Source organism: Eleutherodactylus coqui, chromosome 3 (genome assembly GCF_035609145.1).
Source record: "Eleutherodactylus coqui strain aEleCoq1 chromosome 3, aEleCoq1.hap1, whole genome shotgun sequence".
In the NCBI taxonomy this organism is placed as follows: domain Eukaryota; kingdom Metazoa; phylum Chordata; class Amphibia; order Anura; family Eleutherodactylidae; genus Eleutherodactylus; species Eleutherodactylus coqui.
This window is the reverse complement of record NC_089839.1, coordinates 126,433,179-127,586,611: the sequence shown is the minus strand read 5'-3', so window position 1 is coordinate 127,586,611 and position 1,153,433 is coordinate 126,433,179. Positions and strand designations below refer to the sequence as shown.

The 1,153,433-nt window shown below is 45.5% G+C and overlaps 5 protein-coding genes across 7 annotated transcripts; 1 reads left to right on the top strand and 4 right to left on the bottom strand.

Moving 5' to 3' along the window:
• Positions 1 to 37,258: 37,258 nt before the first annotated feature.
• NOX3 (NADPH oxidase 3) lies at positions 37,259 to 207,764 on the bottom strand. The gene is made up of 17 exons (XM_066594876.1): positions 207,682 to 207,764; positions 199,703 to 199,822; positions 199,501 to 199,568; positions 198,766 to 199,067; positions 198,005 to 198,132; positions 179,876 to 179,987; positions 174,944 to 175,054; positions 172,976 to 173,060; positions 143,483 to 143,628; positions 124,557 to 124,738; positions 82,380 to 82,509; positions 70,381 to 70,473; positions 69,902 to 70,155; positions 57,036 to 57,198; positions 49,326 to 49,472; positions 47,277 to 47,401; positions 37,259 to 37,385 (listed from the first exon to the last, which is right to left on the bottom strand). Exons 1-17 carry the CDS (start codon positions 207,762 to 207,764, stop codon positions 37,259 to 37,261), a joined length of 2,376 nt encoding a protein of 791 aa, XP_066450973.1.
• A 225,228-nt stretch (positions 207,765 to 432,992) lies between these two features.
• TFB1M (transcription factor B1, mitochondrial) lies at positions 432,993 to 620,841 on the top strand. 2 transcript variants are annotated; one of them, XM_066596064.1, is made up of 8 exons: positions 432,993 to 433,079; positions 508,071 to 508,206; positions 511,036 to 511,187; positions 519,976 to 520,084; positions 540,393 to 540,544; positions 551,490 to 551,609; positions 598,079 to 598,206; positions 618,972 to 620,841. In XM_066596064.1, the coding sequence occupies exons 2-8, from the start codon at positions 508,089 to 508,091 to the stop codon at positions 619,216 to 619,218; spliced, it is 1,026 nt and encodes a 341-aa protein (XP_066452161.1). In that variant the 5' UTR covers positions 432,993 to 433,079; positions 508,071 to 508,088; the 3' UTR covers positions 619,219 to 620,841. The 2 variants fall into 2 exon arrangements, with proteins under 2 accessions (XP_066452161.1, XP_066452162.1); XM_066596065.1 differs by lacking the exon at positions 551,490 to 551,609.
• Positions 560,940 to 580,156, bottom strand: CLDN20 (claudin 20). 2 transcript variants are annotated; one of them, XM_066594560.1, is made up of 2 exons: positions 580,115 to 580,156; positions 560,940 to 561,658 (listed from the first exon to the last, which is right to left on the bottom strand). In XM_066594560.1, the coding sequence occupies exon 2, from the start codon at positions 561,601 to 561,603 to the stop codon at positions 560,941 to 560,943; it is 663 nt and encodes a 220-aa protein (XP_066450657.1). In that variant the 5' UTR covers positions 561,604 to 561,658; positions 580,115 to 580,156; the 3' UTR covers position 560,940. The 2 variants fall into 2 exon arrangements, with proteins under 2 accessions (XP_066450657.1, XP_066450656.1); XM_066594559.1 differs by lacking the exon at positions 580,115 to 580,156 and adding an exon at positions 568,862 to 568,963.
• A 1,899-nt stretch (positions 620,842 to 622,740) lies between the features above and the next one.
• Positions 622,741 to 1,129,823, bottom strand: TIAM2 (TIAM Rac1 associated GEF 2). The gene is made up of 32 exons (XM_066596062.1): positions 1,129,745 to 1,129,823; positions 1,125,078 to 1,125,230; positions 1,061,497 to 1,061,570; positions 981,234 to 981,321; positions 970,469 to 970,547; positions 901,262 to 901,346; positions 879,043 to 879,105; positions 875,606 to 876,785; positions 874,794 to 875,229; positions 860,572 to 860,744; positions 856,376 to 856,600; positions 829,154 to 829,339; positions 827,762 to 827,908; positions 815,217 to 815,288; positions 772,145 to 772,309; positions 765,527 to 765,631; positions 764,487 to 764,565; positions 748,215 to 748,307; positions 733,430 to 733,690; positions 686,916 to 687,022; positions 663,114 to 663,293; positions 661,295 to 661,363; positions 660,720 to 660,845; positions 660,267 to 660,375; positions 659,916 to 660,095; positions 636,970 to 637,088; positions 636,781 to 636,889; positions 633,453 to 633,511; positions 631,954 to 632,059; positions 629,203 to 629,290; positions 627,929 to 628,083; positions 622,741 to 623,491 (listed from the first exon to the last, which is right to left on the bottom strand). Exons 6-32 carry the CDS (start codon positions 901,267 to 901,269, stop codon positions 622,824 to 622,826), a joined length of 5,268 nt encoding a protein of 1,755 aa, XP_066452159.1. The 5' UTR covers positions 901,270 to 901,346; positions 970,469 to 970,547; positions 981,234 to 981,321; positions 1,061,497 to 1,061,570; positions 1,125,078 to 1,125,230; positions 1,129,745 to 1,129,823; the 3' UTR covers positions 622,741 to 622,823.
• On the bottom strand, positions 793,734 to 796,536 carry LOC136620950 (uncharacterized). Its single transcript, XM_066596063.1, has 4 exons — positions 795,949 to 796,536; positions 795,714 to 795,817; positions 795,477 to 795,623; positions 793,734 to 794,762 (listed from the first exon to the last, which is right to left on the bottom strand). The coding sequence occupies exons 1-4, from the start codon at positions 796,036 to 796,038 to the stop codon at positions 794,468 to 794,470; spliced, it is 636 nt and encodes a 211-aa protein (XP_066452160.1). The 5' UTR covers positions 796,039 to 796,536; the 3' UTR covers positions 793,734 to 794,467.
• Positions 1,129,824 to 1,153,433: the final 23,610 nt, after the last annotated feature.

The window sequence follows — 1,153,433 nt, the reverse complement described above, 5'->3', positions numbered from 1 at the left end:
GAGTTTGAGAGTGATGCAATACCACAGGGCCCTGGTGGACAAACTGATGGTAAACTTCCCATCTGACAGCGCTAGTGGCAGAAGGCGCAGTTCCGAGGGCCAAGAAGAAGGGGAGGCACAGAGATCAGGCAGCATGTTCAGCGCAGGCAGGGGAACACTCTCCAAGGCCTTTGCCAGCTTTATGGCTCCCCAGCAAGACTGTCTCACCACTCCCCAGTCCAGGCTGAGTCGGAGGGAGCACTGTAAAAGGATGGTGAGGGAGTACGCAGCCGATCGTACCACCGTCCTCCGTGACGCCTCTGCTCCGTACAACTACTGGGTGTCAAAGCTGAACACGTGGCCCGAACTCGTGCTGTATGCCCTGGATGTGTTGGCTTGCCATGCGGCTAGCGTCTTGTCAGAGAGGGTGTTTAGTGCAGCTGGGGGAATCATCACGGGCAAGCGTACCCGCCTGTCAACTGACAGCGCCGACAGGCTTACACTCATAAAGATGAACAAAGCCTGGATTTCCCCAGACTTCTGTTCTCCACCAGCGGACAGCAGTGCTACCTAAAGACCTTTGTCAATCTGTGTATGATATTTGTCCTCCTCCTCCGGCTCCTCCTCCTGAAACCTCTTGTAATCACCGCAAATGGGCAATTTTTCTGTGGGCCAAAAGGCTCATATAACTTTTCTAAATAATATTTATCTGTTTCAATTCTCATTAAAGCATTGAAACTTCCACCTGAACCAATTGTTTTTTAGACTAGGCTGCCTCCAGGCCTAGTTAAAAATTCAGCCACAGCGATTAATGGGTTTCACCTGCCCTCTGGGTTGGGCATGGGCAATTTTTCTGGGGTACATTTGTACTGTCGGTACACCAATTTTTTGGGCCCTCGCCTAAAATGTAATTAAAGTAATTTTTATGGGCTTCGCCTGCACTCATGGTACACCACTGTGTCTGAGGTTGGCCTACACTTTTGCTACAGAAATGTAACTCTGTTCTGCCTACCTGTACTTCTGCCACAGTAATGCTACAGGGGTCTGACTATACTTCAGCAACAGAAATGTTACTTCGGTCTGCCGATACATCTGCTCCTGAAATGTTACCTTGGTTGGTTATACTGTTACTACTGTAATTTTACTAATATTGGGCTCTGCCCATAATGCTTTAACGGAAATGTTACTGGGGCAGGTCTATACTGCTATAACAGAAATGTAACTAATAGTGGGCTCTGCCCATACTGCTTCTATGTTAATGTTACTGGGGTCTGACTATACTGCTACTACTGAAATGTTACAAATACTTTGCTCTCCCTACACTGCTGCCAGGGAAATGTTTATCTGCTGCTTTGCGCATACTGCTTCTACGTTACTGTTACTGGGGTCTGTCTGCACTGCTGGAACTGAAATGTGACTGGGGCATGTCGCAACTGATACTACTGAAATGTTACTGGGGTCTGTCAATACTGCTGGAACTACGAAATATCCAAAGGCAAAAAAGTTGTCAGCAGCACAATATGAGTACCATATGGTTTGAACAGGTATCCTGCACGCCCACTGGGTTTGGGATCCAAGCCAAGCCGCTCTTTAGTACAAATGTTGATGAAGTAGTGGAAACAGCAGATCAAGGTGCAAAGCAATGAAGTTTCTTTATTTCTTTCCTCCCAGACAGAAAAACACGACGTTTCGACTACAAGAGTCTTTGTCAAGTATGCACAACAAGTGAACAACATACAAATATATAGTGTGTCTAGTATCACATTAAACCAATCACAGTAGATCACATGATAAAATTCACCTGCATTCATTGATGTCATTATGGCACACACATGCTGCGGAGTTTGTAGCTATGGTGGAGCGTTGTAGCAACCTTTCACTTCCTCTTGTGGCTATGTCGCCATGGAGACGTGTTATGCAAGGCTCCTACTGGCTGGAATCTGTATGAGTCTCCTCCCATCCACCGTGACATCATCACATCACATCTGTATAGCGTGGTCACATGACTGGAGCGTGCAGCGTCATTGGGCACATATCCTGTTCACGCCCTGCTCCATAGAGCTACTACTAGACATAAATGTCAGTGTTTCTTAGTAATCACCATGACGCAATCAAGCCGCGCCAGTGAGACGTGGTCACGTGTCCAAGATGAGCCGCATCATCGGGCGCGTCATAGACGCGCAGCCAAGTCCCACTATGTGATCCTGCATAGATAAATCAACATCTATAGTGGACACAAAGACAAGTATATGAGGCATTACTGCGTGCATAACGCACAAAAAGGAATACCGCATATCTGTACATCGGAATATATTATATAATTGCAATGTCATAGCCGTACGTGTGGGCTCCTCCCCAAGGGGTGTGGCCTCCACGTGAAAAATACCATAGCATATTCTTTAACTTTTAACGCACAGAAAAGAGTACCACATATCTATACATCAGAATATATTGTATAGTTGCAGTGTCATAGCCGCACGTGTGGGCTCCTCCCCAAGGGGTGTGGCCTCCACGTGAAAAGTACCATTGCATATTCTTTAACTTTTAAACTTTTAACGCACAGAAAAGAATACCGCATATCTGTACATCGGAATATATTATATAATTGCAATGTCATAGCCGCACGTGTGGGCTCCTCCCCAAGGGGTGTGGACCCCACGTGAAAAATACCATAGCATATTCTTTAACTTTTAACGCACAGAAAAGAGTACCGCATATCCATACATCAGAATATATTGTATAGTTGCAGTGTCATAGCCGCACGTGTGGGCTCCTCCCCAAGTAGTGTGGCATATTCTTTAACTTTTAACGCACAGAAAAGAGTACCACATATCTATACATCAGAATATATTGTATAGTTGCAGTGTCATAGCCGCACGTGTGGGCTCCTCCCCAAGGGGTGTGGCCTCCACGTGAAAAATACCATTGCATATTCTTTAACTTTTAAACTTTTAACGCACAGCAAAGAATACCGCATATCTGTACATCGGAATATATTATATAATTGCAATGTCATAGCCGCACATGTGGGCTCCTCCCCAAGGGGTGTGGCCTCCACGTGAAAAATACCATAGCATATTCTTTAACTTTTAACGCACAGAAAAGAGTACCACATATCTATACATCAGAATATATTGTATAGTTGCAGTGTCATAGCCGCACATGTGGGCTCCTCCCCAAGGGGTGTGGCCTCCACGTGAAAAATACCATAGCATATTCTTTAACTTTTAACGCACAGAAAAGAGTACCGCATATCTATACATCAGAATATATTGTATAGTTGCAGTGTCATAGCCGCACGTGTGGGCTCCTCCCCAAGGGGTGTGGCCTCCACGTGAAAAATATCATTGCATATTCTTTAACTTTTAAATATCAATATCCAGAAAAAAGAATAGATATTTGGAGGGCATCATGAATTGTCATGAGATAATCAGGTAAAAAATCAGATATAGCATATTGTGCATATATAATCATGTTAATAGGCCAGTAATGATATTCATAATACACATAGAAGTGGCTCATCATGCATTCATCAATATTCACATGATGCTATAACCTCCATGCAAGACTACCACCAGTAATCGCATATAAATAATACACAAAAATTGGCTATTTGTTCGCATAACACTCCAATGCAGTATAGATTTCTTTAGTGCCATAACGACGTCATAAATGCACTGTGAAGACATAAAAATACAAATAAGTGAGTGAATTAAAATCCATATAAATGGCATAACCAATGCAGAGAAAGCAGAATAACTACAGGAACATATGGGTATCGTATTCGTGATTTAGACCCTTTGGGGTCATTGTATCAAGTGTAAAAATTAGAGATGAGCGAGCGTACTCGGAAAAGCACTACTCGCTCGAGTAATTTACTTTATCCGAGTATCGCTGTGCTCGGGTCTGAAGATTCGGGTGCCACTGCGGCTGACAGGTGAGTCACAGCGGGGAGCAGGGGAGAGCGGGCGGGAGAGAGGGAGAGAAAGATCTTACCTCCGTTCCTCCCCGCTCTCCCCTGCAGCTCCCCGCTCCGTGCCGGCACCCGAATCTTCAGACCCAAGCACAGCGATACTCGGATAAAGCAAATTACTCGAGCGAGTAGTGCTTTTCCGAGTACGCTCGCTCATCTCTAGTAAAAATCCAATATAATTCTCTCTTTAATAACATTCGTGTTCTATCACCCCCCTTAGATGTTTCGGGTACAGAATCAATGATGCGGAATTTTAATTGGCATACCGAGTGTCCACTGTCATAAAAATGGCGTGGTACTGGCTGATCTAATATTTTGGTGCGTATCGCGCTCTTGTGGCTCAAAATTCTACTCCTCACCTCCTGTGTTGTTTGGCCGACATATTGTAGGCCACACGGGCAGGTGAGTAAGTAGATGACATGTGTTGATGAACATGTGTGACGTCCCTTGATATGAAAACTTTTCCGGGTCTGTGAATGAAAAAATTGACTACCCTTGATCATGTTTGAGAAACTGGAACAACCCAAACATGGATAACTGCCTGTCCCGACCGATAAAAAGGTTCTAGATGTCCGAGAGATAGTTTTTTCATAAGTTGACCGTACCAATTTGTCGCGCAGACTAGTGCAGCGTTTATATGACATGATTGGCCATTCACAGAATGCATTCGCCGTCGGAGCTAGCTGCAATAATGGCCAATGTTTACATAGAATGGAAGATACCTGTCTACTTATGGTGGTAAAAGTAGAAACAAAAGGAATGCGTTCATTTTTATTAGTTCTACCTTTAGAGATTAATAGTTCATCCTGCATGAGCACTCTTGCTCGTTCCATTTTCTCAGTCACTAGCTTTGTGGGATATACACGATCAAGAAATTTTTTACACATCTCTGTTAGGCGTGTCTCCACATATGCATCATTGGTGACTCGCCTAACCCGTAGGAATTGACTCCACGGAAGCGAGTCAATTGTGGTTTTAGGATGGAAACTTGTGTACTCAAGAAGATTATTTCGGTCAGTTGGTTTGACATAGAGATCAGTGGAGAAGCCAGTACTGGTTTTAATAATTGTTACATCCAAGAATTCCATGCTGCTGTTAGAATATTTAAGAGTAAATTGCAGCTCTGGCCTGATGCTGTTGAGTTCCTGATGAAACAACAGTAATTCCTCAACAGAACCGGACCAAACAACAAATATGTCATCGATGTATCGCAGCCAGGAGACCGCCTGGGGCCAATATGCAGATGTATAGACAAACAGATCTTCAAAGATGCCCATATAAATATTTGCATAACTTGGGGCCATATTGACCCCCATGGCGGTCCCCTGGCGCTGACGATAGAACCTCCCACAAAACGAAAAATAACTCTTGGTGAGTACAAATTCCAAAAGGGTCAGAACTACATGTTCACATTCAATAGATACCAATGCTGATGACATTTTTTATCTGACTGCCTCTAAACCAAGTTCGTGAGAAATTGATGTGTAGAGAGCAGTGACATCAAGTGTGGCCAATATTGTATTCTCATGGCAAGGGATGGATCTCAATTTGGTTAGAAAATCGCTGGTATCCTTAACATAAGAGCAATTACTTGTAGAGTACTCACGCAGGATGTAATCCAAAAAGATGGAAATATGGTTAAACATGGAATTTCGTCCTGACACAATTGGACGTCCGGGAGGCTCAGTGAGATGTTTATGTATTTTAGGTAATACATATATAGTAGGTATATTTGGATGTTGTATATACAGATATTTAGATAGAGCTAAATCAATATTACCTTCACAGAGGGCCTCATTCAAAATGCTTCTCAATTCTGTCTGGTAATTATCAGTAGGATTACATGTCAATAATTCATATACAGTTGTATCATTTAACTGTCTATAGATCTCTTGTTCATACTTGACAGAATCCATCACTACCACCGCGCCGCCCTTGTCGGCCGGTTTGATAGTGATGGATCTGTCAAGTGAAAGCCCTGAAAGAGCTTGACGCTCCGCATAATTCAAATTGTTGTAGTATCGTGCATTCATGTATGATGATCTTATTTTCTGTATATCCCGATTTACAAGCTCTACGTATGTCTCAATGGCATGTACATTGTTCGGTGGCTGAAATATGCTTATGTTATGTAGACCTGTGTCTTGTAATGTGAATGCTGCCTTGTCTGTAACTGATACAGTGGGTGCATCAACACTAGATGACGACGTCACATCAGAAAAATATGCTTTCAATCTTAATTTCCTATAAAACCTCCTTAAATCAAGGTCCAAAGAGAACCAATCTGTCATAGGAGTAGGGCAGAATGATAGACCTTTACATAATACCTTCATCTCAAGGGTAGTCAGAGTCCTTGATGAAATGTTCACAACCGTATTTATGTCATCGCAAAAGGACCACAATCAATGATGACGCGATCTACCAACAAGAGGCCATCTCCACAAGCGATGACATATGACAAATGGTTGTGAACATTTCATCAAGGACTCTGACTACCCTTGAGATGAAGGTATTATGTAAAGGTCTATCATTCTGCCCTACTCCTATGACAGATTGGTTCTCTTTGGACCTTGATTTAAGGAGGTTTTATAGGAAATTAAGATTGAAAGCATATTTTTCTGATGTGACGTCGTCATCTAGTGTTGATGCACCCACTGTATCAGTTACAGACAAGGCAGCATTCACATTACAAGACACAGGTCTACATAACAAAAGCATATTTCAGCCACCGAACAATGTACATGCCATTGAGACATACGTAGATCTTGTAAATCGGGATATACAGAAAATAAGATCATCATACATGAATGCACGATACTACAACAATTTGAATTATGCGGAGAGTCAAGCTCTTTCAGGGCTTTCACTTGACAGATCCATCACTATCAAACCGGCCGACAAGGGCGGCGCGGTGGTAGTGATGGATTCTGTCAAGTATGAACAAGAGATCTATAGACAGTTAAATGATACAACTGTATATGAATTATTGACATGTAATCCTACTGATAATTACCAGACAGAATTGAGAAGCATTTTGAATGAGGCCCTCTGTGAAGGTAATATTGATTTAGCTCTATCTAAATATCTGTATATACAACATCCAAATATACCTACTATATATGTATTACCTAAAATACATAAACATCTCACTGAGCCTCCCGGACGTCCAATTGTGTCAGGACGAAATTCCATGTTTAACCATATTTCCATCTTTTTGGATTACATCCTGCGTGAGTACTCTACAAGTAATTGCTCTTATGTTAAGGATACCAGTGATTTTCTAACCAAATTGAGATCCATCCCTTGCCATGAGAATACAATATTGGCCACACTTGATGTCACTGCTCTCTACACATCAATTTCTCACGAACTTGGTTTAGAGGCAGTCAGACAAAAAATGTCATCAGCATTGGTATCTATTGAATGTGAACATGTAGTTCTGACCCTTTTGGAATTTGTACTCACCAAGAGTTATTTTTCGTTTTGTGGGAGGTTCTATCGTCAGCGCCAGGGGACCGCCATGAGGGTCAATATGGCCCCAAGTTATGCAAATATTTATATGGGCATCTTTGAAGATCTGTTTGTCTATACATCTGCATATTGGCCCCAGGCGGTCTCCTGGCTGCGATACATCGATGACATATTTGTTGTTTGGTCCGGTTCTGTTGAGGAATTACTGTTGTTTCATCAGGAACTCAACAGCATCAGGCCAGACCTGAAAATTACTCTTAAATATTCTAACAGCAGCATAGAATTCTTGGATGTAACAATTATTAAAACCAGTACTTGCTTCTCCACTGATTTCTATGTCAAACCAACTGACCGAAATAATCTTCTTGAGTACACAAGTTTCCATCCTAAAACCACAATTGACTTGCTTCCGTGGAGTCAATTCCTACGGGTTTGGTGAGTCACCAATGATGCATATGTGGAGACACGCCTAACAGAGATGTGTAAAAAAGTTCTTGATCGTGGATATCCCACAAAGCTAGTGACTGAGAAAATGGAACGAGTAAGAGTGCTCACGCAGGATGAACTATTAATCTCTAAAGGTAGAACTAATAAAAATGAACGCATTCCTTTTGTTTCTACTTTTACCACCATAAGTAGACAGGTATCTTCCATTCTATGTAAACATTGGCCATTATTGCAGCTAGCTCCGCAGGCGAATGCATTCCGTGAACGGCCAATCATGTCATATAAACGCTGCACTAGTCTGCGCGATAAATTGGTACAGTCAACTTATGAAAAAACTATCTCTCGGACATCTAGAGCCTTTTTATCGGTCGGGACAGGCAGTTATCCATGTTTGGGTTGTTCCAGTTTCTCAAACATGATCAAGGGTAGTCAATTTTTTCATTCATAGACCCGGAAAAGTTTTCATATCAAGGGACGTCACACATGTTCATCGACACATGTCATCTACTTACTCACCTGCCCGTGTGGCCTACAATATGTCGGCCAAACAACACAGGAGGTGAGGAGTAGAATTTCGAGCCACAAGAGCGCGATACGCACCAAAAAATTAGATCAGCCAGTACCACGCCATTTTTATGACAGTGGACACCCCTTGGGGAGGAGCCCACACGTGCGGCTATGACACTGCAACTATACAATATATTCTGATGTATAGATATGCGGTACTCTTTTCTGTGCGTTAAAAGTTAAAGAATATGCTATGGTATTTTTCACGTGGAGGCCACACCCCTCGGGGAGGAGCCCACACGTGCGGCTATAACATTGCAATTATATAATATATTCCGATGTACAGATATGCGGTATTCTTTTCTGTGCGTTAAAAGTTTAAAAGTTAAAGAATATGCAATGGTATTTTTCACGTGGAGGCCACACCCCTTGGGGAGGAGCCCACACATGCGGCTATGACACTGCAACTATACAATATATTCTGATGTATAGATATGTGGTACTCTTTTTTGTGCGTTAAAAGTTAAAGAATATGCTATGGTATTTTTCACGTGGAGGCCACACCCCTTGGGGAGGAGCCCACACGTGCGGCTATGACATTGCAATTATATAATATATTCCGATGTACAGATATGCGGTATTCCTTTTTGTGCGTTATGCACGCAGTAATGCCTCATATACTTGTCTTTGTGTCCACTATAGATGTTGATTTATCTATGTAGGATCACATAGCGGGACTTGGCTGCGCGTCTATGACGCGCCCGATGATGCGGCTCATCTCGGACACGTGACCACGTCTCACTGGCGCGGCTTGATTGCGTCATGGTGATTACTAAGAAACACTGACATTTATGTCTAGTAGTAGCTCTATGGAGCAGGGCGTGAACAGGATATGTGCCCAATGACGCTGCACGCTCCAGTCATGTGACCACGCTATACAGACGTGATGTGATGATGTCACGGTGGATGGGAGGAGACTCATACAGATTCCAGCCAGTAGGAGCCTTGCATAACACGTCTCCATGGCGACATAGCCACAAGAGGAAGTGAAAGGTTGCTACAACGCTCCACCATAGCTACAAACTCCGCAGCATGTGTGTGCCATAATGACATCAATGAATGCAGGTGAATTTTATCATGTGATCTACTGTGATTGGTTTAATGTGATACTAGACACACTATATATTTGTATGTTGCTCACTTGTTGTGCATACTTGACAAAGACTCTTGTAGTCGAAATGTCGTGTTTTTCTGTCTGGGAGGAAAGAAATAAAGAAACTTCATTGCTTTGCACCTTGATCTGCTGTTTCCACTACTTCATCAACATTAATACTGCTGGAACTAAAATGTTACTGGGGTCTGTCTAGACTTATACTACTGAACTGTTACTGGGGTTTGTCTATACAGACATAGGCGTATTGTGAGGGGGAGCAGGGGGAGCCGTTGCGACCCGGCCCTTGCTCTGCGGGGGGCCCAGAAGCCCTGCCATATTCAAAATGCACACTTGTGCATTCTGTAGAAGGCGGAGCAGGGTGACCGGCATTACACTGGCAGCCCTGTGATTGGTGCGGCTGGGGTGTGTGGCTGCTGGAGGGGAGGGGAGGCTGACATACCCACGCAGCTGTGGCTCCTCTCGGGGGTTCTTCTCAGCGTGTCGGCAGCCACCAGCGAGACATCCTGGGAACCAAGAGGCTGCTATCTGCTTCCAGAAACCTTCTTTGCTGTGGTAAACACCGGATTGGCTCCTCCCACAGGCTGGTCACATGACTGGCCACATGAGTGTGCCCTCATCAGAGGTCCTTGCTGCCGGCTCCCAGGAGGAGGACCCCTCTGTCTGCTGGGAGTCTCACAAACTAGTGGAGTTACAGAGGTAAGGGGATTTACATGAAGTTCATGCAATAACCCTCCATCTATAACCTCACTGACCAGCAGTGAATGCCTGCTGTTAACTCCTTCATGACTGACCTGGTTTAACCCCTTCCTGCCCCATGACGTAAGGGTACCTCATGGGAGCGGGGTACTTCCCGCAAAAAGACGTACCCTTACGTCATGGGGATAGCGCGAGATCATAGCAGATCTTGCACTATTCCGCAGCGGGAGCCGGCGTCCCGTTGCGACAGCAGGAGGGCATTGGTTCCCCCCCCCCCTCCTGCTGTTAACCCCTTTCCTGCCACGATCTAAGTAGATCTAAGCACGCTCCCTCTGTGACTTCAGTCAGGCTCTCGCGATAAAATCGCGAGAGCCCGGCTGGTTGCTATGGCAACAGGACACCACATGCCGGTGTCCTGTATTGCCATAGCCTGTGATCGCTATAGTAAGCGATAAGGCATGGCAGGAGAGAAGTCCTGCCATGGCTTATCGTAGCGATCTGCAGTGCTGCAGTAAAAGTCCCTCAGAGGGACACAGACTGTGTAAAAAAAGAGAAAAATAAAGTGCAAAAAATAAAAATGTAAAAAAAAGTTAAAAAAACCTTTTTTAATGCTTTCTCTCATATTAGCATAAAAAAGTTAAAAAAATTAAAAATCCCACATATTTGGTATTGACGCGTCTGTAACGACATGTACATTACATTGAATGCGCTTATTATCCTGCACGGCTAAAAGTGTTAAAAAAATACTAAAAAACGGAAGCAAAATGCTAATTTTTAGCATTTTGCCTCCCAAAAAACACAATAAAAGTGATAAAAAAAAGTATGTACCCCAAAATGGTACCAATAAAACCTTTTTTTTTACCTCAATTTTGAGCAGCATTTTTAAACGCATGGTAAAGCAGTTTTAATGCACCCCATTATTGTGATGGGTGGAGAGGTGCATTAGAAAACGCAAAAACAGGACAGATAGCTCTCGAAAATCACTGCTTCCGTGGTCACGTCCGAGTAATCGCATTCAAATGAATGGGAGAAGTGTACCACGATAAAAAGCGGTGTGTGTGTGTGTGAGTGAGAGTGGCCCAAGGGGCTACAAACAAATTTTCATGTGCATTAATGGGGCTAATTCATGTATGAAAATTCATTTTGCAGCTGTATGCAGCACGATTTAGGTATGGGTACACGGTGAGAAAGGGAGGGGGGGTGGTACACGGTGAGAAACGGAGGGGGGGGGGCCCGAGCTGAACCTTTGCACCCGGGCCCCTGAGCCTTTAGGTACGCCCCTGTATACAGATACTACTGAAATGTTAGTGGGGTCTGTGTATACTGCTGCAAATGAAATGTTACAGGGGTTTGTGCATACTCTTACCGCTGAAATGTTACTAATTCTGGGCTCTTCCTATACTGCTGCTACTGCAATGTTACAGGGTAGTGAAAATGGAGGCTTCCCAAAGACATGATGATGGTGAGGCCGCGCTACTAGGTTCCCCAGGCGCGACAACTTTTCAGCGACGCGGTCACTGGGAAGGTGCATATAACCACGGACACGGGGACAGGAAACATACTGCCTCAAAAACTTCCCCGTCCTCCTCCTCCAACAATGAAAACATTCTTGGCAAATGCTTTCGCAGTGGTCCGTCTGGCGGCAGTCCAAGAATTTCACCTTAAACGACACAATAAGAAAGCCCCCCACCACGGCCCACTTAATCCTGGCCACATTCCGAAAACCAACGGAATAAAACTGCGCTAATAGGTCCACAGTCGCGACCACTATCCCACCAACGCGGTTACTGGTAAGGTGCACATAACCACAGACACGGGGATAGGACACGTACTGCCTCAAAAACATCCCCGTCCTCCTCCTCCAACAATGAAAACATTCTTGGCAAATGCTTTCGCAGTGGTCCGTCTGGCGGCAGTCCAAGAATTTCACCTTAAACAACACAATAAGAAAGCCCCCCACCACGGCCCACTTAATCCTGGCCACATTCCAAAAACCAACGGAATAAAACAGCGCTAATAGGTCCACAGTCGTGACCACTATCCCACCAACGCGGTTACTGGTAAGGTGCATATAACCATGGACATGGGGACAGGACACGTACTGCCTCAAAAACATCCCCGTCCTCCTCCTCCAACAATGAAAACATTCTTGGCCGAAGCCCACCTGTATTTAATCTGACGTTAGCTCTGCTGTCCAGGGCACTGCAATGGGATTTATTTATGTACCGCCGGTGGGTTCCAGGGAGCCACCCATGCTGTGGGTCCACACGGACTTCACAATATTGAGTTGTACCTGCTTGTGTCTATGTATTAAAAACCCCGGTCAGACTGGGGCATGCAGTGTGGGCCGAAACCCACCTGCATTTAATGTGACGTTACCTCAGCTGTGCTGGGCAATGCAATGGGATTTATTTATGTACCGCCGGTGGCTTCCTGGGACCCACCCATGCTGTCGGTCCACACGGAGTTGTAACTGCATGTGTCTACTTATAAAGAACCCCAGTCTGACTGGGGCATACAGTGTGGGCCGAAGCCCACCTGTATTTAATCTGACGTTACCTCAGCTGTGCTAGGCAATGCAATGGGATTTATTTATGCACCGCCGGTGGCTTCCTGGGACGCACCCATGCTGTGGGACCACACGGACTTCACATAAGGGAGTTGTACCTGCCTGTGTATACTTATAAAAAAAACAGTCTGACTGGGGCATGCAGTGTGGGCTGAAGCCCACCTGTATTTAATCTGATGTTAGCTCTACTATCCGGGGCACTGCATTGGGACAAACTACAGGAGCAATACAGCGCTAATGAGACGTGCACAGCTACACTAGCATTGGAGTCCGCTGTAGGCCCGCGATTGCTGAGGGTTTGTGCAGAGGCCTATGTCCTGGGTGCAGTGAAAGTCCGCTTCCTGCCTAGGATTGCTGAATCTGTGGGCCGAGACCTATGCCGTGGGCGCGGTGCAAGTCTGCCAAGTTTGACCGCTCAGATCAATTTTTTGTTCATGTCTTGGGTTTCCTAGGACCCACCTATGCTGTTGGTGCAAACTTAGTTCCCAACGCGGTGTTTGACTTGTCTGGCACAAAGACACTGACTGACTTGGGTAGGGGGCAGAGTGCAGACGGCTTTCCCCTTGCAGTGTTGATTGAGCTATGCGACACCTTGACAGAATGAATACTGTGTGGCACATGGATTCCCCATTGCTATGCCCACGTTTGCAGCTCCTGACGGAGGTGGCACAGGATTGGAGTTCTCATTGCTTCTGTACAGCATTGTGGGCTATCGCCCCGCCCCTTTTAAAGAGGGTCGCTGCCTGGCCCTGCAAACCCTCTGCAGTGTGTGCCTCCAGTTCCTCCTCATGGCAGACGCACTTATAAATAGACATGAGGGTGGTGTGGCTATGAGGCCAGCGTGTGGCATGAGAGCAGCTGAAGGCTGCACAGGGACACTTTGGTGTGCGCTGTGGACACTGGGTCGTGCGGGGGGGCTGGGCAACATGTAACCCAGGAGAAGAGGCAAGGGTGTGTCCCGCAGGCAGTGCTTGTGCTTAGTTGTAGGTAGTGTGGTGCTTAGCTAAGGTGTGGCTTACTAATGAGGGTTTGTCCGAAGTAAAAATTGTTAGGGGGGGGGCCCACTCTTGCCGCTATTGTGGCTTAATAGTGGGACCTGGGAACCTGAAATGTGGCCCAGCATGTTGCCCCTTGCCTGCCCTATCCGTTTCTGTGTCGTTTCCATCACTTTCTTGGGTTTTGCAGATTTTCACCAATGAAAACCTTAGAGAGCATCGGCGATATACAAAAATGCTCGAGTCACCCATTGACTTCAATGGGGTTCATTACTCGAAACGAACCCTCGAGCATCGCGGAAAGTTCGACTTGAGCACCCGAGCATTTTGGTGCTCGCTCATCTCTAATGTTGATAAAGCTCTCATATTTCCATGAGGTGCACATTCTGTCCTCAAGGTGTTGTTGCTGCTGGTGGTGCTACTGCTGCTCTCCTTCTCCATTTTCTGCCATATTTTCTCCTCTTACTCATTTCCCCAAAATGAAAATCTTTAAAAGCACAAGAAACATATGTGGCTCTAAGTTTTTTACCTGGAGAATGCCTGTGCTTCGCTATTCTGTTCATCTGGTAGAATTTGTCCTTAGAAAATTGATGACATTGCTTTTAAAACAAGTAGCACACCTGCTGTCTTGCTTGGCATAACTTTTGGTAGCTCTGAGGTGTTCCATGGAGAAAGTCCATGTTTGGATGTTCTGTTCACCTGGTAGAATTTGTTCTTTGCAAAATTTATGATATTTCTTTTAAAACAAGCTGCCCTGTTTGGTGTAATTTTTGGTAGCTCTACAGCTGTTAGTTGGAAAAGTTCCATGCTTGGGTGTTATGTTCAGCTGGCAAAATTTGTCATTTAAAAAATGATTACATTGCTTTTAAAACAAATAACACACCTGCGGCCTCCCTTGGCATACTTTGTGAAATAGGAGACCCTATGTGGGCCTTCTTTTGTTTTCAGTGACACCCCTGTACTGCGATTGACCCGGCACACCACTGCACACTAATGTGACCAGTTTGTGGTAGAGGCACAGTGTTCCCTAGAAATGTGTCTGTATTCCCATGCAATTTGGGGGGCATTGGGGACCATTTGGAGGGGAAATTAGTAAAACCGATTCTTATTCCCATTGATTTTCATGGAAGTCAGAATCGGTCATTCCGATTTATGATAATTTTGGTGAAATAAGCCCGATCCTGACATGAACCGACTATTCCACTAATTGCTCATCACTAGCATATGGCATAGAGTAGAAAAAGGGTTAAACAGCAAATTATATCTGCAATATGTGCTTTTATTCACATCAAATGATGAAAATTTCATGGAATCTTGGAAATTATTGGAAAACAAATTGACCATTTTTCTTATACAATTTCGTACAACCCCTTTAAATAAATAGTTTTTTCTTTAATCCTAAATAATGGAAATTAAGGGCTCATGGAAACCAGTAGATTCTGAAATATAAAGTAAAGTGTTAAAGTATTCCATGCTCATTTGTGTTCATAAAAGCAAGATAATAACATTTTCTTTTGAGCTGTATGAAGTGGATGAATCATTCTTTGCCAGCCGAACAGTTCTGAAGCAGATGTTCACTCCCTTCTTATTCATTCCTCGAAGATCAAAGAGTCTTTTTAGATTAACAGTCATCAAATACGAGTGGAATGATTCAATGGACCTTAGAAATTGTTCTAACTAAGGCCTTTGTTTTGTATATGACACACAGAAATATGTGGTGTCAGCCATATCATTTAGATTATTCCAAAGAAAAAACATTGAATGTGTCAAAGAATCATAGTGAGTTGTTTTGCAAGTTTTAGTTGTCTGGTTAATTCCCTATTTTTTAACCTTATTGTTGGCATTACATAAAATAAATTAATAAAGAAAATTGAATCGGGTCAATATAGTAAATTTCCCAATGCAGTAGAAATAAAAAAAGTAACAGAAACCTCTAAATTACCTGGATTTCTCCATTGATTACTAATAAAATGTAGCCTGGCTAATACCTAGGTCAGTGATGGCAAACCTTTTAGAGACTGAGTGCCCAACCTGCAACCGGCAGGCCAAAACCCACTTCTTTATCGCAAAGTGCCAACACGTCAGGGGGTGGGGCTAATCATGACGTATGATTTTACCTTCATCATTACAAAAGGACAGGGCTGTTTCAAAATAGACAGGGTGCAGATTTTGACTGCTTTTTGGATGCGGAAATGCTGTGGAATTTGCCACGAAAATTTCTGTTGAGGACATTCTGCATGAGTAAACATACCCCACCAGTAATAGTGACCCGCTAGAGCATCCCCAGCTGCAATAGTGACCCTTAGAGCGGCCCCAGCCTTAATAGTGACATCCCACAGCGGCTCCAACCACAAAAGTGACATTCCACAGTGGCCCAAGCCACAATAGTGACATTCTACAGCTGTCCCAACCATAATAGTGACATCCCACAGCAGCCCCAGCGGTAATAGTGACCCCCAGAGTGGCCCCAGCCATAATAGTGACATCCTACAACGGCCCCAGCGGTAATAGTGACATCCCACAGTGGCCCCAGCGGTAATAGTCACATCCCACAGTGGCCCCAGCGGTAATAGTCACATCCCACAGTGGCCCCAGCGGTAAAAGTCACATCCCACAGTGGCCTTAGTGGTAATAGTGGCATCCTACAGTGGCTCCAGAGGTAATAGTGACATCCCACAGCATCTGCAGTAGTAATGCTATTACTACTAGGGCCAATATAAGGGACACTATTACTAATAGTATCCCCTATATCAGCCCCAGTAGTGATAGTGCCCCCCTGAGACCCATATACTCACCTCCTCCTCGTTGTAGCACCACTGCTCCCAGGTGCACACTGTGACGTCAGTGTGCTGCCAGACAGCTCCTCCCCTCTGCTTTCACAGAATCAAGGAGGAGACTCGGGGGGGGGAGGATCCTGGCGCACATGCCAGCAGGGAGGGCTCTGCATGTCGCCTCTGGCACGCATACCATAGGTTCGCCACCACTGACCTAGGTCATAATTATAGGCACAATCCAACTAAACCAATAAAACACGAACACTTGTACTATTCATGTCTTTTGTTTAGTACATTAAATAAATATTCACAGTGCAGGGTAAAAAAAACAAGCGAACCTCTGTGTTAAAAATGACTTCTTCAAGAGCAATTTGTCCAAAGGTGTTTCAGTTAAAGGGGTTGTCCCGCGAAACAAAGTGGGTCTATACACTTCTGTATGGCCATATTAATGCACTTTGTAATGTACATTGTGCATTAATTATGAGCCATACAGAAGTTATAAGAAATTTTTCACTTACCTGTTCCGTTGCTAGCGTCCTCGTTTCCATGGAGCCGTCTAATTTTCAGCGTCTAATCGCCAAATTAGACGCGCTTGCGCAGTCCGGGTCTTCTTCTTTTCTCAATGGGGCTCCGTGTAGCTCCGCCCCGTCACGTGCCGATTCCAGCCAATCAGGAGGCTGGAATCGGCAATGGACCGCACAGAAGCCCTGCGGTCCACCGAGGGAGAAGATCCCGGCGGCCATCTTCAGCAAGTAAGTAAGAAGTCACCGGAGCGCGGGGATTCAGGTAAGCGCTGTCCGGTGTTCTTGTTTAACCCCTGCATCGGGGTTGTCTCGCGCCGAACGGGGGGGGCTGTTGAAAAAAAAAAAAAAAATGTTTCGGCGCGGGACAACCCCTTTAAGGAAATCTAATTGTGTGGGGTTTCCCAGGTACTGAATTCAACTCGGACCATCTTGCTATGACCATTGCTTTCTGCTTACTTCACTGACCTTAGCCACCTAAGCACTGGAAACACTGGTCAACAAATTTTAATGTTTTGTTTGCTTGAGAAATATGCCATTTTTTTATGATTTTGACGTGCTGAGTTGGAAAATGACAATGAAAACCTTGGATTATCAGGTTATGAGATATATTAACTATTATTAAAATAAACTACAAACATACATATGATGTAATACAGGCTACTTGCAGCACAGGAACGGTTAGGATATTCTTCTAAATATGAAAAACACAATGTATCTGTTAAAAACTTAATTGGACAATGAAAACTGGACATTAGTTGCATGTACAACATTTCTTTACTCCCGCCTTGTATGAATCTGCAGGTGTTTCACACGTCATATTCCAACAGTAGTCTGTGAACATTGACGGCCTCCATTTCCCTCTGCACCATCATAAACTTCAATTACATTTTTTTCTGCGGTGTCAAGTGGATATAATTCTCGTGGGTGAGGAATTGGAATATCTTCACTGTGGGGAAGAAAGCCGATGTGCAGATTCAATATCGGGATAATTTATCAGCCAAGATTTTCTTCTTCGAGTAATCTTTACTTATTGGAGGTACCAAGCAAAAATAGCAGTTATTGGCATGGTCCATAGGCTCCCTCTAGACCATGGGAACACCAAATTTCATGGAGCGCTTCTTTCCTTTTAGCCCCTGATGAAGAGTTCTTGCACAATGGTTACAACATATGTCATAAATATTTAAAAAATAAAGTAAACTAAAAACAGGATTATATATTGATAGAGCACATTTATTTCTGAAATTTTGAAAACTAGAGCCAAATTGCAATTTTGTCAGATTCTTGTTCAGCACCCTCAAATCAGTAATATTTGGCTACTTTTGTTTCTGAAGCTTTTTAGTTGTAGACCAGTGGAAATCAGCTGATCAGCTGGGATCTAAGCCAAGGGTCCATGCCGATCATCAATTGATAAATGGTCAGTCATCAATAGTGAAAGTTAAAAATATCCTACAATACTCCTTTAATTGCATGCTGTTGCAGACCTGAAGATGGCTTTGCTCACATGGCACATAGAACTGAAACACATTTACTAAGAGGAATGGTCACAAATTCCTCCTCATTGCTGTGCAAATCAGATCTGCAGCTCCAGGAAATATTTAATGTTTCAGTTATTTTTTCTTGCTGCAGAATGCTTAGTGAATGCGCTTAGGCCCAATGTCTGCGAGCGTATTTGATTTATGGAATCCGGGTGTGAGATCTACAAATCAAGCCACCCATAGTGAAGTATTGGTCGTCCGCTCTTCATTTAACACCTGCAGGTTTGTTTTTATTTGATTTGCGGATGCCAAGATTGGATAATAAATCGCAGCATGCTCCATTTTACTGCAGATCATGCGCGGATATGCTCTATTCATCTTTATGGTAGTTTATGATCCGCAGTGCACGACCAAATACATTTGCGGATTCACTGTGGATTTGAAAGTTAAAATCAATTAGGGAGGTGGGGAAAAGGCTGGGAGGTGTTGTTGCGGATTTTTTCAGCGCGGATGATCTGCAGTGCATCTGCCTACATCCGTGCGGAAAAAAAATCTGCGATCTACCGCAAGCAATAAAAAAATCAATTTAATGATGACTTGCAGAGTATTCGCTGCGGAAATCCGCATGAAAAATACACATGTGGTGTGTACATGAGGCCTTAATAAACGACATGAACGATACAGTTGTTGGTGTTATTAGTTTGTTTGGACTGTTTATCTATAATTGTGACTTAAATAACAATCAGATCACAATTTATTAGTTATTAATGCAGAAATCCAGGTAATTCCAAAGTGTTCACTTCTTTCCTTGCAAGCATATCTGCCATGCTCTATACCATCAAAATTGTAACTCAAATGTCACAGAGTAGGACCAGATCACTGTAGTATCATCGTATATTCATTTGCAGTGAAATAAATTACCACCTTAAATATGGCGTAAAGGCATCCCATATTAGCAGTGGTAAAGCAAACCATTTATTCCAAACCATGAATTTGCATACTCCATTCTCCATATTATTTGGTGATTCAATTATTTAATTAATTTGTTGAATCCAAGAAACGTTCTCCAAATACTATCCTCAGAGATATTCTGCCAGTTACAAATAACAGTGCTTGGTTTGGCAAACTTCTTGTTCTCTAAATTGATAATATTTAAAGTGTTTTCATTACCAGCATATAACCATACTAAGTGAGTTTTTAGTAACAAGAGTATTTTATCCCAGTGCAATTCCTTTCCCTCCATATATCATACCAACCAAGTTGTGTAACTGCATAACATTTCTCCTCCCTTACCCTGTGTACCCTTATTCACAGCGCACTTACTGTATCTAATTAAATGTTTAGAGAAGGGAATCCAACACCTTTTTTTTTCTTACTAATGAAGCATTTTTTAATCTGTTTTTATTTTCTGATTGTAGATGTTTTAACTCTATTGCCTGTCCATTGTACCTTTGCTGCAGAGATATGCTCCACAGCTCATTTTAGAGATAAACGGTACTTTACAGCAGCCTCATAGGCCATTCACACAATGGACAGAAGGAGACCCATTTTCTTCTAATGGAGGCTATTCTATACATGTTTTGTGATGTACTATATGCATAAGTCATTGTGCAGGGAGGGGGGTAGATAAGCTGTGATCATCACATATTGTCACATGCGAAATTTGCCATAGGTCCTACATGGAGAACTCCCGGTAGGCTGGTCAGATTACGGAGCAGTCGGGACAGGCAGGGCTGGCATCAGCCCTGGGGCAGATACTTGGACCTACTGCACTCCAGTAGGCTTGCTACAGCTGAATTAGGGTTGATGCGCTTACTCCACAACCCGCTCTCTCCCTGGCTCAGGGAGTACAGGTAGCAGCTGCAATTGGGGACTTTTCATTACAGAAGAGAGTGTGGCTGTGTTTTGTGGAGCTGTTGCTACCGTCTCTATCACCATCGGGCACTGTGGTGTCTCTTCTAATTTAAACATCCCTCTGTGCTTCCTTTCTGGTGTAATAAAGAGCTGAGCTGGTACAACTGTGTACTGCACCAGGCCTAGAGAAACAAACAGATAACATCTCAAAGCACAGATCCAGCATCATGTAATACTTGTGTTGGACCCCTCTCTGCAAGTAATTTTAACCCACCTACAAAATGAAGCCATTTTTAGAAGTTTTGCCTATTGTGAATGGTGGATCTTGTGTTATCTATATATAGGTACAACTCCAAAATACTAGGCTCAAGGCCCACTTTAACCAGTATGATATACCATAGGAAATAAACCATAAAGTGGGACCTTGAAATATAACTTTTATTATTATATATTAAAACACATCAAACTGTATAAATTTTAAAATTTCATATCAACCACTGTTGGCAGCATGGACGGGGTGTAAGAAACATTTGCCTGCATGTGTCCACAAATCAATAAGTACAAGTATAAGGAGTCCAAACTGTCCTCCCTATGAAGTGCAAAGCTGCATATAATTAGTCAGGCCCATTGGTGAAAGCTCTACGTTTAGTTGTGGACCAAGCGGGATGCCAGCACTCTCTACTTAGTCAGCTAATACAGCCCAGATCACCAATTGTTTATTATTATACACGCATGAAAGTTGCCAAGTGTCTACAATTTCAGTTGCTCAGCGAGTGGGAGATATGGATTTTCCTCACAAAGCAATTGAGCAGCTCAATGAGGCACTGTGCTAAGCTGAATTGCAGGAATGGATAGGAGTTTAAGAGATAACACATCCCCCCAACATGTTTCCCCCGATAGAATGACATCCTCAGGGGTAACAACGGGGTTATAAGTGAAACAGCCACAAACTGACAACTCTTTTAACAGAAAGGGGTGGTACCTGCATGATCCTAGTAACCAATCCTGACAGTAACATAGTATGCTAGGCTGAATAAAGACAATTGTCCATCCAGTTCCACCTGTTTCCACCCCCACACCCCCTTGTTGATGAGGAGGAAGGCAAAAAAACACCAGTGGGCAGAAGCCAATTTACCCTCATTCTGGAGGAAAAAATTCCTTCCCGACTCCATAATGACAGTCAGAGTAATTCCTGAAGCAACATTTGAGATCAAAAACTCTTTTGGTTATTTAATGTCTATATCCTGTAATGTTGTACTGCTCTAAACAGGCATCTAGTCCATTTTTAAACTCCTTTTGTCGATTTTGCCATCACTGCGTCCTCAGGCAGAGAGTTCCACAGTCTCACTGCTCTTACCGTTAAAAAATAACCTTCTGTGTTGGTGATGAAACCTTCTTTTCCCTAACCATAGAGGATGCCCTCTTGTTACCAGCATAGTCCTGGGTATAAACAGATCATGGGAGAGATCCTTGTATTGTCCTTTAATGGATTTATACATAGTTATTTGTTCTCCCCTTAACCGTCTTTTTTCTAGGGTTAATAATCCAAATTTTGATCCTCTCTGGGTATCCCAGTCTTCTACTTCTGTTTATTAATTTAGTTGCCCTTCTTTGAACCCCCTCAAGCATTGCAATGTCTTACCTGAGTACTGGTGTCTAGAACTGTACACAGTGTTCCATGTGAGGCATGTCCTGATTAGAGATGAGCGAACACCAAAATGCTCGGGTGCTCGTTACTCGGGACGAAATTTTCGCAATGCTCGAGGGTTCGTTTCGAGTAACGAACCCCATTGAAGTCAATGGGCGACCCGAGCATTTTTGTATATCGCCGATGCTCGCTAAGGTTTTCGTTTGTGAAAATCTGGGCAATTCAAGAAAGTGATGGGAACGACACAGCAACGGATACGGCAGGCGAGGGGCTACATGTTGGGCTGCATCTCAAGTTCACAGGTCCCACTATTAAGCCACAATAGCGGCAAGAGTGCCCCCCCCCCCCCCCCCGCACTGTCAGCGTAAAGATCGTTCTCCTCTGCCATAGCTGTAACAGCTGTGGCAGAGAAGAACGATGTTTGCCCATTGAATTCAATGGAGCCAGCAATACAGCAGGTTCCACTGAAAGCAATGGGCTGCCGGCGATCGCAGGATGAATTGTTGGGAAGGGGTTAAATATATAAGCCCTTCCCTGCAATTCATCCAGAAATGTGTTACAATAAAAATATATACCGGCGTATAAGGCGACCCCCCAACTATCACCTTATACACCGGCAATACAGTGGAGCAAAGAATAAAAATCATTACTCACTTCTCCTGACGTTCTGCGCCGCTCCTGCAGGCTGTTGCTCCCTCCTGGTCCACAGCAGAACATTGCTTTCTGGACGCAGGGCTTGAAATCCCCGCCTCCAGAAACACAGCCAATCACAGCCACTCAATGACATCATTGTCATTGGCTGTGATTGGCTGAAGGCACGTGTGTTTCTGGAGGCGGGGATTTAAAGCCCTTCGTAGAGAAATCAATGCTCTGCCGGGAACCAGGAGGGAGCGACAGCCTGCAGCAGCGCCGCAGAACTTCAGAAGAAGTAAGTAATGATTTTTATTCTTTGCTCCACTGTATTGCCGGCGTATAAGGTGACAGTTGGGGGGTCGTCTTATACGCCCCGTCGCCTTATATGCCGGTATATATTTTTATTGTAACACATTTCTGGATGAATTGCAGGGAAGGGCTTATATATTTAACCCCTTCCCGACAATTCATCCCCGCACTCGCCGGCAGCCTATTGCTTTCAGTGGAACCTGCTGTATTGCTGGTTCCATTGAATTCAATGGGCAAACATCGTTCTTCTCTGCCACAGCTGTTACGGCTGTGGCAGAGAAGAAGAATTTGTCTTCTATATGTTCTCAATGGGGTCAGCGCTGCTGCCGCCGGCCCCATTGAGCGCATATAGAGAAGATTTATGGCCTTAAGAAGGACCGTTGGGGTTCTTGAATCCTAAAATACTCCTAACACTCTCCCTATAGCAGCTCCAACACGATAGCACTTTCCCTGAACTAATGTCAGAATGCATCTGTGGCGAGCCGCGGGAGGGGCAGATTTTAATACTCGGGTGACACCTAATCTCGCCAGCCACTCACTGCAGGGGGTGGTATAGGGCTTGAACGTTGCAGGGGGAAGTTGTAATGCCTTCCCTGTCTTTCTATTGGCCAGAAAAGCGCGCAAATTTCTCAGGGAAGAAAATGAAAGTAACCCGAACACCGCGTGGTACTCGTTACGAGTAACGAGCATCTCGAACACCCTAATACTCGAACGAGTATCAAGCTCGGACGAGTATGCTCGCTCATCTCTAGTCCTGATGTATGCTCCTGTTAGTCCCCACAGGGATGAGAGGACTTCTCAAGGGTTCCCTTCATCTCTGTGGGGCTGGAGGGTTATCCTCGCAGTGGGCAGAGAGAAAGCAAGATGAAGGGACACCCTGGGGAACTTCCTTCATTTCCACGGAGATGGAGGGATTTCCTTTAGCATGGAGAGAGGGATTTCCTTGCAGAAGAGCTGGAGGGATATCCCCACTGCGGGGAGAGAGGGCTTTCCCTGCAGGGAAGATGGATGGATTTCGCCGCAGCAGGGATATCCCTCCAGCTCCCCTGCAGATGAATCCCTCTATCCCCGCTGAGATGAAGAGAGTCCCCAGCGATGAAGGAAAGCCCCACGGGGCTTTCCTTCATCGCTCTCTCCTCACAGAGCAGCAGCACTTTTTTTCAGCAACACGCAGCTCCCAATCGCGTGAATGCGCAATTTCACCGCTAATTAAGCTTGGGATTTGATAGCAGGAAATCATCCATTCAGTCGATTTTATCGCGAGTTAGCCACAATTTTTTTCATCGATAACTTCTGCGTGATTTTCACGCTCATGTGAATGAGCTCTTAAAAAGCACCAAAAAAGAAAATAGATTTTTTAAATATTAGTAAATAAAAAACACCAAAGATTTAGTAAAAATTGCTATGAAAAACGTTTAAATTTCATGATATTATTTACAAGCATTTAAATTTTGTCTAGCAATGCTATCTGGCATTATCATACAGCACAAAATGATGTGGAAACAAAGGATGCCAGTATGAAATGTCTAATTTAACATGTAGGTTTCATAGATGTTTTACTGAATGGCAAAAGATCAAAGTGACCTTTACCAAATCAAACCTTCAGGATATTTCTCTAAAATGCTAACTAATTATATTATCTAAGTTTAATTAAATGGTTCAGCTACTGTAGTTTAAATAAAGGAAGTGATAGATAAGTAATTTCATTCTACTTAGCAATCACATTCCCTTCAATTAGCCACTAATTAAAATATAGTATGTGCTCAGCTGTGTTCACAATTTATTGATTGCTCATTTCATACACAATGTATTTTCTATATTTCATAAGGAATGATTGTGGTTAGAAGACTTGGCTGACGAGTAGTAAGAGCAGCATAAGATGGCTGGAGCATAGAACTACTTATTATGTATGATTAACTTCTGTATACTGTACATCAATCATATTTGAATGATATGGTAACATGACGTTCTTCCATATCAAATAGCAGCTTAGAAGCATGGCCAGACTCACAATAAAGCTGGCCTTAAACATTAGTTGTACTGTATATCGACTGAACCCGCAGATTCCAAGTAGGAGCAGTCAATCATCTAATGTATATGGGGCAGGGGCCTGTGGGGCTCAGGGGTCACTTAGAATTGAATAATCAAGTTGTGACCCCTTTACTTTCCCTTTCTATGACCTAAAGAGTGGTTGTGCCAGATTTCATGTTTGTGCGGCACAGATGTGTTATTAGTTATATTACATAGGGGGTCACTTATTTTTGTGCTTAGAATTGAATAATCAAGTCTACTTTTCCTATTTATGACCTAAAGAATGGTCATGCCAAATTTTACATATGTGTGGTACAGATGTGTGTTATTGGTTACATTACATGGGGGTCACTTACTTTTGCATTTAGAATTGAATACAACCCCTTTACCTTTCCAACTTAGGAAAGGTTAAGGACCTAAGGAAAAGTCTGTACAACAGTGGGAAGTTACAGAATTAGATTAGGTACATAACATTTTGCACTTAGAAGTGAATAGTGACGTTGTGACCCTTTTATTCTTCCTATTTATGACCTAAAGAATGGTTGTGCCAAATTTCAAGTTTGTACGACATCAGGAAGTTAGAGAATTAGATTAGATACATTACATAGGGGGTCACTTACTTTTGCACTTAGTATTGAATAATCAAGTTGTGACCCCTTTACTTTGCCTTTTTAGGACCAAAAGAATGGTCGTGCCAAATTTCACATTTGTACGACATCGGGAAGTTAGCGAATTAGTGGCAAGTCAGTGAGTCAGTCATGGAGTTATTAAGGGAGGGCCTTCGCCTTTATATATATGTAGATGTCCATATTCACATTGAAACACCCAGAGTAGCAAAATCCTATTCATTATGGAACCAGGTCAGATGCCGTGATGAAAAATTGACCTGCCTCCGCCCATTCAGAACCAGGAGGGTATTCGCACATAGGGGTGCTTACAACTGAAGGGTTAGACCAAGCAATATACCCACGGTCAGTGTGAAGTTAGCCTAAAGTGCTCAATCATATACAGAAGACATATAACTTTTACCAGCTGTACATATATAATTATATACAGAAGATACTGAGACTATACCAGCATGTTGCATTTCACTACATACAGGACTACATACTAGGATCAGCTAGGGCCCAGATCTGAAGACCGCTGGGCTGCCCTTATTGGGGCAATGTCCCCGCTTAGGTAGGGCCATGCCATTCCTCCCCTGTAGCACAGGATCAGTTGCCTGAAACCCGTGTACATACCAAGTCTGCTTTGGTCGCGATCGTGTGGGCCCCGTGCTTAGTTTGCCCACATGATCGTAACAATAGATACCCAGATTGTACCAGTATACTCCATCAAAGTGCTAATGACCACTTGTCCGATAGTCTGTGTGTGTTGTGTGAGTTACATGCAGAGCCTGACAGTACCTGTGATGATGTCACCGTCATGTAATCAGTTACCGACTCTTAGCTTTGCCCCCTGATCACATGGCGGTGATGTCATTACAGGGCCTTTATCCTCCTTGTGAACTGAATGAGGTATTATGAGCGGACTACATTCCCACAAACCCCTGTGGCCTCAGTTGCTATATATACAGCAATACGCAGTCTGGAGGTTTGTACCTGGTTGTGAGACTGCTGCACACCTGTGTGGAGACTCCAATAAATGGCACCTCCCAAATTTACACATACATAGCTTGTGTGCTGACAGGACCTGTGATGATGTCACCGTCATGTGGTCAGTCCCATGGTCTCTGAGCTGAATGAGGGATTATGTGTGGACTACATACCCCACAAACCCCCGTGGCCTCAGTTGCTATGGATACACCAGTACTCAGTCTGGCAGTTTGTAGCTGGTTGTGAGACAGCTGCACACCTGTGTGGAGACTCCAATAAATGACACTATAGAAAAAATGTACACATACATACCTGACAGTGCATATTGACCAACAACATTAAGCATAGTCCTTCACCACTATTTTCATAGTCTCCTGAACGTGATATCATGTTATCTTAAGTGCTAATGCCACCAACACCAGTCCAGCCTTCATCTAATTATGAAGCGTTGTTCTGTGTTGTAAATCTCGTGCATGCAGAGAAGACAGGATCTACATCTGCTATATATAGTGATATGGAGCAAGCTGGTATAACCTGGTATCTCCTGTATATAATTATTAGAGATGAGCGAACGTACTCGTCCGAGCTTGATATTCGTGCGAATATTAGGGTGTTCGGGATGCTCGTTACTCTTAACGAGTACCACGCGATGTTCGGGTTACTTTCACTTTCATCTCTGAGACGTTAGCGCGCTTTTCTGGCCAATTGAAAGACAGGGAAGGCATTACAACTTCCCCCTGTGACGTTCAAGCCCTATACCACCCCCCTGCTGTGAGTGGCTGGCGAGATTAGGTGTCACCCGAGTATAAAAGTCGGCCCCTCCCGCGGCTCGCCTCAGATGCCTTGTGAGTTAGCTGAGGGACAGTGCTGCTGGTGCCGGAGCTGCTGTAGGGAGAGCGTTAGTAGTGAGTGTAGGCTTCAAGAACCCCAACGGTCCTTCTTAGGGCCACATCTATCCGTGTGGAGGCTGCTGTTAGCAGTGTTGCCCATTTTGTTGTTTTTCAAAATCGGCTGTGCAGAGCATTGCGCCCTGCAGTAATACTACAGGGACAGAAGTGGTGGTTAGGCAGGGAGAGTGTTAGGAGTGAGTGTAGGCTTCAAGAACCCCAACGGTCCTTCTTAGGGCCACATTTAACCGTGTGCAGAACTGTGCAGGCTGCTGTTAGCAGTGTTGCATTTTTTTTTTTTTTAAATCGGCTGTGCAGAGCATTGCGCCCTGCAGTAATACTACAGGGACAGAATTGTGTAGGCAAGGCCAGAAGACATATATTATTGATTGAATATACGCAGTGGGCCTTTTCTTTACCAAAAAAAGGGAAACATTCTATTTGGCCTGCCTCTGACAGTCCTCAGCGTTCTGGGTACGTGTGTGGTGGGTGCAGAACGTAAACAGAAATCATACGCAGCCAGCTACGTTTAGCAGCAGGCTTGCGCATACTTCTTTCCTGCCTGGGAAATCAAATCACTGGTAATACACCATGCTGAGGGGTAGGGGTAAGCCTATAGGACGTGGACGCGGGCGAGGACGCGGAGGCCCAAGTCAGGGTGTGGGCACAGGCCGAGCCAGTGCGGTGGCCAGGCGTAGAGGCAGGGCCAGACCGAATAATCCACCAACTGTTTCCCAAAGCGCCCCCTCGCGCCATGCCACCCTGCAGAGGTCAAGGTGCTCTACGGTGTGGCAGTTTTTCACAGAGACGCCTGACGACCGACGAACAGTGCTGTGCAACCTTTGTCGCGCCAAGATCAGCTGGGGAGGCACCACCAACAGCATGCGCAGGCATATGATGGCCAAGCACCCCACAAGGTGGGACGAAGGCCGTTCACCGCCTCCGGTTTGCACCGCTGCCTCTCCCCCTGTGCCCCAACCTGCCACTGAGATCCAACCCCCCTCTCAGGACACAGGCACTACCGTCTCCCGGCCTGCACCCACACCCTCACCTCCGCTGTCCTCGGCCCCATCCAGCAATGTCTCTCAGCGCAGCATCCCGCCGTCGCTAGCGCAACTGTTTGAGCGCAAGCGCAAATACGCCGCCACGCACGCTCAAGCGTTAAACGTGCACATAGCCAAATTGATCAGCCTGGAGATGCTGCCGTATAGACTTGTGGAAACGGAGGCTTTCAAACACATGATGGCGGCGGCCCCGCACTACTCGGTTCCCAGTCGCCACTACTTTTCCCAATGTGCCGTCCCAGCCCTGCACGACCACGTCTCCCGCAACATTGTACGCGCCCTCACCAACGCGGTTACTGCCAAGGTCCACTTAACAACGGACACGTGCACAAACACAGGCGGGCAGGGCCACTATATCTCCCTGACGGCACATTGGGTGAATTTAGTGCAGACTGGGACCGAGTCAGAGCCTGGGAACGCTCACGTCCTACCCACCCCCAGAATTGCGGGCCCCAGCTCGGTGCTGGTATCTGCGGCGGTGTATGCTTCCTCCACTAAACCACCCTCCTCCTCCTCCTCCTACGCAACCTCTGTCTCGCAATCAAGATGTGTCAGCAGCAACACGTCGCCACCAGTCGGTGTCGCGCGGGGTGGCAGCACAGTGGTGGGCAAGCGCCAGCAGGCCGTGCTGAAACTACTCAGCTTAGGAGAGAAGAGGCACACGGCCCACGAACTGCTGCAGGGTCTGACAGAGCAGACCGACCGCTGGCTTGCGCCGCTGAGCCTACAACCGGGCATGGTCGTGTGTGACAACGGCCGTAACCTGGTGGCGGCTCTGCAGCTCGGCAGCCTCACGCACGTGCCATGCTGAGGGGTAGGGGTAAGCCTATAGGACGTGGACGCGGGCGAGGACGCGGAGGCCCAAGTCAGGGTGTGGGCACAGGCCGAGCCAGTGCGGTGGCCAGGCGTAGAGGCAGGGCCAGACCGAATAATCCACCAACTGTTTCCCAAAGCGCCCCCTCGCGCCATGCCACCCTGCAGAGGTCAAGGTGCTCTACGGTGTGGCAGTTTTTCACAGAGACGCCTGACGACCGACGAACAGTGCTGTGCAACCTTTGTCGCGCCAAGATCAGCTGGGGAGGCACCACCAACAGCATGCGCAGGCATATGATGGCCAAGCACCCCACAAGGTGGGACGAAGGCCGTTCACCGCCTCCGGTTTGCACCGCTGCCTCTCCCCCTGTGCCCCAACCTGCCACTGAGATCCAACCCCCCTCTCAGGACACAGGCACTACCGTCTCCCGGCCTGCACCCACACCCTCACCTCCGCTGTCCTCGGCCCCATCCAGCAATGTCTCTCAGCGCAGCATCCAGCCGTCGCTAGCGCAACTGTTTGAGCGCAAGCGCAAATACGCCGCCACGCACGCTCAAGCGTTAAACGTGCACATAGCCAAATTGATCAGCCTGGAGATGCTGCCGTATAGACTTGTGGAAACGGAGGCTTTCAAACACATGATGGCGGCGGCCCCGCACTACTCGGTTCCCAGTCGCCACTACTTTTCCCAATGTGCCGTCCCAGCCCTGCACGACCACGTCTCCCGCAACATTGTACGCGCCCTCACCAACGCGGTTACTGCCAAGGTCCACTTAACAACGGACACGTGCACAAACACAGGCGGGCAGGGCCACTATATCTCCCTGACGGCACATTGGGTGAATTTAGTGCAGACTGGGACCGAGTCAGAGCCTGGGAACGCTCACGTCCTACCCACCCCCAGAATTGCGGGCCCCAGCTCGGTGCTGGTATCTGCGGCGGTGTATGCTTCCTCCACTAAACCACCCTCCTCCTCCTCCTCCTACGCAACCTCTGTCTCGCAATCAAGATGTGTCAGCAGCAACACGTCGCCACCAGTCGGTGTCGCGCGGGGTGGCAGCACAGTGGTGGGCAAGCGCCAGCAGGCCGTGCTGAAACTACTCAGCTTAGGAGAGAAGAGGCACACGGCCCACGAACTGCTGCAGGGTCTGACAGAGCAGACCGACCGCTGGCTTGCGCCGCTGAGCCTACAACCGGGCATGGTCGTGTGTGACAACGGCCGTAACCTGGTGGCGGCTCTGCAGCTCGGCAGCCTCACGCACGTGCCATGCCTGGCCCACGTCTTTAATTTGTTGGTTCAGCGCTTTCTGAAAAGCTACCCACGTTTGTCAGACCTGCTCGGAAAGGTGCGCCGGCTCAGCGCACATTTCCGCAAGTCCAACATGGACACTGCCAGCCTGCGGACCCTGCAACATCGGTTTAATCTGCCAGTGCACCGACTGCTGTGCGACGTGCCCACTCGGTGGAACTCTATGCTCCACATGTTGGCCAGGCTCTATGAGCAGCGTAGAGCTATAGTGGAATACCAACTCCAACATGGGCGGCGTAGTGGGAGTCAGCCTCCTCAATTCTTTACAGAAGAGTGGGCCTGGTTGGCAGACATCTGCCAGGTCCTTGGAAACTTTGAGGAGTCTTCCTAGATGGTGAGCGGCGATGCTGCAATCATTAGTGTCACCATTCCTCTGCTATGCCTGTTGAGAAGTTCCCTGCAAAGCATAAAGGCAGACGCTTTGCGCTCGGAAACGGAGGTGGGGGAAGACAGTATGTCGCTGGATAGTCAGAGCACCCTCATGTCTACATCTCAGCGCGTGGAGGAGGAGGAGGAGGAGGAGGGGGAGGAGCATGAGGAGGAGGGGGAAGAGACAGCTTGGCCCACTGCTGAGGGTACCCATGCTGCTTGCCTTTTGATCCTTTCAGCGTGTATGGCCTGAGGAGGAGGAGGAGGAGGATGCTGAAAGTGATCTTCCCAGTGAGGACAACCATGTGTTGCGTACAGGTAACCTGGCACACATGGCTGACTTCATGTTAGGATGCCTTTCTCGTGACCCTCGCGTTACACGCATTCTGGCCACTACGGATTACTGGGTGTACACACTGCTCGACCCACGGTATAAGGAGAACCTTTCCACTCTCATACCCGAAGAGGAAAGAGGTTCGAGAGTGATGCTATACCACAGGACCCTGGCGGACAAACTGATGGTAAAATTCCCATCCGACAGCGCTAGTGGCAGAAGGTGCAGTTCCGAGGGCCAGGTAGCAGGGGAGGTGCAGAGATCAGACAGCATGTACAGCGCAGGCAGGGGAACACTCTCCAAGGCCTTTGCCAGCTTTATGGCTCCCCAGCAAGACTGTGTCACCGCTCCCCAGTCAAGGCTGAGTCAGCGGGAGCACTGTAAAAGGATGGCGAGGGAGTACGTAGCCGATCGCACGACCGTCCTCCGTGACGCCTCTGCCCCCTACAACTACTGGGTATCGAAGCTGGACACGTGGCCTGAACTCGCGCTGTATGCCCTGGAGGTGCTTGCTTGTCCTGCGGCTAGCGTCTTGTCAGAGAGGGTGTTTAGTGCGGCTGGGGGAATCATCACGGATAAGCGTACCCGCCTGTCAACCGACAGTGCCGACAGGCTTACACTCATAAAGATGAACAAAGCCTGGATTTCCCCAGACTTCTCTTCTCCACCAGCGGACAGCAGCGGTACCTAAACAATACGTAAGCTGCACCCGTGGATGGAAGCATCGTTCTCTATCACCATCAAAAACGGGGACCTTTTAGCTTCATCAATCTGTGTATTATATTCATCCTCCTCCTCTTGCTCCTCCTCCTGAAACCTCATGTAATCACGCCGAACGGGCAATTTTTCTTAGGCCCACAAGGCTCAGTCATATGACTTTAGTAAACGATGTTTATACGTTTCAATTCTCATTAAAGCGTTGAAACTTGCACCTGAACCAATTTTTATTTTAACTGGGCTGCCTACAGGCCTAGTTACAAATTAAGCCACATTAGCCATGCCCATGCCCTCTTGGTTGGGCATGGGCAATTTTTCTGAGGTACATTAGTACTGTTGGTACACCAATTTTTTGGGGCCCTCGCCTACAGTGTAATCCTAGTAATTTTTATGGGCTTCGCCTGCACTCATAGTACAGCAAGGTGTGTGGGGTTGGCCTACACTTTTGCTACATAAATGTAACTGGGGCCTTGTCTATACTGCAACTACTGAAATGTGCAAGAGACTGTTATCTCCCTAAACTGCTGCAACGGGAATGTTACTGTGGCCTGTCTTGACTGCTACTACTACTGAAATGGAACTAATACTGTGCTCCCCCTATACTGCTGCTTCGGAATTGTTACTGGGGCCTGTCTTGACTGCTACTACTACTGAAATGGAACTAATACTGTGCTCCCCCTATACTGCTACTAGTGATATGTTACTGGGGCCTGTCTAGACTGCTACTACTACTGAAATGGAACTAATACTGTGCTCCCCCTATACTGCTGCTAATGATATGTTACTGGGGCCTGTCCCTAATGCTACTGCTGAAATGTTACTAATTCTGGGCTCTACCTATACCGCTGCTAATGCTATGTCACTGGGGTGTGGAAACGGAGGCTTCCCAAAGACATGATGGTGGCGAGGCCATCTCCCACCAACTGTTAAGGTGCATATAACCACGGACACGTGGAGAGGACACGTAGTGCCTCAAAAACATCCCCCTCCTCCTCCAACAATGACAAAATTCTTGGCAAATACCTTTGCATAGGTCCGTCTGGTGGCAGTCCAAGAATTTCACCTTTACCGACACAACAAGAGAGCCCCCACACCATCCCCCCGCCACGGCCCACTTAATCCTGGCCGCATTGCGAAAACCAACTAAATAAAACGTCGCTACTAGGTCCGCAGTCACCACCACATTCCCACCAACGCGGTTACTGTTAAAGTACATATTACCACTCTCACTGGGGCATGCACTGTGGGCCGAAGCACACCTGTATTGTATGTGACGTTAGCGCTGCTGAGCAGGGCACTGCGATGGGATACATTAATGTACTGCCGAAGCCCACCTGCATTTAATCTGACGTTAGCTTTGCTGTCCAGGGCACTGCAATGGGATATATTTATGTACCGCCGGTGGCTTCCTGGGACCCACCCATGCTGTCAGTCCACACGGAGTTGTGACTGCCTGTGTCTACTTATAAAGAACCCCAGTCTGACTGGGGCATGCAGTGTGGGCCGAAGACCACCTGCATTTAATCGGACGCTACCTCAGCTGTGATGGACAATGCAATGGGATATATTTATGTACCGCCGGTGGCTTCCTGGGACCCACCCATGCAGTCGGTCCACACGGAGTTGTAACTGCATGTGTCTACTTCTAAAGAACCCCAGTCTGACTGGGGCATGCAGTGTGGGCCGAAGCCCACCTGCATTAAACCTGACGTTACCTCAGCTGTGATGGGCAATGCAATGGGATATATTTACGTACCGCCGGTGGGTTCCAGGGAGCCACCCGTGCCGTGGGTCCACAGGGACTTCACATTAGGGAGTTGTACCTGCCAGTGTCTATGTATTAAAAACCCCGGTCAGACTGGGGCATGCAGTGTGGGCCGAAGACCACCTGCATTTAATCGGACGTTACCTCAGCTGCGATGGGCATTGCAATGGGATATATTTATGTACCGCCGGTGGCTTCCTGGAACCCACCCATGCTGTCGGTCCACACGGAGTTGTAACTGCATGTGTCTACTTCTAAAGAACCTCAGTCTGACTGGGGCATGCAGTGTGGGCCGAAGCCCACCTGCATTAAACCTAACGTTACATCAGCTGTGATGGGCAATGCAATGGGATATATTTATGTACCGCCGGTGGCTTCCTGGAACCCACCCATGCTGTCGGTCCACACGGAGTTGTAACTGCATGTGTCTACTTCTAAAGAACCCCAGTCTGACTGGGGCATGCAGTGTGGGCTGAAGCCCACCTGGATTAAACCTGACGTTACCTCAGCTGTGATGGGCAATGCAATGGGATATATTTATGTACCGCCGTTGGGTTCCATGGAGCCACCCATGCCGTGGGTCCACAGGGACTTCACATTAGGGAGTTGTACCTGCCAGTGTCTATATATTAAAAACCCCGGTCAGACTGGGGCATGCAGTGTGGGCCGAAGACCACCTGCATTTAATCGGACGCTACCTCAGCTGTGATGGGCAATGCAATGGGATATATTTATGTACCGCCGGTGGCTTCCTGGGACCCACCCATGCAGTCGGTCCACACGGAGTTGTAACTGCATGTGTCTACTTCTAAAGAACCCCAGTCTGACTGGGGCATGCAGTGTGGGCCGAAGCCCACCTGCATTAAACCTGACGTTACCTCAGCTGTGATGGGCAATGCAATGGGATATATTTACGTACCGCCGGTGGGTTCCAGGGAGCCACCCGTGCCGTGGGTCCACAGGGACTTCACATTAGGGAGTTGTACCTGCCAGTGTCTATGTATTAAAAACCCCGGTCAGACTGGGGCATGCCGTGTGGGCCGAAGCCCACCTGCATTAAGCCTGACGTTACCTCAGCTGTGATTGGCAATGCAATGGGATATATTTATGTACCACCGGTGGGTTCCAGGGAGCCACCCATGCTGTGGGTGCACACGGAATTCCCATTGCAGAGTTGTACCTGCCTGTGACTTTTTATTTAAAAAAACCCGGTCTGACTGGGGCATGCAGACACCTTGACAGAATGAATACTGTGTGGCACATGGGTTCCCCATTGCTATGCCCACGTGTGCAGCTCCTGATGGAGGTGGCACAGGATTGGATTTCTCATTGCTTCTGTACAGCATTGTGGGCTATCGCCCCGCCCCTTTTAAAGAGGGTCGCTGCCTGGCCGTGCCAACCCTCTGCAGTGTGTGCCTGCTGTTCCTCCTCATGGCAGACGCACTTATAAATAGACATGAGGGTGGTGTGGCTATGAGGCCAGCGTGTGGCATGAGTGCAGCTGAAGGCTGCGCAGGGACACTTTGGTGTGCGCTGTGGACACTGGGTCGTGCGGGGGGGGGGTTTGGGCAGCATGTTACCCAGGAGAAGTGGCAGCAGAGTGTCATGCAGGCAGTGATTGTGCTTTGCTGGAGGTAGTGTGGTGCTTAGCTAAGGTATGCCTTGCTAATGAGGGTTTTTCAGAAGTAAAAATTGTTGAGAGGGGGGGGCACTCTTGCCGCTATTGTGGCTTAATAGTGGGACCTGGGAACTTGAGATGCAGCCCAACATGTAGCCCCTCGCCTGCCCTATCCGTTTCTGTGTCGTTCCCATCACTTTCTTGAATTGCCCAGATTTTCACAAATGAAAACCTTAGCGAGCATCGGCGATATACAAAAATGCTCGGGTCGCCCATTGACTTCAATGGGTTACTCGAAACGAACCCTCGAGCATTGCGAAAAGTTCGTCTCGAGTAACGAGCACCCGAGCATTTTGGTGCTTGCTCATCTCTAAATTTATGCCTAGAAACATGCTAGATTTCACCTTGAGTAATCCAGCTGGAGATACTAATTGGACCACCACAAAGTTTCCTGTCTTGTGTTCTTTTCTTGGGAACTTACTAATGAGCTTTTGCAGGAAATGTCTCAAGGACAAACATCTGCAAGGGGAAAACACTTGATAAGAAACTGATATGTATTAAGAAACTGCTATGTAGTATTTTTAATTGTATTTGGCAGAAAGCCACTCGCTTTGTAAAATCCTATAAAGAATGAGCGTATGTCATAATAAACCAGAATACTACACAGATAACACCATCTCTGTGTGTCTCTGCGTTCTCCTGACCGGTCATACCTCTGTAATTTGGAGCCTGACAGCGTATCAGGAAGCCTTTGAATTTCTCTAACACTATGCACTTTTATATTGGTAGCAATGTTTAAAAAAAAACAAAAAAAACTTCACTTTTAAAATAAAAATGTTCTCTAAAATGAATATCAGCTGCTTACTTTATTAAAGGGGGTGATCCAGTTATTTAACAAAATGGCTACTGTCCATGCATTCTGTGAAAATCCATCTTAAAACAGATAGACCAGAGGGGTAAGAGAGTGGTGCCGCAGGTGTGGGCTAAGCCTCACACCAACACTGAATAGTAAGCCTGACAGGAACTAACAGCATAACATTAGGCTCTGCGCGCTTTTCCACTCTGGTGTATACATGCTTTAAACCTGGACTATGGTGGGTTTCCAAAGACTGCACGTACAGGGGGTGGACAAAAATATGGAAACTCTGTACAGAAGGAGTAGGATTTTAATCATTAGCACTGAGCTGCACTTTTGACCACTGCTTGGCTGAGAACTTTCCTGCTAAAGTTGTGTTTACTGCACCTCTTGCCCTGCTGTGGGTGGTTTTTAGAGGCAGCTGGTAGCAGCAGCTGAGTGTCCCAAACGCCTGACCATTGGAGCCTTGCTGTTTGGGCAGATGTGCACTTCTGCATGAAAGCATCTGTGTCTTATTACCTCCACTTAAATTACCTGGGATTATAAAATATATTTCAATAAGACATGTAAAAAACAACTTTAAAGCATGCATTTCGTATAGTGTTTCCATATTTTTGTACACCCCTGTATATCAACCATTTTACTGAATTCCTGAACAAAATCTTTAAGGATATACTTTATGGACAGGTTTAATAAAAAAATCTATAAAGTTGGTATACAGATGCATCTTTTTTTCCTTATGTCTTACATAAAACACATGGTGTAAATGTCTGCTAACACAATAGTAAATTACTTCATATTTGGGGTAGTTAAGATATCATTGCTCAAAAATTCTTTTTTACAACAACTAAAAAACACTACATTTGCACAATTAAAAACTCTCCTTGTTATAATGGAAATGGACTCCTCTTGGGTCAGATGATGAATGCAAATGGCACATACTGTTAAGTGTTTTGGAAAGAGATTTTGGTCCACAGAAGAATACTCCAATACTTGTTCTGTTTAAAGATAAAGAAATTAAGGATGATGTTCTAGTAACAGTCATTTAAAAAAACATTTGCCTTCATAATAAAGCTATTATAAAGTTATTTATTAAGCCATTTTTCCAAATTGTTTTTAGAGGTTGTTTAGGTTTTCTTTGTATATGTACCCATTTTTATTATGGGAGAGATCTGGTTTAACATGGTGGTTATTCAAATGAATAGCTTCTGCATAATAGAGAGATATCACTTGTGGCATCCATATGAGCTATGTCTTGATAAAACAACCCTTTTAAAGAATCTCTGTCACCAGAGCAGTACAAGGTAGTGACAGTCATATTGACTGCAGTGATATGTCTGCTGTGTGGATCTGAGCATGAGTTTCAAAGAAATTAGCATTCATTAGTAGCAGGCAGACACAGAACTAGTCCTGCATATTCATGACCTGCAGATAGCCACACCCACCCCGCCCTCCAGTTAATAATTGACATCTCTCTCTCTCTATGGACATTAATAGGCAGATAGCTGTCAATCAATAGTCAGGTGGAGCTAGCCTGCAGCTCACGAATATACTTGAAGTAGTCCTCTGTGCATTTGCTGTTACTGATAAAAGGCAAGTTTCTCAAAAACTCCTGCACAGATACATACAACAGACATATCACTATAATGGGTGTGACTGTCATTACCTTATGTTTTCCTCAGAGAGGGGTGCAAAAAGATGTGACTGAGTCTCTTTAATTTCTCCCCATAAAATATGCTAAATTTCTCATTTAACAGATTTTTCTTAGGCTATGGCACAAATAAACTGAATTAAAATATCTTATAAGATATAGTGCCCTATTGGTCTTAATAGATTTTGTTTTAATATTCTATACTTTATTTGAGGCAGCCAGATGTATTAGTAAATCATATCCTGCAATACTAAGCATCAACACAAATATTTCTTACTCTTTAACCAGACTAATTTAATAGAAGCCTTTGAGTTCAACAAATCAGCAGACTGTGACTTTTATGCCACAGTTCTACAATAAAGGCATCTTCAAGCTAACAGCCTGCTTTGCCAAATTATTATGATTTACCTGTCCTGTATGGCAGAGCCGCAATTAATGGAACTTATACTTTACCTTAATAAAGATATATTTGAACAAATCCATCGAGTAAATGAGTTGCAGAAAAATAAATCCAAATTCCTATGTGAAATCCAATTAAGTATTAGATGGTGGACCTCTGCAGAATAGTCTACACTCATTGGGGGAAAAGTTCATCTCTTAAGAGCAACATTTTTATGAAGAAAACTTTGGAAACATTTGAACAATAAAATAAACACACAATTAACCTCTTCATGACGCGGCCCTTTTTTTTCCATTTTCATTTTTTCTTCCTCCCTTTAAAAAAATCATAACTCCTTTATTTATCCATCAACATCACTGTATGAAGGCTTGTTTTTTGCGCGACGTGTTATGTAGTTTTTAATGGTGCTGTTTAAAGTACCATATAATGTACTGAAAAACTTTTAAAAAATTATGAGTGGAGTGAAATGAAAAAAAAAAACGACATTCTGCCATCTTTAATTGCGTCTTGTTTCTACGGCGCACAAACTGCAACAAAAACGACATGATAACTTTATTCTATGGGTCAGTATAATTGCTACGATACCAAACTTGCATAGTTTTTATTTTTACTTTACTACTCTTTTTTTTTTTTTAAAGACATTTAATTTTTTTGAATTATTTTCTGCAGTGATCTTGTGCACGCAATATCTTTTTTATTTTTTCCATCGACATAGTTGAGTGAGGGCTCATTTTTTGCGGGATGTCCTGTAGTTTCCGATAGTACCAATCCAGAATACATACGACTTTTTGATCGCTTTTTATGGCGTTTTTTCTGGGAGACAGGGTAACTGAAAAAGTGCATTTCTGGCGTTCTTTTTTTTTTCCGGACGACGTTCACTGTGCGGGAAAAATAATGTGCTACTTTGATAGATCAGACTTTTCCAGACGCGGCGATACAAAATATGTATTTTTATTTTATGATTTAGATTTTTTAATGCCAGATATGGCAAAAGGGGGGTGATTTAAACTTTTATAAGTTTTTTTTTTTTTTTTACAATTAATAAAACTTTATTGATTTTTTTTTTTTTACTTTACTTTAACCCCTTAATGACGCGGCCATTTTTCTTTTTCCATTTTCGTTTTTTCCTCCCCCCTTTAAAAAAATCATAACTCCTTTATTTATCCATCCACGTCACTGTATGAGGGCTTGTTTTTTGCGGGATGAGTTGTATTTTTCAATGGTGCTATTTAAAGTACCATATAATGTACTGAAAAACTTTTAAAAAATTCTAAGTGGAGTAAAATGAAAAAAAAAAACGACATTTTGCCATCTTTTAGTGCGTCTTGCTTCTACGGCGCACAAATGGCAATAAAAACGACATGATAACTTTATTCTATGGGTCGGTACGATTACTACAATGCCAAACTTGTTTAGCTTTTTTTTTTACTATACTCCTCTTTTTTTTTTTAAAAGACATAAAATTTTTTTCAATTATTTTCTGTTGTCATTTTGTGCGCGCAATAACTTTTTTATTTTTCCGTCGACGTAGTTGAGCAAGGTCTCATTTTTTGCGGGATGTCCTGTAGTTTCTGATAGTACCATTTTGGAATACATAGGACTTTTTGATCGCTTTTTATTGCGTTTTTTCTGGGAGACAGGGTAACTAAAAAAGTGCATTTCTGGCGTTCTTCATTTTTTTTTTCGGACGACGTTCACCGTGTGGGAAAAATTATGTGCTACTTTGATAGATCGGACTTTTACGGATGCGGCGATATCAAATACATATTTTTAATTTATTATTTAGATTTTTTAATAATAGATATGGCAAAAGGGGGGTGATTTAAACTTTTACAACTTTTATTTTTTTTCAATTAAAAAAAAACTTTATTGATTCTTTTTTTTACTTTACTTTGAAGTCCCCCTGGGGGACTTTAAGATGCGATGCTTTGATCGCTCCTGCAGTATGACGTAATGCTATAGCATTACGTCATACTGCTTTTTGACAGGCAGCCTATGAAGCCACCCCACGGGGACGGCTTGATAGGCAGTCTGCTAAGGCAGCCCTGGGGCCTTTTATTAGGCCCCCGGCTGCCATGATACGTGCATGGCTCCCCCGATCTCACCACGGGGGGGCCGCGCGGGACCCCCGAACATTGTTCGGGGGATTTAAATGCCGCTGTCAGAATTGACAGCGGCATTTAAATGGTTAATAGCCGCGATCGGCCGCGCGGCCGCTCGCGGCTATTGCCCGCGGGTGTCAGCTGTTATAAACAGCTGATGCCCGCACTGTATGAAGAGAGGTTGCCACGCAACCTCTCTTCATACATACCCCGACGCTCCATGACGTACCGGTACGTCATTTGTCGTTAAGGGGTTAAAGTCCCCCTGGGGGACTTTAACATGCGATGCTTTGATCGCTCCTGCAGTATGACGTAATGCTATTGCATTACGTCATACTGCCATTTGACAAGCCATGGGGATGGCTTGAAAGGCAGTCTGCTAAGGCAACCCTGGGGCCTTTCAAAAGGCCCCCGGCTGCCATGACATTTGAACAGCTCCCCCGATCTCACCGCGGGGGGGGGGGGCGTGCGGGACCCTCGAACAGTATTCGGGGGATTTAAATGCCGCTGTCAGGATTGACAGCGGCATTTAAATGGTTAATAGGCGCGATCGGCCGAATGGCTGATCGCAGCTCTTGCCCGCGGGTGTCAGCTGTACTAAACAGCTGACGCCCGCGCTGTATGCAGAGAGGTCTCCCCGCGACCTCTCTGCATACATGCCCTGATGCTCCAGGACGTAAATGTACGTCCTGGAGTGTGAAGGGGTTAAATATTCCTTTCGCAACACTAAAAGAAGTACGGATGTAAGGCTGCTTTCACATCTGCATCGGGGGGTTCATTTTTCTGCCCCATTCAGGGAAGCAGCAAAGGGGAACACCCTGGCCGAACGGTATCCATCTTATGAGGGAACCGAACAACACCGAAGGGACCCCGTTGACTATAATGCGCATGCAGCGCTTCTGTTCTAGAATTTTGTGTCGGATCTGTGATGCAACCTCCGAATGGCTATCTTAAACAAACTAAATTAAAACATTGAGTTGCAAAATACCCACATGCAATATACACTTATTGTCAAAAAAATCAAGCCCCTAGAAGGAGTTGTCGTTTTGCTGCAAAATCCAGCATGCAGTTACATCTCAGACAGATAAGTGGCCTCTTTTTGCATCTCTGTAAAGCTGTTGAACCCTAGACACTCTACGACTCAGAGAAGAGATTTCACCCTGTTACAAGAGACTGAGAGGGGTTGTATTATTGGAATGTAAGATGGTCGTATCAATGATTAGTCTGCCACCTGGGACGTTCTGACCAGAATGTTAGGAGGTGTTAAGACCAGTGGATGTGTGAGGGGACACAGGGCGACAGTGCTCAGGACGCCTTTAACAGACTACCAGTAGAGAGAAGCATCTGATTGTATGACAAGCATGAGCATCTCCAACTGTTTTGTTGTCCACCATCCAGAGACAGGTGGCACAATCGTTACAACCCTGTGTCTCTTGGAACCATTTCCAGGCACTTGGCTGAAGGAGATTTCAGGAAAAGAATAGATCGTGGCAGCATGTAGAGATGCAATAAAATCAATCCTTTATTTTTCCTCCATAATAAAAGCTGCAACATTTCGATCTCTATGGGAGATCTTTGTCAAGCAGGCTGAAGGAGATTTAGTGTCATGGTGCCCATTGCATGTACTGCCTTTGACAGCCACCCACCTCATTGGCAGCAGTGTCATGAATGACAAAACTGGACTACTATGAAGTGGAACTGGGTTGTCTCCAGTAATGAATACAGGTTCACTTTTGGCACTGACAAGGGCCATGTCCATGTCTGATAACCTAGGGGTGAGCACCTCAATTCTGCCTTTGCTATGGTGTGATGGTCTCGGGGGTCAGCGATATGTTCAGGACATCCTGCAGCCACATAAGTTGCCTATTATGGCAGGGCTTCCAAAAAGCAGCAAGATAATGCTCGGCTGCACAAACAAGTGTATCACAAGAATGTCTGCATAACATTGCCACACTTGCATGTCCTGCCTGGTTGCCAGATTTATTAGCAATAGAACATGTATGGGACTATCTAGGACACCAACTACAACAGTATATGAATTTGCACATTCTAGAGGCTCAGCTTTAGTAAATGTGGACTGATGTGCCAAAGGTTGTATCCAAGCTAGAGGTAGTACAATGGGGTACTAGAGCCTCCATGCCCGGCCATATCACATCTACTATCCAAGCTAGAGGTGGTACAACAGGGTACTAGAGCCCCCATGCCCGCCCATATCACATCTTGTATCCAGGCTAGAGGCGATACAACAGGGTACTAGAGTGTAGTCACAGAGCCAGAAAAAAACATCTAAAATATAACTCAACGCCATTCACAGTTTAGACAAAATTAAAATCTATTTCTTTTATTAGATATACATTAAAACTATACTCGACAGACAGGGCACCACATAAAGACCTCCAGAAACCTAGAGGTGACTGAGTCTCGACTGGAGACTACCGATAGGTGCCATCTATTTGATCTTAGAGCCAGTGACGTTTCCTCTTTTTTCTTTTTGTTTATCAGTAAGAGAAGTCAGATGGTGTTTAGTTGCTCTCAAAAATAATATAATGGCTACCAATATTAATTGGAACTGGAGTGTTTTGCAAATCTCTGGTTTCCTAAATTTCTGTATCGATTGATCTTTGTTGGCGAAATTGGTCACCGTCAGTTAGTTATGCTTCCCTTGGGGATATTCAATAAATGATCTCTAATATATCCTATATTTTTCCTTATTCCTTTTGTTCTAAGGATATAGATTGACAGTGACAATTTGCGCTACGTTCCCACTCATCAGATGTTGTGGGAAGAATGTGAGCTCACTATGAATTTTTACAGATCACATCAATTTTCACAGTCAGCAAACATTAATTTCTCTAAGTGATGATTTATGATCACTTGAGTGATCATAGGTTCGTTAGATAGTATTACGTAATCTCTTTCAATCTCGACGCGTTTCACCGCTAATATTAGCGGGTCATCAGGAGATTAGTGAGCTGTTACTTTCTCAGTGTTTAGTACGGGTAGTTTCCCACTCCAGAGTTCAACTGATGAATCTTAATAATATGTGATAAAGATAAACTACTCCTTTATTGTCCTATTAATCAGTAGTATGCAGTATTACACAATATTAGTGCAGTTAGATAACGATTTTCATACTCTATACATAGAAGTATTTCCATATATAGGGAACATCCAATATGTAAAAGGAGTATGAGAAAGAGTAGCTCCCTCCAATTCTCAATTATACAACAGGAGCTAATTAGAGACACTCTTCTCTGAGTATAGCGGAATGGTATACAACCGATTAGGCTACCAAAACTCAGCTAACAGATAGGTGCTCTTTTTTTCTTAGTATTGCACTTGTTAACACTGCCTGATTCTAGGTGCAAATGGGTGCTCTTTTTCTTAATATTGCACTTGTTAACACTGCCTAATTGTAGGATACTATTTATAATATAGAGTCGGAGTAATAGTGCCTCTGGCCTTGATGGTAGGTCAGGGTTGTCTGTGCTCTAGTCATATAACCTTCCTTATATAGCTCGCCTGGCTCCTCCTTCTGGGGGTATGTCCTCAGCTGTTGACCAATAATGTGATACTGAGGGATAAACTAATCAAAGTCCTAGTCATGAGTTGAGCTCGTATTAAGACTTGGCTGTAAAATAACATAAGGGACTAATGGGTACTGATGACAAGATACCCACAAAGTACACTGATTGCTTCCAAAGTGTACCGATCGATTGTAGAGCTTTCAATTTAGTTTCTATGTTTTTCCGTTACCTTGGTAATAGGCCCTCCTCTTCGGACTGTATCCCTCGGGCTATGCCGCATAATAGGATGACATGATGACGCAACTACGTGCGCGGCACGATGATGTAGGCTCGTTCCTATAAGCACGTGACCTGCATGTGAGTCACATACCCGACGTTGGAGACAGTCAGCGGTGTGATGAGGTGGCTGTGTTAGGAATGGTCACGTGACCCACGTACTAGTCACATGGCCACCGCTGACATCGCGTCTATGTCAAGTTGCTTTAACATTTGGGCAAGGGCATTCGTGGCCATCTTGGATGAGGGCATATGTAGAAAAAGTGAGTTTGGAGATCTATTGGAGTGAATATGCTATTAAAATATATTCATTCATTTGTATTCAAGAACTTCTTTTAGTCTTGCTGATTTAAACGATCCCTTTAGTAAGTTTGCTATTAATACCATTTGCATATCACCTTTATAAAAAGTGTATATTAATGAAATCAACTATACACTTATAAATAATTTTCAAAGCGCAAAACTAGTTTAGAATGCGGATAGTTATAAAGCAGCACACTCCTTCTCATCTATGAATTTTCTTCATATCTGATCTTCCAGGTGAACACATAGTTCTTCTTCCATCTTATTAAGTATCCATTTCGGTGGTATACAAGGTCCCTGGATAAGAAAAGCCTTCATGACCTAAATAAACATTTGATTATTAGAGATTTATTCTCTTGATTTCAATGATTATCCTCAGTATCTTCATCCCCTTTTAAACTCTTCAGAGGAAGCAATTAAATGTTAACTGTTCATTAAGTCCCTTCGGTTGGACCGTGTCCATCCTAAAGATCCATCCTGCTTCTTTTTTTAAGAGGAAGGTATCAATATCTCCACCTCTTGCATCTTTCCTTATGAGTTTTATGCCCTGAAACTTTAGGCAATCAAGATTGCCTTCATGGAATTCCCAAACGTGATTTGCTATTGGGGTCTTCTCCTTCCTCCTGATGTTACTGACGTGTCCCAAGATCCTTCTCCTAAATTCTTGTATAGTTTTTGCAATGTATTGTTTTTTGCACACACATGTAGCAAGATAGACAATATTTCTAGTGGTGCAGTTGAAGAAGTTTCTCGTCTTGTAGATTTTCCCAGTGACATTGGATGAAAAGGAATCACTTTTTTGTACAAAGGTACATGCAGCACAGTTAGAACAGGGGAAAGTGCCATTGGGAATATTTTTAGACAGCCAGTTTCCATCTTGTTTATTACGATCCATGTGGCTTCTAATAAGGTGGTCCCTGATGTTTCGTCCCCTTCTATATGTAATTTGTGGGTTTTCAGGAATTATATCTTTAAGGTCTTTATCATGGCATAATATATCCCAGTATCTGTCCAGAATTTCCTTTACTTCGTGGTGTGCTGTATTGTACGTGCCCAGGACCCTGATGATAGGGGATTCTCCTCTCCCTTTGGGAATTAGTAGTTCTCTACTTTGTTCGCGGGCATATTTATAGGAATTGTCCAGGAGCGCCATTGGGTACTTTCTCTGTCGAAACTGATTCTGTAGTTTCTTACTTTGAACCTCAAAAGTAGAAATCTCTGAACAATTTCTCCTCACGCGTAAGTATTGTCCCTTGGGGATTCCTTTTCTCAGAGGATAGGGATGAAAACTATCCCATCTCAGCAGATTATTAGTTGCCGTAGGTTTGCGGTAGAGGTTTGAGGATATTGAACCATCTTGTTTCAATTCAATCATCACATCTAGGAATTCGATGGACACATTGTTAATTGCCGATGTGAATCTTAGGTTGAGCTCATTTTGATTAAGAAAGTTTACGAATTGTTGGAACTGGATTTCATTACCTGTCCATAGGAGTAATATGTCATCAATATATCGTGCCCAAAATAAAATATACCCTGACCTACCATCCAGGCCAGAGGCTCTATTACTCCGACTCTATATTATAAATAGTATGTTAGAATTAGGCAGTGTTAACAAGTGCAATATTAAGAAAAAAGAGCACCCATTTGCACCTAGAATCAGGCAGTGTTAACAAGTGCAATACTAAGGAAAAGAGCACCTATCTGTTAGCTGAGTTTTGGTAGCCTAATCAGTTGTATACCATTCCGCTATACTCAGAGAAGAGTGTCTCTAATTAGCACCTGTTGTATAATTGAAAATACGGGATATATTAGAGATCATTTATTGAATATCCCCAAGGGAAGCATAACTAACTGACGGTGACCAATTTCGCCAACAAAGATCAATCGATACGGAAATTTAGGAAACCAGAGATTTGCAAAACACTCTAGTTCCAATTAATATTGGTAGCCATCATATTATTTTTGAGAGCAACTAAACACCATCTGATTCCTCTTACTGATAAACAAAAAGAAAAAAGAGGAAACGTCACTGGCTCTAAGATCAAATAGATGGCACCTATCGGTAGTCTCCAGTCGAGACTCAGTCACCTCTAGGTTTCTGGAGGTCTTTATGTGGTGCCCTGTCTGTCGAGTATAGTTTTAATGTATATCTAATAAAATAAATAGATTTTAATTTTGTCTAAACTGTGAAGGAACAGGGTACTAGAGCCTCCATTCAAATGTTTAGTTTTCCACAATAAATGATCCTTTTGCTCTGATATTGTAATCACTTACTTATATCAACCTTACAATCACACAGAGAAAGTTTAATATAATCCTGACAACTCTTTCTAAGTTCTTGATTTTTTTGACAATGAGTGTATAAAGCAAAAAAGGACAATGGTCTCTAGCCAACTGAAAATGATTTATTTATTGGCTAAAATGTCTATATTTACTGTTTCTATTAAAGAATAACTGCATTTTTGTGAAACTTTTGACATGTCGCTCTTTCAGTATAAATAAGGTACGTGTACTTTTAAAGTAGACATAATATTCGATACCTGTGTAATGAAAATGAAAATCATTGTGGTTAGCAGTTCTCATGGTCATAAAGCATACAAAAAGAAGTAGTCACTAGTCTGTTTTACCCTGAATGTCTGTCTGCTATATATCTGAATTCTTTATTCCAGTTGGGTCTTCCAATATTTGTTTTATGTCTTAGTCCTGTGATAACATCCAAGTCATTATCACAATGGAAAGCTATGTGTGCAGCCTAAAGCAAAAGATAAAAAAAAAATTAAATTAAATTAAACTAAACCACAAAACACAATTCCCCTCCCCCCAACCATCCCACCACCACCCAATGCATAAGCTGGCTCATGTCACAGTTATATTCAATAATAGGTTTGCTGTTTAGACTGCCCTCCAAAAACCATCAATAGATGTCCATGTTTCAAAAATATTGTCACCTTACTTATTTCAGTAAATATTAAAGGGGTTCTCCGAGAGTGAAGAAATTCTATGTGCAGAGAATGAACTTAAATAAGAAAAATAAGCCATCCTCAAAAATCACGTGTTTCCTTGGTCCAGTGCAGGAGCACTTGTCCCCACAGTTCTAGTCCCTGAAGAAGCTCCAGTGGTGATGTAACATTCATTGTACAGGTGACCACTCAGCCAATCATGGGCATCAGCAAATACATGCCGTGCATAATATTTTTACAGCTCCCTATACCCATAAAGATTTCTGCATAGTTTAGTACAATACTTTTTTTGTCATACTTTCAGCACTGGCATCAATTGTCAAATCCTGTTGTCTTCACTTACAAAATATTCCTAGTCTACTGTACCTCACAACTAATTGGCATTCCACTAAGCAGGTAGGCTCTATTTCCATCCATCATGAACGCAGCAGACAGTTTTTTGTCTAGCGCTTGTACTGACACTGGACCCGACGACCCTGGAGGTCTCTTCCAACTCTACCATTCTATGCTCTCTAATACTCAACATGCTAGTTACATGTTTGTTGCAGAATTAAATGAAAAACTCTCCTAGTCTGCAAAGCTCTCCACAATACTACTCTGTCATACATCCACACCGTTATATCTGTTTACTAGTAATTATTAGGACATTATAGTATCAGTGTTTTTTTGTGGCACATCACACTCACAGTAGCTTGATTACCACAAAAGACAAACACAGCTTGGTTCCTCCCACAGCAGTGACATCACCACAGGTCCTTCAGCCCACTGGATCTCTGTGGTAGGTCAATGTGTTCTGTCAGGACTGCTGAGTTGTGTGGATAATTATAGTACCTGTGTTTCTGGTGGTACAATGCGCCACACAGCTCTGCTACATGGTACATGCACACACACAGCTCTACTACACCCCACACATCACACACACAGCTTGGCTTCTCCCACAGCAGTGACATCACCACAGGTCCTTCAGCCCACCGGATCTCTGTGGTGGTGGTAGGTTGTTGTCAGGACTGCTGAGTTGTGTCTTCTGAGATAATAACAGCTTGGTTGTATTTTCAGTGTGTTATTTTTGTCCTCCCCTTCCAAGAGCCCTAACGGTCTTGTTCTGCTGTCAATCAGATTCTGTGCTTTATATATGTTGTAGGACCTTCGGTGGCTGCACAAGGGGGCAGAGCAATGACATCAGCAGGGGAAGAGCATGAGAAGCACTCACATACTACAGACAAGTGGACATTGGTAGTTTGACTAACTCAGCTGTGTTTTCAGTCAGTGGCCTACACCTCTCATTCTCTCTATTTACCCTTTACACCATCCTTTCACCCCCATCTGCAGGAAGTCTGCCAGGTTGCACCCGTTCTTTGGATCTCTTTGCTCCAGACCATTAGACTTGGTACTAATATTCCCATTTTTAATGTGTACTTTATATTCATGTTTGCTCAAATATTGAATGCAACTTTATCTATATTCCCCATAGCAACACAAAGAGCTGTTCCACTGGATAAAGTTAGCATCTTGTACCTATTATGTCACTCTTCACATTCCATTTAGATCATATACTCTTATGGTCAAATACGTCTCTCTTTTTTGTCTTATTATTTGCCTACTTGTTCAGAATAATTATACATTTACTTGATTATTATTTCCTCGATTTTAGATAGCAAAAAAAGATTAATAATAATATTGATATAATTCAAGTTTTCACATAAATTAGCATTTTACCTGGGTTTCATCCCAGCCAGTGAGAAAAAGATGATAACTAAGAAAGTCCATCTTGCCTCGCTCCGACATTTGTTCTTCCAAAGAGATGAGGAGATCAGCAAACCATTCAAATGACTGAGTGTCCCGACAAAGCCAATAGAAATATATCTAAAACACAAAATCAAGTTTTTATCTGCGTTCCATTCTCCGCTAGCAGACATCATTATGTTAGTACATACTGTAAGGAAATATTTACACAGGATGAATCTATGGTGGAAAATCTGGAAGCAAATCCACGGTGAATTCCACAGTATTTTAGTGCAGATTTGCTTGCAAATTAGTGCTATGGAATAGTTTATTGAAAAGGAATACAGCTATTTACTCACCTTCTGCATCTTTCTCTCTGCCAGTTTCTCCTCGTCTCCAGACGTGAAATCTTGACCCATGTGACCACTGCAGCTGTGTTTTTGTGCAGCAGTCACATGTTCATCCAACATGTCATCACTGGAGGCTGCAGAGGTGTGTAGAGAGCTGGCAAGAACATGCAGAAGGGGAGTAAATGGTTTTTTAATTTTACAACTTTTGTCATTTCATAAAGTGCCTCTCGCTGCAGTCTTGTTACCGATGCATACTTCCTCTTAGAACTCAAAAGAGAAAATCCACAACCAAACTGCAGCTTAAATTGACAGCCACAGATATACAATCTGCACTGCAGGTCAATTTACACTGCAGATTTTTTCTGTAGCATGTGAATTTCTTGCAATCTCATTTACAACTAGAGATGAACGAGCACCAAAATGCTCGGGTACTCGTTATTCGAGACGAACTTTTCGCCATGCTCGAGGGTTCGTTTCGAGTAACGAACCCCATTGAAGTCAATGGGCGACCCGAGCATTTTTGTATATCGCCGATGCTCGCTAGGGTTTTCATTTCTGAAAATCTGGGCAATTCAAGAAAGTGATGGGAACGACACAGAAACGGATAGGGCAGGCGAGGGGCTACATGTTGGGCTGCATCTCAAGTTCCCAGGTCCCACTATTAAGCCACAATAGCGGCAAGAAGGCCCCCCCCTCCCAACAATTTTTACTTCTGAAAAACCCTCATTAGCAAGGCATACCTTAGCTAAGCACCACACTACCTCCAACAAAGCACAATCACTGCCTGCATGACACTCCGCTGCCACTTCTCCTGGGTAACATGCTGCCCAACACCCCCCCCCCCCTCCCCGCACGACCCAGTGTCCACAGCGCACACCAAAGTGTCCCTGCGCAGCCTTCAGCTGCACTCATGCCACACGCTGGCCTCATAGCCACACCACCCTCATGTCTATTTATAAGTGCGTCTGCCATGAGGAGGAACCACAGGCACACACTGCAGAGGGTTGGCACGGCCAGGCAGCGACCCTCTTTAAAAGGGGCGGGGCGATAGCCCACAATGAGCAATGAGAAATCCAATCCTGTGCCACCTCCATCAGCAGCTGCACATGTGGGCATAGCAATGGGGAACCCATGTGCCACACACTATTCATTCTGTAAAGGTGTCTGCATGCCCCAGTCAGACCGGGGTTTTTTATAAATACTCACAGGCAGGTACAACTCCGCAATGGGAATTCCGTGTGCACCCACAGCATGGGTGGCTCCCTGGAACCCACCGGCGGTATATAAATGTATCCCATTGCAGTGCCCTGGACAGCAGAGCTAACGTCAGATTAAATGCAGGTAGGCTTCGGCCCACACTGCATGCCCCAGTCAGACTGGGGTTCTTTAGAAGTGGACACATGCAGTTACAACTCCGTGTGGACCGACAGCATGGGTGGGTCCCAGGAAGCCACCGGCGGTACATAAATATATCCCATTGCATTGCCCATCACAGCTGAGGTAACATCCGATTAAATGCAGGTGGTCTTCGGCCCACACTGCATGCCCCAGTCTGACCGGGGTTTTTAATACATAGACACTGGCAGGTACAAATCCCTAATGTGAAGTCCCTGTGCACCCACATCATGGGTGGCTCCCTGGAACCCATCGGCGGTACATAAATATATCCCATTGTAGTGCCCTGCTCAGCAGAGCTAACGTCACATAGAATACAGGTGTGCTTTGGCCCACACTGCATGCCCCAGTCAGACTGGTAATATGTTTGTGTAGCAAAAGTGTAGGCCAACCCCACACACCTTGCTGTACCACGAGTGCAGGCGAAGCCCATAAAAGTTGGTGTACCAACAGTACTAATGTACCTCAGAAAACAGGTGAAACCCATTAATCGCTTTGGCTAATGTGGCTTAATTTGTAACTAGGCCTGTAGGCAGCCCAGTTAAAATAAAAATTGGTTCAGGTGTAAGTTTCAACGCTTTAATGAGAATTGAAACGTATAAACATTGTTTACTAAAGTAATATGACTGAGCCTTGTGGGCCTAAGAAAAATTGCCCGTTCGGCGTGATTACGTGAGGTTTCAGGAGGAGGAGCAGGAAGAGGAGGATGAATATAATACACAGATTGATGAAGCTAAAAGGTTCCCGTTTTTGATGGTGATAGAGAACGATGCTTACGTATTGTTTAGATACCGCTGCTGTCCGCTGGTGGAGAAGAGAAGTCTGGGGAAATCCAGGCTTTGTTCATCTTTATGAGTGTAAGCCTGTCGGTTGACAGGAGGGTACGCTTATCCGTGACGATTCCCCCAGCCGCACTAAACACCCTCTCTGACAAGACGCTAGCCGCAGGACAAGCAAGCACCTCCAGGGCATACAGCGCGAGTTCAGGCCACGTGTCCAGCTTCGATACCCAGTAGTTGTAGGGGGCAGAGGCGTCACGGAGGATGGTCGTGCGATCGGCTACGTACTCCCTCACCATCCTTTTACAGTGCTCCCGCCGACTCAGCCTTGACTGGGGAGTGGTGACATAGTCTTGCTGGGGAGCCATAAAGCTGTCAAAGGCCTTGGAGAGTTTTCCCCTGCCTGCGCTGTACATGCTGCCTGATCTCCGCGCCTCCCCTGCTACCTGGCCCTCGAAACTGCGCCTTCTGCCACTAGCACTGTCGGATGAGAATTTTACCATCAGTTTGTCCGCCAGGGTCCTGTGGTATAGCATCACTCTCGAACCCCTTTCCTCTTCGGGTATGAGAGTGGAAAGGTTCTCCTTATACCGTGGGTCGAGCAGTGTGTACACCCAGTAATCCTGTCTTTTCCCCCTCCTCCTCATGCTCCTCCTCCTCATGCTCCTCCCCTCCTCCTCCTCTTCCTCCTCAACGCGCTGGGATATAGACATGAGGGTGCTCTGACTATCCAGCGACATACTGTCTTCCCCCGCCTCCGTTTCCGAGCGCAAAGTGTCTGCCTTTATGCTTTGCAGGGAACTTCTCAAGAGGCATAGCAGAGGAATGGTGACGCTAATGATTGCAGCATCGCCGCTCACCATCTGGGTAGACTCCTCAAAGTTTCCAGGGACCTGGCAGATGTCTGCCAACCAGGCCCACTCTTCTGTAAAGAATTGAGGAGGCTGACTCCCACTACGCCGCCCATGTTGGAGTTGGTATTCCACTATAGCTCTACGCTGCTCATAGAGCCTGGCCAACATGTGGAGCGTAGAGTTCCACCATGTGGGCACGTCGCACAGCAGTCGGTGCACTGGCAGATTAAACCGATGTTGCAGGGTCCGCAGGGTGGCAGCGTCCGTGTTGGACTTGCGGAAATGTGCGCTGAGCCGGCACACCTTTCCGAGCACGTCTGACAAGCGTGGGTAGCTTTTCAGAAATCGCTGAACCACCAAATTAAAGACATGGGCCAGGCATGGCACGTGCGTGAGGCTGCCGAGCTGCAGAGCCGCCACCAGGTTACGGCCGTTGTCACACACGACCATGCCCGGTTGTAGGCTTAGCGGCGAAAGCCAGTGGTCAGTCTGCTCTGTCAGACCCTGCAGCAGTTTGCCTCTTCTCTCCTAAGCTGAGTAGTTTCAGCACGGCCAGCTGATGCTTGCCCACCGCTGTGCAGCCACACCGACTACTGGTGACGTGCTGCTGCTGACACATCTTGATTGCGAGACAGAGGTTGCGTAGGAGGAGGAGGAGGAGGGTGGTTTAGTGGCGGAAGCATACACCGCCGCAGATACCAGCACCGAGCTGGGGCCCGCAATTCTGGGGGTGGGTAGGACGTGAGCGGGCCCAGGCTCTGACTCGGTCCCAGCCTCCACTAAATTCACCCAATGTGCCGTCAGATAGATTTAGTGGCCCTGCCCACCTGTGTTTGTCCACGTGTCCGTTGTTAAGTGGACCTAGGCAGTAACCACGTTGGTGAGGGCGCGTACAATGTTGCGGGAGACGTGGTCGTGCAGGGCTGGGACGGCACATCGGGAAAAGTTGTGGCGACTGGGAACCGAGTAGTGCGGGGCCGCCGCCGCCATCATGTTTTTGAAAGCCTCCGTTTCCACAAGCCTATACGGCAGCATCTTCAGGCTGATCAATTTGGCTATGTGCACGTTTAACTCTTGAGTGTGCGGGTGCGTGGCGGCGTACTTGCGCTTGCGCTCAAACAGTTGCGCTAGCAACGGCTGGACGCTGCGCTGAGAGACATTGCTGGATGGGGCCGAGGACAGCGGAGGTGAGGGTGTGGGTGCAGGCCGGGAGACGGTAGTGCCTGTGTCCTGAGAGGGGGGTTGGATCTCAGTGGCAGGTTGGGGCACAGGGGGAGAAGCAGTTGTGCAAACCGGAGGCGGTGAACGGCCTTCGTCCCACCTTGTGGGGTGCTTGGCCATCATATGTCTGCGCATGCTGGTGGTAGTGAGGCTGGTGGTGGTGGCTCCACGGCTGATCTTGGCGCGACAAACCTTGCACACCACAGTTCGTCGGTCGTCTGCACTCTCAGTGAAAAACTGCCACACCTTTGAGCACCTCGGCCTCTGCAGGGTGGCATGGCCCGAGGGGGCGCTTTGGGAAACAGTTGGTGGATTATTCGGTCTGGCCCTGCCTCTACCCCTGGCCACCGCACTGCCTCTTCCAACCTGCCCTGCTGCTGCACTTGCCTCCCCCTCTGAAGACCTGTCCTCAGTAGGCTTAGCAAACCAGGTGGGGTCAGTCACCTCATCGTCCAGCTGCTCTTCCTCCGAATCCTCTGTGCGCTCCTCCCTCGGACTTACTGCAATTACTACTACCTGAGTGATAGACAACTGTGTCTCATCGTCATCATCCTCCTCACCCACTGAAAGCTCTTGAGACAGTTGCCGGAAGTCCCCAGCCTCATCCTCCGGACCCCGGGAACTTTCCAAAGGTTGGGCATCGGTCACGACAAACTCCTGCGGTGGAAGAGGAACCATTGCTGCCCATTCTGGGCAGGGGCCCGAGAACAGTTCCTGGGAGTCTGCCTGCTCCTCAGAATGTGTCATTGTAATGGAGTGAGGAGGCTGGGAGGAAGGAGGAGCAGCAGCCAGAGGATTCAGAGTTGCAGCAGTGGACGGCGTAGAAGTCTGGGTGGTCGATAGATTGCTGGATGCACTTTCTGCCATCCACAACAGGACCTGCTCACACTGCTCATTTTCTAATAAAGGTCTACCGCGTGGACCCATTAATTGATTCTGGGGACCCCTGAAACTTGCCTCTCTCCTAATCCCGCAGCAGTCAGCTGCGATACACCTGGGTCAGGAGCTCGGCCTGTGCCCACACCCTGACTTGGGCCTCCGCGTCCTCGCCCGCGTCCACGTCCTCTAGGCCTACCTCTACCCCTCAGCATGGTGTATTACGAGTAGAGCAGAAACAGAATGCTGTAATTAAATGTGTCGCTTATTGGCCTGTGGTTGGAGGCTGACTTCGCTTACAGAACGCACAGCAGAGCCAGGAAACAATTTTGCGCACGCCTGCACTGAGACGTAGGTGCGTATGACTGAGCTAGTGGAATTCACAGCGCAGAAGCAGTCAAGTGGCCAAAGGCCACTAGTAGGCCTTAAGTATTTTGCTTCTATTTTTTTAAATGCTGAGCTGATACAGCAGACAGATACTGTAGGCAGCGTATATTATGTATACTGTTTCCCTCTGACGGGATGACGGCGGTGATGTAACGGAGACAGCAGAGCCAGGAAACAATTTTGTGCATGCCTGCACTGAGACGTAGGTGCGTATGACTGAGCTAGTGGAATTCACAGCGCAGAAGCAGTCAAGTAGCCAAAGGCCACTAGTAGGCCTTAAGTATTTTGCTTCTATTTTTTTAAATGCTGAGTTGATACAGCAGACAGATACTGTAGACAGCGTATATTATGTATACTGTTTCCCTCTGGTGGGATGACGGCGGTGATGTAACGGAGACAGCAGAGCCAGGAAAGAATTTTGCGCACGCCTGCACTGAGACGTAGGTGCGTATGACTGAGCTAGTGGAATTCACAGCGCAGAAGCAGTCAAGTGGCCAAAGACCACTAGCAGGCCTTAAGTATTTTGCTTCTATTTTTTTAAATGCTGAGCTGATACAGCAGACAGATACTGTAGGCAGCGTATATTATGTATACTGTTTCCCTCTGGCGGGATGACGGCGGTGATGTAACGGAGAAAGCAGAGCCAGGAAACAATTTTGCGCAAGCCTGCTGTAACGCTTAGCTGCGTATTAATTAGGACTACTACCCCCAGCAGACACGCAGTACACTGAAGACGGTCACAGGCAGACCAAATATAGTATTTTTCCCCAATTTTTTTGAAAAAGCCCACTGCCTATATAGCCTGTATATCTCTTTCCCTGTACCACTGTCCCTGCCTCACCAGTACTGGCCCTATACTCTGTACAATGACTGCAGACTGAGGACGCAATGCTCTGCACGCCCAATATACAAAAAAAAGAATAAATTGTGCAACACTGCTAAAAGCAGCCTCAACAGCACTGCACACGGTCAGATGTGGCCCTAAGAAGGACTGTTGGGGTTCTTGAAGCCTAATATAACTCCTAACGCTCTCCCTATAGCAGCAGCAGCATCAGCAGCACTGTCCCTGATCTATGTCAGAATGCATCTGTGGCGAGCCGCGGGCGGGGCAGATTTAAATACTCGGGTGACACCTGATCTCCCCAGCCACTCACTGCAGGGGGGTGGTATAGGACTGGAACATCACTGGAGGAAGTTGTAATGCCTTCCATGTCTTTCTATTGGCCAGAAAAGCGCGCAAATGTCTCAGAGATGAAAGTGAAAGTAACTCGAACATCGCGTGGTGTTCGTCTCGAGTAACGAGTATCTCGAACACCCTAATACTCGAACGAGTATCAAGCTCGGACAATACGCTCACTCATCTCTATTTACAACACATTGCTTGCACTGTAATATGCTGTATATTTTCCAAACACATATCTGCCCCATGTGCACATACCCTAATTGGGGAATTTCTCTAAATATTATTATTACTCTGAAACAAGAAATACGTATTTTTAATAAACTTACACATGATTGCATGAAAGTCATAGTAGCTATTATTTTTTATAAAGAAAAAAGTTGCATGAGACAGCAAGGAGGAGACAAAAATTAAACCATTCTACAAAAATTACAAACAAAAATTTCCGCTAATTACTGAACAGTCACTGCATGTCACAAAATAAAACATTTCAGTTAAGCAGCTCTAATTTATTTCTTGGCAAAGACCAGTTTCACGTGTGTCAAATTTGGGCACATTTGTGCAGCCACTAGTCTTGGTCTGACCATGGCTTTACTGTTTAGAACTGAGGGCTTCATAGGGTTACTGGCTTTTGTAAAACTGTCCAGACCAATTACTATTACCTTTCTTAATCTCATATCATTACTTGGAGAGCAGTATTTATACCATACGGATTTTAGCACAGATGCAAATGGTGTAACTCCAATCCCTGCTGCAATGCAGACACTGATATGATAGTGGAATACATTAGCTGCAGCTGATCCGTAAGGTCCATCAACAGCCAATCTAGAATGAAAAAAAAAACACATGAGAGAATACAAAAATACAAAATAAAAATACGGTACATGAATAGTTATCTATTTTCAATCTAAAATCTTTAAATGGTATTTCCATTTTAGACATTAATGTCATGTCCACAGGATATGCTTAAAAAGTACGGTAATAGCGGATCCAGATCTGTTTTTATCATTTCTGTTTTTCTGTTCATCGTAGGAGAGCTAGATCTATATATATAAAGACGAAAGCCCTCACTGACTCACTGACTCACTCACTGACTGACTGACTCGCCACTAATTCTCCAACTTCCCGGTGTCGTAGAAACATGAAATTTTGTAAAAGCATAGATTATGTCATAAATAGGAAAAGTTAATGGGTCCCAACTCGATTATTCAATTCTAGCATAAAAGAACTAGCGTCCAAATTTTACGTACGGAATCTAATTCTCTCACTTCTTGGTGTAATAGAAAGTTAAAATTTGCCACGAGCATTGATTATGTCATAAATAGGAAAAGCTAATAGGTCCCAACTCGATTATTCAATTCTAAGCGCAAAAGAATTAGTGCCAAATTTTACGTACGGAATCTAATTCACTCACTTCCCGGTGTCATAGAAACTCGAAATTTGGCACAAGCATTGATTGTGTCATAAATAGGAAAAGTTATTGGGTCCCAACTTGATTATTCAATTCTATGCGCAAAAAAATTAGCGTCCAAATTTTACGTATGTAATCTAATTCTCTCACTTGAAATTTGGCATGAGCATTGATTATTATGTCATACATAGGAAAAGTTAATGGGTCCCAACTCAATTATTCAATTCTATGCGCAAAAGAATTAGCGTCCAAATTGTACTTACGTGATCTAATTCTCTCACTTCCCAATGTCATAAAAACTTGAAATTTGGCATGAGCATTGATTATATCATAAATAGGAAAAGCTAATGGGTCCCAACTCGAAAATTCAATTCTAAGCGCAAAAGAATTAACGTCTACATTTTACATACGGAATCTAATTCTTCAACTTCCCAATATCATAGAAATTTGAAATTTGGCACGAACATTGATTGTGTCATAAATAGGAAAAGCTATTGGGTCCCAACTCGATAATTCAATTCTAAGCGCAAAAGAATTAGCATCCAAATTTTACGTACAGAATCTAATTCTCCAACTTCCCAATGTCATAGAAATTTTGCACAAGCATTGATTATGTCATAAATAGGAAAAGTTAATGGGTCCCAACTCAATTGTTCAATTCTAAGCGCAAAAGAATTAGCGTCCAAATTTTACGTACGTAATCTAATTCTCTCACTTGAAATTTGGCACGAGCATTGATTATTATGTCATACATAGGAAAAGTTAATGGGTCCCAACTCGATTATTCAATTCTATGCGCAAAAGAATTAGCGTCCAAATTTTATGTAGAAAATCTAATTCTCTCACTTCCCGATGTCATAAAAACTTGAAATTTGGCACAAGCATTGATTATATCATAAATAGGAAAAGTTAATGGGTCCCAACTCGATTATTCAATTCAAGCGCAAAAGAACTAGCGTCCAAATTTTACATACGGAATCTAATCCTCTTACTTCCCGGTGTCATAGAAATGTGAAATTTTGCACGGGCATTGATTATATCATAAATAGGAAAAGTTAATGGGTCCCAACTCGATTATTCAATTCTAAGTACAAAACAATTAGCATCCAAATTTTACGTACGGAATCTAATTCTTTCACTTCCCGGTGTCATAGAAACTTGAAATTTGACACAGGCATTGATTATGTCATAAATTGGAAAAGTTAATGGGTCCCAACTCGATTATTCAATTCTAAGCGCAAAAGAATTAGCATCCAAATTTTACGTACGTAATCTAATTCTCTCACTTCCCGATGTCATTTTATATAAAGGAAACGTCGCATGGTTACCTTCACATGGTGTTTCCTGGGTAATGCAAAGAACCATGCAAAATGGTGAACATATTTTTTTCCCGGTATCTCTAAAGTAACGAAGACTTCATAAGATTTTCCGTGTGAACACCACGTGTTGGCAGGCGCACTCGGACACATCCGCCGCGCTGAAGAAAAAAGATCCGGCCTGCACGGAGAGGAGCTACACTGAATCTGGAGAAGTAAGCAGCTCCTTTTTCCCTGTCATGTCTGCAGGCATGCACGGATTCCTCTGCAGGATTCAGCAGTGCAATCCAAGCGTGCAAGTGGACATAAGGCCTTATTTAGATGATTCCCTGGTATTGACCTTTAATAAATTTGCTAGTTTCCTCAGTAGACATTTGTTTTCCCTTACATATCTTAATATAATCCAAACACAGAAACCGCATAAACAGAGCGCTGCTCTACACCTTTTTAAAAAAAAGCAAAGACCATAGTTCAGCAATGAACCCTATCATAAAACTTCACCTCTGGGTTCCAAAGTTCTAGTCGTTCTACATTATGAATCTGTTTGCATTACACACATTGGATAAATCAAGATATATCAACTGTGCTGAAATACCAAGTTTACATTTGCAAAATGGAATAGTTGTCTTAATAGGTGAAACAGATGTTAAAATAATGTGAGACTACGGTCCCTCAGTACAGTAACTGCAATGCATCCGAAGCCCTGTCCACCCGCAGCAGCCAAAGGCTGTATATTTTGTCAATAATGCTGCCCTTTAAGGGTACTTGCATGCAGGCAATTTAATAGTTATGCCCAAGATTTATGGATGCAACTTACATCAGACAGCACTCAGACACCCCATCCATGTGCTGTCCAATGTGCTGAGCACTGAACATTGACATGAGCTATTCTCATCTAAAAATTGGACAAGCTGCAAATTGTTTTACTTGGACTATCAGTTCGAGTTAAAAAAAAGTCAAAAAGTCTGTAAGTATGCACCCATTCAAATGAATGGTCACTATTTCCATCTAAATTTCGGACAATTTTTTGTCTGAAAATCAAATTGAAAACACGTGTGTGCATGTACCCTTATTGTCAAAATCCACTCACTGGCTGCTGTGGTTGGGGGTTGCTTCAACTGCACAGCAGTTACTGCATTCTACCCTAATTGGAGGCAGCAGAGTTTATGTGCAAAGAACAGTTATGGCTGAAGTACATCTTTATGGCAGCCTGGACATGAATAGAGAAGAAAAGAAGATGATTTCAGGGGGCACAGCATGTTCATTTCAAGTGCACACTGGAGATTCCGGTGGCACGGTGAGTAGCACTATTCAGGTGATGCAGTATGTGGCGCTTATAATTTCAGAAGAGATAAAGATAAAAGAGGAAAATATTCTATAAAGGTCAAACATAGCTGGAAGAAGTCATGAAAATTTGGACCAGCTGCAGAAGAAAAGAAACAGCGTCACCTGTGAGTCATTCAGTTTCATTGTGAATTCTGTCTCTTACTGCGTCACATCAGTATTATGATCACATATAAGGTCCATGGCATTCCTGCTTGTGAAATTATAACCCTTTACACATCTGTACCATTGTTTAGGTCATAATGGAAGTTGTAGATTCACATGGTAATAACTTCTATAGAACACCATGGGGTGCTAGTAATGCTTTGTTATATCAAGTATACTAAAAGATTTTTTCAGTGCTACTCAGGTGCAGTACAGAAAGTTAACACATTGTTTTAATCGTGTGGTAAATGTAAAAAAGAAAACAGGGACCCACTGAAACCAGATAGTAAAACATTTTATTTTTCTATTCTGCTTTTATTTTCTGATTATAGCTTTTTTATTTGGGGACAGCCATCTTGCCTGAGCTGCAGAGATTTGAAGCTTATTCATTTTTACATATAGGGCATGCTCAGAGTGCAGAACACATGCTCTCGCTATTCATCAATGCCTGGAGCATATCTTGAGCACATTATGTATCTATTCATCATTACTGGAGCACACCGCACAGAGCATACTTGGATTGTGCTGGCTGTGCTCCATTGAAAAGCAAGGTTGCACTGTCACGGATTACTCTGGGAGTAATCCAACAGTGTAAATATGAATATGCCTATGCTTTTACAGCAACTTTTAGAGATATACTTTAGAGCAGCCTCATGGGCTATTCATACAATGCACAATTGACTTCTATGGGAGACTGCTCTGGATATGCTCTGTGCAAAGACCACTATGCTGAAAGGGTAATAGGTAAACTATGACTATCCCATCACCTATTGTGAATGGTGGTGTAAATGTTACCTCAGTATAGGTGTTACCTTTGATTGTAATTGTATGTGCGAAGGTAATGAGATTCAATGCTTTTCTCTATAGAACAGACCTTTTTAGATGCGCTGATAAATCGTTCAGTGTAAATGCTGCCCGACTGAACAGCGAATGAGATTTTGTTCTCCTCACATACATTGTTCAGTTTCTGCATGCCGGAAACTGAAGCAGGGATCGGCCCATGTAAATAGGCAGTCATTCACCTATGAATGACTGTTTCCTGTGAATGAAGGTGGCTGGACCGATTCGTACTCCACTGCGCCTCCATTCACTCAGCAATAATCATTCTTGTTTGAAAGTAAAGGAACAATTATTGCTAGGACGACCTGTTGAGTATCTGCGCCTAACAAAAGAAAATTCACCAAAATATTTGTTGCACGGGATTGGAGCCTCAGGTGTAATAGCCGCAGGTCTGGAGAGTAGTCAGAAGGGAAGCCAGGGGTTGATATCAGAAGGTATAATAGAATTGCAGAGGGGCAGACAGTACTGAGTCATAAAATCATAGAATGGTAGAGTTGGAAGGGACCTCCAGGGTCATCTGGTCCAATCCCTTGCTTAGTGCAGAATTCACTAAATCATCCCAGACAGATATTTGTCCAGCCTTTGTTTGAACACTTCCATTGATGGAGCCTTTTCACTGTAGCAGAAGGATCAAAAATTGAATTAAATCAGACCTTTTACTGTAAAGATCCTTTTCCCATCTATTAAAAATTAACTTTTATTATACCTAGATCTAAAATCATTGACCAAACTTTAGACAAACAAACATACATCTACAACACATGACACCTAAGTGTCAGAAATAGGTCATAGGTGAGGGAAGAATATTTTCTAAATCTTCAGGACAACTATTACATTGGGGTGGGGAGGTTTGGTTAACCCCTTAGTGACCAGCCCATAGTCTTTTTATGTCCTAGCAAAGTGGGCTTTAATCCCTGAGGACGTAAAAACATGCTTCCTGCAGGGATTAAAGTAACGTGGGCTATAGACGTGACAGCTCCATGCTGTCAGTGCCCGCAGGTAGCCGACAGCCTGGAGCTGTCATCCCAGGCTGCAGGGAGTTTCCCCTGGCAATGCAATTGGCGCTATTCAATGCATAGCGTCGATCGCATTAAAGTGCAAAAAAGTTTTTAAAAAGTTAAAGATTCAGCTGCCCCCTTGGATTGGATCCATGGGGGCAGATTAGATTACTCACCCCGGTCCTCTGTGCTGTCCCATGCTAATCTGGTCCTCCGGGACCATACGCCAGCCTTTTGCGCATGCGCGCCACACAGATGATGTCACGCGCATGCGCAGAAGGCCGGGACCCCCGGCAAGTTTAAAATCTCCTGGCTCCCGGCTCCTGAGGGTAGCCGGGAACCAGGAGATGTCACCGCGGACCGCGGGGACCATGGGGGAGGTGAAAAAACTCACCACTGGTTCTCCGCAATGTCCCGATCTTCCGAGACCTGAAGTCCCCTTCTGTGCTACGCCCCCGATGTCATTCATTGGGCGCGTGCACAGAGGGGCTCACGCCCTGGGATATTCAAAATCCCTCTGCTCTTGGCTACCATTTGTAGCCAAGAGCAGAAAGATGTCACCGGGGATGTGATCACTGTTATCCAGTGGATAACAGTGATTATTTAAAGTTAAAAAAAGAGTGTAAAAAAGTATTTTTAAAAAAGTTTTAAAAAGCTGAAAAAGCTTACGTTTCATCTCCCCTCACGGATCATATCCATGAGGGAGGATGAAATTACGTACCTAAAGCCCCCAGATTTATCAGCGGACCTTACCCCAGCTTCTGCGCACGCTCCCATTGTCAAAATGGCAGACGCATGCGCAAAAGCCGTGGATTGCCAGGGTAATTTAAATTCTCCCTGCTCCTGGCTACAAAACTTAGCCAAGAGCCTGGAGATTTCACGAGGGGCTGCAGTGAGCAGTTCCTGGTCACGTGTTCGCCGTTATCCAATGGATAATGGCGATCACGTAAAAGTTAAAAAAAAAATTGAAGTTTCATCTCCCCTCATTGATGCAATCAGTGAGAGGACATGAAACTGTTTACCAGAGGCCTCCGTATTTGAATCCCAACGTGATCCTCCTACGTGAACCTTCCCAGATTCTGCACATACGACCACCGGACACATGCGCAGGAGCCGGGGAGCCCAGGAAATTTAACATCTCCTTGCTTCCGGCGACCAACGGTCGCCGAGAGCCTGGTGCAGTGACCTCGTTGAGTGGTCTCTGGTCACATGATAAAAAGGTAGCGATCTACCTTGAGCCGGTCTCACATGACCGGATAGGATGAAGGATTCCGCATGCATCTGATCCGCATTACTACGTGGATCAATCAAATGCATTGGATTACACAATTCCACTCACATTAGCGGGTCGGAATTATGTAATCCACTGGCAGAAAAGAAAACGCAGGTTCTATTTTACCGCAGATATCCACAACATAGAGCCCATTGTGCTCCATGGTCGCAGATATACCCGCAGCCTATACGCAACTACATTCTGTATGAGCTGCGGGTACCAGTGTCATTGCTAAGCAACAGCGTGGGTAATACGAACAAAAAAAAGGTGTACTGCGCATGACTGCCTGTGTGAGTACGCAGTTATGCGCAGTACATTACTCGGCCGTATGCAGTGCCATGGCTGGCTCACAGCTGGGTTCCGCTGCAGGCCTCAACAAGTGGATTCCACATACAGCCGTGTGAGCCCGGCATTATTCAGATCACTACCTGTAATACGTAATTAACAAGAAGCTCCGGGAACGCTCACCTTTCTGCAGTTCCAGGAGCAGCTTGTTGAGGGCCTCTGTGTGAGACCGCCGCACCTCCCCAAGCTTACGAAGCCTCACAGAGCGCTACTTTTTACACCCAGTCCCTGCCACTGCGGTCAAAAAATACCCCCCAATAAACAAAGCATGAGAGGAGGCTGGGATACCCGGATGTATTGCCCCATGTACCCATCCCAACCAGGCCCCAGTAATTACCCCTGTCTTCGGAAATACTACACAGTTCACATTATTACTTTTATCTAAGATTTGGGGAATGCCAAAAAGGGCATGGGGGGGGATGGGGGGATTTTTAGGGTGTCAATTTTTATTCCGTACAAGTGAGCAATGGGGCCTGGAATTTATTCAGTTGTGCCCTGCAATCCAACGAGTATTCCCTCCATTATAGGCCTTGCCATGTGTCCTGTAAATAGATTAGGGCCACAATGGGTATGTTTCTGAACACGGAACAAACAGGGGGATCCATTTTGGGGTAAACGTCTTCATTCCTATGTACACTGTACAAAAAAACTGTTTTTAAATTGACACAATTGCCAAAAAAATGAAAATCGTAATTTTTTCCAACTGCTTTATTTAGATTCATTCAAACAATGTGGGGTCAAAATATGCAGTACACCCCTAGAGAAATTCGTTAAGGGGTCTAGTTTTCAAAATGGGGTCATTTGAGGGGGTTCGTTATTTTTTGGCCGCTCAATGGCTCTACAAGTGGGCAATGGGGCCTGGAATTTATTCAGTTGTACCCTGAAATCCAACTGGTGCTTCTTCCATTATAGGCCTTGCAATGTGTCCTGTAAGTAGATTAGGACCACAATGGGTATGTTTCTGAATACAGAACAAACAGGGTTATCCATTTTGGGGTGAAAGTCTTCATTTATATGTGTGCTGTCCAAAAAAACCTGTTTTTAAATTGACACAATTGCCCAAAAAATGAAAATCGTAATTTTTTCCTACTGCTTTGCTTAGATTTATTCAAAATTTGTAGGGTTAAAATACACAGTACACCCCTAGATGAGTTTGTTAAGGGGTCTAGTTTTCGAAATGGGGTCATTTGTAGGGGTTCTCTATGGTTTTGGGTGCTCAAGAACTCTACAAGTGTGCTATGGGACATAAAAGGCCTTCAAGCAAAATTTATGTTCTAAAAGCCACCGACTACTCCTTTCATTTTGGGCCCCGTTGTGCATCCAGACATAAGATAAGGGCCATAATGGGTATATTTCTGAGAACAGGACAAACAGGTGTTTCCATTTTGGGGTGCAAGTCTGCATTGATATGTGTGCTGTACAAAAAAAGCTGTTTTTAAAATGACAATTGCCCCAAAAAATGAAAATCACAATTTTTTCCTTTTGCTTTGCTTGAATTCATTTAAAAACTGTGGTGTCAAAATGGTCAGCACACCCCTAGATAAATTAATTAATCATGCGCGGGTGCAGTGGCAGGGTCAGGCTTTTAGAATTAGCGTTATTAGGAACAGAGGCTGCGTCAGGACTAGGAGGCAGGAACTTGATAGCTGGAAGCATGGAACAAGGCTGTGGAGCGGAACTGTCCACAGGCTGGATGGCTCAGTAGTGAGAGCTACCAACCAAGAGCAGGAGATTCCTGACACTGTCATTCCATTCATCTCCATAGGAATAATAGAGATGGGAAAGTGCTTCTACTTGGCTATCTTTGTCAGTCTCATAGAGATCAACTGCCACTCCATTCATTCTGGGGTGTACTGGATATCCATTCTCATGATTGGTGGGGATACCTGCAATCAGATCCACACTGATCATACACTTATACTTTGTTCTGTAGATGGAAGATAAGTGTTAAAGCTGACACAACCCATTTAAAAGGGGTGTGATTTGTAAAAACGGCATTGAAAGGAAAAAACATTAAATATTTTCCTACACTGAACTTTGCTGCTATATTTCTATTATAACTCTGCCAGTAAGAACTATACATAGCAGCATAGGCCTCACTCTACTGTTGTGTGTAGGACTGTCGTGTCCTGTAAAGCATCTGGAATTTAAACCCATGCCTTCATCAATATCTGGCTTCGTAACAATACAGTCCTCCTAGGGAAACCCTTAGGGTATGTTCACATGGAAGGGAATAGCTGCAGAATGTCCGCAGCGGACAATCTGCAGCAGATCTGAAGCTGAAAGTCTTCAGCAAAATCCACAACACTGGGTGAATTTTGGTGCAGTATTCACCCCGTAATTCAGAAGAGGTGGATTCCGAATCGTATCCAGAGCTAAAATTGACCTGCAGTGTATTTAAATTCTGCATCGCATGCCAATTTCGGCACTGGTTTTGTACTGAAATTTTCCGCAGTGTGTGGACGAGATTTTAAAAAATCTCATCCACTTTGCTGATACTGTACATGTCGCCGTTTTTCCATGCAGAGGATCCGGCAAATCTTACACATACTGTAAATGTTGAGGATTTCTTGCAGCTAAAAATGCATTAAAAAAAATGCTTCAAAATCCACACTCTTGGTGCAGACTTTGACTAGGAATCAGGTGCATATCTGCAGCTGATTTCAGCAGTTATAGCACTCCCCTTCACCTCACAATACTTAATGCTGTCAGCGCACCCTGTCACCCAGCAGTCTCTAGTCGGTGATATGGATCATAGATATACAACTAATTCCTAGTCAAAATCCACACCGATTTTGATGCGTTTTTTGATACGGAAATTCTGCAGATTCTGCCATGAAATTTTCTGCTGCGGAAAATCTGCAGCATTTCAGCTATGTGTAAATGTATCCTTAGAACATAGCGTTTTGCAATGACTGTGGGGGGTCTAGAGCCTACCCCTCCCATCTTTCTCCAGGTTGTTTCCAGATACATTTTCATTTATTATAAACAAGGATTGAGTCGAAGCTGCTCAGCAGCGTGTAATCTTGATTTTCCAGCACCATATACTATCAAGAGTGACTTCTATCTACCCTTCCCTTCCACCAGCTCAACCACATATCTGAATCAGAACGTCTCTCTTTACCTATGTTCCTGGAACATGATTTCCCTGAGTTAACTGTAAGGGTTCTTCCCATAAAGTGTCCCACAAAACATAAATGGAGACCAGATGGCCTCTGTGTTTTATTTCAGGAATTGAAGTTCTGAGGTCCCAAGGCAGACGTGGTGATATTGACAAAAAACTGTTATGCAAGGAAGCTTTGTGGATTTACCGTTTAAATACTGTTAATCCCAACGGTCTAAATGAAAACCTATGCTTCAATTGTTTTCTTTAACTTGATTCCCTGCGGTTCCACCACCTGAAGAAACTACAACCGGCTTTAGTAATTAATCATTTCTCTATTATGAGACTATCGTATTATCACGTATCAAGTTAACAATATACCATTTTGTTGTATCCCTCTATCTCTCCATCCAAATTATTTCCCTAGACAAAGGATTTTACCAGCTTATAAATACCCAAATATGACTATACGTCCTTGTTATATCGTTTAAAATATCCGTCTATGCATATTGCATTTATCTATGCATATAACTGTTATTCTCTATCACTAATATTGACTGCTAAAAACTGCTAAAAAGCTAAAAAACATCTCAGGTTGCTTCATTATGGTTAATACTGTCATAACGAATAAGCATAATGTACTTTCTCATTAGCATATATCCTTCTCACATCTATAACAGCATCCCATGCATACAGTCACATGATCGGGCAACCAGTCTGTCATGTGACCGCCTCTCCATGGTGACGAATAACACACATTAGTAGACACTGCCCAGACATGAAACTACTCTCCACGTCACCCAGCGTCGCGCCGCGGTCACGTGACCGGCGTGATGACGTCACACGGCGATACGCGCATGCGCGTTCGCTAGTACACAACGGGACTGTTTTCAAGCATTTATTCATGGAAATTCAACGGTTATCACAGCGATCTGACAGTACATTAGTCCTCTACAGCACTGCACCTATGATACATTGAGCTATTTACATCCTCCACGTCATCCCACGTCGCGCCGCGGTCATGTGACCGACGTGATGACATCACACGGTGACGCGCGCATGCGCGATCGCTAGTATATAACGGGAATGTTTTTTTGCTCCTATTCACCTAATCCAGCGGTTATCATAGCGATCAGACAGTATATTGGTCCTCTACAGCAGTGCCCCCAGGAGAATCATATCTCACTGACATCTGAGATACAATTGCACGTAAGCTTTGAGGCAATTTAGCACTGGAGTTTATAACTCCTCCCATCTTAACAGCACATTGGCTCACTGTTGTTACACACCCTCTAAGGGGCGGATCTTCAGGGTATATAGCTGGGAACACCTTGGGCTTGCAGTCATATGCCTTATACTCACCATCAGAGTTATAGGCTCTACTACTCTGTCCTCTTTCCATCTTTTTTGTCTGGTATCTATGTCCTCCGGTCTTATCTTAGACCGTTCTATCTGAGATGTAACTGTAGCAATTTACTTTCTTTAGCTAGTATACAAAGCGCTTAGTCGTGACTAGGTTATCTTTAACCACTTTGGAGTTTACAACTTGACTCTGTAATTAGAGTCTGTTAACCACAATACTGGCAGTACTCTCGGCTCCATATGCTCAAGATCAACTTGTCCCTCAAGCTGAGGAGCTAGGGAGTTTTGACTTACCATATCGCTTTGCTTATAATAGCCAATAGGCAGGCATTGTACACTGCCGCTATTACCCCAGCAATTATTGATCAGACTTAATTTTGAGTCCTTTTGATCTACTCCATATAGTCAAAGCGATTAAGTATATTTGACCGAGCTTTGACATCGTTTAAGCTACCCTATATGATCTTCTGATACCAATATAAGATACTCTGACAGAGGCTCGATACACTTTACAGAGCATTCTTCTATAGGCTATTCAATTATTGGATCTACCAATATACAAAAAGCGCATCAACTCAAGCACTTTTTCTATGGGCAACCATCTAATGTACTTACCAACAAGTAATTTTTCGCTCCTGATGAACTGCTGTACACATCAGTAGAGAAACGCGTCGAGCAACTCTATCCTTGAGCAAACTCATCTCTTTTGAGCTTTTTCATCCCAGTAAGATACACTTTTCCATCTGCCCAAAGCCACAAGTTTTGACATCTGGTTTATATGAGAGTGTCCATCATTACATCTTATACATGCTCTTTCATGTGAAACCCTGATGAATAAAGTCAGGAGTCACAATAATAAAGTGCCATTAGTTATCTACCTCACAACAAGGACCATTGAGTCCTTACTATCAAATTTTGATAGTCGCACCAAAACTAAGGTCATGGCGGAGCTTGATCACCTCCACCCTGACCCTTATACTTTGTGTCGTCAATTTATGTTTTCACGTTCGTCTGTCAGCCCATGTCTTAAACAATTTTATTTAGACAACTAATAAAAGTTATATTTTAATCGTCTAGTTCTGTGAAGGGCTTCATTATACTTGAAACACTTAGATGTGTTTTATTTCACATTTATCTTTCAATTGTTATGTTTATAAATATTGCAATATCAAGGTGGGACTGCTGCATTGACTCTGCTACTACTTCAGTGCTGATACATGTTTCTTCTAATTGAGATATATATTATCATTATAACTGCATCACCTGAAGACTGCTAAAAAGTTAAATAAAATTGGTTTATATAAAAAACTATACATAACACTTTTCAGGGTCACAGAGAACAAAATTCTGATTGAGGAATTAAAATGCATATAATAAGAATTTTTTTCACACCTTGGCAGCTGCCATGGCTCTAAGCGCAGATTCCTGTTTGCCCCACATTCTGCAAAAAGTCCTCTAGTCCAGTCTCCAACAGCCCTCACATGCACACTAAAGAATGGCTCTTCTGGTGCTGAAGTTAATGTGAATGGATGCCACTCTAGACATGAAACAGCGGAGCATTGAAGAAAAATATATTGGCCTGGTTCCATTGCAAAACCACTTTTCTTCATTTGAATTTCTAGAACACTGGATGAGTGAGTCACAACCTAGAAAAGAATAACCTATATTTACCAGCAGTAAAACCAAGTAACCAATCATGTAAAAGAAAAATCTACATCAGAGACCGTGGATTTGGTGACAGGTAAAGTATGAGAAAAGACAGAAGTTTTCAAGTGCTGCTTTAAACTTGGCAACATTATCGCATCCAGTCAAACACACATTTAAAAGGAACATGTTAAAAACTATTTTGTCAGTCTCATTATAATTGTTACCTTTGTGATAACAACATTTTGCTTAGATCTCCAAAATCGAATTATCCTTTCAAAAATATATAAACCCAAAGGAAAAACAACCCATTTCCATGTCTAAGAAGAAAAAGCATTGTTAGTGTTGTGTGTAAATGCAAAAGTTTCAACCAAGAAAGTATTCAAAACTAAATTATGAAGACAGTTGAAAATGAGAAATTATATATAATGAATCAGAAAAATTGAGAGATGATGTGTCGGGGATCGACAGTCATGTGAAAATGTAAGGACACCTCAAATAACTGTTTTTACATTTTTAATATATGTTGACATTTCCATCTAAACAATATATAAAGATCAAGCTGCTCTAATGGAGCACAAAAAACATTAATACATTGATTCTATAATAATTTCTTATAATCAAATACAGATATTTAATTTTCTTATGTATAAAAAGTAAGTACATATATTACATACACACCTACATATTTCACAACCTTAAAGAATAAAGAGTAAGGCTGAAAGAGATTAGGTATACAGGATTAATATATGGTTGGAGAATATAGTAAAAGAACCTGATTTTTCAAAGCTAACACATTCAGGGTGCCCATATGTGATGTGCCAAGTGAATGTAGCAAAAATGCATGCAAATGACCAGAAGTTGCTGCTGTATTACAGCTTAACACAGGCTAAGCACAAAAACACGTAGGATCGTAGAGTTGGAAGGGACCTCCAGGGTCAACGGGTCTAACCCCCTGCTCAGTGCAGGATTCACTAAATCAACCCAGACAGATATTTGTCCAGCCTTTGTTTGAACACTTCCATTGAAGGAGAACTTACCACCTCCCGTGGTAACCTGTTCCACTCATTTATCACCCTCACTGTCAGAAAGTTTTTTCTAATATCTAATTTGTGTCTCCTCCCTTTCAGTTTCATCCCATTGCTTCTAGTCTTTTGTTGTGCAAATGAAAATAGGGATGATCCCTCTGCACTGTGACAGCCCTTCAGATATTTGTAGACAGCTGTCTGTCTTTTTTAACCCCTTAACGACTGCCCCATCGGGAAATTACGTCCTCAGAAAGTGGGCTTTAATCCTAGAGGACGTAGTTTTATGCATCCTCTTTGGATTAATGCCCACTTGCCTGAGGACGTGACAGCTCCATGCTGTCGGTGCCCGCAGGTAGCCGACAGCATGGAGCTGTCATCCCAGGATGCAGGCAGTCACCCCGGCATTGCGATCGGCGCTATCCAATGGATAGTGCCGATCGCAAAAAAGTAAATAAAAAGGTGTAAAAAAGTAAAGATTCAGCTGCCCTGATGAATCGGATCCATCAAGGCAGCTGAAAATACTCACCCGCCTTCTCCACACTGCCCCCGAAGATTCTGATCCTCCCGAACCCGCCGCTGCTCTTCTGCGCATGCGCGCCAGACGATGATGTCACGCGCATGCGCAGAAGCCCGGGAGCCCCCGGCAAATTTAAAACCTCCTGGTTCCCGGCTCCTAAAGGTAGCCGGGAACCAGGAGGTGTTACCGGGGGGTGCGGTAAGCGGTCCCCAGGCCCGCGATCGCCGCTATCCATTGGATAGCGGCGATCGCGAAAAATTTTTAAAAAGTTTTTAAAAAGTGTCAGTTTCACCTCCCCATATGGATCGGATCCATGAGGGGAGGTGAAAATACTCACCTAAGTCCTCCCCGATGTCCCGGGTGCCCGAATCCCCATCAGCGCATGCGCGCTCGATGTCAATCATCGGGCGCGTGCACAGAGGGGCTCGAGCCCCGGGAAATTTAAAATCCCTCTACTCCTGGCTGCCATGTGTAGCCCGGAGCAAAGAGATTATACCGGGGACATGATCACTGTTATCCAATGGATAGCAGTGATCATGTAAAGTAAAAAAAAGTGTGAAAAAGTAAAAAAGAAAAGTGTAAAAAGTAAAAAAAAAAAAAGTTTAAAAAAGTTTAAAAATCTTACGTCTCATCACCCCCCACGGATCATATCCGTGAGGGAGGATGAAATGACATACCTAAGGCCCGCAGATTTATCCGCGGACCTTACCCCAGCTTCTGCGCAAGCGCCCGTCGCCAAAGTGGCGGAGGCATGCGCAAAAGCCGTGGATTGCCAGCGTAATTTAAAATCTCCCTGCTCCTGGCTACAAAACTTAGCCGAGAGCCTGGAGTTTTCATGGGGGGGCCGCGGTGAGCGGTTACTGATCACGTGTTTGCCGTTATCCAATGGATAATGGCGATCACGTAAAAGTAAAAAAAAGGTGAAGGTTCATCTCCCCTCACCGATGCGATCGGTGAGAGGAGATGAAACATTTTACTGGAGGCCTCCGTATTTGCACCCCTATGCGATCTTCTTCCGTGAACTTTCCCGGATTCTGCGCATGCAACCGCCGGCAAAACATCGGACACATGCGCAGGAGTCGGGGAGCTCAGGAAACGTAAAATCTCCTTACTCCCAGCGACCAACGGTCGCCGAGTGCCTGGAACAGTGACGGGTGGCCTCGTTGAGCGGTCCCCGGTCACGTGAAAAAAAGGTAGCGATCTACCTTAGGCCGGTCTCGCATGACCGGATAGGAATTACGGATTCCGCAAGCGTCTGATCCGCGGTAATACGCACATCAATCGCATTGGATTACACAATTCAGCTCACATTAGCATTTCGGAATTGTGTAATCCACTCACGGAAAAGAGAGCGCAGCAGGTTATATTTTACAGCGGCTATCCGCAGCATAGAGCCTATTGTGCTCCATGGTCATGAATATATCCGCAGCCCATACGCAACTACGTTGTATACGGGCTGCGGGTACCCGCGTCATCGCTAAGCGCCGGTGCGGGAAATACAAACAAAAAAAGAAAAGTACTGCGCATGACCGCCTGTGTGAGTAGGCAGTTATGCGCAGTACATTACGCGGCTGTACGCAGGGTCACAGCCGGGCTCGCACCTGGGATCCGCTGCGGGCCTCCGCAAGCGGATTCCGCCTACGGCTGTGTGAGCCCGGCGTTATTCAGACCGCTACCTGTAATACGCAATTTACAAGAAGCCCTGGGAACGCTCGACTTCATGCAGTTCCAGGAGCAGCTTGTTGAGCGTCTTCTGCGTGAGACCGCCGCACCACCGCAAGCTTACAGAGACTCACAGAGCGCCACTTTTTACACCCCATACCCGCCACTGAGGTCAAGAAATACCCCCCAAAAAGCATGGGAGGAGGGGGGATACCCAGTTTTAATGCCCCATGTACCCATCTCAACCAGCCTCCGTAATTACCCGTCTTCGGAAATCCTACACAGTTTACATTATTACTTCTATCTAAAATTTGGGGAACGCCGAAAAGGGCGCGGAGTGTGTGGGGGGGGGGGGGGGGATTTTTTTAAGGTGTCAATTTTTATTCCGTACAAGTGGGCAATGGGGCCTGGAATTTATTCAGTTGTGCCCTGCAATCCAACGGGTGTTCTCTCCATTATAGGCCTTGCCATGTGTCCTATGATTAGATTAGGGCCACTACAGGAATATTTCTGAACTCGAGACAAACGGGGGGATCCATTTTGTGGTGAACGTCTTCATTCCTATGTACACTGTACGAAAAAAACAGTTTTAAAATTGACAAAAAAATGAAAATTGTAATTTTTTCCTTCTGCTTTGCTTAGATTCATTCAAATACTGTGGGGTCAAAATACGCAGTACACCCCTAGATGAATTTGTTAAGGGGTCTAGTTTTCAAAATGGGATCATTTGTTGGGGTTCTCTGTCGTTTTGGCCGCTCAAGGGCTCTACAAGTGGGCAATGGGACCTAAATCACCTTCATGCTAAATTTCAGTTCTGAAAGCCACCGACTACTCCTTACATTTTGGGCCCCGTTGTGCATCCAGACAAAAGATTAGGGCCACAATGGGTATGTCTCTGAACACGGGACAAACAGGGGTATCCATTTTGGGGTGCAAGTCTTCATTCATATGTGTGCTGTACAAAAAAAGCAGTTTTTAAAATGATTGAATTGCCAAAAAAACGAAAATCACATTTTTTCCCCTTTGCTTTGCTTGAATTCATTCAAAAACTGTGGGGTCAAAATGAGCAGTACACCCCTAGATAAATTTGTTAAGGGGTCTAGTTTTCGAAATGGGTTCACTTGTAGGGGTTCTCTTTGGTTTTGGCCGCTCAAGAGCTCTACAAAAGTGCTATGGGGCCTAAAACGCCTTCAAGGAAAATTTATGTTCTGAAAACCACCGACTACTCCTTTCATTTTGGGCCCCGTTGTGCATCCAGACATAAGATTAGGGCCACAATGGGTATGTCTCTGAACACGGGAGAAACAGGGGTATCCATTTTGGGGTGCAAGGCTTCATTCATGTGTGTGCTGTACAAAAAAAGCTGTTTTTAAAATGACAGAATTGACAAAAAAACGAAAATCACAATTTTTTCCTTTTTGCTTTCCTAAAATTCATTCAAAAACTGTGGGGTCAAAATACACAGTACACCCCTAGATAGATTTGTTATGGGGTCTAGTTTTCAAAATGGGGTCATTTGTGGGGGTTCTCTATGGTTTTGGCCGCTCAAGAGCTCTACAAAAGTGCTATGGGGCCTAAAACGCCTTCAAGTAAAATTTATGTTCTGAAAGCCACCAACTACTCCTTTCATTTTAGGCCCCGTTGTGCATCCAGACATAAGATTAGGGCCACAATGTGTATGTTTCTGAACACGGGAGAAACGGGGGTATCCATTTTGGTGTGTAAATCCTCATTTTCATGGGCACTATAGGAAAAAATATGTCTTTAAAATGACTTATTTGCAAAAATATGAAATTTTATTTTTTCTCCTCTAAATTTAATTAATTCCTGAAAAAAAACGGTGGGGTCAAAATACTCATGACACCCCTCAGTGGATACATTAAGGGGTGTAGTTTTTAAAATGGGGTCATTTGGGGGGGGGTATCTATTAGTCTGACACTCATGAGCCTTTGCAAACAGAGCCTTTACAAAGTGTTCCTCAAAATGCTGAAAAGTAATGTTACATTTGTACGTAAAGTTTTTCAAATGTGCATTCAGAATAAAGTAAACAGATGGAAATATATATCTTATCAAAAATTTGTACAGTATGTTTGGACATATTGGAGATATTACAGTTGAAAATGTGAAAAAATGACAATTTTTTCAAAATTTTCCCAATTTTGGCGCTTTTAATAAATATACACATTCTATCGGCCTCTTTTTACAACCAAAATGAAGTACAACATGTGGCGAAAAAACAATGTCAGAATCACTTGGATATGTAAAGCTTTTTCGGAGTTATGCTACGTTGAACGACGCATGTCAGATTTCCAAAATTTGGCTCCGTCACTAAGGCGCAAACAGGCTTCGTCACTAAGGGGTTAATGTGGGGTGCCCAGAACTGGACACAGTTTTCCAGATGAGGTCTGACTAAGGAAGAGTAGAGGGGGATAATTACCTCACGTGATCTAGACTCTGTGCTTCTCTTTATGCATCCCAGAATTCTGTTTGCCTTTTTGGCTGCTGCATCACATTGTTGACTTATGTTCAGTCTATGATCTATTTGTATACCGAAGTCTCTCTCACATGTGAGGCTGCTTAGCTCAATTCCTCCCATTCTGTATGTGCTTTTTTCACTTTTCTTGCCCACATGTAGGACTTTGCATTTCTCCTTGTTAAATACCATTCTGTTAGTCGCTGCCCACTGTGCAAGCTTTTCTAGATCTTTTTGAATACTCTCTCTCTCCTCCAGTGTTAGCTATCCCTCCTAACTTTGTGTCATCGGCAAATTTGATCAGTTTTCCATCAATTCCCTCTTCCAGATAATTTATAAAAATGTTGAACAACTTTTGTCCTAGGACAGAACCTTGTGGAACCCCACTTGATACATTCTTCCACTTGGATGTACAGCCATTTATGACCACTCTTTGAGTACGATCACCCAGCCAGTTGTGAATCCACCTAACAGTTGCTTTGTCAATCCCATATTTGGTCATTTTTTTAATATGCATAGTATGAGATACTTTGTCAAATGCTTTACTTAGGTCAAGATATACTATATCCACTGCATTTACCTGATCGACCCAGTCAGTGATGCTATCAAATTAGATTCGTCTGGCATGACTTTTTTGTTACAAACCCATGCTGGCTCTGGTTAATTACTCCATTTTCATCCAAGTACTTGCATACATGCTGTTTAATAATTTGTTCAAAGTTCTTTCCCGATATGGAAGTCAGGCTCACAGGCCTGTAGTTTCCTGGATCCACCTTCTTCTCTTATTTGAAGATAGGGACATTTCCCTTTTTTCCAATCTTCTGGGACTTCGCCTGTTCTTCAGGAATTTTCAAAGATTATGGCGAGTGATTCAGCAATTACCTTCGCTGCTTCCTTTAGTATCTTAGGATGCAATTCATTTAGACCTTGGAGCTTGAATTCATTTAAGTTAGCTAAGTGTTCCCTTCCCATCTCTCTGCTTATAGATAGCCTGCATTCTTTTATTCAACCAATAGCACAGGGAAGATCAGTTGATGTTCCATCTACTTTCTGAGAGAAAGCAGATACCAAATAGGAATTTAAAAGTTCGGCCTTCTCAACATCATTCTTAACGAATTCACCATTTTCATCTTGTAAGCATCCAATAGCATCTTTGTTTTTTCTTTTGCTTTTGACATACCCCCAAAATCCTTTTTTAGTGCTTTTGATCTCTGTTGCAAGCCTCAATTCATTATTAGCTTTAGCTTTTCTGACACTTGCCCTGCAGTTTATGTAGACCGCATTATATTCTTCTTTAGATATTCCCCCCTTTTTCCATTTGATAAACATATTTTTCTTCATTTTTAACATGTATGCAACATCCATTTTGGTCTTTAAATGCTTCCCAATAATGAATTGAGGCTTGCAACAGAGGCAAAAAGCAATAAAAGAGGATTTGGGTGATATGTCAAAAGCAAAAGAAGAGTCAAAGATGCTATGGGATGCTTACAAGATGAAAATGGTGAATTGCTTAAGAATTATGTTAAGAAGGCCGAACTTTTAAATTCCTATTTTGTATCTGTTTTCTGTTTCTGTTTTCAAAGAGTGGTAATAAATGGCTGCACATCAAAGTAAAAGAATGTATCAAGTGGGGTACCACAAGGCTCTGTGCTAGGCCTGGTGTTGTCCAACAGTAAATGATCTGGAAGAGGTAATTGATGGGAAACTGATCAAATTTGCAGATGACACAAAGCTAGGAGGAATAGTTAACACTAGGGAAGGGAGGAAGAGTATTCAATAAGATCTAGAAAAGCTTGAACAGTGGGCGGCGACTAACAGAATGGTATTTAACAAGGGGAAATGCAAATTCCTACATCTGGGCAAGAAAAATGAAAAAAGGCACATACAGAATGGGAGAAATTGGGCTAAGCAGCAGCAGATGTGAAAAAGACTTGGGTATACTAATAGATCATAGACTCTACTCCTCTTTAGTCAAACCTCATCAGGAATACTGTGTCCAGTTCTGGGCACCCCACTATAAAAAGACATAGACAAACAGGAGCAAGTTCAGAGAAGAGTTACCAAGACGGTGAGCAGTCTGCGAATCATGTCCTATGAGGAACAGTTAAAGGATCTGGGAATGTTTAGCTTGCAAAGAAGAAGGCTGAGAGGAGACTTAATAGCTGTCTACAAATACAAATATCTGAAGGGCTGTCACAGTGCAGAGGGATCATCCATATTTTCATTTGCACAACGAAAGACTAGAAGCAATGGGATGAAACTGAAAGGGAGGAGACACAAATTAGAAAAAACTCTCTGACAGTGAGGGTTGTCAGTGAGTGGAACAGATTACCACGGGAGGTGGTGAGTTTTCCTTCAATGGAAGTGTTCAAACAAAGGCTGGACAAATATCTGTCTGGGGTGATTTAGTGAATCCTGCACTGAGCAGGGGGTTGGACCAGATGACCCTGGAGGTCCTTTCCAACACTATTGTTCTATGATTCTATGATCATGTAATTTATGCTGCATGATTAGCACTATAAAAAATGGCAGTATTGAGGGGTTTTCTCCCTGCCCTCCTAAAAAAATTATACTTTTGTTAAAGTTATACAATACATTATATGTACCCCAAAATTGTGACCAATTAAAACTGTAGCTCACCACATAAAAAATAAGACCTCATATGGCCATGTTGATAGAAAAATAAAAAAATTATGTTTTTTGAATAGTGGACATGAAAATCATCATGTCCTTAGGCCCAAAATCAGCCGGGGTTAAAGGCCACATATGGTTCGGCCAATTATTTAACATATGGGTAAATAATTGGCTGAACAAGAATTTTCAATTATTGCCCAGAGTAAACAGGACAACGACAAACGAGAAAATAGCTGATCATTTTTGTCAACAGCACTTGTGCAACTGACAATAATGAGAGTATGTGGCGACAATCGATGGGCTTATGTGAAGCTTTGCTTTTTTGCAGGACTACCTGTAGTTTCTATTGGTACCATTTTGGGGTATGTATGATTTTTTGATTACTGTTTTTATATTTAAAAAAACCTCGATCAGTTATGCATGTATCTATTTTTTTCTGTCACTGTTCACCGAGCAGGATGAACAATACATTTATTTTATTAGTGAAGACTTTTGTGGATGCAGAAATGCCAAGCATGTTTATTTTATTTTTTTTTATGCTAAAAAAAATTGAAAAGGTTATTTTTCAACTTTTGATATTTTTTATCCTTTTGTAATGAAAAAAATCACTTATTGTTACCCCTCCCAACAACCCATAGGGGACCTGAATTAGTGATTGTCAAATTGCTTATTCAATGTTCTGCAATGCTTGCAGGATGTTGTTTTTCTGTAGGTATTCTATAAAAGCTGTGCCACCCGCTGTCATGATGCCTAAAAGGTACCCTGTGATCTAATTGCAAATGGTCCATTCGAGATACAAAGGGAGCTTCCTCCCTCTCTTGGATCATTTAAAGAAAGATAAAAATCAAGGAGAGCGCCAAACATCTTTATGCAGTAATCGATGTAGTACAATGTAGTAACTCACCTGGTGCCTGACATGTCACCCTAAGGTGATCATGTCAGCACCCAACATCCTGGTAGGCTTGTAGCAATTGCTTTGTCAGTAAATCATCATAATCCAGATCGCTGGAGAGACGCAGGTCATACCAATACTCTGTTCCTCATAAGAGGTCGGATAATGCAAAAGAGAAGTATGGAGAAAAAACTGTAGTCCTGCGCTACTTATCCTATAAAGGACCTAGTTTAAGGTATCTCAGAAGTCAACCTCAGATAAAAATCAAGAGGTTTATTAATACAATGAAAGAGGTCACAACCTCATATAATAACAATATACTTGCAGAGTATCTTTGCGACGCGTTTTGGCATAATATACGCCTTTCTCAAGCATCATGTGGCTGACAGATACTATTCGAGTTGGAGTTATCTCCAATCACAGCTGCTGTATATGAAGCAGGCTAGACTCAAGGGCTCACACCATACACACCCACACCATACACATTCACACACACATACCCCGCCATCACCGCAGGGGTTAAATTAGTGCTGATTGACTTGCTACACTGCCAGTCAGCACTCATCAGTAGCCCATCAATCATTCCACTGTCTGGGAATCTACAATTCGAGAACATTTGAACAGATGCCAATTTGTCTATGCCATGTTGTTCAGCAATACAGCACAACAAAAGATTGTGAAAGAATTTCTTTGAGAACCTCACAATTTCATTACGGGAGTTACAGATAGTTCTCACCACTAGTAATGACAAATGGAGTCTGCCATTAGAGCTACATTCCCTGTCAAGAAAGAACATCTGAACAAAAATAAAGTTTACTCATGAACACCACAACAAACACCAGGAATTGGAAGAGTCTACCTTGGAGAGATGAGTCAAGATAGTTTTCTGGCAACAGTACAAAAAGATGTTTGGCAAAACCAAGGCATCAATTCGCCATACGAACCCAATGCCAATTGTAAAGCATGGTGGTAAAAATATTATGGTGTAGGGCTGCTTTGCTTCAGCTCACCATCATAATAATAATCTTTATTTGTATAGCGCCAACTTATTCCGCAGCACTTTCAAGCATGGGAGAAAACACAGACAATACAACAATTACATGTGATATACAATCAGTTTTAAACAAACCGGGTTGGGGTGGTACAGGAGATACAAGGTGGGGGGGGGGCATGGGGAAACACAGGCAGTACAAGAATTACATGTGGAAATCAGTTATTAGAAAGTAAATGTGGTGGGGGCAGTAAGGAGATGCAGCAGTAGAGGTCGTATGCGATAGGCAGGGTGGAAGGTGTGGTGAGTTATAGGGAGGGGCAGGGGGACTAGGTCAGGGGATTTGGTATCCCTCCCTGAAGATGTGAGTTTTTAAGGCGCATCAGAAATTTCGTGTATTGAGAATTGTCCAGATGCCTTAAGGTAGAGCGTTCCAGAGGATGGGTGCTGCTCTGGTGAAGTCCTGTACTTGAGCATGTGAGGTTCGTATTAGAGGGGTATTTAGTCTGAGTGTGTTAGCGGATCGGATTGTGCGGGCTGGGTGGTGTACGGTCAAGAGGGAGGCGATGTATGGTGCCGCGGCAACATGGAGAGCTTTGTGGGTGAGGAGTTTAAATTTACTTCTGTAGTGGATGGGCAGCCAATGCAGTGACTGGCATAGTGCAGAAGCATCTGAGTAACGGCTGGATAGAAAAATGAGTCTAGCTTCTGCATTTAGTATGAATTGAAGTGGAGTGAGTCTGCTGCGGGGAAGGCCAATGAATAGTGAGTTGCAGCAGTCAAGTCCGGAGTGGATGAGGGCGACGACTAGTTTTTTCAGCGTGTCCGTGGTGAGGAACGGCCAGATTTTAGCAATATTTCTGAGGCACATGTGGCATGTTTGGGCCAGAGATTGTATGTGGAGGGTAAAGGAGAGGTCAGAGTCCAGTGTGACCCCCAAGGCAGCGGGTATGCTGTCTGGGGGTTATGATGGTGCCAGACACTGGAATGGAGATGTTCAGAAGAGGTCGTTTGGAAGGTGGAAAGATGAGAAGGTCAGTTTTAGAGAGGTTAAGTTTGAGAAAAAGGGAGGACATAGAATTAGAGACAGTGGACAGACAGTCCGTGATATTTTAGAGGAATGGTTCAGAGATCTCACGGGAAGAGGTGTATAGTTGGGTGTCGTCAGCGTAGAGATGGTATTAGAGGCAGAATTTGCAGATGGTTTGTCCAGTTGGGGCTGTGTAGATAGAGAAGAGAAGGGGACCAAGGACCATCATGGGAACTGCAAGAATTCTTCATTGTATTAGAGGGTACTTGAAAATAATATGAGACCAGCTATCAAATAATTCAAGCTTAGCTGAAAGTGGACCATGCACCCACCAACCATTAACTGATGGCATAGGATAGCAACATAGTATCTGTTAATGTGATAACACAATCCTTTTAGCCTGGATTCATACATACCAGCATTGCTAAACAAAAATAGTAATATTCTGGGATGTGTACTCACAGATCATGTATTGTTGGCGGTAAGGGGGGCATGTAGACTCTAACACTTCTCCAGAGAAAAAAAATATTTTTTCTCCTTTAGGGCTCTTACCCATTTGCAGCAAAAAAACGCAAGTGGGTAAGAGCCTATACTTGGTGTTGAAGTTGGTTTAAATGATATTGTCTTTACTGGTTTGTAAATACACATCACCTCGCTCAGAGTATAACCAATATTGAAGTTGAACTTGTTTGCTTTCTGGGTAACTCAGATGTGATCATTTTTGTCCCCTTATCACACCATTAATTCTAATAATGTTATCCATGTGATATGACTATTATTTGAATATGGCTCAGTTACACATAAGCAACGTGGTCTGAAAAGTCAGTGAACATTTAAGGCATGAAAGAGCAACAATCCCTCAACTATTAGACGTAGTTATATGGTAATTATAACCTTTTGGACCAGCACTAGCAGCTGTACTCTTTCTGCACATTTTCGTTATGATCTGCATCACAGATTCCATTATATTCTGCGTGTTGATACAAATATCATTCTTACCACTGGTTTGTTTCCAGAAAATTGTGGTACTGGACATTGTGCAGTTTCACCCCACTCATTATAATGGTCTTTACAATATGAAAGGTTATGTAACAACATACTTTGTGGGGTCTGACCACGAACTGCCTGTCTGGGAAGATAAAGAAAATATTACACTTTTATTATGAAAACAGACAGATAGTAATACATTTGCATTGTACAGGGTGGAGCGCGGTAATTTGCTAATTTGGGAGTGAAATAAAAAAATAATGAACTTGTAAAAACTTTATTTTATATTTTATTTACATTGAACAGTAGTGGAATTTACAAATTATTTGGTTTTAAATATTGTATCTGGCAAATGTTGACCTTCGCTATCCACACACTGCTGCATACGTTTTCTGAAGTTCTCATGCACTCTTTCAAGCATGTCCACTGGTATTCTGGCAATCTCAGCATCAATATTGTTCCTTAAGTCTTCCAGGGTGTTGGGACGGTTGCAATACACCTTAGACTTCAGGTAACCTCAAAGGAAAAAAATCGCATGGGGCTAAGTCTGGTGAGCGTGCCGGCCAGTTAAGATCACCCCTCAGAGAGATAAGCCGTTCAGGAAACGTTTGCCTCAAAAAATTCATGGTAACTCTCGCTGTGTGTGCAGTGGCACCATCTTGTTGAAACCATGTATCCTCTAATTGCATTGCCTCGAGTGCTGGCTGGAAAAAATCCTGCAGCATAGTTAAGTAACGTTCGGAATTCACAGTTGCCGGAAAAAAGTAAGGGCCAATGATGCCTACTGGTGATAAGGCGCACCACACAGTGACGCGGTCCGAATGCAGAGGTCTCTGGTGAACTTCTCTGGGGTCGCTCCAGTACCGCATGTTTGGTTTGTTTACACACCCACTGAGGTGAAAATGTGCCTCAGCAGAAAAGAACACAATTGCGTCACGAGGTATGGTTGCAAGCATGTCTTCACAAGATGTTCGTCGTGTAACATAATCCCATGCTGACAATTGTTGGACCACGCACATTTTATACGGGTGAAAATTCAGTTCACTATGAAGAATCCGGTGGAGACAACGTCTTGAAATGCCAAGAGCAAGTGCTTGCTTCCGAGCAGAGCGTTTCGGAGATTGCAATACTGCTGCTCTAACTCGTTTGATGTTTTGTGGTGTTGTAACACTTCTCGCAGGTCCTCTTCGTACAGATGACACATTCCCTGCTGTTCTGAATGTATTTACCCAATTTACAACTGATTGCCGTCCAGGAACACGTCCGCGTGGGGGAACAGCGAATCGCAAACGAAAAGCACGTTGCATTGCAATGATCGAGTGGTTATTTGAAAAATACGCTTCAACACAAAATGAACGCTCCTCACGTGTCCACTGCATGATGGCAACTGAAAAGCAGCTGCAGACAAACTTCCCGTCAGCCACTATAAGCAACGCCCACTCTCCCCTCTCTTCGACCAACAGCGCTGCCACAACCTGCAACTCAAAAAAGCAACACCCTGGAAGACCTAAGGAACAATATTGACGCTGAGATTGCCAGAATACCAGTCGACATGCTTGAAAGAGTGCATGAGAACTTCAGAAAACGTATGCAGCAGTGTGTGGATAGCGAAGGTCAACATTTGCCAGATACAATATTTAAAACCAAATAATTTGTAAATTCCACTACTGTTCAATGTAAATAAAATATAAAATAAAGTTTTTACAAGTTCATTATTTTTTAATTTCACTCCCAAATTAGCAAATTACCGCGCTCCACCCTGTATAAAGTTTATATTACCAGAGTGAGGCATTGCTCATTTAAGCTAAATATTGAGGTTCATTTATATTTAACCTCAAATTATTTAATAGTTTGGCAAGATCCACTTGTATCAACAAAATACGTGCGCAATATGTAGAGAATAGAACCCATTGATTTCAATGGGTTCGCTCCCATCACCTTTTTTCGCACGTGTGGAATAAAATACAGCATGCTCTACTTTTGTGCACATTTGTGCACCAAAGGTCCCCATAGAAGCCTATGGGGGTGCACAAATGAGCAATGGCAGGCGCAACATGATGCTCAATTCCACGAGGAAAAAAACACACCTGGAGCTCATTAGGCTAAATAGCCATTTAAATGGGGCGTGGTTGTCCCCCGTGTGCAAAAACCATGGCCTTCGAACACAAAAAGTGCAGTAAAATACGCAAATATGTATGCAAAAAAGACTCGTTCATAGCGCAAATATGCATATGCCCATGTGAAGCCTACCTTAAAAAAATAGTTTTTGCCTTTATAGTGCAGCATAGACTATTATTAAAGTAAATGCAGATGCTATTCTGTAGGTCTTTGGTATAGCTGCTTTAGTTGATGAGTCCTTTATAGGTTGTCTGCCACCTTGATGCCTTCTTCCCTGATGTGTACTTTATAGATTGTCTGTCATTTTGGTTCCTCCTTCCCCTCTGATATAGTTTCCCTTATGCAGTCTATATTTTCGACTCTGCAAGGACAGAGGGGACAGAGCAACACTGCACTTGCTCTACTCTGAGTCCAATCTAAAGGTAGCAGACAGAAGTTGGATGCTGACTAGAGATGAGCGAGCGTACTCGTCCACGCCCCTTTTTCGCCCGAGCGCCGCGATTTTCGAGTACTTCCGTACTCGGGTGAAAAGATTCGTGGGGCGCCGTGGGTGAGTGGGGGTTGCAGTGGGGAGTGGGGGGGGGGAGAGGGAGAGAGAGAGGGCTCCCCCCTGTTCCCCCCTGCTACCCCTCGCTTCACCACCCCTCCCCCCGCCGCCCCCCGAATCTTTTCACCCGAGTACGGAAGTACTGGAAAATCGCGGCGCTCGATCGAGTAATTACTCGAAATGAGTAGGTTCGCTCATCTCTAATGCTGACTAATCAACGCTGAATAAAGGTCCATCTGGTAAACACATATTAGTTGATGTTGGCCATTTCAGTTTTTCAGAGTAGCCTTACATGCAAGACAACACCAGGAGAGTGCTGACCATTAGAGGAGGATGAAAGACATCTCACATAAAAATAAAGATCCAACTGAAGAGAAGTTCCAGCACTCACAAAAAAGTGCTTACATTGCTCCACCAGTTTAAAGTCACGGTATGATGGATACAATTAAGAGACAAGGGCAACAGCCATTGAATGCTACCTGCACGTCTCCCTAGTATGGTCCCCAGTATATGTCATTTATATAAAGCTCAAAAAGAAGGGAACACCCGCATAGACAATTAAAAACAAAGCAGCGCAAAAAGCCAGGCTATTAATATTAATGTATAATCTGCTTGATAGTAAAAACATCATGAGCAATATACACTGGAGCAGATTTATAATATCATCTAATAGTTAAGACTGTGTAAACTCAGACTAAGCTGTCTCAAAATGTGCCAGTTTACCACAGTGGCTCATGCTGGATGATAAGTCTTGCACATCTTTAGACACTTTGTCTAACTTTATATGGGGACAATTTTGGCACATGGTGTTACATTTAAACTATGGCCCTTTCTCTGCAAGCCTTCCTTCAGTTCCACTGTGACACGCTCCTTATCGCACAAGCCACATAATTGTCTAAAACACATAATAAATAAGTTACAAGACATGTATAGCAGTTTTTTGACTCAAATTGGTCCAAGGGCTTCAGACCTTTCTATTACAAACAGAAGCACCAGTGGCGGATTATAATAGGGGAGACTGGGGCAGCCGTCCTGGGCCATGAGCTCCATGGGGCACACAGCCACCCAAACAGAACCTATTATAATCTGCTATTGTCACCCGTCCCACTATCCTACAGATAGCTGAGCTCTCAGAATCAGGCCCCTGCCTTTCCTAAAGCTTTCCCCTTTGTAGTCCTTCTTCCTACGCACAGGCCCTTCCTTTATGACAGCATCGTGACCAGCCTAGATGATCTTACCTTACCACCGTCAACGAAGCAGCAACTTACATAGCCTCTCTTCTCCCCACCAATTACACAGCTGCTGTTCTATAAAATGTTCAGCAGACAGGTGTCAGCACTCAGAAATACATCATCACCTGGGGGAAGCCCTATCAGATTAGGTCATATCACGCCATAAACCACTGGATGAAACCAAAGGTTTTTGTTAGTCAAACATGACCCACGTTGGTGGTGGATTCGATTTTATTTTGGCATTTTTACTGAAAAGAGTAAAGTAGTCGACTACTCTATTATGTCAGGTAAAAATGACAGAAAGCAGTGGAATGCAGCTAAAACGGAGGCAAACATGGTCTCCATTTGACTAATGAGAGCCTCTGGTTTCCTCCAGGGTTCTGTCTGAAGGCCACTTTTGGTGATTTCAGTGAAACCCTAGGATGGAAATGCTGGTCGCACACTGAAATGCAGTGTAAACCCAGCCTAATATGTGGTACTGTTCCATCTGTGTGCATGTAAAGTGTATCACTGTGTTTGAGTAAATAAAAGTGTACACGTGCATGATAATGTATTCAGGTGTTTGGAGCATATTGACTAAATCTGTATATGTTGTGAAGTTTGCACCATGATTTTTAATCTTTATATTACAAAAAGGGACACAACTGTATGTCATCTGTATGCTGCGCTTGATGGATGTTTTTTTTTGTTTTAACATTGGTAGCGTTAAATTAGGTTAGAGCTACACAGTGGCTCTTGGCCACAACAGGGATCATGTGACCAAAAATTGCTGTGCAGTCCAGCGACCTCGCACTCTCATTGAGATCAATAGGGTCACAATGCAACTCATAAGTTGCCACAACCCACGGGCCACAAAAAATCCACCAGGGTTGGATTTGTTTCACAACTTGTGGGTCAAGATAACTGTCAAGTTGCACTGTGACCCCATTGATCTCAATGAGAGAGCAAGGTTGAAGGACTACACAGCAATCTTTAGTCATGCAAACACTGTCTTGATCAAAAATCCCCAAGTAAACATATCCTGATTCTTACAGAGGCTGAAGTAAGCATATTTGTGTTACTGTATATAAGTAGAAGGCTCAGTTCTGTAATTATATCTATATCCTAAGCCCAGTTCTGATATCGTATCTACGCAGTAAACTTGTTTCTGGTATTGTAGCTATACATTAAGCTGTTCTGGTATCATCTCTATTTAATAAATGTCAGGTTATTTTAGAACTTTACAATCGTCAGTGGCGGGGCCATGATTTTCATACAGCCCTCAGGCCTTGGTAGCATTAATCCACCACTGGAAAGCACACTGTATATTAAAGTGTTCATCCATATATGAAAGAGTACTACTGACCCATTCAATGCAAGAAGAATTGAGAGCACCGTTATGCTTCGTCATGCACACGTTTTCGGTGTCAATTTTTGACCCTAAAAAATACTTGAAAAAAATCATTACAGCCGTTTTTTGGCTGGAGTTATTTTTAATGCATTTTTCCTGGTGTTTTAATGTAGGAAAGTCTAAACAAAAAGAGCAGAAAGACTGTGAAATGTACACCCTACTGTGATTGCAAGAGAACACCATTGACCTAAATGCCATAGAAACACTCTTTTTTCATTTTTTTATTTTACATACATTTTTAGTGGTGCACTTGAAGTCCTATAAAGAAGTGTATTAGAAAAAATACCAGAAAAACATACCATACTTAGAGCATGCTGCCATTTGAAGAAAAATACCCCTGATCCCCAAAAGTGCAACAAAAAAGCGAAGAAACAAGATGGTGATGTATAAACTTTTCAATACTTTGCTGTACACTTATGATCTGGCCGGAGTGTTTAAAACTAAAAAAGAAAATCAGCTATTTAAAAAAAAAAAAAAAAAGCCACAAAAATGTGTGTGAATCTAGCAGTGGTTCTTAACCTTTTTCAGCCCAGCACTCCCTTTAGGTATTGGAATGGTGGCCAGCGCCCCCCAAGCCTTACTAGTTTAACCCCTTAAAGACCAGCCCATAGTGTTTTTACATCCTCCCGAAGTGGGCTTTATTCTCTGAGGACGTAAAAACATGTGTCCTGCAGAGAATAGAGCCCCTCAGGCTCTGGACGTGACAGCTCCATGCTGTCGGTGTCCGCAGGTAGCTGACAGCATGGAGCTGTCATCCCGGGCTGTACATACCCCCCCCTTCCCCGGCATTGCGATCGGCGCTATCCAATGGATAGCCGATCGCAAAAAAGTAAATAAAAGTACAAAAAAAGTTAAAGATTCAGCTGCCCTGATGGATCGGATCCACCGGGGCAGCTGAAATTACTCACCCGGGTCCGGCACGCTGTTCCCCGCTCTCCCGATGCTCCGGGCCCCATAGCCGTCCTTCTGCACATGCCGTCAGCCGCATGTGCAGAAGGCCCGGCGGCGCGGGAAATTTAAAATCTCCTGGCTCCCGGCTCCTGTAGGTAGCCGGGAGGCAGGAGATGTCAGCGATCGCGGAAAACTGCAAAAAAGTTTTAAAAAAGTAAAGTTTCACCTCCCCTCATTGATCGGATCCATGAGGGAAGGTGAAAATACTCACCCCGCTTTCTCCATGTCCTCCGGCCGGTTTCCGGACCCCCCGCTGGCTTTTGCGATGTGCCGATGTGGCGCGCATGCGCAGAAGGCCGGCGAGCCCGGCAAATTCAAAATCTCCCTGCACCCGGCTGTCACAGATAGCCGAGTGCAGGAAGATATGACTGGGGACCGCTGATGGATAACGGTGATCATATAAAGTTAAAAAGTAAAAAAAAAAAAAAAGTTAAAAGTTTATAAAGTTAAAGTTTCATCTCCCCTTACGGATCATATCCGTAAGGGGGGATGAAATTACGTACCCAAGGTCCCTGGATTTGTTCCCTGATGGGATGTTCATCCGCGGACCTTACCCCAGCTTCTGCGCATGCGCCCGTCAGCATGATGGCGGTTGCATGCGCAAAAGTGAAATATTGCCCAAGAAATTTAAAATCTCCCTGCTGCTGGCTACCAAAGGTAGCCAAGAGCCTGGAGATGTCACGGGGAGCCGCGGTATGCAGTTACTGGTCACGTGATCGCCGTTATCCAATGCATAATGGCGATCACGTAAAAGTTCTTTAAAAAGTGGAAGTTTCATCTCCCCTCACCGATGCGATCGGTGAGAGGAGATAAAACATCTTCTCGGAGGCTTCCGCATTTGAATCCAGATGCGATTATCCTCCATGGACCCTTCCAGCTGCTGCGCATGCGCCCGCCGGCAAAATGCTGGACGCATTTGCAGGAGGCGGGGAGCCCAGGAAATTTTAAATCTCCTTGCTCCCAGCGACCAACGGTCGCCGAGAGCCTGGCGCAGTGACCGATGGCCTCGTTGAGCGGTCCCCGGTCACGTGATAAAGTGGCGATATAACATTAGGCCGGTCACACATGACCAGAGAGGAATTACGGGTTCTGCATGTGCTTGATCAGCAGTAATCCACGGATCAATCGCATGCATTGGATTACACAATTGCCCCCAATTAGTGGGTCGGAATTACGTAATCCACTCTCCGAAACAGAACACGGCATGCTATATTTTACCGCGGATATCCGCGACCTAGAGCCCATTGTGCTCTATGACCGCGGATATACCCGCAGCCCATATGCAAACACATTGTGTACGCGCTCCGGGTACCCGGGTCATCTCTAAGCGACGGAGCGGGAAATAAAAACAAACAATGGTGTACTGCGCATGACCGCCTGTGTGAGTAGACAGTTATGCGCAGTACATTACGCGGCCGTATGCAGGGTCATAGCCGGGCTCACAGATGGGATCCGCTGCGGGCCTCCGCAAGCAGATTCCGCATACAGCCGTAAGAGCCTGGGGTTATTTACATCGCTACCTATAATACGTATTTTACAAGAAGCCCCTGGAACACTCGCCTTCATGCAGTTTCATGAGCAGCTTGTTGAGCGACTTCTGTGCGAAACCGCTGCACCGCAGCAAGATTACAAAGCCTCACAGAGCGCCACTTTTTACACCCCATACCTGCCGCTGAGGTTACAAAATACCCCCAAAAAGCATGAGAGGAGGGGGGATACACAGTTTTCTTGCCCCATGTGCCCAACCCAACCAGCCTCCGTAATTACCCCTGTCTTCGGACATAAAACGCAGTTTATATTATTACCTTTATCTAATATTTAGGGAATGCCAAAAAATGGGGATGGCGGGGGGTGGGGGGGTGGGAGGAGAGTTGGGGGGATTATTTTTAGGAAGTCAATTTTTTTCCGTATAAGTGGGCAATGGGGCCTGGAATTTATTCAGTTCTGCCCTGAAATCCAGCAGGCATTCCCTCCATTATGGGCCTAGCCATGTGTCCTGTAAGTAGATTAGGGCCACAATGGATATGTTTCTGAACACGGGACAAACAGGGGTATCCATTTTGGGGTGAAAGTCTTCATTCCTATGTACACTGTACAAAAAAAACTGTTTTTAAATTGACAAAATCGTAATTTTTTCCTTCTGCTTTGCTTAGATTCATTCACATACTGTGGGGTCAAAATATGCAGTACACCCCTAGATGAATTCGTTAAGGGGTCTACTTTTCAAAATGGGGTCATTTGTGGGGGTTCTCTATTGTTTTGGCCGCTCAATGGCTCTACAAGTGGGCAATGGGGCCTGGAATTTATTCAGTTGTACCCTGAAATCCAATGGGTGCTCCTTCCATTATAGGCCTAGCCATGTTTCCTTTAAGTAGATTAGGGCCACAATGGGTATGTTTCTGAACACAGGACAAACGGGGGTATCCATTTTGGGGTGAACGTCTTCATTCCTATGTACACTGGACAAAAAAAACTGTTTTTAAGTTGACACAATTGTCAAAAAAATGAAAATCCTAATTTTTTCCTTCCTTCATTCAAAAACGGTGAAGTCATCGTACCCCTAGATAAATTCGTTAAGGGGTCGACTTTTCAAAATGGGGTCACTTGTTGGGGTTCTCCATCATTTTGGTCACTCAATGGCTCTACAAGTGGGCAATGGGGACTAAATCTCCTTCAAGCAAAATTTCTGTTCCGAAAGCCACCGGTTGCTCCTTTCATTTTGGGCCACATTGTGCATACAGACGTAATACTAGGACACCAATGGGTGTGTTTCTGAGCACAGGAGAAACAGGGGTACCCATTTTGGGGTGCAAGTCTTCATTTATATATGTGTTGTACAAAACAAAAAATGATTTGGAAATGACAGAATTACCAAAAAAATAAAAACCGTTATTTTTTTCCTTCGGCTTGGCTTTGATTCATTCAAAAACTGTGAAGTCAAAAAAGTCATCGTACCCCTGGATAAATTCGTTAAGGGGTCTACTTTTCAAAATGGGGTCACTTGTGGGGATTCTCCATCGTTTTGGTCACTTAATGGCTCTACAAGTGTGCAATAGGGCCTACCTCTCCTTCAAGCAAAATTTCTGTTTCGAAAGCCACCATTTGCTCCTTTCATTTTGGGCCCCATTGTGCATCCAGACATACGATTAGGGCCACAATGGGTATGTTTCTGAGCACAGGACAAACAGTGTTATCCATTTTGGGGTGCAAGTCTTCATTCATATATGTGCTGTACAAAAAAAAACTGCTTTTAAAATGACAGAATTACCAAAAAAATGAAAATTGTAATTTCTTTCCTTCGGCTTGGCTTAGATTCATTTAAAAACTGTGAAGTCAAAAAAGTCATCGTACCCCTAGATGAATTTGTAAAGGGGTCTACTTTTCAAAATGGGGTCACTTGTGGGCGTTCTCCATCGTTTTGGTCACTCAATGGCTCTACAAGTGTGCAATAGGGCCTAAATCTCCTTCAAGCAAAATTTCTGTTCTGAAAGCCACCGGTTGCTCCTTTCATTTTGGGCCCCATTGTGCATACAGACAATAGTAGGGCCACAATGGGTATGTTTCTGAGCACGGGACAAAGAGGCTTATCCATTCTGGGGTGCAAATCCTCATTTTCATGTGTACTATAGAAAAAATTCCTGTCTTTAAAATGACATATTTGCAAAAATATGAAATTTTAGTTTTTCTCTTCTAAATTGCATTGACTCCTAAAAAAAAAACTGTGGGGTTAAAACACTCATGACACCCCTCAGTGAATACGCTAAGGGGTGTAGTTTTTAAAATGGGATCATTTGTGGGGCTATCTATCATTTTGACTCCTATGAGCCTTTCCAATCTTGGCTTGGTGTAGGAAAACAAAGTGTTCCTCAAAATGCTGAAAAGTAATGTTAAATTTGTACGTCTCCTAAATGGTTAAAAAAAAACGAAAGTTTTTCCAATGTGCACCCAAAATAAAGTAAACGGATGGAAATATATATCTTAGCAAAAATTTCTATATTATGTTTGCACATATTTGAGATATTGCAGTTGGAAATGTGAAAAAATGACGATTTTTTCAAAGTTTTCCCAATTTTGGCGCTTTTAATAAATAAACACAAATTCTATCGGTCTTTTTTTTCCGCCTAAATGAAGTACAACATGTGGCGAAAAAACAATGTCAGAATCGCTTGGATATGCAAAACCTTTCTGGTGTTTTTCCATGCTAAATTGACACGTGTCAGATTTGCAAAATTTGGCCTGGTCATTAAGGCGCAAACAGGCTTGGTCACTAAGGGGTTAAAGTCAGTCAAAGTTTACCCTGTTTGCAAAGTTAAATGTACAATTTAAAATAACGAATACTTTTTTGGGAAAGTTTGATAGTGTTTAACAGATTAGCATTAAGGGTGGCTTCACACGAGCTTGTTTTTGTGCGTATATAGGTGCGCACCCCTGTACGTGCAAAGACACGCGTGTATGAAGGTCCGTACATTGCCTTCAATGGAGCCACGGCTGCTGCAGCCGGCGGCTCCATTGAGGGCAATGATCTGCCGGCACCCCGTAATTGTTTTTCACGGAAGAGCTTTAAATATAAGCTCTTCCCTGAAAAACAAGAATTTTAGTGTTAAAAAAAAAAAGAAATACTTACCTATCCCTGCAAGGAAAAAGAATTCCCTGCTGCACCTGCCACATCTGTGACAGATGCAGCAAAGGAATTGTTCATCCCTGTGGGGAATAAAGAATTTCCTACCACAGCTGTCACAGATGGCAGCTGTGGTAGGGGATCTAGCTGCTGGCATCCTGTAATTGTTTTTCAGGGAAGGGCTTTAAATATAAGCTCTTCCCTGAAAAACAAGAATTTTAGTGTTAAAAAAAAAAGAAATACTTACCTATCCCTGCAAGGAAAAAGAATTCCCTGCTGCACCTGCCACATCTGTGACAGATGCAGCAAAGGAATTCTTCATCCCTGCGGGGAATAAAGAATTTCCTACCACAGCTGTCACAGATGGCAGCTGTGGTAGGGGATCTAGCTGCTGGCATCCTGTAATTGTTTTTCAGGGAAGGGCTTTAAATATAAGCCCTTCCCTGAAAACCAAGGAAAATTGGTGTTGAAAAAAAAAATCATACTCGCCTTCCTTCAGCTGCCAGGGCTCAGCCGCATTCTCTGTGCACTGTCCCTGGCTCCTTAATGCCAAGAAACAAGATGATGCTATATGTATAAACTTTTCAATACTTTGCTGTACGCTTGTGATCTGGCTGGAGTATTTAAAACTAAAAAAAAAATCAGCTATTTAAAAAAAAAAATGCCACAAAAATGTGTGTGAATCCAGCAGTGGTTCTCAACCTTTTTCAGTCCAGCACCCCGAATACTTTTTTGGGAAAGTTGGATAGTGTTTAACAGATTAGCATTAAGGGTGGCTTCACACGAGCGTGTTTTTGTGCGTACATAGGTGGGGGTGATATCTCTCCCTCAACCCCCGCCCCCCCCCCCTCGCATTTGTTCGGACGAGTAATCAGTTACTCAAGAAGACCGATGCTCGCTCGAGCATCAACCTTAAACGAGCATGCTCGCTCATCTCTAATAGGTTTTATAGCAGAAGATAATTTGGGGGGGGAAGCAAGCAATAATACCATCTTTAATTACACTGTAGAACATAATTTTTTATAACAGATAAGCAGATAGGCAGCTTATCGTAACTTTAGTGCGCTGAATTCAAATATGATATCCGTTTTTTTCTGCCATGTAAGGTTTTCCAATTATGGGGAATAATGTAATCCATTTGTCGTTGTATTGTATTTTTTGAAAATATGCCTATTCAATTATTCCAGTAGGCTTGCCATTAACCTTGCTTAATAAAAAGAATAACAAAAGAAATTGAGCAATGATTTCACAATTACTGTTACACACTGCGTGCAGACTGAACACTGTAAAAGTAGGTTTATGTAACATATAGGGCATGATTCCACGTGGCGTAAACACTGCGGATCATCCACCAGTAAGTTGTAATTAATGAGCTGTGTTTGTACAGGTCATTGGTTAGACTAAACAAAACCGAATCTTCAGACCCGATCACAGCGATACTCGGATAAAGCAAATTACTCGAGCGAGTAGTGCTTTTCCGAGTACGCTCGCTCATCTCTATTCATGATCTATGTAACTTTTAAATACTAACGTGGGTACTCAATCCATTTTCAGCAGATGCAGGAGAATTTCATCCTAGATTACAAGAGCAGTTGATAGACTTGAAACACGATAGCGAAGCCCAAGCACTTTTCCAACAATGTGGCTATGAATGTTTTTGGGTGAAAGTGAAGAATTCCTATCCTACCCTGTAGCAGGAAGTTAAGTTGCTCGTGTTAGCTTTTCCATCTATGTACTTAGTGGAGAGGGGCTTCAGTGCGGTTCAGCAGCTCCTTACAAAACTGGAAAACAAACTTCAAATATATGTAAGGGGGACTTGAGAATGCGGTTGATGAAGATAAAACCAGATATCGTGAAATTGGCGTCCGCTCATCAGGCCCAAGGCAGCCATTAATGACACAGATTGATTGTGCCAAACATTATTATCATTAGTTGAATTTCATCGTTCTTGCATTTTAATTCGTCTTCTGACCATTAAGGATTAAGGTGCATTTTCTTTATACATTGTACGTTTTACTGTGCAACAAATTTTTTAAAAATTTTCGTAACAGAAATTAATTGAGATGTTTCTGTAAAATAAAAAAATGTGATTACACTAGTAAAACTGAATAATAGCTAGTACATCTCATTTTCAAGTGATTTAACCCCTTAGTGACAGCATTTTTTCGTTTTAAAAAATCGTAACTTCTTTACTTATCCATCAACGTAGCTGTTGAGGGCTTGTTTTTTGTGGGACGAGTTGTATTTTTCAATGGTATTGTTTAAGGTAACATATAATATACTGAAAAACTTTTAAAAAGTTCTAAGTGCAATTAAAATGAAAAAAAACCCTGAAATCCGCCATCTTTAGGTACGTCTTGTTTCTACGGCACACAAGCTGCAACAAAAATGACATGATAAATTTATTCTATGGGTCGGTATGATTACTACGATACCAAACTTATGTTGTTTTTTTGCTGTACTAGTTTTATTTTTTTTCAATGACATTCAATCTTTTTAAAATTATTTTCTGCTGCCAGCTTCAGTGCGCAATAACTTTTTTATTTTTCCATCCACATAGTTGTGCAAGAGCTCATTTCTTGTGGGACATCCTGTGGTGTGCATTAGTACCATTTTGCAATTCATAGGACTTTTTGTTCACTTTCTTATTGTATTTTTTCTTGGAGGCAGAATGTCTAAAAAGGCGCATTTCTGGCGTTATTAATTTTTTTTTTGGACAACGTTTACTGTGGGGGGTAAATAATGCATGACTTTGTTAGATCAGACTTTTACGGACACAGCGATACCGAACATGTATTTTTGTTTTATGATTTTGATTCTTTTATTTATACTAACTAATGACCTGTACAAACAGTTTATTAATTACAACTCACTGGTGGATGATCCACAGTGTTTACGCCACGAGGAAACATACCCTATATGGTACATAAAACCAACCTTTATAGTGTTCAGTCATCACGCAGTGTGTAACAGTGATTGCGAAATAGATGGGCAGTCACTTTTTTTTTTTTATTAAGCAAGATTAATGGCAAGTCTAAATTGTATAGGCATATTTTCAAAAATACAATACAATGGCAATTGGATTACATTATTGCCCATAATAGAAACACCTTACGTGGCAGGAAAAAATGGATATCATATTTGAATTCAGCACACTAAAGTTACTATGAGCCACCTATCTGCTTATCTCTTACAAAAAGTATGTTGCACAGTGTTATAGATGAAAACCGAGGTATCCATACAAATTTTTAGAAAAATGTAGTTACTAGACGAAAAAAAAATCCACAAAAGCAAACACAGAACGCCCCCTTTATGTTCCAACGCCCCTCTGCCGCCCCTTTTCAATTCCACAGCCCCCTTGAGAAGTTAAAATGTTTCCCAGGGGGTAAGAATGCCCTCATGTTGAGAACCACTGGTCTACAGTATACAGCATCACGCATTTCTTCTTTATGAAGAATCAAAGCTCTGGTCCCCACTACAGTATTATCCACAAGGTTCAATTGTCAAAGCATCTACATACATATACATATATATATATTATATATATATATATATATATAATAGTATGGACTATGGATAGTATGGAATGATACTTAGAAGTGTCTGCAACCAGATATTTTGTTCTTCACTGAGAAGGAAAGGAGTATTTTAAAATGTTATCTATTGGGAGGTACACTACATTAGCTGACGATACTAAAAGTAGTTACACATCTGCGCTTAGGAGTTCCACTTTACTGCTCCATTCGGGAAGCAAGAAAGGGAAATCCCCAGGCCAAACGGCTCCAACTTATAATGTAACCAAACAGAGCCAAATGGATCGCATTGACTTCGGTTTTCGCTTAACTGTTCAGCTTTTAGCCGGAAGAAAAGCAGCGCTTTTTCTTCCGGAGGTTCCAACACAGATGTGAAACCACCCTAAGTTGTTTAGGGGATGATAGAATCAGATAAATATGGGCCTGATATATAGATGTAGCTAATAGAGATGAGAGAGCACGAAAATGCTCGGGTGCTCGTTGCTCGAATTGAACTTTTCGTAAAGCTCGAGAGCTCGTTTCGAGTAACGAACCCCATTGAAGTCAATGGGCGACTCAAGCATTTTTGTATGGGACCGATGCTCCGCATAGCTGATGACTTGTGAAACACCAGAAAGTCATGGAAACACCACAGAAACGGATAGGGAATGGCAGGGGTAGCATGCATGGCTGCATCTGAGGCTCCCAGGTCCCACTATTAAGCCAAAATGGGGGCAAGAGTCTGGTGGTCACCCCCCTAACAATTTACTTCGGACAAACCCTCATTAGCAAGGCACATGTGCTGGCACATCTTAGCTAAGCACCACACTACCTGCAAACAAGGACAATCACTGGCTGCGGGTGACACCGCTGCCTCTTCTCCTGGGTTACATGCTGGCATTGCTGTCCAACCCCCCGCACAACCCTGCGGCCATAGTACACGCTAAAGTTTCCCTGGGCAGCGTTCAACTGCCCTCATGCCACACGCTCGCTTCATAGCTACACCACCCTCATGTCTATTTATAAAGGCATACTGGATGAGGAGGAACTGGAGGCACACACTGCAAAGGGTTGGCAGGGTCAGCCAGCGACCCTTTTTGAAAGAGTGGGCGACACCCACAATACTGTTGAGAATTCATGATAAATTGACGTACGATCATCATTCCAATTCCGTGCCACCTCCGTCACAAAATTGTCAGGAGCCGCAAACGTGGGCATAAAGGGGACTCAGGTACCAGCACTTCTACACATCTCCACAATGCAGCAGCACATACTAACACCAAAGATTGGTTTGAAGCAGGAGGTGTTGCAAAAGTAACCACCACAGGTATACAGTGACCCTGTGAATGTCTCATGAAATCACTAATGCTTCCTGTGAATGCTCCAATCCTCTATCTCGGATAACTGTGGTAATTTGTAGCACGAGAGATAATACATGCCAACCAATGCAGATCCCCAGACCCCAAGCAGGAGGAGGGGGTGGCATAATAAGCCCGAGAAACCATGACCGAAGTAGGACCTGCAATACTCTGTGTGGGAAGCACATGAGCGGGCCCTGGGCAGGCTCGGTACATGCCTCCACCTTGTGTGACCCAAGGTGCCGTGAGTTACATAGCAATGGGAAATCCATGTATCCCCACACAATTCATTCTGTGTAGGTGTCAGATAGCTGAACACCGCGCTAGGAAAGCCGTCTGTGCCCTACCCAAGTCATTCAGTGTATTTGTGCCAAATAGTTAAAACACCACAATGGGAAATCTTTGTGCACCCACAGCATAGGCGAGCCCATGAAACCCAAAAAAAGTATTAAACATGAAGCAATTACAGTGCCCAAACATGGCAGACTTTCACTCCGCCGATTACCTCAGCCTCTGCACACACCCTCAGCAATCGTGGGCATAAAGCGGACTCTGATGCTAGCATGGCTGTGAATGTCTCATTAAATCAGTAACGGTTTCTTTCATCGCTCCAAAGACTGGATGAACCACAAAGACGTTCCACAGGCCAAACCTGGCGCAGTTGCAATTCTCCCAGGACTTTGGCCTCTGCCCACACCCTCAGCAATCGTGGGCATAAAGTCGACTCCGATGCTAGTACAGCTGTGAACGTCTCATTAAATCAGTTACGGTTGCTTTCATCGCTCCAAAGACTGGATGAACCACGAAGAAGTTCCACGGGCCAAACCTGGCGCAGTTGCATTTTCCCCAGGACTACCGCATCTGCCCAAACCCTCAGCAATCGTGGGAATAAAGCGGACTCCGATGCTAGTACAGATATGACCATCATTAAATCAGTTACGGTTGCTTTCATCGCTCCAAAGACTGTATGAACCACAAGGAAGTTCCACGAGCCAAACGTGGCGCAGTTGCATTTTCCCCAGGACTACCGCATCTGCCCACACCCTCAGCAATCGTGGGCATAAAGCGGACTCTGATGCTCGTACAGATATGAACATCTCATTACATTAGTTACGGTTGCTTTCATCGCTCCAAAGACTGGATGAACCACAAAGAAGTTCCACGGGCCAAACCTAGCGCAGATGCATTTCCCCCAGGACTTCGGCCTCTGCCTACACCCTCAGCAATCATGGGCATAAAGCGGACTCCGATGCTAGTACAGCTGTGAATATCATTAAATCAGTTACGGTTCCTTTCATCGCTCCAAAGACTGGATGAACCACAAAGAAGTTCCACGAGCCAAACCTGGCACAGTTGCATTTCCCCCAGGACTTAGGCCTCTGCCCACACTCTCAGCAATCATGGGCATAAAGCGGACTCAGATGCTAGTACAGCTGTGAACATCATTAAATCAGTTACGGTTTCTTTCATCGCTCCAAAGACTGGTTGAACCACAAAGAAGTTCCACGGGCCAAACCTGGCGCAGTTGCATTTCCCCCAGGACTTCGGCCTCTGCACACACCATCAGCAATCGTGCGCATAAAGTGGACTCCGATGCTAGTACAGCTGTGAATGTCTCATTAAATCAGTTACGGTTGCTTTCATCGCTCCAAAGACTGGATGAACCACGAGGAAGTTCCACGAGCCAAGCCTGGCGCAGTTGCATTTTCCCCAGGACTACCGAATCTACCCAAACCCTCAGCAATCGTGGGCATAAAGCGGACTCTGATGCTAGTACAGATATGAACATCTCATTAAATTAGTTACGGATGCTTTCATCGCTCCAAAGACTGGATGAACCATGAAGAAGTTCCACGGGCCAAACCTGGTGCAGTTGCATTTCCTCCAGGACGTCGGCCTCTGCCCACTCCCTCAGCAATCGTGGGCATAAAGCAGACTCCGATACTAGTACAGCTGTGAACGTCTCATTAAATTAGTTACGGTTGCTTTCATCGCTCCAAAGACTGGATGAACCACAAAGAAGTTCCACTGGCCAAACCTGGAGCAGTTGCATTTCCCCCAGGACTTTGGCCTCTGCCCACAATCTCAGCAATCGTGGGCATAAAGCAGACTCAGATGCTAATACAGCTGTGAACGTCTCATTAAATCAGTTACGGTTTTTTTCATCGCTCCAAAGACTGGATGAACCACAAAGAAGTTCCACGGGCCAAACCTGGCGCACTTGCATTTCCCCCAGGAATTCGGCCTCTGCACACACCATCAGCAATCGTGCGCATAAAGTGGACTCCGATGCTAGTACAGCTGTGAATGTCTCATTAAATCAGTTACGGTTGCTTTCATCGCTCCAAAGACTGGATGAACCACGAGGAAGTTCCACGAGCCAAACCTGGCGCAGTTGCATTTTTTCCCAAGACTACCGCATCTGCCCAAACCCTCAGCAATCGTGGGCATAAAGCCGACTCTGAGGCTAGTACAGATATGAACATCTCATTAAATTAGTTATGGATGTTTTCATCGCTCCAAAGACTGGATGAACCACAAAGAAGTTCCACGGGCCAAACCTAGCGCAGTTGCAGTTCTCCCTGGACGTCGGCCTCTGCCCACACCCTCAGCAATTGTGGGCATAAAGCGGACTCTGATGCTAGTATAGCTGTAAACGTCTCAATAAATCAGTTATGCTTGCTTTCATCACTCCAAAGACTGGATGAACCACAAAGAAGTTCCACGGGCCAAACCTGGCGCAGTTGCATTTTCCCCCAGGACTTCGGCCTCTGCCCACACCCTCAGCAATTGTGGGCATAAAGCAGACTCTGATGCTAGTAGACCTGTGAATGTTTCATTAAATCAGTTACGCTTGCTTTCATCGCTCCAAAGACTGGATGAACCACAAAGAAGTTCCACGGGCCAAACCTGGCGCAGTTGCATTTCCCCCAGGACTTCGGCCTCTGCACACACCATCAGCAAACGTGCGCATAAAGTGGACTCCGATGCTAGTACAGCTGTGAATGTCTCATTAAATCAGTTACGGTTGCTTTCATCGCTCCAAAGACTGAATTAACCACGAGGGGGTTCCACGAGCCAAACCTGGCGCAGTTGCATTTTCCCCAGGACTACCTTATCTGCCCAAACCCTCAGCAATCGTGGGCATAAAGCGGACTCTGATGCAAGTACAGATATGAACATCTCATTAAACTAGTTACGGATGCTTTCATCGCTCCAAAGACTGGATGAACCGCAAAGAAGTTCCACGGGCCAAACCTAGCGCAGTTGCATTTCCCCCAGGACGTCGGCCTCTGCCCACACCCTCAGTAATTGTGGGCATAAAGCGGACTCTGATGCTAGTATAGCTGTAAACGTCTCAATAAATCAGTTACGCTTGCTTTCATCACTCCAAAGACTGGATGAACCACGAAGAAGTTCCACGGGCCAAACCTGGCGCAGTTGCATTTTCCCCCAGGACTTCGGCCTCTACCCACACCCTCAGCAATTGTGGGTATAAAGCGGACTCTGATGCTAGTAGACCTGTGAATGTTTCATTAAATCAGTTACGCTTGCTTTCATTGCTCCAAAGACTGGATGAACCACGAAGTTCTACGGATCAAACTAGGCGCAGTTGCATTTCCCCCAGGACTTCAGCCTCTGCCCACACCCTCAGCAATTGTGGGCATAAAGCGGACTCTGATGCTAGTATAGCTGTGAATGTCTCATTAAATTAGTTACGGTTGCTTTCATCACTCCAAAGACTGGATGAACCATGAAGAAGTTCCACGGGCCAAACTGGTGCAGTTGCATTTCCTCCAGGACGTCGGCCTCTGCCCACTCCCTCAGCAATCGTGGGCATAAAGCGGACTCCGATGCTAGTACAGCTGTGAACGTCTCATTAAATTAGTTATGGTTGCTTTCATCGCTCCAAAGACTGGATGAACCACAAAGAAGTTCCACGAGTCAAACCTGGAGCAGTTGCATTTCCCCCAGGACTTTGGCCTCTGCCCACAATCTCAGCAATCGTGGGCATAAAGCTGACTCAGATGCTAATACAGCTGTGAACGTCTCATTAAATCAGTTACGGTTTTTTTCATCGCTCCAAAGACTGGATGAACCACAAAGAAGTTCCACGGGCCAAACCTGGCGCACTTGCATTTCCCCCAGGAATTCGGCCTCTGCACACACCATCAGCAATCGTGCGCATAAAGTGGACTCCGATGCTAGTACAGCTGTGAATGTCTCATTAAATTAGTTACGGTTGCTTTCATCGCTCCAAAGACTGGATGAACCACGAGGAAGTTCCACGAGCCAAACCTGGCGCAGTTGCATTTTTTCCCAAGACTACCGCATCTGCCCAAACCCTCAGCAATCGTGGGCATAAAGCCGACTCTGAGGCTAGTACAGATATGAACATCTCATTAAATTAGTTATGGATGTTTTCATCGCTCCAAAGACTGGATGAACCACAAAGAAGTTCCACGGGCCAAACCTAGCGCAGTTGCAGTTCTCCCTGGACGTCGGCCTCTGCCCACACCCTCAGCAATTGTGGGCATAAAGCGGACTCTGATGCTAGTATAGCTGTAAACGTCTCAATAAATCAGTTATGCTTGCTTTCATCACTCCAAAGACTGGATGAACCACAAAGAAGTTCCACGGGCCAAACCTGGCGCAGTTGCATTTTCCCCCAGGACTTCGGCCTCTGCCCACACCCTCAGCAATTGTGGGCATAAAGCAGACTCTGATGCTAGTAGACCTGTGAATGTTTCATTAAATCAGTTACGGTTGCTTTCATCGCTCCAAAGACTGGATAAACCACGAAGAAGTTCCACAGGCCAAACCTGGTGCAGTTGCATTTCCCCCAGGACGTCGGCCTCTGCCCACACCCTCAGCAATCATGGGCATAAAGCGGACTCCGATGCTAGTACAGCTGTGAACGTCTCATTAAATCAGTTACGGTTGCTTTCATCGCTCCAAAGACTGGATGAACCACGAAGTTCTACAGATCAAACCAGGCGCAGTTGCATTTCCCCCAGGACTTCGGCCTCTGCCACACCCTCAGCAATTGTGGGCATAAAGCGGACTCTGATGCTAGTATAGCTGTGAATGTCTCATTAAATTAGATACAGTTGCTTTCATCACTCCAAAGACTGGATGAACCATGAAGAAGTTCCACGGGCCAAACCTGGTGCAGTTGCATTTCCCCCAGGACGTCAGCCTCTGCCCACTCCCTCAGCAATCATGGGCATAAAGCGGACTCCGATGCTTGTACAGCTGTGAACGTCTCATTAAATTAGTTACGGTTGATTTAATCGCTCCAAAGACTGGATGAACCATGAAGACGTTCCACGGACGAAACATGGCGCAATTGCATTTCCCCCAGGACTTTGGCCTCTGCCCCCCCCCCCTCAGGAAACGTGGGTATAAAGCGGACTCCGATGCTAGTACAGCTGTGAACGTCTCATTAAATTAGTTACGATTGCTTTCATCGCTCCAAAAACTGGATGAACCACGAGAAAGTTCCACGGGCCAAACCTGGCGCAGTTGAATTTCCCTAAAAACATTTGCCACTTCCCACACTCTCAGCAAATGTGGGCATAAAACGGACTCCGATGCTAGTACAGCTATGAACATCTCATTAAATTAGTTACGGTTTCTTTGATCGTTCCAAAAACTGGATGTACCACGAAGAAGTTCCACGGGCCAAACGTGGCACAGTTGCATTTCCCCCAGGACTTCGGCCTCTGCTCACACCCTCAGCAATTGTGGGCATTAAGCGGACTTCAATGCTAATACAGCTGTGAAGGTCCCATTAAATTAATTACGGTTGCTTTCATCGCTCAGCAATTATGGGCATAAAGCGGACTCTGAGGCTACTACAGCTGTGAACGTCTCATTAAATCAGTTACGGTTGCTTTCATCGCTCCAAAGACTGGATGAACCACGAAAAAGTTCCACGGACCAAACCTGGCTCAGTTGCATTTCCCCTAGGACTTCGGCCTCTGCCCACACCCTCAGCAAATGTGGGCATAAAACAGACTCTGATGCTAGTACAGCTGTGAATGTCTCATTAAATTAGTTACGGTTGATTTCATCGCTCCAAAGACTGAATGAACCATGAAGAAGTTCCACGAGCCAAACCTGGCGCAGTTGCATTTTTTCCCAGGACTACCGCATCTGCCCAAACCCTCAGCAATCTTGGGCATAAAGCAGACTCTGATGCTAGTACAGCTGTGAATGTTTCATTATATCAGTTACGCTTGCTTTCATCGCTCCAAAGACTGACTAAACCATGTTGAAGTTCCACAGGCCAAACCTGGCGCAGTTGCATTTTCCCCAGGACTTCGGCCTCTGCCCACACCCTCAGCAATCGTGGGCATAAAGCAGACTCCGATGCTAGTACAGCTGTGAACGTCTCATTAAATCAGTTAAGGTTCCTTTCATCGCTCCAAAGACTGGATGAACCACGAAGAAGTTCCACGGGCCAAACCTGGCGCAGTTGGATTTCCCCCAGGACTTCGGCCTCTGCCCACACCCTCAGCAATTGTGGGCATAAGGCGGACTCTGATGCTAGTACAGCTGTGAATGTTTCATTAAATCAGTTACGGTTGCTTTCATCACTCCAAAGACTGGATGTACCATGAAGAAGTTCCACGGGCCAAACCTGGTGCAGTTGCATTTCCTCCAGGACGTCGGCCTCTGCCCACTCCCTCAGCAATCGTGGGCATAAAGCGGACTCCGATGCTAGTACAGCTGTGAACGTCTCATTAAATTAGTTACGGTTGCTTTCATCACTCCAAAGACTGGATGAACCACAAAGAAGTTCCACGGGCCAAACCTGGAGCAGTTGCATTTCCCCCAGGACTTTGGCCTCTGCCCACAATCTCAGCAATCGTGGGCATAAAGCGGACTCAGATGCTAGTACAGCTGTGAACGTCTCATTAAATCAGTTACGGTTTCTTTCATCGCTCCAAAGACTGGATGAACCACAAAGAAGTTCCACGGGCCAAACCTAGCGCAGTTGCATTTCTCCCAGGACGTCGGCCTCTACCCACACCCTCAGCAATTGTGGGCATAAAGCGGACTCTGAAGCTAGTACAGCTGTAAACGTCTCAATAAATCAGTTACGCTTGCTTTCATCACTCCAAAGACTGGATGAACCACGAAGAAGTTCCACGGGCCAAACCTGGCGCAGTTGAATTTTCCCCCAGGACTTTGGCCTCTGCCCACACCCTTAGCAAATGTGGGCATAAAGCGGACTCTGATGCTAGTACAGCTGTGAATGTTTCATTAAATCAGTTACGCTTGCTTTCATCGCTCCAAAGACTGCATAAACCAGGAAGAAGTTCCACGGGCCAAACCTGGCGCAGTTGCATTTCCCCCAGGACTCGGCCTCTGCCCACACCCTCAGCAAACGTGGGCATAAAGCAGACTCCGATGCTAGTACAGCTGTGAACGTCATAAAATCAGTTATGGTTGCCTTCATCGCTCCAAAGACTGGATGAACCACGAGGAAGTTCCACGAGCCAAACGAGGCGCAGTTGCATTTTCCCCAGAACTTCGGCATCTGCCCAAACACACAGCAATCATGGGCATAAAGTGGACTCTGATGCTAGTACAGATATGAACATCTCATGAAGTTAGTTACGGATGCTTTCATCGCTCCAAAGACTGGATGAACCACGAGGAAGTTCCATGAGCCAAACCTGGTGCAGTTGCATTTTCCCCAGGACTACCGCATCTGCCCACACCCTCAGCAATCGTGGGCATAAAGCGGACTCTGATGCTCATACAGATATGAACATCCCATTAAATTAGTTACGGTTGCTTTCATCGCTCCAAAGACTGGATGAACCACAAAGAAGTTCCACAGGCCAAACCTAGCGCAGATGCATTTCCCCCAGGACTTCGGCCTCTGCCTGCACCCTCAGCAATCGTGGGCATAAAGCGGACTCCGATGCTAGTACAGCTGTGAACATCATTAAATCAGTTACTGTTGCTTTCATCGCTCCAAAGACTGGATGAACCACAAAGAAGTTCCACGGGCCAAACCTGGCGCAGTTGCATTTCCCCCAGGACTTTGGCCTCTGCCCACGCTCTCAGCAAGCGTGGGTATAACGCGGACTCAGATGCTAGTACAGCTGGGAACATCATTAAATCAGTTATGGTTGTTTTCATCGCTCCAAAGACTGGATGAACCACAAAGAAGTTCCACGGGCCAAACCTGGCGCAGTTGCATTTCCACCAGGACTTCGGCCTCTGCACACACCATCAGCAATCGTGCGCATAAAGTGGACTCCGCTGCTAGTACAGCTGTGAATGTCTCATTAAATCAGTTACGGTTGCTTTCATCGCTCCAAAGAGTGGATGAACCACGAGGAAGTTCCACGAGCCAACCTGGCACAGTTGCATTTTTCCCAGGACTACCGCATCTGCCCAAACCCTCAGCAATCATGGGCATAAAGCGGACTCTGATGCTAGTACTGATATGAACATCTCATTAAATTAGTTACGGATGCTTTCATCGCTCCAAAAACCTAATGAACCACAAAGAAGTTCCACGGGCCAAACCTAGCGCAGTTGCATTTCCCCCAGGATGTCGGCCTCTGCCCACACCCTCAGCAATTGTGGGCATAAAGCGGACTCTGATGCTAGTAGAGCTGTGAATGTTTCATTAAATCAGTTACGCTTGCTTTCATCGCTCCAAAGACTGGATGAACCACAAAGAAGTTCCACGGGCCAAACCTGGCGCACTTGTATTTCCCCCAGGACTTCGGCCTCTGCACACACCATCAGCAATCGTGCGCATAAAGTGGTCTCCGATGCTAGTACAGCTGTGAATGTCTCATTAAATCAGTTACGGTTGCTTTCATCGCTCCAAAGACTGGATGAACCACGAGGAAGTTCCACGAGCCAACCCTGGCGCAGTTGCATTTTTTCCCAGGACTACCGCATCTGCCCAAACCCTCAGCAATCGTGGGCATAAAGCGGACTCTGATGCTAGTACAGATATGAACATCTCATTAAATTAGTTACGGATGCTTTCATCGCTCCAAAGACTGGATGAACCAGAAAAGAAGTTCCACGGGCCAAACCTAGCGCAGTTGCATTTCTCCCAGGACGTCGGCCTCTGCCCACACCCTCAGCAATTGTGGGCATAAAGCGGACTCTGATGCTAGTACAGCTGTAAACGTCTCAATAAATCAGTTACGCTTGCTTTCATCACTCCAAAGACTGGATGAACCACGAAGAAGTTCCACGGGCCAAACCTGGCGCAGTTGCATTTTCCCCCTGGACTTCGGCCTCTGTCCACACCCTCAGCAATTGTGGGCATAAAGCTGACTCTGATGCTAGTACAGCTGTGAATGTTTCATTAAATCAGTTACGCTTGCTTTCATCGCTCCAAAGACTGGATAAACCACAAAGAAGTTCCACGGGCCAAACATGGCGCAGTTGCATTTCCCCCAGGACTCGGCCTCTGCCCACACCCTCAACAATCGTGGGCATAAAGCAGACTCCGATGCTAGTACAGCTGTGAACGTCATAAAATAAGTTACGGTTGCTTTCATCGCTCCAAAGACTGGATGAACCACAAAGAAGTTCCACGGGCCAAACCTGGCGCAGTTGCATTTCCCCCAGGACTTTGGCCTCTGCCCACACTCTCAGCAATCGTGGGCATAAAGCGGAATCAGATGCTAGTACAGCTGTGAACATCATTAAATCAGTTACGGTTGCTTTCATCGCTCCAAAGACTGGATGAACCACGAGGAAGTTCCACGAGCCAAACCAGGCGCAGTTGCATTTTCCCCAGGACTACCGCATCTGCCCAAACACTCAGCAATCATGGGCATAAAGCGGACTCTGATGCTAGTACAGATATGAACATCTCATGAAATTAGTTACGGATGCTTTCATCGCTCCAAAGACTGGATGAACCACAAAGAAGTTCCACGGGCCAAACCTGGAGCAGTTGCATTTCCCCCAGGACTTTGGCCTCTGCCCACAATCTCAGCAATCGTGGGCATAAAGCGGATTCAGATGCTAGTACAGCTGTGAACGTCTCATTAAATCAGTTACGGTTTCTTTCATCGCTCCAAAGACTGGATGAACCGCAAAGAAGTTCCACGGGCCAAACCTAGCGCAGTTGCATTTCTCCCAGGACGTCGGCCTCTACCCTCACCCTCAGCAATTGTGGGCATAAAGCGGACTCTGAAGCTAGTACAGCTGTAAACGTCTCAATAAATCAGTTACGCTTGCTTTCATCACTCCAAAGACTGGATGAACCACGAAGAAGTTCCACGGGCCAAACCTGGTGCAGTTGCATTTTCCCCCAGGACTTTGGCCTCTGCCCACACCCTTAGCAATTCTGGGCATAAAGCGGACTCTGATGCTAGTACAGCTGTGAATGTTTCATTAAATCAGTTACGCTTGCTTTCATCGCTCCAAAGACTGCATAAACCACGAAGAAGTTCCACGGGCCAAACCTGGCGCAGTTGCATTTCCCCCAGGACTCGGCCTCTGCCCACACCCTCAGCAAACGTGGGCATAAAGCAGACTCCGATGCTAGTACAGCTGTGAACGTCATAAAATCAGTTATGGTTGCCTTCATCGCTCCAAAGACTGGATGAACCACGAGGAAGTTCCACGAACCAAACCAGGCGCAGTTGCATTTTCCCCAGGACTTCGGCATCTGCCCAAACACACAGCAATCATGGGCATAAAGTGGACTCTGATGCTAGTAGAGATATGAACATCTCATGAAGTTAGTTACGGATGCTTTCATCGCTCCAAAGACTGGATGAACCACGAGGAAGTTCCATGAGCCAAACCTGGTGCAGTTGCATTTTCCCCAGGACTACCGCATCTGCCCACACCCTCAGCAATCGTGGGCATAAAGCGGACTCTGATGCTCATACAGATATGAACATCCCATTAAATTAGTTACGGTTGCTTTCATCTCTCCAAAGACTGGATGAACCACAAAGAAGTTCCACAGGCCAAACCTAGCGCAGATGCATTTCCCCCAGGACTTCGGCCTCTGCCTGCACCCTCAGCAATCGTGGGCATAAAGCGGACTCCGATGCTAGTACAGCTGTGAACATCATTAAATCAGTTACTGTTGCTTTCATCGCTCCAAAGACTGGATGAACCACAAAGAAGTTCCACGGGCCAAACCTGGCGCAGTTGCATTTCCCCCAGGACTTTCGCCTCTGCCCACACCCTCAGCAATTGTGGGCATAAAGCGGACTCTGATGCTAGTACAGCTGTGAATGTTTCATTAAATCATTTACAGTTGCTTTCATCACTCCAAACACTGGATGAACCATGAAGAAGTTCCACGGGCCAAACCTGGTGCAGTTGCATTTCCTCCAGGACGTCGGCCTCTGCCCACTCCCTCAGCAATCGTGGGCATAAAGCGGACTCCGATGCTAGTACAGCTGTGAACGTCTCATTAAATTAGTTACGGTTGCTTTCATCGCTCCAAAGACTGGATGAACCACAAAGAAGTTCCACGGGCCAAACCTGGAGCAGTTGCATTTCCCCCAGGACTTTGGCCTCTGCCCACAATCTCAGCAATCGTGGGCATAAAGCAGACTCAGATACAAGTACAGCTGTGAACGTCTCTTTAAAACAGTTACGGTTTCTTTCATCGCTCCAAAGACTGGATGAACCACAAAGAAGTTCCACGGGCCAAACCTGGCGCACTTGCATTTCCCCCAGGACTTCGGCCTCTGCACACACCATCAGCAATCGTGCGCATAAAGTGGACTCCGATGCTAGTACAGCTATGAATGTCTCATTAAATCAGTTACGGTTGCTTTCATCGCTCCAAAGACTGGATGAACCACGAAGAAGTTCCACGAGCCAAACCTGGCGCAGTTGCATTTTTTCCCAGGACTACCGCATCTGCCCAAACCCTCAGCAATTGTGGGCATAAAGCGGACTCTGATGCTAGTACAGATATGAACATCTCATTAAATTAGTTACGGATGCTTTCATCGCTCCAAAGACTGGATGAACCAGAAAAGAAGTTCCACAGGCCAAACCTACGCAGTTGCATTTCTCCCAGTACGTCGGCCTCTGCCCACACCCTCAGCAATTGTGGGCATAAAGCGGACTCTGATGCTAGTGAAGCTGTAAACGTCTCAATAAATCAGTTACGCTTGCTTTCATCACTCCAAAGACTGGATGAACCACGAAGAAGTTCCACGGACCAAACCTGGTGCAGTTGCATTTTCCCCAGGACTACCGTATCTGCCCACACCTTCAGCAATCGTGGGCATAAAGCGGACTCTGATGCTCATACAGATATGAACATCCCATTAAATTAGTTACGGTTGCTTTCATCGCTCCAAAGACTGGATGAACCACAAAGAAGTTCCACAGGCCAAACCTAGCGCAGATGCATTTCCCCCAGGACTTCGGCCTCTGCCTACACCCTCAGCAATCGTGGGCATAAAGCGGACTCCGATGCTAGTACAGCTGTGAACATCATTAAATCAGTTACTGTTGCTTTCATCGCTCCAAAGACTGGATGAACCACAAAGAAGTTCCACGGGCCAAACCTGGCGCAGTTGCATTTCCCCCAGGACTTTGGCCTCTGCCCATGCTCTCAGCAAGCGTGGGTATAACGCGGACTCAGATGCTAGTACAGCTGGGAACATCATTAAATCAGTTATGCTTGTTTTCATCGCTCCAAAGACTGGATGAACCACAAAGAAGTTCCACGGGCCAAACCTGGCGCAGTTGCATTTCCACCAGGACTTCGGCCTCTGCACACACCATCAGCAATCGTGCGCATAAAGTGGACTCCGATGCTAGTACAGCTGTGAATGTCTCATTAAATCAGTTACGGTTGCTTTCATCGCTCCAAAGAGTGGATGAACCACGAGGAAGTTCCACGAGCCAAACCTGGCACAGTTGCATTTTCCCCAGGACTACCGCATCTGCCCAAACCCTCAGCAATCATGGGCATAAAGCGGACTCTGATGCTAGTACTGATATGAACATCTCATTAAATTAGTTACGGATGCTTTCATCGCTCCAAAAACCTAATGAACCACAAAGAAGTTCCACGGGCCAAACCTAGCGCAGTTGCATTTCCCCCAGGATGTCGGCCTCTGCCCACACCCTCAGCAATTGTGGGCATAAAGCGGACTCTGATGCTAGTAAAGCTGTGAATGTTTCATTAAATCAGTTACGCTTGCTTTCATCGCTCCAAAGACTGGATGAACCACAAAGAAGTTCCACGGGCCAAACCTGGCGCAGTTGCATTTCCACCAGGACTTCGGCCTCTGCACACACCATCAGCAATCGTGCGCATAAAGTGGACTCCGATGCTAGTACAGCTGTGAATGTCTCATTAAATCAGTTACGGTTGCTTTCATCGCTCCAAAGAGTGGATGAACCACGAGGAAGTTCCACGAGCCAAACCTGGCACAGTTGCATTTTCCCCAGGACTACCGCATCTGCCCAAACCCTCAGCAATCATGGGCATAAAGCGGACTCTGATGCTAGTACTGATATGAACATCTCATTAAATTAGTTACGGATGCTTTCATCGCTCCAAAAACCTAATGAACCACAAAGAAGTTCCACGGGCCAAACCTAGCGCAGTTGCATTTCCCCCAGGATGTCGGCCTCTGCCCACACCCTCAGCAATTGTGGGCATAAAGCGGACTCTGATGCTAGTAAAGCTGTGAATGTTTCATTAAATCAGTTACGCTTGCTTTCATCGCTCCAAAGACTGGATGAACCACAAAGAAGTTCCACGGGCCAAACCTGGCGCACTTGCATTTCCCCCAGGACTTCGGCCTCTGCACACACCATCAGCAATCGTGCGCATAAAGTGGACTCCGATGCTAGTACAGCTGTGAATGTCTCATTAAATCAGTTACGGTTGCTTTCATCGCTCCAAAGACTGGATGAACCACGAGGAAGTTCCACGAGCCAAACCTGGCGCAGTTGCATTTTTTCCCAGGACTACCGCATCTGCCCAAACCCTCAGCAATCGTGGGCATAAAGCGGACTCTGATGCTAGTACAGATATGAACATCTCATTAAATTAGTTACGGATGCTTTCATCGCTCCAAAGACTGGATGAACCAAAAAAAAAAGAAGTTCCACGGGCCAAACCTAGCGCAGTTGGATTTCTCCCAGGACGTCGGCCTCTGCCCACACCCTCAGCAATTGTGGGCATAAAGCGGACTCTGATGCTAGTACAGCTGTAAACGTCTCAATAAATCAGTTACGCTTGCTTTCATCACTCCAAAGACTGGATGAACCACGAAGAAGTTCCACGGGCCAAACCTGGCGCAGTTGCATTTTCCCCCTGGACTTCGGCCTCTGTCCACACCCTCAGCAATTGTGGGCATAAAGCGGACTCTGATGCTAGTACAGCTGTAAATGTCTCAATAAATCAGTTACGCTTGCTTTCATCGCTCCAAAGACTGGATAAACCACAAAGAAGTTCCACGGGCCAAACATGGCGCAGTTGCATTTCCCCCAGGACTCGGCCTCTGCCCACACCCTCAACAATCATGGGCATAAAGCAGACTCCGATGCTAGTACAGCTGTGAACGTCATAAAATAAGTTACGGTTGCTTTCATCGCTCCAAAGACTTTATGAACCACAAAGAAGTTCCACGGGCCAAACCTGGCGCAGTTGCATTTCCCCCAGGACTTTGGCCTCTGCCCACACTCTCAGCAATCGTGGGCATAAAGCGGAATCAGATGCTAGTACAGCTGTGAACATCATTAAATCAGTTACGGTTGCTTTCATCGCTCCAAAGACTGGATGAACCACGAGGAAGTTCCACGAGCCAAACCAGGCGCAGTTGCATTTTCCCCAGGACTACCGCATCTGCCCAAACACTCAGCAATCATGGGCATAAAGCGGACTCTGATGCTAGTACAGATATGAACATCTCATGAAATTAGTTACGGATGCTTTCATCGCTCCAAAGACTGGATGAACCACGAGGAAGTTCCATGAGCCAAACCTGGTGCAGTTGCATTTTCCCCAGGACTACCGCATCTGCCCACACCCTCAGCAATCGTGGGCATAAAGCGGACTCTGATGCTCATACAGATATGAACATCCCATTAAATTAGTTACGGTTGCTTTCATCGCTCCAAAGACTGGATGAACCACAAAGAAGTTCCACAGGCCAAACCTAGCGCAGATGCATTTCCCCCAGGACTTCGGCCTCTGCCTACATCCTCAGCAATCGTGGGCATAAAGCGGACTCCGATGCTAGTACAGCTGTGAACATCATTAAATCAGTTACTGTTGCTTTCATCGCTCCAAAGACTGGATGAACCACAAAGAAGTTCCACGGGCCAAACCTGGCGCAGTTGCATTTCCACCAGGACTTCGGCCTCTGCACACACCATCAGCAATCGTGCGCATAAAGTGGACTCCGATGCTAGTACAGCTGTGAATGTCTCATTAAATCAGTTACGGTTGCTTTCATCGCTCCAAAGAGTGGATGAACCACGAGGAAGTTCCACGAGCCAAACCTGGCACAGTTGCATTTTCCCCAGGACTACCGCATCTGCCCAAACCCTCAGCAATCATGGGCATAAAGCGGACTCTGATGCTAGTACTGATATGAACATCTCATTAAATTAGTTACGGATGCTTTCATCGCTCCAAAAACCTAATGAACCACAAAGAAGTTCCACGGGCCAAACCTAGCGCAGTTGCATTTCCCCCAGGATGTCGGCCTCTGCCCACACCCTCAGCAATTGTGGGCATAAAGCGGACTCTGATGCTAGTAAAGCTGTGAATGTTTCATTAAATCAGTTACGCTTGCTTTCATCGCTCCAAAGACTGGATGAACCACAAAGAAGTTCCACGGGCCAAACCTGGCGCACTTGCATTTCCCCCAGGACTTCGGCCTCTGCACACACCATCAGCAATCGTGCGCATAAAGTGGACTCCGATGCTAGTACAGCTGTGAATGTCTCATTAAATCAGTTACGGTTGCTTTCATCGCTCCAAAGACTGGATGAACCACGAGGAAGTTCCACGAGCCAAACCTGGCGCAGTTGCATTTTTTCCCAGGACTACCGCATCTGCCCAAACCCTCAGCAATCGTGGGCATAAAGCGGACTCTGATGCTAGTACAGATATGAACATCTCATTAAATTAGTTACGGATGCTTTCATCGCTCCAAAGACTGGATGAACCAAAAACAAAAGAAGTTCCACGGGCCAAACCTAGCGCAGTTGGATTTCTCCCAGGACGTCGGCCTCTGCCCACACCCTCAGCAATTGTGGGCATAAAGCGGACTCTGATGCTAGTACAGCTGTAAACGTCTCAATAAATCAGTTACGCTTGCTTTCATCACTCCAAAGACTGGATGAACCACGAAGAAGTTCCACGGGCCAAACCTGGCGCAGTTGCATTTTCCCCCAGGACTTCGGCCTCTGTCCACACCCTCAGCAATTGTGGGCATAAAGCGGACTCTGATGCTAGTACAGCTGTAAATGTCTCAATAAATCAGTTACGCTTGCTTTCATCGCTCCGAAGACTGGATAAACCACAAAGAAGTTCCACGGGCCAAACATGGCGCAGTTGCATTTCCCCCAGGACTCGGCCTCTGCCCACACCCTCAACAATCATGGGCATAAAGCAGACTCCGATGCTAGTACAGCTGTGAACGTCATAAAATAAGTTACGGTTGCTTTCATCGCTCCAAAGACTGGATGAACCACAAAGAAGTTCCACGGGCCAAACCTGGCGCAGTTGCATTTCCCCCAGGACTTTGGCCTCTGCCCACACTCTCAGCAATCGTGGGCATAAAGCGGAATCAGATGCTAGTACAGCTGTGAACATCATTAAATCAGTTACGGTTGCTTTCATCGCTCCAAAGACTGGATGAACCACGAGGAAGTTCCACGAGCCAAACCAGGCGCAGTTGCATTTTCCCCAGGACTACCGCATCTGCCCAAACACTCAGCAATCATGGGCATAAAGCGGACTCTGATGCTAGTACAGATATGAACATCTCATGAAATTAGTTACGGATGCTTTCATCGCTCCAAAGACTGGATGAACCACGAGGAAGTTCCATGAGCCAAACCTGGTGCAGTTGCATTTCCCCCAGGACTTCGGCCTCTGCCTACATCCTCAGCAATCGTGGGCATAAAGCGGACTCCGATGCTAGTACAGCTGTGAACATCATTAAATCAGTTACTGTTGCTTTCATCGCTCCAAAGACTGGATGAACCACAAAGAAGTTCCACGGGCCAAACCTGGCGCAGTTGCATTTCCCCCAGGACTTTGGCCTCTGCCCACGCTCTCAGCAATCGTGGGCATAACGCGGACTCAGATGCTAGTACAACTGGGAACATCATTAAATCAGTTATGGTTGCTTTCATCGCTCCAAAGACTGGATGAACCACAAAGAAGTTCCACGGGCCAAACCTGGCGCACTTGCATTTCCACCAGGACTTCGGCCTCTGCACACACCATCAGCAATCGTGCGCATAAAGTGGACTCCGATGCTAGTACAGCTGTGAATGTCTCATTAAATCAGTTACGGTTGCTTTCATCGCTCCAAAGACTGGATGAACCACGAGGAAGTTCCACGAGCCAAACCTGGCGCAGTTGCATTTTTTCCCAGGACTACCGCATCTGCCCAAACCCTCAGCAATCGTGGGCATAAAGCGGACTCTGATGCTAGTACAGATATGAACATCTCATTAAATTAGTTACGGATGCTTTCATCGCTCCAAAGACTGGATGAACCAAAAAAAAAAGAAGTTCCACGGGCCAAACCTAGCGCAGTTGGATTTCTCCCAGGACGTCGGCCTCTGCCCACACCCTCAGCAATTGTGGGCATAAAGCGGACTCTGATGCTAGTACAGCTGTAAATGTCTCAATAAATCAGTTACGCTTGCTTTCATCACTCCAAAGACTGGATGAACCACGAAGAAGTTCCACGGGCCAAACCTGGCGCAGTTGCATTTTCCCCCAGGACTTCGGCCTCTGTCCACACCCTCAGCAATTGTGGGCATAAAGCGGACTCTGATGCTAGTACAGCTGTAAATGTCTCAATAAATCAGTTACGCTTGCTTTCATCGCTCCAAAGACTGGATAAACCACAAAGAAGTTCCACGTGCCAAACATGGCGCAGTTGCATTTCCCCCAGGACTCGGCCTCTGCCCACACCCTCAACAATCATGGGCATAAAGCAGACTCCGATGCTAGTACAGCTGTGAACGTCATAAAATAAGTTACGGTTGCTTTCATCGCTCCAAAGACTGGATGAACCACAAAGAAGTTCCACGGACCAAACCTGGCGCAGTTGCATTTCCCCCAGGACTTTGGCCTCTGCCCACACTCTCAGCAATCGTGGGCATAAAGCGGAATCAGATGCTAGTACAGCTGTGAACATCATTAAATCAGTTACGGTTGCTTTCATCGCTCCAAAGACTGGATGAACCACGAGGAAGTTCCACGAGCCAAACCAGGCGCAGTTGCATTTTCCCCAGGACTACCGCATCTGCCCAAACACTCAGCAATCATGGGCATAAAGCGGACTCTGATGCTAGTACAGATATGAACATCTCATGAAATTAGTTACGGATGCTTTCATCGCTCCAAAGACTGGATGAACCACGAGGAAGTTCCATGAGCCAAACCTGGTGCAGTTGCATTTCCCCCAGGACTTCGGCCTCTGCCTACATCCTCAGCAATCGTGGGCATAAAGCGGACTCCGATGCTAGTACAGCTGTGAACATCATTAAATCAGTTACTGTTGCTTTCATCGCTCCAAAGACTGGATGAACCACAAAGAAGTTCCACGGGCCAAACCTGGCGCAGTTGCATTTCCCCCAGGACTTTGGCCTCTGCCCACGCTCTCAGCAATCGTGGGCATAACGCGGACTCAGATGCTAGTACAACTGGGAACATCATTAAATCAGTTATGGTTGCTTTCATCGCTCCAAAGACTGGATGAACCACAAAGAAGTTCCACGGGCCAAACCTGGCGCACTTGCATTTCCACCAGGACTTCGGCCTCTGCACACACCATCAGCAATCGTGCGCATAAAGTGGACTCCGATGCTAGTACAGCTGTGAATGTCTCATTAAATCAGTTACGGTTGCTTTCATCGCTCCAAAGACTGGATGAACCACGAGGAAGTTCCACGAGCCAAACCTGGCGCAGTTGCATTTTTTCCCAGGACTACCGCATCTGCCCAAACCCTCAACAATCGTGGGCATAAAGCGGACTCTGATGCTAGTACAGATATGAACATCTCATTAAATTAGTTACGGATGCTTTCATCGCTCCAAAGACTGGATGAACCATGAGGAAGTTCCATGAGCCAAACCAGGCGCAGTTGCATTTTCCCCAGGACTACCGCATCTGCCCAAACACTCAGCAATCATGGGCATAAAGCGGACTCTGATGCTAGTACAGATATGAACATCTCATGAAATTAGTTACGGATGCTTTCATCGCTCCAAAGACTGGATTAACCACGAGGAAGTTCCATGAGCCAAACCTGGTGCAGTTGCATTTTCCCCAGGACTACCGCATCTGCCCACACCCTCAGCAATCGTGGGCATACAGCGGACTCTGATGCTCATACAGATATGAACATCCCATTAAATTAGTTACGGTTGCTTTCATCGCTCCAAAGACTGGATGAACCACAAAGAAGTTCCACAGGCCAAACCTAGCGCAGATGCATTTCCCCCAGGACTTCGGCCTCTGCCTACACCCTCAGCAATCGTGGGCATAAAGCGGACTCCGATGCTAGTACAGCTGTGAACATCATTAAATCAGTTACTGTTGCTTTCATCACTCCAAAGACTGGATGAACCACAAAGAAGTTCCACGGGCCAAACCTGGCGCAGTTGCATTTCCCCCAGGACTTTGGCCTCTGCCCACACCCTCAGCAATCGTGGGCATAAAGCAGACTCCGATGCTAGTACAGCTGTGAACGTCTCATTAAATCAGTTAAGGTTCCTTTCATCGCTCCAAAGACTGGATGAACCACAAAGAAGTTCCACAGGCCAAACCTGGCGCAGTTGCATTTCCCCCAGGACTTCGGCCTCTGCCCACACCCTCAGCAATTGTGGGCATAAAGCGGACTCTGATGCTAGTACAGCTGTGAATGTTTCATTAAATTACTTACGGTTGCTTTCATCGCTCCAAAGACTGGATGAACCACAAAGAAGTTCCACGGGCCAAACCTGGCGCAGTTGCATTTCCCCCAGGACTTTGGCCTCTGCCCACGCTCTCAGCAATCGTGGGCATAACGCGGACTCAGATGCTAGTACAACTGGGAACATCATTAAATCAGTTATGGTTGCTTTCATCGCTCCAAAGACTGGATGAACCACAAAGAAGTTCCACGGGCCAAACCTGGCGCACTTGCATTTCCACCAGGACTTCGGCCTCTGCACACACCATCAGCAATCGTGCGCATAAAGTGGACTCCGATGCTAGTACAGCTGTGAATGTCTCATTAAATCAGTTACGGTTGCTTTCATCGCTCCAAAGAGTGGATGAACCACGAGGAAGTTCCACGAGCCAAACCTGGCACAGTTGCATTTTCCCCAGGACTACCGCATCTGCCCAAACCCTCAGCAATCATGGGCATAAAGCGGACTCTGATGCTAGTACTGATATCAACATCTCATTAAATTAGTTACAGATGCTTTCATCGCTCCAAAAACCTGATGAACCACAAAGAAGTTCCACGGGCCAAACCTAGCGCAGTTACATTTCCCCCAGGACGTCGGCCTCTGCCCACACCTTCAGCAATCGTGGGCATAAAGTGGACTCTGATGCTAGTAGAGCTGTGAATGTTTCATTAAATCAGTTACGCTTGCTTTCATCGCTCCAAAGACTGGATGAACCACAAAGAAGTTCCACGGGCCAAACCTGGCGCACTTGCATTTCCCCCAGGACTTCGGCCTCTGCACACACCATCAGCAATCGTGCGCATAAAGTGGACTCCGATGCTAGTACAGCTGTGAATGTCTCATTAAATCAGTTACGGTTGCTTTCATCGCTCCAAAGACTGGATGAACCACAAAGAAGTTCCACGGGCCAAACCTGGAGCAGTTGCATTTCCCCCAGGACTTTGGCCTCTGCCCACAATCTCAGCAATCGTGGGCATAAAGCGGACTGAGATGCAAGTACAGCTGTGAACGTCTCATTAAATCAGTTACGGTTTCTTTCATCGCTCCAAAGACTGGATGAACCACAAAGAAGTTCCACGGGCCAAACCTGGCGCACTTGCATTTCCCCCAGGACTTCGGCCTCTGCACACACCATCAGCAATCGTGCGCATAAAGTGGACTCCGATGCTAGTACAGCTGTGAATGTCTCATTAAATCAGTTACGGTTGCTTTCATCGCTCCAAAGACTGGATGAACCACGAGGAAGTTCCACGAGCCAAACCTGGCGCAGTTGCATTTTTTCCCAGGACTACCGCATCTGCCCAAACCCTCAGCAATCGTGGGCATAAAGCGGACTCTGATGCTAGTACAGATATGAACATCTCATTAAATTAGTTACGGATGCTTTCATCGCTCCAAAGACTAGATGAACCAGAAAAGAAGTTCCACAGGCCAAACCTAGCGCAGTTGCATTTCTCCCAGGACGTCGACCTCTGCCCACACCCTCAGCAATTGTGGGCATAAAGCGGACTCTGATGCTAGTACAGCTGTAAACGTCTCAATAAATCAGTTACGCTTGCTTTCATCACTCCAAAGACTGGATGAACCACGAAGAAGTTCCACGGGCCAAACCTGGCGCAGTTGCATTTTCCCCCAGGACTTCGGCCTCTGCCCACACCCTCAGCAATTATGGGCATAATGCTGACTCTGATGCTAGTACAGCTGTGAATGTTTCATTAAATCAGTTACGCTTGCTTTCATCGCAAAGACTGGATAAACCACGAAGAAGTTCCACGGGCCAAACCTGGCGCAGTTGCATTTCCCCCAGGACTCGGCCTCTGCCCACACCCTCAGCAAACGTGGGCATAAAGCAGACTCCGATGCTAGTACAGCTGTGAAAGTCATAAAATCAGTTACGGTTGCTTTCATCGCTCCAAAGACTGGATGAACCACAGAGAAGTTCCACGGGCCAAACCTGGCGCAGTTGCATTTCCCCCAGGACTTCGGCCTCTGCCCACACCCTCAGCAATCGTGGGCATAAAGTGGACTCCGATGCTAGTATAGCTGTGAATGTCTCATTAAATCAGTTACGCTTGCTTTCATCACTCCAAAGACTGGATGAACCACAAAGAAGTTCCACGGGCCAAACCTGGCACAGTTGCATTTCCCCCAGGACCTCGGCCTCTGCCCACACCCTCATCAATCGTGGGCATAAAGCGGACTCCGATGCTAGTACAGCTGTGAACGTCTCATTAAATTAGTTACAGTTTATTTCATCGCTCCAAAGACTGGATGAACCACGAAGAAGTTCCACGGGCCAGCCTCTACCTTGTGTGACCCGAGGTGCCGTGAGTTACATAGCAATGGGAAATCCATGTGTCCCCACACAATTTATTCTGTGTAGGTATCAGATAGCTGAACAACGCAATGGGAAAGCCATCTGCACTCTGGACCCAAGTCAGTCAGTGTATTTGTGCCAGACAGGTAAAACAACGCAATGGGAAGTCTGTGCACCCACAGCATAGGCAAGCCCAAGGAACTTAAAGATAGTATTACACATACAAAAATCACAGCGCCCAAACATGGCAGTTTCACCCCACCAAGGACCTAGGCCCACATTTCTACCCTAGTCAGTCAGTGTATTTGTGCCAGACCGGTAAAACACCGCTATGGGAAGTCTTTGTGCACGCACAGCATAGGCGAGCCAAAAAAACCCAAGGAAAGTATTACACATAAAGAAATTACAGCGCCCACACAAGGCAATTTCACCCTGCCAAGGACCTCTACCTCGGCTCACACCCTCAGTAATCGTGGGCATAAAGCGGACTCGGATGCTAGTGCAGCTGTGAATAATAATATCCAAAAAGTGATTGACAAAGTTAATTCCCCCTTTTTTTCTGGTGATAGATAATGCTTTTTTCTCCTGTTGCAGCGAATAGAATCATTAGGTTCTGCTGCTTTCCGCCAGTGGAGAAAAGAAGTCTGCGGAAATCCAGCCTGTGTTCATCTTTATGAGTGTAAGCATGTAGGCACTGGCAGTTGACAGGCGTGTACGCTTATCCGTGATGATTCCCCCAGCTGCACTAAACACCCTCTCTGACAAGACGCTAGCGGCAGAGAAGGCCAGAGCCTCCAGGGCGTACAGCGCATGTTCGTGCCACGTGTCAAGCTTCGACACCCAATAGTTGTATGGAGCAGAAGCATCACGGAGGACGGTGGTATGATTGGCTACGTACTCCCTCACCATCTTTTTACAGTGCTCCCTCCGACTCAGCCTTGACTGGGGAGTCGTGACACAGTCTTGCTGGGGAGCCATAAAGCTGGCAAAGGCCTTGGAGAGTGTTCCCCTGCCTGCGCTGGACATGCTGCCTGATCCCCGCGCCTCCCCTGCTACTTGGCCCTCGGAACTGTGTCTTCTGCCACTAGCACTGTCAGATGGGAACTTTAGCATCACTTTTTCTACCAGGGCCCTGTGGTATTGCATCACTCTCGTACCCCTTTCCTCTTCGGGAATGAGAGTGGAAAGGTTCTCCTTATACCATGGGTCGAAAAGGGTGTACACACAGTAATCCGTGTTGGCAAGAATGCATCTAACGCGAGGGTCAAGGGAAAGGCAGCCTAACATGAAGTCAGCCATGTGTGCCAGAGTACCAGTACGCAATACATCGCTGTCCTCACTAGGAAGATGACTTTCAGGATTCTCCTCCTCCTCTACAGCCCATACACGCTGAACAGATGAGAGGCAAGCAGCATGGGTACCCTCTGCAGTGTGCCCAGCTGTCTCTTTCCCCTCCTCCTCCTGCTCCACCCCCTCCTCCTCCTCCTCCTCCTCCAAAATGCGCTGAGATATAGACATGAGGGTGGTCTGGCTATCAAGCGACATACTGTCATCCCCGTCTCCTGTTCCAACCGCAAAGCGGCGGCCTTTATGCTTTGCAGAAAACTTCTCAGCAGGCAAAGCAGCGGGATGGTAACGCTAATGATTGCAGCGTCGCCGCTCACCATCTGGGTAGACTCCTCAAGGTTTCCGAGGACCTGGCAGATATCTGCCATCCTTGCCCACTCCTCAGTAAAGAATTGTGGAGCCTGACTACCACTACGCCGCCCATGTTGCAGCTGGTATTCCACTATTGCTCTACGCTGCTCGTACAGCCTGGCCAACATGTGCAGCGTAGAATTCCAGCGTGTGGGCACGTCGCCCAGCAGTCGGTGCTCTGGCAGCTACAACCGATGTTGCAGGGTCCTCAGGGTAGCAGCATCTGTGGTGGACTTGCGGAAATGTGCGCAGACGCGGCGTACCTTGCTGAGCAGGTCAGACAACTGGGGGTAGTTTTTCAGAAACTGCTGAACCACCAGATTGAAGACGTGGGCCAGGCATGGCACGTGTGTGAGGCTGCCTAGCTGCAGAGCCGCCACCAGGTTACGGCCGTTGTCACACACGACCAACCCAGTTGGAGGCTCAGCGGCAAAAGTCAGACGTCGGTCTGCTCTGTCAGACCCTGCAACAGCTCGGGGGCCGTGTGCCTCTTGTCACCTAAGCTGATAAGTTTCAGCACGGCTTGCTGACGCTTGCCACCGCTGTGCTGCCGTGCCTCGTGCAACTTCCTGCTGGCAACGTGCTCACACTTCTTAATTGAGAGGTAGAGGTGGTGAGGAGGAGGGGGAGGGTTTGGAGGAGGTGGCATAAAACGCCTCAGATACCATCACTGAGGTAGGACCCGTTATTCTGGGTGTGGGTAGGACGTGAGCGGTCCCAGGCTCTGACTCGGTCCCAGCCTCCACCAAATTCACCCAATGTGCCATCGGAGATATAGTGGCCCTGCCTGCCAGTACTTGTCCACGTGTCCGTGGTTAAGTGGACGTTCCCAGTAACCGCGTTGGTGAGGGCACGATTTATGTTGCAGGAGACGTGCTGGTGTAGGGCTGGGATGGCAAACCGGGAAAAATAGTGGCGGCTGGGGACCAAGTAGCGCGGGACCGCCGCCGACAACATGTTTTTGAAAGCCTCCATTTCCACAAGTCTGTACGGCAGCATCTCAAGCCTGATCAATTTGGCAATGTGCACGTTTAAAGCTTGTGCATGCGGGTGGGTGGTGGCGTATTTGCGCTTTCGCTCCAACGCTTGTGTTACACAGTAGGAAGTGGTAATGCCTTCCCCGCATGTCTATTGACTAGAAAATGGCGCTAAACATGCGGGAAAGGAAATGCAATTGACTCGAGTACCGTGTGGTGTTCGACTCGAGTAACAAGCATCTCGAGTACCCTAATGCTCGAACGAGCATCAAGCTCGGACGAGTGTGCTCGCTCATCTCTAGTAGCTAAGTTTAACCCAACACTGATATCTTGTTGCAACAAGTTATCTGCTGCTGTGATTCTGGGATCTGTTCCTTCCTAGTAATCTGGTTTTGGTCTTGTATTTGGTCCTCTTCTTCTTCTGGTTCTGATATGAGTGGTTTTATGTGAGACTTGCTTGGTCTCACCTGTGTGTAACTTGGGAGGACTATTTAAACTGGCCTACTGCTTAGCTCATTAAGTACTGTTTAATTCAGTCTCCCACTGACTGTGGTGGAAGTTAGAGCTTGGTGCTGGATCTCCTGTTTTCCTGATTCTTCACTAAGCTAAGTACTAAGGTTACTATTGTTGATATTTTGTTCACTGTAGTTTTTTCCTGTCCCACGTAGAGTCTGCTAGTGGTCTGAGTATGTGGTCAGGTTCACCATGTTAGGGCGGGTTATCTGCTTATAGGCTGGTCCCTTACCTGGATAAAGCGTTTATAAGGACAGAGTTACCCTGGTGTCTGTTTTATTTATTATTTACCACTGTTTTGTGTGCACTTGCGATCTGTTTGTTCACAGCCCGTGAGTCTTTCAGGTTTTCGGATCCAGCACGTCCTGATTGGACGTGATATAACCATTATCTTACCATACTGAAAAGCTATTGAAAGGGCAAGAAAAAGCGTTAAGTGCCGAGTTAAACTTTGCTACATCTGTATGGTTGTCGGAAAAAATCTAGCAATTTTATCATTGCATTTAGGGAAACCTAAAAAGTCTATTACGCTGGCCTAGGTGAGGGCAGCACAGTATAGTGACAGACGTAGTTCACACGGCGAGATGTACTGCCAACATTTTTTTTTCAGCTGCACAAAAGATTTGATCAACCAATGAAGAAGTGTTTGCTTGTTCGTCGGCTGGTCAGTTGCAGCTTCACACAAATATTTTTGCCTGATCATCAAGGCTCTTAAGATTGTTGTATCTACATAACCAAATAAGCTAATTTATAAGTTGCAGACCAAAATACAGAAAGAAATGGCAGTATAGCAGTCTTTGACTTACCCCGCACCATGTATCACAAGTCCAATGAAGAAAATGATAAACAAGTTATGAGTATACCAAAATACTTCATAAAATGACCTTCTTATGAGTTCTGTAGATGAGGTTACAACTAACACCAGAGCCAATGTGATGACAAAGCCAGTGATGCCAGCTACAGAGACAAGCACTTCCTTTATAATATTCTAGAAGAAAACATATAACATAAGAAAATAAATGCGTATTAGATTATTATACATGTAGATTTCATCCCCCATAATTGTCTGTCCTCAAAAATGTAGCAATTCTATTGCTATTGTTGGGCCTCATGTGGCACAGAGTGTTAAGGCAGCAGAATGCAGTCCTAAGCTCTCACTCATGACCTGAAGGTTGTTGGTTCAATCCCTGCATGGTTCAGGTAGCCAGCTCAAGGTTGACTCATCCTTCTGAGGTCAGTAAAATAAGTACCCAGCTTACTGGGGAGTAATAAACAAATTATCTGAAAAGTGCTGTGGAATAAGTTGGCTCTATACAAATAACAAGTCCTTTTCCCTCCTTCTTTTATGACACATGATTTTATGAAATGCACAATAATCTTACTGTATATTAAAAATTGTACAAATGGAGGGGGGCGTGGCTAGCCAATGAGGGAGTAGGTCGCACGCCAGCACTGCTCCCGCAACCGACCCCAGAAAACCCACAGGCAGATGACCCAGACCCGGCTACTTACGGCAATGACCAAGGGGAAGAGAAGAGGAACCTCCAGGACACCATCGGAGGACACAGGGAGAGGAATAGCGGCGTTTATGAAGAGAACGGCGGGAGGAGAGTCCCGCGCGGCAGCGCCCAAGATGGCAGACGCAGAACTTCTGGAGCGGCAGACAACCTCGGAGGGACCGCCCGGCCCGGGCGCACGGAGCGGAGCCAGCGCTGAAGGAGGAAGCGAGACGGCACACAGCCCCGAAGGCAAAAGAGGCAGGGGAGCTGCCGGGGCCGGCGGGGGAGAGCCGGAGGGGGGCGGAGCCTCTGAACCCGCGGCCAGCAACTATACAGGAAGAAGGAGACGGCCCCCGACCGGAGACAGCAGCTCAGCAGCACCCGTGGCTGTGGGAGCGGTGAGTGATGCGGGCATAACAGACTCAGGGGAGGGGGTGCCTCATCTACAGGGGCTGGGACCACCGGGGCCCCGGCCCCCCTCCCGCAGTCTCCCCCCCCCCGAGCCCCACAGAACCACAGGAGCCAGGAGGGAGCACGCCCCAAGACTGCACCCAAGTGCAGATCCCCATGCATAAGGGGACTCCCAACCCACAAGGGGCAACAGGCTCAGTGCCCACCAGCAATAAGGGAACGGAAGGAGCCCGCATCAGCTTAGGCCCCCTGCAACCCCTAGATCTGGAGAGAGAACTCTCACAACGCTCCTCACCCCCCCAGAGCGGCTCAACACCACCGCCAAATCGCGGTTCCCCCCCATCAGGCAGCTCACCAGAACCACAAAGTTCCCCCGAATCGCAGCACAATGCCAGAATTGCCCACAAGGGCTCCTTAAGAGGCCCATATGCGGACGCAAAAGGGGCCACAGTAACCCAGTCAACCTGGGACTACCCGCAGCCTCAAAGAATGCCGAGCCAAAGAAGACCCAGACAGCCAGACACCCAGGGCACAACAGAGCCCACAAACCATACAACATCAACACGGGAGTCGACCTCGTGGCAAATCAGCCATAAACACTCCAGCGATACAGAGAGGCATTCAACCGAGGCCAGACGCCCCATCCCGAGGAGTCCCAATGATTCTCCCACGCTGACACAGGAAGAGAGCTGCGACTGGAAAAAGCATCTCAGAGCCTTACCAACACAGAACCATATTGACGCCCAGTTCCAGCAACTGGAAACCTCCCGCAAGAAAGACATGGAGTCCCTCCAATTTGAGATTCGACAGATTGGCCAAAGAGTAGAGGCGGTGGAGGAGGCCCAGGAGAAGACAACAGAGACCCTCGAGGCTCATAACCAAGAACTCCACTTACACTCCCAACAGATCCTAGACCTCTATACCCACATAGACGATTTGGAGAACCGTCACCGAAGAAATAACCTGCGCATAAGAGGCCTCACAGAGGAAATAGAACCATCCCAACTTGAACCCTGGGCCCAGTCTTTCTTCATAATATCCTGAAGAGACCCGAAGCTACCATCCTGGAAATCGATAGAATTCACAGAGCACTAGGCCCGAAACCCGCGGATCCGGCCAGACCAAGGGATGTGGTCTGTCGAATCCATTTTTACAAGGATAAAGACTTAATACTACAAAAAACCCGTGCCATTAAAGAACTGACCTTCAAGGGAACACCGATCTATATTCTCCCAGACCTCTCTCGTAGGACCCTCCAGCTGCGGAAAGCCTTAAAACCCCTACTGACTCTACTGCAGGACAGGGAAATACCCTATCGTTGGGGGTTCCCCTTCCAATTACACGCAACCAAGAATGGCAAATCTACAACATTCAGAGGACTGGGAGACTTACCAAACTTCCTGGGCACCCTAGAGCTTCCCCCGGTCCGGTTGCCGGACTGGCCCACCCCGTGCGCCCTGCCGGTGATGCCCCCAAGGAACACATGGCAACCAGCACCTGCAAAATCCAGACGCCGCCGCAAAGAACCGCGACAGGGAGAAAGAAGCGAACCCCCGGAATGATCCGACGAACCGTATACTTAACCTAACTCACCCTGTGATATAACTTTCTTCAATCTAATCCTCTATTCTCTATCTCACCCGTTAATTACCCCCCCTTCTCTCTTTCACAATCATTACCCCGCTAGGGGAACGTGCTATCAGATCTAACCAGATGGGGGGTAAAGTTACACCCAGTTGGGTCTGGGAACGTCTACGCCTATTACCACCAGTCCTGGGCTCTTTTCTTTTTGAAAGAGGGGAGCCGGGAAACAATAAATACTAGGGGTTGGGAAGCGGGAGGAGCTTACCCCTCCTTGGTTTCCACTCTCCCACGTAGGGCTGACAGCTAATTAAAGCTGCCGATTTCTGCCTGAACTAGGCAGGCTATTAGTTGAAGGGGACCAACAGGGTCACCCCAACAGTTACTGTTTGTACCCCAGTTAAGTGTTATCCCCTTATGGGTTCCCTATCCACCTCCTTCCCTCATGTGTCCCCCCTACCCCCCAATAACCTGAGCGAGAGGAGACAAAGGCACACACCTATCCTTGCAATAGACTCCAAATGGCGAATCTAACATTTTGCTCATTTAACACTAAAGGCTTGAACAGCCCTCAGAAGAGAAGGCAGCTCCTCTACCATCTCCACAAAAAAAAGGTGATGGTGGCTCTACTACAAGAAACCCATTTCAAGGCGGGTTGTGTGCCAGCCTGCTCCTCCTCGTTCTACACCACGTGGCTGCACAGCCCCGACCCCCTGAGAAAGGCTGGAGGGAGGGGTCTCCATAGCTTTGCATAGAACTCTACAGAACCAGCGGATTGACTCACTGACTGATGAAGGAGGTAGATATATTTTCCTCAAGGTTGAAATTCTGGGTAAAGTAATCACATTTGCAAATATCTATCTTCCTAACCAGAACCAGGTATCCCAAGCACTGAAAGTGTTAAACATCCTCGCCAAATTCGCGGATGGATCGGAAATCATCCTGGGAGGCGATCTCAACCTTGTCATGGATCCCACCATGGACACCTCATCGGGTAAGTCCTCTGTCTCCCGAACAGCACTTAGGACACTTAAGAAAAAATTAGACGCACTACAGCTTGTAGATCTCTGGAGAATTTTGCATCCAGAGGACCGAGATTTCACCTTCCACTCAGCAGCCCACAATTCCTATAGCAGGATTGACTACTTACTGGTCTCACACAGCCTTCTAGATAGATACCCTTCATGCTCACACGGAGACATATTGTGGTCAGACCATGCTCCGGTTCTGGGAGGCCTAGCGGGATGGGGAACCACTCCAAGACTCCAGTCTTGGAGACTTAATGACAATCTCCTAAGAGACCCATTATGCACCGCGGCAATCAGGAATGCAATAGAAACATTCAAAGAGGTTCATCAAACCGATCAGACCCCAGCCCCAGTAAAATGGGAAACACTAAAATGCATCCTGAGAGGGGTATTAATCTCCCATGGAACGAGAATTAAAAAAGAGAGATCGGCGACTCTGACGGGATTATTAGCCTCTCTGAGGGACAGGGAAAGCGCAAATAAAAGACAGCAAAGCGAGGCCCTGAGAGCAGAGATTTCGTCAATACGTCAACAAATTCTGGGAATTCTAGATCAGCGCTCCCTGACCTCCAGAGATAAGCTCAGGAAGGGGTCCTTTGAATATGGAGATAAATGCGGAAGCCACTTAGCCAGAACCCTCCACCCTAGATCGCCACTTACTTATATCCCCAAAATTCAATCATCTAAAGGACGCATGGCCCACAGCACCAAAGATATACTAGAAGAATTCCAATCTTATTACAACAAACTTTACAATATCCCGACAGAGCCCCCTTCCACCTCTTCTCCCCGGGATGAAGAGATGGAAGCATATCTACTAGCACACGCCCCAAAGAGCCTGACGCCAACAGAGGCAGAGGAACTAGAACAAGACTTTACTCCACAAGAACTGACGGCCATAATACAAAATTTAAAGACAAACAAAAGCCCAGGACCAGACGGGTATACGGCCAGGTTTTATAAACTGTTTGTGGAAGAACTGGCCCCAATAGCATTAGACGCTTTTAACACAGTAAATAGAGGACATCCATTTCCCAAGGAGGCACTACAGGCGCACATCTCAATCATTCTCAAACCAGGAAAGGACCCCTCGGCCTGCGGGAGTTATAGACCAATTTCATTAATAAATGTAGACGTCAAGATGTTTGCAAAATTGATAGCAAACAGGCTACAGAATCTAATACCTAGGCTGATCCACCTGGAGCAAGTGGGCTTCGTACCAGGCAGAGAGGCAAGGGACAACACCATTAAGACACTATCCTTGATAGCCAGAGCCAAATCCACCAATACCCCGTTGTGCCTTCTGGCAATCGATGCCAAGAAGGCATTCGACAGGGTGAGTTGGACCTTCCTCTCTGCCACACTAAAAAAAATTGGAATGGGCCCTCGAATGCTCCAGTGGGTCATGGCGCTGTATGAAGACCCCACAGCTAGAATTAGAGTGAACGGGTCACTGTCTGACCCCTTCAAAGTGAGTAATGGAACGAGACAGGGGTGCCCCCTTTCCCCCTTCTTATATATCTTAACTATGGAGGTTTTAGCCAATTCGATCAGAAGCAACGACTCAATAAAAGGATTCAAGATAAACACTTCAGAACACAAAATGGCACTATTTGCAGATGATCTGCTACTTTATTTATCCAATCCCCGAGTCGGCATGCCTGTGGTCCTTAAAGAATTTGAAAAATTTGGGAGAATAAACAATTACAAAATCAACGCCCAAAAATCCGAAGCCCTGAACGTCTCACTCCCGCAGGCCGAGGTCTCCCAACTGGAGGCAGCGCTCCCCTTTCGGTGGGCTAACTCACATATAAAATACTTGGGAACCAACATCTCAGCAGACCCCTCCCAGGCCTATAAACTAAACTACATTCCCTTTGTCGAGAACCTGGAAAGAACCCTGGGTAAATGGAACCCATTATACATTTCGTGGAATGGACGAATCAACGCGGTTAAAATGGATATACTGCCCAAATTCCTTTATCTCTGCCAAACCATCCCAATAGGGCTCCCGAGATCTTTCTTCCTAAAAATCAAATCAATAATCACAAACTTCGTTTGGAGGGGCCAAAAACCACGATTGAGACATTCACTTTTGACTAGAGACAAAGAAAGGGGAGGACTGGGCCTGCCAGACTTTTCTTTATATCACAAGGCCAACATAGCAAATTGTGCCCTAGACCTTATCAAGGGACGGGATACCAGGCTTTGGGTTGATATAGAGCATTCAGGTGAAGTAGATGGGATATACGGAGCACCCTGGATTCCCCCTAAATGGGTCAAGTCTATCCCCAACATCCCTCCCTTCAGTCTCCAATTATTCACCACGTGGGCAAGTTTCGCGCCTCGACTAGGATTAGTTACAATACCAGGCCCTTTAACACCTCTCCTAGCAAACCCTCTATTCGAAATAGCCACAAGAGAAAAGGGATTGCTATCCCTCCCTACTGACCCAATTCCAAGGCTGAGAGATGTAGTAACACAGTCGGGACTGAAACCCTTGACCGAGATCAGGGGCCAGAACACCCCACGGCCAGGAATATGGCTCCAATATCTTCAGCTGAGGGGCTTTGTGGGCTCGCTGAGGCCGGGAGTGAATCTGACGGCGCCTCTTACGGAGTTCGAGCAACTCTGCATGTCAGACCAAAACCAGAGACACATGATATCTAAGATCTACAAAATGTTGCTAAGTCGGGAGACGGAGGATGAGGCCCCGAAATATAAAGAGGCTTGGGAAAGGGAACTGGGTGAAAACCTCACCGAGGAGGACTGGAGCAAAATATGGGCCCTTACGCATAAGATCTCCACAGCAGGCAAAGTACAGGACCTTAACTACAAGATAGTCTCAAGGTGGTATAGGACCCCAGACCAATTACAGAGAATTTTCCCCCAGTCCTCCTCGGCATGCTGGCGATGCAGAGGGAGCAGAGGTACAATGATACACATCTGGTGGGAGTGCCACCTAGTGGCCGACCTTTGGAAGGAAGTGACAACCCTGTACAATCATATCAGTCGCACAGATGTGACTATGACTCCTAAACTTGCCCTGCTCTCCCTGTTCCCAGGGGCTGCGAGAATAGCTAAGACAAGTTTACTAAAACACTTTATTATTGCAGTGAGAAGACGGATCCCAAGACTCTGGCGCACCACGACTGCCCTGACTAGAGGTTTGTGGGTGGAAGAGCTCCACACTCTCATGAGATTTGACGAGCTGGGGGCTGACGAGCCGAAACTGTGGGAAACCTACTATAAGACGTGGCAGTCGTGGGTCGCCTTTAGGGGATCAGACGCCCTCAAATATTGGATTGAACAAGGAACGATTGATTGAGCAGCCACTACCCTGACGAGTACTGAGACAATAATCGTTATAGTCTTGCTTGTCTATATGTACCGAGTCTCCACCCCTCCACTTCCCCCCCCTTCCCCCCCCCCCAACCCCCCTCTCCTATGTACGTCTTAGAATAAGAAAAGTTAAGTTAAGTCATTACAATCGGAAGAGAGGAAAAGGTCTATCGAGTATTTAGACTAGGCCCGGGTCGATTACCCAACCCCGAACCTTAGTCACCATCACAGGGAGGGAGCGGCTGGGAATGAACCACCAAGAGTGGGGCCACCAGGCAGCCCCCGAACAATCTACATGATTCAACGTCTCATTAGCTCAGACTTCCCCCTCTCCACTTCCTCTCTATCCTTCATATTTACAACTGCCTAAGTAGAAGTTAACAGAATTGCATTGCTAAAAGTTTTCCTTTTTTCTGTTGATTGATCAAGATATAAGCAAATAACTATGACAAAGTGGTACTTAATAAAATTTATTTGAACCTAAAAATTGTACAAATGGAAACATCCCACCATACTAAATAGTACAGGCGATAAATGGGATAAGATCACAAACATCCTAATTACCTCATGTGAGCAGTTCATACTCACAAAAATAAAAGAACTACAAGTAGAAGGAAAGCAATGTGGCTTGACATGACTGTAAGGGGGGGTAATAAGTGAAAAAAATAAAGCGTTTAAATTATTAAAGCAAGAAGGCAGTGAAGAAGTGCTAAAAACATACAGAGAAAAGAACAAATTATGTAAGGAAAAGATAAAAACTGCAAAGGAGGAGACAGAAAGACTGATTGCCAAAGAAAGCAAAAATAACCCTAAACTATTTTTCTATTATATTAATGGTAAAAGGATTTGCAATGAAAGCACTGGCCCTTTAATAAATAATGCAGAAGAAATCATAGAAGATGATGGGGGAAAGGCAAATCTATTAAATAGTTTTTTCTGGATAGTGTATTCAGGAAGGAAAAAAGAAATGTCACATGAGATGCAGGGGGATAAAACAAAATATAACCTGCCTAACTCAGGAGGAAGTGCAGAGCTGGTTAAAAAAAGATTAAAATTGACAAATCACCGTGCCCAGATGGAATACGTCCAAGGGTTTTAAGGGAACTAAATGACGTGATAAACTGACCGCTATTTCTTATATTTAGGGAGACTATTGAGATCGGGGTTGTACTACTGGATTCGCGTATTGCCAATGTGGTTCCAATATAGAAAAAGGGGGCAAGAAGGGAGCCTGGTAACTACAGGCCGCTAAGTCTCACTTCAATAATACTGTATATTCCGGCATATAAGACGACCTTTTAACCCTGAACAATCTGCTCTGCAGTCCGGGGTCGTCTTATACGTCAGGTATATAGTTGTCCGGAAAAAAAAAATGAATACTCATCTTCCGTGGCACTGCTGCAGGTTGTCTCTCCCCCGTGCATGCTGGCAGAGCATTGCTTTCTGCAAGCGGGGCTTGAAATCCCTGCCTCCAGAAAGCTAATGCAATAACATCATTGAATGGCTATGACTGGCTAACGCAGCGCCAGCTTTCATTGGCTGACGCCGTCTAAGTTAGCCAATCAGAGCATTAGCTTTCTGCAGGCGGGGCATTGAAGCCCCGCTTGCAGAAAGCAATGCTCTGCCAGCATGCACGGGAAAGCGAGAGGCTGCAGCAGCGCCGCCGGGGTTGAGTATTCTTTTTTTTTTTCACACTGTATTCCCGGCAAATAAGACAAGTCGGGGGTCGTCTTATACGCCCCATCGTCTTATATGTCGGGAATATACTGTAATTGGAAAAATATTTGAGGGGTTTCTGAGAGATGCCATCCTGGAATACCTGAAGGAAAGCAATGGTATAACTCCTCATCAGCATGGGTTCATAAGGGGTCGATCAAGTCAGACCAATTTGACCAGCTTCTGAAATGAAGTAAATTCTAGGCTGGGCCTTGGAGAATCTATTGATCTTGTATATCTGGATTTTTTTTAAAGCATTTGATACTGTGCCGAATAACAGGCTGATATATGAAATGAGACAGCTCAGACTGGACAAAAAGGTGTGTAGTTTGGTAAAGAACTGGCTCAGAGATAGAAAGCGGAGGGTGGTAATAAATGAATCAGACTCTGATTGGGCCACCGTTGCTAGTGGGGTACGGCAGGGTTCAGTAGGCCCCATTTTGGTCAATATATTTATCAATGACCTGATAGAGGGACTGCACAGTAAAATATCAATATTTGCAAACGACACAAAATTATACAAGGCAATTAATACAACGGAGGACTATGTACGGCTACAAATGCACATAGATAAGATGTGGGCTTGGGTAGATAAATGGCAAATGAAGTTCAATGTTGATAAATGTAAGGTTATGCACATAAGCAGGAGAAGCGGATGTCACCAATACACACTAAATGGGTTACTGATAAGGAAAAGTAATATGGAAAAAGACCTAGGTGTACTAGTTGACTGTAGACTTAACTGGAGCAATCAATGCCAGTGAGCTGCTGCAAAAGCAAATACAGTCTTGGGGTGCATTAAAAGAGGTATAGGGGCGATGGACGAGATCATTATTCTTCCACTATATAAGGCCCTTGTCAGGCCTCACATGGAATACTGTGTACAGTTCTGGACACCAGTGCTCAGGAAAGATGTTGCAGTGCTTGAGGAGGTTCAAAGAAAAGCAACTAAATTAATAAACAGAATGCGAGAGCTGGAATACCCAGAGAGGCTATCAAAATTGGGATTATTTACCCTGGAAAAAAGGCAGTTAAGGGGCGACCAAATAACTATGTATAAAAATATTAGGGGACAATACAAGGATCTCTGCCATGACCTGTTTATACCCAGGACTGGGACGGTAAAAAGAGGGCATCCTCTATGTTTAGATTAACAAAGGTTTCATTACCAACGTAGAAGGGGGTTCTTTACTGTAAGAGCAGTGAGTCTGTGGAACTCTCTGCCTGAGGATGTGGTGATGGCAAAATCGATAAAGGAATTTAAGAGGGAACTAGATGCCTTTCAGGAGCACTAGGACATTACAGGATATAGACATTAAATAACCAACAGGGTTATTGATCCGGGTCTTGGAGTCAGGTAGGAACTTTCAAACGTTGATCCAGGGATTATTTTGACTGCCATTATGGAGTCGGGAAGGAATTTTTTGCCCCAAATGGGCTAATTGGCTTCTGCCTCATTGGGTTTTTTTTTTTTGCCTTCCTCTGGATCAACAATGGGAGTTGGGGGGTGGAAATAGGCTGAACTAGTTGGACATTGTCTCCCTTCAGCATAACATACTATGTTACTATGTAAATATTACATATTTATTGACATGGTAAAATAACATGTTTTATACTTATAGCTATCATATGTTCAACTAGTCGGAAAAAGACTAACATTAGGCCAACATTGTTTAGCAGTTAATTTTAACCTATGAAATTTTTATTAAAGGCCAGATTAAGATTGTGTTCACATGTACTGGTAGTGAACGATGCTGTCAAAATCCACATTAAAAACATGGCAGTAATTTGTAAGCAAACAGAGAGAATAATAAAATAGAAAGATTTGCATGTTGTCCATGTTTTGGACCCATTTCTGGTTCTGATACAACTAGTGCTAGAAAATAATAGGAAGAATACTGTAGAGTGAAAGTGGCCTCAATCTTACTTCATTATTGAGCTTCTCAATACCCCCATCAATCAGTTGCCCTTCTAATCTTTTCAACCTTGGGGTGTCACTTATTGTGTAATAGTCATTGGAGGTGAACCACATATTCAAACGTGAAGCATTATTAATGATATATGGCAGCATAAAATATCCATACGGAAGTTACCTTATATGATGTTAATAAATACTCTGGACTAAATAAATATTATAGAGGTCATACTAACCTGGGCTAACCAGAAACATTGTATTTGCATGCTTTCAATGCTACTTAGGCCTCTTCATCAGGCTGGTATAATATAACCGTATCTGAGACCTTTTTTGTCTGAATGGAAGGCACATTTCAGGTTTTATGCAATCAAGTATGCTGATTTCAAAAATCAATGCCCCCTCCCAACAATTTTTACTTCTGAAAAACCCTCATTAGCAAGGCATACCTTAGCTAAGCACCACACTACCTCCAACAAAGCACAATCACTGCCTGCATGACACTCCGCTGCCACTTCTCCTGGGTAACATGCTGCCCAACCCCCCCCCCCACGACCCAGTGTCCACAGCGCACACCAAACTGTCCCTGCCCAGCCTTCAGCTGCCCTCATGCCACGCCACCCTCATGTCTATTTATAAGTGCGTCTGCCAGAGGAACCGCAGGCACACACTGCAGAGGGTTGGCACGGCTAGGCAGCAACCCTCTTTAAAAGGGGCGGGGCGATAGTCCACAATGCTGTACAGAAGCAATGAGAAATCCAATCCTGTGCCACCTCCATCTGGAGCTGCACACGTGGGCATAGCAATGGGGAACCTATGTGCCACACACTATTCATTCTGTCAAGGTGTCTGCATGCCCCAGTCAGACCGCGGTTTTTTATAAATAGTCACAGGCAGGTACAACTCCGCAATGGGAATTCCGTGTGCACCCACAGCATGGGTGGCTCCCTGGAACCCACCGGCTGTACATAAATGTATCCCATTGCAGTGCCCATCACAGCTGAGCTAACGTCAGATTAAATGCAGGTGGGCTTCGGCCCACACTGCATGCCCCAGTCAGACCGGGGTTTTTAATTCATAGACACAGGCAGGTACAACTCCCTATTGTGAAGTCCCTGTGGACTGACAGCATGGGTGGGTGCCAGGAAGCCACCGGCGGTACATAAATATATCCCATTGCATTGCCCATCACAGCTGAGGTAATGTCATGTTTAATGCAGGTGGGCTTCGGCCCACACTGCATGCCCCAGTCAGACTGGGGTTCTTTAGAAGTGGACACATGCAGTTACAACTCCCTGTGGACCCACAGCATGGATGGCTCCCTGGAACCCACCGGCGGTACATAAATATATCCCATTGCAGTGCCCAACACAGCTGATGTAACGTCAGCTGTAATGCAGGTGGGCTAAAAATTAATTTGATTACACTGTAGGCGAGGGCCCCCAAAAATTGGTGTACCAACAGTACTAATGTACCTGAGAAAAATTGCCCATGCCCAACCAAGAGGGCAGGTGAAACCCATTAATCGCTTTGTTTAATGTGGCTTAATTGGTAACTAGGCCTGGAGGCAGCCCAGTAAAAATAAAAATTGGTTGAGGTGAAAGTTTCAACGCTTTAATGAGCATTGAAACGTATAAAAATTGTTTAGAAAAATTATATGACTGAGCCTTGTGGGCCTAAGAAAAATTGCCCGTTCGGCGTGATTATGTGAGGTTTCAGGAGGACGAGCAAGTGGAGGAGGAGGAATATTATACACAGATTGAGGAAGCAAAAAGGTCCCCGTTTTGGATGGTGATAGAGAACGATGCTTCCATCCGTGGGTGCAGCCTACGTATTGTTTAGGTATCGCTGCTGTCCACTGGTGGAGAAGAGAAGTCTGGGGAAATCCAGGCTTTGTTCATCTTGATGAGTGTAAGCCTGTCGGCACTGTCGGTTGACAGGTGGGTACGCTTATCTGTGATGATTCCCCCAGCCACACTAAACACACTCTCTGACAAGACGCTAGCAGCAGGACAAGCAAGCACCTCCAGGGCATACAGCGCGAGTTCAGGCCACGTGTCCAGCTTTGACACCCAGTAGTTGTAGGGGGCAGAGGCGTCACCGAGGACGGTCGTGCGATCGGCTACGTACTCCCTCACCATCCTTTTGCAGTGCTCCCGCCAACTCAGCCTTGACAGGGGACCGGTGATACAGTCTTGCTGGGGAGCCAGAAAGCTGGCAAAGGCCTTGGATAATGGTCTCCTGCCTGCGCTGTACATGCTGCCTGATCTCTGCGCCTCCCCTGCTACCTGATCTCTGCGCCTCCCCTGCTACCTGGGCCGCGGAAATGCGCCTTCGGCCACTAGCGCTGTCGGATGGGAAGTTTACCTTCAGTTTGTCCACCAGCGCCCTGTGGTATAGCATCATTCTCGAACCCCTTCCCTCTTCGGGAATGAGAGTGGAAAGGTTCTCCTTATACCGTGGGTCGAGCAGTGTGTACACCCAGTAATCCGTAGTGGCCAGAATGCGTGTAACGCGAGGGTCACGAGAAAGGCATCCTAACATGAAGTCAGCCATGTGTGCCAGGGTACCTGTACGCAACACATGCCTGTCCTCACTCGGAAGATCACTTTCAGGATCCTCCTCCTCCTCCTCCTCCTCATGCTCCTCCACCTCCTCCTCCTCCTCCTCCTCCTCCTCCTCCTCCTCTGGCCATACACGCTGAAAGGATGACAGGCAAGCAGCATCTGTCCCCTCAGCAGTGGGCCAAGCTGTCTCTTCCCCCTCCTCCTCATGCTCCTCCCCCTCCTCCTCCTCCTCAACGCGCTGAGATATAGACATGAGGGTGCTCTGACTATCCAGCGACATACTGTCTTCCCCCGCCTCCGTTTCCAAGTGCAAAGCGTCTGCCTTTATGCTTTGCAGGGAACTTCTCAAGAGGCATAGCAGAGGAATGGTGACGCTAATGATTGCAGCATCCCCGCTCAGCATCTGGGTACACTCCTCAAAGTTTCCAAGGACCTGGCAGATGGCTGCCAACCAGGCCCACTCTTCTGTAAAGAATTGAGGAGGCTGACTCCCACTACGCCGCCCATGTTGGAGTTGGTATTCCACTATAGCTCTATGCTGCTCATAGAGCCTGGCCAACATGTGGAGCGTAGAGTTCCACTGTGTGGGCACGTCGCACAGCAGTCGGTGCACTGGCAGATGAAACCGATGTTGCAGGGTCCGCAGGGCGGCAGCGTCCGTCTTGGAGTTGCGGAAATGTGCGCTGACCCGGCGCACCTTTCCGAGCAGGTATGACAAGTGTGGGTAGCTTTTCAGAAAGCGCTGAACCACCAAATTAAAGACATGGGCCAGGCATGGCACGTGCGTGAGGCTGCCGAGCTGCAGAGCCGCCACCAGGTTACGGCCGTTGTCACATACGACCATGCTCGGTTGGAGGCTCAGCGGCGCAAGCCAGCGGTCGGTCTGCTCTGTCAGACCCTGCAGCAGTTAGTGGACCGTCTGACTCTTCTCTCCTAAGCTGAGTAGTTTCAGCACGGCCTGCTGACGCTTGCCCACCGCTGTGCTGCCACGCCGCGCGACACCGACTGCTGGCGACGTGCTGCTGCTGACACATCTTGATTGCGAGACAGAGGTTGCGTAGGAGGAGGAGGAGAAAGCATACACCGCCGCAGATACCACCACCGAGCTGTGGCACGCAATTCGGGGGACGGGTAGGACGTGAGCGGTCCCAGGCTCTGACCCTGTCCCAGCCTCCACTAAATTCACCCAATGTGCCATCAGGGAGATATAGTGGCCCTGCCCGCCTGTGCTTGTCTACGTGTCTGTTGTTAAGTGGACCTTGGCAGTAACCGCGTTGGTGAGGGCGCGTACAATGTTGCGGGAGACGTGGTCGTGCAGGCCTGGGACGGCACATCGGGAAAAGTAGTGGCGACTGGGAACCGAGTAGCGCGGGGCCGCCGCCGCCATCATGCTTTTGAAAGCCTCCGTTTCCACAAGCCTATACGGCAGCATCTCCAGGCTGATCAATTTGGCAATGTGCGGGTGCGTGGCGGCGTACTTGCGCTCGCGCTCAAACAGTGGCGCTAGCGACAACTGGACGCTGCGCTGAGAGACATTGCTGGATGCGGCCGAGGACAGCGGAGGTGAGGGTGTGGGTGCAGGCCAGGAGACGGTAGTGCCTGTGTCTTTAGAGGGGGGTTGGATCTCAGTGGCAGGTTGGGGCACAGGGGGAGAGGCAGTGGTGCAAACCGGAGGCGGTGAACGGCCTTCGTCCCACCTTGTGGGGTGCTTGGCCATCATATGCCTGCGCATGCTGGTGGTGGTGCCTCCCAAGCTGATCTTGGCGCGACAAAGGTTGCACACCACTGTTCGTCGGTCGTCAGGCGTCTCTGTGAAAAACTGCCACACCGTAGAGCACCTTGACCTCTGCAGGGTGGCATGGCGCGAGGGGGCGCTTTGGGAAACAGTTGGTGGATTATTCGGTCTGGCCCTGCCTCTACCCCGGGCCACCGCACTGGCTCGGCCTGTGCCCATACCCTGACTTGGGCCTCCGCGTCCTCGGCCGTGTCCACGTCCTCTAGGCCTCCCCCTACCCCTCAGCATGCTGTATTACCAGTAATGCAGATACAGTACGCTGTAATTAAATGTGCCGCTTATTGGCCTGTGGTTGGAGGCTGACTTCGCTTACGGAACGCCAGGAAATAATTTTGCGCAAGCCTGCTGTAACACTTAGCTGGCTGCGTATGAATTTGGAGAAATACTACACCCAGCACAGACCCAGAACACTGAGGACAGTCACAGGCAGCCCAAATAGATTTTTTTCCCCAAATTTTTTTGCAAAGGCCCACTGCCTATATTCAATCAATATGTCTTCTGTCCCTGCCTAAGCGCTTCTGGCCCTGGAGTATGTCAAAGAACTGCAGTGTGTTGCACTGTGAACTGCAATACAGCGGTGATTTCACAGCCCAGACAGAGCCAGGAAATAATTTTGCGCAAGCCTGCTGTAACACTTAGCTGGCTGCGTATGAATTTGGAGAACTACTACACCCAGCACAGACCCAGAACACTGAGGACAGTCACAGGCAGCCCAAATAGATTTTTTTCCCCAAATTTTTTTGCAAAGGCCCACTGCCTATATTCAATCAATATGTCTTCTGTCCCTGCCTAAGCGATTCTGGCCCTGGAGTATGACAAAGAACTGCAGAGTGTTGCACTGTGAACTGCAATACAGCGGTGATTTCACAGCCCAGACAGAGCCAGGAAATAATTTTGCGCAAGCCTGCTGTAACACTTAGCTGGCTGCGTATGAATTTGGAGAACTACTACACCCAACACAGACCCAGAACACTGAGGACAGTCACAGGCAGCCCAAATAGATTTTTTTCCCAAAATTTTTTTGCAAAGGCCCACTGCCTATGTTCAATCAATATGTCTTCTGTCCCTGCCTAAGCGCTTCTGGCCCTGGAGTATTACTGCAGGGCGCAATGCTCTGCACGGCCGATATACCAAAAAAAAAAAAAGTGCAACACTGCAAAAAGCAGCCTCCACAGTACTGCACACGGTTAGATGTGGCCCTAAGAAGGACCGTTGGGGTTCTTGAAGCCTAAAATACTCCTAACACTCTCCCTATAGCAGCTCCAACAAGATACCACTTTCCCTCCTCTATGTCAGAACGCATCTGTGGCGAGCCGCGGGAGGGGCCGATTTTTATACTCGGGTGACACCTGATCTCGCCAGCCACTCACTGCAGGGGGGTGGTATAGGGCTTGAACGTCGCAGGGGGAAGTTGTAATGCCTTCCCTGTCTTTCAATTGGCCAGAAAAGCGCGCTAACGTCTCAGAGATGAAAGTGAAAGTAACCCGAACATCGCGTGGTACTCGTTACGAGTAGTGAAGTACTCGAAAATCGTGGTGCTCAATTGCGAAATCGCCCTTACCGAGTACGTTCGCTCATCTCTATTATTTATATTTCTGTATGTAGAGTACAAAAAAAAATTACAATCTTTACAACAGTCATATACTCATTAGCCTACTCAATTTACTTATATACTGTTTAGGAGAAGGATAGTTGAAGTCTTTTTTTAATCGAAACATGGCAGTGAATTTTTCCGGTCATTTAGGGGGGTGTTCCGGTTTTTGGAGAATTTTTTTCGTCTTGATTTTTGAAATCAGCATACTCGATTACATAAAACCTGAAATGTGCCTTCCATTCAGACAAAAAAAAGGTCTCCGACACTACAGGCTAATATATATGTTAGAGAGAGAGAGAAATATTGTAGCAGGGTGAAAAGATAAGTCAGGTATGTGTCTGGGAGGTTGCTCAATTCTGTAATGTAGGCCTGGCTCGTCCCAACTCCACTACATGTTTTACACATGAGCCAGGAAACCAGGTGGGGCTCAGGCACCTGGTAGATTTTTAAAGGAGACAGGCTAGGGCGAGAGAGGAGGTGTGTGTGTTTGGAAGCCTCAGACAGATGCAGTAATAAATACTGAAAAGGAAATCTGTCTTCTCAGGAAGATGAGGTGTCACCTCTCCCTGCTACAAGCTGCTGCTGTGGATTTAAAAAGAACATTTAAATTCTTCTGTTTTTCTGGAGTGCCAGTTGCTTATGTTAACATTTTTTTGTCATCTGAATAAACTAAAGATGAACAAAATCTTGCTATTTGCCTGGTATTAAACCCTTAATGTCTACAGTATATATATATATTTACATATCAGGTAGCCAGCTCAAGGTTGACTCAACCTTCCACGATTCCCAGGTCGGTAAAATGAGTACCCAGCTTGCTGGGGGGTAAAAGATGACTGGGGAAGGCAAACCACCCCATACAAACAGTCTGCCAAGGAAATGTCATGATGTGACGTGACCCTAGGAGTTAGTCATGACTCGGTGCTTGCACCAGATTATGTATATATATGTAGATTCTCATCCAGTCGTTCAGTTTCTGCATGCTTTTACACGGTACGATTATCATTCAAAACCCTGTGGGATCATGTACAACTACCAACAATAATCGTCTCATGTAAAAGGGCCTTTAAGGGCCATGCAATGCTCTTCTATGAAATTTGGTATGCAACTTGAAGATATAATGCCTTTGCAGCAAATGTTTCATTTATCCCCGCGAGGAAAAAAAAATTCCCTGCTGCCAACAAAAATGGTTCATTCAGCGAGAGCTAACTGTGATTGGCTGAGCTCCTCAGCCAATCAGAAGCAGCTCTTTCAGTAGGCAGGTATTTTAAATCCCCCGCCTGCTGAAAGAACTGCATTACAGGGCCGGGGACAGTGCAGAGAGGACGCGGCTGAGCCCCGGCAGCTGAAGGAAGGGGAGTATGTTTTTTTTTATTTTCAACACCATTTTTCCTTGTTTTTCATGGAAGGGCTTATATTTAAAGCCCTTCCCTGAAAAACAATTACAGGATACTGGCAGCTGGATCCCCTACCGCAGCTGTCATCTGTGACAGCTGTGGTAGGGAATTCTTTATTCCCTGCAGGGATGAAGAATTCCTTTGCTGCATCTGTCACAGATGTGGCAGGTGCAGCAGGGAATTCTTCTTCCTTACGGGGATGAATTCAGGGGTGCCGGCAGACCATTGCCAAGGCTCCCTTGAAGGCAATGTACGGACCTTCATACACACGTGTTTTTGCACGTACAGGGGTGCGCACATATGTACACACCTATGTACGCACAAAAACACGCTCGTGTGAAGCTACCCTTAAACTGACTATGCAGCATATTTAAGAATATAAGCCAAACTAGAGTTTTCTCCATAGGGAGAAGACACCCATGTACATTCAGTCAGTTCTTGTCCCTCATCAGTGCGAAACAAGCAACAAAATTTCTCTCAGTAACATTGCATGGCTTATAAGTTTCCTCACACCCACCTGGTGCTCTCCACAATGAGAACCAGTACCCCTCCTGACCCACCAAGACTCTCAGCCAGCCAACCAGAACCCTATTCTGCACTGATGAGGAGCAAAAACCTCTGAAGGATTCTAGCTGAACTTATATCCTTAGTCATGTTGCAAGGCTGGACAATGACCTATAGAGATGCTATCTTCTAATAGGTGGCATTGTAGAGGCATTATACCATCTCTCATTTAAATCCTTATGTTGTGCAGTGCAGGCTCTACACTAGGTATATCACATTGTATGAGGTTTTCCGGGGGTGCTTTTTCAATACCAAAAATTATCTTTCTGCTTATACTTTATGTTATAGTACTCAAGTTAGGCAACTTGAGTTAGGCAAAGTGAACTTACCTTATTGTAGCTTCTTATTGGATTTAAGTAGTTTTCATTTGATTGGTTGCCGATGTTTGCTAGTATATTACATAGTTCCCCGGCCTCTACTGACTGACTCATATGGTAGCGTTCTATATTAATAAAATGTGCGATAATGTGGATGGCTGCAATATGAAAATTCCAAAATAAATAAATATACATTAATGTTATTAGACAAAGCTGGTATTGAATGGAGAATGATAGTAAACGTAGAAATGAATATTCTTCTTTATCTACACAACTGCAGAATACTCCTAGCATCAAAACATGGTAAAACATCTGTCTGCATTACTTGAAGGACATGGCTTTCTCCAATACCCGAGATATCTCCCATGGACACTTCTTGTTGACAGTACAACTGGCTTTTCTGTCAGCTCCTGCCACTAGAGTTATGATTTTCCTTGGGATGTCAGGAATGAAAACAGCTCTAAAGTTGATTACTATGTTCAGAAGGAAATGTACTGTTTCACTAAAGGCCCAATTACATGGAGCGATGATCGCTTAAAAATCGCTAAAACGACAGTTTGAGTGACAGCTTTGAACAATCATTTTGCATAAACTATTAGGTGGCTACTCAACTGCTTAATAGCCTATTAGCGTGCAAATGAAGCCTTTAGCTGAATGCAGTTAATAGCCAAAGGGCTCTTATCTTCATTCAGCTCCTTTGTTCTCCAACAGGTTAAATAGCTGAAACAATGCTATCAGCACTACCCGTGGAGAACTCAACGTGCAGTACTGATAAGACCGCACAATGATTTTTAGGCTGGCTTGAATATAATGATCAACCAGCAGTGCACGATAGGCGTGCATTTAGACGCAACGATTATCACTCAAACAATTGCTTTTGAGTGATCATCGCTCCATATAAATGGGCCTTCAGGTTAACATTTTACCATCATTCTTCAGTCAACTCCTTTATGATTCATGAGTGTCTATAAACACACCACAATTTTCAGGAGAGAAAAGGAGATGATAAGACAGTTTATGTTGCAGATGTTTTGTTTCAGCAAAAATTACCACTCAAAGAAACCACCTTACAGCTGCCAATGAATACACTCATTAAAACCACTTTTCATTTTAAAGGCTGGGACTCCCAATGATCATCTGTACAGTGTGCAGAATCTAGCAGCAGATGTTCAATTCTCCTGCAGTGCCACTAGAGAAGCAATGAGGCACTATACTTTGACATTAAAATCAGTGCGTTGTCTCAATAGTGTACACCTTCTTTTATCAGATCTGGCTAATACACTCTTTGTCAAAAAAATCGTTCCCCTAGAAGAAGTTGTCGTTTTGCTGCAAAACTCGGCATGCAGTTCTATCTCAAGTAGATATACAAATGATTAGAATTGTTGAGTGATTAAATGAATGGCCTGGCTCCCTGAGACCCTAAAAAGGCTCAGAGGCTTCTTAGGTGTAGTGACTAGAGATGAGCGAGCACCAAAATGCTCGGGTGCTCGTTACTCGAGACGAACTTTTCGCGATGCTCGAGGGTTCGTTTCGAGTAACGAACCCCATTGAAGTCAATGGGCGACCCGAGCATTTTTGTATTTCGCCGATGCTCGCTAAGGTTTTCATGTGTGAAAATCTGGGCAATTCAAGAAAGTGATGGGAACGACACAGCAACGGATAGGGCAGGCGAGGGGCTACATGTTGGGCTGCATCTCAAGCTCACAGGTCCCACTATTAAGCCACAATACCGGCAAGAGTGCCCCCCCCCCCTCCCAACAACTTTTACTTCTGAAAAGCCCTCATTAGCATGGCATACCTTAGCTAAGCACCACACTACCTCCAACAAAGCACAATCACTGCCTGCATGACACTCCACTGCTACTTCTCCTGGGTTACATGCTGCCCAACCCCCCCCCCCCCCCCGCACGACAGTGTCCACAGCGTACACCAAATTGTCCCTGCCCAGCCTTCAGCTGCCCTCATGCCACGCCACTCTCATGTCTATTTATACGTGCGTCTGCCAGAGGAAAAGCAGGCACACACTGCAGAGGGTTGGCATGGCTAGGCAGCGACCCCCCCCCCCCATAAAAGGGGCGGGGCGATAGTCCACAATGCTGTACAGAAGCAATGAGAAATCCAATCCTGTGCCACCTCCATCTGGAGCTGCACACGTGGGCATAGCAATGGGGAACCTATGTGCCACACACTATTCATTCTGTCAAGGTGTCTGCATGCCCCAGTCAGACCGCGGTTTTTTATAAATAGTCACAGGCAGGTACAACTCCGCAATGGGAATTCCGTGTGCACCCACAGCATGGGTGGCTCCCTGGAACCCACCCGCTGTACATAAATGTATCCCATTGCAGTGCCCATCACAGCTGAGGTAATGTCGTGCTTAATACAGGTGGTCTTCGGCCCACACTGCATGCCCCAGTCTGACTGGGGTTCTTTACAAGTGGACAGATGTAGGTTAAACTCCGTGTGCACCTACAGCATGGGTGGCTCCCTGGAACCCACCGGTGGTACATAAAAATATCCCATTGCATTGCCCACCACAGCTGAGGTAATGTCGTGGTTAATGCAGGTGGGCTTCGGCCCACACTGCATGCCCCAGTCAGACTAGGGTTCTTTACAAGTGGACAGATGTAGTAACAACTCCCTGTGGACCCACAGCATGGGTGGGTGCCAGGAAGCCACCGGCGGTACATAAAAATATCCCATTGCATTGCCCATCACAGCTGAGGTAATGTCGTGCTTAATACAGGTGGGCTTCGGCCCACACTGCATGCCCCAGTCTGACTGGGGTTCTTTACAAGTGGACAGATGTAGGTTAAACTCCGTGTGCACCTACAGCATGGGTGGCTCCCTGGAACCCACCGGCGGTACATAAAAATATCCCATTGCATTGCCCATCACAGCTGAGGTAATGTCGTGCTTAATACAGGTGGGCTTCGGCCCACACTGCATGCCCCAGTCTGACTGGGGTTCTTTACAAGTGGACAGATGTAGGTTAAACTCCGTGTGCACCTACAGCATGGGTGGCTCCCTGGAACCCACCGGTGGTACATAAAAATATCTCATTGCATTGCCCATCACAGCTGAGGTAATGTCGTGGTTAATGCAGGTGGGCTTCGGCCCACACTGCATGCCCCAGTCAGACTGGGGTTCTTTACAAGTGGACAGATGCAGTTACAACTCCGTGTGGACCCACAGCATGGGTGGCTCCCTGGAACCCACCGGCGGTACATAAATATATCCCATTGCAGTGCCCTACTCAGCAGAGCTAACGTCAGATACAATACAGGTGGGCTTCGGCCCACACTGCATGCCCCAGTCAGACTGGTAATATGTACCTTAACAGTAACCTCGTTGGTGGTAATGTGGTGGTGACTGCGGACCTGGTAGCGCGGTTTTATGTAGTTGGTTTTCGGAATGTGGCCAGGATTAAGTGGTCCGGGGCGGGGGGATGGTGGTGGTGCTCTCTTCTTGTGTCGTTAATGGTGAAATTCGTGGACTGCCACCAGATGGACCAATGCAAAGGTATTTGCCAAGAATGTTTTCATTGTTGGAGGAGGAGGGGGATGTTTTGGAGGCACTATGTGTCCTCTACACGTGTCCGTGGTTATATGCACCTTAACAGTAACAGCGTTGGTGGGAAATGGCCTCGCCGCCATCATGTCTTTGTGAAGCCTCTGTTTCCACACCCCAGTGACATACCATTAGCAGCGGTATAGGCAGAGCCCAGAATTATTAACATTTCAGCGGTAGCATTAGGGACAGGCCCCACTAACATATCACTAGCAGCAGTATAGGGGGAGCGCAGTCTTAGTTCCATTTCAGTAATAGTAGCACTCAAGACAGGCCCCAGTAACATTCCCATTGCAGCAGTTTAGGGAGATAACAGTCTCTTTCACATTTCAGTAGCTGCAGTATAGACAAGGCCCCAGTTACATTTATGTAGCTAAAGTGTAGGCCAACCCCACACACCTTTCTGTACCATGAGTGTAGGCGAAGAACATAGAAATTACTATTATTACACTGTAGGTGAGGGCCCAAAAAAATTGGTGTACCAACAGTACTAATGTACCTCAGAAAAAATTGGCCATGCCCAGCCAAGATGGCAGGTGAAACCCATTAATCGCTTTGGTTAATGTGGCTTAAGTGGTAACTAGGCCTGGAGGCAGCCCAGTTTAACGAAAAATTGGTTCAAGTTAAAGTTTCAATGCTTTTAAGAGCATTGAAACGTATAAAAATTGTTTCGAAAAATAATATGAGTGAGCCTTGTGGCCCTAAGAAAAATTGCCCGTTTGGCGTGATTATGTGAGGTTTCAGGAGGAGGAGCAGGAGGAGGAGGATGAATATTATACACAGATTGATGAAGCGAAAAGGTCCCCGTTTTTGATGGGGATACAGAACGATGCTTCCATCCGCGGGTGCAGCCTACCTATTGCTTAGGTATCGCTGCTGTCCGCTGGTGGAGAAGAGAAGTCTGGGGACATCCAGGCTTTGTTCATCTTGATGAGTGTTAGCCTGTCGGCACTGTCGGTTGACAGGCGGGTACGCTTATCTGTGATGATTCCCCCAGCCGCACTAAACACCCTCTCTGACAAGACGCTAGCCGCAGGACAAGCAAGCACCTCCAGGGCATACAGCGCGAGTTCAGGCCACGTGTCCAGCTTCGACACCCAATAGTTGTAGGTGGCAGAGGCGTCACGGAGGACGGTCGTGCGATCTGCTACGTACTCCCTCACCATCCTTTTACAGTGCTCCCGCCGACTCAGCCTTGACTGGGGAGCGGTGACACAGTCTTGGTGGGGAGCCATAAAGCTGTCCAGGGCCTTAAAGAGTGTTGCACTGCCTCTGCTGTACATGCTGCTCGATCTCCGCGCCTCCCCTGCTACCTGGCCCTCGGAACTGCGCCTTCTGCCACTAGCGCTGTCGGATGGGAATTTTACCATCAGCTTGTCCGCCAGGGTCCTGTGGTATAGCAACACTCTCGAACCCCTTTCCTCTTCGGGAATGAGAGTGGAAAGGTTCTCCTTATACCGTGGGTCGAGCAGTGTGTACACCCAGTAATCCGTAGTGGCCAGAATGCGTGCAACGCGAGGGTCACGAGAAAGGCATCCTAACATGAAGTCCGCCATGTGTGCCAGGGTACCTGTACGCAACACATGGCTGTCTTCACTAGGAAGATCACTTTCAGGATCCTCCTCCTCCTCCTCAGGCCATACACGCTGAAAGGATGACAGGCAAGCAGCATGGGTACCGTCAGCAGTGGGCCAAGCTGTCTCTTCCCCCTCCTCCTCATCCTCCTCATGCTCCTCCTCCTCAACGCGCTGAGATATAGACAGGAGGGTGCTCTGACTATCCAGCGACATACTGTCTTCCCCCGCCTCCATTTCCGAGCGCAAAGCATCTGCCTTTATGCTTTGCAGGGAACTTCTCAAGAGGCATAGCAGAGGAATGGTGACGCTAATGATTGCAGCATCGCCGCTCACCACCTGGGTAGACTCCTCAAACTTTCCAAGGACCTGGCAGATGTCTGCCAACCAGGCCCACTCTTCTGAAAAGAATTGAGGAGGCTGACTCCCACTGCGCCGCCCATGTTGGAGTTGGTATTCCACTATAGCTCTACGCTGCTCATAGAGCCTGGCCAACATGTGGAGCGTAGAGTTCCACCGTGTGGGCACGTCGCACAGCAGTCGGTGCACTGGCAGATTAAACTGATGTTGCAGGGTGCGCAGGGTGGCAGCGTCCGTGTGGGACTTGCAGGAATGTGCGCAGAGCCGGCGCACCTTTACGAGCAGGTCTGACAAGCGTGGGTAGCTTTTCAGAAATCGCTGAACCACCAAATTAAAGATGTGGGCCAGGCATGGCACGTGCATGAGGCTGCCGAGCTGCAGAGCCGCCACCAGGTTACGCCCATTGTCACACACGACCATGCACGGTTGGAGGCTCAGCGGCGCAAGCCAACGGTCAGTCTGCTCTGTTAGACCCCGCAGCAGTACGTGGGCCGTGTGCCTCTTATCTCCTAAGCTGAGTAGTTTCAGCACGGCCTGCTGACGCTTGCCCACCGCTGTGCTGCCACGCCGCGCGACACCGACTGCTGGCGACGTGCTGCTGCTGCTGACACATCTTGATTGCGAGACAGAGGTTGCGGAGGAGGAGGAGGAGGGTGCTTTAGTGGAGGAAGCATACACCGCCGCAGATACCAGCACCGAGCTGGGGCCCGCAATTCTGGGGGTGGGTAGGACGTGAGCGGTCCCAGGCTCTGACTCTGTCCCAGCCTGCACTAAATTCACCCAATGTGCCGTCAGGGAGATATAGTGGCCCTGCCCGCCTGTGCTTGTCCACGTGTCCGTTGTTAAGTGGACCTTGGCAGTAACCGCGTTGGTGAGGGCGCGTACAATGTTGCGGGAGACGTGGTCGTGCAGGGCTGGGACGGCACATCGGGAAAAATAGTGGCGACTGGGAACTAAGTATCGCGGGGCCGCCGCCGCCATCATACTTTTGAAGGACTCCGTTTCCACAACCCTATACGGCAGCATCTCCAGGCTGATAAATTTGGTTACGTGCACGTTTAACGCTTGAGCGTGCGGGTGCGTGGCGGCGTACTTGCGCTTGCGCTCAAACACTTGCGCTAGCGACGGCTGGACGCTGCGCTGAGAGACATTGATGGATGGGGCCGAGGACAGCGGAGGTGAGGGTGTGGGTGCAGGCCAGGAGACGGTAGTGCCTGTGTCCTCAGAGCGGGGTTGGATCTCAGTGGCAGGTTGGGGCACAGGGGGAGAGGCAGCGGTGCAAACCGGAGGCGGTGAACGGCCTTCGTCCCACCTTGTGGGGGTGCTTGGCCATCATATGTCTGCGCATGCTGGTGGTGGTGGCTCCCCGGCTGATCTTGGCGCGACAAAGGTTGCACACCACTGTTCGTCGGTCGTCTGCACTCTCAGTGAAAAACTGCCAGACCTTTGAGCACCTCGGCCTCTGCAGGGTGGCATGGCGCGAGGGGGCGCTTTGGGAAACAGTTGGTGGATTATTCGGTCTGGCCCTGCCTCTACCCCTGGCCACCGCACTGCCAATTGCAACCTGCCCTGCTGCTGCCCTTGCCTCCCCCTCTGAAGACCTGTCCTCAGTAGGCGTAGCAAACCAGGTGGGGTCAGTCACCTCATTGTCCTGCTGCTCTTCCTCAGAATCCTCGGTGCGCTCCTCCCTCGGACTTAATGCCCTTACTACTACCTCACTGATAGACAACTGTGTCTCATCGTCATCGGCCTCCTCACCCACTGAAAGGTCTTGAGACAGTTGCCCGAAGTCCCCAGCCTCATCCCCCGGACCCCGGGAACTTTCCAATGGTTGGGCATCAGTCACGATAAACTCCTCTAGTGGGAGAGGAACCACTGCTGCCCAATCTGGGCAGGGGCCCGAGAACAGTTCCTGGGAGTCTGCCCGCTCCTCAGAATGTCTCATTTTCATGGAGTGAGGAGGCTGGGAGGAAGGAGGAGCAGCAGCCAGAGGATTCTGAGTTGCAGCAGTGGACGGCGCAGAACTCTGGGTGGACGATAGGTTGCTGGAAGCACTTTCTGCCATCCACGACAGGACCTGCTCACACTGCTCATTTTCTAATAAAGGTCTACCGCGTGGACCCATTAAATGTGCTATGAATGTGGGGACACCAGAAACGTGCCTCTCTCCTAATCCCGCAGCAGTCGGCTGCGATACACCTGGATCAGGAGCTCGGCCTGTGCCCACACCCGGACTAGGGCCTCCACGTCCTCTAGGCCTACCCCTACCCCTCAGCATGCTGTATTACCAGGAATGCAGAAACACAACGCTGTAATTAAATGTGCCGCTAATTGGCCTGTGGTTGGAGGCTGAGTTCGCTTACGGAACGCCAGGAAATAATTTGTCGCAAGCCTGCTGTAACACTTAGCTGGCTGTGTATTTATTTGGAGAACTACTACCCCCAGCAGACACCGACCCAGAACACTGAGCACAGTGACAGGCAGGCCAAATAGATTTTTTTCCAATATTTTTTTGAAAAGGACCACTGCGTATATTTAATCTATAATATGTCTTCTGGCCCTGCCTACACAATTCTGTCCCTGGAGTGTGTCACGGAACTGCAGTGCTGCACTGTTATTAACTGCAACAGAGCGGTGATTTCAGAGCCAGGAAATAATTTGGCGCAAGCCTGCTGTAACACTTAGCTGTCTGCGTATGATTTTGGAGAACTACTACCCCCAGCAGACACGGACCCAGAACACTGAGCACAGTGACAGGCAGGCCAAATAGATTTTTTTCCAATATTTTTTTGAAAAGGACCACTGCGTATATTCAATCTATAATATATGTCTTCTGGCCCTGCCTACACAATTCTGTCCCTGGAGTGTGTCACGGAACTGCAGTGTTGCACTGTTATTAACTGCAACAGACCGGTGATTTCAGAGCCAGGAAATAATTTGGCGCAAGCCTGCTGTAACACTTAGCTGGCTGCGTATGATTTTGGAGAACTACTACCCCCAGCAGACACGGACCCAGAACACTGAGCACAGTGACAGGCAGGCCAAATAGATTTTTTTCCAATATTTTTTTGAAAAGGACCACTGCGTATATTCAATCAATAATATATGTCTTCTGTCCCTGCCTACACACTTCTGTCCCTGGAGTATTACTGCAGGGCGCAATGCCCTGCACGGCCGATATACCAAAAAAAAAAATGTGCAACACTGCTAAAAGCAGCCTCCACACTACTGCACACGGTTAGATGTGGCCCTAAGAAGGACCGTTGGGGTTCTTGAAGCCTACACTAACTCCTAACACTCTCCCTATAGCAGCTCCGGCACCAGCAGCACTGTCCCTCAGCTATGTCACAACGCATCTGAGGCGAGCCGCGGGAGGGGCCGATTTTTATACTTGGGTGACACCTGATCTCCCCAGCCACTCACTGCAGGGGGGTGGTATAGGGCTTGAACGTCGCAGGGGGAAGTTGTAATGCCTTCCCTGTCTTTCAATTGGTCAGAAAAGCGCGCTAACGTCTCAGACATGAAAGTGAAAGTAACCCGAACATCGCGTGGTACTCGTTACGAGTAACGAGCATCCCGAACACGCTAATACTCGAATGAGTATCAAGCTCGGACGAGTACGTTCGCTCATCTCTAGTCTGAAGTAATGTGACAAACATTTAATGATCATAAAACCAACATCCAGCTCCAAGGAAAGAGATAAAAATGTAAAAAAGCCTGTATTAAAGCCAAGCATTGACATATCACTTGGACTGAACCTGAGATATTTTAATGGAGCCTATATGGATTTAATAAAGGCTTTTTTTACATTTTTATCTCATTCCTTGCATATGGATGTTTGTTCTATAGATGTTGCTGATTCCACAATATACTTTTCATGCTCCAGAGAGAAGAAGGGAAGTATTCAAGTAAGCTGGTTCTTTTAAATTGTCAAATATTTAAAGAAGCTGCAAACAAATTACAAGTTATTATTACCTATCCATAGAACAGTGGATAACTTGCAGATCGGTGGGGGTCTTACCACTGATACCCCCACCGATCACAAGAATGAAACTCCCGTGTCCCACTCTGCCTGTCACTGCAGGGTTTGCTTCCTGCCCCGCAGTAATGTCAGTGTGAATGGAGCTCTGGTCAAGCATTCTTTTTAATGGGGCTGGCGAAAATACCCAAGCGAGTGCTGCTCGAGTATCTCCACAGTCCCACTGAAAGTGAATGGAGCGCTTGCACAACTAGCCCTCCATTCAATCTCCACTTAACTGTGAGAGATGCAGCAACGAGATCCCTACCAATCAGCAAGTTATCCCCCAATATGTGAATAGGGAATAACCTGTAATTGTGGTACAACTCCTTTAATAATGCAGTTTAGAAAGTGTTCACAAAAAAATAAAACTTTAAACTAATTTTAAATTAACCTATGAAGATAATATATACAAACTGTTTGTGACCATAGGAGATTCTAACGTCCATAAAGAAAACAATGGCCCAAAGAAATTAGCACACTTCCAGATGAATACTTTTGCTGCAGTCTAGCATCACTCTTAACTTAACTCCTTAACGACCAGCCCATAGTGTTTTTACGTCCTCCCGAAGTGGGCTTTATTCTCTGAGGACGTAAAAACATGTGTCCTGCAGAGAATAAAGCCCCTCAGGCTCTGGACGTGACAGCTCCATGCAAAAGAGTAAATAAAAGTACAAAAAAAGTTAAAGATTCAGCTGCCCTGATGGATCGGATCCACCGGGGCAGCTGAAATTACTCACCCGGGTTCGGCACGCTGCTCCCCGCTCTCCCGATGCTCCGGGCCCCATAGCCGTCCTTCTGCGCATGCGCGCCAGGCGGCATTACGTCAGCCGCATGCGCAGAAGGCCCGGTGGTGCGGGAAATTTAAAATCTCCTGGCTCCCGGCTCCTGTAGGTAGCCGGGAGGCAGGAGATGTCAGTGATCGCGGAAAACTGCAAAAAAGTTTTAAAAAAGTAAAGTTTCACCTCCCCTCATGGATCGGATCCATGAGGGAATGTGAAAATACTCACCCCGCTTTCTCCATGTCCTCCGGCCGGTTTCCGGACCCTCCGCTGGCTTCTGCTATGTGCCGATGTGGCGCGCATGCGCAGAAGGCCGGCGAGCCCGGCAAATTCAAAATCTCCCTGCACCCGGCTGTCACAGATACCCCCCCCCCCCCCCCCGGCATTGCGATCGCAAAAAAGTAAATAAAAGTGCCCAAAAAGTTAAAGGTTCACCTGCCCTGATGGATCGGATCCATCAGGGCAGCTGAAAATTCTCACCTGGCTTGTCGGCGGTGTCCCCCGGAGATCTGGTCCTCCCTCCCGGAGCCGCCGCCGGCCTTCTGCGCATGCGCCCCAGACGATGATGTCACGCGCAGAAGCCCGGGAGCCCCCGGCAAATTCAAAATCTCCTGGCTCCTGATCACGAAAAAGTTTAAAAAGTTTTTAAAAAGTGCTAGTTTCACCTCCCCTCATGGATCGGATCCGTGAGGGGAGGTGAAAATACTCACGGGTCCGCCGATGTCCCCGGTGTTCTGCGATGATTGACATCGGGCGCGTGCACAGAGGGTCTCGAGCCCCGGGAAATTCCAAATCCCTCTGCTCCTGGCTGCCATGGGTAGCCAAGAGCAGCAATAAAAAAGACTTCGGCAGCATCCAGGGTGCAAATTGATATCCAAAGTTTTATTCCCCCATCACAGAAAAACAGGCAACAATTCGGCCATGTTGGCCTTTGTCAAGCCAAGAGCAGAGAGATGTCACTGGGGACATGATCACTGTCATCCAATGGATGACAGTGATCATGTAAAGTTAAAAAAAAAGTGTAAAAAAGTAAAAAAAAAAAGTTTTAAAAAGTTTTAAAAAAAGTTTAAAAAGCGTACGTTTCATCTCCCCTCACGGATCATATCCATAAGGGAGGATGAGAGTACGTACATAAGGCCCCCAGATTTATCCGCGGACCTTACCCCAGCTTTTGCGCACACGCCCGTCGCCAAAATGGCGGACGCATGCGCAAAAGCTGTGGATTGATAGGATAATTGAAATTCTCCCTGCTCCTGGCTACAAAACTGAGCCAAGAGCCTGGAGATTTCACGGGGAGCTGTGGTGAGCGGTTCCTGATCACGTGTTCGCCGTTATACAATGGATAATGGCGATCACGTAAAAGTTTTAAAACAAAAATTGAAGTTTCATCTCCCCTCACCGATGCGATCGGTGAGAGGAGATGAAACTTTTTACCGGAGGCCTCCGTATTAGCACCCCAACGCGATCCTCATCTGTGAACTTACCTGGATTCTGCATAAGTGACCGCCGGCAAAATACCGGACACATGCGCAGGAGTCGGGGAGCCCAGGAAACTTAAAATCTCCTTGCTCTCGGCAACCAACGGTCGCTGAGAGCCTGGAGCAGTGACGGGTGGCGTCGTTGAGCGGTCCCTGGTCACGTAATAAAAAAGTAGCGCTCTAACATAGGTCGGTCTCACATGACTGGATAGGAATTACGGATTCCGCATGCGTCTGATCCGCGCTTATACGCAGATCAATCGCATTTGATTACACAATTCCGTTCACATTAGCGGGTCAGAATTGTGTAATCCACTCGCAGAAAACAGAACGCAGCAGGCTCTATTTTACCGCGGATATCCGCAACATAGAGCCCATTGTGCTCCATGGTCGTGGATATACCTGCTGCCCATACGCAACTATGTTGTGTACGGGCTGCGGGTACCCGCGTCATCGCTAAGTGACAGTGCGGGAAATACAAAAAAAAAAAGGTGTACTGCGCATGACCGCCCGTGTAAGTACGCAGTTATGCGCAGTACATTACGCGGCCGTACGCAGGGTCACAGCCGGGCTCACAGATGGGATCCACTGCGGGCCTCCGCAAGCAGATTCCGCCTACGGCTGCGTGAGCCCGGCGTTATTCAGACCGCTACCTGTAATACGTATTTTACAAGAAGCCTCAGGAACGCTTGCCTTCATGCAATTCCAGGAGCAGCTTGTTGAGCGCCTTCTGTGAGAGACCGCCGCACCTCATCAAGCTTACGGAGACTCATGGAACGCCACTTTTCACACCCCGCCCCTGCCACTAAGGTCACGAAATACCCCCAAAAAGCATGAGAGGTGGGGGGATACACGGTTTTATTGCCCCATGGGCCCATTCCAACCAGCCTCCGTAATTACCCGTCTTCGGAAATACCACACAGTTCATATTATTACTTTTATCTAAGATTTGCGAACGCCAAAAAGGGTGCGGAGGGGGGGGGGGATTTTTAGGGAGTTAATTTTTATTCCGTACAAATAAGCAAGGGGGCCTGGGATTTATTCAGTTGTGCCCTGAAATCCAACGGGTGTTCCCTCCTTTATAGGCCTTGCCATGGGTCCTGTAAGTAAATTAGGGCCACAATGGGTATGTTTCTGAACTCGGGACAAACGGGGGTATCCATTTGGGGGTGAATGTCTTCATTCCTATGTACACTATACAAAAAAACTGTTTTTAAATTTAAAAAATTGCCAAAAAAATTGAAAATCGTAACTTTTTCCTTCTGCTTTGCTTAGATTCATTCAAATACTGTGGGGTCAAAATACGCAGTACACCCCTAGATGAATTTGTTAAGGGGTCTAGTTTTCAAAATGGGGTCATTTGAGGGGGTTCTTTATAGTTTTGGCCGCTCAATGGCTCTATAAGTGGGCAATTGGGCCTGGAATTTATTCAGTTGTACCCTGAAATCCAACGGGTATTCCTTTCATTGTAGGCCTAGCCATGTGTCCTGTAAGTCTATTAGGGCCACAATGGGTATGTTTCTGAACACGGGACAAACAGGGGTATCCACTTTGGGGTGAAAGTCTTCATTTATATGTGTGCTGTACAAAAAAACCTGTTTTTAAATTGATGCAATAGCCCAAAAAATGAAAATCGTAATTTTTTCTTACTGCTTCGCTTAGATCTATTCAAAAATTGTAGGGTTAAAATACACAGTACACCCCTAGATAAATTCGTTAAGGGGTCTAGTTTTCAAAATGGGATCATTTGTGGGGGTTCTCTATGGTTTTGGGCGCTCAAGAACTCTGCAAGTGGGCAATGGGGCCTAAAAGGACTTCAAGCAAAATCTATGTTCTGAAAGCCACCGACTACTCCTTTCATTTTGGGCCCCGTTGTGCATGCGGACATAAGATTAGTGCCACAATGGGTATATTTCTGAAAACAGCACAAATAGGGGTATCCATTTTGGGGTGCAAGTCTTCCTTCATATGTGTGCTGTATAAAAAAAGCTGTTTTTAAAATGACAGAAATGCCAAAAAAACGAAAATCCTAATTTTTTTTCTTTTGCTTTGCTTGAATTTATTCAAAAACTGTGGGGTCAAAATACAAGGTACACCACTAGATAAATTCATTAAGGAGTCTAGTTTTCAAAATTGGGTCATTTGTGGGGGTTCTATATGGTTTTGGGCGCTCAAGAACTCTACAAGTGGGCAATGGGGCCTAAAAGGACTTCAAGCAAAATCTACTGTATGTTCTGAAAGCCACCGACTACTTTCATTTTGGGCCCTGTTGTGCATCCAGACATAAGATTAGGACCACAATGGGTATGTCTCTGAACACGGGAGAAACAGGGGTATCCATTTTTGGGTGCAAGTCTTCATTCATATGTGTGCTGTACAAAAAAAGCTGTTTTTAAAATGACAGAATTGCCAAAAAAACGAAAATCACAGTTTTTTCCTTCTGATTGGCTTGAATTCATTCAAAAACTGTGGGGTCAAAATATGCAGTACACCCCTAGATAAATTCCTTAAGGGGTCTAGTTTTCAAAATGGGGTCATTTGTGGGGGTTTTCTATGGTTTTGGGCGCTCAAGAACTCTACATGTGTGCTATGGGGTCTAAAAGGACTTCAAGCAAAATTTCTGTTTTGAAAGACACTGACTACTCCTTTCATTTTGGGCCCCGTTGTGGACTCAGATATAACATTAGGGCCACAATGGGTATATTTCTGAACACGGGAGAAACAGGGGTATCCATTTTGGGGTGTAAATCCTCATTTTCATGTAAACTATAGGAAAAAAATATGTCTTTAAAATGATATTGCAAAAATATGAAATTTTACTTTTTCTCCTCTAAATTGAATTAATTCCTGAAAAAAAACTGTGGGGTCAAAATACTCATGACACCCCTCAGTGAATACACTAAGGGGTGTAGTTTTTAAAATAGGGTCATTTGTGGGGGTATCTATTATTCTGACACTCATGAGCCTTTCCAATCTTGGCTTGATGTAGGAAAACAAAGTGTTCCTCAAAATGCTAAAAAGTAATGTTAAATTTGTACGTCTCCTAAATGGTTAAAAACGAAAGTTTTTCCAATGTGTGACCAAAATAAAGTAAACGGGTGGAAATATAAATCTTAGCAAAAATTTCTATATTATGTTTGCACATATTTAAGATATTGCAGTTGGAAATGTGAAAAAATGACGATTTTTTTCAAAATTTTCCCAATTTTGGCGCTTTTAATAAATAAACACAAATTCTATCGGTCTAATTTTTCCGCCTAAATGAAGTACAACATGTGGTGAAAAACAATGTCAGAATCGCTTGGATATGCAAAACCTTTCTGGTGTTTTTCCATGTTAAAGTGACACATGTCAGATTTGCAAAATTTGGCCTGGTCATTAAGGCACAAACAGGCTTGGTCACTAAGGGGATAACTTGTCATTAGCTTTTTTTATTTAACATTAAGCATGTTGCTTTAGTGCATAAGGCTAATATATACCAACATGCAGGCTCTTAGCATAAAGGTGCCCATGCACCCTAAATAGCTGTTAATCAAACACTTATTGCCCGACAGGGGTCCTTCTTGACTTCCCTGCACATAAGCCCACTTGACACAGACGAAAATACTATACATGTGTTTCAATGGGGAGAAGAGACTAAGTTGCTGCCAGACACCACATACAGATGTGGTCTTTGCCAAACAATCATTCGGCATGTGACAGCTGTTTGCTTCATGGGCTGAAAGTTAGTTTGGTCCTTACGTGATTTGCATAGCCCGCTGTAGTCTATTGACTGCCAGGGTACAAAAACAGAGTAGGTGCACTACAATAACGCTATAACATGTTGTGCCAGTTGAGCCAACACAAAACATAACTCTACATCCCTTATTTTTCCTCTAGTGTGCATGGCCATTTTAAGACTTGTAAGAGTCCACTAATGTTTAATACTGCCTAATGGTCAATATTCGCCTATGTCAGTCATTGCCATATTCTACAAGATCTATATCTATATATATAAAAATGAATGTATGTCTGTGTGTCTGTCTGTTTGTCCTTTATGCGCTACTATACCATTCATCTGATCGCCATGAAATTTGGGAAGTTGTTGAGTACACTCCTGGGAAGATTACTGGCATAGTACATCTATCCTACGATAGGTGGCGTGCGTCGTCAACAGTTGCGCCCCCCCCCCCCCGCCATGTAGATCGTTCGATTTCCATCATTGCCACTAATTTTCTCACTTCCCGATGTCGTAAAAACATGAAATTTGACATGGGCATTGATTATGTCATAAATACGAAAAGTTAATGGGTCCCAACTCGATTATTCAATTCTAAGCACAAAAGAATTAGCGTCCAAATTTTATGTACGGAATCTAATTCTCTCACTTCCCGATGTCATTAAAACTTGAAATTTGGCACGAGCATTGATTATGTCATAAATAGGAAAAGTTAATAGGTCCCAGCTCAATTATTCAATTCTAAGCGCAAAAGAATTAGCGTCCAAATTTTACGTACGGAATCTAATTCTCTCACTTCCCGATGTCATAAAAACTTGAAATTTGGCACGAGCATTGATTATGTCATAAATAGGAAAAGTTAATAGGTCCCATCTCGATTATTCAATTCTTAGCGCAAAAGAATTAGCGTCCAAATTTTACGTACACAATCTAATTCTCTCTCTTCCTGATGTCATCTATATATATAAAAATGAATGTATGTCTGTCTGTCTGTCCTTTATGCATTACTACACCATTCATCCAATCGCCATGAAACTTTGAGAAGTTGTTGAGTACACTCCTGGGAAGATTACTGGCATAGTACATCTATCCTACGATAGGTGGCGTGCGTGCGAGCATCGTCGACAGTTATGCCCCCCAGACAAAGATCGTTTGATTTCCATCTCAAGCACGAAAGCAAAACGCATTACAAGCAAGCGTGTTCAACTACAAAATGATGCATCCACCGAACGTTTCGCAAGACAATTGCTGAATATTGAGAATGCTGAGGTAAAATGAAAGCTGTGCTGTGATTGGTTGCTATTTCTTATACTGCTGAGGTAACATGAAAGCTGTGCTGTGATTGGTTGCTATATATTATACTGCTGAGGCAACATGAAAGCTGTGCTGTGATTGGTTGCTACTTCTTATACTACTGAGGTTACATGAAAGCTGTGCTGTGATTGGTTGCTATATATTATACCGCTGAGGTAAAATGAATGCTGCACTGTGATTGGTTGCAATTTTTTATATTGCTGAGGCAGAATAAAAGTTGCGCTGTGATTGGTTGTTATTTCTCTTACTGCTGAAGTAACATGAAAGCTGTGCTGTGATTGGTTGTTATATATTATACTGCTGAGGTAACATGAAAGCTGCGCTGTGATTGGGTGTTATATATTATAAAGCTGAGGTAACATGAAAGCTGCGCTGTGATTGGTTGTTATCTATATATATATATAAACGAATGTATATCTGTCTGTCTTCGCAGCAACGCGCGACGGGTAAGCTAGTTCCCTATAAAATTGAAGTGTAGTCAAGAAGGATGTCTAGTAGTGTCATTGCAACCATTTACTTAGAATGCATATAATTGCACCTCCGCATTGTGATCTAGTATCGCTGATAATGTCTTAAGGACCATTTAGACACAACGATTATCACTCAAAATTCATTAGAACGATTAAAAGTGAGCAATGGTTTTGCTTTTAAAGATGGACGTTTTAACCTAACGAAAATTGTTGAAAATGGACGTAGCGGCCGGGCATTTCAGTTGTTCGATTATCGTTGTGTAGCTTTTGCATTAAATGATAATTGAGCGATAGTTTGTTTCAAAGGTGTGTGCATTTAGTGAAGGGAAAAAAGAGCTGCTTTGTATTGGCTCGTGAAAATCGTGTGTGCGCTTATCTTGTCTTTAAAAAAAACCTAGCTGTTTAGCAGTGACAAAACTCCCCTTTGAAGTATGGAGATTTCACTCTCACAAATGTGTCAGTCTAGTAACGAAATCTGCGCGAGCCTAAATGAAAATAATCCATGAATCCGAGACCTTAGCACGTTTAAAATGGCAAATTAATTTTTCAATGGTCTTGGTTGCTTCTTGCATAGTACATCACAACGGCATGGCCAATGGTTGAGCACTAGGTGGGCATGTTAAAATAGAAGCTTTGTCCTCCCAACAGTCAATGGCTCTGCCTTTAGCCAGCTGAATGTATGGCCCGCCAAATGATTAAACACTCCCCTCAAATTGCTGAACGGCTGAATGAATAGATTTTAAGTGAAAGGTGGATTTCAAGTGGACTGAAAGACAACAATGAACGAATAGTTAACGAAAAATGCTCGATGGGTGAACGTTTACACACAACGATTATCGTTGTGTCTAAATGGGCCTTTAGGTTACAAAGAAACTTGTAGGTCCCAAGATAAAGACACCTGTTCCTGACTGCAACACTTAAGGCACCTATGCACATTAGCCTCCAGTCATCCAAACCCCATAACTCAGATGATTCTAGTGTGTATGGGGGCAGCTCAACTTTCCCCTGATACATATTGAGGAAAAGAAGGATTGAGTACATTGAATTTCAACACCCAAACATTTTCTTCCCAGAGATAAACCAGCGCTACAGCTGTCTTACTACTGCTTAACTCTCTAAATACACAAATACTCAGCCAACCCAAACATTCATGTGTTTGGGGGAAACTGGGGAAACAGCTGTCGGACGCATGATTGTTCATTCGACAGTTGTTGAAGATGAATGGGCATCCTTATTGGCAATTAGCTTTATTTAGAAATATGCACATTCCCTTTTCTAAAATTATTTACATTATCAGTAACTTTCTTTGTTGAGATGAGTTGTTTCCATTACATACACATTATTGATTTTATATGAAACAGTTTGCCCTCAAAATGAGTAATTCTTTAATTATGTGCATGGTAATGTTGATGGTACCCCCTCCAGAAGATGAAAGACGAGTAAGTACAGTTATCTGGAGCCTAACTGACAGATCATTCTCTCTTAATGACTTTCATACACAAGATTTAGGACCACAAACATCACATTATGTGAAAGATGTATCTGAAGGGAACTTATATTAATTAACCCAGGCAAGTGTGAAAATGAAAAATGTTGATGTATGTCTGCAAGGATGCTTTAGTAATGGGATGCTGACAGCCAAGCTGTATTCATTAAACACAGGCATGTGTGCAGACGAAAAGCCCTCCTAAGCACAGATCCCTTGAGTGGATTTTCAATTGTGCTCTTGATTACAGATAACATTGTTGTGTATTCCTCTTTGAACATGCCCTGGCTCCAACAGGCTCTAATTGCATCCTTTCCAATTTTAGCAATTAAAGCTTGCATTTGAAGTAGTGTGAGAACCGATGAGAAATTAAAGGTTGGCATGTAAACATAGATCTAAATGCACTTCTTTCAAGGTTGCTCACCTCTATTAGAAAAACCTGTTATTGACGCAGCAAGATAATAGCTGATGCTAATAAAGTAGGCTTTGTATATTTTAAGCTCAGAAGAAGCTGATTATACGAACAATGCTTGAAGAACAGCAGTGGTTACATTTAACAGTGTAAAATAAGGCTCCTTTGGAGCTCTTTACTGCAAGATGTATTTTCAGAATTGATCACTTTCCCCTAGCTCTTTGTTTGAGCATAATAGATAAGTCTCACCATGTAATAGGTTCAGATTGTACCTCCTAGTTTACCACCTACCAGGGATAACTGATAACCTGAAATACAATGGGTATTTATAATACAAACATTATGGCACTAAAGGCCCCAGATATTAGATAGTGGCTTCAGACGAGCGTGTATTTTGTGCGTGCGTACGCACGCACAAAAACACGGGTCTATTAGTCCCAATGCATTCACTATGGTGTGTGCACATGTCTGTGCTTTACAGGCGTGTGCCCGCAAAGATAGGACACGCGTGCACCATAGTGAATGCACGCATTGTTTTATATTTAAAGCCCTTCCCTGAAATCAATTGACAGGGTGCCAGCAGAAGAATCCTCTACCACTGCTGTACCATGTGTCATGTGTGACAGCTGCGGTAGAGAATTGAAGAATTCCTCTGCTGCATCTGTCACAGATGTGGCAAATGTAGCAGCAGGGAATTTTTTTTACTAGCGGCGATGAAGGAAACAGGGGACACAGCAGCGGCGGACAGGTAAGTTTATTTTTTATTTATTTTTTTACACTAAAATTTTAGTTTTTCAGGAAAGGGCTTATATGTAATGCCCTTCCCTGAAAAACAATGCAGGCGTGCTGGCAGACCATTGTTTTCAACGGAGCTTCCGGCAGCAGCTGTGGTTCCATTGAAAACAATGCACGGACCTGCATTAACGCGTGTTTTTGCACGTACATGGGTGCGCCCGTGTGAAGCTACCCTTAGAATATCCCATTGACGTGCCTTCAGCTCAACAGAATAGGGCTTAAGACCCATTAACACACAACAATTATCACTCAAAATTCATTGAAACGAGCAAAAGTGAGCAATAATTGTTACATGTAAACACGTGGCCATTGTGCACTATTCATTCACTTGTTTATCTATGAGTTTCAGGTGGCATAAAAATAGTCATTAGGTAGCTCAATATTCGTTTAGTTTAAATGGAATTTGTTCAGTCTTTTGAGCAGGTGAACAACTTGAGAGGAGGGGTAATTGTTACCTAACCAAACACAATAAGTACATAGTTTACTCCTGCCAGGAGAAGACAATGGTTTTTCTTCGCACTAATTAAAATCCTAATGGCTAGGGATTCCTCGCATAAACATATGCACACCTGAGTAACAACATTTACAGTGTTTACATTAGCTAATGAGGGAAATAAGGAGGATTTCAGATGATTATCTGTGCATTTTAATGTTCAGAATTTTATGCAGAAAAGTTGTTAATTTGTTCAGTCGTTCGGCCTTTCAAGCCAAAATCATTGCGTGTAAAAGGGTCTTTATTTATGTATGCCCCTATTATATGGGACAAGAAGCTCACAATTTTCATTTGTCCAAGCAAACGAGCTGGTGACATCATCAGCAGCACGTCCGTGCTCGGGCCGCCTGTTTAGGCCTCATGTCCACGGGGAAAATCGGGCCCGCTACGGATTCTCTATGTAGAATCTGCAGCGGGTCCCTCCTGCCCCGCGGACATGAGCGCTGAAAATAAGAATAAATAAGAATAAACTCACCTCCCACCCGCTCCGTTTCTTCTCTTCGCCGCGGCGTCATCTTCTCTGCGTCGCGGCCGGATCTCCTTTCTTCGGCTCGGCGGATGCACAGGATGACGTCGGTGACGTACCCCGCGCATGCGCCGTCCCGAAGAAAAAAGATCCGGCCGCGACTGAGAGAAGATGGCGCCGCGGCGAAGAGAAGAAACGGAGCGTGTGAGTAAAATCTGATTTTTGTCTCCCGCGGATCCGGACGGCTTCCATAGGCTTCAATAGAAGCCCGCGGGAGCCGTCCCCGCGGGAGACCCGCACGAAAATGGAGCATGGTCCGGATTTTTTCATGCTCCATTTTTTTTTAAATCACTTTTATTGACCATCCGCGGGTATTTATCTACCCCGCGGGTGGTCAATGCATCCCTATGGGGTGCGGATCCGCGGGCAGGAGAACAGTTAAAATCTGCTGCGGATTTTAATTCTTATTTTGCCCGTGGACATGAGCCCTTAGACAGCATGATTCTCAGTAAGTGCAGTTTTCGTGCTCCGAACGTTTAATGTTTTACATTCCTTTGAAAGATCAGTGATTAAGCTACATGGTAAATGAACGAGCCGGCGCTGATTTTTATGCTGGTTAAACTGAATAACGAACGAGAAGTGCATGATTCTCATTCGTCGTTTAGTCATTGGCTGCGTTTAAACTCGACCGATTATCCATCAGCTTCACTCATTTGAACAATTTTCTGAATGTTTATCATTATGTGTAAATGCAGCATAATACGGTCTAAAAGTTAGACAATGCAAACTTAGGGCCCTTTTATACTGCAGATTATCATTCAGATTCTCATTGAATCACGTGAATCTGAGCAATAAATCGCTCTGTGTGAATGCGGGCAGTGACTAACGGACGATAATTGGTTCATCGTTCAGCTTCTGTAGGCATAAAAATCAAACGACGGCCTGTTTACTGTGAATGAAGATCGCTGCTCCTGTGTGGACGCACAGGAACTATTATCGCTGGAACGACTGTTAGACAGTCTTAAAATGTGCCAGATTTATTATACTCGTAGTAGCTCTGCTGAATGATAAATCTGTCAAGTTTAAAGACTGTCTAGTCTAAGTTTAGACCACCTATTGATTTTACTTTTACATTTGATTTTACTTTTCCTCCATATTGCAATCTGGCTTTCTGCATGCTAGTATGGTATATGGTGATTGAGCCTGCCCTGCAGTTTATCAGGTAGTGTGAATTTGGCTTCTTTTGCTGTGAGTTATGTCTTTGTACTTTTACACTTACTCGTCTGTAAGTCTGTGGATGTCTGACACGTACGTGCAATTTTCATCGTAGGAGTGCTCCTCTCTGGTGTGGCAGCAGTACGAAGTGGTGGATGAGGCAGCATGAATGTGTGTCATGGGGGGGGGGGAGCTTACCATCAGCGCTTTATCTTGCCCCACTTCCTGTACTGCTAATGGCCAGAAGCTAATTAATCCATACAGACCAAATACAAGAGTACAAGGAAAGTACAAGACCCTTGTCTACGTCCTTAATCTGTTGTCCACAAGAGCAGGTGTCTGGGATTGTTTAGCAGTCCCTATGAATACAAGTACAGTACACTTGCCAATGCAACCTTAAGACCCCTAGCAAGTGTCATATAATGGTATGATGAATCAGTTTGCAAACAGATCCCGATAAATCCTTACAGATCTTATTGACTTCTGATTGGGTTTATTAAGTTTCTGTCTGTGTTTTAGGGTTATCTCTGGCAAGAGCCCTGCAGTCTACATTGTTCTTGCCATCAAAATTCCAGAAAGAAACATGGTGAATTAGTAGAACCTTTACTTTATGTATGTGTATGACTATGTTATAAAAAAATACACATCTTTAGTACTCTGAAGCGCAACTAAATGCTAATGACAATAAAAAATGTCTTGAAATTATTTTTGTCAAGCAAATACAAAGATGGAACATTTCATAATAACATGCCATAATTAGAGATGAGCGAACGTACTCGTCCGAGCTTGATACTCGTTCGAGTATTAGCGTGTTCGAGATGCTCGTTACTAGAGGCGAGTACCACGCGATGTTCCAGTTACTTTCACTTTCATCTCTGAGACGTTAGCACGCTTTTCTGGCCAATAGAAAGACAGGGAAGGCATTACAACTTCCCCCTGCGACGTTCAAGCCCTATACCACCCCCCTGCAGTGAGTGGCTGGCGAGATCAGGTGTCACCCCAGTATATAAATCGGCCCCTCCCGCGGCTCGCCACAGATGCATTCTGACAGAGATCAGGGAAAGTGCTGCTGGTGCCGGAGCTGCTATAGGGAGAGCGTTAGGAGTTATTTTAGGCTTCAAGAATCCCAACGGTCCTTCTTAGGGCCACATCTGACCGTGTGCAGTACTGTTGAGGCTGCTTTTAGCCCTGTTGCACAATTTTTTTTTTTGTATATCGGCCGTGCAGAGCATTGCGTCCACAGTCTGCAGTCATTGTACAGAGTATAGGGCCAGTACTGGTGAGGCAGGGAAAGAGATATTCAGGCTATGTAGGCAGTGGACTTTTTCCAAAAAATTGATCGCCGTCATCCCGCCAGAGGGAAACAGTATACATAATATTATACGCTGCCTACAGTATCTATCTGCTGGGGGTAGTAGTCCTAATTAATACGCAGATAAGCGTTACAGCAGGCTTGCGCAAAATTGTTTCCTGGATCTGCTGTCTCTGTTACATGATCGCCGTCATCCCGCCAGAGGAAAAGAGTATACATAATATTATACGCTGCCTACAGTACTATCTGCTTGGGGTAGTAGTCGTAATTAATACGCAGCTAAGCGTTACAGCAGGCTTGCGCAAAATTGTTTCCTGGATCTGCTGTCTCTGTTACATCAGTGCTGTCATCCCGCCAGAGGGAAAGAGTATACATAATATTATACGCTGCCTACAGTATCTGTCTGCTATATCAGCTCAGCATTTAAAAAAAATAGAAGCAAAATACTTAAGGCCTACTACTGGCCTTTGGCCACTTGACTGCTTCTGCGCTGTGAATTCCACTAGCTCAGTCATACGCACCTACGTCTCACTAATGGCGTGCGCAAAATTGTTTCCTGGCTCTGCTGTGCGTTCCGTAAGGGAAGTCAGCCTCCAACCACAGGCCAATAAGCGGCACATTTAATTACAGCGTTCTGTTTCTGCACTACTGGTAATACAGCATGCTGAGGGGTAGGGGTAGGCCTAGAGGACGTGGACGCGGGCGAGGCCCAAGTCAGGGTGTGGGCACAGGCCGAGCTCCTGATCCAGGTGTATTGCAGCCGACTGCTGCGGGATTAGGAGAGAGGCACGTTTCTGGCGTCCCCACATTCATCTCACAATTAATGGGTCCACGCGGTAGACCTTTATTAGAAAATGAGCAGTGTGAACAGGTCCTGTCGTGGATGGCAGAAAGTGCATCCAGCAATCTATCAACCACCCAGAATTCTGCGCCGTCCACTGCTGCAACTCTGAATCCTCTGGCTGCTGCTCCTCCTTCCTCCCAGCCTCCTCACTCCATTACAATGACACATTCTGAGGAGCAGGCAGACTCCCAGGAACTGTTCCCGGGCCCCTGCCCAGAATGGCAAGCAATGGTTCCTCTCCCACAGCAGGAGTTTGTCGTGACCGATGCCCAACCTTTGGAAAGTTCCCGGGGTCCGGGGGATGAGGCTGGGGACTTCCGGCAACTGTCTCAAGAGCTTTCAGTGGGTGAGGAGGACAATGACGATGAGACACAGTTGTCTATCACTCAGGTAGTAGTAATTGGAGTAAGTCCGAGGGAGGAGCGCACAGAGGATTCGGAGGAAGAGCAGCAGGACAATGAGGTGACTGACCCCACCTGGTTTGCTACGCCTACTGAGGACAGGTCTTCAGAGGGGGAGGCAAGTGCAGCAGTAGGGCAGGTTGGAAGAGGCAGTGCGGTGGCCAGGGGTAGAGGCAGGGCCAGACCGAATAATCCACCAACTGTTTCCCAAAGCGCCCCCTCGCACCATGCCACCCTGCAGAGGCCGAGGTGCTCAAAGGTCTGGCAGTTTTTCACTGAGAGTGCAGACGACCGACGAACAATGGGGTGCAACCTTTGTCACGCCAAGATTAGCCGGGGAGCCACCACCACCAGCCTCACCACCACCAGCATGCGCAGACATATGATGGCCAAGCACCCCACAAGGTGGGACGAAGGCCATTCACCGCCTCCGGTTTGCACCGCTGCCTCTCCCCCTGTGCCCCAACCTGCCACTGAGATCCAACCCCTTTCTCAGGACACAGGCACTACCGTCTCCTGGCCTGCACCTACACCCTCACCTCCGCTGTGTTCGGCCCCATCCACCAATGTCTCTCAGCGCAGCGTCCAGCCGTCGCTAGCGCAAGTGTTGGAGCGCAAGCGCAAGTACGCCGCCACGCACGCGCACACTCAAGCGTTAAACGTGCACATAGCCAAATTTATCAGCCTGGAGATGCTGCCGTATAGGGTTGTGGAAACTGAGGCTTTCAAAGGTATGATGGTGGCGGCGGCCCCGCGCTACTCAGTTCCCAGTCACCACTACTTTTCCTGATGTGCCGTCCCAGCCCTGCACGACCACGTCTCCCGCAATATTGTACGCGCCCTCACCAACGCGGTTACTGGCAAGGTCCACTTAACAACGGACACGTGGACAAGCACAGGCGGGCAGGGCCACTATATCTCCCTGACGGCTCATTGGGTGAATTTAGTGGAGGCTGGGACAAAGTCAGAGCCTGGGACCGCTCACGTCCTACCCACCCCCAGAATTGCGGGCCCCAGCTCGGTGGTGGTATCTGCGGTGGTGTATGCTTCCTCCACTAAACCACCCTCCTCCTCCTCCTACGCAACCTCTGTCTCGCAATCAAGATGTGTCAGCAGCAGCACGTCGCCAGCAGTCGGTGTCGCACGGCGTGGCAGCACAGCGGTGGGCAAGCGTCAGCAGGCCGTGCTGAAACTACTCAGCTTAGGAGAGAAGAGGCACACGGCCCACGAACTGCTGCAGGGTCTGACAGAGCAGACCGACCGCTGGCTTGCGCCGCTGAGCCTCCAACCGGGCATGGTCGTGTGTGACAACGGCCGTAACCTGGTGGCGGCTCTGCAGCTCGGCAACCTCACGCACGTGCCATGCCTGGCCCACGTCTTTAATTTGGTGGTTCAGCGCTTTCTAAAAAGCTACCCACGCTTGTCAGACCTGCTAGAAAAGGTGCGCCGGCTCTGCGCACATTTCTGCAAGTCCCACACGGACGCTGCCACCCTGCGCACCCTGCAACATCGGTTTCATCTGCCAGTGCACCGACTGCTGTGCGACGTGCCCACACGGTGGAACTCTACACTCCACATGTTGGCCAGGCTCTATGAGCAGCATAGAGCTATAGTGGAATACCAACTCCAACATGGGCGGCGCAGTGGGAGTCAGCCTCCTCAATTCTTTACAGAAGAGTGGGCCTGGTTGGCAGACATCTGCCAGGTCCTTGGAAACTTTGAGGAGTCTACCCAGATGGTGAGCGGCGATGCTGCAATCATTAGCGTCACCATTCCTCTGCTATGCCTCTTGAGAAGTTCCCTGCAAAGCATAAGGGCAGACGCTTTGCGCTCGGAAACAGAGGCGGGGGAAGACAGTATGTCGCTGGATAGTCAGAGCACCCTCCTGTCTATATCTCAGCGCGTTGAGGAGGAGGAGGAGGAGCATGAGGAGGATGAGGATGAGGAGGAGGGGGAAGAGACAGCTTGGCCCAATGCTGAGGGTACCCATGCTGCTTGCCTGTCATCCTTTCAGCGTGTATGGCCTGAGGAGGAGGAGGAGGAGGATCCTGAAAGTGATCTTCCTAGTGCGGACAGCCATGTGTTGCGTACAGGTACCCTGGCCCACATGGCTGACTTCATGTTAGGATGCCTTTCTCGTGACCCTCGCGTTACACGCATTCTGGCCACTACGGATTACTGGGTGTACACACTGCTCGACCCGCGGTATAAGGAGAACCTTTCCACTCTCATACCCGAAGAGGAAAGGGGTTCGAGAGTGATGCTATACCACAGGACCCTGGCGGACAAACTGATGGTAAAATTCCCATCCGACAGCGCTAGTGGCCGAAGGCGCAGTTCCGAGGGCCAGGTAACAGGGGAGGCGCGGAGATCAGGCAACATGTACAGCACAGGCAGGGGAACACTCTCCAAGGCCTTTGACAGCTTTCTGGCTCCCCAGCAAGACTGTGTCACCGCTCCCCAGTCAAGGCTGAGTCGGCGGGAGCACTGTAAAAGGATGGTGAGGGAGTACGTAGCCGATCGCACGACCGTCCTCCGTGACGCCTTTGCCCCCTACAACTACTGGGTGTCGAAGCTGGACACGTGGCCTGAACTCGTGCTGTATGCCCTGGAGGTGCTTGCTTGTCCTGCGGCTAGCGTCTTGTCAGAGAGGGTGTTTAGTGCGGCTGGGGGAATCATCACAGATAAGCGTACCCGCCTGTCAACCGACAGTGCCGACAGGCTTACACTCATCAAGATGAACAAAGCCTGGATTTCCCCAGACTTCTCTTCTCCACCAGCGGACAGCAGCGATACCTAAACAATACGTAGGCTGCACCCGCGGATGGAAGCATTGTTCTCTATCACCATCAAAAACGTGGACCTTTTAGCTTCATCAATCTGTGTATAATATTCATCCTCCTCCTCCTGCTCCTCCTCCTGAAACCTGACGTAATCACGCCGAACGGGCAATTTTTCTTAGGCCCACAAGGCTCAGTCATATAATTTTTGTAAACAATTTTTATACGTTTCAATGCTCATTAATGCGTTGAAACTTTCACCTGAACCAATTTTTATTTTAACTGGGCTGCCTCCAGGCCTAGTTACCAATTAAGCCACATTAACCAAAGCGATTAATGGGTTTCACCTGCCCTCTTGGTTGGGCATGGGCAATTTTTCTGAGGTACATTAGTACTGTTGGTACACCAATTTTTTGGGGCCCTCGCCTACAGTATAATCCAATTAATTTTTTGCCCACCTGCATTAAAGCTGACGTTACATCAGCTGTGCTGGGCACTGCAATGGGATATATTTATGTACCGCCGGTGGGTTCCAGGGAGCCACCCATGCTGTGGGTCCACAGGGAGTTGTAACTGCATGTGTCTACTTCTAAAGAACCCCAGTCTGACTGGGGCATGCAGTGTGGGCCGAAGCCCACCTGCATTTAACATGACATTACCTCATCTGTGATGGGCAATGCAATGGGATATATTTATGTACCGCCTGTGGCTTCCTGGCACCCACCCATGCTGTCGGTCCACACGGAGTTGTAACTGCATGTGTCCACTTCTAAAGAACCCCAGTCTGACCGGGGCATGCAGTGTGGGCCGAAGCCCACCTGCATTTAACATGACATTACCTCAGCTGTGATGGGCAATGTAATGGGATATATTTATGTACCGCCTGTGGCTTCCTGGCACCCACCCATGCTGTCGGTCCACACGGAGTTGTAACTGCATGTGTCCACTTCTAAAGAACGCCAGTCTGACCGGGGCATGCAGTGTGGGCCGAAGCCCACCTGCATTTAATCGGACGTTACCTCAGCTGTGATGGGCACTGCAATGGGATACATTTATGTATAGCCGGTGGGTTCCAGGGAGCCACCCATGCTGTGGGTGCACACGGAATTCCCATTGCGGAGTTGTACCTGCCTGTGACTATTTATAAAAAAACGCGGTCTGACTGGGGCATGCAGACACCTTGACAGAATGAATAATGTGTGGCACATAGGTTCCCCATTGCTATGCCCACGTGTGCAGCTCCTGATGGCGGTGGCACAGGATTATATTTCTCATTGCTTCTGTACAGCATTGTGGACTATCGCCCCGCCCCTTTTAAAGAGGGTCGCTGCCTAGCCGTGCCAACCCTCTGCAGTGTGTGCCTGCAGTTCCTCCTCATGGCAGACGCACTTATAAATAGACATGAGGGTGGTGTGGCTATGAGGGCAGCTGAAGGCTGCGCAGGGACACTTTGGTGTGCGCTGTGGACACTGCGTCGTGCGGGGGGGGGGGGGGTTTGGCAGCATGTAACCCAGGAGAAGTGGCAGCGGAGTGTCATGCAGGCAGTGATTGTGCTTTGTTGGAGGTAGTGTTGTGCTTTGCTAAGGTATGCATTGCTAATGAGGGCTTTTCAGAAGTAGAAGTTGTTGGGAGGGGGGGCCCACTCTTGCCGCTATTGTGGCTTAATAGTGGGACCTGGGAACTTGAGATGCAGCCCAACATGTAGCCCCTCGCCTGCCCTATCCGTTGCTGTGTCGTTCCCATCACTTTCTTGAATTGCCCAGATTTTCACAAATGGAAACCTTAGCGAGCATCGGCGATATACAAAAATGCTCGAGTCGCCCATTGACTTCTATGGGGTTCGTTACTCGAAACGAACCCTCGAGCATTGCGATAATTTCGTCCTGAGTAACGAGCACCCGAGCATTTTGGTGCTCGCTCATCTCTAGCCATAATATATCAAAGGTAATATTTATTGTACTTTAGATTTAGCATTTAATTAAATTCATTCTTTTTTCTTGTTTAATATAAAATATACCTGCAAGAAGTGTGATCATATAGCCAACAAGCCTATGAAATGTAATATTTTTGTCAAGTAGTCTTCTCAGATCTCCCCTGCAACACTGGATAAAAACAATGAATAATTTGATCATCATACAGAATTTAGGAGTGCTATGAAGAACAAACATGAGACATCGACAAAATAGAACGGAACCAAAGATGGCTATAAAATTGATGGCATGTCTCAAGCACAAAACTTATCAGGAGAGACTTTACTCATATCTAACCTTTGAAGCAACTTATGCTCATTCAGTAGCCTGTGTGTTTCATCAATTGTGTAATATACATACCACTGTAAATCAAGGCTGACTTGCAGCCCCTCTGCAATCCACTGCTTGTCATTAGGCATTCAACTTGTCTAGCAACTAGGACATTATGCACCTTCTCAGCAGTGGGGGAGGGTCTGTCTTCACAAGTTTAGCTTCCCTGCACTTATACTGCTCTCAGATCTGCAGCCAGTGTGTACACAAGCTTTGCCTCTCCTGATGTTACCTAACCTGCTATGTGCACTTATCTTTATGTTGTAGGCATTATATTTCTCTCCAGTTTGCTGTGGACAGAACAGCATAATTCTTATTGGATAGATATTTATTAGATGCTTTACAGGTCTTGTGTGTTTGTATGGTCACAGCATCTAGTGTATATATATTGATCTCTAGAGATCTCTATATATCCTGTGACCATGCAAATAAACAGGAGCTAGCAAAGCATCTAACAAAGAGACATCCAATAAGAATTATGCTGCTTTGCCCACCGCAAACTGCAGAGACATTGAATGCCTACAACATAAAGATAAGTGCACATCAGGAGAGGCAGAGATTGTGTACACACTGACTGCAGGTCTGAGAGCAGTGTGAGTGCAGGGAAGCTGAGCCTATGAAGTGGTAAAACAAAAAAAAGTTAATGTATTCAATTACAAAACTGCTGAGACACAAACAGGCTATTAAATGGGGAGAAAGTGGCTGAAAAGTTAAAGGGGTTGTCTCACGAAAGCAAGTGGGGTTAAGCACTTCTGTATGGCCATATTAATGCACTTTGTAATATACATCGTGCATTAAATATGAGCCATACTGAAGTTATTCACTTACCTTCCCTGCGCTGGCGTCCCCGTCTCCATGGCTCCGTCTAACTTCAGCGTCTAATCGCCCGATTAGACGCGCTTGCGCAGAAGGGTCTTCTGCCTTCGGCTCGGTCTAGCACGAGCGGCGTTCTGGCTCCGCCCCCTTCTACACGGCATCGCGTAGCTCCGCCCCATCACGTGTGCCGATTCCAGCCAATCAGGAGGCTGGAATCGGCACACGTGATGGGGCGGAGCTACGCGACGATGTGTGGAAGGGGGCGGAGCCAGAACGCCGCTGCTGCCGGACAGACCCGAAGGCAGAAGACCCTTCTGCGCAAGCGCGTCTAATCGGGCAATTAGACGCTGAAGTTAGACGGAGCCATGGAGACGGGGACGCCAGCGCAGGGAAGGTAAGTGAATAACTTCTGTATGGCTCATATTTAATGCACGATGTATATTACAAAGTGCATTATTATGGCCATACAGAAGTGCTTAACCCCACTTGCTTTCGCGAGACAACCCCTTTAAGTACACGATAACATTTGTTGTGAGCCCGGATGAAAAGAAGAGAAAGGGTGGACATGTTTGAAATCTTTAAAGTGTTTTTAATAAGAAACTAAACATAAAGGGGCACAATCTGACATCAAACAACATCAGGAAATATTATTCTACAGAAAGAGAAACAATTACTTTGAACAAACATCCAGAAGACGTGGTTGGAAAATGGACAATAAATGAATTCGAGCTACTGGGGAGAAGAATAGATCTATCCTAAGAAAAAAGCATACAAGAAATAATAGAAGGCCAGACTGGATGGGCCACGTGGCCTTTTTCTGCTGTCAATCTACATGTAAACTAATATTGCTGTACATATTTCCTACTTACTGCACTTGTTCCTCTGAGCAGGGACATGAAATTACGACAGACTGGAAGTATAATCAGCATGCAGTTGAAGTTCAGACACACTGCAGAAGCTCTTGCCCATGATAAAGCAGACTGCAGAGATAGTTTTAAGACAGAAATACACCAACAATATAAATCTTCAGAGTTAAAGATTTAACAGTACTGTAACTGAAAATGAATGGATGCACACCACATTGGATGCGCATGACCAGAAAGATGCCACAGTATTTATACTTTCTACATAAAGAATACAGCTGTCTGTATAAAAAAAACTTATCTAATCCAGATGTCTCCCTAATCTATCAATACAACACTAAATAATTTCCTACTATGTGTTTGCTTGTAAAGGAGTGCAGTGAAAAAGTTCCACATTTCTGATTTCAAGTTTTAAAAGGCAACACATCTCTGAGTTTTTGCCAAACTTCAGAGCTGACTGCAGAGAATGGCATAGTATGTGATAACTATTTGTTATCTCTACATACTTGGATAAAAGTTTGAGGGAATGTCAGATTAGCATTACTCTGCTTTGCACATATGTATGTCCAGTGCACTGGCTGGTAGATTTAGATTCAGTAGATACATTATATAACTGATACTATTTTATGTACACTGCTATGTAGCAGCCACAAAATAGTGTAGAATTGTGTGTGACAGACACAACAGTTTGGACTTTTTTATGTTGATGTTATTACATTGCTGATATTAGTACTTATAACCATTGTGCACATACTACTCGTATATGGCCTTAGTGTAGAGGCAATCTATGTTCTGAGATGTTGTGTGTCACTAGTTGTGGGCACTGAGGTTGATAATACAAAAGTGCCTTATAATTATTACTTCGATTTGTTTGGGAGGAGTTGCTAGAATGATAAGAGATTGAAGTGCTGTTTAATGTCTCTGTGCCTCCATCACTAAAGTTCCTGAATGACATTTAGCAGCAACCCTGAATCTGGTGTTACATAGTGGCCATTAAAATGATTCACCATGCATGTATTATAATGCATGGAAAAACTAAAGTAGTGAGAGCCCCTCTTAAAAACGTGTTCTCCTTTCCAGCTTATACAGTGGGGGAAACCACTCTACAAAGCCCATATGCTCTAGTAAGGCAAATAGACAGTCATTTTCTTAGTAGGACAACCTTTTTTTAACTCCGTAACAGTCACATTTAATTTGGATACCTCTCACAAAAATATCACTTTTATTTTAGATTTTGAATTTATATCTCATATAAATATATTTTCCACAGAACTTAGGGTTGTGTCAGAAAAAAACCCCAAACTATACTCTTCTATTCCTCCCCCGTCAGTCCCCTTACCACATCTTCTCCTTGCTGAGCTTCTGCAGTGCACCTAGGGTCACCTCACAGCACCCCAGCCGGCTTGTTATGAAGGCTGCATTCCTCACATTCTTTTCCAGCTGGGCCAGTGAAGGTCACGTCCCTGTGCCATGGCGTTCACTGCCTAGGAAGGAATTCTGATCTATTGCTGAGACAGATTGCATGAGCAGTCAGTGCAGTAGATCACCACTCCCCCTGCTGGCCTGTGAACTGTGACGTAGCGTACATCGGCTGGCAGAAAGAAGACTGCCCGTGAATGTATGTAACCTCACAGGAGGAGAGGAATCAACCAGCTGAAGGTGAGGTGACCCGGGGGGACTGCATGAGACAGTGAGGTGAAAATTTGGTAAGTAGACTTACGGGTGAAGAATAGGTAAGTATAGATTTTTTTTTAATGACAGAACCCCTTTAAGTGCATTTTTACCCCTTAATGGAATAACTTATTATAGCCTTAAAGGCCATCGAAACCTTTGTGCATGAAAAATCAATACACATATATCATACAAGGCTCTGCAGAAAAAAAAAATTATACACTTATCTTTTTTGTTTGCTTTGAGTTTTAGTTCTGATGCACAAAAAGTCTCACACTTGCTTTGCCTCAAGGCCTCCACTGAGATTTGTTACTGGGGGATTCCCAGAACTGATCAGTCCAAGCCACACCTAATCAATATTACACAATACTTTTCATCTGTTCTTCCTTTTCACAAGTCACTTGTTAAATTGTGGACAGTTTGGGGGATTAGTACTCAAGAAGGACATATTATAGCTTGAGCGGGTACAAAGGTGGGCAACTAGAGTAATAAATGGAATGGCCGGACTACAATACCCAGAGAGGTTATCAAAATTGAGATTATTTTGCTTGGAAAAAGATGGCTGAGGGGCAACCTAATAACTGTGTATAATATATCAGGGACAATACAGAGATCTCTCCCATATATCTATTATGCCCATGACTGTAACAAGGGGGCGCACTAATAACTATATTTAGATATATTAGGGGACAATACAGAGATCTAACCTATCATCTATTTATATCCAGGACTGTGACTGTAACAAGGGGGCACTCTAATAACTATGTATAAATATATGAGGGGTCAGTACTGAGATCTCTCCTATCATCTATTACAGCCAGGACTGTAACAAGGGGGCGCTCTAATAACTATATTTAGATATATTAGGGGACAATACAAAGATCTAACCTATCATCTATTTATATCTAGAACTGTGACTGTAACAAGGGGGTGCTCTAATAACTATGTGTAGATATATCGGGAGGAACAATACAGAAATCTCTTCCATTATCTATTTCTACCCAGGACTGTAACAAGGAGTTCTCTAATAACTATGTATAGATATGTTAGGCAACAGTACAGAGATCCCTCCCATCATCTATTTATACCCAGGACTGTAAGAAGGGGGCACTTAGAGGGGAGAAGGTTTCTACACAACATAGAAAGGGATTCTTTAGTGTAAGAGCAGTGAGACTATGGAACTCTCTGCCTGAGGACAGGGTGATGGCAAATTCAATAAGAGTTCAAGAGGGGCCTAGACATCTTTCTTGAGAATAATAATATTACGTGTTATAGTCACTCATTTATTCAGAAGGGTCGGTAATCCGGGGAATATTCTGATTGCCAAATTGGAGTCAAGAAGGATTTTTTTCCTTAAATGAGGAAAGTTGACTTCTGCCTAATTGTTATTTTTAATTGCCTTCCTCGGGATCAACATTGGGGGTTGATAGGCTGAACTGGATGGACATGTGTCTTCTTCAGACTCAAATACTGGTACTATGTCAAATGACAAGGTGATAAGAGACAAACTTCACTAAAAATGGAGCCTCATTGTATTAGGATCTGGATGGATAGTGGAGCAGAGCATAATAAAACAGTACTAGAAGGTGTAGCATTCTGGGGCATGGGGACTGGTGAGAGGATCAGCATCTCCCCACATTGTATATATATTCCTGTGTAATAAGGTTTCTCCCTTCAGGCATATCACAGGTTTTCTATCCTCTTTTACTACCTATGGCTTGGATTGAGTGTAATAAACAATGATATATAAGCTTTCCATAGACGGTACTTCCCTGTGTGGAAGACACATGAACTCACAAATGACCATGTGCTGCCTTCTTGTCAGAGAGGGGCTGAGAAGCAGCCCTCAGTTTACTCTCACAGATGGATTTTGCTAATACGTCAGCCCTACAATCTGCAGTGTCTTGGAAAACTGTATGCACATAGCAACCAGACTATCAGGAATTTATAATTAAAAGCAATTACAAAAGTCTTCATTTCTAAATACACACTGATTAAAAGAAAAAATACAAGAGCGATAAGCTGTATGTAGCCTTTAAGAACTAGTAATAACTCTCCTTTTTTGTGTTCCCGAGGTCATAACTTTTTTATTTTTTCATCAGTGTAGCTGTATGACACCTTGTACTTTACCAGACGAGTTCTAGTATTTATAGGAACCAATTTGGGGTTTTTAGAATTTTTTTTGTGGGAAGGGGTGCACTGCAAAAAAACACTATTTCACCATTGTTTTTTCTTATTTATTTTTACATATAATATTTTAGTATGCATATTATGATAACTTTATTCTAAGGATGATTACGTTTGTGACAAAACCACATTTCTAGAGGGTTTATTATTTTTTAATACTTTTGCACAATGTAAACACTTTTTCTTTTTCAAAAGGACATAGTGTGGTGCCACAGTACGGGACCATAGCATTTTTAATTTTCCATCAACAGAGCTGCATATGGGCTTCTTTTTGCGTGACTTGAGTCTTTATTGGTACCATTTTGAGACATGTGAGTATATGACTTTTTTATTCCTTTTTGTAGAAGTGAGAACAACAAAAAATGTCTATTTGGCACTCTTTTTCAAATTTTTTAATCAAATTTACTGCACTGCATAAATAATGTATTATTATATAGCATGGATTGTGTAGTTTTTTTGTTTAAATTTCTCAATATTTAAAGTTTTGCATAAGGGGGGCAACTTTTTAAATTTTTTTTTTTACTGTAAAAATGTTTAGATGCCATGGTCAGCAATGACTGCAGCATCTACAGGGTTATATGGTATAGAGAAGTGATTGGATGAGAAAGTCCTCATCTTTTCACTCCTTTTCAAGGAAAAAACCCTATTTGTGACAATCAGAGAGCAAATATGCTCTATGATTAATGGGTGGGGGGGTGATAGCATGAACAAAAATCACTTCTCTTGGACAGGACAACAGAGAGGAGAATCACAGATCTTCTCTGCTCGTCCTTCCCCACTGCATCTCCTCTGCCCTGTACAAGTACTGAAAAGCAACAGTTGTAAATTCAGCATTCCCAACCCCAATTCAAATGGCTGCAGCTCTGGTTCTGTAAGTGTGACCAACATGTTTTTTCATTTTAAAGACCAGAATCTTGGTTTTAAAATGATACTGAGAGCTTATAGAACCGCAACTACAGCCGTTTAAATTGGAATGAGCTCTGTTTGCTCAAAATGGTAACCGGCTTCTCCTATAGAAGGAACGGAGCTCGTCCTAGACTGCTAGAGGGTTAATGTTGCATAAAATTGTCTTATACTTACCCCCAGTATCACCCGTGTATAGTAGTATGAATCAGCTGTATCATACCAGATAAAGCTATCAGTGAATAAATATGTATTGAATCCTAGCCACAATACCTGCAACAGAATATTTCTTTATTAATATCTCCATCATTGTTATTTTTGATTTGTATAATCGTAATACATTCAAAGACAACATACAATCATAGAATGCAATGCCACTGACAGATGTGGGCTTTGTCATTAAAAAAGACTCCCTTTTTTAATCCTGAGGTTAAATAGCGCTTAAAGATTGCTTTCCAATGTATGTCTTTGGGTTTCAAATTAGGTTGTTTATATAAGTCGGGCTTAGAAGTAACCTCCACCACAAGAAGACTGGGTGTGATTGAAAGTTATCTATCTACCTTTCATAGACAGCCAGCAGTTTTTAGAGAGGCACATGCTTCAATTACAATAATTCAAATTTATTATAATTCATTTATTACCATTGATTCATAAATAGAGATGAGCGAGCGTACTCGTCCGAGCTTGATGCTCGTTCGAGTATTAGGGTACTCGAGATGCTTGTTACTCGAGACGAGCAACACGCGGTGTTCGAGTCACTTCCATTTTCTTCCCAGAAAATTTTGCGCCGTTTTCTGGCCAATAGAAACACAAGGAAGGCATTACAATTTCCTCCTGTGAAGTTCCAGCCCTATCCCACCCCCTGCAGTGAGTGGCTGGGGAGATCAGGTGACACCCGATTATATAAACTGGGGCCGCCCGCGGCTTGCCACAGATGCACGCTGAGAGACATTAGGGAAAGTGCTGTCTTGCTGTAGCTGCTATAGGGAGAGTGTTAGGCTGTTATATTCGTCTTCAAGAACCCCAGCGGTCCTTCTTAGGGCCACATCTGACCGTGTGCAGTACTGTTGAGGCTGCTTTTAGCAGTTTTGCAAATTTATTTTTTTTTGTATATCGGGCGTGCAGACCATAGCGTCCTCAGTCTGCAGTCATTTTACTGAGTATAGGGGCAGTACTGGTGAGGCAGGGACAGTGGTACAGGGAAATAGATATACTGGCTATATAGGCAGTGGGATTTTTCAAAAAAATTGGAAAAAAAAAATCTTTGGGCTGCCTGTGACCATGTTCAGTTTACTGCGTGTCTGCTGGGGGTAGTAGTCGCTCATTAATCCCCAGCCTTGCGCATAACTTTTTCTGGCTGCACTGTGCTTTCAATAACCTAACCACAGTCATCCTCCAACAGGGAAATCCATATACAGGCTATATAGGCAGTGGGCTTTTTCAAAAAAATTTGAAAAAAAATCTTGGGGCTGCCTGTGACCGTGTTCAGTTTACTGCGTGTCTGCTGGGGGTAGTAGTCGCTCATTAATCCCCAGCCTTGCGCATAATTTTTTCTGGCTGCACTGTGCTTTCAATAACCTAACCACAGTCATCCTCCAACAGGGAAATCCATATACAGGCTATATAGGCAGTGGGCTTTTTCAAAAAAATTTGAAAAAAAATCTTTGGGCTGCCTGTGACCGTGTTCAGTTTACTGCGTGTCTGCTGGGGGTAGTAGTCGCTCATTAATCCCCAGCCTTGCACATAATTCTTTCTGGCTGCACTGTGCTTTCAATAACCTAACCACAGTCATCCTCCAACAGATAAATCCATATACAGGCTATATAGGCAGTTGGCTTTTTCCCAAAAATTGGAAAAAAATACTATATTTGGCCTGCCTGTGACTGTCTCACTTCAGTTTACTGCATGTCTGCTGGGGGTAGTAGTCGCTCATTAATCCCCAGCCTTGCGCATAATTTTTTCTGGCTTCACTGTGCTTTCAATAACCTAACCACAGTCATCCTCCAACAGGGAAATCCATATACAGGCTATATAGACAGTGGGCCTTTTCCCAAAAATTGGAAAAAAATACTATATTTGGGCTGCCTGTGACCATCTTCAGTTTACTGCGTGTCTGCTGTGGGTAGTAGTCGCTCATTAATACCCAGCCTTGCGCATAATTTTTTCTGGCTGCACTGTGCTTTCAATAACCACAGTCATCCTCCAACAGGGAAATCCATATACAGGTTATATAGGCAGTGGGCTTTTTCCCAAAAATTGGAAAAAAATACTATATTTGGGCTGCCTGTGACCGTCTTCAGTTTACTGCGTGTCTGCTGGGGGTAGTAGTCGCTCATTATTACCCAGCTAAGCGTTACAGCAGGCTTGCACATAATTGTTTCCTGGCTCTGCTGTGTCCGTTACATGATCGCCGTCATCCCGCCAGAGGGAAACAGTATACATATATACGCTGCATACGGTGTCTGTCTGGTTTTTCACCTTACCATTTTTAAAAATTGAAGCAAAATACCTAAGGCCTACCACTGGCCTTTGGCCACTTGACTGGTTCTGCACTGTGAATTCCAGTTGCTCAGTCATACGCACCTAGGTCTCACTACAGGCTTGTGCATAATTGTTTCCTGGCTCTGCTGTGCGTTCCGTAAGCGAAGTCAGCCTCCAACCAAAGGCCAATAAGCGGCACATTTAATTACAGCGTTCTGTTTCTGCTCTACTCGTAATACACCATGCTGAGGGGTAGGGGTAGGCCTAGAGGACGTGGACGCGGGCGAGGACGCTGAGGCCCAAGTCAGGGTGTGGGCACAGGCCAAGCTCCTGGTCCAGGTGTATCACAGCCGACTGCTGTGGGATTAGGAGAGAGGCAAGTTTCTGGGGTCCCCAGATTCATCTCACAATTAATGGGTCCACGCGGTAGACCTTTATTAGAAACTGAGCAGTGTGAGCAGGTCCTGTCGTGGATGGCAGAAAGTGCATCCAGCAATCTATCGACCACCCAGTCTTCTACACCGTCCACAGCTGCAACTCTGAATCCTCTGGCTGCTGCTCCTCCTTCCTCCCAGCCTCCTCACTCCATGAAAATGACACATTCTGAGGAGCAGGCAGACTCCCAGGAACTGTTCTCGGGCCCCTGCCCAGATTGGGCAGCAATCGTTCCTCTCCCACCGGAGGAGTTTGTCGTGACCGATGACAAACATTTGGAAAATTCCCGGATCCGGGGGATGAGGCTGGGGACTTCCGGCAACTGTCTCAAGAGCTTTCAGTGGGTGAGGAGGACGATGACGATGAGACACAGTTGTCTATCAGTGAGGTAGTAGTAAGGGCAGTAAGTCCGAGGGAGGAGCGCACAGAGGATTCGGAGGAAGAGCAGCTGGACGATGAGGTGACTGACCCCACCTGGTTTGCTAAGTCTACTGAGGACAGGTCTTCAGAGGGGGAGGCAAGTGCAGCAGCAGGGCAGGTTGGAAGAGGCAGTGCGGTGGCCAGGGGTAGAGGCAGGGCCAGACGGAATAATCCACCAACTGTTTCCCAAAGCGCCCCCTCGCGCCATGCAGTTTTTCACTGAGAGTGCAGACGACCGACGAACTGTGGTGTGCAAGGTTTGTCGCGCCAAGATCAGCCGGGGAGCCACCACTACCAGCCTTACCACCAGCATGCGCAGGCATATGATGGCCAAGCACCCCACAAGGTGGGACGAAGGCCGTTCACCGCCTCCGGTTTGCACCACTGCCTCTCCCCCTGTGCCCCAACCTGCCACTGAGATGCAACCCCCCTCTCAGGACACAGGCACGACCGTCTCCCGGCCTGCACCCACACCCTCACCTCCGCTGTCCTCGGCCCCATCCAGCAATGTCTCTCAGCGCGGCGTCCAGCCTTCGCTAGCGCAACTGAGCGCAAGCACAAGTATGCCGCCACGCACCCGCACGCTCAAGCGTTAAACGTGCACATAGCCAAAGTGATCAGCCTGGAGATGCTGCCGTATAGGCTTGTAGAAACTGAGGCTTTCAAAAACATGATGGCGGCGGCGGTGGCCCCGCGCTACTCGGTTCCCAGTCGCCACTACTTTTCCCGATGTGCCGTCCCAGCCCTGCACGACCACGTCTCCCGCAACATTGTACGCGCCGTCACCAACGCGGTTACTGGCAAGGTCCACTTAACAACGGACACGTGGACAAGCACAGGCGGGCAGGGCCACTATATCTCCCAGACGGCACATTGGGTGAATTTAGTGGAGGCTGGGACCGAGTCAGAGCCTGGGACCGCTCACGTCCTACCCACGCCCAGAATTGCGGGTCCCAGCTCGGTGGTGGTATCTGCGGCGGTGTATGCTTCCTCCACTAAACCACCCTCCTCCTCCTACGCAACCTCTGTGTTGCAATCAAGATGTGTCAGCAGCAGCACGTCGCCAGCAGTCGGTGTCGCGTGGCGTGGCAGCACAGCGGTGGGCAAGCGTCAGCAGGCCGTGCTGAAACTACTCAGCTTAGGAGAGAAGAGGCACACGGCCCACGAACTGCTGCAGGGTCTGACAGAGCAGACCGACCGCTGGCTTTCGCCGCTGAGCCTCCGACCAGGCATGGTCGTGTGTGACAACGGCCGTAACCTGGTGGCGGCTCTGCAGCTCGGCAGCCTCATGCACGTGCCATGCCTGGCCCACGTCTTTAATTTGGTGGTTCAGCGGTTTCTGAAAAGCTACCCACACTTGTCAGACCTGCTCGGAAAGGTGCGCCGGGTCAGCGCACATTTCCGCAAGTCCAACACGGACACTGCTACCCTGCGGACCCTGCGACATCGGTTTAATCTGCCAGTGCACCGACTGCTGTGCGACGTGCCCACATGGTGGAACTCTACGCTGCACATGTTGGCCAGGCTCTATGAGCAGCGTAGAGCTATAGTGGAATACCAACTCTAACATGGGCAGCGTAGTGGGAGTCAGCCTCCTCAATTCTTTACAGAAGAGTGGGCCTGGTTGGCAGATATCTGCCAGGTCCTTGGAAACTTTGAGGAGTCTACCCAGATGGTGAGCGGCGATGCTGCAATCATTAGCGTCACCATTCCTCTGCTATGCCTCTTGAGAAGTTCCCTGCAAAGCATAAAGGCAGACGCTTTGCGCTCGGAAACGGAGGCGGGGGAAGACAGTATGTCGCTGGATAGTCAGAGCACCCTCATGTCTATATCTCAGCGCGAGGAGGACGAGGAGGAGGAGGGGGAGGAGCATGAGGAGAAGGGGAAAGAGACAGCTTGGCCCACTGCTGAGGGTACCCATGCTGCTTGCCTGTCATCCTTTCAGCGTGTATGGCCTGAGGAGGAGGAGGATCCTGAAAGTGATCTTGCTAGTGAGGACAGTCATGTGTTGCGTACAGGTACCCTGGCACACATGGCGGACTTCATGTTAGGATGCCTTTCTCGTGACCCTCGCGTTACACGCATTCTGGCCACTACGGATTACTGGGTGTACACACTGCTCGACCCACGGTATAAGGAGAACCTTTCCACTCTCATACCCGAAGAGGAAAGCGGTTCGAGAGTGATGCTATACCACAGGCCCTGGTGGACAAACTGATGGTAAAATTCCCATCCGACAGTGCTAGTGGCAGAAGGCGCAGTTCCGAGGGCCAGGTAGCAGGGGAGGCGCGGAGATCAGGCAGCATGTACAGCGCAGGCAGGGGAACACTTTCCAAGGCCTTTGCCAGCTTTATGGCTCCCCAGCAAGACTGTGTCACCGCTCACCAGTCAAGGCTGAGTCGGTGGGAGCACTGTAAAAGGATGGTGAGGGAGTATGTAGCCGATCGCACGACCGTCCTCCGTGACGCCTCTGCTCCGTACAACTACTGGGTGTCAAAGCTGGACACGTGGCCTGAACTCACGCTGTATGCCCTGAGAGTGCTTGCTTGTCCTGCGGCTAGCGTCTTGTCAGAGAGGGTGTTTAGTGCGGCTGGGGGAATCATCACGGATAAGCGTAGCCGCCTGTCAACTGACAGTGCCGACAGGCTTACACTCATAAAGATGAACAAAGCCTGGATTTCCCCAGACTTCTCTTCTCCACCAGCGGACAGCAGCGGTACCTAAACAATACGTAGGCTGCACCCGCGGATGGAAGCATCATTATCACCATAAAAATCGGGGACCTTTTAGCTTCATCAATCTGTGTATTATATTCATCCTCCTCCTCCTGCTCCTCCTCCTAAAACCTCACGTAATCACGCCAAACGGGCAATTTTTCTTAGGCCCACAAGGCTTAGTCATATAATTTTTGTAAACAATGTTTATACGTTTCAATTCTCATTAAAGCGTTGAAACTTGCACCTGAACCAATTTTTATTTTAACTGGGCTGCCTCCAGGCCTAGTTACAAATTAAGCCACATTAACCAAAGCGATTAATGGGTTTCACCTGCCCTCTTGGTTGGGCATGGGCAATTTTTCTGAGGTACATTAGTACTGTTGGTACACCGTTTTTTTGGGCCCTCGCCTACAGTGTAATCCTAGTAATTTTTATGGGCTTCGCCTGCACTCATGGTACAGCAAGGTGTGTGGGGTTGGCCTACACTTTTGCTACATAAATGTAACTGGGGCCTTGTCTATACTGCAACTACTGAAATCTGAAAGAGACTGTTATCTCCCTAAACTGCTGCAACGGGAATGTTACTGTGGCCTGTCTTGACTGCTACTACTACTGAAATGGAACTAATACTGTGCTCCCCCTATACTGCTGCTTCGGAATTGTTACTGGGGCCTGTCTTGACTGCTACTATTACTGAAATGGAACGAATACTGTGCTCCCCCTATACTGCTGCTAGTGATATGTTACTGGGGCCTGTCTAGACTGCAGCTACTACTGAAATGGAACTAATACTGTGCTCCCCCTATACTGCTGCTAGTGATATGTTACTGGGCCTGTCCATACTGCTACTACTACTGAAATGGAACTAATACTGTGCTCCCCCTATACTGCTGCTAGTGATATGTTACTGGGGCCTGTCTAGACTGCAACTACTACTGAAATGGAACTAATACTGTGCTCCCCCTATACTGCTGCTAGTGATATGTTACTGGGGCCTGTCTAGACTGCTACTACTACTGAAATGGAACTAATACTGTGCTCCCCCTATACTGCTGCTTGGAATTGTTACTGGGGCCTGTCTTGACTACTACTATTACTAAAATGGAACTAATACTGTGCTCCCCCTATACTGCTGCTAGTGATATGTTACTGGGGCCTGTCTAGACTGCTACTACTACTGAAATGGAACTAATACTGTGCTCCCCCTATACTGCTGCTTTGGAATTGTTACTGGGGCCTGTCTTGACTGCTACTATTACTGAAATGGGCGGTTGGGCAGCATGTTACCCAGGAGAAGTGGCAGCGGAGTGTCATGCAGGCAGTGATTGTGCTTTGTTGGAGGTAGTGTGGTGCTTAGCTAAGGTATGCCTTGCTAATGAGGGTTTTTCAGAAGTAAAAATTGTTGGGGGGGGGCCCACTCTTGCCACTATTGTGGCTTAATAGTGGGACCTGGGAACTTGAGATGCAGCCCAACATGTAGCCCCTCGCCTGCCCTATCCGTTTCTGTGTCGCTCCCATCACTTTCTTGAATTTCCCAGATTTTCACAAATGAAAACCTTAGCGGAGCATAAGTCCCATACAAAAATGCTCGGGTCGCCCATTGACTTCAATGGGGTTCGTTACTCGAAACGAACCCTCGAGCATCGCGGGAAGTTCGACTCAAGTAACGAGCATCCGAGCATTTTGGTGCTCGCTCATCTCTATTCATAAACTAAAACACAAATATGAATATGCATGATAAATAATTTAACATCTAAAATGCCAAACAAACACACGCTGGCGCAGTAGGATCATATATGATTAGCTTCTCCGAACATGCGTACAGGAATGTATAACAATAAAATGTTTAGTATAAATATTTAGAAACATGCGTGAACAGCAAGGAACAAGTCAACTTGATACGCCGGTCAATTTGGATACTTCATAGCTATCAGCTGCAGGCTTTTTGAGCAACTGTCTAATATCAGTAAACCGTCTCATTTTAAAAGAAAAATTAATGTAAATGAAAGAGTCATACAAGATACCCAATACTGAATGGCTACGCCTAAGATAGAACATGGAGTCAAATTCATTTCACCTAACACTGTGCAATCCCATTAAAACTGAGACGAGATAATGGTTTGACTTTCAGGTCAGTTAAGGATAGCCTCTGCCTAACTGTAATCAGTCACCAAATCTCCGCCATTTTATCTTAATTTAAGAGAAAATAGGCAGAAGAAGGAGGGCCCCATTTTAGTTTTAACAAAGATTGCTAACTTTGTACACATTAGGATCCTGCTCTGTAAGTTTTAACACTAATTGTGCGGTGGAGTCTGGACACTAAAGGCCACTATTAGGCCAGATTCCCAGACCTGCCTTCCCTCTGCTGTTTCTGGCAGATGCGGTTGTCATCCTGCTTTCTCTATTACATGAATTGCTGCACACATCTCGCCAGCACATCAGGGGTTATTTCGTCCAGTGCTCTCACCTCCCTATTTACCCCAGCTAGGAATCCTCCCTCATTGCCTCAGTGTTGGTGTGTGTTTGTCTCAGGCACCCCCCTATCTCCCACTACTTTGTCTGCGTTTACTCTGTATTAATATCAGTATTCATTTGTTTGCTGTCTCCCTGTCTTTGTTTGGATCCTGTCTCTGACCTCGTTGTCTGTCTCTCTGTCTTTTGCCTTTGTTTGTGTGCTCTTGTTCATTGCCTTCCTGTCTATGCACAGTTCCCATCCCTCTGGTGTGTACCATCCTGTCCTGTGTCCTATCAGGGATCGTTAGGCCCCAAAGGAAGATCGTGGGGTTGTCCCTGTTAGGACGCTGACCCTACTTTTAGGCAGAGGTACCCCCATCTGCCTGACTAGCCAAGGGCGAGTTTTCCCCTCTGACCACCGAGGGTCAGCTGCCAAGCCAAACCGGTAGGTTGGCACAGTTGGTTCACACTCACAGTCCTTAACAGCCATTTTACACAGCACGATTATCGTGCAAATTGCTAGTCAGATCGAATGGTTTGCATGAAAATTATAAGTTGTAAACATGTTCAGTGAAAGAACAATCAGTGATAAGTTCCTGATAGGATTTTTCATGCAGAACTAAAAATTTTTGTTGGTCTGCATCATTTTGTCTAAACAGGCTTATGTACTGTAAATGGAGGCGGGCAGGCCGAAACAATCTCCATCCGGCTCCACCTCAATTTAATGATGAACACTCAATCCTGTGTGAAATCACCATCCATCTGGTGATTTGATGAGCTAACAACCCCCAAATTGTCACACATCATAGGGTCATGTCAAAAGTTTTGTTCACTAGGACTCTGGCTGCTGAGACCCCAATGATGGCTAGAGAGAGCCAGCTGAAGCACTCTTCCAAGCGCTGTCACTGCTTGCTAGCTGAAGATGGGTTCATTAAAAAATCCATGAGCCCATCTTCAGTTAGCAAACAGAGACTGTGCTCAGACGAGTGCTTCAGCTGGTGGTCTCAGCAGCTGGACCCACAGTGATCAAAACTTTTGATATGCCTCTGCAAAATGCGTAGCAAACACATGAAAAACGCATTGGAAAACAGTCAGTTCTTTACTGAGCAAATTTGCTTCGACCTGTGTAAATACCGGCTTAAGTTTAATTTTAGTTTTCAAGAGGCAGAACGACGCTAACTGCCCAAATTTTCATTTTGTATACTATTATTCTTTAAAGGGGTTATCCAGTTTCATGTATTTGAAGGGGTTGCACCAAGATTGCAAGTTATCCCCTATCCACAGGATAGGGGATAATTTACTGATTACACAGGATAGGGGATAATTTACTGATTATTGCGGGACACCACAACTATTCATGTTTTCAGGATATCCTACAGTATATCTTAAGCACTGATAGTAATTACATTACCTGTGCAATACTGAGGAAAGCCTGAAAACATGACCTTTTGGGGTGTCTGAAGACTGGAGTTGGGAAACACTGACTTATCATGACCAAGTGTTCCAGGTGTATAGCTTATTCAGGGTGTTGTCACACATGCAGGATTTAGTCAGGTTTCTGAATCCAACATCAGGGGTGATAGTAAAAGGAGAGAAAGTATAAGGCCTCCTTCACACAGGTGACACGACATCTCCGCGAGAATGCGACAATGCTACAAATCGCATGTATGTGAAGCCCATGCTTTCCTATGGGTTCCTTCATATTAGCGATGTTTTGTAGCATGCTACATTGCAAGACAAAAACCTCCTGGATTTTGCAATATGCACGCGACCTGCAAAGTTTTGTAGCCCATGTTCCCCTCCGGAGCCTTCCTCTCTGCTGCAAAACGCGGCTTTCATGCGGTGCGATGCAACTTTGACGGTAGAAAATCCTACTGTCAAAGCCATAGCCTAAGCTCTAACTGCAGGAAGAAAAAAAGTATACATCTCCTTAGAAATGCTGTCTGGCGCTGAGAAGAATCTAACTGACCTCTGTGTGTATATACTTAGGAGAATCTAACTGACATCTATGTGTATCTAATAAAAGGCTGTAAAGTGCATAAGGAAGCGGCCATGGACTGCAGGGATGGAGCATGCTATTAAGGCTAAGAAGGGGCTGCAACCCCCAGTCTTGGGGTAAATTTTAATAAAAAAGGGGTGTTACCTTTACGGGTAAAAAGTGAGGAGAGCGGGAGGGGTGGCACATTCTGCAGAGGGACATCGGTACATACAGTCTGAGGAGAATCTAACACTCTATGTGTATACATATTGTATTTCTCAGTTCTTCTGAAGTAACCACAACTTCATAAAATTTTCTGTGTGAACAACAGGTAAATACCCGGGCAAAGCCGGGTATATAAGCCAGTAACTAATAAAGGTTCAGTTTTAAAAGGGAACCTGTCAGGTATGCTATGTTGTCCTCACTGTGAGGAGCATGAAGTAGTGACAGACGTGCTCTTTTCACTCACATTTTGCCTTATATGAAAATCACATGTTTTTTCAATAGGAAAAATACAAAATCGCACTCGCATGAAAATCACATCTACATGCAAATGGGATGAGATTTTTAATTATGTTTTTTGCTAACTTAAAAAATTGGTGATATCACTCAAAAATTAGGACATGCTGCAATTTTTCAATCTTTCACAAGTGGTGCATGTGAAAAATCACTCACGTAAAGTAACATTGTAAATAATGGTATATTAGAATGCACAATTTTTGCATGTCTTGCAATCGCTCAGAACTCATGTGTTTTTCTCACTCATGTAAGAACAGCCTAACATTTCCACTTACTGCCAGGCTCACACGGGCGAATCTGACTCCACATGCGGGTGGCCCACAGTGGATTCCAGCTGGTGACCCTGCGTACCTGCTATTACTGTATTGTGAATGACTGCGGTGGCTCCAACTTCCCGATGTCGTAGAAACATGAAATTTGGCACAAGCATAGATTATGTACAAGCCCGAAGTCATGCGCAGTACAGTTTTTTCTTTTTTTAATTTGTATATCTCGTGCCATTGCTTAGCGATGCCGTGGCTACCCGCAGCTTTCATTGACAGCAATGGAGGCCATCCGCACGGATTCCAATAGGACACCCTGCGATTTTCTGGAATATGCAATTTATATCCGCAAAACAAACAAAAAAGAGAAAATGCATGCCTTTCAATGCCTGCTTTTTAACGGGGATCTCCCACGCAGACGGCGATCACGGAAACCGCAATCCAAATCCGCCCATGTGAGCCCCGCCTTACTTACATAACATTGAACCACCACTTTAAAATTAGCATGGGGAGGCTACTTGCTCATTAAATTTCTTTATTTAATTCGCCAGTAGGATATTTAGTCACTTGTACTCGTGGTGCACACATCGACCCCTTTCACAAGTCTTTAATACTGAATGCTCCAAGTTTCTATTAACATAAAGATGAATAATAGACGGACAATGTCACCATTATATCTGGCCATTAAAATTAGAAAAAAATCCACTACTATTTTGCTGTAGCGTTACCACCTAATGAGTACTCAGTAAATTAATATACAAGTTCTAAAGGGCCAGAAAGTTTTTCATCATTATTAAATAAAGATTTATGCTTATTATGCAGAAAGGGAGTAAGTAGATCAGTACTGCGTGGAGCTCCATGAATAACAACCTCAGCAGTATCAGAGGGAGAAAAGGAAGGGTTTTAATGAGGCTTGACAGAGCATTCAATCATGTACACTACCATGACTGCGCACTGGAAGCTTTGTAAAACGGTGGAATCTATGATTATCTGCGTCTGCTCATGTTACAAGACATAAACTCTCGCAGAAGAGGTAGACCAGGGCACTTTTATCTGCATTATGAAATATTAGAAGTTTGCTTGGGTGTCTTAATTCAGTAGCAGCCACTTAATGCTGAAATGATTTGTTGCTTATAGATGCCGATGAATTTGACAGCACTTTCTAGCATAAAATACAGCAGCATAGTAAATTCACAAAGTCGTTATTTAGATTTCTTCTTACTATAAACAATACAATTTCTTTCATAAAGAACTGCAAGTTAACTGCTATAGATATTGAAAGCATGAAAACATATCAAAATATTTGATGCAAATAACTATATACATGGTAATCACAGAAACTAACAATCTCTACTAAAAATAAAAACTAATTTAACAAAAAAATGACAAGTCAGCGCTCTCACTTACCAAAATCAAGAAAGTTCTTGTTTCATTTAGAACCCAGTAACCCATTTCAAGCTGTAAATGTTCTACTGAGGCAGCAATATAAAGGTGAAAGACCTTTAGCACCTAATCTCTCTCCTGCTCTATCTTCTCCTTTGAAATGAATCTTTTGTTCTTGGAATTTTCTAATTAAAATGTACATGCCAAAAGACCATCAGCAGCCTGTCAAGATGCACATAAAGGTTGTCTATCTTCAGTGGGTAAATAAAGTGCGTTGTTCATTCATTACTTGGTGATTACGGGATCCTTAACATATACTTAACTTCAATTGCAAAAATGAAAATGCCTCCTTACTTGTACTTATTTTGCCTATTCACACTGATAATGCAGCAAAGATACGCATGGATAAAACATTTGTGGGATTTTTTTAAACATGTTTAAAATAATTTCAGCATTTGTTCCTCAAATAACCTGAAGGGTTAAGCCAGAAAGAGCTGTATGAACATACTACTACTGCTTTGAAATCAAACAGCTTCTTTGTTGGCAATGTCAGCTTTTAAAATAGTAAGGCCAATGCGTGATCCCCATGGTCAAAAAGTAAAATTAAAAATATAGAAATGTTAATAAACTGAATCATGGCCTTCTCTAGGTGATGGTTCAGATGGAATTGAAAAAACAACTTTTTCTGACGTGTTCAAAGAGCCTTTTTTCCAACACTGAAGGGATCCCTTTTAAACCAAGTTTGAAATAGTACCATCTGGGGTGTTTCCTGGCCATGGACCCAAAATTTCAATGTTTTGTTCACCGAGCCACTTAGTTATGACTTTTGCCTTGTGATATGGTGCTCCATCATGGTGGAAAAAGCATTGTTCAACCTAATGCCTTAACTTGTAAACAAGAGTTAAATAAATAATCTAATGCTCTCCATCTTCATGACATCTCTCCTTGCAAAACGTTTTATAACGCTAAACAGAAATCAAGAATATTGTCCTGGGGACACTGTTTTAAGGTTGCAGGACACCCAGAGGTTTGCAGAACTACTGGATTTGCTTTGCAAAAGTACTGGTGGTTTTCTTTACCTAAAGACATGAAAGATTTTTTTCCTGCCTGTCAGGAATCCACATAGTATACTCTCTCGGCAACAGCCTGCTGGTCTACTAATGGCATTACCCATCATGGAATATCTTTGGCTTCACCTAGCTATGGATTTTATCATGGACCTGCTACTCTTCAGTTGTTTGTTAATCTGAGTGGTGGTGGATAGATTCTCATCTAAAGAAGATGGCCCATTTTGTTCCCCTTCTAATTTTACCATCTGCCAAACCAAGAAAGTCCACCACACCTTGAGTTTACAACTGCTCTCAGTAACAAACAAAATAGCTTGATGGCAAAATACGCCTGTCTAATCGGACATCCAGTGGACTGCGCCTGGTGTTGTCCCAAAGACCATTGGTCCTGCTGCCAAGGAATTAAGCAAAATAACAAAAAAGAAAAATCCAGTGCATAGGGATAAGCCATTATAATTAATCAAATGATATTACCAAAAGTAAAGCTGATTTACTTCAAAAAGAGGGTGGTGAGATTAATCAAACACTACCGCCTTACTAGTGTGCCCAAAAGAAATATTCCACCATCATTGAAAAGATAGCTGGAAGTACAGGTTCACAATTTATTAGTAAAGCGTCATAACATGGATTGCAATAAGTTTTGAAGGTATGTGTGATTCTTCTCAGTAAAGAAACCAAGTAATCTTGGTGATATCTCTATGCCCTCTAGTCCTGGGCTGGAATTTGTTTCAATTAAGCAAATTAGGCACACTATGTTTGTGCCCTCCCATGTGATCATGTGTATATGTTTTTTCATAAATGCATCTTTAGATCTTTTCCATTATGCCTGAGGAAAAAACCCTGCGTAGGTTAAAAAGCTCGCTAAAACATCACGTATTTTTGTTAGCCATAAAAAGGTATCATATCTACAAGATTACTTGGTTTCTCTTGCTGAGAACATTTATACTTTGCCCTACTGGCTAACATGGTACCAAACTTTGTTTTGGAGGTATGTAACAATACAACAAGAAGACCACCTCCTTTCTCAAGCAGAAAAATCATCATGACTGTTTTTTCTGCTTGAGAAAGGAGATGGTCTTCTCGTTATATACCACTGAAACACGTTGCAGTGCATGTTATGTGATAAAAAAAAAAAAAGCAATGCAACCCCAAATCATGATGGTTCCTCCACCATACTTTATACTTGGGAGGAGGTTTTTGTTTTGATGTGCAATGTTCTTTTCCTCCAAACATACCACTGTATATTTCTGCTTTTTAAAGTTGCACTTTTGTCTCATCTGTACTTAAAACATTGTAGAACATCCATGTGGTCTTGGGCAAATTTTAAATGAGCTGCAATGTTTTTTTTACTAAATCATCTCATACAGATAGATATTTTTCCAGCCTTTGTTTGAACACTTCCATTAAAGGAGAACTCACCACCTCCAGTGTTAACCTGTTCCACTCATTCATCACCCTCACTGTCAGAAAGTTTTTTCTAATATCTAATCTGTGTCTCCTTCCTTTCAGTTTCATCCCACTGCTTCTAGTCTTTCCTTGTGCAAATGAGAATAGGGCTGATCCCCCTGCACTGTGACAACCCTTCAGATGTTTTTAGGGAGCTATTAAGTCTCCTCTCAGCTTTCTTTTTTGCAAGCTAAACATTCCCAGATCCTTTAACCGTTCTTCATAGGACATGATTTGCAGACCGCTCACCATCTTGGTAACTTTTCTCTGAACTTGCTCCAATTTGTCTATGTCGTTTTTAAAGTGGGGTCCCCAGAACTGGACACAGTATTCCAGATGAGGTCTGACCAAGGAAGAGTAGACAGGAATAATTACCTCATGTGACCTAGACTCTATGCTTCTCTTAACAGATCCCAGAATTGTGTTTGCTTTTTTGGCCGCTGCATCACATTGTTCACTCATGTTCAATCTATGATCTATTAGTATACCCAAGTCTTTTTCACATGTGCTGCTGCTTAGCCCTATTCCTCCCATTCTGTATGTGCTTTCTTCATTTTTCTTGCCCAGATGTAGGAACTTGCATTTCTCCCTGTTAAATACCATTCTGTTAGTCGCTGCTCACTGTGCAAGCTTTTCTAGATCTTTTTGAAAACTCTCTCTTCTCCAACTCTCTTCCCTAGTGTTAGCTATCCCTCCTAGCTTTGTGTTGTCGGCAAATTTGATCAGTTTCCCATCAATTCCCTCCTCCAGATCATTTATAAAAATGTTGAACAACACTGGGCCTAGGACAAAGCCTTGTGGTACCCCACTTGATACATTCTTCTACTTGGATGTGCAGCCATTTATGACCACTCTTTGAGTACGATCACTCAGCCAGTTGTGAATCCACCTGAGCGGCGATGGTGCTGCTCAGAGTACGGAAGGGGAGCTGATCATTCATTTTTGTATATATGTAAGTGTAATTTTGTGTTTCATGTTATGCGACTTGAGAAAGGTACCACTGCGCAGGTACCAAAACGCGTTGTCTTCTGCATACTGTGTATTAAAGTACCTTAACCTATGGTCGGTGTACTTGTCTGGAGAAACCATTTGGAGTCATCACTTCAAGGAGGGGGATTCTGAACATCATACCCCCCTCCTACAAAGTAAGTGCCTGCTTGATGTTGAATAATTATTCATAAGACAAATTGCAACTTATCTTATATAATACTATTTTCAGTAGCGCAGGGGCTTTTTCTTAACAGTTTATTGTTCTCTTTTTGGGGGTTCTCTATGCAAGAGAAACCCTCTGTTTATCCTGCAGCTCTCCCTAAATCCAAGGGATTGGAGATTGGTGTTTAAAGAATTGTGAAAAACAGACTTTGTGGCGAATCTCCCATTTCCTATCCAATCCCATATTTGGTAATTTTTTCAATGAGTATAGTATGAGATACTTTGTAAAATGCTTTACTAAGGTCAAGATATACTATATCCACCACAGTTCCCTGATCAACCCAGTTGGTGATTCTGTCATAGAAGAAAATTAGATTAGTCTGTAATAAGTTGTTTGTTATAAACCCATGCTGGCTCTAGTTAATTACTCCATTTTCATTCAAGTACTTGCATACATGCTGTTTAATAATTTGTTCAAAGATCTTTCCCAGTATAGAAGTCAGACTCACAGGCCTGTAGTTTCCTGGATCCCCCTTCTTCCCTTTTTTGAAGATAGAGACAACATTTGCCCTTTTTCAATCTTCTGTGACTTCGCCTGTTCTCCAGCAATCTTCAAAGATTATGGTGAGTGGTTCAGCAATTACCTCCGCTGCTTCCTCTAGTATCCTAGGATGTAATTCATCTGGACCTTGAGACTTGAATTCATTTAAGTTAGCTAAGTGTTCCCTCACCATCTCTCTGCTTACAGATAGCCTGCATTCTTTTATTCCCCCAATAGCACAGGGAAGATTAGTTGGTGCTCCATCTACTTTCTGAGAGAAAATAGATACAAAATAGGAATTTAAAAGTTGGGCCTTTTCAACACCATTCTTAACCAATTCACCATTTTCATCTTGTAAGCATCCAATAGCATCTTTAACTATTCTTTTGCTTTTAACATACCCCCCAAATCCTTTTTTATTGCTTTTGGCCTCTGTTGCAAGCCTCAATTCATTATTAGCTTTAGCTTTTCTGACACTTGCCTTACAGTTTCTGCAGACCGCATTATATTGTTCTTTAGATATTCCCCCCTCTTTCCATTTGATAAACATATTTTCTTTTTTAATATCTGTGCAAATTCTGTATTTATCCATCCTGGTTTCTTTAAATGCTTCCCATTCTTCCTTCCTTTAGGGATTTATAATGATTGTGCTTTGAGAATCTCATTTCGCAATATTTCCCAACCTTCTTAGACATTTCTGTCCTTAAGAACATCCAGTAATTGGATTCTTCCTACCCTCTTTCTGAGTTCATTGAAATCTGCCTTTCTGAAATCCAACCTTGAGGTCTGAGTTTTCTCAGGTCTCCCTCCCCTTTTTATCCAAAATTCAAGGATAGCATGATCACTGCCTCCTAAGGTCCCAGCTACTCTTACTTCCTCAACCATTTCCTCCCTGTTGGTAAGTATTAGGTCCAAGATAGCAGATCATCTTGTTTTCTCTTCAACGTTTGGGAAAATAAAGTTGTCAGCAAGAGTGGATAAGAATTTGTTGGATCTATTACTTTTACCTGAGAGAGATTCCCAACAAATGGCTGGATAGTTAAAATTTCCCATAATCACTATGTCATGCATTTTTGAGAGCTTGGCCATCTGATGTAGAAAGAGTTCATCAATATCTTCTGCTTCACCAAGTGGCCTATAGTAAATGCCTACAATGGTGTCGTTTTTGTTGTTCTCTCCTTGTATTCCTACCCAAACAGTTTCTACAGAACTCCCATGCTCTGAAGCTTGAATCTCTTTTTTTTGGTCTGTTTCTTATAAATAAGTTGTATCCTTCAAGCCTTGTATTCCGATCATGTGTATCATTCCACCATGTTTCCGTGATGCCTATGACATTATATTTATCTTCCTGTGTTAGGAGCTCCAATTCTCCTTGTTTGTTTCCCATGCTCTGTGCATTTGTGCAAAAACATTTCAGTTTGTGATAGGTGTCTCTTGCTCCTCTACTTACCTTCTGAATATTTTTGTCTGCTCTTTCTTTACACTTCTAATACCAAAGTTCTCATTTGTATTAATTAGCTGTATATTTTTACCTGGCCTTTCACTTCCCTTCCCATATTGTTCTAGTTTAAAGTTCTCCTAATGAGTGAAGCAAGGCACCAACCAAATATATGCTTACCTGTTTTTGTAAGGTGCAACCTATCTCTAACTAACAGTCCATCATATAAGTAATTCACTCCATGGTCTAGAAATCCCAATTTTTGCTGATGGCCCCATCAATGTAGCAAGTTATTAACCTTTAGAATCCTGTTCCATCTTCTTATTCCATTCACTGGTAGGATGGATGAAAAGACCACCTGTGCTCCTAGTTCCTTCACCTTCTTTCCGAGGTCTTCAAAGTTTCTGCAGATAATTGCAAGGTTCTTTTTTGCAGTGTAATTTGTCCCTACATATATTAGTAGGAATGGGTGGTGTTCTGTAGGACTGAAGAGTCTTGACAGCCTATCAGTCACATCTTTGATTTGTGCACCTGGAAGACAGCACACCTCTCGTGAGGTGTCAGGTCTGCAGACAGCGACCTCTGTTCCTCTCAATAGGGAATTCCCCTACAACCACCACTCTCCTTTCCTTCTTCACAACAGCACTTCTTTTTCTCCATTCAAGAGGACTCTGTGCGCCTACTAAACAGTTCTTTGTGGGTAGAGTCATTTCTTGCTGTACCACTTTCTCCCCTGCTCTGTTCTTTGTGGGTAGAGTCATTTCTTGCTGTACCTCTTTCTCCTTCTGCTCAAGAACCTGGTACCGGTACCCAAGTGATATGGGTGCTGGCTGACTCCTGATCGTCTTGCTTCTTTGGGTCACATGCTTCCATTCCTCTGCTTCTGCAGGTACACTGGACATTTCTTTTCCTTCAACATTTTGAAGACTTTCTTCTACTCTGTCAATGAAATCCTCATTTTCCTTAATTTGCTTCAATGTAGCTATTCTCTCTTGAAGACTGTGCACCTTTTCCTCCAGTAGAGACACCAGCTTGCATTTCTGGCAGGTGAAATTTAGCTTTTCCTCTGGTAGGTCTGTAAACATATTGCATACATTGCAGCTCACCAAATGGCTCCTCTCCTTTTCCATGTTATCAGTTGATGTCCACTTCCAGACTTCTAAAAGTCAAGAATTGTAGTGAAGATATATAACCTGTAAAGTAATATTTAAGGGGACTATGTCTCCCGAGCAGCTAGACTCGGCTAATCCCAGCAATTTTCCCACTTATGATGATTCTTTGCTCTTCCCAGAATGCACAGGGAATATGCAAATGATATTCCTGCAGCTCCAATCTCTGGTTTAGTACACAGAATGGCCTGTAGGGAGCTATATACAGGCATTCTGTTATAAGAAGTGAGAGAAAACACCTGTGGGTGTGGCAGAAAGCAACATAAAAGGATTAATTCCTGCCACACCCAGAGGGTAATTGACAGCTCAGTAGAGCTAAAACGGCTGCAAGACTCTTACCTTGGTGGGGTATGAACAAATGAACCTTGTTGCTGTTATGGTTTTGTGTGCTGTATATGCAATAAATGCTGGCAGGCACCAGATTTAAAGAGAATCAAAGTCTTTGAGCCTTTTATGTATGTGTGGTGCCTATTCATAGAATATTTACAGAATATTCCAGACATAAAGATGGCGATCCTGTAGGTCAATGACCCTGACTTACCACAGTGTACACATGAATTTAGATTTTTGAAGGTCTTTTGATATTACCATCAGGTTCTTTTTTACCTCTTTCAGAATTCCTTGTTGTGCTCTTGGAGTGATCTTATCAGGATGTGCACTCCTAAAGAGAGTAGTAAAGGTTCTGAATGTAATACACTTTAGACAATTTGTCTAACCATGGTTTGATATACATGACTTGGCAATTACAAAACACATTTTTTCCAGCCATTGTCTGTTATATTTACTTATGTCCTGTGCGTCATTGTCTTGTTGCATCATCCAGCTAACTTTTTAGTACATCCAGATCTTTTACAGAGTTTTCCTGCTTCATGTATCTCTCTTACACATTTTCTGAAAGTTCTTTGCATCAATGTATGGTTCCCACTAACCAATCTTACTGAGGCTTTATTAACACTAGCGTTTTTACGCAGATATTTAGCCGCGTTTTTGCGTCAGCCAAAAATCGCGACCATCTGAAGCATTGTCTCCGTTCAGCAATGTATTCGTTCAGATTACTGATTTTTAGCCAGATAAAAACATTGCGCCGAAAAAAATAGCACATACGCAACTAAATTTATACATTGCCGGAAAAGATATGTCTTGCTCTATCTTTCAACCAATATAGACTTCTATGAGAGCTACAAAACAAGGGAGGGGGAGCGAGTTTAGCAGCGTCAAAAGCAGGGAAAAGCTTACAGGTGCCTCTATTTAGGCATTAGAAGTCATTCCGAGGGTTTATGCCGAGCAAGGGATTTCTGGGCTGCGGCATATTTTTTCGCTAATACGTCGCACCCGCCGTGTGAATGGATGAGAACACACTAATGAAGCTGGGGACTTGATTGCATAATTTCTTCATTCACACGATTTAACAGTGCATATGAGTGACCATTAAAACGCATGCGCTTGTGTGAAGAAGCCCTCAGTCCACAAATACGTAGCGCTCAAGCATGCACAAATACACATACACTCATGTGAAGGATTCCTAATCCATATTGTATTAATGTCACTGGTTAAAAATAATGCATGAGCTAAGATTGAGGAAAACACTCAATTGTGACCTGATTAAATCATCGCAGGCTAATCAGCACATAAAGTGGGTGTTCTGGAATCTAAAAGGTGTTTAAATCCCCATTAAATGGTGAAATGTACTTGATTATCTAAAGAGAGGAGCAGCAGAAATTATTTTATTAGAAGCAGCTCATCACAGAAATTGAGAACAGTCTGGGTCGGATGCTTGTAGGAGCTCTCAATTCTTTCCATATTAGCGTTTCATGGCCGATGCGAGATGGCCATGGAAACTATTAATTAAAGTAGGCTTCTACCTGTTTTCCAACTGCAAAAGGTTTGAAAAAAGGTTATCAGTGGTCAGTCTCTATTAGCATTTGATTCCGTTTAACAATCTGTCAAATTATCTAATCTAGCAGAAACACAGTGAAGTATTAAACTCATTTTGTACCTTTTAATGTCAGTGCATCTGGGTCATTTCTTCAATTTTGTGCATCAATGGGAACTGTGAAAAGAACCAAACAGTTTGCAAATATCACATTATGAGCTTTACAATGTTGCTATGCAGTTCATTTTTGTGACAAATCATTTTAGCTAGGTATACAAAAGTAAATCCCTTGGAACCAGTTAAGGTAACCCCTTTCTGACCAAAGTCTTTGATGCCTAAATGGCTGCCTCAACATTTCATATTTTTAAAACCATACATAGTAAGGGTTAATATTTTTTATTTGATACCTAAGTTTTTTTAGTTTTTTGTGGCATGGATTGGGCTTTCTTATGGTACCATGATATAGAGAAAACTAGGCAAAAATTAAAACTTTATTAATTTTTCTCTATTTCTAATTCAGCATAATACATTTGGAGAAATAACAGATTTATAAAAATAATTATCTTCTCGCTCCTGTATATAACAATACCAACTATGCGTACGCTGATTAACCTATCATCTCTGGAATACTGGGGAACAATGGTCCCTCTGTTTATCTCTTGGTGTTTCCTCTCATTAGCTGGTAATTTGGCTTGCTTTGACCGCTATGTTCATCACTTTTCATTTCTAAGGGGGATTATAACAACTAATTGTCATTAGGTTTGAACTCACAAAGTGTTGACCCAATCTCTCTACTGGCAGAGCGCTATACAGTGAGATTTGCCACTAAAGTGCAGGATTTATATATACGTCCTAGCTGCATGGCGCATCAAAAATTAGGATTCACAGTGGATATACAAAGTCTACACATTCTTGTGAAAATGCCAGGTTTTGTCAGGTTAAAAAATACGAAAAGATATATTTCCACCTTCAATGTGTCCCATTATCTGTACAATTCCATTGAAAATAAACTTAGGAAAGACTAAAAGAATTTGGCTGTATAAATATGCACACCCTAAGGCAACTCTCACACATACCATCAGCAAAATGCTGCGATTTTGATCATGGCACTTTGCTGCGATTTTACTTTTGTTTTAGCGCAACCCATTATTGTGATGGGTGATGAGGTGCACTAAACACTGAAAAATAGAGCAGACAGCACCTAAAAGCGCCATCTAGCACCACGATCGAACACATGTCTGCAAGGCCCCATTGAAATCAATGGGAGCGGTATACTGCGAATACTACAGCATTCAAAACGCCATGGTAATTGCTGTAAAAAAGTATGTGTGAGAGTGGCCTAAACCTAAAACTTTGTTGATGTACCCTCTGACTTTGCAACAACATTCAGTCTTTTTGGGTAGATATCTATCAGCATGGAAGAGTCTAAAACTTTGATCTTCTTGTGAAGCCATTCTCTTGGTAATTTGGAGGTCTGCTTTGGGTCGTTGTCGGCTGAAAAATGAAATTCTTCTTCATCTTCAGCTTTTTAGCAGAGGCCTGAAGGTTTTGTACCAAAATGGTCTGATATTTGGAACTGTTAATAATTCTCTGCACCTTGACTAAAGACTCAGTTCTTGCAGCAGAACAGACCCCTACATAATGATGCCTCAACCACCTTCACTGCAGGTCTTGTGGTCTTCTGTTGATATGCAGTGTTGGCTTTGTGCCAAACATACCTACTTGAATTATGGCCAAAAAGTTCCCCCTCAGTTTTATCAGACCATAGCATGTTTGGCCACAGACTTCTTGGAAGCTTGATGGAGGTTTTGGCAAAACATAGCGGGCTTGGATGTTTTTCTTTGTAAAAAAAATCTTCCATCTGATCAGTCCAGTTACAATTATTAAATATTTTCATTAACCCCTTAACGACCAGCCCATAGTGTTTTTACGTCCTGCCCAAGTGGGCTTTATTCTCTGAGGACGTAAAAACATGCGTCCTACAGAGAATAAAGCCCCGTGGGCTATGAAAGTGACAGCTCCATGCTGTCGGTGCCCGCAGGTAGCCAACAGTATGGAGCTGTCATCCTGGGCTGCGGGAAGTCCCACCCGGCATTGCGATCGGCGCTATCCAATGGATAGCGCCGATCGCAAAAAAGTAAATAAAAGTGCTTGAAAAGTAAAAGATTCAGCTGCCCTGATGGATCGGATCCATCAGGGCAGCTGAAAATACTCACCCAGGTTCCCCAATGTCTGCCGCGGAGAAAGGGTCCTCCGGGACCCGGCGCGGCTCTTCTGCGCATGCGTGCCAGACGAATGACATCACGGATAGCAGTGATCATTTAAAGTTAAAAAAAAAGTGTAAAAAAGGTAATTTAAAAAAAGGGTAAAAAAGTAAAAAAAATAAATAAAAAGTAAAAAAAAGTTTAAAACGCTTACATTTCATCTCCCCTCACGGATCATATCCGTGAGGGAGCATGAAATTACGTACCTAAGGCCCCCGGATTTATCTGCGGACCTTACCACAGCTTCTGCGCACGCGGCCGTCGCCAAAGCGGCAGACGCATGCGCAAAAGCCGTGGATTGCAAGGATAACTTAAAATCTCCCTGCTCTTGGCTACAAAACTTAGATACCCGGTTTTCTTGCCCCATGTGCCCAACCCAACCAGCCTCCGTAATTACCCCTGTCTTCAGACATAAAATGCGGTTTATATTATCACTTTTATCTAATATTTAGGGAATGCCAAAAAATGGGGATGGCGGGGGTGGGGTTGGGGGGTTATTTTTAGGGGGTTATTTTGGGGGGTTAATTTTTTTTTCCGTATAAGTGGGCAATGGGGCCTTGAATTTATTCAGCTGTACCCTGAAATCCAGCGGGCATTCCCTCCATTATGGGCCTAGCCATGTGTCCTGTAAGTAGTTTAGGGCCACAATGGGTATGTTTCTGAACATGGGACAAACGGGGGTATCCATTTTGGGGTGAACGTCTTCATTCCTATGTGTGCTGTACAAAAAAACAACAGTTTTTAAATTGACAAAATTGCCAAAAAAATGAAAATCGTAATTTTTTCCTTCTGCTTTGCTTAGATTCAGTCAAATACTGTGGGGTCAAAATACGCAGTACACCCCTAGATGAATTTGTTAAGGGGTCTAGTTTTCAAAATGGGGTCATTTGTGGGGGTTCTTTTTCGTTTTGGCCGCTCAATGTCTCTACAAGTGGGCAAGGGGGCCTGGAATTTATTCAGTTGTACCCTGAAATCCAACGGGTGCTCCTTCCATTATAGGCCTAGCCAGGTTTCCTTTAAGTAGATGAGGGCCACAATGGGTATATTTCTGAACACGAGACAAACAGGGGTACCCATTTTGGGGTGAACGTCTTCATTCCTATGTACACTGGACAAAAAAAACTGTTTTTAAATTGACAAATCGTAATTTTTTTCCTTCTGCTTGGCTTACATTCATTCAAAAATTGTGAAGACAAAAAAGTCATCGTACCCCTAGATAAATTTGGTAAGGGGTCTACTTTTAAAAATGGGGTCACTTGTGGGGGTTCTCCATCGTTTTGGTCACTCAAGGGCTCTACAATTGGGCAATGGGGACTAAATCTCCTTCAAGCAAAATTTCTGTTCTGAAAGCCACCGGTTGCTCCTTTCATTTTGGGCCCCATTGTGCATACAGACGTAATACTAGGGCCACAATGGGTATATTTCTGAATACGGGACAAACGGGGGTACCCATTTTGGGGTGAACGTCTTTATTCCTATGTACACTGTACAAAAAAAACTGTTTTTAAATTGACAAAATTGCCAAAAAAATAAAAATCGTAATTTTTTCCTTCTGCTTGGCTTAGATTCATTCAAAAATTGTGAAGTCAAAAAAGTCATCATACCCCTAGATAAATTCGGTAAGGGGTACTTTTCAAAATGGGGTCACTTGTGGGGGTTCTCCATCATTTTGGTCACTCAATGGCTCTACAAGTGTGCAATAGGGCCTAAATCTCCTTAAAGCAAAATTTCTGTTCGGAAAGCCACCGATTGCTCCTTTCATTTTGGGCCCCATTGTACATACAGACGTAATACTAGGGCCACAGTGGGTATGTTTCTGAGCACAGGACAAACAGGGGTATCCATTTTGGGGTGCAAGTCTTCATTCATATATGTTCTGTACAAAAAAACCTGCTTTTAAAATGACAGAATTACCAAAAAAATGAAAATCATAATTTTTTTCCTTCGGCTTGGCTTAGATTCATTCAAAAACTGTGAAGTCAAAAAAGTCATCGTACCCCTAGATAAATTCGTTAAGGGGTTTACTTTTCAAAATGGGGTCACTTGTGGGGGTTCTCCATCGTTTTGGTCACTCAATGGCTCTACAAGTGTGCAATAGGGCCTAAATCTCCTTCAAGCTAAATTTCTGTTCTGAAAGCCACCGGTTGCTCGTTGCATTTTGGGCCCCATTATGCATACAGACGTAATACTAGGGCCACAATGGGTATGTTTCTGAGCACGGGACAAACAGAGGTATCCATTCTGGGGTGTAAATCCTCATTTTCATGTGTACTATAGAAAAAGTCCTGTCTTTAAAATAACATATTTGCAAAAATATGAAATTTTAGTTTTTCTCTTCTAAATTGCATTGACTCCTGAAAAAAAACTGTGGGGTTAAAATACTCATGACACCCCTCAGTGAATACGTTAAGGGGTGTAGTATTTAAAATGGGGTCACTTGTGGGAGTATCTATAATTTTGACTCCTATGAGCCTTTGGAATCTTGGCTTGATGTAGGAAAACAAAGTGTTCCTCAAAATGCTGAAAAGTAATGTTAAATTTGTACGCCTCCTAAATGGTTAAAAAAACACAAAAGTTTTTCCAATGTGCACCCAAAATAAAGTAAACGGATGGAAATATAAATCTTAGCAAAAATTTCTATATTATGTTTGCACATATTTGAGATATTGCAGTTGGAAATGTGAAAAAATGACGATATTTTCAAAATTTCCCAATTTTTTTTTTCCGCCTAAATGAAGTACAACATGTGGCAAAAAAACAATGTCAGAATCGCTTGGATATGCAAAACCTTTCTGGTGTTTTTCCATGTTAAAGTGACACATGTCAGATTTGCAAAATTTGGCCTGGTCATTAAGGCGCAAACAGGCTTGGTCACTAAGGGGTTAATGTTTATCTGCTATATATACTCTCTAGTGTTAGCTGTTTGATTGCATAACTATATCTTTCCAGTTAATATTCTGGCACTAAACAGTAGTCCAGGTACATCAGGTTCATCCAGAAGACGTTTATATCCACACACCAGAATGCACACTTTAGGGTTAGACATTACTGATATGTATACACCTTTCCAATAAGTTGTAGAGTATGATCATGTGCCCTTGACCCGTATAATGGAAACCCACTTGAGGATGAGACAGTCAAGAGGCAGACATGCAGCAGTAACTTGCATCAACTACCAAATCACAGAAACTGCTTTCATTACCAGGTAAAACATTGCTTTTTATTTCACAATTACACCCTAGTTTGCCCCACTACAACCCATTTAGAGCATCTGCCATGAAAGGGGCTTATTCAATCTCTAACCTTACCCTGAATGGTCCTAACTTTGCATAAGATGTAAAGTCAGATAATTAGTAGAGAACAGTAAATCAAATGCATGGAAATTTAACAAAAATGTGTAGTAGATCTACTACCATAGATGACAAATACAGATAGCCCTATATTATCTACTGAAAATGTCTGTTACCACTACTAGTAAGAAAATGTAGCACCAAGATAACAATGCCTACTAATGGTGTTTGTTCTAAGAATGGTGCAGTAGCCAATACCACTACTTGCTTACTGCGTAAGGTTCAGAAATCTATGGAAGCTTAGGGCGCTTTTAAATCATTGATAGAATCATAGAATGGTAAAGATGGAAAGGACCTCCGGGGTCAACCGCCTGCTCAGTGCAGGATTCACTGAATCATCCCAGAAAGATGTCTGTCCAGCCTTTGAAGACTTCCATTGAAGGAGAACTCACCAGCTCCCGTGGCAACGTGTTCCACTCATTGATCACCCTCACTGTCTAATATCTAATCTGTGTCTCCTCTCTTTCAGTTTCATCCCATTGCTTCTAGTCTGTCTTTATGCAGATGAGAATAGGGATGATCCCTCTGCACTGTGACAACCACTGGCAGAGGGGATGCAGGGGGTGCGGTTGCACCAGGACCCAGAAGCTTTAGGGGGGCCATAAGGCCTCTCTACTCCATTTAGGGAGCCTGGTACTATGAATAAAGCATTATAGTTGGGAGCCCTGTTACACGTTTTGCATTGGGCCCCAGGAACTTCAAGTTATGCCTCTGCGTTAAGGGGAGAAGTTAGGGGGCCTCAAGATAAACTTCTACACCCAGGCAAATGAGCCTTTAGCTATGCCCCTGGCAACCCTTCAGATATTTGTAGACAGCTATTAAGTTTCTCAGCCTTCTTTTTTTGCAAGCTAAACATTCCCAGATCATGTAACCATTCTTGATAGGACATGATTTGCAGAGAGCTCACCATCTTGGTAACTCTTCTCTGAACTTGCTCCTGTTTGTCAATGTCTTTTTAAAATTGGGGTGCCCAGAACTAGCTAGAGTATTCCAGATCAGGTCTGACTAAGGAAGAGTAGAGGGGTATAATTACCTCACAGGATCTAGACTCTTTGCTTCTCTTAATACACGAATTGTGTTTGCATTTTCGGCTGCTGCATCACATTGTTGGCTCATGTTCAGTCTGTGATCTGTCAGTACACCCAAGTCTTTTTCATATGTGCTGCTGCTTAGCTCAATTCCTCCCATTCTGTATGTTGTTTTTTTTTTCATTTTTCTTGTCAAGATGTAGTATTTTGCATTTCTTTTTGTTAAAACCATTCTGTTAGTCACTGCCCACTGTTCAAGTTTGTCCGGATCATTTTGAATCCCCTCTCTTCTCCAGTATTAGCTATTCCTTCTAGCTTTGTGTGGTCGGCAAACTTAATCCATTTGCCCTCCATTCCCTCCTCTAGATCATTTATAAAAATGTTAAACAACACCGGGGCCAGCAGAGAGCCTTGTGATACATCACTTGAGACATTCTAACAGTAGGATGTGTAGCCATTTATGACCACTCTTTGAGTACAATCACTCAGCCAGCTGTGAATCCACCCAATAAGGATAGTATGAGATACTTTGTCAAATGCTTTTCCAAAGTCAAGATATGTTATATCTTTTGCGTTTTCCTGATCAACTCAATCGATAATTCTGTCATGGAAGGAAATTAGATTCCTCTGGCATGACTTATTTCTTACAAACCCATGCTAGCTGTAGTTAATTACTCCATTCTTGTCCAAGTAATGGCATACAAGCTGTTTAACCCCTTAAGGACATGGCTCTTTTACTCATTTTCGTTTTTTCCTCCCCAATTTAAAAAAAATCCTAACTCCTTTAAAGCAGCGGAGAAAGATGTACAGCAAGAAATGACTCTACCCACAAAGAACTGTGTAGGAAGTGCACAGAGTCCTCTTGAATAGAGAAAAAGTGCTTTTGGGAAGAAGAAGAGGAGAGTGGTGGTTGTAGGGGATTCCCTATTGAGAGGAACAGAGGCCACTGTCTGTAGACCTGACATAACCTCACGAGAGGTGTGCTGTCTTCTAGGTGCACAAATCAAAGATGTGTCTAATAGGCTGTCAAGACTCTTCAGCCCTACAGAACACCAACCATTCCTACTAATACATGTAGGTACAAACAACACTGCAAAAAAGAACCTTGCAACTATCTGCAAAGACTTTGAAGACCTCGGAAAGAAGGTGAAGGAACTAGGAGCACAGGTGGTCTTCTCATCCATCCTCACAGTAGATGGCTATGGAATAGATGGAACAGGATTCTAGAGGTGAACAACTGGCTACATCGATGGTGCTGTCAGCAATGATTTGGATTCCTAGACCATGGAGTGAATTACCTATATGATGGACTGCTAGCTAGAGATGGGTTGCACTTTACAAAAACAGGTAAGCACATTTTTGGTGGGTGCCTTGCTTCACTCATTAGGATAGGGTTAAACTAGAACAATATGAGAAGGGAAGTGAAAAGCCAAGTAAAAATATACAGCTAATTAATACATTTGAGACCCTAGCTATTAGATGTGGAAAGAAAGAGCAAAGACAAAAAAATTTAGAAGGCAAGTAGAGGAGCAGGAGACACTGATCACAAACTAAAATGTTATTATACAAAGGCAAAGAACATGGGAAACAAACAAGGAGAATTGGAGCTCCTAACACAGAAAGATAAATATGATGTCATAGGCATCACGCAAACTTGGTAGAATGATACACATGATTGGAACACAAGGCTTGAAGGATACAGCTTATTTATAAGAAACAGACCAAAAAACAGGGGAGGAGGTATTGTGTTGTATGTTAGGAAAAAACTCATCTCCACTGAGATAAAAGCTTCAGAGCATGGTAGTTCTGTAGAAACTGTGTGGGTAAGAATACAAGGAGAGAACAACAGAAAGGACAACATTGTAGGCATTTACTATAGGCCACCTGGACAAGCAGAAGATATTGGTGAACGCTTTCTACATCAGATGGCCAAGCTCTCCAAAAAGCATGACATAGTGATTATGGGAGATTTTAACTATCCAGACATTTGTTGGGAATCTCTCTCAGGTAAAAGGTCAAAGAGAAAACAAGGGGATTTCCTTTCTTGGACCTAATTCTTACCAACAGGGAGTAAGGGTGTCTGGGTCCTTAGGAGGCAGTGATCGTGCTATCCTTGAATTTTGGATAAAAAGGGGAGGAAGACCTGAGAAACTCAGACCTCAAGGTTGGATTTCAGAAAGGCAGATTTCAATGAACTCAGAAAGAGGGTAGGAAGAATCCAATGGCTGGATGTTCTTAAGGACAGAAATGCCCAAGAACGTTGGGAAATATTGCGAAATGAGATTCTCAAAGCACAATCGTTAACAATCCCTAAAAGAAGGAAGAATGGGAAGCATTTAAAGAAACCAGGATGGATGAACGCAGAACTTGCACACGTTAAAAACAAAAAAGGGGGGAATATCTAAAGAAGAATATAATGGGGTCTGCAGAAACTGTAGGGCAAGTGTTAGAAAAGCAAAAGCTAATAATGAATTGAGGCTTGCAACAGAGGCCAAAAGCAATAAAAAAGGATTTGGGGGGTATGTCAAAAGCAAAAGAAAAGTCAAAGATGCTACTAGATGCTTACAAGATGCAAATCGTGAATTGGTTAAGAATGATGTTGAGAAAGCCCAACTTTTAAATTCATATTTTGTATATGTTTTCTTTCAGAAAGTAGATGGAGCATCAACTGTTCATCCCTGTGCTATTGGGGGAATAAAAGAATGCAGGCTATCTGTAAGCAGAGAGATGGTGAGGGAACACTTAGTTAACTTAAATGAATTCAAGTCTCAATGTCCACATGAATTACATCCTAGGATACTAAAGGAAGCAGCGGAGGTAATTGCTGAACCACTTGCCATAATCTTTGAAAAGAAGTCTCAGAAGATTGGAAAAGGGCAAATGTCCCTATCTTCAAAAAAGGGAAGAAGGTAGATCCAGGAAACTACTGGCCTGTGAGCCTGACTTTTATACCGGGAAAGATCTTTGAACAAATTATTAAACAGCATGTATGCAAGTACTTGGATGAAAATGGAGTAATTAATAGAGTTGAGCGAACGTACGCTTCCATGGTTGATGCTCGTTCTCGTATTAGCATACTCAATGGTGCTCGCTACTCGAGAGAGCATAATGCCGTGTTCAACCCTGCTGAGAGAGAGAGAGAGAGAAAGACCAAGAGACCAAAGATGGGATTGACAAGGCAACTGTTAGGTGGTTTCAGAACTGGCTGAGTGATCTAGAAAAGATCTAGAAAAGCTTGCACAGTGGGCAGCGACTAACAGAATGGTATTTAACAAGGTGAAATGCAAAGTCCTACATTTGGGCAAGAAAAAATTAAAAAGCACATACAGAATGGGAGGAATTGATCTAAGCAGCAGCACATGTGAAAAAGACTTGGGTATACTAATAGATCATAGACAGAACATGAGTCAACAATGTGATGCAGTAGCCAAAAAGGCAAACACAATTCTGGGATGTATTAAGAGAAGCATAGAGTCTAGATCACATGAGGAAATTATCCCCCTCTACTCTTCCTTAGTCAGACCTCATCTGGAATACTGTGTCCAGTTCTGGGCACCCGACTTTAAAAAAGACATAGACAAACTGGAGCAAGTTCAGAGAAGAGATACCAAGATGGTGAGTGGTCTGCAAATCATGTCCTAAGAACCGTTAAAGGATCTGGCAATGTTTAGCTTGCAAAAAAGAAGGCTGAGAGGAGACTTAATTGCGGTCTACAAATATCTGAAGGGTTGTCACAGTGCAGAGGGATCAGCCCTATTCTCATTTGCACAAGGAAAGACTAGAAGTAATGGGATAAAACTGAAAGGGAGGAGACACAAATTAGATATTAGAAAAAACTTTCTGACAGTGAGGGTGATGAATGAGGGAAACAGGTTACCAGGGGAGGTGGTGAGTTCTCCTTCAATGGAAGTGTTCAAATAAAGGCTGGCCAAATCTGTCTGGGATGATTTAGTAAATCCTGCTGTTACCATGCGGCGGTTGCGGCTCCTCCCGAGGCTGCGGTGTTCTGGGTCCCACGGTCGGGGCGCGTCTCCCAACTTGTGGTCCGGCTGCCAGGGGCACAGGTGCCGGGCCGGCGGGGTGCTGGTGGCTCGTGGCACGGTGCGCGCACTCTGTAGTCCTGGCGGCGCTGTGCGCGCGCGCGCCTGGGTATGCAGCTTCCGTGCACGAGCTCCCTTTTCATGTGCTATGGGGAGTTGGCTGTCTCCCTCTCTCCGCCTCTGGCGGAGGCTTCTGTTTAAAAGTCTGTCAGTGACTGTAATCACTGTCAGTTATTGGTTTCCCTCAGGTTGCTAGCTGCATCTGTAGGTCTCATGCCTGTCTGCCATTCTGTTACCATCTGCCTCGGTACTATCAGTATTATTTCGTGTTATTTTTTTTCATCTGCCTGTCCTGTCGGTAATCTACCCATTACAGCTAGGTATGCCAGCACTCCCTTTCGGTCCCTAGATACCCTGTGTCCCTGAAAATAAGACATAGCATGATTTTCCAGAATTTTTGAGGATGCAAAATGATTTTTCAGGCTTTTTGAGGATGCTTGAAATATAAGCCCTACTCCAAAATTAAGCCCTGCTAACAGTTAATTTAAAAAGTCAATTTAATTAAATACTGTCCAGGCAGCTATACATGTAAAAAAGTTAAACCTTTTTGAACAAAAATTAATATAAGACACTGTCTTATTTTCGGGAAAACACGGTAGCGTAGGGACTGCCACCCAGTTGCCCGCCTGGGGTTAGCCAGGAGTGAAGGCAAGAAGGCAGGGGGGGTTGCGAGTAAGATCCAGGGCAACCCGGGCTGGCGTATCAAGGGTAGATTACTGTAACACCTGCACTGAGCAGGGGGTTGGACCCGATGAAGCTGGTGGTCCCTTCCAACTCTACCATTCTATGATTCTATGATTTATCAAACAACGTGGATGCTGATTGTATTTTTCAATTATACTATTTAATGTACCATATAATGTACTGAAAAACTGAAATTCTGCCATCTTTGGGTGCATCTTGTTTCTACGGTGTACATACTGCAACAAAAATGACATAATTAGTTTATTCTATGGGTCAGTACTACTTTTATTTTTTTCAAAAATATTTAATTTTGCTACATTATTTTCTGCTGCCGTTTTCTGACATCTATAACTTTTAAGTTGGCCGAGGGCTCATTTTTTTACAGGGTGCCCTGTAATTTCTATTGGTACACGTTTTAAATACATAAAACTCTCTGATCGCTTTTTAATGCATTTTTTCTTGAAGACAGGGTGACCAAAAAAGCGCAATTCTGGCGTTCTTTATTTTGTTTTCTGACATTCACCATGCGTGGTAAATAATATGTTACTTTGACAATTCATGATCTCATAGCGGGAGGGCCATATGGGACCCCCGAACATCGGTCGGGGCATTTAATTGCTGGTGTCAGAATTGATGGGTAACATCAAGGGTAATGGCTCCGATGAGCGGCATGGCTTATCGGAGCTGTTTCGGGTAGATGTTGGCTGTAAGAAACAGCCAGCACCCACATTGTATGGAGCGGGGTCACCTCGCAATATCCCTCCATGCACACCTCGAAGCTGCAGGACATAACTGTATGTCCTGTAGCGTTAAGGGGTTGACAATTATTTCAAAGATCTTTCCTGGCATAAATGTCAGGCTCACAGGCCTGTAGTTTCCTTGGTCCACCTTCTTTCCTTTTTAGAAGATAGGGATAACATTTTCTGGGACTTCTCCCATCTTCTGGGACTTCTCCTGTTCTCCAGGAATTTTCTCAAATTCCAGGAAGTGGTTCAGCAATTACCTCTGTTGCTTCTTTTAGTATCCTAGGGTGTAATTCCTCTGCACCTGGGAACTTCAATTCAAGTAAGTTTGTTGAGTATTTCCTCACCATCTCTCTGATTATAGATAGCCTGCATTCTTTTACTCCCCCAATAGCACAAGGAAAATCAGTTGGTGTTACATTTACTTCCTTAGAGAAAAAAGATACAAAATAGAAATTTAAAAGTTCGTCCTTCTCAACATCATTTTTTACCAATTTACCATTTTTCTCCTGTAAACATTGCAGCAACTTGGGAGTTACTCGCTTATCAGGATCACCATCTTTTTGTCAGGATGGTTGGCACATGTGCAGAAAGGCGTAGAGACTTAGATTTCTTTAACTTCTGGCTTCCACCGGCTTTATTCCACATCACAACAAACACTTGTAAAACATACAATGCTCAGGGTTTATAACCCACTGGGATGCCATCACTAGAGGGCATCCTCCTCTGTCAGACTGTTGATGGGCCCAGACTGGTCCACACAGACCTCAGGCTCCATGTTTCTGATGGCTACTGCTACAGCCCCTCACTCTGGCTGGCAGCCAACTTCCCCCAGAGTGTGGCAGGAAGTGACCCTTTTATCCTACTTCCTGCCACACCCACAGGTGTTTTCCCACATCTTAGACACCAAAATGCTTGCCTACAGCACCCTACACGCCATTCTGTGTACTGCACTCCTACAACATCCTATAGAAATTTTTTCATTTTCCTTTTGTTTTGACCCCGAAATCATGTTTTATTGCTTTTGTCTTCTCCTGCAAGCCTCAATTCATTATTAGCTTTAGCTTTTCTGACACTTGCCCTACAGTTTATATTCTTCTTTAAATATTCCCCCCTTTTTCCATTTGTCAGTAATATTTTTCTTTCTTTTTAGCATGTGTGTAAGTTCTGTTTTCATCCATCCTGGTTTCTTTAAATGCTTCCTAATTTTGCCATCTTTTAGGGATTGTTAACAATTGTGGTTTGATCTCATTTCGCTAAATTTCCCAACCTTCTTGGACATTTCTGTCTTTAAGAACATCCAACCATTGGATCCTTTATACCCTCTTTTTTAGTCCGTTAAAATCTGCCTTTCTGACATCCAACCATGAGGTCTGAGTCTTCTCAGGTCTTCCTCCCCTTTTTATCCATAATTCAATGATAGCATGATCATTGCCTCTTAAAGGGGTTGTCCCACGAAAGCAAATGGGGGTAAGCACTTCCGTATGGCCATATTAATGCACTTTGTAATATACATTGTGCATTAAATATGAGCCATACAGAAGTTATTCAATTACTTACCTCCCTTCTCGCGCTGTCTCTGTGTCCCCGTTGCCATGGTGCCGACTAATTTCTGCCACAGCATGCCATTTTAGCCGCGCTTGCGCAGTCTTATCTCTTCCCTCTGTGTACGAGCTTCTCCAGCGTGCCCGCGCAATACAGCTCGTCTGCGCATGCGCAGACGAGCTATCACTGCACGGGAGCGCGCAGGGGCGGCTATTCAGCTCCCGGCGTCCCTTTAAACAGGGGTGATTCACCCCGAATCAGCAACAGCCAGCCGGGACCATCCAGGAGCAGCCAGCCGGGACAACCGACCAGCAGCCAGCCGGGACGATCAGCAGCCGGGAGCCACACGGGACCAGCAGCCGCCAGCCGGGACGAACTCAATACAGCCGCCTGGGTAAGTGAGGTGTCTGTGGGTGCTGTGGGTGCTGTGGGCGCTGTGGGCGCTGTGGGGGGGGGTGAGGTGTCTGCCGTGCTGTGGGCGCTGTGGGGGGGGGGTGAGGTGTCTGCCGTGCTGTGGGCGCTGGGGGGGTGAGGTGTCTGCCGTGCTGTGGGCGCTGGGGGGGGGGTGAGGTGTCTGCCGTGCTGTGGGCACTGGGGGGAGGGGGGGGTGAGGTGTCTGCCGTGCTGTGGGCACTGGGGGGAGGGGGGGTGAGGTGTCTGCCATGCTGTGGGCACTGGGGGGAGGGGGGGAGGTGTCTGCCGTGCTGTGGGCACTGGGGGGGGGGGTGAGGTGTCTGCCGTGCTGTGGGCACTGGGGGGGGGGGTGAGGTGTCTGCCGTGCTGTGGGCACTGGGGGGGGTGAGGTGTCTGCCGTGCTGTGGGCACTGGGGGGGGGGTGAGGTGTCTGCCGTGCTGTGGGCACTGGGGGGGGGTGAGGTGTCTGCCGTGCTGTGGGCACTGGGGGGGGTGAGGTGTCTGCCGTGCTGAAAGGCGCTGGGGGGGGTGAGGTGTCTGCGGTGCATGAATGAATGCATGGCTGGATATGTGTGCATAAGTGCGTGCGGATGCATGGATGGATGATGCTGCATGAATGAATGAATGAATGCATGGATGTGTGCAGGCCGCATGGGCGTTTGGATGAGGCCGCATGGGCGGATGTCTTTGTACGTGACGATGCGTGTGTAGGGGGTCTATCAATGAAGACCAAAATGCGAATGTTGCCTAAGTGCAAATTTAGAGGAAATATTATATTGAGTAATCATTGAGAACCATAATAATCCTTTACACACAGACTGTATAGTAAATCAGCATGAGTTCTAGTCTATTGTTGTACATTGCTTAGTCTTTATGCAAGATGAAAAGGCGGCATTTCCAAATATTCCCTCATACTAAGTGTCAAACTACTTTTGCTGACCAAACCCTCATTCCTACAGATTACCATATGGCTGTAAATCAAAAGCCTTCTATACAAAAGGTATCAGCAAAACTGTTTGAAGTGTACAGACGGCTCCATAGTGTCTGAGTGCATTTCTTCCCAAATTAGAATGTAATCTTCAAGGTCCATCAACAATTTGCACATCCAAAGAGATGGCATTGTTTCTAGTTTACACATAGAACTGGTTCAGCCACCTACTTGGGAGTCAGCACATTGTTGATAAGTTGGGATTCAGTAAGATAGCTGAATAAAATCTAATTAATCGTACATTTAGTATTCTAAAATCAATATTCAAATAAACGCTTGAATATACTTTTTTACATATGATTCTATATGCAAATTCTACTTGCAACTTCCGGTATGTTCTACATATTTGTAATTTCCATAATACATAACATTATATAACCAAATAACTAATGTCACATTTATTACACTGTTTCGTTATCTTTCTTATGTTAGGGGTCAATCAATATTTTTAATAACCTATCACGTGCATAAGTCTGTGTGGATGCATGGATGGGGCCGCATGCGTGCGATCGTGCGTGCATGCATGCGTGTTCAGATAGATGGATGTGTCTGTTGGTCTGTAGCTGTGGGTGGGTGGTTTGGTTGTTGTAGCTTAGCATCTCTGTTGATCTATGCCTTCTTGTCTTTAAAATGCAGAGCGTATACGTTGGAGCGCATCGGTGGCCATTGGAGATTCCAGGGTTTGGACTCGTGATATTCTTCCGAAGTCACTGCAGGAGGGTGAGTATTTGCACCACATTTTCTTTCCCACACACAGCAGATCAGTCACTTTACAACACAAAATCACAATGCCTGGCTGCGTGGTTCTAACTTGCACCACATACTGGAAGAAGGGAGGCGAAAGTTGTCTGCATGTATTTCCAACGAATATCGAAAAAACAAGACTTTGGCTACAGCAGGCTCCTCACATCTTTGTTGACGTTGAAGAGTGGCTTACTAAGATGTCCCAAAAAAAAGATCATTACAGTTATCGTTTGTGCAGCAAACATTTCTTGGAGGATTGCTACATTACAGTCAGCGACCGTAAGAAATTGAAGCCCGATGCTGTGCCAAGTATATTCCCAACAGCATTGGAAATTGAGACCCTGTTAGCGAAGAAAGGTAAACGTTTAAGAAAACGCAGAAGAATTGGGGAGACGCAGCAGCCAGAAATTTCAGCCACAGAAACTTCGCGGGAAGAAACTTCGCGGGAAGAAACTTCGCGGGAAGACACTTCGCGTGAAGACACTTCGCGCGAAGAATCTACCCTGGTTGCACCTAGCGCGGTTCAAGAAATGACAGTCGACGTGTATCTCCAAGGTGATGAAACACAGCTAGAAATTCCTATGACAGTAATCAGTGAAGGTCGTACAGTAGATGCAAAGGTAATCGTCAATTTCAAAAGACAGTTTGAGCAAAGAGAAACCAACAATGAAGCAAGCAATGCAGGGAGGGGTAAATGCAAGGCCTGTCAAGCAGCGGCAATTAAATCGCAACACAGGACACAACTCCAGACAAGAAGCATTGGCATCCAATGCAATGAATTAGAAGCCAGTCCACACCGGAATCCAATTTCATTTAAAATCCCACAGGGCACTCCGTGCTCTTCTACACCTTTAAAAACCAATATGGGTAATACTGCCTTCCAAGACATACGAGAAGAGAGCCCAATATCCAAAACAGCAAATGAGGCCGATAGAATCAATATGCAACCCTCAAGTTGCAATATTGCTTCTACTTTTGAGGAAAGCCTTTCAAGTGTTTTTTCTGATGATCCAAACGACTCGACATTCAGAGCATCGCAAGCATCAGAGAGTTCCGGTAGTGACGATTTTGCCATTCCTTCTGATTCCGAAAACCCCTTGAGCTACCCCTTACCAGAATTTGAAACCTTAGCTCCAACAGAGATGGACCCATCCGCTGAAGAAAAGTACATAGTTTTCAAAAGCTCCTTGATGGGTTTATTTTCAATGATCCCTTGCCCTTACCGAAAGCAATGCTTTCTTAAACTAACTCACGTCAAGATTTTCCCAAAGGGATCTATGGTAATTGTGAAATCTTTCTGTGAAAGAGGCCACACCTGCAACTTGTGGCGAAGCCAACCACTCATCCACAATTGCCCGGCGGGGAACATTTTACTTGCTTCCAGTGTCCTTCTCAGCGGATCTAATTTTGCAAAAGTTAGTAATATGCTATATATTCTGAAACTTCAAGGAATCTCAAAAACCACTTTTTACCGCCACCAACATCACTTATTATTCCCAGTGATAGATAATCATTGGATGCAGCAGAGGGCAAATCTAATAGCAGAAATGAAATCAACACCCTTGTATTTAGCTGGCGATGGGCAATCGGATAGCCCGGGTTTTTCTGCAAAGTACACCGTTTATACTTTTTTGGAGTTGAACAGCAAAAAAATTTTGGGCTTCACGGTGGAACAACTTGTTCCACCTGCTTCGTCAGTTTCGCTCGAAACCACTGCATTCCGGAAAACACTACTTGAATTGATCGCCGATGGATTAAACGTTCAAATAGTCGCAACCGATCGGCATGTCTCCATACATAAGGTAATGCGCCAGGAATTCCCAGAAATTTTGCACGAATTTGATGTCTGGCATGTGGCCAAAGCTGTCGGCAAGCAGTTGCTTATGGCTTCCAAAAGCACACACTGCGCAACCATTTCCCCGTGGATATCGAGCCTCAAAAATCATCTGTGGTGGTGTTCGCTAACCAGTCAAAAAAATCCCGAATTACTGGTAGAAAAATGGAAATCGGCAACAAATCACATTATCGACGTTCACGAGTGGGAGAACAATGCCCAATATCACCGCTGCAGTCACGCCCTTCTTGAACCAACCACCTCTTGGTTAGCCCCTAACAGTACAGCACATACCAAAGTCAAAACCGTGGTTCTGAAAACAAGTTTACTGAAAGACATCCGTCATCTTTCCAATTTTTGTCACACTGGCGATTTGGAGATTTTTCACGCCAGTGTATTGAAATACCGGCCCAAACTAATTCATTTTTTTTATGACGGAATGGTGGCTAGAACACAACTTGCTGTTCTAGACCACAATTACAACATAGGTAGGATTCAAAAGCTCAGAAGAACGCAATCAGAACACGGGATAGAGGACCGGAAGTGTTACCGAGTGGAGTACTCCAAAGCACGGAAGCAGTGGATTTTGAAAGCTCTTTATGAGCCTAAGTCCATTGCATTTGTATTTGACATAATTCGTGAGATTGTGATGTTCGCCAAAGGTGAGATGTCCATCTCCTGGCATTCAAAATCCTCAGAATTCCCACATAATATTGCACCTGTTGTGAAACCCAGTGAAGAGGAATTGGTTCACAAATTTCAAAGTCGATTTCCAAGGTAATCAAGAAAAAAGTTTGTGGGTTAAAAAAAAAAAAAAAAACCAACACACTTTAACAAAAAATTTAGTAATATTTTTGTATCATGTGCAACTATTGTTTCATGTCTGTCTATTGTAAATACGTGAACTACAATTTTCAACGGTTCGTCTGTCTCTTTTATCTGTGTCTCTTTATTACTTGCTTGGTCTTTTGTATAGTTTACATGTGCGTTCTAATCTTATTTCCATGTGTGTGTATAGTGATATTTATTTAACATTGTGGTCACTTATCCTTATTTATTTCCTATGCCCTCTAGTCCCTTTTGTTAATCGCATTTACATCCCTTTTTTACTCTTTGCAATCACCTGCATAAAATGCCTTTTTTGTATAGAATGTATAACTGGTACAATGTAAAACGTTGCCGGTCTTATCCCATAAATCCTATGCATTTTTCCACGGGTGTTTCAAACTAATTTAACATTTTTTATTAATTTTTAACATTTTGTAACAAATTCGGTCCTTTACGGTGGAATTTTTAGTTAGGGAATTTTTAACTTTTTTAGATAGGTCTCGCAAGAGAATGAGGATCCTTGTCGTGGATTGCGGGCTTACGGTAAAATGACCAAATTAATGACACTCTTATTTAAAAATATAGCAATAATATTTATAAAATGTTTTTGCACAAATTCTTAATTTGGTCATTTTATTAACCAATACCTCATTGCAAATTTTTTTTTGATGTAAGTTATTGCACTAACATTAATTACAAAGTAGGTGCATGTGTTTGCGAATACATACGCACGCGCACCTTGTCCACGTGTACATGCATACGTCTGTCTGGGAGATATATAATCTCTCTCATACACACCCACACAGATTATTTATATATATATATATATATATATATATATATATATATATACACATATACACACACGTGTGTGTCTATGTATGTATGTTACTATATATATATATATATATATATATATATATATACACACGTGTGTGTCTATGTATGTATGTTACTATATATATATATATATATATATATATATATATATATACACACGTGTGTGTCTATGTATGTATGTTACAATATATATATGGTCGAGACGTTACAAATTATAGATATATATATTAGATATATATAGATATATATATAATATTATATATATATATATATATATATAATATATGTGTGTGTGTGTACACGCATATATACCCACACATATTTTGGTGAATAAAACTATTTTTATCAGTCACACCATCGATGTTGGGAGTGCATTGGAGCTATTACAGTCCTTTCTACTGACTTCAGCACTGGACAGCTCCCTTCTATAACGAAGCCTTGCCTAGCTGTGCAGGGGAAAGGTTCAGCACTGGACAGCTCCCTCCTCCCTTATAGAGACCTGCAAACGAATACACAGGCAGATAGAGAGAGGCAGGCAGATAGAGAGAGGCAGGCAGATAGAGAGAGGCAGGAAGATAGATACACAGGCATACAGATGTGTCAAAATACATACACACACAACCCACAGTTTGTGTGTGTATATATTATACACACTAACATACGCATATGTAGTCATGTATATACATACTGATGGAACTATTAGTGATTATGGTCGAGACGTTACAAATAAAAAAACCACACACTGTATATATTTCCCAAAAAAATTTATTCACATTTTTAAATATGTAAATCAAGAAAACAAAATAGCACAAATTAAAACATTCCTACAGGTTCAAATGGAAATCCAAATTGCTTTCAGTCAGGTCCATGTAAAATTGAAAACCCGTGTAATTTCCATGCGGATCTGGGTAAGCTGTACGTATAGATTTTATAACGCATGCTGGTATGGGGAGTCTATTGTTTTTCCCCAAGAATCCATGTATCCACGCTGTATAAGAGCGATATGCGCCCACACGCATAACCCTAAAAAAAAAAGGGAAATACATTAATATTTCTAAACTTATTAAAACATTTTAAATAGTCTACATGAAAACAAAAAAAAACGCATTGATATCTTAGGTTTTTCCATGTTGCCTTTTTCACTAACCTTTTTTCCTTTTCCAATTATATTTTTCCTTTGTTAAAAATTATACTTGCATTGTATTGTACAATAAAATTATTATAAATACCTATTGTTTGTGATGTCGTACTGTCTCCGGGTGACCAGTGCCGATAGTCTTATGGCGTGTTCTAGGTTTTCACGTACAAGCGCATACTGGGCAAATAATGGATGTTGTGTCACACATTGGCAAGTTTCCGGTAAAATCTGTAGGACCACTTCATGTTCTCGGCAACACACACACACTCTGCCACTGTGGGCATGCAAATGCACTGCCCACAGTGACACCACTCTTTGTTGCCAAGCCTGCCATGGGGATCTTCAGTGGATCCTGAAGCACCCGTTTCTGGTGGACCCTGCGGATCGTTCTGAAAACACTGTGGACTGCTTATGTCCGCCTGAGCATATAGCGAGTCTAACAGTTGTTGTTGAACCCAAGAAGGGATTAATATGATGAATAATGTATTTAATGTTTTAGGAAAAAAGGAAGGGGTACATTTTTAATTGTATGGTGTTGCTGAAAGCGGCATGCTCATCCTTATTAGGCAGGGCACAGATTCCTGTATGTATATGTGCATACATACACAGACGTACGTACGAGTTTGTATGTATATACACAGATGTACGTACGTGTTTCTATGTATATACTGACGTACGGGTGTGTGTGTATACTCGTTCCTACGTGTGTGTGTGTATACACATACACTCGTTCCTACGTGTGTGTGTGTGTGTATACACATACACTCGTTCCTACGTGTGTGTGTGTATACACATACACTCGTTCCTACGTGTGTGTGTGTGTGTATACACATACACTCGTTCCTACGTGTGTGTGTGTGTGTATACACATACACTCGTTCCTACGTGTGTGTGTGTATACACATACACTCGTTCCTACGTGTGTGTGTGTATACACATACACTCGTTCCTACGTGTGTGTGTGTATACACATACACTCGTTCCTACGTGTGTGTGTGTATACACATACACTCGTTCCTACGTGTGTGTGTGTGTATACACATACACTCGTTCCTACGTGTGTGTGTGTGTGTATACACATACACTCGTTCCTACGTGTGTGTGTGTGTGTATACACATACACTCGTTCCTACGTGTGTGTATACACATACACTCGTTCCTACGTGTGTGTGTGTGTGTATACACATACACTCGTTCCTACGTGTGTGTATACACATACACTCGTTCCTACGTGTGTGTGTGTGTGTATACACATACACTCGTTCCTACGTGTGTGTGTGTGTATACACATACACTCGTTCCTACGTGTGTGTATACACATACACTCGTTCCTACGTGTGTGTGTGTATACACATACACTCGTTCCTACGTGTGTGTGTGTGTGTATACACATACACTCGCGCGTGTGTATATACCCGCACACACGCGCATATATGTGTGTATGTGTGTATATATACCCGTGTGTGTGTGTGTATATATACCCACACACACACACGAAATAATGTATTGAAATAATAACTTGTACGGGACTGATGCCTAGTTGCGGTTTCAAACATTAAACCAAAAAATTTTCATACATATTTCAAGACATACCGCAGAACATTGCCGAGTTTCGGGGAAATCCTCCTCATTTTCCTTGCTCTCAGATTGGCAGTCCTGTTAAAAATAAAATAGAAAAATTATTATGTTTATTGGCATTGGTTTGCTTCAACCTTTCCATTTTCAGCAAAAACTTACCTCTCCAAAAGAATCTGATGAATAATCAATCTCCTCAAATTCAAGATCTTCCTGGAACATGTTGGTGCTTGATTTGTACTACAAAAAAACTAATAAAAAAAAACAAAAAAAAAAAAACCAAGTTAGTGGCACTTCAAGAACATTTATGGAAGCAGCAGGATTTTCTAATAACAATGTTTTAAAATGTCCCTGGCAGGCATAATTTAGGCAAATTTTAGATTGATTACTGGGCGATTGTGGACAGATTGTTGATAGCTAGCATTATCCGCAGTCTGTAGGCAGATAGCATGCATATTGTATGTAGAATGCAGGTAAATAGTGTCGATTGAAGGCAGTGTTTGTTGTGTAGATTGCATGCAGATGCTATGTCTATTCCATGCAAATTTTCCGAAGATTGCATGATTATTGTATGAATGAATTGTGCGGAATGTATGCTGATTCAAAGCAGTTTGCAGTCACATGCACATTGCAGCACATGGAAGCACACGGCAGCCAAAAAAGGAAGAAAAAAAAAAAAATGGAAGCACACAGCAGGCGCAAAAAATAAAAAAAAAATGGAAGCACACGGCAGGCACCAAAAATAAAAAAATAAAAAAATTTTGCACGTGGAAGCACACGGCAGGCACAGAAAAAAAAGCAGCACATGGCAGGCACACAGAAGCACACGGCAGGCACATGTTAGAACACGGCAGGCACAAGGGAGCACACAGCAGGCCCAAAAAAAAGGGAAGCACACGGCAGGCAAAAAAACAAAAAAAACAAAAAAAAAAAAATAGAAGCACACGGCAGGCACAAAAAAAAAGCAGCACACGGCAGGCACAGAAAAAATAAGCAGCACGCGGCAGGCACATGTTAGAACACGGCAGGCACACGGAAGCACACAGCAGGCCCAAAAAAAAGGGAAGCACACGGCAGGCAAAAAACAAAAAAAAACCCCAAAAAACATGGAAGCACACGGCAGGCACAAAAAAAAAGGGGAACACGCCAAGCACATGGAAGCACACGGCAGGCACAAGAAAAAAAATTACACTGCAGGCACATGAAAGCACATGGCAGGCACAAAAATAAAAAAAAAAACACAAAAAAAAAAAAAAAAAAGGCGAATGCAAGCAGGCGGCATGCGCAATAAACACTGCTGTCGCCATAGCAGCACACAGCAGGAAAAAAAAAATGCAGCACATGGCAGGCACTATAAAAATGTAATACACATTACTATACAGGGCATGCACTATACATTTAAAAATGCACAGACTCACTGCATAAGGCAATGATCCTGTGCTAATCAATGCATAAAAGAGTACAGAGGAAAGGTGTACTTACCTGCGCTTCTGTGTGGTGAAGAGATGGGAGAAACAGCTGTTTGCTGTTTTCTCCGGTAGACTGCACCTCCCGCTGTGACGCTTTCTGCCGACCAGCCAATCAGGCGGCTGGATCGGCGTTCCATTCATTTACAAGAACACGCCTCCAGCGATGACGTCAGTCACCTGCTCACGTGACCGGCGTCTCGGGAGCGCGCATGAAGCATCCAGGAAGAGCGAGCGGTGCACCGTGGAACGCACCCAGGGACACAGCAGGCGCCATCTTAGAGGGAGAAGTTTTAAAAGTCATTTTTTCTGCGAACGTGTAAGTACAATGCGGTTTATAACCGCTCACAAGGGCTGCTTAATGACGGGGGGTGACAGGGGGAATGGGCTAATATGAAATTTTGCGTTTCTGCCTCGGGACAACCCCTTTAAGGTTTCAGCCACCCTTACTTCCTCAGCCATTTCCTCCGTGTTGGTAAGAATTAGGTCCAAGATATCAGATCCATTTGTTTTCTCTTCTACCTTTTGGAAGATAAAGTTGTCAGCAAGAGCGGTTAAGAATTTTTTGGACCCATTACTTTTGCCTGAGTGAGATTTCCAACAAATGTTTGGATAGGTACAATTTCCCATGATCAGTATGTCACACCTCCTCACCATTTTTTTAGGTCTGTTTCTTATAAATAAATTGTATTCTTCAAGTCTTGTATCCCAATCATGTGTATCATCCCACCAAGTTTGCGTGATGCCTATGACACCATATTTCTCTTCCTGTGTTAGGAGCTCCAATTCTCTTTCTTTGTTTCCTGTGCTCTGTGCATTTGTGTAGAAACATTTTAGTTTGTAATCGGTGTCTCTTGTTTCTCTACTTTTCTTCTGAATGTTTTGTCTTTGTTTTTTCTTTCCACTTCAAAATTGTATTCATTAGCTGTATATTTTTACCTAGCTTTTCACCTCCCTTTCCATATTACTCTAGTTTAAAGTTCTCCTGACGAGTGTAGCAAGGCACCAAACAAATATATGCTTACCTGTTTTTGTAAGGTGTAACCTGTCTCTAGCAAGGAGTCATTATATAGGTAATTCACTCCATGGTCTGGAAATCCAAATTTTTGCTGATGGCCACATCAATGTAGCCAGTTGTACACCTCTAGAATACTTTTCCATCTCTTTATTCCATGGCCATCCACTGGGAGGATGGATGAGAAGACTACCTGTGCTCCTGGCTCCTTCATCTTCTTGTCAAGGTCTTCAAAGTCTCTGCAGATAGTTGCAAAGTCCTTTTTTGCAGTGTCATTTGTCCCTACATGTATTAGTAGGAATGGCTAATAATTAGAGATGAGCGAGCACCAAAATGCTCGGGTGCTCGTTACTCGAGACAAACTTTTCGCAATGCTCGAGGGTTCGTTTCGAGTAACGAACCCCATTGAAGTCAATGGGCGACCCGAGCATTTTTGTATATCGCCGATGCTCGCTAAGGTTTTCATTTGTGAAAATCTGGGCAATTCAAGAAAGTGATGGGAACGACACAGAAACGGATAGGGCAGGCGAGGGGCTACATGTTGGGCTGCATCTCAAGTTCACAGGTCCCACTATTAAGCCACTATAGCGCCAAGAGTGGGCCCCCCCCCTCCCAACAATTTTTACTTCTGAAAAACCCTCATTAGCAATGCATACCCTACCTAAGCACCACACTACCTCCAACAAAGCACAATCACTGCATGCATGACACTCCGCTGCCACTTCTCCTGGGTTACATGCTGCCAACCCCCCCCCCCCCCCCGCACGACCCAAAGTGTCCCTGCACAGCTTTCAGCTGCCCTCATGCCACACGCTGGCCTCATAGCCACACCACCGTCATGTCTATTTATAAGTGCATCTGCCATGAGGAGGAATCGGAGGCACACACTGCAGAGGGTTGGCAGGGCCAGGCAGCGACCCTCTTTAAAACGGGCGGGGCGATAGCCCACAATGCTGTACAGAAGCAATGAGAAATCCAATCCTGTGCCTTCTCAATCAAGAGCTGCACACGTGGGCATAGGAATGGGGAACCCATGTACCACACACTATTCATTCTGTCAAGGTGTCTGCATGCCCCAGTCAGACCGGGGCTTTTTATAAAAAGTCACAGGCAGGTACAACTCCGCAATGGGAATTCCGTGTGCACCCACAGCATAGGTGGCTCCCTGGAACCCACCGGCTGTACATAAATGTATCCCATTGCAGTGCCCTGGACAGCAGAGCTAACGTCAGATGAAATGCAGGTGGGCTTCGGCCCACACTGCATGCCCCAGTCACACTGGGGTTTTTTATAAGCTTTTTATAGGCAGGTACAACTCCCTATTGTGAAGTCCCTGTGGACCCACAGCATGGGTGGCTCCCTGGAACCAACCGGCGGTACATAAATCCCATTGCAGTGCCCAGCACAGCTGAGGTAACGTCAGGTTTAATGCAGGTGGGCTTCGGCCCACACTGCATGCCCCAGTCAGACTGGGGTTTTTTATAAGTAGACACAGGCAGGTACAACTCCCTATTGAGAAGTCCCTGTGGACCCACAGCATGGGTGGCTCCCTGGAACCCACCGGCGGTACATAAATAAATCCCATTGCAGTGACCATAACGTCAGGATTAATGCAGGTGGGCTTCGGCCCACACTGCATGCCCCAGTCAGACTGGGGTTCTTTAGAAATGGACACATGCAGTTACAACTCCGTGTGGACCGACAGCATGGGTGGGTCCCAGGAAGCCACCGGCGGTACATAAATATATCCCATTGCATTGCCCATCACAGCTGAGGTAATGTCCGATTAAATGCAGGTGGTCTTCGGCCCACACTGCATGCCCCAGTCTGACCGTGGTTTTTAATACATAGACACTGGCAGGTACAAATCCCTAATGTGAAGTCCCTGTGGACCCACAGCATGGGTGGCTCCCTGGAACCCATCAGCGGTACATAAATGTATCCCATTGCAGTGCCCTGCTCAGCAGAGCTAACATCACATACAATACAGGTGTGCTTCGGCCCACAGTGCATGCCCCAGTCAGACTGGTAATATGTACCTTAACAGTAACTGCGTTGGTGGGAATGTGGTGGCGACTGCGGACCTAGTAGCGCGGTTTTATTTAGTTGGTTTTCGGAATGTGGCCAGGATTAAGTGGGCCGTGGCGGGGGGATGGTGGGGGGGGCTCTCTTGTTGTGTCGGTATAGGTGAAATTCTTGGACTGCCACCAGACGGACCAATGCAAAGGTATTTGCCAAGAATGTTTTCATTGTTGGAGGAGGAGGGGGATGTTTTTGAGGCATTACGTGTCCTCTCCACGTGTCCGTGGTTATATGCACCTTAACAGTAACCGCGTTGGTGGGAAATGGCCCCGCCACCATCATGTCTTTGGGAAGCCTCCGTTTCCACACCCCAGTGACATAGCATTAGCAGCGGTATAGGTAGAGCCCAGAATTCGTAACATTTCAGCGGTAGCATTAGTGACAGGCCCCAGTAACATATCACTAGCAGCATTATAGGGGGAGCACAGTATTAGTTCCACTTCAGTAGTAGTAGCAGTCCAGACAGGTCCCAGTAACATATCACTAGCAGCAGTATAGGGGGAGCACAGTCTTAGTTCCATTTCAGTAATAGTAGCAGTCAAGACAGGCCCCAGTAACAATTCCGAAGCAGCAGTATAGGGGGAGCACAGTATTAGTTCCATTTCAGTAGTAGTAGCAGTCAAGACAGGCCACAGTAACATTCCCGTTGCAGCAGTTTAGGGAGATAACAGTCTCTTTCACATTTCAGTAGTTGCAGTATAGACAAGGCCCCAGTTACATTTATGTAGCAAAAGTGTAGGCCAACCCCACACACCTTGCTGTACCATGAGTGCAGGAGAAGCCCATAAAAATTAGTAGGATTACACTGTAGGCGAGGGCCCCAAAAAATTGTTGTACCAACAGTACTAATGTACCTCAGAAAAATTGCCCATGCCCAACCAAGAGGGCAGGTGAAACCCATTAATCGCTTTGCTTAATGTGGCTTAATTTGTAACTAGGCCTGTAGGCAGCCCAGTTAAAATAAAAATTGGTTCAGGTGCAAGTTTCAACGCTTTAATGAGAATTGAAACGTATAAACATTGTTTACTAAAGTAATATGACTGAGCCTTGTGGGCCTAAGAAAAATTGTCCGTTCGGCGTGATTACGTGAGGTTTCAGGAGGAGGAGGATGAATATAATACACAGATTGATGAAGCTAAAAGGTCCCTGTTTTTGATGGTGATAGAAAACGATGCTTCCATTTGCGGGTGCAGCCTACGTATTGTTTAGGTACCGCTGCTGTCCGCTGGTGGAGAAGAGAAGTCTGGGGAAATCCAGGCTTTGTTCATCTTTTTGAATGTAAGCCTGTTGGCACTGTCGGTTGACAGGCGGGTACGCTTATCCGTGATGATTCCCCCAGCCGCACTAAACACCCTCTCTGACAAGACGCTAGCCGCAGGACAAGCAAGCACCTCCAGGGCATACAGCGCGAGTTCAGGCCACGTGTCCAGCTTCGACACCCAGTAGTTGTAGGGGGCAGAGGCGTCACGGAGGACGGTCGTGCGATCGGCTACGTACTCCCTCACCATCCTTTTACAGTGCTCCCGCCGACTCAGCCTTGACTGGGGAGCGGTGACACGGTTTTGCTGGGGAGCCATAAAGCTGTCAAAGGCCTTGGAGAGTGTTCCCCTGCCTGCGCTGTACATACTGCCTGATCTCCGCGCTTCCCCTGCTACCTGGCCCTCGGAACTGCGCCTTCTGCCACTAGCGCTGTCGGATGGGAATTTTACCATCAGTTTGTCCGCCAGGGTCCTGTGGTATAGCATAAATCTCGAACCCCTTTCCTCTTTGGGTATGAGAGTGGAAAGGTTCTCCTTATACCGTGGGTCGAGCAGTGTGTACACCCAGTAATCTGTAGTGGCCAGAATGCTTGTAACGCAAGGGTCACGAGGAAGGCATCCTAACATGAAGTCAGCCATGTGTGCCACGGTACCTGTACGCAACACATGGCTGTCCTCACTTGGAAGATCACTTTCAGGATCCTCCTCCTCCTCCTCCTCAGGCCATACATGCTGAAAGGATGACAGACAAGCAGCATGGGTACCCTCAGCAGTGGGCCAAGCTTCCTCCTCCTCCTCCATCCTCCCTCCTCCTCCCTCCTCCTCCATCATCCTCCCTCCTTCTCCTCCATCATCCTCCCTCCTCCTCCTCCTCCTCCATCATCCTCCTCCTCCTCCTCCATCATCCTCCTCCTCCTCCTCCTCCTCCTCCATCATCCTCCTCCTCCTCCTCCTCCATCATCCTCCTCCTCCTCCATCATCCATCTCCTCCTCAGGGTGCTATGACTATCCAGTGACATACTGTCTTCCCCCGCCTCCGTTTCCGAGCGCAAAGCGTCTGCCTTTATGCTTTGCAGGGAACTTCTCAAGAGGCAGAGCAGAGGAATGGTGATGCTAATGATTGCAGCATCGCCGCTCACCATCTGGGTAGACTCCTCAAAGTTTCCAAGGACCTGGCAGATGTCTGCCAACCAGGCCCACTCTTCTGTAAAGAATTGAGGAGGCTGACTCCCACTACGCCGCCCATGTTGGAGTTGGTCTTCCACTATAGCTCTACGCTGCTCATAGAGCCTGGCCAACATGTGGAGCGTAGAGTTCCACCATGTGGGCACGTCGCACAGCAGTCGGTGCACTGGCAGATTAAACCGATGTTGCAGGGTCCGCAGGGTGGCAGCGTCCGTCTTGGACTTGCGGAAATGTGCGCTGAGCCAGCGCACCTTTCCGAGCAGGTCTGACAAGCGTGGGTAGCTTTTCAGAAAGTGCTGAACCACCAAATTAAAGACGTGGGCCAGGCATGGCACGGGCGTGAGGCTGCCGAGCTGCAGAGCCGCCATCAGGTTACGGCCGTTGTCGCACACGACCATGCCCGGTTGGAGGCTCAGCGGCGAAAGCCAGCGGTCGGTCTGCTCTGTCATACCCTGCAGCAGTTCGTGGGCTGTGTGCCTCTTCTCTCCTAAGCTGAGTAGTTGCAGCACGGCCTGCTGACGCTTGCCCACCGCGACGTGCTGCTGCTGACACATCTTGATTGCGAGACAGAGGTTGCGTAGGAGGAGGAGGAGGGTGGTTTAGTGGAGGAAGCATACACCACCGCAGATACCACCACCGAGCTGGGGCCTGCAATTCTGGGGGTGCGTAGGACGTGAGCGGTCTAAGGCTCTGACTCGGTCCCAGCCTCCACTAAATTCACCCAATGTGCCGTCAGGGAGATATAGTGGCCCTGCCCGCCTGCGCTTGTCCACGTGTCCGTTGTTAAGTGGACCTTGCCAGTAACCGCGTTGGTGACGGCGCGTACAATGTTGCGGGAGACGTGGTCGTGCAGGGCTGGGACGGCACATCGGGAAAAGTAGTGGCGACTGGGAACCGAGTAGCGCGGGGCCGCCGCCGCCATCATGTTTTTGAAAGCCTCCGTTTCCACAAGCCTATACGGCAGCATCTCCAGGCTGATCAATTTGGCTGTGTGCACGTTTAACGCTTGAGCGTGCAGGTGCGTGGCGGCGTACTTGCGCTCAAACAGTTGTGCTATCGACGGCTGGACGCTGCGCTGAGCGACATTGCTGGATGGGGCCGAGGACAGCGGAGGTGAGGGTGTGGGTGCAGGCCAGGAGACGGTCGTGCCTGTGTCCTGAGAGGGGGGTTGGATCTCAGTGGCAGGTTGGGGCACAGGGGGAGAGGCAGTGGTGCAAACCGGAGGTGGTGAACGGACTTCGTCCCACCTTGTGGGGTGCTTGGCCATCATATGCCTGTGCATGCTGGTGGTGGTGAGGCTGGTAGTGGTGGCTCCCCGGCTGATCTTGGCGCGACAAACCTTGCACACCACAGTTCGTCGGTCGTCTGCACTCTCAGTGAAAAACTGCCACACCTTTGAGCACCTCGGCCTCTGCAGGGTGGCATGGCGCGAGGGGGCGCTTTGGGAAACAGTTCGTCGATTATTCGGTCTGGCCTTGCCTCTACCCCTGGCCATCGCACTGCCTCTTCCAACCTGCCCTGCTGCTGCACTTGCCTCCCCCTCTGAAGACCTGTCCTCAGTAGGCTTAGCTAACCAGGTGGGGTCAGTCACCTCATCGTCCAGCTGCTCTTCCTCCGAATCCTCTGTGCCCTCCTCCCTCGGACTTACTGCCCTTACTACTACCTCACTGATAGACAACTGTGTCTCATCGTCATCATCCTCCTCACCCACTGAAAGCTCTTGAGACAGTTGCCGGAAGTCCCCAGCCTCATCCCCCGGACCCCGGGAACTTTCCAAAGGTTGGGCATCAGTCACGATAAACTCCTCGAGTGGGAGAGGAACCACTGCTGCCCAATCTGGGCAGGGGCCCGAGAACAGTTCCTGGGAGTCTGCCTGCTCCTCAGAATGTGTCATTTTCATTGAGTGAGGAGGCTGGGAGGAAGGAGGAGCAGCAGCCAGAGGATTCAGAGTTGCAGCTGTGGACGGCGTAGAAGACTGGGTGGTCGATAGATTGCTGGATGCACTTTCTGCCATCCACGACAGGACCTGTTCACACTGCTCATTTTCTAATAAAGGTCTACCGCGTGGACCCATTAATTGTGAGATGAATCTGGGGACCCCTGAAACTTGCCTCTCTCCTAATCCCGCAGCAGTCGGCTGCGATACACCTGGGTCAGGAACTCGGCCTGTGCCCACACCCTGACTTGGGCCTCCGCGTCCACGTCCTCTAGGCCTACCCCTATCCCTCAGCATGGTGTATTACGAGTAGAGCAGAAACAGAACGCTGTAATTAAATGTGCCGCTTATTGGCCTGTGGTTGGAGACTGACTTCGCTTACGGAACGCACAGCAGAGCCAGGAAACAAGTTTGCGCACGCCTGTAGTGAGACGTAGGTGCGTATGACTGAGCTAGTGGAATTCACAGCGCAGAAGCAGTCAAGTGGCCAAAGGGCAGTGGTAGGCCTTAAGTATTTTGCTTCAATTTGTTTAAATGGTGAGCTGAAACACCAGACAGATACTGTATGCAGCGTATATTATGTATACTGTTTCCCTCTGGCGCTATGACGGCGGTGATGTAACGGAGACAGCAGAGCCAGGAAACAATTTTGTGCAAGCCTGCTGTAACGCTTAGCTGCGTATTAATTAGGACTACTACCCCCAGCAGACACGCAGTACACTGAAGACGGTCACAGGCAGCCCAAATATAGTATTTTTCCCCAATTTTTTTGAAAAAGCCCACTGCCTATATAGACAGTATATCTCTTTCACCTTTCCCACTGTCCCTGCCTCACCAGTACTGCCCTTATACTCTGTACAATACTGCAGACTGAGGACGCAATGGTCTGCACGCCCGATATACAAAATAAAAAAATTGTGCAACACTGCTAAAAGCAGCCTCAAAAGTACTGCACACGGAGGGGGCGCGGAGATCAGGCAGTATGTTCAGCGCAGGCAGGGGAACACTCTCCAAGGCCTTTGCCAGCTTTATGGCTCCCCAGCAAGACTGTGTCACCACTCCCCAGTCAAGGCTGAGTCGGAGGGAGCACTGTAAAAGGATGGTGAGGGAGTACGTAGCCGATCGTACGACCGTCCTCCGTGACGTCTCGGCTCCGTACAACTACTGGGTGTCAAAGCTGGACACGTGGCACGAACTCGCGCTGTATGCCCTGGAGGTGCTTGCTTGCCCTGCCGCTAGCATCTTGTCAGAGAGGGTGTTTAGTGCAGCTGGGGGAATCATCGCGGATGCAAGCATTGTTCTCCATAAAAAATGGGGACCTTTACCTTTGTCAATCTGTGTATGATATTCGTCCTCCTGCTCCTCCTCCTGACACCTCACGTAATCACCCTAAACGGGCAATTTTTCTGTGGCCCAAAAGGCTCATATAACTTTTGTAAACAATATTTATACGTTTCAATTCTCATTAAAGCATTGAAACTTCCACCTGAACCAATTTTTTTTTTAACTGGACTGCCTCCATGCCTAGTTACAAATTAAGCCACAGCAAGCTAAGCGATTAATGGGTTTCACCTGCCCTCTGGGTTGGGCATGGGCAATTTTTCTGGGGTACATTTGTACTGTCGGTACACCAATTTTTGGGGCCCTCGCCTACAATGTAATACAAGTAATTTTTATGGGCTTCACCTGCACTCATGGTACACCAATGTGTCTGGGGTTGGCCTACACTTTTGCTACAGAAATGTAACTCTGTTCTGCCTACCTATACTTCTGCCACAGTAATGCTACAGGGGTCTGACTATACTTCAGCAACAGAAATGTAACTTCAGTCTGCCGATACTTCTGCTCCTGAAATGTTACCTTGGTTTGTGTATACTGCTACTACTGAAATGTTGAAAATACTGTGCTCTCCCTATACTGCTGGAACGGAAATGTTTATCTGCTGCTTTGCCCATACTGCTTCTACTTAAATGTTACTGGTGCCTGTCTATACTGCTACTACTGCAATGTTACTAATACTGGGCTCTCCCTATACTGCTGGAACGGTAATGTTACAGGGGTCTGTCTATACTGTTGCTACTGAAATGTGACTGGGGTGTGTCCCTACTGCTGCCAATGAAATGTTACTGGGGTCTCTCCCTACTGTTAGTACTGAACTGTTACTGGGGTCTGTCTATACTTATACTACTGAAATGTTACTGGGGTCTGTCTATACTGCTACTACTGAAATGTTAAAACTACTGTGCTCTCCCTATACTGCTGCAACGGAAATGTTCATCTGCTGCTTTGCCTATACTGCTTCTACGTAAATGTTACTGGGGCCTGTCTGTACTGCTATTACTGAAATGTTAAAAATACTGTGCTCTCCCTATACTGCTGCAACGGAAATGTTCATCTACTGCTTTGCCTATACTGCTTCTACGTAAATGTTACTGGGGCTGTCTGTACTGCTACTACTGAAATGTTAAAAATACTGTGCTCTCCTTATACTGCTGCAACGGAAATGTTCATCTGCTGCTTTGCCTATACTGCTTCTACGATAATGTTACTGGGGCCTGTCTATACTGCTAACTACTGAAATGTTACTAATACTGGGCTCTCCCTATACTGCTTCTACGTTAATGTTTCAGGGGTCTGTCTATACTCTTGCTTCTGAAATGTTACTGGGGTCTGTCCTACTGCTGCCAATGAACTGTTACTGGGGTCTGTCTATACTAATACTACTGAAATGTTACTGGGGTTTGTCTATACAGCTGCCAATGAAATGTTACTGGGGTCTCTCCCTACTGTTAGTACTGAACTGTTACTGGGGTCTGTCTATACTTATACTACTGAAATGTTACAGGGGTCTGTCTATACACCTGCCAATAAAATGTTACTGGGGTCTAAGTATACTGCTGCAAATGAAATGTTACTGGGGCCTGTCCCGACTGCTGCCAATGAAATGTTACTGGGGTCTGTCTATACTTATACTACTGAAATGTTACAGGGGTCTGTCTATACAGCTGCAAATGAACTGTTACTGGGGTCTGTCTATACTTATACTACTGAAATGTTAGGAGTCTGAAAATATAGCTGCTACTGAAATGTTACTGGGGTCTGTCTATACTGCTGCCAATGACATGTTACTGGGCCTGTCCCGACTGCTGCCAATGAAATGTTACAGGGGTCTGTCTATACTTATACTACTGAAATGTTACAGGGGTCTGTCTATACAGCTGCAAATGAAATGTTACTGGGGTCTGCCTATACTGCTGCAAATGAAATGTTACTGGGGCCTGTCTTACTGCTGCCAATGAAATATTACTGGGGTCTGTCCCTACTGTTGCTAATGAAATGCTACTGGGGTCTGTCTTACTGCTGCTACAGAAATGTTACTGGGGTCTGTCCATACTCTTACCACTGAAATGTTACTAATTCTGGGCTCTGCCTATACTGCTGCTACTGCTATGTTACAGGGTTGTGGAAACGGAGGCTTCCCAAAGACATGATGGCGGCAAGGCCACGCTACTAGGTCCCCAGGCGCGACAATTTTTCAGCAACGCGGTTACTGGGAAGGTGCATATAACTATGGACACGTGCACAGGACATGTACTGCCTCAAAACATCCCCCTCCTCCTCCTCCAACAATGAAAACATTCTTGGCAAATGCTTTCGCAGTGGACCGTCTGGTGGCAGTCCAAGAATTTCACCTTAAACGACACAATAAGAAAGCCCCCCGCAAACACCCCCCCTTCCTCGCCATGGCCCACTTAATCCTGGCCACATTCCAAAAACCGCGCTAATAGGTCCACACTCCACTATATAGTCCTGGCCACATTCCGAAAACTAACTAAATAAAACCGCGCTATGTCGACACTCCATAACTTCATCCTGGCCCCATTCCGAAAACCTACTAAGTAAAAGCGCGCTAATAGGTCCACAGTCGCGACCACTTTCCCACCAGTGCGGTTACTGGTAAGGTGCATATAACCACGGACACGTGCACAGGACACGTAGTGCCTCAAAAACATCCACCTCTTCCTCCTCCAACAATGAAAACATTCTTGGCAAATGCTTTCGCAGTGGTCCGTCTGGTGGCAGTCCAAGAATTTCACCTTAAACGACAGAATAAGAAAGCCCCCCGCCAACACCCCCCCCCCCCCCCCGCAACGGCCCACTTAATCCTGGCCACATTCCGAAAACCAACTAAATAAAACCGCAGTACTAGCCGTTATCCCTAGCTGAAGCTTTCAGCCAACTGGTAGAGCAATGGTAGCTTCCAACTTGTTGGTACTGCTAAGTCCAAAGATAAGCGTACAGCTGAGGTTGGAAAACAGGTGACTATAGAACACAGCATCCCTGCAGGACAAGGGACAGAGTTGCAGCAGACACCGATCCTTCGTGGAAGCAGGCCAGCTGAGAACCACCTACTCCCTGAATGATTTTGGACTGACTGATGATGAGGCCCTTACTTGTGATCGTCTTTGGTAATTCCTAAGAAAGATACGTGGTAGTAGCCGGAAACTTGGATTGCTATTTGCTAACACTTTGAAATAGACAACAGAAAACATGACTGAAGCCTTTCCATATTTCAGCTTGAGATGAGGAGGAGTGCAGACTTTCAGTACCTTGAATCTCCTTTTCATGCATTCAAATGCCACTCTCTTGTCTCAGAAAGAAACTAGCTTTTCCACAAAGGTGTTGTCTATCTGTCTATACCGTTACTACAGAAATCCCACTAACTGGGTGCACACAGACTTCCCATAGCGGAGTTGTACCGACCTGTGACTATGTAAATTACCCAGACTGACTGGAGCATGCAGTATGGGCCGAAGCCAACCTGCATTTCTTCTCGCGTTACCTTAGCTTTAAAGGAGGCACTGCAATGGGATTAATTTATGTTCTGTCAGTGGGTTCCAAGGACCCACCCATGCTGCGGGTGCACCCGGAATTTACATAGGGGAGTTGTACCGGCCTCTGTCTTTTTATAAAAAACGCCAGTCTGACTGGGGCATGCAGTGTGGGCCGAAGCCCACCTGTATTTAATGTGACGTTAGCTCAGCTGTGCAGGGCACTGCAATGGGATTTATTTATGTACCGCCGGTGGCTTCCTGGGACCCACCCATGCTGTGGGTCCACAGGGACTTCACATAGGGGAGTTGTACCTGCCTGTCTACTTATAAAAACCCCAGTCTGACTGGGGCATGCAGTGTGGGCCGAAGCCCACCTGTATTTAATCTGACGTTAGCTCTACTATCCGGGGCACTGCATTGGGACAAACTACAGGAGCAATACAGCGCTAATGAGACGTGCACAGCTACACTAGCATTGGAGTCCGCTGTAGGCCCGCGATTGCTGAGGGTTTGTGCAGAGGCCTATGTCCAGGGTGCAGTGAAAGTCCGCTTCCTGCCTACGATTGCTGAAGCTGTGGGCCGAGGCCTATGTCGTGGGCGTGGTGCAAGTCTGCCATGTTTGGCCGCTCAGATTTATTTTTGGTTCATGTCTTGGGTTGCCTAGGACCCACCTATGCTGTTGGTGCCCACTTAGTTCCCATCGCGATGTTTGACTTGTCTGGCACAAAGACACTGACTGACTTGGGTAGGGGGCAGAGTGCAGATGGCTTTCCCTTTGCGGTGTCGATTGAGCTATGTGACACCTTGACAGAATGAATACTGTGTGGACACATGGATTCCCCATTGCTATGCCCACGTTTGCAGCTCCTGACGGAGGTGGCACAGGATTGGATTTCTCATTGCTTCTGTACAGCATTGTGGGCTATCAGCCCGTCCCTTTTAAAGAGGGTCGCTGCCTGGCCCTGCCAAACCTCTGCAGTGTGTGCCTCCGGTTCCTCCTCATGGCAGACACACTTATAAATAGACATGAGGGTGGTGTGGCTATGCAACCAGCGTGTGGCATGAGGGCAGCTGAAGGCTGCGCAGGGAGTGTGCGCTGCGGACGCAGGATCATGTGGGGGGGTTGGGCAGCATGTAACCCAGAAGAGGCAGCGGTGTGACCCTCAGGCAGTGATTGTGCTTGGTTGGAGGTAGTGTGGTGCTTTGCTAAGGTATGCCTTGCTAATGAGGGTTTGTCCGAAGTAAAAATTGTTAGGGGGGGGCCACTCTTGCCGCTATTGTGGCTTAATAGTGGGACCTGGGAACCTAAGATGCAGGCCAGCATGTTGCCCCTCGCCTGCCTTATCCGTATCTGTGTCGTTTCCATCACTTTCTTTGGTTTTCCAGATTTTCACAAATGAAAACCTTAGCGGAGCATGGGTCATATACAAAAATGCTCGAGTCGCCCATTGACTTCAATGGGGTTCGTTACTCGAAACGAACCCTCGAGCATCACGGAAAGTTCAACTCGAGCAACGAGCACCCAAGCATTTTGGTGCTCGCTCATCTCTATTAAATACCATTCTGTTAGTTGCCGCCCACTGTTCAAGCTTTTCTAGATCTTTTTGAATACTCTCTCTTCTCTAGTGTTAGTTATCCCTCCTAGCTTCGTATCGTCGGCAAATTTGATCAGTTTCCCATTAATTCACTCCTCCAGATGATTTATTAAAAGGTTGAACAACACTGGGCCTAGGACAGAGCCTTTGAGTACGATCACTCAGCCAGTTATGAATCCACCTAACAGTTGCCTTGTCAATCCCATATTTGGTCATTTTTTCAATAAGTATGGTATGAGATACATTGTCAAATGCTTTATTAAAGTCAAGATACACGATCTCCACCACATTTTCCTGAGAAACCTAGTAAGTTATTCTGTCATAGAAGGAAACTAGATTAGTCTGGCATGACTTGTTTGTTACAAATCCATGCTGGCTCTGGTTAATTACTCCATTTTTATCCAAGCACTTGCAATGCTGTTTAACCCCTTAGTGACCAAGCCTCTTTGCGCCTTAATGACCAGGCCAAATTTTGCAAATCTGACACGTGTCACTTTAGCATGGAAAAACACCAGAAAGGTTTTGCATATCCAAGCGATTCTGACATTGTTTTTTCGCCACATGTTGTACTTCATTTTGGTAGCCAGGAGCAGGGAGATTTTAAATTTCTTGGGCAATATTTCACTTTTGCGCATGCGTCCGCCATCATGCTGACGGGCGCATGCGCCGAAGCTGGGGTAAGGTCCGCGGATCAACATCCCATCAGGGAACAAATCTGGGGACCTTGGGTACATAATTTCATCCCCCCTTACAGATACGATCCGTAAGGGGAGATGAAACTTTTAAAAATTTTTTTAACTTTTAACTTTTTTTTAAACTTTTTAACTTTATATGATCACCGTTATCCGATGGATAACGGTGATCATATGACTGGAAACCGCATACAGCGGTCCCCAGTCATATCTCCCTGCACTCGCCTATCTGTGACATCTGGGTGCAGGGAGATTTTGAATTTGCCGGGCTCTCCAGCCTTCTGCGCATGCGCGCCACATCGGCGCATGCGCAGAAGCCAGCGGGAGGTCCCGAGACCGGCCGGAGGACATGGAGGAAGCGGAGTGAGTATTTTCACCTCCCCTCATGGATCCGATTTTTTTACACTTTTTTTTCACTTTTCCGCGATCGCCGTTATCCATTGGATAACGGCGATCGCGGTCCCTGCTGACATCTCCTGACTCCCGGCTACCCACAGGAGCCAGGAGCCAGGAGATTTTGAATTTGCTGCGCCACCGGGCCTTCTGCGCACGCGGCTGACGTGATGCCGCCTGGCGCGCATGCGCAAAAGGACCGCTTCGGGACCCAGAGGACCAGGACAGCGGGGAGCAGTGCGGCGGACCCGGGTGAGTAATTTCAGCTGCCCTGATGGATCTGATCCATCGGGGCAGCTGAATCTTTAACTTTTTTTGCACTTTTTTTTAACTTTTATGCGATCGGCGCTATCCATTGGATAGCGCCGATCGCATTGCTGGGGGGGGGCCCGCAGCCCGGCATGACAGCTCCATGCTGTCGGCTACCTGCGGGCACCGACAGCATGGAGCTGTCACGTCCAGAGCCCGAGGGACTTCATTCTCTGTAGGAAGCATGTTTTTATGTCCTCAGAGAATAAAGCCCACTTCGGGAGGACGTAAAAACACTATGGCCCGGTCGTTAAGGGGTTAATAATTTGTTCAAAGATCTTTCCCCGTATAGAAGTCAGGGTCACACACCTGTAGTTTTTTGGATCCACCCTCTTCCCTTTTTTGGATCCACCCTCTTCCCAATGGGGTGGCTTGATAGACTGCCTGTCAAAAAGCAGTATGCATATTGCTATAGCATTACGTCATACTGCAGGAGCTATCAAAGCATCGCTGGTTCTGGTCCTCTAGGAGGACTAAAAGAAAGTATAAAAATAAGATCAATAAAGTTTTAGTAATTATTTTTAAAAAAAGTAATAAAAGTTCAAAACCCCCTTTTGTCATATTTGCAATAAAAAAAATCTAAATATTAAACCATAAATACGTGTTTGGTTTCGCTGTGTCCATAAAAGTCCAATCTATCAAATTAATGCATTGTTTTGCCCACACAGTAAATGTGGTATGAAAAAAAATAATAAAGAACACCAGAAATGCACTTTTTTGGTCACCCTATCTCCAACAAAAAATGTAATAAAAAGCAATCAAACAGTCAATTGTTTGCAAAAATAGTACCAACGGAAACAACAGGACTTACTGCACAAAATGAGCCCTCACTCAACTATGTCGACGGAAAAATAAAAAAGTTATTGTGCGCAGAAAATGGACACAAAAAACAATTTTAAAAAATTAAATATACAAAAAAAATACACGTACTACAGCAAAAGAAAAACTAAACAAGTTTGGTATCATAGTAATCGTACTGACCCATAGAATAAAGTTATCAGGTCATTTTTGTTGTGATTTGTGCGCCGTAGAAACAGGACGCAACGAAAGATGGTGGAATGTCGTTTTTTTCCCATTTCTCTCCACTTAGAATTTTGTTTACGTTTTTCAGTACATTATATGGTACAATAACTAGTACCATTGAAAACCACAACTCGCCCTGCAAAAAATAGGCCCTCATACAGCGATGGCGATGGATAAATAAAGGAGTTACGATTTTCTAAACGGGAGGAGGAAAAAACGAAAATGGAAAAAAGCAAAAAAGCTCCTTCACTAAGGGATTAATCTTGTAAGCAACCAATTGCTTTTGGCCTCTGTTGAAAGCCTCAATTCATTATTAGCTTTTCTCACACTTGCCTTACAGTTTCTGCAGACTGCATTATATTCTTCTTTAGATATTCCCTCCTCTTTCCATTTGATAAACATATTTTCTTCCTTATTAATATCTGTGCAAATTCTGTATTTATCCATCCTGGTTTCTTTAAATGCTTACCATTCTTCCTTCTTTTAGGGATTGTTAACACTTGTGCTTTGAGAATCTCATTTAACAATATTTCCCAACGTTCTTGGACATTTCTGTCCTTAAGAACATCCAGGCATTGGATTCTTCCTACTCTCTTTCTGAGTTCATTGAAATCTGCCTTTCTCAAATCCAACCTTGAGGTCTAAGTCTTCTCAGGTCTACCTCCTTTTTTTATCCAAAATTTAGGGATAACATGATCACTGTCTCCTAAGGTCCCAGCCACCCTTACTACCTCAACCATTCCCTCCCTGTTGGTAAGAATTAGGTCCAAGATAGCAGATCCCCTTGTTTTCTCTTCTACCTTTGGAAGATAAAGTTGGCAGCAAGAGTGGATAAGAACCTATTACTTTTACCCAAGAGCGATTCCCAACAAATGTCTGGATAGTTAAAATCTCCCATGATCACTATGTCATGTTTTTTTGAGAGCTTGGCCATCTGATGTAGAAAGAGTTCATCAGTATCTTCTGCTTGTCCGTGTAGCCTATAGTAAATGCCTACAATGTTGTCCTTTCTGTTGTTCTCTCCTTGTATTCTTACCCAAACAGTTTCTACAGAACTACCATGCTCTGAAGCTTTCATCTCAGTGGAGATGAATGTTTTCCTCCCCTTTTTTTAGGTCTGTACTTATAAATAAGTTGTATCCTTCAAGCCTTGTATTCCAATCATGTGTATCATTCCACCAAGTTTCCGTGAAGCCTATGACATCATATTTCTCTTCCATTCAATGGAAGAGGAGCTGAACTGGGCCTATGGACAAGGGTGATGCTGTGTTTGGAAGAAAGCAGCCATGTTTTTCTAACCCTGAACAACCCCTTTAACTGTGAAACATGGTGTAGGCAAGTATGGCTGCCAAAAGAATTGTTTCTCTTCTCTTTGTTAATGAAATTACTATAGATAGATATAGCAAGATGAATTCTAAACTGTACGGGACTACATGTTCTACTCAGATTCAGTCAAAACTGCAAAACTGAGAGAATTGTCCTCTATGGTACCGACCCCAGGACAAACAAAAGAGAGAAAAGAGAACCTAGAATGTTGTAGGGTAAGGGTGCGGGCAGACGAGCGCATAAACGGCGCGTTTTTGCGACCAAACGTATATACGTGACCATCTGAGGCAATGGTTTCGAATGTATTCGTTCACATGGGCGATTTTACGGCGCGTAAAAACGGCAATTCGAAAAAAAACGGAACATATGTGACCGAAATACGCGCCAACGCATATTCGATCGCCGAAAAGACCGTTTGCAAAGTAGGAACAAACGAAAATACGCTTTCTAGCTCTGGTCATGATCGGTGAAAAACGATCGCTCGGGCGATTATACGTTGCGCTCGTGCGAACGTAAATACGCCTACGCTCGTCTGCCCGCACCCTAAAGAAAAGGAAAATGCTCCAGTGCCTAATTTTATACAGGCAAGCAATGGGAAACTTTGCATCGCATTTGCGTGCACATCATATCCTGTGATATTTTGCCTAGTCACATTGAAAACAGTAGATGATGCATTCCAAGAGAATGCCCAAACAAAGAACACGCTGCGATTTTTTTTTTTTCCCCATGCTGCAATTTTTTTTCTCACACCGCAATGTGGGAAAAAAACATTCATGTATATGACTCCATTCAAAAGAATGGGGTTCATATTTGTGCGAGATTTGTGCACCTTGCAATGCACAAATCTCTCATGACTTTCTTGGCCATGTGAAAGCGGCCTGAGCATACTTTGCATTTACTGTAGACAAAACCAAAAACAGAAAGATCCACAAACCAGTAGCATCTGAAGGCAGCTGCAGTGGCGGCCAGGTGTAGGGGCCCGAAGTCTATATATCTGGCCCTCCATAATTGTCATATATGTCTTTAATGTGGATGCACTGTGCAAGGTGTCTTGTCTGCTGTTATGTGTATTGCACAGCTGCAGCATGCAAAAGGTTAATGTCTGAAAGTGGCTGTGTTATGGCTGGAAAAAGTAACAAGTTTGTCTAGTCATGTGATGATTGAATGCTATAAATATGAGTGATTGAGAGTTAGGTGGGATTCTATCTACTTCAACAGTTGAGAAAGTAGGGAGAGTGACGGCCATATGGGGGTACCTTCAACCCTCATGTGGTGAAGCGATGGAAGCAGAGAAAAGGTATCCTGAGGCCTATTATTCCAGGAACAACCTTTGAGGAGTGAAATTGAGTGAAAAGAAAGGAGTCTGCTGTGCAGTGTTAATGCTACAGAGTACAAGTGAGTGTCAGTGGAGTGTTCCCTTCTCTCATCCTCCTCTGGAGTGTTCCCTTTCCAGAAGCGGAACTTTACAGATAACTTAGCCTAAAGGTCTGATGTCATCCTGTGTTCTCCTCCCTGACCTTGCCTAACTGTAATTCTTGCACTGGCGTGTGAACTTTGTATCACAAAAAGTAAAGTTCCAGTCACTGCCCGTTCCCAGTGATTGAGGTATTCAAGCATAACAATGTGTGGGCTCTCTTATTTCTACTGCTGGAGAATCAACGGTGGCGTCACGAGTGACAACTTATACGGTCCACTACACATCCCTATACAGGTAACCGCTGTCCCAGCATTGCCTGGAAGAGGCCTAGCAGTACCTTAGCCGAGGTTGCATGCATCCCTCCGGGGAGGAGTCTGGTAGAGCCACTGTGACAAGTGCCATCTCTACCCCACCAACTCCTCAGCATGGGCCTCGTGTCTTGGTCGCTGTACAGGCAATACATGTTAAGGATCTGAGCATTTGATGATGTCCATGTATTGGAAAGCCGTAGAAAGAGATGTATGGATAACAGCACATCCAACCAGTTTACCAAGCACACCTTGCCTACCAGTGCACGATCCAAATAAGGGATCCGGACCCAAGGATCCAAAAAGACAAATTCACAAACAAGTAGATAGATCAGCACTTCTGGGTTTTCTTAAAAAAAGACATCTTTATTCCTCAGTAAAAAATTGCTGCGACGTTTCGATCCTGCTTCGGATCTTTATCAAGCAAAACCCTGATGACAAAGATCCTGAACATGTAGGTTTTGTCCTATCAGATAGTGACTTGAAAAAGACCTTATAGGTCAAAACGTTGCCTATATGTCTGATTATGCAGCAATAAAGAATTGTGTTTTTTGAAAAATTCTACACCATTTATGCTGCCACTTTTTTCTATATTCTCACAATTTTGGGATTGTTGGTTCACAATCCCCTGGGTGGCTTTGCATTGTTTTTCATATACCTCTCCCACACTGGGGATTGGTTTTGTGCTGCTGGATATACTATAATTATTTCGTAGAGGTTCCATTCAGAACATTCCTCGCTGATTTTTGCTAAAGGGTGAAATAGCGCTGCAAGCAACACTATTTTGTACTGTAAATTCAAGCAAAATTCGAGACTGCCAGCCAGAAATCGAATGAACCCATTATAGTCAATGGGGGGGGGGGGGCGTTCAGCGCCATTCGGTTCTATCATATACAGAATCATTTGGCCAAGGGGTGCCGTTTTCCTATTTCTCAAACAGACTCCTAACGTGAACGAGCCCTAAGTTAGTCTAGAACAATGATGGCGAACCTTCTAGAGGCCGAGTGCCCAAACTGCCACCCAAAACCCACTTATGTATAGCAAAGTGCCAACACGTCAGGGGGAGGGGCTTATTGCGACATGATTTTTACCTCCGTGATTATTAACCTCTTAATGACACGGCCTATTTTGGCGTTGAGGACCAAGCGATTTTTTGGTATTTTTCCATCTCCATTTTTCAAAAGCCATAACTTTTTTATTTTTCCGTGGACGTGGCCATATAAGGGCTTGTTTTTTGCGTGGCGATCTGTAGTTTTTATCGGTGCCACTTTTGGGTACATAGACAATATCGTAAAATTTTTTTATTTTTTTTTATGATAACAGGGAGAGAAAACGCATCAATTCTGCCATAGATTTCTTTTTCTTTTTTTTACAGCGTTAATCATGCAGCATAAATGACACTAAATTTTTTCTGCGGGTCGGTACGGTAACAACAATACCCAAATTGTTATATTTTTTTTTAGATCTTTACACTTTTTTGCAATAAAACCCCCTTTTTTTGGAAATCTTTTTTTTTTTCTCTATAGCTGCATTCAAAGTCCTGTACGGAGCTCTATAAGGGTTTATTTTTTGTGAGACGAGCTGTAGTTTTTATTGGTACTATTTTGGGGAATGTACGGCTTTTTTGATCACTTTTATTGCATTTTTTGTGAGGCAAAATGCTAAAAATTAGCATTTTGCCTCTGTTTTTTTAGCGGTTTTTTTTACGCTTTTTGTCGTACAAAATAAAAAGCATGTTCAACTATTTGTACACGTCGTTACGGACGCGTCAATACCCAATATGTGGGGTTTTCATTTTTTTCCCCTTTTTTTATGCTAATATTAGAAAAAGCATAAAAAAAGGGGTTTTTTTATATATTTTTTTACATTTTTCTTTTTTCTACGTTTTTCTTTTCTTTTTTTTACACTATTTGAGTCCCTCTGAGGGACTTGCAGCACTGTGCCTATGATCGCTGTCATAAGGCATGGCAGAGCTACTGCTCTGCCATGCCTTATCGCTTGTACAGCGATTATAGGCATAGGCAATACAGGACGCCAGTGTCTGGCGTCATGTTGCCATGGTGACAGACCGGGCTCTCGCGATGACATCGTGATAGCCGGCCGGAGACACAGAGGGAGCGCGATCCCTCTGTGAACTCTTTCCCTGCCACGATCTACTTAGATCGCGGCAGGGAAGGGGTTAACAGCGGGGGGTGCATCTCCGATGCCCCCCCGTGACTGACAGCCGGTTCCCGCTGCGGGATAGCGCTGGATCATATGTGATCTCGCGCTATCCCCAGGACGTACCGGTACGTCCTGTTGCGGGAAGTACCAGGCTCCCAGGACGTACCGGTACGTCCTGGAGCGGGAAGGGGTTAAAAACGACAGGGCCATTTCAAATTGACAGGGAGGAATGCCCTGTGGTTTTTTCTCCTAGCTGGAGCACTGGAGTACCATTTGTGTGGATTTTGACAGAAAATCAGTTGTGTACCCACAACTGATTTCATACTATGCGGCGCTCCCCCTCACCTCCTCTATAGGCCTCCTGCTGTCAGCGCTCCCCAGCTTTTGGTTCCCAGTAGCCTGTAGTGGCCTCACCTGACCAGCCTACTGGGAATTGGAAGTCGGGGAGAGGTGACAGCAGGAAGCCTTTGGAGGAGGTGAGTGGAGAGCTGAAAGTATGAAATCCACTGCAGGTACGCAACTGATTGCTTGTCAAAATCCATAGCAATAGTGCGAATCTTGACAGATTTTTTTTCTAATGCAAAAATTGCCACGGAAATTTCCGCTGTGGACATTCCACTGCATTTCCACCATGTGTAAACATCCACCAAGTCAGCTTGAGCTATGCTGCCATGTGCAGAGTGGCCTCAGTAGTAATCGTGACCCCCACAGTGGCCCCAGTAGTAATAGTGTGTCCCCCCCATAGTGGGCTCAGTAGTAACAGTGACACCCACAGTGGCCTCAGTAGTAATAGTGCCCCCCACAGTGGACTCAGTAGTAACAGTGACATCCACAGTGGCCTCAGTAGTAATACTGACCCCCACAACGGGCTCAATAGTAACAGTGACTCCCACAGTTGCCTCAGTAGTAATAGTGCCCCTCACAGTGGGCTCAGAAGTAACAATGACACCCTTAGTGGTCTCAGTAGTAATAGTGTCCCCCACAGTGAGCTCAGTAGTAACAGTCACACCCATAGTGGCCTCAGTAGTAACAGTGACACCCATAGTGACCTGAGTAGTAATAGTGACCCCCACAGCGGCCTCATTAGTAATAGTGTCCCCCACAGTGGGCTCAGTAGTAACAGTGACACTCAGTGGCCCCAGTAATAATAGTGTCCCCGACAGTGGCATCAGTAGTAATAGTGACCCCCACAGTGGCCTCAGTAGTAACAGTGATACATACAGTGTCCTCAGTAGTAATAGTGACCCCCACAATGGCCTCAGTAGTAATAGTGACACCCAAAGTGGGCTCAGTAGTAACAGTGTCCCCTATATCAGCCCCAGTAGTAATAGTGTCCCACACAGTGGCCTCAGTAGTAATAGTGTTCCCCACAGAAGCCTCAGTAACAATAGTAACCTCCCTCAGTAGTCCCAGTAATATTAACCCCCTAAGTAATAATAATGTTCCTCACAGTAGCCCCAGTAGTAATATTAACTCCTTCAGCAGCCCCAGTAGTAATATTAACCCCTCTCAGTAGCCCCAATAATATTAACTCCCTTAGTAGTAGTAGTATTATTTCCTACAGTAGCCCCAGTAGTAATTTAACCCCCTCAGTAGTAGTATTATTCCTCACAGAAGCCCCAGTAGTAATATTAACCCCCTCAGTAGCCCCAGTAGTTATATTAACCCCTCTCATTAGCCCCAGTAGTATTTACCCATTCAGTAGCCCCAATAGTAATAGTCTACCCAACCCCCAACCCATATACTTACCTCCTCCTTGCTGTCAGCACCGCTGCTTTTTTGCTCGAGCTGAGCCCGGGTGCACACTGAAGTCAGAGTGTGTGCCAGGATCAGCGCTGCTAGCGTGATTACCGGTGGGAGCTGCGGCACTCAAGCCAGTAATCAGTACCGTAGTGAGCGGCTGATGGCTCTGCATGCCAGCAGGGAGGACTTTGAGTGTCACCTCTGGCACACGTGCCATAGGTTCGCCACCAGTGGTCTAGAATATCCTTATAGTGAGTTATTGTTCATAAATAAATGAGTATTATATTTTGAAGATATAGTTCTTTGGAATACGGAGGAAATCTGTGGACTTTTTTCCTGGTCAGCATTGTAGACTATAAATTATTTTTTCATATCACACAAAGCAGATTATTGGTTTATAAAGCCAAAAAATGAACTCCGGCAAATAGAAATATAGTGTTTTGATACAATTATTAACTGTAATTACTGCAGCTGCCAAAAATCTCTGTAAATAGGTACAAACATTAGTCTTCCTGATAATGAATCAGAAGCTTGTGGGAAATCTACTATGAAGCGAGAGCTCTATCTAGTGGTACATTCTGTAATTGCATTTATATTAACCACACAGAAAACTCCCAAATTCACAAAACTTTGCATCATTTTTTAGATGTGATTTATTGTGAATCTACCCTCATAATATTATATATATTGTGGACAATAAACATCAGAAAAATAGATCTGCTCCACAAGTTACTGTGTTACTGGCACCCTGTAGAAGGCATTCTTATACAACCTCCGCATGGCTTCTACATGCTGCTGGAACTTGCCTTTTGTATTGGTAAATATGATAATATAGTAGTATAAAGCAGTAATCCTATAATGGAATCAGATTTCTTTTCTAGCCTGATGAAGGATCCTATGTGCTCTGAAAGACTGCAAATATAATTTTTCTGGTTAGCCAATAAAGGAATGACCTCTATAATACATTCATCTTCTTTTTACAAGAGTATTTAATGCCATGTAAAGACAGATAAAATAGTTATCACAGTCAGTATGAAGAAACTGTGGTCTTCATTGCCACTTGTAAGCAGCGTCGCTGGATTTAGTTGCACTACTATCTAATTTGCTTTGGTTTAGTTCACTGCAAAACAGCATGCATTCATTACATCTAAGGTCTCTGTCACGAGTGTATGCGTATTTGCGCCACATTTTTGGGGATCAGGCATTGCGTATTTTCGTGTGCACAACAATGTTTGTTACTGTACCTTGTGTGCATGCAAGTCATGCACAATCGCAAATTGGAAATCTATTCATTCTAACCTCAATCCTGAGGAGAGGACGGCATTGAATAATCTCATGAATAATGGAGATATCATCATTAAACCCTACAATAAGGGTGGCAATGTTCTAATGGATCCATTCGATTATAAAATTATGGCGGATAGACTCCTTTAACCCTTTCCAATCCACTGTCTGATGTCTGAAGACATTCTGATTGAAGGCTGTACAGCTCCGATGTGGGAAGACATCCAGCAGGGTATTTTTACTGCATATTACTGGCCGCTCTGTTATCGTGGGTGTCTCCAGCATGACCCATACCGCAGTACTGGCTCTATCCAGCAGATGGCGCCATTGTATAATGGCAGAAAGAGAAAGCCCCCTAGGAAACCCTGAATCCAAAATTGGATTGCAAAGGGTTAAGATCGTAAAATCTTCAAACCTGTACAAAGGACCCAACCCCCTCTTATTTGTTGAATCTGCATGATGTCCTTCTTGAAGCCAGAGAAAGTAATTTTATCTTGTCCGATGAATTAAAATATAGCTATAATCCATATCCTACCATCACTACATTATATGCACTCCAAAAGATCTATAAAAAAGATACCAGTATCTGGATGACCAATTGTATGGGCAATGACAACCTCACACTTGGTTTTAGTGTGAACATTTAGAGAATGCTAAGATCATTTGTCGTCTCCGTACCTTCATACTTCAGGGACACAAAGGATACTTATAAGAAAGATTTACGATATGAGTGTACACAGTGGAGCGTTACTGGCCACAATAGATGTGGAAAGTCTATACAAACATTGAGCAGAACCTGCGTATAACAGCAATTAAATATTATTTGTCAACAAATGGCATACAGTACCATGCACATAATGATCTGGTTGTCAGGCTCCTCAAAAAATTCCTTCTTATACATAACTACTTTAGATTTCATGAAACGTTCTTTCTTTAAGAATAAGGGACCGCAATGGGTACTAAATGCACGCAGTATGTAAATCTTGTTCTCGGTTGATGACAGGCGACATATATTTACTGAAAAACTAGTGCACTATAACAGCTGCATTCTCTTTTGGGGATGTTCAATTCTTATGATTTGGAATGGTAGTAGTGCAAATTTTACATCTTTCATGGCACATTTGAATTTGAACGATGTTGGTATGCAATTTACGTATGAACTCTATCAATCAACTGCAAATTTTTTGGACCTTACCTTGGATATTGATGAAGCTGGAAGAACAGAGACTAAGATCTTTCGTAAGTGCACTGCCACTAATAGTTTCCTGGATTGGAACAGTCACCATCCATTGGCATTGAAAAGAGGCATCCCTATTGAAAAATATATGAAAGCAAGGAGAAACTGCTCAAACGATGATGCTTTCAACAAGTAATTTGACTCTCTCTTCAAAGAATTCAGGAAACGTGGACATCCAAATGCTTTTTTTTAAAAAGCCTATAAGAGAGTGTGGGAGATATCCTATATGTTCACCATTCTGTATGTATTTTCTGTTATCAACTGTGAATATACTGTATTTTGTCTATAATGGTCTGAAACTCTGGGGGAAGTGAAGATCACCCCCCCACCACCTCCACAAGAATTTAAGGAGCAGTGCCTATTGTCCCAAATACTGGTTAAACCAGTTCTAACTGGCCAAACCTTTTTAGGAGTGCTTTGTCTTGGACAGCAGAGAGGAGAAACACAGGATGTTCTTCTCATGAAGCTAAATTCAAGAATGAACTGAGCGTGCTCACTGAAGTTCCTCCCAGATGGATGACATCACAAGCTACCTCACAAATACCTCCCTCTGAGGACAACCAATCAGCACGCTAAATAATGTAACTGTATACTTCCTGTGTTGAAACTTATTTAAGTTTCAACGCGCGCAGAATAAAGAGAGACTCTTTGGGGAACACATGATGTAGTCCGTGTGGTCTTTGAAGGCTCTCCAGGCCTGTACACATATTATTTAATTTGGAACACATGGTATATCTATAATAGCGAATTTTGCGCTAACAAATTTGGAGGCACCGCTGGGATAATGAAGATACAGAGATATGAAGATATTTCACCGTTATCCGGACACAAGGGGACTTCGAAGCAGAGACGGACAGATAATGAGCTCAAACAAGGTAATAAGGTATTCTTGTACCTGTCCCATCTCTCCCTCTCTGCTATGATCCGCCCCAGGCCGGGTGAGTTGAAATATGATAAGTCTGTATCTAAAGAACTATGAAATAGATATACTGTGTTGTTTTTATGTTGTCTGTGAAGAAAATGTCCTGAGTGAAAGAAGGTGTGAGCTATGGGGGTTTATATATTCTCTGTAGAAGTGAATGGTGTGAACAGACTGTGCAGGTTAATAAGGAACAAAGAAAGTAGAATAACTTGTTAAAAGAAAGCAAAAAGGAAAGTTGATATAAGCAATTTTAGCTGAAGGTTATAGTAGTGATTCTGGTTAAAAACAGTAGTGTCCATGTGGTCAGAGAGTGTCCATTGTGCAACATGTGGCTGAAGAGGTCTCCCTTTGTTATGTGGGGGGAGGGGTGCACATGGAATGCTTGCATTTGCCATGTCTGCATACCTCAACTCAAGGGAATTTGGGCTTGGAGTAGAGATGTGGGCTAGCCAGAGATTCTGCTCCGATTATGGCAGGCCAAACGGACTGTTGAGGTTCCACAATGTGGTGCCAAAAAGTACAGATCTGTGCCATGAGGTGCAGGAGTAGAGAATCTCATTTAATTAAGGATTTTTCCAATTACGACAAGATGGGCAGGGGTGAAATTGTAAGTGCTTATTAGTGGTAAGCCAGACCTGTGTCGTGAGTTGTGGGAAAAATCGAAGTATGACTCGCAAGCAAATTCAGTGAGATGATGTTTGTAAACATAACTGGACACACAAAAATGGGAAAGGAAAAAGCAAGTCAATGAGTTAAGGAAAGGTAGAAGGTTTAACAATGAACGGTGATAATGGTTGCTATCTGGAGTGGTGAATATAAGTATGTGGGTGGAAATGGGCATAAGTTGTATTGTGTTTGTCATTGGATAGCCTATTCTGAACAAAATATGTAAAAACCGCGGTACATAAGAGTTTTTCTTATATATATATACTTTGTTCAATATGGGAAGTTCTATGTACAGTAAATACAATCCCAGTTTCTACTTCACATGAGATACTTATCAGTCTGTATATGAGTGAGTGGAAACCCCAGTGAGTGTGAATTTGTGTATTAATGAAGTAATCACTGTGACAACCAAGGCTCTTCGAGCAATTTAAACTATTTGTCACTGAAAGTGCCTGAAACTAAAATATAACCTTTATTAATATTAATGATAAAAAACCAATACTGCTAAGGCAGGATGGTTCCGACCTAAACGGACACAAAATGACAGACAACCATACAAAACAACCACAAAATTAATTGCCTATGGGATTAGCGCAATTTGCTTAAGTAATTAGAATGACTCAAATACAGAATTTTAATATATTATTTAAATTGATAATGATAAGAGGGGCTACCAGATAAGGTGGTGACCGTAGCGGGCCGTTATCAGGTATACAAGGGACCAGAAAGTGGTAGCGCCTACTGAGATAACTCCATGTTGTTATGCATTAATAAGAACATGCCTATTGATGGAAAGACACTGTTCCAAAACAACTAGAGAGCGTCACTCATAAAACCCTAAGTGGTGGATAATGACAATTAGATCATCCACACTAGACAAATATTATACTAGTACACTCGCTTATGGGAGCACTGTACTGAGTCCGTAACCTTATTTGTTACTAGACTTATTCACTTCCCCATAGGGTCATCGATCTGGCAAGACCCAGTTCTTAAATTAGGTCAAAGTCTGTATCATCGGAAACAGGCTAGAAGGCTGGACTTGTAATGACAATTAAGTCAGGAGAAGTCCAAGCTACTTATAATATATGTCACTTCGCAAAATTGCGAATTTGATGAACATATAAATAGTTAGCTGAAATCCAATGTGGACCAGGGCGAACAAGATCGTCCGTAATTGTCTAATCGTCAACGCGTTTCCGCAGCGCAAGACAGATTATTTGGCGCGCTGCTTCATCAGGACGAAAATAAGACTGAATGATGCCCAAAAATTGTGCGATGCCAATCAACTGCACACAATTTTTGTTGCAATGGGTTCGAATAGCAAACAGCAGTTGCACAAAAATTGCGCGTAAGAACTGGTTTTTTAATGCGCCAATGTAAGAAGGCTGGTAGATTAATTGCACATTATGTAAAAGCAAATAGAATGGTTTTTAGTGTAGTGTAATTAATAACACTGCTTTACACTAAACAGACGACTGTGGAGGCTGATTTACACAAACAGATTGATTTGCGATTATAATGCAATCAATCTTGTTGCCTTACACTAGACAGTCGACTGTAAAGGCAACCCGATTGGTTTGCAAATAGTGCAATTGACCATGCTGTTTTGTAATGAACAGACAGCTGACATAGCAATCCTTATGTTAGATAGGTCCATTAATTGAACACTATTGAACAAACATAGGTGCTAGTGATTAAACAGTCTGAACACCTGATACTTGGCGTTTATTGTCCCAGACTGACAAAAGAGCCAGGGAGGTCAATTAGAAATTGTGATGATAAATTTTCTAACCTGGCTAAAGTACAATACGGTCCTAGATGGTGACCGCTATCTAAACTACACTACCAGCCCCTGTGAGGCATTATTTCAAACTGACAGACCTGGTAACTGTCTGTGCCTGGTCGGTTTAAGTAGGGGTAGCTCCTCCTTGTGGGAGGGGAAGGAACATGGTGCAACCAATTAGGTAAAGCATAGAGGAGGGACGGTCCGGAGTGACACATCTACTAGCCAATCGGGCATATAGTCCAATGTCTGTTTATGAATGACAAGTAAAGATTGTTACCAGGTCTGTCAGTTTGAAATAATGCCTCACAGGGGCTGGTAGTGTAGTTTAGATAGCGGTCACCATCTAGGACCGTATTGTACTTTAGCCAGGTTAGAAAATTTATCATCACAATTTCTAATTGACCTCCCTGGCTCTTTTGTCAGTCTGGGACAATAAACGCCAAGTATCAGGTGTTCAGACTGTTTAATCACTAGCACCTATGTTTGTTCAATAGTGTTCAATTAATGGACCTATCTAACATAAGGATTGCTATGTCAGCTGTCTGTTCATTACAAAACAGCATGGTCAATTGCACTATTTGCAAACCAATCGGGTTGCCTTTACAGTCGACTGTCTAGTGTAAGGCAACAAGATTGATTGCATTATAATCGCAAATCAATCTGTTTGTGTAAATCAGCCTCCACAGTCGTCTGTTTAGTGTAAAGCAGTGTTATTAATTACACTACACTAAAAACCATTCTATTTGCTTTTACATAATGTGCAATTAATCTACCAGCCTTCTTACATTGGCGCATTAAAAAACCAGTTCTTACGCGCAATTTTTGTGCAACTGCTGTTTGCTATTCGAACCCATTGCAACAAAAATTGTGTGCAGTTGATTGGCATCGCACAATTTTTGGGCATCATTCAGTCTTATTTTCGTCCTGATGAAGCAGCGCGCCAAATAATCTGTCTTGCGCTGCGGAAACGCGTTGACGATTAGACAATTACGGACGATCTTGTTCGCCCTGGTCCACATTGGATTTCAGCTAACTATTTATATGTTCATCAAATTCGCAATTTTGCGAAGTGACATATATTATAAGTAGCTTGGACTTCTCCTGACTTAATTGTCATTACAAGTCCAGCCTTCTAGCCTGTTTCCGATGATACAGACTTTGACCTAATTTAAGAACTGGGTCTTGCCAGATCGATGACCCTATGGGGAAGTGAATAAGTCTAGTAACAAATAAGGTTACGGACTCAGTACAGTGCTCCCATAAGCGAGTGTACTAGTATAATATTTGTCTAGTGTGGATGATCTAATTGTCATTATCCACCACTTAGGGTTTTATGAGTGACGCTCTCTAGTTGTTTTGGAACAGTGTCTTTCCATCAATAGGCATGTTCTTATTAATGCATAACAACATGGAGTTATCTCAGTAGGCGCTACCACTTTCTGGTCCCTTGTATACCTGATAACGGCCCGCTACGGTCACCACCTTATCTGGTAGCCCCTCTTATCATTATCAATTTAAATAATATATTAAAATTCTGTATTTGAGTCATTCTAATTACTTAAGCAAATTGCGCTAATCCCATAGGCAATTAATTTTGTGGTTGTTTTGTATGGTTGTCTGTCATTTTGTGTCCGTTTAGGTCGGAACCATCCTGCCTTAGCAGTATTGGTTTTTTATCATTAATATTAATAAAGGTTATATTTTAGTTTCAGGCACTTTCAGTGACAAATGTGTATTAATGAAGGGCCCGTATGAGAGTTAGATTGTGTTATATGGTGTGTACTGTCCGTAACCAGAAATGAAATGAGGCAAGAAAGACCAAACGCAGAGCCAGACCACAGGGGTGGAGCTAGGTGATGTAAGGAGATGGAAGGGAAGAACAATAGGAAGAGGTCTTGCTCCACCCTCAACACAGATCAGCCTAGGAGAGAAGTGTGTCTCCATTTAAGTGGATGTTGGTATATATGTATATTGTGGTAATGTATAGAGGGAAGGTCACTCTTAGACTCCATGTTAAGTCTCTCACTTGAACAAATGTAGGTGACCAAAGGAGGGGCATCTAATTTAATTCCTGAGGGTAGTTGTGTGAGTTAATAGTCCAGGATTGCCACAGTGTATATATATATATATTTATATATATATATAGGTTCTTTGAGTATGGGGAGAATTAAAAAAAAATATTGAGTCGTGTTATTTTGAATATTATTGAATTAAGATACTAAAATGAGATAATTGTGTACTTGAGACATCTGATAAGTACTTTAGTCAAATAAATAGCAAAAGTTCTATTTTAGAGTGTATCTCATTTTCAGTTAACAACAGTATTTTACATGAAAATAGTTACATTTGAAAAATAAGTACATTTTTGATGCCAGTAATTGAGTATATCCCGAATGGTATCAGGGATACTAGTCCCTTAGTAAACCAGTAGTTAACCATCATTGGTGCAGTTGTTATGGTTGCAGATTGTAATAACAATATTTCCTCTCCTGTTTGCAGTATGTTTTCGTACAGGTACCAGAAATGATGTGGGGCCCCTTAATATCATGCTTCCTCAAGGGGTCATAAAATACTGTATAGAGTGCAAATTAAACATCTTTCAGCTTCCAGACTATCTATGTATGAGACTGCCCTGCTAGCACCCTCACATATCGCAATCAAGAGGGGTATAGTTCCAAATGTCGTTTCATATCTTTTACTGAATTCAGAAGGTTGAGAGGAAGGGGCAGCAGGTGCAGACCATGACATTAAATAGCAAGCACATGATTGTACAATTGTCTGAAGATTAATGAAAACAGAAAACTGGGTGTCCTAACAATAATGTTGTAATTGCCATGATTAATGTAAATCTTGAGTTTTACCCATAGATGGTTCCAAATATCGGTGAAATGGACAAGTAAAACAGGCTATGCAATGGTAACCGACAGAAAGAGGTAATTGTACAAAAACCACTCTTTTCCTCATGAGACACTCAGTTACTCAGGAAATAGAGGTGATGGCGCTCACTGAAATATGTAAGCTGGCTGCAGGTAAGACTGTTTGTGTCTGCACCGACTTAAGGTACACATTGGGAATCGTACACGATTTCACATCCTTTGTGGCACAGTGGACGTTTCATGGGGTCCTTGAGTAAGCCAATCCAGAATGCAGAAGAAGTGTTTTTGTTCTACAAGTTTTTAGCTCTTTCCGCACAGGTGACTTATCATCAGAGTCCAGGCTTATGCCACAGAGACAACTACTGAGGCTGGAAGGAACCAGAGAGCAGGCACCGCAGCAGCCTGACTTCCCTTGAATGAGGTAACGGCTGGTAACCTGCTTGCACCTGAAACAGGTGTAGATATTTCTCTGTTGCTTGAATTACAGGAACAGGCCTCAAAAGAAGAAAAAGGAGGAGTGGAATAGCGAGCGGAATGCTACTGGGGTCTGGCAGAAAGGTAAATGCCTGTGCCTCCCCTGCACGCTGTGCTCCATGATGTCACATCTGATCCCTGAGCTAACCCATTCATCCAAGGAGGTAACGTGTGGTATGGTGTCTTCTGCTTGGCTTACCCCAGGGTTCAACACTGCTGCAATAGGGTTTGTACAGGGATGCACGATATGCGCCCGTTACAATCCAGGCCAATTGGTCAAGGTACCTTCTCGGTGCGAGCCAGACTATCTGTATCAGTGACTGCAGGATGATAGCATACAGCTATCACAGGTAGGTGTTTGGAGTTGTTGGTTTGCATAGACCTCTTTTCATGTTATTTGGAGGCGTGACTTGAGAAAAAAAATAAAATAAAAATAATTTTTAACACGCCAAAAATATGACCTAAGAATATGTTTTATGAAAGTAATTTTGAATATTTAGGTACACCAGAAGTCATAATAAATAATAAAGGTAAACATTTTATTAGTCATCTACTTGGTTAGAACCACGCCTAAATATATGACTAAGTTGAGTCCCTATGAAGGTTTTGTTTGGTAATGATGCTATAATAGGCCTATGCTTATTCCAGGCCAAAAAGGAGGGCCTCACCTCCCATGTGAGTGCCTAACATCAGGAGTTATATCATCTGTCACTCATAAATGTGTATTCTCCGTGTTTCCAGATCAAAATGCAAAGAATCCTTTCAAGTGCTGTTAACCACTACGATCAGTGAAACTTCAAGGAAAGCTAATTTGGCTTCATGTCAGACATTGAATAAAGATAATCAAGGAAGGAGACAAATGTGGCCCATATCCTTCGTTATATGTAGGACCCTTGCGGTCATTGGGTTGTCATTTCTCTTCTTCCTCATAAGGGTAACAGAAGACTTACATCGTATGAAGAGAGTTATACTGTTTCATATGTAATGTGTAGAGGCGTAACTTGAAGCTCCCGGGCCCCGATGAAAAACTTGGAACCGGACCCTGAACTATAATGCTTTACTCATAGTACTGGGTTCCCTATATGAAGAAGAGAGGCCTTATGGGCCCCAAAAAGGCTCCTGGGCCCGGGTGTAACCGCTGTCTCTGTATCCTCTATAGTTACGCCCCTGGTAATGTGTCAAAGATCGGAAAAATGTCAACAGATACAATAAGGTAGCAGTAAATCTACCAATGATTCAGCCATATTGTGTAATCAGACCAATGTTAACATGTAACAAACAATGCAACCTGAAATCACACTTGGAAAGCCAGTCACATTCAACATGTTGTATGTCATTTAAACTATGAACAAGGTGGCTTATGCAGAAGACGTGGAATAAAGATCAATCTTTCAGGAGCCATCTACCTAGAATACCGGTGGGAAACTGTAACGTGTTGTGTGGTATTTTCCTTATCCTGGATATCACCTAGCAGTAGGAAGGGATAAGGCAGGAGACAGGGAAAAGGCCCAGGCGTGTGGTGTCACCCTTGCGGGAGGCAGCCACATGGCGGAGGTGACAGCTAGGGTCCCCTGTAGGCGGTAGGGAAAGGCCCGAGAACACAAATAGGAAGGAAAAACATCCAGGAGAATGAAAATACGCACAACAAAGGAGGGAATTGTGGGAGATATCCTATATGTTCACCATTCTGTATGTATTTTCTGTTATCAACTGTGAATATACTGTATTTTGTCTATAATGGTCTGAAACTCTGGGGGAAGTGAAGATCACCCCCCCACCACCTCCACAAGAATTTAAGGAGCAGTGCCTATTGTCCCAAATACTGGTTAAACCAGTTCTAACTGGCCAAACCTTTTTAGGAGTGCTTTGTCTTGGACAGCAGAGAGGAGAAACACAGGATGTTCTTCTCATGAAGCTAAATTCAAGAATGAACTGAGCATGCTCACTGAAGTTCCTCCCAGATGGATGACATCACAAGCTACCTCACAAATACCTCCCTCTGAGGACAACCAATCAGCACGCTAAATAATGTAACTGTATACTTCCTGTGTTGAAACTTATTTAAGTTTCAACGCGCGCAGAATAAAGAGAGACTCTTTGGGGAACACATGATGTAGTCCGTGTGGTCTTTGAAGGCTCTCCAGGCCTGTACACATATTATTTAATTTGGAACACATGGTATATCTATAATAGCGAATTTTGCGCTAACAAGAGCAAGATCAGAAAATCGCAAAACATTTTCTAACAAATGATGAATGTACTCCTGCTAGAGTTACACAGATTAGGTTATTGGAACCTTTGATGGACACTCTAATGATATATATATAAAATTCTGAATAAACATTGGGCAATATTCCTAGCTGACCCATATTTATGTGAAGTGCTTAAAGGGGTTGTCTCGCGAAAGCAAGTGGGGTTAAGCACTTCTGTAAGGGTCTTCTGCCTTCAGCTCGGTCTGGCACGAGCGGTGTTCTGGCTCCGCCCCCTTCTACGCATCATCGCGTAGCTCCGCCCCGTCACGTGTGCCGATTCCAGCCAATCAGGAGGCTGGAATCGGCACACGTGACGGGGCGGAGCTACGCGATGATGCGTAGAAGGGGCGGAGCCAGAACGCCGCTGCTGCCGGACAGACCCGAAGGCAGAAGACCCTTCTGCGCAAGCGCGTCTAATCGGGCGATTAGACGCTAAAGTTAGACGGAGCCATGGAGACGGGGACGCCAGCGCAGGGAAGGTAAGTGAATAACTTCTGTATGGCTCATATTTAATGCACGATGTATATTACAAAGTGCATTAATATGGCCATACAGAAGTGCTTAACCCCACTTGCTTTCGCGAGACAACCCCTTTAATGAATGTCCATCTGTCACCTTCCGTAGGTGAGCCAACATTAGGGACATGTTAGTCAGAAGCCAACAACAGATAAGATGTCTTTTTGTTTAACTGAGCATGCTCTTAGTTTTTGCCATTTTTCACTACGCTTATATTTCTTAATTATATGGTCATCTTTAGGGCTTCTTCACATTGGCATATGTGCAACTACGCTCGCTGCTACATAGCGTAGTTGCACATGAACAAGGTAAAACCCTTTTTCTAACTTTTCAAACTCTGCGCTATTCTGCGTGAGTTTGAAACAAAAAGTGGGAAGATGGGTCCTGCCTTATCTTTCTCATATGTAGTATTAATGCCTGAGAATACTGCCAGTGAAAACAAAACTATTGAAATCAATGGTTTCGTTTCACGCCATTATGCGGCCGTGATTTTAACAGCCGCATAATGGGACAAAATCATGCACATCTGTTTAAGCCCTTACCTACAATTTCTCTAAGTGTTTCTTTTGCCTAACTGAGCAGGCTCTTTGATTTTTGCTGAATTTCACCAGACTGATCTCTTTATAAACCATGTGGTAATCTTGACCTACAGATTTTTTAAGTGTCTCTTTTGCTTAACTGAGCATGCTCCTTGTCTTTGTTGTTTTTCACTATACTGACACTTCTATTAGCCATGTGGTATTTTTGACCTGCAGATTTTGTCTAATTGAACATGCTCCTAGTCTTTTTTAATCTTAGTGATGGAGAATGGTTATCTGCTTCTATCCTGTGATGTCTATCAAGGAGTACTTTACAATCTATTGGATAGTGGAATGTCTTATTGGTTCACTGAGCAGGAGTTCCATAAAAGAGCTGTCAGTCCTGCACTGCCTTACTATAGTCCCATTTTATTTCCCTGATGAAGCCAGTCATGGCGAAACATGTAGGGGGGAAAATCATAGAATGGCAGAGTTGGAAGGGACCTGCAAAGTCATCTGGTCCAACTCCCTGCTCAGTGCAGGAATTTTCACTGAGACAGAAACTAGTCTATAATTAAATTCTAAAGCCCTTCATAGTATAGAGTTAATGTAATTAAAATAACCTTTATTATTCTAAATCTAAAACCGAGACTTAGGGCTGACAAGCATATAGCAACAGACAAACAATTATTTGGGGGAATTTAGTAAACGGAGCACTGTCCAGAAGGCCAAAAGTGAGGGGCATATAGCGGACAGTGGTAACCCCCAAAAATTTACACAATGGTCACATACCTAAGGTTAAATGGCGAGAGCTATGCCGCAAAGGTCAACTTTTGCCAACAATGTTTTCACCACTCAACTTGAAAAGTCTAGGATTCATTATTTCATGAACCTGGACAAAGGTAGGGGGCTCAATCAATCCAAAGGTTCAAAAATGTTCAGGTTTGATGAGTTTTCCTGCTTGTAAAAGTAGTTCTTTCTGAACCAATTTCGCATAAATATGCTGTCCGGAAATCCTGGAAACAGGCGAAATGTTGAGCCAACATAGGAGATATAGCTACAAAACTCTGAGGTGCTCTCAAATTAACTTTAGTAACACAGCAAGTGTCTACTGGTGTGTGAGGCAATATTTAAATAAAGATAGTCGTGATAAGAGGATTGCTTGCCCAAATGTAAGGATACTGTCAGGGTGTAAACAGTACTATACTGTGATAAAGTGCATGTCTGAGGTTAGTACTCTCCCTGAAGGTTTAGGACATCCATGCTAACCCAGAGCATCTACATAGAGTGCCCGGCTGATAAATTCTTGCACTCCGCTGTGACCATTATAACTTCTCAATTAGCCTAGAAAGGTAGTTACTGAAACTGGCCGACTCAAGGGTACCAGTTACACTACGCTTCTTACTGACTAGTGCATAGTGTACATGGAAGATATGTTCAGTCACTTCCCTGTGCTAGCTTCTAATTTCCTCACATAAATGAGAGCTTGCACTTAGAAAGTGCCTAGATTAGGTCTCTTTCAGAACTAACTGAGTTGCCTATATTGAACGAAGTGCTAAGGAGCAATGCCCTGCCTCAGAGTATGAATAGTCAGAAAATAATAAACCAAAGATGCAGAAATAGAGCCTCTGGCCCTGATGGTGGACCAGAGATAGGTTTTAGATTTAGAATAATGAAGGTTATTTTAATTACTTTAAGTCTATACTGTGAAGGGCCCTGCTCAATGCAGGATTCACTAAAAAATCTCAGACAGATGCCTGTCCAGCCTCTGAAGACCTCCATTGAAGGAAAACTCACCATCTCCATGGCAACCTGTTCCACTCATTGATCACCCTCACTGTCTAATTTCTAATCTATGTCTGCTCCCTTTCAGTTTCATCCCATTGCTTCTAGTCTTTCTTTGTGCCAATGAGAATAGGGCTGATCCCTCTCCAATGTGACAGCCCTTCAGATATTTGTAGACCGCTATTAAATCTCCTCTCAGCCTTCTTTTTTACAAGCTAAACATTCTCAGATCCTTTAACCATTTCTCATAGGACATGATTTGCAGGCTACTTAACATCCTGGTAATTCTTCTCTGAACTTGCTCCAGTTTGTCTAGGTCTTTTTTAAGTTGGGGTGCCCAGAACTGTACACAGTAATCCAGATGAGGTCTGATTAAGGAACAGCAGAGGGGATAATTAACACACATGGTCTTGAGTCTCTGCTTTTCTTAATGCATCCCAGAATTATGTTTGCCTTTTTCGCTGTTGCATCACATAGTTGACTTATGTTCAGTCTATGATCCATTAGTAAACCCAAGTCTTCTTACATGTGTTGCTGCTAAGCCCAATTCCTCCCATTCTGTATGTACTTTTTTCATTTTTCTTGCCCAGATGTAGAACTTTGCATTTCTCCTTGTGAAATACTATTCTGTTGGTCGCTGCCCTATGTTCAAGCTTTTCTAGATCTTTTTGAATACTCTCTCTTTCCTATCATTAGCTATCCCTCCTAGCTTTGTGTTGTTGGCAATTTTGATCAGTTTCCCATCAATTCCCTCCTCCAGATCATTTATAAAAATGTTGAACAACACTGGGCCTAGGACAGAGCCTTGTGGTACCCCATTTGATACATTCTTCCACTTGGATGTGCAGCCATTTATGACCACTGTTTGAGTACGATCACTCAGCCAGTTGTGAATCCACCTAACAGTTGCCTTGTGAATCCCATGTTTGTTCATTGTTTTCAATAAGTATGGTATGAGATACTTTGTCAAATGCTTTTTTGAAGGCAAGATATACTATATTTACCACATTTTCCTGATCAACGCAGTCGGTGATTCTGTCATAGAAGGAAATTAAATTCATCTGGCATGACTTGTTTGTTACAAACCTGTAGTTAATTACTCCATTCTCATCCAAGTACTTGCATACATGCTGTTTAATAATTTGTTCAAAGATCTTTCCTGATATAGAAGTCAGGCTCACAGGCCTATAGTTTCCTGGATCCACTTACTTCCCTTTTTCTTCATGCATTTAGTTCAGCAGTTTTGTTTGGTCTATAGGATATGCCTCTACTGTGATAGCTAGAATGCTTTTACATGGAGGTGGATTCATCTACCGCTTTCCTGCTAGATGGCCAAGCAGGCTTGCTTAGCTTTGGCCAGTTTGGTCCAACTATGGTACCACCTGCAATACACACATTTTAAAGTGACGCATTGGTTTAGTGTATTTGGATTGCCGACTTATAGATTTTTAATTATCTTTGTCTTAGTGCTTTTGCATGTATTAAAAATGTATTTTATCTGTCAGGTATGGGCACTTCATATGTACAAATGCTCCAGAGACAGGAACTTCTTTAAAATCTGGTGTCTGCCAGTTTTATTTCACATCAAAGCACTGCAAAATGTGTTGTACATACAATGCTTAGGGTTCACAACCCACAGGGTTACGCATAACTTCTTGGTGAACTTTTGAAACACAGCCTTTTCCTCTGACACAACTTTCAGAGTGCGTGTCAAGGTTATTGCTTCAGGCTCTTTCTCACAAGCCCTTTCTTTTGCATACTCATGTTCAATGGCATATCTCACTGATTTGCTTTTCAGTAAGCCTCTGTTCACACAGCTTCTGTTTCTTCTCCAGTTCGGACACAATCTGAGATTGGTGACCAAGCTCTACAGTAACATTTTCTAATTCCTGCTAAAGACTTACTTTAAACTTCTCAAGTTCATCATAGGCAACTGATTTTTCTTCGTACCGATGATTTATATCTTCTAACTGTTTGAATTTCTCTCTTCTGCTCTTCAACGGAATCCAAGCACAGTATTCTTCTCTCTGTTTTTCTTCCATATCTGACACCTGAGCCTGAAGTGTTGAAATCTGCTTTGAAACGTTTCTCTTAATTTCTGCATTTTCTTCTAATTACTTGAGGAAAAGATTTCTCTCACCTTCCATTCTCATCAGCCTCTGTTGTGTCTCTTCTTGCACCAGCTTTTGAGACTCTTCAATCTGAGCTTCCAATTCCACCTGTAGTTTGTTATCTTCTCAGACAGATCTGCCTGTATACTCTCACCTTCAGTAATCTTTACTTGTAGCTCTTGAACCTGCATCTCTACTGCATTTCTATTGCATTCAGACTCAATCTTATTTTCCAATAAAACCTTCACCTCATGGGTCAGCTCAGTACACTTGTGGTGGAAGCCCAGTATATATCTATATGGATCGGTGGGCCTTGGCAGTAGACAGTTGTCAATTTAACATTCTGTATACATATTTGCTTTCTGTCTTGCTACAAATATAACGTTCTTACAGTTATGCAATAGCTACTTCCGCTTATATGAAATATCTGTTTTATAAACTCTGCTGGATGGAATTTAGCACGCAACCAAGATATAAATATATCTGTTTGTCCGGTTGCATGGGTGATTAAAGGAACTAGGAAGTAGACAATGAACCGAATCTGAGACAAGCTTCCGCTTTCAAGTTACCGCGAAAATTTCCCCAGCGACTTTACTGGAAACGTATGCAAATAACATGGGAGGTTTGTGCAATTTATAGTTCATGATGTAACATCCAATCATATCGAAGGAACCACACGTGGGGCCAAGACAACCCACTCATTTCATCCACCACCTGATGGCCAATCACAGATGACCGGAGGATGGAAGAATTGCAAGATGCTTATCCAATAATTAAACAATACGTTGTATCTATGTAATCTTTGACCTGCCCAGATGGGCGGAAATGTTAAACTCTTAAAATAGGCTACACGCCGATCATTAAAGTTAGAATTGAGGAAGCTATGCATGCTGAACTTCGTGTCAGTGTGGAAACTTCTTATGCGCATTATCAATTCAGAAATAATATGGAAGGGTGTAAACATTCCAAATTGAGTAAGCCGTGGTTCCGCAAAGGAATGCTACGACAGCTGGTGGCCCGTACGGGGAGTGATCGACAGGTTCCATAGAATTCGGACAGAAGACACGGACATATGCGACCTTGGACTTGGTGGGCCCAAAATATCATCAGAACACGGTGAGATAAATTAATTATCTATACCTGTGTGGCTAAGTTCAGGCTCGCCTATGTGCTGTGTCAAGGCCGAATGATTTGGACCCGATCGACAGGTACTTCTTTAAGTCTCGATCACTCGATAAGAACCTGTCATAAGATATAAAGGAATGTTTACATGCCTGTCGTTTTGAGAGTACTGGTCGGTTGGCAAGGTCAGTGAATTGCTTTGAGGGAGAGGAAGTCCCCGCAGGGGCCCCCTGCTCGGGTCAGGTTTGGAGTCTAAAACCTTAGAGTCAGGGGGGCCTGTCGGGGTAGTTTGACTAGGTGGTCCTGCTCTGGTCAGGTTTGGAGTCTAAAGCCTTAGAGTCAGGAAACGGTCAAACGTCTGGACAGGCAACGCTGCTCCGTTAGAGTCTGGTAAGAGACCTAGGAGGGGGGCCTGCCAGACAGTATCCCGAGGGGCAGTTTAGACTAAGCCAGCCGTACTGGTGCTCCGTCTATTTGTCTGTTTGTCTGTGGTATGAGAATACCACACATGTCTTGCCCAAATTGCAAAAAAGGATTGTTATTGACGAAAAGTACCCTCGGATGGGTCAGAATAATTCCTACCCCGCCCACTCTAGGGCGGGGCATACTGTGTCCGGCGTCTGAGGAGACTTCTATAATCATAAATCTGGCAGCCATGATTGAAATTGAAAGGCAGCAAACAATGTACCGAGGTTAATTCTTACACCCTCCAGAAAAGTGTGGAAGGAGTGGAGAGTCAAGTTATCATTGATTAATCAAGCAATCTTTCTGTGTGTTTAAAATGTCCTACCTGTCCTTTATATAAAGTTAGTGTGCTTGTCTGTTGTGTAGAGCTAATCCTGCTGAGTTGTCATATAGAATTAGTATCAGTCCTGCTCAACTGTGCCCGTAATTGTTTAGAAAGGAAAAAAAAAAAAAAAAAAAGCTGCTAACTACATTTAAAAAGAGGAAGTGGAACTCTTAATAGAAGCAAAGCAATTCTTGTGCTGTAACATTTGTTAGTTATTTAACTAATATTGGATGTTAAAACTACTAGTATGTCTTGTTATGTAATCTAATCTTTGTGATACGCCCGTCATAAATGTAAAAAGTTATATGCCACTCACATCCTGAGGGGGCTCTTAAGAATACAGACTGCGTAGCCCACCATGCCCACCAGAAAATACATCTATGTTTGCCAAGTCCCCCCGTCCCCCGTCCCAAACAGCGTACATGTTAGCAGCCCCCAATTCAATTGTAACCACATACAATGTTAGGTGGTCACCGCTATGACAGTAAAGTTACAACATAATATATGTGATTTATGCATTAGACGTTAGAATTTCCCTAAGTGTCAGAAAAGAGGAAGTGAAGGTGAGTTGAAATGGCGTCTGTATTAATACACGCCAAAGACACCAGTTTAGTGATTAGAGAGAATTGCAGTACATTACCAATCAGATGGAGATGCCCGGCATCTAAGACTGCATCTGCCCAGTCGCTGGAAGTCTGGGACAAAAACTGTTGTAAAAGTAAAAATTAGTCGCTGGGCTGTCACATGAGCGGGAGACTTAAAAAGAGGAAGTTACTTGCCCTGTAGTCCCAGCACAAGTAACGTATATTCACAGACAATATAAAATAAATAAATAAACTACAGGGAGTAAGAGAGACAGTAGAGAAGCCAAGGAATAGGAAACAAGCAGGTAACGATAAGGCCAGGTATCCACAGGAGAAACGGGGCAGATTGACCCGTAATTTGTAAAATGTAAATTGTGTGGTGCATAAGACTTTATCTTTATTGAGTTGTGATGTGTACCCAAGGACTGCCAAACATTGAATGAGAGAATAAGGAAGTAAGTGATTAGCCACACTCAGAGGGGTGGAGCTAGATGATGCAAGAACACGTCTCTTATCCAAGGAGGGGGTAAGAATCATAGATAGCCAGAAGAAAAAGTTTTGTTTTTCTCCTGTCCCAAACTCAGCTTTCCACGGTTCCTGACAAATTATGGGACACCTACAAAACAGACATAGGAAAATTGAATATACCCACCATGATAATATACACGAGACCCAGATACACACCCCTGGGTCAAACAGTATTCCCCTAGTTTAAAAAAAAAAAAAAAAAAAAGGGGGGGTGAAGGGTCAGCCACACATGTTAGGTGCTGTGTGCTGATGCTTTGGAAAAACTGCCAACCGGCCACAATTTCACTGTTAATTTCTCTTGCAGAAGGCTGTAAGGCCTGGAGGCCTCCAAAGACTAACCAAGTTCTGCAGGCCATACCCGTACTTACACCCGTTGCCAAATTTCGCACAAGCCCACAGCAGATGAGGTTAGATCCAGTGACTTGAGGAGCTCCCTCATCTGCTTGTGTGGTGGCAGCAGTACAGGCAATGGCTGACAAATCTTCTAAGTTGGTATTGGACTATCCCCTAGTGGTCCACACCCCAAATGACACCCAGAACATACTCATGCAAGTGCAACCCAAGCACTTATCTCTGGCCTATTAGATCCGGCTACAATGTGCTCTTTCCATGCCTCCCCCAATATTTCTTCCCAATGTTGTAATACCTTGAATCCGGCCACTCTTCTTTTAATCAGGTATTCAGGTTCGAACGGGGGAGGGGAGGCATAGGTGATCTGAGTATGACAGATCAGCTGTGCAACAAAATTCTGACAAAAACTGTTATTAGAATACACTGTTAATGATGCATATTTTGAGTTTTCTTTTGTAGATGGTATCAGGGTGAGGATTGATGATTCCGAACCAGATATGCAGAGGTCACACAACAAAATGTCCTAAACGCAGAAGCTCTGCCTCCGCAGGGCAAGAAGCGGAACCGGAGGCCCTCACTGAGGCGTGTGGAGTGGTAGAAGGTAAGTCGGCAACTTTTTACACTGACTCCTGGAATGCATTTGGCATAGCTCATGATTATGGCCCAATATGGAAGGCCAGACAGCTTGTTATCTCAGTAGGACAGCCAATTAAGAATGGTGCAGCGGTGCAGAGTCTCATGGAAACCCTACTACTACTACCTGGCAATGGAGAATCCACACCGATTTCTACAACGGAGAAGCGAGAGATGACACCCTCGCCGACAACACAGCAAAGGCAGCGGCCCTCAAGCCGTGGAAGAAAGAAGAATAGATACTGACAGCATGAGTCAGTGACAAAAACTTTGGACTTTGATAAAACTTTGGACTTTGATATGTCAAGGACTTTACAGTTACAAGTCAACGACTAAGGAAAGCAGATGGGCTAAAAGACGGGAGCGACAGAACAGGACGGCGTATGGCGAACAATCAACAGAACTTGCCTACAGAGGTCCCTGTTCCCCATGATGGCCCAGCTGGTACACAGAATTAAAAGCAGCGATGACGGCGACACTGAACAAGAATGGGTGACACCTGGGTTCTCTGTAGCTGCTGCATCATTTGTCCAGTTAGCATGATCTTTGCCATATGCGAGTCCAGACAGAAGTAAGGTGGCCATATAACACTTGCCTTGACCACTCTACCCATTTCAGAGATTGCCAATTTGACCACATTCAGCTCACACCTGTTGGGGAGTATGAACATGTGCTTGTTGTTGCTCGAGTCTTTTTCAGGTTGGAGGCCCACCCTGATACTAAGGTAAATGAGCAGATAACCACACAGAAATTCATGAATGAGGTAATCTGCAGATATGGGGTACCAGAAGTGATTGAGTCAAACAAAGGTACACACTTCACAGGTGAAATGATGCAACACATCATGTCTGTTTTGGGTATATTTCAGGCTTTTCACACACCCTACCATCCACGGAGTAGTGGGAAAGTAGATACAAAAGGCAATAGAGAAAATGGGTAAATTTTGAATTGAGTGTCTTTCATTAGTTTTTCTTTTTCTTAGGAGGATACATGCCACAGTAGCTGAATTTGGGGAATGATTTTCTTGTTAATTTTGTCATAGGCCTCTCCAAGGAATTGTTAGTAATGCATTCTGCAGTCTCTGCTTTTCCCCAGGTCCTACAGATGAGTGTCACAATCTAAAACCAGGTGACAGGGTCTATGTGGAAAAGTTTAAGAGAGAAACCCTGTTTGAATGTCCCTACCAGATGTTGTTCACCACCCCAACTGCAGTCAAGCTCAAAGGAAAGCCCACTTGGACCCACTTGGATCCACACTTCGCACTGAAAAAACTAATGATCCTGCATATCCTTTACATGCTATAATGTGGTACAATTCCTCTAACACACACCTTTGACTACTGTACACTAGCCCCCTGTTTCAGAACAAATTAATACAATCAAATGTGCAATATGAATCCTACACTAAGGGTGAGAATCCAACACCGCATCGTGCTAAGAGAGACGTTGACGCTCCAGATGGTAACTTTGATCCACATGTACACATAGATGTAATAGGAGTGCCAAGGGGGGAGCGAGATTAATTTAATTCTAGAGATCAGGTTAAAGCAGGTTTTGATTCCTCATTTGCTTTTGTCACTGTTAATAATAATGTAGATTGGATGAATTATTTCTCTTACAATCAGCAGAGGTTTGTAAACTACACCAGAGATGCTTTGCAAGGGTTAGCTAACCAGTTAGGGCCCACTGCATCCATGGCGTTCCAAAATAGAGTGGCCGTGGATATGATTTTCGCAGAAAGAGGTGGGGTATGTAATTTCCTGTACGTGTATTCTCCCTTTAATGTGACCAATGTTTCCCTTGTTTGAAAAAGATGAAGAGCCAGTTCCGATAATGCCAACCAGGTACGTTACCAGAAGAATGGAGAAATGTACCAGTACTGCGCCTGCCTCAGTCTCATAAGATGGACTGTCAGTGGACTTCCCATTTGCCTAGGGAAAGTGCAGAAGACCTTAGGCTCCGGCGAGGGCACACCCTGTGGGGTGTTAACTCGTACAGATAGAGGGTATGGATGCCCGGAAATAAGCCCAGGGAATCCATGGCCTCCTTCTGAGGTGAGGTAGGGATCCCTCCCCTTTTAGGAGTAGGGACTTACGGGCAGTGGGAAAACCCTGACGCAAGGGTGAGGCGACCTGGACGTGTTCACCATTAGGACTATCTCCAGGAGGGACAATGGTGTGGGTGAAGATTAGGGAGTCCCACGCCGTGCGTACCTGTGCACACTACTAGTATGTACTTCTAGTACAGCACATTAGAGTGAGAAGAGAGGCTCCTGGTGATAGTTTTGATCTACACGTATACATTGACATCATAGGATAGCCAAGGGGGGTACCTGACAAGTTTTAAAAATTAGAGACCAAGTTAAAACTAGATTCGAGTCCATTTTCCCGATCATTAGGGTAAATAAATGTTGGCTGGATTAATTATGTTTATTATAATTAACAGCGGTTTATAAATTATACTAGAGACGCCTTATAGGGACTAGTCGACCAATAGAACCTACCTCGACTACGACTTTTCAAAATAGAATGGCACTAGGTACGATTTTAGCCAAAAAAGGGAGTGTCTGTAGGATGATAGGGGAGACTTGTACCTACATTCCAGACAAAACGTGACCCACAGGTAAAAACGCAGTTGCCATTAAGAAGCTGACCGCACTAACTAAAAAGAGCTAACCTTAGTCTGTTTTCCTCAGTTAGGTACCTAACAGGAGAAGGGAAAAATATAGAAAAATAAGTTTTGAAACATTGTGTATTTAGAACACTGTGATAGGTTTTCGCTAAGATTTTGCTTTATTTTATCTGCAGTGCACTCTGCTTATGTCCACGCAACATGCCGGTGTTACAACGCCCCTGGTCCTGTTACCTTGCCGCCTCTGGAAAAGGGAAGTGGGAATAATCACCTTGTAGCTCTTTCCTTCCAGACTAATATATATGATAATGCACGTACCAATAAGACAGGGGTTCAGTCATGTTGATCAGTTATTAGATAGTCCTGATTTTGCACTCTTGTTGATGAATCGAGGTAACGTCAAGAAGGGGGGGGTTCTATACAAGTTATGCAGTGTTTACCTGAAATAGTGAAAGTCGCACCTCTCCTAACCTCATTATATTTGTCACCTTTATAGTCATCCTAATTTCTGTTTGTCGTTGCATACAGTGTATTCCGACCCTGATGACTGCCTGGTCCACCTGTCCCACTACGACGTCCAACAGAAAGCCCACTGTCAGCGCAAACGTCGCCATCATGGATCCAGAATACGATGATGTCGAACCATCCTATACCCCCATGACAGCAATAGCTCCAGTGTACAACACAATGCGAGTCTAGGGTCAGCGGTGGGGGTGGGACGGAGCAGGGCAAGTTTAGTGAAACAGATAGTTTCAAGGGGGGTCTGTGGTGGAAGCCCAGTATATATCTATATGGATCGGTGGGCCTTGGCAGTAGACAGTTGTCAATTTAACATTCTGTATACATATTTGCTTTCTGTCTTGCTACAAATATAACGTTCTTACAGTTATGCAATAGCTACTTCCGCTTATATGAAATATCTGTTTTATAAACTCTGCTGGATGGAATTTAGCACGCAACCAAGATATAAATATATCTGTTTGTCCGGTTGCATGGGTGATTAAAGGAACTAGGAAGTAGACAATGAACCGAATCTGAGACAAGCTTCCGCTTTCAAGTTACCGCGAAAATTTCCCCAGCGACTTTACTGGAAATGTATGCAAATAACATGGGAGGTTTGTGCAATTTATAGTTCATGATGTAACATCCAATCATATCGAAGGAACCACACGTGGGGCCAAGACAACCCACTCATTTCATCCACCACCTGATGGCCAATCACAGATGACCGGAGGATGGAAGAATTGCAAGATGCTTATCCAATAATTAAACAATACGTTGTATCTATGTAATCTTTGACCTGCCCAGATGGGCGGAAATGTTAAACTCTTAAAATAGGCTACACGCCGATCATTCCAAATTGAGTAAGCCGTGGTTCCGCAAAGGAATGCTACGACACACTCACTTTCCAAGTTTCATTCACCTGCTCAGATTGCTCTAACCATTTGTACAGTTCCCCCATAGCTAGAGCATGATTATGTTTAAACTCCTGGATTTGAGCTTCAAATACTTCAGCTTTCTCATCTAAGCTCATGCCTAGCTGGGACACTAGTAACTCATGGTGTGCTTCCTGGGCTTCCTTGAAGTACAGTATATCTTTCAAGACCTTTGTTTGCTTCTCTGCCTTGCTACAAGCATCTCTCTCTATTTTCAGGTTTTCATTGAGCTGAGTTAACTGCAACTCCATTCACCATTCTTCTTTGCTAACTGTATTTTTAACTCTACAACTTGATTCTGCAAATTTGTAGTTTGATAACGTGCATCTGTAGAGGCCATTTTTTAACTTGCAACTCGTCATCTCTAACTCTTAGTTGCATTTTCTTACAGTCCTGTTCATACTGCACAGATTTCGCCTCCAAACATACTCTACGATCAGCTTAATCTCTGGCTACATTTCTGGGGTCTTGTATCTGTTAATGGGCTTTTAAAAGATATCCCTCATATTTCTTTTTCTTACTTCTCAATTCTTTTAAGCCTTGTTCACACTGAAGGTTTTTTGTCCAGCAGCAACTTATGATCTAAGGCGCTTATTCTCCTTTAAAATAGTTGCACTTTCTGCTTTCACCTGAGCAGCTTCTTTGAGAGCATCCTCTTTTTCTCTCTAGAGTATTTCTGTCTCCTCTTCTACTAACAGCCTTTTTTCTCTTGGCCTCCTCTCCAAGTAAACAGGAGTTGGCACTTCATATCTTCTATTCGCAGCTTGACAGGCTTCCTCAAGAAAATTTGCATATGCTCGCATATGTACAAGTTCCTCCTGAACTCTAAGCATGCATTCACCATCTGTCTCACTTTGAACCTGTGGGTCTGAACTGACTACATCTTTTATTTGGCTAGAAGCAGTCATCCTTTTTTTTCTTCTTTGCACTTTCAGTACTACCTGTCATCCCAGCTGATGTTTGCTTGCTCCTAGCAACTATTTCAGTTTCACTGGAAACTACAGCTACATATCCTCTCTCTTGTTTGCTTTCACTATTTCTTCTCTCTACCACTAGAGGCATATTTGTGCTAACTCTCCCATGGGCATTGGCTGAACTCTGTAGCACCCTGTTTACACTCTGCCTTCATTTGGGGAACATTTCTATATATTCTAGGCATGTCATATGGAAAAAACATCCAAAAATCATTTACTGCAACTCTGTCAGCACTGTGCCATCCTGCACAGAACCCAGCTAGGCTCTTTTAGGTAGTCTCCTACGACCACAGCCATCTTGACTGCATAGTCCAATTTAAACAAATATAATAACAAGTCCACCAACGTGTCTTGAAGATGTCCTCTGTCTGGACCTTCATTATCTCTAAGGCAACTGCAGTTTTGGCCTCCTTGCCTTTTAAATGCTGCCTGAAAACTTTTGGCGCCCCACAACAACCGCAATTTCAGCCTCCTGGCTCTTTAACTACATCCAGCAGCACTGCTCACAGCAGACATCCATTTTACCCCACTCTACACTCTGCAGCTTTGTGCACCATTCCATTTGTCAGAGCATCCTCCACCATACATGGCAAGCTAGGCTTACTGGACTCCTGAATCGCCGACCTCTCCATTTGGAATGGGCACTTCATGTGTACAAATGCCCCAGAGACGGGAACTACTTTAAAATCTGGCGCCTGCTTGTTTCATTCCACATCAAAGCACAGTAAAACTTTTCCTGTTGCTGTAAAATCTAAAAAGTACAGTTAATTCCAGGATTCTCTACATATGAGAACAAGGGTTTAAATATATTACATATATAAAAGGAGATGAATATATATCTACTAAATGACTAACAAATTGACACAGAAGAAGTGAGGACCCTACCCATACAGAGGGGGCAGTAAGTTAAAGTAGAAGGTGATTCTGTTGTGGTGGCAGCTGGGCTGCTGTAGATTGAAGGGTTTTCAGGTTCGTTTTGAAGGTTTCCAAGATGGTGAAGTGTTTTATTTGCTAACGTAGCGAGTTTCAAAATATAGGTGACGCACAGGAGAAATCCTGGAGATGATGTGAGAGATTATGTGTTGAGCACATTAGAAAATAGCGAAGAAGGTGGACTTGTAAGGACCAGAGATTACATGTAGGCAATTATTGGCAGTGTTGGACTGGGGTACATAGGGCCCCCCAGAGCAATTTATTCTAAAGGTATAAACATATAATTCACCAGGACGTGGACTGAGATGGCTGATTCCTTCGGAGCTCCGCTAGGTATCTCTCTTCCTACAGCTATATCTAAGCCTGCCCGCAGGCGCTTTACTCACCTAGACCATAGCTATTGCCTGGGTAACCTTGTGATGATCCACCAAAGGTGCTCCCTTTGGGCCTAACAGAGTTCTGCCCAACTTGCAGCACCCATCAGAACTCCCAGGCAGAGGCCTGCAGTTCCTCATCACCCAGTGGTTCGGGGGATGGTGAGGAGGCTCTTCACACTTCACTACAGAACTCACCAAGAACACCCTCAGAGCCTCCTCCAGATTCACCAGACCAGCTGGCTAAAATGGCATCCAAACACATGGCGCAAGCTGCATAAGTGGCATCTGTCTCCTCACCTACAGACAGCCGTGAACAGCAGATACCGAGAATAAAGGGAAGTCTTTTTGCTCAACCTACATTACTTGACTCTACTGACTCTCTTGTCAACGTGCCTTCATCCAAGGGTTGGATTACATGAGCAGATTTTGCACTGTGTAGGACAGAGGATCTCATGCATGCTGTCATGCGCAGTGAGACATAGATCTTTTTTTTTTTTTTTTTTTTAATTACCGCTCTGTCACTTAGCGATGTTGCGTATAAACACAGCACAAACGCAATGTAATTGCGTATGTACAGTGTTTATTACGCTCCCATAGAGAACAATAGGAACATGCTGTATCTTCGCACGTATTATATGCAATTTAAGAAACGCTAATGTGAGTGGGTCAATGATCAATGTACTTTCATCGACTTCATTCACCACGTATTATGTGTGCATAATACATGATGAAATTATGCTTGAGTGAGCCTGCCCTAATTAGTCAAACTCAGAAAACTTTATAAAAGAAATGGCTCTGTCCAAAACGACTTGCACAAACCTTTCACCACTTTTAATTATCTATATATATAAAGCTGAAAGCCCTCACTGACTCAGTGACTCAGTGACTCACTCACTCACTGACTGACTGACTGACTCGCCAAAAGTTCTCCAACTTCCCGATGTCGTAGAAACATGAAATTTGGCGCGAGCATAGATTATCTCCAAAATAGGAAAAGAAATTGGGTCCCAACTCGATTATTCAATTCTAGCGCAAAAGAATTGGCGTCGAAATTTAACGTACATAATCTAAATCACTCACTTCCCAATGTCATAGAAACGGGAAATTTGGCACGAGCATTGATTATTTCATAAATAGGAAAAGCTAATGGGTCCCAACTCGATTATTCAATTCTATGCGCAAAAGAATTGGCATCAAAATTTTACGTACATAATCTAAATCTCTCACTTCCCAATGTCATAGAAACGTGAAATTTGGCAGGAGCATTGATTATGTCATAAATAGGAAAAGTGAATGGGTCCCAACTCCATTATTTAATTCTATGTGCAAAAGAATTAGCATCCAAATTTTACGTGCGGAATGTAATTTTCTCACTTTCCAGTGTCATAGAAACGTGAAATTTGGCACGAGCATTGATTATGTCATAAATAGGAAAAGCGAATGGGTCCCAACTCGATTATTCAATTCTAGCGCAAAAGAATTGGCGTCGAAATTTTACGTGCGGAATGTAATTTTCTCACTTTCCAGTGTCATAGAAACGGGAAATTTGGCACGAGCATTGATTATGTTATAAGTAGGAAAAGCTAATGGGTCCCAACTCGATTATTCAATTCTATGCGCAAAAGAATTAGCGTCCAAATTTTACGTGCGGAATGTGATTTCTTCACTTTCCGGTGTCATAGAAACAGGAAATTTGGCACGAGCATTGATTATGTCATAAATAGGAAAAGCTAATGGGTCCCAACTCGATTATTCAATTCTATGCGCAAAAGAATCAGCGTCCAAATTTTACGTACGGAATCTAATTTTCTCAATTTCTGATGTCATTTTATATGAAGGAAACGTCGCATGGTTACCTCCACGTGGTGTTTCCTGGGTAACGCAGAGAACTATGCAAAATGGTGAACATGTTTTTCCTCAGTATCTCTAAAGAAACCACGACTTCATAAGATTTTCCGTGTGAACACCAGATAAACACCAGTACCAAATTAACTCGGGCGAAGCCGGATATATCAGCTAGTTCTATATATAATCTAGGAGGCAGAATAAGCCACACTAAAAGTAAAATGAGTGAATTGTTCCTGTCTCACAATGACCTAATTGTTGCCTACTTTAACTGAAGATGTTGAGCTGATTAAAAGCAAATTTTTGAAAAATTTTAGGGTATCGCCGAAAGGATAACCCCAGCAAAGACTTTCAACTTCAATTGATGAAAATGTTACTACCTGCAAATTCACTCCACGAATTAACTATTGACAGGGGCCATAGGCTGCCAAAGCCTAAATTTCTCTCTGAGAAATTTGGAAAACTGGAATACTGGAAAACCAAAAATGCACTTTGAAATTTTTTCTTTTCTCAAAATAGTTAAATCAGCCAAATTTGGGGTCAAGAAACCAAATATGATATTAGATTTTATTTATTAGCTCTTGTTTTCAAGATATACTAATCTCAAAACAAAATACTAAAAATAAGTTTTGAAGTTCTTTCTTTTTTCAAAATAAGTAAATTACCCGAATTTTGGGTAGACGAAAATGAATGTGACATTATATTTTGTTTAGTAGGCCTAACTCTAGTTGTACAGATACACTAACTTCAAATAAAAGAAAGGGATTAATCACGTGAACGGATTTTCTTTGCTAGTCGCTTGTACTCCTTTTCTGGGGCGTCTCTTGTCACTGTCCAATAGTAGTCTGCAAGCAGAGAAGCGTTCCATTTTCCCTGATACTTTCGTTCCATTTTCAATATATCCTGATGGAATCGCTCTCCATGTTCGTCACTCGTCACTCACGGCACCGCAATTGGCAGGGAAGAAATCCAGGTGAGAATGTAGGAAGCGGATTTTGAGTGATATGTTGCAACCTAATCGATGGCACTTTTCTAGAAGTTTATTCATAATCTCAACGTAGTTGTCAACGCTTCAATTTCCCAGTAAGCCATGCACAACATCTTTAAATCTCTTCCATGCTGCTTTCTCATGACCCTGAAGAAACTGCTCAAAGTTTTTATCTTTAAAGAGATTCTTTAAGGAGATTTCTAAGAATTCTAAGATTTAGGCATTATGGTATCTGATTTACATTTTGGTTATTTAACTATTTTATTATATGCACTTTTGTTTATTTAACCCCTAAGTGACCAAACCTGTTTGTGCCTTAATGACCAGGGCAAATTTTGGTAATCTGATATGTGTCACTTTAACATAGAATAACTCTGCAAAGGTTTTGGATATCCAAGTAATTCTGACATTGTTTTTGCCACATATTTTACTTTCTTTAGGTGGTAAAAACAGACTGATAGAATTTGTGTTCATTTATTAAAAGCGCCAGAAATTTTGAAAAAGTTCTCATTTCTTCACATTTTCAATTGCAATATCTCAAATATGTGCAAGCATGCTGTACACATTTTTGATAAAATATATTTCCATCTATTTACTCTGGATGCACATTTGAAAAACTTTAGCTTTTTTTTACCATTTAAGGGCTCGCACCCACTGGCGATCCGACTTCCCTGCAATGCGAGAGTGAGTGAAAACACATGATAATGAAACCAATGATTTTCAATGGTTTAATTTTTATTTGCAATGTTTTCAATGTAATCTTGCATCGCAAAGAAGAATGGGCGATATTGCCCATTGTGTTCAATGGGGCCAGTGGCAGCAGCGCTAGCACCATTGAAAACAATAGGGAGAACATTGCGCTCCCCTGACACAGCTGTAGCAGGGAATTCCTTCACCCCCACGGGTCACAGAAGGCGGCATCAGGTCCTGGAAGGGCCAGAACACCACAGGACATTGTGGAGGACAGGGGTAACTACTCTCTGCTTCCCTCATGGATCCAATCCATTAAGAGAAGCTGAAACTTTCACTTTTTTAACTTTCTATTTACTTTAATGTGACCACTGTTATCCATTGGATAACGGTGATCGCATTACCCTGGGTCGCTCCTTGTGGCCCACCATGACAACTCCAGGTTGTCAGCTACCTCCAGTAGCCAACAGCATGGAGCTGTCACGTCCACAGCTCCATGCTTTAAATCCCCAGAGCGAGCGTGTTTTTACAGCCCTGGGGATTAAAGCCCACTTAGCTAAGACGTAAAAACACTATGAGGTGGTCACTAAGGGGTTAATGATTTCACTCATGTAACCTTGTAGATCTGAATAAAGGTACATATATTTAACTCAAATGGGCTACATCTCAGAGCCAAGAGCCTACTCAAAGTTCTCAATGTCATTTTTGTTTCTTCCATGATGAAATCATTAAGAAATACCTTTTTTTAAGTCAGACGTTTTTTACTATTGACCAGTGTAACATCTCATGTGATGCCATTGCCAGAATACATTTCTTCCACACGAAGAAAGCCTCAATGTTTGCAGCTTGTTCACTTTCCAGTCTTCATACTCCATACAAGGCATTCGCCTTTTCTTTGGCCTTTCATCAGCAACAATCCTTTTCCAATATTATAGATATTTTACGGGAATCTAAGATCCCATACAGATAATAATAATCTTTGTATAGTGCCAACTTATTCTGCAGTCCTTTAGGAGCATGCGGAGCTCAGTCAGGATGAGGTGGGGTGGTACAGGGGGGTATGAGGGCAGGGAGTGTACATGATGGTAGTAATCTCAGGATGGGGACTAGGTCAGGAGAGTTTGTATGCTTCTTTGAAAAGGTGAGTGAGTGAATTAAGGTCTGTGATACATGGGCAGCCAGTGCAGTGATTGGCATAATGCATAGGCATCTGAGAAGCGGCTGGAGAGGAAGATGAGTCTAGCTGCAGCGTTTAGAGTAGATTGGAGGGGAAGAGTCTGGAGCGGCGAGGGCCAATCAGCAGGAATTGTGGTAATCGAGTCTGGAATGGATGAGGGTAATGAGAAGAGTCTTTAGCATGTCGGTGGTCAGTAACGGATGGATTTTTGCAATGTTCCTGAGGTCCAGGTGGCAGTTTCGGGCCAGAGATTGGATGTGGGGGGTGAAAGAGAGGTCCGAGTCCAGTGTGACCCCTAGGCAGCAGGCGTGCTGTCTGGGGGATATGTTAGTGCCAGCTACTGATATTGAGATGTTGGGGGGAGGTCGATTGGTAGAGGGTTGAAAAACGAGAAGGTCAGTTTTTGGCAAGTTAAGTTTGAGAAAGAGGGAGGATATGGTGTTAGAGACGCCCACTTTAGTCAAATGTAAACAACCTAAGGCAAAAATTCAATTTCTAACTAAACCTGACGGTTCTGGTACTAAGATCACTCATCCTCAACATATTTCTGATGAATTCAGTGACTACTATTCCAAATTATACAACTTGAAAGAAGATTCATCTACTTCTCAACCTAGTCTTCCTTTGATAACTGAGTTTCTCCAAAAGATCAAACTTCTCTCTATCTATCCCCACATATAAAGTTAAATACTCCCATCCTCCCCTTGGCAGTTTCAAAAATAATTAAATCTCTCAAATTTCATAAAACTCCATGCCCAGATGGTTTTGCCAATGAATATTACAAACTCTTTGATCCTATATTATCCCCATATCTAACTAAAACGTTTAGTAGAGCAGTCTCTCGTGGCTGTTTGCCAGATGAGATGCTCCATGCAACCAGGTAAAGCAGAGTCCTGGGCTAACTTCAATTGTGACACTAAAATCTATTCAAAACTTAGTCCAAAGACTTATTGTTGTCCTCACTGACATAATTCATATGGACCAAGTTGGATTTATGAAAGTGAGACAAGTTCCAGATGCCACCAGGAAAATGATAAATTTAATTGCAGAGGCTGGACACTCTCAAATGTCTTCTCTGCTCCTTGCTTTGGATTAGGGGAAGGCATTCGATAGGCTTCACTTTTGCTATTCTTCAAAAATGTGGCTTTCACAGCAATATTTTTAAAGCTACCCAAGCCCTATATGGTTCCCCTCTGGTGAGTTGCCTGTGGATGGGGTCCTCTCCAAAGCTTTTCAAATCACTAATGACATTTGTCAAGGCTGTCCCTTGTCACCTTTATCATTTTCCATAGTAATAGAGCCTTTCGCAGAAATGATCAGATCAAATTTGAATGTCTAAGGTATCGTGGCAGGCCTCAGACAACACAAAATCAGCCTGTTCGCAGATGATGTGTTATTGACACTCTCAGACCCACTCCACTCTTTAGAGTGGCATATGATTCGCTTTCTCATTTTAGTCAAACCTCCTATTATAAGCTAAATACTAATTTAATACTATTATAAAATCACTTTTACTTGCACACATGTTGACCACTTCAAATACAAAGTTACATCTAACCAATCTGTCCTGGCTTCTCCCCCATACAATCCTGGAGTTTATGTCTTCAAGGTAAAACTCAAAGAGGAAAAGCAGCTGTTAAAAAACCCTGGATACTCTTGAATACTTAATTCCTGGCCTACATGTGAGCAGTTGAATAAACAGAAGCAGTTTTATCCATTTCAGATCTCTAGCATAATGAAAAAATTAAGGCATTCCCAGGATGGGATCCCATACACTGATCTTTTTAACTTTATCCAAATTTGCTCCTTTTAAAAAAAAAGTTTCACACATTTGAGGTTGAGATCTTTTCCAAATTATACTCTATACTATTTAACAATTCCTCTGGAAACTGCTCATTTGTACATCAAATATATAGTATATTGTCTGGTGACATGGGAGACTCCAAAAAAGCTCATTTTCTTACCTGGAAAAAGAGGATATGTCCAACAGTTTTTCTTTAGTCCAATGGTTTTCGGCTCTCGATTGGGTTAACAAGTACTCACTTAGCTCCTCTTATCTTATAGAGATACACTGCAAGTTTCTAACTAAATGGTACTGCATTCCAGTTAAATTCACCAAATGTTTCCCTAGCTCTGATATTTTGTACTGGGGAAACTGTGGTCACCCTGGCTTCATACTGCACATTTTTTGGAGCTGCCCTATTCTATTCTTCTATTGGAATGATGTGTTATCTTTAATAAGGAATATAACTGGGGAGAATATCTCAAACATTGCAACAGTACTTTTACTTCTTAGTACTAATTCATTACCATCTTCTTTCAGAAGGCTAATATGTCATATACTCCTTTACTGTACTTTAACCCGTTAACACTCCAGGGCATACATTTACGTCCTGTAGCGCTGGGGTATGTAGGAAGAGAGATCGTGGTGTGATCTCTCTTCTTACAATGTGGGTGCCGGCTGTTTCTTTACAGCCAACACCCGGCAGTTACAGCTCTAATAAGCCACGCGGCTCTTCGGAGCTGTTAATCCATTAAATGCCGCCATAAAGTCTGACAGCAGCATTTAAATCACCCAAACGATGTGATCGCTGGGAGTTGTGTGGGTGTCATGGAAGCCAGGGGTCTTCTGAAAGGCTGTCTGGGCAGAATGCCCATTGAGAGCCGTGCCTTCAGTTACAAACACCAGCGACTACACAGAGATCATCACCGAGGCTTCCGCTCCAACCTCTGTGTTATTGCGGCACTGACAACATTGTCCCGCTCAGCTGATCGGTCGGGGTCCTGAGCGGCAGAATCGGCCAATCAACTATTGATGACCTATCCTGATGATAGGTCATCAATAGTATTTCAGTGGAAAACCCCTTTAAGACCTCTTTTAGGTATGCCCAAATCTGTTCTTTCCTTCAATCCCTGCATAGTTATGAAGAAGCAATTCCACTCAAATTATAATCCACATTGTTTACAAACACGACATAAAGCCATTCAAATGTTTGACCATTACATATCATGTTATCAGGAGAAATGGGAGAATCTGAGCGTATTTTTTAAATTTGGAAAGAGATTTGGCTAACAGTTTTTCCTTACATAAATGGTTCTCTGCACTTGACTGGGCCAATAAGTCTTCTCTAAGCTCTTGTCTTATAGAGGTTCACTATAAATTATTTTCCAGATGGTATTTTACCCCGGGTAGACTTGCTAGATATTTCCCTAGCTCTGACGGACTGTGTTGGAGAGGATGTGGACAAATGGGTTCCTTCCTCCACATTTCTTGGAATTGTCCGGTTTTGTCAAACTTCTGGAGAGAGGTGTTTTCCTTCATAAGAAGAATCACAGGTGCAATTATTGGCAATAATCATATGAAAGCACTTTAACTTTTATATGTTGCCTCAGCCTCGCCCTCCCACATGTCACATTGTGCTCCTGGGACCTGTAGTTCTACGCAGGAGCCTCAGCTAAAGGCTCATGGGCCCGGGTGCAAAAGTTTATCTTGGGGCGCCCCAACTTCTCTTAATCCCTTAATGCAGAGGCGTAACTTGAAGCTCCTGGGCAATGCAAAACCTGTAACAGGGCCAACTCTAATGCTTTATTCATAGTACTGAGCTCCCTATATGAAGGAGAGAGGCCTTATGGGCCCCTTAAGGCTCCTGGGCCCGGGTGCAATCACTTTCCCTATAGTTATGGCAGTAGCTCTACAGGTTTCCAAGAGCACACTTCTGCAGGTGTGGTTGATTTTGCTGGCTGATGGTGTGGAGTTCTCCAGCCAATCACCATCGGTCTGCTGCATATAAATAACAGCCCCTCTTACGGTACTAGGGACTGCTGATCATTTACACAATATCACTTTGCAGGCTGATCATTTGAATTGTTTCCCCTACCTTCCCTGAAGATGAGCTGGAAACCTAATGTCGCTGTCTGCATGTTCTGTGGCCCTTTCTCCCTTCCTTTTTGTCAGGTGCGGCCTGCAGACATCTGATGTGCTGTATGTTGTCTGCAGGCCTGGGTGATATCTAATAACAAGTTCCTTTTATGTCAGATTGGTGTCTGATGCTCTTTCCCCTTTCCTGGTGTGTGGACACTTGAACTAGCTTCTGTTTATTTTATGCATGAGGTTCTGAGTGGGGTTTCCTTCTGTCTGTTAGGTGAGCAGACTTTAGGTGAGAACAAGGTCCTGCTCAGTGTATCAAGGTGTGGCCTACACTTAGTGTGAACAAGGTCCTGTTTAGTGTACGTCTGAAGGTGCAAACTACACTTGGTGTGAACAATGTCTTGCTCTGTGTGGTGTTCCCCTTATGTTGCAGTCACTCGGTATGAGCAGAGTGGTGTCTTGTGTATGTCTGTAGATGTTGATTACACTAAGGGCTCATTCACACAAGCGCATGCATACAATGCTGTGAGTCTCCCACAGCATTGTACGCATCGCAGTTCATACGCTCTGCCGGCAGAAAGCTAGTTGCGATCAACACTACGCATGCCCAGGATTCTGTCACGGACATGCACAGTGTGTTTTTTTTTAATTCAAATTCCTGCCTGTGAATGGACAGTGTTTCCATACTGCATATGATACGCAGAGAAATGGAGCATGCTGCGATTTATTTCTCCGGCATATTGTACGCAGTGTCCACTTGCAGTCCACATGGAAGAATGAAAGTCAATTGACTTTAATTGCGTTGATTCACCACGCGTTACTCATGGACAATATGTGTGCGTAATACGCCGTGACAATATACCAATGTAAATGAGCCCTAAGGCCCAATGTGCATGGGCGGATCTGATTTGCGGGTAACCCGTGTGGAAGATCTGCAAATCAAGCCACCCATAGGGACGCATGGGCGTCCGTACATTAAAAAAAATAAAGCATGCGGATTTGTTTTGTGTACCTTTTGGTCCGGAAAACAAATCACAGCATGCTCCATTTCAGTGCGGTTCCTGCATGGACGGCTTCCATTGAAATCAGTAGTAGCCGTCCGATCCACGGCCTGTCCGTAATTGAATTGCGGATGTGACGTAGATTCTGCGGAAAAAAGCAGGAGGTTTTAAAAAAAAAAAAAAAAAAATGCACACTGCGCATGTGCGATGGCGCACCAGTGTTTTCACACACATCCACAGTGAAGAAAATAGAAGACCTGGACAGGTAAGCAGTATCCTCAGCCACGGGCATGGTCGGATTCTGCTGTAGGCTCCCGCATGCGGAATCTGATCCACCCATGGACATTGGGCCTAAGTCTGAACTGTTCTATTTCAGTGTGTATATTGTATTTCCCCTGTGTGATGTTCCTGCCTGTTACCATCCAGGATGTGCCAGGCCCCCAGGTTCCAGCATAGGGCCATCAAATTGGTACGATTGCACTGCTTGTAGGCAGGGTTCCCTTTTTGTGTTTTAGTTGTCTTGTTAGAGTAGAGACTCCCAAGACTACGAGGACCCTTGACATGGGCTTGTGAGCTTATGTATTCTTGCCAAAATACAAACCGATACCTCATACATACTTATAGATATTTCCACCTGCTTGAGTAGTAGTACATTTGGTAAGTATTTTGGCATCTGTTGTCGTTGTTGTATTCACGTCTGGTTTGTTTCAGTGTCCATTTGTGTGAGCTAATTCCTATTTAGACTGCGTTCATGTAGGTCATTGTTCCCATGGCCTGCATGGACGTAACACCATGGCAGGCTAATTTGTCATATCCTGCACTCTGCTAAATTTTTAATTGCCAAATATTGGAAATCTCCCATGTCTCCTTCTATTAATACGTTGATTGCTATGAACTCGGAACATAATGTTTATGAAAGAACTAGCTGATATACCTGGCTTTGTCCTAGTTAATTTGGTACAGGTGTTTACGTGTTGTTAGCACAGAAAACTTTATGAAGTCATGGTTACTTCAGAGGAACCGAGGAATAAAATATGTATACACATAGAGGAGCGTTGGATTCTCCTCAGAGTGCAGATGTCCCTCTGCAGAATGTGCCATCCCTCCCACTTTCCTCACTTTTTACCCCAGACTGGAGGTTGCAGCTCCTTCTTAGCCTTAAAGGCATGCTCCATCCATGCGGTCCATGGCCGTTTCCTTATGTCCTTTACATTCTTTCAGTTTTTACACACAGAGGTCAGTTGTATTCTCCTCAGTATATACATATAGAGGACAGCTATATTCTTCTCAGTATATACACAGAGGTCAGTTATATTCTCCTCAGTATATATACATAGAGGTGAGTTAGATTCTCCTCAGTATATGCACACAGAGGTCCATTATGTTCTCCTCAGTATATACACATAGAGGTGATGTGGATTTTTCCTCAGTATACAAATCATTTCCCTAGGCTTTATGGTTTCTGAGAAAAGAACTGTGTCATATACCGCAGATTTTCAGTTTTTCATGCTTAGAATTGAATATTGAAGTTGCAACTTTACTTTTCCTATTTAGGACATAAGGAATGGTCGTGACAAATTTCATGTTTGTGCGTCACCGGGAAGTGAGAGAACTAGATTGGGTATATTACATATGGGTGCACTTACTTTTGCACTTAGCATTGAATAATCGAGTTGTGACCCCTTTACCTTTCCTATGTAGGACCTAAAGAATGCTTGTGCCAAATTTCAAGGTTGGATGACATTGGGAAGTTACATAATATCGGGGTGCACTTACTTTTGCACATAGCATTGAATAATCTAGTTGTGACCCCTCTAGGTTTCCTATTTAGGACTTAAAGAATGGTTGTGCCAAATTTTACGTTTGTATGACAGGGGGAAGTTAGAGAATTAGTGGCGAGTCAGTGAGCTAGTAAGGGCTTTCGATTATATATATATATATATATATATATATATATATATATATATACATATAGGCATATACATACACACACACATTTTATTATATATAAATGGCGAAAGCCCTCACTAACTCACTCATTGACTGACAATATATATGCCATTCGTCAAGATAATTTGCACAAATTCTACTTAATGTGGAACCCTTGAACTCATTATTTCTCTCTTTAATTCCATCCTTCTTCTTATTCCTTTTAGTTTGTGTTTTCAAGTGTGAACTTTATTGTAATAGTTGTAACCTCTGAACTACTTATGACAACTACAGATATCTCATGTAATACTTCTTTGACTTATGTGAAATTCTTATTTCTGTATGTTTTCAATAAAATTTCTTAATGAGAGAAAAAAGTTGAGGCAATGCCATGTCTACCACTGTGAAGTGAGGATACCAAACGCTGGAGTTTTGGGAGTGGAATTTATTGTTCTATTGTTGTCTGATGTGGGATTCTAGCTAGCTGCACAGTCCTTGATTGTCTTTGCCGGATTATTCATTCCATAATGCGTCAAATGGTTCCTACTAGTGAAAGGTCTGGACTGCAGGCAGCCAGTACAGCCCCCTGACTTCCCTTCTGGAAGCCATGCTGTTGTGATGGATGCAGTATGTGGTTTAGTATTGTTTTGCTGAAATATGCAAGGCCTTTCCTGAAAGAGACGTTGTCTGGATGGAGTATATGTTCTAAAACCTCTATATATTGCTCAGCATTGATAGTTCCTTTCAGGATGTGTAAGCTGCCCATGCCATAGGCACTAACGTAACCCCATACCATCAATCTACTATTATGGATTGCACGGCGAGCTGTGTTCCCAGATAATAATTTCTGGAAGTATTCCTGAGTCCATGTAGTGAGTTACATTACGTCATCATGCCTGTTTTTAATACAGTGACACATGAGGGGCCGTAAATCTCGATCATCCAATATTAATCGTTGGTAGAGATGAGCGAGCACCAAAATGCTCGGGTGCTCGTTACTCGGGACGAAATTATCGTGATGCTCGAGGGTTCGTTTCGAGTAACGAACCCCATTGAAGTCAATGGGCGACCCAAGCATTTTTGTATATCGCTGATGCTCGCTAAGGTTTTCATTTGTGAAAATCTGGGCAATTCAAGAAAGTGATGGGAACGACACAGCAACGGATAGGGCAGGCGAGGGGCTACATGTTGGGCTGCATCTCAAGTTCACAGGTCCCACTATTAAGCCACAATAGCGGCAAGAGTGCCCCCCCCCAACAATTTTTACTTCTGAAAAGCCCTCATTAGCAATGCATACCTTAGCTAAGCACCACACTACCTCCAACAAAGCACAATCACTGCCTGCATGACACTCCGCTGCCACTTCTCCTGGGTTACATGCTGACCAACCCCGCCCCCCCGCACGACCCAGTGTCCACAGCGCACACCAAACTGTCCCTGCCCAGCCTTCAGCTGCCCTCATGCCATGCCACACTCATGTCTATTTATAAGTGCGTCTGCCATGAGGAGGAACCGCAGGCACACACTACAGAGGGTTGGCACGGCTAGGCAGCGACCTTCTTTAAAAGGGGCGGGGCGATAGCCCACAATGCTGTACAGAAGCAATGAGAAATCCAATCCTGTGCCACCTCCATCTGGAGCTGCACACGTGGGCATAGCAATGGGGAACCTATGTGCCACACACTATTCATTCTGTCAAGGTGTCTGCATGCCCCAGTCAGACCGCGTTTTTTTATAAATAGTCACAGGCAGGTACAACTCCGCAATGGGAATTCCGTGTGCACCCACAGCATGGGTGGCTCCCTGGAACCCACCGGCGGTACATAAGTATATCCCATTGCATTGCCCATCACAGCTGAGGTAATGTCGTGCTTAATGCAGGTGGGCTTCGGCCCACACTGCATGCCCCAGTCAGACTGGGGTTCTTTAGAAGTGGACACATGCAGTTACAACTCCGTGTGGACCCACAGCATGGGTGGGTGCCAGGAAGCCACCGGCGGTACATAAATATATCCCATTGCAGTGCCCAACACAGCTGATGTAACATCAGCTGTAATGCAGGTGGGCTAAAAATTTATTTGATTACACTGTAGGCGAGGGCCCCCAAAAATTGGTGTACCAACAGTACTAATGTACCTCAGAAAAATTGCCCATGCCCAACCAAGAGGGCAGGTGAAACCCATTAATCGCTTTGGTTAATGTGGCTTAATTGGTAACTAGGCCTGGAGGCAGCCCAGTTAAAATAAAAATTGGTTGAGGTGAAAGTTTCAACGCTTTAATGAGCATTGAAACGTATAAAAATTGTTTACAAAAATTATATGACTGAGCCTTGTGGGCCTAAGAAAAATTGCCCGTTCGGCGTAATTACGTCAGGTTTCAGGAGGAGGAGCAGGAGGAGGAGGATGAATATTATACACAGATTGATGAAGCTAAAAGGTCCACGTTTTTGATGGTGATAGAGAACAATGCTTCCATCCGTGGGTGCAGCCTACGTATTGTTTAGGTATCGCTGCTGTCCGCTGGTGGAGAAGAGAAGTCTGGGGATATCCAGGCTTTGTTCATCTTGATGAGTGTAAGCCTGTCGGCACTGTCGGTTGACAGGCGGGTACGCTTATCTGGGATGATTCCCCCAGCCGCACTAAACACCCTCTCTGACAAGACGCTAGCCGCAGGACAAGCAAGCACCTCCAGGGCATACAGCGCGAGTTCAGGCCACGTGTCCAGCTTCGACACCCAGTAGTTGTAGGGGGCAGAGGCGTCACGGAGGACGGTCGTGCGATCGGCTACGTACTCCCTCACCATCCTTTTACAATGCTCCCGCCGACTCAGCCTTGACTGGGGAGCGGTGACACAGTCTTGCTGGGGAGCCAGAAAGCTGTCAAAGGCCTTAGAGAGTGTTCCCCTGCCTGTGCTGTACATGCTGCCTGATCTCTGCGCCTCCCCTGCTACCTGGCCCTCGGAACTGCGCCTTCGGCCACTAGCGCTGTCGGATGGGAATTTTACCATCAGTTTGTCTGCCAGGGTCCTGTGGTATAGCATCACTCTCGAACCCCTTTCCTCTTCGGGTATGAGAGTGGAAAGGTTCTCCTTATACCATGGGTTGAGCAGTGTGTACACCCAGTAATCCGTAGTGGCCAGAATGCATGTAACGCGAGGGTCACGAGAAAGGCATCCTAACATGAAGTCAGCCATGTGTGCCAGGGTACCTGTACGCAACACATGGCTGCCCTCACTAGGAAGATCACTTTCAGGATCCTCCTCCTCCTCCTCCTCAGGCCATACACGCTGAAAGGATGACAGGCAAGCAGCATGTGTACCCTCAGCAGTGGGCCAAGCTGTCTCTTCCCCCTCTTCCTCATCCTCCTCATGCTCCTTCTCCTACTCCTCAACGCACTGAGATATAGACAGGAGGGTGCTCTGACTATCCAGCGACATACTGTCCTCCCCCACCTCTGTTTCCGAGCGCAAAGCATCTGCCTTTATGCTTTGCAGGGAACTTCTCAAGAGGCATAGCAGAGGAATGGTGACGCTAATGATTGCAGCATCGCCGCTCACCATCTGGGTAGACTCCTCAAAGTTTCCAAGGACCTGGCAGATGTCTGCCAACCAGGCCCACTCTTCTGAAAAGAATTGAGGAGGCTGACTCCCACTGCGCCGCCCATGTTGGAGTTGGTATTCCACTATAGCTCTACGCTGCTCATAGAGCCTGGCCAACATGTGGAGCGTAGAGTTCCACCGTGTGGGCACGTCGCACAGCAGTCGGTGCACTGGCAGATGAAACCGATGTTGCAGGGTGCGCAGGGTGGCAGCATCTGTGTGGGACTTGCGGAAATGTGCGCAGAGCCGGCGCACCTTTCCGAGCAGGTATGACAAGCGTGGGTAGCTTTTCAGAAAGCACTGAACCACCAAATTAAAGACGTGGGCCAGGCATGGCACGTGCGTGAGGCTGCCGAGCTGCAGAGCCGCCACCAGGTTACGGCCGTTGTCACACACGACCATGCCTGGTTGGAGGCTCAGCGGCGCAAGCCAGCGGTCAGTCTGCTCTGTCAGACCCTGCAGCAGTTCGTGGGCCGTGTGCCTCTTCTCTCCTAAGCTGAGTAGTTTCAGCACGGCCTGCTGACGCTTGCCCACCGCTGTGCTGCCATGCCGCGCGACACCGACTGCTGGCGACTTGCTGCTGCTGACACATCTTGATTGCGAGACAGAGGTTGCGTAGGAGGAGGAGAGTCGTTTAGTGGAGGAAGCATACACCGCCGCAGATACCACCACCGAGCTGGGGCCCTCAATTCTGGGGGTGGGTAGGACGTGAGCGGTCCCAGGCTCTGACTCTGTCCCAGCCTCCACTAAATTCACCCAATGTGCCGTCAGGGAGATATAGTGGCCCTGCCCGCCTGTGCTTGTCCACATGTCCGTTGTTAAGTGGACCTTGCCAGTAACCGTGTTGGTGAGGGCGCGTACAATGTTGCGGGAGACGTGGTCGTGCAGGGCTGGGACAGCACATCGGGAAAAGTAGTGGCAACTGGGAACTGAGTAGCGCGGGGCCGCCGCCGCCATCATACTTTTGAAAGACTCCGTTTCCACAACCCTATACGGCAGCATCTCCAGGCTGATAAATTTGGCTATGTGCACGTTTAACGCTTGAGCGTGCGGGTGAGTGGCGGCGTACTTGCGCTCTCGCTCCAACACTTGCGCTAGCGACGGCTGGACGGTGCGCTGACAGACATTGGTGGATGGGGCCGAGGACAGCGGAGGTGAGGGTGTGGGTGCAGGCCAGGAGACGGTAGTGCCTGTGTCCTGAGAGGGAGGTTGGATCTCAGCGGCAGGTTGGGGCACAGGGGGAGAGGCAGCGGTGCAAACCGGAGGCGGTGAACGGCCTTCGTCCCACCTTGTGGGGTGCTTGGCCATCATATGTCTGCGCATGCTGGTGGTGGTGAGGCTGGTGGTGGTGGCTCCCCGGCTGATCTTGGCGCGACAAAGGTTGCACACCACTGTTCGTCGGTCGTCTGCACTCTCAGTGAAAAACTGCCAGACCTTTGAGCACCTCGGCCTCTGCAGGGTGGCATGGCGCGAGGGGGCGCTTTGGGAAACAGTTGGTGGATTCTTCGGTCTGGCCCTGCCTCTACCCCTGGCCACCGCACTGCCTCTTCCAACCTGCCCTACTGCTGCCCTTGCCTCCCCCTCTGAAGACCTGTCCTCAGTAGGCGTAGCAAACCAGGTGGGGTCAGTCCCCTCATCGTCCTGCTGCTCTTCCTCCGAATCCTCTGTGCACTCCTCCCTCGGACTTACTGCCCTTACTACTACCTCACTGATAGACAACTGTGTCTCATCGTCATCGGCCTCCTCACCCACTGAAAGGTCTTGAGACAGTTGCCAGAAGTCCCCAGCCTCATCCCCCGGACCCCGGGAACTTCCCAAAGGTTGGGCATCAGTCACGATAAACTCCTCTGGTGGGAGAGGAACCATTGCTGCCCAATCTGAGCAGGGGCCCGAGAACAGTTCCTGGGAATCTGCCCGCTCCTCAGAATGTGTCATTGTAATGGAGTGAGGAGGCTGGGAGGAAGGAGGAGCAGCAGCCAGAGGATTCAGAGTTGTAGCAGTGGACAGCGCAGAACTCTGGGTGGACGATAGATTGCTGGATGCACTTTCTGCCATCCACGACAGGACCTGCTCACACTGCTCATTTTCTAATAAAGGTCTACCGCGTGGACCCATTAATTGTGAGATGAATGTGGTGATGCCAGAAACGTGCCTCTCTCCTAATCCTGGATCAGGAGCTCGGCCTGTGCCCACACCCTGACTTGGTCCTCCGCGTCCTCGCCCACGTCCACGTCCTCTAGGCCTACCCCTACCCCTCAGCATGCTGTATTACCAGTAATGCAGAAACAGAACGCTGTAATTAAAAGTGCCGCTTATTGGCCTGTGGTTGGAGGCTGACTTCGCTTACGGAACGCCAGGAAATAATTTTGCGCAAGCCTGCTGTAACACTTAGCTGGCTGCGTATGAATTTGGAGAACTACTACACCCAGCACAGACCCAGAACACTGAGGACAGTCACAGGCAGCCCAAATAGATTTTTTTCCCCAAATGTATTTGCAAAGGCCCACTGCCTATATTCAATCAATAATCAATATGTCTTCTGTCCCTGCCTAAGCGCTTCTGGCCCTGGAGTATGTCAAAGAACTGCAGTGTGTTGCACTGTGGACTGCAATACAGCGGTGATTTCACAGCCCAGACAGAGCCAGGAAATAATTTTGCGCAAGCCTGCTGTAACACTTAGCTGGCTGCGTATGAATTAGGAGGACTACTACACCCAGCACAGACCCAGAACACTGAGGACAGTCACAGGCAGCCCAAATAGATTTTTTTCCCCAAATGTTTTTGCAAAGGCCCACTGCCTATATTCAATAAATATGTCTTCTGTCCCTGCCTCACAATATATGTGTTCTGTCCCTGCCTCACAATATATGTCTTCTGTCCCTGCCTAACCACCACTTCTGGCCCTGGAGTATTACTGCAGGGCGCAATGCTCTGCACGGCCGGTATACAAAAAAAAAAAAGTGCAACACTGCAAAAAGCAGCCTCCACAGTACTGCACACTGTTAGATGTGGCCCTAAGAAGGACAGTTAGGGTTCTTGAAGCCAAAAATACTCCTAACACTCTCCCTATAGCAGCTCCGGCACCAACAGCACTTTCCCTCCTCTATGTCAGAACAAATCTGTGGCGAGCCGCGGGAGGGGCCGATTTTTATACTCGGGTGACACCTGATCTCGCCAGCCACTCACTGCAGGGGGGTGGTATAGGGCTTGAACGTCGCAGGGGGAAGTTGTAATGCCTTCCCTGTCTTTCTATTGGCCAGAAAAGCGTGCTAACGTCTCAGAGATGAAAGTGAAAGTAACTCGAACATCGCGTGGTACTCGTCACGAGTAACGAGCATCTCGAACACGCTAATACTCGAACGAGTATCAAGCTCGGACGAGTACGTTCGCTCATCTCTAATCGTTGGCCTTGTCCCTATAAATTTCTCCAGATTCTCTGAATCTTTTGATGCTATTATGTACTGTAGATGGTGGGATATTCAAAGTCTTTGCAATTTTATGTTGAGAAACATTTTTCTGAAATTGTTCCACAATATTTAGATGCAGTTTTTCACAGATTGGTGAACCTCTGACCATCTTTGCTTTTAAGAGACTCTGCGTCTCTAATATGCTCTTTTTATACAGTCATTTGACTTAGTAGAAAATTGACCCTCCAGCTGTTTTTCATTACTACCACTTTCTTTTCCAGCCTTCTGTTATTCCTCTCCAAACTTTTTTGAGATTTGTTGCTGCCAACAATTTCCTAATGAGTGTTTTTTTTTAATGAAATAGAAAAATATTTCACTTTCTGATATGTGTCCTATGCTCTACTGTGAATAAAATATGGCTATAGGAGATTTCCAAATCATTGCATTATTATTATTTTTTCTTTACACATTAATATTTTACACGTCCCAAATTGTTTAGAATTGTGGCTGTATATATTGTGGCAAGGCTATATACAAAATGGCCTGCAGAGGGCTGTAACTAGGCCTTCTGTGTATTGAATGTGTGCTAATAGGCAGGGACAGCTGTGTGGGTGTGTCTGGAGGTACTAAAATCTTCAGAAACAATCAGTTCCTCACTGCAAGCTGAAACAGAGCTGCTGCTCAAAGCCGTGCCATGCCAGGCTCTGAGAGAGAGAGCAGGAGCAACACACCTGTGCTTCGTCAGGCTCCCTACTCTCCCGATATGGCTCCATGTGACTTCTGGCTTTTCCCCAAGCTAAAAATGCCCCTAAAAGAACCAGATTTCAGTCTAGAGAAGGCATCATGCAGTATGCAATTGAGCAGCTGCGCGCCATCTCAAAAGAGGTGTTTCAGCACTGCTTCCAACAGTGGCAGAAGCATTGGAAGAAGTATGTGGCTGCCCAAGGGGACTACTTTGAAGGAGATTAGTGTACGATTGTTGAATCTGAATACAAATATTTTTATGAACAAAGGTTGGAAGCTGTTTGAACACAGCTCGTGTGCATATTTATAATATATATAGGCAAGTTGGGATTACACGCCTATTGGATCGGCACACATGTGTAAAGGCTCAAGAGACTTGCAGATTCTTTAGGCTCTGGCGCCTGCCAGTATTTCACATACAGCAGTCACTGATACATACAGTTCCTTAGGGTCGGCAACCAACAGGATCTCGTCACTATCCCTCACCCGGGGCGTCTAAAGGGCGTCTTTCGCTGTCAGACTGTTGTGACGAGCCCAGACTGGTCCTCACGGACCTCAGTCTCCAGATGCCTAATGACTGCTGCACAGCCTCTCTCTCTGGCTGGCAGCCAACGTCTCTCTGAGTCCGGCTGCACACGACAGGGTCGGACTCCACATGTAGGAGTTTGCAGCGGAATCAGACTATGAACCCGGCCTGTGACCCCACGTACCTTCTTTCTTCTGTACAGATGTTTTAAAAATCTTCGTTTTTCCCACGCCATTGCTAGCAATGATGTGGGTACCCGCGACCTATCCATAATGTCAATTGCAGATGGGCTGCGGGTTGGACAGCTTCCATTGACTTCTGTAGAAGCTGTCTGTGCAGCTTCTGCTAAAAAATAGAATATTGCTGTGATTTTTAAATCAGCTCGCGGAAATCAAAATCGTTATCTGCTCATGTGAGTGCATATGCGAATGTCCTATTCTTTCAATGTGTACAGACTGTTGTGGATCGTCCGCACGAATGCCGATTGTGAATTCCACAATTCAAATTCAGTCGTGTGCCACCGGCTTGATTGTGGCAAGAAGTGAGGTGTTTTCCCTAATCTAAGGTACCAGAATGCCTGTTTGCAGCCACCTACAGGCCATACTGTGTATTGTACTCCTACAATATATATATTGGGAATGCAATACCAGGGTTGGCCATGAGTCTAACAGGTGAGGATGCCCCCTAGAGTGACACCTTGGATGGGTATGAGTTATGGATATTTGATACAGCTGTGTTAAGGCATCAGGCCTTGTAAGTGAGGATACGAGATCTTGTATAGTTAGTAGCCAAACAGCTAGGTTTTGTGTTGAAGGCATGTACACTGTAACATACATAGTATGTAAGGCCGAATAAGACATATGTTCATCCATATTCCTAAAACAACAGTATGAAGACTCCTGTGTGTTGATGCAAATAAACACTGAAAAGCCAATTTTACTAATATTCTGGTCTTGCCGTGACTTCCTGGTGTGCAGCCAACCATCTGGTAGAGGAATGATGGTGGTTTAGTGGGCTAATAACCTCGAAGTTACAACTGTAAACACAAATACATAGCCTAAATATATTTGTGTACTGTGTATGTTCACATGGCAGAATTTGATGTGCATTGTTTCGCATGGATTCTGCCTCTAAAAAGATGGTAGAAATCTGTGTCTGAGCAGTGTATTTCAGCTGCACATTTAATCACAAATTTAGCCCTTGTGCATGGGCAAAATCCAATTGCGGAATTTCCTATGTGGATCGATATGAATGACATTTCAAATCCCCGGTGGAAAATCCAGATTCCCATTCAAAAGAATGGGGCATGGATTTTGGCGTATGAATGCAACACCCCAGAGGGGTGACCCTGGGCACCTGGCTAATGTGAAGAGCTAGGAGGGTTAAGTGCTGATGTGCATGGTGGCACTTACCAGGCTCTGGTCCTGGAGGGATGACATTCTGCCAAGGCCTGTGTAGATTACAAGCCAGGTTTCGACACTCCTTTGACTGGGAGTGCCAATAATGGGGATGAGGGGGGTTGTAGTAGATATCACTCATGACGCCACCATTCCCACACACCATTATTCTATGCTACGGAGTAATAAACACAGAGACTTATGTATAGTACCTCTGGTCCTTAGGAACGGTTAAGGCCCGTTATAACTTTTACTTGAAATATTCTTGAACAACAGGCTATAGCTCAGAGGTTGGGAGATACACAAGATGAATACAGTTCTACAATCCACGTTATCTGTATTACCGGGTCGTGGATTGGGAGCACTCCAGAGGAGGAAGGGGGGTAGGGGTCACTCCACACACACTCTGGCAGACAATTTCTCCAGAAAAAGCCTTAGCCTAGATACACCCCACACAGCATACACGTGGGTGTCACAATCAAGTACCTCTGTGCGGTGATCCTAGAGTTGGACAGCCACACAAAAAAACGCCTGTATTGTGAACAGGTACCTGTTTTTTAGGAAGTTGGGAGTTGCTCCCTCTCTCTATTGCTGGGACACACTCCTCACATCCACACTCCAAACACTACGGGATGTCGCTCTTCCTCTTCCATCTTTACCTACATGGAAGCTAAAGGTGCTTCCATGCAGCTCTGTGTTAGCACTCTCTCCTCCTGAAGATGGACTCCTTTCCCGACTTTAAAGGAATAACCTCTACATCAAGTTAGAGAAATGTGAGTTCGAACAGACCCAAATACAATTTCTGGGATACATTATCTCTCCAGAGGGCTTAAATATGGATTCCAGCAAGATTAAAGCCGTCCTGGATTGGCCTATTCCAAAAAATTTGAAGGACATACAATGCCTAATTGGTTTTGCGAATTTCAACTGAAAATTAATTAAGGACTGCTTAAAAGTCATCTCTCCCATCACTTCCCTCACAAAGAAAGTGCACACGTTTTCCTGGTTTTTAGAGGCACAAACCGCCTTTGAGAAACTAAAGACTCTTTTTACTTCAGCACCAATACTGATCCACCCAAACTCAGAGTTGTCTTTTGTCGTGGAGGTGGACGCCTCCAACTCCGCAGTAGGGGCCATTCTGTCATAGCGAATGGGAGATAAGATGCAACTACTCCCTCGCGCATTTCTATCCTGAATGTTATCACCCGCAGAGAAAACCTACAATGTTGGGAACATGGAGCTTCTGGCCATCAAAGTGGCTTTCACTGAGTAAAGACTACTGACCATAAAAATTTAGAGTTCCTCCGCACTGCCAAGAGGTTATCTGGGTGACAAGCACGATGGGCCGCCTTCTTCTCATGGTTTAATTTCATTATGTCCTACCGGTTCCAAGAAATGGCAAGGCAGATGCATTGTCCAGAATATGTGCAGAGTCTAAAAAGAGGGCAAATACAGACACAATTCTGTCCACAAAAATTTAGGGGTGCATCTTACACTCTGAAGACCTCCTAACAAAGCTTAAGCGAGTGTTAGTGCAAACCCATATTTGCTATACGATATGCTATTGGGGGTGCAAATTCTTAGTTTGTTAGAAGTAAGCTGAGCTCAGGAGACTAACATTAAATCACACAGGATGGGATGGGATCCAAAATAATCTGTTTATTCAGTGACAAACGACAGGTTTTATAGGGTTACATGTTCAATTCCAATAATTCAAATCTATTATAATACATTTGTTACGATTGGTCAAAGAAATATGAACAAAATATAAATATACATGATAAGGGATTTAACATCTAAAATGCCAACCAAACGCACGCAGGCGCAAAGTTCACCATACACAACTAACTTCTTGGAACAATAAATCTAAACAATAAGAGAATGTTTAGTAAAATATGTGAACAGCTAGGAACATGTCAGTTTGACCTGCCGGACAGTCTAAAGCCCATATAGCTATCTTCTGGAATAAAAGCCTTAGTGATTCACTCAAGGTTTATTATAAAACCATTTAATATCCATAAATCCTCCAGAAAGAGGACAAGTGAATACAGTGAAAAAAGACACAGAAGATGGCTACAGGCTTACAAAATGGCTACGCATAAGATAGAACATGGAGTCATATCCATTTCACTAACAGTTCCCCTTTTGCGGCCAGTTCATCATGCTACCCAACTCCTCCCACATATCGTCATGACATGACCTCTTCCCTCATCCCAAAAACTTGAGCTGAATGTCTTGCCTTACCTAACCAGAAATATGGAGGTTCCTAGGAACCATCCTTAATCCTCTGATTACACCCACATAGGGTGGTCCCAGTTCGTCCCTAAGGCCTCTATTTTAAACCTGGGTCTGACAGCAGAGAATTCATGTCTGTCGCATACTGGGATAAATGATGAAGCATGATGCAACCATTTAGTCGTATCTGAGTTGGATTTCACCTAAACAAAATCATATTTTTCTTTTTAACAAACATAAGTTACAAATCTGTGTATTAACGGACCCGTGAACCAATTATTGTACAAATACTAGATCATGTATGTACTGAATGCAGCAACTAAGGAATATACAAGTTTACCACTATACTACAAAGTATGCAGAAAAACAAGCAAAAACCCAAATATACACTGAACCAGTAACTGGGAAGTCGCTCAAACTATCTGTTAGGTTGAAATAACAAATACCGCATAATTTCTTACATCTATGATCAAATAACATCAATTGTAGTTCTGTTCTGTAGAATAGCATCCTAAGTACCTTGTACATCCACCAGTAATAAGTCGAAGATCTATAAGGTAGCATTAAGTGTTCTTGCTAAAACACATGATATACCATTTATTACACTGTGTAACAAGATTTTGTTTAAGTGGATTTTTTAGTTTGTTTCTGATTCATTAGGTCACCAAACCATGAAAACATCCAAAATGTTATCTGTGAAATCATTTTTAGAGTCAGGCGATCGACTTTTCAAAATTTGAGAAAATTCCTTAATTTTCTCAGTTCAAATTCCATTGCAGTATTGTATAAAAATATTTACTGACCATAAAATTGCTGAAACTTTCCTGAATATGTAAAATATGCATCAGTGAATGAAAAATCCCTTGAGGGTACTCAAATGTCATTAAACACATAATAGTAACCTCTAAAAGTGCAGTTTTCCTACTCTTCCTCTTGTGGGTTAGGTCACTTTCTCTAATTATTCCCCAGATATAGTCACGAAGCATTTGCTCATTATACTGTCATTGGTACCTCCTTTCAAACTTTTTAATGTCTTGGTGGAATCTTTCCCCCTGTTCCTCTGAATATGCGCCCATGTGTGACTTGAACATTTCTAGATGTGAGTGGAGAACATGCAACTTGAGTGACATTCTGCATCCCATCTTGTGGTAGTTGTTAGGAAGATTCTGAACCACATTTTTGTAATTCTTCACCTTGTGATTGCCCCAAAAACCATCTACAACATTAATAAAGCTCTTCAATGCTTTCCTTTCAAATGGTAGCAGCTTCTTCACGAATTCGTCATCATGCATTAATTTCCTCACCCGTGGGCCCACAAAAAATTCCACCTCTGATCTTCGCTTCTGAAAGTTGTGGAAAAGCAGGCTTTAGGTATTGGAAAGCTTCAGAATTAGGGTCTAATGCTTTGCCCAATTGTTTAATGAGCCCCAGTTTTATGTGAAGAGGAGGCATTAATATTTTCTCCTGCTTCACAAGCCACTCAACAGTTTCATAGTGCCTGGCAGTATCCCTACTATGCCATAAACATAGTACATAGCATGTAAGGCCGAATGAAGACAATGTCCATCTAGTTCAGCCTGTTTATCCTCCTATGTTGTTATCCAGAGGAAGGCAAAAAAAAAAACAAGAGGCAGGAGCCAATTAGCCCTTTTGGGGGAAAATTCCTTCCCGACTCCCTAATGGCAATAAGACTAATCCCTGGATCAACCTCTAATAGTTCCTACCTGCCTGTATACCCGGATTAACAATTAACCTAAGATTTATATCCTGTAATATCCTTCCCCTCCAGAAAGACATCAAGTCCCCTTTTAAACTCCTCTATGGATTTTGCCATCACCACATCCTCAGGCAGAGCATTTGACAGTCTCACTGCTCTTACAGTAAAGAACCCTTTTCTGTGTTGGCGATGAAACCTGCTTTCTTGTAGACGTAGTGGATGCCCTCTCGTTACTGTCGCAGATCTGGGTATAAACAGATCATGGTTGAGATCCCTGTATTGTCCCCTCATGTATTTATACATAGTTATTTGATCACCCCTTAGCCGTTTTCAAGGGTAAATCATCCCAATTTGGATAGCCTCTCTGGGTATTCCAGTCCCTTCATTCCATGTATTAGTTTAGTTGCCCTTCTTTGAACCCCCTCAAGCACTGTAACTTCTTTCCTGAACACTGGTAACCAGAACTGTATGCAGTATTCCATGTGAGGCCTGACAAGTGCCTTATATAGTGGGAGGATAATGTTCTCTTCCCTCGTCCCTATACCTCTTTTAATGCACCCCAAGACTCTTTTAGCTTTTGCAGCAGCTGACTGGCATTGGTTACTCCAGTTTAATCTACAATCCACTAGTACCCCCAGGTCTTTTTCCATATCACTTTTCCATAGCAGTACCCTATTTAGTGTATATTGCTGACTACCGTTTCTCCTGCCCATGTGCATAACCTTACATTTATCAACATTGAACTTCATTTGCCATTTTTCTGCCCAAGCCCTTAGCTTATGTAGGTCCGTTTGTAGCCATACTCTGTCCCCAATTGCATTGATTATATTGTATAATTTTGTGTCATCTGCAAATATTGATATTTTACTGTGCAATCCCTCTATCAGGTCGTTAAATATGTTGAACAGAATGGGGCCTAATACTGAACCCTGTGGCACTCCGCTAGCAATCGTTGCCCAATAAGAGTATGAACCATTTATTCCCACCCTCTGCTTTCTATCATTGAGCCAATTCATTACCCAGATACACACGTTTTCACCCAGTCCGAGCTTTCTTATTTTATATATCAGCCTATTATGCGGCACGGTGTCAAATGCTTTCGAGAAATCCAGATATATAGGAGATCAATAGACTCTCCCAGGTCCAGCCTAGAGCTTACTTCCTCAGATTGGTCTGACATGATCGACCCTTCATGAACCCATGCTGGTGAGGAGTTATTCCGTTGTTCTCCTTAAGGTATTCTTCGATGGGGTCTCTCAGTAACCCCTCGAATATTTTTCCAGTTACTGAAGTGAGACTTACCGGCCTGTAGTTACCAGGCTCTCTTTTGGACCCCTTTTTGTAAATTGGAACCACATTGGCAATGCACCGATCCAATGGTACAACCCCGGTCTTGATAGTATCCACAAATATTAGATATAGCAGCCTAGCTATCACATCACTTAGTTCCCTTAGTACCCTTGGGTGTATTCCATCTGGGCCTGGCGAGTTATTGATTTTATTCTTCTTTAAACTGCTTCACACATCCTCTTGCGTTAGGTATGAGATATTTTGTGAGGGGTTCATTTTATTCCGCTGCATCTCATATGGCATTTCCTTTTCGTTTGTGAATACGCTTGAAAAGAAACTATTTAATAGGTTTGCCTTCCCTCCGTCATCTTCAATGATTTCTCCTGCATTATTTGTTAAAGGGCCAGTGCTCTCAGTGCAAATCCTTTTGCTGCTAATATAGTTGAAAAATAGTTTCAGGTTAGTCTTTCAGCCTCCTCCTTAGCAATTTCGATCTTATCTTTGCATATTTTGTTTTTTTTCCCTATACGATTTTACCGCTGTCTTCTTGCTTTAGCAGTTTGGACGCCTTCTTCATTTATTGCCCCTCTTATCGTCTTGTCGAGCCACATTGGTTTCCTTTTACTTGAAGTTCTTTTATTTTTAAAGGGAATGAACTGCTCACATGAGGTGATTAGGATCCTTTTGAACTTTTCCCATTTGTCCTCTGTACTGATATTTTTGAAGATGTTGTCCCAATTAATGTTACCGATAGTAGTTCTGAGCTGTTCAAATTTTGCTTTACTAAAGTTTAGTTTATTTGTCGCTCCCTGATAAGGCTCCTTATTGAATGACAGCTGGAAGTTGATTATATTGTGGTCACTGTTCCCCAAGTGCCCCTCGACCTGTACCCCCTTTATTCGGTCTGGTTTGTTAGTTAGTACTAAATTCAGAATGGCCCTCCCTCTTGTTGGTTCCAGCACAAGTTGGGTAAGGTAGTTATCTTTAATTGTTCTCAAGAACTTATCACCCCTATGAGATTTGCAGGTTTCGTTTTCTGATATTATATCCGGATAATTAAAGTCCCTCATGATAATTACTTCGTTGCGGTTTGACACCTCTTCTATCTGCCTTAATAGTAAGGTTTCAGTTTCTTCTGTTGCTTTTGGTGGCCTATAGAAAACCCCTATAAGGATTTTGTTATTTTTTTCTCCCTGTATTTCTACCCACAGAGATTCCACGTGTTCATCTCCTGCACCTATATCTTCCCGTAGCCTTGGCAATAATTACGATTTAACGTACAGACAAACCCCTCCCCCTTTCTGGTTTTCACGGTCTCTTCTGAAGAGGTTGTAACCCTGTAAATTCACCACCCAATCGCACTCATCATCAAGCCATGTTTCCGTTATTCCGACTATATCATAGTTTTCATCAATCATTTTCACTTCAAGCTCACACACTTTACCGATAAGACTTCTTGCATTCGTGGTCATACAATTTATACAGTTTTTTTTGTTCTTTAAATTAATTTTGTTACTAATGGTACTATTGGATGATCTGTCAGTTCCAACTGTACTAACCCCATCCCCTGCTCGACCCCCATTCCCATTGCTTAGACCCAGGTTGCTAGCTACGCTGACTACCCCCTTATTTCTCTTTTTGCCCTCCCCCCAGTCCCTAGTTTAAACACTCCTCTAGCCTTCTAGCCATCTTCTCCCCCAGCACAGCTGCACCCTCCCCATTAAGATGCAGCCCGTTCCTACGGTAGAGCCTGTAGCCGACAGCAAAGTCAGCCCAGTTCTCCAGGAACCCAAATCGCTCCTTCTTACACCAACTCCGGAGCCACTTGTTTACCCCCCTAAGATCCTGCTGCCTTTCTAGTGTGGCCGTAGGTGCAGGTAGTATTTCCGAGAAAACTACCCTGGAGGTCCTCACCCTAAGCTTGGATCCTTGGTCCCTAAAATCATTTTTGAGGGCCCTCCATTGACCTCTAATTTGTTCATTGGTGCCAACGTGCACCATGACCGCTGGATCCTCACCAGCCCCTCCCAGTAATCTGTCAATTCGATCCGCGATGTGTCGAACTCGAGCGCCAGGAAGACAACATACAGTTCGATGATCCTGGTCTTAGATTGCCCTATCTGTCCCCCTTATAATTGAGTCCCCCACCACTAGGACCAGTCTAGCGTGCCCTGCACTCCCTGTCCCCATCTCACTGGAGCAGTCATCTCCCTGGCGTTCAGAGGGCATGTCATGCTGCAGCGGTGCTGGCTCTGTAATGGCATCCCCCTCATCTGCCAAACGTTGCAGAGTTGTTGGGTTGTGCCAGTTCAGGACTAGCTTTCCTGGCTCTCTTCCCTCTACCCCTTCTTCTATCTGTCACCCAGCTTACTGCCTGCTCCCCCTGCTCTTCTGTACTACCATCCGCCCTCGCCTCTACCCCAGTGAGTGTCTGCTCAGTGAGCACCAAACTTCTTTCCATGATGTCAATGGCTCTCAGTGTTGCAAGTTGCCCATTTAGATCCAGGATTTTGGCTTCTAAATGTGCTACGTGCACGCATCTTGCGCAACAGTATACACCCTCGATCGGCTGATCAAGGACCGCATACATTGCACAAGTAGCACACTGGATGACATTGCCAGGCATGGAGCTCATCCTAAAGGGGATCTACAATTTACTTGTGGAAGTAGTGAAGATAGACTTGCTCACACTCCGCTCACATGCTGCCTTTGTATATCCACCTTACAATCCCAACAAGAATGTGATCATTTTGAAGTCACCTATAACATCCTATTGATGATCCTTGTACTATAACACCTGTAGGATGTATTGGACATTTTTATAGTCTTCTTTGAGATGCGCTGAGTGAGCAATTGGGATAGAGGGATATTTATTGCTATTATGAAGGAGATGTATAGTATAAAAATAAAAACTTATCCCGCGCCTTAGCTGGAGACTAATATTTTTTTATTTTTAAAAGATAAAATAAACAACGCGTTTCGACACTGCAAGTGTCTTTTTCAAGTTTCAAGATAAACTTGAAAGACACTTGCAGTGTCGAAACGCGTTGTTTATTTTATGCTTTAAAAATAAAAAAAGATTAGTCTCCAGCTAAGGCGCGGGATAAGTTTTTATTTTTATACTATACATCGTTTTACCCGATCGTGCCTGCAAGCACGATCATAGGAAATCCCCGGACGCCGCTCCAGAACAAAGGACGTATGGAGAAGCAAGAGACTGACTGAAGGCTAACGTGGACAACAGGTGCAGAAGGGTTAACGCCTTCCCCACCGGATTAACCCTTCTAGCACCGGGTAAGTCCACTTTTTACTTTGCAATAAGTATTATTTAATCTTAATTGCATGAGAGGCGCATTTCAAAACTGTATTCTTCATTATGAAGGAGAACTGCTTTTAAACATTTGCTAGAACTGTAAAGAGTCGCCAGTCCTTTGGATTATAAGGAAATCCAATTTTACAAAAAAGCTCCTCACATTGTGGCAGTAGCACAGTTGATCTTTAAGAATAAACCACTGGGAGAATGTTTGATGACGTTTTCGTTGCTTTAAGCCCTTTTAGACACAAAGATTTTCGCTCAAAAATCGCTCAAAGCCATCTTTTGAGCGATAATCGTTATGTCTAACTGCACTGACATCGTGCAGTTTTCGTTAAGCTGTCGCTGATCTTTTAGCATGCTGAAAGATCAGCGATCAGTTATCAGGAATTCACAGCGGGAACAGCTGGATGCAGAAGAGAAGCGGGGACACCCTGCTTGTCTTCTGCATCCTCCGCTTGAAGCGCCCAGCTGTATAACACCTGGGCGCTCCGAGCAGAGAACAGCTGGATGCAGAAGGCTAGTGGGGACACCCCGCTTGTCTTCTGCATCTTCCGCTCGAAGCGCAAGGTGATCGCTCAACGTTTAAGCGATCACCTTGCACTGTAAAAAGAACACAACGATTATCGCTCAAAAGATTTTTGCTGTGATAATCGTTATGTCTAAACAAGCCTTTAGGGGGCGTGGCCTAACCAGCGGAGTGTACAGACGCTCTGTCCCGGGGCTCCTAAGCCATAGAAGTTTGGCTGCATCTTTTGGCATCTTCAAGCCTGCAGACGTCTGGTACATAACCACCATCAACATCCCCGCAGGGTGAGGAACAGTTTGAGTGGCGTCTCAACTTAATCGGCCGTACTGGAAGTTCGGGGCCTAGCAGCCAACACAAAGCCGCGGACTAAATTTTCGGGCAGGAGGGAGGAGCGGAGCGCGGAGGTACCTGCACGCGCACTGGAAACAGCTAAAAGAGGTAGCGGACATACCCTGGAGCTTACTCGGTCAGCGGCGGTGGTCGAGGGGGCAGAGAGCGGTCCCCTGGACACCCGGCGGCAGAGCACTGATTCCTGGATGGGCACGTGAGCGGGAGCAGTAGCGCTCGGAGAAGAAGCCAGCCAGAACTCCAGCGCAGTCAGTGAGTAGCGGAACATCCGCTGATCCCAACCCCGCTATAAAGATAACCGGAGTGGTGATCCGAAGCCTCCATCTCGCCCCCCCCCCCCCCCCTCTCCACCATCTCTCTCTGCCCCCCCCCCCCCTCTATGAGCCAGCAATTCCCGCTCAGCATCGCCACCATCTTCCTCACCCCCCCCCCCCCCCCCTCCCTCTGGCCTCTCTGACTGCATGAATAGAGGCTTATGGATCAACCTAAAGCCAACTACTGACCAGAGCGCTTTACACAGCCTGCTGTAGGTTGAACAGAGGACTTTAAAAGAGCGTAGCTCTAATTTTTTCAGAACTGGAATCTACAGCTCTAACTTGAAATAATTTTTTAGGACCCTCATACACAGAGTCAGACCTTACTAATTTTTTTGGGTACAACCAACCGCCCACGGGCAGCAAGTTGACCGTATGGATGGCTGAATGAAAGAAAACCGTGTGGAGGAGAGCACCCGATGGAACACAAGGGGATAAAAACCTCAGGGTCCTACACACTAAGTCTCAGTAAATATCTAGCTACCATCTTACTTGTATTAGTAGCAGCACAACATGGTGAAGGGCAACAGAGAGCGCCAAACACTCCTAGAAGACAAAAAAATCAAGCGGACATGCAAAAATTTCTAAAGAAAAAGAGCTCACAATCACCAGGCTCTATCTCAAGACTGCAGTCATCACAAAACATAATAGACCAAGAGCCCCAGGACTCAGAGCTAGAAAGCGAGATTGATGAGGAGGAAAGCGTCCTGGGAGCTCACATTTCTAAATCATTTCCACAGAAAGCCCTTCTCAAGGTCACTCAACCAATAATGACTGAACTAGCCGACATTAAATCTGAGCTACAACACATTGGCCCCAGAGTAGAAGATCTAGAAGGGTCATGTTCTGCAATCATCAAACATGCAAAAGCTTCCTCCCAAGTGGTAGAAGCCCACCGCTCATACCTGGACCGTGCTCTCACCTTGATAGAAGACCGAGAAAATAGAAGCTGACGATGCAATATACGGATTAAAGGCCTTCCTGAATCCTGGGCTGCGGAGTCACTACGTAAAGTTGCAAGTGAATTATTTACAGGTCTGTTGGGAGAGGAGAGGTCCACACGAATCCAGATAGAGCGAATTCATAGAGCAATTAGATCCAAACCCAAAGCAGAGGACCCGCCAAGAGATGTAATCTGTGGCTTACTCTCCTACACGGATACAAATGCAATACTAAACGCTTGAAGATCACACCAACCGCTTAAATACAGTGACTCTCAAAACCAACTTTTCCAAGACATTGCACCCTCTACGTTGGCGAGAAGACGGATACTGAGACCTCTTCTAGAAGTTCTGAGAAAAAACGAAATCCAATACTCCTGGTTATTCCCTTTCGGTCTGGCGATAAACATACCCGGCCGCAGGATCACAGTCAGGACCCCAGAGGACCTCGAATTGGTGTGGAAACATCTGGACATAGAACCAATTGAAATACCCTCTTGGATGCCCACACAGTATGACCTAACTAACCCTCCACTACCAGAGGGGGATTCTTGGAAAACAATCCCCAAGTTCAAATCCCGTAAGGGTAAGAAATATCCTGCTAAACATTCTTTTTAAGACATTAAGAGAGGCCCACTTCAAATTGTGATTGACACGGGGGAGAGCGACGCACATGGACACATGGGGGGGAGCACGGACTCTGGACTCTATGAACTTCCACCAGGAAATATGACGAGCCTTTGAGCTGCGGCACTAGGGTTATGGACGCCCCGCCTGTGCCTCCTGATTTAGCAGAAGATTTCCTTAAACTAAAGGAGGTGTCGGCCCCTTCTTGCTCTCCCACCACCGCATCGACCCGCGTCGGTTGCCAGGGCACCCTAATGAGGGAGGAGTGGACGGAGGGTTACCGCAAATGGATTGGAAGTTGCTGCAGGTGTCACGTGGGGACGCGGGACGGTGATGTGTTTTTGTCTCCCCTTTGCGTCTCGTGTGGCCGTGAGTCGGGGCAACGTAGTTTGGGCGGGGCTGCGTGTGGGGCATTATAAGGCTCCTGGGGTCGTACGGGGGTCTACCTCCTGGGGCCCTCTGCCCGACGGGTCGCCCTTAGACTATATGGAAGTACAGCTCATGTATAAATAAGCATTTAACGTTGATTGTGGGAGGGATGGGGCGAGTGGGAGGGCATAGCACCTGTTGTTTCTCAGTTTTTTTGTGTGCCTGTCTCGCCTTTCTCTCACCTCTCTCTCTCCTACTTCCTGGCTCTCTCCCCCCCCCCCCCCTCTATCTCCCTTCCCTCAGGTGGAGCGCGCTGGCTCTTTAGGTGTGACACTAAACACACACCCCGGATGAAAAGACGCTCCAGATGGTACAAATTCTGTCAGAAGGGATACACGTCTACATACCATCAGAAAGAACATCACATGTGAGTGAGACCTCTACACACACAACAGAAACATTGCCTCCCTGACGGGAGGTAACCCACTGATGAGAAAGACACCGACAACAAAGATCCACCCTGTGGTGTTGTCGGGGTGCTTCTGATCCACATGGCATCATTTAAACAGTTGATTACTAAGTTGACCAGCTATTTGGTACTGGTCAAGAAGTTCAAGTTAAAGACCCACCACCTTTTGTATTTTCCTCTTCCCACCCCCCCCCCCCACCCCCCCACACACCTCACTCTTGGTTCCTTGGAAACTAAGAATCCTTTAATATGCCAACCAGACATTCCACCTCTCCTTATACTCCCTACTTCACCCCAAACAGCAAACTCCGCCAGCAGACTACCACACTACCTCAAACAGAAAAAACAACTGTCTCCTCCTTCAACATAAAAGGCTTAAACTCGCCAAACAAACGACATTACGTATTCTGGTTATTAAGGAAAAGTAAAACCAAAATAGCATTCTTACAAGAAACACATTTTAAAAGCAACAAAATCCCTACTCTACCGAGAAACTATTTCGCACAATGGTTCCACAGCTGTAACCCCACAAGCATCAAAAGGAGTGTCCATAGCTATCCACAAAGACCTACCCTTCCAAATCGTACAACAACACGCAGACAATGAGGACCGTTTTATTTTTGCTAAAGGCACAATAAACGGAATACACTATACTCTAGCTAATATTTATGCTCCTAATACAAACCAAACCAAAAGGTTAATAGATTCATTTCTCAGGTTGAAATCCTTCGCGGTCGGGTATATAATTTTAGGCGGGGATTTCAACATCACCTTAAACCCACTCCTCGACTCGTCGAGAGGGAGGTCCCAGGTCTCGCAGAGAGCTCTAAAAAGGATCCACTCATCCCTACAGGAAATGAATCTGATTGATTCATGGAGGTACAAACACCCAACGAAAAAAGATTACACCTTCTATTCACAAGTTCTCACCTCATACCAGAGACTCGACTACATATTTATTTCAGCAAGATTACTAAATATGATTCATCACTCACAAATCGACAGTATTACAATTTCTGACCATGCCCCAATACACACCAGAATTAACATCCTGCCAAATAGTATGGGCGAATGGAGACGGCACCTGAATGAATCGATACTAAGGAGACGAGGAATCTAAACAAGAGTTAACTAAAGGTCTAACAGAATTTTATTGAAATTAATTCAAAAGATAACACAAATTTTCCCATCATATGGGAAACACACAAAGCTTATGTTAGAGGTCTGCTCATCTCTTTAGGATCAAACCGCAAGAAACAAAAACAAAAGAAAATCGATGATATACTAACAAAAATAGCATCTCTAGAACAGAAAAGAAAACTCTCAACAGTAGAAAAAGTTCAGACTGAACTTAATTCCCTTAGAGACCAACTAAAGTCTCTACTAGATGGAAAGTTCTCCAGAACATACATGACTTACAAACAAAAGATCTACGCACATGGGGACAAAGGTGGAAAACTAATGTCATCACTCATAAAAAAGGTGAGAGAAAAGACCCACATAAAAGAAATTAAGAAAGAAACAGGGGGAAAAACCCACATCAACTCAGGCTATAGCTGCAGAATTCCAATCATACTACACCAGACTATACAACATAGATGAGGAAAAACCACAAACGGAATTAAAAGAGAAATACAACAAAATGGATAATTTCCTAGAAAAACTGACACTCCCCTCACTCAGCCTGGAAGAAGCCACTGAATTATTAGCTCTCGTAAGCCAGGATGAACTTTCAGAGCTCATAAACAGCTTCCCCAGCGGTAAAAGCCCAGGACCCGACAGTCTGACAATAGGCTACTACAAAACCCTACAACAGACAATATTACCTCACCTTAGACTTACACTAAATGCAGTTCTGAAGGGAGCTCCACTCCCTAAACAATCGCAAGAAGCACATATCATCTTAATACAAAAAGAGAGTAAAGATCCTACCCAATGCAATAATTATAGACCGATCTCACTAGTAAACTTGGATATAAAACTCTGGGCCAAACTATTAGCATGCCGCATAGGTAAAATTATCCCCAAACTAATAATGGATGAACAGACAGGATTCCTAAAGGGCAGGGAAGGTAAAGACAATTCTGCAATACTCTTGCATTCCATTTATCACGCCAAAAAAAGAACATCCCTCTAATTTTCTTAGGAATAGACGCTGAAAAAGCTTTTGACCGGGTCGACTGGACATTCATGAGAGCAGCTCTACACAAATGTAATTTCTCCCCACAATTAATAGAAGCTATCTTCTCTTTATACGCAAAGCCATATGCAAGATTAAAAGTAAATGATATCCTGTCTCAACCATTCAATATAACGAATGGTACCCGCCAGGGCTGCCCGCTCTCCCCTACATTATTTATCCTCACATTAGAAATTCTGCTACAAGCTATTAGACAAAGCCCAGAGATACAGGGACTTGAGATAGGAGGAGAATGCATCCAATCAGCAGCATTCGCAGACGATGTACTCTTCTTAATCACGAATCCTCTACAAGGCCTGGCTAGCTTAAATCGACTATTGGACCTATATGGCAGCTTCTCCAACTTAAAAGTGAATAAAAACAAATCAGTAATACTTAATATATCTTTACCCCTACATAGAGCAGCGGAGACCAAGAAATTTTCCCCATACGTCTGGTCAGAACACAACATAGACTACCTGGGCATCAAAATAACAAATAATCTTACAAAACTTTTTGAGACCAATCTAGTGCCTTTACTGACAGAAACAGCATCTCTCCTCTCGGCTTACAATCTCCCCATCATATCCTGGTTCGGAAGGAAAAACCTCATTAAAACATACATACTTCCCAAGATCCTCAATAAATTACAGATGTTACCGATACACATACCAAAATCCTTCTTCAGAAAAATAAGCACACTTATCTCGTGCTTTTTCTGGAAATGCAAACGTCCCAGGCTAGCTTACACATTGATGTCCAAGAGAAGACAATCTGGGGGTGTAGGACTCCCTAACAGCTTAGAATACTACAAGGCAATCAATCTGAATAGATGGTTAGAATTAACGTCTCCGATAAAAAATAACAAATTGAGAAAAATTGCACAACTGTCCCATGGAAAAAATTTTCTTAAAGATATGTTGCTCCCTAGTCTAAAAACTTATCGATCTGGACGGGGCGTGGCCAAGTGGATGTCTGGGTAGGATGCATCTCAGACGGGCTCCCGCGGCACTCACCTCTCCCCGGAGAAAAACCCCACACAGAGCAGTGAATTTTACCCATCAGAGACAGGATGGGCAGGAGGAGCGTCCTGGAGCTGAAAGTGGCGGCCCCGAGCGGCAGGAAGAGGGCAATAGAGCGATTTCTCGGCGCTCCGGCATGGAAAGAAAGGGGGAAAGATAAAGATGGCGCCGGCACCGGCTCCAGCGCGGTCACGTGGGTCTCAGTCATCCCCACCAAGCGAGATGCCGAACAGCCCAGCAGAGCACTCACAGCGGGCAGCAGAGCACTCACAGCGGGCAGCACAGCCGGAGACCCTGCAGGAGGAGAGCACAGCAACCCCTGAACGCCGGGAAACCTCAGCACAGGAGGACTCTGCAGCTACAGCACCCATGGAGACCAGACGAGGCAGCAGAACTGTGAGTAGTGTCAGCATGGACTCCCCCTCAGCACACACAACCCCACCAACAGAAGCTGCACACCATACCCCTCACAACAATAAAAGGAGCAAGGACCCCCTGGGATGGTCAGTGTCCCCAAACAGCAGCACATACAGTAGCCCGACTGATAGCCCACATGGAAGGGAAGCTACCAGCAAAGACACTGAGGAGTGTCAATCCCTACAAAAAGCGAACTACAAGCCCTGTTCGCAAGATTTGAAGTGTCCAATAAACAAGCTCTTGACCGAATCCACTCTGACATACATCAGATGAGGCATAGATTGCTGCAAGTGGAGGAAGCACAGGAGGGCACGGCAGTCGCATAGGCAAGCCACACAATACCAAGCAGACCAAATTACCAACCTAACTATGCACATAGATGACCTCGAGAACAGGAACAGAAGGAATAACCTGCGCATCCGAGGCTTATCAGAGGAGGTGGAGGGCCCCCAAATCGAGACCTGGGCTCAAACATTTTTTCTACAACTACTAGACCGCACGCCGGACAACCCAGTCATAATCGATAGGATCCACAGGGCTCTGGGACCCAAAACGTCCGACCCAAATAGACCAAGAGACATAATATGCAGGATTCATTTTTTCAGAGATAAGGAATCCATTATGCGTGCGGCTAGAGAAAGGGGGAATTTAGTGCATGATGGCAAACCGCTCATATTACTCCAAGACCTTGCACGTCACACCCTCCGCCTCCGGGGAGCACTGAAGCCGTTATTAATAATGCTCAGAGAAAGGGACATACAATACCGCTGGGGGTACCCATTCTCCCTGATTGCCAGAAAGGACGGCAAGTCGGCCACACTCCGTACACTGGGGGACTTGCCTAAATTCTTAGGGACCCTCCAGCTCCCAATGGTTGCCCTCTCCGACTGGCCAAATGCCCCAACTTTGATGGCACCAACAGCCCAGGAGCAATGGCAGACCGTGCAACCTAAACAATGCCGCGAATGACGCAGAGGACCTGAGACAGACACCTGAGGCCCCCTATCTCACCCCATAGCAAAGCCCTCCTGAGAAAGTTTAGCAGGAGACTCTGCCAAAGGGACACAAAGAAACGTGGGAACCAAATCTCCTGCTGCCTTTCTACTCCACACATGACCTGATTCCTAGGCGCAGGGAGAACACAAAGCTGACTTGGTTGCCCGGGTGGTAACACCTCTCCCGCCGCCGGGACGTTCTTTGTTGATAGTATCTTTTAGTTACTGTTAAATATCGAGTTATCTGTTTTGACTCGCCGCCACTTTGGGGTTATTTGCAGGGTCCATTATGGGTACCCCAGAAGTTACAATAGTTGTTTCGGGGGGGGGGGTGAAAGCGGGGGCCAGTCTCGTTTTATCTGGTTCCCTAGCACTCCCCACCGAAGGTGAAATGTCACACAAGGCTGTGACCGTAACACTCTTCACCACGATAGCATGTGCGGCTGCTATATGCCGCAGGAGGTTTCCTCATGTAAACCTCCCTCTCTTCCCCCCCCCCCCCTCTCTTTTTATCTCTTTACTACCCTGCCCCCCATTACCCTGGCTTCTAAGCAATTCCCTCAACTGAGCTTGAAATATGGCTAACATCACGTTTTGCCCCTACAACGTGCGAGGATTGAACAAACCTGCCAAGAGGGGGCAAATACTAGACCATCTACATAGACACAGAATCATGATTGCGCTTCTGCAAGAAACACATTTTCAAGCAAACAAAATCCCTAAATGCAAGAGTCGCAATTATACAACATGGCACCACAGCCCGCACCCCAAAAAAGCAGGAGGAACTTCCATTGCTATACACAAACCGCTTCCTCACAAATTAATTTCTTCCATGATTGACGAAGATGGAAGATATATCTTTTTGAAAATCCAAATCTGTAATGAAATCATTACTATTGCTAATGTATACTTTCCCAATCAAGCACAGGTACGCTTTGGTATCCGGATACTGGGGGCCCTAAGGACCTTCGCTGATGGCTCCAATATACTACTAGGCGGGGACCTCAACCTCTGCATGGAACCCTTGATCTGGATTATGGTTTTCTCCAGCAGGTTTCGGGGTATTTTGTAGCTTCCAAATTGTATGGTGTGCACACATCATAGAGCAGATTAGACACAAGCTATCAATCTCATATCCAAAATGGCTCTCTGGGCAGAGACACCCAGACGGCCCCTTTTATTGTACAGCATACAATGGGCGTGCAACAGGTTACATCAGTAACATATAGGATTCTCATTTGTCGGATCATATAGAATCCCCCCTCCTTCCTGCCCACCTTCTCTCAACTCCAATGTATAAGCAAGTCTTTGTCTTACAAACATGTGCTCAAATCTGAAACTGAAAGTAGATATCTCTTTGTTGAAGAAGATTCTGTGTGGGGGATGGGGAGGACTGGGAAAACACTCAGTATTGAATACAAGCAATAACATAACACTGTGATTTAACTCTTTCCTTATGCAGCAGAGTTCCACATTAGGCTGAAGTCACAAAACACACATAATACGTCTAGTTTAGTACAAATCGATAGATATTTTATATTAACTAATCATCATGTCTATCACAATCCCCCCTTAAAATGTCTATCCTCTAACTCTCTATCTGATTTTCACAGTTCTCTGCGCATGAGCCTATAACTGGAGTGCGTTGAAGGTTCGCTTTAGGGTCTTCAAGGGGGTGTAGGACTTGTCCACTCCTTCTGGGGATGCATCCAGCGAGCTCATTGTGGGAGTAGCTTTTCCAGCATCAGTTTCACAGGTCTCTCTGACACAGGGGATAGCACAGCAGACTAGAACAGAAAAGATAATCAGTTCACATACAACAGCGACGCCCGTCTGTGCCAGGATCCTTTACCACCCGCTCATCCATGGCGAGTACTGGTCCCAGAAGTTAGCTCTTTTTAGTTAGTGCGGTCAGCTTCTTAATGGCAACTGCGTCTTTACCCGCGGGTCACGTGTCGTCTGGGATGTAGGTACAACAAGTCTCCCCTATCATCTTACAGACACTCCCTTTTTTTAGCTAAAGTCATATCTAAGGCCATTCTATTTTGAAAAGTCATAGTCGAGGTAGGTCCTATTGGTCGACTAGTCACTATAAGGCGTCTCTAGTATAATTTATAAACCACTGCTAATTATAATAAACATAATTAATCCAGTCAACGTTTATTTACCATAATGATCGGGAAAATGGACTCGAATCTAGTTTTAACTTGGTCTCTATTTTTTTTAAACTCGTCAGGTACCCCCCTTGGCTATCCTATGACGTCAATGTACACGTGTAGATCAAAACTACCACCAGGAGTCTCTCTTCTCGCTCTAGTATAATGTTACAATACTAGTAGTGTGCACAGGTACGCACGGCCTGGGACTCCCTAATCTTCACCCACACCAATATCCCTCCTGGAGATAGTCCGGATGGTGAACACGTCCAGGCCGCCTCACCCTGACCCTACACTACCTAGTGACAAGACTGGAAGGAACCGCCGTACCTATGCGGAAAACAAGGATAGACCAACATGACAGGATAACCACAAAACACAGACTGTTGGGTCGAGATAAAGTAACTATTGGGGGTAACCTCATTATCCTCAATGTTGTCTGACAGGATGTGGAGGAGCATAAGGGCTTTACTAAGGCACACTCCCCTGTCCAATTACCCTCCAGGCGGGTCCTCTACCTCATGTCTCCACAAAGCCAGTAAACGTCTCCTAAGGACTGGACCTGATTCTGTGTCCATTCCCCTCCTATCGTACCGTAGGAGGAGCAATACCCGTTGGTGAGTTCCCCAAAATCTCCCTCCACCCTGCCTATTTGCCTGGCAGGTGTAGTTTCCAGGGTAGTCAGTAATACTCTTTCCGGTGCAAAACACTTTAGTTATAGAGTATTCCTTCTTCCACTTCTCACGGATAGTGTAATTAGCGGAAATGTTCGTGAAGAAACTAATAAACCACTCTTCAGCATCTACAGGGAGATTTAGGGGGACCATCCCCGAGTGTAGTCGGGCACTACCGCACACGCAACAGTTAGACTTGTTGCTCCTGTTAGCATTGTACCTCATCAACTCCAACCAGAGATTCTGGTCAGAGTAGCCAGTCGCTACTGTCAAGGTGTCCTCAAAGGTAGGGTCGGCTATGATCATCATGTTCGTCAAGGTCTTTATCTTACGACGGAGGGGGTTAATTATGGGCACGGGACTAAGTGAAGGCTTCCATTCGGGTGCATCTACCATATCCCTTATTTTAAACTTCCCTGAGGGATCTGTCCTCCCGTACCGGTATGTCCCCAGACTGTAAGTCCCCCCCGTCCCCTGGGCTTGGATCTCCCATGGTTAATGTAAAAACCGCATTAAAACCAAGCAACATACTAAGTTCAGCCTTCCAATACCTGCTGTCCTTATTATTCTCAAGGAGGGTTATACGACTGATTAGGGATTTCCCGCTCTTATCTTTCGTATATAAGGCACTTCGCGGTTTATAGGACCAGTCTGTTCCTGCGTTCCATGCCACTAATCCCCAATAACGGCAGTCTTCTCCCCAGATGTTATCAGTGGCGCAAACATATTGTATTCCCCGGGTATGTAAGTCATATAACCAGCTGGACTGAGCTAAATCTGGCCTGCGGTGGGATCTTGCGCCTAGACACGGGACCACAGTACAATAGTCGAAGGAATATGCGGCTACTAGAGATGAGCGAGCACCAAAATGCTCGGGTGCTCGTTACTCGGGACGAACTTTTCGCGATGCTCGAGGGTTCGTTTCGAGTAACGAACCCCATTGAAGTCAATGGGCGACCCTAGCATTTTTGTATTTCGCCGATGCTCGCTAAGGTTTCCTTGTGTGAAAATCTTGGCAATTCAAGAAAGTGATGGGAACGACACAGCAACGGATAGGGCAGGCGAGGGGCTACATGTTGGGCTGCATCTCAAGTTCACAGGTCCCACTATTAAGCCACAATAGCGGCAAGAGTGGGCCCCCCCCCTCCCAAAAACTTTTACTTCTGAAAAGCCCTCATTAGCATGGCATACCTTAGCTAAGCACCACACTACCTCCAACAAAGCACAATCACTGCCTGCATGACACTCCACTGCCACTTCTCCTGGCTTACATGCTGCCCAACCGCCCCCCCCTCCCCCCCCACAGCGCACACCAAAGTGTCCCTGCGCAGCCTTCAGCTGCCCTAATGCCACACCACCCTCATGTCTATTTAGAAGTGCGTCTGCCATGAGGAGGAACCGCAGGCACACACTGCAGAGGTTGGCACGGCTAGGCAGCGACCCTCTTTAAAAGGGGCGGGGCGATAGCCCACAATGCTGTACAGAAGCAATGAGAAATAGAATCCTGTGCCACCGCCATCAGGAGCTGCACACGTGGGCATAGCAATGGAGAACCTATGTGCCACACACTATTCATTCTGTCAAGGTGTCTCTGCATGCCCCAGTCAGACCGGGCTTTTTAATTCATAGACACAGGCAGGTACAACTCCCTATTGTGAAGTCCCTGTCGACCGACAGCATGGGTGGCTCCGTGGAACCCACCGGCGGTACATAAAAATATCCCATTGCATTGCCCAACACAGCTAAGGTAGTAATGTCGTGCTTAATGCAGGTGGGCTTCGGCCCACACTGCATGCCCCAGTCAGACTGGGGTTCTTTACAAGTGGAAACAGATGCATTTATAATTCCCTGTGGACCCACAGCATGGGTGGGTGCCAGGAAGCCACCGGCGGTACATAGAAATATCCCATTGCATTGCCCAACACAGCTGAGGTAGTAATGTTGTGTTTAATGCAGGTGGGTTTTGGCCCACACTGCATGCCCCAGTCAGACTGGGGTTCTTTACAAGTGGAAACAGATGCATTTATAATTCCCTGTGGACCCACAGCATGGGTGGGTGCCAGGAAGCCACCGGCGGTACATAGAAATATCCCATTGCATTGCCCAACACAGCTGAGGTAGTAATGTCGTGCTTAATGCAGGTGGGCTTCGGCCCACACTGCATGCCCCAGTCAGACTGGGGTTCTTTACAAGTGGAAACAGATGCATTTATAATTCCCTGTGGACCCACAGCATGGGTGGGTGCCAGGAAGCCACCAGCGGTACATAGAAATATCCCATTGCATTGCCCAACACAGCTGAGGTAGTAATGTTGTGCTTAATGCAGGTGGGCTTCGGCCCACACTGCATGCCCCAGTCTGACTGGGGTTCTTTACAAGTGGAAACAGATGCATTTATAATTCCCTGTGGACCCACAGCATGGGTGGCTCCCTGGAACCCACCGGCGGTACATAAAAATATCCCTTTGCATTGCCCAACACAGCTGAGGTAGTAATGTCATGCTTAATACAGGTGGGCTTCGGCCCACACTGCATGCCCCAGTCTGACTGGTAATATGTACCTTAACAGTAACCTCGTTGGTGGTAATGTGGTGGTGACTGCCGACCTGGTAGCGCGGTTTAATGTAGTTGGTTTTCGGAATGTGGCCAGGATTAAGTGGGCCGTGGCGGGGGATGTTTTTGAGGCACTACGTGTCCTCTTCACGTGTCCGTGGTTATATGCACCTTAACAGTAACAGCGTTGGTGGGAAATGGCCTCGCCGCCATCATGTCTTTGGGAAGCCTCTGTTTCCACACCCCAGAGACATACCATTAGCAGCGGTATAGGCAGAGCCCAGAATTAGTAACATTTCAGCCGTAGCATTAGCGACAGGCCCCACTAACATATCACTAGCAGCATTATAGGGGGAGCACAGTCTTAGTTCCATTTCAGTAATAGTAGCAGCCTACACAGGCCCCAGTAACAATTCCGAAGCAGCAGTATAGTGGGAGCGCAGTCTTCGTTCCATTTCAGTAATAGTAGCAGCCTACACAGGCCCCAGGAACAATTCCGAAGCACCAGTTCAGTGGGAGCGCAGTCTTAGTTCCATTTCAGTAGCTGCAGTATAGCCAAGGCCCAAGTTACATTTATGTAGCTAAAGTGTAGGCCAACCCCACACACACTTCTGTACCATGAGTGCAGGCGAAGAACATACAAATTGCTATGATTACACTGTAGGTGAGGGCCCAAAAAAATTGGTGTACCAACAGTACTAATGTACCTCAGTAAAAATTGGCCATGCCCAACCAAGATGGCAGGTGAAACCCATTAATCGCTTTGGTTAAAGTGGCTTAAGTGGTAACTAGGCCTGGAGGCAGCCCAGTTTAACGAAAAATTGGTTCAAGTTAAAGTTTCAACGCTTTTAAGAGCATTGAAACATATAAAAATTGTTTAGAAAAATTAGATGAGTGAGCCTTGTGGCCCTAAGAAAAATTGCCCGTTCAGCGTAATTACGTGAGGTTTCAGGAGGAGGAGCAGGAGGAGGAGGAGGAATATTAGACACAGATTGATGAAGCAGAAATGTCCCCGTTTTGGATGGTGAGAGAGAACGTAGCTTCCATCCGCGGGTGCAGCCTACGTATTGCTTACGTATCGCTGCTGTCCGCTGGTGCAGAAGAGAAGTCTGGGGAAATCCAGGCTTTGTTCATCTTGATGAGTGTTAGCCTGTCGGCACTGTCGGTTGACAGGCGGGTACGCTTATCTGTGATGATTCCCCCAGCCGCACTAAACACCCTTTCCGACAAGACGCTAGCCGCAGGACAAGCAAGCACCTCCAGGGCATACAGCGCTAGTTCAGGCCACGTGTCCAGCTTCGACACCCAGTAGTTGTAGGTGGCAGAGGCGTCACGGAGGACGGTCGTGCGATCGGCTACGTACTCCCTCACCATCCTTTTACAGTGCTCCCGCCGACTCAGCCTTGACTGGGGAGCGGTGACACAGTCTTGCTGGGGAGCCATAAAGCTGTCCAGGCCCTTAAAGACTGTTGCACTGCCTGGGCTGTACATGCTGCTTGATCTACGCAACTCCCCTGGTACCTGGCCCTCGGAACTGCGCCTTCTGCCACTAGCGCTGTCGGATGGGAATTTTACCATCAGCTTGTCCGCCAGGGTCCTGTGGTATAGCAACACTCTCGAACCCCTTTCCTCTTCGGGAATGAGAGTGGGAAGGTTCTCCTTATAGCGTGGGTCGAGCAGTGTGTACACCCAGTAATCCCTAGTGGCCAGAATGCGTGTAACGCGAGGGTCACGAGAAAGGCATCCTAACATGAAGTCAGCCATGTGTGCCAGGGTACCTGTACGCAACACATGGCTGTCCGCACTAGGAAGATCACTTTCAGGATCCTCCTCCTCCTCCTCAGGCCATACACGCTGAAATGATGACAGGCAAGCAGCATGGGTACCGTCAGCAGTGGGCCAAGCTGTCTCTTCCCCCTCCTCCTCATCCTCCTCATGCTCCTCCTCCTCCTCCTGAACACGCTGAGATATAGACAGGAGGGTGCTCTGACTATCCAGCAACATACTGTCTTCCCCCGGCTCTGTTTCCGAGCGCAAAGCGGCTGCCTTTATGGTTTGCAGGGAACTTCTCAAGATGCATAGCAGAGGAATGGTGACGCTAATGATTGCAGCATCGCCGCTCACCACCTGGGTAGACTGCTCAAAGTTTCGAAGGACCTGGCAGATGTCTGCCAACCAGGCCCACTCTTCTGAAAAGAATTGAGGAGGCTGACTCCCACTGCGCCGCCCATGTTGGAGTTGGTATTCCACTATAGCTCTACGCTGCTCATAGAGCCTAGCCAACATGTGGAGCGTAGAGTTCCACCGTGTGGGCACGTCGCACAGCAGTGGGTGCACTGGCAGATTAAAGCGATGTTGCAGGGTGCGCAGGGTGGCAGCGTCCGTGTGGGACTTGCGGAAATGTGCGCAGAGCCGGCGCACCTTTACGAGCAGGTCTGACAAGCGTGGGTAGCTTTTCAGAAAGCGCTGAACCACCAAATTAAAGTCGTGGGCCAGGCATGGCACGTGCGTGAGGCTGCCGAGCTGCAGAGCCGCCACCAGGTTACGGCCGTTGTCACACACGACCATGCCCGGTTGGAGGCTCAGCGGCGCAAGCCAACGGTCGGTCTGCTCTGTCAGACCCTGCAGCAGTTCGTGGGCCGTGTGCCTCCTATCGCCTAAGCTGAGTAGTTTCAGCACGGCCTGCTGACGCTTGCCCACCGCTGTGCTGCCACGCCGCGCGACACCGACTGCTGGCGACGTCCTGCTGCTGCTGACACATCTAGATTGCGAGACAGAGGTTGAGGAGGAGGAGGAGGAGGAGGGTGCTTTAGTGGAAGAAGCATACACCGCCAAACATACCACTACCGAGCTGGGGCCCGCAATTCTGGGGGTGGGTAGGACGTGAGCGGTCCCAGGCTCTGACTCTGTCCCAGCCTCCACTAAATTCACCCAATGTGCCGTCAGGGAGATGTAGTGGCCCTGCCCGCCTGTGCTTGTCCACGTGTCCGTAGTTAAGTGGACCTTGCCACTAACCGCATTGGTGAGGGCGCGTACAATGTTGCGGGAGACGTGGTCGTGCAGGGCTGGGACGGCACATCGGGAAAAGTAGTGGCGACTGGGAACTGAGTAGCGCGGGGCCGCCGCCGCCATCATAGCTTTGAAAGCCTCCGTTTCCACAACCCTATACGGCAGCATCTCAAGGCTGATAAATTTGGCTATGTGGACGGTTAACGATTGAGCGTGCGGGTGCGTGGCGGCGTACTTGCGCTTGCGCTCCAACACTTGCGCTAGTGACGGCTGGACTGTGCGGTGCGAGACATTGGTGGATGGGGCCGAGGACAGCGGAGGTGAGGGTGTGGGTGCAGGCCAGGAGACAGTAGTGCCTGTGTCCTGAGAGGGGGGTTGGATCTCAGTGGCAGGTTGGGGCACAGGGGGAGAGGCAGCGGTGCAAACCGGAGGCGGTGAACGGCCTTCGTCCCACCTTGTGGGGGTGCTTGGCCATCATATGTCTGCGCATGCTGGTGGTGGTGAGGCTGTTGGTGGTGGCTGCCCGGCTAATCTTGGCGCGACAAAGGTTGCACACCACTGTTCGTCGGTCGTCAGGCGTCTCTGTGAAAAACTGCCAGACCTTAGAGCACCTCGGCCTCTGCAGGGTGGCATGGCGCGAGGGTGTGCTTTGGGAAACAGTTGGTGGATTATTTGGTCTGGCCCTGCCTCTACCCCTGGACACCGCACTGCCTCTTGCAACCTGCTCTGCTGCTGCCCGTGCCTCCCCCTCTGAAGACCTGTCCTGTGTAGGCGTTGCACACCAGGTGGGGTCAGTCACCTCATCGCCCTGCTGCTCTTCCTCCGAATCCTCTGTGCGCTCCTCCCTCGGACTTACTGCCCTTACTACTACCTCACTGCAAGACAACTGTGTCTCATCGTCATCGTCCTCCTCACCCACTGAAAGGTCTTGAGACAGTTCCCGGAAGTCCCCAGCCTCATCCCCGGACCCCGGGAACTTTCCAATGGTTGGGCATCAGTGACGATAAACTCATCTGGTGGGAGAGGAACCACTGCTGCCCAATCTGAGCAGGGGCCCGAGAACAGTTCCTGGGAGTCTTCCCGCTCCTGAACATGTGTCATTGTAGTGGAGTGAGGAGGCTGGGAGGAAGGAGGAGCAGCAGACAGAGGATTCGGATTTGCAGCACTGGACGGCGCAGAACTCTGGGTGGATGATAGCTTGCTCGAAGCACTTTCTGCCATCCAGGACAGGACCTGCTCACACTGCTCATTTTCTAATAAAGGTCTCCCGCGTGGACCCATTAATTGGGCGATGAATGTGGGGACGCCAGAAACGTGCCTCTCTCCTAATCGCGCAGCAGTCGGCTGCGACACACCTGGATCAGGAGCTCGGCCTGTGCCCACACCCTCACTTGGCCCTCCGCGTCCTCGGCCGCGTCCACGTCCTCTAGGCCTACCCCTACCCCTCAGCATGCTGTATTACCAGTGATTTGATTTCACAGGCAGGAAATAAATTGGCGCAAGCCTGCAGGCCAAATATAATTTTGTAACTTTTTAAAAAAAGGAAAGGCCCACTGCCTCTAGTGAATGAATAATAAGTTTAATAACTGTGCTGCGGCCCTGCAAAAGTGTCACAGAACTTTACTGTCGCAGAGTTATTAACTGTGGCAGAGCAGGTATTTCCCAGGCAGGAAAGAAATTGGTGCAAGGCTGCACTCAACCGTAGCTGGTTGCGTCTGATTTTTTTACGTTCTCCACGCAGCACACACGTACCCAGAGCCCTTAGGACTGACAGAGGCAGGCCAAATATACTTTTTTCCCTTTTGTTTAAAAGGAAAGGCCCACTGCCTCTAGTGAATGAATAATAAGTTTAATAACTGTGTTGCGGCCCTGCAAAAGTGTCACAGAACTTTACTGTTGCAGAGTTATTAACTGTGGCAGAGCAGGTATTTCCCAGGCAGGAAAGAAATTGGCGCAAGGCTGCACTCAACCGTAGCTGGTTGCGTCTGATTTTTTTACGTTCTCCACGCAGCACACACGTACACAGAGCCCTTAGGACTGACAGAGGCAGGGCAAATATACTTTTTTCCCTTTTGTTTAAAAGGAAAGGCCCACTGTGCCTATTCAATGACTAATAACTGTGTTGTGGCCCTGCCTACACAATTCTGTGCCTGTAGTATCAATGCAGGGTGCAATGCTCTGCACCGCCGATTTTGAGAAGAAAAAAAAAAGCAACACAGCTAACAGCAGCCTGCACAGTACTCCACACAGTTAAATGTGGCCCTAGAAAGGACCGTTGAGGTTCTTGAAGGCTACACTCACTCCTAACACTCTCCCTGCCTAAGCACCACTTCTGTCCCTAATGCCAGGTGCAATGCTCTGCACTGCCGATTTTGAGAAAAAAAATAAAATTCTCCACTGCTAACAGCAGCCTGCACACACGTAGATGTGGCCCTAAGAAGGACCGTTGGGGTTCTTGAAGCCTACACTCACTACAAACACTCTCCCTACAGCAATTCCAATGGAACAGCACTTTCCCTCAGCTAACTCACAAGGCATGTGTGGCGAGCCGCGGGAGGGGCCGACTTTTATACTCGGGTGACATCTGATCGCCCCAGCCACTCACAGCAGGGGGGTGGTATAGGGCTTGAACGTCACAGGGGGACGTTGTAATGCCTTCCCTGTCTTTCAATTGGCCAGAAAAGCGCGCTAACGACTCAGAGAGGAAACTGAAAGTAACCCGAACACCGCGTAGTGCTCGTTACGAGTAACGAGCATCCCGAACACGCTAATATTCGCCCGAGCATCAAGCTCGGACGAGTACGTTCGCTCATCTCTATCGGCTACTTGAGCATTGGACGAGTTATACCAGAAGGTAACCATACCCTCATATTCTTCCGACTAAGGATTCCAGTTGCCACCCTCCTCTCTCACTAGCCCTAACCAGAGTAATGTCTTTGGCACAACTAAGACTGGTCTCCCGGATCTGAAGCTTTCTTACAGCATGAAGCATGGATCCATGTAAGTTTTTCGGCTAGTTTCACAGCTGTGGCAGTAGTCAGAAGCACCTGGTAGGGGCCATCAAATCGGGGCTCAGGAGGGTGCTTCCTGAGGAACTTCTTGACGCACACCCAATCCCCAGGCTGCAAGATATGTGTCCCAGTGTCTGCCTTTGAGTCTGGAAGAGAACACCTGTGCATAGGCTTTGGTTAGTTCTTTAACAACGGAAATCACATACTTGTCAACACATCAGATTGTAATTGTAACTACTGAGGATAGTAACGACCTAGCCTTGGGGCTAGCCCAAACAATCTCGTAGGGAGATAACGTATAATCCCCCCCCCCCCCCTCGGTTCATATCTAACACTGTATAAGGCTATTGGATGACAGTCTTTCCAAAGTGGCGTCATTTTTAAGTATCTTACTTTTTAGCATGCCACTACGTCTCTCCACCTTTCCACTACTCTAAAAATGGTAGAGTATGTGAAAGGCCTGGGATACACCCAGAGCAGACATGACATGTTACATTCACCTGCGAAGTTTGTACCTCTGTCTGACTCTGAATCACTTCTGGTACCCCATATTCACAGTTTACCTCGTTCATGAGCTTCTTTGCGGTTACCTACTTGTTTGCCTTGGTAACAGGGTCGGCCTCCAACCTGCAAAGACATCAACAACAACAAGCACGTATTCATACTTCCCAACAAGTGGGAGCTGAACGTAGTCAATTTGCAATCCCTGAAATGGGTAGAGTGGTCCCGGCAAGTGTGGTGTGGCAAATTTACTTCTGCCCTGACTCACCTATGGCATAGATCATGCTAAACTGGACAAATGATGCAGCAGCTACAGAGAACCCAGAAGTCGCCCATCCTCTTTCAAGCGTCGTCGTCATTGCTGCTTTACTAGGTGGGTCTTTCCGTCCATCAGCTGAGCCATCATGGGATACAGGAACTGTGGTGGGCAAGTGCTGTTGACTGTTCACCACACGCTGTCCTGTTTCTGCTGCTCCCATATTAGTCCATTTATCCTTTCCTTCCTTGCTGGCTTGTAACTGTAAAAGTCTTTAGCATATCAAAGTCCAAATTTTGTCAATGTCCAAAGTTTTTACCACTGACTCATGCTGTCAGTATCTTTCTTCTTTCTTCCACGGCTTGAGGGCCGCTGCCTTTGCTATGCTGTCAGCGAGGGTGTCGTCCCTCGCCTCTCCAGTGTAGGAATCGGTGCGAACTCTCAACTTTGTCAGGTAGAAGTAGGGCCTCCATGTGACTCTGTACCACTGCACCATTCTCAATTGGTTGTCCTGCTAAGGTAAAAAACTGTCTGGCCTTCCATATTGGGCCGTAATCATGAGCTATGCCAAATGCATACCAGGAGTCAGTGTAAATGGTTGCCGTCTTACCTCTCGCCACTCTACTCGCCTCAGTGAGGGCCTTCCATTCCGCTTCTTGTGCTGAGACATGCGGATGCAGAGTTTCTGCTTCTAGGACATCTTGTTGTGTGACCACTGCATATCCGATGTGGAGTCATCAATCCTCACCCTGGTACCATCTGCAAAAAGCTCAACATATGCATTATCAACAGGGGTTCTGGTAACTGTTTGCATACCTGCGGTTTCTTACTGTATTAGTACTAAATAATCGTGCTGATGTTCTATTTCACATGGGTCAGAACCTTGTAGCACAAAATCATTTATTTCCTTTTTATCTTATTTCATTTATTTATTTTTTTTTAAACCCAATAGCTGATCTACAACACCTAGATCATCTATGACCCAGATCACCTATGCCTCCCCCCTTTTGAACCGGAATACTCAATGGGAAAAAAAAGAGTAATTGCGTTCAAACTAGTACAAGTTGAAAAAAGAAACCAAGAGGCACAAAAACAAGCACTTTGTAGGTCAAGGTGACATTGTATGCAGCGAAGTCTGAGCGAAAATATCCTTTAGATTTTTTTTTCCTCTTCAGGTCGCAGTTAGCATTTTTTAACACAAGGGGGTGCAACACAAGTAAAATTTTACGTCACCCAGTGTAATAGTATTTCAGGGAACGTCCAGCGTTTAACTTTCACTCTCCTGTCGGAATATAATTATAGCTTCAGTGTAGACTGACACTAGAATATACAAAAGACTTAGGGAAAAAACTAAAGAATACGGATGAATTAACATCTTACTCTGGGCAATTTAGTCCCTCTTTCTTCACATAAAAAGTAAAATTACTTCATCAAATTGCGTGAAAAAGTTTGCTGGGTGACTATAGGGAAATTATTTCATCTGTAGGAGCCTTCCATAACATCATCTGTCTGAGCATCCATTGGAGAAGCGGGCAGTGGAAAACAGAGCCCCTGGGAACATGAGAGAGTGTCCCCTGTCATGTATTCCTGGCCTCTGCCCCCCATGCATCAACTGCAATCTTCCATACACTATAAACCAGCTTAGTCATCTACTATGTCCCAAGCTGCATCTTTACAAATGTTTGTTTCCCTGAACTTATCACACATCCAAAGTGGCCACATCTTGGAGTGTAACAAAGTCCGGTCAAACAAGACCTTGCTTCAGACAATCATGAGGTTAGCACTGGATACAGTGGCATTGGGGAATATAGGCCTCCCAAGTGCAGCAAAATGGCCGCCAGAGGCAGAAAGGGGCGGGGCTACAAATCTCCCAGGTGAGGCAAGATGGCTGCCGGAGGAATGGGCGGGGCCAGAAGCAGCAGCACTTCCAGGTGAGGCAAGATGGCCGCTGGAGGAGGAAGGGGCGGGGCCAGGTCCTGTCCCGGATGGGGAGGGACCGGAAGTAACATCACACACCCTGAAAGTGAGCACATGGGGGGAAGTAACTTCAGGGTGGGGGCAGGGCTCACCAAATTTGCTGCAAAGTCACACTATGTGGGGTTGTAAACATTGCAAGCGCGGCCGCCATTACAGGGAGGGGCTGTAGTCAACACAAAGGCATTACATTGTTCATTAGCAATACACATACCCCACTACATGCTTTCCGCTCTTGAATCTCTTAACTACGTTATACCAAAGAACTAGCTAAAACTAGCTAAAACACCTTTCTTTCTGCTGGGTTTCCTGCTCGTCTTCTGAAAACTTTCTACAGTCTATCTTAGCATACTCATTTCTGCTTATCTGTCCATAACCTGACATTCCTTTCTGCAACTTTTCCTGATCCTTTTCTTTGTAAAACGATTCTACATGTTTTGCATATTCCAAAACATCCTGTACTGATCCCTCATTCTATTCTACCTGCTTATTCTATCCTATCCGAAGTTTCTGGACACAGTAGTGTTCCTCTTGTAAAATCTGCTTTCTTCAAATCCTTCCAATATAACCTCTCTTTCCCACTCAGATTACAATGCACATTAATTCTACAAAATACGAGACAACGGGAACGTAAGGGTTAATTGAGAAAAGATTTCAGTGGCTTAACTTCAGTCCACTCTCTTATCAGCAACCCTCCCCCAATAATAAACACTGCACATTCTTTAAACTGTCTGAAACACGCAAAGTCTGATGATTATTTTCAAAGACCAAGAGCTTCTGGAGACGTCAGCCGTCACAAAGCACGGCTATATTCCCGCTTATATACCTTTTCACATATGAGAACATAACACGCTCAATCATAAAGGTAAATATGCGTATCATAAATCTTCCTAACCTCACACTAGTTGCCTAGGAGTAAGTATCTCTCTCTGGCGTGCTCCCTCAGACTTAAACAGCCGAGTCCGCCCTTCTGACACATTAACCCTCACAGAATTTATCTCTTGGTCTTGTACACACAATCTTTAACCGTCTCAGACATAGCAGCCACAGCATACAAAATACCCCTAGACAGGTAACATGGTGATAATCGGGTGGACAGAACTAGAGTTATTACCTGCCTTTCAGTGAAGGTCTAGTCTGGATCAGATACAGGCAGTTTAGCAGTTGGAAATCAGCTCACATCGGTAGATTTTACATAAAGCAATCTTACCGTGTTCTGCAGATTTTTGGGCCCCTGAGTTCCGCATGCTATCTGCCGGTCTCTATATGTTCCAGGCTCTGACCTCACAGATCCACCCGCGCACCCAGGAACGCCACTGAACTGGATATGGTTTTCTCCAGCAGGTTTCAGGGTATTTTGTAGCTTCCTAATTGTGTAGAAGCAGTATGCGCACACTGACCAGGTCAAACACGAGGTATCAATCTCATGCTCAAAATGGCTCTCTGGGCAGAGACACCCAGACGGTCCCTTTTATTGTACAGCATACAATGGGCGTGCAACAGGTTACATCAGTAACATATAGGATTCTCATTTGTCGGATCATATAGAATCCCCCCTCCTTCCTGCCCACCTTCTCTCAACTCCAATGTATAAGCAAGTCTTTGTCTTACAAACATGTGCTCAAATCTGAAACTGAAAGTAGATATCTCTTTGTTGAAGAAGATTCTGTGTGGGGGATGGGGAGGACTGGGAAAACCACTCAGTATTGAATACAAGCAATAACATAACACTGTGATTTAACTCTTTCCTTATGCAGCAGAGTTCCACATTAGGCTGAAGTCACAAAACACACATAATACGTCTAGTTTAGTACAAATCGATAGACATTTTATATTAACTAATCATCATGTCTATCACACCCTCGCTCGACTCCTCTGGGGGTAAGTCAGCAATTGCACACACAGCACTGCGTAGACTACATAGAGAACTAGCGAGTCTCAGACTCATAGATCTCTGGAGGACCCTGCACCCTAAGGAGAGGGATTACAGTTTTTTTCTCCCTATCACATAACTCATACCAACGCTTAGATCACCTATTCATTTCACATAAACTCCTAGACCGAGACCCCTCAAGCTCCATAGGCCCCTTCATCTGGTCGGATCACGTTCCGGTATGGGGGTCAATCAGATGCGCCACGCTAAGCACCACTAATATTAGCTGGCGCCTAAATGACAATCTCCTGATGGACACAGCCTGTATGCGAGAGATACAACGGACTATAGAAAATTTTAACACAGACCACTCAACTGACAACACCCCAGACCCTATAAAGTGGGAAACTCTCAAATGCGTGCTCAGAGGAATTCTTATCTCCCACGGGACACGCCTGAAAAAGGAAAGAGCTACCACTTTGGAGGGTCTCATATCCCAATTACACCATCTTGAAAACACAAACAAATCTGATCCATCGAACGCTAGGGTGTCCGAAATTTCGGAAATACGCAACCAAATTCTACGACTATTAGACCAGGCCTCATTATGTCAGAGGGACAGAGTTAGAGGATACTTTTATGAATTTGGCAACAAATGTGGGAGGGGACTAGCCAAGGCACTAAACCCGCATGCTCCGCAGACCTATATTTTCGCAATTAACACACCAGAGGAAGGCCTAGTCAACACTAATGCCAAAATAATAAACGGCTTCCACAAATATTATCATGACCTGTATAATCTACCGGGTAGATCAGGGGACCAGGACGCAGACCTACAGCAGGATAGGGATAATTACTTACTTAACTTAACTCCCAAATGCATCCCAGAAACAGATAGGGGAGCGCTCGAGGGAGACATCACAATTGAGGAAGTAAAAGAGGCTATCCAGTCACTGAAAATTGGGAAAAGCCCAGGGCCAGATGGCTTCACGCCTCGCTTTTATAAGCTCCTCATAGACAGTCTGGCCCCCATGATGCTCCACACATTCAACTCTATATCCAACTCCTGCCCCTTCCCGATCCAAGCTTTACAAGCAACAATAACAGTAATTCCCAAGACAGGGAAAGACCCCGCCTCCTGTGGCGGATATTGACCAATATCTCTCTTAAATGTCGATACCAAGATCTTCTCAAAGATCTTGGCTACCTGCCTCCAATCCTATATCCCCTCATTAATTCATAAGGACCAGGTAGGCTTCGTTTCGGGGAGGGAGGCGGGGGACAACACAATCAGAACACTTGCCCTCGTGTCCCGGGCGCGTGCCTCCGGAGACCCTCTGTGCCTTCTTTCTGTAGATGCAGAGAAGGCGTTTGATAGGGTGAGCTGGGGGTTTCTGGAGGCGGTGCTGGGACGGGTGGGCATAGGCCCCAGACTGAAGAGCTGGATAATGGCGCTATACAAACGTCCTTCCGCTCGGGTCTGGGTCAACGGTCAGCTCTCGCCACCTATACAAATAAGTAATGGCACGAGACAAGGTTGTCCCCTGTCTCCCTCCCTATACATACTGGCGATGGAGACCTTGGCGAATGCTCTGCGAGCAAATACTAACATCAACGGCGTCAGAATAGGTAACACAGAAAATGAAGTAGCTTTATACGCGGACGACCTGCTGGTATACGTCCCAAATCCCAGAATCGCCCTCCCTAGTATCTTAGCAGAATTTAAACGGTTCGGGAAACTCTCAAACTTTAAAGTGAACCTTAGCAAGTCAATACTCTTTAACGTCACTCTGGCGGACACAGAGGTTGAGGCCCTGAGACCCACCCTTCCGTTTAAATGGAAACAAGACAACCTCAAATATCTAGGGGTAATAATTACGAAAGACTTAGAAAAGCTCTTCCTAAAAAACTACAAACCCCTCCTCTCCACACTGGAAGCAGACTTCAAAAAATGGCAATCAGTCCCCATGTCCTGGTTCGGCAGAATAAGTACAATAAAAATGAATGTCCTACCAAGATTCCTTTATCTGTTCCAAACTGTGCCTATCCACTTGCCAAGTACATTCCTATTACAGATCAGGAAAGCTATCATGGCCTTCATCTGGGGGGGCAGGAGACCTAGGCGCAATTGGAGGGCCCTCGCAGGCCCCAAAGACCAGGGAGCCATGGGTATCCCAAACATTGCCTTATACCACAAAGCGACGTTAACCAAACGGATCCTGGACTTATTCCACAACGGATCCCAGAAACAATGGGTGGAAATGGAGTGGGACTCGGTTCCCTTCGGTGGCGGAGGTCTCATCTGGATTCCAGGCAATGGAAAACACAAAGGCCTGGGATGGTCTCCATTTTGGGAAGACCTAGTCTCGACCTGGCTAAGATCAGCAACCAAGACGGGTACGATACAAAGACCAGGCCCACTCACCCCCCTAGTTGGCAATATAGATATCCCCAACTTCTTAAAGGGTACCCCTCTGACAAACACTATCACAGACACGATTTTAAGGGTTAGGGACATAACCTTAGATGACGGATTCAAAACACTACAGGAACTACTGGAGGGACAGAGACCCCCATCCGGAGCGTGGTTCCAGTACTTACAACTGCGTCATTACACAGGGGCCCTGGGGGAGGCACGCCAAATAAGATGCCTTCTGACCACCTTTGAAAAGATGTGTCTTGCGGCCCCTATGGCCCAACCGAAAATATCATCACTGTACAGGATGATAATAGAAGAAGACACCCGTGATAGGAATAGGGACCTGATGCAGGAATGGGAGAGGGACCTTGGAATCACACCCCCAGAGGAGTCATGGAAAAAAGCATTCATCTTAACCCACAAAATAAATGTATCTAGCGAATTGCAAGAACTCAACTATAAACTTCTGACAAGATGGTACCGAACCCCAGCGAGGCTAGCAAGGATATTTCCCCAGTATCCGGATACCTGTTGGAGATGCCAAACAGAAACGAGCTCAATGGTCCACATATGGTGGTCTTGCCCCCAGATCCGCCCCTTTTGGCAGGATCAATTTAGACTCTCCCCAGACCTTAAAGGGGTTGTCCCGCGCCGAAACGGGTTTTTTTTTTTCAACCCCCCCCCCCCCCCCCCCGTTCGGCGCGAGACAACCCCGATGCAGGGGTTAAAAAAGAACACCGGACAGCGCTTACCTGAATCCCCGCGCTCCGGTGACTTCTTACTTACCTGCTGAAGATGGCCACCGGCATCTTCTCCCTCGGTGGACCGCAGGGCTTCTGTGCGGTCCATTGCCGATTCCAGCCTCCTGATTGGCTGGAATCGGCACGTGACGGGGCGGAGCTACACGGAGCTACACGGAGCCCCATTGAGAAAAGGAGAAGACCCGGACTGCGCAAGCGCGTCTAATTTGGCCATTAGACGGCGAAAATTAGACGGCAACCATGGAGATGAGGACGCCAGCAACGGAACAGGTAAGTGAATAGCTTTTGATAACTTCTGTATGGCTCATAATTAATGCACAATGTACATTACAAAGTGCATTAATATGGCCATACAGAAGTGTATAACCCCACTTGCTGCCGCGGGACAACCCCTTTAACACGTGGCTCGACAATGGAGCCCTACCCACCCCCACGACCGCCAATATAGCCAGCCTTATCACTCCATAAGCCATAATTCTATTACTCATCTGAAAGCCAGGACCGCCTCCCCCCCCACCCATCTGCCCCCCTGCTCTCTTTCTACTCTCCCTCCCCCTCCCCCCTTTCTTTTATTTTTTCTCTTTCTTTGTTTTTACTGTTTCCTTCTTTTTTTTTCCTTCATATCTGTTCAAATAATTAGTTTCATGCCCGTTGGAGCACAAAATTGGGATAACAGATTCGTCTATATAGAAAAAAGAAACTGCCCCATACACAAAGAATGTGGACCGAAAAATGAAGACAGACTGAGTATATGTCAATTATATCTGTTTATTCACAGCATTTCTCCACAAAGTTGTAATCACTGTTTATTCATGGCAGACAAAATAAAAACCGTTTGAACCATAAAAAACTTATCGATCTGGAGACTTTAATATCCTACTGAGGGGCATCTGCGAGACCTGGGACTCCCTATCACAGAAATTAGCACCCTCACCCTCACCCAACACACCCTTAAGCCTACTTCCGTTTTGCATTAAACAACCAAAGGTCTGTACTCCAGACAATCTATGGAAAATCTTTGAGGGTTTGTCAATTCACGACCTACAAGCTATCATACATAAAGACCCTAATACCATAATAAATATGTTAGCTCCGCAAAGGAAGATTCAAAATCTTCTTATCACACACATCTCGGCCATAATTTCAAACTTTAAGACAGACCATCCATCAACAAGGCCTATGACAGAATTTTAATGACTAATGGAATCCCAAAATAAAGAGGTTAGGAAAATATCACATCTGACTAAAATAATTACAACGCAGGATGTCTTAACTAGACCAACCTACATTTCATCTTGGGAAAAGGAGCTGGACATAAAAATAACAGATGCAGAACTAAAGATAATCTTTAAAACCTCCTATGGGGTCTTCCCATGTGTCCGACTCCAAGAAAATCACTATAAACTTCTTTCCAGATGGTACAAAACACCGGAATGGTTATTTACTTACAAACTTGCGGAGTCGGATAGATGCTGGAGATGCCAGGAGCAAATAGGATCGTACTTGCATATCTGGTGGAACTGCAAGAAGATTAAGCCCTTTTGGCTAGAAGTAGAGAGAGAAATCGCATCAACTACCCAAAAAACAATCCAGCTATCTCCCAACATAGTAATATTAGGCAGGCCAAATAGGACATTCAATCCCTTAAAAGAAAAACTAATATCTTTCATGATAGCAGCAGCAAAAGCTTTAATTCCTCTTCATTGGGGAAGCACAGTTCCCCCATCTATACAGATGTGGAAAGAAAAACTAAATCAAATTCACCAATTTGAAGAACTTCTTAGCTGGACAAACTCCTCATACACCTCTTTCTTGGAAATTTGGTCGCCCTGGAAAAACTACAGTTTGCGCACTACGACAGATATGTAAACTCACATGGACGGTTTCTCACAACCCGCGGGTCTCTTCCTGACACTCCTCCCCCATCCCATTCTCTGAGAAAATGGGATGAAAAGAAGCAATCTCACTCACGGAAAAAAACGTTGGAACATACACATACACCTAAGGAACCTACAAAACTTAACACTCCAAATATAGCCCCCAACAATAATAATAATAACAAAATGTTAAATTAAGGCGGTGATACCCCCCCCCCCCCCATTCCCCTTACCTTCTCCTATCCCTCCCCTTTCCCACCTTTTAAGCTAACAATTCTCTACACACTACCTCACCTCCTCTCATAATAACTAAGCTCCTTCGGTGACTCCGAACGCTGTCCTGCACTGGAGTATCACAAGATGATAACTCCTCTAAACGACCGCCTCTCCTTAAAAATCCCCTGATGGAGACGCAGCCACCCACTTCCACAAGACTTCTCAAATGGACAAATAACATAAATGCCCCGAGTGTGGGTTGAGTGAGACCCCAGGAGTGGTGACAGCGACGGAGGAGCTGATGTTGGAGGGTAATGACAGAGCGAGAGGACATCTTGCCCCTTGATAGCAGTCATAATGCGTTTCATATCTTCTATCCCCCCTCCCCCTTTATATCGTTTATATTGTTTACAAGGTTTGTACATCTAGAGGTTAAAGGAGTTCCCAGTCTCACACCTCAGGCCAGATAATAAAGCCTTTAAGCATATCTAGACAGGCATGGGTGAGAGACTGTGTTCAACTAACAGTTAAAAATCCTAATGTACTGTTATAAAAATGTAACCTGACATTATTCAACAATCTTTAAACCACCTAATGATAAGCTGTTAACTTGCCAAAAAAAACACTTATGTGAAGTATAATGGCACTGTAAATGAAAAACTTTTCAATAAAAAGTGATTTAATAACAAAAATAAATAAACAAGCCTTTAGATACCTTGCAGCTTTTATCCAACAGATTCCATTCCTTTAGCCCTGATGTTAAAATCTCTGCATTTGATTTTGTTAGTCCAAGTTCTTGGATTAAATCATTTAAGTCTTGTTGATTTGGGAAATAAGGTTTGGAATCTGCATCTTCAGAGTATTCCTCATCTTGCACATTTTCACAGTCTGATGAGTCACTATCTCGGTCATTCTCTCTTGGAGTAGAAGGAACAGGAATCTCGTTGCTGTGTGCAACAGGCTTTAAAGGGGTTGTCCCGCGCCGAAACGGGTTTGTTTTTTTTTCAAACCCCCCCCCCCCCCGTTCGGCGCGAGACAACCCCGATGCAGGGACGTACAGAAAGCTTACCGGAGCGCTTACCTTAATCCCCGCGCTCCGGTGACTTCTATACTTACCTGTGAAGATGGCCGCCGGAATCCTCTTCCTCCGTGGACCGCAGCTCTTCTGTGCGGTCCATTGCCGATTCCAGCCTCCTGATTGGCTGGAATCGGCACGTGACGGGGCGGAGCTACACGGAGCCGGCATCCTGCACTAGAGGCTCCATAGAAGAAAGCAGAAGACCCGGACTGCGCAAGCGCGGCTAATTTGGCCATCGGAGGGCGAAAATTAGTCGGCTCCATGGAGACGAGGACGCCAGCAACGGAGCAGGTAAGTAAAAAACTTTTTATAACTTCTGTATGGCTCATAATTAATGCACAATGTATATTACAAAGTGCATTAATATGGCCATACAGAAGTGTATAGACCCACTTGCTGCCGCGGGACAACCCCTTTAAGAATGATGGAATGTCTGGACAGTCGAACACACCTGTTTTCTTCCCTTTTCGGTGTTGAGACACATCATCTCAAAAACTGCTATTACTGTGTCATTGATCTGTTGGTTTGCGCCAGATATGAGGCACCCCGAACTTCATCTGTCGACTCTTTTCTCCATACTATGCCTGAAGATTGGACCTGCAAGTGCCACAAACTACGTTGAGGAGCCCATTTCTAGTTTTGATCCCCCACCGGCATGCCAAAATAGGCCTTGTAGGCTGTACAGAAAGTGTTGGTACCTTTGATTCTATGTTTGACTGCTTTGGCACTCCGAAAGACACCACAGACATAGCAAAAGGAGTCTGGATCATGTTTGTAGGTTCAAAAAAGTTGCCATCACTAAATTAATGAACTCTTAAATGACTGCTACAAATTCTAACTTCACAAACTTTCCCTAAAACAAAGAAAAAAAAGAAACTGTTATCTATGTATACAAAAGCTTCAAAGTAACAAGTGGCAACGCAGCACTCAATAGAGATTTCACCAACCTGAATTGGTCCTCAGTACGAGGTAGTCAATGCACCAGCCCAGTATGATCCAGATCAAGATCAGAGTGGCAAACCAAATATAAAGATTGAACCAGGCAGCATCTGATGAATTCAACAAATGTTTTGCTTTTTATTCCTCCATATTACAAGGACTGGCGAGGTTTCGGCTTCAACTGAAGCCTTTCTCAAGCTTCTGCACTGTTTTCATATTCCAATAAAATATGTAAATCGAACCTCGCAGTGAGAAAAACGTTTTGACGCAGGAGTGAATGCTCAATAAATCCTAGTTGAGACCAGATTAACTTGATAAAAACAAAAAATTCACTTAAACAAAAAGTTGTTTTTTGTTACACAGTGTTATCCTGCCACTAGTTATTGCATGCACCGCCATCAGCTGAATACCACTTTAGTGAATACCAGCAGTGACGTCAGTGAGCAGCCGGGATTCCTACTCCCCTGACGTCTCCTCTTAGGTTCCGCGAGAGCAGGGGGAGGAGGCGTCCGGCAGCACACTGATGTCACAGTGTGCACCAGAATCAGTGCTGAGCAGCAGCGTCAAGCAGAGGAGCAGCAGAGTTTCCGCTGTGAGGTGTGACTATTATACTGGGAGACGCTGTGGGGTGTCACTATTATACTGGGGGCTGCTGTGGGGTGTCACTATTATATTGGGGGCTGCTGTGGGGTGTCACTATTATACTGGGGGCTGCTGTGGGGTGTCACTATTATACTGGGGGCTGCTGTGTCACTATTATACTGGGGGTCGCTGTGGAGTGTCACTATTACACTGGGGGCCGCTGTGGGATGTCACCATTATACTGGGGGTCGCTGTAGGGGTGTCACCATTATATTGGCGGCCGCTGTGGGGGTGTCACCATTATATTGGGGGCCGCTGTCACAATTATACTGGGGGCCGCTGTGTGTCACTATTATACTGGGGGCCGCTGTGGGGGTGTCACTATTATACTGGGGGCCATTGTGGGGGTGCCACCATTATACTGGGGGCCGCTGTGGGGTGTCACTATTATACTGGGGGCCGCTGTGGGGTGTCACTATTATAGTGGGGGCCGCTGTGGGGTGTCACCATTATACTGGGGGCCGCTGTGGGGTGTCACCATTATACTGAGGGCCACTGTGGGGGTGTCACCATCATACTGGGGGCCGCTGTGGGGGTGCCACCATTATACTGGGGGCCGCTGTGGGGTGTCACCATTATACTGGGGGCCGCTGTGGGGTGTCACCATTATACTGAGGGCCGCTGTGGGGGTGTCACCATTATATTAGGGTCCGCTGTGGGGGTGTCACCATTATATTTGGGGGACGCTGTGGGGGTGTCATAATTATACTGGGGGCCATTGTGTGTCACGATTATATTGGGGGCCGCTGTGGGGGTGCCACCATTATACTGGAGGCCGCTGTGGACGTGTGTCTATATTATATTGGAGGCCGCTGTGGGGGTGTCACTAATATACTGGGGGCCACTGTGGGGGGGCCACCATTATACTGGGGGTCGCTGTGGGGGTGTCACCATTATATTTAAAAGAAAAAAGGAAAAAGCGCCAGAGAAAAACAATCGATCCCTTTTGTTCCAAAAAAAGGAAAAAGATGATTTCTGGTATATCAAACCAGATGCCTCACCTCAGTGTTGACCTTCCATAGTTCTGTATTGAAAATAATCCACTCTTCACAAGAGGAGTGTCGCTGGAAACAGTTCAGGGATCCATCAAAGGAACCCCCATATAGAATGCAAAGAAATATTCGTTAAGTAAAAAATCTTTCCTGCACTCACAGAACCTATTCATAATAACATGGTGTGAATGTTCCTTCAAAAGAAGGAGACTTACTTTGAAGGAGGGGGTTATGATTTCCAATGTTCCCCCTCCTAGTGCCAACAGATCTTAGCAGCCGCCAAAGAGTATTCCTTCAGTCCAGAATTTCTCCTTTTATATTTATTTGAAATCAACCAGACAATGGTATGACAAGTCCACCGAGCGATCATATAACAACACGTTTCGGTACAAAATGTACCCTTATCAAGTTATCCATTATATTTGGGGCCGCTGTGGGGGTGTCACGATTATATTGGGGGCCGCTGTGGGGGTGCCACCATTATACTGGGGGCCGCTGTGGGGGTGTCACTATTACACTGGGGGCCGCTGTGGGTGTGTCACTATTATACTGGGGGCCGTTGTGAGCGTGTGTCTATATTATACTGGGGGCCATTGTGGGGGTGTCACTAATATACTGGGGGCCGCTGTGGGGGTGTCACCATCATACTGGGGGCCGCTGTGGGGGTGCCAGCATCATACTGGGGGCCGCTGTGGGGGTGCCACCATTATACTGGGAGACGCTGTTGGGGTGCCACCATTATACTGGGGGCCGCTGTGGGATGTCACTATTACACTGGGGGCCGCTGTGGGGGTGTCACCATTATACTGGGAGCCACTGTGGGGGTGTCACCATTATACTGGGGGCCGCTGTGGGGGTGTCACCATTATACTGGGGGCCGCTGTGGGGGTGTCACCATTATATTGGGGGCCACTGTGGGGGTGTCACCATTATATTGGGGGGCCGCTGTGGGGGTGTCACAATTATACTGGGGGCCGCTGTGTGAGTGTCACGATTATATTGGGGGCCGCTGTTGGGGTGCCACCACTATACTGGGGGCCGCTGTGGGGGTGTCACTTTTATACTGGGGGCCACTGTGGGGATGTCACTATTATACTGGAGTCCGCTGTGGGCGTGTGTGTATATTACACTGTGGGCTGCTGTGGGGGTGTCACTAATATACTGGGGGCCGCTGTGGGGGTGTCACCATTATACTGGGGGCCGCTGTGGGGGTGTCACTATTATACTGGGGGCCGTTGTGGGGGTGTGTCTATATTACACTGGGGGCCACTGTGGGGGTGTCACTAATATACTGGGGGCCGCTGTGGGGGTGTCACTATTATACTGGAGTCCGCTGTGGGCGTGTGTGTATATTACACTGTGGGCCGCTGTGGGGGTGTCACTAATATACTGGGGGCCGATGTGGGGGTGTCACCATTATAGGGGGGGCCGCTGTGGGGGGGTCACTATTATACTGGAGGCCGTTGTGGGCGTGTGTCTATATTACACTGGGGGCCGCTGTGGGGGTGTCACTAATATACTGGGGGCCGCTGTGGGGGTGTCACCATCATACTGGGGGCCGCTGTGGGGGTGCCAACATTATACTGGGGGCCGCTGTGGGGGTGTCACTATTATACTCGGGGCCGCTGTGGGGGTGTCACAATTATACTGGGGGCCGTTATGGGCGTGTGTCTATATTATACTGGGGGCCGCTGTGGGGGTGTCACTATTATACTGGGGGCCGCTGGGGGTGGGGGGTCACTATTATTGCTGGGGTATGTTTACATGTGGCAGAAATGGGCAGGGCTGTTTCAAAATAGACAGGGTGCAGATTTTGACTGCCTTTTGGATGCGGAAATGCTGCAGAATTTTCCACAGAAATTTCCGTTAAGTACATTCTGCAGCATTTCTGCATCCAAAAAGCAGCCAAAATCTACCCACTGTCTATTTTGAAGCGGCCCTGTCCTTTTTAGAACAACGGGTGGTAAACTCATACGTCGTGATAAGCCCCGCCCCCTGACATGTTGGCACTTTGCAATAAATAAGTGGGTTTTGGGTTGCAGTTTGGGCATGCGGTCTCTTAAAGGTTCGCCATCACTGATCTAGACAATCGGTAACTTGCATTAACTAATAATAATAATCTTTATTTGTATAGCGCCAACATATTCCGCAGCACTTACAAAGACAGGGGGAATACAGAAAGAGTACAAAAGTACAAAAATTTCAGAACCACGGTTACATGTAGTAATCAGCTGATGGAAACCATAGGAGTGAGGGTCCTGCTCCAACGTGCTTACATACTACAAGTAATGGGTTGATACAGAAGGTAAAGGGGCTGGAGATGTGCCCGGTATGGCGAGCTGGAGAGTGAGGGATGCTATACACATAAACAATGGTCAGACATTATGCCATGTGACAGCAGAAATGGTGTGACTGCAGGGGGTAGTTGATGGTGGCTAGCAGGGATTGCAGTCAATAGGTGAGGGAGCAATGTTATCAGGCGGCGTACAGAGGGGTTTGGTTTTGGAGACATGGTATGCCTCCCTGAAGAGGTACGTTTTTAGAGCATGCCTGAAGTTTTGTGAGTCACAGATTGCCCGGATAGCCGTTGGTAGTGCGTTCCAATCTCTCATCCATAGTATGATTGGGCAAATAAAATCATCTAGTAGACCATGTCCATAAACATTATATGAGGCTTATTATTGTCTTCAGCCAATTATCCACAGCTCCCCTGCAAAAGTGTGCACTCAGAGCTCACCATTCGTGACAGACCATTATGTGGTAATATAAAATTTAGCATGACTACTACCATGTGATCTAGGGCTGCAGACAATTTGTCATCTAAAAGGCAGAGCATAGCTCTGGGCCAATTTTTTACCATTTTATATCACATATTGTATACTATTTTATCAGGTAGCACATTGTAACTCCCTTAGGTTATGTGATTTGGAAACAGAGGCATTACATTATTGTGAGTTCTGCACATGCACATCCTATCCAAGATACTGTCTATAGCACAGGTGTCAAACACAAGGCCCGCGGGCCAAATCCGTCCCGCCACCTCATTTTCTGTGGCCCGCGGGCTGTGCACAAAGTTTCCTCACCTCCGTGCTGCTGTCAGTAGGCGATCGTCTATCGGCTTGCTCTGTCTAGTGCAGACAGTAATAGAGGAGCGCCGATAGCAGACTTACAATGGCCGCGGAGGAGGGAAGACTGCAGAGAACATGAGAGCCACGCTGAGGAGGAGCAGCTGCAAGCTGAGAGCCGGTCAGCCCTGACCTCCTCTCATCGGCCCTACCTCTGTTCATGGCCGCAGGCCTGGGAAACATCAGGGGCCCAAGTATGCAGGAAGGCCCCAGGAATAGAGCAGCCGGTATACCTGCCAGTGGGACCACATTGGATGCAGGTAATTATAAAAATGTGTATAAAAATGAAGAAGTGTCCTTGTATGCATATGTATGTATGCATGTATATATATATATATATATATATATATATATATAATGTGTGTTTGTGTGCATGTATGTGTATAATAGTGTGCGTCTGTGTGCATGTATGTGTATAGTCTGTGCGCATGTATGTGTATAATAAAGTGCGTCTGTGCGCATGTATGTGTATAATAGTGTGCGGCTGTGTGCATGTATGTGTATAATAGTGTGCGTCTGTGCGCGTATGTGTATAATAGTGTGTGTCTGTGCGTGTATGTGTATAATAGTGTGTTTGTGCGTATATGTGTATAATAGTGTGCGCATGTGCGTATATGTGTATAATAGTGTGCGCCTGTCTATATATATATAAATAAAAATAATAGTGTGCGCCTGTGTGTGTGTCTATATATATATATATGGCTGCTATGGGGGACCTTATTACCAATCGGGCCACTTTTACTATACTGTCTTACAATTAACAATTAGAATTGGCCCTTTGAAGGCAACCATAGGGCTGATGTGGCCCTCGGTGAAAATGAGTTTGACACCCCTGGTCTATAGTGACACTTTTTCCTGCAGAAATGAGATGGCATGGTTGAGGATAAAACCAGCACTGGCGTGCCATGTAGATCACTACCTGTATCTATTAGGCAGTTAATTAATGTTAACCCCCTCCTTGCTAGATTACAATATCACTCTGGTTGATAGTATACTTCAGCAGGGAAGAAAATACATATCAATTGTATGCAGGTTACAACACTTATGCCGTCCTTGCTGTCCCGGAGTTAACTCTATCCTCTCCACTCATTCAATTAGTGGTGGGATCGCAGTAATAAAGAGGAGGATAAATTAAGTGCAGCATAACATTGAATATTGCGCTCCTATGAATCCCCCGTACTCTAAATTGCCTAGTTATTATCGGGACAATCTAAATTAATCAGAAGGGTGGACTTTAACTTCAATACGCATCTTTCTTACTGCCTACTTAGGCAAACATAGAGAAGGGTGCACAAATCAAACACAATGGGCTAACATAAATATAGGAAGGGAACTGTGGCATCAGAGTCTCTGAAGTCACAAAATATAGGCAGCATTACAATTATTGCTGCTCTCACTTCAGATTAAACGGTTTGCGACCTCTGAGCCATATAAACTGAATACTCAGACAGCAATTATTTGCTTGAAGTCTATGGTATATGAGCCAAAATACGAAGGCTCCCAGATAAAAAAGAAGAGCCTTCCTATTCATTTAACTTCTATAAGGTGCGGTTGACAATTGTACTTCCAAAACAGGCACAATTAGAAGGAATAGGCTATGAGGTGATAAGGTTTCTGGTGCCCATCCATAAACCAGTACCCCACCTCACATATATATGTTTTAAGTCTGTCCCAAATAATTTTGAAGTTTTTAATAATTTTTCTTTTTCGGTGATTAGCTATTTAGGTTAAAAGAAAGTTACTGTCTCTGTGAATAAAACCAGCTATGTATGTGTACATTTGTGAGGTGTCATTTAATGCACTCTTCACACAGGTCTGCAGCTGTCTCTCAACTAGCTACAAACTGCCAGGCTGAGTACTGCTGTATCCATAGCAACTGAGGCTGAGGGGGTTTGTGGGAGATGTAGTGCGCCCATAATCCCTCATTCAGTTCACAAGGATGAAGGAGCTGTGATGGGGTCACTGTCCTGTGATCAGGCTCTGCTGGTTTAGGAGCTGCGATAACATCATGGCCATGTGATCAGGGGCAGAGCTTAGAGACGATGTCACATGATGGTGACATCATCATAATCACATGAGGGTGATGACATTGTCTGAATCAGTGTTACAACTCACAAGATTCATCCTCAGACATAATTATTTCTCCTTTGGCAAAGAGATATTCCTGCAACACACCGGAACAGCCATGATTGATGCAATGCATTTCCCCCACCATAAACCTGATCTTAAGGAATTCTTATACAGAAATCAACTTTTTAGACACCACCATAAAAATCGGCCCACATACCTCAGATGGGACAGTTTCCATCCAAAATACATCAAAACGTCCATTGTCTACAGTCAGGCCATCAGATACAACTAGATTTGCTCTAACCCAGCAGACAGTGATTAACATTTGCAGCATATGAAAAGGATATTTTTAAATCAGGGCTACCATCCCACTTCAATTGATGACCAAATCACGAGAGCCACTAGGATACCCAGAAAACTGCAATACACAGAAGAAAAAAAAATGGTTGTATACCTACTAGTAGTGACCTAGAATTCACAGCTAGAGGTACTAAGGAAAACCGCAAAGAAACTCTGTCATCCCCTACGCAAGGATAACTGTCTGAAAATCATATTCCCGAACCCTCCGCTTTTGTGTTACAAGCAACCTCCAAATTTTCACTTTATAATCAGGAGTGCATTGCCCTCTGACACACAAAGAGGAACTTATCCCTGTCATGTAAGGAGCTGCAAGACCTGCTCACATATATGACTGCGGACAGGATACGGATCCCCAACACATAGCAGGACTATAAGACCTCTGGGAAAGTCACATGTTCCACGTCTGATGTTGTGCACCTGATCCTGCGCAGTAAATGTCCTGTTGGGGGCCTTTATGTTGGAAAAACAAGGCAAAAACTTAAAGGAAGAAAGAGCTCTCGTCACACAATTAAAGAAAGAAAGACGCAATTACCTGTGGCAGAGCATTTTTCTAGTGACGGACACAACATAGAATATATGAAAGTTTCAAATCTCAGCGTCACAGAAGAATTTGTAAGTACAAGTTTATAAGAATCTTTGATACTCTCAAGAACGGAATGAACCTCAAAGGGGGTTTCTTGCATCAGTGGAGACTATGATAAATCAGGAGCAGAGATAACACACTGGTTTGGTGACCCCCTAACACCAATTTAGAGACCATAAAACTTTCACATCCCTTATCAGTGGACTAATTAAGTAATTACTCCTCTACTCATCCTGTTCTGGTATTGTTTTAAGTGCAACTTAATCACACCATGTCTGTGCCTTTTTCATATGTATGTGTGTATATATAATGCCTCTTTAAATGTATTTCATTTAGCCTGAAGAAGAACCCTAAGTAGGCTTGAAAGCTCGCTAGAATATCATGTATTTTTGCTAGCCATTAAAAGTTATCATTTCTACAAGATTACTTGGTTTCTCTTACTGAGAACAATCACATACTGCTCTGTCTCTGATGCCGTTTTACAGTGTTTTTTTGCCATGTGAAGGACAACCTGCCCACGATGAGTCTTATGGTATCTATTTATTCTCATGCACACTAGTCACATTGTCTTCCTAAGGAAGGAACTAATTGCATTGGTACATGTACAATATCTCAGCGCTGCCTCCACTCTCCACGCCTATTTCTTCACGGTTCTGCTCACATACCTGTCATTTTACCTGAGACATTCTGCTTTGACCTTTTACTGCTAACAGGCCATGGGTACTTTTTAGGTTTATCTTGATCATCTTTTGTATTACATGATAGTACTGCAGTAGTAGAGTGATCTGTATATACATCTTGTATTTCTTGATTTTGGCATGTATGCTTATTTGCGCAGCAAGGGCTTATTCCGACAAGCATAGGCGGAACTATGCGCCTGAACTAAAGGAATCCCTTCTCCTTTGCTGGCTTGTGAAACTCCGTGCCAGAGCGCAGCAGTTTGAAACTAGCCATGGGAAGACAAGTGCTGCCCGTTCTTCCCCGCATGTAGTATTCACTAGGGCAGCTCCTATCTTTTCTCGGCTGTACTATTTAACAGCCGAGAATCCTGGGGATAGCGCGAGATCACATATGATCCCGTGCTATCCCGCAGCGGGAGTCGGCTGTCAGTCACAGCCGGCGTCCCGCTGCTACAGCGGGGGGGCATTGGAGATGCGCCCCCCGCTGTTAACCCCTTCCCTGCCACGATCTAAGTAGATCGCGGCAGGGAAAGAGTTCACAGAGGGACCGCACTCCCTCTGTGTCTCCGGACGGCACTCGCGATGTCATTGCGAGAGCCCGGCCTGTCACCATGGCAACAGGACGCCAGACACTGGCGTCCTGTATTGCTTATGCCTATGATCGCTGTATAAGCGATAAGGCATGGCAGAGCAGTAGCTCTGCCATGCCTTATGACAGCGATCATAGGCACAGTGCTGCAAGTCCCTCAGAGGGACTCAAATAGTGTAAAAAAAAAGAAAAGAAAAATCTAAAAAAAAAAGTAAAAAAACCCCTTTTTTAATGCTTTTTCTAATATTAGCATAAAAAAGGTAAAAAAAATTAAAATCTATGGCAGAATTGATGCGTTTTCTCTCTCTGTTGTCATAAAAAAAATAATAAAAGTTTTATGATATAGCCTATGTACCCAAAAGGGGCACCGATAAAAACCACAGCTCGCCACGCAAAAAACAAGCCCTTATAAGGCCGCGTCGACGGAAAAATAAAAAAGTTATGGCTTTTGAAAAATGCTCTGTGTGTCCCTATGGTATATAGTCCACAGCTCTTTATGTCCCTATGGTATAGAGTCCACAGCTCTGTGTCTCCCTGTGGTATAGAATCCACAGCGCTGTGTCTCCCTGTGGTATAGAATCCACAGCGCTGTGTCTCCCTGTGGTATAGAATCCACAGCGCTGTGTCTCCCTGTGGTATATAGTCCACAGCTCTGTGTGTCCATGTAGTATAGAGTCCACAGCTCTGTGTGTCTCTGTGGTATAGAGTCCACAGCTCTGTGTGTCCCTGTGGTATAGAGTCCACAGCTCTGTGTGTCCCTGTGGTATAGAGTCCACAGCTCTGTGTGTCCCTGTGGTATAGAGTCCACAGCTCTGTGTGTCCCTGTGGTATAGAGTCCACAGCTCTGTGTGTCCCTGTGGTATAGAGTCCACAGCTCTGTGTGTCCATGTGGTATAGAGTCCACAGGTCTGTGTGTCCCTGTGGTATACAGTCCACAGCTGTGTGTGTCACTGTGGTATATAGTCCACAGCTGTGTGTGTCCCTGTGGTATATAGTCCACAGCTGTGTGTGTCCCTGTGGTATATAGTCCACAGCTGTGTGTGTCCCTGTGGTATATAGTCCACAGCTGTGTGTGTCCCTGTGGTATATAGTCCACAGCTGTATGTGTCCCTGTGGTATATAGTCCACAGCTGTATGTGTCCCTGTGGTATATAGTCCACAGCTCTGTGTGTCCCTGTGGTTTATAGTCCACAGCTCTGTGTGTCCCTGTGGTATATAGTCCACAGCTCTGTGTGTCCCTGTGGTATATAGTCCACAGCTCTGTGTGTCCCTGTGGTATATAGTCCACAGCTCTGTGTGTCCCTGTGGTATATAGTCCACAGCTCTGTGTGTCCCTGTGGTATATAGTCCACAGCTCTCTGTGTCCCTGTGGTATAAAGTCCACAGCTCTGTGTGTCCCTGTGGTATATAGTCCACAGCTCTGTGTGTCCCTGTGGTATATAGTCCACAGCTCTGTGTGTCCCTGTGGTATAAAGTCCACAGCTCTGTGTGTCCCTGTGGTATAAAGTCCACAGCTCTGTGTGTCCCTGTGGTATATAGTCCACAGCTCTGTGTGTCCCTGTGGTATATAGTCCACAGCTCTGTGTGTCCCTGTGGTATATAGTCCACAGCCCTGTGTGTCCCTGTGGTATATAGTCCACAGCTCTGTGTGTCCCTGTGGTATATAGTCCACAGCTCTGTGTGTCCCTGTGGTATATAGTCCACAGCTCTGTGTGTCCCTGTGGTATATAGTCCACAGCTCTGTGTGTCCCTGTGGTATATAGTCCACAGCTCTGTGTGTCCCTGTGGTATATAGTCCACAGCTCTGTGTGTCTCTGTGGTACATAGTCCAGAGCTGTGTGTCCACAGCCGTGTGTGTCCCTGTGGTATATAGTCCACAGCTCTGTGTGTCCCTGTGGTATATAGTCCACAGCTCTGTGTGTCCCTGTGGTATATAGTCCACAGCTCTGTGTGTCCCTGTGGTATATAGTCCACAGCTCTGTGTGTCCCTGTGGTATATAGTCCACAGCTCTGTGTGTCCCTGTGGTATATAGTCCACAGCTCTGTGTGTCCCTGTGGTATATAGTCCACAGCTCTGTGTGTCTCTGTGGTACATAGTCCAGAGCTGTGTGTCCACAGCCGTGTGTGTCCCTGTGGTATATAGTCCACAGCTGTGTGTGTCCCTGTGGTATATAGTCCACAGCGATGTGTGCTCCTGTGGTATATAGTCTACAGCTGTGTGTCCCTGTGGTATATAGTCCAAAGCTCTGTGTGTCCCTGTGGTATATAGTCCACAGCTGTGTGTGTCCCTGTGGTATATAGTCCACAGCTGTATGTGTCCCCGTGGTATATAGTCCACAGCTGTGTGTGTCCCCGTGGTATATAGTCCACAGCTTTGTGTGTCCCCGTGGTATATAGTCCACAGCTTTGTGTGTCCCTGTGGTATATAGTCCACAGCTCTGTGTGTCTCTGTGGTATAGAGTCCACAGCTCTGTGTCTCCCTGTGGTATAGAGTCCACAGCTCTGTGTCTCCCTGTGGTATAGAGTCCACAGCTCTGTGTCTCCCTGTGGTATAGAGTCCACAGCTCTGTGTCTCCCTGTGGTATATAGTCCACAGCTGTGTGTCTCCCTGTGGTATATAGTCCACAGCTGTGTGTGTCCCTGTGGTATATAGTCCACAGCGGTGTGTGTTCCTGTGGTATATAGTCCACAGCTCTGTGTGTCCCTGTGGTATATAGTCCACAGCTCTGTGTGTCCCTGTGGTATATAGTCCACAGCTCTGTGTGTCCCTGTGGTATATAGTCCACAGCTCTGTGTGTCTCTGTGGTATATAGTCCACAGCTGTGTGTGTTCCTGTGGTATATAGTCCACAGCTGTGGGTGTCCCTGTGGTATATAGTCCACAGCTGTGTGTGTTCCCGTGGTATATAGTCCACAGCTGTGGGTGTCCCCGTGGTATATAGTCCACAGCTGTGTGTCTTGTAGTATATAGTTCACAGCTGTGTGTGTCCCTGTGGTATATAGTCCAGAGCTGTGTGTGTCCCTGTGGTATATAGCCCACAGCTGTGTGTGTCCCTGTGGTATATAGTCCACAGCTGTGTGTGTCCCTGTGGTATATAGTCCACAGCTCTATATGTCCCTATGGTAAAGAGTCCACAGCTCTGTGTCTCCCTGTGGTATAGAATCCACAGCGCTGTGTCTCCCTGTGGTATATAGTCCACAGCTCTGTGTGTCCATGTAGTATAGAGTCCACAGCTCTGTGTGTCCCTGTGGTAGAGAGTCCACAGCTCTGTGTGTCCCTGTGGTATATCGTCCACAGCTCTGTGTCTCCCTGTGGTATAGAGTCCACAGCTATGTGTGTCCCTGTTGTATAGGGTCCACAGCTCTGTGTGTCTGTGTGGTATAGAGTCCACAGCTCTGTGTGTCCCTGTGGTATATAGTCCACAGCTCTGTGTGTCCCTGTGGTATATAGTCCACAGCTCTGTGTGTCCCTGTGGTATATAGTCCACAGCTCTGTGTGTCCCTGTGGTATATAGTCCACAGCTCTGTGTGTCCCTGTGGTATATAGTCCACAGCTCTGTGTGTCCCTGTGGTATATAGTCCACAGCTCTGTGTGTCCCTGTGGTATATAGTCCACAGCTCTGTGTGTCCCTGTGGTATATAGTCCACAGCTGTGTGCGTCCCTGTGGTATATAGTCCACAGCTGTGTGTGTTTCCCTGTTGTATATAGTCCACAGCTCTGTGTGTCTCTGTGGTATATAGTCCACAGCTGTGTGTGTTTCTGAGGTATAGAGTCCACAGCTGTGTGTGTTCCTGTGGTATATAGTCCACAGCTGTGTGTGTTCCTGTGGTATATAGTCCACAGCTGTGTGTGTCCCTGTGGTATATAGTCCAAAGCTGTGTGTGTCTCTGTGGTATATAGTCTACAGCTGTGTGTCTCTGTGGTATATGTGTGTATATCTCTGTGGTATATAGTCTACAGCTGTGTGTCTCTGTGGTCCACAGCTCTGTGTGTCCCTGTGGTATATAGTCCACAGCTCTGTGTGTCCCTGTGGTATATAGTCCACAGCTCTATGTGTCCCTGTGGTATATAGTCCACAGCTGTGTGTGTTCCTGTGGTATATAGTCCACAGCTGTGTGTGTCCCCGTGGTATATAGTCCACAGCTGTGTGTCTTGTAGTATATAGTTCACAGCTGTGTGTGTCCCTGTGGTATATAGTTCACAGCTGTGTGTGTCCCTGTGGTATATAGTCCAAAGCTCTGTGTGTCCCTGTGGTATATAGCCCACAGCTGTGTGTGTCCCTGTGGTATATAGTCCACAGCTGTGTGTCCCTATGGTATATAGTCCACAGCTCTGCGTGCTCTGTGTGTCCCTATGGTATATAGTCCACAGCTCTGTGTCTCCCTGTGGTATAGAATCCACAGTGCTGTGTCTCCCTATGGTATATAGTCCACAGCTCTGTGTGTCCATGTAGTATAGAGTCCACAGCTCTGTGTGTCCCTGTGGTATATAGTCCACAGCTCTGTGTGTCCCTGTGGTATATAGTCCACAGCTGTGTGTGTCCCTGTGGTATATAGTCCACAGCTGTGTGTGTTTCCCTGTTGTATATAGTCCACAGCTCTGTGTGTTTCCCTGTTGTATATAGTCCACAGCTCTGTGTGTCTCTGTGGTATATAGTCGACAGCTGTGTGTGTTTCTGTGGTATATAGTCCACAGCTGTGTGTGTCCCTGTGGTATATAGTCCACAGCTGTGTGTGTCCTTGTGGTATATAGTCCACAGCTGTGTGTGTCCCTGTGGTATATAGTCCACAGCTCTGTGTGTCTCTGTGGTATATAGTCCACAGCTGTGTGTGTTTCTGTGGTATATAGTCCACAGCTGTGTGTTCCTGTGGTATATAGTCCACAGCGGTGTGTGTTCCTGTGGTATATAGTCTACAGCTGTGTGTGTCCCTGTGGTATATAGTCCACAGCTCTGTGTGTCTCTGTGGTATATAGTCCACAGCTGTGTGTGTTCCTGTGGTATATAGTCCACAGCTTTGTGTGTTCCTGTGGTATATAGTCCACAGCTGTGTGTCTTGTAGTATATAGTTCACAGCTGTGTGTGTCCCTGTGGTATATAGTCCACAGCTCTGTGTGTCCCTGTGGTATATAGTCCACAGCTGTGTGTGTCCCTGTGGTATATAGTCCACAGCTGTGTGTGTCGCTGTGGTATATAGTCCACAGCGGTGTGTGTTCCTGTGGTATATAGTCCACAGCAGTGTGTGTCCCTGTGGTATATAGTCCACAGCTGTGTGTGTACCTGTAGTATATAATCCACAGCTGTGTGTGTATCTGTAGTATATAATCCACAGCTGTGTGTGTACCTGTAGTATATAATCCACAGCTGTGTGTGTCCCTGTGGTACATAGTCCACAACTGTGTGTCCTGTAGTATATAGTTCACAGCTCTGTGTGTCCCTGTGGTATATAGTCCACAGCTCTGTGTGTCCCTGTGGTATATAGTCCACAGCTCTGTGTGTCCCTGTGGTATATAGTCCACAGCTCTGTGTGTCCCTGTGGTATATAGTCCACAGCTCTGTGTGTCCCTGTGGTATATAGTCCACAGCTCTGTGTGTCCCTGTGGTATATAGTCCACAGCTCTGTGTATCCCTGTGGTATATAGTTCACAGCTGTGTGTGTCCCAGTGATATATAGTCCACAGCTGTTGTTGTCCCTGTGGTATATAGTTCACAGCTGTGTGTGTCCCAGTGATATATAGTCCACAGCTGTGTTTGTCCCTGTGGTATATAGTCCACAGCTGTGTGTGTCCCTGTGGCATAGAGTCCACAGCTGTGTGTGTCCCTGTGGCATAGAGTCCACAGCTGTGTGTGTCCCTGTGGCATAGAGTCCACAGCTGTGTGTGTCCCTGTGGCATAGAGTCCACAGCTGTGTGTGTCCCTGTGGCATAGAGTCCACAGCTGTGTGTGTCCCTGTGGCATAGAGTCCACAGCTGTGTGTGTCCCTGTGGCATAGAGTCCACAGCTGTGTGTGTCCCTGTGGCATAGAGTCCACAGCTGTGTGTGTCCCTGTGGCATAGAGTCCACAGCTGTGTGTGTCCCTGTGGCATAGAGTCCACAGCTGTGTGTGTCCCTGTGGCATAGAGTCCACAGGTGTGTGTGTCCCTGTGGTATATAGTCCACAGCTGTGTGTGTCCCTGTGGTATATAGTCCACAGCTGTGTGTGTCCCTGTGGTATATAGTCCACAGCTGTATGTGTCCCTGTGGTATATAGTCCACAGCTCTGTGTGTCCCTGTGGTATATAGTCCACAGCTCTGTGTGTCCCTGTGGTATATAGTCCACAGCTCTGTGTGTCCCTGTGGTATATAGTCCACAGCTCTGTGTGTCCCTGTGGTATATAGTCCACAGCTCTGTGTGTCCCTGTGGTATATAGTCCACAGCTCTGTGTGTCCCTGTGGTATATAGTCCACAGCTCTGTGTGTCCCTGTGGTATATAGTCCACAGCTCTGTGTGTCCCTGTGGTATATAGTCCACAGCTCTGTGTGTCCCTGTGGTATATAGTCCACAGCTCTGTGTGTCCCTGTGGTATATAGTTCACAGCTGTGTGTGTCCCTGTGGTATATAGTCCAGAGCTGTGTGTGTCCCTGTGGTATATAGTCCAGAGCTGTGTGTGTCCCTGTGGTATATAGCCCACAGCTGTGTGTGTCCCTGTGGTATATAGCCCACAGCTGTGTGTGTCCCTGTGGTATATAGTCCACAGGTGTGTGTGTCCCTATGGAATATAGTCCACAGCTCTGCGTGCTCTGTGTGTCCCTATGGTATATAGTCCACAGCTCTATATGTCCCTATGGTAAAGAGTCCACAGCTCTGTGTCTCCCTGTGGTATAGAATCCACAGCTCTGTGTCTCCCTGTGGTATAGAGTCCACAGCTCTGTGTCTCCCTGTGGTATAGAGTCCACAGCTCTGTGTCTCCCTGTGGTATAGAGTCCACAGCTCTGTGTGTCCCTGTGGTATAGAGTCCACAGCTCTGTGTGTCTGTGTGGTATAGAGTCCACAGCTCTGTGTGTCCCTGTGGTATAGAGTCCACAGCTCTGTGTGTCCCTGTGGTATATAGTCCACAGCTGTGTGTGTCCCTGTGGTATATAGTTCATAGCTGTGTGTGTCCTTGTGGTATATAGTCCACAGCTGTGTGTGTCCCTGTGGTATATAGTCCACAGCTGTGTGTGTCCTTGTGGTATATAGTCCACAGCTGTGTGTGTCCCTGTGGTATATAGTCCACAGCTGTGTGTGTCCCTGTGGTATATAGTCCACAGCTGTGTGTATCCCTGTGGTATATAGTCCACAGCTGTGTGTGTCCCTGTGGTATACAGTCCACAGCTGTGTGTGTCCCTGTGGTATATAGTCCACAGCTCTGTGTGTACCTGTGGAATATAGTCCACAGCTGTGTGTGTCTCTGTGGTATATAGTCCACAGCTGTGTGTGTCCCTGTGGTATATAGTCCACAGCTGTGTGTGTCCCTGTCGTATATAGTCCACAGCTGTGTGTGTCCCTGTGGTATATAGTCCACAGCTGTGTGTGTCTCTGTGGTATATGGTCTACAGCTGTGTGTCTCTGTGGTATATAGTCCATAGATGTGTGTATCCCTTTGGTATAGAGTCCACAGCGGTGTGTGTTCCTGTGGTATATAGTCTACAGCTCTGTGTGTCCCTGTGGTATATAGTCCACAGCTCTGTGTGTCTCTGTGGTATATAGTCCACAGTTGTGTGTGTTCCTGTGGTATATAGTCCACAGCTTTGTGTGTTCCTGTGGTATATAGTCTACAGCTGTGTGTCTTGTAATATATAGTTCACAGCTGTGTGTGTCCCTGTGGTATATAGTCCACAGCTCTGTGTGTCCCTGTGGTATATAGCCCACAGCTGTGTGTGTCCCTGTGGTATATAGTCCACAGCTGTGTGTGTCCCTGTGGTATATAGTCCACAGCTCTGTGTGTCTCTGTGGTATAGAGTCCACAGCTCTGTGTCTCCCTGTGGTATAGAGTCCACAGCTCTGTGTCTCCCTGTGGTATAGAGTCCACAGCTCTGTGTCTCCCTGTGGTATAGAGTCCACAGCTGTGTGTGTCCCTGTGGTATAGAGTCCACAGCGGTGTGTGTTCCTGTGGTATATAGTCCACAGCTGTGTGTGTCCCTGTGGTATAGAGTCCACAGCGGTGTGTGTTCCTGTGGTATATAGTCCACAGCTGTGTGTGTCCCTGTGGTATATAGTCCACAGCTGTGTGTGTCCCTGTGGTATATAGTCCACAGCTGTGTGTGTCCCTGTGGTATATAGTCCACAGCTCTGTGTGTCCCTGTGGTATATAGTCCACAGCTCTGTGTGTCCCTGTGGTATATAGTCCACAGCTCTGTGTGTCCCTGTGGTATATAGTCCACAGCTCTGTGTGTCCCTGTGGTATATAGTCCACAGCTCTGTGTGTCCCTGTGGTATATAGTCCACAGCTCTGTGTGTCTCTGTGGTATATAGTCCACAGCTGTGTGTGTTCCTGTGGTATATAGTCCACAGCTGTGGGTGTCCCCGTGGTATATAGTCCACAGCTGTGTGTCTTGTAGTATATAGTTCACAGCTGTGTGTGTCCCTGTGGTATATAGTCCAGAGCTGTGTGTGTCCCTGTGGTATATAGTCCACAGGTGTGTGTGTCCCTATGGAATATAGTCCACAGCTCTGCGTGCTCTGTGTGTCCCTATGGTATATAGTCCACAGCTCTATATGTCCCTATGGTAAAGAGTCCACAGCTCTGTGTCTCCCTGTGGTATAGAATCCACAGCTCTGTGTCTCCCTGTGGTATAGAGTCCACAGCTCTGTGTCTCCCTGTGGTATAGAGTCCACAGCTCTGTGTGTCCCTGTGGTATAGAGTCCACAGCTCTGTGTGTCCGTGTGGTATAGAGTCCACAGCTCTGTGTGTCCCTGTGGTATAGAGTCCACAGCTCTGTGTGTCCCTGTGGTATATAGTCCACAGCTGTGTGTGTCCCTGTGGTATATAGTTCATAGCTGTGTGTGTCCTTGTGGTATATAGTCCACAGCTGTGTGTGTCCCTGTGGTATATAGTCCACAGCTGTGTGTGTCCTTGTGGTATATAGTACACAGCTGTGTGTGTCCCTGTGGTATATAGTCCACAGCTGTGTGTGTCCCTGTGGTATATAGTCCACAGCTGTGTGTATCCCTGCGGTATATAGTCCACAGCTGTGTGTGTCCCTGTGGTATACAGTCCACAGCTGTGTGTGTCCCTGTGGTATATAGTCCACAGCTCTGTGTGTACCTGTGGAATATAGTCCACAGCTGTGTGTGTCCCTGTTGTATATAGTGCACAGCTGTGTGTGTTCCTGTTGTATATAGTGCACAGCTGTGTGTGTCCCTGTGGTATATAGTCCACAGCTGTGTGTGTCCCTGTGGTACATAGTCCACAGCTGTGTGTGTCCCTGTGGTATATAGTCCACAGCTGTGTGTGTCCCTGTGGTATATAGTCCACAGCTGTGTGTGTCCCTGTGGTATATAGTCCACAGCTCTGTGTGTCTCTGTGGTATATAGTCCACAGCTGTGTGTGTCCCTGTGGTATATAGTCCACAGCTGTGTGTGTCCCTGTGGTATATAGTCCACAGCTGTGTGTGTCTCTGTGGTATATAGTCCACAGCTGTGTGTGTCTCTGTGGTATATAGTCCACAGCTGTGTGTGTCTCTGTGGTATATAGTCCACAGCTGTGTGTGTCCCTGTGGTATATAGTCCACAGCTGTGTGTGTCCCTGTGGTATATAGTCCACAGCTGTGTGTGTCCCTGTCGTATATAGTCCACAGCTGTGTGTGTCCCTGTGGTATATAGTCCACAGCTGTGTGTGTCTCTGTGGTATATGGTCTACAGCTGTGTGTCTCTGTGGTATATAGTCCATAGATGTGTGTATCCCTTTGGTATAGAGTCCACAGCGGTGTGTGTTCCTGTGGTATATAGTCTACAGCTCTGTGTGTCCCTGTGGTATATAGTCCACAGCTCTGTGTGTCTCTGTGGTATATAGTCCACAGTTGTGTGTGTTCCTGTGGTATATAGTCCACAGCTTTGTGTGTTCCTGTGGTATATAGTCTACAGCTGTGTGTCTTGTAATATATAGTTCACAGCTGTGTGTGTCCCTGTGGTATATAGTCCACAGCTCTGTGTGTCCCTGTGGTATATAGCCCACAGCTGTGTGTGTCCCTGTGGTATATAGTCCACAGCTGTGTGTGTCCCTGTGGTATATAGTCCACAGCTCTGTGTGTCTCTGTGGTATAGAGTCCACAGCTCTGTGTCTCCCTGTGGTATAGAGTCCACAGCTCTGTGTCTCCCTGTGGTATAGAGTCCACAGCTCTGTGTCTCCCTGTGGTATAGAGTCCACAGCTGTGTGTGTCCCTGTGGTATAGAGTCCACAGCGGTGTGTGTTCCTGTGGTATATAGTCCACAGCTGTGTGTGTCCCTGTGGTATATAGTCCACAGCTGTGTGTGTCCCTGTGGTATATAGTCCACAGCTGTGTGTGTCCCTGTGGTATATAGTCCACAGCTCTGTGTGTCCCTGTGGTATATAGTCCACAGCTCTGTGTGTCCCTGTGGTATATAGTCCACAGCTCTGTGTGTCCCTGTGGTATATAGTCCACAGCTCTGTGTGTCCCTGTGGTATATAGTCCACAGCTCTGTGTGTCTCTGTGGTATATAGTCCACAGCTGTGTGTGTTCCTGTGGTATATAGTCCACAGCTGTGGGTGTCCCCGTGGTATATAGTCCACAGCTGTGTGTCTTGTAGTATATAGTTCACAGCTGTGTGTGTCCCTGTGGTATATAGTCCAGAGCTGTGTGTGTCTCTGTGGTATATAGTCCACAGGTGTGTGTGTGCGTGCTCTGTGTGTCCCTATGGTATATAGTCCACAGCTCTATATGTCCCTATGGTAAAGAGTCCACAGCTCTGTGTCTCCCTGTGGTATAGAATCCACAGCGCTGTGTCTCCCTGTGGTATATAGTCCACAGGTCTGTGTGTCCATGTAGTATAGAGTCAACAGCTCTGTGTGTCCCTGTGGTATAGAGTCCACAGCTCTGTGTGTCCCTGTGGTATATCGTCCACAGCTCTGTGTCTCCCTGTGGTATAGAGTCCACAGCTCTGTGTGTCCCTGTGGTATAGAGTCCACAGCTCTGTGTGTCTGTGTGGTATAGAGTCCACAGCTCTGTGTGTCCCTGTGGTATAGAGTCCACAGCTCTGTGTGTCCCTGTGGTATATAGTTCATAGCTGTGTGTGTCCTTGTGGTATATAGTCCACAGCTGTGTGTGTCCCTGTGGTATATAGTCCACAGCTGTGTGTGTCCCTGTGGTATATAGTCCACAGCTGTGTGTATCCCTGTGGTATACAGTCCACAGCTGTGTGTGTCCCTGTGGTATATAGTCCACAGCTCTGTGTGTACCTGTGGAATATAGTCCACAGCTGTGTGTGTCCCTGTTGTATATAGTGCACAGCTGTGTGTGTTCCTGTTGTATATAGTGCACAGCTGTGTGTGTCCCTGTGGTATATAGTCCACAACTGTGTGTGTCCCTGTGGTACATAGTCCACAGCTGTGTGTGTCCCTGTGGTATATAGTCCACAGCTGTGTGTGTCCCTGTGGTATATAGTCCACAGCTGTGTGTGTCCCTGTGGTATATAGTCCACAGCTGTGTGTGTCTCTGTGGTATATAGTCCACAGCTGTGTGTGTCCCTGTGGTATATAGTCCACAGCTCTGTGTGTCCCTGTGGTATATAGTCCACAGCTCTGTGTGTCTCTGTGGTATATAGTCCACAGCTGTGTGTGTCTCTGTGGTATATAGTCCACAGCTGTGTGTGTCCCTGTGGTATATAGTCCACAGCTGTGTGTGTTACTGTCGTATATAGTCCACAGCTGTGTGTGTCCCTGTGGTATATAGTCCACAGCTGTGTGTGTCTCTGTGGTATATGGTCTACAGCTGTGTGTCTCTGTGGTATATAGTCCATAGATGTGTGTATCCCTTTGGTATAGAGTCCACAGCGGTGTGTGTTCCTGTGGTATATAGTCTACAGCTCTGTGTGTCCCTGTGGTATATAGTCCACAGCTCTGTGTGTCTCTGTGGTATATAGTCCACAGCTGTGTGTGTTCCTGTGGTATATAGTCCACAGCTTTGTGTGTTCCTGTGGTATATAGTCTACAGCTGTGTGTCTTGTAATATATAGTTCACAGCTGTGTGTGTCCCTGTGGTATATAGTCCACAGCTCTGTGTGTCCCTGTGGTATATAGCCCACAGCTGTGTGTGTCCCTGTAGTATATAGTCCACAGCTGTGTGTGTCCCTGTGGTATATAGGCCACAGCTGTGTGTGTCCCTGTAGTATAAAGTCCACAGCTGTGTGTGTTTCCCTGTTGTATATAGTCCACAGCTCTGTGTGTCTCTGTGGTATATAGTCCACAGCTGTGTGTGTTTCTGTGGTATATAGTCCACAGCTGTGTGTGTCCCTGTGGTATATAGTCCAAAGCTGTGTGTGTCTCTGTGGTATATAGTCTACAGCTGTGTGTGTCTCTGTGGTATATAGTCCACAGCTCTGTGTGTCCCTGTGGTATATAGTTCACAGCTCTGTGTGTCCCTGTGGTATATAGTCCACAGCTCTGTGCGTCCCTGTGGTATATAGTCCACAGCTGTGTGTGTTCCTGTGGTATATAGTCCACAGCTGTGTGTGTCCCCGTGGTATATAGTCCACAACTGTGTGTCTTGTAGTATATAGTTCACAGCTGTGTGTGTCCCTGTGGTATATAGTTCACAGCTGTGTGTGTCCCTGTGGTATATAGTTCACAGCTGTGTGTGTCCCTGTGGTATATAGTCCAAAGCTCTGTGTGTCCCTGTGGTATATAGCCCACAGCTGTGTGTGTCCCTGTGGTATATAGTCCACAGCTGTGTGTCCCTGTGGTATATAGTCCACAGCTGTGTGTCCCTGTGGTATATAGTCCACAGCTGTGTGTCCCTATGGTATATAGTCCACAGCTCTGCGTGCTCTGTGTGTCCCTATGGTATATAGTCCACAGCTCTGTGTCTCCCTGTGGTATAGAATCCACAGTGCTGTGTCTCCCTGTGGTATATAGTCCACAGCTGGTGTGTTCCAGTGGTATATAGTCCACAGCTCTGTTTGTCCCTGTGGTATATAGTCCACAGCTGTGTGTGTCCCTGTGGTATATAGTCCACAGCTGTGTGTGTCCCTGTGGTATATAGTCCACAGCTGTGTGTGTCCCTGTGGTATATAGTCCACAGCTGTGTCTGTCTCTGTGGTGTATAGTCCACAGCTCTGTGTGTCTCTGTGGTATATAGTCGACAGCTGTGTGTGTTTCTGTGGTATATAGTCCACAGCTGTGTGTTCCTGTGGTATATAGTCCACAGCGGTGTGTGTTCCTGTGGTATATAGTCTACAGCTGTGTGTGTCCCTGTGGTATATAGTCCACAGCTCTGTGTGTCCCTGTGGTATATAGTCCACAGCTGTGTGTGTTCCTGTGGTATATAGTCCACAGCTGTGTGTCTTGTAGTATATAGTTCACAGCTGTGTGTGTCCCTGTGGTAAATAGTCCACAGCTCTGTGTGTCCCTGTGGTATATAGTCCACAGCTGTGTGTGTCCCTGTGGTATATAGTCCACAGCTGTGTGTGTCCCTGTGGTATATAGTCCACAGCTGTGTGTGTCCCTGTGGTATATAGTCCACAGCGGTGTGTGTTCCTGTGGTATATAGTCCATAGCAGTGTGTGTCCCTGTGGTATATAGTCCACAGCAGTGTGTGTCCCTGTGGTATATAGTCCACAGCTGTGTGTGTACCTGTAGTATATAATCCACAGCTGTGTGTGTCCCTGTGGTATATAGTCAACAGCTCTGTGTGTCCCTATGGAACATAGTCCACAACTGTGTGTCCTGTAGTATATAGTTCACAGCTCTGTGTGTCCCTGTGGTATATAGTCCACAGCTCTGTGTGTCCCTGTGGTATATAGTCCACAGCTCTGTGTGTCCCTGTGGTATATAGTCCACAGCTCTGTGTGTCCCTGTGGTATATAGTCCACAGCTCTGTGTATCCCTGTGGTATATAGTCCACAGCTCTGTGTATCCCTGTGGTATATAGTCCACAGCTGTGTTTGTCCCTGTGGTATATAGTTCACAGCTGTGTGTGTCCCAGTGATATATAGGCCACAGCTGTGTTTGTCCCTGTGGTATATAGTCCACAGCTGTGTGTGTCCCTGTGGCATAGAGTCCACAGCTGTGTGTGTCCCTGTGGCATAGAGTCCACAGCTGTGTGTGTCCCTGTGGCATAGAGTCCACAGCTGTGTGTGTCCGTGTGGCATAGAGTCCACAGCTGTGTGTGTCCGTGTGGCATAGAGTCCACAGCTGTGTGTGTCCCTGTGGCATAGAGTCCACAGCTGTGTGTGTCCCTGCGGCATAGAGTCCACAGCTGTGTGTGTCCCTGCGGCATAGAGTCCACAGCTGTGTGTGTCCCTGCGGCATAGAGTCCACAGCTGTGTGTGTCCCTGTGGCATAGAGTCCACAGCTGTGTGTGTCCCTGTGGCATAGAGTCCACAGCTGTGTGTGTCCCTGTGGCATAGAGTCCACAGCTGTGTGTGTCCCTGTGGCATAGAGTCCACAGCTGTGTGTGTCCCTGTGGCATAGAGTCCACAGCTGTGTGTGTCCCTGTGGCATAGAGTCCACAGCTGTGTGTGTCCCTGTGGCATAGAGTCCACAGCTGTGTGTGTCCCTTTGGCATATAGTCCACAGCTGTGTGTGTCCCTGTGGTATATAGTCCGCAGCTGTGTGTGTCCCTGTGGTATATAGTCCGCAGCTGTGTGTGTCCCTGTGGTATACTGTCCGCAGCTGTGTGTATCCCTGTGGTATATAGTCCACAGCTGTGTGTGTCCCTGTGGTATAAAGTTCACAGCTGTGTGTGTCCTTGTGGTATATAGTCCACATCTGTGTGTGTCCCTGTGGTATATAGTCCACAGCTGTGTGTGTCCCTGTGGTATATAGTCCACAGCTGTGTGTGTCCCTGTGGTATATAGTCCACATCTGTATGTGTCCTTGTGGTATATAGTCCACAGCTGTGTGTGTCCCTGTGGTATATAGTCCACAGCTGTGTGTGTCCCTGTGGTATATAGTCCACAGCTGTGTGTGTCCCTGTGGTATATAGTCCACAGCTCTGTGTGTCTCTGTGGTATAGAGTCCACAGCGGTGTGTGTCCCTGTGGTATATAGTCTACAGCTGTGTGTGTCCCTGTGGTATATAGTCCACAGCTGTGTGTGTTCCTGTGGTATATAGTCCACAGCTTTGTGTGTTCCTGTGGTATATAGTCTACAGCTGTGTGTCTTGTAGTATATAGTTCACAGCTGTGTGTGTCCCTGTGGTATATAGCCCACAGCTGTGTGTGTCCCTGTGGTATATAGCCCACAGCTGTGTGTGTCCCTGTGGTATATAATCCACAGCTGTGTGTGTCCCTGTGGTATATAGTCCACAGCTCTATATGTTCCTATGGTATAGAATCCACAGCGCTGTGTCTCCCTGTGGTATAGAGTCCACAGCTCTGTGTGTCCATGTAGTATAGTGTCCACAGCTCTGTGTGTCTCTGCGGTATATAGTCCACAGCTCTGTGTGTCCCTGCGGTATAGAGTCCACAGCTCTGTATGTCCATGCGGTATAGAGTCCACAGCTCTGTGTGTTCCTATGGTATTTAGTCCACAGCTCTGTGTGTCCCTGTGGTATATAGTCCATAGCTCTGTGTTTCCCTGTGGTATATAGTCCACAGCGGTGTGTGTTCCTGTGGTATATAGTCCACAGCAGTGTGTGTCCCTGTGGTATATAGTCCACAGCTGTGTGTGTACCTGTAGTATATAAATCACAGCTGTGTGTGTCCCTGTGGTATATAGTCAACAGCTCTGTGTGTCCCTGTGGTGTGTCCCTGTGGTATATAGTACACAGCTCTGTGTGTCTCTGTGGTATATAGTCCACAGCTGTGTGTGTTCCTGTGGTATATAGTCCACAGCTTTGTGTGTTCCTGTGGTATATAGTCTACAGCTATGTGTCTTGTAGTATATAGTTCACAGCTGTGTGTTCCTGTGGTATATAGCCCACAGCTGTGTGTGTCCCTGTGGTATATAGTCCACAGCTGTGTGTGTCCCTGTGGTATATAGTCCACAGCTCTGCGTGCTCTATGTGTCGCTATGGTATATAGTCCACAGCTCTATATGTTCCTATGGTATAGAATCCACAGCGCTGTGTCTCCCTGTGGTATAGAGTCCACAGCTCTGTGTGTCCATGTAGTATAGAGTCCACAGCTCTGTGTGTCTCTGCGGTATATAGTCCACAGCTCTGTGTGTCCCTGTGGTATAGAGTCCACAGCTCTGTATGTCCATGTGGTATAGAGTCCACAGCTCTGTGTGTTCCTATGGTATATAGTCCACAGCTCTGTGTGTCCCTGTGGTATATAGTCCATAGCTCTGTGTGTCCCTGTGGTATACAGTCCACAGCGGTGTTTGTTCCTGTGGTATATAGTCCACAGCAGAGTGTGTCCCTGTGGTATATAGTCCACAGCTCTGTGTGTCCCTATGGTACATAGTCCACAACTGTGTGTCCTGCAGTCTATAGTTCACAGCTCTGTGTGTCCCTGTGGTATATAGTCCACAGCTCTGTGTGTCCCTGTGGTATATAGTCCACAGCTCTGTGTGTCCCTGTGGTATATAGTTCACAGCTGTGTGTGTCCCTGTGGCATAGAGTCCACAGCTGTGTGTGTCCCTGTGGTATATAGTCCACAGCTGTGTGTGTCCCTGTGGTATATAGTCCCAAGCTGTGTGTGTCCTGTGGTATATAGTCCACAGCTGTGTGTGTCCCTGTGGTATATAGTCCACAGCTGTGTGTGTCCCTGTGGTATATAGTCCACAGCTGTGTGTGTCCCTGTGGTATATAGTTCATAGCTGTGTGTGTCCTTGTGGTATATAGTCCACAGCTGTGTGTGTCCCTGTGGTATATAGTCCACAGCTGTGTGTGTCCCAGTGGTATATAGTCCACAGCTGTGTGTGTCCTTGTGGTATATAGTCCACAGCTGTGTGTGTCCCTATGGTATATAGTCCACAGCTGTGTGTGTCCCTGTGGTATATAGTCCACAGCTGTGTGTGTCCCAGTGATATATAGTCCACAGCTCTGTGTGTCCCTGTGGTATACAGTCCACAGCTCTGTCTGTCCCTGTGGTATATAGTCCACAGCTCTGTGTGTCCCTGTGGTATATAGTCCACAGCTCTGTGTGTCCCTGTGGTATACAGTCCACAGCTGTGTGTGTCCCTGTGGTATATAGTCCACAGCTCTGTGTGTCCCTGTGGTATATAGTGCACAGCTGTGTGTGTCCCTGTGGTACATAGTCCACAGCTGTGTGTGTCCCTGTGGTACATAGTCCACAGCTGTGTGTGTCCCTGTGGTACATAGTCCACAGCTGTGTGTGTCCCTGTGGTATATAGTCCACAGCTGTGTGTGTCCCTGTGGTATATAGTCCACAGCTGTGTGTATCCCTTTGGTATAGAGTCCACAGCGGTGTGTGTCCCTGTGGTATATAGTCTACAGCTCTGTGTGTCCCTGTGGTATATAGTCTACAGCTCTGTGTGTCCCTGTGGTATATAGTCCACAGCTCTGTGTGTCCCTGTGGTATATAGTCCACAGCTCTGTGTGTCTCTGTGGTATATAGTCCACAGCTGTGTGTGTTCCTGTGGTATATAGTCCACAGCTGTGTGTGTTCCTGTGGTATCTAGTCCACAGCTTTGTGTGTCCCTGTGGTATATAGTCTACAGCTGTGTGTCTTGTAGTATATAGTTCACAGCTGTGTGTGTCCCTGTGGTATATAGTCCACAGCTCTGTGTGTCCCTGTGGTATATAGCCCAAAGCTGTGTGTGTCCCTGTGGTATATAGTCCACAGCTGTGTGTGTCCCTGTGGTATATATTCCACAGCTCTGCGTGCTCTGTGTGTCGCTATGGTATATAGTCCACAGCTCTATATGTTCCTATGGTATAGAATCCACAGCGCTGTGTCTCCCTGTGGTATAGAGTCCACAGCTCTGTGTGTCCATGTAGTATAGAGTCCACAGCTCTGTGTGTCTCTGCGGTATATAGTCCACAGCTCTGTGTGTCACTGTGGTATAAAGTCCATAGCTCTGTGTGTCCCTGTGGTATATAGTCCACAGCGGTGTGTGTTCCTGTGGTATATAGTCCACAGTATTGTGTGTCCCTGTGGTATATAGTCCACAGCTGTGTGTGTACCTGTAGTATATAATTCACAGCTGTGTGTGTCCCTGTGGTATATAGTCCACAGCTCTGTGTGTCCCTATGGTACATAGTCCACAACTGTGTGTCCTGTAGTATATAGTTCACAGCTCTGTGTGTCCCTGTGGTATATAGTCCACAGCTCTGTGTGTCCCTGTGGTATATAGTCCACAGCTCTGTGTGTCCCTGTGGTATATAGTCCACAGCTCTGTGTGTCCCTGTGGTATATAGTCCACAGCTCTGTGTTTCCCTGTGATATATAGTCCACAGCTCTGTGTGTACCTGTGGTATATAGTTCACAGCTGTGTGTGTCCCTGTGGTATATAGTCCACAGCTGTGTGTGTCCCTGTGGTATATCGTCCACAGCTGTGTGTGTCCCTGTGGTATATAGTCCACAGCTGTGTGTGTCCCTGTGGTATATAGTCCACAGCTGTGTGTGTCCCTGTGGTATATAGTCCACAGCTGTGTGTGTCCCTGTGGTATACAGTCCACAGCTGTGTGTGTCCTTGTGGTATATAGTCCACAGCTGTGTGTGTCCCTGTGGTATATAGTCCACAGCTGTGTGTGTCCCTGTGGTATATAGTCCACAGCTGTGTGTGTCCCTGTGGTATATAGTCCACAGCTGTGTGTGTCCCTGTGGTATATAGTCCACAGCTGTGTGTGTCCCTGTGGTATATAGTCCACAGCTCTGTGTGTCTCTGTGGTATATAGTCCACAGCTGTGTGTGTCCCTGTGGTATATAGTTCACAGCTGTGTGTGTCCTTGTGGTATATAGTCCACAGCTGTGTGTGTCTTGTAGTATATAGTTCACAGCTGTGTGTGTCCCTGTGGTATATAGTTCACAGCTGTGTGTGTCTGTGGTATATAGTCCACAGCTGTGTGTGTCCCTGTGGTATATAGTCCACAGCTCTGTGTGTCTCTGTGGTATATAGTCCACAGCTGTGTGTGTCCCTGTGGTATATAGTTCATAGCTGTGTGTGTCCTTGTGGTATATAGTCCACAGCTGTGTGTGTCTTGTAGTATATAGTTCACAGCTGTGTGTGTCTTGTAGTATATAGTTCACAGCTGTGTGTGTCCCTGTGGTATATAGTTCACAGCTGTGTGTGTCTGTGGTATATAGTCCAAAGCTCTGTGTGTCCCTGTGGTATATAGCCCACAGCTGTGTGTGTCCCTGTGGTATATAGCCCACAGCTGTGTGTGTCCCTGTGGTATATAGCCCACAGCTGTGTGTGTCCCTGTGGTATATAGCCCACATCTGTGTGTGTCCCTGTGGTATATAGCCCACAGCTGTGTGTGTCCCGGTGGTATATAGTCCACAGCTGTGTGTCCCTCTGGTATATAGTCCACAGCTGTGTGTCCCTCTGGTATATAGTCCACAGCTCTGCGTGCTCTGTGTGTCCCTATGGTATATAGTCCACAGCTCTGTGTCTCCCTGTGGTATAGAATCCACAGTGCTGTGTCTCCCTGTGGTATATAGTCCACAGCTCTGTGTGTCCATGTAGTATAGAGTCCACAGCTCTGTGTGTCCCTGTGGTGTATAGTCCACAGCTGTGTGCGTTTCCCTGTTGTATATAGTCCACAGCTCTGTGTGTTTCCCTGTTGTATATAGTCCACAGCTATGTGTGTCTCTGTGGTATATAGTCGAAAGCTGTGTGTGTTTCTGTGGTATATAGTCCACAGCTGTGTGTGTTCCTGTGGTATATAGTCCACAGCTGTGTGTGTTCCTGTGGTATATAGTCCACAGCTGTGTGTGTCCCTGTGGTATATAGTCCACAGCTGTGTGTGTCCCTGGGGTATATAGTCCCCAGCTGTGTGTGTCCCTGGGGTATATAGTCCACAGCTGTGTGTGTCCCAGGGGTATATAGTCCACAGCTGTGTGTGTGTCTGTGGTATATAGTCCACAGCTGTGTGTGCTCCTGTGGTATAGAGTCCACAGCGGTGTGTGTTCCTGTGGTATATAGTCTACAGCTGTGTGTGTCCCAGTGGTATATAGTCCACAGCTCTGTGTGTCTCTGTGGTATATAGTCCACAGCTGTGTGTGTTCCTGTGGTATATAGCCCACAGCTCTGTGTGTCCCTGTGGTATATAGCCCACAGCTGTGTGTGTCCCTGTGGTATATAGTCCACAGCAGTGTGTCCCTATGGTATATAGTACACAGCTCTATATGTTCCTATGGTATAGAGTCCACAGCCCTGTGTCTCCCTGTGCTATAGAGTCCACAGCTCTGTGTGTCCATGTAGTATAGAGTCCATAGCTCTGTATGTCCATGTGGTATAGAGTCCACAGCTCTGTGTGTTCCTATGGTAAATAGTCCACAACTCTGTGTGTCCCTGTGGTATATAGTCCATAGCTCTGTGTGTCCCTGTGGTATATAGTCCACAGCTCTGTGTGTCCCTGTGATATATAGTCCACAGCTCTGTGTGTCCCTGTGGTATATAGTTCACAGCTGTGTGTGTCCCTGGGGCATAGAGTCCACAGCTGTGTGTGTCCCTGTGGTATATAGTCCACAGCTGTGTGTGTCCCTGTGGTATAGAGTCCACAGCTGTGTGTGTCCCTGTGGTATAGAGTCCACAGCTGTGTGTGTCCCTGTGGTATAGAGTCCACAGCTGTGTGTGTCCCTGTGGTATAGAGTCCATAGCTGTGTGTGTCCCTGTGGTATAGAGTCCACAGCTGTGTGTGTCCCTGTGGTATATAGTTCACAGCTGTGTGTGTCCCTGTGGTATATAGTTCACAGCTGTGTGTCCCTGTGGTATATAGTCCACAGCGGTGTGTGTCCCTGTGGTATATAGTCCACAGCGGTGTGTGTCCCTGTGGTATATAGTCCACAGCTGTGTGTGTCCCTGTGGTATATAGTCCACAGCTGTGTGTGTCCCTGTGGTATACAGTCCACAGCTGTGTGTGTCCCTGTGGTATATAGTCCACAGCTCTGTGTGTCCCTGTGGTATATAGTCCACAGCTCTGTGTGTCCCTGTGGTATATAGTCCACAGCTCTGTGTGTCCCTGTGGTATATAGTCCACAGCTCTATGTGTCCCTGTGGTATATAGTCCACAGCTCTGTGTGTCCCTGTGGTATATAGTCCACAGCTCTGTGTGTCCCTGTGGTATATAGTCCACAGCTCTGTGTGTCCCTGTGGTATATAGTCCACAGCTCTGTGTGTCCCTGTGGTCTATAGTCCACAGCTCTGTGTGTCCCTGTGGTCTATAGTCCACAGCTCTGTGTGTCCCTGTGGTATATAGTCCACAGCTCTGTGTGTCCCTGTGGTATATAGTCCACAGCTCTGTGTGTCCCTGTGGTATATAGTCCACAACTTTGTGTGTCCCTGTAGTATATAGTCCACAACTTTGTGTGTCCCTGTGGTATATAGTCCACAGCTGTGTGTGTCCCTGTGGTATATAGTCCACAGCTGTGTGTGTCCCTGTGGTATATAGTCCACAGCTGTGTGTGTCCCTGTGGTATATAGTCCACAGCTGTGTGTGTCCCTGTGGTATATATTCCACAGCTGTGTGTGTCCCTGTGGTATATAGTCCACAGCTCTGTGTGTCTCTGTGGTATATAGTCCACAGCTGTGTGTGTCCCTGTGGTATATAGTTCATAGCTGTGTGTGTCCTTGTGGTATATAGTCCACAGCTGTGTGTGTTCCTGTGGTATATAGTCCACAGCTGTGTGTGTCCCCGTGGTATATAGTCCACAACTGTGTGTCTTGTAGTATATAGTTCACAGCTGTGTGTGTCCCTGTGGTATATAGTTCACAGCTGTGTGTGTCCCTGTGGTATATAGTCCAAAGCTCTGTGCGTCCCTGTGGTATATAGCCCACAGCTGTGTGCGTCCCTGTGGTATATAGCCCACAGCTGTGTGCGTCCCTGTGGTATATAGTCCACAGCTGTGTGTCCCTGTGGTATATAGTCCACAGCTGTGTGTCCCTATGGTATATAGTCCACAGCTGTGTGTCCCTATGGTATATAGTCCACAGCTCTGCGTGCTCTGTGTATCCCTATGGTATATAGTCCACAGCTCTGTGTCTCCCTGTGGTATAGAATCCACAGTGCTGTGTCTCCCTGTGGTATATAGTCCACAGTTCTGTGTGTCCATGTAGTATAGAGTCCACAGCTCTGTGTGTCCCTGTGGTATAGAGTCCACAGCTGTGTGTGTGTCCCTGTTGTATATAGTCCACAGCTCTGTGTGTCTCTGTGGTATATAGTCGACAGCTGTGTGTGTTTCTGTGGTATATAGTCCACAGCTGTGTGTGTTCCTGTGGTATATAGTCCACAGCTGTGTGTGTCCCTGTGGTATTTAGTCCACAGCTGTGTGTGTCCCTGTGGTATATAGTCCACAGCTGTGTGTGTCCTTGTGGTATATAGTCCACAGCTGTGTGTGTCCCTGTGGTATATAGTCCACAGCTGTGTGTGTCCCTGTGGTATATAGTCCACAGCTGTGTGTGTCCCTGTGGTACATAGTGCACAGCTGTGTGTGTCCCTGTGGTATATAGTCCACAGCTGTGTGTGTCCATGTGGTATATAGTCCACAGCTGTGTGTGTCCCTGTGGTATATAGTCCACAGCTCTGTGTGTCCCTGTGGTATATAGTCCACAGCTCTGTGTGTCTCTGTGGTATATAGTCCACAGCTGTGTGTGTCCCTGTGGTATATAGTCCACAGCTGTGTGTGTCCCTGTGGTATATAGTCCACAGCTGTGTGTGTCCCTGTGGTATATAGTCCACAGCTGTGTGTGTCCCTGTGGTATATAGTCCACAGCTGTGTGTGTCCCTGTGGTATATAGTCCACAGCTGTGTGTGTCCCTGTGGTATATAGTCCACAGCTGTGTGTGTCTCTGTGGTATATAGTCTACAGCTGTGTGTGTCTCTGTGGTATATAGTCCATAGCTGTGTGTATCCCTTTGGTATAGAGTCCACAGCGGTGTGTGTTCCTGTGGTATATAGTCTACAGCTCTGTGTGTCCCTGTGGTATATAGTCCACAGCTCTGTGTGTCTCTGTGGTATATAGTCCACAGCTCTGTGTGTTCCTGTGGTATATAGTCCACAGCTTTGTGTGTTCCTGTGGTAGATAGTCTACAGCTGTGTGTCTTGTAGTATATAGTTCACAGCTGTGTGTTCCTGTGGTATATAGCCCACAGCTGTGTGTGTCCCTGTGGTATATAGCCCACAGCTGTGTGTGTCCCTGTGGTATATAGCCCACAGCTGTGTGTGTCCCTGTGGTATATAGTCCACAGCTGTGTGTGTCCCTGTGGTATATAGTCCACAGCTCTGCGTGCTCTGTATGTCGCTATGGTATATAGTCCACAGCTCTATATGTTCCTATGGTATAGAATCCACAGCGCTGTGTCTCCCTGTGGTATAGAGTCCACAGCTCTGTGTGTCCATGTAGTATAGAGTCCACAGCTCTGTGTGTCTCTGCGGTATATAGTCCACAGCTCTGTGTGTCCCTGTGGTATATAGTCCACAGCGGTGTGTGTTCCTGTGGTATATAGTCCACAGCAGAGTGTGTCCCTGTGGTATATAGTCCACAGCTCTGTGTGTCCCTATGGTACATAGTCCACAACTGTGTGTCCTGTAGTATATAGTTCACAGCTCTGTGGGTCCCTGTGGTATATAGTCCACAGCTGTGTGTGTCCCTGTGGCATAGAGTCCACAGCTGTGTGTGTCCCTGTGGTATATAGTCCACAGCTGTGTGTGTCCCTGTGGTATATAGTCCCAAGCTGTGTGTGTCCTGTGGTATATAGTCCACAGCTGTGTGTGTCCCTGAGGTATATAGTCCACAGCTGTGAGTGTCCCTGTGGTATATAGTCCACAGCTGTGTGTGTCCCTGTGGTATATAGTCCACAGCTGTGTGTGTCCCTGTGGTATATAGTCCACAGCTGTGTGTGTCCCTGTGGTATATAGTCCACAGCTGTGTGTGTTCCTGTGGTATATAGTCCACAGCTGTGTGTGTCCCTGTGGTATATAGTTCACAGCTGTGTGTGTCCTTGTGGTATATAGTCCACAGCTGTGTGTGTCCCTGTGGTATATAGTCCACAGCTGTGTGTGTCCCTGTGGTATATAGTCCACAGCTGTGTGTGTCCCTGTGGTATATAGTCCACAGCTGTGTGTGTCCCTGTGGTAAATAGTCCACAGCTGTGTGTGTCCCTGTGGTAAATAGTCCACAGCTGTGTGTGTCCCTGTGGTATATAGTCCACAGCTGTGTGTGTCCCTGTGGTATATAGTCCAAAGCTGTGTGTGTCCCTGTGGTATATAGTCCAAAGCTGTGTGTGTCCCTGTGGTATATAGTCCACAGCTGTGTGTGTCCCTGTGGTATATAGTCCACAGCTGTGTGTGTCCCTGTGGTATATAGTCCATAGCTGTGTGTGTCCCTGTGGTATATAGTCCACAGCTGTGTGTTTCCCTGTGGTATACAGTCCACAGCTGTGTGTGTCCCTGTGGTATACAGTCCACAGCTGTGTGTGTCCCTGTGGTATACAGTCCACAGCTGTGTGTGTCCTTGTGGTATATAGTCTACAGCTGTGTGTGTCCCTGTGGTATATAGTCCACAGCTGTGTGTGTCCCTGTGGTATATAGTCCACAGCTGTGCGTGTCCCTGTGGTATATATTCCACAGCTGTGCGTGTCCCTGTGGTATATATTCCACAGCTGTGTGTGTCCCTGTGGGATATAGTCCACAGCTGTGTGTGTCCCTGTGGTATATAGTCCACAGCTGTGTGTGTTTCCCTGTTGTATATAGTCCACAGCTCTGTGTGTTTCCCTGTTGTATATAGTCCACAGCTCTGTGTGTCTCTGTGGTATATAGTCGACAGCTGTGTGTGTTTCTGTGGTATATAGTCCACAGCTGTGTGTGTTCCTGTGGTATATTGTCCACAGCTGTGTGTGTTCCTGTGGTATATAGTCCACAGCTGTGTGTGTCCCTGTGGTATATAGTCCACAGCTGTGTGTGTCCCTGTGGTATATAGTCCACAGCTGTGTGTGTCCCTGTGGTATATAGTCCACAGCTGTGTGTGTCCCTGTGGTATATAGTCCACAGCTGTGTGTGTCCCTGTGGTATATAGTCCACAGCTGTGTGTGTCCCTGTGGTATATAGTCCACAGCTGTGTGTGTGTCTGTGGTATATAGTCTACAGCTGTGTGCCTCTGTGGTATATAGTCCACAGCTGTGTGTGTCCCTGTGGTATATAGTCCACAGCTTTGTGTGTTCCTGTGGTATATAGTCCACAGCTGTGTGTCTTGTAGTATATAGTTCACAGCTGTGTGTGTCCCTGTGGTATATAGTCCACAGCTGTGTGTGTCCCTGTGGTATATAGCCCACAGCTGTGTGTGTCCCTGTGGTATTTAGTCCACAGCAGTGTGTCCCTATGGTATATAGTACACAGCTCTGCGTGCTCTGTGTGTCGCTATGGTATATAGCCCACAGCTCTATATGTTCCTATAGTATAGAGTCCACAGCCCTGTGTCTCCCTGTGCTATAGAGTCCACAGCTCTGTGTGTCCATGTAGTATAGAGTCCATAGCTCTGTGTGTCTCTGTGGTATATAGTCCACAGCTCTGTGTGTCCCTGTGGTATAGAGTCCACAGCTCTGTATGTCCATGTGGTATAGAGTCCACAGCTCTGTGTGTTCCTATGGTATATAGTCCACAGCTCTGTGTGTCCCTGTGGTATATAGTCCACGGCTCTGTGTGTCCCTGTGGTATATAGTCCACGGCTCTGTGTGTCCCTGTGGTATATAGTCCACGGCTCTGTGTGTCCCTGTGGTATATAGTCCACGGCTCTGTGTGTCCCTGTGGTATATAGTCCACGGCTCTGTGTGTCCCTGTGGTATATAGTCCACGGCTCTGTGTGTCCCTGTGGTATATAGTCCACGGCTCTGTGTGTCCCTGTGGTATATAGTCCACGGCTCTGTGTGTCCCTGTGGTATATAGTCCACGGCTCTGTGTGTCCCTGTGGTATATAGTCCACGGCTCTGTGTGTCCCTGTGGTATATAGTCCACGGCTCTGTGTGTCCCTGTGGTATATAGTCCACGGCTCTGTGTGTCCCTGTGGTATATAGTCCACGGCTCTGTGTGTCCCTGTGGTATATAGTCCACGGCTCTGTGTGTCCCTGTGGTATATAGTCCACAGCTCTGTGTGTCCCTGTGGTATACAGTCCACAGCTGTGTGTGTCCCTGTGGTATACAGTCCACAGCTGTGTGTGTCCTTGTGGTATATACTCCACAGCTGTGTGTGTCCTTGTGGTATATAGTCCACAGCTGTGTGTGTCCCTGTGGTATATAGTCCACAGCTGTGTGTGTCCCTGTGGTATATAGTCCACAGCTGTGTGTGTCCCTGTGGTATATAGTGCACAGCTGTGTGTGTCCCTGTTGTATATAGTGCACAGCTGTGTATGTCCCTGTGGTACATAGTCCACAGCTGTGTGTGTCCCTGTGGTACATAGTGCACAGCTGTGTGTGTCCCTGTGGTATATAGTCCACAGCTGTGTGTGTCCCTGTGGTATATAGTCCACAGCTGTGTGTGTCCCTGTGGTATATAGTCAACAGCTCTGTGTGTCCCTGTGGTATATAGTCCACAGCTCTGTGTGTCCCTGTGGAATATAGTCCACAGCTGTGTGTGTCCCTGTGGTATATAGTCCACAGCTGTGTGTGTCCCTGTGGTATATAGTCCACAGCTGTGTATGTCCCTGTGGTACATAGTCCACAGCTGTGTGTGTCCCTGTGGTACATAGTGCACAGCTGTGTGTGTCCCTGTGGTATATAGTCCACAGCTGTGTGTGTCCCTGTGGTATATAGTCCACAGCTGTGTGTGTCCCTGTGGTATATAGTCCACAGCTCTGTGTGTCCCTGTGGTATATAGTCCACAGCTCTGTGTGTCCCTGTGGTATATAGTCCACAGCTCTGTGTGTCTCTGTGGTATATAGTCCACAGCTGTGTGTGTCCCTGTGGTATATAGTCCACGGCTCTGTGTGTCCCTGTGGTATATAGTCCACGGCTCTGTGTGTCCCTGTGGTATATAGTCCACGGCTCTGTGTGTCCCTGTGGTATATAGTCCACGGCTCTGTGTGTCCCTGTGGTATATAGTCCACGGCTCTGTGTGTCCCTGTGGTATATAGTCCACGGCTCTGTGTGTCCCTGTGGTATATAGTCCACGGCTCTGTGTGTCCCTGTGGTATATAGTCCACGGCTCTGTGTGTCCCTGTGGTATATAGTCCACAGCTCTGTGTGTCCCTGTGGTATATAGTCCACAGCTCTGTGTGTCCCTGTGGTATATAGTCCACAGCTGTGTGTGTCCCTGTGGTATACAGTCCACAGCTGTGTGTGTCCTTGTGGTATATAGTCCACAGCTGTGTGTGTCCCTGTGGTATATAGTCCACAGCTGTGTGTGTCCCTGTGGTATATAGTCCACAGCTGTGTGTGTCCCTGTGGTATATAGTCCACAGCTCTGTGTGTCCCTGTGGTATATAGTCAACAGCTCTGTGTGTCCCTGTGGTATATAGTCCACAGCTGTGTGTGTCCCTGTGGAATATAGTCCACAGCTGTGTGTGTCCCTGTTGTATATAGTGCACAGCTGTGTGTGTCCCTGTTGTATATAGTGCACAGCTGTGTGTGTCCCTGTGGTATATAGTCCACAGCTGTGTGTGTCCCTGTGGTATATAGTCCACAGCTGTGTATGTCCCTGTGGTACATAGTCCACAGCTGTGTGTGTCCCTGTGGTACATAGTGCACAGCTGTGTGTGTCCCTGTGGTATATAGTCCACAGCTGTGTGTGTCCCTGTGGTATATAGTCCACAGCTGTGTGTGTCCCTGTGGTATATAGTCCACAGCTCTGTGTGTCCCTGTGGTATATAGTCCACAGCTCTGTGTGTCTCTGTGGTATATAGTCCACAGCTGTGTGTGTCCCTGTGGTATATAGTCCACAGCTGTGTGTGTCCCTGTGGTATAAAGTCCACAGCTGTGTGTGTCCCTGTGGTATAAAGTCCACAGCTGTGTGTGTCCCTGTGGTATATAGTCCACAGCTGTGTGTGTCCCTGTGGTTTATAGTCCACAGCTGTGTGTGTCCCTGTGGTATATAGTCCACAGCTGTGTGTGTCCCTGTGGTATATAGTCCACAGCTGTGTGTGTCCCTGTGGTATATAGTCCACAGCTGTGTGTGTCCCTGTGGAATATAGTCCACAGCTGTGTGTGTCCCTGTTGTATTTAGTGCACAGCTGTGTGTGTCCCTGTTGTATATAGTGCACAGCTGTGTGTGTCCCTGTGGTATATAGTCCACAGCTGTGTGTGTCCCTGTGGTATATAGTCCACAGCTGTGTGTGTCCCTGTGGTACATAGTGCACAGCTGTGTGTGTCCCTGTGGTATATAGTCCACAGCTGTGTGTGTCCCTGTGGTATATAGTCCACAGCTGTGTGTGTCCCTGTGGTATATAGTCCACAGCTCTGTGTGTCCCTGTGGTATATAGTCCACAGCTGTGTGTGTCTCTGTGGTATATAGTCCACAGCTGTGTGTGTCCCTGTGGTATATAGTCCACAGCTGTGTGTGTCCCTGTGGTATATAGTCCACAGCTGTGTGTGTCCCTGTGGTATATAGTCCACAGCTGTGTGTGTCCCTGTGGTATATAGTCCACAGCTGTGTGTGTCCCTGTGGTATATAGTCCACAGCTGTGTGTGTCCCTGTGGTATATAGTCCACAGCTGTGTGTGTCCCTGTGGTATATAGTCCACAGCTGTGTGTGTCCCTGTGGTATATAGTCCACAGCTGTGTGTGTCCCAGTGGTATATAGTCCACAGCTGTGTGTGTCCCTGTGGTATATAGTCCACAGCTGTGTGTGTCCCTGTGGTATATAGTCCACAGCTGTGTGTGTCTCTGTGGTATATAGTCCACAGCTGTGTGTGTCTCTGTGGTATATAGTCTACAGCTGTGTGTCTCTGTGGTATATAGTCCATAGCTGTGTGTATCCCTTTGGTATAGAGTCCACAGCGGTGTGTGTTCCTGTGGTATATAGTCTACAGCTCTGTCTGTCTCTGTGGTATATAGTCCACAGCTCTGTGTGTTCCTGTGGTATATAGTCCACAGCTGTGTGTGTCCCTGTGGTATATAGCCCACAGCTGTGTGTGTCCCTGTGGTATATAGTCCACAGCTGTGTGTGTCCCTGTGGTATATAGTCCACAGCTCTGCGTGCTCTGTATGTGGCTATGGTATATAGTCCACAGCTCTATATGTTCCTATGGTATAGAATCCACAGCGCTGTGTCTCCCTGTGGTATACAGTCCACAGCTCTGTGTGTCCATGTAGTATAGAGTCCACAGCTCTGTGTGTCTCTGCGGTATATAGTCCACAGCTCTGTGTGTCCATGTGGTGTAGAGTCCACAGCTCTGTGTGTCCCTGTGGTATATAGTCCATAGCTCTGTGTGTCCCTGTGGTATATAGTCCACAGCAGAGTGTGTCCCTGTGGTATATAGTCCACAGCTCTGTGTGTCCCTATGGTACATAGTCCACAACTGTGTGTCCAGTAGTATATAGTTCACAGCTCTGTGGGTCCCTGTGGTATATAGTCCACAGCTGTGTGTGTCCCTGTGGCATAGAGTCCACAGCTGTGTGTGTCCCTGTGGTATAGAGTCCACAGCTGTGTGTGTCCCTGTGGTATATAGTCCCAAGCTGTGTGTGTCCTGTGGTATATAGTCCACAGCTGTGTGTGTCCCTGAGGTATATAGTCCACAGCTGTGAGTGTCCCTGTGGTATATAGTCCACAGCTCTGTGTGTCCCTTTGGTATATAGTCCACAGCTGTGTGTGTCCCTGTGGTATATAGTCCACAGCTCTGTGTGTCCCTGTGGTATATAGTCCACAGCTCTGTGTGTCCCTGTGGTATATAGTCCACAGCTCTGTGTGTCCCTGTGGTATATAGTCCACAGCTCTGTGTGTCCCTGTGGTATATAGTCCACAGCTCTGTGTGTCCCTGTGGTATATAGTCCACAGCTCTGTGTGTCCCTGTGGTATATAGTCCACAGCTCTGTGTCCCTGTGGTATATAGTCCACAGCTGTGTGTGTCCCTGTGGTATATAGTCCACAGCTGTGTGTGTCCCTGTGGTATATAGTCCACAGCTGTGTGTGTCCCTGTGGTATATAGTCCACAGCTGTGTGTGTCTCTCTGGTATATAGTCCACAGCTGTGTGTGTCTCTCTGGTATATAGTCTACAGCTGTGTGTCTCTGTGGTATATAGTCCATAGCTGTGTGTATCCCTTTGGTATAGAGTCCACACCGGTGTGTGTTCCTGTGGTATATAGTCTACAGCTCTGTGTGTCCCTGTGGTATATAGTCCACAGCTCTGTGTGTCTCTGTGGTATATAGTCCACAGCTCTGTGTGTCTCTGTGGTATATAGTCCACAGCTGTGTGTGTTCCTGTGGTATATAGTCCACAGCTTTGTGTGTTCCTGTGGTATATAGTCTACAGCTGTGTGTCTTGTAGTATATAGTTCACAGCTGTGTGTTCCTGTGGTATATAGTCCACAGCTCTGTGTGTCCCTGTGGTATATAGTCCACAGCTCTGTGTGTCCCTGTGGTATATAGTCCACAGCTGTGTGTGTCCCTGTGGTATATAGTTCACAGCTGTGTGTGTCCCTGTGGTATATAGTTCACAGCTGTGTGTGTCCCTGTGGCATAGAGTCCACAGCTCTGTGTGTCCCTGTGATATATAGTCCACAGCTCTGTGTGTCCCTGTGGTATATAGTCCATAGCTCTGTGTGTCCCTGTGGTATATAGTCCACAGCAGTGTGTGTCCCTGTGCTATATAGTCCACAGCTGTGTGTGTACCTGTGGTATATAATCCACAGCTGTGTGTGTCCCTGTGGTATATAGTCAACAGCTCTGTGTGTCCCTGTGGTATATAGTCAACAGCTCTGTGTGTCCCTGTGGTATATAGTACACAGCTCTGTGTGTCCCTATGGTACATAGTTCACAGCTCTGTGTGTCCCTGTGGTATATAGTCCACAGCTCTGTGTGTCCCTGTGGTATATAGTCCACAGCTCTGTGTGTCCCTGTGGTATATAGTCCACAGCTTTGTGTGTTCCTGTGGTATATAGTCTACAGCTGTGTGTCTTGTAGTATATAGTTCACAGCTGTGTGTTCCTGTGGTATATAGCCCACAGCTGTGTGTGTCCCTGTGGTATATAGTCCACAGCTGTGTGTGTCCCTGTGGTATATAGTCCACAGCTCTGCGTGCTCTATGTGTCGCTATGGTATATAGTCCACAGCTCTATATGTTCCTATGGTATAGAATCCACAGCGCTGTGTCTCCCTGTGGTATAGAGTCCACAGCTCTGTGTGTCCATGTAGTATAGAGTCCACAGCTCTGTGTGTCTCTGCGGTATATAGTCCACAGCTCTGTGTGTCCCTGTGGTATAGAGTCCACAGCTCTGTATGTCCATGTGGTATAGAGTCCACAGCTCTGTGTGTTCCTATGGTATATAGTCCACAGCTCTGTGTGTCCCTGTGGTATATAGTCCATAGCTCTGTGTGTCCCTGTGGTATACAGTCCACAGCGGTGTGTGTTCCTGTGGTATATAGTCCACAGCAGAGTGTGTCCCTGTGGTATATAGTCCACAGCTCTGTGTGTCCCTATGGTACATAGTCCACAACTGTGTGTCCTGCAGTCTATAGTTCACAGCTCTGTGTGTCCCTGTGGTATATCGTCCACAGCTCTGTGTGTCCCTGTGGTATATAGTCCACAGCTCTGTGTGTCCCTGTGGTATAGAGTCCACAGCTGTGTGTGTCCCTGTGGCATATAGTCCACAGCTGTGTGTGTCCCTGTGGTATATAGTCCACAGCTGTGTGTGTCCCTGTGGTATATAGTCCCAAGCTGTGTGTGTCCTGTGGTATATAGTCCACAGCTGTGTGTGTCCCTGTGGTATATAGTCCACAGCTGTGTGTGTCCCTGTGGTATATAGTCCACAGCTGTGTGTGTCCCTGTGGTATATAGTTCATAGCTGTGTGTGTCCTTGTGGTATATAGTCCACAGCTGTGTGTGTCCCTGTGGTATATAGTCCACAGCTGTGTGTGTCCCAGTGGTATATAGTCCACAGCTGTGTGTGTCCTTGTGGTATATAGTCCACAGCTGTGTGTTTCCCTATGGTATATAGTCCACAGCTGTGTGTGTCCCTGTGGTATATAGTCCACAGCTGTGTGTGTCCCAGTGATATATAGTCCACAGCTCTGTGTGTCCCTGTGGTATACAGTCCACAGCTCTATCTGTCCCTGTGGTATATAGTCCACAGCTCTGTGTGTCCCTGTGGTATATAGTCCACAGCTGTGTGTGTCCCTGTGGTATACAGTCCACAGCTGTGTGTGTCCCTGTGGTATATAGTCCACAGCTCTGTGTGTCCCTGTGGTATATAGTGCACAGCTGTGTGTGTCCCTGTGGTACATAGTCCACAGCTGTGTGTGTCCCTGTGGTACATAGTCCACAGCTGTGTGTGTCCCTGTGGTACATAGTCCACAGCTGTGTGTGTCCCTGTGGTATATAGTCCACAGCGGTGTGTGTCCCTGTGGTATATAGTCTACAGCTCTGTGTGTCCCTGTGGTATATAGTCTACAGCTCTGTGTGTCCCTGTGGTATATAGTCCACAGCTCTGTGTGTCCCTGTGGTATATAGTCCACAGCTCTGTGTGTCTCTGTGGTATATAGTCCACAGCTGTGTGTGTTCCTGTGGTATATAGTCCACAGCTGTGTGTGTTCCTGTGGTATATAGTCCACAGCTTTGTGTGTCCCTGTGGTATATAGTCTACAGCTGTGTGTCTTGTAGTATATAGTTCACAGCTGTGTGTGTCCCTGTGGTATATAGTCCACAGCTCTGTGTGTCCCTGTGGTATATAGCCCACAGCTGTGTGTGTCCCTGTGGTATATAGTCCACATCTGTGTGTGTCCCTGTGGTATATATTCCACAGCTCTGCGTGCTCTGTGTGTCGCTATGGTATATAGTCCACAGCTCTATATGTTCCTATGGTATAGAATCCACAGCGCTGTGTCTCCCTGTGGTATAGAGTCCACAGCTCTGTGTGTCCATGTAGTATAGAGTCCACAGCTCTGTGTGTCTCTGCGGTATATAGTCCACAGCTCTGTGTGTCCCTGTGGTATAAAGTCCATAGCTCTGTGTGTCCCTGTGGTATATAGTCCACAGCGGTGTGTGTTCCTGTGGTATATAGTCCACAGTAGTGTGTGTCCCTGTGGTATATAGTCCACAGCTGTGTGTGTACCTGTAGTATATAATTCACAGCTGTGTGTGTCCCTGTGGTATATAGTCCACAGCTCTGTGTGTCCCTATGGTACATAGTCCACAACTGTGTGTCCTGTAGTATATAGTTCACAGCTCTGTGTGTCCCTGTGGTATATAGTCCACAGCTCTGTGTGTCCCTGTGGTATATAGTCCACAGCTCTGTGTGTCCCTGTGGTATATAGTCCACAGCTCTGTGTGTCCCTGTGGTATATAGTCCACAGCTCTGTGTGTCCCTGTGGTATATAGTCCACAGCTCTGTGTTTCCCTGTGATATATAGTCCACAGCTCTGTGTGTACCTGTGGTATATAGTTCACAGCTGTGTGTGTCCCTGTGGTATATAGTCCACAGCTGTGTGTGTCCCTGTGGTATATCGTCCACAGCTGTGTGTGTCCCTGTGGTATATAGTCCACAGCTGTGTGTGTCCCTGTGGTATATAGTCCACAGCTGTGTGTGTCCCTGTGGTATACAGTCCACAGCTGTGTGTGTCCCTGTGGTATACAGTCCACAGCTGTGTGTGTCCTTGTGGTATATAGTCCACAGCTGTGTGTGTCCCTGTGGTATATAGTCCACAGCTGTGTGTGTCCCTGTGGTATATAGTCCACAGCTGTGTGTGTCCCTGTGGTATATAGTCCACAGCTGTGTGTGTCCCTGTGGTATATAGTCCACAGCTGTGTGTGTCCCTGTGGTATATAGTCCACAGCTCTGTGTGTCTCTGTGGTATATAGTCCACAGCTGTGTGTGTCCCTGTGGTATATAGTTCATAGCTGTGTGTGTCCTTGTGGTATATAGTCCACAGCTGTGTGTGTCTTGTAGTATATAGTTCACAGCTGTGTGTGTCCCTGTGGTATATAGTTCACAGCTGTGTGTGTCCCTGTGGTATATAGCCCACAGCTGTGTGTGTCCCTGTGGTATATAGCCCACAGCTGTGTGTGTCCCTGTGGTATATAGCCCACAGCTGTGTGTGTCCCTGTGGTATATAGCCCACATCTGTGTGTGTCCCTGTGGTATATAGCCCACAGCTGTGTGTGTCCCGGTGGTATATAGTCCACAGCTGTGTGTCCCTCTGGTATATAGTCCACAGCTGTGTGTCCCTCTGGTATATAGTCCACAGCTCTGCGTGCTCTGTGTGTCCCTATGGTATATAGTCCACAGCTCTGTGTCTCCCTGTGGTATAGAATCCACAGTGCTGTGTCTCCCTGTGGTATATAGTCCACAGCTCTGTGTGTCCATGTAGTATAGAGTCCACAGCTCTGTGTGTCCCTGTGGTGTATAGTCCACAGCTGTGTGCGTTTCCCTGTTGTATATAGTCCACAGCTCTGTGTGTTTCCCTGTTGTATATAGTCCACAGCTATGTGTGTTTCTGTGGTATATAGTCCACAGCTGTGTGTGTTCCTGTGGTATATAGTCCACAGCTGTGTGTGTTCCTGTGGTATATAGTCCACAGCTGTGTGTGTTCCTGTGGTATATAGTCCACAGCTGTGTGTGTCCCTGTGGTATATAGTCCACAGCTGTGTGTGTCCCTGGGGTATATAGTCCACAGCTGTGTGTGTCCCTGGGGTATATAGTCCACAGCTGTGTGTGTGTCTGTGGTATATAGTCCACAGCTGTGTGTGCTCCTGTGGTATAGAGTCCACAGCGGTGTGTGTTCCTGTGGTATATAGTCTACAGCTGTGTGTGTCCCAGTGGTATATAGTCCACAGCTCTGTGTGTCTCTGTGGTATATAGTCCACAGCTGTGTGTGTTCCTGTGGTATATAGCCCACAGCTCTGTGTGTCCCTGTGGTATATAGCCCACAGCTGTGTGTGTCCCTGTGGTATATAGTCCACAGCAGTGTGTCCCTATGGTATATAGTACACAGCTCTATATGTTCCTATGGTATAGAGTCCACAGCCCTGTGTCTCCCTGTGCTATAGAGTCCACAGCTCTGTGTGTCCATGTAGTATAGAGTCCATAGCTCTGTATGTCCATGTGGTATAGAGTCCACAGCTCTGTGTGTCCCTGTGGTATATAGTCCATAGCTCTGTGTGTCCCTGTGGTATATAGTCCACAGCTCTGTGTGTCCCTGTGATATATAGTCCACAGCTCTGTGTGTCCCTGTGGTATATAGTTCACAGCTGTGTGTGTCCCTGGGGCATAGAGTCCACAGCTGTGTGTGTCCCTGTGGTATATAGTCCACAGCTGTGTGTGTCCCTGTGGTATAGAGTCCACAGCTGTGTGTGTCCCTGTGGTATAGAGTCCACAGCTGTGTGTGTCCCTGTGGTATAGAGTCCACAGCTGTGTGTGTCCCTGTGGTATAGAGTCCACAGCTGTGTGTGTCCCTGTGGTATAGAGTCCACAGCTGTGTGTGTCCCTGTGGTATATAGTCCACAGCTGTGTGTGTCCCTGTGGTATATAGTCCACAGCTGTGTGTGTCCCTGTGGTATATAGTTCACAGCTGTGTGTGTCCCTGTGGTATATAGTTCACAGCTGTGTGTGTCCCTGTGGTATATAGTCCACAGCTGTGTGTGTCCCTGTGGTATATAGTCCACAGCGGTGTGTGTCCCTGTGGTATATAGTCCACAGCTGTGTGTGTCCCTGTGGTATATAGTCCACAGCTGTGTGTGTCCCTGTGGTATACAGTCCACAGCTGTGTGTGTCCCTGTGGTATATAGTCCACAGCTCTGTGTGTCCCTGTGGTATATAGTCCACAGCTCTGTGTGTCCCTGTGGTATATAGTCCACAGCTCTGTGTGTCCCTGTGGTATATAGTCCACAGCTCTGTGTGTCCCTGTGGTATATAGTCCACAGCTCTGTGTGTCCCTGTGGTATATAGTCCACAGCTCTGTGTGTCCCTGTGGTATATAGTCCACAGCTCTGTGTGTCCCTGTGGTATATAGTCCACAGCTCTGTGTGTCCCTGTGGTATATAGTCCACAGCTCTGTGTGTCCCTGTGGTCTATAGTCCACAGCTCTGTGTGTCCCTGTGGTCTATAGTCCACAGCTCTGTGTGTCCCTGTGGTCTATAGTCCACAGCTCTGTGTGTCCCTGTGGTATATAGTCCACAGCTCTGTGTGTCCCTGTGGTATATAGTCCACAGCTCTGTGTGTCCCTGTGGTATATAGTCCACAACTTTGTGTGTCCCTGTAGTATATAGTCCACAACTTTGTGTGTCCCTGTGGTATATAGTCCACAGCTGTGTGTGTCCCTGTGGTATATAGTCCACAGCTGTGTGTGTCCCTGTGGTATATAGTCCACAGCTGTGTGTGTCCCTGTGGTATATAGTCCACAGCTGTGTGTGTCCCTGTGGTATATATTCCACAGCTCTGTGTGTCCCTGTGGTATATAGTCCACAGCTCTGTGTGTCTCTGTGGTATATAGTCCACAGCTGTGTGTGTCCCTGTGGTATATAGTTCATAGCTGTGTGTGTCCTTGTGGTATATAGTCCACAGCTGTGTGTGTTCCTGTGGTATATAGTCCACAGCTGTGTGTGTCCCCGTGGTATATAGTCCACAACTGTGTGTCTTGTAGTATATAGTTCACAGCTGTGTGTGTCCCTGTGGTATATAGTTCACAGCTGTGTGTGTCCCTGTGGTATATAGTCCAAAGCTCTGTGTGTCCCTGTGGTATATAGCCCACAGCTGTGTGTGTCCCTGTGGTATATAGCCCACAGCTGTGTGCGTCCCTGTGGTATATAGTCCACAGCTGTGTGTCCCTGTGGTATATAGTCCACAGCTGTGTGTCCCTATGGTATATAGTCCACAGCTGTGTGTCCCTATGGTATATAGTCCACAGCTCTGCGTGCTCTGTGTATCCCTATGGTATATAGTCCACAGCTCTGTGTCTCCCTGTGGTATAGAATCCACAGTGCTGTGTCTCCCTGTGGTATATAGTCCACAGTTCTGTGTGTCCATGTAGTATAGAGTCCACAGCTCTGTGTGTCCCTGTGGTATAGAGTCCACAGCTGTGTGTGTGTCCCTGTTGTATATAGTCCACAGCTCTGTGTGTCTCTGTGGTATATAGTCGACAGCTGTGTGTGTTTCTGTGGTATATAGTCCACAGCTGTGTGTGTTCCTGTGGTATATAGTCCACAGCTGTGTGTGTCCCTGTGGTATATAGTCCACAGCTGTGTGTGTCCCTGTGGTATATAGTCCACAGCTGTGTGTGTCCCTGTGGTATATAGTCCACAGCTGTGTGTGTCCCTGTGGTATATAGTCCACAGCTGTGTGTGTCCCTGTGGTATATAGTCCACAGCTGTGTGTGTCCCTGTGGTATATAGTCCACAGCTGTGTGTGTCCCTGTGGTATATAGTCCACAGCTGTGTGTGTCTCTGTGGTATATAGTCTACAGCTGTGTGTCTCTGTGGTATATAGTCCATAGCTGTGTGTATCCCTTTGGTATAGAGTCCACAGCGGTGTGTGTTCCTGTGGTATATAGTCTACAGCTCTGTGTGTCCCTGTGGTATATAGTCCACAGCTGTGTGTGTCCCTGTTGTATATAGTGCACAGCTGTGTGTGTCCCTGTTGTATATAGTGCACAGCTGTGTGTGTCCCTGTGGTATATAGTCCACAGCTGTGTGTGTCCCTGTGGTATATAGTCCACAGCTGTGTGTGTCCCTGTGGTACATAGTGCACAGCTGTGTGTGTCCCTGTGGTATATAGTCCACAGCTGTGTGTGTCCCTGTGGTATATAGTCCACAGCTGTGTGTGTCCCTGTGGTATATAGTCCACAGCTCTGTGTGTCCCTGTGGTATATAGTCCACAGCTCTGTGTGTCTCTGTGGTATATAGTCCACAGCTGTGTGTGTCCCTGTGGTATATAGTCCACAGCTGTGTGTGTCCCTGTGGTATATAGTCCACAGCTGTGTGTGTCCCTGTGGTATATAGTCCACAGCTGTGTGTGTCCCTGTGGTATATAGTCCACAGCTGTGTGTGTCCCTGTGGTATATAGTCCACAGCTGTGTGTGTCTCTGTGGTATATTGTCTACAGCTGTGTGTGTCTCTGTGGTATATAGTCCATAGCTGTGTGTATCCCTTTGGTATAGAGTCCACAGCGGTGTGTGTTCCTGTGGTATATAGTCTACAGCTCTGTGTGTCCCTGTGGTATATAGTCCACAGCTCTGTGTGTCTCTGTGGTATATAGTCCACAGCTCTGTGTGTTCCTGTGGTATATAGTCCACAGCTTTGTGTGTTCCTGTGGTAGATAGTCTACAGCTGTGTGTCTTGTAGTATATAGTTCACAGCTGTGTGTTCCTGTGGTATATAGCCCACAGCTGTGTGTGTCCCTGTGGTATATAGCCCACAGCTGTGTGTGTCCCTGTGGTATATAGTCCACAGCTGTGTGTGTCCCTGTGGTATATAGTCCACAGCTCTGCGTGCTCTGTATGTCGCTATGGTATATAGTCCACAGCTCTATATGTTCCTATGGTATAGAATCCACAGCGCTGTGTCTCCCTGTGGTATAGAGTCCACAGCTCTGTGTGTCCATGTAGTATAGAGTCCACAGCTCTGTGTGTCTCTGCGGTATATAGTCCACAGCTCTGTGTGTCCCTGTGGTATATAGTCCACAGCGGTGTGTGTTCCTGTGGTATATAGTCCACAGCAGAGTGTGTCCCTGTGGTATATAGTCCACAGCTCTGTGTGTCCCTATGGTACATAGTCCACAGCTCTGTGTGTCCCTATGGTACATAGTCCACAACTGTGTGTCCTGTAGTATATAGTCCACAGCTCTGTGTGTCCCTGTGGTATATAGTCCACAGCTCTGTGTGTCCCTGTGGTATATAGTCCACAGCTGTGTGTGTCCCTGTGGTATATAGTCCACAGCTGTGTGTGTCCCTGTGGTATATAGTCCATAGCTGTGTGTGTCCCTGTGGTATATAGTCCACAGCTGTGTGTTTCCCTGTGGTATACAGTCCACAGCTGTGTGTGTCCCTGTGGTATACAGTCCACAGCTGTGTGTGTCCCTGTGGTATACAGTCCACAGCTGTGTGTGTACCTGTGGTATACAGTCCACAGCTGTGTGTGTCCCTGTGGTATACAGTCCACAGCTGTGTGTGTCCCTGTGGTATACAGTCCACAGCTGTGTGTGTCCTTGTGGTATATAGTCCACAGCTGTGTGTGTCCCTGTGGTATATAGTCCACAGCTGTGTGTGTCCCTGTGGTATATAGTCCACAGCTCTGTGTGTCCCTGTGGTATATAGTCCACAGCTGTGCGTGTCCCTGTGGTATATATTCCACAGCTGTGCGTGTCCCTGTGGTATATATTCCACAGCTGTGCGTGTCCCTGTGGTATATATTCCACAGCTGTGCGTGTCCCTGTGGTATATATTCCACAGCTGTGTGTGTCCCTGTGGGATATAGTCCACAGCTGTGTGTGTCCCTGTGGTATATAGTCCACAGCTGTGTGTGTTTCCCTGTTGTATATAGTCCACAGCTCTGTGTGTTTCCCTGTTGTATATAGTCCACAGCTCTGTGTGTCTCTGTGGTATATAGTCGACAGCTGTGTGTGTTTCTGTGGTATATAGTCCACAGCTGTGTGTGTTCATGTGGTATATAGTCCACAGCTGTGTGTGTTCCTGTGGTATATAGTCCACAGCTGTGTGTGTTCCTGTGGTATATAGTCCACAGCTGTGTGTGTCCCTGTGGTATATAGTCCACAGCTGTGTGTGTCCCTGTGGTATATAGTCCACAGCTGTGTGTGTCCCTGTGGTATATAGTCCACAGCTGTGTGTGTCCCTGTGGTATATAGTCCACAGCTGTGTGTGTCCCTGTGGTATATAGTCCACAGCTGTGTGTGTCCCTGTGGTATATAGTCCACAGCTGTGTGTGTCCCTGTGGTATATAGTCCACAGCTGTGTGTGTGTCTGTGGTATATAGTCTACAGCTGTGTGCCTCTGTGGTATATAGTCCACAGCTGTGTGTGTCCCTGTGGTATATAGTCCACAGCTTTGTGTGTTCCTGTGGTATATAGTCCACAGCTGTGTGTCTTGTAGTATATAGTTCACAGCTGTGTGTGTCCCTGTGGTATATAGTCCACAGCTGTGTGTGTCCCTGTGGTATATAGCCCACAGCTGTGTGTGTCCCTGTGGTATTTAGTCCACAGCAGTGTGTCCCTATGGTATATAGTACACAGCTCTGCGTGCTCTGTGTGTCGCTATGGTATATAGCCCACAGCTCTATATGTTCCTATGGTATAGAGTCCACAGCCCTGTGTCTCCCTGTGCTATAGAGTCCACAGCTCTGTGTGTCCATGTAGTATAGAGTCCATAGCTCTGTGTGTCTCTGTGGTATATAGTCCACAGCTCTGTGTGTCCCTGTGGTATAGAGTCCACAGCTCTGTGTGTCCATGTGGTATAGAGTCCACAGCTCTGTGTGTTCCTATGGTATATAGTCCACAGCTCTGTGTGTCCCTGTGGTATATAGTCCACGGCTCTGTGTGTCCCTGTGGTATATAGTCCACGGCTCTGTGTGTCCCTGTGGTATATAGTCCACGGCTCTGTGTGTCCCTGTGGTATATAGTCCACGGCTCTGTGTGTCCCTGTGGTATATAGTCCACGGCTCTGTGTGTCCCTGTGGTATATAGTCCACGGCTCTGTGTGTCCCTGTGGTATATAGTCCACGGCTCTGTGTGTCCCTGTGGTATATAGTCCACGGCTCTGTGTGTCCCTGTGGTATATAGTCCACGGCTCTGTGTGTCCCTGTGGTATATAGTCCACGGCTCTGTGTGTCCCTGTGGTATATAGTCCACGGCTCTGTGTGTCCCTGTGGTATATAGTCCACGGCTCTGTGTGTCCCTGTGGTATATAGTCCACGGCTCTGTGTGTCCCTGTGGTATATAGTCCACGGCTCTGTGTGTCCCTGTGGTATATAGTCCACAGCTGTGTGTGTCCCTGTGGTATACAGTCCACAGCTGTGTGTGTCCTTGTGGTATATACTCCACAGCTGTGTGTGTCCTTGTGGTATATAGTCCACAGCTGTGTGTGTCCCTGTGGTATATAGTCCACAGCTGTGTGTGTCCCTGTGGTATATAGTCCACAGCTGTGTGTGTCCCTGTGGTATATAGTCAACAGCTCTGTGTGTCCCTGTGGTATATAGTCCACAGCTCTGTGTGTCCCTGTGGAATATAGTCCACAGCTGTGTGTGTCCCTGTTGTATATAGTGCACAGCTGTGTGTGTCCCTGTTGTATATAGTGCACAGCTGTGTGTGTCCCTGTGGTATATAGTCCACAGCTGTGTGTGTCCCTGTGGTATATAGTCCACAGCTGTGTGTGTCCCTGTGGTACATAGTCCACAGCTGTGTGTGTCCCTGTGGTACATAGTGCACAGCTGTGTGTGTCCCTGTGGTATATAGTCCACAGCTGTGTGTGTCCCTGTGGTATATAGTCCACAGCTGTGTGTGTCCCTGTGGTATATAGTCCACAGCTCTGTGTGTCCCTGTGGTATATAGTCCACAGCTCTGTGTGTCTCTGTGGTATATAGTCCACAGCTGTGTGTGTCCCTGTGGTATATAGTCCACAGCTGTGTGTGTCCCTGTGGTATATAGTCCACAGCTGTGTGTGTCCCTGTGGTATATAGTCCACAGCTGTGTGTGTCCCTGTGGTATATAGTCCACAGCTGTGTGTGTCCCTGTGGTATATAGTCCACAGCTGTGTGTGTCCCTGTGGTATATAGTCCACAGCTGTGTGTGTCCCTGTGGTATATAGTCCACAGCTGTGTGTGTCTCTGTGGTATATAGTCTACAGCTGTGTGTCTCTGTGGTATATAGTCCATAGCTGTGTGTATCCCTTTGGTATAGAGTCCACAGCGGTGTGTGTTCCTGTGGTATATAGTCCACAGCTCTGTGTGTCTCTGTGGTATATAGTCCACAGCTCTGTGTGTCTCTGTGGTATATAGTCCACAGCTCTGTGTGTTCCTGTGTTATATAGTCCACAGCTGTGTGTGTCCCTGTGGTATATAGTCAACAGCTCTGTGTGTTCCTGTGGTATATAGTCCACAGCTGTGTGTCTTGTAGTATATAGTTCACAGCTGTGTGTGTCCCTGTGGTATATAGTCCACAGCTGTGTGTGTCCCTGTGGTATATAGCCCACAGCTGTGTGTGTCCCTGTGGTATTTAGTCCACAGCAGTGTGTCCCTATGGTATATAGTACACAGCTCTGCGTGCTCTGTGTGTCGCTATGGTATATAGCCCACAGCTCTATATGTTCCTATGGTATAGAGTCCACAGCCCTGTGTCTCCCTGTGCTATAGAGTCCACAGCTCTGTGTGTCCATGTAGTATAGAGTCCATAGCTCTGTGTGTCTCTGTGGTATATAGTCCACAGCTCTGTGTGTCCCTGTGGTATAGAGTCCACAGCTCTGTTTGTCCATGTGGTATAGAGTCCACAGCTCTGTGTGTTCCTATGGTATATAGTCCACAGCTCTGTGTGTCCCTGTGGTATATAGTCCACGGCTCTGTGTGTCCCTGTGGTATATAGTCCACGGCTCTGTGTGTCCCTGTGGTATATAGTCCACGGCTCTGTGTGTCCCTGTGGTATATAGTCCACGGCTCTGTGTGTCCCTGTGGTATATAGTCCACGGCTCTGTGTGTCCCTGTGGTATATAGTCCACGGCTCTGTGTGTCCCTGTGGTATATAGTCCACGGCTCTGTGTGTCCCTGTGGTATATAGTCCACGGCTCTGTGTGTCCCTGTGGTATATAGTCCACAGCTCTGTGTGTCCCTGTGGTAAATAGTCCACAGCTGTGTGTGTCCCTGTGGTATACAGTCCACAGCTGTGTGTGTCCTTGTGGTATATACTCCACAGCTGTGTGTGTCCTTGTGGTATATAGTCCACAGCTGTGTGTGTCCCTGTGGTATATAGTCCACAGCTGTGTGTGTCCCTGTGGTATATAGTCAACAGCTCTGTGTGTCCCTGTGGTATATAGTCCACAGCTCTGTGTGTCCCTGTGGAATATAGTCCACAGCTGTGTGTGTCCCTGTTGTATATAGTCCACAGCTGTGTGTGTCCCTGTGGTATATAGTGCACAGCTGTGTGTGTCCCTGTGGTATATAGTCCACAGCTGTGTGTGTCCCTGTGGTATATAGTCCACAGCTGTGTATGTCCCTGTGGTACATAGTGCACAGCTGTGTGTGTCCCTGTGGTACATAGTGCACAGCTGTGTGTGTCCCTGTGGTATATAGTCCACAGCTGTGTGTGTCCCTGTGGTATATAGTCCACAGCTCTGTGTGTCCCTGTGGTATATAGTCCACAGCTCTGTGTGTCCCTGTGGTATATAGTCCACAGCTCTGCGTGCTCTGTGTGTCCCTATGGTATATAGTCCACAGCTCTGTGTCTCCCTGTGGTATAGAATCCACAGTGCTGTGTCTCCCTGTGGTATATAGTCCACAGCTCTGTGTGTCCATGTAGTATAGAGTCCACAGCTCTGTGTGTCCCTGTGGTGTATAGTCCACAGCTGTGTGCGTTTCCCTGTTGTATATAGTCCACAGCTCTGTGTGTTTCCCTGTTGTATATAGTCCACAGCTATGTGTGTTTCTGTGGTATATAGTCCACAGCTGTGTGTGTTCCTGTGGTATATAGTCCACAGCTGTGTGTGTTCCTGTGGTATATAGTCCACAGCTGTGTGTGTTCCTGTGGTATATAGTCCACAGCTGTGTGTGTCCCTGTGGTATATAGTCCACAGCTGTGTGTGTCCCTGGGGTATATAGTCCACAGCTGTGTGTGTCCCTGGGGTATATAGTCCACAGCTGTGTGTGTGTCTGTGGTATATAGTCCACAGCTGTGTGTGCTCCTGTGGTATAGAGTCCACAGCGGTGTGTGTTCCTGTGGTATATAGTCTACAGCTGTGTGTGTCCCAGTGGTATATAGTCCACAGCTCTGTGTGTCTCTGTGGTATATAGTCCACAGCTGTGTGTGTTCCTGTGGTATATAGCCCACAGCTCTGTGTGTCCCTGTGGTATATAGCCCACAGCTGTGTGTGTCCCTGTGGTATATAGTCCACAGCAGTGTGTCCCTATGGTATATAGTACACAGCTCTATATGTTCCTATGGTATAGAGTCCACAGCCCTGTGTCTCCCTGTGCTATAGAGTCCACAGCTCTGTGTGTCCATGTAGTATAGAGTCCATAGCTCTGTATGTCCATGTGGTATAGAGTCCACAGCTCTGTGTGTCCCTGTGGTATATAGTCCATAGCTCTGTGTGTCCCTGTGGTATATAGTCCACAGCTCTGTGTGTCCCTGTGATATATAGTCCACAGCTCTGTGTGTCCCTGTGGTATATAGTTCACAGCTGTGTGTGTCCCTGGGGCATAGAGTCCACAGCTGTGTGTGTCCCTGTGGTATATAGTCCACAGCTGTGTGTGTCCCTGTGGTATAGAGTCCACAGCTGTGTGTGTCCCTGTGGTATAGAGTCCACAGCTGTGTGTGTCCCTGTGGTATAGAGTCCACAGCTGTGTGTGTCCCTGTGGTATAGAGTCCACAGCTGTGTGTGTCCCTGTGGTATAGAGTCCACAGCTGTGTGTGTCCCTGTGGTATATAGTCCACAGCTGTGTGTGTCCCTGTGGTATATAGTCCACAGCTGTGTGTGTCCCTGTGGTATATAGTTCACAGCTGTGTGTGTCCCTGTGGTATATAGTTCACAGCTGTGTGTGTCCCTGTGGTATATAGTCCACAGCTGTGTGTGTCCCTGTGGTATATAGTCCACAGCGGTGTGTGTCCCTGTGGTATATAGTCCACAGCTGTGTGTGTCCCTGTGGTATATAGTCCACAGCTGTGTGTGTCCCTGTGGTATACAGTCCACAGCTGTGTGTGTCCCTGTGGTATATAGTCCACAGCTCTGTGTGTCCCTGTGGTATATAGTCCACAGCTCTGTGTGTCCCTGTGGTATATAGTCCACAGCTCTGTGTGTCCCTGTGGTATATAGTCCACAGCTCTGTGTGTCCCTGTGGTATATAGTCCACAGCTCTGTGTGTCCCTGTGGTATATAGTCCACAGCTCTGTGTGTCCCTGTGGTATATAGTCCACAGCTCTGTGTGTCCCTGTGGTATATAGTCCACAGCTCTGTGTGTCCCTGTGGTATATAGTCCACAGCTCTGTGTGTCCCTGTGGTCTATAGTCCACAGCTCTGTGTGTCCCTGTGGTCTATAGTCCACAGCTCTGTGTGTCCCTGTGGTCTATAGTCCACAGCTCTGTGTGTCCCTGTGGTATATAGTCCACAGCTCTGTGTGTCCCTGTGGTATATAGTCCACAGCTCTGTGTGTCCCTGTGGTATATAGTCCACAACTTTGTGTGTCCCTGTAGTATATAGTCCACAACTTTGTGTGTCCCTGTGGTATATAGTCCACAGCTGTGTGTGTCCCTGTGGTATATAGTCCACAGCTGTGTGTGTCCCTGTGGTATATAGTCCACAGCTGTGTGTGTCCCTGTGGTATATAGTCCACAGCTGTGTGTGTCCCTGTGGTATATATTCCACAGCTCTGTGTGTCCCTGTGGTATATAGTCCACAGCTCTGTGTGTCTCTGTGGTATATAGTCCACAGCTGTGTGTGTCCCTGTGGTATATAGTTCATAGCTGTGTGTGTCCTTGTGGTATATAGTCCACAGCTGTGTGTGTTCCTGTGGTATATAGTCCACAGCTGTGTGTGTCCCCGTGGTATATAGTCCACAACTGTGTGTCTTGTAGTATATAGTTCACAGCTGTGTGTGTCCCTGTGGTATATAGTTCACAGCTGTGTGTGTCCCTGTGGTATATAGTCCAAAGCTCTGTGTGTCCCTGTGGTATATAGCCCACAGCTGTGTGTGTCCCTGTGGTATATAGCCCACAGCTGTGTGCGTCCCTGTGGTATATAGTCCACAGCTGTGTGTCCCTGTGGTATATAGTCCACAGCTGTGTGTCCCTATGGTATATAGTCCACAGCTGTGTGTCCCTATGGTATATAGTCCACAGCTCTGCGTGCTCTGTGTATCCCTATGGTATATAGTCCACAGCTCTGTGTCTCCCTGTGGTATAGAATCCACAGTGCTGTGTCTCCCTGTGGTATATAGTCCACAGTTCTGTGTGTCCATGTAGTATAGAGTCCACAGCTCTGTGTGTCCCTGTGGTATAGAGTCCACAGCTGTGTGTGTGTCCCTGTTGTATATAGTCCACAGCTCTGTGTGTCTCTGTGGTATATAGTCGACAGCTGTGTGTGTTTCTGTGGTATATAGTCCACAGCTGTGTGTGTTCCTGTGGTATATAGTCCACAGCTGTGTGTGTTCCTGTGGTATATAGTCCACAGCTGTGTGTGTCCCTGTGGTATATAGTCCACAGCTGTGTGTGTCCCTGTGGTATATAGTCCACAGCTGTGTGTGTCCCTGTGGTATATAGTCCACAGCTGTGTGTGTCCCTGTGGTATATAGTCCACAGCTGTGTGTGTCCCTGTGGTATATAGTCCACAGCTGTGTGTGTCCCTGTGGTATATAGTCCACAGCTGTGTGTGTCTCTGTGGTATATAGTCTACAGCTGTGTGTCTCTGTGGTATATAGTCCATAGCTGTGTGTATCCCTTTGGTATAGAGTCCACAGCGGTGTGTGTTCCTGTGGTATATAGTCTACAGCTCTGTGTGTCCCTGTGGTATATAGTCCACAGCTGTGTGTGTCCCTGTTGTATATAGTGCACAGCTGTGTGTGTCCCTGTTGTATATAGTGCACAGCTGTGTGTGTCCCTGTGGTATATAGTCCACAGCTGTGTGTGTCCCTGTGGTATATAGTCCACAGCTGTGTGTGTCCCTGTGGTACATAGTGCACAGCTGTGTGTGTCCCTGTGGTATATAGTCCACAGCTGTGTGTGTCCCTGTGGTATATAGTCCACAGCTGTGTGTGTCCCTGTGGTATATAGTCCACAGCTCTGTGTGTCCCTGTGGTATATAGTCCACAGCTCTGTGTGTCTCTGTGGTATATAGTCCACAGCTGTGTGTGTCCCTGTGGTATATAGTCCACAGCTGTGTGTGTCCCTGTGGTATATAGTCCACAGCTGTGTGTGTCCCTGTGGTATATAGTCCACAGCTGTGTGTGTCCCTGTGGTATATAGTCCACAGCTGTGTGTGTCCCTGTGGTATATAGTCCACAGCTGTGTGTGTCTCTGTGGTATATTGTCTACAGCTGTGTGTGTCTCTGTGGTATATAGTCCATAGCTGTGTGTATCCCTTTGGTATAGAGTCCACAGCGGTGTGTGTTCCTGTGGTATATAGTCTACAGCTCTGTGTGTCCCTGTGGTATATAGTCCACAGCTCTGTGTGTCTCTGTGGTATATAGTCCACAGCTCTGTGTGTTCCTGTGGTATATAGTCCACAGCTTTGTGTGTTCCTGTGGTAGATAGTCTACAGCTGTGTGTCTTGTAGTATATAGTTCACAGCTGTGTGTTCCTGTGGTATATAGCCCACAGCTGTGTGTGTCCCTGTGGTATATAGCCCACAGCTGTGTGTGTCCCTGTGGTATATAGTCCACAGCTGTGTGTGTCCCTGTGGTATATAGTCCACAGCTCTGCGTGCTCTGTATGTCGCTATGGTATATAGTCCACAGCTCTATATGTTCCTATGGTATAGAATCCACAGCGCTGTGTCTCCCTGTGGTATAGAGTCCACAGCTCTGTGTGTCCATGTAGTATAGAGTCCACAGCTCTGTGTGTCTCTGCGGTATATAGTCCACAGCTCTGTGTGTCCCTGTGGTATATAGTCCACAGCGGTGTGTGTTCCTGTGGTATATAGTCCACAGCAGAGTGTGTCCCTGTGGTATATAGTCCACAGCTCTGTGTGTCCCTATGGTACATAGTCCACAGCTCTGTGTGTCCCTATGGTACATAGTCCACAACTGTGTGTCCTGTAGTATATAGTCCACAGCTCTGTGTGTCCCTGTGGTATATAGTCCACAGCTGTGTGTGTCCCTGTGGTATATAGTCCACAGCTGTGTGTGTCCCTGTGGTATATAGTCCACAGCTGTGTGTGTCCCTGTGGTATATAGTCCATAGCTGTGTGTGTCCCTGTGGTATATAGTCCACAGCTGTGTGTTTCCCTGTGGTATACAGTCCACAGCTGTGTGTGTCCCTGTGGTATACAGTCCACAGCTGTGTGTGTCCCTGTGGTATACAGTCCACAGCTGTGTGTGTACCTGTGGTATACAGTCCACAGCTGTGTGTGTCCCTGTGGTATACAGTCCACAGCTGTGTGTGTCCCTGTGGTATACAGTCCACAGCTGTGTGTGTCCTTGTGGTATATAGTCCACAGCTGTGTGTGTCCCTGTGGTATATAGTCCACAGCTGTGTGTGTCCCTGTGGTATATAGTCCACAGCTCTGTGTGTCCCTGTGGTATATAGTCCACAGCTGTGCGTGTCCCTGTGGTATATATTCCACAGCTGTGCGTGTCCCTGTGGTATATATTCCACAGCTGTGCGTGTCCCTGTGGTATATATTCCACAGCTGTGTGTGTCCCTGTGGGATATAGTCCACAGCTGTGTGTGTCCCTGTGGTATATAGTCCACAGCTGTGTGTGTTTCCCTGTTGTATATAGTCCACAGCTCTGTGTGTTTCCCTGTTGTATATAGTCCACAGCTCTGTGTGTCTCTGTGGTATATAGTCGACAGCTGTGTGTGTTTCTGTGGTATATAGTCCACAGCTGTGTGTGTTCATGTGGTATATAGTCCACAGCTGTGTGTGTTCCTGTGGTATATAGTCCACAGCTGTGTGTGTTCCTGTGGTATATAGTCCACAGCTGTGTGTGTCCCTGTGGTATATAGTCCACAGCTGTGTGTGTCCCTGTGGTATATAGTCCACAGCTGTGTGTGTCCCTGTGGTATATAGTCCACAGCTGTGTGTGTCCCTGTGGTATATAGTCCACAGCTGTGTGTGTCCCTGTGGTATATAGTCCACAGCTGTGTGTGTCCCTGTGGTATATAGTCCACAGCTGTGTGTGTCCCTGTGGTATATAGTCCACAGCTGTGTGTGTGTCTGTGGTATATAGTCTACAGCTGTGTGCCTCTGTGGTATATAGTCCACAGCTGTGTGTGTCCCTGTGGTATATAGTCCACAGCTTTGTGTGTTCCTGTGGTATATAGTCCACAGCTGTGTGTCTTGTAGTATATAGTTCACAGCTGTGTGTGTCCCTGTGGTATATAGTCCACAGCTGTGTGTGTCCCTGTGGTATATAGCCCACAGCTGTGTGTGTCCCTGTGGTATTTAGTCCACAGCAGTGTGTCCCTATGGTATATAGTACACAGCTCTGCGTGCTCTGTGTGTCGCTATGGTATATAGCCCACAGCTCTATATGTTCCTATGGTATAGAGTCCACAGCCCTGTGTCTCCCTGTGCTATAGAGTCCACAGCTCTGTGTGTCCATGTAGTATAGAGTCCATAGCTCTGTGTGTCTCTGTGGTATATAGTCCACAGCTCTGTGTGTCCCTGTGGTATAGAGTCCACAGCTCTGTGTGTCCATGTGGTATAGAGTCCACAGCTCTGTGTGTTCCTATGGTATATAGTCCACAGCTCTGTGTGTCCCTGTGGTATATAGTCCACGGCTCTGTGTGTCCCTGTGGTATATAGTCCACGGCTCTGTGTGTCCCTGTGGTATATAGTCCACGGCTCTGTGTGTCCCTGTGGTATATAGTCCACGGCTCTGTGTGTCCCTGTGGTATATAGTCCACGGCTCTGTGTGTCCCTGTGGTATATAGTCCACGGCTCTGTGTGTCCCTGTGGTATATAGTCCACGGCTCTGTGTGTCCCTGTGGTATATAGTCCACGGCTCTGTGTGTCCCTGTGGTATATAGTCCACGGCTCTGTGTGTCCCTGTGGTATATAGTCCACGGCTCTGTGTGTCCCTGTGGTATATAGTCCACGGCTCTGTGTGTCCCTGTGGTATATAGTCCACGGCTCTGTGTGTCCCTGTGGTATATAGTCCACGGCTCTGTGTGTCCCTGTGGTATATAGTCCACGGCTCTGTGTGTCCCTGTGGTATATAGTCCACAGCTGTGTGTGTCCCTGTGGTATACAGTCCACAGCTGTGTGTGTCCTTGTGGTATATACTCCACAGCTGTGTGTGTCCTTGTGGTATATAGTCCACAGCTGTGTGTGTCCCTGTGGTATATAGTCCACAGCTGTGTGTGTCCCTGTGGTATATAGTCCACAGCTGTGTGTGTCCCTGTGGTATATAGTCAACAGCTCTGTGTGTCCCTGTGGTATATAGTCCACAGCTCTGTGTGTCCCTGTGGAATATAGTCCACAGCTGTGTGTGTCCCTGTTGTATATAGTGCACAGCTGTGTGTGTCCCTGTTGTATATAGTGCACAGCTGTGTGTGTCCCTGTGGTATATAGTCCACAGCTGTGTGTGTCCCTGTGGTATATAGTCCACAGCTGTGTGTGTCCCTGTGGTACATAGTCCACAGCTGTGTGTGTCCCTGTGGTACATAGTGCACAGCTGTGTGTGTCCCTGTGGTATATAGTCCACAGCTGTGTGTGTCCCTGTGGTATATAGTCCACAGCTGTGTGTGTCCCTGTGGTATATAGTCCACAGCTCTGTGTGTCCCTGTGGTATATAGTCCACAGCTCTGTGTGTCTCTGTGGTATATAGTCCACAGCTGTGTGTGTCCCTGTGGTATATAGTCCACAGCTGTGTGTGTCCCTGTGGTATATAGTCCACAGCTGTGTGTGTCCCTGTGGTATATAGTCCACAGCTGTGTGTGTCCCTGTGGTATATAGTCCACAGCTGTGTGTGTCCCTGTGGTATATAGTCCACAGCTGTGTGTGTCCCTGTGGTATATAGTCCACAGCTGTGTGTGTCCCTGTGGTATATAGTCCACAGCTGTGTGTGTCTCTGTGGTATATAGTCTACAGCTGTGTGTCTCTGTGGTATATAGTCCATAGCTGTGTGTATCCCTTTGGTATAGAGTCCACAGCGGTGTGTGTTCCTGTGGTATATAGTCCACAGCTCTGTGTGTCTCTGTGGTATATAGTCCACAGCTCTGTGTGTCTCTGTGGTATATAGTCCACAGCTCTGTGTGTTCCTGTGTTATATAGTCCACAGCTGTGTGTGTCCCTGTGGTATATAGTCAACAGCTCTGTGTGTTCCTGTGGTATATAGTCCACAGCTGTGTGTCTTGTAGTATATAGTTCACAGCTGTGTGTGTCCCTGTGGTATATAGTCCACAGCTGTGTGTGTCCCTGTGGTATATAGCCCACAGCTGTGTGTGTCCCTGTGGTATTTAGTCCACAGCAGTGTGTCCCTATGGTATATAGTACACAGCTCTGCGTGCTCTGTGTGTCGCTATGGTATATAGCCCACAGCTCTATATGTTCCTATGGTATAGAGTCCACAGCCCTGTGTCTCCCTGTGCTATAGAGTCCACAGCTCTGTGTGTCCATGTAGTATAGAGTCCATAGCTCTGTGTGTCTCTGTGGTATATAGTCCACAGCTCTGTGTGTCCCTGTGGTATAGAGTCCACAGCTCTGTTTGTCCATGTGGTATAGAGTCCACAGCTCTGTGTGTTCCTATGGTATATAGTCCACAGCTCTGTGTGTCCCTGTGGTATATAGTCCACGGCTCTGTGTGTCCCTGTGGTATATAGTCCACGGCTCTGTGTGTCCCTGTGGTATATAGTCCACGGCTCTGTGTGTCCCTGTGGTATATAGTCCACGGCTCTGTGTGTCCCTGTGGTATATAGTCCACGGCTCTGTGTGTCCCTGTGGTATATAGTCCACGGCTCTGTGTGTCCCTGTGGTATATAGTCCACGGCTCTGTGTGTCCCTGTGGTATATAGTCCACGGCTCTGTGTGTCCCTGTGGTATATAGTCCACAGCTCTGTGTGTCCCTGTGGTAAATAGTCCACAGCTGTGTGTGTCCCTGTGGTATACAGTCCACAGCTGTGTGTGTCCTTGTGGTATATACTCCACAGCTGTGTGTGTCCTTGTGGTATATAGTCCACAGCTGTGTGTGTCCCTGTGGTATATAGTCCACAGCTGTGTGTGTCCCTGTGGTATATAGTCAACAGCTCTGTGTGTCCCTGTGGTATATAGTCCACAGCTCTGTGTGTCCCTGTGGAATATAGTCCACAGCTGTGTGTGTCCCTGTTGTATATAGTCCACAGCTGTGTGTGTCCCTGTGGTATATAGTGCACAGCTGTGTGTGTCCCTGTGGTATATAGTCCACAGCTGTGTGTGTCCCTGTGGTATATAGTCCACAGCTGTGTATGTCCCTGTGGTACATAGTGCACAGCTGTGTGTGTCCCTGTGGTACATAGTGCACAGCTGTGTGTGTCCCTGTGGTATATAGTCCACAGCTGTGTGTGTCCCTGTGGTATATAGTCCACAGCTCTGTGTGTCCCTGTGGTATATAGTCCACAGCTCTGTGTGTCCCTGTGGTATATAGTCCACAGCTGTGTGTGTCCCTGTGGTATATAGTCCACAGCTGTGTGTGTCCCTGTGGTATATAGTCCACAGCTGTGTGTGTCCCTGTGGTATATAGTCCACAGCTGTGTGTGTCCCTGTGGTATATAGTCCACAGCTGTGTGTGTCCCTGTGGTATATAGTCCACAGCTGTGTGTGTCCCTGTGGTATATAGTCCACAGCTGTGTGTGTCTCTGTGGTATATAGTCTACAGCTGTGTGTCTCTGTGGTATATAGTCCATAGCTGTGTGTATCCCTTTGGTATAGAGTCCACAGCGGTGTGTGTTCCTGTGGTATATAGTCTACAGCTCTGTGTGTCCCTGTGGTATATAGTCCACAGCTCTGTGTGTCTCTGTGGTATATAGTCCACAGCTCTGTGTGTTCCTGTGTTATATAGTCCACAGCTGTGTGTGTCCCTGTGGTATATAGTCAACAGCTCTGTGTGTCCCTGTGGTATATAGTCCACAGCTCTGTGTGTCCCTGTGGTATATAGTCCACAGCTCTGTGTGTCCCTGTGGAATATAGTCCACAGCTGTGTGTGTCCCTGTTGTATATAGTGCACAGCTGTGTGTGTCCCTGTTGTATATAGTGCACAGCTGTGTGTGTCCCTGTGGTATATAGTCCACAGCTGTGTGTGTCCCTGTGGTACATAGTCCACAGCTGTGTGTGTCCCTGTGGTACATAGTCCACAGCTGTGTGTGTCCCTGTGGTACATAGTGCACAGCTGTGTGTGTCCCTGTGGTATATAGTCCACAGCTGTGTGTGTCCCTGTGGTATATAGTCCACAGCTGTGTGTGTCCCTGTGGTATATAGTCCACAGCTCTGTGTGTCCCTGTGGTATATAGTCCACAGCTGTGTGTGTCTCTGTGGTATATAGTCCACAGCTGTGTGTGTCTCTGTGGTATATAGTCCACAGCTGTGTGTGTCCCTGTGGGATATAGTCCACAGCTGTGTGTGTCCCTGTGGGATATAGTCCACAGCTGTGTGTGTCCCTGTGGGATATAGTCCACAGCGGTGTGTGTTCCTGTGGTATATAGTCTACAGCTCTGTCTGTCTCTGTGGTATATAGTCCACAGCTCTGTGTGTTCCTGTGGTATATAGTCCACAGCTTTGTGTGTTCCTGTGGTAGATAGTCTACAGCTGTGTGTCTTGTAGTATATAGTTCACAGCTGTGTGTTCCTGTGGTATATAGTCCACAGCTGTGTGTGTCCCTGTGGTATATAGCCCACAGCTGTGTGTGTCCCTGTGGTATATAGTCCACAGCTGTGTGTGTTCCTGTGGTATATAGTCCACAGCTGTGTGTGTCCCTGTGGTATATAGTCCACAGCTGTGTGTGTCCCTGTGGTATATAGTCCATAGCTGTGTGTGTCCCTGTGGTATATAGTCCACAGCTGTGTGTGTCCCTGTGGTATATAGTCCACAGCTGTGTGTGTCCCTGTGGTATATAGTTCATAGCTGTGTGTGTCCCTGTGGTATATAGTCCACAGCTCTGTGTGTCCCTGTGGTATATAGTTCACAGCTGTGTGTGTCCTTGTGGTATATAGTCCACAGCTGTATGTGTCCTTGTGGTATATAGTCCACAGCTGTGTGTGTCCTTGTGGTATATAGTCCACAGCTGTGTGTGTCCCTGTGGTATATAGTCCACAGCTGTCTGTGTCCCTGTGGTATATAGTGCAAAGCTCTGTGTGTCCCTGTGGTATATAGTCCACAGCGGTGTGTGTTCCTGTGGTATATAGTCCACAGCAGTGTGTGTCCCTGTGGTATATAGTCCACAGCTGTGTGTGTACCTGTAGTATATAAATCACAGCTGTGTGTGTCCCTGTGGTATATAGTCAACAGCTCTGTGTGTCCCTGTGGTATATAGTCAACAGCTCTGTGTGTCCCTGTGGTATATAGTCCACAGCTGTCTGTGTCCCTGTGGTATATAGTCCACAGCTCTATGTGTCCCTGTGGTATATAGTCCACAGCTCTATGTGTCCCTGTGGTATATAGTCCACAGCTCTGTGTGTCCCTTTGGTATATAGTCCACAGCTCTGTGTGTCCCTGTGGTATATAGTCCACAGCTGTCTGTGTCCCTGTGGTATATAGTCCACAGCTGTCTGTGTCCCTGTGGTATATAGTCCACAGCTCTGTGTGTCCCTGTGGTATATAGTCCACAGCTCTGTGTGTCCCTGTGGTATATAGTCCACAGCTCTGTGTGTCCCTGTGGTATATAGTCCACAGCTGTGTGTGTCCCTGTGGTATATAGTCCACAGCTGTGTGTGTCCCTGTGGTATATAGTCCACAGCTGTGTGTGTCCCTGTGGTATATAGTCCACAGCTGTGTGTGTCCCTGTGGTATATAGTCCAAAGCTGTGTGTGTCTCTCTGGTATATAGTCTACAGCTGTGTGTCTCTGTGGTATATAGTCCATAGCTGTGTGTATCCCTTTGGTATAGAGTCCACAGCGGTGTGTGTTCCTGTGGTATATAGTCTACAGCTCTGTGTGTCTCTGTGGTATATAGTCCACAGCTGTGTGTGTTCCTGTGGTATATAGTCCACAGCTTTGTGTGTTCCTGTGGTATATAGTCTACAGCTGTGTGTCTTGTAGTATATAGTTCACAGCTGTGTGTTCCTGTGGTATATAGTCCACAGCTCTGTGTGTCCCTGTGGTATATAGCCCACAGCTGTGTGTGTCCCTGTGGTATATAGTCCACAGCTCTGCGTGCTCTGTGTGTCGCTATGGTATATAGTCCACAGCTCTATATGTTCCTATGGTATAGAATCCACAGCACTGTGTCTCCCTGTGGTATAGAGTCCACAGCTCTGTGTGTCTCTGTGGTATATAGTCCACAGCTGTCTGTGTCCCTGTGGTATATAGTCCACCGCTCTGTGTGTTCCTATGGTATATAGTCCACAGCTCTGTGTGTCCCTGTGGTATATAGTCCATAGCTCTGTGTCCCCCTGTGGTATATAGTCCACAGCGGTGTGTGTTCCTGTGGTATATAGTCCACAGCAGAGTGTGTCCCTGTGTATATAGTCCACAGCTCTGTGTGTCCCTATGGTACATAGTCCACAACTGTGTCTCCTGTAGTATATAGTTCACAGCTCTGTGTGTCCCTGTGGTATATAGTCCACAGCTCTGTGTGTCCCTGTGGTATATAGTCCACAGCTCTGTGTGTCCCTGTGATATATAGTCCACAGCTCTGTGTGTCCCTGTGATATATAGTCCACAGCTCTGTGTGTCCCTGTGGTATATAGTTCACAGCTGTGTGTGTCCCTGTGGCATAGAGTCCACAGCTCTGTATGTCCATGTGGTATAGAGTCCACAGCTCTGTGTGTTCCTATGGTATATAGTCCACAGCTCTGTGTGTCCCTGTGGTATATAGTCCATAGCTCTGTGTGTCCCTGTGGTATATAGTCCATAGCTCTGTGTGTCCCTGTGGTATATAGTCCACAGCGGTGTGTGTTCCTGTGGTATATAGTCCACAGTAGTGTGTGTCCCTGTGGTATATAGTCCACAGCTGTGTGTGTACCTGTAGTATATAATTCACAGCTGTGTGTGTCCCTGTGGTATATAGTCCACAGCTCTGTGTGTCCCTTTGGTATATAGTCCACAGCTCTGTGTGTCCCTATGGTACATAGTCCACAACTGTGTGTCCTGTAGTATATAGTTCACAGCTCTGTGTGTCCCTGTGGTATATAGTCCACAGCTCTGTGTGTCCCTGTGATATATAGTCCACAGCTCTGTGTGTCGCTATGGTATATAGTCCACAGCTCTATATGTTCCTATGGTATAGAATCCACAGCGCTGTGTCTCCCTGTGGTATAGAGTCCACAGCTCTGTGTGTCCATGTAGTATAGAGTCCACAGCTCTGTGTGTCTCTGCGGTATATAGTCCACAGCTCTGTGTGTCTCTGCGGTATATAGTCCACAGCTCTGTGTGTCCCTGTGATATATAGTCCACAGCTCTGTGTGTCCCTGTGGTATATAGTTCACAGCTGTGTGTGTCCCTGTGGCATAGAGTCCACAGCTGTGTGTGTCCCTGTGGTATATAGTCCACAGCTGTGTGTGTCCCTGTGGTATATAGTCCACAGCTGTGTGTGTCCTGTGTTTTATAGTCCACAGCTCTGTGTGTCTCTGTGGTATATAGTCCACAGCTGTGTGTGTCCCTGTGGTATATAGTCCACAGCTGTGTGTGTCCCTGTGGTATATAGTTCACAGCTGTGTGTGTCCCTGTGGTATATAGTCCACAGCTGTGTGTGTCCCTGTGGTATATAGTCCACAGCTCTGTGTGTCCCTGTGGTATATAGTCCACAGCTCTGTGTGTCCCTGTGGTATATAGTCCACAGCTCTGTGTGTCCCTGTGGAATATAGTCCACAGCTCTGTGTGTCCCTGTGGTATATAGTCCACAGCTGTGTGTGTCCCTGTGGTATATAGTCCACAGCTCTGTGTGTCTCTGCGGTATATAGTCCACAGCTCTGTGTGTCTCTGCGGTATATAGTCCACAGCTCTGTGTGTCTCTGCGGTATATAGTCCACAGCTCTGTGTGTCCCTGTGATATATAGTCCACAGCTCTGTGTGTCCCTGTGGTATATAGTTCACAGCTGTGTGTGTCCCTGTGGCATAGAGTCCACAGCTGTGTGTGTCCCTGTGGTATATAGTCCACAGCTGTGTGTGTCCCTGTGGTATATAGTCCACAGCTGTGTGTGTCCTGTGTTTTATAGTCCACAGCTGTGTGTGTCTCTGTGGTATATAGTCCATAGCTGTGTGTGTCCCTGTGGTATATAGTCCACAGCTGTGTGTGTCCCTGTGGTATATAGTTCACAGCTGTGTGTGTCCCTGTGGTATATAGTCCACAGCTGTGTGTGTCCCTGTGGTATATAGTCCACAGCTGTGTGTGTCCCTGTGGTATATAGTCCACAGCTCTGTGTGTCCCTGTGGTATATAGTCCACAGCTCTGTGTGTCCCTGTGGTATATAGTCCACAGCTCTGTGTGTCCCTGTGGTATATAGTCCACAGCTGTGTGTGTCCCTGTGGTATATAGTCCACAGCTGTGTGTGTCCCTGTGGTATATAGTTCACAGCTGTGTGTGTCCCTGTGGTATATAGTCCACAGCTGTGTGTGTCCCTGTGGTATATAGTCCACAGCTGTGTGTGTCCCTGTGGTATATAGTCCACAGCTCTGTGTGTCCCTGTGGTATATAGTCCACAGCTGTGTGTGCCCCTGTGGTATATAGTCCACAGCTGTGTGTGTCCCTGTGGTATATAGTCCACAGCTCTGTGTGTCCCTGTGGTATATAGTCCACAGCTCTGTGTGTCCCTGTGGTATATAGTCCACAGCTCTGTGTGTCCCTGTGGTATATAGTCCACAGCTCTGTGTGTCCCTGTGGCATAGAGTCCACAGCTGTGTGCGTCCCTGTGGTATATAGTCCTAAGCTGTGTGTGTCCCTGTGGTATATAGTCCCTAGCTGTGTGTGTCCTGTGGTATATAGTCCACAGCTGTGTGTGTCCTGTTGTATATAGTCCACAGCTGTGTGTGTCCCTGTGGTATATAGTCCACAGCTGTGTGTGTCCCTGTGGTATATAGTCCACAGCTGTGTGTGTCCCTGTGGTATATAGTCCACAGCTGTGTGTGTCCCTGTGGTATATAGTCCACAGCTGTGTGTGTCCCTGTGGTATATAGTCCACAGCTGTGTGTGTCCCTGTGGTATATAGTCCACAGCTGTGTGTGTCCCTGTGGTATATAGTCCACAGCTGTGTGTGTCCCTGTGGTATATAGCCCACAGCTGTGTGTGTCCTGTGGTATATAGCCCACAGCTGTGTGTGTCCCTGTGGTATATAGTCCACAGCTCTGTGTGTCCCTGTGGTATATAGTCCACAGCTGTGTGTGTCCCTGTGGTATATATTCCACAGCTGTGTGTGTCCCTGTGGGATATAGTCCACAGCTGTGTGTGTCACTGTGGTATATAGTCCACAGCTCTGTGTGTCCCTGTGGAATATAGTCCACAGCTCTGTGTGTCCCTGTGGAATATAGTCCACAGCTGCGTGTGTCCCTGTTGTATATAGTGCACAGCTGTGTGTGTCCCTGTTGTGTGTATATAGTGCACAGCTGTGTGTGTCCCTGTGGTACATAGTCCACAGCTGTGTGTGTCCCTGTGGTACATAGTCCACAGCTGTGTGTGTCCCTGTGGTATATAGTCCACAGCTGTGTGTGTCCCTGTGGTATATAGTCCACAGCTCTGTGTGTCCCTGTGGTATATAGTCCACAGCTCTGTGTGTCCCTGTGGTATATAGTCCACAGCTCTGTGTGTCCCTGTGGTATATAGTCCACAGCTCTGTGTGTCCCTGTGGTATATAGTCCACAGCTCTGTGTGTCCCTGTGGTATATAGTCCACAGCTGTGTGTGTCCCTGTGGTATATAGTCCACAGCTGTGTGTGTCCCTGTGGTATATAGTCCACAGCTGTGTGTGTCCCTGTGGTATATAGTCCACAGCTGTGTGTGTCCCTGTGGTATATAGTCCACAGCTGTGTGTGTCCCTGTGGTATATAGTCCACAGCTGTGTGTGTCCCTGTGGTATATAGTCCACAGCTGTGTGTGTCTCTGTGGTATATAGTCTACAGCTGTGTGTCTCTGTGGTATATAGTCCATAGCTGTGTGTATCCCTTTGGTATAGAGTCCACAGCGGTGTGTGTTCCTGTGGTATATAGTCTACAGCTCTGTGTGTCCCTGTGGTATATAGTCCACAGCTCTGTGTGTCCCTGTGGTATATAGTCCACAGCTGTGTGTGTCCCTGTGGTATATAGTCCACAGCTGTGTGTGTCCCTGTGGTATATAGTCTACAGCTGTGTGTGTCCCTGTGGTATATAGTCCACAGCTCTGTGTGTACCTGTGGTATATAGCCCACAGCTGTGTGTGTCCCTGTGGTTCTATAGTCCACAACTGTGTGTGTCCCTGTGGTATATATTCCACAGCTCTGCTTGCTCTGTGTGTCGCTATGGTATATAGTCCACAGCTCTATATGTTCCTATGGTTAAGAATCCACAGCGCTGTGTCTCCCTGTGGTATAGAGTCCACAGCTCTGTGTGTCCATGTAGTATAGAGTCCACAGCTCTGTGTGTCCATGTAGTATAGAGTCCACAGCTCTGTGTGTCTCTGCGGTATATAGTCCACAGCTCTGTGTGTCTCTGCGGTATATAGTCCACAGCTCTGTGTGTCCCTGTGGTATAGAGTCCACAACTCTGTATGTCCATGTGGTATAGAGTCCACAGCTCTGTATGTCCATGTGGTATAGAGTCCACAGCTCTGTGTGTTCCTATGGTATATAATCCACAGCTCTGTGTGTCCCTGTGGTATATAGTCCATAGCTCTGTGTGTCCCTGTGGTATATAGTCCACAGCGGTGTGTGTTCCTGTGGTATATAATCCACAGTAGTGTGTGTCCCTGTGGTATATAGTCCACAGCTGTGTGTGTACCTGTAGTATATAATTCACAGCTGTGTGTGTCCCTGTGGTATATAGTGCACAGCTGTGTGTGTCCCTGTGGTATATAGTCCACAGCTCTGTGTGTCCCTGTGGAATATAGTCCACAGCTCTGTGTGTCCCTGTGGTATATAGTCCACAGCTGTGTGTGTCCCTGTGGTATATAGTCCACAGCTCTGTGTGTCTCTGCGGTATATAGTCCACAGCTCTGTGTGTCTCTGCGGTATATAGTCCACAGCTCTGTGTGTCTCTGCGGTATATAGTCCACAGCTCTGTGTGTCCCTGTGATATATAGTCCACAGCTCTGTGTGTCCCTGTGGTATATAGTTCACAGCTGTGTGTGTCCCTGTGGCATAGAGTCCACAGCTGTGTGTGTCCCTGTGGTATATAGTCCACAGCTGTGTGTGTCCCTGTGGTATATAGTCCACAGCTGTGTGTGTCCTGTGTTTTATAGTCCACAGCTGTGTGTGTCTCTGTGGTATATAGTCCACAGCTGTGTGTGTCCCTGTGGTATATAGTCCACAGCTGTGTGTGTCCCTGTGGTATATAGTTCACAGCTGTGTGTGTCCCTGTGGTATATAGTCCACAGCTGTGTGTGTCCCTGTGGTATATAGTCCACAGCTGTGTGTGTCCCTGTGGTATATAGTCCACAGCTCTGTGTGTCCCTGTGGTATATAGTCCACAGCTCTGTGTGTCCCTGTGGTATATAGTCCACAGCTCTGTGTGTCCCTGTGGTATATAGTCCACAGCTGTGTGTGTCCCTGTGGTATATAGTCCACAGCTGTGTGTGTCCCTGTGGTATATAGTTCACAGCTGTGTGTGTCCCTGTGGTATATAGTCCACAGCTGTGTGTGTCCCTGTGGTATATAGTCCACAGCTGTGTGTGTCCCTGTGGTATATAGTCCACAGCTGTGTGTGTCCCTGTGGTATATAGTCCACAGCTCTGTGTGTCCCTGTGGTATATAGTCCACAGCTGTGTGTGCCCCTGTGGTATATAGTCCACAGCTGTGTGTGTCCCTGTGGTATATAGTCCACAGCTGTGTGTGTCCCTGTGGTATATAGTCCACAGCTGTGTGTGTCCCTGTGGTATATAGTCCACAGCTGTGTGTGTCTCTGTGGTATATAGTCTACAGCTGTGTGTCTCTGTGGTATATAGTCCATAGCTGTGTGTATCCCTTTGGTATAGAGTCCACAGCGGTGTGTGTTCCTGTGGTATATAGTCTACAGCTCTGTGTGTCCCTGTGGTATATAGTCCACAGCTCTGTGTGTCCCTGTGGTATATAGTCCACAGCTGTGTGTGTTCCTGTGGTATATAGTCCACAGCTCTGTGTGTCCCTGTGGTATATAGTCCACAGCTCTGTGTGTCCCTGTGGTATATAGTCCACAGCTCTGTGTGTCCCTGTGGTATATAGTCCACAGCTGTGTGTGTCCCTGTGGTATATAGTCCACAGCTGTGTGTGTCCCTGTGGTATATAGTCCACAGCTGTGTGTGTCCCTGTGGTATATAGTCCACAGCTGTGTGTGTCCCTGTGGTATATAGTCCACAGCTGTGTGTGTCCCTGTGGTATATAGTCCACAGCTGTGTGTGTCCCTGTGGTATATAGTCCACAGCTGTGTGTGTCCCTGTGGTATATAGTCCACAGCTGTGTGTGTCCCTGTGGTATATAGTCCACAGCTGTGTGTGTCTCTGTGGTATATAGTCTACAGCTGTGTGTGTCTCTGTGGTATATAGTCTACAGCTGTGTGTCTCTGTGGTATATAGTCCATAGCTGTGTGTATCCCTTTGGTATAGAGTCCACAGCGGTGTGTGTTCCTGTGGTATATAGTCTACAGCTCTGTGTGTCCCTGTGGTATATAGTCCACAGCTCTGTGTGTCCCTGTGGTATATAGTCCACAGCTGTGTGTGTTCCTGTGGTATATAGTCCACAGCTGTGTGTGTTCCTGTGGTATATAGTCCACAGCTTTGTGTGTCCCTGTGGTATATAGTCTACAGCTGTGTGTGTCCCTGTGGTATATAGTCCACAGCTCTGTGTGTCCCTGTGGTATATAGCCCACAGCTGTGTGTGTCCCTGTGGTTCTATAGTCCACAACTGTGTGTGTCCCTGTGGTATATATTCCACAGCTCTGCTTGCTCTGTGTGTCGCTATGGTATATAGTCCACAGCTCTATATGTTCCTATGGTATAGAATCCACAGCGCTGTGTCTCCCTGTGGTATAGAGTCCACAGCTCTGTGTGTCCATGTAGTATAGAGTCCACAGCTCTGTGTGTCCCTGTGGTATATAGTCCACAGCTCTCTGTGTCCCTGTGGTATATAGTCCACAGCTCTGTGTGTCCCTGTGATATATAGTCCACAGCTCTGTGTGTCCCTGTGGTATATAGTTCACAGCTGTGTGTGTCCCTGTGGCATAGAGTCCACAGCTGTGTGTGTCCCTGTGGTATATAGTCCACAGCTGTGTGTGTCCCTGTGGTATATAGTCCACAGCTGTGTGTGTCCTGTGTTTTATAGTCCACAGCTGTGTGTGTCTCTGTGGTATATAGTCCACAGCTGTGTGTGTCCCTGTGGTATATAGTCCACAGCTGTGTGTGTCCCTGTGGTATATAGTTCACAGCTGTGTGTGTCCCTGTGGTATATAGTCCACAGCTGTGTGTGTCCCTGTGGTATATAGTCCACAGCTGTGTGTGTCCCTGTGGTATATAGTCCACAGCTGTGTGTGTCCCTGTGGTATATAGTCCACAGCTGTGTGTGTCCCTGTGGTATATAGTCCACAGCTGTGTGTGTCCCTGTGGTATATAGTCCACAGCTGTGAGTGTCCCTGTGGTATATAGTCCACAGCTGTGAGTGTCGCTGTGGTATATAGTCCACAGCTGTGAGTGTCGCTGTGGTATATAGTCCACAGCTGTGAGTGTCGCTGTGGTATATAGTCCACAGCTGTGAGTGTCGCTGTGGTATATAGTCCACAGCTGTGTGTGTCCCTGTGGTATATAGTCCACAGCTCTGTGTGTCCCTGTGGTATATAGTCCACAGCTCTGTGTGTCCCTGTGGTATATAGTCCACAGCTCTGTGTGTCCCTGTGGTATATAGTCCACAGCTCTGTGTGTCCCTGTGGTATATAGTCCACAGCTCTGTGTGTCCCTGTGGTATATAGTCCACAGCTCTGTGTGTCCCTGTGGTATATAGTCCACAGCTGTGTGTGTCCCTGTGGTATATAGTCCACAGCTGTGTGTGTCCCTGTGGTATATAGTCCACAGCTGTGTGTGTCCCTGTGGTATATAGTCCACAGCTGTGTGTGTCCCTGTGGTATATAGTCCACAGCTGTGTGTGTCCCTGTGGTATATAGTCCACAGCTGTGTGTGTCTCTGTGGTATATAGTCTACAGCTGTGTGTCTCTGTGGTATATAGTCCATAGCTGTGTGTATCCCTTTGGTATAGAGTCCACAGCGGTGTGTGTTCCTGTGGTATATAGTCTACAGCTCTGTGTGTCCCTGTGGTATATAGTCCACAGCTCTGTGTGTCCCTGTGGTATATAGTCCACAGCTGTGTGTGTTCCTGTGGTATATAGTCCACAGCTCTGTGTGTCCCTGTGGTATATAGTCCACAGCTCTGTGTGTCCCTGTGGTATATAGTCCACAGCTGTGTGTGTCCCTGTGGTATATAGTCCACAGCTGTGTGTGTCCCTGTGGTATATAGTCCACAGCTGTGTGTGTCCCTGTGGTATATAGTCCACAGCTGTGTGTGTCCCTGTGGTATATAGTCCACAGCTGTGTGTGTCCCTGTGGTATATAGTCCACAGCTGTGTGTGTCCCTGTGGTATATAGTCCACAGCTGTGTGTGTCCCTGTGGTATATAGTCCACAGCTGTGTGTGTCCCTGTGGTATATAGTCCACAGCTGTGTGTCCCCCTGTGGTATATAGTCCACAGCTGTGTGTGTCCCTGTGGTATATAGTCCACAGCTGTGTGTGTCTCTGTGGTATATAGTCTACAGCTGTGTGTCTCTGTGGTATATAGTCCATAGCTGTGTGTATCCCTTTGGTATAGAGTCCACAGCGGTGTGTGTTCCTGTGGTATATAGTCTACAGCTCTGTGTGTCCCTGTGGTATATAGTCCACAGCTCTGTGTGTCCCTGTGGTATATAGTCCACAGCTGTGTGTGTTCCTGTGGTATATAGTCCACAGCTTTGTGTGTCCCTGTGGTATATAGTCTACAGCTGTGTGTGTCCCTGTGGTATATAGTCCACAGCTCTGTGTGTCCCTGTGGTATATAGCCCACAGCTGTGTGTGTCCCTGTGGTTCTATAGTCCACAACTGTGTGTGTCCCTGTGGTATATATTCCACAGCTCTGCTTGCTCTGTGTGTCGCTATGGTATATAGTCCACAGCTCTATATGTTCCTATGGTATAGAATCCACAGCGCTGTGTCTCCCTGTGGTATAGAGTCCACAGCTCTGTGTGTCCATGTAGTATAGAGTCCACAGCTCTGTGTGTCTCTGCGGTATATAGTCCACAGCTCTGTGTGTCTCTGCGGTATATAGTCCACAGCTCTGTGTGTCCCTGTGGTATAGAGTCCACAACTCTGTATGTCCATGTGGTATAGAGTCCACAGCTCTGTATGTCCATGTGGTATAGAGTCCACAGCTCTGTATGTCCATGTGGTATAGAGTCCACAGCTCTGTATGTCCATGTGGTATAGAGTCCACAGCTCTGTATGTCCATGTGGTATAGAGTCCACAGCTCTGTGTGTTCCTATGGTATATAGTCCACAGCTCTGTGTGTCCCTGTGGTATATAGTCCATAGCTCTGTGTGTCCCTGTGGTATATAGTCCACAGCGGTGTGTGTTCCTGTGGTATATAGTCCACAGTAGTGTGTGTCCCTGTGGTATATAGTCCACAGCTGTGTGTGTACCTGTAGTATATAATTCACAGCTGTGTGTGTCCCTGTGGTATATAGTCCACAGCTGTGTGTGTCCCTGTGGTATATAGTCCACAGCTGTGTGTGTCCCTGTGGTATATAGTCCACAGCTCTGTGTGTCCCTGTGGTATATAGTCCACAGCTCTGTGTGTCCCTGTGGTATATAGTCCACAGCTCTGTGTGTCCCTATGGTACATAGTCCACAACTGTGTGTCCTGTAGTATATAGTTCACAGCTCTGTGTGTCCCTGTGATATATAGTCCACAGCTCTGTGTGTCCCTGTGATATATAGTCCACAGCTCTGTGTGTCCCTGTGGTATATAGTCCACAGCTGTGTGTTTCCCTGTGGCATAGAGTCCACAGCTGTGTGTGTCCTTGTGGTATATAGTCCACAGCTGTGTGTGTCCTGTTGTATATAGTGCACAGCTGTGTGTGTCCCTGTTGTGTGTATATAGTGCACAGCTGTGTGTGTCCCTGTGGTACATAGTCCACAGCTGTGTGTGTCCCTGTGGTACATAGTCCACAGCTGTGTGTGTCCCTGTGGTATATAGTCCACAGCTGTGTGTGTCCCTGTGGTATATAGTCCACAGCTCTGTGTGTCCCTGTGGTATATAGTCCACAGCTCTGTGTGTCCCTGTGGTATATAGTCCACAGCTCTGTGTGTCCCTGTGGTATATAGTCCACAGCTCTGTGTGTCCCTGTGGTATATAGTCCACAGCTCTGTGTGTCCCTGTGGTATATAGTCCACAGCTCTGTGTGTCCCTGTGGTATATAGTCCACAGCTCTGTGTGTCCCTGTGGTATATAGTCCACAGCTCTGTGTGTCCCTATGGTACATAGTCCACAACTGTGTGTCCTGTAGTATATAGTTCACAGCTCTGTGTGTCCCTGTGGCATATAGTCCACAGCTCTGTGTGTCCCTGTGGTATATAGTCCACAGCTCTGTGTGTCCCTGTGGTATATAGTCCACAGCTCTGTGTGTCCCTGTGGCATAGAGTCCACAGCTGTGTGCGTCCCTGTGGTATATAGTCCTAAGCTGTGTGTGTCCCTGTGGTATATAGTCCCTAGCTGTGTGTGTCCTGTGGTATATAGTCCACAGCTGTGTGTGTCCTGTTGTATATAGTCCACAGCTGTGTGTGTCCCTGTGGTATATAGTCCACAGCTGTGTGTGTCCCTGTGGTATATAGTCCACAGCTGTGTGTGTCCCTGTGGTATATAGTCCACAGCTGTGTGTGTCCCTGTGGTATATAGTCCACAGCTGTGTGTGTCCCTGTGGTATATAGTCCACAGCTGTGTGTGTCCCTGTGGTATATAGTCCACAGCTGTGTGTGTCCCTGTGGTATATAGCCCACAGCTGTGTGTGTCCTGTGGTATATAGCCCACAGCTGTGTGTGTCCCTGTGGTATATAGTCCACAGCTCTGTGTGTCCCTGTGGTATATAGTCCACAGCTGTGTGTGTCCCTGTGGTATATATTCCACAGCTGTGTGTGTCCCTGTGGGATATAGTCCACAGCTGTGTGTGTCACTGTGGTATATAGTCCACAGCTCTGTGTGTCCCTGTGGAATATAGTCCACAGCTCTGTGTGTCCCTGTGGAATATAGTCCACAGCTGCGTGTGTCCCTGTTGTATATAGTGCACAGCTGTGTGTGTCCCTGTTGTGTGTATATAGTGCACAGCTGTGTGTGTCCCTGTGGTACATAGTCCACAGCTGTGTGTGTCCCTGTGGTACATAGTCCACAGCTGTGTGTGTCCCTGTGGTATATAGTCCACAGCTGTGTGTGTCCCTGTGGTATATAGTCCACAGCTCTGTGTGTCCCTGTGGTATATAGTCCACAGCTCTGTGTGTCCCTGTGGTATATAGTCCACAGCTCTGTGTGTCCCTGTGGTATATAGTCCACAGCTCTGTGTGTCCCTGTGGTATATAGTCCACAGCTCTGTGTGTCCCTGTGGTATATAGTCCACAGCTCTGTGTGTCCCTGTGGTATATAGTCCACAGCTGTGTGTGTCCCTGTGGTATATAGTCCACAGCTGTGTGTGTCCCTGTGGTATATAGTCCACAGCTGTGTGTGTCCCTGTGGTATATAGTCCACAGCTGTGTGTGTCCCTGTGGTATATAGTCCACAGCTGTGTGTGTCTCTGTGGTATATAGTCTACAGCTGTGTGTCTCTGTGGTATATAGTCCATAGCTGTGTGTATCCCTTTGGTATAGAGTCCACAGCGGTGTGTGTTCCTGTGGTATATAGTCTACAGCTCTGTGTGTCCCTGTGGTATATAGTCCACAGCTCTGTGTGTCCCTGTGGTATATAGTCCACAGCTGTGTGTGTCCCTGTGGTATATAGTCCACAGCTTTGTGTGTCCCTGTGGTATATAGTCTACAGCTGTGTGTGTCCCTGTGGTATATAGTCCACAGCTCTGTGTGTACCTGTGGTATATAGCCCACAGCTGTGTGTGTCCCTGTGGTTCTATAGTCCACAACTGTGTGTGTCCCTGTGGTATATATTCCACAGCTCTGCTTGCTCTGTGTGTCGCTATGGTATATAGTCCACAGCTCTATATGTTCCTATGGTTAAGAATCCACAGCGCTGTGTCTCCCTGTGGTATAGAGTCCACAGCTCTGTGTGTCCATGTAGTATAGAGTCCACAGCTCTGTGTGTCTCTGCGGTATATAGTCCACAGCTCTGTGTGTCTCTGCGGTATATAGTCCACAGCTCTGTGTGTCTCTGCGGTATATAGTCCACAGCTCTGTGTGTCCCTGTGGTATAGAGTCCACAACTCTGTATGTCCATGTGGTATAGAGTCCACAGCTCTGTATGTCCATGTGGTATAGAGTCCACAGCTCTGTGTGTTCCTATGGTATATAATCCACAGCTCTGTGTGTCCCTGTGGTATATAGTCCATAGCTCTTTGTGTCCCTGTGGTATATAGTCCACAGCGGTGTGTGTTCCTGTGGTATATAATCCACAGTAGTGTGTGTCCCTGTGGTATATAGTCCACAGCTGTGTGTGTACCTGTAGTATATAATTCACAGCTGTGTGTGTCCCTGTGGTATATAGTGCACAGCTGTGTGTGTCCCTGTGGTATATAGTCCACAGCTCTGTGTGTCCCTGTGGTATATAGTCCACAGCTCTGTGTGTCCCTGTGGTATATAGTCCACAGCTCTGTGTGTCCCTATGGTACATAGTCCACAACTGTGTGTCCTGTAGTATATAGTTCACAGCTCTGTGTGTCCCTGTGGCATATAGTCCACAGCTCTGTGTGTCCCTGTGGTATATAGTCCACAGCTCTGTGTGTCCCTGTGGTATATAGTCCACAGCTCTGTGTGTCCCTGTGATATATAGTCCACAGCTCTGTGTGTCCCTGTGGTATATAGTCCACAGCTGTGTGTGTCCCTGTGGCATAGAGTCCACAGCTGTGTGCGTCCCTGTGGCATAGAGTCCTAAGCTGTGTGTGTCCCTGTGGTATATAGTCCCAAGCTGTGTGTGTCCTGTGGTATATAGTCCACAGCTGTGTGTGTCCTGTTGTATATAGTCCACAGCTGTGTGTGTCCCTGTGGTATATAGTCCACAGCTGTGTGTGTCCCTGTGGTATATAGTCCACAGCTGTGTGTGTCCCTGTGGTATATAGTCCACAGCTGTGTGCGTCCCTGTGGTATATAGTCCACAGCTGTGTGCGTCCCTGTGGTATATAGTCCACAGCTGTGTGTGTCCCTGTGGTATATAGTCCACAGCTGTGTGTGTCCCTGTGGTATATAGTCCACAGCTCTGTGTGTCCCTGTGGTATATAGTCCACAGCTCTGTGTGTCCCTGTGGTATATAGTCCACAGCTCTGTGTGTCCCTGTGGTATATAGTCCACAGCTCTGTGTGTCCCTGTGGTATATAGTCCACAGCTCTGTGTGTCCCTGTGGTATATAGTCCACAGCTCTGTGTGTCCCTGTGGTATATAGTCCACAGCTCTGTGTGTCCCTGTGGTATATAGTCCACAGCTCTGTGTGTCCCTGTGGTATATAGTCCACAGCTCTGTGTGTCCCTGTGGTATATAGTCCACAGCTCTGTGTGTCCCTGTGGTATATAGTCCACAGCTCTGTGTGTCCCTGTGGTATATAGTCCACAGCTCTGTGTGTCCCTGTGGTATATAGTCCACAGCTCTGTGTGTCCCTGTGGTATATAGTCCACAGCTCTGTGTGTCCCTGTGGTATATAGTCCACAGCTCTGTGTGTCCCTGTGGTATATAGTCCACAGCTGTGTGTGTCCCTGTGGTATATAGTCCACAGCTGTGTGTGTCCCTGTGGTATATAGTCCACAGCTGTGTGTGTCCCTGTGGTATATAGTCCACAGCTGTGTGTGTCCCTGTGGTATATAGTCCATAGCTGTGTGTATCCCTTTGGTATAGAGTCCACAGCGGTGTGTGTTCCTGTGGTATATAGTCTACAGCTCTGTGTGTCCCTGTGGTATATAGTCCACAGCTCTGTGTGTCCCTGTGGTATATAGTCCACAGCTCTGTGTGTCTCTGTGGTATATAGTCCACAGCTGTGTGTGTTCCTGTGGTATATAGTCCACAGCTTTGTGTGTTCCTGTGGTATATAGTCTACAGCTGTGTGTGTCCCTGTGGTATATAGTCCACAGCTGTGTGTGTCCCTGTGGTATATAGTCCACAGCTGTGTGTGTCCCTGTGGTATATAGTCCACAGCTGTGTGTGTCCCTGTGGTATATAGTCCACAGCTGTGTGTGTCCCTGTGGTATAAATTCACAGCTCTGCTTGTTCTGTGTGTCGCTATGGTATATAGTCCACAGCTCTATATGTTCCTATGGTATAGAATCCACAGCGCTGTGTCTCCCTGTGGTAAAGAGTCCACAGCTCTGTGTGTCCATGTAGTATAGAGTCCACAGCTCTGTGTGTCTCTGCGGTATATAGTCCACAGCTCTGTGTGTCCATGTGGTATAGAGTCCACAGCTCTGTATGTCCATGTGGTATAGAGTCCACAGCTCTGTGTGTTCCTATGGTATATAGTCCACAGCTCTGTGTGTCCCTGTGGTATATAGTCCATAGCTCTGTGTGTCCCTGTGGTATATAGTCCACAGCGGTGTGTGTTCCTGTGGTATATAGTCCACAGTAGTGTGTGTCCCTGTGGTATATAGTCCACAGCTGTGTGTGTACCTGTAGTATATAATTCACAGCTGTGTGTGTCCCTGTGGTATATAGTCCACAGCTCTGTGTGTCCCTGTGGTATATAGTCCACAGCTCTGTGTGTCCCTATGGTACATAGTCCACAACTGTGTGTCCTGTAGTATATAGTTCACAGCTCTGTGTGTCCCTGTGGCATATAGTCCACAGCTCTGTGGGTCCCTGTGGTATATAGTCCACAGCTCTGTGTGTCCCTGTGGTATATAGTCCACAGCTCTGTGTGTCCCTGTGGTATATAGTCCACAGCTGTGTGTGTCCCTGTGGTATATAGTCCACAGCTGTGTGTGTCCCTGTGGTATATAGTCCACAACTGTGTGTGTCCCTGTGGTATATAGTCCACAGCTCTGCTTGCTCTGTGTGTCGCTATGGTATATAGTCCACAGCTCTATATGTTCCTATGGTATAGAATCCACAGCGCTGTGTCTCCCTGTGGTATAGAGTCCACAGCTCTGTGTGTCCATGTAGTATAGAGTCCACAGCTCTGTGTGTCTCTGCGGTATATAGTCCACAGCTCTGTCTCCCTGTGGTATAGAGTCCACAGCTCTGTATGTCCATGTGGTATAGAGTCCACAGCTCTGTGTGTTCCTATGGTATATAGTCCACAGCTCTGTGTGTCCCTGTGGTATATAGTCCATAGCTCTGTGTGTCCCTGTGGTATATAGTCCACAGCGGTGTGTGTTCCTGTGGTATATAGTCCACAGTAGTGTGTGTCCCTGTGGTATATAGTCCACAGCTGTGTGTGTCCCTGTTGTATATAGTGCACAGCTCTGTGTGTCCCTGTTGTGTGTATATAGTGCACAGCTCTGTGTGTCCCTGTGGTATATAGTCCACAGCTCTGTGTGTCCCTGTGGTATATAGTTCACAGCTCTGTGTGTCCCTGTGGTATATAGTCCACAGCTCTGTGTGTCCCTGTGGTATATAGTCCACAGCTCTGTGTGTCCCTGTGGTATATAGTCCACAGCTCTGTGTGTCCCTGTGGTATATAGTCCACAGCTCTGTGTGTCCCTGTGGTATATAGTCCACAGCTCTGTGTGTCCCTGTGGTATATAGTCCACAGCTCTGTGTGTCCCTGTGGTATATAGTCCACAGCTCTGTGTGTCCCTGTGGTATATAGTCCACAGCTGTGTGTGTCCCTGTGGTATATAGTCCACAGCTGTGTGTGTCCCTGTGGTATATAGTCCACAGCTGTGTGTGTCCCTGTGGTATATAGTCCACAGCTGTGTGTGTCCCTGTGGTATATAGCCCACAGCTGTGTGTGTCCCTATGGTATATAGCCCACAGCTGTGTGTGTCCCTATGGTATATAGCCCACAGCTGTGTGTGTCCCTGTGGTATATAGTCCACAGCTCTGTGTGTCCCTGTGGTATATAGTCCACAGCCGTGTGTGTCCCTGTGGTATATAGTCCACAGCCGTGTGTGTCCCTGTGGTATATAGTCCACAGCTGTGTGTGTCCCTGTGGTATATAGTCCACAGCTGTGTGTGTCCCTTTGGTATAGAGTCCACAGCTGTGTGTGTCCCTGTTGTATATAGTGCACAGCTGTGTGTGTCCCTGTTGTGTGTATATAGTGCACAGCTGTGTGTGTCCCTGTGGTACATAGTCCACAGCTCTGTGTGTCCCTGTGGTACATAGTCCACAGCTGTGTGTGTCCCTGTGGTACATAGTCCACAGCTGTGTGTGTCCCTGTGGTATATAGTTCACAGCTGTGTGTGTCCCTGTGGTATATAGTCCACAGCTCTGTGTGTCCCTGTGGTATATAGTCCACAGCTCTGTGTGTCTCTGTGGTATATAGTCCACAGCTCTGTGTGTCTCTGTGGTATATAGTCCACAGCTCTGTGTGTCTCTGTGGTATATAGTCCACAGCTCTGTGTGTCTCTGTGGTATATAGTCCACAGCTCTGTGTGTCTCTGTGGTATATAGTCCACAGCTGTGTGTGTCTCTGTGGTATATAGTCCACAGCTGTGTGTGTCCCTGTGGTATATAGTCCACAGCTGTGTGTGTCCCTGTGGTATATAGTCCACAGCTGTGTGTGTCCCTGTGGTATATAGTCCACAGCTGTGTGTGTCCCTGTGGTATATAGTCCACAGCTGTGTGTGTCCCTGTGGTATATAGTCCACAGCTGTGTGTGTCTCTGTGGTATATAGTCTACAGCTGTGTATCTCTGTGGTATATAGTCCATAGCTGTGTGTATCCCTTTGGTATAGAGTCCACAGCGGTGTGTGTTCCTGTGGTATATAGTCTACAGCTCTGTGTGTCCCTGTGGTATATAGTCTACAGCTCTGTGTGTCCCTGTGGTATATAGTCCACAGCTCTGTGTGTCTCTGTGGTATATAGTCCACAGCTCTGTGTGTTCCTGTGGTATATAGTCCACAGCTTTGTGTGTCCCTGTGGTATATAGTCTACAGCTGTGTGTGTCCCTGTGGTATATAGTCCACAGCTCTGTGTGTCCCTGTGGTATATAGTCCACAGCTGTGTGTGTCCCTGTGGTATATAGTCCACAGCTGTGTGTGTCCCTGTGGTATATAGTCCACAGCTGTGTGTGTCCCTGTGGTATAAATTCACAGCTCTGCTTCCTCTGTGTGTCGCTATGGTATATAGTCCACAGCTCTATATGTTCCTATGGTATAGAATCCACAGCGCTGTGTCTCCCTGTGGTATAGAGTCCACAGCTCTGTGTGTCCATGTAGTATAGAGTCCACAGCTCTGTGTGTCTCTGCGGTATATAGTCCACAGCTCTGTGTGTCCATGTGGTATAGAGTCCACAGCACTGTATGTCCATGTGGTATAGAGTCCACAGCTCTGTGTGTTCCTATGGTATATAGTCCACAGCTCTGTGTGTTCCTATGGTATATAGTCCACAGCTCTGTGTGTCCCTGTGGTATATAGTCCATAGCTCTGTGTGTCCCTGTGGTATATAGTCCACAGCGGTGTGTGTTCCTGTGGTATATAGTCCACAGTAGTGTGTGTCCCTGTGGTATATAGTCCACAGCTGTGTGTGTACCTGTAGTATATAATTCACAGCTGTGTGTGTCCCTGTGGTATATAGTCCACAGCTCTGTGTGTCCCTGTGGTATATAGTCCACAGCTCTGTGTGTCCCTGTGGTATATAGTCCACAGCTCTGTGTGTCCCTGTGGTATATAGTCCACAGCTCTGTGTGTCCCTGTGGTATATAGTCCACAGCTCTGTGTGTCCCTGTGGTATATAGTCCACAGCTCTGTGTGTCCCTGTGGTATATAGTCCACAGCTCTGTGTGTCCCTGTGGTATATAGTCCACAGCTCTGTGTGTCCCTGTGGTATATAGTCCACAGCTCTGTGTGTCCCTGTGGTATATAGTCCACAGCTGTGTGTGTCCCTGTGGTATATAGTCCACAGCTGTGTGTGTCCCTGTGGTATATAGTCCACAGCTGTGTGTGTCCCTGTGGTATATAGTCCACAGCTGTGTGTGTCCCTGTGGTATATAGTCCACAGCTGTGTGTGTCCCTGTGGTATATAGTCCACAGCTGTGTGTGTCCCTGTGGTATATAGTCCACAGCTGTGTGTGTCCCTGTGGTATATAGTCCACAGCTGTGTGTGTCCCTGTGGTATATAGTCCACAGCTGTGTGTGTCCCTGTGGTATATAGCCCACAGCTGTGTGTGTCCCTATGGTATATAGCCCACAGCTGTGTGTGTCCCTGTGGTATAGAGTCCACAGCTGTGTGTGTCCCTGTTGTATATAGTGCACAGCTGTGTGTGTCCCTGTTGTGTGTATATAGTGCACAGCTGTGTGTGTCCCTGTGGTACATAGTCCACAGCTGTGTGTGTCCCTGTGGTACATAGTCCACAGCTGTGTGTGTCCCTGTGGTACATAGTCCACAGCTGTGTGTGTCCCTGTGGTACATAGTCCACAGCTGTGTGTGTCCCTGTGGTACATAGTCCACAGCTGTGTGTGTCCCTGTGGTATATAGTCCACAGCTGTGTGTGTCCCTGTGGTATATAGTCCACAGCTCTGTGTGTCCCTGTGGTATATAGTCCACAGCTCTGTGTGTCTCTGTGGTATATAGTCCACAGCTCTGTGTGTCTCTGTGGTATATAGTCCACAGCTCTGTGTGTCTCTGTGGTATATAGTCCACAGCTCTGTGTGTCTCTGTGGTATATAGTCCACAGCTGTGTGTGTCTCTGTGGTATATAGTCCACAGCTGTGTGTGTCCCTGTGGTATATAGTCCACAGCTGTGTGTGTCCCTGTGGTATATAGTCCACAGCTCTGTGTGTCCCTGTGGTATATAGTCCACAGCTGTGTGTGTCCCTGTGGTATATAGTCCACAGCTGTGTGTGTCCCTGTGGTATATAGTCCACAGCTGTGTGTGTCCCTGTGGTATATAGTCCACAGCTGTGTGTGTCTCTGTGGTATATAGTCTACAGCTGTGTATCTCTGTGGTATATAGTCCATAGCTGTGTGTATCCCTTTGGTATAGAGTCCACAGCGGTGTGTGTTCCTGTGGTATATAGTCTACAGCTCTGTGTGTCCCTGTGGTATATAGTCTACAGCTCTGTGTGTCCCTGTGGTATATAGTCCACAGCTCTGTGTGTCTCTGTGGTATATAGTCCACAGCTGTGTGTGTTCCTGTGGTATATAGTCCACAGCTTTGTGTGTCCCTGTGGTATATAGTCTACAGCTGTGTGTGTCCCTGTGGTATATAGTCCACAGCTCTGTGTGTCCCTGTGGTATATAGTCCACAGCTGTGTGTGTCCCTGTGGTATATAGTCCACAGCTGTGTGTGTCCCTGTGGTATAAATTCACAGCTCTGCTTCCTCTGTGTGTCGCTATGGTATATAGTCCACAGCTCTATATGTTCCTATGGTATAGAATCCACAGCGCTGTGTCTCCCTGTGGTATAGAGTCCACAGCTCTGTGTGTCCATGTAGTATAGAGTCCACAGCTCTGTGTGTCTCTGCGGTATATAGTCCACAGCTCTGTGTGTCCATGTGGTATAGAGTCCACAGCTCTGTATGTCCATGTGGTATAGAGTCCACAGCTCTGTGTGTTCCTATGGTATATAGTCCACAGCTCTGTGTGTCCCTGTGGTATATAGTCCATAGCTCTGTGTGTCCCTGTGGTATATAGTCCACAGCGGTGTGTGTTCCTGTGGTATATAGTCCACAGTAGTGTGTGTCCCTGTGGTATATAGTCCACAGCTGTGTGTGTACCTGTAGTATATAATTCACAGCTGTGTGTGTCCCTGTGGTATATAGTCCACAGCTCTGTGTGTCCCTGTGGTATATAGTCCACAGCTCTGTGTGTCCCTATGGTACATAGTCCACAACTGTGTGTCCTGTAGTATATAGTTCACAGCTCTGTGTGTTCCTGTGGCATATAGTCCACAGCTCTGTGTGTCCCTGTGGTATATAGTCCACAGCTCTGTGTGTCCCTGTGGTATATAGTCCACAGCTCTGTGTGTCCCTGTGGTATATAGTCCACAGCTCTGTGTGTCCCTGTGATATATAGTCCACAGCTCTGTGTGTCCCTGTGGTATATAGTTCACAGCTGTGTGTGTCCCTGTGGCATAGAGTCCACAGCTGTGTGTGTCCCTGTGGTATATAGTCCACAGCTGTGTGTGTCCCTGTGGTATATAGTCCACAGCTGTGTGTGTCCCTGTGGTATATAGTCCACAGCTGTGTGTGTCCCTGTGGTATATAGTCCACAGCTGTGTGTGTCCCTGTGGTATATAGTCCACAGCTGTGTGTGTCCCTGTGGTATATAGTTCACAGCTGTGTGTGTCCCTGTGGTATATAGTCCACAGCTGTGTGTGTCCCTGTGGTATATAGTCCACAGCTGTGTGTGTCCCTGTGGTATATAGTCCACAGCTGTGTGTTTCCCTGTGGTATATAATCCACAGCTGTGAGTGTCGCTGTGGTATATAGTCCACAGCTGTGTGTGTCCCTGTGGTATATAGTCCACAGCTGTGTGTGTCCCTGTGGTATATAGTCCACAGCTCTGTGTGTGCCTGTGGTATATAGTCCACAGCTCTGTGTGTCCCTGTGGTATATAGTCCACAGCTCTGTGTGTCCCTGTGGTATATAGTCCACAGCTCTGTGTGTGCCTGTGGTATACAGTCCACAGCTGTGTGTGTGCCTGTGGTATACAGTCCACAGCTGTGTGTGTGCCTGTGGTATACAGTCCACAGCCGTGTGTGTCCCTGTGGTATACAGTCCACAGCCGTGTGTGTCCTTGTGGTATATAGTCCACAGCCGTGTGTGTCCTTGTGGTATATAGTCCACAGCCGTGTGTGTCCCTGTGGTATATAGTCCACAGCCGTGTGTGTCCCTGTGGTATATAGTCCACAGCTGTTTGTGTCCCTGTGGTATATAGTCCACAGCTGTGTGTGTCCCTTTGGTATAGAGTCCACAGCTGTGTGTGTCCCTGTGGTGTACAGTCCACAGCTCTGTGTGTCCCTGTGGTGTACAGTCCACAGCTCTGTGTGTCCCTGTGGTATACAGTCCACAGCTCTGTGTGTCCCTGTGGTATACAGTCCACAGCTCTGTGTGTCCCTGTGGTATACAGTCCACAGCTCTGTGTGTCCCTGTGGTATATAGTCCACAGCTCTGTGTGTCCCTGTGGTATATAGTCCACAGCTCTGTGTGTCCCTGTGGTATATAGTCCACAGCTCTGTGTGTCCCTGTTGTATATAGTGCACAGCTGTGTGTGTCCCTGTTGTGTGTATATAGTGCACAGCTGTGTGTGTCCCTGTGGTACATAGTCCACAGCTGTGTGTGTCCCTGTGGTACATAGTCCACAGCTGTGTGTGTCCCTGTGGTATATAGTCCACAGCTGTGTGTGTCCCTGTGGTATATAGTCCACAGCTGTGTGTGTCCCTGTGGTATATAGTCCACAGCTGTGTGTGTCCCTGTGGTATATAGTCCACAGCTGTGTGTGTCCCTGTGGTATATAGTCCACAGCTGTGTGTGTCCCTGTGGTATATAGTCCACAGCTCTGTGTGTCTCTGTGGTATATAGTCCACAGCTGTGTGTGTCCCTGTGGTATATAGTCCACAGCTCTGTGTGTCCCTGTGGTATATAGTCCACAGCTCTGTGTGTCCCTGTGGTATATAGTCCACAGCTCTGTGTGTCCCTGTGGTATATAGTCCACAGCTCTGTGTGTCCCTGTGGTATATAGTCCACAGCTCTGTGTGTCCCTGTGGTATATAGTCCACAGCTCTGTGTGTCTCTGTGGTATATAGTCCACAGCTCTGTGTGTCCCTGTGGTATATAGTCCACAGCTGTGTGTGTCCCTGTGGTATATAGTCCACAGCTGTGTGTGTCCCTGTGGTATATAGTCCACAGCTGTGTGTGTCCCTGTGGTATATAGTCCACAGCTGTGTGTGTCCCTGTGGTATATAGTCCACAGCTGTGTGTGTCCCTGTGGTATATAGTCCACAGCTGTGTGTGTCCCTGTGGTACATAGTCCACAGCTGTGTGTGTCTCTGTGGTATATAGTCTACAGCTGTGTGTCTCTGTGGTATATAGTCTATAGCTGTGTGTATCCCTTTGGTATATAGTCCACAGCTGTGTGTGTTCCTGTGGTATATAGTCCACAGCTTTGTGTGTCCCTGTGGTATGTAGTCTACAGCTGTGTGTGTCCCTGTGGTATATAGTCCACAGCTCTGTGTGTCCCTGTGGTATATAGCCCACAGCTGTGTGTGTCCCTGTGGTATATAGTCCACAGCTCTGTGTGTCTCTGTGGTATATAGTCCACAGCTGTGTGTGTCCCTGTGGTATATATTCCACAGCTCTGCTTGCTCTGTGTGTCGCTATGGTATATAGTCCACAGCTCTATATGTTCCTATGGTATAGAATCCACAGCGCTGTGTCTCCCTGTGGTATAGAGTCCACAGCTCTGTGTGTCCATGTAGTATAGAGTCCACAGCTCTGTGTGTCTCTGCGGTATATAGTCCACAGCTCTGTGTGTCCCTGTGGTATAGAGTCCACAGCTCTGTATGTCCATGTGGTATAGAGTCCACAGCTCTGTGTGTTCCTATGGTATATAGTCCACAGCTCTGTGTGTCCCTGTGGTATATAGTCCATAGCTCTGTGTGTCCCTGTGGTATATAGTCCACAGCGGTGTGTGTTCCTGTGGTATATAGTCCACAGTAGTGTGTGTCCCTGTGGTATATAGTCCACAGCTCTGTGTGTCCCTGTGGTATATAGTCCACAGCTCTGTGTGTCCCTGTGGTATATAGTCCACAGCTCTGTGTGTCCCTGTGGTATATAGTCCACAGCTCTGTGTGTCCCTGTGGTATATAGTCCACAGCTCTGTGTGTCCCTGTGGTATATAGTCCACAGCTCTGTGTGTCCCTGTGGTATATAGTCCACAGCTCTGTGTGTCCCTATGGTACATAGTCCACAGCTCTGTGTGTCCCTATGGTACATAGTCCACAACTGTGTGTCCTGTAGTATATAGTTCACAGCTCTGTGTGTCCCTGTGGCATATAGTCCACAGCTCTGTGTGTCCCTGTGGTATATAGTCCCCAGCTCTGTGTGTCCCTGTGGTATATAGTCCACAGCTCTGTGTGTCCCTGTGATATATAGTCCACAGCTGTGTGTGTCCCTGTGGTATATAGTCCACAGCTCTGTGTGTCCCTGTGGTATATAATCCACAGCTGTGAGTGTCGCTGTGGTATATAGTCCACAGCTGTGTGTGTCCCTGTGGTATATAGTCCACAGCTGTGTGTGTCCCTGTGGTATATAGTCCACAGCTCTGTGTGTGCCTGTGGTATATAGTCCACAGCTCTGTGTGTCCCTGTGGTATATAGTCCACAGCTCTGTGTGTCCCTGTGGTATATAGTCCACAGCTCTGTGTGTCCCTGTGGTATATAGTCCACAGCTCTGTGTGTCCCTGTGGTATACAGTCCACAGCTGTGTGTGTGCCTGTGGTATACAGTCCACAGCTGTGTGTGTGCCTGTGGTATACAGTCCACAGCTGTGTGTGTCCCTGTGGTATACAGTCCACAGCCGTGTGTGTCCTTGTGGTATATAGTCCACAGCCGTGTGTGTCCTTGTGGTATATAGTCCACAGCCGTGTGTGTCCCTGTGGTATATAGTCCACAGCCGTGTGTGTCCCTGTGGTATATAGTCCACAGCTGTTTGTGTCCCTGTGGTATATAGTCCACAGCTGTGTGTGTCCCTTTGGTATAGAGTCCACAGCTGTGTGTGTCCCTGTGGTGTACAGTCCACAGCTCTGTGTGTCCCTGTGGTATACAGTCCACAGCTCTGTGTGTCCCTGTGGTATACAGTCCACAGCTCTGTGTGTCCCTGTGGTATACAGTCCACAGCTCTGTGTGTCCCTGTGGTATACAGTCCACAGCTCTGTGTGTCCCTGTGGTATATAGTCCACAGCTCTGTGTGTCCCTGTGGTATATAGTCCACAGCTCTGTGTGTCCCTGTTGTATATAGTGCACAGCTGTGTGTGTCCCTGTTGTGTGTATATAGTGCACAGCTGTGTGTGTCCCTGTGGTACATAGTCCACAGCTGTGTGTGTCCCTGTGGTACATAGTCCACAGCTGTGTGTGTCCCTGTGGTATATAGTCCACAGCTGTGTGTGTCCCTGTGGTATATAGTCCACAGCTGTGTGTGTCCCTGTGGTATATAGTCCACAGCTGTGTGTGTCCCTGTGGTAGATAGTCCACAGCTGTGTGTGTCCCTGTGGTATATAGTCCACAGCTCTGTGTGTCTCTGTGGTATATAGTCCACAGCTGTGTGTGTCCCTGTGGTATATAGTCCACAGCTCTGTGTGTCCCTGTGGTATATAGTCCACAGCTCTGTGTGTCCCTGTGGTATATAGTCCACAGCTCTGTGTGTCCCTGTGGTATATAGTCCACAGCTCTGTGTGTCCCTGTGGTATATAGTCCACAGCTCTGTGTGTCCCTGTGGTATATAGTCCACAGCTCTGTGTGTCTCTGTGGTATATAGTCCACAGCTCTGTGTGTCTCTGTGGTTTATAGTCCACAGCTGTGTGTGTCCCTGTGGTATATAGTCCACAGCTGTGTGTGTCCCTGTGGTATATAGTCCACAGCTGTGTGTGTCCCTGTGGTATATAGTCCACAGCTGTGTGTGTCCCTGTGGTATATAGTCCACAGCTGTGTGTGTCCCTGTGGTATATAGTCCACAGCTGTGTGTGTCCCTGTGGTATATAGTCCACAGCTGTGTGTGTCCCTGTGGTATATAGTCCACAGCTGTGTGTGTCCCTGTGGTATATAGTCCACAGCTGTGTATGTCTCTGTGGTATATAGTCTACAGCTGTGTGTCTCTGTGGTATATAGTCTATAGCTGTGTGTATCCCTTTGGTATATAGTCCACAGCTGTGTGTGTTCCTGTGGTATATAGTCCACAGCTCTGTGTGTCCCTGTGGTATATAGCCCACAGCTGTGTGTGTCCCTGTGGTATATAGTCCACAACTGTGTGTGTCCCTGTGGTATATATTCCACAGCTCTGCTTGCTCTGTGTGTCGCTATGGTATATAGTCCACAGCTCTATATGTTCCTATGGTTTAGAATCCACAGCGCTGTGTCTCCCTGTGGTATAGAGTCCACAGCTCTGTGTGTCTCTGCGGTATATAGTCCACAGCTCTGTGTGTCCCTGTGGTATAGAGTCCACAGCTCTGTATGTCCATGTGGTATAGAGTCCACAGCTCTGTGTGTTCCTATGGTATATAGTCCACAGCTCTGTGTGTCCCTGTGGTATATAGTCCATAGCTCTGTGTGTCCCTGTGGTATATAGTCCACAGCGGTGTGTGTTCCTGTGGTATATAGTCCACAGTAGTGTGTGTCCCTGTGGTATATAGTCCACAGCTCTGTGTGTCCCTGTGGTATATAGTCCACAGCTCTGTGTGTCCCTGTGGTATATAGTCCACAGCTCTGTGTGTCCCTGTGGTATATAGTCCACAGCTCTGTGTGTCCCTGTGGTATATAGTCCACAGCTCTGTGTGTCCGTATGGTACATAGTCCACAACTGTGTGTCCTGTAGTATATAGTCCACAGCTCTGTGTGTCCCTGTGGCATATAGTCCACAGCTCTGTGTGTCCCTGTGGTATATAGTCCACAGCTCTGTGTGTCCCTGTGGTATATAGTCCACAGCTCTGTGTGTCCCTGTGATATATAGTCCACAGCTGTGTGTGTCCCTGTGGTATATAGTCCACAGCTGTGTGTGTCCCTGTGGTATATAGTCCACAGCTCTGTGTGTCCCTGTGGTATATAGTCCACAGCTCTGTGTGTCCCTGTGGTATATAGCCCACAGCTCTGTGTGTCCCTGTGGTATATAGCCCACAGCTCTGTGTGTCCCTGTGGTATATAGTCCACAGCTCTGTGTGTCCCTGTGGTATATAGTCCACAGCTCTGTGTGTCCCTGTGGTATATAGTCCACAGCTCTGTGTGTCCCTGTGGTATATAGTCCACAGCTCTGTGTGTCCCTGTGGTATATAGTCCACAGCTCTGTGTGTCCCTGTGGTATATAGTCCACAGCTCTGTGTGTCCCTGTGGTATATAGTCCACAGCTCTGTGTGTCCCTGTGGTATATAGTCCACAGCTCTGTGTGTCCCTGTGGTATATAGTCCACAGCTCTGTGTGTCCCTGTGGTATATAGTCCATAGCTGTGTGTGTCCCTGTGGTATATAGTCCACAGCTCTGTGTGTCCCTGTGGTATATAGTCCACAGCTCTGTGTGTCTCTGTGGTATATAGTCCACAGCTGTGTGTGTTCCTGTGGTATATAGTCCACAGCTTTGTGTGTTCCTGTGGTATATAGTCCACAGCTGTGTGTCTTGTAGTATATAGTTCACAGCTGTGTGTGTCGCTGTGGTATATAGTCCACAGCTCTGTGTGTCTCTGTGGTATATAGTCCACAGCTCTGTGTGTCCCTGTGGTATATAGTCCACAGCTCTGTGTGTCCCTGTGGTATATAGTCCACAGCTGTGTGTGTGCCTGTGGTATACAGTCCACTGCTGTGTGTGTGCCTGTGGTATACAGTCCACAGCTGTGTGTGTGCCTGTGGTATACAGTCCACAGCTGTGTGTGTCCCTGTGGTATATAGTCCACAGCTCTGTGTGTCCTTGTGGTATATAGTCCACAGCCGTGTCTGTCCCTGTGGTATATAGTCCACAGCCGTGTGTGTCCCTGTGGTATATAGTCCACAGCTGTGTGTGTCGCTATGGTATATAGTCCACAGCTCTATATGTTCCTATGGTATAGAATCCACAGCGCTGTGTCTCCCTGTGGTATAGAGTCCACAGCTGTGTGTGTCCATGTAGTATAGAGTCCACAGCTCTGTGTGTCTCTGCGGTATATAGTCCACAGCTCTGTGTGTCCCTGTGGTATAGAGTCCACAGCTCTGTATGTCCATGTGGTATAGAGTCCACAGCTCTGTATGTCCATGTGGTATAGAGTCCACAGCTCTGTATGTCCATGTGGTATAGAGTCCACAGCTCTGTATGTCCATGTGGTATAGAGTCCACAGCTCTGTATGTCCATGTGGTATAGAGTCCACAGCTCTGTATGTCCATGTGGTATAGAGTCCACAGCTCTGTATGTCCATGTGGTATAGAGTCCACAGCTCTGTATGTCCATGTGGTATAGAGTCCACAGCTCTGTATGTCCATGTGGTATAGAGTCCACAGCTCTGTGTGTTCCTATGGTATATAGTCCACAGCTCTGTGTGTCCCTGTGGTATATAGTCCATAGCTCTGTGTGTCCCTGTGGTATATAGTCCACAGCGGTGTGTGTTCCTGTGGTATATAGTCCACAGTAGTGTGTGTCCCTGTGGTATATAGTCCACAGCTGTGTGTGTACCTGTAGTATATAATTCACAGCTGTGTGTGTCCCTGTGGTATATAGTCCACAGCTCTGTGTGTCCCTGTGGTATATAGTCCACAGCTCTGTGTGTCCCTATGGTACATAGTCCACAACTGTGTGTCCTGTAGTATATAGTTCACAGCTCTGTGTGTCCCTGTGGCATATAGTCCACAGCTCTGTGTGTCCCTGTGGTATATAGTCCACAGCTCTGTGTGTCCCTGTGGTATATAGTCCACAGCTGTGTGTGTCCCTGTGGTATATAGTCCACAGCTGTGTGTGTCCCTGTGATATATAGTCCACAGCTCTGTGTGTCCCTGTGGTATATAGTCCACAGCTGTGTGTGTCCCTGTGGCATAGAGTCCACAGCTGTGTGCGTCCCTTTGGTATATAGTCCTAAGCTGTGTGTGTCCCTGTGGTATATAGTCCCAAGCTGTGTGTGTCCTGTGGTATATAGTCCACAGCTGTGTGTGTCCTGTGGTATATAGTCCACAGCTGTGTGTGTCCCTGTGGTATATAGTCCACAGCTGTGTGTGTCCCTGTGGTATATAGTCCACAGCTGTGTGTGTCCCTGTGGTATATAGTCCACAGCTGTGTGTGTCCCTGTGGTATATAGTCCACAGCTGTGTGTGTCCCTGTGGCATAGAGTCCACAGCTGTGTGCGTCCCTTTGGTATATAGTCCTAAGCTGTGTGTGTCCCTGTGGTATATAGTCCCAAGCTGTGTGTGTCCTGTGGTATATAGTCCACAGCTGTGTGTGTCCTGTGGTATATAGTCCACAGCTGTGTGTGTCCCTGTGGTATATAGTCCACAGCTGTGTGTGTCCCTGTGGTATATAGTCCACAGCTGTGTGTGTCCCTGTGGTATATAGTCCACAGCTGTGTGTGTCCCTGTGGTATATAGTCCACAGCTGTGTGTGTCCCTGTGGTATATAGTCCACAGCTGTGTGTGTCCCTGTGGTATATAGTCCACAGCTGTGTGTGTCCCTGTGGTATATAGTCCACAGCTGTGTGTGTCCCTGTGGTATATAGTCCACAGCTGTGTGTGTCCCTGTGGTATATAGTCCACAGCTGTGTGTGTCCCTGTGGTATATAGTCCACAGCTGTGTGTGTCCCTGTGGTATATAGTCCACAGCTGTGTGTGTCCCTGTGGTATATAGTCCACAGCTCTGTGTGTCCCTGTGGTATATAGTCCACAGCTCTGTGTGTCCCTGTGGTATATAGTCCACAGCTCTGTGTGTCCCTGTGGTATATAGTTCACAGCTCTGTGTGTCCCTGTGGTATATAGTCCACAGCTCTGTGTGTCCCTGTGGTATATAGTCCACAGCTCTGTGTGTCCCTGTGGTATATAGTCCACAGCTCTGTGTGTCCCTGTGGTATATAGTCCACAGCTCTGTGTGTCCCTGTGGTATATAGTCCACAGCTCTGTGTGTCCCTGTGGTATATAGTCCACAGCTCTGTGTGTCCCTGTGGTATATAGTCCACAGCTCTGTGTGTCCCTGTGGTATATAGTCCACAGCTCTGTGTGTCCCTGTGGTATATAGTCCACAGCTCTGTGTGTCCCTGTGGTATATAGTCCACAGCTCTGTGTGTCCCTGTGGTATATAGTCCACAGCTCTGTGTGTCCCTGTGGTATATAGTCCACAGCTGTGTGTGTCCCTGTGGTATATAGTCCACAGCTCTGTGCGTCTCTGTGGTATATAGTCCACAGCTGTGTGTGTTCCTGTGGTATATAGTCCACAGCTTTGTGTGTTCCTGTGGTATATAGTCCACAGCTGTGTGTCTTGTAGTATATAGTTCACAGCTGTGTGTGTCCCTGTGGTATATAGTCCACAGCTCTGTGTGTCCTTGTGGTATATAGTCCACAGCTATGTGTCCCTATGGTATATAGTCCACAGCTCTGCGTGCTCTGTGTGTCGCTATGGTATATAGTCCACAGCTCTATATGTTCCTATGGTATAGAGTCCACAGCTCTGTGTCTCCCTGTGGTATAGAATCCACAGCTCTGTGTCTCCCTGTGGTATAGAATCCACAGCTCTGTGTCTCCCTGTGGTATAGAATCCACAGCTCTGTGTCTCCCTGTGGTATAGAATCCACAGCGCTGTGTCTCCCTGTGGTATAGAGTCCACAGCTCTGTGTGTCCATGTAGTATAGAGTCCACAGCTCTGTGTGTCCCTGTGGTATAGAGTCCACAGCTCTGTGTCTCCCTGTGGCATAGAGTCCACAGCTCTGTCTCCCCCTGTGGCATAGAGTCCACAGCTCTGTCTCCCCCTGTGGCATAGAGTCCACAGCTCTGTCTCCCCCTGTGGCATAGAGTCCACAGCTCTGTCTCCCCCTGTGGCATAGAGTCCACAGCTCTGTCTCCCCCTGTGGCATAGAGTCCACAGCTCTGTCTCCCCCTGTGGCATAGAGTCCACAGCTCTGTCTCCCCCTGTGGCATAGAGTCCACAGCTCTGTCTCCCCCTGTGGCATAGAGTCCACAGCTCTGTCTCCCCCTGTGGCATAGAGTCCACAGCTCTGTCTCCCCCTGTGGCATAGAGTCCACAGCTCTGTCTCCCCCTGTGGCATAGAGTCCACAGCTCTGTCTCCCCCTGTGGCATAGAGTCCACAGCTCTGTCTCCCCCTGTGGCATAGAGTCCACAGCTCTGTCTCCCCCTGTGGCATAGAGTCCACAGCTCTGTCTCCCCCTGTGGCATAGAGTCCACAGCTCTGTCTCCCCCTGTGGCATAGAGTCCACAGCTCTGTCTCCCCCTGTGGCATAGAGTCCACAGCTCTGTCTCCCCCTGTGGCATAGAGTCCACAGCTCTGTCTCCCCCTGTGGCATAGAGTCCACAGCTCTGTCTCCCCCTGTGGCATAGAGTCCACAGCTCTGTCTCCCCCTGTGGCATAGAGTCCACAGCTCTGTCTCCCCCTGTGGCATAGAGTCCACAGCTCTGTCTCCCCCTGTGGCATAGAGTCCACAGCTCTGTCTCCCCCTGTGGCATAGAGTCCACAGCTCTGTCTCCCCCTGTGGCATAGAGTCCACAGCTCTGTCTCCCCCTGTGGCATAGAGTCCACAGCTCTGTCTCCCCCTGTGGCATAGAGTCCACAGCTCTGTCTCCCCCTGTGGCATAGAGTCCACAGCTCTGTCTCCCCCTGTGGCATAGAGTCCACAGCTCTGTCTCCCCCTGTGGCATAGAGTCCACAGCTCTGTCTCCCCCTGTGGCATAGAGTCCACAGCTCTGTCTCCCCCTGTGGCATAGAGTCCACAGCTCTGTCTCCCCCTGTGGCATAGAGTCCACAGCTCTGTCTCCCCCTGTGGCATAGAGTCCACAGCTCTGTCTCCCCCTGTGGCATAGAGTCCACAGCTCTGTCTCCCCCTGTGGCATAGAGTCCACAGCTCTGTCTCCCCCTGTGGCATAGAGTCCACAGCTCTGTCTCCCCCTGTGGCATAGAGTCCACAGCTCTGTGTGTCCCTGTGGCATAGAGTCCACAGCTCTGTGTGTCCCTGTGGCATAGAGTCCACAGCTCTGTGTGTCCCTGTGGCATAGAGCCCACAGCTCTGTGTGTCCCTGTGGCATAGAGCCCACAGCTCTGTGTGTCCCTGTGGCATAGAGTCCACAGCTCTGTGTGTCCCTGTGGTATATATATTCCACAGGTCTATGTGTCCCTGTGGTATATAGTCCACAGCTCTGTGTGTCCCTGTGGTATATAGTCCACAGCTCTGTGTGTCCCTGTGGTATATAGTCCACAGCTCTGTGTGTCCTGTAGTATATAATCCACTACTGATATGACATCCTTAGTGTTGGGGCTCATTCACAGGGCTGTTTTCACAACGTATTACACCCATGATGCAGGGCCATGTAACACATGGTGAATAGAGGAAAGTAAATGGAATATTCTTGCTCCATTCACATTAGTACGTCAACACCGCAAGGTGATGCGTGACAGCAAAAATTTGTAGCACAATCTATTTCTCTGCGTATCAAGCAGTGAGAGCCCTATAGGCAGCTTATGCAATACATTGTGTATAGGTAACCATACATGCACACCCTTGCTATGACGGCGGATTGAGATGAGCATGGTTTTCTCCCCCGTGATAATCATGGCCGTATAATAGGACAAAACAAAACCACTGATCTCTATAGGATTTCAGTGGTTCCGTCTTACCATCTCTTTTCCCGCTGGTGATTTGTACGGCCGGAAAAAAATAGGACTTGCCCTAGTGAATACATCGTGCGGGAAAGATAGGGCAGTCGCTATCTTCCTCACCGCATTTTTTAAAACTCCGGCGCTCTGGCTTGTTGTTTAAACTGCTGCTGAAGGGATTTCCTTCGTTCAGGCGCAGCTACGTCCGTTACGCTGAGTGTAATTGCGTCTATGGCAGAAACAGAGAGGGGAACTTTTAAAAATGTCACGCTGTGCATGAGATACGCGGTCATGCACCGTGCACTAACTGCCATATGCGGCCTCTGCTGGTTCACACAGACCACTAGGGTGCTGCAGGACTCTTGTAGCGTTTTACGCATGCGGTCATGTCATGAGTGTTGGTAGAGCAGCAGGCACTGAGGAGCAGTCTCGGCTGTCTGCAGTTTTACTAATGGTTGTGTCATAGCACAGCCCATGCAGATGTAAAGGTGTCAGTTTCATGAGCACACCACAGCTCGTTCCAGCATTGCCATATACTGAACACATGGCCGCAAGCTCCTCCCACCCATGTTACTTCTCACATGGTTATGACATAATCCAAAATCCTTCCTCCAACACGAATCTTCTTTCTACAAAATCTACCAGCAGGCCTGCACGCTAACATACGCTTCCTGTACACGTGACTGATCACCTGATTATGACATCATCAAAGGTCCTTTACCCCACCAGGATCTGTGCTGAGGCCCGCTCTATCAGTTCTCTGCAGTGTGAGTGTCAGTAGAATTACATTTGTTGCTGTAATAAAGTTTGTTTTATGATGAGGCAGCTGGCTGGTGGCAGAGGAGGTACACCTGTCCTGTGCTTACATAGAAACTAATAGTCTGGGTGCCTCATTAACCCATTAGTTACAGGTCAGTTCTGTGCCTTAAAGGGGTAGTCTCGCGGCAGCAAGTAGGGTTATACACTTCTGTATGGCCATATTAATGCACTTTGTAATGTACATCGTGCATTAATTATGAGCCATACAAAAGTTATTCACTTACCTGCTCCGTTGCTAGCGTCCTCGTCTCCATGGTTCCGTCTAAATTCGCTGGCAGCTTGCTTTTTTAGACGCGCTTGCGCAGTCTGGTCTTCTCCTTTCAGCACGAGCCGCTTCAGTGTGCTCGCCGCTACAGCTCTTCTGCGCATGCGCAGACGAGCTGTCACTGCTCGGGAGCGCACTGGAGCGGCCATTCTGTACCATCCTCTGTTAGAGGAAGGTGCAGAGCCGCCCAGCCGAGAAGCCGCCCAGCCGTCCAGGTAAGTGATGGGCCGGGGGGGGGCTGCCGCTGGGCCGGGGGGGGGGCTGCCGCTGGGCCGGAGGAACTGTCGCTACGCCGGGGGGGGGGGGGGGGCTGTCGCTAGGCCGGGGGAACTGTCGCTGGGCCGGGGGAGGGGCTGCGCCGGTTACCTGCTGCCTGGCGGTGGGTGACTGTGTGCCGTGGTCGGCCGCGTTGAATCCAGGGGTCCGGTCGGCGGCTGCGGGGCGTCTGGTTGTCAGGGAGACACAGCTGGTAGCGTCTCGGGAGCACGCACGTCGAGCTACAGCAAGCGAAGGGAAAAGAGCTGGCGGCCATCTTGGGAAAATTTTTATAAGTTGCTGAAACGCTGGAACTGTAAGTAGAAACCAGCTAGAAAAGTCATTTACAGGGGTAATTAGTAATGTATGCTTAATTAGGGGGACTGGGCAAAAAAAAAAATTCACTGCTTCCTCGAGACATCTCCTTTAAGGACGGATTCATTTAGGCTGCCTGTCCATGGGCGGTTTTGAATTGCATTCCCCGAGGTGACAATCTGGCCGTGGGGAATGCAATGCACGTGTTCCATAGCATTGCAATGAAAAGCGCAGCCCCTCCCTGTCCACAAGCGGAGAATCATTGCGATTCTCCGCTCGCGGCCGGCAATTCGCAGATCCGCCACGGGAGCCACTGCCCGGAAGCAGGAGCCGGCAGACGAATCTCCGCCTGCCAGCCTATCTGACAGTGAATTGTGGCACTGCGAATTGCCGGCTGCGAGCTGAGAATCGCAATGATTCTCCGCTTGTGAACACGGGGTCGGCGCTTTCCATAGCAACGCTATAGAAAGTTTCAGAGGGCATGATTCGCCGGCGATTTACCGCCAGCAAAATCACGGCCGTGCACAGGCACCCTATCTGTCAGATCGGCTGACTGCAGAGATCCGCCTGCAGGCTTCTGCTCCCGGGCAGCAGCTCCAGCGGCAGAGATCCGCTGCGGGATACAGCAACGCCCGTGGACAGGCAGCCTTAACTGTTACTTTGCAAGAGTCATAACTGAATAACATCACTAGGAATTATATATTATTGGAAGAGTTGTCCATATTACCGGCCGCACTCCGGGGGACATATAATGTGTTGTAGATGTTACTGGCCGCACTCCGGGGGACATATAATGTCTGGAGAGGTTACTGGATGCATTTTGGGGGACATATAATGTGGTGGAGATTTTACTGGCCGCATTCTGGGGGACAGAGAATGTGGTGGAGATGTTACTGGCCGTACTCTGGGGGACATAGAATGTGGCGGAGATGTTACTGGCTGCACTCTGCGGGACATATAATTTGGTGGAGGTTTTACTGGCTGCACTCCAAGGAACATAGAATGTGGTGGAGATGTTACTGGCTGCATTCTGTGTAATATAGAATGTGGTGAAGGTGTTACTGGCCGCACTCTGGGGGACATAGAATGTGGTGGAGATGTTACTGGCCGCACTCTGGGGGACATAGAATGGGGTGGAGGTGTTACTGGCCGCACTCTGGGGGACATAGAATGTGGTAGAGGTGTTACTGGCCACACTCTGGGGGACATAGAATGTGGTGGAGGTATTACTGGCTGCACTCTGCGGGCCATAAAATGGGGTGGAGGTGTTACTGGCCGCACTCTGCGGGACATAGAATGGGGTGGAGGTGTTACTGGCCGCACTCTGCGGGACATAGAATGTGGTGGAGGTGTTACTGGCTGCATTCTGGGGGACATAGAATGTGATGATGTTACTAGCCGCACTCTGCAGGACATAGAATGGGGTGGAGGTGTTACTGGCCGCACTCTGCGGGACATAGAATGGGGTGGAGGTGTTACTGGTCGCACTCTGCGGGACATAGAATGGGGTGGAGGTGTTACTGGCCGCACTCTGCGGGACATAGAATGGGGTGGAGGTGTTACTGGCCGCACTCTGCGGGACATAGAATGGGGTGGAGGTGTTACTGGCCGCACTCTGCGGGACATAGAATGTGGTGGAGGTGTTACTGGCTGCATTCTGGGGGACATAGAATGTGGTGAGGTTACTAGCCGCACTCTGCAGGACATAGAATGGGGTGGAGGTGTTACTGGCCGCACTCTGCGGGATATAAAATGTGGTGGAGGTGTTACTGGCCGCACTCTGCGGGACAGAAAATGGGGTGGAGGTGTTACTGGCCGCACTCTGCGGGACAGAAAATGGGGTGGAGGTGTTACTGGCCGCACTCTGCGGGACAGAAAATGGGGTGGAGGTGTTACTGGCCGCACTCTGCGGGACATAAAATGGGGTGGAGGTGTTACTGGCCGCACTGTGCGGGACATAAAATGGGGTGGAGGTGTTACTGGCCGCACTCTGCGGGACATAAAATGGGGTGGAGGTGTTACTGGCCGCACTCTGCGGGACATAAAATGGGGTGGAGGTGTTACTGGCCGCACTCTGCGGGACATAAAATGGTGTGGAGGTGTTACTGGCCGCACTCTGCGGGACATAAAATGGGGTGGAGGTGTTACTGGCCGCACTCTGCGGGACATAGAATGTGGTGGAGGTGTTACTGGCTGCATTCTGGGGGACATAGAATGTGATGAGGTTACTAGCCGCACTCTGCAGGACATGGAATGGGGTGGAGGTGTTACTGGCCGCACTCTGCGGGACATAGAATGTGGTGGAGATGTTACTGTCCGCACTCTGGGGGAAATAGAAGGTGGTGATGTTACTAGCCGCACTCTGCGGGACATAGAATGGGGTGGAGGTGTTACTGGCCGCACTATGGGGGACATAGAATGTGGTGGAGGTGTTACTGGCCGCACTCTGGGGGACATAAAACGGGCTGGAGGTGTTACTGGCCGCACTCTGCGGGACATACAATGGGGTGGAGGTGTTACTGGCCGCACTCTGCGGGACATATAATGGGGTGGAGGTGTTACTGGCCGCTCTCTGCGGGACATAGAATGGGGTGGAGGTGTTACTGGCCGCACTCTGCGGGACATAGAATGGGGTGGAGATGTTACTGGCCGCACTCTGCGGGACATAGAATGGGGTGGAGATGTTACTGGCCACGCTCTGCGGGACATAGAAGGTGGTGGAGATGTTACTGTCCGCGCTCTGGGGGACATAGAAGGTGGTGATGTTACTAGCCGCACTCTGCGGGACATAGAATGGGGTGGAGGTGTTACTGGCCGCACTCTGCGGGACATAGAATGGGGTGGAGGTGTTACTGGCCGCACTCTGCGGGACATAGAATGGGGTGGAGGTGTTACTGGCCGCACTCTGGGGGACATAGAATGTGGTGGAGGTGTTACTGGCTGCATTCTGGGGGACATAGAATATGGTGAGGTTACTAGCCGCACTCTGCAGGACATAGAATGGGGTGGAGGTGTTACTGGCCGCACTCTGCGGGACATAAAATGGTGTGGAGGTGTTACTGGCTGCACTCTGCGGGACATAAAATGGGGTGGAGGTGTTACTGGCCGCACTCTGCGGCACATAAAATGGGGTGGAGGTGTTACTGGACACACTCTGCGGGACATAAAATGGGGTGGAGGTGTTACTGGCCGCACTCTGCGGGATATAAAATCGGGTTGAGGTGTTACTGGCCGCACTCTGCGGGACATAAAATGGGGTGGAGGTGTTACTGGCCGCACTCTGCGGGACATAAAATGGGGTGGAGGTGTTACTGGCCGCACTCTGCGGGACATAAAATGGGGTGGAGGTGTTACTGGCCGCACTCTGCGGGACATAAAATGGGGTGGAGGTGATACTGGCCGCACTCTGCGGGACATAAAATGGGGTGGATGTGTTACTGGCCGCACTCTGCAGGACATAAAATGGGGTGGAGGTGTTACTGGCCGCACTCTGCGGGACATAAAATGGTGTGAAGGTGTTACTGGCTGCACTCTGCGGGACATAAAATGGGGTTGAGGTGTTACTGGCCGCACTCTGCGGGACATAGAATGTGGTGGAGGTGTTACTGGCCGCACTCTGCAGGACATAGAATGTAGTGGAGGTGTTACTGGCCGCACTCTGGGGGACATAGAATGTGGTGGAGGTGTTACTGGCCGCACTCTGCGGGACATAGAATGTAGTGGAGATGTTACTGGCCGCGCTCTGCGGGACATAGAATGTGGTGGAGATGTTACTGTCCGCGCTCTGGGGGAAATAGAAGGTGGTGATGTTACTAGCCGCACTCTGCGGGACATAGAATGGGGTGGAGGTGTTACTGGCCGCACTCTTCGGGACATAGAATGGGGTGGAGGTGTTACTGGCCGCACTCTGCGGGACATAGAATGGGGTGGAGGTGTTACTGGCCGCACTCTGGGGGACATAGAATGTGGTGGAGGTATTACTGGCTGCATTCTGGGGGACATAGAATGTGGTGAGGTTGCTAGCCGCACTCTGCAGGAAATAGAATGGGATGGAGGTGTTACTGGCCGCACTTTGCGGGACATAAAATGTGGTGGAGATGTTACTGTCCGCACTCTGCGGGACATAGAATGTGGTGGAGATGTTACTGTCCGCGCTCTAGGGGACATAGAATGTGGTGGAGATGTTACTGGCCGTACTCTGCGGGACATAGAATGTGGTGGAGAGGTTACTGGCCGCACTCTGCGGGACATATAATGGGGTGGAGGTGTTAATGGCCGCACTCTGCGGGACATAGAATGGGGTGGAGGTGTTACTGGCCACACTCTGCGGGACATAGAATGGGGTGGAGGTGTGACTGGTCGCACTCTGCGAGACATAGAATGAGGTGGAGGTGTTACTGGCCGCACTCTGTGGGACATAGAATGTGGTGGAGGTGTTACTGGCCATGCTCTGCGGGACATAGAATGTGGTGATGTTACTAGCCGCACTCTGCGGGACATAGAATGGGGTGGAGGTGTTACTGGCCGCACTCTGCGGGACATAGAATGGGGTGGAGGTGTTACTGGCCGCACTCTGCGGGACATAGAATGGGGTGGAGGTGTTACTGGCCGCACTCTGCGGGACATAGAATGGGGTGTAGGTGTTACTGGCCGCACTCTGGGGGACATAGAATGTGGTGGAGGTGTTACTGGCTGCATTCTGGGGGACATAGAATGTGGTGAGGTTGCTAGCCGCACTCTGCAGGACATAGAATGGGGTGGAGGTGTTACTGGCCGCACTCTGCGGGACATAAAATGGGGTGGAGGTGTTACTGGCCGCACTCTGCGGGACATAAAATGGGGTGGAGGTGTTACTGGCCGCACTCTGCGGGACATAAAATGGGGTGGAGGTGTTACTGGCCGCACTCTGCGGGACATAAAATGGGGTGGAGGTGTTACTGGCCGCACTCTGCGGGACATAAAATGGGGTGGAGGTGTTACTGGCCGCACTCTGCGGGACATAAAATGGGGTGGAGGTGTTACTGGCCGCACTCTGCGGGACATAAAATGGGGTGGAGGTGTTACTGGCCGCACTCTGCGGGACATAGAATGGGGTGGAGGTGTTACTGGCCGCACTCTGCGGGACATAAAATGGGGTGGAGGTGTTACTGGCCACACTCTGCGGGACATAAAATGGGGTGGAGGTGTTACTGGCCACACTCTGCGGGACATAAAATGGGGTGGAGGTGTTACTGGCCGCACTCTGCGGGACATAAAATGGGGTGGAGGTGTTACTGGCCGCACTCTGCGGGACATAAAATGGGGTGGAGGTGTTACTGGCCGCACTCTGCGGGACATAAAATGGGGTGGAGGTGTTACTGGCCGCACTCTGCGGGACATAAAATGGTGTGGAGGTGTTACTAGCTGCACTCTGCGGGACATAAAATGGGGTGGAGCTGTTACTAGCCGCACTCTGCGGGACATAGAATGTGGTGGAGATTTTACTAGCCACACTCTGGGGAACATAGAATGTGGTGGAGGTGTTAATGGCCGCACTCTGCGGGACATAGAATGTGGTGGAGGTGTTACTGGCCGCACTCTGCGGGACATAGAATGTAGTGGAGGTGTTACTGGCCGCACTCTGCGGGACATAGAATGGGGTGGAGGTGTTACTGGCCGCACTCTGGGGGACATAGAATGTGGTGGAGGTGTTACTGGCTGCACTCTGGGGGACATAGAATGTGGTGAGGTTACTAGCCGCACTCTGCAGGACATAGAATGGGGTGGAGGTGTTACTGGCCGCACTCTGCGGGACATAAAATGGTGTGGAGGTGTTACTGGCTGCACTCTGCGGGACATAAAATGGGGTGGAGGTGTTACTGGCCGCACTCTGCGGGACATAAAATGGGGTGGAGGTGTTACTGGCCACACTCTGCGGGACATAAAATGGGGTGGAGGTGTTACTGGCCACACTCTGCGGGACATAAAATGGGGTGGAGGTGTTACTGGCCGCACTCTGCGGGACATAAAATGGGGTGGAGGTGTTACTGGCCGCACTCTGCGGGACATAAAATGGGGTGGAGGTGTTACTGGCCGCACTCTGCGGGACATAAAATGGGGTGGAGGTGTTACTGGCCGCACTCTGCGGGACATAAAATGGTGTGGAGGTGTTACTAGCTGCACTCTGCGGGACATAAAATGGGGTGGAGCTGTTACTAGCCGCACTCTGCGGGACATAGAATGTGGTGGAGATTTTACTAGCCACACTCTGGGGAACATAGAATGTGGTGGAGGTGTTAATGGCCGCACTCTGCGGGACATAGAATGTGGTGGAGGTGTTACTGGCCGCACTCTGCGGGACATAGAATGTAGTGGAGGTGTTACTGGCCGCACTCTGCGGGACATAGAATGGGGTGGAGGTGTTACTGGCCGCACTCTGGGGGACATAGAATGTGGTGGAGGTGTTACTGGCTGCACTCTGGGGGACATAGAATGTGGTGAGGTTACTAGCCGCACTCTGCAGGACATAGAATGGGGTGGAGGTGTTACTGGCCGCACTCTGCGGGACATAAAATGGTGTGGAGGTGTTACTGGCTGCACTCTGCGGGACATAAAATGGGGTGGAGGTGTTACTGGCCGCACTCTGCGGGACATAAAATGGGGTGGAGGTGTTACTGGCCACACTCTGCGGGACATAAAATGGGGTGGAGGTGTTACTGGCCACACTCTGCGGGACATAAAATGGGGTGGAGGTGTTACTGGCCGCACTCTGCGGGACATAAAATGGGGTGGAGGTGTTACTGGCCGCACTCTGCGGGACATAAAATGGGGTGGAGGTGTTACTGGCCGCACTCTGCGGGACATAAAATGGGGTGGAGGTGTTACTGGCCGCACTCTGCGGGACATAAAATGGTGTGGAGGTGTTACTAGCTGCACTCTGCGGGACATAAAATGGGGTGGAGCTGTTACTAGCCGCACTCTGCGGGACATAGAATGTGGTGGAGATTTTACTAGCCACACTCTGGGGAACATAGAATGTGGTGGAGGTGTTAATGGCCGCACTCTGCGGGACATAGAATGTGGTGGAGGTGTTACTGGCCGCACTCTGCGGGACATAGAATGTAGTGGAGGTGTTACTGGCCGCACTCTGCGGGACATAGAATGGGGTGGAGGTGTTACTGGCCGCACTCTGGGGGACATAGAATGTGGTGGAGGTGTTACTGGCTGCACTCTGGGGGACATAGAATGTGGTGAGGTTACTAGCCGCACTCTGCAGGACATAGAATGGGGTGGAGGTGTTACTGGCCGCACTCTGCGGGACATAAAATGGTGTGGAGGTGTTACTGGCTGCACTCTGCGGGACATAAAATGGGGTGGAGGTGTTACTGGCCGCACTCTGCGGGACATAAAATGGGGTGGAGGTGTTACTGGCCACACTCTGCGGGACATAAAATGGGGTGGAGGTGTTACTGGCCACACTCTGCGGGACATAAAATGGGGTGGAGGTGTTACTGGCCGCACTCTGCGGGACATAAAATGGGGTGGAGGTGTTACTGGCCGCACTCTGCGGGACATAAAATGGGGTGGAGGTGTTACTGGCCGCACTCTGCGGGACATAAAATGGGGTGGAGGTGTTACTGGCCGCACTCTGCGGGACATAAAATGGGGTGGAGGTGTTACTGGCCGCACTCTGCGGGACATAAAATGGTGTGGAGGTGTTACTAGCTGCACTCTGCGGGACATAAAATGGGGTGGAGGTGTTACTAGCCGCACTCTGCGGGACATAGAATGTGGTGGAGATTTTACTAGCCACACTCTGGGGAACATAGAATGTGGTGGAGGTGTTAATGGCCGCACTCTGCGGGACATAGAATGTGGTGGAGGTGTTACTGGCCGCACTCTGCGGGACATAGAATGTAGTGGAGGTGTTACTGGCCGCACTCTGGGGGACATAGAATGTGGTGGAGGTGTTACTGGCCGCACTCTGGGGGACATGGAATGTGGTGGAGGTGTTACTGGCCGCACTCTGGGGGACATAGAATGTGGTAGAGGTGTTACTGGCCGCACTCTGGGGGACATAGAATGAGGTGGAGGTGTTACTGGCTGCACTCTGCGGGACAGAGAATGTGGTGGAGGTGTTACTGGCTGCACTCTGCGGGACATAGAATGTGGTGAGGTTACAAGCCGCACTCTGCGGGACATAGAATGGGGTGGAGTTGTTACTGGCCGCACTCTGGTGGACATAGAATGGGGTGGAGGTGTTACTGGCTGCATTCTGGGGGACATAGAATGTGGTGAGGTTACTAGCCGCACTCTGCAGGACATAGAATGGGGTGGAGGTGTTACTGGCCGCACTCTGCGGGACATAGAATGTGGTGGAGGTGTTACTGGCCGCACTCTGGGGGACATAGAATGTGGTGGAGGTGTTACTGGCCGCACTCTGGGGGACATAGAATGTGGTGGAGGTGTTACTGGCCACACTCTGGGGAACATAGAATGTGGTGGAGGTGTTACTGGCTGCATTCTGGGGGACATAGAATGTGATGATGTTACTAGCCGCACTCTGCAGGACATAGAATGGGGTGGAGGTGTTACTGGCCGCACTCTGCGGGACATAGAATGGGGTGGAGGTGTTACTGGTCGCACTCTGCGGGACATAGAATGGGGTGGAGGTGTTACTGGCCGCACTCTGCGGGACATAGAATGGGGTGGAGGTGTTACTGGCCGCACTCTGGGGGACATAGAATGTGGTGGAGGTGTTACTGGCTGCATTCTGGGGGACATAGAATGTGGTGAGGTTACTAGCCGCACTCTGCAGGACATAGAATGGGGTGGAGGTGTTACTGGCCGCACTCTGCGGGACATAAAATGGGGTAGAGGTGTTACTGGCCGCACTCTGCGGGACAGAAAATGGGGTGGAGGTGTTACTGGCCGCACTCTGCGGGACAGAAAATGGGGTGGAGGTGTTACTGGCCGCACTCTGCGGGACAGAAAATAGGGTGGAGGTGTTACTGGCCACACTCTGCGGGACATAAAATGGGGTGGAGGTGTTACTGGCCGCACTGTGCGGGACATAAAATGGGGTGGAGGTGTTACTGGCTGCACTCTGCGGGACATAAAATGGGGTGGAGGTGTTACTGGCCGCACTCTGCGGGACATAAAATGGGGTGGAGGTGTTACTGGCTGCACTCTGCGGGACATAAAATGGGGTGGAGGTGTTACTGGCCGCACTCTGCGGGACATAAAATGGGGTGGAGGTGTTACTGGCCGCACTCTGCGGGACATAAAATGGTGTAGAGGTGTTACTGGCCGCAGTCTGCGGGACATAAAATGGTGTGGAGGTGTTACTGGCCGCACTCTGCGGGACATAGAATGTAGTGGAGGTGTTACTGGCCGCACTCTGCGGGACATAGAATGGGGTGGAGGTGTTACTGGCCGCACTCTGGGGGACATAGAATGTGGTGGAGGTGTTACTGGCTGCACTCTGGGGGACATAGAATGTGGTGAGGTTACTAGCCGCACTCTGCAGGACATAGAATGGGGTGGAGGTGTTACTGGCCGCACTCTGCGGGACATAAAATGGTGTGGAGGTGTTACTGGCTGCACTCTGCGGGACATAAAATGGGGTGGAGGTGTTACTGGCCGCACTCTGCGGGACATAAAATGGGGTGGAGGTGTTACTGGCCACACTCTGCGGGACATAAAATGGGGTGGAGGTGTTACTGGCCGCACTCTGCGGGACATAAAATGGGGTGGAGGTGTTACTGGCCACACTCTGCGGGACATAAAATGGGGTGGAGGTGTTACTAGCCGCACTCTGCGGGACATAGAATGTGGTGGAGATTTTACTAGCCACACTCTGGGGAACATAGAATGTGGTGGAGGTGTTAATGGCCGCACTCTGCGGGACATAGAATGTGGTGGAGGTGTTACTGGCCGCACTCTGCGGGACATAGAATGTAGTGGAGGTGTTACTGGCCGCACTCTGGGGGACATAGAATGTGGTGGAGGTGTTACTGGCCGCACTCTGGGGGACATAGAATGTGGTGGAGGTGTTACTGGCCGCACTCTGGGGGACATAGAATGTGGTAGAGGTGTTACTGGCCGCACTCTGGGGGACATAGAATGAGGTGGAGGTGTTACTGGCTGCACTCTGCGGGACAGAGAATGTGGTGGAGGTGTTACTGGCTGCACTCTGCGGGACATAGAATGTGGTGAGGTTACAAGCCGCACTCTGCGGGACATAGAATGGGGTGGAGTTGTTACTGGCCGCACTCTGGTGGACATAGAATGGGGTGGAGGTGTTACTGGCTGCATTCTGGGGGACATAGAATGTGGTGAGGTTACTAGCCGCACTCTGCAGTACATAGAATGGGGTGGAGGTGTTACTGGCCGCACTCTGCGGGACATAGAATGTGGTGGAGGTGTTACTGGCCGCACTCTGGGGGACATAGAATGTGGTGGAGGTGTTACTGGCCACACTCTGGGGAACATAGAATGTGGTGGAGGTGTTACTGGCTGCATTCTGGGGGACATAGAATGTGATGATGTTACTAGCCGCACTCTGCAGGACATAGAATGGGGTGGAGGTGTTACTGGCCGCACTCTGCGGGACATAGAATGGGGTGGAGGTGTTACTGGTCGCACTCTGCGGGACATAGAATGGGGTGGAGGTGTTACTGGCCGCACTCTGCGGGACATAGAATGGGGTGGAGGTGTTACTGGCCGCACTCTGGGGGACATAGAATGTGGTGGAGGTGTTACTGGCTGCATTCTGGGGGACATAGAATGTGGTGAGGTTACTAGCCGCACTCTGCGGGACATAGAATGGGGTGGAGGTGTTACTGGCCGCACTCTGCGGGACATAGAATGGGGTGGAGGTGTTACTGGCCGCACTCTGCGGGACATAAAATGGGGTAGAGGTGTTACTGGCCGCACTCTGCGGGACAGAAAATGGGGTGGAGGTGTTACTGGCCGCACTCTGCGGGACAGAAAATGGGGTGGAGGTGTTACTGGCCGCACTCTGCGGGACAGAAAATAGGGTGGAGATGTTACTGTCCGCGCTCTAGGGGACATAGAATGTGGTGGAGATGTTACTGGCCGTACTCTGCGGGACATAGAATGTGGTGGAGAGGTTACTGGCCGCACTCTGCGGGACATATAATGGGGTGGAGGTGTTAATGGCCGCACTCTGCGGGACATAGAATGGGGTGGAGGTGTTACTGGCCACACTCTGCGGGACATAGAATGGGGTGGAGGTGTGACTGGTCGCACTCTGCGAGACATAGAATGAGGTGGAGGTGTTACTGGCCGCACTCTGTGGGACATAGAATGTGGTGGAGGTGTTACTGGCCGCACTCTGCGGGACATAGAATGTGGTGGAGATGTTACTGGCCATGCTCTGCGGGACATAGAATGTGGTGATGTTACTAGCCGCACTCTGCGGGACATAGAATGGGGTGGAGGTGTTACTGGCCGCACTCTGCGGGACATAGAATGGGGTGGAGGTGTTACTGGCCGCACTCTGCGGGACATAGAATGGGGTGGAGGTGTTACTGGCCGCACTCTGCGGGACATAGAATGGGGTGTAGGTGTTACTGGCCGCACTCTGGGGGACATAGAATGTGGTGGAGGTGTTACTGGCTGCATTCTGGGGGACATAGAATGTGGTGAGGTTGCTAGCCGCACTCTGCAGGACATAGAATGGGGTGGAGGTGTTACTGGCCGCACTCTGCGGGACATAAAATGGGGTGGAGGTGTTACTGGCCGCACTCTGCGGGACATAAAATGGGGTGGAGGTGTTACTGGCCGCACTCTGCGGGACATAAAATGGGGTGGAGGTGTTACTGGCCGCACTCTGCGGGACATAAAATGGGGTGGAGGTGTTACTGGCCGCACTCTGCGGGACATAAAATGGGGTGGAGGTGTTACTGGCCGCACTCTGCGGGACATAAAATGGGGTGGAGGTGTTACTGGCCGCACTCTGCGGGACATAAAATGGGGTGGAGGTGTTACTGGCCGCACTCTGCGGGACATAAAATGGGGTGGAGGTGTTACTGGCCGCACTCTGCGGGACATAAAATGGGGTGGAGGTGTTACTGGCCGCACTCTGCGGGACATAAAATGGGGTGGAGGTGTTACTGGCCGCACTCTGCGGGACATAAAATGGGGTGGAGGTGTTACTGGCCGCACTCTGCGGGACATAAAATGGGGTGGAGGTGTTACTGGCCGCACTCTGCGGGACATAAAATGGGGTGGAGGTGTTACTGGCCGCACTCTGCGGGACATAAAATGGGGTGGAGGTGTTACTGGCCGCACTCTGCGGGACATAAAATGGGGTGGAGGTGTTACTGGCCGCACTCTGCGGGACATAAAATGGGGTGGAGGTGTTACTGGCCGCACTCTGCGGGACATAGAATGGGGTGGAGGTGTTACTGGCCGCACTCTGGGGGACATAGAATGTGGTGGAGGTGTTACTGGCTGCACTCTGGGGAACATAGAATGTGGTGAGGTTACTAGCCGCACTCTGCAGGACATAGAATGGGGTGGAGGTGTTACTGGCCGCACTCTGGGGGACATAGAATGTGGTGGAGGTGTTACTGGCTGCACTCTGGGGAACATAGAATGTGGTGAGGTTACTAGCCGCACTCTGCAGGACATAGAATGGGGTGGAGGTGTTACTGGCCGCACTCTGCGGGACATAAAATGGTGTGGAGGTGTTACTGGCTGCACTCTGCGGGACATAAAATGGGGTGGAGGTGTTACTGGCCGCACTCTGCGGGACATAAAATGGGGTGGAGGTGTTACTGGCCACACTCTGCGGGACATAAAATGGGGTGGAGGTGTTACTGGCCACACTCTGCGGGACATAAAATGGGGTGGAGGTGTTACTGGCCGCACTCTGCGGGACATAAAATGGGGTGGAGGTGTTACTGGCCGCACTCTGCGGGACATAAAATGGGGTGGAGGTGTTACTGGCCGCACTCTGCGGGACATAAAATGGGGTGGAGGTGTTACTGGCCGCACTCTGCGGGACATAAAATGGTGTGGAGGTGTTACTAGCTGCACTCTGCGGGACATAAAATGGGGTGGAGCTGTTACTAGCCGCACTCTGCGGGACATAGAATGTGGTGGAGATTTTACTAGCCACACTCTGGGGAACATAGAATGTGGTGGAGGTGTTAATGGCCGCACTCTGCGGGACATAGAATGTGGTGGAGGTGTTACTGGCCGCACTCTGCGGGACATAGAATGTAGTGGAGGTGTTACTGGCCGCACTCTGCGGGACATAGAATGGGGTGGAGGTGTTACTGGCCGCACTCTGGGGGACATAGAATGTGGTGGAGGTGTTACTGGCTGCACTCTGGGGGACATAGAATGTGGTGAGGTTACTAGGCGCACTCTGCAGGACATAGAATGGGGTGGAGGTGTTACTGGCCGCACTCTGCGGGACATAAAATGGTGTGGAGGTGTTACTGGCTGCACTCTGCGGGACATAAAATGGGGTGGAGGTGTTACTGGCCGCACTCTGCGGGACATAAAATGGGGTGGAGGTGTTACTGGCCACACTCTGCGGGACATAAAATGGGGTGGAGGTGTTACTGGCCACACTCTGCGGGACATAAAATGGGGTGGAGGTGTTACTGGCCGCACTCTGCGGGACATAAAATGGGGTGGAGGTGTTACTGGCCGCACTCTGCGGGACATAAAATGGGGTGGAGGTGTTACTGGCCGCACTCTGCGGGACATAAAATGGGGTGGAGGTGTTACTGGCCGCACTCTGCGGGACATAAAATGGTGTGGAGGTGTTACTAGCTGCACTCTGCGGGACATAAAATGGGGTGGAGCTGTTACTAGCCGCACTCTGCGGGACATAGAATGTGGTGGAGATTTTACTAGCCACACTCTGGGGAACATAGAATGTGGTGGAGGTGTTAATGGCCGCACTCTGCGGGACATAGAATGTGGTGGAGGTGTTACTGGCCGCACTCTGCGGGACATAGAATGTAGTGGAGGTGTTACTGGCCGCACTCTGCGGGACATAGAATGGGGTGGAGGTGTTACTGGCCGCACTCTGGGGGACATAGAATGTGGTGGAGGTGTTACTGGCTGCACTCTGGGGGACATAGAATGTGGTGAGGTTACTAGCCGCACTCTGCAGGACATAGAATGGGGTGGAGGTGTTACTGGCCGCACTCTGCGGGACATAAAATGGTGTGGAGGTGTTACTGGCTGCACTCTGCGGGACATAAAATGGGGTGGAGGTGTTACTGGCCGCACTCTGCGGGACATAAAATGGGGTGGAGGTGTTACTGGCCACACTCTGCGGGACATAAAATGGGGTGGAGGTGTTACTGGCCACACTCTGCGGGACATAAAATGGGGTGGAGGTGTTACTGGCCGCACTCTGCGGGACATAAAATGGTGTGGAGGTGTTACTGGCTGCACTCTGCGGGACATAAAATGGGGTGGAGGTGTTACTGGCCGCACTCTGCGGGACATAAAATGGGGTGGAGGTGTTACTGGCCACACTCTGCGGGACATAAAATGGGGTGGAGGTGTTACTGGCCACACTCTGCGGGACATAAAATGGGGTGGAGGTGTTACTGGCCGCACTCTGCGGGACATAAAATGGGGTGGAGGTGTTACTGGCCGCACTCTGCGGGACATAAAATGGGGTGGAGGTGTTACTGGCCGCACTCTGCGGGACATAAAATGGGGTGGAGGTGTTACTGGCCGCACTCTGCGGGACATAAAATGGGGTGGAGGTGTTACTGGCCGCACTCTGCGGGACATAAAATGGTGTGGAGGTGTTACTAGCTGCACTCTGCGGGACATAAAATGGGGTGGAGGTGTTACTAGCCGCACTCTGCGGGACATAGAATGTGGTGGAGATTTTACTAGCCACACTCTGGGGAACATAGAATGTGGTGGAGGTGTTAATGGCCGCACTCTGCGGGACATAGAATGGGGTGGAGGTGTTACTGGCCGCACTCTGCGGGACATAGAATGTAGTGGAGGTGTTACTGGCCGCACTCTGGGGGACATAGAATGTGGTGGAGGTGTTACTGGCCGCACTCTGGGGGACATGGAATGTGGTGGAGGTGTTACTGGCCGCACTCTGGGGGACATAGAATGTGGTAGAGGTGTTACTGGCCGCACTCTGGGGGACATAGAATGAGGTGGAGGTGTTACTGGCTGCACTCTGCGGGACAGAGAATGTGGTGGAGGTGTTACTGGCTGCACTCTGCGGGACATAGAATGTGGTGAGGTTACAAGCCGCACTCTGCGGGACATAGAATGGGGTGGAGTTGTTACTGGCCGCACTCTGGTGGACATAGAATGGGGTGGAGGTGTTACTGGCTGCATTCTGGGGGACATAGAATGTGGTGAGGTTACTAGCCGCACTCTGCAGGACATAGAATGGGGTGGAGGTGTTACTGGCCGCACTCTGCGGGACATAGAATGTGGTGGAGGTGTTACTGGCCGCACTCTGGGGGACATAGAATGTGGTGGAGGTGTTACTGGCCGCACTCTGGGGGACATAGAATGTGGTGGAGGTGTTACTGGCCACACTCTGGGGAACATAGAATGTGGTGGAGGTGTTACTGGCTGCATTCTGGGGGACATAGAATGTGATGATGTTACTAGCCGCACTCTGCAGGACATAGAATGGGGTGGAGGTGTTACTGGCCGCACTCTGCGGGACATAGAATGGGGTGGAGGTGTTACTGGTCGCACTCTGCGGGACATAGAATGGGGTGGAGGTGTTACTGGCCGCACTCTGCGGGACATAGAATGGGGTGGAGGTGTTACTGGCCGCACTCTGGGGGACATAGAATGTGGTGGAGGTGTTACTGGCCACACTCTGGGGAACATAGAATGTGGTGGAGGTGTTACTGGCTGCATTCTGGGGGACATAGAATGTGATGATGTTACTAGCCGCACTCTGCAGGACATAGAATGGGGTGGAGGTGTTACTGGCCGCACTCTGCGGGACATAGAATGGGGTGGAGGTGTTACTGGTCGCACTCTGCGGGACATAGAATGGGGTGGAGGTGTTACTGGCCGCACTCTGCGGGACATAGAATGGGGTGGAGGTGTTACTGGCCGCACTCTGGGGGACATAGAATGTGGTGGAGGTGTTACTGGCTGCATTCTGGGGGACATAGAATGTGGTGAGGTTACTAGCCGCACTCTGCGGGACATAGAATGGGGTGGAGGTGTTACTGGCCGCACTCTGCGGGACATAGAATGGGGTGGAGGTGTTACTGGCCGCACTCTGCGGGACATAGAATGGGGTGGAGGTGTTACTGGCCGCACTCTGCGGGACATAAAATGGGGTAGAGGTGTTACTGGCCGCACTCTGCGGGACAGAAAATGGGGTGGAGGTGTTACTGGCCGCACTCTGCGGGACAGAAAATGGGGTGGAGGTGTTACTGGCCGCACTCTGCGGGACAGAAAATAGGGTGGAGGTGTTACTGGCCACACTCTGCGGGACATAAAATGGGGTGGAGGTGTTACTGGCCGCACTGTGCGGGACATAAAATGGGGTGGAGGTGTTACTGGCTGCACTCTGCGGGACATAAAATGGGGTGGAGGTGTTACTGGCCGCACTCTGCGGGACATAAAATGGGGTGGAGGTGTTACTGGCTGCACTCTGCGGGACATAAAATGGGGTGGAGGTGTTACTGGCCGCACTCTGCGGGACATAAAATGGGGTGGAGGTGTTACTGGCCGCACTCTGCGGGACATAAAATGGTGTAGAGGTGTTACTGGCCGCAGTCTGCGGGACATAAAATGGTGTGGAGGTGTTACTGGCCGCACTCTGCGGGACATAGAATGTGGTGGAGGTGTTACTGGCTGCATTCTGGGGGACATAGAATGTGGTGAGGTTACTAGCCGCACTCTGCAGGACATAGAATGGGGTGGAGGTGTTACTGGCCGCACTCTGCGGGACATAGAATGTAGTGGAGGTGTTACTGGCCGCACTCTGGGGGACCTAGAATGTGGTGGAGGTGTTACTGGCCGCACTCTGGGGGACATAAAATGGGGTGGAGGTGTTACTGGCCGCACTCTGCGGGACATAAAATGTGGTGGAGGTGTTACTGGCCACGCTCTGCGGGACATAGAATGTGGTGATGTTACTAGCCGCACTCTGCGGGGCATAAAATGGGGTGGAGGTGTTACTGGCCGCACTCTGCGGGACATAGAATGTGGTGGAGGTGTTACTGGCCGCACTCTGCGGGACATAGAATGTGGTGGAGGTGTTACTGGCCGCACTCTGCGGGACATAGAATGTGGTGATGTTACTAGCCGCACTCTGCGGGACATGGAATGGGGTGGAGGTGTTACTGGCCACGCTCTGCGGGACATAGAAGGTGGTGGAGATGTTACTGTCCGCGCTCTGGGGGACATAGAAGATGGTGATGTTACTAGCCGCACTCTGCGGGACATAGAATGGGGTGGAGGTGTTACTGGCCGCACTCTGCGGGACATAGAATGGTTGGAGGTGTTACTGGCCGCACTCTGCGGGACATAAAATGGGGTGAAGGTGTTACTGGCCGCACTCTGCGGGACATAGAATGTGGTGGAGGTGTTACTGGCTGCATTCTGGGGGACATAGAATGTGGTGAGGTTACTAGCCGCACTCTGCAGGACATAGAATGGGGTGGAGGTGTTACTGGCCGCACTCTGCGGGACATAGAATGTGGTGGAGGTGTTACTGGCCGCACTCTGGGGGACATAGAATGTGGTGGAGGTGTTACTGGTCGCACCCTGGGGGACATAAAATGGGGTGGAGGTGTTACTGGCCGCACTCTGCGGGACATAAAATGTGGTGGAGGTGTTACTGGCCACGCTCTGCGGGGCATAGAATGTGGTGATGTTACTAGCCGCACTCTGCGGGACATAAAATGGGGTGGAGGTGTTACTGGCCGCACTCTGCGGGACATACAATGGGGTGGAGGTGTTACTGGCCGCGCTCTGGGGGACATAGAATGGGGTGGAGATGTAACTGGCCGCACTCTGCGGGACATAGAATGTGGTGGAGAGGTTACTGGCCGCACTCTGCGGGACATATAATGGGGTGGAGGTGTTACTGGCCGCACTCTGCGGGACATAGAATGTGGTGGAGGTGTTACTGGCTGCATTCTGGGGGACATAGAATGTGGTGAGGTTACTAGCCGCACTCTGCAGTACATAGAATGGGGTGGAGGTGTTACTGGCCGCACTCTGCGGGACATAAAATGGTGTGGAGGTGTTAGTGGCTGCACTGTGCGGGACATAAAATGGGGTGGAGGTGTTACTGGCCGCACTCTGCGGGACATAAATTGGGGTGGAGGTGTTACTGGCCACACTCTGCGGGACATAAAATGGGGTGGAGGAGTTACTGGCCGCACTCTGCGGGACATAAAATAGGGTGGAGGTGTTACTGGCCGCACTCTGCGGGACATAAAATGGGGTGGAGGTGTTACTGGCCGCACTCTGCGGGACATAAAATGGGGTGGAGGTGTTATTGGCCGCACTCTGCGGGACATAAAATGGTGTGGAGGTGTTACTGGCCGCACTCTGCGGGACATAGAATGTGGTGGAGGTGTTACTGGCCGCACTCTGCGGGACATGGAATGGGGTGTAGGTGTTTACTGGCCACGCTCTGCGGGACATAGAAGGTCGTGGAGATGTTACTGTCCGCGCTCTGGGGGACATAGAAGATGGTGATGTTACTAGCCGCACTCTGCGGGACATAGAATGGGGTGGAGGTGTTACTGGCCGCACTCTGCGGGACATAGAATGGTTGGAGGTGTTACTGGCCGCACTCTGCGGGACATACAATGGGGTGGAGGTGTTACTGGCCGCGCTCTGGGGGACATAGAATGGGGTGGAGATGTAACTGGCCGCACTCTGCGGGACATAGAATGTGGTGGAGAGGTTACTGGCCGCACTCTGCGGGACATATAATGGGGTGGAGGTGTTACTGGCCGCACTCTGCGGGACATAGAATGTGGTGGAGGTGTTACTGGCTGCATTCTGGGGGACATAGAATGTGGTGAGGTTACTAGCCACACTCTGCAGGACATAGAATGGGGTGGAGGTGTTACTGGCCGCACTCTGCGGGACATAAAATGGGGTGGAGGTGTTACTGGCCGCACTCTGCGGGACATAAATTGGGGTGGAGGTGTTACTGGCCACACTCTGCGGGACATAAATTGGAGTGGAGGAGTTACTGGCCGCACTCTGCGGGACATAAAATAGGGTGGAGGTGTTACTGGCCGCACTCTGCGGGACATAAAATGGGGTGGAGGTGTTACTGGCCACACTCTGCGGGACATAAAATGGGGTGAAGGTGTTATTGGCCGCACTCTGCGGGACATAAAATGGTGTGGAGGTGTTACTGGCCGCACTCTGCGGGACATAGAATGTGGTGGAGGTGTTACTGGCCGCACTCTGCCGGACATAGAATGTGGTGGAGGTGTTACTGGCCGCACTCTGCGGGACATAGAATGTGGTGATGTTACTAGCCGCACTCTGCGGGACATGGAATGGGGTGGAGGTGTTACTGGCCACGCTCTGCGGGACATAGAAGATGGTGATGTTACTAGCCGCACTCTGCGGGACACAGAATGGGGTGGAGGTGTTACTGGCCGCACTCTGCGGGACATAGAATGGTTGGAGGTGTTACTGGCCGCACTCTGCGGGACATAAAATGGTGTGGAGGTGTTAGTGGCTGCACTCTGCGGGACATAAAATGGGGTGGAGGTGTTACTGGCCGCACTCTGCGGGACATAAATTGGGGTGGAGGTGTTACTGGCCACACTCTGCGGGACATAAAATGGGGTGGAGGAGTTACTGGCCACACTCTGCGGGACATAAAATAGGGTGGAGGTGTTACTGGCCGCACTCTGCGGGACATAAAATGGGGTGGAGGTGTTACTGGCCGCACTCTGCGGGACATAAAATGGGGTGGAGGTGTTACTGGCCGCACTCTGCGGGACATAAAATGGTGTAGAGGTGTTACTGGCCGCAGTCTGCGGGACATAAAATGGTGTGGAGGTGTTACTGGCCGCACTCTGCGGGACATAGAATGTGGTGGAGGTGTTACTGGCTGCATTCTGGGGGACATAGAATGTGGTGAGGTTACTAGCCGCACTCTGCAGGACATAGAATGGGGTGGAGGTGTTACTGGCCGCACTCTGCGGGACATAGAATGTAGTGGAGGTGTTACTGGCCGCACTCTGGGGGACCTAGAATGTGGTGGAGGTGTTACTGGCCGCACTCTGGGGGACATAAAATGGGGTGGAGGTGTTACTGGCCGCACTCTGCGGGACATAAAATGTGGTGGAGGTGTTACTGGCCACGCTCTGCGGGACATAGAATGTGGTGATGTTACTAGCCGCACTCTGCGGGGCATAAAATGGGGTGGAGGTGTTACTGGCCGCACTCTGCGGGACATAGAATGTGGTGGAGGTGTTACTGGCCGCACTCTGCGGGACATAAAATGGGGTGGAGGTGTTACTGGCCGCACTCTGCGGGACATAGAATGGTTGGAGGTGTTACTGGCCGCACTCTGCGGGACATAAAATGGGGTGAAGGTGTTACTGGCCGCACTCTGCGGGACATAGAATGTGGTGGAGGTGTTACTGGCTGCATTCTGGGGGACATAGAATGTGGTGAGGTTACTAGCCGCACTCTGCAGGACATAGAATGGGGTGGAGGTGTTACTGGCCGCACTCTGCGGGACATAGAATGTGGTGGAGGTGTTACTGGCCGCACTCTGGGGGACATAGAATGTGGTGGAGGTGTTACTGGTCGCACCCTGGGGGACATAAAATGGGGTGGAGGTGTTACTGGCCGCACTCTGCGGGACATAAAATGTGGTGGAGGTGTTACTGGCCACGCTCTGCGGGGCATAGAATGTGGTGATGTTACTAGCCGCACTCTGCGGGACATAAAATGGGGTGGAGGTGTTACTGGCCGCACTCTGCGGGACATACAATGGGGTGGAGGTGTTACTGGCCGCGCTCTGGGGGACATAGAATGGGGTGGAGATGTAACTGGCCGCACTCTGCGGGACATAGAATGTGGTGGAGAGGTTACTGGCCGCACTCTGCGGGACATATAATGGGGTGGAGGTGTTACTGGCCGCACTCTGCGGGACATAGAATGTGGTGGAGGTGTTACTGGCTGCATTCTGGGGGACATAGAATGTGGTGAGGTTACTAGCCGCACTCTGCAGTACATAGAATGGGGTGGAGGTGTTACTGGCCGCACTCTGCGGGACATAAAATGGTGTGGAGGTGTTAGTGGCTGCACTGTGCGGGACATAAAATGGGGTGGAGGTGTTACTGGCCGCACTCTGCGGGACATAAATTGGGGTGGAGGTGTTACTGGCCACACTCTGCGGGACATAAAATGGGGTGGAGGAGTTACTGGCCGCACTCTGCGGGACATAAAATAGGGTGGAGGTGTTACTGGCCGCACTCTGCGGGACATAAAATGGTGTGGAGGTGTTACTGGCCGCACTCTGCGGGACATAGAATGTGGTGGAGGTGTTACTGGCCGCACTCTGCGGGACATGGAATGGGGTGTAGGTGTTTACTGGCCACGCTCTGCGGGACATAGAAGGTCGTGGAGATGTTACTGTCCGCGCTCTGGGGGACATAGAAGATGGTGATGTTACTAGCCGCACTCTGCGGGACATAGAATGGGGTGGAGGTGTTACTGGCCGCACTCTGCGGGACATAGAATGGTTGGAGGTGTTACTGGCCGCACTCTGCGGGACATACAATGGGGTGGAGGTGTTACTGGCCGCGCTCTGGGGGACATAGAATGGGGTGGAGATGTAACTGGCCGCACTCTGCGGGACATAGAATGTGGTGGAGAGGTTACTGGCCGCACTCTGCGGGACATATAATGGGGTGGAGGTGTTACTGGCCGCACTCTGCGGGACATAGAATGTGGTGGAGGTGTTACTGGCTGCATTCTGGGGGACATAGAATGTGGTGAGGTTACTAGCCACACTCTGCAGGACATAGAATGGGGTGGAGGTGTTACTGGCCGCACTCTGCGGGACATAAAATGGGGTGGAGGTGTTACTGGCCGCACTCTGCGGGACATAAATTGGGGTGGAGGTGTTACTGGCCACACTCTGCGGGACATAAATTGGAGTGGAGGAGTTACTGGCCGCACTCTGCGGGACATAAAATAGGGTGGAGGTGTTACTGGCCGCACTCTGCGGGACATAAAATGGGGTGGAGGTGTTACTGGCCACACTCTGCGGGACATAAAATGGGGTGAAGGTGTTATTGGCCGCACTCTGCGGGACATAAAATGGTGTGGAGGTGTTACTGGCCGCACTCTGCGGGACATAGAATGTGGTGGAGGTGTTACTGGCCGCACTCTGCGGGACATAGAATGTGGTGGAGGTGTTACTGGCCGCACTCTGCGGGACATAGAATGTGGTGATGTTACTAGCCGCACTCTGCGGGACATGGAATGGGGTGGAGGTGTTACTGGCCACGCTCTGCGGGACATAGAAGATGGTGATGTTACTAGCCGCACTCTGCGGGACACAGAATGGGGTGGAGGTGTTACTGGCCGCACTCTGCGGGACATAGAATGGTTGGAGGTGTTACTGGCCGCACTCTGCGGGACATAAAATGGTGTGGAGGTGTTAGTGGCTGCACTCTGCGGGACATAAAATGGGGTGGAGGTGTTACTGGCCGCACTCTGCGGGACATAAATTGGGGTGGAGGTGTTACTGGCCACACTCTGCGGGACATAAAATGGGGTGGAGGAGTTACTGGCCACACTCTGCGGGACATAAAATAGGGTGGAGGTGTTACTGGCCGCACTCTGCGGGACATAAAATGGGGTGGAGGTGTTACTGGCCGCACTCTGCGGGACATAAAATGGGGTGGAGGTGTTACTGGCCGCACTCTGCGGGACATAAAATGGTGTAGAGGTGTTACTGGCCGCAGTCTGCGGGACATAAAATGGTGTGGAGGTGTTACTGGCCGCACTCTGCGGGACATAGAATGTGGTGGAGGTGTTACTGGCTGCATTCTGGGGGACATAGAATGTGGTGAGGTTACTAGCCGCACTCTGCAGGACATAGAATGGGGTGGAGGTGTTACTGGCCGCACTCTGCGGGACATAGAATGTAGTGGAGGTGTTACTGGCCGCACTCTGGGGGACCTAGAATGTGGTGGAGGTGTTACTGGCCGCACTCTGGGGGACATATAATGGGGTGGAGGTGTTACTGGCCGCACTCTGCGGGACATAGAATGTGGTGGAGGTGTTACTGGCTGCATTCTGGGGGACATAGAATGTGGTGAGGTTACTAGCCGCACTCTGCAGTACATAGAATGGGGTGGAGGTGTTACTGGCCGCACTCTGCGGGACATAAAATGGTGTGGAGGTGTTAGTGGCTGCACTGTGCGGGACATAAAATGGGGTGGAGGTGTTACTGGCCGCACTCTGCGGGACATAAATTGGGGTGGAGGTGTTACTGGCCACACTCTGCGGGACATAAAATGGGGTGGAGGAGTTACTGGCCGCACTCTGCGGGACATAAAATAGGGTGGAGGTGTTACTGGCCGCACTCTGCGGGACATAAAATGGGGTGGAGGTGTTACTGGCCGCACTCTGCGGGACATAAAATGGGGTGGAGGTGTTATTGGCCGCACTCTGCGGGACATAAAATGGTGTGGAGGTGTTACTGGCCGCACTCTGCGGGACATAGAATGTGGTGGAGGTGTTACTGGCCGCACTCTGCGGGACATAAAATGGGGTGGAGGTGTTACTGGCTGCACTCTGCGGGACATAAAATGGGGTGGAGGTGTTACTGGCCGCACTCTGCGGGACATAAAATGGGGTGGAGGTGTTACTGGCCGCACTCTGCGGGACATAAAATGGTGTAGAGGTGTTACTGGCCGCAGTCTGCGGGACATAAAATGGTGTGGAGGTGTTACTGGCCGCACTCTGCGGGACATAGAATGTGGTGGAGGTGTTACTGGCTGCATTCTGGGGGACATAGAATGTGGTGAGGTTACTAGCCGCACTCTGCAGGACATAGAATGGGGTGGAGGTGTTCCTGGCCGCACTCTGCGGGACATAGAATGTAGTGGAGGTGTTACTGGCCGCACTCTGGGGGACCTAGAATGTGGTGGAGGTGTTACTGGCCGCACTCTGGGGGACATAAAATGGGGTGGAGGTGTTACTGGCCGCACTCTGCGGGACATAAAATGTGGTGGAGGTGTTACTGGCCACGCTCTGCGGGACATAGAATGTGGTGATGTTACTAGCCGCACTCTGCGGGGCATAAAATGGGGTGGAGGTGTTACTGGCCGCACTCTGCGGGACATAGAATGTGGTGGAGGTGTTACTGGCCGCACTCTGCGGGACATAGAATGTGGTGGAGGTGTTACTGGCCGCACTCTGCGGGACATAGAATGTGGTGATGTTACTAGCCGCACTCTGCGGGACATGGAATGGGGTGGAGGTGTTACTGGCCACGCTCTGCGGGACATAGAAGGTGGTGGAGATGTTACTGTCCGCGCTCTGGGGGACATAGAAGATGGTGATGTTACTAGCCGCACTCTGCGGGACATAGAATGGGGTGGAGGTGTTACTGGCCGCACTCTGCGGGACATAGAATGGTTGGAGGTGTTACTGGCCGCACTCTGCGGGACATAAAATGGGGTGAAGGTGTTACTGGCCGCACTCTGCGGGACATAGAATGTGGTGGAGGTGTTACTGGCTGCATTCTGGGGGACATAGAATGTGGTGAGGTTACTAGCCGCACTCTGCAGGACATAGAATGGGGTGGAGGTGTTACTGGCCGCACTCTGCGGGACATAGAATGTGGTGGAGGTGTTACTGGCCGCACTCTGGGGGACATAGAATGTGGTGGAGGTGTTACTGGTCGCACCCTGGGGGACATAAAATGGGGTGGAGGTGTTACTGGCCGCACTCTGCGGGACATAAAATGTGGTGGAGGTGTTACTGGCCACGCTCTGCGGGGCATAGAATGTGGTGATGTTACTAGCCGCACTCTGCGGGACATAAAATGGGGTGGAGGTGTTACTGGCCGCACTCTGCGGGACATACAATGGGGTGGAGGTGTTACTGGCCGCGCTCTGGGGGACATAGAATGGGGTGGAGATGTAACTGGCCGCACTCTGCGGGACATAGAATGTGGTGGAGAGGTTACTGGCCGCACTCTGCGGGACATATAATGGGGTGGAGGTGTTACTGGCCGCACTCTGCGGGACATAGAATGTGGTGGAGGTGTTACTGGCTGCATTCTGGGGGACATAGAATGTGGTGAGGTTACTAGCCGCACTCTGCAGTACATAGAATGGGGTGGAGGTGTTACTGGCCGCACTCTGCGGGACATAAAATGGTGTGGAGGTGTTAGTGGCTGCACTGTGCGGGACATAAAATGGGGTGGAGGTGTTACTGGCCGCACTCTGCGGGACATAAATTGGGGTGGAGGTGTTACTGGCCACACTCTGCGGGACATAAAATGGGGTGGAGGAGTTACTGGCCGCACTCTGCGGGACATAAAATAGGGTGGAGGTGTTACTGGCCGCACTCTGCGGGACATAAAATGGGGTGGAGGTGTTACTGGCCGCACTCTGCGGGACATAAAATGGGGTGGAGGTGTTATTGGCCGCACTCTGCGGGACATAAAATGGTGTGGAGGTATTACTGGCCGCACTCTGCGGGACATAGAATGTGGTGGAGGTGTTACTGGCCGCACTCTGCGGGACATGGAATGGGGTGTAGGTGTTACTGGCCACGCTCTGCGGGACATAGAAGGTCGTGGAGATGTTACTGTCCGCGCTCTGGGGGACATAGAAGATGGTGATGTTACTAGCCGCACTCTGCGGGACATAGAATGGGGTGGAGGTGTTACTGGCCGCACTCTGCGGGACATAGAATGGTTGGAGGTGTTACTGGCCGCACTCTGCGGGACATACAATGGGGTGGAGGTGTTACTGGCCGCGCTCTGGGGGACATAGAATGGGGTGGAGATGTAACTGGCCGCACTCTGCGGGACATAGAATGTGGTGGAGAGGTTACTGGCCGCACTCTGCGGGACATATAATGGGGTGGAGGTGTTACTGGCCGCACTCTGCGGGACATAGAATGTGGTGGAGGTGTTACTGGCTGCATTCTGGGGGACATAGAATGTGGTGAGGTTACTAGCCGCACTCTGCAGGACATAGAATGGGGTGGAGGTGTTACTGGCCGCACTCTGCGGGACATAAAATGGGGTGGAGGTGTTACTGGCCGCACTCTGCGGGACATAAATTGGGGTGGAGGTGTTACTGGCCACACTCTGCGGGACATAAATTGGAGTGGAGGAGTTACTGGCCGCACTGTGCGGGACATAAAATAGGGTGGAGGTGTTACTGGCCGCACTCTGCGGGACATAAAATGGGGTGGAGGTGTTACTGGCCACATTCTGCGGGACATAAAATGGGGTGAAGGTGTTATTGGCCGCACTCTGCGGGACATAAAATGGTGTGGAGGTGTTACTGGCCGCACTCTGCGGGACATAGAATGTGGTGGAGGTGTTACTGGCCGCACTCTGCGGGACATAGAATGTGGTGGAGGTGTTACTGGCCGCACTCTGCGGGACATAGAATGTGGTGATGTTACTAGCCGCACTCTGCGGGACATGGAATGGGGTGGAGGTGTTACTGGCCACGCTCTGCGGGACATAGAAGATGGTGATGTTACTAGCCGCACTCTGCGGGACACAGAATGGGGTGGAGGTGTTACTGGCCGCACTCTGCGGGACAGAGAATGGTTGGAGGTGTTACTGGCCGCACTCTGCGGGACATAAAATGGTGTGGAGGTGTTAGTGGCTGCACTCTGCGGGACATAAAATGGGGTGGAGGTGTTACTGGCCGCACTCTGCGGGACATAAATTGGGGTGGAGGTGTTACTGGCCACACTCTGCGGGACATAAAATGGGGTGGAGGAGTTACTGGCCACACTCTGCGGGACATAAAATAGGGTGGAGGTGTTACTGGCCGCACTCTGCGGGACATAAAATGGGGTGGAGGTGTTACTGGCCGCACTCTGCGGGACATAAAATGGGGTGCAGGTGTTACTGGCCGCACTCTGCGGGACATAAAATGGGGTGGAGGTGTTACTGGCCGCTCTCTGCGGGACATAAAATGGGGTGGAGGTGTTACTGGCCGCACTCTGCGGGACATAAAATGGGGTGGAGGTGTTACTGGCCGCACTCTGCGGGACATAAAATGGGGTGGAGGTGTTACTGGCCGCACTCTGCGGGACATAAAATGGTGTGGAGGTGTTACTGGCTGCACTCTGCGGGACATAAAATGGGGTGGAGGTGTTACTAGCCGCACTCTGCGGGACATAGAATGTGGTGGAGATTTTACTAGCCACACTCTGGGGAACATAGAATGTGGTGGAGGTGTTACTGGCCGCACTCTGCGGGACATAGAATGTGGTGGAGGTGTTACTGGCCGCACTCTGCGGGACATAGAATGTAGTGGAGGTGTTACTGGCCGCACTCTGGGGGACATAGAATGTGGTGGAGGTGTTACTGGCTGCACTCTGGGAGACATGGAATGTGGTGGAGGTGTTACTGGCCGCACTCTGGGGGACATAGAATGTGGTAGAGGTGTTACTGGCCACACTCTGCGGGACATAAAATGGGGTTGAGGTGTTACTGGCTGCATTCTGGGGGACATAGAATGGGGTGGAGGTGTTACTGGCTGCATTCTGGGGGACATAGAATGTGGTGGAGGTGTTAGTGGCCGCACTCTGCGGGACATAGAATGGGGTGGAGGTGTTACTGGCCGCACTCTGCGGGACATAGAATGGGGTGGAGGTGTTACTGGCCGCACTCTGCGAGACATAGAATGAGGTGGAGGTGTTACTGGCCGCACTCTGCGGGACATAGAATGTGGTGGAGGTGTTACTGGCCGCACTCTGGGGGACATAGAATGTAGTGGAGGTGTTACTGGCCACACTCTGGGGAACATAGAATGTGGTGGAGGTGTTACTGGCCGCACTCTGCGGGACATAAAATGGTGTGGAGGTGTTACTGGCCGCACTCTGCGGGACATAAAATGGGGTGGAGGTGTTACTGGCCGCACTCTGCGGGACATAAAATGGGGTTGAGGTGTTACTGGCTGCATTCTGGGGGACATAGAATGGGGTGGAGGTGTTACTGGCTGCATTCTGGGGGACATAGAATGGGGTGGAGGTGTTACTGGCCTCACTCTGCGGGACATAGAATGGGGTGGAGGTGTTACTGGTCGCACTCTGCGGGACATAGAATGGGGTGGAGGTGTTACTGGCCTCACTCTGCGGGACATAGAATGGGGTGGAGGTGTTACTGGCTGCACTCTGGGGGACATAGAATGTGGTGGAGGTGTTACTGGCTGCATTCTGGGGGACATAGAATGTGGTGAGGTTACTAGCCGCACTCTGCAGGACATAGAATGGGGTGGAGGTGTTACTGGCCGCACTCTGCGGGACATAAAATGGGGTGGAGGTGTTACTGGCCGCACTCTGCGGGACATAAAATGGTGTGGAGGTGTTACTGGCCGCACTCTGCGGGACATAAAATGGGGTGGAGGTGTTACTGGCCGCACTCTGCGGGACATAAAATGGGGTGGAGGTGTTACTGGCCGCACTCTGCGGGACATAAAATGGGGTGGAGGTGTTACTGGCCGCACTCTGCGGGACATAAAATGGGGTGGAGGTGTTACTGGCCGCACTCTGCGGGTCATAAAATGGGGTGGAGGTGTTACTGGCCGCACTCTGCGGGACATAAAATGGGGTGGAGGTGTTACTGGCCGCACTCTGCGGGACATAAAATGGGGTGGAGGTGTTACTGGCCGCACTCTGCGGGACATAGAATGGGGTGGAGGTGTTACTGGCCGCACTCTGCGGGACATATAATGGGGTGGCGGTGTTACTGGCCCCACTCTGCGGGACATAAAATGGGGTGGAGGTGTTACTGGCCGCACTCTGCGGGTCATAAAATGGGGTGGAGGTGTTACTGGCCGCACTTTGCGGGACATAAAATGGGGTGGAGGTGTTACTGGCCGAACTCTGCGGGACATAAAATGGGGTGGAGGTGTTACTGACCGCACTCTGCGGGACATAAAATGGGGTGGAGGTGTTACTGGCCGCACTCTGCGGGACATAAAATGGGGTGGAGGTGTTACTGGCCGCACTCTGCGGGACATATAATGGGGTGGCGGTGTTACTGGCCGCACTCTGGGGGACATAGAATGTGGTGATGTTACTAGCCGCACTCTGCGGGACATAAAATGGGGTGTAGGTGTTACTGGCCGCACTCTACAGGACATAGAATGGGGTGGAGGTGTTAGTGGCCGCACGCTGCGGGACATAGAATGTGGTGGAGGTGTTACTGGCCGCACTCTGCGGGACATAAAATGGGGTGGAGGTGTTACTGGCTGCACTCTGCGGGACATAAAATGGGGTGGAGGTGTTACTGGCCGCACTCTGCGGGACATAAAATGGGGTGGAGGTGTTACTGGCCGCACTCTGCGGGACATAGAATGTGGTGGAGGTGTTACTGGCCGCACTCTGCGGGACATAGAATGTGGTGGAGATGTTACTGGCCACGCTTCGCGGGACATAGAATGTGGTGATGTTACTAGCCGCACTCCGCGGGACATGGAATGGGGTGGAGGTGTTACTGGCCGCACTCTGCAGGACATAGAATGTGGTGGAGGTGTTACTGGCCGCACTCTGGGGGACATAGAATGTCGTGGAGGTGTTACTGGCTGCATTCTGGGAGACATAGAATGTGGTGAGGTTACTTGCCACACTCTGCAGGACATAGAATGGGGTGGAGGTGTTACTGGCCGCACTCTGCGGGACATATAATGGGTTGGAGGTGTTACTGGCCGCACTCTGCGGGACATATAATGGGGTGGAGGTGTTACTGGCCGCACTCTGCGGGACATAAAATGGGGTGGAGGTGTTACTGGCCGCAATCTGCGGGACATAAAATGGGGTGGAGGTGTTACTGGCCACACTCTGGGGAACATAGAATGTGGTAGAAGTGTTACTGGCCGCACTCTGCGGGACATAGAATGTGGTGGAGATGTTACTGGCCGCGCTCTGCGGGACATAGAATGTGGTGGAGATGTTACTGGCCGCGCTCTGCGGGACATAGAATGTGGTGGAGATGTTACTGGTCGCACTCTGGGGGACATAGAATCTGGTGGAGATGTTACAGGCTGCACCTTGGGGGAAATAGAATGTGGTAGAGAGGTTACTGGCCGCACTCTGGGGGACATAGAATGCGGTGGAGGTGTTACTGGCTGTACTCTTGGTGACATAGAATGTGGTGAAGATGTTACTGGCCACACTCTGCGGGACATAGAATGTGGTGGAGAGGTTACTTGCCGCACTCTGCGGGACATATAATGGGGTGGTGGTGTTACTGGCCGCACTCTGCGGGACATAAAATGGGGTGGAGGTGTTACTGGCCGCACTCTGCGGGACATAAAATGGGGTGGAGGTGTTACTGGCCGCACACTGCGGGACATAAAATGGGGTGGAGATGTTACTGGCCGCACTCTGCGGGACATAAAATGGGGTGGAGGTGTTACTGGCCGCACTCTGCGGGACATAAAATGGGGTGGAGGTGTTACTGGCCGCACTCTGCGGGACATAAAATGGGGTGGAGGTGTTAGTGGCCGCACTCTGGGGGACAGAATCTGGTGGAGATGTTACAGGCTGCACTCTGGGGGACATAGAATCTGGTGGAGATGTTACAGACTGCACTCTGGGGGACATAGAATGTGGTAGAGATGTTACTCGCCGCACTCTGGGGGACATAGAATGCGGTGGAGGTGTTACTGGCTGTACTCTTGGTGACATAGAATGTGGTGAAGATGTTCCTGGCCGCACTCTGCGGGACTTAGAATGTGGTGGAGAGGTTACTTGCCGCACTCTGCGGGACATATAATGGGGTGGAGGTGTTACTGGCCGCACTCTGCGGGACATATAATGGGGTGGCGGTGTTACTGGCCGCACTCTGCGGGACATAAAATGGGGTGGAGGTGTTACTGGCCGCACTCTGCGGGACATAAAATGGGGGGGGGGGAGGTGTTACTGGCCGCACTCTGCGGGACATAAAATGGGGGGAGAAGGTGTTACTGGCCGCACTCTGCGGGACATAAAATGTGGTGGAGGTGTTACTGGCCGCACTCTGCGGGACATGAAATGGGGTGGAGGTGTTACTGGCCGCACTCTGCGGGACATAAAATGGGGTGGAGGTGCTACTGGCCGCACTCTGGGGGACATAGAATGTGGTGGAGGTGTTACTGGCTGCATTCTGGGGGACATAGAATGTGGTGAGGTTACTAGCCGCACTCTGCAGTACATAGAATGGGGTGGAGGTGTTACTGGCCGCACTCTGCGGGACATAAAATGGTGTGGAGGTGTTAGTGGCTGCACTGTGCGGGACATAAAATGGGGTGGAGGTGTTACTGGCCGCACTCTGCGGGACATAAATTGGGGTGGAGGTGTTACTGGCCACACTCTGCGGGACATAAAATGGGGTGGAGGAGTTACTGGCCGCACTCTGCGGGACATAAAATAGGGTGGAGGTGTTACTGGCCGCACTCTGCGGGACATAAAATGGGGTGGAGGTGTTACTGGCCGCACTCTGCGGGACATAAAATGGGGTGGAGGTGTTATTGGCCGCACTCTGCAGGACATAAAATGGTGTGGAGGTGTTACTGGCCGCACTCTGCGGGACATAGAATGTGGTGGAGGTGTTACTGGCCGCACTCTGCGGGACATGGAATGGGGTGTAGGTGTTACTGGCCACGCTCTGCGGGACATAGAAGGTCGTGGAGATGTTACTGTCCGCGCTCTGGGGGACATAGAAGATGGTGATGTTACTAGCCGCACTCTGCGGGACATAGAATGGGGTGGAGGTGTTACTGGCCGCACTCTGCGGGACATAGAATGGTTGGAGGTGTTACTGGCCGCACTCTGCGGGACATACAATGGGGTGGAGGTGTTACTGGCCGCGCTCTGGGGGACATAGAATGGGGTGGAGATGTAACTGGCCGCACTCTGCGGGACATAGAATGTGGTGGAGAGGTTACTGGCCGCACTCTGCGGGACATATAATGGGGTGGAGGTGTTACTGGCCGCACTCTGCGGGACATAGAATGTGGTGGAGGTGTTACTGGCTGCATTCTGGGGGACATAGAATGTGGTGAGGTTACTAGCCGCACTCTGCAGGACATAGAATGGGGTGGAGGTGTTACTGGCCGCACTCTGCGGGACATAAAATGGGGTGGAGGTGTTACTGGCCGCACTCTGCGGGACATAAATTGGGGTGGAGGTGTTACTGGCCACACTCTGCGGGACATAAATTGGAGTGGAGGAGTTACTGGCCGCACTGTGCGGGACATAAAATAGGGTGGAGGTGTTACTGGCCGCACTCTGCGGGACATAAAATGGGGTGGAGGTGTTACTGGCCACACTCTGCGGGACATAAAATGGGGTGAAGGTGTTATTGGCCGCACTCTGCGGGACATAAAATGGTGTGGAGGTGTTACTGGCCGCACTCTGCGGGACATAGAATGTGGTGGAGGTGTTACTGGCCGCACTCTGCGGGACATAGAATGTGGTGGAGGTGTTACTGGCCGCACTCTGCGGGACATAGAATGTGGTGATGTTACTAGCCGCACTCTGCGGGACATGGAATGGGGTGGAGGTGTTACTGGCCACGCTCTGCGGGACATAGAAGATGGTGATGTTACTAGCCGCACTCTGCGGGACACAGAATGGGGTGGAGGTGTTACTGGCCGCACTCTGCGGGACATAGAATGGTTGGAGGTGTTACTGGCCGCACTCTGCGGGACATAAAATGGTGTGGAGATGTTAGTGGCTGCACTCTGCGGGACATAAAATGGGGTGGAGGTGTTACTGGCCGCACTCTGCGGGACATAAATTGGGGTGGAGGTGTTACTGGCCACACTCTGCGGGACATAAAATGGGGTGGAGGAGTTACTGGCCACACTCTGCGGGACATAAAATAGGGTGGAGGTGTTACTGGCCGCACTCTGCGGGACATAAAATGGGGTGGAGGTGTTACTGGCCGCACTCTGCGGGACATAAAATGGGGTGCAGGTGTTACTGGCCGCACTCTGCGGGACATAAAATGGGGTGCAGGTGTTACTGGCCGCACTCTGCGGGACATAAAATGGGGTGGAGGTGTTACTGGCCGCTCTCTGCGGGACATAAAATGGGGTGGAGGTGTTACTGGCCGCACTCTGCGGGACATAAAATGGGGTGGAGGTGTTACTGGCCGCACTCTGCGGGACATAAAATGGGGTGGAGGTGTTACTGGCCGCACTCTGCGGGACATAAAATGGTGTGGAGGTGTTACTGGCTGCACTCTGCGGGACATAAAATGGGGTGGAGGTGTTACTAGCCGCACTCTGCGGGACATAGAATGTGGTGGAGATTTTACTAGCCACACTCTGGGGAACATAGAATGTGGTGGAGGTGTTACTGGCCGCACTCTGCGGGACATAGAATGTGGTGGAGGTGTTACTGGCCGCACTCTGCGGGACATAGAATGTAGTGGAGGTGTTACTGGCCGCACTCTGGGGGACATAGAATGTGGTGGAGGTGTTACTGGCTGCACTCTGGGAGACATGGAATGTGGTGGAGGTGTTACTGGCCGCACTCTGGGGGACATAGAATGTGGTAGAGGTGTTACTGGCCACACTCTGCGGGACATAAAATGGGGTTGAGGTGTTACTGGCTGCATTCTGGGGGACATAGAATGGGGTGGAGGTGTTACTGGCTGCATTCTGGGGGACATAGAATGTGGTGGAGGTGTTAGTGGCCGCACTCTGCGGGACATAGAATGGGGTGGAGGTGTTACTGGCCGCACTGCGGGACATAGAATGGGGGGGAGGTGTTACTGGCCGCACTCTGCGAGACATAGAATGAGGTGGAGGTGTTACTGGCCGCACTCTGCGGGACATAGAATGTGGTGGAGGTGTTACTGGCCGCACTCTGGGGGACATAGAATGTAGTGGAGGTGTTACTGGCCACACTCTGGGGAACATAGAATGTGGTGGAGGTGTTACTGGCCGCACTCTGCGGGACATAAAATGGTGTGGAGGTGTTACTGGCCGCACTCTGCGGGACATAAAATGGGGTGGAGGTGTTACTGGCCGCACTCTGCGGGACATAAAATGGGGTTGAGGTGTTACTGGCTGCATTCTGGGGGACATAGAATGGGGTGGAGGTGTTACTGGCTGCATTCTGGGGGACATAGAATGGGGTGGAGGTGTTACTGGCCTCACTCTGCGGGACATAGAATGGGGTGGAGGTGTTACTGGTCGCACTCTGCGGGACATAGAATGGGGTGGAGGTGTTACTGGCCTCACTCTGCGGGACATAGAATGGGGTGGAGGTGTTACTGGCTGCACTCTGGGGGACATAGAATGTGGTGGAGGTGTTACTGGCTGCATTCTGGGGGACATAGAATGTGGTGAGGTTACTAGCCGCACTCTGCAGGACATAGAATGGGGTGGAGGTGTTACTGGCCGCACTCTGCGGGACATAAAATGGGGTGGAGGTGTTACTGGCCGCACTCTGCGGGACATAAAATGGTGTGGAGGTGTTACTGGCCGCACTCTGCGGGACATAAAATGGGGTGGAGGTGTTACTGGCCGCACTCTGCGGGACATAAAATGGGGTGGAGGTGTTACTGGCCGCACTCTGCGGGACATAAAATGGGGTGGAGGTGTTACTGGCCGCACTCTGCGGGTCATAAAATGGGGTGGAGGTGTTACTGGCCGCACTCTGCGGGACATAAAATGGGGTGGAGGTGTTACTGGCCGCACTCTGCGGGACATAAAATGGGGTGGAGGTGTTACTGGCCGCACTCTGCGGGACATAGAATGGGGTGGAGGTGTTACTGGCCGCACTCTGCGGGACATATAATGGGGTGGCGGTGTTACTGGCCCCACTCTGCGGGACATAAAATGGGGTGGAGGTGTTACTGGCCGCACTCTGCGGGTCATAAAATGGGGTGGAGGTGTTACTGGCCGCACTCTGCGGGACATAAAATGGGGTGGAGGTGTTACTGGCCGAACTCTGCGGGACATAAAATGGGGTGGAGGTGTTACTGACCGCACTCTGCGGGACATAAAATGGGGTGGAGGTGTTACTGGCCGCACTCTGCGGGACATAAAATGGGGTGGAGGTGTTACTGGCCGCACTCTGCGGGACATATAATGGGGTGGCGGTGTTACTGGCCGCACTCTGGGGGACATAGAATGTGGTGATGTTACTAGCCGCACTCTGCGGGACATAAAATGGGGTGTAGGTGTTACTGGCCGCACTCTACAGGACATAGAATGGGGTGGAGGTGTTAGTGGCCGCACGCTGGGGGACATAGAATGTGGTGGAGGTGTTACTGGCCGCACTCTGCGGGACATAAAATGGGGTGGAGGTGTTACTGGCTGCACTCTGCGGGACATAAAATGGGGTGGAGGTGTTACTGGCCGCACTCTGCGGGACATAAAATGGGGTGGAGGTGTTACTGGCCGCACTCTGCGGGACATAGAATGTGGTGGAGGTGTTACTGGCCGCACTCTGCGGGACATAGAATGTGGTGGAGATGTTACTGGCCACGCTTCGCGGGACATAGAATGTGGTGATGTTACTAGCCGCACTCCGCGGGACATGGAATGGGGTGGAGGTGTTACTGGCCGCACTCTGCAGGACATAGAATGTGGTGGAGGTGTTACTGGCCGCACTCTGGGGGACATAGAATGTCGTGGAGGTGTTACTGGCTGCATTCTGGGAGACATAGAATGTGGTGAGGTTACTTGCCACACTCTGCAGGACATAGAATGGGGTGGAGGTGTTACTGGCCGCACTCTGCGGGACATATAATGGGTTGGAGGTGTTACTGGCCGCACTCTGCGGGACATATAATGGGGTGGAGGTGTTACTGGCCGCACTCTGCGGGACATAAAATGGGGTGGAGGTGTTACTGGCCGCAATCTGCGGGACATAAAATGGGGTGGAGGTGTTACTGGCCACACTCTGGGGAACATAGAATGTGGTAGAAGTGTTACTGGCCGCACTCTGCGGGACATAGAATGTGGTGGAGATGTTACTGGCCGCGCTCTGCGGGACATAGAATGTGGTGGAGATGTTACTGGCCGCGCTCTGCGGGACATAGAATGTGGTGGAGATGTTACTGGTCGCACTCTGGGGGACATAGAATCTGGTGGAGATGTTACAGGCTGCACCTTGGGGGAAATAGAATGTGGTAGAGAGGTTACTGGCCGCACTCTGGGGGACATAGAATGCGGTGGAGGTGTTACTGGCTGTACTCTTGGTGACATAGAATGTGGTGAAGATGTTACTGGCCACACTCTGCGGGACATAGAATGTGGTGGAGAGGTTACTTGCCGCACTCTGCGGGACATATAATGGGGTGGTGGTGTTACTGGCCGCACTCTGCGGGACATAAAATGGGGTGGAGGTGTTACTGGCCGCACTCTGCGGGACATAAAATGGGGTGGAGGTGTTACTGGCCGCACACTGCGGGACATAAAATGGGGTGGAGATGTTACTGGCCGCACTCTGCGGGACATAAAATGGGGTGGAGGTGTTACTGGCCGCACTCTGCGGGACATAAAATGGGGTGGAGGTGTTACTGGCCGCACTCTGCGGGACATAAAATGGGGTGGAGGTGTTAGTGGCCGCACTCTGGGGGACAGAATCTGGTGGAGATGTTACAGGCTGCACTCTGGGGGACATAGAATCTGGTGGAGATGTTACAGACTGCACTCTGGGGGACATAGAATGTGGTAGAGATGTTACTCGCCGCACTCTGGGGGACATAGAATGCGGTGGAGGTGTTACTGGCTGTACTCTTGGTGACATAGAATGTGGTGAAGATGTTCCTGGCCGCACTCTGCGGGACTTAGAATGTGGTGGAGAGGTTACTTGCCGCACTCTGCGGGACATATAATGGGGTGGAGGTGTTACTGGCCGCACTCTGCGGGACATATAATGGGGTGGCGGTGTTACTGGCCGCACTCTGCGGGACATAAAATGGGGTGGAGGTGTTACTGGCCGCACTCTGCGGGACATAAAATGGGGGGGGGGGAGGTGTTACTGGCCGCACTCTGCGGGACATAAAATGGGGGGAGAAGGTGTTACTGGCCGCACTCTGCGGGACATAAAATGGGGTGGAGGTGTTACTGGCCGCACTCTGCGGGACATGAAATGGGGTGGAGGTGTTACTGGCCGCACTCTGCGGGACATAAAATGGGGTGGAGGTGCTACTGGCCGCACTCTGGGGGACATAGAATCTGGTGGAAATGTTACAGGCTGCACTCTGGGGGACATAGAATGTGGTGGAGATGTTACAGGCTGCACTCTGGGGGACATAGAATGTGGTAGAGATGTTACTGGCCGCACTCTGGGGGACATAGAATGCGGTGGAGGTGTTACTGGCTGTACTCTTGGTGACATAGAATGTGTTGGAGATGTTACTGGCTGCACTCTAGGGAACATAGAATGTGTTGGAGATGTTACTGGCTTCACTCTGGGGAACATAAAATGTATTGGAGATGCTACTGGCCGCATTCTGGGGAACATAGAATATGTTTGAGGTGTTACTGGCAGCACTCAAGGGGACATGGAATGTGTTTTGATAGCTTTTCTACATTTTTAATGGGGAAATGGAAAAAAATGTCCAGATATTCCACAATTGGGTCATTTCATGTCAACTGAACCAGGGGTCCCCGGTCGAGCATCTCCAATTTTGCTGAAAATTTACATGGATGTACATATATGTTTGAAACGAGGTTCTGTAAAGTTTTAGCTTCAGATATCATATACCTGGAGCACCACAGCCCTTTGCGTGGAGGTCCCACCAACCACATGGCATCAACAACAAAGATTTTGCAAAGTTTCACATGTGGCCACTGCCGAACCATGGTAGCTGTGATGCTAAAATTCAGCATCCTAGCTGAACTTGTGCCTGTGAACACAAAAGATGTATCAACACACACAACAATATGTAACTCGCAATTTAACCTCAAAGTGGCTTCAAAATTACATTGCGTAATGCGCAAGACAAATTTTGACACTGTATAACTCAAAAACAAAACCAGTTGGTAGGTTCTGCTTTTCCCAGTCCACTAACCACCTGCATGACAATATATTGCTGCAAAATCAGAACAAAGGCTCACATATTTGTGAAGATATTAACACACAAACATGGTGCAAAACGCTTAAAAGTCAAATCTAAGCTAATTTCAAAGTCAAATATCTCAAATACTGGAAAGAGCATAATTTTTTCTACAACAATCATCTTTTTCAATTTTGGTGTTTTTTGGTTTGAGGAAGAAAAATCCCTTTGAACATGGTGCAATTTCTTCTGCGGATTCAACGTTAATTACAGCATTTTTAAGCTATGGAGATTTTGCAAAGTTAGTTATATACCGCGTTTTCCCAAAAATAGGTCCTACCCCAATAGTAAGACCTATCGGGTTTTCGGGGGAGGCTTGAAATATAAGACCTCCCCTGAAAATATGACCTATTTCTAGTGCCCCACAAAAAAAAGAATCAATACTCACATGGTCCGCGGCGTCCCGATGGTCTCCGGCAGTGCTGCAGCAGCGCGGCATCCTCCCCAGTCTCACAGCTGCCTTCTGCTGGCGACGGGGCTTTGAATACCCCGCCTCCAGCAAAGCGAGCGCTGTGATTGGCTAATCGAGCGCTGGCAGGCAATCACAGCCATTCAGTGAATGACATCACTGAATGGCTGTAATTGGCTCATCGAGCACCGGCTGTGATTGGCTGCTAGTCACAGCGCTCGCTTTGCTGGAGGCGGGGTATTCAAAGCCCCGTCGCCAGCAGAAGGCATCAGTGAGACGTGGAGGACGCCGCGCCGCCGGACACCATCGTGAGGCATTGGGACGCCGCTGACCAGGTAAGTAGAAGGCCCCCCCTGAAAATGCAACACTGTGCCCTTTTAGGGGTAAAAAAATAAGACATTGTCTTATTTTCGTGGAAACACAGTAGCTGTGATGCTGAAATTTAATACAAGCTCAAGTTGTGCCAGGAAACAAGAAAAGTGTACTATCAACACTCACACAACATGTGACTCGCAATTTAAGCTCAATGTGGCTTCAAAATTACATCGCGTAATGCGCCAACCAATATTCAATGCCATTCCTAACCATTGAAGCAGTAATTAACGTGTTCATTTTATGTTAACAATCTTGTTATCCTTTCCTAAAAACGTAATATACTGTAACTGTTTTATGTATTTTATTCATTACTAGCTTACCCGTCGCGTGTTGCTGCGTTTATCAGCTTGTTAATAAGTTGAGTTTTTTCCCTTTTATGCTGGGAGCTTATTTTAATTAAGATTCCCCTGATCACTGCCTTGTGGGCGTTCCAGATAGTTAGGGGGGAAACATCTGTAGTGCAGTTGTTTTTAAAATATTCTTCCAGAGCTGTTGAAATAGTGTTCGTGTATTTAGAATTATTCAGTAGGAAAACGTTGTTTCTCCATTTTTTGGGTTGTTGTGGCACTTCAGTTAGCGAGATTGTTATCTCAACTGGAGCGTGGTCGGACCATGTAATTTTACCTATCTTGGCTGCTCTAACCAACGGGATTGTAGGTTTATTAACCACAATTAAGTCTATTCTAGAAAATGGCCTGTATCTGTGAGAGTAAAAGGAAAATTCCCTAGAAGAAGCATTAAGACATCTAAAAGAATCCAACAGTGCCTCTCTATGTAGCCATGGCGCAAGGGAAGGGGTCGATCTGAGGGGGCCCCTCGTGGAATCAAGTAGGTTATCAGGAGTGCTGTTAAAGTCCCCACATACAATAAGGTTACCCACCTCGCATCTTCTAATTTTTTTGGCTATTTTGTTCAGGAAGCAAATTTGGCCCCTATTGGGGGTATATAAGTTTACCAGCGTGATTGGTTTTTGATTTAAAAGACCAGATAATATCAAGTATCTGCCCTTTGGGTCTGTCTCTTGGTGTTTGATGTCGAATTGTACTGTGTCTTTAAAAGCAATCATCACGCCTGCTTGTTTTTTAGCTGAGGAGGCTAGATAAATTTTTGGAAACTTTTTGTGTGATAGTTTTGGAGTGGCTGAAGATGCGAAGTGGGTCTCCTGGACACATATTATGTCTGCCTTGGAGCTCAGGGCCTCCCTCCACAAGGAGGATCTCTTATACGGAGAGTTTAGTCCGTTGGTGTTCAAGGACAATATTGTAGTCGTCATTCTGGTGGTGATGTCGAGGTACCGATCTGTGGAAGTATCCGGGTCAGCAAGTAGTAGCTTGTTTGGATTTCCGAAGGTTTCACTTCAGGACCAGAGGTGAGTTTAGCTTAATTACTTGCCGTAGACTTAGCTTATTCTTGAGGCTCGGTCTTGGTGTTAGGGACTGGGGAGAAGGGGGGGGGGGAAGGGGTGATGAACAGTTAAGGTGTAAAACTGTTGAGCGGTAGCGGGTTGAGCTGTGGAATAGAGAAACGGAAATAGTGGCCGATTGTCAGGCCCGTTTCGTCTAGTGGAGGAGGTGGGGGGACGAAAAGTTCGCCTGTGAGGGAAGTCCTCTTATTTACCCACGAATTTTAGCCTTGAGAGTGATTCCGGGATGAGGTTCATCTCTGATTTCATTCTTTGGGGTATTTTCTTGGTGTTTTGGAGGTTCTCTGTGTATAGGGAACAGGAGGCACACCGATTCCCCATGTTTTTAGAAGTTGAGCAGCATCTTCTGGTTTAAACAAAGCATGGGTAGAGCCATCTCTGTGGATCAGGAGTTTGGTAGGAAAACCCCATCTATAGGAGATATTGGCTTGTCTTAAAGCGGAGGTAATTTCTGAGAATTTTCTTCTTTCAGACATTGTGGTTTGAGACAGGTCTGCGTACAGACGTATGTCTGAATAGGGAGATGGAAGTTGTTTTAATTTTCTGGCCGCGGTCATGAGCGCCTCTTTAGTGTGATTAAAAATGAATTCGGGCTATTATATCCCGTGGAGAAGTCTCAGCAATAAATTTGGGTCTCGGAAGTCTATGTGCCCTGTCGGTGATAAGGTCTTGTAGAGAAGCTTCCGGCAAGATTGTACGCATTAATTGATTTAAGTATTTAGGGATTTCAGGCGTTGTTATGGATTCTGGGATGCCACGGAACTTTATATTATTGCGCCTGCTTCTATCTTCTAGGTCTGCCAGTTTTGATCTGAGTTGGGCGACTTCATCCGCTAAATCATAGTGTGAATCTATGAGGGAGTTGTGGGATTGTGTGAGTTCGCCCACTTTGTTCTCTGTGTGAGCTACTCTTTCTCCAATGGATTCTATAGTGGCTGTGAGAGAGGTGTTGAGGGTGGTAAAGCTAGTATATATTGATTCACTCAAAGCCACCATCATTTTTTTTATGAAAGCTTCAGACGCCGGTTGGCCTGAGGACGGTACAGCTTTAATATAGTCCTTCATAAATGGAGTGTGAGGCGTATGAGGGGGTGAGTGATTCACATCTCCTTTTCTGGATTTCTGTTGAGGGCTATCTGATGGTGAAGGAGCCTCTCTATTGCAGGAGGATGCTGATATAGGGATTGCTGGGGGTGAGCCTGAATTATGACGTTTCCCTCCCAGTGATCCCTGAGATAGCAGGTCGGGGTGTCCTTCTGTGTCATACCCAGCTTTGTTTTTGGATGGGGAGCTGTTGCCCTCACCACGAGGGCTTGCGGTGGGCGCCATCTTGGGGTTTATTTTAGTTAAGTGAGTGCCGTTAGACTGCCTTTCTGTAAGGCTATGTGTCTGGGTATTCAGGTGTGCACTCACCGTTTGTTCTTCTCCCCTCTCCGGAGACGGTCCGGCGGTCAGGCTGAAAAGATCGCTGGCAAGCTCCTCTTCATCTGCTGTTGTAGCAGAGCCGGACGGGCTGTGAGCGCGCGAGACTCCCGGCGCCGAGAAGAACTCCTCCAGGCGCCGCGGCTGTGAGCGGGACGGTCCCCGGCGAGGCATCGCTAAGTGCAGGGAAGTCAGAGAAGCGCTTTCAGAGCGGTAACGGTTTCCCGGGGTTGCTGTGAAGTAGCGGTGGGTGGATGAGGATAGCGGAGCTAGTAATTTACGCCGCCATCTTCTCTCTCGGCCAGGCCACGCCCCCCATTAACTTTTCCTATTTATGACATAATCAATGCTCATGCCAAATTTCACGTTTCTATGACATTGGGAAGCGAGAAAATTAGATTCCGTACGTAAAATTTGGACGCTAATTCTTTGGCGCTTACAATTGAATAATTGAGTTGGGACCCATTAGCTTTTCCTATTTATGACATAATCAATGCTTGTGCCAAATTTCATGTTTCTACAACATCGGGAAGTGAGAGAATTAGTGGCAATGATGGAAATCGAACGATCTACGTGGGGGGGGTCGTAACTGTCGACGACGCACGCACGCTCGCCATTTATCGTAGCATAAATGTACTATGCCTATAATCTTCCCAGGAGTGTACTCAACAACTTCCCAAAGTTTCATGGCGATCGGATGAATGGTGTAGTAGCGCTTAAAGGACAAACAGGCAGACAGACAGACACACAGACACGCATACATTCAATTTTATATATATAGATTCATATTTGTGGTAATGCCAGTTCTCAGTATTAAGCCCCTTGTCCATTTTTAGGTTTCTTTCAACTAAAGCGCACGTGCTTCTGCATGCTTTTTTCACAAGAATTATTTTTTAATCAGCATGATTAGGCCGGGCTCACATGGGCAGATTACAATTGCGAATTCCGCAATCAGCGTCTATGTGGAGGATCAGCAGAAAACGCAGCCATTCAAAGGCATGTACTTTTGCTTCTTTGCTCACACTCGCGGATATGAATTACGTATTCTGCGAGCGGAGGAAAAATTGCAGCATGCTCTATTTTGCTGCGGATTTTGTGCATTAAAGTCAATAGTGGCCGTCCGACCTGCAGCCCATACGCAATTAGCATTGCGTATGGGCTACAGGTACCCGCATCATCGCTTAGTGATGGGAAATAGAAGCATTCAAGATAAATAACTGTACTGCGCATCAGCGACGGCAAGCTTTCGCGGTTATCCACAATACAGATTATTCAGATATGCAGGGTCGGTACTAGTGTATCTTGTCTCCACCAGAATTATCGGTGGAGACCTTGAGTGACAGCTAAGGGCTTGGTGACGCCCCCAAAGTTCCTGATTGTCTGTAGGAAATTTCCACATCAGGTCTTCCAGCATCTGCTGCAGTAGTGATGTGCAGCCACCGGAGACATAGACATCTGTGCCAGAAGCTGCAGAGCTGGGATTGCTGCGGCGGCCAGGAGAATTGCGATCGGCCGACGGGTGGCGGCGGGGAGGACACTCACAGCGCCTCAGCAAGCGCAGATGGTAACATGGTAACATAGTATGTCAGGCTGAATGAAGACAATGTCTATCTAGTTTGGCCTGTTTCAACCCCTTCCTTGTTGGTCAAGAGGAAGGCAATTCCTTCCTGACTCCATAATGGCAGCCAGGGTAATCCCTGGATCAACATTTGAGATCCACCCTACTGGTCACATAATGTCTATATCCTGTAATATCATAGCGCTCTAGGAAGGCATCTAGTCCCCTCTCAAACTCCTCTATGGATTTTGCCATCACCACGTCCTCAGGCAGAGAGTTCCACAGTCTCACCGCTCTTACAGTAAAGAACCTCCTTCTGTGCTGGTGGTGAAACCTGCTTTCTTCTAAATGTAGAGGATGCCCTCTTGTTACTGTCGCAGTCCTGGGTATAAACAGATGATGACAGAGATCCTTGTATTGTCCCCTATTGTATTTATATATAGTTATTTGATCGCCCCTTAGCCGTCTTTTTTCTGGGGTAAATAATCACAATCTTGATAGCCTCTTTTGGTACTCCCATTCCGTTTATTAATTTAGTCGCCCTTCTTTGAACCCCCTCAAGCGCTGCAACATCTTTCCTGAGCATCGGTGTCTAGAACTGTACACAATATTCCATGTGGGGCCTGACAAGTGCCTTATACAGATAGTCCCCTACTTGCGAACATTCGACTTACGAATTTCGCAAGATACGAACTATCTGTCCTGCACAGTATGATGTAATGCTATGGCATTACATCATACTGTGCAGGGACCGGACAAGCTTCTATCAAGCCTGATAGAAGCCTGTCCGGTCAGATCGCGGTTGCTAGGCAGCCGGGGGCCTTCTGAAAGGCACTAGGGCTGTCTATGCAGAGCGCCTATCAAGCTGTGCGCTTGATGGGCACTCTGCATAGGCAGCCCTGGGGCCTTTCAGGAGGTCCCCGGCTGCCTAGCAACCGCACAGCGTCCTGCAATCTCATCATGGGACACTATACGGGCCCCCTGAACGTTGGGTGCAGGCTGTTTCTTACAGCGGGCACCCGGCAGCAGCAGTTCCGACAAGCCGCGCCGCTCGTCAGAACTGTTAACACTTTAAATACCGCTGTCAGAGCGGTATTTAAAGTGTTAACAGTTCCGACAAGCAGCATGGCTCGTCGGAACTGCTGCCGTCGTGCCCGCTGTAAGAACAGCCGGCACCTGACGTAGTATGGAGCAGGATTCACCCGCGATCCCGCTCCATACAACTATTTGTTCGACATGCAAACAAACGGACTTGCGAACAGGTTCCTGGACGGAACCTGTTCGCAAGTAGGGGACTAACTGTATAATGGAAGAATAATGTTCTCATCCCTGGCTCCTATACCTCTTTTAATTCACCCCAAGATTTTATTAGCTTTTGCAGCAGCTGACTGGCATTAGTTACTCCAGTTTAATCTACAATCCACTAGTACCCCCAGGTCTTTTTCCATATCACTTTTCCCTAGCAGTACCCTATTTAGTGTATATTGCTGACTACCGTTTCTCCTGCCCATGTGCATAACCTTACATTTATCAACATTGAACTTCATTTGCCATTTTTCTGCCCAAGCCCTTAGCTCCAGTTAAATCTACAATCCAGTAGTACCCCCAGGTCTTTTTCCATATCACTTTTCCCTAGCAGTACTCCATTTAGTGTATATTGGTGACATCCGTTTCTCCTGCCCATGTGCATAACCTTACATTTATCAACATTGAACTTCATTTGCCATTTTTCAGCCCAAGCACCAGCTTATCTAGGTCCTTTTGTCCTCCATTGTATTAATTGTCTTGTATAATTTTGTATCATCTGCAAATATTGGTATTTTACTGTGCAGCCCCTCTATCAGGTCGTTGATAAATATATTGAACAGAATGGGGCCTAATACTGAACCCTGTGGCACCCCACTAGCAACGGTGGCCCAATCGGAGTACGATCCATCTATTACTACCCTCTGTTTTCTATCTCTTGGCCAGTTCTTTACCCAGATACACACGTTTTCGCTCAGACCCAGCTATCTCATTTTATAAATCAGCCTATTATGTGGCACGGTGTCAAATGCTTTATAGAAATCCAGCCTAGAACTGTCTTAATCGTAGAACATAGTAACATAGTAACAGTTCGTAAGGCAGAATGAAGACAATGTCCATCTAGTCCCGCCTGTCTAGCCTCCTGTTTTGTTGATCCAGAGGAAGGCAAAAAAACCCAAGAGCAGAAGCCAATTAGCCCTTTTGGGGAGAAAATTCCTTCCCGACTCCCTAATGGCAATCAGACTGTTCCCTGGATCAACCCCTAATAGTTCCTACCTGCCTGTATACCCGGATTAACAAATAATCTTACATTTATAGCCTATAATATCCTTCCTCTCCAGAAAGACATCAAGTCCCCTTTTAAACTCCTCTAAGGATTTTGCCATCACTACGTCCTCAGGCAGAGAGTTCCACAGTCTAGCTGCTCTAACAGTAAAGAATCCCTTTCTATGTTGGTGATGAAACCTGCTTTCCTCTAAACGTAGTGGATGCCCTCTTGTTACCGTTGCAGTCCTGGGTATAAACAGATCCTGGGAGAGATCCTTGTATTGTCCCCTCATGTACTTATACATGGTTATTTGGTCACCTCTTAACCTTCTTTTTTCTAGAGTAAATAATCCCAATTTGGATAGCCTCTCTGGGTATTCCAGTCCAGTCATTCCATTTATTAGTTTAGTTGCCCTTCTTTGAACCCCCTCCAGCACTGTAACATCTTTCCTGAGCACCGGTGACCAGAACTGTACGCAGTATTCCATGGGAGGCCTGACAAGTGCCTTATATAATGGAAGGATAATGTTCTCGTCCTTCGCCCCTATACCTCTTTTAATGCAACCCAAAACTTTATTTGCCTTTGCAGCAGCTGATTGGCATTGGTTACTCCAGTTTAGTCTATAGTCCACTAGTGCCCCCAGGTCTTTTTCCATATCACTTTTCCCTAGCGGTACCCCATTAAGCGAATATTGCTAACATCCATTCTTGCTGCCCACGTGAATAACCTTACATTTATCAACATTGAACTTCATTTGCCATTTTTCTGCCCAAGCCCCCAGCTTATCTAGGTCCGTTTGTAGCTGCACATTGTCCTCCATTGCATTGTCCTTCGCCCCTATACCTCTTTTAATGCAACCCAAAACTTTATTTGCCTTTGCAGCAGCTGATTGGCATTGGTTACTCCAGTTTAGTCTATAGTCCACTAGTGCCCCCAGGTCTTTTTCCATATCACTTTTCCCTAGCGGTACCCCATTAAGCGAATATTGCTAACATCCATTCTTGCTGCCCACGTGAATAACCTTACATTTATCAACATTGAACTTCATTTGCCATTTTTCTGCCCAAGCCCCCAGCTTATCTAGGTCCGTTTGTAGCTGCACATTGTCCTCCATTGCATTAATTATATTGTATGATTGTGTCATCTGCAAATATTGAAATTTTGCTTTGCAGCCCCTCTATCAGGTCGTTGATAAATATATTGAACAGAATGGGGCCCAATACTGAACCTTGTGGCACCCCACCAGTGACTGTGGCCCAATCGGAGTATGAGCCATTTATTACCACCCTCTGCTTTCTATCATTGAGCCCATTTTTAACCCAATTACACACGTTTTCGCCCAGTCCGAGCTGTCTCATTTTGTATATTAGCCTATTATGTGGCACGGTGTCAAACGTTTTAGAGAAGTCCAGATATACGAGATCAATAGACTCTCCCAGGTCCAGCTTAGAGCTTACTTCATCGTAGAAACTGATCAGATTTGTCTGACATGAGCGACCTTTCATGAATCCATGCTAGTGAGGAGTTATTCTCTTGTTTTCCTTGAGGTGCTCATCGATGGCGTCTCTCAAAATCCCCTCGAAAATTTTTCCCGTTACTGAAGTGAGACTTACCGGCCTGTAGTTGCCAGGCTCACTTTTGGTCCCCTTTTTATAAATTGGAACCACGTTGGCAATGCACCAATCCAATGGTACAACACCGGTCTTGATAGTGTCTAGAAATATTAGGTATAGCGGCCTAGCTAACTCATCACTTAGTTCCCTTAGTATCCCTTATGGGTGTATTCCATCTGGGCCTGGCGATTTATCGATTTTAATCTTCTTTAACCTGTTCCGCACTTCCTCCTGCGTTAGGTATGACATATTTTGCGAGGGGTTTATTTTATTCCCCTGTATCTCGTGTGGCATTTCCTTTTCGTTTGTGAATACGCTTGAAAAGAAACTATTTAATAGATTTGCCTTCCCTCCATCATCTTTAATGATTTCCCCTGCATTATTTGTTAAAGGGCCAGTGCTCTCCCTGCAAATCCTTTTGCTGTTAATATAGTTGAAAAATAGTTTCGGGTTGTTTTTGCTCTCTTTGGCGATCAGTCTTTCCGCCGCCTCCTTGGCAATTTTGATCGTATCTTTGCATATTTTGTTTTTTTCCCTGTACGATTTTAGCACTTCTTCGCTGCCTTGTTGCTTTAGTAGTTTGAACACTTTCTTTTTTTCGTTTATTGCCCCCCTTACCGTCTTGTCGTGCCACATAGGTTTCCTTTTAGTTGAGATTCTTTTATTTTTAAAGGGAATGAACTGTTCACATGAAGTGATTAAGATCCTTTTGAACTTCTCCCATTTGTCCTCCGTACTGGCATTTTTGAGGATGTTGTCCCATTTAATGTTACCGATAGTAGTTCTAAGCTCATCAAATTTTGCTCTACTAAAGTTTAGTTTGTTTGTCGCTCCCTGATAAGGCTTCTTATTGAATGACAGCTGGAAGTTGATTATATTGTGGTCACTGTGCCCCAAGTGCCCCTCAACCTGTACCCCCTTTATTCGGTCCAGTTTGTTAGTTAGTACTAGGTCCAGAATGGCCCTCCCTCTCGTTGGTTCCTGCACCAGTTGGTTCAGATAATTATCTTTAATTACTCTCAAGAACTTATCACCCCTGTGCGATTTGCAGGTCTCATTTTCCCATATTATATCTGGATAATTAAAGTCCCCCATTATAATTACTTCATTGCGGTTTGACACCTCTTCTATCTGCCTTAATAGTAAGTTTTCAGTTTCTTCTGTTGCTTTTGTTGGTCTATAGAAGACCCCTATCAGGATTTTGTTATTTTTTCTTCCCTGTATTTCTACCCACAGTGATTCCACCTGTTCTTCTCCTGCCCCTATGTCCTCCCGTAGTCTCGGATTTAAGTTTGATTTGACGTACAGACATACCCCTCCCCCTTTCTGGTTCCTTCTGTTTCTTCTGAAGAGATTGTACCACTGTAAATTCGCCGCCCAATCACACTTATCATCAAGCCATGTTTCTGTTATTCCAACTATATCATAACTCTCATCAGTCATTCTTGCTTCAAGCTCACCCACTTTACCAATCAGACTTCGTGCATTTGTGGTCATACAATTGATATCGTTATTTTTGTATTTTAAATTCGTTTTGTTGCTATTCGTACTAATGGCTGTCCTCACATTTCTAAACCCCCCCCCCCCCCCGCTCGACCTCCATTCCCATTTCTTTGACCCAGGTTGCTATCTACACTGGCTACCCCACTATTTCTCATTTTGCCCTCCCCCCAGTCCCTAGTTTAAACACTCCTCCAGCCTTCTAGCCATCTTCTCCCCCAGCACAGCTGCACCCTCCTCATTAAGATGCAGCCCGTCCCTACGGTAGAGCCTGTAGCCGACAGCAAAGTCAGCCCAGTTCTCCAGGAACCCAAATCCCTCCTTCTTACACCAACTCCGGAGCCACTTGTTTACCTCCCTAAGATCCTGCTGCCTTTCTAGTGTGGCTTTAGGTGCAGGTAGTATTTCCGAGAAAACTACCCTGGAGGTCCGCGCCCTAAGCTTGGACCCGAGGTCCCTGAAATCATTTTTGAGGGCCCTCCATTGACCTCTAATTTGTTCATTGGTGCCAACGTGCACCATGACCGCTGGATCCTCACCAGCCCCTCCCAGTAATCTGTCAATCCGATCCGTGATGTGTCGAACTCGAGCGCCAGGAAGACAACACACCGTTCGACGATCCCGGTCTTTATGGCAGATTGCCCTATCTGTCCCCCTAATAATTGAGTCCCCCACCACTAGGACCTGTCTAGCCTGTCCTGCGCTCCCCGTCCCCTTCTCACTGGAGCAGTCATCCCCCTGGCGTTCAGAGGGCGTGTCGTGCTGCAGCGGTGCTGGCTCTGTAATGGCATCCCCCTCATCTGCCAATCTTGCAAACTTGTTGGGTTGTGCCAGTTCAGGACCAGCCTCCCTGGTTCTCTTCCCTCTATCCCTCCTTCTTTCTGTCACCCAGCTCCTTGCCTGCTCCCCCTGCTCTTCCGTACTACCGTCCGCCCCAGCTTCTACCCCAGCGAGTGCCTGCTCAGTGAGCACCAAACTCCTTTCCATGATGTCAATGGCTCTCAGTGTTGCCAGTTGCCCATTTAGATCCAGGATTTTGGCTTCTAAATGTTCGACCTGCACGCATCTTGCGCATCAGTATGCACCCTCGATCGGCTGATCAAGGACCGCATACATTGCACAAGTAGCAAACTGGATGGCATTGCCAGTGTGAGGGATTAGCGTTTAGGATCGGTAGCAACCTGGGCATAAGCAGTCAGAGACAGTGACACATAGGATAAAGTCTTTAGTCCAGGCTTTGCCTGGGTTTATTTCCAAGCAAGCAAAAGCAAAATACAGGCCTTAACATCAGGCAAACACAAAGTAAATCCTGCTCGTCTGAGCACTTACTATACAGGTAGCGTCCCTGTCTACACACTGGTAACAAATAGCTCCTGCACACAGCCAGCCAGGACTCTCAGACCTGCAAAGGCCTCAGCTCTCTCTGTCTGGCCCTGTAGGCCCAGGCTTTATAATGCCTGGTACCAGCCCCACCTGGTACGTGGGAGTGACCATCCCACCCTTCACTTTGGTCGCTCCAGGAAAAGCCGGCCCGGATTATGCGGCTTGGAGCCACCTACTCACTACAACGTGTTAGTGGCTTAATGCCACCAACACTAAACTGCCGGCTTCCTCCACCGAGCCCAGGCCGCTCGGTGGCACGCATCTGCCCAAGCACTCCCCAACGCCTCATAGGAGAGCATCCTAGGCGAAATGTAACGGCCTTCCAGCACTTTGCCGGTCACTGTCTCACATACCCTCCCCCTCTGTTCGAGCCTGTGGGGTCGGACACCTTTAGCCGCCATGCAATGCGTCCTCGACAAGGCATCGGCATTGCCCTGTAGCTTTCCTGCCCTGTGTTCAACAGAGAAACTGAAGTTTTGAAGTGTCAGGAACCACCTGGTGACTCTGGCGTTTCTCTCTTTTGCCTGTGACATCCAGGTTAAGGGAGAGTGGTCTGTGACCAGCCTGAAGTGCCGACCTAGAAGGTAGTATTTTAGGGATTCAAGGGCCCATTTCATGGCTACGCACTCCCATTCAACAATGCTGTAATTTTTCTCAGGTGGCGTGAGCTTCCTGCTTAGATAAATCACGGGATGTTCCTCTCCCTCTACTACTTGGGACAGAACTGCTCCCAGTCCCACGTCGGACGCGTCTGTCTGAACAACAAATTCTCTTTTAAAATTAGGTGTGACCAACACTGGACGTCTACAGAGGGCCCGTTTTAACTCCTGGAACGCCTTTTCTGCGTCAGGGTTCCACTTGACCATGACTGACTTACTGTTCTTGGTCAAGTCTGTCAGGGGTGCTGCTATACTAGCAAAGTTTTGCACGAACCGCCTATAGTACCCTACAATGCCTAAAAAGGCTCTCACCTGCTTTTTAGTTGTGGGTTGTGGCCAGTTCTGAACGGCTTCAACTTTGTTGACCTGGGGTTTTATAATACCCCTACCTATTAAATACCCCAGGTATCGGGCTTCTTCAAGACCCAGGGCGCACTTCTTTGGGTTTGCTGTGAGCCCTGCTTTTTTAAGGGAGTTCAGTACTGCCTGTACCTTGGGTAGATGGCTGTCCCAGTCTTCGCTAAAGATGATGATATTATCTAAATATGCTGACGCATATTGACGATGGGGTTTGAGTATGATATCCATCAATCTTTGGAAGGTTGCTGGGGCTCCATGCAAACCGAAGGGTAGGCAGATGTACTAAAACAACTCTTCTGGTGTGGCAAACGCAGTCTTTTCTTTCGCGCTCTCTGTAAGGGGAACCTGCCAGTAGCCTTTAGTAAGGTCGAGAGTGGAAAAGAACCTGGCATGACCCAGTCTCTCAATTAACTCGTCCACTCTCGGCATTGGGTATGCGTCAAATTTTGACACGTCATTTAGCTTCCGGAAGTCGTTACAGAAGCGCAGAGAGCTATCAGGTTTTGGTATTAGCACGATAGGGCTGGACCATTCGCTTTTCGACTCCTCAATTACTCCGAGGTCTAGCATTTTCTTGACCTCCTCTGAGATGGCTCGTCTGCGGGCTTCTGGAACCCTGTACGGTTTCAACTGAACCTTTACCCCTGGTTCAGTTATAATGTCATGTTTTATGACACCAGTACGCCCTGGTATATCAGAGAACACATCTGAATTACGTTGTATAAATTCCCTCGACTCTTGTTGTTGGGATTTGGACAGGGACCCTGATACACACACCTCTGGGACCGCACCATGGGGGGTGCTCACTGCAGTCAGGGCTTTTCTGTCCTTCCATGGCTTAATTAGGTTTACATGGTACAATTGTTCTGGTTTCCGCCTACCTGGCTCGTATACCTTATAATTTACCTCTCCGACTTTCTCAATTATTTCATAGGGCCCTTGCCATTTTGCTAGGAATTTACTTTCTAGGGTGGGCACCAACACTAGTACCCCCCCAGGGTTGAAGGTTCTCACCCTGGCGGACCGGTTATATACCCTGCTTTGGGCTTCTTGAGCCTGCTGTAAATGTTCTTTAACAATGGGCATGACCGCCGCAATTCGATCTTGCATGAGGGAGATGTGTTCAATAACACTCCTGTAGGGGGTGGACTCGTGCTCCCAGGTCTCCTTAGCTACATCAAGGAGCCCGCGGGGATGTCTACCATACACTAATTCAAAGGGAGAGAACCCAGTGGAGGATTGTGGGACTTCACGGATTGAGAACATTAAATATGGCAGCAGACAGTCCCAGTCCTTCCCATCCTTATTGACTACCTTTTTTAGCATGCTTTTTAAAGTCTTATTAAATCTCTCAACCAGACCATCCGTCTGTGGGTGGTACACAGACGTCCGTAAGTGCTTAATATTCAGCAGCTTACACAATTCCTTCATGACCTTTGACATAAAGGGGGTTCCTTGGTCCGTCAGGATCTCTTTTGGTATGCCCGTGCGGGAGAACATGTGAAGTAGTTCCTTTGCAATACCCTTGGATGACGTATTGCGTAAAGGAACGGCTTCGGGGTAACGGGTGGCATAGTCTACAACCACTAATATATGTTGGTGACCCCGGGCAGACTTTACCAAGGGCCCAACTAGGTCCATAGCGATCCGCTCAAACGGCACCTCTATGATGGGCAAGGGCACTAAGGGGCTCCGGTAATGGGGCATAGGAGCGGTTATCTGACACTCCGGGCACGACTCACAGTAACGTTTTACATCACCATGTACCCCCGGCCAGAAAAAACGCTGAAGGATGCGTTCCTTAGTCTTTTCGCTCCCGAGATGACCTCCCAGCACATGCTTGTGCGCCAGGTCTAAGACCATCCTACGATAGGCCTGAGGTACCACCAGCTGTTCCACAACCTCCCCACAGACCTTGTCAACCTGATACAACAATTCTTGGTTGACTGCAAGGTGTGGAAACACAGTATCAGCCCCTGGGAATTGAGGCTCCCCATTTATCACTTTAACATTTTCCCTGGCTTTTACTAAGGTGGGGTCTCGGAGCTGCTCCGTTCCGAAATTGGCACGTGAGACCTCTAAGTCAGGCATAGCAACTACTTCATCCTGTACCTCCGTCTCACCCGCCAATACTGTTAAGGGAAAGTTATCCCCATTCTCTTGGGTCACCCCTACTGCCGGAACCGTACCCTCAGGGTCAAACGGTTCGGGACACACATCATACACATTTGCATTATCATGAACCTTGTTTGCAGACGACCCTCGGTGTCGCCACAAGTCCCAAAATAGGGGAAAGTCTCTCCCGAGGATCACGGTGTGCATTAGGGATTTTACGACGCCCACCTCATGGGTGGCAAGTCCACACGGAGTCTCAAGTCTTACAAGGGCAATAGGATACTCCTTGGTGTCCCCATGCACACACACAACCCCCATGCGACGGCCGGTGAAGGTTGTGGGATCGACCAGGCTGGAGTGCACCAGCGTAACCAAGCTCCCTGACTCCAGTAGAGCTGTCACCGCAAAGTCATTCACCTTTAGGTGACATAATGGTCGATCAGTCTCTGACACAGTCTCTGCAGAACATACTGGCCGTGCGAACATCGACCTCCGCCGGGCAGAGTCACAGTCCATGGGTTCCACAGTGAGGGGACAGTTGGCAGCAAGATGCCCGGGCTCATGACAGCGCCAACATCGTATGGGGGCCCGGTCTCCTTGGGGTTCTACCCGGGACCCGAGTGTCCATTTGGGGCTCCTCCTCTGCCCCAAACGATCCCCCTCTGAGCCGCCTCCCCTGGGGACACCTTTGACACCCCTTACATATGGAACAGTCTTACCAGGTGCTCCGGCCGACTTGCTGTTCCCGGGGTTGGAACGTCGAGGAGGCACGGCTTGCAGTAAGTCCTCTGTGGCTTTATACCTCTCGACAAGGCTCACGAGTTGGCCCACATCCTGGGGACCTCCTTGTCCCACCCAGCGCTGAATTGCGGGGGGCAACGAGTGGATGAACTTGTCCAGAACCACTTTTTGTACGATCTCCGCCGGGGACGCCTCCTCTGGCTGCAGCCACTTTCTCACCAGGTGGAGCAGGTCGTACATCTGGGAGCGAGCTGGTAGGTCGTCTGCGAAAGTCCAGACGTGTACTCGTCGGGCCCGCACATGGGTGTCCACGCCCAAGCGTGCCAGGATCTCCCCTTTGAGCTTGATATAGTCCTTGGCATCCTGCTCACCGAGGTCAAAGTAGGCCTTTTGGGGTTCTCCTGTCAGGAAAGGCGCTACTACCTCCGCCCACTGAGGCGCTGGTAATTTCTCCCTCTCGGCCACTCTCTCAAAGATCGCGAGTTAGGCCTCGATGTCATTGGTGGCCGTCATCTTTTGTAGGGCCGCCTGTACCGCGGTACGGGTGGTGGGGAGCGAACCAGATGACCTCTGCACACTTTGCGCCAGGAGAGCATTAGTCTCGGCCTGAGCTCTCATGGCCTCCTCATGGATCTTTTGCTGGGTCACCGCCACTTGCTGCTGGGCCAACGCTTGCTGTTGCTGCACGTTCATTTGTACTAGCTGCTTTATCAGTTCCTCCATCTTGGCAGTATCTGATGGCTGTGCCGTTGCAGCTTTCACCCAGGATTTGGGGGTTACAGCACTCTCCCGTCAATCTCAGTTGGGCGGTTGCCCTTAGCAACGGTTCTCCAGCTGCTGCAGCAAAATGTCCATTAATTGGTGTATGTCTCTTTAAGACCGCTGCCCGCATCCAAACACCATATGTGAGGGATTAGCGTTTAGGATCGGTAACAACCTGGGCATAAGCAGTCAGAGACAGTGACACATAGGATAAAGTCTTTAGTCCAGGCTTTGCCTGGGTTTATTTCCAAGCAAACAAAAGCAAAATACAGGCCTTAACATCAGGCAAACACAAAGTAAATCCTGCTCGTCTGAGCACTTACTATACAGGTAGCATCCCTGTCTACACACTGGTAACAAATAGCTCCTGCACACAGCCAGCCAGGACTCTCAGACCTGCAAAGGTCTCAGCTCTCTGTCTGGCCCTGTAGGCCCAGGCTTTATAATGCCTGGTACCAGCCCCACCTGGTACGTGGGAGCGACCCTCCCACCCTTCACTTTGGTCACTCCAGGAAAAGCCGGCCCGGATTATGCGGCTTGGAGCCACCTACTCACTACAACGTGTTAGTGGTTTAATGCCACCAACACTAAACTGCCGGCTTCCTCCACTGAGCCGCTCGGTGGCACGCATCTGCCCAAGCGCTCCCCAACGCCTCATAGGAGAGCATCCTAGGCGAAATGTAACGGCCCTCCAGCACTTTGCCGGTCACTGTCTCACACCAGGCATTGAGCTCATCCTAATGGGGATCTACAATTTACTTGTGGAAGTAGTGAAGATAGATTTGTTCACACTCCACTCACACGCTGTCGCCTCTGCTCAACCGCTCACACGCTGCCACTCACCTGCTGCCTCCTGCAACGACCACTCACACGCAGTCGCTCACTTGCTGCCGCCTCTGCGCAACCGCTCACACACTGACGCTCACACGCAACCGCTCACACGCTGCCCCCTCTGCGCAACCGCTCACACGCTGCCCCCTCTGCGCAACCGCTCACACGCTGCCCCCTCTGCGCAACCGCTCACACGCTGCCCCCTCTGCGCAACCGCTCACACGCTGCCCCCTCTGCGCAACCGCTCACACGCTGACGCTTGCACGCAACCGCTCACACGCTGACGCTTGCACGCAACCGCTCACACGCTGACGCCTGCACGCAACCGCTCACTCGCTGACGCCTGCACGCAACCGCTCACTCGCTGACGCCTGCACGCAACCGCTCACTCGCTGACGCCTGCACGCAACCGCTCACTCGCTGACGCCTGCACGCAACCGCTCACTCGCTGACGCCTGCACGCAACCGCTCACTCGCTGACGCCTGCACGCAACCGCTCACTCGCTGACGCCTGCACGCAACCGCTCACTCGCTGACGCCTGCACGCAACCGCTCACTCGCTGACGCCTGCACGCAACCGCTCACACGCTGACGCCTGCACGCAACCGCTCACACGCTGACGCCTGCACGCAACCGCTCACACGCTGACGCCTGCACGCAACCGCTCACACGCTGACGCCTGCACGCAACCGCTCACACGCTGACGCCTGCACGCAACCGCTCACACGCTGACGCCTGCACGCAACCGCTCACACGCTGACGCCTGCACGCAACCGCTCACACGCTGACGCCTGCACGCAACCGCTCACACGCTGACGCCTGCACGCAACCGCTCACACGCTGACGCCTGCACGCAACCGCTCACACGCTGACGCCTGCACGCAACCGCTCACACGCTGACGCCTGCACGCAACCGCTCACTCGCTGACGCCTGCACGCAACCGCTCACTCGCTGACGCCTGCACGCAACCTGCTCCTGTTGCAGCTCCTCCACAGTGACGTCACCTGCTCTCCTGGCTCTCCCGGTGGCTGCTCACTCCACCTGTCACTCTGCACTGCTGCTGCTCTGGGACCTGCTCAGCTTCTGCACTCCTTCTGCCGGCTCTTCCTCGGACTCCTGTCACCTCCGGGCGCCGGTATCGGCTCCTCCGCTGGTCCGATGCCCCCTTCTGCCCTTCAGACCCTTCAGACCCCCGCTCGTGCCTCTGCCTCCAGAAGCTGATCAAATTGTTCTGACATGATCGACCCCTCATGAACCCATGCTGATGAGGGGTTATAGTGTTGTTTTCCTTGAGGTATTCTGGGATGGCATCTTTCATAAACCCCTCAAATATTTCTCTAATTATTGAAGTGAGACTTACCGGCCTGTAGTTACCAGGCTCTCTTTTGGACCCCTTTTGTATATTGGAACCACATTGGCATTGCGCCAATCCAGTGGTACTTCCTCGGTCTCTATAGTGTCCATAAATATAAGTAATAGCGGTCTAGCTATCATGTCACTTAGTTCCCTTAGAACCCTTGGATGTATTCCATCTACTGTATTCAATGGTTTCCTTCTACTTGTAGTTCTTTTATTTTTAAAGGGTATGAACTGCTCACATGAGGTAACTAGGATGTTTTTAAACTTCTCCCATTTGTTGCCTGTGCTTTTTTTAAATTTTTGAGAACACTGTCCCAATTAATGTTACCGATAGTTCTAAGCTGATCAAATTTCGCTTTACTAAAGTTTAGTTTTTTTTTTGTTGCTCCCTGATAATGCTGCTTCTTGAGTGACAGCTGAAAATTAATTATATTGTGGTCACTATTTCCCAAGCGTCCCTCAACCTGCACTCCCATTATTCGGTCCGGTTTGTTGGTTAATAATAAGTCCAGAGTTGACCCTCCCTCTAGCTGGCTCCTGCACAAGTTGGGAAAGGTAGTTATCTTTAATTGTTCTCAAGAACTCATCACCCTTGTGAGATTTGCAGGTTTTGTCTTCCCATATTATATCCGGATAATTAAAGTCCCCCATAATGATTACTTCATTGCGGTTTGACACCTTTTCTGTTTGCCTTACTAATAAGATTTATGTTTCTTCTGTTGCTTTTGGTGGCCTATGGAAAATCCCTATCAGGATTTTGTTGTTTTTTTCTCTTTGTATTTCTAACCACGCTTTTATCTCCTGCACCTAGATCTTCTCGTAGCCTCGGCATTAGGTAGGATTTAACGTACAGGCACACCCCTCCCCCTTTCTGTTCCCACGGTCTTGTCTGAAGAGATTGTACACCTGTAAATTCACCGCCCAATCGCACTTATCATCAAGCCATGTTTCCATTATTCCAACTATGTCGTAATTTTCATCAGTCATTCTCGCTTTAAGCTCACCCATTTTACCAATCAGACTTCTTGCATTTGTTGCCATACAATTTATATGGTGGTGGTTGTTCTTTATGTTCACTTAGCTACTAATGGTACTATTAGCTATTCTGTCAGTTCTAACTGTACTAACCTCACCCCCTGCTCAACCCCCATTCCCATTACTTGGTCCCAGGTCGCTATCTACACTGTCTACCCCCCCTGTTTCTCTTTTTGCCCTCTCCCAGTCCCTAGTTTAAACACTTCTCCAGCCTTCTAACCATCTTTTCCCCAGCACAGCTGCATCCTCCCTATTAAGATGCAGCCCGTCCCTACTGTAGAGCCTGTAGCCGACAGCAAATTCAGACCAGTACTCCAGGAACCCAAACCCCTCCTTCTTACACCAACTCCAGAGCCACTTGTTTACCTCCCTAAAATCCTGCTGTTCTTCTAGTGTGGCTCGTGGTGCAGGTAGTATTTCCGAGAAAACCACCTTGGAGGTCCTCGCCCTAAGCTTGGATTCTAGAAGCCTGAAATCGTTTTTGAGGGCCCTCCATTGACCTCTAATTTGTTCATTGGTGCCAATGTGCACCATGACCGCTGGATCCTCACCAGCCCCTCCCAGTAATCTGTCAACCCGATCCGCGATGTGTCAAACTCGAGTGCCAGGAAAACAACACACCATTCGACGATCCCAGTCTTTGTGGCTGATTGCCCTATTTAACCCCTCTTATAATTGAGTCCCCCACCACTAGGACCTGTCTAACCTGCCCTACGCTCCCCGTCCCCTTCTCACTGGAGCAGTCATCTCCCTGGCGTTCAGAGAGCATATTGTGCTGCAGCGGTGCTGGCTTTGTAATGGCATCCCCCTCATCGGCCAACTTTGCAAACTTGTTGGGTTGTGCCAGTTCAGGAGTAGCCTCCCTGGTTCTCTTCCCTTTACCCCTTCTAACAGTCACCCATCAAGTGCCTGCTCAGTGAGCAGCAAACTCTTTTCCAAGTTGTCAGGGGCTCTCAGTTTTGCTAGTTGCTCATTAAGCTTCCAAATGTGCGATGAACACGCATCTTGCGCAACAGTATGCACCCTCGATCGGCTAATCAAGGACCGCATACATTGCACAAGTAGTACACTGGATGGCATTGTCAAGCATGGAGCTCATCCTAATGGGGATCTACAATTTACTACTGAAAGTAGTGAAGATAGACTAGATCACACTCTAAACGCGCCTCCTCCCATTCGCAACCGCTCACCCTTTTTTTTTTTTTTTTTATGCTCACACAATTACTGCTTGCTCTCACTCAGTCACCCAATAGGGGCACTGAGACCACAAACAAAAACACTGCATCCGGGAGCTGAGATGGGACGCCACCGGGGCAAGCAGGAAGAACACTGTCTCTCCGTCTGCCGCAGCACGCACCGCTGTAAGCAGTCCCATCGCAGGGCACCCAGTCACTGTCCCCTAGAGCAAGGTCCTAGCAGCATGGGGACTGGGGTTTCCCTTGGATGCAGGGTTAGGGTTAGTTTAAGTGTTAGGCTTACATTATAGGCTGATAATGCTTCGATGTGAATGACAGCCAGCTCTCACATAGAAGCATTTACAGCTAATAATCTAAGCCTAACACTCAAACTAACCCTAACCCTTCATCCAAGGCAAAACTCAATTCCCACGCTGCTAGGACCTTGCTCCAGGCAGCCAATCAGTATATTGTGGGCGTACACTGGGCAGATACAGACCATCACTAGGTCTCCACCCATACTTGTGGTGGAGACAAGATACAATAGTACCTGCAGGGTCACCGGATTCTGCTGCGGGAACCTGCATGCGGAATCTGGTCTGCCCGTGTGAGCGCAGCCTTACTGTGATAACAAATTTATAGAGATGCTTTATTTGTTACTAATTTTGCACAAAAAAACACATTTTTTAAAAAAGAAAAATAACTGACTCTGCATCGCCGCATTCTAAGACCCAGAATATTAGAATATTATTATTTTTCCGGCAGCGGAGGTCTATGAGGGCTCATTTTTTTGCAGGAAGAGTTGTAGTTCTTATTACCATTTTGAGGTATATGTGACTTTTTGAGTTGCTTTTTATTACATTTTTTCGGAGGTGAATAAAAGAAAAATAGCAATTCTGACGTTGGTTTTTATTATTTTTATAGCATTCACCGTGCATGATAAATAACAATATTTTCATTGTTTGCAATGAGCGTGTTAATACCTATGTGTTACTTTTTACAACTTTTTGGGGTATTTTCTCCATTTAAATTGTGTTTTTGTGGGGGGGGGAAACAAAATATGTATTTTATTTTTTACTCCATTTTTTTCCATTTAAATGAAACCTTAACTTTTCTGACACTTTTAATCGCTGAAGGGGGAAGCTGTGATTGTTCGATCGCTAGAATAGTACACTGCATTACTTATGTAGAGCATTCTACAAAGCCCTTGACAACAGCCTATTATACTCTGCGGGAGGCAAGGCCGACCTGTGTAATGTCCCATTTAGACGGGACGTCTGTCATCTAAATGACTGCACGAGCGCTGCGTCGCCTTTTAAGGTCATCAGCGCTCGTGCAGAGTGTTCAGTCTGGCAGACTCCACCACTGGGTGGCGGGCCTCTCGCTCAGCGCTTCGCATTTATGTGAGCGGGGATCATTAACATTGAGCTAGAATCCTGCGATCCAACAATGTGATGCAGCAGCCAAAAAAGCAAACACAATTCTGGGATGTATTAAGAGAAGCACAGAGTCTAGATCACTCTTCCTTAGTCAGACCTAATCTGGAATACTGTGTCCAGTTCTGGACATCCCACTTTAAAAAAGACATAGACAAACTGGAGCAAGTTCAGAGAAGAGTTACCAGGATGGTGAGCAGTCTACAAATCATGTCCTATGAGGAACGGTTAAAGGATCTGGGAGTGTTTAGCTTGCAAAAAAGAAGGCTGAGAGGAGACTTAATAGTCTACAAATATCTGAAGGGCTGTCACAGTGCAGAGGGATCAGCCCTATTCTCATTTGCACAAGGAAAGCCTAGAAGCAATGGGATGAAACAGAAAGTTTTTTTCTAATATCTAATTTGTGTCTCCTCCCTTTCAAACAGTGAGGGTGATCAATGAGTGGAACAGTTTACCACAGGAGGTGGCGAGTTCTCCTTCAATGGAAGTGTTTAAACAAAGGCTGCACAGATATCTCTGCGATGATTTTGTGAATCCTGCACTGAGCAGGGGGTTGGACCTGATGACCCTGGAGGTCCCTTTCAACTCTACCATTCTATGATTCAATCCTCTCAGTGAACACAACCATATCATCACACATCCCATCACCCAATACTTCATAGTTAAAATTTATATAGTGTGATATTTTTGATATATAATAAATTTATATTTTAAGGTTCCACTTTAGGGTTTTTATTCATACCCTTCTGGGGGCATATATACACATTCTGAATAGGTTCAGTAGCGCTGCTGATTAGAGCCACCTGATTGGCTCTTCGGCACCACGTGCGCAGACCCCCCTTTAGGCCTCATATCCACGGGGAAAATCAGGCCCGGTACGGATTCTCCATGGAGAATCCGTAGCGGGTCCCTCCTGCCCGCGGACATGAGGCATAAAAATAAGAATAAACTCCCCTTTCGCCCGCTCCGGATCTTCCCTTCGCCGCGGCGTCATCTTCTCAGCGTCGCGGCCGGATCTTCTTTCTTCGGCCCGGCGGATGCGCAGGACAGGTCGGTGACGTGCCCCGCGCATGCAGCGGCCCGAAGAAAAAAGATCCGGCCGCGATGGAGAGAAGATGGAGCCGCGGCGAAGGGAAGAACCGGAGCGGGTGAGTAAATTCCGATTTTTGTCTCCCGCGGAACCGGACGGCTTCCATAGGCTTCAATAGAAGCCCGCGGGAGCCGTCCCCGCGGGAGACCCGCACGGAAATGGAGCATGGTCCAGATTTTTTCATGCTCCTTTTTTTTTTTTAAATCACTTTTATTGACCATCCGCGGGTATTTATCTACCCACGGGTGGTCAATGCATCCCTATGGGGTGCGTATCCGCGGGCGGGAGAAGAGTTAAAATCTGCTGCGGATTTTAATTCTTCTTTTGCTCGTGGACATGAGGCCTTAGGGTTAGGGTTAGGTTTAGGGTTAGCACTAAGCCTAACCCTAAAGGGGGGTCTGTGCACAGCTGCTTAAAGGGGTTGTCTCGCGAAAGCAAGTGGGTTTAAGCACTTCTGTATGACCATATTAATGCACTTTGTAATATACATCGTGCATTAAATATGAGCCATACAGAAGTTATTCACTTACCTTCCTTGCGCTGGCGTCCCCGTCTCCATGGCTCCGTCTAACTTCAGCGTCTAATCGCCCGATTAGACGTGCTTGCGCAGAAGGGTCTTCTGCCTTCGGGTCTGTCCGGCAGCAGCGGCATTCTGGCTCCGCCCCCTTCTACGCATCATCTCGTAGCTCCGCCCCATCACGTGTGCCGATTCCAGCCAATCAGGAGGCTGGAATCGGCAATGGACCACACAGAGCACACGGTGCACCATGGGAGAAGACCCGCGGTGCATCGTGGGTGAAGATCCCGGCGGCCATCTTGGTAAAGGAAGAAAGAAGTCGCCGCAGCGCGGGGATTCGGGTAAGTAATAAACTTTTTTTTTAAAACCCATCCCTTGGGTTTGTCTCACGCCAAACGGGGGGCCTATTGAATAAAAAAAAAAAATGTTTCGGCATGAGACAACCCCTTTAAGGCAATCCGCGTGCACGCAGTGTAGTCACGTGGTGCCGACGAGCCAATCAGGTGGCTCTAATCAGCAGCGCTACTGAACCTATTCAGAAGGTGTATATATGCCTTCTGGGGTACATTTGCATTTTTAAAAATCCGTTTTTATTACAATTTTTGGGGGGATCTGAGGTGACAAAAACAAATTAATGTAGACTTGTTCTTCCACCAGTCGTGGCTGCTGCCCTGAAGTGCAAACATATTGCAACATTATTTGATACCATCCCTTGATAGCTGCTCAATTATGAAATGTCCCTGACAACCCCTTTTAGTAAAGTATTAACTTTTTAAAATATTTGATTGCTTGTATATTTCAGTCTATTGTGCTTGTCAACAATAGTCTATTAAATGATGCCACTGGCAGAGCCTTATAGGCTTCTGTACAAGGCAGCCTTAGAGGCTATTGTTGGGCCCAGTGCTTCCAGGAGAATGACTCCGCCCACTGCAATCACATAAAAGGTAGGAAGGGCCATTTTTAAAAGTGGTAAGAAAAGTGGGTGACGTTTAGCAGGAGGTGGTGGCCCCCTAAGCTAGAAACCACCATAAAGTATAAGAATCATAGAATGGAAGAGTAGGAAGGGACCTGCAGGGTCATTGGGTCCAACCCCCTGCTTAATGCAGGATCACTAAATCATCTCAGACAGATGTCTGTCCAGCCTTTGGAGACTTCCATTGAAGGAGAACTCACCACCTCCCATGGTAACTTGTCCCACTAATTGATCCCCGTCACTGTCTAATATCTAATTTGTGTCTCCTCCCTTTCAGTTTCATCCCATTGCTTCTAGTCTTTTCTTGTGCAGATGAGAATAGGATTGATCCCTCTGCACTGTGACAGCCCTTCAGATATTTGTAGACCACCATTAAGTCTCCTCACAGCCTTCTTTTTTGCAAGCTAAACATTCCCAGATCCTTTAACCCTTCCTCAAAGAATATGATTTGCAGACCGCTCACCATCCTAGTAATTCTTCTCTGAACTTGCTTCAGTTTGACGATGCTTTTTTAAAATTGGTGCCGTACACAGTATTCTTCATGAGGTCTAAGGGCTTATTCACACGAGCGTATACCATTTTCACGGTCGGACGATATATGCTGCCATCTGATGCACAGGCTCTGCGTACATGTCGTTGGACAGAGGGAGGCATCTTAGCTCTGCTAAGCTGTCTCCTCCTCTATCCCCCTCGCTGGCTCTCTGCAAGGGGAGGAGGCGGGACAGGACGGGAGCTAGTGTGATGAGCTCCTGCCCCCTCTCCACCCGTTACCGCTGTTTGCAATGGCAGCTTAGCTCCGCCCTGTCCTGCCGTTTCTTTTGCAAACAGCTACAAGGTGCGGAGAAGGGGGAGGGAGTTTAGCAGTCACGCTGCTAAACTTCCTTCCACCTCCCTTCTCCAGCCGCTGTCATTGGCTCCCATAGGAGTCTATGGCAGCGACCATAGTCTGGCCAGAAAGCTAGTTCCACAACTATCTTTGCTGCCCGGCGTAAAAGCGTCCGTCCGGGTGCTATTAGGCCTGGGGAATACGCCTGTGTGATCTGATGTATTGGAATCCAATGCATCAGATGGTAGCATATATCAGCCGGCCGTGAAAACGGCGGTCGATGTATGCTTGTGTAAATAAGGAAGAGTAGAGGGAGATAATTACCTAACATGATCTAGACTCTCCACTTCTCTTAATACATCCTAGAATTGTTTGCCTTTTTTGATGCTACATCTCCCTGTTGACTCATGTTCAGTCTATGATCTATTAGTATACCCAAGTCTTTTTCACATCTGCTGCTTAGCCCAATTCCTCCCATTCTGTATGTGCTTTTTTCATTTTTCTTGCCCAGATGTAGGATTTTGCATTTCTCCTTGTTAAATACCATTCTGTTAGTTGCCGCCCACTTTTTCAGGTTTGTCTAGATTTTTCTGAATACTCTCTCTCTCTTCTCTAGTGTTAGCTATCCCTCCTAGCTTTGTGTTGTCTGCAAATTTGATCAGTTTTCCCTCAACTCCCTCCTCCAGATAATTTATAAAAATGTTGACCAACACTGGGCCCAGGACAGAACCGGATATGCAGCCATTTATGACGACTCATTGAGTATGATCACTCAGCCAGTTGTCTATTCGCCTAACAGTTGCCTTTGCAATCCCATATTTGGTCATTATTTCAATAAGTATGGTATGAGATGCTTTGTCAAATGATTTACTAAAGTCAAGATCTACTATATCTACCGCATTTCCCTGATAAATCCAGTTGGTGATTCGGTCGTAGAAGGAAATTAGATTTGTCTGCCATGACTGTATAGGCCAGGCCTATTGTCAAGCCTGGCCACTCCAGTAAGAACGGAGCTTTCTGCATCCTGCATAATCAGCTCAGTGCACTAGTGCACCAGCCTGACAAGTAGCTGATCAGCAACAGACCCCCACCAATCCAGTAGTGATGCCTTATCCTGAGCATAGGCCATCAATAGTTTATAAGCGGGCTACCCTTTTGTTTTCAGCCCTTTGCTTTCTATCTATTTTTGTTGTTTCTAATCTCTGATTCCCTGTACTTAATTCTCTTTGAATCAGTGTTCATAATATCAAATAGCCCTAGACACTACGGATGGCTAATGTGACCTAGTCTAAAAGATTATACCCCTTTCTCGATGGCCCCACCTACTGCTTGCTGTTATATACCTTCATGTGTTGAGCTATGACTAAGGATCTGAAATGGTTTGAAACACATAAGCATGCATGTTTCTACTGGATGTACAGCTTGTACATTGGGATTTCTATCTGTCAGATTCATTTAAAGCCTCCTTTGATATTTCTGATAAATTTGACCTGAAGGTTAGCATTGCGAGCAGTTTTTATTCTTCCTTGTGTAAATGATGGAGACATGATGGAACACTACTAGAGATGAGCGAGCACCAAAATGCTCGGGTGCTCGTTACTCGGGACGAACTTTTCGCGATGCTCGAGGGTTCGTTTCGAGTAACGAACCCCATTGAAGTCAATGGGCGACCAGAGCATTTTTGTATTTCGCCGATGCTCGCTAAGGTTTCCTTGTGTGAAAATCTGGGCAATTCAAGAAAGTGATGGGAACGACACAGCAACCGATAGGGCAGGCGAGGGGCTACATGTTGGGCTGCATCTCAAGTTCACAGGTCCCACTATTAAGCCACAATAGCGACAAGAGTGGGGCCCCCCCCCTCCCAACAACTTTTACTTCTGAAAAGCCCTCATTAGCATGGCATACCTTTGCTAAGCACCACACTACCTCCAACAAAGCACAATCACTGCCTGTATGACACTCCACTGCCACTTCTCCTGGGTTACATGCTGCCCAACCGCCCCCCCTCCCCCCCACAGCGCACACCAAAGTGTCCCTGCGCAGCCTTCAGCTGCCCTCATGCCACACCACCCTCATGTCTATTTAGAAGTGCGTCTGCCATGAGGAGGAACCGCAGGCACACACTGCAGAGGGTTGGCACGGCTAGGCAGCGACCCTCTTTAAAAGGGGCGGGGCGATAGCCCACAATGCTGTACAGAAGCAATGAGAAATAGAATCCTGTGCCACCGCCATCAGGAGCTGCACACGTGGGCATAGCAATGGGGAACCTATGTGCCACACACTATTCATTCTGTCAAGGTGTCTCTGTCAGACCGGGCTTTTTAATTCATAGACACAGGCGGGTACAACTCCATATTGTGAAGTCCCTGTCGACCGACAGCATGGGTGGCTCCCTGGAACCCACCGGCGATACACAAAAATATCCCATTGCATTGCCCAACACAGCTGAGGTAGTAATGTCGTGCTTAATGCAGGTGGGCTTCGGCCCACACTGCATGCCCCAGTCAGACTGGGGTTCTTTACAAGTGGAAACAGATGCATTTATAATTCCCTGTGGACCCACAGCATGGGTGGGTGCCAGGAAGCCACCGGCGGTACATAGAAATATCCCATTGCATTGCCCAACACAGCTGAGGTAGTAATGTCGTGCTTAATGCAGGTGGGCTTCGGCCCACACTGCATGCCCCAGTCAGACTGGGGTTCTTTACAAGTGGACACATGCAGTTACAACTCCGTGTGGACCCACAGCATGGGTGGGTGCCAGGAAGCCACCGGCGGTACATAAATATATCCCATTGCATTGCCCATCACAGCTGAGGTAATGTCATGTTTAATGCAAGTGGGCTTCGGCCCACACTGCATGCCCCAGTCAGACTGGGGCTCTTTAGAAGTGGACACATGTAGTTACAACTCCGTGTGGACCCACGGCATGGGTGGCTCCCTGGAACCCACCGGCGGTACATAAATATATCCCATTGCAGTGCCCAACACAGCTGATGTAACGTCAGCTGTAATGCAGGTGGGCAAAAAATTAATTGGATTACACTGTAGGCGAGGGCCCACAAAAATTGGTGTACCAACAGTACTAATGTACCTCAGAAAAATTGCCCATGCCCAACCAAGAGGGCAGGTGAAACCTATTAATCGCTTTGGTTAATGTGGCTTAAAGGGGTTGTCCCGCGCCGAAACGGGTTTTTTTTTTTTTCAACCCCCCCCCCGTTCGGCGCGAGACAACCCCGATGCAGGGAGGTAAAGAAAGCTCACCGGAGCGCTTACCTGAATCCCCGCGCTCCGGTGACTTCTCTACTCACCGCTGAAGATGGCCTCTTCCTCCGTGGACCGCAGCTCTTCTGTGCGGTCCACTGCCGATTCCAGCCTCCTGATTGGCTGGAATCGGCACGTGACGGGGCGGAGCTACACGGAGCTACACGGAGCCCCATAGAAGACTGCAGAAGACCCGGACTGCGCAAGCGCGGCTAATTTGGCCATCGGAGGGCGAAAATTAGTCGGCACCATGGAGACGAGGACGCCAGCAACGGAACAGGTAAGTATAAAACTTTTTATAACTTCTGCATGGCTCATAATTAATGCACAATGTACATTACAAAGTGCATTATTATGGCCATGCAGAAGTGTACAGACCCACTTGCTGCCTCGGGACAACCCCTTTAAGTGGTAACTAGGCCTGGAGGCAGCCCAGTTTAACGAAACATTGGTTCAAGTTAAAGTTTCAACGCTTTTAAGAGCATTGAAACGTATAAAAATTGTTTAGAAAAATTATATGAGTGAGCCTTGTGGCTCTAAGAAAAATTGCCCGTTCGGCGTGATTACGTGAGGTTTCAGGAGGAGGAGGAGGAGGAATATTATACACAGATTGATGAAGCAGAAATGTCCCCGTTTTGGATGGTGAGAGAGAACGATGCTTCCATCCGCGGGTGCATAATACGTATTGCTTAGGTATCGCTGCTGTCCGCTGGTGCAGAAGAGAAGTCTGGGGAAATCCAGGCTTTGTTCATCTTGATGAGTGTTAGCCTGTCGGCACTGTCGGTTGACAGGTGGGTACGCTTATCCGTGATGATTCCCCCAGCCACACTAAACACACTCTCTGACAAGACGCTAGCCGCAGGACAAGCAAGCACCTCCAGGGCATACAGCGCGAGTTCAGGCCACGTGTCCAGCTTCGACACCCAGTAGTTGTAGGGGGCAGAGGCGTCACGGAGGACGGTCGTGCGATCGGCTACGTACTCCCTCACCATCCTTTTACAGTGCTCCCGCCGACTCAGCCGTGACTGGGTAGCGGTGACACAGTCTTGCTGGGGAGCCATAAAGCTGGCAAAGGCCTTGGAGAATGTTCCCCTGCCTGCGCTGTACATGCTGCATGATCTCTGCGCCTCCCCTGCTACTTGGCCCTCGGAACTGCGCCTTCTGCCACTAGCGCTGTCGGATGGGAAGTTTACCATCAGTTTGTCCACCAGCGCCCTGTGGTATTGCATCATTCTCGAACCCCTTTCCTCTTCGGGAATGAGAGTGCAAAGGCTCTCCTTATACCGTGGGTCGAGCAGTGTGTACACCCAGTAATCCGTAGTGGCCAGAATGCGTGTAACGCGAGGGTCACGAGAAAGGCATCCTAACATGAAGTCAGCCATGTGTGCCAGGGTACCTGTACGCAACACATGGCTGTCTTCACTAGGAAGATCACTTTCAGGATCCTCCTCCTCCTCCTCCTCTTCCTCCTCCTCAGCCCATACACGCTGAAAGGATGACAGGCAAGCAGCATGGGTACCGTCAGCAGTGGGCCAAGCTGTCTCTTCCCCCTCCTCCTCATCCTCCTCATGCTCCTCCTCCTCCTGAACGCGCTGAGATATAGACAGGAGGGTGCTCTGACTATCCAGCGACATACTGTCTTCCCCCGGCTCTGTTTGCGAGCGCAAAGCGTCTGCCTTTATGGTTTGCAGGGAACTTCTCAAGATGCATAGCAGAGGAATGGTGACGCTAATGATTGCAGCATCGCCGCTCACCACCTGGGTAGACTCCTCAAATTTTCCAAGGACCTGGCAGATGGCTGCCAACCAGGCCCACTCTTCTGTAAATAATTGAGAAGGCTGACTCACACTGCGCCGCGCAAGTTGGAGTTGGTATTCCACTATAGCTCTACGCTGCTCATAGAGTCTGGCCAACATGTGGAGCGTAGAGTTCCACTGTGGGGGCACGTCGCACAGCAGTCGGTGCACTGGCAGATTAAACCGATGTTGCAGTGTCCGCAGGGTGGCAGCGTGCGTGTGGGATTTGCGGAAATGTGCGCAGAGCTGGCGCACCTTTCCGAGCAGGTATGACAAGTGGGGGTAGCTTTTCAGAAAGCGCTGAACCACCAAATTAAACACATGGGCCAGGCATGGCACGTGCGTGAGGCTGCCGAGCTGCAGAGCCGCCACCAGCTTATGGCCGTTGTCACACACGACCATGCCCGGTTGGAGGCTCAGCGGCGCAAGCCAGCGGTCGGTCTGCTCTGTCAGACCCTGCAGCAGTTCGTGGGCCGTCTGCCTCTTCTCTCCTAAGCTGAGTCGTTTCAGCACGGCCTGCTGACGCTTGCCCACCGCTGTGCTGCCACGCCGCGTTACACCGACTGCTGGCGACGTGCTGCTGACACATCTTGATTGCGAGACAGAGGTTGCGTTGGAGGAGGAGGAGGAGGAAGGTGCTTTAGTGGAGGAAGCATACACCGCCGCAGATACCACCACCGAGCTGGGACCCGCAATTCTGGGGGTGGGTAGGACGTGAGCGGTCCCAGGCTCTGACTCTGTCCCAGCCTCCACTAAATTCACCCAATGTGCCGTCAGGGAGATATAGTGGCCCTGCCCGCCTGTGCTTGTCCACGTGTCTGTTGTTAAGTGGACCTTGGCAGTAACCGCGTTGGTGAGGGCGCGTACAATGTTGCGGGAGACGTGGTCGTGCAGGCCTGGGACGGCACATCGGGAAAAGTAGTGGCGACTGGGAACTGAGTAGCGTGGGGCCGCCGCCGCCATCATGCTTTTGAAAGCCTCCGTTTCCACAAGCCTATACGGCAGCATCTCTAGGCTGATCAATTTTGCAATGTGCACGTTTAACGCTTGAGCGTGCGGGTGCGTGGCGTCGTACTTGCGCTTGCGCTCAAACTGTGGCGCTAGCGACGTCTGGACGCTACGCTGAGAGACATTGCTGGATGGGGCCGAGGACAGCGGAGGTGAGGGTGTGGGTGCAGGCCAGGAGACGGTAGTGCCTGTGTCATCAGAGGGGGGTTGGATCTCAGTGGCAGGTTGGGGCACAGGGGGAGAGGCAGTGGTGCAAACCGGAGGCGGTGAACGGGCATCGTCCCACCTTGTGGGGTGCTTGGCCATCATATGTCTGTGCATGCTGTTGGTGGTGCCTCCCCAGCTGATCTTGGCGCGACAAAGGTTGCACACCACTGTTCGTCGGTCGTCAGGCGTCTCTGTGAAAAACTGCCACACCGTAGAGCACCTTGACCTGTGCAGGGTGGCATGGCGCGAGGGGGCGCTTTGGGAAACAGTTGGTGGATTATTCGGTCTGGCCCAGCCTCTACCCCTGGCCACCACACTGGCTCGGCCTGTGCCCACACCCTGACTTGGGCCTCCGCGTCCTCGCCCGCGTCCACGTCCTATAGGCCTACCCCCACCCCTCAGCATGGTGTATTACCAGTGATTTGATTTCCCAGGCAGGAAAGAAAGTGGCGCAAGCCTGCAGCCAAAATACAATTTTTTCCCTTGTTTTTCAAAGGACAAGCCACACTGCGTGTATTCAATGAATACTACTAAGTTTAATAACTGTGTTGTGGCCCTGCAAATGTGTCAGAGAACTGCAGTGATGCAAAGTTATTGGCTCCAGCAGATCAGGGATTTCCCATGCAGGAAAAAAATTGGCGCAAGCCTGCAGTAAAACGTAGCTGGCTGCGTCTGATTTTTTTTTAACGTTCTGCACGCAGCACACACGTACCCAGAGCCCTGAGGACTGTCAGAGGCAGGCGAAATACAATTTTTTCCCTTGTTTTTCAAAGGACAAGCCACACTGCGTCTATTCAATTAATAATGTATGTCTTCTGGCCCTGCCTACACAATTCTATCCCTGTAGTATTAATGCCGGGTGCAATGGTCTGCACAGCCGGTTTTGAGAAGAAAAAAAAAATTATGCAACACTGCTAACAGCATCCTGGACAGTACTGCACACGGATAGATGTGGCCCTAGAAAGGACCGTTGGGGTTCTTGAAGCCTACACTTACTGCTAACACTCTCCCTGCCTAACCACCACTTCTTTCCCTATTGCAGGGCGCAATGCTCTGCAGATCCAATTTTGAAAAAAAAAATAAAATACAGTGCTAACACAGTACTGCACACTATTAGATGTGGCCCTGAGAAGGACCGTTGGGGTTCTTGAAGCCTACACTAACTCCTAACGCTCTCCCTACAGCAGCTCCAGCACGATACCACTGTCCCTCAGCTAACTCACAAGGCATGTGTGGCGAGCCGCGGGAGGGGCCGACTTTTATACTCGGGTGACATCTGATCGCCCCAGCCACTCACAGCAGGGGGGTGGTATAGGGCTTGAACGTCACAGGGGGAAGTTGTAATGCCTTCCCTGTCTTTCAATTGGCCAGAAAAGCGCGCTAACGTCTCAGAGAGGAAACTGAAAGTAACCGGAACACCGCGTGGTACTCGTTACGAGTAACGAGCATCCCGAACACCGTAATATTCGCACGAATATCAAGCTCGGACGAGTACGTTCGCTCATCTCTAAACCCTACAGACCCTATTGTAATTTATTGTGGTCAGGCACCATCGAGACATGTTGTGGTGTCCATGCTAAATGGAAACTACAATTCAATTGTAAAGTCTAACAAACTTGATGCAAAAAGGCTAAGAAAATCATACCTCATTGAAAAGAAAAAGCGCATTGGCGAAGACTTTAGATTTAGACTGTAGATGACCAGTCTATACAAGTGTAATGCAGATTTTTGCTGGAGGAGGCAGTTTTCAGCATATAGTCTAGGCAGACCTTGTTTTCTAAGAATTTATAATACTATGAAAAAAATGGAGAAATCGACCATGCCGTGTACTAGCCTGTAGTGTTGGAGACCTTTTTTTGTCTGACTGGAAGGCACATTTCAGGTGTTATGTAATCGAGTATGCTGATTTCAAAAATCAAGACGAAAAAATTATCCGAAAACTGGAACACCTCCCCAAATGACTGAAAAAAACAGAAAAATTCACTGCCATGTTTCGATACAAAAAAAGACTTCAACTATCCTTCTCCTAAATAGTATATGAGTAAATGGAGTAGCCTAATGAGTATATGACTGTTGTAAAGATTGTAATTTTTTTTGTACTGTACGTACAGAAATATAAATAACAAATAATATGGTTACGATGTTTCATGTATTTTGGTGTTAATTAATAATACATAACCAATATGTTTTCTTTTTTTTTTTGTCCTGATTTTTGAAATCAGCATACTCGATTACATAAAACCTGAAATGTGCCTTCCATTCAGACAAAAAAGGTCTCCGACACTACAGGCTACTGTGTACCCGCCGGGGGCTGTTAGGGGGGTCACGAGGGGACCCGTCAGCTGATGCTGTCTGCTTCCCAATCTGTTTGAATCTTGCGAGTATACTCTGAGGAGCTCAATGGACACCACACCGTATGTATTAACCAAAGAAATGCCTGTTTAATGTACAATGTATTCAATCTTTATACGGTTCTATGGAGCGAGTAGCTTTATGCCAGATACAATTAAAATTAATAAGCACATATATTGTTTTAAAACATCTCGGCCTCTTATCAGTATGTCCTCCTCTGTGTAGGTGTTAATCGGGAGGTACATTCCTGTAAGCTTGTTAGTAAGTTTCAACTAGAATTATTTAAAGATAAAAACAGCACAAAAAACCTAGCGGTAATCCAATTAATATTTCCAGGTGGATCATTCTAACTGAAATCTAACATTTTTCTCAAGTGAAAGTTAAAATTAATACAAATATTTATGTGTATTATAGCAGACAAGCAAAGAGACAAAATGGAGTCTTTGTAGTCCATTTTTAAAGCGTCAGCCCTTACACGTATTTGCGGTTAAGCTTAAACCTTTAGCAGAAGAAGACGCAAATTATAAACACATAATTATTCTGTGAAATACACTTATCTTTCTCTATTTAAAAGTATAAACCAGAATTAACCCCTCACAGGGCTAACGTAAAAGAATAAACAGTTCCTGCAGTAACCATGAACAAGGATCCGAGTGACAAAGGGCCAAATTGTGACTGCAAGATGATAGGGTCTTTTTGGAGTGTTCCTGGTATGTAGTGGTTAAAATCAAGTTAAAGTGGTCAAAGGAAGGACAACCAGTGAAAAGACAACAGGGTCATAGGCACCCAGGGATCATTGATGCAAGTGAAGATTGAAGGTTAGCCCATGTGGTCTGATCCCACAGAACACCTACTTTTAGTACAAATGTCCAAAAAATGTAATGTTGGCTCTGTTAGAAAGCTGTCAGTGAACAGTGGATCACCGCTTACTGCAGACAGGTCAGGGCGCCCATGCTGACCCCTTCATACTGCTAAAAGTGCCTCTTAATCCCCAGATCTCAATCCAGTTGAGCATTCTGTTGAATTTCTGGAAAGACTAGATTGAGCTGTGGAGGCCTCACCGCCAACCTACCAGACTTAAAAGATCTGCTGCTAATATTTTGGTGTCGGATACCACAGGGCTTCTTTAGTGGTCTGATGAAGTTCAGGTCTCAATGCCTCCAAACTGTATTGGTGGCCCATGGTTGGCCTACACAATATTAGGCAGGTGGCTTTAATACTCATTTGTGAACATGTAAGATGTGAGCGCTAATTACCTGCAGTGAAAGGGTTAAACATCCACAAGTGGATAAGCTGCTATTTACAACTAATGTGCATTATATATACTGAATTGTCCTTTTTTGTTTCAGTCCACGAACGTTTAGAAGATGATGTCTCTCTACCGTTTACCTCCACTGCCGACCATAAGGGAGATTATAAAGCTTTACAACTTAAGAGCAGAAAAACAACTGTCCCAGAACTTTCTACTGGATCTGAAACTCACTGGTATGTTATTCTCAACGCCTCTAGTATTTCTATATCTAAAACCCATTTTAGGCCTGGTAACATGTCAGCAGATGCAGCGGTGCTCATGGGAGGTCTGCTTTTTCTCCCTTTGGCCAAAAACAGGATTGAATAAGAAAGAGATGTATGCAGCAACTAGAATGTGTGAAATGATTTATCTGCTCATTTATATTGTGCATACATATTCTAGAGCACTGTACACAGATTGTTATAAGCTACATTGGGTCCTGTCCCCATGGGGGCTCATAATCTGTATTCATGTATTAGTGTTTCCCAACTCTGGTACTCAGGGCCCCAACAGGTCATGTTTTCAGGATATCCTACAGTAAGAACACTTGTGGTAATGTCTGAGGCACTGAGAATAATTACATCACCTGCGCAATACTGAGGAAATCCAGAAAACATGACCTGTTGGGGTGCCCGGAGGACCAGAGTTGGAAAACGCACGGAAATCATACAAACTTCATGCAGAAGTTGCCTTTGGTCAGAATTAAAACCAGAATCCCATTGCTGTAAGGCAACTGTACTAGCCCTTGAGCCACCATGAACTTAATAATAATAAGTAATAATCTTTATTTGTATAACGCCAACTTATTCCACAGCACTTTTGAGATACATGGGGAACAATACGAAAATTACAGAAATTACAAGAGTAACGTGTAGTATTCAATTACCACACATGATAACAAAAGGTACAGGGGCAAGATATGGAGCAATGGGGAACACAGCAATGCGACAATAACATGTGATATACAATTTTAGGACACAGACGAGGTGTGGAGGTAGTACAGGAGGCATGTGGCAGAAAGTGTACATGATAGGCAAAAGTAGAAAGCTATAGGGAGGGGCAGGGGGCATATTGTGGAGATGCGGGACTAGATCAGAAGGTTTTGGTATGCTTCTATGAAGAGGTGCGTCTTTAAGGGGCATCTGAAGTTCCGTGCGTCCGGAATTGTCCGGATGTTTTGGGGCAGAGCATTCCAGAGGATTGCTGCTGCTTTAGAGAAGTCCTGGAGGCGAGCATGTGAGGATCGTATTAGAGTGGTGTTTAGTCTGAGTGTGTTGGCAGAACGGAGCATGCAGGCTGGTTGATGTATGGACAGGAGGGAAGCGATGTACGGTGGCGCTGCGCCATGGAGAGCAATATGGGTCAGGGTGATGAGTTTGAATTTAGTCCTGTAGTGTATGGGCAGCCAATGCAGCGACTGGCATAGTGCAGAGGCATCTGAGAAGTCGATGGATAGGAAGGTGATTCTAGCTGCCGCATTTAGTATGGATTGGAGAAGGGAGAGTGTGGTGTGGGGAAGGCCAATGAGCAGTGAGTAGTCGGGAATGAATGAGGGCGACAACGAGTGTCTTTAGCGTGTCCGTGGTGAGGAATGCCCAGATTTTAGCAATATTTCTGAGGTGCAGTTGGCATGTTCGGCCAGAGATTGGATGTGGGGGGTAAAGGAGAGGTCTGCATCCAATGTGACCCCAAGGCAGCGGACGTGCTGTCTGGGGCTTATATTAGTGCCAGATACTGTTTTGGAGATGTTTGGTGGAGGTTGGCTGGTTGAGGGCAGAAATACAAGAAGGTCGGTTTTTGAGAGGTTAAGTTTGAGAAAAAAGGAGGTCATGGTGTTAGAGACAGCTGACAGACAGTCGGTGATGTTTCGGAGGAAAATGTGCAGAGCTGTCACGTGAAGAGGTATATAACTGGGTGTTGTCAGCGTAGACATGGTATTGGAGGCCAAATCTGGTTTGTCCGATTGGGGCTGTGTAGATAGAGAAGAGAAGGGGACCAAGGATCGAGCCCTGGGGGACCCCCAATAACGAGAGGAAGTGGAGACGCTGAAAGAGCAGTCAGACAGGTAGGAGGAGAAGCAGGAGAGGGCGGTGTACTTTAGGACGATGGCTAGCGTAGGTGGTGGGGCGAGCAGTGGAAAGCAGTCTGGAAACTTCTTCCTCTGTCAGTGGTTCTAGTACAGATAATGAAAGAGTGATTGGTGCAGTGCTGAAGAGACCGGCATCGGGGCTAGCCGTGTAATGTTCAGAGAGTTCTTTTTGGATGTTTTCGGTTTTTTTTCTTTGAAGTGGGCAGCTAGCACTGAGATCCGTCACGGGGGCCAGTTCTTTGGGGCTGAGGAGGGAGTGGAATGTATCAAAAAGTCGACTGGGGTCGTGGGAAAGTGAGGAGATAAGGAAGATGAATTAAACTTGTTTGGGCGTGGTTGTAGATTTTGAGCATACATTTGAAGTGGGTGGGCTGTTTGAATTTGCCTTAAAGGGGAGTACCTGATAATCTGTGACCATTTAAGTATTTCTAGTCTTTTCACAAACGATACTTCTCTGATAGTCAGTGTGATAACTAGCAGAAGTGCAAATCACGTTCTCTAGTTAAGTTGACATTTTTGTGCTGATAGTGCTTTCTAAACTGCTGGCAACTAGGGTTCTCTCACCCTTCTAACTTGCTATTCTCTGGCTTTTGTTAAGTGACTTCTGTCTATCGTAAAACTGGAATGGGAGAAACTGGTTTTGACGGTATACTGAAGCTCATTATAGGATGAGATCCTGTGTTATACGGTGCAATCAGGGCTGCATGCGAGTCTGTTGTATTCCTTAATGTACAGATGCATTCTACCTGTTTGTGTGGCAGTAGTATATAGAATTAAATATTATTTTAATGGAATATGCTGGTCTTCTGGCGTGAAGGCAGTATTTATACTACTTTCTACAGCATTCTTTCTACAAATGGCATAATTCAATGTTTTTTTGACTTTCCTTAATATATGAAAGTTACGTTGGTTTATGAAAATCCTTGTTTTTCAGATAAAATTGTACGGAAAGCTGGGAATCTACAAAATGCTCATGTGTGTGAGGTTGGCCCTGGGCCAGGAGGAATTACAAGAGCCATACTAAATTCTGGTGCTGAAGAGCTCCTGGTAGTTGAAAAAGACACTAGATTTCTTCCTGGACTTAAGGTATATATTCCAGTACCAAGCTTGTTGTCTGCTTTAGACACCGGCGCAAATGAATGTACTAGAGGGAGGCGGGTTCCCTTCTCACAACCCCCTGTATTAGACACTCTCTGCATAGGACCCTATTTGTCTACAGTAAATGGGGCCATTGATTTCAATCTGTCAAAGTATCTGAAAAAGTCTTCTAGAATTTTAACCCCTTATTGATGGCCAATACGCTTTTTTACTGATTTCATTAATGGCTCACTACTGACAGCCCAGCTCCTGCTCTAATCACTGGGAGGAGAGAAACTTCAGATCCTGTCAGTTCAACCCCTTACATGCCACCAACAATTGCAATTGCAGCACGTAAGCAGATGACAAGGGTAGGTGGTTCTTTCTATCACACACAGCATCCTGCAATGTGATCACAAGGTACCAATGAGTTACCATGGTAGGTGGAAAGCTGACAAACGCTTCCATGTCTGCCATGTAACTCAGGCTATTAGACTCCGCCTCTGACAGAGTCTATTACACTGCTGTCGTAGGATTGGTAAAATGCACTACACACGTAATGCAGTGTACTATTCTAGCGATCGAACACATCTTCTAGTTCCCTCGAGGGGCTAAAAAATAGAGTAGAAGTTCAATAAAGTTTAATTTGAATAACAAAATCAAGTTTTTTAAAAAATATATATTTTCCCCGCAAATACTTGTTTAAATGCATAAAATACCAATTTTTATTTTATTTTTTTAAGTAGAACATAATTGGTATTACCTTGTTCTTAATGACTCAGACAATGAAAATATTTTGGTATTTATTATGCATTGTGAATGCCATAAAAATAACTTTAAGTAACACCAGAATTACCATTTTTATTTTGTTCATTTCCCAAAAAATGTAATAAAAAGCAATCCACAAGTCACATGTACCTGAAACTAGTAATAATAAAATATCTTCCTGCAAAAAACAAGCCCTCCTAGAGCTTTGTTATGTAATGGGGTTTAGAATGCCGCGATGCAGTCAGTTGTTTTTTCTTTTTAAAAGTATTTTTATTGAGCAAAAGTAGTAAATTGTTCTCATCCAGATAAGAAAGTTATGTTATATTTGCTGAATGGTGAAGGCTTTAACCCCTTCATGACATGGCCTATTTTGGGCTTAAGGACGCAACAATTTTTGGCGGATTTTCTTCTCCGTTTATCAAAAGCCATAACTTTTTTATTTTTCCGTCGACGCGGCCGTATGAGGGCTTGTTTTTTGCGTGGCGAACTGTAGTTTTTATCGATGTCAATTTTGGGTACATAGACTATATTGTAAATTTTTTTTTTTTTTTTAATGATAGCAGAGAGAGAAAATGCATCAATTCTGCCATAGATTTTTTTTTATTTTTTTTTACACCGTTAATTATGCAGCATAAATGAGACTTTCCATTTTTTCTGCAGACCGGTACGGTTACAATGATACCAAAATTCTAACTTTTTTTTTAGGTTTTCCCACTTTTCTGCAATAAAAACCCTTTTTTTTGGAAATCTTTTTTCTATTCTAAATTGTTGCATTCAAAGTCCCGTAAGTTTTTTATTTCTTTGATGTACAGAGCTCTATGAGGGCTTATTTTTTGCGAGACGAGCTGTAGATTTTATTGGTACCATTGTGGCGTACATACGGCTTTTTTGATCACTTTTATTGCATTTTTAGTGAGGCAAAATGCTAAAAATGAGCATTTTGCCTCAGTTTTTTAGCTTTTTTTTTAGCGTTGTTTTCCGTGCACAGTCAAAAGCATGTGCAACTTATTGTACGCATCGTTACGGACGCGACAATACCAAATATGTGGGGTTTTATTTTTTTTTTACCTTTTTTTATGCTAATCTGAAAAAAAGCATAAAAAAATGTTTTTTTTAATTTTTATTTTTTACATTTTTTTAATTCATTTTTTAAATCTTTCTTTTTTTTACACTGTTTGTGTCCCTCTGAGGGACTTTAACCACTGCCCTGATGATCGCTGTCATAAGGCATGGCAGAGCTACTGCTCTCCCATGCCTTATCGCTCATACAGCGATCTCAGGCATAGACAATACAGGACGCCAGTGTCTGGCGTCCTGTTGCCATGGTGACAGGCCGGGCTCTCGCGATGTCATCGCGAGTTCCGGCCGGAGACACAGAGGGAGCTGCGCTCCCTTTGTGAACTCTTTCCCTGCCGCGATCTACTTAGATCGCGGCAGGGAAGGGGTTAACAGTGGCGGGCGCATCTCTGATGTCCCCCCGCTGTTGCAGCGAGACGCCGGCTGTGACTGACAGCCGGCTCCCGCTGCGGGATAGCGCTGGATCATATGTGATCCCGCGCTATCTCCAGGACGTAAGTTTACGCCCTGTTGCGGGAAGTACCCCGCTCCCAGGACGTAAACTTACGCCCTGCAGCGGGAATGGGTTAAAAACAAAGCCCAAAAACAATGATGAAATTTCTGTACCTTTTTACCATCCATACCCCACAAAATGTAATAAAAGTTCTACAACACATTATATGGATCCCAGAGTGCGGCTATTAAAATATACAACTTGTTCCAAAAAAAACAAGCTCAATACAATGATGAAAATTGTTTGGTCCTTCAGTCACAAAATAGACCGATCACAGTGCTTATTCTGGCCACTTAAAGACACTGTGAGCTGCATGTGGCCCCTGGACGGTCATGTTTGCTTTATACTCTGTTCACACTGCATTCTTCTGTGTAGTCGGCCGCCACAAGACGTGCCGCAGAGTATTATTTATCAACAAGGAGGCCTTTGCATGACGGGTATATGTTCAGTATTGGGTCTGACCTGAAACCCCTAACTGTATGGAGGCTGTAGAGAGAAGTGCAGCCTGTACGCCGGACCCAGTGGCGGGGCGCACTGAGCTTATACCATTGCACCAATCCACAGTAATAGAAAAATGCTGAGTAGGTTTTTGTGCCATTCCTGGAACCTCTCTGTTATCAGGAGAATAATGTTCGGCATTGCAGAAAGGAGGAGACGAGGCGGCTATATATGCATGCGGGTATTTCCGTTGTAGTTTGGGGTATTACAGCACCACTACCGTAAACTACAATCCAGAGAAACACAAGCACACCGCCACTTCTCTTTGGAACGCTGAGTCTATCAGACATCTAGTGCATATGCCATAAACGTGTCCGATAGAAATACGCCTTTAAGTTAGCAATCTGGATAAAACTGAGTATCATGCATGAAACATAACACAGTTTTGCCTGGATTACTCCGTTAGATTGCTAAAAATGGCAGTCCTACCACCCTACAGTTGCACCATAGTGCTAACCACACGACACAACACATAATCGTGCCATACAGAGCTCCAATAACTGTGCCACGACTAAAATGCCACTGTCAAGAGACAGTCATGTTTTTTTGTGCTATGAGGACCCTATGGAGCAGATTTATGAAAACTGTCTTGGGGTATGTTTACACAGGACAGAAATAGTGTGGAAATCCACTGCAAATTCCCCAACATTTTCGAATCTAAAACCGTATCAAAATCCGCACCTTTGGTCTTCAGCTGGCACAGCACTCGGTACCCAGGGGCCTGTACTGAACGCAGTGCTGCTGATCAGGTGATACAGAAATGCCATCACCTGACCAGCGGCGCTGGGCTCACTAGAAGAAGTGCTCTGAAAGAAGGTACGCAGCTCATTCTGACTCTGTTTTGGATGCAGAAATGCTGCGGTATTTGCTGCAGAATTTCCGTTGCAGACATTCCACAGCATTTATACTCCGTGTAAACCTACCCTTAAAGAGAGACTGTCTTTATTGTCCGTACCAACCAAACACAGATGAGCTTTCATTTTTCAAGAGCACTGTGTGGGATGAAAGCTGTGCTGTGATTGGTTGCTATAGGCAAAAAGACACAGCTTTTGTTTTAGTCTGTTTCATGAATCATTGTGTCCTGTTGACTGGGAACTGCACAGAAGGGCATTGTGGACTATAGCTTGTGCATCTACCACAGGGGTGTCACTCATTTTCACTGAGGGCCACATCAGCCCTATGGTTGCCTCAGAAGGGCTGATTGTAATTGTAAGACTGTATATTAATAGTTGTCCCAGTAGTAATAGGGTTTCCCTGTTGTGACCACAGTAGTAATGGTGTTGCCCATAGTTCCCCCAGTAGTATAGTGTCGCCCATAGTTCCCCCAGTAGTAATGGTGTTGCCCATAGTTCCTGCAGCAGTAACAGTGTCCCCCATAGTACCCCCACTAGTAACGGTGTCCCTCATAGTACCCTCACTAGTAACGGTGTCCCTCATAGTGCCCCCACTAGTAACTGTGTCCTTCATAGTGCCCCCACTAGTGACTGTGTCCCCCTCTAGTGAAGGTGTCCCCCACTAGTGACGGTGTCCCCCACAGTGCCCCCACTAGTGACAGTGTCCCCCACAGTGCCCACCACTAGTAACGGTGTCCCCCACTGGTGACTGTGTCCCCCACGGTGTCCCCCACTGGTGACTGTGTCCCCCACGGTGTCCCCCACTGGTGACTGTGTCCCCCACGGTGTCCCCCACTGGTGACTGTGTCCCCCACGGTGTCCCCCACTGGTGACCGTGGCCCCATGGTGGCCCCCACTGGTGACTGTGTCCCCCCCACTGGCGACGGTGTCCTCCACGGTGGACCCCCCGGTGGCCCCCACAGTGACCCCTAGTGGTAACTCTGTCCCTCACATTGGCCCCTACTAGTTACGGTGTCCCCCACAGTGCCCCAACTAGTAACTATGTCCCTCATAGTGCCCCTTTGGTGATCCCAGTAGTATTAGTGTTCTATATATTGGCCCCAATAGTAATAAGTGTCCCCCATAATAGTCCCAGTAGTAATAGCAGCCTCCTATTGGTCTCTGGCTGGCTATCATCCCTACAGGCATTCCACTTACCCAGCCTGCAATCCTGGTCTGGCGGCAGCTGCTGCAGAGTCTGTGACCACTGACCTCTTAACCTGGGCATCTGTGCTGCGTACAGGACGGTGCACGCAGACACCAGAGGTCAGCGGTCACAGACTCTGCATTGCTGCTGACTGACTTCTGCTGTAGGCTGTGAGTGGAATGCCTGCTAGTTGGCTGCATGGCTGGCGGGCCACATAAAATGAGGTGGTGGGCTGGGTTTAGCCCACAGACCTTGTGTTTGACATGTTCTCTACAGGGCAGTTTTAAGGGGTTGTTAAACAGAGGCCATCAATTATTAATCACCATGGGCTGCCGCTCGAGATCCCTGGCGATCAGCTGTTCACCGGACTGCTATCAGTATGTACAGAGCTGGAAGCTGACAATACTACAGTGGCCAGGCTTTGTATTTACAGGCTTTTGAAGTTAGTGGGAACTTAACCCGTAATGCCAAGCCAGGCCACTCCAATGAGAACGGAGCTGTCAGCAAGTTACCCCCATCACATCTCCAATGACAGTAAACAGGTAGTCACTCAAGATTCGAGCAACTCCTCTTTACATGACCTGACCGACACTTTTGTATTTAGGCGAGCTAAAGCGACTTCAATGAGTAAGTGGTTTGTTGCTCAGTGTCCTGTCGGAAGCTACTTTTACACGCGATGACTGTCGTCCAAATTCACCATTTCCAGTGAGAATTCAGGCAGCAACCCCACCCCACCTGCACCCCCATTCCCCTGTGTAAATTACAATTACAGATAAAGAACATTTCTGCCTAAAGACCCATTTACACCAGCAGATGTATGCTCAAAGATCGCTCAAACAACAGTTTGAGTGACAGCTTAGAGTGATCATTTTGCATAAACTATTAAGTAGCTACTCAGCTACTTAAGTACCAATTAAGTGTGCAAATAGCCCAGCCCTATTATCTGTCTTCAGATCCTTTGTCGTCCATAGGAAACAATGCTATCATCACTCCCCATGGAGAACTTTTGATAAGAGTGAAAGACGATTTTTAGGTTGGACTGAATTTAACGATCAGCTAGCAGTGCCCGAAAAGCGCACGGTGGGCGCACATTTACACGCACCGATTATCGCTAAAACGATCGCTGATTAGCAATTTTTTTTTTTAGCGATCATCAGCTGGTGTAAATGGGCCTTAAAACTCTCTTAAATCTTGCAGTGTAGCCCAAGGTTACAGATATCTGACATTGCAGTATTACTAGGCTCTGTATGAAAGCAGCCGCAGATGAATGCACGAGTAAGGACAGGGTTAAACCTCGGTGCCGAGATATTTAAATATCTGGATTAAATGTAAATAGCTGCCTCTCTGATATTCTAAAGAAAAGAAATGTTAGGAGGGAGAAACAATCGGGCGAGTGATTCACCGCTTGCAAGCAAAATACTTGCCGGTTTCAAGCGTATAATGCACAGCTCGCACAGCACGACAAAACTAGGAATAGAAAAGCAGTGTGCAATGGAAAACTAAATTACAATGGAAGATACGTTACAATTATCTTATTTTTATGCTAAATTAGACTCATTTCCTCTGCACAGTGAGGCTGCTAATAGTCATGTTTCAGCCATTATTCTTCTCGCTGCCTAAAACCTGGGAATATTAATATGGGAAATATCATTATAGACAATTAACAATCACATCCACCTGGGATTAATCTTCAGGAGCTATATGATGGACTTGCAGCTCTGTCTCCACAGACATATGAGAGAAAGTACTGCAAAACTCCACCAACAACATAGAGCCACTCGAACTCCTCCAAGTACTTGCATGCTCTCAAGTTTACATAACCGAGGCAGAAATTGTAAGATGCGAAGGGTATTAATGAACAGAACGCCATTTGGCCAATGCTATATATCATCACAGGATTGTGATATCTTTTTGGTCATGGTCCCACATAGCAGCGTTACATGCAAAGGGGAGAAATTCTGCTGCATTTTTGCAAAACAATGAGCAACATGCTAGTTTTTCCACATTGAATTGTTCCACTACATATGAATGATGTGTTCAACATCCCATCCACATGGCTTTTACTGTACTTTGCTTAGGACGGGGCAGTGAAGAGGTTTGTGCTGCTGATGTATTGACATAAGGCCAAAAACATTCTTTACCTACCTACTTAAGTATTCAGTATTTGCACGTGTTAATAAATCTATATAGATGTTCAATGTAAATAAGCTAAGTTGTGTTAAATGCTCCTTCATGCCAATAACAGAACTTGAAGAAACAACATTAGCACATATCTAAACTTTTAGGTGACTTTTTAGAATAAGTTGTTGTGTATGTACATGAAGAATAACACTATTCTTGACTGTAATATGACTTGTTTTCTGCATTTTTTAAGCATCTTCTCCTTTGCAGGCTACATCTCAAATTCTCAGTTTTTCCTGAGCTGAAGGGTAGAGAAAAACTGCTATGATATTCCCCATACACTGCATGCAGAGAAGTTTAGATTCGCTCCCCTATCACTATCTGTCTTACAAAGAAGCAGTAGCATGGAAGACATTATAGAGAAGTACTGTGCAGTATAGATGTGATGCTAGAAGTTGTGAGACAGTAAAGCACTTAATATAAACTGCAGCAATGACTTTTTACATGTTTGTTTCACTCTCATTGGACTATTCCTCCCGCTCCTCTCCATAGACTATTATGGGCAGCATATAATCTGACCTATTAGCCCATCTTTTCTACTCGGATGGATTTTAGCAACTTTTCAGAGTTAGTGATCAATTTAAGAGGAACTGAGCCTGTATGAGTGGTGAAAGAAGTGTTTTTCTCGGATATATTACAGAGTTTCTTATATTTAAACAATACTATTAATTTATGCACAGTTTTTTTGAAAGGTTAGTAAGTATGTAATCCGTTGCTAACCCTGAGTGATGGGCAGCGGCTGCATTATGACGCACCTATTCCTAGAGTGTAAGCCCGGTCAGGAGCCGGGAATGGCAGTAACGCTGCTGCATCCCCACGCTCTTTTGTCTATTTGGCTATTAACTAAATGGCGCAGCATTAAGGTGCGTTTATATGGAATGATTATATCATTCAAAAAATCATTCAGGCTAACAAAAGTGAACAAAAAATTGTTCAGTCTAAACTCGAGCCAACAGCGAATGAGAAATGTTCTTTCCTCGTTCAGTTGCTGCAGGACTAAAAATCGGCATTGGCTCGTTAGCTTGTCATTCCATTTACACCACACTCATTCAGTGAATACGTAGGAATGTAAAACGCTGACTGAGAAGTGAACGATTCTCAAAGATGAATCCTCCTGTCTAAACAGGACGCAGAAGCATGGACAAGTTGGTGATGACGTCGCCGGCTCGTTAACTAGTGCAAACCAGAATCGTGCAGTATTCGTTCAGTATAAGAGGAGAATTATCTAGTGCCATGTAATATAATAGCCAAGCGGACCTATCATGAGAACATGTGCACCAAACATAGGTCACCATATTTTAATGACAGAGTAAGTGATCAGTTTAGGAGGAACTGAACCTGTTTGAGTGGTGAAAGAAGTGTTTTTCTTGTATATATTACAGAGTTTCTTATATTCAAACAATACTATTAATTTATGCAGTTTTAGCTTTTAAAGTTTAAGCTTCTGCTCCTCCTTTTGCAACTCTTCAGAATGTGTCACTGACAAGTGGGTGGGGCTTTCTAGACACTCTGTAAATCATTCACCAGGATTTTTTTTCTTTTTTCTTAATGGGGAAAGTACCAGCAAACTATACCGGTTTTGTATTTTGCAGGGAATAAAAGTACCTACTACAACGGTGATGGCAGTTGTAAGCTGATTGCATGTAATATATGTGCTTTTATTTATTCTTTCTCTTTTGTACTGTTGTGTGGCATTTTATAGTGATACGGTCTAATGTTCTAGAATTGCTTATTTTACAGTTATTAAATGAAGCGTCCATGGGAAAGGTGCGCATTGTTCATGGGGATATTCTCACCTACAGGATGGACAAAGCGTTCCCCAGACATTTGCAGAAAGCATGGAGCGATGGTAAGCCCCATGTAATATAAAAACTTATGCATTTTTAGTTTTGGTGCCCATGTAACCCGTCTTATGGTTTATTATCGTTGTTGTTAACTTTTCACGACCCTCAGTGACCCTAAAGGCGAGCGCCCTCTATGTTTTTCATTTTTTTGCGGCTTCTTTCAGTTGTGTGATGTCCATGCAAGTATCAGCTTTGACAGTATCAGCCATCGTGTCTTTTGGCAGCCAGGTCTTTTTTTGCCACTCAGTAATGCAGTAACATACTTCTACCTAATTGTCGGGTCATGTGAGGGTGTGGTTGATCAGCTGACGAACAAGCAAACGCTCATTGGTCAGGTGACTGCATCTTTTTATGCGGCACCAAAAATCGTCAGTAGCAGCAGCACATCTCTACATGTAAATGGGGCGTAGGCTGCAGAAACTGATGAAACTCTGTGGGGAATTGATGCTCACAGGAACAATCATTCACCGCCACCCCTTCCACCATAGTCTGAATCAGCCTGTGTAAACTCCAAGCAAACTACCGCCGATCTTGTTGATCACTTCTCTTCATTTAGGATCATATCTTTAAAATGTAAAAGCCTTAGAATGGGTTAACATACTTTAATAAAGTGTACAATTTGTCATTTTTTCAACTCCTTCATTGGTCTATTATGGTCCCAGCCAACCACTGTAAAATAAATCTTCAGGACTGCTAACTGTTTTGATCGGAAGATGAGCAAATTCCTCCGTGTGAATGCAGTAAAAAGTTTGTTGCCATATAAAATCATCGAGTAGCATTCAGCATTTTGGATCTTTTCCTCTCTTTGCTACCATGTGACTACAATTTCCACTTCATCCCAATAGTAGCCATATACAAGACTGGTCATGTGCTGTGTTTACTATTTGAAACTATAAAGAAGAATGTAGGAGAATCGCTGACTTGTACATGTGATCAAACTACCTAAAGCAACTCTCACCCTCCCTGCCGAACCACCTACCGTATATACCGGCGTATAAGGCGACGGGGCGTATAAGACGACCCCCCAACTGTCACCTTATACGCCGGTATTACAGTGGAGAAAAAAAAAATCTGTACTCACCTCCCCCGGCGTTCTGTCGCGCTCCGGCAGGATGTCGCTCGCTCCTCGTCCCCGGCGCAGCATTGCTTTCTGAATGCGGGGCTTGAAATCCCCGCCTCCAGAAAGCTAATACACACGCCGTCAGCCAGTTACAGAATGGCTGTGATTGGCTGAAGGCGCACGTGGCTTCAGCCAATCACACTATTCAATGACATCATTGAATGGGTGTGATTGGCTGAAGCAACGTGCGCCTTCAGCCAATCACAGCCATTCAATGCTGTCATTGAATAGCTGTACCGGCTGACGGCGTGTGTATTAGCTTTCTGGAAGCGGGGATTTCAAGCACCGCATTCAGAAAGCAATGCTGCGCCGGGGACGAGGAGCGAGCGACATCCTGCCGGAGCGCGACAGAACGCCGGGGGAGGTGAGTAATGATTTTTTTTTTTTACACTTTTTTTTTTTGTATTACCGGCGCATAAGACGACCCCCGACTGCAGAGCAGATTTTTCGGGGTTCAAAAGTCGTCTTATACGCCGGTATATACGGTACTCCGTAGAGAATAATGGGTGAAGTGTTAACTATACTCTTACCCTTGTCAGGCTGAGGCAGTACTAGACTTCTGAGAGAGATCATGTCATCACTGTCCTGTCGACTGATCTTACTCATGCTTATTTTATTGTCACCCATAATACATTATTATTATTAAAGGTATTATTCTAAGATTCATTTTTTATTTTATATAGCACCAACGTTCTGCAGCGACATACAGAGATTTTAAACATTCATATGAGTCCTTGTTCCCAATGGGTCCCCTAATGTAATTTCGCTATGTGGGGCACATTCACATATACACATAATCCATCAGTGTGACAGGAGAACATACAAACTATTTGCAGATTGATTCAAACCCAAGGCTAAAACTCAAGTGCTGCAAGGCAACAGTTCTAGCTGGTGTGCCAGCATGGTGACTATACCTGGTGTATTTAGGTTGTCATTAGAGATGAGCGAGCACCAAAGTGCTCGTTGCTCGAGTCGAACTTTCCGCGATGCTCGAGGGTTCATTTCGAGTAACGAACCCCATTGAAGTCAATGGGCGACTTGAGCATTTTCCTATATCGCCGATGCTCTCTAAGGTTTTCATTGGTGAAAATCTGCAAAACCCAAGAAAGTGCTGGAAACGACACAGAAACGGATAGGGCAGGTGATGGGCAAGATGCTGGGCTGCATTTCAGTTTCCCAGGTCCCACTATTCAGCCACAATAGAGGCAAGAGTGGGCCCCCCCCTCTAACAATTTTTACTTTGGACAAACCCTCATTAGTAAGCCACACCTTAGCTAAGCACCACACTACCTCCAACTAAGCACAAGCACTGCCTGCGGGACACACCCCTGCCTCTTCTCCTGGGTTACATGCTGCCCAACCCCCCCGCACGACCCAGTGTCCACAGCGCACACAAAAGTGTCAATGCGCAGCCTTCAGCTGCCCTCATGCCACTCGCTGGCCTCACAGCCACACCACCCTCATGTCTATTTATAAGTGCGTCAGCCATGAGGAGGAACCGGAGGCACACACTGCAGAGGGTTGGCAGGGCCAGGCAGCGACCCTCTTTAAAAGGGGCGGGGCGATAGCCCACAATGCTGTACAGAAGCAATGAGACATCCAATCTTGTGCCACCTCCGTCAGGAGCTGCAAACGTAGGCATAGCAATGGGGAATCCATGTGCCGCACAGTATTCATTCTGTCAAGGTGTCGCATAGCTCAATCCACACTGCAAGGGGACAGCCGTCAGCGCTCTGCCCTCTACCCAAGTCAGTCAGTGTCTTTGTGCCAGACAGGTCAAACACCGCGATGGGAACTAAGTTTGAACCAACAGCATAGGGGGGTCCTAGGGAGCCCAAGACATGAACAAAAAATTGATCTGATAGGCCAAACATGGCAGACTTGCACCGCGCCCACGACATAGGGCTCGGCCCACAGCTTCAGCAATCCTAGACAGGAAGCGGACTTTCACTGCACCAAGGACATAGGCCTCTGCACAAACCCACAGCAATCGCAGGCCTACAGCGGACTCCTATGCTAGCGTAGCTGTGCACGTCTCATTAGCGCTGTATTGCTCCTGTAGTTTGTCCCAATGCAGTGCCCCGGATAGTAGAGCTAACGTCAGATTAAATACAGGTGGGCTTCGGCCCACACTGCATGGAGCAGTCAGACCGGGGTTTTTTTATAAATAGTCACAGGCAGGTACAACTCCGCAATGGGAATTCCGTGTGCACCCACAGCATGGGTGGCCCCCTGGAACCCACCGGCGGTACATAAATATATCCCTTTGCACTGCCCTGGACAGCAGAGCTAACATCAGATTAAATGCAGGTGGGCTTTGGCCCACACTGCATGCCCCAGTTAGACTGGGGTTTTTTATAAGTAGATACAGGCAGGTACAACTCCCTATTGTGAAGTCCGTGTGGACCGACAGCATGGGAGGGTCCCAGGAAGCCACCGGCAGTACATAAATAAATCCCATTGCATTGCCCAGCACAGCTGAGGTAACGTCAGATTAAATGCAGGTGGGCTTCAGCCCACACTGCATGCCCCAACCTGACCGGGGTTTTTAATACATAGACACAGGCAGGTACAAATCCCCTATGTGAAGTCCGTGTGGACCGACAGCATGGGTGGCTCCCTGGAACCCACCGGCGGTACATAAATATATCCCATTGCAGTGCCCAGCACAGCTGAGGTAACGTCGGATTTAATGCAGGTGGGCTTCGGCCCACACTGCATTGCCCATTCAGACCGGGGTTTTTAATACATAGACACAGGCAGGTACAACCCACTAATGTGAAGTCCGTGTGGACCGACAGCATGGGTGGCTCCCTGGAACCCACCGGCGGTACATAAATATATCCCATTGCAGTGCCCAGCACAGCTGAGGTAACGTCAGGTATAATGCAGGTGGGCTTCGGCCCACACTGCATGCCCCAACCTGACCGGGGTTTTTAATACATAGACACAGGCAGGTACAAATCCCCTATGTGAAGTCCGTGTGGACCGACAGCATGGGTGGCTCCCTGGAACCCACCGGCGGTACATAAATATATCCCATTGCAGTGCCCAGCACAGCTGAGGTAACGTCAGGTTTAATGCAGGTGGGCTTCGGCCCACACTGCATTCCCAATCTGACCGGGGTTTTTAATACATAGACACAGGCTGGTACAAATCCCCTATGTGAATTTCCTGTCAACCCACAGCATGGGTGGCTCCCTGGAACCTACCGGCGGTACATAAATATATCTCATTGCAGTGCCCAGCAAAGCTGAGGTAATGTCAGATTTAATGCAGGTGGGCTTTGGCCCACACTGCATGCCCCAGTCAGACCAGGGTTCTTTATAAGTAGACACATGCAGTTACAACTCCGTGTGGACCGACAGTATGTGTGGCTCCCAGGAAGCCTTCGGCGGTACATAAATAAATCCCATTGCATTGCCCAGCACAGCTGAGGTAACGTCAGATCAAATGCAGGTGGGCTTCGGCCCACACTGCATGCCCAACCTGACCGGGGTTTTTAATACATAGACACAGGCAGGTACAAATCCCCTATGTGAATTTCCTGTGGACCCACAGCATGGGTGGTTCCCTGGAACCCACCGGCGGTACATAAATATATCCCATTGCAGTGCCCAGCACAGCTGAGGTAGCGTCAGATTTAATGCAGGTGGGCTTCGGCCCACACTGCATGCCCCAGTCAGACTGGGGTTCTTTATAAGTAGACACATGCAGTTACAACTCCGTGTGGACTGACAGCATGGGTGGGTCCCAGGAAGCCACCGGCGGTACATAAATATATCCCATTGCAGTGCCCTGGACCACAGAGCTAACGTCAGATTAAATGCAAGTGGGCTTCGGCCAAGAATGTTTTCATAGTTGGAGGAGGATCACGGGAAAGTTTTTGAGGCAGCACGTTTCCTGTCCCCGTGTCCGTGGTTATATGCACCTTCCCAGTTACCGCGTCGCTGAAAAGTTGTCGCGCCTGTGGAACCTAGTAGCGTGGTCTCGCCACCATCATGTCTTTGGGAAGCCTCCGTTTCCACTACCCTGTAACATTGCAGTAGCAGCAGTATAGGCAGAGCCGAGAATTAGTAACATTTCAGCGGTAAGAGTATGCACAAACCCCTGTAACATTTCATTGGTAGCAGTGAGGACAGACCCCACTAACATTGCATTTACAGCAGTATACACAGACCCCAGTAACATTTCAGTAGTATCAGTATAGACAGACCCCAGTAACAGTAACGTAGAAGCAGTATGGGCAAAGCAGCAGAAAAACATTTCCCTGGCAGCAGTGTAGGGAGAGCATAGTATTGGTAAGATTTCAGTAGTAGGAGTATAGACAGGTCCCAGTAACAGTAACGTAGAAGCAGTATGGGCAAAGCAGCAGAAAAACATTTCCCTGGCAGCAGTGTAGGGAGAGCGTAGTATTGCTAAGATTTCAGTAGTAGGAGTATAGACAGGCCCCAGCAACAGTAACGTAGAAGCTGTAGAGACAAAGCAGCAGATTCACATTCCCTGGCAGCAGTGTAGGGAGAGCGTAGTATTGGTAAGATTTCAGTAGTAGGAGTATAGACAGGCCCCAGCAACAGTAACGTAGAAGCAGTATGGGCAAAGCCCACTATTAGTTACATTTCTGTTATAGCAGTATAGACCTGCCCCAGTAACATTTCCGTTGAAGCATTATGGGCAGAGCCCAGTATTAGTAAAATTACAGTAGTAACAGTATACACCAACCAAGGTAACATTTCAGGAGCAGAAGTATCGGCAGATTGAAGTAACATTTCTGTTGCTGAAGTATAGTCAGACCCCTGTAGCATTACTGTGGCAGAAGTATAGGTAGGCAGAACAGAGTTACATTTCTGTAGCAAATGTGTAGGCCAACCCCAGACACAGTGGTGTACCATGAGTGCAGGCGAAGCCCATAAAAATTACTTGGATTACATTGTAGGCGAGGGCCCGAAAAATTGTTGTACCGACAGTACAAATGTCCCCCAGAAAAATTGCCCATGCCCAACCCAGAGGGCAGGTGAAACCCATTAATCGCTTAGCGTACTGTGGCTTAATTTTTAACTAGGCCTGGAGGCAGCCCAGTCTAAAAAACAATAGGTTCAGGTGGAGGTTTCAATGCTTTCATGAGAATTGAAACAGATAAATATTATTTAGAAAAGTTATATGAGCCTTTTGGCCCACAGAAAAATTGCCCATTCGCGATGATTACGTGAGGTTTCAGGAGGAGGAGCCGGAGGAGGAGGACGAATACCATACACAGATTAACAAAGTTCTTTAGGTAGCGCTGCTGTCCGCTGGTGGAGAAGAGAAGTCTGGGGAAATCCAGGCTTTGTTCATCTTTATGAGTGTAAGCTTGTCGGCGCTGTCAGTTGACAGGCGGGTACGCTTGTCTGTGATGATTCCCCCAGCTGCACTAAACACCCTCTCTGACAAGACGCTAGCCGCAGGGCACGCCAACACCTCCAGGGCATACAGTGCGAGTTCGGGCCACATGTCCAGCTTTGACACCCAGTAGTTGTACGGAGCAGAGATGTCACGGAGGACGGTGGTACGATCGGCTGCGTACTCCCTCACCATCTTCTTACAGTGCTCCCTCCGACTCAGCCTGGACTGGGGAGTGGTGAGACAGTCTTGCTGGGGAGCCATAAAGCTGGCAAAGGCCTTGGAGAGTGTTCCCCTGCCTGTGCTGAACATGCTGCCTGATCTCCGCGCCTCCCCTTCTACGTGGCCCTCGGAACTGCGCCTTCTGCCACTAGCGCTGTCAGATGGGAAGTTTACCATCAGTTTGTCCACCAGGGCCCTGTGGTATTGCATCACTCTCAAACCCCTTTCCTCTTCGGGTATGAGAGTGGAAAGGTTCTCCTTATACCGTGGGTCAAGCAGTGTGTACACCCAGTAATCCATAGTGGCCAGAATGCGTCTAACGAGAAAGGCATGCTAACATAAAGTCAGCCATGTGTGCCAGGGTATCTGGACGCAACATATGCCTGTCCTCACTAGGACGATCACTTTCAGGATCCTCCTCCTCAGGCCATACACGCTGAATGGATGAGAGGCAAGCTGCATGGGCACCCTCTGCAGTGGGCCCAGCTGTCTTTTCCTCCCCCTCCTCCTCCACGCGCTGAGATATAGACATGAGGGTGCTCTGACTATCCCGCGACATACTGTCTTCCCCCGCCTCCGTTTCCGCCCGCAAAGCATCAGCCTCTATGCTTTGCAGGGAACTTCTCAAGAGGCATAGCAGGGGAATGGTGACGCTAATGATTGCAGCATCGCCGCTCACCATCAGGGTGGACTCCTCAAAGTTTCCAAGGACCTGGCAGATATCTGCCATCCAGGCCCACTCTTCTGTAAAGAATTGAGGAGGCTGAATCCCACTTCGCCGCCCATGTTGGAGTTGGTATTCCACTATAGCTCTACGCTGCTCATACAGCCGGGAAAACATGTGAAGCGTAGAGTTCCACCGTGTGGGCACGTCGCAAAGCAGTCGGTACACTGGCAGATTAAACTGATGTTGCAGGGTGCGCAGGGTGGCAGCGTCCGTGTTGGACTTGCGGAAATGTGCGCTGACCCGGCGCACCTTGCCGAGGAGGTCTGACAAGTGTGGGTAGCCTTTCAGAAACCGCTGAACCACCAAATTAAAGACGTGGGCCAGGCATGGCACGTGCGTGAGGCTGCCGAGCTGCAGAGCCGCCACCAGGTTACGGCCGTTGTCACACACGACCATGCCCGGTTGGAGGCTCAGTGGCGAAAGCCAGCGGTCGGTCTGCTCTGTCAGACCGTGCAACAGTTCGTGGGTCTCGTGCCTCTTCTCTCCTAAGCTGAGTAGCTTCAGCACGGCCTGCTGACGCTTGCCCACCGCTGTGCTGCCGCGCCGCGCGACACCGACTGCTGGCGACCTGCTGCTGCTGACAAGTCTTGATTGCGAGGTAGAGGTTGCGTTGGAGGAGCAGGAAGGTTTAGTGGAGGTGGCATACACCGCCGCAGATACCAGCACCGATCTGGGGCCCGCAATTCTGGGGGTGGGTAGTACATGAGCGGTCCCAGGCTCCACTAAATTCACCCAATGTGCCGTCAGGGAGATATAGTGGCCCTGCCCGCCTGTGCTTGTTCACGTGTCCGTTGTTAAGTGGACCTTGGCAGTAACCGAGTTGGTGAGGGCGCGTACGATGTTGCGTGAGACGTGGTCGTGCAGGGCTGGGACGGCACACCGTGAAAAATAGTGGCGACTGGAGACTGAGTAGCACGTGGCTGCCGCCGCCATCATGTTTTTGAACGCCTCAGTTTCCACCAGCCTGTAGGGGAGCATCTCCAGGCTGATCAATTTGGCTGTGTGGACATTTAAAGCTTGAGCGTGCGGGTGCGTGGCGGCGTATTTGCGCTTTCGCTTCAACGATTCTCTTAGCGACAGCTGGACGCTGCGTTGAGAGACATTGCTGGATGGGGCCGAGGACAGCGGAGGTGAGGGTGTGGGTCCAGGCCTGGAGACGGTCGTGCCTGTGTCCTGAGAGGGCTGTTGGATCTCAGCGGCAGGTTGAGGCCCAGGGGGAGAGGCCGTGACGCAAGCTGGAGGCGGTGAACGGCCTTCGTCCCACCTTGTGGGGTGTTTGGCCATCATATGCCTGCACATGCTGGTGGTGGTGAGGCTGGTGGTGGTGGCTCCCCGGCTGATCTTGGCGCGACAAAGGTTGCACACCACTGTTTGTCGGTCGTCCAGCGTCTCCGTGAAAAACTGCCACACCTTAGAGCACCTTGGCCTCTGCACGGTGGCTTTGCGAGGGGGTGCTTTGGGAAACAGCTGGTGGATTATTCGGTCTGGCCCTGCCTCTACCCCTGGCCACCACACTGCCTCTTCCAACCTGTCCTGCGGCTGCAATTTCCTCCCACTCTGAAGACCGGTCCTCAGTTGGCTTATCACACCAGGTGGGGTCAGTCACCTCATCATTCAGCGGCTCTTCCTCCGAATCCTCTGTGCGCTCCTCCCTCGGACTTACTGCCCTTACTACTACCTCACTGATAGACAGCTGTGTTTCATCGTCATCGTCCTCCTCACCCACTGAAAGCTCTTGAGACAGTTGCCGGAAGTCCCCAGCCTCATCCCCCGGACCCCGGGAACTTTCTGAAGGTTGGGCATCGGTCACGACAAACTTCTCCGGTGGGAGAGGAACCATTGCTGCCCAATCTGGGCAGGGGCCCGAGAACAGTTCCTGGGAGTCTGCCTGCTCCTCAGAATGTGTCATTTTCATGGAGTGAGGAGGCTGGGAGGAAGGAGGAGCAGCAGCCAGAGGATTCAGAGTTGCAGCTGTGGACGGCGTAGAAGACTGGGTGGTCGATTTTTTAATAAAAATTGCGCTATGAAGCTGGGGACCCCAGAAACTGACCTCTCTCCTACTCCCGCAGCAGTCGGCTGCGATTCACCTGGGCCAGGAACTTGGCCTGTGCCCACATCCTCACTTGGGACTTTGCGTCCTTGACCGCGTCCACGCCCTCTGCCCCTACCCCTACCCCTCAGCATGCTGGATTAAGAATCGAGCAGAGACAGAGCGGTGTAAAAATGTTCGTGAATTATTGCCGCGCAGTTGCTGGCTGCCAGCGGTAATATAACACTAAATGAAGCCAGAGATAAATTATAAGGAAGGATGTAAGCAGGACTAGCAGTGCACTATGCAGTTGACATTCACCTTCAGTCCCACAGGCCACGCAGTTATGCGCACTGGGTTACTAGCAGACGTACAAAAGGATCCCTTTTTTAAAATTTGTATTTTCCAATGCAATGCAGGCAATGGAACGTGTATTGGACTCTCCCTCTATGGCTGTCTGGCACCGTACACTGCGCCAGCAGCTGTCTGGTAACTGAGAGTGGAGAAAAATATGAGTGCTTTTTAAACGTGCACTTGGATGCAGAGAGCGCTTACGTAACGTTAGCTGCCCCCAGCAAAAAATTACACGGAAGGCTGAACTGAGACCTGAGGTACTACAACTCCCAGCAACCACGGAGTTAAATGCACAGGTAGACGGGATTCCACACTACCACTGTCCCTGCCTCACCAATACTTACCATATACTACTTAGTACAGACTGCAGCCTGAGAACGCTATAGCTGTAATGGGGCTGCACGCCCGATATAGCAAAAAAAAAATAAAAAATGGCTAAACTGCTCCCAGCACCCACAACAGTAGTGCACTAGGTGAGCTGTGGCCCTAAGTTGGGGCTCTTGTAGACGCTAACACTCTCCCTAAACCAGCAACAGCAGCACCAGCAGCACTGTCCCTCATCTATCTTTGCGTGTGTCTGTGGCGAGCCGCAGGCAGGGCAGATTAAAATACTCAGGAGTCACTTGATCTCCCCAGCCACTCACTGCAGGGGGGTGGGCTAGGGCTGCAACGTCACAGGAGGAAGTTGTAATGCCTTCCCTGTCTTTCTATTGGCCACAAAAGCGCGCAAATTTTTCAGGGAAGGAAATGTAATGGATTCGAGTGCCGCGTGGTGCTCGCCTCGAGTAACGAGCATCTCGAACACCCTAATGCTCGAACGAGTGCGCTCGCTCATCTCTAGTTGTCATTGTTTAATAGAAATGTTTTGCTTGCTGAGGGGTTTGCTTCTGGATAGGTTTATCTTGTTCCTTATCTCCTAGGAGAAGCTTGTTCAATGGTAGAAAGACTTTAGGTTTTCTTCAGCCCCATTCACATCTTTTCCTAAACTTAGTGTGCTTTTACATAGAACGATTTATCATTCACATGAACAAAGGATGACAAAGTCTGCTTATTTGCTCATGCAGCCTGTTTATACAGGCAGATACATCATTTGCTCGCATTGTACCAGCGAATTAGAACGACTGAGCGGTCGATATTAAAACCGAATGATTAGCGAACGAGCCAACGATGATTTTTAGAGTTTTATGCTTGCAATGAACAATAAGCAAATAAATTATTCATCGTTCCATCATTTGCCGAGTTTAAGCTGAACGATTGTCTTTCAATTTCAAATGATCCAGTAATTTTTAAAAATAATAATCGTTCTGCATAGAAGCTCCTTATACCTTTCATTATAACTACTTTAAACATAATGGGAATTAATAGTTCCTTTAAATATTGTGTTGTGGTAAGAGGCTATAGAATAAACATTTCACATGCATTGTTTGCCCAAGTACAGATTTTATACATGGTGATCATGCCGCCTGTTTTCCCTCTTATCTCCCACCTAGACTACTAAAAGATCCTTTTATGTGGCCTCCCATCTAATAATCCAGTAATACTCCAGTACTCCCTCAACTCTTGCTACCTATCTCATCTACCTCTCCCCTCATTACTGTCCTGCTCTCCCCTATGTCCATATCTTCACTGTCTGCCTATCGCCCAGCAAATTCAACATTCATAGTGGTAACAATGACATACAAGACGGTCCAACATTGATCCCCTCAATACATCTCTAACCTGCTTCCATGATACCTTACATAGTAACATAATATGTTAGCCTGAAAAAAGACATATTTCCATCCAGTTCAGCCTGTTTCCACCCCCATTCTTCATCCAGAGGATGGCAAAAAGGCCCCAATGAGGCATAAGCCAATTTACACCTTATTTTGGGGGGACCTTTCCACACAAAGTGCATAAACATTTTTACGCTAGAATTCTGGCATAGAATTCTGGCATAGAAAACATGCACATTTTTGCACAAGTCCGACTTGCAAAAAAATTATCTTTTTTTTATTTTTTTTGCCTTTTTATGCTGCCCTTGCCATGTTTGTTGAAGAGAAAAGGGGGTGGGGCTTTGTTAACCCCTTCCCCGCTATATGACGTACATCTACGTCATGAAGTGTTGGGGTATGTATGAAGAGGGATCTCGGGTGACCTTTTTTCATACAGTTTACTACAGCTGACACCCAGCGAAATGGCTGCAATCACTCGCGTGGCTGATCGCGGCTATTAACCCATTAAATGCCCTGAACTATATTCGGGCGTCCCGGATGCCCCCCCCCCCCCCCCGTGGTGACATCGCAGGGAGCTGTGCAGGTGTCATGGCAGCCGGGGTCCTCCTGAAAGTCTCGGCAGACTGCCTATCAAGCCATCCCCATGGGGTGGCTTGATTGACTACCTGTCAGATTGCAGTATGATGTAATGCTGTGGCATTACATCATACTGCAGGAGCGATCAAAGCATCACTAGTTGTGCTCCCCTAGGGGGGCTGAAAAAGAAAGTAAAAATCAGATCAATAAAGTTTTACTGACTGTAAAAAAAAAAAAAAAGTTATAAAAGTTTAAATCACCCCCCTTTAGCCATATCTATAATAAAAAAAAATCTAAATCATAAAACAAAAATACATATTTGGCATTGCCATGTCCGTAAAAGTCCGATCTATCAAAGTAGAACATTATTTACCCTGCATGGTGAACGTCGGCCGAAAAAAAAAATAAAGAACGCGAGAAATGCACTTTTTCAGTCACCCTGTTTCCAAGAAAAAAATGCAATAAAAGCGATCAAAAAGTCGTATGTACTCCAAAATGGTATCAGCATAACCTACAGGATGTCTTGCAAAAAATGAGCCCTTGCACAACTATGTCAATGGAAAAATAAAAAAAGTTATTGCGCGCAGAAGATGGCAGCAGAAAATAATTTTAAAAAATTAAATGTCTTTGCAAAAAAAACATACAGATTTGGTATCGTAGTAATTGTACTGACCCATTATATAACGTTATAATGTCATTTTTGTTGCAGTTTGTGCGCCGTAGAAACAAGACGCACTGAAAGATGGCTGAATGTCGGTTTTTTTCCATTTTATTCCATTTAGAATTTTTTAAAAGTTTTTCAGTACATTATATGATACATTAAATAGCACCATTGAAAAATAAAACTCGTCCTGCAAAAAACAAACCCTCATACAGCGACTTTGATGGACAAATAAAGGTGTTACGATTTTTTAAATGGGTCGAGGAAAATACGAAAATGGGAAGAAAAAAAGGGCTACGTCATTAAGGGGTTAAAGGGGCAGGCCCATCTGTTTCCAGTCAAATTCACTGTTATTTACAGCCAGTGCAGAATGAACCTCTTATATTTAGTACTTTGGCGATGCTTAGTTTAGATGGCTATGTAAAGTGCCGGTGTTAGATAGATGTCCTCCATAATCTGTAGCCCTCAGAAGTGCTCCCTTCGGCTTTTTCTTTTATCTCAAAACTTCAAATGGGAGCAAGGCTTTGATAGTCAATTCACACTACATGATTGGCATAGAGCTCTAGCTCTAGTGAGAAGATTATCAAAAGGCCTTTCTTATAGGTAAATGGCCGAAAAGAATCTTTTTACAGTGCTGTCTTACCTCATCCAGATCTTCCATTAGTATCTGACACCTGCTGAAGGGGTTGTGGGCAGAATGGGCCCTATTTCCATGCATGGTGGTCTTACTGCTCATTCATCTTGGCAAGACATGATTGAGTTTGAGTACAATCTGCCACACACCAATGACAACGAGAAATGGGAAACCTCCAAACTCTCCATTAATGGAAATCAGAAATGTGTCACACTTTATACTTGGACAAACGTACGCCTCTTGCAGTCACAGCTGATTCATACTTTTTGATGGTCTTCCTTGGACTGTCCAGATGTTCGTCAGATGTTCTTGTACTATATTGTTTTGTGGAAAATGCCATGTTTTATTTTTCCACATAAACTGCTTGCAGATGTAAACTGTAAACGTTTTTGACAATAGTCATTACAAATGTTTCCCTAACTGGATCTGTACTCTCTACAGCAGGGGTGTCCAACCTGCGACCCAGAATGGCTATACATGTGGCACCCGGGCAGATTGTCCGTTAGCTGCAGCATGAAAATTACTCGTGGGCTGACTGCTCTGTGGGCAGCTGCTATGTGTGAATACTTAACTACATGTGGCTGGCCCTGTATATAGGAAACGCAGCAGCCCACCTGCCCAGCTACTTCTGTGTGTGACTGTGAAGTAACGGAGTATGGAGATATCGACATGCAAGGGAAGAGAGCCTGGGGTTGGGCACTTACAGTTCAGCTGTTGCTGCTGCAAGTTGTAGGAGAGTCACCGTAGAGAAGAGAGCTAATAGGGAGCCATGCTGGAAGAGTCCAAGCCAGCGTGCCCCCTCGTTGGTTCAGTCCTTGGTAGTCCTACTTGAAAGTTGTGCTGATCATGTGACACACTGCTGGCCTGGGGGCGTTGGGACATAGTCAGCAGAGCAGCGGCAAGCCAGACCAGTGCCATTGTTAGCTCCGCCTCTTTCTGCCTCCTCTTGAATTCTCTTTCGGGGTGCAGCTAAGCCCGACAACAGTACCATGAGTGAGTCTGTGTAAGTTAATGAGCGGGTGGACCAGTGCAGACAGTAGTTAGTAGACTAACCACTAGGTCAGCCACTCCAGCTGCATTAATCTAGAAATCAGCGGGTCAAGTACAAGAGGGGTCTGGACGTCTTTCTTGAGTGATACAATATTACATGGTATATCACTGATTACTTCCTAATGGGCAGTATTCCAGGAATTATTCCGATTGTGAGATTGGGAGGGAACTACTTTTTCACTAAAATGAAGAAAATTTTCTTTTCTACCTCATTGTTTGGGTTTTTTTTGCCGCCTTCTGGATTAACATTGGGGGGTGATAGGCTGAACTGTATGGACGTAGGGCTTTTTTTTGGCCTGAAATACTATGTTACATGAATGACTTGTTTACATGGGTCGATTGATTTTTACGCCTGCAGAAACTAAACAACAAACAAATTGTTTCGTTCAGTCACTACCGGCATTTACATTGCGTGATTATTGTTGAGTGTAAAAGGGCCCCTAATCTTTTAAGACTTTCGCAGCAAACCAAGCAAACATGTTTCTTATGGGCTCTACATTGTTTATTGGGCCATTGGGATGCTTTCAGTGTATTGTAAAAAATATTCAACAAAGGAAGCGCTCCTGGGATTAAAATTAAGGATGGTATAACACTGTCCGTGTGGAAAGTTACTTGCCTGGTGTGAACAGGCTCCCCTGGGTTAGGGCAGTCCGTCACGCTTGAAGTCCTGGTAGGTTATAGTAAGAATATGCAGATGTGTCCTCCTTGTTGACATGGGCATCCAAAAAGTGAAGGAGAGCATCATTGGGGACTCCAGATCCAAACCAGGTGGAGAGAACAAAATAGACAGAAGATATAAAAACCCTAGTGCTCCAGGGGGCATACCGTAAATAGCATATAAAAGTAAGAGAGGAGACTTACTTCACAGGGGGTCTTAAGAACCCCCTAATCCAAGTAGGCAGTGTGGTCTTAAGAACCCCCTAATCCAAGTAGGCAGTGTTTTGTAATGGTGCTCCCAGTGGTGTTTGGTGAGGGAAATCCAGCAAGAAGTAGATATCTAATATTTATTACAACTATAAGGGCTAATAAGCCCTACAATTTACAAACCAAACTAAAAAACAGACATAGCAGTAGCAATGATCAGGATAGGCAGCGTGTTTCTGTGTATTGTGACACCTTTATCAAGCTTTGTTTTGCCTCACCAAACACCACTGGGAGCACCATTAGGAAATACTGCCTACTTGTATTAGGGGGTTCATAAGACCCTCCATTTACGGTCTGCCCCTGGAGCGCTGAGGTTTTTATATCTGCTGTCTATTTATTGTAGTTTCTATAATAAAATGTAACTATAATAAAATGTAACTGTTGACAGGCGGGTACGCTTGTCCGTGATGATTCCCCCAGCTGCACTAAACACCCTCTCTGACAAGACGCTAGCCGCAGGACACGCCAACACCTCCAGGGCATACAGCGCGAGTTCGGGCCACGTGTCCAGCTTTGACACCCAGTAGTTGTACAGAGCAGAGACGTCACGGAGGACGGTGGTACGATCGGCTGCATACTCCCTCACCATCTTCTCACAGTGCTCCCTCCGACTCAGCCTGGACTGGGGAGTGGTGAGACAGTCTTGCTGGGGAGCCATAAAGCTGGCAAAGGCCTTGGAGAGTGTTCCCCTGCCTGCGCTGAACATGCTGCCTGATCTCCGCGCCTCCCCTTCTACGTGGCCCTCGGAACTGCGCCTTCTGCCACTAGCGCTGTCAGATGGGAAGTTTACCATCAGTTTGTCCACCAGGGCCCTGTGGTATTGCATCACTCTCAAACCCCTTTCCTCTTCGGGTATGAGAGTGGAAAGGTTCTCCTTATACCGTGGGTCAAGCAGTGTGTACACCCAGTAATCCATAGTGGCCAGAATGCGTCTAACACGAGGGTCACGAGAAAGGCATGCTAACATAAAGTCAGCCATGTGTGCCAGGGTACCTGGACGCAACATATGCCTGTCCTCACTAGGACGATCACTTTCAGGATCCTCCTCCTCCTCCTCAGGCCATACACGCTGAATGGATGAGAGGCAAGCTGCATGGGCACCCTCTGCAGTGGGCCCAGCTGTCTTTTCCTCCTCCGGCTTCTCCCCCTCCTCCTCCACGCGCTGAGATATAGACATGAGGGTGCTCTGACTATCCCGCGACATACTGTCTTCCCCCGCCTCCGTTTCCGCCCGCAAAGCATCAGCCTCTATGCTTTGCAGGGAACTTCTCAAGAGGCATAGCAGGGGAATGGTGACGCTAATGAATGCAGCATCGCCGCTCACCATCAGGGTGGACTCCTCAAAGTTTCCAAGGACCTGGCAGATATCTGCCATCCAGGCCCACTCTTCTGTAAAGAATTGAGGAGGCTGAATCCCACTTCGCCGCCCATGTTGGAGTTGGTATTCCACTATAGCTCTACGCTGCTCATACAGCCGGGACAACATGTGAAGCGTAGAGTTCCACCGTGTGGGCACGTCGCAAAGCAGTCGGTACACTGGCAGATTAAACCGATGTTGCAGGGTGCGCAGGGTGGCAGCATCCGTGTTGGACTTGCGGAAATGTGCGCTGACCTGGCGCACCTTGCCGAGGAGGTCTGACAAGTGTGGGTAGCCTTTCAGAAACCGCTGAACCACCAAATTAAGGACGTGGGCCAGGCATGGCACGTGCGTGAGGCTGCCAAGCTGCAGAGCCGCCACCAGGTTACGGCCGTTGTCACACACGACCATGCCCGGTTGGAGGCTCAGTGGCGAAAGCCAGCGGTCGGTCTGCTCTGTCAGACCGTGCAACAGTTCGTGGGTCTCAAGCCTCTTCTCTCCTAAGCTGAGTAGCTTCAGCACAGCCTGCTGACGCTTGCCCACCGCTGTGCTGCCGCGCCACGCGACAACGACTGCTGGCGACCTGCTGCTGCTGACAAGTCTTGATTGCGAGGTAGAGGTTGCGTTGGAGGAGGAGGCGGAGGAGGAGCAGGAAGGTTTAGTGGAGGTGGCATACCACCACCGCAGATACCAGCACCGATCTGGGGCCCGCAATTCTGGGGGTGGGTAGTACATGAGCGGTCCCAGGCTCCACTAAATTCACCCAATGTGCCGTCAGGGAGATATAGTGGCCCTGCCCGCCTGTGCTTGTTCACGTGTCCGTTGTTAAGTGGACCTTGGCAGTAACCGAGTTGGTGAGGGCGCGTACGATGTTGCATGAGACGTGGTCGTGCAGGGCTGGGACGGCACACCGTGAAAAATAGTGGCGACTGGGGACTGAGTAGCGCATGGCTGCCACCGCCATCATGTTTTTGAACGCCTCAGATTCCACCAGCCTGTAGGGGAGCATCTCCGGGCATCCAAAAAGTGAAGGAGAGCATCATTGGGGACTCCAGATCCAAACCAGGTGGAGAGAACAAAATAGACAGAAGATATAAAAACCCTAGTGCTCCAGGGGGCATACCGTAAATAGCATATAAAAGTAAGAGAGGAGACTTCCTTCACAGGGGGTCTTAAGAACCCCCTAATCCAAGTAGGCAGTGTGGTCTTAAGAACCCCCTAATCCAAGTAGGCAGTGTTTTGTAATGGTGCTCCCAGTGGTGTTTGGTGAGGGAAATCCAGCAAGGAGTAGATATCTAATATTTATTACAACTATAAGGGCTAATAAGCCCTACAATTTACAAACCAAACTAAAAAACAGACATAGCAGTAGCAATGATCAGGATAGGCAGCGTGTTTCTGTGTATTGTGACACCTTTATCAAGCTTTGTTTTCCCTCACCAAACACCACTGGGAGCACCATTAGGAAATACTGCCTACTTGTATTAGGGGGTTCATAAGACCCTCCATTTACGGTCTGCCCCTGGAGCGCTGAGGTTTTTATATCTGCTGTCTATTTATTGTAGTTTCTATAATAAAATGTAACTTTTTCTTTGCTTCTTCTTTGTATCAATGACTTATTTATTTACGGTGTAAAATTCAATAAAAATAAATTTTTAAAAACCCATCTTGCTATATTTGCACAGCGGGAAGCTCAACAGTTTGTCAGTTATAGCACTCAGAATTTGGCCGCCTGCACACGAGCGTTCCGGATTCCGCTAGCGGATTTTCACGCGGGTATGGTACCTAAATGTGCTTGCGGATAGGTGCGGATGCATGAAAAATCACGTGCGGATATACGCGGATGTGTTGCGGAAAATAACGTGCAGAAAAACCAGTAGACACCCCTTATTGTAAACCCAACCCTTAGAGAACTGCCCATTCCTTGGAAAACAGCTTAAAAACCAACACCCAGACTCCGTTTTGTCCCTCTTGCTTGTGCAAGCACCGTTAAATTATTCTGGCAACATGCTTTCACCCGGTGAGCAGATGTCTTTGTGGGCATGGTTGATCCATGTAACTTTTTTCAGGCGCTTCTCCAGCGTGACTTTATTTCAGTCACTGCAAAAAAATTCACAAGAGGAATTCATTACTACAGATTTTGCATTCTTACATCCTGCATTGGCAAGAAATACTACCTATCTCCCTATACACATTTGCCTGTGAAGCTCTGTGCTGTGTGTTGGGACGCCTCCTACCATGCCTACTTCCTGTAGTCATAGCAACCAGTGACTCCATCTGCAGCTGCACTGCGGATGTACTGCGTGAAAAAACGCACCCATTCACTTGTATTGGAGGCTTCACTCGCAGAATCCGACCCAAATTAGGACAGGTCGCAGATTTTTTCACGCGCGTGAAAAAACGCGATACAAATCCGTCCATCTGGGGACAACTGCGGATCCTCATAGGAGTATATTGGCTGCGGTCTGGGGCAGATAATGTGCCTAAAATAACGCGCTGGAAATTCCATTCGTGTGCAGGCACCCAAAATCTGCAGTGCTGAGTTTAGTACAAATAAGGGAGGCGGAACAATACCTCTGCAGCGCCACCTATTGGATGGCAGCATTCCTGCAAATCAATGTCCGACCCTTTATACGAGTCTTTAAAACAATGATTGGGAAGGAGAGCCCCTAAGAAGTTGAGCGAGAACAGGAGAGGTATTCAACTTAGTGCAAGGAAATGTTAAGCAGGTAACGGCTTTCATTTTCCGAATGGCTTCTAAAAGAGGAGATATGGAATCTGATTGGTTGCTCTATGTCCGAGTGATATAATTGATGGGATTATTTTTATGATCCAATCAGTGTAGTGTAGCAATCATCATGATCTGGCATAGTACATTTCTGTATCATTAATGTTATTGGCCCCTTTAGAGACTAGAGATGAGCGAGCATACTCGATAAGGCAAACTACTCGATCGAGTAGTGCCTTATTCGAGTACCTGCCTGCTCGTCTCTAAAGATTCGGGTGCCGGCGGGGAGGAACGGAGGGGAGATCTCTCTCTCCCTCTCCCCCCTGCTCACCGCCGCAACTCGCCTGTCACCCGCGCCGGCACCCGAATCTTTAGAGACGAGCGGGCAGGTACTCGAATAAGGCACTACTCGCTCGAGTGGTTTGCCTTATCGAGTATGCTCACTCATCTCTATTAGAGACCAATAACTGTTTTTTTCTTGACTACTGTGCAGGGAGCTGCAGTGCTGCCCCATTCATGTCAGCTGTGTGGCCCCTTCCTAGAATTGGTGGTGGTCCCACACCAATCAGAAAGTGATGGCAGATCCCTCATGTTATGCCAACCCATTATAAGATAGGAAGAACCCCTTTAACAGTTGTATAATCCATTTAGATCAGTTGTAAAATAACAATTAAGCAAATTGTGAATTAGCCTTATGTGGCAAATGCAGCTGAAAGATACTGACAAAATACATGCAAACTGCTGGAAATTGTGTACTGTTGGAGAGATTTAAACACAAGATAAGGAGAAGTGTTCTGCTTTACTAAATGTACTAATTACAGATTATTCATTCTTCAGATCCCCCAAATGTGCACATTATTGGGAATCTTCCTTTTAATGTCTCAACACCTCTAATCATCAAGTGGCTGGAGGAAATGGCGAACAGAACGGGTCCATTCGTATATGGCAGGACTCGGATGACTCTGACTTTTCAACATGAAGTAGCTGAGGTATGATCAACCCAGCAGTACTCCCCTTCAGTGCTGCGGGGTGCACCCGAATTACAATTGTTTTTTCAGTGGGAAAATATCTGGCCAGGAAGCGCCTCACATTTCTTTAGCTCCCGTGCACAGTCAGGTCAGCAGTCGTTAAGTGTTCCAATTCGCTTCCTAGATTCATGAAGAATTCCCTACAGATGATGGAGGTCTTGTTGCGTGAGACAATCCACACAGTCTGTAAGGGTTGGCAAGTATGAATTAACTTTTTTTTTCTAACGTGGTATTTTAAAATTAAGAAGGTCTATCTAGAGGATATGATATAACAGAAAGTGTCTGACAACTGCTTGCCAATGGTGCACGCTACCCTAAAGAAGGTAATGCCCCCTAGATCCTATTGATGTGACTTAGTTATGTAAGAAATAATGGGTGGGATTAATACTGGTGCAGTGTGAGAGCATGGCGGCTGTAGCCTCCTCCTTGCAGGGCACACTAGATAAATCTGTAAGGCACACACCTGGTTGATGAATCCAGAAAAGAAACAGGCAATTCCCTATATATGGCCTTTTAGCTCTGTAATGTATTAAGTGCAGAGTAAATTCAACATTCTGCAGTGATGTAGCCGCCCATAGGTGCCAGTCTGTGATCAATCATCATATACCGTGGTAGAGCAGGACCGCTAGGCCACTGGTTAATATTAATCTTTATATATAGCCAACATATTCTGTTGTGTTTTGCTCCTTGGGATGTCCTCGTCAGCAGCCTGTAGTAAGTTCATTATGGTAAGGTCACATGTGGTGAAAAGTTTTTGCAACTGATCTTGCGGTGTATCTGTGGCAATTCCAAAGCAAAATCCATGTTTTATGTGCTGATTTTGCTGTGGATTGACAGTAGATTTCAGCCCTACATGTTGAAGGGGTGAAGCCCGTGATGAGTATCCATGGCGTCCACAGTATAATGTGCATGCTGCAGATTTGCAAATCTGCAGCATTTTTGATTCTGCATCATTCTGTGAATGATATTTCTAAAACCCCATCCACAAGTGTTGTGTTTTATAATTTGCTGAAAATTTGGTGGTATGTAATCTGCACTGCTAACTCCCACATCTGAACTTGTGCTTAAGCTGCTGAGGAGTGATGTAGCTGCGGCCCTGCTGTCACTTTGGTCAGGAACACGTCTTGATGTAACAGAAAACATTTCCCCTCCCACTGACTGCCACCAGATTTATAAAAGGCTTTCACAGCTTTGAACTTACAAAGTGTCGCCCCCTCAACTCTCAGATATTTTTTTCTTTATTGATATACACATTACATACATTAGTATTAAACCTATAACAGCTAGATATACACATGTCAGTATGCTGTTTAACCATAACCATCCATATATCAAAGTAATAGTCACTAATATAAATTTTTATAGCTATAAAAAATGGTCTACATGTTATCAAGTGACAGACAAGCCAAGGGTAATGTACAAAATAAAATAACATTTTATGAAGTCATCCACTAACTACTTAACCCTGATTGTTTTGCGTAAGGGCTCAGTCACATGGGCGCCGATGTGCCCTTGTTACTGAACGATAAGACGGCTGCACTGCAGGTGTGGGCGACTCACCGCACTGCCGGAAGAAAGAACACATGACCGGCTCCATTGCCGGAATGTTAATGTCCATTAACACTTTATCAGCTTCATTTGTATGTTAAAGGACCTCCGGGAGCTGTTTGTAGAGCACAGCATGTGGTCTACGCTCTGCACACAGCTCCATTGTCCTCGCATGGGCTTTCGGCAGATTACGATGTAATCTCCGACTCCTGTGCAGAACACAGCATGCTGTTCCTGTTATCTCTCCGGCTGAACGATGGATTTAAAGCTCACCTTAAAATCATTGTTCAGCTGAAGAGGGAACGATTGCAGCATTTACACGCAACGATGATTGCTTATCTGCGGTAGTTTGAACAAATTTGGAGCGATATTTGTTGCGTGTAAATAGGCCTTTAGGCAAAATTCACACAAGCGACTGCGATATCGGGCCGTGAATCACTGCCTGATATCACGCTCACCAACATGTAATTTTCCCGTGGATGTGAGGTGTTTTTATCCCAAAACCGTCTTGCATCACTTCGCGGAAGTAGAGAGCCTCCGCTGCGGCTAACAGCCATGGCAGAGGATCGCAGAGTTCCTCCCACTGTTTTTAATGGTGAAAAACCTTGCTTTGCATCACACCACATGCACCTAGTGCGAGGTGTTATGCTGCCATCGGCCCATTGAAAACAATGAGAGATGTGATGCAGGAAAAAGATCTCTCGTGTATGACCCCATTCTAAAGAATGGGTATCATATTTGTGCAAAATTTGTGCGTCTTGCAACACACAAATCTTGCGCGCTTTTCTCAGCTGTGTGTAAACGGCCTTGCTGAGAACAATCACATTTTGCTCTTAGCTAACACCATGCCAAACTTTTTTCTTTCTACTTAATTGTTTAACACCACAGGGCGCATATTTACATCCTAAGTATGCAGGGTAAAATTGGAGCAGGATCGCTAGCCGATCCCACTACATAGAAGGCAGGTTCTGGCCGTCTGTGATGGCAGACACCTGCCTTTAACAGCCACGATCAGCGCTAATGCGGATCACGGCTGTTAATCCAAATTCCACTATCAGTTCTGACAGAGGCATTTAAATGTCCCGACTGTAGTTTGGGGGTCCCACGTAGTCCCGAATGAGTTTTAAAAAAAAAACAAAATCAGACAGCTTTCAGTTTTGCATCCACTCTGTTTTTTTAACTAAGCAAATAAGGCTGCAGACTGCACTACTGTTCAGTGGGAAAAAAAATAAAACAACGGAAAACAAATGGAACCAAGCACAACTTTATTTCAGTTTTAATTCAATTTCTCTGCTCAGGAAACAGAACAGAAAGACGGAATTATGCCTGAAAGGCAAGATGCAGATGTGAATGTAGCCTTATTATAACAATCACAAATGTATATAGTTTTTATGTGTTACTACTCTTGCACAATAAAACCAATGTGAATAAAGTTTACCAGAGAGGTTGTCAAAATTGGGGTTATTTAGGTTAGAAAAAAATATGGCTGAGGGGCGACCTAATAACTATGTATAATAGATCAACAGAGATCTCTCCCATTATCTATTATACCCAGGACTGTAACACAAGAGGACACTCTAATAACTATTTATGGATATATCATGGGTCAGTACAGAGATCTCTCTCATCATCTATTTATACCCAGGGCTGTAACAAGCGGGCACTCTAATAACTATGTATAGATATAGCAGGGGACAATACAGAGATCTCTCCATCATCTATTTATACCCAGGACTGTAGCTTGGACCATGCTAACAACTATATATAGATATATCAGGGGTCAGTACAGAGATCTCTCCATCATCTATTTATACTTTTGACTGTAACAAGGCGGCGCTCTTATGTATAGATATATAGGGGTAAGTACAGAAATCTCTCTCATCATCTATTTATATTTAGGGCTGTAACAACCAGGTGGTTTAATAACTATGTATAATATATCAGGCGACAATACAGAGATCTCTCTCATCATCTATTTATACCTAGGACTGTAACATGGGGGCACGTTAACAACTATATATAGATATATCAGGGGTCAGTACAGTGATCTCTCCCATAATCTATTTATACCCAGGGCTGTAACAAGGGGGCGTTCTAATAACTATGTATAATATATCAGGGGACAATACAGAGATTTCTCTCATCATCAAAGTGCATTGCAGGTCCTAACACACTGAGAATACAACTAAGCTGTTATTGTGTCAGACACAACTCAGCAGTCCTGACAGGGGACACTGACCTGCCATTACCACAGAGATCCGGCGGGCTGAAGGACCTGTGGTGATGTCACTGCTGTGGGAGGAGCCATTCTGGAGTTTGGTAGTACTATATACTGGATAAGCCAACCGAAACTGCCAGGACCTGTGATGACGTCACTGTTATGTGATCATTTGTGTGGGTGGAGTCAGAGGCTCATCAGGGGATCACATGACCAGGGGCTCATCACTGTATTCCAGGAGCTGTGTGTAGTAGAGCTGTGTGTGTCATGTGTGCAGTCAGCATAAATGTAGTAGAGCTGCGAGCAGCTGTTTGTCTAATGTGCTGTGCATGTAATGTGTATAGTCAGCATGGATGCATGTCATATAGCAGAGCTGAGTTTGTAATAAGAAAAGCAAATGTGAGAATGTGCCTTATGAATCAGTTATTGTTCTTTATGAAGCAATATAGAGGAATAGAGGTGAATGTTAACTCACCTGGTGCTCAAAGGGTGAACCCTGTCCTGGTTAAACTCTCCGGCACCCTGTATCCGGGGTAGCATATAAACAATCACTCTTTGTCCGCCATCCACCATGGTGTGAGGAGGCGTCTGGGGTGTAACAAGCTGGCTGGGGTACCAAAGCTGTGTCTGTGATACGCATGTCATGTAGCAGAGCTGTTACTGTGCCGCACATGCCATGTAGCAGAGCTGTGTCTGTCAGGCACATGTCATGTACCAAAGCTGTGTCTGTGACGTGCATATCATGTAGCAGAGCTGTTTCTGTGCGCCGCATGCCATGTAGCAGAGCTGTGTCTATCAGAAGCATGGCATGTAGCAAAGCTGTTGTTTGTGACGGACATGCCATGTAGCAGAGCTGTGTCTGTCACGCACATGGCATGTAGCACAGCTGTGTGTGTCTGTCACTCGCCCATATATCACAGCTGTGTGTGTCGTGCATACAGCAACGCTGTGTGGCGCATTGTGCCACCAGAAACACTGGTACTATAATTTCCTAATAATTACTAGTCTTTTTATATCCAGGACTGTGACAAGGGGGCGCTCTAATAGCTATGTATAGATATATCTGGGGTCAGTACAGAGATCTCTCCCATCATCTACAAGGGGGCAAAGACCATATCCCACTTGAAGGGCTCAGGGGTGAAAAATAGGGTTTCAGAGGTGCTGCTTCCGCAGATATCCCAAAACCAAACTGTGATGTGCCATGGCTGATTTAAATCCACTTGCCTGACAATTATGTGAAGGGCTGCATTTTGTGGGATTAACTGATGTTTTCATAGACACCATTTTGGAATATGTACAATTTTTTGATTGCTTTTCATTCCATTTTTAGGAGGCATGGACAAAAACTGCAATTCTGGCACATTTTGTCTTTTAATGTATTGACTGTTTGAGTTAAATGCCATGACAATTCTATAGTTCGGGTCATTATTAGAGATGAGCTTGATGCTTGTTCGAGTATTAGGGTACTCGAGATGCTCGTTACTCGAGGCGAGCACCACGCGATGTTCGAGTCAATTCCATTTCCTTCCCTGAAAGTTTTGCGCCATTTTCTGGCCAATGGAAACGCTGGGAAGGCATTACAACTTCCTCCTGTGATGTTCCAGCCCTATCCCACCCCCCTGCAGTGAGTGGCTGGCGAGATCAAGTGACCCCCGAGTATATAAAGTGGGGCTGCCTGCGGCTCGCCACAGTCACACACTGGGAGAGATCAGGGACAGTGCTGGTGCTGCTATAGGGAAAGTGTTAGTGTAGGATCCTGTCGTCAAGAACCCCAACGGTCCTTCTTAGGGCCACATCTGACCATCTGCATTACTGTTGTGGCTGCTGGGAGCAGTTTTGCAAATTTTTATTTTTTTTTTGTATATGGGCGTGCAGCCCCATTACAGCTATAGCGTTCTCAGGCTGCAGTCTGTACTACATAGTATAGGGACAGCGTTGCTGAGATAAGGAAAGTGGTAGTGTAGGATCCTGCGTACAAGAAACCCAACGGTCCTTCTTAGGGCTACCTGTGACCGTGTGCATTTTACAGGTTGTCTGATGGGAGTTCTAGTCCATCACTATTGCACTTAGGCCTGTTTGCGGCCTTCCTGACTATTTTTTTCTGCCAGGAGTTTGCCTTACTATACTGCTCTCAGCGACAAAGACTACGCAAATAATTCCAAGATTATTTACACAGGCCTGTGTCTGCAGTGAATTAGAGACGCACAGCATACGACCAACACAGGTACTTATAGAGGGAAAGTGATATACACAGTATATAGCCTGTATTCTTTTACCAAAAAAACAAAAAGCTCCTCAGTTGGGCTACCTTTGACTGTTTAAATTTCACTGGGTGTCTGATGGGAGTTTTAGTCCATGACTATTGCACTTGGGCCTTTTTGCGGCCTTCCTGACAATTTTTTTCTGCCTGGAGTTTGTCTTACTATACTGCTCTCAGCGGCAAAGACTCCGCACATAATTCCAAGATTATTTACACCGGCCTGTGTCTGCAGTGAATTTGACGCTCAGCGTACGGCCAACACAGGTACTTATAAAGGGAAAGTGATATACACAGTATATAGCCTGTCTTCTTTTTCAAACCCCCCCCCCCAAAAAAAAAAAGCTCCTTCGTTGGGCTACCTCTGACCGTCTGCATTTTACTGGGTGCCTGGTGGGAGTTTTGGTGCATCACTATTGCATTGCTAGGCCTGTTTGCGGCCTTCCTTCCATTTTTTTCTGCCTGGAGTTAGCGTTACGATTCCGCTTTCTGCGTGAAAGTGTACGCATATAATTCCATAATTATTTACAGCGGTCTGTGTCTGCTCTATTCGTAATCCACCATGCTGAGGGGTAGGGGTCGAGGATGTGGACGCGGGCGAGGATGCGGAGTTCCAAGTGAGGGTGTCGGCACAGGCCGAGTTCCTGGTCCAGGTGTATCCCAGCCGGCTGCTGCGGGATTAGGAGAGAGGCAAGTTTCTGGGGTCTCCAGCTTCATATCACAATTTATGGGTCCACGTGGTAGACCTTTATTGCAAACAGAGCAGTGTGAGCAGGTCCTGTCGTGGATGGCAGAAAATGCATCCAGCAATGTATCGGGCACCCAGTCTTCTACGCAGTCCACTACTGAAACTTTGAATCCTCTGGCTGCTGCTCCTCCTTCCTCACACCCTATACTGCTGCTGCAAAAATGCTACTGGGGTCTGCATATGCTTCTGCTACAGAAATGTTACAGTGGTCTGCATATACTGCTGCTAGAGAAATGTTACTGGGGTCTGCCTATACTTCCACTACAGAAATGTTACAGGGGTCTGCCTATACTGCTGCTACAGAAATGTTCCTGGGGTCTGTTTATACCTTTGCTACAGGAATGTTACAGCGGTCTGTCTATACTATGGGTGCACTAAGTCTTCCCATCGCGGTGTTTTACCTGTGTGGCACAAGTAATACAGTGACTGACTAGGCCAGAATTGCTGGCCGAGGCCAAGTTGCTTGGCGGGGCGAAACTCTCCCATGATTGGGCACTCCGATTTCTTCCTGTGTAATACCATCTTTGTGCACTTACAGCATAGGCTAGGCCAAGGAACTCCTAGAATGCCCCTTCCAGTGTTGAGCTTTCTATGTTGCGACACATGGATTTCCCGTTGCTATGTAACTCAGGGCACCTTGGAACCGAGCCTGACCCTGGGCCCGCTAACGTGCTTCCCACACAGACTATTGCGGGTCCTGGTCATGGTGTCTTGGGCTTTTAATGCCACCTCCTCCTCCGAGGCCTATGTCCCGGGGGAACTGCAACGGCGCCAGGTTGGGCCTGTGGAACTTTTTCCTAGCTAATTCAGTCTTTGGAGCGGTGAAAGAAAACGTAACGGATTTACTGAGACCTTCACAGGTGTACTAGCATCGAAGTCTGCTTCCTGCCTACGATTGCTGAAGCTGTTGGCTGAGGCCTATGTCCCGGTGGAACTGCAACGGCACCAGGTTGGGCCTATGGAACTTTTTCCTGGCTAATGCAGTCTTTGGAGCGGTGAAAGAAAACGTAACGGATTTACTGAGACCTTCACAGGTGTACTAGCATCGAAGTCCGCTTCCTGCCTACGATTGCTGAAGCTGCTGGACGAAGCCTATGTCCCGGTGGAACTGCAACGGCGCCAGGTTGGGCCTCTGGAACTTTTTCCTGGCTAATGCAGTCTTTGGAGCGGTGAAAGAAAACGTAACTGATTTACTGAGACCTTCACAGGTTTACTAGCATCGAAGTCCGCTTCCTGCCTACGATTGCTGAAGCTGTTGGCCGAGGCCTATGTCCCGGGGGAACTGCAACGGCGCCAGGTTGGGCCTGTGGAACTTTTTCCTGGCTAATCCAGTCTTTGGAGCGGTGAAAGAAAACGTAAGTGATTTAATGAGACCTTCACAGGTGTACTAGCATTGAAGTCCGCTTCATGCCTATGATTGCTGAAGCTGTGGCCCGAGGCCTATGTCGTCGGCGTAGTGTAAGTCTGCCATGTTTGGCCACTCTGATTTCTTTATTGTTCATGTCTTGGGTTGCGTTGAACCCACCTATGCTGTTGGTGCATACAGACTTCCCATCGCGGTGTTTGACCTGTCTGGCACAAAGACACTGACTGAGTTGGGTAGGGGGCAGAGTGCAGATGGCTTTCCCCTTGTGGTGTCGATTGAGCTATCTGACACCTAGACAAAATGAATACTGTGTGGGCACATGGATTCCTCATAGCTATGTAACTCATGCCCACGTTTGCAGCTCCTGACGGAGGTTGGCACTTTATTGGAATGAAGATCGAACGTCAATTTCTCATCGATTCTCTACAGCATTGTGGGCTATCGCCCTGCCCCTTTTAAAGAGGGTCGCTACCTGGCCCTGCCAACCCTCTGCAGTGTGTGCCTCCGGTTCCTCCTCATGGCAGACGCACTTATAAATAGACATGAGGGTGGTGTGGCTATGCAGCCAGCGTGTGGCATGAGGGCAGCTGAAGGCTGCGCAGGGACACTTTTGTGTGCGCTGCGGACGCAGGGTCGTGCGGGGGGTGGGGGGGGGGTTAGGCAGCATGTAACCCAGGAGAAGAGGAAGCGGTGTGTCCCGCAGGCAGTGCTTGTGCTTGGTTGGAGTGAGTGTGGTGCTTAGCTAAGGTGTGCCTTGCTAATGAGGGTTTGTCCGAAGTAAAAATTGTTAGGGGGGGGGGGCAACATGCTGGGCTGCATCTCAGGTTCCCAGGTCCCACTATTGTGGCTTAATAGTGGTACCTGGGAACCTGAGATGCAGCCCAGCATGTTGCCCCTCGCCTGCCCTATAATATTTTTAAACATCTTGTTAAACTTCTTGTAATCCCACCAGGGGGACCTGACCATATAATCTTCTGATTGCATAAATTATATACTACAGTACTTGTGTACTGTAGTATATTATGGCTGCCAGCACTGACCTCAGGGGCCATCCTATTATGGGTACTAAGGTGGCAGATCTTGGCACCATTTTTAGGTTGTCATAGCAACTCATTGGCACGTTGCCTCTTCCCCTGTATAAACACTTTAATACTGTAGTCTGTCACAGATTCTGTCTTATTTTAGCGGAAGACTAGCACAACATGCAGCATTATTCTCAGTGTTAAAATAATAGACATTGTGATGCAACCCCAATGGACCCTATTATAAGTCAACAGGGACCTTTGGGAGCTGTTGATGGCTGTCATGTGACATGCAGATCTGGCATTCCATACAAAAGTAATGCCTCATTTACATGAGATGAGCTGTTGGGCAAACTATGCCAGACACTCGTCCCACTGATGTATGTTCCTGCCCCGTTATACAGGAGCGAGTGCTGCCGGCATGGAGGTGGGGTGGGGGTGGGGGGACGTCCCCGTCCCACCTCGCCGCCTCCAGTCAAAGTAAGCAGACAGTCCTTCAGAAGTGACGGACTGCTGTTTATACTGAACGGCACGTCATTCAGTTTTCTGCCTGCAGAACCTGAGTGACTGAACAATTCTCATCCAGTTGCTGCATGCGTTTACACGGGGCGATTATTGTTCAGATTCTCATGGGAGCACGGCAATTTGAATGATTGTGAGCAATTCTCGTCCCGTGTAAATAGGCCATAAATGAAGGCAGCACCAGTAATCAACTATGAGTACAATGGAATGCACCAGATAGTCTAATTCTCCGCAGTTCTAATAATCTAAATGAAGAAAGTATAATGATGTCTGCATTGTGATTCTATTTGATATACCAGAAAACGGAAAATTATGTGCATGCGTTTATAAGCAAACGTCTTGAACACATACTTATTGACACACTAAGCAAACAAATCAAACATACACTTTGGTTTTGTGCAAATGAGTTGAATCTTATCTTATGCTGTGCAGGAAGACTCCAGAAAAATTAAGCCCCATTTACACGCAACGATTATCACTCAAAATTCGTTTAAACAATTGCATATGAGCGATATCGTTGCGTGTAAATGCTACCATAAAGCTTAAAATCCATCCTTCTGTAGGAGAGAGATAACAGGGACCACAAGCTGTGTCTCCAAGGGAGTCGGAGATTACATTGTATTCTGCCGACAACAGGTGCCAGAACAATGGAGCTGTGTGCAGAGCTCAGACCACCCGTTGAGCACAGCAAACAGCTCCTGGAGGCTCATTTACATGCAAATAAAGATTATAAAGTCTCCCCTCCTCAGCCTGCAGTGTAGCCCCCACTCCTCCCTGTTCCAGGCGGCTGAGCTGGCTCACATTACGGCAGCAGGAGGAAACTGATGCTGTAATGTGGAGTTTAATTATGAAAAATATAGTAAAACAAATACATTTTTCCCCATAACCCCTTTCTTTTTGAGAAAAAAAAAACAAATTCACTTAATATCAACATATTCATAGTGACCCAAACTCTAAAAGTATTATACTGTATTATTTATCCTGCATGGTGAACAACATAAAAAAAAATGCCAGAATTGTTGTTCTATTGTCCACCTACCTCCCAAAAAATAAGCGGTCAGTCACATGCACCCCCAAATAATAGCAATACAATCCTGTGTTTTATTGTGTAAGGGTAGTAAAACATAAAAAAATGATTTAATCAATGACATTCAAGACAAAACACAAGTGTCTTTGATATAAAACAATGTGTACACTGCTTTATTGCTATTACTATTATTTGCAGAGGTTGACAGCACCTACTAGTAGCAAACAGAGGAGTAGACTGTCCATCATGGCCCAGTATCTCTGCCAAGTCAAACACTGTTTTTCTATTCCTGGTAGAGCCTTCGTCCCAAAACCTGAGGTAAGTTGACGTGAGTTTTCTAAGCCTATTAAAGGGATTATGTGTTGTTGCATCTTATCAAGCTATATAATTTACATTGTATGCTGATGCTGTAGTGAACCTGAGCTCTTAGGGCTCTGCTTTCTGTTCTCGTCACTCTCATAGTCTTTGAATGGCGTGTTGGTGCATTAGTTTGACCGCTGATCCATTCAAACTCCTCTTCATTGTGGTGTTGGAGAAGGAACGGGATCTTACAGCATTGAGACCCTGGAGATTAGAAATTCATCACTTATGGTGGATAAACCATTTTACGGCTTGCAGACATAGTGCATTTTAGACTGAAACCCTTTTTAGGCAGAACTATTATCCTTTTAAAAAAATCGTTGCAGTGTGAGAATTTGAACGATAATCATTCAGTGTAAACACGGCCAACGACTGAGCCACGAACGAAAATTCGTTAGTTTCTTCTTCGTCGTCCATTCTATGCAGGCATTAAAATCAGAAATCGGTCATTTTACGTCACTATATGTAAAATTGCATAAAGGTGTCTGTGTGTAAAGTGTTGTGTGGCATTTTTTTTTGACTGGCAAGGTGTCTACATTTAGAAAATATATAGGCGGTGGGGATTTAGTACGAATTTTTGTTTTTTATAACTTAGGATTTATCTGTTAAAACAGTGTTCTTGACAGTTATTGAGAGTAATTGCAAGTGCCGGAGTGCCTCTCTAGTGGTTTCTTCAATATCCTACAAAGTGTCCTCAGTATAGCTTATGCATTACACAATGCAAAGATTTTGCCTCTGATATCTAGTCAGGGATGATACCATAGTATTTAACCCCTTAATGACCAGTTATGACTATATTCGACATGTGCTTGCCGCTGGTTAATTCTACATAGTGAGACCTCATGGTTATTGCCTAGTGTACCCACTAAATTAGTGCAGGTGCAAAGATGTAACACATAGAGGTGCTCCTACCACAAGTATCAGGTTTGGAGAGAATTCAGTTAACACCACTTTAAGGCTGGGTTCACACAGGGCGGATTTGCCGCGGTTTGCCGTTGCATAACCGCACTGTGGCCAAACCGCTGCGTTTGCAGTGCAATGCAGTACAAATGTGTTTGGGCAAAAAGCTGTTCTCACAGGACTGATTTTTTCCGCACTGCCGCAGTGCGGAAAAAATGCAACTGCGGCGCGGTTTTTCAAGACGCAGCATGTCCATTCTTTTGACCTTTCCGCAGCTCTTTTTTGTCCATAGACCTCTATGGACGCAGCAAAATCCGCAACAAAATACGCTACAAAAGTTAAAAAAAGCGCTGCGGAAAAAACGCAGGAAAATACGCAAGACAATAATAACCTTTGAAGCGATTTTGCCGCAAAAACAGTTCTTCTGCGGCAAAACCGCAACGGAAAAACCGCAGCAAAACCGCAACAAATCCACCCCTGTGTGAACCCAGCCTCACTCTTCTAAGGATTTTTACAGAGGCAAGGGCACCCTTTGCCGAACTTGTGGACCTTTAAGGCCTCATGTCCACTAGTTAAATGTAATTAGTAAATCCGCGCGGGTGTCCCACACGCGTGATCTGCGGCCCATAGGGATGCATTGGACACCCGCAGGTAAGTAAATACCTGCGGATGTCCTTTTTCCCCACCACGCGGGTCACACGTACGGGAAAACACCCGCAGCAAGCTCCATTTTCTGCGGGTTTCCCGCACGGACAGCTCCCGCAGGCTTCCATTGAAGCATATGGAAGCCGTCCATATCTGCATGCACACCCGCAGCTGAATTTCTGCTCTGCCGCGTGAGGGCAGGAGTTCAAAAAAACAAAGAAGAGTGCATGGCGCATGCGCGCGGCACGCTGCCGGCGTGTCAAGCACATCCGCCGGGCAGAAGGAAAAAAGATCCGGCCATGACGGATGGGAACCCGCACTGCCGGACATGTAAGTAAAATCAATTTATAGGCCTCATGTCTGCCGGAAACGAGGGACCCGCTGTGGGATTCTGCATGGAGAATCCACGCGGGCCCAAATTTCCTAGTGGACATGAGGCCTAAGGCCTCATGTCCACGGGGAAAATCAGTTCCGCTGTGGATATGTAACGCCTATTTCTGCTGAGGATGAGCTTAAATTCCTTTTTTTTTTTCATGCGGGAGATCAATTGAGCTATGAGCTCTATGAGCTCCCACACGCGTGATCCGCACTTAAATAGAGCATGTCGCATTTTTTTCCCGCACATGAAATTTTTAAATCACTTTAAAATACCATCCGCTGCTATTTATCTACCCGCGGGTGGTCAATGCATTCCAATGGGAAATTTTAGGTGCGGATCACGCACGCGGGTGATCCGCTGCAGATTTTTAATTTTATTTTCCCCGTGGACATGAGGCCTAAGGCCTCATGTCCACGGGGAAAAGAAGAATTAAAACCTGCAGCGTTTTTCCCGCACGCGGATCCGCGCCCCATAGGAATGCATTGACCACCCGCGGGTAGATAAATACCCACGGATGGTATTTAAAAGTGAATTAAAAAATTTCTGGAGCATGAAAAAAAATGGACATGCTCCATTTCAGTGCGGATCACGCGTGCGGGAGCTCATAAAGCACGTAGCTCAATTGATCTCCCGCATGAAAAATAAAAGACAATTACAGTGCATCCGCAGCCCAAATCCGCGTTACAAATCCGCAGCAGATCTGTTTTTCCCCGTGGACATGAGGCCTAAGGGTTGCATGGCACCAATGGGTTGATAGTCTATAAGGTAGACACAAATAGCAATCCGTGGTAAACTGACCAGCAATAATAATTTGGAATCCTAAGTAATCTAAAACATTATGTATGTGATTACAGATTCAAGTTTCCTAGTAGGAGAAAAAATATATAAGTTTAAAAAGTTGTTCCTTACTCACCCATGTATTCTGTAAGAAACCCTGAACTAGTGGGTGGAAGGTAGCTTTGATTATGTCTCCCACACACGGTAGAAGAAATCCTGCTTCCCTCTGTAGCATACAGTATTGTGAAATAGGTTTCAGGCAGGTGTAGAAAAATGTGTTGCCTAGTAATAATGCTTTCAAAAATATAAGTTTTAGTAGTTTGTCAGTTATCAAAATTCAAAGTGAATGAACAAATGAGAAGTCTAAATGAGATCAATATTTGGTGTGATGGCTTTTTGCCTTTAAAACTGCATAAATGCTTCTAGGCGAACTTGCACACAGTTTTTGAAGGAATTAGGCAAGGAGGTTGTTCCAAACCTCTTGGAGAACTGACCGAAGATCTTATGTGCATGTCGTCTTGCTCAAATCTTTCTGTCTCCATGTAATCCCACAGACTCAATGATGTTGAGATGTTGAGATCAGGGCTCCTATCATCACTTCCAGAACTCCTTGTTCTTCTACTCAATAAACAAAACCTGGCGCTCCAGGGATTACAGCCATTAACATAAAGAAATAAATAAATTTACTTTACAGGGAGGTCTCCATTGAGAACAACCCCTTTAATCCTGGTTCGCAGAAAGTCACAACGATGCTTTTCAGAGGTCCCAATCAATGGTCCACAATGGGGATGTTAATACTAAAAAAAGGGGAATATACAGGAAAAAAATCACAGAAAGCAGCCATATACTTACCAATGTACCAATACAAGAGGGCAGGTAGAAGCACCACAGCCCTCAGCACTCAGACAGCCACAATGCTAAATGGAGGAGCCACCGCACAGGTGAAGGTACTGGTAAAAAACCACTCACACATCTTCCTTAGGGCTCCTTTCCACTTGCGATTGCGTTTTTTGTAAACGCGATTGTCAATGGGACTTTCTATTGTAAAAAACGCAACGCAATGCACCAAAAACGCAGTTGCGTTTTTTACAATAGAAAGTCCCATTGACAATCGCGTTAACAAAAAACGCAATCGCAAGTGGAAAGGAGCCCTTATACTGAGGGGGCGGTTGCCTTGTACCATACTTGGATAAAGAATATACAGGGTGTTAGGCCACATGGTATTTGTAGTACACCAAGCAGACTTACAAACTATTAGTAATGTCATATATCAGTCCAGCGGGCTGACCTGTACTTCTGAACCACACTGGCACTCCGGGCTCCCCCAGCGCTCAAAGCCACACTGTATGTTACTGACATGTACTGATAAATACGAGGTATTGGTTAATATTGGTGGTATAGTAGGCTCACATATGCCACCACTGAACGAGAACCTTTGATGTGCTTTGTAACTTTGTGTATTTTGACAAATATTAACCAATACCTGATATTTATCAGTACCGCCAAGATCTCTTTAAGGGAGACACACGCTTCACCTCCTCAGTTCCTGTTCCCTGTCCATAAGACGGGTTGGAGGAGGCAGTTGCTTTTTGCCTGCTCCTGTTCTTTCAAGGATTCTTCCAGATCTCTACAGGTGGCAGACTCCAGGCCCTCACTCCTAAACTCTATAGCATGAGAGGTTACCTGTCCGGTGTGAGTCTCCAGTGAGTAAGCCTGGAATCATCCCCTCGTCTCTTGCAGCAGATGCTCCCCTGGCTCTGGAAGTTTTGGAGGGAAGTCCTTTTCCCTATCTCATGGGATTCTTCCCCTGCAGTTGTGGGAGAATCCTTCAGTGGTGGTGGGGGTACTACCTGGGTTGCTGCACCTGGCCTAGAAGTTTGTGGTGCTTCCATCATCAGATGAGTTCAGGTGTGTACTTCTCTAGCTGGTGTCTAGTAACCACTGATTGCAGCAGGGAAGCTGGGAGAAGAAATGACGCTTTCTGAGAGGATCTCAGGCCAGTCTGTAAATAGAATTATGTTGCATAAGGGATTGCATTCTGCCTTTACCTTTCATGAATGAAAGTACGATCAAGGATCTGTATCGTCTATGCTTGGGGCTTATGGCCTCTGGGCTCTACCTACAGCCATTATGACTTTGCCTATTGCATAATAACTTCTATAGCTTTACTTTTAGCCTTTTATGACTCTGCTTATAGTACGGCCTACATAGCCTTATGGCTCTGCCTATAGCATAATAGCCTTTATGGCTCTGCCTATAACCTTACAGCTCTGCCTGTAGCCTGCTGGCCTTTATGGCTTTCCCTATAGTTTGTTCATGGCTTTGTCTTTAGCATAATAGCCATTATAGATTTACTTATAACCTTATGGCTCCGCCTATAGCCGGAAGACGTGACAGAATTCAAAGTGTAAAATTTAAAGGTCTTTATTCCTCCAAGGACATAATAGCAGCAATGTTTCGATCAGAAGGTTTTTGTCAAGCATACAAATACATAAATGTCTATACATCATCTCTGATCAGCCTTCACCACAGCGTGCAAATCCATCATAGTGCCATCCATATCATTTAGCATTAGGTCAATTTAACTGCGCAGTCACAGGAACCTCACAAAATCCCGCAAGACAATGTTAATAAAATGTCATATATATCCGTCAAACTATCACAATCAAATGTGACTATAATATATTAAAAAAATTGCAAAATATATACGCCTAAGTGAAAAAATAGTTGTAAGCGCACCTTAATCTGTCATCCAAATGTGCAAATATAGAGGTCAATCATCCAAACCTTAATAGAGACATACTAAAGCAGAACATCGCAAAAGAATTATAAGAACTCCAATATGAACTTTTGAATAGATGAATGATTCTATGAATATACACCCAACCATCTCACAAATACCATAAATATTTGCACTAACATGGGAATAATTGGTCGCAAATAGAAACACCCACATAAGAGGTGTTAAATCACCCAAATATGCATTTATATGAACGTGGGATTTTCCAAGCCAAAAAACACATATTCCAGATGGATGGTGTGTGTAGTTATCAATATCTACAATTATAAAATCGGTGATCCAAATAAAAAGGGGAAAAATTCCTATAAGGATAAACCCAATGTAAGTAGCTACATGTATATGTCATTACATCATTCCCAACATGAGGATTTCAAGACCAGTCACCCTCCTCATAATAAGGTCCATTTTAAGAGGAATATCATGACAAATCAATATCAACCCGGATATGAACTAATGGAAAGATAAATAATTCCAATATCATACACTGCCCTCTTAATGGTCTACTGAGTCTAATTAATGTTCACGGTAACACTGGAATAATTGACCGCACATAGAAATTTCCCCATAATAGGTGTACATCACCCTAATGTGCATTCATACTAGCACATCATTGACCAAATGAACATCAAAACGCATATTTAAGATGGATAGTATATATAGTCACCTATGCATGTAATCCTAAAGTTAAGGAACTAAGGGAAACAATCCCTATATGGATATACCCAATAAATGTAGCTAAATATCATTCCAGATGTAAACCCCTTATTCCAAGAAAATAAAGATGTCTGGCATCTATGATCCCTTTGTATCACTCATAAGCATCAATAATCAAGAAAAATCATCGGAGTAGCGAATCATATTGATGATATCCCAGAAGAGTATCTCACGATGGATGAAAGTTGTATAGATTTATTGTTCCCATCTCTCATGAAATAATAAGCTTCCAAACAGAATGAATGGCGACCAAGTGGATGTGCATGCAAGATTTCGGCTGGCCATCACATATAACTAAAAAAACAAAGCCAAATGCCTATTAAAAACAGTATATAAAACATATACAGATGTGGTTATCTCTAGGAAGCCTGACTCGCATATATACAATTGTACATTATATTCCAATTTCATACCTTTTGGTGATAAACTAGCTGGTAGCAAAATCTATTTTAATTCCTTTTTCTTCAGCATCACCCCCCTTCAGCAACACAATCACCCCCCTGATAGAACACGGTACATAGTCACGGACCATAAGGCGTAGTTGGTTTACAGAATGACCTTTCTCTACAAAATGTCTGGGAAGCAGTAGATCAGTGGCCTTTGGTACGACTACTCCTTTTATGTCTAATAATTTGAGAACGTGATTGTTCATCATTTTTTAACCCACATATATCAATCCGCAGGGACACGTGATCACATAGGAAGAAGTGCAGGTATACCTGCTCTTAATATTAGAAGATCTACCAGTGAATGAATGTGTAAATTATGACCCCTCAACAGATTGTTACAACAAGAGCAGTTGAGGCAGGGAAAATTATATGTCCTACATAGTGTAATATAAATATACAGAACAGCCTCTGACATTGGAGAGCTGTCCTGCATAGTGTTAATAACATTTCAAGAAAATCTGAATGTCGGATGTAGTTCGACACTGGATTGGAAAGGTAGGGTTAATCCAACAATGTCCAAAAGCAAGAAAAAGCAGAAAAGCTATTGTGGTTATGAAATATGCAGTGTACAATTAGAGTATGTTCACATGGCAGAATCCACATCAAAAGCTAAGGCTATGCACTTTTATGCCCACGTATCCGCATTTGGATTTGGCACTTTTCAGTGGTCATATCCACATATGAAATACAAGAAAAGAAATATGTTGCTTCTTTTCCTTTTTTCCCCCCTGCGTGCAGATTTGAAAGCCGCTCCACAGATACTGCAGTGTTGATTCCCATTCAAATCCTTGGGTCTTACAGTGGCCGCGGATTTGATGCAGAACCTGTGGCACATTTCCGCATTATCAACATACCCTTAGTTTTGTGTTCTGCAGTTATGACAGTGAATAGAAGGGGGTAAATATCTGGTCTTTTAGTGCTTTGACTTTGCGCCACAATGTTTACACACTTGGTACAGTAAACTACCACCATGAAACTGTGGTCAAGTAACGTTAAGCACTTTCAATAACAATGTATTTGTTGGCATTCATACAGTTGCAAAAAATGTAAGTGAACCCTTTGAAATTACTTGGATTTCTGCATTGATTACAAATAAAAAGTGCTCTGATTGTTATCTAAATCAGTGTTTCTCAACTCCAGTCCTTGGGGACCCCCCAACAGGTCATGTTTTCAGGATATCCTCAGTATTGCACAGGTGATGTAATTATTATCAGTGCCTCAGACATTGCCACAGGTGTTCATACTATAGGATATCCTGAAAACATGACCTGTTGAGGGGTCCCTGAGGACTGGAGTTGAGAAACACTGATTTAGATAACAATCAGAGCCCTTTTTATTTGTAATCAATGCAGAAATCCAAGTAATTCCAAAGGGTTCACTTACTTTTTTTGCAACTGTATGAATGCCAACAAATAAATTTTTATTGAAAGTGCTTAATATTAACCTTTTAATCTTGGCATAACTCCTTTAATACAAGCCCTCACTGCATCCACATGTGACTTATAACCAACTACCAAACACAGATTACCTAGTTGCCCTAGCAGTGGAGTGGAAATAGCTTGATGCATGGAGAGGACTGTTGGGTCAGCAATCATGTGAACATAAGAACAAATTAAATACATTTAACTCTCCATCAATCCACCTTCATTAGAACATGATTACAAAATCATATTAGTAAGTCCCACAATGCGGTACTGGGAAAATGTTGCTGATTGGATGGTGACTATTGGCCACCAATAATTGGGTGGGTTTTCGGCTGCATGCAGTTACCAAATTGTGGCACCATACCCTAAGAACCATTTTTAAGATTTAAAATGTGTAAGCCATGAAAGTGCACAACTGTATTTAACCCTTTTCTACTAAAGATGGATTGCATTTAACTACAGCACTGCAGTCCCGCTTTGGTCTGCTTTGTTTGTTGTGACAGCTGACATCACAAGAAGTCAGGTTGCCGCTGCAGCGTCATCACTTATTTTCCTGCATCGGCACTTGCATCCTGAACGCCATGATAACAGGAGTTCGGGAATGTGACACTGCAATTCTCACCTGATGCCCAGGGACTTCAGCTGTCAAACACTGGGACCACAGTGGGACTGCAGTGCTGGAACCCAGAGGAGGCGGAGGTGTAAGTACTGCTTGGTTTATTATTTTATTACAGGCCGCCCTATTAAAGGAATGTTGTTCAGTAACCAGACAGCCCCTTTAAGACATTTTACTTGCTGTATACATTCTGCATTGCCTCCACTGCAAAGAATGCTAATGCTGCAGTCAGAGAAGATTCTTTCTGCTGTTATACCTAGGATCATGTTGGATATGCAGGAAGTGTTTGTATGGGTGATAGTATGATGCTGACCCAATGCTATACTGCCAATCACATGTCCAGCTGTACAAGGTAGCTTTGTTCTGTAAGGCATGTACTGTAGTTCCTATGGAAACCATAAGCTTGAATACAAGAAAACTGCTATTCAGCCACATTTTATTGTTGGTAATTTACAGTTGTCTGTAAAATATTAGTGCATTTCTGGAAATTACAAAGCCATTTTCTTTTTACAAAAGCAATGATTATAAGGAAACTCTTCTCTAATAACCAGATGATTAAGTAGTAAATAACTATACATTTTCCATTTACACGTAGTCTTGCAGATTATAACCTGCACTGCTCTCTAATTGTTGCGCTGGCAGCTCCGATGTTTTTGTTGGAGGAGCGTCCTGTTCTTCCCGCTGCCTCTTGGTGCAGGACGAACAGAAGACTGCGCCTGCTAAAAAATGCATCGCAGCGGAGACAAAGCCGACATAGACTGCTCCTCCGGGTTCGTGTTTGCTGCTCTCTGGAATGGAGGGATCCAAGAAACTGGAAATGATCTCTTTCATGTACCAACTCACTGAAATCATGCTGAAAACACCTGCCAGTAAGAAGCATGTTCCTCCTGCAAAAGCTGTATTGCTTTTAGTTTGGCGATCCCCTCCTAGCTTTGTACATTTCATTCCTGCTATAGAGACACATATCCCCAAACATGACAGTATACAGGACAAGACCATCGTGGTCCGTGCTGTCTGAATATACAAAGGAAGGGAAAGAATGGAATACTTCATTGTGCAGCTAAACATACCAGTGCTGTACCATGTGCAGTCCATCCACAGGCCTTGCATTTGGATGACTGTGGTGACGATGTTTGCCCCAGTCTCTGCTTTAACCTTCCAGTTTGGTAGTAATGTTGCTGCAATGGCCCCACACACTGCTATCATTGCTACAATAATCGCCATGATCTGTAGTCCCAATGACGCCATGTCTGTCACCTTGTCCTAACTGATGTCTGGTCTCTTCAGTCCACACAAGATGGTTCTATGGAGAAACATAAAGGATGAGGGTTGTGCGGGGTGAGGAGAACAGGCGAGCATGCAGCAAAGCAAGTAACCCTAGCGCTCTCTTGCGGAGCTCCTTCAACTTGCAGTATGAACCCTTCAGCAAAGTAAGATGAGCTAACGAAGCACTTCTTACTTGAGGAGATAGAGGTTTCTGAAAGGCTGCGGCATCCGTGTTCTTCAGGTGACCCCGGTAGGACTCCACATCTCTGAAAATCACTACTTAGATGTTGATGCGTTGATAACAGCGCTGATATTCATAGTAATAGATTCAGAAATGTACTAAGTGGCCGCACAACAAACGTTCCATTTGCGGTACTGGTGTATCTTGTCTTCACCGGAACTATGGGTGGAGACCTGGGATTGTCCTAGTGGAGTTATAGGCAACGCTCATTGGCTGCTACATTGCTGCTGCTGTACCATAATCTCCCCTCCCGGCTCCTGTCACTCTCGTGGCCGCTCTCCCTTCTACCCCCCACGGTCTCCCATATCAGCTGTTATGCGTGCTGCCGTTGCTGAATGCCGACCGCACTGTCACCTTGCTGGTCTCACTGTCACTGTCCCCTCCCCCCAGTGGCTGTCTAGAATCTCCATTCCCTGCTCCAGTCTCTCTCGTGCCCACTCTCCCTTCCCACCCTCACGGTTTGTGCGCTGTCACCCCCACGGCCTCCCATATCTGCTGTATTGCATCCTGCCATCCCTGAAGGCGGCTGCGCTGTCACCTTGCCGGCCCCGCTGTCTCTGTCCCCCACTAGCTGTCAGATCTCCTCTTCGGCTGTCACATCTCCCCGTTCCCCTCGACTGTCAGAACGCTCTCTCTCTCCCTAGTCCCCCGGCGGCTGTCACCCGCTTTCTTCACCCTCTATCCAAGTAGCCAGTTGGCTGCTGTGGGTGTTCACTATAACTCCACCCCGACAATCCCAGGTCTTCACCCATAGTTCCAGTAGAGACAAGATGCACCAGTAACTGCATTTGAAGCCTTTTCGTTCACACAGTAAATAACTTTAATTCTTCCTTGTCATTTATCTACAGATGTTTGGTACTGCCGATCATTAACAGCTGCAAAGTGTATCATTATTATGGAACTTATTTGCAAATAGTAGTATGCAGAGTAGGGTACTAAATATACAATACTTTAAAGAACAAAACACCCAAAAAGGAGAATTGCAACAATATAAAATAGTAATGTGTATGTGTGTGTATATATATATATATATATATATATATATATATATATATATACATACATATTAGCTGATATACCCGGCTTCGCCCGAGTTAATTTGGTACTGGTGTTTATCTGGTGTTCACACGGAAAATCTTATGAAGTCGTGGTTACTTTAGAGATACCGGGAAAAACATATGTTCACCATTTTGCATGGTTCTTTGCGTTACCCAGGAAACACCACGGGGAGGTAACCATGCGACGTTTCCTTTATATAAAATGACATCAGGAAGTGAGAGAATTAGATTCCATACATAAAATTTGGACGCTAATTCTTTTGCCCTTAGAATTCAATAATTGAGTTGGGACCCATTAAATTTTCCTACTTATGACATAATCAATGCCCGTGCCAAATTTCAAGTTTCTATGACATCGGGAAGTGAGAGAATTAGATTTCGTAGTAAAATGTGGACGTTCATTCTTTTGCGCTTAGAATTGAACAATTGAGGTGGGAACCATTAAATTTTCCTACTTATGACATAATCAATGCCCGTGCCAAATTTCAAGTTTCTATGACATCGGGAAGTGAGAGAATTAGATTTCGTAGTAAAATGTGGACGTTCATTCTTTTGCGCTTAGAATTGAACAATTGAGGTGGGAACCATTAACTTTTCCTATTTATGACATATTCAATGCTTATGGCAAATTTCATGTTTCTATGACATTGGGTAGTGAGAGATTTAGATTATGTATGTAAAATTTCGACGCTAATTCTTTTGCGCTAGAATTGAATAATCGAGTTGGGACCCATTAACTTTAACTATTTATGACATAATCAATGCTCGTGCAAGATTTCACGTTTCTATGACACCGGAAAGTGAGAAAATTACATTCCGTGCATAAAATTTGGATGCTAATTCTTTTGCACATAGAATTGAATAATCGAGTTGGGACCCTTTAGCTTTTCCTGTTTATGACATAATCAATGCTCGTGCCAAATTTCACGTTTCTATGACACCGGAAAGTGAGAAAATTACATTCCGTACGTAAAATTTGGACGCTAATTATTTTGCGCATAGAATTGAAAAATCTAGTTGGGACCCATTAGCTTTTCCTATTTATGACATAATCAATGCTCGTGCCAAATTTCCCGTTTCTATGACACCGAAAAGTGAGAAAATTACATTCCGTACGTAAAATTTGGACGCTAATTATTTTGCGCATAGAATTGAATAATCGAGTTGGGACCCATTAGCTTTTCCTATTTATGACATAATCAATGCTCGTGCCAAATTTCCCGTTTCTATGACACCGGAAAGTGAGAAAATTACATTCCGTACGTAAAATTTGGATGCTAATTCTTTTGCGCATAGAATTGTATAATCGAGTTGGGACCCATTAGCTTTTCCTATTTATGACATAATCAATGCTCCTGCCAAATTTCGAGTTTCTATGACACCGGGAAGTGAGAGAATTAGATTCCGTACGTAAAATTTGGACGCTAATTCTTTTGTGCATAGAATTGAATAATCGAGTTGGGACCCATTAACTTTTCCTATTTATGACATAATCAATGCTCGTCTCAAATGTTAAGTTTCTATGACATTGGGAAGTGAGAGATTTAGATTCTGTACGCAAAATTTCGACGCCAATTCTTTTGCGCTAGAATTGAATAATCGAGTTGGGACCCAATTACTTTTCCTATTTTGGAGATAATCTATGCTTGTGCCAAAGTTCATGTTTCTACAACATCGGGAAGTTGGAGAACTTTTGGCGAGTCAGTCAGTGAGTTAGTGAGTCAGTCAGTCAGTGAATGAGTCAGTGAGGGCTTTCGTCTTTATATATATATATATATATATATATATATATATATATATATACTAGCTGATATACCCGGCTTCGCCCGAGTTAATTTGGTACTGGTGTTTATCTGGTGTTCACACCGAAAATCTTATGAAGTCGTGGTTACTTTAGAGATACTGAGGAAAAACATATGTTCACCATTTTGCATAGTTCTCTGCGTTACCCAGGAAACACCACGTGGAGGTAACCATGCGACGTTTCCTTCATATAAAATGACATCAGGAAGTGAGAGAATTAGATTACGTACATAAAATTTGGACACTAATTCTTTTGCGCTTAGAATTGAATAATCGAGTTGGGACCCATTAACTTTTCATATTTATGACACAATCAATGCTTGTGCCAAATTTCATGTTTCTATGACATTGGGAAGGGAGAGATTTAGATTATGTACGTAAAATTTGGACGCTAATTCTTTTGCGCATAGAATTGAATAATGGAGTTAGGACCCGTTAGCTTTTCCTATTTATGACATAATCAATGCTCATGCCAAATTTCCCGTTTCTATGACACCGGAAAGTGAGAAAATTACATTCCGCACGTAAAATTTGGACGCTAATTCTTTTGCGCATAGAATTGAATAATGGAGTTGGGACCCATTAGCTTTTCCTATTTATGACATAATCAATGCTCGTGCCAAATTTTCCGTTTCTATGACACCGGAAAGTGAGAAAATTACATTCCGTACGTAAAATTTGGACGCTAATTCCTTTGCGCATAGAATTGAATAATGGAGTTGCGACCCATTAGCTTTTACTATTTAGGACATAATCAATGCTCGTGCCAAATTTCCTGTTTCTATGACACCGAAAGTGAAAAAATTACATTCCGCACGTAAAATTTCGACGCCAATTCTTTTGCGCTAGAATTGAATAATGGAGTTGGGACCTATTAACTTTTCCTATTTATGACATAATCCATGCTCGTGCCAAATTTCCCGTTTCTATGACACCGGAAAGTGAGAAAATTACATTCCGCACGTAAAATTTCGACGCCAATTCTTTTGCGCTAGAATTGAATAATCGAGTTGGGACCCATTCGCTTTTCATATTTATGACATAATCAATGCTCGTGCCAAATTTCCCATTTCTATGACACCGGAAAGTGGGAAAATTACATTCCGCATGTAAAATTTGGACGCTAAATCTTTTGCGCATAGAATTGAATAATCGAGTTGGGACCCATTAGCTTTTCCTATTTATGACATAATCAATGCTCGTGCCAAATTTCCCGCTTCTATGACACCGGAATGTGAGAAAATTAGATTCTGTACGTAAAATTTGGACGCTAAATCTTTTGCGCATAGAATTGAATAATCGAGTTGGGACCCATTAGCTTTTACTATTTCTGACATAATCAATGCTCGTGCCAAATTTCCTGTTTCTATGACACTGGAAAGTGAAGAAATTACATTCCGCACGTAAAATTTCGACGCCAATTCTTTTGCGCTACAATTGAATAATCAAGTTGGGACCTATTAACTTTTCCTATTTATGACATAATCAATGCTTGTGCCAAATTTCATGTTTCTATGACACCAGAAAGTGAGAAAATTAGATTCCGTACGTAAAAATTGGACGCTAATTCTTTTGCGCATAGAATTGAATAATCGAGTTGGGACCCATTAGCTTTTCCTATTTATGACATAATCAATGCTCGTGCCAAATTTCCCGTTTCTATGACACCGGAAAGTAAGAAAATTACATTCCACACGTAAAATTTCGACGCCAATTCTTTTGCGCTAGAATTGAATAATCGAGTTGGGACCCATTCGCTTTTCCTATTTATGACATTATCAATGCTCGTGCCAAATTTCACGTTTCTATGACACCGGAAAGTGAGAAAATTACATTCCGCACGTAAAATTTCGATGCTAATTCTTTTGCGCATAGAATTGAATAATCGAATTGGGACCCATTAGCTTTTCCTTTTTATGACATAATCAATGCTCCTGCCAAATTTCCCGTTTCTATGACATTGGGAAGTGAGAGATTTAGATTATGTACGTAAAATTGTGACGCCAATTCTTTTGCGCATAGAATTGAATAATCGAGTTGGGACCCATTAGCTTTTCCTATTTATGACATAATCAATGCTCGTGCCAAATTTCCCGTTTCTATGACATTGGGAAGTGAGTGATTTAGATTATGTACGTTAAATTTCGACGCCAATTCTTTTGCGCTAGAATTGAATAATCGAGTTGGGACCCAATTTCTGTTCCTATTTTGGAGATAATCTATGCTTGCGCCAAATTTCATGTTTCTACGACATCGGGAAGTTGGAGAACTTTTGGCGAGTCAGTGAGTCAGTCAGTGAGAGCTTTCAGCTTTTTATATATATAATACATATAATAATAGAATAGTAGAGTTGGAAGGGACCTCCAGGGTCATCTGGTCCAACCCCCTGCTCAGTGTAGGATTCACTAAATCATCCCAGACGGATGTCTGTCCAGCCGCTCACCATCTTAGTAATTCTTCTCCCAACTTGCTCCAGTTTGTCTATGTCTTTTTTTAAAGTGGGGTGACCAGAACTGGACACAGTATTCCAGATGAGGTCTGACTAAGGAAGAGTAGAGGGGCATAATTACCTCACATGATCTAGACTCTGTGCTTCTCTTAATACATTCCAGAATTGTGTTTGCTTTTTTGGCTGCTGCATCACATTGTTGACTCATGTTCAGTCTATGATCTATTAGTATACCCAAGTCTTTTTCACAAGTGCTACTACTTAGCCCAGTTCCTCCCATTCTGTACGTGCTTTTTTCATTTTTCTTATCCAGATGTAGGACTTTGCATTTCTCCTTGTTATATACCATTCTGTTAGTCGTGCCCAGGCATATTTATTTGCGTATATACACCTGGCATCCTTATTATTGCATCACCTGTTATTTGAAGGATAGGTCATCAGTGAAAAAGAGGGCAGACAACTCCCTTTAACAAATTAAAGTCTGGAATTTGGAAGATCTGGAATCTGTATGATATAATTTGCCTGCAGTGTTCACTTGGATGCATATAGACATTAACAATTAACCTCCCATTTCAGTAAAGGCTATAGACACCTTGGAGAAAGACAGAATTTGTCTTTCTATACTAAAATCACCCCCGTCTACCAGCTGATTGTCCGGCCCACTGTCAGTGTAACCGGCGGACATTGTTAGTATCCATCCGAAAAGGAAGTGCATGTGCTGGCTTCACTCCCATTGTAGTCAGTGGTAGAGCCACGCTGCTTCGGCACCTTTTGCTTCTCTGCAGGTCAAAACATTGCATCTAGTCCTAACCAAGAGAGGAGCAGGAAGTGTGGCTCTCCCATCGATTTCAATTGGAGTGAATCTGGTGCGCACGCTTCTTTCCCTGTTCGCTTATGGTAACATCTGGACTGCGGGCCAGGCAATCAGCTGATGGACTGGGGTCCCAAGTGGCGGACCCTTGTCCATCATTTACTGATGACCTGTCCGGTAGTTTAGAAACTGAATAAAGAGGGCAGAAAACCCCTTTAATAAGTGTGCACTGTTTTGTCTTCTGCAGTGTCTGTATCCCGTAAGAAGTCTCAATAGATTTGTCAGTAGGGCAGGACTGACCGCTTAATGTTCAGTCCTTAACTAGTCATATAAAGATAAACTGTCCAGTCTCACTGATGGATCTATTAAGACTGCAGTGTCTATATATAAGAAGTAGAAGCTGCAGAAGATGAGCTATGCGAAATTCTTAATTAAACTCTATTGGAAAAATGATTGTCAGACCAAAATACTTTCAAGTGAAAAAAATTGCACCCCCAAAGGTGTCCATAGCCTTTAAATCCTTCATTAGAGCCGACTCTTAACAGTACCTTGAAAGACAGACATCCTGACAAAGGATGCTTTTGTCTTCTCCTGTGATTAAAGGTAAAGCCATTCGGCAAAGTAGAATACAGTGTTATTACTGCAGAAGGCTTTTAGTCTTGGCAAGAGCAGCATATTAGTTTGAAGGTTTAGTGTAAAAATAGTACTGTAATAATGCATTTTGGTAATGAGCAGGCGTTCTGTAAGAATTGTATTAATGACTCATCGATGCCTGACATTTTAGTCATGCTGAGCAGCAGAGCATTACACTTTTTTGCAGAAGAGCGCCATTTAAAAAAAAATATCTAAATTTTCTCCTGTAATTGAAACGCACTTACTGGTAAATAAGTGGTGATGTTCTAGGTCTTCCTTGCTGCTAGAGGCAAACAAATACTGGAAGAGAAAATCATATTCCTTCTTTTTCCCAAGGAAAGAAGATGAAGACAAACTGGATGTTTGATGGGAGGTAGATTTTCCTTTACTCTGTGTTTCATGAAATAAAAGCAAATGGCTGGAGTTGTTTGTGTGCCGTCGGTGCCCTTTCTGAGAAACTATTTGTTCATCACAGGATTTTACTGGAGGAATATGCACCAGCCAGCAAAACTTAGAAAAACATGACAAGGAAGGGAAATTGTGGCACTGCGGATGCTGAGACAATACCAACCTTTTAGGCGAGCAAACAAGTGAATCTTGTGTTTCAGAAGAAGTCTGAACTCTTTAAAGCATAAATTTTAGCCATATGAATTGAAATGCAAGATGCATAGATAAAATATGCTTCCCAGAGTCAAGCAAGACATTGCGGTTAGTGTGTCGTGTTACTGTGCATCTTAGATGCTGTGTCAGCATGGTCATTTTAATAGAGACACCCATCTAGAAGCACGTTGGATATCTTTTAGCCCTTAAGACCACATAAGTTCATTGTGGAATAGGTTCCATTAGGTGTTGAAATCATTCAGGAATGTTGCAATTGCTACAAATTAGACAGAGGTACTGACATGCTCTGAACAACAGGCAGGAAAGGTTCATTGATTCAAGCCACTTGTGCCAATTTCTGACCCTCCCATCAACGCGGTGCAACAGAAATTTAGATTGATCTGACCAGGTGACATTTATCCATCACTCCATGATTTAATTTTTGCTCTCTTTTGCTCACTAGAATCTTGCCTTTCTGTTTCTCTTGGACAGCAATGGCACTCTAACTGGACCCCTGCTGTTATATTTCATCTGTCAGATCTATACATGTGATGGCTTAGATGCAAAGTTTGTTTGCAGTTGCTGCTATATATTTTCTTGCATTTCCTCTCCTTAGTTAACAATCAACTTTCACCCATTCGTTTATCATCATCAGTGTAGGGTCTTCTAGGGGGAGGTTCGGGAATGGGGTTGCTCTTCTCAAGGCGGTTATCCCATTTAGGCAAGAAACTAATAGGTGTTTGATAGGGCCCCTCTTTAGTGGTTTTTCAGTGCATGATTAAAAATTAAAAGGGTATTCCTGTTGTGAGGTGAAGGAATTGCAAATATGAAAGGTGTAGCGTCGCAGAAAAAAAGGTGTGTTGGACAGTTGGAAGGGACCTCCAGAGTCATCGGTTCCAACTAGGGATGAGCGAGTATACTCGCTAAGGCACTACTCACTCGAGTAATGTGCCTTAGCCGAGTATCTCCCCGCTCGTCCCGAAAGATCCGGGTGCCGCCGCGGGGCGGGGAGCTGCGGGGGAGAGCAGGGAGGAACGGAGGGGAGATCTCTCTCTCCCTCTCTCCCGCCCGCTCTCCCCCGCTCCCCGCCGCAACTCACCTGTCAGCTGCGGCGGCCCCCGAATCTTTAGAGACGAGCGGGGAGATACTCGGCTAAGGCACATTACTCGAGCGAGTAGTGCCTTAGCAAGTATACTCGCTCATCTCTAGTTCCAACTTCCTGCTTAATTCACTAAATCATCCCAGACAGATGTCTGTCCAGCCTCTGAAGACTTTCATTGAAGGAGAACTCGCCACCTCCTATGGCAACCTGTTCCACTCATTGATCACCAAACACTGTTTAATATCTAATCTTTGTCTTCTTCCTTTTAGTTTCCTCCCACTGCTTCTAGCCTTTCCTTGTGAAAAGGAAAATAAGGCTCTGCACTGTGACAGCCCTTCAGATATTTGTAGACAGCTATTAAGTCCCCTCTTAGCCTTCTCTTCTGCAAGCTAAACATTTCTAGATCCTTTAACCGTTCCTCATAGGACATGATTTGCAGACCGCTCACCATCCTGCTAGCTCTTCTCCGAACTTGCTCCAGTTTGTCAATGTCTTTTTTTTTTTTTTTTATTGGGTTCCCAGTATTCCAAATGATATCTCACCAAGGAAGAGTAGAGAGGATAATCACATCTGTGCTAAGGAACAATGACTTGTGCATACAGGCATGTTACAGCACCAGTGTTGTATTTGGGTGCAATTTGCTAGACTGTGCTCTGCCTGTTCTTCAGAACAATTCTCGACATCCTCCTCCGACCTCTTTCATAGACAAATTGTTCATGTCCACAGGCTCCCCTTTCGCTTGATGGTTTCTTTTTCAATCACAACATTCTTCGTATACTCTCGACACTATTGCATGAGAATACACCAAAAAATTGGAAATCATTGCAATACTGACACAGACTAGTATAGCACTAATAGCCAGGCCTCATTTATAGTTGCTCCAATCTCTTGATTCTTCCAATCCTATGTTGATCTAAACTGAAACTGATCCATGAAAAACTTGTCACTATTTTATGCTGCACTACGGGGTTGTCTAATTTGCATATACAGAAGCTCCAATAGTAGCTCTTTATTAGAGACAGCAACTGTCTCTTATAAAGTAGCCATTCAACATTTTAACACTACAGACATAGATAGGAAAAAACATGTGCAGTGGTAATGCATGACTAACGGATCTGCTACAGTGGTTCTGTATAGAAAAACATGACTCCTTTCTTCCAGAAACAGTACAACATTTGTCCACGGACTGTGCCTGGTATTGCAGCTCATCCCCACCACTTTAACGGCCAGACGCAATTGCTCAGTTCTGTACATGTGATCCATTTATTCCACTGTGATAGAGATGGAGGAAACAATAGATCATCTTTCATCATCAGTTGCAGTAGCAAATAATGCAGATTTTGATGCAGATTTTTAATGACTGATCTGCAGCGGCATGTTCACGGCAAACACTATGCAGCAAATTTCACGCCACATGGACACACGTTAACGGTACTATGTGGCAAAAAATAGTGTTATTGTGAACTGCAACAGTTTTGTGGTGCCGTCTTCGGCCACCCAGCTCAGATATGTGACCTCCCAGTCAAACTGCATGGTTCTCTGTCATAGAACAGACACTTGAATATGGTGTGCTGTGCTGTCAGCTTGCTCACTTAATATATCTCATGACCCACTGCTTGCTCAAGCGGGTTCACCTGCCCCCGGTCCTGGGCTTTAAACAGCAAAAAATTCCATGCAGGAGAGACACCAGGGGACCGCGGCCGGCAGACCACAAGCCATCCTCCTGCATACAGTCCCGCGGTAAGCGCCGCTCCTGCCTTCCTCCAACAGGGCGAAGAGGGGATTCCTCTGCGACGCCGGTGTGCTCCGCTGCCTCTGGGACTCCCGCCCGCGGCACCACCAGAGGGGACCCCCCCCCCCCCCCCCCCACACGTCCCGCCATCGCTGACCACGCTCTGCCGACTTCTAGGGCCATTCCCAAGCCATTCCCCCTGCACATCACCCCACGGTGGGGGCCGTTTCTGCTCTCCTCTGCTGATGGTCTCCTCTACCTCTGAACCCATCATCTACAACAGCTCCGACTGCTGTTGACGGCTGTGACGGGGAGGGGGCCTCCTCCGAACCATAGACTGCCGGCAGAGGTGTCCTGAAAAACGTCGGGGACCGCACTCATCTACCAACTAGCCTCCTATTAAACTCCATCGAAATAATGCGTCCTTTATCTATAAAACAGAAGAACGAACAATCTCTAACAATGTCCAAGCGGTCCTCAAAACATACTCTATCCCCGACCGCCTCAGATGAGTCGTCTCGTTCGTCAATGGAAGACGCCTCGGCCGTTCAGACCTCCACGCCTATGGACCCAATCAACCCAGGAGTTATCAAAGCTATATCCAACTTTCTTATGCCCCAAATACATTCTATACTACAAAAAGAGCTCTCAAAAATCTCAGATGACATCACGTCTAAACTTACTAAAAAGATTCGAGACCTCGGCCACCGTACAGCGGCTTTGGAGGACCGCATGGACAATGCAACAACTGTCCTTGAGTCTCATGAGAAAGAGGTGGAACAGCTGCATGAAGAAATTTTAACCCTCCACGACAAACTGGAAGATGACGAAAATAGAGCCCGCAGAGACAATTTGCGAATCCGCGGCATTCCTGAATCCATCCAGGACCTCCAATCCACCGCAACAGCTCTGTTCCAAGAACTCTGTCCCAACATCTCTATAGAGAGGCTGGAGATGGACAGAGTCCATAGAGATCTACTGGCCCGAAAACCAGGTGGTCCCCCGAGGAGCATAGTTCTCAAGATGCATTTTCACCGCACCAAAGAACAAATTCTGCGAGCGGCTCGTTCCACTTCTAAACTACTTTTTCAGGGAACGAGTATCAACTCTTCCCAGATTTAGCACCCTCAACATTGGCAAAAAGAAGAGCCCTTAAGCCCTACCTAGAGATCCTGCAACAGAAAAGAATAAAGTATAGGTGGGGATTCCCATTCTGACTAACTTTCACTTTCAAGGATAAATTCCACAGTATCCTATCTAAAGAAGGAGCGCAACGCTGCTTTGAAGATCTCCAACTTCCACAGCTCGCTCAGGAGTTGGTCTCAGCAACCAACTCACAACCCTCCAGATCACCCAGAAGATTAGAGAACGACCAAGAACCATGAATAAAACTGCGCACTTACCCTTATTCAGGACGCATTGAACTTCTCTCTCTTGTATCTCTCCTACCAAAATTTTCCCCGTAAAACACAGAACAGATTCTGAGCTCTCAAGCCCTTTGATGAACTCCTCACATAATGCCTGATCCTTTTTCTCCTTACAGAGATCCGTGGCAGGACTAGGACACTAAACCAACTTGAAACTCTCCTATTAGTCCTATATAGTCCCTCAATAGCAGAGATGCAGGACAATCGTCACTACGATGATCACATAGTTCTGTTAAATACTCTATCAAAACACCCTGTTACGTTTATTTTCCTCTCTAGCTCAAGATCTGACCCATTCAGGGTTTGATGACGAGACTCTCGAGTAGGATGATGGTTATTTGGTGTTATTTATAGGTTCATCCTTTAGCTGTTGCTGTGAGTAAGATGCCTACTCTCATTTCTTGAAGCCTACCATATACTAACCACCGCTGCAGGTAGCAAACGTTTCTCTCTCTCCATCGCTCTTTTTTTTTCTCTCCCCCTCCCCCTCTCCCTCTCCTTACCCCCCCCCCCTCTCAATTCCCTCTTCCTGAGTCTCCCCCTCTAAAAAAGGGGTCTCCTTACTTCATCTCCCATATTATAATTTAAAGTTCCTCTTTGGCACCTCCGCAATGTGCCGTTGCTGTTAGCAATTGCTGCCATGACCACTACGGCAGCCTTACAAGTTACCTGTCTTACTGACAATACTACCTTATCCAGTTGGCCATCCTTCCCATCTCCCCCCGTCCTTCACCTCCCCCCCCCCCCCTCCCTCTCTCTTGGGTCTGGGAAACCAGAAAATTCTTCATTTTCCATAACCTCGTAAACCCGTCCCCATGGATTTAAAAATAGTTTCACATAATGTGCAGGGCTTCAACTCCCCTAATAAAAGATCTAAAGCGTTCCGTTATTACAAAAGTATTCACACCGATATCGTATGTTTCGGGAGACCCACTTCTCTGACCACTCCTTACCCCGCTATCTTTCTCCTCATTATCCCACATTTTTTTCAGCAATGGGACCATCCAAAACAAAGGGGGTGACCATCTGTTTTGGTCGTTCTGTTCCTTTCACCCATACCTCAACAATATCAGACCCCGAGGGTCACTTCCTAATACTAACAGGTGTTATTCAGGACATCCCGGTCACCATCGTAGCATACTATGCCCCAAATTCTAGACAAATCAACTTTCTCACTAAGTTATTTGAAAAGGTAGAAGCTAATAAGAGTGGTACAGTTATCATATGCGGAGATTCCAATTGCATCTTTGACCCGAGCCTGGACAGGAACGCCATCTCCCTTCCAATGCCCCATATACAACCACAACATTCCATTTCACATAACCTTAAAATACTTCTTTCACAATACCACCTGGTTGACTCCTGGAGAGAAGTTAACCCCACAGTCAAAGACTTCACACACTTCTCTGCCCCACATTGTCTATACAGGAGAATAGACCACATACTAGTACCAGCTTCATTTCTACCCCAAATTTCACAATCTAAAATCCTCTCTGTTCCCTGGTCCGACCACAGTCCAGTTTCCATAACCTGCAACTCTCTAATGTCAAAACCTACTAATACCTCCTTGACTATTAACGATTCTTTGTTGGCGCTCCCCGAGATAATGGCTCTATTAACACCTAAAGTTGAGGAATATTTTACCATTAACAGCCCTTCTGCCTCATCCCCCATTTCCCTCTGGGAAGCTCACAAAGTAGTACTCCGCGGTACCCTGATCCAGATTTCCTCTTGGAAGAAAAAGGAGCGCTTGCAGAGCCAATTAGACCTTGAACAGAAAGTTTTACAATCAGAAGAAGCTGCTAAAAAATGTCCATCCCGAGAAAATATGAAGGCCCTTTCGCAAACTAAGACAGAATTGGATCTGTGTATCACAGAACTGGTTGAAAGAAAATTACGTTGGTCCCGTCAACGGTATTACATACTAAATAATAAACCAACAACGCCACTAGCCCGCAGACTTCACGCCCACCCCACAGTGAACCCCTTTTTTAGGCTCCGCACACAACAGGGCACTGTCACGGCAAACCCATTGACCATAACAGCTGAATTCAGACATTTCTTAGCCAAATTATACTCTCAACCACAAAACGCGCCAACAGACCTTCAGAACACATACCTCCGAGACACCACACTCCCTACACTACCAGAATCACTACTGGAACGCCTGGCAGCCAAAATTACTTCAGATGAGGTCAAGGATGCGATAAAAACACTTAAAGTAAATAAACGCCCAGGGCCAGACGGCTTCTCCGCTTCTTACTATAAAAAAATCTCCCCATTACTTCAAACCCATCTTGCTACTTACTTTAATGCAATGCGAGACGGCCAACACATTGGACAAACATCACTCATGGCAGCTATTGGTATGATTCCCAAACCCGAGAGAGATCCGCTGGAAAAAACAAAGTTACCGGCCTATTTCTCTAATTAATATTGATATAAAACTCCTCACTAAAATTCTAGCCTCGCGATTAAATACGACATTACCATCTATAATCTGAAGGGATCAAGTAGGTTTCGTCCCCGGCCGCCAAGCCCCAGACAGCATCTGCCGGATAACACACCTCACATATATCTGTCAAGCTAGGGGCATCCCTGCAATGCTGCTCTCCCTGGACGTTTACAAAGCCTTTGATACCTTGAGCTGGACATACCTGTTTTCGGTATTAGAGCACTGGAAGTTTCCCCGCTGCGTTTTTAACTTGGCTACGCATCCTTTATAACTCCCCAAGAGCCTTCGTTCGTTACAAGGGCTTTTGTTCTGACAACTTTACGATCCAGCGAGGCTTATCTAATGTTGGAAGGCTGGGACAAATACCACATATCGTGGATTGGGAGGGTGAACTCCTTGAAGATGTCATTCCTTCCCAAACTTCTCTATTTTTTCAGAGCTCTTCCGGTTCAGGTTCCAGGGCATTTCTTGAAAACACTTCAACAGACGACCCTCCACTTTATCTGGAATAGCTCTATCCCCAGAGTGGCACGTTCCACCTTGTACAGACATAGACGACAAGGAGGCTTGGGACTCCCACAAAATACTACCAGGCGGCCCAGGTGGCCCAGTTGGCGTCCCTATACTCCACCACAAATACCCCTCTTTGGCTTTCGATAGAGGCCATGGAAATTCACTCCTCACAGTAGAGTCACTACTATGGATCCCCCCGACTCATAGGCCTGTAATAACTAATCCAATTATAAAACACTCTCTAAGAATTTGGGACTCCATAAAGTTCTCCGGGAATCTGCTCTCCCACCACCTACCCTTGCTGCCACTCTTACGTAATCCGCTATTTTTGCCAGCTCATGACTCCCCTTTGGCTTTTCAAAACTGGACGCAAAGAGGCATCACTAAGGTCCACCACTTACTTTCTCGTGAAGCTGTGACCACATTCCCTAACTTACAGAAAAATAAGGACATACCACTCTCGGAATTATTCCGTTATCTACAGTTAAAAAACTGTCTGTCCTCCTTATTGAAAAATACAGATGCTCCACACACCCTTACCCCCTTTGAATCCTTCTGCCTTAAACACCCGCAGGCAAAAGGCCTCATTTCTCAGATCTTTTCGAATCTTGTTCATACCACTTACCGCACTCAGCTACCTTACGTGGCCAGGTGGGAGCGAGATCTGGGAGACGTTTTGAGTGAGGAGGAGTGGTCACAGATCTGGAATTCAACCAATCAAGGGGCCCGCAACATATTAATGTTGGAAACCTCATACAAAATTCTCCTTCGCTGGTATCTGGTCCCAACATGAATTGCACATGCCGTCCCGGGCTACTCTAAGGATTGCTTCAGGGGCTGTTCCTCCTCTGGAGACATGCTCCATATATGGTTGTCCTGTCCCAGGGTCAAAAGACTTTGGATCAGAACATACTCCCTAATTTATTCTGTAACGTTTCATAACTTACGCAAAAACCCTTGGGAGGCCCTGTTGAACAAAAAGATCAAGGACATATCCCCAAACTCCAGAAAACTGATATCTTTCCTCTCCTTAGCCACAAAACAAACCATTGCCCATTCCTGGCATAAAGCATCACTAGATTTTTTCCGAAGTTAAAAGCCGCATGAACTGGTATATGATAAATGAAAAACGTACCTCAATAACAGAAGATAAATATGACAAATTCCTAAGCATATGGACCCCATGGATACGTTATGCCCTCCCTACGGCAGGAATGAACCTACTAATCTAAACATGCCCTCACGGTGCCTTTGCCCCTACGGGCGGCAGTCCTGAGAGAGAGGGAACACCCCCCCCACCCGTCCCCACCCCCACCCCACCGAAATACCATTTGGCCCTGGCCAGGCCATTGTTTTCTTTTATTAATGCATATTGTCTTTCCGGAAATTTGCATTGACAGTTGTGTTTTAAAATAACGATAGTTTACCATTACCTTATTTGAAAAATGCAAGGATTGTTCTACCCTCTTATATCAAAACTGAGAACCTTTTCATAATGCTTTTCCCTTGTATGTATTTTTAATTAAAAAATCAATAAGCATTAGGGCGCCCACCCACTGGCGTTTTTTTCCCTGCGAAATTCGCAGCATTTTTTTCTCTGCAGGGGTCTATGGGACTTGTAATGTTAAAATCGCGATCGCGCAAAATCGCGATTTCGCGGTAAATTGCGATTTTGCGCGATCGCGATTTTAACATTACAAGTCCCATAGACCCCTGCAGAGAAAAAAATGCTGCGAATTTCGCAGGGAAAAAAAACGCCAGTGGGTGGGCGCCCTTATTGTAATAAAAAAAAAAAATTACATGCAGGAAAAAGTGTAATCCACGCTTGCTTGCAGAGTTAAATTTGTAATCTTCTTTTATTTAGTCATATTTAAAATTGCCAGGTATACACATCTCTAACCAGACGCGTATCGGCTGCACAGAGCCTTCGTCAGTGGTATGATCTGAATAGAGTGTGGGACCAGCTTAAATAGGTGTAACAGAAAAAATAATTACAGTGACTGTCAGCTGTACAGGCTATAGGGCAAAAGGGAAAATACACAGAAACATCAAACTGGTGAGATAATGCTTATGATGAAACTTGTAATAAAGCAAATATCGCACACATATCAACATAACACAAAATGGATACCAACGGGCGCTCTGCCAGGGCTTCATATATTTCATTTATTGCAAGATTAACCCCTAGTTGCACTTTATTTATATCTATTGTGGTTGAGCTTCACAATTGTGTTACAAAAGACCATATGAAATTCCCATTGTTATACAATAGCATAATACTTAGCTCCCCTTTATAGAGCAGTAAGCCTGCATATTCAATTATATCAAACAAAGAAGGAAAAAAAAAAAAACCTTCCCCATTTCTCTCTATGAAAAGATATCCTACGTTGATTCTTGCATATAGAATGTTTCTATATACATGATATTAGTCTGACTTGCAATATGGCCCCCCTAAAGGGGTCTGGTCCCAAGAAAAAAAAAATTCCATTTACTTCTGACTCTGGAAAAATATACTCATATTTGGTTCCTACATATGTAATGTTTCTATATATATGGTGCAGGTCTAACTTACAGTATAGCCCCCCCCCCCCCCCCCAAGGGGTCTGGTCCAAATGAACTTCTCTTTTGATCATGTTTGATCCCTGTATATGCAATGCAGGTCTGACTTGTAATTTAACCCCTGAGGGGATCTAGTCCCCAGTTTGTGAATCCAAAAGGACTCTCTAATCAGTATATCATTGAACGTTACCTTGCCGCGCCTGTTATGGGTTACTTTCTCTATACCAGAACATGTGAAACTAGCAGTACTGCATGAGTGTGAATTGACAAAATGATTGGCCAAATTTGAGCTACCAGTTTGGCCTTTTGCTATATATTGTAGATGGTCTGATATTCTGATGTTCAGTCTGCGTGTGGTACATCCAATATATTGTAACTTACATGACGAACAGCCTGCCATATAGACAACTCCTGTTGATTTGCAATTTATATATGATTTAATTGCATATACGGTACTGGTATTGTCACTTCCAAACTCCTTACACTTTTTCCTGCATGGAATTTTTTGCGGTTCTCTGTCATGTTGCACACAACTGCTGTGTATGTTGGGGGCACACTTGTGTTAAGTGTAAATGCTGTGTATACTGTTGATTATTTTATGTAGGACATAATAGGGTTCCAAAGCGCCTCCCCACAAGCTCCACATGTCATCATGTCAGTTTTGCATCCCATTCTAATTATTCAACAAGTAGATGATGTGGACAATTGGGTTGGGTTCACGCACTTCTGTCAAATTGTGGTTTTTATTGCATGATTTTGCGAAATAACTATGATTTGTGAACTCGCCGTAAGGCTGCAGCCACATAAATTTGACGCAGACGTTTTAGATTACAATAGGTGTATGATATTGAATTAGAAAAATCTGACTCATGAAGAAACGCCAAAGGTTATCCACTCAGGATGAGGCCCCACGTAGTGACTGGTGCAGCCACGCTCTGGATCATAAGCTGCAACAGCATTTGGCTTATCTTGAATAAGCACAGTTTTACAGTGTGTTTTACTTGTGGTGCTATGTTTGCATGTGTTTAACATGTTTTACGTGTGTGATCCAAAATGCATATTGCTAAATTACCCCCAATGTAGTACCCCTCATGCATAGAATAGACCCACCTTTCCTGCATGGCCTAGGGGTGCTTTTACAGTAGACAACTGTTGCTCCTGTCTTTCATACAGGAGCGATAGTTGCTCACTGAATGGAGGTGGAGTGTGTCTGAGTTCTCTTCCAGCCGCCCACTTCCATTCGCTGTGAACAGGAAGTCAAACTACTAATGACCACTTGTCTTAATGTATGTGTGCGAGTGCTTCTAATGCTCTGCCGCTGATGTCATTGCTCCGCCCCCTGATGATGCCATCAAAGGTCCTACAACATATATAAAACGGAGGGTCTGACCGACAGAAGAACAACACAGTTAGGGCTCTTGAAAGGGGAGGACAAAAATACAAACACTGAGAATACAACTAAGCCGTTATTATCTCAGAAGACACAACTCAGCAGTCCCGGCAGAAGACAACAACCTACCACCACAACAGAGATCCAGTGGGCTGAAGGAGCTGTGGTGATGTTACTGCTGTGGGAGGAGCCAAGTTGTGTGTGTGATGTGTGGGGTGTAGTAGAGCTGTGTGTGTGCATGTACTATGTAGCAGAGCTGTGTGGCGCATTGCGCCACCAGAAACTCTGGCACTATAATTTCCTACACAACTCAGCAGTCCTGACAGAACACATTGACCTACCACCACCACACAGTTCGGTGGGGTAAAGGACCTGTGGTGATGTCACTGCTGTGGGAGGAGCCAAGCTGTTTGTCTTTTGTAGTAATCAAGCTGCTGTGCCACCAGAAACACTGCTACTATAATGTCCTAATAATTACTAGTTATTCATAGATAAAGAACTGCCTGTTTGCATTGAGCAAGAAGTTGCTCGTTAGTCGCTTTGTTTCAATGAGTTCAAACAAAGCGACTAGCGCTGAGGGATTTATCGGTTTATAGTTGGCCTGTGTAAAAGTACCCTAACTCTCAAAGATGAACTCTGCATTTTCCCATTGTATTTACTTATAAAAAAGACCTTCAGTCTCCACAATACATAATCTTTGCAGGCACAACACATGCAAAAGTATACAGAGGTGACTACAAAGAATCTCCACATTCAATCTTTTTTATAGTACTACTCACACTAGCACTGAATTGTACAGTAGATTTTAAGTCTAAGGCCTCTTTCACACAGGCGCTTGTTACCCCAATTAATGCAGCCGTGGTATGGTGATCCATTTAAAATCAGTGGGGCCACTCAGACATGCGCCGTAGTATAGTGCTCCATTTGAAATCACTGGGGCCTCTCAGACATGCATTCAAACACGGCGCTGGACGCGCTTTCCAGTGCCACAATTTTTGAACACTGTCTGCCCTATCCGTTTAGTGCATCTCATCACCCATCACAATGATAGGGTGCGCTAAAACACGCTATCAACCACAGGGAGCTGCGTCCGAAAACTCAAGTAAAATCGCTGCGCTTTGCTGCGTCTGTGTGTGAGAGAGGCCTAAGAATTTGGTAAGTGGGGTACCACATGGCTCTGTCCTAGGCTAAGAGTTGTTCGACATTTTTATAAATGATCTGGAGGAGAAAACTCAGGGGAAACTGATCAAATTTGCCGACAACATAAAGCTTGGAGGGATAGCTGACAATAGATAAGTGAAAGAGGATTCAAAAAGATCTAGACAAGCCTGAACAGTGCGTGAATGGGGACTAACAGAATGGTATTTAACAAGGAGAAATGCAAAGTCCTACATCTGGGCAAGAAAAATGAAAAAAAGAACATACAGAATGAGAGGAATTGGGATAAGCAACTGCAGATGTGCAAAGGACTTGGGTTTACTAATAGATCACAGACTGAATACGAGTCAACAGTGTGATGCAGCAGCCAAAAAGGCTAACACAATTCTGGGATGTATTAAGAGAAGCATAGAGTCTAGATCACATGAGATCTACTCTTCCTTAGTCAGACCTCACCTGGAATACTGTGTCCAGTTCTAGACACCCCAATTTTAAAAAGACATAGACAAACTGGAGGAAGTTCAGAGAAGAGTTACCAAGATGGTGAGCGGTCTGCAAATCATGTCCTATGAAGAACAGTTAGAGGATCTGGAAATGTTTAGCTTGCAAAAAAGAAGGCTGAGAGGAGACCTAATAGCTGTCAACAAATATCTGAAGGGCTGTCACAGTGTAGAGGGACCAGCCCTATTCTCATTTGCACAAAGAAAGACTAGAAACAATGGGTTGAAACTGAAAGGGAGGAGACAGACTATATATTAGACACTGAGGGGGATCAATGAGTGAAACAGGTAGCCACAGGAGGTGGGAAGTTCTCCTTCAATGGAAGTCTTCAGAAGCTGGATAGACATCTGTCTGGGATGATTTAGTGTATCCTGCATTGATCAGTGGTTTGGAACAGATGACCCCGGAGGTCCCTTCCAACTCTACCATTTTGTGATTGTAGGGCCTTGTAAAAATAAGAAGCAGAAAATGGATGCCATGGGCAGCTTTTTCACTTGTCCTCTGCTCCAGTTCTGCGACCTCACCCCATTGTCAGTTGATAAATTTCTTTAAATTTCAGAATCTACCTAGCCTCATGACTTTATTCCCACACTTGTACGGATATTGTAGGCTGTCCAAACTGCAGGCAGTATATTATAGGACAGGAGGAGCTGAGTAGATTGATATATAGTTCTTTGTGGAAACATTCAGTGAAACTTATATTTTAGTCATTTAAATCCCATCTCCTTCTGAACTAAGAGATCCAGTGGGCGGAGCTGTCAGTGATTGACAGCTATCAGGTATGTTTAGCCTTTCTTCCATGTCAGTTTTCTTGCCTTGTCTCTCTTTTAGTAACTTAAAATGCACTAGCACCTTCCTTTTAAAATGTACACAGATAAATTAGTAAAGAAACATTTGTATGCAGAAACTAAGGATCATCTTACACTGGCTGATCGTTCTAATTCCCGCATCCAGCAGGAAATGTGAACAATTTTGTTCAGTATAAATACATGCTCCGACTGAACAACAAACAAGAATTTCGTCGCTTCTCGTTCATCATTCAGTTTCTGTATGCAGAAAACTAAATGATGTATTGGCTGTGTAAACAGGCAGCAGTTAATCTATAAGTGCTCGTTTACTGTAAATGGAGACAGGCAGGCTGGAACGATCTGCGGCCCCAGGCTGCCTCCATTCACTAGTAATGATCATTCCTGTGTAAAAGCACAGGAATGATTACCACTGGGATGAACTGTTGGGCATCTGCACTTGACAGATTGTCCCATATAAAAGGGCCCTAAGTTACAGAATTAAAGTGCTAGGGCTTTGAAATCTACACTGAAAAATAAAATTGAAACATCTTCTATTCTTCCGTCTTATCAGCATTCCTTTCCTCCTCTGCCAGTTCCACCCTCGGAATTTACAAAAGGGCAAAACCAACAATACAGCAGTAACTAAACTAGTAAATTAGGTTTATTTATTTTTTTGTTGTTTGAAAACAAGTTGGACCTACACTACCGCCCAAAAGTTTTAGAACACCTCAATTATTACAGTTTTTATTGAGCTTTACAGTTTTTGTCTCAAATGTATTTTTGAAATGAAAGCAGATAACAAGTAAGATGAATACAAATAACGGATTAACTTTGTTTCACCAAATTAAATCTAGACTTTTGACTCTTCTATTGCACCCTCTAGATCAGGGGTCCCCAACCACTGGGCCGCGGACCAGGGCCGGGCCGTTGGGTGATTAGCGCCGGTCCGCGGCACCGCCGGGAACTTTTGCTCTAAACACAAGGCCCGCTGCCTTGCGCTATGTGGCCCGCGGCGTGCCAACGCCGCTGACCACTGAAGCGATTACCAGCGGGGGCGGCGCAGCTCCCCGCTGGTAATCGCGCTGATCCCGGCGCACACACTGACGTCTGTGCAGCCAGGATCCTCCTCCCCGAGTCCCCTGCTCATTAGTTCCGCAGGAGTGGACTCAGGGAGGAAGCGTTTCAGGCTGCACACTGATGTCAGGGCAAGCAGACAAAAAGCGACAGCAGGGAGGAGGTAAGTATATGGGTTGGGGGGCTGCCTATTACTGGGGGGTTTGCATATTATGGGGGGGCTGCCTATTACTGGGGAGGGGGCTACTTATTACAGGGGAAGGGGCTGCCTATTACTGGGGGGGGGGCTGCCTATTACTGGTCGGGGGGGACCTGCTTATTACTGGGGGGGCTGCTTATTACTGGGGGGTGGGGGCTACTTATTACAGGGGAAGGGGCTGCTTATTGCTGGGGGGGGCTGCCTATTACTGGGGGGGCTCCCTATTACTGGGGGAGGGGCTGCCTATTACTGGAGGGGACCTGCTTATTACTGGGGGGATTGCTTACTGGGGGTGGCTGCTTATTACTGGGGGTGGCTACTTATTACAGGGGAAGGGGCTGCTTATTACTGGGGGGGCTGCCTATTACTGGGGGCGGGGCTGCCTATTACTGGGGGGCGGGGCTGCCTATTACTGGGGGTGGGGCGCTGCCTATTACTGGGGGGGGGGGGGCGCTGCCTATTACTGGGGGGGGGGGACCTGCCTATTATGGGGGGGGACCTGCCTATTACGGGGGGGACCTGCTTATTACGGGGGGGGCCTGCTTATTACTGGGGAGGGGCTGCTTATTACTGGGGAGGGGCTGCTTATTACTGGGGGGGGCTGCTTATTTCAGGGGGAGGGGCTGCTAATTACTGAGAGGTGGGGGGCTGTCTATTACTGAGGGGCGGTGGCTGTCTATTACTGGGGGGGGGGGATAAATTATATGCTGCCCTATGTGTGTGCTGGGGGGGAATCATTATATACTGCCCTATGTGTGTACTGCCAGGACATTCTAAATGTCATAATTAAATAAGAATGCACTAAACGCCAACTCCCTTCATAACCCCGCCCCATATAACCAAAGCCCCGCCCAACCCTGCCGAGCCTTGTAAAAATGGTCTTGCTTGAAGCCGGTCCCTGGTACCAAAAAGGTTGAGGACCACTGCTCTAGATGATTTAATAGCTTTACACAATTGATGCATTCTTTCTACAGTTAAATGCAGGTATTGTTCATATATTTCTTCCCAACAGTGATGCAGATGTTCCCACAAATGTGCTGCACTTGTAGGTTCCTTCCATTTCACCCTTCTGTCCATTTCATCCCACAAAGTTCAGTGAGGTTTAAGTCTGGGTACTGTGCGGGCTATTCCATTCTCTGAAGGCTACCAGCTTCTTATCTTCATAAGTAACAAAGTAAACCCACATAGCTTATAAGGCCCAAACAAGACATATGTCCTTCTAGTTCACCCTATTACCCCCCCTCCCCCCAATGTTGATCCACATGAAGGCAAAAAAAAACTTCCAATGAGGTAGAAGACAATTTTACCCATTTAAGGGAAATAATTCCTTCCAATCTGGAAATCTGAATAATCCCAGGATCACTGACCCATCCTAAATTATTAATGATTGTAGCATATAATATTGTATCACTCAAGAAAGGCATCCAGGCCCCTCTTGAACCCTTATCAAATTTGTCATCACCATGTCCTCAGGCAGAGAGTTCCATAGTTTCACTGCTCTAACAGTAAAGAACTCCCTTCTATTGCAGTGTAGAAACCTTCTTTCCTCTAGACATAGAGGATGCCTCCTTGTTACAGTCACAGTCCTGGGTATAAATAGATGATGAGAGAGATCTCTGCACTAATTTTATATATATATATATATATATATATATATATGTGTTTTATTAGAGCGCCCCCTTCTTACAGTCCTGGGTACAAATCTCTGTTTTGAACCCTGATATACATAGTTATTAGGTCACCCCTCAACTATTTTTTTTGTAAACTACATAGATAATCCCAATTTTTAGAATCTCTCTGGGTATTGTATTCCACTCCTTTCAGTTTATTACTTTAGTTGTCCATCTTTCTACCTGCTCCAGCTCTGATATTTCCTTCTTGAGTACCGGTGCCCAAAACTGTAAACCATATTCCATGTGTGGTCTATTTGTCGTGGCACAGCTACCTGACACTGGTTGCTCTAGTTAAGCTTACAGTTAACTAAAATCCCCAAGTCCTTTTTCATGTCAGTCTTAAGGTCCATTTACATGGGACAATTGTCATTCAAAGTTGTTCAAATCCCCATGCTTCCATGGGAATTTGGACGACAGTTGTCCTGTGTAATTGCTTGCAGAGACTGAACAACTGAGTGAGAGTTGTTCAGTCGTTCAATTTCTGCATGCAGAAACTTAAACGACTAGCTGTTCAGTGTAAATAGTAGTCTTTCAGTTGTGAATGACTGCGTACAGTGGATGGAGGTGGCGGGAGGAGAACGCTCCTCAGAATTCTCCTCCCCTCACCCCACCTCCATGCTGGCCATGCTCTGACCGATGCCAGCGATACTCACTCCTGTGTAACACCACAGGAGTGAGCTTCACTGAAGCTCTCTGTCAGGCATCATTTGCCTGACAGTTCGTCCCCTGTAAATGGGGATTTACCTGGTGGTTTTCCATTTAGTGTGTAATGGTGACATGTATTTTCTCTGCCCATGTGCAGAACCTTACATTTATCAGTGTTATCGGTTGCCACTTTTCTGCCCAAGCCCCCAACTTATGCATATCCTCTTTCAACCACGTTCTGTCCTCTCTTGTTAATTACTTTACATAGCTTTGTATCATTTGTAAATATTGATATTTTACTTTACAATCCTTCTACAAGGTCATTAGTTAATATATTAAATAGAATAGGACCCAAAGCCAATGAACTCTCTAATACTGCCCCCTGTGGTAGCCCACTAGCAACGGTGACCCAAATCAGAGTATGTACCATTTATAACCCCCTCTGCTTTCTATCACTGACCAGTTACTTACCTACTTACACACATTCTCACCCAGATCACGCATTCTCATTTTATATGCCAAATTTTTCCGAAACAGTATCAAATGCTTTGGAAAAGTCCAGGTACACAAGATCCAGTGACTCTCCCTAGTCCAGTCTAGAACTTACCTCCTCCTAGTAGCTGATCAGGCTGGTTTGACAGGAGCGATCTTTTATATACCGATGGTGATACATGGTTATACAGCTATTTTACCTGAGGTCCTCCAGGATAGCATCTCTTAGAAGCCATTTGAACCTTTTATCCACAATAGAAGTAAAACTTACCGGCCTGTAGTTTCCAGGTTCACTTTTTGACCCTTTTTTGAATATCAGGACCACATTGGCTATGCACTAATTCAGTGGAGCAGATCCTTTCACTATATAGTTTTTAAATAAAAGAAACAATGCTTTGTCTATCACATTGCCTGATTCCCTTAAAGGGGTTGTCCCGCGGCAGCAAGTGGGTCTATACACTTCTGTATGGCCATATTAATGCACTTTGTAATGTACATTGTGCATTAATTATGAGCCATACAGAAGTTATAAAAAGTTTTATACTTACCTGCTCCGTTGCTAGCGTCCTCGTTCCCATGGAGCCGACTAATTTTCGGCCTCCGATGGCCAAATTAGCCGCGCTTGCGCAGTCCGGGTCTTCTGCAGTCTTCTATGGGGCCGCTCGTGCAGAATGCCGGCTCCGTGTAGCTCCGCCCCGTCACGTGCCGATTCCAGCCAATCAGGAGGCTGGAATCGGCAATGGACCGCACAGAAGCCCTGCGGTCCACGGAGACAGAGGATCCCGGCGGCCATCTTCAGCAGGTGAGTATGAAGACGCCGGACCGCCAGGATTCAGGTAAGCGCTGTGCGGGTTGTTTTTTTAACCCCTGCATCGGGGTTGTCTCGCGCCGAACGGGGGGGGGGGTTAAAAAAAAAAAAAAACCCGTTTCGGCGCGGGACAACCCCTTTAAGACCTTCCTGTGTTAAGTTCATTTTACGTACGATTATTGGTCAAAATTCGTTCAAACGGCCAAAGTGAACAATAATTGTTACATGTAAGCGTGGACAGTCGTGCACTATTCGTTCAACTGTCGTTTAGCATTGGTTTTTAGCCCGCATAAAAAACAATGCATGGCAATTCAAAAGACATTCTTAACAGTGTACCCATTGTATATTGCTTTGCATACATAATGAATACAGTTTTTACTCTGCCAGGAGCAGAACAATGGAATTCTGCAGGCCAGATAATTCTGCAGAGCCTATGATTACCTTCACATAAACACACCCAACAGAGCAAACAACTCGTGCAGGAAATGCAGATGATTAAAAGCCATTATCTGTACGTGTAATTTTATTCAAAATTGTCAGCATTTCGTTCAGTCATGCTGTTGTCTTAAAGGGGTTGTCTCGCGAAAGCAAGTGGGGTTAAGCACTTCTGTATGGCCATATTAATGCACTTTGTAATATACATCGTGCATTAAATATGAGCCATACAGAAGTTATTCACTTACCTTCCCTGCACTGGCGTCCCCGTCTCCATGGCTCCGTCTAACTTCAGCGTCTAATCGCCGATTAGACGCGCTTGCGCAGAAGGGTCTTCTGCTTTCGGGTCTGTCCGGCAGCAACGGTGTTCTGGCTCCGCACCCTTCTACGCGTCATAGCGTAGCCCCGCCCCGCCACGTGTGCCAATTCCAGCCAATCATGAGGCTGGAATCGGCACACGTAACGGGGCGGAGCTACGCCATCCCCCTCATCCCCCTCATCTGCTAACTTTACAAACTTGTTGGCAGTTCAGGACAAGCCTCCCTGGATCTCTCCCTTCTACCCCTTATCCTCTCACCCAGCTAGCTGAATGATGATCCCGCTCCACCACACTACCATCCACCCCCACATCTGCTCCAGCGAGGGACTGCTCAGTGAGAAGCAAACTCCTTTCCACAGTGCCAATAGATCTGAGTGTTGCAAGCTGCTCATTTAGATCCAGGATCTGGGCTTCGAAATGCGCAACACGTTCACATCTCATACAGCAGTATGCACCCGGCTATTTAAGGAAAGCATACATGGCACAAGATGCACACTAGACAGCACTGTCAATCATGGAGCACATTCTAAATGAGGATCATGCAGATAGATTAGATTTAAAAAATATATATGCAAAAATTACAGATAAGCAGTAATTAAATAAATTACTCTTCCAAAGTCCCTAATCCCAAGTCACACACTTAGGACACAATACACTTAGAATACAGTACAGTTAGAATACAGCCACGCACACTCACTTAAGTTTTGATCTTATCTGTAGCACTTCTGTTCTTCCTTAGTTTGAAAAAGTAGTTCTGCCATAACCTAGAAATATGTTTTGGATCATTGTCTTGAACGTGCCCCAGAGGGTATTGCATGGTGTATCAAAATGCCATGGTGGCCCTTTTTCATAACGCAAACAAAAAATTTGGGGGCCTCAAGGGTCCACTAGAGTTAAATTGTAACCACAGCCTTTGCCATAAGTTAAAACCCACAGTTGGGTCCCCTTAAAAAGTAACTTTTATTGATATGTAGTTGTTAGTGCAAAGCAATATTTGCTATACAATATGCTATTTGGGTCCAAATTAAATTTTAGAGGTAAGCTGAGCTCAGGAGACTAACATTAAATCACACAGCATCTGACGTGATCCAAAGTAATCTGTTTATTGAGTGACAAAAGACCGTTTTTATAGGATCATATGTTCAATTACAATAATTCAAATCTATTATAATTCATTTGTTACATAAACAAAATATAAATATAGATGATAAAGAATTTAACATCTAAAATGCAAGCCAAACGCACGCAGTCGCAGAGTTGACCATACGCAATTGACTTGGAACAGTAAATCTAAACAATAAGTTGTCTAGAGAGAATGTTTAGGAACATATTTGAACAGATAGGAACATGTCAGTTTAACCTGCCGGTCAGTCTAAAGGCCAAAGAAAAAGTGTGAGTGGTTGCGCACGGGCATAGGAGCGTGAGCGGTTCTGCACGAGCGGAGGAGCGTGAGGGGTTGCACGCAGGCGGAGGAGCGTGAGCGGTTGCGCGCAGGCGGAGGAGCGTGAGCGGATGCGCGCGGGCGGAGGCGTGTTTGGAGTGTGAGCTAGTCAATCCTCACTACTTCCACAAGTTAATTGTAGATCCCCTTTAGGATGAGCTCCATGCCTGGCAATGTCATCCAGTGTGCTACTTGTGCAATGTATGCAGTCCTTGATCAGCCGATCGGGGGTGCATACTGTTGCGCAAGAAACGTGCTCATCGCACAATTGGAAGCCCAAATCCTGGATCTAAATGAGCGACTGGCAACATTGAGATCCATTGACAACATGGAAAGGAGTTTGCTGCTCACTGAGCAGGCGCTCGCTGGGGTAGAGGCGGGGGACGATCGTTGTATGGAAGAGCAGGGGGAGCAGGCAGCCAGCTGGGTGACAGATAGAAGGAGGGGTAGAGAGAAGAGAACCAGGGAGGCTAGTCCTGAACTGGCACAACCCAACAAGTTTGCAAAGTCGGCAGATGAGGGGGATGCCATTACAGAGCCAGCACCGCTGCAGCACAACATGCACTGTGTACGCCAGGGGGATAACTGCTTCAGTGAGAAGGGGACGGGGAGCGCAGTGCAGGCTAGACAGGTCCTAGTGGTGGGGGACTCAATTATAAGGGGGACAGATAAGACAATCTGCCATAAAGACTGGGATCGTCGTACGATGTGTTGTTGCTTAAGTTCGACACATTGCGGATCGGATTGACAGATTACTGGGAGGGGCTGGTGAGGATCAAGCGGTCATGGTGCACATTGGCACCAATGAACAAATTAGAGGTCAGTGGAGGGCCCTCAAAAATGATTTCGGGGACCAAGGATCCAAGCTTAGGGCGAGAACCTCCAGGGTAGTTTTCTCGGAAATACTACCTGCACCTGAAGCTACACTAGAAAGGTAGCAGGATCTTAAAGAGGTAAACAAGTGGCTCCGGAGTTGGTGTAAAAAGGAGGGGTTTGGGTTCCTGGAGAACTGGGCTGAGTTTGCTGTCGGCTACAGGCTCTACCGTAGGGACGGGCTGCATCTTAATGGGGAGGGTGCAGCTGTGCTGGGGTTAAAGACGGCTAGAAGGCTGGAGGAGTGTTTAAACTAGGGACTGGGGGGAGGGCAAAAAGAGAAACAGGGGGGTAGTCAGTATAGTCAGCGACCTGGGGCCAAGTAATGGGAATGGGGGTCGAGCAGGGGGTAGGGTTAGTACAGTTAGAACTGACAGAACAACCGGTAGTACCATTAGTAGCAAAATGAAATTAAGGAACAAAAATAACCGTATAAATTGTATGGCAACAAATGCAAGACATTTGATCGGCAAAGTGGGTGAGCTTGAAGCGAGAATGACTGATGAAAATTATGATATAGTTGGAATAACAAAAACATGGCTTGATGATAAGTGCGATTGGGCGGTGAATTTACAGGGTTAGAAAGGGGGAGGGGTATGTCTGTACATTAAATCCTACTTAATGCCGAGGCTACTGGAGGATATAGGGGCAGGAGAGAAACACGTGGAATCTCTGTGGGTAGAAATACAGGGAGAAAAAAATAAAATACTGATAGGGCTTTTCTATAGGCCACCAAAAGCAACAGAAGAAATGGAAATCTTATTATTAAGGCAGATAGAAGAGGTGTCAAACCGCAATGAAGTAATTATTATGGGCGACTTTAATTATCCAGATATAATATGGGAAGACGAAACCTGCAAATCTAACAAGGGTTGTAAGTTCTTGAGAACAATTAAAAATAAGTACCTTACCCAACTTGTGAGGGAACCAACTAGAGGGAGGGACACTCTGGACTCAATATAATTAATTTTTAGCTGTCATTCAATAAGAAACCAACAGGAAGCAACAAAAAGACTAAACTTTAGTAAAGCAAAATTTGATCAGCTCAGATCTACTATCGGTAACATTAATTGGGACAACATCCTCAAAAATATCAGTACAGACAGCAAATTGGAAAAGTTTAAAAACATCCTAATTACCTCATGTGAGCAGTTCATACCCTTTTAAAATAAAAGAACTACAAGTAGAAGGAAACCAATGTGGCTCGACAAGACGGTAAGAGGGCAATAAACGAAAAAAGAAATCGTTTAAACTACTAAAACAAGATGGCAGCAGAGAAGCGCTAAAATCATACAGGGAAAAAAACAAAATTTGTAAAAGAAAGATCAAAATTGCTAAGGAGGAGGCAGAAAGACTGATCGCCAAAAAGAGCAAAACCAACCCTAAACTATTCTTCAATTATATTAACATTGAGAGCACTGGCCCTTTAACAAATTAATACAGGAGAGATCATAGAAAACAATGGGGGGAAGGCAAAGCTATTAGTTTCTTTTCAAGTGTATTCACGACTGAAAAGGAAATGTCTCACAAGATGCAGGGGAATAAAATGACACCTCCCCCCCCCCCCCCCCCCCCCCCCCCGCAGTGCTGAGGCGGTTAAAGAGGATTAAAATTGACAAACCACCGGGCCCAGGTGGAATACACCCAAAGGTTCTAAGGGAACTAAGCGATGTGATAGCTAAACCAGTATTTCTAATATTTATGGATACTATCAAGACCGGGGTTGTACCATTGGATTGGCGCATTGCCAATGTAGTTCCAATATACGAAAAAGGGTCCAAAAGAGAGCCTGGAAACTACAGGCCGGTAAGTCTCACTTCAATAACTGGAAAAATATTTGAGGGGGTTCTGAGAGACGCCATCTTAGAATACCTCAAGGAGAACAACGGAATAACTCCTCACCAGCATGGGTTTATGAAGGGTCGATCATGTCAGACCAATCTGATCAGCTTCTATGATGAACATTATTCTCCCACTATATAAGGCACTTGTCAGGCCTCACATGGAGTACTGTGTACAGTTCTGGACACCGGTGCTCAGGAAAGATGTAGCAGTGCTTGAGAGGGTTCAAAGAAGGGGCAACTAAATTAATAAATGGGGCGACTCGAATACCCAGAAAGGCTATCAAAATTAGGATTATTCACCCTGGAAAAAGAAGGCTAAGGGGCGATCAAATAACTATGTATAAATACATTAGGGGACAATACAGGGATCTCTCTCATGAACTGTTTATACCCAGGACTGCGTCGGTAACAAGAGGGCATCTGCTACGTCTAGAAAAAAGCAGGTTTCATCACCAATGCAGAAGGGAGTTCTTTACTGTAAGAGCAGTGAGACTATGGAACTCTCTGCCTGAGAACGTGGTGCTGGCAAAATCCATAGAGGAGTTGACGAGAGGACTAGATGTCTTTCTAGAGCGCTACGATATTACAGGATATAGACATTAGGTGACCAGTGGGTTGTTAATCCGGGTTTTACAGTCAGGTAGGAACTATAAGAGGTTGATCCAGGGATTATTCTGGCTGCCATCATGGAGTCGGGAAGGAATTCTTCCCTGGAAAGGGCTAATTGGCTTCTGCCTTTTAGGGTTTTTTTGCCTTGCTCTGGATCAACAAGGTGGTTGAAACAGGCTGAACCAGATGGACATTGTCTTCATTCAGCCTAACATACTATATAGCTATCTTTCTGGAGCAAAAGCCTTAGTGATTCACTCAACACTTATTAAATAACCATTTAATATCTATAAATCTTCCAGAAAGAGGACACATGAATACAATGAAAATAGACAAAGATCCCTCTCTCTTCCTCATTGTGGGCACACTGCACCCCTCGCGGTGAAAATAAAAAGTGAATTAAGCGGCGGTCACTAATGCACTGTGCCACTCATTGTCAATGGCATTGTTGGAGATAGCTATGCACTTGTACTCAGCTATTTCCATCTCTCCACTGAGACACCACTGCCTCCCTGATGTAATCCCCAGTAAACACACAATGTCCATGGGAAATACCTCGTTTAGGGGCATAGGATGGTGACTTTGCCAATTAAGTAGGCTATTACCTGCTGTCGGCTTCCTAAATATATTGGTATCCAGTCATCGCAAGTTGTTCAGGTGATTCTGACTCCAGAAGGGCCTGTTCATTTTGATGAATCTCGGAAGTAAAATGTAAACTTTATCTAGCTGTCTACAAATATCTGAAGGGTTGTCACAATGCAGATCAGCCCTATTCTCATTTGTGCAAGGAAAGACTAGAAGCAATGGGATGAAACTGAAAGGGAGGAGACACAAATTAGATATTAGAAAAAACTTTCTGACAGTGAGGGTTATCAATAAGTGGAACAGGTTACCACAGGAGGTGTTGAGTTCTCCTTCAATGGAAGTGTTTAAACAAAGGCTGGACAAATATCTGTCTGGGATGATTTAGTAAATCTTGCACTGAGCAGAGGGTTGGACCCGATGACCCTGGAGGTCCCTTCCAACTCTACCATTCTATGATTCTTGTTTTTGCTAAGTTACCACGAAATCCACAAAGGAATCCCTTGAGGTTACCCAAACAAATTGTAGTAATTGTAGCAAGAAGCATTATGTGAAGTAACATGCCGGTTTCATCTCCGATAATGAACCGCTTCCAGTCCTATTTCATGTTGAATAGAACTGTACAATTAGTCTACCTGTCCACGGGCGTTGCGGTATCCTGCGGCAGAGATCCGCAGCGGGATACTGCCGCCCGGGAGCAGGAGCAGGCAGACCCTCTCCATAGCAGCGCTATCAAGAGCTTTCACTGCGTTCGCCGTGGGGAACACAATTCAAACTCGCCCGTGGACAGGCAGCCTAATTCTCACAAGCCCCGGCTTAGGCTGCTGCTCATGCCTGGATCAACAGCAGCTATGAGTCTCTTACCCACTTCTTTTACCAAACTTAGCCAGGTGCCTCCTAATTGCTGCACAGACACATCCTTATGCACAATCATAGTGCCCCCTAGTGGCTACTACCAATACTGTTTTACCACAATGTAAATCTCTACAAGTTAACAGAATACACTTATGGCTTCCTGTCATGTTCGCTAATACCATAACTCCGTCCAGAAGGAGTATACTATGGGCAACTCCACATCAGATGGTTAAAATTAGCATTGGGTGTCTGACAGCGATGGCATTGTGTGTTAGTAATTCTATTCATCTAAAAGAGTCTGCTCGGTGTCAAATAACATTGATGTATAATGTGTAGTTGGATCAGTTTTGTTAGCTGCTGACGAGACTGAAGCATATGAGGACATATCTCGCCATTTACTGTTAAAACTTTAGTACATTTTTTCCCACACTTTCTTATTTAGTACCCACGGTTTATGATGTTTTTTAATGTTGCCTATGAAGCCCTGTCGGTTGTCAGTAGCTGTCAGCTGTTAAAAGTAGCTGTTAGCCATCAGGTCTAACACGGACTTGACTCCCGAGCCCATTGCATGACATATATTTACGGTATGCAAGGGATTAATCTAACATGTAAGCTTAAGACTTGATTTGTTAAGTATTGTTTGTATTGTAAAGCAGGTATTTGATGTCCCCTAACGCTGGAGCTGTTGATATTTACCGGATTACCACCTCTGACTGCTTTTAGGAACATTCTGCTTTTTTACTGCAAATGATCAGATAGAAGCTTTTCTGTTAATCAGCATGTGCAAAATAGTCATAAATCAATCATTTTGCTGGAGTGTCCTTCCACAGGTAGAATAGCTTGTTCTTCTATTAGTTGCCATAGCTACTCGTTATCCTTGCTGCCTTGCTGTTTTATGCCGCCTTGCTTTAAGGAACAACCTGATCTGCATACTTCTAGCCATGGTTGATTTCAGGACTTTGTGTCTTGTGCTGCTTCTCATTCGCTTTTGTTTTTATGTCAAGCAGTTCTAATTTGTTTCATCAGAATTAATTTAGACAAATTCATTCTGATTCTTTTGTCTCTGTTGTTTGTGAACAGAAGATTTTGTCACAGTTATGTACAGTTTAGTGTATGAACACGACGGAGATTCAGCGACTACTACAAGGGTTGTGAAGATCAGCTTGAGTACAGCATTGCAGGGTCCCTGTCCATGAAATGTGCCACCTACTGAAAACTAGATCCATTCCAGGCCCCCGTCCACACATGCTGGTTTCTAAAACTCGTACTGACGTAATAAGGCCTCATGTCCACGGGGAAAATCAGGCCCGCTATGGATTCTCCATGTAGAATCCGTAGCGGGTCCCTCCTGCCCTGCGGACATGAGGCATAAAAATAAGAATAAACTTGCCTCTCGCCCGCTCCAGATATTCCCTTCGCCACGGCTTCATCTTCTCTCCGTCGCGGCCGGATCTTTTTTCTTCTGGCCGACGTGCCCTGCGCATGCGCCGGCCCGAAGAAAAAAGATCCGGCCGCGACGGAGAGAAGATGAAGCCGCGGCGAAGGGAGGATCCGGAGCAGGTAAGTAAATTCCGATTTTGGTCTCGCGCGGATCCGGACGGCTTCCATAGGCTTCAATAGAAGCCTGCGGGAGCCGTCCCCTCGGGAGACCCGCACGAAAATGGAGTATAGTCCAGATTTTTTCATGCTCCATTTTTTTTAAAATCACTTTTATTGACCATCTGCGGGTATTTATCTACCCGCGGGTGGTCAATGCATCCGTATGGGATGCGGATCCGCGGGCAGGAGAAGAGTTAAAATCCGCTGCGGATTTTAATTCTTCTTTTGCCTGTGGACATGAGGCCTAAACGTGCTACAATGCGTCAGGATCGCTTTATTCTGTGAATTTACTTTGCTCATAAATTTTAACTTTATACTTACCTGACTTGCCGTTACTTTACGGTCCGTCTGGGATCCAGTGCTAGATCTGTACATCAGACTCCTATCTGCATTCAGTACGCACACACATAGGGAACAGTGACCGTGAATGCGCACTGAATGAGTTGGCACGTCCAGTGCGTAGACTGACCAGTGGGGGTTTAAAATGTGCAGTAAATACACGTTACATGCTTATGTAGTTGTACTCTGTATTACATGCGTGAAAAATAGGTGCATAGTACGCAAACCCCCATACGCCATGTGAGTCCTAATGCCCTTCAAAGTATATTTGTATTCTTTTATGTGGCTAGTTATCTATTAGTAGCTAATAATGGAGTAACAGTTCAGGATGCACTCAGTACAATGTATGTTCTCCGATTTTCCGACCTCAGAGTATGTTCACATGTAGTGGATTTCTATGCAAATTTTGCTGCAGATCTACAACAGACTTTGTCCTTTTAATTGAAGGGGTGAAGTCTGCTGCTGATCCGCTTCAAAATCCTGGCGTGGATTTTGATGCGAAATTTGACACAGATTTTTGTTCCGATATTTGCACTGTGGAAAATCGGCACCAAATCCATTACAACATGCAGAACAAAACCATACAACATCCTGCGGAGTAGATTTTGGATCTGCTGCATGTCAATTATAGCACTGGATTCCACCTCTTCAAATGAATATCCGCTGCAGACACTCTACAGCAAATCCGCCCCGTTGAACATAGTCTTGGGGTGCGTTCGCATGTCGCTGACTTGCTGCAGATTTGGTGCAAATATTATACTCTCAATTGAACTGGAATTGATTGGAGTCAAGTGATGAAGAAGTCAAATCTGCTGCAATTCTGAGGCAAAATCTGCAGCAAATCAGCTGCAGGTGAAGGCATTCTAAGGCTGGGTTCACACAGGGCGGATTCCCGTCGGAAATCTCGCGGTTTGGCCGCAGCAAAAACCGCGAGAATTCCGCCAGGAGAACCACCACGGTATAAGCCGCCGCGGCTTTGAAGCGGCCCGGCCGCATGCTTTTCCGTTGCGGCCGGCGCTCCCATAGAGGAGAGCGTGGCCGCGACGTAAATAAACAAAAAAAAAAGTAAACAGACATGCTGCTTCTTTTGAAACCGCTGCCGGATTGGCCGTCCCGTGTGGACGAGGTTTCTGAGATATCTGGTCCACATGGCTGGCTAATCCCGAGATTAGCGGCCGCGGGCGGTTTTGCCGCGGGCGGATCTGCTGCGGCAAAACCGCCCTGTGTGAACCCAGCCTTATAGACAAATGTACAGACGGGTGCGAGGGATGCAGAGGAAGCTTGGATGAAACTGAATGATTGCTAGCAGGTAAGTGGTACTATGTAAACTTGGAGTGTATGTCATCATAGACTACCTACTACCTTGTGACTACACTTTTCTGTACTTGCTACCAGTCCACTCAGTTTATCTCCTACTGACAAATATTTTCCCCGTTGTTATATTTTGCAGGTAGATGTTGGCGTTGTGCATTTCTCACCACTGATAGAACCAAAAATAGATCAGCCTTTCAAACTTGTAGAAAAAGTAGTCCGAAATGTCTTCCAGTTCAGACGGAAATATTGTTACAAAGGAATTTCGTAAGTAGAATCTTTTTTTCTTATTGGACCATATAAGTTGCTAATTTTCAGGTATAAGGAACAAAAAATAATTTGTCTAAGAAGAATTGTATCACTGCTCCATTATTATTCCACAATGTTAAAAATGTAGAATTACAGCTATGTGTTTCGCTGCTTGTACTGTTACTACTACCGGTAGTCGTTGTATAAACAGGACTTAATGCCAAATGCTTCTGAATTACAGAATCATAGAATGGTAGAGTTGGAAGAGACCTCCAGTGTCATCGGGTCCAACCCCCTGCTTAGTGCAGGAATCACTAAATCATCCCAGACAGATATTTATCCAGCCTTTGTTTGAACACTTCCATTGAAGGAGACCTCCCCACGTCCCATGGTAACCTGTTCCACTGATCACCCTCACTGTCAGAAAGTTTTTTTTTCTAATATCTAATTTATGTCTCTTCCCTTTCAGTTTCATCCCATTACTTCTCGTGTTTCCTTGTGCAAATGAGAATAGGGATGATCCCTCTGCACCGTGACAGCCCTTCAGATATTTGTAGACAGCTATTAAGTCTCCTCTCAGCCTTCTTTTTTGCAAGCTAAACATTCCCAGATCCTTTAACCGTTCTTCATAGGACATGATTTGTAGACCGCTCACCATCTTGGTAACTCTTCTCTGAACTTGCTCCAGTTTGTCTATGTCTTTTTTAAAGTGGGGTGCCTAGAACTGGACACAGTATTCCAGATGAGGTCTGACTAAGGAAGAATAGAGGGGAATAATGACCTCTCGTGTTCTAGACTCTATGCTTCTCTTAATACATCCCAGAATTGTGTTTGCTTTTTTGGCTACTGCATCAGATTGTTGACTCATGTTCCGTCTATGATCTATTAGAATAGCCAAGTCTTTTTCACATGTGCTGCTGCTTAGCTTAATTCCTCCCATTTTGAATGTGTTTATTCATTTTTCTTGCCCAGATATAGGACTTTACATTTCTCCTTGTTAAATACCATTCTGTTAGTCGCCGCCCACTATGCAAGCTTGTCTAGATCTTTTTGAATACACTTGCTCTCTTCCCTAGTGTTAGCTAACCCTCCTAGCTTTGTGTCATCAGCAAATTTGATCAGTTTCTCATCAATTCCCTCCTCCAGATCATTTATAAAAATGTTGAACAACACTGGGCCTAGGACAGAGCCTTGTGGTACCCCACTTGATACATTCTTCCACATGGATGTGCATCCATTTATGACCACTCGTTGAGTACGATCACTCAGCCAGTTGTGAATCCACCTAACAGTTGCCTTGTCAAGCCCATATTTGCTCATTTTTTCAATAAGTATAGTATGAGATACTTTGTCAAATGCTTTACTATGGTCAGGATAAACCACATCTACCGCATTTTCCTGATCAACCTAGTCGGTGATACTGTCATAGAAGGAAATTAGATTTGTCTGGCATGACTTGTTTGTCACTAACCCATGCTGGCTCTGGTTAATTGCTCCATTAACATCCAAGTACTTGCATACATGCTGTTTAATAATTTGTTCAAAAATCTCTCCCGGTATAGAAGTCAGGCTCACGGGCCTGTAGTTTCCTGGATCCACCTTCTTCCTTTTTTTGAAAATAGGGACATTTGCCCTTTTCCAATCTTCTGGGACTCAATCCCATTGTGGCAAATTTTGCTTTAAGGTTATATATTAAATCCAGAGTTTTGGTAACCATATTGTCTGATGGGATAAAGATTCCCACCTCAAAACTGTAAAAATGACCATAAATGAATTACTAGTAGCCTTTATTAGATCAATAGCCAACGGATGGTTGTATTTCTCGTAGATATTAGTGTTTTCCCAGTGTGTGACAGTGGGCATCTTTGCCCAAGTGACAACTTTAATTGCAGCCATATTTGTTGTTAATTTTTGGTTCTTTAGAAGACAGTTCATAAGTAAGTTATTTTGTATATTCAGCCAATAAGCTACAATTCTCACGAGAAAAAACGACAAACAATATTGCAGTTACGTAACTTAACTACATTTGTAGACAAAACCGCATAATGTCAATTTCAAAAAGTAGCTAATGGTCTTTGGATTTAGTAATAACATAGTAACATAGTATGTTAGGCTAGATTAAGGCAGTGTCCATCCAGTTCAGCTTGTTTCAACCCCCTTGTTGATCCAGAGGAAGGCAAAAAACCACAAAAGGCAGAAGCCAATTAGCCCATTAGGGGGAAAAATTCCTTCCCGACTCCATAATGGCAGTCAGAATAATCCCTGGATCAACCCATGATAATTCCTACCTAAATGTAAGAACCTGAACAACAACCCCGCTGGTCACCTAATATCGATATCCTGTAATATCATAGTGCTCTAGAAAGATGTCTAGTCCCCTCTTAAACTCCTTTTGCCATTACCACGTCCTCAGGCAGAGAGTTCCACAATCTCACTGCTCTTACAGTAAAGAACCCCCTTCTGTGTTGGTGATGAAACCTACTTTCTTCTAGACGTAGTGGATGCCCTCTTGTTTCCGATGCAGTTCTGGGTATAAACAGATCATGGGAGAGATCCTTGTATTGTCCCCTCATGTATTTATACATAATTATTTGGTTGCCCTTTAGCCGTCCTTTTTCCAGGGTGAATAATCCTAATTTTGATAGCCTCTCTGGGTATTCCAGTTCTCTCATTCCTTTTATTAATTTAGTTGCCCTTCTTTGAACCCCCTCAAGCACTGCTACATCCTTCCGGAGCACTGGTGTCCAGAACTGTACACAGTATTCTATGTGAGGCCCCACAAGTGGAAGAATAATGTTCTCGTCTCTCGCCCCTATGCCTCTTTTAATGCACCCCAAAACTTTATTTGCTTTTGCAGCAGCTGGCTGGCATTGATTGCTCCAGTTGAATCTACAATCTAGTAGTAGCCCCAGGTATTTTTCCATATCCCTTTTCCCCAGCAGTACCCCATTTAGTGTATATTGGTGACATCCGTTTCTCCTGCCCATATGCATAACCTTACATTTATCCACATTGAACTTCATTTGCCATTTTTCTGCCCAAGCCCCCAGCTTATCTAGGCTCTTTTGCAGCCGTACATTGTCCTCCGTCGTATTAATTATCTTGCATAATTTTGTATCATCTGCAAATATTGATATTTTACTGTGTAGTCCCTCTATCAGTTCGTGGATAAATATATTGAAGATAATGGGGCCTAGCATTGAGCCCTGTTGCACCCACTAGCAACGGTGGCCAAATCAGAGTACGAACCATTTATAACCACCCTCTGCTTTCTATCTCAGAGCCAGTTCTTTACCCAGATACACACATTTTCACCCAGTCCGAGCTGTCTTATTTTATATATCAGCCTATTATGCGGCACGGTGTCAAATGCTTTCGAGAAATCCAGATATATACGAGATCAATAGACTCTCCCATGCTGGTGAGGAGTTATACTCTTGTTCTCCTTGAGGTATTCTAGGATAGCGTCTCTTAAAAACGCCTCGAATATTTTTACAATTATTGAAGTGAGACTTACTGGCCTGTAGTTACCAGGCTCTCTTTTAAAACCCTTTTTGTATATTGGAACCACATTGGCAATGCACCAATCCAGTGGTACAACCCCGGTCTTGATAGTGTCCATAAGTATAAGAAATAGCGGTCTAACTTTTGTTAGGAATGCAATTTTTATCGGGGGGTTCATTTTATTCCCCTGCATCTCGTGTGACATTTCCTTTTCGTTCGTGAATACACTTGAAAAGAAACTATTTAATAGATTTGCCTTTCCCCCAACGTCTTCTATGATTTCTCCTGCATTATTTGCTAAAGGGCCAGTGATCTCAGTGCAAATCCTTTTGCTGTTAATATATCGTATTTTCTGACGTTTAAGATTACTTTTTAACCACGGAAAATCTTCTCCCAAGTTGGGGGGCGTCTTATGCTGTAGAAAAAAAAATACTCACCTCCCACGGCGCTGCTGCAGGCTGTCGCTCCCTCCTCCGCGCCGACAGAACATTGCTTTCTGGATGCGGGGCTTGAATGCCCCGCCTCCAGAAAGCTAATGCTCTGATTGGCTAACTCAGCGCGGCGTCAGCCAATGACAGACAGCACTGTGTTAACCAATCACAGCCATTCATTGAGCGCCGCGGGAGGTGTGTATTGATTTTTTCTTTCTACCGCGTATTCCTGGCATATAAGTCGACCTTAGGGGGGTCATTTTATATGCCCAGTCATCTTATATGCTGGAAAATACGGTAATTGAAGAATAATTTAGGGTTATTTTTGCTCTCTTTGGAGATCAGTCTTTCCGCCTCCTCCTTAGCAATTGTGATTTTTCCTTTATATTTTTTTTTCTATGTATGATTTTAGCGCTTCTTCGCTGCCTTCTTGTTTTAGAAGTTTAAACACTTTCTTTTTTTTTTTTTTTTGCCCCCCTTACAGTCTTGTCGAGCCACATTGGTTTTTTTCTACTTGTTGCATCTTTTATGGGTATGAACTGCTCACATGAGATAATTAGGATGTTTTTAAACGTTTCCCCTTTGTTGTCTGTACTGATATTTTTGAGGATATTGTCCCAATTAATGTTACGATAGTAGTTCTGAGCTGATCAAATTTTGCTTTACTAAAGTTTTTAGTTTTTTTTGTCGCTCCCTATTTGCCTTAATAATAAGATTTCAGTTTCTTCTGTTGCTTTTGGTGGTCTATAGAGTACCCCTATCAGTATTTTATTATTTTTTTCTCCCTGTATTTCTACCCACAGAGATTCCACATGTTCATCTGCCCCTATAACCTCCCGTAGCCTCGGCATTAAGTAGGATTTAACATACAGACATACCCCTCCCCCTTTCTATTCCCCACGGTCTCTTCTGAAGAGATTGTAACCCTGTAGATTCACCGCCCAATCGCACTTATCATCAAGCCATGTTTCCATTATTCTAACTATGTCGTAACTTTCATCGGCCATTGTCGCTTCAAGCTCACTTTGCCGATCAGACTTCTTTCATTCGTTGCTATACAATTTATACGGTTGTTTTTGTTCTTTCTATTCATTTTGCTACTAATGGTACTATTGGCTGTTCTGTCAGTTCTAAGTGTACTACCCCTACCCCCTGCTCGACCCACGTTCCAATTACTTGGCACCAGATCGGTATCTACACAGTCCCCCCCCCCCCCCCCGTTTCTCTTTTTGCCCTCCCCCCAAACCCTGGTTTAAACACTCCTCCAGCCTTCTAACCATCTTTTCCCTTAGCACAGCTGCACCCTCCCCATTGAGATGCAGCATGTCTCTACCTTAGAGCCTGTAGCCGACAGCAAAGCCAGCCCAGTTCTCCAGGAACCCAAACCCCTCCTTCTTACACCAACTCCGGAGCCACTTGTTTACCTCCCTAAGATCCTGCTGCCTTTCTAGTGTGGCTTTTGGCGCAGGTAGTATTTCTGAGAAAACTACCCTGGAGGTCCTCGCCCTAAGCTTGGATCCTTGGTCCCTGAAATATTTTTTGAGGGCCCTCCATTGACATCTATTTTGTTCATTGGTGCCAACGTGTACCATGACCGCTTGATCCTCACCGGCCCCTCCCACTAATCTGTCAATCCAATCCACGATGTGTCGAACTCGAGCGCCAGGAAAACAGCACACCGTTTGACGATCCCGGCAGATTTATGGCAGATTGCCCTATCTATCCCCCTTATAATTGAGTCCCCCACTACTAGGATCTGTCTAGCCCTTCCGTGCGCTCCCCGTCCCCTTCTCACTGGAGCAGTCATTCCCATGGCATTCAGAGGGCATGTCGGGCTGCAGCGGTGTTGGCTCTGTAATGGCATCCCCCTCATCTGCCAGCTTTGCAAACTTGTTGGGTTATGCCAGTTCAGGACTAGCCTTCATGGTTCTCTTCCCTTTACCTCTCCTTCTATCTGTCACCCAGCTAGCTGCCTGCTCCACCTGCTCTTCCGTACTACCATCTACCCCCACCTCTACCCCAGCGAGTGTCTGCTCAGTGAGCAGCAAACTTCTTTCCATGTTGTTAATGGATCTCAGTGTTGCCATTCGCTCATTTAGATCCAGGATTTGGGCTTCCAAATGTGCGAGGAGCATGCATCTTGCGCAACAGTATGCACCCTCGATCGGCTGATGAAGGACCGCATGCATTGCACGGGACGATATCGTCCGGCATGGAGATCATCCTAATTGGGATCTAGAATTTACTTATGGAAGTAGTGAATATAGACTAGATCACACTCCAAACATGCCTCCGCTCGTGCGCAACCGCTCACTCTCCTCTGCCCGTGCGCAACCGCTTACTCTCCTCTGCCCGTGCGCAACCGCTCACTCTCCTCTGCCCATGCGCAACCGCTCACTCTCCTCTGCCCATTCGCAACCGCTCACTCTCCTCTGCCCGTGCGCAACCGCTCACTCTCCTCTGCCCGTGCGCAACCGCTCACTCTCCTCTGCCCGTGCGCAACCGCTCACTCTCCTCTGCCCGTGCGCAACCCACAGACACACACTTAGACACACTAGGCACACATAGACAAACAAAATATACTTATCCGCTCCTGTCAACAGCTCAAATGACGTCACCTACATTATCAGTGTCAGGACCTCTCTCCCGGCGGCCGCGCTCTCTGGCCTCTTCCTGTTTCGGTAACTGCTCTCTTCTTTATTCCTCTTCAGCCGCTGTACGTATCCTTCGAGTGGCTTCTCCTAGGCTTTTTGCAGCACTGGTACCACTCCGGCGTTCTCTCGCTCCCGCTCTCTGCTCCCTGGGCTCCCGCTGACGTCACTTCCTGTACGTACCGGAAACAGAGTCAAGGGGATGTAGTAATATACTTAGCGATTCTTATAATCCAACTAAAATGAGTTTGATAATTACTGTTGTAGTTCTATGTATAGAAGATGGTTAGACATAATTCACTTCACTGGGAGAGATCTCTGTACTGACCCCATATATATATATATATATATATATATATATATATATATATATATATATATATATATATATATATATATATACACACATACATACATACATATATATGCCCTCATTGACTGACTCGCCACTAACTCTCCAACTTCCTGATGTCGTAGAAACATGAAATTTGGCACAAGCAAAGGTTATGTCCAAAATAGGAAAAGTAAAGGGGTCTCAACTCGATTATTCAATTCTAGCACAAATTTTATGTACAGAATCTAATTCTTTAACTTCCCGATCTCATAGTAACTTGAAATTTGGCACGAGCATTGATTATGTCATGAATAGGAAAAGTTAATGGGTTCCAACTCGATTATTCAATTCTAAGCACAAAAGAATTAGCATCCAAATTTTACGTACAGAATCTAATTCTCTCACTTCCCGATGTTGTAGAAACATGACATTTGGCACAAGCATAGATTATGTCCAAAATAGGAAAAGTAAGGGGGTCTCAACTCGATTATTCAATTCTAGCACAAAAGAACTAGCGTCCAAATTTTACGTACGTAATCTAATTCTCTCCTTTCCTGATGTCAAAGAAGTTTGAAATTTGGCACAAGCATTGATTATGTCATAAATAGGAAAAGTTAATGGGTCTCAACTTGATTTATTCAATTCTAAGCGCAAACAATTTAGCGTCCAAATTTTACGTACGTAATCTAATTCTCTCACTTCCCGCTGTCATAGAAATTCGAAATTTGGCACGAGCCTTGAATATGTCATAAATAGGAAAAGTTAATGGGTCCCAACTTGATTATTTAATTCTAAGCGCAAAACAATTAGCGTCCAAATTTTACGTATGTAATCTAATTCTCTCACTTCCCGATCTCATGGAAATTTGAAATTTGGTACGGGCATTGATTATGTCATAAATAGGAAAAGTAAATGGGTCCCAACTCGATTATTTAATTTTAAGTGCAAAAGATTTAGCGTCCAAATGTTACGTACGTAGTCTAATTCTCTCACTTCCCCATGTCATAGAAACTTGAAATTTGGCAAGGGCATTGATTATGTCATATATAGGAAAAGTTAATGGGTCCCAAATCGATTATTCAATTCTAAGCGCAAAAGAATTAGCGTCCAAATTTTACTTACGGAATCTAATTCTCTCACTTCCTGATGTCATAGAAACTTGAAATTTGTCACGAGCATTGATTATGACATAAATAGGAAAAGCCAATGGGTCCTAACTCGATTATTCAATTCTAGCACAAAAGAATTAGCGTCCAAATTTTATGTACGTGATCTAATTCTCACACTTGAAATTTGGCACGAGCATAGATTATATCATAAATAGGAAAAGTTAATGGGTCCCAACTCGATTATTCAATTCTAAGCGCAAAGAATTTAGCGTCCAAATTTTACGTACGTAATCTAATTCTCTCACTTCCTGATCTCATGGAAATTTGAAATTTGGTACGGGCATTGATTATGTCATAAATAGGAAAAGTTAATGGGTCCCAACTCGATTATTCAATTCTAAGTGCAAAAGATTTAGCGTCGAAATGTTACGTACGTAGTCTAATTGTCTCCCTTCCCAATGTCATAGAAACTTGAAATTTGGCATGAGCATTGATTATGTCATAAATAGGAAAAATTAATGGGTCCTAACTCGATTATTCAATTCTAGAGCAAAAGAATTAGCGTCCAAATTTTATGTACGTCATCTAATTCTCTTTCTTGAAATTCGGCACGAGCATAGATTATATCATAAATAGGAAACGTTAATGGGTCCCAACTCGATTATTCAATTCTAAGCGCAAAGAATTTAGCATCCAAATTTTACATACGTAATCTAATTCTCTCACATCCCAATCTCATGGAAATTTGAAATTTGGCACGAGCATAGATTATATCATAAATAGGAAAAGTAAATGAGTCCCAACTTGATTATTCAATTCTAAGCGTAAAAGAATTAGTGTCCAAATTTTACGTACGGAATCTAATTCTCTCACTTCCCGATGTCATAGAAACTTGAAATTTGTCACGGGGATTGATTATGTCATAAATAGGAAAGGTTAATGGGTCCCAACTTGATTATTTAATTCTAAGCGCAAAAGAATTAGCGTCCAAATTTTACATACGGAATCTAATTCTCTCACTTCCCGATGTCATAGAAACTTGAAATTTGGCACGAGCATTGATTATGTCATAAATAGGAAAAGTTAATGGGTCCCAACTCAATTATTCAAATCTAAGCGCAAAAGAATTAGCGTCGAAATTTTACGTACGGAATCTAATTCTCTCACTTCCCGATGTCATGGAAACTTGAAATTTGGCACGAGCATTGATTATGTCATAAATAGGAAAAGTTAATGCGTCTCAACTCGATTATTTAATTCTAAGCGCAAAAGAATTAGCGTCCAAATTTTACGTACGGAATCTAATTCTCTCACTTCCTGATGTCATTTTAATATAAAGGAAACGTCGCATGGTTACCTCCACGTGTTTTTTTCTGGGTAACGCAAAGAACCATGCAAAATGGTGAACATATTTTTTTCCTCGGTATCTCTAAAGTAACCACGACTTCATAAGATTTTCTGTGTGAACACCAGTTAAACACCAATACCAAATTAACTCGGGCAAAGCCGGGTATATCTGCTAGTGTATATATGCGTGTGTGTGTATAAATATATATATAATATATATTAATTAGCAGATATACCCAGCTTTGCCGAGTACCAAGTTAACTCGGGCAAAGCCGGATATATCTGCTTATATATATATATATGTGTGTGTGTGTATGTGTGTATGTATGTATGTATGTATGTATGTATGTATATATATATATGTGTGTGTATGTATGTATATATATATATGTGTGTGTGTGTATATGTGTATATATATATACAGTTAGGGCCAGAAATATTTGGACAGTAACACAATTTTCGCGAGTTGGGCTCTGCATGCCACCGCATTGGATTTGAAATGAAGCCTTTACAACAGAATTCAAGTGCAGATTGTAACGTTTAATTTAAAGGGTTGAACAAAAATATCTGATAGAAAATGTAGGAATTGTACACATTTCTTTACAAACACTCCACATTTTAGGAGCTCAAAAGTAATTGGACAAATAAACATAACCCAAACAAAATATTTTTTTTTCAATATTTTGTTGCGAATCCTTGGGAGGCAATCACTGCCTTAAGTCTGGAACCCATGGACATCACCAAACGCTGGGTTTCCTCCTTCTTAATGCTTTGCCAGGCCTTTACAGCCGCAGCCTTCAGGTCTTGCTTGTTTGTGGGTCTTTCCCTCTGAAGTCTGGATTTGAGCAAGTGAAATGCATGCTCAATTGGGTTAAGATCTGGTGATTGACTTGGCCATTGCAGAATGTTCCACTTTTTTGCACTCATGAACTCCTGGGTAGCTTTGGCTGTATGCTTGGGGTCATTGTCCATCTGTACTGTGAAGCGCCGTCCGATCAACTTTGCAGCATTTGGCTGAATCTGGGCTGAAAGTATATCCCGGTACACTTCAGAATTCATCCGGCTACTCTTGTCTGCTGTTATGTCATCAATAAACACAAGTGACCCAGTGCCATTGAAAGCCATGCATGCCCATGCCATCACGTTGCTTCCACCATGTTTTACAGAGGATGTGGTGTGCCTTGGATCATGTGCCGTTCCCTTTCTTCTCCAAACTTTTTTCTTCCCATCATTCTGGTACAGGTTGATCTTTGTCTCATCTGTCCATAGAATACTTTTCCAGAACTGGGCTGGCTTCTTGAGGTGTTTTTCGGCAAATTTAACTCTGGCCTGTCTATTTTTGGAATTGATGAATGGTTTGCATCTAGATGTGAACCCTTTGTATTTACTTTCATGGAGTCTTCTCTTTACTGTTGACTTAGAGACAGATACACCTACTTCCCTGAGAGTGTTCTGGACTTCAGTTGATGTTGTGAACGTGTTCTTCTTCACCAAAGAAAGTATGCGGCAATCATCCACCACCGTTGTCTTCCGTGGACGCCCAGGCCTTTTTGAGTTCCCAAGCTCACCAGTGAATTCCTTTTTTCTCAGAATGTACCCGACTGTTGATTTTGCTACTCCAAGCATGTCTGCTATCTCTCTGATGGATTTTTTCTTTTTTTTCAGCCTCAGGATGTTCTGCTTCACCTCAATTGACAGTTCCTTTGACCGCATGTTGTCTGGTCACAGCAACAGCTTCCAAATCCAAAACCACACACCTGGAATCAACCCCAGACCTTTTAACTACTTAATTGATTACAGGTTAACGAGGGAGACGCCTTCTGAGTTAATTGCAGCCCTTAGAGTCCATTGTCCAATTACTTTTGGTCCCTTGAAAAAGAGGAGGCTACGCATTACAGAGCTATGATTCCTAAACCCTTTCTCCGATTTGGATGTGGAAACTCTCATATTGCAGCTGGGAGTGTGCACTTTCAGCCCATATTATATATATCATTGTATTTCTGAACATGTTTTTGTAAACAGCTAAAATAACAAAACTTGTGTCACTGTCCAAATATTTCTGACCCTAACTGTGTATATATATATATATATATATATATATATATATATATATATATATATATATATATATATATACACACACACACACACTATATATATATATATATATATATATATATATATATATATATATATATATATATATATATATATATATATATATAAATAAAAGCAGATATACCCGGCTTTTCCCAAGTTAACTTGGTACTCGGCAAAGCTGGGTATATCTGCTAATTAATAAATATATATATATATATATATATATATATGTATATATATATATATATATATATATATATACATACACATATACACACTAGCAGATATACCCGGCTTTGCCCGAGTTAATTTGGTATTGGTGTTTAACTGGTGTTCACACGGAAAATCTTATGAAGTCGTGGTTACTTTAGAGATACCAAGGAAAAAAAATATGTTCACCATTTTGCATGGTTCTTTGCGTTACCCAGAAAAAACCACGTGGAGGTAACCATGCGACGTTTCCTTTATATTAAAATGACATCAGGAAGTGAGAGAATTAGATTCCGTATGTAAAATTTGGACGCTAATTCTTTTGCGCTTAGAATTAAATAATCGAGTTGAGACGCATTAACTTTTCCTATTTATGACATAATCAATGCTCGTGCCAAATTTCAAGTTTCTATGACATCGGGAAGTGAGAGAATTAGATTACGTACGTAAAATTTGGATGCTAATTCTTTTGCGCTTAGATTTGAATAATTGAGTTGGGACCCATTAACTTTTCCTATTTATAACAATCAATGCTCGTGCCAAATTTCAAGTTTCTATGACATCGGGAAGTGAGAGAATTAGATTCCGTATGTAAAATTTGGACGCTAATTCTTTTGCGCTTAGATTTGAATAATTGAGTTGGGACCCATTAACTTTTCCTATTTATAACATAATCAATGCTCATGTCAAATTTCAAGTTTCTATGACATCGGGAAGTGAGAGAATTAGATTCCGTACGTAAAATTTGGACGCTAATTCTTTTGCGCTTAGAATTAAATAATCAAATTGGGACCCATTAACCTTTCCTATTTATGACATAATCAATGCCCGTTACAAATTTCAAGTTTCTATGACATCGGGAAGTGAGAGAATTAGATTCCGTACGTAAAATTTGGACGCTAATTCTTTTGCGCTTAGAATTAAATAATCAAATTGGGACCCATTAACCTTTCCTATTTATGACATAATCAATGCCCGTTACAAATTTTAAGTTTCTATGACATCGGGAAGTGAGAGAATTAGATTCCGTACGTAAAATTTGGACACTAATTCTTTTACGCTTAGAATTGAATAATCAAGTTATGACCTTTTTTCTTTTCCTTTGTAGGACTTAAAAACATGGTCGTGCCAAATGTAAGGTTTGTACGACAGCGCGAAGTTAGAGAATTAGTGGCGAGTCAGTTAGTTAGTGAGGGCTTTCGTTAAAGACGGGTATATCTGCTAATATATATATATATATATATATATATATATATATATATATATATATATATATATATTTATACACACACACATATTTATATATATATATATATATACAGTTAGGGCCAGAAATATTTGGACAGTGACACAAGTTTTGTTATTTTAGCTGTTTACAAAAACATGTTCAGAAATACAATTATATATATAATATGGGCTGAAAGTGCACACTCCCAGCTGCAATATGAGAGTTTCCACATCCAAATCAGAGAAAGGGTTTAGGAATCATAGCTCTGTAATGCATAGCCTCCTCTTTATCAAGGGACCAAAAGTAATTGGACAATGGACTCTAAGGGCTGCAATTAACTCAGAAGGCGTCTCCCTCATTAACCTGTAATCAATTAAGTAGTTAAAAGGTCTGGGGTTGATTCCAGGTGTGTGGTTTTGGATTTGGAAGCTGTTGCTGTGACCAGACAACATGCGGTCAAAGGAACTCTCAATTGAGGTGAAGCAGAACATCCTGAGGCTGAAAAAAAAGAAAAAATCCATCAGAGAGATAGCAGACATGCTTGGAGTAGCAAAATCAACAGTCGGGTACATTCTGAGAAAAAAGGAATTCACTGGTGAGCTTGGGAACTCAAAAAGGCCTGGGCGTCCACGGAAGACAACGGTGGTGGATGATCGCCGCATACTTTCTTTGGTGAAGAAGAAAACGTTCACAACATCAACTGAAGTCCAGAACACTCTCAGGGAAGTAGGTGTATCTGTCTCTAAGTCAACAGTAAAGAGAAGACTCCATGAAAGTAAATACAAAGGGTTCACATCTAGATGCAAACCATTCATCAATTCCAAAAATAGACAGGCCAGAGTTAAATTTGCCGAAAAACACCTCAAGAAGCCAGCCCAGTTCTGGAAAAGTATTCTATGGACAGATGAGACAAAGATCAACCTGTACCAGAATGATGGGAAGAAAAAAGTTTGGAGAAGAAAGGGAACGGCACATGATCCAAGGCACACCACATCCTCTGTAAAACATGGTGGAGGCAACGTGATGGCATGGGCATGCATGGCTTTCAATGGCACTGGGTCACTTGTGTTTATTGATGACATAACAGCAGACAAGAGTAGCCGGATGAATTCTGAAGTGTACCGGGATATACTTTCAGCCCAGATTCAGCCAAATGCTGCAAAGTTGATCGGACGGCGCTTCACAGTACAGATGGACAATGACCCCAAGCATACAGCCAAAGCTACCCAGGAGTTCATGAGTGCAAAAAAGTGGAACATTCTGCAATGGCCAAGTCAATCACCAGATCTTAACCCAATTGAGCATGCATTTCACTTGCTCAAATCCAGACTTCAGAGGGAAAGACCCACAAACAAGCAAGACCTGAAGGCTGCGGCTGTAAAGGCCTGGCAAAGCATTAAGAAGGAGGAAACCCAGCGTTTGGTGATGTCCATGGGTTCCAGACTTAAGGCAGTGATTGCCTCCCAAGGATTCGCAACAAAATATTGAAAAAAAAATATTTTGTTTGGGTTATGTTTATTTGTCCAATTACTTTTGAGCTCCTAAAATGTGGAGTGTTTGTAAAGAAATGTGTACAATTCCTACATTTTCTATCAGATATTTTTGTTCAACCCTTTAAATTAAACGTTACAATCTGCACTTGAATTCTGTTGTAAAGGCTTCATTTCAAATCCAATGCGGTGGCATGCAGAGCCCAACTCGCGAAAATTGTGTTACTGTCCAAATATTTCTGGCCCTAACTGTATATATATGTGTGTGTGTGTGTGTGTGTATAAATATATATATATATATATATATATATATATATATATATATATAGTAGCAGATATACCCGGCTTTAACGAAAGCCCTCACTAACTAACTGACTCGCCACTAATTCTCTAACTTCTCGCTGTCGTACAAACCTTACATTTGGCACGACCATGTTTTTAGGTCCTACAAAGGAAAAGAAAAAAGGTCATAACTTGATTATTCAATTCTAAGCGCACAAGTAAGTGACCCCCTATGTAATATAACTAATAACACACATCTGTACCACATAAACCTTAAATTTGGTACGACCATTCTTTAGGTCCTAAATAGGAAAAGTAAAAAGGTCATAACTTGATTATTCTATCTAAGCACAAAAGTAAGTGACCCCCTATGTAATATAACTAATAACACACATCTGTACCACACAAACTTGAAATTTGGCACGACCATTCTTTAGGTTGTAAATAGGAAAAGAGGTCACAACTTCAATATTCAATTCTAAGTGTGAAAAACTGCGAAAATCTGCAATCCATGAGAGAGTTATTTTCTCAGAAACCATAAAGTCTAGGAAAATGATTTGTATACTGAGAATTTACCTCACCTCTATATGTGTATATACTAAAGAAAATCTGCCTCAGCTCTTTGTGTATGTACTGAGGAGAATTTAATTGATTTCTGTGTGTATATACTGAGGAAAATGTACCCCCCCCCCCTCTATGTGTATATACTGAGGAGAATCTAACGGACCTCTTCGCGTATATACTGAGCAGAATCTAACTGACCTCTGTGTGAATATACTGAAAGGCTGTAAAGGACATAAGGAAGCCGCCATGGACTGCAGGAAAGGAGCATGCCTTTAAGGCTAAGAAGAGGCTGCAACCTCCCGTCTGTGGGTAAATTTGAATAAAAAGGGGTGTTACCTTTAAGGGTAAAAAGTGAGGAGATCGGGAGGGGTGGCACATTCTGCAAAGGGACATCAGTACATGTAGTCTGAGGAGAATCTAACGATCCTCTGTGTATACATATTCTATTCCTCGGTTCCTCTGAAGTATCCACAAATTCATACAATTTACTATGCGAATAACAGGTAAACACCTGAACCAAATTAACTCATGCAAAGTCGGTTATATCTGTATAAACAGATCATGGGAGAGATCACTGTGCTGACCTCTGATATATCTATACATAGTTATTAGAGTGCCACCTTGTTACAGTCCTGGGTATAATAGATGATGGAAGAGATCTCTGTATTGTCCCCAGATATATTTATACATAGATTTATTTAAACTAAATAATCTCAATTTTGATAACCTCTCTGGGTATTGTAGTCCACCCATTTCGTTTATTACTTTAGTTGTCTGCCTTTGTACGCGCTCTAGCTCATAGGTCGTTCTTGAGTACCGCTGCCCAAAACTGTCCACAATATTCCATGTATGGTCTGACCATAAAGAGAAAGAACAATGCTCTCGTCATATGCCCCTAGAATTCTTTTGATGCACCCTATGATCCTATTTGCCTTGTCAGCAGCTGCCTGACAGTGGTTGCTCCAGTTAAGCTTACAGTTAACTAAAATGCCCAAGTCCTTTTCCATGTCAGTGTTCCCCAGTGATTTCCTGTTTAGTGTGTAGTGGTGACATGTAGTTCCCTGCCCATATGGAGAACTTTACATTTATCAGTGTTAAAACTTATTTGCCACTTTTCTGCCCCCAACTTATCCAGATCCTCTTTCAATCTCCTTGTGTCCATTTCTTTATATAGTTTAATGTCATCTGCAATTTTTAGTGCACAATCCTTCTACCATGTAATTTAATATATATATATTAAAAAGAAAAGGCCCCCTTGTCGGATAACATCCCCATTCAGAATGGAACGCAGCAGGGTTGCTCGCTGTCACCTTTATTGTACATCCTAACAATGGAATCCCTGGCTAATATTATCAGGAGGAATGACTCTATTAGGGGCGTTAAGGTGGGACAAGCAGACCATAAACTTTCTTTATTCGCAAACGATCGTCTTATATATTTGTCCTGTCCGAATGTGGGAATTCCGATGCTGTTGCAGGAGTTTAGTAGGTTTAGTGCAGTGAGCAACTTTGAAAACCAACCTCTAGAAAACAGAAATAATGAATGTCTCCCTCCCGTCGTCTGAGATGCTGTCCCTACAGAGACTGTTTCCTTTCAAACGGCAAGTTAACTTCATTAAATATCTGTGTATTCAGCTCTCAGCAGACCCTGCAGGCATGTTCGATCTGCACTTTAATAAACCTTTTTTAGCTAATCTAGAAAGAGATTTGAATAACTGGAAACCACTCTTCTTGTTCCGGGGGTGGGTAGAATCAACTCTGTTAAAATGAATTCCCTCCCGAGGTTTTTATATATATGCCAGGCATTTCCCATTAGGCTACACAGGCCCTTTTTGATGCACATCCGCTCCTTAATTACAAAATTTGTTTGGCGAGGCCATAGACCCAGACTAAAATATTGCATGCTCGCTAGAGCCAAAGAGAGGGGAGGCTTGGGTCTCCTGGATTTTTCCTTATATTATAAGGCCAACATAGCAAATTGCATGTTGAATCTTCTCAAACCACGGGAGTCCATGCTATGGTTCGAAATTGAGCATGACCTAGAGTCCAGGTTGACCCAGGGTGTGTTCTGGATCCCGGGAGGCCTGCTCAGAGGTTCCCCTAGATTATCACACCTGCTGAGCCACCTGGTGGAGGCTTGGTCGGGTTTTGCAAGAGGGGACTTGCTGGTCTTGGTCTCTAGTCCCCTCACCTCACTGCTGGCCAATCCCCAATTTATAGCTTTCAAGCAGCGAAAATCCCTGATAACCGTCCCCGCGCACCTTTATGACACGTCTGAGAGATGTGCTGGGACAGTCGGGGCTGAGACCCATGACAGAGTTCTTTGTGGAGGATCATGTTCCACCAGGGGCCTGGCTGGAATACTTTCAGGTGAGGAGCTCGTTGGACTCCCTGACACCCTGGGCGAATTTAGCAAAAGATCTCACTCCCTTTGAAAAAATTTGCATGTCCACTGAATCTCCCAGACACGTAATTTTATTACTATATAAGATGTTGCTAGATCGGGAGATGGGGTATGTGGAGGCCTGGGAGGAGGAGCTGGGCAGATGTTTTCCTCCGGTGATTTGGGGGAAGGCTATTGCTCTGACACATAAAGGGTTGGTCTAATCTAGATTACAGAACTAAATTTCAAGATGTCACGCTGGTACAGATCCCCAGAGTGGCTTTGCAAAATGTTTCCTCAATCCTCCCCCTCATGTTGGAGATGCCCAGACATGAGGGGAAATATGTCTCACATATGGTGGGAATGCCCACCGTTAGCCGCTCTGTGGGAAGACGTATCAAAACTAGAAAACAGCCTGTGTGGGGGTGTCACTCTCACTCTCGAAATAGCTGTGTTGTCTATGTGACCTATCTCACAGACCAAGAAAGGCCTGCTTCGATTTTTTTTTTTGTCCAGGCGGCCAGACAAGCCATTCCAAGGTTCTGGCGGTCCGCTGCGTATCCTTCCAGGAGCCACTTGGTGGAGGCGGTCAATGAGCTGGTGAGGTGTGAGCGGATGAGGACATAACCACAGAAGGGTTTTATGCAATTTGGCGGCCCTGCCTGGACTTCAGGGCATCCCCTGGAGCTACGGAATGGGTCGCCCGGGGGTTAATTTTGTCTTAGGCGCGTCGTCCGTCCTCTTCCTCTCAGGAATAAGGGGAGCATGAAGCCATCGTGTCAACAGATAATGCAGTGCCGACCCCATGGTTCAGACAGTTTAGCCCTCGAAGACTCCAAATTTTGTGGACGCAAGTCCCTTTGAAGTTCACAAATGACCCATCTCTCACCCCTACCTAACCCCATTCCTTCCTCTCCCCCTTTCTGCTCTACTTTCCCTTATTGTATCTCTCTCTCCTTTCCTTGTTGTTCTCTTATTCTTGTATTTCTTTTTGTCTGTAATTTTGTTTTATGTCTGGTTAGGTTTTTATCTAAGTGAAAAATTTAGGACAGAGAGAATATAGATGTCAATTGATGATGCAATTGTTTCCACTTTAATATTTACAAGCTAAAAGCAGTTGTAAACTGGAATGATTCGCTCCATATACGATGTTTACATTGTCCTATTAAAAACGTTTTGAATGAAAGAGAAGAGGCCAAAGACTGCCCCCTGTGGTACCCCACTCGTAACAGTAACTCCTCCAATACTGCCCCCTGTGGTACCCCAGTAATAACAGTGAACAAATTAGAGTATGTATTTATAACCCCCCTCTGCTTTCTATCACTGACCCAGTTTCTTACCCACATTCTCGCCCAGACCAAGCATTCTCATTTTATATACCAACCTTTTATGCAGCACAGTATCAAAAGGCTAGATATACAAGATCTAGTGATTCTCTATGGTCCAGTCTAGAACTTACCTCCTCGTAGAAGATGATCAGGTTGGTTTGACAGGAGCGATCTCTCATAAACCCATGGTGATATGGAGTTATACAGCTATTTTGCTTGAGGTACTCCAGGGTAGCATCTCTATAAAACGCTTCAAACATTTCACCCACAATGGTAGTAAGACTTTTTAACCCCTTTTTGAATATCGGCACCACATTGGCTGTGCACTAATCCAGTGGAACAGACCCCGTCACAATGGAGTCCTTAAATATAAGAAACAATGGTCTCTGTATCATACTACTTAATTCCCTTAGAACCCGGAGGTGTATGCTATTGAGATATGGGGATTTGTCTATTTTAATCAATTTAAAATGGCTTTGTACTACTTCCTAGGTTAGACTGGTAACATTTAGTAGAGAGTTTACTTTATCACTCTGCATGTCATCTGACATTTCATTTTCCTGTGTGAATACACTGGAGTTTTTTTCTATTTCAAAGATTTCCTTTCTCCTCATCAGCCTCTACAATTTCTCCTACATTATTTATTAAAGGGCCAACACTTTCAGTAATAATAGTTTTACTGTTTATATAGTTGAAAAACTGATAAGGTTAGTTTTACTCTCCTTGGCAATAAGTCTCTATGTCTCCAGCTTTGCTGCTTTTATCTGATTTTTACAGAATTAATTTTTTCACTTACAGTATAAGTTTTTAGTGCCTCTTCATTGCCTTCTTGTTTCAGTAGTTTAAACACTGTCTTTTTACTGTTTATTGCCCCCTTTACATCTTTATTGAGCCACATTGGTTTTCTCGTATTACCAAGTCTTTTATTCCGGTAAGGTACAAATCGCTCACAGTAAGTAATTAAGATGTTTTTAAATATTTCCCATTTATTGTTTATACTCCTATTTTTGAGGACATTTTCCCAATTAATAAGGTTAAGGACATCACAATGCTGATCGAACTTAGTCTTGCTAAAGTTTTGTATTTTTGTAGCTGCCCTATAGAACGCTCTTGAAAGACAAGTTGAAATGTGTTATATTATGTTTTTGTTCGACTTCAAGGACTTCAACCTCCTGGAAGTGCGGGGGTGTCTTTCTTTTCCATTCACACTCCAGAAAGGAGACCAGGCATGCAATACTCGTTGTAGCTTGAGAAGCAGCAGAATGTTTCACTACTCCCATGAAGATAGCTGCACTCATGCATGGGTACTTCTATACCTCCGCCACACAGTGGTTAGTCAGGAATATCCACCCCATGCCCCCACCTAATTCTGCCAATCCATGGACCCATTATAACCAAATATCCTATTCACACTGACAGGTGTTTCTTTTTCACGGACTATTGGATTGTCAACCCATTGATTGACCTACTGTAATTTAACCTTCAATTACCTGCTACTTCTAAAGGTTCACATTCTTTTGCAACTCCCAGACGTAATGATGAATAATTTTCCTCAATAAATAAATGATTAAGTCTGACTGTTGATTTGGGTCTCTTTATCTACTGTTAAGAATTATGTGAAAGTCTAATGTAGTTCTAGGTCAAATATAAGCAAAAATATGGAAAATTCTGAAGAGTTCACAAACTTTTAAGCACCAGTGTATGCAATTTTTTTTTTGTATTGCTCTTTTTAAATGGATCACTTTTGACTTTTACTAAAATCACATGGACTGTATAACTAACAAGTGGTTATGAATTTCACTAGATTGTTTTGTCTTTTGTAGAATGTTATTCCCTGAAGAGCAGCGTACGAAACTCACAGAGCAGATCCTGACCTCCGCTGATGTAGAACCAACACTGCGACCTTCTGCACTGACAATGAAACATTTCCAAGGTTTATGTAATGCCTACAGAGAAATGTGTGAACAGGATCCACATCTATTTTCCTATAACTTCAGAGAAGAACTTCATCAGAAAAAAGTGAAGAGGAACCAAGATACCCAGAAGACTCCCCAAATCACACTGAGCTAGCTTTATTTTATAGTTAAAACCCATTTTTTTTCTCCTTTGCTTGTTTTTCATATTTGTTTAAAGCAATTAAAAAGAAAACTAAACGCAAAATTCCACCTCTTACATGCAACTTTGCTGGAAGAATTGTTGGAGCTGTAAGCTGTGCATCATCAAAAAAAGTGTTTAGTAATTTCTTTAAAATAGCTTCTCATACACACTATCTTTTTGGGAAAACACCACCTTGTTATAATCATTTTCTGCTACAGGTCACTATGGAGATATGGAAGCCAGAAGTGGATTCAGAAGAAATAAGAAATGTAAAAAGGAAGGACATGGACTTCTCCTTCCTGCTGGATCCACTACTGATTTTTACTCAACAATCTGCCGCAAAAACTTTAAGTGAAACCAGCATTAGGCCATTTTCACACAGCCGAGAAACTCGTGCGAGATGCACAAATCTCGCACGAATATGAACCCCATTTTTGAATGGGGTCGTACACATGAGCGATTGCGGAATGTCTTGTCTTTGGGCAGTCCTATGGAATGCCTTGCATTGCATTGCCCATTGTTTTTAATGGAGCCGCCAAAGCATTGCACAAGTGTGAGGTGCGCATGAGTATAATGCGAGGTTTACCCATTAATCCTCTGCCACCACGGCTACTTCCCCGAAGTGTTGTGGGGCGGTTTTAACACAAAAACGCCTTGTATTCACAATGAAATGACATGTTGGCGAGCATGAAATCTAACCGAGTTTCATGGCCCGATATCACACTCGCCTGTGTGAAATTATCCTTATTCTAATTTTTTTTTACCGTTTGCATACAAGTTATGAGTGTTCAGAAAAATAGAAGGTAAAATAAAAAGCATACAATAATTGTAAATACAAATAAAGCATAATGACGCCGATTCAAGAAAAAAGTTCCACAATGAATTAGGGCAACAACTTATTTTACTGTACATGATAAAGAAAAGAAAATACAGCCAACAAAAATATTACAGTACAAGATTTTCTTTTTATACATGTATATTTATAAAAGGTTTTTTTTTTTTTTTTTTAATAAAACCATATCATGGTGTACAAAATGAAATGCCAACACGTTGGTGTACTAAACACTAAAATAATTTAAGTGACTTGAAAAAAATAAATGCCCTAAGCCTTCAGTCACAGATATCCCATCTGAGTACAATTCATCCTTAATGCAATTAATGTTACATAACCAAGATTTGCAACTTTTTATTTGTGCCCTCAACTGCCTTTAAAAAATGACTACCATCTCAGTGACGGCATGCATAATTTTATATTATGAAAACTATAGAATTAAATGACAACATTTTGATACCCTTTCAAAAAGTTTTGAATTTGGTCAGCTTTATTATTCCAATTCACAATAAATAAAAATAACTTAAACAATATGTGGCAACATGAAGTAGTGCACAAGAAAAAATTTAAACATACAGTAAGTAGTTTTTCTTCAAATTCTAGTCCAAATGTAGCTTGCAAAGAAATAAAACAAGAAAATCCCAGATTTTATCAGCTCAATGCTTCTATTAGTTTGAGACCCATGTCCGTGTCACTACTAAATTACATAACGTCACCGCTGCAGAGGACCAGTATATCCTTTTAACTTTTGTCACAGACTGAAATCCTAGTTTTATTTTTATTCATATAAAACTTAACTTTTAATTAAATAATATAGTCTAAAATCCTAAACGGAAGGGAAGGCTTTCATAAAAGAACTTTATTATTACGTATGCAGATGATGCATCTGATTGTATTCTGTATATCTCACGTGTCACCCTCAAGATAATCTGCTATAAGGTGTTTGCAGACTCACTTAAGATCACTGGATGACTTTACACCAGATTCGATAAAAACGTGCACCGAATGATGTCTTATACGTTTCTTTTCGCTGGTTTATAGATATACAGGGATCTAATTTCAATAACTCTGATCCTTTGGTGAGATAATGAATTTGTCAAAAAAGACAAGTAATCTCTTTTTTTGGTTCTGTTCTCTCTATATACAATGCTCAACGCGTTTCCTCGCTCTCGCGATTCATCAGGAGCAGTGTTACATCAAATGGATAGCGTTTGCACACTCAATGATGATTTATGAGTTAGTAACGCATAGAACCAGATGATAGCTAACATCCGCAACTCTCTGTGTACCTAATCCCATGCGTTTTCATTACCAATGGGATTAATTATACGGAGTGCATAGAATCAACCAATGGATAGCGTCTGCACACTCAATAATGATTTATGAGTTCGTAACGCTATGTAACCAAATGATGATCTATAAGGATCATCTAAAGTGGTTACAATTGTGCTGCACATATGCTGCTGTCTATTTCTCGACAAGCAACATGTGCTGCCAGATACCAATCTAGGGCACTTATTGGGAAACTGACAACAATCTGTCTTGAAACCAGATGGATTTTTTAGCCTGGCTTGCTCACTATCGCTCCTAGACTTCTCAAACTGAAGACCCCCCCCAAAAGTCTGTCAGGGTACCGGCCTATGACCTAGAGTCCCTTCCTATGCTCGGGCACTAGCCCTATTCACTAGTGGCCCGGCTTTGCAGAGAGGTCAGCAGCACAATAAAATAACAAACAGGAAGGATCTGGCAGCAACTCCAGCCTTGGTGAGGGCTAGTGCCCGAGCATAGGAAGGGACTCTAGGTCATAGGCCGGTACCCTGACAGACTTTTGGGGGGGTCTTCAGTTTGAGAAATCTAGGAGCGATAGTGAGCAAGCCAGGCTAAAAAATCCATCTGGCTTCAAGACAGATTGTTGTCAGTTTCCCAATAAGAGCCCTAGATTGGTATCTGGCAGCACATGTTGCTTGTCGAGAAATAGACAGCAGCATATGTGCAGCACAATTGTAACCACTTTAGATGATCCTTATAGATCATCATTTGGTTACATAGCGTTACGAACTCATAAATCATTATTGAGTGTGCAGACTCTATCCATTGGTTGATTCTATGCACTCCGTATAATTAATCCCATTGGTAATGAAAACGCATGGGATTAGGTACACAGAGAGTTGCGGATGTTAGCTATCATCTGGTTCTATGCGTTACTAACTCATAAATCATCATTGAGTGTGCAAACGCTATCCATTTGATGTAACACTGCTCCTGATGAATCGCGAGAGCGAGGAAACGCGTTGAGCATTGTATATAGAGAGAACAGAACCAAAAAAAGAGATTACTTGTCTTTTTTGACAAATTCATTATCTCACCAAAGGATCAGAGTTATTGAAATTGGATCCCTGTATATCTATAAACCAGTGAAAAGAAACGTATAAGACATCATTCGGTGCACGTTTTTATCGAATCTGGTGTAAAGTCATCCAGTGATCTTAAGTGAGTCTGCAAACACCTTATAGCAGATTATCTTGAGGGTGACACGTGAGATATACAGAATACAATCAGATGCATCATCTGCATACGTAATAATAAAGTTCTTTTATGAAAGCCTTCCCTTCCGTTTAGGATTTTAGACTATATTATTTAATTAAAAGTTAAGTTTTATATGAATAAAAATAAAACTAGGATTTCAGTCTGTGACATAAATTACATAACGTTTATGCAAACTGGGATTCCTTCCTATTTAACGGAGCTAAGACTTTCCACAGTTCCCAACACTTTCATAAAAACAGTCTTCATTTACTACAGATTTTAAACTCTGAATGCTGAATTCCCTCTCCAGAATGGCATTCAGGTCAATATTTGCAGAATCAGAATGGCTGTCATGAGATTGTTGGTGGTCCTTCACTGCTTGTAGAATTTCTTTTTCCCGTTTTGTGCTGGTAACCCTTCGTTTAATTGGACAGAAATGTCCCCTTACCAATTTTGAGTGTTCCTCATGCTGGTAGTTGCCCTCTGCATCAATCATTTTGGGTTCCTTGTATTTTGCCTCACTTTTGGAATGTTCAGAAATATTTAGGTTCTGGAAGTCTATTTCAATTCCTTGAGGGCTCTTTCTCATACTTGCTGAGCTGGTTGTCACATTTGACAACCTGAAATCCTCATCGTCGTCACTGAGAATGTCCGATTCCTTCACTGTTGCGTTTGGTACGGCCACAACATTCTTTTTTAGATGCTTGACTGGAGAGAGATTTTTGGACTCCTGTAAGCTTTCTATTGTTGGACAACCACTACTTTGTGTGCCACTGCTTAGACTGCCATCATCTGAATCTAATCCATGTCCATTCCCCTTATCCCTTGTACTGTTGCTCCAATCCGTACTAGAGCTGTGTTTTAGCACTTTTAAGGACCTTGTTGAAGCTGTTTGCAAAGTTGAACACAGGAAAGGATACAAGTTAGAAATGGTTATAAAGTGCTTGTAGGGCAGATCTATCTTCACTTCATTTCCCAGTCAAATGTTCTTTACCCTCAAGCTTTAAGGGGTTGTCCCACTTCTAGCTGTTTTGCTGCAGGAAGCAGACAGCTCCATACATTGTGCAGCGTCCTGGGTTGGTACTGTAGGCTGAGTCCTAATGAATGATTCTGCCTGCATTACCAACCCAGGCCACTGCGCAATATACAGAGCTGCCTGCTTCCTCTCAAAAGTGGGACAACCCCTTTTAAGGCCATGTCCTGACATGGTAAAACTTTTCCAGCAAATCTACGATATACAGTATAGGCGTTTAAAGCATTATATTGTTGCATTAGAAATCTGCCACATCTGAACAAGGCCTGCATTCCTGTTTTTTTTAGGTATAAAATCTATATAAAATATTTAAAAACTTAAGTTTTTTGTTACATTTATTTTATACAGTGTGAGTTACAAGATGCTATTTGGTTTAAAGCCATTCATACATGTGGTAAATTCAAGTGTGGCTAAAACATTAGCTACAAAAGTAGTAAAAGTGAACATTTGGTTCTATCCAAACATGTATTTTTGGAAAGGATGTAGAGTACCTGGACCTTATACTATGTATTTTTATTTTTGCAATGTTGCTGTTTATACTGCTGTGGCTGTAAGCCTATTAGTGGCGCTCTTTAGAAAAATTTAAAGCAGGAAGCCAATGTTATGTAGACACTCCCCTGTCTTACTACAACTGACGGGACTGTGGCATACCATTCAATCTAAGGATGTGATTACACATCAGGGAGTAAATCCATGTGTAGATTTTGATGCAGAAATCGCTCATTGCAATTAATCAGTTTTGCAAGAGAGCATGCTGCAGACCTGCAGCACAATTAACTTCCACCACATTTTTTTCTCCACTGTAAGTAAATGGGATTAGTTAAAACATCACTTACATTGTACTGTAATTTCTATGGCATTTCACAGCATTTCAATGGTGTATGAACACGTGTGAATGCATAATGCTATATTCTATTATATCTATATCTTATTGTAGAATGTGGTATGAATGCCAGTAATCTACATTTGATACATACTATAACAGTTCTTGCGTGGTCTAGAAATAATATGCTTAAAGGGGCTTTTCAGGCATAAATACCATTGATGACCTCCGTGTAGTGGCCGTCGCTTGTAACTGCAGGCACGGCTCTCATTGAAATCAATGGGAGCTGTGTCTGCAGTGACAAGCGCTGGACACTACATGGAAGGTTGGCGTGGAGGTTTCCACATAAAGCTCTGTGTATTTGAAGCAGAAGTCTCCGCACCGACCTCCCGTGTAATGGCTGGTGCTTGTCACTGCAGGCATGGCTCTCATTGCTTTGACAGTATGTGCCCGCTCAGCTGATCGGTCAGGGTCCCAAGCAGCTGACCCTGGCTGATCAACTATTGATGACCTATCCTGATGATAGGTCATCAGTAGTAATTATGCCTGGAAAACCCCTTTAGTCAATTTTAGTTGAAGAATTTGAGTTTTTACATAACCAAAAAGAAACCTTTTTAGAAATAATATTATAATTTCCCTTCTGCCTTGACGGCACCAGTGAGAGCCTGCCTCCCATCCAGATAGGAAACGGGAACCCCCCAGATCTCTTTAAAGGCAGGCACACTCTTCGCCTCCTCAGTTCCTCTTTACTATCATAAGAAGGGTTTGGAAAATGCTGAGAGAGCTGCTGCTTCTGTTCTTTCAAGGAGTCTTCCAGATCTCTACGGGTGGCAGACTGCAGGCCCTCACTCCTACACTCTATGGCATGAGAGGTTACCTGTCCTGGTGTAGGTCTCCAGTGTGTAAGCCTGGAATCATCCCATTTTCTCCTGCAGCAGATACCTGCCTGTCTCTGGAGGTTTTGGAGCTCTGCCTATAGCATAATAGTCTTTATAGCTTTTATCGCTTGGTATATAGCCTTTTTATGACTTTACCTATAACCTTATGGCTCCACCTATAGCCTGTTGTGGCCTCTAGTATTTCATCTTATGTAACTTTTGTATTTCTATATATTTTTCAGCTCTATAACATCATTCTGCAGTTTTAACAGCAAGAAGGAAATCCCCTGCTGGTGGGAATTTTCTTATTCTCCCCTGCAGGGGAACCTCTCTCTCCCCGCTATGGGGTGATACCCCTGTAGCGGGAAGAAAGAAGGGAAGTGGCTATAGGGCTTCTCTGAGAGCAGGGAGAGAGGGCAGGGTTAGAGGAAAATGCCTAGTAGTGGGGAGAGAGGGAACGGGGCTAGAGGGGCTCTCCCAGGAATTGTCCCATAGCAAAAAGAGAGCCCCGCCCCCCTCTCATGTAAGCCCTATAGCCACTCACTCCCTTTCTCCCCACTACAGGGGAATCGCCCCATAGCAGGGAGAGAGAGATGAAGGAAAGGACCGGGGGAACCCCCTTCTCTGCGGGGCTGGAGGAATATCCTCTGCAGCGGCGAGACCGGGGTTCACCGCAGGGAAGAATAAGGAAATCCCCAGCAGCTGGAGAATCCCTTACTCTCCTATGCAGGCAAACCCCAGTCTCGCCACTGTTGGGAATATCCCCCCAGCCCCGTTGAGATTAAGGGAAGCCCCAAAGAGAAGGGGGTCCCCCCAGGGCTTTCCTTCACCTCTCTCTCCTCCCGGAGCAGCAGTGCTTTTTTAAAGCACCACACAGCTCCCAATAGTGTGAATGAGCAATTACACTGCTAATTAAGCTTGTGGCTTGATAATGGGAAATCGACCACTCACGCTATTTTCACGCAGTTAGCCGCATTGTTTTTGTATCGCTAACTTTGGCGTTAATTTCACACTTGTGTGAATGATCCCTAAGGGCGGACATCCACTAGCGTTTTTTTCTCTATTGCGCTGCAAGAGCAAGTGAAAACTCGCAGTGTGAGAAAAAAAAACGGGATGACGCCGGGATATCGCCAGTCTTTTCAATGGGGCCAGCGGCAGCAGCGCTAGCCCTATTGAAAAGATATGGAGAATACTGCAGACTTCTGCCACAGCCGTCACAGCTGTGACAGCTGTGGCAGAAGTGCAGCATGCTATCCCATTGCTGCCGGTCCCATTGAAAGCAGTGGTTTTTGGCAAACTCTGCAGTATGATTTTCGGGGAAGGGCTTGAAATATAAGCCTTTCCCTGAAAATCATCAATAAGTGGTTAAAAAAGTAAAAAAAAGTAAAGTACTCACACCTCCGCCGCTCACACGCGTCCTCCGTCTGGCTCCCCGACACTGCTATCCAGCACTTTCAGCAGGCGGGCATTTAAAAATCCCCGCCTCCTGAAAGAGCTGTGCTGATTGGCTGAGCGCTCAGCCAATAACAGCTAGTGCTTAGCTATTGGCTGAACGCTCAGCGCTTAGCTATTCATTCATGAATAGCTAAGATAGTGTTTAGCTATTCATGAATGAATAGCACTATCTGTAATTGGGTGAGCGCTCAGCCAATAGCTAAGCACTAGCTGTTATTGGCTGAGCGCTCAGCCAATCAGCACAGCCCTTTCAGGAGGTGGGGATTTTTAAATCCCCGCCTGCTGAAAGTGCTGGATAGCAGTGTCGGGAGCCAGCCGAAGGATGCGTGTGAGCGGCGGAGAGGTGATTACTTTTTTTTAAAAACTTTTTTAACCACTTATTGATGAATTTCAGGGAAGGGCTTATATTTCAAGCCCTTCCCCAAAAATCATACTGCAGGCTTTGCCAAAAACCACTGCTTTCAATGGGACCGGCAGCAGCGCCGATCCCATTGAAAGCAATGGGATAGCATGCTGCACTTCTGACACAGCTGTCACAGCTGTGACACCTGTGGCAGAAGTCCGCGGTATTCTCCATATCTTTTCAATGGGGCTAGCCCCATTGAAAAGACTGGCGATATCCCGGTCTCATTCCGGCGTCTTTCTTGCGCTGCGAGGTGAGTGTTTTCACTTGCTCTCGCAGCGCAAGATAGAAAATATCACCAGTGGGTGTCCGCCCTAAGGCGGACCCCTTTCTCCTATCCCGTCTGTATAAGCAGTGAGGGGAAGAGAACAGGGAGGCTCAGCTTCAGATTTCTGCCATGGATTGAACATCTGATCTACACTGGAAAGATCTGCCGAGTATCTGACCCCTACAGTTATGTGAATGAGCTGCGCTGTGTAAACCAGACCTAATATAGTTCACCAATTACTATCTTTAAAACATTTTTCCAGGATTTTCAGTTGTCCACTCTTAAACGTATTTTCTGGACTGAGCAAAGTCTGACTGTTATGTTCTTCTATGGAATTACCAGCAAATAGTCCTGAAAAATGTCTATATCTCCAGTTCAAAGCAGCTTATGTTATTAAATGCTACTTCCAGTTTGGTGCTTTAACTCAATAATCTCTAAATATCTTTTAACGTGTATATAACATACCTAATTTTGCAGACATTGGAACTCTATTTCTTAATGGACCCAGCCGATCTTTGTTCGTCTTCTCCAAAGGTAAGTCGCATTTAATGTTCCGCCTTAGGTTTTCTCTCAGAATTGAACGTATTACTTTGATTGTGCTGGTCTTACTTTCGCAATCGCTACATGAATTCAGATTCACAAGTTCAAAATTTTTAGTTTTATACCAATATTACACACAGGAAATTGCTTCATCTTGGCACATTACTTAGGATCACGTATACATAGAGTTCCTATTATATTGCCATGGGTATACCAATACAGTATGTGGTGTTGGACAAAGCCAATTCACTCTAATGAAAATTAATCCATGTACACTAATTCTATACATAAATCCAACTTCTTCCTTTTCTCAGCATAGTGTAAAAATGGCAAAGGCTGGAATAAGCGTGAATGTGGGCCCAGCTGCCGTATCATAAAATTATGATACATAGAAAGAAAAGCATTAGGGCTGGATTCATACATGCAGTTTTGGGGGCAGCTTTTTTTAAGCCATTCTATTAATGGATACAAGGAGGAAGTAGCAATTTAAATCCTTAATCGTTTTCCTTCTTGGTTTTGTCTACACAACATTAAAAACAACAAAAAAATAGCATGTGTGAATCCAGTCTAATGCCCAACGAACAAGTCTGCACGGCCTCTTTGTGTCTACCATACAGGCTTTGTTGGGTGTTGCAACGATTCTAAGGGGGAAAATATAATGTGGCAGAATTTGTATAGTATCCAACATAAGTCTGGTTTCACACGGGTTGGAAATCCTGAGGAATGTCCATAGCGGGAGTGCACAAAAATTCTGCGTGAATTCCGCAGTGGAAAGGCTGCTTCAAAACTTGAACCATTTGGCGCAGGTTTGAAGCGGCTTTTCTGCTTGTATTCCGCTGCGGCAATCTCTCCCTATAGACAGAAGAGAGCCTGCAGCGGAAACGGTGATACAATTGACATGTCGCGGATTTGAATTCCGCTCTGCATGTCAATTTCCGCGCAGCTTAACCGCAGAGTGTGGACGAGATTTGCTGCTTAGTCTCAGGCTTAAGAATGCACGCGGAATTTCAGTGCGGAAATCCTGTGGTGATTCCGCCCCATGTAAACACGGTCTATGAAATTGTAAATGTAATGAGATACTGTTAAAGGCCCTATAATCCTCTGTGGGTGCCCTTTTACAGCTCTACACCAAATTGAGCAGTAATAGGCAGCGTTCATAGACCGCAAGGGTGAAAATGTTCAGGACCGACAGTACTTACCTACTACAGAGCTGAAAAATAGTTTCTGGTCTTCCTTGTAGTTCAGATTTTGTATGGATAAGTTCCCACAAGCAGTTATTCTCTGTTCCTGAGCATAATAAATTAAGGGAAAATCTGATAAATTTCCACCATTTAGTTACAGAGAGCTTAAGTCAGTTACGGCAGAGTTCTGTATGCACTGGGCTCTATTCTTTTTAATATATTTATTAATAACCTGGTAGAAGCATTGTAAATAAAATATCAACATTTGCAGATGACATAAAACTATGTAAAGAAATTAGCACAAGAGGATGCAAGGAGATTGCAAGAGGATCTGGATAAGTTGGGGGCTTGGGCAGAAAAGTGCCAAATAAGGTTTAACACTGATAAATGTAAGATTCTGCACATGAGCAGGGAAATACATATCACCATAACATACTAAATGGAAAAACTACTGGGTAACACCGACATGGAAAAGGACTTGGGGGTTTTAATTAACTATAAGCTTAACTGGAGCAACCAGTGTCAGGCAGCTGCTGCCAAAGCAAACAGGATCATGGGGTGCATCAAAAGAAGTCTAAGGGCGCGTGACTAGAACATTGTTCTTCCTCTTTACAAGTCACTTGGTCAGATGACACTTGAAATATTGTGGACGGTTTTGGGCACCAGTACTCAAGAAGCACATATCAGAGCTTGAGTGGGTACAAAGGTGGGCAACTAAAGTAATAAATAGAAGGGTCGGATTGCAATAGCCAAAGAGGTTATCAAAATTGGGGTTATTTACTTTATTTACTATATTTAAAAAGATGGCTGAGGGGCGACCTAATAACTATATATAAACATATCAGGGGTCAATACAGAGATCTCTCCCACCATCTATTATACTCAGGACTGTAACAAGGGGGCACTCTAATAACTATGTATACATATATCAGGGGACAATATAGAAATCTCTCACCATCTATTTATACCCAGGACTGTAACAAGGGGGCGATCTAATAACTATGTATAGATATATCAGGGGTCAGCACAGAGATCTCTTCTATGATTTGTTTATACCCAGGACTGTGAATGTAACAAGGGGGCGCTGTCTACGTCTAGAAGGAAAGAAGGTTTCTACATCACATAGAAGGGGGTTCTTTACTGTAAAAGCAATGAGACTATGGAACTCTGTGGCTGAGGACATGGTGAATTCGAGAGTATAGGAGGGGCCTGTGCGCCTTTCTTGAGCGATACAATATTATATGTTGTATAGCCGATTACTCAGAAGGGTCTATGATCCGGGGATTATTCCAATGGACAGATTGAAGTCAGGAAGGAATTCCCTTAAATAGGTAAAAAGTCGCTTCTACCTCGTTGTTTTTTTTGCTTTCCTCTGGATCAACATTGGGGGTAATAGGCTCAACTATATGGACATATGTCTTTTATTGGCCTATCATACTATGTTACAGCTACTCAAAACACATTTCCACAGTACATTAACAAGTTTCTTAGCCCATGACAATACAAAACCAATCTGCTCCTATGAAGAAGTGACACGGCTTTAAAGCCAAAAGCAACCTCACTAAGTACTACATATCGATAACTGTGACCTGAGTGTATATAAATGTTAAAAAATACCCAATTTAACCTACACAAAATATTCTATAAATAAATGAAAAATATGTATTTTAGATATTTTCTTTCATATATATTTTAATGCTAAATTAAAATGTAAACATGTAAAAAAAATAACAATACAATTCAGAGCTCCACGACTGAGTGGAAGAAAGAAGTAGTTTAATTTGCAGTCGTGAAAGTCTTCTTGAGTACAAGAGCCAGGATTGTGGAGCTAGTTTTGGGTGGAGTCTGAGTCATTAGACACTGTTTTATATTATTTTTTGCCCCAAAAAGGGCACAGTGTCTTATTTTCAGGGGTGGGGCACCTTATACTCACCTGGTCCGCGGCGTCCTCATGCCTCCCGATTGTATCCGCCGGCGGCGTGGCGTCCTCATCTCACAGCTGCCTTCTGCTGGTGACGGGGCTTTGAATACCCCGCCTCCAGCAAAGCGAGTGCTGTGATTGGCTCATCGAGCGCTGGCAGCCAATCACAGGAGGCGCTCAATGAGTCAATCACAGCACTCGCTTTGCTGGAGGAGGGGTATTCAAAGCCCTGTCATCAGCAGAAGATCAGCTGTGAGACGAGGAGGATGCCGCACTGCCAGAGATAAGGACGCCGCAAACTAGGTGAGCATTGATTTTTTTTGGGGGGGGGGGGCGCACCTGAGATAGGTCCTATTTTCGAGGGAGGCCTTATATTTCAAGCCTCCCCCGAAAACCCGATAGGTCTTACTATCGGGGTAGGACCTATTTTCGGGGAAACACGGTAGCTCCAATCATGGCCATTTTGACAGATTACATTCGTGGCCAGTCCTGACCACAGCGTGTAAATGGTCAGGGGAAGGGGGGGGGGGTGCTTATACAGCTATGTCAACAGAATAATTAAAAAAATTATAGCTCTTGGAACTCGGGAGCCCTATTAAAATTGTAAATTATTGGTATTGGCTCATGTTCTAGGGATGACTTTTTGGCTTCCTGGAGATTGAAACACATTGCTGCCAATTGTGGCAAGGCCAAATCTACGAACACACTGTTTTTATGATGCCATACGTGAATCCAGTATAATAAAGGCGGTGGAGTTCAGCAGTATACACTGATTGATTCTCTCTTCTACAGTTTCCAATGCTTTTAAGAACCCACAACAATATTTCTATTTAAGGACTGTTATTTACCTACAGCATTCCCCATCCTGACCTGAACCGCAGACACAGGAATCAGCCAGCGGAATTTAAACTGATCAATATCACCGTAGATTTGTGAGCTTCTTGTATTCTGACTCTATGAAAAATACAAAACAATATGATAAGCTGTGCAAGAAAATTTATATTTGATAATGTCTAGTATAATATTTCATGACTGGAGTGCGTGACCCAAATAGAAGTGTCCCCCCAAGTATTGGACGTTGATGGAGTAAGAAATAACTTCTCACATGATACAAAACATACATAATATAACTATAAAATAATGCAACTCAAGTCCAAAGTGGTGAAGTGCAAAGCGGACATGCCAAGATGAAAAGAACATTACTAAGTCAGGCGGAGAAGGACTGCTACCCTGATCATCCTTTACATCATTCATTCCCATGCTACTTCTTATACCTTTTAAGAAGAGAAAAATGATGGCAACCTGACATTGCGTGCTAGTCTGCACCAGGAGAAAACTACTTGTGACGTATGAAGACCATCCAATGGAGCTTAATATTACATTTCCGTGAGTATATAATTATCCATTATTAATATAGTAAATTGTATCTTCAGGGACAGCAAGTAATAAGAAAAGTGCAACATATGACTATTTAGTTTTCCACAATCTGCACTCCTGTCCGCAGCTGCAGCTCAACCACATGGCTGTATTGTCATGCAAAGCACAAAGGTTTTGTCAAAAACTACCAAAAGTCTTAAACCACCAGTAGCAAATCCCAGCAGACGGCACAAAAGCAAGTGGTCCAAAAGTAGGGTTGACTTCTGCTAAACGTTGTAGGCACGGTGCCAGCTATTTAAGCAAAACGGAATATTCAATTAGATGCAGCTTTTATTTCCAGATTTTGGTTTGTATTTTTCTACTACACCCAATATGTTATCAGCATCAAGGCTTAGATTTCTATGTGAGGTTCTGGAACTTTACTTTTAAAGAACTTTGCATATAATAACAGAGAAATTGATTGAACATTAAATAAGTGTGTAGGTAAAATGCTGTCATCATCTTAATCTGCAATCTATTTTTCCTACAGGGCCTAATTACAAATGGTACATTTGTTCGTGCCGCCTACACACAGTACTGCACGGTTTGATTTTCTTCCCATGATTTCTTCTTCTAAGAGGATTCTACCCCTCCCAATCCTCTCAATGTCCGCTTCATCTTCCAGAGTTCAGTCTATCAGGAATATCTATACTAATCCAGTACATTTAAAGGACAGTTCTGGCCTTTCTGCTAAGGTTTATCGTCAGAAACCGGTCAGTAGAATGTAAAGAAAAACAATTATTTTACTGCCAGAAACATCTCTATATACATTTTTGCATGTTCATATTCTTATTTCTGGCCAGCCACTCTCGATGTACACCGCTGGAGGTGCTGGCTTTAAGAAGGAATGTCACCTACAGAGAGAGGGCAAGAATAAAGCAAAGCTCCCCCTACTGACACTTGAACACGTCCGGCCTGGTGGAGTTCTTACCGTTTTCTTTTTGAGCTTGAAGTTTTCTTTGTGCACAAGAATGATAGCCCTTCTGAACACTGCAAGAAACAGATAATAGAGGATAACGTGGAGACTGACCACTACACAGATGAATCCATGCACAGTTTTAGCTATCCATGTTTACCACAAAAATTATAGGAAACTGTATCTTACCAATTACCCTTCTAGCTGTAGTGCTCTAGACGCACTGCAGTTGTGCTACTAAAGGCCCCTATACACATTAGTGTTCAGTCACTCTAATGTGTATATGGCCCTTCACAGGTATAGACTAAAAGAATATAGTTTATTAGAAACTCTTAAAAACATATGCAATGTTAGCAGCACTAATGTAGAATTTCTAGTCATATGCACTAACATTAATAGAAAGTCAGGTGCATGTTCAGATAGGTCAGCTAAAGAGGATCCTGTATTTAAAGCTGCATACCTATCCTCCTAAAAGTGTTGCAATGTCAGCAACACTAATGTAGAAATGCTAGACTCCTATCAAAAGTTCAGACAACCAATGTAATATTCAAGCAGGCAGCCAAAAATAGGCTTCAACAAATTTTTTCTGCTCAAACAATAGGTCCCCAAGATAAGGCTACCTAGTGTGCCAAACATAGAGTAAAATAACAAACAGATAAAGCCTGTGGCCCTGAAGGTGAGCCACAGGTAAAATGATTTATGACTAGAAATTCTACATTAGTGCTGCTAACATTGCAACACTTGTAGGAGGATAGGTATACAGCGCTAAATACAGGATCCTTATAGCTGACATATCTAAACACGCATCTGACTTGTGACTACTGTCAGTGCATAAGTTCTTTATCCGAGTCCTCCTTCCTTCTTTACCAACGTAGCCACTATACCATCGTACCCTGCTGGCTTTTTGTCTAACAGTGTCTGGTATATATATATACCTGTTGGCGACATCTTCGCAGACAACCCACTTTCTTGCCAATTTAATCCTACTGATTATATATCCTAAAAGAGGAAGATAGCTTAGTCAATTAAATGATTGACGCTATTAATCCCACCTAAAGATTTTTTGGTCAAATATACATCTGTGGCTCCTGATGAACCGCTCTAAAGCGAGCGGAGAAACGCGTTGAGCCGTATTTCTCTGTGACTCCACCAGTCATTCAGAGCCGTAGTTTTCTGCGACCTCTACATACGACTGTCACCAGTCATTCAGTGCAGGAACTCTGTATATGCACTAAAGTTATCCACTTATACTGACCATGCTATTGTGACCATTATCTACATTGGAGACATTGGATGCATAATTCAAACTTGCACCTAAATATATCTTCTCCTCTTTTTTGTGTTAATGTATGTTAGTACTGTTAGTCAGCCCGTATATGTTTTTAAGAGTTTCTAATAAACTATATTCTTTTAGTCTATACCTGTGAAGGGCTTTTAAGAAAAATTTACATATAGACTTCCCGTCTCTGTGATAAGCATATAATGTGTATATGGGGGATGCTTAACTTTTCTCAGACAGATCATGTTGGGAGAAATAAGGATTGGAAACATTGAATTTAAACACCCGATCCTTTTGTTCTTCAGGCAATAAGCCACCAGCAGAGCTGTCTGGCTATGGCTTATCCCCTAAAACACAACTGTTCGGCCAAGCTGAGCATCCATGTGTGTAGGGGAGCTGAAGAAAACAACTGTTGACTGAACGACGGCTGTTTGAGGTGAATGAGCACCTTTGGAGAAAACAGACTAACGTGTTACATCCAATGTAGCATTACGAAGCCAGATCTCCACAGAGGCATGGAGTATCATCAACTCTCTGTGATGTCTGTTGCCAAGCAAAAGCCCTTACACAGTGAGGCAGAGCTTGGCAAAATGATGTGCACAAAAACGATGGCAACATGACATGGTGATATTATTTGGTGGCCTGAAAGAACTATATCCACGACAGACATGGTTTGTTTTTTTCCATACTTTTATTTTACTGTTATTTTCAGGATTTGGACTTCGTTTGCATTGCGGTGCCTTGAAAGTTCCTAACACATCACTCCTGTGAAATTGTTTTTTTATTCATCATGTAAACTAGTCTTGTATTATATGTAAATCAGAAAGTAATAACTAAACACCTTAATACCAGCCGTCTAAAAATTTCTGGATTTCTTGTTTTTAGTGGGTTATGTGATCTCATTGTGTTTGTTGGGAATCAATTACCTCTGTGTTCTTAATAAGTCACTACTTCATTTTTCCGTAATTCCCGAATGATGAAACTGTATGTACTGTATCACACAGGCTCAAGGTTTTATCTAGCATGAAGTTAAAGTTTAACTGTAACCAAAACAATCTAATGTGACTGAGAATGTGTTAAGTATGTGAACTCATCAGTGGCAGGCCGATACCTTGTAAGATGGCTCTTGTGATTCTTGTCCCTGCAGAATTCTTGCTGCCTCCAGGCTCATATACTTACTGCTTCCTTTTTCTCTCTATAATACTTACTCTAAATAAACTTCACTGCTTTAACTGGACGCGCGAGGCAAGAGACTCTTTAGAAAGAATTTCCTTCTTCCAGACAAGATAACATGTAACATACGTGATCAAAAGAAGAGTAGCTTTACCATGGCCAACATTAAACTAGTGACATAGATGTTATCAGTTTGAATTGCCTATCTGTTGCAAGTGGGAGGAAGCAAGCTTTACTGGAGCTCTGAAAAAGTTTGGGGATCAATTATGATAAATATCTCATATTCCATATAAGCTACTAGGACTAGTGGATATAATAAAGGGGGCAAGCTGTTCAGGACCCCTTCCTATTAGTCAGATCCACTGAAAATATAAAGCCTCTGCAGCTCTGAAGAATAGGAAATAGCGCAGTTGTCATCGGGATGATGAAAGAAAGTAAAAGACTTCAATAGATGTCCCTTTCAGTTTGACCTTGCAGGTCCTGGAGCTACGAGATAGTCCTATCAAAGTGTCCAAAATGTTCCTCTCAAAGAATAGTACTTCAACTAAGACAGATGGATATTTTCCGTTAACCTTCTATATTAGGCTTTATTTTATAAATCAGGAGCCTCGTGATTGTGTCTCTCCTCAGTCTTCTAGCCTTGTGAAAGTCCAGCTTACAATACTGTGATGCTAGGGAGATTCGCTGACTACAGGTATTATCAAATACCAGGTTAAAAGACTTTTACTACGTATTTTTGGCACTGTGTGGTGGATGATTTTTGGGGGGAATTTTCAAGGGAATTAATATGTTTTTTTAATCAATAGTATCAGCAGTAATGGTAGCACATTGTATACATGTATAGCATACTTATGTATATATGCAACAGCTTCCTGTGAATAAAGCACTTACCAAACACGGTCAGCTCAAGGTCTTTTCTTGTTTTGCCAAGAGACGGGAAGATATTAAGCCAGGTAACAGTAGAATACACCAACAATTCCCCCATGGAGAGCTCAGTGACCTGTGAGCATAAATTCCCATTACTAAGGTGCTTTCCCTACAAAATATGGTGAGCATCGCGGAGGTGAAGACTTTTGTTACCTCTTTCTCCGTCCCACTCTGCTCTGCGACTAGTTGATCAAACACTGTTCCGTAGTCCTCATAGATTTTCTGCATTTCGTTTATATGACTGGCCACTTTCTCCATCGCCTTCAGCGCTTCTGTAAGTCCAAAAGACAGTCATTTATACCACCATCTATCTAGTAAACAGGGAAACTTGCTGTATGGATGCTGTCATATAATAGTACAGTTATGATGACTAAAGTATAGTCTATGTGATTGTTGCCAAGAAATGCTTTATTGTATCCTTCAATCAAGCAAATTGCCAACTAAAATCAATGGTGCGTTAATGCCAGTTTCCCTGATACTTTCTGACACCTGCAAAATGTCCCTATTTGTTGGAAAAGTGGGTGTGGATTTATGTCACCATGTAGAATCTGTCTTAGTGCAGTCTTGAAAAATACAGTGCATGCTACACTAATGACACACTGGTATACCACTCGAGAGTACGTCAGTAGTCATAAATGTGCTCACAGCTGTATTTTCGCACCGTGCTCTGTCCACAGACAGCACATTGCCCCATTATAGCCAATGAGGCTATAGACATGAGCATTTCACAAAGACCAATGGTCCATATGAAATAACTCATGGCATGTCCAATGTGGGTTTCTTCAGATGAGAATAGGAAATGCAATGTGCTGTGTCCGTGTATATCAGACAGCACATTGATGGGTGCCCGTGTGCTGTCCAATGCAAGTCACCCTACAATCGTGTGCCTCTAGCCTTAGCATTTTTAAACAAACCAGGCTTAAGGTCCCTATACACAGACTGCTCATGTGTAAAGTTTTGTTTGTCCAACATCTGGGCGAGTACCAACAATCAGTTGGCAAACTAGAAAATGTTTGTTCAACAGCTGATTGTCGAGTTTCAACAAAAAATGTGCGCTAGTAAGCTGTTCTTCTCTCCATGTGAACAGGGCAGAGAGATGCACAACCATCCCCTGGGCCTCTATCACAGAAAATGAAACAAACACCGATAGTGAGTGTCAATCGGTGCTCATTAGTCCAGAGAAAATAGTATCCAGCAACACTCAATTTATAGCTATTTAAAGAGAGGTGTACAGATGAAAAGCATATTTTTTACTTGACTTCTTATGCTGCCACTTCTACGTATTATTTTTTGGAAATGGTGCTTATTAGACTGGTCAATCTGAAAGAACCCTGTGGCCACTCTCACACAGCCCGCTTTTTAGTTTCAACAACGTTTTATTGAATATTTTTACAGAATGAAATAACATTTAAAAAGTCTGAATTCCCCATGCAGGGGGCTTAAATATTGAAACTTTGAAAAATATAAACTTCAATATAACACTTCATTCGAATAGCAAAATGAGTAAGAGGAAGGGGGTAATCAAAGACGCATAACAGGGGGTCGTCAAGAATGCACATTTGTTCTCCATAGTTATTGTAGTTGGTAATCATAACTAGTTAATAGTGGGCAGGTTAGGTGGTTGAGATATTATAGTATAGCCCCGGGGGTCCAGGTAATCAATCCAGGGTTGCCAAACATTCATGAAATTGGCCAAATAATCTGTTCTGATTGCATGAATTCTTTTGTACAGCATAACTAAAGATATCCTATTAATGACTTCTGGGAAAGAAGTATTAATGGATTTCCATCTGGAGGCAATGTGAATTCTTGTGGCCATATAAATATACCGTATAAGTTTATGGACTCTGAACCTAATACATGGTGGGCGATCTCCTAGTAGTAAGACTGAAGGAGACTTTGGTATTGGACCTACAAACATGTGGTTTAGTAGGCTACTGACCTGTGTCCACAGCCCATCCACTACTGGGCAGGACCACCAGGTGTGGAACATGCTCCCTGTTTCTTGGCAACCACAAAACTATAGCAGGGATGTTGATAGAAATAGGCGGTGTACCCGTTGTGGAACCAAGTATGTTCTATGTAGAATTTTAATTGAGGTTTCCATAAAGGAGACCTCATGGCTACCTTTTAGATATCGTTGTGCCACAATGTTGCTATCTTTTTGGTGTTCTCTCTATCTCCAAGTCCTCCTCCTAATTTCTGGTGAAAGGAAATTTCTCTTCATTAGTGAGTTGGTTTTGCATACTGTAAATATAAGAGAGCGCATGTCTCCGGGAGGGGTCATTGGTGCATAAATTTTTGAAAGATGTTAGGTTGGGGAGTAAGGAGGGCAGGGGTAAGGAGTGAATAAAATGAAATACTTGGTTGATCTGTAGGAACTCCTGTATGTGCGGTTTGAATATGGCATAGAATTATTGAATTGTGCAAAGTCTAGACTTATTGAAGAAATGATGTGTGGTTAGCTGATTTTGTCTCCACCATATAAAACTGGAAAGGTCCATACTGGGTGGGAACTGTGGGTTAGGGATTATAGGGAGCATTGGGGAGATTTTAGAGGAGAGGCTATACTTAAACCTGGTACTTTTCCACAGCAGGAGAGAGTGATATGAGAGAGGACTCCTCTAGAACAGTCCCGGGGTATTGGCTCCTTGGACCAAGTTAGAAATGGTATAGAGTGTGGATTTGTGCATCTTTTTTCCACTTCGACCCAAAGCAGGTTACTTGTCATACCTAGACAGATTGCCCATTGGGCTAGTCACGCTGATTTGTAATATTTGATTAGGTTGGGTACCGAGAGGCCTCCAAACCTCCAGTGGTAATACATTACCATGTGTTTAATTCTGGCACGTTTGTTGGCCTAAATAAAATTGAAAACTATGCACTGGAAATTGCGAAGACTGGATTGAGGGATCGGTATTGGTAAGCATCTAAAAAAGTATAGTATCTGCGGTAAAGTGACCATTTTAACTGCATTAATTAATTCTACCCACCCATGAGAAAAGTGGTTTATCCCCTTTCAGTAGATCTGAAGTTAAATTCTTAAGTAGGGGAGGGTATTTCCACTTGTATAGGGAATGTATCGAAGTGGTCAAGTTAATACCTAGATAGTGTTCTGTCACAGCCCACTTTTTACTGCGATTAGTACGGTGTTTGATACATCGCGCTCATAGTGGTACAACACATGCATTTATTTCAATGGGGCTTCGCAGGCTAGCGTTCGAACGCAGCGTTTCTAATGCTGCTATTTTCGAGTGCTGTCTGCTCTACTTTCATGCCTTTTAGCGCTTTTTAATGAACCTCATCACCCATTACAATGATGAGGTGTATTATAAAGACGCTATCAAACGCGTTCAAAATCACTGCACAAACTCGTGGTAAAACGCCACGGTTTTGAACGTGGCATTTTCGTAACGCATGTGTGAGAGCGGCCTTAGTGAATGCATTCCAATTATTGCCACAGTCAGACAACATCTATATACACTTTGTGGGAAAAAAAAGAAGTCCTCTAGATGGAGTTGCCGTTTGGTTGCAAAACTCGGCATGCAGTTCCATCTCAGGCACATATAGAAATGATGAGAGTTGTGGCGTGACTAGATGAACAGTCTTGTCACCTGAGACCCTAGAAGTGGTTTCACCCTTGGCCTATAAAGGCACCTCTATGAAGTCAGCACCCCATCTTTCAAAAAAGTTAATTTTTTTTATGAGTTCTGGATGCACCCCAAAGAGTTCTAGAGTTCCCAATTAATTTTAAAAATAGTTCTAGTGAATTAGGCAAAAAAATCAACAAATGTATCTCTGCGGTGCTAACTTCCAAAAATGATATTACTAAATCAGCGAGAACTTTGTAAATATGGGTATTAGAGCTTTGAGCAATAAGAGTTTTTTTCAGAACTCTTGAGGTGCTACCCAGAACTGTTATAAAATCGCGGGAATTCCCAAAAAATTATTTACACATAATAACTGAAATTTTTTTGATCCGGCATCTAAAAATCAGCGAGAACTTTGTAAATATTGGTTCTAGATCTTCGAGCATTCAGAGTTTTCTTCAGAACGCTTGAGGTGCTACCCAGAACTCTTATAAAATCGCGGGATTTCCCAAACAATTATTTGCACATAACTGAAATTTTTGGAAGTGGCATCTAAAAATCAGCCAGAACATTGTATATATTGGTTCTAGAGCTTCGAGCATTAAGAGTTTTCTTCAGAACTCTTGAGGTGCTACCCAGAACTCTTATAAAATCGCGGGATTTCCAAAAAAATTATTTACACATAACTGAAATTTTTGGATCTGGCATTTGAAAATCAGCGGGAACTTTGTAAATATTGGTTCTAGAGCTTCGAGCATTAAGAGTTTTCTTCAGAACTCTGGAGGTGCTACCCAGAACTCTTATAAAATCGCGGGATTTAAAAAAAAATAAAAAAGTTACACATAACGTTGAAATTTTTCGATACGGCATTTGAAAATCAGTGAGAACTTTCTAAATATTGGTTCTAGAGTTTCAAGCATTGAGAGTTTTCTTCAGAACTCTTGAGGTGCTACTGAGAACTCTTATAAAATCGCGGGATTTCCCCAAAAAGTATTTACAAATAACTGAAATTGTTTTGATCCGGCATTCGAAAATCAGCGGGAACTTAGTAAATATTGGTTCTAGAGCTTAGAGCATTAAGAGTTTTCTTCAGAACTCTGGAGGTGCTACCCAGAACTCTTATAAAATCGCAGGATTTCCCAAAAAATTATTTACACATAACTGAAATTTTTTTGATCCGGCATCTAAAAATCAGCGAGAACTTTGTAAATATTGGTTCTAGAGCTTCGAGCATTAAGAGTTTTCTTCAGATTTTCAACTTTATGTGTAAATAATTTTTTTTTTTAAATCCCGCGATTTTATAAGAGTTCTGGGTAGCACCTCAAGAGTTCTCAAAAAAACTCTTAATGCTCGAAACTCTAGAACCAATATTTACAAAGTTCTCGCTGATTTTCAGATGCCGGATCCAAAAATTTCAGTTATGTGTAAATTATTTTTGGGGAAATCCCACAATTTTATAAGAGTTCTGGGTAGCACCTCAAGAGTTCTGAAGAAAACTCTTAGTGCTCGCAACTCTAGAACCAATATTTACAAAGTTCTCGCTGATTTTTAGATGCCGGATCCAAAAATTTCAGTTATGTGTAAATAATTTTTTCGGAAATCCGACGATTTTATAAGAGTTCTGGGTAGCACCTGAAGAGTTCTGAAGAAAACTCTTAATGCTCAAAGCTCTAGAACCAATATTTACAAAGTTCTCGCTGATTTTTAAATGCCGGATCAAAAAAAAATTCAGTTATTATGTGTAAATAATTTTGGGGGAAATCCTGCGATTTTATAAGAGTTCTGGGTAGCACCTCAAGAGTTCTGAAGAAAACTCTTAATGCTCGAAGCTCTAGAACCAATATTTACAAAGTTCTCGCTGATTTTCAGATGCCGGATCCAAAAATTTCAGTTATGTGTAAATAATTTTTGGGGAAATCCTGCGATTTTATAAGAGTTCTGGGTAGCACCTCAAGAGTTCTGAAAAAAACTCTTAATGCTCGAAGCTCTAGAACCAATATATACAATGTTCTCGCTGATTTTTAGATGCCGGATCCAAAAATTTCAGTTATGTGTAAATAATTTTTGGGGAAATCCTGCGTTTTTTTAAGAGTTCTGGGTAGCACCTCAAGAGTTCTGAAGAAAACTCTTAATGCTCGAAGCTCAAGAACCAATATTTACAAAGTTCTCGCTGATTTTTAGATGCCGGATCAAAAAAATTTTAGTTATTATGTGTAAATAATTTTTGGGGAAATCCTGCGATTTTATAAGAGTTCTGGGTAGCACCTCAAGAGTTCTAAAAAAACCTCTTATTGCTCAAAGCTCTAATACCCATATTTACAAAGTTCTCGCTGATTTAGTAATATCATTTTTGGAAGTTAGCACCGCAGAGATACATTTGTTGATTTTTTTGCCTAATTCACTAGAACTATTTTTAAAATTAATTGGGAACTCTAGAACTCTTTGGGGTGCATCCAGAACTTATAAAAAAATTAACTTTTTGAAAGATGGGGTGCTGACTTCACAGAGGTCTCTCAGAGGCTCTTTGTGTGTAGTGACCTCTTCTTCTGCTTGCATAGAGCTTGTTGACCACTAAACGTATCTACGGTGAAAGAAAGAGATTTCAACATGTTACCAGAGTCTGGGAGGGGGCGCATTATTGGGATGTGAGATGATGAATAGTCATATTGATGAATTGTTCCTCACAAGGGCCGTTCTGACCAGACTGCTAGGAGGTGTTGGGACCAGTGGATACGTGAGGGCACACAAGGTGACCAAGTTCAGGATACCCTCAACAGACGACCAGTAGAGAGGATTGTCTGATCATCCAACAAACATGAGCAGCTGCAACTGTTTCATCTAGAGACAGGGGGCGCCATCGTTACATCCCTGTGTCTGTTAGACCATTTCCAGGCACTTGACTGAAGGACATTTGGTTTCATGGCACCCAGTACTTTTTTTTTATTTGACACCTACCCACCGTAGGTGTTTCTTCCCATGGCAGGGCTTCCAAGAGGCATTTTCCAGCAGGATAATGCTTGGCCCCACACTCAAATGTGTCATAGGAATGCCTGCACAACATTGTCACACTTCTGTGGCCTGCCCGGTTGCCAGATGTATCACCAATAGAATGTGTATGGGACCATCTGGAATGCCAACTTCGACAGTCTGCTAGTTTGCACAACTTAGAGGATCAGTTGCAACAAACGTGGAGCAATATACTGCAGGATAACATACAGAACCTATATGCCTCAATGCCCACCCATATCACATCTTGTATCTAAGCTTGAGGTGGTACAACAAAGTACTAGAGCCTCCATGGCCACACGTATCATCTTGTATACAAGCTAGAAGTGGTACAAAAGAGTACAAGAGCCTCCCTGCCCGCCTGTATCACATCTTGTATTCAAGCTAGAAGAGGTACTACAGGGTGCGAGAGCCTCCATGCCCATCTGTATCAGATCTTGTATCCAAGCTAGAGGAGGTAAAAACAGGGTACTAGAGCTTCCATGCCTGCCTGTATCACATCTTGTATCCAAGCTAGAAGCGATACAATAGGGTATTAGAGCGTCCCTACAAGAGCTCAGTTCTCCACAATAAATGATCCTTTTGCTCTGATATTGTAATCACTTACTTATTACTTATATCAACGTTACAATCACAGAGAACGTTTCATCCCCTCTGACAACTTCTAGGGGAGGAATTGGTTTTTACAACGAGTGTTGCTGGCCAGTAATATCAGTCTTGTTAGTGTGGAACAGGAAGAAATTAACAGTACAATCAGATTGCAATAACTGTAACTGGGTTAGAAATATTGTTTATGCAGGTCGAATGACGACAAATCTACAATCATGGGTTTATCTATCAGAGGTAGGAAATTGCACCCCGGTCTTGATGTCTGAGGGGGACACTAGTACTACAGACGGCACATTGTAGGTAGGGAGCCCCGGGACAGATTTTGCCTTGCAGCCCAGAATCTCAGTCTATAATCTGATAAACCAGACATTGCAACTGAAGAAAGAAACCCCAGCATTCTAGAATAGTGATATAGGACAGTGAATCCCTGAAATATCAAAGTGCAAACCAATCACGGACACCAAAAAGAAATAAGGAAAACGTGATCAGAGTATCAGAAGTGGATTTGTGTTACTAGTTTTAATATATGCAGGCGGTTGATCAAAGACTAAAAGAGCAAAAAGCTGTGGAGGTTCAGTTTTCACTTCCACAAGTCTAAAGCAAGGATTTAATTAGAACTGTACAATTTTAACACCGTAGGAACATGAAATGCTGCTAACTATAAATGCTCAGACAGCATGAACAGATGGACGAACACTTTCTTTTAGAGCTGCGATCAGAGCTACATTTTAATTCAGTGGATCATAAATTAACCCTATATGCACTACTTTGTATCACAGAATGCCCTGCTGTAGTTCATCACTAGAGAAAAGATTAAGGAGGTAAATAGAGGTTAATATGAAATATTCGGCTAGAATATTTCCATCTTAGAAATTGTCAAATCAACATATTCTCTGGCCGGATTGCAGCATTTATTCCATCACATATATTAATTTCATCCACTTAAAAGGGAAATTTTGAGAAAATAATCAGATGGTGTGTCAGAGACATATGTGCAGGTCAGATAAGTCAAGATATTGATGAGCTATCCTCAGGATAAGGCATCAATATCAGATTGGTGGGGGTCCGCTGTTTGGGGTCTGCTGTCTGCAGTACTGTGAGTGCAGCAGCCTCCTCTCAGCCATGTGATGTGACGTAACTTTGTGAGCATGGGATGGAGCTGCTATACAATGTACAACGCTGTGACTAGTATGGACTGAAGTGCCACAGTACTCCCCTTAGCGCCGTGGCTATTTCAATCAACTGATCAGGAGGGGGAAAACCCCATTAATAAAGAAAGTCAATTTAGAGCAGAGCTTCAAAGTTCAGAGAAAGGCAGTCAAATAGTCACAATGTCCAAAAATCCCCCCCAGCCTTGCAGGGGTCATACTGTCACTGATAGGCTAGAGCGACCAATGCACATGTGACTAGAACAGTGATGGCGAATGTTTTAGAGACTGAGTGCCCAAACAGCAACCTAAAACCCACTTATTTATCGCAAAATGCCAACACGTCAGGGGGCGGGGCTTATCACGACGTATGATTTTACCCCCGTCGTTCTAAAAAGGACAGGGCTGCTTCAAAACAGACAGGGAGCACATTTTGACTGCTTTTTGGATGCGGAAATACTGCAGAACGTCCTCAGCGGAAATTTCTGTGGAAATTTCTGCATCCAAAAAGCAGTCAAAATCTGAACGCTGTCTATTTTGAAACAGTCCTGCACATTTCTGCCACCTATAAACATACCCCAGCGGTAATAGTGACACCCCCCCCCCCCAGCAGCCCCAGCGGTAATAGTGACCCCAACATCACAGCGGCCCAAGCGGTAATAGTGACCCCCACCCCACAGCGGCCCCAGAGATAATAGTGACCCCCACCCCACAGCGGCCCCCAGTGCATTAGGGATACCCCCCAGTGGCCCCCAGTGCAGTAGTGACACCCCCCAGTGGCCCCCAGTGCAGTAGTGACACCCCACAGCAGCCCCCAGTGCAGTAGTGACACCTCACAGTGCCCCTCCCGAGACCCACATACTTACCTCCTCCTCCTCCTGGAAGCTCAGCTCCTCTTCTGGTCAGCGATGTCCCGGCATGCATATTACCTTTTTCTTACCCACTTCTGCCTCAATAGGTAATTCCCAGCAACCTGAATCAGCCAACCCAAACAACCAATCAGGTTGCTGGGAATTGCTGATTGCGGCAGAAGTGGGGAAGAAAGAGTTAATATGCTCCCGGCACACACTCTGACTTCAGTGTGCTGCCGGACGCCTCCCCCCTCCCGGCGGAACCAAGTGGTAGGAGAGGTCGGGGCAGGGGGATTCCAGCTGCACACTGAAGTCAGTGTGTGCCGGGATCAGCGCGGCTAGCAGTGCCGTTTGTGAATGCCGGCAGGGGAGCCGCGGCTCCTGCTGGTATTCACAAGTGGTGAGCGGCCGATGGGGCGCGTGCCAGTAGGGAGGGCTCTGCGTGCCGCAGGTTCGCCACCACTGGACTAGAATATCGTGTTAGATGTAACTAAAATTTATCAGCAGCGTCCAAAGGCTTTAAAGCAACCCTGCAGTCCTGGACAAGCAAAGATGGACGAACTGCTTCATTGACTACCTGATGCACATTCTGCGTAGTATGTATGGTTAGTTTTGCTCATCTTGATCGTACAATTTTAGCAAAACGGAATTTGTTATGTCAGAAACAATTTTCTGAAAAAATTACCGAAAAATCTAATTTCCAATAATGCCTGCTGCAGAGGTCAGCGTGCAGCCAATCAATAACCAGGGTGCCTTGCTGATATCACTAAATGTATCCATCATCTTGCATATGGGCAGCAGTTTTATTGAAGCTTGCATCACATGAACTAACCAAATACAGACACAGTATGACCAGCGGCCATTTTACAGTTGAGCACAGAATAGTGAAGCTGCATCACATCTATATATTGCTGTATACCGGTAACATGCAGCCTTTTGTTTTTAGGGACAGATATGCTACAGAGGATATATTGCTGCTGGTGAAAAAGCTTGTATACCAGTAAAGAACTTAAATAAGGTTGTAATAGAGGGAGCAGAGAAAGAAGCCGCATCAAGTTTATATGCCTATATGAAACGTGGTGAGTACATTGCGAGAGGGTATATTTCTGCTGCCGTCAACATATGTAGCAGCAAAGCAGACTAACAGACTATACTTCGTCGTGGGGAATATTCCAGTTCTCTGTTTGTAGCTTAGATGTAGATCAAAGTCACCAGTCCAGCCGTTACAAATCATTTGCAGATCTTATGCAGCTAGCAGTGGGGGGGAATTCAATTACTCTGCACCAAACAGGGACAGCTCACAAAGATACAAGCTATAATCTGTGGCCTTCTGTTCTCACATATTGCGTCTCCCAGGGATTGTGGCTTATTTAGTTGGCAGCCTTTTTCTTTTGCTAATATAAAGCAAAAAGAAAACCAAATAGGGAATCAGGAAATGCACACAGTGGTCTGTGTCAGCGGTCTCCGACATCATTCAGAGTCAACAGTCCAGCCACTATGAATTATTTGCAGGCCTTAGGCTGAGTGTCCACGGGCGGGCCGGAATATCGCGAGCGATATTCTGCCACGGGGGAGCACTAATGTCACCGCAATTTTCTGTGCGATTTTTCGCGATTATCTTAATGATAGGTTCATCGTGTAAAATTGTGGCAAATCGCTGCATGCTGCGATTTTTAGATGCAAGTGATTTTTCGGTCGTGTACATTGGGCTGCGCTTTCCATAGTTATCTTATGGATAGCGTGTCATGCGTGCTCCGCGTGCAATTTATCGCCGCGGATCCTACTATGACAAATTGCCCATGGACGGCCAGGCCTAAGCAAATTCAGTGATTTTCTGCAAACCACAAAGTTAGCTGATAAGTTACATAACACTACACTAAAAAGTAAAAATAAATAAAAAGGAAACATGAAGAAAGCTAGGGGTAGGGTATGTGAATCAGTCTGAGGAGCAGTTTGATCATTCACGGTCATAGATGTCAACCAGCAACCGGACGCAACCAGAGGGAGAAGACCAAGACATTGAATGCACTGATGCCCAAGCATTTTTTTTCCTACGAAGAGGAAGATAAGGATGGGTCAGTACGCACGGTCAGCCCTCCGCAAGCAATGTGTATTCAGGGTGATGCAGAAATAGAGGTTCCAGCTCCCGAAGCTCACTGTGACATAGAGTCCACTCAGGAGGAGAAGGACGACAAAGAGGAGGTGGAAAATGATGAGGTGTTTGTCCGAACATGGACAGACAGAGAGAGTCATGATAGCAGCTCATGGGGGGAAATAAGAGGCAGACATTGTGGGGCAGCACCATGCTAAAACAGGAAGTAGGGTGTCACAGACAAACTTAACCCCTTAACGACCAGCCCATAGTGTTTTTACGTCCTCCTGAAGTGGGCTTTATTCTCTGAGGACGTAAAAACACGTCTCCTGCAGAGAATAAAGCCCCTTGGGCTGTGGACATGACAGCTCCATGCTGTCGGTGCCCGCAGGTAGCCGACAGCATGGAGCTGTCATCCCGGGCTGCGGGGATCCCCCCCCCCCCCCCCGGCATTGCGATCGGCGCTATCCAATGGATAGCGCCGATCGCAAAAAAGTAAGTAAAAAAATAAATAAAAGTGCCAAAAAGTGAAAGTTTCACCCGCCGCCGCTCTTCTGCGCATGTGCGCCAGACGATGACGTCACGCGCAGAAGCCCGGGAGCCCCCGGCAAATTCAAAATCTCCTGGCTCCCGGCTCCTGAAGGTAGCCGGGAGCCAGGAGGTGTTACCGGAGACCGCGGTGAGTGGTCCCCTGGCCCGCGATCGCCGCTATCCAATGTTAAAAAAGTTTTAAAAGTTTTTTAAAAGTGCTAGTTTCACCTCCCCTCATGCATCGGATCCATGAGGGGAGGTGAAAATACTCACCTCGGGTCCGCCGATGTCCCCAGTGTTCCGGGACCCGAAGTCCCCCTCTGTGCATGCGCGCCCGATGATTGACATCGGGCGCGTGCACAGAGGGGCTCGAGCCCCGGGAATTTCAAAATCCCTCTGCTCCTGGCTGTCATGTGTAGCCAAGAGCAGAGGGATGTCACTGTGACATGATCACTGTCATCCAATGGATGACAGTGATCATGTAAAGTTTAAAAAAAAGTTAAAAAAAAAGTTAAAAAAAGTTTTACAAAGTTTAAAAAGCGTACGTTTCATCTCCCCTCACGGATCATATCCGTAAGGGAGGATGAAAGTACGTACATAAGGCCCCCAGATTTATCCGCGGACCTTACCCCAGCTTCTGCGCACACGCCCGTCGCCAAAATGGCGGACGCATGCGCAAAAGCTGTGGATTGCCAGGATAATTGAAATTCTCCCTGCTCCTGGCTACAAAACTGAGCCAAGAGCCTGGAGATTTCACAGGGGGCCGCGGTGAGCGGTTCCTGATCACATGTTCGCCGTTATACAATGGATAATGGCGATCACGTAAAAGTTTTTTTTTAAAATTGAAGTTTCATCCCCCCTCACCGATGCAATCGGTGAGAGAAGATGAAACTTTTTACCGGAGGCCTCCGTATTTGCACCCCGACGCGATCCTCATCCGTGAACTTACCCGGATTCTGCATATGTGACCGCCGGCAAAATACCGGACACATGCGCAGAAGTCGGGGAGCCCAGGAAACTTAAAATCTCCTTGCTCTTGGCGACCCTAGAGCAGTGACGGGTGGCCTCGTTGAGTGGTCCCTGGTCACGTAATAAAAAAGTAGCGCTCTAACATAGGTCGGTCTCACATGACTGGATAGGAATTACAGATTCCACATGCGTCTGATCCGCGGTATTACGCAGATCAATCGCATTGGATTACACAATTCCGCTCACATTAGCGGGTCGGAATTGTGTAATCCACTCGCAGAAAACAGAACGCAGCAGGTTCTATTTTACTGCGGATATCCTCAACATAGAGCCCATTGTGCTCCGTGGCCGTGGATATACCCGCTGCCCATACGCAACTACGTTGTGTACGGGCTGCGGGTACCCGCGTCATCGCTAAGCGACGGTGCGGGAAATACAAACAAAAAAAAGGTGTACTGCGCATGACCGCCCGTGTAAGTACGCAGTTATGCGCAGTACATTACGCGGCCGTACGCAGGGTCACAGCCGGGCTCACAGCTGGGATCCGCTGCGGGTCTCCGCAAGCAGATTCCGCCTATGGCTGCGTGAGCCTGGCGTTATTCAGACCGCTACCTGTAATAAGTATTTTACAAGAAGCCCCGGGAATGCTTGCCTTCATGCAGTTCCAGGAGCAGCTTGTTGAGCGCCTTCTGTGCGAGACCGCCGCACCTCATCAAGCTTACGGAGACTCACGGAACGCCACTTTTCACACCCCGTCCCTGCCACTAAGGTCACGAAATACCCCCAAAAAGCATGAGAGGAGGGGGGATAAACGGTTTTATTGCCCTATGGGCCCATTCCAACCAGCCTCCGTAATTACCCCTGTCTTCGGAAATACCACAGTTCACATTATTAGTTTTATCTAAGATTTGCGAACGCCAAAAAGGGTGCAGGGGGGGGGGGGATTTTTAGGGAGTCAATCTTTATTCCGTACAAATAAGCAATGGGGCCTGGAATGTATTCCGTTGTGCCCTGAAATCCAACGGGTGTTCCCTCCTTCATAGGCCTTGCTATGGGCCCTGTAAGTAGATTAGGGCCACAATGGGTATGTTTCTGAACTCGGGACAAACGGGGGTATCCATTTGGGGTTGAACGTCTTCATTCCTATGTACACTGTACAAAAAAACTGTTTTTAAATTTAAAACATTGCCCCAAAAAATTGAAAATCGTAACTTTTTCCTTCTGCTTTGCTTAGATTCATTCAAATACGGTGGGGTCAAAATATGCAGTACACCCCTAGATGAATTTGTTAAGGGGTCTAGTTTTCAAAATAGGGTCATTTGAGGGTTTTTTTTTATAGTGGGCCGCTCAATGGCTCTATAAGTGGGCAATTGGGCCTGGAATTTATTCAGTTGTACCCTGAAATCCAGCGGGTATTCCTTTCATTGTAGGCCTAGCCATGTGTCCTGTAAGTCTATTAGGGCCACAATGGGTATGTTTCTGAACACGGAACAAACAGGGGTATCCATTTTGGGGTGAAAGTCTTCATTTATATGTGTGCTGTACAAAAAAACCTGTTTTTAAATTGACGCAATAGCCCAAAAAATGAAAATCGTAATTTTTTCTTACTGCTTCGCTTAGATCTATTCAAAAATTGTAGGGTTAAAATACACAGTACACCCCTAGATTAATTCGTTAAGGGGTCTAGTTTTCAAAATGGGGTAATTTGTGGGGTTTCTCTATGGTTTTGGGCGCTCAAGAACTCTACAAGTGGGCAATGGGGCCTAAAAGGACTTCAAGCAAAATCTATGTTCTGAAAGCCACTGACTACTCCTTTCATTTTGGGCCCTGTTGTGCATCCAGACATAAGATTAGGGCCACAATGGGTATGTCTCTGAACACGGGACAAACAGGGGTATCCATTTTTGGGTGCAAGTCTTCATTCATATGTGTGCTGTACAAAAAAAGGTGTTTTTAAAATGACAGAATTGCCAAAAAAACGAAAATCACAATTTTTTCCTTCTGATTGGCTTGAATTCATTCAAAAACTGTGGGGTCAAAATATGCAGTACACCCCTAGATAAATTCCTTAAGGGGTCTAGTTCTCAAAATGGGGTCATTTGTGGGGGTTTTCTATGGTTTTGGGCGCTCAAGAACTCTACATGTGTGCTATGGGGTCTAAAAGGACTTCAAGCCAAATTTCTGTTTTGAAAAACACTGACTAATCCTTTCATTTTGGGCCCCGTTGTGGACTCAGATATAACATTAGGACCACAATGGGTATATTTCTGAACACGGGAGAAACAGGGGTATCCATTTTGGGGTGTAAATCCTCATTTTCATGTAAACTATAGGAAAAAAATATGTCTTTAAAATGATAGATTTGCAAAAATATGAAATTTTACTTTTTCTTCTCTAAATTGAATTAATTCTTGAAAAAAAACTGTGGGGTCAAAATACTCATGACACCCCTAAGTGAATACACTAAGGGGTGTAGTTTTTAAAATGGGGTCATTTGTGGGGGTATCTATTATTCTGACACTCATGAGCCTTTCCAATCTTGGCTTGGTGTAGGAAAACAAAGTGTTCCTCAAAATGCTAAAAAGTAATGTTAAATTTGTACGTCTCCTAAATGGTTAAAAAAAAAAAAAAAAGAGTTTTTCCAATGTGCGCCCAAAATAAAGTAAACGGGTGGAAATATAAATCTTAGCAAAAATTTCTATATTATGTTTGCACATATTTAAGATATTGCAGTTGGAAATGTGAAAAAATGACGATTTTATTAAAATTTTCCCAATTTTGGCGCTTTTAATATATAAACACATTCTATCGGTCTAATTTTTCCGCCTAAATGAAGTACAACATGTGGTGAAAAAACAATGTCAGAATCGCTTGGATATGCAAAACCTTTCTGGTGTTTTTCCAAATTTTGTCAGATTTGCAAAATTTGGCCTGGTAATGACAAGGCGCAAACAGGCTTAGTCACTAAGGGGATAAGGGCTGTACTGTCACCATCAGATACTATAAGTTGCAACGGCACCAACATCAAGTTTACAGCTAGATCTGTTTATGGGACTTGTGCAGCGTGGGAATTCTTTGAATACTTGAAGCTCTCAGCCTCATATATATTCATATACTAGGTTTATGTTGTGCTCCATGCCTGTTATAATATGTTAAATCCTAAACCTCATATTTCCATAGGTATTAGATTACTATTGGCCTTCCTTGCAGGTTTATTTTCTTAGGGTCCTTGAGTTGCATCTACTCATTTATTTAATTACTCAGATAGCCTTGTTGTGGAGTGTTTAAAGTACTAGGTGCTGTTTGCAATTATATTTTTGTCAGTATAGTTTTTTAATGTTGCAGGGTTTAGTTCCCTAGTTTAGTTTTTGGTATATTGCCCCCTTTTTCCTTCCTCTCCTACTTGAAATGGGCTGGGGATTTGATTGCAAGGTTATTGTTTAAGATCTTTGCCTCCCTTCTCCTCATATATAGCCATGGCTTATGTGACTTTTAGCACATTCGATTCTAAAGGCCTAAATGTCACAGAGAAAAGAAGTCACATTCTACATCATTTACACAAAAAGAGGGTCATGGTGACCTTATTTCAGGAGACTCACTTTAAAGCAAATCACATCCTCAGGTGCACCTCTAAATACTATTCTTCTTGGTTCCACTGCCTCCATCCTTCCAGAGAAGCCTGCGGTCTATAGCTTTTCATAGATCCCTCCTGCATCATATCCTCTAGGGTGGACCCAGTTGACAAATTCTTGTTTGAACTAATTTCTGTATTGAATGATGTGCTGACTCTAGTCATTGTTTACTTCCCTAACCAGTACTAGATTTCCTTCGGTAGAAGGTTTCTCCGTGATCTTGTGGAATTCGGAGTCCTTGGATGTACTTTTTGTTCTTGCCCTTTTTCCCATTCCCTCCATCAGTACTCTGTGAGCATAACTTTTTTCTTCAGTCAGTGCACACATACACACTGTTAACATAGTAACATTAGTATGTTAGGCTGAAAGAAGACAATGTGCATCAAGTTCAGTCTGTTTCCACAGCTTCCTTCTTGATCCAGAGAAAGGCAAAAAAAAATCCAATTAGGCAGAAGCCAATTTAGCCTTCTTGGGGGAAAAAATTCCTTCCCAAATCCACAATGGCAGTCAGAATACTCCCTGAATCAGCGTTTGAAAGTTCCTACCTGATTTCAAGACCCGGATCAACAACCCCGCCGGTTATTTAATGTCTATTTCCTGTAATATCATAGCGTTTAAAAAAAGATGTCTAGTCCCCTCTTAAACTCCTCTACCGATTTAGCCATCACCACGTCCTCAGGCAGAGAGTTCCACAGTCTCACTGCTCTTACAGTAAAGAACCCCTTCTGTGTTGGTGATGAAACCTGCTTTCCTCTAGATGTAGAGTATGCCCACTTGTTATCGTCACAGTCCTGGGTATAAACAGATCATGGGACAGATCCTTGTATTATCCACTAATGTATTTATACATAGTTATTTGGTCACCTTTTAAGCGTCTTTTCTCCAGGGTGAATAATCCCAATTTTGATAGCCTCTCTGGGTATTCCAGTCCTATCATTCCGTTTATTAATTTAGTTGCCCTTCTTTGAACCCCCTCAAGCACTGCAATATCTTTACTGAACACCGGTTTCCAGAACTGTACACAGTATTTCATGTGAGGCCTGACAAGTGCCTTCTATAGTGGAAGATTAATGCTCTCGTCCCTCACACCTATACCTCCTTTAATGCACCCCAACACTTTATTTGCTTTTGCAGCAGCTGACTGGCATTGATTGCAGGTCTTTTTCCATATCTCTTTTCCCTAGCAGTACCCCATTTAGTGTATATTGATGACATCCGTTTCTCCTGTCCATGTGCATAACCTTACATTTATCAATATTGAACTTCATTTGACATTTTTCTACCCAAGCCCCCAGTTTATCTACGGTAGGTCCTTTTGTAGTCGTGCCTTGTCCTCCATTGTAATAATTACCTTGTATAAATTTGTATCATCTTCAAATATTCATATTTTACTGTGCAGTCCTGCTATCAGGTCATTGATAAATACATTAACCCCTTCCCGCCCCATGACGTAAGGATACGTCATGGGAGCGGGGTACTTCCCGCAAAATGACGTACCCTTACGTAATAGGGATAGCACGAGATCATAGCAGATCTTGCGCTATCCCGCAGCGGGAGCCGGCTGTCACTAGTGGCCAGTGTCCCTCTGCGACAGCGGGGGGCATAGGAGATGCGCCCCCCCCGATGTTAACCCCTTCCATGCCGCAATCTAAGTAGATCACGGCAGGGAAAGGGTTTACAGAGGGAGCGCGCGCCCTCTGTTACTCCAGCCGACTCTCGCGATAACATCGCGAGAGCCCGGCTGGTTGCTATGGCAACAGGATGCCAGATACCGGTGTCCTGTATTGCCATAGCCTGTGATCGTTATAATAAGTGATAAGGCATGGCAGGAGAGAAGTTCTGCCATGCCTTATCGTAGCGATCTGCAGTCCTGCTGTGTAAGTCCCTCAGAGGGACACAAATGGTGTAAAAATAAGAGAAAAATAAAATACAAAAAATAAAAATGTAAAAAAAATGTTTTAAAACCCCTTTTTTATGCTTTTTCTCATATTAGCATAAAAAAAAAATGCAAAAAATTAAAAACTCACATATTTGGTATTGACGCGTCTGTAACGACACGTACAATAAATTGAACATGCTTTTTATCCTGCACGGCAAAAAGCGTTAAAAAGAAAATGCTAAAAAACTGAGGCAAAATGCTAATTTTTAGCATTTTGCCTCCCAAAAAACATTATAAAAGTGATTAAAAAAAACGTGTGTACCTCAAAATGGTACCAATAAAAACTACAGTTCGTCTCGCAAAAAATAAGCCCTCAGAGAGCTCCGTCCATGGAAAAATAAAAACGTTATAAGTAGAGATGAGCGAACCTACTCGGCCACGCCCCTTTTTCGCCCGAGCGTCGCGATTTTGAAAAGATTCGGGGGGGCGCCGTGGGTGAGTGGGGGGTTGCAGCGGGGAGTGGGGGGGAGAGAGAGAGGGCTCCCCCCTGTTCCCCGCTGCTACCCCCCGCTCCGCCACGCCTCCCCCCGCCGCCCCCCGAATCTTTTCACCCGAGTACGGAAGTACTCGAAAATCGCGATGCTCGATCGAGTAATTACTCAAAACGAGTACGTTCGCTCATCTCTAGTTATAAGACTTATAAGAATGCAGTGAGTTTAGAAAAAAAAAATAATTTCCAAAAAAAGGGTTTTTATTGTGGACAGAAAAAAAATATAAGAATTTTAGTATCATTGTAACCGTACTGTCCCGCAGAAAAAAATGTAGTGTGTCATTTATGCTGCATAATTAACGCTTAAAAAAAAAAAACGTATGGCAGAATTGATGCGTTTTCTCTCCCTACGATCATAAAAAAAATAATAAAAATTTAACAATGTAGTCTATGTAACCAAAAATGGTACCAATAAAAACTACAGTTCGCCACGCAAAAAACAAGTTATGGCTTTTGAAAAATGGAGATGAAAAAATACCAAAAATCGTTTGGTCCTCAACGCCAAAATAGGCCATGTCCTTAACGTGTTAAACAGAATGGGGCCTAATACTGAACACTGTGGCACCCCACTAGCAATGGTGTCCCAATCGGAGTACGAACCATTTATTACCACCCTCTGCTTTTTATCTCTGAGCCAATTCCTTACCCAGCTACACATGTTTTCGCCTAGACTGAGCTGTCTCATTTTATATCAACCTATTATGCGGCACGGTGTCAAATGCTTTAGAAAAATTTATATAAACAAAATCAATAGACTCTCCAAGGTCCAGCCTAGAACTTGATTCATTGTAGAAGCTGATCAAATTGGTCTCACATGAACCAACCCTCATGCTTATGAGGAGTTATACTGTTGTTTTCCTTGAGGTATTCCAGGATGGCGTCTCTCAGAAACTCCTCAAATATTTTTCCAATTATTGAAGTAAGACTTACCGGCCTGTAGTTACCAGGCTCTCTTCTTGACCCCTTTTTGTATATTTGGACCACAATGGCAATATGCCAATCCAGTGGTACAATCCTGATCTCAATAGAGTCCCTAAATATAAGAAATAGCGTCCTGTCTATCACGTCACTTAGTTCCTTTAGAACCCTTGGGTGTATTCCACCTGGGCCCGACGATTTGTCGTTTTTAATCTTTTTTAACCGGGTCTGCACATCCTCCTGCATTAGGCGGGTAAGAGCGGGGGGTTAGTTTTATCCCCCTGCATCTCGTGTGACTTTTTTTTTTCCCCTTCGGGAATACACTTGAGAAAAAACTATTTAATAGATTCGCCTTCCCTCCCATCCCCATCATCTTCTATGTTTTCTCCCGCATTATTTGTTAAGAGGTCAGTACTTTCAGGCTGTTCTCTATGGGAGTGCACACACACTGACTGAAGAAAAGAGTCACATTCAAAGACTGAACAAGTAGCTGGGCAAGTATGAAAAGTACACCAATGAACTATCTGTCCCCAGTCCTATAAACACTATAACTTAGTTTATTGTGTTCATCAGATGTGCAGGTTCCCTTTAAGGACTAAATAAATGTTTTGTGCACTAGATACTTACTATGGCACAATACCAATTTGTAGTAAAGGATGAAGCCTTGCAGACAGCTCTGTAGTTTGATAGGATATATATTTTAGAACAGTATACTCTCCCTCTAAGCATTGGATATAAAATGAACATGCCTTTTAAACATAAATTCTATAACTTCCAGTTGCCCTTTTCAGCGTATATTTGGACAGGAGCAGCAATTGAAAGTACAGCAAACATTTGCAGACAAATTACACGGTTTGTCAAAAAAAATCCTAGGAGAAGTTGCCGATTTGCTGCAAAACCTGGCATGCAGTTACATCTCAGGCAGATATTGATTAGTGTTGTGGTGTGATTACATGAATGGTCTTGCCACCTGAGGCCCTAAAAGTGGCTCCTTCCTTGGCCTATAAATGGTTTTTAGAGGCTCCTTGTGTGTAGTGACCTCTTCTTCCGCTTGTGTAGAGCTTGTTGACACCTCAGCACACCCTCAACAGACCACTAGTAGAGAGGATCATCTGATCGTCCAACAAGCATGAGCAGCTCCAAATGTTTCATTGTCCGCCATCAAGAGACAGGTGGCACAATCGTTACAGGCCTCTGTATCTGTCGGAAACATTTTCAGGTGCTTGGCTGAAGGACATTTGGACTCACTGTGCACATTCCGTGTACTGTTTTTCACACCCACCCACCATCTCCGGTTGCAGCGCTGTCAGGTTTAGTTTAGGCAATGATGAAGGCAGTACAGGATAAAAATGAGTGAACAATACCCAGCACTCCAGGAAATAATACTATATTTTTGCAGAGAGTAGAAGTAAGGAAAATTAACTTACTTTACAGGAGGGTCTCAGTTGACAACATCCCTAATCCTGGTTGGTGATGTACTACAATGGTGTTACCAAGGACTTGGAATAATCTATCTACCGGAGGTAAGGTTTCCAGAGTTTATTCAAAAAGTAATATATGCCCCCACTGTTAGTTGGATGATTTGGGCACGCCATCGCATACAACAGCCGGTCACCCCTAGTAGTGGTATGAGGGACAATGGAAGCTCAGTGATATGTATTGCCTATCATAGCAGGGCTTCCAAGAGGTATTTTCCAGCAAGATAAGGGTGGTTTCACATTTGCATTGGAACATCCTGCAAATACCGTCCAAAAGCTGGCCAGCTGAGCGAAAAGCAGGCAGACCTCATTTTAGTCAATGGGGTCCATCCAACACTGCTCTGTTCCATCTAGAGATGGAGCCATTTGGCTGTGGAGATTCCCCTTTCCTACGCCCTCAATGGAGCAGGAAAGCGGAATCCCCAGCACAGATGTAGAAGCACCTTAATGCTCAGCTGCACACAGCAATGGTATCACAGTAATGACTCCACAACATTGCCACAATTCCATGGCCTCCCCGGTTGACAGATTTATCACCACTAGAACATGCATGGCAGCATCTGGGATGCCAACTTTGACAGCCAACAAGTTTGCACGATCTAGAGGCTCAGTTACAGCAAATGTGGAGTGATATGCCGCAGGATACCATACGGAACCAACATGCCTCCATACCCGCCCGTATCACATCTTGTATCCGAGCTAGAGACGGTGCAAGAGGATACTAGAGCCTCTATGTCTGCCCATATCACATCTTGTATCCAAGCTAATGGTGGTCCAACACGGTACTAGAGCCTCCATGCCCGCCTGTATCACATCTTTTAGTCAAGCTACAGGCGATACAACAGGGTACTAGAGCCTCTATGCCCACCCGTATCATATCTAGTAACCAATCTAGAGGTGATAGAACAGGGTACTAGAGCCCCTATGCCTGCATGTATCACATCTTGTATCTAAGCTAGAGGTGGTACAACAGGGTATTAGAGCCTCCATGCTCGCTCGTATCACATCTTGTATCCGAGCAAGAGGTGGTACAACAGGGTACTAAAGCCTCCCTACAAGGGGTCAGCTCTCCACGATAAATGACCCTTGTGGTCTGATATTGTAATCACTTACTTATATCAACGTTACAATCACAGAAAGAGTTTCTTTAGATTCTGACTTCAAAGTGCTTGATTTTTTTTTTACAATGAGTGTATTATGTCAGTAAAGGCCGTATAAACGTTCAAATGAATAGAAGTTTAATTACGAAGAAAACTGTTGACATAATCCAGGTAATTTCTTGATAATGACTGCTACTGATCCTTCTTGATCTTTCCTTGTCATGGCCAGCACTGATGTGACCCAGTGCACTATGAATAGTTGCAAGATATTAAATAGGAATAAATGGTCACAATGTAACATGTTTGACACGTTTTAGATGATCTGGAATCAATCATGGGTGAAGTGTTAACATACTAAGCTGATCACCGACTATAATTCACCCCAAATTAACAATTTATAGCGCCAACAGGAACATCACATATAGTAAACTGGAAATATACAAATCTGTGTTCCTTGGACCAGCCACATGTATTTATATATGCAATAATTGTAGCATATCATAATATAACTGTTATCCACTTCATCTGCTTTAGTCTAATTGACACTCGAGAGAATAATTACACTGAGAATGCCATCTCTTTAATTATATTACATTAAACCACAAACTTGCAGAGCTTGCCTCTCAGGAAACAGTTGTGCTCCCAAATCAGACAGTCCCTGTAATATAACATCTATGTGCCACGACCACAAATACGTTTTCCCACAGATGACTCTCTTTGTGTGTTAAGCAGTGCTGTAAACGTACCTGTCAGGTGATAATGCTCTTCACTTTCATTATCTGTCAAAGACACCAGTTCTTTTAACAGCAAGGGGTATTTCAGAACCCTCTGCACAGGTTTTATCAGATATGACTCCAAAGTAGAAGAATGTTGCTTTGTGGGGTTTCTGGCATCTAAAAAGTCCTTAAAAGCCGGGTCTGTTCTAGCTGCAGAGAGGAAAGATGGAAGAAATTATGGTATTAAGAGTTGCACATCTGACTGACCCCAGCATCTTCAATGTTCACCATGGTGTACAAATTGTAACTGACTTATGCTACAATGGGGCAAAGTATGAGGATTCATAAATGAAAACCCATGCAAAGTAGAAGCCGATTTACCTCTTTCTAGCACTTTTTGCACTTTTATATGATTTGCACAGAATCCACTGTACAGTTTGAAATGATCTGCATAATACAGAAACGATCCTCCCAGAGAAAAGAGCAATTTCTGAAAATAAAACAACATAGTTATCGACTTCCATTCTTCACTTCCTTATCTGAGAGCCCTGCATACCAATACCCAGATAGGACTCCCTCAATTTCATTTCTTGACTATGCATTGCCACTCTGTGTCCTCCTTCATATTATTAATACATACACACTATATATGTAAAGAAATATTATGTTATATATGCACATATACGGTAATAATCCTGGACGTAAGCTCAAGGTTTATTCTCCATCAAACGCTACTATAAAGAGTAATCCAACCCTCAGTTAAGTAGAGCAGGTCCACAACAGTAGGTCACACACTAACCTGTTGTTTACAATGAGTGCCAATTAATAACTTACTCGAAACTGTGATGGAGTCTCAAGTATGTGGAAGTCAGTAGAACTTGAAATGCCATCTTCCAAGGTTTGGAGGAATATCTTCTGGAAATCAAGCATTTCAGGCAAACTTCCAAACAAAGAATCCATCTAAAAGCAGCACAACAAAGTTGTAGTATTAAGAAGTGACCAAATAGATGCATTTAAAGCAGCCGTCTGGAAGCAAATATTACTATAAATGTTCTATCATTTTTACTCATGTATGCATCTATAAAGAAGTTTCCATTTCTTCTAAATACAATAGAGGCATGCAGCCGCTAAGATTACTGTGATGTAGTCTTACTGTTAAATACTATACAATATCAGTGAGACCTGACAAACATTTCAGAGATCTAAGGATCTAATCTGCATACAGATTCATAAGGAACATAAAAGTAATAAGATGTGTCCAATGTGAAGACTTGAAAGTAATAGATTAATATCACAGCTATTGACTAGACTTATTGTACTCCGAATACTGGTTAAGAGTACATATGGCAGCCCGGTGTACACAAGTATTCCATTGCGTTAACAACAGAGAATAGTGATTTTCGGATTACCTCATCCTGGGTAAGAAAGGTTTCATTTTGCAAGGGTTCCAAGTACAATTCAAAGAGACAACTTAAATCCTGGAATAAAAGGAATAAAAGAATTAGAAGGTATGTTTTAAAAAAAAAAAAAAAAAAGTTGCCCAAAAAATGAAGCCCAGGAGCACAAGGACTGCTGGCGTCCATAAACGATCATTACAGTTCATCCATGGAAATTATTCATGTGTGCTTATCGATTTAGTAATGGAGCATACAGAGTAATGTTATCTACTGCAGTGAACAAATCTACGGCTTAATACTTGACATTTTTCACTATTGCTCTGCCCAAAGCAAATCATGTTACAAATTGTATATGTGTATGAGGGAACAAACAGATCCATTCTATTCACTTATTGTCCACATTAAATTAACTTTTCTTGAAGTGCAATTTTATATTCTGTAATTTCATGTTTTATAACACTATAGACAGAAAATTAAATAGATGCATTCAATGAGTTGGACTTTAACAACATGGGGCCTATTAAGAAACAGGATGTTGTATAGCACCTTATGAACATCTACATTTCTTCTCAGGATTTATTCAGTATTTTCTCGCAGAAGACCCTAGATAATGTTCTTATTTGTAAAATAGTTGCCTACGAAGGGACATGTGCGGGTCACATGCCGCTTCATAGGTAGTCATTTTATGAATGAGAGCGTGGTCTTAAAGGGGTTGTCCCGAGAAAGCAAGTGGGGGTAAGCACTTCTGTATGGCCATATTAATGCACTTTGTAATATACATCGTGCATTAAATATGAGCCATACAGAAGTTATTCACTTACCTGCTCCGTTGCTGGCGTCCCCGTCGCCATGGTGCCGTCTAATTTCAGCGTCTAATCTCCCGATTAGACGCGCTTGCGCAGAAGGGTCTTCTCCCTTCTCTTGGGTCTCGGCACGAGCGGAGTTCTGTCTCCGCCCCCTTCTACGCGGCATCGCGTAGCTCCGCCCCGTCACGTGTGCCGATTCCAGCCAATCAGGAGGCTGGAATCGGCAATGGACCGCACAGAGCCCACGGTGCACCATGGGAGAAGACCCGCGGTGCATCGTGGGTGAAGATCCCGGCGGCCATCTTGGTAAGGTAAGTAAGAAGTCGCCGCAGAGCAGGGATTCGGGTAAGTACTAAACTTTTTTTTTCTTACCCATCCCTTGTGTTTGTCTCGCGCCGAACGGGGGGCCTATTGAATTTTTAAAAAACCCGTTTCGGCGCGGGACAACCCCTTTAACCATCCAGGAGGTCTGCCAAGTGGGGCAGCATGTCTTCTTGATAATCCAGAACAGGGCCAGAGAAGAAATATAGATGTTCAGTAAGTGCTATACAAACATCACTTTAGCCTAATTGCGGAAAAATAAGAAACTGACCGACTTTTTCAGGTGACATATTAATTTGTATTCGTTTTCACATTTTATCCCAATTGCTCAATATGGATCATGTCAACATTACTGAGCCAAAGGATAGAATAGAGGTGGAGGTCCCACAGAGATTCTGCAATGTTTACATAGCCCATACATGGGCAGCTGGGGTCCGTCGACTGAGCAAATGGGGTAAAGTAGGAGGACAATTACAAATGTATGTGCTGCAACTGACTATAAGGCCTTTTAGAAGAAAGACAAGCATAGATCATTCCTGATACATGTTAACAGCAGTCTGTATGTTCTCCACATGTTTGTATAATTTTTCTCTGGGTACTGGTTTTCTCTCACACCAATAGGGCCATTTTGTGACACCATGTTAACCTATTGTATGTGTGTGACTGTGAGTACATAGAGTACATAAACAAATCATATGCTTTACCTTAACATAGGATTTCTCTGTATCAACTAATTCTTGTATAACCTTCCTAAGTCTATCTGCATCTGATAGGTGCCGAGCTAGGGGTCTCTTTGGAGGGTCTGGGCTTCCATTTTGCCCATCTATTATGTCCTGATTGACTTCCTGCATACTTCGGCATAATGCTGAGATCTGATCAGCACTCTAGTGAAAAAGAGAGATCAACGATTAGTTTCAAGATATGTAATAAAGAATAAAGGAATGTTACTAATAGGGACTCAAGAACACATTATAGCATTATAGTGTGCAAATTAAAAGAAACATACCATCATCCATATTAAAAGATCACTTACATGTTAATCAGGCCAGTTTTAAAACCCCATAATAGCAGCTATGGCTTAACATATCAACAACATTAATTTACTTAACTTTACTTAAAAGTAGTACAAATTTGAAGTACAAATAGAAAACCAGAGAGTGAAGCCCAATTTGTGTGGAGCAAGCAAGGAAAACCTTGTATATATCACTAAAGGGTTAATCTACTACAATTTTAGCTGTTGCTTGCAATTCCCAAATTACAGTCTGTTAGACAGACTCTTAGGAATCAAACCTGGGACTTCCCATAATCCAGTCACCAGCTCTCCCTGTTGAGCTATCCAGCTTTTGGACAGTTTCCCTGCATAACTTAGCCTTGTTCCCGGATCCCGCTATCCAGTCTCTGTTCTGGCTCCACCCTGTCCCTTATTAGGCTTGCTATATATACCTGGCCCTGATCCCTCCTTTCTTACAAGATTATAGTGCTCTATTGCCTTGATCAAGTGTCATCTCCTAAACCTGCTCCTCTCCTGCAAACCATAATTACACGTTACCAACTTCTGGCTTCCCTCCTGACTATGTTACCCGCCTCATCCATTGTACTGCATATCGAGACTTTCCATTGCTGACTCCTGGGTTCCCCTCCTGACTACGTTACCTGCCTCATCTATTGTACTGCATCTTGAGCCTTCCAGTTGCTGACTCCTGGCTTTCCATCTGACTACTCTCCAGACCTGCAGCTGCTTCCACGGAGGCTCCACCCTAGTGCCTGAAATGCTACATAGACCACCAATATAGCTTGTGCCAACAGAGCCTAAATCAGAACCAATAGTGAAGCCTACAGTACATGTACCATTCACTTGAATAGAAATCAGTGTTGTTCTTTGTTTTTTTTCTTCCACAACAGTGATATGTCGCTTCTTGGTGTCAGGTTTTCTGCAGGCAATACCCATTAAATAATAAAGCTCAGACTAACATACTAATAATATTTGGCTGGCATGTCAGTGAGACTGAAGATAAAATTTGAACATGGACACCTGAGATTGCCACCAGGTCAGTAAATTACCAGCCTAACCAGTATTTTTTTTAGGAGGCCGGTTGACATGAATAACATTGCAATGTATGTAGACCCTGCTGAAATTTAAGTTACATATGTGACAGAAGTGGAAACCCTTACACGAGTGGAAATCGATTGCAATTTTCCACTCACAGAGTGGAAATCGATTGCAATTTTCCACTCGCAGAGAAGAAATTGCAGCATGCTGTAACTCTATGCGGCTTCTGTGCGGACGGCTTCCATTAAAGTAGATCGAAACCGTCCGCTGCGCGACCCTTCCGTAATCATCATTGTGGAAAGGTTGCGGAAACAGTGTCATCGCCTAGTGGCGACGCGGCATAATCTGTACTGCAACTATGCGCTGGCCACACATCAGCAATACAGATCCCAATAGGTAGGTGAGGGTCACCGGCTGGGCACAGGGTCGGATTCTGCTGCGGTATCCTTCATGCGGAATCCGACCCGGACGTATGCAGGTGGCCTAACAAGCACACAAAAGATTACTGTGTTAAAAAAAGAAAATGGATTGCTCATCCATTACAGTATAAGGGACCTTCACACGGGTGGAATACTTCTGCAATACGCACCTTAAGGCCTCTTTCAAATGGGCTACAAAATCTTGCTACAAAATCATTGCTACAAAACGCCTGTATGTGATGCCTATGGTTTCCAATAGGTTCTTTTAGGCTACAAAACATCTCTCATGTGAAAGAACCCATTGGAAACCCTAAGCTTCACATACATGCATTTTGTAGCAATGATTTTGTAGCGAGATTTTGTAGACCGTGTGAAAGAGGCCAAAGATGCAGAAAGTTCTGCACCAAAATCTGTATGTATATATTGTGGGCTACCGAATAGAAATCTGCAACAGAAGATTAGGCAGTGTCTTTAGGTGCACCTGTGAAAGATTCCTAAGAGGTCACTTGCTTATAAAGAAGCTTTTGCCACATTCACTCTATGCACTTGACCAATAAAACTTTTCACATTATAGTGGTTATTTCAAAACTTTGTCAGTGCTAATTATACTATTACACAAACACTTTACAAAGTTAAGCCCCATTTACATACAACGATTATTGTTTGAATGAACAAACAACTGAACAAATTAACTTTTTTGCGTAGAAATGCTGAGCATTTAAACATACAGATAATCATGTGAAATCCTCTCTATTTCCCTCATTAGCTAAAGTAAACACTGTATATGTTGTTTGCTCAGGTGTGTGTGTGTTTATGAGAGGAATCTCTGGCCAGGAGGTTCTTAACTAGTGTGAAAAGAAGCCATTGTCTTCTGCTGGGTTGAGGAAAGGCCCACTTAGCCTGGACGAATGTCGGGCAAATGATGCCTGACACTTGTCCCGCACATACTCGCTCTCGTGCTGCTACACGGGAGCTAGCATTGCTGGTTCACAGCAGGGCGGCTTCTTGCACTCTCCCGCCCCTCTCCATTGACTTAACATAGCGTCTGTTCAGTACTGAACAGCTGCTATTTACACTGAGCTATCGGCGAATCGTCTATCGCTTATGCAGCATAAATGATGGACAATGAGCTGATCACTCAGTGTAAATAGCAGCCGTTCAGTACTGAACGGCCGCTAAGTTAAGTCAATGGAGAGGGGCGGGGGAGCGCGTGGAGAGAAATCTCCTGCAGCCTCCCCACCCCCTTACTGCCCGCTCTATGGACGAGCTAGCGATACTAGTTCCCGTGCAATGGCACGGGAGCGAGGACACACAGGGATGAGCGTCGGGCATCGTATGCCCGACATTCGTCCCATCTAAATGGACCACAAACAAAATTGTTCAGTCTTTCAAATTACTGAATCAATGCCATTTAAATGAAGCAAAAAGCAAAATAACTAGAGACCATTTTTATGCAGGCTGAAACTCATAGAATCATAGAAAGTTGGAAGGGACCTATGGGTTCACTGGGTCCAACCCCCTGCTCAGTGCAGAATTCACTAAATCATCCTAGACAGATATTTGTCCAGCCTTTGTTTGAACACTTCCATTGAAGGAGAACTCACCACCTCCCGTGGTAACCTGTTCCACTCATTGATCACCCTCACTGTCAGAAAGTTTTTTCTAATATCTAATTTGTGTCTCCTCCTTTTTAAGTTTCATCCCATTGATTCTAGGCTTTCCTTATGCAAATGAGAATAGGGCTGATCCCTCTGCACTATAAGGCCTCCCTCACACAGGGCGTTTGCAGAAACACAGCGTTTTTCAACGCTGCGTTTACTGCAGATTCCGCCCCGTTTCAGCAGAGCTGGCATACTTTATGCCAGCGTTTTGGCTGCGTTTTCAGCTCGGCTGAAAATGCAGCGAAGGATGCTGAAAAGAAAAAAAAAAGTAATACCTAGCCGCTGCAGTCCGGGTCGCGGCCGCTGGTCTCTGCCACTGATCCGGGCTTCCTCTGCACTCACAAGTCTATTGCCGTAGGCCAGGTTTGAGAACCCCGCCAATCAGGAGGCTGGAATCGGCACGTGTGATGGGGCGGAGCTACGCGATGGCGCGTACAAGGGGGCGGAGCCAAAACACCGCTGCTGCCGAGCGGAGTCGAAGGGAGAAGACCCATCTGCGCAAGCGCGTCTAAAAAAGCAAGAAGACACCGAAATTAGACGGAGCCATGGAGACGGGGACGCCAGCAACGGAGCAGGTAAGTGAATAACTTCTGTATGGCTCATATTTAATGCACGATGTATATTACAAAGTGCATTAATATGGCCATACAGAAGTACTTAACCCCACTTGCTTTCGCGAGACAACCCCTTTAAGCCCTGTGTGAGTAGCCCCATTGAAATGAATGGGAGCCTTGTACAGCATTTAGCGCTGGGCTGAAAAGGCAGCGCTAAATGCTGTACAAAACGCCCTGTGTGAGGGAGGCCTAAAAGCTCTTCAGGCATTTGTAGACAGCTATTAAGTCTCCTCTCAGCCTTTTCTTTTTGCAAGCTAAACATTTCCAGATCCTTTAAGCATTCCCCATAGGACATGATTTGCAGACCGCTCACTATCTTAGTAACTTTTCTTTGAACTTGCTCCAGTTTGTCTGTCTTTCTTAAGGCCCATTTACATTGGACGAGTGTTGGGCAAACGATGCCCGACACTCATCCCTGTATCCCCGCGCTCCCGTGCTCCTGCACAGGAGCTAGCAAAGCTGGCTCGCACACAGAGCGGTCAGCAGGGGGGCGGGGCAGTGCTGGAGATTTCTCTCCTCTCGCTCCCCCGCCCCTCTCTGTATTCACAGAACACAGGCGCCGTTCGCTATTGAACGGTGGCTATTTAAAATGCTAGGGCATCGTTGGCCCGACACTAGTCCAATGTTAATGGGCCTTTAAAGTGGGGTGCCCAGAACTGGACACAGTATTCCAGATGAGGTCTGACTAAGGAAGAGTAGAAGGGAATAACTACTTCACGTGATCTAGACTCTCTGCTTCTCTTAATACATCCCAGAATTGTGTTTGCCTTTTTGGCTGCTGCATGTTATTGTTGACTCATGTCAGATCTATTAGTATACCCAAGTCTTTTTCACATGTGCTGCTTAGCCCAATTCCTCCCATTCTGTATGTGCTTTTTTCTTGCCCAAATGTAGGACTTTGCATTTCTCCTTGTTAAATACCATTTTGTTAGTCGCCGCCCACTGTTCAAGCTTTTCTAGATCTCTCTCTCTTCCCTAGTATTAGCTGTCCCTCCTAGCTTTGTGTCGTCGACAAATTTGATCAATTTCCAATTCCCTCAGCGATAAACGACAAGTGAACGAATAGTGCACGATGGCTTCACATTTACACGTGACAATTATCTTGCAAATGTATTTGTTTGAGCGAGAATTGCTGCATGTAAATGGGCCTTTACTTGCTTTTTCATTTAGGTCTCAAATAGTGTTAAGAATAATCATATCCAAAACAAATAAAATTTCCCAAGTCAAATGACTATAGATCCTTTTAATTAAGTTTACGAGATGAAAATCTCCTTTATTCCTTTTAACATCAGTTACTTGAATGTGTGTTGCAACAATTCTCAGACTAAACAATAAAGTGATTATCCATTTAAATATATCGGACATTCACAAGCATTAATGCATAAGCCCTTTATAACTTGCTAGTCTTCCCTATCTGTATACAATGCTTCACATGGATTGTGTAAAGGTTTACAAACCTTTCTGTGTCTTTAAAACAAAAGTATTCCTGAAACCTCTTTAAACTGAAGCTCCATCTTGGAACTACTTTACAACATACATTAATGAAATACATTTCCAAAATTCTCTAGTATATGGCAAGAAATGAAATTCCTTCATTTAATCCATTAAGGACCAAGCGCCACAAATATATGGTTCTGGGCCCTGGGCTTTAATCCTGCAGCATTGTAAAAATACACAATCTAGCAAGTCGAGCAGGTCGAGGTGCTTGGCTGTCACAGACCGCGGAGGACCTGAAGGAGGAGAAGAGATCGGTTTTTAACCACTTCTGCTTTCTCATTTACAGGCTACACAGTGCTATGTAGTCAATGCAGGATGCGGCACTGCATGAGTACCGGTGATCACCAGCGACCACTGGCATGTTAGCTCTGCTGGCTCTTGGTAGCCCCCAGCCCAGCTCAATTAGTGACTAATATCACTATAGATGCCCAAGGTTTAGTAGAAAACTATGAAATAAAAAAAAATTACAGTGTGAATGGCCCCCAGAGGTCTCATATGATGTCATGGGGAACACGGATGAAAAAAAATACATAAAAAATAAAATTATAAAGAAAATAACACTTCACCACACCAACGTCGCCCATCACCATATCCGCCCTTTAATCCAAAACTGTACAAATTATATATCAAGACGTCTTAAACAAAATGGAGAACCTATTCCTGTATTTTATTTTAGTGTAAATGTAATCATTTTAAAAATGAAAAAACTCTAAATCGAAAAATTATTTTTTGTACTTCTTGTACACATTACCCCTAATTAAAACAAAAAAGGGAAAACATTTCAACTAAAACTAGCCCTCTATGTCACAAAAACATGAAAATGCTGTAAAAATAATTGACAGAGCAAGAAAAAAAATACAGCCATAGAGCTTATTCCGACGTGCATATATCGGCCAGGTTTTTACGCCCAGCCGGCCGATATATGCTGTCCCTCTCTGCAGGGGGAGGAGGCGGACCGGGAGTAGTACACTGCGCTCCCGCCGCCTCTCCGCCACTCACCACTGTTTGCAATAGGAGGGGCGGGACGGGGTGAAGACTTTCACCCCAAAATGGATACCTGTGTTTTCCTCGTCTTTAGAAACATACACTTTGTGGCTCTGATCTACTTATAGGACACAGGGATCAGCCTGTAATGGAGGGAACACCTGTTGGATTTCAGGGCACAACTGAATAAATTCCAGGCCATATTGCACACTTGTGCAGAAAAAAAATTGACTCCCTTAAAATAATCCCCCCCCCCCCTCTGCTCCCTTTTTAGTGTTCCCTTAATCTTAGATAAAAGTAATAATGTAAACTGTGTTGTGTGTCCGAAGTCAGGTGTAATTACGGAGGCTGGTTGGGATGGGCACATGGGGCAATACAACTGGGTATCCCTCCTCCTCCTCCCATGCTTTTTGGGGTGGTATTTCTTGACCCCAGTGGCAGAGATGGGGTGTAAAATGTGGCACTCTATGAGGCTCCATAAGCTTGCTGAGGTGCGGCGGTCTCACACTGAAGGCACTCAACAAGCTGCTCCTGGAACTGCAGGAAGGCGAGCGTTCCTGGGGCTTTTTGTGAATTACGGATTACAGGTAGCGATCTGAATAACACCGGCTCACACGGCCGTATGTGGAATCAGCTTGCGGAGGCCAACAGTGGATCCCAACTGTAAGCCCGACTGTGGCGTACGGCTACGTAATGTACTGCGCATAACTGTGTGCTCACACAAGCGGTCATGTGCAGTATACCTTTTTTTGTTTATATTTCCCGCACCGTCACTTAGCAATGACGCGGGTACCCGCAGGCCATACACAATGTAGTTGTTTATGAGCTGTGGGTATATCCGCAACTATAGAGCACAATGGGCTCTATGCTGCATATATACGCGGTAAAATAGAACATGCTGCGTTCTGTTTTCTGCAAGTGATTATGTAATTTCAACCTGCTAATTTGAGCGGAATTGTGTAATCCAATGCATTTGATCTGCGTTTTACCGCGGATCAAATGCATGCGGAATCCACAATTCCTATCCGGTCATGTGAGACTGGGGACCACTCAACGAGGCCACCGGTCACTGCTCCAGACTCTCGATGACCATTGGTTGCCGGGAGCAAGGAGATTTTAAATTTCCTGGGCTCCCCGCCTCCTGCGAATGTGTCTGGCATTTTGCTGGCGGGCGCATGCGCAGAAGCCGGAATGGTCCATGGAGGATGATTGCGTTGGGGTTCAAATACGGAGCCCTTCGGGAAGATGTTTCATCTCCTCTCACCGATCGCATCAGTGAGGGGAGATTAAACTTCCACTTTTTTTAAACTTTTTCGTGATTGCCATTATCCATTGACGGCTTCATGTTGTTGGCTATCTCCGGGCACCGACAGCATGGACCTGTCACGTCCACAGCCCACGGGGCTTTAATCGCTGCAGGAAGCATGTTTTTACGTCCTCAAGAATTAAAGCCCACTTGGGCAGGATGTAGAAAGAGTATTGGCTGGTCACTAAGGAGTTAATATCTCTAACCAAAATAGTTTCCGATTCAGAATGCTTTAAAGCACTTTTATTATAAATAATGTATAAAAATTATTTAACTCCCTAAATAATAATTAACTCCTTCCTGCTCCAGGACGTACATTTAGGTCCTGGAGCATCGGGGTATGTATGAAGAAAGGTCGCAGGGCTATTAACCCTTTAAATGCCCCGAACGATGTTCGGGGGGTCCCGTACGGCCCCCCCCCCGTGGTGAGCCGTGCAGGTGTCATGGCAGCCAGGGGCCATCCCCGTGAGGTGGCTTGATAGGCTGTCTGTGAAATTGCAGTATGACGTAATACTGTAGCATTACGTCATACTGCAGGAGCAATCAAAGCATCGCATATTGTAGTCCCCCAGGGGGACTTGAATGTAAAGTAAAAAAAAAGATCAATAAAGTTTTTTTAGTAGTAAACAAAGTAATAAAAATTTAAATTACCACCCTTTTGCCATATCTATAATTAAAAAATCTAAATAATAAAATAAAAATACATATCTTGTATCGCCGCGTCCATAAAAGCCCGCTCTATCAAAGTAGCACATTATTTATCCCGCACGGTGAACGTCGTCTGAAAAGAAAAAAAAAGAACGCCAGAAATGCACTTTTTCAGTCACCCTGTCTCCCAGAAAAAAACGCAATAAAAAGCGATCAAAAAGTCGTATGCATTCCAAATTAGTACTAACGGAAACTTCAGGACATCCTGCAAAAAATGAGCCCTCGCTCAACTACGTTGACGGAAAAATTAAAAAGTTATTGCGTGCACAAGATAACGGCAGAAAATAATTTTTTAAAGTATAGTAAAAAAAAAAACTACACAAGTTTGGTATCGTAGCAATCGTACTGACTCATAGAATAAAGTTATCATGTCATTTTTGTTGCAGTTTGTGCACTGTAAAAACAAGACGCACTGAAAGTTGGCGGAATGTCGTTTTTTTTCATTTTACTCCACTTAGAGTTTTCTTTTAAGTTTTTCAGTACATTATATGGTACTTTAAATAGCACTATTGAAAACTACAACTCATCGCGCAAAAAGCAAGCCGTCAAACAGCGACGCCGATAGATAAATAAAAGAGTTACGATTTTTTTTAAAGGGGGAAGGAAAAAACGAAAATGGAAAAAAAAGGGCCGCATCATGAAGGGGTTAAAGTAGCATCAAAGCGGTACTTTGCTATAAACACCAGTTCCCACGTTGCATTTTGACGCAGGACTTTATGGTGGATAAAAAACTGCATGAAATGGCAAAGTGTGGTTTAGACTAGTGGAAAACCATAGTAAGCAGCATGTAAGGCATCTTGCACACAGCTCCATGTGCCGAGGTATGTTGATGTTGTCTCACCTAGCACAGTTTCCATGTGAAAATATATGTCTTTCATAGGATATGTAATGGAAGATGCCATAATATATTTATAAATTAGTGAGAAGAAAACTATGTATGAGATTGTAGGCATATGAAAGTACAGCACGGGCTTATGGATTTCTATGGGTGTCTTATATACATAAGGCTCAAATATCGGTGTTCTTTTTCTTAGCAAATCAGTTCTAAGAAGTGTTCCTAGAAATGCCTTTATGGGAAACGTCTTCAGAGCACACAGAAGAAATGGAAAAACTACATAAAAGTAGCGTACATCTTTTATGTGTAATATACATGTATGTATTACACAAAAAAACACCATATTAGTAAATTAGGCACATACATTAAAAAGTCATCCTATTTCTTCAGTTTGGGTTTGTACATTGTACGTTATATCTCTGTACGCTATAACAAATGAGAAAGCTATATGACACTGCAAAGCACTATGTCCAACACCAACTACAGCAAATATACATGTCTTACCGTACCGGAAAACATAAATCTGATTCATCTGAGCAGTTGAGGCATGAGGTGAGATCTTTGAGGGTGGTCTTGAAAGCAAACTTCATTGCTATAATAGCCAGTTGTAAAGGAAGGATTTTTTCCTCCATTATGACTCCAGAAATGTTGCCTGTGGCATTATTTTTATGTCACTTCACATAGAAGAAGGTATTTTATTTCTTTTACAACAGAGCTAATCCAGATTACACTGGGACAAAGCATGTAAGGAAGTGGCCAGCAAAATCGTCCTGTTGTGAATGCTAAGTAAACCAGGATTATTTGGGATTACTTGCTTGACGTTGACCATATGTCAATTTAAAGTTGCTTGTGGACATCCTGTTTGTCATCATCTTTAACGTGCTCTAGCAATTAAGTCATATATGTGCAACCGTGTTTATGTACATTCAGATAGGGAAGATTCCTCTGGTCTCTAAAACAGCTGCCAGGGGTGTTATAAATAATCTACACATTGAATCTAAAAAAATAAATATGCAGCTTTAAAATTCCAGTGTTTGTTAATGTAAAGGCTAAAAATGTAATTGTGCTTTCAGTCATTAACAATTGACAGTTTCACACTAGTTTTATTTGCAAGAAAAACCTTCATATCTCTACATCACAGTTTTGTATAGTTAGAAATACAAGAAAAATTAACGTAGAAATTCGGATGCAGATGGTCAAACGTGCTTCAGGCCAAACACTGAACTAATATGTATAGAACTGAAGTCCATGAATACATATGACATTATAAGCCATATCAAGATACAACAGGGATCATTATTTGGTTCACACGTCGATGGCTTTACCCCTACTCCCCAAACCGAAAAGAAAATTGCATGACAAAGCAGTCTCCTAAAAAATTGTTTGGTACCATGTAAGTCAGTAGAGTGAAATGTGATAGTACTCAGCAAAAAAAAACAAGTAATCTTGTAGATATGAGACCTTTTAATGGCTAACAAAAAGATATAATGTTATAGCAAGCTTTCCAACCTTCTTAGGGTTCTTCCTCAGGCTTAAAGGGGTTGTCCCGCGAAACAAAGTGGGTCTATACACTTCTGTATGGCCATATTAATGCACTTTGTAATGTACATTGTGCATTAATTATGAGCCATACAGAAGTTATCAAAAGTTATTCACTTACCTGTTCCGTTGCTGGCGTCCTCGTCTCCATGGTGCCCGTCTAATTTTCAGCGTCTAATGGCCAAATTAGACGCGCTTGCGCAGTCCGGGTCTTCTCCTTTTCTCAATGGGGCTCCGTGTAGCTCCGCCCCGTCACGTGCCGATTCCAGCCAATCAGGAGGCTGGAGTTGGCAATGGACCGCACAGAAGCCCTGCGGTCCACCGAGGGAGAAGATCCCGGCGGCCATCTTCAGCAGGTAAGTAAGAAGTCACCGGAGCGCGGGGATTCAGGTAAGCACTGTGCGGTGTTCTTTTTTAACCCCTGCATCAGGGTTGTCTCGCGCCGAACGGGGGGGGGGGGTGGGGGGGGGGGTGGGGTTGAAAAAAAAACAACCCGTTTCAGCGCGGGACAACCCCTTTAATGGAATAGATCTGCAGAAGCATATGGGTGTGTAATATATATAAATAGTATGTTTATTTATTTATTTTTTGTAGGAGTGCAGTACACAGAATGGCTAGAGAGGCATTTTGATACCTGCAGAGAGGGACAACACCTGTCAGTGTGGCAGGAAGTGAGATAAAAGGATCACTTCATGCCACACTCAGGGGGAAGTGACAGTGCAGCAGAGCTGAAAGTGTTGCAAGCTGGAGGTTCAGTGTTGACCAGTGGAAGCCCCGAATTTGACATGAAGGACGACTCTAGACTCATACCCTGGTGGGGGTTCAAATAATGGACTGTGATATGCTGTACACGTTTTCTGTGATGTGGAATAAATCTGGCAGGCACCAGATTTTAAAAAAATCCAAGTTTCTGGAGTGTTTCTACACATGTGGTGCCCATTCTGGATGGAGAGGTCGGCGATCCTGCAGGTAAGTGACCCCCAACTTGCTACAATATATATATACATACACACATTCACATACATATAAAAGGCACGAACATGGTGTGATTAATTTGCACTTCAAACAATACCAGAACAGGATGAGGAGTGGAGTAAATACATAAATAGTCCACTGATAAGCATGTGAAGGTTTTATGGTCTCTAGATTGGCATCAGGGAGTCACCAGGCTGTGTGTTATCTCTGCTGTAGAATTCTCATATTCTCTAATGATGCATGAAGCCTCTTAAGATGTTGATTCCGGTCTTAAAAGTGTCAGAGTTGGTTATAAACCTGTACTTCTAAATTCTTCTGTGAAGTTGTTGTTGCAGCCGTTCTGAGGTTCCCACCTTGCCTTCAGGACAAACCAGGGTTTAGCAGCATTCCTACCTCTCCTGGAGCTGAGAGGTGTGGAGGTTGCAAGATTAATGTCAGTCAGCACCTGGTGCTAAGTAGCTCTGCTCCTATTTAAGCAGTGCTAACTGTTACTCCAGTGCTGGTCATTGATTCACTGCAGTTCTATGTTGGACAGCGACGGAGCAACACAGTGTGGTGGAAGCTCTGCTGGATAAGCTAAGTTCTTTGCTGTTTGGTTTGGTTTTGTTCTCCTTTTGTTTTGCGCTAGGGCTCCCAGTTAGGGACTGGTTAGTGGCCCAGGTTCGAGTGCAGGCTCGCACTTATCAGCGCGGTCGGTCTGCCGAGTAGGCAGGGTCCCCTCCTGGGTTAGGGGACAATAGGGAGAGCATTCCTCTTTAGTTTTTGTTTCCTTTTGCACAGTCGTGCCTTTGATTTCTGTTAATTTATGCTCCGACAGGGGGATTGTGCAATTAAACTCCTCCCTGACTACGAGTTCCCCAGGAGCCGCATATCCCCTCCTGAGAGACTGACGCTCAAAGATTATATCCAAGAGGGTTTTAAGATGGATCCTGAGAGGGTTCAGAAATTGAAGAAGTGTGTTGCTACGGCTCCGGCACTGGGGCAGCCAGATTCTTCTGGGCCTATTATTGCCGAGGTCCAGAGAGAGTTACGGCGAGCAGTTCGGCGGAGAAAGCGAGTTGCTAACAGTCACCGCTGAGAGGGGGCGGAATTCCGTGTTGGAGACTTGGTTTGGTTGTCTACCAGAGTTATAAAACCCAAACAACCGTCCGCTAAACTTGGCTCGCGATTTATAGGTCCATTTAAAATAACTGAGAAGAGTAATGCGGTTGCTTTTCGGTTAGAAATTCCCAGTGCGATGAAAATTAACAATGTTTTCCACAAATCTCTGCTCAAAAGATTCATCGATCCTGGGAATGACCCTCCACCCCCGGCTCCTGTGCTAGCGGATGGGGAGGAGCAGTTGGCAATAAGTCACATTTTGGACTCCTGTCGAGTCAAAAAATTTCGCAGATCAAACCCTGGTCGTCCTGATCTTAAGGGTCGTGGGGCCCCTCCTAGAAGGGGAGGTACTGTTGCAGCCGTTCTGAGGTTCCCACCTTGCCTTCAAGCCAGACCAGGGTTTAGCAGCATTCCTACCTCTCCTGGAGCTGAGAGGTGTGGAGGTTGCAAGATTAATGTCAGTCAGCACCTGGTGCTAAGTAGCTCTGCTCCTATTTAAGCAGTGCTAACTGTTACTCCTGTGCTGGTCAATGATTCACTGCAGTTCTATGTTGGACAGCGACGGAGCAACACAGTGTGGTGGAAGCTCTGCTGGATAAGCTAAGTTCTTTGCTGTTTGGTTTGGTTTTGTTCTCCTTTTGTTTTGCGCTAGGGCTCCCAGTTAGGGACTGGTTAGTGGCCCAGGTTCGAGTGCAGGCTCGCACTTATCAGCGCGGTCGGTCTACCGAGTAGGCAGGGTCCCCTCCCGGGTTAGGGGACGATAGGGAGAGCATTCCCCTTTAGTTTTTGTTTCCTTTTTCCCAGTTGTGCCTTTGATTTATGTTATTGAGGTTGCACGTTCTTAGGACGCAACAGTTGTCTTTTTATATAATAATTTTTATATGTTCTATGTTGTGTCTATAACTAGAAAAGTGCTCCACAACAGGTAATTCTGTCTTTCTCTCTTTAATTGTGTGGCGATGAGATCTTATCCTTGCTTTCAGTTTTTGTCCTGTTTCTCCGACATAAAGACCCCCAACAGGACATTTACTGCACAGGATCAGGTGCACAACATCAGACGTGGAACATGTGAATGTCCCAAGGATCTTATAGTCCTGCTGTGTGTTGGGGATTTGTAGAATGTCTTCCTTCTTGGGTGTGCCAAGAAGTAAAACATTTTTATTTTCTATCTCGTCATTACTAAAAGGAAGCAAAACAATGACATTAATAACGTCAGGTAAATCATAAAAAGGCTGTTTGTTATGCCAGTCATGCATATTATCTGAGAAGACAGCATCACCCATCTCGCAATTGCAAGTTCTAGTAGGAATAACCAAATGGTAGACAATTAAATTTGTATTGGCAGATTTAATGAAACAGGACATGATGTGATGTAGAGCTACACTGCTCATTAATTTCAATACACCACAAATAAACATGCTTTGCACTCATCCACGTGGTTTACAAATTAATTGAGCCTTGATTTGCTGAAATGTTTCTTTGAAGGTGATCACAGTATAGATTTGATTGTTCACTTAAAAAAAAATTGACGTTTTCTGTGATAGAGTTGACAAGAATCCTCACAGTGAAAAAGATTTATTACCATCTAGTTGATTCTGCTGCCTCAGTAAATCTACGTTTTCTGTGATAGTTTGAAATGAATGAACTCTGTCTCTGAGCAGAGAGACAGAAACCCTGAACTGACCTTTGGTGGTTTCACATCTGCACCCAGGATTCTGCTTTCCTGCCCCATTCAGGAAGCAGTAAAGGGGAATCCCCTTGGCCGAATGGTCAGTCTCTGGCTGGAACAAAACAGCGCCGGATGGATCCCATTTACTATGATGGTGTCCATCTGCTTTCTGCCCAGCTGACTGGCTTTTGGACAGAAGAAAAAGGTCTGCATCTATCATCAGTTCTGTCATATCAATCATAGTAGTCTAGCTATCCCCAGCAATCCTGTCCACTCCTAAATAATTACTTCTGCCTCACACACTGATGTATAATCTCACATATAATTACATGATATGGCTCCGAAGACCTACTAGGAATTGTCCAATACACAAAGAAAAAAATAATAATTATCTTCCAACTACACTGAACAGTATTTGACCCATATGTCAGTGTTGAGTCTATGGACACCAGAGTATTTTTTGGCATTCCAGTGTGGCTTGTGGCAGCTTCACAAGGACAATCCGGCAGAAGTGGAATGCAAAACAGACAGAATATTGAGTAATTTAAAAACTTTAATAGAAGCATAGATGAAACTTCACAAACACCTAACAGAGGCCAAAATAATGATAATTTATTAATCTACACTAAAGATAAAAATTTCAGAAAAAAAATGAGAGAAGACTCTAAAGTAGTCCTCCATCCTGAAGGTGATGTAGAAAAATAGATGGTATTAACTGGGCACAGAAGGAACTTCTGATAGATGTTAACTTCTTAATCTGTCCAATAAAGCTTACCCTGAATGTGATGGAATTAGAACTAACTCGTCATGACCTCCTCTTAAATACCTTCTTGGACAACAAGAAAATTGAGTACAGCTGTGTAAACGAATAGTTACCAAGTACCAAGGGAGGCAAGGCTACGCGGATACGCAAGAGTTTAAGTGGGTGTACAGGGCACATTTTTAATTTCCTAGTGTCACCAGTACACAGTATTATAGTAAGCTGGATAAAGCGAAGCAAGAAAAGGCTATTTTAGGAATTGAATAAATAATACCTTTTAGATCATGCAATAAAGATATTACCACTGCCAGGACTGAAGAGGTCTTCACTGTGACGAAAAGCCTTAGGCCGGGCTCACACGAGCGTATTTGAATTGCATTTTAGGCGTGTAATGTACTCGCGTATAATACGCAGTGCATCACGGCATTTTAAATACATTGATTTTCACTGTTCCACTCACATTTGCATTTATTCATTGTGCATAATACTCGTGTATTATAGAACACAGCATGTTCTATTTTATTATGTATTACATGCCTATTGTCCTTTCTGGGTGTGTACAAAATGTGATACACAACGTTGCTAAACGACAGAGCCGGAAATTAAAAAAAAAAAAAAGAAACTAGGAAGTTGTTACATAAAAGTGTGTGTGAGATATGTGCGTGCGGCAGGAAAAAAACACTGCTATACACAGCGATATTCTGGCCCACACCGTAATAAAATGCTGCGTTTTACCACACATTTGTGTGAACCCAGCCTTGTACTTTATATGTGGTTTCTGCTTGTCACCTGGAATGCTAGAAAGTCTGCCACATCGAGGTCAACACTCACTTATACAAGGCATTCTTACTGCAACACGCCTGTAAAAAAAATGCTGAGAAACTGAAATTTTTGGTGTCAGAAAGAGACGGCATCTTGTAGATATGAAAAAGTCACCAAGATTTTCAGATCAAGATTGTGTTCACACGTGGCTGATTCAGTGTGGATTTTGTCGCCATAGGTCTGCAGAAGATATTTGTTCAATGGAATTTAATTTGTACGGGTGAAATCCGCTGCAGATCTGTACCAAAAATCCGCAATACATCAGCCACAGTCCAAGATTAGAGAAGAGGGGTATGCTGTCTTTCCAGAAATGGCCACATCTGTCCATGGGCTGTCTGGTATTGTATGAATGCTTGAATGGTGATGAGCTGCAATACCAGACAGCCCATGAACAGACGTGGCCTTTTCTGGAAAGACAGAATCCCCTTTTTGTAGTTATGGACAGACCTTTAACATTACAGGTTCTACATGGCAGCTTCTCAATCACAAGGAAGCCATAAGTACTAATAGTAGCAGAAGACATTGTGGTCCCCGTTGCAGCTGCATTCAGGATGTTCAAGGGGCGGAAATATAAATTCGGTAAGAATCCTGTGACACTGAACTCGTTAACGCCAGAAACATAACTTTGCTGTATTACTTGCTTTACACATAACTTTTATCTGGAACACTTTTTTTATTGAAAAAAAATCTGCCATAATTTAGGATGGATCCATACTTGTCATCATTATTACACAGGGCTCTACATCCTTGTCGCATATGCCAAAAAACAGTTCAAAACTGAACCTGTCAGGTTGTGGAGACAGAAGACAAGCCAGTAGGCAAGAGCGGCCAATTAGCATCAACTGTCAAAAGCCAATAAAGACTTCCAGCAGCAGGAACATGATTCACAGTATAGGAGACAATTCTACAAGTCGCGCACCCCAACTGCCTCCGCACAAGTGTACTATAGCCATACAGAAACATAAATAACAATTAACACATTTAATTGATGACAAATTTAGGCAAAAAAAAAATGCTATTTCTTTGACCATAACACCAGTGCTAACCAGGAACTCGTTTTCTGATTCCATCTGTATTTCTGAGCTTTTGCACAACCTGCATTCAGTACAAAATGACTTCAGAAGTAAATGAGCAGAGTAAAAGAACCCCCACAACGCACGTACTCCGTACCGCGCACCTACAACTTCACACAGTGCCGGTACATGATGTACAGTACTTCAGCTCTACCTGCTACAAAAGGTGGAACAATTGAGATCTTGTACATTTTGCTTCACCTCACTTTAAAAAGCTGAAAGAATGGTTGCCGCTATCAACCAAGACTTAACTCTTCACTTGTCATTCACTAAATAAATCCATGACATATGACCAAATAATTCCTGGCTTCTCCTAACAGAACCTCAAAGAATTTACATATCTCATATCTACATGATACATAAACCTTAATTTCACTTCAAAGAGTTATAGTTTGTAATTCAAGACTTAACGCAAAAAAAAGCCATAAAATAATCTTTAAACCATCGACAGGTTGGTGCATCAATGTAGACGACCTCAGAGTTAACTGTTTCCATTCAATAATTATGCTGCATGAAGTAGACCCAACAGCATACATTGATTAAAAGAACATGAAAACAGCAGAAAATCCACTCAAATGCAACCTTTTATTAGCAAAGCACGGAGGAACGCCATATATCACAGTAACAGAATGACAAGGTAATACACGCTATTACTTCTAATACACAGAAGAAAAAGGCACGAATATTGTATGTAGAATTTTTGGTTATTTCTTACTTACTTGATATAGGAGGCAAACCAAATCGGATTCCATGGTCACACAATAAGTGATGAGGTATACAGCTGTTGCCTGTAGGGAAATAAGCAATTCTCTTGCAGAGCTCTGAAATCATCCCAACTGACTGCTTCGCCTAGCGCCACCAACCTTTCGTTCACGAAAGAGCTTGGGATCCTCACACCCCCATCCCTTTCATCAGAGCCTTGCCTGTAGAAAGCTGGAGCTACAATACAAATGGCCCGACCGCCGGAGCCAGCTAATATTTACTGGAGGAAAGTACATTGTATGATTGCCAAGCATAATTCAATGTAACGTAACACTGAAAGCTTTTGATTAGCAGTAACATGTGCAGCTCCAGAACAGCATGAACCAAAATGTTCCTTTTTCCTTGCAAAGGAGAAGTCGAAGTAATAGTGTTCATTAGAGAGTTAAACTGAATAGCTCTCACACATGCAGCGGTGTCACTGTCGCTGCGGCTCCGGTTGTGCTAGCAACACACTTGGTTAATATGAATAATCTGGAAAGAGAACATTGACATTAATGGCACCTCCAGCAGAAAGCCCCTATTATTCACTGTTGTGTTAAATTGCAGCGCTGCCAACGGCTGTGAATCAATTCAGCAAAACTACATTTCATCTACTACTTTAAATACAGAGAATAACATCTCTACAAAACCTGTTATCCCCTTGACCCTCCAGGTTAGTACAACATCCCACCATTACTTGTAAACATGAGAGTGGTAACAATGTCACCCACTCCCGCCATTAGATTGAACAGAGTGGGTCAGTGGTCTCCCAACAAGTCCTCACAGCTGCATTGGTGTGGATTCTAGGTTCAAATGGGCAGTCAACCTATTCTACCGGGTGCTTAAAGGGCATTTCCACGCAAACATTAAATGTATATCTAGATCTAGGCCACTTTCTCTCTTGCCCTTGATGGGGCTTTTCAGCTGCCAATTTGCCCACAATGTAAACTGTAGTAAATCCTACAGAGTATAAAACTATGTTAAAAATATGGAACTGATGCCCATAGCAGACAGTCCGATCCCAGCTCTCATTCTTATGAGGCCCGTCTGCATGCAGCTGATCAATCGCTATGACTGACTCCTTCAATTTATCTTCGGCAAAAGAGCTCTGCAAATTTTGCAAACATATTTTACCGTCTTATTAGAAACTCAGATCCCACAGCAAATGCAGAAGTATACGGCGTACACTCTCTAACAAACAATGACGTCATTGAATGTTGACATACCATGCAGATCCCATGTGCACTACCTCTACACCTACCAGTTGGTTATCCCATTTATGCAACAATGTAATGCAATAGCCCACAAACATCATCAAAAGTAAGTTCTCAGCACTATGCAAAGCCTATCATTTGCTCTCTTTGACTGCTGATCTATTACAGACAGCCCCCATGAGTGACACAAGACCATCTCCCATTTGTCCCTCATTTTACCCTTCTTGGTTGCGGAAATGGTTGATGCTTAATTCACTACTGTAATTATCAAGAATTTGGAAGAGATCAGGTTAATATGCAATTTTCAGTTTTCTGACTCCAATCTCATTGCTCTGTACAACTCTGTCATTAGTGGAATACTGCCACCTAGTATGTATCCAAGGAAGAAACTGTAAGAAAACATAGCATGGCACTAACTGCATCTCCTTAAAAGACTCTTAGGCCTCATGTCCACGGGCAAAAGAAGAATTAAAATCCGCAGCGGATTTTAACTCTTCTCCCGCGCGGATCCGCACCCCATAGGGATGCATTGACCACCCGCGGGTAGATAAATACCCGCGGATGGTCAATAAAAGTGATTTTAAAAAAAATGGAGCATGAAAAAATCTGGACCATGCTCCATTTTCATGCGGGTCTCCCGCGGGGACGGCTCCCGCGGGCTTCTATTGAAGCCTATGGAAGCCGTTCGGATCCGCGGGAGACCTAAAATAGGCATTTAAAAGAATTTACCCATCCGGAGCGGACCGGGAAGGTCTTCTCTTCCTCACGGCCGCATCTTTCTTGCTTCGGCTCGGCGGATGTGCCCGGCGCATGCGCACGGCACGTCGGCGACGTGCCGGCGACGTGCCGCAGCCGTGGCGAGTTCATCCGCCGGCCGAAAAAGAAGATCCGGCCGTGAGGAAGAGAAGACTTTCCCGAACCGCTCCGGATGGGTAAATTCTTTTAAATTCCTATTTTCAGCGCTCATGTCCGCGGGGCAGGAGGGACCCGCTGCAGATTCTCCATGTAGAATCCGTAGCGGGCCTGATTTTCCCTGTGGACATGAGGCCTTAGTGATCCATAAACTTTAGGCCCAATGTCCACGGGGAGATTTGATTTGCGGATCCACAAATCAAGCTGCCCATAGGGATGCATGGACTCCCACAAAGCAGTGAAAAGCATGCGGATGTGCTTTTTTTCCCCCCAGAGTGCGGATCGCGTGCGCAGGAAGAAATCGCAGAATGCTCCATTTCCCTGCGGATCCCACACAGACGGCTTCCATTGAAGTCATTGATCCGCGGGAAAGCAGGAGATTTAAAGAAGAAGCACAGTGCACGCGCCGGGCGCACCTGGACACATCCGTCGTGCTGAAGAAAAGAGATCCGGTCGTGACGAAGGAGACCTATGCTGGATCTGGAGAGGTAAGAAACTGCCTTTTCCTCTTCATGTCCGTGGGCACAGCTGGATTTTTCTGCGGAATTCAGCAGTGGAATCAGTGTGTGCAAGTGGACACTGGGCCTTAGGCCTCATGTCCACGGGGAAAATCAGGCCCGCTCCGGATTCTCCATGGAGAATCTGCAGCGGGTCCCTCCTGCCCCGCGGACATGAGCGCTGAAAATAAGAATAAATGAGAATAAACTCACCTCCCATCCGCTCCGTTTCTTCTCTTCGCCGCGGCGTCATCTTCTCTGCGTCGCGGCCGGATCTTCTTTCTTCGGCTCGGCGGATGCGCATGATGACATCGGTGACGTGCCCCGCGCATGCGCCGTCCCGAAGAAAAAAGATCCGGCCGCGACGGAGAGAAGATGGCGCCGCGGCGAAGAGAAGAAACGGAGCGTGTGAGTAAATTCCGAATTTTGTCTCCCGCGGATCCGGACGGCTTCTATAGGCTTCAATAGAAGCCCGCGGGAGACCCGCATGAAAATGGAGCATGGTCCAGATTTTTTCATGCTCCATTTTTTTTTAAATCCCTTTTATTGACCATCCGCGGGTATTTATCTATCCCGCGGGTGGTCAATGCATCCCTATGGGGTGCGGATCCGCGGGCAGGAGAAGAGTTAAAATCCGCTGCGGATTTTAATTCTTATTTTGCCCGTGGACATGAGCCCTTAAAGTTCAAAATGTCCCCTTTAATAAATATCAATGTGCGTACATGAGATTCACTGGCTTTAGGGACATCTGTCCCCAATAGGACATACAGGGTGCTTGAAATAAACTCCACTGACAATTATGATATACTGTAATAGCATTAGGGGTAAGCGGTCACTTTTTGCCCCTTGGTCAGTTCCTGGGAGAGAAGCTGTGCCGCGGTGAGAAAATCTAGTATTATTTTTCAATCAACTACTTGATCTAGACTCTATGATTCTCTTCTAGGATCACGTGAGGTAATTATCCCCCTCTACTCTTTCTTAGTCAAACCTCATCTGGAATACTGTGTCCAGTTATGGGCACCCCACTTTAAAAAAGACAGACAAACTGGAGCAAGTTCAGAGAAGAGTTACCAAGATGGTGAGCGGTCTGCAAATCATGTCCTATGAAGAACGGCTAAAGGATCTGGGAATGTTCAGCTTGCAAAAAAGAAGGCTGCAAGGAGACTTAATAGCGGTTTACAAATATCTGAAGGGCTGTCACAGTGCAAAGGGATCAGCCCTATTCTCATTGCACAAGGAAAGACCAGAAGCAATGGGATGAAACTGAAAGGGAGGAGAGACATAGTAATATAGCATGCTAGGCCGAATGAAGACATTGTCCTTCGGTATTCGTGTACCTTGACGCCATCGGAAGCTAGGGGTTTAACAGGGAAAGCGCCCCTCTCACACCCATAGCTCCCGAGTGGTGCCATAGGTAAAGGTCCTGCAACCTGCAGGAATGGCTGACTGGCTGAAGCGGCTTAGCATGCAAGTCTGGCAACCTCCGTCTGTGTCTTACCTGTCTCCATTGACTGTCCGGCAACAGTAGCCTTATGTCGGTTGGAGAAGCGCGGTGCATTTGGCAGTCCCCCGAGGACGTAGGGTACGTTGTGTGAAGTGTTATCGCATGTGTGCTCCTGGACACTTCTTGTGAAGGGGTGGCCGCTTGGGGACTGGGGCCGCCGTGTGCTTCAGGACGGTGCGTGCGCGGGCTCTCACTGTGTCTCCCGGCGGTCATGTGGCCTCCCTGCTGCAGCGCACATGTGAAAGGTGGGGGAGTGGAGCGGTCGGCTCTTCTCGACCGGGGCAGCCCTGTGTCTGTGCAGTGTGCGGCCGGCGGCTCCCATTCTGTCTGCCGGCGGCCCTGTAGAGCTCCCTGCATGGGCCTTAAAATGACCTCACCTGGGACAGGCGGGGGGGGGGGGGCCTATTGGGGGGCAGCGGCGTTGTGGCACAAGCAGCCGCTTCTTATGTAGGGGGTTCCGGCTTCTGGCTCCCTAACGAGGAAGCCCCTTGCAGCAGCTGCTGCGTGGGCAGCGGTATGCGCGTTTCTGGTACTTTTAGTGGCTTTTTAGGACCTACAGTCCAGCCTGCTCTTCATCCAATCAGGGACAGGGGGCGTCACCCCCCCCTGTCAATCTTGACTCCACCAGGACTTGCTGGTGGCGTCAAGATACACTCATACCATGTCCATCTAGTTCAGCCTGTTTTAACCTCCCCCTTACTGGTCTAGAGGAAGGCAAAAAAAAAACAGCGAGCAAATTAGCTCCTATGGAGGAGAAAATTCCTTCCTGACTCCACATGGCAGCCATAGTAATCCCTAGATCAACATTTGAGATAAACAATCCCGCTGGTCACCTAATGTCTATATCCTGTAATATCATAGCACCCTAGAAAGACATCTAGTCCCATCTTAAACTCCTCTAAGGATATTGCCATCACCACATCCTACAGTAAAGAACCCCCTTCTATGTTGGTGATGAAACCTGCTTTCTTCTAGACGTAGAGGATGCCCTCTTGTTACCGTCCCAGTCCTGGGTATAAACAGATCGTGGGAGAGATCCTTGTATTGTCCCCTAACATGTTTATTCATAGTTATTTGGTTGCCCCTTAACTGTCTTTTTTCCAGGGTAAATTTTCCAGACACAGATTAGATATTAGAAAAAACTTTCTAACAGTGAGGGTGATCAATGAGTGGAACAGGTTATCATGGGAGGTGGTGAGTTCTCCTTCAATGAAAGTGTTCAAATAAAGGCTCGACAAATATCTGTCTAGGATGATTTAGTGAATCCTGCACTGAGCAGGGGGTTGAACCTGATGACCCTGGAGGTTCCTTTCAACTCTACCATTCTATGATTCTATTTCTCTACTAATATTGAAATTACATCGTCTGCATCGCCTCGTTAACATTATACGACCAACTTTTGTATATTGTGGAAACTGCCAGACAATCTCAGAAGAGTGCTAAACATTTGACTTGTACCTCTTATTTTCTGGCATGGGGTGACGTTGGCATGCACCATGCTCTGCAACATACACAGAGGCTACATTTCCCTAAATGCATAAAACAGACTTTTACAATGAAGAAATGGGTAGAAATCAGAAAAGGGCCTGAAATGTACTCAGCATTTCGAATAACGAACTCTTCACCTTGTAGGTTTGGTTAGTCCTTGGTCTGCTCTGCCCCTGATCCAAGGCATCATCTGTGCTGCTTCTCTTCAGAGTGCCAATGGTGACATCTGGCACGTTTCTTAAATCTAAAATATAAAAACAAATCTCATTAACTACTTAAGTGACACATTTTTATTTTTTTTTACGGGTTAATTCTATGAATGGACTGAGCGCTGCCTGTGATTGGCTGAGCGCAATGACCAATCACAGGCAGCGCTCAGCTGTCACTCAAGGAATGTCTGAGGTCTGCCTGCATTTGGCAGAGCACTCAGCCAAACAGAGACAGCGCTTTCAGCCGGCGGGGATTTTTAAATTCCCACCAGCTGAAAGATCTTCAGTGCAGAGACGGGGAGACACGCGGCAAGACCCACCGGACCCTGACAGCGGCGGACAGGTGAGTATACATGTTTTTTTTATTTTTGAAGGAATCCTTTGCTACTGTTACAGCAGTGGCAGCGTATAACGATCATCGCCCATTGATTTCAATGTGGCCCAAGCCGCTATCGCGCGTCGTTAGGCATGCGTCGGAAACCAGTTTAAAATTTTTCTTCCGAACACATGCCTGTCGACGGAGTCAAGCAAGGGGTTAATGCAAGTAGTGGCTTCCACCTGGCACCCAGGATGATAGCCTCAAACTCTACATCAATATCCTCATTCTGATGGAATAGACAACTCGAGGTTGTCACAGATGTCACCCAGACGCCGGTCAGGGAAGTTCTGTATCAAGAGATCACTTGGATAAGTCAGACGCTACTAGTACTGTGTAAAGGTTTTAGGTCGGGCTTACACGAGCGTGTTGTATAGCACAGCGTTTCATAGCTTTGTGAGCCGGCATATCGCTGCATATAGCAGAATTGTTTCCCTGTGCACGACAGCATATCTCATGCACGTATCTCACGCATACTGTCATGCACAGGCTTCCTAGTTTCATTTTTTTCTGTAAATTTCCCGCTCCGTCGCTTCGCACCGTTGCATATAGTCGCCGCACATATGCAATGTAATTGAGTATGTACAGCATTTATTACGCGTCCATAGGGAACAAAAGGGCACTATCACTGGAATATGCAGTAAAATAGAACACACTGCGTTCTTTTTTACACTCTATTATACACAATGGAAAAACTGCTAATGTGAATGGGTCAATGAAAACGCTGGGGAACACAATTTTTAGTGACTGAGATGTTAGAACTTTCATGGAGTATTTTGGGGTCAGAGATCCTAAATAATGACATTAGTTTTTCTCCATCAGGTCTGCTTATCAAGATATGACATATATGTCCATATAAATGTATCCATATACACATATTGTATTATACATGTAATGACTGTCAATCAGAAGCTGAAGGTACAAAGATAAATCCCAAGAAGCCTAGAACACGAATAAAACAAAAATTTTCCTCATTGAGATATCGATTAAACTACATTTTTGTGATTTCCGGCGATGAGAAAGCGTTCAAACTACTAAAGCAGGAAGGCAGTGAAGAAGCGCTAAAATCGTGCAGGGAAAAAAAACAAATTATGCAAAGATATGATCAAAATTGCCAAAGAGGAGGCAGAAAGACTGATCGCCAAAGAGAACAAAAACAACCCGAAACTATTTTTCAATTATATTAACAGCAAAAGGATTTGCAGGGAGAACACTGGCCCTTTAACAAATAATGCAGGGGAAATCATTGAAGATGATGGAGGGAAGGCAAATCTATTAAACAGTTTCTTTTCAAGAGTATTCACAAACGAAAAGGAAATGCCACACGCGATGCAGGGGAATAAAATGAACCCCTCACAAAATATGTCATACCTAACGCAAGAGGAAGTGCGGAAGCGATTAAAGAAGACTAAAATTGACAAATCACCAGGCCCAGATGGAATACACCCAAGGATACTAATGGAACTAAGTAACGAGATAGCTAGGCTGCTATATCTAATATTTCTAGACACTATCAAGACCGGGGTTGTACCATTGGATTGGCGCATTGCCAACATGGTTCCAATTTACAAAAAGGGGAGCAAAAGTGAGCCTGGTAACTACAGGCCAGTAAGTCTCACTTCCATAACGGGAAAACTTTTCGAGGGGATTCTGAGAGACGCCACCGATGAGTACCTCAAGGAGAACAAGGGAATAGCTTCTCACCAGCATGGATTCATGAAGGGTCGCTCATGTCAGACAAATCTGATCAGTTTCTACGATGAAGTAAGCTCTAAGCTGGACCTGGGAGAATCTAGTGATCTCGTATATCTGGACTTCTCTAAAGCCTTTGACACCGTGCCACATAATAGGCTAATATACAAAATGAGGCAGCTCGGATTGGGTGAAATCGTGTGTAATTGGGTAAAGAATTGGCTCAATGATAGAAAGCAGAGGGTGGTAATAAATGGTTCGTACTCTGATTGGACCACAGTCACTAGTGGGGTGCCACAAGGTTCAGTATTAGGCCCCATTCTGTTCAATATATTTATCAGCGACCTGATAGAGGGACTGCAGAGCAAAATATCAATATTTGCAGATGACACAAAATTATACAATATAATTAATGCAACGGAGGACAATGTGCAGCTACAAACGGACCTAGATAAACTGGGGGCTTGGGCAGAAAAATGGCAAATGAAGTTCAATATTGAAAAATGTAAGATTATGCACATGGGCAGCAAAAACGGATATCACCAATATACACTTAATGGGGTACCGCTAGGGAAAAGTGATATGGAAAAGGACCTGGGGGTACTAGTGGATAGTAGACTAAACTGGAGTAACCAATGCCAGTCAGCTGCTGCAAAAGGCAAATAAAGTCTTGGGGTGTATTAAAAGAGGTATAGGGGCGAGGGATGAGAACATTATCCTTCCATTATACAAGGCACTAGTCAGACCCCACATGGAATACTGCGCACAGTTCTGGTCACCGGTGCTCAGGAAAGATGCTACAGTACTGGAGGGGGTTCAAAGAAGAGCAACTAAACTGATACATGGAATGAAGGGACTGGAATACCCAGAGAGGCTATCCAAATTGGGATTATTTACTCTAGAAAAAAGACGGCTAAGGGGTGATCAAATAACCATGTATAAGTACATGAGGGGACAATACAAGGATCTCTCCCATGATCTGTTTATACCCAGGACTAAGACGGTAACAAGAGGGCATCCGCTACGTTTAGAGGAAAGCAGGTTTCATCACCAACATAGAAAGGGATTCTTTACTGTAAGAGCAGTTAGACTGTGGAACTCTCTGCCGGAGGAAGTGGTGATGGCAAAAGTGAGGAGTTTAAAAGGGGACTTGATGTCTTTCTGGAGAGGAAGGATATTATAGGTTATAAATCTTAGGTTAATTGTTAATCCGGGTATACAGGCAGGTAGGAACTATTAGGGGTTGATCCAGGGAACAGTCTGATTGCCATTAGGGAGTCGGGAAGGAATTTTTTCCCCAAAAGGGCTAATTGGCTTCTGCTCCTGGGGTTTTTTTGCCTTCCTCTGGATCAACACAGGAGGATAGACAGGCTGGACTAGATGGACATTGTCTTCATTCGGCCTAACAAACTATGTTACTATGAGACGTTCCTGAACATTTGCACTAGATGTTTTACCAGTAGTTGGCCATCTATATGTGTATCCCATCATCCACAGTCCTGTTCTTCTATGGTTCTTATTTCCTGGTGAAATCGTTCACACTGTTCATCACTTACATCACTAAGACAATCTGAAAATCAAGCCAGAATGACTGCGGTCCTGCAATCTGTTGCTTATGTGTTCAGGAACAGAAGTGAGCGTATTCTTCACAAGTTGACCGGAGTTAGCGGCCTTATAGCTCCCAAGGAAATGCTTTCGAACCATACAAAACAACGACCACGTACGCGCCTCAGCGTTGCCCACTGAATCTTGGGAATGCTGGTCTTTCAAGAGTTCCCGGATTTGTGGTCCATCGAATTTACCCCCTTTTAGCTTCTCCAAGCTCATTGTAGGAAATGTTCTACATTTGTAGCTGAAACACATTCCATTTCTCTTCAATGTCTTTACACATTGTTTCATCAACCCAAGTTTGATGTACAGTGGTGGCGATACGTACCATGTGTACTACTACTAATAATCTTTATTTGTATAGCGCCAACTTATTCTGCAGCGCTAATAGTAAGCAATAATAGTAAGCAAATGATGGTGAGAACACAAATACAACAAAAATAGACATTGACATTAGGAATATCTCAAAAACTAGAGCTCCTAAAACAAAATAGATGGCATTTTCGGAATTAGCGTCACAAAAAATGGCAAGAATAAGCTCTAAAATTACAGGCACTGTTAAATTTTTTTTGTTCCCTAGTGAAATCAATGTACTTTCGTAGACTCCATTCACCATGTATTATGCTCGTTTGAGCCCGGCATTAGGCAGGTGTGAAAATATGCTGCAAAGTAAGAATGCTTTCAAAAATAGTGAATAGTCTCAATAGTTAATTTTTGTCAGTTAACAAACTGCAAAGCGAATTAACAAAATAAAAGTATTATGCCGTTCCGCTTAGGACACAGAAGGAGCAGGACGTGCCCTGCAGAGCTCCTGCAAACAACGCAGCCCAGAGACACCGGGACCCTCTGAAGACCCAAAAAAAAGCAGCTGTGGGGGACGAACATCTCCCCCACTTGCCAAGCGGAAGATCCACGCACCGAAGAGGCACCTGAAAAACCTCCGGTGAACCCTCCGACCAGAACCACGGGGACCGCGGGCCGAAACGCAGACGCGGGAAGGAGGAAGGTAAAGAGCCACAAACCAGCGAGAGCCTACCTCCTCCGAAAACCTCCGGGAGGACCTGCCAGCCTGCCAACACACGCTGAACGTACCGGGGACCCCCGAAACACCGCGGCCCGACCCGCGCCAAAGACTGCGGTCTAGACTTCCGGCCGCAAAGACCGCGACCATTCTCCGGCTGAAGCACGGGAAGGAAAAAGACCCCGGAGACCCATGGGAAGACACGCGGGACGCCACAAGAGTGGTGAACTTACCGGGAGACCACCGGAGTGCCGGGATCGCGCAGCGGCAGGTAGGAAGTCCCCACACCGCAACCACCCTCCGAATAGTGCCACACGGGGAGAGAGACCCAGGGAGGCACCCGGATGGCCCGGGGGACTAATCCAGAGCCGCGACTCCTCAGAGGGCCGAACAAGGCAGTGCGGCCTAGTGGAGGTAGAAGCCTCGGCCTAAATTTTCGGCGAAGACACCCACGATAAGCCCCGCCCACCACAACTGGCAAGGGGAGGAGCTAAGAGACGCCAACAGAGAGGGGAAACCCCACCCCAACACAGATGCAGAAAAACAAGCCTCAAGGCGCAGGGGGGGAGGGAGAGTGGAGACAGGGAGGAAAGAAGAGGAGAGGGGAGGTGTGGAGGGGAGGAGGAGGGAGGAAGGAAGGAGAGGAAGAAACAAAGACACATAAGAAGCCCAGGTGTCCCTAAACAAGAAAAACAGCGCAACAAAAACAACAATAAAAAGACTGGCTGCAAGACAAGCCAGCGAAACCAAGCAAAAAGCAATGAAAAGTTAAACCACAAAACGAAAAACCACATCCACAAAGGAAAAAATCTGCAGCAAAGCAACTGAACTACTGAGGGCGGGGAGAGGGAAGGAGAGGGGGGAGAAGGAAGAAGAGAAAGAGGGGTGAAAAAGAGAAGAGACGAAAGAAAAGACAAAAATAACTACCAACATACATATACCCGACATAACCGAGAAGTCGTGGAAAACATAAAATATGGACAAATACTTAAATGAACGTAGCGCGAGTATCTCAACAAGAGCAACACGCCAACCAGACACGGACAAAACTAATACAGGAGGAAAACAGAAGAACAGACCCATCAAAAATATCAAGGAAAAAGAGGGTAAAAATCCGCAACAACCCGCATCCCCCCTAAAGAATACCCCACCCCGAGCCCCAAACAAGCCAGAGAATGACATCGAAACAATGGACCTCTTCCCTCCACAAAACTCCGAAACAACAACAGACAACAACACGGTAATGACACAAGCGACAATGGTGGCACAAGAGGTCTCCAAACTACTTATCCCACTATTTGACAGCAGACTAGAGATGCTACACAAATCCATAAATTCAGCGCTGTCACAAATCACAGACAATACACAACGACTGACAAAATTGGAGACAAAGACCCAGAACACAGAACAAACCATCGCAACCTTAGAAGCAGCGCTACAAAGAAATAGATCAGAAACCGAAATGCTACGAGAAAAAAATCGATGACCTGGAGAACAGACATCGACGCAATAACCTGCGCTTCGTGGGAATTCCGGAATCAATAACAAATAACCAGCTGATAACATATTTAACAACCGACCTCCCACGAGCCCTTCAACTGGACATATCTAACGACCCTCTAACAATAGAAAGAGCCCATCGCATTGGCCCAAACGGAGACGGACGCAACAACAAAGCTCGACCTCGCCCAGTAATAGCCAAATATATGCATTGGGCAACAAAAGAAGCAATATTACAGGCCTACAGAAAACAAGGAAACCCAACAATCCAAGGAGCCAAGATCCTTATGTTGCAGGACTTTTCCGTAGCAGTATCGCAAAAGCGCAAGTTATTCACCCCAATATGCCAAACTCTACACGAGCAGAATATCCGCTTCCAATTACTGTACCCAGCAAAACTTCGGGCAACAGGTCCTTAATATTCAACACACCGGAAGAAGCAAGACGGCATCTACAAATGGAAGAGAATGAAGAACAGGGACAAGACTGATAAAAAGAAAGAACCCCGTCCCCTTCTTCCACGATAACCCTGCCCCAAAGGACGTAGATGTGGTGACGTCAATGCAAAAGAAACAAAAGAAAATTATGTTAAATGTTATAATGTTTTATTTTATGTTTTTAACTCTGACCTGCTTGACTTCCAGAAAAAGATTCAAAAGGGAGATCGGAGGGCCCCGCCGACACGGCACGACCACCACCCAGTTGCATCCGCGGCTCGCTGGGACCGAAGGACGCAACAAAGATAAAGAGGCAAACAAAATGGTAAATAAGACCAAAAAAACTACATCACAATGCCTACAGACATAGAGACAACAGAATATCAAACACCCAAAACACTACAAATATTATCCTGGAATGTAGATGGACTAAATACGCCCATAAAACGGAAAAAAGTAATCACACATCTAAAACGACATAAACCAGACATTATATACCAACAGGAAACACACTGGAAAAAGGAAGGGAAAGGCGAACTGAGAGCTCCATGGATAGAGGCATGCTACACAGCATCACACACATCGGCATCCTGAGGGGTAGCTATCCTAATCAGAAAAAATATACCACACATAATAAAACAAACCATAGCCGATCCACAGGGAAGATATCTAATACTAAGAATCAGCATAGACTCACAAACATACAGTCTGGTAAACATTTACGCCCCCAACACAGAACAAACAGCTTTCTACACTATGCTGATAGAGAAACTACAACCATACATGGACGACCGAATAATCCTAGGGGGAGACTTTAATAGCGTACAGGACGACTCGCTGGACAGAACAGGGCCAACTACACAACCAACCTCAACAACGCATGCATTACTAACATTGATAGATCAACTCCGCTTGTGTGACCCATGGCGAATCTCCAACCCCACCAGCAGGGAATACACATGCTGTTCCAACGCCCATCACTCCTTCTCACGAATAGATTTCTTCCTGATTTCAAACAACATATTTGACCACCACCATAAATCCATAATCCACCCAATATCTCTGTGACCATGCACCAATCACAACAAAACTACAGATAGTTGCCCCCCGAAAAATGTCAAGGCTGTGGCGCTTCCCCTCATTCTTAAAAGAATCAGAAGACTTCAGGGAATATCTAAAACTACATTGGAACAACTATGTAGACGACAACAGAGAACATATAGACAACACAGCGCTATTCTGGCAAGCCTCAAAGGCAGTGATGAGGGGTCACATCATAGGCTATGTTTCTCATAGAAAGAAAAAATTTCAAACAGAGTTTGAGACCCTACACGACTCCCTTCTGATAGCACAAAAGGCGCATACAGATCTCCAAGACGAAAACTCGCATCAAATACTCCTTACAGCAAAACACCTACTAAATACATTTGTACACACGCACGCGCATTGGCAAACCCAATTAACAAAAAATAAATACTACAGATGGGGCAACAAAACAGGGAGGTTGTTGGCCAACCTGACAAAACAAAGGCAACCACATAAACCAATATTAACTTTAAAACACGCCAACGGGAAAGAACTAACAACAAAACAAGAAGAGATAACCCAGATACTGTATGAATACTTCGAAGATTTATACAGAGCAGAACCCACTAACATACAAGACATAAATAACCTACTAGAAACCATTAATATGCCAATACTCTCAGAGGAACAGAAGGCACTATTAGACGCTGACATAACGGAGGAGGTGGTCAGGGGGGTAATTACGATGGCGGCAGGAGGCAAAACACCAGGACCAGATGGCTTTTCGACAGAATATTACAAGATGCTATCAGTAGACATAGTGCCAATATTAACACAACTTTACAACGCAATTTACACAAACGACACGCTGGTGGAGGATTTTGGAACCTCCAGAACAATCCTACTCCCCAAACCACATAAAGACCAGACAGACCCACGATCCTACAGACCCATAGCACTCTTAAATTGTGATTATAAATTCCTGTCCAAAATCCTAGCAGACAGGCTACAGCAAATCTTACCGTCCATACTTGACCCATCACAAAAGGGCTTTACACAAGGGCGTAGTGCCCTAAAAAACATTAGAGCCGCCATAGCGGCAACGATCGCAGCACAAAATCCTGAAAGTCCAACAATGATAGATCAATGATAGATTTAAGTCTGTACGCGGAAAAAGCTTTTGATAAAATGGCCTGGCCATTCTTGAACATATTGCTGGGAAAACGAGGGTTTGGACACATTTTTAGGAATTACATTAATGCCACACAAACAAACGCTACCACAACCCTCACAGTCAACGGCCTCAACACACCAAAGATCGACTTATTCAGAGGGGCCCGACAGGGATGCCCCCTCTCACGGCTACTGTTCAACCTGTCAATAGACCCACTACTCAGATTTCTAACACACACAACTCAATTCACAGGGACCTGCTATGGAGAAGCGAAAATAAAGGTAGAGGCGTTTGCAGATGACATCTTAGTAATAGTCAACAATCCCAGAGACACATTAACACCCTTATTGCAAGAAATTGAAAAAATCGGAAAACTCACGGGTTACACCTTAAATCTTGATAAGACAGAAGCCCTACTACTCAGAGGACCAGCCAAACCCCAATGGGCAACCCAATACCCGTTCAAGTGGGAAAAATGCTCAATACAGTACCTGGGGATCCAAATTACAAGAAACCCCTCGGCACTATACAACACCAATGTAGAACCTTATATCAAAAAGTTAGAAACAACATTGAACACCTGAAAAAACTTTGAGGTCTCCTTTTTGGGGAGAATCAGCCTTCTAAAAATGATAGAATTCCCCCGCCTACTATATATTCTACACACATTACCTATATTTCTAAAACAAAAAGATATAAAAAAAATAAACTACCTATACAGAAAGTTCATATGGGGAGGAAAGAGACCGCGCATCGCTTTAACCCCTTAGTGACCAAGCCTGTTTGCGCCTTAATGACCAGGCCAAATTTTGCAAATCTGACATGTGTCACTTTAACATGGAAAAACACCAGAAAGGTTTTGCATATCCAAGCGATTCTGACATTGTTTTTTCGCCACATGTTGTGCTTCATTTAGGCGGAAAAAATAGACCGATAGAAATTGTGTTTATTTATTAAAAGCGCCAAAATTGGGAAAATTTTGAAAAAATCGTCATTTTTTCACATTTCCAACTGCAATATCTTAAATATGTGCAAACATAATATAGAAATTTTTGCTAAGATTTATATTTCCACCCGTTTACTTTATTTTGGGCGCACATTGGAAAAACTTTCGTTTTTTTTTAACTATTTAGGAGACGTACAAATTTAACATTACTTTTTAGCATTTTGAGGAACACTTTGTTTTCCTATACCAAGCCGAGATTGGAAAGGCTCATGAGTGTCAGAATAATAGATACCCCCCCAAATGACCTCATTTTAAAAACTACACCCCTTAATGTATTCACTTAGGGGTGTCATGAGTATTTTGACCCCACAGTTTTTTTTCAGGAATTAATTCAATTTAGAGGAGAAAAAGTAAAATTTCATATTTTTGCAAATCTGTCATTTTAAAGACATATTTTTTTCCTATAGTTTACATGAAAATCAGGATTTACACCCCAAAATGGATACCCCTATTTCTCCCGTGTTCAGAAATATACCCATTGTGGCCCTATTGTTATATCTGAGTCCACAACGGGGCCCAAAATGAAAGGAGTAGTCAGTGTCTTTCAAAACAGAAATTTTGCTTGAAGTCCTTTTAGGCCCCATAGCACACATGTAGAGTTCTTGAGCGCCCAAAACCATAGAAAACCCCCACAAATGACCACATTTTGAAAACTAGACCCCTTAAGGAATTTATCTAGGGGTGTACTGCATATTTTGACCCCACAGTTTTTGAATGAATTCAAACCAAGCAAAAGGAAAAAATTGTGATTTTCGTTTTTTCGGCAATTCTGTAATTTTAAAAACAGCTTTTTTTGTACAGCACACATATGAAGGAAGACTTGCACCCAAAAATGGATACCCCTGTTTGTCCCGTGTTCAGAGACATACCCATTGTGGCCCTAATCTTATGTCTGGATACACAACGGAGCCCAAAATGAAAGGAGCGACCGGTGGCTTTCGGAACACAAATTTTGCTTGAAGTCCTTTTAGGGCCCATTGCCCACTTGCAGAGTTCTTGAGCGCCCAAAACCATAGAGAACCCCCACAAATGACCCCATTTTGAAAACTAGACTCCTTAGCGAATTTATCTAGGGGTGTACTGCGTATTTTGACCCCACAGTTTTTGAATAAATTCAAGCAAAGCAAAAGGAAAAAATTTGGATTTTTGTTTTTTTGGCAATTCTGTCATTTTAAAAACAGCTTTTTTTGTACGGCACACATATGAAGGAAGACTTACACCCCAAAATGGATACCCCTGTTTGTGCTGTTTTCAGAAATATACCCATTGTGGCCCTAATCTTATGTCCGCATGCACAACGGGGCCCAAAATAAAAGGAGTAATCGGTGGCTTTCAGAACATAGATTTTGCTTGAAGTCCTTTTAGGCCCCATTGCCCACTTGTAGAGTTCTTGAGCGCCCAAAGCCATATTGAACCCCCACAAATGACCCCATTTTGAAAACTAGACCCCTTAACGAATTTATCTAGGGATGTACTGCATATTTTGACCCCACAGTTTTTGAATAAATTCAAGCAAAGCAAAAGGAGAAAAATAGGATTTTCATTTTTTGGGCTATTGTGTCAATTTAAAAACAGTTTTTTTTGTACAGCACACATATAAATGAAGGCTTTCACCCCAAAATGGATACCCCTGTTTGTCCCGTGTTCAGAAACATACCCATTGTGGCCCTAATAGACTTACAGGACCCATGGCTAGGCCTACAATGAAAGGAATACCCGTTGGATTTCAGGGTACCACTGAATAAATTTCAGGCCCCATTGCCCACTTATAGAGCCATTGAGCGGCCAAAACTATAAAGAATCCCCTCAAATGACCCCATTTTGAAAACTAGACCCCTTAACGAATTCATCTAGGGGTGTACTGCGTATTTTGACCCCACAGTATTTGAATGAATCTGAGCAAAGCAGAAGGAAAAAGTTACGATTTTCAATTTTTTTGGCAATTTTTTCAATTTAAAAACAGTTTTTTTGTACAGTGCACATAGGAATGAAGACGTTCACCCCAAAATGGATACCCCCGTTTGTCCCGAGTTCAGAAACATACCCATTGTGGCCCTAATCTACTTACAGGACACATGGCAAGGCCTATAAAGGACGGAACACCTGTTGGATTTTAGGGCACAACTGAATAAATTCCAGGCCCCATTGCTTATTTGTACAGAATAAAGATTGACTCCCTAAAAATTCCCCCCCTCCCCCTCCGCACCCTTTTTGGCGTTCGCAAATCTTAGATAAAAGTAAAAATGTGAACTGTGTAGTATTTCCGAAGACAGGGGTAATTACGGAGGCTGGTTGGAATGGGCCCATGGGGCAATAAAACCGGGTATCCCCCCCCCTCCTCTCATGCTTTTTGGGGTTATTTCATGACCTCAGTGGCGGGTATGGGGTGTAAATAGTGGCGTTCCGTGAGTCTCCGTAAGCTTGATGAGGTGCGGCGGTCTCACACAGAAGGCGCTCAACAAGGTGCTCCTGGAACTGCAGGAAGGCGAGCGTTCCCGGGGCTTCTTGTAAAATACGTATCACAGGTAGCGGTCTGAATAACGCCGAGCTCACGCGGGTGCAGGCGGAATCCGCTTGCGGAGGCCCACAGCGGATCCCATCTGTGAGCCCGGCTGTGACCCTGCGCACGGCTGCGTAATGTACTGCGCATAACTGCCTACTCACACAGGCGGTCATGCACAGTACACCTTTTTTTTTGTTTGTATTTCCCGCACCATCGCTTAGCAATGACGGGGGTACCCGCAGTCCGTATACAACGTAGTTGCGTATGGGCTGCGGGTATATCCGCGACCATGGAGCACAATGGGCTCTATGTTGCCGATATCCGCAGTAAAATAGAACCTGCTGCGTTCTCTTTTCTGCGAGTGGATTACGCAATTCCGACCCACTAATGTGAGCGGAATTGTGTAATCCAATGCGATTGATCTGCGTAATACCATGGATCAGAAGCATGCAGAATTCCTATCCGGTCATGTGAGACCGGCCTAAGGTAGATCGCTACCTTTTTACCACGTGACCGGGGACCGCTCAACGAGGCCACCCGTCACTGCTCCAGGCTCTCTGTGACCGTTGGTCGCTGGGAGCAAGGAGATTTTAAGTTTCCTGGGCTCCCTGACTCCTGCGCATGTGTCCGGCTTTTTGCCGGCAATCGCATGTGCAGGATCCTGGAAGGTCCACGGAGGAAGATCGCGTCGGGATTCAAATACGCAGGCCTCCGGTAAAAAGTTTCATCTCCTCTCACCGATCGCATCAGTGAGGGGAGATGAAACTTCAAATTTTTTTTTTTACTTTTACGTGATCGGCATTATTGGATAATGGCGAACACGTGACCAGGAACCGCTCACTGCGGACCCCCATTAAATCTCCATGCTCTTGGCTACGTTTTGTAGCCAGGAGCAGGGAGAATTTAAATTATCCTGGCAATCCACAGCTTTTGCGTATGCGCCCGCCATTTTGGCGACGGGTGCGTGTGCAGAAGCTGTGGTAAGGTCCGCGGATAAATCTGGGGGCCTTAGGTACGTACTTTCATCCTCCCTCACGGATATGATCCATGAGGGGAGATGAAACGTACGCTTTTTAAACTTTTAAAAACTTTTTTTTACTTTTTTTTTTTTTTACTTTTTTACACTTTTGTTTCACTTTACATGATCACTGTCATCCGTTGGATGACAGTGATCATGTCCCCGGTATAATCTCTCTGCTCCTAGCTACACATGGCAGCCAGGAGCAGAGGGATTTTAAATTCCCCGGGGCTCGAGCCCGTCTGTGCACACGCCCGATGTCAATCATCGGGCGCGCATGCGCAGACGGGGATTCGGGTCCCGGGACATTGGGACACCGCTGAGGACTGGGGGTGAGTATTTTCACCTCCCCTCATGGATCCGATCCATGAGGGGAGGTGAAACTGACTTTTTAAAAACTTTTTTTTAACTTTTTCGCGATCGCCGCTAACCATTGGATAACGGCGATCGCGGTACCGGGGACCGCTCACCGCATTCCCCGCTGACATCTCCTGCCTCCCGGCTACCTACAGGAGCCGGGAGCCAGGAGATTTTAAATCTCCCGCGCCGCCGAGCCTTCTGCGCATGCGGCTGATGTAATGCCGCCTGGCGCGCATGCGCAGAAGACCGGCTTCGGGCCCCGGAGTGGCAGGAGAGCGGGGAGCAGCGTGCCGGACATGGGTGAGTAATTTCAGCTGCTCCGATGGATCCGATCCATCAGAGCAGCTGAATCTTTAACTTTTGTGTACTTTTATTTACTTTTTTTGCGATCGGCGCTATCCATTGCATAGCGCCGATCGCAATGCCGGGGGGGTGTCCGAACAGCCCGGGATGACAGCTCCATGCTGTCAGCTACCTGCGGACACCGACAGCATGGAGCTGTCACGTCCACAGCCCGAGGGGCATTATTCTCTGCAGGAAGCATGTTTTTACGTCCTCAGAGAATAGAGCCCACTTCGGGAGGACGTAAAAACACTATGGGCTGGTCGTTAAGTGGTTAAAAACCCTATACAAACACAAAGACAACGGTGGAGTTAACCTGCCCAACATACGAGACTATAACCTAGCAGCACAGGCACGAATCATACACAACTGGATCCATTCTAAATCATACTTCACAAACGAACCATTCGAACAGACAATGGCTGGCAAAATACAACTGCAAAACATTCTCCATTGCACATATAAAGACTTACCAGAGAAGATTAAACATAACCCCCTGATATTAGCAGCTTGGAAGACATGGAATAAACTGAGAAGAGATAGTCAGGCCTCACCCAACATATCCACATATTTGACACTAATAAATAACCCCAAATTCCAGGATGGAAATGGACTCAATAGAAAAAATCATACACAAAGGAGAAAAGCGGATCCTAACATATGAAGAAATGAAACAAAAATACCCTGAACTCCCGATCCCATTATTCTCATACCTACAGGCTAGACACTACATTCAGGGACTCATACCGCAGATACAAGAACCAGACTGGAAACAGGCTGGCAATAATTGGATGACTAAAACCTCGGGACCACGGGGAATGATTTCCAAAATATATAGGGCAATAAGAAACATGAGAGAGCAGGACGACATCGACCCGGGGGTCGGGAGATGGTCGGTGGACAATCCAGACTTTACGCCTACAGTGCTTATGGAATCCCTATCATCAGCCCATAAATATTTGCCATCTGCTAGATTCTCAGAAATGAGACTGCAGATTGTCCACAGATCTTATCTCACCCCAGCTAAGGGATATAACATGGGAATTTACACCACATCAAATTGCTTTAAATGCCAGACACCAAATGCTAACCTATATCACAGTCTGTGGACATGCCCTATGATACAAACTTACTGGACACGAATACACAAAAACAAACTTGACAAACTTCTGCCCACAGGAACCAATATGGGCAATACTAGGATACTTAGATCCCAAGACATACAAGTTCAAGAGGAGTCAGAAAGTTATTACATTTCATAGCAGCAGTGGGACTAAAAGCCATCCTGCAAACATGGACGCAACCAACAAGCCCCCCATTCAGACTATTCTTAGATAAATTAGCATTCCTATTCCAAATGGACTGGGCAGAGAGCTCATTGTTCAAAGAAAAAAAAGGTACAAGCATTTTTTTGAAACTTGGGGAAGTTTCATTCAACTGCTGCCACACAGAGTAAAAGAAAAACTGAGAAGCTGCTTCCAATACACATATTGGTTCCAGGAACAGATAGCGGTAGGTGATGTGCCAGTCTAGGGTGATACACCGGACGTGCCGTGGACGTGCGGGGCCTCCCAAAAGCAAGAAGCTACTTAAAGATCTCCAATCCCATGGTTAAAAAACCAATACACCGGCTGTCAAGACAGGTCAAGAGTAAGGTTTAAAGTTTTTGTGTGTCTCTCCCCCCCGCCATAACCCTATAAATTGCAAAGCTTTTTTTCTTTTTTTTTTCTCTTTCTCCCCCCCTCTCTTGTGTCTACTACACCCCCCTCTTTCCCACCCACATTTTCGTTACCCCCAGCCCCACACATGATGTTTATTTTTTTCAATTTTGAGAAAAAGTTATGAAAAATACAAGTCGGGAACTTTCATGTAAGGGTGCCTACCCACTGGCGTTTTTTTTCCCTGCGAAATTCGCAGCATTTTTTTTCTCCTGGGGTCTATGGGACTTGTAATGTTAAAATCGCGATCATGCAAAATCGCAATTTACCGCGAATCACAGTAAATTGCGATTTTGCGCGATCGCGATTTTAACATTACAAGTCCCATAGACCCCAGGAGAAAAAAAATGCTGCGAATTTCGCAGGGAAAAAAAAACGCCAGTGGGTAGGCACCCTAACTGTGATGAAAAAAACCAAATATTCTCTGTTGTACCCACTGATTGTCCTGAGTTGATAAATAAAAACATATTTAAAAAAAAAAAAAAGGATTATGCCCCTTTTAACCGCACAAGTGCTGACTTCACTGCTAAGGAGAGCTTTTAGACAGACCGGCTTCACCACTTGTTCGCTGGCTTTTGTTCAGCACTTCACCTTCTATGTGAGCAAGGAGCATGTAGACGAAACGACAAGCCCGCGACCAAGCAATGGTTTTTAAGCTGACTGAGAGTCAGCGATAAGAACTTGTGAACAAATAGTGAGTGACCGTCCCGTGTAAATGGCCCATGAATCAGATAAGTATTTGGTGTGATGGATTGCATCTTCACAACAGCATCACTTGTTCTCGGTACGTGTACAGTCAGCGGTTTTGTAGGATTACAGTCAGGTGTGATTAACTAATTATACCAAACGGCTGATAATGTTCATCCATTTCATATGCAGGTTAAAGGTGCCTAACATACATGACTATCAATGGCTGTGTTCACATGATCAGGTTTTATGGGTAGGAATAATACGGCTGTATTCTCAAGGGGCCATTTGGGTAAAAACTGGACCAGATGCTCACAACCACAACCAAAAATAGATTTTCTGCATGGAATCTGGCATTGCCCCAAAATCAAAACACTCTGGACAGAAATTAAATCACTGGTACATGAACTTGCAGGAATTACGATTTAGCCCACAAGCTTATGTATTTCACTCTCTCCCTAGCCAAATAAAAAACACAAATTTGATACACACTATTCTTATAATAGGCAAGAGTAGCATGTTAGCAAATTGGTTGCAGGCCAGTCCCCCGGGAGTGCCAGATATCATGCAGCAACTAAAACACCTTCTAAAAATGGAGAGACTGGAGACAGAAAACGGGCAGAATCCCAAGCATCAAAATTTTTGGGGAAATGATGGGTTTTCATAGAAAGATTCATGGACCAAAATGAGATAATAGAATGCATATGCCCATTTAGTAACACATCCTGGTATCACACTCAAGCAGGAGCGGATAGATTAGGAAGATTAAAAATAACATAAAGCAATATTTTTAAATCATATAGGAGATGAGAAGACAATATTTTCAGGCAATAAACAGAAATTTTTGAATATTGATACGCCATAGCATATAGTAAATTAATAAAAAGAAAAACCAGAGACACAAAGCTATACTCTTAAAATCCACTGTTAGATGTCCATTGTTTGTTTATTTTATTTTGTTCTATGTTGACAATTAAAGCTAATGTGCTATATATATAATTGTTAACCATTGTGATGCAATTATTCAACATGTACATGTGTTCAAGATGTAATTTGATGACACAAATGTTTTTTTCTTGTATCGTAATGTGAGTTGATGATATGTTTTGTTATTGATTATGAAAAAATTGTAAAAAAAAGGTTAAAAAAAAAAACTGCACCAAAAACCGCACAAGTTTTTACCACAGCCGGTAAGAAAAACAGAACTGCATCAAACACAGTGTATGAAAACATGCAGTTTATGGTGTAGGGTTTACTGTGCCCAAACTGCTCATTGAGAATACTGCCTTAGGACCATAAAACCTGCACAGTACGTGCCATTCTTTTTCCATAATCAAGTCCATGAATATTTTTTTTGAGCTTGAACTCTCTCTGTACAGAATATTTCTTCCCTTAGTTTTTAGAAACCTTCAGGAAAATAAAGTGGTTTTACATACATTGTAAAGCCAATAATTTGTCACGGGCTAAACTTTTTATACACGTCTTGAGTAATTCTTGTCTCTCTAGTTTTGATGTTGCTGTAGGTGACGGCATGAATGAGGAAAGCGCCATGGGGGTGCAATTATTATTTGCACAAACTTTGCACTGTGTTGTGCCAATCAGGTGGCTTGCAAACCGCACACAATACAATCCATGCTCCCCGATCATTGTAAAGAGGATCTGATAGAATACATAGACTGAGTCATAAAAGGATAAAAAGCAGAATGAGTAGGAATATGTCACTATCACCCACCAGGCAAGGCATTCATCCACAGGAGGAGGAAAATGCAAAAATCTCTTATTGTTGGGTCATTTAACACATTCCAAACCTACAATTACCGTTCTGCGCTCTCCAATTCACAACATCTGGAACAGTGACAAGTGGATTACCATGAGAAAGGCCGACAAAGAGGCTTACTTGTTCTTCCAAGCTGACGTAGATGTGTGCACAGAAATAACAAGTCTCTTCCAGGTAAGGGCTTTATCACACAGCTTGTACAGACCATGGAGGGAGCTGGATTGTACATGGCGGATACCACTTGGAGGCCCTTTCATACGGAACAATTACACTGTGCAACACAATTTTTATAACCAATAAGCCGCTAGGTGGCTAATAGTAACTTTAGTGCGCTGAATTAAAGTATGATATCCGTTTTTTTCTGCCATGCAAGATTTTCCAGTTATGGGGAATAATGTAATCCAATTGCCGTTGTACTTTATTTTTTGGAAAAATGCCTATACAATTAATTCAGTAGGTTTGCCATTAACCTTGCTTAATAAAAAGTATAACAAAAGTGAATGTGCAACTATTTCACAATTGCTCATACGCACCGCGCGGACTCAACACTATAAGGGTATGTTTATGTACCATATAGGGTAGAAAACACGTGGCGGAAACGCTGCAAATCATCCACCAGTAAGTTGTAATTAAGGAGCTGTGTTTTTACAGGTCATTGGCTAGACTGGGACTATTTTTCTAAATTTAATTACAATATGGCTGAGCGGCACGGATGTCTGAACAACCTAGACAATGTCTGCTGTCTGCGGACAGTTCACAACACAGACACAGCGGAGGAAAATAACATCCTTGGTGTTAGTGCGCCTATCACAAGTATTTTGGAATAACGCTTAGTGACCAAGATAAGAAGTGGTACTGCACATCATCTGTGTGTTATATAACAGTCATCTGACAGGCAAGAGTAGGATGTCATTCACCAATCCGATGGTATGGTGAGAAGAAAGAGACCACCATACTGACTGTTATTTCTGCTTGACAAATACCAAAGGTTTCTCCAGTAAACAGAGAGATAAAATTCTGTATCCAGATATACCTTCTGCAATAAAACCTGTGTCATGGCACAAGACTACTCTTACCACTGGGGAGGGGGGGGGGGTGTCGGGGTCACTATTACTACTGGGGCTACTATAGGGGTCGCTATTGGGGCTCATTCCCATGGAAGTGCATTTCAGTTGTGCAAATGCAATATGTATTTGCCCGCCCAACAATTGCTTATGCCTGCGTTTTTCGCCTGCTCTAGCGTGTTTTTAAGTGCAGAAATACACTGCATATTTGCACATGCAAAAAAGAACCTACATTCATTGAAATGGTGTGCAAATAAGCAGATTTCCTGCATACTGACTGTGTATTTGTGCCCACGCATTCACTTCAATGGCTTATTGCATTGTGTAATACGCCCCAATAAGTTCATGTTGCATATTTTTTCACGCGATTCTCTAACGTGCAAAAATACGCTCACGTGAACGAACATAGAAAGCACTGGGTTCTGTTTACTTTGTATTACGTCATTATGTATTAAATCATTCACTTTTCGTGTATGGTTCATTGCATGCAGCATAAAAATCATTGTTGGCTCGTTCACTAATCGTTTGGTTTAAATACTGATTATTCAGTCATCCTCCTTTATACAGGATTTCTTGTTTCAACAATGTATCTGTCTATATAAACAAACTGTCCAGGCCAACACCAACAATATTCGCTCATTCAAACAGTAAATTGTTTGGTGTAAACAGCCCCTTACTCCTAACCGTGTTATATAAGGCTACATTCACACGGCTGAGAAAATCGCGCAAGATTTGTGTGATGCAAGACACACAACTATGAACCCTATTATTTTGAATGGAATGATATACATGAGAGAGTTCTTCCCGTATCGCGGTGTGGGCTAAAATTGCGGCATGTCCTATCATCGGGCATTCCCTTGGAACACATTGCCCATTGTTTTTAATGGTGCGGGCAAAAGCATCGCACAGCACAATGCTATGTGAGGTTTGCCATTGAAAAAAAGCAATAATACTAAATACAGCAAAACAAAAAAAAATAAAAATGTATTTTCCAAAACAGGATTTTTATTGTAACATAAAACCTTGAAAAAATTATATAATTTTGGAATAGTTGAAATGGCAACAACCAGCAGAAAAAGGTATTATGTTATTTATACCGCATAGTGAAAACTGAAAAAAAAGACAGAATTCATGTGATTTTTCTCCCTGCCCTACAAAAAAGATAATAAAAAAGTTATACCCTATATGTATCCCCAAAATGGTACCAATAAAAGCTACATCTCACCATCCAAAAACAGCCCTCATACGGCTATGTTGATGGAAAAATAAGAGTTATGCCTTTTGAAAAGTGGAGATGAAAATCCCTAAAAATCGTTTCTTACTTAGCTCTAAAATGTGGATGAAGACTAACAGAATGGTATTCAACAAGGAGAAATGTAAAACAAATGGGAAAAAAAAGGAAAAAAATACATACAAAATGGGGGGATTGGGCTAAGCAGCAGCACCTGTGAAAACGACTTGGGTATACTAAGAGATCATAGACTGAACATGAGTCAACAGTGCGATGCAGCAGAAAAAAGGTAAACACAATTCTAGTATTAAAGAGAAGCATAAAGTCTAGATTACGTGAGGTAATTATTCCTCTCTACTCTTCCTTAGTTAGACCTGATCTGAAATACTATATCCAGTCCTGGGCACCATAATTTAAAAAAAGTTCTGAGAAAAGCTGCCAGGATGGTGAGCTGTCTGAAAACCATGTCCTATGAGGAACAGTTAAAAGGATCTGGCAATGTTTAGCTTGCAAAAAGAAGGCAGAGAGGAGACTTAATAGCTGTCTACAAATATCTTAAGTCACAGTGCAGAAGGATCAGCCCTATTCTCATTTGCACAAGGAAAGACTAGAAGCAATGGGATGAAACTGAAAGGGAGGAGACACAGAATCGATATTAGACAGTGAGGGTGATCAATGAGTGGAACAGGTTACCATGGGAGGTGGTGAGCTCTCCTTTAATAGAAGTCTTCAGAGGCTGGACAGAAATCTGTCTGGTATTATTTAGTGACCCTGCACTGAGCAGGGGGCTGGACCCGATGACCCTGGAAGTCCCTTCCAACTCTATCATTCTATGATAATAGGCCGCATAACTAAGGGATCAAAGGGCTCATTCCAAATCACACACATGACGTTTCAATCCTTCTGCATATCCTACATAGATTACAATGTTTATATACAGCATCTGAACCGCCATTAGACTACCATTCAGCCTTGTGATTGCTAATACTGCACAGAAGGGTTAAGAACAGCACTTGAAACACTTCTCTGAGCAAAAACAGGCATATTTTTAATTAAAGGCTTCGTAAAAAAAAATACTTTGCTAAGACAGCAGAGCTTGTTTTGTTCTTTTTGACATCATCCATCCCACACCGCCCACCGCCTAATGATGCAACAATAAACATGTTCCAGATATCCTCTTATTCACATGATACAATTTGAAAAGACAAAGCCCGATCCTGAAAGTGGGAATGCTGAGATACAACATTACGATCACACCATAAAAATATCCCCGTAGTTCTACCTGCGAGCAGCATTACTTGTACGGGTCCTTATCTGTTGGGAATGACACTTGTAGATGTATTGTGGGTTTTACATTCTACAGTCTACTGATACTAAAGATTGATGGCTGCTTTTTATTTTTCTCATAAGGATGCAGAGAGGACTTAATTAGAAGAAATGATTCATCAGCTTTACACTGACGATGTTGTTTACGAGGGATGGAAGGAGCGGCTGCAGAGAAAGAAAATGTTAGAATCTTCCTTTTTCTTTCAGTCTTTCATGACAGAATCATTGGAAATACTTACAATCACAGCATGTTACTACAGCACAGAACTAGTGCCTCAATACAGCTATATGACAGGCGGGGCCACAGAAGGTTCTCTATGGTACCCTTAGCTTGACAAATCTAGAGCATGTTGAGGAAATATAAGCATATATATCGTACTTGGTGAAGCTCAGGCCTAGGTTGATCTGCACAATCAAAGGGCTCTATTAGAGATGAGCGAGCACCAAAATGCTCGGGTGCTCGTTACTCGGGACGAACTTTTCGCGATGCTCGAGGGTTCGTTTCGAGTAACGAACCCCATTGAAGTCAATGGGCGACCAGAGCATTTTTGTATTTCGCCGATGCTCGCTAAGGTTTCCTTGTGTGAAAATCTGGGCAATTCAAGAAAGTGATGGGAACGACACAGCAACGGATAGGGCAGGCGAGGGGCTACATGTTGGGCTGCATCTCAAGTTCCCAGGTCCCACTATTAAGCCACAATAGCGGCAAGAGTGGGGCCCCCCCCCCTCCCAAAAACTTTTACTTCTGAAAAGCCCTCATTAGCATGGCATACCTTTGCTAAGCACCACACTACCTCCAACAAAGCACAATCACTGCCTGCATGACACTCCACTGCCACTTCTCCTGGGTTACATGCTGCCCAACCGCCCCCCTCCCCCCAACAGCGCACACCAAAGTGTCCCTGCGCAGCCTTCAGCTGCCCTCATGCCACACCACCCTCATGTCTATTTAGAAGTGTGTCTGCCATGAGGAGGAACCGCAGGCACACACTGCAGAGGGTTGGCACGGCTAGGCAGCGACCCTCTTTAAAAGGGGCGGGGCGATAGCCCACAATGCTGTACAGAAGCAATGAGAAATAGAATCCTGTGCCACCGCCATCAGGAGCTGCACACGTGGGCATAGCAATGGGGAACCTATGTGCCACACACTATTCATTCTGTCAAGGTGTCTCTGCATGCCCCAGTCAGACCGGGCTTTTTAATTCATAGACACAGGCAGGTACAACTCCCTATTGTGAAGTCCCTGTCGACCGACAGCATGGGTGGCTCCCTGGAACCCACCGGCGATACACAAAAATATCCCATTGCATTGCCCAACACAGCTGAGGTAGTAATGTCGTGCTTAATGCAGGTGGGCTTCGGCCCACACTGCATGCCCCAGTCAGACTGGGGTTCTTTACAAGTGGAAACAGATGCATTTATAATTCCCTGTGGACCCACAGCATGAGTGGGTGCCAGGAAGCCACCGGCGGTACATAGAAATATCCCATTGCATTGCCCAACACAGCTGAGGTAGTAATGTCGTGCTTAATGCAGGTGGGCTTCGGCCCACACTGCATGCCCCAGTCAGACTGGGGTTCTTTACAAGTGGAAACATGTAGGTTAAACTCCGTGTGCACCTACAGCATGGGTGGCTCCCTGGAACCCACCGGCGGTACATAGAAATATCCCATTGCATTGCCCAACACAGCTGAGGTAGTAATGTTGTGCTTAATGCAGGTGGGCTTCGGCCCACACTGCATGCCCCAGTCAGACTGGGGTTCTTTAGATGTGCTTTCAGATGCATTTATAATTCTCTGTGGACCCACAGCATGGGTGGGTGCCAGGAAGCCACCGGCGGTACATAAAAATATCCCATTGCATTGCCCAACACAGCTGAGGTAGTAATGTCGAGCTTAATGCAGGTGGGCTTCGGCCCACACTGCATGCCCCAGTCAGACTGGGGTTCTTTACAAGTGGACACATGTAGGTTAAACTCCGTGTGCACCTACAACATGGGTGGCTCCCTGGAACCCACCGGCGATACACAAAAATATCCCATTGCATTGCCCAACACAGCTGAGGTAGTAATGTCGTGCTTAATGCAGGTGGGCTTCGGCCCACACTGCATGCCCCAGTCAGACTGGGGTTCTTTACAAGTGGACACATGTAGGTTAAACTCCGTGTGCACCTACAGCATGGGTGGCTCCCTGGAACCCACCGGCGATACACAAAAATATCCCATTGCATTGCCCAACACAGCTGAGGTAGTAATGTCGTGCTTAATGCAGGTGGGCTTCGGCCCACACTGCATGCCCCAGTCAGACTGGGGTTCTTTACAAGTGGACACATGTAGGTTAAACTCCGTGTGCACCTACAGCATGGGTGGCTCCCTGGAACCCACCGGCGATACACAAAAATATCCCATTGCATTGCCCAACACAGCTGAGGTAGTAATGTCGTGCTTAATGCAGGTGGGCTTCGGCCCACACTGCATGCCCCAGTCAGACTGGTAATATGTACCTTAACAGTAACCGCGTTGGTGGTAATGTGGTGGTGACTGCGGACCTAGTAGCACGGTTTTATTTTGTTGGTTTTCGGAATGTGGCCAGGATTAAGTGGGCCGTGGCGGGGGATGTTTTGGAGGCACTACGTGTCCTCTCCACGTGTCCGTGGTTATATGCACCTTAACAGTAACAGCGTTGGTGGGAAATGGCCTCGCCGCCATCATGTCTTTGGGAAGCCTCTGTTTCCACACCCCAGAGACATACCATTAGCAGCGGTATAGGCAGAGCCCAGAATTAGTAACATTTCAGCCGTAGCATTAGCGACAGGCCCCACTAACATATCACTAGCAGCATTATAGGGGGAGCGCAGTCTTCGTTCCATTTCAGTAATAGTAGCAGCCTACACAGGCCCCAGGAACAATTCCGAAGCAGCAGTATAGGAGGAGCATAGTCTTAGTTCCATTTAAGTCATTGTAGCAGCCTACACAGGCCCCAGGAACAATTCCGAAGCAGCAGTATAGTGGGAGCGCAGTCTTAGTTCCATTTCAGTAGCTGCAGTATAGCCAAGGCCCAAGTTACATTTATGTAGCTAAAGTGTAGGCCAACCCCACACACACTTCTGTACCATGAGTGCAGGCGAAGAACATACAAATTGCTATGATTACACTGTAGGTGAGGGCCCCAAAACATTGGTGTACCAACAGTACTAATGTACCTCAGTAAAAATTGGCCATGCCCAACCAAGATGGCAGGTGAAACCCATTAATCGCTTTGGTTAATGTGGCTTAAGTGGTAACTAGGCCTGGAGGCAGCCCAGTTTAACTAAAAATTGGTTCAAGTTAAAGTTTCAACGCTTTTAAGAGCATTGAAACGTATAAAAATTGTTTAGAAAAATTAGATGAGTGAGCCTTGTGGCCCTAAGAAAAATTGCCCGTTCAGCGTGATTACGTGAGGTTTCAGGAGGAGGAGCAGGAGGAGGAGGAGGAATATTAGACACAGATTGATGAAGCAGAAATGTCCCCGTTTTGGATGGTGAGAGAGAACGTAGCTTCCATCCGCGGGTGCAGCCTACGTATTGCTTACGTATCGCTGCTGTCCGCTGGTGGAGAAGAGAAGTCTGGGGAAATCCAGGCTTTGTTCATCTTGATGAGTGTTAGCCTGTCGGCACTGTCGGTTGACAGGCGGGTACGCTTATCTGTGATGATTCCCAAAGCCGCACTAAACACCCTTTCCGACAAGACGCTAGCCGCAGGACAAGCAAGCACCTCCAGGGCATACAGTGCTAGTTCAGGCCACGTGTCCAGCTTCGACACCCAGTAGTTGTAGGTGGCAGAGGCGTCACGGAGGACGGTCGTGCGATCGGCTACGTACTCCCTCACCATCCTTTTACAGTGCTCCCGCCGACTCAGCCTTGACTGGGGAGTGGTGACACAGTCTTGGTGGGGAGCCATAAAGCTGTCCAGGCCCTTAAAGACTGTTGCACTGCCTGGGCTGTACATGCTGCTCGATCTCCGCACCTCCCCTGCTACCTGGCCCTCGGAACTGCGCCTTCTGCCACTAGCGCTGTCGGATGGGAATTTTACCATCAGCTTGTCCGCCAGGGTCCTGTGGTATAGCAACACTCTCGAACCCCTTTCCTCTTCGGGAATGAGAGTGGGAAGGTTCTCCTTATAGCGTGGGTCGAGCAGTGTGTACACCCAGTAATCCGTAGTGGCCAGAATGTGTGTAACGCGAGGGTCACGAGAAAGGCATCCTAACATGAAGTCAGCCATGTGTGCCAGGGTACCTGTACGCAACACATGGCTGTCCGCACTAGGAAGATCACTTTCAGGATCCTCCTCCTCCTCCTCAGGCCATACACGCTGAAATGATGACAGGCAAGCAGCATGGGTACCGTCAGCAGTGGGCCAAGCTGTCTCTTCCCCCTCCTCCTCATCCTCCTCTTGCTCCTCCTCCTCCTCCTGAACGCGCTGAGATATAAACAGGAGGGTGCTCTGACTATCCAGCGACATACTGTCTTCCCCCGACTCTGTTTCCGAGCGCAAAGCGGCTGCCTTTATGCTTTGCAGGGAACTTCTCAAGATGCATAGCAGAGGAATGGTGACGCTAATGATTGCAGCATCGCCGCTCACCACCTGGGTAGACTGCTCAAAGTTTCGAAGGACCTGGCAGATGTCTGCCAACCAGGCCCACTCTTCTGAAAAGAATTGAGGAGGCTGACTCCCACTGCGCCGCCCATGTTGGAGTTGGTATTCCACTATAGCTCTACGCTGCTCATAGAGCCTAGCCAACATGTGGAGCGTAGAGTTCCACCGTGTGGGCACGTCGCACAGCAGTCGGTGCACTGGCAGATTAAAGCGATGTTGCAGGGTGCGCAGGGTGGCAGCGTCCGTGTGGGACTTGCGGAAATGTGCGCAGAGCCGGCGCACCTTTACGAGCAGGTCTGACAAGCGTGGGTAGCTTTTCAGAAAGCGCTGAACCACCAAATTAAAGACGTGGGCCAGGCATGGCACGTGCGTGAGGCTGCCGAGCTGCAGAGCCGCCACCAGGTTACGGCCGTTGTCACACACGACCATGCCCGGTTGGAGGCTCAGCGGCGCAAGCCAACGGTCGGTCTGCTCTGTCAGACCCTGCAGCAGTTCGTGGGCCGTGTGCCTCCTATCTCCTAAGCTGAGTAGTTTCAGCACGGCCTGCTGACGCTTGCCCACCGCTGTGCTGCCACGCCGCGCGACACCGACTGCTGGCGACGTCCTGCTGCTGCTGACACATCTAGATTGCGAGACAGAGGTTGAGGAGGAGGAGGAGGGTGCTTTAGTGGAGGAAGCATACACCGCCGAACATACCACCACCGAGCTGGGGCCCGCAATTCTGGGGGTGGGTAGGACGTGAGCGGTCCCAGGCTCTGACTCTGTCCCAGCCTCCACTAAATTCACCCAATGTGCCGTCAGGGAGATGTAGTGGCCCTGCCCGCCTGTGCTTGTCCACGTGTCCGTAGTTAAGTGGACCTTGCCACTAACCGCATTGGTGAGGGCGCGTACAATGTTGCGGGAGACGTGGTCGTGCAGGGCTGGGACGGCACATCGGGAAAAGTAGTGGCGACTGGGAACTGAGTAGCGCGGGGCCGCCGCCGCCATCATAGCTTTGAAAGCCTCCGTTTCCACAACCCTATACGGCAGCATCTCAAGGCTGATAAATTTGGCTATGTGGACGGTTAACGATTGAGCGTGCGGGTGCGTGGCGGCGTACTTGCGCTTGCGCTCCAACACTTGCGCTAGCGATGGCTGGACTGTGCGGTGCGAGACATTGGTGGATGGGGCCGAGGACAGTGGAGGTGAGGGTGTGGGTGCAGGCCAGGAGACGGTAGTGCCTGTGTCCTGAGAGGGGGGTTGGATCTCAGTGGCAGGTTGGGGCACAGGGGGAGAGGCAGCGGTGCAAACCGGAGGCGGTGAACGGCCTTCGTCCCACCTTGTGGGGTGCTTGGCCATCATATGTCTGCGCATGCTGGTGGTGGTGAGGCTGTTGGTGGCGGCTCCCCGGCTGATCTTGGCGCGACAAAGGTTGCACACCACTGTTCGTCGGTCGTCAGGCGTCTCTGTGAAAAACTGCCAGACCTTAGAGCACCTCGGCCTCTGCAGGGTGGCATGGCGCGAGGGTGCGCTTTGGGAAACAGTTGGTGGATTATTCGGTCTGGCCCTGCCTCCACCCCTGGCCACCGCACTGCCTCTTGCAACCTGCCCTGCTGCTGCCCTTGCCTGCCCCCCTGAAGACCTGTCCTGAGTAGGCGTTGCACACCAGGTGGGGTCAGTCACCTCATCGTCCTGCTGCTCTTCCTCCGAATCCTCTGTGCGCTCCTCCCTCGGACTTACTGCCCTTACTACTACCTCACTGATAGACAACTGTGTCTCATCGTCATCGTCCTCCTCACCCACTGAAAGGTCTTGAGACAGTTGCCGGAAGTCCCCAGCTTCATCCCCCGGACCCCGGGAACTTTCCAATGTTTGTGCATCAGTGACGATGAACTCCTCTGGTGGGAGAGGAACCACTGCTGCCCAATCTGAGCAGGGGCCCGAGAACAGTTCCTGGGAGTCTTCCCGCTCCTGAGCATGTGTCATTGTAGTGGAGTGAGGAGGCTGGGAGGAAGGAGGAGCAGCAGACAGAGGATTCGGATTTGCAGCACTGGACGGCGCAGAACTCTGGGTGGATGATAGCTTGCTCGAAGCACTTTCTGCCATCCACGACAGGACCTGCTCACACTGCTCATTTTCTAATAAAGGTCTCCTGCGTGGACCCATTAATTGGGCGATGAATGTGGGGACGCCAGAAACGTGCCTCTCTCCTAATCGCGCAACAGTCGGCTGCGACACACCTGGATCAGGAGCTCGGCCTGTGCCCACACCCTCACTTGGGCCTACGCGTCCTCGGCCGCGTCCACGTCCTCTAGGCCTACCCCTACCCCTCAGCATGCTGTATTACCAGTGATTTCCAAGCCAGGAAAGAAATTGGCGCAAGCCTGCAGCCAAAATAGAATTTTTTCCCTTGTTTTTCAAAGGACAAGCCACACTGCGTGTATTCAATGAATACTACTAAGTTTAATAACTGTGTTGTGGCCCTGCAAATGTGTCAGAGAACTGCAGTGATGCAAAGTTATTCGCTACAGCAGATCAGGGATTTCCCATGCAGGAAAAAAATTGGCGCAAGCCTGCAGCCAAAATAGAATTTTTTCCCTTGTTTTTCAAAGGACAAGCCACACTGCGTGTATTCAATGAATACTACTAAGTTTAATAACTGTGTTGTGGCCCTGCAAATGTGTCAGAGAACTGCAGTGATGCAAAGTTATTCGCTACAGCAGATCAGGGATTTCCCATGCAGGAAAAAAATTGGCGCAAGCCTGCAGTAAAACGCAGCTGGCTGCGTCTGATTTTTTTTAACGTTCTGCACACAGCACACACGTACCCAGAGCCCTGAGGACTGTCAGAGGCAGGCGAAATAGAATTTTTTTCCTTGTTTTTCAAAGGACAAGCCACACTGCGTGTATTCAATGAATACTACTAAGTTTAATAACTGTGTTGTGGCCCTGCAAATGTGTCAGAGAACTGCAGTGATGCAAAGTTATTCGCTACAGCAGATCAGGGATTTCCCATGCAGGAAAAAAATTGGCGCAAGCCTGCAGCCAAAATAGAATTTTTTCCCTTGTTTTTCAAAGGACAAGCCACACTGCGTGTATTCAATGAATACTACTAAGTTTAATAACTGTGTTGTGGCCCTGCAAATGTGTCAGAGAACTGCAGTGATGCAAAGTTATTCGCTACAGCAGATCAGGGATTTCCCATGCAGGAAAAAAATTGGCGCAAGCCTGCAGTAAAACGTAGCTGGCTGCGTCTGATTTTTTTTAACGTTCTGCACGCAGCACACACGTACCCAGAGCCCTGAGGACTGTCAGAGGCAGGCGAAATAGAATTTTTTCCCTTGTTTTTCAAAGGACAAGCCACACTGCGTCTATTCAATGAATAATGTATGTCTTCTGGCCCTGCCTACACAATTCTATCCCTGTAGTATTAATGCCGGGTGCAATGGTCTGCACAGCCGGTTTTGAGAAAAAAAAAAAAATATGCAACACTGCTAACAGCAGCCTGGACAGTACTGCACACGGATAGATGTGGCCCTAGAAAGGACCGTTGGGGTTCTTGAAGCCTACACTCACTGCTAACACTCTCCCTGCGTAACCACCACTTCTGTCCCTATTGCAGGGCGCAATGCTCTGCAGATCCAATTTTGAAAAAAAAAAAAAAAATACAGTGCTAACACAGTACTGCACACTATTAGATGTGGCCCTGAGAAGGACCGTTGGGGTTCTTGAAGCCTACACTAACTCCTAACGCTCTCCCTACAGCAGCTCCAGCACGATACCACTGTCCCTCAGCTAACTCACAAGGCATCTGAGCCGAGCCGCGGGAGGGGCCGATTTTTATACTCGGGTGACATCTGATCGCCCCAGCCACTCACAGCAGGGGGGTGGTATAGGGCTTGAACGTCACAGAGGGGAGTTGTAATGCCTTCCCTGTCTTTCAATTGGCCAGAAAAGCGCGCTAACGTCTCAGAGAGGAAACTGAAAGTAACCGGAACACCGCGTGGTACTCGTTACGAGTAACGAGCATCCCGAACACCCTAATATTCGCACGAATATCAAGCTCGGACGAGTACGTTCGCTCATCTCTAGGCTCTATCCATTTCTCAAATCCCTTGGGCAATGCTGAGAGACTTTTGTTACTGGAAATCAGATACAATAGGCTGAGCAACCGTGCAGTGACAGCCAGGGCAGGTTGGTTAGTACGCTTGCTAACTGCAGCCACCACTAGGGGGAGCTCATGGTAAATTATGTTATTAGTGAAATAGCAGTTGCAGTAGCTCCCCCTAGTAGGGGCATGGAGCCTGCATGTTATCTTTCAACCCTATGTTCCGTGGATTTAGAGCTCTGAAATAAAACAAAACAAAAAGATGCTAACACCTTGTGGATACAACCATTTTTTGTTTTTTCCTTACCACTTTAGGGGAAAAGGGACTTGTTATTTGTATAGTGCCAACTTATTCTGCAGCGCTTTCAGGTAATTTATTTATTACCCAGCAAGCTGGGTACTCCTTTTGCTGACCTCAAAGGATGGAAGGCTGAGTCAATCTTGAGCTGGCTACATGAACCATGCGGGGATTGAACCTGCAACCTACAGGTCGTAAGCAAGAGCTTAAGGGCTCCTACCCACTCGTGGCAATAGTCCAGCCGCTAGCAACGCAGTGCGCGCTTTTCATAGTGTTATTATGGCAAGCGCAGCCCCTCTGTCAGATAAGCTCACCACAGAGAACTGTCAGTTCTCTCACCTGCTCTCCGGTGGCGCAATATCACTTGCGATATTCCGCTCGCCCCTGGACAGGGGGCCTTAGACTGCATACTGCTGCCTTAACACTCTGTGCCACATGAGGACCACATTTTAAAAAAAATCATAACTTTTTGATCTTTCCGCTAACATAGCTGGGCTTGTTTTTGCAGGACGAGTTGTATTTTTCAATGGAACTGGTTATGGTAGCATATAACATACTGAAAATGTTTTAACAATTTTTAAGTGGAGTCAAATGTAAAAAAAATGTAATTTAGCCATTTATGGGTGGCCTTGTTTTTTGGCGTACACACTATAGCAGAAATGGCATAATAACTTCATTCTGTGGGTCAGTACGATTTCAACGGTGTTGTTACACTCTTTAAAAGATATTTTCTGTCGCCATCTTCTCACCACCATAACCTTTTTCTTTTTCCGTCGATACAGCTGTGTCAAGGCTAGTTTTTTGCAACGGCTTGTGGTTTTTATTGGTACCATTTTGTGGTACATACATCTTTTAGATAGCCTTTTATTTAATTTTCCTTGGAGATGTCATTACCAAAAAGCGCAGATCTGGCACTGTATGTTTATTTTCCTGATATCACTTAGGCCGCCTGCATATGACAGAGCCAGATTACGCATGCGGGTTCCCACAGTGGATTCGGACTCTGACCGCGACCGGCGACCCTGTCATTCATCTTCTTTTCTGTATTGCGGATGGTCGTAGTGAGCCGCCGTCGGACATGGGCAGTACAGATTTTTTTTTTTTAAACTCCTGCTTTTTCTGCAGAAATATCAATTGCAGATGGGCCATGGTCAGATGTCTTCCATTGACTTCAATGGAAGCCATCTGTCCGGACACCGCAGGAAAATAGAGCAGGATGCGATTTTTTCCTCCACAACCAGAAACCGCAATTGGTTTCCGCTCGTGTGCAAGAAGAATCAATTTTCCATAACATGCTATGGAATATATTTGCCACGGAACACAGAGGTGGACGCCCGCCCTGGATTCCGCAGCAAAAATCTACCTGTGTGCAGGTGGCCTTACTTCGCTAAATAATGCACAATTTTAATAGATGACTTATATGGACATGACGATACAAATATGTTGCTTATTTATATAAATATGGAGAACGTGTTTTTTGTAGGCTTTTAATATTTAATATTTCTGTACTAATTAGGAAGTTTCTTTCACTTTTTTTTTTAGTCCACTAAGGGACCTCTCACATGGGTGACATTTGGCCACAGGGTGCTCCGCAACACGAGGACATTTCTGCACCAAAATCAGCACACCTCCTTGCAAATTGTGATGTGAAATTGAAAATGGCTTAATTCTAAGAATGCATGGCATTTCCTGACTGGGTAGAATTGCTAGGAAAAAAAATCGCTAGTTAAAATGATGATTCTTCCCAAAATCCTTTATTTCTTCTGCAATGCCTCAATCCATTTCACAATTTCCTTCCTCAAAAAATTTCAAACCCTCATTCAATCTTTTATCTGGAGAAATAAAAAACCTAGAACTAAAGCGGATATCCTATTCCAGCACCAAAGAGAAGGAGGCCTTAGTTCTCCTTCAATCATACAATATTATCAAGCTTCTATCTTAGAGCAACTCGGATCACTATGGTTTAACGACTGCTCAAAATGATGGGTTCCACTTCAAAATGCCAGGATTGGGAGATTTACGTTTAAGGATTACTTACTAGAGCATCTATTCTTTAAATGTTACTACCCCCTTTGTTCTTCCACATTTCTGGCTATTACAAATTTTCGAGTATGATAACTGTCAAAAAGGACTAATTCCATGCATAATTCAAGTATTGATATTCTCTCTATTGCAATTGAAGACCTTGACCTCTCCAACTGGAAAAACCGGGAAATTTCCCAGATTTGTCAGCTTTGGACAGATCAAGGTTTGTTTTCCTTTCCAGATCTTTTTTTTTCATCTTCAAAATCCTTAGAACAGACTGATTCAAATACTTTTAAATTCATCACCTATTCCGTTCCCACACTAGAGTCAATGCTCCCTCAAAATTAGAGGCCTGGTTAAATTCCACTAAAACGGTAAACGGTAGGTTACCAAATTCTAATTCCTTACACACAAGACCCATTAGGTCCTATAAAAAAGAAATGCAAAGCAAATTTACAAATCCCAGTATCGGACAAACAATGGCTAGTTTTTCCTCAATTTCAGCAATATCCAGATGCACAAACCATTTGGAAAATATTCGCAAATTACTTTACCGATGGTATCTCTCTCAACAAAATATCTCCTCGTTACTCTAAAATTTGTTGGAGATGTAGTTCAACAAAGGGAAATCTATTACTTCTGTAGTGGAATTGTCCATAAATTTCAAGTTTGTGGACCCAGGCTTTCCAATTAATGTCCCCTGTATGTGGTATACAACAGATTACCCTGAACCCAGCCATGGCCCTATTAAACCTAGTCTCTGACTACCTACCCTACAATATTTTCACTCCCTTATTACATATTCTGATAGCTACCCAAATTTTTATCAATCAATTCTGGAATGGAAATTCTATTCCTTTCATAACGGATATAATTAAGGCCATAAATAGCAACAGCTAGTTTGAATACATACATTCTTGCGCTTCAAATAAATAGGGACAATTTATGAAAAACTGGGAAATCTGGATCCAAAGCAGTTTTTGCGACATGCCAAAATCCTACTTGCCTTAATTGCTCAATTTTGTATATTAGCTTGATGACTTGATACACAAATTTTTAGTGTTTTATTCTAGTTTTTCGCTCTTTTCTCCTTAGGGAGAGCAACTATATACTATAAACTAAGTGAGGAGACTCAAATGGCCACGCACGCTCCTCTGGGTAATATGCAAATAAGGGAGATGGAATAAATCCTCCACAGTGCCACCTATTGAAAGGCAGCATTCCTTCGAGTCAAAGTAGGACTTTTTATACAAGTCTTGTTACAATGACTGGGAATCAAAAGCAAAGCCAGACTCCATGTACATACAGCTGTTTCCGGGTTATTGCCCATCATCAGTGTACAGTAGGAGTCTGGCTTTTGCTAGTGAGAGGCCTGGGACAGGGGTCACCCAGAGGAGCGTGCGTGGCCATTTGAGTCTCCTCACTTAGTTTATAGTATATAGTTGCTCTCCCTAAGGAGAAAAGAGCGTTTCTGACCCCTGTCCCAGGCCTCTCACTAGCAAAAGCCAGACTCCTACTGTACACTGATGATGAGCAATAACCCGGAAACAGCTGTATGTACATGGAGTCTGGCTTTGCTTTTGATTCCCAGTCATTGTAACAAGACTTGTATAAAAAGTCCTACTTTGACTCGAAGGAATGCTGCCTTTCAATAGGTGGCACTGTGGAGGATTTATTCCATCTCCCTTATTTGCATATTACCCAGAGGAGCGTGCGTGGCCATTTGAGTCTCCTCACTTAGTTTATAGTATATAGTTGCTCTCCCTAAGGAGAAAAGAGCGTTTCTGACCCCTGTCCCAGGCCTCTCACTAGCAAAAGCCAGACTCCTACTGTACACTGATGATGGGCAATAACCCGGAAACAGCTGTATGTACATGGAGTCTGGCTTCGCTTTTGATTCCCAGTCATTGTAACAAGACTTGTATAAAAAGTCCTACTTTGACTCGAAGGAATGCTGCCTTTCAATAGGTGGCACTGTGGAGGATTTATTCCATCTCCCTTATTTGCATTCTAGTTTTTAAAATGTTTAAGTAACATATTACAACCTCTCTGAAAGAGATTCTTCGATGATCAAATCAATGAGGTTACTGTATTGGTTTACTGTTAAACTCTGTAATTGTATTGAAAAAACTTTTTCAATAAAAATTAAATGTTCAAAAAAAACCAAAATGGCTTTTAGGCCCATTTACATGGAAAGATGATTGCTCAAAATTCTCTCAAAAACACTCCTCTATTACAACACATGCATTCCCTATGGTGTGTTCACATGTCCGTGTTTTTACAGGTGCATGCCTGTAAAGATAGGACATGCATGTACAATAGGGAATGCACGCATTGTCTTCAATGGAGCCAGCTGCTGCCAGCGGCTCCATTGAAAACAATGGTCTGCCGGCACCCCATAATTGTTTTTCAGGGAAGAGCTTTAAATGTTAGCTCTTCCCTGAAAAACAATTTAGTGTAAAAAAAGAAAATAAAAAAAATATATACTCACCTGTCCGCCACTGCCGTGTCCCCTGCAGGGATGAATAACACATCTGTCGTATGCGGCAGATGTTTCTTTCATCCCTGCGGGGAAAAGAATTCCCTGCTGCACCTGTCACAGATGTGGCAGATGCAACAAAGGAATTCTAAATCGCCGCAGGATATAAAAAATTCCCTACCACAGCTCTTACAGATGACAGCTGCGGTAGCGGATCTAGCTGCCGGCACCCAGTAATTGTTTTTTAGGGAAAGGCTTTAAGTATAAGCCCTTCCCTGAAAAACAAGGCAAAGTAGCGTAAAAAATAATAAACACCACATACTCACCTTCCTTCAGCTGCCGGGGCTCAGCCGCGTCCTCTCAGTGCTGTCCCCGGCTCTGTAATGCAGTTCTTTCAGCAAGCGAGGATTTAAAATTCCTGCCTGCTGAAAGAGCTGCTTGTGATTGGCTGAGGCGCTCAGCCAATCAGAAACAGCTGTCTGTGATTGGCTGAGCGCCTCAGAGAATCAGAAGCAGCTCTTTCAGCAGGTGCTGATTTTAAATCCCTGTCTGCTGAAAGAACTGCATTACAGAGCCAGGGACAGCGCAGAGAGGACGCGGCTGAGCCCCGGCAGCTGAAGAAAGGTGAGTATGGGTTTATTTAAATTTTTATCACCACTTTTTCTTGTTTTTCAGGGAAGGGCTTATATTTAAAGCCCTTCCCTGAAAAACAATTACAGGATACCGGCAGCTGGATCCCCTACCACAGCTGTCATCTGTGACAGCTGTGGTAGGGAATTCTTTATTCCCTGCAGGAATGAAGAATTCCTTTGCTGCATCTATCACAGACGTGGCAGGTGCAGCAGTGAATTCTTTTTCCTCTTGGGGATGAAGGAAACATCTGCCGCATGCCGAAGATGTGTTCTTCATCCCCGCGGGGGACACAGCAGTGGCAGGCAGGTAAGTTTTTTTTGTTTTGTTTTTTTACACTAAAATTCTTGTTTTTCAGGCAAGGGCTTATATGTAAACCCCTTCCCTAAAAAACAATTCAGGGGTGCAGGCAGACCATTGCCTTCAATGGAGCCGCCGGCAGCCGCCACGGTTCCATTGAATGCAATGTACAGACCTTAATGCACGCGTGTTTTTGCGCGTACATAGGTGCGCACCTATGTATGCACCTATGTAGGCACAAAGACACGCTCGTGTGAAGCCACCCTTAGGTATTTTTACTGCACCAAGTAAATCTAGTATTGTATATGTGATCTTGCAAACTTTGTAAATATGGTGCATTTTGCAATCTAATATTAACACTACATTACTGTATATATTACACTGGGTTTTTAGGTTTTGAACCCGCACCGATCACAGGAATGTGAGTCTCTTGTTCCCCGTTTGAATGGAGTGGCATTACAGAGTTGGAATGGATCAGCAATGCGCATGCTTTACAAAACATATAAGAAATATAAAATTTTGTCATAAACTACAATGCTCAAAAAATTAAGGGAAGACTTAAGTATCACAGTATAACCCCAAGTCACCTAAACTTCAGGGATATCAATCTATCCAGTTAGGAAGCAGAAGCGATTGTGAACCAATCTGCTCTAGTGCAAATAAAAGTGACAACAGATGTAATAGAGAAGCAACAGCAAGGCAACCCCTAAAAAAGGGAATGGTTTTGCAGTTGGCGACCACCTTTCTTATCTCATTCTGCTCTAGTTTTGCTTGTGTCCTTGTTGCTGCTGGTCGTATGGGTACCTGCAGCCCAATCACGTTGCACAAGCAGTCCTGCTCCACTAGGAGGGCAAATTCATATGTACTGTCACCAGAAGGTCTGCTGTGTCTCCCAACACAGTCTCAATCAAGAGCATTGAGCAGATACCAGGACATGGGACGTTACACGAGGAGAGCTGAACAAGGCCCTAGAGGGGCCTCAACCCAGCATTAGGCAGAATACTGCTGCAGCATTACAAAATTACCTCAAGTGGCCTACTGGTTTGCATGTTTCTGAACAAAGTGTCACACACATACTCCATGAGGGTGGAATAGAGGCCCAATGTTCTATAGTTGGACTTGTGCCTACAGCCCAGCACCATACAGCTCAACTAGTATTCGCCAGAGGATACTAGCATTAGCAGGTCCACCGTTGGTGCTCCATTTTCTTCAGATGACAGCAGATTTACACTGTGCACATGAGAGACAAGAGTCTGAAGATGCTTTAGTGAATGTTATGCTCCCTGCAACATCAATGTTCCCTTAATTTTTTGAGCAGTGTACATAATAAATCATGTAACAAAAAAAGCATTTTACAGTGTAGGTCAACATCCAGAAATTCAAATTCTTTAGATTAAACAAAAATTAAATTAGTAAATCAGTGAATCCAGAATTTTCTCCGTTGCTGCTCATTACAGTCATTTTTGAGAAAAACGTCTTGCACATTAATCAACAAATCTCTGGCTCAACCTACAGGTTAAGAATGCACTCGAAATCTATTGCGCGGACTGAAGATTGATTTTAAGATTGCATTACACTTTCAAATGCCTAACAGAAATTGATCTGTTTACCAGGCTGACCTTTATTGAAGACATCATAGATGCATCCTCATCCTGAGAAAATGTTTCCATTAATTAAGTCAAATGCATCTTCTCAATAAATATAAGCTAATGTAAAGTGCCAGAGCCCATGGGTGATGTAAGGAGTACCAGCTTCAGCTGAAGCCTCAGTGTCATGAGTAGTGTTGCTTGTCTTCATCGACTGGGCGATCGATATAAACAATCCGATTTTCGCAAAGTTGAATTGGGTATATCTGGCGAAAGTCAAATCTCCCATAATGTCTACAAAAGAGGACAGTGAGCAGCCAGGGTCACCAAATGTGTCCTCCATCTTGCATATAGGCAGCAGTTTCATTGCATCACATGACCTAGCCATATAAGATACGCACAGTGTGACCAACGGCTTTTTTACAGTGGCGCAGCGGACTGAGAAGTTGCATTACATTTATATGCCTATATAACACGTGGTTTCTTAGGAATAGATATTATACAGAGGTGCTGGTTGTGTTAAAGCTTGTATACCAGCAGAGAACTTTAACGGGATTTTATTGGAAGAAGCAGAGAAAGAAACTGCATCACGTTTATATGCCTATCTGAAACATGTACATTGGGGGAGGTTATATTTCTCCTGTTATTAATGTATTTCGTAGTGAAGCAGGCAAACAAACTACACTTTGGCATGGGGAATATTGCAGTTCTCTGTTTGTGGCCTCAGCCAACATTCAAAATTGCCAGTATGGCCACTTCAAAGTATTTGCAGTCCTTACATGGCTAGCAGTGGGGTGTGCGAAATTCAATTACACTGCGGCAAACAGAAATATACAAGCTGTACCATGTGGCTTTCTGTTCTCGCATATCAGGCCACCCTGGGATTGAGCTTATTTAGTTGGCGGTGGTGTTTTATGTTAATATAAAATGAGAATAAAGCCAAACAGGAAAACAGCAAATACACACAGTGTATGTCAGCAGCCTCAAACATTGTTCAGTCATGAGTCAGGACACTACAAATTATTTTCAGGCCTTATGCATCTAGCAGTGGGGTTTGAGTTATTTAGTTACGCTGCACCAAACAGGCACAGTGCACAAATATACAAGCTGTACTGTGTGGCCTTCTGTTCTCCCATATTATGCCACTAAGGTATTGTGACTTATTTATATAAAACAAAAAGAAAACCAAACAAGGAAACCGCAAATATGTGTGTGTGTGATTTTGTTCAGTTACCAGTCTGGTCACTATAAATTATTTGCAGGCCTTACACAGCTAATAGTGGTTTCCTGCAAACTACAAAGTTAGCTGAAAAGTTACATAAAAATACATTTAAAAAAAGGAAAAATAAAAAAAATTGTAAAAAGGAAACATGCAGAAAGCAACAGGGTATGGTGATAGCAGATGGTAGCAACATGTGGGTAGTGGTGGTAGCAGATGAGCCCAGTTGGCACTTCAAGTGGCTCACACTGAAGCAGCAGCTCCACATTTTGCAGGAGGCAAGGCAAGCCGACTCTCATCCCTTAGAAGTGGTTCTGTCCATGCGTTACATCTGTGATACATGCGTGATATGTGCGCCTCACGTACCACTCTTCCTCCAAGTCATAAGCACACAGCAGTCAGTCTGCACGAGTTGTCCATGAGCCTTCCCCATCTACTTCACCCCGTGTCAAATACCCTGACACTACGAAGCAGTCCACATGGATAAGTCTGAGGAGCTGTTTGATCATTAAATGTCATCGATGTCAACCGGGCCGTCCAAACAATCAGAGGAAGAAGACATTGAATGCTTAATACCCAACCATTTTTGTCCTCCAAAAAGGAAGATGAGGGTGGCTCAGTGTGTGCGTTCAGCCCTACACAGGCAATGCGCATTATAGAAGTACCTAAAATTTGAAAGGTATGAACCCAAGTGAGTTCTTTGAAATGTGGCTGCTTGTACAATTCTGCAAAATCACCCTAACACATCTGTTTGCTATGAAGGTAGCTCATAGGGCACGCCCTTATCGCATGGCACTCCTTTCTGGTTGTAGTTCAGATCCTACACTTTGAAAATCAGGACAGAATCTCACATTTCCCAAGACATCATCCAAATCACGAGACTGGAGGATCTAAGATTGCCACTTTGATTTCTCTACTGTTCAAGTTCAAAGATGACAGTTGCAGTTCCAAAAGGTAAAGAAATGTCTGATATATCTTCAACTGCCATACACTATGCGTTAGATAGCAGGTGACTGCTGCATTTAACGCCAGCATAGTATGTTGGAGTTAAATGCAGCAGTCACCTGCTATCTAACGCATAGTGTATGTCAGTTGAAGATATCTCAGACATTTCTTTACAGTATGTAAGGTTGAAAAAAAGCCATATGTCAATTCAGCCTATTACCCCCCAATGTTGATTCAGAGGAAGGCAATTCTTAATGTTTCAGCAGTCCCAGTGAAGTGGTAGAGTGGTTGGATCTCCATGAGTCTCACCTTCAACAACGGCAGTTGTAATTTGTGTCCTGTGTTCAAATTTCAGTGAGTCTGATGACTCTTTAGGGGGCTACTGCTTCACCCAACTATTCTTTATAGATTCTTTATTAGTGCTAGCAAGATATATTAGTTTATTCAGGAGTTAATACTGGCCTGAATATACAGACTGTTTAGGTCACATTTTGTCATACATACAGTATGTATTGTAATGCTCAGTTTTCAGGTATTAACATAGAATGGTAGAATTGGAAGGAACCTCCAGGGTCATCTGGTCCAACCCCCTGCTCAGAGTAGGATTCACTAAATCCTCCCTGAAAGATATTTGCCCAGCCTTTGTTTGAGCACTTCCATTGAAGGAGAACTCCTCACCTCCCATGACAACCTGTTCCACTCATTGATCACCCTCACTGTCAGAAAGATTTTTTATAATATCTAATTTATGTCTTCTCCCCTTCAGTTTTAACCCATTGCTTCTAGTCTTTCCTTGTGCAAATGAGAATAGGAATGATCCCTCTGCATTGTGACAGCCCTTCAGATATTTGTAGACTGCTATTAAGTCTCCTCTCAGCCTTCTTTTTTGCAAGCTAAACATTGCCAGATCCTTTAACTGTTCCTTGTAGGACATGATTTGTAGACCGCTCACCATCTTAGTAACTCTTCTCTGAACTAACTCCAGTTTGTCGATGTCTTTTTTTAAGTGGGGTGCCCAGAACTAGAAATAGTATTCCAGATGAGGTCTGACTAAGTAAAAGTAGAGGGGGATAATTACCTCGCATGATGTAGACTCTATGCTTCTCTTAATACATCTCAGATTTGTGTTTGCCTTTTTGGCTGCTGCATCACATTGTTGACTCGTGTTCAGTCTATGATCTATTAGTATACCCAAGTCTTATTCACATGTGCTGCTGCCTAGCCCAATTCCTGCCATTCTGTATGTGCTTTTTTCATTTTTCTTGCCCAGATGTAGGACTTTGCAGTTCTTTTTGTTAAATACCATTCTGTTAGTCGCCGCCCACTGTTCAAGCTTTTCTAGATCTTTTTGAATACTCTTCCCTAGTGTTACTATCCCTCCTAGCTTTGTGTTGTTGGCAAATTTGATCAGTTTCCCATCAATTCCCTCCTCCAGATCATTTATAAAAATGTTGAACAACAATGGGCCTAGGGCAGAGCCTTGTAGTACCACACTTGTTACATTCTTCCACTTGGATGTGCAGTCATTTATGACTACTCTGTGAGTACGATCACTCAGCCAGTTGTGAATCTACCTAACAGTTGCCATGTCAATTCCATGTTTAGTCATTTATTTCAATAAGTATGGTATGAGATACTTTGTCAAATGCTTTACTAAAGTCAAGATATACTATATCCATCGCATTTCCCTGATCAACCCAGTCGGTGATTCTGTCATAGAAGGAAATTAGATTTGTCTGGCATAACGTATTTGTTACAAACCTATGCTGGCTTTGGTTAATTATTCCATTTTTATCCAAGTACTTGCATACATGCTGTTTAATAATTTGTTCAAAGATCTTTCCTGGTATAGAAGTCAGGCTCACAGGCCTGAAGTTTCCTGGATCCACCTTCTTCCCTTTTTTTGAAGATAGGGATAACTTTTGCCCTTTTCCAATCTTCTGGGACTTCTCCTGTTCTCCAGGAATTTTCAAAGATTATGGCGAGTGGTTCAGCAATTACCTCCGCTGCTTCTTTCAGTATCCTAGGATGTAATTTATCTGGACCTTGAGACTTGAATTTATTTAAGTTAGCCAAGTGTTCCCTCCCCATCTCTCTTTTTATAGATAGCCTGCACTATTTTATTCCCCCAATAGCACAGGGAAGATCAGTTGACGTTCCATCTACTTTCTGAGATAAAAAAAGATACAAAATAAGAATTTAAAAGTTCGGCCTTCTCAACATCATTCTTAACCAATTCACCATTTTCATCTTGTAAACATCCAATAGCATCTTTGACTCTTCTTTTGCTTTTGACATACACCCCAAATCCTTTTTTATTGCTTTTGGCCTCTGTTGCAAGCCTCAACTCATTATTAGCTTTAGCTTTTCTGACACTTGTCCTACAGTTTCTGCAGAGTGCATTATATTCTTCTTTAGATATTCCCCCCTCTTTCTATTTGATAAACATATTTTTCTTCCTTTTTAACATGTATGCAAGTTCTGTGTTCATCCATCCTCGTCTCTTTAAAAGCTTCCCATTCTTCCTTCTTTTAGGGATTGTGCTTTGAGAATCTCATTTCACAATATTTCACAACCTGCTTGGACATTTATGTCGTTAAGAACATCCAGCCATTGGATTCTTCCTACACTCTTTCTGCGTTCATTAAAATCTGCCTTTCTGAAATCCAAACTTGAGGTCTGAGTTTTCTCAGGTCTTGCTCCCTTTTTTATCCAAAATTCAAGGATAGCATGATCATTGCCTCCTAAGGTCCCAGCCACACTTTCTTCCTCAACCATTTCCTCCCTGTTGGTAAGAATTAGGTCCAAGATAGCAGATCCCTTGTTTTCTCTTCTGCCTTTTGTAAGATACAGTTGTCAGCAAGAGCAGATAAGAATTTGTTGGATCTATTACTTTTACCTGAGAGAGATTCCCAACAAATGTCTGGATAGTAAAAATCTCTCATAATCACAAATTCATGCTTTTTTGAGAGCTTGGCCATCTGATGTAGAAAGAGTTCATCAATATCTTCTGCTTGTTCAGGTAGCCTATAGTAAATGTCTACAATGGTGTCCTTTCTGTTGTTCTCTCCTTGTATTCTTACCCAAACTACAGGATTTTTTTTACAGTTTTTACAGAACTACCATGCTCTGAAGCTTGAATCTCTGTGGAGATTAAGGTTTTACTAACATACAACGCAATACCTCCATCCCCTTTTTCAGGTCTGTTTCTTATAAATAAGTTGTATCCTTCAAACCTTGTATTCCAATCATTTGTATCATTCCACCAAGTTCCGTAATGCCTATGACATCATATTACTCTTCCTGTGTTAGGAGCACCAATTCTCCTTGTTTGTTTCCCATGCTCTGTGCATTTGTGTAAAAAACATTTTAGTTTGTGATCGGTGCCTCTTGCTTCTCTACTTTCCTTCTGAATTTTTTTGCCTTTGTTCTTTCTTTTCACTTCTAATACCGAAGTTCTCAAATGTATTAATTAGCTGTATATTTTTACCTGGCCTTTCACTTCCCTTCCCATATTGTTCTAGTTTAAACTTCTCCTAATGAGTGAAGCAAGGCACCAACCAAATATATGCTTACCTGTTTTTGTAAGGTGCAACCCGTCTCTAACAAGCAGTCCATCATATAAGTAATTCACTCCATGGTCTAGAAATCCAAATCTTTGCTGACGGCATCATCGATGTAGCCAGTTGTTCACCTCTAGAATCCTGTTCCATCTTCTTATTCCATTCACTGGGAGGATGGATGAAAAGACTACCTGTGCTACTAGTTCCTTTACCTTCTTTCCGAGGTCTTCAAAGTCTTTGCAGATAGTTGCATGGTCCTTTTTTGCAGTGTAATTTGTCCCTACATATATTAGTAGGAATGGGTGGTGTTCTGTAGGGCTGAAGAGTCTTGACAGCCTATCAGACGCATCTTTGATTTGTGCACCTGGAAGACAGCACACCTCTTGTGAGGTGTCAGGTCTGTAAACAGAGGCGTCTGTTAATCTCAATAGCGAATCCCCCACAACCACCACTCTCCTTTTCTTCTTCACAACAGCACTTATTTTTCTCCATTCAAGAGGACTCTGTGTGCTTACTACACAATTCTTTGTGGGTAAAGTAATCTCTTGCTATACCTCTTACTTCTCTGATCTGCTCTTTTTGGGTAGAGTTATTTCTTGCTATACCTCTTTCTCCTCTGCTCTGTTCTTTGTGGGTAGAGTTATTTCTTGCAGTACCTCTTTCTCTTCTGCTCTGTTCTTAGAGGTTCAGCAAGAAATGACTCTACCCACAAAGAACAGAACAGAGGAGAAAGAGGTATAGCAAGAAATGACTCTACCCACTTTCTCCTCTGTTCTGTTCTTTGTGGTTAGAGTCACTTCTTGCTGTACCTCTTTCTCCTTTCCTCAGGAACCAGTACCAGCCCCCCCTGCGTGAGAACCTGGTACTGGTTCCTGAGAAGTTTGGGTGATGGCTGACTCCTGATCTTCCTGATTCTTTAGGTAACATTCCTCTGCTTCTGCAGGTACACTGGACATTTCTTTTCCTTCAACATTTTGAAGACTTTGTTCTACTCTGTCAAGGAAATCCTCACCTTCCTTAATACGTTTCAATGCAGCTATGCTCTCCTAAAGACTTTGCATCTTTTTCTCCAATAGAGACACAAGCTTGCATTTCTGGCAGGTGAAGTTTGGCTTTTCCTCTGGTAGGTCTGTAAACATATAGCATACGTTGCAGCTCACCATATGGCTCCTCTCCTTTTCCATGTTGTCAGTTGATGTCCACTTCCAAAATTCTAAAAGTCAAGAATTGTAGTAAAGATACCTAACCCAGGGGTCCCCAACTCCAGTCCTCTGGGACCACCAACAGGTCATGTTTTCAGGATATCCTATGGTAAGAACACCTGTGGTAATGTCTGAGGCACCGAGAATCATTACATCACCTGTGCAACACTGAGGAAATCCTAAAAACATGACCTGTTGGCAGTCCCTGAGTACTGGATATGGAGAACACTGACCAAACCTATAGGATACTACTAAATATGCAACTTGGCACAACTCTGAGCAGCTAGACCCAGCTAATCCCGGCAATCTTCCGGTTTACAGTGATTCGTTGCTCTTCCCAGAATGAACGGGGAATATGCAAATGATCTTCCTGCAGCTGCAATCTCTGGTCTTGTTGCCTTTGTTTTTGTTGGATGTTGTGCTGTTGTAGGGATGTGGTATCTTTTTTGTTTTTGTTTTCCCAACCCATACAGGTCTTGAACACACAGACACAGCAAATTAAAACATGACTTTTAGATTTTAAATTGCCAAAGTTAAATGTACTTTGTGTGGTCTGGTAGCAGTATCAATCTGACAGAGAAATGCATTGTCCAATCAAGTTATCCGAATCTACACCTGGGTACTTCTCTCCAGCAGCTCTATGGATCCTCTTCTTCCTTTTCTCCTTATCTTGAGGCAGATTAAGCAATTATTGAATGTTACCGGATGCACTCCTTTAACAACTGTGTGGCACAATCCCAGATGTCCGTAGTTTTTTCACCTAGAAAGTTTAACCCCCACAGATTCAGCTGGTTATGTTTGGTTATGCAGTTACAGTTGAATAATTCATTGAAATGTCACAGGAGGAATTCTGCCTGTCCTCACAAATGTTTTATCAGTGTTTGCCCTTAAGAGATGCCTGGAACATAAAAATTACAATTATTTGTCTGTCTGTAACTATCTAGTATTTAGTTCTTTCTCCAACCAGGTGGGTTAGGCAGGAATCTGTTCTATGTATTATATGTGTATACTGGGAGCCTTCCTTATTGCACATTATTTCCAGATTAAAGAGAAAAGGAAAAGAAATGGAGCTATAATATTCGGTCAAAAGGACTCCATTCTATCTTCCATTAGTACACAGAGAACATAGGACACTTCACTTCCTACATTAGACAGGAATATGCACACATAGTAATTGTCTTCGCTGTGGGTTAGCATGACCACTCCAGCAGATTCGGAGTGCGCCATTCTCATAAACGCATTGGTCGCAGCACTTGGACCTCCCCCAATAATCAATCATTTATCACCTATCCTGCTGCCTATAGGACTATGAATGGCATTTACCAATTGTGCTACCAAATTTAATTTTTACAGCGACATGACCTATAAAAATCAGATACAAATTGTCACTGATCTTTTACACTAACCAATTACAACTGCTTAGAATTTAGTGATCAGAAATTATTCAGTTTGACAAATATGCAGTAATAAATAGACGTGGTTAAACGAACAAATGCGCATTTTGCATATCTTATAGAAGATACTAACTTTTTATAAGCTTTATGTATTTATTTTCATTAACCAAAAAAACTAAAATCAAAGTGTACAATAATATGTGCATATGTTTTTACCTTTCATAGAATTCCTACGGAAAGTATTCAGGAATTCCTCTAGGAGTTGAGACTGGTTAACTGGCGGTAAAGGTCTCATCTGATCTTTGAAAATGTAATTTTCTGGCCATGATGAGGTTAGTGATGGCTTTACATCAGTGTGACAAGACCTCAATGACAGCAAGACACTCCTCTCCGAGAATACAAACTCCATTTTCCTCAGGTCAAGGTCTGTGACAGCTTCTCCATTAATAAAGAGGATTTCATTTTTTGTGCGAAGGCCTAATAAAAAAAAAAGTAAGATATATTGATTAAGACTCATGACTTAAAGGAGTTGTCTGAGTTATAAGAACATCTGGAAAAAAACCCTTCTCATGCCCTAAAATAATAAACAGGGATATACTCACCTCTCCCAACTCCATCCTGCGACAGCACTCCGTACCCCGCTCCAGTCTGTGTTTACAGACTTCAGTCCCACCAATAACAGAGTTTAGTGATCGATCCTGTGAGGTCTCATAAACCAGATAGGACTACAGCTGTCAACAGAGACCAGAGTAGGTGACTGAGCGCCATCACGGGACACAGTGGGAGCGGGGAGAGGTTAGTATTTCACCCTTGGTTATTTTAAGGCATGGGGAAGGGGTTGTCCAGAGTTCTTACAACTCAGACAACCCCTTTAAGAATATTGTTTTAAACAATCTGATACTTTTTTAAAAAGCTTGTTAGTTATATTCGCTATTGGCATGGTAAACATACAGAGTCAAATCTTCATGGATAACATTAAGTGCATTCAATATTGGAAGTAATTGGTAATAAAATGGATCTACATTTTCAAGTGTTCTTGACAACAAAAACCTGAACAAAATCAATTGCATGGCCATAGATGAGTTGTTAAATCAACACATACATAAGTGCCAGTCGCAGCCAGAAAAAATAACTAGGACACGGAATATCAAGCATTAATTTGCCATATGGCCATCCCATGAATGGGGAGCTTGCTTCAGATAGTGCCATATGTAAGTGTGGAGGTGAATAAATCATGAGTGTAGAATTACACTACAAGTCTCACAGCCATCTGGTCATATATGACTTTTAAATATAATGGCTTCATAAGTTAAAGTCTGATTGATCTGTAATTTACACATGTTCAAAGTCGAAGTATTATGGCTATATCACCTTAATGCTTTGCATTCTTGTGCTAGAAATTGGAACTCTTTTTTAAAAAAGTCCCATATAATTGGCTCATTCTTCCTCAGACAAAATCCAAAGGAAAGAAACTTCCGAAGCAGGCTCAGACGGGCCCACAGGAAAGAGCTGAATACACAAGTGGCCCCAAGCCAGGAGTGGACCCCTACCCCTCAGTACTACATACAGATAAGGCTGGCTATTCATCCATATTATTAACTGGCTAGTTTATCTACTTATATGGTCAGATCACATCTAGGTGAAGTGACAAGCCGGAAACTATTCTCCCAGAGCCCCAACTTGTTGTCAATGCAGGAGCTCCCACTACCAACTATCTTGCAGCTTCTCCTGCTGCTTGCGGCCTAGCACTACATGACACAGTATACCTGGCTCAAAGAGCGGAGAAGACCCCCAAATCAAAGGCTAGCGAAGCATTGTGTATCCCATCTTGCATTAGGTAATTAAAATATAATTATTTCCAAATTCCTGTTATCCCTTTCCTCTTCATAGGAAGCCATAACTCTCAGCATTCATTGACAGCTATAGATCTTAGGACCTGCTGGGAAGGTCATGTCTGTATGTTAAATCCTACTTAATGCCCAGACTACGAGAAGATATAGGTGTAGGAGATGAACATGTGGAATCTCTGTGGGTAGAAATACAGGGAGGGAAATTCAAAAAAACCCGAATAGGGGTTTTTGACAGGCCACCAAAAATAACAGAAGAAACTGAAAACTTATTACTAAGACAAATAGAAGAGGTGTCAAACTGCAATGAAGTAATTATTATGGGAGACTTTAATTATCCGGATATAATGTGGGAAGATGAAACCTGTGAATCTTACAAGGGCGATAAGTTCTTGAGAACAATTAAAGATAACTACATTGCCCAACTTGTGAGAGAGCCAACTAGAGGGAGGGCCACTCTGGACTTATTATTAACTAACAAACCGGACAGAATCATGGGGTGCAGGTTGTGTGGCACTTGGGTAATAGTGACCACAATATAATTCCAGTTGTTATTCAATAGGAAGCCTTATCAGGGAGCGACAAAAAAAACCCCTAAACTTTATTACAGACAACTTTGATCATCTCAGAATTACTTTCGGCATCATTACATGGGACAATGTCCTCAAAAATAACAGTACAGGCGACAAATGGGAGACATTTACAAAAACATCCTTAATGCCTCATGTGAGCAATTCATACCCTTAAAAAATAAAAGAACTACGAATAGAAGCAAACTTATGTGGCTCAACAAGACTGTAAGAGGGGCAATAAGTGAAAAAAATCAAGTGTTTTACCGTATATACTGGCGTATAAGACGACTTTTGAACACCGAAAAATCGGGTCTGAAGTCGGGGGTCGTCTTATGCGCCGGTAATACAAAAAAAAAAAAGTGTAAAAAAAAAAAATTTCATTACTCACCTCCCCCGGCGTTCTGTCGCGCTCCGGCAGGATGTCGCTCGCTCCTCGTCCCCGGCGCAGCATTGCTTTCTGAATGCGGGGCTTGAAATCCCCGCTTCCAGAAAGCTAGTACACACGCCGGCAGCCATGACAGCATTGAATGGCTGTGATTGGCTGAAGGCGCACGTGTTAGCAATCACACCCATTCAATGATGTCATTGAATAGTGTGATTGGCTGAAGCCACGTGTGTTTTAGCCAATCACAGCCATTCAATGATGTCATTGAATAGTGTGATTGGCTGAAGCCACGTGTGGTTTAGCCAATCACAGCCATTCAATGATGTCATGGCTGCCGGCGTGTGTATTAGCTTTCTGGAAGCGGGGATTTCAAGCCCCGCATTCAGAAAGCAATGCTGCGCCGGGGACGAGAAGCGAGCGACATCCTGCCGGAGCGCGACAGAACGCCGGGGGAGGTGAGTAATGAATTTTTTTTCTTTTCTCCACTGTATACCGGCGTATAAGGTGACAGTTGGGGGGTCGTCTTATACGCCCCGTCGCCTTATACGCCGGTATATACGGTAATTACTAAAACAAAAAGGCAGCGAAGAAGCACTAAAAACAGGGGGAGAAAAACAAATTTATGTATATAAACGGTAAAAGGATTTGCATTGAAAGCACTGCCCCTTTATCAAATAATGCAGGAGAAATCATAGAAGATGATGGGAGGAAGGCAAATCACCGGGCGCAGATGCAATACACCCAAGGGTTCTAAAGGAATTAAGTGACGTGGTATACAGACCGCTATTTCTTATATTTAGGCACTCTTTTGAGACTGGGGTTGCACCACTGGATTGGCGCAATGCCAATGTGGTTCCAATATATAAAAAGGGGTCAAGAAGAGAGCCTGGTAACTACAGGCCAGTAAGTCTCACTTCAATAATTGGAAAAATGTTCAAGGGTTTTCTGAGAGATGCCATCCTGGAATACTTCAAGGAAACCAACGATATAACTCCTCATCAGCACGGGTTCATGAGGGGTAGATCATGTCAGACCAATTTGATCAGCTTCTACAATGAGGTAAGTTCTAGGCTAGACCTGGGAGAATCTATTGATCTTGTATATCTGGATTTTTTCCAAAGCATTTGACGCCGTGCCACATAATAGGTTGATATATAAAATGAGACAGCTCGGTCTGGGCAAAAACGTCTGTAGCTCGGTAAAGAATTGGCTCGAAGATAGAAAACAGAGGGTTAATGGTTCATACTCTGATTGGGCCACTGTTGCTAGCGGGGTGCTACAGGGTTCAGTATTGGGCCCCATTCGGTTTAATATATTTATCAATGACCTGATAGAGGGACTGCACAGTAAAATATCAATATTTGCAGACAATACAAAATTATACAAGGTAATTAAATACATCAGAGGATAATTTACGGCTGCAAAAGAACCTAGATAAGCTGGATACTTGGGTAGAAAAATGGCAAATGAAGTTCAACATTGATAAATGTAAGGTTATGCACATGGGTAGGAGAAACGGATGTCACCAACATACACTAAATAGGGTACTACTAGGGAAAAGTGATATAGAAAAAGACCTGGTGGTACTAGTTGACTGTAGACGTAACTCAAGCAATCAATGCCAGTCAACTGCTGAAAGGGCAAAAAAAGGGATAGGGGCGAGAGATTATAAATATATTCTTCCACTATTGTGATTATTCCAGTTGTGATGACGCAGCTAGCTCAAAGCTGAAAGGATGACTAACGGCCCACAGTACTGGTGGTGAATGACGAATCCAATGCTCTAAAGATCAACACACTGTAGGAACTTGGAATGTAAGATCAATGAACCAGGGCAAATTGGACATGGTTATTGCTTAGATGTCAAGATTAAACATAGACATTCTGGGTGTCAGTAAACTGAAGTGGACTGGAATGGGCCACTTCACAACGGTTGACCACCACACCTACTACTGTGGACAAGAGGACCACAGAAGAAATGGAGTAGCCTTCATAATTAATAATAAAGTGGCTAAAGCATTGCTTGGATACAATCCAAAAAATGATAGAATGATCTCAATTCAAGTTCAGGGTAAGCGATTTAATATCACAGTGATCCAAATATATGCCCCGACCACAGCTGCTGAAGAAGCAGTAGATCAGTTCTATGAGGATCTGCAGCCCCTACTGAGACATTTTCATTACAGGAAATTGGAATGCTAAGGTAGGTAGTCATATTACACCTGGGATCACAGGCAGGCATGGTTTGGGACAACAAAATGAAGCGGGACATAGGCTGATGGAATTTTGCCAGGACAACTCACTGTGCATAACAAACACTCTCTTTCAACAACCTAAAAGACGGCTTTATACATGGACTTCACCAGATGGTCAACATCGAAACCAGATTGACTATATCCTTTGCAGCCAAAGGTGACGGACATCCATTCAGTCGGTGAAAACAAGACCTGGAGCTGACTGCAGTTCAGATCACGAACTTCTTGTGGCACAGTTTAGAATCAGACTAAAGAGAATAAGGAAGACACAGATCAGTTAGATATGATCTCACTAATATTCCTAATGAATATGCAGTGGAGGTGAGGAATAGATTTAGGGGACTAGATTTAACAGATAGGGTCCCAGAAGAACTATAGACAGACGTTGGTAACATTGTTCAGGAGGCGGCAACAAAGAACGTCCCAAAGAAAAAAAAAACAAGAAGGCAAGATGGTTGTCTGCTGAGACACTGGATGTAGCCCAAGAAAGAAGGAAAGTAAAAGGAAACAGTGATAGGGGGAGATATGCCCAATTCAATGCACAATTCCAGAGGTTAGCTAAAAGGGATAAGGAACTATTTCTAAACAAACAATGCATGGAAGTGGAAGAAGACAATAGAATAGGAAGGTCAAAAGACCTCTTCCAGAAAATTAGAAACATAGGAGGTAAATTCCAGGCAAAAATGGGCATGATCAAAAACAAAGATGGCAAGGATTTAACAGAAGGGGAAGAGATCAAGAGAAGATGGCGATAATATACGGAAGATCTGTATAGGAAGGATAATAATATCGAGGATAGCTATGACACTGTGGTGAGTGAATTAGAACAAGACATCCTGAGGAGTGAGGTTGAATAGACCTTAAGAAGCATTGCTAATAACAAGGCAGCAGGAGATGACAGTATCCCAGTTGCACTGTTTAAAATCTTGAAAGATGATGCTGTCAATGTAATGCATGCCATATGCCAGCAAACATGGAAAACACATGAATGGCCATCAGATTGGAAAATATCAACTTATATCCCCATACAAAAAAAAAGGGAAACACTAAAAAATGCTCTATCGCACAGTGGCCCTTATCTCACATGCCAGTAAAGTAATGCTCAAGATCCTGAACACAGACTCTAGCAATTCATGAAGTGAGAGTTGCAAGGTGTACAAGCCGGATTCAGTAAAGGCAGAGGAACTAGAGACCAAATTGCCAATATCCGCTGGATAATGGAGGCAGGCAGGAAATTTCAGTTAATCGTCTATTACTGTTTTATTGCTTACTCTAAAGCCTTTGACTGTGTGGATCATTATAAATTGTGGCAAGTTCTTGGTGGTATGGGGATACCAAGTCACCTTGTATGCCGCCTGAGGAATCTGTATAACGATCAAGTAGCAACAGTAAGAACAGACCATGGAACAACAGATTGGTGTTAGATTGGGTTAGGAGTACAGCAGGGTTGTATACTCTCACGCTACCTATTCAAGTGGTATGCAGAATACATCATGCGATGAGTGGGGCTTGATGAATCCAAGACTGGAATTAAAATCGCTGGAAGAATCATTAACAATCTTAGATATGCAGATGATACAACTTTAATGGCTGAAAGCGAAGAGGAGCTGAGGAGCCTTATTACCAAAGTCAAAAAAGAAAGTGAAAAGGCTGGGTTACAGTTAAACATCAAATAAACCAAGATTATGGCAACCAGATTGATTGACAACTGGAAAGTGGAGGGTGAAAACATGGAGGCAGTGACAGACTTCATATTTCTAGGTGCTAAGATTACTGCAGACGCGGACTGCAGCCAGGAAATCAGAAGACATTTACTTCTTCTGAGGAGAGCAATGACCAATCTCAATAAAATAGTTAAGAGCACAGACATCACACTGACAACAATGGTCCACAGAGTTAAAGCAATGGCATTCCCCATAGTAGAACTAAGGATGTGAGAGCTGGACCATAAGGAAGCCTGAGCAAAGGAAAATAGATGCTTTTGAACTGTGGTGTTGGAGGAAAGTGAGAGTGCCTTGGACCACAAGAAGATCAAACCAGTCCATACTCCAGGACATAAAGTCAGACTGGAGGGAATGATATTAAAGGCTAAACTGAAGTACTTTGGTCACAGGATACCTTGGAGAAGATGCTAATGTTGGGGAAAGTGGAAGGCAAAAAGAAGAGGGCCAACCAAGGGCAAGATGGATGGATGGTAACCTTCAGGTGACGGACTGGACCTTGGTGGAGTTGGGGGTTGGCAACAGCCAACAGAAAGCTCTGGCGTGGGCTGGTCCACAAGGTCACGAAGAATTGAAAGCGACTGAACAAGTAAACACCACAACGATGGACAAGAAAATAATTCTTCCACTATATAAGGCACTTGTCACGCCTCACATGGAATACTGTGTACAGTTCTGGACACCAGTGCTCAGGAAAGATGTTGCAGTGCTTGAGGAGGTTCAAAGACTGGCAACTCAATTATTAAATGAAATGGGAGGACTAGAATGCCAAGAAAGGCTATCAAAATTGGGATTATTTACCCTAGAAAAAAGACGATTAAGGGGCGACCAAATTACTATGTATAAATATATTAGGGGACAATACAAGGATCTTTCCCATTTTCTGTTTATTCCCAGTACTGTGACAGTAACAAGAGGTTATCCTCTATGTTTAGTGGAAAGGTTTCATCACCAACACAGAAGGAGGTTCTTTACTGTAAGAGCAGTGAGACTGTGGAACTCTTTGCTTGAGGAAGTGGTGATGGCAAAATCGATAGAGAAGTTTAAAAGGGGCCTATACATCTTTTTAGAACACCATCACATTAAGAAATGATAAAGACATTAAATAACGAGAAGGGTTGTTGATCCGGGGATCTTCCGCGTACTGGACTTGGGGTCAGGAAGGAACTTTTCAAATGTTGATCCACGGATTATTCTGACTGCCATTATGGAGTCGGGAAGAATTTTTTCCCCCCAAAATGGAGTAAATTGGCTTCTGGTAAACCCCAAATCCCTGTAAATCCATGGAAAAATGGTTAAAAGATCTTTTTCCGGATGCTGCTTTCTGTCTCCTGCATTTGCCATTGAGTGGGTCATAGAGTACCAGCGCCCTCTACCTCCGAGCGCTCCGCCAAGGCCGATGCTGGCCCACTACTTAGCAGCAAAGATCGAGATGCTGTTTTACAAGTGGCTAGACGCAAACAAGGACTTAAATTCAACGAAGCTAATATTTCTATATTTCCAGATTATTCAGCTACCCTGCAAAAGACTAGAGCTTCTTTTGTCAACATCAAACATCGACTGCGAGATGCCTCTATACAATATTCCATGGCATATCCAGCCCGCCTGCGCGTCATTCATAATGATCACATCTTTTTCTTCTCTACTCCTAGAGAGGCTGAGAAATGGTTCAGCCGATTATCACGATTGCCTAGATGCTAACGTGCCTTGTAACAAATTTGGCTTGAAAATCCATATGGGGGAAAAGTAGGGGGATTGTTTGGGTCATGTGATAATGCTTAAAACTTTTTTGTTTTATTTAAACTCGGGGAAGAAAATGTATGCAATAAGGGTTCTCTAGCCTCTCAGGGGGCTCAGTCTTAATAGATTGTGCCCCTCTATATAAACATCTTCTGGGTGCACATTCTACCCCTGTACTACTTAGTTTCTATTATTTGTTCATATTTGATCTTTACCCAGATGTCTGTAAATACACAATGATTCAAGTTTTTCTAATATGGTTATGTCGTTTTAAATGGTTTGTGCAAATTGTAACAGCTCATAAAAATGGTGTACTTATGTTGGCGACTTGGGTAGGGGTCCTAGCCATTCACATACTAATCCCAAAGCTCCACTTTTGTAATCCAGGCCATATTCTACCTACACATATTTGTAACATTCTGTATGGCTAACATTACTCTACTGTCATGGAATGTCCGAGGAATGGGTAACCCTAGGAAGCGCACAATGATTTTCTCTCACATTAGGCATCATAACCCCCACATAGTATGTCTCCAGGAAACGCATCTAATGCCGGCAAAGACGTCATGGTTACAGAAACCATCGGTTCAATGGTCTATCCATTCAACCCACTCATATTCTAGAGGGGTGTCCATTTTGCTTCACAAACGTCTTAGATGGGAACCAGGCAGAATCCTTAGAGACCCAGAAGGTCGGTTTATTTTCATACAAGCTTGGATTGAATCAATATTGTATGTCATTCTAGCTATCTATCTACCCCCACCGGCAGGCTTAACAATTCTCCATCAAACTGCCCAGTTCGCTTCTCAATTCCCCAATGCTACGATTTTATGTGTGGGTGATTTCAACCTACTCTTAAATATATCACTGGACAAATTTACTGTCGAACAATCATCCCTCGGAGCACCACACCCCACTTCTCTGGCATTGTTTGCCGGTGAGGTTGGGTGGCAGGATATCTGGAGGACTAAAACACCCTATTACTCGGGCATTCTCCTGTTATTCTGCGGGTAACAACTCCCTTTCCCGCATTGATTATATAATTGGAAATGCTCGGGCCTGTACTGCGACAGCATGCATTGAACACCTTCCCAGGGAGGTGTCAGATCAATCTCCCCTTCTGATTGAACTCAGTGTATCGGTTGACCGGGCTGATAGATAAGGATGGAGAGTGCATCCCTTCTGGCTGAGTCTCTTCACTACAAATGATCGAATCCCTGACCAACTATATACCTTCCTGGCAATAAACGAACCTAACACCAACCCAATACTGCTATGGGAAACTCTTAAAGCTTTCCTCTGTGGCTGCTTAAAATCCTCATTTATTAAGAGGGATTCTTCCCGATGTGAGAGAGAGATGGCCTCTTGCTATTCCAGATTGAAATCAATGTACATTGCGGATCCCTCTGATGGTAACAGGACCCAATGGTTGCAGCAGGGTAGGCAGTATCTTACATTGCTGCAGGAGAGGGGCCGTAGATCTACCTTTTTGCCAAACAGAGATATTACGAGCTGGGTAATCAATCAAGTAGTTTATTGGCTCACACAGGCACGTCACGAGGCCCAGATGGCCTTCCAGTGGAGGTATACGCAAAATACCAAGATGTGCTGCTTTCTAGTCTCCTGGCCACATACAATGCAGCTTATGAGAGCAGATCTATGCCTGTATCCTTCTATGAAGCTACAATCATAGTCCTTTTTAAAACCTGACAAGGATCCCCTTGATTGCAGCTCTTATCGGCCAATATTACTATTGAATATAGATTATAAAATTCTGACCAAGATGTTGGTAAACCGACTCAACTCCATAATACCGGTAGTAGACCTGATACACCCAGACCAAACAGGGTTTATGCCTGGAAAGTCTACACGTGAGAATCTTAGAAGAGTACAGGTAGTCACCCAAATCGGGGCAAACAGGAATGAGAACTGGGCTCTAGCCTCTTTAGATACCACAAAGGTATATGACTCTATTGAATTGCCCTTTCTGTTATATGTTTTGCAAAAATTTGGCTTTGGGGAAGTCTTCATCAAGTGGGTGTCCCTAATATACAAATCCCCAATGGCGGCAGTTTCGGTCAATGGTTCATGTATCTCTTATTTTCCATTACACAGAAGTAGAAGACAGGGATGCCCCCTGTCTCCTCTACTATTTGCATTGGCCATTGAACCATTGGCTATTATGCTCAGGGTGAGCCCATCGTATAGGGGCATAGCTATAGGGGATCAGGGGGACAAAGTGGCACTATATGTTGATGATCTGATGTTATTTCTTTCTAACCCTATAACCTCTCTTACATATGCAATAGATCTTATAAATAAATTTGGTGATTTCTTGGGACTCCATATTAACTGAGCTAAGTCTGCCTTCATGCCCCTCTCCTCAGATAGTCACCTATATAATGCTGGTCCGCTATGTGACCTCCAGGTTACAGACTCATTCAAATATCTAGGAATCCAAATTTCCTCCAACTTCAGACGCTCCCTGGACCTTAATGTATACCCTTTAATAGATTACTTCAAATCCAAATTTAAAATATGGGGTTCTCTGCCACTTTCAGTGTCCAGTCATATCACCCTGATCAAATGATAGTGCTACCTACATGTCTTTATATATTACAACATATCTCAATGTCGATACCATGCTTCTTCTTTAGGTCAATGGACTCCAGTATGTCCTTCTTTATTTTGGGTAGTTCCTGCCCTAAATTATGAATCTCTACCCCTCAAAGACAGGTTGCGGGGGCTGCGCTCCCAGACCTGTTCGTATACTATGTGGCTAGTCAACTTATATATTTGGGCTGTTGGCTTGGAAATGACTCCCTCCCTAACTCAGAGGCCCACCTGGCGCATTTCCTAAATATTCCTAAGCTGTGGCCGGTATTGGAGGCTCCAGCAACATTTTCCGGTGGGCTGCTCCCTATGTATAGGCTGGCTTCACAAATTTTGAGACAATCCAAGTCCATCTGCAAATTTTCTGATATAGTGGCGGATATGCCCCTATGGCATAATCCTGGAATTCTGGAGCTGTACTGCCTGCAGGACATACATGTATGGGGGCAATACATTGTACAGACACTGGGAATACTCTTGTTTCTTTTGACCAATTACAAGCTAAGTACGAATTGCCTCGTACCCACTTTTATAGGTACCTACAGGTTAGACATGCATTAAATGCACAGTTTTCATCAGGCAACCCTTGCATATCACATTACCCCTTAATCGGTATATTGTGTTCCCAAGGCCCTAGGGGCCTCATTTCTGTATTTTATTCCCATTGGATACTAGCGAAAATATCCAATGAAACACCTCCAGCTCTGACAAAATGGAGGACACTTATACCCACATTAACAGATAATAACTATCAAGAGGTATTGGAATCACCTTTATTTGCTTCTCCAGCTACAAATAAAAAGCTTATACAGCTATACATTGTACACCAATGCTACCTTACCCCTGCAAGGCTACACAGAATGGGTAGAGGGTTATCAACAAACTGTATTCGATGCTCATGCAGGTAGGCTGATTTTTGGCATATGATCTGGGAGTGCCCTGCCATTCAGGATTTTTGGGGAGAGGTCACTAGCCTCCTCTTTGAGATCTTTGGAATCCCTGTACCTTTGAGTCCTGAGATTTGCCTGTTTGGGGTACTTGATGAAGAGATCTGGCAACACCACATAAGAATATTCCCGAGGGAAACTCTGCTCTTGGCCAGGAAAACTATCGCTTCACGATGGAGGGATCGGAAAAATCCCTCATTGTTTACGTGGAGGAAACTAGTAAATTCAGTTGTGCCATTTAACTACTTGGTTTATAAGGGAGGTCAATGTCCTGAAAAGTTTGAGAAAGTATGGGGTCAGTGATGCAATGCCCCTCTCACTTGTTATCCTCCACTGTTTGCTCTCTTCGTTAATATCAGTACTCCAGAGGGGTTTCCGATAGCTAGTCTACTTCGAGATGAGACTCCTGATCCTCTGGATATATGTTGCCCATGTTAATTCTGGTTGCTCAATTGTGGTAACTGCTGAGGGGGCTTGGTTCTCACTCCCCTCCCTTGCCCTTTCTGTACACCAAATTATTGTGCTTCATGTACTAAATTTATGTTTTGTTGTGCTTTGCCTGTATGTGGAATGTACATACTTCAATAAAACGAGTTTAAAAAAAAAAGAAAATTGTGTCATCGTGAGATAAAATCAGGTTAATGGGCGTCCACCAATTTCTCCTCACTGCATTACCCACATACTTCATTGGAGACTGGGCTGAATGCAAAATCAGCCATCTTTCCATTAAAGTGCAGGCAATATTTGCATGTAGCTGTACAGTGAGCCCCAGAATTAATTTTACCATCCCTTCTGAAGTTATCAGTGATATAACATATAATATTGTAATGCTCAAGAAAGACATCAAGGCCCCTCTTGTACTATTTTATCGAATTTGCCATCACCACATCCTCAGGCAAAGCGTTCCATAGTCTGTGTGCTCTTACAGTAAAGAACTCCCTTCTATGTCCATGCAGAAACCTTCTTTCCTCTAGACAGAGAGAGTGCCCCCTTGTTACAGTCCTGGGTATAAACAGATCATGGGAGAGATCTCTGTATTGTCCCCTGATATATTATACATAGTTATTAGAGCACCCATTTGTCACATCACTGGGTATAAATAGATGATAGGAGAGATCTCAGTATTGTCCCCTGTTATATCTATACATAGTTATTAGAATGCCCCCTTGTTATAGTCCTGGGTATAAATAGATGATGGGAGATATCTCTGTACTGACCTCTGATATATCCATACATAGTTATTAGAGTGCCCCCTTGTTACAACCCTATAATAGATGATGGGAGAGATCTCTGTATTGTCTCCCAAGATTTATACATAGTTATTAGAGGACCCCTTTTAGCTGTCTTTTTTCTAAAGTGACTAGCCTCTATTTTGATAACCTCTCTTGGTATTGTAGACCACCCATTCCGTTTATTACTTTAGTTGCCCGCCTTTGTACTCGTTCAGGCTCTGATATGTCCTTCTCGAGTACTGTTGACCACTGACTTGTAAAGAGGGGGAACAATGTCCTCGTCATGTGCCCCTAGACCTCTTCTGATGCACCCTATTTGCCTTGGCAGCAGCTACCTGACACTGGTTGCTCCAGTTAAGCTTATAGTTATAAAGCTCCCATGTCCGCGTTCTCCAGTGGTTTCCCATTTAGTGTGTAATGGTGACATGTATTTATCATGTGTAGAACCTTACATTTATCAAATCACAGAGGCGAACTGAGTCTATAGTAAATTAGGCCCTTCACAGAATAGACACCCCTAACTAAAACTTGTAGACTTTATTTAAACATTTTTAAAAATAGCGTACAAAACATAATCTTATCTACCATGTCAAAGGGAGAAATGATAAGGTGTCAGCCAGACACACATACATGTAATTTAGGCCATCAAGATGTAATATCAGTATTTGGTGTTCTTAGATTCCCCTAGTCCACCATCAGGGCTAAGGGCTTTGCTCTCCGTTTGTTATTTTTAAATCAAATTAGTAATCTACCACTTTTCTGGCCAAACATGCAACTTATCCAGATCATCTTGCAATCTCTTTGTGTCTTTTCTTATGTTAATTACTTTACATAGTTTTGTATTATCTGCAAATATTGATATTTTACTGTACAATCCTTTGACCAAGTCATTCAATATATATGTATATATTTAAATACACTAAAAATCAGTTACTTACCCACTTACCCAGATTCTCGCCCAGTCCAAGCATTCTCACTTTAAATACCAACCTTTTTACCAGGACAGTATCGAACACTTTATAAACATAAAAACTGGAATACTTTGTCCAGCTCTGGGCACCCAATTTAAAAAGACAAACTGGAGAAAGTTCAAAGAAGAGCTACCAAAATGGTGAGCAGTCTGCAAATCATGTCCTATGACGAACGGTTAAAGGATCTGAGAATGTTTAGCTTGCAAAAAAAAAAGGCAGAGAGGAGACTTAATAGCTATCTACAAATATATGAACTGTCACAATGCAGAGGGATCAGCCCTATTCTCATTTGTACAAGGAAAGACTGGAAGCAATAGGATGAAACTGAAAGCGAGGAGACACAAATTAGATATTAGAAAAAACTTTCTGACAGTGAGGGTGATCAATGAATGGAACAGGTTACCACTGGAGGTGACGAGTTCTCCTTCAAGGGAAGCCTTTAGAGGCTGGACAGACATCTGTCTGGGATGATTAAGTGATCCTGCATTGAGCAGGGGGTCAGATCCGATGACCCTTGAGGTCCCTTTTAACTCTACCATTCTATGATTCTATATGTATTATATATCAGCGTACTTTTTTTTTTTTTTTTTTAACAAATGATTTTTATGATAGAAGATGTATATCCATTTTTCCATAAACATCTAGAAATGTTTTCCCTTGTAGCACACAACTATAATGGCAGTCTGATGAGCACAAAAGAATACACATATCTACATACCTTCTCTGTAGGCCAGTCCGTCAGGATGAACATAACTTACATAGATGTGAGTAAGACTGCTGTGATCATCAACCTGGGCAGCAACAGCAAATCCTAGAAACAAAACATAATTGTTATATACTCGCAGAAATGACCACTGTTTGAATATTACTAGTTAAAAGGGGTTTTGCAGTTTTGGTATTACCTGTTTAATTAAAAAGTTTATAAAATTCCTGCATTTCTCAGAGCGCCGTCCTGCATGCTGCTGCATCCGAGCGCCGTCCTGCATGCTGGGGCATCCGAGCGCCGTCCTGCATGCTGCGGCATCCGAGCGCCGTCCTGCATGCTGTGGCATCCGAGCGCCATCCTGCATGCTGCGGCATCCGAGCGCCGTCCTGCATGCTGTGGCATCCGAGCGCCATCCTGCATGCTGCGGCATCCGAGCCCGTCCTGCATGCTGCGGCATCCGAGCGCCGTCCTGCATGCTGCGGCATCCGAGCGCCGTCCTGCATGGTGCGGCATCCGAGCGCCGTCCTGCATGGTGCGGCAACCGAGCGCCGCCCTGCATGGTGCGGCAACCGAGCGCCGTCCTGCATGGTGCGGCAACCGAGCGCCGTCCTGCATGGTGCGGCAACCGAGCGCCGTCATGCATCGTGCGGCAACCGAGCGCCGTCATGCATCGTGCGGCAACCGAGCGCCGTCCTGCATAGTGCGGCTACCGAGCGCCGTCCTGCATAGTGCGGCTACCGAGCGCCGTCCCGCATAGTGCGGCTACCGAGCGCCGTCCTGCATAGTGCGGCAACCGAGCGCCGTCCTGCATAATGCGGCATCCGAGCGCCGTCCTGCATGCTGCAGCATCCGAGCGCCGTCCTGCATGCTGCGGCATCTGAGCGCCGTCCTGCATGCTGCGGCATCCGAACTCTGTCCTGCATGCTGCGGCATCCGAGCTTTGTCCTGCATGCTGTGGCATCCGAGCTCTGTCCTGCATGCTGCGGCATCCGAGCTCTGTCCTGCATGCTGCTGCATCAGAGCGCTGTCCTGTATGCTGCAGCATCAGAGCGCTATCCTGCATGCTGCAAGATCAGATAATGTGCTTACATAAGCAGGACAGAGAACTAATTCTAATCCCCCTGACAATGAAAGATAGCCCAATATACAAATAGTTGGTATCTAAAGTTTTATTTAGAGACTCCAATCAATGTGTTTTAGGTGTCTGTTGAGCCAATTCTCCCTTTTTCAGGAAATATAATACAATATAAAGTGCATTACATTTATTTCTGAAGAAGGGAGTTTTGGCCCAACAGACCACCAAAATGCATTGTGAATTAGAAGACTGTTAGTTGAAGGCTTGTGTGGATATTGGAGTGACTCCAGGTTTCACACACTTGGTAGGTACAACACCTAATATATTTACTCCACTCCTGTGCCACCATGTAAGAGGCTTATCTCTTCTAATTTGTGTGTTCCCTATCTTTTACAGTGTTCTATTACAAAGTTAAAGAACTCCAGATGCATATTATGCCACTGTTTTTAGCTCTATATGTGACATTATTTGAGGATTGTTTGGCAGCATTTGGCAATGACTGTATTATTATTTGGGCATCATGTGGCCACAGGAAGATAGCATTGCTTTTTCAGGTTTATGTTCGTATTACTTAAACACTGCCTCTCAGTATTATTTAACAGGTACGAAGTGTCAATATTATATTTGGTGTGCGCATATATGTCAATATTATATTTAGTGTGCGTATATATATTTGGTGTGCGTATATATATATATTTATTACATATATATTACACACACATATATATATAAAGACGAAAGCCCTCACTGACTCACTGACTCACTGACTCACTCACTGACTCGCCAAAAGTTCTCCAACTTCCCGATGTCGTAGAAACATGAAATTTGGCACACACATAGATTATCTCCAAAATAGGAAAAGTAATTGGGTCCCAACTCAATTATTCAATTCTAGTGCAAAAGAATTGGCGTCGAAATTTTACGTACGTAATCTAAATCTGTCACTTTCCAATGTCATAGAAACTTAAAATTTGGCCCGAGCATTGATTATGTCATAAATTGGAAAAGTTAATGGGTCCCAACACGATTATTTAATTCTATGCGCAAAAGAATTAGCGTCCAAATTTTACGTACGGAATCTAATTCTCTCACTTCCCGGTGTTATAGAAACTCGAAATTTGGCAGGAGCATTGATTATGTCATAAATAGGAAAAGTTAATGGGTCCCAACTCCATTATTCAATTCTATGCGCAAAAGAATTAGCGTCCAAACTTTACGTACGGAATCTAATTATCTCACTTTCCGGTGTCATAGAAACGTGAAATTTGGCACGAGCATTGATTATGTCATAAATAGGAAACGCTAATGGGTCCCAACTCTATTATTCAATTCTATGCGCAAAAGAATTAGCGTTCAAATTTTACGTACGGAATCTAATTTTCTCACTTCCCGATGTCATAGAAACAGGAAATTTGGCACGAGCATTGTTTATGTCATAAATAGGAAAAGCTAATGGGTCCCAACTCGATTATTTAATTCTAGCGCAAAAGAATTGGCGTCGAAATTTTACGTGCGGAATGTAATTTTTTCACTTTCCGGTGTCATAGAAACGGGAAATTTGGCACGAGCATTGATTATGTCATAAATAGGAAACACTAATGGGTCCCAACTCCATTATTCAATTCTATGCGCAAAAGAATTAGCGTCCAAATTTTATGTACGGAATCTAATTTTCTCACTTCCCGATGTCATAGAAACAGGAAATTTGGCACGAGCATTGATTATGTCATAAATAGGAAAAGCTAATGGGTCCCAACTCGATTATTTAATTCTATGTGCAAAAGAATTAGCGTCCAAATTTTACGTGCGGAATGTAATTTTTTCACTTTCCGGTGTCATAGAAATGGGAGATTTGGCACGAGCATTGATTATGTCATAAATAGGAAAAGCTAATGGGTCCCAACTCCATTATTCAATTCTATGCGCAAAAGAATTAGCGTCCAAATTTTACGTACAGAATGTAATTTCTTCACTTTCCGGTGTCATAGAAACAGGAAATTTGGCACGAGCATTGATTATGTCATAAATAGGAAAAGCTAATGGGTCCCAACTCGATTATTCAATTCTAAGCGCAAAAGAATTGGCGTCGAAATTTTACGTAATTTTCTCACTTTCCGGTGTCATAGAAACGTGAAATTTGGCAGGAGCATTGATTATGTCATAAAGAGAAGCTAATGGGTCCCAACTCGATTATTCAATTCTAGCGCAAAAGAATTGGCATCAAAATTTTACGTGCGGAATGTAATTTTTTCACTTTCCGGTGTCATAGAAACGGGAAATTTGGCACGAGCATTGATTATGTCATAAATAGGAAACGCTAATGGGTCCCAACTCGATTATTTAATTCTAGGCACAAAAGAATTAGCGTCCAAATTTTACGTACGGAATCTAATTTTCTCACTTCCCGATGTCATAGAAACAGGAAATTTGGCACGAGCATTGATTATGTCATAAATAGAAAAACGCTAATGGGTCCCAACTCCATTATTCAATTCTATGCGCAAAAGAATTAGCGTCCAAATTTTACGTACATAATCTAAATCTCTCACTTCCCAATGTAATAGAAACATGAAATTTGGCACGGGCATTGATTATGTCATAAATAGGAAAAGTTAATGTGTCCCCACTCGATTTTTCAATTCTATGCGCAAAAGAATTAGCGTCCAAAATTTTACATACGGACTCTAATTTTCTCACTTTCCGGTGTCATAAAAACGTGAAGGAAAAGTTCATAGGTCCCAACTCGATTATTCAATTCTAGCGCAAAAGAATTAGCGTCCAAATTTTACGTGCGGAATGTAATTTTTTCACTTTCCGATGTCATAGAAACGGGAAATTTGGCACGAGCATTGATTATGTCATAAATAGGAAAAGTTAATGGGTCTCAACTTGATTATTCAATTCTATGTGCAAAAGAATTAGTGTCCAAATTTTATGTACGTAATCTAATTCTCTCACTTCCTGATGTCATTTTATATAAAGTAAACGTCACATGGTTACCTCCACGTGGTGTTTCCTGGGTAACGCAGAGAATTATGCAAAATGGTGAACATATGTTTTTCCGGTATCTCTAAAGTAAGCACGACTTCATAAGATTTTCCGTGTGAACACCAGATAAACACCAGTACCAAATTAACTCGGGCGAAGCCGGGTATATCAGCTAGTATATATATATATTTATATTACACATACATACATATTATATACGTTGTTAGCCGTTTGGTCGTTGGCGACCCTAAAGGCGAGCTTCCTCCATTTTGGGGGGTTTTGCACTGCTTTTTCCAGTCGTGTGATTTCCATGCCAGTGTCAGCTTTTATATATATATATATATATATATATATATATATATATATATATATATATATATGCATGTGTGTGTATAATAGGAGTGCAGTCATTAAAGTGGCTGCTAGATGGTCATTTATAGAATGTTATAGGGCGTTAGATATGAGACTCGGTTAAGGAAAGCCTCTATAATAAGCCTAATTATGAGACATCTAAAAGGGTGCAATAAAAAGGAGGTGACTCTCAGGATGGGATCTCAACCATGGAAGTGATAGGCTTATGCTAAAAGCCTGTGATAGCCACTATTATGGTATGAAACCATCTATGTGTTTGTTTGGGGTGAGCGGCAGAAGGCCTACACCTAGTCAGTAAGTCCCATTTGTATAAATGAGTGAGAGGCTAGCCAGCTTAGCTCTGATTATTTGCAGTGAAGAGATGCAATAAAGCTGTCTGAAGCCAGATTTAAGGCCGTTTTACATATAACAATTATCGCTAAAGTCGACACACAACTGAACAAACTGAGATTTTTTACATAAAATTACACGTAGAGATAATGGCTTTTAATCCTCTGCATTTCCCTCATCAGTTTAAGTAAACTCAGTAACTGCTGTTTGCTCAGGTGGGCGTGTGTTTATGCGAGGGATTATCTGGCCAGCAGATTCCATTGCCTTCTCCTGTCATGAGTAAACAATATAATCATTGTGTATGCAAGGCAAACAAAAACCATCCTGCAACCGCTCAAAAGACTGAAGGAATTCCGTTCAAATAGAATGTCTCTTCAGCAGCGAATGATGGTTTTAATGCTGGCTAAAAACCCACTGCTAACCACAAGTGCACAAATAGTACATGACTGCCCGCGTTTATGTAACGATTTTCGCTCCCTTTCGGCCATTTGAACGAATTTAGAGTGATAATTGTTGCGTGTAAAAGGGCCTTAAAGAGGAGTTCTGATGTTTGACTGAGTTCCTGTGGGCATCTGCCAACCACAATATATATATATATATATATATATATATATATATAATATACTGTGTGCGTATAACATATCTACAGATGCAACATGATGTAACTTGATTGTGATAACATACTGTGACAAGTTATCCTATTTTGAGCTATTAAAAAAAACTTCTCCTCTCTTATCTTAACACAATAGAACCTACTGTAACGCAATTAATACTGCAAAGACATTGTTTTAAAGTTAGGGGTCTGTTTACACCAGAGATTCCGAAACTTTTTTGCCCCTTAGACCACTTGCCACTTTTTTGTTTTACGTAGACTGCATGCCTTTCTAATATTGAATTTTCCTTAACTTATTAAAGTCAAATGGGCTGTTCCCAGCTGACACAGTTTTTTTTGCAGTGTGGAAAATTGTAAAGAAAGAAAAACATGTACAGTTTGTATTCTGATCTTCAGGTCGGCTGCACACGACTGGGTTGACCCTTTACCCAGCCGGCATCCGCATGTACCTGTCATTCTTTTCATCTTTCTAAGTCGTCGGACATGCACAGTTTTTTTTTTTAATCCCTGCTTTTCCCGCGCACGTCGCTAGGCGATTACGAGGAATGCATGACCTTTGCGCAATGTCATTGGGGAAGGGCCACGGGTCGGACAGCTTCCACTGATATTCAATGGAAGCTGTCCATGTGGAATCCGCACAGAAATAGAGCACGCTACGATTTTTCCTCCGTGAGTGGAAAACGCAATTGATTTACGCTCATGTAGAGAAAAAAGCATCTTTCCATCGCATGGTGCGGACGGAATTTGCTGCGGAATCCGAAGGTGGACGCCCTCTGTGGACTCCGCAATGGAAATCTGCCCATGTGCAGCCGGCCTTATTGAAAAGACACAAACTGCAAGAAAATATTTGCATTTGGGACAAAACAAATTAGAACTTATTAAAATTCTTACATAAAAATTACTACACAAATAATGCTGAATATAGAAATTGTTCAATATTTGGCTTCAAATTAGTGAGGCATAGTCTCAAATCCCCTCGTCCAGTGATTTGTAATCATTCTTTTTTTCGTAAGAAGATTGGCAAATGCACTAAAACCACTTTCCAGTATGATGATGGAAAAAATGCTATGAAAAACTTTCTTGAAACAGTCCATAATGCAGGATAAGCAACAGGTACGTGCACAATGCGTTGCTGCCAGTATGAAAACTTGTAAAAACTTGCACATGAACATAGCACACCAAAAAGCAGATAGGTATAGTTCGCCCAAAACTTCTTGGGTTCTGGCGGATCACGTGAAAACGATGTGCAGTAGAAACGTTATAGGTAAATTAGCTACTGTGCAAGTCTGTTTTGTCTATCGCCACAGCCCAAGGAGTTTTGGGCAAAGTCTACATTACCAATTTTATGAAATATCAAAGAGGTAAGTAATTTCTATGTCTATTAAAAGTATTATGTACAAACAATCTGTGTAAGGTTGATTATGTCCTTTATAGAACGCCTAAATGTTAATGAGACCTTCCTAAATGGGATCCGTTCCCGTGGACCTCCATTTACATCTCATGCACCCCCAAATGTTTTTCTTGCTGACACGGACCCCCAGCAAGTCAAAATAGCCCCTGGGGGTCTATATAGACCACTTATTGAACCTCTGGTTTACACCAACGATTTATCATATTAAACGAGCGAGCAATGTCTGATTTTGTTCTCCTGTAGCTTATTTATACAGCAGATACATCGTTGGCTCCTTAAAACGAGAAATCGTTCAGTCATTCACATTCACTTTATAAGTGAATGAAAACGACTAGATTTAAACTGAACAATTAGTGAACGAGCACTGGCGTAACTATGCGGGATGCGTTTGCACCCGGGCCCATAAGGCCTCTCTTTTCCATATAGGGAGCCCAGTACTATGAATAAAGCATTATAGTTGGGGGCCCTCTTACAGGTTTTGTATTGGGGTCTAGGAGCATCAAGTTACGCCTCTGCGTTAAAGGGGTTAAGAAAAGTTGGGGCCCAAAGATAAACTTTTGCACACGGGCCCATGAGCCTTTAGCTATGCCCCTGCGAATGAGCCAACAATGATTTTCATTCCTGCATAAAATGAACAACGAATGAAAAGTGAACAATTTAGCGTTCGTTATTGAATTGTTGGCTGCATTTACACTGAAAGATTGATAATGTTCTCTCGTTTGAATCATTTTCTGAACGACTATAATTGTTCCGTGGAAAAGTCATGTTAAGCTCTGATATATCTGTATATATATGATATGAAAGGTTTTCTAAGACCGTATATAATAGGATCCAATCCTGTTCCTGTCAAAAACAATCATGCACCTAGAACAGTGATAGCGAACCTTTTAGAGACCGAGTGCCCAAACTGCATCCCAAAACCCACTTATTTATCACACAGTGAAAACATGTGAGGGGCGTATCACGATGTACTATTTTACCCCCATCGTTTTAAAAAGGACAGGGCTGCTTCAAAATGGACAGTGTGCAGATTTTGACAGCTTTTTGGAAGCAGAAATACTGCAGAATGTCTTCAGTGGGAACGTCTGCAGCATTTCCGCATCCAAAAAGCAGTCAAAATCTGCACGCTGTTTATTTTGAAACAGCCTTGCCATCCCACAGCTGCCCCCAGTGTAATAACAACACACCACAGTGGCCCCCAGTGTAATAGCGACATCCCACAGCGGGCCCCAGTATAATAGCGATACCCCACAGCGGCCCCCAGTGTATAAGCGATACCCCACAGCGGCCCCCAGTGTAATAGCGACATCCCATAACGGCCCCAGCAGTAATAGTGACATCCCATAGCAGCCCCCAGTATTAATAGTGACATCCCATAGCGGTCTCCAGTAGTAATAGTGACATCCCATAGTGGCCCCCAGCAGTAATAGTGACAACCCATAGCGACCCCCAGTAGCAATAGTGACATCCCATAGCAGCCCCCAGTGTAATAGTGACATCCCATAGCAGCCCCAGCAGTAATAGTGACATCCCATAGCGGCCCCCAGCAGTAATGGTGACATCCCATAGCGGCCCCCAGCAGTAATAGTGAAATCCCATAGCGGCCCCCAGCAGTAATTGTGACATCGCACAGTGGCCCCCAGCAGTAATAGTAACATCCCATAGCGACCCCCAGTAGTAATAGTGACATCCCACAGCGGCCCCAGTAGTAATAGTGACACCCCACAGAGGCCCCCAGTAGTAATAGTGACATCCCACAGCGGCCCCCAGTGTAATAGTGACATCCCATAGCGGCCCCCGGCAGTAATAGTGACATCCCATAGCAGCCCCCAGCAGTAATAGTGACATCCCATAGCGACCTCCAGCAGTAATAGTGACATCCTATAGCAGCCCCCAGTGTAATAGTGACATCCCAAAGTGGCCCGAGCAGTAATAGTGACATCTCATAGCGGCCCCCAGTAGTAATAGTGACATCCCATAGCGGCCCCCAGTAGTAATAGTGACATTCCATAGCGGCCCCCAGCAGTAATAGTGACATCCCATAGCGGCCGCAGCTGTAATAGCGACACCCCACAGCGGCCCCCAAAGTAATAGTGACATCCCACAGTGGCCCCCAGTAGTAATAGTGACATCCCACAGCGGCCCCCAGTAATAATAGTGACATCCCACAGTGGCCCCCAGTGTAATAGTAACATCCCATAGCGGCCCCCAGCAGTAATAGTGACATCCCATAACGGCCCCCAGCAGTAATAGTGACATCCCATAGCGGCCCCCAGCAGTAATAGTGACATCCCACAGCGGCCCCAGCAGTAATAGTGACATCCCGTAGCAGCCCCCAGTAGTAATAGTGACATCCCATAGCGGCCCCCAGCAGTAATAGTGACATCCCATAGCGGCCCCCAGCAGTAATAGTGACATCCCATTGCGGCCCCCAGCAGTAAGAGGGACATCCCATAGCGGCCCCCAGCAGTAAGAGTGACATCCCGTAGCGGCCCCCAGCAGTAATAGTGACATCTCTTAGTGACCCCCAGCAGTAATAGTGATATCCCGCAAGCCCCCAGAAGTAATAGTGACATCCCATAGCCACCTGCAGCAGTAATAGTGACATCCCACAACAGCCCCAGCAGTAATAGTGACATCCCATAGCGGCCCCAGCAGTAATAGTGACATCCCATAGCGGCCCCAGCAGTAATAGTGACATCCCGTAGCAGCCCCCAGTAGTAATAGTGAGATCCCATAGCGGCCCCCAGCAGTAATAGTGACATCCCATAGAGGCCACAGCTGTAATAGTGACATCCCATAGCGGCCCCCAGTGTAATAGCGACACCCTACAGCGGCCCCCAAAGTAATACTGACATCCCACAGTGGCCCCCAGTAGTAATAGTGACATCCCACAGCGGCCCCCAGTAATAATAGTGACATCCCACAGTGGCCCCCAGTGTAATAGTAACATCCCATAGCGGCCCCCAGCAGTAATAGTGACATCCCATAGCGGCCCCCAGCAGTAAGAGTGACATCCCATAGCGGCCCCCAGCAGTAAGAGTGACATCCCGTAGCGGCCCCCAGCAGTAATAGTGACATCTCTTAGTGACCCCCAGCAGTAATAGTGATATCCCGCAAGCCCCCAGTAGTAATAGTGACATCCCATAGCCACCCGCAGCAGTAATAGTGACATCCCAGAACAGCCCCAGTAGTAATAGTGACATCCCATAGCGGCCCCAGCAGTAATAGTGACATCCCATAGCGGCCCCAAGTAGTAATAGTGACATCCCGTAGCGGCCACCAGCTGTAATAGTGACATCCCGTAGCAGCCCCAAGTAGTAATAGTGACATCCCGTAGCGGCCCCCAGCAGTAATAGTGACATCCCGTAGCAGCCCCCAGCAGTAGTAGTGACATCTCATAGCGGCCCCCAGCAGTAATAGTGACATCCCGCAAGCCCCCAGTAGTAATAGTGACATCCCGTAGCGGCCCCCAGCAGTAATAGTGACATCCCACAGCGGCCCCAGCAGTAATAGTGACATCCCGTAGCAGCCCCCAGTAGTAATAGTGACATCCCATAGCGGCCCCCAGCAGTAATAGTGACATCCCATAGCGGCCCCCAGCAGTAATAGTGACATCCCATTGCGGCCCCCAGCAGTAAGAGGGACATCCCATAGCGGCCCCCAGCAGTAAGAGTGACATCCCGTAGCGGCCCCCAGCAGTAATAGTGACATCTCTTAGTGACCCCCAGCAGTAATAGTGATATCCCGCAAGCCCCCAGAAGTAATAGTGACATCCCATAGCCACCTGCAGCAGTAATAGTGACATCCCACAACAGCCCCAGCAGTAATAGTGACATCCCATAGCGGCCCCAGCAGTAATAGTGACATCCCATAGCGGCCCCAGCAGTAATAGTGACATCCCGTAGCAGCCCCCAGTAGTAATAGTGAGATCCCATAGCGGCCCCCAGCAGTAATAGTGACATCCCATAGAGGCCACAGCTGTAATAGTGACATCCCATAGCGGCCCCCAGTGTAATAGCGACACCCTACAGCGGCCCCCAAAGTAATACTGACATCCCACAGTGGCCCCCAGTAGTAATAGTGACATCCCACAGCGGCCCCCAGTAATAATAGTGACATCCCACAGTGGCCCCCAGTGTAATAGTAACATCCCATAGCGGCCCCCAGCAGTAATAGTGACATCCCATAGCGGCCCCCAGCAGTAAGAGTGACATCCCATAGCGGCCCCCAGCAGTAAGAGTGACATCCCGTAGCGGCCCCCAGCAGTAATAGTGACATCTCTTAGTGACCCCCAGCAGTAATAGTGATATCCCGCAAGCCCCCAGTAGTAATAGTGACATCCCATAGCCACCCGCAGCAGTAATAGTGACATCCCAGAACAGCCCCAGTAGTAATAGTGACATCCCATAGCGGCCCCAGCAGTAATAGTGACATCCCATAGCGGCCCCAAGTAGTAATAGTGACATCCCGTAGCGGCCACCAGCTGTAATAGTGACATCCCGTAGCAGCCCCAAGTAGTAATAGTGACATCCCGTAGCGGCCCCCAGCAGTAATAGTGACATCCCGTAGCAGCCCCCAGCAGTAGTAGTGACATCTCATAGCGGCCCCCAGCAGTAATAGTGACATCCCGCAAGCCCCCAGTAGTAATAGTGACATCCCGTAGCCGCCTGCTGCAGTAATAGTGACATCCCACAAAAGCCCCAGTAGTAATAGTGACATCCCATATCGGCCCCAGTAGTAATAGTGACATTCCATAGTGGCCCCCAGCAGTAATAGTGACATCCCATAGCGGCTACCAGCAGTAATAGTGACATTCCGCATGCCCCCAGTAGTAATAGTGACATCCCATAGCGACCCCCTGTAGTAATAGTGACATCCCATAGCGGTCCCAAGTGTGATAGTGACACCCCACAGCGACCCCCAGTGTAATAGCGACACGCCACAGCGGCCGCCAGTGTAATAGTGACATCCCATAACGGCCCCAGCAGTGATAGTGACATCCCATAGCGGCCCCCAGTATTAATAGTGACATCCCATAGCGGCCCCCAGCAGTAATAGTGACATCCCATAGCGGCCCCCAGCAGTAATAGTGACATCCCATAGCGGCCCCAGCTGTAATAGTGACATCCCATAGCGGCCCCCAGTGTAATAGCGACACCCCACAGCGGCCCCCAAAGTAATAGCGACACCCCATAGCGGCCCCCAGTGTAATAGTGCCACCGGACAGCAGCCCCCAGTGTAATAGCGACATCCCACAGCGGCCCCCAGTAGTAATAGTGACATCCCACAGCGGCCCCCAGCAGTAATAGTGACATCCTATAGCGGCCCCCAGCAGTAATAGTGACATCCAATAGCGGCCCCTAGCAGTAATAGTGACATCCCATAGCGGCCCCAGTAGTAATAGTAACATCCCATAGCGGCCCCCAGCAGTAATAGTGACATCCCATAGCAGCCCCCAGCAGTAATAGTGACATCCCATAGCGGCTCCCAGCAGTAAAAGTGACATCCCACAGCAGCCCCCAGTAGTAATAGTGACATCCCATAGCAACCCCCAGTAGTAATAGTGACATCCCATAGCAGTCCCCAGCAGTAATAGTGACATCCCACAGTGGCCCCCTAGCAGTAATAGTGACATCCCATAGCGGCCCCAAGCAGTAATAGTGACATCCCATAGCTGCCCCTCCTCTCCTCCCTCCCTCCCTCACTCACTGTGGTGCGCTCTGCGCTGTCATCCTGCACCTCAGCCTCTGCAGCTTCCAGTGTCGGTGTTGTCCTCTGCCCCGGCGCTCCCAGCCTCGCCACTGTCCTATATGCCGGGGCCGCTGGGCAGGCTCTGCGGTACCTTTGCCACTGCTCTTGGCCTCGCCGGCTGGAGCTCTGGCCCTCGGGCCCACCGCTGTCAGCCTCGCCGCAGTCTTCTGCCCCCAGCCAATCAGAAACTGGGGGCATGAAGTTAGGTGACAGGTGTATTATGTCGCCACCCCTTACTTTCGGTGGTGACATAATACACCAGTACCGAGGAGATGTCGGGGGAGGAGGATCCCGGCTGCACACTAATGTCATAGTGTGCGCCGGGTATCAGCACAGCTGAGTGAATGCCAACAGGGGAGCCGCCAGTAGGGAGGGCTCAATGTGCCGCCTCTGGCACGCGTTCCATAGGTTAGCTACCACTGACCTAGAGGTTGTCAGATGGAATGAAACTTTCTCTGTGTGATTATAACGTTGGTATAAGTAAGTAATTATAATATCAGAGCAAAAGTAACATTTATTGTGGAGAACTGACCCCTTGTAGGGAGGCTTAAGTACCCAGTTGTACCGCCTCCAGCTTGGATACAAGATGTGATATGGGGGAATGGAGGCTCTAATACCCTGTATGTATCGCCTCTAGCTTGGATACAAGATGTGATATGGGCAGGCATGGAGGCTCTAGTACCCTGTTGTGCCACATCTTGGTTGAATACAAGATGTGATACAGGAGGGCATGGATGCTCTAGTACCCTGTTGTTCCACCTCTAGCTCGGATACAAGATGTGGTACAGGGGGCATGGAGAGTCTAGTACCCTGTTTTGTATCACCTCTAGTTTGGATACAAGATGTGATATGGGCCAGCATGGAGGCTCTAGTACCCTGTTTGTATCACCTCTAGCTTGGATACAAGATGTGATATGGTAGGGCATGATAGCTTTAGTACCTGTTGTACTGCCTCTAGCTTGAATGCAAGATGTGATATGGGCGCACATGGAGGCTCAAGTACCCTGTTGTACCCCCTCTAGCTTGGATACAAGATGTGCTATTGCCAGGTATGGAGGCTCTAGTACCCTGTTGTACTGCCTCTAGCTTGAATACAAGATGTGATACGGGCAGGCATGCAAGCTCTAGTACTCTGTTGTGCCACCTCTACCTCGGATACAAGATGTGATATGGGCGGGCATGGAGGCTCTAGTACCTGTTGTTCCACCTTTAGCTTGGATACAAGATGTAATATGGGTGGGAATGGAGGCTCTAGTACACTGTTGTACCATCTCTAGCTTGTATACAAGATGTGAAACGGGCGGGCATGGAGGCTCTAGTACCCTGTTGTATCACATCTAACTTGTATACAAGATGTGATATGGGTGGGCAGAGACTCTAGTACCCTCTTGTACTGCCTCCAGCTTGTATACAAGATGTGATATGCAATGCTATGGAGGCTCTAGTACCATGTTGTACCACCTCTAGCTTGGATACAAGATGTGATACGAGTGGGCAGAGGCTATAGTACTCTCTTGTATCGCCTTCATCTTGTATACAAGATGTGATATATGATAGCATGGAGGCTCTAGTACCCTGTTCTACCACCTCTGGCTTGGATACAAGATGTGATATGGCCGGGTATGTAGGCTCTAGAACCCTGTTGCACTGCCTCTAGCTTTGATACAAGATGTGATATGGGCGGGCATGCAGGCTCTAATAGCCTACTTGTATCACTTCTAGCTTGGATACAAGATGTGATACGATGGGCATGGAGGCTCTAGTACCCTGATGTACCGCCTCTACCTTGAATACAAGATGTGATATGGGAGGGCATGCAGGCTGTAGTACCTGCTGTACCACCTCTAGCTTCGATACAAGATGTAATACGGAAAGGCATAGAGACTCTAATACCCTGTTTGTATCACCTCTAGCTTGAATATAAAATGTGATACGGTGGGCATGAAGGCTCTAATTTCCAGTTTATATTGCCTCTAGCTTGGATATAAGAGGGTGGGGGGGGGGCATGGAGGCTCTAGTACCCTGTTGTAGCGCCTCTAGACTGCATACAAGATGTGATATGAGCAGGCATGGAGACATACAGGTTCGGTATGGTATCCTGCAGCATATCGCTCCACTTTTGTTGTAACTTAGCCGCTAGATCGTGCAAACTTGTATGCTGTCGAAGTCCAAGATGATCCCATACTCGTTCTATTAGCGATAAATCTGGCAACGGGCAGCCATGGAGGTGTGACAATGTTGTGTAGGCTCTTGTGACCCCCTTGTGTGTGCAACCGAGCATTATCCTGCTGGAAAATACCTCTTAGAAGCCCTGCCATGAGAGACAATACATGCGGCTGCAGGATGTCCTGAACATATCGCTGAGATGTCCTTCGTACCACTACTATGGGTGACCAATTGTCGTATGCGATGGCCTCCCAGAACATCAGCAGTGGGTGCTGTGTGTCGCTCCACAGCAAAGGCAGGATTGAGGCATTCACCCGAGGTCTCCGGACATGAACACGGCCATTGTCCGTGCCAAAACTAAACCCGGAGTCATCGCTGAAGACAACTCAGTGGTACATCATGGCAGTCCAGTTTTGTCATTCATGACACCACTGTAACGAAGGCGGCAAGGGGTGCATGTCAAAAGCCATACATGTAATGGGCTCTAAGAGACCAAATGTCCTTCAAGCCAAGGGCCTGGAAATGGTTCAGACAGACACCAAAATTGTTAGAGCTGCTCGTGCTCGTCCGATGATCAGACAATTCCTTCTACTGGTGATCTGTCGAGGGTGTGCCCTCACGCATGCACTGGTCCCAACACTTCCTTACAGTCTGGTCAGAACCGTCCAGGTGGTGGACAATTTGTTGATACAACCCTCCAGCTTCTCACATCCCAATAATGCGCCCCACTCTCGAACTCTGGTAATGGGGTGAAATCTCTTCTCTGCGCCATAGAGGCGTCTAGTGGTCAACAAGCTCTACACAAGCGGAAGAAGAAGTCACTACAAACAAGGGACCTCTGAGAGGAACCACGTTTAGGGTCTCAGGTTACAAGATCTTTCATCTAATCACACCCCAACTCTAATCATCTGCATTTACCTGAGATGTAACTGCATGCTGAGTTTTGCAGCAAAACGACAGCTTCTTCTAGGTGCTTGATTTTTTTTGATAAACAGTATATATGTCCTGCTGGCACTGCATTACTGTCATGTAAAGGAGCCCTTAGAAGAAACTCAGGACCACCTGTCTCTATAACATGACATACAGTGGGTCCAGTGGGTAACATAGTATGTAAGGCTGAAAAAAGACATATGTTCATTCAGTTCAGCTTATTACCTTGCCAAAGTTCTTTAAACTTAGTTAAGCTGCATATACGATAGGTCCCCCTAAGCTGCAGGGTGTAATTCTTACACTTACCGGGATCCCCATTCTTACCCTGTCACCTTGGGAAGTCGGCACTCCATCTATCAGTATGGCTCTTTTCATTCAGTCCATGAGTGTGCACTCCCATAGAGAATGGTGAAGTGCGCGTTTACGGATTGAATAAAAAAAGTCAAACAGATAGACGGAGCGTCAACGTGAGAGTAGGATCAGTGAACCTAGTAAGTATAAAAACAACATCCCTGGGCCCAGTAGGACCAATCCTATAAGCAACATAACTAATTTTATGGTATTTATAGGAGGTGACAAATTCCCTTTAATACGACATTGTACACTTTTTTTTCCTGTTATTTATCTGAACTGTTCTTAACGTACCAAAATCAGTTTCACCTCCAGACTTGACAAGATGCACATTGTAAATCCCCAAAGGAAATATTTCTAGTTCATCAAACACCTGAAAAACAAGGCAGTTTAGTTATTGTACTGTATATTTGTTCTTGAATAACAATAAAAATAGCAAAAATTTTACTTTCAATATTAAGGCCTCGGTCAGACGGGCGTTTTTTCGCGCGATTTGCGCATGCATCCGGCGATTTTATAAAACCATTGCTTTGCAATGGTATCAGACACATGAGCGCTTTTTATGCGCTCGTCCGATAAATTATAGAGCAGAAATCGCAGATCGCACCTATCTGCGATCTGCGATTCCTGTTCTCTTCTCTATATGCGCTCAATGGGGCCGGCGGCAGCAGCGCCGACCCCATTGAGAACATATAGTAGACAAATCATTCTCCTCTGCCACAGCTGTAACAGCTGTGGCAGAGAAGAATGATGTTTGCCCATTGAATTCAATGGAGCCAGCAATACAGCCGCCTCCATTGAAAGCAATGGCCTGCTGGCGATCGCACGATGAATTATCGGGAAGGGCTTAAAAATATAAGCCCTTCCCTGCAATTTATCCAGAAATGTGTAAAAACAAAAAAAAAAATACTCATACTTATATATTTAAGCCCTTCCCAAAAATTCATCGTGAGATCGCCCGCAGCGTATTGCTTTCAATGGAGCCGGCTGTGTTGCCGGCTCCATTGAATTCAATGTGCTGGACAGCGCTGCACTGCTCCGGCCCGTTTCTATTGAAACGCGGCTAGGAGCAGTTTTTTCGGGCGCTTTTTCGGCCCCGGTCACGCGATTTGCGGATGCGCATCCGTCATGCGATCCGCAAATCGCGGGAAAAAACGCCCGTGTGACCGAGGCCTAACTCTGCAAAAAATATAGCTTTTTTAGTTTTGAAGTGAAATAAAGAAAAGTATACCCAGCTTCTGTAGTGCATGCAAATGCACCTTTTCTTGTATTTTTTACCAACTTTAGTTCACTTATGAAACATTTACTAAATATTGATCCGTAATGAAAAATACCTGATCTTGTATGAAGTCCATTGGTGAAGGGACATAATACTCAACATTTTCACCCACATTTCTCCTAAGATGCAGTCCAAAAAAGACAGACTCCAACTGCCGAACCTAGGAGAAATCCATCAGTAATTATGAGATGTCATGGCCAACAGCATGGATCACAGTCCAACTGGAATCTACGTTGTTTAGTAGTTTTATTAGAGAAATCACAGGGTTTTGCTTTAAATTGATCACATTCATGTGTGCAGGGAGGAGAGGTTGCAGAAAGCACAATAATACGCACAAAATGCATGACAACAATGTAACCAGCAAAAACACATACACAATAGAAATACAAAGCAAACATATTACACATTATAATTAGTGTGTATTTGCTTATTTTTTTTCTAAAATATATACTGGAAAACATCACATGCAATGTGTATGGATTGTGTTGGTTCATGTAAAAATTGGAATTTGTTGTGAAAGTATAGAAATCATTTGATTTTCAACACGTTGTGATCCTTAAAAAAATAAAGAAATATGTTAACTGAAGTAACAGAGGACATTTCTATGGCAGGACATATTCAGCAGCATGTAGATGCAGTAATGTGTTTTAAACAATATACGGTAGAAGTCTTAAAAGTTATTGTAATTTCTTTATAAGCTCAAGGCAACTTTTTGCAATAAATAAGAATAAAATAGCCTAATGTTAATGGTTTGAAAAAAACCCTCTCCAAATAACGAGAAGTTGTACCCAATGAAGCAGAACTACAAAATGTAATCTGTGGATCGTCGTCATAAATCCTAATTGGGGGACTGAATATCTGCTGACCTTATGCTGCAATGGAACCTGCAGAACAGGATGATCTTCTACTGGAATTCTAAACAAAGTTGCTGAGATCCTTTTTTTTTGTTTTAAAGTAACTTTGATCAGCGTGTACCTGCTAGGACATCTTGTGTAATTTCTCACCAGGATGATGCAATTGCCAGACTAACACTTCTAAGTATTGAGCAAAGTAGAATGTGGTAGCCGTCAACCTTTCCATTATACACCAGGGCTGGCACTTAATACAACACATCACCAATGAGTGAAGTTGACTGGTAGATTTGTGACATCATGTACACACATCTAGCCACCCATTCCTTCTCACCACACAGGTTGTATGACCAACATTAGACATGGATACCAAGAGTACAGTGAAAAAGCAACAAGTGTTGTAAATGCCTTAACTAAAGGAAGCAGGATTACTACTATTTAAAGGCAATCTCAAATCAAAAAGTGGATAATTTAGGCTGGACATTCATCCTTGCAATTCCACCTTCCCAGGTTCTCAGTATGGACAGTCCTGCTCACTACCACTACTGGAACCGGACTAAAGTCCAACCCAATTAAAAAAATGTTTGCTATCTCATAAACAAGATTTTGGGGATGGTAAAGCTTGGGAGAGAAAATGCCTAGTGGCGGTGAACTTTACGCATAGTGTGAACCATGTGTGTATGGCTAATGCTTGACTCTGCATTTGGGGTTACATATATTATGTCTGATGTTGTGCATTAACATCTGGACATGTCTGGTATAAACATGTCTGGGCTTCATGCATCAATTGAAACAGACAGGAGAATAAACTGTCCTACATCAGAGCTTAAAAGTTACTTTAAACTTGTAAAAAACTACTGTACAATGTGCAAAATGAATTAAGATTCCTTGCACTCACCAGAGCTGTAAGAAAATGTAAGGAGGAAAAAGAACCAGGAAAGGTGTAGAAGAAAGGAGTCAGCACTACACACGGCTATGATAAACTTTCAAGCACAAAAGACAGAAAAAAAGGAAATGTTTAAATCAAACAGTTACTGCTACATTGGCGCACAGATGTAACACAGACAAGTTGCTGGCTGGTAACACTAACAATTCATTGACTACGTAGTTGCTTTCTTCTTATTTGCGGTACATTTCTGGTTAGCGCAAGCCGAGAAGAGCCTGGGAATTCACTAGACATAGATAGCAGACACAATAAGTTACTGCTGCACGGACTGAACAAGATGAAGTAGTAAATGACAAGCAGTTATATAGTTAACCAAGCAGATGATCAGCAAATAGTAAAGCATAGAAATACATTTGATGGTGATTTTTCCTTTATTCCATAGCATTTGGAAAGATTACATTTAGAGATGAGTGAGCATACTCGCTAACGCAAACTACTCGAGCGAGTAGTGCCTTATTCGAGTACCTGCCCGCTCGTCTGTAAAGATTCAGCTGCCGGTGGGGGGCGGGGAGCGACGGGGGAGAGCGGGGAGGAACGGAGGGGAGATCTCTCTCTCCCCCCCGCGCCCCCCTGCTCACCGCCGCAACTCACCTCTCACCCGCCCCGGCAGCCGAATCTTTACAGACGAGCGTGCAGGTACTCGAATAAGGCACTACTCGCTCGAGTAGTTTGCCTTAGCGAGTATGCTCACTCATCTCTAATTACATTCACCCAAGGTCCATATAGAAAATAGTTTTAGTTGGAGTTTGGAGAGTGTACCAACATAACTAGGCATAACAGTATAACTCACTGCAATACCTGATAAATGCAGTTTAAATAGACCTTGAAGAGTAAGAAAATATTAAAGCCTAGTTACAGTGAAAACTGGAAAAATTCATGTCTACTAAGGTTTAATTTTCTCCAACTCCATAAGTCCTATTCATACAGGTCCAGGTGCCTGAAATGCTGTTGGAAGAAAAGACTACAGGCTGTGTGCACTTTTGAAACCAATTCACTGTGACAAATCACATAAAATTTACAAAAAAGAAGCAACCAGTGAAGCAAATATAGCCTTAAGGCCTCATGTCCACTGCTAAAAAAAAATTAAGAATCCACAGCGTGATCCGCACCCCATAGGGATGCATTGGACACACACAGGTAGTTAAATACCTGCGGATGTCATTTTCCCCTGAGGCACAGATTGCGTGTGCGGGAAAACACCTGCAGCATGCTCCATTTTTAGTGCGGGTCTCCCGCAGGCTTCTATTGAAGCCTATGGAAGCCGTCCGGATCTGCGGCACACCCGCACCTGAATTTCTGCTCTCCGGCACGGGAGAGCAGGAGTTTTTTAAAAATGGTGTGCCCGGCGCATGTGCGCGGCACGCTGCTGGCGTGCCGAGCACATCCAGCGGGCCGCAGAAAGAAAATCCGGCCGCGACAGAGGGAAGATCCGGTCGCGACAGAGGGAAGATCTGCAGCATCCGGACAGGTAAGTTTAATCTTTTTTAAACCTCATGTCCGCGGGAAAGGAGGGACCCGCTGCGGGATTCTGCATTGAGAATCCGCGGTGGGCCTGATTTTCCCTGTGGACATGAGACCTAAAGGGAATGTGTCACCGGTCCTCTCTGAGTGCAGCAGAAGATAACGATAGTTCTATTATGATATCACTATTATAAGACAGTGACACAAAGATTACAGTGATACATCTGTTGTGTGGATCTGTGCAGTAGTTTGGGAGAAACTTGCATTTTGTTAGTAGCAGCACATACATAGAGGACTACAAAAAGTAGTCCTTGATATTCATGAGCTACATGCTAGCTCTACCCGCCCTCCAGCCAAACATTGACAGCTGTCTGCCTACTACTCTGCATATAGCTGACTGCCTATAACTGAGAAATAGCTGTTAACCATGGGCTGGAGGGCAAGGTGGGCGTGGCTAACTTGTAGTTTATGTAGAATATGTAGGACTACCTCCTGCAGTCCCCCATGTGTTGCTGTTACTAATAAAATGCAAACTAGTCCCAAACTACTGCATAGATACATACAACAGCCTGCTGATTGCTAGAGGACTGCAAAAAGATGGTGACAGAATCTCTTTAAAAATATCCTAATGTTTTATGCATAGAACTCCTAATGCAGGCATGTGTCTCCATGGAAAACGGCAACAAATATACTCTGTACGTACACTGTCCTGCAGTCATGTGTTCTCTCTTCCTTCTGCCACCCTCTTTTTGTTGGTAATAACATTCACGGGATTTGTGTGAAGTCTTTTTCATTAAGGACACATACAGTAAGGGCACTTTTACAAGTAGCGATAATTGTTCATCCGAGCAAATGTGCAAATGATGGCACAGTTTGCACATTCGCTTGGGCTATCAGTTTAAACAAAAAAATAATTATTTTTTTCCTACAGGATCCTTCAGTTCTGTACCGGTGAATTGGACCGACAGAACGATTGGTTTTCAAATTGAACAATTAGTGAATGAGCCAAAAATGATTTTTATGCTTGCATGAAATAAGCGATAAACGAGAAGCGAGCTAATTATCATTAATTATTTAATCATGATAATCGTTTTATGTATAAATCACCTTAAGTCTGCATGGGAGCTGCGTACGCATAACAGAAGGATATTTTACATTAAGATTGTTTGTACAGCTGCTTCATTTAGACAGCATTTTAGCAGAAGAAATGCACAACCCTAAAGGAACCCTGCAATGTCCTACAGCCCTACAGACTGAGGTCATTGGCTGGGTAGAGTCACCAAGTCTAGTGATGTGACTTTCATCTTCACCCGCCTCCCCATTCCCTTGCTGTCCGTAAACCAATCACTCGGTCCATTCAGAGGAAACCTTCTCTTTATTGTGTGAGGGAGCTCAGATCGTCCCCTCATCATGGAATCCATTCAAAAGACTAAGCGCCAAGTATGTGGGCAGACAGCAAGAAAACTGGGAGGCAAGTGAATATGAAAATCACATCCTTTGCCCAGCGTGCCCCGTCCTACGGGCTGATAACTTATTTTATAGGACATGACTGGTTTCCTTTAAAAACATTATAGCCAGAGATTTTAGGAGCAAACTGCGGACTGTGATGCCTTTCCTCTGCTGTGCCACGCCATTTTTCTTTAAATCCCACCCGACAGGCAAAGATCCCTCCAGATATTAATATCATTTGAAAAAGCAGTTCCTTATGAATGTTATCAGCGGTAATCAAACATTATTGACAACCGTGTAAACCTGGTGTCATATTTGATAGTAAGTAAAAAATCTTTCCCCAAACTTTATTAGTGATCTGTATAGTTTTTATTCATTAAAGGATTGAGGAAATAAGCTTTGTATAATAACATATCAGCTACTGTACATGTAGTCACCAGACATGTCCTTGTCAGGTCTAGTCCAAGAGAGAAGACAGTTAGTAATTCATCAGGAGTTCAGTCATGTAGAAGACATTTAGGTTCTATCTCATTGAACCTTTGCACGCATGAATTTAAAACTGTAATTACAAAGTTATCGTCTGCTCAGGCAATTATTTAATTAATTTATAATTGCTGTTCAAGTAATAGATGTCCCACTGAACATAAAGACTAATTGGATTTTGCCTGCCATCTTGTGGTCATCTTCAGAGACACTGCAAGGAGGTGACTCCTCCACGGAGATAGCGATAGAACTAGAAGAATATACTTGTATAAATGCTATGCTTTCTTATATTATTACAATTATTGTTGGGTTAGCTCGTTTCTAAAAAACAAGTCCCTAATAAATGTGTGCTTCTGATAAGGACCGTGTGAGCCCCAGCAAATATTTCTAAAATGTCAAACTATTTGGATATCTTTTATACTTTATCATGAAACTTTTGAAAGTGACTTGGTAATTCGGGGTTCCATCGGCTTTTTTCCCCTTATCTTCACTCCGGGCTCTTCCAAGTTACTGCATATAACTCTATGATAACTTGACGTCGGTCGCTACAGAACCAAGCTAAACTCGCTTTTTTGCCAAACTCAATACAAAATGCCACTTTTACTGATTGATGCAGCCTCAGAATTTCAATATCCTGAAAAGAATCCAATATAAAAGCACACATTTGCAAATCAGGCGTTGTCTTAAGAACACCTGATGCAACTATCCAAGGGATTCATTAGCTGCTTCAGGTGTGCTTGAGATAAAACACATCAAATACTTGGACTGGTCCAATGAAAAGGGCTAAATTTGAATCCTGATCTGTGGCCATACATTTCCATAGCCACAGCAGAAATTTACTGTTCTGCTGAACATAGAATTCACATGGAAAGATCCATGGCAGATTCCACTGAGTAAACATACATTGAAGTATTGGACATTCTATAATCCCACATGCCTGATCCTTGTTTTCTTAGACAGCAGGCATTGGGGGACACTAAAGCCGGTTTCACATCTGAGTTGGAACCTCTAGTCAGAGGTTCCGCTGCAGGTCCAGCTCAAAGTACCCTGCATGCAGCACTTTTTCTTCCATCTAAAACCCAGGCAGCTGAGCAGAAACTAAACAGACTCCAAATTAAATCATGGGGTCCGTTTGGCGCTGTTCAGTTCCGTCGCGAGATGGAGCCGTTCAGCCGCGGGGATTCTATTCCTGCTACCTGAATGGAGCAAGAAAGTGGAACCCCGAGTGCAGGTGTGAAACCACCCTAAGCCCACCCTCACACATTATCTTGGTGACGAACAAATATGTGCAATACAGTCAGATAAATAATAACTACAATGCTGGGTATAAACAATGTTTTCTATTAGAAATAAATATAATTTCATCATGGACCGTGCCACCAAATTCTGTATCCAGAAAAAACTTCCTGCCAAAATATTTTCTCCTGTTCTTATAGTTGTTAGTGTTATACACACCGATTATTATACCGAAAAGACAACTTACTTTACACGCTAAGTTTAGGATGTCTTCCACCCTGTGTTCTGGCCTGAGATTCACTGTAACACCATGACCATCGTAGAAACGGACAAATATCGGGATTTCCCAAGAACTTTCCTTGGGAGTGACTTCTGGAACTGAGTTATAGACATTCACCAAGTCTTCAACATTCTGTAATGAGCAAGATAATACTTCTCAGTTAATGCACACACTAAACACATGAAACATCAAAATAATTTATTACCAACCATACCCCATTTATCCAGCCACGAGTACAGTCTGGGGTCCATAGAGTGAGACTTCAATTTGCTTGCACATGGGTATGTGCGTACACAAAAGGCTTACGTGACTAGTGTAAGAGGTCACCAGGGTTACCAATGCTATTTCTTCTACACAACTTATCCAAAAACCAAAGACCAACATTATTATCGAAACATTAAAAAAGCATAATGTATCATAGAGATGACTAGTAACATAGTAACTGCCATATGCCACATGGACAGCAGCTAGATGGGTTGGGAGTGCCTCTATTAGGTGCTGGTAGGTGGTCTCGGGTATCTGGAGTCATGTTGACTAGAGATGAGCGAACGTACTCGTTTCGAGTAATTACTCGATCGAGCACCGCGATTTTCGAGTACTTCCGTACTCGGGTGAAAAGATTCGGGGGGCGCCAAGGGGCATGGCGGAGCGGGGGGTAGCAGCGGGGTACAGGGGGGAGCCCTCTCTCTCTCCCTCTCCCCCCCACTCCCCGCTGCAACACCCCACTCACCCACGGCACCCCCCGAATCTTTTCGCCCGAGTACGGAAGTACTCGAAAGTCGCGGCGCTCGGGCGAAAAAGGGGCATGGCCGAGTACGCTCGCTCATCTCTAATGCTGACTGCATTGTATCCCACAATTGCTGGAGGGTGTGTGGGGGGAGGATCCATAGAGCGAACACCATGATCGAGGTTGTCCCACAGATGCACAACTGGGTTTAAATCTAAGGCTGGGTTCACACGGGCAGAATTGTCGTAGATTTGTTGCATTTTGCAGTAGCAGATCCGCAGGACGGAAAACCTGCTGCGTTTGAAGTGCAAGCCAAAGTCAATGTGTTTTGGAAAAAAGTTGTTCTTACAGAACGGAATTTTTCCGCAGTGCCACAGTGCGGAATTGTTGTTGCGTTGCGGTTTTTGAAGATGCACCATGTTGATTCTTTTGATATTTCCGATGCGTTTTTTTTTTGTCCATAGGCCTCCATGTAAGCAGCAAAAACCGTGGCTGAAAACGCTGAAAATACTTTTATAAGTGCTGCGGATTTATTAGCCTGTGGAAATTCCGTGCAGAAAAACCGCACATACTACGCTTGTCAACCGCTTTGCTGCAAAAGCGGAAATTCTGAGGAGTTTCCGCACAGAAATTCTGCAACAAAGAACAAAGAATCCGCTCTGTGTGAACCTAGCCCAAGGAATCAGGGGGCTAGAAAGTACGTGGAAGTCTTGGTTGTCCTCTTCCAACCTCCATTGGACATTTCTAGTCCTGTGACATGTCGCATTGTCTTGCTGGGAAGACAAAGAGCATACATGGGTGTACATTATCTGGAAGGATGGATTCTTAACCAGATCGGTTCAGTGTCTTCCACATGAATGAACAGCCCAGAGAATGACATGAAAAAATTCCCAAGATCATACACTGCCACCATCAGTTTGTGTTCTACCAGCAATGATTGCAGGGTGTTTGTTCTCTGATGTTTCTCTCCTGACACGCCAACGTCCATCCGTTCGATGAAGCAGAAAACATGACTCACTGGAGAAGACAACCTTTTGCCAGACAGTGATGGTCTAAATTTAAACCTTTTCTTCCGATGCATCTTTGCTAGGATAGGTGCAGTGACCATCCGTCTGCTTCAGAGCCCCATACACAGTAGAGTTCGCTGAACTCTTGTTTTATACTCACATCTTGTAGCCCCCTGGTTCATTTTTATGGTGAGCTCCACTTTAGCATATTGGTTAGCCCTCAAGCACCTTTGTAGCTGACCAGGTTCCCAATGGTACCTTCTATCCACACACGACACCACAGTAGCATGCCAACTGTTCACAAACTGCACTGTTTGAGAAATACCGCCATCTATGGCCCAAAAGCCAATAATCATCAATTTTTGCAACTCTTATAAATCGCCCTTTTTACCCCTGACAACAAGTGATATGTGAGCAGATGATCTATCACACAGCTTCTTCGCCGGTGTACGTACAGACCTGTCTTCTTCCGGCTTCTCTGTACTGCGGATGGTCTGCACAACTCGCCATCGGACATGTACAGTACAGATTTATTAATTTTTTTTAAACTCTGACTTTTCTTGCGGAATCCGCGACCCGTCCGCAATGTCAAAGTCAATTGATGGGCTGCGGGTCGGATGGCTTCAATAGAAGCCGTCCGTGCGGGAACCGCAGGAAAATGGAGCATGCTGCGATTTTTCTTCTGCAAGCGAAAACCGGAATTAGTCCACTTGTGTGCATGAAGAATCATTTTTCCATAGCATGCTATGGAGAGTTATTGCTGCAGAATCCGGAGGCGGATGCCAGCTCCAGATTCCCTAGCAAAAATCCACCCATGTGCACGAGGCCTAAATCTCTGGACTTCTAGAAAGTTTTAGTGGAAAGACATTTCATTGTCCACTTAAAAAAAGAAGTCATTTGCAGAATAAACTAACTTTCAGAATAACATTCCTGTTAACACATCATATAGTTGAATCTAGTCATACAGAGAATTTTGATGTTTTAATATCATACACTTAAGTATCATCATTGATTACATTTGCTTCACCCAGTCAATGGTTTTAAAATCCAGTGTTTGCTTTAGATCTAGTTAAGAACTAACATCGAGACCCTGTGCAGAAGGAATCACACAGCGCGTTTTCTAGCAAACTAAAAAGAAAATTATGTAGCAAAACTGCAAACTGTGAATACAAAAATGAATGCTCATATTCTGGATTTCATTTTCAGCTCCACATCCATCTTCTAGAACACTTATCAGCAGTCCCGTCATGTCGGCACGTGTTCCAGCTGTATCTCAATCTACTAAATATCGCAAAGATTTTAGAATATGGAGCCAAAATAAAATTTTACAATTGTATCATATATAAAATAATATATGAAACTACAGGAATATCTGATGCCACAGAAATATTTTTGTCCACTAGAGGTCACTGTTGATCCATTTATAAATGGAGTTTATGTAACAGGATAAAAAAAAGTTTAATTCTTATGCAAAAAATAAAAGATTGAGATGTTTTGTAGCTTTTGGAACAAAATGCACCTGAAACGCTTTCAGTGTTCTGCCACCTCAGGAGCCCACTATATTTTTCTGACTATAAGGCCAGCTTCCTACAAGCGCCAGCGGATTTTTGCACACATTTGCACTACATATTTGCGTAATGGGCATTGCGTTTCTCCCGCACATATGCCCTGTATATTTGCACGTGGAAAACAACACGCACACAAGTTTAATTAGTTTATTTTCGTGAGCAATACACACAAAAAATAGACACGTTGAGTATTTTTTTGTGCAAACAAAATGCATGCTCAAAATATGCTCATGTGAACGAATCCATTAAAGGGGTTGTCCCGCGGCAGCAAGTGGGTCTATACACTTCTGTATGGCCATAATAATGCACTTTGTAATGTACATTGTGCATTAATTATGAGCCATACAGAAGTTATAAAAAGTTTTATACTTACCTGCTCCGTTGCTAGCGTCCTCGTTCCCATGGAGCCGACTAATTTTCGCCCTCCGATGGCCAAATTAGCCGCGCTTGCGCAGTCCGGGTCTTCTGCAGTCTTCTATGGGGCCGCTCGTGTAGAATGCCGGCTCCGTGTAGCTCCGCCCCGTCACGTGCCGATTCCAGCCAATCAGGAGGCTGGAATCGGCAATGGACCGCACAGAAGCCCTGCGGTCCACGGAGACAGAGGATCCCGGCGGCCATCTTCAGCAGGTAAGTATGACCGCCGGGATTCAGGTAAGCGCTGTGCGGGTTGTTTTTTTAACCCCTGCATCGGGGTTGTCTCGCGCCGAACGGGGGGGTGTTAAAAAAAAAAAAAAAACCCGTTTCGGCGCGGGACAACCCCTTTAAGATCAATGGGTTTTATTCACTGCATATTGCGAGCGCAAATTTTGAACGCATAATACGCAGCTCCAATACTTTTGTGTGAATAGGCCCTAAGACAATGTTTTCAACAAATAAACTATTGTAACTTATAGTCCAGAGGCAGGGGGTCTGGTAGATCCAGGGACCCTTGACCGCTGCCTTAATTATCCAGCAGTGCGCTGATCGATCTTTGGGAGAACTCTGCAGCCATGTGTTTGTGCATGTAGCAGACCTGTGAGTACATGTGGCAGAGCTGTGTATGTGTAGGTGAATTCTGCAAGACCTTGTGTGTTCTGCCCATGTACAATGTGTGTGCAGCAGTGCTGTGTATAATGTGAACGTATCTGCTGGCACCATTGTTTAAATGGACACACTAGGTGTAATAGGAGCTGACTGTTCACCGTTAACTCCCTTTTCTATACTAGAACACCAAAGTTAATAATGGTAGCCTCTCCCCTTTGTTAGACCCCCATAGACGTTTAAATTAGCCTAAAATATTTTTTCCTGTTTTTTGCTGTCTAAACCCAGGGGCGGTCTTATAGTCCGAAAAATACAGTAGTTACCTAACCCAGAAAGCACCAATTTTGATGCGGTTTTGCCCGCTGAGCTGCACTGCTGATGTCTGCGTACTGTTAAAGCGAAGGCCACTGATGTCATATGTAAAGATCCAGTCTACAAAATAATAACTGTCTACTGTCACTTTTACATTATAAGATAATATTAGATGATGTGAGTGCATTCTCTGTACAGCACTGCAATATGTTGCCACAAAAAATATATAAAGGAAGGGGAAATAAATAATTATTCATAATAATAAATAATGATGTTTCTGTAAAATAAATTCTAATGTAAAAATGAATCAGAACTTGTTTTATGTCACATAAATTCAATCCGAATAATCAAAAGCTGAGATCTCAGCAGACAAGTACACGTGACGCATACAACGTGCCAGCACATTGTCCTTCCAAAGCTACCCGGCTTCTCTGCAAGTACGCAAGCCATTCAGAACATTGTGCATGATTGGAAGCTGCATCTTATTTCCAAGAAGAACTAGGCTGTTGTAATCAGAACAACCCACACACCAGAATTACTGGATAACACTGCTCATCTGAGGGTGGAAAAACAAGAGGAAGTCAACAGCACAGACTGCCAATAAGAACGTAGCGAAGCCGCATCATCTGTTCACTGCAAGTACGGCGCAGTCTAATTATTATGTTTATCTCTTCCATAGTGCTGATATATTCTACAGCGCTGCGCACAACTCATTTATTTGCACACCTATTGGTTACTTTTAGTTTTTAATATGTCAATTATAAACACTATCGAAGAAGGAAACCCAATCGTGTCTCCAAACTATAGGAGTAGTTTAGAGCACCAGGGCAAAACTAACACAAAGTAGGTGAAGTATAAAAGCTGATGTCTTCATTCTATATGTATCAGTACAGCCCCTTGTTAAACAGTAGCCGGCCCAGTAATCAGTAGTTACATGAATAGCTATGTATTGTACGGTTGTGCAAAGTCCGCCAAACTGCAAGCTACTCTTGCATAATGGCTCTCTGTTTGGTCTCTTAAGGATCATTTACATGGGGCGATGATCGCTCAAAAATCACTAAAAAAGCGATCGTTTAAGCGATAATCGTTGCGTCTAAACGCGTGGCCATCGTGCACCTTTTGGCCACTGCTAGCTGATCGTTAAATTCAGTCCAACCTAAAAATCAATGTTCAGCCTTATCAGCAGTTCTCCAGGGGTAGTGCTGATAGCATGGTTTCCCGTTGGACAACTGAAAGCTGATAAGAGCCCTCGGCCTATTACCTGCTTTCAGCTAAGGCTTCATTTGCACACTTAATTGCTTTTAAGTAGCTAAGTAGTGTTAAGAAAATTGTAGATCAATGTATCAGTTAATTATTCTATATTGCATTGTAGACTAGGAATATATAGCAGTGAAGGGGTTAAACGAAACTCTTCTATAGGCCTGCATGTCTTCTGAGGAAGAAAGATTAGAAGATAAGACGGTCTACTAAATCACCCATGTATGTTTATAGATAATGTATACAGGAAGACGGGGTAGACTGTAAGGTGCTTCCCATGCCTTCCTTTCTCCTGAATTTATGACGGTCTTATTGTATGTAATAGATACACTTAAGGAGGTGTAACTTATGTTAATCATTTTTTGTTTTAGCCTATCATGTATTATTATTAATCTTGGAGGTATATATACTTTTGCTGTGATGTCATTTATAGTATAAAAACCAAATACGCCTTAGAATAAATTAGAAATCATCTGATACAGCACAGGCTGGTGTGACTTTGTATTTCTCCTGGGCCCAGACTTCTGCACGGGATCTGGGATCGTCTTCTCTTTGATAAACACATAAATTCTCCTTACATTTTTGGTCCTTCGAGCCGGAATCACTCACTGCAGAGGGAGAGGACAGCCTGGCTGTGAAAAGGTGGGTCTGAAGTACTCTCCGATCATTAAAAGACCTCCGTCTTGCTTAGACGTAATTAGAGGCCAGTCGGGCATCCTGTCTGAAACAGTGACGTTTTTCCGAACTAGCCGGAGAATTTAGAAGCCTCCCAGATAACGTGTAGTAAGTATAACAATGGTTAAACTTCTCTTCTCTCTTCTTCTTCTTCTGTATACTTTAGTGTTAGTAGAATTTACAATGTGTATTGTAAATGAGAGGCAAGTATAGACGAATGGGTTGTCAAGGGACAATAGCAGTAGTCTATGTGAGACCATAGCCATTGTGAGAAGGCTACAGGAAAGAATTAACTCCGTGCGACACGTAAAAAGTGGTTAGATGACGTCATGGGACACAGGGGTGTCCAGGAACTTTACTTCTTATCTTTCTATTACTTTCTCTTTGATATTGTGTTATAGAGTAACTAAGAATATGAAGAGGGCGGCCGCCTACTAACATAATGTACTATTTGTATTGTTGTCTTATATTGCATGAAGCGAATGTGTGAGTGATTGAGATGAGTGGAATAAATAAATAAATTAAAAGTTCCTAGTTGTAAAGAATTATGTGATAAAATACGGAAAAAATCAGCTAAAAGATCAGCAGAAATACGGATTATCCGCTGCTGAAGTCTGGTTAAAAGAAGCCCCAAACTGTCACGCCCATATAAAAATAGACCCCCGACAGTTTGATGAACAATTCAAAGGGTTAATGAGGAGTTCCAATTGAATGAAAAATAGAGAGACCAGATAGAATAATTCTATGGCCAGATTGGAGTTCTGTAGAAGGAAATTAGAATGGGAGGGGAGGAGATGGTAGACCCCTTCCATAGTATAATCAGAAGGAAATAGGAGGTTATATAATGAGATACATGGTTACCCTTAGGATGGGATCCTTGGAGGAGGTTATATAATGAGATACATGGTTACCCTGAGGATGGGATCCTTGCAGGATGTTTTGCAGAATATGCAAAACATGCAGAAAAGTGTTACAAAGAAAAGGGTGAGAAAGTGAGGTTTTTTATACAGGGAGAGGAATGTGATACGATGGTTCAAGAAAGTCAGAGAGGTCATTGGACAGCGAGAGGATGTGAAAGTAGAGACAGAGGAAGAAGCAGAGGTGGGATGCAGCTCGGGGATTTAAATGTGTGTTTAAATAATGGAAGTCTAGTGATTTTTCCCCAAGAGTGCCCTGAGAAACAATGTTCTCAGCCACCTTGGGGAAAAATGACTAGGAGGGGTGGATGTACAAGACTTGGAGGATCTCATGGCAATTTCCACTGCCTGAGATAGATCTCCAGGTGAATGGGCGGATGATTACTTTCCTGGTGGGCTCAGGAGCCACCAGGACATTAATACATCCCAATATGTAGCCAATGTTAAATGTAGTAATAGTCATATCCTAGTAAGAGGGGTTAATGGCCGGACCCACAGGGAATCCCTCTCCGAACCAGTTATAACAGACCTAGAGACAAATAAGCCTGTGAAATGTCAGATTATGTAGTCTTGAATATGTCCAGTAAATGTGTTGAGATGAGATATTATGATAACATTAGGTATACCTTCACCAGAGTACCTCAGGGCTGCTGTGAATCTCCAACAATTGTCTCCCAGGCTATGTCAGCACACTTAGCCCAGTTCCAGCCTCTTAGAGGTAGTCAGCTACTACTGTATGTTGGTAGCCAGCAGCAGACAGTGGAGAGAATTGTGGGGGGGGGACACAGTCACACTCTTGAGGTTTATTTATGAGCAAGGCCATAAAGTAAACAGGTAGAAACTCCAATACGGTCAGCAAACTGTTAAATATTTGGGGTATAACCTGTCCGATGAAGGTAGGCAAGCAATTCTGGAGGTCCCAAAACTATGAGCAAATGATGTCCTCTTTGGGAATGACAATGTTACGTGTGCTGCTGGGATATGTTGTTCTATTGTGTTTCCAGCAGCACAGCACTCACAGGGTTAATGATTCAGCTGGCTGGGTGTGGTACTGTCTGCTAGCCAATCCCCTGGTCAGTCTGTATGGCCCCTCAGGTGAGCAGTCATGAATGCTTGTCTGGTGAGGGTTGCAGTGTGATCAGGTTCATGTCCGTTTGTATGTTTATGTTCTGTCAGTTTCGTGTTAGTTTGCTGTGTGTCCGGCAATCTGTGTCCTGTCCTGTTGCAGCGTGCGGCGTGAACTCTGTCCGGTTCTGCTGGACTCCTGGTTAGTGTAGGGACTAGCAGTATAACCAGGAGCCGTGAAGTGGCCTACTAGTTTCAACATATTGTACAACATGTCAACTAATACCTGGTATTTATATTCAGCTTATCTGTTACTAGTGGTTGCATGTTGTATGCAGTGTATTCTGGGTCTGTCATGTGGCATGTGAATGCATCCTGTTCTGGTGTGTGGCTCCTAGGATCAGCTAGGGCCCAGATCCGAAGACCGCTGGGCTGCCCTTATTAGGGCAATGTCCCCGCTTAGGTAGGGCCACTGTCATCCTCCCTTGTAGCACAGGGTCAGTTGCCTGAAACCGGTGTGAGTCCCGTGTGACCCTGATAGTACCAGTATGTGTCCCCTTTGGTCATGATCATGTGGGTTCCGTGCTTTGCCTGCCCACACGATTGTAACAGACAAACTTCTGCAGCTCCTGGATCCCAAATTCTGCATCTCTGACAGCGCTTCTTACCAGACTCTGGTGGGCACATCAGTCTGGGGGGCTGCTGAACTACAGCAAGCCCTTTGTGCTAACTGTTGACTCAGGGGAAGGATATATCACCTCTGTGTTAACTCAGGAACACGGTGGGAAGCAGACTAGATCCAGTGGCCGAGCGCTCCCACCCTGTGTACAAGTGGTAGTCAGACCTTCTGCCACTATAGTGCTGTCCCCCCACACACTGAGTACCGCACGCAGTTAGTTATACTCATATCTCAGTCCTCGTAGACATCCCCCTGCAGGACACTACTGCTCTCAGCCACACCTGACAACCTAGGGATGTACTACGCTCCATCCATCTGCCTTACTGCCCATTTCTTCAGACGGTCCTCCATACAACTGTCTAGGAGAGATGGCACATGAGGTGTTACCCCGACCAGATCTGCAGGAGGTATCTCTTGTAGATGCTGAATACACTCTTTGTAGATGGACTGTACATCTCCGTTAAAAAAAAAAAAAAAAAAAAGCTATATTAAAGGAGATGTCTCGAGGAAGCAGTTAATTTTTTTTTTTGCCCAGTCCCCCCCATTAAACATACATTACAAAGCCCCCCTGTAAATGACATTTCTAGCTGGTTCGTACTTACCGTTCCAGCGTTTCAGCAACTTATAAAAGTTTCCTCAAGATGGCCGCCGGCTCTTTCCCCGTCGCTCGCTGCAGCCCGACGTGCGCGCTCCCGAGACGCCGCCAGCTGTGTCTCCATGGCAACCGGACGCATCGCAGCCGCCGACCAGACGCCCCGCAGCCGCCGACCAGACAGCAGGTAACCGGCGCTAGCCCCCGGCTCCCCAGCGCTAGACCCTCAGCCCAGGTGAAGGCCCCGGAGCCCAGCGCTAGGTTCCGGAGCCCAGCGCTAGGCCCCCCGGCCTAGCGACAGCCCCCCGGCGCAGCCCGGCGCAGCGGCAGCCCCCCCCGGCCTAGCGACAGCCCCCCCATCACAGCGGCAGCCCCCCCCGGCCTAGCGACAGCCCCCCCGGCGCAGCCCGGCGCAGCGGCAGCCCCCCCCCGGCCTAGCGACAGCCCCCCCATCACAGCGGCAGCCCCCCCCGGCCTAGCGACAGCCCCCCCCGGCCTAGCGACAGCCCAGCCGGCCTAGCGACAGCCCCCCCGGCGCAGCCCGGCGCAGCGGCAGCCCCCCCCGGCCTAGCGACAGCCCCCCCATCACAGCGACAGCCCCCCCGGCGCAGCCCGGCGCAGCGGCAGCCCCCCCCCGGCCTAGCGACAGCCCCCCCATCACAGCGGCAGCCCCCCCCGGCCTAGCGACAGCCCCCCCGGCCTAGCGACAGCCCCCCCGGCGCAGCCCGGCGCAGCGGCAGCCCCCCCCGGCCTAGCGACAGCCCCCCCATCACAGCGGCAGCCCCCCCGGCGCAGCCCGGCGCAGCGGCAGCCCCCCCCCCGGCCTAGCGACAGCCCCCCCATCACAGCGGCAGCCCCCCCCGGCCTAGCGACAGCCCCCCCGGCCTAGCGACAGCCCCCCCGGCGCAGCGACAGCCCCCCCGGCGCAGCCCGGCGCAGCGGCAGCCCCCCCGGCGCAGCGACAGCCCCCCCCCCCCCCCGACCCATCACTTACCTGGGAGGCTTCTCGGGGCTGCTGGGCTGGGCTGGGCTGGGCTGGGCTTCTCCGCTGGGCAGCTCCAGTTTCTGCACCTTCCTCTAACAGAGGATGGTGCAGAATGGCCGCTTCAGCGCGCTCCCGAGCAGTGACAGCTCGTCTGCGCATGCGCAGAAGAGCTGTAGCGGGGAGCACACTGAAGCGGCTCGTGCTGAATGGAGAAGACCGGACTGCGCAAGCGCGTCTAAAAAAGCAAGCTGCCAGCGAATTTAGACGGAACCATGGAGACGAGGACGCTAGCAACGGAGCAGGTAAGTGGAATAACTTCTGTATGGCTCATATTTAATGCACAATGTACATTACAAAGTGCATTAATATGGCCATACGGAAGTGTATAACCCCACTTGGTTTCGCGAGACCACCCCTTTAACTAAATTGTTCTTCAGATGTGCAGCAGTTTTGAGCCATGGCCTGTGTCATGTCTCAACAGGGGGGATGGTAGCACTCATATGGAAAGTATTCACAGCCTAGGGCTTTACAAACTACTCTAAAAAAATATTTTTTTTGTCTTGTATTATTTGTGCTAAACAATGCAGAAGGGAGTATAAGACCAGGAGGGGGTGCCGTCCTACACATGGGGGATGCTGGGAGAGCTCTGAGTGTAACTTCTATAGAAGGAGTGACGAGCACCATACTGGTAGATCTGCTTCCTGACTTACTGATTGCAATCCCTGCTAGCCGTCATAAACCGCTCCTGCAGTCACACTGTTTCTGCCATCACACGGCTAAATGTCTGCCCATTGTCTATGTGTATAGCATCTCTCACTCTCCACCTCGCCATACTGTGCACATCTCCAGCCCGCCATACTGTGCACATCTCCAGCCCGCCATACTGTGCACATCTCCAGCCCGCCATACTGTGCACATCTCCACCCCGCCATACCGTGCACATCTCCACCCCGCCATACTGTGCACATCTCCAGCCCTTTACCTTCTGTATCCCCCCATTACCTGTAGTATGTAAGCTCGTTGGAGCAGGACCCTCACCCCTATTGTTCGCATCGCCTGATTACTATGTAACCGCGGTTCTGTAATGTTTGTACTTTTGTCTTTCTGTATTCCCCCTGTCTATGTAAGCGCTGCGGGATATGTTGGCGCTATACACAAAGATTATTATAGATGTGTGTCAGATGAGGGACTTGTTGGCATTGCACACAAAGGGGTAAGGCGTGGCTAGATGCTTGCCTGGCTTGATCGTACTCCTAGTCAGGCCACGTCCCTGGCGGCCATCTTAGTGCTAGTCATGGCCTGCAGCCATTTTAGTACCTGCTGTAATACCTTCAGCCGCCGCCAAGGTGCCATCTTGGCTCCTTACATCCCATAGCTGTACCTTCTACCTGGCATCCCAATGCTTGCACTTGTAGTACACAACACCAGTGATTAGTGCCTTCTCTGAACTGCATAGGAATAGTCAGAAGCCTCCATCACTGTCCTCTGTGTGTTGATGATATGTTGTCTACCTGAGGTGTGTGATATAAGATGGGGTCAGTATGATACTACGGGATATTTAGTCGTAGCAGAGGAATATGTAAGGTCTCCTTCAGATAAGTGTCAGGTAGTGAGGGGACAGGTTGCTATGGGTGACGGTAGTGAGGGGACAGGTTGCTATGGGTGACGGTAGTGAGGGGACAGGTTGCTATGGGTGATGGTAGTACTGACAAGGATCAGGGATAGTAGGCAGCCGGACAGACGGGATGATTACATGATGCAGACAGTCCTGGGATCACACAGTGAAGGAATGAAGGTTTACAGTAGTATTAGATGAAGATGACAACGGCCTGAGTGCTGGCTCTGTGTGGTGGGGTCAGCTCACAAATGGTTACATCCTCTGTTACATGGGAATGCTTCTTTCACCCTCGCCCCCACCTTTCAGCTTTAGAGTTCAGGGAGGGAGGGAGGGAGGGGGTATGTGACTGACTCTAGCCATACTCTGCTTGCTTGAAATGAATAGACTTGTAATGAAGATGATCAGGAATGAAGTTTAGTATAAACCTGTGTGAATAGGGAACGTACATCCTTGCTGTTATTTGTGTACATGTCAGTTCTGTGATTGGTTTGCAGTGATTTTGATTGTTAAATGGTGTTTTCAATGTGATAATGTCATGTAAGATATAATAATAATGAAGTTGTTGATAATGTGAGAGCTGAGTGTCCCTATTACGGGAAGGATAGCACAAGGATGCTGCAGTTAGCTGTAGGAGTCCAGATACAGCTAAAGCTCTGTTTATCTTACTCCATCACCTCTCCCTGATAAGAGAAATTCCTGAGGGGGGGTTGTTAACGTTGGAGGATCAAGCGACTGCAGATGATTGGAGTAGTAGTAGTTGTGTGAATCTTTATGTTATGCAGTAAATATTGTGTATAGAGAATTGTATGTTAATAATAATTATATGAGCTAGAAAGACTTGATCCCACGATAGATAAAAGTTAATGACAAGTCTTCAAGCTGTGATGAACGTAAAATGTGTGATTAAGCTCTTTAACTGTACCTACCCCCCACAGATAAGTGATCAATGTTATACATTGAGTTTGCTGCTTCCACCTGTGGGCAGGGACCAAATACCTGCTGTTGCCTCTGATCCTGGGGTTATACTTGCTTCGCGCTACCTGGTAATGGGACCAAGGCAGACTACGGGAGACTGCCTGAGGGATGCTGTGCGGAGAGGAGAACCGTAAGGGCACGCTGTCTCTGGGATATGGCCTGAGCTACAGAGAGCACGCACAGACGTGTGATGGTTGTGTGGTGACCGGGCCTAGAACAGGTGCCAGGTACAGCCCCTAACGGGATTGTGCTTGGTACAACTGATAATGCCTGTGTACCTCATGACCTCCGAGGGCAACAGCGAAGGCCGTATCCAGAGAACTAGGAACACCTCTCCCAAAGGTTCCTCTGACCCATCGGGGTCCCAAGGGGGTACCGGACGAGTATGGGACGAGAAATCGGATGGCTGCAGGGGGTTTGAGTCTCTTCTCGTATGGTAGGTAACAGTGAATAAAGATGTAGACCGGATTAATTACACATACTATAACCAACAGAGATTTGTTAATTATACAAGAGATGCAATCAAGGGCCTAGAGGAACAACTAGGACACACCTTACACTTATTGCATGGCAAAATAGAATGGCTCTTGTTATATGTTACTAGCAGAGTTTGTAAAATGATTGGAGGACATTGTTGTACTATCATTCCTAATAACACGGCACCAGATGATACTCGAGCACTGGAAGGGTTAAATGCATAATAAAATGAACTAGCTGATAACTCTGGCATAGACGATCCATTCACAGACTGGTTGGAAAACTTGTTCGGACACTGGTCACAAGTCATATACTCCACATTAGTCTCTATGTCAGTATTTGCCTCCATTCTAGTACTCTGCGGTTGCTGCTGTATCCGAGGACTGTTACAAAACCTTATTATTAACACTTCCATCACCAAAACTATGTTCCAAAATATACAAGATGACGAAGAACAAGATGGCTTACTGGGTCAGGTGACCACCTCTGTATGACAAGTGATGGGTAAAAGTTGTATGAAGAAAGCGCCATTTTACTTTGATGATTTTGAAGTGTGACATTTTGATTCCAGTGTGTCCTGATTGTACCGGAGGATTGCTCTAAATAACTGATGGACACTTCGATAAGTAAGATTTTATATCATGATGGACAATCATTTATATATGAAGAAAGGAACATCAATCTCATAATAAATCAAGGCCAAGCTTCTCTTGGGGGGCGGGCCTAATTTTAGGTACAATTGGTGGAATGACTTATATATATATATATATACACATCAATGTAATACTTTTATATGAAATAATTACATACTTAGTTTTGAAGTGTGAACCCGGATCTTCTGGCAATAAAGTTTTGGGCCTGATGAAGCCAGGGGGTCTGTGGTAGAGTTATTTTATATGTGTATTTACTATTATACTGTGTTGATGTATTGATCTAAAGTGGGGAATGTTAAGAAAATTGTAGATCAATGTATCAGTTAATTATTCTATATTGCATTGTAGACTAGGAATATATAGCAGTGAAGGGGTTAAACGAAACTCTTCTATAGGCCTGCATGTCTTCTGAGGAAGAAAGATTAGAAGATAAGACAGTCTACTAAATCACCCATGTATGTTTATAGATAATGTATACAGGAAGACGGGGTAGACTGTAAGGCGCTTCCCATGCCTTCCTTTCTCCTGAATTTATGACGGTCTTATTGTATGTAATAGATACACTTAAGGAGGTGTAACTTATGTTAATCATTTTTTGTTTTAGCCTATCATGTATTATTATTAATCTTGGAGGTATATATACTTTTGCTGTGATGTCATTTATAGTATAAAAACCAAATACGCCTTAGAATAAATTAGAAATCATCTGATACAGCACAGGCTGGTGTGACTTTGTATTTCTCCTGGGCCCAGACTTCTGCACGGGATCTGGGATCGTCTTCTCTTTGATAAACACAAATTCTCCTTACAAGTAGCTACTTAAAATTTTATGTAAAATGATCGCTCAAAGCTGTCACTCAAACTGTCGTTTGAGCGATCATCACTCCGTGTAAAGGCCCATTTACACCAGCCGATGATCGATGAAAAAAAATTTGCTAATCAGCGATCGTTTTAGGGATAATCAGTGCGTGTAAATGTGCGCCCATCGTGCGCTTTTCGGGCACTGCTAGCTGATCGTTAAATTCAGTCCAACCTAAAAATCGTCATTCACTCTTATCAGAAGTTCTCTATGGGGAGTGCTAATAGCATTGTTTCCCCTTGGAGAGCAAGGGATCCCTTGGGCTATTAACTGCATTCAGGGAAGGCTTCATTTGCACACTTGATTGGTACTTAAGTAGCTGAGTAGCTACATAATACTTTATGCAAAATGATCGCTCAAAGCGGTCACTCAAACTGTCGTTTAAGCGATCATCTGCTGGTGTAAATGGTCCTTAAATAGGCCTTTAGAGTGCTGTCTTAACCAAGGGGTGTCTCTATGACATCTTTACACTTTAGTAGAGCGTAAGGACAAGTGTTGTTTTCTTAGGGAGATTACCACGTTTTTAAATGCAAAGCGCTTTTGTTACAAGATAGCAGTACTAATCATGGAGTCCCCATGTATATAATAAAACAAGGGAATGTTACAGAATTGAATCAAAGCTAGATTTCTCATCTCTGTTCTTGGAATGCCAGGTCTCATATTGAATGGCCACAGGCATTAGATAATTGCTGGCAGATGCCAGACATATGTCTCTAGCTTCAGCATGACAATTTTTTGACATCATCTGGCGAAAGAGGCAAGGATCAAATAGATTGTACTTTTACCTGTGAGATTCTTGTTTCCCAAGTAGAGTCTGACAGCTACTTATACCTCTGCTTGCAGAGAATTAACTTGCATTTTGCCAAGCTAAATGGGAATATTAAATGGAATCTGTCAGCTCGAACTTGCTGTCCAATCTGCAGGTATGATGTTATAGAGCCAGAGGAGCTGAGCAGACTGATATATAGTTTTGTGGGAAAAGATTCAGTATAGCTTGCATTTTATACATGTAGATCTCTGCACATTCGGAGCTGAACAGTCTAATGGGCGGATCTATCAGTGATTGACAACTATTTGTGTATGACTGTAGATATAGAGGTACCTGTCAATCACTGATAGCTCCGCCCACTTGACTGTTCAGCTCAGAATGAGCAGGAATGTAAATGAATAAAATACAAGCTATACTGAATCTTTCCCCATAAACCTATATATCAGTCTGCTCAGCTACTCCTGTTCTATAACATTATGCTTGTGGTTTGGACAGTATGGCAGAGACACAAAAAATAACTTTGGCTAACCAATTCTTTGACATACAGTTATCTTATGATGATGGGCAACTTTAAAGCATTTTCCACTAAGCACAACCCCTTTCCTTATGTGCTACCCCCTTCTTAAGGCCACACTATAAAAGAGAGAACTTGGCACGGTCAAATATTACATGGTCAAGCAGCGATGTCATTTCCACGGCAGAAACAGGTTATTGAGGGCAGCCTGACCCCCAGCAGTCAGCTTGCCGTTACGGGGTCTTGTCTATATTTTACATATATATGAGGCTTAATGGTAGAGAAGAATAGGTAGTTCAGACCTGATTCTGTTATTATAAGTGTGTGAAAAACGCTTTTCAAATTGTGATTGTTAGAAAATAAGTTTAGCCGCTTGTTGTTTGGCCGTATATAATATAAGAAGACGCTCACCTCCACGCCAGATTATGGCTTTCCTTCTATCATTTTCTGGGAGCAGCTCCTCCTTGAAGTACTTCTCAGTCCGCTGCCGCTCGATCCAACCGGCTTCTTATATGAAGTATGCAAAAAATATTCAGGAGCTCAGACTTCTTAAAAAGTAACTTCCATGCTTTATTTAGACGGTGATCAAGATCTGAGTAAAGATCGAAACGCGTACTCTGTAGACACCTTATACCCATGATGCTGTGAGCATGATGTCTAAATAAAACATGGAAGTTACTTTTTAAGAATTCCAAGCTCCTGAATGTTTGTTGTTTGCACTTTCTTGACCAACTACATAAAAACTCTGGAATTTCTGTGATTGTTGGCTGCTCCTTAAAGCACGCCTGTGACATTGATCTAACTAGCTGACAATAAGGACTTTTATTCATACATTTGCAAGAGAAACATATTATTATACTATTCCTGACATTATTTTGAAACTGTGGTTAAACAGACCATCATTTTTTGCAATCTTTTCTTCTGTAAAAACCAAACCACATGAGGTAAAGAATTTATAGCGTACCCACTATGACTAATATCACAACCCAGATGCAGCTCTCAGCAGTGTCATCTCTTCTTGAAGCCTGGGTTCACACAGGGCGGATTTGGTGCTTATTTGCCGCGGTTTGCCGTTGCATATCCGCATTGCGGCCATTCCGTCGCCGTTGCAGTGCAATGCAGTGCGCCAATGTGTTTGGCCAAAATCTCGTTCTCACAGGGCGTAAAATTTACCGCAGAGCCGCAGTGCGGATAAGCAACTGCGTCGCGGTTTTGAAAGATGCAGCATGTCCAATCTTTCGACGTTTCCGCAGCGGATTTTTTTCCATAGGGCCCCATGAACGCAGCTAAAACCGCAATGAAAACCGCTATTGCTTGTTTTGTAGCGATTTTTCCAAGCGGTTCCGCAGCAGATTGTTCGCATGAGAAAGAGGGGCAATAAAGTTTGTTCACAGGAAGTGGTTCAGCGGCCATTTTAGCCGCTTGGCGCCATTTCAGCCTGGACTTCATGGAGAGTGGAAGCAGCGAGCAGGAGCTCTGCCGGCAGCACCAGACCCCTCACAGCGGCACCACAGCGATTGGCAGCAGCAGCAGCCCAGGGGAAAATACTGGTCCACAGGCGGGAAACTCCACCACGTGAGTGGCGGGAAAAGCACCGCCATCAGCGGAGGCACCACCACTAGAACCCCCCGCGGAGGCACCACCACTACCCCCAGCGGGGCAAGCAACCCAGCGACATGAGCAGCGGGAAAATCCTCAACCTCGGATAAAGAAGGTAATGCACTTCTTCGCCAATCACCATATTTTGCTCTCGCCTGACCGCTTCGCGCTCTTTTGCGTCCTTTTTCTTTTGCATTGCTACGCATGTTATCCGCTTTTTTCCTCCCTTGCTTTGCTCCACAATTTATGGCCTTTTTCTTTTGCATTGCAACGCATGTTATCTGCTTTTTTCCTCCCTTGCTTTGCTCCACAATTTATGGCCTTTTTCTTTTGCATTGCAACGCATGTTATCCGCTTTTTTCCTCCCTTGCTTTGCTCCACAATTTATGGCGTAACTGTTCGTGGGGCACGGTTGGCGTTAAGTCGGTCCTTTCCACCATTATATGGCCCCCCCACCCGGTTGCATGGCATTCCTTTGCACGGGCGAGGCCACGCGTTTTGTCCCTTTTTGCATTGCCTACCCTAACTTACAAATAGGAAGCTGCAAATTTTTTTTATCACTTTTTATTCTTTTAGAATTGCTCACCCTTCGGCATCTCACGTGTAGATGTGAGCCTCGTTGTTATTTTTGGCGACTTGCAATTGTGCGCTAGTGGGCAATAATGTTGTGTATCTAATGAAATGTAACCATTTTCTGATTACTCACAGGACGAAAACCATTTTCTGTTGTCGCCAAGCACATTTCCGGACAATGGCGTGGTATCAGCGAATGGGGATCAACGTTGCCAGGATGATAACATTGGTGAGTGTAGTGTGCGCTGACACAACCATATCCACCCCCCTCGGAATGCTATTCAACTTGTTTTGTTCTTTCCTCCCCCCTGCAGGTTGAAAGTAGGCCTGAGATTTGGGACCCAGCCGAGCCGGGCTACAGTGACCGAGATTTAAAGGCGGACGCCTGGCTTGCGGTCTGCACAGGGATGTATCCCGATTGGGACTCCGCTACTGCTGCCGTCCACAGTGAAATCCGTAAGTTTACACTATTGGTAACGCTTTGTTGTTTCTTTCTTGGATGTACTCAGAACTGTACTGCATCTAACCACACTGTTTATTGCAGCTGTCGGTGGATTGCATCCTTTTGCAGATTGCTTGTACCATGTTTAATTGCCATCTGTAATTTTGCAGTTAAAGACGTCAAGAATCGTTGGCGGTCTGTTCGGGACCGCTACAAGGAGCACGAAAAGGATTGTGAAAAAAGCGGCATGTCCCCGTCACAAAAAAAGTGTCCATACCAGGAGGTACTGCGCTTCCTCAGAACAAGTCGAGCATTGCGTGCGTAAGTGCAAATATCTAAGCTAGCTTGGCTTCGATGGCGTCGCATTTTGAGGTTCTATGTCTCTAAACGGTACTCTTGTTTCGTCCACAGATCCAGCAGGAACATCACGGCCGCGCCTCCCACGGTCACAACTGCTTCACCCGACAAAGATAGGCCGGGACAGGAGTCGCAGGATGATGAGCCCAGAGAAGGTACCCCAGCCTTGGAAGACAGCCAGCGTAGCACGCCCGATTTGAACCCCACTTCAGTAACTCCGGAAGTGGGGGAACAAAATGTGTCGTGTGGCAATACTACTGCCCCTGCCAGCAGAGCATGTCGTAGCAGGGAGGTGAGTTCCGAGCGGACGAGCCGCAGCGTTGCTGCTCGCCCGCGTCGGAAGAATAACAAGCCAGATGCCACCCAAGAGGCGCTGTCTTTATTGCGGCGGTCTGAGACGGAGGATCAGTGGGACACAATGGGTACCACCATTGCGTCACGCATTCGTGAACTGAGCTCGGAGCGTCAGTGGACTATTCCTTCCGCCAGTTCTTTACACTGTGTTAGAGATTTTTGGTTCTCAAAGACCCATTGCCGATAGCACTGCCATTATTGTGGCAATGAAAAATGCAGCCTTTCCAGTACAACCCTCAAACCGCATGTTGCCTGCACCCCAATCTTTCCCTGATCAACCTGCCAGGGTTTCTAGGACAACGGTATACCCCATGCACCATGGCTCTCCTGACACTGGCTACGGCGACACGGTCTCTGGCGGTTCCCCGTCACAATCGTCGTTTCTCTCACTGATGAACAGCCCTCTGCAACAGACATCGCAACACTCAACCGCACGACTGTGCTCGCCACCAAATGCATCTCAATGCAGTATAGGAGAAAGCTCTTTTAGTTATACGACATTGCAGTGATCACAAACGTTTACTTTGGGATAACTGCAATGTCTTAGACGCTACCATTGGAAAGTGCAGGTTCCGTTGTGCTGTTGCCTTGTCTCACACTGCATGGAGTTGGCTGGTGTCCCAGAAATCCTACGGATGGTCATGGGAAAGATTGGGGTTGCAATTTCTTAACATCGCTCACTGCCGGCTACTATGTGCTCTGCTGCAAAAAAGGCTAGGTGCACTCATTCCTTCCCGTCAGTGGCATGACCGTTAAGTTCTTCGATGGCTGTGCCACTGTACGAGAAGGACTGTGTTTGCGCGTGTTTTTTTGTTTTTTTCCGCTGCCTTGCTGTCCTCCAAGGTTGGGGTAAATCACTTCTTGGACTCATTGTCCTTTGTTTTCCTTTATTTATTTTCCTGTCTATCTTCATGCTCGCTCTAGTGTAATGTATGTTAGCGGAGTTCGAGCATGAAAAAAAAAAAAAAATGGTGATGAGAACAGGGGCAGTCTGCGTGCCTGTTCCCATCATCATTTTCGCTTGCAGCATGTCCGTCAAGTGTGGCCAAAGCTAAACTGGTTGTGGATTGGCCAGTGACGGAGAAAAACTTTACACCACATTGTACCGTTACTACGTGCGAAATGTGTGCAACTACAGGCCCTCCTTATTTGTTGCTAGAAATATAAAGCAAACACACAATACCGCTATCCGACAGTGATGTAAAATTGTGTCTGGATGAACGTGTTTTAAAAAACGTAGCAAGGAAAAAAAAAATGTGGTTTGATGCACTCCCGGTGCGTGGCTAATGTAACGCTACATTATGATGTGTCGTCAAGCTTGCGAAACTGGTTCCATTGCTTGTGCAAAATTTGTTCTATTCATGTAGTGGTAATCGTTAGCTACGCTGAAAAGAAGGATACGGTTCAACTCATGCAATGTTCATTTAGCTATTAATAAAAAACCATCATAGCCTAACAATTTTCGTGAATTTTACAATAAAGTTTATGTATCTTGTGCGGCGAAAAAAATGGAAGAACAAATTTTTTCTTGAAATATAAACACATTTTATTATGCAAACGGTTGAACAATTTCAGAAAATTTGAAATTAAAGGTGGAGGAGTGACCTTTTGCGCCTTTAATAAAATACGTTTTTCTCCACGTACTTTGTTTTCCGCGTCCTTCTGGGGCTGGGCGCCGGGGGAGGGTCACACTGCAGTTAGGGCTGCACACCACCGACACAGGAGAACTGCCATGGCACGGTGCCTTCGTGACTAAGGAAATAGTCAGTGAAGAGTTCTCGTACCTGCACTGCAGTAGCAGGCGTCCTACCTCCCCCCCAGTTGATGACCGTGTCAAAGGCAGGATCGAGTTCTTCCACATCTACCTCGGGGCGATAGTACCGGAGGTAGTTGTGAAGAACACAACATGCCTTGACAAGGTCATCAACTGTGGTAGGGTCTACCATTAGGGTAGTCCCTAGAACTCTCCACTGACTTACCATAATCCTGAAGGCACACTCAACCACACGACGTGCCCGGCTCAGCCGATAATTAAAAATCCTTTTCCGGGCATTCAGTCCTCTTCGCGGGTATGGGCGCAACAGGTTTGGCATCAACGGGAAAGCTTCATCCGATACCATCACAAAGGGGACTGGATGTGTGGTTCCCGGGAAAGGTTGTGGGGCTGGGAGCGTGACGCCATCTCGGAGAATTTGTATCCCAATCTGTGATGTTCGCAGCACCCGAGAATCTCCAGTGCTGCCATAGGCGCCGACGTCGATGCAAACAAATTTGCTATGTGCATCAGCCACGGCCATCAGGACAATTGAAAAAAATTTTTGTAATTGACAAATTTGGAGCCTGAGTGGGCTGGCTGAAGCACACGCACATGTTTGCCGTCGACGGCGCCTATGCAGTTAGGAAATTTGGCAACATCTTGAAAGCCTGCTGCAACACGTTGCCAAGTGTCCTCGGTAGGTGAAGGCATCACGATGGGCTGCAACTTCTGCCAGATGGCGCTGCATGTGCACCTCACAATTTCGGTGATGGTAGATTTACAAACACGAAATTGGAGATGCAGGGATGCATAGCTCTCTCCTGTGGCCAAGAAGCTGAAAAGAAGCAGAGAAGAGAAACAAAAGTTAGTACACAATGAAGACTTGCATTACATCAACACTTCTATGTATACAGTATTCAGATATTGTTCTCAACACGAAATTGATTGGAGAACGCAGTAGAATTCGTGTGAAGGAAATAAGATTTGCAATTGAAAGGTATACATGGGGGGGGGGGGGTGAAATTCTCACTTTCCACGCCACACATGGTTCAGATTTCCATTCTCCCCATCCACAACAAAAGGAGAGAGAGAATGAGAAAATGCAAACATGTTCCTGCTACACTCAGGAAGGTAACTTGGTCCCGTTCACTGCCGGTGCACAACAAAGGTTGCCCAAGTTTGCTGGTATGGTAAGTTCAACAATCTCGCTGCTGACACTGTATCTGAAGTCAACCAGCCACAAGATGATGCTGTTCTGGTGCCACGCACGGGCAACCAAACACCCACCCGCCCGGTGAGATCGGGGTAGCCGTGCAGGTGTCATGATGGGCGTGGTGCTAATAAAAGGGGTGCTCAATAGCCTAGCTGTCAAAAAGCAGTGTGACGTAATGCTATAGCATTACGTCCTACTGCCGGAGCAATCAGAGCATAAAAACTGGTACTGCGCAAAAATCACGGAAACAATAAAATTAAAAAAAACAATTGGCTGTACACTCACAAATTACATTACAGATAGAACAACAGTGACACGATAAGAAAGGTTACTTACCGAAGGGTGATGAGCAGCCTTTCTTCTGCAGTGATCGCCTTCCTCATCTGCGTATCCTGGTAGGTCAGATCCCGGCGCACCAGCTCCAGAAGGCGCTCAAAGGCCTCCATAGGCAGGCAACAAAAAGAAACGAACTTCTCAGGATGGCTGCAGAGAGAGAGAAAGGGAGAGCAGGCTAAAATAAATAAAAATTCTTAGCGCAACATCAAACCTATTCCCATGCTACACTTCACTTACTTTTTAAGATCTTGGTAGAGGCTTGCAAAATGGCCCTTCGTCCCCCTCTGTGTCAGTAGGGGATGAACCCAATAGCGTCTCTGATGCCGGGAAGCACGATCAGTCTGTAAAAGAATATTAGCAGGAATTAAAGCACATGAATTAAAGCACATGGCCGCAATCGCACTCTAGTCCACAATGCATCAACAAACAACAAGGAAACTAAGCACACAATGACCATTAAAAAAACGCTCACCTTTTCAGATTGTTCTCTATCCATCAGAAGCACAAAGGCAGTCAGTCTGCGTCGGTAGGCGCGCCTGAGACGGACAGTTCCTCGCTCCATGTCTGCTGACAAAATGGCCACAAATACAAAGCTCTTCCTACCCTATGCAGAAATGGGTGGGAATGATGACCTCACAGGAAAGTTTTTTTTAGAATCTGCACCTAGTAAAATACGCAAGCAAATCAGCAACAAAAACCGCGCCTCTCCCAAAATAACCGCAGCGGTTTTTTCCGTAGCAAAGGGCCTGTGGATTTACCAGCGGTAGAACCGCTGATAAATACGCGGTGAAAACCGCGTCTAAATTTGGCCATAGCATGCGGATTTGCCGCAGAAATGGAAAGGTTGCGGGAAAACTGCAGCGGCAAAACCGCGACATTTCCGCGACACAGAAACTGCATAGAGGGGGACACAGGCCAGAAATGCCAACCTGAATTTTTCTATTTTCCGAACAACTAAAAAAAAAAAAAAAATCACAGACAACCAACATTTTTTTATTAGACAATTTGGAAAACCACAGTGTACAATAAAGAATATAAGTGATGCATGTTGATGGTGATAATCACAATGTCAATGAACTACTCAAGTGGCAGCAGCATCACAATAATTACAGACGTGTATTTCTTTCAGGGACAAATGTGCCATATTTTAACGAACCATCCAGAAATTTCTGGATGGTTGGCAACCCTGATAGAAGCACTCCTATCGCAGTTACTGATGACGATCACACAGCCCCTGTCACAGAGGCATAATAGAGGGGATCACAGCTCATGTTCTTGATTGTATATTTATGGTCTGTAGCTTAGTTAGGTGAATATAGAAGGTAATGATAAGTATACTGTTCCCCCAGCAGGAGAAACAGCCTCTAGCTAATGCTGTGCTAATGCATCATGGGATGGAGCAGGGATGGAAAAATGTGTTTTCGCTGGAGTGACCTTTTAACTGCTAGCACTCCAGAGAAGGCCTTCAGCTATAGCCCCCAATCTATAAATGAGTTGTGTCTCTAATTACTGTTTGAGCTCTCTATGCTGACATGTTAGATATTCTCCATTTATTTCTCTACTTGTATTCCCAGAACTGCTAATACAGGTCAGTAAGGATATTGTTTCTCTTTAAGGAGAGCACCTAGAAGGTGTGAGAAAACTGATAAGGCAAACCATGTTCCTCTGGGAAATATGCAAATGGGAAGCTGGAACAATACCTCTGCAATGCCACCTATTGGAAGGCCAATACTGGTAATCCGGTGCCACTCTCCAATGAATTTCAACAGACAGTGGGATAAGATTTATCCAACTTCTCTTTTTATTGTGTCAATAAAAAACAGCAGATATGCATTTCAGGGTAGGCCCCTTCATCAGTCAAGCTGGGTTAGACTAGATTACAGAAAATGAATTAAGAACTTCTCGTGTTCCCTGGTAGGTTCACCAGGGCCTTCTGGTAACTCACGCCACCCCACCCACCCACCCATTCCTCTATCCACCACTCTCCCCCTTTCTGCCTGTTCATTTTCTCCTTTTCTCCCCGTCTATTATTTTTCCCACTCCTTCTTACATTTTCATTGTTCCCTTCTTCATTATTCCCTCATATTATCGAGTTGTGACCACTTTACTTTTCCTATTTAGGACCTAAAGAATGTTCCTGCCAAATTTCATGTTTGTACGACATCGAGAAGTTAGAGAATTAGATTAGGTACATTACATAGGGGTGCCAATACTTTTGCAACTAGCATTGAAAAATCAAGTTGTGACCTGTTTACTTTTCCTATTTAGGACCTAAAGAATGGGCATGCCAAATTTCATGTTTGTACGACAATGGGAAGTTAGAGAATTAGATTAGGTACATTACATAGGGGTGCCAATACTTTTACAATTAGCATTGAATAATCAAGTTGCGACCCCTTTACTTTTCCTATTTAGGACCTAAACAATGTTCCTGCCAAATTTCATGTTTGTACGACACTGGGAAGTTAAAGAATTAGAATAGGTACATTACATATGGGGTGCCAATACTTTTGCAACTAACATTGAATAATCAAGTTGTGAGCGGTTTACTTTTCCTATTTAGGACCTAAAAAATGGTCATGCCAAATTTCATGTTTGTACGACACTGGGAAGTTAGAGAGCTAGATTAGGTACGCCAATACTTTTGCAATTAGCATTAAATAAACACGTTGTGACCCCTTTACTTTTCCTATTTAGGACCTAAACAATTTTCCACCCAAATTTCATGTTTGTACGACACCGGGAAGATAGAGAATTAGTGGCGAGTCAGTCAGTTAGTCAGTCAGTGAGGGTGTTTCACCTCATATATGTTTTTCTCTGTTTTTATTTTATGTTTTCTTGTATTTTCGTACTCTTATTTTTCTGGATTTCTTTATTCATTTTCTCTAACCTAGTCCAACCCAGCTGATTGATGAAGAGGCTTACCCCGAAACGCGTGTCTGCTGGTTTTAATTGACACAATAAAAAGAGAAGTTGGATAAATCTTATTCCACTGCCTGTTGACATTCATTGGGGAGCAGAGACGGATTACCAGTAATGTTTTTCCATTTGCTCAATTTTGTCCACCAGTTCGTGGCTCGATCTGGCTGGCAGCGCCTCCTAGTAAAATTAACTTTCACACAAATCCACAACCCTTTTTTGTCCAGCTATAAGTGTCCCCACACCTACTAGATGCTCTCCTTAAAAAAAAATCTATACTCACCTATTCCTCCCCAGGCAGACTCCTTACTGCATCTTCTCCTCGCTGATCTTCTCCAGTCCCGGGGTCACCTCACCTCCAGCCGGTCGGATCATCTTCTTACTATGAAGCGTGTATTCCTCGCATTCTTCTTCCTGTCCAGCAATGTACGTTATGTCACTGTGATGTAGCTTTTATTGGCTAGGAAGGAATGCTGATCTATTGCAGAGACAGCACACATGTGCAGTCTCTACAATAGCATGCACTCCATGCTAGGCTATGAAAGCTATATCAATAGTGACGTAGCATACATTTCAGGGCGGGAAGAAGAATGCCTGTGGACTTTTCGTCACAGGAAGCAGAATAATCAGCTAGCTGGAGGTGACGTGACCAGGGGGACTGCACGAGGCAAGAGAAGATTGGCGGGGAGAAGATAAGTAGACTGCTTGGAGAAGAATAGGTAAGTATAGAATTTATTTTTAATGACAGAACCCCTTTAAGGAAAAATGATACCCTTCTGGACCCACGTCTATTGGCCTCTCACTAGCCAAGCTAAAAACCTACTGCACATTGATGAGGGGCAATCATTCCAAAACAGCTGTCTGTGGATGGTTTCTGGCTTTGGCTTAAAATTCTCAGTCATTGTTACAAGGTTTGTTTAAAAAGTCTAACATTGACTTGCAGGAATGTTGCCTTCCAATAGGCTGTGCTACAGAGGTATTGTTCAATCTTCCAATTTGCTATACATACTACATGCATAATGTGAATAATACCTTTAAATTATTAAGTATAGGTGTATGCAATCACATAGCAGATCAACTTGGCATCTTGAATGAATAAACTTGAGTTGCCTGCACAAAACCCTGGCCTCAACCCCATCAAACACTCTTGGGATGAACTGGAACACACATTGTGAGCATCAATGTCTGATCTCACAAATATACTTTTGAGTGAAAGCGCACAAATTCTCATAGCCACAAAAGTAGAACCACCTGTATAATAATGTCCATAGTTTGGTTGAAGCTTACATGGTGTGATGTTCAGGTGTTCACATACTTTTGGCCGTATAGTTTCCTTTTTTCCATGTGGTTTAGAAGCTGCAGGAATTCACCTATATTTGGCAAAACTGAAGTTACCAGACACAGTTTTACCGCAATTTTTATGCTTTCTTACCCAGCGAACAAATGGTTTTTTAATGTACAAGTACCAGCATATTTAACCATGGCCTAAAGGTCCATTCGCACATAGCAATTGCCTTCCAGGTCCAAATAGTTACAACCATTTATAATTACTTTGGCTTAATGTAAATAAAAGCAGAAATCATAAAAATATTGTTTATCACTGAGCTTGGCAGGGTATTCGCATTCCATAAACCGATGGTATATTGGTATATTCCATGGTATATTGGTAGACTGATTAGTGGGCATCTGACCTCTAGAACCACTACCGATCCTGAAAATGAATGAACCGCAGCACTGAGGGGACCTGCTCACTTGAATGGAGCTGTATTGTAGATTTCCTGCCTTCATTCTCAGGATCAGTGGGGAGACAAGATTTCAGACCTCAACCGATCATAAAGTGATGGCATATCCTAGCAATATGCAATGGCAATTCCCTTTAATTGCTTGTGCATAAAAATTACAACAATATAGAACAATTAAGAACTTGGTGACCATTTTATGTAAATGACTCTCATTCTTGAGCAAATTTGAAAAAAGATAGAATGAAGACATATTATTTTCACTTCTGTAAACTGATTTAGAAGATGCAAATGTTCTTCCAAACGAGGGGATAATTCAAAAATGTACATTATATAGAATAACAGAGCACACAGCACAAAACAAACCCCGAGCTTCGGCGGGTGTGCTTTCCAGGCGTACTACAATCCTCTGTCAACAAGCTCCACTCCGTTATGACAGCTACTTTAGTACTAATCCCCCCTCACAGACACGAGCTTGCACGGAGAATAGTTCTCTATTGCGGACTGGCAATCCAGAACAAATGTGGTATGCTGGTTATTCCTGGCAGCTCCAAGTACAAAGACATCCTTTTGGTCTAGGGGGGGTCTCGCCGTCTACTCATGGTAATCAGTGTGGCTTACTTGAACTTACAGTGTCAAGCCAAACCTAATCTGCTGAAAAATGTTGGCCTGGTGGAACAGCTTGCTTCCAAGGAATTTTGGAAAGGAAAGCCCTTTATAATAGCATTAGTCTCACAGCCTAATAACCACCATCACAGCAGTGGCTCTTAATTTTACTGCATTTACTGGTGACAGATCTATTGTACGGACTATTGTGGTTTGTCTACAGCAACCAATCAGAACCCAGGTATCAAAAAGTAATTTGATGGTGGCCTTTTGTATCAGAGTAAAAGGCCTTTAATACCTAAGGCCATCGTCAAATTAATATTTCCAAGCCCCTAAAATGCATTCATGGCCATGACACAGCAGATTATTTAAATATATTCAAATCAGCTAACTTTGTTGGGTGATGGGGGCACTAATCCGTGTTAAAAATATGTGGTACTCTTATGACCTAGGGAGATAAGGGGAGCAGGCGTACCAAATTTTTACCTATACCACAAAGCAGCTATTTGCAAATGTGTATTATAATAATAAACTTTATTTGTATAGCGCCAACATATTCCGCAGCGCTTACATAGACAGGGGGAATACAGAAAGACAAAAGTACAAAAATTACAGAACCACGGTTACATAGTAATCAATTGATGGAAACAATAGGGGTGAGGGTTCTGCTCCAACGAGGTTACATACTACGAATAGTGGGGTGATACGGAGGTAAAGGGGCTGGAGATGTGCACGGTTTTGCGAAGTGGAGAGTGAGGGATGCTATACACATAGACAATGGTCAGACATTTAGCCGTGTGACGGCTGAAACAGTATGACTGCAGGAGCGGTTTATGATGGCTAGCAGGGATTGCAGTCAGTAGCTCAGGGCGCATGTTATCAGGCGGAATACAGAGGGGTTTGTTTAGGGAATGCGGTATGCCACCCTGAAGAGGTGCGTTTTTAGAGCACGCCTGAAGTTCTGCGAGTCCTGGATTGCTCGGGTAGCCTTTGGTAGTGCGTTCCAGAGGACTGGTGCTGCTCTTGAGAAGTCTTGGAGGCGGGAATGAGAAGTTCGAATTAAAGGGGCGCTCAGTCTGGTTTCATTAGCAGAGCGGAGAGTCCGGGCTGGTTGATGGATTGAGATGAGGGAGGCGATATAGGGGGGCGCTGCGCTGTGGAGGGCTTTGTGGATGAAGGTAGTGAGTTTAAATTGAATTCTGTATTTAATGGGCAGCCAGTGCAGTGACTGGCACAGGGCAGAGGCGTTCGAGTAGTGTCTAGACAGGAAGATGAGCCTGGCTGCCGCATTTAGGACGGATTGGAGAGGGTAGAGTCTGGTGCAGGGGAGGCCGATCAGCAACGAGTTGCAATAATCGAGCCGGGAGTGGATGAGGGCAACAGTAAGCGTTTTTAACGTGTCCACAGTGAGAAAAGAGCGGATTCTTGCGATGTTCTTGAGGTGCAGCTGACATGTTCGGGCCAGAGATTGGATGTAGGGGGTAAAGGAGAGATCAGAATCAAATATGACCCCAAGGCAGCGGGCATGTTGTCTAGGAGTTATGGTGGCACCACACACTGAGATGGAGATGTCAGGATGAGGTCGGTTAGTGGAGGGTGGAAATACCAGTAAGTCAGTTTTAGAGAGGTTTAGTTTTAGGTAGAGAGAGAACATGGTGTTAGAGACAGCAGACAGACAGTCAGTGATGTTTTGGATTAAAGGTGCAGAGATGGCATGAGAAGAGGTGTATAACTGAGTGTCGTCAGCATACAGGTGGTATTGGAGGCCAAATCTCCTGATGGTTTGTCCAACAGGGGCTGTGTAGATAGAGAAAAGAAGGGGGCCGAGGATTGAGCCCTGGGGGACCCCAACAGCAAGGGGAAGAGGAGGGGAGGTAGAGCCAGCAAAGGAGACACTGAAAGAGCGGTCAGATAGGTAGGAGGAGAACCAGGAGAGGGCAGTGTCCTTTAGGCCGATGGAGCGCAGCATACTGAGGAGGAGTTTGTGGTCAACAGTGTCAAATGCTGCGGAAAGGTCGAGGAGGATCAGTAGGGAGTAATCACCCCTCGATTTGGCTGTCAGTAGGTCATTGGATACCCTTGTAAGGGCAGTTTCAGTCGAGTGTTGAGGTCGAAAGCCAGACTGTAGGGGGTCTAGGAGAGAGTGCTCTGATAGGTAGCTTACAAGGCGGGAGTAAACCAGGCGTTCTAGTAGTTTGGAGATAAAGGGGAGGTTTGAGATGGGTCGGTAGTTGGCAGCATCAGTCGCGTCCAGAGTCGGCTTCTTTAGCCCTTCTTTAGACCTCTTTCACAGTTAGACATTCAAATAATGGATAGAGTTAGTACAGGATTTGGCTCCCTGTTATGCCCAGGGTATTTTCCAGCGCTGTCAGGGTGCCTGCCGACAAAACCCCAATATCTCTACTTTTATGGGTCATCTGTTCGACCTGTGGGATCTGTTTACCACCCTCGTAGGTAACCGTAGTTTCCTGGCCTTGTTTCATAGTTCCTCCCTACTTGCTAGGCTGTATGCTCCTTTATCTCGCGTAAGTGATATGGAATCTAGGTCAGGATTGAAACGCTTACAGGAATTGAGGGGCGAACAGGGCCTGCCAGCCAGAGCACGGTTCCAATATTTCCAAATTTGTAGTTATATATGTTTACGTGGTCGTATTTCGCAATTATTGGCTTCACTGTCCCAATTTGAGACGTTATGTCTTTCATCCACGACCCTAACAGCTGGGATCTCCCTGGTTTACCCTATCTTGCTCACAGAAGAAATGCAAGATGACACTTTGGTTTTCAAACTTATAGGGTTATAATCTGTTCAGAAGGCATCATAAAAACTGAAAAGGGGGAGGGTCTTGTTTTTATGTAAATTCCGGTTTAAAGCCCACATTATGGGAAGATATCTCTGAGGGATAGGAGCATGTAGAGTCTCTAAGGGTGGAAATACATGAAGGGAAAAACAACAATAAATGCCTCATAGGGGGTTTCTATAGACCACCAAATATAATGGAAGCTACTGAAAATCTACTGAAGCAAATAGATAAAGCAGCAAATCACAATGAGGTAATCATTATGGGGGACTTTAACTATCCAGATATAAACTGGGAAGCCAAGCAGATCTCATAAAGGTAACAAGTTTCTGTCAATAACTAAAGATAATTACCTTACCCAAGTTGTACAGGACCCGACTAGAGGGACGGACATTTTGGACTTAATATTAACCAACAGACTTGACAAAATAACAGGGGTGCAGCTTGGGGGTCACATGGGAAATAGTGCCCATAATATGATACATTTTAACTTGTCCTTCAAGAGAGAGTTTTATAGGGGAGCTACAAAAAAACTAAACATTAGAAAGGCCAAGTTCGATCAGCTTAGTGATGCCCCTAACCTTACTGACTGGAACAATGTTTTAAAAAATAAGAGTACAGACAATAAATGGGAAACATTTAAAAACATCCTTATTACTTACTTACTTACTTATACCTTACAGAAATAAAAGGGTTAGTAATAGGAGAAAATCAAAGTGGCTCAATAAAGATATAAAGAGGGCAATAAACTGAAAAAAGAAAGCGTTTAAACTACTAAAACAAGAAAGCAGCAAAGAAACACTAAAAAATCTATAAAGGCAAAAAACACAGTATGTAAAAATCAGATAAAAGCAGCAAAGATGGGAGACAGAGAGATTTATTGCCAAGGCGAGTAAAACTAAAGGCTCCTTTAGACGGGACGACTGTCGGGCAATCGATGCCCGACACTCGTCCCTACATACACTAGCTCCCGTGCTCCTGCACGGAAGCTAGTATTGTTAGCTCTCAGTGGGGAGGCTGCAGGAGATTTATCTCCAATCCACCCCCCACCCCCACTCTTCACTGATATTACACAGCAGCAGTTCAGTACTGAACAGCCGCTATTTACACTGAACGATGAGCGATCAGCTCATCGGCCATCGTTTATGCTGCATAAACGATGGACGATGAGCTGATTGCTCATCGTTCAGTGTAAATAGCGGCTGTTCTGTACTGAACGGCCACTGTGTTATGTTAGTGGCAAATGCTCTATGAGCGAGCCAGCACCACTAGCACCCGTGCATGAGCACGGGTGCAAGGATACACAGAGACGAGTGTAGGGCATCGTTTGCCCGACATTCGTCCCGTGTTAACCCACCTTTACCCTAAACGGTTCTTCAGCTATATAAATAGTAAAAAGATTAATACTGAAAGTGTTGGACCTTTAATAAATAATGTAGGCCAAATTGTAGAGGGCGATGAGGAGAAAACAAATCTATTAAATAGCTTTTTTACTAGTGTATTCACAGAGGAAAATGAAATGTTGGATGAGATGCAGAGTGATATAGTAAACTCTCAACTAAATGTCACCAGTCTAACCCAGAAAGAAGCACAGAGCCGTCTTAAATTGATTAAAATTGACGAAATCGGTCCCAATGACATGCACTTCCAGGTTCTAAGGGAATTAAGTAATGTGATATTTCTTATATTTAAGGACTCTACAGTGACAGGGTCTGTTCCACTGGATTAGCGCATAGTCAATGCAGTGCCGATATTCAAAAAGGGGTCAAAATGTGAACCTGGAAACTCCAGGCTGTTAAGTCTAAATTCTATTGTAGGTATAATGTTTGAGGGATTTCTAAGAGATAATAAATAGCTGTATAAGTCCGTATCAGCGTGCAGCGCTATTTATTTCATTTAACCCCTTAGTGACCACACTTTTTTGCTTTTTTCCATTTTCCTCCCCCCCTTAAAAAAAACGTAATTCCTTTATTTATTCAACAACATAGCTGTATGAGGGCTTGTTTTTTGTGGGACGAGTTGTATTTTTCAATGGTACTATTTAATGTACCATATTATGTACTGAAAAACGTTTAAAAAATTCTAAGTCGAGAGAAATGGAGAAAAAACGACATTCCGCCATCTTTCAGTGCGTCTTGTTTCTACGGCGCACAAACTGCAACAAAAATGACATGATAACTTTATTCTATGGGTCAGTATGATTACTACTATACCAAAGTTGTATGTTTTTTTTTTGCTGTACTACTTATATTTTTTTTTAGGATATTTAACTTTTTAAAATTATTTTCTGTCTCCATCTTCTGCGCACAATAACTTTTTTCCCCGTCAATATAGTTGGCTCATTTTGTGCGGTATGTCCTGTTTTTTCCGTAATGCCATAGTATTACATCATACTGCATTCTGAAAGGCAGCCTATCAAGCCACCCCACAGGGATGGCTTGATAGGCATTCTACCATGACAGCCCTGAGGCCTTTCAGAAGGACCCCGGCTGCTATGACATGCATACGGCTCCCCCGATCTCACAGCGGTTCAGGGGATTTAAATGCCGCCGTCAGATTTGACAGCGGCATTAAAAAGAGTTAACAGTCCTGATCAGCTGTGCCCGCAGGTGTCAGCTGTAATAAACAGCTGACACCTGCGATGTATGGAAGGAGATAGCAACGGCAGGACGTAAAAAGACTATAGCGTGGTCACTAAGGGGTTAAGAAAAAGAAAAACCAAACATAACAGAAGCAAATAGAAACCTTTCCCTTTTTTTTTAAACCCATTGAAATCAATGGAGAAAAACGGAAGTGATTAATTTTGTTTAAATATTGTTTTTCTACTCCAAAACAGAACAGAGAGAAATAAATCCTTAATTGGCATGCAATGCTGGTGTGAGCAAGCCTTAAGATATTTGAAAATGATAAAAAGGTTGGAGATTGTTCTGGTCACCTTCCTACATTCACAGTAAACAGGAGTCATTCATAGATGAATAACACACCTGTATACTAGGGTCGATCATCGTTTGATTTTTATGCCTCCAGAAACTGAACAACAAATGATTTGCCGTTCGTCACTGCTGGCATTTATGCTGAACGACTATCACCTTCCCATGATCCAGCGAGATCATGGGACAGGCCTTCACTCTAAATGAACACTATAGGATTTTTTTACAGGTATGTAAATAAGCCCCATCAGCTGGCCACATGGGCAACTGGTTTACTTCATTTAGTCTGGATAAATCCCTTATTACCATTACAGATGGCCATGAACATTGATGCATTCCAGCAAGTAAGAACCATTTTCTAATGGCTCTTGACATTAATACAGATTAAAAGGGAAACAAAAGCCTTAGTTAGATGTCAGTCCAGAACATTATTATGAAGCAGCCAACAAGCTGGTACAGTTTTATATCGTTGCCAAAGAAGAAAATTAACAGAAAACTGAAGAACATGAGCAGGGATATAGGCAGTTGTCAGACAAGGTTTATTTCTCCAACATCCAATAGAAGGCTTCTGACTAGAACACTGGACACACGGTGCTTTCAGTTACATGATATAATGGTAATTCCTGACATTACAATAACAGTTTGTGTGCCCTTGAAGCATAAAAAGTGTGGCTCTCGTCTATTTCACCCAAAAATGGAATATTAGAATATGTTCTCCAACTTTTTTGAAACTACAACTCCCAGTATCCCCAAACAGAGTGCAGCTGTCGGAGAATGCTGAAAGTTGTAGTTTTACATTAAGAATATGAGTAAATACTGTTCATGGATGAGAAAGACTGCCAACCAATGCCAACCAAGCCAGACCCAGACATTCAGCGATAAAGCTCTTGGGAATCCATGCATCACCCTGTAGACAAGTAGCAGCAGTCGCGGGGCAACGTATTACTGATAGCAGTCTAGTAGTACTTATCTGAAGTGCTACATGTCTTGGACTGCTCTCTGCTTGTACTGCCACAGTGATTTACCAACTTCCAGTACCTGTTTCTGAATTTAGGACTTGCATTAATTATCTGATTATTTTTGTTTAACCCTTTCATGACCAAGGTTGTTTTGGCCCTTTGTGCCCGGAGGAAACGTAACTTTTTTGAGTGCTACATTCTAAGGGTACATTTTTGGAAATTTTTCAGTCCAAAATTTGGAAGGAAATAGCACCAATTCATTTGACAAATAGTCAGAGTAAACAAAATGGCTGTATGTCCTATTCTTGTCCAATTTTTGGATAAGAATAGCACATGTCTAATGTGCTGTGTCCCACACAACGAATAAGCACATGGATGGGATTGATGTGAGTTGTGCCCAAGAATTTAAGGCGCAACTTTTTATTTGTCAATGTGCATGTACCCTAATGTAGGTGATTTTTGTTTCTGTTACTTAGTCAACCTTACAAGAATTTGTGTCATTCTTTCCGGATACACAGGGTTTTCTTATTATTTTAAATTGGAGTGGAAATTAAATAAATTTCTAGCTCTTTTTTCAAGAAAAATGTTCAGAAACAGGAAATAAATATTGCTTTTCGTCACTTTTTCATGCTAGTTCAATTAATATTTCCCCCCAAAATTAACATGCTAATTCTCCCATGTATAGCAATGTGAAATATTTGCATGTGTGATGTCATTGTAACCCCAAAAACAATAACTCTATTTGAGCTTTAAATGTATCTCCCTCCCTTAGATTTAGCCGCTGTCTCTGTAGGTCGATGATAATCCAACTACAGAAATTGTTGTTTTTTTTTAGTAAAGTTTACCACTAGGACCCAAAGTCTAGAGATAATAAAAATTAAACTTTATTAAATTATCTAAAAACCTTATGTACAAACAAACAAACAAAATTTCAATAGACGATAGGGGATATGTGAATGTGCCACCAATCACAGTTCAAGATCAGTACCGTTCGTGAATCTTAATATACTTTGCCTCAAGCTATATTCAATAGGGTATTCCTTAGTTGTGTAGCTTAAAGAAAAATCCCAGCGAGAGGTTCCCCTTAGCTAGAAAACTAAATGTTTTTTCACCAGAAATAGATGTAATTCTCCTAATTCAATATGAAGTTAGTGAAAAAAATGTCGCATAATATCATGCAACAATCTTCCCAGTCGCCCGACGCGTTTCGTCCACTATGTGGACTCCTCAGGGGCTTTGATTGATTAAGGTATACTATTCATAAAGGGAAGTTGATGGTCGAAAAGAAAGGGTTATGAGCCGTAAATACGAATGATCATATGTGGGGTACTGTTTCGTATTATATACCCAACTGTGGAATTAAGTTGTTCAGATAGTATTAACATTCTCTATCGAGGACTGATTAGAGCAATCATACATAACCTGGGGTAGAATCAGCAATCCGAAAGCCTTAATGAAAAGTAAAGCCTGGTATTCTCCCATAGGATAATGCCTAGGGTAGATTCCAGGATCGCCCACAATTTGAGCTTAGCCTTCGGTATGCTAACGCTGTCTATCCAGGTTGTTTTAGAGATGAATTTCCTAAGATTTCTATACCGCTAAAGATAGGTTTCTTACATCCCTCAAAATGCTCCGGATTAAGAGAAGCTTTTGCCTGGAACTGAGATAAAATTATCCCCTCTATCTAAATCTACAATGGATCAGATGTAAAGCAAAGCAAAAAACAAAAAAGCAGCGGCATGACAGTCCTAGTGGTAAACAGTCCTAATTACTTTAGGACCTTTTTCTGCCTCTGTGAAGTGTTTTATTTAGTAAAGGCACAAAAGCAGAAAGGGTAGTGATAGAACAAACTGAAATTGGTACTGAGGTAATTATTGTACGTTTGTTGTAACATACATGGGCGCAAATTATTAATACACGAGCAGCTGTGTCATGCAGGATATCTAAAATTACTGTACGTGGGTTCGGAGCGAAGTACAGTTTTTTGAGCGGTAAGGCTGCTTTTTATTTGTTTTACTTTATTTTTTAATCATTTTTTTTCCCATTTTGTTTTGTTCATTAAAAAAAAAATAAAAAAAAATTACACATATCAGCGTATTTATTATTACCATGGGGGCACAGGTTATAATCAGGAAACATATTATGTATGTGTTCCCTGCTGCCGCCACATACATATGACAGCCTGTTACCATTAGATCACAGTTTGGGAACATAGCGCTGTGTGACATGAGGCCAATTATTTCAGTTGCCTGTCACACAACAGCAGCGCATAGAACCATCAAACACAGCTCGTGAATTAATGGGCTGCAGGCACAAGGACCAGTCTACCTGAACTAGTCCAGAAGGAATTAATCTTCATATTCTAAGATTACAGTTTGGGGGCTACATAAAATAAGAGTTATGGTCTCAAGGAACAAAAGTGTCAAGGTACAATGGTTGTGCCACTACAAATCAATATGTAAGGAAGCATACGTAGATCAAATTATCAAAGTAGAATTTTTTTTTTTGCTAAATTGTAAACATGTGTATCCAGTGGGTCCAAAAGTCTTTAGACCCATACCCTTTTTTACATTTTATTATGTTCTGGCCCTCTGCAAATTACAAAAAAAAAAATCATTCTACACTCAACACCCCATAATGACAAAGTGAATGTTAGAAATCTTAGGGTTTTTTTTACAAATTTGCAAACATTTTTCATTGACATAAGTAGTCAGAACCTTTGGTATAACAATTGCAAATTAGCTGTGGGGTCTCCCATTTCTCATGCTCATCTTTGAGATGTTTCTACACCTTGACGCCAGGAGCAGCGCGCCGAGGCAGAGGCACGAGCGGGGGGCTGAAGGGCAGAAGGGGACATCGGACCAGCGCAGGAACCGATACCGGCGCCCGGAGGCGACAGGAGTCCGGGGAAGAGCCGGCAGGAGGAGTGCAGAAGCGGAGCAGGTCCCAGAACTATAGCGGGAGGGCAGAGTGAGCGGCCGCCGGGAGAGCAGGTGACGTCACTGTGGAGGAGCTGCAACAGGAGCCTATAAGTATTTTCTGTGTGTGAATCTAAGGGTTTGTCTTCTGTGTATCTAGTGTGTCCTAGTTGTGTTTTCTGTGTACCTAGTGTAAGTGTGTGTGTCTGTGGGTCTTTTTGTTGTGTGAGCGGATAAGCAGAGGGTAAGTGTCAGTGTGTGAGCGGTTGCGTGCAAGCGTCAGTGTGTGAGCGGTTGCGTGCAAGCGTCAGTGTGTGAGCGGTTGCGTGCAAGCGTCAGTGTGTGAGCGGTTGCGTGCAAGCGTCAGTGTGTGAGCGGTTGCGTGCAAGCGTCAGTGTGTGAGCGGTTGCGTGCAAGCGTCAGTGTGTGAGCGGTTGCGTGCAAGCGTCAGTGTGTGAGCGGTTGCGTGCAAGCGCCAGTGTGTGAGCGGTTGCGTGCAAGCGCCAGTGTGTGAGCGGTTGCGTGCAAGCGCCAGTGTGTGAGCGGTTGCGTGCAAGCGCCAGTGTGTGAGCGGTTGCGTGCAAGCGCCAGTGTGTGAGCGGTTGCGTGCAAGCGCCAGTGTGTGAGCGGTTGCGTGCAAGCGCCAGTGTGTGAGCGGTTGCGTGCAAGCGCCAGTGTGTGAGCGGTTGCGTGCAAGCGCCAGTGTGTGAGCGGTTGCGTGCAAGCGTGCGAGCGGTTGCGCAGAGGGGGCAGAGTGTGAGCGGTTGAGAGCAAGAGTCAGAATCGGTCAGGTTTGACGAGAACAGGCACCGAAGAGAAGGCAGCCTTTAGGGTAGCGAAAGTCGCAACAGCATCAGAAGACCAAGTACTCACATCTGCCCCCTTTCTTGTGAGATCCCTTAAAGCAGTGTTTCTCAACTCCAGTCCTCAGGACCCTAAAACAGGCCATGTCTTCAGGATTTCCTTAGTATTGCACAGATGATGTAATTATTGTCAGTGCCTCAGACATTGCTACCAGTGATCTTACTATAGGCCATCTTGAAAACATGACCTGTTGGGGGTCCTGAGGACTGGAGTTGAGAAACACTGCCTTAAAGGCTTAGCTACTATGGAGAAGTTCTTAATGAACTTGCGATGTAGTTAGAGAATCCAAGGAAACGCTGCAGCACTTTTAAGGTGGTTGGCTGAGCAAACGGAGACAAACGAACACAGAGACAGGTCAGGCAATCCGGGTTGGCAACAGGAGAGAAAAACATGGTGCGAAAGGATCAGGCAAAGTCGAGGTCAGGTTTCAAAGCAAGCGAGTCACAACAGGATATCCAATACGAGGTACACGGGTGCAGTTTGAAGACCAAACAAATACTGGCACTGTTGGAAAGAAACAGACACATTTAAATGCTGCCAGAGCTCCCGCCCCAACAGCTGATTCGGGCGGGGAGTCTGACAGCTGCAGGAACCAATCCCGGAGGTGCAGGGAAACTGCCCCCAGCCCTTTCTAGGGCCAGGCAGAAACCCAGACAACAGGCAGAGAGTCCAGAGCAAGCGCGCCCAGGTGGGTGACATGGCAACGGAGATGCGGGGCAGTAACCCGCCGCGTCCCCAGTAACCCAGCTAACAAGACGCACGCTCACAGCACACGGGAGTGCGCGCCCGGAGCCAGCGCACCGGATCCCGGCGGCCAGGGGAGGTCAGTAAAACCAGGGCTCCCCTGCGCTGCCCTCCCCCCGTAGTAGGACCAGCGCTGAGGGCACGGAGACCCCAAGAGCCGCCGGACCTGACACTCCGCATCCGAGCTGTCTGAATGGGCATTTAAATAGGAGATGCAGCCGCTTGGCCACGGCTGCCTCTCATCCATGCGATTTTCGACCAATTTGTGGCCATGATGCGTGAGGTCGAAAATCGCATCACCCATGTTAAGAAGCCCACAGGGAAAGGATTGTGTGGAGGCATAGGTCTGGAAAAGGCTAAAAAAAAGTCTGCTGCCCTGAAAGTTCCCAAGAGCCCAGTAGCATCCATAATTCTTAAATAGAAGTTTGGAAGAACTGGACTCTTCCTAGAGCTGGCCAACGCACCAAAATAAGTAATTGTGGAAGAAGGGGCTTGATAAGAGAGGTGACCAAGAAACCAATGGTCACAATGGCTGAGCGCCAAATATCATATAAGAAGGTGGGAGAAACAGGATTGTGTGAAGGCACAAATCTCTAGAAGGCTACTAAAAAAAATTCTGCTGCACTGAAAGTTTCCAAGAGCCCAGTAGCCTTGACAATTCTTAAATGGAAGACATTGGGACAACCAGGATCATTCCTAAAGCTGGCCAACCCAAATTAAGTAATCAGAGGAGAAGGACCTTGGTAACAGAGGTGACCAAGAACCCAATGGCTAACCTACACAAGATCTTGTGTACAGATGAGAGAAACTTCCAAGAGGTCAACCATCACTGCAGCATCCAGCAATCTGGGCTTTATAACAGAGTGACCAGAAAGAAGCCTCTCCTCAGTAAAAGATACATGAAAGCCACTTGTGTTTGCTAAAAGGTTCCTAAAGGACCCGCAGACTGCGAGAAACAAGATTCTCTGGATCGATGAAATCAAGATTGAACTTTTTGGCCTCAATTCTAAGTGTTATATCTGGAGGAAACTAGGCACTGCTCATCACCTGCCCAATACCATCCCTACAGTGAAGTATGGTGGTGGCAGCACCATGCTGTGGGGTGTTTTTTAAGAGATGGTCCCCATCCAACCTGTGGGCTTGAGAAAATATGCAGAGAAGAATGGCAGAAAATCCCTAAATCCAGGTGGGCAAACCTTGAGGCATTATACGCAAGAATACTAGAGTCTGGAATCGCTGTCAAAGGTGCTGCAACTAAGTACAGAGTAAAGGGTGTGAATAACGTGTGCTAACGCAAAATGTTAAGTTCTCAATTGAAAAAAAATTTACAAAGATTTCCAACATTCTGTTGTCACTTTGTCATTATGGGGTGCTGAGTGCGGAATGATGGGGAAAAAAAACTTAAATTTTTTTTGGATTTGCAAAAAAAGTGAAAGACTGTGAAGACTTTCCGGACCCCTTGTATAAACCATTACAATATAGCAATCATTATGATAACATTTATGTATTATGGCACTATGAAGTAGTCTGTATCTGTATACAATCATTTTCTTTCTTCCACTCTATATTGTGTCAGCTGCTCAAAAACTGGGCCCAACTGTTGTCCTGAACACTGTGTACAATAAAATTAATTCCATCTGAATATTTTCCTCAACAGATTTCCTGGAAGAACATTACTTACAGATTTTAATATCCTAGCAATATATTTTATACAGACATCTTCGCCTGAGGATAAAATGTATGACTTTTGTCATGATAGAAAAAAGCTTTATTCACATTCTTCATTACTTTAAAAATAACATGCATGATTAGCTCTGTCTTTACTACTTCTCTTTTATAAAGTGAGCCAATAAGTTTATGCAATCAAGAAAAGGAAAAACACTTCAGCGCTCCGTTGAACTGTATCAATAAATACCAAGATCTTACTTGTTTGGGGGTGCCCGACCTCCTGACACCCCTCATATCCAGGATAGTAGGAAACTCAGTGTAGAAAAGCGTGTTCTTTTATAGATCAAATTTAATATATTTAAAATAAAATACAATGCGACGCGTTTCGGCTTATGCTAAGCCTTCCTCAAGCATGTACAACATAACACAACCCACCTCTATTTATAGTAGGCATACAAATGGAAGCAAACAGTCTCTTTCTGTCCCGCCCCTAGTGGGTGTTGTCTTCCAATCATTAACATGATAAGGGACATATGTAGCTTTCATAGTATCTTACCCCTAGAGCATTGGCGTCCTCTCGTGTGGAGTGGGCGCTGACCGTACGTCACATGGTGGCGCGCCGGCAATCCTCCGGGAATGCATGATGACAGGTGGAGTCGCTCCGGGGGGCTTCCGCGTGATGGTGCGGCGCCGTTAGTGGGAGTCGCTCCTAATGACGTCAGTGTGGTCACGTGGCGCTGCAGAGGATGTTATGACGTCCAAGCTGGAGGCGCGATGTCACGTGACAGCATGACGGGGATCACAAGGGGAAGGGAGGGCGGATGTTAAGTCTCCACTATATTAAATGCTATATAAAGAGCCGACGCTGTATCATGTGACCGCGCGACAGTGGCTCAAGGGGGACAAACTTGCCTAAGATATCCCAAATGCTGAAAAATAATGTCTAAAGGGGCCAATGGAATATCACATAAACAAGGCGGCGGTAATAGGGATTGATGATATATGGCATACCCACATGATATAGCCACATTATGTGGTATGCCCAATGTTAAGAGGGACATGGCTTCTTGTGACAATAATATAATGCTTACTGTTCAGGTGGGATCGAGAACAAAGTTCATACAGTAAGCAATATATTAACAGTGGGTTACCAATTATTAGGTGATATTTATCAAATATTCTATTCAGAATACTGATCATTCATTGTAAATAGCAGCCGTTCAGTATTGAACGGCCACTATGTTAAGTCAATGGAGAGGGGCGGGGGAAAACAAGGAGAGAAATCTCCTGCAGCCTCCCCGCCCCCCTGCTGGCTGCTCTGTGAGCGAGCCAGCGGTACTAGCTCCCGTGCAGCAGCATGGGAGCGAGTGTATGCGGGGACAAGTGTCGGGCATAGTTTGCTCGACATTCGTCCAGTCTAAATGGGCCATAATAGACAGCAAACCTATTAGAAATTGTTTTCCTGTGTACTCCATTGTATTCTCTGCTTTCCTTGTCTTATCTTTTTTACACTGTCATTCAAATACTTCAATACAAATTGTTATAAAAACAAGTGGACTTTGAGGTATTTTAGATACTGATTTGCATGAACTTACCTCATTGGAATCACCTAAATTAGGAGGAATCTGTGTTCCAGGACCTGGCTGGCTCCCATTAGTATCAAAAACCTAGATGGAAGGAAATTTCAATAAAAATAATTAAAATATGGGAAGTAAAAATAATATTATAAAAAAAAAATAAAAAAATTATATATATATATATATATATATATATATATATATATATATATATGCGCATTATATACACCAATGTTAATTTTTGGAAACTATATCTATACTGAATACATAAAGAGGCAGCTGTATTGAAAACACTTATTTCTTAGGCTAGTCATACATTATATAGTATATAGTCACGTATTCAGAATATTTAAAAGTGACCAAGCATATAAAAATACATGCACTTAAGCAGTTCTTGCCACCCTCCCTGCATCCACAATGCAGGATAATAGGTTGAATGCTCTGAAATGTTTTTTACCATCTTAGGGTATGTTCACACTTAGTGGAAATGGCACAAAGATTCCACCACAATGGTGCAGATTTTGAAGCGGATCCGGAGCAGTAATCATGCCTTCAATTGAAAGGATGAAATTTGCTATGGATCTGCATCAAAAACCGTGTCAAAAGTGAGCAACAATGGTGCAGATTTTGATGCAAATTTTCTACTGCGCAGAAACCACATTTTTTATGAACATACCCATGAAGTGCTATTACACTGCAGATTTTCTGCCAGGAACAAGCACTAACCAGTGTTTTTGCAAGTCAATCGTTATTTGTTCATCTCTATGGAGCAATCAGCTATGGAAGTAGAAGTCTCATGTACGGATTGAGTGACGCTCAGGAGGGAGATCCGCATGGGATCTGGGAGCGTTCTAGTGTTATACTATAGGTTTATGTGGGACCATAATGTATACTGCTATGGTGATTAAAAGGTTAATGAACTTGGCTCTCAGGTCATTCTGTCAGGTAATAGTTGGTAATGGTCTCCCGCTGTGATTGGCCGGGGTGTCGTTGCCAGGCTGTTTTGAGGTAAAGCTGGCAGCGGGCGTTGATTGGTGGCCTAAAAAGTGCGGGAAGCTCTCCCCGTTGCTGGGCAGGAGTGGTGTGGTGGAAACCTATGTGATTGGATAACGGGAGTGGAGGGGGCTGTGAACAGAGGGCATTTAAGTAATCAGCAAAGAGGTACCGGGCATCTTTGGCTGTAAAGCAGCTTCCCTCCCTCCCTCCCTGTAGGCTGTCGCGGTTGATTGATGGGGATTTGTAGCCCGCATTAGGCGGGTGGGCAAGGGGACTTGGGGATTGTGGTTGGTTTTAGCGCGTCTTAAAGACGGTATTTATTATTAATGGTGTTGTTTCATTTGATCCCCAAGTGTTAATAAAATCCCATCAATAAAGACCGCGGCCTTTTTGTTCCAACCTGGTTGTCCGTGTTTTATTTATCTATTATTAAAGGGTTGAGTTGGTGAGGATGTTGTAACAAAGGTAAGTTAAGGAGAGCGTAAGATTCCATGCTCATCAATACATCAGAATGTTGTGAATTCATCCGATGTATGAAGTTCAGTACACATTAAGAAAACACCAGCCAGTGGTAATAGTACATCTGAGGGAGTGATTCCAGCATGTGAAATTAAATAAATTCTTCTTTATTTGTTTTCCGTTAAAACTCACATGACGTGGACCCATGAAGATTTAGTTAGTGTCCGTATGCCAGACTCCACATTACATAATTTAAAATCAAATAGGACCCAATCAAGACAGTTCAGGCAGTGTAAGTTACAAGAACTCGGGGAAAGACTGATGTGGATTCTTTTAAAGATCATACAAACAATAATGTTAATAAAAAATATTAAAGCCTCCATTTCTTCCTGGACACATGAATTCAGAATCATTTTTCTCTCAATAAATATACTGCATTATATTCGTCATGTTTTTATTTCATGCCCGTAGCATGTTTTGTTTCCAAGCACAAAATCCAGTAGGCTTCTCTGCTTAGAACACATTTGTTCCAATTCCTCCCCGTGTTAGCCAACTTAGGCCGCCTGTCCACGGCCGCAACGGAATATTACTAGCGATATTCCGTCGCAGGGAAGGAGGGGGGAGCACTAAGAGGTCTCCGCAATGAGCCTATATGAATGACAGGCTCACTGCAAAGAATCATTGCATGTCGCGATTTTTTTAAAACTCGTTTTATTGAACATTTTGCATTACATACAGTAACTATGCATACATCAAAAAAGCTCTTTAGTACATATATTCAGTACGCAAATACGTTACACGCTCTTCTTTGGTTATTAAGCATGTGGAAATATACTTATGTTTGTAATATTGGTCGCATAGTCACTTGTTTTACATATCAATTCTGTGTGTGGATCTTCTTAATAAATTTTGAAACAATTCCTGTGTGAGGTTCGTATTTGTTGTCCCGCACCAAATCCCCCAAACCGTATCAAATTTTACTTGGCATTTCCTGTTTTTATACACTATTTTCTCGTACAGCAAGATGGAGTTGACAATATTTTGCCATTTTGCGAGTGTTGGAGGCCGTCTATCCATCCAACGTAAGGCTATAACTTTACGGGCATAGAATAGTACCTTGGTAAGAAATATTCTATCATGGTATTGCCATTGTTCTTCGTCTATGATACCTAATAGACACATTACTTGGTCCGGTTGTATTGGTATTCCCATTAGTTGAGTTATAAACTCCATGACCTCCTTCCAGTATGTGTACACCATCGGGCAGCACCAAATCAGGTGGTTAAAGTTTGCATTGGGCGCATGGCAGCGATGGCATTGGCTAGTAGTTAATCTATTCATTTTGTAAAGTCTAGTCGGTGTCACATAACATTGATGTAAGATGTATAATTGGGTTGACTTATTATTTGCGGCTGGTGAGACCCCAGTGTACGTGGACATCGTGGTCTCCCAGTCCTCATTAGTCAATGATGGAATAAGTTCTTTCCACCTCTCCATCACTGTCATTGGCGTGTTGGGGATCTTGGAGTAAAGTAGGTGGGTATATAGCGCCGAGATTAGGCCCTTAGGTCCTTGGGTGCGCAGTATGCCTATTTAGTGGGTATACAGAGAAGGGTCGTCTGGGGTCTGGGAATTGTGCTGTCAGGGCATGTCTGAGTTGTAGGTATCTAAAGAAGCCCTCTCTAGGTACTTGGTATAGTTGTTGTAGCTGCTCGAAGGATGCCAATGTTCCATCAATATATAGGTGTTCTAGTGTGGTGATTCCCAGGTTCGACCAGAACTGTCTGTCCGGTAGGTTCAACAGGTGTGATAATGCTCTGCTGTCCGATAAAGGGGTTTCCAGAGGGGTATCTTCTTGTTTAGTCAATTGTTTGCCGCCCTCCATACATTTGTTGCGAGTCTATGGATGGGCAGCATCTGTCTGGTTAATAGGCCTGGTTTTTCCAGGAGGATCCAGAGTGATGCCTCCGAAAGGAAAAACATTAGGTGGTGCTCGGAGTTCGGGAGAGGGGAGCCCGACAACCAGTGACGGATATATCTGATTTGTCCCGCTAGATAATATATTTTAAAGTCTGGCAGGGCCATTCCTGCTAACTCTTTAGGTCTTTGCAGGGTCTCCATGCAAAGTTTGGCTCTGGATTTCCCCCAAATAAATGATATTATTAACTAATTAGTTTTTTTTAAAAACTTCTGTGGTATAGTTGTCTCTGCATGCTCCAAGCAGTATAGGTATATGGGGAGTATTATCATTTTAATAAGGTTTACTCTGCCCGCTACAGACAATGGTAGAGGGCTCCAGGTTTTTAGTTTGGTTTGCAGGGTTGTCACTAGAGGGGCAATGTTTAAGTCAAAACTTTGTGTGTGGTCTCAGGAGATGTGGATCCCTAAGTATTTGAAGTGGGGGACAATTTGTAGTTTATGGAACACTTCTCCCATTCACCATTCCCCCATTTTCAGCGGCATAAAGGTGGATTTTTGCCAGTTAATACGTAGGCCCGAGAAATTCCCGAATTCATCTATTTGGGAGATGGCCAATGGTAGGGTATTCCAGGGCTCCGACATGTTAAGTATTATATCATCTGCATATAACCCTATCCTGTCCTCTCTGGGTCCTATCTGGATTTCCTTGTATAGTATGTGTTGCCGGATCTTTAAGGCCAGTGGCTCTATGGCGATTGCGAACAGGAGGGGAGAGAGCGGGCATCCCTGTCGGGTCCCTCTGTAAAGTGGGAAGTAGGTTGAGGTCATGCCATTTACCATTATTTTAGCTGTCGGGGAGTTATATAAGATGGAGACCCATTTGATGAATGACTCTCCAAATCCAAATTGTCGTAAGACTTCTATCAGGTATGGCCATTCGACTGAGTCAAATGCCTTAGCCGTGTCCAGCGAGGCCAAGGCCCAGTTCGATCTCCACCTCCATCCCACCTGTGCAATCACCTGTGTCCTTCTAATGTTATCCGACGTTGACATTCCAGGGATAAAGCCTGTTTGGTTAGGGTGTATGATGTCCTTGATTGCTTGATTTAGTCTAGAGGCGAGTACTTTGGTAAGGATTTTGTAATCTGTATTTAAGAGAGAGATGGGTCTATATGACCCACATTCCTCTGGGTTCTTATCAGGTTTTAAGATAAGCACTATGTTGGCCTCTAGCATTGACTTTGGGAGGTGTTTTTTTTCAAATATGTGTTGATATAACGATAGTAAGTGTGGCGTAATTTCTTCCTTGTAGTGTATATAGACCTCTACTGGTAAGCCGTCTGTACCCGGGGTCTTATTTTTTGCCATGTCCTTCATTGCCTCCCAAATCTCTTCCATTGTAATGGGAGAGTCTAGTAGGGACTTATGTGTTTCTTGCCATGATGGGAATGTTATACTGGTTAAGTAGGTCTCTAGTTCTGTAGGGAGATATTTAGTTTGGGTTTGGTATAGTTCGTAGTAGAATTGTTGAAATCTGTCTAGTATGTCTTTAGGGTCTGTAAGTATTGTTCCCTCAGTTGATTTAATCCTAAGTATGGACGGAGGAGCGGTTTCTTGTCGGGTCATAAACGTTAATAATTTACTGGACTGATTGCCTAGCTCGAAGAAGGATTGACGAGTAAAGAACAAACTCCTCTGCGCCTTTTCCTTTAGGTATAGTAGGTAATCTCTGCCCGCCTGTAACCATTGGTTTTTCTTGGTAACTGAGGGGTCAGAAATAAACTCTTTTTCTAGTGTTTGACATTGCTCTGCCAGTTGTTCCCATTCTTTTGCTGTGGTTTTTTTGATAAAGGAGATTGAGGATCTGAAGCAACCTCTAAGATATGGTTTAAACGCCTTCCACACCAACATCATATCGGGGTTTGCTTCGTGTGCTTCGTAATATATTTGGATTTGATCTGCTATACGATCATTCGGGCCAAGCAGTGAGAGCCAGAATGGGTGTATTCTCTGTCTCCTCGCCGCAGACGGGCCTAGGTTTTTAAGGATCATGCGAATTGGTGAGTGGTCTGAGACCCCTCTTGGGAGGAATTCTATGGAGTCTACTCTCGGGAATAGTGAAGGGGACCCGAATATATAGTCTATTCGACTGAGCGCATTGTTATGAGCCACGTGGCAGGAAAATTCTTGTTGGTGGGGGTGGAACACACGCCATAGATCCAGCCATCCCGTCACTGAAATTATGGATGCCAGGCGGGTCACGCTCGTACCTCCCTCCCCCCGAGCACCACCTCTGAACCTGTCCAGGAGAGGGTCCATGATCATATTCATATCTCCCATGCAAACAATCGTTGCATCTGGTGAGAATGAGGCAAATTGTATACCTTCTGCCAGGAGGGCTGTTGATGTTGTTGGTGGGTTGTAGTAGCATAGGAGAACGTATGGGTCGTTGTTTATTTTGGATCTTACAAAGATAAATGTACCTTCAGAATCTATTTTCAGTTGTTCTACTTCCCATCTGAGTAGTTTTCCTATTAATAAGGATACCCCCCTAGAATATGATGTATGATATGTATGTGCTGACCATTGGATCCACGGTTTTAACAGAGTTTTAGAGGTCTCAGGCGTGAGGTGGGTCTCCTGCAGACACAATATATGTGGTCGCCATGAGCGTATTAAGGAATTTATAGTTGATCGTTTCTTGGCTGATCCCATGCCCCTGACGTTCCAGGACACAAAGGTTATTCCAGCCATTGGTAGATTAGGGTTGACTGGATCCGGGTATGACCTCCTTTGACATTCTGGCTACTGGACACCCCTCTGCAGCGCCTGATAGCATTGTTATCATATAGTGTGCAACAGTATTTCAGTACATTTTCAGAAGGAGCATTAAGCATTCGATGCATACAGTTTAAAGACATTACAATAGTATACAACTAACGTGTAACTTTTACAACTTGTGTTTAAACAAACTTAGTTTTCACTAATTTAGTATTCGTGGCTAACTAGTACTCGGGGAAACCTATACAGTATAGCTTCAGGTTCCGCTATACTTGAGGTTTTATTGGGTTGTTGGGTCAATAGTATAAGCCGACGAGGGCCTATCAGGTAGTGGTTAGTTGGACTCCCTTTAGGTAAAGGGGGAAAGGGGGAGGGAATGAGGGGGGAAGGAAGAGATAGGGGCTGTCCCCTCACTGGTTCTTCTAGTGTCCTGTTGCTTCATTAACATAATGGGTTGTGACGTCTGCGGGTGGGGGAGATGGGGAAAAAGAGGGGCGGAGAGAGGAGGCGCACCGAGTGCGGCAAGAGGGGGCGATCCATATTTAGATAAAAAATTTACAGTGCTATTAAATGGTTTTAGTAACGCGTTTGTGCGTAGCATAGAAGTCCCAGCACCTAGACGGGGAAAAGGAATTGTTAGGTTGTGTGTACATTACTGTCTTTCTGGTCGTCGTCTGGTGATTAGCCATTCTTCAGCTTCGGATGGTGAAGTAAAGAAGCGGGTACGGTCTCCGTCGATCACTCGCAGTCTTGCTGGATAGACCATGGAGTACGGGAGTTGTAGATCTCGGAGTTGCCTTTTAATATTGAAGAATGATGCTCTTTGTTTTTGAAGATCCGCCGAGAAGTCTGGGAAGATGGATATTGTAGCATTGTCGTGCCATAGGGGACCTCCTTTCCTGGCAGCTTGTAGGATGCTATCTCGGTCGCGGGAATTAAGTAATTTTGCTAGTAGAGGTCTAGGTGGGGCCCCGGGTATTGGCGGTTTCATTGGCACGTGGTGGGCTCGTTCGATGATGAAGACCTGTGACAGACCAGCATTGGGAAGAAGCTCACGGAGCCACCTTTCTAGGAATTCTTCGGGTCTTTGTCCCTCAGCTCGTTCTGATAGGCCCACTATGCGCAGGTTATTTCGTCGTGAACGGTTTTCAAGGTAGTCGGCTTTTTGTCTTCAATATTCTGCTTTCTGCGTGAGGTCTCGTATTGCAGCCGACATTGGAGAGACGGTATCATCTAGTGTGGATATTCTGTCCTCCGTGTTTGTAACTTGTTCTCTCATGTTTTGGAGGTCCTGTCTAAGGAGGCTCGCATCCATTTTTACTTCATCAATTTTACTGGTGAGAGTGGTCGTGGATGTCTGGATTGCCGTTAGTAGTTGCTCAGATAGTTGTTGCAGAGTCTTGACTGTGCCTTCGGGTGAAGTGGGGTTGGTGTCCTTTTCTGGAGGCAATCCCGCCGGAGCGGTTGAGGTGGTTTCGGAGCCAGAGTCCTTGCGTGCCTCATGTCTGGCAAATGCTTTTAATTTGTCGACAGATGAGTTTTGTCTGGTAGGGCCCATGCTGGATTGTTTTATATTTCCCGCTTTAGGAGGGTTTTGCAATGTAGTGGGTTTTCTTTAGAGTGTCTATGAGGGCTTTTATTTGGTGCTGTGGGTCGTTAGGATGACTTTTTTTCCCCTCCCCTTTTATATGGTCAGTCTGTCCTATGTCTGCAGCGTGGGCGTCAAAATGATATGCCCGTTTTTGCAACACTTGTGAGAGGTGTATGTCACTCTTTGTTGTGCGATCATGTGGCAGTCGCTCTGTTAAGTGCAGTATTTTATCTCCGTCCCTTTTGGTAATTTCGGATTGCGGTTTCTTTACTAAGGGTATACGTTTTATTCTTGGTGGTCACTTGTTGCCGTTTGTAGGGGATTCTTCAGAGTACATGTCTCCCTTCCTTAGTATTGGGGGTGTTCTATAGTTGCTCAAGCAGGCTCCCCCCGAGATGTGACGGGAAAAGGGGCTTCACTCCCAGTCTCTGGGTAATATATATTGTCTTGGCTGGTGCTTCTCTCCTTTGTATTTTAGCTGGTTATTGCTAACCCTGCTTTTCCCCAATCTTTCAGGAGGGGGAGTCTCTCTGCACCTCCTCTGTTTATCTTTTCTCCACGTGGTGTATCGGCCCCGTCTGCTTAATGGCGGCAGCGCCGGTCGCGGGTCCGCGGGACCACTGCTGGCTCCCTTGTCACTGCAGGGGCTGTGGAGATACTGCCGGGAGCTCGCCGCCCTCCCTTCTCATGTCGGCGAGTTTGCTCCGGGTCCAGGTGCCTGTCTGCCGGCTGGTGCCTGCCGCAAGATGGCGGCGGTGGCCGTGGCTACACGTGCTCGCGGCCAGCTGTTCTTGCTGCAGGCACTGCAGAGGCGCAGTTAGTGTTCTGGGGCTCTCTTGCTTCCCGTTACTAGTGGTGCCAGGTCTGGGGTCTTACCGGCTGGTTGACACCGTGTGCAGCGCGGCGGCGACCGCGGGATCTCGGTTCCAGCGCTGATGTTGTTTCTGCCGCGGGTGTCCGGGGATGGTATCGGCGGCTCGGTCCTCTCCTCCCCCCTCTCCGGTAATGTTGTGTCGGGGTTGGGAGTCCTCAGGATGAGTGCAAGATTAGCGGCCCGTCAGTTGGAGCAGGAGCTCCTTTCACATGCGACCGGCTAGTTCGGCTGCTTGGCCACACCCCCCGCATGTCGCGATTTTAATCACGCGAGTGGAAAATCGTTATGATTTTCCACTCATGTGCAGTAGGCTGCGCTTTCTATCCATAGTTATCCTATGAAAAGCATGATTTTATCAATGCGGATCTCGCAATAACACCGTCAACACCCAGTGGAAAAAAAGTGAAAAACGAAAAACTTTCAAGGCAACCATCATGCACATCAATGAAAGGCTTACTAGTACCTAATGCATGCAAACAATTTGCTTTATTTACATAGTGCCAACATATTCCGCAGCGCTTACAAGACAGGGGGAATAACACAAGACAACGGTTACATGAAGTAATCAAATTGATGGAAACAGTAGGGGTGAGGGTCCTGCTCCAACGAGATAATATGTTCCGTAATCTTGGTTTTCAAATTTCTAACTATGAGACCTACATATGTAAGACAACACCACATGCAGAAAATGTTATACACAATGTGATGGCTACCACAATAAATAAAGGTGTTAATATCATACATTTTGCTACCATCAGTTGACTGAAAAATCCAGTTTTTCTCAACCCTTTCCTGCTCCAGGACATACATTTACGTCCTGGAGCGTCGGGGTATGCGGCAGATGTTTCCTTCATCCCCGCTAGTAAAAAGAATTTCCTGCTGTTCCATCTGCCACATCTGTGGCACCCCGTCATTGGATTTCAGGGAAGGGAGGTGAGTATCTATTTTTTTACACTACTTCCACTGTTTTTTCAGGGAAGGGCTTATATTTAAAGCCCTTCCCTGAAATCCAATGACGGGGTGCCGACAGCAGGATGCTCTACCGCAGCTGTCATGTGTGACAGCTGCGGTAAGGAATTGAAGAATTCCTTTGCGACAGATGTGTTCTTCATTCCCGTGTGGGGCACGGCAGCGGCGGACAGGTAAGTTTCTTTATTTATTTAATTTTTTTACACTAAAACTCTTGTTTTTCAGGTAAGGGCTTATATGTAGGGCATCACTAGTTGTGGTCCCCCAGGGGGCTAAAAAAAAAAAGAAAGTAAAAATAAGATCAATAAAGTTTTATTTATTGTAAAAAAAAATTAATAAAAGTTTAAATCACCCTCCTTTTGCCATATCTATAATAAAAAAAAATCTAAATCATAAAAGAAAAATACATATTTGGTTTTGCCGTGTCCGTAAAAGTCCGATCTATCAAAGTATTATTTACCCTACACTGTGAACATAGTCCACAAAAAAAAAATAAAGAAAGAACGCCAGAAATGCACTTTTTCAGTCACCCTGTCTCCCAGAAAAAATGCAATAAAAAGCGATCAAAAAGTCGTATGTACTCCGAATTGGTACGAATATAAACTACAGGACATCCTGCAAAAAATGAGCCCCTGCTCAACTACTTCGACAGAAAAGTAAAAAAAGTTATTGTGCGCAGAAGATGCAGCAGAAAAAAAATTTTAAAAAATTAATTAAAAGAAAAAAAATACAAGTACTACAGCAAAAAAAAACAAAAAAAACTATACGAGTTTGGTATTGTAGTAATCGTACTGACCCATAGAATGAAGTTATCATGTCATTTTTGTTGCAGTTTGTCTGCCGTGGAAGCAAAGCACACTGAAAGAGGGTGGAATGTCATTTTTTTTTTCATTTTACTCCGCTTAAAATTTGTAATAGTTTTTCAGTACATTATATGGTACTTTAAATAGCATCATTGAGAAATACAACTCATTCTGCATAAAACAAGCCCTCATGCAGCGACGTCGATTAATAAATAAAGGAGTTATGATTTTTCAAAAGGGGGGAGGAAAAAAACAAACGGGGGGGAGGGGGCTGCGTCATTAAGGGGTTAAATAATGTACTAACTTCCTTCTCTGGGTCATTACGAACGCAGGATACCACATGTTTAATTTTGTTTTTAATTTTTTATTTGTTACAAATTAAAGGGAAAGAGGTGTTTTTATTTTTATTTTTTTTCCTTTTTAAATTTTTTTGTCCATTTAAGGGACTTCTACAGAGACCCTTCAGGACCCCCTGATCACATTTGCGGGGTCCTGATGGTGTCAGCTGTTTACATGCTGCGGTCGCATAGACCGCGGCATGTAAAGGGTTAAACAGCAGAGATCAGAGGTTTTCTCCATTCTCTGCTGTGTAAGAGCTGGTACCCGGCTATGATCGGACAGCGGATCACCAGCTCTCCCTGCCACAGGGACCACCCGCTGCTTCTGACAAGTTGATGGTCTCCATGGCAACCTGTAAACAAAGCAGTGCAGGAGTTTAAAAAAAGAAGCGGGAAGTTGCCAGCAGATCGGTAATATCTTCCTACATCTTTTTTCAAAGTCCTGCACTGTTCTCCGTGGGACTGTGCAGACAGAGCACACTGCCACAACTTATGGTATTGTGCTCTGCAGGTCCCATAGTGAAACATAGCCCGGAAATCTTCTGGGCTATATCACTATGGGCAGTGGAGTTCGTCCCAGAAGATTTCCGGGCGTGCCACTGAAGGGGTTAAATGCCAGTTAGTTACTTCATTTGGAAAATAATATCTAATGGAAATTTAGAGGGTAGACAGACTTTTATAAAAAGGGGTGGCATATGAGATGCTGGACTATCTGGGTCCAATTCTCTTCCAATTTATGATCTACATTTGCTTCCAATAGAAGCACATCTTGTGACTTATTTTCCCCTATACCCTGCATTTCTTCTAGCATCCACTGGCTGTAGCTTCACCTTTTAAGCCCAACATCCATATCATTGTGAACACACTCATAGTCTCATGCAAGAGTGCATTTACCTACCAGGAATAACTTGATCCAGGATCGAGGACAGCAACCTAACATGCTCGCCTACAGGACTTCACCAGATCAGCACCCATACTCTGGAACACTCTACCCCAAGGCATCCGGACAATTCCCAATGCACGAAATTTCAGACTGCCTTAAAAACGCACCTCTTCAGGGAAGCATACCAAATCTCTTGACCTGATCCCCCGCCCCTCCCTATGGCGCCCCACCCCGTTTGCCTTCTTATAATTGATCTCCACATGAAATCCCCTATTGCCTGTGTTCCCCATGCCTTGCTTCTCCCCCCCACCCCTTGCACTTCCTGTACCACCCCCAAACCATTTGTGTCAAACCGAATGTACCTCACATTGTATTTGTTGTATTGTTTTGCATTTATCCATGCCTGAATGCTGCGGAATAGGTTGGTGCTATACAAATAAAGATTATTATTATATTATTGTCTGCAAGATTGTACTACCAGTTTGCAGCTTTCTGTAAATTGATTTAACTACCTTGTTTTCCACTAGATCCCTCCTTAAACATATGTCCAAAATGGTACTCTCTCATTGCTGGGGAAATTATCACTAAGTTTCAAATTTAATGCTTTGTGATTGATGTACTTGATTTGATTTAAAATTACTGTATGCAACATGTGGGGTCCGATATGGTTGTGAACACACTGTGAACACATCTCTGTGGATCCATGTCATATGAATTTTTTGCATTGTCATTCACTTCATTGACTTAATCAGCACTGCATTGGACACACACAGGTCCACTATTGCTGCCTAAAAGATGTGGTCACCAAACAAACAAATGTTTGCACATTTGTCGGATGATCACCGACATCACATGGGCTGGTAATCAGGTGAACAAACATTCAGACATTAGTTTCTGACCATCTTTCCAAGTAGAAGGCCTTTACTATGTTGCTGACTGATTATTTTACCTGAGTTATTGAAGGCCGTTTCTCTTTAACTCTTCTTGCAAGGGTATCCAGCCCTTTAAGGGAAGAAAACAAACTCTTCTTGATCTGTATTTTATGTGACACAGAAAATGTCCGTTTCCGTAAAGCAGTCTCATCACGAGAGCAAATCTAAGAAAAAAAAGTCATACAACACAAAAAAATTCAAGTTTAATATTTACACCAAAAGCAAGCAATGGCTTCATTGACCAAACTGAGATCAGTAAAGGTTACAATTTCCCTTGCCCCCCTGTTGGTCTTAATCTCTTGCACAGATTACTACCTTAAACTACACAAAGCCCCCAAAACTGACTCAATATCAATGAAGATTGAAGAAGCAAAAAGTTACTATAAAGAAAATCTTCCCATAAAGTATAACTCATATTATACATATTTAAAATAATTCTACTAAGCCTATGATAGCAGCCTATTAGAGCCTGCCGGAGGCGGGGTCTAATAGACTGAATTACAGTGCAGACATGTAGGCCTTTGCTCGGCTTCTGGCTGCCATACAAACACATCGGCACTCTGCAATCACACTGCAGAGTGTTGATGGGTGACAAAAGGAGCCCCCTCCCCGTCATCTGCTTACATGCTGCAGTTGTAATTAATTGTGGCATGTGAGGAGTTAAACTGCCAGGATCTGAGGATTCTCTACTACTGGCTGTTAGAGCAGGAGCCTGGCTGTCAGTAGTCAGCCAAGCCACCGCCCTAAAAAGATGTATGTACAGATTTAACAATCAGTAGTGAGTTCAGTAAAAAGGCGTATTGGCCATCACTAAGGGGTTAAATTGTACAAATGCCACAGTCTAGATTACATTACAAATTAACTAGACTACAAGAATTATGTCATGATACAATCCAATGTGATGCAAGCTATATACAAGACTATCAACAGACCAAGTATAAGAAATAACCTATACCAAATAGCAGTATTCTATATTCTCACAAACATCTGTCAACCAACCGAAATCTGATATTTCCATGTCAGTGTGCGGTGCCACCATAACTTCTATGCAGTACATCCACTGTTTGGGGTTATATTTTTTGTAAAGTGTTATGGAATATTCTTGTGCTATATTAAGATTATTATTACTGATATTATTAAGAAGAAGTGATGCTACTCCAGGATTCTACCCCAAAACCAACGTTAACTTTAACTAGCAATGTTGCAGGTCCACTGACTAACAACTGTGTGCTACCGGTAAAATCCCTTGGGTATGTATGTCTATGACTATATTCAGTGGCTGGATGATAAAAATGGGTGGCTCTATTCTGTTTTATAAACTAGTAAAACACATTTCATACATTTCTCAATCAGAGTGGTTATAAGCACTAAAGCAGTAAGCTTCTATCAGTGAACACACATCAACTTACCAAAGCATGGAATGAGGAGACTGAAAATATACCAAGCCTTCCCATTGCCAGTTTTGATGGTCTTCCAGCGACTGCTAGTAAACTTTTAGGGTTTGGCAGCTCCCCTCCTTGGAGGCTGGATAAATAGCAGCGCATACGGAAGAGATCCATATGAAACTTTTCCAAATTCTGTTCCCACTGTTGAATCTGTAACAAAGTTTTAGCTTAGTAAGCAAAGTGAGGTTTTCATATATTTCTAAAATCAGTGTCAAGCCACAAACAAAAAAAAAAAAAAAAAGGTACAATGGGGATTTGTTTCTACTGGTTGCAATACTCCAGCATTTACAGCTATTAGAAAGCTGTTAACCAGTGCTTCAAACCGATAATCTAACTGTAAGGGAGCAGATATGAACAGCCTGCAACCATGGACCGTTCCTTCTTATTAAAGAGTTCTTTAGAGTCTCGCTAGAAACAACGAATTCGAGCACTAATAGTCCCATGTACACATGGTTGCTGATAGGGCACTAAACGAGAAATCGCTCACATATCGGAGTCGTTAGCAAAACTAAAAACCAAGCAATTATCGCCCCGTGTAAGCAGAAACGTTCAATGTTTAAGTGACTCCTGTTTACAGCGAATTGAGGCTGACAGGCCTGAACAACCCCAGCTCACGACGCTTCCATTCACTCGAGCAACAATTCAATTACTAGCTGCAAGAGGCATAGGAGCAAGGGACGAGAACATTATTCTTCCACTATATAAGGCACTTGTCAGGCCCCACATGGAATACTGCGCACAGTTCTGGACACCAGTGCTCAGGAAAGATGTTACAGCGCTTGAGGGGGTTCAAAGAAGGGCAACTAAATTAATAAATGGAATGAGAGGACTGGAATACCCAGAGAGGCTAACAAAATTAGGATTATCCACCCTGGAAAAAAGACAATTAAGGGGCGACCAAAAAGCTATGTATAAATACATTAGGGGACAATACAAAGATCTCTCTCACGATCTGTTTATACCCAGCACTACGACGATAACAAGAGGGCATCCTCTACGTCTAGAAGAAAGCAGGTTTCATCACCAATACAAAAGGGGGTTCTTTACTGTAAAGAGCACTGAGACTGTGGAACTCTCTGCCTGAGGATGTTGTGATGGCAAAATCCATTGAGGAGTTTAAGAGGGGACTAGATGCCTTTCTAGAGCGCTCTATTGCAGGATATAGACAGTAAATAACCAGCCGAATTGTAGATCCGGGTCTAAGGGTACGGGCAGACGAGCGCATAAACGGCGCGTTTTTGCGACCAAACGTATATACGTGACCATCTGAGGCAATGGTTTCGAATGTATTCGTTCACATGGGCGATTTTACGGCGCGTAAAAACGGCAATTCGAAAAAAAACGGAACATATGCGACCGAAATACGCGCCAACGCATATTCGATCGCCGAAAAGACCGTTTGCAAAGTAGGAACAAACGAAAATACGCTTTCTAGCTCTGGTCGTGATCGGTGAAAAACGATCGCTCGGGCGATTATACGTTGCGCTCGTGCGAACGTAAATACGCCTACGCTCGTCTGCCCGCACCCTTAGCGTCAGGTAGGAACTGTCAAGCGTTGATCCAGGAATTCCACCCCCCCCCCAAGTGGGCTAAATTGGCTTCTGCCGCATTGTTTTTTTTTTGCCTTGATCTGGATCAACATGGAGAGATGTGGGAAGGGGGGTTTGTGGAAAGAGGCTGAAGTAGATTGACAATGTCTTCTTTCAGCCTAACATGCTATGTTACTGTGTTACACATATTATGTTTCTATAAGGTTATGTGGTTTTAAGGAAAATGGAGTAAACTAAAGAGAACCTCCCTCTATGGTGAAAAAAATGCCCTAAAGCATACAAAAGTTTTCAATAACTTGTCTAAAATACTGTGCCTTAGGTTGTTCTCATTCCCCTCTCATTTGCTGCTGTTTGCACCCTGTTTCATGTCTGCAAGTTCTAATTTTCAGGATGTTTTCCCCAATTTTCTGCATCCCTGCTCATTCTGTCAGTAAATCACTGTCGTGCACTTCCTTGCCATGAATTCCCATGCTGAATTGCACAGTATATGGTCCAATCAGCAGGGGGGCAGCATCTGAACGCCCGCTGCTCTACTTTTCCAGGATGATTCAGGCATTCTGGCAAATGGTGAATAAACCCAATATAATTGTTGCGGCAGGTTTTGGTTTTCGTTCACGGAGGAATGGTTTAAGCTAGCACTATTTTGGATTTTCTTCTCAGCTTTCTCTAGCATTGCCGGAATTGTCTATGGAAGTCTTCTGCTACCTGTTGCACCAGCTTAGCATTTAGGAAGAGTTTTTTTTATCCTGTCTTAGCTGTGGACCTGTTCTGATTATTCTCAGTCTTCATCTGATAATTGTTAAAGTCAGAGCTGGATCTTGGTTTCCTGTTTCTCCCTGCTCATTCCAAGCTACGTACTGTGGTCACTGGAGGTAGTTGTATTCTTACTTAGTAGTTTACTTCTGTCCCAGATACAGATGGCGAGTGGCCGAGGAACGTGGGCCAGGTGCATTCTTATCAGGACGGAACATCCCCTATAGCAGTGTTCCCCAACTCCAGTCCTCAGGGACCGCCAACAGGTCATGTTTTCAGGATTTCCTCAGCATTGCACAGGTGATATAATTATTGTTGGTGCCTCAGACATTGCCACAGGTGTTCTTACTATAGGGGATCCTGAAAATATGACCTGTTGGTGGTCCCTGAGGACTGGAGTTGGGGACCTCTGCCCTATAGGAAGGTACGGCTTCTTATTCTGTCATATAGGAAAAGTTCCCCTCTATATCTATTATTCTGTTACCTGTAGTGGTTTATGTTCTTTGTTCAACTGTGTTAAAAAAGCCCAGGAACAATTCAGGCAACCGGTTTTGGTTCACCCTCGTCAGATGTAACAATAATGTGTGTAGAAACACACACACAGGAGAGATTGTCGAGAATGTTATTATAGTGTCTGCACATTTATCAGCTTGCAGTCTTTGAGTGCACAGGAGCACCTCTGAAGATAGCTCTTCCCCCCCATTGTTAAGGAAACATCCCTGTGTCCTTGTTCCTACAGAAGCTCTGTACCTAATGACTGACAGTGGATTGCTGGAGGGGATATCCCTAGCTGCAGCTACTTCAAACATGATTTAACCCTTTCCAATCCACTGTCTGACGTCTAAAGACATTCTGATTGAAGGCTGTAGAGCTCCAATGTTGGAAGACGTCCGGCAGGGTATTCTTACTGTAAATTATTGGCCACCCTGTTGTCGGGGGCCTCTCCAGCATGTCCCATACCACAGTACTGGCTCTAGCCAGCAGATGGCGCCATTGTATAATGGCGGAAAAAGAAAGCCCCCTAGGAAACCCTGAATCCAAAATTGGATTGCAAAGGGTTAAAGGGGTAAATGGCAACACTTTTAATGCAAGTATATTACAGAAATGGTGAGACTAACACAAGCTAGTAGATGATCAGAAGTTGTCTGAAAAGTTATTGCCCCTTTAAAGAGAAGCTCTTGCATTGGAGCAGTGCTCATTTGAGTTTGTCTTTTAAAATTACAGCTTTTCAATAAAGAAATTAATACATGCTAGCAGTTTAACCATGCTGGACCTTCTCATTGTTACCATTTCCGTGGCAGTACCACGCTGGCTCAGGGATCACTGGAGCTGGTAATTGCTGAAGATTGTAAATAGGTGAGCTGATTACCCTTGTTCTTAGTATTCATGTTCTAAACGGATACAGGGCTTGAGAGGATGGTATACTGTAGGGCAGGATTCACACCTGTAGAGCCAACAATGTAGGTTGATTTATTTTGCTTTTGATGTGTGTAATTCTCCTAACAACATATATTAGGGAACTCCTTCTCTTCTAAACTCCCTCATATATTATTAAAGAAGACTGGACAATTAATCATTATATTAAAGGCAAAAATGTGTTTAGCCTTAGCTTTATGCATGGCTTAAGGTCTTACACTGGACAGTTATTGGGCAAAATCTGTTCAAACGAATGAAAATGTACAATAATCGCTACATCTAAACGTGAAGCACTCATATACTATTTGTTTATTGTTTGTGGCTCACTTTCCACAGGCATAAAAATCATTGCTGTTCACTGACTTCTCGCTGCGTGTAAATGCTCCCTGTTAAAGGGGTTGTCCCGCGCCGAAACGGGTTTTTTTTTTTTTCAACCCCCCCCCCGTTCGGCGCGAGACAACCCCGATGCAGGGAGGTAAAGAAAGCTCACCGGAGCGCTTACCTTAATCCCCGCGCTCCGGTGACTTCTCTACTCACCGCTGAAGATGGCCTCTTCCTCCGTGGACCGCAGCTCTTCTGTGCGGTCCACTGCCGATTCCAGCCTCCTGATTGGCTGGAATCGGCACGTGACGGGGCGGAGCTACACGGAGCTACACGGAGCCCCATAGAAGACTGCAGAAGACCCGGACTGCGCAAGCGCGGCTAATTTGGCCATCGGAGGCCAAAAATTAGTCGGCTCCATGGAGACGAGGACGCTAGCAACGGAGCAGGTAAGTATAAAACTTTTTATAACTTCTGTATGGCTCATAATTAATGCACAATGTACATTACAAAGTGCATTATTATGGCCATACAGAAGTGTATAGACCCACTTGCTGCCTCGGGACATCTCCTTTAAGCGCTTTACATAGAATGTGAGTGAGAAGTCAGCGAGAAGTGAGTGGTACTTCAGCGGTCATCTGCCTGTCTAAACGGTCTGCACAAGCGCAAACAACTAGTGGTGACATTAGTGCTCGTGCAGTCGTTTAGCCGGCAGTCGTCCCATATAAATGAAGCATTAGTTTCTTAAAGGGGTTGTCCCGTGAAACAAAGTGGGTCTATACACTTCTGTATGGCCATATTAATGCACTTTGTAATGTACATTGTGCATTAATTATGAGCCATACAGAAGTTATAAGAAATTTTTCACTTACCTGTTCCGTTGCTGGCGTCCTCGTTTCCATGGAGCCCGTCTAATTTTCAGCGTCTAATGGCCAAATTAGACGCGCTTGCGCAGTCCGGGTCTTCTTCTTTTTTCAATGGGGCTCCGTGTAGCTCCGCCCCGTCACGTGCCGATTCCAGCCAATCAGGAGGCTGGAATCGGCAATGGACCGCACAGAAGCCCTGCGGTCCACCGAGGGAGAAGATCCCGGCGGCCATCTTCAGCAGGTAAGTAAGAAGTCACCGGAGCGCGGGGATTCAGGTAAGCGCTGTCCGGTGTTCTTGTTTAACCCCTGCATCGGGGTTGTCTCGCGCCGAACGGGGGGGCCGTTGAAAAAAAAAAAAAAACCGTTTCGGCGCGGGACAACCCCTTTAACTTCTTTAATCTATTAACTACAGCAGCAACTTAGCCGCTCCCGGGCCTCAACTCAGTCTGCAGCTTTGCAGACTTTATGGTCTAGGTAATTACCCAGGCACCTGAGGAGCTTGCCTTCCTATAATAGACCTGGAGTGGAGGAAGTGAAATGGACAGCTCCACTACCGAGCCTGCCATGCATTCAAAAAAAAAAAAAACAGGCCCAAACATGTTTAACAAAACATATCTCCAGCAACTACCTTTGCTGCAGATCACATCACACCCTGGTTTTTCACGTGTCTCACGTAGTAAGACACGAACTCTCTTCACCTAATGGGCATAATACCTGAGCCCCGGCGAAATATAGCGACCGTCAAGGATTAACCCCTTCAGTGTCTAACAACATGTATACCAATAAATATATAGCAATTCCAACTATTATTATAAAAATGTCAGAAAGTGAATCTACACAAGAAAAATAGCCAAACTATTCTGATAGGCACAAAATATTGAAACATTATTTTGGGAATAAAACCTACATTTTTATTAAAATTTTAGCTGTAAACAATAGTAGAGAAGAAGCTATTCAGAAAGTGCATGAGGTGCAGGAGCAACTAAAGGGTGTCCAAAGAGAGTTGGAAGACACATAAGGGCCCTTTTAGACACAACACTTATCGCTTAAAATTCTCTCAAAAGCCGTCTTTTGAGCGATAATCGTTGTGTCTAATTGCACTGACCGCGCAGTTTTCGTTAACCAGTCGCTGATCGTTGTCTTTCAGCATCAGGAATTCACAACGGGATACAGCTGATACTATTGTTTCAGCTGTATTCTGATCCCTGAACACAGGCGGGGTATAAAGAATACAGCGGTCCAGCTGTGTTCTTCATACTCCGCATGGAGCGCACAGCTGTATACCAGCTGATCGCTCCATAAACAGCCGGGGTGTGAAGCACACAGCAGTCCCTCTGTGATCTGCATACCCCGCTCGGAACGCTCAGGTGTATAACAGCCGGGCACTCCGAGCAGAGAACAGCTGGATGCAGAAGACAAGAGGCCCCACTTGTCTTCTGTATACCCCGCTCGGAGTGCAAAGTGATCGCTCAACATTTGACATCTTTTGAGCGATAATCGTTGTGTCTAAATCAGGCTTAAGGCATACAGGGATGGCATGAGAGGTCAGATTAAAGAAGGTGAGAAGACATGGCTGCAACTCTGGAGCAGATGAGTGATGCCAGAATGCAAGCTGAAAATTACAAACTACTTGTAGACCAAGATGAAGAGTTTGCAGCAGGAAAAGACTGAAAAAATCCCCAGTGTGTCAGAGATGGCGGACATGGAAAACTTGCTACTGTGTCAGCGAATGTGCAAGTTGAAGAAAAGGCCTTTGGATCCGTTAAGGTGCAGGCTGAAGGAAGTATGCCAGAATCAAATGAGGTCAAGTCAACAGAAGATGTTTCTGTCCTAGATAAAGAAATCGTGCAACTAAATGAATGGGTCTCCGTATGCAGGCAGCCTTAGGGCGCCCACCCACTGGCGTTTTTTTTCACTGCGAAATTCGCAGGTTTTTTTTCTCTGCAGGGGTCTATGGGACTTGTAATGTTAAAATCGTGATCGCGCAAAATCGCAATTTACCGCGAAATCGCGATTTTGCGCGATCGCGATTTTAACATTATAAGTCCCATAGACCCCTGCAGAGAAAAAAATGCTGCGAATGTCGCAGGGAAAAAAAATCGCCAGTGGGTGGGCGCCCTTATAGTGGGAATGACGCACATACGGAAGATCCCTGAGCATGGAGGGTCGAGTACTGTGACTATTCCTACAGCCTTTATCAGAGGTGGAGGGGGGGGGATATGTAGAAGTGTGATACACAGAGCGAGCCTGCAGGGGGCTGGAGAATAGGCATGTGGATGTGCTAATGAACAGGGACAGCTATATGAGAGTGTCTGGAGGAGCTAAAAACTTTCAGACACATTGAGTTCTACCCTGCTGAGCCTGCTGGAGCTACTTCCCGAGAGAGAAGCTGGGAGGAGGCTGAAAGCTTGAGGTCTGTGGTAGACCCTTCTGTGGGAATATCATGAGTCTGATGGAATAGGACACCCCCTAGACCAGTGATGGCAAACCTTTTAGAGACAGAGTGCCCAAACTGCAACCCAAAACCCACTTATTTATCGCAAAGTGCCAACATGTGAGGGGGCGGGGCTTATCACGACGTATGATTTTACTCCCGTCATTCTAAAAAGCACAGGGCCGCTTCAAAAAAGACAGCGCGCGGATTTTGACTGATTTTTGGATGCGGAAATGCTGCAGAATGTCCTCAACGGAAATTTCTGTGGAAAATTCTGCAGCATTTCCGCATCCAAAAATCAGTCAAAATCTGCACGCTCTCTATTTTGAAACAGCCCTGTCCATTTCCGGCATATGTAAACATACCCCAGCGGTAATAGTGAACCCCACACAGCGCCCCCCCCCCTCCCACGGCGGCCCCCAGTATGACAGCGACCCCCCACGGCCGTCCCCCAGTATGACAGTGACCCCCCCCCATGGTGGCCCCCAGTATGACAGCGACCACCCCACAGCGGCCCATTAGTGCTAGCAGCAGCGCTGAGTGAATGCCAGCAGGGGAGCTGCGGCCCCTGCCGACATTTACAAGTGGTGAGATGCCGATGGCAGCGTATGCCAGCAGGGAGGGTCCTGCGTGCTGCCTTTGGCACGTGTGCTTTAGTTTCGCCACGACTGCCCTAGACTAACACACTGAATGGGTATGGTACAAATGGCATTGCTATAGTGTAGTGAGGCACTAGGCCATGTTTGATAGCAGAGCATCCTATGTCAGTTAGTAGGCAGACAGCTAGGATTTTGTCATTTCATGCATGTGTGCACTGTGACTAAAATCAACAGTGTTTGAAGCTTGTTACCTTGTTATCCATCATTGCTGCCAGGAAAAATTGACTTCCTAAATTTTACCACCAAATCTGGCATGGACATAGGTTACTGAGGTGCGACTACCCAACTAAGTGGAGTAAAGATGGTGTCCTGAGTAGTGACTAATCCCATAGTTATGATGACAGAACAGAGCTTACTACATATATATATATATATATATATATATATATATATATATATATATATATATTACTAGAACCAAGTATACTATGTAGATACAGTACCAGAACCAAGTTTACTATGTGGGTACACTACAAGGACCTAGCTTACTACCTAGATACAGTATAACAAACAGCTTAACCTTTAACTATGTAAGAATTAGGCTAGGGCTACATGGCGACTTTTACATGGCATGACCAAAGAATGCTGTGTAGCAGTGTGACTTTGCACTCTCATTGAAGCCAGTGGTGTCACAATGCAATTCGAAAAGTCCTCTCGACCCACAGGTCGCAAAAAATCAGAGCTTTGTGGATCTGTTGTGACCTGTGGATCACAGCAACTTGCAAGTTGCACTGTGAACCTTTTAATTTCAGTGATAGTATAAAATTGCAGAGCTATACAGCAATTTTGGGTCATGTGACCCATCTCGTGGTTACAATTTGCTATGTAGCTCTAGCCTAATATGTGCACTAGCAGTCTAAGGCTGAGTTCACACTTTTGGCGGAAGCAGTTTTACAAAAAACAAAACATAAGTGAAATGAATGAAAACAGATTGCTTTTGTATTTTTCAGCTTCTCATTAAAGGGGTTGTCCGGCCATAAACATTAGGTCTCATTACTTCTGTTTGCCCAATACAATGCACTTTGTAATATACATTGTGCATTGTAAATTAGGCAAACAGAAGTTATTCACTTACCTCTTGGGCTGCCCCCCCCCCCCCCTGTGTTGCTCCTCGGTTGCCATGAGTTCCGACAAGTCTCTTGTCCTCTTCTTGTCGGGACGATGGGGACAAGCTTCTCCAGCACAGCTCTGCGCATGTGCAGAAGAACTTCAGTCGCTGGGACACTCAGTTCTGCCTGCAGGGGAGGCGTGGCTGCTGGCTCTTCATCTCCAAGGTAAGAATGAGTGGAGGGACGGGCTCTCGCGGGATGGGGGGGGGGGGTGGGGTGGAGATGGATGGATGGATGTGTGCAGGGGGGGGGGGTGCAGTGATGTGTGTGTGTGCTAGTGGTGTCTGGAGACCCGGCTGTCAGAAGTCCCGGGGGAAGGGGGGGGGGGGGTGGAGAAGCAGAGATGGATGGATGGATGGATGTGTGCAAGGGGGGGGGGGTGCAGTGATGTGTGCGTGCAGGGACCAGGCTGACAGAAGTCGGGGGGGGTCATTGTGAGAGGGGTCGCTGTGGGAGGGGCACTATGAGGGCATGTGTGTGTGGGGAAATGTTTTGTTTTACTTTAGCAGGGTGGGGGGGGGGGAGTAGGTAGCTTTGCAGTGGGGGGCTGCAGGAGAGTTCTCTCTCGGCTCTCCCGCGCCCCTCTCCATTCACTATACATCGTGCTGCTGTTTACACTCATGGCAGGATTTTATCCTGAACCATGAGTGTATAACGCAGTCTCCCCTGGCCACAACCCCTCTGATTATAGTATGCAGCAGGGGGGGGCCTGGGCGGGGAGAGACTGTAGATCAGTTCAATAGAGGTGGGCATGTCGTGGGCGGGGCTAGGACATGAGCTGAGGGAAATCCTGCCTTTTCATGTCTCTTACTACCATCGAGAGCGCGCACACAGAAGAGGGAGAGCGCAGAGCATTGTGGGAAGGCAGCAAAGAGGCGCCATCTTTGAAAGCTGCAGTGAAGATCAGAATCTAAGGTAAGAAACTGACATTGGAGCTGATCTGCCGGCCGGTTTGAGCCCCTGTATGCTGTCTGTTACTATCCTTACTGAAAGGAAAGCAGCAGCATTATAAAAATTTTTACCCTGTGTGGCCGGACAACCCCTTTAAGTTGTTTTTTTTAATTGAAAACTAGAGATCAGTGGTCTGCACTATTACAGAACAGAATGGAGAAGGAAAATTGAGAAACAGATTGAAACCGAAGGTCTTCCATTTGTATGGGCAGGAAAGTTTTCCTTCTGCCTTGCTGTTCCTATATGACAACTAGATAGGAAGCAAAAATGGTGGTGTGAAACGGCCTTAAAAAAAATAAAATAAAATCACAAACATCATATAGATGATATACAGTGTTGCTTTTTTGTACTATATGGATATATTAAAAGTCATGGTGGAAACTTTGATTCAAGGTATCCTCACACAGGACAACTGTCGGGCGTGTAAGCGCCGAACTGCTGTCCCAGCGACTATCGCCCTTTTACACTGGAGTGATAGTCGTACTGTGAATGGAGATGGAGTGGCTGGAGATGTTTTCCGGACGCTCGCCTCCTTTCACCATAAACAGTCTTTCATAGATTAAGTGGCTCTTGTTCACACAGCGAATAATCACTTGACTGTTAGTTCTGCTAAACACTAAGCGACTGCAGCAGGCAAATGATTTCTCGCTTAAAGGAGATGTCCCGAGGCAGCAAGTGGGGTTATACACTTCTGTATGGCCATAATAATGCACTTTGTAATATACATTGTGCATTAATTATGAGCCATACAGAAGTTATAAAAAGTTTTTTACTTACCTGCTCCGTTGCTAGCGTCCTCGTTCCCATGGAGCCGACTAATTTTTGGCCTCCGATGGCCAAATTAGCCGCGCTTGCGCAGTCCGGGTCTTCTGCTGTTCTCTATGGGGCTCCGTGTAGCTCCGCCCCGTCACGTGCCGATTCCAGCCAATCAGGAGGCTGGAATCGGCAGTGGACCGCACAGAAGAGCTGCGGTCCACGGAGGAAGAGGCCATCTTCAGCGGTGAGTAGAGAAGTCACCGGAGCGCCGGGATTCAGGTAAGCGCTGTGCGGGTGGTTTTTTTAACCCCTGCATCGGGGTTGTCTCGCGCCGAACGGGGGGGGGGTTTAAAAAAAAAAAAACCCGTTTCGGCGCGGGACATCTCCTTTAATATCCTTTCCTGTAAGCAGGACAACTATCACCTGCATTCGCTGTTTCCGGCGATTACACAGGATGATTAACGGACGAATTCAGATACCTTTTGTAAATATGCTCCAAACATCTGAATACATTATACTCATGTCCACCATAGGCTTGGAGGTCCCTTCCTACTCTACCATTCTATGATTCTGACTATTATCGTTATTTTTTATCCATTTTGCTTGCTTATCAATTAAATTTGTTACTTTCTTTGCTTCTTTTATCTAGTGACCTTTTTATTAGCTGCATTCAGCCAGTGACTGTTTTATTTATTTTTGCTTTCATATATGATTGACTGCTCTTTGACATTAGGTTTCTATGTTAGTTTATTTTATTTATAAGCTATACTTTGTATCTATTTTTCCATTAAATCATGTATGCAATTCATGTATTCACTGACAGTAGCATTCCAAACCTACCATGTTTGGTTATTCTGTATGAAATTCTCTGTATTGGGTGCAAATAAGGAAGATGGAACAATACATCTGCAGCTCCACCCATTGGATGGCAGCTCCAGAGGAGCATGCATGGCCTCCTCACTCACTTTTCAGGTGTCTTCTCATACCCCTTCTGGGTGCTCTCCTTGAGGAGAGACGATACCATCCCCCAATCCATTCACCCCTTAGATGTCTCCACACACTTTTTGGGTGCTCTCCTTAAGGAGAAACGACACCCCTCTTGACCTCTGTATTGGGTAGCACTGATGAGTGGTTGATTAGACATCAGGCGCCCAGTACTGCTCTTTTTAAAATGCCTTCTTGTAAGTGGCCTGATGAAGGAGCCGGTACGGATCTGTAACATGTAGCCATAAGGCCCCATTTACACAGGACGTATGTCGGGCCAGCGATGCCCGACAATCGTCCCCGCATGTACTCGCTCCCGTGCTGTTACACATGAGCGAGTATCATTGGCTCACAGCGGGGTGGCTGGAGGAGATTTCTCTCCCCTGCCCCTGTCCATTTACTCAACACAGGGCATGGAGGCTCTAGTACCCTGTTGTAGCGCCTCTAGCTTGGATACAAAATGTGATATGAGCGGGCATGGAGGCTCTAGTACCCTGTTGTACCACCAACTAGCTTGGATACAAGATTTGATTCAGCGGGCTAACACCCTGTTGTGCTGCCTACAGCTTGGATACAAGATGTGATACGAGTGGGCATGGAGGCTCTAGCACCCTGTTGTACTGCTTGTAGCTTGGATACAAGATGTGATTTAAAATGCTTTTTATCTTTGGTGTTCATAAAACCCTATACTGAAAGATATTGACATATGGACATTGGATATTTTCCTCCGATGCTAGAAGGTGTTTAGCTACTTATCCCGGTGTCTGTTGTCGAGCGTTAAGCTGCATTTATGTCAGTTTGTGTCTGGACGTCGGATCTAAGGTTATCTGAGGCTCACTGTCTGTCTGTTTGGGGTGGTGGATAACCTGTGTAAAGTTTGCATATGGCTTTACAGAGTTGTAATTACCCCCTGGTGCCACTACCAGTTATTTACCAGTCATTAGACAGAAATGCTGGAATTATGGGGACGGTTTAGTAAGTTTTAAAGTTAAAATAAGGTAAAACACATGCAAGTTTTTATTATGGATTCAAGGATTCAGGGCTGATCAGGAACCTCTTGAGAACATCTGGCATAGATTGACATGTATTGATTGGTTCCAGTCTGCCCCATGGCACAGAATAAATACAAACCTCCATTCAACTAATTGTCTGTGTTTTGAGTTGAGCGATTCTTGTTTCTATTACTTTGAGTTTGAGGGTTTCTGTTTTCAGTCATTTTTCATTTAATTAAAACCTTGATCAAAACGACTGATTTTTGTCTAACTTATTTTGCAAGAGAGATCTCACACAGTTAGAAGTCAGCAGCTGTCCCTATTAGGTTATATATTAACATATGTGTCAATTGAGGCTTCATTAGCAAAGTGCGCCACAATTGATGGAAAAAATAGCGCTATACGCAGCACTATTATTATTGGCAGATAATTTGGCTGGACTTGATAGACCCTATTTATATAACTGCACCATTAACCCCTTAATGACATGGCCTATTTTGGCGTTGAGGACCAAGCGATTTTGTGGTATTTTTCCATCTCCATTTTTCAAAAGCCATAACTTTTTTATTTTTCCGTGGACGCGGCCATGTAAGGGCTTGTTTTTTGCGTGGCGATCTGTAGTTTTTATCGGTGCCACTTTTGGGTATATAGACAATATCGTAAATTTTTTTTTTTTTTTTTTTAATGATAACAGGGAGAGAAAACGCATCAATTCTGCCATAGATTATTTTTTTTTTTTTTACAGCGTTAATCATGCAGCATAAATGACACACTAAAATTTTTCTGCGGGTCGGTACGGTAACAACGATACCAAAATTGTTATATTTTTTTTAGGTTTTTACACTTTTTTGCAATAAAACCCCCTTTTTTTGGAAATCTTTTTTTTTTCTCTATAGCTGCATTCAAAGTCCTGTAACTTTTTTATTTTTCTATGTACGGAGCTCTTTAGGGGGCTTATTTTTTGCGAGACGAGCTGTAGTTTTTATTGGTACCATTTTGGGAAATGTACGGCTTTTTTGATCACTTTTATTGCATTTTTTGTGAGGCAAAATGCTAAAAATTAGCATTTTGCCTCTGTTTTTTAGCGGTTTTTTTTACGCTTTTTGTCGTACAAAATAAAAAGCATGTTCAACTTTTTGTACACGTCGTTACGGACGCGTCAATACCCAATATGTGGGGTTTTAGTTTTTTTTCCCTTTTTTTATGCTAATATTAGAAAAAGCATAAAAAAGGGGTTTTTTACATTTTTTTTTTTACATTTTTCTTTTTTTTACACTTTTCTTTTCTTTTTTTTAATACTATTTGAGTCCCTCTGAGGGACTTACATCACTGTGCCTATGATCGCTGTCATAAGGCATGGCAGAGCTACTGCTCTGCCATGCCTTATCGCTTGCACAGCGATTATAGGCACAGGCAATACAGGACGCCAGTGTCTGGCGTCCTGTTGCCATGGTGACAGGCCGGGCTCTCGCGATAACATCGCGAGTTCCGGCCGGAGACACACAGGGATCGCGATCCCTCTGTGAACTCTTTCCCTGCCGCGATCTACTTAGATCGCGGCAGGGAAGGGGTTAACAGCGGCGGGCGCATCTCCGATGTCCCCCCGCTGTTGGAGCGGGACGCCGGCTGTGACTGACAGCCGGCTCCTGCTGCGGGATAGCGCGGGATCACATGTGATCCCGTGCTATCTCCAGGACGTACCAGGTACGTCATGTTGCGGGAAGTACCAGGCTGCCATGACGTACCAGGTACGTCCAGGAGCGGGAAGGAGTTAACATGTTATGATAACTTTTTGTGCTACTCTTTGTTTATCCTTTCACTAACTTTGCAATGTTTTTTCATTGTGTTCACAGTGGACTGGCACAGACATTGGCACCATAACCCTTTCCAATCCACTGTCTGACCTCTGAAGACAATATGATTTAAGGCTGTACAGCTCTGATGTTGGAAGACATCTGTCGGGGTTCTCTTACTGTATATTGCTAGCCTCTCTGCTGTTGGAGCCTATCCAATGTGTCATCTTATGCAGTACTAGCTTTAGCCAGCATATCGCACCGTTGTATAATGACAGAAAAAGAATAAGTCCCTTAGAAAAACCAGGATACAAATTGGATTGGAAAGTGTTAAACAGTGGATCGACATTGAACAGGTATCCGCCCCAGTGTCCCTATCAGTCCTCCGAGGAATACAGGGCCAGGTCACTGCGGAACTACAGATTTAGAGCAGGCCACTTTCTGCATGAGGGGCACTGGCATTTGAGAGGTGATCTAGGGGACACGACTGGCCAGGCCCAGCTTTCATTTTGGCAAACCATGCAGCTGAGACATTTTCTCTGGTCCCTTCCCCTTTCAAGTTTATTCTTTCACCCTAAGACACAATTCGAATCGGCATGTAGCGAAGAAGGTCCCTCTAGACACACATTATCCCGAATGTATGATATGTTATCTACGGATTTATAATACCTGTAGAATAGTTATCGGAATTATTACAATATATATGTTGTGGCTACTGAAATGCGGTAAAATGTTAGTATATGAAATTGAAAATGTGAAAATAAAGAACTTAAAATAAAAAAATAAAAAAAGAATATACTAAACTAAAACTAGAAACGTTGTTATTCGGATTTAAGCAGAAGTTAGATGTGTTGTGTCGGCTCCCTCGTTCACTAATAGGTAGAGTGAATTTAGTTAAGATGATCTGGATGCTGCAGCTTCTGTATCTGCTGCAAAACTCACCAAACTGGATCGAGCAACGCTTCTAAAATCAAAAGCCTATTCAGAGATCTCAAAACTTGAGACAGTTTATAACTATAGATGAGCGAGTATACTCGCTAAAGGCAATTGCTCGAGCGAGCATTGCCTTTAGCGAGTATCTCCCCCCGCTCGAGACTGCAGGTTCGGGTGCCAAAAGATACTGACCGGCACCCGAACCTGCAGTCTCGAGCGGGAAAGATACTCGCTAAAGGCAATGCTCGCTCGAGTATACTCGCTCATCTCTATTTATAACCCATTATGGAGTCAAAAGTGGTTATGGCAATGGAACAACTAGCCAAAAATAAAGTACTGGGCATAGATAACATACCGGCAGAGCTATTGCTGCCAGTACCAGTGAAAACCATCACAGCGCTGTGCCAGGCAGTATGGGCATTCATACAATGGTCACAGAACTGGAAAAGATCTGCTTTCATCCCTCTACCAAAGAAAGGCAGCTCCCAGAATTGCTTCAACTACCGAACAATAGCCCTCATTCCGCATGCAAGCAAGATCCTTCTCAAAATTATACAGGAAAGATTGAGATCAGAAGTTGAAGCGCCACTCACTGATGAACAAGGTCATAGATCATATCCTAGTATTACCGAGAGGTGGAGAACGTCTACTATCATTAAAAAGAAAGGAATTAAAGTGGATCTACACTTTGAATGCTATGGCCTAGGAGGCCCTAATTTACAATATCACTATTTACTGCACATATATAGTTGAATTCTTGATGCTGAAGCACTGTATTTAAAGTCTTACTTTATTGTAACCACAGGCATGATTCCAATAGGTTATTTTTGGAGTCTTTTTAAATATGTAATAATCATTGTAATGTTTGCTGTTTTTGCGTTGCAGACCTTTGGCTTATTCAGTATCCACGTGCGTTTTCCTCATGCCATGTTCGGATTAAAGAGACATAAGGTGCATTAACACTAAAATATGATCGCTTTAAAAATCGCTCCAACGACAGTTTGAGTGACAGTTTTGAGCGATCATCTTTGCATAACTCTTTAAGTAGCTAATTATCTACTTAAAGAGTTAAATGCAGGCGGAGCGGGACACCGCTCATAACTCCGAGAAAAGCAGCTGTTTTGTATATGCAAACAGCTGCTTTGTTCTCTGAGTTATCAGTGGTGTCCCAATGAGCTGATAGCTCTGAGAAACAGCAGAGTTAAATGCAGGCGGAGCAGGACACCGCTCATAACTCCGAGAAAAGCAGCTGTTTTGTATATGCAAACAGCTGCTTTGTTCTCTGAGTTATCAGTGGTGTCCCAATGAGCTGATAGCTCTGAGAAACAGCAGAGTTAAATGCAGGCGGAGCAGGACACCGCTCATAACTCAGAGAAAAGCAGCTGTTTTGTATATGCAAACAGCTGCTTTGTTCTCTGAGTTATCAGTGGTGTCCCAATGAGCTGATAGCTCTGAGAAACAGCAGGAGCACTGACAGCTGCTTTGTTCTCGGAGCTTTCAGCTGGCAACCTGCTGTGAAGTCCCAACGGGATACCAGCTGACAGAATGCTATCAGCGCGGTCTGCTGAGAAAATCCACTTTCTTGAAATGAGTGCTGATTATCATGGAATTGTCGTTATGGGTCAATATTAGATCTAAAAATGTAATTTTGTCCCTATCAATTGTTTCTGTCAATCGAAGGTTCATGCTGTTAATATTTAATCCTTGCGCAAAGTTTTTTAGATCACTGACCGGACCATTCCAGATAATAATAATATCATCAATAAATCTGTAGTGAAACTTTATGCGGGATTTCTGAATGTCTCATTTTCAAAGTATCCCATAAATAAATTTCCGAATGAGGGGGCAAATTTGCTCCCTATCGCTGGGTGTGGGCACAGGCTGAGGTCCTGGGTGGGGTGAATCATAGCCGGCTGCTGAGGGATAAGGAGTGCGCCGCGTCTCTCCGGTCCCCAGCTTCATATCAATTTGCGTGTCCGCATGGTAGACCTTTATTACAAGCACAGCAGTGCAAGCAGTCCTGTTGTGGATCGCGGATAACGCGTCCAGCAATGTATCGAACCCCCAGTCTTCTATGCAGTCCACTACTACCGGGCTAGGGACTGCACCTCTGAATCCTCTGGCTGCTCCTCCTTCCTCCCAGCCTCGTCACTCCATGAAAATGACAGATTCTGGCAGGCAGACTCCCAGGAACTGTTCTCGGGTCCCTGTCCTGAGTAGGAAAAAATGGTTCCTCACCCACCCGAGGAGTTTGTTGTGATCGATGCCCAACATTTGGAAATTTCCCAGAATCCGGGCGATGAGGCTGGGGACTTCCGGCAACTGTCTCAAGAGCTTTTTGTGGATGAGGATAATGAGACACAGTTGTCTGTCAGTGAGGTAGTAGTAAGGGCAGTAAGTCCGAGGGAGGAGTGCACAGAGGATCCAGAGGAAGAGCTGCTGGACGATGAGGTGACTGACCCCACCTGGCTTGCTAAGCCTATTGAAGACAGGGCTTCAGAGGGGGAGGCAAGTGCAGCAGCAGGACAGGTTGGAAGAGGAAGTGGGGTGGCCAGGGGGAGAGGCAGGGCCAGAGCCAATAACCCCCCAACTGTTTCCCACAGCACCCCCTCACGGCAAGCCTCCATGCAGAGGGCTAGGTGTTCAAAGGTGTGGATGTTTTTTAGTGAGAGCACAGACGATCAACGAACAGTGGTGTGCAACCTGTGCCGCACCAAGATCAGCTAGGGAGCCCAACACTACCAGCCTCACCACCAGCATGCGCAGTTACATCTGAAACATTTCTGTAGCAAGAGTGTAGGTGAACTCCTGAAACCTTACTGTAGCAAGAGCATGGGCGAACCCCTTAAACATTGGTGTACCAACAGTATAGGCGAACACCTGAAAAAATGTGTTTACAAAGAGTATAGGCAAAGCCCAGAAAAATTAGTTTGCTAACAGTATAGGCGAGAGCCTGAAAAATTGGTGTATCAAGAGTACAAGTGTACCCCTGAAAAATTGCTTTATTCCGAGAGTAGTTGAAACCCATAAACATTTTTTAAAGATACAGCTTGTTGTTGCTTAATTTTTAACAGAGCCTGGAGGCAGCCCTCCAAAAAAATTGGTTTTAACAGAGCCCTTTGACCCGCAGAAAAATTGGCAGATCAGCGTGATGACATGCTGTTTTAGGAGGAGGAGTAATATCCGAGGGGGATAGCCCAAGCTACTTCTCCCCTGTTTTGGGGTGATAGAGGATGCATATTTCTCCTGTTGCAGCGAAAAGAATCTTTATGATCCGCTGCTTTTCACCGGTGGAGAAGAGAAGTCTGAGGAAATCCAGCATTTGTTCATCTTAATGAGTGTAAGCATGTCGGCGCTGTCAGTTGACAGGCGGGTATGCTTATCCGTGATGATCCCCCCAGCTGCATTAACACCCTCTCTGACAAAACGCTAGCGGCAGGGCAGGCCAGCACCTCCAGGGCATACAGCTCAAGTTAGTGCCACGTGTCCAGCTTTGACACCCAATAGTTGTATAGAGCACAGGGATCACAGAGGACGGTGGTACGATCAGCTATGTACTCCCACACCATCTTTTTACAGTGCTCCCTTCGACTCAGTCTTCACTGGGGAGTGGTGACACAGTCTTGCTGGGGAGCTATAAAACTGGCAAAGGGCTTGGAAAGAGTTCCCTTGCCTGCGCTGGACATGCTGCCTGATCCCCGCGCCTCCCCTGCTAGTTGGCCCTCTGAACTGCGTCTTCTACCGCCAGCGCTGTAAGATGGGAACTTTAGAATCACTTTTTCCCCCAGGACCCTGTGGTATTGCATCACTCTCGTACTCCTTTCCTCTTCGGGAATGAGAATGGAAAGGTTCTCTTTATACCGTGGGTTAAGAAGGGTGTACACCCAGTAATCCGTGTTGGCCAGAATGCGTTTAACACGAGGGTCACGGGAAGGGCAGCCTAATATGAAGTCAGCCATGTGTGCCAGAGTCCCAGTACGCAACACATTGCTGTCCTCACTAGGAGGATGCTCTTCCTCCTCCTTCTCTTCAGCCCATACATGCTAAACAGATGAGAAGGAAGCAGCATGGGTACCCTCTGCAGTGTGGGCAGCAGTTTCTTCCCCCCCCCTCTCCTCCCACTCCTCCAAAACGCGCTGAGATACAAACGTGAGAGTGGTCTGGCTATCCAGCGACATACTGTCATCCCCCATCTCCTGTTCTAACCACAAAGCGTCGGCCTTTATGCTTAGCAGCGAACTTCTCAGCAGGCAAAGCAGCGGGATGGTAATGCTAATTATGGCCGCATCGCTGCTCACCACTTGGGTAGACTCCTCAAAGTTTCCGAGGATCTGACAGATGTCTGCCATCCATGGCCACTCCTCTGTGAAGAACTGCGGAGGCTGACTACCACTCCGCCGGCCATGTTGCAGCTGGTATTCTACAATTGCTCTACGCTGCTAGTAAAGCCTGGCCAACATGCGCAGCATAGAATTCCAGCGCATGGGCACGTCGCACAGCAGTCGGTGCTCTGGCAGCTGGAACCGATGTTGCAGTGTCCTGAGGGTGGCAGCATCCATGGTGGACTTGCGGAAATGTGCGCACACATGGCGCACCTTGCCGAGCAGGTCAGACAAGTGGGGGTAGTTTTTCAGAAACTGCTGAACCACCAGATTATAGACGTGGGTCAAGCATGGCACGTGTGAGATGTTGCCAAGCTGCAGAGCTGCCACGAAGTTACGGCCGTTGTCACACACGACCATGCCCGGCTGGAGGCTCAGCAGCGAAAGCCAGAGATCAGTCTGCTTCATCAGACCCTGTAACAGCTCGGGAGTCGTGTGCATCTTGTCACCTAAGCTGATTAGTTTCATCACTGCTTCCCCACCGCTGTGCTGCCACACTGCGCGCTACCGACTGCTGGCGACGTGCTCACACTTCTTCACTGAGAGGTGGAGGTGGCAGAGGAGGAGATGGGGGGGCGGGTTGGAGGAGGTGGCATAATATGCCGCAGAAACAATCACTGAGGTAGGACCCGCTATCCTCAGTGTGGGTAGCACGTGAGCTGTCCCAGGCTCTGACTTGTTCCCAGCCTCCACCAAGTTTACCCAATGTGCCGTCAGGGAGATATAGTGTCCCTGCCCGCTAGTACTTGTCCACGTGTCCGTCGTTAAGTGGACCTTCCCAGTCACCGCATTGGTGAGGGCACGGTTTATGTTGCGGGAGACATACTGGTGTAGGGCGGGGACGGGGCACCGGGAAAAATAGTGGCGACTGGGGACTGAGTAGCGCGGGACCGCCACCGCCATCATATTTTTGAAAGCCTCCGTTTCCACAAGCCTGTATGGCAACATCTCCAGGCTGATTAATTTGGCAATGTGCACATTTAAAGCTTGTGCATGTGGGTAAGTGGCAGCTTATTTCCGCTTTCGCTCCAACGCTTGTGCTTGCGACAGCTGAACGCTGCGCTGGGAGACATTGCTGGAGGCCGTGGAGGACCGTGGAGGTGAGGGTATGGGTGCAGAGTCACACCACTAGAACATCTGCCAGTGAAATCCACCAATGATTTGAGGCGAAAAGAAATGTACTGGATTTTTCGCTTGAAAACATTGGTACCTCATGGACTTAACGAGGTTTTAGAAAAAAATTTTGTAAAAAACTTCTACAAAAACAATAGAAGAATCAGTTGTTTATATCAAATTGCAGCATCTATTACATAATTTTCTGATTGTATTTACTGTACTTATCGTGGTTACTAAAATACCTTTTATGTTATAACAATGGTTATAGGAATTTATTATATATTTATTAGAATATTATAATACATTTATTGGTGCTTATAAATATTTCATTTTATAAAATAGTTTGATAAACTCTAGGAATAATCTGATAAATGAACTATTTTCATTTTTCTATGAAGATCCTTTTAATGATTTTGTTTATTAATTTTAAATCATGATGATTACCTTTTATACATATTAATTGATATCTATTATGCGGTTTTATGTTATAAATGGTTATTTAATTGATTGGAATCAGCGTCCACAATACTAGAATAATTAAATCATTCTAACCACAGAGCAGTGTGAGTAATCCACACTCGGAGGGGTCTGAATAAAGCTTGTTTCAAAGATGGAATGCACGTAGTGTTCCATTACTTTGGTCACATTCCCCTCCCCATCACTGACGTCACTAGTTACTGGGCGGTATGAGAGATGGACGCTTAAGCTGTAAGTTACCTATTTAAAGGAATGTTTGACTGTATGTTTAGTGTATTGCTTGAAAAAGGCATGTTATTGCCGCAACTCGTTCCAATAAAGAAGTCAATTGTGAGTCCACACTGAGAGCGAGGAGCAAGTTTTTTTTCTGTTTACGCTGGACATACTCCTTACTCTTGTCTTTCTATTTGATAAAGGGGTGAGAATAAATTCCTTGTGTATACGCAGTTAGTCTCAAACCGCAGTGTTTATACATATTATATAGCGATGTCCAAAGTGGAACAGATATTGGACAGAAATACATTCCCTAATTAATATTGTATAAAGGGATGACTTGGACTTTACTCCATTAGTATATACTTGGCTATGTTACTCACCAATCAGTGGAGGAACAGGAACACATAGCAATAGTGAGGCTCCTATACATTGCAAAGAAAATAGTAGCTCAACATTGGTGAGATGATGCGGCCCCTACGCTAAAGCTATAGTCAACCGTCTTTTACAGTTTTCTATCCTAAATGTAAAACAGCATATAAATATGACAGGAAATGGAAGAAGTCGTTGAGCGCCCCTGGTATGGCCCCTCAGAACTTGTTGGGCAATGTTCAATTGAGATGAGATCAATATAGTCAATTGCAAGTGGAATAAACTGGGGAAGGACATGGAGAATATAGAAAATGCAAATATACCTTAAAGATGAGCCAGGTAGAGATATATGCGATATATGTGATACTGGATATGATTGGTTATAAATAACCTTACCTATGTACGTCAGTTCTGAATCTCTCACAAAATTCTGCAATGTAATTAAACGGGAAACCTAAGGTAAAAGTGATGGCCAGGCTAAGAAACATTTACGAACTTCCCTCGGAATTCCAAAGACTGCACTTGCAAAAGGATATGGACAGAAGAAACAAATCGGAGAGTCAAAGCCTACACGTTCATTATACGGACAGCTGCTCTGCAGTGGAGGAAACACACATGGACTTTAATGACAACTTCTTTTACTGGCCTGGCCTATTCTGATCAGTGGTAATACATGAGAGAATTGAGCATGGAGGGAATCGAGGGGGGGGGGTTATTAACGTTCATGTTAAAAAAACAAACAAAAAAAAAGATAAAAATTTTCAATAAAAATCATTTAAACGAAAAAAATAAGTTATTTGTCTATAAGACGGAACAACTCCAACTTGCCATGACATTAATGATGATGCGCTAATTATTTCACATGTGCTTCCAGCCCTGCTGTAGCCAAATGATCTGTTAGGACATCTGGGCACGCAGCTCTGTAACTAGCGGTGACTTCCTAGTACATTCTGCTTCATACACAGATCAGACGATGGTGTGAGCACCCCTGGATATTCCTGGCAGTACTGTATGCCTCTTTTGTGACATTAGGAGAATCATCTAACGCTCTTATGGCAAATGTAAATCCCACAGAAACATAAAGTATAGCTATTACAATCACTGTTGGACTATAAAGGGCCGCGGGGAGTAGCAATAGTCTTCATACCCCCACAGGCTTCAGAAAGTGGCAGATAATTTCCTAGTTTGTGTCAGCCGCCCTTCAGCACGGAACAGGACGGCTCTACATATAATACAATATATCCGCAGGTGCTGCAGGAAGAGAGCGAATTAGGTGTATGTCTGAAGATTATCTCTGCAGGCGTCCACATTGAATCCTCAGCAGCTGTGAATTGTGCAGTTTTATGTACAGCGCTGTGAAAAAGTATTTGCCCCTTTCCAGTTACTTCTAATCTTGCATATTTGTCACTTTTGAATGTTTCACATCAAATTACTTCTAATATTAGACAAAAATAACCCAAGTAAACACAAAATGCTGCTTTTAAACAAGCATTTCATTTATTGAAGAAAACAATGGTGTTCAGCCCTACAGGCCCCATATGAAGAAGTAATTGTCCCCCCAGCTACTATATCAACCCGTTAACTAGATGACAACTGTGTTACTGTCACTAGCCTTACCCAGGCGTCATTACTGTCAGGCTTACTGGCATCACTTATATGGAACTGTCTGGCCATACCAAGCAGACTACATGATGCCATACTGTGCAACAAAGTCCCTGAAAGCTACTGGTCTGGAAAGGGTTACAAAGCCATTACTAAGGCACTGTGACTCTAGCAAACCACAGTGAGAGCCAATATCCACAAATGGAGAGAGCCTGCAACAAAGGCAAACTACAAATGACCGGCCTACCAAAATGTAACTAGGAGGAAGTCACTAACCCATCCAGGAGGCCACAAAAATCATCTAGATGACCTCCCCCCCCCCCCCCCCACCCCCAAGAAAAAATTTTTTGGGGATAATATTCCCTGATGTGTCAAAGGTAGAATTTTTTGGGAGACACAGTCTCATTATAACTGATGTAAAGCTAACAAGGCATTTCACAATAAAGACATCATACCTACAGTCCAGAACAGTGGTCGTGTGATGATCTGGGGCTGCTTTGCTTCTTTATGACCTGGATGACTTGTCTGAATTGATGGAATCATGAATTCTGCTCTTTGTCAGAAAACCCTGAAGGAGTTTGTCCGCCTGTCAGTTCATAGCAGGCAGACATACTCTAGCGCAGTTGGCTTGTGCAGGAGCACAATGATCTGAGGCACACAAACAAGTCCACCTCTAAATGGCTCAAAAGAAACACAATTAAGGTTCCAGAGTCATTGAATCAAAGTCCTGACTTGAATCTCATTGAAATGATGTGACCTGAAATGGGCACTTCATGCAGGAAAACCTTCCAAGATAGCAGGCTTACTTTTCTTCTTAGCCGTACTTTCTTCAGTGCAGAGATTGTATGGCTAAGTGGATAAGTAATCCTCACCCTAAGCCAGCATAGCGGCCAACAAACTATGCACACTGTGCTGCTAGGACCTTGAAGTCTTGACCCAATCAGGAGCTGAGGGTGTGAGAGGGGCGTTCCTCCTGTCAAAACCCCTAGCTTCCAGTGGCTTCAAGATACACTAATACCCCAATGTTACATTAAAACAATTCTGCAAAGAAAAGTTCGACAAAAGTCATCCACAGTGATGTAAGAGCCTTACGTGATTGCAGATACCACTGCCAAGGGTGGCAGAATGAGTTAATGGGTTTAGCAGAGACAATTACTCTTTCACATGGGTGATATAGATTTGAATAACTCTGTATCTTCAACAAATGAAACAATCATTTTAAAGCTGAATTTGTCTTTACTCGTGTTATCTTTATATAGTATTAAGATCAGTTAGATGATCTGAAACTTTAAATGTGACACATAAGCAAATATAGAAGAAATTGGTTGAGGGGGAAATACTTTTTCACAGCACTGTATAAGAACTTTATTTATATCGTCATGACTTTACATGAGATATCTGCTTGTGATTTTATATATGTTATAAAGTTAAAGTAAGAAATCCAGGGAACACATGACAACGTAGTTTAATTAAAGGATACATGGGGTATGTCTGTAGATTGCAATAGAGATATCCAATTCATAAAGTTGTTTGTGTCCTCGTGTATGTACATATGTAAGGAAAAATCTACTTTCTTTAACCCATTAAGGACCAGGCGCTGTAAATATACGGCCCCTGGTCCTGGACTTAAAACCCCAAGATAGTAAAATTACAGCTGCACTTTAAGCCTCCTGCTCTGCAATCAAACAGAGACAGGACGAGTTATCAGCTGTTACTAACAGCTGATAACCCGGAGTAGAAGGCAGGAGAGTTTTTTAACCCTTTCTGCCTTTTCCTTTGCAAAGTACACAGCGCTCATTGAGCACTGTGTACTAGAAAGTGAAAGTGGAAGGGTGTCTTCCAAGCCCGGGGGGTCATGTGACCACTGGGGTTCCCTGCTACAGCACAGCTGGAGGGTCATACTAGACCCTGGCCAGCTCTGCCAGTGACTAATGTCACAACAGGGGCTGTTTTCCCCTGTATCTGGGGCTCCTATGGATGCCCCAACTACAGTGGGAAAGTGTCAAATAAAAAAAAAAGGGAATGTCCCCCAGAGGTCTTATATAACATAATTGGGGGACATAGATAGTAAAAAACATAATTACATACACAAGTAAATAAAAATTACAGAATACAACAACAATATCTACATAAGAAAGAAAATAACACAAAGCCGACTCCAACCAAAACCGTCGCCGTATGCGCCCTGTAAACCAAAACCATACATATTATATATCAAAACGTCCAAAACAAATAGAGGAACCCGTTCCCATACTTTATTTTAGCATAAATATACTTAATTTAAAAAAAATAAACTATAAATGTTTAAAAAAATCTTTTTTTGCATTTTACCCCCAATAAAACTAAAAAATGGGGGGAAAAAATCAGTGAAAAAGATATTTTTAAAAATCGCCCTATATGTCACGGAAAAAAAAACACAGCAAAAATAATTTTAATAGCTAAAGGAAACGGCAGTAAAACTGCCACATGGGTAAAATCCCTAAAAAGTGTCTGGTCCTTAAGGTACAAAACAGCCTGGTACTTAAGTGATTAATTACAGTCCTGAGATCAATGCTTGGGGACCACATTATAAAACACAAAGCATTTGATATGTAGAACAAAATCAAAATACTAACAAACACCTGTCCGTCCTTGAGTAAGTTACATGCTCCACCCCTAATCACATGACAGTGACATCATCACAGGTCCTTTATCCCTGCGCAGATTACGGGTTGACTACATCTCCTACAAACCCCCGCGGCCTCAGTTGCTATGGAATACTAATGACTACCTGTCTGTAAGTGAGTGACTGTGAGTTACATGTGAAAATGCCACCGTCATGGGATCAGTCACCGGGTCTCTGAGCTCCACCCATGATCACATGATGGTGACGTCCTCACAGGTCCTTCACTCTACTAAAAATCTGCAGAGCCGGACAGCAGCCATGTGCTTAAAGCACCTGTGATGATGTCATGTGATCAGTCACCTGTGTGGGAAGAGTCCAGGGTCACATGACAAGGGGGTGATCACTGTGTGCAGACCTTTGCTGTGCTTGTTGTGATCCCTGTTGTATGGGATGAAAAATGTATATAATAGAGCTGTGTGTGTCGGACCTGCATGTAGCAGAGCTCTGTGTGTGTGACGTGCATGTAGCAGAGCTGTGTGTGTGCATGTACCACAGATATGTGTGCGTGACATGCATGTAGCAGAGATGTGTGTGTGTGTGATGTGCATGTACCACAGCTGTGTGTTTGTGAGACGTGCATGTACCACAGCTATGTGTTTGTGAGACGTGCATGTACCATAGCTGTGTGTTTGTGAGACGTGCATGTACCACAGCTGTGTGTGTGTGACGTGCATGTACTACAGCTGTGTGTGACACGTGCATGTAGCAGAGTTGTGTGGCTCACTGCGCCACTAGAAACATGGGTGCTATAGTTTTCTAATAATTACTAGTAATCTTTATATTCACTGGCAACTCTAAAGAAACCCACAGATAATCCACTGTCTGTGAAGTACTGCAATTACCTGGTTTTCTATGGCTTTTCTGTTCTTTGGGTCACTAACAATAGAAAGTTGTAGTTCTGCCATCTTCTTCATTTTGCTGTCCATGTCAACCTTTTGCATAAGACTTCTAGTTTGACTTTTTAACAATCTGATGGTGTCTTCTTTGCCATGCTTCTTGGCAAATAGTGAGGCGCAGGCAGAGTGGATTGCTGTAATCCAGTTTTCTAGATCGGTTTGGCTGGTGGCCTACAGGATGAATATAAAACAAAATCTGAATAGACAATGCTCAAGCCAAAGACAAATCACTTCACATGAACAAAGTAAAGTACACATGGATTACAGGATATAAAGCATATCACTTCGGAATGTAACTTTTCACATAAACATACTGTGTGACTTATAGCCTGCAAAGATCAGATGAGCAGAATATAGGCAACTGGAAAAAATAGATTCATCAAGTTCTGCTCTTCCGGAGTGTGGAGAAAGTCTCTGTAAGGTAACTGTGAATCTGGGCAATAATATTCCTCCCACTGTACAGATGCTGCTGGCGCTACATCTGCTTAATTGAAGCCCCTCACACTATTTGCGTAGCCCATTGTTGTCTATTGACTCACTTCAATAATTGGAAAAATATTTGAGGGGCTTCTGAGAGATGCCATCCTAGAATACCTCAAGGAAAACAACAGTATAACCCCTCATCAGCATAGGTTCATGAGGGGTCAATCATGTCAGACCAATTTGATCAGCTTCTACGATGAAGTAAATTCTAGGCAGGACCTGTTGATCTCGTATTTCTGGATTTCTCTAAAGCATTTGACACTGTGCTGCATAATAGGCTGATATATAAAGTGAGACAGCTCGGACTGGGTGAAAACATGTGTATCTGGGTAAAGAAAGGAGGACAATGTACTGCTACAAAAGGACCTTGATAAGCTTGGGCCTGGGTAGAAAAATGGCAAATGAAGTTCAATATTGATAAATGTAAGGTTATGCACATGAGCAGGAGAAACGGATGTCAGCAATATACACTAAATGGAGTACTGCTAAAGAAAAGTGATATGGAAAAAGACCTGGGGGTACTAGTGGACTGTAGATTTAACTGGAGCAAACTATGCCAGTCAGCTGCTGCAAAAGCAAATAAAGTCTTGGGGTGCATTAAAAGAGGTATAGGGGCGAAGGATGGGAACATTATTCTTCCACTATATAAGGCACTTGTCAGGCCCCACATGGCATACTGTGTACAGTTCTGGACACCGGTGTTCAGGAAAAATGTTTCAGTGCTTGAGGGGGTTCAAAGAAGGGCAACTAAATTAATAAATGGAAGGAGAAGACTGGAATACCCAGAGAGGCTAACAAAATTGGAATTATTTACCCAGGAAAAAAAGACAGCTATGGGGTGACCAAATAACTATGTATAAATACATTAGGGGACAATACAAGGATCTCTCCCATGGTCTGTTTATACCCAGGACTCCAAGGGTAACAAGAGGGCATCCTCTACGTCTAGAAGAAAGCAGGTTTCATCACCAACACAGAAGGGGGTTATTTACTGTAAGAGCAGTGAGACTGTAGAACTCTGTGCCTTTTTTTCCTCCAAATGAGCTAAATGGCTGCCTGGGGTCTTCTTTGCCTTCCTCTGGACCAACAAAGCGGCAGGGGGGTTGAAACAGGCTAAACTAAATGGACATTGTCTTCATACAGCCTAACATACTATGTTACTATGTGACTGCTCCTTTACGCAGATAGCATAAGCGTGCTACAATAAATCAGAAAACAAAGTTACCATTAAAGGGGTTGTCTCGCGGCAGCAAGTGGGGTTATGCACTTCTGTATGGCCATAATAATGCACTTTGTAATATACATCGTGCATTAAATATGAGCCATACAGAAGTTATTCACTTACCTGCTCCGTTGCTAGCGTCCCCGTCTCCATGGCTCCGTCTAATTTCGCTGTCTTCTGGCGTTTTTAGACGCGCTTGCGCTGTGCGGTCTTCTGCCTAGTGAATGGGGCCGCTCGTGCCGGAGAGCTGGTCACGGCGTCGTCATCGTAGCTCCGCCTCCGTCACGTGGTGCCGATCAGCCAATGAGGTGGCTGTATCGGCAGTGGAACGCGGAAGACAGAAGAAGAAACTCCACGGTGCACCATGGGAAGACCCGCGGTGCACCGTGGGAGAAGACCAGCGGCGCCATCTTTAAAAGAAGAAATGAAGAAGCTGCAGAACGCTGATGCAGGTAAGTGCAATGTGCTTTTTAAAAACTAACACATGCTTTCTTTTTCACAGGGCATAATGCAGGGGTCCATTTAAAAAAAAATTGCTTTCGCCGCGAGACAACCCCTTTAAGTGCAATCAGATTGGCCAGATGAGATGAGAAGGGAAGTAACTTCTCTTTCTTAGCTCAGAAAGGGTTTAGTTTATCCCTCTTAAAACATAACTTTTATTTCTAAAAAAATAAAAAGGATTTTTTTGAATCCTGAAAAAGACACAGATACACACAAAGAAAGTTTTTAGAACGTGACCCCAGTAGTGTCCCGGAAAGTGTAAGCCTAATCAGAGGTCTGGGGAGAAAGTTTTTTGAGAAAAGCCCCTTTATCGGGTAAGTGAACCCTATTTCTCAGTACCCATCAAGATTTTATTGGCTGGAAATCCTTCAGGGGTCAATTTTGGAAACTAAAGTTCCTGTATGACCACGGCAGCTCCACCATCTTTTTTGCCTGGTATATGCATCTCTATCTGGGAAATACGTCCTCAGTTATTTGATGTATGTCCAAGATAGGTGGCACATTAGACAGCGGTCTCTATAAGGGAAAACCGTGCACCGAATATTGGAGCACAATCTCTTTCTCCGATTAATTCGTCAGCTGTCTCTCTAAAAAGAATTGTATACAAGCCAGGAACTTTACTTTCCAAAATTGACCCCTGAAGGATTCCCAGCCAATAAAATCTTGATGGGTACTGGGAAATAGGGTTCACTTAGCCGATAAGGGGGCTTTTCTCAAAAAACTTTCTCCCCAGACCCCTGATTAGGCTTACACTTTCCGGGACACTACTGGGGTCACGTTCTAAAAACTTTCTTTGTGTGTATCTGTGTCTTTTTCAGGATTCAAAAAATCCTTTTTATTTTTTTAGAAATAAAAGTTATGTTTTAAGAGGGATAAACTAAACCCTTTCTGTGACAAGTATTACTGACATCTAGGTGTTTATCCTGCTACTGTGAAACCCCCTCTTTCTTAGCTCAACGTCAAAATATTATTTGACGACAAGATCACCCAACGCATGCACTGCACATTCAGGGTAAAGGCTGGGAAATCTTCTGACATATGCTGACATGCCCACACACTTTTAGAACCCATTGTATGTCAGAAGACTGTTCTCTTTCGGCGTATGTTCGGACAGTAAAGAACATAATACAGTTGCTTCAATTGCAGAAGTCATTTTTCGAAACAAACTATGCAAAAGAAGGGAAACCATACTGTGCTGTATGTTGTTGTATCAGGAGTCAAAGACAACTGTGTAGACACGTTTGGCGTAAAATTTTAGATGGTTCTATCTACCATGACTCAAATATAACCTTGTTCACTTGGATAAAAATTAACTAACATGCCATGTTCACATTTAGGAAGATTACATAGTTGTGATGCAGGAACTGAGATCCACAAGAATTCTCACATCAAAAACTTCCTAGCAGTTATTACACTTTGGTTGCTGTTCACATCTATTAACTTACAAAGGTGGCTGCACAAGCGAGTCAGAGCTCTTGGACTCCAACTGATGTAACCTTCTGGCATGTCTAAATTACATATTAAAAAAAAAACAAAAATGTGGAAATCTGCCTTTAAGATGTAAAAGATGTCTCCCTGGAAAATCTCTTCTGTGATAAATCCCTATGATGGCAAGCACAATACTTTAACAACTGCACCAATGTGACAACATTTAGGAAGCATTGATATTAAAATCCAAAACTTTATTCTTCCATTACAAAAACAGCAACAGTGTCTCACCATGTTTAAGACTTTTATTATCAGTGATCACTGGATGCTGTCACATTAATGGAAGTCCTGGAATCGGTGACTTTTATATTTGCCCTTAAGGAACTTTAATATATAACAAGTGTGCTTCAGGCGTATTCTTTTCAGCACAATATTTTGAGATGCCTGAAAAAAAAACCAAGCTAAATGATAGCCAGTAAACAATGTGAAGTTATTGGACGTGACCAACCTGAAATAGGTAAACATCTCCAAAGGAATTGCTGAGACAGAAGACATTTTCCTTCTTGGGATGCTCAGGAACTGACTGCACAATGCTGTCTTCAGCAAACAGAGCATATCTTGGTGAAGTACTCTGCTCAATGGAATTCCCTTCATAGGTCTCGTAAAACATCAGAGTGCAACCTGTAAATAATCAAATAAATGGGAATAAAATGTTGATAATAGACATTATTGTTACAATAATCACTTAATTTAAGTGATACTCAAGAGATACCATGGCCTTATCATTTAGGTATGCCTAATTATATTATTCAATGATTTGGATAAGATACAGGGAGAAACACCCAAATGATGTTTCCAAGCTCTTCTGTTTTATTGTTCCGATGCATCAGGTTACATAGTGTAACAACCTCCACAGAGTCAACAATTCAAAGGCTTTACACGCTCTCCTGATCCCCAGCATTAGAGGAAACATTGTTTGTGACACAACTTTGTGCAAGCAACTAGAAAATCATGCTTGGACAGAAAGTAGGTGGGAGACTGTGGGACTCAGATAGGTAATGTTTTTGAGTGTTAGGGTACATTCACACAGGCAGAATATTCCATAACAACATTGTGGAATATGGTATCCTGGAACTCTGCACCAAAATCTGCACTGCTAAATGTGGATTTTGATGGGGAACTGTTGGCAGAATTCAGCCATTTTCAACTCTGCATCAAAATCCTTTTGATTATTCCGCAAAATGGCATATTCTGCAACCGTGTTGTGGAATATTCCATTCCATGTGTAAGCACTCTCATGCCTGCTTACCCTTTATGATACCCATACTATTATGAGCAATAATTATTTTGTTTAGCATTATGTTTATGGGCGAGGGATACACACCAACATATGTCTTTATACTAGAAGAGCTGTAGTTTGCCTATAGAGCCACAACGTGTCCGCATTGAGCTTCACATACTGTATGAATGAACTGGAACGGACTACCTTGTATGAACCAAAATAGACAAGGAAGTCTTTAGAGGCTGGACAGACATCTGTCTGAGATGATTTAGGGATCCTGCACTGAGCAGGGGGTTGGACACGATGACCCTGGAGGTCCCTTCTAACTCTACCAGTCTAAAATTCTTAATGCAAACATGAAAAATGTCTTGAAATAAATTGTGCAAAATGATCCATTAATAGGTAAAGACTGAGTGGGCTTCAAATTAGTACTAATGGTAAAGATTCTTTGTGATTTAACCCCTTAAGGACCAAGCAGTTTTGTACCTTGAAGACCAGACACTTTTTAGGGATTTTACCCATGTGATGGTTTTACGGCCCTATTTTTTTCCTTCAGCTACCAAAATTATTTTTGCTGTGTTTTTTTAAAATATCTTTTTAAGCAAATTTTCTTTCCTTTTTTATCTTTTTTAAAAATTCTATTGGGTGTGAAAAGCTGAAATAAGGATTTTTTCAAAATTTACATTAAAAAAATGTATATTTACGCTAAAATAAAGCATGGCAACAGGTTCCTCATTCTATTTCAGATGTTTTAATATATCTAGTTTTGTATTACAGGGCACATATGCCGACGGTTAGGGGTGCACTCACACATGGTGGACATGGTGTGGATTTTGACTCGAAACTCACTGCAGATCTGCAGCTGATTTCAGCCTGCCATGCCTCTAACCTCACAATCAGAAACTGCTACCGGTAGCGCATGGAGCAACTCTCACCAGGCAGCTGCTGCTAAGCGATTTGGCCACCGGTTATGCGTTGCGGAAGTGGACACATCACCTGACCGGAAGCAGTGGGGATTAGTAGTGGTGAGGGGTGTGGGGGCTGCTCCACGTGCTGCAGCGAGGGGTTACTAATTGAAAGGTGAGAGGAGCATCAGGCCGAAATCAGCTGCGAAGTTTGAGTCAAATCCAGATACTCAGCAGCATTTCCACTACCTGTGAATGTACCCCTAGTATATAATAAAAATGTGAACACCATTCTTAAAATCGACCCTGCGACCAATGAGGTTTAGTAAATACTTGTATACTCTATGAAATAGCAATTCTGGGTCTTTTCTCAGAACTTCATGTTGTACAATTCCTCTATTGTTTCTCCAGAATAGGTTTGACAACTGGGAGCTACTGTTCATCTAGTCAAAGGGTCGTGTTCCTCCACAGGAGTAATCCATCAGTTCTCAACCTTTTTAGTGGGAAAACCTTGGAGAAAAAATTTCTCCTACGATAGGATATTCTTACCAACAACTAAAGCCCACAATGAATCGTCCGCACTCCGCATGTTTAATAAATGTGGGTTTTTGTTGGAGACCTGGCAGTGGATTTTCACAAAAGAGTGAACATGGTTATTATCCAATTCTTAGGGATAAGGTTTTGAAAACTCTTATAATTAATTAACTTTTTTTTTTTCAAAGAGATTTTGTTTTTTAAAACCGGTACAGAAAAAAATATAAACTTACTATCATCGTAATCGTACTGATCCACGGAATAAAGTTAGCAGGTCATTTTTGCAGCAACGTGTAAGTCAAAAAAAGTAAGACCCCCAAAGATGGCAGAAAAACAGCGAGTTTAGATCGGTCCTGCGATTAAAACAGGGATGATATTGTCACCGGGTCCGCTCACTCCTCTGGTTGGCAATACGGACACACAGGCCTTCTTTAAGGGCACCTCTTTGACGGCTAGGATGACGGATCCAGTTCCTCGGGTTCAGGATGTAATGATGGGTGCCGGGATAAAGACCCTACAAGAGATACTAGATGGAAGAGACCCCCTGACCGAAGCATGACACCAATACCTACAATTGTGTTATTACATCAGGTCCCTGGGTAGTCTACAATAATAAGGGAGACCGGTCACCACCTTCAAGAAGATTTGCCTGTCAAATCCTGAAGTTCCATTGTATATTTCTCTTCTCTACAAATCACTTAGAGACGGACACTTCAGGGAGAGGCAGGGCGCTTGAGTTGGCTTGGGAAAGGGAGTTGGGTATAGACATACAGGTGGGAGTCCTATAAGAAGGCGTATTTCATGACCCATAAGTTGAACATATCATTAGCTATGAAGCAGAATATCCCAAGGAAATGGAAGCCCTCGAAACCCCCCTCAAGTCTGATGTGCCTGGAAGCCATGGACAACCTAAAATATATGGAGGAACTTTGTGCCAAGGATGAGGTGCGCTTCACCAAATTTCCCGCTACATGGGCGGTGTGGTTGCAGTTCCATGCTTCGCCGGAGTTGAATGCCTGGTCAATTGAACCATAAAAACAGCGAATTTGGTGACCAGTAGATCCGCAGGGCCCTGGGCAGCAGAACCCTGCAGATCAAATATTGATAACCTACCTGTGCTATCAGCTACGCATTGGCTTGATACGGACGACAAATGTGCATATTGCTTTATCATATATGGTCTATGCTTGTTATTAGTACACAACTCCTATAGTATCGTGTTGCCAATGTGTATAATTTGGTCAGGCTTCACATATTTGGATTTGTCTCATATATTTTGAGTGGCCATTATGTGTTAGCGCTATATCACTTAACCCCTTAAGGACAGATCATCACAGAATGCTGTGGGAGGTGAGTATTGATTTTTTTTTTCAATAATTGTAGTTAATTCTCTATTGAAATGCATTTGAACGAATTATTGGCGTTTCAATGTACCTCAATGGGGAAAAGTGCTTTGACATACAAGTTTTTTTCCTTTACAAGCTCTGTCTCGGAACAGAGTAAGCTCGTATGTCAAAGCAACACAGTATATTAATATATATATTATATATATATATATATATATATATATATATATATATATATATATATATATATATATATATATATATATATATATATATATATATATATATATTGTGAGGGATTAGCGTTTAGGATCGGTAGCAACCTGGGCATAAGCAGTCAGAGACAGTGACACATAGGATAAAGTCTTTAGTCCAGGCTTTGCCTGGGTTTATTTCCAAGCAAACAAAAGCAAAATACAGGCCTTAACATCAGGCAAACATAACGTAAATCCCGCTCGCCTGAGCACTTACTATACATGGAGCGTCCCTGTCTACACACTGGTAACACAAATGGCTCCTGCACACAGCCAGCCAGGACTCTCAGACCTGCAGAGGTCTCAGCTCTCCCCCTGGCCCTGTAGGCCCAGGCTTTATAAGGCCTGGTACCAGCCCCACCTGGTACGTGGGAGTGACCATCCCACCCTTCACTTTGGTCACTCCAGGAAAAGCCGGCCCGGATTATGTGGCTTGGAGCCACTTACATACTACAACGTGTTAGTGGCTTAATGCTACTAACACTATACTGCCGGCTTCCTCCACCGAGCCCAGGCTGCTCGGTGGCACGCATCTGCCCAAGCGCTCCCCAAGGCAGCATAGGAGAGCATCCCAGGCGACACATACCTGCCCTCCAGCACCTTGCCGGTCACCGTCTCACAATATATATATATATACATACATATACATACACACATATACATATATATATACATATATACACACATACACACCGTATTTTTCGCTCTATAAGACGCACTTTTTTCCTATAGAGCGTCTATATAGAGCGAACATGCTGAGATCTGACCTGACCGGCAGCTGAAACAGATAGAAAGTCCTTAGGAGAGCATCCTAGGCGACACATACCTGCCCTCCAGCACCTTGCCGGTCACCGTCTCACATACCCTCCCCCTCTGTTCGAGCCTGTGGGGTCGGACACCTTTCGCCGTCATGCAATGCGTCCTTGATAAGGCATCGGCATTGCCCTGTAGCTTTCCGGCCCTGTGCTCTACCGAAAAGCTAAAATTTTGAAGGGTCAGGAACCAGGTAGTGACTCTGGCATTTCTTTCTTTTGCCTGTGACATCCAGGTTAAGGGGGAGTGGTCTGTGATCAGCCTGAAGTGCCGACCTAGCAGGTAGTATTTTAGGGATTCCAGAGCCCACTTGATGGCTAGGCACTCCCGCTCAACGATACTGTAATTTTTTTCCGGTGGCGTGAGCTTCCTGCTCAGATAAATTACGGGATGTTCCGCTCCCTCTACTTCTTGGGACAGAACTGCTCCCAGTCCCACATTGGACGCGCCTGTTTGGACAATAAATTCCCTTTTAAAATTGGGCGTGACTAACACTGGACGTCTACAGAGGGCCCGTTTTAATTCTGGGAACGCCTTTTCAGCGTCAGGGTTCCACTTGACCATGACTGACTTACTGTTCTTGGTCAAGTCTGTTAGGGGCGCTGCTATGCTAGCAAAGTTTTGTACGAACCGCCTATAGTACCCTACAATGCCTAAAAAGGCTCTCACCTGCTTTTTAGTTGTGGGTTGTGGCCAGTTCTGAACGGCTTCAACTTTATTGACCTGGGGTTTTATAATACCCCTACCTATTATATACCCCAGGTATCGTGCTTCTTCAAGACCCAGGGCGCACTTCTTTGGGTTTGCTGTGAGCCCTGCTTTTCTAAGGGAGTTCAGTACTGCCTGTACCTTGGGTAGATGGCTGTCCCAGTCTTCGCTAAAGATGATGATATCATCTAAATATGCTGACGCATATTGACGATGGGGTTTGAGTATGATATCCATCAATCTTTGGAAGATTGCTGGGGCTCCATGCAAACCGAAGGGTAGGCAGATGTACTGAAACAACCCTTCTGGTGTGGCAAACGCAGTCTTTTCTTTCGCGCTGTCCGTAAGGGGAACCTGCCAGTAGCCTTTAGTAAGGTCGAGAGTGGAAAAGTACCTGGCATGACCCAGTCTCTCAATTAACTCGTCCACTCTCGGCATTCGGTATGCGTCAAATTTTCACACGTCATTTAGCTTCCGGAAGTCGTTACAGAAGCGCAGAGAGCCATCAGGTTTTGGTATCAGCCCGATAGGGCTGGACCATTCGCTTTTCGACTCCTCAATTACTTCATAGGGCCCTTGCTATTTTGCTAGGAATTTACTTTCTAGGGTGGGCACCAACACTAGTACCCGATCCCCAGGGTTGAAGGTTCTCACCTTGGCGGACCGGTTATATACCCGGCTTTGGGCTTCTTGAGCCTGCAGTAAATGTTCTCTAACAATGGGCATGACCGCCGCAATTCGATCTTGCATGAGGGAGATGTGTTCAATAACACTCCGGTAGGGGGTGGACTCGTGCTCCCAGGTCTCCTTAGCTACATCAAGGAGCCCTCTGGGATGTCTACCATACACTAATTCAAAGGGAGAGAACCCAGTGGAGGATTGTGGGACTTCACGGATTGAGAACATTAAATATGGCAGCAGACAGTCCCAGTCCTTCCCATCCTTATTGACTACCTTTTTTAGCATGCTTTTTAGGGTCTTATTAAATCTCTCAACCAGACCATCCGTCTGTGGGTGGTACACCGACGTCCGTAAGTGCTTAATATTCAGCAGCTTACACAATTCCTTCATGACCTTTGACATAAAGGGGGTTCCTTGGTCCGTCAGGATCTCTTTTGGTATGCCCGTGCGGGAGAACATGTGAAGTAGTTCCTTTGCAATACCCTTGGATGACGTATTGCGTAAAGGAACGGCTTCGGGGTAACGGGTGGCATAGTCTACAACCACTAATATATGTTGGTGACCCCGGGCAGACTTTACCAGGGGCCCAACTAGGTCCATAGCGATCTGCTCAAACGGCACCTCTATGATGGGCAAGGGCACTAAGGGGCTCCGGTAATGGGGCATAGGAGCTGTTATCTGACACTCCGGGCACGACTCACAGTAACGTTTTACATCACCATGTACCCCCGGCCAGAAAAAACGCTGAAGGATGCGTTCCTTAGTCTTTTCGCTCCCGAGATGACCTCCCAGCACATGCTTGTGCGCCAGGTCTAAGACCATCCTACGATAGGCCTGAGGTACCACCAGCTGTTCCACAACCTCCCCACGGACCTTGTCAACCTGATACAACAATTCTTGGTTGACTGCAAGGTGTGGAAACACAGTATCAGCCCCTGGGAATTGAGGTTCCCCATTTATCACTTTAACATTTTCCCTAGCTTTTACTAAGGTGGGGTCTCGGAGCTGCTCAGTTCCGAAATTGGCACGTGAGACCTCTAAGTCAGGCATAGCAACTACTTCATCCTGTACCTCCGTCTCACCCGCCAATACTGTTAAGGGAAAGTTATCCCCATTCTCTTGGGTCACCCCTACTGCTGGAACCGTACCCTCAGGGTCAAACGGTTCTGGACATACATCATACACATTTGCATTATCATGAACCTTATTTGCAGACGACTCTCGGTGTCACCACAAGTCCCAAAATAGGGGAAAGTCTCTCCCGAGGATCACGCTGTGCATTAAGGATTTTACGACGCCCACCTCATGGGTGGCAAGTCCACACGGAGTATCAAGTCGTACAAGGGCAATAGGATACTCCTTGGTGTCCCCATGCACACAAACAACCCCCATGCGACGGCTGGTGAAGGTTGTGGGATCGACCAGGCTGGAGTGCACCAGCGTAACCAAGCTCCCTGAGTCCAGTAGAGCTGTCACCGCAAAGTCATTCACCTTTAGGTGACATAATGGTCGATCAGTCTCTGACGCAGTCTCTGCAGAACACACTGGCCGTGCGAACATCGACCTCCGCCGGGCAGAGTCACAGTCCATTGGTTCCACGGTAAGTGGACAGTTGGCAGCAAGATGCCCGGGCTCATGACAGCGCCAACATCGTATGGAGGCCCGGTCTCCTTGGGGTTCTACCCGGGACCCGAATGTCCATTTGGGGCTCCTCCTCTGCCCCAAACGATCCCCCTCTGAGCCGCCTCCCCTGGGGACACTTTTGACACCCCTTACATATGGAACAGTCTTACCAGGGGCTCCAGCCGACTTGCTGTTCCCGGGGTTGGAACGTCCAGGAGGCACGGCTTGCAGTAAGTCCTCCGTGGCTTTATACCTCTCGACGAGGCTCACGAGTTGGTCCACGTCCTGGGGACCTCCTTGTCCCACCCAGCGCTGGATTGCGGGGGGCAACGAGCGTATAAACTTATCCAGAACCACTTTCTGTAGGATCTCTGCCGGGGACGACTCCTCCGGCTGCAGCCACTTTCTCACCAGGTGGAACAGGTCGTACATCTGGGAGCGAGCTGGTAGGTCGTCCGTGAAAGTCCAGGCGTGTACGCGTCGGGCCCGCACATGGGTGTCCACGCCCAAGTGTGCCAGGATCTCACCTTTGAGCTTATTATAGTCCTTGGCATCCTGCTCACCGAGGTCAAAGTAGGCATTTTGGGGTTCTCCCGTCAGGAAAGGCGCTACTACCTCAGTCCACTGAGGCGCCGGTAACTTTTCTCTGTCGGCCACTCTCTCAAAGACCGCGAGATAGGCCTCGATGTCATCGGTGGCCGTCATCTTTTGTAAGGCCGTCTGTACCGCGGTACGGGTGGTGGGGAGCGAACCAGATGACCTCTGCACACTTTGCGCCAGGAGAGCATTAGTCTCGGCCTGAGCTCTCATGGCCTCCTCATGGATCTTTTCCTGGGTCGCCGCCACTTGTTGCTGCTGGGCCAACGCTTGCTGTTGCTGCACGTTCATTTGTACCAGCTGCTTTATCAGTTCCTCCATCTTGGCAGTATCTGTTGGCTGTGCCGTTGCAGCTTTCACCCAGGACATGGGGGTTACAGCACTCTCCAGTCAATCTCTCTTGGGCGGTTGCCCTTAGCAACGGTTCTCCAGCTGCTGCAGCAAAATGTCCATTAATTGGTGTATGTCTCTTTAAGACCGCTGCCCGCATCCAAACACCATATGTGAGGGATTAGCGTTTAGGATCCGTAGCAACCTGGGCATAAGCAGTCAGAGACAGTGACACATAGGATAAAGTCTTTAGTCCAGGCTTTGCCTGGGTTTATTTCCAAGCAAACAAAAGCAAAATACAGGCCTTAACATCAGGCAAACATAACATAAATCCCGCTCGTCTGAGCACTTACTATACATGGAGCGTCCTTGTCTACACACCAAGGCAGCATAGGAGAGCATCCTAGGCGACACATACCTGCCCTCCAGCACCTTGCCGGTCACCGTCTCACAATATATATATATATATATATACATATACATACACACATATACATATATATATACATATATACACACATACACACCGTATTTTTCGCTCTATAAGACGCACTTTTTTCCTATAGAGCGTCTATATAGAGCGAACATGCCGAGATCTGACCTGACCGGCAGCTGAAACAGATAGAAAATCCTTCTCACTGAGCCGCCGGCCCTTTGTATACAAACAGGAGAGCACAGCGGCCGACAACAGGTGATTGCTGGGGGCAGGGGAGTAGCGGGGAGCTGTTGTACGGGCAGACGGCTCCTGCTATGGAGCTGACAGTCTGATAAACATTGCAGGTACGATCCGTAGCAGCGCCCGATGCTCGTAGAAACAGCTCATGAATGAGAGGGAACTTCTGCTCCCCCTCATTAGTCAGCTGTAGTGGGATCATGCCATCTCGGTCCATGGTTGCACTCCTTAGGCTGGTATTTTCCTGAGCTCTCTCGTGAGGTTGGGAAAGACATAAAGCAGAGATCAGAGGACCATGACATCTGAGCAAATGGACAACACTTATCTGTTGACTACATAGCAGAGGTGGGAGAGAGCTGCATGTATGGTGTATATATTTGTGCCTAGTTATGCACACATTTATACACCATACATAACCATAATGAGAAATGCCATGCAGAATCCTGGAAAGTTGAGTGACAACTAATGGAATCATCATTACATTGTCACTCAGCTCTTTCAGAATCCTGAATGCCAACTGCAGAGTTATGCAAGCATGTATACAACATGCATTGCTATAACTAGTCAAACATGACATTCAGAGCTCTTGGAAAGCTGAGTGATAAGTAATAAGATCACCATTACATTCAGCTTTCGAGGATTCTGAATGGCAGGTTAACAAGTTTTATATACTTCATTCTGAGTTGGTACTACTGCTCTTTATTCCTCCTGTATTACCTGACTAACTGCCTGGTCTGGGGGAGTTCCAAATATTTTTTTCCTATTTTCCTCCTCTAAAACCTAGGTGCGTCTAATCATCAGGTGCGCCTTATAAAGCGAAAAATACGGTGTGTGTGTGTGTGTGTATATATATCTATATATATATAAAGAGGAAAGCCCTCACTGACTCACTGACTGACTCGCCAAAAGTCTCCTACTTCCCGATGTCGTAGAAACATGAATTTTGGCACAAGCATAGATTATCTCCAAAATAGGAAAAGTAATTGGGTCCCAACTCGATTATTCAATTCTAGCACAAAAGAATTGTCGTCGAAATTTAACGTACATAATTTAAATCTCTCACTTCCCAATGTCATAGAAACTTAAAATTTGGCACGGGCATTGAATATGTCATAAATAGGAAAAGCTAATGGGTCCCAACTCGATTATTCAATTCTATGCGCAAAAGAATTAGCGTCCAAATTTTACGTACGGAATGTAATTTTCTCACTTTCCGGTGTCATAGAAACGTGAAATTTGGCACGAGCATTGATTATGTCATAAATAGGAAAAGCTAGTGGGTCCCAACTCGATTATTCAATTCTATGCGCAAAAGAATTAGCGTCCAAATTGTACGTACGGAATGTAATTTTCTCACTTTCCGGTGTCATAGAAACGTGAAATTTGGCATGAGCATTGATTATGTCATAAATAGGAAACGCTAATGGGTCCCAACTCTATTATTCAATTCTATGCGCAAAAGAATTAGCGTCCAAATTTTACGTACGGAATGTAATTTTCTCACTTTCCGGTGTCATAGAAACGTGAAATTTGGCACGAGCATTGATTATGTCATAAATAGGAAAAGCTAGTGGGTCCCAACTCGATTATTCAATTCTATGCGCAAAAGAATTAGCGTCCAAATTTTACGTACGGAATGTAATTTTCTCACTTTCCGGTGTCATAGAAACGTGAAATTTGGCACGAGCATTGATTATGCCATAAATAGGAAAAGCTAGTGGGTCCCAACTCGATTATTCAATTCTATGCGCAAAAGAATTAGCGTCCAAATTTTACGTACGGAATGTAATTTTCTCACTTTCCAGTGTCATAGAAACGTGAAATTTGGCACGAGCATTGATTATGTTATAAATAGGAAAAGCTAATGGGTCCCAACTCGATTATTCAATTCTATGCGCAAAAGAATTAGCGTCCAAATTTTACGTACAGAATGTAATTTTCTCACTTCCTGTTGTCGTAGAAACATGAAATTTGCCATGAGCATTGATTATGTCATAAATAGGAAAAGGTAATGGGTCCCAACTCGATTATTTAATTCTAGCGCAAAAGAATTAGCGTCGAAATTTTACGTACATAATCTAAATCTCTCACTTCCCAATGTCATAGAAACATGAAATTTGCCATAAGCATTGAATATGTCATAAATAGGAAAAGTTAATGGGTCCCAACTCAATTATTCAATTCTAGCGCAAAAGAACTAGCGTCCAAATTTTACATACGGAATCTAACTCTCTCACTTCTTGGTGTCATAGAAACATGAAATTTGGAACGGGCATTATGTCATCAATAGGAAAAGTTAATGGGTCCCACCTCGATTGTTCAATTCTAAGCGCAAAAGAATTAGCGTCCACATTTTACGTACGAAATCTAATTCTCTCACTTCCCGATGTCATAGAAACTTGAAATTTGGCACGGGCATTGATTATGTCATAAATTGGAAACGTTAATGGATCCAAACTCGATTATTCAATTCTAAGTGCAAAAGAATTAGCGTCCAAATTTTACATATGGAATCTAATTCTCTCACTTCCTGATGTCATTTTATATAAAGGAAACATTGCATGGTTACCTCCCGTGGTGTTTCCTGGGTAACGCAGAGAACTATGCAAAATGGTGAACATATGTTTTTCCTCGGTATCTCTAAAGTAACCACGACTTCATAAGATTTTTCCGTGTGAACACCAGATAAACAGCAGTACCAAATTAACTCAGGCGAAGGCGGAAATATCAGCTAGTATATAATATATATATACATATACACACACACATTAATATTATATATTAGCTTTTATTCTGTAATTTCTTTTTTACCATCTATGTTCCCTATGCATAATGTCATAGAAGACCTCTAAGTGGTCATTTACACTGTCTTTTTTTCCCTCACACTTTTCCACTGTAGTTGGAACATCCATAGGAGCAACAGTTACAGGGGAGGACATTCCTCTGCAGTGACAGTAGTCACTAACAGCTGATCTGGTTGTGTCTTGCACACTGTTCTTCAGATCTAGTTTGTCATACATGTCTATTTTGATGTTATCTACTTGCACCTTACCTTTCTATAGATGATTGTTGCTTGACTTATTGCAGATAGGTTATTGTGCTCAGCTGGTTATTTGGAGGGCAGTGTTTTGGGGATTATTGAGGTGTGATGGTCCCTTATTTCGGTGATCATCTTTTTTATGACATGACATCTTTGGACAATTTTAAAGTTTTTAATCATGGTCTGTGTATGTTTTTATATTTGCTCAATAAAATATTTTGTTATCCAAGTTAATTTTTTTGGTATAAGTGGTGTGCAAGTTGGTACACACTGCTTTTCTCTTCTTCTTGCTATAGTGTGTCTGTCTGCACCCATTGGATGCTAAGTTTACAGAGTTTTGCCCATCTTTTTTATTTCACAATCCACAATTTTCTTTATGGACTTTTAAACTTTTCTCTACTATCCTGTAACTAGGTCATCAATCGTTGAAGTAGAACAAACTACTTTAACTTTTCAGTTTTTTTTTTCTTGTGGGGGCGGAGTAGATAAGATAAGCTTTACATTGTATTGAGCCACGTAGAATATATAGCTGTGTAGTTTGGGTCATTTGCAGCTTGTATGGAAAAGCTACCTAATATAAAAAATGTCAACAAAGGATTTTAGCCCAATATCTAATATCACCTACAGCTTACGGCTCCAATGTTATTGACTCTACCCATAATACATCTTTAGTGACATTGGTATTTTACCACCACACCCCATAAACATCATAAAACGCTACTCGGTTCCATTTTTTGCTGCTAAAATATGTAAAACATTCTCTATTAAATGGGATCCAATGATGTTAACATTGCAGTTTCTTATGGAAAAATTATTTTCCAGCAGAACTATGTAACATCAAGTCAAAGCTTAAAGGGGTTGTCTCGAGGAAGCAGTGAATTTTTTTTTTTGCCCAGTCCCCCTTATTAAGCATACATTACTAAGGCCCCCTGTAAATGACTTTTCTAGCTGGTTTGTACTTACAGTTCCAGCGTTTCAGCAACTTATAAAAATTTTCCCAAGATGGCGGCCGACTTTTTTCCCGTCGCTTGCTGTAGCCCGACGTGCGCACTCCCGAGACGCTACCAGCTGTGTCTCCCTGACAACCAGACGCCCCGCAGCCGCCGACCGGACCCCTGGATTGAACGCGGCCGACCACGGCACACAGTCACCCACCGCCAGGCAGCAGGTAACCGGCGCTAGACCACTGACAACAGACGAAGGCCCCCCCGGCCCAGCGGCAGATCCCCCCGGCCCAGCGGCAGACCCCCCGACCCAGCGGCAGCCCCCCCCCCCCCGGCCCAGCGGCAGACCCCCCCCCCCGGCCCAGCGGCAGACCCCCCGGCCCAGCGGCAGACCCCCCCCCGGCCCAGCGGCAGCCCCCCCCGGCCCAGCGGCAGCCCCCCCGGCCCATCACTTACCTGGGCGGCAGGACGGAGGGACAGCTGGGCGGCTTCTCGGGGCGGCTGGGCGGCTCAAGTTTCTGCACCTTCCTCTAAGAGAGGATGGTACAAAATGGCCGCTCCAGCGCGCTCCCGAGAAGTGACAGCTCGTCTGCGCATGCGCAGAAGAGCTGTAGCGGCTAGCAGGCTGAAGCGGCTCGTGCTGAGAGCAGAAGACCGGACTGCGCAAGCGCGTCTAAAAAAGCAAGCTGCCAGCGAATTTACACGGAACCATGGAGACGAGGATGCTAGCAACGGAGCAGGTAAGTGAATAACTTCTGTATGGCTCATATTTAATGCACGATGTATATTACAAAGTGCATTAATATGGCCATACAGAAGTGTATAACCCCACTTGAGTTCGCGAGACAACCCCTTTAAGGCATAGGATAGAGAGAGTAATTGTGTTGTATTAGTACAGTATTTCTCACAGACAAAAACGACTATCATGGCAAATAAAGAAAGGAAATCCACTTTAACGTTACGATATTAATGAAGTGCATTTATCTCTTATGTCATTTACCTTTAAGAGTCACCCAGTATTGCTTCCATTTCCTGCGATTTACAAGCTCCAGTTTCTTCTCCTTTTGAACAGTAATAAGGGGTTTGAAGAACAGCCACCCAGCCTTGCGAACAACTCCTTGTTCCTTCTCAAACAGTAGGTCAAGTTGTTCCAGCGAACCCAGAGAGTCGTTACTTGAGTCTTCTGTACCTGTTGATGTAGCTGTTTCTTCCACATTGGTTTTCTCCAATTCTAGCTCCCTCATGAAATTTTCATAGATGTTCTGCCTTACAGCATCACTGCCAACAATACTGGTATGTTCAGTTCTAGGCTGCACAGAAGGTCCAGAGCCCCCAGACCACAAAATGCTCGAAAGATGTGGAGGAGAGCTCGTTTCTGTAGTAAAGCCATCAATGCCACTGTCAAAACATTCACTTGCATCCTTACATTTTGGTTCCTGATGAGGAAATAGATAATAATGTATAATAATTAAAAAAAATTAAAATTAGAAAATTAGTCAAGATGTTAGAAGTGTGAATAGTGGCTATACAAAAATAAGAAAAGTGTATTATAGAGCAAAAATCTAGAATGATTTACACATTAATAGGTACATTTAGCACATTGTTGTTGCTATTGGTACTGTTTTTATACTATTACAAGCCGAAATGCAGATGCATGCTCTAACTTCTTACAAACATTCAATAATTTAGTCCAAGTCATATACAGTAATTAGGTAATACTCTTCAGGAAATCATGATATCATTCTGAGCAACTACACTAAAATTCATACTGTAGTCACTGTACAGCGACGTTTTTGCAAATATTTTACATACCTGCAGCTTTCTTTTCTTCCTGGAAAGACTGCCTGTCCAGTCACTGATGCGCCTCATTCGACTTTTTATTGTGTCTTTTTTAGACGCATCCTCTGCTAAAGGCTTTGATTTTCTGCAGGGTAGGGTATACGATGAATAATGAGTAGGTCCTCTGTATTCTACTCTTGATGTCACATCAATATCTGAGGCAAACGAAACTCTATTACTAAGGGTATGATGGCCGCCTATGTATTCATCTGAAAGGCGACCTGGTGCAAGTCCACCTTGCAAATCAGAGTTGTATAGTTCTCGGAGTGAAGACAAAGAAGATCTCTGGTTGAAAAGAATAGTACTCTCATTTGGGGTAAGTCCTCCATGTACATTAGTGTCTAGGGAACTCCTAGTCAGATATGAAGCATCCAGGTCATTAATTTCTCTATTGTTTCCCCAGGGGCAATCATACCAAGAAGAGTCAGAACTCAGTGAACTTCCTTTGCTTGATCTTAGTCCACAGTCACTGACTGACAGACCATGGCTTGTAGTATACTCCATGCCAGAATTCCTTCGTGGATCATGGTGGGTCATATCCTTCATTTCCATTGCAGGCGAGTACCTCAGCAGCTGAACGGGTCCATCAGATTCTTCAGACGGCACACCATTTCCACTGTTGTGGAACTCAACTCTGAGGCAACCGTCCAACTTTCCAAGTGTTTTTATCAATACTTTTGGGCTTTTCCTTTCTTCAGCTTGCAGTGCTGTAGACACGCTATCATGAATTTCATAGCAGCTTAAAATATGTCCATTGCATCCCCTGTGGTCTACTGGAGTGTCAACGCCAACATAATGATATCCATTGTCAGGTAAGTAAGTGTTATTTGTCTGGCAACATTCACTAGCTAGATTCAGTCTTTGCTTGTGATGTGTGCAACTTTTAGAGCCTTTCAGCACAACATCGCCATGTCTTGATGAATAAGGTGGATTACTCTTACACTGGGAGAGACAGGTTCTTGCCAGGGATCGGGATTTGTAGCTAGTACTGCTGCCAGTCCGCCCCCACCCTGCAGAAGGCCAGTCTTTTTCTTCATCGTGGATGCTATGAATTTTCAAAGAGCAGTTCTTCTGTTTGCCATCTGACAACGGACTTCCTCCCGGACTTCGTGTACCCTGAAGACTGTACTGACTTTCTGAGTTCCCCATTTCTCTGTAAAATAAAAAAAGGCAGCTGCATTGCATTGCGATAATGATGAAATAGGAAACAGCTGTTAATTTTTCATGTTGACCTGTGAGCTTTATATATTTGATCACTTAAAACATTCTTTTTCTGAAATGTCTATATCAGGTTCAAACAGATTATGACAATATTTGGTATCCATGGCACGCAACTTTTTGCATAGTCTGAAAGGGGCACCTATGATTCTTTTTCTTAAAGATTCCCTTTTCAATGTATAACTAATGGTAACAATGCATAAGTTGGTAACTAATCTAGACCCGGAAGGGTTTGACTAACACAAGCACGGGCGTAACTATAGGAGATGCAGAGGATGCGGTTGCACCCAGTCCAAGAACCTTGGGGGGCCCATTAGGCCAGTCTTCTCCATACAGGGAGTTGGGGCCCTGTAACAGGGCCCGCAACTATAAATAAAGCATCATAGTTGGGGGCCCTGTTACAGATTTTGCACTGGGGCCCAGAAGCTTCAAGTTACGGCTCTAACCACAAGGCATCTTTTTTAGTTCACTTTGGTTGTGTAATGGTCAAGTTTTTTACTTATAATACAGTCTAGGCTGTAATCACACACGGTTACTATATCTGGAATATGAATATTTTTTGGCTGCATAGAAAAGGATGAACCTTGATTTAGGTTCAATAAAATATTCTACATAATTATTTTTAGAACCTTATTTCATATTTTTCATAATTTTTAAACCACAAAGTTTGAACTTTTTAAAATTAATTAGTTGTCACCATTTTGTTTCTGCTACCTAGCTTCTATCCGTTATACAGTCTCAGGCTATCCTATCATGGCATTAATACTATGGAAGGATTAGCAGGCCTCCGATTGCCAATGTTGTCAGCAGATGTTTTTAATTACACAAACCTTTCAGACAAATTAGCTGTCTCTCTATCAATGCACACATTCAGCAAAACATACTTAATCTTGTACGGCTGAAAGGTTTAACCCTTTCCAATCCACTGTCTGACGCCTGAAGACATTATGACTTAAGGCTGCACAGCTCCGATGTTGGAAGACATCCATCGGGGTTCTCTTACTGTATATTGCCAGTCTCTCTGCTGTCAGAGGTTACCCAACGTGTCACCTCATGCAGTACTGGCTTTAGCCAGCATATAGCACTGTTGTATAATGCCAGAAAAAGAGTAAGCCCCCTAGGAAAACCAGGATACAAATTGGATTGGAAAGGGTTAAATGGCCACAGTAATTAAATGGAGGTGTCTGTGGCGTAATACCTACTTTATATAGCACTAAGGAATCCTGTACAAGCAGGAAGGAAACCTCATTTAAAAATAGCACTTTTACACTTAATTCAATTAAAATAAAATATCTTTTTTCAGATCAAGTTTGCCATTTATAATCTGCTTAGAAAAGTCAAATTATAACAGAAGACTGTACAAGGGAGATTATCAAGCAGTGATCTTTGTGACCTGTTCACATGGTGCAGTGCTGCATGGCAGCTACTGTTGCTGTTGTGCAGTTTCTCTTCTACTAGGTTGCCCTATCCATAGGCACTGTATTGTGGTGCGGATCACTGTACATTGCTGCACCCAGTAGTATGTGAGCCCTTAAAAAAAGTGTTTGTCATGAAGTATTTAAAAGGCGAATACAACTTGCTGTATATGTAACTACAAAACTCATGTTCATGTCTGTAAATACTGCTGAGAAGCAACAGATATATTATTACATATAGTATAAGGCCTCCTTCACACGGGCGACACCGCATCGCTGCGAGAAAATCGCAGCGATATTGCATCGCTGCACCATGTGATATGGCTGCAATTTTCTCGCAGCAAGACCGCGATTTTGTAGCGCTACAAAGTCGCATGTGACGCTACAAAATCATGCGACTTTGCAGCATCCGCTAATGCCAAAGTTGCATCGCATCACATGCGAACAGCGTTTTCGTGCAATGCGATGCAACAGAGAGGAAGGCTCCATAGAGAAACATGGGCTACAAAACCTAGCATGTCGCAGGCATATCGCCGGACCTGCGAGGTTTGTGTCGTTTTATAGCATGCTACAAAACATCTCATGTATGAAGGAACCCATAGGAAACCATGGGCTTCACATACATGCGATTTGTAGCATCGTAGCAATGCTACAAAAATCGCGCGACTTTGTCGCCCGTGTGAAGGAGGCCTAATATGTGAATGTGTTGTCCACGTTTTTAATTTACATGGATACAAAGGCCTCCTGTCCACGGCAAAAGACAGGAATTAGGTTTACCTGTTAATTCCTTTTCTTGAAGTCATCCTGACAGCATACACATGGAGGTTGTCCGCTGGACCCCTGTTGGGACAGGAAGCGGAAAAAAAATACAAAAGGCAACTCCCACCACCGGCTCACCAGTGTGTACCAAATAACTACAGTGACCCGGCTTTGCTTAACCAATCATTTTTAATACCGAAATCATAGTACAATACGTTACTTCACGTAAAGAAGAATAACTGAAGGGGAGGGAAAGCCCCTATGCTGTCAGGATGACTTCAAGAAAAGGAATTAACAGGTAAACCTAATTCCTGTCTTCCCCTCGTCATCCTGACAGCATACACATGGAGGAATACCAACAACCAAGGGCTTTAAGGAGGGACCACTGCCTGCAGCACCTTCCGCCCAAAGGCCGTGTCACGGCTGGCCCCCACGTCCAGACGATAGTGCTTTACAAAGGTATGGGTGTTTTTTTTTTAATTAAAGTATTTTTTTATTAAACTTTTTCACCTTTTGCATATTTTAAAACATTTTTTTTAACAAATCTTTGGTTTCCCCTCCCTCCCTCCCCCTCCCCCTCTCACCCACCCCCTTCCCCTCTCCCCCCTCCCTCCCCCATCCCCCCTAAGATCTCTCTCTCAACGTTCTGTTCTTTGGGTAAACTGTCTCTGAATGAACACAGTGTTGTGTCGTAAACAATAATAACAGTTCATGTAACATATATTTGTTTTCTTCTTTGGTCTTCGTGTTGCTTATCTTCTTGCTGTTTTCTTTTATTGATTCAGGGTTAGATTTTTTGTTGCATTCGAGGGGGGGTCATATTTCTTTTGCCCGTTGCCCGGTCTCTCTCTCTCCAATCCCTCCTTTCTTAACTTTTCCCTATTACTCCTTACCACTTTATTTTATTGTATATCGAGTCTGTAATTTGTTCTACATTTCCCAATAAACTTTATATATATCCATTACATACGTTGTTATGTCTTAGTAAATCCCCGGTTTACTGGTGCCTCCCCACACGGCTCACCACTCCCTATGTATTTGATCCAACATTACTGCTCTGGGCGTGTATCCATCTCAGCCATATGTCCTGATATTTTTGACTGGTCTTACGCTTAGTGTAAATACTCCTTTCCCACGGTAAAATTTGGTTGACCTTATTTTTGAATTCTCCCAGCGTGGGTGGTTCTTCGTCCAACCAGCGCTGGGCTATTGTTTTTCTGGCTATATACAATAGTCTGGCTACCGCTAGTTTTTCATGATCATCTAATGTTAGATCCTGTATGTATCCCAGAATGCACACGTATGGTGTAAAGTCCATACGTATGCCAAATGCCGCGTTAATTGCATTTCTTATTCCCATCCAATATCTGTGCAATTTCGGACATCGCCATAGCATGTGGATTAGGTCCGCCGTGTGGGTTTTGCACCTTACACATATCGGGGAGGTTCTAATTCCTATATTGTGTAAGAAGGCCGGGGTGCGGTACACTCTGTGTATTAGAAATATTTGTGAGACTCTGTGTGATTCGCTCAGAGATAGCTTGGGTGTCATTTGTAGGATTTCCTCCCAGTGCGACTCCTCAATGGGCCCTATGTCTGCCTCCCATTTTGCTCTTGTTGATAACGGGTTGTGTGCATTGACCGTGTCCTGTATATGGGAATATAGTACAGATATTTTCCCCGCTGTGGTGGTGGCTTTTCCTATTATGTCCGCTACTATATTTATTACCATTGTCATTTCCGCCGCGTTTTTTTCCGCTTGTATAGCGTGTCTAAGTTGCAGATATTTGTAAAAGTCACTATTGGGGATGTCGTGGTTTTGCCTTAACTGCTCGAAGGTTTTTAGTTCCCCCCCCTCCAGTATCTGGTCCATTCTCCTAACTCCCCTGTCTTTCCACCCTTGGAATCCTTTTAGCTTGTTGATTTCTGGCAGGTGCGGGTTATTCCATATGGGGGTATGTTGTGTGCAGTTTTTTATATCAAGCATGTTTCTGGTCTTCCACCATATTTTATGTATCAATAATAGCGTGGGGGCACTTTGACCGTTTTTTTTAAACGCTCCACGTTCCAGGGTTTCAAACAAATGTGATCCGTTAAAGAGATTTTTAAGGATTCTGAAACTAGCGTCGTGTGTTTCTTCTGTCTCCCATCCCCTGAGATGTTGCAGCTGGGAGGCCATGAAGTACGAGAACGGATTGGGCAAGGCTAATCCTCCCTTTTCTTTTGAATTGTATAGCAGTTCTAATTTTATCCTAGGTGTCTTCCCTCCCCATATGAGTTCTCTAAACAGTCCCTTGGCCTTGTGGGAAAATTTTTGTGTTATCCAGTGTGGGGAGTTGTGTATTAGATACAGTAATTGGGGCATCCATATCATTTTTATAAGATTCACTCTTCCTATGATTGTCATGGGTAGTTTTTTCCATATGTGAAGTTTTTGTTTCCATTTTTCCATAAGTGGTTCCAGGTTTATTTTCCCGTACTCACTGACCTCTTTCGTAATTTTAACTCCCAGATATTTAATTGTTGGGGTGCATTTCAGGGTTAATTCTCTGTTGGCAACTTGCATGTCTGGGGTGTCTATTGATAGTATTTCGGATTTGGTCCAATTGATAGCAAGTCCTGAGAAGGCTCCAAATTCTTTTATTGTTTGCATCGTGGTTTCTAAAGATTTTTCCCTGTCCCCTAAAAATAATAACATGTCGTCTGCATACAAAGCGATTTTCTCCTCCATGTTTCCTCTTATGAATCCCACTATTTCCTGGTGTGACCGAATTTTGCATGCTAGGGGCTCTATTGCAAGTGCAAACAGGAGTGGCGATAGTGGGCATCCCTGCCTTGTCCCTCTATGTAGTGGGAATGTTTCTGATGACCCCCCGTTGATGGACACATCCGCCTCCGCTCTAGCATATAGGAGTTTAACTCGTCTCACAAATATTGGGCCACAGCCCATTTTTTCTAGTACCTTCCACAGGTATTGCCACTCAACGCTATCAAACGCCTTGGCCGCGTCCAGTGAGCATATGATTCTGTCTCCGGTATTATCTACGGGTATTTGTAGGTTTAGAAATACTCTACGGATGTTCGTTGCCGTTGATCTTGCTGGTATAAACCCACTCTGGTCTGGATGCACCAAGGTGGATGCCACTTGTGATAGCCGCTTGGCTAAAACTTTTATAATTTTGACATCCGCGTTTAACAGCGATATCGGCCTATACGAGTCCATCAACAGGGGGTCCTTTTCTGGTTTTAACAGAATTATTATTTTTGCTTTTCGCATTGTTTGTGGTAGTTCCCCTTCCTTTTCCGCCCCCGCCCATGTCTCCAGGAGTTGTGGTAATAAAGTGTCTGCATGTTGTTTGTAAAATTCTATTGGGAAACCATCCTCCCCTGGGGCCTTGTTATTTTGCATATCTTTTACTGCCTCTTGCATCTCCTCCAAGTCTATTGGTGCATCTAGAAACTCTCTCTGTTCCTCCGTCAATTTATGTGTTCTTATATCCGCCAAGTATTCCTCGATTTGTTCTACTGTTTTTTCCAGTTTCGAGGAATACAGAGAGGAGTAAAATTCCCGTGCAATCTCTCTTATGGATGTTGCGTCCCTGACTATCTCGCCTTGTGCGTCTTTTAGTTCAATGATGTATGTGGGGCTAGTTTGTGCTCGGGCTATAACTGCCAGCATATGTCCCGTTTTTTCTCCCTCCTCATAATATGTCTGTTTCCTGAACCCATTTTTAGTGGCTGCCGTTTCTAGGACGTATTTATTAAGGGCCTCTTGGGCCTGTTTCCATAGGTTGAGTGTTGTTATAGTTTTCTCTTTTATGTAATTTTCTTCTGATTCTTTTAGTTTGTCTCGTATTTTTTGCCCTCTTTCTCTATGTCCTTTTTTTGCCTGTGTGATTTGCTGTATGTATACCCCCCTCATATATGCCTTCATGGCCTCCCAGCAAATCGTCATACTTGTGGTATCCTTATTTAATATGAAGTATTCCTCTAGTGTTTTTTTCACTATTTCCTTGTTTAATATGTTTAGCCAGTGCGAGTTCAGATTCCATCTTTTTTGGGAATGACTCACAGTGTTACTGTGCTGTATGTCCAGATGTAGGATGGAGTGGTCAGAAACAACTCTTGGTAGATATTCTATCGAGGTTATATCTCTATATATCTGAATATTCCCTACCGCTAGGTCTATTCTAGATAAGCATTGGTATGTGGATGAGTAGCAGGAGTATTGTTTGTTTGTGGGGTGCCGTGTTCTCCATATGTCTATCAATGATATCTCGTTTATTAGTTTACCTAGTGGTGTCAGGTTCCTTTCTTCGTTTGCGTTTCCTGCCCTTAGTCTGTCCTGTGCAGGGTTAATGACCGAATTAAAGTCGCCTATGATAAGGACTGGAATGTCCGGTTTATCTGTTATGAAACCTATAACTTGCCTCATTATCATGTTATTATATGGTGGCGGGATATATACTGAAGCTATAATGCATGTGTAGTTGTAGATTCTGCAGTGTAGGCATATAAAGCGGCCTTCTGAGTCAATTTTTCGTGAGAGACATTTAAACGGTATATTTTTGTGTATCACTATGCTGACCCCCCCTGGAATACCTCGTGTGTGTGGAGTGGAAGCTCTGACCCATCCCCCCTATTTTGAACGTGTCCGTATTTTCTTTTGATAAATGTGTTTCCTGCAAGCATATAATAGCCGGGCCTTGTTCCTTGATGACTTGCAGTACTGCTGATCGTTTTGTCTGGTCACTCATACCTCTCACGTTCCACGATACGACCCTTATCCTACTACCCATTTTCCTTGTTTTTTGTTTTCCGCAGGGTTATTATTTTCTGGGCGCCTCCACCCTTTTTTGTTTTTATGAGTGAGACGCACTGGGAGGGTCCCCATCTCTGTATTTGTGTCTCGCCCGTGTCGCCCCGTATATGTGTATGTGTATTACTGTTTGTTCTCCGCATAGGGCTTCTCCAGTAACATTTTGGTTTGGTCCCCCACATCCCCCAGTACAGACATTTATCCACATTTACTATACATATTTTCGTTATTTGCAACACATTTATCATTTGTACATTTACGTTGACATTTCTTCCCCTTATCCCACCCTGAATCATTTTTCTATCGTTTAACCTTATCCCTTTTAACTGTATCTTATCTAATATTCCCCTAATATGCGAGAGAGAGACCAAACAACAGACACCCCCAACATGTAACTCACTGATCCGTTGTCTCATCGGATCGGGGTACCAGTCCTCCATTCTCCTACGCGATGCATCCTGTCGTCCCAGGAGCTCCTTTCAGAAATTTTCGGTTCCCTTTGCATGAACGTTTCTTTAGGTGCAGCCTCTTCATGGTGTCTTGCGCGGCGATCTTCCCCTCCGAATCTGTTCTTCATTTTGATCTATCCAGGCACCTGCATCTTTTGGGTTTTCAAAGAATTGTGTCGTGCCCAGCGCCGCCACTCTCAGTTTAGCCGGGTACAGCATCCCGTAGGGCACTTGTAGGTTTCGCAGTCGTCTTTTTATTTCTACAAATGTTGCTCGCTTCTTTTGTATTTCCGTGGAGAAATCTGGATAGAAGGAGACTTTCACGCCATTATATTGGATTTCACCCTTTTCGCGGGCCTTTTGGAGTATGGTATCACGGTCTCTGTAATGCAGTACTTTGATGAGTATCGGTCTGGCTGGAGCCCCCAGGGGGAGGGGTCGTGTCGGTACACGGTGGGCTCTTTCGACCGCAAACATTGCAGTTAGAGTGTTTCTTCCGAACAGTTCGGGCAGCCATGTTTCAAAAAATTCTGCTGGGTTTCTTCCTTCCGTCTTTTCTGGGAGGCCCACAATCCGCACGTTGTTCCTTCTTGACCTATTTTCTAGGTCGTCTACCTTGTTCTGTAGATATTGTATGTCATGCAGATTTTTTTCCACGTCTCGTTGCATCGGCTGTATTGCGTCTTCTACGTCGCTTATACGTTGTTCAGTTTCTGTCAGACGCTCTGATATTTTCCTCATATCTTGCCGTAGCAGGTTTACATTACTTTGCATCGCCCCCATCTGCATATTAAGGTTGTTCAGTGATGCGTTGCCTTTAGTGATTTCGCTGAATATTTCTTTCAACGTAGGCTCCCTGGCGCACCTTTCGTCCTCCTGCCTTTGATCTTTTTTGGCGGCATCTTCTGCACTTTGGGAGGTGTCTCGTATAGTGCTTTCTGAGGTGTCTGCGTGATTTGCGCTGTGCGTGCATATGCCTGGGCTGCTTGCATTATTCATGCTGTCTTCTGTGTAGTGTTCGTCTGGATTGACACTGTTTGCACCTTTATTTTTGTAGTTGGGGTTGTCTGCCTGACTTGTGACTTCCTGCTTATTTCCAGCATGATCTTGTACAGCATGTAGACTATTTTGTTTTTCCTTGTCCTTGCTGTGTTTAGCAGGGTCCGTTGTTGTGTTTGCTTTGTCTGCTCTTTCCTTTTGACTTTCACTTTCTGCATGTACTGTGTCTGCAGCTTCTTCCTCCCCTCCTGCTCCCTCCGTTTGTGTGCTTCTCTGTGGGCTCTCCCGCTCTCCCCTCTGTTGTTTTAGGCTTATGGAGTCCTGTTTTCTGCCCCCCTCCTCCCTGGCATACCTCGCCAGTTTACGTGCTGTGTCTGCACTGTTTGTGCTGGGCCGCGGTATGAGTGTTCTCGGCTCCCTCCCTCCGGCGCCATGTTGTTTCTGCCAGCCGCCGGCTTCATCTGCCTTCCCCCGCTCCTTGCCTCGCACCATTAACTCTGCTGCTGTCTGTTCTGTCTCCGGAGCTTGCTACTGTGCCTCCGCTGCTTTTTGATTGCCTTTCGGCGTCTCTGGGTCCCGTTAACAGGATGGGAATGTCGGATCTTGCAGGAGCTACTCTGAGATGCGACTATCTACATCTCCGGCCAGGCTCCGCCCCCCAAGGTATGGGTGTTTGACCATGTGGCGGCCCTGCAGATCTGGTCGGTTGTCGCCTGGGCTCTCTCCGCCCAGGAACAGGCGACCGCCCTAGTAGAATGGGCTCTAACTTCGCCCGGGAGTGGGATCCCTTGGGATCTGTATGCCTCTTCTATGGCCCTCCTGACCCACCGCGCTAGGGAGTCCTTAGTAGCGGCCCCTCCTCTGCGTGGACCCTGAAATTGAATAAAGAGGTTATTAGATTTCCTGAAGGTATGTGAGACCTCTAAATACTTCAGGACTGCTCTTCTCACATCTAGGTTATGGAACCTCTGTTCCGTCGTGTTACGGGGTTCCTGGCAGAAGGAGGGAAGTACTATTCTTTGCTCTCTGTGAAAGTCTGTAAGGACTTTCGGTTGAAAAAAAGGGTCGGGCCTAAACTCTATTTTGTCAGGGAAGACGGTCATATATGGGGTTTTAATAGAGAGGGCTTGGATTTCCCCGATCCGCCTGGCGGATGTAATGGCCACTAGGAAGGCAACCTTATATGAGAGGGTCTTAACTGAAAGTTCTTCCAGGGGCTCGAAGGGGTGTGCGCAAAGGGCCTGCAAAACAAGGTTCAGGTCCCATGGGGGCATGGTTTTCCTTATAAAGGGGTGGAGTCTGACTGCCCCTTTTAGGTATTTTTTGACTAGCCTATGGTCGCCTAAGGGGAAGTCAAAGAAGGCTCCCAGGGCGGCCACCTGGACCTTAAGGGTACCAGGTTTTAGCCCCATGTCCAATCCATCCTGAAGGAACTCCAGAATCTTATTAATGTCTGGTTGTTGGAGGTCGTGAATACTATGCCCCAACCACCTAGAGAAGGTGTCCCACACCCTGGTGTATATGTTCCTGGTGGACTCTTTGAGGCTCTCACATAAGGTGGTGGTCACCCTCCCTGATAGGCCCTGGTTCAGGTATTTTACCCGCTCAGCCTCCAGGCCGCCAGTCTGAACTGTCGGGCTTTTGGGCAAATCAGGGGACCCTGTTGAAGTAGGTCGTCTCTCCGTGGCAGATGTAGAGGCTCCTGTGTCGATAGAGCGGCCAGGAGCGGGAACCAAGGTCTCTTGGGCCAGAACGGGGCCACCAGGATAACGGAGCCCGGGGACCCCTGGATCTTCCTTAGAACCCGAGGGATCAGGGGGATAGGTGGGAAGGCGTATGCCAGGTCCCATTCCCACGCTTGGAATAGTGCATCTATTCCCAGGGAGCCCTCGTCTGCCCCCCTGGAAAAAAACCCGGGACACTTGCTGTTCTCCCGAGAGGCGAACAAGTCCACCTTTGGTGTCCCCCATCTTTCCGTAATTAACTGGAATGCCTCTGGATGTAGCGCCCACTCCCCAGGGTCTATCCTCCTGCGGCTGAGATAGTCTGCCATGGAATTCTCTGGGCCCCTTACGTGGAACGCTGAAACGGAAGGCGTCCGCTGCTCTATCCACCCGAGCACTTTCGCCGCCAGGTCTTGTAGTCGGGGGTTCCGCGTGGCTCCCTGGTGGCGAATGAGGGACACAGTTGTTATGTTATCTGAAAAAATCTTAATGGGTCTACCCCCAATCTCTGTCTCGAGGCCCCGGGTGGCCCTCCAGACAGCGCAAAGCTCTTTGTAATTGGAAGATTGAGTGGCTTCCTTCTGGTTCCAGCCCCCCTGGACGTAATGACAGCCTAAGTGGGCCCCCCAGCCAGTTGCGCTCGCGTCAGTGAAGATGGCTACTGGGGATGCAGGGTCCCAAGTCGTGGACCTGGCGAGGTTGGAGATAGACGTCCATCACCCCAAGGAGGACCTTACTTTGTGAGTAAGGATGACTTTCTGATCCAGGGAAGCTGGTGATTTGTCCCAGTTGCACAGGATAAAGTCCTGGAGAGTTCTACAATGTAACTGGGCCCATGGGACTACTCCAATACAGGCTGTCATGAGGCCGAGAACCCTCATGCCTCTCTTAAGGGAGACTTGGGTGGCTAACGAAAGACGGCTCTCGTCTTGGGATTGTTTTTTGCTTTTCTAGAGGAAGGGAAGAGCACTGGTGGTGTGAGTCCAGGATAACTCCCAGGAACTTTTTCCTTTGTTCGGGCCGAAGACTGGATTTGTCGAAGTTGATGATCCAACCTAACGACTCGAACAGGCGGAGTGTGAGGTTGACCCGTCGCTGGAGTTCCCGAAGCTGATCCTGCTATGAGCAGGAAATCGTCGAGGTATGGGACAATTAGCACTTTGTCCGTCCTTAGTGCCGCCACCATCTCTAACACTAGTTTGGAGAATACCCGAGGTGCGGAGGAAATCCCGAACGGCAGGCATGAAAATTGGAAATGCGAGACTGACCCCTCTATCACCAGGGCGAATCGAAGAAACTGTTGGGAATCTGAGTGTATGGGGATATGATAGTAGGCGTCCTTTAAGTCCACCGTGGCCATGACGCTATCTGGTGCGATTAGGGGGATCGCTGACCTCACTGATTCCATTTTAAATCTTTGGTATGCTATAGATTTGTTCAGGTATTTCAGGTTAATTATGATTCTATCGGACCCGTTAGGTTTTTTGATGAGAAACAAGGGGGAGTAGCACCCCCTGAACAGTTCTTCTGCGGGAACCGGGATAATGGCCCCTAGGGACAACAGGTCCCGTACCCCCGACTGGAGGGCCCGGGCCGACGCGGGTGACTGGTAGGGGGTAACCACGAACCTCCGGGGAGGAGGGGCGGAAAATTCAATTTTATAGCCCTCTGAGACCAGGCGTAAGGCCCAGGGGTTGGAGGTTATTTCGCTCCATTTATTGGCGAACCCACTAAGTCTACCCCCACTTGCCGGATCCCGGAGGGTGGATTCTCACCCTTTCCGCCTTTGGGGTAAGACCAGCGTCCGGTTTTCCCCTTCCCCCTGTATGTTCTAGGGGGAACACAGGGAGGGGGGTAGGAGGAGGAAGGCCGCTTGACGGGTTTCTCTGATGGTAGTCCCTGACTCTTGTCTGATGCCTTCTCTAGGAGTGTATCCAGGGAAGGCCCGAAGATCCGGCGTCCTTGGAAGGGCAAGGAGCAAAGCCTGTTCTTTGAGGCATTGTCCCCCGTCCAGGCTTTTACCCAGACGGCCCTCCTGGCTGTGTTCGAGAGCGCTGCTGAACGGGCCCCGAACCTTACTGACTCCATAGAGGCGTCCGCCAGGAAGCCGGTTGCCTGTTGGAGGAGGGGAAGGCAGTTAGAGATGTCTTCCCTCGAACCCCTTTGCGTAACCAGTGTCTGGAGTTGGTCTAACCAGACCGTCATAGATCTCGCTACTGACGTGGCCGTGATGTTGGTTTTCATGGTGAGGGCAGCAGACTCCCAGGCCTTTTTCATTGCCGAATCCACTCGTGTATCCAGTGGATCCCGCAATTGGGAGATGTCCTCAAAGGGGAGGGCAGCCTTCTTTGAGACCCTGGCGACCTCCAAATCCACTTTCGGGACAGTTTCCAGGAACTCAATGTCTTCCGGGGTGAAGACCATGCGATCTTTAAATTCTTTAGACAGGAAAAACTTGTGTTCTGCCTGTTTCCACTCGGTCAAGATTAGCTCTTTCAAGATATCGTTGACCGGAAATGATGGTTTGGGCTGCGGTAGGAGTCCCCGGAACAGGCTATCCTGGAAGGATGGCTGCTGCGGCGTCTCTTCCTCCACCTGCATGGTGTGTCGGACCGCTGTTAATAGTTGCCCCAGGTCCGCCGATGAGAAAAAGTACTTCCTTGCGTCTTCCATAGGCGGCAAGGATTCTGAGGGGGAATCTTCTAAGAGCCCTTCCTCAGAGTCCGACTCTTCTATCCGTGACCGCCTTACCCTTTTCGTGGGGGGCGGAACGGAAAGAGACGAGAGAGAGGCCTCGATCTCCTCGCGGATCATAGCTCGGATATCCGATATGCCCGAGGAGCCTTCCTCACGGACCACTTTCTCCGTGCAGTCTACGCATAAGGGTTTGGTGTGGCCCTCGTCTAGTCGCCGCAGGCAGACTGGACACTTGCACACTCGCTTCTTGGCCTCTCTGCCCTTTTGTGCATCTCTGTCCTAAGAGACGGAGACAGCAAAAAGGGGGGTTTCCAGCACCTGATATTTCATTTTTTACCCCTGGTGCGAGACCCCCGGAGGTCTACTCACCAGCAGGCTGCTCTCTGTGTCCTCTCTGGCCGACATCTTTTCCTAAGGTGCAGACCGAAGACATGCGGGGAAAATCCAGCTTTTCTCCTCTCTCTCTCTTTTTTTTTTTGTTAATTTTCAAATTTTGGCGTGACGCGGCCGTGCTGACGTCATGCCACCGCGCCGGACCCGGGGGATACAATATACGTCGGGACGCTTCTGAGGAGGACGCCTGCTGTCTGGAGACGCCGGATCGAGCGCGCTAGTCGATCCGTGCCGCGCGCTCTCCCACCCCTCGCTGGCATACCCGCTCAGCCGCTCTGCCCGACGGAGGATCCCTGGAGGCGCTGGTGTCCGGAGGGCGCTTCCAAGCCCTGCAGGTACAGGGCTGTATCTTCCCAGTGCGACAACCCCACTGGGCAGCGCACTGAGGAAGGATTTCCCCGCAGGGAGCGTGGTGCTGGTTTGGATCCTGCAGGTGAGGGTCCCCACGTAGGGTCTCACCCGCGCAAGCTCTGCCAGCCCGACCAGAGAGTCGTCCCCCCACGGGCGGGCAGGCAGCATAGGAGTTTCTCTTCTTCCTTTTTCCTGCCTCCAGCATACACCTGGAGGCTTCCGCTTGGACTGTCCTGTAGGGACAGGAAGACACTGGTGAGCCGGTGGTGGGAGTTGCCTTTTGTATGTTTTTCCGCTTCCTGTCCCAACAGGGGTCCAGCGGACAACCTCCATGTGTATGCTGTCAGGATGACGAGGGGAAATGGATTTTTAAAAACCGCGCGAGTCTCCCGCACGTGCGATCTGCACCCATAGGGAACCATTGGGCACCCGCAGGTAATTAAATATCTACGGATGTCATTTATCCCCATCGTGCGGATTGCACACGCGGGAAAACAACTGCAGCATGCTCCATTTTTGTGCGGTTTTCCCGCACGGAAGGCTTCCATTGAAGTCAATGGAAGCGGTATGGGTCCGCAGTATGGATGCAGCTGTCACCGGGAAAGCAGGAGTTTGGAAAAAAAAAAAAAGTCAAAACAGCCCATGTGCCCAGCACACCGCTGTCATCCGGGCAGGTAAGTATATAGTATTTCCTGGCCTCCTGTCTGCGGGCCAGGTGGAATCTGCTGCAGGATTCTGAACGGGAAAACTGTGAGAGCCCGTGGACATGAGGCCTAACTTTTCACAGAACTCATGGTCATCTAACAGCCTTTGTGTTCATTATTAGAGATGAGCGAACGTACTCGTCCGAGCTTGATATTCGTGCGAATATTAGGGTGTTCGGGATGCTCGTTACTCGTAACGAGTACCACGCGGTGTTCCGGTTACTTTCAGTTTCCTCTCTGAGACGTTAGCGCGCTTTTCTGGCCAATTGAAAGACAGGGAAGGCATTACAACTTCCCCCTGTGACGTTCAAGCCCTATACCACCCCCCTGCAGTGAGTGGCTGGGGCGATCAGATGTCACCCGAGTATAAAAGTCGGCCCCTCCCGCGGCTCGCCTCAGATGCGTTGTGAGTTAGCTAAGGGACAGTGGTATCGTGCTGGAGCTGCTGTAGGGAGAGCGTTAGGAGTTAGTGTAGGCTTCAAGAACCCCAACGGTCCTTCTCAGGGCCACATCTAATAGTGTGCAGTACTGCGTTAGCACTGTATTTTTTTTTTTTTCTTCAAAATTGGATCTGCAGAGCATTGCGCCCTGCAATAGGGACAGAAGTGGTGGTTAGGCAGGGAGAGTGTTAGCAGTGAGTGTAGGCTTCAAGAACCCCAACGGTCCTTTCTAGGGCCACATCTATCCGTGTGCAGTACTGTCCAGGCTGCTGTTAGCAGTGTTGCATATTTTTTTTTTTTCCCTCAAAACCGGCTGTGCAGACCATTGCACCCGGCATTAATACTACAGGGATAGAATTGTGTAGGCAGGGCCAGAAGACATACATTATTCATTGAATAGACGCAGTGTGGCTTGTCCTTTGAAAAACAAGGGAAAAAATTCTATTTCGCCTGCCTCTGACAGTCCTCAGGGCTCTGGGTACGTGTGTGCTGCGTGCAGAACGTTAAAAAAAAAATCAGACGCAGCCAGCTACGTTTTACTGCAGGCTTGCGCCAATTTTTTTCCTGCATGGGAAATCCCTTATCTGCTGTAGCGAATAACTTTGCATCACTGCAGTTCTCTGACACATTTGCAGGGCCACAACACAGTTATTAAACTTAGTAGTATTCATTGAATACACGCAGTGTGGCTTGTCCTTTGAAAAACAAGGGAAAAAATTCTATTTCGCCTGCCTCTGACAGTCCTCAGGGCTCTGGGTACGTGTGTGCTGCGTGCAGAACGTTAAAAAAAATCAGACGCAGCCAGCTACGTTTTACTGCAGGCTTGCGCCAATTTTTTTCCTGCATGGGAAATCCCTTATCTGCTGTAGCGAATAACTTTGCATCACTGCAGTTCTCTGACACATTTGCAGGGCCACAACACAGTTATTAAACTTAGTAGTATTCATTGAATACACGCAGTGTGGCTTGTCCTTTGAAAAACAAGGGAAAAAAATTCTATTTTGGCTGCAGGCTTGCGCCAATTTTTTCCTGCATGGGAAATCCCTGATCTGCTGTAGCGACTAACTTTGCATCACTGCAGTTCTCTGACACATTTGCAGGGCCACAACACAGTTATTAAACTTAGTAGTATTCATTGAATACACGCAGTGTGGCTTGTCCTTTGAAAAACAAGGGAAAAAATTCTATTTTGGCTGCAGGCTTGCACCAATTTCTTTCCTGGCTTGGAAATCACTGGTAATACAGCATGCTGAGGGGTAGGGGTAGGCCTAGAGGACGTGGACGCGGCCGAGGACGCGTAGGCCCAAGTGAGGGTGTGGGCACAGGCCGAGCTCCTGATCCAGGTGTGTCGCAGCCGACTGCTGCGCGATTAGGAGAGAGGCACGTTTCTGGCGTCCCCACATTCATCGCCCAATTAATGGGTCCACGCGGGAGACCTTTATTAGAAAATGAGCAGTGTGAGCAGGTCCTGTCGTGGATGGCAGAAAGTGCTTCGAGCAAGCTATCATCCACCCACAGTTCTGCGCCGTCCAGCGCTGCAAATCCGAATCCTGTCTGCTGCTCCTCCTTCCTTCCAGCCTCCTCACTCCACTACAATGACACATGCTCAGGAGCGGGAAGACTCCCAGGAACTGTTCTCGGGCCCCTGCTCAGATTGGGCAGCAGTGGTTCCTCTCCCACCAGAGGAGTTTATCGTCACTGATGCACAACCATTGGAAAGTTCCCGGGGTCCGGGGGATGAGGCTGGGGACTTCCGGCAACTGTCTCAAGACCTTTCAGTGGGTGAGGAGGACGATGACGATGAGACACAGTTGTCTTGCAGTGAGGTAGTAGTAAGGGCAGTAAGTCCGAGGGAGGAGCGCACAGAGGATTCGGAGGAAGAGCAGCAGGACGATGAGGTGACTGACCCCACCTGGTGTGCAACGCCTACTCAGGACAGGTCTTCAGAGGGGCAGGCAAGGGCAGCAGCAGGGCAGGTTGCAAGAGGCAGTGCGGTGGCCAGGGGTGGAGGCAGGGCCAGACCGAATAATCCACCAACTGTTTCCCAAAGCGCACCCTCGCGCCATGCCACCCTGCAGAGGCCGAGGTGCTCTAAGGTCTGGCAGTTTTTCACAGAGACGCCTGACGACCGACGAACAGTGGTGTGCAACCTTTGTCGCGCCAAGATCAGCCGGGGAGCCACCACCAACAGCCTCACCACCACCAGCATGCGCAGACATATGATGGCCAAGCACCCCACAAGGTGGGACGAAGGCCGTTCACCGCCTCCGGTTTGCACCGCTGCCTCTCCCCCTGTGCCCCAACCTGCCACTGAGATCCAACCCCCCTCTCAGGACACAGGCACTACCGTCTCCTGGCCTGCACCCACACCCTCACCTCCGCTGTCCTCGGCCCCATCCACCAATGTCTCGCACCGCACAGTCCAGCCGTCGCTAGCGCAAGTGTTGGAGCGCAAGCGCAAGTACGCCGCCACGCACCCGCACGCTCAATCGTTAACCGTCCACATAGCCAAATTTATCAGCCTTGAGATGCTGCCGTATAGGGTTGTGGAAACGGAGGCTTTCAAAGCTATGATGGCGGCGGCGGCCCCGCGCTACTCAGTTCCCAGTCGCCACTACTTTTCCCGATGTGCCGTCCCAGCCCTGCACGACCACGTCTCCCGCAACATTGTACGCGCCCTCACCAATGCGGTTAGTGGCAAGGTCCACTTAACTACGGACACGTGGACAAGCACAGGCGGGCAGGGCCACTACATCTCCCTGACGGCACATTGCGTGAATTTAGTGGAGGCTGGGACAGAGTCAGAGCCTGGGACCGCTCACGTCCTACCCACCCCCAGAATTGCGGGCCCCAGCTCGGTGGTGGTATGTTCGGTGGTGTATGCTTCCTCCACTAAACCACCCTCCTCCTCCTCCTCAACCTCTGTCTCGCAATCTAGATGTGTCAGCAGCAGCAGGACGTCGCCAGCAGTCGGTGTCGCGCGGCGTGGCAGCACAGCGGTGGGCAAGCGTCAGCAGGCCGTGCTGAAACTACTCAGCTTAGGAGATAGGAGGCACACGGCCCACGAACTGCTGCAGGGTCTGACAGAGCAGACCGACCGTTGGCTTGCGCCGCTGAGCCTCCAACCGGGCATGGTCGTGTGTGACAACGGCCGTAACCTGGTGGCGGCTCTGCAGCTCGGCAGCCTCACGCACGTGCCATGCCTGGCCCACGTCTTTAATTTGGTGGTTCAGCGCTTTCTGAAAAGCTACCCACGCTTGTCAGACCTGCTCGTAAAGGTGCGCCGGCTCTGCGCACATTTCCGCAAGTCCCACACGGACGCTGCCACCCTGCAACATCGGTTTAATCTGCCAGTGCACCGACTGCTGTGCGACGTGCCCACACGGTGGAACTCTACGCTCCACATGTTGGCTAGGCTCTATGAGCAGCGTAGAGCTATAGTGGAATACCAACTCCAACATGGGCGGTGCAGTGGGAGTCAGCCTCCTCAATTCTTTTCAGAAGAGTGGGCCTGGTTGGCAGACATCTGCCAGGTCCTTCGAAACTTTGAGCAGTCTACCCAGGTGGTGAGCGGCGATGCTGCAATCATTAGCGCCACCATTCCTCTGCTATGCATCTTGAGAAGTTCCCTGCAAACCATAAAGGCAGCCGCTTTGCGCTCGGAAACAGAGCCGGGGGAAGACAGTATGTCGCTGGATAGTCAGAGCACCCTCCTGTCTATATCTCAGCGCGTTCAGGAGGAGGAGGAGGAGCATGAGGAGGATGAGGAGGAGGGGGAAGAGACAGCTTGGCCCACTGATGACGGTACCCATGCTGCTTGCCTGTCATCATTTCAGCGTGTATGGCCTGAGGAGGAGGAGGAGGATCCTGAAAGTGATCTTCCTAGTGCGGACAGCCATGTGTTGCGTACAGGTACCCTGGCACACATGGCTGACTTCATGTTAGGACGCCTTTCTCGTGACCCTCGCGTTACACGCATTCTAGCCACTACAGATTACACACTGTGTACACACTGCTCGACCCACGCTATAAGGAGAACCTTCCCACTCTCATTCCCGAAGAGGAAAGGGGTTCGAGAGTGTTGCTATACCACAGGACCCTGGCGGACAAGCTGATGGTAAAATTCCCATCCGACAGCGCTAGTGGCAGAAGGCGCAGTTCCGAGGGCCAGGTAGCAGGGGAGGTGCGGAGATCGAGCAGCATGTACAGCCCAGGCAGTGCAACAGTCTTTAAGGGCCTGGACAGCTTTATGGCTCCCCACCAAGACTGTGTCACCGCTCCCCAGTCAAGGCTGAGTCGGCGGGAGCACTGTAAAAGGATGGTGAGGGAGTACGTAGCCGATCGCACGACCGTCCTCCGTGACGCCTCTGCCACCTACAACTACTGGGTGTCGAAGCTGGACACGTGGCCTGAACTAGCGCTGTATGCCCTGGAGGTGCTTGCTTGTCCTGCGGCTAGCGTCTTGTCGGAAAGGGTGTTTAGTGCGGCTGGGGGAATCATCACAGATAAGCGTACCCGCCTGTCAACCGACAGTGTCGACAGGCTAACACTCATCAAGATGAACAAAGCCTGGATTTCCCCAGACTTCTCTTCTCCACCAGCGGACAGCAGCGATACGTAAGCAATACGTAGGCTGCACCCGCGGATGGAAGCTTGGTTCTCTCTCACCATCCAAAACGGGGACATTTCTGCTTCATCAATCTGTGTCTAATATTCCTCCTCCTCCTCCTGCTCCTCCTCCTGAAACCTCACGTAATCACGCTGAATGGGCAATTTTTCTTAGGGCCACAAGGCTCACTCATCTAATTTTTCTAAACAATTTTTATATGTTTCAATGCTCTTAAAAGCGTTGAAACTTTAACTTGAACCAATTTTTAGTTAAACTGCGCTGCCTCCAGGCCTAGTTACCACTTAAGCCACATTAACCAAAGCGATTAATGGGTTTCACCTGCCATCTTGGTTGGGCATGGCCAATTTTTACTGAGGTACATTAGTACTGTTGGTACACCAATGTTTTGGGGCCCTCACCTACAGTGTAATCATAGCAATTTGTATGTTCTTCGCCTGCACTCATGGTACAGAAGTGTGTGTGGGGTTGGCCTACACTTTAGCTACATAAATGTAACTTGGGCCTTGGCTATACTGCAGCTACTGAAATGGAACTAACACTGCGCTCCCACTATACTGCTGCTTCGGAATTGTTCCTGGGGCCTGTGTAGGCTGCTACTATTACTGAAATGGAACGAAGACTGCGCTCCCACTATACTGCTGCTTCGGAATTGTTACTGGGGCCTGTGTAGGCTGCTACTATTACTGAAATGGAACTAAGACTGTGCTCCCCCTATAATGCTGCTAGTGATATGTTAGTGGGGCCTGTCGCTAATGCTACGGCTGAAATGTTACTAATTCTGGGCTCTGCCTATACCGCTGCTAATGGTATGTCTCTGGGGTGTGGAAACAGAGGCTTTCCAAAGACATGATGGCGGCGAGGCCATTTCCCACCAATGCTGTTACTGTTAAGGTGCATATAACCACGGACACGTGGAGAGGACACGTAGTGCCTCCAAAACATCCCCCGCCACGGCCCACTTAATCCTGGCCACATTCCGAAAACCAACAAAATAAAACCGTGCTACTAGGTCCGCAGTCACCACCACATTACCACCAACGCGGTTACTGTTAAGGTACATATAACCAGTCTGACTGGGGCATGCAGTGTGGGCCGAAGCCTACCTGCATTAAGCACGACATTACTACCTCAGCTGTGTTGGGCAATGCAATGGGATATTTTTGTGTATCGCCGGTGGGTTCCAGGGAGCCACCCATGCTGTAAGTGCACACGGAGTTTAACCTACATGTGTCCACTTGTAAAGAACCCCAGTCTGACTGGGGCATGCAGTGTGGGCCGAAGCCCACCTGCATTAAGCACGACATTACTACCTCAGCTGTGTTGGGCAATGCAATGGGATATTTCTATGTACCGCCGGTGGCTTCCTGGCACCCACCCATGCTGTGGGTCCACAGGGAATTATAAATGCATCTGTTTCCACTTGTAAAGAACCCCAGTCTGACTGGGGCATGCAGTGTGGGCCGAAGCCCACCTGCATTAAGCACGACATTACTACCTCAGCTGTGTTGGGCAATGCAATGGGATATTTTTATGTATCGCCGGTGACTTCCTGGCACCCACCCATGCTGTGGGTCCACAGAGAATTATAAATGCATCTGAAAGCACATCTAAAGAACCCCAGTCTGACTGGGGCATGCAGTGTGGGCCGAAGCCCACCTGTATTAAGCACGACATTACTACCTCAGCTGTGTTGGGCAATGCAATGGGATATTTCTATGTACCGCCGGTGGCTTCCTGGCACCCACCCATGCTGTGGGTCCACAGGGAATTATAAATGCATCTGTTTCCACTTGTAAAGAACCCCAGTCTGACTGGGGCATGCAGTGTGGGCCGAAGCCCACCTGCATTAAGCACGACATTACTACCTCAGCTGTGTTGGGCAATGCAATGGGATATTTTTGTGTATCGCCGGTGGGTTCCAGGGAGCCACCCATGCTGTCGGTCGACAGGGACTTCACAATAGGGAGTTGTACCTGCCTGTGTCTATGAATTAAAAAGCCCGGTCTGACTGGGGCATGCAGAGACACCTTGACAGAATGAATAGTGTGTGGCACATAGGTTCCCCATTGCTATGCCCACGTGTGCAGCTCCTGATGGCGGTGGCACAGGATTCTATTTCTCATTGCTTCTGTACAGCATTGTGGGCTATCGCCCCGCCCCTTTTAAAGAGGGTCGCTGCCTAGCCGTGCCAACCCTCTGCAGTGTGTGCCTGCGGTTCCTCCTCATGGCAGACGCACTTCTAAATAGACATGAGGGTGGTGTGGCATGAGGGCAGCTGAAGGCTGCGCAGGGACACTTTGGTGTGCGCTGTGGGGGGGAGGGGGGGCGGTTGGGCAGCATGTAACCCAGGAGAAGTGGCAGTGGAGTGTCATGCAGGCAGTGATTGTGCTTTGTTGGAGGTAGTGTGGTGCTTAGCAAAGGTATGCCATGCTAATGAGGGCTTTTCAGAAGTAAAAGTTTTTGGGAGGGGGGGGGGCCCCACTCTTGCCGCTATTGTGGCTTAATAGTGGGACCTGTGAACTTGAGATGCAGCCCAACATGTAGCCCCTCGCCTGCCCTATCCGTTGCTGTGTCGTTCCCATCACTTTCTTGAATTGCCCAGATTTTCACACAAGGAAACCTTAGCGAGCATCGGCGAAATACAAAAATGCTCGGGTCGCCCATTGACTTCAATGGGGTTCGTTACTCGAAACGAACCCTCGAGCATCGCGAAAAGTTCGTCCCGAGTAACGAGCACCCGAGCATTTTGGTGCTCACTTATCTCTATTCATTATCAATCTTGTAATATACTTGTATTAAAAAATGTTTATATACACTCTTTATCAAATAAAATCAAGCAACTAGAAGGAGTTCTCGTTTTTGATGCAAAACTTGGCATGCAGTTACATCTGAGGCAGATATGCAAATTATGAGGGTTGTGACGTGATTAGATGAATGGTCTTGTCACCTCAGGACCTAAAAGTGGTTCCCCCCCTTGTCCTATAAAAGGCACTCAGAGGCTTCTTGTGTGTAGTGACCACTTCTTCCGCGTGTGTAGAGCTTGTTAACCAGAGAAGAGGTTCCCCCCCCCGTTGCCAGAGTCTGAGAGGGAGGGCATTATTGGAATGCCAGAATGTCAAGAATTGCCCGTCACCTGGGCCATTCTGACAAGACCATTAGGAAGTCCGGGATCAGGATGTCCTCAACAGACCACCAATAGAGAGGATTGTCTAATTGCCCGACAAGCACCAGCAGTTCCACTTATTTCGTTGTCCACCATCCAGCGACAGGTTGTGCCGTCAATACAAGCATCTTGTGTCTGTCTGAACCATTTTCAGGCACTTGGCTGTAGGACTTTGGTCTCATGGCACCTATTAGGTGTACAGCCTCTCACACCAAGCCTCCATCGCCTCCGCTTGCAGTAGTGTCGTGAATGACAAAGCTGGACAGTTATAGAGTGAAACCGGGTTGTCTTCAGTCATAAGTCCAGGTTTAGTTTGGGCACTGATGATGGCACTGTTCATGTCTGAAGACCTCGGGGGGAGCGCCTCAATCTTGCCTTTGCTGTGGAGCTGCACACTGCCCCCACTGCTGGTGTGATGGTCTGGGCAGCCACATGTGTTGCCTCACATTGCATGGCTTGCAAGAGGCATTTTCCAGCAGTATAATGCTTGGTCAGACACACACAAAGGTGTCGCAGGAATGCCTTCACAACATTGTCACACTTCAGTGGCCTCTCTGGTTGCCAGATGTATCACCAATAGAACGTGCATGGGACATCTGGAACACAAACTTCAACAGCCTATGAGTTTGCACGATCAAGAGGCTTAGTTATAGCAAATGTGGAACTATATGCCACAGGATACCTTATGTAACCTGTATGCTTCCATGCCCATCCGTATCACATCTTGTAGCCAAGCAAGAGGCGGCCCAAAAGGGAACTAGAGCCTCCATGCTCACCCATATCACATCTTGTATCCAAGCTAGAGGCGGCCCAGCAGAGTACTAGAGCTTTCATGCCTACCCGTATCACATCTTGTATTTAAGCTAGAGGCGGTACAACAGGATGCTACAGCCTCCATGCCAGCCCATATCACATTTTGTATCCAAGCTAAAGGCGCTACAACAGGGTCCTAGAGCCTCCATACCTGCCCATATCACATCTTACATCCAACCTAGAGGCGATGGAACAGGGTACTAGAGCCTTCATGCCTGCCATATCACATCTTATATCCAAGCTAGAGGTGGTAAAACAGGGTACTAGAGCCTCCATGCCCGCCCGTATCACATCTTGTATCCAAGCTAGACGTAGCCCAGAAGGGTACTAGAGCCTCCATGCCTGCCAGTATCACATCTTGTGTCCAAGCTAGAGGCGCTACAACAGGGTACTAAAGCCTCTCTACAAGGTATCAGTTCTCCATAATAAATGCTCCTTTTGCTCTGATATTGTGATCAGTTACTTTATATCAACGTTACAATCACACAGAGAAAGTTTCATTCCATTTAGACAAATTCTAGATGCTTGATTTTTTTTTGACAATGAGTATACCAAAAAGGCCATATAATTCCAAAATTCTACAATTATATCAGTTCCATATTATTTTTTAACAAAAAACACCACTAATTCTTTATTAAACTATGAATAATTTTGTTCATCATCCATCAATTTAAAGAATATTTGTCAATGTGAAACCACCCTAAGCTAACTAAAAGTAGTATAATGTTAGACTAGACTGCATATATATTTGACAGATTTATCATTCAGCAAAGTCATTGTGATAAATCTGGCGCATTGTTTACAAATAAACTGAGTCTCGATTTTCCTATATCTTCTCTCATCCAAGTCCCCACCTTCAGCAGTGATCATAGTATTTAGTTGCCTAAATACATGCATATTCATCATCTTTTGTAATGTCCAAAAAAAAATCGATGGTTTGTGTGGTGTATTGAAATTATTCATCTGCGGTCTACATTTGTGCTTATCTAATAGAAAATAAAACCATCTACTGATTTATAAAGCTACAAGTATTTTGGAGTAATTATAATACTTACCGTTTCATCTGGAGCTATATCCAAATACAATTCACAGTTGAAAATGGTCGCATCGTGGTTTCTTTTATTGAATATGTGAAATATCCTTAAAAAAAAAAAAGTCTACAATGATGAGAAGGAACAAACCATTTCATGCACTGATGTACAGACAGGAATATAGTCAGTACAAAATACAACTATTTCTTATGTTTATCTGACACTTTTAACCCTGTAAGTTCCAAGCACTTTAAATTTGCAGCACTTGGTTCGGGACTTTAATCCCGAGCGATGGTAAAAATACAGAGTAGGAATAAAGCTCCTGCTTCTGTAATCTCGCAGGAGCAGGCAGAATCCTCAGTTGTCATTGACAGCTGAGGACCTGGAGGAGAATGCAGAAGCATTATTACCAGCTTCTATCTTCTCTCTTGCAGACTAAATAGGACTCAAAGAACACTATTTAGTGAATACAGAAAGTGGAACTGCCACTCCCAGTATTCGATCCAGCGATCACGGGACCACCTTGTTTCCCCTGCACAGCAGGGCTGCAGGGTCTCAGCAGACCCAGATCAGCTCTGTCACGGACTACTGTCACTACAGGGGGATGTTTTCCCCTATAACTGGGGCTGTTTACGGATGCTGCTCCTATAGACCTTCACAGGTATAGACTAAAAATAATAATTTTATTAGAATCCTTTAAAACGACACTTATGGGCCAACAAACAAAAAAAGACGCGCTACAGACAGGGGTTAACCAGATGAGTGATCATTTGTAACTCATCAAACGATACAAGACATGCATCATCCAATGTCTCTAATTCTCCAAGTGTAACCAAGACACTTGGATTTATCTTACTGCCTTACTAAGCCTTATAGAGCTGCACCAAGCTTACAGCTCAATCTTTGGCTTGTGATAACATAATTTTTTGCCTATCATTAGCAGACAAAAATTGTATCATTGATCTGATGCTACAATACATGATTGTGCAAATCAACATATAATTAAAGTAACCATCTCTCTTATGCCCCTAAATAGTGGCATTTCATCTCTCAAAAATACAATATTACCCTCTCTGCATTACTTCACCCAGACTTCATTGTGGGGTGATGACAAACACGCTTGCAGTAACATCACTCTGCCAGCGCTGTCACTACACACCAAGTTACATTGTTCTATTATGACAAGGGTTATTATCGCTTTATCTTACAAGTGTAGTAGATTCCAGTAAGGATAACTGGATTTGTCCAGTCGATATTATCAGCTCCTGATGAACTGCTCATATTTAAGCAGGGAAACGCGTTGAGCTGTTGTTCCGTTTTTTTCCTCCTTTAAAACTGGATGATCAACCCTATATCTATTAACATAGAGCCTTAGTTTTGCTCTTTTTCTCCTTGAAAACTGGATGATCAACTCTTTACCTATTAACATCATTTGAGCTGTTGTGAGCTAAGTCTCACAAGTCAAACCAATCCTCAGAATCCGTGCATAAGACATCGGACATCCATAGCTTATTCATCTCTGTGTCTCGGTTACACTTGGAGAATCAGAGACATTGGATGATGTATGTCTTGTATCGTTTGATGAGTTACAAATAATTACTCATCTGGTTAACCCCTGTCTGTAGTGCATCTTTTTTTGTTTGTTGGCCCATAAGTGTCGTTTTAAAGGATTCTAATAAAATTATTATTTTTAGTCTATATCTGTGAAGGGCTATTTTAAAATTACATATATAGACTTTTCCACTGTAGCTGGGGCGTCTATAGGAGCAGAGTCACAGAGGCAGAAAAGTATAAAATTAAAAAAAGTAGACAATGTAAATGATTCCCAGAGGTCTTATATTACGTAATGGGGGACACAGAAGTAAAAAAAAATTTTGTTACAAAAAAGAAACATTACAGAATAAAATATATATACATAGATATATGTGAATAACCCCACTGCTGACGCCAGTCTAAACCATTGCCATATGCACCCTATTATCCGAGACTATACAAATTATACAAAGTGAGAAACTTTTTCCTGTACTTTAGTTTAGAGTAAATATACTAAATTTAAAATCAAACTATAAATTTTAAAAAGAAAAAAAATTCTAGCTTTTTACCCCAAATAAAACAGAAAAAAAAAAAACACAACAAAAAAGTTTAGTGAAAAAAAGATATAAAAAAATAGCCCTATATGTCATGGGGAACAAAAAGGCAGTACAAATAATTTCGGTAGCTGATGAAAAAAAAATAAAACATAGGGCAGTAAAACCACCACACACATAAAATCCCTAAAAAGTGTCTGGTCTTTTTGGACTGAAACACCCTGGCCCTTAACCCCCTTCAGTGGCACGCCCCGAAATTTTCCGGGACTAGCTGCATTTTGGAGCTATGTTTTACCATGGGAGTATTAGAGAAGAGGCAGCGGCAGGAGAAAGGCAGCGACGGTGGCAGCAGGGGGAGACGACCCAGCAGCAGCAGGGGGAGACCCGGCCGCAGCAAGAGGAGAAGACCCGGCCACAGAAAAAGGAGAAGACCCGGCCACAGCGGCTGCAGCAGGAGGAGAGACGCCGTTGGCACCAGCAGCGGCGGGGCCAGGAGGAGACATGCTGTCGGCACTAGCAGCGGCAGGGCCAGGAGGAGAGGTGGCGGCTGCGGCGCGGGGCCAAGAGCTGGCGGCAGGAGAAGAGGCAGCGGGAGACCGGGCCGCAGTGACGGCAGCAGGGGGAGATGCGGCGGCAGTGGCGGACCAGGAGACCCAGCGGCAGCGGCGGACCAGAACACCCGGCGGCAGAGGTGGACCAGGAGACCCGGCAGCAGCAGGAGAGCCCCAGGTCATAGCAGCAGTGTCAGTATGGATTTTTGCCTGGGCTGGAGGCTTACGGTTAGGCTGGGTTCCCACAGGACGTATTTTTGGCGGAAATCTTGCGGTTTTGCCGCAGCAAAAAACCCTCAAGATTTCCACCGGGAAGGCGCTGCTTCAAAACCTGCGACTCTTAGCTGCGGATTTTGGAGCGGCTTCGTCAGATGCTTTTTCGTTGCGGCCAGCATTTCCATAGAGGAGAGGGTGGCTGCAGCAGAAAAAAAAGAATGGACATGCTGCGTGCTGGAAATCCATGTCGCAGCGACGGCTTTGCCATGACGGATTCTCCACCCTGTATGAACGAGATTTTTGACAAAATTAGCGTTGCCACAGCAAAATCCCGCAGGGAAATTCTTCGGTAAATCCGCCTAAGGCTGGGTTCACATGGGATGGATGTGCTGCGGAATTCTTGCGAATTGTCTGCACCAAAAATCCGTGAGAATTCCGCTAGAAATCTGCAGCTGCGGGTTTTGGACCAACTTAGCCGCCTGTGTTTCTGCTGCGGCCATCTCTCCCCATAGAGAGAAGAAGAGCCGCTGTGGAAAAAAAAAAAAAGAATTGACATGCTGCATATTTAATTCCCGCTTCGCACGGCCATTTCTGCACCTTTTGTCCGCAACAGATTGGCCGCAGTGTGTGGACGAGATTTTTGCAAATCTCATCCACTTTGCTGGCTAATCCTGGGATTAGGAGCAGCGTGTGGAATTTATCCGCACGGAAATTCCACAGCAAATCCGTACTGTGTGAACCCAGCCTAATATCCACTACATGACCATGCAAAACACAATGCCATAAGCTGTGGCATTGTGTTCTGCACACACATGCCTGCACAGTCCCACAGAGAACCAGTGCAGAACTTTTAAAAAAAAGAAGCGGGAAGCTATAACCGATCTGCCGGCAACTTCCTGCTTTTTTTTTTAACTCCTGCATTGTTTACACATTGCCACGGAGACCATCGGCTTGTCAGAAGTCGGTCAATGGTCCCTGTGGCAGGGAGAGCTGTTGATCGGCTGTAAGATGATCGCCGGGCACCAGCTCTTACAGCGGAGAATAGAGAAAACCTCCGATCTCCACTGTTTGAACCTTCACATGCCGTGGTCTGTGCAACCGCAGCATGTAAAGGGCTGATAGAGGGTAAGGGCTCCCTCTGTCACCATCGGGCAGCTCTCTCAGACTCTATCTGAGCGTCATAGCCTGTTCAATACCCTGCTATGCCTTAGCATAGCAGAGTATTGGAAGAATAAAAAAAAGTATTATGCATGGCAAAAATGGAAAAAAAAAATGTTAAAGTAAAAACAAAACAAAAAATATTAAGAAAATTATAAAAGCATAAAAAACACCAAAACCCCACCTTTTTTCCCTTTACTTTGTAAAAAAATAAAAAGCAAAATTACACATGTGGTATCCCTGCGTTCGTAATGACCTACAGAAGGAAGTCAGAAGATTATTTAATCTGCACGGTGCACGGTGTGGAAAAAAAAAAATTTAAACGTGGCAAAAAAGCTAATTTAGCTCACCATACAAAAAGCGGAACAGAAAGTGATCAAAATGCTGCACGATCAACTAATACAAGGTACAACTCATCCCGCAAAATAAAAACACTTCACAGAGGCAGTAAGGTCCCAATTACTTAATCAAGCTCACTTTTAGGACCCAAAAATATAAATTCATAAAAATTAACTTTTAATAAATATTGCTGCAAAATAAAAACCCTTACACAGCTTTGTTGATGAACAAATTAAAATGCTAGAGGTCTTTGAATGCAGCCCTAACAAAAAATAATCTTTTTTTTTTATTTTAAAGTGTGAAAAAGTAGCGAAAAAGAAAAAAAACAATTACAATTCGGTATTGGCATAATCGTACTGGCCTGTAAAATGACTTTAAAATATCATTTATACTGCTCAGAGAATGCAGGGAAAAATAATAAAAAACATGCCAGAATTACAGATTTTGTTAATCTTGCCCTTAAAAAAAATTTAATAAAAAGCGATCAAAATTTTACATGTTCCAATAAATTAGAAAATTGAAGACTAGAGTTCATCCCGCAAAAAACACGGCCTTCTAGAGCTCTGGTAATTGAAGAAAAAAATTAATACGGCTCTTGGAATTTGGCGACACAAAAGCAAACCTTTAAGAAAAAAAAATGTTTTAAATGTACAAAAATAGCAAAACATAAAAAAACTGTAAAAACTTGGTATTGCCGGAATCATGTTAATGTTATCACACTATTTATGCTGCACGCTGAACGCCGTAAAAATGAAATCCAAAAAACAAACGGCAGAATTTATTTTTTTCCCCAATTTCCCTACAAATTTTTTTTACAAAAGTTATGCAATACATTATATATACCCAAAAACGATGCTATCAAAAAGTACAACTTGTCCCGCAAAAAACAAGCCCTCATATGGCCGTGTCAATGGAAAAATGAAAAGGTTATGGCTCTTGGAACACGACTGCAAAACGAGTTGAAATTAAATGATCAGACCATTTAAAAAACCTGCCCTAGTGGGTCTGACAGGGTGGTAAGAAACCCACCACTCAAGGGGTTAAGGGGTTAATTACTAGAGATGACCAAAAGGTGGAAAAGGCAGCAAGGTTGGAAAACCAGCACACAGCGTGGTTGAATGCAATACTACGGAGTTACTTCAGAATACTACCTTTAATAAACCCCTTCCCCCAGAACAGGAAGAAGGAACCTTGTTTTCAGGTTCACAATTTATGGTGTATCTCAGGGGTCCCCAACCACCGGGCCGTGGACCGGGGCCGGGCCGTTGGGTGTTTAGCGCCGGTCCGCGGCACCGCCGGGATCTTTTGCTCTAAACACAAGGCCCGCGGGCCGCATCCGGCCAGCTGCCTTGTGTTATGTGGCTCGCGGCGTGCCAACACCGCTCACCACTGAAGCGATTACCAGCGGGGGCGCCGCAGCTCCTCGCTGGTAATCGCGCTGATCCCGCCGCACACTGACGTGTGCAGCCCGGAGCGCTTCCTCCCCGAGTCCCCTGCTCATTAGTTCCGCAGGAGAGGACTCGGGGAGGAAGCGTTCCGGGCTGCACACTGACGTCAGGGCAGAGAGCGACGCTGACAGCAGGGAGGAGGTAAGTATATAGGTTGGGGGGCTGCTTACTACTGGGGGGGCTGCATATTATGGGAGGGGGGCTGCCTATTACTGGGGGGGGGCTACTTATTACAGGGGAAGGGGCTGCCTATTACTGGGGGGGGGGGCCTGCTTATTACTGGGGGGACTTGCTTATTACTGGCGGGGCTACTTATTACAGGGGAAGGGCTGGTTATTACTGGGGTGGGAGCTACTTATTACAGGGGAAGGGGCTGCTTATTACTGGGGGGGCTGGTTATTACTGGGGGGGGCTACTTATTACAGAGGAAGGGGCTGCCTATTACTGGGGGAGGGGCTGCCTATTACTGGGGGGGGCTGCCTATTACTGGGGGGGTGACCTGCTTATTACTGGGGAGGGGGGCTGCTTATTACTGGGGGGATGGGGCTGCTTATTACTGGGGGGGCTGCTTATTACTGGGGGGGGGCTGCTTATTACTGGGGGGGGGGCTGCTTATTACTGGAGGGGGGGCTGCTTGTTACTGGAGGGGGGCTACTTATTACAGGGGAAGAGGGTGCCTATTACTGGGGGGGCTGCCTATTACTGGGGGGGTCTGCCTATTACTGGGGAGGGGGGCTGCTTATTACTGGGGGGATGGGGGCTGCTTATTACTGGGGGGGGCTGCTTATTACTGGGGGGAGCTGCTTATTACTGGGAGGGGGGGCTGCTTATTACTGGAGGGGGGGGCTGCTTGTTACTGGAGGGGGGCTACTTATTACAGGGCAAGAGGGTGCCTATTACTGGGGGTGGGGGGGCTGCCTATTACTGGGGGTGGGGAGGCTGCCTATTACTGGGAGGGGCTGCCTATTACTGGGGGGGACCTGTTTATTACGGGGGGGGGCTGTTTATTACTGGGGGGGACCTGCTTATTACTGGGGGGAATGCTTCCTGGGGGGGGGGGTACTTATTACAGGGGAAGGGGGTGCCTATTACTGGGGGGGGCTGCCTATTACTGGGGGTGGGGCGCTGCATATTACTGGGGGGCGCTGCCTGTTACTGGGAGGGGCTGCCTATTACTGGAGGGGACCTGCTTATTACTGGGGGGTCCTGTTTATTACGGGGGGGGGGGACCTGCTTATTACTGGGGGTAGGGGCTACTTATTACAGGGGGAGGGGCTGCTAATTACTGAGAGGTGGGGCTGTCTATTACTGGGGCGGGGGGAGATAAATTATATGCTGCCCTATGTGTGTGCTGGGGAGGGGGGATAGATTATATACTGCCCTATGTGTGTGCTGCCAGGCGGAGGGGGGGGGGGGTATATATTATACTGCCCTATGTGTGTACTACCAGGACATTCTAAATGTCATAATTAAATAAGAATGCACTAAACTCCAACCCCCTTCATAGCCCCGCCCCATATAACCAAAGCCCCGCCCATGTCCCACCCAACCCTGCCGGGCCTTGTAAAAATGGTCTTGCTTGAAGCCTGTCCCTGGTGCCAAAAAGGTTGGGGACCACTGGTGTATCTTATTGTCTATGTGCAGAAACCCCATTTAAGCTTATGTAGAGAAATAGGCAATGGTCAGACCATAAAAACACCCTTGAAAAGGCTCTTTTAGGGGCTAAAACACGTTTCCTATCTGTTCTATGTCTATTGTTTTATGGCTGTAGCGGTCTATGTCCTCCTATATAATAAACTAGCTGTTATTCCCGGCTTCGCCTGAGTTAATTTGGTGCAGTTGTTCACCTGTTATTCGCACGGAACATTTTCATGAAGTCATGGTTACTTCAGAGGAACCAAGGAATAAAATATGTATACACATAGAGGAGCGTTAGATATGTACCGATGTCCCTCTGCAGAATATGCCACCCCTGCCAGTCTCCTCACTTTTACCCTTAAAGGTAACACCCTTTTATTCAAATTTAACACAAGACTAGAGGTTGCAGCCCTTTCTTAGCCTTAAAAGCATACTCCATCCCTGCAGTCCATGGCTGCTTCCTTATGTACTTTACAGCCTTTCAGTATATGCACATAGAAATCAGTTAGATTGTTCTCAGTATGTAAGCATAGAGGTGAGGTAGATTCTCCTCAGTATATGCACACAGAGGTCAGTTAGATTGTTGTGCCAAAATTCCCACTGGTACCACATCGGCAAGTTACATTACATGGGGGGCACTTACTTTTGCACTTAGCATTGAATAATCGAGTACTGACACCTTTACTTTTCCTATTTAGGACCTAAAGAATGGTCTTGCCAAATTTCATGTTTGTACGACACCGGGAAGTTAAGAGAATTAGATTAGGTACATTACATAGGGGGTGCCAATACTTTTGCACTTTGGAAAAGTAAAGGGGTCACAACTTGATTATTGAATGCTAATCGCAAAAGTATTGGCACCCCTATGTAATGTACGTAATCTAATTCTCTAACTTCCCGATGTCGTACAAACATGAAATTTGGCACAAGCATTCTTTAGGTCCTAAATAGGAAAAGTAAAGGGCTCACAACTCAATTATTCAATGCTATTTAAAACCTAAAGAATGGTTGTTCCAAATTGTATTTGTACGACACCGGGAAGTTAGAGAATTAGTGGCGAGTCAGTCAGTCAGTGAGTGAGTGTCAGTCAGTCAGGGCTTTAACTTATATATATATTGCCTATTTCTCTGCATGTTATCTGATACATCCATTTCAGAATCCCCATTGGCGCTCTTCATGTGTGGATGTCTGGTGCACCAGGACTGATGAACTTATTGAAATCTTGTTTATTATACTGCCTGCCAGGATTGGAGGCATGCCGGACTGTTCCTTTTAGGAGGTCCAGGCCCACCAGGGTGCGTTATATATTTAATTACTCACCATCGCACTTAACATTAAAACCTTCTGTGGCTTGCGAATGCAGGAGTAAGCAGCGTCTCTGCAGAGCTTCCGGTATCCCCACCATAAATACCTGCCATACACCGCAGCATCCGGCTCAAAGTGATCCCCGGGGTAGCCATGGGGAAGAAGAGAGGCACCGGCAGACCTGTGACAGCTGAAGAGGAAGAGCCGCCGACAATTCAGCGCTACCTCGGGACGTGTGGTGGCTCCCTCTCCCAAGATAGCGCTGGACCACGTGCACCCAGCCCCTCCACTCCACAGCAGCAGCAGCGCGCAGGCTCACAGACCAGAGGACATCAGCACAAGCGGCACAGAAGAGCCAGATAAGTGTATCCCCACAAAAACGGGACACACACCGCAGGCTTTACTCCCCCAGGTTTTACTCACCCCAGGCTGCACCTCACCAGTTAGGGAAGCACCAGAGCCCAGCAGTCAGTGAGGGACACAACACCTCAGACATGGCACAAAGGCAGAGAGCCAGAGGAGACCCTGCCAGCAGGCAGTCTCCATCACATAAGGGCACAGCTCCCAGCATGACTCCCTACCCTGAGGGGAGTAGTAGTCCCTCACAGCAGAAAAGCACCAGAGGACATGCAACAGCAGTCCCTGCAGTTAGCTCTCCAACATATGATTCCTCATCTGATTAGGACTGGGACTGGAAAGCACACTTGAGATCTCTCCCGACAAAAAGAGACTTTCAACTTCTAGAAACCTCGCAAAAAGAAGCGTCTCTTATACAGCAGGAACTTAAACACATGGGAAACCGCATAAATGCAGTAAAGAAAACTCAGGATGAGGTTTTTTCTGTGCTCGAGACCCATAGTCAAACCATAAACACTCAAGCCCAACAAAAATCGGACATTTTGTCTCACCTCGACGATTTGGAAAATTGCCACAGGCGCAACAATCTACGTCTGAGGGGTCTCTCAGAAGAAAAAGCCCATTCTCAGCTAGAAGACTGGGCCCGTAATTTCTTCAGTTCCCTGCTACAACGAAATCCAGAACAGCCCATAAAGATAGACCTCGACCAGATGATCCGTGGAAGCCACGAGATATCCTATGTCGTATACACTTTTTCTGGGACAAAGAGGCTATTTTCAGATGTGTCCGCGATAGGAGAGACACCCTCACTCACAATGGCACCCCTACTGCAGTCTACCCCGACTTGGCTCGACTCACCCTTCAACTTTGCTGGGTAATCAGACCGATCCTTGAAGTTCTTCGAGCTAACAATATAATCTACAGATGGGGGTACACATTCGAGCTCATTGCTTCAAGAAATGGTAGATCGGCAGTGTTCAGATCACCTGCAGATCTACCTAAATTTCTAGGCACCCTAGAACTTCCGATGGTTGCGATTCCAGATTGGCCACATACTCCAGCACTGCCAATCGCTGCGCCTAAAGAGTCATGGCAGGAGGTCAGGTCAAGAGGCCCGAAAAACAGAGGTTACTCTATCCGCCCACCGCCTTGATTAACTAAGAGGAGGCTTTATCTACCTAGTCCCGCGCCATAAGGACTTCATGTAGACTAACAATGCTGTTTTGTGATGTCTGCTGTCGCCCCTCAATCTGGCGCACAATTTTTCGCAATATGCTTTACAGGTTAATTTGTCCTGGTCTCCACATTTACCTAGCCCACTAAGCTCTCCATTACCCTGATTGTGCCATTTCCAATCCCCCTCTTAAGTTCCTCCTCGTAGGTACTTTGCTGTATATTTGTTTTTCTTTTCCAATGCAGGTTTTCATATATATATGAAAATTCACAATAAGCTTTTAATTGAGGTGGGGATGGCCGGTAGTGGCTCTGGCATTCCCCACTCTCTCCCCCCTACTGGGTTGACGCCACCATGTTTCCGTCTGACTTAGGTCCGAAACCCACCCTGTGAGATTGGGACACGGCTCCCTAATCGACAGAATACATACCCTTCTGTCATCATTCCCTTCTTTTCTTCCCCCTTTTCTCTCCTCTCTTTACGTCTACACTCCCTCTACCTAGTGCCTCGGCAGCCCTGGTGGCTCCTCCCTCCATCCTCAGACAACCCCTTATGACTGGACTCTCCCTTTGCACCTATAATGCCAGAGGTTTAAACAGCCTCACTAAGAGGGGTCAGATCCTGGCACATATGCACAAAAAAATGCATCCTAATTGCTCTCTTCCAGGAAACGCACTGCAAGGCAGGTCAGATGCCCAAATGCACCAACAAATATTACCCCAAGTGGTTCCACAGTGGCCATCTGGAAAAAAAGACGAGTGGCATGTCGGTGGCTATTCACAGGAGCCTCCCTCATAATAATGTAGTAGCATCACAGGTGGACCCGGAAGGCAGATACCTATTCCTCAAATTGGATTTGGGACATCATGTCTTAACTGTAGCTAACATTTATTCTCCCAACACAGGTCAGGCCACCTTTGGATTTCGTATCCTTAGGGAACTAGCACAGTTTGTGGCAGGATCCAGCATTGTTCTTGGAGGGGACTTTAATCTCGCACTGGATCCCGGTCTGGACACCTCCTCGGGTAAGTCCGGGGTCTCCCCGGTGGCCTTGTGTAGACTACGGAGATGCCTGTTGGAGCTGAAACTCGTTGGCATGTGGAGGGCACTTCATCCGGGGGTCAAGGACTACAGCCATCATGCTACTGCTCACAATAGCTATGGGAGGTTGGACTATATATTTATTTCACACTGTCTCCTGGACTTGTCTCCCAGAAGCTCGCTGGGCAGCTTTCTCTGGTCGAACCACGCATCCGTCTATGGGGCCCTATTGAGACATAATTCTAGGGATAGAGTAAACACTTGGAGACTCAAGGACAACCTCCTAGTAGATACTTGTTGTATTGAGGAGGTCCCTAAGACCATTGAGACCTTCGCTGAAACCCATTGTAGCGACATGACATCCCCACATACAGTGGGAAGCTCTTAAATGCGTTCTGCGGGGTATTTTCATATCCCATGGGGGGAGACTCAAAAATGATAGGATGGATAAATTGAAAGACCTGACTGCCCGACTAGATAGAGCAGAACAGGCTAATAAGGCCAGTGCTTCCTCCCTCTTAAACGCAGAGATTGCATCCCTTAGTCAACAGAGGGATAGGATAAAGGGAGGGTTTTACGAATACGGTAACAAATGTAATAGCTGTTTAGCAAAAGCCCTGAACCCACGTGACAACCAATCTTACGTATTCACATTAAACTCACCAGACAAAGGGAAGGTCCATGCAACAGATGATATCCTTGAATGTTTCAGAAAATACTACGGAGAGCTTTACAATATCGCCAACCCCACGGCGATGGTCCCGGGCAGTACCTCTGCCCCTGTAGAATCATATCTGTGCGACTTTGCCCCAAAGCCTATTCCTTCGGAGGACTCTGAGGCCCTCGAACATGATCTTGTGGAGCATGAGGTCCTGGAAGAGATACAGAAACTGAAAATGGGTAAGAGCCCTGGTTCTGACGGCTCTACCCCCCGCTTTTATAGAGCCTGTGGGGATCTCATAATGCCAATACTCTGCAGAGCCTTCAATGCGGTATCCTTGAACTGTCCCTTTCCTCGTGAAGCAATACAGGCTATCATTACAGCAATTCCAAAACCTGGGAGGGACCCATTCTCTTGCGGGAACTATAGGCCCATCTCTTTATTAAACGTGGATACAAAAATCTTCGCGAGAACCCTGGCCACGTGCCTTGGAGCGCTTATCCCTAGACTCATCCACAGAGACCAGGTTGGTTTTGTCCTTGGTCAAGAAGTCAGGGACAACACTATTAGGACCCTCTCTTTGATAAGGAGGACACGTGACGCCAAGATTCCTTTATGCCTTTTATCGGTGGATGCCGAGAAGGCATTTGACCGAGTCAGCTGGATATTCCTTGAGGCCACCATACGAAAAATAGGCTTAGGGGACAGATTGAGAAACTGGATCATGGCCTTATACGATAAGCCCACCACACAGATACGAGTAAATGGAAAGCTCTTTCACCCAATTAGCATTAGAAACGGAACGCAACAGGGATGCCCACTTTCTCCGACTCTATACGTGTTAGTCATGGAGTCACTAACCAACGCAATTCGAATGAACCCAGACGTGCAGGGTTACAGAGCAGCACAAACCGAACACAAGGTGGCCTCGTTCCCCGATGATCTCCTGGTTTACATTACAAATCTTAGACAGGCTCTACCCGCTATCCTACAAGAATTTGCTGATTATATCAGGGTCAGCAACTTCAAAATTAATTTGCAGAAGTCCGAAATTCTTAATATAACACTTCCACCCTTGGAAAAAACACAGCTTCAGCCTCTATACCCACTATCATGGCGCAATGATCACATGAAATATCTAGTAGTCAAACTATCATCCGGCCCTGATCAACTATACAGCTTAAATTACGCACCCATATATTCCTCCTTAGTGAAAGACTTAGAAAGGTGGCGCCCATTACCGCTATCTTGGTTCAGTAGAATTAACACTATCAAGATGAACTCCCTCTTTCTGTATCTCTTTCAGACCTTACCTATAAAGATCCCATGTAATTTTTTTTATCAAACTGCGAAGAGCCGTAACATGTTTTGTGTCGGGAGGAGCTAGATTTCGCCTGAGTTATAAACTTCTTACCCAGAAAAAGGAGAGAAGGTGAGTGGGTCTACCAGATATGCTTCTATACTACAGATCTGCAATATGTAAGACTGTCCTGGACCTTCTGCACAGAGGCAATCCAAATTATGGGTTGAACTAGAACAGAACTCTGCCCCGAATCAGGCGCAGGGTCTCTTCTGGCTTAGGGGAGGGCTAGGCAGACAGGGCATTAAGGTTTAACCCTTTCTGAATTCAATTTTTAGGATATGGGACAGCTTCGCGCACAGAGGTGGACTGATAACCATTCTGGGCCCGTGGACTTTCCTTTGGGAGATAGGGGATTGCCACTCCTGGATAGATTGGGAACTCACATTCCTAGGGTGCATGACCTGTTGCAGGAGGACCGATTTAAACCATTGAGCTCGCTTATAGGAGACAGAGGACCTGTGGCGGGTGCATAGTTCCAATACCTACAGTTATGCCACTTCATTCGAGCTCAGGGTCCAATTTCAGAGTTGTTCACCCCCCTCACACCTTTTGAGGAGCTGTGTGCAACCCCCGAGATTCTAGGTTGGAAATATCTGCAGTCTATGGCATTCTGGTAGCCAGGCAGGCTCGGGACGGATTCCGCACAGATTGGGATAAAGAGCTAAGCCGGTCTCTGTTAGACGAGGATTGGGCTAAGGCTTTAAATCTAACTCACAAGATGTCGGTCTCGGGTAGGCACCAGGACTGCGATGGTAACGAGAGGGCATCCGCTACGTTTAGAGGAAAGCAGGTTTCATCACCAACACAGAAAGGGGTTCTTTACTGTAAGAGCAGTTAGACTGTGGAACTCTCTGCCTGAGGATGTGGTGATGGCAAAATCCATAGAGGAGTTTAAAAGGGGACTAGAGCGGAAGGATATTACAGGATATAAATCTTAGGTTACCTGTTAATCTGGGTACACAGCAGGTAGGAAATATTAGGGGTTGATCCAGGGATTAGTCTGATTGCCATTAAGGAGTCAGGAAGGAATTTTTCCCCTCAAAGGGCTAATTGGCTTCTGCTTTTGGGTTTTTTTGCCTTTAACAAGGCAAAATTAGGAGGATAAACAGGCTGGACTAGATGGACATGGTCTTCATTCAGCCTTACAAACTATGTTACCGTATATACCGGCGTATAAGGCGATGGGGCGTATAAGACGACCCCCCAACTGTCACCTTATACGCCGGTATACAGTGGAGAAAAAAAAACAACTCATTACTCACCTCCCCCGGCGTTCTGTCGCGCTCCGGCAGGATGTCGCTCGCTTCTCGTCCCCGGCGCAGCATTGCTTTCTGAATGCGGGGCTTGAAATCCCCGCTTCCAGAAAGCTAATACACACGCCGGCAGCCATGACATCATTGAATGGCTGTGATTGGCTAAACCACACGTGGAAAAAAAAAAAAGACGTTTCGGCGCGGGACAACCCCTTTAAGAGCCAGGGATGATGACAAATGGTTGGCATATTATGCCACATGGAAGGTCTGGATGATGTTCCGTAGTTCTACTGAATTTGGTAAGTGGATCCAGAATGGGGTTTGACCCACTTGATTGACTGTTGGAGGCCCCATTGGGGACTCTGTTCTGAGGCGCTATCTTCCCATTCCTCTACCTTTCCCTATTCACCTCTTTCTCCCACTCTTTTTTTCTTTCTTTTATCCACCCCCCTTAGCCACCTTTCCATTCCTGCCCTTATTTAGAGATGATGTTGGTTTATAAACCTTTTTTGAATGGTTTAACAAAGTAAAGTTGTATTTTTCTTGTTTTAAGCTGATTAACGAGTATGGATAAAGATAGTTAAGTTTTAATAAAACGAGTTGCTGAGACGGAAAAAATGTTGCTGTTTAGGATATATTCAATCATCTCAATTGATCTCTTAATAATGTCAATTGTTCCCTTTACAATTTTTATGATTTTGCAGTTTGCTGACTTACATGTTATGTACAATATCTCTAATAATAATATATTTTAACTTAAAAAAACATTAAAACCTTCCTATGGTTTCCATCTTCACTTCATTCCTGGAGCGCTGCCTTTAGCGGATTGTTATTTAAGGTTATGTGCAACTTTGTGGTTCTTTTTATTTCTTCAATGCCAACATACACGCAGTAGGTTAGCAGGAAATATTGGATATAAGGATGACTGCCATAAAACCACACAAAGCTGCTTCTGCCTTAAAGAAATCTGAAAACTTAGTGAACACCCTAGTCATACATGTAGCAGCACTGGTCTGCATTGTACATCTAATTCATTCAGGTGACAGGAAATAATGTCACTGCATGTCTTCTATTCATGAACCTTTGTGGCTGACAAAAGTCAAGAAGACATTCTGAAATAATCCATTTAATAAACTTACAGTTTTACCAAATGCAGTTCCTATCTCTGAGCACCAAGAATTATAGGAATGACTTGTGATCTAATCTAGAAACTTTTAGGGCTACTCAGGTCATAAAGGAAACAGATATCGTGTTTACAAGAAAGCAAGGAAGCCAGTGTAATACTGCAATATTCTGCATTTTACCGGACTGTTCAGCATTATTAGACAGCAAACAGAGAACTACACTAATACTGTGCGATGGATTTCCTACATAAACCGCACATACAACCGGGAATACTTTTAGGATCTGTTCACGCATGGCAGATTTGTTGCAAACAGGTCTGTGACTCTTCCAGTTATTTGCACGGGTTTTGCAGAAATCCATGCACATCCAGCAGACACACCTGCATTCAAATGAGTGGAAATGATTGTGCAGAACTTTCTGTAGTAAACCTGCTTAAAGGGGTTGTCCCGCGCCAAAACGGCTTTTTTTTTTTTTTCAATAGGCCCCCCATTCGGCGCGAGACAAACACAAGGGATGGGTTAAAAAAAAAAAAGGTTTAGTACTTACCCGAATCCCCGCTCTGCGGCGACTTCTTACTTACCTTACCAAGATGGCCGCCGGGATCTTCACCCACAATGCACCGCGGGTCTTCTCCCATGGTGCACCGTGGGCTCTGTGCGGTCCATTGCCGATTCCAGCCTCCTGATTGGCTGGAATCGGCACACGTGAAGTGGCGGAGCTACGCGATGACGCGTAGAAGGGGGCAGAGCCAGACCGCCGCTCGTGCCGAGACCCAAGAGAAGGGAGAAGACCCTTCTGCGCAAGCGCGTCTAATCGGGAGATTAGACGCTGAAATTAGATGGCACCATGGAGACGGGGACGCCAGCAACGGAGCAGGTAAGTGAATAACTTCTGTATGGCTCATATTTAATGCACGATGTATATTACAAAGTGCATTAATATGGCCATACAGAAGTGCTTACCCCCACTTGCTTTCTCGGGAGAACCCCTTTAATGTAAAATAACCCTCATAGTGCATTTTACTAATCTATATAGCACGTATATATTCTGCACTGCTGCAGTTCTGCCATTCTTGCAGAATGCATACTTAGCATACCTAGTAAATACCTTAAATGTTGCTGCCACGGTTCAGACCGTTTCTAGCTCCTTTGTCATGTATGTTAAATGACCACCAGATTATTGGATTGGCCTATGCAGAGTGCTTCAGTAGTCTGAGACCCCACTGCCCGCCACTGATAAAGAATGGACACAGTACTGACCTTAACTTACAGCTCGTTCACATCTGCGCTAAGGGGTTCCGTGTTTCTACTCGGTTAAGGCCCCCATAATCCAGCTACCGAATAAAACGTCTGACGCTTATGTGAACAGACCCTTACTCTGAAAGACCCTCACTAAGAGAGCCATGAGGATCTCAGTACCAAAGCCCAGCATACTGAGAACCTGGCAACCCTTTTACATCCATGAGGAGGGGACTGAGAATGGGACAAACTGCACCAGCAACACTGGAAAGGAGGGAACCATATATGTCCACAATGTGTTCTACATGACATTTTATCGTGAACTGGATGGTTGCTTTAAGGGGTTTTCCTGGTGATTGAGTTTTTTTAGCATTTTCATAAAATGTGCGGTCATCATCCATCATCAGTGCCGTATTGTGGGCCTTTATTTACGAGTCTACTTTGGTGTTAAAGAAAAGCCACATTGTCCTATATTGTCCTGTATTTTTGTGTGTGGTTTTAATCCACTTTTTGCATGCAATATGCTTCACAAGGCCAGTTGCATGCATCTTCTGAAAATAGGTGCAAACACTCTTTCCTTGCTGGTAAACAACCTCGAGAACTGAAGGGCACACTGTGAAATGAAGAAAGTGCTACACATTTCCGTACTGCTGTTGTGGTTCACTTCACATTACCTGGTTTGCGTTTATTATAGGTTGAGATATTAATCTCCTTTTGGATCTTACTAATTATTATGAAGATGTCCCATTATAAAGGGCGATATGTACACAGATGGTATATATACTGCTACAATTCCTATCCTGCATTAGTTTTAAGGAAACTGCAATTCCTGTGGAGCTTCATGTTCTCACCTAAGGCGAAGGTAAAAATAGCTAGAGAAGGTGACATCCATCAACGCTGAATTACTAAGTGCACGCACCATATATGTGCAAATGATTTGGGTGGAAGATATATACAGTGTAATGCTCTACCATGTAACACTGGATGTTATTTGGAGCGATTAAAACAGTTCACAAGCAGCAGAGCCAAATTAATAGGACAGTAAAGGAATATAACAAGTATCTGAATTGATAGGAAGAGGATAAGGAAGAGTACAGACTACTGTTCCTCCTGGGTAGAAGTTCACAAACAGTAAGTGGTCATCATCCTTCTCCTCTACAGCAGGGCTTCTGGGACGCCTTAGTATAGAAGATCCAACACCAAATATCTGTAAATGTCCTTGAAATTCTGGTTGATTGGTGCTGAAGCTAAACTTCCTACTAAACTGATTTTTCAAGAATTTAGACTGTGATCATGACAATCAGGTAAAACCTTGTTGATTCCAACTCAAAGGCTGCACATTTTAGTACCCTGTCCAGATTAGATGCAGAACAGATCAGTGATTGGGTTTCCGCAAGACCATAGCAGTAGTTGCTACTTAAAGGGGTTGTCTCGCGAAAGCAAGTGGGGTTAAGCACTTCTGTATGGCCATATTAATGCACTTTGTAATATACATCGTGCATTAAATATGAGCCATACAGAAGTTATTCACTTACCTGCTCCGTTGCTGGCGTCCCCGTTGCCATGGCTCCGTCTAACTTCGGTGTCTTCTTGCTTTTTTAGACGCGCTTGCGCAGATCTATCTTCTCCATTCGGCTCGTCTCGGCATCACCGGCATTTTGGCTCCGCCCCCTGTACGTGTCATAGCGAAGCTCCGCCCCCGTCACACGTGCCGATTCCAGCCAATCAGAGGCTGGAATCGGCACATGTGATGGGGGGCGGAGCTTCGCGATGACGCGTACAAGGGGCGGAGCCAAAATGCCGGTGATGCCGAGACGAGCCGAATGGAGAAGATAGATCTGCGCAAGCGCATCTAAAAAAGCAAGAAGACACCGAAGTTAGACGGAGCCATGGCAACAGGGACGCCAGCAACGGAGCAGGTAAGTGAATAACTTCTGTATGGCTCATATTTAATGCACGATGTATATTACAAAGTGCATTAATATGGCCATACAGAAGTGCTTAACCCCACTTGCTTTCGCGAGACAACCCCTTTAAGTGAACGAGTGGCAGTGCAATGTGTGCAAGATGAAGCGGCTGGACCCAAAAGCAAAGGGTAAAATGTGATTGTTCTCAGGAAGAGAAACAAAGTAATCTTGTAGATATGAGACCTTTTAATGGCTTACAAAAAGACATGATGTTATAGAGAGATTTCGAACCTACTTCGGGGTACTATCATTAAAAAACAAAATCTATATATTCCTCCCCAGGCAGTCTTTTTACCAGACCTTCACCTCACTGATCTTTTCTTGACTCCTGCAGTCCCCTGGATCACCTCCAGCCAACCAGATCCTCTTCTTCCTGTGACAAAGCATACATTGCTGTCATTCTGCTTCCTACAGGGCAATGTACGCTACAGCACTAGTGACGTAGCGTTCACTGCCTAGCAGGGAATGCCTAAACATCAGCAGCCTGCTTTAGCGCAATTGCGCATGCGCAATGTCTCGCTGCAAGCGTTTCATATACTACATGAAATACCGTACTAGTGGCATGCGCACTAAAGCAGGTTGATGAGGATTTGGCATTCCCTGCTAGGCAGTAAACGCTACGTCACTTGTATAGATTGTTAAATATTCAGCGGGGTTGTTGATCCAGGTCTTGGAGTCCGATAGGAACTTTCAAAACGTTGATCCAGGAATTTTTCTGACTGCCATTATGGAGCTGGGAAGGAATCTTTCCCCCAAAATGGGTTAAATTGGCTTCTGCCTCATTGTTCTTTGGGGTTTTTTTTGCCTTCCTATGGATCAACAAGGAAGGGGTGGAAACAGGCTGAACTAGATGGGACATTGTCTTTTTTCAGCCTAACATACTAGGTTACTATGTAAGTGAACTGCAGCCAATGGAAACTTCAAAACAGAAAAAAAAGGAACCAGGCGGCTGGAGGTAACGTGACCCGGGGGACTGGAGGAGCCAGGAAAAGATGGGTGAGAAGATCTATAAACATGACTAAGAGAGTTCTTCAATGACAAAGAGGCAGGACTTTCAAGCACCCAAACACAGGAGAAACTAGGGGTTCAGAAGAAATCTGATTGGACACCCCATCTTGACTGCAACCCCAGTTTGGACAAATATATCGACTCCTTTAGACAGGTGGTGCAGTCTACCACAAGACATGTGAACAGGCAGAAAAGGGATGCATTTAGAATCATAGAATGGTAGAGTTGGAAAGGGACCTTCAAGGTCATCTGGTCTAACACCCTAATCAGTGCAGGATTCACTAAATCATCCCAGACAGCTATTTGTCCAGCCTTTGTTTGAGCACTTCCATTGAAGGAGAACTCCCCACCTCCCGTTGTCACCTGTTCCACTCATTGATCACCCTCACTGTCAGAAAGTTTTTTCTATTATCTAATTTGTGTCTCCTCCCTTTCAGTTTCATCCCATTGCTTCTAGTATTTCCTTGTGCAAATGAGAATAGGGCTGATCCCTCTGCACTGTGACAACCCTACAGGTATTTGTAGACAGCTATTAAGCCCCCTCTAAGCCTTCTTTTTTGCAAGCTAAACATTCCCAGATCCTTAAACCATTCCTCATAGGACATGATTTGCAGACCGCTCCCTATCTTGGTAACTCTTCTCCATATTTAATATCGATATGGAGGAAAGAAGGGTCATCTATACCCTCAAAAACAACAAGGAGATGACCATTAAGCGTGCAGATAAAGGTGGTGCTATAGTCCTCATGAATACATCAGACTACAAGAAAGAAGCAGACAGCTAACTGACACCAGATACTACACTAAACTGGATTAAGGCCTGAGCTTGTCTGGGGGCTCCACAAAACTTTTGGGGCTTGATACTGAAAAACCCCAGGGTTGGTGTCTTCTACATGCTTCCCAAACTACACAAAGCTGGTAATCCAGCGAGGCCAATTATCTCAGTTGTGGGAACCCTCACTAAAATAATCTCAGGATGGGTAGGAGGTGTCCTCAAACCACTGGTGAGAAATACAACCAGCTACTTGCAGGACACCATGACCTACTGAACAAACTGTCAACCATAGGTCTCCTCCCCGTTGTAACCACCCTGGCCACCATGGATGTGGAATAAGTCAGGCTGTTTTTTTTCACACGACCATAAATCGCATAAAAATACGCTCATGTGAATAAACCCATTGAACTAAACTTTCTACTCACTTCGTATTATGCACGTAACACACATCATATTTGCGTCCGTGTGAATGAGCCCTGCGTCAGTGACACTTGTTGATTTCTCTTATAACACTTACTGAATGATTGTAAACTACAAAGTACATAAACCAAAGGTAAGTAACAGAACATCACAAGAAAGTTGCCCAGAGTTTCTCTTAAAAGCTGCCATGATATGACTTACATTTTATCTTTATCCCTAGTTTTCCCCTCTGCAGGCTCCATATCTAATTTTCAGTTAACTCTTCCAACAACATTAAGATGAGTCACACCTCTCTCTCTCCGCCCATTATTCTCTCCATAGACTTCTATGGGTCACCCCCACTCCTTTACTTCCTGTTTTCAGTCTACCTCTGTAACTAGATTTCACATAACATCATGATTAGCAGAAAGGGAGACCCCTGTACGTTAATGATCCTAATCTGAATTTAGGAAATCCCAAAAGGAAACATCGTCTATTTTTAAAAGTTACTCCGTTTATTGGATTCAACTATTTCCTTTAGATTCTGCACCTCTCAGTTGAGTAAAAATAGTCATTGCGTTCAGAAACATCCAGCACAATACAGAAGTAGTCTTCCATAAACTGACACAGAACTGATTGTGCTATCCGGAGTAAGATAAGGCTGCCCATTAGACGGTGATGTATTTGCACTTAGACTAGAGCTCCATTTAGATTTTGACCACCAAGGATGATAGTCCAGTTGTATTACAGGATTACTCAAATGTCATATTTTCAAATGGAAAGTTCCCATGAGTAAAAAAATGGCTGTAATGGTGCGCCATCCTTAACAGGCAATGGAACCAGGGTGAGATCTCTACGTCAGCCTAGTCTACATGATCGTAGTCCAGTCTCCTCCCAGCCTTCTTTTTTGAAAGCTAAACATTCCCAGATCATTTAACCGTTCCTCATAGGACAGGATTTGCATCCTGGTAACTCTTCTCTGAACTTGCTCCAGTTTGTCTATGTCTTTTTTAAAGTGGAGTGCCCAGAACTGGACATAGTATTCCAGATGAGGTCTGACCAAGGAAGAGTGATCTAGACTCTATGCTTCTCTTAATACATCCCAGAATTGTGTTTGCTTTTTTGGCTGCTGCATCACATTGTTGGATCGCAGGATTCTCGCTCAATGTAAATGCTCCCCGCTCACATAGAATGTGAAGCGCTGAGCGAGAAGCCCGCCACCCAGTAGTGGAGTCTGCCAGACTGAACACTCTGCATGAGCGCTGATGACCTTAAAAGGCGACGCAGCGCTCGTGCAGTCATTTAGATGACAGACGTCCTGTCTAAATGGGACATTACACAGGTCGGCCTTGCCTCCTGCAGAGGTTAATAGGCTGTTGTCAAAGGCTTTGTTGAATGCCATACATAAGTAATGCAATGTACTATTCTAGCGATCGAACAATCACAGCTTCCCTCTTCAGGGATTAAAAGTGTCAGAAAAGTTAAAGGTTTCATTTAAATGGAAAAAAATGCAGTAAAAAATAAAATACAGGTTTTGACTAGAGGGGGATAATTACCTCATGTGATCTAGACCAGTGTTCCCCAACTCCAGTCCTCAGGGACCGCCAACAGGTCATGTTTTCAGGATTTCCTCAGTGTTGCACAGGTGATGTACTTATTGTCGGTGCCACAGACATTGCCACATGTGTTCTTACCATAGGATATCTTGAAAACATGACCTGTTGGTGGTCTCTGAGAACTGGAGTTGGGGACCCCTGATCTAGACTCTATACTTCTCTTAATACATCCCAGAATTGTGTTAGCCATTTTACTGTTGCCTCACACTGTTGATTCATGTTCAATCTCTGATCTATTAGTATACCAAAGTCTTTCACTTGTGCTGCTTCACCTAATTAATCCCATTCTGTATGTGCTTTTTTCATTTTTCTTGCCCAGATGTAGGACTTTGCATTTCTACTTGGTAAATGCCATTGTGTTAGTCACTGCCCACTGTTCAAGCTTCTTTAGATCTTTTTGAATCCTTTCTCTCTCTTTAGGCCCCCTGTCCACGGCTGTGACGGAATATCGCTAGTGATATTCCGCCGCGGGGGAGCGCTGTCAGTTCTCTGCTGTGAGCCTATCTGACAAATAGACTCACTGCGGAGAATCGCTGCAAATTGCGGCATGCCGCTAATTGAATCCCGCGAGCGGAGAATCGTTATGATTTTCCGCTCGTGGAGAGCGGGGCTGCGCTTTTCATAGCAACCCTATGGAAAGCGTTCACTGCGTTACCTGCGGCCGGTTTATCGCTGTGGATAACGCAATGAACTATCACTCGTGGACAGGAGCCCTTAGGGTTTGCTATCCTTCCAAGCTTTGTGTCACTGACTCCGAGGAATGCTGGTCCCAGTCACTTTAATTTAAAGATTGAGACTTGTTGGGCAGTACCACTGTGGCACAAAGAAGCCTCTAATTCTCCTCCTGAGGAGGTAGATCTAATACTGTGTGTCTGAGAGCAGACACGCTCTGCCTATCTTACCGGCAACTGTTGCTATATAATCCTCAGCAAGTCAGTGCAGTGAGAGTGCAAAATGTCCTCCACATAGACTTGGTGGGGTCTTGCCCGCAGCCTCCTCATTGCAGTCGATGACTGGGTGAGTCACAGTTTCTAATGTCAATGACTTGGTCTCAGTTAAGGTGCTTTTACATGGAATGATTATAATCATTATATCATTATATTATTCAAAAAATTGCTGGATCATTCAAATTTGAATGATAATTGTTCAAAGTAAACATGGTCAATAATAGTTTGTTCGTTTATCGTTCATTTTATACATGATTCGTTTGCTGACACTATTCATTCAATGGTACAGAGAACTGAACAGTCCTGTAAAAAGAAAACAAACGACCTATCTTTGCTACGACATCATTTGCTCGTTCGCTCAAGTGAACGATTACACTGGATTACAAAAAAAAAGGGCCTGCAACTTGGAGTATTTCATGTGTGCTATACTAAACCAAGTGCGTAGACTCCAAATCTAGGACGTCAGGTTCTGAAGTTATACACTGTATCATTGGCTATTCATACAGATGCGAGAAGCTGATTTTATGTTGGTTATGCAGCCACTGTACTTAAAACCTGAGAGATTACAAAAACGTGTTCACATTACCAACGTGTAACTAAAAAGTTCACTTGAGTCTTAATGCAATGCACATACAATGTTCTAAAGTCCTTTAGGCACTTGCTTTTGTGCTTGTGAGTGTCTGATGTTGACAGCTGCAGAAGCTAGCAGTAGTCGGCCATCATGTTGGGGTTAAAGTGGCCTTGATATCTTTTTTCCATGTTGGTAATATTTTGGTGGAATCTTTCCCCATGTTTATCACTTCACGTCACCCAAAAATCCAGGTGAGTATGTAAGGAATGAATTTGGAGCGACATTCGGCAACGGAGTTGCTGATACGAGTGATAATCTTTCGGTTCGCGCAAATCATAGGCACAGCAAACGATATTGCCTTCCTTTTGCCATCGAGCCACTGTGTGAGGTGTCCATTTTTTGTCTTGATCTCCAACTTGACACCCAAAATAATACTTGTAACATAGTAACATACTATGTTAGGCTGAATGAAGACAATGTCCATCTAGTTCAGCCTGTTTCAACCCCCAAGTTGATCCAGAGGAAGGCAAAACCCCCAAGAGGCAGAAGCCAATTTGCCCATTTGGGGAAAAATTCCTTTCAGACTGTAATGGCAGTCAGAATAATCCCTGGATCAACCTCTGATAGTTCCTACCTAAATATAAGACCTACAAACGTGCTGGTCACGTAATGTCTATATCTTGCAATATCCTTCCGCTCGAGAAAGACGTCTAGTCCCCTCCTAAACTCCTCTATGGATTTTGCCATCACCACCTCCTCAGGTAGAGAGTTCCACAGTCTCACTGCTCTTACAGTAAAGAAACCCCCTTCTGTGTTGGTGATGAAACCTGCTTTCTTCTAGATATAGCGAATGCCCTCTGGTTACCGACGCAGTCCTTGGTATAAGCAGATCATGGGAGAGATCCTTGTATTGTCCCCTAAAGAATTTATACATAGTTATTTGATCGCCCCTTAGCCGTCTTTTTTCCAGGGTGAAAAGTCCTAATTTTGATAGCCTCTCTGGGTATTCCAGTCTTCTCATTCCATTTATTAATTTAGTTGCCCTTCTTTGAACCCCCTCAAGCACTGCAACATCCTTCCTGAGCAGCAGTGTCCAGAACTGTACACAGTACTCCATGTGGGGCCTGACAAGTTCCTTATATAGTGGGAGAATAATGTTCTCGTCCTTCACCCCTATACCTTTTTTAATGCACCCCAACACTCTATTTTTGCAGCAGTTGACTGGCATTGGTTGCTCCAATTAAATCTACAATCTACTAGTACCCCCAGGTCTTTTTTCAAATCACTTTTCCCTAGCAGTACTCCATTTAGCGTATATTCGTGACATCTGTTTCTCCTGCCCATGTGCATAACCTTACATTTATCCACACTGAACTTCATTTGCCATTTTGCTGCCCAAGCACCCAGCTAATCTAGGTCCTTTTGCAGCCGCACATTGTCCTCCGTTGTATTATTTGTCTTATATAATTTTGTGCCATCTGCAAATATTGAAATTTTACTGTGCAGTTCCTCTATCAGGCCCAATCAGAGTACGCACCATTTATTACCACCCTCTGCTTTCTATCTCTGAGCCAGTTTTTTACCCAGATACAAATGTTTTCGCCCAGTCCGAGCTTTCTCATTTTATATATCAACGCATTATGTCAAATGCTTTAGAGAAATCCATATATACAAGATCAATACACTCTCCCAGGTCTAGCATAGAACTCACTTCATTGTAGAAGCTGATTAGATTGGTCTGACATTTTCAACCCCTCATGAACCCATGCTGGTGAGGATGGATCTGGGTAAGCTGGCAAAACGATGCATAATTTCCCACCTCACGTCTGAGGTTGAATGTGTGCGGCACCCATACTATTGGAGATTGCATGCTGGTGAGGATGGCATCTCTCAGAAACCCCTTGAATATTTTATTGAAGTGAGACTTACTGGCCTGTAGTTACCAGGCCCTCTTCTTGACCCCTTTTTATATATTGAAACTACATTGGCAACACGCCAATCCAGTGGTACAACCCCGGTCTCAGTAGAGTCCCTAAATATAAGAAATAGCGGTCTGGCTATCACGTCACTTAGTTCCCTTAGAACCCTTGGGTGTATTCCATCTGGGCGTGACTTTTCCTTTTCCTTCATGAATACACTTGAGAAAAATGTTTAATAGATGGTCCTTCCCCCCATCACTTTTTATGGCTTCTTCTGCATTATTTGCTAAAGGGCCAGTACTTTCAGTGCAGATCCTTCACCAATCATATAATTGAAAAATAGTTTAGAGTTATTTTTGCTCTTTTTGACAATCAGTCCCTCTGCCTCCTCCTTAATAGTTTTGATATTTTCCTTCCATATTTTTTTTCCCTGTATGTTTTTAGCATTGCTACGCTGCCTTCTTGTTTTAATAATTTCTTTTTTTCACTTATTGCCCCCCTTACAGTCTTGTCAAGCCACATTGTTTTCCTTTTATTGTAGTTCTTTTATTTTTGAAGGATATGAACTGCTGGCATGAAATAATTAGGCTGTTTTTAAACTATTCCCATTTGTCGCCTGTACTGTTATTTTTGAGGACATTGCCCCATTTAGGCTGGGGTCACACTGGGCATATTCCTGCCGGAAATCCCGCGGTTTGGCCGCAGCAAAAAACGCAAGATTTCCGCTGGGAGAACCTTGAAGCGGCCCGGCCGCTCGCTCTTCCGCTGCGGCCGGCGCTCCCATAGAGGAGAGCGCGGCGGAAAGAAAAGATAAATAGACATGCTGCATCTTCTGAAGCCGCTGCTGGCCGTCCCGTGTGGACGAGATTTCTCAGAAATCTCGTCCACATGGCTGGCTAATCCCGAGATTAGCGGCCGCAGGCGGATTTGCCGCGGCAAATCCGCCCTGTGTGAACCCAGCCTTAATGTTGCCAATTGTAATTCTAATCTGATTAAATTTTGCCTTACTTAAGTTCAGTTTTTTCTGTCGCTCCCTGATAAGGCTTCTTATTGAATGACAACTGGAAATTGATTATATTGTGGTCTGTTTCCCAAGTGTTCCTCATCCTGCAGCCCCGTGATTTTGACTGGTTTGTTGGTTAATATTAAGTCCAGAGTGGCCCTCCCTCTAGCTGGCTCCCATAAAAAATTGGGTAAGGTAGTTTAATATTTAATGGTTCTCAAGAATTTATCACCCTTGTGAGTTTTGCAGGTTTCATTCACCCATACTATATCCGGATAAGTAAAGTCCCCAATAATAATTATTTCATTGCGGTTTGACACCTTTTCTATTTGTCTTAGTAATAAGTTTTCAGTTTTTTCTGCTATTTTTGGTGGCCTATAGAAAACCCCTATCAGGATTTTGCTATTTTTCCCTCCCTGTATTTCTACCCACAGAGATTCCAGGTTTTCATTTCCTACACCTATGGCCTCCTGCAGACGGCCGGGTTGGATCCCACTGAGAGAATACTCGCAGCGGGATGTGAGCCGTGTCCCTGCAGTGACCAGGTGCTCACCTCCTCCCGGAGTCTCACTCTGCGCCGGCTGTCGCACAGCCGTGCATGCGCAGACCAGAGCTGGCACGTCACCAGAAATAGGCCATGCTGCAATTTGTTTACCGCGCAAGTTTTCCAGCAGTCAAATCTCGGCTGTCTTCATAGGATTGCATTATGTAATGCAATCCTGAGGCAGCGGGCATGCTCGGAAATTCTGCAGGAAATCCCACCGCAGAATTTCCGCCTGCGTGCATTTGGCCTATATCTTCTCGTAGCCTCGGTATTAGGTAGGAGTTAACATACAGACATACCCCTCCCCCTTTCTAGTTCCCACGATCTCTTCTAAAGAGATTTAATGCTATAAATTCACCGCCCAATCAGACTTATCATCAAGACATGTTTTCATTATTCCTACATCGTAATTTTCTTCAGACATTTTCGCTTCAAGCTCACCCACTTTACTGACCAAATTATTTACATTCGTAGCCATACAGTTTATATGGTTGCTAATATTTGTATTCATTATGCTACTTGTGGTCCTATTAGCTGCTCTGTCAGTTCTAACTGTACTAACCCCACCCTCCTCTCAACCCTAATTCCCATTACTTGGTCCCAGGTCACTGTCTATACCTTCGGCCGCCTGCAGACGGCCGGGTCGGATCCCGCTGCGAGCCCCGCACAGAAATAGAGCATGCCGTGATGTGTTTTCTGACAAATGGCGGCCTTCTGTCTATGATTGCATTTTCTAATGCAATCATATGGCAGCTTGCACAGGTGGAAATTCTGCGAGAAATCCGCCATGGAATTTCCGGCCGTGTGTAGGGGGCCTTCTACCCCCTCTTTGGTCCCCCTCCTCAGTCCCTAGTTTAAACACTCCTCCAATCTTCTAGCCATCCTCTCCCCCAGCACAGCTGCACCCTCCCCACTGAGATGCAGCCAATCCCTATGGTAGAGCAGGTAGGCAACAGCAAAGTCAGCCAAGTTGTCCAGGAACCCAAACCCCTCTTGCTTACACCAATTCTTGAGCCATTTATTTATCTTCCTATTCTCCCACTGCCATGAAATCTACCTTGGAGGTCCTCGCCCCAAGCTTAAATTCTAGGTCCCTGAAATTGTTTTTGAGGATCCTCCATCGACCTCTGACTTTGTCATTGGCGCCAATGTGTACCATGACTCCTGGATTCTCACCAGCCCCTCCCAGTAATCTGTCAACCTGGAGCTCATTAGCGGAGGTCTCATTTGCATTGTGTGTCACAGTGCACCCAATCTATGCTCTCTGTTCAGGGGTTGCTTCTGACAAAGGCATCCAGACAGAATCCTAGCTGGCTCCATAGGCTGTCATTACTCAAACTCATATCAAGCCTGCAAACTTTCATCTCGGCTTTAGTAGGTTTCCATTAATTTCCGGCATTTCAGTCAGCATATACGACTACTCAATTCTGTCTGGCTAAAATGCCAGAAACTAACGTCTCAGTAATAACAGCCTATGAAGCTACTCAGGGTTCTTCCTGAATGCCATTTCCAGAATTTCAGATGGACCCCATAGACAGGGTGCAGAAAGCGTCAATAAAGCCTACGGCTGCACTCACTTATGGTGTAAATACTGCATAATTTCCAAAATAAACATCTGTAGCATTTAGGATATGTTCAGCAGCATACATTTTCAGCTTGATTTCGCCCTCTGGAAACCACTGCAAAATCAATTTGTGCTGCAAATCCATGCACGGATTATAGCCCTGTCAATGGGTAACATCCACATGCAGAATTCTGACATGTTTCTGTGTCAAGAAGTGAGATGTCACTTCTTGACACAGAAATACAATTTTCTGTGTCGGAATTCCGCACACAAATTTTGCCCATTGACATGGGCTAAACCTGCTCAGGGATCCGCGGCAAAAACCACAGCTGAAAGATGCAAATTTTGACACAGAGGCGGAAGTCACATGTAAAAATCTGTGCTGAATTACATTGTATGAACATGCACTTCCAGTATAAGCCATGCGGATGAGATTTTACCAAATCTTATTCATATGGTGTGGAAAAACTCCACACAGAATTTGCAACATAATTGATTTAAAATCCACAAAACGTCAGTTTGTGCTGTGAATTATCAGCGCAAATATAATTTCTAAGCTGGGAGCGGCCCAGCACATTCTATTATGCATGGGCCCTCTATGTCCGCTCCTGACGGAGGGGCAGTGAACGACAAATTTCATCTGTCACTTTTGATGATCTTTTGAGTTTTTGGTGAACCGGTTGATGCAAGTGTATTGCCTAAAAATGTTATTGAGAAGACTGTGGTTCTTAGGCAGTGTGTCCATAGCAACCAGTCTGTCACGCAGTGCACGCCAGAGCAACAGATGAGAAAAACAGCTTGTCTAAACTGAAGGTAGTTCTGTCTCCTTTTCATCGCTGATGATACATCTATGAATACAAGTGGGGAGAGAATGTCCTTTAGCACCCATATAAGTTGGCTCTCTGCTAGAAGTCTACAGGAGAGTGTTTAGTCCACTTTCACAGATCGAAGCTTTAGGAATGTTTTTTCTACTTTTTATTGCCCTGTAATGCTGTCTTTCTTTAACTATATAGTTAAAAAATCTATACCAAATAGATTAGAAAAATAAATTGTTTAAAAAACTCAAAAACCTAAACAATATACAAAACTGTAACTAATGGACTGACTGACGCATCAAGTGCAGAAGGGGGAATTTCTATTTACCTTGGATCATTACTAACGCCAGTGATATTACTGGATGATCAATTAGAGCAGACGGGCTCTGCGAATATATGACACATTCTGACCAGAAGCAAATTTCCAGCATCTCAAGTAAAACATGAGTTCCACTTCCAGATATTTGCACATGTGGTGGCGAGTCAGCGAGGAGAACGTTAGTAACCATCGTCTTTTGGTCTAACCTAGCAACAGGATTTGTCACCAATTACTGACGAAAACATACAAGCAATTTCCCAGGGAAGGACTGGCAGGAGAACACACATATCAAAAATGGGAATATACAGAATATAATATAAAGTGATTAGTTTTCACTAAGAGGCTGACCGCAGCACAACCTCCATACAGCAAAAGAGACATATAGGGCTCATTCGCACGAGCGGGAGCATATTTGGGACCATGATTACACAGCATATTCACCTATTTCCTATGTATTTTGGCCCTGCTTGTGTTTTTTTTACAAAAAAATTAAAATACAAGAAAGGCCATTCATTTCATGCGCAAATACACAGTGAATAGCCATGTAGCATGCGCGTCCACTGTGTATATGCGCAGTCCCATTCACTTCCATGTCTTATTTCGGTATGTAACACGCACCGATATAGGACATTCTGCTTTTTTTTTTTCATGTGACCACGTTAAAAATACACACGTCAATAACTCCATTGAGATCAACAGGTTTTATTCCCAGCGTATTGCGTGGTGTTTTTCTGCCCGTGCGAATAAGCCCTTAATTTCACCAGATGAACTGCAGTATTACCGGTCTCCGATATCACTCCATGACTATGCAGATATCGCTTATTCCTTCCTCCCGCAGGTGCAGCTACAAAAAGGAGAATACACAGAGCTCAGACAATACCGCTGTTCTGCACCCTTCGCGGTGAACATTCGGCATATCTATTTGCCCACCAGCCCCCCGGCAACCAGTGTCTAGTAGTTAGGAGAGAAAGAGCACTGCACCCGTCTGCAGACAATGTAGTTGTAACAGCACTAAGGAAAGGGTTAACTACAGAACAAACTATTCTAAAAAGATCTTCAAAGCAGCAACAGCCAACACAAAGCTGAAAGCAAAAGAAGAGCGCTCCACATACCTACTGCAGCTCGGCCTAGCGGAGGGGGCTACCGGTGAAGTCCCTTCTCCTCAGTGCTCCTGTCATTGTACAGCCAGTAGATACTGCTCACACTTTCAAGTGTGGAAAGCTAAAAAGAGAAGCCGGTCTGCTGCGGAGATATTTCTGTCCGCTAACTACACCCCTCATCGTGCTCATGTTTTTCCACTGGAGGAACAACATCATGCAGACCTAAGCAAAAGCAGTTTTTCCACAAAGCACTTGAAGTGATTAGCCTGGATGGCCTGGCACACAATCTGGGAGTCACCGGGGAATACGCCAATGACTGTGCTTCTTGTTTGACCCTGCATTCCAAAATTACCATCGGGCTGCTGCAGGAAAGCGACTACTGTACGGAGTCCTCTGAATGAAGGGTTGCTTGCTTCCAGATGTAGTTAACGAGTAATACAGACAGGATCTGTGTCCTGGTATCAATCCACGGGATATTTGGTAACAAGACACTTATTCTTTGCTAGCACAGGAAAAGGCCGTCTTTAAGATGCCACCACCAGCAGCTCTGGAAGGGAGTAGCGCCCAACTAACCAACCAAAATACATAGAGGCCAACGTTCTTCTAAAAAGAATATTGGATTTAACATATGAAGTTATTTTAAGGATCTCTTCTAGATTGCTGCAGATAATAACACTGTTATATAATTGGGGAACAGTTGACTTCACGTTCGTATTCAGGGATTACCGATGAGACAGACATGAAAGCCTCGGCGAGGTGACCTCCCACAGTGCCATAACTGCACATCTCCCTGGCAGCGCAGAATTGCTAATATGAAACGCTGGGTCTTGTCATAAATTATTCTTGGACCTGAGAATGAATGGGCTGTAGGGAATTGTGAAAGTAATGGTAGATTTTCAGTAATACAAATCAAGTCCTTAATGTGACACAATGATTAACCATGAACAGCAAAAGATGTAAGCACAGTGGCTATAAAGGTGTTCCTTCTATGGAGGGGAAATATGTACAAGTGTCAACTTTAGGGTATGCTCCTTGACTCAGTCATGGCACCGCAACTGAGGATGACGCAACAATAGAGATTGGCAGAAAAGAACTTTACTATGGCTGAGGCACAAAGCATTAAGAGTAAAGGCCCATTTAGACACAACGATTATCGCTCAAAAATCGCTCAAAAGCTGTCTTTTGAGCAATATCGTTGTGTGTAACTGCACTGACATCGTGCAGTTTTTGTTATCCCGTCGCTCATCGTCGTCTTTCAGCGTGCTGAAAGACGACAATGAGCCTTATCAGGGATTCACAGCGGGATACAGCTGATACTATTGTTTCAGCTGTATCCCGCTCCCTGATCAAAGGCGGAGTATGACGAACAGAGCGGTCCAGCTCTGCTCTCCACACTCGGCACGGAGCGCTTGGCTGTATAACAGCCAGGCGCTCCGTGCAGAAAACATCCGGATGCAGAAGACAAGCAGGGACACCCCGCTTGTCTTCTGCATCCTCCACTTTGAGCACTCGGCTGTATGACAGCCGGTTGCTCGGAGCGGGGGAACATCTGGATGCAGAAGACAAGCTGGGAAACCCCGCTTGTCTTCTGCATCCAGATGTTTTCTGCACGGAGCGCCCGCCTGTTATACAGCCGAGCGCTCCACGCCGGGTATGGAGAACAGAGCTGGACCGCTCTGTTCTTCATACTCAGCCTTTGATCAGGGAGCGGGATACAGTTGAAACAATAGTATCAGCTGTATCGAGCTGTGAATCCCTGATAATGCTCATCATCGTCTAGTAGTTGCTGGAGTAGCAGATTTACAACAGATGTGGCAATACCAATTATGTGCCGTTATTAAGTGCAAGGGGGAAAGGTTTTTAAAATTTTGGTGTCATTCTTAAGACAAAAGTGACACCAAAAGCATGTTGGCAGCGCTGACAGAACCTGAGCTACAGCCATTTAAAGTAGAACGAGCTCCATTCATCCAGAGCGGTTATTTCCTTTTCCCTCAGAGTAAGCAGAGGTCATAAGAAAGCTGTGGTCTATTGGGGTGGGGGGGTAAGAAAGCTGTGGTCTATTGGGGTGGGGGGGGTGGGGGGGGTAAAAAAGCTGTGGTCTATTGGGGTGGGGGAAAAAGCTGTGGCCTATTGAGGTGAGGGGTAAAAAAAACTGTGGTCTATTGGGGGGGCGGTTAAGAAAGCTGTGGTCTATTGGGGTGGGGGGTAAGAAAGCTGTGGTCTATTGGGGTGGGGGGTAAGAAAGCTGTGATCTATTGGGGTGGGACGTAAAAAGCTGTTGTCTATTGGGCGTGTTAAGAAAGATGTGGTCTATTGGGGTGAGGGGTAAAAAAGCGGTCGTCTATTGGGAGGTAAGAGAGCTGTGGTCTATGGGAAGGGGGGGGGGGAGAAAGCTGTGGTCTATTGGGGGGGGGGGTAAGAAAGCTGTGGTCTATTGTAGGGGAAGAAAGCTGTGGTCTATTGGAGGGGAAGAAAGCTGTGGTCTATTGGAGGGGAAGAAAGCTGTGGTCTATTGGGGGGAGGATAAAGAAAGCTGTGGTCTCTTGGGGGGAGGGTAAAGAAAGCTGTGGTCTATTGGGGGGAGGGTAAAGAAAGCTGTGGTCTATTGGGGGGAGGGTAAAGAAAGCTGTGGTCTATTGGGGGGAGGTAAAGAAAGCTGTGGTCTATTGGGGGGTGCCAGAGGGGACAGAGCCAGACTAGAAGATGATTTATGTAGTGCCACAAAAGGATTACTGCACGGAGGAAGAAGATTATCTGGTCGAGCATACCTAAGGGGAGCAATTGTCCCCATCCTAAGTCTGCCGATGCCACCCCCCTACGAGCTGGTGGTTGGAACTCTGTTCACACGTGGATAAGGCCAGCGATACAATGTCAGACCGGCACCTTCATCAGGTATAAGCAAACATTTAAAGTGGAGGGTTTAAAAAGGCAAAATGTAGGGAAAGTACAAGGTATAGGGTAGATCACAAGCAAAAAGTGATATGCAAAAAAAAAAAACAACTTAAAATAAGCAAATTCATTAGTCCAGTTTGTTCTCTGTCTACCTGATTATGTTATAATCTTGAACCCCCAGATACGAGAGCAGCACAGCTCCATTTAGAAAAGCTGTTGATCCGCTACGTCTGTTCCCTTCTGAATATTCTTATAGGTACAGTATGACTGGTATCTATGTGCATAATCTGCCAACTTTCTAATGCGGTTCATGTTTGGGCTTTGTTTTATCTATTTCATAAATTTATCTACGAATGTAATTATTCATTTTTATGATTTTTTTTAATTTTTATTTTGCAAATGGCCTTTGACCTTCAGCCTTGCTAGGTACTTTTCCACCATTTTGCCTTTTCAAACCCTCTACTGTTTATGGTTGTTTACATGATGAAAGTGCCGATCCAGCACTGTAAGGCATGCATCAATAAATGTATTAATCGGATCCATTCTTTGAGCTACCTACATCAGCACCTGCTATTGTATTATTTTCTGTGCATCCCTTGGTTATTTTGAATCCCTTGGTCATCCCTGAATTTGCACTATGTTTTAGACAGTATTTGTAAATAATCTCCATATTGTACACTATGGAGCGCTGTGAACTTTTCCTTCTAGATAATTGTGAGTGTCACTTGTTCTGTATTCCTAGCCTAAGCCTGGAAACAGGCAGCAAAGTAATGAACACACGGCATAATTCATGATGAGGTCAGTGTCACGTGTCCCATTTGTCTTGGATTTTAAGCACATTACAATGTAGACACTGCATGATAAGAATCGTGTTTATAGGTAGTCTTGTAGACAAAAGAAAGTTTTTTTAATGTTGATCGTATTATGTAGGAAATATTAGAGTCATGGGTGGAAATAAGAGCAACTTACAGTAATGAAGTCATCACATATAAGGGTAATAATGTCATGTTGAAGGAAACTCCCTGATGTACACGATCCTCTTATAATAAAAATCTTTATTTGTATAGCGCCAATTTATTACATAGCGCATATTATGTATTCTCATATAACGTATAGTGTAATTAAGCATGGACATTTAGTGACTATCACGGTTAGGTAGGTAGCCAATACCCTTGACTGTTGCCATGGTACCAGGAACAAGAACTTTACGTTTACATTTTATGTCACCACGAGTTGTGTTAGTTAGAGAAGTAGAATTAATGAGAACCTCCGACAGCGACATAGAGTATCTACAGCTGACCCAACAAAACCACACCAAAATCAAGATTTAACCTTCCAGAATAAAAACTAACACCATAATTAATGTGTTTTAGCTTGGTAGAAGGAAGCGTACATTTTATTTTATAATTCATTTTTATTGAAATTATATTTTTGAATACAAATACCTCTTAACTTTATGACATTTATCCATGCACAAGTATAATGTACATAGAACATAGCGTTACCCGTACCGCTCCCCGACCCCAAACAGTGCAATTCATCATAACTGTATTTAAGCAAATTATCATTTCTCCCCAACGGCAAAAAAATATTTAGACAAATAAAAAAACACGGAAAAAACGAGAATATTGCTTATGTGAATAAGCCCTTAGTCAGACAGCCTCTTTTTTGAGATCTCCACCTTTCCAAAAATACAACTTCTCTTTATCTTTGTGACACAATCTCCTACTGTCGGGGGATTTTCAAATATGCTTATAGATACTTCAGACCAGGTTAACAAAGAGAGACAAGTGCATGTATTTTTCTTGCCCTCATTAGGACTGGATAGAACATGTGATAATTTTGTAAAAACGCTTTCAAAAATTTACAAATAAAAATAATCCTGTGAGTGTCACACAACTAAACTGTTAAATATTTATAGAATCCATATCAAATACTGATTGTGCAGGTGGCTTATGTGCCACAGTTTAGCGTATGCACCACAGTTTAGTTTCTCATCTCAGCCATGAAACACTGAAATGGGAATACTCTGTAAGGAGGAACACATCTTGTGATACATCATATAGAGATATAAGAATTTCATATTGGTGTGTTCTGTAAATGGAGACTCACAAAAATTCTCCAAATGCATGTGAATGAAGTTCTTCATACAGAAGTCACTGGTGCTGTGTGATTTTCCTCAGTGTCCAGGAAAAGGAATGCACACAGTGGGGCAGACTTACTAAACTTGTCTAATAGTTGAACAGTGCACACTTAAGGCCCTTTTACTCACAAAGATGATCGCTCAAAAGATGGCTTTTGCATGATCATTTTGCATAAACTACTACTTGGTACTAATGCCCATTAGTACCAATTTGTAGCATGTGAGTCACCAGGAGCTGTATTCAGAGAACAGACCACCTGCTGTTCTCTGAATAAATATTCTGCCACAGGGCTGACAGCTGAGACAATGTAATCAGCGCTCCCCAAGCAGAACACAGCGTGCGGTCCGTCTTATCAGTTCTTATGCTGAACCATGGATTTCATGCCTAACAGAAAATCATCGTTTAGCAGAAAAGTGAAAGATGGGCACATTTACACCCAAGGATTATCGCTCAAAAGATGGCTTTTGAGCGAATTTTAAGTGATAATCTGTGTGTAAAAAGGCCTTAAGACTAGACAGTCTAAAAATGCTGCAGATTTATTACAGTGGATAATAGAGAGATGCATCCTTTCTATAACTTGATATCACCTTTTTTATACTCCTCAATATTTTCGAACTGTATCCACATCCTGAGGTCACAATACAGATGAAATTAGTGCCACTGCTGGGGCGCCCAGTGCAGATGCACCCCCAGCAACCACAAGCATATTATGGTTGCATTTCTGTGTCCACAATATGGAAATTTAAACGTCCCAAAAGGATTGACTGACCCAAAGCATCGCCACCATAGTGTTGCCATCATTGATTCCTATGATGGCCACAGTCGGGGTCAGTAGATCCCAGTTAGGTCGGGACACACATCTGTAATGTTCACATGTGAAACTGGCCTTAGGGTGACTACCCACTACAGTTTTTTTTCACTGCGAAATTCGCAGCGTTTTTTTTCTGCAAGGGTCTATGGGACTTGTAATGTTAAAATCGCGATCACGCAAAATTTAACATTACAAGTCCCATAGACCCCTGCAGAAAAAAAAATGCTGCGAATTTCGCAGTGAAAAAAACTGTAGTGGGTAGTCACCCTTAAGGAGGAAATATTCATGCTGTCAGCATAAAGAAGCAGAAGCCAACATAAAGAAAGCAAGTTATTTCTATCGTATTGTTTATTTCTCCATGTCCTGCACCTTCTCAAGGCCTGTTTTAACCTGTTGTAGGCATTACAAGGGCTCCACTAAAGTTGTCCTGGTGCACCTAATTCCAACACAAGATTTCCTATGTCACAGATCATCTACAGTAAATTGCGGATGATAGGTTTCTTCATCAATGCGGGACCTCAGAAAGCTGTAACGCCGATTGGAAAATACATGATGTAGCTCATAAGAACTGGATTTGGTTTGATGCTCATAGAAAGTCATGAGCACATAAACAACATTTTTCAGAAGGCGTAGGAAATGCTCACCCCTATGCGTCCATTTACTTGGAAGGTACATTACAACAGTGTTCCCTGCGATCCCGCGGCATACAGGACAAGTTTTCATCATATGTAATAGGCGACTTCTCATAAACTGGTTCAGCAATTAGAAGATGCCTCTTTGTGTAGCTTCTAGTAGGCAATGATCCTTTGGAACGTAAGCTGCTACAAGGTAATGTGTCGGCAGCAAAATGAACAACAAGGGAGATTTTAACATCTGCCAAGTTGTCTCTGTGCCCCAAAGAGTTCTTTGAATTGATGTACCATTGTTTAAGCTGTCAAGTCCCCAATAGCTTGAATTATGCATCAATTCTGCAGGGAGGTTTTCCACTCATTACAAACAATGTGAAAATGGGAAGATGGAAAAATGCCTCTACAGTGCCACCTATTGTTCCCTCTTCCATTTGCATATTTTCCAGAGGAGCATGCATGATCTCATAAGTCTCCTCACATCTTCTAGGTGCTTTCCACAAGGGGAAACAATACCCCTCCCAATACAATGTGAAAGAGCAAACAGCATACAATCTGTGAGCACTGCTTTTATGTAACCGTACACATTATGGCACCACGTTTCCTCGTTTAGTCAGTTACAACATAGGGTTTTTTGAGACCTACAAAACGTAGATGAAATGGCGTGCGTGAAATTTCTGAAAATCTTTCAATACTGTATGTCAAGAGTCCTATTCCGACCAATTTTAGAATAATTTCCAGTATCAGGCTATTAGTCTGAAACCAGAAAACATCCTTCTCCAGTATCTAACCGCAAACTTCCCTCTGTAGTGCCACAAAGAAGAGGCGTTGTGGGTCAGGGAGACCAAGCACGTTATTATGCAACTATAAACTTTTCTTATTTTGTGGGGATAGAAAATACTATGTGCTCTAGGCCAGCTCACACAAATATTTGGTAAAACGCTGTGTGTGTAATGTAGGGTTTTTACCACTTGTGAGCCGGCATTTCGATGCGTTGGGCAGCAATTTTGCACTGCACATGACAGAGTATTACACTCTACACTCATGCTCTCATGCGCAGTCTTTCTGGTTTCTTTTTTTTTTTTTATTTCCCACTCTGCGCTTAGTAAAGTTGCATAGAAGCATCGCACATACCCAATACACCTATTGTGTATGTACAGGGTTTATTACACACTTATAGAGAACAGGGCGCTGCAGCACGACACGCCCTCTGAACGCCAGGGGGATGACTGCTCCAGTGAGACGGGGACGGGGAGCGCAGGGCAGGCTAGACAGGTTCTAGTGGTGGGGGACTCAATTATTAGGGGGACAGAGAGGGCAATCTGCCATAAAGACCGGGATCGTCGAACGGTGTGTTGTCTTCCTGGCGCTCGAGTTCGACACATCGCGGATCTGATTGACAGATTACTGGGAGGGGCTGGTGAGGATCCAGCAGTCATGGTGCACGTTGGCACCAATGAACAAGTTAGAGGTCAATGGAGGGCCCTCAAAAATGATTTCAGGGACTTAGGGTCCAAGCTCAGGGCAAGGACCTCCAGGGTAGTTTTCTCGGAAATACTACCTGTACCTAAAGCCACACTAGAAAGGCAGCAGGATCTTAGGGAGGTAAACAAGTGGCTCCGGAGTTGGTGTAAGAAGGAGGGATTTGGGTTCCTGGAGAACTGGGCTGACTTTGCGGTCGGCTACAGGCTCTACCGTAGGGACGGGCTGCATCTAAATGGGGAGGGTGCAGCTGTGCTGGGGGAAAAGATGGCTAGAAGGCTGGAGGAGTGTTTAAACTAGGGACTGGGGGGGAGGGCAAAATGAGAAATAGTGGGGTAGCCAGTGTAATTAGCGATCTGGGTCCAAGCAAAGGGAATGGGGGACGAGCAGGGGGTGGGGTTAGTACAGTTAGAACTGATAGATCAGCCATAAGTACGAATAGCAACAAAACAAATTTAAAAAACAAAAAAATGATATAAATTGTATGACCACGAATGCACGAAGTCTGATCGGTAAAGTGGGCGAGCTTGAAGCAAGAATGACTGATGAAAGTTATGACATAGTCGGAATTACTGAAACATGGCTTGATGATAAGTGCGATTGGGCGGTGAATTTGCAGGGGTACAATCTCTTCAGAAGAGACCGAAGGAACCAGAAAGGGGGAGGGGTATGTCTGTACGTTAAATCGAACTTGAAGCCGAGGCTACGGGAGGATATAGGGGTAGGAGACGAACAGGTGGAATCTCTGTGGGTAGAAATACAGGGAGGAAAAAATAACAAAATCCTGATAGGGGTCTTCTATCGACCACCAAAAGCAACAGAAGAAACTGAAGACCTACTACTAAGGCAGATAGAAGAGGTGTCAAAACGAAACGAAGTAATTATCATGGGGGACTTTAATTACCCAGATATAACATGGGAGAACGAAACCTGCAAATCTCACAGGGGTGATAAGTTCTTGAGAGTAATTAAAGACAATTACCTGAACCAACTTGTGCAGGAACCAACAAGAGGGAGGGCCATTCTGGACCTAGTGCTAACTAACAAACCGGACCGAATAAAGGGGGTACAGGTTGAGGGGCACTTGGGGAACAGCGACCACAATATAATCAACTTCCAACTGTCAATCAATAGGAAGCCTTATCAGGGAGAGACAAAGAAACTAAATTTTAGTAAAGCAAAATTTGATGAGCTTAGAACTGCTATCGGTAACATTAATTGGGACAACATCCTCAAAAATATCAGTACGGAGGAAAAATGGGAAAAGTTCAAAAGGATCCTAATCACCTCATGTGAGCAGTTCATTCCCTTTAAAAATAAAAGAAACTCAACTAAAAGGAAACCAATGTGGCTCGACAAGACTGTACGAGGGGCAATAAACGAAAAGAAGAAAGCGTTCAAACTACTAAAGCAAGAAGGCAGCGAAGAAGCGCTAAAATCATACAGGGAAAAAAACAAAATATGCAAAGATACGATCAAAACTGCCAAGGAGGAAGCAGAAAGACGGATCGCAAAAGAGAGCAGAAACAACCCGAAGCTATTTTTCAACTACATAAACAGCAAAAGGATTTGCAGGGAGAGCGCTGGCCCTTTAAAAAACAATGCAGGAGAAATCATTGATGATGACGAAGGGAAAGCAAATCTACTAAACAGCTTCTTCTCAAGTGTGTTCACCAAAGAAAAGGAAATGCCACACGAGATGCAGGGGAATAAAACGAACCCCTTACAAAATATCTCATACCTAACGCAGGAGGAGGTGCGGAAGCGTCTAAAGAAAACTAAAATTGATAAATCACCGGGCCCAGATGGATTACACCCAAGGATACTAAAGGAACTAAGTGACGAGATAGCTAGGCCGCTATACCTAATATTTCTAGACACTATCAAGACCGGAGTAGTACCATTGGACTGGCGCATTGCCAACGTGGTTCCAATTTACAAAAAAGGGAGCAAAAGTGAGCCTGGTAACTACAGGCCAGTAAGTCTCACTTCAGTAACGGGAAAAATTTTCGAGGGGATTCTGAGAGACGCCATCGATGAGTACCTCAAGGAGATTAAGGGAATAACTCCTCACCAGCATGGATTCATGAAGGGTCGCTCATGTCAGACAAATCTGATCAGTTTCTACAATGAAGTAAGCTCTAAGCTGGACCAGGGAGAATCTATTGATCTTGTATATCTGGACTTCTCTAAAGCCTTTGACACCGTGCCACATAATAGGCTAATATACAAAATGAGGCAGCTCGGACTGGGCGAAAACGTGTGTAAGTGGGTAAAAAATTGGCTCAACGATAGAAAGCAGAGGGTGGTAATAAATGGTTCGTACTCTGATTGGACCACAGTCGCTAGCGGGGTGCCACAGGGTTCAGTATTAGGCCCCACTCTGTTCAACATATTTATTAATGACCTGATAGAGGGGCTGCACAGCAAAATATCAATATTTGCAGATGACACAAAATTATACAATATAATTAATGCAACGGAGGACAATGTGCGGCTACAAACGGACCTGGATAAGATGGGGGCTTGGGCAGAAAAATGGCAAATGAAGTTCAATGTTGAAAAATGTAAGACTATGCACATGGGCAGGAGGAACGGATGTCACAAATATTCACTTAATGGGGTACCGCTGGGGAAAAGTGATATGGAAAAGGATCTAGGGGTATTAGTGGATAATAGACTAAACTGGAGTAACCAATGCCAGTCAGCTGCTGCAAAGGCAAATAAAGTCTTGGGGTGCATTAAAAGAGGTATAGGGGCGAAGGACGAGAACATCATCCTTCCATTATATAAGGCACTTGTCAGGCCTCACATGGAATACTGCGTACAATTCTGGACACCGGTGCTCAGGAAAGATGTCACAGTGCTTGAAGGGGTTCAAAGAAGGGCAACTAAACTAATACATGGAATGACGGGACTGGAATACCCACAGAGGCTATCCAAATTGGGACTATTTACTCTAGAAAAAAGAAGGTTAAGAGGCGACCAAATAACCATGTATAAGTACATGAGGGGACAACACATGGATCTCTCCCGCGATCTGTTTACACCCAGGACCACGACGGTAACAAGAGGACATCCGCTACGATTAGAGGAAAGTAGGTTTCATCACCAACATAGAAAGGGGTTCTTTACTGTAAGAGCAGTTAGACTGTGGAACTCTCTACCGGAGGAAGTGGTGATGGCAAAATCAATAGAGGAGTTTAAAAGGGGACTTGATGTCTTTCTGGAGAAGAAGTATAGTACAGGATATAAATATTAGGTTAAGGGTCAATCCTGGTATACAGGCAGGTAGGAACTATTAGGGGTTGATCCAGGGAACAGTCTGATTGCCATTAGGGAGTCGGGAAGGAATTTTTCCCCCAAAAGGGCTAATTGGCTTCTGGCCCTGGGGTTTTTTGCCTTCCTCTGGATCAACACAGTAGGATAGACAGGCTGGACTAGATGGACAATGTCTTCATTCGGCCTTACATACTATGTTACTATGTTACTATGTTAGAAGGGCATTATTGTGCATAATATGCAGTAAAATATAACACACTGCATTCTTTTTTTACATGAACGCAAGTGTGACTGGATCAAAGATAATCAATGTACAGTGGTACCTCGGTATGAGAGTGCCTCAGTTTGCGAGTTTTTGACTTGCGAACAGGCTCTCTCCCGAATTTTACCTCTGATTTATGAGGAAAATCTTGGGCTACGAGCCTGCTTGCAAGTCAAAAACCCGCAAGCTGAGGCTCAGGGGGGGGTCTATACTCACCTATCGCCAGCGTTTCGCCATCACGATGGTCTGCGGCAGGCTGTCTGTCACTCCCCCATGCGGAAAGAGCATTGCTTTCTAGATGCAGGGTTTGAATGCCCCGCCTCCAGCAAGCTAATGCTCCTATTGATTAACCCAGCGCTGGAATAAAAGCCAGTGCTGGGTTAATCAATCACGCCATTCAATTGCATCATTGAATGGCTGTGATTGGTTAACCCAGCGCCGGCTTTCATTGGCTGACGCAGCGCAGAGTTAACCAATCAGAGACTTAGCTTGCCGGTTGCAGGGCATTCAAGCCCTGCATCCAGAAAGCAATGCTCTGTCGGCGTGGAGGAGGGAGCGACAGCCTGCAGCAGCGCCGCAGATCATCGCGGAACGCTGGCGGTAGGTGAGCATTGACTTTTTTTAAAAATTGTAGTTAGTTTCCCCATTGAACTGAATTGGAACGCATTAATTGCGTTTCAATGGGGAAAAGTGCTTTGACATATGAGTTTTTCGGCTTAAGAGCTCCGCCTCAGAACGAATTAAACTCTTATGTCAAGGCACCACTGTACTTTTATTGAATCCACTCGGTGCGTACATCGTGCGCATAATGTGTGATGAAATTACGTTCGTGTGAGTCCTGTTTTAATGTTTTAAATTGATATCTGCCTTAACACAATCTTCAGATGACAACTTGAATTCTGGGTATTAGCTAGCAATACATTTATGTATATTCACATTTACATCCCTACCTCGAATATAGGTGTGATCCTGTCCTTATAACTAGGCTTCCAGGGTCCAAATCGCACATACTGTTTGTATAGGACTGTCCTGTGTGGGTCTACTGAGCCAAGATCTCATATGGGTTTGTCATGAAACGTTGAAAAACAAGAACACTAGCATACAAATAGAAAATAAATTCAACCCCCAATGCTCATAGTAGCCTGATAACTACACATACTGCCCCGCATAAAGTTACTGCCACCACGTGACAAACTTACGATGATAACTTGTTTTATGTAAGACTATTTAAACAGTAAACATTTGTGTGCATATTTTATCTTTATAGAGACTGTCACCATATTTTTTTAGCCCTCACTGAGAGCGCCATTACCTAGCACCGGTCACACTGATTACAGATGTAATGTGCATCTGTGTACATCTGTGCAGTAGTTTAAAAGAAACTTGTATTTTATTAGTAGCAGCCAGACACAGAACTAGTCCTCTATATTCATAAGCTGCAACTAGCAAATCCAACCTACCCTGCAGCTCATAAATATCCAGGACTACTTCAAGTAGTCCTCTATGTATGTGCTGTAACAAATAAAATGTAAGTTTCTCCAAAACTACTGCACAGACACATACAGCAGACATATCACTGTAATCAGTGCAAGTAAGATGGAACAATACCTCTGCAGATAGAGGCGTAACTTGAAGCTCCTGGGCGCCAATGCAAAACCTTTAACAGGGACCCCAACTATAATGCTTTATTCATAGTGCTGGGCTCCCTACATAGAGAAGAGAGGCCTTATGGGCCCACCTATGGCTCCTGGGCCCGGGTGCAACTGCATCCCCTATAGTTATGTCATTTTCTGCAGTACCACCACCTATTGGATGGCAGCATTCCTACAAAACAACGTCCGAACCTTTATATCGGTCTTTATAACAATGCTTGGGAACTGATTTACAGAAATGCTGCCATCCAATAGAGGGCGCTGCAGAGATATTGTTTCATCTTCCTCATTTGCATATATTTCCCAGAGGAGCATGCATGGCTTTAGAAGTCTCCTCACACACCTTCTATGTGCTCTCCTTAACGCCAGCTGCACACAACCGAGCCGAATTCAGCATGCAGGAACCAGACGCGGAATCCAGCTTTGACCCTGCATACCTGCAAAATCTGTATTGCAGATGACTGCAAGTCATGCGCAGTACAGATTTAAAAAACATATATTTTGACTTCAATGGAGGCTGTCCGCAGCTAAATAGAGCATGCTGTAATTTTTCGTCTGCTTGCAGAATATGCAATTCGTATCCAAAATTGTGAAGAAAAAAAATGAAAATACATGCCTTTCGATGTGTGCAATTCGCTGTGGGTCCTCCATGCAGATGCCGACCGCGGATTCTGCAATAGAAATCCGGTCGTGTGAAACCGGTCAAAGGAGAGATGATACCTCTTCCAACCCACTGTAATCAGCGTGTCACTGTGTCATGCTGCCGTCAGAGAGGGGTGCAAAAAAACGACCCTCCAGGCCAGACGAAACAAAGATGGCCACATTAGCATTTCTGACTACCTAACGCGAACTGTGTATTAGTATTCATCATTATTATAGGACACTCCACCCGCTGTGATTGACAAGTGCTGCCCACATGAGCCATCCCGGCCAGATATAGCAGTGTGTAGTGTCTTAGTCTACCAATACATGGTATGCACAGCATGCGTCAGGTAAGTGGAGAAGTGGTGTGACTTTTTTTCTCCAGGCCCAGAGGGTTACTTTAAGTAATATATCACAAATTGTTAACAAGCAACTACATGATCGATTCTCAAGCTAAATAATAACTACATAAAGTTTAATAACACAATAAAACCTACAACTCTTTACTAGATAACTATAGAGATTTATCCTTGATCTTTTTATCAGGATCTACCGACTTCCATTTAGCCCATGCTGGCATAGGATTGCGTTCTCAATAAAAATACTGTTTCAACCGTGGTTCCAAGGCTTCTCTGCATAAGTGCTCCTGCACACACTTGCGGTTTTCTTGCGCGTTATTTTCACGTGATATCACTGCGTTTTTTTTAACGTGATTGTCAATGGGACTTTCTAATGTTAAAAACGCATCGCAACTTGGTGCTTTGCAATTTTTGTGCGATGCGTTTTTAACATTAGAAAGTCCCATTGACAATCGCGTGAAAAAAACGCGCAAGAAAAACGCAAGTGTGCAGGAGCCCTTAATGTTCTTATGGAACACTACACTAGCCCAGGCAGAGGAGCTGTGATAAGGAGGGCATCACTTATGTATATAGAGCTCTCCTGCCGTGGCTGTAGGGGTCGGGATTCCTTAGCTCAACAATCCATATAAGCTAAGGATTGTGGAAAGTGAAGCTGGTTCTTTCTATACATTTTTTCCACTACTTGCTGCCTACGCCCCCTAGTCAGTTTCCTTGGCCTCCTCCCTGGATTGGTATTTTCACTTTATACCCCAAATCCGATGAGCACGGCCCACTCCTTTACTAAGCATACATGAAGGATACATTTCAAGTAGAATGAACTACTGTAGATATAAGATACAATCTGTAACACATTTCTATCTGTATGTGTGAAACATCTTATTAACAATTAATACTGGCAGAATTCAATTTACAACCCTAGTTGGTTATATAAACCCCCTGGTCAAAGGCTTGTTATGACTTCACTTAGCACCTGGGGATCATGCCCCTCCAAGCCCCCTATCTACCCTAGCATCTAATGTGACTCTGTTTCAAAATCATCTGACCCCATTCTTCACACGAATACAGAGGTCATTTTCCTGCATTTTATATCTGCTCTGACAAAAATGGTGCAATTACTTAATGTTAAACATGTTTAAGCCTCTGTTCACATTTCCGTTTAGAAGCTTCTATCATAAATACTAGGAAAAACAGCGCAGCATGCGGTGCTATTTTTCCTGGTAAAATGACGGGAACCATGAAGGAAACTGGACACAACCCATTATAGCCAATAAGTTCCGTTATGCCAGGGTTTTCCAAAGTGTGCTCCGCGAAAGCTTCTCAGGAGCTCCAATGAAGGGCCTAGGGCCTGCTCTACTCACTGCTGTAGCAGGGACCTCGGTAGTCTGTACCAAGGAAATCAGCATGCAAGACCTGCGGTCGGCATAGCAGCGTAAATATCATGAATCGGCTCTGGTCATATGATCCGTGTTGCTATGCCAACCACAGGTCCTGCATGCTGATTTCCTTAGTACAGGCTGTCAGGACACTGCTACAGAGGTGAGTAGAGCCAGGAAAAATGGCAGATTATAATAGGGGTGATTGGGGTGACCACCCCAGGCCCGAGACACCAAGGGAGCCCATGGCCATCCTAATCGCCCCTATTGTAATACGTACTGCTAAACCTCTCCCTGCATCTGAAGAGCATAGCGGCAATGAAGGACCCTATCACTACTGGGGTGGAAATGGTCGACCCTAATACTACTGGGACAGCAATGAGGGACGGTATTGCTACTGTGGCGGCAATGGGGGACTCTATCACTATTGGGGCTGCAATGGGGCCACTATTACTACTGGGGCCAATATAGTGGGCGCTATTATTACTGGGCCATTATAGGGGACACTTACCACTGGGGCAGCAATGAGGGACCCTATTACTACTGGGTCTACAATAGGGGTCACTATTACTACTGGGGCCAAAATTAGGGTCACTGTTACTACTGGGGCCGCAATAGGGGTCACTATTACTACTGGGACCAATATTGGGGATGCTATTTGTAGTGGGCCACCAATATTAGGGGGTCACTCTTACCACACGGGGCGGATTTGCTGCAGAATTTACAGTAGCTGTAGCAGCAAAGTGGATGAGATTTTGAAAATCTCATCCATACGCTGTCGAAACCATCTACACAAAACCCGTGCAGATATTGACATATATTGCAGGATTTAATTCCACAGCATGTTACTTTTAAATATAATGTATATCAATAGCCCATCTAGCACTCCTCCCTGTGTTTTTTTAAATGGCCTTGTCCTTTTTATAACAGTGGAGGTAAAAATCATATGTTGTGATAAGCCACACCTCTAACTCTTCCCCTGACCACACCTTGGGGCTCCATGAGAAACTTTTGCTTCACAAAGGGCTCCATGGCTGAAAAACTTTGGGAACCACTGAGTGAAGCGATGCTGGATTCTGTCATTTGACGGATCCGGCATGCCATTTTTTTGTTACTCTATCCCATAGCATAAAAAAAGAACTGAAGTTTTAAATACAAATGCGAACCCAGCATTATTCTATTGGTTAAAGCATCACTTTGACAACTGAATAGTTTAGATTTGTAACCTTTGAAGTAATCAAAGTGCTAACGACCACTCGTCCGTGAGTGAGTGCATTACATGCTCCGCCCCCAATCACATGATAATAATGTGGAGAACAGGAGAAGTCCCGGGAAATTGGAAAAGGGCAAATGTTTTTCCTATCTTCAAAAAACGGAAAGAATATGGATCATGAAACTACAGGCCAGTGAGCCTGACTTCTATACTGGTAAAGATCTTGGAACAAATTATTAAACAGCATGTATGCAAGTACTTGGATAAAAATGGAGAACTAACCAGAGCCAGCATGGGTTTGCAACAAACAAGTCATGCCAGACGAATCCAATTTCCTTCTATGACAGAACCACCGACTGGGTTGTTCAGGGAAATGCGGTGGATATAGTATATATTGACTTTAGTAAAGCATTTGACAAAGTATCTCATACCATACTCATTGAAAAAATGACCAAATCTGGGATTGACAAGGTAATTGTTAGGCTGTGTTCACACAGGGCGGATTTGCCGCAGAATTTCACTGCGGCAAATCCGCCTGCAGCTACTAATCCTGGCATTGGCCAGCCATGTGGACGAGATTTGTCAAAAATCTCATCCACACGGGGCGGACAATCCATCGCGGCAAAGCCGGCATTAGCCGGCGTGGATTCCAGGGACGCAACATGTCAATTCTTTCTCTTTTTTTTTTTGCGGTCTCGCTCCTCTCTATGGGAGAGCCGTCCGCAACAAAAAGCATGCGGCGAAGCTGCTTCAAAACCCACGGCTAAGTGCCGTGAGTTTTAAAGCTGCGCTTATCCAGCGGAAACTTTGCGGTTTTGCCGCAGAGAAAGAATGTGAGAATTCCGCGGTGAAGCCGTCCCATGGGAACTTAGCATTAGGTGGATTCAGAACTGGCTGAGTGATTGTACTCAAAGAGTGAAATGGCTGCACATCCAAGTGAAAGAATGTACCAAGTGGGGTACCACAAGACTCTGTCCTAGGCCCAGTGTTGTTCAACATTTTTATAAATGATCTGCAAGAGGGAATTGATGGGAAACTGATCAAATTTGCTGACGATACAAAGCTAGGAGGGATAGCTAACACTAGGGAAGAGCGAGAGAGTATTCAAAAAGATCTAGAAAAACTTGAACAGTGGGTGGCAACTAACAGAATGGTATTTAACAAGAAGAAATGCAAAGTCCTACATCTGGGCAAGAAAAATGAAAAAAGCACATACATAATGGGAGGAATTGGGCTAAGCAGCAGCACATGGGAAAAGGATTTACGTATACTAAAAGACCATAGACTGAACATGGAGTCAACAATGTGATGCAGCAGCCAAAAAGGCAAACACAATTCTGGGATGTATTAAGAAAAGCATAGAGTCTAGATCACTTGAGGCAATTTTCCCCCTCTACTCTTCCTTAGTCAGACCTCATCTGGAATACTGTATCCAGTTCTGGGCACTCCACTTTAAAAAAAAGACAGACAAACTGAACCAAGTTCAGAGAAGAGTTACCAAGATGGTGAGCGGTCTGCAAATCATGTCCTATAAGGAATGGTTAAAGGATCTGGGAATGTTTAGCTTGCAAAAAAGACTGAGAGGAGATTTAATAGCGGTCTACAAATATCTGAAGGGTTGTTACAGTGCAAAGGGATCAGCCCTTTTCTCATTTGCACAAGGAAAGACTAGAAACAATGGGATGAAACTGAAAGGGCTGAGAGACACAAATTAGATAATAGGAAAAACTTTCTGACAGTGAGGGTGATGAATGAGTGGAACAGGTTACCACGGGAGGTTGTGAGTTGTCCTTCAATGGAAATGTTCAAACAAAAGCTGGCCAAATATCTGTCTGGGATAGTAACATAGTATGTTAGGCTGAATGAAGACAAGGTCCATCTAGTTCAAGCCTGTTTTAACCCCTAGTTGATCCACAGGAAGACTAAAACCCCAAGAGGCAGAAGCCAATTAGCTCATTTGGGGGAAAATTCCTTCCCTTGAATCCCTTGATCAACCTTTGATAGTTCCTACCTAAATATAAGGCCCGGAACTACAAACCCGCTGGTCACCTAATGTATATATCCTGTAATATTCTTCCGCTCGAGAAAAACGCCTAGTCCCCTCTTGAACTCCTCAATGGATTTTGCCATCACAACATCCTCAGGCATAGAGTTCCACAGTCTCACTGCTCTTACAGTAAACAACCCCCTTCTGTGTTGGTGATGAAACCTGCTTTCTTCTAGACATAGCGGATGCCCTCTTGTTATCGACGCAGTCCTTGGTATAAACAGATCATGGGAGAGATCCTTGTATTGTCCCCATATTATATATTTACACACATATACACACTTACATACATACACACATAATTATTTGATTGGGATGATTTAGTGAATCCTGCACTGAGCAGGGGTTTGGACCAGATGACCCTGGAGGTACCTTCCAACTCTACCATTCTATGATTCTATGTCGTCTCAGGTCCTAAACCATAAAACATGCAGAGCCTAACAGCAGCCATGTGCTCACAGGACCTGTGATGTCACCGTCATGTGACCAGTCACCTAGGTTCTGACCTCCGTCCCAAATCCCATGATGGTCATGTCATCACAGGTGCTTCACTTTTTATTATAAACCTGCAGAGCCAGCCAGCAGCAGTGTGCTGATAGGACCTGTAATGATGTCACCGTCATGTGATAAGTCACTAGCTCTTAACTCTGCCCCCTGATCACAACAGTGACGTCATCACAGATCCTTAACCAGTAGCGGTCAATGAACAATGTATGTAGGAGAGCCGTGTGTGCTGCGTGTGACACCCATGTAGGAGAGCCGCGTGTGCTGCGTGCGACGTCCATGTAGGAGGGCCGTGTGTGCTGCGTGCGACGCCCATGTAGGTGGGCCACGTGTGCTGTGTGCGACGCCCATGTAGGTGGGCCGCGTGTGACGCCCATGTAGGCGGGCCACGTGTGCTGCCCACGTAGCAGAGCCGCGTGTGACGCCCACGTAGCAGAGCCGCGCGTGCTGCGTGTGACGCCCACGTAGCAGAGCCGCGTGTGCTGCGTGTGACGCCCACGTAGCAGAGCCGCGTGTGTTGCGTGTGACGCCCACGTAGCAGAGCCACGTGTGCTGCGTGTCATATGCATGTAGCAGAGCTGTGTGCGCTGCGTTTCATATACATGTAGTAGAGCCGTATGCGCTGCGTTTCATATGCATGTAGTAGAGCCGTGTGTGCTGCGTTTCATATGCATGTAGTAGAGCCGCGTGTGCTGCGTGTCATATGCATGTAGCACAGCTGCGTGTGCTGCGTGTCATATGCATGTAGCAGAGCTGCGTGTGCTGTGTGTGACGCGCATGTAGCAGAGCCGTGTGTGACGAGCATGTAGCAGAGCCGTGTGTGACGCGCATGTAGCAGAGCCATGTGACGAGCTAGCAGAGCCGTGTGCGACGCGCATGTAGCAGAGCCGTGTGCGACACACATGTTGCAGAGCCGTGTGCGACGCGCATGTAGCAGAGCCATGTGTGACGTGCATTTAGCAGAGCCGTGTGTGACACACGCATGTTAGCAATGACAGTGACATCATCACAGGTCCTAAAACAGTAGGCGTGTGCTTACAAATCCAATCCCTTTCTCAATATATCAGTCAGTGGTACATTGCGCCACCAGAAACATGTACTATAAAGTTCCTAATAATCATTAGTAAAGTAATATATGTTGCAGTCTTTTTGCCCTAAATTGTCTCATCTTTAAAGGCCTTCCATAATCTTTTAAGTATTTATATCTTTCAACTCTAAACCGATTACCATCAGAAACTACACTACATAAGGATAAGCTGTGAGAACCAATGCCAAGTGATATGAGAATAGCATGGGCCATACTACTACTGACCTAAGTCATAATCATCTCCAACAAACTAATGTATGTGGCACACTACAAAGTAGATTCAAAGTAGGCTCAATGGCATAGTGACTAGAGATGAGCGAACGTACTCGGTAAGGCTGATTTCGCAATCGAGCACCGCGATTTTCGAGTACTTCACTACTCGGGTGAAAAGATTCGGGGGGCGCCGTGGGTGAGCGGGGGGTTGCAGAGGGGAGTGGGGGGGGGGGGGGAGAGGGAGAGAGAGAGCTCCCCCCTGTTCCGCGCTGCTACCCCCCGATCCACCACGCCACGCCCCACCCCCCCGGCGACCCCCGAATCTTTTCACCCGAGTAGTGAAGTACTCGAAAATCGCGGTGCTCGATTGCGAAATCGGCCTTACCGAGTACGTTCGCTCATCTCTAATAGTGACACTTCTATGAGACGATCACACAAAAGTGCATTGAAAAGTAATTTCCTAAGAAGAACGGTAGTATGCATAATATATCATACAATCTGTAAAACAGAATCTAGTTTGGATACAATTGCTGGCAGGAAGTGGAATTTAAAGTGTTACTGTCAGATTTATGTCATTATTCCTCACACTAAAGAGCTAGTAGTAATCTTGCAAGGAGTACTCCAGTTTTACAAGGATTGATTTAGTGATTATTTGTGTAAAACCATCCAGTATTGCAGACAGTTTTACCCCTCTGCTTGTTTTTCTCTTATCTTTTATTTGGCAAGTGGTTGTGCAGTTGGCAGCCCTGTTTAAGAAACTGAGCAATGAGGCTCTGGTTATTCTATGTGTACAGAGAGCCACTGACTCTGTGGACAACACTGAAGAAATAATGGTTTGCTTGCTGGTGGATCAGGATGCCCAGCGCCAACATTCTGTGAATCCCGAGCAACAGACTGAAACAGCGATTGTGCAGCAAACCATGGCTATATTTCTAGGATTTTCAGTCTGTGGGGACACCAGCGGCACAAGTTCGCGAAGTGGAATGGACTCTGGTTTGGCAGCAATTCTCTTGCAGATGCGTAACGGTTTACCGGATGCTCGTCTGCAGCTCCTCCTCCAATACTGCCAAGTGGAGAAAAGGTTTACAGCATGCCAGGCCCAGGCAAAGTGAGAGTACCAATTAGAGATAGCACAGCTCCAAATAAAGCGTCACACCCCACAGAACAGCAAGTCCAGTTGTACAACACCCTTTGGACCCCTGGTGGAACACTTCACTGTGATGGAGAAAGACCGGGATCTGGAGACTTTTTTTTGAGGGGTGTGAAAAGAGTTGTTGCCAGTACAAGATAGCCTCCTAACAATGGGCTTGTTACATAACTCCAAGACTTGATCCCTTTTTATCCAACTTGATCCAATTTGCTCCTTTTAGGATAATACAGGAGGCCTTTGTTCAATGCTAACCAAATTAGCAAATGCTGGATATTCCATTGCCCTCCTGCTCTCAATACACATTCTCACAGACTTACTGACTGTGACACCCAGCCCCTAAGATGAGACAAAGGAAAAATAAATAACTAGGATTATGAGTAATACGAGAATTTCAGCCAGACACCAATTATATTTTCCGAAGCAGAAGTGTACTCCCGTCACTGTACAATCCCCAGAACACGTGAAATCACACACCTGCTGGGGTAATAATCCCGTATATGTGATATCTGATGCCTAATCGTTGATAAAGTCATTCTAGGAAATATGGCAAGCGTAATTTCCCTATTGGAGAGCCTCCTGGGGAAATATAGCTGAATAATTAAATTGGGTCTCAGTCCAGGGGATCTGCGCATTGATTTAACCAGCCTCTCCATGATGTCAGAAGAAGGATAACAGAGGTCACACCTAAGAATTGCATCTAATGCAGTACTGTCCATATTCTGCACACAACTTGCGAACAAGACTATTTGAATCTACCTCTTAGAGTGGTATTTTCTATTATTTTATTTCTTTTTATTAACTGGGCCTGTGTGTATTTTGTATGCTCCTTAACCTCTGTAAAGATCTCCTTTTCCATATTTTTTCTTTACCCATGTACTGCTATTTTTTATTTTTTTTTATTTTTCGAACAAAGAAGCTTTAAACTTTCTTAGTCATCCTTGACACAAACAATCCATAACCCGAAAGTGTATTAATTATATTTCGGCTTGTGGATACCGGGAAGGCCCATATTCACACAGGTGGTTGGCCTACCTCTCAAAAACGGAATGTGGTGGCCGCCAAGTGTTTTCGCTTAGGCTAGGACATGCTGGGTGCAATTTGGGCTCTATCTTGCATGAGTGCAATATCTAGGGAGCTGGAAATAAGTCGATCCTGCAGTCTGCTCCTGGGTACCATTTGTCACAGGTTGGTGACCGTCGGATCATTAACCCTGTACACGTTATACTATATAAACTATAATTCTGCTTTTATATTTGTACTGCAAATGACCGTAATATCAACAGCAATGTACCATGCTGACAATTGAGACAATGCTATGATAATATTTTATATATGCTTTCAACAAATTTCAATCTTTTTTGCTTCAGTCTAGAATGTATCTGAATTAGTAGCACAGTAATGAATAGTAATGTTCCTCCAGCGTAATTACGTAGTTAAAGAAATAAATTGCATAATATGCATGCTTCCAACTAGTGGCCTTTATTCCCTAGGCCTTGTAGTGCAAGAATTAGGCAGAATTAAGACAGATACTCTAAGACAAAGGGCAGACAGACTGCCCATAGCAGCTGAACCCAATGTAATCAATAAAATGTTTCATGTCATTCCGCCACATTACAGTTTTTTTAAGCCTTCTGATCTTAAGGTCAGTTGAAATATGCTAGTAGTGCTTCTAAGGTCATGTTACCATAATGTGCAGTAAATTATTTTCCAGTCTTTTCTCTTAAATAATATGTAAAGCTTTTTATTTAATGAGGTATCGTTAATTAAAGCTCAGTGGGTTGTAATGTGAAGTGTATCAGCACGTTTATGAAATATTCTCAAATAAAACACTTAATGGGGTTTTCCAGAGAAATACCATTGATGACCCATCATCAGGATAGGTCATCAATAGTTGATCAGAGCCGCAACAACACAGAGGTCGGAGTGGAAGCCTCTACGCCGACCTCCATGTTGTTGCTGACGCTTCTAACTACAGGCACAGCTCTCATTGAAAAGAAAGGATGCCGTGCCAACAGTTACAAGCGCCGGCCACTATAAGGAGGTCGGTGAGGAGACTTCCGCTCCGACCTCTGTGTATTTGCAGCATAAGCCTTTGCGCAGACATCCCTCTTTGTTATTGCGGCGCTGACAGCATGCACATGCTCAGCTGAACAGCCGGGTGCCCAAGCAGCGGACCCCAGCCGATAAACTATTCATGACCTATCCTGATGATAGGTCATCAATAGTATTTCACTGGAAAACCTCTTTAATAAAGTCTCTTTAAGGTGTTTTGTGGAACTGTAAATTAACTGATGTTTACAAAGCTGAAACTTAGGCACAGATTTTGTCCATGACTGACACCCCTGAAAACATGCTAATGATTTGTAAAATGGTACAGTCATATATAAGGTATTCCTTGGACTGAAACAATAGTATTCAATATTTATCTAAATACACCAAATTAAAGTTGCATATATTACAACCATGAACACACATTCTGCTGCATAACGGATAAACAAAAAAAGAGGTCAGCACACAAAAGCCTCAATAAAAAAACTTTACATTTTATTAAACAGAATTAGATTTAAAAAAAAATAAAAATCACATTACAGAAGAGACGAGTTACCATCTGGACTAGGATTTTCAGCAATCGATTATCACTTCCCTAAATTTTTATTTCCTTAAGAGGACCACTTGCTAGAGAACCATTTTTATGACAAATTTGGGTGGTTGTTTCAAAGGACTTTTACTGCGTTGGGAGTATATATAGCAGAAGGACGGAAGCATTTACATCAAATTAGGAAACTGCAAACAAAGAAACTGTTAGATAGTCCTATTAAATTATATAGGTCTTCTATGTTAGTCCAATATAAATTTAGAATTTTAACAACATATTAAAGTGACTCATTTTCTCGATGAGTCAGGCCCCAACATTGTCTTTCAGGAACAAATGTCGCAATTTGCGATGCAGCTTTATCGCTAAATAAGGTGTAATGAACCCACAATGTTCAAAGGCTAAATAGGATGCCTAGCAACAGACTCAATGGCACAATGGCCGTCACTACAGAACTCTGCCAAAGTGGATTTCACATGTCAAGGATATGGAATAAAGTACAGTGCTGGCAGTTCTGCACAATTATTCTTCTCCTTACTGTGCAATATAAATCTTGTTCTACAAGTAAAACCACATGACCCCCAGATGTACAGGACACAAACATCACAAGATCTTTCAAAGAATGGACTTAATTAGCTTTACTTGATTGTGAGGGTCACACCGTCACCCAGAAGATCAAATCATCTACGTAGCTGCCATCAGGTGTCCTAATGAAAGAGCTAACAAATGCAGCTGGTTGCAATGCAAGAAGGTTCAAATGGCAACTAAATCAAGATGGTCTAAGGCCTCATGTCCACGGGGAAAATCAGGCCCGCTACGGATTCTCCATGGAGAATCTGTAGCGGGTCCCTCCTGCCCCGCGGACATGAGGCATAAAAATAAGAATAAACTCACCTCTCTCCCGCTCCGGATCTTCCCTTCGCCGCGGCGTCATCTTCTCTGCGTCGCGGACGGATCTTCTTTCTTCGGCCCGGCGGATGCGCAGGGCAAGATCCGGCCGCGATGGAGAGAAGATGGAGCCGCGGCGAAGGGAAGAACCGGAGCGGGTGAGTAAATTCCGATTTTTGTCTCCCGCGGATCCGGACGGCTTCCATAGGCTTCCAGAGAAGCCCGCGGGAGCCGTCCCCGCGGGAGACCCGCACAAAAATGGAGCATAGTCCAGATTTTTTTCATGCTCCATTTTAAAAAAAATCACTTTTATTGACCATCCGCGGGTATTTATCCACCCGCGGGTGGTCAATGCATCCCAATGGGATGCGGATCCGCGTGCAGGAGAAGAGTTAAAATCCGCTGCGGATTTTAATTCTTCTTTTGCCCGTGGACATGAGGCCTTAAACAATAATGTGTCACCTCCTACAACAAGCCGCATGATGGAAGAAATTAAGGTACTCGTTTAATTTCCATCTGCTCGCAACATTTGTGTCATAATTACTTAATTAGTCAATTAGAAATTCATAAGGGTTAAAGAGACCCAGGAACACAGCTGCCTCGGCAAAATTAAGTATGTAAATCTGACAGTAAAGAGATGGAAGAGGTTTGTAAATCAGGTTTATGCAACAATGTAAATGCAACTAGAAATCTAAACTTATCCAGCTGCCCCGACGTTTTAGGCCATCGAGGTAAAAATTTCTCATGCAGCGCCTCCTAGACGCGGACAAAAGCTCCAAGTCTGTGTGGCTTGCACAAGAATTAAAGTTAATCTGTCAGCTTGAACAAGCTGTCCAATCTGCAGGCATGATGTTATGGAGCGGAGCAGACAGGTATATAGTTTTATGGAGAAAGATTCAGTAGAACTTGCATTTTTCTAATTTAAAGGGGTTGTCTGCCCTCTTTTACACTTATGACCTATCTTTTGGATAGGTCATCACTAGCTGATCGACGGGGTCCCCGGCTTGAGACCCCCGTCCATCAGCTGTGGGCTGGATGTTATTAGCCATCAGCACAGGATGTAAGCGTGCCAGCTTCACTCCCATAGAAATCAATGGGAGTACCACGATGCTACGGCATTTCCTGCTGGTCAGGACATCACATCTAGTCCTGACCAGGAGAGAAGCAGAAAGTGCCATAGCTGTGCGGATTTCCCACTGATTTCTATGGGAGTGAAACACTACTTGTGCTAGCAGCTAATGACAACATCTGGCCAGCGGCAGTGTCAATGCAGCGGGATCTACAGTCAGCTGATGAAAGGGGGTCCCAAGCTGGGGACCCAATGCATTAATTACTGATGACCTATCTAGAGGACAGACAATCCCCTTTGACTCTCTGCTCATTCCAAGCTTAGTGGTCCAATGGGCGGTTTTATCAGTGATCGCACAGCCTTTCCTGTATGCACAGTCATATATAGCTAGCTGTCAATCACTGATAGCTCCGCCCACTGGACCACTCAGCTCAGAATGTGCAGAGATATAAGTGAATAAAATACAAGTCCTATTGAATCTTATTCTACAAACTATGATATATCAATCTGCTCTGATCATCCTGCTGTATAACATACTACTTGCAGATAGGACTGCATGTGCAACATGATAGGCTCCTGTTAACTGACTTGCTGATGGTGGTATGATTTGCCTAAAACCGCACAGCCATTAATAATCAACAGGCAGTTAACATTCAATTTACTTGCAAGCTGCGCAAAATTGCACAACTGCGGGGCTCTTGGCCACATAGTTCACAATTATAGTATAGTGTTAGAGAGGCATGATGGGGTCCTACTGCATGATAAGCTATTGGAGAAGAAAGGGCCTATTTACTGTTCTCCCACAGGGGCCTTCAGTTATGTATGCCCACTCTGTCTCTGCTTCTACTATAGACGTACAGCTCTATTCCTATACAGGTACAGAAGTACATGTCTGTTCCTATGAAGGCACATGATCCACTGCAAAGCAGTTTAAGTTCTCTTATGATGCCTCTTTTCACAGTAATCCCAGGAGCGACAAAACTTTACTGCACTAATAGGAAAACAGGTTTTTGTGTATTCGTAAGTAACTCTGCCAACACCAACAAACCTCCTTGAGAAGGTCATGTAACAAATTTATGCCAGACTTAGGCCGGCTTCACGTGTAAGTAAGTAGCTGCACACCGCACGTGTCTCTCCTGCGTGAGCACGCAGCAAGTACGCAATAACATGTGTAGATGCTGTGTGACGCCAATCCCTATACACTGTCTTGGTGTGTATGAGCGCATAATACGTTCCAAGATAGGACATGCCGCAAGTTTTTTTCCGGTGGGAAAAATGCATGCGAAAAAAATGCAGGCGTGAGTAGCCCAATAGAAATCAATGGGCTATTGGCATCATGTGTTGTGACAATCCACCAGTTTGAGTCCAACCTTACAGGTAGAATACAGGAAGTCAATCCATTGTGTATTTTTGGTAAAATAGAACTTAGTAACTATTTTATGATATATTTTTGTGTATGCCTACAAGTTAGATTTTCAGGAAACTCTGATAGCCGGTTCATTAATGACACAGTAAGAGAACCGCAGTCGGATCCTGAGGCATCCACTTGTGTCCAACATGCAGCTATATGGCCTAGAAGAGGAAGAGACCCTTGTTGTCTGATGAGCATGTAACCCGCTGGCTTTCTCTGGGCCACATCATTGGGACATTTTTTGCACAAATCAGCTGCTCTGGGATTTTGTTCTCACTTATTTTTCTGCTGCAAAAGTCTTGTCTTAAAAAAAAAAGACAGATGGAAACTGCCCAACTGTACATACAGAGTGTCGGAGGACGTAAAGAATTTCTGTGAGGCAGGGCATTTATAAAGGGTTAGCATTCAACATCCTACCAGTGGAGATGATATATCTACAAATACACTTGCATATAGTCATCCATAGAGTTCAATATATCCAGCATATCCATATCATAGTTAAATGTACATGTAAACATATGCTGCCATCAGGATGCTAACATAGGCACCAAACATTTAATACATTATCAAAGCAATTTTGATTTCAGCTATTTAGACACTGATTGCTACAGTTTAGATCTCTGTTTATTGCCATTTACCAGTGCAAATGAATGGCTCTAGATTACAGATCAATACTACCGGAATATGCAGCAAATATGCAGTTAAACAAGTGCACGCCTATGGAAATCTAGAAGTATTGTCAGTGCTAAAATTACATTCTGTCCTGTTGTCACCAAGCAGCGACTGCTGGTAATGCCATCAACAGCTCCAAGCGTCACACCTCTCATATTGGAAATACATATAGTCCACATGAAATAAAGATCCAGTCATTGTGAACTGTCTGACCACATGGTCTAAGCTTCATATAGAGTCTTCCTGTGCCGGTTCATAATCTGCGCTGTTGCCTTATCCCTTACATTAAATAATATAGTAGAATCATAAGTGAATTTAAAAGTGTAGTAAAAAATACATGACATGAAATTATTGGCCTTAGTGGCAGTCTCCGGACACCAGGAGTCACATTCCTGTGGATTGTACAATAGAGGAACCTTGTGCAACTAAGTTTCTACCATCTCTGCAGAGGTGTACAATCATGACTACAAGTGACTGCATACAGTTCACACATCTGCACTAAATACCAGTAAGGGACAATCCAGTATATATAGTGACAAGGAAAGAAATCGAAAAATCATCAGCAGGCATCCAGTGCCATACAACATGTTGTTGAATCCATATACCATTATAAGTACCAGCATCATATCCTCACTAAGTACTTACATTGATTTACACTGTGATAAGAACTCAGGTGGAATCAGCATCGACACTACCTCTGATTTAAGATGATAACTCTCGTTCCTCATCATTAAAGGGGTTGTCCCGTGAAATCAAGTGGGGTTATACACTTCTGTATGGCCATATTAATGCACTTTGTAATGTACATCGTGCATTAAATATGAGCCATACAGAAGTTATTCACTTACCCACTCCGTTGCTGGCGTCCCCGTCTCCATGGCTCCGTCTAATTTCTGTGTCTTCGGGCTTCTTTAGACGCGCTTGCGCTGTCCGGTCTTCTGCTCGTGCTGGAGAGCTGGTCTTCTCCGCGTCATCGTAGCTCCGCCTCCGTCACGTGGTGCCGATCAGCCAATTAGGTGGCTGTAATCGGCAGTGGAACGCAAGACATCCACGGTGCACCATGGGAGAAGACCCGCGGTGCACCATGGGAGAAAACCGCGGTGAATCATTGGGAAAGGACCGGCGGCCATCTTTAAAAGAAGAAAAGAAGAAACTGCCTGAATGGGGATGCAGGTAAGCGATTTAAAAAAAATAAATAAATAACAAAGGGATTGTTTTTAACGGGGCACAATGTGGGGGTAGGTAGAAACAAATTTTTTTTTTGATTTCGCTGCGGGACAACCCCTTTAACTGCTCACATAATTGTTGAAAACTTTATGACCCGTTCCTGTTACAAACACATTATGGGGGGCACTGACAATTACACATCTAAGAGCAGAGAGAAGGTTAATGGCTACTTGTTTCCATAGGCCATCAGCAGACTATGTGAACGCATGAAGAAAACAACATGAGATTATATGAATCAATATAAAAGTTATTTGTACGTTTACTCTATAATAAAGAACAGCCCTGAATCTGGCTCCTACGCACACAGGGACCTAGAGGATTGATCCCCAATTTGTACTTATTTAGTAAAATGTAAATTCTCAAGTTCTATAAACCTGAAAGTAGAAATGGAGAACATGTATAACCTCCCCTACTGATGAAGATGGTCTGATGCTGTGGAATCCCACTCTTTGGTATCTACAGCCAATAATCATAAACTTATTCAACATTCTATATTACATCAGTGCTACTCAATGCCAACTGAGAGGCAACCCACTTCTCAATAAGAATCAATGCTAATTTTCTTCACTTAATATGATATTGGAATGAAGTCCAGACCTTTTGCACTGCTATTCCCCTCTGCCTTCCGCCCTGCTATTCCCCTCTGCCTAAACCATCTGTGCTGATTGCGCTGTGAATTGTGTATTTTGATTTTTTCCTGTCCGCATTGGTACATTTTACTGACTAAATGAAACTTTACTTTTAGTCATTTCTGCCATCCACCTCCCCCAAATAGCATTTTTCATTTATCTATGCTTGCCTCCTTTTGGTCAGTAGGCTTGCAAAACTGAACTCAGCTGGCTAGTCAATTAGAACTTGATTAGCCACTCCCATTTATTTCCTAGTTGTACCTTAACTTTCATTATAAAATCAGTGTATGCATGTATGCCACGCTAATATGAGCTGTATTAACTGTGGTCTGAATCAAGTGTGATGTAGTTTGACCATGGCAGTTCGACATGTAGGCCACAAACTCTGCCTATATGCCTTGCACATCAAAGCTGTCACTAATGCGGTCACCTGCACTCTATACATTCTTACTTAGCCTCAAACCCCCTAATGCAACTAACAAACATAACAGTCTTCCTCATAAATCTCCTAACCATCTGCTCACCCTTGCTATCTTCCTGCTACTAGCAGCTGGGGATATCTTTTCCAATCCTGGCCCACCCTCCACTGCTCCTAACTATTACCCCCTACCTGACTCACTAAGAAAACCCTCAAGTCCAACTGCTAAGCCCATGCATACTCTCTCCTGACTTTTTTTAAATGTGCGCTCTGGAACTGCCAGTCAGCATGTAATAAACTCCCCACCATCCTCGACTTTTTTACTGCTAAATCTCTAAATCTGCTAGCTCTCACAGAAACGTGGATGCAGCAGTCTGACACGGCCTCCCCTGTTGCACTGTCTTACAATGGCCTGCAGTTCTCCCATACCCCAAGACTGGATGACAGGCGTGGTGGAGGAGTAGGTGCTGTCAGGACAGTGTCCGGGATATGGGGGTCCCTGAGAAATCCCGCAACCCCTGTCCCTGCCTACTTGCCCCCCTGGGCTAACCCCCAGGGCGACAACTGGGCGGCGGTCCCTACCCTCACTAGGGAAGCGGGACACGGGAAGACAAACAGACACTGAAGACAAACAAACAGTAGAATGGTCAGACAATCCAGGTCGGCAACAGGAGGGTATGCAGTACATAGGGGAAGGCAAAAAAGTAGTCAGAAAAGCCGGGGTCAGAAGAGCAGTCAAAATAAACGCGGGTGCAGCTGGAGAACCAAACTAACACTGGCAAGGGCTGGAAGGAAAACACACACTTTTAACTGCTGTCACAGCTCCCGCCCCAGCAGCTGATTGGGGCAGGGAGCCTGACAGCAGCAGGGCCCATCAAGGAGGTGCTGGGGACACGCCCCCAGCCTTGCTGAACAGACAGTTGCCAGGGAGGCATGCTAGGTAGTCAAGGAAATAGAGAAGCACCTGCTGCCTCCCTAGCAACCCAGCGGCGACCATTTTTACAGCGGTCCGGGGAGATCACTAAAACCGGGGCTCCCCTGCGCCGCACTCCTGTAACCCGGGTGGCAGGACCGGTGGTGTGGGCACGGCGGCCCCGAGAGTTGCTGGTTCTGACAGGTGCTCTTCTCTCTCCGAAATGTACCTACCAGATCATCCCCCGGTACCCTCACTCACTTTTCCATCATTTGAGGTACATACGCGACGGCTTTCCCGCCCACTGTCTATGCGAGTAGCAGTTATCTACCGCCCCCCAGGTGCTTCTCACCTGTTTTTGGACCACTTTGCTGCCTGCCTCCCCCACTTCCTATCCTGTGATATTCCAACCCTCATCCTTGGTGATTTTAACATCCCCACTAATGACCCCATCTCTCCTCTCAGCTTCTATCGCTCACCTCTTCCCTTGGTCTCTCTCAACTCACAGCCTCTCCCACTCACAGGGATGGCAACACTCTTGATCTGGTCTACCTCAGTCTCTGCTCTGCTTCCAACTTCACTAACTGCTCTTTTTTGCTCTCGGACCATAACCTCCTCTCTTTCTCTGTCACGCTTCCTAACATCTCTCCAGACCCACCTACCTACCATACCTATAGAAACCTTAAGGCCATTCACACCCAGGACTTTGCTGAGTCCCTACAGTCTTCTCTGTCCCCTATTTCTCTCCTCTCCTGCCCCAACCTGGCTGCTACTCACTACAACACCGCTCTCAAAAATGCCGTGGATGAAGCGGCGCCTCCCGATGACCCAAGCCACCCGATGTAGAACGCGGCAACCCGGGCTCATGCTTTAAACACTACAAATTCATGCTCAGAAACTACAAACTCGCCCTCCACCATGCCAAACAAGTCTATTTCACCTCTCTGGTCTCCTCACTATCACACAACCCTAAACGGCACTTTGATACTTTTAACTCCCTTTCTCAGCCCTAAACTGCAGCCCCCTGTGACAGATCTCAGTGCTGTAGAGTTGGCTGCCTACTTCAAAAAGAAAATTGATGACATCCATCAGGAAATAACTTCCCAATCCCAGACTAGCCCTGACCCTAGTCTTGTCAGCACTGCATCTAGCTCCTGCTCAATGTACTCAGACCAATGACAGAGGAAGAAGTCTCCAAATTGATTTCCTCTGCTTGCCCCACCACCTGCGCTAGCAACCCTCTCCCCTCACACCTCCTTCGATCCCTCACCCCAGTGGTCATCTCCCATCTCACCACTGTATTCAACCTCTCTCTGACTTCTGGCATCTTTCCCTCTTCTTTCAAACACGCCATCATATCCCCACTGCTAAAGAAGCTGACTCTTGACGCGACTGATGCTGCCAACTACCGACCCATCTCTAATCTCCCCTTCATCTCCAAACTACTAGAACGCCTAGTTTACTCCCACCTAGTAAGCTATCTATCAGAGAACTCTCTCCTCGACCCCTACAGTCTGGCTTCCGACCCCAACACTCGACAGAAACTGCCCTTACAAGGGTATCAAATGACCTCCTGACAGTCAAATCGAGGGGCGATTACTCCCTACTGATCCTCTTCGACCTCTCCGCAGCATTCAACACTGTTGACCACAAACTCCTCCTCAGTATTCTTTGCACCATCGGCCTAAAGGACACTGCTCTCTCCTGGTTTTCCTCCTACCTATCTGACCGCTCATTCAGCATCTCCTTTGCTGGCTCTACCTCTCCTCCTCTTCCCCTTGCTGTTAGGGACCTCCAAAACAACACTGACTGTCTGTCCGCTGTCTCTAACACTATGGCCTCTCTCTAGCTAAACCTCTCTAAAAAGTACCTACTGGTGTTTCCAACCTCTACTAACCGACCTCATCCTGACATCTCCATCTCAGTGTGTGGCGTCACCATAACTCCCAGACAGCACATCCGCTGCCTTGGGGTCATATTCGATACCGATCTCTCCTTTACACCCTACATCCAATCTCTGTCCTGAACATGTCAGCTGCAGCTCAAGAACATCACAAGAATCCACTCTTTTCTCACCATAGACGCGCTAAAACTGCTTATTGTTGCCCTCATCCACTCTCGGCTCGATTATTGTAACTAGTTGCTGATCGGCCTCCACTGCACCAGACTCTACCCTCTCCAATCCATCCTGAATGTGGCAGCCAGGCTCCTCTTCCTGTCCAGCTGCTATTCGGACGCCTCTGTTCTGTGCCAGTCACTGCACTGGCTGCCCGTTAAATACAGAATTCAATTTAAACTCACTACCTTCATCAACAAAGCCCTCCACAGCGCAGCGCCGCTCTATATTGCCTCCCTCATCTCAATCCATCACGCAGCCCGGGCTCTCTACTCTGCTAACCAAATTAGACTGTGCGCCCCTCTAATTTGAACTTCTCATTCCCGCCTCCAAGACTTCTTCAGAGCAGCACCAGTCCTCTGGAACGCACTACCAAAGGCTACCCGGGCAATCTAGGACTCACAAAACTTCAGGCTTGCTCTAAAAATGCACCTCTTCAGGGAGGCATTTCCTAAACAAACCCCTCTGTACGCCGCCTGATAACATGTTCCCTGACCTACTGACTGCAAGCCTTGCCAGCCACCATCAACTGCCCCTGCAGTCATAACAATTCTGCCGTCACAGGCTAAGTGTCGGGCGTATAGCATCCCTCACTCGCCATACCATGTACATCTCCAGCCCCTTTACCTTCTCTATCACCCCATTACTTGTAGTATGTAAGCTCGTTGGAGCAGGACCCTCATCCCTATTGTTTCCATCAACTGATTACTATGTAACTGTGGTTCTGTAATTTTTGTACTTTCTGTATTCTGTATTCCCCGTCTTTGTAAGCGGTGCAGAATATGTTGGCGCTATACAAATAAATATTATTATTAAGTAACAATTTTATTTAGCCAATTAGTTGATCTTCCTGTTCTGAAAACTCAAGAAGTTTATTTCCTGGGTCTCCTAGATCCTGAACAATTGCATCATCATATACCAATTTTACTTCATGAAACACTTTTTACAGCTGAATTGTGATGAAATAAATGGACAGGTGATCCCCAACTACAGCTCAATAGCATAACCTGATTAATACAGTCATTTCTTAAGAAAAAAAGCTTTTGAAAACAGAAAATGTCCTTATAAACTCCACTAGATATGGGACATATGATGTAATTCCTAAAATACTGTATTGACTCAAAATGCTCTTCCAACATTTAACAGATCTACTTTCAAGCTTATAACACTGACAAATAATACACTCTGCTCTACATGCCAGCCTGTGTTTTGTTATTGCTAAGCAAATAATTGAACTGCTATATAGGCTATATGGAAATATATATATATATCCCTTGTGTTACATTTAAGTTTTCTGGATCTCCATTCTCCTTCTCCCTATATTCACACCAGAAATTTCTATATTTAGGGATTGTAGTTATTGTAATGCTAAATTTAATCATTTGAAATCGGTTTCCCCTCATTGCATACATTATGACTTCATTTCATTGGATGGGTGGAATATGTTAGTCGTCAATAAAAGCCAGTTAAAAAAGAAAGTGGAGTTATACTTTACCAAAAATGAGCATGAAATGGATATTGAGTGTGGATCTTTATGCAGATTTTCACAGCGAAAATCACGTATTAAATTGCTACAAATAAATTACGCTGTGATAAATAATCTGCAACATTTCTACAACAAATAGAGGATGCTGAGGATCAGAAAATCCGCAGTATGACCATCTTCTGCTGCAGATTTCTTCCAATGTAAGTGAATAGGGTTTGCTAACACCCCGTTATTTTACACTGTACTGCACACGGCAACCTCTACTCACACTAGTTTCTTTCTTTTTTTTACTTTAAATGATCGCCATTATCCATTGGATAACAGCAATCATGTGACCGGAAACCGAATACAGCGGCTCCCGATGATATATTTCTGCTCTCAACTACAAATGGTAGCCAGGAGCAGAGGGATTTTAAATTTCCTGGGCCGCGAGCAGGACGCAGGGCCAGGTCCTGGAAGAACCAGAACGTCACGGGACATCCCGGAGGCGATTACCTTGCGCTCCTCTCATGGATCCGATCCATGAAGGGAGTTGAATCTTTAACTTTTATTTACCTTTTTTTTACTCTTTTATACACGCAATCGCGTGACCGATGGTGGTGGTTGGGGTTTTCATCCCAGGCCCCCCTCATGATAGCTCCAATGTTGTAGGCTACCTCCAGCCATGTCCACAGAGCCACCAGGATACCCAGGAATCAACTACTCCAAACTTTATGTCGGAGAAACAGGGGAAAAACTGAAAGTGAGGATGAGATCTCATCGCCATACAATTAATCACAGAAGGAGAATTACCTGTGGCCAAGCACTTCTCTAACCATGGACATGACAAAGGGAATATGAGAGTTTTGATATTAAAGGGTGGTTTCAAGTCACAAAACCATAGAAGAATTTGGGAATATAAATTGATAACAACGTTTGACATGATGAACAGGGGGTTAAATTATTCGCAAGGATTTATGGGTGAATGGCAGATATGAGACATCTATAGCACAGATAAGACTGCTGGCCTGGTGAAAACCCCATCAACAGTAATTCAGGGACCATACACTTTCACTCCCTTATCAGTGTCTAGTTAAAAATGTTTGTGTGCCTCTTGCAGCATTCTTGGCCCGAATTCAGGGACCATAAACTTTCACTGCCTTATCAGTGCCCAGTCAAAAAAAGTTTGTTTTCTGTTGCAGTATTACTTTTAAGTGCATATCAATCACATCCATGTCTGTGCCTTGCCATATGCATGTTATAAGTGTGTATAAATATTCATGCCTCTTCAGAGCTATTCCATTTTAGCCTGACGAAGAGCCCGAGAGGTTCACAAGCTCGCTATTATATCATGGATTTTTGTTAGCCTTTAAAAGGTATCATATCTACAAGATTACGTGGTTTCTCTTGCTGGGAACAATCACATTTTAATAGCGTATTACGCATGCAATGTATGTGCACGTAATAGATGGAGAATAGCGTCAATAAAAGTACATTTGATTTTCATTGATTCACTCACACTTACGTATATATGTTGTGTATAATATGCATGTAAAAAGGAATACAGCATGTTCTATTTCACGGTGTATTATGCGCGATAAAGCCCTATTATTGTCTATGGGCGTGTAATAAACGCTGTACATATGCTACTATATTGCGTATGTGCGCTATTTATTCGCAACGTCAGAGCAGGAGATAACAAAAAAATAGTCAAGACTGCACATGACATTGTCCGTGAGATATGCTGTGATACACAGTTCAAAACCGCTACTATACGCGACGATAGGACGGCTCACACAGCGATAAAATGCTGCGTTATAAATAGTGTTTCACAACTCGCTCATGTGAGCCAGCCTTAGGGCTCCTACTCACTAGCATTTTTTTTACGCTGCGATATCACTGCGTTTTTTTAATGCAAATGTCAATGGGACTTTCTAATGTTAAAATCGCATTGCACAAAAATCGCAAAGCACAAACTTACTAGTGGGTAGGAGCCCTTACTAGGGAATAACTCGCACATGGTTTTTCTGTTACATATATTGCTTGGACATCTTTTTATTTTCCTGCTTACCTGGCCTGCATGCCATGTCACAGTTACGTATAGCCCACAGGTCTGCGGTTGACGTTTTATTTTTTGCTCTCTATATTTAATAAATGGTAACAGAAAATACATGGCTTGAACTAACAATTAACCCTTTCTAATCCAATTTGTATCCTGGTTTTCCTAGGGGGCTTACTCTTTTTCTGTCATTATACAACGGCGCTTTATGCTGGCTAAAGCCAGTACTGCATGAGGTGACACGTTGGATAGGCTCTGACAGCAGAGAGGCATATACATTAGGAGAACCCCGATGGATATCTTCCAACATCGTAGCTGTACAACCTTAAATCATAATGCCTTCAGAGGTCAGACAGTGGATTGGAAAGGGTTAATCTAACAACTTTTGCATATACATATTTGTATATATTGGATTATTTTAGGTAGTTTACAAGTCTGAATACATTACACTTTCATCACTGTGCCAGAATAATACAAAATAACAGCACAGCAACAAACACACCGAGTTCTCCCACTAGTTATTGATACTTACAAGCTGTAGCCTCCTCTTCTACAAGGTACAGCATATTGCACTGAAACAAAGGGTCTCTGCAAACATTTCCCATGGAGGTCTGGAAAACAAGGAAATGCCTTTCAGAATAGAGAAAGAATGAAGCACATTAGTAGCACATGCAGGAATTCAAAAGAGGTCATTGAGGGTCTTCAAGATTTTCAAGCTTCAATTAGCAAATTTGAAGACTGCAGAATTTTGTAAAGTCAAAAAGAAAACAATGTTTAACCCTTTATTTTAACTCCTTAATGATACAACATAACATTTTCTTCGCATTGATAAAAATACCACATATAACAATTACAAAGTATTTACAAATGACAATATATAAAGAAGTGCAGAAGATAGATGTAATAATCATAGTCACGGAGGTGAATTTTAACCAATGTATACATTATAAGCGTAATGATCACAAGCCATTGGCTTGGATACAAGATGTGATACAGGGGGCATGGAGGCTCTAGTAACCTGCTGTTCCGCCTCTAGCTTAAATGCAAGATGTGATACGGCCAGGCATGCAGGCTCTAGTGCCCTGTTGTACCACCTCTAGCTTGGATACAAGATGAGATACGGGTAGGCATGGAAGCCCTAGTACCTTGTTGGATCTCCTCTAGCCCAGACACAAGAGGTGATACAGGCAGGCGTAGAGGCTCTAGTACCTGGTTGTACCGCCTCTAGCATGGATAACAGATGTGATATGGGAGGCATTGAGACTCTAGTGCCCTATTCCACTTTTAGCTTGGATACTAGATGAGATGCGGGCAAGCATAGAGGCTCTAGTGCGCTGTTGTACCGCCTCTAGCTTGGGTACAAGATGAGATACAGGGGGGCATGGAAGCTCTAGTACCCTGTTGGACCTCCTCTAGCCTGGACACAAGATGTGATATGGGCAGGCATGGAGACTCTAGTACCCTGTTGTACCGCCTCTAGCTTGGATACAAGATGTGATATGGGCAGGCAAGGAGACTCTAGGACTCTGTTGGGATGCATCTAACTTAGATACAAGATGTTATACGGACGGGCATGGAGACTCTAGTATCCTGCTTGGTCGCCTCAAGCAGAGTACTAGAGCCTCTAAATGAGTACTAGATGCCCGCTGGTATCACATCTTGTATACAAGCTAGAGGTGGCCCAACACTAGCCTCTTTGTGTCCACTCGCATGTGGGCGGGGAGAGGCCATCATGGCCCCACAATGACTTGGAACTCAGTTCCAAGTCAAACTTTAAAGTGTACTTATTCTGAAACGCCAAAACATTTCACAATAATAAAAACCCACAGGGATAACAGGCGTTCCAGTTCTGGGTTCATGTTTCCTGTGATTTGGGCAGCATGAACCCGATAACAAAATCTCTTTACATAGTGCCTGGAAAATGAACCCATAAAAGGAAGACTTTAAAATGTGCATTGTTGAAGCCGGTTTGTGAGTCATATTACACTTTAGGGCCACATGTGGGATATTTCTGAAAACTGCAGATTCAGGGTAATAAATACTGTATTAGGTTTATGTGCTAACTCCTGCTGTTGTGTTATAAAAAAATATATGAAAATCAAAAACCTGCAAGAATAATGACATTTTCTAAATTATCCTACATAGGTCCTTATAAAAACATTCATATGCGTGGAATTAGCAGTGCAAAGCAGCATGCACCTAAAAAAGATAGGGCACAGGTGTGCGTTTTGCAGGCGTTTCCATTGCAGGACATTTAAAAGGTGCTTCTGGCTAAGGTATATTGAAAACCGATATATCGCTAATACTTCGGCGATATTTTTCATCAATATTGTTATGTCTGATATATCGGTAACATCGATAGTTTAAGGCGATATAATATCGATTTTTGTAAAGAAGAAACGTGTCTTGTGGTCTAGAGACCATATATTCTTTCTTTACATTCTGCCCTTTCCTTTGTGTTGTACAGGATGTAGTTTTGCTCGAGGCACTAATGAACTTATAAACAAGTTCTAGAAACTTTTGGAAAGTGTGAGGTAACATCTTGTTACCAATAAGGTTTGCTCCAGGCAAAACGACTCTCAGAAAAAGTGGGGTCTTAGGCCCCTTTTCCACATGCGTTTTCTGCATTGCGTTAGACGCAGGCTCTGAATGCTTGCGTTTAACGTGATGGCTGTGGGCAATGCTTTCTAAATGAAAGCATTTCCACATGCAGATGAGGGCTGCGCTGAACGCACGAAGGTCGCGTCCAGAAAAGGAGACGCAAAATGTCATGCGTTCAGCGTCTAACACGAACGCAGTGCCCATAGAAAAGATAGGAGACCCATCTACAATTGCGCTCGGAGCACTGCGTTCGCATTACCAGGCCCTGCATTGTTTACAAGTTGCCATGGAGACCGTTGGTCCCTCAACAGCAACTTGAAAAATTGCAGGGCATGCAGCCCCACAAACACACACACTCAACCCTACTCCAATTTGTACCAGCTTGGTAGAAAATATCTTTCTGTAGTTGCTACTTCGGTTCCTGCAAAAAGAATGTTTTCAAAGGCTGGTGTAATTATGTCTGCTCGACATAATTAATATTAATATTTCTGGGCTCATAAGATAATGATTATTGGGACCAATGATAAAAAACTTCTTTTCATATACCGTATATTCCGGCATATAAGACGACCTTTTAACCCCGAAAAATCTGCTCTGCAGTCGGGGGTCGTCTTATACGCCGGCTATACAAAAAAAAAAAGTGTCTACCCCCCCCCCCCCCCAAAAAAAAAACAGTACTCACCTCCCCCGGCGTTCTGCGGCGCTGCTGCAGGCTGTCGCTCCCTCCTCGTCCCCGACGGAGCATTGCTATCTGGAGGCGGGAATTAAAATCCCCGCCTCCAGAAAGCTAATGCTGTGATTGGCTAACTCACGCGCCGTCAGCCAATCACAGCTATTTAATGTTGAATGGCTGTGATTGGCTGACGGTGCGCGAGTTAGCCAATCACAGCATTAGCTTTCTGGAAATTACTACAGAACTAAATTGGTGCCTTGAAAAAAAGGTTTTGGATATTTTCTTTAAAATTTGAAAAAATAACCCCTGTATTTATAAGCCTTCTGACATTCAAAATAAATAAAACGACACTTCCAAAATGATGCCAACATACAGTGGTCACTTGGTAATTGTCATTCATGAACTATTTCGTGCATTATGGTCATCTGTCTGAGGCAAAATTGAATTGCAGAATCCGTGTGAGTCATCCACGCGGAGGATCCGCTGTTCAAGCAGCCTATAGAGAAGCATGGGGCATCCGCACTTAATTTAACACGCGTGGATTTAATTTTATTTGATTTTTGGATGGCACGCACGGAGAAGTGATCACAGCATGAGATGACACATTCTCTATGGGAGTGCGTGATCTGCAGTGCATCCGCAAACACATTTGTGGATGCACTGTAGATGTGAAGGTTAAAATTAATTAGGAATTCATTAATTAAATTAATTCAATTCACAAGGTCCAGATGAATTACATCCTAGGATACTAAAGGAAGCAGCGGGGTAATTGCTGAACCGCTCGCCATAATCTTTGAAAATTCCTGGAGAACAGAAGTTCCAGAAGATTGGAAAATGGCAAATGTTGTCCCTATCTTCAAAAAAGGGAAGAAGGTGGATCCAGGAAACCACAGGCCTGTGAGCCTGACTTCTATACCGGGAAAGATCTTTGAACAAATTATTAAACAGCATGTATGCAAGTACTTGGATGAAAATGGAGTAATTAACCAGAGCCAGCATGGGTTTGTAACAAACAAGTCATGCCAGACTAATCTAATTTCCTTCTATGACAGAATCACCGACTGGGTTGATCAGGGAAATGCGATTTATCTTGACCTTAGTAAAGCATTTGACAAGGTATCTCATACCATACTTATTAAAAAAATGACAAAATATGGGATTGACAAGGCAACTGTTAGGTGGATTCACAACTGGCTGAGTGATCGTACTCAAAGAATGGTCATACATGGCTGCACATCCAAGTGGAAGAATGTATCAAGTGGGGTACCACAAGGCTCTGTCCTAGGCCCAGTGTCTTTCAACATTTTTATAAATGATCTAGAGAAGGGAATTGATGGGAAACTGATCAAATTTGCTGATGACACAAAGCTAGGAGGGATAGCTAACACTAGGGAAGAGAGAGTATTCAAAAAGATCTAGAAAAGCTTGCACAATTAGCAGCAATTAACAGAATGGTATTTAACAAAGAGAAATGCAAAGTCCTACATCTAGGCAAGAAAAATTAAAAAAGCACATACGCAGGAAATTGTTGCGATCGTGACCAAGGAGGACTGGGTACGCACACAGGTTTTTGGCAAACTGACCCTGTGCTACAGGGGAGGAATGGCATGGCCCTACCTAAGCGGGGACATTGCCCTAATAAGGGCAGCCCAGAGGTCTTAGGATCTGGGCCCTAGCTGATCCTAGGAGCCACGCACCAGAACAGGACGCATTCACATGCCACGTGACAGGGACTGAACAACAGGACACACAGAGCCAGAATACACCGCATACAGCAGCCAAAATGCAACCACTAGTAACAGATAGGAAGCTGAATATAAATACCAGGTATTAGTTGACATTTTGTACAAAACGTGAAAGCTAGCAGGCCACTTTACGGCTCCTGGGTAAACTGCTACTCCCTACACTAACCAGGAGTTCACACAGAATGCTGCAAGAGGACACAGATAGCAGGTCACACAGCAAGCTTACACAAAACTGATAGAATTTAAACGTACAAATGGACATGTAACAGCACAGGGCACAAATCACACAGCAAACCTCAACAGACAAGGATTAATGACTGCTTATCCTGAACACCAGACAGACTGACCAGGAGCTGGGTTTATATGTGAGCAAAGACCCAGGAGATTGGCTAGCAGGAACCAAACCCAGCCAGCTCAATTATTAACCCTGAGAGTGCTGTGCTGCTGGAAGCAAAGTAGTACAACATGTCTAAGCAGCGTACGTAACAGAAATGAGCTAAGCAGCAGCACATGTGAAAAAGACTTGGGTATACTAATAGATCATAGATTGAACATGAGTCAACAATGTAAAATCACAGAGGTGAGGGAAAGAACAAAGACATTATTCACAGAAAAAGCCAAAAATACAATACCTGAAGGTCTGCAAAGCAGACACGGTCGCCATAGGCACGATCGCCATAAGGCGGGCACAATCGCCATCGGCGATTGAGTCAACAATGTGACGCAGCAGCCAAAAAGGCAAACACAATTCTCAGATGTATTAAGAGAAGCATACAGTCTAGATCATGTGAGGTCATTATCCCCCTCTACTCTCTCTTAGTCAGACCTCATCTGGAATACTGTGTCCAGTTCTGGGCACCCCACTTTAAAAAAGACATAGACAAACTGGAGCAAGCTCAGAGAAGAGTTACCAAGATGGTAAGCGGTCTGCAAATTATGTCCTATGAAGAACGGTTAAAGGATCTGGGAATGTTTAGCTTGCAAAAATTAAGGCTGAGAGGAGACTTAATAGCAGTCTACAAATATCTGAAGGGTTGTCACAGTGCAGAGGGATCAGTCCTATTCTAATTTGCACAAGGAAAGACTAGAAGCAATGGGATGAAACTGAAAGGGAGGAGACACAGATTAGATATTAGAAAAACCTTTCTGAGGGTGATCAATAAGTGGAACAGGTTACCACGGGAGGCCGTGAGTTCTCCTTCAATGGAAGTGTTCAAACAAAGGCTGGCCAAATATCTGTCTGGGATGATTTAGAAAATCCTGCACCGAACAGGGTGGTTGGACCAGATGACCCTGGAGGTCCCTTCCAACTCTACCAATCTATGAGAAAGGTGGGGAAAAAGCTGGGAGCTGGGTTGCGGATGATCTGCTGGGTACTGGTGTATCTTGTCTCCACCAGAAATATGGGTGGAGAGCTGCAAAGTGACAGGTAACACCTTTGCTCTGCCCTATTAGTGCCACTCTGAGCTTTCACCACAGTTTCTCCCCACTCACCACATAAGTGAAGATGAACATGACCCCCCCGCCCCCCTATCTGCGCCCCCCCCCCCCCTTGACATTGCGAATAAGTCACGGGTACCTGCGTCATCGCCTAGCAACAGCGCGGGGAAAACACAGTTTTGAAAAAAGAATCTATACTGCACATATCCGACCCTGCGTCCATCCGCAGTACAGAAGAAATTGCAAGAAGACAGGTAAGCGCAGAGCTGGGGTCAGGGCTCCCGCATGCAGAATCCATGTGAGAACGGCCTTAGGCCTTGCTCACACAAGCATGTCGTATTCCGCGTGCGGGAGGCGCGCAGCCGACTCTGGCTGGTGACCCTGCGTACAGTGTGCAATTGTATTGCATATGACTGTCATGCACAGTACAGCTTTTTATTTTGGATGTTTGCATTGCCTGCACCGTCGCTTAGTAATAATGTGGGTACCCGCAGCCCATACACAATGGAATTGCGTATGTGCTAGGGGTATATCTGTAACCATATAGTACAATGGGCTCTATGGTTGCAGATTCCATGGTAACATAGAACATGCTTCGCTCTACTTTCCATGAGCGTATTACGCAATTCCAACTCACTATTGTGAGCAGGATTGTGTAATCCAATATGTTTGATTGAACAGCGTATTACCGCGGATCATATGATCACGGAATCCGCAATTCAAATCCGGTTGTGCGAGACTGGTCTTCTAAGCAAAAATATTTTTAAAAAGTCTTAGAATTGCTATTTTTTCAAAAGTTCCTTTACATTTAGGATATTTTTATTATTACCATATAAAGTGACAAATGTCAGATATGAAAAATGAGGCTTGGTGAGAAGAGGCCAAAACTGTCTGCAGGTAGGAAGGTGTTAATGTATATACCTAAGATGATGAAGTTCACTTATTTACTGTGGTGCATTTAAATAGGCATTCACTAGAAGCATGTTTGCTCCTGGGGAACATATTACATGCACTTTCCCATATGTGCAGCGTGTGGACAGCGGCCCAACATCTTAATACAATGAACAGTTTCTCCTCTCTGACAACAAATATAAGAGCTGCGACCCTTCATAATGCGACACTCCGCCATCTAAACCAATCACAGCCGCACAACTGGCCAAAGATCGCTCATCGCTGACGACTAAGAAGCAGAAACGGCGGCCATTCTTTATGTATCCTTCACCTCAGGACAGAGAACGCTGTAGGACTTGTAGATACTCGGCGTCCGCAGCCTTATATTATACACTGAAGCAGAACCCAGAACTTGTGCATTCCTCTTACATCATAGTGCAGTGAGTCATGGTAAGTGCTTGCAGTGTGACATCCAATTTATTCTACCCCATGCTAATGGCTGGAGAACTGACAAGCATCTAAGTTTTCCTCCCTTTGTCTGGATATTTTATGGGAGTCTAGCATGTGTTTTGAGTACAATAGAAAAGAGAATTTTTACAACATACTTGAAGGATTTGTACTGAACTAAAGTTTTTTTTAAATAGAGGTAATAATAAAATACATGGCCTTTAATGGAAAACTGTGAAAACCGACCTTAATGCAATCTAGCTTTCTTACATTTTTCATTACAAGCTACTATGTATGACAGTTGTGGGCAACAGGTGGCCCAAGAACTGGAGACAGGGCTCATCCTGTGGCCCACGTCTGACTGTACATGGTATATATGACACAGTCTGTCTTCACATTCCCCATCATTACTATTCTGTTGTCTGCCATAAAAATCTGATTGGAAGAAATCTGACTATGGGGACAACAATCCCAAGAAGAGGAGTCTTGTTACTCCGATTTGCAAGAAACGGATAGCCAGACCTACAGTTATAATGAATAATACAGCAGTTCTTTAGACGGATGTCCGGGATAATGAATGTAATATGGATGGAGTCACGGTCACCATCGGAGATTCCCATTACAGGGAATGTGTGACACATATTTGCGTTTTACTAATTTAAGGCACGTATACTTTTTGTAATCGTTTTTTATTTTTTTAATTTTTTTTAAAATGTATTTTCTGTACATGATTATTGAGCTAGCCATCTTGCTTGAGCTGCTCCTAACAGCAATGAGATATGCTTTAAGACAATGGGAACCTGTAGTCTGGAGAAGACTCACTGACTTCTATGGGAGATTATTCTAGGCATGCTGAGTCCTGTGTAGAGGTCATTGTGCAAGGAGGGGGTGGAGGTGAGCTGTGCCCATCAAATAAATAGCTGCCTCCAGATTTGTAAAATTACTGCCTGTGATGATAAAAGCCGCACAGAGAGCACACCATCCCAGTACCTTGAACGCCTAAGCGCCAGTTGCAAACTCCCCTGAATAATGAGGTGGGTGGCTGCCTAGTGATTATTCCTGCACAGAAAAGTGGATACAGGGTGTCAGACCACATGGTGCTTGTAGTGCACCGTGCAGGTTTACAAACTATTAGTAACGCCATATTTGGAACCAGTGGGTTGCCCTGCACCCCACAGGTGAATCACACTGGCATTGGAACTCTGGGCTCCCCCAGCACATAAAGCCGCACTGTATGTTATATATAAATACTGATAAATGTGAGGTATTAACTGATATTTTCGCCAAAATACATGAGCCCACAACCCGCTTCAAGGGTCCTTACATATTGTGGGTCCCTACACTAATATTAGTTAAAAATACAGAAGGAGAATATCATATAGTATTTATCTATAACATACGGTGCGGTTTTGAAATCAGGGGGACATTTGCAGTGATCTCCCTTTCGTTTTGTTTCAGCGCACCCCATCATTGTGATGGGTGATGAGCTGTGCTAAACAACGAAAAATAGAGCAGACAGCGCTCAAAAATCATTGCGCTGAAAAGCGTCAAGCACCGCGATCGAACGCATGTCTGCAAGTCCTCATTGAAATCAATGGGAGCGTTATAGCGTGATTACAACAGCGTTCAAACTCCTGCGATAATCGCGGTAAAAACTGTCCGTGTGAGAGAGGCCTTAGGTTGGGTACACAGAGGCGGATTACATGGCATTTTCAGTAGCAAAAATGTGGATGAGATCTTGTCCACAAGCTGCAGAAAAAATCCCCACAAAACCCGAGCAAAAATTGACAAACAGTATGAAATTTAATTCTGCAACATATGAATTTTATCACAGTTTTCACTACAGAATTCACCTCTTCTCAATGAGGGGGCGAATTCCGCACAGAAATAGGCAATAAAACCAGCATTAAAACCTGTATGGGTTTTGAGACAGACTTCCAACTGCTGATCTACTGCAAAATGTCCGCTGCGGACATTATGCAGCAAATCAGATGCGTGTGAATTCAGTCATAGCATATGTTTCTGAAAAAAAAACACAGAGTCAAAATGCACACCATCTGATTTCAGAAGATACCACGCTCCATCTCACCTCCAAACTCTTTGTGCTCTTTGGCGCCTCCTTCACCAGGCACCTGGAGCTTGTAGTGAGCACAGCACCGCTGCTCAGGCGACACGAAAGAGGCAAGTGGTGCTGCACTGACTAGAGGCCACCAGGGACCCGGAATATCAAACGTAAAATCAAACCTCGTGATAAGACACACCCTGGCCACACTCCTGACCACGCACCCTTTTTGGTAGGGGTGTCCCACGGTAACACTTTTTTCCCCAGGAGTGCCTGAAGGCTGAGAAGGTTGGGAAATACTGAGTTAATCACTTGACTGCAGGATGTATTTAATGGGTACTAAGGTATTGATTTTATTTGTATTGAATGTGTTTAGTCAAGAAGCAAAACAGTAACTGAAATATAGAATTTTTTCTACTGTGCACCACATTCTCATTCTTTCAAAATAATGGATATTTTCATTATGGTTGCCATGGTTATGCTCAAGGACACGTACGCTACTATCAATGAGGTTTTATTTTATTTCAATACAAAATATCTGCAGCTTTCTAAATTGTAATAGGGTATAAGGTACATTAATACAGTATATCTCCCACATTAGAGGGAAAAAATCATCTTATATGAATTCCTAAGTATGATAATGTAGGCACGAAAAAAAGACCAAATATGGGATTGACAAGGCAACTGGCTGAGTGATCGCACTCAAAGAGTGGTCATAAATGGCTGCACATCCAATTGGAAGAATGTGTCAAGTGGGGTACCACAAAGCTCTCCTAGGCCCAGTGTTGTTCAATATTTTTATAAATGATCTGGATCTGGGAATTGATGGGAAACTGATCAAATTTGCTGATGACACAAAGCTAGGAGGATTAGCTAACACTAGGGAAGAGAGAGAGAGAGTATTCAAAAAGATCTAGAAAAGCTTGCACAGTGGGCAGCGACTAATAGAATAGTATTTAACAAGGAGAAATGCAAAGTCCTACATCTGGACAAGAAAAATGAAGAAAGGCCATACAGAATGGGACGAATTGAGCTAAGCAGCAGCACATGTGAAAAAGACTTTGGTATACTAATAGATCACAGACTACCTTTTTGCTACTGCATCACACTGTTGATTCATGTTCAAACACAATTCTGGGTTGTATAAAGAGAAGTATAGAGTTTAGATCACGGGAGGCAATTATCCCCCTCTACTCCTCCATAGGCCTCATGCTCACGGGCGGATTTGCCACAGGAGGTGGGGAGTTCTCCTTCACTGGAAGTCTTCAGGGGCTAGACAGACATCTGTCTGGGATGATTTAGTGACCCTGCAATGCACAGGGGGTTGGGCCCGATGATCCTGGAGGTCCCTTCCAACTCTACCATTCTAGGATTCTATGTATGGTGTTAATAAGCTAATAGGATCTACAATCAATGCAATACATCATTTTGCACTCACATGGTAGTACCAAGTAGTGATGCACAATGTGACCAACAGATCTGTCTACAGTGGCTTGTTGATGGTTCCAGGGAACCGGGTTTCCTTTCTGAAAACAAGAAGTAAAAAAGGTAATGATGAAGGTAGAATGTTCGCCAGATTGTAGCACTGTCAGCTTCACTTTAATTTTATGCTTTTAATTTCTGGAAACTAGATGTACAGAAAATTGGTGTCAGCTCCGTACTGCTTGTGTTCTGATCACTACATTTATTTTACATTTTCAGCCCAGCAAGCATCTAATATGAAGGAGTTCGGCTAATCACTTGCTTTCATCTAAAGACACCTCAGACGTTCCGTTAATAATAGGACCAGCTAGGAACACTAATGTGCTCTCAGACATAAAAGAAATACATGAATACCAGAGTTCAGGGAAGGAACTGTACTTGTTCTCAACAGCAGCTGTGAAACTTCAAATGCATTTTATATGTTCAGCCTCTTCTTTTTTTTTACCAAAAAACAAAGCAATTTTCCATTTTGCGATGCTGTACTGTACTCTGTATGCCGCCTTTCAGTCAATGGTAAACATATAAGCCAAAAATCAGTATTCATCAGAATAACTTGACATAAGCAACAAAGGGAGAGTTGGAAACATTGGTCTCATGTCAGTTCTTAAAGCAACAAATCAACAGTACTTTTAAGATTACCTTTTTGCAGACGTGTTATGACTAGAGATGAGCGAGCACCAAAATGCTCGGGTGCTCGTTACTCGGGACGAAATTATCACGATGCTCGAGGGTTCGTTTCGAGTAACGAACCCCATTGAAGTCAATGGGCGACCCGAGCATTCTTGTATATCGCCGATGCTCGCTAAGGTTTTCATTTGTGAAAATCGGGGCAATTCAAGAAAGTGATGGGAACGACACAGCAACGGATAGGGCAGGCGAGGGGCTACATGTTGGGCTGCATCTCATGTTCACAGGTCCCACTATTAAGCCACAATACCGGCAAGAGTGGGCCCCCCCTGGGCCCCCCCCCTCCCAACAACTTTTACTTCTGAAAAGCCCTCATTAGCAATGCATACCTTAGGTAAGCACCACACTACCTACAACAAAGCACAATCACTGCCTGCATGACACTCCGCTGCCACTTCTCCTGGGTTACATGCTGCCCAACCCCCCTCCCCCCCTCCCCCGCACGACCCAGTGTCCACAGCGCACACCAAACTGTCCCTGCGCAGCCTTCAGCTGCCCTCATGCCACACCACCCTCATGTCTATTTATAAGTGCGTCTGCCATGAGGAGGAACCGCAGGCACACACTGCAGAGGGTTGGCACGGCTAGGCAGCGACCCTCTTTAAAAGGGGCGGGGCGATAGCCCACAATGCTGTACAGAAGCAATGAGAAATCCAATCCTGTGCCACCTCCATCTGGAGCTGCACACGTGGGCATAGCAATGGGGAACCTATGTGCCACACACTATTCATTCTGTCAAGGTGTCTGCATGCCCCAGTCAGACCACGGTTTTTCATAAATAGTCACAGGCAGGTACAACTCTGCAATGGGAATTCCGTGTGCACCCACAGCATGGGTGGCTCCCTGGAACCCACCGGCTGCACATTAATGTATCCCACTGCAGTGCCCATCACAGCTGAGGTGACGTCCGATTAAATGCAGGTGGGCTTCGGCCCACACTGCATGCCCCAGTCAGACTGGGGTTCTTTAGAAGTGGACATATGCAGTTACAACTCCGTGTGGACCCACGGCATGGGTGGTTCCCTGGAACCCACCGGCGGTACATAAATATATCCCATTGCAGTGCCCAACAGCTGATGTAACGTCAGCTGTAATGCAGGTGGGCTAAAAATTAATTGGATTACGCTGTAGGCGAGGGCCCCCAAAAATTGGTGTACCAACAGTACTAATGTACCTGAGAAAAATTGCCCATGCCCAACCAAGAGGGCAGGTGAAACCCATTAATCGCTTTGGTTAATGTGGCTTAATTGGCAACTATGCCTGGAGGCAGCCCAGTTAAAATAAAAATTGGTTCAGGTGAAAGTTTCAACGCTTTAATGAGCATTGAAACGTATAAAAATTGTTTACAAAAATTATATGACTGAGCCTTGTGGGCCTAAGAAAAATCGCCCGTTCGGCGTGATTATGTGAGGTTTCAGGAGGAGGAGGAATATTATACACAGATTTATGAAGCAAAAAGGTCCCCGTTTTTGATGGTGATAGAGAACGATGCTTCCATCCGCGGGTGCAGCCTACGTATTGCTTAGGTATCGCTGCTGTCCGCTGGTGGAGAAGAGAAGTCTGGGGAAATCCAGGCTTTGTTCATCTTGATGAGTGTAAGCCTGTCGGCACTGTCGGTTGACAGGTGGGTACGCTTATCTGTGATGATTCCCCCAGCCGCACTAAACACCCTCTCTGACAAGACGCTAGCCGCAGGACAAGCAAGCACCTCCAGGGCATACAGCGCGAGTTCAGGCCACGTCTCCAGCTTCGACACCCAGTAGTTGTAGGGGGCAGAGGCGTCACCGAGGACGGTCGTGTGATCGGCTACGTACTCCCTCACCATCCTTTTACAGTGCTCCCGCCAACTCAGCCTTGACTGGGGACCGGTGACACAGTCTTGCTGGGGAGCCAGAAAGCTGGCAAAGGCCTTGGATAATGGTCCCCTGCCTGCGCTGTACATGCTGCCTGATCTCTGCGCCTCCCCTGCTACCTGGCCCTCGGAACTGCGCCTTCGGCCACTAGCGCTGTCGGATGGGAAGTTTACCATCAGTTTGTCCACCAGCGCCCTGTGGTATAGCATCATTCTGGAACCCCTTTCCTCTTCGGGAATGAGAGTGGAAAGGTTCTCCTTATACCGTGGGTCGAGCAGTGTGTACACCCAGTAATCCGTAGTGGCCAGAATGCGTCTAACGCGAGGGTCACGAGAAAGGCATCCTAACATGAAGTCAGCCATGTGTGCCAGGGTACCTGTACGCAACACATGGCTGTCCTCACTAGGAAGATCGCTTTCAGGATCCTCCTCCTCCTCCTCCTCTGGCCATACACGCTAAAAGGATGACAGGCAAGCAGCATGTGTACCCTCAGCAGTGGGCCAAGCTGTCTCTTCCCCCTCCTCCTCATGCTCCTCCCCCTCCTCCTCCTCCTCAACGCGCTGAGATATAGACATGAGGGTGCTCTGACTATCCAGCGACATACTGTCTTCCCCCGCCTCCGTTTCCGAGTGCAAAGCGTCTGCCTTTATGCTTTGCAGGGAACTTCTCAAGAGGCATAGCAGAGGAATGGTGACGCTAATGATTGCAGCATCGCCGCTCAGCATCTGGGTAGGCTCCTCAAAGTTTCCAAGGACCTGGCAGATGTCTGCCAACCAGGCCCACTCTTCTGTAAAGAATTGAGGAGGCTGACTCCCACTACGCCGCCCATGTTGGAGTTGGTATTCCACAATAGCTCTGCGCTGCTCATAGAGCCTGGCCAACATGTGGAGCGTAGAGTTCCACCGTGTGGGCACGTCGCACAGCAATCGGTGCACTAGCAGATTAAACCGATGTTGCAGGGTCCGCAGGGTGGCAGCGTCCGTCTTGGAGTTGCGGAAATGTGCGCTGACCCGGCGCACCTTTCCGAGCAGGTAAGACAAGTGTGGGTAGCTTTTCAGAAAGCGCTGAACCACCAAATGAAACACATGGGCCAGGCATGGCACATGCGTGAGGCTGCCGAGCTGCAGAGCCGCCACCAGATTACGGCCGTTGTCACACACAACCATGCCCGGTTGGAGGCTCAGCGGCGCAAGCCAGCGGTCGGTCTGCTCTGTCAGACCCTGCAGCAGTTCGTGGGCCGTGTGCCTCTTCTCTCCTAAGCTGAGTAGTTTCAGCACGGCCTGCTGACGCTTGCCCACCGCTGTGCTGCCGTGCCGCGCGACACCGACTGCTAGCGACGTGCTGCTGCTGACACATCTTGATTGCGAGACAGAGGTTGCGTAGGAGGAGGGGGAGGAGGAGGAGGGTGGTTTAGTGGAGGAGGCATACACCGCCGCAGATACCACCACCGACCTGGGGCACGCAATTCGGGGGGTGGGTAGGACGTGAGCGGTCCCAGGCTCTGACTCTGTCCCAGCCTCCACTAAATTCACCCAATGTGCCGTCAGGGAGATATAGTGGCCCTGCCCGCCTGTGCTTGTCCACGTGTCTGTTGTTAAGTGGACCTTGGCAGTAACCGCGTTGGTGAGGGCGCGTACAATGTTGCGGGAGACGTGGTCGTGCAGGGCTGGGACGGCACATCGGGAAAAGTAGTGGCAACTGGGAACCGAGTAGCGCGGGGCCGCCGCCGCCAACATGCTTTTGAAAGCCTCCGTTTCCACAAGCCTATACGGCAGCATCTCCAGGCTGATCAATTTGGCAATGTGCACGTTTAACGCTTGAGCGTGCGGGTGCGTGGCGGCGCGCTTGCGCTCAAACAGTGGCGCTAGCGACGTCTGGATGCTGCGCTGAGAGACATTGCTGGATGGGGCAGAGGACAGCGGAGGTGAGGGTGTGGGTGCAGGCCAGGAGACGGTAGTGCCTGTGTCCTCAGAGGGGGGTTGGATCTCAGTGGCAGGTTGGGGCACAGGGGGAGAGGCAGTGGTGCAAACCGGAGGCGGTGAACGGCCTTCGTCCCGTGCGTGGCCATCATATGCCTGCGCATGCTGGTGGTGGTGGCTCCCCAGCTGATCTTGGCGCGACAAAGGTTGCACACCACTGTTCGTCGGTCGTCAGGCGTCTCTGTGAAATACTGCCAGACCTTTGAGCACCTTGACCTCTGCAGGGTGGCATGGCGCGAGGGGGCGCTTTGGGAAACAGTTGGTGGATTATTCGGTCTGGCCCAGCCTCTACCCCTGGCCACCGCACTGGCTCGGCCTGTGCCCACACCCTGACTTGGGCCTCCGCGTCCTCGCCCGCGTCCACGTCCTATAGGCCTACCCCTACCCCTCAGCATGGTGTATTAGCAGTAGTGCAGAAACAGAACGCTGTAATTAAATGTGCCGCTTATTGGCCTGTGGTTGGAGGCTGACTTCGCTTATGGAACGCCAGGAAATAATTTTGCGCAAGCCTGCTGTAACACTTAGCTGGCTGCGTATGAATTAGGAGGACAACTACACCCAGCACAGACCCAGTACACTGAGGACAGTCACAGGCAGCCCAAATAGATTTTTTTCCCCAAATGTTTTTGGAAAGGCCCACTGCCTATATACACTGTATATGTCTTCTCTCTCTGCGTCACCACTACTGGCCCTGGAGTATGTCAAATAACTGCAGACTGTTGCACTGTGGACTAGAATACAGCAGTGATTTAACAGCCAACACAGAGCCAGGAAATAATTTTGTGCAAGCCTGCTGTAACACTTAGCTGGCTGCGTATGAATTAGGAGGACAACTACACCCAGCACAGACCCAGTACACTAAGGACAGTCACAGGCAGCCCAAATAGATTTTTTTCCCCAAATGTTTTTGCTAAGGCCCACTGCCTATATTCAATAAATATGTCTTCTGTTCCTGCCTCACAATATATGTCTTCTGTCCCTGCCTAACCACCACTTCTGGCCCTGGAGTATGAATAATTACTGCAGGGCGCAATGCTCTGCACGGCCGATATACAAAAAAAAAAAAAAAGTGCAACACTGCAAAAAGCAGCCTCCACAGTACTGCACTCGGTTAGATGTGGCCCTAAGAAGGACCGTTGGGGTTCTTGAAGCCTAAAATACTCCTAACACTCTCCCTATAGCAGCTCCGGCACCAACAGCACTTTCCCCCCTCTATGTCAGAACAAGTCTGTGGCGAGCCGCGGGAGGGGCCGATTTTTATACTCGGGTGACACCTGATCTCGCCAGCCACTCACTGCAGGGGGGTGGTATAGGGCTTGAACGTCGCAGGGGGAAGTTGTAATGCCTTCCCTGTCTTTCTATTGGCCAGAAAAGCGCGCTAACGTCTCAGAGATGAAAGTGAAAGTAACTCGAACATCGCGTGGTACTCGTCACGAGTAACGAGCATCTCGAACACACTAATACTCGAACGAGTATCAAGCTCGGACGAGTACGTACGCTCATCTCTAGTTATGATCCTTCTACAGCAGTGTTTCTCAATTCCAGTCTTCAAGGACCCCAACAGGTCATGTTTTCAGAATTTCCTCAGTGTTGCACAGGTCACGTAATTATTGTCAATGCCCCAGGTGTTCTGACTATAGGATATCCTGAAAACATGACATGTGGGGGTCCCTGGGGACTGGAGTTGAGAAACACTGTTCTACCGAGAACAACTGTCTGGCACTTCAGCGTTGCCTCCCTCTGTGTCTCCGGCCGGCTCTCGCGATGTCATTGCGAGAGCCCGGCCTGTCACCATGGCAACAGGACGCCAGACACTGGCGTCCTGTATTGCCTGTGCCTATAATCGCTGTACAAGCGATAAGGCATGGCAGAGCAGTAGCTCTGCCATGCCTTATGACAGCGATCTTAGGCATAGTGCTGCAAGTCCCTCAGAGGGACTCAAATAGTGTAAAAAAAAGAAAAGAAAAGTGTAAAAAAAAATATTAAAAAACCCATTTTTTATGCTTTTTCTAATATTAGTATAAAAAAAAGGGGAAAAAAATTAAAACCCCACATATTGGGTATTGACGCGTCCGTAACGACGTGTACAAAAAGTTGAACACACTTTTTATTTTGTACGACAAAAAGCGTTAAAAAAAACCCCCTAAAAAACAGAGGCAAAATGCTAATTTTTAGCATTTTGCCTCACAAAAAATGCAATAAAAGTGATCAAAAAAGGCGTACATTCACAAAAATGGTACCAATAAAAACTACAGCTCGTCTCACAAAAAAATAAGCCCTCAGAGCTCCATACATAGAAAAATAAAAAAGTTACAGGACTTTGAATGCAGCTATAGAGAAAAAAAAAAGATTTCCAAAAAAAAGGGGGTTTTATTGCAAAAAAGTGTAAAAACCTAAAAAAAAAATATAACAATTTTGGTATCGTCGTTACCGTACCGACCCGCAGAAAAAATTTAGTGTGTCATTTATGCTGCATGATTAACGCTGTAAAAAAAAAGAAAAAGAAATCTATGGCAGAATTGATGCGTTTTTCTCCCTGTTATCATAAAAAAAAAAAAAAATTTACGATATTGTCTATGTACCCAAAAGTGGCACCGATAAAAACTACAGATCACCACGCAAAAAACAAGCCCTTATACGGCCGCGTCCACGGAAAAATAAAAAAGTTATGGCTTTTGAAAAATGGAGATGGAAAAATATCAAAAAAAAAAAATCGCTTGGTCTTCAACGCCAAAATAGGCCGTGTCATACAGGGGTTAACCTGTCTTCTACCAGAATTAAAGGGATTGTCCCGCGAAACAAAGTGGGGGTATACACTTCTGTATGGCCATATTAATGCACTTTGTAATGTACATTGTGCATTAATTATGAGCCATACAGAAGTTATTCACTTACCTGTTCCGTTGCTAGCGTCCTCGTCTCCATGGTGCCGTCTAATTTTCAGCGTCTAATCGCCGGATTAGACGCGCTTGCGTCTTCTTTTCTGAATGGGGCCGCTCGTGCCGGAGAGCGGCTCCTCGTAGCTCCGCCCCGTCACGTGCCGATTCCAGCCAATCAGGAGGCTGGAATCGGCAATGGACCGCACAGAAGACCTGCAGTCCACCAAGGGTGAAGATCCCGGCGGCCATCTTCACAAGGTAAGTAAGAAGTCACCGGAGCGCGGGGATTCAGGTAAGCACTATCCGGTTTTCTTTTTTAACCCCTGCATCGGGTTTGTCTCGCGCCGAACGGGGGGGGGCTATTGGAAAAAAAAAACCCCGTTTCGGCGCGGGACAACCCCTTTAACTTCTATCACCTATCTATAGGCTAAGTAATAAAGGTCTAATCAGTGGGGGTCTCACCGCTGAAACAACAACCAAACCCAAGAATGGTGGTCCTGTGTCCTCCTCTTCTGTCACTGTTGGGATGCTACTTCCATCCGCAGTGACATCACACTGAATGGAGCAATGCCTGCGAAGGCGCGGCACCATTTATTCAATTCAAAGGATACAAGAAACAAGATCCCTTCAGTATGAAAGCTCATAGTAAGAGTATGCTTAAACCAACATACATAAAAAACACAAAAGCAAAAGACTGAGCATGTATTCTCTATACATATACAAATCTGTAATACAGTCATTAAAAACATATAGGGAATCGTACAATACATAGAGAAGACAGAAATCGCAGGATGAGTAACAATACATATCAGAACGTACCGTATTTTTCGCTTTATAAGACGCACCTAGGTTTTAGAGAGAGGAAAAAAATATTTTAAACCAAAAAGTGGGCTTAAATATTTAATAAAATAACAGAATAATATGTAAACATGAACAGCAGTCAGTCAACAGCCGCATTAAGAACTATTATTACTGTAATTAACAGATGAGCAGAGATTTTTATTTTAGGACTATACACCTCTAGTCATCAGAAAACCCCCAAAACTCCTCACTGCTGTCTGAACTTATCAAGTTCAGTGACTCACTATCACTGGTGTCAGCATCTTCATAAAGGATTCCATCCTCAGAACCGTCCAAGGCATTACGGATGCCACATTTTTTGAAGGATCCTACAACAATTTCCTCCTTCACAGCCAGCCACGATGTTTTCACCCACTCACAAACCTGAGTGATAGTGGGCCTTTTAATGCGTCCAGTGGGTGTCAGGTCATGATTTCCAGCAGCCATCCACTTGTTCCACTCCTCTCGCATAAAAACTTTAAATGGCTTGTTAATAGAAACATCCAGAGGCTGCAACTGGCTGGTAAGCCCCCCAGGAATTACAGCTAGATGGGTCTTTGCTTCTTTAAATATTTTCTTTGTGTTTTCACTGATATGTGCCCTAAACTGGTCAAGTACTAGCAGGGCAGGTTTCTTCAGAAGCCCTCCAGGGCGTCTGGACCACACTTTTTCGATCCATATGTTCATTCCACCTTCATCCATCCTTTCTCATGAACATGGACAATAACTCCTCGTGGGATTGCCTCTTTTGACATGCATTTTCTTTTGAAGATTAGCATTGGTGGACGTTGGGTGCCATCTGCACAGCAGGACAACACAACCGTGTAATGCGTTTTCTCATGTCCTTAGGTTTTCACAGTTATGGATTTTGCACCTTTCAAATCAACAGTCCTGTTTGATGGAACATCAAAAGTTAACAGGACTTCATCCATATTCCCAATCTGGCCTATTTCAAAGCCATTTTTCTTTCTTGCATCAATTACAAATTTATGAAAAGACACAATTTTGGCTTCATATTCTTTAGGCATTTTTTGCGCAATCCTAGTTTTGGTGCGCATAGCAAGGACACATCTCCTCATGAACCTGTAGCACCACGATGCGGATCCAGTGAAGTCCTCAATGCCTTTCTCTGCAGCAAGAGGCTTGGCTTCAAAGATGATCATTTTTGTAGAGACTGAAAATCCGTTGTTCCTGTGACGTATTATCCACTCATTCATTTCCACGTCTATCTGTGGCCATTTTGCAGTACGCCCACGAAAAGTGTGCTTACTTTTATCTGCTTTTTGCAGCTCCTCCTCCTGTTTCCTCCATTCACGTATCATTTTTTCTGTTAGAGGCGGCCCAAAATGTCTCTCAGCTGCTCTGTTCCCATGTTCTTTGGCGTATTTCCCTACCTCCAGTTTAAAAGGGTTTTTTATGCTAGTCGTTTCTGCTTTGACATCTTTCTAAAATTAGATGGATGCAGCAGGAGATTAAGGTAGCTTTGTCATGCAATAATGAAAGAACTGTAAGCACTTCCTCATAGGAGGAAGGGGTCAAGCTGATTGGTGGAGGAAGGAGAGCAACAGTTGTTCCCGCCGGCGCTCACCCCCAATCAGCGGGCAGCAGTGCAAAGGAGAGAGAACTGATTCTTTGGCCGAATGTTCGCATGATTGCGCGTTAAACTCGCGATCACGCGTCTTTTCACGATCGCGCGAACAAACGGCACCTTCGCTCTATAAAACGCACTGACTTTTCTCCCCCACTTTGGGGGGCGGGGGAAGAAATGTGCGTCTTATAAAGCGAAAAATATGGTATGTAGGTTCCAAAAATAAATCCAAAACTTCACAAAGGGAAAAAAGAAAATTCTACAAAATACAAACTATACATAAGGATGCAATAAAAAGCCTCAATTCCATGAGTGTAATATAAATAATATGAAGGTTAAATCCACCAAAAGCACACCAAACCAAAGACAGGGGTTCATAAATACATTAATAGTACATAAAACCCATGAAGATACACAGGACAGACATATGAAAATAGAAAATAAAGAATTGTGCATGTGTCAAGATGAGATTTGAACTCCAGAACCCAGTGCTGCAAGGCAACAGTGCTAACCACTGAGCCACCGTGCAGTGCAGCAAGGCAGCAGTGCTAACCACTGAGCCACTGTGCAGCAAGGCAACAGTGCTAACCACTGAGCCACCGTGCAGCAAGGCAACAGTGCTAACCACTGAGCCACCGTGCAGCAAGGCAACAGTGCTAACCACTGAGCCACCGTGCAGCAAGGCAACAGTGCTAACCACTGAGCCACCGTGCTGCAAGGCAACAGTGCTAACCACTGAGCCACCGTGCTGCAAGGCAACAGTGCTAACCACTGAGCCACCGTGCTGCAAGGCAACAGTGCTAACCACTGAGCCACCGTGCTGCAAGGCAACAGTGCTAACCACTGAGCCACCGTGCTGCAAGGCAACAGTGCTAACCACTGAGCCACCGAGCTGCAAGGCAACAGTGCTAAACACAGAGCCACCGAGCTGCAAGGCAACAGTGCTAACCACTGAGCCACCGAGCTGCAAAGCAACAGTGCTAACCACTGAGCCACCGAGCTGCAAAGCAACAGTGCTAACCACTGAGCCACCGAGCTGCAAAGCAACAGTGCTAACCACTGAGCCACAGTGATTCCCGGCAACAGAGCTAACCACTGAGCCACCATGCTGCAAGGCAACAGTTTTAACCACTGAGCCACGATGCTGCAAGGCAACAGTGCTAACTACTGAGCTACCGTGCTGCAAGGCAACAGTGCTAACTACTGAGCTACCGTGCTGCAAGGCAACAGTGCTAACTACTAGAGATGAGCGAGCACCAAAATGCTCGGGTGCTCGTTACTCGAGTCGAACTTCACGCGATGCTCGAGGGTTCGTTTCGAGTAACGAACCCCATTGAAGTCAATGGGCGACCCAAGCATTTTTGTATGGGACCTATGCTCCGCTAAGGTTTTCATTTGTGAAAATCTGGGAAATTCAAGAAAGTGATGGGAACGACACAGAAACGGATAGGGCAGGCGAGGGGCTACATCTCAAGTTCCCAGGTCCCACTATTAAGCCACAATAGCAGCAAGAACGCCCCCCCCCCCCCCCCCCGCCAACAATTTTTACTTCTGAAAAACCCTCATTAGCAAGGCATACCTTAGCTAAGCACCACACTACCTCCAACAAAGCACAATCACTGCCTGCATGACACTCCGCTGCCACTTCTCCTAGGTAACATGCTGCACAACCGCCCATTTCAGTAATAGTAGCAGTCAAGACAGGCTCCAGTAACAATTCCAAAGCAGCAGTATAGGGGGAGCACAGTATTAGTTCCATTTCAGTAGTAGTAGCAGTCTAGACTGGCCCCAGTAACATATTACTAGCAGCAGTATAGGGGGAGCACAGTATTAGTTCCATTTCAGTAGTAGTAGCAATCAAGACAGACCCCAGTAACAATTCCGAAGCAGCAGTATAGGGGGAGCACAGTATTAGTTCCATTTCAGTAGTAGTAGCAGTCAAAACAGGCCACAGTAACATTCCCGTTGCAGCAGTTTAGGGAGATAACAGTCTCTTTCACATTTCAGTAGTTGCAGTATAGACAAGGCCCCAGTTACATTTATGTAGCAAAAGTGTAGGCCAACCCCACACACCTTGCTGTACCATGAGTGCAGGCAAAGCACATAAAAATTACTAGGATTACACTGTAGGCGAGGGCCCAAAAAACAGTACTAATGTACCTCAGAAAAATTGCCCATGCCCAACCAAGAGGGCAGGTGAAACCCATTAATCGCTTTGGTTTCTGTGGCTTAATTTGTAACTAGGCCTGGAGGCAGCCCAGTTAAAATAAAAATTGGTTCAGGTGAAAGTTCGCTTTAATGAGAATTGAAACGTATAAATATTGTTTACAAAAATTATATGACTGAGCCTTGTGGGCCTAAGAAAAATTGCCCGTTCGGCGTGATTACGTGAGGTTTCAGGAGGAGGAGCAGGAGGAGGAGAATGAATATAATACACAGATTGATGAAGCTAAAAGGTCCCCGTTTTTTATGGTGATAGAGAACGATGCTTCCATCCGCGGGTGCAGCATACATATTGTTTAGGTACCGCTGCTGTCCGCTGGTGGAGAAGAGAAGTCTGGGGAAATCCAGGCTTTGTTCATCTTTATGAGTGTAAGCCTGTCGGCACTGTCAGTTGAGAGGCGGGTACGCTTATCCGTGATGATTCCCCCAGCCGCACTAAACACCCTCTCTGACAAGACGCTAGCCGCAGGGCAAGCAAGCACCTACAGGGCATACGGCGCAGGTTCAGGCCACGTGTCCAGCTTCGACACTCAGTAGTTGTACGGAGCAGAGGCTGGCAAAGGCCTTGGAGAATGTTCCCCTGCCTGCGCTGTACATGCTGCCTGATCTCTGCACCTCCCCTGCTACCTGGCCCTCGGAACTGCGTCTTCTGCCACCAGCGCTGTCGGATGGGAATTTTACCATCAGTTTGTCCACCAGCGCCCTGTGGTATAGCATCCCTCTCGAACCCCTTTCCTCTTCGGGTATGAGAGTAGAAAGGTTCTCCTTATACCATGGGGCGAGCAGTGTAGACACCCAGTAATCCGTAGTGGCCAGAATGCGTCTAACGCGAGGGTCACGAGAAAGGCATCCCAACATGAAGTCAGCCATGTGTGCCAGGGTACCTGTATGCAACACATTGCTGTTCTCACTAGGAAGATCACTTTCAGGATCCTCCTCCTCCTCCTCAGGCCATACACGCTGAAAGGATGACAGGCAAGCAGCATGGGTACCCTCAGCAGTGGGCCAAGCTGTCTCTTCCCCCTCCTCCTCATGCTCCTCCCCCTCCTCAACGCGCTGAGATATAGACATGAGGGTGCTCTGACTATCCAGTGACATACTGTGTTCCCCCGCCTCCGTTTCTGAGCGCAAAGCGTCTGCCTTTATGCTTTGCAGGGAACCTTTTCAAGAGGCATAGCAGAGGAATGGTGACGCTAATGATTGCAGCATCGCCGCTCACCATCTGGGTAGGCTCCTCAAAGTTTCCAAGGACCTGGCAGATGTCTGCCAACCAGGCCCACTCTTCTGTAAAGAATTGAGGAGGCTGACTCCCACTACGCCGCCCATGTTGGAGTTGGTATTCCACTATAGCTCTACGCTGCTCATAGAGCCTGGCCAACATGTGGAGCGTAGAGTTCCACCGTGTGGGCACGTCGCACAGTAGTTGGTGCACTGGCAGATTAAACCGATGTTGCAGGGTCCGCAGGGTAGCAGCGTCCGTGTTGGACTTGCGGAAATGTGCGCAGAGCTGGCACACCTATCCGAGCAGGTCGGACAAGCATGGGTAGCTTTTCAGAAAGCGCTGAACCACCAAATTAAAGGCGTGGGCCAGGCATGGCACATGCGTGAGGCTGCCGAGCTGCAGAGCCGCCACCAGGTTACGGCCGTTATCACACATGACCATGCCCGGTTGGAGGCTCAGTGGCGAAAGCCAGCGGTCGGTCTGCTCTGTCAGACCATGCAACAGTTCGTGGGCCGTGTGCCTCTTCTCTCCTAAGCTGAGTAATTTCAGCACGGCCTGCTGACGCTTGCCCACCGCTGTGCTGCCACGCAGCGCAACACCGACTGCTGGCGACGTGCTGCTGCTGACACATCTTGATTGCGAGACAGAGGTTGCGTAGGAGGAGGAGGAGGGTGGTTTAGTGGAGGAAGCATACACCGCCGCAGATACCAGCACCGAGCTGGGGCCCGCAATTCTGGGGGTGGGTAGGACGTGAGCGGTCTACAGGCTCTGACTCTGTCCCAGCCTCCACTAAATTCACCCAATGTGCTGTCAGGGAGATATAGTGACCCTGCCCGCCTGTGGTTGTCCACGTGTCCGTTGTTAAGTGGACCTTGCCAGTAACCGCGTTGGTGAGGGCGCGTACAATGTTGCGGGAGACGTGGTCGTGCAGGGCTGGGACGGCACATCGCGAACAGTAGTGGCAACTGGGAACTGAGTAGCGCAGGGCCGCCGCCGCCATCATGTTTTTGAAAGCCTCCGTTTCCACAAGCCTATACGGCAGCATCTACAGGCTGATCAATTTGGCTATGTGCACGTTTAACGCTTGAGCGTGCGGGTGCATGGCGTCGTGCTTGCGCTCAAACAGTTGCGCTAGCGACGGCTGGACGCTGCGCTAAGAGACATTGCTGGATGGGGCCGAGGACAGCGGAGGTGAGGGTGTGGGTGCAGGCCGGGAGACGGTCGTGCCTGTGTCCTGAGAGGGGGGGTTGGATCTCAGTGGCAGGTTGGGGCACAGGGGGAGAGGCAGTGGTGCAAACCGGAGGCGGTGAACGGCCTTCATCCCACCTTGTGGGGTGCTTGGCCATCATATGCCTGCGCATGCTGGTGGTGGTGGCTCCCTGGCTGATATTGGCGTGACAAACCTTGCACACCACAGTTCTTCGGTCGTCTGCATTCTCAGTGAAAAACTGCCACACCTTTGAGCACCTCGGCCTCTGCAGGGTGGCATGGCGCGAGGGGGCGCTTTGGGAAACAGTTGGTGGATTTTTAGGTCTGGCCCTGCCTCTACCCCTAGCCACCGCACTGCCTTTTCCAACCTGCCCTGCTGCTGCACTTGCCTCCCGCTCTGAAGACCTGTCCTCAGTAGGCTTAGCAAACCAGGTGGGGTCAGTCACCTCATCGTCCAGCTGCTCTTCCTCCGAATCCTCTGTGCGCTCCTCCCTCGGACTTACTGCCCTTACTACTACCTCACTGATAGACAACTGTGTCTCATCATCATCGTCCTCCTCACCCACTGAAAGCTCTTGAGACAGTTGCTGGAAGTCCCCAGTCTCCTCACCCGGATCCCGGGAAATTTCCAAAGGTTGGGCATCATTCATGAGAAACTCCTCCAGTGATAGAGGAACCATTTTTTCGCTCTGAAGGCCGGGACCCGAGAACAGTTCCTGGGAGCCTGCCTGCTCTTCTGAATGTGTCATTTGCTGTGAGGGAGGAGGCTGGGAGAAGGGGGGAGCAGCAGCGAGAGGATTCAGGGATGCAGCAGTGGACGGCGTAGAAGACTGGGTGGTGACGGTGGCTAGTTTGCTGGATGCACTTTCTGCCATCCACGACAGGACCTGCTCACACTGCTCAGTTTCTAATTAAGGTCTACCGCGTGGACCCATTAATTGTGAGATGAATCTGGGGACCCCAGAAACTTGCCTCTCTCCTAATCCCGCAGCAGTCGGCTGCGATACACCTGGACCAGGAGCTCAGCCTGTGCCCACACCCTGACTTGGGCCTCCGCGTCCTCGCCTACGTCCTCTAGGCCTACCCCTCAGCATGGTGTATTACGAGTAGAGCAGAAACAGAACGCTGTAATTAAATGTGCCACTTATTGGCCTGTGGTTGGAGGCTGACTTCGCTTACGGAACGCACAGCAGAGCCAGGAAACAATTATGCGCAAGCCTGTAGTGTGACCTAGGTGCGTATGACTGAGCTACTGGAATTCACAGGGCAGAACCAGTCAAGTGGCCAAAGGCCAGTGGTAGGCCTTAAGTATTTTGCTTCAATTTTTTAAAATGGTGAGGTGAAAAACCAGACAGACACCGTATGCAGCGTATATATTTATACTCTTTCCCTCTGGCTGGATGACGGCGATCATGTAACGGACACAGCAGAGCCAGGAAACAATTATGCGCAAGCCTGCTGTAACGCTTAGCTGGGTATTAATGAGCGACTACTACCCCCAGCAGACACGCAGTAAACTGTTGACAGTCACAGGCAGCCCAAATATAGTATTTTTTTCCAATTTTTGGGAAAAAGCCCACTGCCTATATAGCCTGTATATGGATTTCCCTGTTGGAGGATGACTGTGGTTATTGAAAGCACAGTCCAGCCAGAAAAAAATTATGCGCAAGGCTGCGTATTAATGAGCGACTACTACCCCCAGCAGACACGCAGTAAACTGTAGACGGTCACAGGCTTAGCTGGGTAATAATGAGCGACTACTACCCCCAGCACACACGCAGTAAACTGAAGACGGTCACAGGCAGCCCAAATATTGTATTTTTTTCCAATTTTTGGGAAAAAGCCCACTGCCTATATAGCCTGTATATGGATTTCCCTTTTGGAGGATGACTGTGGTTATTGAAAGCACAGTGCAGCCAGAAAAAATTATGCGCAAGGCTGCAGTAACACCTAGCTGGGTATTAATGAGCGACTACTACCCCCAGCAGACACGCAGTAAACTGAACACGGTCACAGGCAGCCCAAAGATTTTTTTTTCCAATTTTTTTTAAAAAGCCCACTGCCTATATAGCCAGTATATCTATTTCCCTGTACCACTGTCCCTGCCTCACCAGTACTGCCCCTATACTCAGTAAAATGACTGCAGACTGAGGACGCTATGGTCTGCACGCCCGATATACAAAAAAAAAATAATAATAATTAGCAAAACTGCTAAAGCCAGCCTCAACAGTACTGCACACGGTCAGATGTGGCCCTAAGAAGGACCGTTGGGGTTCTTGAAGACGAAGATAACAGCCTATCACTCTCCCTATAGCAGCTACAGCAGGACGGCACTTTCCCTAATGTCTGTCAGCGTGCATCTGTGGCGAGCCGCGGCCGGCCCCAGTTTAGATACTCGGGTGTTACCTGATCTCCCCAGCCACTCACTGCAGGGGGGTGGGATAGGGCTGGAACTTCACAGGAGGAAGTTGTAATGCCTTCCCTGTGTTTCTATTGGCCAGAAAACGGCGCAAAATTTTCTGGGAAGAAAATGGAAGTGACTCGAACACCGCGTGGTGCTCGTCTTGAGTAATGAGCATCTCGAGTACCCTAATACTCGAACGAGCATCAAGCTAGGACGAGTACGCTCGCTCATCTCTACTAACTACTGAGCCACCGTGCTGCACTTTTTAAAAAAGTGTTCTCAAAGTGCAATGATCATTTAAAATACAGCATAAATTATCATCCAAATGGGCTTATGAACATTCATTAAAGCAAACCTTTAAAGCAACTGGCCGCTTCAACAGGTCCGCAGTGGATTCCAGCTGTGAGTCCGTCCGTGACCCTGCATATGGCCGCGTACTAACACAGGTGGTCATGCACAGTACACCTTTGTTTGTTTGCTTTTGCCGTGCCGCCCATATGCAATGTAATTGAGTATAGGCTGTGGGTATTTCCGCCACCACAGAGAACAATGGGTTCTATGTTGCAAGTATCCTTGGTAAAATAGAACATGCCATGTTTTATTTTACGCTCGCGGATTACGCATTTCCAACAGCCTAATGTGATCGGAACAGCGGAATTCAATGCATTTTATTGATCCGCGTATTACCACGGATCATACGCTTGTGGAATCCGCAATTCAAATCTGGTCGTGTGAGACCGGCCTCACTCAGTGATGATTGTTCATGTTTTTAATGCACAGGTGTCCCACTCCTGGCTCACGGCCCACTGGGGAGGGATTCACCTGTTTCCCTGTGGACGATCCCAGGCCTGATCACTTCCATGTGTAAAACAAGCATTTCCAATATTGGATTAGGTAATTACTTCCTGATACACTGAAGTGAATTGGCATTGTCACCTGCATTCTTTGAACTCTCATCCAGTTTACACTGAACACGTTTACTGCTCAGACTTTAGAGTTCTCCAGAAGTAACAAAGTTTGGTACTCCGTGTGCATTCCTCAGCCTCCCAGTGGAACAAATCGGTCATATTCTCTTTATAAAATACCCGGCACAGAGTCATTTTGTTTTGATTTCCATTAGATAGTTAGTCTACCAAAATAACTGTATACAGTAGGAGTCTACGCCAACTGGTGAGCTGTACAAGTTCCATTCAGCAACTATGGAAGAAAACCGTTTAACCGCTCCATCCAGTAAACTCATTCATGTGACTTATTCAACCCGTCAAAATACTGCACTAGTTAGCCATTACGGCCCAGTCACAACCACGACTCAAGGAACTAACATTTTTGCATAAGATTAAATGTACAGATGATGGCTTTTAATCCTCTGCACTTCCCTCATTAGCTTAAGTAAACTCAATAGCTGCTGTTTGCTCAGGTGGGTGTGTGTTTATACCAGGGATTATCTGGCCAGCAGATTCCATTGTCTTCTCCTTGCATGAGTTAAAAATATACTCATTGTATATGCAAAACAAACAAAAACCATCCTGCAGCCACTTAAAAGACGGAACAATTTGCATTCAAATGGAACAATTTTGAGCGGCTTAACCATGGTTTTTATGCCGGCTAAAAACCTGAGGCTAACAACAAGCGAATTAATACTGCACAACTGTCCCCATTTACACCTACCGATGATCACTCACTTTAGGCTGTTTGAACAAAATTTGAGCGATAATCGTTGCGTGTAAAAGGGGCTTTACTTGTATATGCAAATAAAATCTTCAGAACGGAGTAAGAACACCAACGAACAATACAAAAAAGGCAGCTGGCTGTCAACAAATGATAAAAGCTCTTCATCCATTGTATATATCTTGTTTGATGATAGAAGATAAACACCCAGTGAAAACACTAAACTTAGAAACAAAGGATAAAAGTAAGCAAGAAATATAATTGCCTCTTAGGGTGACTACCCACTACAGTTTTTTTTCACTGCGAAATTCACAGCGTTTTTACATTCACAGGGGTCTATGGGACTTGTAATGTTTAAATCGCGATTTCACGGTAAATTGCGATTTTGTGCGATCACGATTTTAACATTAAAAGTCTCATAGACCCCTGCAGAAAATAAAAATGCTGCGAATTTCGCAGTGGAAAAAAAAAACTGTAGTGGGTAGTCACCCTTATGGACCATTTCTACAGGCCAGTGCTTCGCTTGAGCACCGACTGACGAAGTACGTCGACAGTTACTCATTCACGCACAGCAGATGACCTCCTTTATGGGTGTAAATCGTAGTTGATGCGATCGTTTGTCACTAGGCAGCTGTACACCTCCCCGCTCACATGTGGTAACATACAGCCGGCAAGCCAGCACTTTTATGATCACATAAATTAGTAGATCAGCCGACAAATGAGTGTTTGCTCATTCATTAGCCCATCTTTTGCACACTCAGATGGGCAGATTATTGGGAAAAACATTTAGATGAACATCTGATAAACCCATATAAATGCACCTTCAGGGCTTAAAAAACATATCGGCTTGTGCTATGGATTTATTCAGTTTGTTAAAACAAGTGCTTTGTTTAAACCAATTTTCTGCTGTAATTCCATTAAAAACTGTGTATTGAGCAACAATACCACAGTTCATGTGATTTCTGATATCTTACTCATGTGCCCCCCCCCCAAATTATTTACAATATATTTTTGACTTGCAAAGGGAAATCTCAATATGCATGCCAGAATCTCTACAGATACTATGTAGCTCTAATGAAACTTTTCTGCAAGCATCCAAACCATTTGAACATAGGCTTTATGGCAGCCTGTATTCCGTGCAGTGCCTTGTTCCAGTATCTCACACTTCTCTATATCGATATCTACTGTAGGTGTTTGTATCGGTCCGATAATTTTGAAAAAAGCACAAAACAATGTGATAAGTAATGGGATAAGAACAAGTATCATAAACACTAGAGATGAGCGAGCACCAAAATGCTCGGGTGCTCGTTACTCGAGACGAACTTTTCGCGATGCTCGAGGGTTCGTTTCGAATAACGAACCCCATTGAAGTCAATGGGCGACCCGAGCATTTTTGTATATCGCCGATGCTCGCTAAGGTTTTCATTTGTGAAAATCTGCAAAACCCAAGAAAGTGATGGAAACGACACAGCAACGGATAGGGCAGGCGAGGGGCTACATTGTTGGGCTGCATCTCAAGTTCACAGGTCCCACTATTAAGCCACAATAGCGGCAAGAGTGGGCCTCCCCTCCCCCAACAACTTTTACTTCTGAAAAGCCCTCATTAGCAATGGATACCTTAGCTAAGCACCACACTACCTCCAACAAAGCACAATCACTGCCTGCATGACACTCCGCTGCCACTTCTCCTGGGTTACATGCTGCCCAACCCCCCCCCCCCCTCCGCATGACCCAGTGTCCACAGCGCACACCAAAGTGTCCCTGCGCAGCCTTCAGCTGCCCTCATGCCACGCCACACTCATGTCTATTTAGAAGTGCGTCTGCCAGAGGAACCGCAGGCACACACTGCAGAGGGTTGGCACGGCAAGGCAGCGACCCTCTTTAAAAGGGGCAGGGCGATAGTCCACAATGCTGTACAGAAGCAATGAGAAATCCAATCCTGTGCCACCTCCATCTGGAGCTGCACACGTGGGCATAGCAATGGGGAACCTATGTGCCACACACTATTCATTCAGTCAAGGTGTCTGCATGCCCCAGTCAGACCGCGGTTTTTTATAAATAGTCACAGGCAGGTACAACTCCGCAATGGGAATTCCGTGTGCACCCACAGCATGGGTGGCTCCCTGGAATCCACCCGCTGTACATAAATGTATCCCATTGCAGTGCCCTGGACAGCAGAGCTAACGTCAGATGAAATGCAGGTGGGCTTCAGACTGGGGTTCTTTAGAAGTGGAAACAGATGCATTTACAACTCCCTGTGGACCCACAGCATGGGTGGGTGCCAGGAAGCCACCGGCGGTACATAACAATATCCCATTGCATTGCCCATCACAGCTGAGGTAATAATGTCATGTTTAATGCAGGTGGGCTTCGGCCCACACTGCATGCCCCAGTCAGACTGGGGTTCTTTAGAAGTGGACACAGATGCATTTACAACTCCCTGTGGACCCACAGCATGGGTGGCTCCCTGGAACCCACCGGCGGTACATAAATATATCCCATTGCATTGCCCATCACAGCTGATGTAACGTCAGCTGTAATGCAGGTGGGCCAAAAATTTATTGGATTACACTGTAGGCGAGGGCCCCCAAAAATTGGTGTACCAACAGTACTAATGTACCTGAGAAAAATTGCCCATGCCCAACCGAGAGGGCACGTGAAACCCATTAATGGCTTTGGTTAATGTGGCTTAATTGGTAACTAGGCCTGGAGGCAGCCCAGTTAAAATAAAAATTGGTTGAGGTGAAAGTTTCAACGCTTTAATGAGCATTGAAACATATAAAACTTGTTTAGAAAAATTATATGACTGAGCCTTGTGGGCCTAAGAAAAATTGCACGTTCGGCGTGATTACGTGAGGTTTCAGGAGGAGGAGGAGGATGAATATTATACACAGATTGATGAAGCAAAAAGGTGCCCTTTTTGGATGGTGATAGAGAACGATGCTTCCATCCGCGGGTGCAGCCTACGTATTGCCTAGGTATCGCTGCTGTCCGCTGGTGGAGAAGAGAAGTCTGGTGAAATCCAGGCTTTGTTCATCTTGATGAGTGTAAGCCTGTCGGCAATGTCGATTGACAGGTGGGTACGCTTATCCGTGATGATTCCCCCAGCCACACTAAACACACTCTCTGACAAGACGCTAGCCGCAGGACAAGCAAGCACCTCCAGGGCATACAGCGCGAGTTCAGGCCACGTGTCCAGCTTCAACACCCAGTAGTTGTAGGGGGCAGAGGCGTCACCAAGGACGGTGCTGCCATCGGCTACGTACCCCCATTACCATCCTTTTACAGTGCTCCCGTCAACTCAGCCTTGACTGGGGACCGGTGACACAGTCTTGCTGGGGAGCCAGAAAGCTGGCAAAGGCCTTAGAGAGTGTTCCCCTGCCTGCGCTGTACATGCTGCCTGATCTCTGCGCCTCCCCTGCTACCTGGGCCGCGGAAATGCGCCTTCGACCACTAGCGCTGTCGGATGGGAAGTTTACCATCAGTTTGTCCACCAGCGCCCTGTGGTATAGCATCATTCTCGAACCCCTTTCCTCTTCGGGAATGAGAGTGCAAAGGCTCTCCTTATACCGTGGATCGAGCAGTGTGTACATCCAGCAATTCGTAGTGGCCAGAATGCGTGTAACGCGAGGGTCACGAGAAAGGCATCCTAACATGAAGTCAGCCATGTGTGCCAGGGTATCTGTACGCAACACATGGCTGTCCTCACTCGGAAGATCACTTTCAGGATCCTCCTCCTCCTCCTCCTCTGGCCATACACACTGAAAGGATGACAGGCAAGCTGCATCTGTACCGTCAGCAGTGGGCCAAGCTGTCTCTTCCCCCTCCTCCTCATGCTCCTCCCCCTCCTCCTCCTCTGGCCATACACGCTGAAAGGATGACAGGCAAGCAGCATCTGTCCCCTCAGCAGTGGGCCAAGCTGTCTCTTCCCCCTCCTCCTCATGCTCCTCCCCCTCCTCAACGCGCTGAGATATAGACATGAGGTTGCTCTGACTATCCAGCGACATACTGTCTTCCCCCGCCTCCGTTTCTGATTCCAAAGCGTCTGCCTTTATGCTTTGCAGGGAACTTCTCAAGAGGCATAGCAGAGGAATGGTGACGCTAATGATTGCAGCATCCCCGCTCACCATCTGGGTAGACTACTCAAATTTTCCAAGGACCTGGCAGATGGCTGCCAACCAGGCCCACTCTTCTGTAAATAATTGAGGAGGCTGACTCCCACTGTGCCGCGCAAGTTGGAGTTGGTATTCCACTATAGCTCTACGCTGCTCATAGAGTCTGGCCAACATGTGGAGCGTAGAGTTCCACTGTGTGGGCATGTCGCACAGCAGTCGGTGCACTGGCAGATTAAACCGATGTTGCAGGGTCCGCAGGGTGGCAGCGTGCGTGTCGGATTTGCGGAAATGTGCGCAGAGCTGGCGCACCTTTCCGAGCAGGTATGACAAGTGGGGGTAGCTTTTCAGAAAGCGCTGAACCACCAAATTAAAGACATGGGCCAGGCATGGCACGTGCGTGAGGCTGCCGAGCTGCAGAGCCGCCACCAGGTTACGGCCGTTGTCACACACGACCATGCCCGGTTGGAGGCTCAGCAGCGCAAGCCAGCGGTCGGTCTGCTCTGTCAGACCCTGCAGCAGTTCGTGGGCCGTGTGCCTCTTCTCTCCTAAGCTGAGTAGTTTCAGCACGGCCTGCTGACGCTTGCCCACTGCTGTGCTGCCACGCCGCGTGACACCGACTGCTGGCGACGTGCTGCTGCTGACACATCTTGATTGCGAGACAGAGGTTGCGTAGAAGGAGGAGGAGGGTGGTTTAGTGGAGGAAGCATACACCCCCGCAGATACCACCACCGAGCTGGGGCACGCAATTCGGGGGGTGGGTAGGACGTGAGCGGTCCCAGGATCTGACTCTGTCCCAGCCTCCACTAAATTCACCCAATGTGCCGTCAGGGAGATATAGTGGCCCTGCCCGCCTGTGCTTGTCCACGTGTCTGTTGTTAAGTGGACCTTGGCAGTAACCGCGTTGGTGAGGGCGCGTACAATGTTGCGGGAGACGTGGTCGTGCAGGCCTGGGACGGCACATCGGGAAAAGTAGTGGCGACTGGGAACCGAGTAGCGCGGGGCCGCCGCCGCCATCATGCTTTTGAAAGCCTCCGTTTCCACAAGCCTATACGGCAGCATCTCCAGGCTGATCAATTTTGCAATGTGCACGTTTAACGCTTGAGCGTGCGTGGCGTCGTATTTGCGCTTGCGCTCAAACTGTGGCGCTAGCGACGTCTGGACGCTACGCTGAGAGACATTGCTGGATGGGGCCGAGGACAGCGGAGGTGAGGGTGTGGGTGCAGGCCAGGAGACGGTACTGCCTGTGTCCTCAGAGGGGGGTTGGATCTCAGTGGCAGGTTGGGGCACAGGGGGAGAGGCAGTGGTGCAAACCGGAGGCGGTGAACGGGCATCGTCCCACCTTGTGGGGTGCTTGGCCATCATATGCCTGCGCATGCTGGTGGTGGTGCCTCCCCAGCTGATCTTGGCGCGACAAAGGTTGCACACCACTGTTCGTCGGTCGTCAGGCGTCTCTGTGAAAAACTGCCACACCGTAGAGCACCTCTGCAGGGTGGCATGGCGCGAGGGGGCGCTTTGGGAACCAGTTGGTGGATTATTCGGTCTGGCCCTGCCTCTACCCCTGGCCACCGCACTGGCTCGGCCTGTGCCCACACCCTGACTTGGGCCTCCGCGTCCTCGCCCGCGTCCACGTCCTATAGGCCTACCCCTACCCCTCAGCATGGTGTATTAGCAGTAGTGCAGAAACAGAACGCTGTAATTAAATGTGCCGCTTATTGGCCTGTGGTTGGAGGCTGACTTAGTTTACGGAACGCCAGGAAATAATTTGGCGCACGCCTGCTGTAAAACTTAGCTGGCTGCGTATTTATTTGGAGGACTACTACCCCCAGCAGACACGGACCCAGAACACTGAGCACAGTGACAGGCAGGCTAAATAGATTTTTTTTCAATATTTTTTTCAAAAGGACCACTGCATATATTCAATCAATAATATATGTCTTCTGTCCCTGCCTACACAATTCTGTCCCTGGACTGTGTCACGGAACTGCAGTGTTGCACTGTTATTAACTGCAACAGACCGGTGATTTCAGAGCCAGGAAATAATTTGGCGCAAGCCTGCTGTAACACTTAGCTGGCTGCGTATTTATTTGGAAAACTACTACCCCCAGCAGACACGGACCCAGAACACTGAGCACAGTGACAGGCAGGCCAAATAGATTTTTTTTCAATATCTTTTTTCAAAACGACCACTGCGTATATTCAATCTATAATATATGTCTTCTGGCCCTGCCTACACAATTCTGTCCCTGGAGTATTACTGCAGGGCGCAATGCTCTGCACGGCCGATATACCAAAAAAAAAAAAAGAGCAACACTGCTAAAAGCAGCCTCCACACTACTGCACACGGTTAGATGTGGCCCTAAGAAGGACCGTTGGGGTTCTTGAAGCCTACACTAACTCCTAACACTCTCCCTACAGCAGCTCCAACACGATATCACTGTCCCTCAGCTATCTCACAACGCATCTGAGGCGAGCCGCGGGAGGGGCCGATTTTTATACTCGGGTGACACCTGATCTCCCCAGCCACTCACTGCAGGGGGATGGTATAGGGCTTGAACGTCGCAGGGGGAAGTTGTAATGCCTTCCCTGTCTTTCAATTGGCCAGAAAAGCGCGCTAACGTCTCAGAGATGAAAGTGAAAGTAACCCGAACATCGCGTGGTACTCGTTACGAGTAACGAGCATCCCGAACACGCTAATACTCGAACGAGTATCAAGCTCGGACGAGTACGTTCGCTCATCTCTAATAAACACATGTTGTATCTCTGTTTTTTGCTACAATTGAGATGATTATGTCCATACTAAAAAGAAATATTGGAATTTCTCCATGTTTCGCATGAGATCATAGCTATTTGAGCACTTCTAGCTTGGAGGAATGTGACAGCAACAGCAAATAGTACTTCTGTATGATCCGTTACAGGCAACCTTCCATATAAGGTGAAGAACTTGAAATGTGGCCTGTGAAATAGTATTTTTTCCTATTCTCTTGTTAACAGTAAATTATAGAAATCATCTATCTATTCCAACAAATATTTATCAAGAAAACATTAAACAATGTACATATCCATCTTTTTAGTGTATATGCTGACAAAATAGAGATCAAATCATAGTGAGCAAGAAAACACAGGATCTGGTCCACTACAGCAAGTGTAATGCAACGGTGCCAAAAGTGGATTCTCCAATACATATTGTACTGTAGAAACACCCCACCTAAATGTGTAACTGTGTGCCAAAATTCTTACATGTTAGCTCATTACAATTCCAACAGCAAGCGCTTTTCTGCATGGATAAAAAAAAAATTGTTAACTAGGATGTTTGTGGCGTTAAGGGAACACTTGCACGCGTGTGTTTGCAAACACAATACCAGGCAATTTTCTTTTGGGCGCCTGCACATGGCTGGGTCGCATCCCCTCTCTGAGAATTCTTGCCTTCTCCCACGGCTCCGGCTTTCTGATGTGCCAGCTGCCGGCCAGACAGCGTATGCGCAGAGCGGAGGCGGCGGCCTGGGAGTGACATTGCTGTGCGCACAGAAATAGAGACCTGCACAGAAATAGAGCATGCCATGATTTGTTTTCCGCATGTTTTTTTTACGCAAACAAATCGCGCCATCTGCCTAGGAATGTGTTTTTTTAATGCAATCCTATGGCAGCTTCCATGAGCGGAAATTCTGTGGGAAATCCCGCCGCAGAATTTCGGACAGTGTGCAGGGGGCCTTTTTCTCTAAGGCCAGACTCACACGGGTGATTCCAATTATGGAATCCATGATCGGCATCCGCGGCACAACGCAATCATTGAAAAGTATGTACATTTGCTTTTTCATTCATACTCATGGATATGAATTGCATATTCCGCGAGCAGAGGGAACGTTGCAGTATGCTCCATTTTGCATGCGGATTCCGCACGGACGGTCTGCATTGGAGCCAATGGAGGTTGTCTGACCCGCAGCCCATACGCAAATCAACATTGCGTATGGCCTGCGGGTACCCATGCCATTGCAGGAAATACAAACAAACAAAAAACTGGGATTGCATATGATTTCTGGCAAGCCTCCATGGTCATTCACAATACAGTGGGAAAAGGTACACAGGGTGAGCCGTTAGGCTCACAGCTGTAATGCGCTGCGAACCCTCTGCATACAGAATCCAGCCTAAGGCCCCCTGCAATGGATTGCATTGCAAAACGCAATCCTATGCAGACGGACGCGATTTGTCCATGTGAAAATACATGCAGAAAACAAATCGCTGCATGCTTATGTAACTCCTGGCGCCCCGGCTCTGCTCTGCGCAGGCAACGGCAGCCGGCACATCACAGAGCTGGAGCCGCGGATGAAGGGGACACTCGCACTGGTCCCTGCAGGGGTGCGGGTCGGGTCCCGCTGCGAGATTTCATGCAGGGGATCCGACCCGGCCGTCTGCAGGCGGCCTAAGTCATATAATGGCCAGATATAGTGTTAAGGCTCGGTCAGACGAGCAGAGATTCGCATGGAAAAAACGCAATGCGTGTGTGGGAAAACATCCGCATGACCACGTCCATTGCCACTCATATGTTCTATCTTTGGTAGGTGCGGATTTTCGCCTGCACATGTGGCACGTTTTTTTTTCTGCGCGGAAAAAAGGCGCCTATATCCGCTCGTCTTACTGAGCCCTTATCTCTCATGAACATACATGGCAGTCAGTTCTAAAACAGCTGCATTTCAAGTGTATTGGTACATCATCTCAGTTGCTGCTTGATAAATAAAAAAGGTGCATGAAACCAACGAGCAGAGGGAAAAATTGCAGCATACTCTATTTTGCGACGGATTCTACGCAGACGGCCTCCATTGAAGTCAATAGAGGCTATTCGACCCGCAGCCGATACGCATTTAACATTGAGTATGGGCTGCAGGTACCTGCGTCATCGCTGAGCGACGGTGCGGAAAATACAAACATTGAAAAAAAACTTTACTGCACATGACCAACAGCGGGCCACCGCAGTCATTTGCAGTACAAGAAGAAAAAGATATGTGTAGTCGCCGTCCAGACTCACAGTTACGTATAATCCTCTGCAGGCCCCCCCGCACGAGGTATCCAACCTGTTCATGTGAGCCCGGCCCTAGTCCCTAAAGGAGGATGTATCAGTTACGCTATTCTGCTTGGCTAGAACAGTGCATGCTATTGGGCTCTCATAGATCCTACCAAATGGTAAATCCAGACCGACAGACAGACCAATGATATGATATGACCTCACTAATCATCTACAACAAACTTTAGCACAAAAACTATGAGTTTATATAATAGTGATTTACATGAGCAATTTCTGTAAGCAGTGAGTCTTTTTAATATGTACATAATTTGTGTATGTAGTAGCATGATTTGTACATCCTGCACCCCAATGTAAATCGGTAAGCGAGCTGCCGCCACTTACCATACGCCATTAATGACACTGGTGTCTTTTATGTAATTGGCCTTTAGGCCTCAAATGCAAAGCTGCAATAGAGCCCCTCCACCCCCCACTTACTTTGTACTATTACTGGTGTCTTATAGGGTAAAAGGCCTTTGGGCTCCTTCAGGCACCAGAGCCCAGATGTAACTGCTACTTCTGGCCCCTTATAGCGACACCCCTTCTTATATGCACATAACTACACAGCACACTGAAGTAGGTGCACATTAACCCCTTGAGTGGCAGGTTTCCTACCACCCTGTCGTGCCCACCAGGGCAGGTTTTTTAAAATGGTCTAATCATTGAATTTCAACTAATTTTGCAGTTGCGTCTCAAGAGCCATAACTTTTTCATTTTTCCATTGACATGGCCATATGAGGGCTTGTTTTTTGCGGGACAAGTTGTGATTTTTTAAACAGGGGGGAGGAAAAAAAGAAATGGGGAAAAAAGAAAAAAAGGGGCCATGTCATTAAGGGGTTAAATAATGTATTAACTTCCTTCTCTGGGTCATTACGATGCACGGATACCACATGTGTGATTGTATTTTTGATTTTTTACAAAGTAAAGGGAGACAAGTGTTTTTTTAATTTTTTAAATAATTTTTTTACTTTTTTTTTTTTTAACTTTTTTTTTTTGTCCCTTTAGGGGACTTCCACAGGGACCCATCAGGACCCCTGATCACATTCCGGGGGTCCGATGGTGACAGCCCTTTACATGCTGCAGTGACAACCCTTTACATGCTACAGTCACATAGACTGCAGCATGAAAAGGGTTAACACAGCAGAGATCGGAGGTTTTCTCTGATCTCTGCTGTAAGAGCTGGTACCAAGCTGTCCTCTGACAGCTAACAACCAGCTCTCCCTGCCACAGAGACCATCGGCTTGCTTCTGACAAGCCGATGGTCTCTATGGCAACCTGTAAACAAAGCAGGAGGTTGCCGACATGTCGGCAATATCTTCTGCTGGTTTTTCAAAGCCCTTGCACTGTTCTCTGTGGGTCTGTGCAGGCAGAGCACACTGTCACAGCTTGTGGCATTGTGCTCTGCAGCTCCCATAGTGATACATAGCCCGGAAATCTTCCGGGCTATGTCACTATGAGCAGTGGAGCTCGTCCCGGAAAATTTCCGGGCGTGCCACTCAAGGGGTTAAAGGGGTTGTCCCGCACCGAAACGGGTTTTTTTTTTTTTCAACAGCCGCCCCCCCCCCCCCCCCCCCCCGGTTCGGCGCGAGACAAACCCGATGCAGGGGTTAAAAAAGAAAAATGGACAGTGCTTACCTGAATCCCCGCGCTCCGGTGACTTCTTACTTACCTGGTCAAGATGGCCGCCGGGATCTTCTCCCTCGGTGGACCGCAGGGCTTCTGTGCGGTCCATTGCCGATTCCAGCCTCCTGATTGGCTGGAATCGGCACGTGACGGGGCGGAGCTACAAGGAGCCGCTCTCCGGCACGAGCGGCCCCATTCAGAAAAGAAGAAGACCGGACTGCGCAAGCGCGTCTAATCCGGCGATTAGACGCTGAAAATTAGACGGCACCATGGAGACGAGGACGCTAGCAACGGAACAGGTAAGTGAATAATTTCTGATAACTTCTGTATGGCTCATAATTAATGCACAATGTACATTACAAAGTGCATTAATATGGCCATACAGAAGTGTATAACCCCACTTGCTTTCGCGGGACAACCCCTTTAAGGTCAGTGCTAGATTTATTCTCATTGACATCACTTTTATAAAACTAGACTACAATGGCAACAAGAGCAGGTCATTTATTTATACATCCCCCAATGTATACAAACACATATGCAAAGTGTATGTATATTTGTAGAATGCATACATTTATACATCTCTCCTCCAAGTAATCTTTCAACTGTCCCCCAGCCTGTTCAGATGTAGCTGCTAAGAGCAGGACAGCGCGGCTCTTACCTGATCACTACTACTATAGCTATGGCTTGGCTTGTGATATATGCATACAGCCCTCTAGATTGCGCCGCACAAAGGAGAAGTAAATGTTTTTACAAAGCACTCTATGCAACTGTAAAGAAAAGGAAGCAGAATAAAATCGGATTGCGGTATAGCAGAAGACACCACAATTTGAAGCAACTTTGGAGCCCATTGCTTTCTACTTGAGGATTTCTTATGCGTCTAATCCTAACTAATTAGAATTTAATAATAATAATATGACATGTAACCCATGGTAACAGCATAATCTGGCATATACTTAAGGGGGTACTGCATTTTCAGCAACAATTCTTTGTATACTAAAAGGTTCTACTTAAAGGGGTTGTCTCGCGAAAGCAAGTGGGGTTAAGCACTTCTGTATGGCCATATTAATGCACTTTGTAATATACATCGTGCATTAAATATGAGCCATACAGAAGTTATTCACTTACGCACTCCGTTGCTGGCGTCCCCGTCTCCATGGCTCCGTCTAATTTCAGAGTCTAATCGCCCGATTAGACGCGCTTGCGCAGAAGGGTCTTCTCCCTTCAGGTCGGTCTGGGCACGAGCGGCGTTCTGGCTCCGCCCCCTTATACCCATCATCGCGTAGCTCCGCCCCGTCTCATGTGCCGATTCCAGCTAATCAGGAGGCTGGAATCGGCAATAGACCGCACAGAGCCCACGGTGCACCATGGGAGAAGACCCGCGGTGCATCGTGGGTGAAGATCCCGGCAGCCATCTTGGAGGAAAAGAAGGAAGACGTTGCAGAGAGGGGATTCGGGTAAGTAAAATTTTTTTTTTAATTTCAACACATCCCTTGGGTTTGTCCTGCGCTGAACGGGGGGCCTATGCGAAAAAAAAAAACGTTTCGGCGCAGGACAACCCCTTTAATTACTTCATGGCAGTAAAGATCTCTACTGGCTGTCATTCAATATGAGACTACACCCCCAGGAAAAAAAAATCTGTCCTATGGATGTAATTGACACATAACTTGCAGTTACCGGACAGAGAGCCAAGAGATTGTCCAACTGTAACTTACACAAGGCAGCACTGTAAGGCTGACTACCCACTACAGTTTTTTTTCATTGCGAAATTTGCAGTGTTTTTTTTTCCTGCAGAATAACTGTAGTGGGTGGTCACCCTAAGGCCTCGGGCACACGACCGTTTTTTGGTCCGATCTGCAGACGCGCTTGCGATCTGCAGATATATAGACCAAATGCATCCCAATGGGATCGGTCACATGTCCGCTTTTTATGTGGATGTGCGATCAATTATAGGACACAACGATTCGCAGAGCGCGCCTATCTGCGTTCTGCCGATCGCTGTGTTCTATATATGCGCTCAATGGGGCCGGCGGCAGCAGCGCCGACCCCATTGAGAACATATACTTAAAGATCGTTCTCCTCTGCCACAGCTGTTACAGCTGTAGCAGAGAAGAACGATTTTCGACCATTGAATTCAATGGAGCCGGTAATACAGCCGGCTCCATTGAAAGCAATGGGCTGCCGATGAGCGCTGGATGAATTTTCGGGGAAGGGCTTAAAATATAAGCCCTTCCCTGAAAACCACCCTTAAAATGTGTAAAAAAAAAAAAAAAAGAAAGTATACTCACCTTTTCCCTGCAGCCGGAGTTTAGCCGCGTCCGGCAGTTCTCCTGAATTGCTCTGTGTAGTATTCAGCAGGCGGGGATTTGAAATCCCCGCCTGCTGAATGGGCTGCCTCTGATTGGTGAGGGCTGTGACCAATCAGGGGCAGCCCATTCAGCAGGCGGGGATTTTAAATCCCCGCCTGCTGAATACTACACAGAGCAGTTCAGGAGAACTGCCGTCCGGACGCGGCTGAACTCCAGCTGCAGGGAAAAGGGGAGTATCATTTTTTTTTTTTTTTTAACACATTTTAGGATGGTTTTCAGGGAAGGGCTTATATTTTTAAGCCCTTCCCGAAAATTCATCCCGCGCTCGCCGGCAGCTTATTGCTTTCAATGGAGCCGGCTGTATTGCCGGCTCCATTGAATTCAATGGGCGAACATCGTTCTCCTCTGCCACAGCTGTGGCAGAGGATAGCGGGCAGTGCGGGGCGGTTACACTCAAAACGCTGCTAGGTGCAGCTTTTTCAGCAAATAGTCGACCCCGGTCACGCGATTTGCGGATGCGCATCCGTTATGCGATCCGCAAATCGCGGGAAAAAACGCCCGTGTGACCGAGGCCTAAGGGTGCCGTTCCACTAGCTTTTTTTTTTTAACGCTGCAATATCGCTGCGTTTTTTTCACGCGATTGTCAATGGGACTTTCTAATGTTAAAAACACATTGCACAAACTTGCAATTTCTGTGCGATGCGTTTTTAACATTAGAAAGTCACATTAACAATCGTGTTAAAAAAAACGCAGCGATAAAAAAGGCTAGTGGAAAGGCACCCTAAGGCTGCATTCCCACGAACGTATATCGGCACGGTTTTCACGCCGAGCCGATATACGTCGTCCTCATCTGCAGGGGGGGGGGGTTTGGGGATGGAAGAGCCAGGAGCAGGAACTGAGCTCCCGCCCCCTCTCTGCCTACTCTCCGCCCCTCTACACTATTTACAATGAAAGGAGGCAGGACGAGGCGGGGCTAATTTCCGAGAATTAGCCCCACCCCCGTTCCACCTCTCCCCATTGCAAATAGTGCAGAGGGGCGGAGAGGAGGCAGGGAGGGGGCGGGAGCTCAGTTCTTGCTCCTGGCTCTTTCATCCCCCCCCCCCCCCCCCCCCCCACAGATGAGGACGACGTATATTGGCTCGGCGTGAAAACCAAGCCGATATACGTTCGTGTGAATGCACCCTAAGAAAGATGTTTTCTTGAGAAAGAAGTTCGGGCTCAAGCAGGAGAGGGATGAGCACGTATCCCTGAGTGAGACAAAAGAAGAAAAACCCAGAGTATGCAGAGGGAGGTGCAGTGATCCCGTCATTGAGCACACCCTCCAGTGTCCTGACAGCTGGGGAGAAAGCTGCAGTGCAGAGCAGCATCCCATAAAGTAAGCCAGATCAGATCAGATGCCACATCAGTGACCAAGATCAGCATGACTGCAGCACCAAAGCAGAGACAAAGTGCAACGTGAAGACACAGCCATCTATAAAAAGGAATAGAGCACCTGGTGTATGCTACTAGTGATCCAGAGAAATACAAAGACTATTAAAAGCATGTTGAACTGCAACTGTGAACTTTTCCCAGATTTCCCAGTTTTTCATAAATGTTCCCATTTTATTTGAAGCGCAAGAATGTATGTATTCAAACTAGCTATTTACAGTCCTAATATCAGTTATGGAAGAAATAGAATTTCCATTCCAGAATTGAGCTATAGAAATTCTGGTAGCTATCAAAATATGTAATAAGGCAGCTAATGAATTTAGGACTTGCAACAGAGGCTAAAAGCAATAAAAAAGGATTTGGGGGTATGTCAAAAGCAAAAGAGAAGTCAAAGATGCTATTGGATGCTTACAAGATGAAAAAGGTGAATTGGTTAAGAATGATGTTAAGAAGGTCGAACTTTTAAACTCCTATTTTGTATCTGTTTTCGGGGAATAAAGAATTCAGACTATTGGTAAGCAGAGAGATGGTGAGGGAACACTTAGCTAACTTAAGTGAATTCAAGTCTCAAGGTCTAGATGAATTACATCCTAGGATACTAAAAAAAAAAGCAGCGGAGGTAATTGCTGAACCATTTGCCATAATCTTTGAAAATTCCCAGAGAACAGGAGAAGTCCTGGAAGATTGGAAAAGGGCAAATGTTTTCCCCATCTTCAAAAAAAGCAAAGAATGTGGATCCAGGAAACTAACGGCTTGTGAGCCTGACTTCTATACTGGGAAAGATCTTTGAACAAATTATTAAACAGCATGTATGCAAGTACTTGGATAAAAATGAATTAACCAGAGCCAGCATGTGTTTGTAACAAACAAGTCATGCCAGACTAATCTAATTTCCTTCTATGACAGAATCACTGACTGCGTTCATCAGGAAAATGCGGTGGATATATTATATTTTGCCTTTAGTAAAACATTTGACAAAGTATCTCATAGCATACTTATTGAAAAAAATGACCAAATATGGGATTGACAAGCCAACTGTTAGGTGGATTCACAACTGGCTGAGGGATCGTACTCAAAGAGTGGTTATAAATGGCTGTACATCCAAGTGGAAGAATGTACCAAGTGGGGTACCACAAGGCTCTGTCCTAGGTCCAGTATAGTTCAACATTTTTATAAATGATCTGGAGGAGGGAATTGATGAGAAACTGATCAAATTTGCTGACGACACAAAGCTAGGAGGGATAGCTAACACTAGGGAAGAGAGAGAGTATTCAAAAAAAATCTAGAAAAGCTTAAACAGTTGGCGGCAACTAACAGAATAGCATTTAACAAGGAGAAATGCCTAGTTCTACATACATGCAAGAAAAATGAAAAAAGCACATACAGAATGGCAGGAATTGGGCTAAGCAGCAGCACATGTGAATAAGACTTGGGTATACTACTAGATCATAGACTGAACAGACTCAACAATGTGATGCAGTAGCCAAAAAGGCAAAACACAGTTCTGGGATGTATTAAGAGAAGCATAGAGTCTAGATCACGTGAGGTAATTATCCCCCTCTACTCTTCCTTAGGCCCCCTGCAAACGGGCGGAAATTCCACGGCGAGATTTCCAGCAAAATTTCCACCCGTGGCCACTGCCATAGAATTGCATTAGTAAACGCAATCCTAGGCAGATGGCTGCGATTTGTCCATGTGAAATCACACGGGGAAAACAAATCGCGGCATGTTCTATTTCTGTGCGGGTCTCGCGGGGACGGGCTGGCTCCTCTCTGCGCATGCGCCGGCTGGCCGGCACACAGCGCAGAGAAGACGACGCCGGGAGAGGGTGAGCCGCAGGCCTCTGCAGGAGCACGGGTCCGCATCCCGCTGTGAGAATTCTCACAGCGGGATTCGACCCGGCCATCTGCAGGTGGCCTTTGTCAGACCTCATCTGGAATACTGTGTGCAGTTCTGGGCACTCCACTTTAAAAAAGACAGACAAACTGGAGAAAATTCAGAGAAGGATTACCAAGATGGTAAACAGCCTGCAATTCAAGTCCTATTAGGAATGGTTAAAGGATCTGGGAATGTTTAGCTTGCAAAAAAGAAGGCTGAGAGGAGACTTAATAGCTGTCCACAAATGTCTGAAGGGCTGTCACAGTGCAGAGGGATCAGCCCTATTCTCATTTGTACAAGGATAGACTAGAAGCAATGGGATGAAACTGAAAGGGAGGAGACACAAATTAGGTATTAGAAAAAAACTTTCTGACAGTGAGGGTGATCAATTAGTGGAACAGGTTACCATAGGAAGTGGTGAATTCTCCTTCAATGGAAGTGTTCAAACAAAGGCTGTACAAATATCTGTCTGGGATAATTTAGTGAATCCTGCATTGAGCAGCAGGTTGGACCTGATGACCCTGGAGGTCCCTTCCAACTCTACCATTCTATGATTCTACAGTTACCTGACTTGAGCTCCATAGAACATCAGAGGGATGTGAAGAAAGCGACTGCAGAAGGCAAACCCAACGATATTAGTGAAGACCCTTGCCCATGAGAAATGGGCTAAGATTCCCCAGGAACAATGTAAGAAGCTGATATCTGGCTATGCAATACATTTGCAGCAAGTCATACCAGCAAAAGGTGCTCTGCAATTACTAAACACACTTGTCATGAAGGAAGTGAATCATTCTGAGACTGCAGGAGTTCTTAAAACTGGCATATTGCGTTGAATTTGGAGAAACCGCTCGTTATATTAGTTGCGTTAAGCTATTTTAATTCTTCTTGTTTGTCTTTTGCAAACAACTGAAATGTTGCTACTTTGACTAATAAACGAAATGCAATGCAATGCAGGTTGAATATTGTGATTGCAAATATATCTTACTAATTATTCACTACAACCCCAGCTTCAATAGCTTGCGATCCATCTCCACTTTAGAGACACCGATGCAGAACAGATTACAGCTCTAGTATGTGTATGTGAGCTTGGACTAGTAATATAAAGTACTGCTCGTGTAGGAGGTGAAGTACATCAGCAATACTACACACATCTGCAGACTCATGGGCAACAGCACAAACATCACAGAAGCCAACTGTTGTGACCTGCTTACGGATGGCTGTGAGTCAACAACCCAAACAGATCTGCTGGCTGAGAAGCAGAATGACAACAATAGTCACTATAGAGCCATCCAGGAGCTACGGTATACTGATGGCGGCACTCTTAGGCTCTGTTCACATGAATTCTGGCCCGTTTATAATAGAAGCCACGAGACTGTGACACATCCAGCACACGATGAATAGCAGCAGCCAATGGCACAATAAGGCCAGATTAACACGACCGGGTTAGAATTGAAGAGTTTCTGATCGGTGTCCGTGAGGACGATCCCCGTTAAAACGGCAGAATCGAAAGGCATTATTTTCCTTCACTCGCGGATATGAATTGCGTATACCGTGAGTGGAAGGCAAAATCGCAGCATGCTCTATTTTACTGCGGATTGCGCATGGACAGCCTCTATTGAAGTTAAGAGAGGCACCTGACATTGCATATCGGCTTGTGGGTAACCGTGTCATTGCTGAGCGACGGCGCAGGAAATACAAACAAATAAACAAAAACCTGTATGGCGCATGACTGCTGGTGAGCCTCCGTGGTCATGCGCAATACAGTAAAGTGACGAAAGTAGAGTAACGGGCCAGCCTCACAGCCGGAACCGGTTGTGGACCTTCTGAGTGCGGATTCTGACCTGTTCGTGTGAGCCCGGCCTTAATCGTAACTGAAATGTGCTGCACTCCGCAGAGGACACACAAGAGCTGCACACAACACTAGCTATTCGTTCCCAAACTCTGCAATGCTCATGAGGAGTCACAATGTGAACAGAACATTACAGGCATCAGAAAATACTCTCATCTATTTACAATAAAGCCCTATTTTAAAAGGAAATTGCACCCTATTAGAATTTGATCATTAACATCGACATCTGTTTCCCCCACAATAGCCCAATTTTACTTCTCCTGTAGCACATTCCAGCCAAGAGGATTGGTGTAGGGCAGATCACATTTCTATTTGCATCACAATCCCTTTATAGGCTATGAACGAATAACTGCTGTATTCATGCACAGATATGACACAGTCTGCTCACACCGCACTTGGGCTGTACCTTTACTATGCACTAATGCCATATATGTTACACACCGGCCCAAATGTGATCTGCATGAGACGAAGATTATCAATTATTATTGTAAAATGCCAAGAACAAAACCATTCAGAGAAGAGAATCAGGGTCTTGTGTGCTTTATATATAACAAAAATCAAAGCGAAAATGTTATTTTATAATGTTTTTTATTTGGCTAAAATGAGACTTTGCCTTGCTTTTGTATCACTTTTGCTTCAAAGCAATTTAGCAAATCCCAAATGTAAGTTTGTTGTGTTTACGATTTCCATCTAAAATATTTATTGAACAACTCATTTAAATTTCTGTTCACTGCCAAGATTCAGATAGTTTAACATGTTAATCACACTCTGTCTGGCATGAGGAACAAAATTATATAGAATTTAGGCGCTTGTCAGACTGTTTTAGGTGCCTGTCTGGCTTTTTCAGAGGCCGTGGAGGGAATAAAATTAAATACAGCTTTTGGTAAATTCCTCAAAAAGTTAGTCAGCCTGTGGCAGTAAATGTGCAATAACTTCATGTATCTGCAGCTTATCTTACTTCACTGTTTGGAAGAAAAGGATGCTGACTGGGAAGATAGTAGGCGAAGCAAACACTTGCCGAAAATCATGACCATTACACGTTACAAGCCATACAGACTGCAGGCACGTGACAATAGGCGATTACATCCACCTGGACTGTTTAAAACAGGCCCGCTGAACACACAAACAAGCCAATGCCTATGGCCGGGCTCACACGGGCATATATTACTGCATATTACACGAGCCTTACGCAGTTCCACTTACCTTAGCATGTTGGAATTTCATAATATGCTGGCATGAAAGAGAATGCAGCATGTTCTCTGTGGGCGCGTATACATGCACAGTTTTGCACACCCATATGCAATTACATTGCGTATAGGCGGCGTGCATACGCGTCATTGCAGAGCGACGGTACTGGACAATAAAAATTTTTTTTTAAAAAAAAACAGGTGGACTGCGCGTAATAAGAGTGTGTGAGATACACTGTCATGCGCAGTACAATCTTGCTGCCATACGCGGCAGCCTGGCCTAAGTCTGCATACAGTGGTGTTTCAAAATTTGCGAACCCTTCACAATTTTCTATATCTCCGCGTATACGTGACCTAAAAAATATGAGATTTTCACACAAGTCCTAAAAGTGGATAAAGAGAACAAAACTAAACATAAGCTAAAAATATTAGACTTGGTTATTAATTTATTAAGGAAAATTATCCAATATCAAAAGTATGTGAGCCTTTGCTTTTCAGCATCAGGAGTGACCCCCTTATGCAGCAATAACAGCATCTAAACATTTCAGTTAGATGTTGGTTACTTCTGCACATCGGCTCAGAGGCATTAGTCCACTTCTCTGTAGCAAACAGCTTCAGCTCTGTTAGGGTGACTACCCACTAGCGTTTTTTTTTCTGCTGCAAATTTGCTCCTATTTTTTCTTCCAATTGTCAATGGGACTTTCTAATGTTAAAAACGCAAAGTTGTGTTGCGTCGCGATGCGTCGCGTTTTTAACATTAGGAAGTCCCATTGACAATTGGAAGAAAAAATAGGAGCAAATTCGCAGCAGGAAAAAAAACGCTAGTGGGTAGTCACCCTTAGGGTGCCTACCCACTGGCGATTTTTTTTCCTGCGATGCTAAATTGCGTTTTGCGTTTTTTCTGAAGAGCAATTAGCATAGAATGTGTTCTTGTCCATTTGGGTTTTTTTTTTCGTTTCGTTGCAATTTTTCACATAGGAACTGTCAGTTGCATATGTCTCCTTATTTTTTTCTTAATGCACCCATGATTGTCAATGGAAATTAACGAAAAAAGCCGAGAAAAAGGCGCGGAAAACATGCGAAAAACGCTGCGTTTTTCACGCACGAAAATCGGCAACGCCAGTGGGTAGGCGCCCTTATGCTGGTGGGTTTCCTCCCATGAACTGCTCATCAGGTCCTTCCACAACATTTCTATAGTATTGAGGTCAGAACTTTGACTTGACCATTACAAAATTTGAACTTAATTCTTCTGTAACCATTCTTTTGTAGAACGACTGTGCTTTGGGTCATTCTCTTTCTGCATGGCCACCGTTCTCTTGAGATTCAGCTCACGGATAGATGTGTTGACATTTTCCTTTAGACTTTGCTGCCATCTTTTAGAATTCATTATTCCATTCATGATGGCAAGCTTGGCCCAGATGCAGCAAAGCAGTACTAAATCATACTACCAGAACCATCTTTCACAGATGGTAGGAGGTTTTTATGCTGTAATACAGGGTTTTTCTTTCTCCAAACATTTATTCTCATTTTAGCCAAAAAGCTATATTTTGGTCTCTTCTCTCATCTATCCACAAAACATTGTTCCAGTAGCTTTCTGGCTTGTCCAGGTGATCTTTATCAAACTGCAGGTACGCAGCAATGGGGATCAGCGACTTTCTCCTACAGTAGCAATCCTGCCATACACACCGTTGTTGTTCAGAGTCCTCCCGGTGGTGAATTCATGAACATTAACATTAGCTAATGTGAGAAAGGAGTGTAGTTGCTTAGAGATTATGTTGGCTTCCTTTGTGACCTCATATACTATTATACACCTTGCTTTTGGTGTGATCTTTGTTAAAGGGGTTGTCCCGCGCCGAAACGGGTTTTGTTTTTTTTCAACAGCCCCCCCGTTCGGCGCGAGACAACCCCGATGCAGGGGTTAAAAAAGAAAACCGGACAGTGCTTACCTGAATCCCCGCGCTCCGGTGACTTCTTACTTACCTGGTGAAGATGGCCGCCGGGATCTTCTCCCTCGGTGGACCGCAGGGCTTCTGTGCGGTCCATTGCCGATTCCAGCCTCCTGATTGACTGGAATTGGCACGTGACGGGGCGGAGCTACCAGGAGCCGCTCTCCGGCACGAGCGGCCCCATTCAGAAAAGAAGAAGACCGGACTGCGCAAGCGCGTCTAATCCGGCGATTAGACGCTGAAAATTAGACGGCACCATGGAGACGAGGACGCTAGCAACGGAACAGGTAAGTGAATAACTTCTGATAACTTCTGTATGGCTCATAATTAATGCACAATGTACATTACAAAGTGCATTAATATGGCCATACAGAAGTGTATAACCCCACTTGCTTTCGCGGGACAACCCCTTTAAGTGACCACTCCTGGGGAGGGTAATAATGGTCTTGAATTTCCTCCATTTGTATAAATCTGCCTGACTGTGGATTGATGGTGTCAAACTCTTTAGAGATGGTTTTGTAACCTTTTCCAGCCTGATGATCATCACCAACATTTCTTCGGACGCCCTCAGAAATCTCCTTTGTTCATCACATGATACACGTCCACAAACATGCTGTGAAGATCAGACTTTTGATAGATTCCTCTTCTTAAAATACCTTTGCCATACACAGATATCTGATATTGGATATTTTTCCTCATATAAAAATAAAAATAATTATATTTTTGACCCGTTTGATTTGGGTCTCCATCTGCTTTTAGGTCTTGTGCATGTAGTTTTAGATCAAATACATGCAGAAATGTGGGAAATTCTGAATGGCTTACAAACTTTCACATACATCACAGATAAGGTGTGAATTTAGCGGTAGACTCTGTACAAAGATGTTATTGCTTTCATTTTTACACGATTTTATGATTTACAGGGGCCAAACGCAACACAAACATGACAGGAAGTATGAAGAGAAGCTGAGGATTTTGTGACCTCAAAATAAATCTGTAATTGAGTACCTAATAGTTTTATTGTCCGATTATTTATAGTTTTGTTTTCTATTCACGCTACTAAAATTGCTTTTGCAGTTCAGGTTTTATAAAAGGTGTATACCTATGAAACAGGGCTGTATTTGCCACAAGGCACCGGGGACCCAGTGCCGCTATTAGTGTATCTTGAGGTCACCGGAAGCTGGGGGCTTGACAGGGCTTCCATGGAGGAACACCCCTAGATTTCGATTGGCGGAAGATCCCTTGGTCCTGGAAGGTGCAGAGGTTTGTAATGCGCGCTCCCTCTGTGTTCCCCAGGACATTGGGCCCCTGTTACCCGGCTGTCTGTCACATTAACTCGGCGCTTTATCGTGGCAACTTGGTGGAGGCTTGTTACACTTTGCCGACGATGCTGCAGTGCTCTGTCATCCCGTGCTGCAGTACTGTGCTCCCTGCTGTCGGCCGCGCTGTGAAGGGGTGTTGTGGGTACTGCGCACTGTGGGATCCCGTCCTGCAGTACTCTACGCCGCTGACAGTGTTTCTCTCCCCGCTGCTGTCTGCTCCCTGCTGGGTTATTAACGGGGGTTATGGGTATGGCGGCCGGCATTTGTAACTTACATCCTGCCAGCAGGGGTGGGGTCCACCTTTCTGCGGCAGCGATAAAGGTTCTTCACGCTGCTGCCGACTCCCTGCTTCCCACCACTATGTGGCCTTCTACGCCGAGGAGTGTGCTACTGCAGGTCAAGGAACCCCAGACATTTTCAGATGGGGCAGCGTGTCTGGCCAGGGGACAGGATATGCGAGATCCACAGTGGGCTGCCAGGACCTGCTGTCCTGCCACCCCTGCAGCCAATCACGTACAGAGGGAGTCATCCCCCCCCCCCCCCCCGTCAATCTTGACTCCAGCAGCACTAATAATACCCCCAGTGCCTAGGGGGTATTATTATAACAATAATACCCCCAGTGCCTAGGGCGGCTCCTTGCAGGGGATTGCCACAACATGCTTGTACCATTTTCAGCAGATTTTTATTTTTCAACCTTCTTCCATCTCCCACCGAACATGTTAGTAAATGCAGACATGCTAGTAAGCGCTGGCTGCATAGACAACTGAATGAGACGGCCTCAAAGCCCAGACTGCAGACGGAGCTGTTGAATGTGTAAGTAGTTAATACTATTGGAGCTCAGGTCAGTATACTGAACACAACAGAAGCTCCCGGCAGAATACCCAGTACAAAGGGACCTGACGTAGAAATCATCCAGTTCTACATATCTGTCTTTAGTATCTCTCATAGCACTATCTCTCATCTGTTCCCATCTATCTCTGCTATGGACAGGGAGTGTGGATCCACTGTGCCAACCAACCAGCCTTTGGGCTAAATATGAGGGCGTTCTGCTGTCTCCTGGTATTATTGTATCTTGTCACCACTGGAAGCTAGAAGTTTGACAGGAGTTGCATGGAGGAACGCTCCGGTCACACCCTTAGCTCCTGATCAGGTGAATTCTCTAAGGTCCTACCAGCGGGGTCTGTATAGATTGTTCCCTGGGCTGCACGATTACGCGTTCGTCTTCATGTTAGGCTTACATTATTAGCTGTAAATACTTTCATGTTACAGGGGAAACATGGAAGCATTAACAGTGAATAATCTAAGATTAACTTGAATACTCAATCTAATCCTAACTGTGCAGCCCAAAGAACAATCTCTACAGACGCTGCAGCAAGGAGTTTCCCCAGAGCAGCCATCCCCTAGCATCTCCCCATGCTAACTGTTACGCCAAACCTCTGGCCTACAGCAATACCCCTTCACTGAGGCAGGGGCTACGCTGCCTCAGTGCTCTGGTGTCTCCTGCCAGCGGCGCAATCCCCCTGCAGTGAGGCTGAGGCTCCGCTGCCTCACTGTTCCTTACTCTTCTGCCTGCGCTGCTATCCCCCTGCACTCAGCCAGGCGCTCTGCTCACTCACTGCTCCGGTCTCGTGCCACCGCCGCATCCGCTCTGACCCTTGCCCCTGCTGTAGGGGGATTAGGAATGGCTCTGCGTGTCCTGCCGCGGCTGGGTGTGCATGTGGTGCTGCCGCTGCTACCGCTCCCAGGTTTGCTGAGGTCCTCCCCTACCTGAGGATCCTCTGCAGGTGCTGCTGGCACTGTGGAAGAACCCTTAGTGGCCTGCCAGGACCTGCAGGCTAGCTTGCTCTGTAGCCAATCAGCTACAGGGGGCATAACCAGCCTGTCACTGTTGTCTCCACCAGGACTTCCTGGTGGTGACAAGATACAATAATACCCTGGCTCCCCGGTATTCACCATTTAACCCCTGTACAAGGATCTGGACTTCGCAAAGGGGAGACGAACAGGCCACTACCTCTTGGAGTAGTCCCTGTATAGATGGCAGCAGACCCATGTGGGGGTCAGAAGCATCTGTGCAATGCACAATGCAACAGGTTGATTGGTAACTGGAAAACAGAGCAGAGTCAGGACAGACAGAGAGCAAACGGATTGGTACAGGTGTAGGAATGAGGGCAGGCAAACAAGTCAGAGACAGGCGCAGACACACTAGTCATAGACAGAGACTAGAGAATAATGAAAAGAAAAAAAAAAAAGATTCCTGCAAAAGCCACCAAAAGACACCATATATTGGATTAGTCATAGACAGATGACCTGTGCTAGGTGTCAGAAGCAAAACACACACCAACACTGAGGCAAGGAAGGAAGGTGTTAGCCTCGTACCCTGGAGCTGGACTGAGAGCACTGGGGAGGATTAACTCCTGCAGTGCTGATGGAAAGTAAACAGCAGTTCATTCATGCAGAGGGAGCAGGGCGACACCCGCGTCTGCCAGGAATACCAAGACGGTGGCGAGCACAAGTAGCCGACCTAACAGTACCTCGCTCTTATGCCCCCTCTTGCCAGTTCTTATAAAAAAATTAATTAATTTAAAAAAAAAATAAAAAAAAAAATTATTGTACTAGAAGAGGGGCATTAATATTCTCCGAGGGCTCCCAAGACCTCTCCTGCGGGCCATAACCCTTTCAGTCCACCAAAAAGTAGGTTTTGCTTCTGATCTTTTTCATATCCAGGATGTTCTTGACCTCAAATGTTTTCAGAGTTGACCCAGGCTGTAGCAGACTTGGAATTTCTGGAATATTTGTTAAGAAGCTGTGACAAGTCGAGGTACACTTGGCTCTGGATCGCCGTCCACACAGTTAGCAAGTGGCGCACCTTGGACGAAAATATGCTCCAGCAGTCTGAAGTTTCTTTAAACCTGGCTCCTGACAGCCTTTATTCACAGCACATCAAACAACTCATAGGCAGTTCAAATAAGCAATAGGGTTCACAACCCACAGGGTCCTGTCACTAACCCCTCCTGGGGCATCTGGTGGGAGTCTTCCTCCGTCAGACAGGGTGACAAACCCAGCTGGTCCACACCGGACCTCAGGCTCCAAGTCCCTGATTCAGCTCCCTTCACCGCCTCTCTGGCTCTCTCAGCAACTGGCTCTTTTGTAGCCACTTCCTGCTACACCCATGAGAAGTTAACCCTTAGTATTTCTTCTGCAGTTGTCAGAATGCCTATTTAGCACGCTCTGCAGGCCAGTCTGACACTGCCCTGCTACATATCTACCCCCTAGATAAAGGCCGTAGGCCGTATCACTTTCTTTTGGCCCTCGAGGGTCAAAACTCCAGGCCTGGGGATCTCTCGCCCTAACTGGCACTTTCTCAAGCTCAATTTCTTTATGTTCTCTAACACTAAGAATCTTTCCATTTGCTTGAGCCTTAACTACCTTCACATTTTCTTCCGTGTGTACACCATTTGCAGTAGGAACTTCATTCTGATCCTCACCTACAGCAGTACTGGCTTTTCCCTTATCCTGCATCTTAACTGAAACAGCAACCTTCTCAGCTTCCATATTGGATACTTCACATCTTTTCAACTGTTGCAGGAGCTATTTCTTCAGTCTGCACTTCAGTAGCGGCATGTGCACTTATTTCTACCTGTGTGCCCTTCATCACCGAGATACTTCCATTTGTTTGCACGACTTCCTTATCCAGGAGAGGAGTAATTTCTGAGGCCTTTTCCCCAGTCTGACACCTTAGTGGCCTTCTTTGCTTCAGCAGTTTCACCTTCTGCCTTCTCTTTGGTCACTTGAACTTCAGGAGGATTGCTCACCCTCCAACTGTAGCTCACCTCTCACTTTCTCAATGACTATTTTTATCTCCTTTTTAGAATTCAATAAGATCTTTTTCACTTGTCTGAACTGGGCCCTAGACCTCTCTAGTCTCTGGACCTTCTTTTCAGCGACACAACTATTTGACTCCACGAGTTTCATCTTTATGCTTGACTTCTGGGCAAACTTTTGAAACCACACCTTTTCTTTTGACACCACTTTCTGGGGGCATGTCAAGGGTAGCGCTTCAGTATTTTCCTCCTGAGCCCTTTCTTCCAATTCTAACTGGGACCGTGCTTCAGCCCAGCTGGTGACCTTCGCTTCCTGTTTTCTCAGAGCATCTTAAAGACTTCCTACTAGCTCTCTCATTTGACTGTCTTCTTCTCCAAGTTTCAGGATTGCTTCAACCTGTAAGTTCACTTGAACCAAATTTGCCTGTCTTGTTGCCAGAGCCATTTCAAGTCTATTGCTGTGTTCACGTAGACCGGCATTGGAACGTCCAAGTGCAGTCCGCTTCCCTTGTTCATGTTCTTCAGCAGAGACCCAGCATGCTGGGCTCTCATCAAGTTTCTCTTCCAGAACTGACACCTGCGCCCGAAGTGTTGCAATCTGCTCTAACAGATTCCTCTTTGTTTCTGCATCTTCCTCTAACAGCTTAAGGAACACATCTCTCTCTCCTCTTCCATAGTCTTCAAGTGTGAACTAAGACCAAGCCTCTGCTGTGTCTCTTCTTGCACCAGCCTCTGAGACTCTTCAGTCTGAGCTTCCAGCTCCAGCTGCAGTCTACTCACCTTAACAGACAGCGCTGTCTGCACTCTGTGACCTTCAGTGCTCTTAACTTGTAGCTCTTGAAGCTGCATCTCTACTGCATTTTTCTTGCATTCACATTCATGTTTGTCTTCCAACAACACCTTCACCTTTTGGGTCAGCTCAATACACTCACTTTTCCATGTTTCTTTCACTTTTTCAGTTTGCTCCAACTGCTTGGACAGTGCCCCCATAACTAGAGCATGACTCTGTTCCAGCTTCTGGATCTGGGTTTCCTGTAGTTCAGCTTTCTCATCCAAGCTCATCTGTAGCTGGGACACCAGTCTTTTGTGCAGTGCTTCCTGGTTTTCCTTGTACCACAGTCTGTCTTTTAAGATCTCTGCTTGCTTCTCTGCCTGACTGCAAGCAGCTTTCTCCATCTCCAGTTTTTCCTTAGGCTGACTTATCTGGGACTCCAATTCACCATTTTTCTTTGCAAACTGCATTTTCAACTCTGTAACTTGATTCTGCAAACCTGTAGTTTGATTCCGTGCATCTGTAAAAGCTCTTTCTAACTTGCAACATGTCATCTCCAACTCTTGGGGTTTCATTTGCAGTTTCCTACAGTCCTGTTTATATTGTGTAGATTTCACTTCCAGACATACTCTGCGATCAGCCTAATCTCTGGCTATATTTCTGAGGTCTTGCATCTCTTCATGGGTTTTTGAAAGACATCCCTCATACTTCTTTTTCTCACTTCTCATTTCTTCTAAGCTCTGTTCACACTGAACATTCGTCTGTTCCAGCAACACCCTGTGTTTAGCTTCCTCCTTAGCCAATCTCCCAAGGTGCTCATTCTCCTTTAAGAAAGCTGCATTCTCTGTTTTCAGCTCCTCAGCTTCCTGGGGAATACTTTCTTTTTCTATCTAACAGGCTTTGCCTCTTGGCCTATTCTCTAAGCAGACACAAGTTGGCCCTTTCTTTTTCCAACTGTGCGTCATATCTTGTATTAGCAGTCTGACATGCTTCCACAAGAAGCTTTATGTAAGCTTGCATTGGTGCAAATCCCTCCTGAATTTTAAACAAGCGTTCTCTTGCTGCCTCACCCTGGACCTCAAGATCTGCCCTGACAACCTCACTTGTCTCATGAGCAGCAGCCTTTTTCCCCTTTAATACTACTTGTCAACTCACTCTTTAGTTTGCTTTCACTACTCCTCTCTATCATTAGAGGCACAGTTGTGCTAACTCTCACCTGGGCGTCAGCTGCACTCACTACAGCAACCTGTTCACACCCTGACTTACTTTGGGGAACATAACTACACATATTAGGCACAGAATACATCCCACAATTCCCTACACACATTTCAGGGTTAATGAAATTTTCATGCAATACATTATCCACAATACGGTTTTTGGACTTATTTCCACCCAATGCAGACACTGCAGTTTTCCCAGTACCCTCCTGCAAGGAAAACATTCTGTTATGCAGCATTTTAAGTACATTGGCATAAATTCTTCCACTCTCAAGTCCATACCGCACAGAACCAACAGTCTTTTAGTGGCCTCACCACTCCATGGATTTTTATCACAGTCCTTTGGCGGGGACACCTCCTGTTGTGCCCTCAAAGCTCTGCAGTCAGCCTCCAACACAGACCAGTGGGGTTTTACTGGCCACTTTGCCACTGGACATCCGTACATACACAAGTCCATCTGTAAACATCCCTAGCATGGCTCTTTTTGGTTGCCTCCCGCAACAACCGCCATCTTGACTGCACATAAACACACGGAACATGTCTAACATAAACACATGCAACAAGTTCACCAACTTGCCTCGCAGATGTCCTCCTCTGCCTGAGCTCTTGTTGCTCCCACAGCAACCGCAATTCTTCTGACCTCCTGGCCCTTTAAACGCTGTTACAGCAGCAACCACACACTCGGCCTTCTTGGCCCTTTAAACTGCCTCCAGCAGACTTTTGTCACCCCTAAGGCAACCGCATCTTCAGCCTCCTGGCTCTTTACCCGCTGCGTGCAAATGTTTCTTTGCCCAAAGGCAACCGCACAGCCAGCCTCCTGGCTCTTTACACCCATTGCTTTGTGCGCCACTCCATTTTTGGCCAGCGCATCCTCCACCATATGTGACAAGTCGGGGTACACTCGCCTCTGAGTCGCCGTCCACACGCTTAGCAAATGGCGCACTTTGCACGAAAATATGCTCCAGCAGTCTGAAGTTTCTTTAAATCTGGCTCCTGACAGCCTTTATTCACAGCACATCAAACAACTCATACACAGTCCAAATAAGCAATAGGGTTCACAACCCACAGGGTCCTGTCACTAACCCCTCCTGGGGCGTCTGGAGGGAGTCTTCCTCCGTCAGACAGGGTGACAGACCCAGCTGGTCCACACCGGCCCTCAGGCTCCAAGTCCCTGATGCAGCTCCCCTCACCGCATCTTTCAGCCAATGCCTCTCTGGCTCTGGCAGTAACTGGCTCTTTTGTAGCCACTTCCTGCTACACCCATCAGGTGTTAATCCTTACTTTTCCTTCTGCAGGTATCAGAATGCCTATCTAGCACCCTCTGCAGGCCAGTCTGACACTACCCTGCTACAAAGCGAAACATGAAAAAAACTGGGTATGCGCAAGGAGACAGGAAGGTGCAACTTGTAGCATTCGGGGTTCACCTTTTTTAGATAGCTTGAATGGTCCTAAAAATTGCAGAGCAAGCTTGTAGGGAAGCACTTTTAACCTGATGTGTTTAGAAGAGAGCCATACTTTGTCCCCTGGAACAACCTGCAGAGGGGGGTAGCGCTTGCGATCGGTGAACTTCATCTGGGTGATTGCTCTCTCCAGTGTTGTCTTGGTCTCCTGCCAGATTCTCACCGACGAAACTGCTGTCGGAACTCAAGGCGTGGAGGAAATATGCAGAGGAATCCTGAGTTGATGACCATATGCAATGAAAAAAGGAGACTTCTCAGAGGACTGATTATGGGAAAACTAAGCCCAGAGAAGCAGATAGGACTAATTGTCTTGATGTGCGTTGGTAAAGTGACGGAGATAATTGGTCAGGATCTGATTGGTTCATTCCACCTGTCCATTAGACTGTGGGTGGTAAGCAGAAAAGAAGTCCAGAGATGCATCCATAATTTAGAAGTAAACTGGACCACTGTATCGGACACTATGTGCAGAGGAAATCCATGAAGTGGGAAGATATGGTCAATGAACTTCACAGCTAGCTGGCTGTTGGACAGTATTCCGGGAAAAAGGGACGAAGTGAGCCATGTTGGAGAAACGGTGAATGACCACGCAGATGGACTGTGCACCTTCTGGAGGAAATCAAGTCCGTGGTAAAGTACATTGCTATGTGCTGCCATGGAGCCTTGGCGATTGGTAGGGGACAAAGAAGACCAGTGGGTTTTTGTTTTGAAGACTTGCTTTGAGTGCAAGTAGAGACAACGTTTCGGATATCCTTCACCATAGATGGCCACCAGTAGTGACGCCAAATTTGGCAGTTTTACGTTGACCGGGGTGCCCAGCTACCTTGGAGAAATGTCCCCAGGTCAAGACTAGTCTTCCTTTAGGTTCAGGTTTGAATGTTTTTCCAGGAGGAATGTTCTTTATCCAGACAAGAGACACCTTGCAGGGTTTATAATGAATTGCGGGCTCACCTCGAGATCACTGGGATCAAAGGATCTTGACAGTGCAACAGCTTTGACAGTCTTATCAGCAGATGAAAAGTGTAAAACAAAATCAAATCGTGCAAAGGATAAGGACCAACAGGCTTGTCAAGGATTGACTTGCTGTGCGGTCTGTAAGTAGGTTAAGTTACTATGGTCAGTATAAATCACTATAGGCTGAGAGGCTCCCTCCAGCAGAAATTGCCAAAAGTCCAGAGCCATTTTGATGGCCAGCAGTTCGTGGTCTCCTATGGAGTAAAAAAAAAGTCACTGTGTCCTGAAGACCCAATATAGTTGTTATCAAAGGGTTAAAGGGGTGTTTGCATCTTGGTTTTTCAGATCGGAGATGGGAAAACCCGGCCCTCTGTTTCTGATCAGCTGTCGGAAATAGCTGAGCGTGGCGCTGTTTGTGTAGCTCTTATTCAATTGAATGAGAACTACGAAAATAGCATAGTTGGGTTACGAGCACAGTGTAGCTGTTTTGGTAGCTTCCATTCACTTAAACTGGAGCTTCGGAAACATTGGCTGTTTTTATAGTTTTTGTCTGGATGGCTGGTAACTACAGTAGTCGATTGCCATCTTGGCTATGAAGAATATGGAAATATTCCTCATAGCCAAAATGGGAATACCCCTTTGGATATGGGAATACCTCTGTAACCCCTTAGTGACCACCCTATCATATTTTTACGTCCTGCCGTTGCAGGACGTGTATGGAGGGAGAGCGCTATCTCCCTCCATACATTGCGGGTGTCAGCTGTTCATTACAGCTGCCACCTGCGGGCAACAGACCCGTTCGGCCGCGCAGCCGGTCGGGGCTGTTAACCCTTTAAATGCCGCTGTCTTAAAGTCCCCCCGAATGATGTTCGGGGGTCCCGTGTGCCCCCCCCCCCCCCCCGTGGTGAGATTGGTGGAGACGTGTGGGTGTCATGGCAGCTGGGGGCCTTCCAAAAGGCCCCAGGGCTGTCATGTCAGAACGCTTAATAGCTAGTTTGCAAATGAAGCCTTTAGCTGAAAGCAGTTAATAGCCCGGGGGCTCTTATGTGCTTTCAGTTACACTGCTCTCCGACGGGAAACAATGCTATTGTGGAGAACTGCTGATATGGCTGAATAAAGACTTTTAGGTTGACCTGAATTTAATGATCAGCTAGCAGTGCACGAAAAGTGAACGATGGCCGCGTGTTTAGACGCAACAATGATCGCTCAAACGATCGCTTTTAGCAATTTTTGTGCAACCATCGCTGCGTGTAAGTGTAGATGTCTAGTCAGCATTTTAGTGTTATTACCGTAAATATCGCTTCAGAAATAAACAAAAGCCAACTTTATTATTTCTCACAGATGATATTGATGTGATTTTTTTATGGAAAAAAACTAAATAGAAGTAAGAATATGATTTCCTTAACGTAAAAGGTTTAATATATTGAAGGCAATTTAAGGCAAACACGATGCAGGCTCATTTTTGTTTGAATATTATCAGGAGTAGATTAAGCTACCAAGGGACCAGGGCTCTATGAACATTTTGGGCCCCTTAATTAGTCTAAAGTTCTAAAATAATCTGACATTAACTATATGGACACGATACCAGAACCTAGGTTACCACATAAATACATTATCATCACGCTTCCTATATAGATTCGATAGCAGAACTGAGATTACTAAACAGATACAAAATGTGATTGTTCTCAGCAAGAGAAACGACGTAATCTTGTAGATATGATTACGTCGTTTCTCTTGCTGAGAACAATCACATTTTGCTCTACTGGCTAACACGGTACCAGATCTTTGTTTTCATTAAACAGATACAATAACAGAACCAAGCTTTATTTATGCAACTATACAGGAATTTATTTGTGTTTTAGTACACTCCTGCAGTTTCATAATGGATCATGTATATATTTATAATTATGTATATATTTTTCTTTCCCCATTTTTCAATCATCAGTCTACACCAATATATTTTGAGATATAATTTTCTTCACTCTTTTTTTAATGTTTATGTATGAATATTCCCTTGTTCTATCATTTGTAGCTGTGTGCTTGAGAAAGGAACTTATGGGTTCTGAAACGCTTTGCACTTTCTTTTATGTATTTCACTGAATAAACTAGTATTTATTCTTTGTAATCTTTTGACCAGTTTTCCACTGTGTCTACAATACTTAAATATGCTCAGTCCTTTTGCCCTACATTTGACGGTTTCCTGCTACTATTTTTATTGGGATACTCTGAGCGCAGGCAGTTTCTTTTTTCCTCCACTTTTTAGTTTTCATTTCCCCCCGAGGCCTTCTGATCTCCAGGGATCTCTCCCTGTTTCAACTGGATGTCCCTCGGGACAGGGTGTTTTCCTTTGCACACAGCACCTCTTTGCATGTGCATGATTGTGATAGGTTTCCCGGAGTGAAGGCTTCAACTACAATCAACTTTACTATGTGAGGCGCTGTCTTAATAGGTTTCAGTTTATGACTATTCTGAGGATAGATCATTAATAGTATTTGCCCAGAAAACCCCTTTAATGTAACCTCCAGTCCTAACATGGTTTTTGCTTTTAGAAATGTACTGCGGTGAGCTATGTACACAGCATAGGCTTCTGCCCTCCTACCACCTTTGTGACTGCAACTGGCGGTTTGCTGATCCCTGCCTCATATTCGCCGTACTTGCTGCAAGGTTGGGCCCACCTACAATATGGGGCCACTTTGGCATTTATTCCATCTTAAAGAGAACCAGTCTGCATACGACCAAAAGGGTATAACTGTTGTGCATGTTCATGTGTACGTGTGGCATATTTGCAGTGGTGCAATGCCACATGTGAGATCTAAAGTTATAGCAAAATCTGCAGCAGTAATATCCAGCTAATTAGCCTAGTGCTCCAAGTTATAGCTATACTAAATGCAATAATTCTGTCTAATATACTAATTGAAGTTAATATTTAATCTGAACAAGTCCAGTATCCAATCAGGTGGAACAAAATAGATAAACTTGAATAGTCTGTACATGAAAAAGGGTGTTTCCTGTCTTCTGTCACACTAGATTTGGGTGCTGCGCTGTTTTCCAATAGAACCACTGACAGAGTTAATTACATCATATCGTTTAAACCCCTTAAAGGGGTTGTCCCGCGAAAGCAAGTGGGGTTATACACTTCTGTATGGCCATATTAATGCACTTTGTAATATACATCGTGCATTAAATATGAGCCATACAGAAGTTATATACTCACCTTCCCTGCATTGGCGTCCCCGTCTCCATGGTGCCGTCTAATTTCAGCGTCTAATCGCCTGATTAGACGCGCTTGCGCAGAAGGGTCTTCTCCCTTCTGGTCGGTCCGGGCACGAGCGGCGTTCTGGCTCCGCCCCGTCACATGTGCCGATTCCAGCCAATCAGGAGGCTGGAATCGGCAATGGACCGCACAGAGCCCATGGTGCACCATGGGAGAAGACCCGCGGTGCATCATGGGTGAAGATCCCGGCGGCCATCTTGGAGGAAAAGAAGGAAGACGTTGCAGAGAGGGGATTCGGGTAACTAAAAAAATTTTTTTTTTATTTCAACACATCCCTTGGGTTTGTCCTGCGCTGAACGGGGGGGCCTATGCAAAAAAAAAACAAAAAACCCGTTTCGGCGCGGGACAACCCCTTTAAGGATATGCCCTTTGTTTTGTTTTTCCCCCCATTTTCATTTTTTCCTCCACCCTTTTTTCCTCCACCCTTTAGTGACGGCCCCATTGTCTTTTTACATCCTAGCTAAGTGGGCTTTAATCCTCAGGGACGCAAAAACATGCTTCGTCTGAGCGCGTTGAAACTACTCACCTCCGTCCTTCGCGATGATCTGGTTCAAAAAAGGCCTTTGGCCGTCTTCTGCGCATGCGCACCAAAGAAAAAGTGGTGACGCATGCGCAGAAGACTGAATCGTGTTACATTTGAAATCTTCCGGCTACTGAAGGTACCAGGGGACTGCGGTGACCGGTCCCCGGGCCCATGATCGTACTAACAAATGGATAGTGGCGAACAAAGAAAAGTTAAAGAAAGTAAAATAAAGTTAAAATTTTAGCTCCCCTCATGGTTTGGATCCATGAGGTAAGGTGAAAATACTCATCCCCATCCTCTGCAATGTCCCACAACGATCTGGTCTTACCAGGACCTTAAGTCGTCTTCTGCGCATGCGTGCCCGACTAAAACGTTGAGCACTTGCTCAGAAGGGCTCACGCCCCAGGAGATTTAAAATCCCTATGTTCCCAGCTAGCATGTGTAGCTGGGAGCAGGGGGATATCACCAGGGACAGCTGTATGTTATCCAATGGATAACAGTGAACATGTAAAGTAAAAAAAAAAAAGTTTAAGCTTCATCTCCCCTCACGGAAGCTGGGGAGGGCCTGGGAAATTTAAAATCTCCTTTCTCATGGCTACTAAAGATTATCGCTACTATCCCGTGGCGATAATCCGACTGTGGGGAACGCAATGAACGCTTTCCATAGCTTTGCTATAGAAAGCGCAGTCCCCCTGTCCACGAGCGGAGATGTGATTTTCCGTTTGCGTTGTAAAAAAGGTGACATGATGCGAATTTGTGTGGTTCTCTGCGGCGACGCTTCCATTGACTTCAATGGAAGCGTTTTATCGCAATGAATTCACAATTATCATTGCGAATTCATCGCGGTTTTTTGTTCTTCCTGCTCAGGCGTTGCTAGGAGATGGGTGTGAATGCGTTTTTCCGCGACGAAAAACGCACCGTAATTGCGTTTTTTCGTTGCAGAAAGACGCGATTTCACACTAAATCGCAATTACATTTCTGTTGAAAATGCTGTCATTTTGCAACAGTAAAACGCTAGCAAAAACCGCATCGCCCATGGACAGGAAGCTGAAGGGCCCCTGACCACGAGCGTGGCAGTATCCCGCGGCAGAGCTCTGCCACGGGAGCCTCAGCCCAGGAACAGGAGCCGCAGACGAATCTCCGCCAGTCAGCCTAATCTGATGGATAAGCTGACCGCGGAAAATCGGGGCAATTCGCAGCATGCTGCAAATTGTCGGCCGCAAATGGAGAATTGCAATGATTTTTCGCTCGTGGACAGGGGGCCGGCACTTTCCATAGCAATGCTATGGAAAGCTTCAGACGGCGTGACTCACTGCTGTGGACAGGGGGCCTAAAGGGAATGTTGCAGATACCTGCAGGTTTGTTTTCCAGCAGTAAGACATAGGGGTTGAGTCCAGGACTCTTCCCAGTCACAGAAGCTATGAGATGAGAGATCCTGCTCCAGAAAGCCTGTGCTATTGGGCATGTCCACCAAATGTGGTGATGTGAACCTATGTCATCACAGCCTTGAAAACATAAATCTGAGATCCCAAGATAGATAGCATTTAGCCGCTCAGGCACCAGATAGTGTTTGTGTAACACCTTTAAAGATGTTTCAGTCAGAGACTTGCCAGCTATTTTTGCTTAGTCTCACAGCAGTGGTGCCAACGGTCTAATGACAGAGAGGATTGCAAATCTGACTCCCATTGAAGTATAAAGGGAAGCTTGGAGTCTTGTAACGTTCCATTTAGAATACCATAAAAGGGAGATAGGGTGCCTGGGTGCATAGGGCAAAATTTACATATGGCTTCCAGGCGACTCATCTTTACCTTGAACGATGGTGGTAGAATGGAGGACCAATAATGGAAAACCTGCCTTCTTCTCCACCATTCCTCAGGTGGTGGCTTATATTGGCTATTAAAAGTTAAAAAGGAAATCAATTTACCATGGAAGAGAAAATCGTAGAGAGAAGTCAGTCCGTTAGTCTGCCACCATGTGAACTGAGCCACATCCAAGCCGGGGGGAAAAGCTGGGTTGTAGAGTAGGGAAGTGAGTGGGGATGGGGTGGATTGAGGGTTCTATTTGAACCTGACCTGTCTCTATAACAGAATAGAAAAAAATGAGTATGGCGCATTTTTTTTTAAAGTTTGAAGGGAGGGGGATTTCTGTCCAGAGCAAGGAAAGCCAGTTGTGAGGGGAGAATTGAGTTTCTTCAATGGAGGTCCACAGTGGAGCCTGGGAACCAAAAAAAAAAGGGTGGGATTTGCACCAAGCGGGCTGCTTTATAATTTTTAAGGATACATGGGCCAGAGAGACCTCCGAATTTCTTACCTAAAAACATTATGGACTTAGCAATTCTGGGTTGCTTATGAGCCCACATAAAGGTTAATATATATATATATGTTTTTTTATTATTATTATTTATTTTTTTTACACTTGGAGATCTAAGACAGGAACAGGAATAGGAAGCATTCTAAACAGGTAAAGAAGTTTTGGAAGTAGGGTCATCTTTATGCTATGGATACGTCCAATCCATGAGAGGTATGGGCAATCCCATCTGGGGGATTGCGGGAGTTTGTACAGTTTTTGGTAGTGGAAGACATTATAGAGCTTATCAGGATTGGAGGTGAGCTGGTGGTTGAATTTTATGAATTGTATTAACGGATTGTTTTTCTCTAAATTTCCTTGCTAGAAGTCTGTCAGGTTTATTTGTGTATTAAAAGTATGTTGCTTGGGTCCAAGCAAGTGCCTTTTCCATTTTATGGGTTAGTAAGGCATTCAACTCAAGTCTAGAGTCCTGAATGAGCTTCCTCAAATAGAATGAGGGATGTCGAATGTACGTTATTCCTAATTTTTGGATTTTATGTTCTAAATTAGTTTGGGCTCAGGTTCTTTCTTTTTTTTGTTGTGACACCAGGGAAATCAGAATGCCCCGTATCACAGGTTTGTTTGCAAGCCAGCTGATGTCCGCCTCTGTATCGTCAGAGCTATTGTGATAGAAATAATCGTCTAATTTCTGTTGCGTGGTGGTGACTAATGTCGGCTTGGTAAGGAGGGCTGCATTTAATCTCTATGTATATGGAATTCGCGTATGGGGAGTAAATAGAAACTCATAGAGGACTGCATCATGATCTGACCATGCATTTATTATATGACGGAAGAAAGACAAAAGAGGGAGGGATAGGAAGTTAGGGAGGATCCAATCCAGTCTATAGTGGTGTTTATGAGCTGGTGAATAGTATGTGAAGCCTCTCTTGTTTTGATTAAACTCTCTCCAGGTATCTGATAATGATAACAGTGGGAAGGCTTCTTTAAACCTAGTCCTCAAGTTTTTATCTCTAGAGGAAGGAACCAGAGATGTGGAGTCTATATTAGGATCATAAGTAAAGTTAAAGTCTCCGCACCATATTATCCTAGTGTATTCTAAGGGGGTAAGAATATCACAGATTGCGAAAAAGAATTCTTTTTGGGTGTCATTTTGTGTATAAGTATTTATGATACAGAGTTTATCATTATATAACTCTCCTATCAAAATTAGATATGGTCCCTGATCATCGCACAGAGAGTTGGTCACTCTGAAAGGAAAGGGAATTGTGTATGATACCCCCCTGCTTTTAGTGACAAATCTTGAATGATAGAGTGCTTGATAACAAGGGTTGAAATAATTTTGGATAGATGTAGTCGAGAAATGGGATTCTTGAATACAGACAATATCAGGTTTGTGTATTTCATAATCAATAAAAGCTTTTCTACGTTTAATAGGGGAATTGAATCCTCGGACATTATGACGTAATACTCTACACATAGTATATTGAAGAGTATGTATGCAGATGTCAGGATATAGGAAGCTGGACCTATTCTTACATAGAAGAGAGACCTTAGGTTTTTTTTTTGGAGTGGGATGTACTAATGGAGACAATATTGAATATCCTGCACAGATAATAACAGTCAGATAAACATTGCTGAAAACTTTCATAATAACCTTAAACAAAAAAATATCTAAGATGCGAGGGGGGTTTGTGTAGCGAACCAACCTAATTCGCATATACCAGTCGGACAGCATATCATCCGTGATGGTGGTAGTGATCTTATAAAAAGAAGACAAAAAACTAGCAAATGGCGATATTTTCCATACAATGCAATCTTAACCCCTTCCAATCCACCATCCGACATCCCAAGGCACTATAATTTAAGGTTATACAGCTCCAATGCTGGGAGACGTCAATCGGGGTTCTCCCACTGTATATTACCAGCCTCTCTGTCAGACAGGCCAGAAAAAGCACAAAGGCTGAAGAAAAGCAAGCCTCCTAGGAACATCGGTACACAGAGCAGACTGGAAAGGGTTAAGCCACACTATTATTATAAGAGGAGTCACATAACCGATGCATCCCCTAAAAGTAGGGAAGTGGCTTATTCAAACCATGGGCTAATAAAGTCATACATTACATCTCTGATAAGAAACCAAGGCGTTCCAGATCGCAATTATGTAGGATTTTGAGAGGACGAAGGACGGGGCCTCTGGCGTCTGTTGTCCCACAGCCTTGCTGGGTGTTGGGATAATGGAGACTATTATCTTGAGATAAAGAGGTCATCGAGTGAAATATTTGCAGCCTGAAGTATTTCTTGCCCTTCGGATAATGAGCGAATAATGTGTTCTTGATCGTTAATTTTGAAGGACAGCATGATAAACCTCGGAATATCAGTCGGGGGATTTAAATGCCGCTGTCAGGGATTGACAGCGGCATTTAAAGGGTTAACAGCTCTGATGAGCTGTGCGGCTTATCAGAGCTGTTGCGGGCTGCTGCTGACTGTGAGAAACAGCTGGCAGCTGCGATGTATGGAGAGAGTTCGCCCCGCAATCTCCCTCCATACATACCCCGAACATGTAGGACATAACTGTTTGTACTGCAGCGTTAAGGTGTTAAATGAAAATGAGAAATACCATAAGAGTAAGTTTTGTTCTAGAACGGTAGTATAATAATGATATGGCGCACCTCAGTTACAATCATTTGGCCTAAAGTAATCAAATATTTTCAATTTTAACCTCTTAGGGTAAGATCGCTGCTGGCGGATCACATGTGCTGGATTTGTAGCAGACATTTCTGCCAATCTAAAGGTTTTCCATATGGGCAGATTCACATGACAGGCAAATCCACCATAAAACCCACATGTCAAACATGTGAATTTTAAACCAGATTTGCCAGTGACTTGCTGCGGAATTCCCCTTTTTGTAAATCTGCAACAATTCCATGCCCAAACCATCTCAAAATATGTGTGCAAGACATGCGGATTAACCAGTGAATCTATCCATCTGACATACGATTACATCTTGTGTGAATCCATTCTAAATATGAATAGGGATGTTTCTGCAACATGTACATAGATTTCTGCAAACCCCCATCAAGATAAATGAACAGTCTGCAGAAAACCTGCTACTCATATCAAAATCTCAGTTACATCATCCATCAGCATATAAAAGAATGTACAATCACGAAATGACCTAGTGTTTAAATCAACTATTATGTAAAATGAATGCTTCAAAATGGTTGGTGGTGTTTTCTCCAATGTTCCATGTTTATATTCATATATTTTTTAAAAATCCTGAAATCTTATAGTTTTCCCAATGGCCACTGAGCCCCCCCAACGGGCCAATAGTTCTTGACCGCAGAGAACAGTTTTGTAGTAGTTATGTGCCAAGTTTGCAGCCCCCAGCTTTCTTTACCTCCTCCTGGCTACCCTGCTTCTGTCATTTGCAACAGATGCAACATCTCCCTGCGTCCCAGACCATCTATCACTGCTTTGAATAGCGTGCACACCCAGATTTCCCATCCCCAGTCACTGCAGAAAGGCATTTGGCTATGTAATACACCCTCCCCCAGTATAGGGTGCCTGATCAATCAGTTTCTCCAGTGCCAAAAGGTATTACTTTGTTCCAACAGCTTTCTTGGTTTTGTCCTCATGCCTGTTCCACCCAGCTTTCCCAACTTCCTCACTCCTGACCTCTGCTTGTTTAGAGTTTCCGGTACTAAGTTTGGAGCCATGGGTGTAGCAACTGTGCAGGTCCAGAGAGTTGTTAGGGGAGAGCCAAAAGTCAGCAAGAGGTGGTCTCTGTTTGCAGTACAAATGGAAGAGGTGGGTATCATTCATTGTCAGGAGGGAAGCCAGAGGTCGGCATCAGTAAGTCTCAGCAACTGTATCGAGAGCACCAGTAGAAGCAGGAGCTAGACTGAAGGAAGCATAATAATCTCGACTGGGGCAGAGACAGAGCCAGGCTTTTAATGTTTGCTTGATAAGGAGCTGGGTGGAGCTAAAACAGGGGAAACAGAGGGTGGAGCCAGTTAGGGAAACACAGGAGTATGGCTATGTGTTCAACAGAGGAGCTGTCCAAGTCCTGGATGGCTTAGTGGAAAGAGCTGCTAACTGGAGTGCAGGAGGTAAAGGGTTTGAGCTTGCTTATTGACCAGTTTATTGACTAGTCAATCCAGTTTATACAAAAAATTGCACAAAAATTTTAGCAACATTTCTAGTACTCAATGTCACATTTAGGCCACACACCCTTTCCCATGATTCCTTTTGTTGGATGCATGAAAAACGTGGCTGAAAGGGTCTAAAACATAAAATAAATATGAAGCATATCATAGAGTTTTCTGGCAAATTTTCAAAAGCAATCTGCCCATATATACAGGCATCTGAATGCGTGAAAACCGCCATATAGAATGAAAATGGTTTGTAGCGTACACAGAGGAACCTCCCATGTCAAGTGACATGGGTGGATGCTTGCATTATTCCACAGCACCTCACATGATCTGACCATTGCTGCATCCTGCAGTATATGAAATGTCAGGACATGTTTTGACTCCATCAGGTAGATGTTTGCTCTGTTTTAATTTTTTATAGTTTATATACCAATAAGCCGTAACAGTAGAAGCCTCTCATAGGTGCTCGCTTACGGATAACCGCCTTGATCAAACAGCGTGGACCAGGTAAACCTCTATCACCCATCAGACTTTTACGATGTGATCACTGGGTCCTAAGGGGTTGCTATGGCACCCTGAGGCTTCGATATGGTCTGCCAGCTTATTTGGAATAAGGTTAGACTAGACAGTCTAAGGATGCGTCAGACACACTTGAAAACGGGCTAATTAGACAGTATTCTTAAACCGGCCTCATAGTGAGCAACTGTGAAGTACGTACAGAAACTGGGCAGAATGGGGCATTTTTATTCACCTGTAATAACATCTCTTGAATAGTACATTCCACGAATGGAAAGTTACAGAGTAGATTAGACTTATTCAACATCAGTATAATTAAGGAGATAATTAAGGTTAGATTTTAGAAAACGTGTTGAAAACTTAGCAACGCTTTAAGAATGGCTAAATTTGTTTGCGTTACAAAAGTAATCCAACACCATTCTCATACTTTGCATCTATGACCAATGAGGATAGAATGAAGAAATGAAATGTGCTACCAACAGGATTGGGCAGATTGGGCAAGACAGATAGAGTAATTCCAGGTTTTGTATTTATATAGGGCTCATTCACATTCAGCGTTAGGGCTTTCCATCTCTCTGTTCCGTTTTTGGAGCAGAAAAACTGAATTAAAACTGAAATGCATGTTTCTATTTTTGCCAATCAATTCCAATGAATTTTCAAAAAAGCAGTGTTTTCAATTTGCTTCTTTTCCGTTAAGTTTCCTTTTTTTAATGGAACGAATAGTGATGCATGCTACACTATTTGTCACGTTGAAAACTGAAAGCTTTCAGTTTTTCTGAAAACCCAATGAAATCAATGGGAAAAATGGAAACGTTCATGTTTATTTTAGTTTTAATTCCGTGGTCCAAAAATGGATCAAAGAGATAGAAAGCAATAACGTCAAAGGCTTTCCTTTTTTACTTTTTTCTCCAACAGGTGTTGATATGTGGACTCGGGTCAGTATTTTTTTCTTTTTATTCTTGCTTGTGATTTTTTTTTTGTAGTTTATCAATTGATTAAATAACATTAAAAAGTAATTTAACTATGAAAAAAGGAAACTTCTCTACATAAAAATATTACGTATTTAATATAAATTGACCAATATATACATTTTGCATAAAATGTATCCTGTACATACCACACCAGGATACATAACTGCCCCTTGATGTTTGGTAGTAAGATAATGGACTCAGTATATCACCTGAACATCATTTCAATATTGTTCATGGAATACAATTGGTTGATATATATTGATTTGATCCCGAGATGCCTCCTCTCCATATAAGTCCTTTATTTGTGGATGTGTCCAATCGGTTTATGAGGAGGATTGAAGCTTTAGGTTAGGCTGAATGAGTGGGATCTCTGGTGTAACCATGACAATGATATGCTGGATGGAACATGTGTCAGCAGCACCATCGTGGGGATCGCGCTACCTGATTATGTAGATTTAGGTATTAAGAAGGTAAATATTAATAACATATTTATAAATATTTTATATGAACAAAGAAATAACCTTTTATATATATATATATGAGTAGTATTTATTAATTTATATATATATATTTATTTATTATTTTACATACAAATAAGTTTAATTTATAAGATATTGGTGGAGGCTAGACACCAATACTGATGTGTTTTATTACAAATTTTGCATTACAAGGTTTGTAGTCCGGGCCGTCTTCACTCTCTCCCACACAAGGAGCAGCGCCCGAGCAGGTGACGTCAGCGCACCACGTGATTACGCGTCATCAGACACGCACACACGGGGCGAGACGCCGCAGGACGCTGGAGGAGGCATGGGACGGCGCGGACATCAAGGGATAAGGTAATTAATGATTTAAACTATAAATACAGTGATTTTAACATGTTTTATTTATGGATTATGTACTTGATAAAGTCCTATCACTAGGACAAAACGCGTTGTACGGAATAAATTTAAAATAGTAGTAATAGCGACATCGGAGTGTGTGGTCCTGAGCGCGGGTCCAGGTTTTCTTTTACACTATATTGCAAGCGGCTCTCTAGATGAGAGACGGAGGACAGCGCGGCTCTCCTGCTGACTAGCCCAGCAGGATACGAGGGGACGACCGATATTTTCTGAAGGATTATCCGGATATGGGGTGTCAGTGGAGATCATCCAGGGGGGAACTCCATTGAACACCGGGTGAGTGCATTCCTTATATTGTGGAGTATAATATAAACAGTGATATACCCGTAACTCCGGAGCGCTACCCTAATTTTGCATACTTTGGTCCAGCATAACACGAGAGCTCCTGTGACTCTCATGCATGCGCAGTGGAGCCTCTTGAACGTCGGGATGGTCTGCAGTGACGGCTGAGAGCAATCTAATCCAGAATGGTATGAAAATATCCACACACATATGTTTGTATGTTTTTATTGATTTGTAACAATCTGATTGGTTTGAGGTTCTAAGGTTCAAAGGGTGTATCTGTATTTGAATTGTGAGCTTGACAAAGACTACACTACGTAGTCGAAACGTCAGTGCTGTTTTTATGACAATGGAGTAAATAAAAGACAGATCGTGTGGGATGTAACGTTTTATTAGCACCTAAAGCTTGCTGTCCTGCACAACTTTATTTATTGCTGGCTCTCAGATGCTGGTTTTACTCCAATCAAACTAACTATGGCATACCCTAATGATTTGCTGTAACCTACTGCGGTGGAAAACCCCATTTAAATCCAAAATACAACCACCTAAACTGCCTTTTACTAAGATTTCAATGATCTTTTAAAAAACAGACTTTGATGTAACAAGTGCTTGAAACAAAACTGACATGATGTAGACTAATTCAGGGCTTTATAGAAATCTGATTGTATGGCAACAACAGCCAGGCTGCAGGGGATTAATATAAAGAAGTAACAATGCAGAAGCGTGTGGGAGTTTCAGCATGATCGGAGGTAGTCAAGGAGATGAAGGTCTAGAATTCAAAGATTTAACTGACATAAAGCTATATAGCAGAATCAGCAACGTACATAAAACTACTTATTACCCCCAAATGTTGATCCAGGGGAAGGCAAAAAAAACCAAAAAACAATGAGATAGAAGCCATTTTTTTTTCCATTTAAGCGAAAAAATTCTTTCCTGGCTACAATCTGGCAATCGAAATAATCCTCAGATCATCGACCCTTCTAAAGTAATTAGTGATATAACATGTAATATTGCCGAGGGGATCCTATTGGAACCAGACAAATTGTGGTGGAATGGGGGCATACCCATCCTCTCTGGGGTTGACAATGTACTTTCCCTAACATTAACACACTTAGGCTCTTTGTACGTGGGCCAATAATCCATTCAGATTCTGCGACCAGCGGGAATCTGAATCATTATCGTTCAGTGTAAATGCTGTCCTGACTTAACCAACAAAAACTTGTTCGCCTCTCGTTCTTCATTCAGTTTCTGCATGCATAACACTGAAAAACAGATCAGTCCGTGTTAACAGGCACACAATAAATCGAAAAGTCATCTCCCCCTTCCGTTAAATTATGCTCGCTCCTTTCTTTGCTTTCCTCAGCAGGAATATTTCCTCGCCTTTTATCACTCAGTGGTTTATACAACATATAAACAAAAAAGTCCGGGAACTTGGGCTATGTAAAAAATAGTTTCCTGTTTTATTTATACATCGGTGCACATGCATCAGGACTACACGGAGAACGTGTTTCGATTTTCTCAAAATCTTGTTCACCTAATCTCAACGTTACATCCTGCTTTCTTAAAATGTTTTTGGTTTGTTTTTTTTGTAGAGATACATATATAAGTCATAAGTACCAACAGATTGAAGGTGAAACCTGTTGCCAATTTGGCATATGGTGAATATAAATATATTGCAGTAGCGCATGAGAACAGTAGTGATATTTAAAATAACATATAATAGGTGGCTTCCCATAGGTATAACAAATCCTTATTAAAATGCATATAAAAGAATAATGCTATGAAAATAATGAATGTGCCGAAAGGAAGATTGAACTATTTAAATAAGAGCTAAATGGTACTTCTGCAATCTCGAGAGCAGGGAGTTAGTAGCTACGCATTGATCCTAGAAAATAGCAAGGGGTTAAAAATCAAGTGTTTTTAATGAAGTGTGGTTTTAAGGAAACAGGATGTAACGTTGAGATTACGTGAACAAGATTTTGAGACAATCGAAACGCGTTCTCCGTGTAGTGCTGATGCATGTGCACTGATGTATAAATAAAGCAGAAAACTATTTTTCACATAGCCCAAGCTCCCGGACCTTTCTGTCTATACGTGTTAACAGGCAGTCGTTCATTTACTGTGAATTGAGGTGGGTGGGCACAACCACCAGCCCACTCCGTCTCTATTCACTGAGACACTATCGCTGGGACGACCTGTAGATGCCCCTATATTCATAGTGAGCCAATTAACCTATGTGCTTGGTGGCAATAGAAGTACCTTGGGGAAACATAAGCAAGCATGGTGAGAACATCCAAATGTTATGCTATGCAATATTGTACTTGTCAGATTCAAACCTAGGACCACAGTGCTACAAGCCAACAGAGCTAACCACAAGGCAACCACAGTGCCCAAAATTTTGAGTTAATTTGTTAAATACTGTTTGAGCAATTCTCTAATATATTCTTTACAGTGGCTTCAACAGTGGAGTAATAGAACATTTAGATAATACGCCACTAGAAAGGATAATTAATTTTAAGATTAACCATTTGTTAGGTCAGCTGTCCACGGGCGATGCGGTATCCCGCGGCGAAGCTCCGCCGCCGCCCGGGAGCAGGAGCCGCCGCCGAATCTCCACCGGTCAGCCCTATATAATAGATAGGCTGACCGCGGAGAATTAGGGTAATTCGCAGCACGCTGCAAATTACCCGCCGCGAGCGGAGAATCGCAATGATTCTCCGCTTGTGGACAGGTGCCGGGGCGATTCGCCGGCAGTTTACCACTGGCGAAATCACTGCCGTGGACAGCGGTCCTTACTGTCAACACTGCATTCATCTTTTATTCCAATCAATCAGGATCTGGTCTTCGCTGCAGGAAACCCCAGACTGTTACTACAGAAATAGGCTTGATCTTGTGGCAGCTGATTAGGATTCCCTAACATCTATTCAGACCCTCCTACCTACCGTACTTACAGGAACCTTCAGGCCATTTACACCTAGAACTTTTCTGAGTCCCTACAGGCTACTCTCTCCCCTATCTCTCTCCTCTCCTGCCCCAACCTGGCTGCCGCACACTACAGCACCGCTCTCAAACATGCCCTGGATGAAGCGACAGCCTCCGTGACCCAAGCCATTCGATGCAGACCATGGTGGTGCTCGAAAAGTGCTGAACAGTTGTGGAGAAAGTCGCAAATGTCCGAGGACTTTCTCCACTACAAATTTTATGCTCAGAACCTACTCGCCCTCCACCATGCCAAACAAGTTTATTTGACCTCTCTCCTCTCCTCACTGTCGCACAACCCTAAACGGCTCTTTGATACTTTTCACTCCCTTGTCAGCCCTAAACTGCAGCCCTCGGTGACGGATGTCAGTGCTGTTGAGCTGGCTGCCTACTTTAACCCCTTAGTGACTAAGCCTGTTTACGCCTTAATGACCAGGCCAAATTTTGCAAATCTGACACGTGTCACTTTAGCATGGAAAAAGACCAGAAAGGTTTTGCATATCCAAGCGATTCTGACATTGTTTTATCGCCACATGTTGTACTTCATTTAGGTGGAAAAAAAAGACCGATAGAATTTGTGTTTATTTATTAAAAGCGCCAAAATTGGGAACATTTTGAAAAAATCGTCATTTTTTCACATTTCCAACTGCAATATCTCAAATATGTGCAAACATAATATAGAAATTTTTGCTAAGATTTATATTTCCATCCGTTTACTTTATTTTGGGCGCACATTGGAAAAACTTTCGTTTTTTTTTAACCATTTAGGAGACGTACAAATGTAACATTACTTTTCAGCATTTTGAGGAACACTTTGTTTTCCTACACCAATCCAAGATTGGAAAGGCTCATAGGAGTCAAAATGATAGATACCCCCACAAGTGACCCCATTTTAAAAACTACACCCTTTAACGTATTCACTGAGGGGTGTCATGAGTATTTTAACCCCACAGTTTTTTTTCAGGAGTCAATGCAATTTAGAAGAGAAAAACAAAAATTTCATATTTTTGCAAATATGTCATTTTAAAGACAGGACTTTTTTCTATAGTACACATGAAAATTAGGATTTGCACCCCAGAATGGATACCCCTGTTTGTCCCGTGCTCAGAAACATACCCATTGTGGCCCTAATCTTACGTTTGGATGCACAATGGGGCCCAAAATGAAAGGAGCAATCGGTGGCTTTCGGAACAGAAATTTTGCTTGAAGGAGATTTAGGCCCCATTGCCCACTTGTAGAATCATTGAGTGACCAAAACTATCGAGAACCCCCACAAGTGACCCCATTTTGAAAAGTAGACCCCTTAACGAATTTATCTAGGGGTATAATGACTTTTTTGACTTCACAGTTTTTGAATGAATCTAAGCCAAGCCGAAGGAAAAAAATTACAATTTTCATTTTTTTTGGTAATTCTGTCATTTTAAAAGCAGTTTTTTTGTACAGCACATATATGAATGAAGACTTGCACCCCAAAATGGATACCCCTGTTTCTCCCGTGCTCAGAAACATACCCATTGTGGCCCTAATCATATGTCTGGATGCACAATGGGGCCCAAAATGAAAGGAGCAACCGGTGGCTTTCGGAACAGAAATTTTGCTTGAAGGAGATTTAGGCCCCATTGCCCACTTGTAGAGCCATTGAGTGACCAAAACTATGGAGAACCCCCACAAGTGACCCCATTTTGAAAAGTAGACCCCTTAACGAATTTATCTAGGGGTATAATGACTTTTTTGACTTCACAGTTTTTGAATGAATCTAAGCCAAGCCGAAGGAAAAAAATTACAATTTTCATTTTTTTGGTAATTCTGTCATTTTAAAAGCAGTTTTTTTGTACAGCACATATATGAATGAAGACTTGCACCCCAAAATGGATACCCCTGTTTCTCCCGTGCTCAGAAACATACCCATTGTGGCCCTAATCATATGTCTGGATGCACAATGGGGCCCAAAATGAAAGGAGCAACCGGTGGCTTTCGGAACAGAAATTTTGCTTGAAGGAGATTTAGTCCCCATTGCCCACTTGTAGAGCCCTTGAGTGACCAAAACGATGGAGAACGCCCACAAGTGACCCCATTTTGAAAAGTAGACCCCTTAACGAATTTATCTAGGGGTAGGATGACTTTCTTGACTTCACAGTTTTTGAATGAATCTGAGCCAAGCAGAAGGAAAAAATTACGATTTTCATTTTTTTGGCAATTGTGTCAATTTAAAAACTGGTTTTTTTGGAAAGTGTACATAGGAATGAAGACTTTCGCCCCAAAATGGATACCCCCATTTGTCCCGTGTTCAGAAACATACCCATTGTGGCCCTAATCTACTTACAGGAAACATAGCTAGGCCTATAATGGAAGGAGCACCCGTTGGATTTCAGGGTACAACGGAATAAATTCCAGTCCCCATTGCCCACATGTAGAGCCATTGAGCGTCCAAAACGATAGAGAACCTCCACAAATGACCCATTTTAAAAACTAGACCCCTTAACAAATTCATCTAGGGGTGTACTGCATATTTTGACCCCAAAGTATTTGAATGAATCTAAGCAAAGCAAAAGGAAAAAATTACGATTTTCATTTGTTTGGCAATTTTGTCAATTTAAAAACTGTTTTTTTTGTACAGTGTACATAGGAATGAAGACTTTCACCCCAAAATGGATACCCCTGTTTGTCCCCTGTTCAGAAACATACCCATTGTGGCCCTAATCTACTTACAGGACACATGGCTAGGCCCATAATGGAGGGAATGCCCGCTGGATTTCAGGGCAGAACTGAATAAATTCAAGGCCCCATTGCCCACTTATACGGAAAAAAAATTGACTTCCTAAAAATAATCCCCCCCCCCCCCCATTTTTTGGCATTCCCTAAATATTAGATAAAGGTAATAATATAAATGCGTTTTATGTCCGAAGACAGGGGTAATTACGGAGGCTGGTTGGGCTGGGCACATGGGGCAAGAAAACCAGGTATCCCTCCCCCCCTCTCATGTATTTTGGGGGGTATTTCGTAACCTCAGCAGCGGGGATGGGGTGTAAAAAGTGGCGCTGTGAGGCTTTGTAATCTTGCTGCGGTGCAGCGGTCTCACAGAGAAGGCGCTCAACAAGCTGCTCCTGGAACTGCAGGAAGGCGAGCGTTCCCGGGGCTTCTTGTAAATTACGGATTACAGGTAGCGGTCTGAATAACGCCGGGCTCACACGGCCGTAGGTGGAATCCGCTTGCTGAGGCCCACAGCGGATTCCAGCTGTGAGCCCGGCTGTGACCCTGCGTACGGTTGCGTAATGTACTGCGCATAACTGCCTACTCACACAGGCGGTTTTTTGTTTGCATTTCCCGCGCCGTCGCTTAGAGATGACTCGGGTACCCGCAGCCCGTACACAATGTGTTTGCATATGGGGTGCGAGTATATCCGTGGTCATAGAGCACAAAGGGCTCTAGGTCGCAGATATTCGTGGTAAAATATAGCATGCTGTGTTCTGTTTCTGCGAGTGGATTACGTAATTCCGACCCGCTAATTGGGGGGAATTGTGTAATCCAATGCATGCGATTGATCCGTGGATTACCGCTGATCAAGCGCATGCAGAACCTGTAATTCCTCTCCGGTCACGCGTGACCGGCCTAATGTTAGTTCGCTACTTTATCATGTGACCGGGGACCGCTCAGCGAGGCCACCGGTCACTGCTCCAAGCACTCAGCAACCGTTGGTCGCTGGGAGCAAGGAGATTTAACATTTCCTGGGCTTCCCGGCTCCTGCGAATGTGTCCGGCATTTTGCCGGCGGGCGCATGCGCAGCAGCCGGAAGGGTCCATGGAGGATAATCGCATCTGGATTCAAATGCGGAAGCCTCCGAGAAGATGTTTCATCTCCCCCCACCGATCGCATCGGTGAGGGGAAATGAAACTGCCACTTTTTAAAGAACTTTTACGTGATCGCCATTATGCATTGGATAACGGCAATCACGTGACCAGTAACCGCATACCGCGGCTCCCCGTGATATCTCCAGGCTCTTGGCTACCTTTTGTAGCCAGCAGCAGGGAGATTTTATATTTCTTGGGCAATCTTTCACTTTTGCGCATGCGTCCGCCATCATGCTGACGGGCGCATGCGCCGAAGCTGGGGTAACATCCGCGGATCAACATCCCACCAGGGAACAAATCCGGGACCTTGGGTACGTAATTTCATCCCCCCTTACGGATACGATCCATAAGGGGAGATGAAACTTTAACTTTTTTTTTTTTTTTTTACTTTTAACTTTTTTTTTTTTTTTTAACTTTTTAACTTTATATGATCACCGTTATCTGATGGATAACGGTGATCATATGACTGGAAACCGCATACAGCGGTCCCCAGTCATATCTCCCTGCACTCGGCTATCTGTGACAGCCGGGTGCAGGGAGATTTTGAATTTGCCGGGCTCGCCGGCTTCTGCGCATGCGCGCCGCATCGGCACATCGCAGAAGCCAGCGGGGGGTCCAGACACCGTCCGGAGGACATCGGCGGACCTGAGGTGAGTATTTTCACCTCCCCTCATGGATCCGATCCATGAGGGGAGGTGAAACTTTTCTTTTTTTAAACTTTTTTGCGATCGCCGCTATCCATTGGATAACGGCGATCGCGGTACCGGGGACCGCTCACCGCAGTCCCCGCTGACATCTCCTGCCTCCCGGCTACCTACAGGAGCCGGGAGCCAGGAGATTTTAAGTCTCCCGCGCCGCCGGGCCTTCTGCGCATGCGGCTGACGTAATGCCGCTAGGCGCGCATGCGCAGAAGGACGGCTACGGCGCCCGGAGCATCGGGACAGCTGGGAGTCGTGCGATGGACATCGGTGAGTAATTTCAGCTGCTCCGATGGATCCGATCCATCAGAGCAGCTGAATCTTTAACTTTTATTGCACTTTTATTTACTTTTTTGCGATCGGCGCTATCCATTGCATAGCGCCGATCGCAATGCCGGGGGGGGGGGGGGGCTCCGAACAGCCCGGAATGACAGCTCCATGCTGTCAGCTACTTGCGGACACCAACAGCATGGAGCTGTCACGTCCACAGCCCGAGGGGCATTATTCTCTGCAGGAAGCATGTTTTTACGTCCTCAGAGAATAAGGCCCACTTCGGGAGGATGTAAAAACACTATGGGCTGGTCGTTAAGGGGTTAAAAAGAAAATTGATGACATCCATCAGGAAATAACTTCCCAATCTCAGATTAGCCCTGACCCTAGTCTCATTAGCACTGTATCTAGCTCCTGCTCACTGCCTGTACTCAGACCAATGACAGAGGAAGAAGTGTCCAAATTGCTTTCCTCTGCTTGCCCCACCACCTGCGCTAGCGACCCTTTCCCCTCACACCTCCTCCCATCCCTCTCCCCAGTGGTTATCTCTCATCTCACCACAATAGTCAACCTCTCTCTGACCTCTGGCATCTTGCCTTCTTCTTTCAAACACGCCATCATATCCCCACTGCTAAAGAAGCAGACTCTTGATGCGACTGATGCTGCCAACTACCGACCCATCTCTAATCTCCCCTTCACCTCCAAACTATTGGAACACCTGGTTTGCTCCCGCCTTTTAAGCTATCTATCAGAAAACTCTCTTCTCGACCCCTACAGTCCGGCTTCCGAACCCTACACTCGACAGAAACTGCCCTTACAAGGGTGTCAAACGACAGCCTAATTGAGGGTCAATTACTCCCTAATGATCCTCCTCGACCTCTCCGCAGCATTTGACACTGTTGACCACAAACCCCTTCTAAGTATGGTTCGCTCCATCGGTCTAAAGGACACTGCTCTCTCCTGGTTCTCCTCTTACCTATCTGACAGCTCATTCAGCGTCTCCTTTGCTGGCTCTACCTCCCCTCCTCTTCCCCTTGCTGTTCGGGTCCCCCAGGGCTCGGTCCTCGGCCGCCTCCTTTTCTCCATCTACACAGCCCCTATTGGACAAACCATCAGGAGTTTTGGCCTCCGATACCACCTCTACACTGACAACACCCAGCTATACACCCCTTCCCATGACATCTCTGCACCTTTCCTTCGAAACATCACTGTCTCTCTGTCCGCTGTCTCTAACACTATGTCCTCTCTCTACCTAAAACTAAACCTCTCTAAAACTGACCTACTGGTTTTTCCGCCCTCTACTAACTGACTTTATGCTGACATCTCCATCTCAGTGTGTGGCACCTCCATAACTGCCAGACAGCACGCCCACTGTCTTGCGGTCATATTCGACGCTGATCTCTCCTTTACCCCCTACATTCAATCTCTGGCCCGAATATGTCAGCTGCACCTCAAGAACTTTACAAGAATCCGCTCTTTTCTCACCGTAGACACGCTAAAAACGTTCACTGTTGGGGGCGTGGCCTGGCATCTGCAGGAGAAAGACGCGTGGGTACTAGAAAGAAGAAAGAAAAAGAGAGAGAGACTTCCTCTCTCATTGAGCAGATTAAAAACATAGAATCATGTAACAAGAAAACGTTCTCACCCCAACATGAAAAACACCTGTTTAACCTGCGTATTAAACTAAAAGAGCTCCTTAACCAAAAATTTGGAAAATACCTCTTCTTTGCAAAATATAAACACTATGCCTTCGCTGACAAATGTGGTAAAAAGCTTGCAGCCCAAATTAAAACTCATTCATTCCTAAAATAAAAGATAAATATGATAAAATGCAGTACAAAACTGCAGATATCTCCAATATTTTTCATGCATTTCTACACTGATCTATATAATATTCGAAATCCCAAGGAGTCAATAACCATTAAACATCAAAAGATCCGTGATTTTCTGGACTCGGTTAACCTTACTAACGTACCCACAAGTCAACTACAATCTATCCTTGAACCGATCTCTCCCCAAGAAGTGGAGGAAAGTATCCAATCCGCCCCAAATGGGAAAAGCCCAGGTCCCGATGGTTTCCTTTACTTTAAAACCTTCAAAGAAACTCTCACACCACATTTGGTACATTATTTCAACTTCATTAGCACTGAAAATCCGTTCCAAAAAGAAGCATTGAAGGCACACATAACCTTAATCCCCAAAGAAGGAAAAGATGCTACTTTATGCAGCAGCTATAGACCCATATCTTTAATTAATAACGATGTCAAGCTATATGCTAAAATCCTAGCCAACAGAATAAAATTAATACTGCCTTGTTTAATCAGTCCCGAACAAGTGGGCTTTATACCAAATAGGGAGGCAAAGGATAATACCACAAAACTACTAAATCTGATACACCAAGCCCACCACAGCAAATCCCCATTAGCCCTGCTCACCACTGATGCAGAGAAGGCCTTTGATAGGGTTGATTGGTTATTTCTTAGAATGTCACTTCAAAAATTTGGTTTCCCAGAACTATTCATAGATAAGATTATGGCGCTGTACTCCCTTCTCTCCGCTAAAATTAAAATAAACTCGGAATTCTCCCAGTCCATATTAGCAACGGCACCAGGCAAGGGTGCCCCCTATCCCCTCTATTATTTGTTCTTACTATGGAGACCTTTCTGGAAAAAATTAGACAAAATGATAAAATTGCAGGCATGAAATGGGATTGTAGGGAACACAAATCAGCCTCCTACGCAGATGACATGTTTTTTTTTCTTACATAACCCCAAAACTCAATTCCTTACATTCTGCAAGAATTTAACCCCTTAGTGACCAAGCCTGTTTGCGCATTAATGAGCAGGCCAAATTTTGCAAATCTGACACGTGTCACTTTAGCATGGAAAAACACCAGAAAGGTTTTGCATATCCAAGCGATTCTGACATTGTTTTTTCGCTACATGTTGTACTTCATTTAGGTGGAAAAAAAAGACTGATAGAGTTTGTGTTTATTTATTAAAAGCGCCAAAATTGGGAAAATTTTGAAAAAGTCGTAATTTTTTCACATTTCCAACTGCAATATCTCAAATATGTGCAAACATAATATAAAAATTTTTGCTAAGATTTATATTTCCATCCGTTTACTTTATTTTGGGCGCACATTGGAAAAACTAGTTTTTTTTTAGGAGACGTACAAATGTAACATTACTTTTCAGCATTTTGAGGAACACTTTGTTTTCCTACACCAATCCAAGATTGGAAAAGCTCATAGGAGTCAAAATGATAGATACCCCCACAAGTGACCCCATTTTAAAAACTACACCCTTTAACGTATTCACTGAGGGGTGTCATGAGTATTTTAACCCCACAGTTTTTTTTCAGGAGTCAATGCAATTTAGAAGAGAAAAACAAAAATTTCATATTTTTGCAAATATGTCATTTTAAAGACAGGACTTTTTTCTATAGTACACATGAAAATTAGGATTTGCACCCCAGAATGGATACCCCTGTTTGTCCCGTGCTCAGAAACATACCCATTGTGGCCCTAATCTTACGTTTGGATGCACAATGGGGCCCAAAATGAAAGGAGCAATCGGTGGCTTTCGGAACAGAAATTTTGCTTGAAGGAGATTTAGGCCCCATTGCCCACTTGTAGAATCATTGAGTGACCAAAACTATCGAGAACCCCCACAAGTGACCCCATTTTGAAAAGTAGACCCCTTAACGAATTTATCTAGGGGTATAATGACTTTTTTGACTTCACAGTTTTTGAATGAATCTAAGCCAAGCCGAAGGAAAAAAATTACAATTTTCATTTTTTTGGTAATTCTGTCATTTTAAAAGCAGTTTTTTTGTACAGCACATATATGAATGAAGACTTGCACCCCAAAATGGATACCCCTGTTTCTCCCGTGCTCAGAAACATACCCATTGTGGCCCTAATCATATGTCTGGATGCACAGAAAGGAGCAATCGGTGGCTTTCGGAACAGAAATTTTGCTTGAAGGAGATTTAGGCCCCATTGCCCACTTGTAGAATCATTGAGTGACCAAAACTATCGAGAACCCCCACAAGTGACCCCATTTTATAAACTACACCCCTTAACATATTCACTCAGGGGTGTCATGAGTATTTTAACCCCACAGTTTTTTTTCAGGAGTCAATGCAATTTAGAAGAGAAAAACTAAAATTTCATATTTTTGCAAATATGTCATTTTAAAGTCAGGACTTTTTTCTATAGTACACATGAAAATTAGGATTTGCACCCCAGAATGGATACCCCTGTTTGTCCCGTGCTCAGAAACATACCCATTGTGGCCCTAATCTTACGTCTGGATGCACAATGGGGCCCAAAATGAAAGGAGCAATCGGTGGCTTTCGGAACAGAAATTTTGCTTGAAGGAGATTTAGGCCCTATTGCACACTTGTAGAGCCATTGAGTGACTAAAACGATGGAGAACGCCCACAAGTGACACCATTTTGAAAAAAGTAGACCCCCTAACGAATTTATCTAGGGGTAGGATGACTTTTTTGGCTTCACAGTTTTTGAATGAATCTAAGCCAAGCAGAAGGAAAAAATTATGATTTTCATTTTGTTTGCAATTGTGTCAATTTAAAAACTGTTTTTTTTGGACAGTGTACATAGGAATGAAGACGTTCACCCCAAAATGGATACCCCCGTTTGTCCCGTGTTCAGAAACATACCCATTGTGGCCCTAATCTACTTACAGGAAACATAGCTAGGCCTATAATGGAAGGAGCACCCATTGGATTTCAGGGTACAACGGAATAAATTCCAGTCCCCATTGCCCACTTGTAGAGCCATTGAGCGGCCAAAACGATAGAGAACCCCCACAAATGACCCCATTTTGAAAACTAGACCCCTTAACAAATTCATCTAGGGGTGTACTGCGTATTTTGACCCCAAAGTATTTGAATGAATCTAAGCAAAGCAAAAGGAAAAAATTACAATTTTCATTTGTTTGGCAATTTTGTCAATTTAAAAACAGTTTTTTTTTTACAGTGTACATAGGAATGAAGACGTTCACCCCAAAATGGATCCCCCCGTTTGTCCCGTGTTCAGAAACATACCCATTGTGGCCCTAATCTACTTACAGGACACATGGCTAGGCCTATAATGGAGGGAATGCCCGCTGGATTTCTGGGCAGAACTGAATAAAATTCCAGGCCCCATTGCCCACTTATACAGAAAAAAAATTGACTTCCTAAAAATAATCCCCCCCCCCCCCCCCGCCATCCCCATTTTTTTGGCATTCCCTAAATATTAGATAAAGGTAATAATATAAACTGCGTTTTATGTCTGAAGACGGGTAATCACGGAGGCTGCTTGGGATGGGCACATGGGGCAAGAAAACCGGGTATCCCCCCCCCCCCCTCCTCTCATGTATTTTGGGGGGTATTTCGTAACCTCAGCAGCAGGTATGGGGTGTAAAAAGTGGCGCTCTGTGAGGCTTTGTAATTTTGCTGCGGTGCGGTGGTCTCACGATCCGTAAGGGGAGATGAAACTTTAACTTTTTAAACTTTTTTTTTTTTTTTACTTTTTAACTTTATATGATCACCGTTATCTGATGGATAACGGTGATCATATGACTGGAAACCGCATACAGCGGTCCCCAGTCATATCTCCCTGCACTCGGCTATCTGTGACAGCCGGGTGCAGGGAGATTTTGAATTTGCCGGGCTCGCCGGCTTCTGCGCATGCGCGCCGCATCGGCACATCGCAGAAGCCAGCGGGGGGTCCAGACACCGGCCGGAGGACATCGGCGGACCTGAGGTGAGTATTTTCACCTCCCCTCATGGATCCGATCCATGAAGGGTGAAACTTTTCTTTTTTTACACTTTTTTGCACTTTTCCGCGATCGCCGTTATCCAGCCCCGCTGACATCTCCTTCCTCCCGGCTACCTACAGGAGCCGGGAGATTTTAAATTTTCCGCGCCGCCGGGCCTTCTGCGCATGCGGCTGACGTAATGCCGCCTGGCGCGCATGTGCAGAAGGACAGCTACGGGGCTCGAAGCATCGGGACAGCGGGGAGCCGTGCCGCGGACCTCGGTGAGTAATTTCAGCTGCTCCGATGGATCCGATCCATCGGAGCAGCTGAATCTTTAACTTTTTGGGCACTTTATTTACTTTTTTTGCGATCGGCTCTATCCATTGCATAGCGCCGATCGCAATGCCGGGGGGGGGGGTCCGAACAGCCCGGGATGACAGCTCCATGCTGTCAGCTACCTGTGGACACCGACAGCATGGAGCTGTCACGTCCACAGCCCGAGGGGCATTATTCTCTGCAGGACACATGTTTTTACGTCCTCAGAGAATAAGGCCCACTTCGGGAGGACGTAAAAACACTATGGGCTGGTCGTTAAGGGGTTAAGAACTTTGGCCGAATATCCAATTTCAAACTAAATCTCACAAAATCAGAATTGTTGAATATAAATATAGAGCCAGACCAGTGGACAGAAATTTTAAAAATCTCACCTTTTAAAAATTCAAGTGAACAAATTACATATCTGGGGGCGAGAATATCCCGGAACCTTGCAGATCTCTATAAATTAAATTTTGTCCCCCTACTCGAGAAAATCGAAAAGGATCTTATCTCCTGGAACACTTTGCCTATTTCCTGGTTTGGCAGGAAGAATTTAATCAAAATGGTCTGCTTACCAAAAATATTATATGTACTACAAACGTTGCCAATAGAGATCCCTCAGAGCTTTTTTGCCAAATTGAAAAATCTCATAGCAAAATTCATTTGGCAAGGTAAAGGACATAGGGTTAAACATGCAACTCTTATCAAAACAAAAAGAGAGGGAGGCATAGGACTCCCAGACTTTGAAATATACTGGATTGCGTCACATCTGAATCGCATGGTGGACTTATCCCGCCAAGCAAGTTCTAAACTGTGGGTGGAGTTGGAACTTTCCCCCCTAAACAACGATCAGAAACTCTCAATGTGGTCCACCCCACTTAACAAAACATCATTACAAGAGATCCAAAACCCTTTCACCCGGCTAACTTTGAATATATGGCATAAATCCAACAAAAAACACAAACTGGTACCTCAGATTAGCGGTTTCACCTCACTTTTCCTGTTAATTCCCAACAAATTCAGAGTACTTAAGCAAAAAATTAGAAAAGATACCTACCTAGCCTCATTGCAATCCCGTTGTCTCATAATAGATGATTCCGTAGCACATGATTTCCAATTTTTAAACCAACAAGGAGATACTATATTTAATTACAAAGAGTTATGTATCATTAGGGATACAATCAGGTTCCATTCTCCAGATATTGTCGACACAGATCAGAATCTGCTATTCCACAAATTATTCTGGAACCCCCAACCCGTTAAAAACGCAATCTCCAAAATCTACAAGACCCTGATACAGTATGGGCTACAACCCTCCTTTATACCCCGATGGGAGACCGAACTAAACACCAATTTTACTACTGATAAAGTAAAAGATATCCTCCGCAATTCACATTCGCCCTCCTCCACTAGGTTTCAAGAATTAAACTATAAAATTATCTCCAGATGGTATAAAACCCCAGCCCTACTCAACAAAATAGATTCTGATTATTCCCCCCTATGCTGGAGATGCTCAGATAGTGTTGGCACCTTCACCCATATTTGGTTCTCATGCCCGATCCTACAACCATTCTGGGAGGAGATCCAAAGATCACTTGGCTTTATTTGTAAAACGAATTTCACCCTTACACCTGAGATTGTCCTCTTGAACGTGGATATCCCAGGTCTCCTAGTTGAATACAAATCTATTGTTCCATTTCTCACAAATGCAGCTAAAATTTTAATCCCCAGGCATTGGAGAGATAGCACAATTCCCTCCATGCCAGAATGGTATAATGAGGTGAATAGTATATGCTCTTTCGAGAAGGTCAAAGCCAGACGTGAAGGGGGTCTGGAGAAATTCATGAATCTCTGGGATCCCTGGTTTACATTTCTTCGCAACATTCCTGGCCCACCACCATAAATAATTGATACCCCCCAACCATTGAATTACTTATGTACTCTACTATATGTATGTAATGCATAAATGTTCTATTCTATATTTCTAATAGTTTTTTCTCTTTTCTCTGATATTGGAGTGTATTCTCAGCAGAGCTGTCATTGTTCTTTGTATGTTACAGGATTGATTGTTTTGTAATGTGATTTACCACTGATTTATTTCTATTTCTGTTGTAACCCCCCCCCCCCCTATTAAAATTGAAAAATAAAGAATATATACAAAAAAAAACCCTTCACTGTTGCCCTCATCCACTCCTTGTTTGGATATTGCAACTCGCTGCTGATCGGCCTCCCCCGCGCCAGACTCTACCCTCTCCAATCCATCCTGAATGTGGCAGCCAGGCTCATCTTCCTGTCCAGCCGCTACTCGGACGCCTCTGCTCTGTGCCTGTCACTGCACTGGCTGTCTGTTACATGCAGAATTCAATTTAAACTCACTACCTTCATCCATAAAGCCTTCCACGGCGCAGCGCCACCCTACATTGACTCCCTTGTCTCAATCCATCACCCAGCCTGGGCTCTCCACTATGCTAATGAAACCAGACTGAGTGCCCCTTTAATTCGAACCTCTTATTCCCGCCTCCAAAACTTTTCCAGAGTAGCACCAGTCCTCAGGAACGCATTTCCAAAGGCTATCCGGGCAATCCATGACTCTCAAAACTTCAGGCATGCTCTAAAAATGTACCTCTACAGGGAGGCATACCGTATCTCCTAAACCAAACCCCTCTGTACACTGCCCGATAACATTGCTCCCTGACCTATTGACTGCAATCCCTGCTAGCCACCATCAACTGCCCGTTTCTGCCGTCACACGGTTTAATGTCGGACCATTGTTTGTGTTTAGCATCCCTCACTCTCCACCTCACCATACCGTGCACATCTCCAGCCCCTTTACCTTTTGTATCACCCTATTACTTGTAGTATGTAAGCTTGTTGGAGCAGGACCCTCATCCCTATTATTTCCATCAATTGATTACTACATGTAACCGTGGTTCTCAAATTTTTGTACTTTTGTCTTTCTGTATTTCCCGTCTTTGTAAGAGCTGCGGAATATGTTGGTACTATACAAATAAAGATTATTATTATTATAACGATCAATCAGGCCAAAGGTCAGGGTAGGCAGTTTTGCAAAGGTATTCTATTGTAATGTTTTCTGGTTTGACTCATGTCTGTTAAGCTCAGCTTTCTCATGTTCTCCACTCCTCACCTCGGCTATTAATTTGACCATGCTTACTTTGAATCAGAACAGTAGAGTTGGAAAGTACCTCCAGGGCCACCTGGTCCAACCCCTTGCTCTTTTACATGTAACGAGTGTCGGGCAAATGATGCCTGACACTTGTCCCTGTATATTCGCTCCTGTGCTAACAGCACGGGAGGCGGGGCAGCTGGAGGAGAACTCTCTCCCCCTGCCCCTCTCCATTCACTGTAAGCAACGGCCGTTTAGTACTGAACAACTGCTGTTTACACCAAAGGATGGTCGTTCGGGATTTTAAGCATGCTTAAAACTGAATGACTGGACAACTCACGTCCAGTCATTCAGTTTCTGCATGTTTTTACACAGGACGGTATCATTCAAAACCCCACGGAAGCACAAGGTTTTAAACAACCAGAATGATAATCGTACCGCGTAAAAGGGCCTTAAGCATGGTCAAATAAATAGCCGAGGTGAGGAGTGGAGAAGATGGGAAAGTTGAGTGTAACAGACGTGAGTCAAACCAGAAAAAGTCAGGATAATAGAACACCTTTGCAAAGCAGATGGACTAATTGTTTAGACACCCTTTTGTCCAGGTTAGCCAGGGATGGAAAAGCTGGGTGCACATTGGCCCTTTAAAAGGCATGCCACGCATAAGCACACTATAGGCAACACAGACAGGAAACTTATGTCACAGGAGGTTGTGGATTCTGACAGGAGAAGTAAGGGGGTTGCAACCACTGGACGGAGTAGGCATTTGCAAGTTGCTAAGCATGACAGTAATAAAATTGAAATAGAAATATGGGCTCACCTCTCCTGCAGTATCACGGTAGTTTTAGGAAGATGCAATGGGAACTGGATCCTCAAAATGCCGTCGGCTAGCGGCTATAGTGAAATTTCAAAGAGAAAAGGTGGAGGATAGCTTCAACCATAAAAAACACTTTCTTCTTTATTACATAGTCCATTAAATAAACAATCTGCTTGCAAACGTTGTATGCAAAAAATGCTGAACGCATTTCGGCCAACTGGCCTTTGTCAACAGCCAGTAATAGAGAACTACTGTAACTACATAGAATAGCTACCCAATGATTAGACAATGCTGGCCTTCAAGTTCTATTAATGTGCTGTATGTGAAAGCGGTGTCCTATTTTGAGTAGAGAAATCTTAGTACTGTTGTACAATTGTGAACAGAACCATTTTCTTTTAAGTTATTAATATAGGTTGGTTCACCCGTTCTTATTAGCGTAGGACTCTTCTACTTGCTATTCTACAGACCATTTAGGATTATTCTGACACTTTATCCTAAAATTGTTGCTATACAACACTGTAGAGAGAAGACTGGATTGTAACACTATCTCATATCTTACAAAGATCCTTAATTAAAGCCTGTTAAGCATTTACTATACAGAACTTGATTAATGCTTTAATTTAGCTACAGCATTGTCCAGATGCACCATAGGCATGCACCATGTGATTTTGATTTAAATGCTGTCAGACATTGTAAACTCTGCAGGGCTTTGAATAGCAAGTTGGGATTTCAGTCCATCCAACATATTTTGTCTTGAAAAAACATTCTTGATAAATCCTAGAATGTTACAGTAACAGTGTAAGAGCTTGCAGAAACACGTGATCTGCGTTATAATAATATACATATGTTCAGCACTGGGATCATTTTCTGGGTTGAAGTTTTGGCTGATAGAAGTTATGGAATTTTAATAACAGGCACACTTTTCCAGAGTTCGTTTCCACGCCCAATAGTGATGTTACTCCGAGTGGTTAGGCTAGGTCAGTTTTCTGTCTGCATTTCTGTGCTATGACAACTTAAAAAGATGCAGAAGAGAAGACCGACTTGTCAATATGCTTGAAAAAGCATGGCCATATTTAGGTAAGCTTACTTTTTTTTAGATTACTCCTCCCTTGTTAGGCAGGAACAAAAATAATTCTATGTAGCTGATGATCTAAAATCTCTAAAAACAATACAAATAACCTACTAAATGTGTTTTAAGTTTCACATTGGAGCCACTTTATGCAATGGTCACGCTTTTAGGTATGCGGTAAACACACTGTAAAATCTAATCAAATATATAAAGCGAATGAAATCCGAGTAGCAGACTGGGTAAAGGCCCATTCAGACACAATGATTATCGCTTAAAATCTGCTCAAAAGCCGTCTTTAGAGCAATAATCGTTGTGTCTAACTGCACTGACATCGTGCAGTTTTCGTTTACCAGTTGCTGATAGTGGTCTTTCAGCATTCTGAAAGACAACAATCAGCCTTATCAGGAATTCACAGTGAGATACAGCTGATACTATTGTTTCAGCTGTATCCCGTTCCCTGAACACAGGAGGGGTGTGAAGAACACAGCGGTCCAGCTGTGTTTCTTCATACTCCACACTGAGATCACAGCTGCATATCAGCTGAGCGCTCTGTGAACAGCCCTGGTATGAAGAACACAGAGGTCCAGCTCTATGTTCTGCATACCCTGCTCGGAGCGCTGGGCTGTTTAACAGCCGGGCGCTCCGAGCAGAGAACAGCTGGATGGAGAAGACAAGCGGCCACGCTTGTCTTCTGCATACCCCCTTCAGAGCACTCAGCTGTATAACAAGTGGGCGCTCCGAGCAGAGAACAGCTGGATGCAGAAGACAAGTGGCCCTGCTTGTCTTCTGTATACCCCCACTCAGAGTGCAAAGTGATTGCTCAACATTTGAGCGATCACCTTGCACTGTAAAGGCACAAACGATTATCGCTCAAAAGTTGCTCAAAAGACATCTTTTGAGCGAAAATCGTTGCGCTAAATCAGGCTTTAGGGAACTCACAGATTACACTGGCCTAATCAAAGTCTCAACCCTTTGTTAACCCCTTAATGACGCTGCCCCTTTTTATTCCATTTTCATTTTTTCCTCCCCCCTTTAAAAAAATCGTAACTCCTTTATTTATCCATCAACGTCGCTGTATGAAGGCTTGTGCGGGCTTTTGCGGGACAAGTTGTATTTTTCAATAATGCTATTTAAAGTACCATATAATGTACTGTAAAACTTAAAAAAAACTGTAAAATAAAAAAATTTCAAGTGGAGTAAAAAGAAAAAAAAAAAACGACATTCTGCCATCTTTCAGTGCGTCTTGTTTCTACGGCGCGCAAACTGCAACAAGAACGACATGATAAATTTATTCTATGGGTCAGTACTAGAGATGAGCGAGCGTACTCATTAAGGCAAATTACTCGAGCGAGTATTGCCATTTTCGAGTACATGCCTGCTCGTCCGAAAAGATTCGGGGGCCGGCGGGGGTGAGTTGCTAGAGTGAGCAGGGGGAGTGGTGGAGGGGGCGGGAAGAGAGAGATCCTCCCCCTACCCGTTCACCCCCGAATCTTTTCGGGCAAGCAGGCATGTACACGAAAATTGCGATACTCGCTCGAGGAATTTGCTTTAGCGAGTACGCTCGCTCATCTCTAGTCAGTACGATTGCTAAGATACCAGACTTGTATAGTTTTTTTTTTTTACTGTACTACCTTTTTTTTTTTTCAAAGACATTTAATTTTTTTATATTATTTTCTGCGGTCATCTTCTGCATGCAATAACTTTTTTATTTTTCCATCGACGTTGTTGAGCGAGGGCTGATTTTTTGATGCCTCAAGGGGAGAATACTTCCCTCATACACATGTAATGAAGCATGTCAAGAAATTCTTCTCTTGGATTTCTAAAAAATCCAACTGAAAAACAAACCTTTACATACGTCTGTATGAACAATCGGCAGCACATGGAAATACAGTAGTACCCAGGCATCACTACAGCATGGAATAGGACTATATCCATATGTAAGGAGACCTCAAAGTTGTTGATACGAGAGGTTTGATTGTTATGTGATTTAATACTTCTGTGTTTCAATACGTATTTAGGACCCTAAATCACTAGTGACCCAAAATTTGTTAATCATGTAGTAGACCAATCTTCTTCCAAAGCTAGCGTCCTACAAGTCTACAACTGAATTAATCTTTATTAGAGATGAGCGAGCACTGAAATGCTCGCGTGCTCGTTGCTCGAGTTGAACTTTTCGCAATGCTCGAGAGCTAGTTTCGAGTAACGAACCCCATTGAAGTCAATGGGGGACTCGAGCATTCTTCAAGCTGACCGATGCTCCACATGGGGGAGGTTGTGGGAAACACCTGAAAACATGAGAAAGTCATGGAAACACCACAGAAACGCATAGGGAACGGCAGGGGCAGCATGCATGGCTGCATCTGAGGCACCCACTAGTAAGCCAAATTGGGGGCAAGAGCCTGGCAGTCACCTCCCCTAACAATTTACTTGGGACTGACCATTAGCAAGGCACACGCGCTGGAAAATCTTAGCTAAGCACCACACTAGCTGCAACCAAGGACATTCACCGCCTGCGGGTGACACCGGTGCCTCTTCTCCTGGGTTACATGCTGGCATTGCTGTCCAATCATCCACATGAAGCAGCGTCCAAAGCGAACTCAAATTTTTCCCTGCGCAGCGTTCAGCTGCCCTCATGCCACACGCTCGCTTGAGAGACACACCACCCTCATGTCTATTTAAAAGTGCGTCTGCAATGAGGAGGAACCGGAGACACACACTGCAGAGGGTTGGCAGGGCCAGGCAGCGACCCTCTTTGATAGTGTGGGCAATAGCCCACAATGCTGTTGAGAATTCATGATAAATTGACGTACAATCATAAGAAGCCCAAGAAACCGTGACCGAGGTAGGACCCGCAATACTCTGTATGAGCCTCCACCTGGTTGACCCAGTGTGCCGCGAGTTACATAGCGATGGGAAATCCATGTGTCCCAACACCATTCATTCGGTGTATGTGTCAGATAGCTGAACAACGCAATTGGAAAGTCATCTGCACTCTGTACCCTACCCAAGTCATTCAGTTTATTAGTGCCAGATAGCTAAAACACTGCAATGGGAAATCTTTGTGCACCCACAGCATAGGCGAGCCCCTGCAACCCAGGGACAGTATGAAATATGAAGAAATCAGAGTGCCCACGCATGGCAGAGTTTCACCCTGCACAGGACCTCGGCCTCTGCCCACACCCTCAGAGATTGTGGGCATGAAGCAGACTCAGATGCTAGTACAGCTGTAGACGTCTCCTTAAATCAGTTATGCTTCTTTTGATTGGTCCAAACCAGTGTCTGAGATAACTGTAGTAACACGAGAGCAAATACATGTCGACCAGCACTGATCCCCAGACCCCAAGCAGGAGGAGGAGGTGGCATAAGAAGCCCGAGAAACCGTGACCGAGGTAGGACACGCAATACTCATTGTGGAAAGCACGTGAGTGGGCCCAGGGTCAGGGTCGGTTCCAGCCTTGACCTGGTTGACCCAATGTGCCGTGAGTTACATAGCTATGGGAAATCCATATGTCCCCACACAATCCATTCGGTGTATGTGTCAGATAGCTGAACACCGCAATGGGAAACCTTTGTGCACCCACGGCATAGGCGAGCCCATGAAACCAAAAGACAGTATTACACATAAGAGAAGTGACAGTGCCCAAACATGGCAGAGTTTCACCCCGACCAGGACCTCGGCCTCGATCCACACATCTGCCCAAGTCAATCTGTGTATTTGTGCAAGACAGCTGAACACCGCTATGGGAAACCCTTGCGCACCCATAGTATAGGCGAACCCCTGAAACATTTCTGTAGCAAGAGTATAGGAGGACCACTGTAACATTTCTGTAGCAAGAGTATAGGCGGACCCCTCAAACCTTTCAGTAGCAAATGTATAGGCGGACCCCTGTAACACTTCTATAGCAAGAGTATAGGCGGACCCCTGAAACATTTCTGTAGCAAGAGTGTAGGCAAACCTCTCAAAACCTTTCAGTAGCAAGTGTATAGGTGGACCCCTGTAACATTTTTGTAGTAAGAGTATAGGTGAACCCCTGAAACACTGGTGTACCAAGAGTATAGGCAAGCGGGGAAAAAATTTGGTTACCAAGAGTATAGGCGAAGCCCGTAAAAATTAGTTTGATAACAGTATAGGTGAGGGCCTGAAATATTAAGAGTACAAGTGTACCCCTGAAAAATTGCTGAACCCCGAAGGCAGGTGAAACCCCTAAACATTTTTTAAAGATACAGCTCGCTGTTGCTTAATTTGTAACAAAGCCTGGAGGCAGCCCTCCGAAAAAATTGGTTTAAGTTACACTTTTAAAACTTGTAAAAATTTTAAACAAAGGCTTTTGTGCCACAGAAAAATTATCAGTTCAGCGTGAGGATGTGAGGGTTATGAACATGAAAACTTATATATGTATACATTTCATCCATCTGTAATATACGTTTCCGGAGGCTGTAGGCCTAAATTGTACACTCTATTCTGTGTCCTATGAAAAGGTCTGCTAAATGCTTGTACATTTAGGCTAGTACTTAATTACATTATGTAGAGGTGTAATCTTAAGTGTCCATCATGTCTCCAAAGATCCTGTTTATCTCGTTACACTGATCAAAAGGTTGTATGGAATGCTTTGTACTGCTGTCTAGGTAGGGCATGCAATTAGAATGTAGAGTGTGATGATAATCAGGGTACCAGACACGATGTCTACAAACAAACAAATAAAGCATTGTTTATAGAGAAGACAAACTTATGTACCAGTAAAACAGGTCAACCTCTGTAACACTAACCTACTGATACGCCTACTTTTTTTCTGTATAAGACTAAGTCAATTTACACAATAAAGGCAGATTGCTCTAAGACACGACCGTGATGCCTGTGTCTATTGCTTTCTCACGGTGGCCGCCATAACCACCTCTGATTTGGAGCCCCACAGCATATTAACGTAACATGGATTTTATCCCTAACAAAATTGGCGCCCGAACGCGGGGCTTGATGGAACAAGAGGACCACCTACACCTCGAACCCCCCCGGACCCAGATGGGATAAGGAGCCACTCGGAACCACGGATTGACAAAAACTGCGCAGTAAGGTAAGGTTTTATCTTGCCACAATCTATCCGTGCTTCCTGGCTGCTCCTTTCCTGTCCGAGGGGTAAGAAGTGCATGCCTCTTATAAATCTTCAAGTTTTTTAAGAATTCATATGGTGGGCTGAATATGCTGTGCGGGTGTTTAACTGTTATTGTCTTTATTTGTTACTTTGCATGGTCAGTGTACAGAATATGCAGGGTGAGGAAGTACAGAATATGAAACCCGCTTGCCGATCTCTGAAAGGCATGGTATAAATTGTACCAGGGAAGCCTAAAATTTTCAGGGGATAAAATCCCTGATGGGATCCTCTTATAGGTATAAGAGAAGTAGTTGAGACGGGGGGAAATAAGCAGGGTTGGGAAGTACCGACACTTTTAGACAAGTGAGGAAGTACTGACACTTAAAAAAGTACTGACACTTTAGTAACTGACATGCAAATGTTTTTGTCTTTATGTGTGTGTATAAATGGAAGGACCTGTATGAGAGTTAGACTGTGTTATATGGTGTATACTGTCCGGTAACCAGAAACGAAATGAAGCAAAAATGACCAAATGCTGAGCCAGACCACAGGGGGTGGAGCTAGGTGATGTAAGGAGATGGGAGGGAAGAACAATAGGAACAGGTCTTGCTCCACCCTACACACAGTCCAGCCTAGGTGAGAAGTGTGTCTCCATTTTAAGTGGATGTTGGTGTATATATATGTATATTGTGGTAATGTATAGAGTGAAGGTCACTCTTAGACTCCATGTTAAGTCTCTCACTTGAACAAATGGAGTGACCAAAGGAGGGGCATCTAATTTTATTCCTGAGACTAGTTGTGTGAGATAATAGCCCAGGATTACCACAGTGCATATATGTATATACAGATTCGTGGAATATGTGGAATTCAAAAATATTGGGTTGTGTTAATTTGAATATTATTGAATTAAGATATTAATATGAGATAATTGTGTACTTGAAACACCTGATAAGTACTTTAGTCAAATTAATAACAAAAGTTCTATTTAAAGTGTAATTCATCTTCAATGAACAACAGTATTTTATTTGAAGAGTGTATAAAGAAAATAATAATAAAAATAATAAGCCTCTTGGTGTATATAAACCGCCAGCCATTGGCCATAGTGCTGGTAAAGAGGATAAGGTGCGGAAGACTGCACAGAAAAATAGTGAAACAAACAATTGTTTTATGTGTGTGAAATAATAAAAACAATAAGCCTCTTGGTGTACATAAACCGCCAGCCATTGTCCATACTGCTGGTAAAGAGGATAAGGTGTGAAGGATGGCTGGGGAGGTTGGCGGATGAGTGTTGGTCCCCATCCCACTTATTAGGGTCCCAATCAACTACAGTATGAACCTTTTATAGTGTCTAACTCTCTTTAAGGCGTAATTTGAACTAAGTCTTGCTCCTTGCAGCAATACATTAATAGCGCTGTGAACAGGATTACGCAGAGAGTAATACACTAGTTTGTTTTAAAGGAAAATTTTGATAAACTGATAGTTGAAGAATTTCTTGTGATAATCGGGCTTAGTGTGAAAATGTCGCCTTTTAAGAAAATCCGCAATAGTACGAAAATGTCGGTAGCTAAGAACAAAGAAGTATCCGATGAATTGTTAATTATGCCAGGGTGGAATAAAGCCCCCTATAATATATTGGCCGCTGAGTGGTCGCAGTGTGATGAATATCAGTATGTGGGTAGAAATGGGCATAAGTTGTATTGTGTTTGTCATTGGGTAGCCTATTCTGAACGAATTGTGTAAAAACCGCGGTACTAAGAGTTTTTCTTATCTATACATAATTCGCTCATTATTGGAAGTCTGGTGTACAGTAAATACAATCCCAGTTTCTACTTCACATATTATCAGTCCGTATAGGAATGAATAAAACCCCCCCTTAGTGAGTGTGAATTTGCAGTTTTGTAAGGTGGGGGGGCAAGTGTATTACATTCTGGGTTAATCTTAAATAGACAGCCCAGGAAGATAGTCACAGGCAGTGGAACCAGTTATACAGCTATCTGTCTGGACAAGTTTCTGTGTTCTATAGAAGATAAGATAAATTTCAAAGGGTGGGGAGTACTGGGCTTTAGAAGACCTACTTGTCTTTGCAAAGAAATCTGAATTAAGAATTGGTTATATTTGGCTACACAGGAAGTATGTTGTATTATATATATATATATATATATATATACTGTTCAGTAGCTGAAAATGAAATGAGAAAAGAATTCAAAGATGTTCTCTCATTGTCGGGTTAGTTCCCTCTTCCATCTTCACCCCCTCCTTCATCTCAATTCCAACCGTCTCCTCCCCACCCTATGCCAAGTCATCCACTCCAAGGTCAAACATTGGACTGGAGGGATGGACCTGCTGGCATTGTGGACAACAGAACCCGGATTGGAGAGAGAGCTGCCCTGCTTGCGGAGCTCCTCGGCACAAACCGGTTATGCCTATGCTCACTAGATCCTAGGCTAGTGAGTGGAAGCATGAGGACAAGAAAGAGATGCAGGGAGCGGAGGGTGGAATAGGAGCAGATGTAAAACAGGGAAGGCAGTGGGAACGATAATCTAAAATTATGTGAAAGACTATTGTGGCACAGATTGGGATAAAATTAAACATAGAGAATTGAGAAGTGGTAAAATATTTTTAATTTGTCTGAAACATTGGGGAAAAAGAAAAAAAAAAAAAAAAAAAAAAAATTTGAGAGAATCCTCCTTGTCTCTTTCTAATATCACACAAAGAGAAGGAAGAAAGTGTAAAACAATTCTATGCCCGCCTTCAACAACATTAGTCAGATCTGGGGTATAGGGGCATAGAAAAGATGGGCAAACATGTACTTAGTATGGCCTTTGTAGAAGGTCTATTGGAATCCCTAAGGTCATAGATAATAAGCCAGAGTGGAGACAGTCTGAATCTCCGGCCCTTTTTCAGACAAAAGGGCATTTATGTAACTGTCCTGCAGGCTTGGACTCCGCCTGAGGGGACTGTGCTGTTGCAATATGTTAATGACTTTCCAGCTTTGTGTTGAGGATCTGAAACATGTCAATCTGCATCTATTTTTCTTCTAAAAATTTTTTTTAGCAGAAAATGGCTGCAAGGCTTAAAAAGGAAAAATTACAGCTTTGTAAACAAAAGGTTGTTGTCTAGCTCAAGAAGGCAGACATCTCACAGAACGACACAGGGCTGCAGTTCAAGCCATTTCTGTATCTTCTTCTGCTGCCAAAGCTTCGCACCTTTTTGGGACTTGTCTCATACTGCCGTCCCTGGCCTTTCATGCGACAGCAGTATTGACGCAAAAACATGGAGGACGTCCACGGTCACTTGGGTATTACTCCATGAGATTGGATCCGGTAGCCCGAGGAGCCCCCTCCTGTGTCTGTGCGGTGGCAGCAGTACAAGCAATGGTTGACAAATCTTCTGAGTTGGTCCTGGACTACCCCCTAGTGGTTCTCACCCCTCATGACATCCAGAGTATACTCACTCAAGTACAACCTAAACACCTGTCTCTAGCTCGTCAAATAAGGTTGCAATGTGCTTTGCTCATGCCCCCCCCCTTTAATATTTCTTTTCAATGGTGAACCCGGCTACTCTTCTTCCAATCGAGTATCCTGTTTCAAATGGGGGAGGGGGAGGCATAGGTGATCAAATGGGGGAGGGGGAGGCATAGGTGATCAAATGGGGGAGGGGGAGGCATAGGTGATCAAATGGGGGAGGGGGAGGCATAGGTGATCTATGTACTACAGATCAGCTATTTTTAAAAAATTTTTGCAAATAAGAACGTGATCTATTTGGAATAGAATATCAGCATGATTGTCTAGCATTGATGCAACAAGAAAAGTTTAAGTTTTAAAGAGTTATTGAAACCCCTTGTTAATACATATTTTGAGTTGTTTTTATAGATGGTACCAGGGTGATTGATGACTCCACACCAGATATGCAGTGTTCACACAACAAGATCTCTAAAAGCAGAATGCCTCCGCATGTCTCAATACAAGAAGCGGAACTGAAGGCCCTCACTGAGGCGTGTAGAGTGACAGAAGGTAACCATTTACACTGACTCCTGGTATGTATTCGGCATAGATCATGGTTACGGCCCAATATGGAAGGCCAGACATTTTTAAACTTCTGTAGGACAACCCATTGAGAATGGTGTAGCAGTACAGAACCTTATGAAAGCCCTACTCCTACCAGACAAAGTAGCAATCCTGAAGGTGAAAGCTCATACTAAAGCCAACAGTGCAGAAGCAAAAGGCAACGCCCTAGCAGACTTCAACGCAGACAGCGGCCCTCAAGCCGTGGAAGAAAGAAGAAAAGAAGATACTGACCGCACAAGTCAGAGACTATGATTTGGACTTTGATAAAAATTTGAACATTGATGTACTAAAGACATTACAGTCACAAGCCAGCAAAGAAGAAAAAGATAAATGGACTAATATGGGAGCAGTAGAACAGGGTGGCGTATGGCAAACAGTCAGTAACTTGCCTACCACGATCCCTGTACCCCATGATGGCCCAGCTGATCCATGGAAAGACTCACCTATCGAAGGCAGCTATGTTACCTACGCTTGAGAGAGAAAGGGTTGCCCCCTGGGTTCTTTGTAGCTGCTACATCATTTGTCCAGTTTTGCATGAGCTATGCCGTAAGCAACAGGGTAGAAGTAAATTGACCACAAAGGCACTTGCCAGGACCACTCTACCCATTTCAGGGATTGCAAATTGACAACATTCAGCTCCCACGTGTTGGGAAGTATGAATATGTGCTTGTTGTTGATGTTTTTCAGGTTGGAGGCGTACCCTGTTACAAAAGTAAATGAGCAGGTAACCGAAAAGAAGCTCATGAATAAGGTAATCTGCAGATACGGGGTACCAGAGGTAATCGAGTCAGATAGAGGTACACATTTCACAGGTGAAATAATGCAACACTTCATGTCTGCCCTGGGTAACTCCCAGGCATTTGACACCCCTTATCATCCACAAAGAGCCAGAAAACCATATTGCATTATAATATTTCTCTTCAGGCAATGAAACCCTGCACCAGAGGAAAACGAAAATGGTATGATACCCTATTAGGGGGAATTGGTACAGGTGTAGGGGTTCTGAACTCTATAGATTTAGAGGTGATGAAGAATAAAATGGCTGGGGTGGGACAGGATGTTTCTAGATTGATAAATGTTCAGGCACAATGCATGCCTTCCTTGTTCCTCCCCCGATGTCTTGCATTAGGATATGATAAGGATGTATTAACGCTTTTTAATCTGGTTTTGCGGTTTAAAAGGATTTGTTTGTAAATATGAGTAAATTCATGAACTATACACAATGTAGCCTGCAATATGTATATATATATTCTTTGTTGCCAACCGAACTGGAACCACCAGTATGTATAATCTCACCACTCCATTGTCTGGATGTATACAGAACATATCGGTGATACATAGATTTACAGAAACTTACACCTTTTTGCCAGATGCTGAAGCTGCAATAAAGTATTACTAGCACCCAGATGCTATCCCTATGTCAACTCTGACAGTATCCTTGGGTAGAATTGTAAGACTAATGATAGATACTGAACACCTTTAAAAACATTTGGATGTTACTAACCTCTCCCTTATGGAATTAGAAAAATGTATGGGTAGGAGATAAGCTAGTCAGCCTAGGTATTGAGATCCAGGTAGACACAGAGTATAACTGGTATGATATTTTTACTGAATGGTCACCTATTGCAGGAAAGATGATGGATTTTATGTTTCGCCCATTACTAATACTGTTTCTTTTGTTCATTCTTTTGAGTGTTTGCAATTTATGGACATTCTGTGGGATACGGAGACAAGCAAATTATCTGGAATCACTCCCTCTACGATATCGTTAAAACAGTCATACGTAAAAGAGCAACAACAGTGGGGATCCGGCGAAGAGGATAGAAAGACCGGCAAGGGTGGCTTAGCACCCTTGATAGCACCACTACAAAGGCTCTTTTCAAGATGGACTGTTTCAAAATGGGGGACTGTGAGGGTTATGAACATGAAAACTTATATATGTATACATTTCATCCATCTGTAATATACGTTTCCGGAGGCTGTAGGCCTAAATTGTACACTCTATTCTGTGTCCTATGAAAAGGTCTGCTAAATGCTTGTACATTTAGGCTAGTACTTAATTACATTATGTAGAGGTGTAATCTTAAGTGTCCATCATGTCTCCAAAGATCCTGTTTATCTCGTTACACTGATCAAAAGGTTGTATGGAATGCTTTGTACTGCTGTCTAGGTAGGGCATGCAATTAGAATGTAGAGTGTGATGATAATCAGGGTACCAGACACGATGTCTACAAACAAACAAATAAAGCATTGTTTATAGAGAAGACAAACTTATGTACCAGTAAAACAGGTCAACCTCTGTAACACTAACCTACTGATACGCCTACTTTTTTTCTGTATAAGACTAAGTCAATTTACACAATAAAGGCAGATTGCTCTAAGACACGACCGTGATGCCTGTGTCTATTGCTTTCTCACGGTGGCCGCCATAACCACCTCTGATTTGGAGCCCCACAGCATATTAACGTAACATGGATTTTATCCCTAACAAGGACATGCAGTTTTAGGAGGAGGAGTAATAATATCCAAGAGGGATAGACAAAGCTAATTCTCCCCTTTTTAGGGGTGATAGAGGATGCATTTTTCTCCTGTTGCAGCGAAAAAAATCTTTAAAATTTTTGCTTTCCACCGGTGGAGAAGAGAAGTCTGGGGAAATCCAGCCTTTGTTTATCTTTATGAGTGTAAGCATGTCGGCGTTGTCAGTTGACAGGCGGGTACGCTTATCCGTGATGATCCCACCAGCTGCACTAAACACCCTCTCTGACAAGACGCTAGTGGCAGGGCAGGCCAGCACCTCCAGGTCGTACAGCGCAAGTTTGTGCCACGTGTCCAGCTTTGACACCTGATAGTTGTATGGAGCAGAGGCATCATGGAGGACGGTGGTATGGTCGGCTATGTACTCCCTCACCATCTTTTTACAGTGCTCCCTATACTCAGTCTTGACTGGGGAGTGGTGACACAGTCTTGCTGGGGAGCCATAAAACTGGCAAAGGCCTTGGAGAGTGTTCCCTTGCCTGCGCTGGACATGCTGCCTGATCCCTGCGCCTCCCCTGCTAGTTGGCCCTCTGAACTGCGTCTTCTACCGCTAGCGCTGTCAGATGGGAACTTTAGCATCACTTTTTTAACTAAGGCCCTGTGATATTGCATCACTCTCGTACCCCTTTCCTCTTCGGGAATGAGAGTGGAAAGGTTCTCCTTATACCGTGGGTTGAGAAGGGTGTACACCTAGTAATTGGCCAGAATGCGTCTAACGCGCTGGTCACGGGAAAGGCAGCCTAACATGAAGTCAGCCATGTGTGCCAGAGTCCCAGTACGCAAAACATCGCTGTCCTCACTAGGAGGATGCTCCTCCTTCTCCTCTTCAGCCCATATACGCTGAACAGATGAGAGGGAAGCAGCATGGGTACCCTCTGCAGTGTGGCCAGCAGTCTCTTCCCTCTCCTCCTCCCCCTCCTCCTCCAAAACGCGCTGAGATATAGACGTGAGGGTGGTCTGGCTATCAAGTGACATACTGTCATCCCCCATCTTCTGTTCTAACCGCAAAGCGTCGGCCTTTATGCTTAGCAGCGAACTTCTCAGCAGGCAAAGCAGCGGGATGGTAATGCTAATGATGGCCACATCGCGGCTCACCATTTGGGTAGACTCCTCAAAGTTTCCGAGGACCTGGCAGATGTCTGCCATCCATGCCCACTCCTCTGAAAAGAACTGCGGAGGCTGACTACCACTCCGCCGCCCATGTTGCAACTGGTATTCCACAATTGCTCTACGCTGCTCGTAAAGCCTGGCCAACATGGGCAGCGTAGAATTCCAGCGCGTGGGAACGTCGCGCAGCAGTCGGTGCTCTGGCAGCTGAAACCGATGCTGCAGTCTTCTGAGGGTGGCAGCATCTGCGGTGGATTTGCTGAAATGTGCGCACATGCGGCGCAATTTGCCGAGCAGCTCAGACAAGTGGGGGTAGTTTTTCAGAAACCGCTGAATCACAAGATTGAAGACGTGGGCCAGGCATGGCACGTGTGTGAGGCTGCCGAGCTGCAGAGCCGCCACCAGGTTACAGCCGTTGTCACACACGACCATGCCCGGTTGGAGGCTCAGCGGCGAAAGCCAGAGGTCGGTCTGCTCTGTCAGATCCTGTAACAGCTCAGGGGCCGTGTGCCTATTGTCACCTAAACTGATTAGCTTTAGCACGGCTTGCTGACGCTTGCCCACCGCTGTGCTGCCGCGCCGTGCGCTACCCACTGCTGGCGATGTGCTCACACTTCTTAATTGAGAGGTAGAGGTGGCGGAGGAGGAGGAGGGGGGGGGGGGGGGTTGGAGGAAGTGGCATAAAACGCTGCAGATACCAGCACTGAGGTAGGACCCACTATTCTTGTCCCAGGCTCTGACTCGGTCCCAGCCTCCACCAAGTTCACCCAATGTGCAGTCAGGGAGATATAGTGTCCTTGCCCGCCAGTACTTGTCCACGTGTCTGTCGTTAAGTGAACCTTTCCAGTAACTGCGTTGGTGAGGGCACAGTTAATGTTGTGGGAGACGTGCTGGTGTAGGGCTGGAATGGCGCACCGTGAAAAATAGTGGCGACTGGGGACCAAGGAGCGCGTTTCCACCAGCCTGAACGGCAGCATCTCCAGGCTGATTAATTTAGCAATGTGCACGTTTAAAGCTTGTGCATGCGGGTGGGTGGCGGCGTATTCCCGCTTTCGCTCCAACGCTTGTGTTAGCGACAGCTGAACACTGCGCTGGGAGACATTGCTAGAGGCCGGTGGAGGTGAGGGTGTGGTTGCAGGCCAGGAGGCGCTTGTGCCTGCATCCTGGGAAGGGGATTGGATCTGTGTGCCAGATTGTGGCACAGGGGAAGAGGAAGTGGTGTGACCAGGAGGCGGTGAATGGCCTTCGTACCACCTTCTGGGGTGCTTGGCCATCATATGCCTGCGCATACTGGTGAGGCTGGTAGTGGTAGCTCCCCGGCTGATCTTGGTGCGGCACAGGTTGCACGCCAGTGTTTGTCGGTCGTCTGCGCTCTCACTAAAAAAATATCCACACCTTTGAACACCTAGCCCTCTGCACGGAGGCTTGCCACGAGGGGGTGCTGTGGGAAACAGTTGGGTTATTCTTGGCTCTGGGCCTACCTCTACCCTTGGCTATCCCACTGCCAGGTGGGGTCAATCACCTCATCATCCAGCAGCTCTTCCTCCGAATCCTCTGTGCGCTCCTCCCTCGGACTTACTGCCCTTACTACTACCTCACTGACAGACAACTGTGTCTCATCATCCTCATCCACAGAAAGCTCTTGAGATAGTTGCCGGAAGTCCCCAGCCTCATCACCCGGACTCCGGGAACTTTCCAAAGGTTGGGCATCGGTCACGACAAACTCCTAGGTGAGAGAGGAACCGTTTTTTCCCACTCCGGGCAGGGACCTGAGAACAGTTCCTGGAAGTCTGCTTGCTCAGAATCTGTCATTTTCCTGGAGTGACGAGGCTGGGAGGAAGGAGGAGCAGCCAGAGGATTCAGAGGTGCAGTAGTGGACTGCATAGAAGACTGGGGGTTTGATACATTGCTGGACGCATCATCTGCTATCCACGACAGGACCTGCTCGCACTGCTCTGCTTGTAATAAAGGTCTACTACGCGGACCCGCAAATTGTGATATGAAACTGGGGAGCATAGTGACTTGGCGCTCTCCTAATCCCCCAGCAGCCGGCTGTAATGCACCCCACCCAGGACCTCAGCCTGTGCCCACATCCTCACTTGGACGCCCGGGTCCACGTCCTCGACCCTTACCCCTACTCCTCATCATGTCAGATTAAGGATAGAGCAGGGGCCAAATAAATTACCCCACCATATAGCGCTGAGAACTGTGGCTAATTCACCACACACAGTGACTTGTAGATACCGGAGGCTCTATGCTGTGACCTGAAAAAATTAAACCACTGTCTTGTGCTGATACCATGGGGTCATTTACCGCTCACAGAGACTTGTAGATAAGAGAGGCTGTATGGAGTGGGAGAAAACTCTTAAGTCAGTGGATAGTGCTGGTAACTGCGGCTACTTCACCGCACCCAAGGAAAGGGTATAGTGAGACGCTCTGTACAGGGGCAGAAAGCTATACAGCCAGTGGACAGTGCCAATAACTGCGGCTACTTCTCCGCATCCAAGGAACGGGTATTGTGAGACGCTTTGCACAGGGGAAGAAAGCTATGCAGCCAGTGGACAATGCTAAGAACTGCGGCTACTTCACCCAACACAGAGAATGGTATCTGTGAAACACTGTTCTGCAGTGACCCAAGAAATATTAGAGTACCGTTTAGCGATGAGACCTCTGCCTAATGCACTGCACACATAGAATGGTATAGCTGAAAAGGTCTGCAGTGGCCCAGGAAATATTAGAGTACTGTTTAGGGATGATACCTCTGCCTAATGCACTGCACACATCGAACGGTAAAGCTGAAATGGTCTGCAGTGGCCCAGGAAATATTAGAGTACTGTTTAGCGATGAGACCTCTGCCTAATGCACTGCACACACAGAACAGTATAGCTGAAATGCTCTGCACAGGCCTAGATGCTTAAAAAAAAAATTGGTGCACTACTGCTCCCAGCCAGCCACAACAGTAATAAACACAATGAGGAGTAAGAAGGAGCGTTAGGGTTCTTGAAGAGAGGATCCTACTCTAACACTTTCCCTAAATCAGCAGCAGCACTTTCCCTAACCTCTGCCAGCATGCGTCTGAGGCAAGCCGCGGGTGGGACCAGTTTAAGTACTCGGCGATCACCTGATCCCGCAAGCCACTCACTGCTGTTTTAGCGGGCAGAGGCTGGCAAGTCACAGCAGGAAGTGGCAATGCCTTCCCCGCATGTTTATTGGCTAGAAAATGGTGCTAAATATGCGAGAAAGGGAAATGAAATTGACTCGAGTACTGCGTGATGTTCGTCTTGAGTACCGAGCATCTCGAGTACCCTAATACTCGAACAAGCATCAAGCTCATCTCTAATCTTTATGTTTCTTGTACAATATGCAAGGCTACATTGTGCATGGCACACTAAAATGAATTCATTAAACAAGCCAGATCTCCTTGTTTGACATATATCTGAACAAAACACTGGCCATGAGTAGACCCTGGCTGTAAGCAGGACCGCTTTTAGACAAAGTGCCGAATTAACCCCTTAAGGACATGGCCTATTTTGGGCTTAAGGACGCAACGATTTTTGGCGGATTTTCATCTCCATTTTTCAAAAGCCATAAATTTTTTACTTTTCTGTCGACGCGGCCGTATAAGGGCTTTTTTGCGTGGCGAACTGTAGTTTTTGATGGTGCCATTTTTGGGTACATAGACTATATTGTAAAACTTGTATTATTTTTTAAATGATAACAGGGAGAGAAAACAAACACATCAATTCTGCCATAGATTTTTGGGTTTGTTTTTTTTACAGCGTTAATTATGCAGCATAAATGACACAATATATTTTTTCTGCGGGTCGGTACGATTACAACAATACCAAAATTCTTATTTTTTTTAGGTTTTTCCACTTTTTTGCAATAAAACCCCTTTTTTGGAAAAAATTTTTCAAATCGCTGCATTTAAAGTCCTGTAACTTTTTTATTTTTCCATGTACGGAGCTTTGTGGGGGCTTATTTTTTGCGAGACAAGCTGTAGTTTTTATTGGTACCATTTTGGGGTACATACGGCTTTTTTGATCAGTTTTATTGCGTTTTTTGGGAGGCAAAATGCTAAAATTTAGCATTTTGCCTCAGTTTGTTAGCGTTTTTTTTAACGCTTTTTGCCTTGCAGAATAAAAAGCATGTGCAACTTATTGTACACATCGTTACGGACGTGACAATACCTAATATGTGGGATTTTAATATTTTTTTACTTTTTTTATGCCTATATGAGAAAAAGCACCTTAAAAGGGGTAAACATTTTTTTTTTAATATATATATTTTTTTGTACATTATTTTGATATTTTTTTTACACCATTTGTGTCCCTCTGGGTGACTTTCACCATAGCACTGATGATCGCTGTAATAAGGCATTGCAGGAATTTTCTTGTGCAATGCCTTATCGCTTATTACAGCGATCACAGGCACTGGCAATACAGGACGCCGCTATCTGGCGTCCTGTTGCCATGGCAACCAGCCGGGCTCTCTGCGATTATATCACAGAGGGAGCGTGCTCCCTCTGTGAACCCTTCCCATTCCGCGTTCTACATAAATCGTGGCAGGGAAGGGGTTAACAACGGGGGGCTCATCTGCGATGCACCCCCACTGTTGCAGCGGGAGGCCAGCTATCACTGACAGCCGGCTCACGCTGCCGGATAGCGCGAGGTCGCTTAGGATCTCGCGCCATCCCCAGGATGTAAGTAAACTAACACCCTGGAGCTGGAAGGGGTTAATAATGGGGCCTCAAATATCAACAGTCACATTCAGTCAATTCAGTCAAACTAAGATTACTACATAGACAAAATAAATAGACACTAGAGATAAGCGAGCACGCTCGTTAAGGTCAGTTACTCACACTCATCTCGAGTAACTGCCTTCTCCTCCGGGAGTGCTCAAGGGGGGGGGGGAGCAGCGGGCGTGAGCAGAACTTTCTCTCCCCCCGCTCCCCCCCACTCCCCGCTGCCCCTCCGAGCACGCTCAGAGGAGAAGGCAGTTGTTCGAGATGAGCGAGGCTTACCGAGCGTGCTTACTCATCTCTAATAAACACGTTTACTTCAGAGATACAGTATATAGTGTGAAGGCTGTAGGACTAGGCTGAAGGCTTATGTATTATAATACTCAGTTAAACACATATATCTAGGTGAAAGTTGAAAACCATACAAATATATATGTTAACCATCACCTTGAATATCCAGCTATAAGTACTAATTGGGCCAAGCAGCCCACCACAAAGTTTCCTCTATTGTATTTTTTATCTTAAGATGTTTCTTGCCAAAACTTAAGGCCCATTTACACAGGATGAGTGTCGGGCAAACAATGCCTGACACTCGTCCCTGTGTCTCCCACTCCCGTGCTTCTGCATAGGAGCTAGCAGAGCTCGCTCACACACGGAGCGGCCAGCAGTGGGGCAGGGCCGCTGCCCTCCATTGAGATAACACAGCGGCCGTTCGCTACTGAGTGGCCGCTGTTTAAACTGCACGAGGAGCTTCGTCGCTCATCTTTTCTGCTGCATAAAAGATGAGCAATGAAGCTCATTGTAGAGTTTAAACAGCGGCTATTCAGTAGCGAACGGCTGCTGTGTTATCTCAATGGAGGGGGGGGGGGGCGGGGAAGCGAGAGGATCTCCTGCACTGCCCTGCCCCTCTGCTGGCCGCTCCGTGACCCAGCCAGCTCTCCTAGCTCCTAGCACGGGAGCGCGGAGACACAGGGACAAGTGTCGGGCATCGTTTGCCCGACATTAGTCCTATAACTGGGCCTTTACTTATGAGATGTACAGGAAATATCTCAAGGACCAATATTTCCAGAGAGGAAGACAACTGATAAGAAAATGTTATGTATTAAGAAACTGCTATGTATGCATATTAATTGTCTGTGGCATAAAGCCACTCGCTTTGTAAAATCCTATAAGAATCCACACATAGGGTAAATAAAGCTAGAATGCATTACACATAGCATGGTCTCTGTGTGTGTCTGCATCCTCCTGACCGGTCAGTACTCTTTTAATTTGGAGCTGTATCTATGTACTAAGCATGATTTTGGAACTGTATCTATATACTAATCATGGTTCCAGTACTGTATCCACTAAGTATGGTTATGGTACTGTATGTACTAAGCATGGTTCTGGTACTGTATCTATGTACTAAGCATGGTTCTAGTATTGTATCTATGTACTAAGCGTGGTTCTGGTACTGAATCTGTACCAGCGGAATATCACAGCGGAGTCCGACACGCCGCCCCCCAAAGACACCATACTCACCTCTCCGAATCTGCCGCGTGAGTCCCGTCTGGTGAGCCGGCACGCATGCACAGTACAGCGCATGACGCGCAGAAGTATGCTCACAGCGGAAGTATCATGTGACAGACGGCTTCCATTAACTACAATGGAAGCCAGACGCTCGTTTTCCCGTGGCAATTAGAGCATGCTGTGATTTCTTTTTTATGCTGCGGAATTTTGTATATTGGAACCCCATTGACAATGCGCCAATCCAATGGCACAACCCCGGTCTTGATAGTGTCCACAAATATAAGAAATAGCGGCCTAGCTATCACATAACTTAGTTCCCTTAAAACCCTTAGGTGTATTCCATCTGGGCCCAGCGATTTATCGATTTTAGGCCGCCTGCACACGGGCGGAAATCCCGCGGCGGGATTTCCGCCACTGAAAGCCTGCATAGGAGTGCATTACAATACGCACTCCTATGCAGACGGCTGCGGTTTGGCCACGCAAAATCTCGCGCGGCAAACAAACCGTGGCATGTCCTATTTTTGTGCGGGGCTCGCAGAGCCTCGCACAGAAACGTCACTCACCCGGCCACCGGCTCCGGTCTGCACGTGCGCCGGCTGCCCGGCAGCCGGCACATGAAAGAGCCGGGGCCGCCGGGCGCGGGTGAGTACGCGTTCGTCTCTGCAGGCGGCCTTAATCCTCTTTAAAACTTCCTCCTGTGTTAGTCATGCAATATTTGCGGGGTTTCGTTTTATTCCCCTGCATCTTGTGTGACATTTCTTTTTCATTTGTGAATACACTTGAAAATAAACTATTTAATAGATTTGCCATCCCCAATCGTCTTCTAAGATCTCTCTATATTTGTTAAGGGACCAGTGCTTTCAGTGCAAATCCTTTTTCTGTTTATATAATATTAGAAGAATAGTTTAGGGTTATTTTTTCCCCTTTGGTGATCAGTCTCTCTGCCGCCTCCTTAGCAATTTTAATCTTTTCTTTACATATTCTGTTTTCTTTCTCTGTATGATTTAGGCGCTTCTTCGCTGCCTTCTTTTTTTCGTTTATTGCCTCCCTTACAATCTTGTTGAGCCACATTGGTTTCCTTCTACTTGTAGTTCATTTGTTTTTAAAGGGTATGAACTGCTTACATGAGGTAATTAGGATATTTTTAAACTTCCCCCATTTGTCATCTGTACTTTTTTTAGGAGGATGTTGTCTCAATGTTAAGCCCCATTTACACAGGACAAATGTCGGGCACGGGAGCTAGCAGAGCAGGCTGGTTCACGTAGTGGCCAGCAGGGGGAGTGGGGCAGTGCAGGAGATTTCTCTCCTCTCGCTTCCCTGCCCCATCCATTCACATAACACAGCGAGCGTTCACTACTGAACAGCGGATGTTTAAACTGCACGATGAGCGATGATAATTAAAGTCTTCCAGGGGAGGCGTGGCTTGTGAATGGCGGGCTAAGACGCATCTTACCTTGGCTCCCGCTATCCCCACGAATCCACCATAATCTGGCCGTCCCTTACATCCTGAGGAGGACTAATCTATCGCCATGGGCAAGAGGAGAACGCAGTCCCGGGTCCCTGGAGCGGGCGAGGCAGAGAGCTCAGGCATCGGGCGCTTCTTCGCTGCCGCAGCACATCGGGAGCTGGCGGAACACGAGGGAGAGGAGCGTCGGGCACCCTTCTCTTCAGAAGCTCCAGACAGCCGGCGCGCTCGCTCTCCTGCAGAAAGCCTGAAGTACAGCGCAGACAGAGAGGGCAGGGAGTGGAGGACCCCGCGCTGCCCGGGTGCGGCGGAGAAAGCAGGTATGCAGCGGCCCCCTCTCCCCCCGCGCCCCAGAGGATAGAAGTCGGCTTACAGCTCCCACTCTGCCAAGACCAACAAAATGACTCAGGAACAGGCTGCTGCCTGGCCCCAATCCCGACAGGGAAGAGACAGCCAAACATATGAGCCCAGTGTCCCAGGTGGGACTGGGAGAAGGCGACAACACTACCTCCCCACCCCCCAAAACAGCACCCCTACAAGAGCCTGCTTCACCCCATATGACACCCCTAGTGCCGCACAGGGGAGAGCTAACACCCCATTATCCTGTGGGGCCCGACCCAGACACCAGGGGAACATATGCAAGAGGACCCCCTCCCAGCTTGAGTTATGCTCTCGCACTTCAACAGAGCTCCCCGCACTCTGCAGAGACTGAAAGCTCTCTTTCCTGGAACTTGTCCCCTTCAGGCAACACCAAAAATACAGGGGCTCACTGCTCGCCTTCAATAAGCGCGATTTCACCCACCAAATCCGATATAGACTCTCTCTTCCAACATCTTGAATCTACACATAAACAGGCAGTGGCCCAAATCCAAAAAGAAATACAGCAAATTGGCCATAGAGTAAACGCAGTAGAGGAGGAACATGAGCGAACCTTGACCACACTCGAATCACATAGACAGGTCATAACAGCTCATTCCTCACAGCTGAATAATATACTATCGCAGATCGACAACCTCGAAAACAGACACAGGCGAAACAACATCCGCATTCAAGGCCTGTCAGAAGAAATCCCGAATGCTCAGCTAGAACAATGGGCCCAGAACTTCTTCGGATCCTTAACCCCTTCCCGCTCCATGACGTACCGGTACGTCATGGGAGCCTGGTACTTCGCGCAAAATGACGTACCGGTACGTCATCGGGATAGCGCGAGATCATGACTGACCTCATGTCACAGCCGGCGTCCCGCTGCAACAGCGGGGGGCATCGGAGATGCGCCCCCCGCTGTTAACCCCTTCCCTGCCGCGATATAAGTAGATTGCGGCAGGGAAAGAGTTCACAGAGGGAGCGCTCACAGAGGGAGCGCGCTCCCTCTGTGTCTCTGGCCGGCTCCCGCGATGTCATCGCGAGAGCCCGGCCTGTCACCATGGCGTCCTGTATTGCCTATGCCTATGATCGCTGTATAAGCGATAAGGCATGGCAGAGCAGTAGCTCTGCCATGCCTTATGACAGCGATCATAGGCACAGTGCTGCAAGTCCCTCAGAGGGACTCAAATAGTGAAAAAAAAGAAAAGAAAAATGTAAAAAAAAAAAAGGAAAAAAAAACCTTTTTTATGCTTTTTCTAATATTAGCATAAAAAAAAGGTAAAAAAAAATTAACCCCCCACATATTGGGTATTGACATGTCCGTAACAACGTGTACAAAAAGTTCAACACGCTTTTTATTTTGTACAACAAAAAGCGTAAAAAAAACGCTAAAAAACAGAGGCAAAATGCTAATTTTTCGCTTTTTGCCTCACAAAAAATGCAATAAAAGTGATCAAAAAAGCCGTACATTCCCCAAAATGGTACCAATAAAAACTACAGCTCGTCTCGCAAAAAATAAGCCCTTATAGAGCTCCGTAAATAGAAAAATAAAAAAGTTACAGGACTTTGAATGCAGCTATAGAGAAAAACAAAAGATTTCCAAAAAAAAAGGCTTTTTATTGCAAAAAAGTGTAAAAACCTAAAAAAAAATAAAAAATAAGAATTTTGGTATCGTTGTAACCGTACCGACCCGCAGAAAGAATTTAGTGTGTCATGTATGCTGCATGATTAACGCTGTAAAAAAAAAAATCTGTCAGAATTGATGCGTTTTCTCTCCCTGTTATCATAAAAAAATAATAAAACTTTTACGATATTGTCTATGTACCCAAAAGTTTGCTCGCCACGCAAAAAACAAGCCCTTATACGGCCACGTCGACGGAAAAATAAAAAAGTTATGGCTTTTGAAAAATGGAGATGGAAAAATACCAAAAATCGCTTGGTCCTCAACGCCAAAATAGGCCATGTCATTAAGGGGTTAATGCAGAGGCCCAGAGACAAACCAATTGAGATAGACCGGATCCACAGAACCTTGGGGCCCAAATCCTCTGACCCCAAGCGGCCACGCGACATTGTGTGCCGCATCCACTTCTTCAAAGACAAGGAGGACATTCTAAAAAGAGCTGGGGGCGTTGAAAATCTGTCAGTCATTTAATGGATCTCCAATCCTGCTACTCCAAGATCTAGCCAAAAGAACACTCCAACTACGCAAAGCTCTGAAACCACTACTAGACATCCTGAGAGGCAAAGAAATCCTGCATAGATGGGGATAGCCCTTCCAGCTCATGGCTTGGAGAGAGGACAGGTCGGCAGTCTTCCGATCCCTGGGTGACCTCCCAAACTTCCTGGGGACATTCAATCTTCCTATGGTGTCTCTGCCGGACTGGCCATCCCTCCTGTCTCTTCTGGCTCCCGACCCCAGGGATGAATGGCAAACAGCCGCCCCAAAACGCCAGAGAGAACACCGTGGACCCCGTAGAATGCAGACCTGAGGGGACACCTGCCGGAGAACCTACGCTTTCTGACTGGAGTGTGCGTATGGGCGCTGCCATCTCTTGAACCCTTCACAGGTTCAAGAAGGGGTGATTTCCCCCATAGACGGACCCCAATACTCACACATGTTTTCTCCTTGGTCCCAGGACCCTGTTGTAATAGTTCCTTAGCAGGACATTCTTCCGTAAATAGTTCCCTCATAACCAATTTCCTCCTCCTCTGACTAACTACTACCCTCTGTATCACTTAGGCCTGATTAAGTTTGCAACCCCTCGGGGATTTTATTACTAATCGTGGGGACCGGTGGAAGCGCCTACCCTGCCGATTCCTTCCTCGCTTCCATATAGGTGGGACGACATACAATGTGGTCCGTTACCTGGTGTCTGACCAGAGCCAGCCTAGAAGAGCCCGGAACAGTTCCAGATACCTTGCTATGCTTTTTTCTGTTCTCTCCTCTCTTACCTTCCTCCTTCTTCGTACTTCCTCCTTTCCTCTGTTCTCTATCCTTCCCCCATCCATCCTCACTCTTCTCACCCACTACGCCCTCCTCCCGCCCCCACAGCTCACGACAGTCGCCAAAACAGGTTGATAAATATGGATAATCTGACATTTTGTTCTTACAACGCCAGGGGTCTAAATATGCCAGCCAAAAGAGGTCAGATTCTCCACCATTTTCATAAACACAAAGTGATGATTGTTAGGTTACAGGAGACTCATTTCCTTACAGGAAGCATACCTAACTGCACCTCCAAATATTACACCATAGTCCCCATCCAATGAAAAAATCATGCGGGGCCTCGATAGCTATCCACAAACAATTCTCACACCAGATTTTATCTACCGAGACCGACGCGGAAGGGCGATATATCTTTCTTAAAATATCATTCAGTAACCAAATATTAACAATTGCCAATGCTTATTTCCCTAACCATCTCCAGGTGTCGTTTGGTGCTCGGCTCATCGAAAAACTCACAAGATTTGCTGCGGGCTCCCGAATAATCCTCGGTGGGGACTTCAACTTCTGCCTCGATCCTGAGCTAGACTCGTCGGCCGGTAGGTCTGGGGTCTCTACACTTCTCTTAAGAAAATTCAAAAGGGCCTTAGCCTCCCTAAAACTAGTCGACTTGTGGCGAATCCTCCACCCAAACACAAAAGATTACAGTTACCACTCGGTTACACACAATAGCTACAATAGACTTGACTACATATTCGTCTCGCAGGACCTCCTAGACTTGTCCCCCACCAGTTCTATGGGGATCTTTCTGTGGTCTGACCACGCTCCAGTTTTTGGTGCCCTACACGGGATTATCGGAAAAAGAGAGAACCATACCTGGCGTCTCAATGATAATCTTCTTAACGATCCAACATGCGCTGAGGCAATTAGGCAGGCGATACAGGACTTCTCCAGTGTCCATGAGGCTGACCCTACACCTTCTCCTATCCAGTGGGAAGCACTTAAATGTGTAGTTAGAGGGGGCGTGGCTTGGAGAGGCACCGGAACGGCAGCAAATCTTTAGGCTCCGTTTGGAAACAGGCACTTCTAGCCATAAAAAGCACTGTTGGAGGTGGAAAACCGCAAAAGCAGATAAACGAACCTACCAGGACAGCATGTCAGCAAGAAGGAGAGGCTCAAAACCAGTGCCGACAAAGCTGGAGTCCTTCTTTGTGGCACGTGGGTCCCCCTCTGCAATGGCCGCACAGGAGATCCTGCCAGCAGCCCGCAGGGACCGGGAGCAAGTGACTGACAGCCGCTCTGCACTAGAAACCACAGCGGAGGAGACTGCATCTGACAGCTCTGCCGGAGCGACCGGAGGCTCTCAGCACACATCAGCTATACCGAAAGGCACAAGAGAAAGGTCAGTGAATGGGGGGAAAAACATTGCCAAGGGACCCCCTGCACCCAAAATGGCGCTGACCACGTTGCCACACATAATGAGAACCCCCACAAGCAGCCCAGAAAAGCAGAAGCTGAGAATATCTCAGACTGCTGAGAGTGATCCGGAGGCTGAACACTTATATGTGATAGCGGAGGAGAGAGAAACAGATAACCCTGCGGGAGGCTCACAGTATAACACAGCCACAATGGGAGGCTCAAAAGACAGAGCAGTGAATGGGGGGAAAAACAATGCCAAGGGGGCTCTTACACACACACTAAGAACCCCCACAAGCAGCCCAGAAAAACAGAGGCAGAAGATGTCTCAAAATGCTGAAAGTGTTTCAGGAGCTGATTATCTCCATGAAAAAGGAGCCGACAAAGAATTAGATAACCTCACTGCATCAAACAAACCAGTGACTGAGCTGTATATAAAGGAAATAGTGTTGGCGCTGAGAAACACCATACAAGCAGACATTTCAATGTTAACCTCGACAGTAAACTCCTCCATTCGGGACATTAACAACAAAATAGAAAAACATGATAAAAAACTGGAGGAAGTGGTGGGCTCGCATAACTCATTAATCGACTCCCACTACGATCTAGAAGAAAAAGTTAACAAACTGCAACTCAAACTATCCGATTTAGAGGATAGAAATCGACGCAACAACGTCAAAATAAGAGGGATACCCGAAAATGTCTCCAATGCGGAAATCGTAAACTACATTACACGATTTATGCAGACCATGCTTCCCAACACGCCAATGCAAGAATTCAAGATAGATAGGGCCCACAGATTACCGCGCCCAAAATTCCTTAAAGAGGAATACCCCAGAGACGTTATAGCTCGAATTCATTATTTTGGCGCAAAAGAAGCCCTAATGAACGCAACAAGAAAGCTCCAACCCCTGCCAAACCCATACTCTGAATTGCGAATATTCGCTGACCTATCGCAATCCACCTTGGAAGCGAGGAGAAGCTTCGCAGCGATCACTGCCTCCTTAAGAAAAGCCAATATCCAGTACAAATGGGGATTTCCCACAAAAATTATAGTTACAAAAGAAGGAAGGACCCATATCCTCCAAGACCCTAAATCTGCGACAGACACCCTAAACTCTTGGGGAATTACACTGCAAAATTTATCCTATACAAACGCCAACACAGAAAAAAACAGACGCCAGCAACACACCAGCCGGAGCTCCTCACCCCCGGAGTGATTCAGAAGACCTCACCTCCAATAGATACAAAACAACGTCTCATGAAGTGCCTGCTCAAGACAGCTGAACTTTTTCTCCCCCCACCGAAAAATGCAAGTTCTAACTTGCCCTGTATTTGTCAGTTTAATCCTCAACATTCTGACTTTCACGCCAAACGCATCCGTGTGTTCTGGCCCTATACAAAATGAGGATATTGTTTGGTTCTCTTTTTTTTGTTATTTTGTTTCCTCAGGCATTCGCGCATCACAGGAATTCCCAAGTCTCCAACTTTGCCGCCACCCACCATCCACATGGCGGTGAAAGTCCTATCGCTTAACGCCAACGGCTTGAACTCGCCATTCAAGAGAAGATCTGCGTGGAAAGAGGCAATTATGCAAAATGTTGACATTATGTGTATCCAGGAGACCCACTTGTTAGAAGTAGATAAAAGCAGAATGTCCCATAGAATGTTTCCGCAGGTCTTATTTGCTTGTGCCCCAAAAAAACAGGCGGGTGTGATGGTGGCATTCCGAGACAGAGCTCCGTTCACCATCGATAAACAGATTGGTGACCCGAAGGGTCGCTATTTAATCTTAGTAGGTTCCCTTAGGAATACAAAAATAACCTTAGTAAACACATATGTAACAAATTCAAAGCAAATTAATTTTCTTAACAAACTCAAAAAAAAAATTAACCAAGTAGCGGAAGGTCCAATAATGATAAATGGTGACTTCAACCTAGTACCTGATAGAGAACTCGACACTACAAACCCAAAACTTAAAAGAAATGCCACCCTGGGAGAATGGCTACACAAAAATGCGCTTTATGATACGTTCCGGTGCTCCAACGCCTCTGCAAAAGAATACTCACACTATTCAAATAGACACAGATCCTTCTCGCGCATAGACTTATGTCTAGTTGAGAGGAAACTCTTAGCATCAATACAAAAAGCGGAGGTTGGGACGGCTACTTGGTCCGACCACGCACCAATCATAACAACACTGAATGTAAGGGGCCTTGGAGCACCGACTAAATCATGGAGGAATAACACTTATTTAATGAGCATTCCCAAATACAGGGAAAAAATACAAGAAGCATTAACTGAATACTTTAAATTCAATGCCATCCCACAAACAGACCCAGCAATGGTGTGGACCGCCCATAAGGCATACATAAGAGGAATTTTAATAAAACTAGGCTCCAAATACAAAAGAGATAAAACAAAAAAAACAGATGAAATTCTAACCCAAATACAACTGAAGGAATCCCTTTTAAAAGTTTTCCCAGACCAAAACACACATACCGAATTACATAAATTGAGACTGGCCCTACGGAAAACATTACTAGGGGATTTTGACAGAGAAATTACTGCTCAGCGAGCGGACAGCTATTCAGCAATTAATAGGCCATCCAAATGGATGGCAAATCTGATTAAAAGAAAAACAATAAAAGCAAATATCCCCTACATTTGGAATTTCCAGGACAAAAAACAAAAACTATCGAACCCCAAACATATTGCAGACAATTTTTGCTCTTTCTACAGCAAACTTTATAACTTAAAAAATGATCCCCAAACAAAACAACCAGACAAGGAATCAATCAATGCTTTCTTGCAAAAGGTTAACCTACCGAAGCTATCATCCTTACAAACGGACCTCTTGGACGCCCCGTTCTCCGTCTCGGAAATAATAGACACCATAGCATCCCTAAAGAACCAGAAAGCCCCTGGGCCGGACGGGTATTCAGCAGAGTACTATAAAAACTTCTTACCCCAACTTTCAACCCATATCACTAACACATTTAACAAGATCAAGGAAAGAGGCTTCTTCCCACAAGAGATGCTGCAGGCCACAATTGTAGTCCTACCAAAACCTGGAAAGGAACCAAATACACCAACTAACTTCCGTCCTATATCATTACTTAATACCGATACTAAGATCTACGCTAAAACGTTGGCCCGTAGAATGGTGGACATACTCCCAGACATAATACACTCTGACCAAATGGGGTTTGTAAAGGGGAGACAGGCCTCGGACGGCACACGGAAAATTCTAAATCTAATACATTCAATAGAAACATCTAAGGTGCCGTCAATAATGCTGGCCCTGGACGCCGAAAAGGCATTTGACCGAGTCCATTGGGAGTACATCTTTGAGACAATGAAAAAATTTGGTTTTGGAGAAAACACGATAAGTGCCGTCCGGGCCCTGTATTCAGCTCCCACAGCCACTGTTTTGGTGGATGGTACCCTGTCGGTCCCCCTATCAATCTCGAATGGCACAAGGCAGGGTTGCCCATTGTCTCCTATTTTGTACGTGCTGGCTATAGAGCCACTAGCAGAACTAATTCGCACCTCCTCTGAAATAAAGGGAATCCCAATAAATCACAGACAATACAAAATAGGATTATTCGCTGACGATGTCATTTTGACACTGACCCGCCCCCTAGAATCTTTAAGAATGGCATGTAAAATAATCAACCAATTTAGTAATGTATCTCTATACAAGTTGAATATAGACAAGTCTCTTATTCTAGGTCTGGGGGTATCTACAAACCTAGAAAATGCAATACGGGCGGAATTTCCCTTTGAGTGGAAAAAAAAAGGCATACCCTACTTGGGAATAACGTTGACACCATCCACCAGAGACATAGAACTAGAAAATTACCCCAAACTGCTTAACTCCACCCAGAAAGTAATTGACCATTTATCAGGTTTAAAACTGTCGTGGATGGGCAAGATCACATCCTACAAAATGAAAGTCCTCCCACTAGTCCTGTACCATTTTAGAACCTTACCACTTATTATCTCCAAGCTTACAATTTCTAAACTCCAAAAACAACTAAATAACTTTTTATGGAGTGGAAAGAAACCACGTTTAGCCCTGTCAATATTAGCACTCCACCGGAAAAAGGGAGGAGCGGGAGTACCAAATCTAATGGCATACTACGAAGCTAATATACTAAACCAAACTAGACAATTAATCAGGACCAACAACACAGTAGGCTGGCCCAATGTAGAAAAAAGCTATATAAATGATCTACCTGGACAGGCACTAATGCTTGCTACTTCAATAGACGGTTTAATATTCCCAAAAAGCATAGACACCCAACTTAAAAACATTCCCCCTACATTACAAGCCGCGATCCAAACATGGAAAGAACTCACTAAAAAAATAAGCATATCCGATGAAACGGAATTTCCCCGCATACCTATCGAGACACTCAATCTATTTTTACCTAACTGTGATATGAAACCGTGGAGCGTTAGAGGAGTCAGATACGTAGAGGACTTAACATCCAAGAGAGAAATTAAAAGCTTTACAGAAATAAGTACTGTCTATGGCCTCCCGCAGAGCGAAAAATTTACATACTTTAGAATCTGCTCTCTCTTAAGAGAGAAACCCTTACACAAAGTAAAACTCCCGACCACAATCATTAAGAAAATTCTCACAAACCCTCTCGAAGGTAAATCGGAGACAAGAGACTATTATGACATACTAACCAACAACAAAGCAATGACAAAAAAAACATACATGTCGAACTGGGAACTAGAACTCAAAGAAAAGATACCTCTGGATCAATGGTCCAGCTCGAATACGTTAATGACAAAATCCACTATGGGACTTAACATACTAGAAGTACAAACCAAAATTAACCTAAGATGGTACTACAACCCATCACTTTTATACAATAGATCGAACCTGGGAGATGGTTTGTGCTGGAGAGGCTGCGGCCAAAAAGGCACATTATCACATATTTTTTGGTCCTGCCCAACACTAAAAGTATATTGGGAAAACATAACCATGTTCTTACAAAGCACATTGAAGTGCTACATACCTAAAGACGCCAAAATGTATATATTGCTGATGGGCTTGGAAACGTTTCCTAAACAGATAAGATATGTACTTGCTCACTCCCTAATGACCGCCAAATCCATAATAGCAAGACACTGGAAAAATCCATTACCCCCAGACATAGAAGAATTTAAAAGACGTATGGACGAACAATATATTTTTGAAAAATGGTTGGCGTTCCGGAATAAGAACACCAAAAAATTTAATGACACCTGGGAGACTTGGAGAATATCCTTAAAAAAGTAACAGTTGAATCATACAGATGCGTGAAGCCTTGTTACTGAGTTTGTTCATATGTTATATGTTCGTTGCAAAATATGTGTGGAATACAGGTTGTCAGAGGAACACAACGATTACGCTAAGTGTAAGTTATAGAAAATAGTACATGACTATACCATAACCACAATATAAGAATGTGCAATAAAATCTCAATAGAGTACTATCCTATATAGCACAGAGTGGTTACCATACCAGTTACATATTTTGATTGTAAAGTTGTGGAATGTTACCAATTGTTGTAGTAAAGTAACTTAATCAAAATACTAACACAAATAGCACAGTCTGAATGTGATACTAAATATTCGTTGATTATGTGCAAATCTCTTATGCTACTATGTACCAATGACTTGTATGTTTGTTAAAATTAATAAAAAAATCTAATGTTTAAAAAAAAAAAAAAAATGTGTAGTTAGAGGAATCCTCATCTCCCACGGGGCAAGATTAAAAAGAGAGCGAGCGCAGAGCCTGAAGCTACTACTAGCGAGGCTCGACACCCTCGAAACCTCGAACAAAAAAGCTCCATCAGATGAACTCAGAGCAGACATATCAGACACACGGAAAAAAATTCTCTCCATTCTAGACCAATATACACTTTGCTCTAGAGATAGAAGGCGAGGAGGCTTTTACGAGTTCGGAAACAAAAGCGGCCGGGGGCTGGCCAGGGCCCTTCATCCCAGGACATCCACACCCTATATAGCATCTTTAAATTCCCCCACCAAGGGAAAGATCCATTCCACAGCGGACATACTGGATTGTTTCAGATCATACTATCATGATCTTTACAATCTGTCTGAGAGCCAGGGAATGGAGCCCCAGCAGAACAATTTGTCCGAAGAGGAATACCGTGACAGGTTTGCGCCGAGAGCCATTTCAGGGGAGGACTCTATTAGCCTTGAAGAAAACTTCTCTGAATGCGAAATTCAAGAAGTGATTAAAGACCTAAAGATTGGTAAAAGTCCAGGACCAGATGGGTTTACTCCCAGATTTTATAAAACATACAAACCTGCTGGCCCCCCTCCTACTAAAATCCTTCAACTCCATCTCAGGAACATGGCCGTTACTTACTGACCGAGGAGTGCACATAGATGCATCCTCCTCTCACCATGCAGGTAGCTGACTACCAAATGGAGGAGCCAATAACACCTGTGAGGGCACCGATAAAACACCCACTCACACTGCCTTCTGATAATGAGGGGGGTGGATGCTTGGTGTACACTCCCACACATAGTGGATACAGGGTGCCAGACCATTCTGATATATGTAGTTCACCATGCAGACCAGCAACCTATTAATGACGACATGATAATTAGGCGAGTTACCCTGCATATCCATCAGTGAACCACATTGGTACTGCCACCCTGGGCTCCCCCTGGAGTCTTAATGCCACACTGCATGTGAATGATAGATAATAAATGCAAGGCATTGGTTGGATGTTGGCCAAGATACATGAGCCCACTAACCACTTCACGGTTTCTTGCGTTGTAGTGGGTCCCTACACTAATATAAATGCATCACAGAAGGGGAAATCAAGAATTAAAAAAATCTCAGGAACATGCTCGTTCCCACAACAGGCCTTACAAGCCATAACAACAGTAATCCCTAAGCCAGGGAAAGATCCTTCTACCTGTAACAATTACCGTCCTATCTCCTTATTAAATATAGACACCAAAATATTCGCTAAAATCTTAGCAACCCGCCTGAAGCCACTTATCCCTACCTTAATTAATAAAGAACAGACTGGGTTTATACCAGGAAGGGAAGCAAAAGATAACACAATAAGATCAATCTCTTTGATCTCGCGAGCCAGTCTTGCAGAGAGCCCCTTGTGCCTATTGTCTGTAGACGCAGAAAAAGCGTTTGATAGAGTACACTGGGGATTCCTGGAAGCAACCCTTCGAAAAATAGGAATGGGACCTAAGTTCTTGACCCGGATTATGGCTCTCTACCGCAACCCTACGGCGTGTATTAGAGTAAATGGCTCTCTCTCCTCTTCCCTAAAGATCAATAATGGAACGAGACAGGGTTGTCCATTGTCTCCTTTTCTATATGTCCTGGTGATGGAATCCCTGGCCAACGCCCTCAGGAGCAATCCCGATATCCAAGGATTTAAATCCGGCACATCCGAACATAAACTTGCTCTGTTTGCGGATGATCTCCTGATGTATCTTACCAACCCGAGGGTGGCCCTACCAGTTGCTCTGTCAGAATTTAGGCGCTTTGGTCGGGTCAGCAACTTTAAAATTAATGCCCATAAATCCGAGATCTTAAACATAACTATCCCACCAGCCGAGACCTTAAACCTGGAGGCTTCCTTTCTCTTAAAGTGGAAAGATGACCACATCAAATATTTAGGGATTAACCTTACCAACGACCCCAATAACCTCTTCAATTTAAACTACAAACCGATTCTGGCCAACCTTAGGAGATCTCAAAAAATGGCGCCCCCTCACCATCTCTTGGTTTGGGAGAATCAATGCACTAAAAATGGACTCACTTCCCAAATTCCTATACCTCTTTACAACCCTGCCACTAAAGCTACCTAAATCCTACTTTGATAGGATCCACCAAATATCTCGGGACTTTGTATGGGGGGGCTCTAGACCCCAGGTGAAATTCAAGACCCTCATACGCCAAAAGAAAGACGGAGGAACAGGGCTCCCCAGCTTCTCCTTATACCATAAGGCCTCCATATGCAACTGCATCCTAGATATCTTCCAAAATAGATCATCCAAGCTATGGGTTGAGCTGGAGCATGAAAACATCCCCTCACAATTAATGGGATCATTCTGGCACCCGCCTGCAACATATCGCAAAATACCGTCAATGTCACCCTTTATAAGCGGGCTTTTGGACACCTGGAGTGGCTTCGCTACTCGCCTTAGCCTAATATCTAGACCGGGCCCTCTCACCCTTCTGACTGGAAATCCAGATTTCCCCCTACTGCTCGAGGGGCTCCCTATACAACCTGGGGAGACCCGTCCTGCCCTGCGGATCAGGGATGTCATATCCGCTTCGGGTGTTCGTCCTATGAACGATATCTTGAGTAACGGAGCCGCCAAACCTGGAGCGTGGTTACAATATTTTCAGATCAAACACTTCATCCAGTCTCAGGGATCCATGCAGGTTCTTCGGTCTCCTCCCTCCCAGTTCGAACAACTTTGCATGTCTCCCACACCGATTAAATCGGGGATCTCGGTGATGTACCGCATCCTAGTGCAGGCTGAGACCCATAACGATACAGTTAGATGTGTGGGAAACTGGGAGAGAGAACTGGGAAAATCTTTTTCAGAAGAGGATTGGCTTAAATCCTTCACACTAACCCACACCCTCACAATTTCATCCAAATTCCAAGAAACCAATTATAAGCTACTATCCCAGTGGTATAGAACACCCACAAGTCTAGCCAAAATATATCCCCAGATCCGGACACCTGCTGGCGTTGCTCTCAGGAAAGAGGCAGTCTCCTCCATATATGGTGGGATTGCCCTTTGATCTCTCCCCTATGTGAAGATATAACAAACCTTTATATCGTGATATTTAGGGACCCGGTAGTCCTCACGCCGGAAGCAGCCTTACTATCTATACTCCCTGGCTCCATAGCCAAAAACAAAAAAAGTCCACTCAAATTCTTCCTAATAGCCATGAGACAAATCATCCCAAGGCTATGGAAGTCCTCTTCGCCCCCCACGAGAATTCTTTGGCTGGAAACTATGGACCATATAGCCCAAATGGAAGAAACAATAGCTCATGATGATAACAAAAGAGAAAAGTTCTACTCAGCCTGGATACTCTTCCGCAACTCGAAGGACATGAAGATTTGGCTCCAATCAGGCGTTGTTCCAGTCTAATGTCCAAGCTACGTCGAATGGGAGTCGTTCTGGTGATGCCGCGGGCTCCTCCCACTTCCCTTTCCCTACCCCCCGACCTCTAATCTCACCCCCACTCAATCTTTTTTCTTGTCTTTTCTCTATCCTTTCTCATCTCTCTATCTTGGTAATTTTTGATAGTCTATTATGTTATATCCCACAAAACGTTTGTTGAAGATACTTTGTGACACCAGAACATGTGAGATGTGTTGCTAATGTTAATATACCTGAAAAACCAATAAAAATACTTTGAACAATAATTAAAGTCTCCCATAATAATCACTTCATTGCGGTTTAACACCTCTTCTATTTGCCTTAATATTAAGATTTCAGTTTCTTCTGTTGCTTTTGGTGGCCTAAAGAAAACCCCTATCAGCAATTTGTTATCTTTTTCTCAATGTATTTCTAACCATAGATATTCCACGTGTTCATCTCCTGCGCCTATATATTCCCGTATCCTCAGCATTAAGTGGGATTTTACGTACAGACATATCCCTCCTCATTTCTGTTCCCCGCAGTCTCTTCTGAAGAGATTGTAACCCTGTAAATTCACCACCCAATCACAATTATGAGAAAGCCATGTTTCCGTTATCTTCACTATATCATAATTTCCTTCAGTCATTCTCGCTTCACGCTCACCCACTTTACCGATTAGACTTCTTGCATGGTGGTGCAGATAGTATTTCCGAGAAAACTACTTTGAAGGTCCTCTCCCTAAGCTTGGATCCTAGTTCCCTGAAATCATTTTTGGGGGCCCCCCATTGACCTCTAATTCGCTCATTGGTGCCAACATGCACCATGACCGCTGGATCCTCACCAGCATCTCCAAGTAATCTGTCAATCTGATCCGTGATGTGTCGAACTCGAGCGCCAGGAAGACACACTGTTTGACGATCCCGGTCTTTGTGGCAGATTGCCCTATCTATCTACCTTATAATTGAATCCCCCACCACTAGGAGCTGTCTAGCCTACGCTGTGCTCCCCATTCCCTTTTCACTGGAGCAGTCATTTCCCTGGCATTCAGAGGGCATGTTGTGTTGTGGTGATGCTGGATCTGTAATGCCATCCCCCTCATCTGCCAACTTTGCAAACCTGTTGGGGTGTGCCAGTTCAGGACTAGCCTCCCTGGTTCTCTTCCCTTTACCTCTTCTAACTGTCACCCAGCAAGCTGCCTGCTCCCCCTGCTCTTCCGTACTACCATCATCTACCCCAGTGATCATCTACCTCAGTGAGCAGCAAACTCTTTTCCATGTTGTCAATAGACCTCAGTGTTGCCGGTCGCTCATTTAGATCCAGGATTTGGGCTTCACATTTTGAGCAGCAGTATGCACCCTCGATCGGCTGATCAAGGACCACATACATTGCACAATTAGCACACTGGACAGGATTGTCAGGCATAGAGCTCATCCTACAATTTACTTATGGAAGTAGTGAGGATTGACTAGATCACACTCCAAACACGCCTCCGTCCGTTCGCAAACACTATAATTATATATATATATATATATAGATAGAGAGAATTTTTTAAACGCTCACACACTAAAGGCCCATTTATATGGAGCGAGGATCGCTTAAAGATCATTTGAGCGATCATCGTTGCATCTAAACGTGCTGCTAATTGTTAAATCTAGGCCAACCTAAAAGTCATTCAGCCTCATCAGGAGTTCTCCGCGAGTAGTGCTGATAGCATTGTTTCCTGTCAGAGAACAAAGGAACTGAAAGCAGATAAGAGCCCTCGGGCTATTAACTGCATTCAGCTAAAGGTTTCATTTGCACACTAAATAGCTATTAAGTAGGTGAGTAGCTGTGGCCCCCAACCAAGATTTGCAATTGTTAAAATTGCTTATAAATTATATGAAAATTGATAAAGAGGTATCAGAGAAAGCAATAGACAAATTTATAAATCACCTGTGGTATCTAAATTCAGAACAAGTGGCATTTGGGTTTTTTGATGACACTTTGAAGGAAGAAGTTAGGAAAAAAATGGCTTTGAAATTATTATCATTTTGAGAGCAGGAGGTTGAAAATGAATTACATGACAGAAATGTAAGGGCACAATTTAGCCTTGAAGAAGCACATTCGCTGTTGATCAAGGAAATAGATTTTTTTAATTCTCCTCAAACTTTAGATTTTTTTTAAATGGTTCAAAATTGCAACTTCTTTCTTGGAAAGTGATCTAGGTGTTTGATTTGAAAACCCTGATTACTTGAAAGGTTGTAAATGACACAGCAGAGAGAGGTGTCAAATTGATCCAAGATTTTAATTCAAGTGTTACCGAAAATAAAGAACGCCACCAGTTCTTGTTACAATTCATAGCAGAATGTAGGAAACTTTACCCTGATACTACAAAAGCCACCCTCTCTAAGCCTCTTCCTGATGTTTAAAATATGTAAAATTTAAGTAAATATTATAATTTAAAAAAAAATATTTGGGTGGCATAATACACTTTAATACTCTTTTTTGCAATACATATTCTTCTATCTTGTACTAAATCATTTTTTGTGTGAAATACATTTTTTATAATTTATTCAGATTTTTTTTCATCTCATACAATACCCTTTTTCATCTTGGGTTTGTCAAAATTTCTAAGAAAACACATTCAGTACCTTATATTAACTCTTCTTCAATTCTAAACACGATAAAGAAATTCATTGACATTAAAATCAGAGATAATGGCATGTAGCCATGAACTTCAGTGTTTTCAGGAAATATAAATTTTGAGAATGCAGAACACGACCAGCACGTAAAATTTAGTAATATCTTCAAATATATGAATCATATCTAAAGAGAGGTTAAAGCGGGGGGCGTGGCCAGCGAATGAAGGAGTAAGCCGCACTCCAGCTCGGCTCCCGTGACCGACCCCTAGAAAACCGCATCTAGACGACCCAGACCCGGCTACTTACCGCCATGACGAGAGGAAAGAGGAGGGGAGCCCCGAAGACATCGCCAGACGACTCCGGGAAAGGAATTGCCGCATTCCTGAGAAGAACGGCGGGAGAGGGGTCCCGCGCGGCAGTGGCCAAGATGGCGCCCGCAGCATTTCCGGCGCGGCAGACAAGCTCCGAGTCAGAGCAGGAGCAGCCGTCAGAACCCAGCGGGCAGAGCGGGGCATGTGAAGACTGCGGGACCGCGGCAGCGCATAGCCCAGACAGAAGGAGGGGCAGAGGAGCCGCCGGAGTCTCCAGGAAGAAGCCGGAAGAGAGGGATTCCTCAGAGCCAGCGGACACCAGCGCCAGACGGAGAGGAAGCTCCATGAGCCGGGACCGGGCAGCAACACCCGCGGCAGCGGGGGTGGTGAGCGGGGCAAACATAACAGCCGCAGGAGAGGGGAAAGACACACACAACATGGAGACAGGAAGCACCGGAGCCCCAGCGGCCCCCCCCCGCATACTCCCCCCCCCTGAGCCCCACAGGGTCACATGAGCCAGCAGACTCTGTTCTCCTGGACAGTACCCCAACTCAGCCCCCCTTACCCAAGGGAGCCCTGAAGCCCCAAGGAGCAATAGGCTCAGCCTCTACTCCTAATAAAATGAGCCCAAGAGCCCACACAAGAGCTGGGCCCTCGCATCCCGCAGACCTAGGAGGGGACCCCCCACAGTGCAAACTCCCCCAAGGCAGCGCACCCACAACAACAGGCTACTCTCCCCCACTGCACAGCCCCTCAGAGACGCACAGCTCTCCCGATCCATACCCCAGCGCCAGTGGCGCCTCCAAGGGCCCCCCGAACGGCCATCATACAGATACAGGGACCGCCACAAGGACCCAGCCACCCTATGGCACCCCGCAACCACAAAGATCTGCGAGCCAGAGAAGGCACAGACAGCTGGACACCCAGGGTACTTCTGCCATCACAGAATCCACACTCCAGCCATACAAGCTGACTCCAAGGCACAACAGCCAAGATACCCCCAGCTACAGGGCTGGACAACCACCTGACTCCAGATACTCTCCGCAGAGGGACCCCGGCGATCCTCCCCCCACGCCAGCGCCCGAAGATAGTTGGGATTGGAAAAAGCATCTCAGGGCACTACCGACTCAGAATCATATCGATGCCCTATTCCAGCAGCTGGAAACCGCCCGTAAGAAGGATGTGGCGTCCCTACAATTCGAGATCCGACAAATAGGTCAAAGAGTGGAGGCAGTAGAGGAGGCCCAGGAGAAGACTACGGAGACCCTAGAGTCCCACAACCAAGAACTCCACCTACACTCCCAGCAGATTCTAGAGCTCTACACTCATCTAGATGACCTTGAGAATCGCCACCGAAGGAATAATTTGCGCATAAGAGGCCTCACAGAGGAAGTAGAGCCCCCACAACTCGAGTCCTGGGCCCAGTCTTTCTTTAACAGCATCCTGAAAAGACCCGAGGCTACCACCTTGGAAGTGGATAGAATCCACAGATCATTAGGCCCGAAATCCTCCGACCCCGGCAGACCCAGGGACGTGATCTGTCAAATCCACTTCTATAAGGACAAGGACTTAATACTACAAAAAATCCGCTCCCTCAAAGACCTGTCTTTCAAGGGTACACCAATCCAAATCCTACCAGACCTATCACGTCGAACCTTACAATTACGTAAAGCCCTAAAACCCCTATTGACCCTGCTGCAGGAAAGAGGAGTCCCCTATCGTTGGGGTTTCCCTTTTCAACTACATGCATCCAAGAACGGCAGGTCCACAACCTTCAGAGGACTGGGAGACCTACCGAACTTTTTGGGCACTCTGGAGCTCCCCCCGGTCCAACTTCCGGACTGGCCCTCCCCATGCGCTTTACCAGTGATGCCCCCAAGGAACACCTGGCAACCAGCACCCACAAGGTCCAGCCGCCGCCGCAAGGAACCCCGACAGGGAGATAGGAACGACGCCGGAAGCGAGGCCCCTGAATGATCTGGCGGAAATTATGCATATCTTGTTCTTTAAACTCTCTTTGACTCAACTCCCCCCCTCTCTCGTTTACTATCCCCCCCCCCCCTCTTTTCTTCTCTTTTTACCTCACGCGCCATCCCACATAGGGAACGCACCACCAGACTAATCCAGCAGAGGGGAAAAGCTTGACCTGGCCGGGTCTGGGAACATCTATCCACATTGATATCACTCCTGGGTCTAGAACCCGGGAAACATTTAATGTAAGGGGTTGGGAAGCGGGAGGGAGTTTACCCTTCCTTGGCTCCCACCCTCCCACATAGGGCTGACAGCTAACTAAAGCTGCGGATTTCTGCCGGATTTAGGCAGGCAATTAGTTCGAGGGGACCATTAGTGTCCCCCATATTAGTTAATGTTTGTACCCCGGTTGTATGTCTTTACCTCATGTATTGCCCACCCACGACCTCTCCTCATGTGTGTCCCTTCCCCCCCCCCCCCCCCTCATCCTAACCCGCCCGAGTGGAGATGAGAAACAGGCACCTATCCTTATACCAAATCCTAGATGGCGAACCTAACATTTTGCTCATTCAACACCAAAGGCTTAAATAGCCCCCAGAAGAGAAGGCAGCTCCTGTACCACCTGCATAAAAAAAAGGTGATGGTAGCATTATTGCAAGAAACACATTTCAAGATAGGTTGCGTGCCGACCTGCTCCTCCGCGCTCTACCCTACATGGTTACACAGCCCTGACCCCTTGAGAAAGGCGGGAGGGGTCTCCATCGCCCTGCACAGAACCCTCCAGAACCAGCAAGTCGACTCATTGATCGATCCAGGCGGTAGATATATTTTTCTTAAGGTTGAAATTCTGGGCAGAGTAATCACATTTGCAAATATATATCTTCCCAACCAGAACCAGGTACCACACGCTCTGAGAGTGTTGAACATCCTCGCCAACTTCGCAGACGGGTCGAAAATTGTCCTTGGAGGAGACTTCAACTTGGTCATGGATCCCGCCATGGATACTACTTCGGGTAAGTCCTCTATCTCCCGATCAGCAATCAGAACACTTAGGAAAAAACTAGACACACTACAGCTTGTAGATCTCTGGAGAACTCTGCACCCAGAGGCCCGGGATTATACCTTCCACTCAGCGGCTCACAATTCATATAGCAGGATAGATTACCCATTGATCTCCCACAGTCTTTTAGACAGCTCCCCCTCATGCTCACATGGAGACCTGCTGTGGTCGGACCACTCTCCGGTCCTGGGAGGCCTGGCGGGGTGGGGCTCGGCGCCAAGACACCAGTCTTGGAGACTCAATGATAATCTTCTAAGAGATCCATTATGCATCGCGGCAATCAAGAAGGAAATAGAAACATTCAAAGAGACACACCAGGCCGATCAGACCCCCGCGCCAATAAAATGGGAGACACTCAAATGCATACTAAGAGGTGTCTTAATCTCCCACGGGGTAAGAATTAAAAAAGAAAGATCCGCCACCTTAACGAAACTGTTGGCCTCGCTGGGGGTCAGGGAAACCGCTAACAAAAGACAACAAAGCGAAGCCCTAAGAGCCAAAATATCGTCAATTCGGCAACAAATACTAGAGATTCTAGATCAGCGTTCCCTGACCTGCAGAGACAAGCTCAGAAAGGGGTCCTTCGAATATGGGGATAAATGTGGGAGCCACCTCGCTAGAACCCTACACCCCAGGTCACCTCTCACTTATATCCCCAAAATTCAGACATCCAAAGGACATCTGGCCCATAACACCAAAGACATAATAGAGGAATTCAAATCCTACTATAATAAACTCTATAACATAGAGAAGAGACCCACTCTTCCTCTCCTTCCCTAGACAAAGAGATAGAGGCTTATCTGTCCGACCATGCACCAAAGAGCCTAACGCCAACCGAGGCGGAGGCCCTGGAACAAGACTTTGCCCCACAAGAACTGACAGACATAATCCAAAACAAAGATAAACAAAAGCCCAGAGCCTGATGGGTATACAGCAAGATTCTACAAACTTTTTACAGAAGAACTCTCCCCAATAGCATTAGAGGCATTTAATTCAGTAAATAGAGGTAATCCGTTCCCCAAACAAGCATTACAAGCCCATATCTCAATTATCCTCAAGCCAGGGAAGGACCCCTCGGCCTGCGGGAGCTACAGACCAATTTCATTAATAAATGTAGACATCAAGATGTTTGCAAAACTGATAGCAAACAGACTACAGAACCTAATCCCAAAGCTGATCCATCTGGAGCAAGTGGGCTTTGTACCAGGCAGAGAGGCAAGGGATAACACCATTAAAACAATGTCTTTAATAGCTAGGGCCAAGACCACAAATACCCCGCTGTGCCTTCTGGCAATTGACGCCGAGAAGGCCTTCGATAGGGTGAGCTGGACCTTCCTCTCTGCCACTTTGAGGAAAATCGGAATAGGCCCACGAATGCTCCAATGGATTATGGCATTATATCAGGATCCCACGGCCAGAATTAGAGTAAACGGGACTCTATCCGACCCCTTCAGAGTGAAGAACGGAACGAGACAGGGGTGCCCACTCTCCCCTTTCCTATATATTTTAACTATGGAAGCTTTAGCTAACTCCATACGAGGAAACGACTCAATAAAAGGTCTCACGATAAATTCAATAGAGCACAAAATGGCTTTATTCGCGGATGACCTGTTATTGTACTTATCCAACCCCCAAGTCGGTATGCCTGTGCTTTTGAAAGAATTCGAAAAATTCGGAAGAATCAATAACTACAAAGTCAACACACAGAAATCCGAAGCCCTAAACATCTCGCTCCCGCAGGCCGAGGTCTCCCATCTGGGGTCAGTACTCCCTTTCCGATGGGTCAACTCGCACATAAAACATCTAGGAACGAACATATCAGCAGATCTATCCCTGGCCTATAAACTTAACTTCATCCCCTTTGTCGAGAGCCTCGAAAGGGATCTGGGCAAATGGAATCCCTTATACATCTCATGGAACGGACGAATTAATGCGATAAAAATGGATGTATTACCTAGATTTTTATATCTCTGCCAAACCATCCCGATAGGGTTACCGAGAACATTCTTTTTAAAAGTCAGAACCCTAATTATAAACTTTGTCTGGAGGGGCCAAAAACCACGACTACGACATTCCCTGCTGACGAGGGAAAAAGAAAGGGGGGGCCTGGGTCTGCCGGACTTCTCCCTATACCATAAGGCCAACATAGCAAACTGTGCCCTCGATATTATCACAGGTAGGGGTTCAAGGCTCTGGGTGGAAATTGAACACTCAGGCGAAATAGACGGCCTATACGGAGCCCCCTGGATTCCCCCCAAGTGGGTTAAGTCTATCCCCAACATTTCCCCCTTCAGTCTCCAATTATTTAACACATGGGCGAGTTTTGCACCCCGATCAGGACTAGTCACAGTCCCAGGTCCGCTAACACCACTCATAGCAAATCCCCTATTTGAAATTTCCACAAGCCAAAAGGGACTCCTATCCCTTCCAGCTGATCCAATCCCAAGGCTGAGAGATGTGCTGACGCAGACGGGACTGAAACCCATGACCGAGATCCTGGGACAGACCTCACCACAGCCAGGCACCTGGCTCCAATACCTACAGTTGAGGGGTTTTGTGAGCTCGCTGACACCGAAGGTAAACCTGACGGCGCCCCTCACGGAGTTCGAACAAATTTGCATATCGAACCAAGGTCAGAGACACATGATTTCTAAGATCTACAAAATACTGCTGAGTCGGGAGATGGAGGACGAGATCCCGAAGTATAAAGGGCCATGGGAAAGGGAACTAGGTGAAAACCTCACTGAGGAGGACTGGAGCAAGGTTTGGACCTTTACTCACAAGGTCTCTACAGCAGGTAAAATCCAAGACCTTAATTACAAGTTGGTCTCAAGATGGTACAGAACCCCAGACCAACTACAGAAAATTTTCCACCAGTCCTCCCCGGTGTGCTGGAGATGCAATGGGAGCAGAGGGACAATGATTCACATCTGGTGGGAATGCCACCCAGTATCAGACCTTTGGAGGGAAGTGACAATACTATATAATCGGGTCGGTCACTCAGATGTGACTATGACTCCTAAACTCGCTCTGCTCTCCCTGTTCCCAGGCTCTTTGAGAGTAGTGAAGTCAAGTCTTCTAAAACACTTTATAATCGCAGTGAGAAGAATTATTCCAAGACTCTGGCGTTCCACAACCGCACCTACCAGAGGCATATGGGTAGAGGAGCTCCATACTCTCATGAGACTTGACGAGCTGGGGGCAGACGAGCCTAAACTGTGGGAAGCCTACCACAAGACATGGCAGTCTTGGGTTGCGTTTAGGGAAACAGATGCCTTTAAACAATGGTTAGACCAAGGATCAATTGATTGATCGCATACCCGTCGAGCTTCTGGACAACATTCGCCACAACTTCATTAGTCTCCACCCACCTAACCCGATACCCTCTCCCCCCCCCTACCTGCACTTGTCCCCCTCCCTGTCTACCCCCTCCCCCATTTCCCTCACTCCCGCGTACGTCTTAGTGTAAGTTAAATAGAGTTTGGTAGGAAAGGAACAGTCACCTCGAGATTCCATTTTAGAACCGGAATGGTATGCTTATTCGTGATTCTCAGGCACAGCCAAGAGGAGGAACAGAGTGGGGAATCACCATAGCGTGTTCTCTACCCACACAACTCCTGATCAACCTACTTAAGTCAGGCGCATTCCCACTCAAACACTCCCCTCGCTATCTCCTTTCCAACCCCCATAGGTATAACTGCCTAGGAAACCGTCACAAACAGATAACCTTCTTTTAAAGTTGTTTTTTTCTTTATATCTTTGTGTGACAATTTAAGCTGTAAACAAACAAAGGCAAATTTGTATTCAATAAAATTTATTTGAACCATAAAAAGAGGTTAAAGAAATATATGTGGACAAGAACATTATCAATAAAATGGAACCATGATCAGGTTTCTAGGACAAATAGGTTTCATTTTATGGGTGAAGAACTGTGATTTTTTAACAAAAACTCTCTAAAATTGTAACTTCAAGGTTGATGAGGCAAGGGTTAATGTTATCCAATTGACCGGAAGCTTTTAGAAACTAATTTTCTTACCAAAATGGCAACTTTTGGGATGGTCCACCATAAAAAAAAAATTGAACATTGATTTTTTTGTGACCACTCTAAAAAAGTTTACCATACTTGATTACTTGACGTAGCAATATTGACCATGTTGGTATAACCTGGGTGTATCTTTTTATATCCATACTAATATTATAACATGTGAAAGTAAAGGCCCATGTACACCAGCCAATGATCGCTTTAAAAAAAAAGGCTAATCGGCGATCATTTTAGCGATAATTGTTAAATGTGCGCCCATCGTGCGCTTTTCGGGCACTGCTGGCTGATCGTGCAATTCAGTCCAACCTAAAAATGGTCCTTCACTCTTATCAGCAGTTCTCCATGAGTAGTGCTGATAGCATGGTTTCCCTGTGGAGAACAAAGGATCTGAGCGCAGATAATAGCCCTTGGGCTATTAACTGCCTTCAGGGAAGGCTTCATTTGCATCCCTTATTGGTAATTAAGTAGCTGAGTAGCTGCTTAGTAGTTTATGCAAAATGATCCCTAAAAGCTGTCACTCAAACTGTCTTTTGAGCGATCGTATGCTGGTGTAAATGGGCCTTTACTCTGTTTGTTATCTTTTCACGGATAAACTGCTGAAGCAATTTTACTGAAATCTGGCATAAGCTTTGCCTAAACAAATGGGCAGACACATAGGGGCAGACGTCGCTGTTGCACATATGCGATTAAGTGTGGCGGAGCGAAGGGGAAGGGTGTGCACATCATAAGCTAGGCCTTCCCGTACGGCAAATACATGAGGGCAGATGTCGTTGCCGCACGTATGCGATTATGAAATGCGGCAGAGGGGAAGAGGGTATACATCATAACCTAGGCCTCCTCAAACAGGCAGACACGTAAGGGCAGGCGTCATTGCCGCACGTATGTGATTATTAAGCTTGCAGAAATAGCAGCTTTGCGCGGGATTAAAACTTGGACAAAAGACACATTAACATGGATTGAGATTTTAAAGAAAATCTGTACTGCCCATAGCAACCAAACACAACGCAGCTTTAATTTTACCTCAGCAGTCTAACAAATAGCAATCAATCATAGCGCAGCTTTTATTTCACCTCAGCTGTGTAAGAAATGAAAGCTGAACTCTAGCAACCAATTACAGCGCAACTTTCATTTTACCTCAACAGTGTAACGAATAACAACCAATCACAGCACTGCTTTTATTTCACATCAGAAGGGTAACAAATGAAAGCTAGGTTGTACGACACAAACTGACTAGCAAAAGATGACAAGACCAAAAACATGGTGTCCAGAACTGTGCGGACATAGCATATTTCAGTTACATTCCTTTCACTATTTCAACTTTTTATGTTTCAATCTACAGCAAAACACAGATTAGATTAAAAAAAATACAAATTCCACATGGACAAAGTCGCAGGTAAGAAGCTATAAATTATATATGTACAACTGGTATTAGTTATACATCTCATGTATATAGTGATATGGACTATGCTGGTATTACCTGGGTATCTCCTGTATATAATTATAAATATGTACAGCTGGTATAAGTTATATATATTCTGTATATAGTGATATAGACTAAGCTGGTATTACCTGGGTATCTCCTGTTTATAATTATATATGTACAGCTGGTATAAGTTGTATATATACACCTGTATATGGTGATATGGACTATGCTGGTATTACCTGGGTATCTTCTGTATATAAATTATAAATATATACAGCTGGTATAAGTTATATATATATTCTGTATATAGTGATATGGACTATGCTGGTATTACCTGGGTATCTCCTGTTTATAATGATATATGTACAGCTGGTATAAGTTATATATATATACCTGTATATGGCGATATGGACTATGCTGGTATTACCTGGGTATCTCCTGTTTATAATTATATATGTACAGCAGGTATAAGTTATACATCTCGTGTATATAGTGATATAGGCAATGATGGTATAACTTGGATATCTCCTGTATATGATTGCACACTTTACACACAATTAAAACATGCATCAAAAACCTGCATGTGATTTAAAAAACAAACAAACACATGCATTGTTTAAATCCACATGCAGTTTTTAACTCATTAAAGGAGATGTCCCGCGCCGAAACGGGTTTTTTTTTTTTTTAAACCCCCCCCCCGTTCGGCGCGAGACAACCCCGATGCAGGGGTTAAAAAAACCACCCGCACAGCGCTTACCTGAATCCTGGCGGTCCGGCGTCTTCATACTCACCTGCTGAAGATGGCCGCCGGGATCCTCTGTCTTCATGGACCGCAGGGCTTCTGTGCGGTCCATTGCCGATTCCAGCCTCCTGATTGGCTGGAATCGGCACGTGACGGGGCGGAGCTACACGGAGCCCCATAGAGAAGAGGAGAAGACCCGGACTGCGCAAGCGCGGCTAATTTGGCCATCGGAGGGCGAAAATTAGTCGGCACCATGGAGACGAGGACGCCAGCAACGGAGCAGGTAAGTATAAAACTTTTTATAACTTCTGTATGGCTCATAATTAATGCACAATGTACATTACAAAGTGCATTAATATGGCCATACAGAAGTGTATAGACCCACTTGCTGCCTCGGGACATCTCCTTTAAGGACCAGGCACTGTAAATTTACGGCGCCTGGTCCTGGGCTTAAAGCACGCCGTATGTAAAATTACAGCGGCGCTTTAAGTCTCCTGCAGAGGCAATCAGTCAGAGCCAGGAACTGGTTATCAGCTGTTAGTAACAGCTGATAACCCGAAGAAGGCAGGAGGTGTTTTTAACCCTTCCTGCCTTCTGTTCCCCCGAGTACACAGTGCTCAATGAGCACTGTGAACTGAAAGTGAAAGTAACATGTAACTTTCACATCTGGAGCTCGGGAGGTCATGTGACCGCCTGGGTTCCCTGCTACAGCAGAGTTGGGGGGGGGGGGGTGTCAGACTAGACCCTGGCAGCTCTGCAAGTGACTAATATCACTACAGGGGTTGCTTTCCCCTGTAACTGGGGCTCCTTTGGATGCCCCAGCTACAGTGGGAAAGTGTCAAATAAAAAAAATTAAAAAAAGAATGTCCCCCAGAGGTCTTACATGACGTCATGGGGAACACAGATAATAAAAAACATAATTACATACATAAGTAAAACAAAATTCCAGAATAAAACAACAATACATACATAAGAAAGAAAATAACACAAAGCCAACGCCAACAGAAACCATCGCCGTATGCGCCCTGTAAACCAATGCCAACCCATTCCCATACTTTATGTTAGCATAAATAGACTAAATTAAAAAAAAATAACTATAAATGTTAAAAAAATCATTTTTTTTAGCATTTTACCCCCAATAAAACTAATAAAAAGGAAAAAAAAAGTCAGTGCTTCAAAAATGCAGCAAAAAAAAGGAACTCAAACAATGGGGCTACAAACACATTTTTATGTAAATCCAGGAAATAAGTCATGTTTGGAAAGCTTATGCTTAGGGGCCAGAATATGTATGCGATGTGTTTTGCAGCTGTATGCAGCGTGGTTTAGGTATGGGTAGAGGTACAGGTGTGGGACGGCCCAAGCTGAACTTTAGCTACACCCCTGCCTTGGCTTCACCATATTCTCCACTTCTTCTCCTCCTTTTCCTATAGATGTGTGTGAATGAAGAAGAGGACAATGGAGAAGTGTAGGGGGTTTAATAATTACTGAGCTGGGGAACATTGAAGCTGCACTGCTGCTCAGTGGTGGCGCTAAGAGCAGGGGGCCCCTTTATGGATGGAGGCCTTCATTATTTGCTAGGTTTGCCAAGCCCCTGTCCTCCCCTGGTTCTGCCTGTAAATGAAAAATCCTTCAATAAGTACAAGATGCTCCAGGTTTCTTAGTTTGATAAAGATTAAATACATCTGTCCGAAAATGTCATTATTCGTGTAAGTAAAACAAATAGGTCTCAAATATGCCAAGTTAGTCATCCAAAGTGAAGGTTAAACATCGTGGTTTACCCCACTGATCTTATTCCATATAGGACTACATACTGGATTTACATGGGAATTATGTTTTTCAAAACCTTTTTAAAGAGAAAAATCATCAATTCAATTGTATACCCGACAAAGATCCCAGGTTGAGATGGAAAAAAACATGTATAGGATCAAGTTATTAATAGACTACTGTATCAGAACATCTTCTGTACAGTGTCTCTGGGCATTCTTTGCGGAACCCATTACAATCATTAGAAAGAGGCTAGCAGTTCCCGGAATCAAGGGGTATCAAACAGAAGAACGATGCAAGAAAACATATCATAACAAACAATAAGGAACAAGACTGATATATCCATAACAAGGTAAATTCTGAAATATAGTAATACAGTATATAAGGCTGAAGAAAACACATAAATCCATCTATTTAGACAAACTGGAGCAAGTTCAGAGAAGAGCTACCAAAATGGTGAGCGGTCTGCAAATTATGTGCTACGAGAAATGGTTAAAGGATCTGGGCATGTTTAGCTTGCACAAAAGAAGGCTGAGAGGAGACTTAATAGCGGTCTACAAATATCTGAGAAACCTGCATGTGCACAACCATTTCAGTTTTTTTGCCCCTCACCAATACTGAGCAGGGCACTAATTGGTTGGGTGAAAAGTCTTTGTTGTAGGTCCTGGGTAGGTGGGGGGTACTATTTTTCCTTGCTGACCCCGCCAGCTGGTGTAGATAGTCTTACATGCTTATTCGGGCACTTAGTTTGGAACCCTGTAGCTTAAATGAAACATGAGTAGAAAAGCCTTGGGTAGAATATACAGCTAGCTCCCTCCCTTCAAGGTGCCGATGGCGCAAACTAGCCAGCTAATTTGACTGAACTGCTTCAATCCTCTATTATGGCTCCATGTGAAGATGGAATTTCCTTTGTGCAGACACTAAGCATGGCTCGAGTTGTTACCGCTGACTCGGAAGAATGCAATCTTCTTTCCCATTCCTTCACTCAGCCAAGGAGCCTGCTGCCTATGCTGACGTGTTTCCTCTATGCGAGTGGAGCACTGACACACAGCTAGTGCTTTTCCAGTTCAGCCCTGACTTACAATTTTGAGGTTAGAATTGTTATTGCTCACATTCTTCTTTAAAAAATCCCATCAAGGCTTCACAGGAGCAGAAAATTAGAAGAAAAAGATGAGATTTGTGTTAGAAGGACACAAAACTTATCCTCTCCACAATTCCTGGAGACCAAATGTATTCTAGCAAGTAGGCCTGGCTATTATGGATCTGGTACGGGAGGAAAGTAGAGTATCCTAGCGGATGGTACAGGGAGGAGCAAGAATGACAGAGATAAAGCTCCAGGAAGTTTTTTGCATCTGTATCCTTCCATTGTGTCTTGCAATGATGAGCAATTAGTGGAATAATCGGTTTGCGCCTATATCGTGAATCGGGATGGTCAATTCCAACTGCCATTAACATCAGAGGGAGTAAAAATCATGTTCACTAATTTACACTCCAGAAAGTCCCCAATACAGCCAAAAATCCCCAAATTTCATGGGAATACAGCCACACATCTGGGGAACACTGTGCTCCTCCCAAAAGCTGGTCAAAAAAGTGTACAGTGGTGTGTGGGGTCAATTGTAGTACAGGGGCGTCACTAAAAATAAAAGAAGGCCAACATAGGGTCTATTAGATCAAAAGTTGCACCAAGGAAGACAGCAGTGTGCTGCTTCTTTTAAAAGCAATTACATAAATTTTACAAGGACAAATTCTGCAAGATGAACAACACTCAAGCACAGGCCTCTTCCTCTAAAGAAAAGTAGTAGAGTTACCAAAAAGAAGACAGCTTGTTTTAAAAGCAATGTCATAAAGTTTGCAAAGGACAGATTCTACGAGGTAAACAGAACAGCCAAGCACGGGCCTTCTTTGCAGAGCCAGAGATGTTTCTTGCGCTTTACAAGATTTTCATTTGAGAGGAGGAGAAAACATGGCAGAAGCAGGAAAAGGAATTTTATTTTATTCACGGCACTTCAAGTTCCCACCTGTTTGATTCTGCATTACGCAGGAAAAGGAGAACAGCAGCAGTTCCACCACCACCAGCAGCAACAGCACCTTAAGGGAAGAATGTGCTCCATGTGGAAACATGAGAGTTGTAGCTTCGTATTTCCATATTGACATATTTTTCATGTAGGCAAAAGAAACATGGCGGAAGTAGAAAGAGAGCAGCAGCAGCAGCACCCTGAGGGCAGAGGGAGGTCTTTAAAGGGGTTGTCCCGCGGCAGAAATGAAATTTTTTTTTCTTCCCAGTCCCCCTGCTAAAGCAAACATACTACACTACCCGTGGAAAGCGTTATAAAAGAGCGTTTCTACTCACCATTACCGCGTTTCGTGAACTTTTAAAATTTCTTCTTTAAAGATGGCCGCCGGTCCTTTCCCAAGGTACACAGCGGGTATTCTCCCACGGTGCACCGCGCCTGCTGTAGCCCTGCGTGCGCGCTCCCGAGACGCCAGTCACGTGATGCAGTTGATGACGTAATCGCGGGAGGCGGGGACCTCTACTGCATGTAATGCCGATTCCAGCCAGCCCATTGGCTGGACGGCACGACGTGCAGTAGGGAGGTGGAGTCAGTTGAGAGGCCGGCCAAGGGAGGAGTCGGCTACCAGCTGTGTCTCCCTGACAACCAGACGCCCCGCAGCCGCCGACCGGACCCACCGCGGCCGCCGACCGGACCCACCGCGCCCGCCGCCAGGCAGCAGGTAAGCGGCGCTAGGCCCCGGCTCCCCAGCGCTAGGCCCCGGCCCCCGACACTAACCCCAGAGCTAGGCCCCGGGCCACAGCAGTAGGCCCCGGGGCCCAGCGGTAGGCCCCAGGCCACAGCGCTGGGCCCCGGGCCACAGCGCTGGGCCCCAGACCACAGCGGTAGGCCCCCGGCCACAGCGGTAGGCCCCCCGGCCACAGCGGTAGGCCCCCCGGAGTAAAGCAGGGGCCCCCGACCGTAAGTCCAGGGCCTAGACAGTCCCCCCAGTGCCCACAGCACCCCCGACCCCTCACTTACCTGGGCGGCTGGGCTGACGGCTGCTCGGCTGGGCTGACGGCTGCTCGGCTGGGCTGACGGCTGCTCGGCTTGGCGGCTGCTTGAGCTCCTGCACCTTTCTCTGTGGGAGGCTGGTAGGAGAATGGCTGCTCCAGCGCGCTCCCGAGAAGTGACAGCTCTTCTGCGCATGCGCAGATGAGCTGTATCGCGCGAGCATGCTGAAGCGGCTCTTCCACAGAGAAGAAGTAAGGACTGCGCAAGCGCGTCTAAAGAAGGCACAAGATACGGAAATTAGTCGGAGCCATGGAGACGGGGACGCCAGCAACGGAGTGGGTAAGTGTATAACTTCTGTATGGCTCATATTTAATGCACGATGTATATTACAAACTGCATTAATATGGCCATACAGAAGTGTATAACCCCACTTGCTTTCACGGGACAACCCCTTTAATATAAATCTATGCTCAGTCATATGTGAGTAAAAATTGCCAACGTGCCAACTAATCAATGGAATTTGCCATGGGGGTGCAGAAGTTAGGTGAAATCCACACCTGGATCATGTTTATAAACACAGGGTGATCCACATTTGTCTGTCAGTTATCACACCCCCAGCTATGCTAAACATCCTTTCTGGGGGCGTGGTTTGGAGATGGAAGCGTAAGCACCCTCTGCCCTGAGCTCCCGCCGAATCCACCAAAAAGCCCGCATAAATGAGCACACAGCAGCCGAAAAGTAGTACCTTCACAGCGATGGGACGCAGGAGAACCTCCAGCCGCCCAGCGGCACCTCCAGAAGCCGGTCCGGCGGGCATACAGCGCTTCCTCCGGGCTTCCAGCGCGGCGGACGCCGGACCCAAAATGGCGCCGGAACGCACATGTAACCCCCCCTCACCTCCAGCCAGCGGCAAGCAGGCGCGGAACACAGCAAGCCTGGCCGGGGATCGCCGACACTCCAGCCCAGCGGAGGAAGAAGCGACGTCCTGCAGAACACCAGCGCCGGCAGATAAGGTGAACCCACACCACTCAGCAGAGTCACCGGGAGGGGGGGGGGAAGATCAGTGAGGAGAGCAACATGTCCTCCAGCCCAGCATATGCGAGACACACAAGCCCCGGGAGGGACATAGTCCCTGCAGCCCAGACACCCCCACATGAAGAAGGGGGCAGCATACCTCCTCACCATACACAGGGGCATGACAGAAGACCCAGAGAGAACCCAGGCCCCAGCAGGCAAACCATAACACATGCCTGGCCCTCTGCCACAGTGAATATGCCTGAAGACAGCAGTGTTCAGGATGGGAACCACAGTATAACACCAACAAGAAGCCAGGTGGTCAAGCAAAAAACGCTCCCCACGCCACAAATACAGAGGACCCCCGACGATTGGGGCCAGGGCCCAACAGAAACCAGCAGCCGCTACCAGGCTAGGGGCCAGAAAGAGAACACCCGCCACAATTCCTCACCTGACTACGATCCCCCAGACGACCCGTCACAGGAAGATGTATGGGACTGGAGGGAGCATCTAAGATCACTACCCACAAAAAGTGACTTTCACAGGTTAGAGAACTCCCACAAACAAGCCCTAGCCCTAATACAACAAGAGCTGAAGCATGTAGGTCACAGGCTGCAAACAGTGGAGGAATCTCAGGAGGAAGCCTTCACGTTGCTAGAAGCTCATAGCCAAGTCATCAATGCCCAATCTCTGCAGCTGGCAGACATCCTAACACACCTAGACGACCTGGAGAACAGGCACCGACGCAACAACATCCGCCTGCGAGGCCTGTCTGAGGAAGTGACCCCCCCGCAACTGGAAAACTGGGCATGCAACATGTTCAGCTCTCTCCTGAAACGCGATCGCTCTAAACCGGTAGAGATAGATCGCATTCACAGAAGCTTGGGGCCTAGACCAGAAGAACCAGGAAAGCCTCGAGACGTGATATGCCGGATCAATTTTTATAAGGACAAGGAGGCAATAATGAAAGAAGCCGAGACAACAACCCAGTCCTTAGCCACAACGGGTCTCCCATAACAATCTTTCCGGACCTCGCGCGGCACACACTACAACTCCGGAGGGCAGTGAGACCACTCCTAATTGCCCTACGAGAGCGCAACATTTTGTACAGATGGGGCTATCCGTTCCAGTTGACAGCCTCCAAGAACGGCAAAACAGCAACATTTAGAAGCCCAGCGGACCTGCCAAAATTCCTGGGGACTCTGGAACTCCCCATGGTGTCGATACCGGACTGGCCCGCACTACCATCACTACCTGCCACAGCACCCAGGGAGACCTGGCACGAGGCACGACCAGAAAAGAGAAGGGGCAGGGGTCGCCCTGGAACCACCCCCCCACCTGAGGACAATGTGGACGCATACTACAGGGTCTGTTAATATGTTAAACTCAGGAACTACCCTGATCGACATGGACCACACTTGGAAATGCCAACGAATAAACAAGCTACCGAGTCCGACCAAGCCACGAGAAGGCTGTCTGAAGTTCAAACGGTGTTTTAACAAAGAGTTGCGGGTTATACATAGATCCCCCATAGGGGATTTTTCCTGTTTAAGTTTGACTATCCAGTGGATGATGCGGGAGGCTCGCATTCGAGTTTCTACCCACCTCCCCTAGTAGGCTAGACGCCACTAAGTGCCGTCTAATCTCTGGCTCGCACCAGACGAACACCTACTCACGAGAATCTGGGACACTCTCCCCAGACTGTCAGTTTCTTACAAGTCTGCCACCCTTCTAACCCCACTACGTTTACCTTTCTACTCTCTCCTTCATCCCCCCCCCCCTCCTCCTCCCGGCGGCGGCCAAAGCTAAAAATCTTCCAACATGACGAACACATCTTTCTGCACATACAACGCGAGAGGCCTAAATTGCCCCTCTAAGAGGGGACAGATCCTCGCCCACATGCATAAAAAACGTATCCTAATAGTTATGTTCCAAGAAACCCATTTCAAAACCGGTAATGTTCCGAAATGCAACAACAGATCCTATACCCAATGGTATCATAGCACCCATCCCGATAAAAAAAACATGCGGCGTCTCCATAACTATACATAAAAACCTTCCCTACAATCTCCTCGCTTCCGAGGCTGACCCGGAAGGCAGGTACCTCTTCCTAAAAATAGACCTAGGAGCTAAAGTGATTACACTAGCTAATGTTTATTTCCCTAACTCAGGTCAAACAGCCTTCGGGATCCGAGCCCTGGGAGAACTAGCTCGATTTGCCTCAGGAACCGCGATTATCCTCGGAGGGGACCTAAACGTATGCATGGACCCGCGCCTTGACTCGTCAACAGGTAAGTCTGGCATCTCCCTGGCGGCTACGTGTAGACTACGGAGACAGTTGACAGCCCTTAGACTCGTTGATCTCTGGAGGACTTTGCATCCAGAGATCAAGGACTTTAGCCACTATTCCTCAGCACACAACAGCTACAGCAGGCTGGATTACTTATACGTCTCACATGGCCTCCTAGACCTAATGCCCACAAGTTGGATTGGTGGGATTGTGTGGTCGGACTACGTGCCGGTATACGGGGCTCTAGAGAAAGGAGACATGGGAAACACACAACGCCACTGGCGCTTGAACGACAATCTTCTTGGCGACTCATGCTGCCTAAACGAAATACGTCAGACTATCAAAAACTTCATAGAAATCCACAAGACAGATGAAACAGCACCGCCTATTAAATGGGAGGCCCTGAAATGCGTCATTCAAGGGATATTTATCTCCCACGGCACCAGACTTAAAAGAGAGAGAGAGACGGTAAACTAACAGACCTGATAACCAAGCTAGATATTGCAGAGCAAGCTAATAAAACAAAAGCAACGGCCCCCCTAGGAACAGAGATCTCATCGTTACGCCACCAAATCCTGGCTTTGATGGACCAGACCTCCCTCTGCGCCAGAGATAAAATGAGAGGGGGATATTACGAATATGGAAATAAGTGCGGTGCCTGGCTGGCGAGAGCGCTCAACCCGCAGGAATCACACTCATACATATTTGCGCTTACTTCTCCAGAAGGGAGGAAAGTCCACACAAGTACAGAAATAACGGAGTGCTTTCATAGATATTATAAAGACCTTTACAACATAGGAGATGGCAGGGCGACCCACGAGAGGCCTGGAGACAGGGGTATGGCAGCATACTTAGACGAGTACGCCCCGGGACCCGTCTCCAGCAAGGAGGCGGAGGAACTGGAGGATGACATAACGGAGCAGGAAATATTGGAGGGAATACAGAAACTCAAAATCGGTAAAAGCCCAGGACCCGATGGGTTCACACCCAGATTTTATAAAACCTTTGGGGACCTGATAGTCCCTCTAATATGCCAATCATTTAACGCGATCTCCAGGACCTCCCCGTTCCCACCCCAGGCACTGCAAGCAACCATAACAGTGATCCCGAAACCCGGCAAAGACCCACTTCAATGCGGGAGCTATCGGCCTATCTCACTCTTAAATGTGGACACAAAAATCTTTGCCAGAATAATTGCCACACGACTACAACCCCTCGTGCCAGGGCTGATACACGGAGACCAAGTGGGGTTTGTCCAGGGCCGCGAGGCAAGGGACAACACCATACGAACCCTGTCACTGGTTGGAAGAGCCAAACAAGAAGGGATACCCCTATGCCTCCTCTCGGTTGATGCCAAGAAGGCATTTGATAGGGTGGATTGGGGTTTCCTAGCAGCCACACTTCAAAAAATAGGCCTTGGACCCAGGCTTCGTAGCTGGATCATGGCCCTATAAGACAGCCCCACGGCGCGGATTCGGATCAACGGCAGGCTCTCAAATCCGGTAGATATCCGCAATGGCATGAGACAGGGTTGCCCCCTATCACCCACCCTTTACGTGTTAGTCATGGAATCCCTCGCAAATGCGATAAGGCAGAACCCGGGCATAAGAGGATATCAAACCCCAAACTCCGAACACAAAATTGTATCATTTGCAGACGACCTGCTTATATTCCTGACCGACCCCCAAAACAGTATACCAATCATGCTACAGGAGTTCAAAAAATATAGCCAGTTTAGCAACTTTAAAATAAACATACACAAGTCGGAAATCCTAAATATAACCATACCTCCCTCAGAGACCACCAGGCTAAAATCTAGCTTCCCGTTGAGATGGAAAGAGGACCATATCAAATACCTTGGAGTTCATATCCCCTCCAAATTAGACAATCTATTTAATCTCAACCACGGAGCCCTCTGTGCGACGCTGGAGAGGGACCTGGGGAGGTGGAGATCTCTAAACCTGTCATGGTTTGGCAGGATCAATACGATCAAAATGAATGCCCTCCCCAGGTTCCTCTACCTAGCTCAGACTCTGCCGATCCAAATCCCAAAAAGCTTCTTCACACGACTAAGAAGAGCGTTGACGAGGTTTGTTTGGAGTAGCTCCAGGCCTAGGCTAAGCTACAAAACCCTAACACAAAAAAAGGCAATGGGAGGAGTGGGACTCCCAGACCTCATAAAATATCATAAAGCAGCAATAAGCAAATGTGTGCTTGATATAATGCTACGGAGAACCTCAAAACGCTGGGTGGAACTTGAGCAAGACTCAGCTCCATTTAAAGCCCAGGGAGTGTTCTAGGGAGAAGGGGGATCACAGTATCACCATTTCTGGATACAATACTAAGACAATGGGACAGCTTCGCAGCAAGATCAGGGTTGATATCAATACCCGGCCCCTGGACACCGCTAGTAGGTAACCCAGACTTTCCGTTGGGTGCTCGGGGCTTGCCCCTCCTAGATAGGCTGGAGATACCGGTTTCTAGACTCCGGGATGTAATAAAGGAAGGCAGGATCCAATCAATAGAAGAGCCCTGGTGGCCGGTGCGTGGTTCCAACACATGCAATTAAACCACTTCATTCAAACACAAAGCCAGACGTCAGAGATAACGCAGCAATCCACACCATTCGAAGAGCTATGTGAGGCATCTCCGGAAAGGAGAGGTGAAATATCCGTGGTCTACGACATGCTGATAACCGAGGAGGCGCGAGACACTGAGGCGAGATTCAAAAAAGGCTGGGAAAGGAACCTGGGACGACACCTGGAGGAAAGCGACTGGGGCAAATCGCTAACCATGACCCATAAAATGTCGATCTCTGGGAGACACCAAGAGCTAAATTACAAAATTTTATCTAGGTGGTACCGCACACCGGCACGCTTAGCTAAAATGTACCCCAACGTCAGTAGTAGCTGTTGGAGATGCTTGGACAGCCTAGGGTCGATGATCCACATTTGGTGGTCCTGCCCAAGGGTCTCCCCATTATGGACGGGGATAAACGCCCTATACAATTCCCTCACCGGGGGAAAAATATCCTTTTCCCCAGAGATCGCCCTCCTTTCTATCCTACCAGGCTCCATAAAATCAAACAAGAAGGGAGTACTCAGATTCTTCCTTTTAGCTGCAAGACAGGTGATACCTCAGCTGTGGAACACCACAGAACCCCCTACACGCCTGATGTGAGTAAAAGCCATGGACGACATTATGCATATGGAAGAACTGAGGGCGAGAGACGACTCTAAATACTCCAAACACTACGCTACATGGGCAACTTGGATAAGCTTCCGCTCATCCCCCAAACTCAACCCATGGGTAACGAATGGTGTGTTCCAACCTTAAAGAAATCTAGTATACTAGTATATGCTAAGGAGACAGATGACACTCGCACATGGAAGGCCGCCGCCGGCCGGTCACGCCCTTGTCCATACTGGCCCATATAGGGCCGCAGAGGAACCCTCCCCCCCCACCTTCCCGATAACTCCCTCTGTATCCACCTTCTTCTCTCACACACTGTTGTCCCCACCCCCTTCTCTCTCTCACCACTTGCAAGGTTGGTGTCGAAGCTGGCAGCACCGACACTGAGCACACAGCAGAGGACGGGAGGATCATCCTCCTCCGCCTAGGAACTTAAACACTTCAAAATCTCTGTTGTTTAGCTACAGTATACTAATGAATGTTAAGGCAGAAGGCACACACACTCGACTTGGGTTCACCTAAGGAAGAATCTAGTTAAATACTTAAAGGAGAAAACATAGATACGGATAGATATCAGATGTTACAGTATTGTGCCGACGATAGTTCATTATTAATATTTCTTTTTTCTTGTTTTCATGTTTGTATACTAAAGAGAAGCTTTAATGCATATATGACTGACTGTATACCTTATTGATTTTTCAATAAAATACACATTGAACAATAAACATCCTTTCTGATAGCACACTGGCAGCGGGGCAAGCAAGTACCTCCAAAATTTTCCAGCTCTGGCCACACGTCCAGCTTAGACACCCAGCAGTCAAAAGGGCCAACACCATGCCTGAGTACATCCACACGGGAACTGATGTACTCTTCGACCATCATGGATAAGCACTGCCTGTGACTGTCAGTCCTACTTTGTGCTTTTACTGCAGGCTGCAATGGGCTGAAAAAAAACTATGCCACACCTGTTAGACTTCCTTTGCCAATGGTGGTGTTGCTGCTATGACGGCTTACTGCTTGTCTTCCATGAGTCGCAGAGCTGTGATCCATTGTGGATGCATCCCTTTGGCCATGGGAAATTGTTGTGCTCAACCTAATTAACAGTCTGTCCTGATAGTGCTGCATTTTGAAGTCCCTCTCTACTGATAGAATGAGATGTCATTATGGCCTTGCAGCAGGGATTAAGGAGGGTGGCCACCCAGTATTGATCTAATGTTTTGATGTGAGCTATGTGTCGGTGCATCAGCAAGCACTGCAGCCTAAAAGCACTTGTGGGCCTTGAAGTGCCTAAGGGTGATGGCTCACATTCCTCAGAGTCAGGCCTTAGAGTATCCTCCAGCTGATCCCGCCATGCACGTTGAATAGTTGGAGTTAGTGATGGATTGAAGAAACACTACATAGCCCACTGCCTCTGGATCTATATTATCCCCCTCATCTTCTTCCTCCTCCTGCACTTCCTCCATTGTACTTCTTCCATGGGTGGAGAAATGTGTTGGAGAAGACGTCCCCCTTTTTGGCCCAAAGCCACCCTCCCTCTAGTGCTAATTAATGCTGGACTGGCTAGACAGTAGGGAGATTGATATCCCTTCCTCCTCCTACAGTGATAACACCACATCAACTGTCCCTGAGGCCCTCTTATCCAACCAAAGAAGTGACTGGCAGCATAAGTGGATGTAAATGATGAAAAACGTTTTATTACCCCATCACGATAACAGCGACGTTTCGGCCGTAATGGCCTCCATAAGCTTGAGGAAGGCCATTACGGCCAAAACGTCGCTGTTATCGTGATGGGTTAATAAGTTTTTCATCATTTACATCCGCTTATGCTGCCAGTCATTTTTTTGGTTGGACAACTGTTTGGAACCCGTCTGGTTTGGGCTCCTGCCTGGGGTTTGCATTCACTAGTCTGACCCTGAAGTGGGGCTACCTCTGTGCTGCTGGTGAGACTTTGCATACGTTTGAGGCCCTGTTATCCTTCCCTTCCAAGAGCCCTAACTGTGTTGTTCTGTCAGTCAGACTCTGTGTTTTATTTATGTTGTAGGACCTTCGATGGCGTCACCAGGGAGCGGAGCGATGACATTACCAGGGGTGGAGGATCAGAAGCACTCACACACAAACATACAGACAAGTTGTCGTTAGTAGTTTGACTAGGGACTACTGAGTGATTTCATGCTCAGTATGCCAGGCCTCATGTTTACTGCTTGTTTGAGCGACTTTTCAGTGGATAATCATCCGTGTAAAGCCACCCTAACTTACTGGCTTGTAAGTGGCAGTGCTGCACCACAAAGAATTTCTCAGTAATGCAGCCTCAGAATTCGAGTCAGTGACAAGTAATGGAATCGCGACATAGAACAGTCACATTCTGAAGTGCACTGTTCGACCCTCCTCATTCTCTCCAGGATTGTCTACTTTACCCCTTAGGAACTGACTATTATTCAGTTTTTCATTGTTGGTTTTTTTCATCCCTAGATTCCAAAAGCTATAACTTTTTATTTTTCCCCCCCATCAACAGATCCATCTTAAGAATTTTTTTGTGAGACATTTGTGTAGATTAATGCTCATGTAAACTACTAGAGCTAGCTCTAACGGCAGCCGTTGTCAGCTGTATGAAACCACTGATAGCCACCAGGTATGAAGTGAGCGCGGCTCCTGGGCCACCTCCAAACTCACATGGCAGACAGAGGTGAAGACGGTGATGTATTTAAACGAGGAATATGCAAGTATGTTAGTGTATTGAAAATTAGGGAGATTATGTAGAAAAATAATGTATTTGTCTTTTTGAAAGTTAATAAAAGAAATTCTACAGCCAGAGTGCAGGTAATTTTTAAATCATCCTCGTGTGTATATTAGAGATGAGCGAGCATACTCGTCCGAGCTTGATGCTCGTTCGAGTATTAGGGTGCTCGAGATGCTCGTTACTCGAGACGAGCACCACGCGGTACTCGTCTCGATTAAACGAGCACTGACTATTGAATTCAATGGAGCCGGCAATACAGCCGGCTCTATTGAAAGCAATGGGCTGCCGGCGTACGCGGGATGAATTGTCGGGAAGAGCTTAAATATATAAGCCCTTCCCTGCAATTCATCTAGAAATGTGTAAAAATAAAAAATATATATATACTCACCTGGTCCCGGCAGAACGATGTTAGCCCATTGAATTCAATGGAGCCGGCAATACAGCCGACTCCATTGAAAGCAATGGGCTGCCGGCGATCGCGGGATGAATTGTCGGGAAGGGGTTAAAGGGGTTGTCCCGAGGCAGCAAGTGGGTCTATACACTTCTGCATGGCCATAATAATGCACTTTGTAATGTACATTGTGCATTAATTATGAGCCATACAGAAGTTATAAAAAGTTTTATACTTACCTGTTCCGTTGCTAGCGTCCTCGTCTCCATGGAGCCGACTAATTTTTGGCCTCCGATGGCCAAATTAGCCGCGCTTGCGCAGTCCGGGTCTTCAGCAGTCTTCTATGGAGCCGCTCGTGCCAGAGAGCGGCTCCGTGTAGCTCCGCCCCGTCACGTGCCGATTCCAGCCAATCAGGAGGCTGGAATCGGCAGTGGACCGCACAGAAGAGCTGCGGTCCACGAAGGTAGAAGATCCCGGCGGCCATCTTCAGCAGGTGAGTATGAAGACGCCGGACCGCCGGGATTCAGGTAAGCGCTGTGCGGGTGGTTTTTTTAACCCCTGCATCGGGGTTGTCTCGCGCCGAACGGGGGGGGGTTAAAAAAAAAAAAAACCCGTTTCGGCGCGGGACATCTCCTTTAAATATATAAGCCCTTCCCTGCAATTCATCCAGAAATGTGTAAAAATAAAAAATATATATATACTTACCTGGTCCCGGCAGACGGAGTTCAGCGCGGCAGGCTGCAGTTCTCCTGAACTGCTCTAAACAGCTGTGAGTAGTATTCAGCAGCCGGGGATTTAAAATCCCCGCCTGCTGAATGAGATGCCTCTGATTGGTCACAGCCTGACCAATCAGAGGCATCCCTCACTCACACCCATTCATGAATTCAGCTCAACTTGAGATGCAGCCCAAAATGTAGCTCCTCGCCTGCCCTATTCGTTTCTGTGTCGTTTCCATCACTTTCTTGTGTTTTGCAGATTTTCACAAATGAAAACCTTAGCGAGCATCGGCGATATACAAAAATGCTCGAGTCACCCATTGACTTCAATGGGGTTCGTTACTCGAAACAAACTCTCGAGCATCTGAAAGTTCGACTCGAGTAACGAGCACCCGAGCATTTTGGTGCTCGCTCATCTCTAGTGTATATATATATATATAAATACACAAGTGTTCATAAACACATATTTGTGATGTAGATAATTAGAATAACTGCAATATATATGTGTTATTTGCAGTGAATAAATAAGCATCTTTATCATTTCCTTCTTGTGATAATATCCACAGAATGCTGTGGGTGCAGGCGTATCTCTGGACAACAGCACAAAGTTTCCTTCTAGTACACTAATACTAATGGTGGTTTGTAGGAAATTTGTCTGTGACTGAACACCTGTTCCATACAGAGGGAATGGGAATATTACAGGTTCCCTACTTGGTATCTGACAAAGTTATTATAGAATACTATGGAATCTAAATAAAAATATAGTAATAAAGTGTAATTTATAGATGTCAACAGGGACAAAATGAAAAATTACACTCAATGACTCACAGATTTGATCGCAGTCGTCCTCTTCCCTTTTGTTTTCCTTCTGGCCCAGATTGTCAGCAAGACTTCTCCTAGATTTTGTTTATCGCTGAAGAGTTTGCCATCCAGATCTTTTGGTCCTCTTTTAGGCCGTCTGTCCACAGGCGTTGCGATATACTGCCGCGGGAGAACACTTTATCATTATGAAAGGTTTATCACGGAAAACAGTGGCATGCCACAATTTTTATACACGAGTGAAAAATCGCTGCGATTTTCCGCTTGTGTACATCGGGCTGCGCTTTCCATAGTTATCCCATGGAAAGCGTTCATTGTGTTACCCGCGTGCGGATTAGCGCAGCGGGTAATGCAGTGAAATATCACCTGTGGACAAGGAGGCCTTACATTATCATACGCCTCTTTTAAAGAGGTTAGCGGAGTTATATATTGTAGGTAAAACCCCTTCTGCATGCAGTAAAATAACACATAGGCTTATACTCACCTCTCAGCGCTCTAGATGAATGATAAATAATTAAAATGTTAGACTTTGTGGCGCTATTTAGGTAAGGCCCTCTTTCTGGATAAGTCGGAAAAACTGCACAAAAGTGTCTAGAAGCACATGATACATGTGGGACAAGCATATATGACCGTTTTCTAGTGTAGTTTGCACTAGAAAACTGTTACATATTGAATAGTAAATAATCCCTGATGTACGAGCTGTGTTGTTCCAGTGTGTTGCAGCCACTTCAAATCAGCTGATCAGCAGTCGTCGGACCCCCAATGATTTAATAATGATGACCTATCCTGATGACATAACAGCCCTGGAGAACCCTTTAAATAAATGTCCCTCAACTATTTTCACCCCATATTGTGATCACTGTGCTGTCAGTATTAGCTGATGGTAATAGGAGTTCATCGGGATAGCAGATCAGAAGAATAATGGCCGTGGGGGGATTTTATTGTGTGTTCTTAGGGCAGAGTTGCTGGGAACAATGTAATTTAATATGACAAAAAGTATTTAAGTCAAATTAAGGTAGGGATTTTAGAAAAGTTGGGATTTTACAATGAAACAGACAGGGTGGTGAAAGAAATGCAATGTAATGCTCAGTTAAACACAAGTGCCAGTGCTGCCAATGGTAACCAATATCATTAGCTTTTTATTTTAATTGAAGCCCTGAGAATATGAAAATTGGAATGTGGTTGGTTGTTCTGGGCAAAACTGATATATTGCCATCTAACGCATAAGGCCCATTATCTTCCAGAACGAGATTATGTTTCTGCAGTCACCCTGTTTTAAACGGTTTTTTCAGGATGTCAAAAAAAGTTAAAAGGAATTAAATTTAATAAAAATGGCATTCTCTGCTATCCGTCCAGCACTGCAGCTCCAGCATGCAGAACCCGGAAGAAGTGAGAGACGGTCGCATGTCATTCATTGTGCACGTTCTGCCAGTCACAGGCTTCAGTAAGGATTCTTCCATGGTCGCTAAAGCCTCTGATTGGCCTAGCAGTCCGTGCACAATGTTCCCACTTCTTCTGCATTCTGAGCGGCGGGAGCTGGAGCTGCAGCGTACATGGGGAGCAGCCAGAAGTTAGGGTTGTGCTGTGCTGGAATCAGTGTTTCTAGCAGCACAGCTCCACAGGTGGTTGATTTAGCTGGCTGGGTGTGGTTTGCTCAGGTCAGCCAATCCCCAGGGTCTGTGCTTATATATATACCAGCTCCTTTCAGTGTTTGCTGGTTTTCCTGGGCGAGCAGTCATGTTTCCTTGTCTGTGCAGGTTGCTGTGCGATTTGCGTCTTGCTGCCTTTTCGGTGCAGCTTTTGGTGTCTTGTTGTATCATGTGTGTGCAAGTCTGGCTATAGTGGTCTTGGTAGTGTTGGGACCCAGAAGACAACGAGGAGCCTTGAAGTGGCTTGCGATCTTAGTAGTCTTGGCCAATATACAAATCAATACTTTGTACATTCTTTAATTATTCCATCTGGCTAGGTGTGCAGGTATGCGGGTGAGTGTTTTATGATTTTCAGTGTTTCCTGTTTGTATCTGGTGCTTGCCTGGTATTCTACTGTTCTTGTCTTGGTTATTGTCAGTCTTTGTTAGGTCCTTGGTCACTAAAGGCCCATTTAGACGCAAAGATGATTGCTCAAAAGACAGTTTGAGTGACAATTTTGAGCGATCATTTTGCATAGCTAAATGATGGTTTAATTATCTGCTAATGACCATTAGTAGCTAATTAACATGACTTGCATTTTAGTGAGCTATGGGGAAATGTATTTACAGAACAGCAGGTTGTCTGTTCTGTAAATGCATGTCCATTGTTCTCATTGGGCTGCCGCCTAATAACAATGTTATCAGCACTCCTGTGGAGAATCACAGTGCACAGTCCCTGCTATCAGCTGGCCAAGTAAAGGATGGTTTTTATGCAGAAGTAAAAATAATTGTTTAGTCAGAAAGCTAACAAGGGTAGCATTTGCACTGCAGGATTATCGCTCAAAAGAAATCATTTGAACAAATTTTGAGTGATAATCGTTGCGGGTAAATCACCTTTACCATTCGTTAATTGGTGGTAGTTCCACCTGGTGTTCCCTATCTTCGGTAATGTTCATATGTGCCCGGTGCTCACTTGCCCACACGAACATAAGACCAGAATAGGCGAGTAATAATTTTTTTTCTTCACTTTACATGATTTAAAAAAAAAAAAAGAATTTTCAATGTCTCAGAAAACCCCTTTAATAGCACTGTATGTGACAGTAGCATCTTTGCTGCGATTGCTAATTCACAGTTCCATTTGTCGGCAGGCTGGGGTCTCATTAAAATCAATGGCAGCTGCGCCTGCAGTTACAAGTACCAGCCACCACACAGGTCGAAGTAGCAATTTCCCCGCCGACCACTGTATTGCGGTGCTGACAGTAAGTCCTCATCAGCTGGGATCCCAGGCGGCAGACTGATCAACTCTTGGTGATCTATCCTAGCAGTGTATACAACCGGTATGTGCAGCTACTCAGGGATGTGCAATACATTGTATCTGTCCACACCCCTAATAATAATATTTAGTATTGCTATTATTAATGTACCTTTAGTGTTGCAGATAAAACATTGCACTCATGATATCAATTGTTATTTTTATGTGACATAACACAGTAAATCATTAGATACTTGCCTCATCCATACTTCAAAGTGTACAAACCTCAGTGTTGCTGCAATGACTCATTAGCACAGAATTAAATGTTCAACACCTGGCAGCACTGACACATAAGAGCACAAAAAGCCCGGATCATCTTGTCATCACTTGTGTTATATGCCACCAACTGGTCCAACTATAGCCTACCGTACCATAATACACCCGTGACTACCAGAAACCATAGTGTCACCCACACCTACTGATAGCTTAATAGGAATCTCCACCAAGTATGACTACACAGTATTTCCAATAGATCATCAAGAGAGAACACTAATAAATTACAAGCACAAAAAAAGCAACCAGATATAAACCGCACACTCTATATCGCAGCACTCTAATCTAGCACACTGCACAGTATTGCAGCACTCTAATCTAGGACGGTATCACAGCACTCTGATGTAAATCCCACTGCACAGTAGCATAACACTAGGATGTAAACCACACTGCACAATATTATAGCACTATGATGTAAATAAATCCCACTGCACAGTATGGCAGCACTCTGATCTAAGCCACACTGCACAGTATTACAGCACTCTGATGTAAATAAACCACAATGCACATTATCGCAGCACTCTGATGTAAATCACACTGCACAGTATCAAAACACTAGGATGTAAACCACACTGCAGAATATTATAGCACTATGATGTAAATAAATCCCACTGCACAGTATAGCAGCACTCTGATCTAAGCCACACTGCACAGTATTACAGCACTCTGATGTAAATAAGCCACACTGCACAGTATGGCAACACTCTGATGATGCACATAAATCACACTGCACAGCATGGCAGCACTCTGATGGAAAGCGCACAGCATGGCAGCACTCTGATGGAAAGCGCACAGCATGGCAGCACTCTGATGGAAAGCGCACAGCATGGCAGCACTCTGATGGAAAGCGCACAGCATGGCAGCACTCTGATGGAAAGCGCACAGCATGGCAGCACTCTGATGGAAAGCGCACAGCATGGCAGCACTCTGATGGAAAGCGCACAGCATGGCAGCACTCTGATGGAAAGCGCACAGCATGGCAGCACTCTGATGGAAAGCGCACAGCATGGCAGCACTCTGATGGAAAGCGCACAGCATGGCAGCACTCTGGAGATCTGCGTTGTTTCTCCCCTTAAACGCTCAGATCTGTAATGTACTGAGGATAATGATCCGCTGATGCAAGTTGCAGTGATGTCCCGGATCTGCAGCCTGTAGTTCCCACCAGGAGGTGAATGAAAACAATAAATCCCAGAACATCCATCTACAGGTCCATTACGGCAGCGCAAGCAGCACTACATTTCAGATGTAGTAGAGCTCAATGCATCTTTTAACTCTTTAGAGCTGCTCGGTTTGCCCATCATGATAACCTTCTATCTGCATTCCTACATAAAGCCTACAGATGTGCTGCATGAGCTCTCTATACATGTATATGCTGCCAGCCTTCCTGTCTGATGGCATTTATACGGGTCCCCCTCCGCTGCATGGAGTCTAGGAGGTGGATTTGTGCGCTCAGTCTGCACTCACCTCTCACTGCTGCCGGCTTGTGTGGCAAGAAGCGTCCGGCGGGCACACAGCTCCCACCGCATGCACAGCCGCGTCCCGTCTCCTCGCAGTCTGGGCGATGTCTAGGGAGCCTTCGCCTGCATGGCCACGCCTCCACACTGCCCGCCCACCAATCGGCGGTCAGGATGTGGCTGACGGGGCCGCATGTACTGTCCCGGCGCCACAGCCGTTACAGATGGAGCTCTGGGAAGCGGTCTGTGGGATGAACGGGCCTCCCTGCTTGTGGCCGGACCGCCGCCTTAGCTTCCTCACACGGGACATCGTTTACTTCTACTCAAACTTCAGGCAGATTCATCAAACTGTCTTCAAACATCAGTCTCAGTTGCCCCTAACAACCAATCAGCCAGGAGCTTTCATGTTACCTCAGCAGAACATAACATCGTAACTGCGCGCTTCGTGTATCTGTTCTGCCATAAAGACGCTGCTGCTGTTGTTGTTGTTAGCCCTTCACGACCCTCGGGGACCCTAAAGGCGAGCTCCCTCCATGTTTTTTGGTTTTGCACTGCTTTCAGTTGTGTGATATCCATGCCAGTATCGGCTCTGACAGTTTTAGCAATCGTGTTTTTTGGCGGCCGGGTCTTCTCCTAACACTGATCTGTCCAAGCATTATAGATTTTTCTAGTGACTCTGCTCGCATTACATGGCCAAAATATCTGAGTCTCGTCATCTTGCCCTCCAGTGATATATCAGGTCTTGTATGATTCTCTTGTTTGTTACTCTCGCCGCCCAGGGTATACACAGCAGCTTTCACCAGCACCACAGCTCAAACGCATCAATCCTCCTATCAGCTTTTTTCACAGTCCAGCTTTCAAATCCATACATGGCTATGGTGAAACCGGCATTTAGTTGCTATACCGATATCCTTACTCTTCCAGAATTTGTCCATGTTTAGCAGTGTGCTTCGCCCCAGTAATATCCTATGGTTTATCTCTGGAATAGATTATCCAGCCTGGTCAATTCTTGAGCCAGGGAAGATGAACTCTCACAAGAATTCTTGGACCACATTTTGATTTGAATTTGGCCATTTTTTGCAGTTATAATTTCAGTCGTTAAATTCAGGTAGAGGCCCATTTGACGATTCCCAAACCAGTATGTGTCCCCATACTGTGTTCTCACAGTGGCTTTTTGATTGGTATAAAGTGATTCTATTAGCTTAACTAAATGTGCCGATACACCTTGCTCTAGTAGGGCCGGCCATAGCTTGTCATGGCAACGCAGTCAAAGGCCTTGGTGTAGTTGCTGTAGCACATGTAGATATTCTTTTTGTATTCTCGAGCTTTTTCCATGTTCCATCACAGGTTTGTAACGTGGTGCTGCGCCCTCAACGGAATCCTGCCTGCACATCAGGGAGTGCCGCTTCAACTATGGATCTCAGTCTTTCCTGTATAATTTTGAGAAGGATCTTGCTTGCCTGCGGAATGAGGGCTATTGTTCGGTACTTGGAGCAATTCTTTGGTAGCGGGATAAAGACAGATCTTTTCCAGTTCTGTAGTCGTTGTGTGGATAGCAATAGCTCTGCTGGTATGTTATCTATGCCCGATGCTTTATTTTTGGCTAGTTGTTAAATCTTATTAAAAGAACACATTTCATTTATAAACACCATAATTACACAGCCGTCCCTGAAATGACGCAGACAAAGCCTCTACACAGCAGCCACTGACTAACCTACCTGCAATGCTGTCAGCGTTAGGGACCTTTCACAGTGGACTGAATTAGTCCGTACGGACATTTCTGCGTCACAAGGTTATCCCTTAGGGCTCATGCCCACGGCCGTGACAGACTCTGCTAGCAAAATATTGCAGCGGAGTCTGCCACCGCATCCCCTCAAAACCCCCATACTTACCACTCTGGATCTTCTGTACATGTCCCGCATGGAGGGTCGGCGTACATACGCAATACAATGCATGACGCGCCGGCAGCGTCAGATGACGCGTTGGGCGGGGCCACGTATTCACGCAATACTTTTGCTGTGCTACAGCAGAAGTATACCATGACGGCCGGCTTCCATTGACTACAATGGAAGCCGGCCGCGCATATTTTCGCGGCATTTAGAACATGCAGTGGTTTATTTCATGCTGCAGAATTCCGCAGCGTGAACATTGAGCTATTAGGTCCAATGGATAACAGTGATCATGTAAAGTAAAAAAAACAAGTTTAAAAAAGTGTAGAAAAAAAAAAGTCTGTTTCATCTCCCCTCACGGATCAGATCTGCGGATCTTTCACCAACTTCGGCGCATGTGCCTGTTGGCAAAGTGGCGAACATAAGCGCAGAAGCTGGAGAGGGCCCTGAAAATTTAAAATCCCTTTGCTACTGGAGCCTAGAGCAGTGACCGAGGGCTATGGTGAACAGCATCTGGTCACGTGATTGCTGTTATCCAATGGATAATAGTGATCACGTAAAAGTTAAAAAACAGATTAAGTTTAATGCTCCTTTCGGTTTGGGCCCCATTGTGAATATAGACATAATATTAAGGCCACAATGCATATGTCTCTGAACACAGGATAAACAGGGGGATCCATTTTGGGGTAAAAGTCTTCATTTACACTACCGTTCAAAAGTTTGGGGTCACCCAAACAATTTTGTGTTTTCCATGAAAAGTCACACTTATTCACCACCATGCGTTGTGAAATGAATAGAAAATAGAGTCAAGACATTGACAAGGTTAGAAATAATGATTTGTATTTGAAATAACATTGTTTTTACATCAAACTTTGCTTTCGTCAAAGAATCCTCCTTTTGCAGCAATTACAGCATTGCACACCTTTGACATTCTAGCTGCTAATTTGTTGAGGTAAGCTTGAGAAATTGCACCCCACGCTTCTAGAAGCATCTCCCACAAGTTGGATTGGTTGGATGGGCACTTCTGGCGTACCATACGGTCAAGCTGCTCCCACAACAGCTCAATGGGGTTCAGATCTGGTGACTGCGCTGGCCACTCCATTACCGATAGAATACCAGCTGCCTGCTTCTGCTGTAAATAGTTCTTGCACAATTTGGAGGTGTGTTTAGGGTCATTGTCCTGTTGTAGGATGAAATTGGTTCCAATCAAGCGCTGTCCACTGGGTATGGCATGGCGTTGCAAAATGGAGTGATAGCCTTCCTTATTCAGAATCCCTTTTACCCTGTACAAATCTCCCACCTTACCAGCACCAAAGCAACCCCAGACCATCACATTACCTCCACCATGCTTAACAGATGGCGTCAGGCATTCTTCCAGCATCTTTTCATTTGTTCTGCGTCTCACAAACGTTCTTCTTTGTGATCCAAACACCTCAAACTTGGATTCATCCGTCCACAACACTTTTTTCCAGTCTTCCTCTGTCCAATGTCTGTGTTCTTTTGCCCATCTTAATCTTTTTCTTTTATTGGCCAGTCTCAGATATGGCTTTTTCTTTGCCACTCTGCCCTGAAGCCCAAAATCCCGCAGCCGGCTCTTCACTGTAGATGTTGACACTGGTGTTTTGCGGGTACTATTTAATGAAGATGCCAGTTGGGTACCTGTGAGGCGTCTGTTTCTCAAACTAGAGACTCTAATGTGCTTATCTTCTTGCTTAGTTGTGCAACGCGGCCTCCCACTTCTTTTTCTACTCTGGTTAGAGCCTGTTTGTGCTGTCCTCTGAAGGGAGTAGTACACACCGTTGTAGGAAATCTTCAATTTCTTAGCAATTTCTCGCATGGAATAGCCTTCATTTCTAAGAACAAGAATAGACTGTCGAGTTTCAGATGAAGGTTCTCTTTTTCTGGCCATTTTGAGCGTTTAATTGACCCCACAAATGTGATGCTCCAGAAACTCAATCTGCTCACAGGAAGGTCAGTTTTGTAGCTTCTGTAACGAGCTAGACTGTTTTCAGATGTGTGAACATGATTGCACAAGGGTTTTCTAATCATCAATTAGCCTTCTGAGCCAATGAGCAAACACATTGTACCATTAGAAGACTGGAGTGATAGTTGCTGGAAATGGGCCTCTATACACCTTTGTAGATATTGCACAAAAAACCAGACATTTGCAGCTAGAATAGTCATTTACCACATTAGCAATGTATAGAGTGCATTTGTTTAAAGTTAGGACTAGTTTAAAGTTATCTTCATTGAAAAGTACAGTGCTTTTCCTTCAAAAATAAGGACATTTCAATGTGACCCCAAACTTTTGAACGGTAGTGTATATGTGTGCTGTACAAGAAAAACTTTTTAAAATGACATAATTGTCAAATAAATTAAAATTGTAATTTTTTTCCTTCTGTTTTGCTTAGATTCATTCAAAAACTGTGGTGTTAAAATATGCAGTACACCCCTAGATGAATTTGTTAAGGGGTCTAGATTTCAAAATCATAGAATGGTAGAGTTGAAAGGGACCTCCATTGTCATCGGGTCCAACCCCCTGCTCAGTGCAGGATTCACTAAATCATCCAAGACAGATGTCTGTTCAGCCTTTATTTGAACACTTCCATTGAAGGAGAACTTGCCACCTCCTGTTTTAACCTGTTCCACTCACTGATCACCCTCACTGTCACAAAGCTTTTTCTAATATCTAATTTGCGTCTCCTCCCTTTCAGTTTCATCCCATTGCTTCTAGTCTTTCCGTGTGCAAATAAAAATAGAACTGCTATTAAGTCTTCTCTCAACCTTTCTTTTTGCTAGCTAAACATTCCCAGACCCTTTAACCGAGGTCTGACTAAGGAAGAGTAGAGGGGGATAATGACCTCATGTGATCTAGACTCTATGCTTCTCTTAATACATCCCAGAATTGTGTTTGCCTTTTTGGCTGGTGCATGTCATTGTTCACTCATGTTCAGTCTATGATCTATTAGTATGCCCAAGTCTTTTCACATGTGTTGCTGCTTAGCCCAATTCCTCCCATTCGGTATGTGCTTTTTTATGTTTTTTGCCCAGATGTAGGATTTTGCATTTCTCCTCATTAAATACCATTCTGTTAGTCGCCGCCCACTGTTCAAGCTTTTCTAGATCTTTTTGAATACTCTCTCTCTCTTCCCTAGTGTCAGCTATCCCTCCTAGCTTTGTGTTGTCGGCAAATTTGATCAGTTTGCCATCAATTCCCTCCTCCAGATCATTTATAAAAATATTGAACAACACTGCCTAGGACAGAGCCTTATGGGGTCATTTGTATGGGTTCTCTATCATTTTGGCAGCTCAAAATCTGTACAAGTGTGCAATGGAGCCTAAAATGCCTTCAAGCAAAACTTTTGTTTTGAAAGCCACCGGCTGCTCCTTTTGGTCTTGGCGCCGTTGTGCATACAGACATAGGTTCAGGGCCACAATGGGTATGTTTTTGAACACAGGACAAACAGGGGTATCCATTTTGCGGTGTAAATCCTCATTTTCATGTGCACTATAGAAAAAAATATATATTTAACCCATTTAGGACCAAACAGTGTAAATTTACGGAGCTTGGTCCCGGGCTTAAAGCCCAGCTGTATGTAAAATTATGGCGGGGATTAAAGCCTGCTTCTACAATCAATCAGAAGCAGGATGGGTTGTCAGCTGTTAGTCACAGCTGATAACCTGGAGGAGGAGTTTTCATTTAAAAACTTTTAATTAGGACAAAGTACACACAATATATGAAGCAATCCAATCTGTTTTACAACAAGTACAGAATTGCACCATGCAAGGCAATAGCATTCTTAAACTTTCAACGCACAACCTGGTAGCCTACATCTCGATAGACTCTATCCGAAATTTTTCACTTAAATAAAGATCTAACTAGCCAAATAATGAAAATAGAAACAAAAACAAGGAGAAGGAAAAAAAGAGAAAATAAAACCAAGGCTTAGAACGTGGATGGGAAAGGTAAACAGGAGGGCGTGGTGGAGAAGGGGGTAAGGGGTTTGGGGTTGCCCTTTGGCATGCCAAAAAAAAGACCTTGTGTCCATGTAGTTTGGAACCTCTATAGACTAGACTGTTAAGAGAGAGGGGCTTACCCCATAGTGCTGACAAGCGCAAGAGCCACACTTTCCCCCATTATATAAGCAGAGAAGGATGGACGACAAATCTATGTCAAGACTGACCCCGGACCACCCACTCTGTAACCCTGGGGGTTGCCCTGAAGTCCAGCCAGGGCTGCCAAATTACATAGAACCCCTCTATAGCCATCCCTTATCCACCCTCATCTCCTTATATCTCGCTAGCGTGTTGACCACCTCTACCCAATGGCTCCTGGAAGGGTAAGAAGTGGAGCACCAAAAGCTTGGGATGATTTGTCTGACCGCCTGGACAAAGAAGCGCAACAGACCCTTCTTAGTCTTTGAGATGGACCCCGGGAACATGGACAACACTGCTTTCTCAAAGGTGAGCAGTATGTCTTCACCACATAAGCTGTTATATAGCCTTGTTATGTCTGCCCACAGAGCATCCACCAGAGAGGGCATTCCCACAATATCTGGGACATATTACCCCTTCCACTGGAGCACCTCCAACACAAGGGGGAGGACTAAGGAAACCTTTGACGTAGCCCCTCAGAGGTTCTGTACCACCATGACAATATCTTGACATTGAGTTCCTGTAGTCTGGAAAAGACAGTCTCTTTACGTGTCAGAACAAAAACCTTTTGCCAAACCACCAGAGGGAAAGGTCTTCCCAACTCCTCCTCCCACGCCCTCACATACCTCGGGGGATCGTCCCCCATCTCCCGATCCAGCAACATCTTATATGGTAGTGAAATATACAAAGGCTGGACAAATATCTGTCTGGGATGATTTAGTAAATCCTGCACTGAGCAGGGAATTGGATCCGATGAAGCTAGAGATCCCTTCCAACTCAACGAAAATTCTTATGAAATCAAATTTCTCGGAGAATCAGTGGACATGCAAATTTGCTTGAAAGGAGTGAGAGCTTTGGCTATATTCGACCCGGGTGTCAGGGAGTCCAGCGAGCCCCTGAACTGTAAATATTCCATTCATGCCTCTGGCGGGATGCGGGCCTCCACGAAGAACTCTGCCAGGGGTCTCAGCCCTGACTGGCCCAGCACATTTCTCAGGAATGGCATAGGGTTCGCAGGAGCAGTCATCAGGGATTTGCGCTGCTTGAAGGCCTTAAATTGGGGATTGGCCAGCAGTGGAGTGAGAGGGCCCAGGACTGAAAGCAACGGGTTCCTTCCAACAATACCTGACCAGGTATCCACCAATTGGCTCACTAGAGGAGTCTCTAAGCAGACCACCCGGGATCCAGAATACCCCCTGGGTCAACCTGGGCTCTAGGTCGCTCAATTTCGATCCATAGCTTAGACTCGCGATGCTTGAGAAGATTCAGCACAAAATTTGCTATCTTGGCCTTGTAATATAAGGAAAAATCCGGGAGGCTGAGACCTCCCTTCTCTTTGGCTCTAGCAAGCATGCTGTATTTTAGTCTGGGTCTTCGGCCTCTCCAAACTATTTTGGTGATTAAGGAACGAATGTGCATCAGAAAGGGCCCGTGTAACTGAATGGGAAATGCCTGGCACATACATAAGAACCTTGGGAGGGAATCCATCTTAACCGAGTTAATTCTACCTCTCCAGAATAAAGAGTGGATTCCAATTATTTAAATCTTTTTCTTGATTTGCTAAAAATGGTTTCAAGTTTAGATTGAATGTGCAGGAGGGATCAACTGGGAGTTGAATACCCAGATATTTAATGGAGTTGTCTTGCCATTTTAATGGAAACTGTCTCTTCAGATGCAGCGCCCCAGGCTGTGGGAGGGAAACATTCACTATTTCCGTTTTCTGGAGATTCATTTTAAAGTTGCTCATTACGCTGAATCTACTAAACTCCTGTAACAGCACCGGAATTCCCTCGGACAGGACAGGTATAGGAGAAGGTCATCTGCGAATAAGGAAAGTTTATGGTCCGCGTGTCCCACCCTAATGCCCATGATGGAGTTATTCCTTCAGATAGCATTAGCCAGGGATTCCATCGTTAGGATGTATAAGAAAGTAGACAGTGGGCAGCCCTGTCTTGTTCCATTATGAATAAAAATAGTGTCTGACAAGGCTCCATTAACCCTAACCCTGACTGACGGGTTACTATACAGAGCCATTATCCAGTCCCTCAGAGTGGCTTCCAGAAATTTCCATCCAACTCTATCAAAAGCCTCTGCGTCAACCGCCATGAGGCAGAGCGGGGACCCCGCACATTGAGCTCTCGACATCAGTGACATAGATTTTATTACATTATCCCTGCCCTCCCTCCCCGGGACAAACCCCACCTGGTCTCTGTGTATCAGCCTTTGAATCAAAGGTTGTAGTCGAGTCGCAGTCAGTTTAGCGAATAGCTTAATATCTAGGTTTATAAGCGAAATTGGTCTGTAATTACAGAAAACCGTGGTATCTTTTTCTGGCTTGGGTAATACTATCAAATGTGCCTGAAGCACCTGTGCCAGGACAGCGCTCCCCCTGGTTATCACATTGAAGGCCCTAAAGATTAATGAGGATATTTCCTCTTTGAAGAGTTTGTAAAATTTAGATGTGAACGCTTCTGGGCCGGGACTCTTACCCACTTTTAGCTCCTTTATTAAGACAGACACTTTGTAGAGCGAGAAATCCTCTTCCATGTCAAGAGACTCGCCAGGATTTACAGGGTTAGGCGCGAAGCTGTCCAGATATTCCCCGATCCCACCATCCTCCGCCCCATTCATTGGTACAGGGTTCTTCTTTATATTATATAAGTTGTTGTAATAATTATTAAAAATCTCCAGAAAGGGAAAAAGGGGGGAATCCAGGACAACACGAGGCTTAGCCCCTCCAAACAGAACAGAAAAAGGTTTGTGAAATACCATTTCAAAGCAGTACACTGGCTATTGGTCCTACTGGAGGGTGAGGAAAACCAAAGGCGAGGCCGCTCCCCCTAGCGGCTCAGGCCATATGATGCTGAACTAGATGGACGTTGTCCTCATTCAGCCTAACATACTATGTTACTGTGTATGTAGAAGTTTAGCAAAAATAAGGCAGTAGCGACATGGCTCGTTGTCCTTCTGTGTGCGATGCATATCGAAGTATGACCTGTAATGAGAGGTATACCTGAACAGACAGTAACACATTGTGCACATAGGAAAACATTGCAGGACAGCAAGATGATAATCTTGAGTTCAGATTTTAGCTCTGCCACCAACTCTCCACCATGATGAGCTTATAGCTGGAGCCAGCGCCCCATCCCGTTGTGGTCAGTCTGGAAGGGCGATCATTGGAAATTCAAAGGATCCCAGGAATCCCGGCAAGCCACCCAGAGATCTAAAAGAGGCCTTTTTATTTCCTTTAAGCGCCTGTAACTGAAAGGGATACCCCCATTGGTACTGGATGTCTCTTTTCAATGCCGCCAATAGAGGTTTCAAGGCTCTTCTATATTGGAGCGTGCGGCAAGATAAATCTTGGAGAATAAGAATAGGGGAACTCTGATGAGACAAGTTCCCTGCCTCTCTGGCTTTCCGCATAATCAGTTCTTTTTCCAGGAAAAAGTGGATCCAACAGGGACATCTCATGGCCTCGAAGGATCCATGGACCTTGGACCCAGCATGTGGTGAATCCTGTCAATTTCAATTGGTTTGTCTGGTGGTCTCTGCAGGATGCCATTGAAGAATTTTTGGGCCCAAGCCTCAAGCTGGTCGTGCTCAACATTTTCCCCTACACCTCTTATACGTAGATTGTTTCTCCTATGACGATTCTCCAGATCGTCCAAGTGCAAAAACAACTCTGAGATTTGTGACAACTGTATTTGGATGACCGTTCTGTATGAGTCAACCATTTCTAATAGCTTTTCCTGTGTTTCCTCCACCTCCGCCAGGTGCTGACCCACATATATAATGTCCTTTTGCAAGGCTGTGATACCTCTTTTGTGGGACACCTCTAACTTATGTAGAGAGCTGTTCAAATTCCCCTTGGTAGGCAGGGAGCGCAGATGGGCCCTCCAATCCCACTCCCCACCACTATCAAGAGGCCCTGAGGAGCATGTCTTCTAAAACCTGCTGTATGGGCCCTTTCCGGGTGATGTGTTATGGGGGCTAGATGACTCACCACTACTGCAGTGATGTGGAGCGGATCCTCCCCCACACATGCTGCTGAGAGCAGAGGAGTGAGCTGCCTCTCAGCATGGTACCTTGTGTGCCGTGAACTGTGCTCTGTCAGGTCCTACTGTGGCTTCCTCCAGTGAGTGTTGAGCTGCCTCTGCCTCTTCTGTCTCCTTACTGCTCCATTCCATGGGGCCATGATCGCTGCCCTCTGCTTCAGATGTCCCTGCACCCGACGTGCCACTGCGCCTCTCTTTTTCTCCTCCCACCGGCACCATCTTTGGACCCCCACAGCCACATCCATCTGTGGGTGCAGGAACTGCTCTAAGCTGTCTTTCTCAGGGTCTGTTGGGTGGCCTGAGGTGCTCTGAGCTCTCCAGCCTCCCATGCTCTCCACCTGAGCTGTTAAAGAATGCCGGTAAGCTTGAGTGTAGCCGTTGCCGCCAGAGCTCTCTCAAGCCTGACTAAGTCTGCCATTGGCAAACTCCGCCCCGAGCAGCAGGTTTTAAGCCTTTCTGACTTCTCCTTTATTTAGTACACAGTGCTCAATGAGCGCTATGTACTAACAAGTGAAAGTGGAAATCTTTCTTCCACTACACGAGCCAGCAGTCAGTGACCATCAGGTGACCTCTGGCACAGCAGAGTTACAGGGTCCCAGCAGACCCTGATCAGCTCTGCCAGTGACTAATGTCACTACAGGGGATATTTCTCCCTGTAACTGAAGTTCCTATGAATGCCTCAGCTACAGTGGAAAAATGTCAAGTAAAAAAAAATAAAAAACATGTGAATTACCAATATGATGAACTGCTTGCTAGAGTCTGGTTGCACCATACAAAACAGGTAAGCATATATTTGGGTGCCTTGCTTCAGTTATTAGGAGAGCTTTAAACTAGAACAATATGGGAAGGGAAGTGAAAGGCCAGGTAAAAATATATAGCCAATTAATACATTTGAGAACCTCACTATTAAAAGTGGAAAGAAAGAACAAAGACAAAAAATTCAGAAGGAAAGTAGAGACGCAAGAGACACGGATGACAAACTAAAATGTTTTTACACAAATAAACAGAGCATGGGAAACAAAAAAGGAGAATTGGAGCTGCTAATACAGGAAGAGAAATATGATGTAATAGACATTATGGAAACTTGGTGGAATGATACACATGATTTGGAATACAAGGCTTGAAGGATAAAACTTATTTACAAGAAACAGACCTAATAAAAGGGAAGGAGGTATTGCGTTGTATGTTGGGAAAACATTCCTCTCCACAGAGATTCAAGCTTCAGAGCATGGTAGCTCTGTAGAAACGGTTTGGGTAAGAATACAAGGAGAGAACAACACAAAGGATACTATTGTAGGCTTTTACTATAGGCTACCCTAACAAGCAGAAGATATTGATGAACTCTTTCTACATCAAATGGCCAAGCTCTCAAAGAATGACATAGTGATTATGGGAGATTTTAACTATCCAGACATTTGTTGGGAATCTCTCAGGTAATAGTAATGGATCCAACAAATTCTTATCCGCTCTTGTAGACAACTTTATCTTCCAAAAGTTCAAAGAGATAAAAAGGGGATCTGCTATCTTGGACCTAATTCTTACAAACAGGGAGGAAATGGATGAGAAAGTATGGGTGGCTGGGACCTTAGGAGGCAGTGATCATTCTATCCTTGACTTTTGGATATAAAGGGGAGGAAGACCTGAGAAAACTCAAACCTCAAAGTTGGATTTCAGAAAGGCAGAATATAATGAATTGAGAATAGGAAGAATCCAATGGCTGGATGTTCTTAATTACAGAAATGTCCAAGAAGGTTGGGAAATATTGCGAAATGAGATTCTCAAAGCACAATCGTTAACAATCCCTAAAAGAAGGAAGAATGGGAAGCATTTAAAGAGATCAGGTTGCACTCATGTTAAAAACGAAGAAAAATATGTTTATCAAATGAAGAGGGGGGAATATCTAAAGAAGAATATAATGCTGTCTGCAGAAACTGTAGGGCAAGCATCAGAAAAGCTAAAGCTAATAATGAATTGGGGCTTGCAACAGATGCCGAAAGCAATAAAAAAGGATTTTGGGGGTATGTTAAAAGCAAAAGAAGGGTCAAAGATGCTATTGGCTGCTAACACTAGGGAAGAGAGAGAGAGTATTCAAAAAGATCTAGAAAAGCTTGAACAGTGGGCGGTGACTAATAGAATGGTATTTAATAAGGAGAAATGCGAAGTCCTACATCTGGGCAAGAAAAATGAAAAAAAGCACATACAGAATGGGAGGAATTTGGGATAAGCAGCACATGTGAAAAAGACTTGGGTATACTAATAGATCATAGATAATCATTTGCACACGGAAAGACTAGAAGCAATGGGATGAAACTGAAAGGGAGGAGGCACAAATTAGAAATTAGAAAAAACGTTCTGACAGTGAGCCATGGAACAGTTTACCACAAGAGGTGGTGAGTTTTCCCCTTTAATGGAAGTGTTCAAACAAAGGCTGGACAAATATCTGTGATGATTTAGTCAATCCTGCATTGAGCAGGGCGTTGAACCCGATGACCCTGGAGGTCCCTTCCAACTCTACTATTCTATGATTCTATGAATGTCCCCAAGAGGTCTTATATGACATCATGGGGGACATGGACAGTAAAAAGAATTACTTTATTCTGTAATTTTTTTAACTTATGTAACACTATATACATAAGAAAGAAAATAACCCAAAGCTGACGCCAACCAAAACCATCATGGTATGTGCCCTGTAATCCAAAGCCATATATATATTATATATCAAAACGCCTGAAACAAAATGAGGAACCCGTTCCCACACTTTATTTTAGCGTAAATATACGAAATTTAAAAAAAAACTAAAATAATTTTTTATTAGATTTTTACCTCCAATAAAACTAAAAAGCTGAAAAAAAGTCAGTGAAAAAGATTTTAAAACAGTAGCCCCAATATGTCATGGAAAAAATACAGCAAAAATAATTTGGGTAGCTAAAGGGAAAAAAAGAGGGCAGTAAACTACCACATCGGTAAAATCCCTAAAAAGTGTCTGGTCCTTAAGATACAAATAAGCCTTGTTCTTAAGAAGTTAAAATGACATATTGGCAAAAATATGAAATTTTATTTTTTCTCCGCTAAATTGCATTAACTCCTGAAAAAAACTGTGGGGTCAAAATACTCTTCACACCTCTCAGTGAATATTATAAGGGGTGTAATTTTTAAAATGGGGTCCTTTGTGGGGGTATCTATCATCCTGACACCTATGAGCTTTTGCAATCTTGGCTTGGAGTAGGAAAACAAAGTGTTCCTCAAAATGTTGATAAGTAATGTTAAATTTGAACATCTCCTAAATGGTAAAAAAAATTAAAGTTTTTCAAATGTGCATCCAGAATAAAGTAAGCAGATGGAAATATGTCTTATCAAAAATTTCTATAGTATGTTTGCGCATAGTTCAGATATTACAGTTAAAAATGTGAAAAAATAAAAAATTTTCAAAATGTTCCCAATTTTGGCACTTTTAATAAATATACACAAATTCTATTGGCCTATTTTTACCACCTAAATGAAGTACAATATGTGGTGAAAAAAACATCAGAATCAATTGGATATGCAAAGCCTTTACGGAGTTATTCTATGTTAAAGTGACACATGTCAGATTTCCAAAATTTGGCTCAGTCACTAAGGCGCAAACAGGCTTTGTCACTAAGGGGTTAACTAACCGGATATAAACTTGGAAGCAGAAACCTGCGGATCTCATAAAGGTAGCAACTTCCCGTCAATTACTAAAGATTATTATCTTACCCAACTTGTACAAGACCTGACTAGAGGGGCAGCCATTTTGGACTTAAGGGGGTCGTCCCGCGCCGAAACGTGGTTTGTTTTTTTTTTTCAACCCCCCCCCCCCCCCCCGTTCGGCGCGAGATAACCCCGATGCAGGGGTTAAAAAAGAACACCGGACAGCGCTTACCTGAATCCCCACGCTCCGGTGACTTCTTACTTACCCGGTGAAGATGGCCGCCGGCATCTTCTCCCTCGGTGGACCGCAGGGCTTCTGTGCGGTCCATTGCCGATTCCAGCCTCCTGATTGGCTGGAATCGGCACGTGACAGGGCGGAGCTACACGGAGCCCCATTGAGAAAGCAGAAGACCCGGACTGCGCAAGCGCGTCTAATTTGGCCATTAGACGGCGAAAATTAGACGGCAACCATGGAGACGAGGACGCCAGCAACGGAGCAGGTAAGTGAAAAACTTTTGATAACTTCTGTATGGCTCATAATTAATGCACAATGTACATTACAAAGTGCATTAATATGGCCATACAGAAGTGTATAGACCCACTTGCTGCCACGGGACAACCCCTTTAATATTAACCAACAGATCTGACAGACTAAAGGGTGCAGTTTGGGGGCACCTGGGAAATAGTGACCATAATATAATACATTTCAACTTGTTCTTCAAGAGAGCGTTTTATAGGGGGCTACAAAAGTACAAAACTTTGGGAAGGCCAAGTTCGATTGGCTTAGTGATGCCCTTAACCCTATTGACTGGGACAATAAATGGTAAATGTTTAAAAACATCTTCATTACCAACTTGGCAGCGTGTGAGCGGTTGCGCATAGGCGGCAGCGTGTGAGCGGTTGCGCATAGGCGGCAGCGTGTGAGCGGTTGCCTATAGGCGGCTGCGTGTGAGCGGTTGCGCATAGGCGGCTGCGTGTGAGCGGTTGCGCATAGGCGGCTGCGTGTGAGCGGTTGCGCATAGGCGGCTGCGGTCTATCTTCCCTACTCCCACAAGTAAATTGTAGATCCCCACTAGGATGAGCTCAATGCCTGGCAATGTCATCCAGGGTGCTACTTGTGCAATGTATACGGTCCTTGATCAGCCGATCGAGGGTGCATACTGCCATGAAGACTGGGATCGTCGAACGGTCTGTTGTCTTCCTGGCGCTCGAGTTCGACACATCGCGGATGAGATTGACTGATTACTGGGAGGGGCTGGAGAGGATCCAGTGGTCATGGTGCAAGTTGGCACCAATGAACAAATTAGAGGTCAATGGAGGGCCCTCAAAAATGATTTCAGGGACTTAGGGTCCAAGCTTAAAGCGAGGACCTCCAGGGTAGTTTTCTTGGAAATACTACCTGCACCTAAGGCCACATTAGAAAGGCAGCAGGTTCTTAGGGAGGTAAACAAGTGGCTTCGGAGTTGGTGTAAGTAGAAGGGATTTGGGTTCCTGGAGAACTGGGCTGACTTTGCTGTCGGCTACAGGCTCTACCGTAGGGATGGGCTGCATCTTAATGGGGAGGGTGCAGCTGTGCTGGGGGAGAAGATGGCTAGAAGGTTGGAGGAGTGTTTAAATAGGGACTGGGGGGAAGGCAAAAAGTGAAATAGGTGGGTAGTCAGTGTAGCTAGCGACCTGGGTCTAAGCAATGGGAAGGGGGGTCAAGCAGGGGATGGGGTTAGTACAGTTAGAACTGACAGATCAGCCAGTAGTACCATTAGCAACAAAACGAATTTAAAGAACAAAAAAAACTGTATAAATTGTATGACCACTAATGCAAGAAGTCTGATCGGCAAAGTGGGTGAGCTTGAAGCGAGAATGGCCGATGAAAACTATGATATAGTCGGAATAACAGAAATATGGCTTGATGAAAAGTGCGATTGGGGGGTGAATTTACAGGGTTACAACCTCTTCAACAGAGACTGTGGAAACCAAAAAGGGGGAGGGGTATGTCTGTATGTTAAATCGTACTTATTGCCAAGGCTACGGGAAGATATATGTGTAGGAGATGTACACGTGGAATCTCTGGGGGTAGAAATACAGGGAGAAAAAAATAACAAAATCCTGGGGTTTTCTATAGACCACCAAAAGCAACAGAAGAAACTGAAACCTTACTACTAAGACAGAAGAGGTGTCATACCGCAACGAAGTAATTTTCATGGGGGACTTTAATTATCCAGATATAAAATGGGAAAACGAAACCTGCAAATCTCATAGGGGTGATAAGTTCCTGAGAACAATTAAAGATAACTACCTTACCCAACTTCTGCAGAAACCAATGAGAGGGAGGGCCATTCTGGACTTAGTACTAACTAACAAACCAGACCAAATAGAGGGGGTACAGGTTGAGGGACACTTGGGGAACAGTGACCACAATATAATCAACTTCCAGCTGTTATTCAATAAGAAGACTTATCAGGGAGTGAAAAATAAACTAAACTTTAGTAAAGCTTAGAACTACTATCGGTAACATTAATTGGGACAACATCCTCAAAAATATTAGTACAGAGGACAAATGGGGAAAGTTTAAAAGGATCCTAATCACCTCATGCAAGCAGTTCATTCCCTTAAAAAAAAAAAGAACTTCAAGTAAAAGGAAACCAATGTGGCTCAACAAGATGGTAAGAGAGGCAATAAACGAAAAAAAGAAAGTGTTCAAACTACTAAAGCAAGAAGGCAGCATAGAAGTGCTAAAATCGTACAGGGAAAAAACGAAATATGCAAAGATAAGATCAAAATTGCTAAGAAGGAGGCAGAAAGACTGATTGCCAAAGAGAGCAAAAACAAGCCGAAACTATTTTTCAACTATATTAACAGCAAAAGGATTTGCACCGAGAGCACTGCCCTTTAACAAATAATGCAGGAGAAATAATGGAAGATGATAGAGGGAAGGCAAATCTATTAAATAGTTTCTTTTCAAGCGTATTCACAAACGAAAAGGAAATACCACACGAGTTGCAGGGGACTAAAATGAACCCCGCACGAAATATCTCATACCTAACACAGGATGAGGTGCAGAACCAGTTAAAGAAGATTAAAATCGATAAATCGCCACGCCCAGATGGAATACACCCAAGTGTGCTAATGGAACTAAGTGATGTGATAGCTAGGCCACTATATCTAATATTTGTGGATACTATCAAGACCGGTGTTGTACTATTGGATTGGCACAATGTGGTTCCAATTTACAAAAAGGGGACCAAAAGTGAGCCTGGTAACTACAGGCCAGTAAGTCTCACTTCAGTAACAGGAAAAATATTCAAGGGGTTTCTGAGAGACGCCATCGAAGAATACCTCAAGGAGAACAACGGAATAACTCCTCACTAGCATGGGTTCATGAAAGGCCGATCATGTTAGACCAATATGATCAGCTTCTACGATGAAGTAAACTCTAGGCTGGACCTGGGAGAGTCTATTGATCTCATATTTCTGGACTTCTCTAAAGCATTTGACACCGTGCCGCATAATAGGCTGATATATAAAATGAGACAGCTCGGTCTGGGCGAAAACGTGTATATATGGATATAAGAATTGGCTCAAAGATAGAAAGCAGAGGGTGCTAATAAATGGTTCGTACTCTGATTGGGCAGCTGTTGCTAGTGGGGTGCCACAGGGTTCAGTATTAGGGCCCATTCTGTTCAATATATTTATCGATGACCTGATAGAGGGACTGCACAGTAAAATATCAATATTTGCAGATGACACAAAATTATACAATATAATCAATGCAACGGAGGACAAGGTAGGGCTACAAACGGACCTAGATAAGCTGGGGGCTTGGGCAGAAAAATGGCAAATGAAGTTCAATGTTAAAAAAATTACGGTTATGCACATGGGCAGGAGAAACGGATGTCACCAATATACACTAAATGGGGTACTGCTAGGGAAAAGGGATATGAAAAAAGACCTGGGGGTACTAGTGGATTGTAGACTAAACTGGAGTTTAGTCAGTCAATGCCAGTCAGCTGCTGCAAAAGCTTATAAAGTCTTGGGGTGCATTAAAAGAGGTATAAGGGCGAGGGATGAGAACATTATCCTCACACTATATAAGGCACTTCTCAGGCCTCTCGGTGCTCAGGAAAGATGTTACAGTGCTGGAGGGGGTTCAAAGAAGGGCAACTAAACTATTACATGGAATGAAGGGACCCAGAGAGGCTATCCAAATTGGGATTATTTACTCTAGAAAAAAGACGGCTAAGGGGTAATCAAATAACTATATATAAATACATGAGGGGACAATACAAGGATCTCTCCCATGATCTGTTTATACCCAGGACTGCGACGGTAACGAGAGTGCATCCGCTACGTCTAGAAGAAAGCAGGTTTCATTACCAACATAGAAAAGGGTTCTTTACTGTAAGAGCAGTGAGACTATGGAACTCTCTGCCTGAGGATGTGGTGATGGCAAAATCCATAGAGTTTAAAAGGGGACTTGATGTCTTTCTAGAGCGGAAGAATATTACAGGATATAAATCTTAGGTTAATTGTTAATCCGGGTATACAGGCAGGTAGGAACTATTAGGGGTTGATCCAGGGATTAGTCTGATTGCCATTAGGGAGTCGAGAAGGAATTTCCCCCCAAAAAAGGCTAATTGGCTCCTGCCTCTTGGGGTTTTTTGCCTTCCTCTGGATCAACAACACAGGAGGATAAACAGGCTGGACTAGATGGACATGGTCTTCATTCAGCTTTACATACTATGCTACTAACTGAGAGTGGTTCATACCTTACAGCAATAAAAGGGTTCGTAGGAGAAAACCAATGTGGTTCAATAAAGATGTAAATCGGGCAATAAACAGCAAAGAGAGTTTAAACTACTTAAAAAGGTAGTGAAGAAGCACTAAAAACCTAAAACTAAAAACAGAAAAAAAATTATGTAAAAATCAGATAAAAACATAAAAGATGGAGACAGAAAGACTTATTACCAAAGAGAGTAAAACTAACCTTTAACTGTTCTTCAACTATATACCAGTAAATAGTAAAAAGATTAATCCTGAAAGTGTTGGCCCTTTTATATTAATGTCCGAGAAATTGTAGAGGCTGATGAGGAGAAAACAAATCTATTAAATAGCTTTTTCTCCATTGTATTGACAGAAAAAAATGAAATGTCAGATGTGATTGTCACATTGTGCTACTGAGACCTGTAGTACTATGCTTTTCCAGGAGCACACTTCCACAGGTGTGGAATGATTGAGCTATCTGTGTGTATTGCTCCAGTCAGCCAATTACGACCAGTCTGCTGCACATAAATGCTGGCTACTCTTGCATTTATCTTTCTCCTCAATCCTCTCAGAACCCTGGTGTTTGGCGTGAATGTTTTGCTTGGTGTTGCGTGTGATTGTTCTCAGTAAGAGAAACCAAGTAATCTTGTAGATATGATACCTTTTAATGGCTAACAAAAATGCATGATGTTGTTGCGAGCTTTGAAACCTATGCAAGGTTCTTCCTCAGGAATAATGGAACAAATCTAAAGGCCTCATGTCCACGGGGAAAATCGGGCCCGCTACGGATTCTCCATGTAGAATCTGCAGCGGGTCCCTCCTACCCCGCGGACATGAGCGCTGAAAATAAGAATAAATGAGAATAAACTCACCTCCCATCCGCTCCGTTTCTTCTCTGCGTCGCGGCCGGATCTTCTTTCTTCGGCCGGCGGATGAATTCGTCACGCCGGCGGCACGTCGCCGACGTGCCGCGCGCATGCGCCGGGCACATCCGCCGAGCCGAAGCAAGGGAGATGCGGCCGTAAGGAAGAGAAGACCTTCCCGGCCCGCTGCGGGTGAGTAAATGCTTTTAAATTCCTATTTTAGGTCTCCCGCGGATCCGGACGGCTTCCATAGGCTTCAATAGAAGCCCGCGGGAGCTGTCCCCACGGGAGACCCGCATGAAAATGGAGCATGGTCCAGATTTTTTCATGCTCCATTTTTTTTAAAATCACTTTTATTGACGATCCGCGGGTATTTATCAATGCATCCCTATGGGGTGCGGATCCGCGCGCGGGAGAAGAGTTAAAATCCGCTGCGGATTTTAATTCTTATTTTGCCCGTGGACATGAGCCCAAAGACAGATTTATATTAAAACATAAACATCTGATCACATGGGAGGGTATAGACATGGTGAACTTAATCTGCACTAGATAAATACCAGAGACAGGACAAGAGGGCACAGACGTTGTGACTAATAGCACTTAGATAAATACCAGGGAGGGATGATCATAACAGTGAATAATTAGTCCAGTGCAAGGACTGTGGAAGTTTATAGTCCGTAAATTGCTGTTAGGGGAGTCAACACCAGGCCAACCTGTTACCTCTGCTCTGTTTTTCTCATATCTCATAATGTCCACTGGTGTAAAAAAAAACCTCTGAGATTCATACCATTTCTGACAGTATCAAAGATGGTTTTAAACTTATATTCCCAAATTCTTCTGTGACGCTGGGACTTAAAATTGCCTTTAAGTATGATAACTGTCATATGCTGTGTCTGACTAGTTAACTGCTTTGCCACAGATAATTCTGTCTTTCTCTCTTTAATTCTGTGGTGATCTGATCTCACCCTCGCTTTCACTTTTTGTCCTGTGTCGCCAACATAAAGGACCCCAACAGGATATTCACTGCACGTAGTCAGGTACACAACATTGGATGTGGAACATGTGAATGTCCCAGGAATCTTATAGTCCTGCTGTGTGTTGGGGATCCATATCCTGTCCATGGTCAGTACATGTGAGCAGGTATTGCAGCTCCTTACATTGCAGGGATAAGTTCCTGATTGTGTGTCAGAGGGCAATGCACTTCTGATTATAAAGTTCCTCAAATTTAGAGGTTGCCTGTAACACAGAAGGGGAGGGTCCAGGAATATGGTTTTCAGACAGTCATTCTTGTGTAGGGTATGATGGATTTTCCTTGCAATTTCCCATAGTACCTGTAGCTGTGAGTGGTTGGTCACTACTAGAGGTACACGACAGTTTTCTTCCTTCTCTGTGTATTGAAGCAGTTGATTTTTGGGTATCCTGGTGGCTCTCGGTATTAGGTCATCAATTGAATCAAAATGTCCTTTTAAGGTGATATAAATGTTCCTCTCTGTTGGGTTGGAGCAGATCCGGTTGTATCTGATCGCCTGGCTTTAGACAATGGACTTTTTGATGCGTTTAGGATGGGAACTGTCCCATCTGAGGTATGTGGGCCAATCAATTGGTTTTCAGTATAGGGATGTCTGTATTGAGTTGTTTGAAATTTTAATGGTGGTGTTGAAAAAGTTGATTTCTGTGCATGAGTAGCTTAATGTCAGGTTTATGGTGGGGTGAAATGTGTTGAATCTCTCATGCAATTTTACTATTTCTTGTTCAGTATTGATCCAGATGATCATAGAATCATAGAATGGTAGAGTGGAAACGGACCTCCAAGGTCATCTGGTCCAACCCCCTGCTTAGTGCAGGGTTCACTAAATCATCCCAGACAGATATTTGTCTGGTCTTTGTTTGAACACTTCCACTGAAGGAGAACTCACTACCTCCCGTGGTAACCTGTTCCACTTATTCATCACCCTCACTGTCAGAAAGTTTTTCCTAATATCTAATTTGTGTCTCCTCCCTTTCAGTTTCATCCCATTGCTTCTAGTCTTTCCTTGTGCAAATGAGAATAGGGCTGATCCCTCTGCACTGTGACAGCCCTTCAGACATTTGTAGACAGCTCTTAAGTCTCCTCTTAGCCTTTTTTGCAAGCAAAACAGTCCCAGATCCTTTAACCGTTCCTCTTAGGACATGATTTCCAGACCGCTCACTATCTTAGTAACTCTTCTCTGAACTTGCTCCGTCTATCGAATGCCTTCTCTGCATCCAGGGCAAGGAGGAGAGAAGGCGCTCGACTCGACCCCATACCCGCCAGGAGACTGAGAACTCTCCTTGTGCCGTCTGATGTTTGTCTTCCCTTGGTGAAGCCCACCTGGTCGCTATGTATTATATTTGGAAGTATTTGAAGTAATCTTGTCGCTAGGATTTTGGAGAAAAGTTTTGTGTCTGAGTTGAGTAGGGAGATCGGCCTAAAGTTTGCTGGAGTGTCTGATGGTTTTCCAGGCTTGGGAATTGTAATGACAGTGGCTTAGAGCATCTCTGAGGGCATGGCACCTGTAGACATAGCTTTATTAAAGACACTGGCAAGGTAGGGAGAGAGGGTCTGGGCGTGAATCTTATAATATTCGTTTGTAAAACCGTCAGGACCAGGAGATTTAAAGTTTTTTAGTAGCTTAATGGTTGTAACAACTTCCTTTATAGAGATGGGATCATCCAGGTCGTATTTCGAAGGGTCTATTTTTGGAAGAGACATTTTTTGTAAAAAGTCGTTAATTGTGGATGAGTTTGGTTGAGGAGTTGCTGGGTCCTTTTTTAAGTTGTATAATTTGGCATAGAAAGAGCTAAATTCGTTTGCAATGTCTTGTAGATGAGTGAGCTTAATTTGGGGGCTGTTTGATTTGAGTAGGAATGGAATTTATGCTTTATTGTGAATTTGTTTAACTTTGACATTTAGTTTGGAAGGCTTATTATATGAGGAATAATAGTTAGCTTTCAAATATCTAGTATTTTTGTTGTGTTCTTCTATAAGTAACGCTCGCAGTTTTCTTCTGAATATTCCCAGTTCTATTTGATCTGAAGTCTGAGGAGTTTTTTGTGATCTTGTTTCTATGGTATGAATTTGACTTAAAAGTTCGTCCATTATTTTTTGTTTATTTCTTTTATGTTTGACATTTAGTTTAATCAAAATTCCCCTGATTACCACTTTGTGAGCGTTCCATAGAGTGAAGGGACTAATTTCCGGACCTGCGTTTAGGTTAAAGTATTCTTTCAGGGCTTCGGAAATTAGAATTTTATTTTTGAGAGATTTAATTAAAGAGACGTTGTTGCGCCAAATCTTAGTGTTTCCTCTAGGGGGCCTCAACTCCAATTTTAGAAATATTGGAGTGATCAGACCAAGTTGCTATTCCTATCTCTGAAGATTTGATCAGAGATAGGGTCCATCTGTCCACTATAAAAAGGTTGATGGATTTGTGGCATGGCGAATAATATGTGAATTCTCTGGAAGAGGAATTTAGACAACTAAAAGAGTCATATAGGACATCTTTGTGAAGCCAGGGAAATAGTGTAGGGGAGGACTGTGTTTATTTGTTGAGTCAAGATCTCTATCTGGTGTAATGTTAAAATCACCACAAAGTATTAGTTTTCCTGTTTGTAGTTTTTTTTTTGTTTAAGAAGGAAATTTGAGACTTGTTTGGTGCGTAGATATTAGCAAGTGTGATAGGGCTTTGATTGATTTTGCCAACCAGAATAAGGTATTGTAAGGACTGGCGGTTCGCGGGTCCGTCGTGCCCGCACCGCCGGTCCTGTCACACGTGCGGCCGCTGTGCGGCGCAGGGGGGCCCCGGTCCTCGTCACCTCCCCTGGCCGCCGAGCTCCGCCTCGCCGCCGGGTTGCCAGGGACGCGGAAACCAAACATGTGTCTCCTGTCCTGCCTCCTGCAGGGCTGGGGGCGGGTTCCCCAGTGCTGCTGGGTGCAATCAGCTGCTGTCAGGCTCCCCGCCCCAATCAGCTGCTGGGGCGGGAGCTCTGACAACATTTAAACCTGCTGGTGTCTGCAATCCAGTGCCAGTGTTAGTTTTGGATTTCCTGCTACACCAGCGTACCTCATACTTCTGACTTCTGACTCCTGACTCCTGTTACTGACCTTCTGCCTTTGGACCTGACGTTGCCTTTGCCTGACCCTCTTGTACCGCGTACCCTCTTGTTGCTGACCCGGATTGTCTGACTCTCCTTGCTGTTGTTTGTTCCAGTGCCTGTCTGTTCGTTAGTCCCCGTGTCCCCCTTCCTTAGTGAGTGTAGGGACCGTCGCCCAGTTGTCGCCCTGGGGCTTA

Coding starts and splice junctions, on each gene's coding strand:
- TFB1M (XM_066596064.1), top strand. CDS start 508,089: ATGATGTCTCTCTACCGTTTACCTCCACTGCCGACCATAAGGGAGATT. Junction 511,188..519,975: donor GATTTCTTCCTGGACTTAAG/GTATATATTCCA, acceptor CTTATTTTACAG/TTATTAAATGAAGCGTCCAT. Junction 551,610..598,078: donor CCTTCGTCCCAAAACCTGAG/GTAAGTTGACGT, acceptor TATATTTTGCAG/GTAGATGTTGGCGTTGTGCA.
- NOX3 (XM_066594876.1), bottom strand. CDS start 207,764: ATGAGCCAACAATGTGATGCAGCAGCCGAAAATGCAAACACAATTCGT. Junction 199,823..207,681: donor AAGAGTCTAGATCCTGTGAG/GTAATTATACCC, acceptor TACTCTCTTTAG/GAGTGCACATCCTGATAAGA. Junction 49,473..57,035: donor ATGATATGAGATTAAGAAAG/GTAATAGTAATT, acceptor TTTGTGTTTTAG/ATATATTTCTATTGGCTTTG.
- CLDN20 (XM_066594560.1), bottom strand. CDS start 561,603: ATGGCGTCATTGGGACTACAGATCATGGCGATTATTGTAGCAATGATA.
- TIAM2 (XM_066596062.1), bottom strand. Junction 765,632..772,144: donor TCCTAAACTTAGCGTGTAAA/GTAAGTTGTCTT, acceptor GATTTCTCCTAG/GTTCGGCAGTTGGAGTCTGT. Junction 628,084..629,202: donor ATTTTTCAGCTCTGTAGTAG/GTAAGTACTGTC, acceptor GAATTCATGTAG/CGATTGCGAAAGTAAGACCA.
- LOC136620950 (XM_066596063.1), bottom strand. CDS start 796,038: ATGGAGCGAGGAACTGTCCGTCTCAGGCGCGCCTACCGACGCAGACTG. Junction 795,818..795,948: donor ATAGAGAACAATCTGAAAAG/GTGAGCGTTTTT, acceptor ATTCTTTTACAG/ACTGATCGTGCTTCCCGGCA. Junction 795,624..795,713: donor CTCTACCAAGATCTTAAAAA/GTAAGTGAAGTG, acceptor CTCTCTCTGCAG/CCATCCTGAGAAGTTCGTTT.